General features: G+C 41.6%; 2 protein-coding genes and 4 long non-coding RNA genes across 22 annotated transcripts; 2 read left to right on the top strand and 4 right to left on the bottom strand.

Annotated features, from left to right (window-relative positions):
• Positions 1-26034: 26034 nt before the first annotated feature.
• Positions 26035-174567, top strand: CYRIB (CYFIP related Rac1 interactor B). 14 transcript variants are annotated; one of them, XM_061438590.1, is made up of 13 exons: positions 65056-65095; positions 123364-123403; positions 123615-123633; positions 142116-142198; positions 148775-148896; positions 153824-153929; positions 159073-159209; positions 160289-160366; positions 162376-162492; positions 163385-163464; positions 164703-164829; positions 166323-166393; positions 173824-174567. In XM_061438590.1, exons 4-13 carry the CDS (start codon positions 142126-142128, stop codon positions 173885-173887), a joined length of 975 nt encoding a protein of 324 aa, XP_061294574.1. In that variant the 5' UTR covers positions 65056-65095; positions 123364-123403; positions 123615-123633; positions 142116-142125; the 3' UTR covers positions 173888-174567. The 14 variants fall into 14 exon arrangements, with proteins under 14 accessions (XP_061294570.1, XP_061294572.1, XP_061294574.1 ...); XM_061438597.1 differs by lacking the exon at positions 142116-142198 and adding an exon at positions 141125-141207 and having other exon boundaries at positions 65060-65095; XM_061438593.1 differs by lacking the exon at positions 65056-65095 and adding an exon at positions 65115-65230.
• A 15464-nt stretch (positions 174568-190031) lies between these two features.
• On the top strand, positions 190032-781745 carry LOC133260338 (uncharacterized). Of its 4 annotated transcripts, XR_009740759.1 has the most exons (8): positions 190032-193396; positions 256457-256595; positions 361442-361499; positions 657198-657327; positions 660978-661182; positions 769481-769771; positions 773132-773272; positions 778399-781745. It is a non-coding gene; the product is annotated as an uncharacterized LOC133260338 (long non-coding RNA). The 4 variants fall into 4 exon arrangements; XR_009740761.1 differs by lacking the exons at positions 190032-193396; positions 256457-256595; positions 361442-361499 and adding an exon at positions 568824-570767 and having other exon boundaries at positions 769484-769771; XR_009740760.1 differs by lacking the exons at positions 190032-193396; positions 256457-256595; positions 361442-361499 and adding an exon at positions 647110-647495 and having other exon boundaries at positions 769484-769771.
• Positions 194774-210485, bottom strand: GSDMC (gasdermin C). The gene is made up of 16 exons (XM_061438602.1): positions 210356-210485; positions 210104-210273; positions 207991-208211; positions 206817-207000; positions 203013-203181; positions 200991-201102; positions 199660-199707; positions 199253-199282; positions 199112-199159; positions 198760-198786; positions 198561-198590; positions 198244-198270; positions 197260-197399; positions 196820-196937; positions 196081-196154; positions 194774-195460 (listed from the first exon to the last, which is right to left on the bottom strand). Exons 3-16 carry the CDS (start codon positions 208205-208207, stop codon positions 195221-195223), a joined length of 1464 nt encoding a protein of 487 aa, XP_061294586.1. The 5' UTR covers positions 208208-208211; positions 210104-210273; positions 210356-210485; the 3' UTR covers positions 194774-195220.
• Positions 489433-499810, bottom strand: LOC133260335 (uncharacterized). Its single transcript, XR_009740756.1, has 3 exons — positions 499653-499810; positions 496732-496854; positions 489433-489613 (listed from the first exon to the last, which is right to left on the bottom strand). It is a non-coding gene; the product is annotated as an uncharacterized LOC133260335 (long non-coding RNA).
• Positions 594256-614128, bottom strand: LOC133260336 (uncharacterized). Its single transcript, XR_009740757.1, has 3 exons — positions 613851-614128; positions 598420-598530; positions 594256-594641 (listed from the first exon to the last, which is right to left on the bottom strand). It is a non-coding gene; the product is annotated as an uncharacterized LOC133260336 (long non-coding RNA).
• Positions 781746-1046754: 265009 nt separating the features above from the next.
• On the bottom strand, positions 1046755-1100896 carry LOC133260339 (uncharacterized). Its single transcript, XR_009740762.1, has 4 exons — positions 1100801-1100896; positions 1072206-1072388; positions 1049087-1049155; positions 1046755-1047285 (listed from the first exon to the last, which is right to left on the bottom strand). It is a non-coding gene; the product is annotated as an uncharacterized LOC133260339 (long non-coding RNA).
• Between the last annotated feature and the right edge of the window lie 52537 nt (positions 1100897-1153433).

The following is a 1153433-nucleotide window of genomic DNA, read 5'->3' on the forward strand; positions in this document are numbered from 1 at the left end:
CAGGGCCGTCCTCAGGATTTCCAGCAGGTGGGAGACAGTCTCCCTCACGAAATTCTAGCCAGAGAAATGCTGCAGTGGACAGCTGACCAAGACCATGGCATTGGTCCCAGCGCCTGTTTTGTTTCCTTTCATGAAAGTTGGTAGCTCTCAATGCCTGTTCACTCACCTCGACAAGATAAACCCTACAAGCCAAGCTGATGGGGAAGATGGCCTTTGCCACAGAAGCCAGAGACTTTCCATCAGGATGGATCTGGGAGAGGCTTGCATGGTTATCTGGCTATTTCAGGCCAAGGGACAGCCAACTTTCCATCTAATTACAAAATGCTGCAATAATTCCATTGGTTATGTATTGTTTTAAACCTGGAGCAGCCTCTGAGGTCATCGGACTGGCTCCCGTTGAAAGCAGCCCCTCCAGTACTCTGTGAGCCCCCAGTGGCCCGGAGATCCCGGAAACAGGCGAGCTCCCTGAGCTCTCTCCCTTGGGTCCTTTCAGCACCAGTGGATGGAACATTGTTCCCCATACGTGGAGTCTGTCCTCTGTGAGGCAGAAATCCTCCTCTGTCCATGTTCAGATGAGGAAATCCGCTTGTAGGCTGCAGTGACTTGCCCAAGGTCACAGTAAGTCATGGCAGCAATGTGAGCCCAAGTCTTCCTGGCTTCAGCCCCAGCCTCCCCCCGCCTTCCCTCCCCAGCCCTGCTGTTTTCTCCTCTCCCCTGACCCTGTGCCCTCTGCTGTGTTTTTTGAGTCTTCCTCCTCCCAGAATGTGGCTGTATGTGTGGCAGGGCTGGGGTGGGAGGGATGATAATTATTGGGTTATTCAACCCATTCTCCTTTGCTTCCCAGATGTTCTCATCCATCCCAAATGGAAATCTTTGATTTCCCCGAATCTGCAGCACGTGGGGTCGTTTAAAGCCAGTAGGTTTCCTGGAGGAAGGAAGTCTGTGCCCATCGTAGGCCTGCGACGATTGCAGGGGGCGGGCATGGGGGTGGGGGGCAGCAGAGGAGGCAAAAAACTGGGGCAAGGGCTGGTGGGATGGTGTGTTGTGAACCTGCAGCAGCTGAAACAGGGACCAGTGTTGAAGGCACAAGCAGGGACACTCCACCCCAGCAATCGTGCCCCTCTGCTTCCCAGGAGGCCCCTCTGCATGCTAACTGCTAAACCAGCATTGTGGCCACGGCACTGGGTCCAGTACCTTATCAGTACAACCATGTTCATCCCAGACCCACTGAAGAGGAACTGTACTCCCCATTTTACAGTTTAGGAAGACTGATGCTCAGAGGTGAAGATATAACTTGCCAAAAATCGGTTTGCTTGAGAGGTGGGCCGGGGCCAGATCTAAACCCAGAGGTCCGGGCCCAGTTAGCTCCCAGCTGTGACCTTGTGCTGCCTCCGCTGCTTCTGTCCCCTGGCTGCCTTTGCCCAAGAGAGACGGGGTCGGAGCCCGCCCACCCAGCCTTGCGGGACAGGTCAGCCGCAGGGAAGTATAAACCAGGAAGCGCAACGAAGTTTGCAGCTCAGAGAAGTGATGGCCTTGACAGGAAGGGCCCCAGGGTGGCGGCGGGGGGGATGTGTCTTATACTCCTTGGACAGCTGCTCTGCAGAAGTCAGGCTGGCACCCAACATGTCTGTGCCTGCAGTGTGTGACCGAGAAGAAAGTGGTGGGTACACAAGTGTGTCTTGTCTGAACACAGCAGCCCCGTGTGCAAACACCGAAACACTTAAGCTCCTGGAAACAGGAATTAGAGCTCCGATAAACACAGCTGTTTTGCAAAACTCTTACTACACAACAAACCCTAGTCAGAGACTCGGAAGGCCAAAACGATGACCTTCTGCAAAACCTTCAGGGAAGACGCCTACTCGGCTTCACGCTTCTTCGGACAGGATTTGAATTTTTGCTTTATAGGTCTAAGCCAATTTGAGGACGAGAAATGGCAAACATGTCATCTGCACACAGGCCTGAGAATCCAGCAAGCCCAGGTTTGAGATCCGGGCCAGCATCACCTGGACCCTCAGCATTTAAATCAGACTCCTGGGCCCTGTCCCTGGAGATTGGACGTCTCTGAAGGGGGCCCAGGAATCAGCATTTAACCAGCATCCTCAGGTGGCCCCCATGTATCGCTAGGGATACAGAGCCCTCTCACCTCCCAACAAGGACTTTGAACCTCTCCTTCCTCAGAGATGAGTGAGAAACCACACAAATCTACTCATTGTTGACATGTGACCCCGTAGGCTATAGCCAGTCAGGCTCCTCTGTCTATGGGATTCTCCAGGCAAGAATACTGGAGCGTGTTGTCATTCCCTTCTCTAGGGGATCTTCATGACCCAGGCATAGAACCCCGGTCTCTTGCAATGCAGGCAGAATTTTTACTGTCTAAGCTACCAGGGGAGAAGGCAATGGCACCCCATTCCAGTACCGTTGCCTGGAAAATCCCATAGATAGAGGAGCCTGGTAGGCTGCAGTGCATGGGGTCGCTAAGAGTCAGATATGACTGAGCGATTTCACTTTCACTTTCCACTTTCATGCGTTGGAGAAGGAAATGGCAACCCACTCCAGTGTTCTTGCCTGGAGAATCCCATGGATGGAGAAGCCTGGTAGGCTGCAGTCCATGGGACTGGGGTCACACAGAGTCGGACACGACTGAAGCAACTTAGCAGCAGCAGCAAGCTACCAGGGAAGCCCACTGACATGCAGCTGATGACCTTCAAGTATTCCTTGCATGAGCAGGCCCATGGAACCTCCCAGCAAAAATAAGTAAAAGAGCACCCACTGTTGAAAACAGGGGTCGTGTTTGGTAGGGAGAACTTCCCATCCCAGGGTCAGAGCTGGTGGGGGGGGCTCGTCCACATTTGCTCTGCCCACTTGCACTGCATATGCCGACTCCCACCCAGTAAACAGGAGGCTTGACAGCGGGCCTCTTTCTATGGTGTACTAAGCTGCAGAACAAAGATGCACAAGGATACGTTGAATGTGCAAGCTTAGTTCCTGCTCAGCTGGAACCACTTAGGAAGTCCAGACACCAGGACTCCCCTGGCCTGCTTCACCTCCAGAGAGCAGTTGACTGCTTCCCTCTCTGGGTCCCTTTCTACGGCTGTGCTTTAGAAAGTTCTAGAGCTGATGACCTGCAAGTGCACCCAGGCTGTCTTGCATTCCCTTCCAGCCCAGTCCAGTCTGCAGCCTAAAACTGAGACTGAGTCTAGTCTGTGCCCAAGGTCTGGGATGCAGGTGGTGAGCAGCTTACAAGGAGAGGGGCAGGGAAGGGAGGCAGAGGAGGCAGAGAATGGGAGCAGAGTCAAAGTGAAACTGGCTGAATGTCTCGTCTACTACAGCTGGACAGAACAGATTTGCCCCAAGACTCCCAGGTAGAAATTGTGCATGTGCCAGGCAAAAGAACATGCTAGAGTGTTCATCAGTTCAGTCACTTAGTCGTGTCCGACTCCGAAATCCCATGAATCACAGCACGCCAGGCCTCCCTGTCCATCACCAACTCCCTGAGTTCACTTAGACTCACATCCATCGAGTCAGTGATGCCATCCAGCCATCTCATCCTCTGTCATCCCCTTCTCCTCCTGCCCCCAATCCCTCCCAGCATCAGAGTCTTTTCCAATGAGTCAACTCTTCGCATGAGGTGGCCAAAGTACTGGAGTTTCAGCTTCAGCATCATTCCTTCCAAAGAAATCCCAGGGCTGATCTCCTTCAGAATGGACTGGTTGGATCTCCTTGCAGTCCAAGGGACTCTCAAGAGTCTTCTCCAACACCACAGTTCAAAAGCATCAATTCTTCGGCGCTCAGCCTTCTTCACAGTCCGACTCTCACATCCATACATGACCACAGGATCATAGCAGGACTATTTATAATACTTAAAATCTATAAACTACCCTCATGTCCCTCCCAGGAGCGGTGGTTTAATCCCTCAGTTATGTCCGACTCTTACAACCCCATGGACGGTAGCCTGCCAGACTCCTCTGTACGTGGAATTTCCCAGGCAAGAATACTGGAGTGAGTTGCCATTTCCTTCTCCAGGGGATCTTAGAATGGTTCTGTAAGTTGACTAGCTTCACACAATGTTTAGAGCAACGAGAGTGAACCAACGACACAGAACAATAGGGATAAATGTCACAGATGATGAGGCAAAAAAGCCACTTTTGAGTCTACATAACATACAAAAATAGGTCACCTGTGTGGTTACAAGTCAAAATCATGGCAACCCAAAGGGAAACTTGGAAGAGAACTTGCATTGCCTGGGGAGGGACTTTGGGGTACAGATACTAGTCTTTCTTCTTCTGGGTGCAAGCCATACAGATTTTTTTGTTTGTGAAAATTCATTGAGCTATTTGCCTCTGATACATGCACTTTTATGGGTGTGTGTTGTCTTTGGTGTGATGCTGATAAATACATAAACAGCTCTCAAAACATTTTATATATATACATATATATATATACACACACACACACATACATATCGGAGAAGGCAATGGCACCCCACTCCAGTACTCTTGCCTGGAAAATCCCATGGACGGAGGAGCTTGGCAGGCTGCAGTCCATGGGATCGCTAAGAGTCGGACACAACTGAGCGACTTCACTTTCACTTTTCACTTTCGTGCATTGGAGAAGGAAATGGCAACCCACTCCAGTGTTCTTGCCTGGAGAATCCCAGGGACGGGGGAGCCCGGTGGGCTGCCGTCTATGGGGTCACACAGAGTCGGACACGACTGAAGTGACTTAGCAGCAGCAGCAGCATACATACATACATACATATATATATATATATAAAGGCCCTTATTTGTAGCATTTGCCAGTTCCCATGGTGTAAATATTTCTACCAAGTCTGATTCCAAGCTACCAATTTTATGTCCCTGAATGCCAAGTTAACAAAAGTTTTTTTTTTTTTAAATAAAGTCTGCTAAAATGCAGAGATGAAATAGCGCTGGGGAGGGCCCCACACTAGCAACTCCATCATCTACCTCCCCACCACCCTATGCATTTTTTAAAAACAACTTTATTTCAATATAATCCATATACCATACATTTCACTCATTAAGTGTACATTTCAGAATTGTGCAACCATCATCACAATTTTAGAACCTTTCCTCACCCATAAAGAAACCTCGTACTTGTTAGTAATCACTCCCATTTTCCTCCAACCCCTAACAGCCACTAAATTACTTCCTGTCTCTGTAGAGATTTGTCTCTATTGGAAATTTCATATAAACTGAGTCATAAACGGTATCCTGCATTTCCAGGTTTATCTGGGTTGCAGCATATGTTGGTATTTCATTCTTTTTCACTGTACTACTCTACTCTGTGGCTGGCCTTCATTTTGTTTCTCCATTGCTGCACGGTTGGGTTGTTCCCACTACTTTGACTATTATGAATGATGCTGTTATGAACATTCACGTGTAGGTTTTTGTGTGGACGGATGTTTTCATTTCTCTAGTAGGTTTCGTCTCTCTAGACCTAGGAGTTGGATTTCTGGGACACAGGGTAACTCTCTGTGTAACCATCTGAGGAATTGCCAGACTACTTTCCAAAGTAACCGCACGGTTTTGCATTCCTACCAGCAGTATATGAGGGCTCCAATTTCTCCACATCCTTGACAACACTTGTTATGATCTATCTTTTTTATTACAGTCAGCCAAGTGGGTGTGGAATGGTATCTCATTGTGGTTTTGATTTGCGTCCTCCTGATGACTAATGATGTTGAACATCATTTCATGTGCTAACTGGCCACGTGTATGTCTTCTTTGGCCATATAGAATCTTTGTCTTTTTAATAGGACTTCCCTGGTGATCTAGTGGTTAAGATGATGTGCTTCCACTGCAGGGGGCACAGGTTTGATCCCTGGCGCGGGAACTAACATCCCACATGCCGCTCAGCTCAGCTGAAACATAGGGAAAAAAAGAAAAAAGAAGAAATTTTGTCTGTGTTAAGATTGGATCATGTGTCTATTTCTCATTGAGTTGTAGGAGTTCTTTATATACTCTAAAGTCTCTTATCTCTTCTCAGATATGTGGTTTGCAAAATTTTTCTCTAATTCTGCATGCTGTCCTTCCCTTCTCCTTTGAACCTGGATGTTGTCCTCGTGAAGATGGAACTTTCAGGAATCACAAACTCCAAAGCCTTTCAAAAGCCAGGCCAGTCCCCTGAATGTGTGAAGTGGCCTTGGGTTTTTCTCCAGTAATACACTTGTTCAGGCTAAAGTATGCGTCTCTGTGGCCTCCGGGAGCACAGATGTGGGCAGTGTGTTCTCTGGCCCCAGGGTTGATGCTGCCTGCCCCCCCAACCCCTGTAGCCGAGTGAAGGTGGTCTGGTTAGCGGGCCCCTCTGAGCCCGAGGCTTTGTCGGTGAAATGTGGATGCTACTGCTGCCCTCAGGAGAAGGCCTGAGAGCAGACAACTGGAAACATTTTGGAATAGGCCCTCCTGTATGATGTGCACGTTTTACTTTGATACAATTTTTAATACAGTGTAAGACCTACACCTGGTCTGGTGTCAGTTAGGGGCTCTGTACATGGTAACTCCCTCTCTCACCCTGCTGTTGATGCCGAAAACCCCAGCTCAGCCCCCTCTCCCCTCTCCCCTCTCCCCTCTCCCCGCTGAGCCTTCCTGATGGCTCACAGCTGCCCTTAGCAGAGGAAGCTGGAACCTGTCGCCTCTTCGTATAGTGGGGAGGGCGAAAGGGCTAATGTCCCTACTTTTCCTTTTATTATTATTAAATCGGAGACAAACAAGTATTTCTCAGCTCCTTGGGCCAGTAAGAACTTGACCGATAATTGAAACCAAAGAAAGTGCCGTTTTGCTCTCCTTTCCAGAGGAAATAGACTTTTCGCCCCACAGAGGTTTCTCAGTCTCCCCCACAGCAGCCGCCACCTCATGCCTGAAAGCGGAGCCTAGCTGGGCGTTTGTGCCCCTAGAGCCTGCTCTCTGCAGAGGGGCCGGGGTGAAGGGCAGGGTCTCAGATCCCAGGGGGGCAGATCGGATGGTTCTGCAACCGGACTTCCTTTAACAGACAGGCGTACTCAGGGGTCACGGACACACCACCCCAGGTTGAGCTGTGTTTCAAAACAAAAATGAAACTGGATAAGTTCCTCATCTCTGCCCCTCTGGCCCTTAATGGTAAAGTCACTCCCTGTATGAGTCAGGCTGGGAAGTGCTGATTTCAAGATAACACATCACCTGTGCTGGGAGAACCCTCCCTGCCAGGCAGGATTCTTGTGGCTCTAACACACCCAGGAAGCCCATGGGGCCAGGAGGTCCTCGGGGAGCCAAGCCCAGAGCAGGTACCCAACGTTCCCCATGCCTCTGCCAACCCACCCATTATTCTCTATCCCATCTCTGTGTCCATCTGTCTTCCCGTCTGCTTACCCTGTGGGTCTCACACTTCAGTGTTAAAAATGAAAACCCTACACCCCAACCCCTGTGATTCTGAGTCAGCGGGTTGGTCCGGGTGTAGCAGGTAGGGCCCAGGGTTCTGTACTTTAGCAAATCCACTTAGGTGACTTTCATGTGGGTGGTCACGGACTGTCCTTTGAAAAATAACCATCACGCATTTCAGCTTTTTTTTTTTTTTAACCAAAATAACGTGTGGCTCTTAAAGCAAAAAGGAGCATTTCTCTGGATGCAGGCCCGGCCTCTGAGGCTTCATTTGGCCAAGTGAGAAGTGTCCTTCTCACTGTCAGCCCCTTTTTGCCCCCGCCAGGGCCCTGCTCCATTGCAAATACCCATAGTCTCTTCCAGCCAGTCCCAGGACTCAGCCCGCTGACCAGACATAACGCTTCTAACAGGCACCACCCCTGTCTGCCTTTCATGCTCCCTGCAGCCTTGATCTCACAGGGGGTCCTCAGACAACATCTGTAAGTAAGGGGGCCACTAAAACCCGACCCCAACCCACCAAAGTTATCCTGAGAGAAGAATGACATCAGAATTACAGGAAGTGGTCATTTTTCCTTCTGGCCTGGTAGAGGGTATTCAAACACAAGTGCCTGCTCTCCAAGTGGAGTCCAGCTGGACTTTGTTGCCGTTGTTTTTCAGTCCCTGAGTCGTGTCGGGCTCTGCCACCCCATGGACTGCAGCATGCCAGGCCCCTGTGTCCTTCACTTTCTCCTGGAGTTTGCTCAAATTCATGTCCATTGAGTCTGCAATGCCATCCAACCATCCCATCCTCTGTTGCCCCGTTCTCTTCCTGCCCTCAATCTTTCCCAGTGTCAGGGTCTTTTCTGACGAGTCAGCTCTTTGCATCAGGTGCCCAAAGTATTGAAACTTCAGCGTCAGTACCTGATGCTTCACCACTGAGCCGCTGATCTATGCTATGCTGCTTTAAAAAAAAAAATACACCTGTAGAAAAAAAAATTTTTTTAATGTACACTTCTGGTTAATTATGGTACATCCACCCAATAAAATACAGGCTTCCCAGGTGGCGCAGTGGTAAAGAATCCTCCTGCCAGTTCAGGAGACACAAGAAACGTGGATTCAATCCCTGGGTCGGGAAGATTCGTTAGAGGAGGAAATGGCAACCCACTCCAATATTTTCACCTGGGAAATCCCATGGACAGAGGAGCCTGGTGGGCTACAGTCCGTGGGTTTCCAACGAATCAGACACAACTGAGTGACAGAGCAGACGCCCACCCAATAAAATACTATGTAGCCACAAAAGACAGCTGCAGAGCATGCAAACACCCTTAAGACATGATGTTTCAGGGCATAACCAACAGGGAGCTGATTCACAAAGGCAAGGTTCTTTCTGATAATGGGATGCTAACAGCTGTTCCTGGAAGACCTCAGAGCACAGGAGACCTTCCCCAACCCCAGGAAACACTTACAGGGCACCCACTGGGCACCATGATACCACAGGGAAAAGGATACACGTGATCCCCACTTTCCTGAAGCGTCCACTCAGTGGGAGGAAACAGAAAATAAATAATACCTGATACTAAGTGCCATGTAGAATTTGAAATAAGGTGATCTGATAATGAGTAGTGTTGCTTGATAATCCCAGGGTAATTAGAACCACCTATCCACCACCCCCACCACCCCCTCCGCCGGCCCTGAACAGGGTTTAAAATGATCTTGTGTCAAGCAAAAAAAAAAAAAAAATTGTTTTAGGCTTAAGATCAAAAGAAGAGGGAATTCAGGTTAAAACAATGTCATTTTTCCCATCTGTTAACTGTTAAAAAGAATCATTTTACTCTTTCTTGTCCTTCTGAAATATCTTCAGTGTGCCAAGAATGTGACTCTTATGAACTATATTTCTCTGATGTTCTTTCCCTGTTCTCACCACAAACAGCAATAAGCGTTGCAGGAAAAAAAGCAGTTCTTCTTGGTACTGATCAGGTGATGTATCCAAAGATTAACTTTTTTAAGCTGTAAAACAATTATCGGAGAAGGCAATGGCACCCCACTCCAGTACTCTTGCCTGGAAAATCCCACGGACGGAGGATCCTGGTGGGCTGCAGTCTGTGGGGTCCCTATGGGTTGGACCCGACTGAGCGACTTCACTTTCACTTCTCACTTTCATGCATTGGAGAAGGAAAGGGAAACCCACTCCAGTGTTCTTGCCTGGAGAATCCCAGGGACAGGGGAGCCTGGTGGGCTGCCGCCTCTGGGGTCGCACAGAGTCGGACACGACAGTAGCGACTTAGCAGGAGCAGCAGCAAAACAATCATATCATATCAAGGGAAAGTGTGGTGATTATGGGTTTATCTTACTTTTACTTTGTTTATTGTTTAAATTAAAGTGTAGCTTTGTTAATTAAACTAAGAATGTTGTATTCATTTCAGGTGTACGAATCACCCAAAGTGATTCAGTCGTATACAATTGTATACATGTATACTTTTTCAGATCAGTTCAGTTCAGTCTCTCAGTCATGTCCGACTCTTTGCGACCCCATGAATCACAGCACGCCAGGTCTCCCTGTCCATCACCAACTCCAGGAGTTCACTCAGACTCATGTCCATCGAGTCAGTGATGCCATCCAGCCATCTCATCCTCTGTCATCCCCTTCTCCTCCTGCTCCCAATCCCTCCCAGCATCAGAGTCTTTTCCAATGAGTCAACTCTTCGCATGAGGTGGCCAAAGTACTGGAGTTTCAGCTTTAGCATCATTCCTTCCAAAGAAATCCCAGGACTGATCTCCTTCAGAATGGACTGGTTGGATCTCCTTGCAGTCCAAGGGACTCTCAAGAGTCTTCTCCAACACCACAGTTCAAAAGCATCAATTCTTCGGCGCTCAGCTTTCTTCACAGTCCAACTCTCACATCCATACATGACCACAGGAAAAACCATAGCCTTCACTGGACAGATCTTTGTTGGCAAAGTAATGTCTCTGCTTTTGAATATGCTATCTAGGTTGGTCATAACTTTCCTTCCAAGGAGTAAGCATCTTTTAATTTCATGGCTGCATTCACCATCTGCAGTGATTTTGGAGCCCCCAAAAATAAAGTCTAACACTGTTTCCACTGTTTCTCCATCTATTTCCTATGCTTTTGAATATGCTATCTAGGTTGGTCATAACTTTCCTTCCAAGGAGTAAGCATCTTTTAATTTCATGGCTGCAGTCACCATCTGCAGTGATTTTGGAGCCCCAAAAATAAAGTCTAACACTGTTTCCACTGTTTCTCCATCTATTTCCTATGAAGTGATGGGACCAGATGCCATGATCTTCATTTTCGGAATGTTGAGCTTTAAGCCAACTTTTTCACTCTCCACTTTCACTTTCATCAAGAGGCTTTTGAGTTCCTCTTCACTTTCTGCCATAAGGGTGGTGTCATCTGCATATCTGAGGTTATTGATATTTCTCCCGGCAATCTTGATTCCAGCTTGTGCTTCTTCCAGTCCAGCGTTTCTCATGATGTACTCTGCATATAAGTTAAATAAGCAGGGTGACAATATACAGCCTTGACGTACTCCTTTTCCTATTTGGAACCAGTCTGTTGTTCCATGTCCAATTCTAACTGTTGCTTCCTGACCTGCATACAGATTTCTCAAGAGTCAGGTCAGGTGGTCTGGTATTCCCATCTCTTTCAGAATTTTCCACAATTTATTGTGATCCACACAGCAGAAATAGATGTTTTTCTGGAACTCTCTTGCTTTTTCCATGATCCAGCGGATGTTGGCAATTTGATCTCTGGTTCCTCTGCCCTTTCTAAAATCAGCTTGAACATCAGGAAGTTCATGGTTCATGTATTGCTGAAGCCTGGCTTGGAGAATTTTGAGCATTACTTTACTAGTGTGTGAGATGAGTGCAATTGTGCGGTAGTTTGAGCATTCTTTGGCATTGCCTTTCTTTGGGATTGGAATGAAAACTGACCTTTTCCAGTCCTGTGGCCACTGCTGAGTTTTCCAAATTTGCTGGCATATTGAGTGCAGCACTTTCACAGCATCATCTTTCAGGATTTGAAATACCTCAACTGGAACTCCATCACCTCCACTAGCTTTGTTCGTAGTGATGCTTTCTAAAGCCCACTGGATTTCACATTCCAGGATGTCTGGCTCTAGGTCAGTGATCACATCATTGTGATTATCTGGGTCGTGAAGATCTTTTTTGTACAGTTCTTCTGTGTATTCTTGCCACCTCTTCTTAATATCTTCTGCTTCTGTTAGGTCCATACCATTTCTGTCCTTTATCGAGCCCATCTTTGCATGAAGTGTTCCCTTGGTATCTCTAATTTTCTTGAAGACATCTCTAGTCTTTCCCATTCTGTTGTTTTCCTCTATTTCTTTGCATTGATTGCTGAAGAAGACTTTCTTATCTCTCCTTGCTATTCTTTGGAACTCTGCATTCAGATGCTTATATCTTTCCTTTTCTCCTTTGCTTTTCCCTTCTCTTCTTTTCACAGCTATTTGTAAGGCCTCCCCAGACGGCCATTTTGCTTTTTTGCATTTCTTTTCCATGGGGATGGTCTTAATCCCTGTCTCCTGTACGATGTCACAAACCTCATTCCATAGTTCATCAGGCACTCTATCTACCAGATCTAGGCCCTTAAATCTATTTCTCACTTCCATTGTATAATCATAAGGGATTTGATTTAGGTCATACTTGAATGGTCTAGTGGTTTTCCCTACTTTCTTCAAGTCTGAATTTGGCAATAAGGAGTTCATGATCTGAGCCACAGTCAGCTCCTGGTCTTGTTTTTGCTGACTGTATAGAGCTGCTCCATCTTTGGCTGCAAAGAACATAATCAATCTGATTTCAGCGTTGACCATCTGGTGATGTCCATGTGTAGAGTCTTCTCTTGTGTTGTTGGAAGAGGGTGTTTGCTATGACCAGTGCATTTTCTTGGCAAAACTCTATTAGTCTTTGCCCTGCTTCATTCCGTATTCCAAGGCCAAATTTGCCTGTTACTCCAGGTGTTTCTTGACTTCCTACTTTTGCATTCCAGTCCCCTATAATGAAAAGGACATCTATTTTGGGTGTTAGTTCTAAAAGGTCTTGGAGGTCTTCAAAGAACCGTTCAACTTCAGCTTCTTCAGCATTACTGGTTGGGGCATAGGCTTGGATTACCGTGATATTGAATAGTTTGCCTTGGAAACGAACAGAGATCATTCTGTCGTTTTTGAGATTGCATCGAAGTACTGCATTACGGACTCTTTTGTTGACCATGATGGCTACTCCATTTCTTCTGAGGGATTCCTATCTGTAGTAGTAGATATAATGGTCATCTGAGTTAAATTCACCCATTCCAGTCCATTTGAGATTCCTAGAATGTCAACATTCACTCTTGCCATCTCTTGTTTGACCACTTCCAATTTGCCTTGATTCATGGACCTGACATTCCAGGTTCCTATGCAATATTGCTCTTTACAGCATCGGACCTTGCTTCTATCACCAGTCACATCCACAGCTGGGTATTGTTTTTGCTTTGGCTCCATCCCTTCATTCTTTCTGGAGTTATTTCTCCACTGATCTCCAGTAGCATATTGGGCACCTACTGACCTGGGGAGTTCCTCTTTCAGTATCCTATCATTTTGCCTTTTCATACTGTTCATGGGGTTCAGTATATATATATTCTTTTTCAGATTCTTTTCCACTGTAAGTTATTGCAATATATTGAGTAGAGTTCCCTGTGCCATATTGTAGGTCCTTATTGGTTATCTGTTTTTTGTATCGCAGTGTATATATGTTCATCCCAAACTCTTAATTTATCCCATGCCTCCTTTTCTCCTTCAGTAGCCATAAGTTTGTTTTCTGTGTCCCTGAGTCTGTTTCTATTTTGTAAGTTCGTTTGTATCATTTTTTAGATCCCACATGTAAGTGATATCATATGGTACCTTTCTCTGCCTGACCTCACTTAGTACGATCATCTCTAGATCCATCCATGTTGCTGCAAATTGCATTTTTCTATTTTATGGCTGAGTAATATTCCACTGTGTATGTGTACCACATTTTTATCCATTTGTCTGCCAACAGACATTTATGTTGCTTCCATGTCTTGGCTATTGTAAATTCACTCTTTCTTCTAAAGGCTTTTTTTTTTTGTCTTTTTCTTTTAAGGGTAAATGGCACAGGAAGAATCATTCATCTTCTTTGCATAAATGTTTCGTGGACAACGTCCTGTGAAGGCCATAGTGTTTGGAGTTGGGATGCAGGTGTTGGAAGGTCAGAGTCTCATGGCCATCATGTTCTTAGGCAGCCTTAGCACAAGGTAGAAAAGTGATAAATGCCAGAGACATGTTGTCGTAAAAATTCAGGGCAGAACAGGGTGTCTTTCCGGCAGGGACACACTCAATGGGGCTTGTGGCAGTGGGGCTGGACTTTACTTATTACATATATGTATTTACTCATATAAGTAATGAGTAAATGCGTGTAAGGAGGGGATGGAATCCAGTTGAGCTATTTCAAATCCTAAAAGATGATGCTGTGAAACTGCTGCACTCAATATGCCAGCAAATTTGAAAAACTCAGCAGTGGCCACAGGACTGGAAAAAGTCAGTTTTCATTCTATTCCCAAAGAAAGGCAATGCCAAAGAACGCTCAAACTACTGCACAATTGCACTCATCTCACATGCTTCTTGGAAGAAAAGTTATGACCAACCTAGACAGCATATTAAAAAGCAGAGACATTACTTTGCCAACAAAGGTCCGTCTAGTCAAGGCTATGGTTTTTCCAGTAGTCATGTGTGGATGTGAGAGTTGGACTGAAGGCTGAGTGTCGAGGAACTGATGCTTTTGAACTATGGTGTTGGAGAAGACTCTTGAGAGTCCCTTGGACTGCAAGGAGATCCAACCAGTCCATCCTACAGGAAATCAGTCCCGAATATTCATTGGAAGGACTGATGCTGAAGCGGAAACTCCAATACTTTGGCCACTTGATGCAAAGAACTGACTCATTTGAAAAGACCCTGATGCTGGGAAAGATCGAAGGCAGGAGGAGAAAGGGAGGACAGAGGATGAGATGGTTGGATGGTATCACTGACTCAATGGACATGAGTCTGAGTGAACTCCGGAAGTTGGTGAAAAACAGGGAAGCCTGGCGTGCTGCAGTCCATGGGGTTGCAAAGAGTCGGACACGACTGAGCGACTGAACTGAACTGAACTGAACTGATGTACTCATTTATGGCTGCATCCAGTCTTAGTTGCAGCCCTCAGGATCTTTGGAGCGGCACGAGGGCTTCTCTCTAGTTGTGGCACACAGGCTTAGCTCTCCGACCAGGGATCTAACCCGAATACCTACCTTGGAAGGTATACTCTTAACCACTGGACTTGGAAGGATAGAAAGGACCCCCAAGTGAGGCACGGAGGCTACAGACACAACCCTCTTCTCCTCTCTCAGGGATCACTGTCCTTGTTGGCTGTTGTCCACTGTCTGAAACAATATTTTTTCCTCTTTTTTTTCCAGTTAAGGCTGTAAAATCCCTCTGTAAACTCGAAAGCACCACGTACTGTAAGATCTCTTTATTAGTCAATTTCACAGCCCTACTTCTATCATCCAGCAAAGCTGGCGCTCTAGGAATCCTTTGATGGTCACTTATCATCACTGGAGAATACATCCAGTCCTTGTTACCCTACCTTGGCTGTAAGTCCTCCCAACCTGTTTTTTTGTTTTGTGGGTGATCCCTACTTTTCATATTAATGAATAATATTAATTACTAATAGTGTTAATTATATTAATTCATATTAATACTATTAATATTAATTACCCAGTGACTCGGTTCCTAGGTATCCAAGGATGCATTTGAATTCTAGAGTGGGTTCCTGTGATGGAGCGGACCACAGGCATGGGCTCTGGAGACCAGGTTCAAGTCCAGCTTCTGGTATAAAGAGATGATTTGGGCATATCACTTTGACATTGAGGCTGCCATTTCCTTTTCTGTCAAATGGCAGAAGCAGTATCTGCTTCACCTCAAGGAACAGGGTTTAAGGATTAACGACAGTGTGTGTAAAATCCCTCTGTAAACTCGAAAGCCCCACGTATTGTAAGATCTCTTTATTAGTCAATTTCACGGCCCTACTTCTATCATCCAGCAAAGCTGGCGCTCTAGGAATCCTTTGATGGTCACTTATCATCATAAATGGGCATGGGAAGCGATGACAATGTATTAAAAAGAAATGTGTGTCAAAAGCAAATGTCAGTGGGACAAATACTTGTGGCGTTCACCTTTCGAGGATTCTCTGTGCCATTTGCTACCTCCCTGTCTTCATTTGTGTACATGACCACAACTATTGCTACAGATCTTTCTTAGAACCCTTTGGGGGCTTTTCCTTTTGCATGAATGTGACAGAAGAATGATTCTTACCGGCTCACGTTTCCCCCCCAAAGAGCAATAATGAAACAGCAACAACCACTAACATCCTCGGTCAGCTCCTCATGGGTCCCACGCAGCACTAAGCACCCGAGCTGCGTTTCCTCATTGAATCCTCACCACATCCCCGGGGCTGGGCTGTGATTGCCCCCATTTTCCTGACGAGTAAACTGAGGCCTAGAGAATTCCAGGAGTGCGTGCACAGATCCTGTCTCTAAAACAGTTCTCTATTAAAGCAAATCGAGTTGGATTCTCAATAGCCAGAATGCTTCCCACTAACTGTGTGCGCATGTGTACATTCTTTCTGGCTCAGTCAACTTCAAGAAAAAAGATAAATGACTGTACAAGCTTATTTTTAAAATGCCTGCTCTTTTAAGAAAAGAAGTACAGCTTGGGTTTGCTAGAGTCAGTTTATACTAGTGAACTATAATATCTGCTTCATTCATTCATTCATTCATTCATTCATTCTACTCAGTTATTTAGCACTGACAGTCCCAGGCACTTTGCCAGGAACACAGGGACATAAAAAATAATGACTTGAAGGTATGTTTAATTGTGGTTAAGAGAACGGATGCAAGCATCCGTTTGCGTACTGCGTGGCCTTGGGCGAGTCATTTAGACTCCTGAGCCTCAGATTCTTCCTGTGACAAATGGAGATGACGACAGTGCCTACCACAAGGTGAGACCACGTATGTGAAGCACAGGGTGTGTGCCTGGCGTGCAGTAAACGCTCCATGAATATTTCCTATTGCCACCAGGCTGAGACCCAGCCAAAGGACAGGAGCCACTGGGCTCCCAGCAACCACACCCCTAATGACCGTGATCCTGGGACTCTCTGGAGCAGCTCTCCTGCCCCCAGGGCCCGGTCCGCGTGGCCGGCTCTGGGCTGAGCACCCACGTGGGTAGGTGCATTGCAGATGCCCCCTCTGCCCCTGCACTGGGTCTGGCATCTTGCTCTGCTTCACAGCCTTTGGCCTCCGCCACCCTGGCCTTCATGGTCGACACACCCACCTCAGAGCTGGCAGCTGCCGGGGACTCGACCCAGATGTTTGGAAGCTGCCTGCCACAGTGAGTGTTGGGTCAAAGAAAGGACAAGGCTTCCTCTAGACTCCAGTGTTCCCCAAACTTGAATGAGTGTGAGCTACTCGGCACTGGCCACAAAAATGCAGGTTCCTGGGCCTGCCCAGACCTACTAAGCAAGAATACGTAACCTGGGAATCTGTACTTTTAGCAAGGACCCCAGGGGAATCCCCATGCAGGTGGCTCTGGGACCCTGCTGTTGGAAAACTTTTCTCATCTTCTAATTGGGAATACTAAGAAAACTCCAAATTGTTATAAATATTAAGTGCAATTGGTTTCCTAACAAACTTGGTAAAGAACATAAGACTGGGAGTTTGGCGAGCTGGGCTGAGATGTAACTGTGTCTCTAACTCCCTGTGTGACCTTCTGCAAGTCACTCAACCTTTCTGTGACTCAGTTTCCTCATGTGCAAAGGGAAGGGAACAACACTGCCTTCTGTTCATCACAGGGCTGTTAAGTGACATCCCTCCCGGGAGATCTTGGCTATGGAAATCCTTTGAAATGGAAGAAGTGCTGGGTTTCTGAAACCCAGGCACAGGGGAAATGAAACTAGAGCAGGAAGGTGTGAGGGCTGGCTCAGAGGCAGCCTGGGCCTCAGGGGGAGAGTGGAGGCGAGGTCTTGACTAGGGGCGGCCGGGCTCCATCCCTGGGGAGGCCGGGAATGTCCCGTGTGTGGGTGAAAAGAGGCCGGGATGAGAGAGGCAGCTCCCCGGGTGAGGCAGTGAGAGTGGGGAGACTACAGCCCTTAAATGGGGGTGAAAGAGAGCCTTTATTCACATGGAGCCATCGCCAAAAGTGCCACTGAAACTCAAACAAAAACCCAAGTTACAGAGTATGTGTACAAGGAGACCGTTTATGTAAGTTTAAAACATGTGTAAACAATATTTCATGCATATTTTATAGGTGCATACATGTTTGTGTAGTAAAAGTGTGGCTCTGTTTAACAAGCATGTGTATGTCACTCTTAATGTGCCAGATACCATCCTGTTGTCGTTGCTCAGTCGCTCAGTCTTGTCTGACTCTGTGACGCCATGGACTGCAGCACGCCAGGCTTCCCTGTTCTTCGCTATCTCCTGGAGTTTACCCAAACTCAAGTCATTGAGTCGGTGATGCCATCCAACCATCTCATCCTCTGTCATCCCATTCTCCTCCTGCCTTCAATCTTTCCCAGCTTCAGGGTCTTTTCAAATGAGTCGGCTCTTCGCATCCGGTGGCCAAAGTATTGGAGCTTCAGCTTCCGAGTCAGTCCTTCCAATGAATATTCAGGGTTGATTTTCTTTAGGATCTACTGGTTTGATCTCCTTGCAGTCCAAGGGATGTTCAAGAGTCTTCTCCAACACCACAATTAGAAGGCATCAATTCTTTAGCACTCACTAATAGTAGTCGATTTAACCCTCCAAACAGCATGCAGAGGTGATGGGACTATTCATATTTCCAGTTTGCATATGAGGACCCTTCGGCCCCAGAGAGGGTGATCGTGTGTCAAAGTCACACAGCAGAACCAATATTCCCACCCAGTTGTTCCGGCTCCAGAATCCTTGTACCTAACATTGTTCCAGAGCCCGCTGAGAAAGGTAAAGACTAAGGTTAGGACACATTACCCCTGGAGGAGGAGGAAGGAGAGACGCGAGGAACCGGGGAGCGACGAGATGGAGCTCCAGATCTGTTATGTTTCATTTTTTTTCCCCCCAGAAAATCTGAGAAAATATGGCTGTATTTGTTTCCCAGCGCTTACATAACAGAATACCATAGACTGGGTAGTTAAACAACAAAAATTTATTTTCTCACAGTTCAAGATCAAGCTGTTAGCAGGGGTGGTTTCATCTGAGGTCTCTCCCCTTGGCTTGTAGATGACTTCCTTCCGTCTGTATGTGTCTGTGTCCTAATTCCCTCTTCTTCTAAGGACTCCAGTCATTGTGGGTTAGGCCCGAATGGCCTCGTTTTAACTGTAGTAGGGCTTCCCTGATAGCTCAGTTGGTAAAGAATCTGCCTGCAATACAGGAGACTCCAGTTTGATTCCTGGGTCAGGAAGATCCACTGGAAAAGGGATAGGCTACCCACTGCAATATTCTTGGGTTTCCCTTGTGGCTCAGCTGATAAAGAATCTGCCTACAATGCAGGAGACCTGGGTTCGATCCCTGGGTAGGGAAGATCCGCTGGAGAAGGAAAAGGCTACCCACTCCAGTATTCTGGCCTGGAGAATTCCATGGACTGTGTAGTCCATGGAGTGGCAAAGAGTTGGCCATGACTGAGCAACTTTCACTTTTCACTTTCACCTTTTTAAAGGCCCTAACACATACATGCCGGAGAAGGCAATGGCACCCCACTCCAGTACTCTTGCCTGGAAAATCCCATGGACGGAGGAGCCTGGTAGGCTGCAGTCCATGGGGTCGAGACTGAGCGACTTCACTGTCGCTTTTCACTTTCACGCATTGGAGAAGGAAATGGCAACCCACTCCAGTGTTCTTGCCTGGAGAATCCCAGGGACGGCGGAGCCTGGTGGGCTGCCGTCTATGGGGTCGCACATAGTCGGACACGACTGAAGCGACTTAGCAGCAGCAGCAGCAGCAGCAACACATACAAGCAGTCACATTCTAAGGTCCTGGGGGTTAGGACTTTTCAACACAGGAATTTGAAGGGGACACAGTCAGCCCACAACAATGACCAAATGATAAGATATGACAGAGCTAATGGTATTTGTTATATTGATCTCTATGCAGCTTTGTATGCATGAACTATTTCATAATAATAATAAAAAAAAAGTCGGTGTGGTTGATCACAGTACTGAGTTCACAGTAATGATGAAAACACACCAGGTGAGAAGGCGCAAGAATCTGAGAGGAATAAAAGAGCCCCCGCTGCCTCTCTGCCATTGAGATCAGGCTCCTCAGCCCTGGCTGCACATTAAAAGCATCTGAAGACCTCTGAGAACATTGTGAAGTCTGAGCCCCACCCAAGATGAATTAAATCAGAGTCTCAGGCTGGGTCTCAGGTACTGGAGGCTAAACAGGTTGCCTGGGTGATTCTAATATGCACCAGGCCCATGAATCACTACTCTGAGTCCGTGGCTCTCAAATATTAGCTACTGTGGAGTCACCTGGAGGGCTTGTTAAATCCCTGGATGTTGGACCCCATCCCCAGGTTCCTGAGTCTGTGACTCAGGAATGGAAGGGGTGGAGACTTTTCTCCTTATCAGTTCCCAGGTGATGCTGCTGCTATTATCCAAGGACCGCCCTTGGAGAACACTGCTCTGAGAGGTTGCCCACTGCAGACAGAACAAAGGGGTTTTTTTTGTAAACACTAGAATGCAAATGCCCAAGGATGGGTGTACATCCCCCTCACCACAGTCCCCACCACTCCCTGTTGCTCAGGTGGGCAGGGGGCAGTGGCTGGACCTGTCAGGTAAGGTATCTCCCCCAGGCACCCATCCATTCATTATTCACCGTGTCTTTATTTAGCACCCATAATGTTTCGGGTACCATCCTAACAGCTGGGACCTCAGTGCTGAACAAGACATAGTGTCTGCCCTGGAGGAGATGGCAGTGAAGGGAAAACAGTGCTTGCTCTCTCACATGCTCCTTCCCTTCTCGCCTGTGTGCAATTCAGGGCGACAGTGGCCACCCGGTCTGCTGTTTAAACCTGTGTGGGATGAACAGCCTTACGTAGAAGTGAACAAAGATTGTGCATATAGTGGGATTGCAACTGTATTAAAATGCGTTTTTCAAAGACTGAAAGATAATACATCAAAATGTTAAAGAATGGACAAGTTTATGGATAAGTTTTGCTTTATTTCTTATACTTTCTCTATTTTTCTATAGTGAACAGCTATTACTTTCATAACTTAAAAATAACTCAAAAATACACTCTTGCCTTCAGGTGTACATGCCCGTGTGTGTGCACGTGTATGTGCTCACACCTATGCTTGTCAACCAGAGTAGAGAGACGTTTTATGCTCTGAGAAATGAGTCATCTAGAGAGTGGTTTTATTTCAGTGTGAGCAGAGGGGAAGATTTCTGTTTCCTCTCACGTAGGGCCATTTGATTTCCCAGGGAATATGTTCACTGATACAAGATCACACCTCCACGTAATTGAGTTTTTCTGCATAATGAAAGCTGACCCATTTACACAGCAATTCCCTGGTAAGTAACTGTTGAACAGTACTGGCTCTTAAATCACTCACAGCCTTTCTCCAGGCTTTAGGCTCTTCCAGTGTTATGGCTGGAGAAGGCAATGGCACCCCACTCCGGTACTCTTTCCTGGAAAATCCCATGGATGGAGGAGCCTGGTAGGCTGCAGTCCATGGGTAGTGAAGAGTTGGACGTGACTGAGCGACTTCCCTTTCACTTTTCACTTTCATGCATTGGAGAAGGAAATGGCAACCCACTCCATTGTTCTTGCCTGGAGAATCCCAGGGACGGGGAGCCCGGTGGGCTGCCGTCTATGGGGTCGCACAGAGTCGGACACGACTGAAGCAATTTAGCAGCAGCAGCAGCAGTGTTACGGCTAGCTTCCCCTGGCCAGCACCCTCACAACACGATCCCAGAGAGTTTGCAGTATTTTCACTTTGCTGTCTTGCGCTTAGTGGTAATTGTCATTTTGCTACGGACCAGTTACAAGCCACGCGTGTCCACAGATTCCGGGAGGGGCGGAGAGGGAGCAGAGCAAGCTGCGCATGCGTCAGTCACTCATCGCCGCCTGCCACGTGCTGCGCAGGGGCACGTGTGAGATCGGTCTTGGAGGTGTGCTTTGGTTTGTGCATTTCCAGGACTGTAGAGCCTAGGCAGTGCATCCTAAAGTATCCCCCCGCCCCGCCCTGTGATATTCTTTGGTCTGTTTTTTCCATAGCTTCCTGCTCTGGAAAATATGAATATGTCATATAGTAAGAGCCATTTATCAATATTAAGTATCTTCCAGGTGAAATTATACCTGTGCTCCCCACTGGTCCCCACAACGACCCTATGGGGTAAATGCTGCCCTCTTCCCATTTTAAGGGACAAAGAAACAGGAGAGGCTGGGTACTTAGCCCAAGGCCCTGTGACCAGTGAGAACTAAAGGCAGGGAAAATACCCTGAGCTTTTACACTGTGCCACTATGCCAGGCTCTTTACTTAGAAACACAAATTAACATATAACAACAATAATAAAAATATTAATACCCAGATTTCATTATTCCATACTAATTACTGCTGGCTCACAAGGAGTTTCAACGTCCAGTTGCCCAGATTCTGACATCTTGGCCCATTTGTCAGCTCTATCGTGGCGATGTTCAAATATTGAAAATATATTAAAGGTGCTGCTCACTAGCCTTCTCCATCCCCCAACTAAGTTTTCCTCCCATCCTTTTTTTTTTTTAATTCAGGTAAAACTCTTATACTGTTTCAATTCTTAATTTTTTTTATTGAGATACAGTTTGGACATACAACATACAGGTAACCATTTTAAAGTGAACAATTCAGTGGTATTTAGCACATTCACTCTTGCACAACTACCACCTTATTTTAGTCCCAGAATGTGTTACCCCTAAAGGAAACCCCGTACCTATTAAGTAGTTACTCCCATTCTCCTGGCCCCTGGAAACCATCCCTCACTAGCCCTGGATCTGCATGCCAGGGGGTAGAACCCCTGTTACCTTCTGAAGGCCAGCTCTCTCTCCTCCTGCTGAGGGGGATTGTCCAGCCTGAAGGTGGCAGCCTGAGCCACCCGCAAGCCCTCTTCCAGGTGACCCTCTCACCCTTCCAGGAAGGCAGCCTCTAGAGGGTTCAGGCTTTGAATCCCCCTTAAGTCTGTTGGTTCTGAGTGGCTGCAAGTGAGGGGACCCTCACAACCAGTAGCAGTATGTCACTGAGTTTGCTTTAATGCCCAGTGGTATTAAATGGCAAGGGGAATCTGCTTAACATAGTACTGACCTGGGGTGGAGGGGCGGGTTGCAGAAACTAACTCCTGTGGCCCTCGATTGGTTATTCTGCTGCTGCTAAGTCGCTTCAGTCGTGTCAGACTCTGTGCAACCCCATAGACGGCAGACCACCAGGCTCCCCCGTCCTTGGGATTCTCCAGGCAAGAACACTGGAGTGGGTTGCCATTTCCTTTTCCAACGCATGAAAGTGAAAACTGAAAGTGAAGTTACTCAGTCGTGTCCGACTCTTAGCGACCCCATGGACTGCAGCCTACCAGGCTCCTCCATCCATGGAATTTTCCAGGCAAGAGTACTGGAGTGGGGTTGGTTATTCTAGTGAATATCAAAACACCCTGGTCAATAACGTTAGGGTAACAAAGGATGTATTAATATGTCTCTGGTCAGTAAGTTGTTAATTGTAAAATACTAACCAGCAGGACAAAAACGGAGTCCCTGTGCCTCCCAACTTCTACCTTCTGTTACCGTCTACACATAAGAGCATTCCCTCTTGGGAAAAAGCAGATGCTCAGTGGGGAAGCATATTTTTAGGGGTCTTTGCATACATGATGGAAAGAGCAAGCTATTAATACTTTGCTTGAAAGATGAGTGGACCGCATACACGATGGGAGGACAGGACTCAAAGATTGAAACTAAAATGTGCCTGCTGTTTTACAGTTTATAGAGCATTCAGAATTCATTCTCATGTAACCTTCTCAACAACAGAAAATGAGTGTCATTACTCCCATTTTACAGACAAGGAAATTAATGGAGTCGAGTTAAATGACTTGCCTAGGTTACACAGCTGTAAATGGTAGTCAGGCCTTCCTGATTCCAAAATCAGCACTATTTTCAGGATGCTGGGTGTTACAGACTGAATGTTTGTGTCCCTCCAAAATTCCTACGTTGAAACCTAACCCCTCATGTGATGGCATTGGGAGGTGGGGCCTTTGGGAGGTAATTAGGTCATGAGAACAGAACCTTCCTAAATAGGATTAGTGTCCTTATAAAAGAGACCTCAGAGAGCTCCCTCCCCTCTTCTGTCACGTGAGGACACGGTGATGAAGGCCGCCTATGAACCAGGCCCTCACGAGACACCAAATCTGCCAGCATCTTTATCTTGAACTTCCCAGCCTCTGAAACCCTGAGAAGTCTGTGGTTTTTGGTTACTACAGCCCAGACAGACAGACAGAGGCTTCTACCTGCCGTTGTCAAGGGTGATACTCCAGAGAAACAGAGCAGGTCACTGCAGCGTGAGTTGCCGGAACTTTTCCCAGGCATTATCCCCAGGTTTCCATTTGCTTGAATTTGTCGTATCTCTCAGGACCTGGTTGAATGAGCCAAGGTCAAAGGCAAGAATCATCCTCTCAGCCTCCCTGTATCCAGTGGCACATGCATATAAGTTGGATCTCTCATCTCAGGCATCTCTTTATTCAGTGGAGTGCAGGGGAAGTGTGATCCAGCGGCTCCCCAGGCCCTTAACTACTCTTCCCAGCTTCCAAATTGCTCCCCCACCCCTTGCCCTGCCCTGGCCACATTTACATTCTATGTTACAATCATGCTGAGCTTTTTGCAGTTCCCAAGTGTGCCGGAAAGTTCCTATCCCCATGCCTTTAACAATTCTTACGATGACAGCTACAATGGTGATAGCTTTGTTTTGGATCCTACTAATTTGCTAGGTTCATAGTATACATGTACTATGTCATTTAACCACTGCCCCCTCCCCAGCCCTAATGAAGTAGTTCTGGTCAATCCCATTTCACAGAGGAGCAAACTGAGGCTCAGAGTGGCTAAGTGCAGGCTTTGAGCCAAGTAATCTGGGTTCATGCCCAGCTCCACCACTATCCAATTAGTCTGACCTTGAGAAAATTCCCTCTCTCTCAGCTCCAGTATCTTGCAAACCACTGAGTGTGATGAACCTACCTCATGGGGCTGTTTTGAGAATTCGATGGGCACAGCCTTTGGCACCTGCTCAGCATTTCCAAAATGTTCAGCATAATTGATGCCCACTTTGTAGGCAGCCAAGAAAGAAACGGAACTCAGCTCAGCTGTGTCTAAGTCCAAACCCTTCCCCTGCTGCTTCTCACTTTCATAGTTCAAGACCCAGGGTTCCACCCCTCCCCACACCACCCTCCAGCACCTCGGGCGAGGCATCTGTTCCCCTCTTGTAAGGATGAGAGTGCGGGTGCTCAGGCAGTCTTCCAGGGATTTCTAATGCCTCTCACAACTTCTAGGAAGGGATTTCTGATCTCCTCCTGCTGTCCTCTTTGGTTCCCTCCCTTCCAAGCCGGGTAAACATCCCTGCCCCTGTCTCCTCTATACACTGTCATGCTTTCCTGCAGATGCAAATTCACAGGGCCCTCCATCTCACCCCAGGACCAGGAGCCTCTAGGAAGTCCTGCTGAAATCCTAACATCTCAGCACAGCCCCCACACCCTCTCTGACCCAGATCCTGCACAGGGCTTTAGAAGGGGTGCCATAAATAAACACGTGATAATCAGGTAAGTCAGCTCTCACTATTACTATCTGGTGACTGGTCACATCCCCCCTGCCTGCGGCACATCCAACACAGCTCGGAGGTGGAAAAGACAGTGGAAGCTTTTGGAGTGATTCCTGGTGCCCTGCTAGAGGTCAGAGGAAAGAGACTTTAAAGAATATTGTCTGTATTCCTAGGAAATGTGGCTGAATTTCAAGACCGTGGATAGGGTTTGAGGGCTGGGGGAGCAGAGAAGCATTTCAATTTCCTAGGCATGTCCTGCTACGTGGAGAAAAATCACTCTATGCCATTACAGAGGAGGGAAAAGACAGGGTCTCTCATACTACCCAAAACTAGAATTTCAGTGAGGAGCATTTTGTCTAGGAATTTCTGTGCTAGAAGTCCTTGGAGAGCCTCTTAGGAGAGCACCAGAGGCGCCCACTCTCTAGCCCCTGGCCCGTTTTATTTTTCTCCCTAGCACTTAGATATGCACCAGATACATCAGATATATATTGCCGGACACCCCCAAGGCAGGTATCTGCTTGGATTTCTAGCTGCACACAGTAGGCCCTCAGTGAATATGCCTTGTGGGCTGAATGAGTGTATTGAATGCACCAGCTTTCACCGCCCCAATGCCAGGTGGGCCGGGCAGGCCAGCATCCTTCCCCACGGACAGGTGAGGGGGTAACAGACCCTGGGCTAGGAACCAGGCTGGCCCGCAGGTCGGGGGCACTCAGGGTTCGAACGGGAGCCCTGCCGCACGGGCTGTGACCTTGGACCATCCCCGCGCCTCCCGGAGCAGGAGTTTCCACGTCTACGCCGCCGGGATAGCGCCGAGCGCCCCCCACCCCCGGCCCCCCCCACGCGGCCGCTCGGCCGCCTGCCGCGACATGCCCAAGGTCACCCCGGGCCCCGGCCCGGACCCCCGCCCCCGCCGCCGGGTTTTGGGGTGGGGGCCGGCGCGGGGCGGTCCCGGGGCGCCGCGCGCGCTGACGCCCGGCCCAGCGATGCGGCGGGGACGGGGCGGCGTCGGCGGGCGTCCTCCTTTTGTGCGAGCGCCGGCGGCTCGGCTTCTCGAAGGTAAACGGCGTTTCCTCTTCCTCCTCGACGCGTCTCTTCCTTTTATAGTTATTTCTCGCCTGGCGCTCGCCGGGGCCGCCGCTGCTGCTGCTGCTGTGCCGGCACGGCGGGGGCCGCTCGCAAACCTGCGGCGGTGACGTGAAACCCGCCAACCCGGAAACGGCGGCGGCGGCGCCCGAGGCTCCTGCGCGCCCGCGCCCGCGCTCCCCTCGCCGCTCGCCCGGGCCGCCAGGTACGTGCCCCGGGCTCCGCCGGCGCCGCCGCCCGGGCCGCCCGGCTGGTCCGCGCGCGCCCTGCGAGCCGACCTGCCCCCGGGGAGGGCGTGGGGTGCGGGGCGCGCGCGTGATGGTTGCGGGGAGGGGAAGGGATGCGATCCGGGCCGCGCCGGGCGTCCTGCGGTTAGGAGTAGGGGCGCCGCGAGGGTGGGGGGCTCGGCGCGGGGCGGGGACGGGGCTCCCGGAGGATGCGCCTCGGGTGGGCTGCGGAGGGCGGACGCGAGGGGCGCACGCCGCGGGGCCGCCGCCCGGGTCCACCCAGCTGCGGGGAGCGCGCGGCGGCGCCCGGAGGGAGGGGGTACCCGGGGTGACTGCTCCCCGGCGGACCCCTTCTGAGAGCCAGATGAGGGCGCAGGGTCTGACCCCGGGCGCCTTGCACCCCCTCTCCCAGCTAACTTCCACTGTGGGCTTGGAAGGCCAGTCTTTTAGAATTGAGGAACTGGAGGGGGTGAACAAAATCTCCATTGGCTTCAAGACTTCCTCCTGGGGTAACCACCCGCCCGTGTTTAAAGAGGGCTTTTTCTGTGCTCTTTATCTTTTAATCATTTTTTTTTTTTTTTAATGGAAGTTAACGGGTGGATGCCCTTGCAGCCTACAGGGCTTTCCTGGGGCTGCGCACACACACCGTGGGTCTCGAACCTGTACGTCCTGTGTGGCGGGGAGGTGGGGGCAGGGTGGGGGGGGGGGGAGGAAAGAGGAACCGAGGACTTCCCTTACTGGAGCCCAGGGGGGCGGGCTTTGATCCTCACCCTGCCGCAGAAATGGAGCTGGTGGGGGAGGGCTTGAGCGGGAAGGAGGCCCCGCCGGGGAGTGTCACGAGGACTTTGTACCTGGGTTTAATTCCTTGCTTGGCCACTTGCTAGCTGTGTGACCTTGGGCAAGTCGCTTGCCCTCTCTGAGTCTTAGGCGCCTGTCTCTAAAACGGGTTGCTCTGAGTTGGGCCTCCAGCAAGTGAGCGTGAGTTTCTTGGCCTGGCGAGGGCGCAGGGATGGGAAGTGTCATTGTCAGTCCCCTTTCATTTTTGCATCCCCACCGCCTGGAAAGGGGGCCTGGGGCACATAGATATCCGTGCAGGGAATAGGTGGATGTGAATTTTGAGGAGTGAGTGAGTGGCCAGGTGTGGTTCCACGTTTTGGCCTCCTTGCCCCGTAACAGCCTCTCCACAGTTTCCAGAGAGCCACGTTTTGCCACTGGGATATTTGTAATCCACCCCCTACCCAAGAAGGATTATCCTGTGAAAATATTGACTCCTTATGAAAAGGAACTTAAACTCTGAGCCTCTCCTCTTCTTGGAAGATTGCATTTGGTGGAAATGAAAAGGAATCATCATTTTGATTGCCACTGCCAGATGACTGGCTGGGGCGGGCTGCCAGTGCTGACAGCTGGGCTGACTTCCCAGGCCTGGGGGTTCCTGTAAACGTGGTGGGTTTTCTTCTAGGTGGGGCATGCAGAAGTGGTCAGCTGGCCTGAGTTTTCTTGGCGAGGCAGGTTGTAATTTACATTATCTGGATGCTTGCTAAACTTTAGGCATGGGGAGGGGCAAAGCATGTGTGCTGAAGGAGGCTAGGTTGTTCTTATACAGGGGTACTTGGAAGTGGCCTTCAGATAAAGATTCAGGATGTGTTTCTGCATGTCCTTTGGGAGATTTTCAGATAATTTTGCTTTCTCTGACAGCCATTCCTTCTCTTCATTTCTCAGTTCCCACAGGCCTGTGTGCATCTCTCAGGATCCTTAGCTATGCTTTTTTTTTTCTTTTTCCCAACTTCTGGAGGGTAGGAGATGAACTCGAGTGCGGCTGTTATTTTAAGAGGCAAGAGCAGGCACCTCTGTGCAGTGGTCAGCTACAGTTTAAGCTCACACAGGTTCATTTTGAAGAAGTAGAGTGGCCACAGTTACCTATGAAGTAGAGATTTTATTTTCATCTTACGACTCAGAAAAAGTATAGGACTTGGCCCGAGACCCTCAGCCAATGAGGCCACAGATTCAAGGTCATCACTCCGGTCTTCCATCCGCTGAGCTCCCCCTCTCTTTCCCGTGGACCGTGCTCCCACCTGAAGGGCCTTTGTGGTTCCCCTGGTGCCTGGCAGGCTGTCTGGCATATGCTGGTGTCCAGTATTTTTTTGTTTTTGTTTTTGACAGAATGAACAAAAGAGTGATGGTTTCTCCTTCGCTCTTTGTGGAAGTTCAGTCTTTCTCCACCTTAAGGTCAACGCACTCGCCTGTAGGTGACCTTGACATTGTTCTTTGGCCGTTCCTCCCCAGTGCGTCTTGGTTCCCCATCATGGAATCCCAGTCTCTGTTCTTACTTCAGGACCTAGAGCCTGTGACAGGAGGGACTCCTGAAGAGACCACTGTCCTGTGACTTCAGCGGTCTGGGACTTGGCTGTCTCCAGCAAAACCATCTTGCAACGAGCATTGTGGAGACAGTGTTGTGTCAGTGAAAAATTCAGCTTTAAAACTGACCCACTTTAGCTTGGCGCTGGCTTGAAGCCTTGGACAAATCACAACCTTCTTGGAGCTTCCTTTTCCTCGTCTCTGCCCCGTCTCATCTAGTTCACTGGCCTCCTAAACAGGATCCAGAGTCATAGCTCAGTGTCCCCTCTTACTGCCCCTGTGCACGTCACCACGTTTCTTCCCCGCTCAGTGCCTCAGTGTTCTCATTTGTAAAATGGGATGGTTTTGTAGTTGTGTGCATGAAGCTCTCGGCCCAGGCCCCCAGTAAATGGCCATCATTGTTAATGATTGTTATTATCAACAGCAGCAGTAATGATCCTTCACTAGAGAGAGCATAAGCATCTCAAAGGCTAGACCCATCTCTCTTCTTTAACTTGAATTGGAGCTTCTGGAGAGAAGGAAATTGAGGGAGGGGTGGGAGAAGGGTGGATTTTATTCTTTTTCTCCTCCTCTGGGGCACTTAGTAAAGACTCCTCTTTTTTATCCATCCCTGAGGGTAAAAAATTCTTTTGTTCTCTCTTTCTCATAAAGTGAGCTTTCCGTGTGTTTATGACTCTCATTTCATATCTTATAACCTTTGCATCCACTCCTTCCAGATTTCATCTGAGACTCGATACCCCTGGATTCTCAATGGGCAAAGTTCTGTTGCACTGTGGAACTTTGGGAGTTAAGTCTTTGACAGTCTTGAAAGGGGTGATTGGCCTCACCAGGTTGAAAGGAAGATAGTAACTTTGTAACCAAGGATGCATGAGGTTAACTCCATTCTCTATTCTCTCTCATCCTTTTCTACTTCAAAGGCAGTGTGGGTTTGGGTTTGAAGGCCTGAGTGTCTTGCTGTCCATCCTGGTTCTGCTGCTTGCTAGCTCTGTGACCTTGGGCAAGATACTTCTTCTTTCTCTGGGCCTTCTTCATCTTTCAAATGAGGAATTATAATCGCCGCCTGGAAAGGTTGTTGTGGTGATCAATGCAGAAGTGCTCTGGGGAGTCTCCCAGCGCATAGTAGGTGTTCAGTATATATCAATTACTTTCCCACCGTCCCTGGGCTCTTTCTGTCTGGGCCCCAGTCCCATCGTCATGTCCCTCTGTTAACAGGGCTTCAGTTCCCACTGGGGATCGAGTCCTTGGCTTACAGCTTCTTCCTAGATTCAAGTCTTCATGCTTTCCCAAACCACTTGTTGGCTGGCCACAGGATGGTGTTTCCCCTGAATGAAGAGATCCTTGTACCAGAGCCGGTCAAGGAGAGTAAACTGAGGGCTCATTGAGTTGATGTTCTGTCCCATTGATTTTTCCTCCCTCCACCCCCAATTCCTTTTCAAAGGCTTACACGTTACCATCTGCCCCAGGGAAAGGAGACGTTGCGTTCATAAATTCATAAATAATCGAAGTCTCTGAGGAGGTTTGTTTATAGAAGTGACGCTGAGAATGATTTTTTTAATAAATATTTAGGATAATCTGAAGCCATTAGAGGAATCGCAGGGTTTATTAAAAATAAAACCTGAAAGTGTGTTTTGGAAGGATTCCTTTTCTTTTGAAGTTGAGTAAATGTCAAGAGTAGAAAATAAAGGAAGAACATTTTCTGAGCGTGGATGCAGGGCCCGCGAGGGGGCCAGTGGGTTGCTGGTCTGTTTGTCTCTGTGTTAAATATTGGCTGCCATGCAGTCATCTGCTTTTGGGAGTTGTGGGGGGAGGGGAGCCGGGGGGTAGCCTCATCCACAGAACTGAGGGAGGGGTTGCAACATTTTGAAGCCGCTGGGCTTCCTTGAGACTCAGGGGCCCAGTGGGTCACACCTGGCAGGAGTCACCCTGGGGGGCTGCACGTTTCAGATCCTGCTTGTGAGTCAGCTGCTGGCTTCTCGAAGGTGAAGCTGCTGGCTCCTAAGGTGAATGTCCTTTGGTAACTGTGTGTGTGCTTAGTCGCTCAGTCGTGTCCAGCTCTTTGTGATCTTATGGATTGTGGCCACCAGGCTCCTTTCTGTCTGTGAGATTTTCCAGGCAAGAATACTGGAGTGGATTTCCATTTCCTCCTCCAGGGGACCTTCTCGACCCAGGGATGGAACCTGGCTCTTCTGCATCGGCAGGCGGGTTCTTTATCCCTGGCCCCACCAGGGAAACCCTTGGTACATTTAGTGAGCTACATTTTAGGGATCCCTGCTAAGGCCCACACATCTGGAGGCATCTAGGTGGTGAAATCAAGGGCTGTGGGGAAGGGGCATGTCGGAGCTGGGGGGAACCTTGCAGCACGTCCCATACTGGAGTATATGAGTCCTCCAAATCCACTGAGGATTCCCTTGAAGAGTCAGATGGGCAGAGAGCCTGCATTTCTGACACTTCCCCACATGATGCTCAGCGTTGTGGACCACGCCTTGAGTAGGGAGAGCTTGGAGGTCCCTACCCTCTCATTCACTTGGGACCCAACCAACACTGAGAATGCGAATTGGAATGTGACCCTGGAGGCTGCCAGCAGCTGATGGCTTAGTTAGTGGAGGAAGCAGACGTGCCCCAAGTCTTACGATAAGAAGACGGTGGGGACCTGAAGGTAGTGTGGAGAAGAGCCCTCCTTTTCCCACCCCGAGGTGCTCTGTGGCCCAGCAGGGAGTCGGGGAGGGAAGACAGGGAGGCAGGGTGAGTGTGGCAGCCTTTACACGTGATGCTGTTGGGAAGGACTGAGCGGGAACCGTGTGCTCAGAGTTGCGGGAACCGCGTGCTCAGAGTTGCAGGGGCCCCGTACTATTAATTAAACCAATGAGGGAACTGGGATCTGCAGGGGGAAGTGTCTTGCCCAAGAGGCAAACGCAGGACCGGAACCCAGGTCTCCTGGCTCCCGAGCATCTGCCCGTGAGTACCTTGGGGCTGCCTTAGTGCTGGGCTCTGAGGCCAAGGGGGGTGGTGGCTGGACATCCTTCCCCGGCATGGAAGATATCTCTGTTCCTGACCTTCCTTAGGCAGGGGAGCAAGCCCTTAAACCCACAGTGGAAAAGAAGATCCAACAAGGGAAAAGTGAAGGCTTTGAAGTCGCACAGCCTGGCAGAGACACGTGGCCTCCTCTCCCCTCCTCGGTGAGCATCCTCAGACCAGGATGGGGAGGAACAGTGCCACAGTCCTGCAGAGGAGGTGAGGATGGGAAGAGGCTAGGGCAGCAAGAGCAGAAAAGCTCCATCCTTGGCTCACTTGCTCAAGTAGTCTACTGGGATGGGCCCTGTCTGGCCACTTGGAGTTCTCTGGAATTTAAACCCAGCGCCCACTCAGCAAATACTGCTGGACTGTGGAGCTGAGATGCCCTGGCCCTGCTGCCCAGTAGCTGTGTGACCTTGCTGAGCCAGAACCGCCTGGGACAGAGCTGGGCTGGTAACACCTCCTCTCAGGGTTGTTTGGAGGGCTAAATGATGATGTCTGGACAAGCTGCTAGCCTAGTGCCTGGTATCAATAGAAAGACTCCAAGAAGACACCCCCTCCCTGCAAGGACGTAGTCACAGCTGGGCAGGAACTGCTTTGTCCAGTGCTGATTTCAGGTCAGGACTGTAACCTTCTGGCGTATCCATGGAATATGGATTTGATAGGAGGGCAAGTATTTCTTTTTGTTTTGTTTAATCTTTTGGCTGTACCGTGCAGCTTGTGGGATCTTATTCCCTGACCAGGGATTGAACCTTTGCCCCCTGCACTGGAAGCAAGGAGCCTTAGCCACTGGACTTGCCAGGGAAGTCCCAAGGGCAGGTACTTCTGTAAGATACTTTCAAACTGCTGTAGTGCCTTAATGCAAAACCGAGAGGTTGGCACCTCTGGGGTTGTCCTTTGAAAGGGGAAAGAGCCATGGACCTCGCGACCTGGTACCTCTTGGTTCACTCACGACTCCCTGAGTGTGGAGTCATCTGCAAACTGCCTCACGTGCCCCGGCACCCCAGGGCCAGTTGTGCAGCTTGCTGTGGCTCTTCAGTGGGAGCCTGGCTGCCTCTGCCTGGCGTAGGGCCTGGCACCTCACAGGTGCTTAGGAATCAAGTCCCCTGTCTGGTCTCAGCCTCAGGGACTGCCATCTGCTGGGACTCAGGGAGGAGGAGCGAGCAGCCCAGCAGAGGTCTCCACTGCCAGCTTGTGTGCTGGCCTGGCCCCAGCTTTGCTCAAAACCAGAGGTGAAGTAAAATACAGAAGACAGCAAGGAAGTGAAACTTGGCCAATAACATCCTAAAATGTCTGCCCTGCTCCCCTGAACCCTAGTTCTGTGCACTTCCCTGAGCTCCGAGGGGCCCCAGGGACAACCAGCGGGTGCCTGTAGATCCAGCAGGCCGTGAACCGAAGCGGAGAGGTATTTCATAGTCTTTTCCGAACATGCCTTCATAGCTATTGGGTGTTCAGTTCACTGTGGAGAAAGCAGATCCCTCCTGCTCTTCAACAGGGGTCACTAAGTGAGTACCTACTATGTGCTGGGCCCTGGGATGGGTCCATGGAGGGAATAAATGCTCTGTGTCCCCCGGCCACCCACACAAGTCCGTAAGGGCCTGAGCAGCTTAAGAAGGCAGGGTTTGGATTGTTTCCTTGGGCTCATCAGAACCCAGCCCCTCCAAGCCCACCCTGTCCTTCAGGAATCGGAGAGGCTGTCTAGCTGGGTTTGGGGGTGGGCATCAGAGGACGGAGCAGTGGGGTGATTGCAGGGGCGGGGAGGGGAGCGCGGGAGGTGGGGAGCGAGACAGCGTCTCCGACACCTGGTGTGGCATTTATGGCCCAGGCAAGGACCTCCCGGGTGACAGGGCTCCCGTAAATTCACATGGGGGGGTTTGTGATTTTGGGCTTTTGGGGTCTTTTGGTCTCCCTTGTGATGACAACAGCTCTCCCTTATTGAGCATGGACAATGTATACTTTGCAGGTGGTGGTTCTTACCTTCACAGTAACTTTGCGAGTTAGGTCATATTATCTCCACCTTCTAGAGGAGGAAACAGAGAACACTTAGAGGTTAATCATAGGCAGAGCTGGAATTCAAAGCACTATCTCTGCCAGCTTCACTGTCACCTACTGTTGTTTTTTAAAGTTTTATTTGTTTATTATTTTTGGCTGTGCTGGGTCTTCATTGCTGTGTGAGGGCTTTCTCTGGTTGCAGCGAGGGGGGCTGCCCCGTGTGCAGGCTTCTCATTGCGCTGGCTTCTCTGGTGGGGCACAGGCTCTAGGGCGAGCAGGCTTCAGTCGCTGTAGTGGATGGGCTCAGCAGTCACGGCACACGGCCTTAGTTGTTGCTCGGCGTGTGGAACCTTCCCGGACCTGGGATTGAACCTATGTCCCCTGCGTTGGCAGGGGGATTCTTAACCACTGGACCACCAGGGAAGTCCCCACCTACTGTTTCTTCTGAGTGTACCTCGAGCATAACGGAAGTCCTACAAAGGGAGTTGTCTTCTAGGGAGCAGGCTGCTGCGGCTGGATGCTGTTTGGTGTTGCTGGAAGACAGAGGTGGTTTTCTAAGGGAATGTCGCCTTGTGCTAGGCACCCTGCCAACCATCACTGGTGAGAGCTACCTTCTGTGAACTTGTCAGCCCAGGAAGTTGAGGATTTATAAATTGCTCTTACAATTATAGATTACTTGGGCTTATTTGAATAGTGAGATTTTTGGTAAATTTCAGTGTGAAATTGACTTGTGCTATTAACACACTTCTTGTTGCGTTTGCTGTTGGGACATGTGGCACATTCCTCTGTCCATATGCACCCCCCACAAGACAAAGATCTGGGTGAAGGAAGTGTGCTGTGGGTTCAGGCTTTGGGGTAGATGGTCGAATAGGAAAGGAAAGCCCCGGTTTTGGAGCCTGGGTCATTGTAGACTTGAAACAATAAGGTGGGTACCGGATGAATTGCTTGCTCATGGTAGTCCCACACTCCCATCCATTTTCAGTGTGAATTTGCCAGAATAGTCTATGCCTGTGTTTCCTTTTCCCCAGTATTTCTTTTATCTAACTATAAATTGGGTATGTTTAAGCTTCCTGGGTGGGAGAATCAAGAGTCCACATTTTCTTTTTTTTTTAATTATTTATTTATTTATTTATGGCTGTTCTGGGTCTTTGTTGCTGTGTGTGGGCTTTCTCTAGTTGCAGCGAGTGAGGGCTACTCTTAGATGCAGCGCCTGGGCTTCTTGCTGAGGTGGCTTCTGTTGTTGCAGAGCACAGGCTCTAGGCACGCGAGCTCAGTAGTTGTGGTACATGGCCTCAGTTGCCCCGAGGCATGTGGAATCTTCCCAGACGAGGGATCAAACCCATCGCCTGCATTGGCAGTCGGATTCTTATCTACTGTACCGCCAGGGAAGTCCAGGAATCCACATTTTAAAACACACAGTCTCAGATAATTCTGATGCCTTGTCACCCAGTTAGAGGAACCCCCATGTAGCAGAATCTTTTGCCTGAATACCACCTGATTCTAACTGCTGGGGGTGGGGCAGTTGGTGTAAGATGGAAAGGACATTGGAGATCACCTAGTCCCATCCTTCTCGGGCTTTTTCAGGCCACCACCCATGCAGGAAAACAGAATTTGTAAGCCTGGGTTGGGCAGTGAAAGAGGAAGCATCTCTTGCCTGGAGGTGGCTGACCCCAGGGCCACCCGCCCCAAGTGCTGAGGAGGTCACTATCTCAACACAGCGTAACCTCATCTAGGAAGCTCTGATTCTCATCCAAGGTGGGAACTTGTTCAGATGGCCCGTGAAGGCCCAGAGAGATGATATGAGTTGCCCAGAGTCCCACAGGAACATGGAGGTCATCTGCACCACTCACTGAAAGAATGAGCCATCAGACCAGGGAGGTGAAAGCCCCACATGGCCAGCTCATGGCCCAACAAGGAGTTCTTGTGACCAGACAGCCTGTCCTTGGCAAGTGGCCACGGTGCAGAGCCACGGTGGCCTTCCCAGTGCTTACCAGCCTTGGAGGCCCAGTTTCCTGTTCTAACCCGAAACTGATTTTCTGCTAGTTCCTATCAGACAGACACACCCTTCAAGACTCAAAAGCACCAAAGGAGAAAAAAACATAAGAGTCACATCTCAGTCATGAAGTCCAGGAGTCAACCCAGCAGGCAGAACTCCGTGGTGAATTAGGAGACACTCGCAGGAGAATTTGCCCCGAAGGATCGTTTGCACACGTGTGATTTTGTATATGTGATGCTGTGCAGTAACCTGTGTGTGTGAACATATCATGCAAACAGTAGTGTACAGTTGTACACAATGTATAATATCCCCAAAAATAAATACACATAAAGAGGCAAAGTACACTTTCATTCAAGTTTCTTAAAAAAAATTTGTGGGCCTTTGAGCATAGTTGGATATACTGTTGAGTACAGTTGAATATGGCTAATGAAATGAACATGAGATACGCTTCCCTTGTACCTTGTGATAGATTGAGAACGTGTAGATGTCCTGACCCAGTGGCACTCCACGTATTACACGTATATGTTCATAATTAATTATTCTAGGGGTCTCGCCGGCTTGAGTGCTGTTAACTTTGGAGAGTTTTAGGGGGTCCAGCTGCACTGTGGGAGACCCAGTAGATGGGAAGGACACAACTTCTGGCCTAGTGGAGCCTGAATCAGTGTTTTGTTTTTTGTTACTGTGAGGCCTTTTCTCTGTTTGCAGTGAGCAGGGGGGTACTCTTCTACTTGCGGTGCATGGACTTCTAATTGCGGTGGCTTCTCTTGTTGCTGAGCACAGGCTCTAGGCACTCGGGCTCAGTAGTTGTGGCTTGTAGGCTTAGTTGCTTCACGGCATGTGGAATCTTCGCGGGGCAGGGATCGAACCTGTGTCCCCTGCATTGGCAGGTGAGTTCTTATCTACTGAGCCACCAGGGAAGCCCACGTCTGTGGTTGAGCACCCCATCCTGGAGTTGATCTGACAGGGTGTCCTGGGCCCTAGGGGGCTCCGACCTTCAGAGATGACCCCACCACCTTAAGGCCCTTCTCCCTCCCCCCAGTGGAACTCTCTCTTTCCCAAGTGCTGTTTCTCAAAGTTTCAGTGGTGAAATGCAGAGGAAGTGTAGAAAAGCGAATTTGCATATTTCTGACTTCACCCTTGCCCTCTCCCTCTCAGAAGTAAATGAGGAATAGTCGAGGGGTGTGACCTTTTGAATGTCCCGTCACCCTCTTCCCCCAGGGACCCTCCCCCCTTCCAGGATCATGGCTGGGGATGGGATTGAAAAATGCTTCTCTCCAGCTAAACTGATCTTCGTCTCAAGACCTCAGACATTTAAAACGCAAAGAAAAGGAACCTGATCTCTTGTTCCTGATCATATTAAGTGGGGCAGGAGGGAGGGTTTGATTCCACCTTTGAGCTTATTCTCCTGTGTGTTACGGGGTGCCACTCAATCAGAGCGGGGGTGGGGAGGTCAAATAGCACCTGAGATGCACCTGCTGACGTGCAGAGACTGGAATGTTCCTAAGAGCTCGTTCAGGAGAAAACCCAGTGGATGCCCTGTCACCCTGCCTGGATGTCTGGGAGCTGTGTCATCCTGCGAAGGCAGGTGTATCTTCTTGCTAGTGGCCAGCTGGGTCCTTCCTTTATCAACCTTTCTGGGCAATCATGGCAATTTATTTTTATTTTTTACATAATTTGATTTATTGGTTTGCTGAATCTTCGTCGCTGCGGGATTTTCTCTACTTGCGGCGATCGGGGGCTACTCTCCGGGTACAGTGCTTGGTCTTCTCAATACTGTGGCTTCTCTTGTTGTGGCTCACGGGCTTGGTTGCTCCACGGCATGTGGGATCTTCCCAGATCAGGGATTGAACCCGTGTACCCCGTATTGGCAGGCGGATTCTTTATCACTGAGCCACCAGGGAAGCCCAACAGTTATTTGTTGAGTGTCCAGAAAAAGCCCTTGTTTTTTCCACTCCCTTCCTCCTCTCTTCTCCTGTTGGGCCCAGTACCTTCCAGAGGAAGCGAAAGGTGAATCAGGCAGTTGTACTGCTCTGTCCAGATGAAAGGAGCTCCTGCTGCTCACTGAACCCTGAGCCGCAGAGCTGAGTCACGCTGGTTCCTCATCCTCGCCCTTTCGAGAGTCAGGACTAGAACAGAACAGCTAAAAAGCCGGTGGTGGGAGAGGTTTCTGCCTGGGCCTGTCATCTCATTTAATCCTTATCAGCCAGGAGATGTAGTTCAGCTTCTAACGGGTGGCCTATCGGGTGTTCAGTTCAGTTCAGTCGCTCAGTCGTGTCTGACTCTTTGCGACCCCATGGACCGCAGCATGCCAGGCCTCCCTGTCCATCACCAACTCCCGGAGTCTATACAAACTGAGGTTTAGTAAAAGGTTTCGTCCTTGGGCAAAGCTGAAGCTCATGGCCACACCAAGGTTTTCGTTCCCTGAGGGTGTGGGTGTCGTCTGCCGCCGAGAGGGCCGGAGGCACTGGGAAACCGCAGCTGGGCGCAGGGCTCTGCCTCTGCTGTGTGAGCAGCCCTGCCAGCTGCTTCACGCCGCTTCCCTTCTCTGTGGCAGAGGTGTCATGGAGCATCCTACTAGGAGGAGGAAGCCGGGAGTGGGACAGGCTGCCACCTCCCTGTGTCCCTCTCCTGAGGGCCACACTCTGGGGGTGCTGTCACCCTGTCCTCCCAGGAGGCCCTGGCTGCTCTCTGGACTGCAGGGAGGGGTCTGTCCTAGGTCTGCCCTGCTCTCCCGACCCATCTCCCTTTCCTGTCCACACCCCACGCCCCCCGCAAGCCTCCCAGCCTGGGTTGAGCCCTCCCTGGGAGAATAGTTGAGAGCTGACTGGAGGAACAGGCCTCTGTGAGTAGATACACTGAGGAAAAAAGCCTCCGTCCAAGTTTGAGCCCAGCTGAGTGTTGTTGGCGCTGAATTAAAGATGAGCCTTCTGGCTCTCTGTTCTGCTTCGCATTGACCAAACACCGTGTCTTGAACCTTAAAATAAAAAAAAAACCAAGGCAGGGAAAGAAGTCAGAAAGGGGCTGTTATGACAGAAAATAAAGGCTAAAGTCTAATAACAGTACCTTATAGCGGTGGAGTGCTTTGAGTTCATGTTGTGGCCACTAAGCATCACCGAGCCCAAGAACTGGACCTTTTCCTCTTTGAGGTCTGCAGGTCAGGCTTCACTGTAGCCCTCAATCCAAGAGTGTTTGTAGAATGAGTGCATTTTTTTTTCCCAGAGAATTGAAGCCCAGAGAGGTTGAGTGATTTGCCTGGGGCTGCACAGCTGGGAAGGGCCAGAGTTGGAACTCAGTCTTAGTCCTGGCTTTTCTTAAGCTCCAGTTGGTGGCCTCCTCACAGATGCACTTCAGGCTAGCAGGGAATTCAGAAGTCAGAAGACACACCTAATGAATGAAAAGGGCATTTACTGAGGGCTCATCCCTCATCTAGGGCTTCCTAGGTGGCTTAGTGGTAAAGAATCCACCTGCCAGTTCAGGAGATGCAGAAGACTTGAGTTTGATCCCTGGGTCAGAAAGATCCCCTGAAGGAGGAAATGGCAACCCACCCCAGTATTCTTGCCTGGGAAATTCCATAGAGGAACTAGCAGGCTACAGTCCATGGAGTTGCAAAGAGTCGGACACGACTGAGTGTGTGCGCGCGCATGCACGCACGCACGCACACACACACACACACACACACACATTTTGTTCCTTAAGCTGAGTGGTGGGCACAAGAGATGGTTTTATTCTTTTTTTTTTTTTTAACATCTGAAATAATGCAGATTAAAGCTTTTAAAATAAAGTTTCAAGCCAGAGGTGATTTGAAGATGCTATCTTGGGAGGGTCTACAGCCAGTTGAGGGGAAGTTCCTCTTCTCTGTGCATCTAGCCATATAAGGACCGGGCTCGCACACTCAGGACATGCTGAACTGAACTGCCTGGACAGTCTGAGCCAGGCTTTGTAGACAAGGTGACAGTTTGAGTTTTAAAGGCCACTGCTCGGAAAAGCATTTCAGACAAAGGGAACAGCATGTGCAAAAGGCAGCAGCACTCAAGAAGCTATAGGCAAAGGCGTGGATTGGCTCAGCTTAGGAGCCATCCTTCAGTGTGTTTTCCTCTTGATCATTTATACTCAGAGTGGCTCAGAATCCTGATGCTGGGAAAGATAGAAGGTAAGAGGAGAAGGGGGCAACAGAGAATGAGATGGTTGGATGGCATCACTGACTCAGTGGATGTGAGTTTTGAGCAAACTCCAGAAGATAGTGAAGGGCAGGGAAGCCTGGCAGGCTGCAGTTCATGAGGTCACAAAGTGTCAGATAGATTTAGCAACTAAACAATGAATTTATACTCAGAATGGCTGAGAATCCAGGTTGGTGTAGAGCTGACTCTGGATGGACTCTGCTCTGGTATGGAAACCAAGTCAGTTTGCTAAGAGCACTTTGATATTTATCAGGACCTTAGCTTTAAGAGAGGTTGGTCCCAGCCCAAGGAGGTTTGCTCCAGCTTCAAATGCACGAAGTCGTTGATAAACGGAGACTCTGATAGAGGAGCTGGACCAGCAGAGAGTAAATGCTGGTGAGAAAGATCATCTTTTATAGAAAAAGAGCCAAAGTTGCCATTGTCTGACACTAAGGACTCATCTGGGAAACTGCTGTGTGCCCTGGGGAAGGGGTGGAGGCAGAAGGGCCCATCTTTCTGTTTAGTAGCTTGGGGAATCATGTATTAATATATTCAAGATCGTTTTCTTTGAAAACATCTCAAAGCCAATGAAACTCCCTGGGGAGCCAGATTAAAGCAGTGATGGGGAATTTCATCAGCACTTAATCAAAGACATTGACTGTTTTCTGGGCCTCATCGGTGACTCTCCCATTGTTGACTTTAACTGTGGAAACGTGTTCATTAGCATTTTATTCGGGCTGGCCCAGGGTGTCAGCCTTATTGTGCCCACTTTGATCTCTGGGATGTCATCGACTTTCCAGGGGGATCCTTGGGCTCCTGGCCATCTCTGCCACTCATGTTCAAATTCAGGCCAGACTTGCACCCAGATTTCAGAGGAGAGGTCCTTCTCCACATCCCTGATTCCTGCCTGGGTTGAGGAGAACGGTTTGTGGGCAGCTGTCATTGGAAGGGACCTTAGCCAGTGTCTGGTGTCGTGGTTAGATGAGACTGAAGCCTCCAGATGACAGTGAACATTCTGATGGTCTCAGCTTCTGAGCTTCATTCAGTTCGGTTGCTCAGTTCTGTACAACTCTTTGTGACCCCATAGACTGCAGCACGCCCGGCTTCCCTGTCCATCACTAACTCCCAGAACTTGCTCAAACTCATGTCCATTGAGGCAGTGATGCCATTTAACCATCTCATCCTCTGTTGTCCCCTTCTCCTGCCTTCAATCTTCTCAGCGTCAGGGTCTTTTCCAATGAGTCAACTCTTGGCATGAGGTGGCCAAAGTATTGGCGCTTCAGCTTCAGCATCCGTCCTTCCAATGAATATTCAGGACTGATTTCCTTTAGAATGGACTGGTTGGATCTCCTTGCAGAGCTTCATTAAGTGCCTCTTTTAATCTAACAGAGACTGGGGCTTCCAAGGTGCCTCGGTGATAAAAGATCCTCCTGCCAGTGCTGGAGACGCAAGAGACGCAGATTCAATCCCTGGGTCAGGAATATCCCTTGGAGAAGGAAATGGCACCCACTCCAGTATTCTTGCCTGGAGAATTCCATGGACAGAGAAGCCTGGCGAGCTGCAGTCCATGGGGTCGCAGAGAGTCAGACATGATTGAGCCCACACACAGTCCCCAGTGAAGCTGCAAGTCCACAGGATTTTTAAATGCAGTCTTGTCGAGCTGTGTGACAACCTCGTGGTAGAAGATGGGGAGGGGTGAGGCAGGAAGAGCTGCGTGGTCCAGAGCAACTTAGTCTGACTCTCCCACCGGGGACCAATTAATTCAGCAGGAAGTTATGGTTTACATTTTGCCCTGGAAACTCAGGCTCTGCACACATTTCTGGACCTTGGCCCTCAGAGCATCCTCCCCGCAAGTTTTGTTTAATCATGGTCATGGTTGAAAACTCCCAGCATTTTTCCCCCTGATTTTATTAGCTAGTCCTTACCCACATTTCATCTGCTTTCTCTTAAACATTTTTTTGGGGTCTGTGTTTATAGACCTTGAGTAAACACACATCCTTGACTTTAATTAGGAAGCCAGCAATGGCCAGCAAAGGGGGCTCATTCTATTTGTACTGTGACTGTTGAAAGAGTAAGACAGGGGATCCCCTAGTAGCTAGTAGAGGTACCTGGGGATTAAGAATTATGTGGTCTCCCTGTCCCCCAGCAGGTCAGGTGCTCTGAGTCAGCTTGCATCACATTGACATTACCTGCAGTAGATCACCTGAGGTTACCTTTGATCCATTCATTTATTCACCAGAGGGACACCACCTTTCTGTAACACCATCACACCTTAGCGGGCAGCAGCGATTTTTGCCTGTGTTGACTCCTGCTTCTTCACCTCTAGAGCGTCCCGTGGGTGTTCAGTAAATATTTATGTAATGAATAAATGAGTACCCGACATTCCATCATTAGAAATCCGTTTCTTTGTTTTAATCACAGACTCCTCTCTCCTTGTATCTTAGAACAGTGCTCTGGGGAGGGTGAAGAGTACTGCAGGTGCCAACAACAAGCTGGTCACAGGAGGGCAGATGAAACTGTGACCGCTGGGGACAAAGTGAGCCAGCAGCTGCCTGGGGTGTCCAGTCGGTCTGGAAACTGGTATGAAGAGCGTGCGATTAAGGGCTCTGCTAGTTGTATGAACAGGAATCTTGGGCAAGTCACCCAGGCCCTCTGAGACAGACTTCCTGATCTAGAAACCAAAGGGCGGAAGGATAATGCCAGACTCTTACCTAAAGAGTCAGCTTGCCCTGCCCCCTGGGTTTCAGTTTCTCCTCTATCTTCTCAGCTGTTCCCACTGGGGCTTCCTCAAGGCATTTATTCTGCCTCCACTGTGTCAGACACCATACGAGGCCCTGGAGGGGAGACGGTGGTGTCGGAGGTAGATGAGTCCTTTTTTCATCTAAGCCGGGGAACTGAAATGGAAAGAGAGGCGGCAGTGATACAGGGAGCTAGGGTGAGGGATGTACAACCTGGCCAAAGAGATCTGGGAGGGCTTCCTGGAGGAAGTGGCCTCCTAAAGGGTAGGGGCTGTGTTTTCTTACTCTTTAGATTCCTAGCTCTAAGCAGAGTAGCTCACACATAATAGGTATTTGGAGAATGAATGATGGATGAGCAAGTAAGTGTAACAGTGTTTTATAACCAGGAAGTGTAGAACAAGGGGCAGGTGTTGGTGTTATGCTTTGTGGAGGGTAAAGCAGGGGCACTTAGGGCAACCTTTATCTCCCAGCTTCCTGAGGACCACCTGTCGCCAAGAGCTAGGATCTCCCTTAGAGCACAGCCATCTGGGTAATGGTGTCAGCCTCTGCCTTTTGTCCCGCGACTCAGGGATGGAGACTGTCCGAGGATGGACATTTATAGCCAACTAAGTGGCCAGCAGCCCTTCCTAATGGGGTCTAAAGTTGGACATACAGATCTTGTTCTTGGGCTAGGTCCTAGGGCTAGTGGCTGACTCAGGAAGTAGCTCGTTGTGTGTGTGTGTGTGTGTGTGTGTGTGTGTGTTTATAAATGGAGTGATGCCCAGCAATTGCTAAAAAAAAGTCTTTAGCTTAGCTTATATTCAGATCACTAATTCTGCACTACATTTGCCATGCCCAGTGCAGAACTTGCTTGCTTTTTATCCTTTCCTTTAGCCAGCTGAACTTCTGGAAGCCAAGGATGATAACTGATTCATCTCTGTAACCCTAGAACCCAGCAGGAGGCCTGGCACATCTGGATCTTGAAACCGTTCGCTGAATAAATGAACAAACAAATGAATGAATGAACCTCAGTTCAGTTCAGTTGCTCAGTCATGTCCGACTCTTTGCGACACCATGAATCACAGCACGCCAGGCCTCCCTGTCCATCAACAACTCCCAGAGTTTACTCAAACTCACATCCATAGAGTCAGTGATGCTATCCAGCCATCTCATCCTCTGTCGTCCCCTTCTCCTCCTGCCCCCAATCCCTCCCAGCTTCAGAGTCTTTTCCAGTGAGTCAACTCTTCACATGAGGTGGCCAAAGTACTGGAGTTTCAGCTTTAGCATCAGTCCTTCCAAAGAACACCCAGGACTGATTTCTTTTAGGATGGACTGGTTGGATCTCCTTGCAGTCCAAGGGACTCTCAAGAGTCTTCTCCAACACCACAGTTCAAAAGCATCAATTCTTCGGCACTAAGCTTTCTTCACAGTCCAACTCTCACATCCGTACATGACCACTGCAAGAACCATAACCTTGACTAGATGGACCTTTGTTGGCAAAGTAATGTCTCTGCTTTTGAATATGCTATCTAGGTTGGTCATAACTTTCCTTCCAAGGAGTAAGTGTCTTTTAATTTCATGGCTGCAGTCACCATCTGCAGTGATTTTGGAGCCCAGAAAAATAAAGTCTGACACTGTTTCCACTGTTTCTCATCTATTTGCCATGAAGTGATGGGACCAGATGCCATGATCTTCGTTTTCTGAATGTTGAGCTTTAAGCCAACTTTTTCACTCTCCTCTTTCATTTTCATCAAGGGGCTTTTTAGTTCCTCTTCACTTTCTGCCATAAGGGTGGTGTCATCTGCATATCTGAGGTTATTGATATTTCTCCCAGCAGTCTTGATTCCAGCTTGTGCTTCTTCCAGCCCAGCGTTTCTCATGATGTACTCTGCATAGAAGTTAAATAAGCAGGGTGACAGTATACAGCCTTGATGTACTCAACCTCAGTTTATGCCAATGAAGTTACCCGTGTTGTAGCTGAAGCCGAATGTCTTTACGGGGTAGAGAGAAAGGGGTGTTTCTGGAAGTGACCTTGTGCTGCTCTGTTAGGGGTTTTGCAATAGCAGATGCTTGAAATTCTGCTTGACACTTGCTCTCTGTGGTGAGAAATGAAGAAACACTTCCTTTGTTCACACTTGGCTCTGAGGCTGGGTAGACAGTGGCCTCTCTCACTTCCTCCACCCTGGGAGCCCCTGGGTCCACTCTGTGGACCAGTTATGGTGAGACAGGGCTCGTGGGTCTGCAGGAGTTCGGTGAATTGCTGTGTCTTATGGGCATTTTCTGTATTTTCTGTATCTCAGCATCCTTCCCACCTTCCTGTCTGGGGGAAGCCCCAAGATGTAAATCTTGCGGGGGAATGGAGCTTTGACTCCCAGTACAGCAACCAAAGTGGACTAGATGTTCTTTTTCCCACATCTAGCTGCGTGGGCTGTGGCATGTGGCCTCTGAGTGGCCGTGTGGCTTAGATTCCAGGTTGAGTGCAGCAGTGATGCAGGGAAGTTAGAGGTTCCTCACAGTCAGGAATACCCTAAGCAGACATCCGTTGGCATGTCCTTGGCCCAGTCTCCCCTGCTCCTTTATCCCAGACTGGTTCTCCAGCCTGCCTGGAATTCTGGGAGCTTCCCCTAATTGTCTCATCAAATTCCTTTTTTTTTTTCTTTTCTGTTATCTGTAACCAGTAACTCTGACTGACAGATACCACTGAGGCAGAGTGGGGCACCCCACCCCTATTATGGGAGGTGGGTGAGCTTGCTCTGGAGGCTCCCCGTCTCCTGCCTCCCTTTTTGTGGTGTCGACACCACCCAGCCCGATCCCATTCCTCGAAGACCCAGTCTTCAGCAGGTCAGGTGTATAAACACTGGGCCACCTACTGTGTATCAGGCGTTGTGCTCGTAGACACAGGAGTGCAGAGATCAAGAGTCCCTAATCCTGGCGACCAGGGGCTTCCTGGCCGTTCATCCCTTTAGCTGGTATTTACTGAGCACGTGCTGAGTGCCAGGAGGCACTGTGCTAGGGCATAGGGGTGCAGAACCAAAGAGAGGAAATGTTTATCCTTTGGAGTTTTCATTTCAGCTCTTGAGCCTGTTGTTTCTTTAAACATGTCTTATTCTTTGCCTGTTTTTTCATTCATGTGTGTGTGTGTGTGCGCGTGCGCCCACACTGTGTTAGCCACACGGCAGCACACAACCTAGTAGAAGAAACAGGGAAGAAAAAGCCATTTTCAAATGCTGGGAAGGGCCATAACCTTGATGAAGACTAGGCAGAGAGGTGACCACTGTAAGGCGTGAAGGGAGAGAAGGCATCAGGCTGCCACGTGCTTCCACAGGGTCCATGCTGGTCGCTGCCTTCTGTTACCTTGATAAGGACAGTCTGGTCCAGGTATTTGCTGAGGGTGCAACTCCGATGGCTCCGTATGTATTGATTTAAATGCTTGTCAATATCAGAGATTGTCTGGGGACTAACTTAATTTAGGTTCTCTTAAAATAATCAGTGAGATGGAAATTTCAGAACACCAAAACGCTCACATTTGTGCAGACATGAAACTTTTTCTTTAGAATCAACAGTGAGTGGGGAGGACCAGGGCGGGGGTCAACTCAGTGGAAACTACAGGCGTTTATGCCACTCTCCCCTCTTCATCCTCTCGTTCATCTAGAACTTGACCGATGATCCGGGTCTTCTCGCTAGGCTTTATTGTTCTCTTGTCCCGTTCCCTCTTAGATTTGAGGCCAAAGTGAGGACCCTTTCAGTTCCTATGAGCTGCCCTAGGACAGGGCTCTTGAGGGCTTCTTCAGCAGTGGGGTTTCTAGGAAGGTCACCTGTACGAGCCCTACATGCTGTATGAGCCCTACGTGCTGGCCACATCCTGCATGGGCTATTTTTATTTGTTTTCGTGACAGCTCTACTGAGGTGTGTGTTAGACAGAATCTTGTCCTCCCAGAGATGTCCAGGTCCTAATCTCCAGGACCTGTGAATACTTACCTTACAAAGGGACTTTGCTGATGGGACTAAGGATCTTGAGATGGGAAGCTCTTTCCAGATTATCCAGGTGGGACTTATTAGAGGAAAATGGAGGGTGAGGGTCGGAGAAGGAGGTTTGATGATGGAAACAGAGGGTCAGAATCAGAAATTTGAAGATGCTGACACTGCTGGCTTTGAAGCCAGTTTGAAGCTACAAATCACAGGGTACCCGCAGCCACCAGGAAAGGGAGAACAAACCATCCCCTGGAACTTCTGGAGAAAGCCTGGTTCTGATTTCAGCCAGGCGAAGCCCATTCTGGATTTCTGGTCTCCAGAATTATAAGACAGTACGTCTGTATTTTAAGCTACTACATCTGTGGTAATTTGTTAGAGCAGCCATAGGAAACCAATGCGTGGTATATTTTATGTATCTAAAGTCTACCCATTTCAGTGAGTTTTTTAGTTATTTTACTGAAAGGTGCAGCCATGGCCATAATATAGTTTTTAGAACACTTTCATCACCCTGATAAGATCCTTCATGTCCCTTTGCAAATAATCTTTGTCCTCAACCCCAGGTAACTAATAATCTACTTTTGTACCTGTGGAAGTCACTCAGTTGTGTCCAACTCTTTGCGACCCCATGGACTGTATAGTCCATGGAATTCTCCAAGCCACAATACTGGAGTGGGTAGCCGTACCCTTCTCCAGGGGATCTTCCCAACTCAGGGATCGAACCCAGGTCTCCCACATTGCAGGCAGATTCTTTACCATCTGAGCCACCAGGGAAACCCAAGAATACTGGAGTGGGTAGCCTATCCCTTCTCCAGCAGATCTTCCCAATCCAGGAATCGAACTGGGATCTCCTGCATTGCGGGTGGATTTTGTACCTGTACTTCTGTATAAATGTCTATAAACTTGCCTTTGGGACACTTTATGTAAGTGGAAGATCTGACTCATTGGAAAAGGCCCTGATGCTGGGAAAGATTGAAGGCAAAAGAAGAAGGGAGCTGCAGAGGATGAGATGGTTAGATAGCACCACCAACTCAATGGACATGAATTTGAGCAAGCTCCAAGAGATAGTGAAGGACAGGAAAGCCTGGCGTGCTGCAGTCCATGGGGTTGCAAAGAGTCAGACATGATTTAGTGAGTGAACAACAACAGCAGGTGTAAATGGAAGATATGATGTCTTGTGTCTGGCTTCTTTTACTGGGTATAAAGTTTTTGAGGTTCATCCACATTGTTGATGCTAGTACTTCGGTCCTCTTGATTGTAGAAAAATATGCTGTTGTGCAGTACATCACATCGTTTCTCCACTCACCAGCTGATGAACATGTGTGTTGCTTTCAGTTTGGGGCTGTTAGGATTAATGCTGCTATGAACATTCGTGTGCTAGCCTTTGTGAATGTGGGTTTTCATTTCTCCTGGGTAGATGCCTAGGAGTGGAATTTGGTGGGTTGTGTGGATTTTTATATTTAACTTTTTGAGAAGCTGACAGGTTTCCAAAGGGATTTCACTATTTTTCATTCCCACCAACAGTTCATGATGACTGTCCTCCACCCACTCTCAGTATAAGCCCCACTACTCAAGAAATTATTATTAATAGTCTGTTGTGGTTCTGATTCCTGATCCTTGATCCATCCTACATTCTTGTATCACCAGGTTTGTTTTGGGCATTTGTAAAAATTTGGGGATTTGGCATTGGATGAGACCTGATGATATTTATATTTTAATATAAACAATGAGGCAGAAAGTTCAGGCAGAAAATTCACTGAGTGAATTGAAGGGTTAACTCGATATCCTTTCTTCTTCTTTTATCATTATTATTTTTTACATTGAATTATAGTTGATTTACAGTGTTGTTAGTTTCAAGGATACAGCAGTGGTTCAGTTATATGTATTTGTTTTCAGATTCTTTCTCCTTATAGGTTATTACAAAATATTGAATCCAGTTCCCTGTGCTATATAGTAGGTCTTTGTTGGTTATCTATTTTGTATATAGCAGTGTATGTATGTTAATCTCAAACACCTAATTTATTCCTCCCCTGCTTTCCCCTTTGGTAACCATAAGTTTGTTTTCTGTGTGTGTGGGTCTATTTCTGTATCACTGTTTGCTGCTGCTGCTGCTGCTAAGTCGCTTCAGTCGTGTCCGACTGTTTTAGAGTCCATATATAAGCAATATCATGTGATATTTGTGTTTCTCTGGCCTCTTTCACTTAGTATGATAATCGCTAGGTCCATCCAGGTTGCTGCAGGTCCCTTTCTTTTTTGTTTGTTTATTTTTGGCTGTGCTGGGTTTTCATTGCTGCACACGGACTTTCTCTAATTGTGGCAAGAGGGGGCTGCTCTGTTGCCACGCACGGGCTTCTCATCTCAGTGACTTCTCTTGTTGCGGAGCACTGGCTCTAGGGCGCGTGGGCTTCAGTAGTTGTGGCTCCCGGGCTCTAGAGCATGGGCTCAAATGGTGGGGGCACATGGGCTTAGTTGCCCTGCAGCATGTGTGATATTCCCAGACCAGGGATCGAACCTGCGTCCCCTGCACTGGCAGGTGGATCCACGCCTTTCTTTTTTACCCCAAGCAGATTGGCCACACATTAGCACATACTTGCCCCCCCTCTCCCCACCAACTCTGTTCCAACTTCTGCTTGGAAGTTCTGTTTCCCCCCATCGGAACCTGTCTAGACTCCCCAGACTCGGTGGATGGAACTGGGGGCAGACACAGGGTTCCGTCTATAGATAGATGTCTGCCCGGAGGGAGTTGGGGGGTGAGAGGCCCTGACCCTGTCGTGGGGGACAGCAGGACGGATTGATGAGAGCCAGATGGAAAGCCTGATTGTTCTGTCTGGGCTTGCTGGGCAGGTGGACCCCTCCCGCTTCCTCAGTGACAGCAGTGAATAGAACACTGGCTTGATTTGGGGGCAGAGATGGGGAGGAAATCTCGCAGGCATTCCATATTCTGTGCGGGAAGGGCTGTATAGACTTCAGTGACTTACTTTAAATTCCATCTGATCCCACAAGGGAAAAATTGAGTAATTTTATGGCGACTGGGAGAGGTTTTCAGGCCTTTGAGGAGAAACTTGACAGTGGGGCGTCTTGGCCAGTTTGGGGTGACCAGGTTGTCGAGTTTGGGCCCTGGAGCCAGCAGGACCTTGGGGGGTTTCGGACCAAGCAGTGGTTAGTCCCCAGGCAGGAAGGCAGACACTAGGGCCTGACCCTGCACGAGAGGCAGGTGCGGATGCTGTGGCATTGGCGGGGCTGAGTTAGAGGATGATCGTGGCCTGTGTGCTGAGCAGTTGATGGGCAGCAGGAGGAGAAAGGCTCTGGGAATTCAGGGTGATGACCTGGGTCTGCCGAGTAGCCACGGCCTCGAGTAGAGCTCAAGGGATTCCAACTCTGTTCTGTGCATGATGTTTCTGCCATTTTTTGAAGACGAGGCGACTGAGGCTCAGAGAGGTGAAGTGACCTGCCTAAGGTCACACAGTGAGTGAAACGAGCTGCCAGAAATTCAAGCCCCAGGCTGTTTCTGAAATCTTTGTTACCCCACAAGAGGAGTTTTCTTTAGAGATGCATGGGATGTACGGAGAACAAAACAAACCACACTGAGTGATGAACATGTCCTCAGGCAAATTTGCTGGGTCCAGGGGAGGGGAGACACTTTTACAAAGCGCACCCCCTACCTCCTCACCCAGGCCACATTAGGAAGTAGAGGTGGCCTCTTATTGCACAACCAGCAGCTGTTACTCTCTGTGTTGACCCTGTTGGCGTTGTTTACGGGCAGCGGAGAGGGTGAGAAACCACACCAAGTCTCAGGCCTGGAGGGCTCCAGCCCCTCTGCCAGGAAACAGAGACCCCGTTTTGAGACACTCAGCGAGATGTGATGCAAAGAGCAGAAAATATCAAAACATACAGCACTTCTCCATGGATCACAGTTTTAAGTGAGTGTATATGAATTAGTATTGTAACAGAGTACATGGAGGTAAGGTTATTATTTATAAACTGTTGGAGGGGAAAAAAAGCAGAGGACCTGGTGTTTTGTCCTGGCCCCTCTGCTTCCTGTCTGTGTGACCCTGGGTTGTCATTTCACTTCTTGGAATCTCAGTTTCCACTTCTGTAAAATGGGAAGATTGCACTGGATGTCCTCTGAAATCTTTCTTGCAGTGAACTCTCTGTAATTATAAATGCTGTCAGTTTGTGTTCCATGCCAAGAGAAGCTTTATCTGTAGATTTTTTTTTCCGGTGACTTTGGATGAAATGTACACAGCTGGCTGATTTTTCAACAAAAATTTGGGGAGGTGGTGGGGAGTTTTAATTTACATGACAAAGGCTTGACTCAGAGCCACTTTATGGCTTTGATGGGTGTTAGAAAGCTCTTGAGAGAGTCCTGTTAGTTGTTCTGTGGGGACGAGGCTGTGTTGATGAGGTTCTTTCAACATTGCCTTCACCCCTGTGAAGAGTGGGGGCTTTGACCTCAGTGGGCAGGATGTGGGTTACAGAACATGAGGGGTCACCCTTGTACTGCAAGAGCTTTTGGAATCAGCTGGCATGGGTTGGAGACACTTCCTGTCTTGGGGTTGGGAACCTGGAGTTGAGAGCGATCTCGGCATAGGTGTACGTGGTTGGGCTGGAGGATTCGTTTGGAGAACTCATGTCATCACATCCTGGGATGGCAGCTTTATGAGCATAACCCTTTATGCATTAGAGGGACTTGCATCGTGATCTTCAAGCCATATAGGGCCACTGAAAGATCCATGTATTAGAACAGGTAACCGGTGGTGTTGATAGCTTGTGAGATGGAGAGCAAGAGACCAGAGTCTGGGGGTTCAGTGGGAGAGAGATGCCCTCTTTGCGTGAAGTAGAGGGTGTGGGGCCCAGAGCCAACCTCCCAGATGCCATCAGTAAGCCACCGAGTCGCATGAACTGGCAGCCAGGGCAGGAAGCGGGGTCTGGTAGCAACCAGCATCTTCTTGTGCACCCACTGAGAAATGTATCAGACCATGCTCTGGGTTCCAAGTGACAGAAACCAAACTCAAGCTGGCCTAGTTTTGAAAAAGATCATTTATTGTGAAACAGTCGGGTGGCTGATACGGGCCCAGATCACGCTGGCCAGGTTTTGTCTCCCACTGTTTCTTTGCCTTGCCTTCCTTGCACCTTGTTTCTCGGGGGGTCTCTCCCTGTGAGATGAAGTCAGGCTTTCAACCTTTCATGTGAATAGCCCTGTGTGATGGGAGAAGGATACCCTTTCCTGGTGACTTCAGTCAAAGTGCTCGAGAACATCCTTATTGGCCAGTTAGGGTCACATGACCATTCTTGAGCCTTGAGAGGACTCTTACTGGCCAGTTTTGGTCACATGCTTGTTCTTGAAGCAGCATTGGTTCTGGAAGACTCCATGCTTTGACACGCCAGCATGGGTGGTGTGGGTGACACGCCAGCCCATCGGGCACATGGTAGGAGGGTCATGGGGTACCCCTGAGGACAGTGATGCCATCCCAGAGGGGCTGGAGGCTGGGCAGGGAGGAGCCCCAAAGTTCCCTTTGCCTGGTGAGGGTTAGGGTAGGTTAGGGTGGGAGGTCAGGGCAGACTTTCCTTTCGTTTGACCAGGGAGGCTTCTGAGGCTCTGGTGCCTGGGCTTGTATGGAGTGAGTGGCCCAGAGGGAGGGAGGCGCTGTGGGTCCGTGGCCTGTCCCAGGTGCCGCTGCCCGTGAGTCAGTCTTTCCTTCTCTTCCTCCAGCAAACGTGTATTGAAGGCTTGTTCTTCTGAATCCCTCAGAGTGTCATTTGAATTCTTCATGCCTCTGAACTGTGCCCAGGGTTGATGCTCAGAATGTTTAACATTGGGCAGCCACCAGTGTCCTTTCTGGAAGTTTCCACAGTGCTTGACATTCATCTTTTCCTAGCTGAGGCCCATCTGGGGGCTCTGGGTGGTGGGTGTGGCAGCCAGGGAGAGGGGCTCTGGACAGCACCTCTTTCCCAGCCTGTGTCAATCCTTCGGGATTTTAACTGGGCAGCCATGCTGGTGTGAAGCAGCCCAACACTTCCTGTGTAAGTGCTCTCGGGGTGGCTCTGGGGAGCTGGTGCTCACTTGCCCGCCTCCCCCAGCCCTCCTCACACTCAACGCCCCCTGCCCCACTCCCACTCCCCACCCCAGGGCTTCCATGGACCGCCCACAGAGGGAATGCACCATTGATTTTTGTGCAGGTCGCCCGAGAGAGGCCAGGAAGATGGCCCTGTAAATGGCAGCTTTCTCCTGCTCACCCCGCTCCCTCAGCTGGGCTGTGTGGTTATTCAGATCAAATGCCCTTTCCTGTGAGGTTCGTTGAGGCCACGACCACCCGCACTTACTCTCTTTGCACCTAAGTTTTCTTTTTTTTTCCTGTGAGCAATTCAGGTTTATAGGCTTTGGAGAGCGTGCAAATATTTGATTTAAATTCAGGAAGTCTGGAATGAGGAATAGAAAGAGTTACTTCTCGTTTATTTTTTTTCCGGGTGACTCGGGGAGGATGGGGTGGGGATGACGTGATGAATCCAGCCACTTGGTCCTCCAGGGTGGTGCTCCCAAGAGGACAGGCCAGGCCCGGGGCAGTGGGCTGGGTCCGCCGGCCCAGGGTGGCCTGTGCGAAGAGAAGGGACATGAGAGGGTGCATAGTTTGGAGGCTTCTGTGGGTCTGAAATGGAGCGTGGAGCAGATGATAAGAAGGGTAGTGCCTGCCACCTGAATAATAGCTACCAGCTGTTGGTACTTCCTGCTGGCCGGCCATAGAGCCCATCTTATCCCTTTGACTGATCTCAGTAAGCCTCTCCACAAACCTGAGTGGTAAATACCATCATCCCTGTTTACAGCTGAAGAAGCCAAGCCCCTAGAGGTTAAGAAATATGTCCAGGATCACCCAGCTACTCAGTGGCAATTTGAGTATGTCAGGCTCCAAGGCTGTGCTAAAAACCAGTACCCTGTGTACTGCCCAAGGGGTGTTCATAGACTCCATGGACTGTTTGGGGGATAATTTGTTGTTTAGCAGCTAAGTCATGTCCGACTCTCTGCGACGCCATGGCCTGTAGCCCCCCAGGCTCCTCTGTCTGTGGATTCTGCAGGCAAGAATTCTGGAGTGGGTTGCCATTTCCTTCTCCAGGGGAATCTTCTCGACCCAGGAGAACCCACATCTGCTGCCTTGGCAGGCGGATTCTTTGCCGCTGAGCCACCAGGGAAACCTTTGAGGATAAGTGGCATCCTATAAATCAGAGCCTGAGGCTTCTAATAAGCATTTATTCTGGTGGTCAGAGACTGCATACTGACTTGTAAGAGGGAGGAGAAAAAGTGTGGGTGAGGGTGGACACAGAGGCAGTGAGCCCCAACCTGGGGCATCGGAGAGGGAATGAACCCAGGCACCCAGAGTTCCTGTCCCAGCCCTGCCCCAGCACCATGGGGCCTTGGGTGAGTCATACTGTCTCTAGCTTCTGGTTTCCTTTTCAGTGAAATGAGAGTAACAACCACAATAATAGCATCTGTCGTGGGCTTCCTCAGTGCTGGGTGCAGCCATGGGACACCAGGACGGAGAGGTGTACAGATTAGGGCCTCTGCTTGGGGTGCTTGGGGATAGTGGGGAAGGAGGACCCTCCTCACCGAGGCCGCACATGAGACACGGGACAGCTCAGGCCTGGTGAGCCGGAAGGGTCTCTGCCAGCTGGGGCAGGAGGGAGGCGAGCAACTTGTGGCCTAGCTGTGGTGTCAGGGTCCCCCGACCATCTGACTATTGTCCCTGCAGCCAGAGGGAGGGACTTGTTAACAAGGGGACTTCTCTCCCCAGCCCTAGTTCTGCCTCGTGCTCATGTGTGCTCAGTCATGTCCAACTCTTTGCAACCCCATGGTCTGTAGCCCACCAGGCTCCTCTGTCCGTGGGCTCCTCCAAACAAGAATACTGGAGTGGGTTGCCATTTCCTTCTCCAAGGGATCTTGCCGACCCAGGGATCGAACCCATGTCTACTGCTTAGCAGGCAGATTCTTTACCACCGAACCACCTGGGAAGGCCCCTAGCACTGCCTAGATAGTCCTCATGAGAACCACCTTCCCAAGCCCTCAGATGACAGACACCGAGTCCCAGCCATGCCACTGGGACTCACAGTCATCTGGGAGCTTTCTGCAAACACCGGTGCCCAATCTAAGGAACAGTGTTGCTAAAAAGCTCCCCAGGTGATTGTGATCCACAGCCTGCTCCTCCGGGGACCTGCGGCCTGTTCCTGCCGAGGGGGTGGATTCATTAGGGCCAGGGACAGGTTCCAGACACCAGATACCTCCAGGGCTTCGCAGCTGCTCCTGGTTGCCAGCTCATGACTGTGTCCTGGCCCTTGGGTGAGGCAATGGGGGTGGTGTTCTCCTTACATGTGCTGCATACGGGCTGCGCCCCGTGTGTCCTGTGCCCCTGGGCACTAAGTGGCCGGCCCGGGTGTGCCTGAGCCCTGTGGGGCACCGGGGCTTCCTCCGGGCGCTGCCTTCTCACTGCTATGGGCAGGGCCTGGATCCTTGCCCCCTGGACCATGTAGGGTCATCCTCAGATGGCCTGAGGCTCAGCATCTCCCAGGACCCAGTGCCCGCTGCCCCAGTGGGACTCAGTGACAATCAGTCACAGGTCTGGGACCAGTCAAGCAGCACAGTTGAATCTGTGAATCTGTCAATCAGCACAGTTGAATTCTAAACCCGGCAGTTTGGAATCTGAATTTGAACCTGCCAGGGATGCTGGAAGTCTGGTTGAGTTGATGCCCTTGCACTCTTTTGGGTTCAGAGTCATATTTTTCTAGCATTTTTACATAGTATTTTACATTTTTTACATTTAACATGGTTCATTGGCTTCCAGAGAAATCCTTTTGCATAAGTTCTCCCAGGAACCAACCACTTTCTGAACACTGTCTCGTAGTCAACTTGTCAGGATCACAGAGGGAGAAACAAGCTTCCCCATGGAGTTGTGACACATTTGCACCTGACTGAGTCAGGATTCGAACCATGGTCATTCTGACTCTAAAGCTCATTCCGTGCACAGAGGTGGACCGTAGTTCCAATTATGTAAAACCAAAGACAAACTGTTCTATATGGTGGCTACTAGCCACACGGGGCTATTTAAATAGAAATTAATAAAAATTAAATAGAATTAAAAACTCGGTTGCACCAGCCAGAGTTCAGCTGCTCCATAGTCACCTGGGTCTGGTACTCCTGTATTGGACAGTGTAGATAAGGAACATCTCCAGCAGTGCAGAAAGTTCTATCAGTGCTGAGCTAGAGTGACCACATGGCAGAGACATGGCTCTGGGCCCGGCTTGCACAGTGGCTGAGGACGGATAGAGGCGGGGACATGGTGAGCCAGCCGTCTCACTTTGTTGCATGCATGCTAAGTCGCTTCACCTGTATCCAGCCCTTTGCGACCCTGTGGACTGTAGCCCACCAGGCTCCTTTGTCTGTGGGATTCTCCAGGCAAGAATACTAGAGTGGATTGCCATGCCCTCCTCCAGGGGATCTTCCCAACCCAAGGATCAAACATTCGTTTCCTCCATTGGCAGGCAGGCTCTTTACCTCTAGCGCCACCTGGGAAAGCCCCACGTCACTTTGTTGGTGTCCACTAATAGAGCGACCAGCTGTCCTGGTTTGCCGAGGGATTTTCAGGGACTTGGGACTTGCTTGGTTAATGCTGGGAAATTCCCAAGAACCTGAGACATCGGTCACTTTGTTCACTGCACTGTGTCCATGTAGACCTCCTGCTTGTGCTCAGGTCCAGGACACAAGACGTGAACAAAGAGTTGCTCCAAGGTCAAGGGTGGGGGGAAGCTAGCTGATGAAGTGGCAGCATAATCTGGGAGGAGTGCTCTGAGAAAGGGGAGTACCAGGTAGGATGTCCCCAGAAGCCTTTCCCTAAAGGGCATGCGCCTGAGCCGAGAGCGGACACCTGGATGCAGTTCGTTAATCAGGTGAAGGAGTTTGGAAGTGGGTGGAAGCTCAGTAGTCAGCCCTGGGTAGTTAGGAGTCGGAAATCTTGGGAGCTGGTTCTGACTCCGCTGTGATCCTGCTGTCTTCACTGCAGGCAAGTTCCTTTCCTTCCGCATGTCAGATTCTCCCGTCTATAAAACCAGGCATTTAGACCAGACACCCCCAATAACATTCTCTACCTTCACCCATGTCCTGCTTTCAAGTAAATTGTGATATGTCTTTAACGGTGGCACAGTTTGAAAAAGGTAGGATTAGGGCTGACCCACAGGGTTGCGGTTTTGCTGAGATGGTACTGAGTCTGGCTGTTTAGTCTCCAGGAAGTCTTCTCTTCCTCCTTCACCTCCTTTTTAATTTATTTTTTTAATTGAAGTATAGTTGGTTTACAATGTTGTGTTAATTTCTGCTGTACAGCAAAGTGATTATATATATTCTTTATACATATATATATATATTCTTTTTCTATTAGGGTTTATCACAGGATAGATATATACCTATGTTTAATATTTGTTTATTTATTTAGCTGTGCTGGGTCTTAGCTGCAGCACACAGGATCTTTAGCTGTGGCATATGGAATCTAGTTCCCTGACTAGGGGTCAAACACGCACCCCCGTGCTTTAGAAGCATGGAGTCTTAGCCACTGGACCACCAGGGAGGTCCCCAAAGTGGCATATGATTGTCAAGATTAGGTGATGGGAGCTGAGAGGGCAGTGCAATTGATGAAAGCTGCAGTAGTTATCTTAACATTGTTATCCACAACCATTTACCTCCCATGTGCTTATTTATTTTCATTTTCTAATTTCTGATTCTAAACATTTAGGGTTGCCCCTGTGACCCTATCCTTTGTATTTCCTTGTCACCCCTGGTCAGAGTCACATTGTGTCACAGTAGCCAATTCACACACTGTCCTTGGAGCCTGAGATCCTTGAAGATGGGAACTCTGTCCTCATCTCCATCTCCCTGTGCCTCTGGAGTTGTCTGGCATGTGATAGTCAATCATGATATTCTTATTGAGCAAACCAAGCTATTACTTGCTTGTGTGGTCACTTTTGACTTTGTTGTGGTTCTCAGAGCTACTATTATAAAATGCTACAGACTGGGAACTTATAAACAGCAGCCGTATAGTCCTTACTGTTCCAGAGGCTGAAAACCTGAGATCTGGGCACCAGCGTGCTTGGGCAAGGGCTCTCTTCTCATCGTGTGCTCACGTGATGGGATGAGTGAGGGAGCTATCAGGGGTCTCACTTACAAGGGCACTAATCCCATTCATGAGGGCTCCACCATCATGACCTCTCAAAGGCCTGACCTCCTAAAGCCATCACACTGGGGAGTTAGGATTCCAACATGGGAGTTTGGACAGGACACGACAGAGTTGCTCAGTCCTGTCCGACTCTTTGTGACCCCATGGACTGTAGCCTATCAGGCTCCTCTGTCCATGGGATTTTCCAGGCAAGAGTGCTGGAGTGGATTGCCATTTCCTTCTCCGGGGGATCTTCCGACCCAGGAATCGAACCTGGGTCTCCCGCATTGCAGCAGACACTTTACCATCTGAGCCACCAGGGAAGCCCGGAAGGGGGACACAAACATTCAGACCAGTAACACTTGTTATGATATGTATAATAATTATTATATGTATAATATGCATATAAATGATGCTGAAGCTCCAATACTTTGACCACCTGATGCCAAGAGCTGACTCATCGGAAAAGTTCCTGATGATGAAAAGGTTGAGGGCAGGAGGAGAAGGGGACAACAAAGGAGGAGATGGTTGGATGGCGTCACCCACTCAATGGACATGAATTTGAGCAAACTCCGGGAGATAGTGGAGGACAGGGCAGCCTAGCATGCTGCAGTCCATGGGGTTGCAAAGATCAGACACGATTTAGTGACTGAACAACAACAGTACATCTAGAAAAGCGCACATCATGATTACTTTTGCGTGTGTACGGATTTGCAACATGCAGTGGCAGATGTTTGGAGTTAGAAGGTGAAAGGAAGCAAACATTGGCATGCTCAGGTGTAAACCATGGAAGGGTCTCCTGCTAACAATGTGATCCTGGACCAAACGCAATAGATCTTCCAGTCTGGCTGTTGAATGCCTTCTCTGCTTAGCCCAACAGGAGACAGATGCCGACTGGCTTAATTCATCCAAGCAGGGCAACAGGAGGTTTGGACATGTTCTTAATAAAACTTTCTCATCTTGATTAAGAAATATATATATGTTTTTTTTTTTTAAACAGATTTTTGTTCTCTTAGTTAAAACTGAGGGGTAATGTGAACATATAGAAAAATGGCCTTCCTAATACAGGCTCAGGGAGGCAGTGGTAGGGAAAAGTTGGATTAAGAGAGCACTTTGAACTAATTGCAATGTTAGCTTTTCCAAGTGACTGTGGAAACTGCTGAGTGCTCACAAGTAGCTTTTGCCCGGGCCTCTTGAATGTGCAAGATAAGCTAGTTACCTGTGCGGTGATCACATTTAATATTTTTTGACAAATTTATAAAAAGAATGAATGTGCTTAAAAAATTTTTTTTTAAGTTTGTTAAATATTGCCCTGGGGAGTTTGGGATCTGTATGCATATACTGCCATATTTAAAATGGATAAGCAACAAGGTCCTATTGTATAGCACAGGAACTCTGCTCAGTGTTACGTGGTGGCCTGGATGGGAGGGGAGTTTGGGAGAGAATGGATACGTGTGTATATATATATGGCTGAGTCCCTTTTCTGTCCACCTGAAACTGTCACAACATTGTTAATTGGCTATTCTCCAGTATAAAAAGGAAAGCTAAAAAAATATTGCCTTGCTAATATTTTTACATTCTCCCTAAGTCCTTTGAATAGTATAAATAAAACTTCAGCTTAAGTTATGCAGATTATCATGAATCCTGAATAACAATACTTATTATAAATAACATTTGTTGAGTATTTAGTACATATTAGCCACTGTTCTAGGGGAAAGTTTTATTAAATAAGTGATTAAGAGTTGTTGGAAATAGTGCAGAGCTCTTGTAATTGAACAGGATTAGGGGTATATGTTTATAATTTTGTTAACATATAGATATTTTTATTATTATTAACATAGGGATAGAATGAATCAAGGCTAAGAGAAAACAGCAAGTGATAAACAAGCCAATAAAACTACAAGGTGAATTCACTGAGGAGAAGGAGTAATTACTTGAATTATTATTTTTTTGTTTAATTAACATTTATTAAGTGTCTTCTGGGTAACAGGCCCTGTCAGGTACTTTTGCATCCGCTGTTTTATTTAATTACAATGCCTTCATCGCTCGCAGATAAGATTTCCCGTGGGCTTTCTTCGACTGATGAGCTAACCTAGCCCATGGTTTGCAGTCCTGTTTGTGCTGTACAGTCACCTAGGGATCTTGGGAAAACTATAGTGCTAAGGTTTCATCCTTAGAGGTTCTGTTTTAATTGTGCAGGCTGGGGACCCAGCAGCGGTATTTTTAAAGATTTTCCTCCTGCCCTGGTGAATTTTGGTTGAGCCGGAGTAAGAACCACTGTGCCAGGCCATTTGAGATGTTATTTCATTGGCACAAAAATATTGCTTTAAACTCTTCAGCGATAAGCAGCTATTGCAAACTTTGGGAGTTTGCTGTGCCAGGTGGATACAAGTCAAACATCTGTTTTCCTTTTAAATATCCCATATTAAATGGGATATGGAAAGTGTCAGAATAATGATTGAATGAAGCAGGCTAGAAAATGTTACCCTCAATGTCCCAGACCCAGAATTTCCAGGTGCACTTCATTTGTCACCTGGGTTTTGCTCTGTGGTGGTTTCAGAAACATCATGCCAGTGACTTGCATAATAAGTTTGTTCGTTTGGTTTTTGTTTTAAGTAACTTCTACTCTAAAAGGCGCGTGCGTGTTAAGTCGCTTCAGTCGTGTCACTTGTGACCCCATGGACTGCAGCCCACTAGTCTCCTCTGTCCATGGGATTCTCCAGGTAGGAATAGTGGAGTGGGTTGCCATGCCCTCCTCCAGGGGGTCTTCCCAATCCAGGATCAAACCCACGTCTCTTATGTCTCCTGCATTGGCAGGCAGACCCTTTCCCACTAGTGCCACCTGGGTTCCTTTAAATGAAATACATACATTGATACGGAGTATCGATCTGTGAATAAAAACTTTAATAAGAGGACACAGGAATTATAAGGAATTCTTTTGGTGGAAGGGTTATATAGGTCAAAATGGCCTCCTTAAAAATTATGTTTGCTGTCACAGTAAAGTTAATATCAAAACATTTTTTTAAAAAGTGCTCAAGGAGCTCAGCTTTCCTTTAAAAATTGTTATAGCCTGAGATCACATTATAGAGAATTAAAAAGTGATCCATAATCCAAGAACATACCCAGACCCTAAAAAAGTTTTTTTAGTCATCTTCAAAAATAGGTCGATGCTTCAGTGGGAGCTTTAGTCCTGCCTAGAGAATCCCAGGGGTTGTGAAAGTGTGATATAATTGGTGGTCAGGTAAGGGCAGATTCCACTGCTGCTGCTGCTAAGTCACCTCAGTCGTGTCCGACTCTGTGCGACCCCATAGATAGCAGCCCACCAGGCTCCCCCGTCCCTGGGATTCTCCAGGCAAGAATAGTGGAGTGGGTTGCCATTTCCTTCTCCAATGCATGAAAGTGAAAAGTGAAAGTGAAGTTGCTTAGTCAGACCTGCCAAGTATTTTCCCCTAAAATAAGCAACGTTTCTGGTAGGGGCAACTAGATAGCCTTCCGTTTAAGACCGTTGTCCCACTTAAAAAAAAAAAAAAATTATTTAATTGGCTGTGCTGGGTCTTAGTTATGGCATATGGGATCTTCAGTAGTGGCATGCAGGATCTAGTTCCCTGAGCAGGGATAGAACCCAGGCCCCCTGCATTGGGAGTTCAGAGTCTTATCCACTGGACCACCAGGAAAGTCCCTGATGTCCCCCTTTTAAAAACATTATATTGCGTTAGCTAAGAGGCCTTGGGCAAGTCATATCATCCTTTCGGACCTGAGTTTCTTCACTGGTATCACAAGTGGTGGGGGTGTTAGTTTTCCAATGGGGCTTTGCTGAGCGTCTGCAGTGGCTTAGGGAGCCCTGGGGGAGGGGTGTTGAGCTGACACGTCTCTGGGTTTTCCACACTGGTCTCAGAGCTGCTATCTGAGGGCAGCTCTGAGTGGGTGCTCCTTTGCAGAGACATTAAACCCATTCATGTCTGCATGCATTTTTGAGGGCTTGGCATGAATCAGGGGTCAGTGCCAGGGGCGGGGGACAGCAGAATGACCAAAACGAGCGTCCGCCCTCAGGTAGCTTCAAGTGTCCTGGAGACGACAGTCTACACAGATAATTCAGCATTTCTTCAGCTAGGTCAGGGGCTGGGTGGGAGAAGGAGGTTGGGCAAATGACTGTGTGAGTGAGTCCTGGGTGCTTTTTTTTTTTTTTAAAGAAACAAATGACAAGTAGGGGACAGCTCCCTCCTTGAGTCACTGGCGAGTCACTCCCAAAGGGAAAGGAAAGAGGAAGGACAGGGCCCACGTGGGAGGCTTGGCATTTCCCTGAGTGGACTCAGGGACGTGGCTGTGCTGGTGCAAGGGCTGTCAGGCCAAGAGGAGGATCTGGGGTCTCAGAAGACCACAGGGTCAGCCCTTAGGACTGGGAGGGACTCTGAACATGTTTGAACGTTATTAGTCGCTCAGTAATGTCCGATTCTTTGCCATCCCATGGACTGTAGCCCACCAGGCTCCTGTGTCCGTGGGATTTCCTGGGCACGAATACTGGATTGGGTTGCCATTTCCGTCTCCAAACCCTAGGTCAAGGTCCTGGAATTTGGTCCAAGGGTCTTGTGATTGGGGTGGCTGGGATTCTGTGAATGCTTGACCCTCCTAGTCCAGGCAAATTGCCCTGGCAAGTCCACCTGCTTGCACGTCCAGGTCGACATACATGATGTCTCTCTTCCTGCCTCTTGTGCTTGATGTTGTGAACCAGCCATCCTGCCTATGGGCCTTCCCATATGCTGCCAGTTTTGCTTGGATCCCCTCGGTTGGGCAAATTCTAACTTGTCTTTTTGTTCGCAGCTTAGATAACACCTCCTTGGGGGAAGTCTTCCTTATACCCAGCACTTTCCCTCCCCTGTGGAATTAATTAAATACCCTTTTCTGTGATTGCCCAGCACCTGTACTCATTGGAAGCACAGCATCTTAACCATTGAACTGCCAGGGAAGTCTTTATTCCACTAATCAATGAGAGCTCTTTGTGGCTGGGACAGTTTAATTATTGGAATTAATCCCATGGCCACATGCTTGGCACGTTGAAGGAGCTCAGCAGATAGGTCTTGAGTGAATGAGTGTCCTCCCTTGACAGAGCAGCTGCAGAAGCTCAGCAAGGTTCAGTGACTTACCCAAAGTCACACAGCTCTGAAAGACCAAGAACGGACTGGAGCCCATGCTGTAAGTCTAAAGGGGGGAAAAGATCAGATCCAGTTTCTAGAGTCTCCCATCCAAGTACTAACCAGGCCCGACTCAGCTCAGTTTCTGAGATCAGATGAGATCAGGCGTGTGCAGAGTGATATGGTGGTAGACCGGTTTCTAGAGTCATAGTCCAGCTTTTCTCTGTCCCCAGAGAGGAAGTGAGAGAAAGTCACCCTTGTTTTGAGATGACTTTCTTTCTAGGAGAGACATACTCTCTTTCCTGGTTGTCTCCAAGTGATGGCAAGACCAGCCTCATCTTCATGTTCTTGAAAAAGAGTTTTGTGAGAGCACGTTAGTATACTTTTTTCTAATTTCTAGTATACTGTTTTCTAATTTCTAGGACTTTTGCCCAGGACCTTAAAAAATTGTTCCCAAGTAAACAGCTTGTCTTATTTTCTGCTTTGTAAATCTGGTCAAAGAATCAGAAAGAAAGAAAATGAAATCTTTATGTAATTGAGCCGAGAGGACTGTCACCGTGCTTCTGGGCGTCTGTGTGTAAGTGCAAACACACAACACACACACGAGTGTGGACCTTGTGCTTACCTGTGAGGCCTTAACTTGGGAGTGTGCTTTGTTGTTCAATCTGTAAGTCACATCTGCCTCTCGCGGCCGAGTGGACTGCAGCCCACCAGGCTCCTCTGTCCATGGGATTTCTCAGGTGAGGATACCGGAGTGGGTTGCCATGCCCTCCTCTAGGGGATCTTCACGACCCAGGGATTGAACCTGCGTCTCCTGCATTGGCAGGCGGGTTCTTTACACTGAGCCGCCAGGGAAACTTGGTATGCCTATGTTGTTCTAAATGAAATGGCTCTTTTCTTTGGCCACTGAGCAGTTTTGTGATTATTCTTGAAAAGGGAATTTTAAACCACATTCAGGTGACAGCAGAAAGGAAACCTGTACTGGCGAACGAGAGGATTGCTGGCAACGCAGCCAGAGTGGTTGACGTGATCGGCTGATAACGTTCCCCCACGACAATTAGGCAGGGCCCCCGAATCTTTTGTGAATACGGGAGGCTGGTTAAGTGGCTTCCGGTAGTCTCAGTCTCCAATGACAAGCAAAGAGAAAACACCTCAGGCAGCTAAAGATTTAATCAAAATGAAAGCCAGAAAAAAGCGTTCTCTTTCTGTTGCAGGCAATAATGAGTGTCTAGACATTGCAGACCTTGCTCTGATCTTTACACTTGATGCTGGTGAATGGGTTCGAATGGGATATTGTTTACCTTGGGTTTTATGAAAACTCCCTTTGATTCATAAGTTTGTGTGAATCTCTTTTGTAAGAGTTCTGAGGGTGACAAGGATGGTGTAATGTACGTTTGTTTTCCTTTCTCTGTGGTGTAGATACCTAAAGCAGGAAGCAAGTCAGGGGTGGAATGACTGAGACCAGTTCAAATTCAAGTTGAGCTGAGTGTTTTTCTGAGACCCGGACTTGCTGACGTAGCCCAGAGTCCCAGCATCCTTTATCATAGAATTATGAGTCTGAAAGGATCGCCAGGCTCCACCCTCTATGTCCCTGGGACAATGCAGTCCAGCCAAACTGTATCCCTTCATCAGAGGAGTTTGATTTGGGGTTTCTCTTTATTTGCTGTGCAACCTTCAGCAAGTTTACTTGACTTGAATATATAAAGAACTCTTACAACTTGACATCTCTGAATCTCCATTTCCTTTTTTTTTTTTAATATCTTCATTTCTTTATTTGTCATATACCAGACTGTTTTGAATGTTAAATGACAAAAACATTTGTGAAACATCTTCTGTAAAATATAATGGTTTGGAGAAATATTATTTGGCTTGAAATACTACTGGATGGAAATGTTATATTGGGTTATTATTCTTGGTACAGGAAAAAAACAGTAGTGATTAGGATTTACTGGAGGCTTTTTGTGGGCTGGGGACTTGTGACTTGCCTAATCCTTGCTATATCTCTGTTTTGCAGGAGAAGAAACTGAGCCCTGGAGTTTGAGTAATTTGTTCAAGGTTACCAAGTTGGTAAGTGACAGAACCGGATTTGATTGTGGCCACCTGGCTTCAGAACTAAGCACTTCATTTGAATTGTCTTGAGCCTCACAATAGCCCTCGAGAGCTGAGGTTCAGAGAAGTAACTTTCCCAAGTTCTCTTCACTGGTAAGGAGTTGTCTGAGTCTGTTCAGGCTGCTGTAGCAGAGTACCATAGACGGGGTTGCATATAAACAACAGAAATTTAATTCTCACAGTTCTGGAGGTTGGCAAGTTCAAGATCAAGATGCTGGCAGATTCAGTGTCTGGTGAAGGCCCACTTCCTGTTTCTTTGTGCTATAACCTCACATGTGGAAGAGGCAAGAGAACTTTCTGAGGTCTCTTTTCTACTAATCCCATAGATGGGTACTAATAGGTACCATAGATGGGTACTAATCCCATCTTTGAAGGCCCTACCCTCGTGACCTAATCACTTCCTAATACCATCATGTTGGGGGTTAGGTTCCAACATAGGTTCCCCAATTTGGAAAGGGGATGCCAACAGTCCCTTTCAGAGTTGACTGAAAAATAATAACTATATCCAGGGGAGCTCATCAGTCCCCAAGTGTCAAAAATGGAGAGAAATCCAAGCCAAATGGTTATATGAGCTGAAGGCACAATAACTTATGGGGCTTTGGCATCCACAAAGCAGCTGTAGAGTCTAGGAGTTAAGGTTTTGAGACCACAGTGGGCCTAGAAATGAGACTTGGGCCCAAGGTAGACATGAATTTCCAGGAGCTTTAAACATTACATGTCTTCATGAAAAAGGACTGGAAAAGCCCCACTGTCAGGAGAAACAGAGAGGAAGCTTTTTTTGAGTGGAGAGAAAGTCACCAGGAAGAAATGAAAAATCTGGGGCTATACCGTATGTGGTTGTGGAATCTATATTGTTATTATCACGAGATGTGAGAACTTGAGTTGAGAAATTAGTATAAAAACTGGCTACTGTCTACTGTGGGGCTCTCTAGCACAATAGTAGGGATTGTGTTGTGTGTTTACACAGTCACTCCACTGGGTTATTTCAACAACCCAGACCTGGCAGACTCCCGCAGAAAGAACTCTGAAGATGTGTGCATAATTAAATCATATGGACTATTTAGGAAAGGAGTGACTTTGAGTTGAAAGTAAAAAAACCGTCTAAAAGAGACTATAAACTGCTGCTGCTGCTAAGTCGCTTCAGTCGTGTCCAACTCTGTGCGACCCCATAGACTGCAGCCCACCAGGCTCCCCCGTCCCTGGGATTCTCCAGGCAAGAACACTGGAGTGGGTTGCCATTTCCTTCTCCAGTGCATAAAAGTGAAAAGTGAAAGTGAAGTCACTCAGTCGTGTCCGACTCTTCACAACCCCATGGACTGCAGCCTACCAGGCTCCTCCGTCCATGGGATTTTCCAGGCAAGAGTACTGCAGTGGGTTGCCATTGCCTTCTCCGAGACTATAGACAATATATTTTTAAATGATTAAAAAGGATACAAAAATGCAATGAAAGGTGGAAAAAGAATAAGTTGATTTAAAAAGCTGCCACGTAGAAGTGAAAAATAGTGATTGAAATTAAAATCCAACAAAAGCGTTAACTGACAGCCTAGATGTTGTGAAAGATGCTTAGTGAACTGGAAAACAGTGATAACAGTGTACATCTGCTTAGTCCTTAGTGTGTGCCAGCCGCTGTTCTGTGTCCTTGTTTTAACGCATTGAATCCTCAGAACAAACATCTAAGGAAGGCGTTATCATTATCATCTGTGCTTTACAAAGAAACGAAGGTGCAGTAGTTTAAACCACTTGCCCAAGGTCACAGAGCTGCTAATGACGGAGCTGGGATTTGACCCCTGGCTGTCTTTTAGTGTAGCCTAGAGTCTGTGTGTGCAGTTACTACACTGTAGAGTATCATTAAGAATAAGCACTAAGCAATAAAGAGATGGGAATACAGTGGAGAGGCATAGAGGAGTGGAGGAGAGGGTCTGCTTATGGCTCAGCACAGGGACTAGGGGAGAGGCAGCATGAGAAGACAGAATGATCAGCTGTCCCTTCAGATCTCCTCCACTTCTGAGGTTCCAAGAATTTGTGATCCTACTGAGAGCAGACATATTGTAAAAAGGGGCAGCAGAGCCTCAGTTTCCACTGTAGTATGCCTCAATGGGCTGATGTTTGACAGAGGTCTCTGGGGGGAAAAAGAGAAGCCCTGACTAGCATTTGCCCATCTCTGTGGTATCAGTACTTCCACCATGAACAATTTAAAGCTACCAACATGATGTCACTGAACACAGGCTTGGGAAGAGATGTGCACAGTCGGCTCTTTCGAGCCAGCCCGAGCCAGCTCAGCACACCAGTGCTGATGTTCATTCTGTTTTAAGCTCTGATTTCCGGGTTGTGCGTCCAAGGGGCAGAATTTTCAGGCAGTAGTAGAATCATGTGTGGTATCACAGGGCCAGGAAGAGACTGTGGGACAAGAGTGAATCTCTGCCCCGCTTTCTTCCCTTGAATTTGATAAACAAACCATTCTATGAATGTAGTTGGACAGACTGGCATCCTTATGACCCTGTTCGTGAGAGTAAAAGTGAGTCCAAACTCTTTGAAGGCCATTCCAGCATTTTAAGTGTTTGTACCTTTTGACTCTTGCAACCTCAAGGATTTTATCTTATAAATCCCATCTTTCCTATATATAAACACACACACACACACACACACACGAAAGTGAAAGTTGTTCAGTCGTGTGCACTTCTTTGTGACCCCATGGACTATACAGTCCATGGAATTCTCCAGGTCAGAATACTGGAGTGGGTAGCCTTTGCTTTCTCTAGGGGATCTTCCCAACCCAGAGATTGAACCGGGGTCTCCTGCACTGCAGGCAGATTTTTTACCAGCTGAGCCACAAGGGAAGCCCATATATATTTAGTTTCCAAGGATTTTATCATATAAATCCCACCTTTCCTCTAGTAACACGTCTTACCTGTAGTGTGAAGATGTGTGTAATGTAAGCTCCTTGCAGCGTTGTTTGAAATAGCAACTGAAATAAATGTATGTCAGAAAAGGATTGATGGAAGATATTAAGATATATCCTTACAGGAGAATACTGGGCCACTGTTTAAAATAATACGTCAAATATACCAAGAAGGAATCAGCTCCAGGATGCATTTCTTTTTTTTTTTTTAATTGTTTTTCTTTTTATAGTTGGCATATAACATGAGCTTCAGGGGTACAATATAATGATTCCGTATTTGTGTATATTGCTACATGGTCACCACACGAAATTTGGTTAGTGTGTGTTGCCGTGCATAGCTACACAATTTTTTCTTGTGATAAAAACTTTGAAGATGTACTCTCTTAGCAACTTTCAAATATGGAATTCTGTATTTTTTTTTTTTTTTAAGATTTATGGATCTATTTAATGGCTGCTGGGTCTTTGTTGCTGTGCTCTGGCTTTGTCCAGCTGTGGGAGCGGCTCTCTTGTTTGCGTGCCTGGGCTTCTGTTGCGTGGCTTCTCTTGTTGCAGAGCCTGGGCTCAGGAGTTGTGACTCACAGGCTTAGTTACCCCGTGGCACGTGGAATCTTGCCGAACCAGGGATCGAACCCATGTCCCCTGCATGGGCAGGTGGATTCTTAACCATGGGACCACCCAGGAAGTCCCATTATTTCCTGTATTATTAACTGTAGTCACTGCGCTGTACCTTACATTCTCGTGACTTGTCTATTTTAGAACCGGAAGTGTGTACGTTTGACTCACTTTGCCTGTATCTCCCAACCCCCAGTCTGTTCTCTGCATCTATGCCTAGGGATTTTTTTGTTGGTGGTTTTTAGATTCCACTTAAAAGTGAGATAATACAGTGTTTTTTCTTTCTCTGACTTAATTTCACTTGGCATCATGCCCTCAGGGTCCATCTCTGTTGTGGCAGAAGGCAGGATTTCCTTCTTTTTTTGCTGCTCAGTAATAGTCCATTATATATATATATAATAGATCACACTTTCTTTATCCATTCTTTCCAGGATACATTCTTAGGTTAAAAAAAGCTGTATGCAGAAAAGTGTGTGTGGTATGCTCCCTCCCGTGTTTGGGGAGGGGGGTGGAAAGAGGGATTAGTGCTTATGCAAACCCACCCCACACATACAAAAGCTTGATGATTTTTGCATAGACTTTGCTGGAAGCACACCAAAAAAGAAAGTGGTTGTGGGCAGTACCATTTAATTCTTGAGAAGAAGTCAAGGTGATGGTGGGTTTGGGGTGAATGAATATCTTATTGTATATCCTTTTTTTAAGCAAAAAAATTTTTAAACATAAATGTTGTTGTTAAACTCATTAACAAAAAACTTCCCTTTGTGAGCTTTCAGCCTGCACCCCCTCTTAGTTTTAGAGGAAATTGGCATGGGGTTGCTGACCCCCAGCCTTTACGGAACACATGCCAAGCACCAGGCCCTTGCCAGGGTTGTCGTACACTATGGGTCTCTCCATTGCCTGACTCTGCCTGGACTCCAGTAGTGGCCTGGTCAGTGCATGAAAAATAGTAATCCCATTTTCAGGAAGAAGGGCGGCTAAGTCTTTGTGGGAAGTCACGTGGCAAGCAAGAAGGGGAAGTGGAATTCACATGGCACTTGAAGAAATCTTAAAAGTGCCTTGGGAACAGAGAGAACCCAGCTGCTTCTTAGCAATCCCCGTTATCTGGTAGGCATCCGTCCCTCCTACCGCATCCCCAGCACCTCTCTTGAGATCACGTGGACGTGTTCCATCAGTATTAATTTTTCCACCTCTAAGATTCTTTGCTCTGGAAAGTTGGAGCTGTGTTCCCGGACCAGATGAATCGCTGATGTGTTTGGAAACCACAAAGGCAAGGAGAATGTGTCCTGCGATGTCCTCCTTTTCTGACTTACCTGCACAACTCTCCTGTTGAGTTTTGCATCATCAAAGATAACAAAGAGACACTAGCTCTGTTCACTTAAAAAGAGCAACCTTCAGGGCCTTTCTTAGCAAATTAGATGTTCCCAGAGGTGCTTCTGTTGTCGCCCTTTTTGTTTTCCGAGATCAGTCACATTTCTAACTCATCCTGAAATGTCTTATGGAACCAGAGGCTTACTCTTGTCCTTTCTCTTTTATCATTTGGTAGTAAATAGGTTATTCATCTTCAGCGGGCTGTCATGATGTTTTTGTGATTATATCAACAGTAGTCCAAATAGGCAGTAAAACTCGAGTGAAGACTTAAGTTCATGGACTCAAAATCAAAAAAACCAGCCTGAGTATTATTTAAGAGTGTAGCATCATCTGTAACACTGGGGTGAAATTCTTGCATGGGAGGGCTGTTTGCTGGTGGCTGTTTCTATTTTGTGGGCTCAACCAGAGAGCACCCTTCAGAGCTTGTAAGTATCATTTCCCGTCGGGAAACGTGGGCTGTTGTGGTTTTAGTTTACTGTGAGATGACTCTATGTCAACAGTGTTATCTTGACTCCCCCAACCAGTAATTCTCTCTTCACTGCCTGAATGCAGGTACAGAGGAGGTTGAAATGCTATTTCTTAGCTGACGCCTGTCCGGACTCCACCTTCCTGTGCTCTCCTTGCTCTACGTAGTGTTTAATTAAAGCAATCATCTTACTGGCTTTAAATAATTGTAGTTGTTTGTAGCTATCTCCACATCAGACCAAGTGCCAAGAAAGATGGTGTGGATCATCTTGCTTCATCTGTGCATAGCTGGCATGTAGCTGATGTCAGAACACTTCAAATTTCACCAGTTAGGTTTCTTTTGAGCCCCAAGTTGAACTGCCTTCCACAGAAAAGGGATTCGCTGGTTTATGTAGCTGCAAAGTGCAGGGATGGAACCGAAGGCACGGAGCCTTAGACTGTGTTGCTAAGGCTTACACAGGTTTTCCTCATCTCTCAGCACTGCCTCTGATTTCTTTTTGGATTGTGGTGGCAAAGCATGTCAGCAGTTCTAGCAGCAGGAGAAAAAATGCCCCTTTCCAACAGTTCAGCAGAAATCTCAGGAAAGAGAGATTTCTTCTTCAATGTCTCTGATTGGTCTTCTCTGGGTAACATGCCTGTTCCTAACCCATCGCGGTGGCCAGGTGAATGCGATGCTCTGATTGGCCACCTTGGATCAAATGCCAGCCCCCGAAGAAGCTGGAGTAGGGTCTGCTCTCCCCAGAGCCCAGGAACTGAGAATGAAGGCAGGCAGATGTTCCCCGGGGAAATATGGAAACCATTTGTGAATGGGGGGTAGGCAGAAGCAAGATGTCCAATATAGTATGTTTTTAATCAGTGTTTACTCAGTGAATGAATTAACAGATGAATGAGCAAACAAGTTCTGCGGCTGATTCTCTGAGCGGGTTCTATGATATCCAGAGTGGGGTTTTAACAGATGGAGCCTTTGCAGAGAGCCTTGAAATCAAGTCATGTAAGGATGACATTAAGTTAGCTGAGATATTTAACAAGAAATAGACATATGATAGCTGTTCCCAAATGTTTGAAGGGTGTTCATAGGGACAGAACATTTGCTGGCTTCCTACTTTGTGTCATGCGTGCTGGGCTGGATGCTTTAATTGCCATCGTCTTTGCTTTTATTTTCCTTTTATTTTTATTAGACCACCAATTTATGTTCATTATAGAAAATCCAACACTGTACACACAAAAAAAGAGAAAAATAAAAGTCCTTCTATTAACTACCTAGGACTAATTGCTATTAATATTTTGGGGTATATTCTCTCAATCTTTTCTCCCTATTAATAGATGCATTAAAAAATTCTTATTTAATTGTGATAGTTGTATTTGTCAGAGAGAAATTGTGGCTTAGACAGAAATTGTGACTTAGGAAGTTGCCTGAGGTCCCAGGCTTAGGCACTAGAATTCTGGGACCAGAATTTGGGCCACATCTGTCAGCCTCAGAAGCCCTCTCTCATTCCCTGGTCTTTGATTTACCTGCTGCATAACCAGCAGTCTGTGTACTAATAGGGTTTTACTACAGTTCTGTTCTGAGAATCGTGATTTCATCGCTCTCTGTTTATCCACAGACTCATCTTTATTCATATAGTCGGGAAATATTTCATTGGGTGCTTTGTGGGTGCTGGAGGTTGCCCACTGGATAGCTGGTTCACATGCAGGGAAGAATGAGGTCCTTTCTCTTCCCAGAGACTTTGGACAAAATTTCTGAGCTTCCCTCGGATTGGATCATCTCAGGACACACCTCTGTCTCTCAACCAATCATGGTGACAGAGGAACACTGATTGGCTTAGGCCATTCTGGACCCACCCCTGGAATTGCAGATGAGGTCTGAATGAATGAGGGATGCTGCTTGGCGGGAGAGAAATGGAATAGATGCTGAAGAGGCAACTGCTATCTCTAAGTGTTTAGGATCTGGCTATAGAAAGATAAGTAAGGCATTGTACCTACTTTTTAAAAGTTCACATTCTAGTGTGTTCCTGAGAGTTTGACAGTGATCAGAGGAAGGGGTATTTACATTGTTGAATGTAAAAATGCATTACATAATTTTTTTCGTTCTTAGAGTGTCCTTGTCACAAAGGTGTTTCCATTTTACAGAGAGGAAACAAGTTCAGAGAGATTAAGTGGCTTGCCACAGTTGCACACCTAGGAGCGGAGCAAGGTGTTTTGAGGCTGTGGATCCCGTATTTCTTCCTCTCCCTATTGTGATAGTCATGGAGAAAATAGATCACTAACAGAGACCCTTCAAAGTTTTGCCTAATGACTCCTCCACAATAAGGGCCTTGGGAGTAGTTACTGCTTTTCATTTCAGGCTTTTGTTAGAGGATCATGCCTCCTGTTTTTTTTCTTTAACTCTAGATGGGAGGAAAATGCCTCTCCCTGGTCCAGATAAGTAAGAGATAATTGAATGAGCTTCTGAAAAAAGCAGAACCATTGACAGCTCAGAATACATCAGGAGAGATGATTGCCTTCAGATACTTTTACAAAAATGATTTCTCTCTTTTTTTGACTTTGCTGCCTGAGGCTTCCATTTGGTTTTAAAATAGTAGAGTAACTATTATGGAATCATACACAGTGCTTCCTCCCCCTGGGCCCCAAGTTAACTCATGTGTTCACAACACAGGATACATTTTTGGGTAAAGGGTTTATGGAAAGCCCAGTGTGATTCCTAAATTAAGCTGCCCAAACTAGGGCAAACAAGCTGGATTTTCTGGTTTTCTCCAGATTCTGTCGAGACTTAGCATTCAACAGAGCAAGAGATGGTCTGCTGAAAATCACTTGTGTGCTGGTGGTAAGATGTCTGTATTCATACTGTTGTCTGCACCCAACCTACAGGGGCTTTGCTGCCAGGTGAAAGGCCCCCCCTTTTTTTATATACCTTCTTTTAAATTAATTGATTATGGATTTGGCCACGTCGGAGTCTTGATTGTGGCATGCAGGATCTTTGTTGCGTCATGCAGGATCTTTTCCATGGTTCACATGGATTCTCTAATTACGATGTGTGGGCTCAGTAGTTGAGGATCTTAGTAGTTGGGATCTTAGTTCCCTGACCAGGGATCATACCCGAGTCCCCTGCATTGCAAGGTAGATTCTTTACTACTCAAGGTCCTTGTTTTTGTTCATAGATCTCCTGATCTCATTTATTTCCATCTCTGTGGATGTAATTTCAACCTGAGAGAAATGAGTGAAAAGAGAGAAATCAACATGATAGTTGGTGATAAGCTGACCCATAAGGTTTTCAACTTAGATGCTGTATTTTTGAGATCCTGTGTCTGCTTTTCACTTCTTTTTCAGGTTATTAGTGATGATAATTCATTTATTAATACCTATTCACATTTCTATTAATTTAGGCTATTGCATTTTGGATCTTGGGGATGGAGAGCTGAACAAAGAAATAGTTACTAGTAGCCTTTGGGTTACTAGTAGTACAGTGGCTCTCCTCTGACCAAATCTCCTCCCAATCTGTTCACACTAGTATCGTATTTTTGGTTTTGATTTACTGTGGGCCTGGCAAACTTATGAAAGAGGAAGTGAGATCTGAAGGTAAAATGCATAGCCTTTAGCATGGGGTAAAGACCAGAAAAACCAGATTGCTGGGCTCATCTATTTGACCCTGGAGGGGGCCCACTGTGGTTGTTATTAGGACTGATATTTAGGGGTTGTTTGTTGCCTTATATAACCTCGCTCACCCGAATGATATGAACACCACTGTCATAAAGGTGGCAGGATCATGGAACCTGGGAGCAGACCAGCTTGTATGTGTGTGGGTGAGTGTGTGTACACCTGGACATATGTGTCTGTATAGATGTACATCTTGCTGCCTCTGGGACAGTGGTTCTCAAACTTGTCTGTACGTTAGAATCATCTGGGGATCTTTTAAAATTTCAAAGCCAGGGCTACACACCAGATGAGTTAATTCACTGATTCTGGGCTGAGACACAAGTACTGGGAGTTAGAGAGATCTCCAGGTGATTCCAATTTGCAGACAAGTTTAGGAACCCTTGGCGTATAAGAATTATAATAACAATATCATTATTATCATTTGAAGATGAGTAGGGGTAATGGTGGGCTTCCCTGGTGGCTCAGTGGGAAAGAGTCCGCCTGCCAATGTAGGAGACACAGGTTTGATCCCTGGATCAGGAAGATCCCCTGAAGAAGGAAATGGCAACTCATCCAGTATTCTTGCCTGGAAAATCCCAGGGACAGAGAGGCAAGGAGTCTGGCGGGCTACAGTTCATGGGGTCACAAAAGAATTGGATCAGACTTAGCGACTGAACAACAAGAACAAGAGATAATGGTAATGACAGTGTTACTAGCCACCATTTATCATTTACCAACTGCTGCTTATAAGGCAGGCAGTGACCTGAGTATCTAAACAGCAGGATCACATCTAACCTGCACAGCAACCCTGCAAGATAGCTTTATAGGTGGTTGAATAAGGAAAGGAGGAAGTCATGTGTTTGTAACTGACGTCAGCTACAGAGTTGCTTAATCCAAAGTGTCAGGTGAAGTCTAGAAAGATGGAGTTGTTGGGCTCCTTTTGTTGATCCCAGAGTGACCACTGTGGTCATTGTTGGGGCTGAGATTTAGGGCTTGTTTGTTACCGCAGCATAACATGGCCCATCCTGACGGATGCAATCATCCTTTTTAATAACCACAGTTTGATTTAGAAGTCGATATGCAAAAGAACATGTTGCAAGGTTATAAATTGAGGGTGAGTTTATTTTGGCTTGTGGCTTGGAAAGAGAAATGAGTGTAGTAAACCAGGCTATTAATCTTGGGCTGGTTGATTCATCCATCAAAATCCAAGGAATCAGGTGTAATAAATTAATAAAACATAACCTTGTGTTTGCACAGCACTTTTCTCAATGGAATACATGGTGCTAATGCAAACCTCATGCTGCAGCTGGTCTTTTTGACACATCCTAGGAGGACTGTCAGGTTAGGTAGGGCTATGTGTTACTGTGAGGTAAAAACAGAATCTAATTCACGTGGGAATCTGTATGCAACATCTGTAGAGATGCCTGACCGGAGTCTTGGTGAGTAGTTTGGACAGGAAGCGTGAGAGGGGTGGGAAGGATGTTGGTAGCAGAGGGAACAGCATGGGCAAAGGCACAAGGAATAGTACTTACAGGAACTCTGTAAGGAAGTAGTTCAGTATTACTACCAGGATACCACTCCCTTACTCAAGGGAAACTGGGAAGTCCCATGACATCTTCATTTCCACTTACTTCTTCATCCTTCAGTACACATCTCTTAACATTTTTTCCCCCATACCTTGGAACAGATTTACGAGTAATGAAGGGTTAAATAAGGATAATGTGTGTGTGTGTGTGTGTGTGTTTTAATTTTTATCCATTGATTTTTGGTTGTGCTAGGTCTTCATCTCTACACATGGGCTCTCTGTAGTTGTGTCGAGTGGGGGCTACTCTTCGTTGTGGAGTGTGGGCTTCTCATTGCTATGGCTTCTCTTGTGGAACTTGGGCTCCAGGCTCATGGGCTTCAGTAGTTGTGGCACATGGGCTGCGTTGCCCCATGGCATGTGGCATCTTCCCGGACCAGGGATTCAAAACCCATGTCCCCTGCATTGGCAGGTGGATTCTTAACCACTGGACCACCAGGAAAGTCAAAGGATAATGTTTCAGTTGATCTCATGTATCCTGGAAGATCACACCAGACAACACATCAAATGTTGCACACTGCTTCTTAGTAGAGATTTTTTGCAGGACTGTGTTGACACCTCAGTGATCCAGTCCAACCTTTGGAAATCAACTCAGCAGTTCTCTATTGTAGATGGGAACCTGTGTGATCCTCACTCTGGACCCAGAATCCAGGCCTAGAGGATTGTGTTCTATGAGCCCCCCTGGACCTGTCTTGGACTCCATCATTTAGCTAAGAGTACGATGTTGGATTAAAAATGAATTCCAAGGTTCTGTCCTTGTCTAAAATTAGGTGATTCATTCAGAAACTCTGATGCAGGCCCTCATGAATAACAAGTGGCCTATTAATTAACAATGTTAAATAAATGCTGAAATGAGAACCACATATATTTCTCTGAGTCTGTGGGTTCACACAAGACCAGAGTTCAGGCAAAGTGGCATTCCCCTCTTCTTCTCTGCATTAAAACTAAGGATGGGTGCTTTCTCATTAAACCTGTGTTCTTCTTTTTTTTTTTTTTGCCCAGTGAATACTAAATTTGGTTTTCTAATTTATTTTTAATTGGAGAATAATTGCTTTACCATGTCGTGTTGGTTTCTGCTGTACAACAACCCTGAATCAGCTATAAGTATACATATAGCCTCTCCCTCTTGAGCCTCCCTCCCACTCCTCAACCTGTGTTCTCACGTGAAATCAGCCCCAGGATTTTAGAGAGGAAGCTAGCTAAACCAGTTAAGCTTCTTTTTAACTTGGACTTTATTGGTTCTCTCCTGGAAAGATTTCTTTTTTTTTCCTTTTTTAACCTTATACAGTATCTCTTCTTCTGTGGCCTTGAAACTGTGAGAATCTAAACTCTTGTCTTGCTCTTAGCTCCTGTTTGGCATATTCACATCATACTGTCTAAAGCTCTAAATTTCAACTGTTGTGTCACGTAGCTGGTGACCTCATCATTTTGGCTAATTTGGGAAGAGGGGGGGCAGTTTACATCTCACCTCCTTGTGCTGCTGATCCATTCCCTGGTTTCAAGGCTGTGGCTGTGCTGGGGGTTCAGAGTAGGGTAAAGGCCCTAGCACTGGGTTAACTCAGCTGTTTGACCAGCTGCCATGGTTTGAGTGCATGCCTTGTGCCAGGCATGGTGCCCGGCTCTGTGCTAGCACTGTGGATGCAGGGTTGACATGACAGGCATGGCTCCTGCCCTGGTGAACCTCACAATGTTCAAGGATGTACACAAATCACCATGCAATTTACAATTATGATATGTCCTTGAAATACGTAACACCGGTCCTGAGAACTCTCACAGCAGGGGCTCTGACCTGCTTCGCTCAAAGTTCAGATGCCTGGCGGTGATGAAGAGCTCAGGTGAGCAGGTGGAGGCTGGAGGCTTTCAGAGTAGCATGTAATCCCAAAAGCAAGGTAGGACCAGGTGAGAGGTTCAGGATGAAGCCCACAAACAGCACTAGGGTCCTGGTGATTTGATCAAGTTCAGCATAAGGGCTGGACGTCTCCTCCCTATCTCTCCCCACACCCCCAGCGCTGACTCCCCCACACCAAGAGGAATGGTCCTTTCCCTTTACTTTCCAGGCTGCTTGTCTGTATCAGTTTCTTTGGCAGTTGTGTGTTGCTTTGTACCATAATAAGGTCGTGTGTCTTCATCCCCTGGAAGGGAAGGCTGTTTTCTGTACTCTTTGTGTGTTCCCCAGTGTGTGACCCTAGTTGATCAGTTGGGTCATGAAAAGACCTACATTTTACCAGTTAACTTTGGTTTGTGGGCCTCTTATATTCTTCTTGCATCCACAGCAGCAGATCAAGAAGAGTAACAGGTAGCCCCTCCAAAGGCCTCCGAATATCAGACTCACCAAAGCCTCTGTTGATTAGACAGTGAATGGGGAAATACTATCAACTTGGGTATAGTTTAATAGAAATTAGCTTGTAATTAAAAGTTCAAAGTAAGTTGGCATTTCTTTTCTGAATCATATTACCTAGTTTTATTTCTACCCCTGTGATTCTTTCCATTCACAGAATAACTAACCTCCAAGAGCCGCCTCCTATTTGCTTAAGCCCTTTTGGCCCCTTCCTTCGGGTCTGCTGCCGTCTTCCTTGGACATGTCTTCCATTGCGCCTTCATTTTTCTCTCTTTACATGCTTCTCTGTTCTAATGCTGTCTTTTTGAACAGATACATTTATTCAGAACATTGAAGGAAAATAAAAGTCTTTCATCCCTACTCTCATGTTGTCATTGAGATTTAATTTCTCTGATCCCATTTGCCGTTTCCCCATGAGGGTAGATATTTTATATGAGTGGCATTCTATTTTATGTATATACTTCTGTGCTTTGCTCTTTTTTTTTTCTTTTAATTTTTTTTGGTGACTCTACACAGCTTGCCGGATCTCAGTTTCTCTATCAGGGATGGAACCTGCTCCCCCTGCGTTGGAAACGCAGGGTCTTAACCACTGGACCATCAGGGAAGTCTCTGTACTTTGCTCTTTAATATTCACAGTTTTTCAGTCAACAGATGTTAATTGAGCTCCTGTGTGCCAGGCGTTGCTCTAGTGGCTGGGGATAAACAGATCAGTGAACAGACCAGATCTGCATCCCTGTTGTCCTGGTGCTTCTGCCTTATTCAGAGAGATGCACGATAAACACAGTACAAATTCTATTAGGAGGTAATTAACATCATAGAACAAAAGTAGGGTTAAAGAAGGTTGGGATTGTTAATTTATAAAATATTGTCTCATGTTGCTACCATCTTTGCATGTACATACGTGCTATGTACTAAGTTGCTTCGGTCATGTCCGATTCTTTGAGACCCCATGGACTAAAGCCCGAGAGGCTCCTCTGTCCATGGGATTTTCCAGTCAATAATGCTAGAGTGGGTTGCCATGCCCTTTTCCAGGAGATCTTCCTGACCCAGGGATTGAACCCCCATCTCATATTTCCTGCGTTGGCAGGCGTGTTCTTTACCACTATCACTCTATGTATCTGCTGCTGTTGCTGCTGCTAAGTCACTTGTCGTGTCCGACTTTGTGCGACCCCATAGACGGCAGCCCACCAGGCTCTGCCGTCCCCGGGATTCTCCAGGCAAGAACCCTGGAGTGGGTTGCCATTTCCTAGGGGTTGCTTATTATCCTTGATATTGATGGATTATAATTTATTGAAAACCTTAGAAATATAAACTTCAAATCTGGAGAGGACTTAAAAGTCCTTGAGAGTAGAACCTTCATTTTCAAAGTGAGGAAACAAATCCAGAGAAATGAAATGACTTGTTCAAAATTATCCAGCCCCTAAGTGGCAATGCAGAAGCTTTTAAATTGTTATTAAATTAGTTTTCATTAATTCTAAAGACAATTCTTTCAAATTCAACTATGCTGTTTCCCTGTTGCAGGAAACTTATTTCTGGTTTTTATTATACATAATGCTAGTACAGGCAGCTTTATGCAAATACTACCTTAAGGTAGGAGGTTAATTAATAATTAGAAATAATAACAAACAAGGACTTCTTTGGTGGCTCAATCAGTAAAGAATCTGCCTGCAATGCAGGAGACATGGGTTCGATCCCTGGGTGGGAAAGATCCCCTGGAGAAGGAAATGGCAACCTGCTCCAGTATTCTTGCCTGGGAAATCCCATGGACAGAGGAGCCTGGTGGGCTACAGTCATGGGGCCGCAAAGCCAGACATGACTTAACAACTAAACCATCACCACCTTTGCCAGGCACCGCCCTAACTGCTTTACTTGCGATAACATCATTTTGACAGTGGATAGATACCCTTACTTTCCTAGTTTTTACAGATGAGAGAATGGAGGGAGGAATTCAGACTCTGAGTACAGGGTCTGAGCTCTCAGCCACTGTGACATACAGCCTTCTGAGTCTGAATACTAAAACCGCAAATTTCAAAACTCAGAATAAATAATCTGTAACATATAATTGTTTTAACCACTTGAGAGTTTACCAAGACCAGGGATGTCTTAGATTTAGTTGTATGTCACTGCTGTTTTTAGAGTAAAAAGTGGTTGACTATGGAGGATTTCCTGTTCCATCTGTTATTTTAGTTAACCCTGACAATAGCAGTGAATTAGGTGGTTATTGTGCCTATTAAAGATGAGTAGTATAGGCACTTCCTTGGCTGTCCAGTGATTAAGCCTTTACCTTCCAATGCAGGGGGTACAGGCTTGATCTCTGGTCAAGCAGCTAAGATCTCATGTGCCGCGTGGCCAAAAAATAAAAACATAGAACAGAAGCAATGTTGTGACAAATTCCGTAAAGACTTTAAAGAAAAAATGGTCCACATTAAAAAAGAAATCTTAAAAAAAAAGTTGAGTCATCTAGTATTTTAGATGAAGCCTGGACATTGAGAGATTAAGTTAATATTTGTAGAAAGAAAGGGGCAAGTAGGAAGCAAGGAAGCTTGAGTGACTCGTGCATGTCAAAAGCTTTAGAGCCTGGGGTCTAATCTTGGCTTCATCTCTTAGTAACTTTGTGACCTCCAGCAAAATACCTAACGTTTTTTTTTTTGTACCTCACTGGAATTTTGTTATCCAGAAACTGCTGCTGCTGCTGCTGCTGCTAAGTCGCTTCAGTCGTGTCCGACTCTGTGCGACCCCATAAATGGCAGCCCACCAGGCTCCCCTGTCCCTGGGATTCTCCAGGCAAGAACACTGGAGTGGGTTGCCATTTCCTTCTCCAATGCAGGAAAGTGAAAAGTGAAAGTGAAGTCACTCAGTCGTGTCCAACTCCTAGTGACCCCACGGACTGCAGCCCACCAGGCTCCTCCATCCATGGGATTTTCCAGGCAAGAGTACTGGAGTGGGGTGCCATTGCCTTCTCTGGAACTGGAAGCAAAAAAATCTTTCTCTTGATGTTGTTATAAGGGTTGGATTAGAACATGAGTGGAAATCAGCCAAAATGAAACCATTGATCAGAGGTATTGGTGGTAATAGTTGCTTCTGTCATTACCAGATTTCAACCCAAACTCGTTTCTCTTTCCTCTAACTATGATATTTCTGGAAAACACATACAAAAATCTCTTTTTTTTCAAACTGAGGTATTCTTGCCTGGAAAATTCCGTGGACAGAGGAGCCTGGCGGGTTAGTCTGTGGGGCTGCAAAGAGTCGGACACGACTGAGCAGGCACACGTACAGTAGTCGCTTTACAATGCTGTGTTACTTTCAGGTGTATAGTGCAGTGATTCATGTGTGTGTATTATTTTTTAGACTATTTTCCATTATAGGTTATTACAAGGTAGTGAATATAGTTCCTTGTGAAAGTTGCTCAGTCATGTCTGACTCTTTGTGACCCCATGGACTATATACAATTCATGGAATTCTCCAGGCCAAAATACTGGAGTGGGTAACCTTTCCCTTCTCCAGGGGATCTTCCCAACCCAGGGATCAAACGCAGGTCTCCTGCACTGCAGGCAGATTCTTTACCAGCTGAGCCACCAGGGAAGCCCAAGAATACTGGAGTGGGTAGCCTATCCCTTCTCCAGCAGATCTTCCCGACCCAGAGGTCGAACCAGGGTCTCCTGCTTTGCAGGTGGATTCTTTACCAACTGAGCTATCAGGGAATCCCATAGTTCTTATAGTTCCTACTTACAGGTAGGTCTTTGTTGTTTATATATTGTATGTGTAGTAGTGCACATCTGTTAATCCCAAACTCCTAATTTATCCCACCCGCCTTCTCTTTTGGTAACTGTAAGTTCACACAAAGTCTTATTTAAATGGCATCGATAAATTAGTGACCCTTGACACAATTAGGGATTCTCTTTTTTTAATTTTTAAAAAACTTTTTATTTTATATTGGAGTATAGCGGATTAACGGTGTCATGATAGTTGTAACCGACAAGGGATTCTCTTCCTTCATAGTTTCCTCTGCCTCTGTGGGGGTGCCATAAAAGGTGGGGGGACAGCAGATCAACCTCTCTTTGGGTTTCTGGGTCACAGCGGGGTGAGGCCTGGGAATGGATGGCTCACCCAGCCCTTCCTCTCCCTTACATCCCTCTGGATCTGACTTTCAGACATCTCAGCCCCACCTTCCGTGACCCCTTCCTATGCCTGTGCATCTTCACAAGGCGACCTGGCCGCCGTGGGGGTGGACAGGTGGGTCAGGCTGTGGGCGCACTGGAACACTGAGGGGTCCTTTTGGAGCGGGGTCTGCTTCTCCAGGTGGGCAGGGGAAGATCTTTTCTTGTGGAGGGTGTGACTTTTGAGCTGAAAATGCCAAGAGGTTCTTGAACCACACAAGGGGACTGAGAGAACTGTTTGTAGGAAAGGCCAGCATCCGCTTCCGTGTCCTCGTAGACTTTCCTGTAGCCAGCTCTTCTCTAAGTGGGGCACAGGCTTTGGCCCACAGACTGCTTACAACATCAGTCAACTCCATGGACCAGCCCATCCCTCTTGGGAAAAACCTAGCCATAGAACAGGGTCTGGGAAGGAGACGTGAAGATGTATGAAGTCTCTGCTTTCTTCTTTTTATGTTCAAATCTTGACAAGAAGACACGTTCTTTGCTTCTGTCGCCTGTATCAGCAGCTTATTCCTGAAATGAACTCCTCGACATCGTCCTGGCTTCGTCATACTCGAGCTTTTCCGGCTGCAAACAATTTTGCTTCTAGTTGATGGGGACTCTAATGACTCCAGGTGGTGAATGGACGGTGGGGAGTAGACTTCTGTAGAAATACAGCTCGAAAGCAATACAAACACAGAACGGAAAAGGGGAGGCTGGTGAAGAGGGGAGGGCTGTATTACAGCGTGTTACCTTTGTTGACATTGAAGAAACCAACCCTTTACCTTAACACTGGGGAACTTGTTAAATGCTTTGTGGAGTGGCACAGGGTCCCTCATGTATGTATTATAGAGCCTTTAACAACAAGTTGCTCAAGTACCTTTGTTAAGGAAAGATGACCAAGACAGATCATGAGATGAAACACAGCAGATGACAATTCAAAATATGAACCATTTTTATATAAGTCAATGCATTATCTTTACATAGATATAGACATAGTAAAAACATTTGGAAGCGTGTCCACATGGTTTGGGAGGTTAGCTCATGGGGTGTTTATATTTTCTTCCTTTTGCTCCTCTGAATTTTCAGATTTTTTCTGCAATCAACATGTAAATATTGTTCATATAGTCAGAGTGAAAGAAAGGTAGAGGAAGCCAGAAACCTCTTTTTTTTTTTTAACTCAAATTTTAACACCTTAAATCCTTCCACGTATTTATTGAGGTCTTCTAGGAGCTGGGTGGGCACACCCAGGTGTAGGGACAGGAATGGGCAGGGTAGCCTTGGCCTCTGCCTTCACTGAGCTGACCTTGTGTTGAAAGTCTTTTTTTTTTAATTTAAAATATTTTTTTAAGCTCAAAAATAAAAAAATTACAGGTTGTGGTAAGTGCTAGAAGGGGGAAAAAAAAGCCAGTGACATATGAGGGAATATGGAAGGGAAGGTCAACTTTAGGAGGGAATGGAGGGACCACTTTGAGGAGTGACCCTAGAGAAGGCTGAGACGCAGCTGCATGGCAAGTGTATTCAGGGCGTAGGGAGGGGCCAGCAGATGCTGCCTTCCTGCAGGTCACTCAGAGGGATGGTGAAACTTGAACTGCAGCTGCCCAGCATGAGCACTGTGTTGCACTTGGAAATGTGAGGAGACTTAGGGATACACCTTGTAACTCTGGGGGCATATGGCCATACGGATAACTTTATGGCCTCTGAGAGATTGGTTAATGTTTTGCTAAATCACAGGAATGTATTGGGTTTGAACTGTTGAGTCTGTTCTTTGGTTCTTTTTGAGGAGCAGCTCTGATGTCATCCTTGATGCTAGATAGGCTTTGAGCCCTGCTCAGGGATTCCCCGGAGAAGGCAATGGCACCCCACTCCAGTACTCTTGCCTGGAAAACCCCATGGATGGAGGAGCCTGGTTGGAGAAGGAAATGGCAACCCACTCCAGTGTTCTTGCCTGGAGAATCCCAGGGACGAGGGAACCTGGTGGGCTGCCGTCTCTGGGGTCCCACAGAGTCGGACACGACTGAAGCGACTTAGCAGCAGCAGCAGCAGCAGGGATTCCCAGGCCTCCTTCCCCATCCTCTTTTGCATTCATTAAACTCACACATTGGGTGGGTGCTCGTCTCTGTAAGGCATGACCCATGACTCTTCATCCTCAGCCTGGGCTGTGGTGGAAATATCTGGGAAGGTGCCTCTTTGTTCAGGGATTCAGTATCCACTGATTCCTCAAAGAGGAGGAGGAGAGCAGTTGAGAGAAGTCCCTGAAAGTTATATTAAGGACAAAGACTCGATACAGAGTCAACAAAAGCTATAATCTTGGTGCTTAAACATACTGGGTAGTGTATTTGAGTTAACAGTGGCAGCAGCTATTCACGGAATCCTCCTAAGTACCACTGGACCGTAAAAATCAAGAACCATAGCAATGTTCAGATCCTTTGACCCATCGATTAAAATCCATGGAACTTATGCTAAGGTTATCTTTTTTTTTTAGTGGGGAGAAACCAAGAAAACAGTGATGTCTATTCTGTAATAGCAGTAATAGTAATGACAGAGTACTTTGGGGTTTTGAACTCATTTTCCTGTTGTTGATCAGTCCCTCAGTCGTGCCCTACTCTTTGTGACCCCATGGACTGCAGCACGCCAGGCTTCCCTGTCCTTCACCATCTCCTGGAGCGTGCTCAAATTCATGTCCATTGAGTCAATGATGCCATCCAACCATCTCGTTCTCTGTCATCCACTTCTCCTCTTGCCTTCAATCTTTCCCAGCATCAGGGTCTTTTCCAGTGAGTCAGCTCTTGGCATCAGGTGGCCAAAGTATTGGAACTTCAGCTTCAGCATCAGTCCTTCCAGTGAATATTCAGGGTTGGTTTCCTTTAGGATGGACTGGTTTGGTCTTTCAGTCCAAGGAGATTTTCCTATACAGCATTTATAAGAGCACTGAAACATTCCTGTGAGTATGTTTTTATGTCCATTTCACAGAAGGGGAATAGAAGGTTAGAGAGAGGAAGTGAGTGCCCTGCTTCACTCTGGCAGATTCAGGCTCTGAGCACATGCACTGTCACCTGTAGGAAGCTCAGAAACTGAGGAAATTGCTGGGAGGCCAGGAGGCAGAGGGAAGGACCCAAGACTGAAAATAATTAGTGAAGGTGAAGGTGAAGTCGCTCAGTCGTGTCCGACTCTTTGCGACCCCGTGGACTGTAGCCTACCAGGCTTCTCCGTCCATGGGATTCTCCAGGCAAGAATACTGGAGTATAGGCTTAATTCTGTCCCAAGTACTGAGCAAACTTTATCTAAACTAATTTTTAGAACAAACTGTGGGGAAACTGAAGTTCTGAGATTAACCTGTGAAGGTTGTAGGACAGGCGTCAAACCCTGGCGGGGCTAAATCCACAGCTCCCTGGTGCTTTTAGCTCTGCATTATTGCCTAGTGGTTCACAAGAATGCATTGCTGCAAGAGGGAATAATGAATGAAGGAGTGAATGGATGAGATGGATTAGGCCATAGAGAACTGTTGCTGTTGTTCAGTTACCAAGTCATGTCCAACTCTTTGCAACTCCATGAAACTGCAGCACGCCAGGCTTCCCTGTCCTTCACTGTCTGCTGGAATTTGCTCAGACTTAGGTCCGTTGAGTCCGTGATACCATCCAACCATCTCATCCTCTGTCACCCCTTCTCCTCCTGTCCTCAATCTTTCCCAGCATCAGGGTCTTTTCCATTGAGTCGGCTCTTCACATCAGGTGGCCAAAGTATTGGAGCTTCAGCTTCAGCATCAGTCTTTCCAATGAATATTCAGGGTTGATTTCCTTTAGGATTGACTGGTTTCATTTCCTTGTTGTCCAAGGGACTCTCAAGCGTCTTCTCCATACCACAGTTCGAAAACATCAATTCTTTGATGCCCAGCCTTCTTTATGGTCCAACTCTCACATCCATATGTGACTACTGGAAAAATCATAGCTTTGACTATACAGATCTTGTCAACAAAGTAATGTCTCTGCTTTTTAATACACTGTTTAGCTTTGCCATAGAGAGTGGACATTAGGATTCCCATGGTCGATACATTCCTTTTCGACAGCTTTGTAATTTCCACATGCAACAGGGTTGCTCAAGTGTCTCCCATGAGAGTTGCAGCTTTCCTTGCCCTTGAGGCTACACTTTTCCAATACCCTTCACCTAAAGGCTCCCTTTCTTCGCTCAACTCATCCCTTGCAAAATGCCCAGAGTCAAATGAGTCCAGGGTGAACCAGGCGTGCAGGTTGTGGACCTTTAGCAACTGAAAGGAAACAGAGCTATTTCAACATGATGAAATATTCTGCAGCCTTAAAGTGATAAATGTGTCTGGAAAAATAGGAAAAGATACTAGGAGGTAGTTGCACATATCTGAAGATACCAACTGAAGCAGTGTTCATTTACATGGATAAAGGTTGGAAGAGAATAGGAATGAAAACTGGAAAGGTTTGGGATTGGATGGTGTCACTGTCAGATTAATCTGTGAAGCTAGGAACCGCAGGGTCATGACCCACAGTTTCTGCTTTTTCTTCCCCTAAATTCCACTAGTCACAAACATGTGTAGATTCTATAATACATCAGTAAATACCTCAATTCTGTTGTCCATTCTTTCTCTCCACTGCCAGTTTCCTAGAACAGGCTCTTACTATGTCTCGCCTGGACCTCACAACAGCTTCTCTGGTCTGCTGGTCTCCATTGTCTCTCCCACTGTAGTCCACATTGGACACTGTGGTCAGAGTGATCTTGGTATAAAACACATCTGATTATGTCTCTCCCTTGCTTAGAAGCTTTTATTTACTGGTGGTTGCCTTCAGGAGGCAAGTTCAGACTCCTTAGGATGGTGTTTGAGGAGGTCCTTTCCAACCACCCAGTCTTCCCCCAAGCATGTCATGACCTCCCCTTCCTCTGCCCATGTAACTTTTCTTCTTGGCCCTCCCCCCATCTCTTCAAGACCAAGCTTATCCTCTGAAGCCTTCATAGCCATTCCAGGGAGAGTTAGTTGCTCCACCCTCTGAAATTAGAACGAATCATGCCGTGTTGTAATTGTGGGGTTACGGCCCTTCCCTTTACTGAATTTTGAGCCTTCCAGGACAAGAGCCACATGACTTACTGACTTCACCCTGTGTCCCATGGTGCCTGGGACACAGTAGAGGGGCAAAACTGTGTTGATTGAATGACTCAGTGACTGAATTTGTAAAAAGCAAAAGAGGAAATGCAAGTCAAAGGCTTTTAGTACAGTGCCTGACACATAGACTAAGGATTAAAAAAAAAAAAAAATGCTAACAAGCCACCATGGTTAAATCATCTTTAAAGCCTAGTACTTTTATGTAAACATCTTTTTTTGCATCCTTTGTTTTTTTTCAACCTGAGACTTTGACCACAGCTGAAATGTGATTACATTTATGCAGAAGGATGAAGAAGGGATCGTGGAAGAGTAAATTCATCACTTCTCCTAGGTTTTTGTTTTCTCTCCCCTCTTTCAGGACCTCCCACATGGGATAGTGGCAGAGCTTACACAGGTCAGGAACATGTGTAGGCTGATAAGGAGAAAGGTGTCTCTGAAAAAAGCAGTCTATACTCCTCTTGGGACTCATCCTCTATTTTACAGTTATCACTCATCAAATGGATTGTTTCTTTGCTGGTCTGTAAGCTCCTCCAGGCCAGCATCATGTCTATGTCACTTTGCAGAAATAAAATGCGGACCAATGAATGACAGTTGATGGGCATCAGATTTCTGATCAGTGTAAAAGAAGAGGCTCCTAGGACTTCCCTCGTGGTCCAGTGGTCCCTGCTTCCACTACAGGGGTGAGGGTTCAGTCCCCATTTGAGAAAATTCCACATGCTGTGGAGTGAGGCCAAAATAATTAATTAAAAAAAGAGGCTCCTCACAATTAGAGGATAATGAGCTCCACATAATTGGAGATACTTGAGCTAAACTGAATGTTCACGTGTTGAGGATATTACAGACAAGATTCCTCCTCCTCTCCATGGGAGACTCGGTTCCAGGTGTGTGGTTGCTGGCAGCTCGTATCTAAGGGACTGAGTAGGTGTAAGAACCCTTTCTCTGGCTCAAAGAGAGGATGGTGGGTCGATATGGACCAGAGTTATTTAAGAGTAGGTGTCCGTGTATCAGACAAATGGATCAGAGTTCTTGGATTGTGGAGACTGTTCTGTTAGCATCAGTGTTTGCAAAACATCAGCGCCCTGTGTTCCATTGAAATTGATGAAGATTATAGTGGATACAGTGTAAGACCCCCAAATCATCCTTAAGTAAGATAATTAAGGTAAAAGTTTGAGGCCTAGGACTCTTGCCCTTAGTGTGTGCCTTGATAAAGCCACCTGCTCTCTTCATGACGCTCTTAACCACATTTCTTTGTAATATGGCCAATATCACTTGGTCTTCATGTAACTCAAGAGCAAGACAGAAAGCTACATATGGTTAAGTGCTGCCTTCTATATCTGGGGCAAGGAGTGTTTGCTTGGCTACCTATGGTAAGGCCCAGATCACTACTGGGATCTTACCTATTTGACTAGAACAAGGGTTCATAATCAGGGTTTCATAGATAGGCTTCCTGGATCCAAAAATTTCCTGAAATTGTGTGCAGTTCGTTTGCCTGTATACATTAACCTGGAGAGAAAAGTGCATACTTTTATGGGATTTTCAATAGAGATCTTGACCTCAAAATGTTTAGGACCATTTACCTTCATAGTTACTATCTGCTTAGCAGTCAAATTGAAAATATCCCTGGGAGATGTGATCGTTATTTACACTTTGGCATTAATGAAAAAAATCTGAGAGTTTCATAACGGTATTAGGATGAGCTAGCTAGATGGGATGTTCTTGTTTTCTAAGTAAAGCGGGAACCTTTATGTTCAGAGTGAAAAGGGAATTTGGGGAAAATGAAGCTGCGCCCTCTACCACATCCAACTTCTCTGTCCATCAGATAGTATTACCCAGACCAGACCCTAGAACAGAGTCTCATTTATCTGAAAGTGCTCTGTGTAGCACCATGCAAGTCTCAAGTGGCGCCTGATCTCTGTTCTCAGACTGATTATTTAACACCTCCCAAGGGCGTCTCCATGATACCATCGCAGGCGATAACGGTGTACCTCTCGGCTCTGGGGAGCCTGCCAAGCGCATCTGCAGTATCTGGGAGTTTAAGACTCAATCAGCACCTGGCGGAGAGGGAAAGGCGTGCCCGACTTTGATGGGTTAAGCAGAGTCCAGATCTGCGAGTCTCGAGTTCCACTTTCTACCATTTCTGAGCTTACTGGCCTGAGGCAGGTCACTGTCACCTCTGAGCCTCAGTTTTTCCATCTGTAAAATGAGAAGGATGCAAGACGCTGGTCCACCCGGAAGCCATCTCGGCCTTTAAGGTTCTGCCCCTTTAAGGAGGGCGGGGTCGCGGAGAAGGTAGCCGCGCCCCCTTCCTCTCCTCGCGGAGTCCTCCCGACCACCTGTCTCCGGCCTTGCCCCGCCCCCTAGGGGAGGGGCTGGAGCAAAGGGGGCGGGGAAGGAAGACTGGGTTTACCTTGCGGGGCGGGCGCGCGGCGCATGCGCACGGCCGGACAGGTCCGCGGCGCCCTCACTTCCTGGCATTCCCCCTTCCCCCTCCTCGCCGTTACCCTGTACATCCGGGTCATTTGCCCTCCCCGCTCGGAGGAGCCGCCGCCGCCGCTGCCGCCGCCGCCTGGCTCGTCGCGGCTCCGCCACAGGGGCAGGTGCGGAGGGGCTCCCGGTCCGGCCGCCGCCGCCGCCGCTGCCCCGCTCCGGGCCCGGGGCTCCCCCTAGCGCCGCTGAGGAGCCGCCGCCGCGGCTCGAGGAGGGCGGAGGAACGGGGCTGAGAGAGAGCGCCTGGAGGCTCGCGCGGAGGGTGAGTGGTTTATTTTTTTCCCCTTTTCTCCACTTCCCTCACACCCCTGGCTCGCCTGCTCCGCGACCCCATTTTGGCGGAGAGGCGGGCGCGGTGGGGCCGGCGCGGGGCTTCCTCGTCCCCCGCACCCGCCCCCACCGCCGTCGCCGGGGGCCCGCCCCGGCGCCCACCCCCGGCGCTGCGGCGGCATCTCCGCGGGCGCCCCGGGCCCTTCCTCCGCGCCCGGGCCGCCCCGGCGCTCATTCATTCGGTTCTGCCTTTCTCCGCCCCTGCCTCCTTCCACTCGCGTCTCCGCGCGTGTGCTCGCCGTCCCCTCCCGTGCTCAGTCCTGCCTCCGCCCGTGACCTTTGGCTCCTGGGCGCTTCCCCCTCCCACGTCGATGGTCGTCCCCCGGCTCGGAGCTCCCACCTCCCTTTCCTCCCAGCGGCCGCCTTCCCTCCCTCCCTCTCTCCCGGTGCTGGTCCCCGGATCCACACCCCCTTCTCTCTCGGACTCCGCCACGCCTCGCCCGGACACGCGGCCCTCCTGGTCACCTGCCTTGAAGTTGGTGCCCCGACCCCTTCCACCTGTGCGACAAGACCGTCCGACTCAGGTGCTGCGTGGACCTCTGATCCGTAGCATTTAAAGTCCCGGTTCTCAGTCCTAGGGTGTGGTCTTAGCTGTGTTTCCAAAACATACGTTTCTACTATAATTATCCAAATGCATGACTGTCAAACTGTAGTGGAAGTGGCACTTGCTGTGTGTGTGTGTGTGTTCCTCTTGGTTATTCTGGGTCACACCAAATACTTGCCCCCACGCCGCCCCGCCGGAGGAGTGTGTGAGTGATTTGCTCTGAATGTAAAATTTGGCCGAAGATTGTTACTCTTTCAACTCCTCCACATTCCTTCTCCCGCTGTTCCATGACTGATTTGCAACATTACCTGTTAATACTGTTTGTTGGTGAGGCTTCTTCTCGGCTCATCTGTCACCAGCAGTTACTGAATGTCCCCCAGTGTGCGGAATACTGATGAAATAAATGCCTGAATTCTTGCTCTGCTACAAAATGCCATTCTGGAGAAGACAAAGATTTGGGACATTTGTTTCCACTTTCTCTCCCCCCACCCCCCGTAAATTTATTGAGTTTGAAATCTTTTTACTCCTTCATGTGTAATGTGGAGAATGTGTGTCAGTTGTGTGTTCTTATAGTCTTGCCATTTGGAAGACTGGCATTCCAGAGGAGTGTTTTGTATAGCTCAAGGAATTTCAGTCACTTGGGTGTCCAGAGACTTATTGCAAATCGTTTTAGACTAATGTATCAAGAAAAATAAACTGATCCTTTCAATTCTTTAATTATACTTAGTAATAGAAACAGAACCTCTGTGTCTGGAACAACTTGGTAATTGGGGCTTATTTGATAGCCTGCTTGTAAAGTGTTGCAGTTAACTAAAACTGCCTGATTCAGCATTCATAAAATGAAATGACAGCAGTTTTTCTAATGTGACATTCATAGTTCATAATAATGAACTCCAAGGAAGGTCCTTAGTCCTGAAGTGCACCTTCCTTCCTGTCAGTTTGATACAGTTGCTGTCAATATTAATAGCATTTGTCTAACAGCCCTATCTTCTGGCGAGGTAGGTACTAAAAATGTGGTTGGCTCTTTGTCCCCTGTCAGGTTTTGGATGACCACTTTAAGCACTAAGATTACTTTACTTGGAGTCAAGTAAAGTAATTTTTTTTTTTTTGCAGAGCAATTTTCCTGGGTAATATATACAGTTATGTAGCTACTTGAGAAAAATCTCATTTTGTAAAATGGAGGATAAAAAGTATGAATTCTGGATTATTTGACAATTGCATCAAGGCTAGATTTTTCTCACCTAAGAAAAAATGGTTGATCAAAGGAAGGCATGATTAGTAAATTGACCCTAGTCGTCCCAGCAAAAAATACAGTTTCAGGTGCTGAGTAAAACTGAGTGAATGTAGTTTATTTCTGATAGATTCCAAGTGACATTTAACAGCAAACTTAAGATTTATTTCTCTAAACTTTCCCCTTCAAATGGGTGAAAAATAGTGTCATTCTTGAGGTTATTTGATTCATTTAAAGTGGTCATTTACCTTAGTAAGTAATTGAGCAGTAGAGACAGATGCTTATTTCATTTAATCCTGGTCTCCTTGGGGAAAATATTGTACTGTCACTTTTATGAGGTTACTTAACTCATTAGTTATTGATGCACTCAACTGTTAGAACATATAATTTGCTCTTTTCACTGTTTAAGGAAAACAAAATTTCAAAATACTTAATTATATTGTTAGTGGCATGCCCACTGTTACTTTTGGTCTTTCCTTTTCTGTTGCTATAACAGGGTTTAGCACAGTGCCTGCCTGGTGCACAGTGGATATGCAATAAATGTTCTGACTAATTGAATGAATGGCAGCTTTGGAACAGTTAGACTGTAACATCAGTTTGTAATTAGCAAAAGTTTTAGAGAAAGATGTTGATTGCTCTCAGATGCAGTTTTCTCAGGTAACTTGTACATTTTGAGGATTGCTATATATAATTATTTTTAAGTGCTTTGAAATCTTTGGGGAGAAACTACAATAGACATCAGTTTGTGATATGCTTTAGTTCAGTGAAGGGATATGTTCACTGAAAATGGATATTTCATGTATGTAGCTTGTCAACATTCATGACTAATGGTAATTCAGATAATTTCTTGTATATTTAAAGTTTCTAAAAATCAGCATAAAAATTCTTGAGTGTGTGAGCTCATCCTATATTATAGTCAGTTCATTAAACAAGGTTAATTTTTCAAGGAGCATTTTTTCATATAGTAGAAAAGTGACGAATCTGATAATGTGGCAATGTTGACTTAACGTTTCAGTGGTGGTGATGATAATGATGTTAATGGTAACTAACACGTACCTAGTGTGTGCTACTTGCCAGGCAGTGTTGTAAGATATTTAATCTTTACAACACCCTAATTCTAATAGGTGGTAGGATTGCAGACTAGGAAACTAAGGTTAGGTAACTGAAGGGACACAGAGATAGAGGACTGGGTGTGTGCCCTTCATTATTACTCTGTAATAGTGAACCCCTCTGTGCCACATTCTCCACACAACCCTGCAATGTGTAGGTTAATTCCTAGTTAATTCTTAAATAGCATTAGGAAAGTAAGGCTCAAACTGCTTAGGTAACTTGTCCAAGTACTTGCCCAAGTAGGATCAAGAAGGCTGGCATTTCAGCCCAGGCCTCTGCGACTTGTAGTCTTCACTAAAATTATTTCAAAGTACTAATTTGAGGTCCTGTATTTTATGTTGTATATTTAGAAGGCATAGTTACTTAAAACAGTGAGTCTCCAAACGTTTTCACCTGCCACACAGGATGGATAATGTTCACTTTTCTCTGCTGCCTGTGAGCATATGTGTTAACATGTCAGTTGCTCAGTCGTGTCTGACTCTTTTCAACCCCATGGACTATAGCCCACCAGGCTCCTCTGTCCATGGGAATCTCCAGCCCACCAGGCTCCTCTGTCCATGGGATTCTCCAGGCAAGAACACTGGAGTGGGTTGCCATTCCTTTCTCCAGGGGATCTTCCTGACTCAGGGATCCAACCCAGGTCTCCTGCACTGCAGGCAGATTCTTTATGGTCTGAGCTACTGTGAGCTTATACAGGATTATAATTTCCTGTCCACTGGCTATAACTTCACCCCTTTCCCACTCACACAAGTATACTGGAATGCAAATGAGTGACATTTGTAAAATTTTTTAAACAAGGAAATCATTCTTAGAATTTTGATCCTTTAACTATACGCCATTTCTTGTGACACGCCCCACATCCTGATTGTGGTACGTACCATGGGTGAGAATGGCTATTTTCAAAGACACTGGGTGATTTTATTTCAGTAGAAGACCTAATGCAGAGATATATTTCTGTAGCTATTTTAGTTTATTTTGAAAAGATGATGTCTGGTACTGTTGTATACAGCATTCTGAAGCTTTCAGTCCTGTATAGTCATTTTCTGCCTTGTGAGTAATCTCTACTTGATGTGTTCTAGTCGGCGCATTATGTCAGCTCTGTGCTAAATCTAAACTGATAGACACCTATCACTGTGTCTGTCTACATTGTGCCCCAGAATCTTTCTCTCAGTCGTAAATTAGCATGTTCTCAGATAATCCAAATTACACTGAATACTGAGGTCAGTTTCAGAAAACACCAGAAAAAAAAATGTCATATTCCCAGATATTATTACTTGGGATTGTTGTTTTTGTTCAGTTGCTGAGTTGTGTCTTACTCTTTGTGGCCCCTTGGACTGCAGCTCACCAGGCTTCCCTGTTCTTCACTGTCTCCTGCAGTTTGCTTAGATTCGTGTCCATTGTGTTGGTGATACCATTCAACCTTCTCATCCTCTGCTGTCCCCTTCTCCCCCTGGACTCAGTCTTTCCCAGCATCAGGGTCTTTTTTCAGTGAATCGGCTCTTTGCGTCAGGTGGCCAATGTATTGGAGCTTCCAGTAGGTTAACCCTAACCCTATTAAGCTTCAGTCATTCCAGTGAATATTCATGGTTGATTTTCTTTAGGATTGACTGATTTGATCTCCTTGCTTTCCAAGGGATTCTCAAGAGTCTTCTCCAGCACCACAATTCCAAAGCATCAATTCTCCGGTACTCAGCTTTCTTTATGAGCCATCTTTCACATCCATGCAATTACTACTGGAAAAACCATAACTTTGACTGTATGGACCTTTGTTGGCAAAGTGCTTTTTAATATGCTGTCTAGGTTTGTCATAGTTTTCCTTCAGAGAACAAGTGTCTTTAATTTCATGCCTGCAGTTATTATCTGCAGTGATTTTGGAGCCCAGAAAAATAAAATATCTGTCACTGTTTGCACTTTCCCCCTTCTATTTGCCATAACGTGATGGGACTGGATGCCATGATCTTAGTTTTTTGAATGTTGAGTTTCAACCCAGCCTTTTCACTCTTCTCTTTCAACCTTATCAAGAGGCTCTTCAGTTCCTCTTTGCTTTCTATCATTAGAATGGTATCATCTGCATATCTGAGATTATTGATATTTCTCTCTGCAATCTTGATTCCAGCTTGTGATTCATCCAATGATGAATTTCAGTGTGATGTACTCTGCATATAAGTTAAATAAGCAGGGTGATAATATATAGCCTTGACATACTCCTTTCCCAATTTGGAACCAGTCCATTGTTCCATGTCTGGTTCTAACTATTACTTCTTGACCTGCATACAGGTTTCTCAGGAGACAGGTAAGGTGGTCTGGTATTCCCATCTCTAAGAATTTTCCACAGTTTGTTGTGATCCACACAGTCAAAGGCTTTAGCATAGTTAGTGAAGCAGACGTAGATGTTTTTCTGGAGCTCTCTTGCTTTTTCTGTGATCCAGTGAATGATGGCAATTTGATCTCTGATTTCTTTGCCTTTCTAAAGCCAGCTTGAACATTTGGAAGTTCTTGGTTCACGTACTGCTAAAGCCTAACTTGAAGGATTTTGAGCATTGCCTTGCTAGCAGTGTGAAATGAGCACAATTGTACGGTAGTTTGAACATTCTTTGGCATTGCCCTTCTTTGGGATTGGAATGTAAACTGACCTTTTTCAGTCCTGTGGCCACTGCTGAGTTTTCCAAATTTGCTGGCATATTGAGTGCAGCACTTTAATAGTGTATCTTTTAGGATTTGAAATAGCTCAGCTGGAGTTCCATCACCTCCATTAGCTTTGTTTATAGTAATGCTTCTTATATTTCTATATTTGGGATTGTTTATGCCATTTTTCTGTTCTTAATGTGGGTAATGGAGAATTAAAGGCACTGATTTAAATGAAAACAGAGATTGGCTACATCTTGAAGTGGACTTTTATAGTTTGTTGATTTGTGCTCTTCTTTTTGGCTACACCACAGGGCTTGTGGGATCTGAGTTCCCCAATCGGCGATCAAACCCAGGCCTTCAGCAATGAAAGCCTAGAGTCCCAAACCACTGGACGCCAGGGAGTTCTTGACTTGTGCTCTTATTGGTAGAGTCTCCGTGTAAAATTTTAGTATGTATGGACAAAAACATTTAAGTCCTGATTTGCTCTTTCCTGATAGTATTAATATTCTCAGATTATCTGTAAGATATGAATAACACTATCTTTGCTACATGATTCCCAACACTGTTGTGAGATTTTTGTATTTATTTCAGTGCCGTATAATAGGGGAGGAAGAATGTAATTTTATTGAAGTGATGCATTTTTAAGTTGAATGATCATTAAAATTTTTTTGTTTTGATATATTTCTTTGACACCTGGCACAATATGTGGTATATGATTGCTATTGATTACTCAAATAGTTATTGAGCACATAAGCAGGGTTACACAACAGTGAATAAAATGTTAGTGGTCCCTTTTTAACAGTAGAAGCAAAGACAGAGGAGAATAGATAGTATGAATTTAGTAGGTACTTAATCTTATGAGCCAGGATAAACACCCATCTGGTAATGCCATCTAAACTGAGATCTGAGGAGTGGACCATTAGTCAGTCTGGCAAAAGGAGAAATGTATGGACATAGAAAGGAGAGGCCAAAGCCTGGAGATGAGAAAAATCCTGTGTATCTTACAGACAGTTACTGGTTCTGTGTGGCAGTACTGCAGGGTATGAAGGAGATGTGGGAAAGAAGTGGACAGGAAGTGTGCTGTGAGGCTGGCTGGCTGAGTCATGTTAACAGGTTCAGGGCAGTTTGGACCAAAGGCCACTGGAAACCATTATAGGACTTTAAAGGGGGTGAGAAATACTCATTTATTTTTTCAAAAGATTGTTCTCAAAGCTTTTGGAGAATGGATTAAAGGTAAAGTAAGACTGGATACAGTTGAGCAAGTTCAGAGGCTTTTGCTAAAGTCCACGAAATAACTGATAGTAATCAGTGCTCAGGTACTGACAGTGGATGGTCTGGCAATACAGAGTTTATAGATGTGGGCTCCACTGAGCCCATAACTTTGTGTCCAGTGGTAAAGTAGAGGATGAGTTTCCCCAGAGGGCTCTCCACCTCTTTTTCATGTAAAGTTGAGATGTTGTGGAGCTAAGGCAATCCAGATATATTCTCAAATACTCATTTTCAGTTGACTCTCCATCTTGTTAGTCATTGAGTATGAGCTGACCCACCCCAAAGTAGAAGCATCAGACTGGAACTCATGAAGCCTCCCTGAGTCAGGCTTTCTGTTTCCACAGGAGCCCAGTAGCCAGCTGCTTAACAGAAGCAGTTGGCCTGATGGCTGTGTCAGGGAGGCAGAAGAGTCCATCCTCTCAGGGGCACCGCCAGGTGGCACCTTTATCAGAGGCTCCAGTCAGTAAAATCATGAGTCACAGAGACTTGTCACCAGAAATGGTTCTTAAGGCTGTGGAGCCTCAAAGGTACTAGCACTTCCCTGCATGCAACCCTTCCTAATTGGGAGAGTTGCCTCTGGGACTTACAGGATGGGGAAGTTCATCCTATACCATAGGATGGATGTAGAGGCAACGACTGGAGGACTTTAAAGTGACCCAGAGAGCCTCAGCCATAAGTCACTTCATTTCCCTTCCCTACTGTAAACGCTGCCCACACCCTACTCACTGAATCTGGGTATGGGACGAGATCAGAGAGTGACCACGTGGGTGTCTGTGTCCAAGAGAGCCATAAAACTTGAGTTCTTCTCTAAAGTTTCCTGGCCAGCTTCTGAGGGGTATGTGTGGTTTTCTGGGGGTCAGGCAGACCTCAGCCCTACCCCTTATTATTTTCCTCTGAAAAGCAGAAGAATTTGGGAGGAGGAGTAGAGAGGGAGAGAGAGAAGCAGGGATGTAGTGGAGAGCAGCTCTGTATCGGTAGTCAAGGCTTTGCATTCCCTTTTGGTCATTCTCTTGTAATTCCGCCAAAGGAACTTCTTTTCGGTCCATCATCCAAAGCTCTTTATTTTCAGCAAGGTAGTCTTTACTTACACAGTCTATTTTAGCTCTGGGGCCTCTGGCTCAGCAGTCACAGCTATTCACCTAGAGACACAGGACTTGTTTGCCCATTGTCATGACACATCCCTTCCTCTGCCAGCCCAGGGTAGGATGAGTAACAACCAAGTCATCATATCAGTGCCCAATTTCAATCTGACTTCTCAGTGCTCAGCTTCTAAACATGAATTCAACTCCTTTCATTAACAGGGCAGTGGATTCTTATTCCTGCCTTCTCGCCACCCACCACTAGAATAACTCTGAGATTCCAGTGTGTCTTCTCATTTCCCAGAACTCTGCCCTCAGGGACCTTTATCCTCTCTCTTTGAGTCCTGGCTCTGTCAGTATCCCATTCATGTTGCCAAAACTGTCCAGAACCATGATGACCTGAGATCCTATCCTGCTTGCAAGCTAGTAAGTTTCCCTGCTACAGTTTCATGGATGCTGGTAGAAGACATGAGTCCCCTGTGTAAGAGCTGAAGGATAGTTGATTCCTCTCAGTAATATTAATAGCAATAGCCAGAGTATCAGCATTTGTAATAGTGTAATTTCCTGATCCTCGGGTACCCATAGTGGCCCATGTTATTGGAGAGAAGCCCTTCATTGAGGGAACCCAAATCTTTTGTAATGAGCAGTAAGCATGCCTGTCCTTTGCTCTAGAGGGAGTCATTGTTTTTATCTCTCAAGGCTGTTTGCTCCACAGATGACCTTGAAAATATAGTCCAGAGCAAAAAGACAGTCAGTACCTCTGCTTGCAGCATGTTAAAAACACAGACCTATAGAAAGTTGTTTCCCAACATACGTAAATTGTATTTCAGTAAATCTGACTTTAGAGAGGTAGCTGACGTTTAGTAAGAACACAATATGTATATTTGTTGGTGTTCATTTGGTTGACCTGTTTTTGAGGGCAAACCTCTATGCAATGACTTCTGTGAATTTTAGGATTAATTTTCCCCAAGGTAAGTTGCCAACTAATAACATGTACTTAAAAATTAATGTGTAACATGTTCAGATACCTTTTGATTTGGGGAAAAAAATTACTTGTGATCTTTAAGGATTTCAGGAACGTTAAAGGGAAATGTGAGAAAACTTGTAGATTGATGCAAGGAGTGGGGTTACTTTGCTTTTGTTTATATCAAATTGTATTACAGTTCAGTTCAGTCACTCACTTGTGTCCGACTCTTTGTGACCTCATGGACTGCAGCACGCCAGGCCTCCCTGTCCATCACCAACTCCCAGAGCTTGCTCAAACTCATGTCCATAGAGTTGGTGATGCCATCCAACCATCTCATCCTCTGTTGTCCCCTTCTCCTCCTGCCTTCAATCTTTCCCAGCATCAGGATCTTTTCCAATGAGCCAGTTCTTTGCATCAGGTGGCCAAAGTATTGGAGTTTCAGCTTCAGCATCAGTCATTCCAGTGAATATTCAGGACTGATTTCCTTTAGGATTGACTGGGTGGATCTTCTTGCAGTCCAAGGGACTCTCAAGAGTCTTCGCCAACTCCACAGTTCAAAAGCATCAATTCTTCAGGGCTCAGCTTTCTTTATGGCCCAACTCTCACATCCATACATGACTACTGGAAAAACCATAGCTGTGACTAGATAGGCCTTTGTCGCCAAAGTAACATCTCTGCTTTGTAATACGCTATCTAGGTTTGTCATAGCTTTTCTTTCAAGGAGTAAGGTCTTTTAATTTCATGTCTGCAGTCACCATCTGCAGTGATTTTGGAGCCCGAGAAAATAAAGTCTGTCACTGTTTCCATTGTTTCCCCATGTATTTGTCATGAAGTGATGGGATGCCATGGTCTTAGTTTTTTGAATGTTGAGTTCTAAGCCAACTTTTTCACTCTCCTCTTTCACTTTCATCAAGAGGCGCTTTAGTTTTTCTTCGCTTTCTGTCGTAAAGGTGGTATATTTATTTTTTGTTTGTTTTTGTTAATATGTTTGATTTTTGAAAGGTGAAACCTTCCCTACACCCTTAACTGTATATGCTACTTCCACGCCCTGAATATCCTATGTGTGACAAATTCTGATGACATTTCCATCACTGATAGGGTTAGACAAAGTGCTATCACTAGCACTGATGTTATTTTTTGCACTTGTTTTGTGCTTCTAGTGTGACAGAATGTTTGCTAAGAGCTTCACAAAATACTTGGAGCCCAAAGAGTCTGTCTGTAATGGGGGAGACCTGGGTTTGATCCCTGGGTTGGGAAGATCCCCTGGAGAAGGGAAATGTTACCCACTCCAGTATCCTGGCCTGGAGAATTCCATGGACTCTATAGTCCATGGGGTCACAAAGAGTCGGACATGACTGAGCAACTTGCACACACAGTCACAAATATTATTAAGTGAAAGTGAAAGTTGCTCAATCGTGTCCAACTCTTTGCAACCCCAAGGACTGTATAGTCCATGGAATTCTGTAGGCCAGAATACTGGAGTGCGTAGCCTTTTCCTTCTCCAGGGGATCTTCCCAACCCAGGGATCCAACCCAGGTCTCTCTCATTACAGGTGGATTCTTTACCAGGTGAGCCACAAGGGAATCCCAAATATTATTAAATTTAATTTTAAAAACTTGCCCTGAAACCATGAGTCGTAGGTGATCTTCACTATCACGGATGAAGAAACTGAGGACTGAGAGGTAGATATGATTGCTTAAGAACACACAGCTAGAAAAAGTTGAAGTTTGGCTTGAAGCGCAGCCCTGTAATTATGTTCTTACTCCCTGCCAGCTTGGGTCGCAAACACAGTGTAAGTGAGGCTTCTTTTTCTTAGATTTTGAGATAATGTAGTTATAGGAGGGTGAGAGGCCAGTGTAGTTAGTTGGAGAGAGGCTTAAACTTGCAGTTTTCATATTTGTTTCGTTGTTAAGTAGTAGGGCTCCATTTTATCGACTTGCAATTTCTAAATCGTCCTTTTCAGTTATTTTCTGTAAGCAAGCATTCTTGTGGAGTATTGAAAGCTGACTTTCTTTGCTGAAAATTGTTACATTTGAACTTATTTTGACTTAAATATTTAATGTGTTCTGGCGTTAAGTAAGTATATTTACCAAGTTGTTTTTGAAAGTACAGAGAAATCAGCTTCATGTATTCCATTCGTTTGCCTGAACGTGTACATGAATTTAGACTGGGATATGTAAAATGATCTGCTCGGTATGTTGGCATTAGTTCTGAGTTGGTACTGGGTAAAAGTAGGTTGATGCCTACAACTGAGAGGCTGAAGCGTTTTGGAAATAGTCTTTGGTAAGTGGGACTTCCTATATTAAAATGTGAATATAGTTAAACTAGAGCTTCTTCTTTTTATTTATAGAACAGTATGTTGAAGCAATAGTCAAAATATGTAGCCTGGGGTGGGCAGCCCTCTGCAATGGGTGTGCCTAAGTTCCAGTGCAGTGTGTGTCATGGTGACAACTGGCCGGTGCTCTGGCTTTGGTATGTGTCCCTGACCCTTCTTAGTAGTCTGTTAGCATATTTAATGTGGGTTTTTTAAGAACTTCGTTTTAGCTGATTTTCAGTGTTCTTTCTTTACAAGCAACTTTTAAAAAACGATAGTGTATCCTAGTTTTATTAAAATCAAATTTAACTTTTTAAACCATTCTCAATTTGCCTAGCTTGGGTAGGTAGACAGCTTATGCATTTAAATAATTTTTAAAAATATTTAAGCACTTCAAAATTTCTTCCTAGTTTAGGTATACAGGCAAAGCTTTTTGTGAAGTCCTTTTACGGCATCTGGTCTCTCAGACCCCTTCTAAGGTCTTATTTGGGCCTCACAAGTGAAAGACGGAAAAATAGTTTTCCAAAAAGTGTGACTGGTTTATGGTAGTACAGCAGACTGTCCTCAGGTTATAAAATACGGGTAAAACAGGTGTCCTAAGACAGTCTGTCCCAGGCACTTGTTCCCCGCTTGTAGCAAGGTCACATTTTTTGTACATCAGGGCTTCTTAACTAATTTGCTGTGCCTAATCTTTATATACACTCTTTTCCCTCATCTTCTGTAAAATGGGAACTCTTAAGTAACCTTGTCATGAGTTAGTTGAAGATACTGAAAAAGACTGCTACTGCTAAGTCGCTTCAGTCGTGTCCAACTCTGCGACCCCATAGATGGCAGCCCACTAGGCCCCGCCGTCCCTGGGATTCTCCAGGCAAGAACACTGGAGTGGGTTGCCATTTCTTCCTCCAGTGCATGAAAGTGAAAAGTGAAAGTGAAGTTGCTCAGTCCTGTCCGACTCTTAGCGACCCCATGGACTGCAGCCTACCAGGCTCCTCTGTCCATGGAATTTTCCAGGCAGGAGTACTGGAGTGGGGTGCCATCGCCTTCTCTGCTGGAAAAGACTGCTTGGAACTATTTGGTGAAAGTTCTTGACTTAATAAGGAAAGAGAAAAAACTCGTCTTCTGAGGTTGCTAAGATCTAAGGTAAGAGCAAATCTGTCTGTGAAATTGTGAAGAAGGAAAAAGAAGTTTATGCTGCTTTGCTGTCATACCTCAAACTGCAAAAGTTATGGCCATGGTGTATAAGTTCTTAGGGAAGATGGGAAAAGGGTTAAATTTATACAGTAAGATACTGTGAGAGAGACAACATTCACATAACTTTTATTACAGTATATCATTCAGTTCAGTCGCTCAGTCGTGGCCGACTCTTTGAGACCCCATGAATCGCAGCACGCCAGGCCTCCCTGTCCCTCACCAACTCCCGGAGTTCACCCAGACTCACGTCCATCGAGTCAGTGATGCCATCCAGCCATCTCATCCTCTGTCGTCCCCTTCTCCTCCTGTCCCCAATCCCTCCCAGCATCAGGGTCTTTTCCAATGAGTCAACTCTTCGCATGAGGTGGCCAAAGTACTGGAGTTTCAGCTTTATCATCAGTCCCTTCAATGAACACCCAGGACTGATCTCCTTTAGAATGGACTGGTTGGATCTTCTGGCAGTCCAGGGGACTCTCAAGAGTCTTCTCCAACACCACAGTTCAAAAGCATCAATTCTTTGGCACTCAGCTTTCTTCACAGTCCAACTCTCACATCCATACATGACCGCTGGAAAAACCATAGCCTTGACTAGATAGATCTTTGTTGGCAAGGTAGTATCTCTGCTTTTCAATATGCTATCTAGGTTGGTCATAACTTTCCTTGTCGTTATGATTGTATTATTATTCATTGTTATTGTTAATCTCTTACTGTGCCTAATTTATAAATTAAACTTTATCATCAGTATGTGTATATAGGAAAAGCCACGGGTGTGTGTAGGTTTTAGTACTATCTGAGGTTCCAGGCCTCTCTTGGGAGCCTTGGAGCATCTCCCCCTTGGATAAGGGGGACTGCTGTACCTACTTTTTTATCTCTATAGATTTTCCTCTTCTGGACATTTCTTATAAGTGAAACCATATAATACATGCTTTTGTGTGTGTCTGACTTTATTCACTTAACATAATGCTTTTGAAGATCGTTTGTGTTTTTGAGTACAGCTAACTTTTGAACTATGTAGCTGACCGTCTGCACAATTGAGAATCTGTAACTTTACAGTCTGGCCTCTGTATCTTCAGTTCTGCATTCTTAGGTTCAGCCAACCTCATTGTGTAGTACTTACTGCATTGCATATTTATTAGAAAAAAATCCACATATAAGTGGATCTGTGCAGTTCAAACTCACGTTATTCAAGTGTCAGCTGTATATACCAATAATTTGTTCCTTTTTGTTGCTGTGTATTATTCCATTATTGGATACATTACATTTTTTTTTTTAAATCCATTTACAAGTTGATGGACATTTGGATTGTTTCTGCTTTTTGGTCACTGTGAGTAATGCTGCTGTGAACATCTGTGTGACTGTATGTTTTCATGTCTTTTGGGTAGATGCCTAGGAATGGAATTGCTGAGTCATGATAAATTTGTGTTTTTTTTTTTTTTGAAACTCCTAACTAGACTACCATATGAGAGTTTCAGTTTCTCCAAATCCTCCCAGCACTTTTCATTGTCTTTTTGGATTATAACAATTTCATTAGTTGCTGTGAAGTGATACTTTACAGTGGTTTGGATTTCCATTTCCTTAATGACTAACGTTGAACATCTTTTAAAGCCATTTTTGTATCTTTTATGTGAGATGTTTATCAAATCTTTTGCCCATTTTTTAATTGGGTTGTCTGAATTGGGAGAGTTCTTTACATAGTCTGGATCCAAGTTCTTTATTGGATACATGATTTGTAAGTATTTTCTCCCAGTCAATGGGACAAAAAGACAAAGAAAAATTGTCTTTATACTTTTTTCATTGTCTCTTTTGAGTTGCAAGGCTTATGAGTTTTAACAGAGTCAGTTTTTCTTTTCTTTTTAGATTTGTGATTTTGGTGCTACGCCCAAGAAATCTTTGCCCAATCCAGGGTCATGAGATGTACTCCTCTGTTTTCTTCTAAAGTTTTTTTATAGTTTCAGCTCTTACATTTAGGTCTTTGATCCATTTTAAATTAACTTTTGTGTATAGTGTGAGGAAGATGTCTAAATTCATCTTTTTGTATGTCATTATCCAGTTGTCTCAGTACTAGTTGTTGATGAGACTGTCCTTTCTCCCTGTTGAATTGCCTTGGCGTTTTTGTTGGGTAATTAATTGACCATAGATATATGGCTTTATTTCTGGACTCTCATTTCTGTTTCATTGGTCTGCATGTTTCCTCTTCTGCTAGTACCACATATTTTGATTACTATAGCTTTTCATACCATAATAATATAGCATTCTTCTTTTCTTGTTAAAAAAATAATACACTCTTAAATATTGAAACTATATAGAAAAGTAAAAGAAGACAGTAGAAATCACCATCTAAATGGTCACTGTTTTGGTGAACGTGTTTGCAGACACCTCTGCGCATATATGCATGTTGCCTGAGCACACAGGCACCTCTGCAGTCACACACTGTGGCGTGTCAGCATTTGCCCACACTCCTTGTTCTGGTGCACTTTTTGAGTGAATGCCTCTATTGTCAACTTCAGGAGAGAAATGACTGTTTTTCTTTCTTCAGGCACTTTTTAAATTCTGTGAGTTTTTACTGACAAACGTCTGAGAAGAGTGAAGATGCTTTGGGCTGAGAACTATGAATGTTGTTTTCTTGGTCTCATGTTAAATGGAATGTATTTCTCACTCATCTGCTGAAAGATGGCCTTCAAACAAAATTTTACATGTGTGCTCTGTGAATGGATGGCAAATTATGTGTGAAACTTTGAAAAATTAATCCCCAGATCCAGTTTTAAATGAATTTAGTTTGCAGAAATCTCCTGTTAAGTATTAGGTAAACTTTTTGGCAGTTGTAACAGTGAGTGTGGAGCCAATAAATTACATATGTATGTGCAGTGATAGTTGTATTTACAGTCACGTGGGGGCTGATCCCTGCTGCAGGCTTGGTTTTTACTGAGTTATAAAGGAGTAGTGTGTTTGCGCTTTTGTCCTTGGTGATTTCAGCCTCGTAGACTTGATGAAACTGGGTCCTTCGCTACTTTCAGTAGCCATCGTGGAGCTGACCAAATTCATCTGAGTGTAGATCCACTTCCATGATCAGAAACTCCTCTGACATTCATGCTTTTCTTGCAGTATGATTTTTCTATGATGAATACATGGTTTAAAGTCACATTTAGAGGTGTTACAGATGTAGGAGACCATACAGATTATGCTTCATTTAAAAAGATTGAAATTTAATTTTGGCAATAGGGAACCATTAAAGAGGTTTTTACTTTGGAGCGTGACATAGACAGACAAGTTTCAAAAAACCACCTCGCACATTGGTTGGTTCAATGGAAATTTGGTGTTTGAAAATGTCATGCTTAGTCTATGGCCATATCACCCTGAATGTGCCCAATCTCATCTGAGAATGTCATGCTTAGGTTATGTGGGAAACTGGATCGCTCAATGAAATTATAAAAATGAGTGCTTTTTTTTTCATGATTTTTAAAAGTTAGAAGTTGAAATAAGAAATTTTCAGATGAAAAATAGACTCTACAGAATGAAAACCAGTTAGCAGTGACTAACTGGTGGGATTATAGATTTTTCTTCCTGCTTTTGGTGGAAATTTTAGAAAAAAATATTAAATATATTATGTAATAAGATGTTAAAATGAAGCTGTTTTGTTCTGAGTTTATCTCTAAGTCAGTAGATGCACATTTCTGAAATGAGTTGTAAGAACACAGTGCAGGTCCTGCAGGGCAAAGAGCCAGAAAATGGATCTTGTGACTTTTAACACCTATCCCATCTGTTGGTATATAAAGATTCAGGAAGTTAGAAATTGGAAGACTTTTTGAACCGAGAAGTTAACGAGTTTCTTCTGACTCCCCGTCCCATCTCTGTGTTCCCCCCACCCCAAGTACGGGTAGTGACTTGGAGAGCTTACTCAGCGATTGATTCGGTTCAGGGGACACAGTGGGTTGATGTCTGTCTCTCTCATGCCTGGGTGAAGGAGAGGCTGTTTGCTCTGGCAGCACATGAAAAGGACCTGTGTGGGTTCTTGTTCTTTGGGGCAAGGGTTACGTGATTCCTGTGGATCCTATGAGGGCCACTAGTGAGAGAAAGCCCATTGGAGCAAAGTGGTGTGGAATGGAGCAGGGAGTAGACGACTGGATGCCCAGAGCAGATGCATGTTCTTCATCAAGGGAATGCAGTGAGAGATCTCAAAGGGCTGGAGTGGCTGAGAGTGTGCCGGGACCCTGGAAGCAGTTCCTCACAGGTTGGCTCTATGCACTTGTGAGCTAAGAGAGTGCCTGTGTCCTAGAGGGACCCTTAATTGCCTCACCCAGGGTTACTAAGGTGGAAGGAAGAGGGGTAAAGTGGGGTCCTCTAATAATGCCTGCTAGCCTGCTTTTGGAGAAGGAAATGGCAGCCCACTCCAGTATTCTTGCCTGGGAAATCCATGGACAGAGGAGCCTGGCGGGCTATATAATCCATGGGGTCTCAAAGAGTCAGAAACAACTTAGCGACTAAACAGCAGCCTGCCTTAGGCAGAGCTGGGCATAGGGGAGAAACTGTACCCGTGAATGAAAATTTTGACAATTACACAGTGCTGAAGAGGGTCTGTTAGTTTCTAAGTTCAGTTTTTGTAACTTGAAAATGACCAAAATCATAATAAAAGTTCAGGGGCACTATCACCAAAGGTAGTGAACAGAAAGTTGCTTTATGGTTATATCCCAGAGGTTCTACTTATTCGGGGTAATGGTTACTGTTGTTTTTCTAATAAGAAAAATATCAGTGAAAACAAACTTTTATAAGAAGAAGGTGCCCATTGAGACATTTGTTGTGGGTAAAACACTGCCTTTACGGCCAGGGATATCTCTGCTTGAGTCAAACCAGTGCCTTGTTAGCACTGACATGGGGGAAGTAAACCAGTTTTTGAGGTTAATTTTCATCATTTACTTTTCATAAAAGAGGTGACATCATCTGTTTTCTAGTGTTTTCCAAAGAGATTATGGTCTATAGCAAAATTCATGGTACACATAGGTACTCACAGATATTACTAGCGCTCTTTCCTCTCTGAAGCAGATGTTTCCTATAGCTTTAAATGTTCTTACTCCCCTTCACATATGTTTTACTTCCTCTAAATGTACTTCTTTAGCATACCAAATGGATTAGAGGATTTAAATGACTACTGGATACTACTATCAAGGATGTAAGAAGTGTGAGCTTTTAATATAGCTAAAAATTCAATTTTGAGTTGAATTGTGAAAGGTTTTCAGAAACAGTGAAAAGTAGTTTTACTTGTGTGTTAGTTTTTAGTGAGGAAATGTATGAAGTAGGGATCTAGAGAAAAGGTAGACCCAGCTGGAGAATTGTTTTCATTACTGTTCTTGGGGCTTTTTTTGGGGGGGTGCAACGACTTGGTTGCTCCTCGGCATGTGGGGTCTTCCCAGGTCAAGTGTTGAATCCATGTCTCCTGTATTGGCAGGCAGATTCTTTACTACTGAACCACCAGGGAAGCCCACGGTTTGGATTTCGTAAAGCAAAGAGAAGGCTTCTCACCCCAGCGAAAACACTTTGTAAAAACCAGTATCATTCTAGTGTTCCTATTTTCTCAAAACATGCATCAGTGTTTTCTTTTTCTGGAAAGCTATTTTAGTTTTTTATTTGATTGACACAGTTTAAAATGTTCTTGGCGTTTTGTCATCTCTTCTTTCTGGATGATGGTATACTTTAGTGTTCAAATTTTGTACTTTGAAACTTAAAGGGTTATTTTTAGTAATACAGGCACCTCTTAAATGTCTCAAAAAGCTGATTTATGTCACTTTTAATTTCATAATATCTTTATAGTCTGCATCTCAGAGTTCCATTTGTAACATAGTTAAGATTTGTTTATTTATAGGAATGGCTTTAAATTAGGAAGGAAGTTATAGTTAGCTTTGTATTTGAGTCCAGAATATTCTTCATAATTCATTCAAGCATCTTTGGTTGCAGCTTGCAGAAATTGACAGGGTAATTTGGATGGAAAAGGAATTTATTGGGAGGCTGGCAAGTAACTCACAAAACTGGCAGAGAGACTAGGAATGCAGCCTCAAAAAACTGAGCAGCAGTGCAAGGAGGGCGAGCCCCAGGAAAGACCGGCCCAGGTGATCGTCTGGTTGGGACACTGGCACTGGGCTCTTGCTGCCGCCAGTACGAGTGATTCCTCAAGTGTCCCTCTCTGGATCAGTCGGAAGCCATGGGGGTGGAGGTGCAGTGTTTGTGGGCTGGCCTTACATGACCTACACATTTGTGCTCGCGTGACTTCTGAGTTTTCATTTGGAGACCCTTGACCTGGCACATTTAACATGAATGGAACTCTTGCTTTTTTTGGTGACTTCAGTGGTAACGAATCCGCCTGCCAATGCAGGAGACACAGGTTTGATCCCTGATTTGGGAAGATCCCCTGGAGGAGGAAATGGCAACCCACTCCAGTATTCTTGCCTAGGAAATCCCATGGATAGAGGAGCCTGGTGGGCTACAGTCCGTGGGGTCCCAAAGAGTCGGACATGACTGGGTAGCTGGGCACGCACGCACCTGCTCCTTCCCACCCAGGCAGGTGGTCTTAGAAGTTGTTCTGTAATTTGGATTTTTCTGTTTTATGTCTCCTTATAGATAGATTGAGGTTCAGCCATATTTGACAAGTATTTTACAGAGGGTAGTATTGAGGATGTCCCCATGTATCACATCAGAAGGTATACAATGATTGTCACATTTCTTGATGATAACTGAGTTTGATCCCTCATTTGAAGTGGTGCCTACCAGCTTTTTCTGTTTGTTTTTTCAGTCTAAAATACGTACGTAAAAATTACTGAGGATATGAAAGTATTAATTATGGCAATTAATTATTGTGTTGCAATGATACATTCACTTGGTTTGTGGATATTAACCTGTTAAATCATTTAAACTAAGTGGTTTAAGTCTAGAAAATAGATAACACAGTACTAGCTTTTTATTTCTCTGCATAGGTTGGAGAAGATTTATTTTATTGATTTGTCTCCTTGTGTTTATACTAATGGTTGAGAACAACACTCAGATACACTGCTGTGAGCATGTACCACAAAATGGTATGTGTATATGTTGACAGTAATTTCAGGCTATGACAATTCCTCTTTACTGCATAATAGGCAACACGAGGTAATATACTGTGTATGCCAAAATGTGGAAATATTGATTATTTTCCACTTATATATCTCTGCAAAGCCTCTTGAAGTTAGGAAAAACAAAATTCCATTAAGGAATTACCAGCTGTTTTGAGAAATTAAACTGCGTGATGTGATGCTTTTGTATTTGTGTGTATTGATGTTTTGTATCTGTTACATCCATTAGATAACATATGGCTACTTTCATTCCTAAGAGAAAAGCTGTTAAGATATGTAAGGTTTTTTGTTTTTTTTTAGAGAGACGGTAGACACAGAAAAAAATCAATTTTATCTTAGGATGTGTAGCATGTTTGGACAGTGTTTTAAACGTAAAGCTTTAACACACACACTTTGGTCATTAAAGACTAATTTTTAGAATAGTACATTTTTTTCCCCTTATTCTTTGTTTATTCCAGTTTTATTGAGGAATAATTATCATATATCACTGTGTAAGTTTAAAGCATATGCCACAATGATTTGATTTCCATATATTGTGAAATAATTACAATAAAAGGTATGTGTCCTTTTTTGATATGTTTCCCCCTGGTTGTAAGTTCAGACTTGAATAGTCAATATCTGAAATTAACTGAACTCTCCAATAAGTGGAAATAAAAGACAAAGTTTAAACATGCATAGCAAATGGGATAATAATTGTTGAAAAAAATTGGCGTAGTTTTTGTTATTTAGTGTGACTGAAAAATCTTATCTGTTGTTCTGTGGGATTCTTGATGTTGCCTCAGTCTCAGTTTAACAAAGGTTTTTCTTAAGGACTTTTGCATTAATCTTTTCTCTGTCCCTTGTTAGGAATCAGGTGGATAGCAGTTAAAATGCCTCTTTTAGACACAGATGTATAGAACAGTCTTTTGGACTCTGTGGGAGAAGGCGAGGGTGGGATGATTTGAGAGAATAGCATTGAAACATGTATATTATCATATGTGAAATAGATCGCCAATCCAGGTTCGATGCATGAGACAGGGTGCTCAGGGCTGGTGCACTGGGATGACCCTGAGGGATTGGATGGGGAGGGAGGTGGGAGGGGGGCGTTCAGGATGGGGGACACATGTACACCCATGGTGGATTCATGCTGATGTATGGCGAAAACCACTACAATATTGTAAAGTAATTAGTCTCCAATTAAATAAATTTTAAAAAAATGACTCTTTTAGGAGGAAAGAATATTCTCCTTTTCTAGGTTAATGGGTATGCTCAAAGAAATGCTGTAAAAATGTTTTACTTAATTTAAACTATCTAAAAAATATCTTTGGAAGTTGTTAGTGGTGGTGGTGTTTTTAAACATAAAAGGCAAAATCAGAGGTCATCACTTTTCTAGCTTTCTCTAACACTGTCCTCTAGGCATAATTCAATTACTTCTTCATGTGTTTTCCTACAGTATTTTATCCACAGAACTCTAGCATTGTGCTTGACTGCACTGTATGGTCGTAATTTATTTACCTGTCTTCTCAGACTGAGCTTCTTTAGGACAGGTCTTACATTACTCAGTATTTTATACTCTGCCTTGCAGGTGACATCTGGTGTTGGAAGTCCTTTTCTAGTCTTTGTCAAATTGCCGTTACTAAACAGGTTAGCATTATTTTTTAAAGAAGATTGTGTGACAAAGCGTTTTTAAATGATTTTGAAAAAATCTACTGTTTGATGATTGCTTAAACAGTTAGTTGTGAAGTGATATTACGTATCAGGTATACAGTATATCTTCTCAGTGGTTATTTGCTTGCTGCAATTGAATTATTTTGGTAGCTTGGAAGAACCATTATCTATAAAACCATGGTGCCCACTTGAGAGTATTTTATTTAAAGTCTTCTTTATTAATTTAAATAGAGGAAATAACACATTTTTCTAAATTTTACTGGTTAGCCCATTCCTTTTTTTTTTTTTTTTTAATGACCTCTCCTTATCTCTCATTTTTCTAAAGAAATCTTTTTGGCAGAACTGCCAATCTTATGAGGCCATAACTCTAAATAAGCCACATTTACTCTGGTACCCTTAAATCATTTATCATGTTGTTTGCTTAATTCACTCACTCACTCAACCAGCATATACACATTGGAGACTACAGAGTGTCAGGCATTACACTTAGTGCAGGAGATGCAATAACAGTGAACAGGCTTGCAGTCCTGGAAAAGAGCCAGACATTATGACTAGTGATATGATGTGTTATGGGGCCCATGAAAAACGAGTATTGTGGAATTTTCTCTTAAATTTCTATTATAATTGTGACCTGTAACAGTGATCTAGTATGGACAGAATTGTTTAGGACTTGTTACTTTTTACATATGCAAGTATCATTTCCACAGGAAGTTATTAGCCTCTTTGGGGATAAAGATTGGTTTATTTCTTTGTATCTCAAGCCTGGCTGGGGACACGTGTTGAACTGACAAACAGAAACTCTCTAACCTCTGGTGCTGCTTAAACTCTTTGGGCCTTGAAAACTACAAGAACGGCAGTGACAGCATCTCTGCGGAGGGAGTGCTCTTGGCCTAACGTGACAGGTTAAGCACTGGGAAAAGAGCCAGACGGTGGAATAAGTTGCCCCTCGAACTTTATTTCTGGGTCGCTCAATTTTATGAATACATATTATAGTCCTTTCTATAGATGAAGAAATTGAAACTTTCGGAGATTTAAGATTCTTGCATCAAGTTTAAAAGCTGAGGTTTTCTTTCTGTCAAATTACCTTACATGTGGATCTGTATTTTTGTCAGGAAGATGATTAAATGTTTGTTTTGGTCATAGAACTCTCTGGAATTAGGAGAGCACGGTGTGACATCTCAGGCACAGACCTCTCTGGAGCTCACAGGCCTAGCGTGATCAGGTCTTTAGTGCTGGTTTGGTTCACAGCGTGCTGCGGCAGCCCACACTGAATGGCACTGCAGCGCACTGGCTTATGTTTGTAAGCAACACAAATTGCCTTTTACAACAGCCAGAATTTGCCAGTTACTTCACTTAATTTTTAATGTTACATAAGGATTAAGCAATTTTAAGAGTGAGTTGTGTACATTTGATTTTATTAGTGGTTCCTAGTTTTATTTTACATAGATTTTTTTTTTTTTTCCTTTCATTCTAGTGTATGGAGAAGGAAATGGCAACCCACTCCAGTGTTCTTGCCTGGAGAATCCCAGGGACAGGGGAGCCTGGTGGGCTGCTGTCTCTGGGATCGCACAGAGTCGGACACAACTGAAGCGACTTAGCAGCAGCAGCAGTGTATGGAATAAAGCTTTTTTTTAAAAAAATTGCATAGATGACTCAGTATAACTCAGTGTATTTTGAAATTTGTGGTATTGCAGTTCAGACCCAGAAGTTTGAGAACACACTGCACCTAAGTACATAAGTTTGTAGAGCATTATCTCAGTATTTGGCACTTTGGGGATATTGCTTCTAAACATTGCTTATGTTGTATATTTCCAGCAGTAGGAAAAATGGCTAGAGAAAATTAAGAAGTGGACATAGCCTTGGGACTTTGGATTTTCCAGTGGTGGACTTGTCTCTGATTCTGTTAGTGTGAAGTGTGGTTTTCAGAGGTACTCGGTGAACAGCCAGTTGTAGAAAGGGACATGAGTGGATGGACGTTGTGTTCTTTGCTTCCAAAAGACCATTTTCTTTTGCTAATGTAGGTTAGCCCTTTTGATATTTATGTGTTTTTACATGGGTTAGATCTATAATATTTGCTGTAACTGAAAGTGTGAAATCACATGCCTTCCCTCCCCCTTGTGGTATAGCTTACAATATGGAGTATTGTTTTTATGCCTTGGCCAAATTGTCATACTTGTAGGTCTGGGTCAGCTTCCACACCCGTGAGTTCTTTCAATGAGAGTTTTTTTGCTGGCATCACTTCCTGTGGGACATCTTCGTCCTTTTCTTCATGACCACTTTCCTCACTCTCTCGTTGATAAGTTTGTCTCCACAGAGTTCCTCTGACTACATATTTAGTCTCCTTAATGGCGACAAGTGTCAGCATTCTTGCAGTCAGCCATTTTTTTCTATAACCCCACTTATGTTCTATTAGAATTTGACTTCCGACATTATCACTTCTGTTACTTTACTGTAATTTTATCTTTGTTGGCAAGTTCTCTTGTTTGGCTGTCCATGTTTGTAAAGTGTCACATGGGTTTGTCCCTGGGAGACAAGGAGGAAACACAGCTCTGCTTTGCAGTCTATGTGTGACCTGGATAGCAGACCTTCACAGTGACCAACCACTGATCGGCTGTGAGAGAAGTGTTGTGATCGGGCACTAATAATGATGTAAAAGATGGATACAGAATTATGAAACTAAAAGTATAAAATGTTCTGTTTTCATTGTCTTCATTTCTCATTACATTTTGAACCAGATGTTTTAGAAAACATGTATTTGTGGGTATGGTTTATACAATAACAGCAACAGCATCAGCTTACACTTACTTATAGGTTACTTGTATGTCAGGGACTGTTTTAAGTGCTAAGCATATATTCATTTACTCCTCACAATAACCCATTGAAGTAGGTATTACTGTTTGTTATCCCCTCTACAGATGAACAAAAGTCAGAGAGAGATAACTTGTCTGGACCTAAGGCTGACAGTCTGGCTACAAAGTTCATGCTTTATATGTTATACTTTGTAAACCAACACTAGTTCATGAACTGTTACCAATCTGCAGAAAATTGGGATTTGTATTTTGTAAATCTTTTAAAAACTTTATTATTTTTTCTTTTTTTTAGTATTCTTTTTTTTACTCTAGCATGTTAGTGTTCTGGGTTTTTTCCCTTTCAACCATGATGGGTGGAAAATTTAAAAATGAAACAGCTGTCCTTCACCACAGAGAGCTTGAAAAATCTCAGTAGGCTATGCTGGAAATCTTGTTCAGTACTCTAGAAATTACCTGTATTCAAAGAACGTGTCTTGGTCTTCATAACAGGATTAGCTGATGAATGTGCATATATATTATATCTATCTGAAGAATTTTTCTGAATTTAACAACTTCTGATTCTGATTATTCTTGATGGAGAAAAGAGGGATTTTTACTGTAAACACCTTAGAAGGAGGCAAGACTTATCTCAAAAACTTCTGTTATTTTGAAAGTGGAACAGGTTCCTGAAAGAGTAGTAAATTGTACCATTCACCTTTGCGCTTTGCGTGTAGATTTGTTGTTTTAACACTGATAGGAGAAAACATGCTTGTTTCCTGTCACTGTAAGCGTGACATGCAGATTAAGAATTCATCATTTTACCTGAACCATCTTACGTTGTGCTTCAACACTTCATATGTGAAAGAAAGTTATAAATTGTTAATATATAAAGTGAAAGTTCATGAAGTCACCACTGATTAAGATAGAGGAAGCAGCTTTGTTCCTTCCCTGTACAGTCTCCCTGCTGCCCCCTAAAGGAAAATACTTTTCCTGAATTATGTGTTTATCACTTTTATAGCTTAAAAAAAAATCACAATTGTCGGTATCTCTAAATAATATGTATTTTAATTGTGCCGTTTTTGAGCTGTGTAAAAATCATTATAAGACTTATGTTGAGTTCATCGTTCCTGAAATTCATCCATGTCCTTCTGGATAACTGTAGCTCTTTTGTACTGCTCTGTAAATTTTCATTGTGTGAAAAAGCCACAGTATATTCATTTTCCTATCATTGAACATGTAGGTTGTTTCCAATGTTTTGTTATTTTTTTTCCTTTGAAACAAATAGTGCTTCTCTGAGCATGCTTGTACATTTCTCCTGGCATCGGTATACAAGAGTTTCTTTAGGTATATACCTGAGAGTAGGATTGTTCACTTTAACAAGATAATGCCAAATGTTTCTTAAAGTAATTGACAGTCACTTAATTATCACCTAAAGTAATTATCAATTGAGAATCCCACATTCTGGGTATCTGAGAGTACCTGTTGATAAACATTTTTGTCAACACTTGTTATTGTCAACACTTGTTAAAGCTCTTTTTACTAATCAAATGGGTGTAAAATGGTATTTTATGTGGTTTTAGCTTATAAATGTCAAGACTGAGGATTCAACTTTTGTATTTCTTTTTATTGAAACGCCTCTTTATGACTGTGGTCCGTTGTTTCATTGATTTCTTTGTCTTGCTCTTACGAGTTTAGCAGTTCTTTACATGTTAGATACTGATCCTTTCTCTGTTATATATGTCATCAATAGCTTTCTGTAGCTTAGTGGTTTGTATATTCAATTTCTTTTAAAGTGTCAATAAGCAGAAATTTTTGATGCTAATATAATAAAATTTATCAGTCTTTTCATTTGTGGTTAATACTTTTAATATTTTATCTAAATTGAGCTCTCCTTCCCTACCTTGGGATTATAAAGAACCACTTTTGTGTTTTCTTCTGAAGTTTGAGTTTTTGCCTTTCAAATTAAAGTCTTTAATCCCATGAGAATTGATTTATGTGTGGTATAGGATAGGGATTTTACTTTCTTCATGAACAATCAATTACCCTAGCTCCGTTTATGCAGCAGTCTCTCCCCAGTGATCTGCAGTACAGTCCCTCAGGATTGCTTCCTCTTCATAAAGGTCTGTATGTATTCCTGGACTGTGCATTCTGCTTTTTGACTGTACTTTCATTTGCCAGTTTGTCTTTGTTTAATTTCATTCTGTCTTAATTACTGTTGTTTCACTTTATATCTTGATGTCTGAGCAGGTTGTCTTGTTTTGAGTCCTTGAGCATTTTGACTTTTTTTTGATTTTTGCTTTTTTATGTAAAGTTTAGCATGAACGTATTAAGTTTTATAAAAGAATACTTTGGGGATTTGGGTTGGAAATGCATTGAATATTAATGTGGATTTTAGAGAGAATTGACATTTCTTACAGTATTGTCTTATTTATGAACGTGATATCTTTACATATATTTATGGCTTTCTTAAAGTTTTATGATTATTTTCCATGCAGAAATTACAAAGCTTTTGTTAGGTTTATTCCTAGTTACTGATTGCTTTTTGCTATTGTGAATTGTGTCTGTGGGGAAAATTCTCTTTTTTTCTTTTTACTGGAAAATAAAAATGCAGTTGAGATTTTCACGTTGATAAAAATATTGTTACCTTGCCAAACTCATGGATTGTTTTTTCCTTAAAATTTTTTTAACCTTTAATCTCTTTCTCTTAACTTATAAAGTTGGCATACAGTGTTGAGTAGAAGTAGATCGTGGACATGTTTGTCTCATTTTGATTCTAAAAGGAGTGTTTTAACAGTTCTTCATTAAGGACTATTTATTATAGGCTTTGGTAAGGGTAGATATCTTTTATTCTTTCTGTTCTTATTTTGCTAAGGTTTTTTTTTCCCTTAAATCACAAATACTGCTTCATGAAAAGCTCTTTCTGCATCTTTGACCTGATCATACGTCAGTCTTTTTTGCTTACATCTGTTAATGTGGTGAAAAGTAGTTCTAGGTTTTCTGACCCAACTTTGCTTTTCTGAGATGAGCCAATTTTTTTTTTAAACTTTTTAGTTCAGAGTAGGGCTAGGAGTGGAAAGAGGGGTGATAGTGAGAGGGGTGGAGCTGAAAGAAGCTGGAAGGGATGGTCATTTCAGTGCTAACACAGTGACTGATTATTTTGGAGCTTGTATAGTCTTAGGAGGATGTGTAGTTAAATGAGTAGATATTTATTTGATCTTTTCCAAAATTGGCCATTGGGAAAATGGTATTTTCTTTATATATAGAATTGTAATTTTTTATTTTGCCTGTATTATCACTCTTATTTATAATTCCTTTAAAATTTAATCATATGTGTAAATTTTATAATGGATTTTGGATATATGAAGTAGATTAAATGAACCACACTAAAAATTCATATCTTTTCTTTGAAACAAACATTTATTTTAAAGAATTTGAGTTTTTGCAATTGCAAAATAGGTTATGTATTTGTTTTACAGAACGTACTTAAGCCTGTAGAATCTTTAGGTTGGCATGATCACAGTACCTGTTGTCCATAAATGCATTTTACAGTATGTTTATTGCTGTGTTTTCCAAAACATACCTGAGTTTAGGTCTTAGAGAAATCCCATTGTAGGAAGTCCAGTAATCAGGACTTGGTGATGACAGCAGCCAGGAGATCAGTAAGAAGGTTCTGGACAACATTCCCAAAGCCTAGTGATCATCTTTATGAAGCTACTGCCTCAGGCTTGCCAGTTATGCTGCTGTGGTTTATTCTTTAAGGAATCGTTGTAATTTTACAGAGGATGTTAATGGGAAAGTAACATTGGGTTGCCCAGAAAGTTTGTTCAGGTTTTTCCATACGATGTTACAGGAAAACTTGAATGAACTTTTTGGCCAACCCAATATTTACTTTACAGAAAGGCACAGTTACACAGAGGAATATTATAACTGTTACTACTTGTACAGTTTCCTGAAAAATAATTTTCGCACTCATTCCCTGCCTCCCTTCCCCTCTCCCTCTCATGTGACTCTGGGCAAGCTACTTCACCCTTTAAAGCCTCATCAAGGAAAAGAGGCTAATAATTTTAATCTGATTAGATTGTTAGTCTTCAGTGAAATAAATCATGCACAGTACGTCTCAAACACAGTAAGTGCTTATGAAATGGCAGCCTAGTAGATCGATTTTGAAGATAGTGTCTAACTTTATCATATGCATTTATATACGTGTCTGATCTAGGAGTTCAAAAGTGACAGTGATCCTCTTAAGTAAGACTTTGATAGAAAAATGAGAAAGGACTAGTTTTACAAATACAGAGTAAAAAGAGTCAACATGCTTTAGTGGGTCAGTAAAAAGACTGTGAAAGAAGGCACCATGTTGTATGTGTATGTGCAGAAACACCGCAGTGCACACCTTCTACTTTTTAAACAATGAAGTTCATGTCCAGGATGCATGGTTCTGATGGCATTATAGATTGAGACCTATCTTTGGAAAACAATTTGGCATTAGGTATCAAGACCTCTACATATCATAAAAAATTTTAACTTATATCAACAAAGATTTGTGTTGGGTATAGCCAGGATAATTCTTCAGATTGTCCTCTGCAGAGAGGGGCCACATCTGTATGTCAGGCACAGCACAGAAACGTCACTCTTGGATTGTGGGTGGATTTAGGGATCAGGGTCTTCTCGCCACACTGAGGAGCAGCGGCAGCCTGGTGTATGAACGCACAGCAGCACTGGTGGCACGTCGGACGCCAGCGCTCAGGCTCCACAGCCACACTAGTGTATGCAGCAGTGCCTTGTCCTTTAAGAGGTTAAACTCTTCTCTGTCTAGTCTACGTGGGCTGAGAAGGTTGTATCTTAGTTTAGTGTGGAATTACTTCATCATGATTTATTAAAGTTTTCTTTCTTCATTGCCCTGTGATGATTATACATTCCTCACATGGAATGTTCCCTTTGTACCTTCTACCTTTTCCTTCTTGTCCAGATTGTATTCATTTTCCAAAAATCTGCTTCAGCTACCAGAGCTCCATAGCTTCATAAAATCTTTCTTAATACCTGATTTCCAGGCTGTACTCTGAGCTGGAATTCCGTGATTGCCGCACCACTCTGTGCAGCTATTTCTCATGGTACTCGTTTTCACCTTAAATATTTTAATTGCTCTGCTAAGACTAGACATTTTTAGAGTGCACAGTCTTTTTCATCATAGTATCTCCTAGGGTATCTCTTTTAGTGGTATGTACATAAACAGACTTTGTGATAAATATTTGGTGTTGGGTTTTATCTTTTCTCAACATGTATATACAGTTGGACCTATTCTCATTTCTGGTCTCTTCTCCTCACTGCATATCTATCTCAGGGCCAAAACATTTTGATTTCTGATAAGTAGGATGGATCCATCTCATCTGTTCTTCTGTCTCTCAAAAAATTTTTATAGACTTGCATGTTTCCTTTTTCTCAAATAGACACAGAATACCTTGTCCAGTTCTCAGATTTAAAACTTACCAAATATTTGGTGGAATTATGTAATAATGCACTTTTTTGTCGGAGAAGGCAATGGCACCCTACTCCAGTACTCTTGCCTGGAAATTCCAGTGGACGGAGGAGCCTGGTAGGCTCCAGTCCATGGGGTCGCTAAGAGTCCCAACTGAGCGACTTCACTTTCACTTTTCACTTTCATGCATTGGAGAAGGAAATGGCAACCCACTCCAGTATTCTTGCCTGGAGAATCCCAGGGACAGAGGAGCCTAGTGGGCTGCCGTCTATGGGGTCACACAGAGTCGGACACGACTGAAGCAACTTAGCAGCAGCAGCAGCAGCACTTTTTTGTAATATTGTCTGATCTGTGAGTATAATGAGTAGGCCCTTTATTTCAAGTGCTCTTTTCTAAGAGAGCTTTTTAAATTGCTCTGTGTATGTTAAGGGGAACTTAAAAAAATTGAATTCAGTTAGGTTTTACCATATACCCAAGTGGAGGAGAACTGCAACCTAAGTGGAAAAGGTTGGACTTTTCCATGGGATTATTTCAACACCATTTATTAATGCAGTTAGATATATGTACCATCATTTGAAATACTGCAAAGCTGTAAATGTGGCTGACAATGCTCTGAAGTCATAACTCTTCTATTTTATGTTTTGTTGGAGGCAAAGAAATTTTAACACTTACTTAAAGAACCTCTAGGTTTATAGATATAAGATGCTGGATTGTCTAATTTACATATTATCTAATATTCACTACTTATGACTTGACGTTTGCTTTCAAAGGGTGAAAACAGTTGCAGGCGTTTTATTAATTCTTGATTTATTAAGAATTAAACAGAATCAATAGAGCTTTCCCCATGGTGTTACGTAAGTGGCACTGGTGTTTCTTCTGTGGTTTATGCACGTGGCCAGCCAAGCCGCTTGTTTTATTTCTGGGTGGCTGCAGTGGGTCTTAGGGAAGGAGTTTTCCTTTGGCAGGAAAAGCAAAAATGTGTTTATTCATTCCATTTGTAGTAGCATTGATCCACAAGGAGCTTGTGAGGAAAACCAGAGTGGTTAGGCTTTGAACATAAGTAGCTCCCATTCATCTCCTATCTGATCGAGGAAAATATAACAACAGATTAAGGATTAGTAGTATAGCAGCAATTAGAAACAATACAAAGTTCTGAAGCAGAAGTTGCAAACTGATGGTTCATCAACCAAATACAGCCCTCAGACTCTTTATTTTGGCCTACTGAATGTTTCCAAAACTTACTCAATTACTTCATAACATCTCAAAATGGTTTTATATGAGTACCTAGTAGTGGATCACTTGCATTTTTAGCCTGACATGTTAGTAACTGTGGCACTCTATAGACGAAGCCCCAGCTAGCACTTACAACATGATCTGAGCATCTCACTTTGCACCACCTGTTCTGGAGGCTCTTGAATACAGAAGTAATAGTAGATCTAATACTCTTAATGCAGCTCAGCCTTCAACAGTGAGTAAATAGGAGGTAGAAGAGAAAGCATGAAGATTTTAGGTAGTGAGAGTTTTAGTTGAAAAGGGATATATGAGAAAGAATAACTGCAGAGAAATCCAAGGTTTTTAACTGAGCAACTGTAAGGATAGAAGTGTCATCAAATGATGGGGGAGACTACAGGTAGGTCAGGCATGGGGAGTGAGAGGAGGAGTTCCGTTTTGAACATGTTAAGTTTGAGCTATCTGTTAAAACATCCTAGTGGAGATACTGAGTAGGCAATGCTGTGAAAGTGCAGAGATGGAGAAAAGTGTCTGGACTGGATAAATAAATTTGAGCAAGTTTTAGATTTTGCTAAATTTAGATTCAGAAAGTTATGAGATAGGATGAGGTCACAAGGAGAGCGGAGGACTTGCATCTGGGTCCTGGGACATGTCAGCGTTCAGGGATTTCAGAGGAGTTCAGCACAGGAGATGAAAAGGGAGCATCCAGTGAGGTGGGACAGAAAGGAAAGGAGGTGTGGTGTCCTGAAGGACAAGTGTCTAGACCTATTTCCACCTCCTAAAGCAGAGCCCAAGACAGGGCCTCTTCAGACAGGTGATTTCTTGGGAAAAGTGTTAACAAGAAATAGAAGTTGAGAACTGGGGCAAGTGAAACAGAAAAGGAAAGTCAATCTAAGGGAGTATTATTGACCTGGTCACTTTTATGAGCATTTGGGCTTTATCTTGAAGTCCCCTGAGAAGATATGAAGAGTACGCCTATTGGTGGGAGGAAGAGGGTGTTTGTCTACCAGACTTCATCTCCCCAATGGCCAGTGATTGCCCAGGCTCTTGGTATTAACACCTTCATACTTCCAGGTTCATTATGACTCAGGATGGCCTAAGAGTTCCTGTAGGCGTCTCTTATTGCAAAGCCTCTGAGCAGGAAGTGAGCCCCACCAGTGCAGGAAGCAGCTAAGGGGAGGCGCCTCAGCTGGAGTAAAGAGGAGAGGCAGGGCATGAGGGTGTCCTGTACAACCCACCATTAAGTGCTTGCAATTTAGTTCCACCTATTACAAAGCTTTCAAGATGGTGGCTGACCACAGTTTTTACATTAGACTTATGACAGAAGGGTTAGTGGAATAATGTTCATTAGTTCAGTCAGCTACTAATTTTAGATTGTCCTCACCTTCAGCCAGCACCCTTCAACAGGCTGAGGCATTTTCCTGGTGGAGTGACCCAGACTTTCTTCCCCCAGGGATCAGTGCCTGTGGTTACTTTATCCTTTCTGGGCTGTGGTTGCTATAGCTGACCATTTGCAGTTGTCAGTGGGCGGGGCCACCTCAGTCCTATCCGACGGTTCTCTGTCTGCTGCCTCTTGTGTAGAAGCTGCCATAACTCCTCATGGTTAGGAGTCAGTTTATAGGACCCTGCCCCATTATTCTCCTGTTGGTTATTGCTTCAGAATTCTTCCTGCATCTCCTGACAGATGTGCCTTCCCTTCTCCCCTAGAATCAGAACTTTTAATTCAGTGGACCCTAAGGTTGCCAATCTACTGTTCATCTTTTGGTTCCTATATATGTATACTTTTTTTTTTTTTTTTTTTTACTCTATCAGAGAAAGCTCCACATTTCCACCTTGGGAAGAGTGTGTCCGATCACATATCACTTGGAAAACTGTGCACGATTCCTCCCTCAAGGTGTTACCGGTCTTTTATACATAGAAAGTTTTGTTTCATTTGTTAATCTCAGACTCTTGGGTTATACCAGATAAATAGGAAAAGAAATTTCTCATTAAAGTTACTAGTTACATTAGTCAAATGTTTCCCCTCATTCTATGTGAATTCAGCTGGTCATATGGCTACAGTTGTTCTTAGTTACAAAATTAAACTCATTCTGCAAACTTTATTTCACCTAACATTATTTAATAAAGCTTTGAAATAGTAAAACCTGTCCTCGAGAGGACTTTGTGGTTGAGTGAGTTTTGCCAGATGTGCTTCTGACATTATTGTCATGGAATATAAGGATCTTAGTACTTGTAGTAAAACTGATTTTCTAATACATTGAAACTGAACCTAAACTGTGACAAGAATATAGAAACATGCCTCTTTTGATAATTTTACAATAAAGAGGAATTGCTAGTTTTTCTCTTGTCATCTGAATAAAGAATTTATTTTTTTTCTCGTTACCTCCTGCTTCAATGAGCTATGATGAGAACTGAGTACTTGGTACACCTGTTTGTCTTTGAATATCTTGATGGTGACAACTAGGGTATATCACTTACTGATGTTTCTCAGGGCTTAAGATAAGGCTTTAGTAAGTCCTCCATAAGTAGTTGTTGAGTTCACCCAAGAGGGGAAAGACATGGCTTATGCATGTGATACATGATAACATTGATGAAATTTGTGGTTAAAGTTAGTTTTAATAAAATTAAACTTTGTTGTAAATTATAATAATGTTTTAGACTGTCTTCCTTTTTCCTTTCTTTAAACAGATAAGAGGGACAGGAACAGAATCACCAGCACTGGCTGAAGGTAAATATGTCTTTGGGGGAAATGATTATTCAAATACATGGGAAAAGTTATGGTTTAAATGAAAAATGGTATCTGCTAAACATAATTTAAGGAAAATGTTCTGTGCATAGTATTGAACTGCTAAAAATGTCTGTAGGAAATACCCTGTATTGTGTAGTTTCTGGCTTAGAATGGGAAGTAATGTAGATTAATTGGAACTTTTTTTTTACAGCTTCCTTTCAATAGGAGAGGTATGTGTTTTTCCTTGAATTCCTTTCTAAGTCATTTAAGCTATCACCAGTATAGTTGAGAAGGAAAACTCTAAGCCATAGTTCTAGTAGTTAGAAATAAAATGTATGTGTATATTTTGAAGCTAGCTAGGAGGAAAGACATTTTTACGTATTTTCTTAAATAAGAATTCTACCTATAATGGGTTTTGGTCCTTTTATAAAATTGTAAAAGTAAAGAATGCAACAACAGCAGTAAATAGTCACTGTTAAAGGGTCCTCAGTGCCTTACCGTTTACAATCCTTGATTGTTTTAATTATAACAAGTTAATAGGTATTTGAAAGTTAATTTTTCTATAGATATACTTTGTGTTGTCTAAGTGAAAATGATCAGCTTAAAGTCCCTTTCTGTGTTTTTTCTAATCGTAAGCAGGTATTTGTATTTCAAAACTTGCCTGTCATTTTTTTAAAATGGATATGATTATGACAGTTATGGTCATTCTTTGGGATTGTAATCACCTTACCTACACTCTCTGTTATAGGGCAGGGGTTACCTCCCTTTTATTTTGCTGTTGTTTCATGAATTCTAATAATGATCCATGATTTCATGAAGTAAAATGCATAGAATTAAAAAAGAAACAGTTATTATTGAAATACAGTTAACAAATATTAAAAAGACAGATTTTTGATCATTATATATGTTTCTCACATTAGAGAATAAGCTTTAGTGACAATTCTATTAAGTACTGTAATTTTAAATAATGATGAATTGGCAGTAATTGTAATATGAAAATACCTGTGATTTTTATCAATGACACATTCAGTAGATATTTCTAATCCTACTGTGGCTTGTTGCCTATAATCCTATAAGGAATTGCTAAATTTCACATAAAGGTTAGTAAGAAGTTTCCCATTCAGGTTCACAGATCACCAAATTCTCTCTCTCAACCTCAGATAAAGAACTCCTATTACTGAAAAATCCATTAGACCTTTCTTTGTCCATCATGTTTGAGTAAGTGTAGTTTTTTGTGTCTGTATAACTAATCTTAAAGAAGTAGAGTTACACATCCATTCCTTAAGAAATATCCTAACAGAAATAGCTTTGAAAAAACTTCTATTTGCTAATCAGTAATCACAGAAATAGCAACATAGTCTATAGAAAAGGGAGTAGAAGATGAGTTAAACCTTGGAGAGATCCTGCCTTCAAAGAACACATATTCTAGTTCAAGGAACATGAAATAAACATGTAAAAAATAACGGACCAGTTTGAGATACTTAAAGTTTAGCACAAGAAATGTCATAATTGTCATAAGGAGGATGCGAGTAGTAAGTGCTCTGATGCTTGTGTTACGGAAGCACAAAAAAAGGTCAAGACTTGTAAAATGTCACCAAGTGTCTTCCAGTTGCTTGTTTTGAATAGAACATTTGTGGGGCTTTTTTTTTGGTTGTGGTCCTTTGATTCTATTTATCATTGTAATCTGACTGTGAAACCATATTGTAAAGATGTCCTTAAAGGCTGCACTGTCAAGCAGCACAGGGATTGTTTGGTTAGTTTGGTTCTAGGAGGCCAGTGAAAACTGGGACCAAGGAGGAGAAATTAACACGATTCAGCTTCATGCAAGTTTTGTGTGGTGGTTGAGAGTGGGGTTCATGTCAGATTGTGTGTCATTTGATTATTGGCTGAAGTTTCTAAAAAAGTTTTTAAAAATTGACTCAAGTCTAGAAAGGTGTCATTTGAAAACAGAATGACTTCCTCTTTGGATGTACTACTCATGCAGAGTAAAGTATTTAAGCAGAGACTCGATTACAACTTGGCATAAATAGATGTTGTAGAATACATTCTTACTAAGGTTAGATGGTCAACCTTGAGTCTTCCATTTTAGTGCATGTCTTAGTTTGGGCTGCTTTAACAAAGGACCACCAACTAGGTTCATAAACAACAGAAGTTTATTTCTCTTTGGAAGCTTAAAATCAGTCCAAGGCTAGTGTGGATGGTCCCTTCCGGGTCTAAGATTTTCTTATTCGTTGATGATTGGATATTAAGCCTTTCTGTCTGGTATCTTTCACTCCTCATGGTGACTGTTAACATTATGGAGAAACCACAGGGATGTCCCTGGCAGTCCAGTGGATAGGAAGAGTGCTTCAAGTGCAGGGGGCAAAAATTTGATCCCTGGTGGGGAATTAAGATCCCATGTGCTACATGGTGCAGCCAAAAAACAGAAGAAACCACAGTCCCCGCCCCCCCCCCCCCCAAGAAAATGGAATTCTTTCTTCAGAGAATACTTTATTTTTTAATTCAAATTATGAGGGAAAGTGGACAAAATTTTTTTTTAATTAAAACATTTTTTTTAGCTGTGCTTTGTGGCATTCAAGATCTTAGTTCCCCAACCAGAAATTGAACCTGTGCCCCCTGCAGTGGCAGCATTGAGTCTTAACAACTGGACCACCAGAGAAGTTCCTGAAGGACAGTTTTTAAGAGCCTCTTAACCATTACAGTCATAATGTACTAATTAGAAATTCTTATTTGTGTATATCAAATACTGGCAGATTTTTTTGAGCTTGGAAGTCTCCTGTTTTTTCCCCCTCACCTTCCTGCTCTGAAATCTGTGAGGGAAAAGAATGATGGTGGGTTCGTATTTCCTCCTTTTCACCACCTTGAGACCTTCTTACCTGGGAGTGAGGCCCGAGTTCCTTGCCCTTTCTGCTGTAGGTTGGTGGCTGGGAGAGAAATCAGGGGCTCTCATTCTTGGAGAATGAGGCAGAATGTGTATATGTAGTGGACGAGAACGTCTCTGTAGCCCTTAACCTCCCTGCCAAGATATGTTAAAAGGCGATTTTTCTGAGGATAAATATAAGGTTTAAGGATTAAGATTTTAAGAATTTTGGCTCTCACTGTAATGCATAAGAACATGAGAAATACCAATGAATATTTGTTCAGTGGTGATAAAGTGTTGTGGGAAAATATCATTGCTGTCTAGACCAGCTTTAATGTGCTAGCAATAAACCTTTGCCTGTTAGCCTTACCCTTAATTGAGTTTCTCAGCTTTTGTGGATTTAATTCAACTTATAGTTGAATTATTCCTTTGTAGGTAGCACATTCCATAAGCTTACCTCCTACTTTGTAAAGTTGCAGTTTGTTTCATTTGACCTAAAGCTGCACCTTTTACGGATGCCCTTGGTTTAGATATGCTCTTCTTTGATGAACAAGCTGTTTTCACTTGAATTGTAATTCATTCATTAATTCAACTGTTTATTGAGTAGTGACTATATAATATAATAGAATGTTTGCCAGAGGCTAGAGTTTATTTAGGAATTTAAAAGCTTAAAAAGAATCCCATGACTCTACTAGCCATTGAGGGACTAGAGTATTTCCTAAACCTTTGAAGTTTGCCAATCCTATGGCCCTGTGCCTTCCCAGAGATAACCAGTATCCTAATTGTGTTTATCATTCCCTTGCATTTTAATATATTTATTTTTACCACATACAGGTATTGATATATATAATTTTTTCATGATTTCAAAATAGTGGTAGGTTTTAAGAAAGTAAATTCGGAATACTGTTTTTGTTCAGTGGTCATAGTTTTGAAAGAGAAACCTTCATAATAAATCCTTATAAAACAGGTAATTTTGAGTTTCAGGATTTTTTTTTCCATGTTTCCATCATACACTATCTTAAACACTCCTAAGTCACTTACCTTAGAAATTTGTACTAGCCCTTGGCATATCCTGTGTCTGTCCCTGAATGCAGACACTTGAGCAGGAAGCATTTCTTTACTTTCTTCTAAATTTGTAACTCAGGCAGCTAATTTTCATAGTGGTTTAATTTTTAATGGGTGGGTGTATGGAAGAGTACCCATTATCTCTGAATCAAATTCAAAGATGCCAGGACAGTCTGATGTAATATTATTTTATCATGGTTCACTTTCAGTTAAGGAGCAATATTGGTCTGCTAATTTATTGTACTTGTTGCACATAACCAGGCATCCTAGTAAGTCTTTTACTTAAAATAGCGTAACTAAGACTATTCATTTTTAAATGCTAAATTTAAGTGTATCCACTAGATGTCAGCATTAGGAAAGGTGTATTGTACCATGTGTAGAATCACAGCCAGAAGAAATGTGAGAGGTCCAGTCTGAGTAGTAAACTGACTCATGTAAAGTCATATATTTTGTGATAGAGTCAGAACTAGAAATCAAAATCCCCCAATTTTCATTCCATTCTTTATGTCACATTTCTTTAAGGCCAGTAACTTAACTCCATGTAATTGCTAGACTAATAAAATATATTGATCTTGACATGTGCTTGTGAGATTTTAGTACTACTATAATGATACTGTAGCTGGGCACCCAGAAACACCTAAGATCCTGCTTCTCAGTCTTTGTATTTTTCAGAGTAAGGAGAATCAGTGTCACCTTATTGGGAGCTACACTACCTGGTGAGGCTAGATTAGACAGTATTGGCAATAATAATAATTAAGAATTAATTATTCTTTGGGGCTCCTCTGTATAAGTCAGATTTCAACCAGGAGGGCAGAAACCTTGCTAAGTATTTTAAAACAGGAAATTTAATATGTAGATGTATTTACACAAGTGTTGGAAGCCCAAGCAAAATGATGCTGGGGTCTGTGTTTTTTACGTACAACACTTCTGTCACCAATTCTGGACTGTTTTCCAACACCACCTCCGACACCAGATGTGTGGAGTTTCTCCCTCACACCCACCAGTTCCCCAACTCTCCAGACACCATCTAGGTGTCCTGCACTTCCTTTTGATTCTGACATTAACTGTGTGCAGTGAGTGTACACCTCACAGGTTAAGGGCTCCGTCCCATGAGACTGTCCCCCACTCCAGATGCCAGGCGCAAGTCCTTGGCCTCCTCTGCCTCTCACCAGCTCCCATGAATCAGGGCTTCCCACAGCTCCCTCCTCACATTTAGGGATCTGCTTTGATCAATGACTCATAGAACTCAGGGGAACACTTTACTTGTTTCAGTTTATTATAAAGGATTTTATAAAGGATACAAATGAACAGCCCAGGTGAAGAGGTACATAAGGTGAGGGGTCTGGAAGTCCTAAGCACAGACGTCTCTGTCCCTGTGGAGTTGGGCTGTCCCACTCTTCCAGTGGGTAGCTGCATTTACCAGCCTGGAAGCTTCATTACGCAAGCCTGACTGATGATAAGTCATCGGCCGTTGATCAAACTCAATTCTTTTTTTACAATTAAAAAATGTTTAATGCCACCCATAACCCTTCCTTTACAGAGAATAGAGAATATATTCATTGCATCCAAGGCGCTCTCTGATTCAACATCAACCCGGACTTCAGTAGAGTGGAGTGGCTAAGGGCATGTGGAGGTGGGCTGCTCCGGCCTGAATGCCATGAGGTCAGGAGTTGGGGCTGAAAGTTGCAGCTCTCTGGTTATTCCTTGGTCTTCGTGGCAACCAGTCCCCATCTTGAAGCTAACTAGAGGCTTGCCAAGAGTCAGCTACAAAAACGAAAGAGGCTCTTGCCACCCCGGAAAGTCAAGGTATTTAGGAGCTCTGTGTAAGGAACTGGTGATAAAGACCAAGTATATATGTGTTATATCAGATGAAGTAACTTAGATATTAATGGTACCCACAGGAAGTAGCCATCACTTCTAAAGCAAAAGGCAAGAGGTGGATTAGGAAGAATTTAGATGCTTGAAGGAGGAAGACTGGATGCTTAGACCTCTGAAGGGGGCAGCTAGGCCTTTCCCTGCTGCCAGGAGTGCCACAGAAACTAGAACTTGGAACCACAGCTGCCTTTTACTCACAGGAATTGCTAACAGAACTTGAAAAACAGAAAGAAGAACCTTCTTTCTTCCCACCTTCCAGTTTTTTTTTTTTCATGGCTCCCCCAGGCAATATACTGAGCATTCAGCTGACAAAGTAGTCTAAGACGTGAACTTTACAGCTTCCTTGTCCCAACATCACAAAGCAGATTATAGAAAGATTGGCGTGGGGAGTGAGAAATAGGTGAATAACCATCATAGTCCACCTCTGACTCCTCAGCACTTGCTTATCCCTGTTGCGTTAAGGATGACAGTAACAGCAATTTCATGCTTCCTCTCCGAATTTTTGTTCTTGGATAGCTCATGCTCTAAGGGTTCAGGTGGGAGGGGGAAAGGTTCTATGAATCTAGAGTCACAGAGAGAATGAGGAGTCTCCTTATTTTGCAATTTTAGTGGAACCAGACATGGGGAGAGACTTGCAGTCCTGGGAGCTCAGGTTCTGCTTAAGCACGTTTACCACAAAAAAGATCAGAAAACAGCAAGGTCAGGAGCAGAAGGGAAATCTTGGTTGTACCATGTAACGAGCAGGTATTTGTCACTGTCATTGTCATCGTGTCAGAATGATTCTTTTGAGCAGCTTCTCTTGTTGGCAAGAAGGCCGGGAGGACAGGGGAGACGTAGGAGCAGGAGGGTGAGTGTGTGATTTACATTTGGAGTGCCATCAGGAGAGCAGACAGAGTAACATCATATTAATTATTGCAGATGCTTTATTGGCAGACTTGTTTAAGTTGGTTATTTGTCTCCATTATACTGTTGCTCAGAGAAGTCAATGGCAACCTCCCATGGACGGAGGAGCCTGGTGGTCTGCAGTCCATGGGGTCGCCAGGGGTCGGGCATGACTGGGCGGCTTCACTTTCACTTTTCACTTTCATGCATTGGAGAAGGAAGTGACAACCCACTCCAGCGTTCTTCCCTGGAGAGTCCCAGGGACGGGGAAGCCTGGTGGGCTGCCATCTCTGGGGTCGCACAGAGTCAGACATGACTGAAGTGACTTAGCAGCAGCAGCATACTGTTGCTCACCTATTGGGGATTTTCACCTTCTTACATAAAACTAGTGTGTTTAATACCATTAACTGCTGTGTTCCTAGTGTGAATTGCAGCTATATCAGAAGCTAAGAAGGAATTATGATTATACCTCTCCTTTAAACTACTGTGTACCTAACTGATCCTTTAAAGAAATATCATTGGACTCACCTGTTTACAGTCATTAAGTTAATTCATTAGATATTTATTGAATATGAACCCTGTCCTATATCGAGTATTTCCTTTGGGTTTCCTCATAGCTCAGTTGGTAAATCATCTGCCTACAATGCAGGAGACCTGGATTCAATTCCTGGGTCGGAAAGATCCCCTGGAGAAGGAAATGGCAACCCACTCCAGTATTCTTGCCTGGAGAATCCCATGGACAGAGGAGCCTGGCAGGCTACAGTCCACAGGATCGCCAAGAGTCGGACACGACTTAGCGACTAAACCACCACCACGCTGAATATACCATTTGGCGAATAATTAATATTCAGCTAAGCGCAAAAGTGAATATCGTTATTGGGAAGATCCCTAGAGAAGGGAGTGGTTACCCACTCCAGTGTTCTTGCCTGGAGAATTCCATGGATAGAGGAGCCTGGCGAGCTACAGTCCATGGTGTTGCAAAGAGTCAAACATGACTGAGCAGCTGACACTTTCACTTTTCAATATTCACCTAAGGCCAAAGCTGACAATCATTGTAGAATAAATTTCTGAGGTAGATGAATAAATCTGAAAATTTATCAGAATTATTATAATGTTATTAATTGTAATAGATTTAAAAGTTTGACCTATTGAAAATTCTTTATTCTTCTACTATTGCCAGCTGGAGTCACTTCTGCTGTTCATCTGCAATATTAAATTGGCATTTGCTTTCAAATGGTGGTGGTGATGCAGTATAGAAGCATGTCTACAAACAGAACTTTGTGCAGTGTTTGAAGAAGATGATGCCTGAAATTATTTATTTCAGAAGCTAGCATGCCAAGTGAGATTGTTGATATCACTTGAATTATTTTCAGGTTTCTACTATTTTAGCCTGTACTTGCTGCTTTGTGTAATCTCTTGAGAAATGTTTTTGTCCTTAAACCTTAGACCTAGAAATATTGCACTGCAGTTATGTAATGGCTTTCAAGATAGCAAAGCCCTATGAATTTCTACCTGCCTTTCTCTTTTTTATTCATCAGATTGCAACATTTTCTGTGTAGTAGACTGATGGAAGGCTTTTTTCAGTGTGTGTCATTTCTGTAATTACTCTCTTAGATAGAGCATGTGAATTTGGTTATTTCTTCAACAGGCTCCAGCAGGTGGAAGTTATTAGTAATTTTTTTTTTTGCTGAAGGTGTTGTTAATTATCTGCGGAGTACAGTATTGGTACTTTTTACAGTAAGGCAGACTTTTAAACATGTAATAACTACTTGGTTAAATATAGTCACAAAGCAATTCCAGACTCTCTTGTGTCTCTGGTAGTTTGTCTTTGGAAGGAGAACTATTAAAGGGATTCATTATTTTTTGCTTGTACAAGCTGCAGTTTGCTACATTACATTGTGTAGTAGTTTCTGAATACACAACTGAAGAGTGGGAACAAAACGTAAGCTTGTGACTCTGGAGTCATTCCTGGCCTTCACGTGTGTACCATTGTTAGTGAACATGGTGTCACGTTTTTCATTACTCATTTTCCATCCATTTAATACTGCTTCAGAGTCATGGTACAGCTTATATGAGAATCAAAAATTTCTTGGTAGACAAGTAAAGCAGAAGCATAGCTGAATTCCGTACCCACCATTTTGTTGATTTTAAAGATTTTCAGAGGTCTGAATAGCTGTAAGATCGAGAAGTAGCGTATTTAATATTAAGTAAAATTTTATATGCAACAGAATATGGTTCAGGAACATTGTATGATAAAATGTAATCCTAGGCAAAAGAAGACCTTTTTGCCTAGAATTCCAAGCTTGGGTAAATAGAAGAAATTTGTATTTAACACTAAAAACGGTAGTCTCTAGTGATCATTTTGACAAATTTTTTTTCACATTTACGCATTTTTAGTCACCATAAATTAAATGGGATGATATTAAAGCGTTCTTATGAAATCGATTGTTTTTAAGTTTTGTTAGAAAGAATGAACTATTTTTTCAGTATCTCCTTTTTCTCTTAACACTTCATATTTCTTTGTGTTCTTTATTCATTTATTGAGTTGAAGATGATAATGGATATTGGCCTGATTTTGGAATTTGTCTTCGTAAAATTTTGAGGGGGCACAATTAACACTCTGATTTTAATTTTTTATCAGAAGATGTGAAGAATTCCCAGATAGTTTCTTTGGAGGATATATAGTCTAAAGGAAATTAACATTTAAACCCATACCTTAAAGCTTATTACTGTTTAATGTTATGAGTAAAATTCAGGTTTACAAAGATCAGAATTCTGATATTGGCCAGTCTCCTTATTTGTATTTTGGAGCCATATTTATGGCTTTGGGAGGATATTAGGCTCTTTGTAAGTTATCTTGGCAAACTGTAATTTTCTTGATGTTCATAGTATTTGAGAAGGGAGTAAGCTTTTCCTAAATTCTCAGGTCTTCTTTTTTTCTTTTTTCTTTTTTCAACGCAAGAGTTTTCAGTTGTCAGTGTTTATTTTGGTATTTGTTTTCTCCTCTTTGGAATACTCGTATAATTTTACAGACACATTTTAATTTCTTGCCCACCCCCCGCCAAAACCACTGCACTGTGTCATTGCTGCTCGCAGCTCTGGTTGCAGAGAGCAGGGGCACTCTTTGTCGCAGCTGCGGTGGCCTCTCTCATGGAGCACAGGCTCTAGGCACGGCCTTTAGCAGGTGTGGCTCCCGGACTTAGCTGCTTCTCAGCACATGGGATCTTCCCAGATCTGGGATTGAATCCGTGTCCCCCTGCCTTGGCAGGCGGATTCTCATCCACTGTACCACCAGGGAAGTTCTTCGTGTATTTTTAATCATGCAGTTACTCAATAAATATTTATTACTACCTGCAACATCCCAGGCTTTATTCTAGATATGGGGGATAGCTGCTGCTGCTGCTAAGTCGCTTCAGTCGTGTCTGACTCTGTGCGACCCCATAGACGGCAGCCCACCAGGCTCCCCCGTCCCTGGGATTCTCCAGGCAAGAACGATGGAGTGGGTTGCCGTTTCCTTCTCCAATGCATGAAAGTGAAAAGTGAAAGTGAAGTCGCTCAGTCGTGTCCGACTCTTCACGACCCCATGGACTGCAGCCTACCAGGCTCCTCCATCCATGGGATTTTCTAGGCAAAAGTACTGGAGTGGGGTGCCATTGCCTTCTCCGGGGGGATAGAATAGTATACAAAGCAAAACTCCTGTCTCCTTAGAGTTCTCCTTGCAGTTGAAGACAGACTAAACAGATATTCAAAGGAATGAGGATGTGTTAGATGGTGCTAACCATCAATTTGGGAAGGGGACAGAGAGGAGAAAGAGAAGAGGTATGATGGACAGATTGGTGAAGGAAGCACTCTCTGAGGTGGTCTAATTGAAGCGACGACCGCAGGAAGTGCAATAGCTTGTCACTTAAAGAAAGGTCTGTGGACAGAGCATCCCAGGCCAGGGCAAAGCAAGTTCAGAGACTCCAAGGAGAGAGAAGTCTTGCTGTGTTAGAGAAACTGCAGCAGGCTGCTGTTGAGAGTGATGGAAGGTGAGGCTGGAGAGAGGGAAAAATCATGTCATGTTTTGTACGACCTGGTAAGGAGTTTGGATTTTATTCTGAGTGTAGGAGTAAGCCACTGCATGTTTTTGAGTGGAGTAGAGATGTCCATTTGTATTTTTGAAAGACTGCTTTGCCTCAGAGATTGTAGCAGGAGGCAAAGGTAGAAGCAGTTAGGAGGCTTTTAAAGGCATCCCGGCAGGAGGTGATGGTGGCAAGAAGCAGGCTGCTGAGCAGTGAAGGAGGTGAGATGGGGTATCCTTTAAGCTAATGGTGAAAGTGTATTAAGGAGGGAATGAATGTCAGCTATGTCAGATGCTCCTGACAGGTGAAATAAGCTGTGGACTTGAGAGCTGATCATTGGAATTAGCAGTGGGTGTTACTTGATGACCTTGCCAGAGCAATTTTGGTGGTACAGGATTGGGCAGAAAGCGAGGTTGAAGTGGACTTAACAGAGAAATAAAAGACATTGAGTGTAGGCAGATCTTCTTAAGGAATTTTCCTGCACAGAGAAGCTGGGAATAGAGTGGGAGCTGGGGCGGGAGATGGTATCCAGATGAGTCTTTGCTTTGTATTAAGATGGGAGAAATAGCTGCATGTATGCCAAAGAGGAGTGTATAGAAGAAGAATAGCCGTAAAGCAAGAAGGAAACTTAGGTGAATGTATTACCCTAAATGTCACATGAAGAAAATGTTTGAGGAAGGAGCAAATAATAAATTGGGTCAAAGGCTATTAAGAGGTCCAGTGAGTTGAGCTGTGAGAATTGGCCTTTGGATTTTACTAGATGCAGGTCTCGGTGAGCTTAACAGAGGACCAGCTTCCTCATAGTAGTAGTGGGCGTAAAAGCCAGACTGGAATGAGCTGAGAGAATGAAAGGTAGAAAAATAGGAAGACATAGTTACAGCTCGTTTGACAGGTTGCTATAGGGAGGATGGGCAGGATGATGCGATTGTAGAGAGGTTGTGAAGGCTTGCTTTTCATATAGAGAGGAGAAGAGGCCCCTCAGGGAAGGGCGTCTGTCAGGAACAGGTGCAGAGGTAAAACAAGTGATTGTTAATGAAGTAAGGGGGGTATAAAGGACAGTAGGTGTTTCCTTTTCTTGTTCTTTTGGGGGGTAAAAATATAAGGAGGTCATTTCTTCATGTGAGGATGGAATAGCCATTGGTTGAGGTTTGAGGCACTCTTTGTTAAAAGCCTGTGGAATAGTCAGCTGGTAGAGGTTGGGAGAGGAGAGTAGGATTGATCAGCTAACCTGAGAGCGTGCTTCATGTCCGTGGTTTAATGCAGTGGCTCTTACGTGGGGGCAGTTTTGCCCCCTGGGGAATATAGTTGATGATATCTGGAGACCTCCTTGGTGGTCACAGCTGGGTGTTGGGGTGATACCAGGTGTCTAGTGGGTAGTGGTCTGGGATGCTGCTAAACATCCTACAATGTAGGGAACAGCCCTCAAATAAAGAATTACATGGTTAATCGTGTCAAGTTTAAGAAACTGTGATTTATAGTGAATCTTGTCAGTATTTTGAGTTTTCCTTCCTTCTTCCCACACCAAGAAGTATTTATTAAATTTACAAACTGGATGTGAACAAAACTGACACTAACCAGAGTCATTCAGAATATGTTAGGTGTGCTGAAGGAGAGAGTTGGGCAATGTGATGGAAGATAACTGGGCAGGGCACAGCTACTGTTGGTAAGGCTAGGGACGAAAGCCTCTCTGAAGAGGGGGCATTTGAGACGAGGCCTGGAGGGCGAGAGTCTTCCCCAGTAGCTCAGCGGTGAAGAATCCGCGTGCAGTACAGTAGCTGTAGGAGACAGAGTTAGATCCCTGGGTCAAGAAGATCCCTGGAGGGGAGGGCATGGCAACCCACTCCAGTATTCTTGCCTGGAGAATTCCATGGACAGAGGAGCCTGGCGGGCTACAGTCCATAGGGCCGCAAAGAGTCAGACACGACTGAAGCAAGTAAGCACTCATACACACTGAGGGATGAACAGAAGCCAGCTGTGGGAAAAACCCTTGAAAGTAGCATTCTAGGCAGAGGAGACAGCATTATAAGACCCCCTGAGCTCAAAAGGGTGAATAAGTAGCAGCATCTCTTAGGAATTTTCTGGAAAGAAAGATGAAATAGCACATTAACTGCACCATGTAGTTGTGTCTCCAGGGGCTTGTTACTCTAGTTAAGGAAACTTCTTTTCAAATGTTGTATGGGAAAATGGTCTGGTATATTTATAAGTGCCTTTTGTGAGCTCAGAAATACATTTGACAGACTACCAGCCGGGAAGAACATGTTCCTTTCCAGATAAGCTGCCAATTTTGAAACAAACATATAAATAAGAGCTCATGGTCACAAAATTCCACCAGAAACCTTGCAAACACTTGAAGTCAACTATATGTGATTTCTGCATATTAAATTTCTTCTTAGCTTATTTAGTAAATATTTATAATGTTTAGTTTAAATCCAAGAATTACAATAAAAAGCAAATCAAAAGGAAATTCTTTACTTTTTCCTCCTGAAATCAGATTGTCAGACTTACAGTTTAGCATTGTAAATAGTAATTTTTATTATTTAACTTTGAAATAGTGCCTCTCAAGTCTGTCAGTATTTTGGACCAAGTTTTATATAATGTGAAAAATCTTTTATGTATTTTGTATCAGATTCATTTATTCATCTGAAATCCAGAGATCGTATTAGAACTCTTTTAGATGCAAATGACAGAGACTCTGCTCAACTAAAAAGGTAAAAGGGACATTGATTGAAAGAAACTAGGGTACCTTAAAACTAGAGGAAAATCTTGCAACTGAACTGAGGCAAATGGCAGCAGCTGAAACTTTGGAACAAATTGAACGAGAAATGAAGGACTTGAGGACACGTCGTGTGACTCTCAACTACATGTTGCCTTGTGACAGACAGGCTTCCTCAAGGGCAGGAAACACAAGGGTTCCAGAGTCTTACGTGCACAGGTTCTGCCGCTGGGAACAGACCCTGCGGGTCAGTCAGATTGCTCTGACAGCAGCCAGAGCACGGGCAGCGGCTGCTTTGCTAGGCGTGGTCCTGAAGGTTTTGCTTACACTGCATTAACCTGTTTAATGATTTTATGAACCCTCTGCAGTGGGGGTGGTTATTATATATATTTCACAGATGAGATGGAGAAGGAAATAGCAGCCCACTCCAGTGTCCTTGCCTGGAAAAGCCCATGGACAGAGGAGCCTGGCAGGCTACAGATCATGGGGTCACATGAGTCGGTTATGACTGAGCACACACAGATGAGTAAACTGAGGCATGGAGAAGTGAGGAAACTTGACTGAAGTCACAAAGCTTAGAAGTGGCAGAGCTGTGGTGGTGGGGGCGGGTATTAAACCCTGGCAGTCTGGTACCTGACAGAACTGACAAATACTGTTATGTCACAGTCACACTGAGATGGAGAAGGAAATGGCACCGACTCCAGTATTCTTGTCCGAAGCATCACATAGGCAGAGGAGCCTGGTGATCTGCAGTCCGTGGGGTTACCTAAAGTCGGGCACGACTGAGCAGCAGCAAACTCATGGGTATTGAAATCGATCACACTGGAGATGGAGAGTTTTTTGTTTTTTTTTTTAACTGTAAACTGTGAAAGACAGCAGGAATATGGTTTTAATTTTTTTGTTTATTATTAAAAAATAATAAGCTTCCTGGTGGCTCATATGATAAAGAATCTGCCTGCACTTCAGGAGAACCCAGGTTCTCTGGGTTGGGAAGATCCCCTGGAGAAGGGATTGGGTACCCGCTTCAGTATTCTTGCCTGGAGAGTCCCATGGACAGTGGAGCCTAGCGGGCTACAGTCCATTGGGTCACAAAGAGTTGGATAGGACTGAGTAAAACTTTGACTTTATTAAAAGATAGTGTGTAGTGTAGTGTTAAGTCACGCAGTCCTGTCTGACTCTTGGCAATTCCATGGATTGTAGCCCGCCAGGCTCCTCTGTCCATGGGACTCTCCAAGCAAGAATTCTGGAGTGGATTGCCATTCCCTTCTACAGAGGATCTTCCTGACCCAGGGATCGAACCCGGGTCTCCTGTGTTGCAGGCAGATTCTTTACCATTTGAGCTACAGGGAAGACCATTAAAAGATAGGACAACTGATAGTATTATAATAAACCGTTTTCAGACCTTTGAAAAATTCCATGGGTTTTTGTTCAAAGAAACACGTGATGTGTGTTGCCTGCACAGCCTCCTTCCTGTGTGCTGTGGAGTTTGCCCCCTAGGAGACATTTGCCGCTCTCCAGAATCATTTCTGTCTGTCACAACTTGTGTGGTGGGTTAGTTAGTACTGGCATCTAGTGTGTAGAGGCCCAAGGTGCTGCTGAAGACCTTCCAGTGTGAGACAGACTCCTCTCAACAAAGGCACGAAAGAGAAAGTCGCTCAGTCGTGTCTGACTCTCTGCAACCCCATGGACCGTACATATATAGTCCATGGAATTCTCCAGGCCAGAATATCAGAGTGAGTTCCCTTCTCCAGGGGATCTTCCCAATGCAGGGATCGAACCCAGGTCTCCCGCCTTGCAGGCCGATTCTTTACCAGCTGAGCCACCAGACTTAGCCCCAAATGTTAGTAGTCCTGAGGTTGAGAAACCCGTACTAGATAAACTGGGCCATTTTCTAACTAAGAGTCACTGTTTGGGATGAAGATGTAAAAAGGATTCTGAATCTTTGTGTACTTGTGAGGAATGAATAGGTCAAGACCAAGTATGATGCAGGGTGAGGGGTATTAGTGTCATGTTAGGCTGGGGTGCCTCGAAAGGAGGACTAAGTAGTGGAAGAAATTTACTGAAGGAGTTGTAGAAAAATGGAGCAGATAAACTTGGCTAGTTTCAGTATTTTCCCTAAGGATCAGCTGTGTACATCCAAGTACTAAGGTAAGGAAACTTACATCTCTCCCTTCTCCCTCTCTCCTCTACTTGGTGGTGGCCTCATAGGACTAATTATAGGGCAGCATTTTAGCAATATTCTTGACAGAAGTGGGCCATGGGTTTTGCGATTTATAAAAATGTAGTTTGTATTAAAAGAAACAGAGCCATTATTATTTTTTTAAAGTTTGTGAATTTTGGTTTATCACACAGGGAACATTTTAATTGGATGCTTTCTGTGTGCCATACACTATGCTAATAAATCGGTATTTAATCTCATTGAACTCTCATAATAACCTTTTAAGATGGTTACTATGAAATGTGTATTTTACTGAGGAAAATGAGTCCCAGGAAAGTTGACTACTGTCCTCAAGGCAAACAGCTTTTTAGGTAGAGTTAAACTTTTGATTTGATTCCATAGATTAAGCTCTTTTAACAACAAATGGCGTGCTGCCTTTTCCTCTTAAAGACAGTTACTGTCCTTTCACATGCTGATTTTCCATCTATGGTTGAAGTTTTGATACCAGTAGGTAATTCTTTGTATATTTGGTCTTAGTTCTTATTAGTGACAGAATTTATATATGTTTGGAAACAGATACTCCATATATATTTGAAAGGTTTTGAAAGTTGAAGCTGTGAAATAGTTTTTTCCCAAATGTTCCTAAAAACTTTATTGAATAGATTTAGTAATACTTTGAGGTCATTCTTTGGATGTTTTATTTTTTCTTGTATATAAAAGCTTGGTATTATTAAACTTTTTACAGTATAGAAGATAATTAAGATGAAATATTTCACTTTTAGTTTTAATCTCAGACAGTCCATCTGTCATGCATTGTACAAAATCCTTTCAGTGAAATTCTGTGTAATAGGAATTTTAGTATCAAAAATAACATAGATCCCTGTTGCTGCCATAAGGGGCATTATTTTAAGAGAGGGGTCCCTTCAGTGTTAACCATTGCTGTGAATGAGCTAAATTGCTTTTAACACTTCTAAGAAGTGTATGCCAGTCCATCAGATTTTGGTCTGTGAAGTGAATAACCGTTGCGCGCTTAGGAACATATGCCAGTGTCCAGAGAGTAGGTGGAGGAAGGGAGCGCAGCACAGGACGCCAGGTGCTAACTCTTTTTAGACTTTTTTGTAACAGGTAGAGTAATAAGGTGTTTTCTTTCATTGATGAAAATATTGTTATTTTGCATTTCACTTCATTTACCTTTACCAGAGCTTCCATATTTGGAGGAAAAACATGGAGCTTAGAGGAGGGGAGGGGAGGAGCTGTTTGTGGTGCCTTAGACTGCCTTCCCTGTAGCTGCTACATCTTTAAGGTGTGAATCTGATTTCCTGGAGAAGCCTGACCCCTCCTTACACCTTCATCCCCACTGAGTCATGGCAAATTCTTGGGCAAGGTTATATCAATGCATTATTTTTCCTCTGCAAACTTAAAGAATTTTAATATTTGCTGGCTCCCTTTATGTTGGTTTGCTGTGTTAACTCCTAAGTTACATACTTTTGTGTACAGTTGATATTGTTGAATAATCAACCTATGAGTTAAATAATAAAAAGTTTGATTAATCTTAGAAATATAGAAAATGTAGAAATACTGGTTTATGTATGGTAAAATTTAAAAAAATGAGTCATTAATTGATATATCCTTTCAGTCTTTAATGGTTAAGTGTGGTTTGAGTACTGTCTTCTTTATACTCCTAATAGGATTTGCTTCTACAAGAGGGAATATATCCCCAGTATTTAAAAATAATGGTCTCAGTATTTCCTTAGGTGAGAAATCTATTCTTAATGTTAATTTAAATTGAGAATATATGCCTTAAGCATTTTAAAGGAATAACGCTCGCATAGACGTTAGTGAAATGTAACTGTTGTAAGCTAAATGTAAAAATCTAATTTTTCTTTGCAGTTTTGCTTTATGTACATTTTTTGATATGTGGAAAAGAGGGACAAGGGCTATAAACTGAGAGCCAAATGTGCTTTTGTTGTTCCAAATTTTCAAAGCCAGAAGCATATAAACCTGCACCTGTTGGTAATTACGAGCAAGCCAGCCTTTGCCAAATCCCAGGCCTCTGCTTAAAACTTTTTTTACTGGAACTAAACGATGTTGCCATTTTTATTTTTAGGTTTGCTGGCATGGGTAATCTCATTAAGGTGCTAACCAGGGACATAGACCACAATGCAGCACATTTTTTCTTGGACTTTGAAAGTAAGTCTCTTAGCCCCTCACGGCTGGTGCATAATGGTAAAGGTGAAAGAAATTAATACTCACACCACAGTGAAGGCCAGCTATTTGTTAATAAAATACGGGAATCACACGAAATTTGCATGACTTTTTTTCTTAATCGTAGGCAAACATCGCCATCATATGTATGATTTAGTTTTTCATTTGCCGAATCATGTTGAGTGTGGAGCCAGTGCTGTCCTTTCATTAGTCCATGAAGCAACTAGCCTTATGATGAACATTCTAACAGTATGCCTCGGTGACTGCCCAGCAATCTGGTTGCTTATAATCCTATTGTAATTCTATTCATATGAAGAATCAGAGTTGTGCTGCATATCCAGAATCAATTCTTTAAATAACTTCCACAAATTATTGAGAATCCAAATTCGGTTAGAAGTACATGCTTTGTTGAGCGGCATACAGGAAGTAGTCTGATATTCTGCTACTCTTAAGATGAAAGCAAAGGTGAGCTGTGGCCGAAACTCTTTAACATTTGGCTTTAAAATAAATTGTTTGTTCAGTGCAATATTAAACAAGATTACCTGTGAATAATTCTTGATCAGAAATTTCTTTTTCAGAATACTAGCACTATTGGAATACTTAAAGAATTTTTCATTATAAGGCCATTAATGAAACTTGGGAGAATTTTAAGAAGAATTAGAGCAACAGTTGTGCCATTGTGTACAGGAAAACTACATTTCACCTCTAGGTCCTACATATCAGCACCTGGAGAGCCCGCTTTGCTGACTGCCCGAGCACAGTCTGGGTAACCTGAAGGACGAATTCATGGCCTAATGAACATTTTCCCTGTTACGATTTTTTTTTTAAGTTAAATTTCAGATGTTCTTTTTTGTAAAGGGATATTTTCTCTTTTCTCATTCTTGTCTTGACAGGTACCTTAACATGGGGAATCTTCTTAAAGTTTTGACATGCACAGACCTTGAGCAGGGGCCAAATTTTTTCCTTGATTTTGAAAGTGAGAAGATGATTTTATATCTATTTTTCTTTGCCTGCAGTAGACTGCGTTTGTCTTGCACTAAATGAATGTTTCCACTTTGCCATCTTTTTAACTTTTGCTTTGCATGACTGAGCTATGAATTGTTTGAGTAAAACTTCTTGTGCCTTCTAGAACTGGAAGTCATATTTTATAGATTAAATTGTGATAATGTTTTTACTTGAATTTTTATAAGAGATTTATATCTCTTAGTTGGACATTAATTTATAATTTGAGATCTCTAGTAAAAACATTTGAGATGCTCTGAAAATATTTTTGGGAAAAGATTTTGGTGGAAAGGATATACTTCTTCAAGATTTGTTAATTAGAAGCAATATTTGGGGAAAATTTTACTGTAGTTGAGAAAAATTGATTAGTTTTCAATTACTCTTTGTACCTATTGAAATACTTTGAATATAAAATCTGTTCATGAAGGCCATTCAAAGCTCAGTAATTTGGGCATAATATTAAAAGGTAAGTGTGAACCTTAATTATTTAATCTTTGCAGATAACTGATTTTAAAAGTTAAATTGATTATATGTATGTATTTCAGGAATTCATTTTTTTTCTAACTCTAAATAAAAAGAAAAATAATAGGTTCACAGACCTTTGAGTAATCTGCCTTCTGTTTGTTTCATGTTGCATGACCTATTGTAATATGGTCTAAGAGTGGCAGGTAAGTGTCATTGACCTCCGTGCATGCTGAAAGGCTTTTGCTTTTTTGGCTGTCAGTATTGCTTTAGCTTGTCTGGTTGTCAAATCGGGAACAATGATATTCAATTGGTGTTTTAGTGTGAATGTTGCTATTTTAACTGATCATTAGAAATTGTTAGGAAAGGGTGAAGAGCCTTTAGGTTATAAATCACGTTACCACTTGCATTTTCATCTGAGATTAAAACATTTGAACAGAGTTTTACAAACTTAAGACATTTTATGATTTTTAAAACAAATCCTTTAAATAAATCCCCCCAGAGATGTTGCATTTTTTTTCCATCAACTTCAGTTTATGTGATGTTATACAGTTCATTCTAGTTTATGAATAATTTGTTTTTTTTTTTCTTTAAAGGAGGACAGATCATATGAGCACATTAATTTATAGTTTGTCTCCATTTAATGGGGCAGTCTGTGGCCTCTGATATTTTTCCGCTTTTATTACATTCCTGCTGATGTTTCGTACTGACAGTTTGCATACTCTGCAGGCTAATGAAGAGTAGTCATGTCAACATCAGGACCTGTTGTTTGGTTTTTAGGGAACGATGTTATTGAATGATAGTTTTCTTGACCCTTCTCAACAATTTAACACTGCTATTTTAAATGCATGTGTAGCATGAATTTTAATCAGCTTGGGGATATTGAGCAGTTTGCTGATTTGAGGATTATTCTTTCAGATGAGGCAGCTTACATTAGAGCTGTATTTTAGTTTACTTGCATCTGTTTCAAACTTGCTGTTGTATATTTTTCTGCTATCCTGTCTCCTTATTATCTTTGTCTCAAGTTCCTTACATTTGCAGAATCTTGGCTTTGATATAGTCAAGATCTTGTTCAAGACTTGGCACTTGATCTTTTTATAAACCTAGCGTTATGTTGTGGTCAAGTGAGAAGCATGAATTTACTGTAGTTTTCAAAAGATTATTTGATCCTGGTTTTCTAATCTGTGAGGGTTTGGATCATGATCCTTAAATTTTAAATAGCTAATGTAGTAGCAGGAAAAGGTTAAAATTAATTACAAGAATAACCAACAGTGAAGAACTACATATAAAGTGTTAAGTTCCTAAAGGCAGATATAAACTAAGTATTTGTTGCTTATATCAGCCAATGTAAAACTTTTGACACTTACTGGTAACCTGTAAATGAAATGTAGTGAAAACAGACTGCAAATTAGGTCAGAGTTTGTCCCTGTTAATTCTTAGTTACATTTTGTAAATATATTTTCTTTTGAATCTAACATCAGAGTTGTCTTAATCAGTTTTACCTCTCATCCATCTGCATATTTATCTTCTTTTTGGAAATGTGCATTTGTAAAAGTGTATTTTATCATTCAGCTACTGTAGTGACCCCTTGAAACTTCCTTTCTTTTTAACTGTTTTATACCAGATTCAAAATTGCCAACACAGTTGATTTGCCAGTTCATAGGTTGATGAGATTAAAGTCATACTCTGTTATTAAACAGTGTTTAATACATTATTTATTTCTAGATAAACTGTAATGTTTAGGTTACCAGAATAATTTAGCTTTACTCTTACCATCATTTTAATTAGTTAAGCCTACCTAGTTCTCCGTGGTTGGGCAGCTATAGAAACAGTACCAAACAGACAGATACATTGGCATTTTGCATCAAGCTGTATAAAAATGAACTATTCTAGTAATTTTGAACTATGATTTAATGGACCCCTATATTTTACAAAATGAAGACTGTCTTTACAGTACATCACTACCCCTTAATATATGTGCTTGCACACACACAGTGTTTCGCTTCAGCTTGCCTCGTGTGTGCGAGCCAGTAGGTACTGGAGATGCCAAGATAACTAACAAACAACCCTCGCCTTTGGGGAGTTCTCAATCCAGTAGAATAGATAGAAATGCAAGCTAATTATTTACATCATTCAAAGTATATAGGTCAGGAAAGGGATTAACTTTACCTATGAGTGGATTGGACATAATGAGAGAATTCCTGATGGTGATATTAGAGTTGGATTGTGACGGGTGATGAGAATGTTTGATGATAATTTAGTGCAGGATGTTGTGGAGAAAAAGGAACATGTTTTTTAAAAAAAGCCTTAAGGCATGAAATGACATTCTGTGTTCAGTGAAGCGTATTATCTACTCGAGGTACTAGAAAGAAGGTCTTTTTCTTAAAACATTATCCCTATATGATTTTATTTTAAGAATAGTGGTTTAATTAATATGTGAGTCCAGAGTTGCCCCATAAAATTTGCCAAGTTATGCTAATGACAGCACATTAAAAGCACTGAATCGGGGCCTATACAGCCTCTTCTAGTTCTTGAAATTTCTTATTTTATAATGACATTGTTAATTTATAGCACATTCTAATGACAGATCTTTAGCCTGAGTAACTACTATGTGTATTAGTTCACGCAGTTGTCTCTTGGGAGAAGAGGGACTTTTATTTTTATGTCCCTTCCCAGCCTTAGCAAGGTGCTTCATGATCACAGAAGTTCAGTATTCATTAGTTAACCTTGATTGTGTAACTCCAGGTAGACCAAATAGAAGAGTAAATATAGGTGGTTATTTGTGAGAAATAGACTCTTACTTTCTCTAATTCTTTGTTATAGAGCCTTTCCACTTAGTCATGCATTTCTTCGAATTCTTGTGTCTTTTGTGTTTCCTGTCCCCCTCTCCCCCAAGTCAAAAAATAATTTGATAGTACCCACTCTCTTAGTCTCTTGTTTTTCCATTTTACCTTTTATATATTTTCAGTTGCTTTTGCCCTGTACTTGAAATTTCTGATGGCATTTTCTTATATTTATTTTTCTAAAATGATATAGGGTTGTTTTGTTTAGATATAAAAATGCATAATAGCCTTCTTTAACACATGCTGGAGGCATTTTTATAAATCTATACCTTCTCATTCATTCAACAATTATTTATCATTGAAAATCTACTAGGTACTAAGTTTATGTACTGAACAGTGGGATGTACTGTACATACCCTACCTCAGTGGGATTATAAATATTTACTGTGTGAATGAATGAGATTAAAGCAGAAAGACCTCTTATGTCACAGTTACAATTTTTATGTGACTTAAAATTTTTTTCCTTTTGTAACTCATCTTTGCCTCTGTACCATAACAACGTCAATTTTAGCAGTTACTTTCAATGACTCTTCAGTAGGGAACTGGTGTGAAATTATTAAAATAATTAATTCTACCCTCAAATAGTAAGAGCAACTGAAACATGCTTTAATTTCCCTTGAACAGCTTTTAAAACTAAGCTTGATGAGTAATCACTATGCCTACTCTCAGTAGTAGATAGCATTTTGCAATCAAATGAATGTCCTTTTGTTAATTGGCTAAGTGATGTGTTTTTCCTCAAGTAATTAAATTTTTCATTTTTTGCTATGAAAAATCAAAGTGACAAGTCTTGGTTGATCCCATTTTGGGGAAAAATGCCTTATTTTATGCAGTCCTTTCCCCTCCCGAGTATTTCCGCCTTTTGCATGACTTGCTGTCAGTAAAGCAGTGCTTACCTGTCTGCTCTTTTCTGTCTGTCTTCATTTCTGCAGCAGTCTTCAGCAGCTTTCAAAATTATCAATGTGACTTTCCTGTGACAGTCTAAAAATGTTTAATCAGTGTGGTGCTGGGTATTTTTCCACCCTTAAGGGAAACTGGAATCTTCTCCTTTATTTTTAAATTTCTTGGTACTTATTAAACCTTTAATAATGATTAACCACTTCCAAGGTCTATTTAAATCTCCTTGATAATATTTCTTTTGTATATAATTCTCAGTGTCATGTTTTTCTGTTAACAGCTAGTCACCACACCCAAAATACATAGTTTAGTGTTTTCAAACTTCACAAATATCTTTTAATATATAACAGTCAAAATATTGTCTTTTGTCATGAATTCCCACTTCATGAATTCAAATTATGATACGTGTCTACTATTGATGTTATGTCTGTAGTTTCATAGTTTCATATGGAAAGTATAAAACTGCTGTTTTTTGCATGTAAAATTTTTCTCTGCTGCTTCTGGTGTAAGTATAAAAAGTTATAACTGAAGTGTACTTTTTTTTTAGTGTGTGTCTAATTATGACTGGAGAATATGGTCTGGCTAAATGAAAAAATATTACCGCTAAATGACAAACTCTGATTTTTAAAAAATCATTTAGCTATAATATCAGTATGCTCCTGGTAATACCATTATAGCTTTGGACACAGAGTCTTATAAATTTTTCAGTCGATTCCTCTTGTGTAATTTGTCATAGCAGTTTCATTAAAAAAAAAAAATACATGACTTCTGAAAGGAGAGTTTCAAAACAAGGAAACAGACTTGGGAACACAAATTCTTAAGTTGGCTTTGCATGTGAATGTTACTCTTACTGTTGCTGTAGTACTGTCTTAAGTATGTTGAAATTAAAGTTTGGTATTGTAATTGTTGATTTAAGAATATAAATGATATATTTTTGACTAGTTGGCAAGTTTAATAAAGGAAATTGAATTATGACTTGCCTTAAGCACAAAGTAAAGTTCCAGGTTTTAGGCACCTGGACTTCTAGTTTTGTGTGTGAACTAAGTTTTTAAAAAATTTTTAAGGAAAGGAATAAATAGATCTTTGTGTATTTATGGGAAGGTGGAGTATGTGCAGAAAAGTCTAGGTTCTAGTAGTATATGATTGGTAAATAATATTTATGAGAAATGTTCTTAATTCATATTATAAATTTGGTCTGCTTCCCCTACCCTCCAGAGTATAAGAGAAAATTTTAACATGGAGGAATTCTGACACCACAATTGCTCTCTAAAACATTATGGTAATCATAATGTTTATTATTTTAAGTGCTTTTTGCCTTGTTTGTAGTCTTTGAATATAGTCTAGTGGGAAAGATTTATGAAAACTCAGATTCCTCACAGAACATCCATTTCTCTCATTTCCCCCCACCAAAAATCAAATGTATTGAATAAAAAAGATTTATCCTTAGCAAAACAAATGACTAGGGTATTAAAAACAGGATTTTTGTCACCTCGGGCCTTAACAGAGAAATCCAGAATTACTCATCTATTAAAACCTATGTTTTGTGGCTAACGCCACACATGGTGGAAGTGCCCATATGTTTGTGTTCCTAACTATGCTTTTTATAATTCCTCCTTCATTTTTCTTCTCACTCGGTCCCAAGTATATAGAAACTCAGTTTTTGCATTAATAGTTCAAAATTTCAGTGAAAATATTGTATCTTAAAGTATCTAGTATTTAGTAGCCTAGTAATTCTGGAGTCCTTTCATAACTCAAACTCCTCTGCATAGTAATCTGCACCTTTTGTTCATCAGAAGAGAAGTTCACTGGTCAGAGTATAAAGTGGTTTTTAGAACCACTAAAGTCTTTTTTCTTAGTTTCTAATTTTTTATATCAAAACTCTGTCATTAAAGTGAACTTTATAGGAAAGTAGTTTATGTCTTAAACTGTAGATGAGCCAGGTACATTAGTTAGCCTTTCATTTCTGTTGAGTTAAATAGATGGCTATTCATGGATTTTCAGTTATTACTATTAGTGGCGAGTATGGTAGAAACAGTGAGTATACACTGACAATTAAAATTTTTGAGTTACAACTCTCATTTGTTTAATATAACACGTCATGATTTGTAACTTGAATAATAATGTTTGGTGTTCCTTGCTTCTCTATGATATTTACCAACTTGAGGCTAGTTATTCAAATGCAGAACTATGGAAAAATGATCAGTCTTTTTAAGAAGTATGAAGTTAGCATTGGAAAAAATGTTACGTCAAACCAACTTTTTAGAAAGTTGGGTTATTTAATACTTGAGTTATTATACATGTACTTAAAAAAATCATGACTGTAAATTTTCTTGTGCTTTCCTGCTGTTTAGATGCCCAGCCGACAGAGTCTGAGAAGGAAATTTATAACCAGGTGAATGTGGTTCTAAAAGATGCAGAAGGCATCCTGGAGGACTTGCAGTCGTATAGAGGAGCTGGCCATGAAATACGGGAGGTGAAAATTCCTGTCCCTCTTTTTAATCTTTATTGTTTCCTGTATTGTGTTGTCTGTTTCCATAGTCAGAGTTATTTAAAGGAAGATTACTTGCATTATTTCAGAAGTGGTTGCAGTGATATATAAGGGTAAACAATACAAGGTTCTATAACTACGTAATTTATATATATTAAAGAGAATTCCTTTGGTTTACTCTCATACCTGAAATTTACAGTATCCATGGGTGTGCTGTTCATACTGTTTTTGGAGGGGAGACCATCAAGCATTCTATGGCTTTTCTGTTCTGCCAGTCTATCTTTCTGCTCCTCCTAAGCTTTCTAGGAGAAAACCAAAACCATCTTTGTGATCTGGACCCCGTCAACTGTGTCTGACGCCACCAGAGAGTAAATGTGTGGTGTGGTCTCCCTCAGCTTTCTTCTCCCAAACCTCTGAAATTATCCAGGTTTTCATCCATCTCTTTTTCTGTTGCTTTTATTTTTTTTTCCCCCAGAAGAAGCTGTGTCCTTACTTCTTACTAAGACTAACTTCTCTACCTTTGTTCTCCACCCTCCTCTGAAACTTTTCTCTTTGAATTTCCTTCTCTTAATTGCATCTTTTTCTTTTACTGAGTTCTTCCTCACGCATGCACACATACACTCGGGTGTCCTGTACTACCCAAAGAAACTCCCTGGCCTCTGAACCTTCTGTCTCTTTTTTCTCATTATGTTTCTTGAAGGCATAGCTCACACTTTGTTGTTTCATTTTTTTCCTGACCTTCTGCTTCTATTCTTCTTCTTACCTCTCCCAACTGGACTGTTTGTTTCCCGAATGTCTTGCACATGTATAATTCCTTGCCTTTGTTCTTGTCTGGAATGTGCACTTCTTTTTTTCTTTTCCTGCTCAGTTCCTATCCTTCCTTCAAATCCCAATAATCTGCTTCCCTGTACTCTTTTGCCATAGCACTTTGCACATTTTTTTTTTTAACGGTAGCCACCACTTTTTTTTAAAAAAAATCACTGATATATGATGTCTATTTCTTCAGCCTTCTAGCTTGAGGAAGGTTTCTTTCTTATTTTTGTGTTATCAGCACCTAGTACAGTGCTTGGTAAGCAGTTAGTAACTATTGAAGAATAAATGCAAGAAAACTACTCTTGCCAGTATCCCTGGCTTGAGTTAAAACCTTACGATTTCAGTAAATGAAAGCATGTAACCATTTCTGTGAATTTCAAGTTTTATAAACAAGATTGCCGGGAGAAATATCAATAACCTCAGATATGCAGGTGACACCACCCTTATGGCAGAAAGTGAAGAGGAACTAAAAAGCCTCTTGATGAAAGTGAAAGACGAGAGTGAAAAAGTTGGCTTAAAGCTCAACATTCAGAAAACGAACATCATGGCATCTGATTCCATCATTTCATGGGAAATAGATGGGGAAACAGTGGAAACAGTGACAGACTTTATTTTTTGGGGCTCCAAAATCACTGCAGATGGTGACTGCAGCCATGAAATTAAAAGATGCTTACTCCTTGGAAGGAAAATTATGACCAACCTAGATAGCATATTGAAAAGCAGAGACATTACTTTGCCAAACAAAGGTCCATCTAGTCAAGGCTATGGTTTTTCCAGTGGTCATGTATGGATGTGAGAGTTGGACTGTGAAGAAAGCTGAGCACTGAAGAATTGATGCTTTTGAACTGTGGTGTTGGAGAAGACTCTTGAGAGGTACTCTCTTCTAGAGAGTCCCTTGGACTGCAGGGAGATCCAACCAGTCCATTCTAAAGGACCCTGGGTGTTCTTTGGAAGTAATGATGCTAAAGCTGAAACTCCAGTACTTTGGCCACCTCATGCGAAGAGTTGACTTATTGGAAAAGACTCTTGATGCTGGGAGGGATTGGGGGCAGGAGGAGAAGGGGACGACAGAGGATGAGATGGTTGGATGGCATCACTGACTCGATGGACATGAGTCTGAGTGAACTCTGGTAGTTGGTGATGGACAGGGAGGCCTGGCGTGTTGCGATTCATGGAGTCGCAAAGAGTTGGACACAACTGAGTGACTGAACTGAACTGAAACATATCAAAGCTGAGTATAAATCTAATGTAAAAGAACAAATGTGACTACTGAAACTGTCATAGGTCAGTGTGAAGACTTTATTGACTTAGTAGAACAACCATTCTACCTTTTGAGAAAACATAATAGAATAACAGAGTGTTTAATGGAGGTTGGTTTATGAAGAAATGGGTTTTTTTTGTTTCTTTTTAAAGAAACAGTCTTAATCAATGCAAGTGGCATTGTAGAATCATTATCTTTTTGGAGGTCAGTTTGACAAGGTGTAAAATCAGATCTATAAAATTATCTGTACTCTTCTGTCAGATATTTAATTTTAGAAAATACTCTCAAGAAGGCTATCATTCAAGGGGGAGATAAATGTAAAAATCTTTATGGCTGACTTATTCATCATAGCAAAAATTTGGAAACAATTCATAGAGTTGTTTTGAGGATAAAGTTAGATAATCTATCAGAAGAGACACATAGAAACTGACACATAGAACATAGACTGAGAGTTTACTGATATTACTATGCTAATGAGGTGAATTATATATATATATATATGTATTTGTTTAAGTAGCACTTTATTAAACACGACTCTAAAGGTGAATAAAATTTGATTTAAGACAGAATCTAGGGACTTCCCTGGTGATCAGTGGCTAAAACTCCGTGCTTCCAGTGCAGGGGGCCTGCGTATGATCCCTGGTCAGGGAACTGGATCCCACATGCCACAGCTAAGAGCAAAGATCCCGTGTGCTGCACTAACACCCAACGCAGTCAAATCAATAAATAAGATAATTTTTTTAAAAAAGAATCTATTAAATAAAGCTTATTCTCTAGAATAAACCACTAGAGAGGGAAATAAGAACTTTCTGCTAATGTTTTGATACATCAAACATTTTAACATCTTTGAAAATAAGAGTTATAATGCCTCCTCCCTGACAGCCTCGCCCGATTCTGCTCTCCTTACCTCTCCCACACTGGACGCTTGTTTCCCTAATGTCTTACACATGCTCAGTTCCTTGCCTTTGTCTTTGGTAGGAACCGGGCACTTCTTTTTTTCTCTTCCTGCTCAGTTCCTAGCCTTCCTTCAAATCCCAGTAATCTGTTTCCCTGTACTCTTTTGCCATAGCACTTTGCATGTTATTTTTTTTAATGGTGGCCATCACTTTTTTTTAAAAAAGACTTGTCATCTCACCAAGTGCCCTTTTCCACATTGGACTATGATATAGGTGCTGTGTCAAAAATGTTATCTAACAGCAGTGGAACTGCTCTGAGAGGAGAGTCACAAGTATAAGGTGAACCAAAAACAGTTGTCATAAGACACAGCCAGTGTCTTCGGTTTTAAATCTATGCAAGGCACACCCAGGGAAATAGTTAATTCTGTTCAGTCTTGACAGTGGGTGACATTTGCTGGAGCATTTTAATATTATGAGAATGAGTTGGTATTTAGAAAATCGTGTTTAAATCCTTGCAAGAGAGATTGGATAGGCTTCTGAAGAGAAGAAATAAATTTTAAATTTTTATCTGTTTGCTTATTCCCCAAATAATAAAATGAACAAGTTTTTACTACTTGATATAAAACCATTGAGATTTGGCTTAAAGGCTAAAAGGATTGTTTCGTGCACATCAGAATAATATCACAGTCCCTTTGAAATAGTCATATTAACATAATGTGAAATAAGGATTGTTACATGTTGTAAAGTCCAGTTTTCTTTAACATAACATTATTTCTAAATAGTCATATAAGTGAGATTCATTTCAGACTCCTATTTGTTTATGTAAAAAAGATTGAATATAATGACAAACTTATTTATAAAGCAATTTGTTTAAACAGTGTATACAGCCCACTTATTTAGCTTGTCGCTAATTTATCTGAAGCATCTTCTAAATCTGTCAAGTTTCCGTTTTGTTTCTTTCTGGTTTTATATGGATGGAGTCAGAGTACTAGTGTCTTGGGAAAATCTGAATGTACCATTGTCTTCTGATGATGATGTAAACAGGCGCTTCACATTTCAGATGGAATGTTTAGCTCATGTGAAGATGTTAGAAAAAGCAGACCAGGTTATGGAAAAAAGGTGAAGAAAAGCATCTGTGAGCAAGAGAAAGAGGAAATCAATAATATACATTTCTTTGGGAATAGCCCTCTGTACTTACAAATGATTGCTCAATAACTTGGAAGACTGGGCAGAGAAAGCGCATATTCATATTTACAATAGAGTCTCTATATTATGTTTTATTTTCTCCTCTTTCACATTTGAAACTTTTTCACCTTCTTCAAGAAAACCTAAAAAATTTAGATTCCAGAATAGGATTTTAGTTATAGGGAAGGGATAAGTAACAATTTCTAAATCATATTTTTCAGGTTGATTTAGGTTCTTCAGTGTTTGATAGCTTTTTTAAAGCTAGGTTGGACCTTGGAATTTGAATTATTGAGAGTTTATTAGCCTTTTCCCCAGAATTGGGTCTTATTTCATTTATCACCTTCCTTTTTTGTTCCTTTTATCCACTAAAACAGTTCTCAAAGAATTTCTAAGAAAGCTTGTCTTTGATATGGGAAAAAATATAAAATGGTATCTTTATTTGGTTCTAAATTTGAGAGTCTAAATTTTAGATTCTAACAGGTATCAAAACATAATATACCTGACAAACATACATTGTGTCATTTGTTTAATCTCTTCTATCCATATCCATTGCAAGGGTGATGAAAACTATTATACTAGGTTTAAAGTACCCTTGGAGTTGAGAAGGCCAGTTTCAGCTCTCCTAGATCCATTATACTGAGTGTCATAGACTATACCAGGACTTCTATGTTTGCCAAAACCTGTATTTTAATGTAAAAATAATACTGTTATGATTTTTAAATAAATCTTGATTATTTTTATTCTTTGGATTTTGAAGGCAATCCAGCATCCAGCAGACGAGAAGTTACAAGAGAAGGCATGGGGTGCAGTTGTTCCACTAGTAGGCAAATTAAAGAAATTTTACGAATTTTCTCAGAGGTTAGGTAAGTGGAAAGTTTTATCATTATGACTTCCTCAGTGAAAAAGGAGATTATTGATACTGGAAGCTATTTACAAGATTTCATGTTCACACTGCTAAATGTATATGTCTCATAGGTAAAGCAGCTTGGTAGACTATAAGATTATAGCTTAATGTTGCTGTCTTCCTGTTCAGCTAGGTCTTTTAAGTTATTTAGACCATTTTCCTCAACAAATTAAAACTTCTATAAGAAGATTTCCAATTTTTTGCAGCCTAACGTGTTCTATTGTGAGAACTGCTGGTAGAATTCCTTTCCAGCTCTGGAGCAAATCCTTTCCCATGTGTGGCAACTAATTCTCAGTCTCCTCAGTGATTTAGATTTTTGTGTTCCTAAGATTAATCAAATCCATGCAAATCCATGTACCTAAAACTCAACACGATGAGAACTAGGAAGCTAATGGTATAAGTGAAGTTACTGAGGGAGTTATTAAGTAAAAAGAATTCAGAACGGTATGCTTTTTCCCTTGTATGGGAAAAATTATTCCAAGATCAGAATTATGCCTTTAATACAGTGAAGAAGTAGAATTGGAGTTCTTTTTCTTGAAGAAGGAAGAGACACCAGGTAAGATTTAGCCATTTAGCTGCTTGTGTAAATTGGAAGAGCTCTTACTTTGTGAAGTTGGGAGCATGGGGTGGGAACCGGTGTAGATTGTGTCAGAAGTTTGAAGTATTTCAGTTTAAGCTTTTTACATGTGTTTATATAGTTTTACTTTTTGAATCATATAAATATGTTATATATCCTAAATGAGTACATACAATTTAATAAGAGAGCTAGTACTGTAAGATAGAAGACGGTTGTTCAGTTGCTCAGTCGTGTCCAACTCTTTGTGACCTCATGGACTGCAGCATGCCAGGCTTCCCTGTACATCACCATCTCCTGGAGTTTGCTCATACTCACCTCCATTGAGTTGGTGATACCATTTGGGGGCTTATAAGCTAAATTTAGACCCGAGATATAATTTGTTTTGCCCACGTGGTTTTTTAAAACTTCCTAATTAATTCCCACATTTTAAAATTGGTAATTGTTTGTGTTTTGTGTGTATGTGTCTTAATTGGTTGCTTTGGAAAAATCAGTAGATCAGGCAACAACTGTTCAATTGATCTTTCCTCTCAGTTGGCAAAGCTAAACGGCAAAGCGACTGTGTCCATTAGTTAAGGTGTGTGCTTTCTAGTTGCAGTGGGTCTCTACTGCATCCTGGTTTTTATGTCTTGCTCTCTTTATGTCTTTATGTAAACTGCTTGGCCATTGTGTCAACCTCTGCTTCAAAGTTGAAATCCTGTTTGTTTTTTTTTTCCAATGTCTGTATTTTTTAAAAAGTAAGAGAATTGCTATTTTTCCTTAGATGCAGTACATGCTGTCAAATGCAAAGACAAGTAATAGTTGAGATAGAAGCGTTTGCGTAAATTGTCCTTTTCTTATAGAAGTAAGAATTATCAATTATTTTCCTCAAGCATAGCGGTCAGTTCTTTCAGTCAAGTATCTTATGTAATCCACAGCTTTGTAACCTCAGGGGGCCTAGGTGTTTTCCTCTTAGTTGTCTTCACTACTACTATAAATAAGTAGTTCTACTTCTCAGTAGTACCACTGCTACTTTAAATAAGAGTTTTCTTGTGTATTGCTAGTTCCCAGCTGCTTTTGAAGTTTAAATGCTTTTGATGCTGCATAGATCCTTCTCACGTTCATATTGGTCTCTTAGCATTTGCCAATTGAAAAAAAAGAATAATTATAAAATAGGTCAAACCAGGGAGGTTTACACGTTCATATTTTAACTACTGGAATTACATCAGGTGAGTGGTGTGTGTTTTGGCACAAGTGCTGTGTTCCATCTCATCAGAGGTTGTAGTAACACAGGAAGTAGCAAAAAGCTCTCGGTTTTTCATTCTGTCACGTGGAAGCCTTGAACCTTCGTTGTATAGGCTAGGACTTCTGTAAAGGTGTGAACAAAGTACATTTAAGATCTGGTGGTTTACTCCTCATCTCTTGGCTGGTAGCATGGTTCATGTTTCCAGTTTCCTTGCTGACAGGATGCATATCCTTGCTTGCGTGTGATAGGAACTCAGTGTTGAACGAGTGAGCGAGTGATGGATTAATGAATACATGCGTCTGATAAATGAAATATTAGTTAGATGTTTAGGAGAAGCAATAATAATAGATTTTAGGCTTTCGAGGCCTAATGCCCTGTGTTTGAATTCTGGTGTTTGTGGTTATTAGCTGTGTGCTCTTGGCTCCATCATTTAAATTCTGTGAGCTTCAGTGTCCTACTTGGACCTCCAGTGAGTTGAGTCCTCTGCTTTAAGTGCACGTAACCTCTGTTGTCTCTTCTCTCCCGCGCTGTCGAGCCAGAGATGAGGGTAAACACCGCACACAGCACATGGAGCACCACACAAACTGTGAAGATGCGTGTGGTCCTTCAGAATTTCAAAGAGAAGGTTGCTTGGCTCGAGCACTACAGATCAGCCATGGGCTGGACTCCAGGAGAGGGACCACTTGACTAATTTGAAAGATACTGAGCTTTGCCAACATGGTTTAACCTTGCTGACCTAAGAAACATCCTGTATTTGCTTGTTTTGGTCAGAGGCCTTCCCAGTTGAGGCAACTGTCTAAGAGAAGGTTGTGTGTCCAGACAGTACACAAACTGCTTTGTGTCTGCTTAGTCTTCCTCCCATTCCAGGGGCTGACAGCGGCCACCTCCAGAGATTATAGTGAATGAGTCTGTCCAGCACGTTGACTCCTCTTCAGTGGGCTAAATTCACCAAAACCTATTCAGAAGGTTCTGAAGTGCACAATAATGGTGGTTATCTCTCTTGGCTCTTTCAGATCCCCTGCAGTCCCTATCCTTTGGGTTCTCTCCTGAGGATTCAGACTGGTCTTTGATAGTGGATGGCTGGCAGTAAGAGAATATATGGCTCTGGTCTCTCTGAAGGGACCTCCTCTTCCTAGTCAGGCCTTGTTCCCCCTTCTGGATCTACTTTGTGGCCTGATCTGTCATTATTTCTCCACTTGATAAGTCATCTATACTCCCACACTCCGTTCTCCATGCTGCAGATGAAGTTGAATTTTTATTTTTTAATTCTTTATTAATTTTTGGCTGGGTCTTTGGTCCTGCTTGAGAGCTTTCTCTAGTTGCAGTGCCTAGGGCTTCTTGTTGCAGTGGCTTCTCTTGTGGAGCACAGGCTCTGTGTACCCAGGCTCAATAGCTGTGGCTTATGGGCTCAGTAGTTGTGGCTCACAGGCTTAGTTGCCTGCAGCATGTGGAATCTTCCTGGACCAGGGATTGAACCGGAGTCCCTTGCATTGTCAGGCAGATTCTTAACCACTGGACCACTAGGGAAGTCCGAAGTGGAGTTTAAATGCTAACCTGATGAAGTCACTACCCAGCTTAGTTTCTCTAGGGATGCTAAGTTGGGCCAGGGTGCTTCGTGTGGCACACAGATGATGTGCATATGGTTTTAGTCCTGGGTTCCTCCCCTCCTTGCCTCTCTGTTCCACCTGCATTGTTGTCCTGCAGTTTCTCTACTCGGTCGTGCCCCTCTCAGCTCAGGGTTGGGCTCCCTGCCTGTCTGTCTACAGACTCCTGCTCATCCTTAGCATGCAGTCCAGTCTCGGTCCAGGTGTCATGTACTCAGTCAGGTCTTTCCCTGAGTCTGCAGCTGGGTGAAGCTCCATTTTCACACCTTTCCACAGTACCATACTGTTCTCAGTACATATCCCAGCTGTAGTAAGTTGTCTGTCTTCTCTCTGTGTAATTAGTCTCTGTGTGAGCATAGGGTGTGTCCATCTTCATCGTTGTACCTAGTGCCTGACATGTATTAGACCATCAATATATTTTTTAACTTACTATTAAAAAAGGATGATAACTATCATTTGAAGGTACTGTGTGGATTATAAATAGTGTCTAGCTCAGTACCTGGCACATACTAGATGCATAAAGAGTACTTATTATTGGTACTAATCAATAATTTAATATTTTATAAGATTATGGAAGGCTAGTTAGAATGTCATTTTATATGAGAAACAGCTTATTATGGTGGAAATAATAGGGCTGTGAAGTCAGAAGCACTTGGCATTTATGAAATATACCCTTGGGGGTCTGACCTCTTTGAAACTCAGTTTATCCATCTGTAATGCCCATGTCATAGTTGACAGTGAGAGTTAAATGACAGACTAGGTTAAGTACACAAGTATGGGTATTAGTTCATAATTGGGTAGATCAAATAAAAAAATAAATGGTAGAGTTGGTAATTTTTCAGTTTTTTAAAAGTTGATGATGTGAGATAAACTTGTTTTCATTAATAAATAATCTTTATTAATCTAGCATTTATTCACAAATGACAGACCACCATCTAACTCTATATACTTTGTTTTCTCTGAATAGAATCTAGCCTTGTATGATTCTGTAGTATGTAACAGTATTCGTTTGATTTCTGGGATTTTTTTGAAATGAAATCAGTATTTATATATATATATATATATATATATATATATATAATATGTATATTTTATTTTTTTTAGTATTTCCATTTTTAAACACAATATTAGTCTGGCATTCCAAAAGTAGCAGTTGTTTCAAGGGACAATTTTATTTGTGTAATGAATTAGAATTTTTGTATTATGGCCCTGAGACAGGAAGCTGTACAACACTCAGGAAGCTAATTATTAAATCACATATTTGGCTTCTTTTCATAGCTGAAAGAAGATAGTTTGTATTTATAAATAAACAGCACAAAGTATGTGAAGTTGGTAATTCATTCATACCCACATACAGATATGACTGACCATAGTTTCACCAAAAAAGACATAGTCACAGTTACCATTTCATAAAAATCAACACTGTGTAGAATGTGAATATAATGTAAGATTTGTCCTTTGATCCTGGTATTTCATTCAGATTCGCATTCTTCATGATTCTGAATTTGGGTTTACAGAAATTGAGTTAGTCACTTCAGAGTTTCTATTCTAGTAAACAGTACTCAGTTTGAGTGTTATGTTTAGATAACCTAGCTTTTAAAGAAACCTTATTTTTATGGAAATTGAAATCAAAACATTTTAAAAATGCTTGCTTTTTAATAAATAGATACAAACAACATCTTCATGTTTTGTTCTTTAGAAGCAGCGTTAAGAGGTCTTCTGGGAGCCTTGACAAGTACCCCGTATTCTCCCACCCAGCATCTAGAGCGAGAGCAGGCTCTTGCTAAACAGTTCGCAGAAATTCTTCATTTTACACTCCGGTTTGATGAACTTAAGGTAGGATTGTCCTGCTGGTCCTCCTTGTTATAGAAGAAAATCATGCGTCTTTCAATGAGTACTAGGAGGAAATGTCTGGAGCCCTTATTAAAATGTGGTGGAATGATGTCTGCTGTTCCTAAGCAAAAGTGGAAAGCTGGATTTAAAAATTATGCAGGCTTTTTGGTGTAGCATAGCAAACAACAAATTGCTCAATATTCAGTTTTCATTTAGCTTCATTTTAAAAAGTATCTCTGAAACAACAATATTGACATCTTCTAGTATTTTTCTTTTCTGCTCATCCCCAGTTTTTTTCCCGGCATTCTTCTATTAATATATAAAAATGTTGATTTTTCTTTGTCTCTCCTCCCCCTCTCCTTCTTTCCTTTCTTCCCTTGTCGTCTTTCTCATATCCTCCCCTTGCCTGCATCTACTTATTAACATCCTTTTTGCTAGGAGTGCATTTAAATAAAGAAAGAAGTATTAAATTCCGTATCAGGAGACCTTAATTCCATGTTAGGCTCTATCATAGTAACAAACGATGAGACAGGTCCTCTGACTTGCCAGCACCTCATGTAACTTATTTAGAAAACGGAAGAGCTGGATTCCCAACTCCAGCATTTTATAAACATTACATCATAGACAGCTATTCTCCTTTAGTCATACTTTGAGCACAGATGGTTTGTTTATAAAAATTTTAGTCTGTTTGACGACTGCCCTGTATATTAATTGTAATAACCCACAATGAGTGGGTACACATTCCTTTTTGTTTTTGTCTATTTGGTAATACCATTTTTGGTGAGCAGCCTTTTCATATGTTACCTGAAATTAATGAGAAGAAAGGACAGTGTACTGACTGACTGAAAACCAGTGTGCACAGTGTTCTGTGTCCATCATGAGACAGTTAGCAAATCAGTGCGTAAGCACAGTGTTTCATAATTTAAGTGCAGGTCATCATCTTGGATGGTAACGGTTTTAGTTCTTAAAGTGGTATTACAAATTCGATAATGTAAATTAATTACAACTCTAGTAGATACTTTATTTAATTTTTATACTATCCTTTAGTAAATAACTTTTTCTTTTATAAATGTTTTCTTTAGATGACAAATCCTGCCATACAGAATGACTTCAGCTATTACAGAAGAACATTGAGTCGCATGAGGATTAATAATGTTCCAGTAAGTTGAAGCTTGAATTATGGCATAATACTAATAATTCAGATCTCGATTTGTTCAGTTTAGTCTTTTATTCATTCACTCATTCATTCAGATAAAGCTAAAGATAGTAGTAAAGTTAATAATTACAGGCATCCACAGCTGTGGGAAGAAAGAGCAAAATGTAGCAAGCCATATGGTATTCACTTATTTTTCTGCGTGGTTCTTTGTTCCACAGCTACTTCAGTAAAACTGCTTTTTGTCTGTATAACATTGATAGAAAATTTCTCTTTGTTTTCTCGTTTTAACTGCAGAAGAGTTTCATGAGTTAGTGGTTATGAGTTATTCGTCCCCATGTTCTTAGATTGGAAGACTCTTGGGGAGAGGTTGACCCGGGATAGGAGTAGCACTAATCCTGGCAGGAAGGGGAGCGGGGTCTTGGACCCCAAGCACGTCTGTGTCTGACACCGCTGTGTGAGAAGATGGCTCTGAGCCTGTTGCTCGGCTAGCATAGCATCTCTTCTGGATTGTTAGCCTCTTGACGTCTCGTTTTAAGCTGTTTAATACTCTTTTCTCCTAGACATCAAATGCCAACCTTAAGTGTGAGAAAAATACTATCTTTTTCTCTAGATATTTTGTGGACCAATACTGTGCTAATTTGTATGAAAAGCAGAGAAAATTTCTAGGATCATCCCTGGCCTCAAGTAGATAGTTTAATGAAGAAATACTATGTAAGTTTGTAAGGAGTGTTAAGTGGCATAAAAGGTTAAAAAAAAAAACTGAAAGGATCATCAGAGACCACCACAATACTGTAGAGCAATTGTCTTCCAGTTTAAAAAGAAAACCAAAGGAGACCATTGAGTAAATATTTTATGAAGTCCTTGCTCTTAAGACAGGCCTGGATCAGAAGAAAGATTTCTTTTAATGAATCATCTGTTACATGTATTTGTTTGGTTTTGCATAAGCCAGTTTATTCTGTGAGGCTGACCTTACTGTCTGTCTTTCTCATACTCACTATGTAAAATAAAGTAAATAAAATGACCCACTTTTCTGTTAGGGCCCTCCTGCCATCATTCAAGACCAAAGGCCCTGAAATCATCTTTGCAGAGCCTTTTGCTCTCAATAATTATAGGTCAGTTCAGTCGCTGTCAAGTGCCATTTTTCTCAGATTCTTCACTGCCCCCCTTCCCATCTCTTAGTACTGCTGTCCCAGTTGAGAGCCTAATTCCCACTGTTTTTGGCAACTGTTCTGTAGCTGCAGAACTTATTTTCTGGCATACTATCTATCTCTTTCTTTTTGGTACAGTCTGCCATCAATAGTTAACTTTATTTTGAAGATTGGCTTAATTGTTACTCCTTTCTTCTAACGCTAAGTGGCTTCCCATTACCTACAGAAGAAAAATATGACCTGAAGCTAAGATTTAGTCTGACCCCAGCTTTCCCTTCCAGTGTCCTTTCACTGATTGCTGTCCCTTATTACACTGACCTATTTGAATTTACACTTTGCCAAGTCATTTGAAAGCATGCTCTGCCCCCTGACTGGTTGAAATGCCCTGTGTACCTGCTCATCATGTGCCAAAGCCTAGACCTTCCATGCATCCGTTTTAGTTCCTCCCAGTCTTAGTCCTCTACTCATCCCCCACTTTATTCCTCATCTCTTAGCATGTTGCTAAGATAAGCTATGTGGATACTTGCTTGCTCCTAATAGGGTGTGTGTCATAGTCATCTTTCTGTCCTCTGTGGCATTTAGATGGTCTCTTGTATACAGCAGGCAGCCCATTCAAGTTTCATTTAATGGCTTAATATCATTTAAAATATTTTTAAAGAAGTTAATCTTGAAAAAAAATTTCTTTATATTTTAATCTTTTTCTTGTTAAAGGTAATGTAAGTGTGTACATTTGAGGGTCTAGAATGTAAGCATATTTATTATTAATAGATTAGCAAGCACTAGCTAGGCACCTTGCCTAGGTCCGTTTATAATATTATTTTAATAACTTAGGAGCTGATATTAAGTGTCCTTATTTTCCACACAGGCAGAAGGAGAAAATGAAGTAAATAATGAATTGGCAAATCGAATGTCTTTGTTTTATGCTGAGGCAACCCCAATGCTGAAAACCTTAAGTGATGCTACAACGAAGTTTGTATCAGAGGTAGGCATTGCCTAGGAAGTTACGCTTTGTGCATTCCTCTTCAGCCTGTGTCCAGATAGGATGGGCTCGGTGAGTCCACTGCAGACCCTCTAAGCTTGATAGATGCACTGAGTCTGGTCCTCTCCCCTGAGACCCACGTGTACACACCTGCCGCCTATCGGCAGTCACCCTTAGGATGGATAGTCGACACCTCCGTGGTCTGCTGACCACAGTGAGGTCTTGACACTGTATAAGCAGATAACTTAAGAGTTTTCATTGCCAGTTCCTTTCTTTATCTCACCCCTACATCCACTCTATCAGACAAGGCAGTCTTCTTGTTAAAGTGTACCCTGAGTCTGAGACTTGACCCTTTACTACCTCGAGCTACCTCTCCGGAGCACCCCACCTCTTCCTACCTGGATTTCTGCATCCATGCTCTGACCCACTGGGCCTGTCTCCTGAGTGTAGCCAAGTAGTCTTCTTAAGACCCAAACCACGTTCCCTTCTTCTCTGCGTAAAAGGTTTCCAGTTTGGGAAGTTAAAGAGGGAGGGGGCACATGTATACCTGTGGCAGAGGCCAACAAAATTGTGAAACAGTTTTCCTTCAATTAAAAATAAATAGCTTTTGGAGGGGGGAAAGGTCTCCAATCGACTTCTTAGGGCCCTTAGGATCAAATGTAAGGGCTTCTTGAGAGATGGGAGGATCTCAGCTGTCTTGCTCCTAGCTGTGTCCTCAGAGCTTAGAACAGTACCTAGAATCCAGTGCATTTTTTTTTCTAGTGCATTTTTTAAAACAAAATTTAGAGGAGGAATCAGATTTTAAAGTTGATAATTTTTCATGTTATGCTAGGTTTTAAATTTTTCTTAAGTAATAGCTGTTCATCACTCTTTTATTCTCTGTACACTTTTACAGAATAAAAATTTACCAATAGAAAATACCACAGATTGTCTAAGCACCATGGCTAGTGTGTGCAGAGTCATGCTTGAAACACCGTGAGTATTTGCTGATCTTTTTCACTTTAACAGTCCTGTTGAAATGATTGACAAAGATATGAATATGTCATATTTGGAAGGTGGAATTAAATATATCCCAAGTATGTAATAAACAAAATTACAATAATTACACAGCTTAATGTAGGTTCTGGTTAAATGTACAAAGTACATTTGGCTTTCAGGTTCATCAGACCAGTTGGATGCTTCAGAATAGGGGTTTTGTGTGCTTTTGAGAGGATAGGGGAAGAACTTTAAAGCTCGTCTGGTTATGCCTTTCAGATATTCTCTTTCCTTTTCAAAGAGCACTTTGCCTTTTTGCTAGAGGGCTAGAAATATTCTTAAACACATATCCCTTCCTCTCAACATCAGTTATTAGTCCTCAGTCTTCTTTGTTGTCCCCAACACTAACCTAAATTCTCTTCTGGGTTTCTCCTCTCTTTCAAACCATTTGTAACATATACCACAGTGTTTTCTGTCGGGATTTTCCTGTCAGCAGGCAGAAAGAATTCTTCCTATGTTTCTAAATAGTATGATTTTATTATATAACTTTAGTTTTGTGGAGCTTTTTATTTTCCAAAACAATATTATATACTCACCTTATTGGAAAATCTTTTGAAGTAAGAGAGCAACTGCTTATCCTCATAGCGTCGTCATCCTCATCTAGGGGAGCAGGGTCCTGGGGAGTGAAGAGGCTTGTGCACGGTGATTGACCTCACACACGTGCTTGGGTGTCTCCACTGTGGTCTGGACTCTTTCTGCTATGCCATACTGCCCTCCTCGTAGACAAAAAGTGCTGTTTCCTTTTTCCCATTTGAGAGAATACTATGATTGAATTTTAGAGTATTAAAAGCCTGCAGTACAGTAATATGTCTAGATGAAGTTAACGTCTGTAAATGCCAATACTGTCTCTATTAAGCTAGTGGCTTTTCTCATCACATTGATGATGACAGCCTTTCAAAGCACCCATCCCCAAACTTTTACTTTGGGGCTATTTTTAATCTCTCTAAAATTGTCTGATCTCTGCTGAGCAGAAGGGGCAAGATACCAACATGCATATGAGACCAGGATGTATAAGTGATAACTGTTCCGCCCCCTTATTTCTCTGGGAATCTCGTTGCAGAGAAGGTGAGGGTATAGTCTCAGCGTCCCTTTTATACATCAACAGGATGTAACTGAGCATCAGCCAGCTCTTGAGTCTGTGATGGGCCTCACCCACCTTTGTGTTTCCTACCCTCCAGGGAATACAGAAGCAGATTTACAAATGAAGAGACGGTGTCATTCTGCTTGAGGGTAATGGTGGGCGTCATAATACTCTATGACCACGTGCATCCAGTGGGAGCATTTGCCAAAACTTCAAAAATTGATGTAAGTTGTATTTGTTTTTTATGTAATTCCCAGTAATTTCAAACATAAGTGGAAACCATAGACTTTTATTTAAAGAGCTGGCCGGCTACACTCTGTCTCAAAATTTAGTTTTATAGTTTGTGATAATGGTGTATTTTGGTTTTCTCTTCTCTCATGGTATTTCTTATAGCCCAGATACAGGTGGAATAGAATGACTGAAGGTAACTGCACTGTTTTAGAGTATCTCCTTGTGGGGAAGCCTCATTCATAACGTGGTACTTCCACATATTTGGCAATATATGTAAATAAATAATGAAACAAAAAAATCTTTTTATTGTATCCTTTCTTCCTTTGACTGAATGCCATTTTTAAACAAAAGATTTACTTTCAAGTATATATTAAAAGCCAATAGAGGTGCCCCAGTGAAGAAAGCTGAAGACTATATACTGTCCCTCCTCCTCCCAGTCATTGTAATTTGTGGTTGTAGCCTCAGTTTCTCTACTTCGTAATTTCTCCCCTCACTCTGACATCTGGTTCATGAGAATTTTAACCAGTGTTTACTGAGAATTGTCTTTCAGTTACCCTTTGACGGACTCTTGGCATTTCATGTATAGAGAACTGATGATTAATCAGTCTTCTTGTCTTCATCTATCCTATGTAAAGAGAAATCAGCATTTTTTGAGTCATTATTGTGTCCCAGGAATTTCAACATTTGCTCTCTCATTTAACTTTGAAAATACTCTTAGGATGTAGGTGTTATTTCCCCTGTATTAATAGAGAAAGAAAGTTTAGGGAAATTTCTTAATGTAATTGCCAGTGAACGGTATGGGGTCACACAGAGTCGGACACGACTGAAGTGACTTAGCAGCAGCAGCAGCAGTGAACGGTACCTGGATTTTGAACCCACGTCTCCATGGCTTTCAAAGCCTGTGGTGTTTCTGCCATGCTATGCTTTCTCACAGGAACCAGGCTCATCTTCCTTGTGGGTCATTTTCATCGAGTTGTTCGCTTTCTGTGAAGCCTGTGACAAGTCTCTGCTGCTATCCCCATCAGTTCCTCATGAGTCCTCCTGGCTTTTGAGGCCCTCTGTGAACTGCCCTGTGCGATTCACCTTAGCCCTCTGCATGTGATGAGCTTTCTTACTTTTTTTATTGGGTTCATCTACCTGGAAGATGCCTCTTTTTCTTACTAGGGTGTCCATTCCATCCATTAAAAGGCTACTCAACACCTTTTCCAGAAAGTCCTACTTTAGTAAACCCTTAGTTTTCTCATTAGTGTGTTTGGTATGTTCTGTTCATCTGATTTGGTTTCCAAAAAGTTTTGATTGACAAACTGAAAATAACACTTGGGTAGATTCTTTCCCCCTATTCTAAGAATAATTGTTTTGACATTTCTAGTGTGTAATTTCTCATGAGTGCCATAGGTATGGAGCTGGTTTAAGTATTAACTGTTTTGAGAATGAATGTTAGATGAAAACTAAATGTTTCCCCTTTTTTGTTTCGTTTTCTACTTAGATGAAAGGCTGTATCAAGGTTCTTAAGGACCAACCTCCTAACAGTGTAGAAGGTCTTCTCAATGCTCTCAGGTGGGTGTGTGCACAGGTACACGTGGACAGGGTGAACGTGTTAAGACGTTGTTCCAGTGTGTGAATAACATAAATGTTAGAAATGGGAAGATCTCGTGTTGCTTATTGGTAGTCTTGCTTTCAAATATTGGTCACAGTATTTTTTTATAATGAAGAATGTGTGTGTATGTGTCCCACTGAAAATAGCAGCTTCATTTCTTTGCTGTGGAGTGTGGCTTTCACTTTTCTGCCCACCTCAAAGGAAGGGCTGCTTTTTTGTTTTTTTTTTTTAATAAAAAGCAATTGTATAAAACTCAGAAAACAGGAAAATTTTAAGAAGAAAACATAGAAGCCACACTATTTCGAAATAAACCACTATTAATATTTTGGTATATACCCTTGAAGTTTTTTTTGTTTTTTTGTTTTAAACATTTTGATGCATATTGTTCCAGAGTTTCTTTTTAAAATACTTGTATATAGTCATAGCTTTATATAAAAGTTACCTTTTACAAAGTAATATTATACAAACTGTTTTATAGCTGAACTTTCCCTTAGTATAGTATAATTATATTTCTGTGTTCATACTACAGATCTTCATTACTTTTGTGCAGTTTTTATAATGAAAATAAAGCAGTCTAGTCATTATTTGATGTCTGTCTTCTTGGTTTATACATAGTTGTTTAGTTACTAAACAAGTTGTTTACTTACTTTAGTTACTAAAGCTCCTTCAATCCTGGACTATTTTTAAATGAAAATTTCAACCCATTATAGAGTCTTGACTACAGAGATTTAAGTGATAGTTATCATTTCCCTACTGTAGAAGATGATTTGCTTGTTACTTGATTGTTTTGTGTTTGAACACAAAAACTGTGTGAGTGCAGATGTTTATTCAGTGACTTTTTGAAGTCATAGGCCATTGTAGTGCATTGTAATTCACGTAATAGGATAAACTGATTTCCAATATAGTATTACTTCCTCACATGTTTTGTGAGCGAAACAGACACTTAGTCACGTCTGGTGTGCATCATTAAGCAGAATCTAGGCTGTGTCATTTCAGCAGAGTGGAACCATGAAATTATGTTATTAAGATGATGAAAAATATTCTATAAGCAGTGACTGTCTAAATAAAGATGGTCTGTTCTGGGGGTGGGGGTGGGAAGAAGGCTCAAAAGGGAGGGGAGATATATATATATATGTATGTATATGTATAGTTAACTGATTCTCATTGTTGTTTGGAAGAAACCAGCACAACATTGTAAAGCAATTATCCTTCAACTAAAAAATAAATAAAAAGAAGATGTATTCTAAGTGAAAACCTGAATGATTAAGGAACATAATATAACAACAAAAAAAACCCCTTATGTCAAACTGTTTCAACCATAAGCCTATCAGAAACCTTAAGTTCTTTGAATTTTTTACTCTGGAGACTTCTCCACTGATTGTATCAATATTTATGGTATTGTGATTCTTCCAGCTTGATCCCTTTCCGAGTATTCCCCATGTCACAGTCAGCCTGAGCTCTCTCCCAAGCCCTTTCCTTTCTGATTGGTTCAGTTCAGTTCAGTCGCTCAGTCATGTCTGACTCTTTGCGACCCCATGAATCACAGCACACCAAGCCTCCCTGTCCATCATCAACTCCCGGAGTTCACTCAGACTCAACGTCCATCGAGTAGGTGATGCCATCTAGCCATCTCATCCTCTGTCGTCCCCTTTTCTTCCTGCCCCAAATCCCTCCCAGCATCAGAGTCTTTTCCAATGAGTCAACTCTTCACATGAGGTGGCCAGAGTACTGGAGTTTCAGCTTTAGCATCATTCCTTCCAAAGAAATCCCAGGGCTGATCTCCTTTACAATGGACTGGTTGGATCTCCTTGCAGTCCAAGGGACTCTCAAGAGTCTTCTCCAACACCACAGTTCAGAAGCATCAGTTCTTCGGCGCTCAGCCTTCTTCATAGTCCAACTCTCACATCCATACATGACCACAGGAAAAACCATAGCCTTGACTAGACGAACCTTTGTTGGCAAAGTAATGTCTGTGCTTTTCAATATGCTATCTAGGTGGGTCATAACTTTCGTTCCAAGGAGTAAGCGTCTTTTAATTTCATGGCTGCAGTCAACCATCTGCAGTGATTTTGGAGCCCCCAAAAATAAAGTCTGACACTGTTTCCACTGTTTCCCCATCTATTTCCTGTGAAGTGATGGGACCAGATGCCATGATCTTCATTTTCGGAATGTTGAGTTTTAAGCCAACTTTTTCATTCTCCTCTTTCACCTTCATCAAGAGGCTTTTTAGTTCCTCTTCACTTTCTGCCATAAGGGTGGTATCATCTGCATATCTGAGGTTATTGATATTTCTCCTGGCAATCTTGATTCCAGCTTGTGCTTCTTCCAGCCCAGCATTTCTCATGATGTACTCTGCATATAAGTTAAATAAACGGGGTGACAATATACAGCCTTGATGTACTCCTTTTCCTGTTTAGAACCAATCTGTTGTTCCATGTCCAGTTCTAACTGTTGCTTCCTGACCTGCATACAAATTTCTCAAGAGGCAGGTCAGGTGGTCTGGTATTTCCATCTCTTTCAGGATTTTCCACAGTTTATTGTGATCCACACAGGCAAAGGCTTTGGCATAGTAAATAAAGCAGAAATAGATGTTTTTCTGGAACTCTCTTGCTTTTTCCATGATCCAGTGGATGTTGGCAATTTGGTCTCTGGTTCCTCTGCCTTTTCTAAAACCGGCTTGAACATCTGGAAGTTCGTGGTTCACATATTGCTGAAGCCTGGCTTGGAGAATTTTGAGCATTACTTTACTAGTGTGTGAGATGAGTGCAGTTGTGCAGTAGTTTGAGCATTCTTTGGCATTGCCTTTCTTTGGGATTGGAATGAAAATGACCTTTTCCAGTCTTGTGGCCACTGCTGAGTTTTCCAAATTTGCTGGCATATTGAGTGCAGCACTTTCACAGCATCATCTTTCAGGATTTGGAATAGCTCCACTGGAATTCCATCACCTCCACTAGCTTTGTTTGTAGTGATGCTTTCTAAGGCTCACTTGACTTCACATTCCAGGATGTCTGGCTCTAGGTCAGTGATCACACCATCGTGATTATCTGGGTCGTAAAGATCTTTTTTGTACAGTTCTTCTGTGTATTCTTGCCACCTCTTCTTAATATCTTCTGCTTCTGTTAGGTTCATACCATTTCTGTCCTTTATCGAGCCCATCTTTGCATGAAATGTTCCCTTGGTATCTCTAATTTTCTTGAAGAGATCTCTAGTCTTTCCCATTCTGTTGTTTTCCGGCTTTCTTATCTCTTCTTGCTATTCTTTGGAACTCTGTATTCAGATGCTTATATCTTTCCTTTTCTCCTTTGCTTTTCGCTTCTCTTCTTTTCACAGCTATTTGTAAGGCCTCCCCAGACAGCCATTTTGCTTTTTTGCATTTCTTTTCCATGGGGATGGTCTTGATCCCTGTCTCCTGTACAATGTCATGAACCTCAGTCCATAGTTCGTCAGGCACTCTATCTATCAGATCTAGTCCCTTAAATCTATTTCTCACTTCCACTGTATAATCATAAGGGATTTGATTTAGGTCATACCTGAATGGTCTAGTGGTTTTCCCTACTTTCTTCAGTTTCAGTCTGAATTTGACAATAAGAAGTTCATGGTCTGAGCCACAGTCAGCTCCTGGTCTTGTTTTTATTGACTGTATAGAGCTTCTCCATCTTTGGAGAAGAATATAATCAGTCAGATTTCGGTGTTGACCATCTGGTGATGTCCATGTGTAGAGTCTTCTCTTGTGTTGTTGGAAGAGGGTGTTTGCTATGACCAGTGCATTTTCTTGGCAAAACTTTATTAGTCTTTGCCCTGCTTCATTCCGTATTCCAAGGCCAAATTTGCCTGTTACTCCAGGTGTTTCTTGACTTCCTACTTTTGCATTCCAGTCCCCTATAATGAAAAGGACATCTTTTTTGGGTGTTAGTTCTAAAAGGTCTTGTAGGTCTTCATAGAACCGTTCAACTTCAGCTTCTTCAGTGTTACTGGTTGGGGCATAGACTTGGATTACTGTGATACTGAATGGTTTGCCTTGGAAACAGAGATCATTCTGTCCTTTCTGAGATTGCATCCAAGTACTGCATTTCGAGCTCTTTTATTGACCATGGTGACTATTCCATTTCTTCTGAGGGATTCCTGCCCACAGTAGTAGATATAATGGTCACCTGAGTTAAATTCACCCATTCCAGTCCATTTTAGTTTGTTGATTCCTAGAATGTCGACGTTCACTCTTGCCATCTCTTGTTTGACCACTTCCAATTTGCCTTGATTCATGAACCTGACATTCCAGGTTCCTATGCAGTATTGCTCTTTATAGCATCGGACCTTGTTACCAGTCACATCCACAGCTGGGTATTGTTTTTGCTTTGGCTCCATCCCTTCATTCTTTCTGGAGTTATTTCTCCACTGATGTCAAGTAGCATATTGGGTACCATCTGACCTGGGGAGTTCCTCTTTCAGTATCCTATCATTTTGCCTTTTCATACTGTTCATGGGGTTCTCAAGGCAAGAATACTGAAATGGTTTGCCATTCCCTTCTCCAGTGGACCACATTCTGTCAGATCTCTCCTCCATGACCCACCCGTCTTGGGTGGCCCCACGGGCATGGCTTAGTTTCATTGAGTTAGACAAGGCTGTGGTCCTGGTGTGATTAGATTGACTAGTTTTCTGTGAGTATGGTTTCAGTGTGTCTGCCCTCCATGTCCTCTTGCAACACCTACCATCTTACTTGGGTTTCTCTTACCTTGGACTTGGGGTATCTCTTGACGGCTGCTCCAGCAAAGCGCAGCTGCTGCTGCTTACCTTGGACGAGGGGTATCTCCTCACCACTGCGCCTCCTGACCTTGAACGTGTGATAGCTCCTCTAGGCCCTCCTGCACCCATGCAGCCGTTGGTCCTTGGACGTGGGGTTGCTCCTCCCGGCCTCCACCCCTGGCCTCGGACGCAGGGTAGCTCCTCTTGGCCACCGCCCCTGACCTTGGACGTGAGGTAGCTCCTCCTGGCCGCCGCCCCTGACCTTGGACGTGGGGTAGCTCCTTTCGGCCGTTCCTGCGCCGTTGCAGCCTGGCCCTCTCAGCCGCTTGCCCCTGACCTCGGACGTGGGGTAACTCCTCTTGGCCGCCTCCTCTCGGGCATGGGGTCCTCCCGGCTTCTGCCCCTGACCTCTGAAGAGGGGCAGCCGCCCACGGTAAATGATTGGTTAGGCTCTTCCAAAGCCAGCAAGTGACGGGAACTCTTTTTTCCTTAAAGTAAGAAATAATAGAGGTCTAGGAAGTTTTAGTGTAACATTTATTTACCCTGAAGGGACTGTGCTTCCAACAGTAATGTAAAATGCAGAGTTCACTTCTGTTTTTCACAGTGTATAAGTAATTTGGTGTGGGAGAGAGGAGGGCCATGGTAGTAAGTATAAAGCTGTTGACGTCCGCCATAAACAGGCTGTGTTTGAGACAAAGGAGGAGAAGACTCACTGTCTGCCAGGTGAGGCAAGAGCCACTTGGCAGCTGTAGGTTTCCTTTTAAATAATATGATAGAAGTCAGAAAATAAAAGTTCGCTGCAGAGAATAACTTCTGAGCTGTTCTTACTCAGAGTGAAACACATATTCTGTGTCCGGTTGTTATTTCCCCCCCTGGGAGGTTTTGTGAGGTTAATCAGTATACCTGTTGTGATGTAGTAGTGGTTATAATAGTAACAGTTTTATATCACGGTACGTTTACCATGCAGTTTCATGTCTGGGGCTTTATTGCCTCTTAACCACAGCTCAGTGACGTAGCTGGTGGGTATGGGCCAGTGGGGGTGTCTCCATCCTGCAGTAGGTACCTGAAGCTCTTGAGAGACTTAAAGGTGATACAACTAATAAATGTTGGAGTCTATTTTCAGATTCAGGGTTTTATTCTTAAAATTCCATATTCTTGATACTGCATTATCAAGCCGTAGGTTTACTCTGAGATTAATCATTGTGCTCTGGAATCATCTGGATGGAAAGGAAATGCAGATTCCCAGGTTACCACCTCCAGAGAGTCTAGTCTCTTCGTTAGGTCTGGGGTGGGGGGGCAGGCACCTCATTTTATAAATAAGCACCCTCTGTGTTGTAGATATTGTTGGTACTTTGAGAAACACTGCTTAAACTAAACCAACCTAGCTCTTAACATGCTTTACTCAGAGCAGAGAAGATACTGTTAAGAAAGCATTTTGGAATCCCCAAAGTGCTGTGCAAGTGTTGTTATTTCGGTCTCTACAAAATAGAACACATTTTTGCTGCATTATTTTCTTTTTTAAGTGAATAGCTTATTTATTACAGATGCTCACTCCATCCTTTTCCTCGGAGTCAAGTTTTAAATAATATAGTTGCATATATATATATAGTTGCTTGTTTTGAATACTTTTCTATAGTAATGATGTAGTTCCCTCAGACTGACACTATGCAATGAGGAGAAAGCAATGAGCCATGTCTGTATTTTACAAATGGAGAAATGGAACCAAGTTTCTTTGATCATAAGAGAAAGAGAAACAAAACTAGAGCTGGGAGTCAGGTTCAGTGCTAGATGATTACCTTCTTTATTAATTTATTAAGTTTATTCTTAAATAGTATTAGTTTTCTTCAGTAGAAGAATCATATGCTCTTAGAAAAGGACTTTTGTGTTTATGTGTAAAGTGAAATAATGCCATTCATCTTCACATATATGTTATGTTATTTTCACTTCTTTAGATGCTGTTGGCCTTTTCTTGATGAAAATGTGAGGGTGAACTGTCTTAAATACAAAGGAGAACAGGAGTTTGCAAACCGTTTTTGTAAAGGACCAGAGAATAAGCAAGTATTTTAGGCTTCATAGGCCTGTGGCATCTGTCACAGCTGTTCACCTCTGCCCTTGTAGCAGGAAGGTGACCACAGACGATACTTAAGTGGGTCAGCATGGCTCTGTTCCAGTAAAATGTTATAAGCACTGAGATTTGAATTTGATGGAATTTCCGCATTACCATGAAATACTATTTTTTTTTTTTACTTTTTCTCTCAACCATTTAAAAATGTAAAAATATGCTTAGCTCACAGGCCATACAGAAGTAGATGGTAGGTTGGATTTGATCCATGGGTATAATTTGCCAGCCTTTGATATTGGACAGCTATTTTCCTTTGAGAGGAAAGTTATAGATAATTGTGTACTGTAGAATCTCACCAAACCTTTTCAATGAGGTAGTTAGTTCCAAGTGAGTAAAACAGGCATTCTGTTTGAAGGTAGGAGGAGCATCAGCCAGCAGGGGCTGAACAGGGCTAGAGCTGGACTGAAAGGCATTCTCGCACAAGGCAAGCTCTCCTGGCCCGTTGTTTCTCTTCCCGTAATTACAGAACCCGATGCAGGTTATGTTTGTGTTTTTAACCCCCTAAAATGGATGTTTTTCCCCTCGTAGGTACACAACAAAACATTTGAATGATGAGACTACCTCCAAGCAGATTAAATCCATGCTGCAATAACAGTTCTGGAAAAGCACCTGCTGTAGACAGAAGACAGTATTCTGCAGTGACTGAGAATGCACAGTTTTTAGTGATTGCAATTACTATCTCATTTACTCTTGCTTTTTATTTCTTTCCTCTGTTCCTCTCCCTCTTTTTTAATCATGTTCTTGATCTTAAGACTTCTTTTCTGTGCCAAAATCAGTAAAGTTATACTCTGAAGGGATATTGTCCTTTCAAACAGGCCATCTAAGGCAGCTAATTATGCATCGCATTGGGGTCTCTACTGAGAAAAATTCTGTGACTTGAACTAAATATTTTTAAATGTGGATTTTTTTTGAAAACTAATATTTAATATTGCTTCTCCTGCATGGCAAAACTGCCTATTCTGCTATTTAAAAACCCTCAATGACTTTATTTTCTACTGCCGCTTTTTTCATGTGCAGCCAAAATAAAAATGTTTAAATTAACTGTGTTGTACAAATGGTACCCAACACACACTTTTTTTAAATTAGTAAGACTTTTGTTTAAAGTTTTAAGTTTGCATTTTGACTTTTTTTGTAAGGATGTATGTTGTGTGTTTAACCTTTATTAACTAACGTTAAAAAACTGTGATGTGTGCGTAGAATATTACGTATGCATGTTCATGTTTAAAGAATGGCTGTTGATGATAAAATAAAAATCAGCTTTCATTTTTCTAAGTGTGGTGTGGTTTACTGATGTTTTGATTCTAGGTCTCTAGAGCTTTCCCTATGTGTATTTTTTGGAATGTATGTGTACAGTACATTTTTTCCCTTTTAGGGGAGAGCTGGGTATTTTTTTATTACTGTAATTGCTTTTAAAATCTTGCTGAGTACAACAAGACTAGTGGTGGTGGTGGTTTAGCCACCAAGTCCTTTTCTGACTCTGTGACCCTTTGGACCATGGCCTACCAGGCTTCTCTGTCCATGGGTTTCTCCAGGCAAGAATACTGGAGTGGGTAGTTATTTCCTTCTCCAGGGGATCTTCCTGACCCAGGGATCAAACCCTGCATTGCAGGCAGATTCTTTACCAAAAGATAAGACCTACTAATCTTGTCACACTTGACTTTTATCCTTGATGTATGCTTGCATGGATGTAGCAACAGAAGGGAAACTATACTTTTGCTTGAAGGGCAGTTCTCAGGAGCTGGAAGGTAGCAACTTGAAATAGTATGTGGAGGGAAGAACGGTCCTGAATACTGGGAGGAGAGAGAGGATACGACGGACTTCCCAGGAGAAACTGAAGGCTGCAGTGTCGCTAGTGGTAGGAAACTTCATGTGATTATTACTTTAAGACCATAAATCTTAACCATAAAGTGTGCTAATGGCGAGAAGCTGCTTAAAGTTTGTCTCGTCCACCCATGCTGGGTTAAGGGTTAGGGTTATCTGGGAGAAAATCCCAGAGAATTCATCAATGTCTCTGGCTCACTAGTACCAGATGACCATGCCCACAGCCTGTCGTGATAGAATCCCGGCTCACCTCTCTGCCACCCACAGCCTGCTCCCAGCCAGGCTCAACTGCGTGCTGCTCAGATTGTTCCACTCAGTGTCACACTTGCGCCCCACTGGTCCCTGAGCCTGTCATCCCCTTCCTCCCTCAGGTTCGTCTGAGGAATAGCAGCTCTTGTCTTTGGAGGATCAGCTTGTGTCATCTCCTTGACAAAGCCTTGGGGATAACATGAGCCACCTTCCAATAAAGAGGATGTAAGGTTAAATAGTCCCCCTTCCCCGAAGGTAAGTCCACCTGGAACCTAGAGATGCCCCGTCATTTGGAAAAAAGTATTTGCAGCTGACATTAAGTCAAGGATCTGGAGATAAGACCTTCCTGGATTACATGGGGTCCTTAACCCAGTATAAGAGGAAAAAGGGGAACTGGACATGGCAAAGTCCATGTGAAGATGGAGGCGTGAGTAGAGGGAGCCGTGTGTCTGCAAACTGAGGGCCCAGAGTTGCCGTCAGTACTGGAAGCTGGGGAACTTTCTCCCAGAGAGCCTCGCCAAAGAAACCAGCCCTGCTGACTCCTTGGCTTCAGAATTCCGACCTCCAGGACTGGGAGAGAATAAACTTGGCTTGTTTTAAACCATGCAGTTGAGGCTAGTTAGTCATGGCAGCCCTAAGACTCTCACGCAAGTGTCTCATCCAACACTGCTGCCGTCTCACTGGACCACTTTCCTCATCACATGAAAAGAGCCTCGTCTGATGTCCCTTCAGCATCCCAAGGATTTTTCCCAGTACCTGGATCTAAGGAGGTGCCAAGTGTGAGTTCTTGAATGGATATAAATTAAAAATCATGTGGCGGAAATAGATAACAGTAGTAACTGCTGTGGCCTTTGCAGTTGATGTAGTTTGTCGTCTCCGCATCAGAGAACAAGTGGAAGTTTCTCTGAACCTCCGACCAGGCGTCAGCAAACTCCTCTACGAGCCAGTCCTGCCATCTATTTCTGTACAGCCTTTGAACTAAGAATAGTTTTTACATGTCTAAAAGTTTGGCAGAAGTCAAAACTATATTTTGTGGCATGTGTAAAATACATGACATTCAAATTCCAGTGTCCATAAATGTTCCTGGAACACAGCCTCACTCATTTGTTTACATGTTACTTTTGGCTGCTTTTGCATTACAACAGCAGAATGGAATTCTTGTGACAGGCCATATGGCCCTCAGAAAGTTGACCAATCTCTAGTTCCAAGAACAGGTGTCTTTGAGAACGTCAAAGAAGTTGAGGTTGTTGGAACCACGGAACAGCTTCCGTGTGTTGGAAGCTCGGTGCTGCATCGTGTCATAAGGAGCCATCTCTGCTTCCAGAAAGTAGGTTTAGTTTGGTTTAGTATTTACTGTTCAGGTAGTAAGAAGGTCCGCTGAGTCTGATCTCTGTTCATGCCTATCCTCAGAATGAAGGGACTGGCCGTGGGCTCATCAGGAAAGAGGACTAGGATTTTATAATAAGCAGGTCTGCCCGGTGTGCTGGAGGGAGGGGTGACTCCGCTCTGTGCAGGTGAATCTCCTATCACTCTAAGCCTTTTACCCCCTCAACCTCTAAAACACAGCCCGGTCCGTATTCCTTTACTCATCCGGTACCCCGGCCCCAGTGCCTCTTCCTTCACGGGGTAGTGTTGCTTCGTGTTTTATACCAGTGACACCCCTTGTGATGTGTTCTTCATCCTGTTTCTGCAGCCCCCCAACCTATATCTGGATGGGCAGAACTTTTCACTCGCCTGTTTTCCCACTTTAGAGATTTGGATTAAGAAGCATGCTGGACTATTTTACGATTGCTCCAAGTATTTTAGACTTAAGGCATTTGTGCTCAAACCCAGGTCTTTGAAGTTGAAATGCCATATTGATTCCATGTGAGATGGCAGTAATTGCTGCTCCATAAATTCTTACAAAATTAGCCCTTATTTCACATATTTCACAGTCTTTACATGGTGATCCTAGAAGACGGCGGTGGGAAGGTCTGTAGATTAAAACTCAGATAACCTTACCCACATTGCTGCTTTGGAACTGTATCTTCCTAGTTAGTAAAATGATAATGGAGACAGCATCTCTAATGTTTGATTTCATGTCACACAGTACATGTCTTATCTATACTGTCTGCCAAATGCTGTGTTCATGTGAACAGTTAAAACGCAGACTTCCGAGGTGGTGGAGCTGTGTTCAAAACTCGTAACTGGATGAGTCTCGTGTGTCCGCATTTATGAAATGGAATACTTGAAATACCTGCCCCTCTACTGTGGCCCTGGGGGCTGTGCTGGCTGGTGCTGAACTGTCCGTGTGTGCCAGGAGAGCTGCCTGCCAGGCTCGTTATAAACATGTGCTGCTGCTGCCGCCAAGTCACTTCAGTCGTGTCCGACTCTGTGCGACCCCAGAGACAGCAGCCCACCAGGCTCCCCCGTCCCTGGGATTTTCCAGGCAAGAACACTGGAGTGGGGTGTCATCGCAGGTTTGTCTTGTAGTCTGTTTCAGGTGTCGTGTCCATGAACGTGTATGGTTCTCCACTTACCCCAGAGTTGTCCCCAGCACCAGTTCTGACTACTTTCTTCAGTCCAGGAGGGTATTATTGGGCAAAGATGCCCAATTTTAATGATCTTTGGAGATCCTGTAACTTATTTATAGTAACTTAGAGTTGGAGTATGAAGAAAGCTGAGCGCCGAAGAATTGATGCTTTTGAACTGTGGTGTTGGAGAAGACTCTTGAGAGTCCCTTGGACTGCAAGGAGATCCAACCAGTCCATTCTGAAGGAGATCAGCCCTGGGAATTCTTTGGAAGGACCAATGCTAAAGCTGAAACTCCAGTACTTTGGCCACCTCATGCGAAGAGTTGACTCATTGGAAAAGACCCTGATGCTGGGAGGGATTGAGGGCAGGAGGAGAAGGGGATGAGAGAGGATGAGATGGCTGGATGGCATCACGACTCAATGGACGTGAGTCTGAGTGAACTCCGGGAATCGATGATGGACAGGGAGGCCTGGCGTGCTGCAACTCATGGGGTCGCAAAGAGTCAGACACGACTGAGCGACTGAACTGAACTGAACTGTGGTGCTGTGTGCTGTTGGTAAATCGCTTCAGTCGTGTCCAACTCTGTGCGACCCTATGGACTGCAGCCAGCCAGGCTCCTCTGTCCATGGAATTCTCCAGGCAGGATTACTTGAGTGGGTTGCCATTTCCTCCTCCAGGGCATCTTCTAGATGCAGGGATTGAACCCACATCTCTTAGGTCTCCTGCACGGCAGGCAGGTTCTTTAGCACTAGCATCACCTGGGAAGCCAGAACTTTGTGTGTGTGTGTGTGTGTGTGTGTGTGTGTGTGTGTGTGCTTAGTCGCTCAGTCGTGTCCCAGTCTTGGGACACCATAGACTGGAACCTGCCAGGATTTCTGTCCGTGGGATTCTCCCAGCAAGAATACTGAAACTAACTGTGAGGTAGTGCCATTTCTCTAACTGGGCAGGTGATTAACCGCCTATTTGAAACCAAAACTAGCAGCGTAATTATTTTCAACAGCGCTCTGGTCCAGTGGTAATTCCAGCAGTGCTCACAGCACATTCTGGTGTCAGAAACTTTAGTACCTGTTCACAGCCCACCTAGACAGTGTCCTGGGACAGAAGATGGGTACCGAGTGGGGCTTTCGTGGAGGAGAGCAGCAGTTTTCTGGGTGTAAGAAGAGGGTGTATGGGGAGCAGAGGCAGCTAGCGGGGAGGGCAGAGCTGTAGAGGTCACCGGAAGACTGGCTTTCGGTCTACTACTCAGCAGGCTCAGAGCGAAGGAGTGACTGGATCTGATGTATTTGATAAGGTTCACTCCAACTGCTGTGCCAGGAACAGAATGAGGTGAGCAGGGACAGAGGCAGGGAGGCTGGGTGAGCCATTGCAGTAACCGAGGCAGAAATGATGGCGGGTCATTGAGTGGACGCGGTGAGCAGGGACCAGAGCCCCCAGGGACCCCCACAGACTGGATGTGGATGTGTGAGAGGAGTCCAGGACCATCCTGTCCTGGGGCCTGGGCACCTGGGAGGAAGGGGCTGGGGGCAGGTGCCGGGAGCGTGGCTGGAAGAGTGAGGGGTGGTTTCTAGGTCCCGGAAGCACCGGTTCCTTGCTCCAGGCAGGGCTTCTGCCCCGAGCACCTGGCATTCATTGGTCTGGTTGGCGGGGTCAGGGGGGGTCCTCCAGGGAGCATTTGGCCGTGAGAGGCTGGGAGGAGGGGTAGGGCTGTGGAGGGTGGACCGCAGGACGGTCTGTGTAGGGGAGAGTCTCCACTCTGCAAGTTTGATCCCTTTCTGCCCCTCTCTCGCTTTACGACTTCCCTGGGCCCCACTTTCCCCATCTGTAAAAGTCAATCTCCGTGGTCCCACCTCAGACCTGGAGTAGCTGTTGAGACAACACTGGCTTCTGGGGTCCTGAGAGGGCAGAGCTGCTCCCAGGGCTCAAAGGCTGGCGAAGTGCCTGTGCCCAGACCCCCGGGGCTGCTGGGCAGCTCACCTGTCCTAGCTCTGTGGCCAGCCCCAAGCTAACAGCTCCTGGAGCCCCAGACTTAGCTGCTGAAAGGAGAGTTCAGACAAGAATCATCCTGTGAGGGCCAGTGGGTGGGCTTGCTAGTGCTCCTCCAAAGGGAGGAAACCACCATATGTAAGCTTGCTATTCAAGGGGTGCAAACATGAGAAGACATGTTCAGAGAGGTGAAGAAACTTGCCTGAGGTCACACAGCTACTGACAGGGCCAATTTTCAGTCAAAGTCTACAGGCCTCAGAGCCCTTGTTCAACATATTATTTTTCTCCAACTTTGATGACAGAATCCTCACTTTCTACAATAGAACCAGTTTGATTTAATTAGTACAGTGTTGGTTCATTTATGACCACCTTTCATTTGAGGCAAAAGCTGCTTTTCAAGAAAGTGTAACTTAAAGACATATAATTATGGAAGAATATTATGTGCTCACCAGACCACAAGAGAGAAGGCTTTTGTTGCCACTGGGCATCCATTCCCTCCCCTGCAAAAGGGAAGACTTGCTGGAAGAGAGGACTGGCCAGTTTGTGTGATGAAGTTCAGAGAGGGAAAGAAAGGATTTTCATGAAGATCATGTATATGCACTCATTTAATGTCCTTTAAGACACACATGGGAGAAAGCAATGGCACCCCACTCCAGTACTCTTGCCTGGAGAATCCCAGGGATGGGGGAGCCCGGTGGGCTGCCGTCTATGGGGTCCCACAGAGTCGGACACGACTGAAGCGACTTAGCAGCAGCAGCAAGACACACGTGAGTTAAACATTAATCCCTTTAAAATTACTTGTGGCTCATTAACTTATTAAAATGTGGGCCTCTCTGACCCCACAGAGCAACAGTGCAAAACAAGATATTTGATGGGCTGGACAATTCTGGCAATGCAGAGTGGAAAGAGTGTGTGTTCTTGTTTTCCCCACAAGGAGGAGCCCCTGTCCACACTCCCCAGACAGAACTGAGGACGCTCAAATGTGGTGAAAGCGTGACATTGGTGCACTGGTTCCAGAGGAGGGCCTCCTAGGGATTGGCATGAGGTCTGTGAAGATCCTCTTGCCCGAAACCTCACTTCTCAGGTTACAGAGACTGTTTAATGGCACGCAGTATACTACATGTTAAGTAAGTGTATAAAACTAAGTTACTGCAAGATAATTTATACGAGTGATGGGAAAAATACCGAAAGGAATGACATCAGAATGTCAATATTGGTTATTTCTGAGAAGTGGAATTAAGGAGATTAAAATGTTCTTCATTCCTTTCTGAAACTTTTTTTTTTACAGTGACCACTGTTTTGATTGTCAGACAAGTTTCATCGGTAGAAGAGAATATATAAAGTGCTCCTGCTGAGTGATCGCTCTGCCTCTGAGCGCTTACTCGTTTCTGTCTGGGTGAGCTATGCTAGGAAGAGCTTGGAGCTGGGAGTGGGGAGACCTGGTCCTGGCCTCAGGCTGTTCTTCTGCTCCTCGTGAATGGCCTGACACACACATGTGCACACCCACACGGCCCACTGTGCACACAAACATAGCCCTTAGCCTGCATCCCGGTCTATAGTGAAATCCCTCAACAGTGCCGCTGGGTGACAACGGAGCAGTTTGACCCACCACTCTCATTTTACAGGTGGGGAAACTGAGGCTGAAGGAGAGTGGCAGGGTGCTGAAATGAAGGGGAGGCTGGCCAAGTTCTCTGTTAACCTGGAGAGAGGTTGGGCAACTTCTTCCTCAACAGCCATCCCATTCTTAACAACATGGCATAGTAATAGCCAACACACAGGCACTGTGCTGAACACTTTATTTACAACTTTTAAAATTTTCACTACAATCCTATGAGCTAGGAATTCTGATCACCCCATTTTATGGGGGGTGGTGATTTTACAGGAGAAAGAAGCACAAAGAGGGCAGGATATGCCCAGAGCTACCCAACTGTTGGTGATGGGGAGGGTGTTCTGGTACCAGCCTCTACAGGCCCTCCTGGAAGAATCCTGATCCAAGGTAGGACTCTAGCCTAACTGGGGCCCCCGCTGCCCCAGACCTGGATGGGCGACTGAGGTCTGGGGGCCAGTCCTGAGAAGGAGAGAGGAGTGTGACCTGAGCTGGGCGGAGCCCCACCGTCACCTGGGGCCACCTGCGTGGAGGCTCTGGGCCAGCCGCTCCCTGGAGTCAAGGCAGTGGGGCCCCTTGGGGAGCATGGGGCACCCTCCTCAGGCATCAGTCTGGAGGGCCTCAGGCATCAGTCTGGAGGGCCATAGGGCTGGGCTCGGCCAGCAGCTGCAGCCCCTCGAGGGACGCGTAGAGCGCAGACAGCTGCGGCACCACCTCAGGGTCCCTGGTGACTGGGTGGCCAGGGCCCCGCAGCTCCAGTCCACAGCTCTCCACCAGGCTCCAGGTGAGGGCCGCGTCCTCGTGCTGCAGCCAGGAGAGGACTTCCGGCGGCAGCGAGAAGCCTGTTTCCTCCATCTGGTTGTAGTTCGGCTCTAAGATGCTCGCCACCTGCCAGGAATCACCCAGGGTGAACACACAGGCCTCCCAAGACTGGAAGCAGTGGGACCCGTCCTGAGGATGGGAGCCTGGAGACTCTGATCACTGAGCCCCACTCCCCGCCCCATCCCCGCCACCACACCTGAGCCTGGGGCCTTGCTTCCTGCAGAACTGGGGCTCCAAGGACAATGCCCCCCAAATGCGCCCTTCCCTGCACTGCCTGGGGCCTTGGTTTCCAGCACTCCCAGGGCTCCCAGCCCCTGCATACACTGTTCTGCCTGGAAACCCACCCCATCTCTTCATCCATTAATCCCTGAATTGCATGGAGGGGCCCCCTTTTGGAAACACCCCTGGGCCCCCACAGCTGTCAACATAAGCTACATAAGACCCAGTGCGTCTCCTGTTCTGGGCACTGTCTGCGATCACCTGCTAGAGTCTCCACTTGACCAGCCTGTGTTCTCAGGCCCGAGCAGAGGGCCTGGCACAAGGCAGGAACCCAGCCTAACCCCTGAATGAGCCTGCGTGTGGCTGCCATGGTGGTCTGGGTCCACAGGGGTCGGAGCCCAGCACACCCGCCATGTCCCCGCCCCAGGCTCTCACCAGCTCCAGCTGCTGGGGCAGGACCCCTCCAGGCACTAGGCCAGCAGGCAGTGTTGGGTGGCACTCAGCGCTGCAGGCCCCTGGCGAGGAGCCTGTGCCCAGGCTCCTGCCAGGCGCCAGCCCCGCCCTGATCAGCCCTGGGGAAGCTCTGTGTCAGGCAGAGTGCACCTAGATGTGCTCACCCCACTGCCTTCCCTGTACCAGTAGGCACTCAGCATGTTCTGAACACCTACTGCATGCCAGGCGCTGCACACCCACGGGGCTTATCCTCACCTTCCGCCTTCCACCACCTCCCTCTCCTCCTCCTCAGTCGCTCACCCTGCCCAGGGCTGATGCTTCAGCTCAAGGAGAGGCCACTTCTCTGCCCTGCTCTGTTTGTTCCTCGGACCCCCAGACTGAGCCCCGCTCCACCCCATCACCTCTCTGGGATGGCTAAGGCAGGGCTTCTCAGGGTCTCAGCACCCCTGCAGAGGCGGGTGCGTGGGTGGATCTGGCAGGGTGGCCAGAGGGCCCTGCCTTCCCAACCCTGTTTTATTAACCATATAGGCTGCCTCTGAAGAGCCTTCCAGGTACCCAGTGCTGCCCAGACATCACCACCGATCTTCCGACCTGGGAAGAAAGCCCTGCCCTCCCCTTGTGCAGTGGGGAGACCACGGCTGGAGCTGGCCCACGAGCCCCGTGCTCACCATCCTGCCCACAGCCTGGTCCTGGGGTTTTGAGCACATCTCCATCCCCCCAGGGAGAGGACACAGGGCCTTCTCTGGAGAAGCGGTGATTTCTGGCTGGGTTCCTGAGCTCCTGGCAGGGGTAACTCACCTCCACTGGCATTTCTACAGAGCTTCCCTTCAGGCAGGTACAGAACAGCTGCGTGGGAGTGGGGATAGAGAAAAGAGAAAAGTCTCTGGACCACCGATGAGCAGGCCCACCTCGGTCCATGTGATTCTCGTGTCTCTCCCTTCTTCAGGTCCAATGCCCCGGCCCCATCCCCACCCCTCAGGGCAAGCTGGGCACAGGTGGGGTGTTGAGGCCTCCCTGAGATCTGGCCTGGAAGCCCGCTACGAAAGGCACCTGAGTGCTCAGGCCCATGAGGAAACAGCCTCCCTCTCCCTCTTCCTGCCCCTTACTCAGCAGCTGCCCCTCCTCCACCAGTTCCTCCGGCCTCCACATGCCCCAGCGATCCTCCTCCATCATCAGCTGCAGCACCATATAGGCCAAGACAGTGCCCTGGGATGCCCGCTGCCGCCTCCTTGGCCACGGTGCTCTGACCGTGCAGCTGGGAGGGGGAGGGGAGATTCTAGGACCTGCAGGAAGGGGTCTCAGGGCTAAACAGGAGCAGGGGATGGCGGGCACAGGGGGAGGGGCTGCAGGAGGCCAACCTGATGACCAGGGGCTGTTGAGGTTGGAGGAGAGAAAAGTGCAAAGGCAGGGGTCACTCGGGCACAGCAGGAAGGCACTCTGCAAAATATGTTGCACATGAGACATTTCCAAAAACCCCAAAGCTTTCTGGGGTCAAAGCAATCCACGGTAGCATGGCAAAAGTGCTCAAAGTTCCCACTGCAAAGAAACGAGTTTTGTTTTGCCTCACTAAGTGTTGTCCAGAGTTTGGAGGGTTCACTTCGGGAAGGGCTGAGCTGGAAGCCTGGGGCGTGGCAGTTTGAGAACCTCCATAGGTCGTCTTCTGTCAGTGGGCAGCTGACGAAGGGGCTCTCCGGAAGCTGGGACTCCCGAGGTGGGACCAGTGGCACCACCGTCAGCACCGGATCCCACCGGAGAAGTGCTACCGAGAAGCAAGAGAACTATCCTGAGGAATGGATGAGACAAGAGTACGGAGACCGTTCTGTACAACGTCCGAACTCCCGGACCGTGTTCAGTATGGTGGCCTGGAAACTGACCTCCAGGTGACCAGCCCTCACCTGCACTTATGGGGATGGTGAGAGGTGGGGCCCGGAGGTGATGCTGTGAGTGCAACTCGGGGCCCTGCCTCCCCCGTCACAGTGGGGACCAGAGGCAGCCATGGACGCTGCATGGCAGAAGAACAGAGCTGGTGAGGAGCAGGTCTGGGTCTTGAAGGCACGTTGAAGGAACCCTGCCGGTCCCTGCCCTTGGCACATCCCGGGCACTCGTCTCATATCGCTGCAGAGTCTCACCCTGATTCCAGCCTAGCTTCATGGAACAGAGAAGTCAAGCTCATAGGGCCAAGTGACTTGCCCAGGGCCACACAGCCAGCCAGGGACAGAGCTGGGGTTCGCACTCAGACGCACCCAATTTCAAAGTTGACGCGAAACCCCCTGCACTATGATAGTGCCCCCAGCAGCAGGTAAGACTCACCTGGGAGAGTCAGAACACCAGCGACTGGGTCCTAGTCCACACCAGTGAAAATTCTGTGTGTGTGTGTGAACTGGTATTTTTAAAAAGTCAAAAACCAACAAGACACCTCTCCAGGTGGTTCTAAAATGCAGAGTTGACACAAAGGCCCAGGGACTCCACACTCCTGGGTGAGATGGGGTGGTTTGCCAGGAGTGAGGGGTGGGCTCCTTGGTGGCTTTCAGCACCTGGCACACCACGTCTGCGCCCCAGGGCACCCCCTGCTCCTGGACGTGGCCCAGCTGGAGGAGGGACAGCTGCTCGGCTCCCTCTGCTCGGCTCTGAAACGTGGCATCCCACGCGGCCTCCATGGCCTCGGTCACCACACACAGGCTCTCCTTCTTCCAGCTCTGCAGCTCCTGGAGGAACGAGGGTCTCGGAGTCCTCAGTTTCCTGCCAGGGGTGCAGGTGGGGGCAGGAGAAGAGACAGAGCTTGGGGGGTGCTCTCTAGGGCTCCCCTGTACTGAGGCCTTCCGTAGTGGGCAGCCTGGACTCTATGCTGATATGGGCGGGGTGTGGGGGGCGTTACAGCGGGGGCCTGGCCTGTACTCAGGACTAGAATTCAAGGTCAGGTGGGGGTGGTTGGAAACATCCGCCACCTGAGACATCTGTCTTCTGCAAGACTTAAAATGACCAGCCCAGAGGTTACCACTGGGCTCTTTCCAGCTGAATTGAGCAAAAGGCATATATTCCACAGTTCATGTGGTATTTAAAAATTTTGAGATAATATTAAAATTGGTGGTAGTGGTGATGTAGTCATTCAGTTGTGTCTAACTCTTGCGACCCCCTGGACTGTAGCCTGCCAGGCTCCTCTGTCCATGGAATTTCCCAGGCAAGAAATACTGGAGTGGGTTGCTATTTCCTTCTCCAGAGGATCTTCCTGACCCACAGGGGTTAAACCACGGTCTCCCGAGTTGTGGGCAGATTCTTTACTGACTGAGTCACCAAAACCCCAGTTTTAGCTCGCATTCCCGCCTGGAGCTCACATTCCCACGGGGCAATAAGCAGGCGCAGCTGTCGGCGTCAGCAGGCCTGTGTCCCCCAGTTTGCCGGAGTCCCCACCGTGCCCTGTTGCCCTACCCTTGGTAGCTACTGCACTTCTGTTTCTTTTTCTGGCCTTAAAAACAACCAGGGGTTTGAAACCTCTGACTTAACGTGAGTCCCTCTCACTGCCCACTCTCTCTTCCCCGGGGTGGGGGGGCCTGCCCCTGGGTTTGATACTAATAGTGGACTCCCCCATCCCAAGCTACTCCTCAGAAAGCTTCTTGCCAGGCCCTTGAGTGGCCGGGACTTTGGGGCTTTTCCGTCCTGCCCCCCGGCCCCGGGGACCTGGGCCCACGGACAGCTGAGCCCAGCCCGCCTGGCTGATGTACCCACCTCTCCTCCACCAGAGTCTCCCAGGTGTAGGGGGGCACCCTGAACATCCGCACGGCCAGCACGGAGCTGCAGCTCACCACGCCGCCGCCCATCACCTTCCCATGCTTCCCGGTGCCAGGCTCATGCCTGCCGTCACGGCTCCCGCCACCATCTCCTGGAAGCGGATGGGTTCACTGAGGCTCAGCTCTGTGGGGAGAGGGGTCCAGGCGTGGGCCAGGGGGCAGGGGCGACTAGACCTCTGCCTCAGGCCCCAGTTTGGCCTCCACCTCTTACCGGCTTGGTGTGACCCCAGGGCAAGAAGCCCTCGACTCCCAGAGCCTCAGTTTCCCCATCTCTAAAAGGGGCAGAAGAATGACAGGGTTTTCCCTCCAAGAGTGGTGGTCAGCATTTACCGAAGAAATTCCCTACAGGGTCCCTGCCGCCCAGCAAGCACTTGGTGCATGTCAGCCATTATGGCGATTAAAGTGATGATGATGATTACTCATCAGAGAGCTGGGACAGGAGGGAGGAAAAGATGCGCTCTTCCCACCACGGCAGGCACATGCTGCCTGGGGGTGCCCCTGGCATGTGCCTGGGTGGAGGGGGCATCAGCTTTCTTCCCCTGGGTGCTAAAGTCAGCATGTAGGTGGAAATCACAGGTGGTCAAAACCCCCTGGAATCATCCTTCCAATCACACCCCCCACTTGCCTGCATGGGACCCCGAGAAGCTCCAGGACCAAGGATGCCTCAGTCTGAACAGCTGTTCCCTTGGGAATGTTACTCTGTGCCTTGTTAAGTAGAAGTATATACATATTTTCATAAAATATTTATGTGTGCTGTGCTTAGTAGAGCCAGACATCTTGGAATGTGAAGTCAAGTGGGCCTTAGAAAGCATCACTATGAACAAAGCCAGTGGAGGTGGTAGAATTCCAGTTGAGCTATTCCAAATCCTGGAAGATGATGCTGTTGAAAGTGCTGCACTCAATATGCCAGCAAATTTGGAAAACTCAGCAGTGGCCACAGGACTGGAAAAGGTCAGTTTTCATTCCAATCCCAAAGAAAGGCAATGCCAAAGAATGCTCAAACTACCGCACAATTGCACTCATCTCACACGCTAGTAAAGTAATGCTCAAAATTCAAGCCAGGCTTCAGCAATATGTGAACCGTGAACTTCCTGATGTTCAAGCTGGTTTTAGAAAAGGCAGAGGAACCAGAGATCAAATTGCCAACATCCGCTGGATCATGGAAAAAGCAAGAGAGTTCCAGGAAAACATCTATTTCTGCTTTATTGACTATGCCAAAGCCTTTGACTGTGTGGATCACAACAAACTGTGGAAAATTCTGAAAGAGATGGGAATACCAGACCACCTGATCTGCCTCTTGAGAAATTTGTATGCGGGTCAGGAAGCAACAGTTAGAACTGGACATGGAACAACAGACTGGTTCCAAATAGGAAAAGGAGTACGTCAAGGCTGTATATTGTCACCCCGTTTATTTAACTTCTATGCAGAGTACATCATGAGAAACGCTGGACTGGAAGAAACACAAGCTGGAATCAAGATTGCTGGGAGAAATATCAATAACCTCAGATATGCAGATGATACCACCCTTATGGCAGAAAGTGAAGAGGAACTCAAAAGCCTCTTGATGAAAGTGAAAGTGGAGAGTGAAAAAGTTGTCTTAAAGCTCAACATTCAGAAAACGAAGATCATGGCATTTGGTCCCATCACTTCATGGGAAATAGATGGGGAAACAGTGGAAACAGTGTCAGACTTTATTTTTCTGGGCTCCAAAATCACTGCAGATGGTGACTGCAGCCATTAAATTAAAAGATGTTTACTCCTTGGAAGGAAAGTTATGACCAACCTAGATAGCATATTCAAAAGCAGAGACATTACTTTGCCAACAAAGGTCTGTCTAGTCAATGCTATGGTTTTTCTTGTGGTCATGTATGGATGTGAGAATTGGACTGTGAAGAAGGCTGAGCGCCGAAGAATTAATGCTTTTGAACTGTGGTGTTGGAGAAGACTCTTGAGAGTCCCTTGCACTGCAAGGAGATCCAACCAGTCCATTCTGAAGGAGATCAGCCCTGGGATTTCTTTGGAAGGAATGATGCTAAAGCTGAAACTCTAGTACTTTGGCCACCTCATGTGAAGAGTTGACTCATTGGAAAAGACTCTGATGTTGGGAGGGATTGGGGGCAAGAGGAGAAGGGGACGACAGAGGATGAGACGGCTGGATGGCATCACTGACTCGATGGACGTGTGTCTGAGTGAACTCTGGGAGTTGGTGATGGACAGGGAGGCCTGGCGTGCTGTGATTCATGGGGTCGCAAAGAGTTGGACACGACCGAGCAACTGATCTGATCTGTGCTTAGTCACTCGGTGGTCGTGTCCGACTCTTCTCAACCCCATGGACTGCAGCCTTCCAGGCTCCTCCGTCCATGGGCTTCTCCAGGCAAGAATACTGGAGTGGGGTGCCACTGCCTTCTCCAAGGGAAGCCCATATTTATGGGTTATTATTACCTATAACAATACCTCCTTTTGAGGATTGTAACCAGGACTAACGTGCTGCTTGTAAAGCGCTTGGAACAGGGCTGGCACATGGTGATAAGCTGTCCCCTCGGGGGTCTGGCCCCATCTCCTTCTCTCAGGTAGTGGGGCCCAGCCAGGGTCCAAAGCTGCGGTGGGGAGTGGTTGGGGGGTGAGCGGGTGGGGGCAGCAGCGATTTGCTCAGTCTTCGATAGCACTTGCCATGGCGGTGGGCACCTTACTTCAGAGGGCGCCGGGGAGCCACAGAGGGCTCTGAGCAGGACAGCGACACAGCACACCAGCACGTGAGTTTCAGGAGGAGCGCCTTGACAGCTGGGAGCACAACCAAGTGGAAAGGGGAGACTTGAAGAGCTTATAACTATATCCAAGGGATGTGACCATGGGCTCCAAACCAACAGGACAGATGTGTTCCCTGCTGGGGGCTGGGGGAGAGAGTGTAACGGGTGGAGGGAAGTGAGAGGCTGACTCCTCCATTAGGCACGGTGCCCAGGGCCCCACAAAAATATTTCTAATTTGAGTAAAATCAGAAGAAAGAAATTTTTGGGTCCGGGGAGGGAGAGCGGCACAGGGAGAGGGCAGCGGGGCGCTGGGGGCGACCTGTCCGGAGGAGTCTGCTGGGGGAACCCTCGCACTCAACCCCGTTGTCCCCCAGGACCTGGGTCCCGGCCCCCCCAGTCCCCACCTGAGGCTCCGAGTGACGGGGTGACTGTCCTGAACCCCAGGCTGCGCCCCACACAGGAGCCCTCTCGGATACCCACCCGGACCACCGGGATTTCCAGCCTGGCTCATAGCCCCCGGGGGGGCGCGAAGTCTCCCACCCCTCCCTCTGACCCCTGACCCATGGGGGTGAGTCTCCGGCTTTCAACAAGGGTGCTGTGGATGTACACTAATATTAATATGCATGCTGTTTTTCTTTCATGTGATTTAAAGAATCAAATTGTTCCCAGGTTTGTAATTTTTTTTTAAACCTCAGATGCCCCCTTCTCCACCAGCCCCCCACCCACCCCCAGCTCCTCCCCAGAGACATCACTTTGAACTCTTTTTGTTGTTGTTTTTTCTCTTTTTAAGGACTATATTGAGATGTAATTCACACACAGTTCACTGCAATTCACACCCACTTCAATGTCCAATCCAGTGACTATGAGTACATTCACAGGACTGTGGAGCCATCACTGCAGTCAATCTTAGAATATTTTTATCAGCGCCCCCCCAAGAACCCCATCCCAACCACTAATGTGCTTTATGGATTTGCCTATTCTAGATATTTCAAGTAAATGAGATAATACAAGATGTGGTCTTTTGAATCTGTCCTTACTTAAATAATAAGCTTGCTCAGTTGTAGGCATTAAACGTGGACTTCCACCAGGGAAAAACAATTTAGGGCCCCCCTCCCTCTATACCTGCACGAGTCCCATCCCTCCTCTTGAGTTATAATTCTCTTTTGTTTTTTATTATTACTGTGACTCTGTAAACTCTACTCAGCTATTAATAAACTGTAGTTATTTTTTATTTCCAGGAGGATTTCGATAGTTTTTCGTCCTTTTTTCCTTTTCTTTCTATTTTCTATGTACTTATATCTAATTAAATCCAAACTCCACCAAATGCTTACATCTCCTCCTCTTGTGACCAGGTTCCAGGTATTTTATCAGTTTCATACTCCTGGAGAAATCTCTCCCAAGGCTTCCTATCACTTAGATGTACAACATCCTCTTACAACTTTCTGGAAAAGGGAACATGGACAGTTATTAAAAAAAAAAAAACTTTGGTCGAAAATATCCTTATTCTACCTTCATGATATAGACTACTAAATTGGAAATAATTTTCCACCAAATTTAGGAAGCCCTTGCTCCATTGCCTCTAGTCTGCAGTGGTTGTATTTTAATGGCATTCTCGTGTCTCATCTTTTGTAAATAACCTGTTTTTCCCTCTGGATTTTCACTTCGTCCCACAGGTTCTGAAATGTCCCTGAAATGTTGTGGTATGAGCTCCTTTTCATGTATCAATATTTGTGTTAGGCACTCAATGGGCTCTTTAAATCTTGAAGTTTGTGTCCTAATTATGGGGATTTTCTTGAATTGTTTTCTTGATGCTTCCCTGTGTGTGTGTTCTCTTTTGGGAGAAGGGGCCTGTTTTATCCAAGTGTTTGCTTTCCTAAACTGCCCTTCTAAATTTCTTTTCTCATTTTTATCCTGTGGCTTTTGGCTCTACTTTTTGGGAAATTTCCTCAACTGTATCCTCTAATTTAGAATTTCATTTCTGTGATAATAGTTTTAATTTTTAAGAGCTCTGTTTTCTCAATGTTCCTTTTAAAATTTTGTTGTTTAGTTGCTAAGTCGTGTCCAACTGTTTTGCGATGCCGCTGTCGGTAGCCTGCCAGGCTCCTCTGTCCATGGGATTTCCCAGGCAAGAAAACTGGCATGGGTTGCCATTTTCTTCTCCAGGGCATCTTCCTGTCCGAGGGGTCAAACCCAGGTTTCCTGCATTAGCAGGTGAATACTTTACTGACTGAGCCCTCAAAACCCAAGTTTTAGCTTTTCTCAAAAAAAAAAAAAAATCACAAAAAACAAAAACGGTGCCGTGGAGCCCACATTCCCGCTTGGCAATAACTAGGTAGAGCTGTGACACAGCTGTCAGGTCCAGGCAGGCCTGCATCCATCTTTCCTTCTCCAGGGAATCTTTCCAGCCTGGGAACTGAACTCGTGTCTCCTGCATTGGCAGGTGGATTCTTTACCATTGAGCCACCAGTTGCTTTTTGTTAGTTTTGGCTTCATCTGTTTCTCAGATATCTGATGATGCTTGTCGGCTCCCATTTTGGGGGAGGGGCGTCAAAAATCAGACTGGAAACTGAGCAGTGGGTGGAGCTTAGTGACTGAGCTTCACTGGCAGGCAGGCAGAAGAGTGCTCAGCTTGCTTGCATGTTAGAATCAGCTGGGGAGCTCTTGAACCTGCTCTCCCTGCAAAACAACTAAATCAGACTTGTGGGGGTGGGACCCGGCATTAGTAATTTTTAAAGCACCCCCGTTGATTTCTGTGTATACCCAACGCTGAGGACCTCTGCTGTGCCTTTCTCTGTGGAAACCGAACATCTGCATCAGTAGGACTTTCTCTTGTGCCAGGTCCCCAGGAAGAATCCTCTAGTCTCCTTCCTGGCAGAAAGGAGTCAACTGGGAAAGACTGCGCTTGTAACTCCCAGCTGGGAGAGAAGGTGAGGCGAGGGTTGACCTGGAACGTTCCATGAAAAAGAGGCTCTCTCTGGCCACTTGTGTGCCCCTCTAGTGACAGGAGAGACTTCCAGATGTATCCTTCTGTTGTCTTTTTGCTGGGTGGAAAGAGAAAAGAGAGCAATAGGCACCCAGAGTTAATTATTGTGACATAAACAAAAAAACCCAAGAACTTTTCAATACTGGGGAAAACAGCAGGAGTTAAACAAGATCTTCTGGGGAACAGGGGGAGGCTGAGGTGCCTTGCACCGCTTTACGGGCTCTGAGCCCAAGGCCACAGGTTTGTTTATTTATCTTTGTGCTGGGTCTTCGCAGCTGCGCTGGCGCCTCTCCATTTGTGGTGCTCAGGCTTCTCATTGCAGTGGCGTCTCCTGTGCCGCACGGGCTCTAGGGCCCGCGGGCTTCAGGAACTGTGGACCTTAGAGCACAGGCTCAGTGGTTGCGGCACTCGGGCTTAGTTGCCCCACAACATGTGGGATCTTCCTGCACCAGGGATCACCCATGCCTGCTGCATTGCCAGGTGGATTCCTTACCAGGGAAGTCCCCAAGTTTTACAAAATAAATCCTTCATTCTCATCTGCTTGGTTGAGACCTTGTAGGGAGGGGAGATGGGATCGGGGAGGAGAAGACGAGGCATCGCTTCTGGGAAGAGGGGCTGACCCTGAACACAAGGAAGTGTTTGGGGGGAAGCAAAGCCATATTAATGAGAAGAATAACCACACCGGTAGCCAGCTCGCCTCTTCTTCCCCAGACAAGCCGGGTGAACTCTCTAAAGGAAGCTAAGCCTCCTGAACCCCTTCCCACCACACGCTGACCCCTCTGAAGACTCTGGGTGTTCTGTGTGGAGAGACAAGCGAATGCCTCTCCTGGGTGCGAGAACCCAAGCTCCGGGCATTTAGCAAATCCGTACAAGACAGGACAGAGTCCAGGCCAACTGTGCCGGACTTCTCAGAGCCCAGGTAAGTCCTTTCTTTTTTTTCACGCCGGTAGAAACAGGCTCCAAACAGTCTTTTGTGTTGGAAGAGACACAGGTCTCAGTTCAGGTGGTATGGAAGCAAGAAAAACTTCCTACCTCCAACTTCGGGCAGAGAGGGGTTTGGACAGAGGCGCTCTGCTGGTGTTGGAAACAATTTGCACAAGGTGAGAGTTGTGATTTACGTTTTATTTGGGGGCAAAATGAGGACTGCAACCCAGGAGACATGCTTCAGATAGCTCTGAGAAACTGCTCCAAGGAGGCGAGGGAGGAGCTAGCACATACAGGAGCTTTGCGACCAAGTGCAGGTAGTCTGAACATCAGAAGATCACCATTAATTAAAGAGACCAGATATGTCAAGTTAAGGAATTTAGCGCTTTTTCTGTATATGCAAAGATGTAGTCTGGGCTCACTGAAATCCTTCCTTTCATATGCATCTCGGCTATTTGGGACCAATATCTCATGCTTTCGCATCCTGCCTGGGGACAAGCAAGATGAATAAAAAAAGGGTTACGTGGCATCTATGTAAACACTAGAGGAAAGAAAGACAGCAGCAGAATCCATTCAGGTAGAGAAGTTAAAGAAGAGCCCACAGTGTCCTTAATTATTTTGTATTGAAGTGAAATAATCTCAGTAAAACAAGACCTTAAAGATGAGAAGAAGAGACAAGACTTCAGCCAAAAGGGAGACTGCAAAGCTAAGGGACCAAATTGAATATCAGGATGACAATTTCTGAGCTAAGAAATTAGAAAAGCAATAGAATGATGATTGCAGTTGAGGGCCGACTCAGAGACACTGAGAAAATACCTGCATGATCTCAGAGAATGCAAAAGGGAAAAGGAGAGATTATAGCGCATAGACAAGGTAAAATGAATTTAGAGGACCCAGAAGACATTTGTGGGCTTCCCAGGTGGGGCTAGTGGTAAAGAACCCGCCTGCCAATGCAGGAGACGTCAGAGATGTAGGTTTGATCCCTGGGTGGGGAAGATCCCCTGGAGGAGGGCATGGCAACCCACTTCAGTATTCTTGCCTGGAGAATCCCAGGGACAGAGGAGCCTGGTGGGCTACCGTCCATGGGGTCGCAAAGAATCAGACATGACTGAGGGGATTTAGCACAGCACAAGGACATTTGGTGACTGAGAAATAGAGAATTCAGAAATAGAGAATGTATAATGTGTTTACTGATATGAGTGAATCTTCCTTAAATGAAGGAAGAACTGAACCCACAGCTCAGAAGGCAACTGTCTGAAAACTCCCAGGCTGACTGACAGACGCACAGGCATAATTGTGTGTGTTGCCAGGTGGGGGCGGGGGGGTAGTTATAAGTTTGAAACAGTTCCAGACACACAAGAACACTTCAGAATGAAAAAGAACTCTTGTTTTAAATATTTTACCACATTGCCTTGATCACATGCTTCTCTATCCATCCATCAATTCACCTTATTTTCTAATATATTTCCAAGTAAGTTACAGATGTCAGTACACTTTACCCAATGCAATTCAGAATGCTTATTCATGAGAATTCAATCTTTGCGTACATTGCTTTGAGGTAAAGTTAACATGCAATGAAATGCTCAGATCTTTAGATACTATTTGTTAAGTTTGGACAAACGCATAAACCTTTAGCAAGATACAGAGTTACAGAGTATTTCCATCACCCTAGAATGTTCCCTCCGGTCTTTATCGATCTCTGTTCACCCAAACTGGAGTGGCAGAAGGCGGGGTTCCGTGTTCCCTGAGCACAGAGGATGCTCACAGCTAGACCAGGATGCGGCCAGGCCTCTCTGGACTCAGGGCCCCTGGGGAGGGCTCAGGCCTCGGCCAGTTGCTGCAGCACAGAGAGGGACCCGTACAGGGCAGACAGGGGCTTCTTGGCCTCCAGGTCCCAAGTCCCCTTGGGGTTGTCGGGTGCCACCCTCAGGCCGCACTCCTGCAGCAGGCCAAAGGTGACAGCCAACCCCTCATCCTGCAGCGAGGCGAGGAGCTTGGGATCCAGGGTGAAGGGAATGTTCCAGGGGTACCGGAAGTTGGGCTCCAGGATGCTCTCCACCTGGAGGAAACAGGGTCAGTTGTTACAGGCCAGCCTTTGAAGTCGGGAATCAAGACCTTCTATCCTGAGAGCCAGGGCCTCTCGGGGTCATGGGAGAAGGAGAGTGATGGAGTCAAGGGGCCCAGAACTCTCATCCTATTCTGACCCGTGGTCAGGGTGAGCTTGGATATGTTTCTGAAAATTGTTGAGCTTTGGTTCTTCAGCTGCCAAATGGTGATACTAACATCGACCTTGCTAAATGGTGTTATCTGCAATTACATGTGTATCTGTGCAATGTGTGCATGTATGTGCATACATCTGTACACATATGTACTGACATATACATATATGTGGAGGAAGACAATTTGCAAATGGTAACCGTATGAGAAAAGGATGAGCCCCCAAACATGCATTCCTGTGTGGCTCTTTTAGAACAGTGGGAACCCTCTGCTGGGGTTGCCATGGAGATGGAGACCCTCCTGAGGTGGAGGGAGAGGCAGCCAGGGAGTTCCCAGTGGCCACACGGCTCTGTCCCCAGTGCCAGCAGGACCTGACGTCACCTCTCTTTCCTCAGGATCATTCTTATCCCGGTTCCCTCGCCCTCATCCCAGGACACTATCCCCTGGGGGTTGATTTCTCACCAGCTCCCGTTGCTGGGGCAGGATCCTCTTCTCCATGGACCAGGCCAGCAGCTCATGTTGGATGTCACTCAGCACTGGGGACAAGGGGACATTTGGGGAGAGACAGTATGAGGAGTCAGTGCTTTTTTCCCCACTGTGAACTAGGGAACCCCAAGAGAGGGGAACCCTGAGGCAGAGAAATAAAACCCGTTAGGCGTGAAGGTCAAGTTCCCTCCTGCTCTTGGGATGGTCTCCAGGATGCTCCGTAACACGGTCCAGACTGGAGCCTGGAATCATCCACACCCACTGATACATTGGATGGACTTGGGCCGGTCTTTCTAGGTCCTGGGCTGGTTCTATATCCTGTGGTGAATTTATCTCACTGAGCCCTTCTGACCTTGCAGAGAGGTATGATGTGAGATGAAGGTCGTTAGAAAGATTTTAGAGAGGGGTGTGCATGCGTGCTAAGTCACTTCAGTCGTATCCAACTCTTTGTGACCCTATGGACAATAGCCCTCTAGGCTCCTCTGTCCATGAGATTCTTCAGACAAGAATCCTGGAGTGGGTTGCCATGTCTTCCTCCAGGGGATCTTCCCCACCTACGTCTCTTATGTCTCTTGCGTTGGCAGGCAGGCTCTTTACCACGAGCACCACCTGGGAAGCCCCCATTAGAGAGGTGGCAGATGGCATCTAACCCCTTCCTTTCGGGTCTAGAGGCCAAATTTGTGATGTTCCCACATTTCCCTCAAGTCACTCTTACCCAGTAAGGCTTCAAGGAGGTAAATGATGCAGGGTCTTGACTCAAGCCACACATTTCTTGAGTCTTCCCGCATCTCACTTAGGAAGCTGCCTGTATGATCCCAAAGGTTCCCATCCAGCTAGAGGAGACCCGTATTAGCAGAAAGACAACAACAACAATAATAGTAATAGCAATAGATACTGTGGTACAATTCTGCCAGTATCTTTTGAGTTTACAAGTGATTAACTCAGGTAGGAGGGGAAGGGCTCTTCACCTCCCCCAGGAGGTTCCAAGCAGCTGCAGCACGTGGGCTGCAAGCCCTGGACCTGGTCACTGGGCTGGGCCAGTGTCTGGGGTCCCCTCCTCAGCCCTCCTTCCCCAGGTAGCTCAGTCGTCGACCTCCTAAACTTGCCCCTTCACAACTCTGATTGGCCTTAGGGAGAATGGGACCCCCTTCTCACCATGTCTGTGAGGTCCTGCAGAGCCCCTTGGTCCTTGAGCTTGGCCAGGATGGTATGGAAAAGAGCATCTCGAATGTCCCTGGGGAGCTCAGCCACTGCCTCCATTTCCCTAGAAACCTCGTTTTGTAGGGACTTGAAATCTGTCCTCAGCATCAACATCAACCAGAAAGTGGGAAACAATTCTTTGATTAGAAGGTTTGTGGTATGATAAGCTGGGCACCTCCATCCCATTTATCTGCCAACCAAAAGCATTTCTGCGGACAGCATGTTTGAACTCTGAGGATGGAGCTGTCATAATAGTCTAGAAAGGTGGGCAGTCCTAGTGCTGAGAAGGGGCCAGTGGGGGAAGGGGTGGGGGGAGTAGAAGGCTGGGAGGAGAGAAGGAGATTCTGGAAAGAGGTCACAGAAAGTGGAAGAAAATGACCAAGCACTCAGTTCTGGGTCATGTCTAGAACAACATGGATTCTCGTGATGGGCTCTAGCGGTGAGAATCCCAGGTGCTCTGGGCCCAGTTCCCACATGTGTTGAGTGGGATGTTTTGCGGATTACATGAGTTTACTAAGTAAAATGCTTGGCGGGGGGGTAGCACCTGTCACGCATAGATTATCGATCTCATCGTGTAACTGCCTGTATCATCTGTGACCACAGACACAATCAAGGCATGGTGTTGGGGATTGTCTGCTTCTCCTAGGAGACTTCAGGTGGCCTCCAGATGGTCTGCTAAGAGGAAGCAGTCCAGTGAGGCAGGAATTTCTGGCTGTATTCCCACTGCTCAGAATAATGCCTGTTGCTCGAATAGTTTTCAGCAAGGGTTTGTTGTGTGCATGCATGCATCCGTGAGTGAATGAATGAATGAGTGGGGCTGTACAAAGCATCAGCGGGAAGTAGAGCTCAGATTTGTAAGTTGCGTGCACATCACCTTTTGGGCACTTAGCTTTGCAGTTTTCCACCCAGGAAGCCCCAGGTTTCTTCATAAATACTGACCTCGGGAAATGGGTTCCTGTATTCTTCCTGGAAAGAGTCACAAGGGATCATCTCCCTTTCTCATCCCCCAGGTTTACTCTTGAGATGTTTTGGAGGGTCCTGCCCTCCAAACACCTCCTCCCTTTTGTTTAACCTCTTCCTCCCCCCATTCCAGCCCATCCCTCCACCTCCTTGGCCTTCCCAGACCCTTCCCATTCCACAGAAACTAGGGCCAGGCCCCGGGGCAGTGGCAGCAAAGGCAGGGGCCATCTGCTCTGCTCTCCAGACGTGTATGTGCCATTAGGACCCCACCCCAATCCCAGCAAACACACACTCACCAATTGGGAGGATGGGACGTCTTTTGGTGCCTAGAAGGGAAATTTAATTTCCCATCCAAGAGTTAGTCTGTGAGGACACTCGGTTTCCCTGAACTTCTGCCCCTTACTTCCCTGAACCCCCTGCTTTCTGTCCACCCCTTCCCCTTGCCCAGGGCACCAGAGCCAGCGCCACGGGTAGGCTGTAAGGTCATCCACTCACCCATCGCTGATTGCCTCTGCAATTTGCCTGGAAAGATAAGCAAAAGGGCGCATTCTCCAAGAGTTAACCTCCCCTCCCCCAAGACACACACACAAACACCCCCCCCCCCCGCCCCATTACCCCATTCAAAGGAGAAAAGTGGCTTTCTCTGTGGCTGCAAAGGTCTATGGCTTGTGAAAGACAGAAAAGATAGCAGGCTATGGAGGAAGGAGGGTAGTTTCCCTCTGGGTCTGCCTTGCAGATTAACACCTGGGCTAAACACCTTGCACTGCTCTTATTAGCATCCAGAGAGGGTCAGGGCTCAGCAGGGCCTGGGGGCTTGGCAGAGAACCTGCCCTGCTGAGGAACTCACCTTTGGAAAAGGCTTTCCGCTTGTTGTCATCTGAGATGGAAAGAATTTCTGGATGGGGAAGAAGGCAGGTCAGGAGAGCCCAGGTTATTCCTGGTGGAGGGGTCTGATCCCACTTTCCCGGCTCTAAAATGACTTGCTCACCTGGTGACATCAGCAGCCCCTGCCGTTTAACTGGAAGAAGAAACAGATGTGTTCACTCAGGTGCCTTTTCTCCCTTCCCGTCCCTTCTCCCTCCTCCTCCCAGCCTCTCTAACTCCTCCCTGTCCCCCCTTATTTCTCACCTCTCAGCTGACACAATGCCTGGAGACAGGAAACCTTGGCAAGTACCGCCCCCCACCAACTTCCCCCTCCCCAGGACTCTGCTTCAGGATTCAGAAGAGAGAGGTGGCTGTCTCTGGGGCCAAGGGGCCTGTGGCAGGGGAAGAAACGAGGAGGTGGTGGAGGACCTGGCTGGAGGGGTCTTTCCTGTGGGACTGAGTGCCTTGCAGGGCTTCTGCAGCATCCAGCCCCAGGTCTAGACAGAGACCCCGCCCAACTCAGGAACTCACTTTCTGGGAAGGTTTTCTGCTTGTCGTCATCTGAGATGAGAAGAATGGCTGCAAGGGAAAGAAGCCAGGTCAGGAGAGCCCAGGTTATTCCTGCTGGGTCCTTTCACACGTCTGCACCCGTAGACCTCTCCCTTCGCCCTCCGGCCTGAATGGTGCAGAGAGGCCCTGCACGCCCCCTCGTGGTCAGGGCACGACTTGCAGGCAGGGCTGTAACACTCTCCTGAGTCCCGCTGACTTCGGTTCCCACGGGCTAACACTTAGAAAACATATTTTTGAAAATGAGGCTTCTTCTCATCCCCTCCTAAATAAATAACACTTTGTCATTCCCCATGCTCGTTAATAACACTACCATCTCCTGATGCCCTCTGCACAGTCTCTGGTCTCTTTCTAAATTAGCCGTGAATCCCATCTTTGTCTCTACTCTCAGTAGGACTGGCCCTTTTTCTGGAAGCTGAGGTCCTCTGACCCCATGAGACTGGAGAGCTCAGTTCTTTTCTACTGCTATCGACAGGCGGTGACTGATGCCAGGACCTGGCCTTGATGAGATGTTACAGTCAGGGTGCTATAGGTGTGTGTGTGTGCGCGTGTGTGTGTGTGTTGAGGGCGCCCTCTCTCCTTGGACCTCAGCTGTGTCAGGACGGCCTCTAGCTGGGTCTCAGCATTTGGGAGGGGAGAGAGGGGACGCCAAGCACACTGAGCTGTGTTCGCAGTGCTCACTGTTCCTCCTGGGTGTGTGGTTGCTGTTTGATGACACTGGTTCACAGATGTCGAGTCAGAACCCAAAGCGACGGTGTGTGTATTGGGGGCTGTGCATTTTGAGGCTAGTGAGGGAAAGACGTATTAATAGATGAATTCCTGTGTTCCTTTGTTGGGGCTTCCCTGGTCGCTCAGATGGTAGAGAATCCGCCTGCAGTGTGGGAGACCCGGGTTCAATCCCTGCGTTGGGAAGATCCCCTGGAGGAGGAAATGGCCTTACATCTGCAGTTCTGTTTATGACGAGCCACTGTGTTATGAGCTTTGCCTGGGCTTACAGGGCTCTGAGGCTCCCCCAGGTGAGCTGCCAAGAGCGGCAGGGCCTTGAATGCAGGGTAGGGATCAGGGCTGCTCTTTGCCTGGTGCTAAGGACACCCTGCATTGGGCCCCCGCTGTGTCCATCTCTGCGTGGGACACTGCCTCTGAATCTCCGTGTGGTCATAGTTCGGTCTTGCGGGCTTGGAGGTGGCTGTGGGAGGCTGAGAAGTTGTGCTCCTCCCCTCCCCCGGCAGGGAGGGAAGCCAGGGTGGCCTCTGGGTGGTCTCCCACTGCCCCCACCCCTTTCAGTCCCTGCTCACCTCGGCCATCCTCCCGGAACACCAGCTGCTGCTTCTTATAGGCCATCACGGTGCCCTGGGGCACAGTCATTGTCCTCTTCCTCACTTTGAGACCCGATCCCTCTGCTGTGCTCTGGGGAGAGAAGCCAGGCAATACGGTCATGTGTGCATGAGCTTCTAGAAGCTCACGAGCCGAGGACCCAGCAGCCTCCTACCCTCCCACTCCCCATCCTGGTCCTGATTTCCAGTTACCCATTTTTTTTTTTTAAATCTTCTTTGGTCAAGTATTTACCTTCATGTCTCTCAATGTCATGCTTTTATTGCATGTATTTGGGCGCCCTGTGGACCAGTCAAGCTAACACATAAAACTAACCGTTACGTGGAGTTATTCCTGTATTCTAGGAGACCTGAACGACGATGAACATATATCCTCATATGACCTGGATGAGTGGGATGGTGGGGGGCTGGGAGGGAGGCTTGTGAGGGAGGGGATATATGTGTACATGGCCAATCCAGTTCACTGTACAGCAGAAACTAACACAACAATGTAAAGCAATTACACGCCAGTAAAAAAATGTATCATCATAAGTTCTTTGTAGATGCTATTATTTTAATTATTTTGGATCAGGGAGCTGTTCCTCAGAAACACACACAATGTCCTCAGGCAGCCTCATGAGTCACTGGCTGTCCAGAATCAGCTCTGTGCTTTGATCCCCCAGGATGCCTCCTACCCTTGAGTTCCTGAGAGAGTCCAGTGTAGACCGATGCCACGGGGGGCTCTGACGTATCGAAACACAGGTGGTACCAATGCCACGGGGGGCTCTGACATATCGAAACACAGGTGGTACCAGGCAACACGGATGCGTCCGTGAACCAGGGTGAGAAGCAAGCTGTTTTAACAGCATCTCAGCCCAGGAGCTGATATTTAGAAGCTTGCTGGGCCCTGTGAGAGTCGTTCTATGTGAAAGGATGCTGGGTTTTCTCCTGTTCTCTCAGAGTCCAGGTGCCCAGCCCAAGCAGACAGAGACCCAAAGCTGAGCATCAAAATGTCCTTCAGATTGGAGTCATGTTTTATTTATTTCAGGATTCTTTGGAATCAAATGATGCAGGTGGGATCTGGCCTCCCCCAGGACAAATTAACCGATTTGGGGAAAGTTAGTTCATATTTCAGGTTATTTTTTTTTCCCCTTTTTAGTTCCTAAATCTCTTACATGAGGACAACTTACACACAGTATGTTGCATAGAAAACATGTTATAACACACATGCAATTTCTTTATCTCCGCGAATCCTAGCTGATATTGCATACATATTTGATATATTACTTTGTCTAAATCAATTTAAAAGATTATAATTGGCCATCGTGAGTGAGTTGTGTACATCATATGTGCTTGAATGTATTTGAATCTATAAACTTTCTGCTTCAGGTATCACAGTATTTAGGGTGTTTTAACTGACAAAGTTTTGTTTTGTGTTAATGATTCCTTGGGCTTCTCAGGTGGCTCAGTGATAAAGAACCCGCCTGCAATGCAAGAAACACAGATTTGATCCCTGACTGGATTGGGAAGATCCCTTGGAGAAGGAAATGGTGACCCACTCCAGTATTCTTGCCTGAGAAATCTTATGGACAGAGGAGCCTGGCGGGCTACAGTCCATAGATCTCAGAGCCGGACATGAGTTGGCGACTAGACAATAATTCCTTGTTTTCTCTAGCAAACCACACAAGAATATAGTACAGTGACTACACTTTAGTAATTTCAAGGGTCTATCATTTGCCCAAAACAAAATATAATCTCAAATAATTAAATCTATTGCCCATTTTACCACTATGGAATAATCCCATGTACTGAAATACTAAAGGGAGGATGTTAGATGGACTCTCAGGTCAGGGGTCAGGCTTCCTCAGCACATGAGAAGTGGGGAGTAATGACCCCACTCACCCCACCCCCTGAAAGCAGGTCCTAAGAGGGCCCAGAGACCCTGGGAAGGGACGCTGGGCTGGCTGTGCTCTTGGGGCCCGACCCCACTTCAGGACAACACGGTACCTTGGCATAAAAACTCCAAGGGGTAGAGAATGTGCCCGTGGCATTCACACTGCTGCTGTCCTGAAGGACGGTTCCGTTGACCAGTTTCACAGCCTCTGTCACCACATACAGGTTGTCCCCTCTGGTCCGGCACTCCTGCAGAAATGACGGCTCTTGATCCAACACTTTCCTAGGGGACATAAAGGAGGAGGAGGGTCAGAGTGCCAAAGAGACGGCTTCTCAGGTCTCTCCTCTCCTTAGGACCTGAAGGCTGCAGAGCCTGTGTGGAGCCCTAACGGTGGGAAGGTACTGGCTTATAGGCTAAGAGGGATGTCTCTGGTATGCATGATGGAGAGGCCCCCTTTTCTTATGGAGGGATGGGTGTGAGAGTATGCAAGCCATCTTCTTAAGGCTTTCCAAAATTATGTTATTTCTTTTAGAGGGCAGTTTATAGATCTCCAGCTGTAGGGCCTCTGACCAGAAGATCCAGAAGTAGACAAGTCTAGACGGTGGAGAACAGTCCTTAGGAGATCCTGTTGTCAAACCTGGGGACCTCCACACCCATCCTTGTCCAGAGACATAGTCAGGGTGCGATGTGGAGCACACAGATAAAGTATGATGATGCTGGGAGGATTTTAGATGATTTTTTTTCTTGACTAGTATGGGTGGGTGTTTATGGATTGAACATCCTTGGTAGGTGGGTAGGCCTGGCTTGAAGATGTAAGTTTGGGTGGGAGATGTGAGCGGTGTGAAGTCCTGAAGACAAATTTCATCTCCATTTCATTTCTGAGACTCATCTCTGATTCCACTCAAGGCCCCTGCTAGGGTTGGTGCCCTGGATACCAGCCATGTCGAAGACTGAGAAACTCTTAGATTGCTTTTCGGTGGAGGGGGTCACTGAGGATCCAGGGCTGAGCTTTCCCATGGCCCTTGGAGTGCAGTTCAAGCCACTTATTTTTCAGTTGCTAAGTCATGTCTGACTCTTTGAGATCCCATGATCTACAGCTTGCCAGGCTCTTCTATACTCCGCTGTCTCCCGGAGTCTGTTCAAATTCTTGTCCATTGAGTCGGTGATGCTCTCTAACCATCTCATCCTCTGCCGCCCCCTTTTCCTTCTGCCTTCAATCTTTCCCAGCATCAGGGTCTTTTCCAATGAGCTGGCTCTTGGCATCAGGTGGTCAAAATATTGCAGCTTCAGCAAGAGTCCTTCTGATGAATATTCACGGTTGATTTCCTTTAGGATTGACTGGTTTGATCTCCTTGTAGTCAAAGAGACTTGCAAGAGTCTTCTCTAGCATGACAATTCAAAAGCATCAATTCTTCGGCAGTCAGCCTTCTTTATGGCCCAACTCTTACATCCATATGTGACTACTGGAAAACCAAAGCTTTGACTAGATAAACTTTTTCAGCAGTGACGTCTCTGCTTTTGAATATACTGTCTAGGTTTGTCGTTGCTTTCCTTCTAAGAAGCAGTCATCTTTTAATTTCATGGCTGCAGTCACTGTCCTCAGTGATTTTGGAGCCCAGGAAAATAAAATCTGTCTCTGTTTCCATTTTCCCCCCTTCTTTTTGCCATGAAGTGATAGGATCGGATGTCATGATCTTAGTTTTTTTTTTTTTTTTAATGTTGAGTTTCAAGTCAGCTTTTTCACTCTGCTCTCAAGCTGCTTATCTGGTGTCTAAGGGCTGTGTTATCCGATATCTACTTACTTCCTGAGCCTCATTTTCTTTCACCTTCATCTTGGTTGGCTAAGCTGCAGCCTCCCCCCTCCAACATCTTGACAATACCCACCTCTGCCCTGCCTCATTGCCTTTAACCCCTCTTCTGGATCCCTTTCATCCCGCTCTTGCTTGCTTCTTTTATTCTTTAGGTCTGAACTCAGCCCCTCCGAGGCCTAAACAGACCACCCTCCCTCCAGGCATTCTCTGTTACTTCTTCCGGTCTTACCTTCAGAGCCCCCATCACAAACTGTGATTACCTTTGTAGCTGAAACGCGTTGCAGCCTCCACATCCCATTTATTAAAAACCTAACTGCCTTCTTATATTTAAAGCTTTGATCTCAGACTTACTTATCTTACTTGAAACTAGCTGATACAATTTACTCTAGGAATTTTCTCTTTATTCATCAAGGAGAAAAATGGTTTTTATTTTCTTAGCTCCAGAAACCCAGATATTTTCCTGCAAGACAGTCTTTGCAGATGCTATTTCCAGTTAGGGCTGGCAAGACACAAGGAAGACAGATATTGGGCAATGCCCTGTCAAAGTGACTTCTGTTGAGTTTCTAGTTGCTTCCTTAACATGGGCTCCCACCTTTGTTGCCTTCATAAAAATCTATTTAAACTGGCATCTCAGTTTTTAAAAGGTGTAAAGACTTAAGTTTTTTGTTAAGTTCTTAGAGATTCATTGGCTATCCATCTTTGCCTATACGCATGGAGGTAAATTAAATCACCGGACACTTGCAGAGTTTAATTAAACAGTCTCAGAGTCTTTGTCTCATTTAAATAAATATTTTATTAATTTATTTTTTATTGATTATTTCCTCACTCCCTGTCCTTTGCCTGTCTACACTAATTAAAAGTGGCTTTCAGTTCAGTTCAGTCTCTCAGTCGTGTCCGACTCTTTGTGACCCCATGAACCGCACCATGGAGTCCATCACCAACTCCCGGAGTTCATTCAAACTCATGTCCATTGAGTCGGTGATGCCATCTAACCATCTCATCCTCTGTCATCCCTTTCTCCTCCTGCCTTCAATCTTTCCCAACATCAGGGTCTTTTCCAAAGAGTCAACTCTTTGCATCAGGTGGCCAAAATATTGGAGTTTCAGCTTTAACATCAGTCCTTCCTATGAACACCCAGGACTGATTTCCTCTAGGATGGACTGGTTGGATCTTCTTGCAGTCCAAGGGACTCTCAAGAGCCTTCTAAGCATCAATTCTTCAGTGCTCAGTTTTCTTTATAGTCCAACTCTCACATCCATACATGACCACTGGAAAAACCATAGCCTTGACTAGACTGACCTTTGTTGGCAAAGTAATGTCTCTGCTTTTTAATATGCTGTCTAGATTGGTCATAACTTTTCTTCCAAGGACTAAGTGTCTTTTGATTTCATGGCTGCAGTCACCATCTGCAGTGATTTTGGAGCCCCCAAAAATAAAGTCTGACATAGTTTCTGCTGTTTCCCCATCTATTTCCCATGAAGTGATGGGACCAGATGCCATGATCTTAGTTTTCTGAGTGTTGAGCTTTAAGCCAACTTTTTCGCTCTCGTCTTTCACTTTCATCAAGAGGCTTTTTAGTTCCTCTTCACTTTCTGCCATAAGGGTGGTGTCATCTGCATATCTGAGGTTATTGATATTTCTCCCGGCAATCTTGATTCCAGTTTGTGTTTCTTCCAGTCCAGCGTTTCTCATGATGTACTCTGCATATAAGTTTAATAAGCAGGGTGACAATATACAGGCTTGATGTACTCCTTTTCCTATTTGGAACCAGTCTGTTGTTCCATGTCCAGTTCTAACTGTTGCTTCCTGACCTGCATACAGGTTTCTCAAGATAGGGCAGAGATATTTATATCGTGTTATTATTCAATGCCCAGCACATAATAATAGCACAGTAATGGGTAACTACTGTTTTAATAAGTGTGTATAAGATAATGACTATTAGTTGCATGAATGAATGAATGCATGAATATCTAAGAAGAGCAGCATGATATGGGAGGTCATTTTCTTCATTCTAAACCTCAGCAACAAGCTCTGCTAGATGCCTCCTTGCCCACGAGGAGAGCCCTTGGGGCTCCCTGACCCGTTTTTCCTCTCCCCTGGCCTCACCTCTTCTGGAGTTCTTCCCAGTCCCATGGTGAGATGGTAACAGACTGAACCTCCAGGGAGCTTTCACAGGACTGGGTAGCCGTCCCTGACACACTCACTTCTAGCCCAGCAGTCACATCCACCTCAGCTGCCCCCTTCCAGACCGTTTTGTCAATGAAGATGAATTTTTTTGTTAGTACAGGCTCTGGGGATAGAAAAAATGACCTTAGTTTTAGCCAAGAATTCACTCTGGAACAGCTGGTGTAGGAAATAGAATAACTAAGTCCTCTTTTTATCCTAATCCTCTTTAAAAAAAAAAATATATATATATATATAGTGTGAATTTTTATTTACTTAGCCACTCCCCATCAGGGATTGAACTCGAGTTCTCTGCAGTGGAAGTGCAGAGTCTTAACCACTGGGCCACCAGGGAAGTCCCTACGCCATCCCTCTTACTCATGTAAATCTCAGTTAAAGTTTTAAACGTAAATTACTGCTGAGGACACGCAATCCATCTCCCCAGGGGCTGGACAGCAAGGGACGATGTCCTGATTCCAAGAAGGGATGAAGTCACTTGCACGCAGGTCCAGGAGAGCCCGAGCATCCTCTCTCCAGGCACTGCGTCAGCCCCATGGGGCAGCACACCGAGCAGAAAATGTTTGGGGTTTAGAGCCAGGCAGACCTGATTTGGATTCCAGTTCTACCAGTTCCCACAAGGCATTTTGTAAGTTTCAATTTGAAAGTGAAAGGGAAGTCGCTCAGTCACGTCTGACTCTTTGCAACCCCATGGACTGTAGCCTACCTGGTTCCTCCGTCCATGGGATTTTCCATGGCAAGAGTAGTGGAGTGGGGTGCCATTGCCTTCTCCAGGGGATCTTTCCCACCCAGGGATCGAAACCCGGTCTCCCCTATTGCAGGGAGCCGGTTTTACCGGGGAAGTAAGTTTCAATTTATTCTTATGCAAATGGAGCTATTAATCCCAACTTGAGAGGCTGCTGTAAGGATTCAGTGTGCTAAAAAACGTGCCTGGGTCCAGATAATTAGATTCTCAAAGAAGCGTGGCTCCTTGCCCTGTGCCTTGAGGCAGGCTGCTTTGGTATCTACCTGTGCAGGTGTCTTATGGGTTTCTTGGGTGCTCGACTGTGAGCACCCTTATGTCTCACTCCTCACCTCCCTCACCCCTGGTTGACATTACCTGGGACTGAAGGGCTTGGCTCCAGGATGTCGGTGAGGGTGTGGTCAACTGGAACATCAGGTTGTTCCCAGAACTGAGAGAGGGTCCTCCTCTTCTTCCGCAGTAGCTTCAGCTGACAGAATTTGTGGGCACTCAGCGGGTTTTGGACGGGCCTGAAGTCTTTGTCGCCAAGTTCTTTGACCAAATTCTTGCTAGTATGCTCAAACAGGGAGGGCATGATGCTAGGAGCACAGAGAGGAGCACACAGTTCATTTGGGAGAAAAGGGGCAACCTCTGATAGATCCTTGATGTTTGAACGGACATGATAGGAGATGAATTTAGGTCTTAAACCAGGCACAGAAGGGCAACTACTACAAAATCTTACTTGTATGTGAATTTTAAATAGCTAAACTCGCGGAAGAAGCAGAGAGTATGATGGTGCCCAGGCGTTGTGCGGGGAAATGGAGTGATATTGGTCAAAGTGTTCATAGTTTCAGTTATACTGGATGGAAAAAACATGGAGATCTAATGTACAGAATGGTGACTATATAGTTAACACTATTGTATTGTATACTTGAAATATGCTGAGCTCGTATCTTAAGTGTTCTCATCACACACGCACAAGAGGGAGTATGTGAGGTGGTCAAAGTAGAAAGTATTAGGTGCTCAGTCGTGTCTGACTCTTTGCGACCCCATGGCTTGTAGCCCACCAGGCTCCTCTGTCCATGGAATTCTCCAGGCAAGAGTACTGGAGTGGGTTGCCATTCCCTTCTCCAGGGGATCTTCCCAATCCAGGCACGAACCTGGGTCTCCTGCATCGCAGGCAGATTCTTTATTGTGAGTCACCAAGGAAGCCCATGTGAGGTGGTGGATATGTTTATTAGCTTTATTATGGTGACCATTTTACATTGTATATACGTATATCAAAATATCAAGTTATAAACCTTAAATATATAGAATTTTTGTCATTTATACCTCAATAGATCTGAACAAAGGATTAGACAGATTAATAAAAAAGCACAAAAAGGAAGTAAATCCCAGGCAATAATGTAGATTGGAGCTCAGAGCCAAGAACTGCCCTGGAGATCCAAATGTTTGAATTATCTGTGTGTAAGTGGTAACTGAAACCATTTACCACTTCCTGGTATAGTACTTACTTACCACTTACTAGCAGTGTAGTAAGGATGTGTGTGTGCATGCTCAGTTGTGTCTGACTCTTTGTGACCCCACGGATTGTATGTAGCCCACCAGGCTCCTCTGTCCATGGGATTCTCCAGGCAAGAATACTGGAGTGGGTTGCCTTGCCCTCCTCCAGGGGATCTTCCTGACCCAGAGGCAGAACCCGAGTCTCCTGCATTGCCAGGCAGATTCTTAACTGTTCAGCCACTAGGGAAGCCCAGTAATGATGCAGACATGAATAAACAGTTAATAGTTGGGTAGGCAAAAATGTGAAGTGCATGTTTCAGACCACATCAAATGAGAGCAATTCAGTGCTCTCTCTTGGGGAAATAGGAACAAGATTTTCCACTTATATAGAATTCACTTTTGAACACTCATTGAGTGTTGAATAAAGACAGAATTTTCAACAATTCAAATAAAATCCCTGATGTGACTTTCCGTTTTGTCTAGTGTGGGCCCTGGAAGGGCTCAATGGACAACAGAGAAACATAAGAACGAAAAGGATTCTCTCAGCCTGGGCCTGGATAAAGATGTATCAGAGATATATCCCTGAGCCTTACATGCTTGGAGATTGTTATCAGGAGTTCTCCTTTACTAATGAGAACTTTAGAGGAAGCAGTACCTTCTCTAGGGGTCACATTGTGCTGTGCTGAGTCACTTAGTCGTGTCCGACTCTTTGTGACCCCATGGACTGTAACCCGCCAGGCTCCTCTGTCCATGGGATTCTCCAGGCAAGAATACTGGAGGGGAGTTGCCATACCCTCCCCCAGGGGGTCTTCCCAACCCAGAGATCGAACCCAGGTCTCCCGCATTGCAGGCGGATTCCTTACCATCTGAAAAACCCGAACAAATGCACCTCTGTTCATTTCAGAAATCTACCCTGAACATTTCTGTCTCTGGCCAGAATATAATATCTTCTCTTCTTGTTCATCCCGAGTCTCCAGTTAGAACTTACCAGACTGTGTATTGTTTTGCCTTGTAGAAAATATTCCAGTTGAGTAGGGTCCCTTCAGACCTCCTGATGTCAAGCAGAGTTTGACAAACTTCAGAGAGTAGATACACGTGACTCTATTCACTATTTTGTCTCCACCAGTAAGTCTCTGACTCAATTTCCAATGCAAAATCCTAGAAAGACAAGCATACGATGGGCCCTCTTCTCTTCCAGGAGACCAGGGCCAGAGCTGAATTCTGGATCATGGAATCTTACCTTCTTAAGTCCTTATCAGCCAAAAGTCTGTGAAGTAGAATCGGGCAATGCTTGGTTCTATATTTATTAGGCTGTCTTGGAGCAGATTGGACAGAAATGTTGGGAAGCAATGCTCTTTTCCTGGCACAAAGAGAACTGGTTCAACAGGTCTTTGATTTACGCGTTTATTAGTCTTTGTGGCTGTAGTAACACACCTGGCTCACATTTTATCTTAAGTGTGCTGTGTGTAAACTGCAATCCTGGATCAGCGAGGAAGGGCCAAGAGTAAGCATGCTGATTTACTCAAGATTTCAGAGGGGGACGAGGTGGGGTAGGGGCATTGCACAACACAGGTTAGTTTCTTGAAAATTCTCCATTAGTCATCTTTTCAGCTTAGACTTTTCAGAGGTTTTCATGGCGATCTTTCCTCTCAGGCCCTCCTTCCTCCCCCTGACTCTGTTTCTCCTCTCCTGGTCAAGGTCTTGCATGTTTCTGCCATTTCGCTTCTTGGTCTCTGCTCTTTCACACATTCTCTCTTCCCTTTCTTTTCCAGGGCAACCTGAGCTTCTCAAAGCCCTCCCTCCCTGAGCTACTCAGTCAGCACACAGCTGCTACATGCCAGCTACAATTTCTAGTCTCTGGGTCTACATTTTCTTACATACTGTCTGGACTCCAGTCTTAGGGGTACAGAGGTTAGTAAGACAGAGTGCCTGACTCCAAACACTTACCTTTACTGTGGGGGAGACAGACAATACCCATTTTAAGACTGGCGAAGTAAAGAAGATGGAGAATAAGTGTGTCCTCACAAGGGCACTGAGAGTACGTCTGTGGATGAGTGCGTGTGTGGTTTATGCTGAGTTTGCAGGCCGGCTCCCCTCTGTTTGCCGGGATTCACAGTCCCTCCATCTCGCCTTCTTGACTCTTCAACATCTACTTTTCCTTAACATCCTCTGCTTACCTCACTCCTTTGCCAGGATCGCCCAAACAACCCAGCTTGGAGTTACCTTTCTGATGCATACGTCGCACTTTCCCGATTCTTTCCGAGTGTCACATTTAAGAAGCCAGGGTGGGCACTTAGCCAAACCCCTCTTTTTGTCGCTGTTGGTTCTGCCTTCACAGTAGGCCTGGACCTGAAACAGGAGGGAAGGGGGCAGGGCACAGCCTTGAAAGAACGACATAGCCATAGGACATGACATGAACTGGTGAGAACCAACTAGGTCCAAGGAGGTGGAAGAGACTGCTGCTAGCTTCAGTACATGCTCCTTGTAGGGGATCAGCAAGGTAAACGACGCACCCACAGGTGCCATGGTAGTTCCAGGTCCGATCATCAAAGGTCAGCCAGTGGGCGGTGGACAATTCCTGGAAATCCCCAGCCTTTCCTCCCAAACAGTTGGACTACTTCTCCCACTCATTAGCCTACAAAACTACCCACTGACACGAGATGGCCCACACTGCGAGCGGCCTGTGCTCCCCCCTTAATCTACGTCTTACCTGTCATCTGTTTCTCACTGGCTTCTTCCTCAGGAACCTGAGCTTGAGTCCTGAGGCCAGACGTGTGATCTCAGTTAAAAGACCACAGACTCAAGTCCCAGTCTGGGATGCACGGGTTCCGATCTGCTCTCTTAATATCAGTTTCTGTGCTGAACTCTGGCCTGGTGACCATCACCTCTCGCCTGCATCCACGTAATCCTTTCCCAACGTGACTTCCTACTTTGGCCCTTTCCGTGTCTGTTGTCAACACAGCAACCACAGGCATCTTCTCAAAAGATGCAGCGATTTTATTTTACTCTTTATTTTACTCTTGAGCTCAAGCCCTTCCATAGCTGCCAATCCTACTTCAAGTCCAAACCAAGTCGTACGAATGACTAAGCGTAGGCTGCACCAACTTGTTCTCACTCTGATGAATCCTCACACTTGCTCTTCCACTTTCACGCCAAGTATTTCTTCCTTTAGAGTCTTTGCACTTGCTTATTCCTTTGCCTGGACTACCTCCCCCTGCAATGTCTGTACGGTCCACTTCCCATCTTATAACCCTTTAAGTCTTTGTTCAAAAGTCCCTTCTCAGTGAGGCCTTCCGGGTCAAATTGCCAAGACCACCGTCACCCCTCCCGCTGCTCATTGATGTCTACCGTTCCTAGCCCTTTATCTGGCCCTGCAGTGGATGATAATTCTGAGCCTCCCTTGGGACTTCAGAGCACCCATGGGTGGGTTCAGGAGATACAAAGGCTGTCCAGTTGGCCCCAAATGGAGGTCAGTGTTCAGCAGGGCCCGCGGTCTGGGCAGAGAACCCCCCAGCCCTGAAACTCGCTTCTCTACAAAGGTTTTCTACCTCTCATAATCTGAGACGAGAAGAATGGCCAGATGGTGAAGAAGCCAGGTTACTCCTGCTGGGTCCTTTCACGTCCCTGTCCCTCAGTGTCCCACTTCCCCCTCACCCCCCTTCCCCCCCAACTCCACCCCAGGCCTGATGCAGAAGCTTTTCTCAGTGTGGCCTGGGAACCCCTGGCATCAGAATCCCCTGGAATGATCATTCAGATTCAGAATCGCTGACCGTACACTGGCTTCCCTTGGTGGCTCAGATGGTAAAGAATCTGCCTGCAACGCGGGAGGCCCAGGTTCGACCCGTGGGTGGGGAAGATTCCCCTGGAGAAGGAAATCACAACCCACTCCAGTATTCTTGCCTGGGAAATCCCACGGAGAGAGGAGCCTGGCAGGCTACAGTCCACGGGGTCGCAAAAGAGTTGGACATGACTGAGCGACTAACACTTTTCACTGAATCAGACTTTCTGAAGAGGAAGCTGGGGCCTCTATTTGAGTTCACATTTTATTTTTTCCCTAGCTTTATTGAGATATTGACCTATAACATATACATGGCTAAGGTGTCCAATGTGATGATTTGATGCATGTATATGTTGCAAAATGGTTACCACAATTAGGTTAATTCACACTTTCATCCCTCATATAATTACCACTTTTTGTGGTAACGTTTAAGATGTCCACTCTTAACAACTTCAAGTATATAATATACTATTGTTTTTGTAATTTTTATGTACTCATTTATTTTTGGCTGTGCTGGGTCTTCGTTGCTGCGTGGGCTTTCCCTTTAGCTGCGGCGATCAGCAGCTACTCGGTGGTTGTGGTATGCGGGGTTCCCATTGCAGTGGCTTCTCATGGTGCAGCGCACGGGCTCCAGAGTGCAGGCTCAGTAGCTGTGATACCTGGGCTTAGCTGTTCCGCGACACGTGGAATCATCCCAGATGGAGGATCGAACCTGTGTCCCTTGCATTGTCAGGCAAATTCTTAACCACGGGACCGCCAGGGAAGTCCACTCCAGTATTGTTAATGACAGTTGACATTAGATTCCCAGGACATATTCATCTTATAATTAGAATTTTGTACCCTTTGACTGATGTCTTCCCATTCCCTCCATCCCCCAGGCCCTGGTAACCATCATTCTGCTCTCTGTTTGTATGACTTTGGCTTTTTTATCTTCCACGTGTAAGTGAGATGACACGCTATTTGCCTTTCTTGGCTGATTTGTCTTGCGTAGCATGACGTCACTGAACTCCATCCGGTGTTGCACAAAAGTGGCACGGCGCCTACACGTTAAGTAAGCACTTCCAGGGTGACTGTATTCTACCTTACGTGACATTGGGCTTCCCACGTGGAACTAGTGGTGAAACACCTGCCTGCCAACGCAGGAGACGGAAGAGACGCGGGTTCGATCCCTGGGTCGGGAAGATCTCCTGGAGGAGGAAACTGCAACCCACTCCAGTATTCTTGCCTGGAGAAGCCCATGGACAGCGGAGCCTGGTGGGCTACAATCCCTAAGATCGCAGAGTCAGACATGACCGAAAACCTGATATTAGATTGTAACATCATTCAGTCTAACGTACACATTACACCATCTTTAAAAGGAAAGGAAATCGTTGTTCTAGGGTTGTCTTCTAGAGGTGTCCTCTAGGGTTGTCTTCTGTTCCCTGTTATCTTACTCTCGAAGCTCCTCCATCACCTGTGTGTATCTGGTTCTGCCATCACCCTGGGTGATTTCCAGTTTCATGTAAGAAATATACAGAGGCCCTAGTCTTGCCTAAGACCAAACGTTAAGTGTTTGTCAGAGGATGAGAGCCCATCAAGGAAGCAGAGTGGAAATGGTCCCATAAATGGAGACCCCACAGATCATGGTGTGGCAGTGTCTGGGGAGAAGAGAGTTCTAGGAGGGAATGATCAAGTGTGTGTTCCATGGTGGTGCACGCAGAGTGCATTCACTAAAGGACAGACTGCAGTGGGCTGAGCTGTGGGTGCCGGGGAGGGGGTGAGGACGCAGGGTACAGGAAATCCTTAAGGAAGTTTCTATGAGGGGCAGGTGGGTGGGACGAGGGGAGTCACTGGAGGAGGGCACTTGGGTGAAGGGGTTTACGAGCTGGCAGAGGCCTGCTCTGGTCATCAGGTCCTGGGGAAGCACTCGGGTGACCTGGAGAGGGTGCAGATAAGCTTGTGTCCATCACTTCACTGGACACCTTTCTCTCATCATCACATCAACTCTGAAGACAAGGTCTCTTCCATTTTACAGATGGGAAGGCTGTGTAAGAACAAACACAAATTAAAAATAAGCTTATTTCTCCCAGTTGACAGTCAAGGGAAAGATTTCCCTCCTCTCCTTTTCCTTAGAATGTTTTAGAAAACTTGGGAGAAAAAAAAAGTCTGCACTTTCTCCTGTCTTGGAAATGTATATAAATTGTTTAGGAAACTCAGCTTTGGGACCCAGGAATGTCTTTCTCTAGGACCTGAGAACTGCTCCTTGAATGTAAACACCTGTATCTCCCCTCCCAGTTCTGTGGAAGGGCAGGACCTAAATTCCATGGGTAGCTGTTCTAGGGCACAGACTTATTCCCTGTTGTAAAAGGTTTGTTTTTTCTTTTGGATGAAAGCCAGTTAAGTCACAGGTGTTCACACAATACCAGGTAAAGTCAGGATAAACTACATGTGATAAATGGTGGTCTTTTTATTATTTATCTTTTTGGGAGAAATATCAATAACCTCAGATATGCAGATGACACCACCCTTATTGGTAGAAAGTGAAGAGAAACTAAAGAGCTTCTTGATAAAGGTTAAAGAGGAGAGTGAAAAAGCTGGCTTGAAACTCAACGTTCAGAAAAAAGAAAATCATGGCATCCTGTCCCATCACTTCATGGCAAATACATGGGAAAGAAGTGGAAACAGTGACTGCTGGGAGCGAGCTCTGCCCGTGGCAAAGGTCATGAGGAAGGAGGCTCGGCATACGCAAAGGCTGGATAGAGCCTCAGGAGTTCCCCTGGAAATTCTCAAGCATCTACCCCCCAAACCAGAGTCTGCCTACTTTCTGCTTTGTGCTTTCACCTACACCTCTGACTTTACGGGGGGCTGTCCCCCACTACCTCTCTCTGAAAAAGAGTTAGCTTACAGCTCCAGTTAATAATTCCTGGATGTGACAGTGTTTCAACCTACAAACTCCTTTGGAAGTCCTCTAGCCTGCCTGAATAGGTTTTTCCAGCCACATGTGATTGCTCAGAGCCTCCCATCTGTGAGAGACATGAGATGTTCTAAACTGTCTAAATACAGATTCCTTTGAGCAATTAAAAGATTGATTAGAAATTGTATTGGTGAAGGGATTTTCACTTGTTGGGCCAATGTTTGCTGCTAAGTTTCCATATCCCTTACCTGCTGTGTCCCTGGCAGTGTATTGATTAATAGAATTGGTGTAAGTAGTAGCTTTAATGTTTGTAACCTGGGACCCTTGAGTTAATTCTTTTTCTTGTTATAGCCCACCACACCTTTGCTCTGTAGGAATGCAACTTTATCTAATGCTTTTGGAGGGTGGCTCCTGACCAATCACCTTTAGAGAAAAATAAGTTTCTTAAAATGTTAACAGGCCTCCGGGCCAGAAGATGATACAAATCACCTAAACTTTTGCATATGATAAGTTTGCAGGAAGAAAGCCTGGCTTACTGCATGACTCTATCCCTTCCCCCATTATCCTCTATGCATAACTTAAGGTATAAAAACTACTTTGGAAAATAAAGTGCGGGCCTTGTTCACCGAAACTTGGTCTCCCCATGTCGTTCTTTCTCTCACCTTCTGGCTGAATTATTCAGCTTCTTTTCTCCACTGAATTTCCTCATTGAGCTATCCTTATTTCAGCCTCTTTTCTTCACTGAATTTTCCTACTGAGCTATCCTTATTCTATTACTCTTTATATCCTTAATTAGCGTTTAACTAAGCAGTTGTTTCCTGATCCTCACCAACACCGTCCCCGCTTCAAATTCCCTGGATCCACTGGGGCTGGACCCCGGCAAGCGACAGATTTTATTTTTTTAGGATCCAAAAGCACTGCAGACAGTGACTGCAGCCATGAAATTAAAAGACACTTGCTCCTTGGAAGAAAAGCCATGACAAACCTAGACAGTACATTAAAAAGCAGAGACATCACTTTGCCGAGAAAGGTCCATCTAGTCAAAGTTATGGTTTTCTTCCAGTAGTCATGTACAGATGTGGGAGTTGGACCATAAAGAAGGCTGAGTGTCAAAGAATGGATGCTTTCGAACTGTGGTGTTGGAGAAGACTCTTGAGAGTCCCTTGGATTGCAAGGAGATCCAACGTGTCCATTCTAAAGGAAATCAACCCCAAATATTCATTGAAGGACTGATGCTGAAGCTCTAAGAAAAAATCTGATGCAAAGAGCCAACTCATTGGAAAAGACCCTGATGCTAGAAAAGATTGAGGGCAAGAGGAGAAGGGGGCAACAGAGGATGAGATAGTTGGATAGCATCACTGACTCAGTTGAGATGAGTTTGAGCGAACTCAGACAGTGGAGGATGGGGAAGGCTGGTGTGCTGCATGCAATTCATGGGGTTGCAAAGAGTTGGACATGGCTTAGTGACTGAACAATATTGAAAATAAGTACCATGTAATTGGTTATATGGCTTCCCAGGTGGCGCTAGTGGTAAAGAATTCACCTGCCAATGCAGGAGATACAAGAGACCTGGGTTTGATCCCTGGGTTGGGAAGATCCCCTGGAGGAGGAAGAGGCAACCCACTCCTGTATTCTTGCCTGGGAAATCCCATGGACATTGGAGCCTGGTGGGCTGTAGTCCATGGGGTCACAAAGAGACATGACTGAGCATGCATACACACACAATTGGTTGTAACTGCAGGACTATGTAAATAAAAGGGTGAGGTTTTTTTCTGTCTTTGCAGTCTCTTAGTGGATTGCTGATGACATGCACCATATTCTGGTTTAATGCTTATTCAATGATATTTTTTTTTTACTACCTTTGTGGACAAATTTCTAGGTTCAGAGATTTTAATTATATTTCCCCCACAACTGAAACGTAGCAAGTGCTATGGCAAATGATTGATCTTTTCTGCCTGTTATTTTCTTTTTTAGTTTGTTATGAGGATGAAATTAGTTCAGATAGGTCCAGGGTTTACTGCATTGCTGCTGCTGCTGCTGCTAAGTCGCTTCAGTCGTGTCCGACTCTGTGTGACCCCATAGACGTCAGCCCGCCAGGCTCCCCGTCCCTGGGATTCTCCAGGCAAGAACACTGGAGTGGGTTGCCATTTCCTTCTCCAATGCATGAAAATGAAAAAGTGAAAGTAAAGTCGCTCAATCATGTCCGACTCTTAGTGACCCCATGGACTGCAGCCCACCAGGCTCCTCCATCCGTGGGATTTTCCAGGCAAGAGTACTGGAGTGGGGTGCCATTGCCTTCTCCATTGGACCCATTGAAATGTTCCTTCTCTTCACAGATGCCTTAACTGTGTAAATAAGCAAGCCCCCCACCTAGTGGTCAACACAGGACGTGCAGGCACTTCTATGAGGGTTCTTGTTTGGTTAAGTAGTGTCCTTTGGATAAATGTCTATTTATTGGTTTAACAGTTTGATGATGGAATGAATATTTAGAGCAGAGCAAGAGTGGGCAAGGGATCTGACCCAAATGGGTTTGAGTTTCTGGCTTGTGCCCTGGGTTCTGGTAATGCTGTGCTTTGAGAAGTAATGGCTGACAGTCAAGCGGCAGGAGATCTTTTATTAATTTGGTGAAAGTGAAAGTTGCTCAGTCGTGTCCGACTCTTTGTGACCCCATGGACTATACAGTCCATGGAATTCTCCAGGCCAGAATACTGGAGTGGGTAGCCTTTCTCTTCTCCAGGGGATCTTCCCAACCCAGGGATCGAACCTAGGTCTCTTGCATTGCAGGCGGATTCTTTACCAGTTGAACCATAGTGGAAGCCCAAGGATACTGGAGTGGGTAGCCTATCCCTTCTCCAGTGGATCTTCCCAACCCAGAAATTGAACTGGGGTCTCCTGCCCGGCAGGTGGATTCTTTACCAACTGAGCTGTCAGGGAAGCCCTATTAACTTGGGGGTATATTGAATTGAAAAGTCTGTGAGATCTCCCGATGAAAGTGTCAAATAGGTAGCTTGAAATAATGGTCTTGGAGTTGAGAAGTTGGATTGATGATGTGAATTTGGGAGAGACTGCTCTATAAATCAAAGAAGGCGATGGCACCCCACTCCAGTACTCTTGCCTGGAAAATCCCATGGATGGAGAAGCCTGGTAGGCTGCAGTCCATGGTGTCGTGAAGAGTCGGACACAACTGAGCGACTTTACTTTCACTTTTCACTTTCATGCATTGGAGAAGGAAATGGCAACCCACTCCAGTGTTCTTGCCTGGAGAATCCCAGGGACGAGGGAGCCTGGTGGGCTGCCATCTATGGGGTCGCACAGAGTAGGACATGACTGAAGCGACTTAGCAGCAGTAGCAGAAACAGCTCTATAAATGGCCATAAAAGGCATGAGAATAGATAAGGCTGACTTTAAAGGCAGTATATGGAAGACGAGAAGTGTACCTGAGACCAAGTCTGAGGTTTCCTAACATGCAAAGGTGGTTGGTTGGAGAAGGCTGAACCAGGAGAGGCAACTGAAAATGAGGTGGTTTGGTGGGCAGAACTTTTAGCAGTGGTTCCCAAGGTTCCATGCCCTGGTCCCCAGATCCTGTGTCTTCACTCATGTGATTATATTCTAAGGCACAACTGGTCTTAAAACATGGAGCTATCCTGATGGATCTAACCTAACCAGAGACATCCTTGAAAGTGGAGCATTTCCGTCAGTGGATGTCAGAACAACCTGGTGAAATTCCAAGTGTGAGATGGATTCCACGTGATGTTGCTAACCTTGAAGGATCATGTGAGAAGCAGTATCGGCAGCCTTAAGGAATAGAGGATGAGGCCCTCAGCCGAGGTTGGCAAGGAAATGGGGATGGCAGTCCTACAGCCTCAAGGAACTGGGTTCTGCCAACAAACTGAATGAGCTTGGAAGCAAATTCTTCCCAGAGACCCCTAGGACCTTGAGTTCGACCTTGTGAGACCTTCAGCAGAGAGCCCAGGCAAACTTGTCTGGAATTCTGATCTAGAGACCAGGAGGTCATTAAATAAATGGTGTTTAAGCTGCCAAACTGGTGGTAATTTGTTGGAAAACAACAGAAAATAAATGCAAGTGGCTGAAGCGAGGAGGAAACCCTAGGGAGGAATCACCAACATTATAGAAGGAGTGTTCTCTAAGAAGGAGAAAACGGCCAAAAGATTTGAATACTGCTGATAGTTTTAAAAAAATGGATTAAACGTTCACATGAGATTTGGCTACACGGATGTCATTTGGGGAAGTTAGCAAGATCTCTGTGTGTGGACTGATGGGCCCTGAAGTCTCATGGCCGTGGGTTGAGAAATGAGGCAAGTGTAAAGTGAAGTGAAAGTCGCTCAGTCATGTCCAACTCTTTGTGACCCCATGGACTATACAGTCCATGGAATTCTCCAGGCCGGAGTACTGGAGTGAGCAGCCTTTCCCTTCTCCAGGGCATCTTCCCAACCCAGGGATCGAACCCAGGTCTCCTGCATGGCAGGCGGATTCTTTACCAGCTGAGCCACAGGGGAAGACCAAGATTGTTGGAGTGGGTAGCCTATCCCTTCTCCAGCGGATCTTCCTGACCCAGGAATCGACCCGGGGTCACCTGCATGGCAGGCGGACTCTTTACCAACTGAGGTATCAGGGAAGCGAGGCAAGTGTAGTCATTGCTTAAATTCCCTTCTTTTAATGGCGAAAAAAGATTGTTATAAGGCAGTAAGTAACTCGAGGGGGTTGGAGGGTGGTGTGAGAACTTCTTCATTTGAATGTGATTAAAAACTGATGGGGGTGGGGCGGCTTCTCTGGTGGCTCAGTGGTAAAGCGTCCGCCTGCCAATGCAGGAGACGTGGGTTCAGTCCCTGATCCAGGCCATGGAGCAACTAAGCCCGTGCCCCACAACTACTGAACCGGTGTTCTGGAGCCGGGGAGCAGCAACTACTGAAACCCTCACGCCCTAGAGCCTGTGCTCCGCAAGAAGGGAAGGCATTGCAGCGAGAAGCCCACGCACCACAGCTAAAGGGTAGCCCCCACTGTCCACAACTAGAGAAAAGCCTGTGTGACAACGAAGACAGTACCGCCAAAATAAATAAATAAAAAACCGATGGGACGTATCAGTGCAGAGGGAGACGTTGAAGATGCAGGAGAGATAAGGGATACAGGCGAGTTACTCTGTGACTTTTTCTTTCTCTTCTGAAAAGTAAGATTTAAAAAAAACAATGATTTCTAATTATTTCTAAGGTGCTCCTGTGCTGATTATCTGACTTTATTTTTAGCTAAACTCTCATGTGTGCTTTGGCCTGTACAAATCTTTGAGAACTTCCTTGTGTTGAAGTCGAGGTTTTATATTCTGTTAGCTCTCTCTCTTTCTCTGTGTCTCCTCAAATACATTCCAAGGACTCAGCAGGGATGTGCTCTCTTCAAACACTAGGGGAGAATCCTAACTTACCTCTCCTGGCTTCTGGTGGTCGCCAACAATCTTTGAAATCCCTTGGCTTGTGGTTGCGTCATTCTAGTCTCTGCCTCCTTCTTCACACAGTCTTTTGGCTCATGTCTGTCTCTCTCTCTCTTTTTTTTTCCAACCACATGGCATGCGGGATCTTAGTTCCCTGACCAGGAAATGAACCCATGCCTCCTGCAATGGAAGTGCAAAGTCCCTCTGTGTCTTTTCTTATGAAGACTGGATTTAGGTCCACTCTCATCCAGGATGACCTCTTCTTAGCTTAACTAATTATATCTGCAAAGATTCTATTTCCCAAATAATGTCACATCTTGGGCGGGGGGCATCCATGTGGATGTGAATTTCTTCCCGAGCTTTCCTGAGTTCAGGGACCACGTGGATAAATTAACCTGTGAAGGGGGGTATGGGCATGTCTGTATCAGGTATGCGCAGGGGGTTACCAGCAGCCTGAGGACATAGGAGGTGCCTTCCCCATAAAGTCATTTCAAACACTGCCCTGGACATGCCCACACACATCTGAGCTGCTGCAAATTGGGCTTGCAGGCTGCCAGCTGGGGATCTCTCCTGGGCCAGAGTAACACTTTTGTTCCAAGAAAAATTCATTTCCAAGCTAAGAGTCAGTGGAAGCTTTGGCTGCTGTTGGGGGAATAATTTGGAAGAGGGGCCACCATGCATGGAAGGAAATGGGGAGACCATTGAAGTAGTTTCTCTAATTGTCCAAGCACTAGATAATAGGAGCTTTAAAAAAGAATTATACTGAATTATAGTTTAAACATATGCCAGGGAGACCTTGGAGCATAATTTTGTTTTTATAAACTTGATTCGTATATAGGATCTCATCTTTGTAGTTCATCCGATGAGTGCCAGTGACTGGCAGAATTTTCTCACGCATTTCCAATTTGTGTCAGAAGGTGGCAGCATTGTCAAGCAGCTGGAAGCTTGCAGGGCCTGCTTGCAATGCCTTCATTTGCGGAGGGACCGACTGTATCAGGCCTCTGTCTTCTGTCTCATCTATGCTCCCTCCCTGCCCTCCCCCACTTCTTTCTCCTCCCCCTTCCAGTTTCCTCTCTGCTGGGAGAAATGGGACAATGGCAGAGGGCGTTAATACTGGTTTCTTTTCATATCCTGAGAATAGGATCTCCCTCTTAAACACGACATCGATTGGAAACGGCTCTCTTCAAAATCTCTGGGCGGGGGAGCAGGGGGGAGAGGGGGTAAGACCTGAATTACACAGGGAACTTAGAGCTATTTTCAGTGTTTCAGAGAAACTGTGACTTGTAAAATGTCAGCTGCTTATGCTGGGATTACTATGGATTCTGTGGTAAATCTGATTGTTTTCAGGCCGAGCAAAAGCCCAGGTTGAGAGTTTTACGTGCTTCTCAAAAAGCAGGGAAATATTATTTCTAGAGAAACTCAGCCAGGCAATTAAACTTTTGCAAGCTCTTGGAACCTTGGTTAACACATGGGAAAACAGGGGTGGTGAAAATCTTGGGATTCACTGTCTTGGTGGAAACAAAGATTGTCTTCATGTACTTAGAGAGTGATTGTGACTGGTTGGTGGGGTCAGACGCAAGAATCTGGGTTTGGAGTTGGACAGACCACTAGCTTTGTAACCTCTGGTAGAGAATTCAGACTCTCTGAACTTCAGTTTTCTCATCTTAGGGAATTGCTGTTGGATCTAATTAAATAAGTTGTATAGGATCCTACCATGCATCTAGCACATGGCTGCTACTCAATAAGATTTCCTTGAATGGATGGAAATGAGGGCAGAAGTAACATGAAGTTTTAAAGGCTGTATCCTTGGTATTATGGCCTGTGTTGTGTTTAGTAGCTCGGTCATGCTCGACTTTTTGCGACCCTATGGACTATAGCCCGCCAGTCTCCTTCTCCAGGTAAGAATACTGGAGTGGGTTGCCATGCCCTTCTCCAGGGAATCTTCCTGACCCAGGGATCGAACCTGCGTTTCCTGCATTGCAGGCTGATTCTTTACCATTTGAGCCACCAGAGTGAAGAAAACTCAAAAGCAGAGAAAAGAAAGAGAAAGAAGAGAAAGAAAGAAAAAGAAGAGAAAAATGTGATTCTCTATTTTGGGACATTTAAACCGCTATTTAAAGTTTATAGGTATTCTTGGATAATTGAGCATATTTAAAAATGTCCCCTCCCTGTGGAGTGGGCCCATAAGTAACTGGAATCAGAGACCGAACGCTACTTTCCGTGCACGTTTCACATATGTCACGTGTGTGGAGCACACACCAGTTGTTAAAAAGAAGGGCGAGCATCACAGGGTCTTTTTATCAGAGTACAGGTAGCCCTCCATGGGAGCTTCCCTTGTGGCTCAGCTGGTAAAAATCTGCCTGCAATGTGGGAGACCTGGGTTCGATCCCTGGATTGGGAAGGTCCCCTGGAGAAGGAAAAGGTTACCTACTCCAGTATGGAGAATTCCATGGACTGTATAGTCCATTGGGTCCCAGAGGGCAAGTCTAGCTTTTAATCTGTATCATCCTTGTCATCACTGAGGAAGCAAGACAGTGATTGGCTGCCATCATTCACCCTCTCTTATCTGTGTGTGTGTGTGTGTGTGTGTGTGTGTGTGCGCGCGCGCGTGCGCTTAGGCACTCAGTCGTGTCTCTTTGTGACTCTTTGGGCTGTAGCCAGCCAGGCACCTCTGTCCCTGGGATTTTTCAGGCAAAAATGGAATGATCTTATCTCTCGCCTTGATCATCCTCCTCCAGGGGATCTTCCTGACCCAGGAATTGAACCCATGTCTCCTGTGTCTCCGCAATGCAGGCAGATTCTTTACCCGCTGAGCCACCAAGGAGGCCCTGTATCTATGGAGGTGTGTAACCTGTTTGCAAGTTGATCATCTCATCCCGCGATGGTGATAGAGAGCGTGTGAGCCTGAATATGGGCAATGCGGGTGTCCCGTCCTTCCTCTTGGTTTACTTTGCACACCCCACCCGCCTCCCAGGTGGGCAGGGAGCAGAGGCAGGAGGGGGTCTTCCAGTTATGGCAGCTCAAGTCAGCAAAGTCCTAAAGGGTTATCTCCTCCCACTGGCCGTTTCTGTTCGTTGTTTCTTTGTTTTTTTTCCCAAGAAGTAAATGCTGGTGTTTATTTTAGATTATAGATAGTTTAGATTCATTCGTATTCATTTTCAGCAATCTTTAAGAGCCATCCAACTGGTCTTTGTAAGCTTGAGTGCCCCTGATGACTTTGCTTCAGGAGAACTTCAAGAAAATCCCCACGTGGGATCTAAGACCTGAGACCATTCATTCCCTTTCCTCCTCGTGGACTTCTCAGGCTGTGCGTCTTGTTCACTGTTCTTACCTTGGACACACCAAGGCTCAATACTACTTCTAGACGTAGGGCCCTCTCACTCCAATTAGGGGAGGTCGTTGTTTAGTCACTAAGTCATGTCCGACTCTTTTGTGACCCCCTGGGCTGTGGCCCGCCAGGCTCTTCACTCCATGGAATTCTCCAGACAAGAATACTGGAGTGGGTTGCCATTTCCTTTTCCAGGGGATCTTCCCAACCCAGAGATTGAACCTGCCTCTCCTGCAGTGACAGGTGAATTCTTTACCACTGAGCCACCAGGGAAGCCCTTTTACATGTATGCACGCATGCTAAGTCGCTTCAGTTGTGTCTGACTCTTTGCAACCCTACGGACTGCAGCCTGTCAGCCGCCTCTGCCCATGGGGATTCTCCAAGCAAGAATACTTGAGTGGGTTGCCATGCCTGCCTCATGTATGTATAGGTTTCCGTAAAAGATTAAGGGAAAGCTTGTCATTAAATGAGCTGCTACCTATGGTTGACTGACCACACGCAAGACGCTAGGTGTTGAGGACATAGAATAAGACAGCTTTAAGGAATGTATATTTTATAAGCTGTCATCTCAGAAAACGGGAAAGAAGTTTGTATTATCTCTTGCTGTGTGACAAATCACTCTGAAACATAGTGGCTTCAAATTACAAACATTTAATGTATGTTTCCCTGTTCCCGTGGGTCAGGAAATTGGAAGCGACCTTAGCTGGATGCTTTGGGCTTATGGTCTTTCATGTGATTGGAGTCTGATGTTGGCTGAGGCTGTGCTCATCAGAAGGCTTACCTGAGGCTGGAGAATCTGATTTGAAGATGGGTCTCTCACGTGTGTGTTGACAGGAGGCTCAGTTCCTTACTGTGTGGGCCAAGCCACGGATGGCTTGAGTGTCCTTACAATATGGCAGGTAGCTTCCCCCAGAATGAATGATGAGAGAGAGAGAGAAGAAAATTTCCATGCCTCATACAATCTACTCACACACTGTGAATTCTCCATATTGTATTTGTTAGAAGTTAGTCCCTGGGACTTCCCTGGTGGTCTAGTGGTTGGGACTCTGTTTCCAATGCAGGGGGTGCATGGGATCCCTGGTTGGGGAGCTAGGATCCCACATGTCTCTCACGGCCTGACCTAAGAAAGACATAAATAATGATTGAAGAAAAAAAAAGTTAGTCCCTAAGCCCAACTCCCACTCACATTCCATCTCGTGAAGTGAGGGGTACCAAAGAATTTGTGGACTCTTTTAAAACCATCATATAGGTTTAAGTATGTTTTTATCTACCTACCAATGTCGTGATCCCCTCAGGATGCAGAAGCAGGCCCCTGTGCCCAGATATTCATTCATTTAACAAACAGTCATTGAGCAGCCACTACTTGCCTGCAATCCCAACAGTGAAACATAACTCTTTATTTCTTCACTGGACTCTGGAAAGAATTAAGAAAATTCTCAGCTTAGTTAAAAATTTGAAGGGCTATCTTCCAGAATGCAGGAGGAGAAGGGGGTGACAGAGGATGAGATGGTCGGAGAGCATCACCCACTCAATGGATATGAGTTGAGCAAATTCTGGGAGATGGTGAAGGCCAGGGAAGCCTTGTATGTGGCAGTTCGTGGGGTTGCAAAGAGGCGGACATGAATTAGTGACTGAACAACAACCACAGCAACAACAAATCTTATAGAGTAACCAATAAATAAACCATCTGACCAAGGTAAGGGTGCATGCCAACCAATCGCAAATTAAGAGTGCAAATGTACTCCAGTCAAGTGTATTCTGGGTTGCTTTTTATTTTGGAAATCCTTCTGCTTTTGTAACAGTTGCCTAGCAACCAGAGCTTTGTTCTCAATTCACACCAGGAGTGTTGGAACAGAGTTGCTCAACAGTATTAAAATTCACTGCGTTTCTAGAGCAGCAGAGAAACTCTGGAGGCTGAGCGCTGAGGGTCACCTGGCCGGGCACAGGAGGGAAGTTTACCTAGGGACAGGGGAGGGGTGTGCATTCAAGGCCGGCGTGTCTTCTTCTGGATGGCTAAGAATGACACCATTCATATCTAAGAAAGGATAAAGCTTGTTTTCAAACGTCCTTGACACCTGCTTCAGCAACACTTGTGTTGAAATGGGAATGACATGGAAAATGCAACGCAGCTTATTTGCCAGTGAAATAGTCTGCAGTTTCAGGATTGAAAGCTGCACATTTTGGAGATGTTGGTACATAGATAGCGCAAAGCCAGCTACTCCCCAAAATTTGCATTAGCCTCAAACCAGAAAACCTTACTTTCCTTTTCTTACAGGTTTTGAATTAAATGAAATCCAGTAAACATCTAGCGGGCACATGCTACATGCAAGTCTCTGGATTAAATGCTCCTGAACTGCAAGAATAATGTTTGACCTTGTTCATTCATTCATTCAATCAATGAAGATTTATTGAGGATACAATCTGCCAGGTACTCTGTACGACACTGGTAATATAGACATAAATAAAATTGATATATTTCTTGTCCTCATAGTATTACATTCTAGTGGGGCTCGTGACATAATGGGAAAGAGAAAAACTCATGTAGCTCTCCTGGTGAGGGAGAAGGAAAGAGGACTCCTGTGGGCGTGTGTGAGAATTTTGACGGCTACACAGAAATCCCCAAGTCGGCATTTCTAGATGTTTGCTGTGAACTGTGCTCGAGCTGTGGGTTCTTTTTTTTAAAATGAAGTATAGTTGATTTACAATGTTGTGCCAATCTCTGTTAGACAGCAGAGTGACTCAGTTATACCCACCTTCCCCCACCCCATATATATATTATAAAATGTTCTTTTCCATTGGGGTTTATCCCAGGAGACTGGATGTGCTTCCTCGTGCTATATGGCAGGGGCTGGTTGTTTATCCACTCTAAACGTGATTGGTTTCCTCACCACCCCAAGTCCCAGTCCGTCTCTCTCCCCCACCCTCGGCCACCACGAGTCTGTTCTCTGCATCTGTGAGTCTTTTTCTGTTTCAAAGAGAGGTTCATTTCTGCCGTATTTTAGATGGCACGTTTAAGTGATACGAGGGTTGTCTTTCTCATTCTGACTTATCTCAGTTAGTATGATCATCTCTAATTGTATCCGTGTTGCTGCCAATGGCAGTAACTGAAATGAGGGAAAATTTTGAGAAAAACTGCAAAAGAATATGGCAGATGAATGAGAGGAGGAGGAAGCCAATACAATTTGGCATCTTTTTTTTCTTTAATTGTGGCTGCACTGGGTCTCCATTGCTGCACGTGGGTTTTCTCTAGTTGCGGTGAGCGGGGGCTACTCTCTTTTGTGGAGCGTGGGCTTCCAGTGCAGTGGCTTCTCTTGTTGCAGGGCACAGACTCTAGGGCATGCGGTCTCAGTAGCTGTGGAGCAGTTGGGCTTAGCCGCCCAACATCATGTGGAATCCTCCTGGACTGGGGATCGAACCTGTGACTCTGCACCGGCAGGTGGACTGCCAGCCACTGAATCACCAGAGAAGCCAGATTTGTCATCTTGAGCCTGATGATTAGGTTGGTGGTGTCCTGACTGAAGTGAGGAAGTCAGGAGAATGATCTGGAGTAGGGCAAAGGCATGACACCCATTGTAGGCATATTGAGCTGCCAGTGCTGGCTGGGCGTCCAACCTGGTAGTGGGAAACTTGGGACCGCAGCTAAGGAGTGAGACTATTTTTAAAATGTCAGGAAATCATTAAAAACAAAAATGTAGTGGGTAAAATCACCAGACGAGAGCATAGGGGTGGATATGTTAATCTTTCAGCTGCCGTAACAGAAGAGCAGAGACAGAGTGGTTTAAGAACAGAAAGTTGTTTTCTCGTGGTTCTGTCTGAAGGCTGGAAGTCAAGCTCAGGTTGCCAGCACGCTCAGGCCTCTGGTTTGCAGGCAGCATCTTCTTGCTTTTCCTAGGTGAATATGTATGGAGAAAGACGGGGAGGGAGGAGAGGATGGGTGAATCTTCCGACACCAGTTTTTATCATCATGGCATCTGGTCCCATCTCTTCATGGCAAATAGATGGGGAAACACTGGAAACAGCAACAGACTTTATTTTCTTGGGCTCCAAAATCACGGCAGATGGTGACTGCAGCCATGAAATTAAAAGACTCTTGCTCCTTGGAAGAAAAGCTATGACCAATCTAGACAGCATCTTAAAAAGCAGAGACGTTACTTTGCCAACAAATGTCCATCTACTCAAAGCTTTGGTTTTTCCAGTAGTCATGTGTGGATGTGAGAATTGGACCATAAAGAAAGCTGAACACCAAAGGACTGATGCTTTTGAACTGGTGTTGGAGAAGACTCTTGAGAGTCCCTTGGACTGCAATGAGATCCAACCAGTCCGTTCTAAAGGAAATCAGTCCTGAATATTCATTAGAAGGATTGATGCTAAAGCTGAAACTCCAATCTTTTGGCCACCTGATGTGAAGAACTGACTCATTGGAAAAAACCCTGATGCTGGGCAAGATTGAAGGCAGGAGGAGAAGGGGATGACAGAGGATGAGATGCTTGGATGGTATCATCAACTTGATGGACATGAGTTTGAGCAGACTCTGGGAGTTGGTGATGGACAGGGAAGCTTGGTGTGCTGTAGTCCATGGGGTTGCAAAGAGTCGGACACAACTGAGCGACTGAACTGAACTGAATTTTAATTTTTTTAACACCAAAACCCTTTTGTATTGGGGTATAGCTGATTAACAATGTTGTGGTAGTTTCAGGTGAACAGTGAAGGGACTGAGTCATACGTATACATGTATCCATTCTCCCCCAAACCTCTCTCCCATCCAGGCTGGCACATAACACCGAGCAGAGTTCATGTGCTATACAGTAGGTCCTTGTTGGTTATCCATTTTAAATATAGCAGCATGTACATGACCTTCCCAAAGTCACTAACTATCCCTTCCCCCTGGCAACCAGAAGTTTGTTTTCTAAGTCTCTTTTGTAAATAAGTTCATTTGCATCATTTCTTTTTAGATTCCACATGTAAGGGATGTCACAAGATATTACTCTTTCTCTGTCTGACTTACTTCACTCAGTATGATTCTCTCTATGACCTCATTTTAATCTTGAAAGAAAGTGAAAATTGAAAATGTTAGTCACTAAGTTGTGTCCGACTCTTTGTAACCCCATGGACTGTAGCCTGTCAGCCTCCTCTGTCCGTGGAATTCTCCAGTCAACAATGCTGGAGTGGGTTGCCATGCTCTTCTCCAGGGGATCTTCCTAATCCATGGATTGAACCCGGGTTTCCTGCATTGCAGGCAGATTCTTTATCAGTTGAGGTATGAACCCAAGTCTCCCCTATTACAGGCAGATTCTTTACCATCTGAGACACGAGGGAAGTCCAAGAATACTGGAATGGGTAGCCTATCCCTTTTCCAGGGGATCTTTCCAACCCAGGAATCAAACCAGGATCTCCTGTGTTGCAGGCGGATTCTTTACCAGTTGAGCTACAAGGGAAGCCCCATTTTAATCTTAATTATCTCCTAAAAGTCTTATCTCCAAATATAGTCACAAAGGTACTAGGGCTTCAGCATAATGAACTTTAGGGGGAAGCACTTCAGTCCATAGCATGTGTATAAGAAAGATGGGCCATGGGTGGACCCAGCTAGAGGACCCAGGTTTAGGAGTTGAGAGGAGGAAGAGGAACCAGTGAAGGTGATTTCTTACTGTGTGTGTTTGTTTGCAGACAAGTGTGTGTATTCCAGAGCCCCTGGGAACCAGTGGGCTGTCAGTTACTTTGTAAGACAGATGGCACCTCCTCCAGGTAGACCTCCTGCCTGTAGCTCACGTGCACCGGAGGTTGCCTTCCTAATACCTATTTCAGCTTCCCTCTGCATTTAAACACAGTTTGTTATCATTATGCCTATGAGTTTGCTTCTGCAACAGACTTAGCTAGGATTCCGGACCAAATCCTCCTGACTCTAGAACGCATGCTTTTCCTGCTATGCTTTGCTGGAACGATTTCTAGCCTGACTCCAGTGTAAGACGATTGAGACCCTAAAACGAAGCGATGAATATGAAATGGCTTTGTAAATGGTAAGTTAACATACGACTATAAGCTGACATTCCTGTTATAAGCCTTTATAATTTATGTTTGTATATGTGTTAAGGTGGCATTATTACAAATGGCTGCAATGTCTGTGTGTATGTTCGTTAATATGTGATAAATCATGTATATATGAATGCAGAATAGCATTAATATTTTACGAGTTTAGAATTTTCATAAGTGTGTTCATGCACGATATATGTGTGGTAGGTATGATGTATGTGTACTGGGGTGAGTGTGTGTGTTTTTGTCTCGGTACTCAGAAAACAGCCACGTTACTGGCTTTTAAAATGTACTTTATTAAAGAGGAATTTAAGCAAAAAAAGAAAACATTGCCCATATCTTGGTATCAGAAAATAAATACATTCACAGTCTTGGGTGTTGATAATAACAGTTATTAAACTTAACTTTTAGTAAATTTGCGGTTTTTAGCCTATAAAATGTGGTCATGAGCACCCTCCTATTTGTTCTCACCACATCCTCATGAGGGCTCCTGATTTGTATGTTGGGAGAAGCACATGTTTTGACGCTTGTCAAACTCAGGTTTCTATCCTGGCTTCTGCCAACTTACTAGCTTTGGTATCTTATCATAGTTACATTGCATTATCATAGTGTATTTTAATAGTTACATTGTTGAGTGCCTTTTATGTTGAAACTCTTTTGCCTATTACTGTGTCTAAGCTTCATATGAACCCTCTAAAGCAGAGTTCCCGTTATTAATTCCATTTCCAGATGAGAACACTGCATCTCAGAGAAGTTACATGATCCATGTGGTCAGGGAACACACTCTGTGCGACTTGAATCCTTTGAAATGTGCTGAGGTCTTTTACTGCCCAGGATCTAATCTATCTTGGTAGGTGTTCCATGTACCTTTGGGAAGAACGTGTATTACGCTGGTATTGTGTGGTGTTCTATAAATGTCTATTGGTTCTTGTTGGTTGATAGGGTTGTTCATATCTTCTATATCCTTACTGTCCTAGCAACTTTTGAGAGATACCCATGGGTATTGAAATCTCAGCATGGAAATGCCAGTTTCTCAATCAGGTTTTACTTCACAGTTTTAGTTTAGTAGTTTTTAGTTATAGGTCATGCTAGTGGTAAAGAACCTACCTGCCAGTGCAGGAGGCATGAGAAATGAAAGTTTGATCCCTGGGTTGGGAAGATCCCCTGGAGGAGGAGGGCATGGCAACCACTGCAGTACTCTTGTGCTGAGAATCCCGTGGACAGAAGAGCGTGGTGGGCTACCGTCCATAGGGTCACAAAGAGTCAGATACAACTGAGTGACTGAGCATGCACACACACACACATATATATACATACACACACAGTGAAAATGAAACATGGGTAAGTTCTCTCTTGCTGGCCTGGCACTGAGCATGAAATATGTTCTGTCTTCCCAACAATCATGCCCTTTGGGAAATACAGATTGGATGGTTAGATGGATAGACCGATGGATGGATGGATAAATGAATGAATAGAAGCAGACTTCCTGTCCATTCACTCAATGAAGACTTTCTGAGCCTCTTTTCTGGGACAGCACTGAACTGGCTCTGGCATCACAGTGATCATGGAACACATGAAGTTTCAGATCTCAGGGTGCAGTGATCCTGCAACTCACCTGAAGGAGAAGAACCAGCTTTTCTACCTGAGAGCAGGTTTTGAGGAGGCCAGAGCTGGGGTAAGTGGATGACTTGAAAAGATGATGCCCGGTGGGAAGAAAGGTCATTAGGGATCAACCTGGCTGGCAGTGGCTGCAGACCGCTCCCCCCCGCCCCTCCCTGGGATGCAGCCTCCCAGCTTTTTCTCCCCTCCAGCTCGGCCTCAGCCAGGATGGGTGGTGTGAGCTGCTTCCTGTGATGTATTCAGAGCCATTGCTCAGTAATATAACTGTCTGTTCCAAATGTCTTTACTTAGCATTTAGCGAGAGCCCGACCTTTTTCCACCCAAGGCCGTTACTTATATCAGTGGCTCTGTGTGTGCTCGTAGCCAGGATAAATCCCCCCCGCCCCTGCCGAGTCAGGGGCAATAGATCATGAGCTCCATCATTTACGGCCTATAAATTAAAGGGTGGCTGGCAAAGCTGGCTTCTGTGCCTGGCGGCCTGCTCCTTCGATACACAGTGTCACTCTTTTATCGGGGGGATCGTGGGGGCAGGCTGTCTGGTCTCCTTCTGAACCCCCTGAAAGACAGTATTTACCGGCTATGGAAACACCTTCACCGCATGTTTATTTCTTTGAGACACTCTGCCCCAAACTCATTGGCTCCTTGTTCGCGACTCTGTCCTGAGCCGTCTGGGCATTTAATGGCTTAGGTTGGTATGCCGTCCACATTTCCAAGGCTCCTCAGTGGCGGCAGAATCCGCTTTTAAAAACCCCACCACACCCAGAGTGTTTGGGGTTTCATAATGGCAAAGAGTGGCTGTCTTCAGCTCTCTGGAGGTTTGCATTCCTCAGACAGGGCGTTCCTCCCTTTGCTCGGAGGCCACAGAGCTCCATTGACGCCCGGGACCATCCCATCCCTGCTCCTCGAGAGACCTGGCGCCACGCTAGGGGCTCCGACCTCCCCATCGCATCCCCTGGGGGGAACAGACGCACGACTGTGGAGTCCTACATCTCAGGATGAGCCTTGACCTTGTAGGAAGATGGTCCTTGGTAGACGTCTCTGTCAGGGTCAGGTTTCGGAGAACTGATGCTGCCTCTGTATTTGAAACAACAGCAGTTATCACGTAAGCAGTCCTAAGATGCCTCGGTCCAGCCTGAAGATGCCGCGTGATGTTCCAGGAGGGAATGTTCCAGGGGGAGCACAGGGGAGTGAGCCTGTTACAGTCCTGGGACTGTGGACTTGGAAGGCACATTAGAGGTTGTCTGGTCCAACACTCTACAGAATGCAAGAATCCCACCCTGACCTTCGAGACAAGCGCCCATTGGTGGCTCAGTTGGTGGGTCCTGACTGGTGCCCAGCCTTTGTGGCATCTTCTGCTGTTGGCTGGAGCTCTCAGGACCCCAGCTATCCCAAGGCTGGAGCGTTTCTAGAAACCCTCGAGGAGTTAGTGAAACTAACATTTAGGTCCCCCTTGGGCTGCTCCTCTACTCCCCATCTTTGCCCAGTTATCTAGCAACTGGGATGAAGCCATCCCTACACCAGCTCCCCATCCCTCCCCCTTGGTTTTCATGGTGTAGCTACTTCCCGGCCCGGCTTTGTCTTGGGAAGATCATCTCCCCAGGGTTTATAACCTTGTCCCTGGGCCCAGCCCACTGATTGAGGTCTTGCTGCCTGGTCTTGCTTCCTTCCCCTCCTCCTCAGTATAGACCTGTACCTTCAGCATAAATTTCTCCCAGTTTCTTGTTGCTGTGCTCTGTCTTCTGTGGCTGGTGGAAACCCCTGAGCTAGCTCCCCTCACTAGTGAATGCACCCTGCACCGGTGTCAGGATGCTGGGCTAGCTACCTTCCTAGGACTTGCAGCTCAGCCCATGCATAGAATGTTTAATTTCAAATCCTGGGTTGCCTGGGACCATCTGTGTATCATCCAGCTGTAGCTTTTCAAGATAGTCCTACACACCTACTGCAAAATGAATGAATCTTCTGAGGTGGGAAATTTGTTTAAGGATAAAATGTATCCTGTATTGAGTAAGTACTACAGGCCAGACACTTTGCATGTAATACTTTACGTGCCTCAGATCCCCAAAGCCTATGAGGTGGGTGGTATTATTAATATTACAATTATTATTGTTATTTTAGTCCTGTGTGCACAGTACAGGCACTAGAGCCAGAGTACCTGATTGAAATGCCTACTCTGCTGTATTCTAATTCCCTGGAGGCTCAGATGGTAAAGAGCCTGTCTTCAATGCAGGAGACCCAGGTTCGATCCCTGGGTCAGGAAGATCCCCTGGAGAAGGGAATGGCAACCCATTCCTGTATTCCTGCCTGGAGAATTCCATGGACAGAGGAGCCTGGAGGGCTATGGTCCATGGGGTTGCAAAGAGTTGGATACAGCTTAGCGACTAAACCACCATCACCTTGGAAAAGCAGCTTAGCTTCTTTTTGACTCAGTCTTTTTTTCTTACTCATAGAATAAAACTACTAATGCCCATTTCCAAGGGTTGTGATTTAGAACACTGCCTCGCTGGGCCCAGAAATGTCGAGCTCCATGCCTAGTAACAGTAAATGGTCAAGTTGGGACTTGCAGAAAGGCCCTCTGGCTCTAGGGCTGCCTCTCTCTCTGCATCTCCCTGCCCTCTTTCTCAGCCTTGGGGCCAAGAGATTAGCCCGGGTGATGCCTTAGGTGGCATTTCTTTGCAACAGTCAAAGTCCTTGCTTTCATTGATTTTGAACTAGTCCCTTTGCATTGGTAAAGACCACGTTATTAATCTGCTTGTCAAGAAAAAAACAGTGCCTCTTGATCTCATGGTTCAGAGAACAGAACTGGTTCTGGGAACCCTTGCGTTTGGGACCAGCCTCTGCCACTCCCCAGCCGGGTGACCTTGGGCAAATCCACCAATCTCTTCTGCCGTTGGTTTTGTCATCTGTAAAAGCAGGAGAATGAAATTTCCCTCACAGGGCTGCAGGGGATTCAATTAGATGATGTGAATAAGTGGAGGTGAAAGTGTCTTGCTAACCTCTTTACGCTTCAGGTTTCTCCTTTGGAAAGTGGGACGGTGGTACCTGCTTGTAAGGATTGAGTGAGAAAATCCACGCACACTGCCTGGCATAGAGCAACTTCTCAGTTGGTGCTGCTAGGACGGTCGTTGTCATCATCCTTAAGACAGCCTGTTTAAATAAGAATTCGCTTGTTTTCCTCTGACGGAGGCTTTCAGCTAAGCCACTCATATGCTCTCCTCCCCTTCTGGACAAACACAAGAATCTGCGAGATGGTTGCCCAGACTTAGCGCACCGAGTGTGGCTGCGAAGCAGATTTTTCCTCTGCCTGCAGATAACTAGTCTCCAGGGGGCCTCAAACCTGTGACCTTGCCTTCATTAGCCATGTGAACCGGCTGGCCCAGTCTGCCCTCCGTAATAATTCCTGCCAGATGACAAAGGATATCTTACCCCATGAGCCTTGGGTTCATACCAACCTTTGACCCTATTCACTTAAAAGGTAATAAGCAACAGAAGCACCCATTCATTTATCCAGCAAGCATTTATCAAGGGACATTCTTGAGTTTCTTAGTTCATCATGAGTCAGTGTGCCTGCTGCTGGCTTTTTCAGGCTGCCGCCTTCTTCCCGAGATAAGAACAAAGTCAGGTATCTGAGTTTCTCCTCTCTCAGGGCCATTCATCACCTATTCTCTTCTCTCCACACCCAGTCGAGTCAGGAACTCACATTAAAAGGGCTTGGAGCAGATGGCTCTGAGAAAGCCCAGGACCTGGGACCCTTTCCCTTTATGATGCCATTAGCGGGCTGATGGGTGAGGACCACGTGAGGGGCCCGAGTGTAAGAAAGCCCGGCTGACAAATACAGAACATATGTTGGCTGTCGTGAGGCTGTGGCACCTCCTTTGCACACGCAGGTCTGCTTAATTCAGTCCAGCAAGTTTTGGGCAAGTGCCCGACTGGTTGTTTATTCAGTGACCCAGCCATTCATTCATCAAACATTTCTTGAGTGTCGTATACAAGTGCTATACTGTACTGCAGACAAAAGAAATCTATAACGCTTACCTTGCCTGCATCCTAATGGGAGATACAATTTGCATTTGCAAAACACCCAGAAAAGAATTACATGCATAGGGCAGAAGAAAAAAATATTTACTTCACATTCATTTAACACTCATAAACTAACTGTGTGTCACCCACTATGTTAGATGCCCGTACCCAGAGAGGAGCATCAGATACATTGTCTCCACCATCGGGGAGCCTTGGGAGACCGCCTTAGACCCGGTGATCAAAAAACATCAAAATTAATGAGATCTCAGTTAAGAGGAAGAGATGGTTATGCCAAACGAGGGGGCAGAGGGAAGAACATACAAAATGGTTCAACTTGGTGTTTGAAGAGAGATTTCAGTCATTTTGTCTGTCATAGGTAAAGGGTGGGCTTTCCTGGGTGGCTCAGGGGTAAAGAATCCACCTGCCGAGGTAAGAGATTCAGGAGATGTGTGTCTGATCCCTGGGTCGGGAAGATCCCCTGGAGGCAGAAAGGCGACCCACTCCAGGATTCTTGCCTGGAGAATCCCAGGGACAGAGGAGCTTGGCGGGCTTATAGCCCATGGGGTCGCAAAGAGTCGGGTTTGACTGAGGCACACAGCTGAAGGGTGGTGGTCCAGGCTTCCATATGGCAGTGCTTGAGTCAGGGCTAGGGGTGGGCCGTGTCCTCAAAGGGAACCCACCTGGCTGCGCTGCCAGTGACCAGGGCTGGTCCCCTCTACCTCCAGTGCCCTCCTGTTTCCGATCCGATGACCTCCGTCATCAGTGTGTATGCAAGACACGCTTCTTGTGGAACTGGGACTGGAATTCCCTGGGAATTTGAGTCCTACTGAGCTTGGCACTGTTGTCTTGGTCCTTTCCCCATTTCTAGGCGCAAAGAGGTTCCTAAGACCAGCCTCAGAGGAATATAAAGATGAACACTAAAATTCACGCTAATCATTCATTCCTTACAGTCATGTTAAATAGCACATACAAACACACCATCACTAGCTGAAAATGAGACCATGAAAAAGGAAAAAGTTCAGCTCCTCTGAGGGCTCTTTTGTCTTCCCTCTTGGACAAGGGGTCCTAAATTTTTTATTTTGCTCTAGGCCTCGAAAATGATGTAGCTCTTCCTACACTCAGGGCTTATCCTATCAAACATTTTTGGTGTGCCTGACCTGGACAGCTACAGCACTCAGCTCAGAGACAGCTGAGCTGGCCTTGGTTCCTTCGTTCTTTGATCACATCATCCTTCTAGGTGCTGGCCATCCACAGATAAATAGGATGCACCCCCTGCTCGGTCAGGAGTTTCCAGTCCAGTGAGGGGGCCGAGGGCAGGGGCAGCCCTGTGTGTGGGGAGTTGGGGAAGGCCATGTCTGGTGAGGCTTACCTACCCCGGTCTTTCCCAGAACTTAGCACAGTGCCTGGTACATGGGGAGGGCTCCATATATGTTTGATGAAAGAATATGTAATGTAATGAACATGAAAGTGTCTTGTTAACTGCTTAACACTATGGAAATAGGAGGGTTATCCCTAATGGTGGGGGAAATATAGGTACTGCAGAGAATATAGCTTTCCAGAGCTCAGCCAGAGCAGAGCAAGATGTTCTTCTCCCCTGTCCTCATGAATTTTGATCCATTTGGTTTTCTCCATGCACTTTGGTAGCTCAGTGGTAAAGGATCCACCTGCTAACGCAGGAAACGCTGGTTTGATTCCTGGCTCGGGAAGATCTTTGTCTTCCCTGGTGGCTCAGATGGTAAAGAATCTGCCCACAATGCTGGAGACCTGGGTTCAATCCCTGGGTGGAGAAGATCCCCTAGAGAAGGAAATGGCAACCCACTCCGGTATTCTTTCCTGAAAAATTCCATGGACAGAGAAACCTGGTGGGCTACAGTCCATGGGGTCTCAAAGAATCGGACATGACAGCATGCACTTTTGGGGGTGTTGGACAGGTGTCTTGCTTCTGTGTCTATCCAGATGAGATTTCTATCTTGGGGTGAGGGGTGCCACCCGATATCAAATGTCTGAACAAAATTTGGTCTTTTCTCCCACAAATGTATATTGAACATCTACTAAGGTACTGGTTCCAGGTATGGGTCAGAACCATAAACAGTCAGATAAAGAAAGGACCTAGGAGTCATTGCACACATGCGTTTCCAAATGGGGACCCTCAATCCAGTCCTGCCGAGTGATATTTTCACTGGGTCACAGAAGAACAGTGAGATAAGCCTGAGGCTTCACAGAGCTAAATTTGTGAATTTAAAGGATTTCCTTTACTCTGCAATTGTTAAAATGTAAATGTGCATTTTTTTTTAAAGCAGAATGACTGCAGTAGTAGATGATAGCTGAATTTGTTTCGTATCCATTGTTGGCAAAATGTGGGCAACCCTCTGTCAGTCCTCTGACATTTGGGTGGGGAAAACTTTTACTGGTCTATGACATATAAAATCTGGGGGATTCCCTGGTGGTTCAGTGGTTGGGACGCCGCGCTTTCACTGATGAGGGTGCACGTTCAGTTCCTGATTAGGGACCTAGGACCACACCTACAGAATCTGGGAGGTGTTGGTGTCCAGTTGCACCTCTTTGTCCCTCATTCAGCAGCATCACCATCCTGCACATCATTCTGAAAAGAACACTGATAGAGATTCCTCCAAGGGCAGAGAAACTCCCTGACTCTTTGTACAAATTATTCTTGCAATGTCTTTATATGAATTTCTTTATGTCTATTTTATTTTCCTGTCATTTCTCATATCAGTCTCTGCCCATGTGGGCTGTTCATATGTTGTCCATAAGAGTATTCATTGGCAGGTGGATTAGCTGGCTGCCTTCTCAATCGGAAGCTAACAGTGATTAAACATGACCAAAATGCCATTCCTCCTGCCAGGAGCTGGCGATACAAAGATGAAGATGGCATAATAGCCCTTTCATATATTTGAGGATGAAATATGCACTGGCCTCTACTCCATCTCTTCATTCCTCCAACTATCTCTACTTCCAATTAACCATCTCTAGTTTTCAGACCCTTTTCAAATGAGAAAATCTTATGTTTCTGTGGGGGCGCTTCCCTGGTGGCTCAGACAGTAAACAATCTGCCTGCAACGCGGGAGACCTGGGTTCCATCCCTGGGTCGGGAAGATCCCCTGGAGAAGGGAATGGCTACCCGCTCCAGTATTCTTGCCTGGAGAATTCCTTGGACAGAGGTGCCTGGTAGGCTACAGTCCATGGGGTGGCGAAGAGTTGGACACAACTGAGTGACTGACACTTTTCTTAAGTTTCTATATCATTTGGATCCATCTCCTCTGAATGGCCTTCTGTTTATCTAAGTTTCTCTTAAAATATTCCCCCTGAAATTGAGATACACTCTGTGTTGGTCTGATATTTGGATATGGCATAAGTACCATACCTCCATCAATCTGCATATTATAGTCTCATTAATACAGCCTAAGGAATCATTGGAAAAGACTCTGATGCTGGGAGGGATTGGGGGCAGGAGGAGAAGGGGATGACAGAGGATGAGATGGCTGGATGGCATCACTGACTCGATGGACGTGAGTCTGAGTGAACTCTGGGAGTTGGTGATGGACAGGGAGGCCTGGCGTGCTGCGATTCATGGAGTCGCAGAGAGTCGGACACGACTGAGTGACTGAACTGAACTGAAGGAATTATTCATTTTCTGGAGAGGGGGCAGCTGCTGTACACCGTTGATAGCCTAGTAACTGCTAATATGCTGTTACTGTATGGCAGCCAGAGTTCTAAATACATTACATCTTAGTTTCCTCTTCCATAATCGCACCAGCTCAAAGACTCTCTCAATAATTTTTTGAGAAGGTACTACTATAGCAGAGGAAATTGAGATCCATGAAGGTAAATGGCTTAGGCCTGTGTCCTTTGGAAAAGCAGCATCTCAAGAATGGACACCCCTGGGCAAGGAAAGTCTTTGGCTGAGCCCCCAGGGCCTGGAAGAGATTCTCCTGGGTTGGGGGATCAGAGAGGACTCTTCGGGCTTCAGAGCAGTGCTGGCCCGTGTAGTATTGCAGGGAGGCCTGGAGATCTAAGTGAGGGAGAGGGAGCCGGTTGTCTCGGGAGCTGCCACCCAAGGCCGCTGGTCAGGAATTCTTGAGGCTGGAGCTCAGCCCAGAAGCAGCAGAGGGCTGCCCAACTCGGAGCACTTGGGGGCAGGGGTCCGGGCGTCTTTGCAGCCTCCTGTGTGGGTGGGTGGTCGTCACTACGGCGCCCTCCACCAGCTTCCACACAGAGTAAGACCCTCCGAATCATAAAGTGACCCTATTGTGTTAAGGTGGTGTTCCCAATGACCGAGGTGGTGGGGTCATCACAAAGAAATTGTTAGCTTATAGTGCCCTATGTGTGTGACACCAGGAGGAGGGAAGAAAGAGGGAAGGCAGGGGAGGAGAGAGAGGAAGCAGGCATGGGGGAGGGGGACGAGATCCTGCCGGGGGCCTCTCCCATCTCCTGGTTCCCACACTTCCCTCACGGCACGCCGTGGCCTCAGCTGTTTTATTGCATGAGTGAGTGAGAGCAGGGCTGTCTGCCGTCGGTCACGGGGAGCAGAAAGACCATTAGCAGCGGTGATTTATTTCAGGTCAGAGCACCGCACGGCGGTGCCCATCACAGAGGCCCTTGAAGCCCGGTGATGGATGGGAACTGGGTACCGGAAGGGGGGATGCTCGGGCTGGGAGCAGCGTGCCGCGGGGGGCGGAGCCCAGGCGTGGGGCACAGCCTGGCCTGAGCTCATTGAGACCCCCGGCTGAAGTGGAGTGGAGTGGACATCGTTCAGGCGTGTCCTACTCTTTGTGACCCCATGGACTATACAGTCCATGGAATTCTCCAGGCCAGAACACTGGAGTGGGTAGCCTTTCCCTTCTCCAGGGGATCTTCCCAAGCCAGGGATGAACCCAGGCCCTCCGCATTGTGGGTGGATTCTTTACGAGCTGAGCCATGAGGTCCTTGGCTGAGTTGCTTCTCTCTGGGCCTCGGTTTCCTATCTGTAAAATGAGGGGCTGAGCAAGAAGGTTTTCTTTATTCTGGTGGTGGGGAGGTCAGTTCTTCTGTGTTCGTCACCAGGAACAATATTCTCACATTCTTCTGCACCCGTGTCTCCTGGCAGGACCAATGATGCGGTCACGTTGTCTACGGCAGAGGTCCCCAGCCTTTTTCTGGGATCAGGGGCGGGTTTCGTGGAAGACAGTCCTTCCATGGGCTTGGGCTTGGTGGGGGGATGGTTTCAGGATGATTCGAGCACATCGTATTCATTGTGTGCTTTATTTCTACCGTTATTACATCGGCTCCACCTCAGATCTTCAGGCATTAGAGCCAAGAGACTGGGGACCCCTGGTCTATGCCACCTTCCTTGCTCTCTTTAATTTCTCTCCCCCCGTTTTTTTAGCTGCTCTTTGCAGCCTGCCAATCTCAGTTCCCTGATCAGGGATTGAACCCCCGCCCCCTGCATTGGAAGCACAGAGTCCTAACCACTGGACCTCCAGGGAAGTCCTAACTGCCCTCCGCTTTAAATCCTGAGCCTGTCGTGGAGCCTTGAGACCTGGCTCATTTCATGCTCCGGTTCTTTCTTCCATGTGTATTTTCCTCACCTATTCTGGGCACCTCTGAGCAGTGAATCAGACTCTTTCTACCTCCTTGGAGTGTTAAAACCTAACTTCTAAAATCCCATTATACTGTAGACAAAGACAGGGATTAATCATGAGGATGATTTCTTTATATATATATATATATATTTTTTTTTTAATTAGAGAATAATTACTTTACAATACTGGGATGGTTTTAGCCATACATTGACATGACTTGGCATTAGGTATACATACGTCTCCTCTCTCCTGAATTCCCCGCCCAGCTCCTTCCCCATCCCACCTCTGTAGGCTGTCCCAGAGCACTGGCTTTGTGTTCCCTGCATCACACATCGAACTCCCACTGGCTTTCGTTCTACATATGGTAATGTGTATGTTTCAATGCTCTTCTCCCATGTCATCCGACGTGAAACACATTTCTTCATCCCCTGCACCCCTCTTAGTCACAACTGATTTCAAACATCAATTGTACCTTCAAACCAGCACAGCTCTGTGGTGGGGTTGAACGCACATGCATTTAAATTTTAAGCTGAGACCAGAAACTTCAAAGACATGTCCCCCTCCTAGGGGGCTCACTTGGGCTCCTGTGTCAGACTGTTGCAAAGACCTATTCCTCCTCTCCTGCTGTTTGGCCTACCTCCTTTACGAACTCTGAGAAGCACTTCTTTGCTCTATTTCTCTCTCCTGTCAGACTGCATATTTTCGTGATGCCCAAGAGTTCTGGAATCCTCAGGACCCTCTCCCTTGCCGTGGAGCCTTGGTGGGCAAAGGGCAGTCTGTTGGTGAAGATTGTGGGGCCAAGGCTGGATTGGGAGGGGGCCGGGGTGGGCTTGGGAAAAGGCTTTGAGCCTGGAGAAGACATTCTTGAGTCAAGTGAGGGAGGGAGGGAGGGAGGCTTGCTCACAAGCCAAAGAGAGGAACCCACCAGGCAAGGCATGTTTCAAGGCAGGTCCTCCTGCAGGCAGACCCTACACTGTGGGCCCAGCTCCACTAGTGTGACCCAGAGCCGACTGTCTCAGTCAGGTGCCTGATGCGGTTCAAAGCTCAGTCCAGGAAGGGCTGGCTGTGCCATCGAGGTGCTGAAGAAGCAGGACGCTGGCCCGGGTGTCCAGGAAGAAGCCAGGCGTTCTGAGAGCAGGGCTGTTGTACCACATGCTAGTGCGGGGTCTGAAAGAGCAGGGCTTGGAGGCCCCGGTCTAGAGAAGGAGCAGTGTCTTCCAGCTGCGGTCTGGGGCCAGTCTACCTAGAAGCCTCGTCATTTGGAGAGGAGGTTCCCGGTGATCCAGTGTAAGACTTTGCCTTCTTCTGCATGGGGCTGCAAGTTCGATCCTTGGCTGGGGAGCCAAGATCCGACATGCTTTCGGCCAAAAGACCAAAACATCCAACAGAAGTAATATTGTAACAATTTCAAAAAATGGTCCATATTAAAAAAAAAAAAAAAGGTCACCCGGAGGGGAGTTCCCCGGTGGCCTAGAGGTTAGGATTCCAGGTTTCCACTGCCGTGGTCCAGTTTTGGTTCCTGGTTGGGGAACTGAGACCCCCATAAGCTTTCTAGTATGGCAGGAAGAAAAAGAAAGTCACCTGGGGAGGCTTGTTAAACATGTAAGTTCCCGGTGTCCTCATTAGACCCACAAAACCAGTGATTACTGCCTACACAGAAGGTTTAGAACCAGCCATGAAGCTAGGAGGAGCAGGACTGTGCCAGTTCAGTTCAAAGAAAAAGGCCCAGCATAGCGTTGGGTGAACATGGGTTTGCTGGGCGGCACTAGTGGTAAAGAACCTGCCTGTGAATACGGGAGACGTCAGAGACATGGGTTCGCACCCTGCATTGGGAAGATCCCCTGGAGGAGGGCATGGCAACCCCCTGCAGTATTCTTGCCTGGAGAATCCCATGGACAGAGGAGCCCGGTAGGCTACGGTCCATGGGGCCACGTAGAGCGGACACGACTGATGCGACTGAGCGTGGCGTACAGGGTTGAACTTGAATTCAGGCGGAGCCGTAAATGGAGGAGCGCTCTCTACAGGCTGGCAGTGGAGGGCTTTTGACCCTGAGAAGCTCTCTGTCTCTGACCACATCCCTGAAAGCACACGGCGCAGTGCCGGCCATGCACAATAGGTGCTCCCGGAAAGTGTGAGCCTCCCGACAGGCAGGGAGGACCCTGGCAGTTTAGCCTGAATTCCAGCTGTGCCCAGAGCTGCAGAGGGCATTTCTTCTGGGCTCAGGGGCCTCCACCCCAGCAGCTGGCCCACATCCCTGGCCACCCCTTCCCCAGGCTCTGAGGCCCGGCCTGGCCATGCCGTTCTCTGAAAACACCCCTGGCCTTCCTCCAAGCCCCCGCGGGCGATGGGCCTCCGTTTGCAGGATGGTGCGGAGCCGAGAGGTGATTTTATCCTTCCCCTCAGCTGGGCCCAGCTGTTTCCAGCCCGGGACGGACCTTCCCTTCCCGTTTCTCATTTGTTCCGGGATAAAGCACGGAACTTGCTTCAAGGTTTCTAGACCACCCAGGCCTTTGGGCCTCCCTGGAAGAGGCCCTGGAAATGTTCTTGGCTCCAGAGGCCGTCCTGGGGAGGGGATGTGAAGTCTGGCGGCGGTGGCAGGGCCAGGCTCTCTGGGGAAAGTACAGGCCCTGGGCTTGGGGGGTTGGATCCAGGCTGCAATGAGAGGCTCCCTTGGGCATCGACCCTTCACCTACCCTCTGGGAACGATATTGCCCGTCTAACAGGTTCTCATGAGAATTCAATGAAATGAGGTCCATGATGGAGTTTCCTAGCTCTGTCTGCCACCTGGGGAAAGATGGAGAGGTTCAGGTCACTACCAGGCTGAGAACCACGCGATTGGATGACCCTGCAGGGAGAGAATCGGGGGCAAAGGGCAAGAGGGAGCTTTCCTTCTGTGAGTCCCTCCTCCCCGACAACCCCTCCTTCTCTTCAGGGTCCCCACGGGTGGGCAGTCACTCTGCCTTCATCTCAGTCCCCACCAAGAATTCATGCTCTGGTTCTACCGGTACCCTCTTGTTCTTCTTTGAACGCATTTAGGGTGGAAGGAACGCCTTAAGTGCTTTTGTAGCTGGAGGTGGGGGCAGAGATGGGGGCTGGGATTGGATGGGGAAGTGGGTGGAGACTCTCTCTTGGAGTCTTGGTCTACAAGACCAAGTTTCTTGTTTGCCAATCTGGACGACCTTTATTGCATACTGCCAGCATGCTATTTAGTTAATCAAGGCTGCATTTTCTTCTTACCAAAACCCCCAGAGACTGGGATGGATGAACCTGCCCCCCTGCCCCTGCAGTGTGTTAAACAAAGTCTCCAGTGCCCTGGCAGTAACAGGTGCCGGCCATCGGTATTGTTAGTAGCAGTAAGAGTAGCAGTGGTATTTCCAATGGGCACGTGAAGATTCTGATGATGTTTCTCTAGCCACTCCAAAATAAGGTGGTGAATTGGTGTGCTGAGACAAGATGCCACAGAGCAGAGGACAGACTATCAGCAGGGGGTCTGACTCTCACCAGCAGGGATGGAGAGCGGCGCTGGGTAGGGCTCAGGTTATCTTCAGACTAGGGTAACAGAGACCAAAATACTATCTGTGGCAAACACACGTTATCTAGGTTGTCAGTCTCAACCTCTAGGAGCAACGAGAAGTTGAGTACTCAGAAATGGACAATGGCCTGCGTTCAAATGAATATCCTTAATTAAAGTGCAGAGAAGCTAGAGCTTTTTTTAAAAAAATTATTTTTAACTGGAGGATAATTGCTTTACAATGTTGTGTTCGTTTCTGCCGTACAGCAACTCGAATCAGCCCGAAGCGTACATATGTGCCTGCCCTCTCGAGCCTCCCTTCCACCCCATCCCAGCCCTCTAGCTTGTCACAGAGCACTGGGTTGAGCTAAGCGGAAGCCTCTAAATTACCAGCTTCTGGGGGGAAGGCGAGAGGGCTCTGTATTTTTAATGGAAAGACTGATGCAACTGTTGAGTTCCCTCCTGTATATGTTTACAACCCAAACTGGAACTAGTCATGTTTATCTTGGTGATGGAACGACGAGGCTCAGCTAGGTTAAGAAACTTATCCGAAGACATCCAGTAATGCACAGAAACAGGGTTCCAACCCAAGTCCAGTGCCTTGTCTGCCCTGTGGTGCTGTGTTTCAACAAGTACTCGTGGTAAGGAAATAAACCGGTGCTCTTATTCAAATATGTGTCAGTTTTCTATTGTTGCTGAGAAAAATTGCCACACGCTTAGTGGCGAATAAGATCATAAATTTGTTCTCTTATTGTTCTGGAGGTCACAAGTCGGAAATGAATCTTAAGTGGCTGAAATCAAGTGTCAGCACACTTCTCTTCCTTCTGAAGACTTCCTTACTTTTCCAGCTTCTAGCGGCTTCCCGCATGCCTTGACTTGTGGCCAAGGAATCTCATCCCATCCCCGTTTCTCCCTCGTGTTCCCATCATCATACCACCTTCTTCTATTTCTCTCTTTTCTAAAAAGTAATTTTATTTATTTGCTTTTGGCTGTGCTGGGTCTTTGTTGCTGCGTGGGCTATTTTCTAGTTGCGATGTGCAGGCTTCTCATTGAGGTGGCTTCTCTTGTTGCAGAGCAGGGACTCTATGGCACACGTGGTCTTCAATAGTTGTGCCCCTTGACTCTAGAGCACAGGCTCAGTGGTTGTGGTGCATGGGCTTAGTGGCTCCGTGGCATGTAGGACCTTCCTGGATCACGGATTGAACCAGTGTCTCCTGCACTGGCAGGAAGACTCTTTACCACTGAGCCGGCAGGGAAGCCCACTTTCTTCTATTTCTGCATCCAACCCACATGCCTTCCTTTTAAAAGGGCCTATGTGAGAGTGGACCCGCCTGAATAATCCAGGGTGATCTCCTCTCCTCAGGATCCTTAACTGAGTCACATCTTCAGAGTCTCTTTTGCCACATAAAGTTACAAGTTCCAGTGCTGAGGTCATGGATATCTTTGGGACCATCATTCTGCTTACCATGATATCTGAGTAAGGTTTTAAGTCAGTGCGATCTCAGGGTAATTGCCTCTCTTTTAAACCCTGTCATCTGCACTATTCAGTACAGTTATTACATTAGAATGAAGGCCCTTAGGACTTGTTATGTGATAATAATTGCCTTTTTTTATTGATTGCTTGGGCTTCCCTGGTGGCTCAGATGGTAAAGAATTTGCCTGTAATGCAGGAGCACCAGGTTGGATCCCTGGGTTGGGAAGATTCCCTGGAGAAGGGAGTGGCAACCCACTCCAGTATTCTAGCCTGGAGAATGCCATGGATGGAGGAGCCTGGCGGGCTGCAGTCCATGAGGTCGCAAAGAGTCGGACACGACTGAGCGACTAGCACTTTCATCAGATGCTGTCCGTGTTCTCTGGCCCAGCTTTAAACTCTTAGCTGCAACCTCACTTAATGCTCACCAGCCTTAGGAGGTCCGTACTATTATGACCTGCGTTTTCCAGATGAGGACAATTACGACGCAGAGAGGTTTAGCAACCCACCCCAGATCACACAGGTAGGAAGCGGTGGACCAGAGCCCTGCCGTCTTGTCCCAGAGCCTCCTGTGGCTGTGAGCTCCAGGAGGATAGCGCCTGAGTCTGCTGTACCGAATGTCGTATCCCCCATGTGTGTCTGTATGGTTACCGGCCAAGGTAGGCACTAAATAAACATCCTCTGTGAACGAAAGCGTAACACATCCAAACCCCCATGACTTGATTGCCTCTCTGCATGATGTCATTAAGCAAGAGAAGAGGAATCAGACATGGCAGAAAGACCAAGTGTCCCTTCTAAGAATTAAATTAACTGTGTTTTCACTTACCTTGCCAGTAAGCAGGTAATGCTATATTTTCCTTTTTGCCAGAAGTTTCTATCGTCGAAGCACTGCAGTGAGTAGAGAGCCTTGTATAAAGTTCCCCGGAGGATGAGGTCGTGGTCAGGCTCATGGGTCTGCACTGCGGACTTGGTGGGCACCCAGGGTCCCCCGGTCTCTTCTCTTCCTCATCCCTGACTTTGCCAGCTGCTTGCTTCTCTCCCACCCTCTCCCTTGCTGCTCACAGCAGTCAGGCTCACATCTGTCTTCTAGGCTGCAGTCTGAGCCCAAGAAACATTTTAATCTCGGTGCTCATTTAAGTCCATTTAAGTCCTAGGAGTTGAGCTCTAAGCTCATTTTTGTTTGTTTTATGAGAACCTCCCAGCCTCATGTATTGGGGCTCTTGGCGGGTCATCTACCTGAAGAGAGACTAGGACTTGTCCTGTCTCTGAGCTACAACCAGAGGCTCACGTGTGGTAATGGCACAGGGCTTCATCGTGTGTGAGCAGACAGGTGGTCTCATATGTGAGGGTCACAGGAGGGGGTAAGGAGAGATCCCTCACTTCAAATCACTTCTCCCAGTGGGCTCTTGAGGACCCCTTTGTCTTCCACGATAGGCTTTGCTGGGCCAAGCATCCTTTGTTGCAAAGATATTCTCTGTGAACCAATGAAGTCTGAGGAGGCTAATTAATCATACTTCTTTCATAACTCTGAGTCTAGAACTTACTAAGAAATTGAGGAAGGGAGCTGGTGACTGGAGGCAAAGCAATCAACTTAATTACTGGGTTGGCCAAAAGGTTCCTTCAGGTTGTTTTTTTTTTAAAACGCTGTTACAGACAATCCCAAATGCAATTTTTGGCTAACCCCACACTACTGAGAGCGCTGCTGTGATGTGAACCCCGAGGGCTTCTCCGTTGGTGGCAAAGCCATGATCTTGTTCGGAGTTCTGGAGTCTCACCACGCCAGCCAGCGTACCTGGCTTGGGATGTGGGAGTCTCAATTTTCCAAATCAACCTATCCACTTGCCTTTTGGCCGTGTCTTAAATCACATCCAGCGTCTCTTGCATTCAGTGGGGCTCTCCCCGTTACTCCCTGGTACTGTCTGATGCTTACTTCTTTGTGACCATTGGGGTGCTAGAGTGTTTAACGGGGGAAGGGGTGGAAGGAATCCACTCCTGGGTACACGGAAGGTCTGGGCTCAGTTATGCTCTGTGGCGATGTCATCCATGTCCAGCAGATGGCGATGTTACTGCACGCACGGGGAGTTGAAACGCGTGGCTTGAAACTGCCGCTTCCTTCCTTTCCGGAAAAATAATAAGCCTTTCCCCCCCACCCCCTTCTTTGAAAATTGGGGAGGGAGCTTTCTAAAAGGACGTATACTTCTAAGCTTTAGGTAGGATTTAAAATGAATTTGAAAGAAATCATATCGTCTTCTCAGGCATCTTCTGTGTTTCCCTGTGATACTGTTGATCAGTGTATCATGGTCAGTATCAATGGTCCCTTTTCTCTCCCTCCCTCTTCGCTTCCTTAGTCCTTCCGTCCTTCCTCCCTGTGTCAGCAGCACTTTATTTACGTAACACATGTAATTTTTTAAGCAATGTAATGTAAATTAGGAAAGATTACACGTGGACTTGTTAATTGCACAAACAGAATGTATGTGCGTGCACTCAGCCGTGTCCGACTCTGCAACTCTGTGGACTAGCCCGCCAGGCTCCTCTGTCCATGGGATTCTCCAGGCAAGAATACTGGAGTGGGTTGCCATTTCCTCCTCCAGGGGATCTTCCTGACCCAGGGATCAAACCCGCATCTCCTGAACTGTAAGGGCATTCTTTACCACTGTGCCACTTGGGAATCCTATGTCAAAGAAATGCATAAGAAGAAGAAAAAAAAAAAAGAAATGTGCCAAAATGTCAAGATGGGTTTCCTTTGTGGTTAGTAGACACTTTTTTTTTTTCAATTTTTATTGATTTTGTTTTTTTCAGTAGTTGTATTTCACTGATTTTAGTTTTTCAATCATTCTAGGGCAAAATTGAAGTATGTTGGTGCACAGTTGTGTGAGTTGTAGCCTAGGTGTGCATTTGTGTAACCTCTGTATGGCTGCTTCTCTCCTCCACTCACCCTCACCAGCCCCTCTCAGCCTTTCCTCCTCCTCCTAATTTCTGTCCATTCCTTCATGTTTTCCCTAGCGTGTTTCTCCTTCTCCAAATGCCTCTGAAATGCTGGTATTTCAGAATTTTTTTTTTTTTAAATAGAAACTCTATCCATGGTGAACTCATCTATACGGTCCATGGAATTCTCCAGGCTAGAATACTGGAGTGGGTAGCCTTTCCCTTCTCCAGGGGATCTTCCCAACCCAGGGATTGAACCCAGGTCTCCTGCATTGCAGGCAGATTCTTCACTAAAAGAGCTCTCAGGGAAGCCTCATCCAGTCCCCTAAAGGTTATCAATCACCTTTATGACAAATGCCCCGTGGACTATAACGCAGTCCAGACGTCTCGGTTTCACTCCAGATCCATTTGCTAGAATCTCTTTGGGATTCAGCTGTATCTTCCAGAGGAAACTCCAATATTGCATGTCACAAACTAATCTCATCTCACCCTGTCTGGGGTGTGCCTCTCTTGCCCCCAAATTTCTGTTAATGCTGACACCAGAAACCTGGCTCGCAGGCTAGAACCTGATGCTTATGCTGTCTTTCCATTGCTTCCCCAGTCAAGTGATGACCAGATCCCGTGAGTTGTATTTTAGGCATGTCCCTTGATCCATTCTCTGTCTTCTTCCCTGTTTGCTCTAACTGGGGCCCCTTTTGTATCTTGCCTGTGTTTACCTGGAAAACCTCCTAAGAAGTGAAAGTGTTAGTCGCTTAGTTGTGTCTGATCTTTGAGACCCCCATGGACTGTAGCCTGCCAAGCTCCTTTGTCCATGGGATTCTCCAGGCAAGAGTACTGGAGTGGGTAGCCATTTGCTTCTCCAGGGGATCTTCCCGACCCAGGGATTGAACCTGAGTCTCCTGCATTGTGGCTCTTTACCGTCTGAGCCACCAGGGAAGCCTGGAAAACCTCCCAGCTGGTCTCTAACTCTTTAGTTTTGTTTCTCTCCCGTCTACTCTTCCCATTTCTAGTGTGGGCTGGAGCTAAAACAGATGTGATCATGTCTCTCCCATGTTCAAAACCCACCCAGAGCCTCAGGATGGTCTTCAAAGGTTTAGGGTGACATCCAGGGCTTTCACAGGGCTCCATGAGACCTGGTCACTCTCTGCTTCCTCTGCCGCCCTGGCCCAGCTCCAAGGTTCAGCTTCATGACAGGCACTGGGACGTGCCCGCCACGCCAGGCTCCAAGGGCCCTTGTACATTCCTCTACCTGGTAACTTTATATACTCAGTGATTACATCATAATCACCTCCTCTGTGCCACTTTCCTTGGCTCTCAGGAAAACAGAACTGCTCTTTCTTTTGGGGTCTTCTGCATGCCGACCATTGAGCAGTGGAACTTCCTTCCCGGAAGAGATGGTTAGAACCTGAAGGACCTGGATTGTACGAGGAACAGTCAGAAAATAGCAAAAGGAGATCAAGACCAAATAAGACATAGACTAGGAAGTAGGGAAGGAAATAAAGGTTTAGAAACCAGGGGTGAAGGTGGTGAGCACCATCACAGAATGAACACTTAAGTCACAGAGTTGTATGATTTGTCTTAGTCTTCACAATAACCACAAGGATCAATGTTTTCATATTAGAAATATGAAGTTCAAAAAATTGGAGTAACTGGCCCCAAGTGACATAGTTGGTGTCAGAGTCATTATTTTTTTTTTCTTTTAATATAAAAGCCTCTTGATGAAAGTGAAAGTGGAGAGTGAAAAAGTTGGCTTAAAGCTCAACATTCAGAAAACAAAGATCATGGCATCTGGTCCTATCACTTCATGGGAAATAGATGGGAAAACACTGGAAACAGTGTCAGACTTTATTTTTGGGGGCTCCAAAATCACTGCAGATGATGACTGCAGCCATGAAATTAAAAGACGCTTACTCCTTGGAAGGGAAATAGATGGGAAAACACTGGAAACAGTGTCAGACTTTATTTTTGGGGGCTCCAAAATCACTGCAGATGATGACTGCAGCCATGAAATTAAAAGACGCTTACTCCTTGGAAGGAAAGTTATGACCAACCTAGATAGCATATTCAAAAGCAGAGACATTACTTTGTCAACAAAGGTTCGTCTAGTCAAGGCTATGGTTTTTCCTGTGGTCATGTATGGATGTGAGAATTGGACTGTGAAGAAGGCTGAGCACTGAAGAATTGATGCTTTTGAACTGTGGTGTTGGAGAAGACTCTTGAGAGTCCCTTGGACTGCAAGGAGATCCAACCAGTCAATTCTGAAGGAGATCAGCCCTGGGATTTCTTTGGAAGGAATGATGCTAAAGCTGAAACTCCAGTACTTTGGCCACCTCATGCGAAGAGTTGACTCATTGGAAAAGACTCTGATGCTGGGAGGGATTGGGGGCAGGAGGAGAAGGGGACGACAGAGGATGAGATGGCTGGATGGCATCACTGACTCAATGGACGTGAGTCTGAGTGAACTCCAGGAGTTGGTGATGGACAGGGAGGCCTGGCATGCTGCGATTCACGGGGTCGCAAAGAGTTGGACACGACTGAGTGACTGATCTGATCTGATATTTACTTCTTTATCTGGCTGCACCAGGTCTTAGTTCTGGTATGTGGGATCTAGTTCCCTGACCGGGGATCAAACCTGGGGCCTCTGCATTGGGAGCATGGAGTCTTAGCTACTGGACCACCAGCTAGTCACTTTGGGGTGAGTCTGAAACCTTGCACTTCCCAGTGAAGGAATTGTGCTCCTTGACTCACCTCTGGAGGGAGCACTTCCTTTCTTTCTTTAAAAATTTATTTATTTATTTAAATTGGAGGCTAATTGCTTTACAATATTGTGGTGGTTTTTGCCATACATTGACATGAATCAGCCACAGGTGTACATGTGTCCCCCATCCTGAACCCCCCTCCCACCTCCCTCCTCATCCCATCCCTCAGGGTCATCCCAGTGCACCAGCTTTGAGTGCCCTGTCTCATGCATCCAACATGGACTGGTCATCTATTTCACATATGATAATATACATGTTTCAATGCTATTCTCTCAAACCATCCCACCCTTGCCTTCTCCCACAGAGTCCAAACGTCTGTTCCTTATATCTATGTCTCTTTTGCTGTCTTGCCTATACGGTCATCATTACCATCTTTCTGAATTCCATATGTATGTGTTAATATACTGTATTGGTGTTTTTCCTTCTGGCTTACTTCGCTCTGTATAATAGACACCAGTTTTATCCACCTCATTAGAACTGATTCAAATGTATTCTTTTTAATGGCTGAGTAATACTCCATTGTGTATATGTACCACAGCTTTCTTATCCATTCATCTGCTGATGGACATCTAGGTTGCTTCCATGTCCTGGCTATTGTAAACAGTGCTGCGATGAACATTGGGGTACACATGTCTCTTTCAACTCTGGTTTCCTTGGTGTGGAGGGAGCACTTTCTAAGTCAGAGCAATCTTTCCTTCCTGACGTCCAGAGAACCAAGCGGAGCAGACGGAGCCGTCATTTGCTAATGGTTTACATCCTCTGTAGTTGCTGGCACCCAAGGGAGTCTCTTGAGCACAAACCTGGTAAAAACTCCTAGAGCCGGGAAGGCTGTGAAAAACCAAAGCTTTGACTGTATGGACCTTTGTCGACAAAGTCATGTCTCTGCTTTTTAATACTCTGTTTAGGTTTGTCAAAGCTTTTCTTTCAAGGAGCAAGCATCTTTGAATTTCCTGGCTGAGGTCACCGTCCGCAGTGATTTTGGAGCCCAGGGAAGTAAAATCTGTCACTGCTTCCACTTTTGCCCCTTCTGTTTGCCATGAAGTGATGGGACAGGATGCCATGACCTTAGTTTTTTGAATATTGAGTTTTAAGCTAGCTTTTTTACTTTCCCCTTTCCCCCTCATCAAGAGGCTTTTTAGTTCCTCTTCATTTTCTGCCATTAGAGGGGTATCAGCTGCATAATTGAGGGATGACAGCACTCCCCCAAGCCTCCTGCTCAGGCTGACCCAGTCCCTGGCTTGCAGAGGGGAGCAGAGGAGCAGGTCCAGAAGGAAGGCCATATCCTGGTCTTATCAGAAGCACTCTTGGCACATGATGTGGGTTCCCAGAACTCTGGCTCCATCTGCTCTCAAGTGCAAGAATTAATAAGCCATCCAAGTTGAGGGCAAGAGGACTGGAAGTAGAAAACCTTCTGTGCTGAGATTCAGGAGATCTAGGTTCCAGCTCTGATAACTCACGCGCTCTGTGGTTTGAGCCAAGAACTTGGTGTCTCTGAACCTCAGAGCCCCTCTGGTTAAATGTGGATCTTAATGCTTACGGCCACTTATGAGGATTTAATGAGACTCACTGTTGTAATCTACAAATCACATGTCTGGTCGCCCAGTCACCTATGAACTCCATGAAGACATATAACTGCCTTCTTCATCTCCATAATCCTTTTACATAAAAGCAAACAGTTAAGATATAGATATTAAAGGCTTTATAGCTCTTAAAAAGTTTTCTTTTCAGACTTTGATTATAATACTATTCTATGTTAATGAATTCATGATTCTATTCATTTGGTCAACGATTTATTGATCACTTACTGTGTACCAGGCAACGTGTAGGTTTTTTGATAGATAAGGATGAAAAGCCAACATATCCTTCCCTGTCCTGAGACGTAAGTACTCATGGGGTATAATCATTACATACATACATGTGCACAAATGCAATTTGAGTTCCAAGAAGGAAAAAAAAACAGGAAAAATGGATGAATGTGTTGGGAAGGAGGAGGGGCATGAGTAGGTTTTGGAGAGTGGGCAAGACAGACATCCCTCTCTAAAATATTTGTATACTTATTTATTCAACATCACTGGGTCTTAGTTATGGCAGTCAGGATCCAGTTCCCTGACCAGGGGTCGAACCTCTGCATTGAGAGGCATTGGGCCCCTGCATTGAGAGTGTGGAGTCCTAACCACTGGACCACCAGGGAAGTCCCACGGCAGGCGTCTCTGAGGTGGGGATATCAGAGGTGAGACCTGAAGGCTGAGAAGGAGCTGGCCAAAGATTGAGAAGGGGGGCTAGGTGAGGGTTACAAGCAAAATTCACTCTAAAGTAGGTGTTGGTTCAATTCCACTCGAGGGAGGGCAGTTCTAGACCTATCTTTTATTAAGAGAGTTTCAAAGCATGGGCTCCAAAATGCATTGTGGAGTCAGGCTCCCAGGCTCAGGCGAGCTGGAAGCGAAGATTTTGGAGTCATTTCCCAAGGACAGGGCATCAGAACAACTGATGTCGGGGTCCCCCCGGGAACCAGAGAGAGGGAGGGCTCTGCAGAGGGCCTCAGGGTGATGTGCAGGAGCTGCCAATAACAAAGCCAGGTCTGTTCTCCCCTGCCTGCCCTCCACCTTGGCCCAGGGCACAGCCGCTCATTTGACCCCTCCTTCTGCCGCATCTGTGTGAAGACCCCCACTGCAAACTCCTTCGCTGGCAGGACGCGGCTGGGAACAGCTGGGAACTGTTGTTGCTTCTGGCCACATCCTGGAATGTCTTCCTTGTGGATCCTATGCCCCCGAGCTGCTGGGGGCCCCTGACTTGACCTGAAGCTGAACTTAGCTGGAGGGTCCGGGGCCCAGAGTTGCCTCCTTGTCAGCTCCGATAGCAGCAAGAAATTGCACAATCTTTCTGAGAAAGCCGAGGCTGCCTTACTCGCCTTTCCTGGGATGGAAAGACCATGAGAGGCCCCTGCGCATCCATTCATATTTTCCAAGGATGGGGCATGAGAGAGTGACCAGATAAGACCCTGGCCTTTGTTCACAAACACCCAGAGGAGGTCCTGGGTGAGATAGCAACGCTCCCGGTGGAGATGAAGTGGAGAAGGGTGGCTTCAGATAAGACACCAGCGGAGCAGAGTGGCTGTTTTTCTTGAGTGAAAGCGCAAAACATCTGTTAATGAGTTTGTCTGAAAGTGAACTTTTCATTCACAGAACTGGAGAATGCAGAATTCTAGTCTTTCAAAACATTTTTTTCTTTTTTTTTTAAATTTTATTTTATTTTTAAACTTTACATAATTGTATTAGTTTTGCCAAATATCAAAATGAATCCACCACAGGTATACATGTGTTCACAAGGAAAAAGTGTCCATGAGGTGGGACGTGACTTTTCTTAGATTAGCCGGCAAGTCAGATAAAGCTCTGTGTAGCCTTTGGAGCCTCTGACATAGAATCCGCCCTTTTCCCACTCTGCACAGGGTACCACATAAAGCCCTGCATCCCAATCCTTCATCTTTCCCTCCTGTCATCTCTGTGCACAGTTATTCATTCATAGACCAACCCATCCATCAATTCACGCATTTTTTTTATGCGTACATGCACCACCATTTATTAAGGACACAAGGAAGGCCATGACAGCTCTTCAAAGAGTAGACAGTGTAATGGAGGGGACACTCAGGAGTGCAGGGTGGGGGGGGGACCAGCCAAGCGGCGTGGGAGGGGACTGTCATGATAAGGATGCCAAAGCACCCGTGGGCAAGATGGCTTTTGAGCTTCATACAGATGTAGCGGAAGGAGGGTTCAAATGAGCGGCTCTGCCTCTGAGCCAGGGTGGAGGGCAGAGCCGGGAGAACAGACCTGCCTCAAAGGAGGACAAGGATTGCATTTTTGAAGGAAACAATTTAGCATTACACCTCTAGAGGCAGCATGAAGGCTGGATTGAAGAAGCAAAATGTTGGCACCAAAGAGAGAACTTACAGCGGTCAGTTCATCCAACAAGCCGGTAATACATGCTTTGTCTCTCCAGGTGCCATCCTTGGTGCTGGTCACTCTGGGATGCCAAGACGGAACTCTTTCAAGTATAACAGGGTGATGGGGAGCATGGACTTTCCATCTAGACGGTGTTCAAATCCTACGTCTCCCACTTACCAGCTGGGTGGTCTTGGGTGAGTTACTTAACGTCTCTGTGCCCCTATAGCATCGTCCATATACTGGGAATCATCACACTTCATTCCTCACAGGGTTGTTGTGAGGGTTAAATGAGATGATATGTTTCATTGATGATGAAGCTCTTAGAACTTCACTTGGTACAGCAAGTACTCCATCAATATTATTCATTCTAGAAATCTCCATCCCAATGAAATCTATCTCTGTTAATGGCCTTGTGTGTGTTTTTTTTACTTTACTACTTCTGTTTTCAAAAGCTCCTTTCACCAGCCTGGAATGACCACTCCTTCCTTTTGCCCATATCCAAATCCTCCTTATCGTTTGAAGCCGAGGAAACTCGGGGAAGGGCCAGATAGACCCTCTCTGCCACTCTGGTTCTGCAGCTGAGTTTCTCAGGACATCACTGGGCCTCTGGGTTTCAGTCCCCTGTTCTCTGAAGTGGATACAAACATATATCATATATTTAATTGATTTATGATATTGTGTTAGTTTTAGGAGTACAGGAAAGTGACTCAGTTATATGTATATACATTTTTTCAGATTATTTTCCATTATGTTATTATAAAATGTTGAATATGGTTCCCTGTGCTATGCAGTAAACTCTTGTTGCTTATCTATTTTGTGTATAGTTTGTTAATCCCATACTCATAATTTTTCCCTCTCTGCTTCCCCCTTTGGTAACCATACATTTGTTTTCTATGTCTGTGAGTTGGTTCAGTTTGAGGTATAGATTCATATGTATGCTTTTTTGCACCCCCCCCCATATGAGTGACATTATATGTTTTTTTCTGTCTGACTTATTTCACTTAGTGTTATATTCTCGTCAGTTCATCAGTGTTGCTGCAGATGGTAATATTTCATTCTTTATCATGGCTGAGTAATATTCTACTGTATATATTACTATACATATATATGTGTGTATATATGTATATATAAAATGAGTCATCTGTTGATGGGAAAACCCAATGTTCACAGCAGCACTGTTTACAATAGCCAAGACAGGGAGGTGGAGGTGTTTACACAGACCTGGTAGAGTTCTTGGAAGTGAAATCCTCAAACTCTGGCAGGTATTCAGTGCTTAATCAATAATAGATATTATTGAGCCAAATCTTGCCAGTCCTTCCTGCCTGAACTTCCCCCTGGACCCTAGTAATTATTGATTCTAATGTTTATCTGGTTAGTTATTGACCATGTAGGCCATGTAGTAATTTGTACCACCTTTCCTCACTACTTGCTTGGAATTACTATTGGAAACTTATGGACCCTTAGCTTTTTGAACACACCTAGCATCCTCCCTTTCTTAGCTCGTGGCTCAGTGGTAAAGAATCTGCCTGCCCAGTAGGAGACACGGGTTTGATCCCTGGGTTGGGAAGATCCCCTGGAGAAGGAAACTGCAACCCTTTCCAGTGTTCTCACCTGGGAAATCCCATGGACATGGGAAATCCTGTGGAAATCCCATCCACGAGGAGCCTCATGGGCTATAGTCCATGGGGTTGCAAAGAGTCAGACATGACTTAGGTGACTAAACAATAAGTAACCTCCTCACTGCAGTGGGGTGTCCTTGGGGGAGACCCTCCACTTGACTACAGTTTGCCGAGCAATCCAGAGCCTCCTCTGTTCCAGGAGCCTCGCGTGGGGCTTGGATTTTCCAGCACCTCATTGCCTTTCCATGGTGGTACCTTGCCCTGCTGGCACAGCTGGAGCTTCACAGTCCCCCTTCTCTCACGACTTGTGTTTTGTTGCATCTCTAGCTTGGCACAGTGCATGCTCCCTCCCTGGCTGTGGACTCTGCTGGCTGCCCCCGTCACCAGCTGTGAGGCTGACGCCTGGCCCTGGGTCCAGAGCTGGGCCAGAGCAGATAAGGGCCTGTTCTCAGAACCAGCTCACTGATCGTTGGATGCCTCCTTCTCTTTTTCTCCTCTGTGAAAACAGGAGCCTTGCAACTCTGTTCCAGGAAACATTGCAACGGCCTGTGCCCTGGACGTGGCCTCACCTGAGATAAGGCCTGGGGGTGGGCTCTAAGGAAGGAAAAGCTACAGCAGAAAAGAAGGTCTCATCTGTGGAAAGATTCTTCAGTCAGGGAAACAACCACCTCTGGCAACCATGGCCAGGAGCCTGGGATGGGCGGGAGCCTGGGCTGCCCGGGGGCACGTGAAGACCAGGCTTGCTCCCAGAGGAGGGGCTGATGGCTTCTTTGCCATCCCAGGCATGTGCCTCTGGAGGGGTGTGGGGGCTCCTGCACCCAAAACGGAAGCACCAGGGCCCGTGATGACAGCTCTCCAAGGCCTCAGCCGTGGAGCTGGGTGGCTGGGGCTGTGGCGGCTGGCGCAGAAGGGCCCTGGACAAAGTGTGATCCAGGTTGCATCACTCAAGTTGTCTGGATCTCACTTTCCTGCCTAAAAAATAAATGTGTCATGTCAGTGGTTTAAACATCTTATATAAAAAAAAAATCAGAATGCTTTAAAGTTTTTTTTTTAACAAAAAGGAATTGTATACATATTCCAAGTTTGTAAGTCAGATAAAAAGAGAAGCTCTTTCCTGCCCTTCAGAGCTACTGCGTGGCGTGTACCCAAGGTGCATATGTGTAAAACTGGCTTCCCCAGACAAGATGGAAACTCCACGGGCTAGTCACTCTCAGCTGTCTCTTCTAGGTCTCCCGGGCCACTTTGGTGATGCTCCCTGTCAACAGAGCTGGCAGAGCAGTGCTTGCGTACAGGGACGGGGGTCAAAATATTTACCCATGATGACCCAGTCACAAACTGAATAGAAAGGATGCTGGTTAGTTAACTGGCTGGACGTCAGTCATGTTTTTTTTTGGTGTTAGAATCATATGGGAGGTGTTTTCAAAGTACATTCTTTGGGTCTCATTCCGATTCCTTTGAACAAAAATTTGGGCTATTATTGATATTTAAAATTTTTTTTTTTTTACTTAAAATTTTTTATTAAGTATTGTTGGTGTTTACAGTGCTGTGTTAATTTCGGCTGTATAGCAAAATGACTCAGACACGTACTCTTTCACACATGCTTTTCCATGATGGTTTATCACAGGATATTGATGTTGAGTATAGTTCCCTGTGCTACCCAGTAGGGCCTTGCTGCTTATCTGTCTTAGATGTAATAGTTTGCATCTGCTAATCCCAAACACCCAGCCCTTCTCTTCCCCACCCTCCCTTCCGCTTGGCAAGTCCGAGTCTGTTCTTTATGTCTGCGGGTCTGTTTCTGTTTTATAGATATGTTCACTTGTGTCATATTTCAGATTCCACACATAAGTGATATCATATGGTGTTTGTCTCTTTCTTTATGACTTCACGTAGTTTGCCAATATGCCAATCTCTAGGTCCAGCCACGTTCCTGCAAATGGCATTATTTTATTATTTTTGGGGGCTGATTATTACTCCATTGTATATATTGTTGTTGTTGTTCGGTCGCTGAGTAGTGTCTGAGTCTTTACAACTCCATGGATTGTACCACACCAGGCTTCCCCGTCCTTCACTATCTCCTGGAGTTTGCTCAAATGCATGTCCGTTGAGTCAGTGATGCTATCTACCTAGCTCATCCTCTGTCACCCCCTTCTGCTCCTGCCTTCAATCTTTCCCAGCATCAGGGTCTTTTCCAGTGAGTCGGCTCTTCACATCAGGTGGCCAAACTATTGGAGCTCCAGCTTCAGCATCAGTCCTTCCAACGAATATTCAGGGTTGATTTCCTTTAGGATAGACTGGCTTGATCTTCTTGCAGTCCAAGGGACTTTCAAGAGTCTTCTCCAGCACCACGGTTCGAAAGCGCCAATTTTTGGCACTCAGCCTTCTTTATGGTCCATGACTACTGTAAACACGATAGCCTTGACTATGTAAACATTTGTCAGCAAAGTGATGTCTTGGCTTTTTTATATGCTGTCCAGGTTTGTCATAGCTTTTCTTCCAAGGAGCAAGCACCTTTTAATTTCCTGGCTGCAGTAATCATCCACAGTGATTTTGGAGCCCAAGAAAAGAAAATCTGTCACTGTTTCCAAGTTTTATCCATCTATTTGCCATGAAGTGATGGGACCAGATGCCATGGTTTTTGTGTTTTGAATGTTGAAATTTAAGCCAGTTTTTTCCACTCTCTTTCACCCTCATCAAGAGGCTCTTTAGTTCCTCTTCACTTTCTGCCATTAGAGTGATATCATCTGCATATCTGTATATATTAATATGCACTGAATCTTCTTTATTCATCTGTCAATGGGCATTTAGATTGTTTCCATATCTGGGTTATTGTAAATAGTGCTGCTGTGAACACAGGCGTGCATGTGTCTTTTTGAATTATAACTGTATCTGGATGTGTGGGGGATTTGTTGTTGTTCAGTTGCTCAGTTGTGTCTGAGTCTCTGTGACCCCATGGACTGCAGCATGCCAGGCCTCCCTGTCCTTCACTCCCTGTCCCTCACTCTGGAGCTTGCTCAAACTCATGTCCATTGAGTTGGTGATGCCATCCAGCCATCTCTTCCTCTGTCGTCCCCTTCTCCTCCTGCCTTCAATCTTTCTCAGCATCAAGGTCTTTGCCAGTGAGTTGGCTTGCATTTTGAATAATATCCAGATGAAATAGGTAAATTTACTCTCTCCCAATGAAACACTAAGACCTCTATTCTTGCTCTTTTGTTGGGTGAGTGGTGTCTGGGGGTTATCCACAGAATGAAAAGAGACTGAAGTCGACCCTGAACACAGGACAAAAATCCCACCAGGGATACCATGAAGCATGTACCCTGGGATAGGTTTCAAGCTGAACAGTCCATGAAATAGGAACTAATTGATTTCCTAGGGCTGCTTGAAAAAATGACCACAAACTTAGTGGCTTGAGAAAAACTCTAGAAATTTAATCTCTCAGAGGTCTGCTGGCCAGAATCTGAAATCCAGGGCATTGGTAAGGCTGTGCTCTCCTGGAAGGCTCTGGGGAGAAACTTCTCCTCTTTCAGGTTATGAAGACCCTGGGCGTCCCTTGGCTTGTGGCTGGATAACTTCCTTCTCCACCTTTGTCTTCATACAGACATCTCTTCTCTCCATCTCTTCCCAGCGTCTCTTACAAAGACACTTATTGGTGGATCATCCAGGGTGATTTCAAGATAGCTAACTTAATTACATCTACAAAGACTTCTTTTTCAGTTAGGCTCCCATTAATAGGTGTTGGAACTCAGGATGTGGACATATCTTTTGAGAGGGGAGCCACTGTTCAACCCACTATCACACACTATTAACCCTGTTGTGGAGATGAGGACACCTGGATTCAAGGCATGGGGGTGATTTGTCCCTGGTCACTCAGCTGGTGGGTGGCAGAGCAGGGCTGGGACTCACCCTCAGGCTTGCTTTGTAGACAGTCTATGGCAGAACATGAATAGAAGGAACCTCAGAGAACGTGGGCCCGTCCTTAGCGATCTGGCTTGCAAAGCTCTGCTTTGCCCACAGAGGGCGCTCAGTGTCAGTCTGTTACAGAGGTGGTGACTGGATCTGATTTGGCCTGAGTGGCTGCGGGGGCTGGCAGTAGTAGTGATGGTAGCAGTAGTGTGTGAATTCAGGCGTGTCCGACTCTTTGCGACCCCATGGACTGTAGCCCGACAGGCTCCTCTGCCCATGGGATTCTCCGGGCAAGAATACTGGAATGGGTTGCCATTTCCTTCTCCAGGGGATCTTCCCGACCCAGGGATCGAATCCGGGTCTCCTGCAGCGGCAGGCGGATTCTTGACCTCTGCACCACCTAACTGACCTACCTTCCTCTATATCTTGAGCACAGTGCAGAAAATGTCAGACAAATGAAATTTCATGCGTATAGGAAGATGCTGTGTCCGTATTCCCACGTGTCTTTCTGGTGTCTACAGCTTGTAGTGAGCAGCACTGCACCGATGCCACGGAAAAGGGCTGTTTGGGAAGGCTTCCTCAGTCTCTTCCTGCCTCCTTCTTTCCTTAACGCACTTCAGATCAGTCATGCTGCTGAGTGTCCCAAGGATGTGAGGTGAGGTTAATGATGCTCTTCCTGCAGATCTCAGAGTGTTTCCAGGTTTTGTTGATTTAGGGGATCCTGTTGAAGCCAGGAGGAAGGAAAAGATAAAATTTCGAAGCCTGTTCAAGCCCTAAGGTTTTAGGAAAAATGTAATCATGTTTTACAGCACCAGATGTAAGCACATATTGTAACTGTGAGGGCAACGTGAAGTAGGGGACAGGCATGTTCTTTTCCTTAGGAAGAGCAGGGCTTAAACTTCAGCTGGAAGGATGGAAGATAGACAACAGTCCCTTTGTGATGTCAGGGGTTCTGTTTCATGGGAAAGGAGCCTGAGACCGACTTCTCACGCACCTTCTGAGGCACCTTCTCAGGGGGAGTTTGGAAACCAGGAGGACGGTGGGGCTGCCTGGGGCGGGAATGAAGGGTGATGACACCTTCTGACGTCAGGAAAACTTTCCGAAAGTAACGCCTGTAAAACCTTGCAGTTATTGACTTGGGAACCCGAAATGGCCCCAGAACCAACAAAACGGAGGCTGAATCCTCAATAGTCACCAGTGATTTAGAGGTCTTTCTGCCTGGTTCCCTGGTGGCTCAGATGGTAAAGAATCTGCCTGCAGTGCAGGAGACCTGGGTTCGATCCCTGGGCTAGGAAGATCCCCTGTAGAAGGAAATGGCAACCCACTCCAGTATTCTTGCCTTGAGAATCCCATGGACAGAGGAGCCTGGCAGGCTGCAGTTCATGGGGTTGCAAAGAGTCAGACACGACTGAGCAACTAACGCTAACACTTTCACAGTGGTTGGCGCCCAGTAAGCATTTAGAGGTTCTGACACACAAATGGGAAACCCTGTGATCCTCGTGTATGTGGCATGGAGAGAATGGAAAAGCCCCAGGTTTTGGTAGGAGAGTCCCGATGTGGTTGAAAAGCAAATGCTTTCTTGTGTTTCAAGATGAAGGCAGATTGAAGCTTGATATTTTTGTTCATCACAAACTTGAAGTCAAGGCTCGGCTCAGTGGAGCATTAGAAGGCCATTGTTTTCTGGGATGGTCGGTCTTGGGCCTGGGGTGTCGAAGGACCCCAGCCCCCTGGATTTTCTTCTGCTTCTTTGGGAGCGGCCCACCACTAGGCCAGCTCCCAGTTATCTGAAACACCCCTTGGGAGGCAGATACTTGAGACCCGTTCCAAGTTGAAAGTGACGCTCACGTGATGGGTCTGCCCTGCTCTGTGACACTGCAGCTAATTCTCCCAGTCGTGGCAATTCTCCGAATTCCTGGACATGATCAAGTGACCAAACAACTTTAGGTCAGCTTCAGGAGAAAGCTGTCTCTGGAATGTAGTGTGAGAGCATGTGAAAACCTCAAGCCCCGAGTTGTGTTATGAATGTCCATATTCTTTGCAGGCAGCTCTTTTTAGGGAAGGAATATACAACCCTTAAAGTCGAAAGGCCTTCAGTTAAAAAAAAGAATCAGAAGTGCAACTCAATGACCCTTCGGTAAGTGGCGCATGTTCGTATTTTGGGAACTCAAATCAATGGAAATACACTGAATTGCCTTCAGCACATTTTTGTAAGCATGTTTGGAATATTCGTCGCTCTAAAGCTGACCTCGTAAGAGGCATATGTGAATCCTAACCCCAGCTAGTGCTAGAAGCTTCTAGCACTAGCTGGGTCTCTTACTCACTCTGAAACAGTAAGCAAACCTCCTAACTTCTCAGGAAGTCAGTTTCCCTATTTCTAAAATTAGTTGGCTTCAGAGTTTCCTTCACTATTTAAAATTCTCTAATGTATTTTCAAGTGTTAGATGAACTAAGATACATCACCATTGATGGATCCATCACAGAATTTGTCAGGATCTCTGATGTTTGTAGAGTTCTTCCTATTCTCACTTGTTTAGAAGCTTCAGAGCGTGGCAGGAGGGCTGTGTGTTCCTCCAGCATACAGATTAGGGAGCTGGGGCTCAGGTCAGTTAAGTGTCAAAGCCAGACCACTCTGGCTGGTGGACAGACAAGGTGAGATAAAACTCCTAGATCTTCTGATATCTAGTTCAGGTATCTACCAGAGTTCTTCCCAGTCTTGCCACTTAAAGTGTTGACAGAGCAAGAAGCCATAGCTAGTCTCTGCCAGACACAGATTCCCACTGCATTTGGTCTTCTGTGTGCGCGTGCTCAGTCCACCACTAACGGTTGCTCCTTTACCTCCATTTTTCCATCTTTAAAATGGGTGATATCACATCCAATGTTTGATACCATATCCGAGGATACTCGTACATGAATACTCTTGCTTTCTTCATTTTGTTTGAATTGTTTGTAAATGGAATATTCAGCATTCATTACAAATTCATTACACATGATGCCTTGTAGGTGCTTGGAATGCTGGAAAGATGGTTGTGGTATGTTGCTATGGGAAACAAACGGTACAAAGTAACATGTTTTGTACAAACGCTTTCTGTATAAAAATGCACAGAAAGGTATAGGAGGAAGTAAGAAGGATCATCACAGGTGGGCTAGTTATGGTTTGGGGCATTCCTGGTACGACCAGTGCTTTTCACTTCTTTGTTGCTTTTCTGCCTGCGTGATAAGTCACTTCAGTCATGTCCGACTCTTGCCCAGCAGACTCCTCTGTCCATGGGTTCTCCAGGCAAGAGTACTGGAGTGGGTTGCCATGCCCTCCAGGGGATCTTCCCAACCCAGGGATCAAACCCACATCTCCTGTGTCTCCTGCACTGGCAGGCAGGTTCTTTACCGCTCATGCCATCTGGGAAGCCCTCGATTTTCCTTAAATGTGTAAGCTGACTATATGTTATGTGGTAATGTGTTTCTTTAAAAAACTTTTCTTTTAAAAGTGTGCAGGTGAGGACTTTTTGGGGGAGAAAATCGGATAACCAGTTTACTTCTAGGTGGCGCTTGAATGAGACCCAGTCCCCCAGTTTTTCCAGACACAGATTGTATCTCATCTCCAGTAATCGCTGATTAACCCTCTTTTAGTTCAGCAAAGACAGCCGCTTTCAGCTGCCCCCTGGGTCAGTGGGATGCTGTCGCCAAGCGCTTGGGGGCCCAGGGGCTGCATCTGCCGCTTGCCTTTGCCAAACAGCTGTGCTCGGAGCCAGGAGCAGGATAACACTCACCTGCAGGAAATGTGGGTGGTGAGCTTGGTCTGCCGGCTGGGGGACAAAGAGCGGACGGTCCCACTCCAACAGGTGGGCCGGCCAATCGAGCAAGGTCTAGAGCCACGCGAAAAGCATGTCTGTTGCTCTGAGTAGCAAGCCAGAGTGCCTCAGCTGTTGGATAAGACCGCGGGCAGGATGTTGTTGCAATTTGGCTGAGAACCCACAGTCCCTGGGCTCAGGACTTGCAGCACAGAGGATCCTGAAAGGGCGTTTCCCCTAAGCTCACTAGTAGAATTGGAGGGAGACAGAATGAAACCATGGCGTGCACACAAGCGGAGGCGTCAGTTGCACGCATAAAGGCATCAACAGAACACACAGATTCACTGCTCCGGTGTATTTCTGTCACATCTCTCTCAGTCTTTTCAGGAGCAGAGGGGCTACCTTCCTTTGCTCTTAGTAAGCATTGGCTCCAAAACTGGAAACCGAAATCACTTAATTGCCTTTCGGAATGTAATTAAAAAAACGGATTGAAGTATAGTTGATTTACAGTGTCGTGTTTCTACTGTACAGCAAATTGATTCCGTATGCATATATGTATATGCACCAAATGAGATTTTAAAACAATTTTGTATTTGAGTGTATTTCTGGTTGCATTTTGTTTCATGGCGAGTGAAATTGTTTTTCCATTTCTGAAAGCAATAAATAGTATTCTTTCTATTTTCTATTGAAGTGGAATCGAATAACAATATTGTATGCCATTTTCAGGTGAACAGCAAAGTGGTTCAGTTATACCTACCCGTGTATCTATTCTTTTTCAAATTCTTTTCCTATTTAGGTTATTACAGAGTATTGAGTAGAGTTCACTGTGCTATACAGTACGTCCTTGTTGGTTATCTATTTTAAACATAACATTTGTGTACATGTCAATCCCGAACACCTGATCTGCCCCTCCCCTTCACCCTTCTCCACTGGTGACCATAAGTTTGTTCTCTAGGTCTGTTAGTCTATTTCTGTTTCATAAACACATTCATTTCTATCATTCATTTATAAAGATTCTGCATATAAAAGCTTCCGCATATAAGCAATACCGTATGATATTTGCCTTTCTCTAGTACATTGGCGTAAGTTAAATAGGATCATTTGTAATGTTATTAATAATGTAGTTAGAATGTGTCATTGGTAGAAATCTTTAAAGTGATGCAAACCACTGTTGCTTCCACCATTCCTCCTCCCTGGGAGTTGAAAGACAGGGGCTTTGCTGTCTCACCTACTAACTGCGTGCATAAGTCAGTGGCTCCCAAGGTTGTCTGAACACTGGAGTCACCTGGAGGAGGGGCGGGCTTCAGAAACTCCCGCTGTATGTTTCTTCATCTCCAGAGATTCTGAGGGAGTAGACCTACGGCACAGCCAGTGTGCTGGAGTTTGTAAAACAGCCCCAGGTGATCCTAATGTGAGGAGTATTGGGAACCACGGCCCCAAGCGAATTCTTTGATCTCCCAGAGCCTTAGTTTCCTTATCACCCGGGGGTACTGGGTGTCTACGAAGCAGGGTCTCTGCCCTTCACATTCTTAAAGATGCAGGCGAACACCTTCAAGTAAGTAGTTCAACACTTTCTCCCTGAAAGCGACTGCGGGGCAGTAAAGACATCAGGGTTCTAGAAGCAGGGGGGAATGTCAGGTCTGTCTGGGTCTGTTGGTACAAAAGGAAGAAGAAGAAACAGAAAATGGAGAGGAGACGGGTGCCTCCCAGAAACTCCTCTCTCCAAGCCAGCTTCGCTGCTGCAAGTTCATGTTTTCAGACATGAACAGAGTGAGCTGGGGCAGAGCTCAGTAAGAGCTGGGTCTCGGAGGTATAGGCTCCTGTGGGCTACAGTTGTGACCTCAGAGAAGCCACTTTATCACTTTGGAGCCTCAGTGTCTCTGTCGGGGGCTTCCCTGGTGGGTCAGATGGTAAAGAGTCCGCCTACGATGCAGGAGACCCGGGTTGGATCCCTGGGACAGGAAGATCCCCTGGAGAAGGAAATGGACAGAGGAGCCTGGTGGGCTACAGTCCAGAGGGTCACACAGTTGGACACGACTCAGCGACTGAACACACTGTATCAGGAAGATGACGGGGTGAACCCATTGGTTTATAAATTCCCTTCAATTATGCCTGGGAAGAATTGCTACAATTCTCCATGCCCCACCCCCCACCCCCCACATCCCACCCTACAGTGGTTTCCGGGCTTTTTGCCAACAGAATACAAAGTGGGTCAGTAGGTGGCGCTAGAGACCTTTGAATTGGGCTTTTAGGGCTCTTCGTTCACCTGATTCATCTCCCCCATTGGCAGTCCTGGGAATGCTGCCCTGGCAGGCGTTACTGTTGCTGGGCTTGACAGCTGCTGTCTGAACTTACTCGTTTATGAGCCACAAAGGGGCAACATTTAAAGGAAAAGCATTTCTTTGCAGTTCCCAGCCCCAGGAGGGCACAGCACACTGGAACCAGTTTGGTGCTTGGAGCCCAGTTCCATCTTCCCTCTCTTACAGGGGTTAAGACCTCCCCTGAGTCTGATGCTTGGTAGATGTTCCTGCAGTGATGAATCAGTGCGGGATCCTGGGCATGCTTAATAGAACTTCTGGATTCAGAGAGAAACCTGGGCTATTTTTAAAAAGCAAAACCCATTTCTGGGAGGGACATAAATGTGGATGAACGACAGTCCAGCTCCATAAATGAATGAAAAGCATGGAGGTGTCTTGTACATTCCAAGAATTCTGCTGGCACCAAGCTAGAGTATTACATTGCAATGCAAGAAACACGGTGTTTGAGGCCCAAAGAACAAATAACCTACAACGTAATACAGATTTAAAAGCAAGGGCTTTTTACTGAGAGAAAGGATTATTTTTGTACAGGACCTGAGTTTTCTGTTAATAACAAGAGTTGTGGAGTATTGCAGCTAATGCTCCTGGAAATTAAAGTGATATTCATAGAGAGGGTACTTAGAAACGTGTGTGCTAGGGGCAGTTACTAGGATGTTATCAGATGAACCAAAGACCCCTTTCAGTCTTGGGGGAGTGTGCTGGGAGGGCCAGAGGGTGGGGAGAAAGTCTAGGATACGCAGACTCAGATTAAGAGCCCTGAGTGGGCTTTCCAGGTGGCTCTGAGGTAAAGAATGTGCCTGCTAACGCAGGAGACATGGGTTCAAACTCTGGTTCAGGAAGATCCCACACGCCACAGAACAGCTAAGCCCGTCAGCCACAACTACTGAGCCTGTGCTCTAGAGCCCGGGAGCCACGACTACTGAAGCCCGTGTGCCCGAGAGCCCATGCTCCGCAGCAAGAGAAGCCTGCACGTCACAGCTAGAGAGTAACCCTTGCTCACCACAACTAGAGAAAAGCCCATGTAGCAACGAAGACCCAGCACAGGCAAAACAAATAAATTAAAAAGCCCCGAGTGCCTGGTATTTAAGCTGTCGTGAAGTCTCTTGGTTGGCTTCCCCGTAATCCCTAGGGTCAATCTGGTGTGATGAACTTTTTCCAGTGGTCAAGTTTATCTAGGATATGCTTTATCTTGGAAGTTACAGAAACCTCCAAAGAACAGCCGGCTGGGTTTTCCCTCGCTCCTTGTAGAGTGCTGCCTCAGCTTCTCCACATTTACGGTTTTAATGAAGATCTGAAACAGCTGGTTCCAAGCCGGGCCCCCAGAAGCACCATTCCCGGGAGGGCTCCGGAGACTGCCTGTCAGCTCCCAGAACGGTGAGAAAGTAAGTTGAAAATCTCGTGTTCATAGCCTCGCAGTTATAATCATAGCTGCTATTAATTGAATGCCTTCCAAGTGCCAGATGGTATGTTAGGGAGTTTTCACTCATTGCCCTGAAATCTCACGGCAAACCTGCAGGATCCTGTTTTACACCCGGGTTAGTGGAGAGGAGGACAGGGAGACGGGGAAGGCGTCTGCCTTGGTTTCCACGGCCGGAGAGCAGCTGGGCTACACTTCTAACCAGGGTGCCCAGCTCAGCCCTGTTTGCTCAGGACTTTCCTATTAAAAAAAATTTTTTTTTAAAATTTGGCTGTACCAGGTCTTAGTTATGGCATGTGGGATTTAGTTCCCTGACCAGAGATCGAAGCCGGGCCCCCTGCATTGAGTGCTTGGAGTATTAACTACTGGTCTGCCAGCGAAGTTGCAAGACTTGCCCGGTTTTAAGATAAAAAGCCAGGGATGAGGGGTGGGGGTGAGAGAGAAGGGATACACACACACACATATATATAATGTATAAACTTATGGCTGAGTCGCTGTTGTACAGCAGAAATGACATAACATTGTAAGGCGATCATCCTCCAGTTAAAAAATAAAGAACTAAAGGCCCCTTCGCTTGTCCCAGTGACCGCCTGGGTCCCGGCAGCCTGACATCCAAGGGTGTTGGGTTCTGTCTGCTGTGCCACGTTGGTGCCGAGACGTGTCCTTGGCTCCCCTCTTGACCGTCAGCGGTGTGCGGTTTGGGCTCTCTCTTGACACCCCCTTCAGGACGTGCTGAGCTCTTCCTTATCTGTCCCCAAGAGCCAGCTCCTCTACTGCTCGGGACCTTGTCCCCCCTAAGCTGTTTCTGTGGCCCGCTTGCTCTTGCTTTGGCTCTGCCCCTCCAGGGTTCGTCTGTTCCGAGCGTCCCCCGCCGCTGCTTACAAACCATTTGAAGACTTGGACTTGAGTTCCAGCTGGACTCCCTCCTGCCTGGGCACCCCAGGATCCCTGGAGCCTTTGCTCTCTCATCCAAGACAGGATGGCAGCTGTCCTTATCTCCAGACACGGTCATATAGTTGAACTTCAATGCAGGATATGAAACTGAGTTTGAACTTGAAAGGCACTGCGTATATTGGCTATTGTCATTGCTGGTGACTCCCTATTTCTCCCCCCTGGCCCGTTGGGAAGGACACATGAGTTCAGTGCAGTGTAGACCCTCCAGGCCTGGGAGGTTTTGGGGCCTGCCGACCCGTGGCTTGTGTGTTCTGAGTTTCTTCCCTACATTTTGTGGATTTAAAGACAGGATTTTGTGAATATCTGAGAAATTGGTTTGTTCAGTGCCTAGTCTTGTATCTAGACTGGTTTTAAGTTGAAAAGGAGGTTGGAACCGTGTATCTTCCAGTCAGCCATCCAGATCCAGCCCTGGGAACACTGGCCCACAGTGTTGTCAATAAGTATTTGTGGCATGAGTGAATCAGTGAGCGAATCAGTGAGCGAATCAGTGAGTGACAGAAAGAGATGGGGTGGACCTTAGAAATGGGAGGTAAAATGGCTTTGTGAGGCTAAAAGTAATCAGTGCAACTAACAAGCTGATCTCTCATGAACACCTTGCATCTTTCTAGAACAAGGTGGCTTGTGAAGATACATATTAAATAAGAAGGGGAATCCTTTCACTTTACTTTTATCCCCTGCTCTAGTTCTTTTCGCCCCTTGATATGGTTATCCCCATCGTAACCCCAGTCCTCTTGGCATCATCTAAGCACAGACATGAGCCATTCTTATGGTACCTATTTTAGCAGCCTTTAAGCAGATTTTACCCCCCAACCTCCAGCCCCCGCCCCAACCAATCCAGAGCATGGCCATTTTCAATTATTTCTGTTATTTCCTCTGATCTTACTGGTTACTTCTAAGTCTCCATTGCTGGTTTCTTTTTTCTGCCTACCCATCTTAAATTAGAAAGCCCATGCTTGGGACCTCTTTTCTCTATCTGCACTCCCCTTGGTGATCTCATTAAGTCTTCTGGCTTCAATTATTATTTATGTCCCATGATGTTCAGATCTGCATTTCTGGTCCAAGCCTCTCTCCTGAACTCATATATTCAACCGCCTGCAGGGCGTTCTCACTTGCATTTGTTATTGTTGCTGTTCAGTTGCTAAGTCGTGTCAGACTCTCTGCAATACCATGCACTGCAGCACGCCAGGCTTCCCTGTCCTTAACTATCTCCCGGAGTCTACTCAAACTCATGTCCCTCGAGTTGATGATGCCATCCAGCCATCTCATCTTCTGTTGCCCCCTTCCTCTTCCTGTTTTCAGTCTTTCCCAGCCAACAGAATCTTTTCCAGTCAGTTGGCTGTTCCCATCTGGTGGTGAAAGTATTGGAGCTTCAGCATCAGTCCTTCCAATGAATATTCAGGGTTGATTTCCTGTAGGATTGTTTGATCTCGTTGCAGTCCAAGGGACTCTCAAGAGTCTTCTCTAGCACCACAATTTGAAAGCATCAGTTCTTTGCCTCTCAGCCTCTTTACTTGTATTTTTAATAGACATCTAAAGGCAACATGTCCTGAACTGCACTCCTGATCCACCCCTCGCCGGCCCCTCCCAACCTGGGTCTCCAGTGGTCTTCCTCATCTCACCTGAGGGTAGCCTTCCTGTTGCTCAGACCATGAGCCTTGGAGACATCCTTGACTCCTCTTTATCCCTCATCCCCACCTCTAATCTGCCAGAAACACTTTAGTTCAGCTTTAAAACATCTCATTTCCTTGATATCAAGATACAGATTATGTCACTTTTTAATATCTCCAGATTGGGAAGGTGCCCCAGACACTGGCATCTTAAATTTCATGAGATGTGGTGTAGCAAGGATTTGGCCATTTCTCAGCTCTCTGCTGTTACTGATCAGGTCAAGGTCACCATCATGTCTTATCTGGATGAGGTCTCACCATGTCTCACCATCATGTCTCACTGTCGCAGCCTCTGGAGTGGTTCCCTTCCATCTCAGTTGGCAATCCATTGTTTGTTCTCAAGTGATGGCTTGGTTTGACTCCTTTAAAACACAAATTTAAAAGCTTCTGATGACTTTTTGCCTTGTGAAGGGAATAAAAAGCTAGTGTCCCCTCAACATCCTGCCCCTCTTTCGTATCTACAGCATCCTTACTCCATCCATCCCTCACATGTGTTCCCCAGGCCAGACTAGCTTCACTGCTGCTCAAGAAATTCAGACATACTTCCACCTTTGGGCTTTTGCAGTGGCTGTTTCTATTCCTTGGAACCCTCTTCACTCAGTTATCTGTTTGGCTCACACCTTTGTCTCTCTCAGGTTTTGCTCAAACATCATCTTATCCACGAGGTTTACTTTGACTCTCTAATCAAAATTGCTACCCATCCCACACCCCAGTACTTACCTCCCATTCTCTGCTTTTTGATTCCTATGACACTTACCACTTTCCAGCAGCCTTCAACAGTTTACCAGAGCTTCCCTGGTGGCTCAGACGGTAAAGCGTCTGCCTGCAATGCGGGAGACCCAAGGTTCGATCCCTGGGTCAGGAAGATCCCCTGGAGAAGGAAATGGAAACCCACTCCAGTACTCTTGCCTGGAAAATTCCATGGATGGTGGAGCCTGGTGGGCTATAGTCTATGAAATTGCAAAGAGTTGGACACGACTGAGCGACTTCACTTTCACTTCACTTCACAGTTTACTTATTAATACTTATCTTCGTGTCCTGAATGGAAGCTTCACCCGGGCAAGAATTATCAGTCTGATTTTCCTTCCTAATGTGTCCCCAGCACCTAGAGGAGATGCTCATCCATATTTATTGAATGTGTGATTGAATTTCAGATTCCCTAAGAGCAGCGATAAGATGGAGAACCCCAAGTTGAGCCCGCCACCTTGTCAGAGAGAGCCTGGTGTGGTTTTGGTGATGACAGCAAATGTTGTCCCTCCACCCCTTTCAAAATAAGACTCCCAAAGCTGAAGCTATAGTTGAAAGCAGCAGTGGGGAAGAGGTGCGAAAGATGGCTCATGGAAAATAGCAAAGTCAGCGAAGTCGGCGTCTGAGTAACTTGAGTGAGTCAGAAGCCGGGTGGCCGTGTGTGACTGTCATTAATCACCCTCTTCACACCACATCAGCACGAGGGACGACTTTTGTCTGTACCTCCCGCTTCCAGTGCCATGATGTATGGCCGGGGAAGAGTCCTGAGCACTAATAGTTGAAGAACCCCTGAAGATAAATGCTCATGTCTTAGCCTGTGATGGAAGAGTTAATCATCATGAAGGGTGAATGGACATGCAAACCTGTGTTGGCTCTGGTCTCCTGAGCCTCGACCGGCTATTCGCCATGTTCGGGGTCCTGGTAACTGTTATGCCAGAAGAGGAAATGGCACTTGTGCGGAGCTTTGTGACCCCTTGGTTGCCTGGCTTTCTGAGAGATTAGCTGAAGATGAGAACACAGGCAGACAGGTATCAGATCAGGCAGGGAGATTCAAACCCTGCCTCTGGGCAACGCCTTCCCCCTCTTTCCCCCTCCGACAGAGAGCTCCAGGTGAGAGTATGTTCTATGGACAGAGAGAAGGACTTGGAACGAGAGTCTCATTTTGCCAAATTCTTGATTCTTTTTAGTTTCCTTCATGATTTATAAAGCGATAGCCTCTAGTAGCTTTACAGAATTTTAGATATCCCCCATGGCTTTAACACTTTTTAGCTCATATGATTCTCTCAATTCTGTAAGGTCAGGGAAGATATAATTACCTTGTTTTACAGACACGCACCGCCCCAAGATTTTGATTTCAAGTCATTTGTCTGCGGTCACAAAGCTAGTAAACAGCAAAGATGGAATAAAAATTCAGCTTCTTGTTTCCGTGTTGTTTAGTTGCTCAGTTGTGTCTGACTCTTTTGTGACCCCGTGGACTGTAGTCTGCCAGGCTCGCTGTCCATGGGATTTTCCACCAAGAGTACTGGAGTGAGTTGCCATTTCTTCCTCCAGGGGATCTTCCTGACCCCGGGGGTCGAATCTGTGTCTCCATATCACTTGCGTTGCAGGTGGATTCTTAACTGCTGAGCCACCAGGGAAGAATTTCTTGTTTCCTAGCTCTCCAAAATTTCAAGAATCTCTTTGAATTCAATATTCATTGAAGTGGAGTAATCAGTGATAATCCTCTCAAAGAGAGATTTTCTTAAGAACATGATAGAGGAAGAGAATAAAGACAGTGAGTGACCACAACAGCTGAAGCCTGAGTTACGTTTCACCATTCATTCATTCATTCATTCCAAAGATCTATATATATATATATTTTGAGTGCCTGCTTTGTGGTGAATTGCTGTTGTTGTTCAGTCACTAAGACACGTCTGACTCTTTGCAACCCCATGGACTACAGCATGCCAGGCTTCCTGTCCTTCACCATCTCCCCGGGTTTGCTCAAACTCATGTCCATGGAGTTGGTGATGCCATTCAACCATCTCATCCTCTGTCACCCTCTTCTCCTCCTGCCCTCAGTCTTTCCTAGCATCAGGATCTTTTCTAATGAGTTGGCTTTTCGCATCAGGTGGCCAAAGTATTGTGGTAAATATACAAGTTCAATAAAGAATCATGGTGGTTTTTTTTGGCTTACAGATAACAGCAAGGGCAAAAAGGAGGAAAAATTAATTGCAGATGAGAGAAGAGAAGATTCAGGAAGAGATTCAGGGAAGTTTCAGCTGAATCTTAAAAGATGCTGAAAAATTAAAAATTTTTTTGCTCTTTTCTTCGTTATTAGTGCCAAGCACTCCCTTTGTAATTTTTGCTGAAGATCCAGTTATGCTGTTTCCAGGAAGGACACTTTCCTACTCATCACATTAACATGCTGACCTGGGAGGAAAGACAGACTAGGAGAGGCCTTTTTTGGTTTGGTCCATGAGTGTAAACCCAGGTAAATCTCAGAAGCTGGGATGATTAAGAATGCCCTTCTTGCAGGATGGCAGGGTTGCTCTTTCTGTAGCATATTTGTTTCCTGTAATAATTCAGTTTTGCAGAGGACAGAAGGGGAGACAGAAACTTTCTGGAAACTGCCCCTGAGATGTGGGAACTGATGTGAACGTTAGCCTGAGCAGTTTCATGAGCCAAAGCTAGGGGAGCCACCTACTAATTTATTAGGTTGTGAATGAAACCTTTCTCATTCGGAGGTCACATATCTGGCCACATTGACTATGGGACAAACATCTGAGAACCAGGAAATGGGCAAAAAATGACTTGGGGATGTCAAAGCCAGTATCGTAAAGGCCATTGAGTAAAGCCCTTTCTTTCTGACTTTGGTGCAGAACTTTTTTTCCTTAAGGAACAGTTCTAACTTGGCAACCTGGTTTCCCAAGACATAGCTGATTAGATACAGAAAATTAAAAGGGTGAAGGGGAGAGGTCTGTAAGATTCAGCTCAAGCAAGCTGCATAAAATCCAGAGACCTTGACATTGACCAACCAGGAAAATGCAGAGAAAACTCAGTAAGTGGCCCATCTTCTGGCATTTCATGCAAAGACAACAGCGAACTATGCACGCTTAAGTCTCTTCAGTCGTGTCTGATTCTGTGCGGCCCTATGGACTGTAGCCCGTCAGGCTTCTCTGTCCATGGAATTCTCCAAGCAAGAATACTGGAGTGGGTTGCCATGCCCTCTTCCAGGAGATCTTCCTGACCCAGGGATCACACCCGCATCTCTCATGTCTCCCGCATTGTGAAGCGGGTTCCTTACCACTAGTGCCAACTGGGAAGCCCCAACAGTGTGCTGTTAGTAAATTCCCTTGGCTGTTGTCATGCAACGAGAAATGACCGTTGATCACTGAACAGGATTAAATTATGTTTAATGCCCCCAATTTACAAAGCCAAGAGAGGCGAGACACTTTTCCTTTCAAGATAGCTAAGATATTCAATTCATATTTAAAAAATTAAAAAAATTATATAATTTGGAAAAGCCACTTATTTGAAATTCCTCTTGCTTGATAAAACTAGGTTAAAGGAGGACTACTATCTCAAAAGGCAGCTATTTTCAAGGGGCCAACTGAAACTCACCTGTGTGTCGAGAGTCTAGAGAGCCTGAGAAGGCACTGAGTGCAAGAAAGGGAAAGAAAGGCTATATTAGGTATAAGCCGCCTTGAATGTTGAGGTATGGTTTCATGTAGGTTTCCGGGAAGCCTAGTGGAAGGAGAGTTTGGAGATTTTAAGAGAGGTGAAGTCATGGAGAACAGCGGTTACTTCCTTCTTTGCACTTAGCGTTGTCTGTTTTGTTGATTTTTAGACATTCTTGTGTCTAATAGTGTGTCCGTGGTGCTCTTAATTTGCACTTCCACGATGTCATAATTTTGAGCATTTTTTTTCATGTACTCATTGGTCATTTGCATATCTTTTGTGATGCACATCTGTTCAAATGGTTTGCCTTTTCCTTCCAAGTTTGATGGTTTTGCTTATTTTTTAAAAATTTATCTTTTTTATTTGGCTGCGGCATGTGAACTCTAGTTCTGGCATGTGGGATCTGTTTCCCTGACCAGGAATCGAACCTGAGCCCCCTGCAATGGGAGCGTGGAGTCTTAGCCACAGGACAACAAGGGAAGTCCCTGCTTTGCTGATTATTGAGTTGCAAAGTTCTTTATGTATTTCTGAATACAAATCCATTGTCAGATAGATGTGTTATGAATTTTTTTTTCTAGGATTGCCTTTTCATTTTTTTCAATGGTGTCTTTAAAAAGCAGCAGTCTTAAATTTTGATAGAGTTTAGTTTATCAATTGTTTTCCTTATGTCTTATTTTTTCGCCCCAAGAAATCTTTGTGTAACTCAGTGCTACAAAGATTTTCTCTTGTGTGTGCTTGTGAAAGTTTTGTAATTTTAGTGTTACATTTAGACTTATAATCTATTTCAAATTAATTTTTGTGAATGATATGTGGTAAATGCTGAGGGTAATTTTTTCCCGCAGTTGAATATCCAGTTTTTCTAACACCATTTGCTGTGAAGGCTACTTACGGTCTTTTTTTTTTTTTGTTATTTTAATTCTAGCTTTTTAAAAAATTTTTATTTTATTTTTAAACTTTACAATATTGTATTAGTTTTGCCAAATATCGAAATGAATCCACCACAGGTATACCTGTGTTCCTCATCCTGAACCCTCCTCCCTCCTCCCTCCCCATACCCTCTCTCTGGGTCGTCCCAGTGCACCAGCCCCAAGCATCCAGTATCGTGCATCGAACCTGGACTGGCGACTCATTTCATACATGATATTATACATGTTTCAATGCCAATCTCCCAAATCTCCCCACCCTCTCCCTCTCCCACAGAGTCCATAAGACTGATCTATACATCAGTGTCTCTTTTGCTGTCTCATACACAGGGTTATTGTTACCATCTTTCTAAATTCCATATATATGTGTTAGTATACTGTATTGGTGTTTTTCTTTCTGGCTTACTTGCTGTGGTACTTACGGTCTTACCATTAAATAACCTTGCCTTCTGGGTCAAACACTAATTAACCAGCTCAAGTATTCATTTATTAATTCCCTTTTCTTCTCCTTAGATTTTTAAGTCTGTCCTAATGCCAGTTTCACATGGGTTTTGATTAATATAAAATTTTAATAATTATTGAACTTAGATAGTGCTAGACTCCAACAATTTCAAGATTGTTTTGACTGTTCTAGGTGCTTTGAAGGTTTTTTTGTTTTTGTTTTTAAATGGAGGCATTAAGAAAACTTATTTATTCATTTGGCTATGCTGGGTCCCAGTTGTGGTGTGTAGAGTCTGTGATATTTTTCGCCGCATGTGGCAATCTTTTAGTTGTGGCATGTAGGATTTTATATAAATTTTAGAGTTAGTTTGTCAGTTTCTCCAAACAAAAAAGCCTGCTAGGATTAAGATGAGAATTGTGTGAATCTGTTGATCAGTTTTGGAGGAATGACCATTTTAACAATATCGAATCTTTCAATCCATGAAAATCAGCACGTCTTTCTATTTATTTAGGTCTTCTTTAAATTGTATGTACAGGTCTTGCATATAGTTTAGATTTATGTCTATGTGTTTCATATTTATGATACTACTGTAAATGGTATTTTAAAAATTCTCCTGCTGATGCATAGAAGTACAATTTATGACTGTTTTCTTAATGTGGTCTCCTACCCTGTGACCTTTCTATTTTTGTAGATTTCTTCAAGATTTTTCTTATGTATGACCAGGTCACCTATAACTAAAGACATTTACTTCTCCCTTCCCAATATTTTTGCCTTTTGTTTCTTAACCTTATAACACTGCTGTGACCTCTAGTAAATTTTGGTTGAAAATGTTGAGAGTAGATATTTTTGCCTTGTTCTCAAATGTAGAGAGAAACATTCAATAATTATTATTATGGATGATGTTAAAGTAGGTTTTTCATAGATGTTTTTTGCTTGAGGAATTTCCTTCTAATCTTAGTTTGTTGAGAGTTTCTTTTTTTCTTATCATGAATGAGTTTTGACTTTTGTCAGATGTTTTTTTCTGTATGGATTGAGTTGGCTATGCTTTCTTTTTTTTCCCCTCTTTCTTCTATTGATATGGTGAGTTGCATTGATTAATTTTGAATCTTAAAGGAGCTTAGAATTCTTAGGATTGGCTGATTGGTACCTCCTGTTTTAAATTCCTACCATGGTATTGACCCCCCCTTTTTTATATGAAATGTAATTATATTTCTTACAAAATTATGTCAACAAAAAGACAATACAATATAGCTGTCAAGATAGAAACATATTAAACCATATTACTGTATGCATTTTTGAAATGGACAAATGTGCAAAGATTTTAGGTTTAATGTTAATTCCTTATTGACCCCCTTTTTAAATTAGCTATAAGGTGACTTTTTTTTAGATCCTAAAATTGCACACATGATCTGAAATGATACCACTTGATATGAAAGAGACAAGGTTGAGTTAACTCAGTTTTCTTATCATCCCCACAGCACCCTATTATTTTTTAGCCTGTAAATTTTATAACAGATTGCAATGGTTACTTTCCTGTCCTACCTTAGTATCTTCCTTTACTAGATTTAAATTTTCTAAGAGCTTGTACTTTATCTTTCTCATCTGATGCAAAATCATGATAATATGGAGAGGAATAATAGCTATGAAGAGGTGTGTTGCCTCTATTACTTCTAATTCCCCCCAAACCCTACTAGCTTGCCCTTCTTTGCCCATTTAACAGATCCCAGGTCAGTCACCTAGCTGGTGGGCACAGATCCATAATTTGACGCTTGTTCTCTTTCCTCCTTGTTGCAGAATCTCTTACATGATAGGCTATTAAATGATTGTTGGCTGATTGGCAGGAGTAAATGAATGAATGAATGAATGAAAGTAGCTTTCCCTTCTTTTTTTCATGAATGGAGCAGGTCCACCTAATGAGAAAAAAAATCAGCTTGGAGACTGGCCTGTTGGCAAGGCATGAGGGAGGGGGAGGGAGCTCTTGCTAAAAAAGAGAAAAGGAAGTGTAAACTATAAATTTAATTGACAGGGTTGCATCTCTGCGGTTAGACGTTGGGCACTTCATCTTGGCATGACTATTATATAACAGGAGGATGGAGAAAGGCCGGAAAGTATTGCTTCCTATTACATAACTCTTACTCTGTGCCTGACAGCATTTCTGATAATGAGAGAACAGAAAGTATGCCTCTCTCCAAGGGAAAGGCTCTCAAGCTCCTTGAAATGGAATTAGTCTGGTCTTGAGCCGTTTAGAGCGTTAGAGAGCCACTGATTTCCTCAGGCTGTCTCCCTGGCCCCATGTCTCTGCAGCACCCCCTCCCCAGGAAATGTGTTATATTCACATTCCTTACAATCACTCTTAAGACCTTCTAAACATGTGGTCCTGTAGAACACCAAGAGGGATTTCTAGTGGAGAACGCACTTGGATGTTTGAGTTTTTTCCCCTGGGTCAAATGGCCCTGGCTCAACTGGGCCATGGGTAGTTTTTCTTTTCTCAGTTTGGTGTTTTGATGATAAGAAATAGGAACAGTCTTCGAAGAGTTCCTACTCATCTGGTCTGCGTGTTTCATGATGCTGTGTGATACAAGAGGGCTGGGAGCTCTGTTGCGGCCTCTTAGCAGATGGCTCTGAGTTGAGCCACCTTGAAGTCAGTTAGGGTCAGTCTTCAGAGCACCCAACCTATCGTGCTTTCTGTTTGCGCCCTTCCCTTTTGACCTGTGCTCAAGCTGAAACTCCAACACCTTGGCCACCTGATGCAAAGAACTGACTCATTGGAAAAGACCCTGATGTGGGAGAGATCGAAGGTGCGAGGAGAAGGGGACGACAGAGGATGAGATGGTTGGATGGCATCACCGACTTGATGGACTTGAATTTGAGTGAACTCCGGAAGTTGGTGATGGACAGGGAGGCCCGGCGTGCTGCAGTCCATGGGGCCGCAGAGAGTCGGACATGACTGAGAGACTGAACTGAACTGAACTTTTGACCTATGAAGACTGTTCACTGCCCCGCAGTTGTTCTGTGTGGATACATCAAGCCAGATGCACCCAGGCTGGAATCCTTCATCGTCTTTCCCCTTTGTGCAAGCCTCTAGCAACCTCCAGTGGCTCCACCGTCTTTACCATCTCTCTGGAATCCAACCCTATCTTCAGCCCTTCCCTGCTGCCTCCATTTGCCAGCCACCTCGCTGGTTTTCCTCCTTTCACTTTTGTGTTTCTAGTGTTGATTTACCAAGCAGTGGCTGGAGTTAATATTTTCAAACTTGGAAATTAAAGCATGCCATAATGCTGCTAAAGTGAAACTGTTAGTCACTAAGTTGTGTCTGACTCTTCGCAATTCCAGGGACTGTAGCCTGCCAGGTTCCTCTTGTCCATGGGATTCTCCAGGCAAGTGGAATGGGTTGCCATTTCTTTTTTCAGTCTATCTTCCCAACCCAGGATTGAACCTGGGTCTCCTGCACTGCAGGCAGATTCTTTACCATCTGAGCTACCAGGGAAGCCCCGTATTGCTGCTAAGATTCCTCCAAACCCTTTCCATCCCAGTTAGAAGATCCCACCTCTTCCACATGCCCTTAATGTGCCTGGGGTCTGATCCTGTTCACCCTTTGACATTATCTGCTACCACCTGGTTCCAGACATATTGGACTTTCTGTTCCCCAGATACACTTTGTCTCAGGCTCTTTGTTCAAGCTCTTGCTACTGCTTGGAAAACTCTCAGGATCCTGGCATGGCTGGTTCATCAGCACACTGGCCTTACCTCAAATGTCTTATTTTCCCATGCTACTCAATCTACAGCACTCTCTCTCTATCTTATTAATTTTACTGCTTTATTCTATCCAGAGAATCTACCTTTATCTCCAGACTTTTTATTCCTCTCCATGTATTTCCATGTTTATTGTCTTTCTCAGGGGCTGGCAAAGTACTGTGGGTCAAATCAACCTTGCCCATTGTTTATAAATAAAGTTTTATTGGAATGCAGCCATGCCCATTTGTTTACATATTTCTAGTGGCTGCTTTGGCTCTGTGAGTGCAGAGCTGGAGTTGGGACAAACTTGTTGGCCGCAAAACCTAAAATATTTACTTCCTGGCCCTCCACAGAAGGCATTTGTGGACCCCTGCTCTTTCCCCCGACATGCTTTGTGCACTGCTGTTTCCTGGGAAGTTCCAGGTATATGGTGGTTCTCAATAAACATTCATCAAATGAATTTAATGAGTGAGGGAACACAGGTTGCCGTGGCTGGTTTTGACCCTGAGTGTGTATGTCTCTTGAACCCATACATCTTTCAGGCAAAAGAACTAATAGCTCCACTTGTGTGTGCATGAGTGTGCACAAACACACAGCTTCTCAGGTGACTCAGTAGTAAAGAACCCACATGCCAACGCAGGAGGCACAGGAGACGTGGGTTCGATCACTGGACTGGGAAGATCCTCTGGAGAAGGAAATGGTAACCCACTATCAAATTCTTGCCTGGGAAATCCCATGGACAGAGGGGTTTGGTGGGTTACAGTCCATGGGGTTGGGAAGAGTCGGGCACAACTTGGTGACTAAACGCACACACATACACACACACACGCATACATATTTGAGTATCTGGGGGCGAGACCCCAGGGAGGCAAAATGGACATGAGGGAGCTTTTGCATCCACACACATCATCATCCCAAACCTGGTTCTGTCATTTAGTATCTGGATGACTTCAGAAGAAGTATTCAACTCCTTATGCTTCAGTCTCTTCATCATGAAAGAGGAGAAAGGGATGCCTACCTTTTCTGGTCCTAGTGAGCAGTTTATAGATAACACAGGCTGGCTTTAGATGCACAATCAAGTCTGCGGAGTGCATAGCAGACTGTGCCTAGCTGTCTTGATGGCGATTGAAAGAATTTCAGTAGTGGGGAGTCAAAGCACCACACTGACATTTTGGCAGTTCAGTTCTGTTCAGTCAGTGGACCTAGTGGGTGCTTATCAAGTGCCTCCCGCCTTCCAGGCACTGTGCTGTGTTTCAGGAATGTAGACACTATCCAAGAAGAGCTTGTGTGTGTGTGTTAGTCACTTACTCATGTCCGACTCTGTGCGACCCCATGGACTGTAGCCCGCCAGGCTCCTCTGCCCATGGGATTCTCCAGGCAAGAATACTGGAGTGGGTACCATGCCCTTCTCCAGAGGATCTTCCCGACCCAGGGATTGAACCTGAGTCTCCTGCATTGCAGGCAGATTCTTTACCATCTGAGCCACCAGGGAAGCATAACAGCCCTCAAATTCATGGGTACCTAGTATGCACAAGACCAAGTGCTACATGCTAGGGAATGCAGAGACCAACAAGCACAGACCCACCCTTGCAGGCCACCTAACCTTGTAGAAGAGATTGGAGGAGTTTACCTACCACACCTTAGCAGTGGAAGGTTCTTAGAACTACAAGAGATACACAGACACCGAAGAAGATTACAGAGGGGGCTAGGACCACATCAGGTTTATTTTTAGATTCTGACAGAGAGGCCTGCACTACTGTCGGTCTTTTTTCTTTAGATAATTTCCATTTTCCTCTGAATTTAATTTACTTGTTTTAATTTTTAAGACTTTTTTCGATGTAGACCATTTTTAAAGTCTTTATTGAGTTTCTTACAATATTGCTGCTGTTTTACATTTTGGTTTCTTTGGCCACAAGGCATGTGGGATCTTAACTCCCTGACCAGGGATCGAACCCAAAGCCCCTGCAGTAGAAGGTGAAGCCTTGACCACTGGTCTGTCTGGGAAGTCCCTTCATTTTTTCTTCATAACATAATCTGATCCGCTTTGGCCTTGTTAGAGGCTGGACAAATGTACCTTTGGGGGCTTTCCAGGGGCTTGAATCAGGAGGAGGAATTTTCTTTTCTCTGTGTAAAAGCCAAGACCAAACACTTTGGGTTGCAAGAGATAGAAACCCAACTCCAACAATTTTAGGGTGGAAAGTTAGGGACGGTACATGCGTATTAAGGCCAAAGAGAAATGAAATGTCACTAGGCTTTGCTCTCCACGTTTTATCTCTCTGTCTTGGTGAGTTCATCATCTCCTGCTCCAGCCTGGCTCTTTCAACTGCTAAAGGAGCAGGGTACCGAAGTCCCACTTTCTATCACTGTAGAGCCGCGGAGGCTCTGTCTCCTGGTTCTCCAGTTGTCAAATACCAGGAAAAGAGCTCTGACTGGCCCAGCCTCGGTCAGCTGCTGTCAACTATCCATTTCATAAAATGAGTCAATTGACCTGCTTTTTAAAAATTAACCTGTAGACTCCTGTTCGACTCAAATGTCACATTCAAATGGGGAAGAGGGGAGGTTCCCAATGTAAGGAATTCTTATCTGATTTAAAAAACAATGCATGTTCACTCTAGACAAATTAGAAAATGGAATTTCAAAAGTTTGCAACACTGTTCCTCAGTCTCGACCCCATGGACTGTAGCCTGCCAGGCTCCTCTGTCCATGGGGTTATCCAGCCAGAATACTGGAGTCGGTTGCCATTTCCTCCTCCAAATAAACAGTATTGGGTTGGCCAAAAAGATCATTCAGATTTTTCCTTTAAAAAAATCCGAGCTTTTTGGCCAACCCAATACAAAGATGTACACTATCCAGAAAAAACTGCAAAGGTAGTTTTTTAAAAAAACAAAACAAACTTTTTATCTTGGACTAATTTCAGATTTATAAACAAATTGTAAAAATAAAATGAATTTTTTTAGACCCTTCACCTGACTTCCTCTAATGTTAGTGTCTTATATAATCATGGTGCACTTGTTACACTAAGAAGTTAAAATAGTTTAATCTATTAACTCAAGATATTTTTCTGAATTTCAACATTTTTTTTCCATGAGTGCACTTTTTCTGTCCCAGATTCTAACCCAGGATACTACACTGTCTACAGTCATCACATCTTAGTCTCTCTTTATCTGTGACGCCTTCTTAGTCTTTCCTTGTTTTCATGACCATAACAGATGTGAGGAGTATGAATCAAATATTTCGTAGACTGTCCCTTGGCTTGGATTTGTCTGATGTTTTCTTCTCATGATTAGTTGGGCTTATAGGTTTTGGGAAAGAATGCCACAGAGGTGAAGTGCTCTTGTCATTATGTTATTTCAGGGTTATATGCAATCAACATGACTTATTCTTTCTTAAAAAACACTTATCTCAAAAAAAAGTATTGAAGTATATTTGATTTATAATGTGTTAGTTTCAAGTGTACAGCAGAGTTGTTCAGTTGCGCATATATATCCCTTTTTAGATTCTTTCTGATTATAGGCTATTACAAGATATTGAGTTCCCAGTTCTATAGTTGTGTGTATACAAGATATATAGTTCCCTTCTTGGTTATCTATTTTATATACAGCAGGGTGTACATGTGCATTCCAAACTCCTGATTCCTCCCCCCTCCCCTTTGGTAACAGTAAGTTTGTTTTCTATGAGTACATGATGTATTCTTTTTGTTTTATTAAAGATAAAAGACTTTTATTGTCTTAGCCAGATAACTCACCATTTTCTGGCTACTGACCTTCAGACTTGACACTCTCATCTACCCTTCTCTTTTCGTCATCATGGAAGAAGCATCGGTCCTTTGGATTCCATTCACCCATCCCTACCTTCAGAGACTTTGTTACTGAGTTCACTGAAGACATGTCCACGGTTGATCACCATCAGCTTGTTTAACTTTTCTAGCTTCTCCCCACCTCCATTTGCTCCTTAGGGTCTACTTTGTTAATCCTTTACAAGATGACAAGTGACATGCCTTATTCTTGATCAAAAATTTCTTCACTGTAAGTTGCTTTCTCTCTGTCCATACACTATTCTTTGGAAGTGAGCCCCTAAGCCCAGCCCACGCACAAAGAAAGAACAATTAAGCCCCACCTCCTCAACTGGGGATGACCTACGTATTAATATATTAGCAAAGGTAGTTTCTAGTGCAAATTTTTCTTCACCAAAAAGGAATCATACACATGATTTTTTTGTGTGTATGATTTTCTGCAATCTGCCATTTTCCTCTTAACAATATAGCCTGAAAGGATTTTTCACATTGAATAGTCCTCCATAGCATGACTTTCAATAGTTCAGTACCAAGTTGTCTGGATATAGCAGAATTTAATCCATTTGTTAGCTTGGCCATTTTAAAGTGTTTCCAATTATTGTTCCTGGATATGATGAAAATCACTGCTATTAACATCCTTCTAGCTAAATCTTTGTATGGTAATGTTTTTCTAGGTAAACATCTAATTAAAATATCAAAGCATATGCATGTTTTAAAATTCAGGGCTATATATTGTCAAAATGCCCCCTAGAAAAGTTGCATCGCCATTACCTGCTACGTGCTGCTGATTTCTCCTGAGCATGCTTGGTGGGGGCCAGCTAGGGAGACTGTGCTGAGCAGATGGGTGCGGGGCTGCCCTTATGAAGGGGCAGCTTGAAAGAGAAGAGTTGAAGAGGATGCTGCACCCTGTTCCTCATTTACCAAGCCTGAGATCTTTTATTAAGGCTCAAGGTGGTACCTCCTTATCAAGAACGACAGCCCCACAACTGATGTATAATTTTAAAAGTCTTATTAAAATATGTTGCAAAATAAAACACATAGAAAAAGATGCACAAAACAAAGATAAAGTGGACATATATATACACACACACACATATACACACAAACATATTATATATTTAAAACTTTATCTATATCAGTGGTTATTAGGAATGGGAAAATCAATTTCTTGGGCTGAGTATTTGTGTCCACATATTCTATTGCCAACATCCTAGAAGTCTACCCTGAATCCCTTCCAGATGACCATCTCCCCTTTCCCTGGAGGCAACTATTATTCTGTCTTTAATGTTAATCATGTCCTTGTGGCTCTGTATTTTTAAAGTTATAAATGAAATGCCTGCTCATGGCAAGATAAACAATATGGAAATTTACCAAGTGACCATGTAAAATTTTCCTCAGCTCCCATCCTCTTCCCAGGGGTAGCAGCTGTCTACATCCTTTTAGATTATGGAAGTCAATAGAACTTTCTGCAATGAAGGCCTATTCCATTTCATTCCTGTTTAATGCAGTAAGAGTGGGGGATATGTTCAATAATGGACATTTGAGATGTGACTGGTGTGACTGAAGAACTGAATTTTAAATTTTATTTCCCCTGAATTTAAGGCTTAGTAGGTGCATGGGGCTAGTGGCCACCATACTGGATGACACAGTGGTATATTTTTGAAGTCCTTTCTTACCTGCTGACGTCCTACATCCTCTCAATACCTTGTGTGCGTGCGTGTCTCAGTATCTCACACGTGAGGAAACGAACATCACAGATGTGAGATGAAGGCTAGCCCAGGTCCCTCGGCTAGCAGTTACAGAGGTCCCTTGATGACATCATGCATATCGCCCTTTCCACACTGCCCTTCTAGACGTAATCAGCACCACTATAAAGGCCAGCTGTGTGTATGAATTTTTTTTTTTTTTTTAAGCATCTCTCTCAGTCTGTGATCTCAGAATTTGAGCTGCCCACTGAAGGTTCTCTGTGGTTTGGTATCAAAAAGGGTGGGGTACATGTGATACTTTCTTCTGCCAATGATCTTTATCCTCTGGGTCTTCATTTCCATGAGCTGTTTTTCAAAGCTACATTGTGTATAGACTCATGTTATTGCCAAAGGGATCTTACTTTTAAAAATAATCAGTATCTCTTTTATTCTTTTGAGACAGAAGAATAAAAACAAAAAGGAGTGCAGTTCCTGTTTGAGCATGAATTCAGTGGTAGATTTAAAAATCATGGCTTATGGCCTTTTAAATTTATTGTCGTTGGGCTTACACTGAAAAAACTTGGACCAGCCGTTTCCAGATGTGAGTCCTGGTCCTGACTGTGCCCTGGTAGCATGTGGGGGTCAACTGAGTAATCACCTGGTGAATTACACATTTAGCAACTGCTTAGGGGAGCCTGAGAAACATCACCTTAAACTCTTAGGATGAAGGCACTTAATATTTTTACATTCTATTTGGGGAATAATTTCTGTTACTCTTATCACACAATTGAAATTGTCTCCTCATTGGACAATAAGACAGATGTGGTGTAACACCTTTATCTTGGCTCTTTGAAAAATCACTCTCCTGAGCAGGTACTGAAATTTGTGTTCAGTTGAAAGAAAGAGGAAAGGAAGGGAAGAAGGAAAGGAGGAAGATGTCAGGGAGGAAGGGAAACAGCACCCTAGTGACCAGTTATTTGCTTTCCATATATTCTGTTCTGTTCAGTTGCTCAGTCATGTCTGACTTTTTGTGACCCCATGAACTGCAGCACGCCAGGCTTCCCTGTCCATCATCAACTCCCGGAGCTTACTCAAACTCATGTTCATTGAGTCAGTGATGCCATCCAACCGTCTCATCCTCTGTCGTCCCCTTCTCCTCATGCCTTCAATCTTTCCCAGCATCAGTGTCTTTTCCAATGAGTCAGTTCTTTGCATCAGGTGGCCGAAGGATTGGACTTTCAGCTTTCTCATCAATCCTTCCAATGAATATTCAGGACTGATTTCCTTTAGGATGGACTGGTTGGATCTCCTTGAAGTCCAAGGGATTCTCAAGAGGCTTCTCCAACACCACGGTTCAAAAGCAGCAATTTTGACACTCAGCTTTTCTTATGGTCCAACTCCCACATCCATACATAACTACTGAAAAAACCATAGCTTTGACTAGATGAACCATGTCAGCAAAGTAATGTCTCTGCTTTTTAATATGCTGTCTAGGTTGGTCATAGCTTTTCTTTCAAGTAACAAGTGTCTTTTAATTTCATGGCTGAAGTCACCATCTGCAGTGATTTTGGAGCCCAAGAAAATAAAGTCTGCCACTGTTTTCATTGTGTCCCCATCTATTTGCCATGAAGTGATGGGACCTGATGCCATGATCTTTGTTTTTTTGAATGTTGAGTTTTAAGCCAACTTTTTCATGCTCCTCTTTCACTTTCATCAAGAGGCTCTTTAGTTCTTCTTCGCTTTCTGCCATAAGAATGGTGTCATCTGAGTATCTGAGATTATTGATATTTCTCCCAGAAGTCTTGATTCCAGCTTGTGCTTCATCCAGCCCAGCATTTCTCATGATGTACTCTGCATATAAGTTAAATAAGCAGGGTGACAATATACAGCTTTGATGTACTTCTTTCCCAATTTGGAACCAGTCTGTTGTTCCATGTCTGGTTCTAATGTTGCTTTTTGACCTGTATACAGATTTCTCAGGAGGCAGGTAAAGTGGTCTGGTATTCCCATCTCTTGAAGAATTTTCAGTTTGTTGTGATCAACACAGTCAAAGGTTTAGCATAGTCAATGAAGAAGTAGATGTTCTTCTGAAACTCTCTTGCTTTTTCGATGATCCAACAGATGTTGCAATTGGATCTCTGGATCCTCTTCCTTTTCTAAACCCAGCTTGAACATCTGGAAGTTCATGGTTCACATACCGTTGAAGCCTCACATGGAGAATTTTAAGCATTACTTTGCTAGTGTGTGAGATGACTGCAATTGTGTGATAGTTTGAACATTCTTTGGTGTTGCCTTTGGGTTTGGAATGAAAACAGATCTTTTCCAGTCCTGTGACCACTGCTGAATTTTCCAAATTTCCTGGCATATTGAGTGCAGCACTTTCACAGCATCATCTTTTAGGATTTGAAATAGCTCAACTGGAATTCCATCACCTGCACTAGCTTTGTTCATAGTGATGTCTTCTAAGGCCCACTTGTCTTTGTATTCCAGCATGTCTGGCTCTAGGTGAGTGATCACCCCATAATGGTTATCTGGGTCATGAAGATCTTTTTTGTATAGTTCCTCTGTGTATTCTTGCCACCTCTTCTTAATATCTTCTGCTTCTGTTAGGTCTATACTGTTTCTGTTCTTATTGTGCCCATCTTTGCATGAATTGTTCCCTTGGTATCTCTAATTTTCTTGAAGAGATCTCTGGTCTTTCCCATTTTATTGTTTTCTATTTCTTTGCTTTGATCACTGAGGAATGCTTTCTTATCTCTCCTTGCTATTCTTTGAAACTCTGCATTCTGATGCTTATATCTTTCCTTTTCTCCTTTGCCTTTAGCTTCTCTTCTTTTCTCAGCTATTTGTAAGGCCTCCTCAGACAACCATTTTGCCTTTTTGCATTTATTTTTCTTGGGGTTGGTCTTGATCACTGCCTCCTGTACAACGTTGCAAACCTCCGTCCATAGTTCTCCAGGCACTCTATCAAATCTAATCCCTTAAATCTATTTGTCACTTTCTCTGTTCCAAATTGGGAAAGGAGTACGTCAAAGCTTTATATTGTCACCCTGCTTATTTAACTTACATGCAGAGTACATCATGTGAAATGCCAGACTGGATGAAACACAAGCTGGAATCAAGACTGCCGGGAGAAATATCAATAATCAGATAGGCAGATAACACCGCCCTTATGGCAGAAAGCGAAGAGGAACTAAAGAGCCTCTTGATGAAAGTGAAAGAGGAGCATGAAAAAGTTGGCTTAAAACTCAACATTCAGAAAACTAAGATCATGGCATCCAGTCCCATCACTTCATGGCAAATAGATGGGGACACAATGGAAACAGTGACAGACTTTATTTTCTTGGGCTCCAAAATCACTGCAGATGGTGACTTCAGCCATGAAATTAAAAGATACTTGTTCCTTGGAAGAAAACCTATGATCAACCTAGACAGCATATTAAAAAGCAGAGACATTACTTTACTGACATGGTTCATCTAGTCAAAGCTATGGTTTTTCCAGTAGTCATGTATGGATGTGAGAGTTGGACTAGCTAAGCACTGAAGAATTGATACTTTTGAACTGTGGTTTTGGAGAGGACTCTTGAGAGTCCCTTGGACTGCAAGGAGATCCAACCAGTCCATCCTAAAGGAAATCAGTCCTGAATATTCATTGGAAGGACTGATGCTGAAGCTGAAACTCCAATCCTTTGGCCACCTGATGTGAAGAGCTGACTTATTGGAAAAGACCCTGATGCTGGGAAAAATTGAAGGCATGAGGAGAAGGGGACGACAGAGGATGAGATCATTGGATGGTGTCACAGACTCAGTGGACATGAATTTGAGTAAGCTCCAGGAGTTGATGATGGACAGGGAAGCCTGGTGTGCTGCAGTCCATGGGGTTGCAAAGAGTTGGACACGACGGAGCAACTGAACTGAACTGACTATATCTGTCACTTCCATTGTAAGGGACTTGACTTAGGTCATGCTTCAATTTAAGTCTGAATTTTGCAATAAGGAGTTTAGTATCTGAGCCACAGTTAGCTCCTGGTCTTGTTTTTGTGGACTGTATAGAGCTTCTCCGTCTTCGGCTGCAAAGAAAATAATCAATCTGATTTTGGTATTGATCACCAGGTGATGTCCATGTGTAGAGCTGCGTCTTGTGTTATTGAAAGAGGGTGCTTGCTACGACCAGTGTGTCTCTTGGCAAAACTCTGTTAGCCTTTGCCCTGCTTCATTTTGTACTTCAAGGCCAAACTTGCTTGTTATTGTATCTCTTGACTTCCTACTTTTGCATTCCAGTCCCCTATGATGAAAAGGACATCTTTTTTTTGGTGTTAGTTCTACAAGGTCTTGTAGGTCTTCATAGAACCATTCAACTTCAGCTTCTTTGGCATTACTGGTTGGGGCATAAACTTGGATTACTGTGATATTGAATGGTTTGCCTTGGAAATGAACAGAGGTCATTCTGTCATTTTTGAGATTTCACCGCAGTAGTGAATTTCAGACTCTTCTGTTGACTATGAGGACTATTCCATTTCTTCTAAGCAAATCTTATCTCATGCTTATTCCTTCCAACAACTGGGTAAGAGAGATACTGTTGAAGAACCTGAGATCAGAGAGGTTAAGCAACTTGCTGAAGGCCACACAGTGGCCGAGTAGTGGTGTTTTTGTTCTTGAGGGAACTCACAAAGCTGGAATCCAGATTCCCAGATTATTCCTTGTGTTCTGAAGAGTGTTAAGAATGGTGAAATCAGTGTCTTTGCTGAGTATCTGAATTCCAAGGGAAGTCCCACAGATGACTTGAGAAAGACAAAGATCTTGGATCCATTCCTGCAGCTCTTTCTCTTCCCGACGTTAAGCCAATTTCAAACCAGGTTCCTGGACTGACATTCTCATGCATATGGATTTAGAGAAGGAGCGGTTTTCTCAGCTGGCCTAGGGAAGTACATTACTTTCACTGAGACCCCCTCAACAACATGGAGGGACTTTCCTTTGAATCATTTAATCTTATCTTTTGTCTGACTTGAGAATGGGCATCACTTCTCTCTTCCCTTCCCTCCCATCACACTCTTTGTGGCAGGCAATCAGGCCAGGAGGGGAGAAGGTGCTGGCCCACCACGCTTGGGAAAGGACATAAAGGAGGACTTTGCTGGAGGTGACCCAGCCTTGGGGTCCCCTGAACTCTGATGCTTAATCCCTTGGAATGACCTGTGTTGGAGTCTTTGTGAAGCTGATGAAGGGAAGTGGGCTTGGGGAAGGGAGTGTGTTCCTCACCCTTAGTTCTCAGAGGGGCTAGGGTTGCTTCTAGTGAGTAGGTGGGGCAAAGAGTCAGCTGGATGACTGCTGCCCGTCAAGAAGATGGGCTGCCTAGAGAGGCCTCAGTGTTCCCAGAGCTTTCCTCTCCCCACCCCTTTAGGACACTCCCACTCTTCCACCCTGGACCCTTCCTTTTCAGGAAGCTATTGGAAGTGACATTTCAATTCTACAGCTTGTCACATGGCTCAAGATCATAATCCAGACCAAGAAGGGATCAGAAATCAGTGACTTACTTAGAAAAATTAAAACATGGTAAAATGGAAAAGAGCAGACTTTTGAGATCGTATCATAATGTCTGAAGGAGCAGTATACCATCAGGCTGGGCTTCAAACCCAGATGTCATCTTGCTGAGACTCAGGTCTCTGAGTTTGTAGTGAGAATTTGAGCTAAAAATTGCCAGTGGTGGCTACTAGAATGAATCCAAGTAATCAACTACTCTTCATTTCTTAAGTTGGCTACACCGAGTTTTCACTGCAGCATGTGGGATCTTTAGTTGCAGCATGTGGGATTTAGTTTCCTGACCAGGGATTGAACCTGGGCCCCCTGGCTTGGAAGTGTGGAGTCTTAGCCACTGGACCACCAAGGAAGCCCCTAATCCCTCATTTCTTGAATGAAGAAAAGTGAGTTCCAGCGAGGGGAAGCAGCATGGTGAAGGTTGCACTGCAAATTAATAGCAGAGCTAAGATGACAACAGCTTACTCAATAAAATCAAAGTGGTATTGGAGGAGGTCTGTAATCAAAGTCCATTTTTATGTTAAAAGCTGGATTTGTGACATGCACAAATCAGGAGATAGTGTCACAGGCATCTGAGAGAGATGAAAAATGATTATACTTTCCCTTTGGAATATTGTGACCGTATTTCTGGATGGCATCTGCTTTGGAGCAGAAATGAAAAACCATAAGTTTTTAACCCAAGAGCTGACATGCTGGGTACTTATTACTGCTTGAGCATGGAGCATGGTTAGAGACTAGTTCTTTTTCTGGGGGGATAAAAAAGGAATGGGAAGAAAGCTTGAATGACAGCTAGGAAGGAGCTGTCTGTTCTTGGAGACTGAGGCCACCAAAGTTAAGGAGCTCAATTTTTTTTTTTTTTAAAGGATCTCTGTTGTGATTAGAAATGAATTCGGTATGGTTTCTTTAATTGAATTCCTGGCTGGTTTGATTTGGGGCAGGGGTTCTGACATTCTTTGTAATGAGTCAGATACTTTGCTCCGTCTGAGGATATCAGAGACTTTTCTTCGGTACAATGATTATTAATGCAGCCATTAATTAATATATACATTAATAGAACTACTCATAAGATTGGCAATGCTCAGCTCTTGCATGGTCTCTTGGAATTCTTGTGAAGCTTTGAAGAGAGAGGTCTTTTTATGATGTGTATTTTTCAGATGAAGAAATCAATGCTCAGAGGTACCTTGTCAAGCCCTAGTAAACTATTCAATAGTGTACAGATCACGCCTCATATTCCAGATCTGATACCTGGAGTTTACTGCTGGAATTTTCATTCATTCCTTTACTCGTCCTTTCGTTATATTTACTTATCAATCAGAAAGGTAGTCTAACATACTGTGGAATTTCCTAACATGTGTTCTGCTAAATACTAGTCCTGAAAGGTATTCTGTGACGCATGGGCTCTGAGGTCCTATAGTATATAAATGCCTCATTGCAAATTTGTAGTATGGACTTTTATGTTAAAGACTCTGAGAAGTACTGCAGGAGAGAAACTTGTCTAAAGTTATCCAAGCAGGCATTTTACAAGGTTGGGATTTAACTCTGCAGCCCTGTGTTGACTAAAATCTATTAATATCCATGAAGCATGTGATGAGAGATGCTGATCTTGTGTTTTTAAAGCAAAGCTCTGAAGTCGGACAGTTCTGCCCCTTACCTGGCAAACTTAGGCTTTCTCATTTGCAGAATGAGGTGATTAGTCACTGTCTAGAATGCTGTTTTGAGGATCCAGTAAGAGAATCCACATAAAGGGTCAGCAGAGTATGATTCTATTTTTGTTTCTTCACCCTGTCCTTTCATTCATTCAGTCATTTATTCAGAAACTCAGTACATATTTATTGAGCGCTGAAATATACAAATCTTGCTGGTTGGAAATAGCCTGAGTTTCTTGTTTTTCTTGCTGCTGTGAGCTGGGCTTTGGCCTTCAATACTTGGAAAAGTTCAAAATATGCCTCTTGCAACTCTTCCTCATAACTGTGCTTTCAAAAACCATGACAAGTGATCCCAAGGCCTCCCTTGACTTTGTGCTGGCCATGGGAAATCAGGTTTGCTGTCTCTTATAAAGCATGTAGGCTCTGTGCAAGCCCCTGGCTTCATGGAGAGTAAAACTCAAAACTTCTAGAGATGCAGCTGGGACCACAGAAACAAGGAGCTAGGTGAACCCACAGCACCATCCAATGACAGGTCTCCTTGGCCAGAGACAGAAACATCCTGAAGGGCAGCTCTGCTGTGGGTCTCTTAGCTTAAAAGTTCTTGAAAGCTCAAGACTTTTGGCAGCTTTCTGTGACTGTGTGGATCACAGCAAACTGGAAAATGCTTAAAAAGATGGGAATACCAGACCACCTGACCTGCCTCCTGAGAAATCTGTATGCAGGTCAAGAAACAACAGTTAGAACTGGACTTAGAACAACAGACTGGTTCCAAATCCAGAAAGGAGTACATCAAGGCTGTATATTCTCACCCTGCTTATTTAACTTATATGCAGAGTACATCATGAGAAACGTTAGACTGGATGAAGCACAAGCTGGAATCAAGATTGCCAGTAGAAATATCAATAACCTCAGATATGCAAATGACACAACACTTATGGCAGAAAGTGAAGAAGAACTAAAGAGCCTCTTGATGAAAGTGAACGAGGAGAGTGAAAAAGTTGTCTTAAAACTCAACATTCAGAAAACTAAGATCATGGCATCTCGTCCCATCACTTCATGGCAAATAGGTGGGGAAACAATGGAAACAGTGAGAGACTTTATTTTTTGGGGCTCCAAAATCACTTTAGATGGTGACTGCAGCCATGAAATTAAAAAACATTTCTTCCTTGGAAGAAAAGTTATGACCAACCTAGATAGCATATTGAAAAGCAGAGACATTACTTTGCCAACAAAGGTCCATCTAGTCAAAGCTATGGTTTTTTCAGTAGTCATGTATGGATGTGAGTTGGACTATAAAGAAAGCTGAGTGCTGAAGAACTGATGCTTTTGAACTGTGGTGTTGGAGAAGATTCTTAAGAGTCCCTTGGACAGCAAGGAGATCCAACCAGTCTATCCTAAAGAAAATCAGTCCTCACTATTCATCAGAAGGACTGATGTTGAAGCTGAAGCTCCAATCCACTGGCCACCTGATGTGAAGAACTGACTCAGTTGAAAAGACTCTGATGCTGGGAAAGATTGAAGACAGGAGAAGGGGAAGACAGAGGATGAGATGGTTGGATGGCATCACTGACTTGATGGATGTGAGTTTGAGTAAGCTCCGGGAGTTGGTGATGGACAGGGAAGCCTGGCGTGCTGCAGCCCATGGGGTTGCAAAGAGTCGGACGTAACTGAGTGACTGAACTGAACTGAACTGATGTTGGTGTAAACAGAATTAACTCCTGTGAGTAATTTAATGCTCTGAATCATAATGCAGAGCAAAATCCTACCAAGTAAGGAATTACCAACAGAGTCAGTTTTGCCAAATGCATTCTTGGTGAGAGGTTTTGTGTATTTTTTTTTTTTTATTTGACTGTTCTGGGTCTTAGTTCCTGCACTTGGGATCTACTTCTCTGACCAGTAATGGAAGCTGGGCCCCCTGTGTTGGGAGTGTGGAGTCTTAGCCATTGGACCACCAGAAAAGTCCTGAGAGGTTATGTGTTAAACTCTTTCCTTACATTGCTTTATTGAATTTTCACAAATGACCCAGTTATTATCCCCATTTTATGGATGAGACCACTGAGGCACAGGGAAGCTAATGTGCTCAAGCTACATAGATACAAAGAAGTGGAGCCAGAGTTTAAATGGGGACAGTCAGACCCCAGAGCACAGACTCTTCACCACTGTGGGCTTCTCAATTGAACTCATTACTACCTTAAAATTACGGATGTGAAAAGTGAGGCTCAGCAAGGTGATATTATTTGACCGAGCCACGTCGCTAGGAAGTGGCAGAGCCAAAACCTGATCCCAGGTCTCTCTGGCTCCAAAGTGTTGGTACTTTTTGCTGAGGAACAGTCCCCACTGCTGCCTGGTGCTACATACAGCGCTACACGTGTAACACAGACCAGCTGGTTGTGCCCTTGAAATGATTCAGTGTACTATGGCTCATTAGTTCCCCATTTACAGATGAGCTCAAGAGAGTTAAAATAGTTTGCTAAGAACACAGAGCTCTATGTGTGGGAGTTTGGGTTCTTATCTTCCCTTCATGTGTTGGCCTCCAGTCTGGAAAACTCTTCCACACTTCTCTTGCTAAATCTTTCTCATCACTCACATCTCAGCTCAAGTGCCACCTGTTTAGGATGGCTTTGCTGCCCTCCAAACTAGTTCAGTACCCTGACTTTGGAGATTTCCTAGATCATCCTTTAATTTTCTTTCCCAGTGTTTAGTTATCTATTTGTGTGATTATTTTATAAATACTTGCCTTCCCCTTAATGGTCCATACTCTGAGGCCATAGCCTGTGCTAGTGGTGCTCAGTAATACCTCCAGTGTTTAATACAGTGCTTCAGATCCGAGCACCACTAACGTGGGCTATGGCCTCAGAGTACGGACCATTAAGGGGAAGGCATGCTTAGCCCATAGCTAAAGATGTACTATTACTGTATATAACAAACATATATATATACATGTCTCTGTGTATGTTTATATATAAATGATAGCATTCAGTTCAGTTCAGTTGCTCAGTTGTGTCCGACTCTTTGCAACCCCATGAATTGCAGCACGCCAGGCCTCCCTGTCCATCACCAACTCTCAGAGTTTACTCAAACTCATGTCCATTGAGTCGGTGATACCATCCAGCCATCTCATTCTCTGTCATCCCCTTCTCCTCCTGCCCCCAATCCCTCCCAGCATCAGAGTCTTTTCAAATGAGTCAACTCTTCACAAGAGGTGGCCAAAGTACTGGAGTTTCAGCTTTAGCATCAGTCCTTCCAATGAACACCCAGGATTGATCTCCTTTAGAATGGACTGGTTGGATCTCCTTGCAGTCCAAGAGACCCTCAAGAGTCTTCTCCAACTCCACAGTTCAAAAGCATCAATTCTTCAGCTCTCAGATTTCTTCACAGTCCAACTCTCACATCCATACATGTCCACTGGAAAAACCATAGCCTTGACTAGACGGACCTTTGTTGGCAAAGTAATGTCTCTGCTTTTTAATATGCTGTCTAGGTTGGTCATAACTTTCCTTCCAAGGAGTAAGCATCTTTTAATTTCATGGCTGCAGTCACCATCTGCAGTGATTTTGGAGCCCCCCAAAATAAAGTCTGACACTCTTTCCATTGTTTCCCCATCTATTTCCTATCAACTGATGGGACCAGATGCCATGATCTTAGTTTTCTGAATGTTGAGCCTTAAGCCAACTTTTTCACTCTCTCCTTTCACTTTCATCAAGAGGCTTTTTAGTTCCTCTTCACTTTCTGCCATAAGGGTGGTGTCATTTGCATATCTGAGGTTATTGATATTTCTCCCGGCAATCTTGATTCCAGCTTGTGCTTCATCCAGCCCAGCATTTCTCATGATGTACTCTGCATATAAGTTAAATAAGCAGGGTGACAATATACAGCCTTGACGTACTCCTTTTCCTATTTGGAACCAGTCTATTGTTCCATGTCCAGTTCTAACTGTTGCTTCCTGACCTGCATACAGATTTCTCAAGAGGCAGGTCAGGTGGTCTGCTATTCCCATCTCTTTCACAATTTTCCACAGTTTATTGTGATCCACACAGTCAAAGGTTTTGGCATAGTCAATAAAGCAGAAATAGATGTTTTTCTGGAACTCTCTTCTTTTTTCCATGATCCAGCGGATGTTGGCAATTTGATCTCTGGTTCCTCTGCCTTTTCTAAAACCAGCTTGAACATCTGGAAGTTCATGGTTCATGTATTACTGAAGCCTGGCTTGGAGAATTTTGAGCATTACTTTACTAGCGTGTGAGATGAGTGCAATTGTGTGGTAGTTTGAGCATTCTTTGGCATTGCCTTTCTTTGGGATTGGAATGAAAACTGACCTTTTCCAGTCCTGTGGCCACTGCTGAGTTTTCCAAATGTGCTGGCATATTGAGTGCAGCACTTTCACAGCATCATCTTTCAGGATTTGAAATAGGTGAACTGGAATTCCATCACCTCCACTAGCTTTGTTCATAATGATGCTTTCTAAGGCCCACATGGCTTCACATTCCAGGATGTCTGGCTCTCGGTCAGTGATCACACCACCGTGATTATCTGGGTCATGAAGATCTTTTTTGTACAGTTCTTCTGTGTATTCTTGCCACCTCTTCTTAATATTTTCTGCTTCTGTTAGGTCCATACCATTTCTGTCCTTTATTGAGCCCATCTTTGCATGAAATGTTCCCTTGGTATCTCTAATTTTCTTGAAGAGATCTCTAGTCTTTCCCATTCTGTTGTTTTCCTCCATTTCTTTGCATTGATTACTGAGGAAGGCTTTCTTATCTCTTCTTGCTATTCTTTGGAACTCTGCATTCAGATACTTATATCTTTCCTTTTCTCCTTTGCTTTTCGCTTCTCTTCTTAGCTATTTGTAAGGCCTCCTCAGACAGCCATTTTGCTTTTTTGCATTTCTTTTCCATGGGGATGGTCTTGATCCCTGTCTCCTGTACAGTGTTGTGAATCTCTGTCCATAGTTCATCAGGCACTCTGTCTATCAGATCTAGTCCCTTAAATCTATTTCTCACTTCTACTGTATAATGATAAGGGATTTGATTTAAATGATAGCATTACATATGGACATATACATATATATATATATTATAGTCATCAAGTGTATCCAGTTTCTCCTCATTAATGCATTAATCACAGAGCTGTCAATTAGTAGCATGATTGTTGCAAATCCCTGATTAGCTGCCTTGGCAGACATGACAAATCAATCATCATTATCTCTTCTGCAGAGACACAAGGGATCCTCAAAATCCTCCTCAAGGTAGTGTTCAGGCAGCCGCCCTCAATTAATTAGACTTGGTCTAAAAAATGGTCAGGCCAGGTGAGGAAACCATTCTCAGATATTAAAATTATTGTATAACTAGTTTTCTGCAACAGAAATCACCTGCAAAATTAAAATATACTGATACGTGGGGTCCTCTTCTAGAGATTCTGATTAATTAGTGATTCTAATAGGCCAAGAACCACTGGCTGACCAAATGGTGTCCATTCTGTCCAGTTCTTGTCTGGATTCTATTTTTTTCTTGTATTATACACATTTTGTTTCCTTTGCCTGTAGGGTACCATTGCATTTTGGGTCTCAAGGATACAGAAATGATGGAAAGATTAGTTTCAGTTCCCTTGTGGTTCTCACATGAATGAAGGAGACAGACAAGCATGAAGAACTCTTAAATGGAGAGTATTATGAATTTATAGATTTTTGAAACACAAGAGAGCTTGTAGCAGAGGAAGAAAGGAATTCTACCTGGGAGGATCTGAGAACACTTTTTGAAAGAATTTGGAGTTAAACTAACTCTTGAAAGACAGGTGGGCCGGAAATCTATGGTGAAACCAAATTGTCTATGACTTTGAATGCCAGACAAAGCCATATGGAGCCAATGTTGTGTCAACTTAGAAAATAATTCACTACCTAAAATTTGAGAGTTGTTATGTTTTATTTGGTAGGAATTTTTAGGACTTCAGGTCTGGGAGACAGCATCTCGAGTAATCCTGAAAGAACTGCTCCAAGGAGGTGAGGGAGGGAGACAGATTAAATAAAAGTTTTGCAACAAAGTGCAGGTGGTCTGAACATAAGATTATTATTAATTAAAGAAGACCAGATATCCCAAGTTAAGAAATTTAGTGCTTTTCTATGTATGGGAAGATGTAAGAGTCTGGGCTCACTGAAATCAAACCTTTGACATGCATCTCACCTGTTTGGGGCTGGTATTGCGTTTTGTACATTCTGAGCTTCCTTGAGGCTCACCATAAGGAGTGGCCGCAGTCTGATGGCTGCTAGATCACAAATATTTTTCTCCTTCCTGAAGGTCCTGAGGGCTTACTAGCTCACATTGGAGGGCTGCAATTGCTGATGACTCTGACATCCTTGTTTATCAGCATGGTAGGAAATATTCCATTTCTCAGTTGGCTCCATAACATGATTTTTAGAGTTGATCTTTTAGCAAATGAACTTTGGCAGCAAGATGGAAGATACATTGGAGAAGGATAATAGAAACTAGAAAGTTAGTGCAAAGTCTATTCTGATTCATGGATGAATATGAATCAGATATGAATCAAATATGAATATATTTGACTAAGGCCCATATCCGTGTCTCACTGGATATGGGACTTGATCACATATATTCACATATCAGAAGTGGAGTTGGAATTTCAGCAATATGGGAGAAATATTGAATGGTACTCAAGGGGAATCTATGAAACTTAATTATTTACTTGCTGTAATTGTTTTGTATTATGCCATGAGCACCTTGGAAAAATACCTACAGTCTTAATCTGGGTCAGGTACTATGTCAAATATTTTACATATATCTTCTCATTAATCCTCACAACATTTCCACAGAGTCATTTCCATTTTATGGATGAGGATCCTGAAGTTAGAAATATATTAAAAAAGCTTTCCCAAGGTTACACAGCCAATAAGTGGCAGATTTAGCATCTAACAACAGAGAGTTGAATCCCAGAGCCCTGATGTATGAGGCATTGCCCCTGTGATGATTCTGTGTTTATTATTTCTCTATTCTTGTGGTTCTTGGATAGAAACAATTTTGTGTCCCCCACCCAGGGGAGACGTTTAGCAGTTTCTTTAGATGGTTTTGTCGTCTCAACTGGAGTGGAGGTTGCTACCAGTATTTAGTGGGTAGAGGCCAGAGATGCTGCTAAAAATCCTACAATGTAGTAGATGGTCTCTGCTCCACCTACCCGCCGAGAAAGAGTTATCTAGTCCCAGACATTAATAGTGCTGAGGCTGTAAGACTGTTCTATTCCCAAGGCCCAGCTTAGTGCCTGGTGCATAGGAGGCTCGCTATACATGTTTGTTACATTAAATAAAACTACCAAACATACATTCTTACTTATATGAATTTAAATTTATGTGAATGTAGTTCCTTAAAAATATACATGCTTTAATCCTGAGGTATTCTCTTGATCACAGAAATTTCACTGTGGGTGTTATCTTTGTTTCCTGTCAACTCTGTAACGTTGGGTCTATGTTTCTAATTTATCCCCTTCCAAGTCTTATCTCCTGTAATTATGCTGTCTCCTGGCTTGGCCATCGGCCCACGGATAGGAATTGCATCTTAAATCCGCCAGTTGCTGTACTGACTTAGAAAAGATTTGGGGGTTTTTGAGTGTTTTTCTTTCTTGTTCCTACCCCATCCTGTTGGAATTCATTGCATCACCCTGTACTTTTCTCGCTTGATTACATGGTACGGGCTAGCAGGCAGGCTTAGCATTCAGTTTGGAGGGTGGGCTGCCTGTGCTGGTCCGCCAAAGAGACTCCCTGAATTATCAGATCCATGGTAAAGCTCACTGGATGAAGTGGTGGTGGCTGAAAACCTCAGTTCCCATCCAGAAGACAAAAGATTCCTAAACTTGGGTGATGTGGGCTCAGAAAGTGCTCTCCCACACTGTAAACCACATGGGCTTTGCAAATCCAACCTGATTACATTACCCTGTGTTAGATTTCCAGCTGACAGCTGTTGCTCAGTGTTCTCCTACCGCCAGTCCCTGATATGCTCTGGGATTTAGGGAAAAAAAAAGAAAAAAAGATGGCCACTTAAGAATGCTGTTCATTTCCCCAACTCCACATTTTCGGTCTGTTCTGTCATAATTACTTTTGGTGCAGCTGCGGTTAGGGAGAGGAATACCTGATTGCATGGCCTGTTTTAACAATAGGGTCCTTTAAAGAAAAGAGCCAGATCTGCGTCTTGATGAGAGGTCCCTCAGCTTTTCCAACAGACCCCAAAGTCTGACTGTACTGATGGACTGTGTTCGATCCATCCAGATTCCCCAAAGATGCACGAGAACAAACCAGTGAGCATAGAGAATCCTTACAGCTTGCTCACGCCTATGTCTTCCCTTCCATTTGACCATCATGATCCTTTAAATTGTTGGACACTATTGTGCATCATACATCCTCTGGCCCATAAAGACAAGTGTGAGCAAGAGCTGAAATTGGGGAAACCCCTCAGGACCCTCTTCCTCCTGTTGCTCCAGATGGGATTTTGCCTGATACGTGATGATGGTACCAGTTAGGATGCCTTACACTATTGTGGTTCAGTCACTCGGTGGTGTCTGACTCCTTGCAACCCCATGGACTGCAGCAAGCCAGGTTTCCCTGTCCTTCATCATTTCCCGGACTTTGCTCAGACTCATGTCCATTGAGTTGGTGATGCCATCCAACCATCTCATTCTCTGTTTCCCCCTTCTCCTTCTGCCCTCAATCTTTCCCAGCATCAGGGTCTTTTTCAGTGAGTTGGCTTTTTGCATCAGATAGCCAAAATATTGGAGCTTTAGCTTTAGCTTTAGCATCAGTCCTTCTAAAGAATATCCAGGGTTGATTTCCTTTAGAATTGACTGGTTTGTTCTCCTTGCTGTCCAAGGATTAAAACAACAAGAAAACAAACAACTCATAAGTTCAGAGACAAAGCTTCAGCCTCAGATAATGCAATCACCAAAGACTTGATTTTTTTTCTTCCATCTTTGTTTCTAATAGTTTCACACTAAGTCTGCTTCTTAAGATGCATACCAATGGCTCCTAGAGTAACCTGTCTTCTAGTCTCATCCAGCAGGTGTGAAAACTACTTTCCCTGAAATTTCTAAGCATAAGTCTTTTTAAAATTTATTTATTTGACTGGGCCAGGTCTTAGTTGTGGCACACGTGATCTGTAATCTTCCTTGCAGCATGCGGGATCTTTAGTTGAGGCATTCGAACGCAGTTGCAGCATTGGAATCTAGTTCCCTGACCAGGAATTAAACCTGGGCCCCTTGCACTGGGAGCACAGAGTCTTAGCCACTGGACCACCAGGGAAGTCCCTCAGCAGAAGTCTTGAGATTCATTCTGAATTGGCTAAGATTACAGAACTTCCTTGAGTCAACTTTCTGGCTATGGCCTGGAATGGGCTGACTGACATGGCCTAAGTTATGAACTCTGCCCTGAGAGAGCCGATGGAAGTCTGACCATTAGGAAAGTGGACAGCAAAGAGATAGTCAACTGATGTCCATTAGGAGATTTATCCTTGGTCTTCTTGTTATTTGAATACCAGCAATCTGTTAAAATAATGGATTGACATACTGCCTTCCTTTCTATTTGAGGGGCTCCCTTCCCAAATTTCTGACCCCATGAAACCCATTCACTACCACCATCTGCATGGCCACTGGCCAAAGAAATCTGGTCCTAATTCTTTTTAACAGAACAGAAATGGTGATAGAATTTTGATAACTATCTTAACTTTAAAGTACTTCAGTTAAGTCGTTCAGTCGTGTCCAACTCTTTGAGATCCCATGGACTGTAGCACCAATTCCTGGAGTCTGCTCAAACTCATGTCCATCGAGTCAGTGATGCCATCCAACCACCTCATGCTCTGTCGTCCCCTTCTCCTCCTGCCTTCAGTCTTTCCCAGCATCAGGGTCTTTTCCAGTGAGTCAGTTCTTCATATCAGGTGGCCAAAGTACTGAGGCCTCAGCTTCAGCATCAGTCCTTCCAGTGAATTTTCAGGACTGATTTCTTTTAGGATTGACTCGTTTGATCTCCTCACAGTCCAAGGGCCTCTCAAGGGTCTTCTCCAACACCACAGTTCAAAAGCATCAATTCTTCAGTGCTCAACTTTCTTTACAGTCCAACTCTCACATCCATACATGACTACTGGAAAAAACCATAGTTTTTTTTTTTTTTATAAGCATTTATAATTCAGAGAAATATTATCAATGCAAATGCATCCATAAATGCACTCACTTCATTCATTTATTCTAGTATCTCTTTATTCTTTGATTTATCTATCCATCTCATCAAAAACATATTAAATATCCTCCATATGCCAGTTACTGTGTAGGGTACTAAGATAAAAGGATAAGTACCATGCTAAATGCAAGGAGTTCAAAACGAAGTAAGAGAGATAGGCATGTAAACAATTAGCAGCCATAAAATATAGTTTTGTAAAACGACAAGGAAGTATTTAAAAACAACTATTTACCTAAGTTGGAAAAAAAAAATTGGCCACCTGATGTGAAGAACTGACTCATTAGAAAAGACCCTGATGCTGGCAAAGATTGAGGGCAGGAGGAGAAGGGGACGACAGAGGATGAGATGGTTGCATGGCATCACCGACTCAATGGACATGAGTTTGAGCAAGCTCCGGGAGTTGGTGATGGACAGGGAAGCTGTTGCAAAGAGTTGGACGTTACTGAGCGACTAAACTGACCTGATTTACCTAAACTCCAAATCATTGTGCTTTCTTGGTGTCTTGTGAGTCAATTTCTATTTCCTACCTACTTTCCTTGTATAAATGTCCTCAACTTGTCACTAGTCCTCACACTATTTAAATTTGTGTTTCTTTTACTTATGAATGTCAGCTTACGCTCTGCTCCTAGGACTCCACAACATTAGTAGAAAACTAAAGAACCTGCTAGTTGCATCTGCACCTGGGGTTGCCATAGCAAACAGCTGGCGGGTGACCAGAAGAACCCTGATACTTTCTACACAGTTGATCAGTTTCACTGTGGCAAAGCCTTCTTAAGCAAGGAGTTTTTGATTCTACGATTGCTAGGAAAGTGACACCTATACTTTTCTTTAATCCAAATTTAGGATTTTAAAGGTAAGCTCTTTGCCTGCTTTCTCCAAAAGATATGCTTTCTCTGTGCTCTACGGGTCTTAAGAGTCATGTAGGAGCACCAGTGCAAGGGAAAGGGAGGCACAGACACCTACATTTGGATCCCCAACTTGTTAACTCACTAGCACTGCTACCTTGACTCTAAACCTCCTTGAGCTGAAGATTCTTTTTCTGTCAAATGGGACCACAATTCCTCCTGCGCAGAAAGTGGGGGAGTTTCTCATTAGATGTCTGGAGAGTGCTTAGCACAGCACTTAGGGTGTAGTCAGCTTGGTAGTAGTTCACTTCCTTTCTTCATTTCTCTGTTCCTATTTCTTTCTTTCTTTTGACCAAAACAGTCTACTCTCTGTATAAGAAAGAATCATGGGGGTCATGGGTCTGAGGAAGCTTTGAGGGGGACTTTTAGGATTTTTTAAAAAAACTAGTAGGAGTATAGTTGTCTGAGAATGTTGTGTTAGTTTCCTGTTGTTCAGTTGCTCAGTTGTGTCCCACTCTTTGTGACCCCAAGGACTGCAGCACACCAGGTTTTCCTGTCATTCACCAACTTTTTGAGGAGCTTGCTCAAACTCAGGTCCATTGAGTTGGTGATGCCATCCAACTATCTCATCCTCTGTTGTGCCCTTCTCCTCCTTTCTTAAATCTTTCCCAGCATCAGGGTCTTTTCTAATGAGTTGGCTCTTCAAATCATGTGGCCAAAGGATTGGAGCTTCAGCTTCAGCATCAGTCCTTCCAATGAATATTCAGGACTGATTTCCTTTAGGATTTGATTGCTTTGATCTCCTCGCAGTCCAAGGGATTCTCAAGAGCCTTCTCCAGCACCACAGTTCAAAAGAATCAATTCTTCTGCGCTCAGCCTTCTTTATGGCCCAAGTCTCACATCCATACATTAGTTTAGTCACTCAGTCATGTCTATCTCTTTGCGACCCCGTGGACTGCAGCATGCCTGGCTTCCCTGTCCATCACCAACTCCTGGAGCTTACTCAAACCCATGTGCATTGAGTCGGTGATGCCATCCAACCATCTCATCCTCTGTCATCCCCTTCTCCTCCAGCCTTCAATCTTTCCCAGCATCAGGGTCTTTTCCAACGAGTCAATTCTTTGCAGCAGGTGGCTAAACTATTGGAGCTTCAGCATCAGTCCTTCCAATGAATATTCAGGACTGATTTCCTTTAGGATGGACTGGTTGGATCTCCTTGCAGTCCAAGGGTCTCTCAAGAGTCTTCTCCAACACCACAGTTCAAATGCATCTCTTCTTTGGCACTCAACTTTGTTTACAGTCCAACTCTCACATCCATACATGGCTACAGGAAAAACCATAGCTGACTAGATGAACCTTTGTTGCCAAAGTAATGTCTCTGCTTTTTAATATGCTGTCTAGGTTGGTCATAGCTTTTCTTCCAAGGAACAAGTGTCTTTTAGTTTCATGGCTGCAGTCACCATCTGCAGTGATTTTAGAGCCCAAGAAAATGAAGTCTGTCACTGTTTCCATAGTGTCCCCATCTATTTGCCATGAAATGATGGGACTGGAAGCCATAACCTTAGGTTTTTGAATGTTGAGTTTTAAGCCAGTTTTTTCACTCTCTTTTTCACTTTCATCAAGAGGCTCATTAGTTCCTCTTCACTTTCTGCCATAAGGGTGGTTTCATCTGCATATCTGAGGTTATTGATATTTCTCCTGGAAATCTTGATTCCAGCTTATGCTTCATCCAGCCCTGCATTTTGCATGATGTATTCTGCATATACACCAGGTGGACTTTTCTGGTGGCTCAGATGGTAAAGTGTCTGCCTGCACTGCAGGAGACCCGGGTTTGATCCCTGGGTCAGGAAGATCACCTGGAGAAGGAAATGGCAACCCATTCCAGTACTCTTGCCTGGAAAATTCCATGGACAGAGGAGCCTTGTAGGCTATAGTCCATGGGGTCGCAAAGAGTCGGACACGACTGAGCAGCTTCACTCACTTCACTCATTCTGCATATAAGTTAAATAAGCAGAGTGACAATATACAGCCTTGATGTACTCCTTTACTGATTTGTAACCAGTCTGTTTTCCATGCCTGATTCTAATTGATGCTTCTTGACCTACATTCTGGTATTCCCATCTCTTGAAGAATTTCCCACAGATTGTTGTAATCCACACAGTCAAAGGCTTTAGCATAGTCAACAAAGCAGAAGGAGATGTTCTTCTGGAATTCTCTTTTTCTAAGATACAACAGATGTCGGCAATTTGCTCTCTGGTTCATCTGCCTTTTAAAAATCCAGCTTGAACTTCCAGCTTGAACATCTGGAAGTTCTTGATTCATGTACTGTTGAAGACTAGCTTGGAGAATTTTGAGATTTCCTTTGCTAGCATGTGGAATGAATACAATTGTGTGGTAGTTTGAACATTCTTTGGCATTGCCTTTCTCTTGGATTGGAATGAGAACTGTGCTAGTCTGTACTGTACAGCAAAGTGAATCAGGCATGTGTATGTGTATATATATATATATCTCCTCTCTTTTTTGGATTTCCTTACCATTCAAGTCACCATAGAACACTGAGCAGAGTTCCCTGAGCTGTACAGTATGTTATCAGTTCTCTATTTTTTTCATAGTAATGTGTATATGTCAATCCCAATCTCCCAATTCATCCCCCGACCAGCATGTTTTTAATGTTGACGTTTACCTAATAAAGGCTTCCCCGCTGGTTCAGATGGTAAAGAATCTGCCTGCAGTGTGGGAGACCTAGGTTTGATCCCTGGGTTAGGAAGATCTCCTGGAGAAGGAAATGGCTACCCACTCCAGTATCCTGGCCTGGAGAATTCCATGGACAGAGGAGCCTGTCAGGCTACAGTCCATGGGGCTGAAAAGAGTTGGACACAACTGAGCAACTTTCACTTTCACTTTACATTATTAAGTAAATGACTCCATAGTTTTTTAAAAAATAATTTTTTGGTTGTACTGGGTCTTGTTGCTAGGCATGGGCTTCTCTAGTTTCGGCGAGTGGGGGCTACTCCACTGCGGTGCGTGGGCTTCTCATTGCGGCGACTTCTCTTGTTGGGGAGCACAGGCTCTAGGGCACGTGGGCTTCAATTGTTGCAGTTCACAGCCTCTCGAGTGCCAGCTTGGTAACTGTGGTGTGGCATGTGGACTCTGGACCAGGGATCGAACCTGCGTTCCATGCATCAGCCTGTGGATTCTCAACCACAGGACCATCAAGGAAGTCCAACTCTGTAGTTTTTTTTTTAATGTGAAAATGAATATGCTGCCACTATAATTCTTTAATGGTAATCAGGTATGTTGCCATGAAAATGGACATAGCAAATGATGAGCTATTATCTTCTCAAGCAAAGTGACACATTCTGAACATACATAGCTAACGAAGCCCTCTGTGTTTTAGTCTTACCCTCCTAGTGTGTAATGTTCATAGATTACAAAGAAGTAATCATTGCCATCAAGTGTCATGAAAGAAAACAGTATTTATTCAGTAGCGTCTATGAGTTAGAGACTGTGTGCTATGTGCTTTCCGCCTTCACATATAGTTTTTAAGTTTCCCTAATAAAATTAGATTATTAAACCTCAGTGTCAAGAGAAGAATGAGAATTTGCTGTTGCCTTTGCAAGTTTTTCTGTTTCATCACTAGTATCTTTAGCAGTGGTGGGAAATCTCTCCAAAAAACCAGGCATAACAATTGGTAATGCTTCACACATAATGGGCCTGTTTGCAGATGAGGTTACAATTTGCTTCTCACACTCATTCTGAGAAATGCGAACCTTTACATTGCTTGTTTATTCTCTTGAACTTCAACTTCCATGTTCATTACACAAAATCTGAATTTGTAACAATTTCTAAAAAAAACACAAAATACCATACTTAAGTTACATTTCAACGTCATTTTCTACATTCCTACAAGTAAGGCAAATTCAATGAATTTAGCTTTTGCTAAAGAGTAAAGCTTTTGCTCTTGTCACTCAAAGATTCTTCTAAATTCATCTACATCTCTCCAGTTTCTCTTCGACAGTTCTGATCACTATTATTTCAATGCAGTTCTGATCACTGCATTGCTACAATAGCAGGTGATGTTTTGAGTGTTTACTGGGTGTATTAGACACACTTTTGAGTGCTTGATATATATGGTTGCATTTGATCTTAGTAACAGCTTGGGAAGTAGGAAATATTTGTGAACCTATCCTCAGTTATAGAAACTGAGGCAACAAAAAGTTCCACATTTTGTCCACAATTGCTAAGTGACAGAGCCAGGAGTCAAATCCAGTCTGACTCTAGAGCGCATGTCTTGGCCTGCTGCCCACTTTAATCATCCAACATTTAGGCAAGAGTTTCCTAACTGGTTTCACTGTATCCACTCTTGACCTTCTAAGAATCTTTACCCAGCAGTTTGTTCTACACTCACTCTGATCATGTCATCATCTTGCTGAAAACTCCCAGTGGCTTTCCTTTGCCTTAAGTATAAAGTCCAAACTCCTTCTCACGGCTCATGGGCTGGCCTTACTCGCCCTCCAGCCTCCTCTTGCCATGTGGTCAATCTTATTCTTTTTAGGTCCATCAGCTCTCTGATTACATAGTAGATTATGTAGTTCTCTGCCCTCCCACAAGGACCCTTGTGAAAGCAATCTTCAACCTTGACTTTTAACTTGTATTCTTGTGTTCTGAGTTTTAGATCTTATTGCTAATGGGCTCTCTCCTAGTCTTGGACATTGATGTCCCCTCCCTTTGTTTTCTTCCTCCCTCCTTGATTTTTCCTTTCCAATCTCCTTGTAGGCTTCTTTCCCACTTCCCTTTCTGCTTCATGGACCTACCATCAGTTCCTGTTCCCCTCCACCCCCTTTCACTCCTTCTTAACTTATGAATTCTTTCTTGATTAAGCAGACCTATGCCTCCAACTAATGCTGCTGTGAATTATTGCCAAATACCATTCTCAGACTCCACACTGGGCTTTAGATTCTTGTATGCAACTGATTTCTAGACCTCTCTCCTAGAAATGTGCACAAGGACTTCATATTCAGTGTGTCCAAAAATGCTGTGTCCATTACCTTCTCATGTAAATGATCAGCGCTCCAGTATTTCTGCAGTAAGTGTTTTTCCCTCCACTCAGTCATCTATCCCAGAAACCTCAAGAGCATCCTTACTATTTCCCTTTCATTTGCCAGGTCTTTGCGTCCTGTCAAATCAGTGTTTAAAGCGTCCATTGAATGTGCTTTGTCTTCTCCACTCCTAGTACCTTTCATCTGCTTTAGACGCATATCATCTCTTATCATCCACATGGTTTACCTTCTCGTTCATTCTCTCTACTACCCCTCATAGGAGGAATCACATCAAAGGACTCAAATGAGTGTGGTCAGTATCTCTGAGAGACATGAGCACTCCACTAAACTTGAAGTGGATTTGATGGACTACCAGTGACTTGCTGATATAAATCCCCTGACCCAGTTTTGGGGGCTTCAGAGAATCCTACCACTTCTATGTTGAGAATGACAACAATAGTGGGAAAAAGGCAGGGAGAGTCGCTGCTGCCTCAACCTTCCTGTAACAGAGTGTCCCAATACCTATGGCACTGTAACTGAAAACTGGGCCCAGTTTTCAGACTTTATATACCTCTCATTTAATCTATGCAGTTGTCTTGCAAGTGACTTTCCATGGAATAGTGGATTAAAAACAGTCCATCCCCTTTCATCAAGATTTTCTCTGAAACCCAGTCTCACTGGTGTGTAGTATTGTGGAGTTGTAAATCAGCTGTCCTGCTCTCCCTGGCAAGGGGTGGTCACCTGACTCAAGCAAGAACAACGTATTATCTATGGACACTTTAAATCTTAAGGAATGACATAAGAATGGAGACATTTTGAGGGCTCAGTTGCTTTTGGTGGCACTTGATTTAGACAGTTTACTTATCTTTTCAATGAGACCCCAAATGCCACGCTGATTCCTGTCTTGACGTAAGTTCTGTTTCTAAGTCTGGCTATCCAGTCTCTAGCCTTTTGTCCATTCTGTGAGCTGCCTAAATATCTTAGAATGAATTCATCCTCATTTGTCTTCTTCCTTCTTCTTCTCCTCTTCTTCCTCCTCTTACTTTGACTTAAATTAGCTAAAGTGAATTTCAGTGACAAGCAACCAGAGAACCCCAACTAATGCTGAAATCACCTCATGGAAACTTTTTGTTTTACAGATAGGCAAACTGTGGACTCTTTGTGAATTGTCTCAGAGCAGATGGGGAGCTAATGACAGAATCTGGACTAAAAGCATATTTCATCATTCCTAGAAGGCAATGGCACCCCACTCCAGTACTCTTGCCTGGAAAATCCCATGGACAGAGGAGCCTTGTGGGCTGCAGTCCATGGGGTCGTGAAGAGTCGGACATGACTGAGCGACTTCACTTTAATTTTTCCCTTTCATGCATTGGAGAAGGAAATGGCAACCCACTCCAGTGTTCTTGCCTGGAGAATCCTAGAGACGGGGAGCCTGGTGGGTTGCTGTCTATGGGGTCGCATAGAGTCAGACATGACTGAAGTGACTTAGCAGCAGCAACAGTCTAGTATTCTTTATAGAATAGTGATTCAAGAACAATCCCTCAGTCTGGAGTTTGAAAATTGTTTCCACTACATAATTATCTGTGTGATGTTGGAGAAGTCACTTAATCTCTTTCTGCCTCAGTTTTCTCCGCTGTGAAATGGGAATAATAGCATGAACCCTATAGGTTTGTGACATAGACTATGTTGCGTAATAACTGCATCTGTACTGTCTGAATGCGCAGTACCTGGTGCATTGTTAAGAGAGAAATGTGAGTAATTACTACCGTTGTTGGTTCCACTGCACCCATTGGTCACTTAAGAATATTGTTGTTGTTTTATTTAGCTTGTTTTTACAACACTGGTAAAGGATACTTTAACTACATTATGTAAGTTTTTCTCAGTTAAAGAAGTCTAATTCAGAAACCCAAAGTTCTCTCTCCGCTAGGAAGGGTGCTTGTGTCTGGTAGCTGATAGCTTATTCTCCCTTTTTACACTGAAAAAAATTATTAAAAAGGACTGTTATTTTCTTTTTTTTCCTAACCAGTGAAATGGACATCAAAGCACAGAGTGTTTGACAAGAGGACCAGTTGGTTTCGTTCAAGGGCACGTTATGAATTGTTCATTTTTGACAGGGGCAACAATTCGTTACATTTTGTTTATGTAGCACCTCCTGAGCACCCATTGCTAAGTGGTTCACAAGAGGCTTGTTCTCTCCGGAACACACTTGTCCTTCAGGGTTCCCAGGACTGAAGATCATGTGTGCAAATAAAATAAACTCACCCTGAAGGCCAGTAATTTAGATTAATAAAGAGCTATGTTTATACAACTCCATGACCAAAATTCTCCATGGCAAGTTGAACCCAATTTTCTCAGGCTGCGCCACCATTTCTAAACAAAACCTGATGAAGAATGGCTAATTTGCTGGTACACAAAATAGGGAGAAAGTCTTTTTTCTCATAGTCCTCGGACCCTGGAGATGATTTCTGTGACCCCTAGTTTCTCAGGAGAACATTCAGAGGCTGAAACATCTTGAATTTGTAAGATTCTGTATCTGTAAGTATTAACTCAGACCCCTCCATCCATCCTCCTATCCGCCACTTATTTGAATGTTTATTTTAAAATCTTTCAGGTACATGTGAGTTCTAGCATCCCAACTCTTTAGCCTATGACTATCTCCTCCAACAGGAGGAGCAGGCAAGGAAATAGAGATACCTATATTATAAAACAGCTTTCAGCTGAATCCTCAGTACAACCAAGACAGGTAGCACTTAGTTTAATTCTATCTTCTAAAAGAATGGAGACCTGGAGCAGTTATTAGACTTGACCAAAGGAAAGGAAGCTCATTTGTAATTTTATTGCATTGTTTAGAGAACAGTGTGAAATGTGGGTGTGTTTCCGTTTGATGCAGAAGCAGAGGCTCAGAAAAGATACAGAACTGCTGATGTGAGTAGGAGGCGAGAGGCTGAAGCATCTATGGTCTTCCTATGGCCTCATGCTGCCTCCCCAGACACCCCCGCTAGGGTGAAGACCACCCCCCTCCCAACCCCAGCCCCTCTGTGACATCTTGGCTTTCTTCCCCTTTTTCTTCCAGAGTTTCAATAAGAAGGGTCAGAAAGGAAAACCACAGCCTCAACACAAATAGCTGAGGAAGGGCTGGGGTGGGAGAAGGGTCCGTGGGAGTGTGTGGTCACATGAAGATAACATTTTCCACCAGGGCTGGGGAGCCAGGGGGCATACGCTCTCCCTGATCCCCCGCCCGCGCCTCCACCCCAGGCTGCCTTTCCCACGGGTGTTTCCTGACAAGTGGTTGATGAACATTTTGCTCCTTGTTTGTACTCTCGACTCACCAATGATGGAGCTGTCTCTCCTGAGAGGTCTTCTCAGACTCCTCCTAGAAACTGTGGTCTTGTGACTCCTGTACTGGCTCTCAGTATTTCCTTTCCTTTCCTTTCTGGGTGATTGCCTCTCTTGGCTTCAATCCCCATCTTTAAGTGACCCCAGATCTGTACCTCCAGCCCAGGCCTATGTCTTAAGTACCACCGCTCCCTGATGGAGATACCTGATGAACCCTGCATCTGGAGGTTCCCACCAAAACACTCTATTCCTAATGAACTGTGTGGCCCAGGGAACTCTACTTCATGAGCTGTAGTGACCTGAATGGGAAGCAAGTCCAAAAGGGAGAAGGTATATGTGTGGCCAATTCATTTTGCTGTACAGCAGAAATAAACACAATATTATAGAGCAACTGTATTGCAATAAAATTAATTAAAAAATAATAATTCCCCATACCTACTCTTGCATCCTCTATTCTAGATAAGAAGATAACTGCAATTTTCCACATCTAGAGCCTTCTACTCAAAATGGATTAAGATAGTTATCAAGTTATCAATTCACTTATTCCACAACCTTTTTTTTTTTTTTTTTAAGAGTACCTGCTTGAGTGTTAGGAAATGTTCTCAGTATCAGCACACCAACCAGAAAGCAAAGCCCTTATCTTCATAAAGCTTCCGGTCTACAGTGATATGTTTTGTGTGTGTGTGTGTGTGTGTGTGCGCGTGTGCACACATGCGTGCATGTGTGTGTCTGGCCTGCAGGTAGAATTTGTCAGATTTCTCTTTGCATAGTACTTGCTCTTCCACGACAACTCTGCTTTCTTCTGCCTGTTGTATGGTGTGTTCTTACACGTCTGACACCTCCTGCAGAGTCTGAGCTCCCAGAGACTGCCTTATTCATCCCTGTGGCCTCCTCATTCCAGCAGGTTGGTACAGCCCAGGGTGGGTGCTCAATGAATGTTGCTTGGCTGGATGAACATAGAGCCGAACGTGTGAATGAGTAGAAAACCTACCCGTACTAACTGCGTAGAACAACCTACTCCTTCACTAACTAGCACTAATAGTATTGCTTTAATCTTAGGTGTACTTTATTATTTTTTTTTGTTAAAAAAACCTTTTTTTATTGGAGTATAGTTGATTGACAGTGTTGTGTCAGTTTCTGCTATACAGCAAAGCAAATCAGTTATACATAGCCACCGTGTTTTAGATTCTTCTCCCACATAGGCCATTACAGAGCATTGAGTAAATAGAGTCCCCTCTACTCTACAACAGGCCCGGATTCAGTATCTGTTTCATACACAGTAGTGAGTATATGTCAGTCTGTCTCCCGCCTTATCCCTCCCTTTAGGGCCTGGTCACCATCCGTTTGTTTTCTGCATCTGTAGTCTCGGGTATACTTTAAACATGCTGTGTGTTTGAAACCAGTTCCTTGGAGGAAAGAAAGAATTGGCCACTGATTTTAAGAGTTTATAAAGGAGTTATAAGGAGACGGCTCCTTATGCTAGGAGCCGTCTGAACGTGCTATGTAATCTAATAGGAGCCGTCTGAACATGCTATGTAATCTAATTTCATCTTTCCATAGATGCTAAGAGGATCTCATCATCCTTTAGACATAAAGATACTAAAGCTTAGAGAAGTTAAGGTATAACCAAAGGTCATATAACTATTGGTTTGGCCAAGAAGTTCATCTGGGTTTTTCCATAAGCTGTTACAGAAAACCCAAATGAACCTTTTGGCCAACCCAGGAGTAGGCAGGAGAGCTGGGGCTTGAAATATGGTCTGTCTTAATCCAATGCTGGTGTGTTCTCAGAGCTACCACATAATACTTTCAGTCCATTGAAAACTGAAATTTGCATTTGGCTAAGAATTCAATCATCATTTCACTTTCTGTCGTTCCATTTTGTATCATCCCAGATGCCCCCAAACCCTTGAACTGTCATTGTGAAGGAAATGGCACACCTGTCAGACTTGAGTTTATTACTTCTATATTTTTACATGTTTAGGAAGCACATTTCCTGAGGAATGAGGCAGACTGCTCAGTGCTTCCTGGCGGAACTGTGTGTTTGTCAGGATGGAGTTGACCCGCCAGTATTCCTGGGATGTCAGTTTTCTCCACAAGCCCTGATCTGTCTGCGGCCTCCATCAATAAAGCCCTTTAAGCAGATCTGTACATTCGAGGGCCGGCTGGTGAGGCACGTGCCATGAAGCACCCCCTCCCCAATAATCAGACTCTTGTAAGCCGTGTTGAATGAGATTCTTTCTCCCAGGAGAAGTATATGTTTGCTTGTTGGCATGGTCCTAATGACTTAAAGAAAAAATGCCGGAAACCAGTCCTGCCCTCTTCCCTGAAAGGAACACTGGCCCTTTGTTCAAGAAGTGCATTTGCAGAGCGGCTTCTGAGTAAGTCCTTGGAATTCCTCATGGTTTATATGTCTTTGTAAGCTCCTGGCATTGAAGGACCGGGGTTTTTCTGTTCCTTTTTTTCTCCCCAATGAATCCAATATTGTATTGAACACTTTCACTCAATTTTGGTAAAACCAACAACTCACAGAGCCAACTTGAGTGGAAGGAGTAGGAACATGAGTAGAATTTGCTATCGTCGTAGGCTGTTTAGTGTTAAAAGGATAGAAGTGTGGGTACTGAGGCCGGAGCCCCAGTATTTTCTTCCATTCGCTTTGTTCAGAAATGGCATCAGGTTTGTTTTAGTAATTCTAATGCTTCTCAGATGGACAGTGATTAAAAATACTTTCCAGGGCTCTGACGCACAGTCTACAGTTTGATTGTTCTCAGCAGGTCCATGGGCTGACATTGAGAGAAGCAACATGGTGTAGCCTAGGGAGCTTAGTGTCTATAGTAAATGGAGATGGTTGTAAACCTGGCTTCCTTGACTTCTCTCTGCAAAAGAGGAAAAGTTCTTCATCTCTTTGATGAAGAACCTCACTTTCCTCTGTCTACAAAAAGGGGGAAATTTAGCTGTTCATCTTACATGGTTGTGATGAAGATGGTACAAGATAAGAGGAGTTGCCTAACACATCACACCAGAGATGTTCCACAAGCATCTACCTCCCACCTCCTTTTCCTGCATTGAGAGTCAAGGACCCTGAGTAGCAGAGAAGTTAAGTAGACACTGTGTATTACTTTGCCAGGGCTGCTGTAACAAGGTACCATAGGCTGTGTGGCTAAGAAAACAAAAAAATGGCTTCTCCACAGTTCTGGAGATAGATTTTCAAGATCAAGATTCAGCAGCATTGGTTTCTTCTGAGGCTCCTCTCCTTGGCTTAAAGATGGTCGTGTTCCCCCCCTGTCCTCCCATGGTTTCACTTCTGTGTATGTCTGTGGCCTAAACTCTTTTATTTAAAAAAAATTTTTTTGTTTATTATTTGGCTGTGCTGGGTCTTAGTTGTGGCAAGTGGGATCTTTAGTTGTGGCACGTGGGATCTAGTTCCATGACCAGGGATTGAACCCAGACTTCCTGCATTGGGAGTGTGGCGTCTTGGACACTGAACCATCAGGAAAGTCTCCCTAAACTCTTATAAGGACCCCAGTCATAATGGATTATGGGCTACCCTAATTGCCTTGTTTCAGCTTGATTACCTTTTTAATGAAAAGCTTCCTTAGTGGCTCAGACGGTAAAATTCCCTGGCTTCCCTGGTGGCTCAGAAGGTAAAGAATCTGCCTGTAATAGAGGAGACCTGGGTTTAACCCCTGAGTCAGGAAGATCCCCTGGAGAAGGGAATGGCAACCCACTTCAGTATTCTTGCCTGAAGAATCCCATGGACAGAGGAGTCAGGCAGACTACAGTCCATGGGATCACAAAGAGTCAGACATGACTGAGTGACTAACGCTTTCACTTCACCTTTTTAAAGATCCCACATCTAAATACAGTTACACTCTAAGATACTAGGGGTTAGGATTAAATACAGCCTGTAGCACAAGAGGTTTTTGGTTGGTACCATTGCAAACATATAGCTGATTCTGCATGTAAAAGAGCAATTAATTCCCTCCCATTTTCCCTTCCCCAGAGTCCCTGAATGGGCAGCATGCCAAGTTGACCCTTGATTGTTCTCCCCTCGTTTTCCTTTGACCTACATCTCATCACCCCAACTAGATATAAAGCCCCTTGAGGCCAGAGTGTTCTTGCCACACTGTGGTTCAGGTTTCACCATGGTGGATACATAAGAAATACTAAGAGTGTGTTCATTTCATTCACCACATATCCTGGAATATATAGCAGGACTTCCTAGGTGGCTCAGTTGTAAAGAATCCACGTGCCAGTGAAAGAAACACAGGCGATGCAGGTTCAATCCTTGGGTTGGGAAGATTCCTTGGAGGAGGAGATGGCTACCCCCTCCAGAGAGTGGGAGATGGCTTTCCACTTCTAGCCTGGGAAATCCCAAGAACAAAGGAACCTGGTGGGCTACAGTCCATAGAGTCACAAAGATCAGGACAAAACCGAGTGACCAAGCTTGTCTACGATATATACAGCTGAGGTTCTTAGTGAAATTTCATGCATTCTTCTAGCAGACATGTATCGAGCATGTATTTTGGTCCACAGATCAACATCATGACATCACCTGGGAACTTGTTATACATGCAGAATTTCAGGCTCAGACCCAGACAATGGGATCAGAATCTGATCTGTTTCTGGGCTTGCAGAAGTGAATGTAAGAAAAATCCTATAGCGTTTAGTCCGTGTTTTATTTACCCCTCCCTTTCCTAGAGCTAAAATGTGGCAGAGATTTATGGCCACAAAAAGAAAGTTCTCCCTCTTCTGTATTCGAGTTATGTCAGAGATGGTTTTCCAGTTGGAAGTTATATGTCCCCATCCATCTAGCATCTGGGGTGGTGGTGGGGGTGTGACTAGTTCTGACCAATGAAGTATGTGGGGAAATTACATATGTCCCCATTTTGTGCCTGGGCTTTTAAAAAGCAGATAGGGTTTTTCTGCTCTCTCTCCATTTTTTGACTGAAGGCCAGATAGCAAAACTTGAGGGAGCGGCACAGTTACAAGATGGAAGGAACTTGGGTCCTTAAATTACCATCTAGAGGAAAGCCACCATCATAGACCATTACAAGAACATGAAATAAACTTACTGCATTAAGCCATGGATATTTGGAATTTTGTTAATTACAGCAGCTAGTGTTACTCTGATACATGTGGACCAGATATTTACTACAAGGACAACAATAATGTAATTGCAAAAGCAAGTGGAAATGACACTGAGTTTTGATAAGGCAATAGGGAGTGGTGGGGACTGTGATGGACTGGCACCTGCTTGCTCTGTGTAAGGAACAAGGAGGCTTTATCAGTTCTACCTGAGTGCTCCTTTGTACAAATAGAGGCTCAATGTGGTCAAAATTTCCAATTTTAAAATTCAGTCTCACTTGAAAAAAAAACTAGGTGCCAAATAAAACCCATCTATGAGATCAGTCTGTCCCACTGGTCAGCAGATTGCAAATTCCATACTAACTGGTAGAGACACCAACTCGCCCATCCCTTTGTCTCCCAGTTGGCCACCACCAGTCCTTTTACAGATGAGGAAGCTCTGAGACTTTATGGAATAAGGTACTGTTCCTGGTGAGCGCACATGAAACGTTGCTTGTATGACTGAGCAAAGTGGAAGGCTGAAGTTGGTATTCAGGCCTCCAGGGCTGTAGTAAGGTTCTTGTTCCTACCACTGCTGCTACCCTAGTACCGGTATTTATACAGCTGCTACGGCCACAGAATAACTGGTATTATTGTTTCGCCCTCCCACATTCATTTTCTCCTTTTATTTAACCCTTACAACACCCTGTGGAGGTAGCATCAGCACTCCCATTTTACCAGAGGGAAAAATGAGATCCAGAGAAGTGACTTGCTGAAGGTCACTTAGCTCACAGTTCCAGAGTTGAGTCTTTTTTTAAAAAGTAATTTAACTTAGTTATTCATTTTCTCGTGGCTGTACTGGGTTTTCGTTGCTGCATGGGCTTTTCTCTAGTTGCGGCAAGCAAGGGCTCCTCTCTATTTGTGGTATGCAGGCTTCTCATTGTGTGGCTTCTCTTGCGGAGCATCAGGCTCTAGGGCACCCGGGCTTCATAGTTGCTGCTCATGGGCTCAGGAGTTGTGGCTCTTGGGCTTAGTCTCTCTGTAGCACGTTGGATCTTCCTGGAATAGGGATTGAACCCGTGTCTCCTTCATGGGCAGGCAGATTCTTTACCTCTGAGCCACCAGGTGAGCCCCAGAGTTGAATCTTTTGAGCTTTGCTACTCAAGCCGAAGGAACACCCCAGGCCACCTTACCTTGCACAGCAAAGGTCAAACCAGACATATCAGAGATGCGTAGGTTCAGAATATAAGAGTTAAGAAGGCTACTTTGACCTGTCAGCCTGGTGAGAGGCTCCGTTCTTTATTTCAAGGGGGCTTTGTAGAGTGGGAGGGAGGAATATGGAGTGAAGGAAAGGAAAATCAGTTACTTCCCCTTTTTGGCTTATACATGGGCAGAAAGGGTACCCAGCAACTAGGCTGGTGGGTGTTATATCCCCTCTTCATTGCTTAGCAGAGAATAAGATGCTTTTTAGGGGGCCCAAAGGAGATCAGCCCTGGGGATTTCTTTGGAAGGAATGATGCTAAAGCTGAAACTCCAGTACTTTGGCCACCTCATGTAAAGAGTTGACTCACTGGAAAAGACTCTGATGCTGGGAGGGATTGGGGGCAGGAGGAGAAGGGGAAGACAGAGGATGGGATGGCTGGATGGCATCACTGACTCGATGGACGTGAGTCTCAGTGAACTCTGGGAGTTGGTGATGGACAGGGAGGCCTGGCGTGCTGCGATTCATGGGGTCACAAAGAGTCAGACACGACTGAGCGACTGATCTGATCTGAAGCATCCCTGAAGCAATTGGTACCCCTGGCTGGATCTTTGTAACTGTTTAGTCACCTTACCCTTTTTGAGACTTGGTTTCCTCAACTATGAAGTGATGAGCCTAGAATGGTACCCATAGTGGAGCCTAATCACAGGCTTCAGGAGAGAGTAGATGGCGAGGGCTGTGCTAGGCGCAGAGCAGATCCACGGTGAATGTCCATCGCACGAGCCAGCAGCTCTGAAAGCGTTTTGTAGACGGGCTTGAATGCACCCTACACAGACGAGCAATGATGATTCTCCATGGGCTGTGGCATCTGCCCGGGACTACCAGGCCTGGGCGGCGGAGGCCCTTCTGGATCAGAGGCCAGCTTTGCAAAGAGGAGCACACAACACCGTCTATTCAGAGCCTTGCGGGCTGCTCCTGCCAGAGCCCACGAGGCGTTTGGATGCAGAAAGCTATTGAAGGGAGGCCACAAAGACACGTTTTCTCCCCCGTGGCCTGGAGAGAAGACAGGACGGCCGAGGCACAAGAAGATGGTTGTTTCCCATCAGCCGGCAGCCGGCAAATTCTGTCCGAGCCGCCGAAGGAGAGAAGTCGGCAAAACACCCTGGACAAACAGGAGCTCTGGCGTGGGCAGGAGATAAAAGATAAGGAGGGCAGCCGCCCGGGCACACAGGCCCCCTTCAGGAGCGCTGGCAGCCGCACTCGGCCCATTGTTGGGACCCACGGACTCCGACGATGGAGGCTTTCTTCTTTCTCTCCTTAAAGGAAGAATTTATGTCAGAGGAAAGAGGGGTTTGTGTTGTGTGAAGAGCGCTTGCCAAATGAAAATCTTTGCTTCTTAAAATAGCGAGGCACACATTCAAACTGGCCCTTTGTCCTGGTGGTGGAGAAGATGGGGTTGGGGGCGCGGCGGGGGCGCTCCGTTTCAGATCTGGCTCCCTTCTTGGCTTGGCTGAACCGCTGCGGTTCTTGCTGCTGTTTATGCTTCTCAAAAACGGAGGCTCAGTTGCTTCAGTGGGTGTTTCTGTTCTAATCCGGGCTTCTATCCCCTGAGACTGTAGCCATTCATCTCTGTGGGTGCCCTTTTGTCTCCACCCCTGCGTTTATCTGCCTAGTCCCCGCCCCGCCCCCCTTTAAAAATATTTTTATTTATTTGGCTGCTCCAAATATTAGTTGCGGCATGTGGGATCTTAGATCTTTTAGGTGCCTCGTGAAGGATCTGTTTAGTCGCAGTGTTTGGAATCTAGTTTCCTGACCAGGGATAGAACCCAGGTCCCCTGCATTGGGAGCGCTTGACTTAGCCAGTGGACCATCAGGGAAGTCCCTATTATGAGTTGTGAGTAGAGTTCCCTGAGCTATACAGGAGGTCCTTGTTGTTTATCTATTTTATATACAGTAGTGTATATCTTGGAGAAGGCAATGGCACCCCACTTCAGTACTCTTGCCTGGAAAATCCCATGGACGGAGGAGCCTGGTAGGCTGCAGTCCATGGGGTCGCTAAGAGTCGGGCAGGACTGAGCGACTTCACTTTCACTTTTCACTTTCATGCACTGGAGAAGGAAATGGCAACACACTCCAGTGTTTTTGCCTGAAGAATCCCAGGGACAGAGGAGCCTAGTGGGCTGCTGTCTATGGGGTCGCACAGAGTCGGACACAACTGAAGCAACTTAGCAGTAGCAGCAGCAGCAGTGTATATCTGTTAATCCCAACCTCCTAATTTATCCCTCCCTCCCTTCCCCTCTTTGGTAGCTCTAAGTTTGTAAAACCCTTTACTTTAAATCCATAAATCAGACTTATTTTGAGATAGGCACTGTGCCACATAATTTTATATTTAGTATTTTGTGTTTTTTTTTTTTTTTTACATAATCCACACATTTTTTGGCCAATAGGTGTTACTGTCTTCATTTAGCAGATGAAGAAACCAAGTCTCAAAGAGGCTAAATAACCTGCCTTAGGGTGACAGGGTCACTCAATGACCTAGGCAGGATTTGAATCTGTCCACTTCCACACCCCAGATTCTTTTCCTTCTTTGCATTGCATCATCCAGCAGAGAAAGCATCCTTTTGTGCAGTCTATCTACATGTTACATGTAAAGGTATACTCTAAATTCATTATTTATTCTTCTGTTCTTTTATTTTCCATTTCTCCCAGATTTCCCCTTTCACACCGAATCTTGCTTTGTTCATCAGGTTGAGGTCGAGCAAGTCAGGCAGAAGTTAGAATGATTTAACTTCTGTGCTCAGAAGGCTCTAGAATAGCTAGTTATAAATTTCTTCCTATCCCTCCCCCATGAATCCTCTTTGGAAAATGAAAGGATTGCAACCTGACCCTCCTTTTTCTCTTTGATTCTCCTTGCGTTCTTTTTGGATTAAGAGTGTCCAGTTTCCTTGGGAGGAATAAAATATGGCCATCTAAGTGACAAGGATGCAAGCCCCTTCAGTAAACTCCTTAATGGGAGTGTTTATGAGGGTTTTCACCTCATTGAGCTTTTTATTTCACTAAGATTCTTTCATCCATCCAAGCAGGTGAAAAAAATGGAGAAATGATGGTAGAGAAAAGAAGAGCTTTAGGGAACTTGAAAGAGAAAACCCCAAGAAGCTGTCCCACATTTGTTTGCTTCTAAGGTCTAACAAGCCATCAGGCTAGTAACAAAAGGACAAGCGTTTTTACCCTGATTAGCAGTGTATATGTAAAACAGGTCAATTACTAAGAGAAATGGCCACTTTATTTAGCCATTTATTTCATCATTCACTTATGCATCGCTGTTCATTTAGTCATTAAATAGTTTGAGTATCTATTTTAGAAGTCCTGTCTTTAACCTGAGCCAGACCTATATTTGATCAGTTAATCAAAAAAGATTTTAAAGGAAGGGAATTATTTTAAAAAATACATATATAATTAAAACTTTTTGTTTGTTTTTACTTAAAACTTATGTCTGTATATTCAATCACCCATTTGTGAATTGGTTTTTATCTTTCTTGCAAAGAAAGAAAATAGACACCCAACATCACCCCAGTTTCTAGTTCTATTTTTTTTTTTAAAGTAGATGAAGAGCTTAAAGAAACTTTCAAAGTAATTTTATTTCAGACCTCAAACTTTTTACAGTGTTTTCCCTGCCTAATGCTATGGTTGGTTGCTGCTGCTGCTACTAATTCACTTCAGTCATGTCCGACTCTGTGCGACCCCAGAGACGGCAGCACACCAGGCTCCCCGTCCCTGGGATTCTCCAGGCAAGAACACTGGAGTGGGTTGCCATTTCCTTCTCCAATGCATGAAAATGAAAAGTGAAAGTAAAGCCGCTCAGTCCTGCCCGACTCTTAGCGACCCCATGGACTGCAGCCTATCAGGCTCCTCCGTCCATGGGATTTTCCAGGCAAGAGTATTGGAGTGGGGTGCCATTGCCTTCTCTGAATGTTATGGTTGGTTAGTCCATAATTAATTCAACAAAAATTTTTAAAAATCATGACTTTATCAAATTTTCATAAAGAAGTCAACAAAGTTTTCTTGGAAGCAACAATTTTCTTTTTTCATACTCATGTTATTTTTTTAATACTGAAATTGAATTCTCTGGTTTACGGATTATTAAATGGCACTCCTATGAAATTGTTATAGTATTAGCTAACTCTGTTACCTGGGCCAGATGGTTCTGTGTTTAATGCTTGGCCTAAATTCACTTATTAATCATTACAACCAGCCTGTAATATTATTATTCACCTCTTCCCAGGGGAGAACACCTCTTCCCAGCTGGCCCATCCCTCTCATTTCCCCCCTGCCCTTGGCCACCACAGGTCTGATCCCAATGTCTGTGAGTGTGTTTCTGTTTTGTAGATAGACTCATTTGTGTCATATTTTAGATTCCACGTATAGGTGATATCGTATGCTATTTCTCTTTCTGACTTACTTCCCTTAGTATTATAGTCTCTAGTTGCATCCATGTTGCTACAAAAGGCATGTTTTGTTCTTTTTTATGGCTGAGTAGTACTTCCATATTCCATTTTTTTATCTGAACTTCCCATAATTTAATGTGTAAAGATGACAGAAGCCACCTTTACATGTATTCGCATCAGGAGTCTTTCCTTTCTGACTTGCTTGATACAAAATGTCTTTCCGTTTTGCAGATTAAGCGACACTACCCAAAGCTATTCTGCAAAGGTTGGCAGCCTCGGCAATGTGATTGACATGCTAGAAAGAATAATAGGAGGGAAGTGTTTCCTAACTGATTCAGAGAAAATATCTTCTTTTTACCAACTTTACAAGAATGTGTGATTTTGTGACCACAGTGCTAAAACTCCTGCCTGAGGCCTTTTCTAGCTTCTTTACCTGAAAAGACTTGGCAGGGGAAGCCTAAGCTTAAACCAAGTCCTAAAGGACGAGTGAAATTTAGCTAGATAGAAGCATAGATACAAGAAAGGGAAGCTCTTCCAAGCAGAGGTCATGATTGGCTTCAGCACAGGTGTGTGAGAGGGCATGGAATGTTCTGGAAAATGCCAGTCATTCAGTTTGGGGGGTAGAGAAGGGGGAGAGGGCAGATGAGAGAGTTGTTAGGAACACCACAGGCTTTATTCTGAGGCCAGGGGAGTCCAACCAAAGACTTATGACAGAAGAGAGATAACAGATGTTTGGATCTATGTCTTGGATTTTCTTGAGGGCTGCCTTGAGGAGAGTTGGATGGGAGAACAAACGTAACTGCTTCAATCTTTTTTTTTGTTTTGTTTTGTTTTAAAGCAAATTTTCATCACCATATTCCACGAGACCAGGGCTATCCAGTAAACTTCCTGTGATGAAGGATTTCTGAGATGTTCTCTGTCTACCATCCAATATGGCAGGCCCCGTTACATGTGGCTCTTGAGTGTTTGAAATGTGTCAAGTGTGGCTGAGTGACTATGTTTTTAATCTAACTTTAATTTTTGAAAATTTAGATAGTCACACACGTGCTGATGGCTCCCATAGGGAACAGCACAGTCCTGGACCCTCAGAGAAACACTATGGGATAGACAGGCTCTTCAGGCTAAGCTTAATGAGAAATTTCAAATTTTAAAGACTGATTGCAGACCTTGAGAAAGATTTTAAGCTTTTCAAGACATAGATACATGCCAACTTAATGGAACTTATGATCAGAACAAGGCTTTGTGTTAAAAGGGATGAGTGGGTACTAAGGAAATATTCAGAACGTGCAAAAAAGCAAACAAAAAAAATAGCTGTGAGGATTGATATTCATCGCAACACTGGTTGTAAACAACATAAATATGCAAATATATGAGACTGATTAAGAAAATGCATCCATGCAATAGAATAGATTCCATCTATGCAATGGACTGATATAAATAATGCAAAAGCATATTTATTTGAATAGAAAGATGTTTATGATATAGCACTTAGTGGAGAAAGCATATTATAAAATGGCTATAAAATTTTTAATGAAAATATGCTTAGAGAAAGATCTGGAAGTACATGCATAAAATACATATACCCAGAGTGGTTATCTCTGAGTTTAAGGCAATTACTTCACTTTTGTCTTCCTTTTTTTTTGGCCTTATCAGTATTATTACATATTTTTCTGCAACGAGTGTGTATTGCTTTTATAATTAGAAAGAGAAGAAAACAATAAAATAACTAATTTTAAGACTCTTATAGGAGTGAAATAGAGGGCACAATCTATTATGGTTCAGAGTAGATAGCCCAGTAGATGAGGGATAAGGTAGGCAGAGAAGCCTTCTCATCAAAGATGAACTTGGAAAGAAAGGAGGAAAGTAGGGGCAGAAGAAGGGAGCACTTCCTGTGTGCTCCAGAGTAAGTGCCCACTCACACTATTTTGGAGAAGGCAGTGGCACCCCTCTCCAGTACTCTTGCCTGGAAAATCCCATGGAGGGAGGAGCCTGGTAGGCTGCAGTCCCTGGGGTTGCTAAGAGTCAGACACGACTGAGCGACTTCACTTTTGCTTTTCACTTTTATGGGTTGGAGAAGGAAATGGCAACACACTCCAGTGCTCTTGCCTGGAGAATCCCAGGGACGGCGGAGCCTGGTGGGCTGCCGTCTATGGGGTCGCACAGGGTTGGACACGACTGAAGCGACTTAGCAGCAGCAGCAGCACATTGTATTTGTACGTTATCTCTTTTCACCCTGGTGGTGACCAGATAAGCTAGGTACCATCATCATCCCATTTTACAGATGAGAAGATCGAGACTCTGATAGGTTAAATGACCCCATAAATAAAATCGGAAATCTTGATGAAAGAAGACTGGGGATTTGAGCTTTGGCTTCAGTACTTACTGGCTATTGCTAGCTTTTGCCAGTGAGTGAATTTCATAATTTCCAGGCTCTCATTCATGTATCAGTTTGTGTAATGTCTGTATGATGACTAGACCGGGAGCTCCATGGGGCAGGAATTATGTGTATTTAGGTCATTGTCTTTAACAGAGAACCTGGCATACAACAGGCTCTCAATTAATATATTGGACTGAATGAAAGTGTATCAGGGATCATGAATTCCTGACCATTTTACCTCATAAAGTGTTGGGAGAGACTCAAATGAGATAAGAGGCCTGATGGGACTTTGTAAACCACAGAATCATGTACCCAGGTCAGGGGTTTTGATTCTTCGAGATTTTCCTTTATTGGTTTTTTTTTTTTTTCCTGATCGTCATCAAGTTTCAAGACAAATGAGCTTAGAATTGCTGGTAGTACTTCTGCAATGAAGATTTAATCTAGAAACTCTTGGAATGTAGCAGGAAAACACAAAGTATTAATTTATTCTTTTGTAATAAAAGTGTTTATTTTTAATATTTATTTACTTGGCGGTGCTGGGTCTTAGTTGCAACACATGGGGTCTTCAATTTGCATTGCAGCATGCACAATCTTTTTAGTTATGACATGCGGGATCTAGTTCGCTGACCAGGAGTTGAACCCTGGCCCTTCTGCACTGGGAGCACAGTGTTAGCCACTGGACCAGTAGGAAATTTCCTAATTTGTTCTTAAGTTATTAACAGATTTTTGATTGTTAATGGGAACACTGGAGTTTTTTAATGTATACTTTTCAAAAATGTTTCTGAATGATCTCTTAATCTAACCAAACTATGAGATAGGTTGAGATATGGGAGGCAAAATCTATGTGTTATTAGTTGCATAACCACTTATCATCAGCTCCTAATACAGATGTGAGGAAATGTTTATTTTTCTATTTCTGTGGTCAAGTGAAAGGAGATAAATTGTCATCTTGCAGAACTGGGTGAGGCTGAAAGAACAATTGGATACATCTTGGGTCCCCAGGGTGAAAAAGCTGGCTTGAAATTCAACATTCAAAAACCTAAGATCATGACATCCAGTCCCATCACTTCATGACAAATAGATGGGGAAACAGTGGAAACAGTGGCTGACTTTATTTTCTTGGGCTCCAGGATCATTGCAGATAGTGACTGCAGCCATGAAATTAAAAGACACGTGCTCCTTGGAAGAAAAGCTATGACCAAACTAGATACCAATTTAAAAAGCAGAGGTATTACTTTGCTGACAAAGGTCTGTCTAGTCAAATCTATGGTTTTTCCAGTAGTCCTGTATGGATTTGAGAGTGGGACCATAAAGAAAGCTGATCACTGAAGAACTGATGCTTTTGAACTGTGGTGTTGGAGAAGACTCTTAAAAGTCTTTGGATTGCAAGGAAATCAAACCAGTCCATCCTAAAGGAAATCAGTCCTAAATATTCATTGGAAGGACTGATGCTGAAGCTGAAGCTCCAATATGGCCACCTGATGTGAAGAACTGACTCATTGGAAAAGACCCTGATGCTGGGCAAGATTGAAGGCAGGAGGAGAAGGGGACGACAGAGGATGAGATGGTTGGATGGCATCACTGTCTCGATGGACATGAGTTTGAGCAAGCTCTGGGAGTTGGTGATGGATGGGGAGGCCTGGTGGGCTGCAGTCCATGGGGTCAGACATGACTGAGCAACTGAACCGACTGACTGACTGGGTCCCCACAGGATGCTGTTGATCTAATTGCTAATTACATTCTGCAAAGCCTTAGTTTTATTTTATTCCTGTTGTAGTAGCAAGAATGTCACCTTGGTGTCAGGGGGACTTGGCTTGAACCTGACTTTCACTTGTAACCTGTATGACTTTGAATGCAATTTTTGCCTGCTGACAGCCTCAGTTTCTGCAATTTGTAAAACAGGAACAATCAGGCTGAACTTGCAGGACTGTGAGGAAGGACTGAATGAAATCATGGGTACACTACGCAGAGTGCTTGACTCAAAGTAACCTTTAGTTCGTGTAGATTATCTTCTTTATCTGCTTTCAAAGTTTATGGTTGGCAATGAACAGACTTTTCCAAACAGAAACTTGTTCTTCCGAATATCAGTGTATGAAATTATGGCAGTAAAGTGATTTTATGGGTCCAAAGATGGCTTCTGTACTTGGAGCTGGAGTCTTCAGACCATAGATTGGATTCTGTACTTTTGTCAACAGGAAGAACCCAGTCAAATCTCAGGTTCGTGGACTACCAGAACTGATGGAAGACATTGCTTCAGACAACAGAACATAGTGAGGAGAAGTGACCTATCTCAGGTCTCATGGCCAATGGCAGATATGGTTGAGTTCACAGTACATTTCAGGAATCAGGTTTGAAATTGTGTGGGGGCATTATCTAGTCCAGAGGAAAGAAAGCTGTCTATGGTAGAATTCAGGTTTTTAGTTACCTGTCTGAGCCTGTGGGACAATAAAACCTTTCTTTTTTAAAAAAATTATTTATTTGGCTGTGTTGGGTCTCAGTTACAGCATGCAGGGTCCTTTTTTATAGATCATGGACTCTTTAGTTGTGGCACTTGGGCTCCAGATTGTCCAGAGTGGAGGCTCCGTGTTTGTGGTGCACAGGCTTAATTGCTCTGCTGCATGTGGGATTAGTTCCTGGACCAGGGACTGAACCCCCATCCCCTGTATTGCAAGGCAGATTCTTAACCACTGAACTACCAGGGAAGTCCCCAATAAAACTCTTCTGATTTTTAGGCGTTTAAGTTAGTTGGTCAGTAAGCCTGTACACCTATTCCCCATGTGTATTCAGTTCAGTTCAGTTGTGTCTGACTCTTTGTGACCCCATGAACTGCAGCACGCCAGGCCTCCCTGTCCATCACCAACTCCCAGAGTCCACCCAAACTCATGTCCATTGAGTCAGTGATGCCATCCAACCGCCTCATCCTCTGTTGTCCCCTCCTCCTCCTGCCCTCAATCTTTCCCAGAATCAGGGTCTTTTCAAATGAGTCAGCCCTTCGCATCAGGTGGCCAAAGTGTTGGAGTTTCAGCTTCAACATCAGTCTTTCCAATGAACACCCAGGACTGATCTGGTTTAGGATGGCCTGGTTGGACCTCCTTGCAGTCCAAGGGACTCTCAAGAGTCTTCTCCAATACCACAGTTCAAAAGCATCAATTCTTCTGCACTCAGCTTTCTTTATAGTTCAACTCTCACATCCATCCATACATGACCACTGGAAAAACCATAGCCTTGACTAGATGGACCTTTGTTGACAAAGTAATGTCTCAGCTTTTTAATATGTTGTCTAGGTTGGTTATAACTTTCCTTCCAAGAAGTAAATGTCTTTTAATTTCATGGCTGCAGTCACCAACTAAAATGATTTTGGAGCCCCCCAAAATAAAGTCAGCCACTGTTTTCCCATCTATTTGCCATGAAGTGATGGGACTGGATGCCATGATCTTAGTTTTCTGAATGTTGAACTTTAAGCCAACTTTTTCACTCTCCTCTTTCACGTTCAAGAGGCTCTTTAGTTCTTCACTTTCTGCCATAAGGGTGGTGTCATCTCCATATCTGAGGTTACTGATATTTCTCCCGGCAATCTTGATTCCAGCTTGTGCTTCTTCCACCCATGTGTATAGCAAATGCAAAATCCAATTTTAGATAGTTAGGAAGGGCAAGCTTTCTGAAACCAGAGAGGTAAGGGAGACATACCAACTGCTGCTCTGAGAAATATGGGCTGCTATCCATTTCCAAGAAATCACTCTAGAACAAGTGGACAGGTAGGCCACTGGTTTTTATATTTCTTCATTCATTCATTCATTTGCTCACTAGAAGCTCTCTGAGCCCAGGAGATGAACCAGATACTTTGTTAAGTGTAGAAGTTACAGAGACACATGAAACTCATCCATTCTCTAGGAAGTTCACAGGCTGCTCTTCTAAGTCCTTCCTCCTTTCTTGGCATCCTTCCTGGTCTCTTGCCCTGAGCTTTGGGAGGAGCATCGTGCTGAGGCTGCACTGCACACCTCTTGTTGAGGACTGGTCTAACCAGAGTGGCTCCTCCCTTCACATGTCCGTTACCTGGATGTGATCAGGTCTATTGGTGCCATTTCTTTTCTCATCCTTGTTTCTACTCGTGTGTCTGCACCACTTAAGCAGGAATTAGCACCCTTCTTCACTCTGTCCCACCCCCAAATAAACTCCATCCTTATCAAGTTTTTAATTTTTAGTTGACTATTTCATTGGGGATATGGAGAAAGGAAGGTTAGGTTACATTGTACATCATTCAAAATTACCTGATAAAATTCTTCTCTGAGTCCATGCTCTTCTCTATAAAATCTCTTCTCTTGGCTACATTCTCCAAGTCTCTTTCTTTCTCTTCTGTCTCAATCATCTAACCCAGATATCATATCTCCCCAGGTTCTTGGTTCCAGCACTTTTTCCTGTCATCTCATCTCCAAGTTGCAGTATCACCATTTTTGATCATGTCACACACTTCTGGGAAGGTAGTAGAAGATTAGAAACAGAACAAGATGTACTTTTTTTTTTTTTCTGGCTAAAAGTTAGTATATTTTCATGTTTGACAGGTGGGTCACCTTGGGCAAGAGAGGAGAAGCCACTTACAAAAAGTTGAGCATCTGCTTCGGCACCTTTTCCCTCTGCCCCAGAGCACCCTATTCTCCATCCTGCATGTCATTCATCCCATGGTCCTGTAATTGTCTGTTGGTTCATTTATCTGTAATTGACTTTAAGTGGTTGCAGGTTTAGAGGTTGAGAGGAATGCGAGTGAAGGGGCCCAGGTTCCCTCTAAGTGCTTGGTCTTAAAACATGGTACCTATTTCCCAAGTGGCTGTTGTTCTTTTAGAAAACAAAGATCTTTCATAATCTCTATGAAGGGTGAAGAAGAAGTAAAGATGCTCTCATAAAGCTCCTGAAATCCAGGCTCTGGCAGCCCCCTTCACTGTGCAATTAGGAGATATATTGGGGGATTGCAGAGCTCTATAAACAGGGACCAAAACTGACTCCAGAAGAAATAGACAAACTGAACAGACCTATAATAAATATCCATGAAATGAAAAGATGCTTACTCCTTGGAAGAAAAGTTATGACCAACCTAGACAGCATATTAAAAAGCAGAGACATTACTTTGCCTACAAAGGTCCATCTAGTCAAAGCTATGGTTTTTCCAATAGTCATGTATGGATGTGAGAGTTGGATTATAAAGAAAGCTGAGTGCTGAAGAATTGATGGTTTTGAACTGTGGTGTTGGAGAAGACTCTTGAGAATCCCTTGGACTGCAAGGAGATCCAACCAGTGCATCCTAAAGGAAATTAGTCCTGAATATTCACTGGAAGGACTGATGCTGAAGCTGAAACTCCAATACTTTGGCCATCTGATGCAAAGAACTGACTCATTGGAAAAGCCCCTGATGCTGGTAAAGATTGAAGGCAGGAGGAGAAGGGGGCGATAGAGGATGAGATGGTTGGATGGCATCACCGACCCAATGGATATGAGTTTGAGTAAATTCTGGAAGTTGATGATGGACAGGGAAGCCTGGCGCCCTGCAGTCCTTGGGGTCACAAAGAGTCGGACATGACTGAGTGGCTGAACTGAACTGATAATAAATAGATTAAGTGTGTGATCAAAAAGCCCCCCATTACTAAAATACCAAGATAAAGAACCCATTAAAAAGTAAGTGAGGTGTTCATGTGAAATAATTGCAATATTGTTAATTGACTATACCCAAATACAAAATAAAAAGCTTTTTTTTTGAAAAAGAATACATTCATATTAAAAAAAGATAAGCGAAGGGCTTGAATAAACATCAAAGAATCTATACAAATGGCCAAAAGCACATGAAGAGATGTTCAATGTTGTCAGTCGTTAAGGAAATGAAAACCACAATGAAGGATCGCTTCACATGCACTAGGAGGCCTGTAACAGCAACACCGACAATGATGACAGCGGGAACAACAACAAGGAAAACGAATGTTGGTGAGAATGTGAAGAAATCTGAGTCTTCACACACAGTTGATGGGAATGTAAAACGGTACTGTGAAAAAATGGTACTTTTTCAGTGACTGTGAAAAAGTTTGAAGATTCCTCAAGAAGTTAAACATGGAGGGACTTCCCTGGTAGTCCAGTGGCTAAGACTCCATGCTTCCAATGCAGGGGGCTGGGGTTCAATCCCTGGTTAGGGAAATAGATCCTACATGCTGCAACTCAGACCTGGCGTAGCCAAATAACCTCTTAAGGCTGTGCAGAGGTTGGATCCGTGGTGAACAGAGGTGAGAAGGGGTGGTTTACACTCAGCTCTGGGGCTTTTGTAGGATGTCCTGAACTAGGTCAGTAGGTCAGTAGATTAAAGGAGAACAAACACATAGAGTAGTGAAATAATTAAGATTTGGTAACTGAGAGAAGTAAGTGAGGTCTTGGTAGGTGATTATGACTTAGTCTGAGATTAGAAACGTAGGAGGATGCACAAGTGTAATGACCTGGACAGGCCTGTGGTGTATCAAGCTGGAGGTGTCAAGTGGAGAGCTGACTATAGAACATCAGTGAGATGCTGGTGCTGGAAATGCAGACTTAGAAGACATCAACATAGAGATGGTTCTTAAAATGACGAAAGGGGATTCTGTAACCCAAGCAGAGTGCCTATGGAGAGAGGAAAGTATGCCAAGGATTTAATTCTGGTATTCAAAAAGTAGAAAGAGGAGAAGGCCATAAATAATAATATGGAAATGAGGAGTGAAGCTGAGTCCAGCTTCTGTGCCCTGACACTGAAGTAAATCTTGGAGACAGAATTTCGGATGAAGTAGAATAGCTTTATTGCTTTGCCAGGCAAAGAGGGCTACTGAGGGCTAATGCCCTCAAAACTGTGTCCCAACCTGGAGAGGGTAGTGAGGAGTTTTATAGTAATGGTTCAAAGAGGGTGGCCATTCTTCTGACTGGTTGGTGGTGAGCTAAGCAGGAGTCAACATTATTAATCTTCTGGTTCCAACCTGTCTGGGGCCTACATGCTAGTGGGCAGCACATCATTGCTAACTTCTTCCACCTGGTGGGGGTTTCAGTATGGGCAAACAGCTAAAAAATTTGTTATGTGTATCCCTGGTGGTTCAGATGGTAAAGAATCCACTTGAAAAGTAAGAGACCTGGGTTCGATCCCTGGGTTGGGAAGATCCCCTGGAGAAGGGAAAGACTACCCACTCCAGTATTCTTGCTGGAGAATCCCCATGGACAGAGGAGCCTGGTGGGCTACAGTCCATGGAGTTGTGAAGAGCTGACACAACTGAGTGATAAGCACAGCATGCATATCCTTTGATGGGGAGCTTGGATCCTGCCCCACGGCTGCACTATTATATATATATATATTTGACTCTTCCTCCTTTGTCTCTGCATCCCCTCCCTTCCCTAATTAGCAACTGTTTGAACCTGCTCATGGGAACTTAGGGAACCTCATGGAGGCTGAATGAAGCCTATTTCCTGTAATTAAGAAGTAGGGGACACAGAAAGCCTTTTGTGCCCAGGAGTCCCACAGAGTCCTGCCCTGTATCAGTATCATGTAAGGGAAAGAGAATTTCTGAAGCGCTGTGAGAAATCCATGGTCGAATGCATCAGAGAGTCCAGTGAGAATAGGACTGAAACGTGTTCATTGTTCTGGCAATACTGTGGTCACGGGAGACCTTTTGAGGAACAGTTCCAGGGGAGTGGTAGGGGAGAGGGAGATGGTAGTAGCCTGGCTAGTGAATGGGAGGTGAGAAGTAGGACCCACAGGTAAATAACACTCCTTCTAGAACTTTCTAGAAGAAAAGTAGAGTAGGAACAGAGTAGCAGTTGTAAGTGTTAGATCCAGAGTGCTTACATTTTAGTATGGAAGGCACTTGATTCTCTTTCTAGACTCGTGGGGAGAGCCCATAGAGAATGCTGCTGCTGCTGCTGCTAAGTTGTTTCAGTCGTGTCCAACTCTGTGTGACCCCATAGACGGCAGCCCACCAGGCTCCCCCGTCCCTGGGATTCTCCAGGCAAGAACACTGGAGTGGGTTGCCCTTGCCTTCTCCAATGCATGAAAGTGAAAAGTGAAAGTGAAGTTACTCAGTCGTGTCCGACTCTTCTCGACCCCATGCACTGCAGCCTACCAGGCTCCTCCATCCATGGGGTTTTCCAAGCAAGAGTACTGGAGTGGGGTGCCATTGCCTTCTCCACATAGAGAATGCAGGACCTGCAAAAGGAAAGGTAGGAGCCAGAGAGAAGGGGAGAAACAGCAGAGGGAGGGCAGGTTGAGGGGTGGCCATGCAGAGGCAGCCCCCACTATTCTGTGCTAGGCTGAGTAATGGCCCACAAGTGTCTAGTCCCCATGTCCAGACCCTGTGGGTGTTACCTTCTATGACAAAAGGAAATTTGCAGATGTGGTTAAGTGGATCTGAAAATGTGGGGGTTATCTTGGACGTTTAGGGTGGACCTTAAATATATTCACAAGTATCCTTTTAAGGAGGAGGCTGAGGGAGATTTAACTATAGAAGAAGTGAGGGTAATTGTATCCACATAGGTGGAGCCTGGGACTTCCCAGGTCGCTCAGTGGAAAAGAATCCATCTGCCACTGCAGGAGATGTGGGTTTGATCCCTGGCTCAGAAAGATCCCATGGAGAAGGAAATGGCAATCCCTTCCAGTATTCTTGCCTGGGAAATCCCATGGACAGGGGAGCCTGGTGGGTTGCAAAAGAGTTGGACATGACTTAGCGACTAAAACAATAGCAAGGCAGAGACTGGGTGATGTGGTCACAAACCAACAAAGGCTGGTGGCCACTGGACGCCAGAAGAGTCAAGGGATGCTTTCTTGAATTCTCCAGAGGGAAATAGCTCTGCTGATATCTGGATTTTAGCCCTGTAAAACTCATTTTGGTCTTCTGACCTCTGAAACTGCATGAGACTACATTCGTGTCATTTTAAACCACTGTGTTTGTGGTAGTTTTCCCAGCAGCAGTGGGAAATGAATACACTTGATGGTGAAGGCAGGCGAAGATGAAAGTGAAGTGAAAGTGAAAGTCACTCAGCCGTGTCCGACTCTTTGTGTCCCCAGGGACTATACAGTCCATGGAATTCTCCAGGCCAGAACACTGGAGTGGGTAGCCTTTCCCTCCTCCAGGGGTTCTTCCCAATCCAGGAATCGAACTGGTATCTCCTGCATTGCAGGTGGATTCTTTACCAGCTGAGCCACAAGGGAAGTGCAAGAATACTGGAGTGGGTACCCAATCCCTTCTCCAGGGGATCTTCCCCATCAAGGAATCAAACTGGGGACTCCTGCATTGCAGGCAGACTCTTTACCAATTGAGCTATCAGAGAAGCCAAGGAGAAGATATAAGAATACAAATAATTACTTTTGGGAAAGGGCAGTCATGGGTTTCTGTCATGGATACCCAGTGCCTTCAATTCTTTGTTGGGTTAGGAAGCCAGGTTATGTGCTAGGATGGTGAGGATTGGACGCATCTGTGGTTGTGTCTGACTCTTTGTGACCCCATGGACTGTAGCTTGCCAATCTCCTCTGACCATGGGATTCTCCAGGCAAGAATACGGGAGTGGGTTGCCATTTCCTTCTCCAGGGGATCTTCCCAACCCAGGGATGGAACCCACATTTCCTGTGTCTCCTGCCTTGGCAGGTGATTATTTACCACTGCACTACCAGGGAATTTGAGAATCGGATAGAAATATTGAAAGGAAAGTCAGTGGCAGAGCCTGCTGAACTGGGAAGAAAAGAAGTTGACTGGTGATCTCAATTCTCAGAAAGATTCAGGTGTTGACGAAACATGTCTGAAGTACAATGGTGGAGATGTGGTGTTGCTACAGAGCTTAGTGATTTTCTCTGCTCTGCTCAGTCACCCCAATAGGAGATCCACTTAAGTCAATCAAGAAAGCGACTGAATTTGGGTTTGGGGTTTTGCCAGGTTGTGGGAATGTGTGGGAATGGGATGGTGGGTGACCCTCCTGATGCGTTAGGAGGAGGGCTGGCAGCTTACCAAAATACTTCTGAATCAGATTTAAATTAAAGAGGTGGAAGAGGAAGAATGGAAAGGGAAAAAAATAAGGCATGGGGAATGTGTGAAGGAGAACCGAGTGCTGGATGGGGCAACAGAGACTCTGGCATTGCAAACTGGGGGGCAGAGAACACAGAAGATACCACTGATAAGGCTGTGCCTGGGGAGGTGAGCAGACACCCCAGGGAAACGAGGCACCTTGGTTTTGCAACTTGTCCTGAGGCTCCAGGTAGTAATGTGGCATCAGGCTTTGGGACGGGCCCACGGTGGAAATCTCTCGCAGCAAGTCTCTCCTGGGGAATCGGGAACCAGTGGGGTGAAGTGATGACCTCCTGTCTAGCTGGGGGGATTCTGACTGGGATTCCCAGCCCCACTGTGCCTGCTTTTATAGGTTCCCAGTTGGCTCAAAGCCCACTGTGCATTGGGTGGAGTTCAGAGAAGACCCTGGCCTACCGTGTCCCAGGGCCAAATGCTCTGGGTATCTTGGTTCCTTGTGCCCAACGTCCTTTCCTCCTGCACAACTGCAGACCCTCATCCATCACTCCAGGCAGTTTTATGTCTCTGCACCTTTGCATGTGCTATTTGTTCCTGTCAGAATTGGTTTTACCTAATTTGTCTGCCCGGTGAATTCAAAACCTAGCCCAACTGCCGTCTCCTCCAGGAAGGCTTCCCAGATGTTCTCCACCCTCACTCACTCTTCTGGAAACCCATGCTTTGCAGGACTCATGCTATTACATGGAACTGCAGTCTTCTCTTTGTCTGTATATGTTTTTTTTTTCTCTTTCACTAGACCATAAGTTCATCTTGTCTGAATTGCCCCTGCATTGCCACTACTCGAAAGACGCTTCGCAAACAAACTGAAATAAACATTGAGGGCTGCATAAGTGGAGGAGTCATTCTGGTCAGAGTGGTAATTGGAGATAGGAGTCGATGGCATATGGAAGCCTCAAGCCTATGTTAGCCTTTTTTGCTTGTGTTCCATCCTTTCTCCAAAAACATTTGCTTAAAAACTCATCGTCCGAAGTAGAAAGCGGATTTGTTCCACCGAAGGCCAGCCCTAACAGATTGCTGGGAAATGTCAGTTTCTGAGTGGCGTTGGCTCTGGGTCCTCACTCTCCACCGATGCCCGAGCCAGTTGCTGGTTGGCTTGCTTACTTGCACCTCCATCAAGGGACCACCCCCCGGTTCCTTCCCATCACTCCTGTCTCCAAGATCCCGCCACCTGTTCTCCTAGGCATGAAAGAACAGCAGTCTGGAGAGAGGCCTAAACTCTCTGTGAACCTCACGTCACATCACATAGTTTCAGAAAACCCAGATGCAGTTTGAAATTACAGTTAAGAGCCCATGGAAAAGAAATGACAGGAACAGCTGAAAACCCCGCCCCCACCAGCTTCAACTCCCCTCCCCCTGGTTTTTATGTTCCCGTCCCCTGACCCCCTCCTTCAGCTCTTCAGAACAGAGTTTGTTCACTGGAGACACGAAACCTGAGCCTTGCACAAGAGCGCACACCACAGAGCGGGGCGTTGACTAGTCCATCCCAGGCCAGCAGCTGCTGGTGGCGGTGGGGGCGGGGGGCGGGCAGGGAACACGAGGTGCTTGAAGAGTCTCTGGACGTCCTGGGAGGGTTGCTGTTGGAGGGTCCTTGGGGGCTGCCCCCTCCTGTTTTGCGCAATCTATCTTTAGAGAACTGCAAGTTCATTTCTCAGAAAGGCCCCCGAGCTGGAGAGGACTTCTAAACGGACAAACCACTTCCTGCAATCTTTAACTGAATTGGGGCTGGGGGGTGTGACCATTGGAGGTGGGGGGGCTCCATTCAGACTTGTCCACCCTCGTGTCTTTCCACAGCCCACCCCTGGCTCTGGGCCGAGGGGGATGGAGCGGAAGAGGGGGCTCAAGGTGCCTGGACTGGGTGTCAGCCCTGAAAGAGCAGCCTTGCTCACACGGGCTGGTCACTTCGAGGACTAAGAAAGGGGGACTGTCCCATGGGGTTGAACCCCCCTGTGCTTTATCTCCATGCTCCATGACTGGACTTTTTTCTTTTCTTTTCTTTTTTTTAAATTAATTAATTTTAATTGGAGGCTAATTGCTTTACAATGTTGTAGTGGTTCTTTCTGCTCCTACGCACCCTCCCTTGGTCAGGGGTCAGAAGGCTGTTCTGGAAAGGAATGGCTTGAATCCTGGTGAGTGTCATCCCTGAACAGGTGATCCATACACAGAGACCCCCCAAAGGATGCTTCCAGGCAGTTGGTACAGTGGAGAAAGAGTGACTTTAAGCATAAGCAGACCTGGCTTCAAGTCTTGTCTCCACTGCTTAACATCTGTGGGCCTTGGGCAGGTGTCAGATTTTCTGAACCTTAGTATATGGCGGTTAATATCCGTAATTACTCTGGGCGATTGTTATGAGGTTCGCATGAGATAATATATGTATAATTCTCATTTTGGTGCTGGATATAGGCAATACATTTGATAAATGCCCCTTCTCACTCCCTCAAAAATAATAATAACTGAAGCTACTTTGGGGAGTTTGCTATGTTCCCCTACTTTTAGTGCTACGGCCCAGGCCTTAATACTAAAAGTACATTCATTATTTCACTTGATCATTGTGTAGATTCTATGAGGTCATCAAATTATTATTGCAGCTTTATGCATCTCCAGGTGAACAGGGGCAGAGTCTCAACGGGATTCTGGCTCTGACTACAAAGCCTTCTTTCCCTCTCTCTGTTCCCACTCAACACACCTTTCTCGATGCCTCTTCCTCAGGTGCCTGTGGTCAGAAGCTCCCCACTTAGCGTCACGCTGTTCTTCCTCCCCTGACTTCATCACTTTCACAAAAGTTGTCACGTCAGCCAGGTGACTGTGGATTGATGAGTTTGATCCACGTTGGAGTCTGGGAGTGGGGCTGCCAAATTCATGAAGAAGTACAGGATGCCCAGTTAGATTCAAATTTCAGATAAATGCTTTTTTTTAGTAGGTGCATGTCCTAAATACTGCAAGGGATATACTCACGCTAAAAAATTATTGTTTATTTGAAATTCAAATTTAACTGGGAAACCCTCTCTGGGAGAAGATATTTGGCGCAAGAAGCAACACTTAAAAAAGAAATTACTTATTTTTGGTTGCTCTGGGTCTTCATCGCTGCATGCGGGCTTTCTCTAGCTGCGGCGAGTGGGGTCACTCTTCACTGTGGTACGCAGGCTTCTCACTGCGGTGGCTTTGCGTTGCAGAGCACAGGCTCCAGGCACACGGGCTTCAGTAGCTGCAGCACGTGGGCTCAGAAGTTGTGGCTTATGGCCCCCAGAGTGTGCAGGCTTCAGTAGTCATGACACACGGGCTCCGTAGTTGGGTCTCTTGGGGCAACACTGGTTTGAGGCCAAAAGATCTCTGTATGATCAGACTATTCAAGATGGCTCTTTTCTTGCTCTCTGTATATCCCCTGCTTGACCAGGCCCTGCTTCAGTCATATGACTCTCCGATCATCTTAATTATAGGGGTTAATCAGGAACTGTCTGTGTGTTTGCCCCCTACCCCAGCTGGGGGTTTCCCTGGTAACTGAGGAGCCAACCTGATGTCAAGACCCTCTATAAATGGTAGCTGGCTTCTCACCTGTGTAGCGAGAGCTCTTCTGCCTGCCGTCTGCTGTGTGTGGTGGAGAGTTGCTCCGGGGTCTTTTGCTTGAGACCTATAAGACTTCCCCTGTCCAAAGAACGTTGATGTCTCTGTCACTGTCTCTCGGTCTTTCTTTGATCTTGAGGCCGGACAGTTACAAGGCTTGCAGGCCTGTGGGGTGCAGCTGGATAACCCCAGATCAAATCTGAGCTCTGTCACCAGCTCTCTAGTCTTAGGAGAGTCACCCCTCCTGCCTGAACCTCAGTGCCCTCATTTAAAAGAGGGCATAAGAATCCTGCCTTGCACTGGACTTTAGTGCATTGTTTAGTGACTAAATGGTCATCTCATGTTGGTTATTAAAATTTCAAGTCAGTGATTTCAATAAGCATTTTTAATTGAATGATCTGTGTAGAGTGGCAGAGGTAGAAGGATTCATGAGACATCACAACCCCGGCTCTTGGACCATGATCTGGTTGGAGGATTGTAGACAAATGGTTGCCTGTAAATTATCTATGTGGTATTGGAGGGCTGGGAGGGGCTTGGGGAGAACTGCTCAGCTCTGCCTGAAGGGGCTCAGAGAAAGTGTCCCGAGGAGGTGATGCTGAGTCTTGGTCTTGAATGAGGAGTATAATTTCACAGCCACTTGTTTTCTATGAAATTCAATCTTTTCCTATAAAGGTAGAAAAACTGTACCTTTATTTCTTAGCAATATTGCAGCTTAAGGAAACCTCCCAGTTGATTTGCATTCTGTGCCTCACATGTGCTATTCATTTCAGCCTCAAAGTATCATCATTCCCATCCTGTAGATGAGAAAGTTGAGGCTCAGAGGGGTCAAGGAACTTGTCCAAATCACATAGCTGGGAAATCGTGGAGTAAGAACCTGACCCCTGCAGCTCCTTATTGCCTAGGAGTTCACTAAACTTTCCTGGTCAGGCTGAAAACTAGCCAAGAAGAAACAGAAAACATAAAATACCTGTAGGAAAAGCAGCTGGGCATTGTCTTGGAGGCTGCATTTCTGAGCCAGCCTTAGAAATCCGGCATTCCCCAGATCCCCTTCTTCCAGAGTGGCAAGACAGAGGCAGGCACCGGTGGCCTTTCTTGTGTAATGAAAGGTTATCTGATGACACTGGTTATTTGATCACAAAGCTTTCCGAGGGTTCCCGTTGAGCCAGAACCTTGGCAACGCAGAGGGTGGATCTAATTTCAAACCTGACCTTTTCTGACTACCAAATGCTGATGGAGAAAGGAGCTAGAATTGCTCCTCAAAGACAGTTTTCTCTGCAGTGGAAAGTAAGGGCTGTCAGCTGAGGAGTGGAGGGTGGTCGTAGCCAGGGGGCTTCCAGGGTTTCCAAAGACAGGCGCCTGGTACCCAGCTCATACTGAGGGGGCTGCTAACAGAAGGGCAGCTGCTTTCATCTTCGTCTTATTCTCATGCCATTCCCTCTCCTTTTGACACACACATATACGTGACAGGTGCACCACACACATGCACGCTTTCATATTTGAAACACCCATAGCAAATTGGGAGAAACATATTTTTGACTTTATGGTCATGAAACAGCCATATCCCATGTGTGGCGCGTGTCACTGTTTAACAGTGTTTGCAAGTGAACGGACAGTTTCTTAACTCACTCATGCTTTGAGCTTGGGTTGGTTGATTCAACAAATACATTAGTAAGCACCCATATGTGCCATAATATGCTGAGTGCTGGAAGATGGGACTAGTCATGGATGGGGTTCAGATAATCAGTATCAGATCCCAGGCAGCAGTAGGGCAGGTGGCATAGAAGAAACTGAGATGTTGTAGCCAGATTTACCGGAGAAGGCAACGGCACCCCACTCCAGTACTCTTGCCTGGAAAATCCCATGGATGGAGGAGCCTGGTGGGCTGCAGTCCATGGGTTCTCGAAGAGTTGGACACGACTGAGCGACTTCACTTTCACTTTTCACTTTCATGCATTGGAGAAGGAAATGGCACCCCACTCCAGTGTTCTTGCCTGGAGAATCCCAGGGACGGGGAGCCTGGTGGGGTGCCGTCTATGGGGTCGCACAGAGTTGGACACGACTGAAGCGACTTAGCAGCAGCAGCAGCCAGATTTACCTGAGTTTGAAACTCGACTTGGTGACTGCCTCGATGGGTGTCTCTTGGTAATCCACTTAACCCTTTGCATCTCAGTGTTCTCATGTGTAATCTGAGGCTAATGAGAACTATTTAATTGAAAAATTATTTTTAACTTTATTAAAGTATGGTTGATTTACAATGCTGTTAGTTTCCACTGTACAGCAAGTGATTCAGTTGTACATATATATATATGTGTACATTCTCTCTCATATTCTCCATTATGGTTTATCACAGGATATTCAATATCATTTCCTGTGCTGTACAGGAGGCCCTTGTTTATCAATCCTGTACATAACAGTTTGCATCTGCTATTCCCAAACTCCCAATCCTTTCTTCCCCTTTTCCACCTGCCCCTTGGCAACCAAACTCTGTTCTCTATGTCTGTGAGTAGAAAGATCCTTTTTTTTAAAAAAACTTTTTATTTTATATGGGAGTATAGATGATGGCTTCCCTGGTGGCTCACATGGTAAAGCGTCTGCCTGCAATGTGGGAGACCTAGGTTCAATCCCTGGGTTGGGAAGATCCCCTGGAGAAGGTAATGGTAACCCACTCCAGTACTCTTACCTGGAAAATTCCCTGGACCGAGGAGCCTGGTAGGCTACAGTCCATGGGGTCTCAAAGAGCCGGACGCGACTGAGTAACTTCATAGCTGATTAGCAATGTTTATAGTTTCAGGTGGACAGCAAAGGGACTCAGCCATACGTATACCTGTATCCATTCCTCCCCAAACTCCCCTCCCATGAGAACTATTTTATTAGTTTCATGCTGACAACTTTTTGACTAATTACATGTTAGCATTATCCCTGCTTTATAGACGACAAATATGTCTCCGAGAGGCCTACTGGACTGTTCAAGGTCACACCACTAGTGAGTCACAGAGCTAAGTGTCGAACCCTGGTCTTCCGTTTCCAAGTGTAGTGCATTTTCCATTTCTCATTTTTTTTTTTTTTAGCCTGAGTAATCAATCACTCCGTCTAAGTTATTCAGCAAAACATTTCTTATTCTGGCACCATTGTCAGCTATGAACAGGCCCTCTTGGGTCTGTTTGTGTTAAACTTTCAAGAGGACAACCACCACCATAACAGACTTCAGTATTTTTCAAGGTGAACACAGTCGCGATGGATCATTAAGTTTAAGCAAACCTCCACTTGTGGCTGATAAGAGCCCTCTGAACTTGGGGTGGGGGTGGTCTGCAGGCTCCCACCCTCTCCCTACCGTAGAGTACTGGCTCCTAGAGCACCCCATTTTATGCAGTCCAGCTCACTGAACCGTAACCTCTTGGCTTTCTGCTAAAGGAACAACGATCCTAGCCATCTTCAGCTGCATGTAGGCAATCCCAGACTGCTGGATCACTGCATCTGAAGAGGGAGGAAGCAGCCAGCACTCACTGAGGACCCACTTGACTTGTCTAGTCAGTCATGAAAGCCCATCTTCTGTCCTGAGCAACTTGAATGTCTCTCTCAGGAAAGAACCACACACACTTTTCTTTTTTCTAATTGTTTACTGGAAGGATAATTGCTTTACAGAATTTTGTTATTTTCTGCCAAATATCAACACAAATCAGCCATAGGTACACATATGTCCCCTCCCTCGAGAACCTCCCTCCTACCTCCCACCCCTCTAGATTGTTGCAGAGTCCTGGTTTGAGTTCCCTGAGTCATGCAGCAAAGTCCTGTTGGCTGTCGATTTCACATATGGTAATGTGAGTTTCCCTGTTAGTCTCTCCTTATATCCCACCCTCTCCTTCCTCTGCCCTCCCCCCCCACACTTCGTGTCCCTAAGTAGATTCTCTATGTCTGCCACACACACATTTTTTAATGCGCTTTCACCTTAGACTTGGACCCCCTTTTCTCCCCCCAGGCTGGAAACCTTGACCTGAGAATATGAAGCCATGCCTCCATTTGGAGCTGACTCATTTCACTGAACCTAGTTGGGAGCGGGAGTGCGTGTGTGTGTGTGTGCGGGCATGGACACTTGTGTGTGCATTATGGGAGTGAGCGAATGGGTTGGCAGCTGGGGTGTAGGTCTTTCCCACCCAGTTTGAACCAGGCCTGCACAGCCCTGTGGTACATGCTTAGCACACTTAGTGAAATCTCTGGACTGGAAGGGACTTTTGAGTTATTTTCTGGTCCAACACTGATATTTGGGGCTTCCCAGGTGGCTCAGTGGTAAAGAATCTGCCTGCCAAGCAGGAGACTCGGGTTGGATCACTAGGTCAGGAAGATCCCCCGAAGAAGGAAATGACAACCCACTCCAGTATTCTTGCCTGAGAAATCCCATGGAGAGAGGAGCCTGGAGGGCTACAGTGGGGTCGCAAAAGAGTTGGACGCAACTTAGTGACTAAACAGCAAACAGCATCCTATAATCCTGCCAACGGATTGAGCTATGAAGGGTTGCGTTGGGTAACAGTAGCTGTGGTACAAAAGGTATCTGAGTTGACATTTGAGACGTTCAGTACAAATGTCTTGAATTTGAAGAAATGTCATGTTCACTGGCATATCTAACATAAAATGCATTCTTATAATATAGTAAAATATTACAAGGAAGATTAAAGTTCCCTTCAGGCTGTCTTCTCCCACCCCTGAACTTTTCTTGGAGGAAACCATTATTAACATTTTGGTGCATGTCCTTCTACACTCTATCGTGCATTTTTAGACAAGATGCAGTACCTTGGTGTGCATATAACCGAGACCTGGATCTGTGCTCAGCATCGCTTAGGTCTACTGAATATTCTCTTCAGACTTGATGGATGTTCCCATTCTGGCAACTATTTACTTAGGAAGGGGAGAGAGAAACGGTGGGATCTTAGGGAACTAAGAGGATGACGCTATGCAGATCACATCCCAGCAGGGAAGTTAACCGAGTTTGCGCTTTTGGTTTTTAATGACACAAGGCATTGTGGACCGCCTGTAATGTCAGTTGCCTACTCTTCCTGAGTCTTCGTTGCATCGAGGATGACCCAGAATCAAAGAGTCTCATCCGTATTGTTGGGCGAGTGTAGAAGCCCTTCTTTGCAGCCACTGAATTTGAAAGATGGAGACACGGAGGGGAGAGTCTTTTTGGCCTTGGATGAATTAACCTCACTGTTGGTTTCAAGTCATTTGTTAGGGGATGTAATGACCACTGGTCTCTTTGCCTCTGGAGGTCATGGAAGGGATAACATGAAGTAATAAAGGTGAGATCTTATTGTAGATGATAAGTGCTGATTTAAGCAACAGCTTAGCATAGTGTTTGAAAACGTGAGCTCTGGAATCACATTTCTCTGTGAAAGGCATGATTTTAAGTTCTCGAGACAGAAATATGTGAAGGACTAATGAGAATGATTCCACCTTTGGGCAGAAGGGGGCACTCTTGCACTTTCTTTAGATTGTTTCAACCAAGTGAAAGGGAGCGGTCAAAGTCCTGTTTAATCCTTGGCACTGTGGGGGTGGGGGGTTACATTCTGCCCATTCTCTGAGAGTGGCCATTTCATGACTCCCCAAAATGCAAAGGGTTCAGGCATAGGTTGATTTTTACCAGTGGTTTTTCCAGGACAGATAGGAGCTGACCGCCTGGCCCAAGTAGCATGTAAAGAATCCAGCACAACAAACAGATGGTGGGAATAGCACCGCGATTAAATTGCCACCTGATTTCTGTGTGATCTATGTCTGCTGGCCTGGTGCATTGCAGTGGAGATAGCCTCCTGCCTTCCATCAGGAATGGAAGAGATGATGTTGGACTGTAGGTTCCAGGAGATAAATTTTTAAGACCCCAGCTGGCTCGGCAATGATAGCTAGTCCTAACGACTCTGCTCTGGTGTGTGGGTGTATAGTTATGGGAAACCATCACTGAAGGAAGGGTCCCATTTAGCATCATTGCCCACCTTGTCATGAATATCAGAAGCCCTGACAACAGAGATGAAAACGAGTGAAACACATTTGGCGTCTGGGGATTCCAGAAACTGCAGCCCAAACTGTCTGTAGAATAGTACAGGGAATTCCCCAGTGTTAATAATTCTACCAGCTTTGGTTAATTTTTCTCTCTCTATGCATAAATACACATATACATAGTTGTTCTATACACATATATTTATATATGTGCATATTATGTATGGGGCTTCCCAGGTGGCACAGTGGTAAAGAATCTGCCTGCAATGCAGAGGTGCAAGAGACCCGAGTTTGATCCCTTGGTTGGAAGATCCCCCGGAGTGGGAAATGGCAACCTGTTCTAGTTTTCTTGACTGGAAAATGCCATGGACAGAGGAGCCTGGCAGGCTACAGTTCATGCGGTCACAAAGAGTTGACATGACTGAGCACACACACACATATGTACAATCATAGATAATTCTTTTACTGAATTATTTGAAGGTAAGTTTTATACATGATGCCCTTAGTCCCTGAATACCTCTGTGTATGTTTTCTAAAAGCAAACACATTCTTTCACATAACCATAGCATGATCATCAAAACTAGGAAATTAACATTAAAACAGAACTATTACCTTACCTATAACCTTATCCAGATTCACCAGTCATCTCAGTGATATTTTATGCAGAAGAAGAAAACCCTGTACCATGCTTTGTGTCCCTTAGGCCTCCTCAGTCTCTTTTATGACGATGGCAGTTTAGAAAAGTGCACATCAGGTATTTTGTAGAATGGTCCTCAATCTGGGTTTCTCCAGTGTCTCCTCATGAAATTCAGGTTGTGCATTTTCAGCTGAACTATCATAGAAGTGACGCTTTTTTCCATGTATTATCTCAGGAGGCATGTGATGTCAGTTTCTCCCATTACTGGTGATGTTGACTATGATGCAGGTTGTGTCTGCCAGGTTATTTTTTACTGTCTTTCTCGTTAATTGTAAGTATCCTGGCAGAAGATACTTGATATATAAACATTCTGTTACTCTTCACACCTTAAGCCACTAGTTTTAAAATGCATCCATAATTCTTGCCTGCCTGGATTATTATTGTGTGTGTGCTCAGTCGTGTCCAACTCTTCTGGGACCCCATGGACTGTAAGCTGCCAGGCTCCTCTGTCCATAGGATTCTCCAGGCAAGAATACTGGAGTGGGTTTCCAGTTCCTATTCCAGGGGATCTTCTTGACCCAGAGATCGAACGCTTGTCTCTTGCATCTCCTGCCTTGGCAGGATTATTATAATTGTTGCCAAATGGTTTTCTAGTTCCATCATTCTTTCTACATTTGTTAGCTTTTGGTAGTAAGGACGAGACTTCCCTTCTGTATTTATTTAGTTAAAAGCCTGGCTCGCAGTGTTCAAATCCTTTATTGTACACATGCTGGCATGCTCAGTCGTGTCTGACTCTTTGAAACCCCATGGACTGTAGCCCTCCAAGCTCTTCCGTCCATGGCATTTTCCAGGCGAGAATTTTGGAGTGGGCTGCCATTTCCTTCTCCAGGGCATCTTCACAATCCAGTGATAGAACCTGTGTCTCCTGAATTGGCAAGTGGATTTGCCACTGAGCCAACTGGGAAGCCGACAAGGTCAAATCCTCGAGCACAAGTAAAATGTGAGTCAGTAATCAGGTGCTGAAGTTGTGCTTTGCGGTTTGTAGAGAATGTAACATCCACTCGTCTCATTTGTTCTCAAAAGTTCATCTGTGTGTGAGTCAATGGGGTCCTTTTATTTCAAATGAGGAAACTGAGGCTCCAGGGAGGTCCTCAGTCATCGTCTGCGTTACGGTGTGAGCTCAGGATTGGGTTTTGTGAGCTCACTGAGGATAGAGCAGGCATGTCAGTGACATTTAGGTCTTCTAAGCACTCAGACCAGAAGGTACTCCATACTGATTGGTTGTATGAGTGAGTGAATGAATGAGTAAGAAAGCATTCTGTTTGCCCAAATCCCTCTGCCACCTTCTTGTGATGCACAGAGCTTTTATCCTCACCTATTATAGAAAAGCCTCATGCTAGAACTCCCCCAGGAAAGGGGGCAAGGCGACAGGCACAGTACTAGGTCTTTCCTGAAGACCATGAGATGGGGCAAGAAATGGAACCGCCCAGGCCTTTCCAAGTCCAAAGAGGGGTAGGTGGTGGCATGGACCAAATGGAAGAGTAGAGACAGTGATGCCGTCGCGTCCCAAAGATGGGATTTTCTAACATAGTCACCACTGGCGATAGGTCAGGCCAGGCCACAATCCCAGTGAGGGAGGGGGCAGGCAGACTTGTCAGTTTGACTCCAGTCCAAAGTCTAAGCACCACTAACCAAGCAGGACAAGAGGTTTCCACCAGCTTCCAATGAAACCTGGTGGTTTTACCGTTTCCACCTGAACTCTGGTGAAGCCTGGGGTCCTGAACCCTGTGCGCTTGTTCAAGCCTTTGGCCACAAATGCAGCTCGCTGTGGGTACCAAGTGAAATAGAATCAAAGCCAAATTAAAAATAATTCTGAAACCTAACCAAGAACCAGACCCTAGAGTGTCATGGAGGCTGGAGCACCAGGTTGCTTGAGGAGGAAGGATGGGCCTTTGGAAAATGACTTCCTTGAGGTTTTTATTTTTAGCCCTTGCACAGATGGGGGAGGCTGGAAAGCACGGATTCTGATTTTATGACTGACAACTCTACTGTCTCCCTCATTCTAGGCTTATATTTTCTATAAAAAATAATAGATGAGCTGAGGGTGTGACAACTTTAGATCTTTAATAAGTGAAATGGGTCAGAAATCAGTAAAAATCAGATGGGACTTGGGGTAAAGTGGGGACCATCTGCCTGATTCCTGCAGTCACTATTAAGCTCTAGCTGCCTTGCAATGTAGGCTTGGTATTGCCAGCATGTAGCTAGTCAGTCATATTTTTAAAGAGAAGTAAGAAATACAATTTTGTGTGTGATATATCCTGCAACAATGTAAACATTTTTTAAAGCTGTAAAGTTCAAACAGAACATATGTATCATTTGGGTGTCAACCTGTGACATCAGGACTGGCCAGTCTCTAACTTTGTATTTTCTAAACTTTATTTCTTTGTGGCTGTGCGGAGAGTTCACTGTCACGTGGGCTTTTCTCTGGATGTGGTGCACTGCAGCTGCTCTCGAGTCGCAGTGTGCAGGCTTCTCGTTGGGGTGGCTTCTCCCGTTGTGGAGTGTGGGCTCGCGGAAGCGCGGGCTGCAGTAGCTGTGGCATGCGAGCTCAGCAGCTGTGGCTCCAGGCTCTAGAGCACAGGCTCAACAGCATAGCACCTGGGCTTTGTTGCTCCACGGCATGTGGGATCTTCTGGATCAGGGATCGAATCTGTGTCTCCTGCACTGGCAGGTGAATTGTTTACCACTAGCCACCAGTGAAGCCCCTCTAACTTTCTTGATCCAAAATTCAATAGTCAGCCATTCTTACCTAGCTTATCTCCATGCATTACTTTTAACCTCACCTTCTTGCTATTATTTGTTGGGATTTGGGGGTGAGCATGGCATGGCCACTAAAGAGCCTCTTGATGAAAAAGTTGGTATAAAAGTCAACATTCAAAATAACTAAGGTCATGGCATCCGGTCCCATTACTTCATGGTAAATAGATGGGAAAACAATGGAAACAGTGACAGACTTTATTTTTTGGGTTCCAAAATCACTGCAGATGGTGACTGCAGCCATGAAATTAAAAGATGCTTGCTCCTTGGAAGAAAAGTTATGACCAACCTAGAGAGCATGTTAAAAAGCAGCGGCATTACTTTGCTGACAAAGGTCCATCTAGGAGAAGGAAATGGCAACCCACTCCAGGGTCTTGCCTGGAGAGTCCCAGGGATGGCAGAACCTGGTGGGCTGCCGTCTATGGGGTTGCACAGAGTAGGACATGACTGAAGCGACTTAGCAGCAGCAGCAGCAGTCAAAGGTATGGTTTCTCCAGTAGTCACATATGGATGTGAGAGGTGGATCACAAAGAAAGCTGAGCACCAAAGGATTGATGCTTTTGAACTGTGGTATTGGAGAAGACTCTTTTTTTTTTTTTTTTAATTTTATTGTATTTTTAAACTTTACATAATTGTATTAGTTTTGCCAAATATCAAAATGCATCTTGAGAGTCCCTTGGACTGCAAGGAGATCCAACCAGTCCATCCTAAAGGAGATTAGTCCTGGGTATTCATTGGAAGGACTGATGTTGAAGCTGAAACTCCAATACTTTGGCCACCTGATGCGAGAAACTGACTCATTGCAGAAGACCCTGATGCTGGGAAAGACTGAAGGTAGGAGGAGAAGGGGATGACAGAGGATGAGATGGTTGGATGGCATCACCAACTTGATGGACATGAGTTTGAGTAAGCTCCGGGAGATGGTGATGGACAGGGAAGCTTGGCGTGCTGAAGTCCATGGGGTTGCAAAGAATCAGACATGACTGAGCGACTAAACTGAACTGATGGCATGGCCTCAGTGTGGCTTTCCCTTTCAGAATGTCTTTCTCTTCCTGGTTTCATGCCTCCAGAGAAACAAACAGTATATCTTCCTGTTAAAGAAGCTGGTAGCCCTACTCAAAATGAACTGACTAATAGCCTTGATAGAGTCCCCCAAGTCTACCACATCACTGAAATAATGTGTGCTCACTATGTCATGATTTAAAGAAAATATTGCATTCCGTACAGCATTACGGGTGATCAGCTTGGAAGGTTAGAGCCTCAGTATGAATGGAACGTGGGAACAGAGAAGCAGTTTAGCTCTCTGTGTTCTGAGTGTATGGATTGCATCCAGCTAGCAGTCCTTGGAATCTGTTTCTTTGGTCACTAGGAAATTGAAGAAAGGGAAGGGGAGGGTCTCAAAGTCCTTCTGCAGGGAAATAAGCAAAAAATTGTCTTTGTAATTCTTGATGGGTCACTTGGATGATTTAAACTGTGTGGTTAAGCACGTAGGCTGTTGGGCTTCCTGACCTCACCCAGCCCTCCCAGGCCAAGATGGGCTGGCTCCGTAGGTCATCTGGTGTGACCCAGAAGCTTGTAGGGGCTTCCAGTAGAGGAGGATATAATGATACCCGAAGAGCCTGCCTGTGTTTGTTCTCACTGCAGAGTGAGCACGACGGTGAATGGTCTGATTCTGCCGCTCCTTTGCCTAGAACAGCAATGGTTACCATTTTATTTATTCTAGAAGGCCAAATCCTTACATTCACCTGCAGAATCCTACCTACTCTGGCCTGTATCTCTCAGACATCATCTCCCACTCTTCTCCTGGATCACTCTATTCCTCCCACTCGGACCATTTTTGTGGTCCCTTGAACACACTAGGAATACTCAGACCATAGCCCTTTGCTTTTCCTTCAGGAGGTCACATAACTGACCCCATTTATCTTCTTCAAGGCTTTGCTCAGATGTCATCTTTTCAAGCTCTGAACCCTGTTTAAAATTTCGTCTCTCATTTCCCCTCCTCCACCGCTCTGTACTTTTTCTGTTTCCATTGATTCAGCTTTTCACCTTCCAACATGCTTTTAATTTACTTCTTTACTATTGTTCATTCTGTTTCCTTTCCTTAGAAGATGAGCCCACCAGGGTAGAGTTCTCTAATGTGTTATTGACGGATCCCAGGTCCCGGCAATGGTGGGCACTTAATTAATACTTGTTGAATGAATGAATGGACATGGTTGTCCTTCCTGACTGGTCCAGTGGGGTGTTGAAATGAAGCTGGCAACAATACTGAAACACAACCAAGAGATTCCTGCCCTGCTTCAGGGATGGGGGGATTGCAATTCTCAGGGGTGAGCAACCCATTTACCTTTTGTAAGAACCACCCCCCACTCCCCAACCAGCCGAGGAAGGAGTTTATGTAACCCTGAAGCTTTTCCTAATCAGTTGTACCCTAGAAGGGTGAGGAAACCCGGCTGGTCAGAAGAGTGTTTCCCACCTAAGTTTCTCCAGCTTCCTGTTCTAGGAATGACTAGCCACAGAAGTCACAGAGAAACCAACGGAAAAACAAGTTTCCTCCAATCTCCCTCTGCACCTTGAGCATTGAGGTTTATGAAGATTACGGTAAAGCTTATCCAAGAGAACGGTGACCGCTGGCCCGGCTCCTTCCCCTGGTTGGTGGTGATGCAAGGGCCCGGGCTGAAAAGAGGGCACTGGCGTATCCGGAGTGGGGGAACCTCAAAGAAAATGCATCGTGAACCCATGTAAGCCACTCTGAAACACCCAGCCTAGCATCTTCCTGAAAATGAACCGCATTTGGTTGGTTTCCCAGCCCTAACTCCTTCTCCTTTCCAGCCTTTCCTCTTCCCTCACAGCCCCTGCTAGAAAAGATAATTGTCTTGTTTCCAGACGAGGTTCTGTTGCAAAGAGATAGTCTGGGGACTAGGATCCAAAGGCAGACACTCATTTGGAATCGCCTCCCCGGGGAGGCTCCTGTGTTCCACATCTGCTTGGGACATCAAACCGCTGGGGTCAGGCCTGCCCTCTGGGGTGGAGGTTGTGGCAGAATTTCAAATGAAAGGGAAATTCAGTGCTCCTGGTGGCTTAGGTGCAGACGGCAGCTGAAGCTTTCACAGTCTTGCTAGCTGGCTAATGTGCAGGACCTGTTTAGGAACTCAGCCATTTGCCCCTGAAGACTCACCAGTTCATGAGCAGAAGAGATGATTTTGTGACTTTACTGTGTTTTTTTTTTTTTCCCTCCTCTTTTGAAAATTTTGGCTTGGTCTGGTACTGAATCCAGAGAGTTGAATCTGAAGGTCCCTGGCATATAATTTAGGGGAAAATTTCAAGAACTTTCTGCGAACTGTTTTTAATTTCCTAATATTTTTATTATTAATATAAATTATAATCCTTTTATTGTCTTAATTTTTAAAAAGCCCTACTTTCCATGTTATATATTTGAGATATTCATTTTCATTTATTCTAAGCGGATACATTTCTATTGTTTTAAAAAAACTTTTTCTTGCCCAATAGCAGAAGACCATATTGGGCTTTGAGTTAGGGGGGATATCTTGGATAAACAATAATTAAAAATAGGGTGCAAGATAACTGAATCACTTTGCTATACACCCAAAACTAATGCAACATTGTTAATCAGTTACAATATAAAATTAAAAAAGAAAAATACATATATAATCAATCATTCATATGACCAAAATATATTTCTTATGTGTATTTAATCATCACTCACAGTTCCTGTGTTCAGACTTCCCTGATGGCTCAGATGGTAAAGTGTCTGCCTAAAATGCGTGAGACCGGGGTTCAATCCCTGGGTTGGGACGATCTCCTGGAAAAGGAAATGGCAACCCACTCCAGTACTCTTGCCTGGAAAATCCCATGGACAGTGGAACCTGGTAGGCTACAGTCCATGGGGTTGCAAAGAGTTTGACATGACTGAATGACTTCACTTTCACTTTCACAGTTCTTGGCCCTCAAAACCCTTGGAATTTCCTGCTAAGTGAAACGAAAATATCTTTCGTTGCTGGGTGCCTTGTCCTTGGTTGCTTGAAAAATTCAGAGCCATAAAGGTGAAGTGGGTGTCTTAATATTCATGACAATCTCTTTTCCACAATAGTTGGGTTTCTGTAACAGGTGACTTTTGGAAAGCACTTAAGGATGGGAGTTGGTTGCCAGAGGAAGCAGCTGTGAATGCAGCGGGGGTATGGTCAGGCTGCTCACCATGGCTGTCCTCTTGCTGTCTGTACACCTCCTGCTCACCCAATCCCTGCTTTACCTACACCCTACTCACATGACTATCCAACCCTCTTAATCATAGGGCTTAATCAGTAACTTAATCAACAAAGGTCTGTCTAGTCAAGACTATGGTTTTTCCAGTGGTCATGTGTGGATGTGAGAGTTGGACTGTGAAGAAAGCTGAGCGCTGAAGAATTGATGCTTTTGAACTGTGGTGCTGGAGAAGACTCTTGAGAGTCCCTTGGACTGCAAGGAGATCCAACAAGTCTATCCTAAAGGAGACCAGTCCTGGGTATTCACTGGAAGGACTGATGCGGAGGCTGAAACTCCAATACTTTGGCCTCCTCATGCGAAGAGTTGACTCATTGGAAAAGACTCTGATGCTGGGAGGGATTGGGGGCAGGAGGAGAAGGGGACGACAGAAGATGAGATGGCTGGATGGCATCACCGACTCCATGCACATGAGTTTGGGTGAACTCCTGGAGTTGGTGATGGACAGGGAGGCCTGGCATGCTGTGATTCATGGGGTTGCAAAGAGTCATACACGACTGAGTGACTCAACTGAACTGAACTGAATCAGTAACTACCTACATGCTTGCCCCCACCCCAGCCACTGGTTTCCCTGGTAACTGATGAGCCAACCTTATGTTAATCCCCTTATAAACTTATAAACGGTAGTCTCCTTCCCCCTGGAGGAGTGAAGTTTGTGGCCATATCCTGCCTGTTGTTTGCCATATACAGTGGGATGTCACTCCAGGACTTTGCTTCAGACTCGTAAGCGTACCCTGTTTAATATGTGATTGATGTCTCTGTTGCTGTGTCAGGCCTCTTTCTTTGGTCTCGAGGTTGGACTTGCAAGCCTGTGGGAGCCCACCATGGAGGGGGCTGGAGCTTTCAGTCTCGTTCCCTCATTTGGGGGAGGGGAGAGAGGCTAGAGGTTTAATCAATCACCAATGACCAATGAGTTGTCAAACATGACTGTGTAATTAAAGGCTTCCCTGGTGGAAGGTAAAGAATCTGCCTGCAATGCAGGAGATCCGGGTTCCATCCCTTGGTTGGAAAGATTCCCTGGAGAAGGGAATGGCTACCCACTCCAGTATTCTTGCCTGGAGAATTCTATGGACAGCGGAGCTTGGTGGGCTACAGTCCATGCAGTCACGAAGAGTCAGACACGACTGAGCAACTAACACTTATGTAACGAAGCCTCCATAAAACCCCCAAATGACAGGGTTCAGAGAATTTCCTTTTGGTGAATTTGAGGGGTGACACGCATGGAGAGGCATGCGTGCTTCGTGTCCTTTCCCCATGACCTTGCCCTGGGCATTTCTTCTATCTGGTTGTTCCTGAATTATGTTCTTTAATAATAAACCAGAAATCCAGGGAGTAAAATGTTTCTGAGTTTTGTGAGCTGCTCTAGCAAATTAATTGAGCCTGAGGATGAGGTGTGGAAACCTCTGATTATAGCTAGTTGGTTATCACCTGGGCTTGTACTGGTGTCTGAAGTGGGTGGGGGGCAAGTTTGTAGGATTGAACCCTTAACGTATGGAATCGGATGCTACCTCTGGATAGAGTGTGTCAGAATTGAGTTGAATTGTAGGACCCCCAGTTGGTATCCTGAGAATTGCTGGTGTTGGGAACCCACTCCTACCAATACACATTTTGTTACTGGGCCCAGAAACCTGAAAGATGGGGTGAAGGGACTCTCCAGGGACTGAAGAGTAGATTTGATAAGTCTTTGAAACGCCACACACATTTCTTGTAAATAAATTTCTTACTAAACAAACCTTTCATAAATAACATCAGTTTTGTTGCTGTTGTTCAGTTGCTAAGTCGTGTCTGACTCTGTGTGGCCCCATGGACTGCAGCACACCAGTCTTCCCTGTCCTTCACTATCTCCCGGAGTTTGCTCAAACTTATGTCCATTGACTCAGTGATGATATCCAACCACCTCATTCTCTGCCATCCCCTTCTCCTCTTGCCCTCAATCTTTCCCAGCATCAGGATCATTTCCAGTGAGTCGGCTCTTTGCATCAGGTGGCCGAAGTATTAGAGCTTCAGCATCAGTCCTTCCAGTGAATAGTCAGGATTGATTTCTGTTAGGATGGACTGGTTTCATGTCCACGCTGCCCAAGGGACTCTCGAGTCTTTTCCAACTCCACAATTCAGAAGCATCAATTCTTTGGTGCTCACCCTCCTTGATGGTCCAACTCACATCTGTACATGACAATTGAAAAAAGCATAGCTTTATGAAAAGGCAAAAAGAGTAACATTAGAAAAGGGCACAAATCTTAAAAGTATACAGCTTTGATGAATTTTCAAAAATAAACTCTCTAGCATCTAGTACCCAAATCAAGAAACAGCTAATGACCAAACCTCCAGATGACCCCCTCATGCTCTTTTTCCTTCACTACCTCCCTACGAGGGGAACCACCACCTTGATTTCTAATTGTGTTTATTTTGAACTTTATATAAATGGAATCATAGAACACATACTCTTTTGTCTGGTTTATTTTGCTCAACATTCTGTTCATGAGAATTAGTTGTATGTAGCCATGGTCTGTCCTTCCTCGTCACTGTATATGTATTATTTCATTATATGAATATAAAAATTCTTCTGAGGATATTTTTCCCTTGTTTGCAATTATGAATATGTCATGCTACAGACATTCTTGTTCACCTTCTTTAGGATATTTATATACTCCTTTTTTTTTCATTTTAACTTTTTGTGTTGGGGTAGAGCCGATTAGCAATGCTGCAATAATTTCAGGTGAAGAGCGAAGGGACTCAGTCATACATATATCCATTCTCTCCCAAACTCGCCTCCCATCCAGGCTGCCACATAATACTGAGCAGAGTTCCCTGTGTTATAAGTAGGTCCTTATTGATTATCCATTTTAAATATGGCAGTGTGTACCTTAGTAAAAGTGTTAATCGCTCAGTTGTGTCTGACTCTCTGTAACCCATGGACTGTAGCCCACCTGGCTTCTCTGTCCATGGAATTCTGCAGGCAAGGATACTGGAGTGGGTTGCCATTCCTTTCTTCAGGGTATCTTCCCGACCCAGGGATCTAACCCACGTTTCTGGCATGGCAGGCAGATTCTTCACCGTCCGAGCCATTAGGGAAGCCATAATGTGTACCTTATGCATTCACTTTTATTTGGTTTATACCTTGCAGTGGAAAATACTGCCTCAGAAGGTGCACATGTGTTGGACTTCGAGAGATACCAAGTAGCTTTCAAAAGTGGTACCAAGCTATGGTCCTTCCAGTAGAGCAGGAATGTCCTGATGGCCCCGCAGCCTCGCTAATGCTATTGTTTTGGTGGTGTTTTCTATTTAAGGCATTCTGGTGGCCAAGTGATGTTATCGCTTTGTCGTTTTCATTTACACTGTCCTGATGACTCGTGTTTCTAGCATCGGTTTCTCTTTTCCTCAGTCCTGTTTCTTCTTCTTCTTAGTAATTATTGAATGAATGCTGGACATTTTGTAGATAAAACAGCAGGGACTCTGATTGTATCACTGTGTTGACTGCGGCTTTCCCTTCTTGAGCTCTTGGCAAAGTTAATAATGGGATTAGGAAAGTCACCTTGGGGCAGGAAGATACAGTCAATACCAGAGATACACGGAGATGTTGTAAATTCATGTTACCTCCACACGTTTGACTTTCTTTCTGTCTCCACTGTTGCAACCCTGGGTTGGACCTTAACTGTATTTTATGTAGAGCTCTGACCCATTTTCATTCTCTCAGGTCATTGCGATTTGGCCATAGCCATTAGATTAAGATTTGCAAAATTCCTCTCACTACATCCTTACTTTTATACCAAGTTTTCAATACCTGATTTCAGAGAACTGAGATCCAGTAAGAAAAGACCACATTTCCCCCTATAATGGATTCCCAAGTATAAGAAAGCCAATAAGATGCAAAGTTGGAAGCTGGTTAAATGTCCTAACATCCCAGTCTATTGTTTCCAGTATGATTGTAAAAGTGAAAGTGTTAGTTGCTTAGTCATGTCTGACCCTGTGTGAGCCCATGGATGGTAGCCCACCAGGCTCCTCTGTCCATGGCATTCTCCAGGCAAGAATACTGGAGTGGGTAGCCATTCCCTTTTCCAGGGGATCTTCCCGACCCAGAGATTGAACCTGGGTCTCCGACATTGCAGGTAGATTCTTTGTCATCTGAGCCACCAGGGAAGCCAACTGTAGGTGGAATGCCACTCTTATTTACTGATGACTGACTGTTCTTCCAGTAAGAGAATATTCTTATCAGAAATTCTCTTTGAGGTAAAGCTTCTTAAATTTGTTGCTGTGAGCATTACTTGTTCATTATAAACAAAGTAAAAGATGCCTATTAACATGTAGAAATCAGTCTTTCCTAATTGTACAGATTGTCTAGGATTTAGCATTATTCATTGTTTGCATTTAATTTCTCAATTTAAGTACCCTTCCTCCCAAGTAAAAGGAGGAGTCACACCGAAGGAAGAAAATGCATTTCAAGGTAGCTTTTTTCTTTCAATAAAAACATGTTCCTCTCTTCACCTCTGTGGGTATAGATTTGATACTCTATGTAAATGTGCCATGTAAACTCTAAAGGGCTATAAAAGTGAAAGCTATTTTAGTTAATAATTAACATTAATGCTAATAAAATATTGTCCTCTATTAAAATGCAAATGCTCTAGGGAGACTAAGGCATTAAACCAATTATGCATGACTTGGTGAGAAATATTTCATCAGCAACTTTCTCGAGCAATAAATGAAGTGGTGTGGAATAGAGGCGAGAGAGAGACAAAGGGAGAGAGGAAGAGGAAATGTGAAAGGGACAGGAGAGAAAACATAGTTATGTTACATTGGGAATGAACAAGATTAAAGGAGGGACTAGCAGAAAGTAAGAGACAAGACAAGGAGGCAAGAGTGAGATAATCATATAGGGCTTTTTGGCTGTTGCGAGGAGTTTGGTTTATAGTATAAAAGCAATGGTGAATGATAACTTTTTTATTATTTTAAAATTGGAGTATAATTGCTTTATAGTGTGGTTAGTTTCTGCTGCACAACAATGTGGATCAACGATTTGTATACATATATCCCCTCCCTCGTGAGCCTCCCTCCCCCGTCCACGGCATCACAGAGCCCTGAGCTGCCGAGCTACCGAGCTGAGCTCCCTGTGCAATACAGCACCTTCCCACTCACTGTCTATTTTACTCAAGGTAGTGTATACATGTCAATGCTACTCTCATAGTTTTAAGGAGAGCATTTTAGGAGAAATGAAAGGGAATCAGAGTGACCCCAATGGGGATCTTTCATATCTGATCACTGGGATAAAGTGGTCCTGTTCTTTCAAAGTTAAAGTTCCTTTCTTTTAAAATTAAGAAGTCTCAGGTGGGGAATCTAAGATTCAAATGTAATAATGTATATAAAGCTTTCAGCTTGGAGCCCATTTTATAAAGGGCTTTCAACAAAAGGCAGCTATGAGGCTGGTTTTGATGAAGCAACTTGGCCTGTTTTGACCTCCAGGGTCATTCTTGCCAACACAGAACATTCACCAGTCACCCCTCAGGAACGGAGGGCAACTAGATTCCAGAGACCTCTCTCTTCTCTTATGCTTCCTAATATTTTTAATCCATACGTTTCTCTTCCTACTGCTTTTTCTCTGTTCCCTGCAGCTGAAGACTTAATATGAATTCCAGGTAACCTAAGTTTCATTTCCAAATTTTCTGTAGAAGATCCTTCCATTAGTACACGATTTAGCTCTCCAGGAATACCTGGACAGGGAAATTGGAGAAGGTAGCAGACAGGTCTTTAGTATTATTTCCCCTGAGAGACTGTGTGTGGAGCTTCTTGGAGTCATCAGTTCACACATCTCTCTTAAACACATAGGAAACTGCAGTAGAATGCTGGAGAAAAGACTGTGTGAAGAGCCTAAAGGCGGTTGATTTGAGAAATGTCAAAGGGAAGTGATATTTCTGATGCAAATTTATATGGGTTGTCACTATTTTCAGCTTTATTGGCTGCTCTCAGAAGTATTTATTTACTCTGTGGGTTTTAATTGACTGATCAATGTGAACTTTATTTGGACTTGTGGTCACGGATTATTCTGAGTGTTGGTGACTCTTTTGGGGAGAATTGCTTTTAAAAGATAGAAAACATTCAAATCCTTAGGTCCTCTGTAAAGCATAGAGGAAGGGAGTAAGCAAGGAGAAGGGAAAGGAAAAAAACATGCACATTTACACAGATAGAAAGAAATAGAACTAGAATATTACCTGATGGAGTTGAAATTCATGTTCTTTCCATTGTCAGTTTGGGAAGATCCATTTGGATACTAGGAAAGATTTCTATACCAAATACGGAGATTTGAGTATAGTTATTAATATTCACGTTCTGGGGCAGGGCGGGAGGGTTAATATCCTATCATTATTTTTCATTCTTCCTTTTGAATTTGATTAAGTCACTGGGACTCTCTGTGCCTCAGTTTTCTGCCTGAAAAGATATGGTGGGATGAGGCTAGTGATTCTTTAGCTGTGTGATGTAGATCACCAGGTCACCTTCCTAGGAACTCAGAGGCTGATAAAGAAACAGGTCTGCATGTGGGGGAGGTCATGGGGGGAAGCTTAACAGATCCTACATTGGCAAGAGCCTCCTTCGTATGTTAGACTTCTGGACCCTTTAGAAGAAAGGGTTTCATGGCTGTTGGGGGAAAAGGGGAGGGACTCCTAGTCTACACTGCGTGGTTTGCACTCTTCAACTTTATTATGCTGTAGAGTCAGGTCATCAGATCTGCATTGCCAAGCTTTAGGTCTTGAAGACTGGAAGTTTCTAAGAGGCTCAAACAATGAGGACATGTGACTGTCAATAGACTCATTTATGTGAACAAAGAGTGAAGCTGTGAGGAGGCAGAGAATACAGGGGAATGGAGTTGTTCCTTGGCTCTCAGTCAATTTGCTGAAAATCCCATTTGCCAAAAAGCAATTCACCGAAACACCAATTCCCCATAAACCTATTCAGTGAAAGTAATTTTGCTGAAAAGAGCAACCAGCCTAATTCCCTAGAAACTGTCAAACAAATATTTTAGACCAGATCTAAAGTTTGCTGAAATTATTTCCTAGCAAGAGGAGATGATTTTGCTTAAAGACTGTAGCAGAGGCAGAGTTTGGGGAAGGGAGGGAGTGGGGAAGGACGCAAGACTGCAAGAATAGCAAAGTTGGTAGAATTAAAGTCTCATCTTGAGAATACAAAATGTTGATTATTTGAAATGTTCAGAGACAAATGTGAAATGCTAGAGAAGCTGACATTCAAATTAAGCTGGATTAGCAAATCCATATAAAAAGTGTGCAGTGACATTTGGACTTTTTCACTTCTTGCCTGTTATGAATAATGCTGCTATAAACATTCATGTACAAGATTTGTTTTTGTTTTTCTTTTAGACACGTGCATTCATTACTCTCAGACATTACCCAGGAGTGGAATTGCTGGTCACATACGGTAAGTGTATTTAAATTAAAAAAAAAAAAAAAGAAACCATCAAACTGCTTTCCCATGTGGCTGTACCATTTTCTATTTTACCAGCAATATATGTAGATTCCAATTTTTTCCACATCCTTGTCAGCACTTGTTATTACCTGAATTTTAGATTCTAACCACTCAACTGGGTGTGACATGTTGTTGTCTTGATTTGTGTTTCCTAAGGAGTAACGACGTGGAGCATTTTTTCATGTGCTTGCTGGCTGTTTGTTTATCGTCTTCGGAAGAATGTCTATTCAAATACTTGGCCTGTTTTCAAATTGGTTGTCTGCTGCTGAGTCGTAAGCATTTTATGCATTCTAGATAGAAGTGCCTTGTCAGATACATGACTTGCAAACATTTTCTCCCATTATGTGCATGTCTTCTCTCTTTCTTGACGGTGTCTTTTGAATCACAAAAGTTGTAAATTTATGTCCATTTTACCATTTTTTTTTCTTGCATTACTTGTGGTTTTGAAATGTCTCTAGAAATCATTGCCTTACCCCAAATCATGATTTTCCTTTTTTTTTTTTTCCTAAAAAGTTTTTTAGGTTTAGATTTTACACTTTGGTCTTTGATCAATTTCAGGTTAGTATTTGTGAGTTAGCATGGTGTGAGGGAGGTGTGCAAATTAATCTTTCTGAAAGCGAATATTGTATTAATAACATTTATTGAGAGAATTTTCTTCCCTATTGAATTTTCTTGGCATTTTTGTTGAGAGTCAGTTGACTGAAAATGTATGAGTTTATTTTTGGGCCCTCAATTACATTTATTTATTTACATATCTATTCTTGTGGCAGTGTATCATTGTTTTGATTAGTATAGCTTTACAGTAAGTATTCAAGTTGGGACATCTGAATCTTCTAATTTTATTCTGATTTCTTAATATTGTTTGCTATTTCACTTTCTGCAGAAAGATAGCTAGGAATTTCATAGGGATTGCATTGAACCTATAGATCAATTCAGGTAGACTTTCCTTTGCAGCAATATTGAGTCTTCCAATACAGAAACATGTGTTGTCTTTATTTTAAAATCTTTGATTTATTTAGACAATATTTTCTAACTTTAGGAATACAATCTTGAACATCTATTGCTGACATTTTCCCTAAGTACTTGTTTCTTTTGATTCCATTGTGAATTGAATTATTTTCTTAATTGTACTTTCAGATTGTTCAATGCTTTTACAAAATACAATTGATTCTTGTGTATTAGTATAATTGATCCTTTGTCAAGTGACCTAGCTAAACTTGTTTATTATTTCTAGTATTTTTAATGGACTTCTTAGGGTTTTCTACACTAGGATCATGTCAGATCTATGTGAAGACAGTTTTACTTCTCCTTTTCAATCTGGATGACTTTTATTTCATTTTCTTGTTTGATTGCACTGGACAGAGCTCCTGGTCTAATGTTAAATACAAGTGCCAAGGGCAGACACCTTTTCTTTATTCTGGGTATTATGGAGAAATGTGGATTTTTTACCATTAAATATGATGCTAGCTGTAATTTTTTTTGTAGATTCTCTTTATCATGGTGAAAAAGTTTAATTCTATTTCAACTTTTGTGAGAGTTTTATCATGAATGTGGATTGGATTTTGTCGAATACACATGTTCTGTCTATTGTGCTGATCATATTGTTTTTTGATTTTCTGTGCTAAAAACAGCCTTATATTGCTTTGACAAATTCCACTTGGTCAAATTGTTTAATTCTTCTTCTATGAATCTGTATGACTTGCTAATATTTTGTTGAGAATTTCTTCATCGCTTCTTGGCTATTCTTTTTCAATTAACTATTTTCTCTTTGCTTTTAATAGTATTCTCATGATGAGGTAGTTTAAAAACAAATAGTTAAGATTCACTGAGGATGAGCATGTTGGAAGAAACTTTTCTGTAATACCCATGAACTTTTAGATAAGATGGAAGTAAGACTGAATTGTATTTTTTCATAGTCCACCTCACGATGAAGCAAATTGTGTACAGGACTTAGAAGGGATTCAGTTGGCTTCCATTCCTAATTTAGCTTAGCATTAGATGTGTGTCTCTGGGCTAATTGCATTCTTTCTCTGAAGACGGTTTTCTGGAACAGAGATAAAAGTACCTGTTCTTAAGGAGATGGTCAGTGCAAGGTAGGTACTTGAAATTTCATCAGTACTTCCTGCCTACCTGAATTAGAACTATGGGACATATTTTTTGCACTATAATTTCCACATCATAAAATTCACCATTTATAAGTGTTCAATTTAATTATTTTAGTAAATTTATAGAATTGTGTAACTATCACCACAATCTAATTTTAGAACATGTTCATCACCCCAATAAGTTCCCTTGGGTCTGCAATTAATTTCTACCTCTACTCCTAGCCACAAGTAACCATGATTTGTTTTTCATCTGTACAAATTGGCCCTTCGTAGACTTCTTAAAGATGAAATATGTAGTCATTCTAGACCTTTCATGTAAATGATATACAGTCTTCTGTATTTGACTTGTTAAACTTAGCTTAATATTTCTGAGGCTCATCCATACTATAGAATTATCATAGTTTGTTACTTTTAATTGCTGAGTGGTATTTCATCATATGGATATACGACATTTTGAAAATGCATTCACCAGTTGATGGGCATTTGGATGCAAAGTGTTTTTTGTATAACATTGTATGCTGCCCAACCAAAACTCATCAGAATTTTCAGACTAAGAGTTATTTTCCTTTGAGTAAGTATTTTGAAGAAAACAAATATACTGTGACACAAAGATGTAAAAAAGATGACACATATCAGATATGTAAAAGGGGAGTTTGTTATATATAATATTTAGCAATCGCTTTATCAATCATTGATGTATCTATCATTTAGCACCGAAGAGCAAAGGAGTAAAGCATTCCCACCTTTGTCTTAAATTCCTGAAACAGAATTCTTTAGGTTATGTAACTGTCACTGAATAATTCATGTTCATTTATTTTGGTATAACTACTAACCAGCACAGTGGTCTTGTTCACCTTAACAGTATTTTTAACAGTGAGACTGGAAACCAAAAGCATGGTGGATGCTGAGGCAGGTTGGAAATGAAATCCAGCAGAGTTCTTTCATGTTTCATACTCCCCGCTGATGACATTTTGTCTGTAGTAAGCAGCCCATTCCCATCCACTTACCTTCAGGGGTAGCTTCTCAGGGTCACTGAAGCCGGTAACCTTTGTTTTGTGAAAGATCTGCTCACCCACATCAGAATACCCATTACCCTGTTCTGAATTTCCTGTTCAGTTGTTTGTTTCATTTATCAAGGGGTCTAATTTCTAATTTTTGTAAATCTAAAGTGCAGTCCCTGAGGTAGTAGATGATCAATAAATTTGCTGGATAAATGAATATGTGCTAAGTAAACTGTTTAGAATTTTGGTATTTGTTTTTCCAGGTGGCAGCTATTTTTAGTATATTCTAGGTGGGTTGAAGTGAAAAGGACCCCTTCTTGACCCCACTTATAATTTCCACTATGGGTCAGTTATTGGGAAGAAATTCCACATGCTTCCTCTCATTTGCCTAGAGGAATTCAGTGGGAACCGGCCACTTCTCACTCACTGGCTTTCTGTAGCTGAGGAATCTATTATAGACCCCTAAAAAGCCTCTCTTTTGTGCACTGGGGTTTCAAAGCTGGCATCCACTTTTCCCTTCAGATCTAAAACTTTGCATTCATATCTAGTTCACGTAATGCTTGGTCCCTCAAGGAACAACTAAGAGGGAAGTTAGATTTAAACACAGTGATGGCAGTTCTATTTCCAGTTTTTTAAGGAATCTCCACACTGTTCTCCATATTGGCTGTACTAGTTTGCATTCCCACCAGCAGTGTAAGAGGGTTCCCTTTTCTCTACACCCTCTCCAGCATTTATTGCTTGTAGACTTTTGGATAGCAGCCATTCTGACTGGCATGAAATGGTACCTCATTGTGGTTTTAATTTGCATTTCTCTGATAATGAGTGATGTTGAGCATCTTTTCATGTGTTTGTTAGCCATCTGTATGTCTTCTTTGGAGAAATGTCTGTTTAGTTCTTTGGCCCACTTTTTGATTGGGTCGTTTATTTTTCTGGAATTGAGCTGCAGGAGTTGCTTGTATATTTTTGAGATTAATTCTTTGTCCGTTGCTTCATTTGCTATTATTTTCTCCCATTCTGAAGGCTGTCTTTTCACCTTGCTTATAGTTTCCTTTGTTGTGCATAAGCTTTTAATTTTAATTAGGTCCCATTTGTTTATTTTTGCTTTTATTTCTGATATTCTGGGAGGTGGGTCATAGAGGATCCTGCTGTGGTTTATGTCAGAGTGTTTTGCCTCTGTTTTCCTCTAGGAGTTTTATAGTTTCTGGTCTTATGTTTAGATCTTTAATCCATTTTGAGTTTATTTTTGTGTATGGTGTTAGAAAGTGTTCTAGTTTCATTCTTTTACAAGTGGTTGACCAGTTTTCTCAGCCCCACTTGTTAAAGAGATTGTCTTTAATCCATTGTATATTCTTGCCTCCTTTGTCAAAGATAAGGTGTTCATAGGTGTGTGGATTTATCTCTGGGCTTTCTATTTTGTTCCATTGATCTATATTTCTGTCTTTGTGCCAGTACCATACTGTCTTGATACACACTGAGGAAACCAGAATCGAAAGAGACACGTGTACCCCAATGTTCATTGCAGCACTGTTTATAATAGCCAGGACATGGAAGCAACCTAGATGTCCATGAGCAGATGAATGGATAAGAAAGCTGTGGTACATATACACAATGGAGTATTACTCAGCCATTAAAAAGAATACATTTGAATCAGTTCTAATGAGGTGGATGAAACTGGAGCTTGTTATACAGAGTGAAGTAAGCCAGAAAGAAATACACCAATACAGTATACTAACGCATATATATGGAATTTAGAAAGAAGGTAACGATAACCCTGTATGTGAGACAGCAAAAGAGACACAGATGTATAGAACACTCTTTTGGATTCTGTGGGAGAGGGCAAGGGCGGAATGATATGGGAGAATGGCATTGAAACATGTATAATATCATATGTGAAACGAATTGCCAGTCCAGGTTTGATGCATGATACAGGGTGCTCGGGGCTGGTGCACTGGGATGACCCAGAGGGATGGGATGGGGAAGGAGATGGGAGGGGGTTCAGGATGGGGAACACGTGTACACTCATGGCAGATTCAAGTCAATATGTGGCAAAACCAAGAAATAAATAAATTAATTAAAAAAATAAACACAGTGATGGTAATATCCCCCTTATATATCTGCATTATTTTTTTAAAAAATTAATTTTTATTGGAGTATAGTTGATTTACTGTGCTGTGTTAGTTTCTGCTATACAGTAAAGTGAATCAATTACACATATATCCACTCTTTCTTAGGGTCTTCTGTAGAGGTCATTGCAGAGTATTGAGTAGAGTTCCCTGTACTGTACAATAAGTTCTTATTTCTTACCCTCACTCAATTTCCTGTGGCCTCTATGCCCTTTTTTTTTTTTTTTCCCACTTTAAACCTTTTGTTTTGGGATATAGCTGATTAACAGTCTTGTGACAATTTCAGGTGACCAGGGAAGGGACTCAGCCATACATGTACACATGTATCCTTTCTCTCCCAAACTCCCCTCCCATCCAGGCTGGCACCTAACATTGAGCAGAGTTCCCTGTGCTACACAGTAGGTCCTTGGTATTATCTGTTTTAAACGCATTATAGTGTACACGCCCATCCCAAACTCCCTAACTGTTCCTTCCCCCAGCAACCATAAGTTCATTCTCCAAGGCTGCTCCACACCCTTCTTTACAGTGAAACTAGAGTAATCTTTTCCAAGCACAAATCTTGCCATGCCATAGCCTACCTGAAACTCTCTCCAGTAGCTTCCCTTCACTCTAACATCTCACCTACACGGTTCCAACACAGCTCCTTCCTAATGTGACCTCTGCTTCCTTTTCTAGTGTCACTTCTGGTCTCTCATCCCTTCTTATGTATCTTAGCACTGTGAATACTTAGCATCAGGGATGTTTTCAGTTTTGACTGAGAGGAGACGGAGACGACACTGAACAAGATGAGCAGTGTTACTAGTGTCAGTAATGGTGGCTAATCTGCTGAATGTGCCACGCATCCCTGAGAAAGTCACAGATGGGGGACAGGGCTCTTGTTTGCCCCTCAGTTGCCTGCAGTTTCCATGTGTGTCTCAGAGTGTGCTGTCTTTGTTGTCAGTTGCTAACCACCTCTTATTTCTCAAATAGTGCGGTGATCCCAGTTCTGGGGAAATGTACTGGGGTGGTCTTCCATATGGGGCTACCACAAACGTCCTTCCAAAGGCATTTTCTAAAGAAAATTTGGACTCTGCAACGTACAGGTTTTTTGCTGACTTTGGATCTCTTGAATGGTTAACAATGACCTTCAGTATCAGCGCAGATCCTCAAGCTTTCCCAGCTCCCCAGCACATGCCCTGACCTGATAAGTCCCCCTGTGTTCTTGTTCTCTGTTCTCACATTCAAGCCTCAGCCCACACTAACTCCCTGGAAGCTTTCTCTGACCCTCCTCACACTGTACTTAATCACTACCTGCACTTCTGTGCTAACAGAACCGCTTTCCATGCCTCAGGATCTATTAGGAGTGGTGATGTGTTAGCTTTTTAATTCTAACATTCCTTCTACATTTATTGCTTGACCTGCTTCCATAAAGCAGATCTCTCTGTCATAAATGGGTCTATTTGCCCTGAAATACAGTGTTTATAGACAAGGTGGGATGAATACTTAATTACTTCTCTTTAATTACCAATTTGCAAAGGAAGATGTTGCTTTAGTAACTGCTTCAAATGGTAACAAATATACTTTTGTTCCTAGGTTTTTTGTTTTTGTTTTTTTGAGTATCATTATGGACTCACAGCTTTCATAAGTCCCAAGTATTTCAATCCATTATAATCATTGTTTCTTTTAGGACTCCAATCATGACAATTTTGGGCAGCATGAGCTCCTTTGGGGTGGTTCTTGTGTCTTTTTGACATACCAATTACTATTTGAAAGCTTCTTTGCTTTTGAACATGACAGTGTGTTCCAGGCTCAACTTGTACCTTCCCTAATCCAGTCCTGAAAGCAAGCAGTTCTCCAAGAAAAATAGATTTTTGTAAAGCCAACTCAGAGTGCTAGGTGTGCTTATACCGACTCTAGTGACACTGTTGCTAGATCATTTCAATGGACTAAGATAGATAATGCACAATTAGCAGAATCATTCATTTAAGTATTTCCACTGCAATGTCAACATTAGTTTTATAGTTAATTTTTGATCTCACAATTGAATCTTTTATTCTCTTTGACAGTCATTCATAATTCCTCTTTTGTTTTATTGTATGACATAAATAAAATGGTTTCAGAATAACAGTATGAGCTTTCTCACTAACATGCTACAGTCAGATTTAAATTACCCTGTAGTTCTTTTTGTCCATGGAACATTTTCTGCAGAGGATGTTCAATCAAAGTACTGTGGTCAAAGCATCTTGGGGGGAAAAAAATGATCATTTCTCTGTGTGGTTATGTTACTGAATTGATGGATGGTTGGGTTTATTTGTCTTGGTTTATTCTCAATTTTTAGAAAGGCTTTTAAAAACTAGCTTTAGTTTTAATAGGTATGAACTTACATCAGTCAAAGGGTGTGATGGTATAGAAAGGCAAACACAAGCAAGTTTTGTGTCCTTCTCTTTTCCCTCCACAATTCTCCAAGACATTTCCTGTGAAGTAACCGGGGTTGCAAAAGACTTGGATATAACTTAGCGAGTAAACAACCACCACAAATGGCGTTTTTGTTAGTTTCTTGTTTGTATTTCCTGTTGTTTTTGCAAATGTATGAAACATATGGAGATTATTTTCTTGTCTTAGACAAGAGGAAGCATATTATAGCTTGTCTACACTTAGTCCTTATAAATATACCCTGGTGAATTCTCCATATTACTGCAGAGATACTGTTCTCATTCTCTAAGTCCACATAGTCTTCCCCTGTGTGAATGCACCATGGCTTCTGTAACTGCACCTGATGGCTGGACATGTCAGGTGTTTTAATGTCTTGACTTACAAATAATACTACAGTTAATGACCTTCCATGTATGTACTTTCACATTCTATCAAAGTGTTCTGTGGAACTGATTTCTAGAAGTAGAATTAATGCATCAAAGAGTAAATGAATTGGCTAGTAGATACTGCCAAAGCCCATTTTTTTTTTCTGTTTTATATGCAAATAGATGATAGCTTAGTTGGTAAAGAATTGCCTGCAATGCAGGAGACCCTGCTTCAATTCCTGGTTAGGGAAGATCCTCTGGAGAAGGAAAAGGCTATCCACTCCAGTATTCTGGTCTGGAGTACTCCATAAGCTGTATAGTCCATGGGCTCGCAAAGAGTCAGACACAACTGAGCGACTTTCATTTTCATGCAAATAGAAAAGCCTCCATTTGAAGAGTGTTGGAGCTGAAAGAACTTCAGATCACCTTCTGTGATATTCTGTGACACTTGTTTAGTTTGTGAAGCATCAGGAAGTTATGGATCCCCAGTCACCACTGTCATCTTTTCAGGAATTATCCCATTTCATCCTCTCAACAGTTTTAAAAGGTACATACTAAGCAGGTGAACTTTGTCTTTCTATACCCTTAGCAAGGTGGACTCTCCCCATTATTGGGGGTAGTAAACAGAATTACCACCTTCTTCTCCTTCCTCAAGGAGTAAACAAGTACATTTCTTGGGAAAGAAGTCAAATAAAACAAAAAGAGTTTTCTGGCCACCCCACATCCAAGGAGTGGTGGCTGCGCGGGCACAGGAGGGCCGAGTGAAGCTACTCCACGTTCAAGGTCAGGAGGGGTGGCGGTAAGGAGATACCCCTTGTCCAAGGTAAGGAGCAGTGGCTGTGCTTTGCTGGAGCAGCCGTGAAGAGATACCCCACGTCCAAGGTAAGAGAAACCCAAGTAAGACGGTAGGTGTTGTGAGAAGGCGCCAGAGGGCAGACACACTGAAACCATAAACACAGAAAACTAGCCAGTCTGATCACATGGACCACAGCCTTGTCTGACTCAATGAAACTAAGCCATGCCGTGTGGGGCCACCCAAGACGAGCGGGTCATGTTGGAGAGACTTGACAGAATGTGGTCCACTGGAGAAGGGAATGGCAAGCCACTTCAGTATTCTTGCCTTGAGAACCCCATGGACAGTATGAAAAGGCAAAATGATAGGATACTGAAAGAGGAACTCCTCAGGTCGGTAGGTACCCAAAATGCTACTGGAGATCAGTGGAGAAATAACTCCAGAAAGAATGAAGGGATGGAGCCAAAGCAAAAACAATACCCAGTTGTGGATGTGATTGATGATGGAAGCAAAGTCCAATGCTGTAAAGAGCAATATTGCATAGGAACCTGGAATGTCAGGTCCATGAATCAAGGCAAATTGGAAGTGGTCAAACAGGAGATGGCAAGAGTGAACGTCAACATTCTAGGAATCAGGGAACTAAAATGGACTAGAATGGGTGAATTTAACTCAGATGACCATTATATCTACTACTGTAGGCAGGAATCCCTTAGAAGAAATGGAGTAGCCATTATGATCAACAAAAGAGTCTGAAATGCAGTACTTGGATGCAATCTCAAAAATGACAGAATGATCTCTGTTTGTTTCCAAGGCAAACCATTCAATATCACAGTAATCCAAGTCTAAGCCCCAACCAGTAACACTGAAGAAGCTGCAATTGAACGGTTCTATGAAGACCTACATGACCTTTTAGAACTAACACCCAAAAAAGATGTCCTTTTCATTATAAGGGAATGCAAAAGTAGGAAGTCAAGAAACACCTGGCTGCTGCTGCTGCTGCTGCTGCTAAGTCACTTCAGTCATGTCTGACCCTGTGCGACCCCATAGATGCCAGCCCATCAGGCTCCCCCATTCCTGGGATTCTCTAGGCAAGAATACTGGAATGGGTTGCCATTTCCTTCTCCAATGCATGAAAGTGAAAAGTCAAAGTGAAGTCACTCAGTCATGTCCAACTCTTAGTGACCCCATGGACTGCAGCCTACCAGGCTCCTCCATCCATGGGATTTTCGAGGCAAGAGTACTGGAGTGGGGTGCCATTGCCTTCTCCAGAAACACCTGGAGTAACAGGCAAATTTGGCCTTGGAATATGGAATGAAGCAGGGCAAAGGCTAATAGAGTTTTGCCAAGAGAATGCACTGGTCATAGCAAACACCCTCTTCCAACAAGGCAAGAGAAGACTCTACACATGGACATCATCAGATGGTCAACACTGAAATCATATTGATTACATTCTTTGCAGCCAAAGATGGAGAAGCTCTACAGAGTCAGCAAAAACAAGTCCTGGAGCTGACTGTGAGCGATCATGAACTCCTTATTGCCAAATTCAGATTTAAATTGAAGAAAGTAGGGATAACCACTAGAACATTCAGGTATGACCTAAATCAAATCCCTTATGATTATACAGTGGAAGTGAGAAATAGACTTAAGGGACTAGATCTGATAGATAGAGTGCCTGAAGAACTATGGATGGAGGTTTGTGACATTGTATAGGAGACAGGGACCAAGACCATTCCCATGGAAAAGAAATGCAAAAAAGCAAAATGGCTGTCTGGGGAGGCCTTACAAATAGCTGTGAAAAGAAGAGAAGTGAAAAGCAAAGGAGAAAAGGAAAGATATAAGTATCTGAATGCAGAGTTCCAAAGAATAGCAATGAGAGATAAGAAAGCCCTCCACAGTGATCAATGCAAAGAAATAAAGGAAAACAGCAGAATGGGAAGGACTAGAGATCTCTTCAAGAAAATGAGAGATACCAGGGGAACATTTCATGCAAAGATGGGCTCGATAAAGGACAGAAATGGTATGGATCTAACAGAAGCAGAAGATACTAAGAAGAGGTGGCAAGACTACACAGAAGAACTGTACAAAAAAAGATCTTCACGACCCAGATAATCATGATGGTGTGATCACTGACCTAGAGCCAGACATCCTGGAATGTGAAGTCAAGTGGGCCTTAGAAAGCATCACTATGAACAAAGCTAGTGGAGGTGATGGAATTCCAGTGGAGCTATTTCAAATCCTGAAAGATGATGCTGTGAAAGTGCTGCACTCAATATGCCAGCACATTTGGAAAACTCAGCAGTGGCCACAGGACTGGAAAAGGTCAGATTTCATTCCAATCCCAAAGAAAGGCAATGCCAAAGAATGCTCAAACTACCACACAATTGCACTCATCTCACATGCTAGTAAAGTAATGCTCAAAATTCTCCAAGCCAGGCTTCAGCAATACGTGAACCATGAACTTCCAGATGTTCAAGCTGGTTTTAGGAAAGACAGAGGAGCCAGAGATCAAATTGCCAACGTCTGCTGGATCATGGAAAAAGCAAGAGAGTTCCATAAAAACATCTATTTCTGCTTTATTGACTATGCCAAAGCCTTTGACTGTGTGGATCACAATAAACTGTGGAAAATTCTGAAAGAAATGGGAATACCAGACCACCTGACCTGCCTCTTGAGAAACCTATATGCAGGTCAGGAAGCAACAGTTAGAACTGGACATGGAACAACAGACTGGTTCCAAATAGGAAAAGGAGTACGTCAAGGCTGTATATTGTCACCCTGTTTATTTAACTTGTATGCAGAGTACATCATGAGAAAGGCTGGGCTGGAAGAAGCACAAGCTGGAATCAAGATTGCCGGGAGAAATATCAATAACCTCAGATATGCAGATGACACCACTCTGATGGCAGAAAGTGAAGAGGAACTAAAAAGCCTCTTGATGAAAGTGAAAGTGGAGAGTGAAAAAGTTGGCTTAAGGCTCAACATTCAGAAAACGAAGATCATGGCATCCGGTCCTATCACTTCATGGGAAATAGATGGGGAAACAGTGGAAACAGTGTCAGACTTTATTTTTCTGGGCTCCAAAATCAGTGCAGATGGTGACTGCAGCCATGAAATTAAAAGACACTTACTCCTTGGAAGGAAAGTTATGACCAACCTAGATAGCATATTAAAAAGCAGAGACATTACTTTGCCAACAAAGGTCCGTCTAGTCAAGGCTATGGTTTTTCCAGTGGACATGTATGGATGTGAGAGTTGGACTGTGAAGAAGGCTGAGTGCCAAAGAATTGATGCTTTTGAACTGTGGTGTTGGAGAAGACTCTTGAGAGTCCCTTGGACTGCAAGGAGATCCAACCAGTCCATTCTGAAGGAGATCAGTCCTGGGATTTCTTTGGAAGGAATGATGCTAAAGCTGAAATTCCAGTACTTTGGCCACCTCATGTGAAGAGTTGACTCATTGGAAAAGACTCTGATGCTGGGAGGGATTGGGGGCAGGAGGAGAAGGGGATGACAGAGGATGAGATGGCTGGATGGCATCACTGACTCGATGCACTTGAGTTTGAGTGAACTCCGGGAGTTGGCGATGGACAGGGAGGCCTGGCATGCTGCAATTCATGGGGTCGCAAAGAGTCGGACACGACTGAGCGACTGAACTGACTATACTGACTGACTAAGGTGTGAGGTTTAGTAACAGTAAAGGGAGGATTATCTCTACCACCACTATTTCTGCTACTATGAGATGAAGACAATGAACATTTACTGAATGCTTCCAGTATATATGGGACATCATGTTAAGCATTTCTAATGGGTTAAATAATTTAATATCTGCAATCATCACAGAAAATAAGAGCAGCTATTATTCCCACATAGGGATAGTGGAACTTGGTGACAGCAGGGCAAAATAATGCCAAGCACTCTTTTAAGCACTTACCCAACAAAAAGTTATTTAACATAACAACAACATGAGTTTAGGGTCTAAGACTATCTCTGTCTTACAGATAAGAGAATTGAGTCTCCCAGTTAATAAGCTGCAGGGCTGGCATTCAGACTCTGGCCTTCTTAACCTTGGCCTTGGCCTTCAGAGCACTTAGTCCATAGACATTTTGGGGTGGAGAAGAGTTAAGCTTGCCTGTTTGTTTCAATGTCTGAGTGTCTGGGGTCTGGTCATCTTATTGCTCTGAGCTCAATCTTCTCACTGAGGGCATCTGTGCTTCCTACCTGGCTAGTTTGTTCTGAGGATCAGTGGAGATAAAGTGAAAGTCTATAGCATTTAGTGGAATTTTAAAAAGGTCCCGAGCTGTCTTCAGTCCTAGCTTGGGTATTTACTCTCTGTGTGACCTCATCCAAACACATGGAACTCTCTGGACTCTACTTGTTACCAAGTCCAAGCTCATACTGCTTGTTGCACGATAGGCCAATAAATTGAGAGACAAGTTGTTGTTGTTTTTAATATTTATTTTTATTTGGCTGCACTGGGTCTTCATCGTGGCACACGGGGCTTCTCTTGTTGCAGTGCAGGGGCTTAGTTGCCCTGCTGCATGTGGGATCTTGGTTCTCCGACCAGGGATTGAACCCACATCCCCTGCATTGGAACATGGATCTTAACCACTGGACCACCAGGGAAGTCCCTGAGAGATGCATTTTTGGGTAAGGAATAGCAGCTTTATTTAGAAAGTCAGCAGACAGAGAAGATGGTGAACTACTGTCCCAAAGAACCATCTTACTTGAGTGAGAATTAAGGCTTCTTTTATACTAAAAGGGGAGGGGATAGGACTAGTTGTTGTGCCAGAATCCTTTGATCTTACAGCTATCCACATAGATCTAGTCACAATGTTCTTAAAAATCTCCAACAAATGTTCTTCTCTGTTCTACAACTTTTTTTTAAAATTTATTTTTAACTGAAAGATAATTGCTCTATAGTATTACATTGCTGCTGCTGCTGCTAAGTCACTTCAGTCGTGTCCAACTCTGTGTGACCCCATAGACAGCAGCCCACCAGGCTCTGCCGTCCCTGGGATTCTCCAGGCAAGAACACTGGAGTGGGTTGGTTTCCACCCAACATCAACATGAATCAGGTATAGGTCTACCCATGTTCTGTGTACCTCTATAAGAAAGGAAAAAGTGTTACTACACCTTTAAAGATCAGAGCCTTAAGAATGGGTTCTCCTGTATATTTCAGGCTGCAGGCAACATTCTATAACAAAAGATGCAGAGCCAGAATGACTAAGCACAGACAACAGACACAGGGTAAGAGCTAAGGAATAGATTCAATATGGAGTCAGGCTTGCTCTTCTCTGTTACATACTTGGTCTTTTCTTCTTAACACCACAGAGATGTCAGAAGCACTCAAGGAGATAATAGTGGCTAACAACTATGCTTTGCTCTTTACGTGGTTTCATGCACATTTCATCCCTGTCTTATGAGATGGGAACTACTGTGATATCCACTTGACAGATGAGACTGCCGAGGATGGAGAAATTTCAGAAACTTACCAAGGCTCTATCCTAATACATACCAGAGCCAGGGTATGAATCTAGGCAGGACTACCTCTTACCTGCCCCACAAACACCAACATCTTTGATGCCAGGCAATTCCAGGTTTGAATCCAAGCTTTACCACTTAGCAGATGTGTCAGAGTATATTATTTACTCTCACTGAGACTCAGTTTGTGCATCTGCAACATAGTGGTCACTGGGGAGGATTGACAGAGATCCTCTATGCAAATGCCTAAGCTGATAGCCTAGTGCGTAATCAGCTGATAACAAATGTTAGTCCCCTTCCAGTTGGGATACTGGCGAGATAAATTGCTCCCTGAAGGCTGACGCAGGGAGAACTGCCTACCTCGGTCCACCAAATGAGACTTGGAGGAATTAAACTGGGCAACTTTAATCGATCATCTTGTAATTTCCCCAACTGGATGCAGAATTGCCACACTCTATCATAGAGTCATTACATTTGTCACTCCATGGGGCCTGAGGAATGTATTGTTGTATCTTTGCTATTAAGATGGGGTTTATCTAATTAAAATCAAGGAGTTCTGCAAACAGCCTATGGTGTTTTAATTCCAGCAGGCAGTGTTTAATCAGAACAATTGCCTATGTGCCTACTGCTTGTGTTTCTTTTGGATCAAATTCTCCACTTAATGTGCCTTAGGATTGCACATTGACTGAAGCTGATGGCAGACTAGACGGGGATGGTACAACAGTTTGCTGGGAACTGAGTGGTTACTGTTTTCACAGCTTTTATTCTTGCTAGTTAAATAAACCCTGAATAGGTGGGAGACGATTGTTCTATCTTTTCCCCATTGACTTGGACATGTGTGGACTTCTTCACTTGTTTGACAAGGATATATTAGGGCTTACTGCGAGCCAGGTGTTATACTAGGTTCTGGGTAATTCAGTGACAGTGCTGAAGAGCTGGGTCTTGGTATCTCAGGGAACAAGATCCCAGGATGTGGAAGTTGTAGATAATGCAATGAATCACAATGTTACTGGAAATCTGAAATTAAAGGTTATGACTAATGGCCCAAAGGAAAGAATCCTGGGAGGGTAAAGTTAGCCTGACTTAGGGTGAAGTTCATACCCTTCTATTTTTTTAGCTGTGTGCCCTTGGGCAAGTTACACCTTTATTGAACTTCAGATGCTAGGTGACTTTGTTAATGTAACACACGGCAAAGCCAGAATTTGAACCCTGGCAACTGACTCCAGAGATTCATCATAACCACTATGCTGTATAATGAGAATGGAGTAAATAAAGCCCCTTACATTAGTATGGTGCTTCAGATGAAAAATTATATCATTTGACCCTTTAGGAAACCCATGGCTGTGAGGAAGATGGGAAGATGCTAATTTGGAAAAGCATATGCACGCCAATGCTCATAGCAGCATTATTTATAGTAGCCAAGACATGGAAGTGCTCTAAGTGTTCATCAATAGAAGAAGGGATAAATAAGATACAGGGTGTGTGTATGTGTATGCGCACGTGTGTGTGTGTGTGTGTGGTGGAGTATTACTCAGCCATAAAAAAGAATGAAAAATTTGCCATTTGCAGCAATATGGATGGACCTGGAAGCCTTTACGCTTAGTGAAACTGTGACTTTGGTCATCTATTTATTTAAGAAATATTCCTGAGCACCTGGGATAAATCAGTCATGATTCAGAGCTTTGGGGAAACTCTGGTGAATCAGGCAGGCAAAGGTTCGGCTTTCATGAAACTTATATTTCAGGGCATGGAGTTTAGAAAAAAGGAACAAAAGACAGTTTCAGTAATAGTAATACAACTATCTTTACAACTCTGTAGAGGTGGAAGTTAAGTTGTAGAAAACTGTTAGTCATTCGATTAATTCCTGCCCGTAGAATTGCAAAATATGTCAGGTACAGTGCAATTGATTTATTACCCTGTCACTATTGAGCAGTTTTACCCGTTACACATGAGTTTGTAAATCCATTTCCGCATTCCTGAGCTGAGTATCAGTGTGTGGCACTTGGACTTCTCTCTTGAGCTAGTGGTCACATTTCACTGTGGTTACCTCATTAATTATTGAGCTAAATAAAATCTTGGAAGGACTCCTCTGGTGGTCCAGCGGTTAAGACTCTGAGTTTCCATTGCAGGGGTACAGGTTCAGTCCCTGGTCGGGAAACTAAGATCCCACATGCTGTGGAGCTCATCCAAAATATAAATAAAAATAAATTTAAGCAAACATCTTAAAAAATACTTTGATATATGTTTGTTTTATATTTATATGGGAGTCGTGATTATATCTTCTATTAAAATGTATAATAGCTTGGAACATGTACATTAACAAGATAATTTCAGACAGTAGTAAGTATCATCAAGAAAACAAGATAGGTATTGTTCTGGAGGGTATTGTGAGGAGGCTGGGAAGATGCAGATTTGGATGGTCTGTTGGGAAAGGCCTTGCTGAGGGGGTGAAACTGGAGCTGAGACTCCAGTGGATAAAGGAGGGTGGAGTGTTTCAAGCAGAGGGAATAGCTTGTGCAAATATCCTGAGACAGAGATTCACTCTCATATTCAAGAAACCAATTGCAGTGAATAAGGAGGTGAATGGTAGGTTGTTCAGTTGCTGAGTCGTGTCTGACTCTTTGTGACCCTTTGGACTGTACCCTGCCAGGCTCCTCTGTCCATGGGATTTTCCAGGCTAGAGTACTGGAGTAGGTTGCCATTTCCTCCTCCAGGGGATCTTCCTGACCCAGGGATTGAACCCACATCTCTTATGTCTCCTGCATTGGCAGGTGAGCTCTTTACCACTATTTGAGGTCTTTTAGGCTCCATTGAGGATTTAGAACTTTACTTTGCGTGCCATGAGAAGCTGTGTGGTTTTGCACAGTGAATTGTAATCTTCTGATTTGTATTAGAGTATGGATATGTATATCTTATTTTCTTCCTCAAATTATTATTAAACCTGACATTTTAATTAGCTCATCACGTCTAATGAATAAAAATTTTGTTTTGATTAATAATTATAAACAAATGCAATCATGAAAGCAACACAGTCTTTGTGCAAAACAAGAACTCTAACAAGAGGAAATAAAAAGATATTTAGCTTTTAGAAATTTGGAACATAGCTCAGGTAGCATTTTTGGTTTCTGTTTTATCTCAAAGTCGTGGATACCTCAAGCTAACAAGATTAACTTACAAGACATCTTCCAAACTGACCGATCTATTGAACACTTAGTCATTTACTATGTTTCTCTGTGGCATCTAGTCATTGGGCAATAGCAGTTAATTGGTACTGCTGGCAAGTGGCAAGTGCCAGAGACACCTGAGGCTTTTGCACCAACCCCAGTTCACTTCAGGTTGCCCATCTGCTCTCTCTTCCTCTGATAGACCCCCACTGAGAAGGCTCTTCCCGTCTGGTGGTCCCAAGGGGTAACGGGTAATCTTTTCCTCCTATCTCCCAACAGGGAGCCCAATTGGGAAGAAATTAACCAGTGGAAAGAAAGCTTGTACAAAGAAAGAAAGAGGAAATTCAGTGGAGGTGCCCAGAGGCCTGTATGTAAGGAAGCAGGAAATGGGCATTTCCTCCTCTTAGGCTTGCTGTGAAATAAAGGTCTATTCTTTCTGTTTAAGTCAATGGAGTTATGTGCCTTCCAGATTCCTAGGTGACTCAGTGATAAAAGAATTCGCCTGCCAATGCAGGAGACACAGGTTCGATTCCTGGGTTGAAAATATCACCTGGAGATGGAAATGGTAACCCACTCCAGTACTTTTGCCTGGGAAATCCCATGGACAGAGGAACCTGGCAGGATACAGTCCATAGGGTCACAAAGAGTTGGATACAAGTTAGCCACTGAACAACAGATTGGTACATGAGGTCAGAGAAAGGCCTCCTTTTTGGATGGACACTGCCTTTGTCTTATCAGGGACAAAAACGGCCAATAGAAAAGGAACTGACCCTCTCTCAGTAGAATCGCCGGGGTCCAACTTCCTACTGATGAATACAATTTGGGAAACAGTTCCAGGGAACACTTCTCAGATGATCTTTCTCTGTCTGTAGAGACAAGCCTTTCCATGTAAAAAGAGGACTTTAGCATTGAATGTACTTGGGAATCACTGTAATGTAACTGATAATGACAAGACCTTAGGATCATGGACTGGACCATAATTATAAGAATTATTCTAACTAGAGGTTAAGGACTTGGAATTTGGAATCAGGCACATCTGAACTTTGCCAGAGTAGTTGTATGGCAAAGTTAACTAACTTGTCTAAACCTCCATTTTCCCCATCTGTAAAATGGTAATGATGATAGTATATACCTTATAGAATCGATGTGATTTTAGGAAGAGAAAAAACACATCTTCCATCAGTTCAGTCACTAAGTTGTGTCCAACTCTTTGCGACCCGATGGACTTCAGCACGCCAGACTTCCCTGTCCTTCACTATCTCCTGGAGTTTGCTCAAATTCATGACCATTGAGTCAGTGATGCCATCCAACCATCTCATCTTCTGTTATTCTCCTTTCCTCCTGCCTTCAATCTTTCCCAGCATCAAGGTCTTTTCTAGAGAGTTCGCTCTTTGCATCAGGTGGCCAAAGTATTGGAGTCTCAGCTTCAGCATCAGTCCTTCCAATGATTATTCAGGATTGATTTCCTCTAGGTTTGATTGGTTTGATCTTGTTGCTGTCCAAGTGACTCTCAAGAGTCTTCTTTAGCACCACAGTTTGAAAGCATCAGTTTTTCAGTGCTCAGCCTTCTTTATGGTCCAACTCTCACAACTGTACATAACTATTGGGAAAAAACATAGCTTTGACTATATGGACCTTTGTTGGCAAAGTGACATGCTTAGTGCAATAATGGAAAACACAGTCTGCATGTACAACAGGGAAAAGGAATGAAGTCCTCAGGAATTAGCAAGGTTTATGTAACCCCATCTCGGAGAGAGGAAACGAGCTAGAATAGCGTAACAAGGATACTCCCTAGGCTGTAGGGAGATAGGTTTTATTGTGCTGGAGGCAGAATGAATTCTTCAGTTAGGGACAAAATAGAGCAATACATACTTTTCATGGTTTTGATTAGCTCTGCATTAAGCTATTTTCTTGTTACCAATTCAGCATTCCAAGAATTGTCACACAGGTAAAAGTGAGCACCTGGAGAGCTGACTGTGGTCACTGGAAACACATATTCCCCATGCTAAAGGGATTTATTAGCTAGAAGTGAACACGGGAACAATATTCCCTTGAGCACATGGATTGTAGCCTCTCTTCAAGGTGTTCAAGGCCTAGAATTAAAGTGGAGCCCACTGAAGATCTATGCTTTTCTCATCAACCATGATCGTTCTTGAAAAATAATTAATTGGTGACTTGGGACTTTAGTTTTGCTAACCTAGGGTGACCATATGTCCTGGTTTGTGCAGGACAGTCCTGCGTGTATGCATGTTATCCCAGAGTAATTACTCACAGCACTACTTTCCATTCTGATATCTGTCTTGGTTTAGGTGATCAATTATGTGACCCTACCTTATCACTTGGTAATTGGCCCAAGCTTGGGAGAACTCACTCACAGTATTTCTGATTGCCAGTGTGGGTAGACAGATGTTCCTTTTTGTGACATTTTCCTTTTTGGGGGGTCAATTGGGATTAAAATGTATTTAAAACTTCAAAAATAATAAGTGGTTGGGTAATGGCCATTTGATAAAGACTAGTAAGTATTAGTACTGTCATTGTGGTGGTTGTCATCATCTGTGGAGATAAAGGTTTCTGCTGATGAAAGGGCCTGCAGTGTGGTAGAACCATCAATTAACCAGAACGTTTTCCTTTTTCCCAAGACAAAGAAAAAAATTCTGGATGCCTACTGAAAGCCAGGCCCTGTGCTTGATATTCTGTGTGCATTTCATTTCAACAAAGTTTTTAGATATAAGTTTCTGGACAAGGCTTTTCCTCCTCTAAATTGCAATTTTGTCATGGCATTATTGACTGGCTGATTTCATGCAGATCACTGACCCCTGGGACCTCAGTTTTTCTCTCTTTTGGAGGAGGTTTAAAATGGGGCGTCACCTCTAACTGAGATGATCAAAGATTGGGATCAATAATAGAATGGTCATTAAGAAAAGCTGTAATTGTCTTGTTTCTCCTTTCTGAAGCGAGTGTTCACAGAATAGTCTGTGAGATCACGCTCCTTAGCTCTCACCGCCACCTCCAACACACTACTCAATGCCTATGTGTAAGAGGACTTCCCACACCATTTCTGCCTGTGAATCATAACCGGGGAAGGGGCTTGACCACAGAGCCTGATAACAGCCCTGGACTCGAGCATTTTGGATTCAGACGCCGGGCGAGAGTGAGAAGTGGTTTTTCTGCTGGCTGCTCTGCCTTTTTTTTTTTTTTTTTTGCTTTGTCTTCTCTCTCTAGCACATGACAGGATCTGGCAGAGGTAGTGGTCAGGGGAGGATGATGGAGGAAGTAACCTTTTCTCTCCCTGGGGGAGATGTGCTCCACTGAAACTATGAAGTGCAACTTCACATGGCTGGGCCCTTGCTGGCTGGAAAGGGCAGCGTGTGAGCCAACAAAAGTGCTCTTAGTTTTTTGTCAATGAAAACCCAGTAGACCGCAGGAGGAGATGACTGCACTTTCCCCACTTGATTCACACGCGAGATAAAGACCTCCATTGTGGAGCCAGCCTTCAGGCACTATCTGATGCTGCTGTTTCTGCTGCGCAGAATTTGCGCCTCCCGCCTGACTCAGGCTCATGCAGCCCCGTTGCCTCTGGGTGACTCTGACTGCTTAGCATTCTGCAGATTCTTGGGTCTGGTCTGGAGAGCCCGCCACTCAAAATGAGCATGGCCGTTGGGCCGCAGACCTTTTGACGTGGGAAATAGTTCCAAGGGGCATGTAGATTACAATGGGCTTTTCTTATGGTGTTTAAATATATACTGGCTTTTTGGCAAGTGAAATTCACACACACGCACACACACAAACGTAATCCTCAGTGATTAGAATTTCCAACCAATCATAATCTGTAAAAATAATTCTGTGGGGTGAAGGGAAAGTAATGTTTAAGTACATTTGTTGTTGTTCAGTCTCTTAAGTTGTGTCTGGCTCTTTGAGACCCCGTGGACTGAAGCATGCCAGGCTCCTCTGTCCCTCATTTATCTCCCGGAGTTTGCTGAAATTCATGTCCGTTGTGTTGGTGATGCTGTTTATCTACCCATCTCTTTCTCTGTCGTCCCCTTCTCCTTTTGCCTTCAATCTTTCCCAGCATCAGGGTCTTTTCCAATGAGCTGGCTGTTCACATCAGGTGGCGAAAGTATTGGAGCTTCAGCTTCAGCAACAGTCCTTCCAATGAATATCCAGGGTTCATTTCCTTTAGGATTGACTGGTTTGATCTCCTTGTTGTCCAAGGGACTCTCGGGAGTCTTCTCCAAAACCATAATTCAAAAGCATCAGTTCTTGATACCATGCTACAGACCGCCTGTAGACAGTTTCCTAAAACCTAAAACAGTTTCGGTTAACTCCTCACCAAAACTTTCAAGGTATTATTGTCCCCACTGTATTAGTGAGGAGACCAAGATCCAGGGAGTTAAATTATTGGCCTAAGATGGTCACACACACAAAAAGCATGGTCCTAGAAGATAATACCAGTTGGAAATCAATTACATGTCAAATGCAGCGGTAGGCATACCGTAGACAGTTCCTTTCTGAATTGTGGTAACAACTTTATGGGGTAAGCATTATGCCCACTTATAGATGAAAAATCAGACTTCCAGTGGGTAGATAGTATTGTCTAGTGTGGCAGCCAGGATTGGAAATGTGTTTTTGCCCACATCTTGCTGCCATGTGATTCCACTGTTAAGAACCGGAGGCTTTTCACAGAAAATGGACTTATCTCAAGGATGTGATCAAAAGGGAAGCTGCCTGGAGCTGACTTAATACAAGCTCCCCTACCTACGTCGGGAACCGTGTTCAATCATTGCTTTACTTCCTTAGCAAACTTTGAAGACATCCTGTGTACAAGTGTCACAGAGGACACTGGAATTCAAAACAATGACTTCATGCATGTGTAACAAAAGACATTTATCTATGTTCCTTACACCGAGACAGTAAGCAAAGTGATGCTGTTTTTACAAAATTGAGGTACAGTTGATTTACAGTGTTATAGTAGCTTCAGGTGTACAGCAGAGTGATTCCGCATTTTTACAGATTATATATATTCCATTAAAAATTATTGCAAGAATGGCTATGATTTCCTGTGCTGTACAATATATCTTTGTTGCTTATCTATTTTATATATAAGCAGTTTGTATGTCCTAATTCCATACCCCTGTCTCACCCCTTCGCCTTTCTCTCTCCCCACTGGTAACCAGAAGTGTGTTTCGTTTATCTGTGAGTCTGCTTCTGTTTTGGTATATACGTTCATTTGTTTTGTTTTTAGATGCCACGTATAAGTGGAATCATATAGTGTTTGTCTTTCTCTGACTTATTTCACTAAGCATAATATTCTCTAGGTGCATGAGCATTGCTGCACATGCAGAATTTTATTCTATTTGATGGCTTGGTAATGAGTAAGATTCTTCTGTGTATATGTATATATGTGAACACACACACACATACACCCCACATCTTCTTTACCCATTTGTCTGTTGGTGAACAGGGATTGCTTCCATATCTTGGCTATTGTAAATAGTGCTGCTATGAACACTGGGGTATATCTTTGTGAATTAGTCTCTTTTTTTGAGTATACACCCAAGGAGTGGAATTGCTGGATAGTGGAAATAAACTTGACAAGAGCCTCCATACTCACCGAGCATTTCAGTAATTGGCATTTAAATCTTTATACTTCAAAAATGTTCTTATCAGCAATATGTAAATTTCCAAGATAGCATGTAACACTTAAAAAAGCTATCATCTACAGTAGCCTGAAGGTAGGTTATTATTTTTCACGTGCTCTCGAACAGGAACCTGAGACAGAGAGGTTAAGCAGCTTGAAATATCACGTCTTCAACTACAACGGATCGAGCCAAGATGGTGAACTCACTTCAGTTTAAGTTTGTGAACTTTCTGCTTTTCCATTCTGTTGATGTGTGTACACATGCAGTTTACTTCTCAGCTCAAATTTTGGAAACTTCGCATTGGGCTTTGCTTTAAAAAAAAACGTCAAACATTTTGCAGTAGACTCAAACATATGCCCTAGGATCTGGGGACCTAATTATTAGCTACGCCTAGTGATCCTTATTTTGTTTACAATTTTAAGTTGTGACCCCTTTAAGGACTGTAGTTACATACCATCTCTGTTTATTCTTTCTCTCCCTCTGTAAGACCCTGGAGTGCCTCACACATTGTAGGTACACAGGAAGTGTTTATTGAGTAATACGGTGATTTTTGCATATTTGGTTTTTTTTTTTTCTTTTTCTTTTTTTTTTTTTGGCTAAAAGAAGACTAGAATTGGTCACTGAGAAGGGAGTAACAGTCACAACAGTGGGATGTGACAATTAATCAGAAGGAAACAAAACAATAAAACTTTTAAAAAAGATCTACAGCTTCAAAAGCATATGATTAGGTTATTCAAGGTGGGGCAAATAACCCCAGTCATGTTAATACTCTTAGTCAAATTCCTCCTAGTCTTTTCCACAGTCCAGCATTCACAGGAAAGATGATACTTGATCAGTTCACTGAATAAATAGAGGAGCTTGCTCACTGCGGATTGGACCATCCTTGGGATCCAGCCAGCCCACCCTGTCTACCCTCCCTGAGGTCTAAGGGGATTACCACCTTGGCGGAACTGTCCTGTGGGCCTCAGCACACTGATTGGGAAGTATCATCTCAGAGAGTACCACAAAACTATACAATAAGGGGCCATGTCTTTCTCTTCTGCACGCCTAGTGCACGCTACGTCGCCCCTGAGAATGTTTGTTTCATTGAATAGAATGATTACTTTGCACTTTACAGAAAAAAATTTTTAGCATCCTTTGTTCAAGAAAATGAGGCCAAATGTAGTTATGTTAGAAATGTTTGGAAATTGAAGCTAAAGAAACAGTGTGGGGGGATTTGCAAATGTTCCCAGCTAGCCAATGGCAAAGCTGGGAGAAGGCACGTTTCCTCTTCTTCTCCTTGTCCTCCTTTTTTTTTTTTTTTCCAGTTAATGGTACACTATACTTCTTCTGCTTGGGAGGTTCACACTGAGTGACCTAGCAGATGTTTCAGCAGATAGCCTGCTGTGAAGAGTGTGCCATGCAGACACCCGGAGTTTATTTCTGTGTGCTAAGAGGTAGACAGAATGGGGGCAATGAGTGTTGCATGCTGCATGGTCTAGGTTCTATTTTAGATTTGCGATGGTATGATGCTGTTTTGTGATCATTTGTGTTCTTTTTTAACTAAGAAAAACTTTCAAATAGATATTTCCAGTGTCAAAATTAGAGGAGACCTGTGTGCTTGTATGTGTGTGGTTTCTCGGCTGGGGAGTAACTTGGAAACCTTTGCAAGCTGATGATAACAGCCGTTACGATTTGACTAGTCTGGCATGAATTTTTCCCAAAGATACGCAACACTGATCATCCGAAGACTGCAAGAAAAGCAAAAAAAAAAGAAAGAATGGTCTCAAAGGAAGGGCTGAAGCAAGCCTGTGAGGGTTTTTTAAGGGCCCAAATTTCCTTCTGCAAGAGGTACCTTCTTGAAAGTGATACAGAAGGGCTGAGGTTCTATTTTTTTCTTTCTTTTTTTAAAAAACCGTGCTCTTGGGAAGTTGCAAAAGCTGAACAGAAAGTATGAAATCTGGAAGTTTAAAAAAGGCACAAAATCTTTCCAAAGTGGCCAAAAAATGACTGACATGGAGAAGCAGAGAATATTGGCTCACTTGTCATTTGTCCTAAATCTCATTTAGTTCATTCTTTTTTTCCTATTCATTTAAGAATTAAGAAAGTTTACCAGTTATCGTCCCAGAGCCTTTCTCATAAATTCTTCTTCTGTACCACAAGAATTATTCTTATAATTTATTATTAATAACAAAGTTCCAGAAATCCCTCCTTGAAAAGAGCAAGTCAGAGGGTTGTATCATCTGATGCACAGGAGATCCTGGCAGATGTAACTAAGCAGGATTGGAGACAGATTCACTCCAGGGCATGCATGAGAAAGCTGTCTCACTTCATCCAGGTCTGATCCAGTGAGCCAAGTCACCTGAAGTTACCCCAGTCTCTTTTTTGGAATGGCCTTCTCTGGAGGATCTGAGTAGACACAACAGTGATTTAGATCCAGAGTCAGTTGCTGACTCTTCCGTTTAGAGAGCTGTATGACCTCGGACACCACTTCAACTCTCTGAGCCTCAGAATTTCTCAGCTGTAAAATGGGGATGCATAACCTCCAGCTACCTCATTGAGTGGTTGTGAAAATTAAATGAGGAAATGTAGACAAAGTATTTGTGTTCAGTAGCTCAGTCATGTCCGCTTCTTTATGACCCCATGGACTGCAGCCCTCCAGGCTCCTCTGTCCATGGGATTCTCCAGGCAAGAATACTGGAGTAGATTGCCATTTCCTTCTCCAGGGGATCTTCGCGACTTGCATCTCTTATATTTCTGACATTGACAGGTGGATTCTTTACCACTGCGCCACTTGGGAAGCCCCAGACAAAGTATTTGGCATGTAGTAAATACTGCCATGGACCCTTCTTCTGCCTTTTTTTTTTTTATTAGACCCAGTGGCTATGTAGAGGTTGATAGGTATTCACACCAAGAATATACGAACACCTAGGGACTTCCCTGGTGGTCCGGTGGTTAAAACTTTGCCTTCTAATGCATTGGGTATGGGTTCAGTCCCTAGTCAGGGAGCAAAGATCCCACATGTTTTTCAGCCAGAAAACCAAAACATAAAAGAGGAGTAGTGTTGTAATAAATTCAATAAAGGTGTTATATGTATGGCAAAGCCAATACAATATTGTAAAGTAATTAGCCTCCAATTAAAATAAGTAAATTTAAATTAAAAAAAAAAAACATGAATACCTACTGTGAGCAAGATAGGCGCACTGAACTCAGTCCAGGACTCAAGGGGAAGGGGTGATATAGGGGCTCATGCTCATCATCTCTTGGATGTCAGGCTCTGGCGAGGCCATCTCACATAGGTCATAGTAATCCTTGCAGTAACCTGTGAGCTGGAGTTATCATACAAAACTCATCTCCTCTTAAGGATTCGGAAACAGGCTAGGGGGTTTGTTACCTTCCTACTGTCATGCAGCTCAGCAAGCGACAGACTTGAGAAGGCACTTCAGCTTTGTCTTTAGTTCATTGTGCAACTCACCAAGTTCATAATCTCAGACATGTGTTTTAGGAAGTTCCCTACAGATGGGCCGTATGCCATCACTTTCATTCTTAACAATGGCTGGATCACAGGTTTTTCTGATGTTCTGATTAATTGTGACCTCACTGGTAGCTGTCTTCTGCCTGAAGAGCATGTCTGCCCACCAGCCTTTCTGGTGTCGACAGTAGAAAGCTGCCTTTCGAGGCCTTTGCCCTGAGTGAGAGGTGGAGAGGGACAAAGAAATCTTGAGCAAGGCTCTCAACTGCAAGTGTTGAGACTGGCTCAGACTAAGCCAGACTGGCTCAGTTCTTTTTCAAATTTTCCAGACCTTCCTTCTGTGCCTTTGTGGGAGCTATTTGCTTGATTTCATGAAGTCTTACTCATCACGCTTCTACATCCTGCTTGACTTGACTGTTTTTTTTTCCCCCTGCATTAAGGCCTTTTATTTATTTATTTATTTATTTTACTAACAGGTAGCCTGAAACATTCCTTTCTTCTTCACCTGTCTTTGCAATGATCACAATGCAGTGAGAATAATTGGTTTCCCACCTTGCTCCACTAAGCTGGGAGCTCCTTGAAGGTATGGATTGTACTTTACTCCTCTTTATTTCTACTGTCCACTGCCTGGCATTCATAAAATTGGTGTATGAGTACTAATAATCAAGGAATCTAAAGGGACCAGCACTGACATCTGAATTACTGTGATGCGTCTGAGAGCAGTGTTGTCCTCTTATGAGACTAATCATTTATGTCCACTTTCCAGGCCTTTGCTTCATCTCGGCATCCTCATTTTTACCCCGTCACAGCAATCTCAGAATACGTCTATGCTGTGCTGTGCTTAGTTGCTCAGTTGTGTCCGACTCTTTGCAACCCATGGACTGTGCAGCTTGCCAGGCTCCTCTGTCCATAGACATTCTCCAGGCAAGAATACTGGAGTGGGTTGCCATGCCCTCCTCCAGGGGATCTTCCCAACCCAGGGATCGAACATGGAATACCTCTAATTGATGACTATTTTGGTCTAAACACTGCTGTGACTGCTTATTTCTAGTCTCTGCCTGGGACCCCTGGGAATTCTGATTTAACTGCTTTGGGTACTGATCTCCCAGAGCGGATTGTTTAAATATAACCAGCACAATACAAGTGGCTCTGAGATCCCAGCATTTGAGGAAGAGAGACACATGCGTGCCAAAGAGAGAAACCATTCATGAATGCTGGGGCGGGGGAGGGGATAGCAGTTGAAAAGGATATGAAAGCCACTTCCCTTTCTCCTGTGAGTAGAAACTCCAGAAGTTATCAGAACCATTCATCTCTGTGATCATTCATTTATCTGTTCCTTCATTCATCCTCTAGAGCCCCTCAATAATCTCTCTTCTGCTCCTATCTAGGTTATCATCTTCTGCAGCACCGACCATGGCCTTTCTAGGGTTCCCCGTTATTCCCGAGATACAGTGCAAGCTCCTTAGCGTAGCATCCAGGATTGCTTTCTGCCCACTTGATCCCTCTCATCTCCTGCAGCCCGTCACTTGTACCTCTCTAAGCTCCAGTCATACTGAACTCTTAAGGACACCATTGAAATGCTAAGTTTTTTAAATTGTTGAAAAGTTTATTTATAAACTTTTTACCCATCTATATTTACTTGTTCATAACAATACTGTTCAGATCATTCATGAAAATTTCTGGAACATTAAATACCTAATCATCCTTTTAAATTATCTTTCTTAGTGACAAATTGAGTAACAAAGATAGCATGAGCATATTTGACTCTAAGTAAACCTAGGCAGAATAAAAGTGCTATATTTAATGCTAATGAACACAGGGTGGTTTTAATTTAACTTAAACTAGCTTTTGTTTACTGAATAGGGCTCTTTACAAATACTATTCTAAGGTTAGCTCAGTTCAGTTCAGTCGCTCAGTCATGTCTGACTCTTTGCGACCCCATGGACTGCAGCACGCCAGGCTTCCCTGTCCATCACCAACTCCCAAAGCCTACTCAAACTCATGTCCATGAAGTCGGTGATGCCATCCAACCATCTCATCCTCTGTCATCCCCTTCTCCTCCTGCCTTCAATCTTTTCCAGCATCAAGGTCTTTTCCAATGAGTCACTTCTTCTCATGAGTTAGCCAAAGTATTGGAGTTTCAGCTTCAGCATCAGTCCTTCCAATGAACATTCAGGACTGATTTCCTTTAGGTTTGACTATTTGGATCTCCTTGCATCCAAGGGACTCTCAAGAGTTTTCTCTAACACCACAGTTCAAAAGCATCAATTCTTTGGTGCTCAGCTTTCTTTATTGTCCAACTCTCACATCCATACATGGCTACTGGAAAAACCATAGCTTTGATTAGATGGATCTTTGTTGGTAAAGTAATGTCTGTGCTTTTTAACATGCTGTCTAGGTTAGTCATAGCTTTTCTTCCAAGGAGCAAATACCAGTAGGAGGTAGAAACAAAATAACGCATAACATAGATACATGCATAGAGACATACATAGGCATACAGCCAGAAACAAAAAGAGACCTTGTAGCTTTTATCTTGAAATGTTAGCCATTACACAGGTATAATAAAGCAAAGCCCACTAGCTTGTGAAACAGTTGAATCCAAATTGTGTTTCTGGTATTTTGTTTTGCTTCCACGTTTTTCATGTTTCTTCCCCTTCTTCTCTTTACTTAGTTTTCACTTGATCTTAGCCAAGAGGCCAAGAAGCTATCTTACTTAGTTTTCAAAACTCAGCTTCACCTTATCCCTACAGATTTTGCCTGATACTGCCAATCTAAGGGAGATATGAGTCCTTTTTTTCACTATAGTGTCATAGGCACAGACTTGTTATAGCTCTGCTTATATTGTGCAGAACCTGTTTGGTATTCATCTTTCTTCCTACTTGTCTGTGAACTTATCTTCAAGGCCCGTGTGTTAGTCCTCGCAAGAACAGTTTGTGATACACAGTAGGCACTAAATAAATGCTCATTGAATGAGCACGTACATTGTATGCTGCATGCCAAGGAGTTTGAATGTTACTCTCAATCCAGATAGACTCATTCATAGGTTTTAAGCAGAGGTAGTGACAGGGTTAGATTTGTACTTAAGGTTGCAGTGGAGAATAAAGCAGTTGGGCTATGCTGGAGACGAAGAATGAAGCTCACCTTCTCATCCTCACCTCTAGCTCCTTCCAGCATTATTATACTCCGTCCATCCTGAAGAGCATTCGCCTTGTGAGCATCTATACTCCTTTAAGATACAGCTGAAATACCATCTCCTCCCATGCGCTGTCTCTGACCCATTTTCTTAGCACTTTGTAGTGTTCTTGTTTGTAATATTTTAAATATTTATTGAGTACTTTATTATGTGCTGAGCATTTTGCAATTAAAAAATTTATCATCTCAGTGGCCCAGTGAGATACTATTGTGAAATGTCTTTGACAGTTGGGGCAACTGAAGCTCAGAGAGGTTAAGTCACTTGCTTGAATTACCCAGCTAGGAATAGTAGATGAGATGTGAACGCAAGCCTGACTCACTGTGCTTCCCTATGACAATATCTGTATCATGATTTCTTTCTCTGCCTGCATCTCATCACAGGACACCTAACACAGACAGTTGGCTTAAGTGTATTCTGTAGCTCCAGCCAGTATGTTGGTTGGTATGGAGACAGCAGGAAATCTCACGATTGCTTTTTCTCCTTGTTTCCTCTGGGCAGTGCTGGTGATCCCCATTGTTTCTCTTTTGTCCCTCATGCTTCTTTCATGAAGCTCAGTTTTCAGTTGTATCAGATCATTTTTCTGTCTTCCTTTGACATTTAAAAAAATATTTATCTATTTGGCTATGCCGGGTCTTACTTGTGGCGTACGGAATCTTCAACTTTCTTGTGACTTGCAGGATCAAAGTCCTTTATAGCCTCCATAGTACTTCCAAACACACCAAATTCAGGCTTGATAAGTATTTGTTAAGTGAATGAATTTGGTGAACAAACCGGTATCAAGTGGATTTAAAAAAAAATAATGTAAAAGTCTACAAAGGACTTATATAGTTTTACTCATTCCTACCCTCTATTTGACCATGGATATTTCTCCCATTTTTCCTTTTTGCCTTGAGATGGAGCTTTTCAGTCATTTCTCACTAGGACCCAAATTCTATCCAGAATTCTCAGTCGTGAGGACTTGCTTCCCAGTCCATGATGGTCAAACCACACTTCACACTCCATGCATTTGAATATTCATTCAGTGGCTTTGCTTGCTGCCAAGTCTAATTTTCCTAATGTCTCTTGCTGTCTCTCTCATTGCTTTCGACAGAAGCCAGGCTCACCGCAACACAACTCGCCCTGTCAGGAAGGCTAAAGAAGCTGCCCCAGACCCAGATTTTTGGTGGCTGGGCTGGTATCCTTTGCCATACAAAGCCTTTAATTGAAAGCAACATAGGGCTTCTAACTTGTTTAAAATGTATCCAAGTCCTGACATTTATTGAATTGAACCCAAGACCCAAGACCCATCGTCCCTAGAGAAACACAACATTAGAGGGGACAGAGCTTAGGGTGGGAAGACCTATAGGAATGCAGAGGTCTGTAAAATGGCTCCAACACGTTCTATGAGGTTTGGCAAAAGCCAGAACTCTTGTAGCCAGACACGTTCTGCATGAAGCTTAAACTGATTTGACATTGTGACAGGGGATGTCTTTGCTCTGAGTTTATTAATCCATGATTCGCTTATTAGGGTTGTGTTTTGTGTAAGGTGTCCAGGATATCTAATGATTTCTGCTGAAATACTGCTAAAGCTTTGCTTCCCCGCTCTCTCCCCTTCCTATTCTTGTGTGATCACTCAGTTGTGTCCGACTCTTCGCGATCCCATGGACTGTAGCCTGCCAAGATCCTCTCTCCATGGGATTTTCCAGGCAGGAATACTGGAGTGGGTTGCCATTTCCTCCTCCAGGGCATCTTCCTGACTCAGGGAGAGAATGCACTTTTCTTGCATCTCCTGCATTGGCAGGTGGATTCTTTACCACTGTGTTACCTGGGAAGCTCTTCCTATTCTCGGTCAAGACCAAAAAGCATTTGAATCTGGGATGTCTTGATTTGTATTTAGGTCTTGGAAGTCAAACTGTAAACAAGATGTAAACTTGGCAAGATCTATTCTGCTCACTCTCTAAAATAACTATGTAATCATCTATTTTTGCTAGTCAGTTGAGTCCTTTAGTTAGGCTCAGATATCATGTGTAGTGGAATTGTCAAATACATTATTTTTCGCTTAGAATTATTAGAGCAGTGTCAACAAAGACACTATTGTGCATCTCAGGTCCTTACATTCATAGGGATATATACTGCACACCGAGAAGTTATTTGGTGAACATCCTGTTATACCACCCATGGCCCTACTTGGAGAGTTATTCTTGACTCTTCCCTCTCAATAGCTAACCAATTTCTAAAACGTGCAGATTCCACTTTATTCATATTGCTTGGCTGCATTCACTTCCCCCAGAGTTATAGTTCCTGCCCTTGTCTTTCCTCCTCTAGAATAGTACCATCATTAGAGGACTGATCTCCCTGCTTTTGGTCTTGCCCTCTTGCATCCCATCCACCAATCAGTGGTTTCACTGATCCATCCAAAGCATACATTCTTTACATCATTCAGTTGCTTAAACATTCTCAATGGTCCCCTTTTCTCTTAGGATAATGCCCCAAATAACAATCTCAACCTGCAGTGTCCAGCACAACTTGATCTATGACTTTCACTCCAGCATTACTTTTCATTTTTTTAGGAACCTACCATATTGAACTCTTGGCTGTATTCAAGACAGGCCTTGTTCTCTTTAACTGTGGTTCCTTTAATTTGATTCTTCTTCTGTCTTAACGGTTCTATTGACACATCTTCAATAGCTTTATTCATTCTTCATGGCCCTGTTTGGCTACGACTTCTTTCAAGAAACATTCCTAAGTCTGGATCATGAGTCCTTGTCTGTGTTTTCTGTAGTATCTTATTCTTACTCCTATCGTAGCACTTATCATGCGATATTATGATTATCTGTTTCCTTTTTCATTTAATCATCTAGACTATATGTTTCTTGAAGATAGGACCATGTCATGGTCATCACTGTATTTCCAATGCCCTAGAAGGAGTCTCAGGGAAGGAATAATTTAGTCAACCTTTTTACTTCCCCTGCCATTATGTTCAAGGTATAGCAGATGGATTCCCTTTTTGAAACACTAAACTTACTTATTCCATGACTCTGGCTTTGCTCTATGTTTCCTTATCCAGAAATGTCTCCCTCCCACCCTTCTTTCTCTGTGACGATGTAAATAGATTGTCACATGGTAAAAGTCAGAGAATTAAAAGAGGAGATACCTCAGATAGTTACTTCCATATGGTGAGCATTAAAAAATGCTGATTGAAATGGTACACTGCATCTATCAGGAACTCAGTATGTGGGATGGAGAATTTCCTTTTTATGTGGATGATGAGAAAACAGTCCCGAGGTTTAAATCTGACTATTTTAAAGATCTGGAAGCGATGCTTTCTCTGTTGGAGATGATTTGAGTTCTCAGTGGAAAAGGGTCCAAAAGGCCACTGTAGTTCATCCATTTGAGGCAGATTTTCGAGCCAAGATTTCACCCCACACATCAGCTCTTTCTCAGGCTTTGTTTTTCAGTCATATACAAAATCCCAGAGTCTTTAGTTTTCATCATTCATATCCTTTTCAACTAAAGTAAAGCAATGATGGAATTTTTATCTAAAACTGTGTGCTCACTCAATGAAGTGACATGCATTCCTTAAGCCTTCAAGAATCTTCTCATTGAGTCAGTTTGTCCAAAGCGAATGGGACTCTTCAAGGTGGAAAAAATACTGTGTTCTCTTGTAAAGGGGAAAACATACAGATCTGATAGTCATAGTCTATATAGCCTTACAGAGCTTCTCATTCCTTTGTTCCTTCAATTATGGAAAAATTTATATATCCATCTCTGTGGAGTATCTGCTATGTGCTAGGCACTCTTGGAGAGCTTTCCATTCATGTCTTTAGTCTTATGGTCCCACTAGGTAAATATGATCATTTTCATTTTAATATGAGGGAGCAAGTGCTCATGACGGAAAAGTGATTTGCCTGAGGAGAGGAAGAAGTAATTTAATTTCAGGTCTGTCTGCTTCTAAAATCCTTTATATTTTCACTGCACTTTACTGATTTTTAGGTGAGATTTGGCATTATCTGCTTTGCTGAGAGTGATGCGTAGACAGCTTAAGAAGTGCCTCTATTGGGACCACCTACAGATCCATGTTTCTCCTCTGAAACATGGTTGCCTTCTGCTGATAGACGGGTTAAGTTGCCTCATATCCTTCAGCAAGTAGAAAAGCAGTATAAACACGCTGACATGCATAAGGAATTGGGAATCATTTAACGTTAGTTTGGTTATAATAGAGTTTCAGTCCATAACAGACTGATTGCCCTTTTGTTCAGGCTCACATTATATGCTCAGTGAATATGCTAGAAGATATGATCTGAGGTATAACCCCAGTGACCCCTATCAGGGCCCTAGCTGTGGTGTGGAGCCAGGACGATGGAATTCCTTCAATGAGCAATCATTATTGATCTCTGACTACGTGCTAGGCTGTGTGTTGAACTCTTGGTATACCCAAAGCAGCTCTTGGCTCTGATTGCCACTAGAATTTTCTGAGAATCTTTGAAAAAGCATCAGTTTTAGGCTTCATTCCTGGAAATCCTCATTTAAGTGGGTTAGAATGGGGTTTGGGCATCAGTATTTTTAGATGACTATTGGTGTGTACTGGGTATTGAGAGAATCTGGTCTAAAGGTTAAGAGACGAAAAAGTAAGGACAGAAATGGAGGAAATAGGGAAACACTTAAAGGGCAAAGTGTTTTCCAGACATTAGTCAGTTGTGCATCACATTCTTGGTGTGTTATATGCACACCACTAACTGTTGCTGTTGTTCAGTCCCTAAGTTGTGTCCGACTCTGCGACTTCATGAACTGCAGCTTGCCAGGCTTCCCTGTCCTTCATTATCTCCTGGAGTTTGTTCAAACTCATGTCCATTGAATCAGTGATGCCATCTGACCATCTCATCCTCTGCCACTCCCTTCTCCTTTTGCTTTCAATCTTTCTTAGCATCAGGATCTTTCCCAATGAGTCAGCTCTTCACATCTGGTGGCCAAAGTATTGGAGCTTGAGTTTGAGCTTCAGCCCTTTCAGTGAATATTCAGTGTTGATTTCCTTTGAGATTGACTGGTTTGATCTCCTTGCTGTCCAAGGGACTCCCAAGAGTCTTGTCCAGCAAATTGTACTATTCCTTATATAACAGATTTCTTTAAATCTCTCATTAAAAAATAAATCTCTTTAATAGGAAATGTGCCTGCTTGTTATAATTTGAAAAGTAGTATCACTTGTCAATAATGGAAGATAAAATAGAAAAATAAAAAACAAAGTGAGCATTATCTATAGTTGATAACCCAGCAGTTTGTGAAGCACTGGTAAAGGTGTAATAAAATGAGATTCAGAAGATGGACCTAGATTGAGGTCCTAGATCCATGGCTTATGATCTGGGTACAAGAAGCCAGTGGCATAACTTCTCTCAACATCATTTCCCTTATGTGTGCATGTTGTTGTTCAGTCGCTAATTCATGCCTGACTCTTTGAGACCCCATGACTGCAGCATGCCAGGCTTTCCTGTTCTTCACTGTCTCCTAGAGTTTGCTCAAATTAATGTCCATTGAGTCAGTGATGCTATCTAACCATCTCAACCTCTGACACTTTCTTTTCCTTTGCCTTCAGTCTTTTCCCAGGATCAGAGTTTTTCCCAATGAGTCAGTTCTTTGCATCAGGTGGCCAAAGTATTGGAGCTTATGTATAAAACAGGGTTAATAATACCACATCATGCTTTTATGCTAAATAAAATGAAATGACTCTATGAGAAAGTACCTACTTCAGTTCTGGGCATATAGCAGACAGGTGTTCATGAAATTTATGCTTCTAGACACTAACTGGAGCTTTCTTTGCAGCCCAGTGGTAGAGAATCCTCCTGCCAATGCAGGAGATATGGGTTCAATCCCTGGGTCATAAAGATCCCAAAGAAAAGGAAATTGCAACCCACTCCAGTATTCTTGCCTGGGAAATCCCTCAGAGGAGCCTGGTGGGCTACAGTCCCTGGGGTCACAAAGACTTGGGCACAACTTAGCGACTAAGCAACAGCAACAACAGGTACTAAGTGGCCCTTCTCATGAAAAGCTTAGTGTTAGACGATGTCCAATGCACAGGAGGCTGCCTTTTCAAGGACTGGGGAGCGCTGTCCGGCCAAAGTGTGATTAACCCAAGTCTCAGAGAGTGAATAAAGATGCTAAGGGTGGATGGGCTGGAAGGTCATGATGCAGCTAGGAGATGCCAGGGCTATTTATCTAAAACTAGCCTCATTGAAAACCAAGTTGGGGGTACTAAAATTTATTTCTCAGTATTCCATGTTTATGCATATAGGAACTGAATGCACTCTGGCAAGGGCCTGCTCATTTGTGGCAGTCTGTCTACATACCCCTTACTGTCCCTCATTCCCAGAACAGAGAGTTCCATTGAGGCAACTATTTCCAATAATTATGGTTGGATTTGAAGTTTGGTTTCAGGAAAGATGAGCCTTATTATTTCTACTCTCATTACTCATTAATCCTGCTGGTATTAGGCATGGTCCTCTCTGAAAACCCTCAACCATGTTTTGATTCTTTATGTAAATGTTCATCTCCTGCTCGACATGGCATGCCGCCCTATGTCTGACAGATTGCTTGTGTAATAATGATGAATGACTCACAGTGATATACTTTGAATGGAAACACATAACTATAATTTTTGCCAATCATCAATAACTATGTCTAGAGTCTCATGTATTTCAAATTAAAAATTTTATGAATGTGGTTTTATTGGTATTAATTCCAGATTGATTGACTGATGGATTGATGCAATTTGATTCTTTTATTCACTCCAAAAAGTCAACCAGCATCTATTTTAGTAGACACGAGGATGTGGGTTGGGGGAAAACCTTAAGAAAAGGATTTTCCCCTGACTTCAAGAAGCTGAGAGTCTTGTGGGTGATCCAGACAAACTGTAACAAAATCTAACCTCAAACTGAAAAATGAAGACAACGATAATATTGAGCAGAGTTCTAAGCATAGGATACTCTGGATACATAGGGAGTGAGCAGAAAAGCTTATTAAGGTCCAGTTTCACTTTGCAGTTAGTGAATCCTTGGCATTTACTCAGAGAAGCCATCATTTTCCTTGTGTTTATTTTTAAAAATTTATTATTTTTTTAAAATTAGAGGATGATTGCTTTATAATGTTGTGTTACCTTCTGTTGTATGACAATCTGAATTAACTATATGTATGCATACATCCCCTCCCTCTGAAGCCTCTCTCCCAACCCCCTCCCCTCCCCACCCCTCTAGGTCATCACAGAGCACCGAGCTGAGCTCCCTTGTGTTATGCAGCAGTTTCCACTGGCTGTCTATTTTACACATGGTAGTGTGTATATGTCCAGAGAAGGCGATGGCACCCCACTCCAGTACTCTTGCCTGGAAAATCCCATGGGCGGAGGAGCCTGGCGGGCTGCAGTCCATGGGGTCGCTAAGAGTCGGACATGACTGAGCGACTTCACTTTCGCTTTTCACTTTCATGCATTGGAGAAGGAAATGGCAACCCACTCCAGTGTTCTTGCCTGGAGAATCCCAGGGACGGGGGAGTCTGGTGCGGTCTATGGTGTCGCACAGAGTCGGACACAGCTGACGTGACTCAGCAGCAGCCGCAGCAGTGTGTGTATGTCAGTGCCACTCTCTCAGTTCATCCCACCCTCCCTTCCCCTGTTGGGCCCACAAGTGCATTCTCTTCCTCTGTCTCCCTTCATACCCTGCAGATAGGTTCATCAGTACCATTTTTCTAGCTTCCATATATATATTTCCTCCTAATGCACACATCAAACTTGACACAATTATCTGGATAATGGCTTGTAGGCTCCCTGAGGGCAGCGATGGGAGCTTCTGTGGTCGTCACTGAATCCTCCGTCTTTGCTTTGCACAGTACTAGGCACATAGCAGGAGCAGGATGCCTTTTTGTTTAATGGCTGTCTGAACAAACTGAAACTGGTCACACATGCAGTAAAGAGCTCTGATACAGGTCTGAAAAGGATAGAATGTGGGTGTGATGTTTAGTTACACTGGAGCACATTCTTGCTTCTGGAAAAGAGATTTCCATTCTACTTTAAGCGTCCTGAATTGTATCTAGCCACATTGCCACCTTTCAGAAGTGAAGGGATTCCTGGACCACAAGCACAGTTCCAAATGTAGAGACATTCCCAGTGACTGAAGGAACACCCAAGAAAGTCAGAGAGGCTTTCTCCAAATGGACCAGATTTATAGGGTGAGAAGAGACATGTGAATCTAGGCCAGAGGCCAAGGTTCCTCATTTATTCAGTCGTTGGCATGTAAGGACCTTAAGATATAAAAGCAACTGGCTTCTGCATTCCTTCCCTTGAAAGACACTTAGCCCAGAAAACTCCATTCCCAGCCGTCTACTACACTGCCCTGGTGTGTCTGGTTGCTTCAGGCGTAGGTCAGCTCCTCCGTGTCTTAGAAGGAGCACAGCATTGCAAGAGGATTCACCGTCCAGCTCTGCTACTTTCTAGCTCTGTGGCCCAGATTAGCTCCCCGTTCCTCCCCTTGGCTGTAAAATGAAGGGGTGGGGCCCTCTGATGTCCAATCACAATGATGATTGAGTGTCTGGAAGATTGGAACCCGAGTCCTCAAGTGCAAGACTCAGCTCAGCCACTCTACTTCCTGGCTAAGATTTGGGCTTCCCTGGCGGCTCAGATGGTAAAGAATCAGCCTGTGATGCATGAGACCCAAGTTTGATCCCTGGTTTGGGAAGATCCCTGGGAGAAGGGGATGGCTACCCACCTCAGTATTCTTGCCTGGAGAATACTGTGACTTACCGGCAGGCAAATCCATTGTCCTGTTAGAGGAGGGACTCGCCCTTCTGCCGGAAAGCACGTTTCCCTTTGGACCCAGAAATCAGCTAGACTGTGACTCCCCGCCAAACTGTGGGCTTGCTGAGGGCAGGGGCTACGTTGCGTGTGCTCTGTCTCTGTGGTGTGTGGCTCACAGCGGATGCTCCCTGCATGTTAGGGAAGGAGTGAAACTCCATCTCTGTGCCAGGCACCCAAGTGGGCATTGGTGACTGCCTGTCCACGCATGTCCTCTAGATGGCAAACTCAGCTCAATTTTGGACAGGCGTCAGAGCCTCTGGCGGGGCGATGCCCTGGCGTGGAATACTTTATTGGAAATCCAGTTTCATTCAGTGCTCCAGGGATCCTCAGAAGGCTGCAGGACTCCTGGAAAGGCCAGCCAGGCAGGATGACGCTCCCTTCTCCTCCAGGGAGATGGTGGGTGTGAGTTTGTCATCTCGCCTCTTCCACCAGCATTTTCTGAACAGAGGAAATGGCCCCTAGAGGCAGGAAAGACCGGGAAGGAGCTAACCTTTCTTCACAGGCATTGCTGAGTGGCTTCACATGTATTTTCTCATCTAATTCTCACAGTGACCCTGCGATCTGAGTAGTGAGTGTTGTTATTTCCCGTTTATAAATGACGACACAGAGGCTTGGAGACATTAAATCATCTCATCACAGTAGCTTTTTTAGAAGGGCAGGATTGCTAAATTATGTCCCAACATCTCAGCCACTTCTACCTGCCGCTCTTGTTTAACTCAGGCAAGAAAAGATTGAAAATCAAGGGCAGGGAAACAGAAATACGGTAGCTTTAATGAACTATTTAGATGTAAGAGAAGATAGTAAGAGCTATCAGTTCTAGGCAGTGATCTCTTCTTTAGTCTGAGATGATGACCAGTGCCCCAGGTCTTGGCCAGGCAGGGTTTTATGTGTCTGTGGATTTCTGTCATAGCTTCCAGGGAGCTCATTTTTTAAATTGTTTAAAAATGTATTTAATTTTAATTGGAGGATAATTGCTTTACAGTATTGTGTTGGTTTCTGCCATACATCAACATGAGTCAGCCAGGGATATGCATATGTCCCCTCCCTCTTGAACTTCCCTCCAAGCTCCCTCTCCATGGCCCCCTCTAGATTGTCACAGAGTGCTGGATTTGAGCTCGCTGCATCGTATAGCAAGTTCCCACTGGCGACCTATTTTACATATGGTAAAGTGCACGTTTCCCTCCTCCTTTCTTGCTTTCTTACTTCCATCCTTTTCTCACTTTCCCTACTTCCATCCTCTCCTTCCCCTGCTGTGTCTGCAAGTCTGTTCTCCACATCTGTGTCTCCATCATTGCAGGGATCCCCTTTTAAACGGCAGTCAGCTGCAAAAGTTCTATGCGCTTCTGGTACCAGGAACTCTTGCCTGAAAGGAGGCTCATTTCCTCCAAAGACAGATCTCTAGTTCTCTCTATTTCTCATGCTTTGGAAATGGGTGAGGCTTTGGGGAGAAAGGTGAATGGGAACATTTATTTTGCACTTGTTTGTCAGGCATAACCCTCACCAGGTTGAAGCATGTGGAAGCCCTACCTTAGTAAAAGGAGACATTAAGACATGAGAAAAAAATAATTACAATATAAGCTAGAAAACACCAAGGGTCTTGATTATGTTTCTGAGTTTGGGAGGAATTCTGGATTCCCAGTGGACTCTGGGAAGGCTTCATGGTAGAGGTGATATATTTGAGTTGGGCCTTGAAGACTACATAGTCTAAGGGCAGTCAGTGCTTACTTGAAGGATACGAAGAGAAGTAATGGCATGTAAAAGCCAAGAAAGTTTAAAAACCAACATGTACAGATGGGGAGCAGTGGGTCCTGTAATCCCCCATGGTAGACAAATGAGGAGTTACAGTCGGGGAAGAGAGACTCAGATTGGAGAGGTCTTATACATCATGTTCATTTTCCATTGTGACTATTTTTCTGTTTTTCCTTTTTCTATAAAGTTTTGCTTTGTAAGTTAATAAGTTGTATGCAAATTTGGAATTACTACATCTAGCAAGTTGACCTTATATCATAAAATATGGCTCCTTATCTTTAATAATGCTTCTAATAATAACCTCAGAGTTTCTATTGATTGATGTCAGTATAACTACACCAGAGTTCTTTGGTGAGTTTTTGCAGAGTTCATCTTGTAAAACCATTTGAATTTTAACATTTCTGTGTCCTTGTATTTAAGGACATCTCTTAACAGCAAACTGGTTTTCTTTTTTTTCCCAAGTCTGGCAGTGTGGGTCTTTCAGTGAAAGAATTTAGTCCATTAGCATTAAGTATAGTTACTTATGGAGAAGGCAATGGCACCTCACTCCAGTACTCTTGCCTGGAAAATCCCATGGATGGAGGAGCCTGGTGGGCTGCAGTCCATGGGGTGGCTAAGAGTCGGACACAACTGAGTGACCTCACTTTGACTTTTTACTTTCATGCATTGGAGGAGGAAATGGCAACCCACTCCAGTGTTCTTGCCTGGAGAATCCCATGGACAGAGGAGCCTGGTGGGCTGCCATCTATGGGGTCGCACAGAGTTGGACCGACTGAAGCGACTTAGCAGCAGCATAGTTACTTATGTTTATGCTTTTAAATCTTTTTATTTGATTCACTTATATTTACCTTTTTTCTTTCATGCTTTCTTAGGAATATTTCTAAATTCTATAGAATTATTGTTTAACATAAATTAGGGAAACAGTAGAAACAGTGTCAGACTTTATTTTTTGGGGCTCCAAAATCACTGCAGATGGTGACTGCAGCCATGAAATTAAAAGACGCTTACTCCTTGGAAGGAAAGTTATGACCAACCTAGATAGCATATTCAAAAGCAGAGACATCACTTTGCCAACAAAGGTCTGTCTAGTCAAGGCTATGGTTTTTCCAGTGGTCATGTATGGATGTGAGAGTTGGACTGTGAACAAGGCTGAGTGCCGAAGAACTGATGCTTTTGAACTGTGGTGTTGGAGAAGACTCTTGAGAGTCCCTTGGACTGCAAGGAGATCCAACCAGTCCATTCTGAAGGAGATCAGCCCTAGGATTTCTTTGGAAGGAATGATGCTAAAGCTGAAACTCCAGTACTTTGGCCACCTCATGTGGAGAGTTGACTCATTGGAAAAGACTCTGATGCTGTATAGTCCATGGGGTTGCAAAGAGTTGGACACGACTGAGCGATTTTCACCTTCACCTTGATTATACTGGGTTGTTTAACTATATCTCTTTTTTTTTAAAATAATTGTCAGCTATTGCTTTTCTGTTTGAACAGTCTGTCTCATTCTTTCATCTTTTCTAGAACAATTTTATATATATATGTATATATATATTAGAACTTCATACATTATCATTCACATATATATATACATCATTTACATATATGGTATATGTAAATGATATATGATATATATATACATATGGTATATGTAAATGATATGTATATGTAAATGTATATATGATATATATACATCATTTACATGTATATACACATCATTACATATTTACATACAATATGTAAATAAAATTTACACATTACATACATACATATCCATTCTATACATATGGATATAATATGTATAGAAATAGCTACCATTTTATCTTATCCTCTTTATGTATTTTCAATATTTTTAACTCTGTGCTTCATCCTGTATATTTTCTATTGATCTATTTTCCATTTGACTAATCTTTTCTTTTGCTGCACCTAATTTGCTGCTCAGGCTACCTATTGAGTTCTTAATTTCAGTTACTGCATTTCTTAGTTCAATATTTGCATTTTTTGCTAGTTTAATTTCCTTGATGGAATTGCCCATTTTGTTATTCATTTTTTAAGATGTCAATCATAGTTAAAAACAATATTTGGGTCATGCAGCAGGCAGAATCATGAGTTGGACACCAAGTTTCACCCCTCCTGCCACCCATGTACACGGTCCCCTCCCTCTTAGCGTGAGTGGTTCCTGTGAATATGGTGTGATATGACTCCCTGATTAGGTTATGTTATATAATGGACATGATGACATAGTGATTGGTGATAAGACTTCTTCATAGCAGCCAGAAGAGACGCTCCCCTGCTGTCTTTGAGGAAGTAAGCCGCCAGTTTGTGTGATAGTCACATGGCGAGGACCTGGGGGTGGCTTCTGAGATCTGAGCAGCCAACAAGAAAATGAGGCCCTCAATTCTTTCAACAATTCAAGTGGGCTTGGGTGAGGATCCTAAGCTGCAGATAAGATTGTGGCCTCATTGATTTCATCCTTGTGGGGTCCTGAGCAGAGAACCCAGCTGTCCTGTGCATGGACTTCTGACCTTTAGAAACTGTGAGATAATAAATGTTACTTTGACTCTCTGAATGTGGGTGGTTTATTCTGCAGCGTTAGAAGGTGAAGATGGGTCATTGATGGGTTTATTTCTGTATCTTTTCATGTTCATCTTATTTTGGGGTTATATTTGTTATGTCTATGTTAAAGGCCTGGGGAGAGTATGGGAAAAGTTGTAGAGGGTCTTAATGATGTTCTCTTTCTTGGGGGGAGAGGTCATTCTGTTTGCTAATCAGCATCTACAGTAGCAGAAAATTATCATAATCTACTCATAAGTGGGGCTCATTTAAGGCTTGGTTGCAATGTTTGGGCAGCTATATCTGAATTTGTTTTTGCCCTTGTTCTTTGGTGTAACCCTCCAAATTTACAAACTGAAAGTGGGGGGTGTTCACCAGGGTTTTGCTTCAGAGTAGGAACCAATATTAGATCCCTCAGTATCTTGGCGCTATGGACTGAATGTGACTCACCCCTGAAATTGAAATGTTGACGCCTAATCCCCAGATGTGATATTTGGAAGTGGGACCTTTGGGGGTAATTAGTTCATGAGTGTGGAGTCCTAATGAATAGAACTAGTGCCCTTCTAAGAGGAGACAAAAGAAAGATGACCTCTTTCTTATGTGAGGGCATAGCAAGAAGGCATCTTCCTGTAATCCAGGAAGAGGATCCTCATCGTGAACCAAATTGGCTGGCAACTTGATCTTGGACTTTCAGCTTTCAGAGTCACAAGTAATAAATTTCTTCTGTTTTAAGCTACTTAGTCTATGATAGTTTTACTAGAGCAGCCCAATCTAAGATATTAGTATTGATAAAAACTCTCCTCTGTTTGTAGCGGCTTATTTACTTGTACACTTAGCTTCCTGCCCACCTTAGCAATTTGCATTTTTCTACCATGCTCTTCAGTTCCTTTTTTAAAAAAAAATATTCGTTTACTTGGCTGCCTTGATTCTCAGTTGTGGCACGTGGGATCCTTCACTGTGGCACATACAGGTGCTCGGTGGTACATGGATTCAGTTGCTCTGCAGCCTGTGGGATCCTGGTTTCCCGACAATGGATTGAACCCAAGGCCCCTGCATTGCAAGACGGATTCTTAACCATTGGACTATCAGGGGAATCTCAATCAGAGTCTTGGACATTCATATTTCTACTAACAATCTGTTCAAGTCAATGTGGGCTTTTTCTATGATGCTCCTCAAAATTATTCCAACTTCTGTCCATTATCAAATTCCAAATCCACATTGATATTTTAAAGTACTTGTTACAGGAGCAATCCACTTTCAGTTACCAAAATTTGTATCAGTCAGTTTAGCCAGAGAAGCAGACCTAATGGGAAGTAAATTTAGAGATTTACTGCAGTGAATTGACTGATGTGATTGTAGGTCCTGGCTGCTGCTGCTAAGTTGCTTCAGTCGTGTCCAACTCTGTGCGACCCTATAGACGGCAGCCTACCAGGCTCCACCATCCCTGGGGTTCTCCTGGAGTGGGTTGCCATTTCCTTCTCCAGTGCATGAAAGGGAAAAGTGAAAGTTAAGTCGCTCAGTTGTGTCCGACTCTTCGTGACCCCATGGGCTGCAGTCCACGAGGCTCCTCCATCCATGGGAGTTTCCAGGCAAGGCAAGTCCAAAGTCCGCAGGGCAGGCCACCGGAGAGAGCAGACTGGAACTTTTAGAAGTAGACTGAAGCTTCCGTCCACATGTGAATTTTTTTTCCCTTCTCTCAAGGCAGCTGCAGATTGCTTTTCATTCAGCCAATTGAATCTAGGAAAATTTTAATTTAATCAAAGTCAACTGACTATGGCCTTTAGTCACATCTGCAGAATACTTTCATAGCAACACTGAGATTGGTGTTTTATTGAATAACTGAGGGTTGTAGGGTGGTCAATTATACATGCAAAAGACCACTGAAATTGGATATGAATTTGTCTTGCCTTTGCAAATATTTGTGCTATTGTCTCTTCTTGATCAAGTGTCTTCAACTCTTAATTATTGCCTCATCACTGTCTACTGCCCCTGCCCTCCCTTAATATCTTACAAATTAATTTCTTTCTCTATGTTGTACCTATGGCATTGCATATGCTATTCTCTTATAGTATTCAGTATGTTTTCTTGTAATGAGATCTACATTTATTTACCCACTTACTAAACTCTGAGTTCTGGAAGGCAGAGACTAGGACATTGTATTCAAAGTCTGATACTCAGCAAATGCTCCATAAATGCCACTTAAATGTTTATTGATCTGTAATAAAGCAAACAAAAACACACCTTCTACTTTAAAATCTTAACTGAAAGAAACTGACTTACTTGTGAAGGCTTAGTTGAGTGGGGCCACTTACTTATACAAGTGTACACTGAGAGAGACATAACCATTGTGTTGAGATAATGTATAGCAGAAACTTTTATAACTTTATCAAGAGTGTCACTCTCTAGATCGATGGTATGCAAAGCTGATCTTGGCAGAGGAGGAGGTGAATACGTTTGTATGAGAATCCCATGACTTTTTAAAAGAGAAGGGACAACAAAACCTGTCCCTTCTCCCTGAGATCCTAATTAAGGGAGAATCATTAGAGTGAAGCTGGATGGGCCTGCTGAAGAGCTAGATGAAGGAAAAGGCAATAAACTTCTCCAGATAAAATCCTTCTGAAGGGTGGCAAGACTTCTGCTGATGGCCTGCATCTCAGCCGCCTTGCAGGTGAGCTGGTTGCCTCCACTGTGAGAGGTGTCTGATTCTTCTGGATTCAGCCGTCGCAACAAGCCTTGCTCTGGGTAATAGGAGTAGAACATGGTGACAAAACTGAACACTAGTCTCAGCCTGGAATCTCTTTGGCTCATACTGCTCCTGGAGGAGTGAGATCATTTTCTTTTGAAGAATAGTAGTGCTGTGAGCAAGGAGCTTGACTTAGTGAGAGAGTATTGCTATGGTGACCAATATTCCATTACATCAACCTAGAATGATAAGGTCTTGCCAGTGGCAGCATGTTGGAATTTGTTACACCACTTGCTCTGATACAGTTTATTTTTAACAGCTTTACAGATGTGTAATTGATACACGAAAAAGTACAAATATTTAATATATGCAATTTGATGAGTTTGGACATAGGTATACACCTGTGAAATCATCATATCCACCAGCTCCAAAGGTTTCCTGTGTCTCTCTCTCTCTTTTAAAACAATGATTTTATTTATTTATTTCTTTTCAGCTGTACTGGGTTTTTGTTGCTGCTCAGGCTTTTCTCTCGTTGCAGCGAGTGGGAGCTACTCTCTAGCTGCGGTGTGTGGGCTTCTCATTGCGGTGGCTTCTCTTGTTGCAGAGCACAGGCTCTAGGGCACATGGGCTCAGTAGATGAAGCTCCAGGCTCCAGAGCACAGACTCTGTAGTTGCGGCACATGGGCTTAGTCGCTCTGGGCATGTGGGATCTTCCTGGATCAGGGATCAAACCCATGTTTCCTGCATTGTCAGGCAGATTCTTCACCACTGAGCCATTAGGGAAGCCCCCCCTCCTCTTTTTATTCACAATGAGAACACTCAGCATTGCATCTACCCTCTTAACAAATTTTAAAGTGCATGGTACAGTGTTGCAGACTATAGGCATGATGCTATACATCAGATCTATACAACTAATTTTGAAAGGACTACATATTTGGACAATATAGGCAGTTTAGTGGAAGAAGGGAGTCTCGAGGGAAATGACTTGTTACTAATCTGGCAGGTGAGAGATCAAGTATGTACTTGATACCAACTTGAGGTTGGTAGAACTTATGTCAGTTTCAGATGGATTCAGTGAACAGAGGAGTGAATGATCATGTATGCTATTCTCCTGCTGCGAGATTTAACAGGGAGAGCGTGGCATCAGAAAGAGTAGCATTAGGAATCAAATTCCAACACTTACTACCTGTACATGTGAGCAGTGATTTAACTTCTCTGAGGATCGGTTTCCATTTCTGTCAGATGTGGATGTTCATGTCTCTTTCAGAAGATCCTTTTTGTGAGACAATGCAGGCCTCCTCATTCCCACCTAGACCTGTCCCACTTTTTGCTGTATGTCATAGTCATATGGAAACCATTCACAGATGACTGTTTTTCAAATCCTGCCCTATGTATTAGCAGTAGATACAGTAAAAGACCATTTGCTTCCAGTATGCACAGGAATCTGTTCTCCATTCAGAACTGAGTGTGAGAACATCACTATTACACATTTTATACAAGGCCCTATTTCCCCTCTATGGCTAAGATTGTGCCCCTCTGTCAAATGGAGACAGTAATTGGGATCAAAATAGGATGAAAATTCAGAAGGAAACAACAGAAGCTGAAGAGAAAGTGATTTCAAAGGAAGTGAAAATACAAGAGGCTCTAGATTGCTCAGGATTGTGGCTTTAAGTCCTGGAAGATCTATTATTCTTATACCTTGCCTTTTAATTTATTTTAACAGGGGAGGGGCTGGTGGGACTTTACTACACAGAGGTTATTTTTGAATGATACTAAATTCACTATGTAGCTGGCTATTTACTTTATATCCTGTGGTCCTGATGGTTCATTTTGGCTGTCTCTATAATATAAGTTCCAGAAAGACAGGGACCAGGGTTTATATTTTAATTGTTGATATGCAATCGATTCATTGTCTCATTCATTTAAAAGTATTTTTGTGCTCCTATTTTATAGGACTGTCCTTCATATAAGGAAAAGACATTAAGAGTATTCTGCCTTGATAGAACTTTTATTCTAGCATGGGGGGGGGAGGCAGATAAACATTAGTATTTCCAAATATTTTCTAATAAATAGAGTGTTGTTATAGATGATTCGGGGGATGTTCTCCTTTAGATAGGTCAGGAGAATGATCAACGATTCCAAGATGCAAGATGGAGGGAACATGAAACATAAAATTTTGAGCCTAGAAAAAGCTTGTCAAGTTCCAATAATTTATAGAAACCAGTATAGCAATCGGATGGGAAATGATGATCTAGACCATGGCACTTAGACACTTACTCTGTTGGTAATCTGTGTGTCTTTCTTTAGCTCTGTAAGTGTTATTGCCTGTCACTGGCATAATCTTGAAACTCTTCAACTCTGCCTACTTCCTCAAACACCACATCTACTCAGGTACCAAATCCTGTTGTGTTTCTATAAACTTTCCCACTGTTACTCTTACCTATGTTGATTCTTTTTGTCCCTGTTACTACGGGGCACGATTGCCATGGAACAAGTCCTCTGAGCTCTTACTTGCCCTACAGCAACAGCTTGCTATAGTCTGTATTACCATTGCCTCCCTGGCACCCTGCTCTGTAGTTTCTCCGTTAGCAGCACTGGGGTGGTATAGTGGGATTGGCCACACTTGAGCCTGCAGCAACGATCCCTCCTGTGCTAATGCCATACCACTGGCATCTTCACACTGTGATTGGTTGAAGGAAGGCCGTGTAACCCAGGCAGTGGTGGGCTTTCCCAGGGTCAAAGGGGTAGGTCCACACATGGTTACTTAACCCAAGTTGGTCCACTCAGTGTGAAACCCCGGATTCGCTGACTAGGTGGAGAGAAGCCCTCTCTTCTTTTGGATTTGTTGTAAGTTCCAGAGTGCAGTGGTGAAGAGTCCACCTGCCAGTGCAGAAGTCACAAGAGAAGTGGGATCGATCCCTTGTTGGGAAGATCCCCTGGAGAAGGAAATTGCAACTCACTCCAGTATTCTTACCTGGGAAATCCCTTGGACAGAGGAGCCTGGCAGGCTACAGTCCACGGGGTTGCGAGGAGTTGGACACAGCTGATCGACTAACACACACATTTATTAATTGTCTGCATCAGGTCTTAGTTTCGGTACGTGGGATCTTCCCTGCAGCAAGTGGGATCTTCCGTGGCAGTGTGTGGGCATCTCTAGTTGTGATTCTTGGGCTCTAGAGCGCGTGGGCTCTGTAGTTGTGGCGCATGGCCATAGTTGCTCCACAGCGTGTGAGATCTTAGTTCTTTGGGGATCAGACCTGCATCTCCTGCAATGCAAGGTGGATTCTTAACCACTGGACCACCAGGGAAGCCCCCTCAGCACAGTTCTATATAATGAAATCCTTGGGGGAGAATCCTTTCTTGCCTCTTCCTAGCCTTTGGTCATTTGGATACATTGGGATGCCTCTGGTCTGTGTTGAAATGTAGGAAATCCTTGGCTTGCGGCTGCAGCACTGTAATCCGTGCCTCCACCATCACCTGGCCTTCCTCTTCCCATAAGTACCTGTGTTTTCTCCTCTTGTTATGGGAAGATTTCAGAGGGAGCAGGGCCCTGCTGACACCTTGCTTTTGAACTTGTAGCTTCCAGAACTGTGAGATAGAAAATTTCTGCCATTTTAAGCCACCCATATTTGTGATACTTTGTTAGAGCAAACTAATAAGTGACCTTAGCCAAACACACAGAGGTCGGAAGTTCAGTATTCAGTGTGCCTGAAAAAAGAGGAGGACTGCACGTCAGCACTAATGGCTAGAAAAAGAGGCAAAATACTGAGTATTCTGTGGGTTTCATCAGAGCATGTGGCAAAATCCATCAAAATATCTACCTGAGATGGAGGGTAGCTCGATTTATTTTATAATATTTACAAATATTGAATCATCATGTTAAACACCTGTAACTAAACTTATATGTCAATTATGATGATTATATATGTGAGTAAAAAATATCTGTGTATATACGTATGTATGTATGTATGGATCTATCAAGAAATCTCTTCTCATTTCTAATGTTTTCCCTAGCAACTACTCTTTCTTTCTCTTTGTTGTTTGGTCACTCATTTGTGTCCGTCCTGCTCTTTGTGAGTCCATGGACTGCAGTATGTCAGGCTTCCCTGTCCTTCACTATCTCCCAGACTTTGCTCAAACTCATGTCCATTGAGTCGGTGATACCATCCAACCATCTCATCCTCTATTGTCTCCTTCTCCTCCTGCCCTAAATCTTTCCCAGCATCAGGGTCTTTTCCAATGAGTTGGCTCTTTGCGTCAGATGGCTATAGTATTGGAGTTTTGGCCTCAGCATCAGTCCTTCCAAAGAATGTTCAGGGTTGATATCCTATAGGACTGACTGGTTTGATCACCAAGGGACTCTCAGGAGTCTTCTCCAGCACCACAGTTCAAAAGTATCATTTCTCTTTGCAATCTACAAACAAAACCCTTTTGTTTTTCTGGTAATTTACCTCTTATCTAATTTGGCTAAATAAAAGCCCTGTGATGAGCCAAGCATTAGCTTTGTTCCTCTAACGAAGAATCCTCCTGTTGAAGGATCTCACAAGAACAGGAACATGGGGTCCTGGCCAGAGGCCGCTTTGGTGCCTCCACAGCATCACTGGACTAGGTGTTAATTACCTAAGAACGTTCACAATGCATTTCTTCCTTCTGATAACTTACGGTGTTCATTGCGTCACTCACACTCATGAGTTAATACTATAGCACAGAAGACACTTTTCCAGCTATGTATCCTATTACCTTATTGGCTAAATTATTGGATAATTTCTATTTCATATTGTTGGTGTAGTTCCTTGCCTAAAGGTGTAAATATCTGCTAATGAGTTTTTGCTGTAGGCAAACATCTACTAGTAGATGTGCATAAAATCATGATGTAAGATAAAACGTACTTAATTAACAGAAAGTATAGACAGCTTTCGGTCTTCTCCTTGGTATGTTAAAATTATAAGGAAGATCTTGCCATTACGACTTCCCACCGGCAAAGCTAGGGACTGGAGCAAGTATCAAGGAGCTGTGATGTGAAGTCAAGTCTCATTTTGGCTGAAGGAGGATCTGAGGCCAGGTGGCAAGGGCACCGAATAGAATATCCTTCCTATCGCCCCTCTCGTTCCTTCAACATACGTAATGTTATTAGCACATCTTTAATTGAAGGACCAGCCCAGTAGCACAGAATGCCTCAATTCTCTAGGTAACACATGATACATAAATATTTCATCTGTACTAAGCAATCACAAGCCATTGCTTCTTCCCAGCAAGTCAAGTTGCATAAATTAGTTAATGTTTGGCTTGGATTAATATTTATGAGATTACCATTTACATTAAATGATATTAAAATATTAATTTAAGCATACATTGAACAAATTCAATTCCCGACCATGGGATGTTTGCTGAGTAATTAGATATGTATAAATCCTTACAAACTGTCCCTTTGTATATGGCCAGATAGGCCAAAAGGACCCTTTGAGGAAAATAAGTTACACTTTCTGAAGGTGATTTTGGCCTTTTGATGCTTATTAGAAGTTAAAAAAGGGGTTGTTACAAACATGTTCACTGTTCTATTTGAAAACATTAACAATGTAACCCAAAAATTGGGCTATACCTAATTTAGCATAGGGTTTTTGCCAAGGGTGATCAAGTTAAAATGATATCCTTAGGGTGGGCTCTAATCTGTTATGATCAGTATTCTTATAAAAAGAGAAAATTTGGAGATGGGCGTGTAAGAGAGAAGACAATGGGAAGACACACAGAGAAGATAGCTGCCCTCAAGCCAAGGGATGCTCGAGGCTACCAGAAGCTCCAAGAGAGGCGTGGGGGCTTCCCTGGTGGCTCAGTGGCAATGAGTCTGCCCACGAATGCAGAAGGCAGGAGTTCAGTCCCTGGTCTGGGAGGATCCCACATGTTGCGGAGCAGTGAGTCTCGTGAGCCATACCGTTGAGCCTCTGCTCTAGAGCCTGGGAGCTGCAGCTACTGAAGCCTGCACGCCCAGAGCCCATGCTCTGCATCAAGAGGTGCCATCGCAATGAGAAGCCCATGCCTCACAACTGGAGAGCAGTCCCTGCCTGCCACAGCTCGAGTAAAAGCCCATGCAGCAGTGGAGGCCCAGCACAGACAGAAAGAAATGGCTATTAGAAGAAAAAAGTCATGGAAGAGAGTCTCACAGCCCTCGGGAAGAAACCAAGCCCACTGATTGCTTGATCTTGGACTTCCTGCCTCCAGACCTACGAGACAACAAATTTCTGTTTATAAGCCACCCATGTTATGGTACTTTGTATGGCTGCCCTAGGAAACTGATACACCGGCATTTTGATCTCTGTTCTTTACACGACTAAACTGAGCCTCAGTCACAGTAATACGATCCGTATGGGACAAAGTCTGGGCTGGAACAGACACTTTTAGAGCCCCCAGATATCAGCTCTTAGCTACAAAGGACACCAAGAAAGTAGGGGAAGCAGAAAGCATCTAAGGGTTGAGTAGCTGGAGAGCAAAGGGCGGTTCTGGGAGGAACTGGCGCCCAGGGAGCTTGTATAGCTTTAATCATTTGCTTCTCCAAACGTGGCTGATTAAACCCACTCCGATCATGAGTATTGCCTTTCACTTAGAGAATTTTTGCCTTTCGGGGTCACACATTGACCCCTTTCTATGTTTCTGGGGATTCTCTGTGTCAAAGGCAATTCGAGCTGCTTATTCAAATGTGTCTGATTTGCATGGGGCATCAGCCTCAAGGATGACAGTACAAACCTTAGGGAACCACCTCCAATTAATCACGGTGATCAGTAAGTCAGGTTTAACCTTCCTAGTCTCACCCAGCGTGTCATGATCACACCTATTGATTCCTGGTTGGCAGATGCTATAGCTCAAAGAGCTCCAGGTAAGAGGAAGAATCAGAGCCTTTTTTTCTACTGCCACCAAAGTGTTCAGGCTCTTTAAGGAAGCTGTTTCTTCTAGACATTTAGTTGAGGAGTTGGGGCCTATTATTTTCCAGTTAAATGGAGTCTAAGTTAGGTTGATATTTCAGCATGATCTTTGGGCTGCTTACAAAATCTCTCAGATTATGTCTCCAAGACTTTGTTAATGTACCCTAGGCATTGTGATGGCTGCCACCTGATTGTTCTTCTTTCTTGCTTGCCCTGTGTCCCTAGCAGGTAGCAAATAGCCATGTATATAGCAGAACCTCAACCAATTTTTGTTGAATAAATGGAAGATGCCAGGGTTTGGAATCATATAAGACTGAGTTTAAATTTGAACTCCTGGTATTCTGGAAAATCCCATGGATGGAGGAACCTGGTAGGTACAGTCCATGGGGTCACGAAGAGTCGGACACGACTGAGTGACTTCACTTTCACTTTTCACTTTCATGCATTGGAGAAGGAAATGGCAACCCACTCCAGTGTTCTTGCCTGGAGAATCCCAGGGACGGGGGAGCCTGGTGGGCTGCCGTCTATGGGGTCACACAGAGTCTGACACGACTGAAGCGACTTAGCAGCAGCAGCGTTCTGTTTCAGGCATTGTGCTCAGTATTGGGGAAACAGAGTGGAGCTGATCTGATTCCTGTCTTCAGAAGCTCGCAGTGGGAGTAGGGATTCAAGTGAGAAGGTAGGGAGATCAGTAGAGAGACAAATCTTTAGACGTCTGTGGGTATACCCAGGGAGAGCATTTTAGCCAATCTCCTTCGCTGGAAAGGAACTTGAGTCAGAGATACCAATGGGAACCTCAACTGTTCCTGACTGAGCTGTACTCAGAAAAGGAATTCCTGTTCTAGGCCATTTAATTATTAATAGAAATAGACATTATCACATCACCAAGGAGAGAAGGTAATTTTTTGGGTCAGGTCATTCACTGCTGAGAAGGCCCCCTGAAACATTTGATGTCCTTGTGCTCCCTGGCAACCACTGGTATGATAAGGAGATTACCACTCCTTATCATGAGGACTGCTTTTTATAATTCTGCTTAATTTCTATAAGGTCCTGTATATGTACCTGAATGATCGGTTGGCTGGATTATTCTTTCCATAAGCATTTATTGCTTACTTACTGTAAGTCAGGCACTGTGCTGGGTCTTGGAAGAAGATGTAGAAAAATACACTCCCTGCCCTCAAGACTACACAGAATCAATAGACAAGTAGGAGGCATCTGACTATCTAAATACTGGTATCTCTTATGGACAGAGGAATCATTTATGAAGAATGATGGGATCACAGTTTAAATGATCCTTGATGAATTTCATGAATGGTTATAAACAATAGAACACTCAGTTGATATAAACCTATGCTGTCTTTAAAAACGAGGAATGGATTTATAAATAATTTGGAAAATGCTCACGTGTAATAATAGTTAGAAAAATGGGCATGCTGTTATATATAGAATATTTGACCCAGGCAAAGCAAGTTAAGAATTAAGACAAAGTAGGACCATGTAAGTGAAAATTGGAAAGGATTTACAGCAATGTGAGAACGAAATAATTTCTTGGTGTGTGGCTCTGTGTTTGTTTTTTCTTTTTTCTTTTCTTCTTTTGGGTATTTTCAAAATTGTACATAATTAGCATTCATAATTTTAAAAATGATATGAAAACTTCAATCAGCTGTTTTTAAAAATGTCCTGGTTACTATAAATTAATGAAGCATTCTGAGTGTGAGGTTTGAGTGAGGTTGTTTTTGAAATGAATGAAATGAACGATGTGAGCCCACTGATCCATGATGATCCTCATTAGATAGAAACTTCATTAGACACAGCTGAGGCCAAAACCAGCATGCAGAATCTGCCTGGAGCATCTCCCAGGAGCAACGGGGAAACTTGCAATGTAAGGAAAAACCAATCGGTCAAAGAGGAGAAAGAAGTGATAAAATCTGCTGTATCAACTGAATGGTAATCTGTTCTTTCTTGATTCATTTCTTTCTTTCTTCTCCCCCTTGTGCCTGTCTCCTTTCTTGTCTCTTTACCCAGTTTAAATTTATTGTTGTTGTTCGGTTGCTAAGTCCTGTCTGACTCTTTGTGACCTCATGGACTGCAGCACACCAGGCTCCTCTGTCCTTCACTATCTCTCAGAATTTTGCTCAAATTCACGTCCCTTGGGTCAGTGATGCTCTGTAACCATCTCATCCTCTGCCACCCCCTTCTCCTTTTGTCTTCAAAACTGTTACTCAGTTTAAATAGAGGGCATCAAGTACGTAAGGATTTAACAGGATGCTTCTTACCTTGATTTTCTGTACATTTAACTTGAAATGGAACATTGTCTAACCAATCTTTTCTATTGTTCCCTTACTATCATAAGAGGCATGAAAAGTGTCTCAGAATTTGTGGAGAATCATATTTTCCAAGCTCTGCTCCTCTGTGCTTTTTGCTGTTTGGCATTTACATTATTTATGGATCTAAGAATTATATGAAAATACATTCTTGTGATTGGCACAATATTCCTTACCTGCCTTCCTTCTTTTGGATTTCAGACTATGTCAGTGGAATGCTGACAAGGTCAGTGAGTAAAGATTTTCTTGGGGAAGAGGAAATCTTCTGGGTCAAGAGGAAGGCTTTGTAGAGGCAGGCTGGGCTGGGAACTTTTTAAGTCTTCTGACTTTTGGCTGAATGGGCCCATGACATATTGTCCACTAGACTCTTAGCTTTGTAAGGTCAAGGACAATGCCATTCATTCATTCATATATCCTTCTTAGTGCTTAGCATGATGCCTGACCCACAACATGTACTGAATGAATAACTCATAAATAAATACACCTTTGGCGTTTTACAAGTGCTCAGTACCAAGTAAACGCCAACACTTTCACTGGCCAGAATTCTACACTGCTTGAAATGTATGAGAATTGAATATGTGACTTATTATGCAGCATTTATACAGAATCAGCGTTAAATTTGATATAGTGATGACAATGATTTATTTATTCACTTATATACTTGTGTGTTCTGACATGGATTGAATGCCAGTTCTATGTCAGTCTTTATGTTGGGAGATAGCTATTCCCGTTTTTAATCATTCCTTATCATGTGCGGGGAGGTTCACTGACTCTTGGATCCTCTCCAGCCCTCACTCGCTTTTCTTCAGAAAAGGAGGACTTGCTTAATCTGACTGCTTACTTTAGAATGCTTCAGTAAGACCCAGTTTTACTTGGAGTGTTGTAGCAAATAGCCATGCTACATGGACCTGTTGGAAGGCTCCCAGAGAAGAATCACAGGGAAGATCCACCAAAGGCTTTGGAGTAAACCTATGCTCCTATGACTAATCACTATTCTCCTTTTGAGCAAAACCCTTTGAGTTGCTACTGAGTCCCAATAGAGAATAAATATTTGACCAGTGTACCAGGTAGGAGCCAAAAATTGGTTATCTGGTCCACTAAGACCTAAGATCGGATGTATGCAGAGCAAACCATCATTAAGAGGAAATGGGAGATCTGAGCCTGGGCTGGACGAGGTCGGGAAGGCACAGTAAATTGCATGAGCAGGTAGATAAAACTCTTCTGACACCCATCCAAATGTCCTGTTGCCACCCCCCGGAACTTTGGCTCTAGAAGAGTCCCCTGTGATCAGTTAAACTTGATTCCCAAGATCTCTAACTTTTGGTAATGATGAAGTAGTCTGGCTAGGCTAAAGTTCTTATAGACAGTGAGAATACACTATGGAATATGTATAAAAACAGCTGTTTGATGGCACTGGATCAAACTAAAAGGGGCAAACATACAGAGAAGGAGGAAAGAGTTCAAGGCTAGCAGAAGAGCTTCTGGAGAGGAGGAAGTTCTAGAGGGAGTGAGTCATAAAATCTGTACATAAAATTTTCCCAAATCTTTGGCAGATTGCTAAACTACACATGTTTTAAGGGGAGTAGATTTAGCAAATCCGGTGAAAAAGCTACAGCTGAAAGTTGAAAAACCTGAGCAGGGATTTCAGCTTCTATAAACTGCAAGGGAAGTCAGTTTGGAATTTGAATCCAGCTTGGTTAACTAACTTCCTGGAATGAAAATCTTGGTTAACTAACTTCCTGGAATGAAAATCACAGAATGCAGAGACATCCTATGAAATGTGACACTCCATGAAATAAGATTTCATAAGCAATTTTATAAAATAAGAACTTAAAAAGCGTTCAGTAGAGTTAAGGTGAGCGTTAGGATTCGGGCTTCAGTTTGCCTTTGTGTCTGGGTTAGGAGGGTTGGGGCAGGGTTAGGGTTAGTGTTAGAGCGAATGTGAGGCTTTGAGTGAGGCTGAAAGTGGGTGTGAGGTTTAGCGCTATAAATTCCCCTGTTGGCACTGCTTTAGCTGTGTACCACAGATTTTGCTAGGAAATATTTTAATTTTTATTTAGGTCAATGACTTTTTAAGTTTCCCTTGAGATTTGCCCTTTGACCCCTGGATTATTTGTAAGTGTGTTGTGTATTATATTGTAGAGTGACAACGCCAGTAGACTGATTTTCCGTCTAATCTATCACAGACTACTGGTAGAAACGCTGCCCACATTTTTGTCCCTTTGATATTTTCCCGTTTTCCTCCTGTTATTAGTCTCTGTTGGATTCCATTGTGGTCGAAGGGTACATTCTGTATGATCTCAATGTGAGAAAAAATTGTTGAGATTTGCTTTATAGCCTCGGATGTGATCTATTTTGACCATGTTCTGTGGGTACTGGAAAAGACTGTGTAATCTTCTGTTATTAGATGAAGGTTCTACAGACGTCTATTAGATTCTGTTAAAAGTCTTTAAAAGTGTTTAACAGAATCTAACCATTAGATTAGTTAATGTTGTTTTTGAATTCTCCTATATCCCTGATTTTCTTTCTAGTTCTATCAATTGTTGAAAGAGGAGTGTTGAAGCATCCAGAGTATTTTTTGATCTGTATATTTCTATGTCAGTTATTATATAAAGCGTTTGCTTTTTGTCTTTTGTAGTTCTGTTGTTTAGTCTATATACTTTAGGATTACGATGGCTTCTTAGTGATTATCTCTGTCAATGATAATTTTCTTTGCTCTAAAGTCTTCTTTATTGTGTATTAATACAGCCATTCCTACTTTATTTATTTTTTTGCTCCTACTTTTTTGATTAAGGATCATATGGTATGTCCTTTTCTGTCCTTTTACTATTTATATTTGAATTGAGTTTCTTGTGCCTTGCCTATTAGGTATGGCATGTTTTTAATCCATCCTGCTAATCTCTGTCTTTTAATTGGTGTATTTATATCATTTAAATTTAATGTAGTTTTGATATGCAAGGGCCTACTTCTGCCATTTTTTATTTCTGTTTTTTTCTCAGTTCTGAATTTTTCTGTTTTCTTACCTCCTATGGATTACTTGAATATTTCTCAGAATTTCATTTTGATTTATAGAGTTTTGGAGTATATGTCTTTGTGTAGAATTTTTAATGATTGCTCTAGATATTTTATATATGTATAATATATATAATGTCCAAACATATGTATATACACATATAACCAATAAAAATGGAAATATATATTTTATCACAGTCTACTTTAGTTGGAAAGCTTGGCTTTACAGACTTAGTGATTTAGACTTCTTTGGAGGGGAAATAATATTTTCCAGCTTTACTATTCTTTTATTGCTGTGATATCAGTAAGTCATGTTCCACAGGCCCACCAGATAGATAAGGATCCCTGGTTTCACTGAATTCCAATAGCTTGTCTGAGATAACTCAATTTGTTGACAGCACTAAGAAAGCAGGTAATAAAATTTTTGAGTGGATAAATGAATCAGCACCAAATTTCTGATTTCTTGACTAACCAGAAGTCTGACAGATTTCATAATTCTGGCCAGAGAAATTGGAGGCACTTCTTTCCTGCCAAAATTGCGAAACTTCTCCCACTTTTCATAAATAACCCTTGGGAGACCTTGACAAGTACAATGGTCTCATGGAAAATTATTTACCAGTGCTCCCTCCTCTTCTGTAGATGCCTACACTTGTTTTATAAGGTCTCTGACATTTAGAAACATGAACAATATTTTCTAATTTAGTGCTAATGTAACACTAGTGCATTTCAGTGGTAACCAAATATAGACAATTGCAGAGGGTCAGCTCAGAGTCAAATGCACCGCCATCCCTGGACCCAATCTCAGGGGATGCAATTTCTCTAAATTTTACATTTTGGAAGAGCTGAGATATTAGTCCAGAAAGACCATATATTGTGAATTCCAGTAGATGAAACTCTTCATCTCAGTATTACTCACACTTTAGGGGAACATTTAAAGTCAGCAATTTTCATCCATTCTTCTCTGCCTCTGGGGAGAGTCCCAGTGTTAAAAAGCATGGAGTGTAGGCTAAAGGGAGCATGAGACAATGTTTAACCTTCTCATCTCCAGTGATCCTTAGCTGAATTGCCCTTTGTTCACCTTCTCCCCTGGTCATTGTCATGGACCAAGACTCCTCGAGATCTGGAACTCAAATTCCACTTTCCATCCTCTACTTTTAATTCTTTTACTTTATTCCTTGTCTCTGTCTTTTAGATCTCCAAACTCTGGCTCTGCTCTTTTACTCTTCCATTTACCACCCTGCTTCTTGCTGAACATCTCTTGCTATCTAGCTTGGCTAACATTATGTTATTGTGATCAGAGTTTCACTCATGTTTTCATGAATGGTCTTTCACTGTTCCCTTGTCTGTATTGCAAAACCCAATTAACTTCTCTACTTCTCATTTCATTAGCTAGATGGCTGAATTTGGATAGTGAATTAAAGCTCCCATGGGTATTTGATATTAGTACAAATTCAGTCTCTATTGGCTTTTGATGCTTTCAGACAGTTCTCCTACTTCTCTCCATGGTTCATACTATCTTCCCTTCCCGCAGCAGTTATTTTAAACTTTCACTTCTTTGTTCCAACCTCCATCTTACCACCATTCTTCTCACTTGCAGCAGATGAATGCACTGTCAACTTCACTGACAAGAAAATCCAGGGCAAAAGTGAGGTTTTCATCAGTTTCTTTCTTTGACCTTTATACCCTCATCTTTGTGTACTTCCACTCTCTCTTTTCTTTCCTATCTTGATGGATGTGATGAAATGACCTCTGACCCAGAAGTTCACATTAAAATGTGAACTAGATCTCATACCATTCTGTTCCTGCCATTCCCTTCTCCAGAGGAACTTCCCAATCCAGGGACTGAACCGGGGTCTCCCGCATTGCAGGCGGATTCTTTACCACCTGAGCCACCAGGGAAGCTGTATGACATTGTCGTTGTTGTTCAGTTGCCCACGCATGTCTGATTTTTTGCGAGCCCTTGGTCTGCAGCAAGCCAGGCTTCCCTGTCCTTCAGTATCTCCCGGACTTTGCTCAAACTCATGTCCATTGAGTCGGTGATGCCATCCAGCTGTCTCATCCCCCAGCCCCCTTCTCTTCCTGCCCTCAATCTTTCCCAGCCTCAGGGACTTTTCCAATGAGTCAGCTGTTCACATCAGATGACCAAAATACTGGAGCTTCAACTTCAGCATCAGTCCTTTCAGTGAAGATTCAGGGTTGATTTCCTTTAAGATGGACTGGTTGGATCTCCTTGCTGTCCAAGGGACTCTCAGGAATCTTCAGCACCACAGTTCAAAGGCATCAATCAATTCTTTGGTGGTCCACCCTCTTTACGGTCCAACTCTCACAACTCTGACTGCTGGGAAGACCATAGCTTTGACTATACGGACCTTTGTTGGCAGAGTGATGTCTCTGCTTTTCAATACACTGTCATGTCCATCTCTCTCACCCAGTCCTGATCACTTCAAGCATTTGTCTTATCAAATTTCTAGTTGTATGTTCCTGTCACCCAGAATTTAAAGACAGAAGTTCCCTAAAAGTCTAGACTGCAGCCATGAAATTAAAAGACGCTTACTCCTTGGAAGGAAAGTTATGACCAATCTAGACAGCATATTAAAAAACAGAGACATTACTTTGCCAACAAAGGTCTATGGTTTTTCCAGTGGTCATGTACAGATGTGAGAGTTGGACCAGAAAGAATGCTGAGCACCATAGAATGATGCTTTTGAACTGTGGTGTTAGAGAAGACTCTTGAGAGTCCCTTGGACTGCAAGAAGATCCAACCAGTCTACCCTAAAGAAGACCAGTCCTGAGTGCTCATTGGAAGGACTGATGTTGAAGCTGAAACTCCAATACTTTGGCCACCTGATGCAAAGAGCTGACTCATTTGAAAAGACCCTGATGCTGGGAAAGATTGAAGGCAGGAGGAGAAGGGCACAACAGAGGATGAGATGGTTGGATGGCATCACCAACTCAATGGACATGAGTTTGGGTAAACTCTGGGAGTTGGTGATGGACAGGGAGGCCTGGCGTGCTGCAGTCCACGGGGTCACAAAGAGTTGGACATGACTGAGTGACTGAACTGAAATGAAAAGTCTAGAATTTTCGATGCAGTGTTTGTTATTGCTCTGTTAACCAAAGAGTTAACTGATGAATGTTGCAGGGCTTAAGTTTCCAAGGAACTTAGATGGATTAGAACCAGTCTACCAACATTTTAGTTCTATTGAGGGTAGTTTTTCCCTCAAGGTATACAATTATCACATCACAGAAGACTCAAGTGTGCCCTGAGGAGCCCAGAATTTCCTCACAAAAAACTAGAAATAAAATGAAAAAGTTGGAGTGCAGAGAAAATAAAAATAAGTGACAGAGCTACCAAAAATAAGGCAGATTCTGGTGTTCAAAGAATTGGCCAATTTGATATAAACTTAAAAGATTCTGCCCAGTCGCCCATCATGTTTACAGTTGATACTTGGCTTATCGATACAGGGAAGATAAGACAAAATTAGGCTAGGAGGAAACAACTGTAATGACTTTGATAGAAGGAAAAATGGCTCTGTTGATCAAATGGCCAGATTCTGATGGGTCACCAGGTTGGCTAACTGCTATTTTCTTCAGTTTAGTCAATCCCTCCAACTTAGGCTAACTTATGAATTCACCCATTCCATATTAGATTTCAGGAAGGGAATCCATTTTGGGAGTTAATTCTTTGCAAGCAACATTTCATAAGTAAAAAGAAAAATTAATATATATAAGTTCCTTGATGGAATTTAGATGTGGATTAAATTTATATTGGCCTAGAAAAATCTCTGTAATAGGTCATCTACAAACATTATATTAGCATGGAAGGCAACATTTTTCATGAATCTTTCTAAGTATCCTGGTGTCTTCCTTTTTCATGTATATTTTCTCTTGTATGTATACTTTTGTAATATACATATAGATATGTGTGTATTCCTTTATTACGTTTCTATCCATTTGGTCCTCAACATCTTGGCTGATTGATTAAGGTTGGTTCAATAGAAACAATAGCTTCTGCTATTTGTTGTGAAACCAAATGCCTGGCACTTGGTACTAACTCAGGAACTTCATGTATATTTTCTGTAATCCTCATGGAGACCCTTCTAAGGTATTTATTATATTCCCACTTTACAGATGAGCTCAGAAAGGCAGAATGACTATCTCAAGTGGTAAGTGGCAGATGTGGACAAGAACCTAAATTTCTCTTATTCTGAAAGTTGACATTTGACCCTATATCCTCATCATTCAACATCATATTGACAGAACCATAGAGCGATGAGTGATGGCTGGTCACGCAGTGGTCTCCTCCCCACCCAGACCCCTGCCTTAGTCTCAGCTTCACTCTCTCTTGCCAGGAAAAGTGTGATGATTTCCCCATCACCTGGTGCTTTGTTCTGTATCCTCCTGCTTCTGAGATGGGATTAAAACCCAGGTAACCTTACTCTGGTGCTCACATCTTAACCACTGTTTTCTTGTCCCCAGTCCATAGAAAGGCCATCCTTTATTCAAGGTCACACCTGCAGCTGGCTCAGAATAGATCCTCCGCTGATTACCTCATTCCTCTCACTCTATGGCTTTTTCCAGCCCATTCAATTCTCTGGGTTTGGGAACATCCCCAGAACTGGCCCTTCATTTTCTCCTGGCAAACCAGCACAGTTTGAAATTCTTTGACCTTCTATCCTAGGACCTGTTTCCTTTACCTTTAATAGCTTGCCCTGGTCATGCAGTCATTGAAAGTGGACCAAACCCAAACCTCTGTGCTGTTTCAACTTCTGGAGAGATGCTTGCTGCAGCGACAGGTGTCCTAACACCAGCTGGTTCCCGCCGCATCTCGGCATTATGCAGTCTTCTATTTGTAAGGTACTGATTTGCAGTGCTTCCTAGCCTCCAGGCACAGATTAAATGCAATTACACAATTTATTACTGTATAATCATTATTTACCTGGGGCTTTCCAAACAATAAACCCTAATTGCATTCCCCAAAGGTCAAAAGCAATTTTTCTTATCCTTGCAAAGTGTTTAATGACTCTGTACAGACGAAATATGTACACATGTGGAGTGAGTGAATATGGAAAATAACTGGTAATATTGAAATGTGAGTTAGATTAAATTCTTGATTTTTGAAAAAATTCCTTCTGGTCCCTGGATTTATACAAAGTCTGCTATAGAGAAATATCACCTTGGACAGCAATAGTTGTATTTATTAACAAGTTTAGATCATCTCATTTAATATGTCTGTGTGAGTTGTTTTGGTTGTTGTTTTGGCCATGTCATGCGATTTTTAGGATCTTAGTTCCCTGACCAAGGATCGAACCTGGGACTTGGGCCCCCTGCAGTGCAAGCACTGAGTCCTAGCCATTGGACCACCAGGGAATTCCGAACATGCTCATGTGTTTTAGTCAGGTCGAGCTGCTATTACAAAATGCCAGACCAGGTGGCTTAAACAGCAATTATTTCTCAGTTCTGGAGGTTGGAAAACACAGGATATGGCTCTGAGTGATGGCTACTCTTCCTGGTTGCCGATGGCCACCTTCTTGCTGTATCCTCACGTGGTATCAGAAAGCTCTGCTCTCTCCTCTTCTTATAAGAACATTAACTCCATTATATTTCAGTCTTGTGCTCTCCCAAAGGTCCTACCTGCAAATATTACTGTGTTGGGTTGTAAATACCATCATCGTAGGGCTTCAACATATGCATTTGGGGAGAACACAAGCATTTAGTGCATAACCCATGGAAGAGATGGGGAGATTGAGGCTCAAGTAGGTGAAATGGCAGGAAGGAAGGAAGCATCAATTAGAGACCAAATCTCCACACCCAGCTGCCTCACTCTTAGTAGAAAAGCTCTGTTTCTCCTAATGTTGGCAGAGGGACTGAGGAGAAGAATCTCAAAGAGAGATGCTGTCCTGAAAAGGAGGAAGTCAGAATTAAAGGGACTTCTGCTTGGGTTTCCTCATACCTTCAGTTGGAGGACACCTTAGGGCTAGAGTGGCAGGTATAGTGCAGGGGTGTCTGTCATTCTCCTCTGACATGTTGCTGCTGAAAACACCCTGAGTTTTCCATCTCCAAGTATCCTCAGAGTCCTTTCCAACCCATTTCTCTGGTTCTTGTTATACAACAATCAGTAAATCAGGTTTTGAGGAACAAAGCACTATTTCTGAATCAACCCCTATGCACAATTCTTTATAAACCCTTGTTCCCAATCCTTCCCTCTTGGTTCCTTCGAGTAGCGGTCCCCAACATTTTTGGCACCAGGGACCAGTTTCGTGAAAGTCAATTTTTCTATGGACTGGTATGGGGGATGGTTTCAGGATGATTCAAGTGCATTACATTTATTGTGAACTTCATTTGTATTATTATTATATCAGCTCCACCTCAGATCAAGAGGCATCAGATCCCAGAGGTTGGGGACCCCTGCCAACAGGGGACATCTGTGAGAGGTGCTGCCGTGACCTCTCATAGCTCCTTCTGGATGGCCACAGCTGGCCTTGAGCCCGCCACCTCCCGGCTGCCTGACTTTCTGATCATCATACTCTCACTTCCAGTTCGGAGGACATAAAATGTTCCTTCCCTTTGGGTGAGTCCCTGCCTTCTTTACATGTCTACATGCTCTGACAGCAAACTGCGCAAGCGATGGAAGGATTCTTTGCCTCTCTCTCAACTTCTACTCTCTAGCGGAATATTGTTGTTCAGCCACTAAGACATGTCTGATTCTTTGAGACCCCATGGACCACAGCATGCCAGGCTTCCCAGGCCCTTCATCATCTCCTGGACTTTGCTCAAACTCATGTCCATTGAGTCAGTGATGCCATCCAACCATCTTGTCCTCTGTCATCCCCTTCTCCTCCTGCCTTCAATCTTTCCCAGCATCAGGGTCTTTTCCAATGAGTCTGTTCTTTGCATCAGGTAGTCAAAGTATTGGAGCTTCAGCTTCCGTATCAGTCCTTCCAATGAATATTCAGGGTTGGTTTCCTTTAGGATGGACTGGTTTGATCTCCTTGCAGTCCAAGGGACTCTCAAGAATCTTCCCCAACACCACAACTCAAAAGCATCAATTCTTTGGTGCTCAGCCTTCTTTATGGTCCAATTCTCACATCCATACATGACTACTGGAAAAATCATAGTTTTGACTATATGGGCCTTTGTTGGCAAAGTAATGTAAAATATTAGTGAACAATAAAAGGAGTGCAACAACATAGCTGAATCCCCAAAACACTACACTGAGTGAAAGAAGTAGGTACAATATATATATATATTCTGTTTGATTCTATGTCTACAAAGTCCTGAGAAATGCAGAACAATCTACGTCAAGGAGGAACCAGATCATTGCATGGTGGTCATAGAGGGGAACGGGGGTTACAGATGGGGCTTGGGGTGGGGGAAGGGGGATTGTAAAAGGGGAATAAGGAAACTTTTGGAGATGTCGGCCATGACCTGTGTTGACTGCAACGACCCTTTCATAGGTGTATACATCTGTCAAAATTTAACGAATTGACCTTTCTGGGTTTTGCTTTTAAGCTTTTTAAAGCACAACAGAGAAGCATTTTGTCTAGGGCTATTTTCCCCTTTTACTGAGGCAAAACTATTCCAAATGTTTTATCCAATACTCCATGAAACACGAGATTTTCCCCCTCTGACTATTGGGAAAAAGAATTGTTCTGGGCCCACGTGAGCCTCGGGGAATTATCCCTGTGCCCCTCTTCCTCCCAGCCCTGCTGGCCTCAGGGCCTCTCCTCACACTGTGTGCAGTTTCACTGTGAACTGAAAAATATAGGCAGTTAAATGGAAATAAATCAAGAGGACCAGAAACAAAATATTTTTGACCTTAGCTTAAAAAAAAAAAAAAGCAACGCCCTTGCAAAAAAGAATTACCAGAATCTCATAGTAAATATTCATCTGTTGAAAATACTTTTAACTTGAAGATTTTCACTGGAAAGTGGGGTTTCTCTCATTTATTACAATGTTTGGAAAGTGAAAGTGAAAGTCACTCGGTTGTGTCTGACTTTGCGACTCCATGAACTATACAGTCCATGGAATTCTCCAGGCCAGAGTACTGGAGTGGGTAGCCTTTCCCTTCTCCAGGGGATCGTCTCAACCCAGGGATCGGACCCAGGTCTCCCGCATTGCAGGTGGATTCTATACCAGCTGAGCCACAAGAGAAGCCCAAGAATACTGGAGTGGGTAGCCTATTCCTTCTCCAGCAGATCTTCCTGACCCAGGAATCGAACCAGGGTCTCCTGCATTGCAGGCAGATTCTTTACCAACTAAACTGAAGTTTGGATGTCTAGCATAAAGGTTTCTTAGCATTCTTCAGTAACATCCTTCCCAGTTAACTCTTTTTAAAATAATTAATTTCTGTTGGAGTATAGTTGCTTTACAGTGTGGTTTTAGTTTCTACTGTACGGCAAAGTGAATCAGCCATATGTATACACATAATCCCTATTTTTTAGATTTCCGTCCCATTCACATCACCACAGTACTTTAAGCAGAGTTCCTGGGCTATGCAGTATGTGCTCATTAGTTTTCTAATTTATACATATTATCGATAGTGTATATGGAGGTCACTGTCCTTTATTGCCTTAGGTTCACTGTCTTGAAACATACTGTATCATATGTATGTTGGTTTCTTAGGTGTTTCAGGTAGGTGGGTATATCTGGTCCCTGTTATTCCATCTTGATCAGAAACATACATATCTTTTCCCTTTGGCGTGATGAAATTGTTTGGATCCTTTAACAAGGCATTCCTTTTGAATTCTGCTCCCAGAAATTGCCTTCACATGGCAGTCTCTGGGATGCTTTCTCATTGGGCTGATAGCATTATGTTTCTCCTTTCCTGTCCTCATTGGTTGGAGAAGAAAGTTTGGGCATAGCACTAAAAGTCTTGCTTCTGTTGTAACTGATGGCATAAGGTAGTGTTCTCAAGCTGAAAGCCTGTAGACTAAATCTAACCCAAAGATTAGATTGTGTGTGCATGCGTGTGTGTTTCTGTGTGTTGTCTGTGTGTCTATTTTTCCCTACATAGTGCTTTAAAAAACTAGTTTTTTTTTTTAATTTGTTTTTAACATTAAGGCACTGGAGTTTTCTGTAGATGTCTGGATTTCTGGCTTCTCTTGAAAAGTCAGAAGACCTGACATCTTTGGCTCTTGTTTCTACATAGTAGTATAACTCTTTGCTAAAATGCATTAGCCTTTGTCCACTTCTGAAGGGCTACACACTCTCCACCTTGACACAGGCCTCCTCCTTCATTTCTGTTACTTGGCTGCTCCTAAGAGGCGTGAGGATCTCTGGTCCCTGCTATGGAGGCCAAGGGCATCAACTCTAGAGTTCAAGGGCGGCTGGACCAAGTCCGTCCTCTGGCACTTTGCTGACTTGACTGTGATGCTTTCCTTGCCTGGATCTCCAGACTCCACAGAAACACTTCTTGATTCTTCTACACCTCTTATATTACCCTGTACGATCGTACAGGTTCTGACTTTGCTGCCCTGCGGATTTTGTCCCATGTCTTGTCTGTACTTTGACTACTGACCTCAGGATCAGCTACCTTTTCTTTTACATGTTTCACATCCAAACTTCCTTTATAAAAGCTGTCTGATGGATTCAGTAAGTCATTAGTAGCCCTTTCTGGCAAGAGCTTTGTACCAAGAGAACCTGAAATCCAGAAGTCACTATAGATGACCATTCACGGGTCAAGTGCCTATTTTGAGGTCAGTCAGCTTTGTTCACAGTATCAAGGGTCATCTGATCAGCTTTCTTAAGAAGAGACTGGTTTGTCAGGTATTTAGAGTCGTCAGGTAGCTTTCTCTATGCTACTGCAGCTAGTCACCTCAAATGCTACCTAGGACACAGCAAATGTTCATACAATAACTTTACTATAATGATAACAAAAGTGGTCATAATTACAGTAGTAATAGATACCCTTTGGCAAGCACTTACTGCTTTTCAGGTATCACGGGGGCTTCAAGTTTGGCTCAGACAGTAAAGAATCCGCCTGCAATTCAGGAGACTCAGGTTTGATTCCTGGATTGGGAAGATCTCCTGGAGAAGTAAATGGTAACCTACTCCAGTATTCTTGCCTGGAGAATTCCATGGACACAGAAGCCTGATGGGCTACAGTTCATAGGGTCACAAAGAGTCAGATACGACTGAACGACTAGCACTCACTAACTCTCTTTACACAAATTAGCTCATTTTATCCCAATGGTAACTCTAATCATTATGGATTTTTTTCCCCATTATAAATGATGCTCTCAGAGAAGTTAAGGGGCTTTCCCAAGCTCTTGTTAGAGTCAGGAATGAAATCAGCCCTAGACAGATCAGTTTCCAAAAGTTTTTGCAATGAAGCCCAGAGAGAACACCAAGGACCATCAACAGGGGTGTGTGTTACTGGGAACAAAACCATGGGGGTAGGACTTAACTTCCTCATGTTGTGGAGGCCTCTTGGGGTAACCGGGAAGGGCTTGGAACCAAAAGTAGAAGGGACAGAAAAAGCATTCAGAAGAATCAAAGTGGCTCCCAAGAAAGTTTCACGTCATGGAAAAACACAGCTTCTGGTACCAGCAGATGAGGGTCCCAGACCTGTCATTTACATTCCGCATAACCTTGTGAGAGTTCTTTAACCTCCACGAACCCTAGCATCCTTTCCTTAAAACAGAGAGAACGCTGTCATGCTGCAGTGTTACAAGGTTCACTTAAGGTGGTGTATGTGAAAGTTTATCAGGGAGAGTCTTCAGTAACAATAAAACAAAAATTTCCTTTGAAGGGCCATTTGGAGGGTTTTGTTATTGTTAGTTGCTCGTTTGTGTCCAACTATTTGCAACCCAATGGATTGAAGCCTGCCAGGCTCCTCTGTCTGTAGGATTCTCCGGGCAAGAATCCTGGAGTGAGTAAGCATTTCCTTCTTCAGGGGATCTCCCTCCCTGACCCAGGGATCGAAACTGAGTCTCCTGTTGTGTTGTGTTGCAGGCAGATTATCATTTGAGCCATCAAAAGAGGGTAAGATGTGTCTGTTTCCTGGGATATAGTGAAAGTGAAAGTTGCTCAGTCGTGTCTGACTCTTTGTGACCCCATGGACTATACAGCCCATGGAATTCTCCAGGCCAGAATACTGGAGTGAGTAGCCTTTCCCTTCTCTAGGGGATCTTCCCATCAAGGGATCAAACCCAGGTCTCCCGCATTGCAGGCGGATTTTTTACCAGCTGAGCCACCAGGGAAGCCCCAGAATACAGGAGTGAGACATATTAGACACCCAGTAAATGATAACTATTAGAGTTCTACAATCCTGTATGTGCAATTCCTTAACCTAAAAGTCTCTGAAGTGGAAAATTTAGTGCCAAAATGAGTATGGAGACAAACCCTGACCTGAACTGGAAGGAGGCTACTTGTAAGTCTTACTACGCCAGTTAGAGTTGATATCAGGGCCCCGTGAAATACACAAAATAGGACATGTCATATCCATAAGTCTGAACATTTCTGAACCCTGAAACTCCACTGGCAGAGAGGATTTTGGATAAGGATCTGTGGACTGGTATTATTGTCATTATTATCTCATATCTCTTTCCCATGTTTTGTCCCTGTAGGAATCATAGCCTGTCTTGTTTAGCTTCCTCCTGTCGCCCCCCACCCCCTACAACCTTTAGCACAAGTGCCTGGGTCATGGTTGGTGATTTATAAATGTGTATTGATTAAACAAATGAAAGAAGAATAGGTTCCTGGTGATGAAGAAAATAAAAATGGAGTCCTCAAAACTGATAGAGGAAGGATACACATGATTTTTCTCCCGTCTTGTCTTTGGTCTTTTAATGGATTCTGAGCCTTTTGAAGGGCCCACATCAGTAACCAGTGGAGGAGGGAGGAAGGGCTGGAAGCAGCCCCAGAATCCTGAAAAGGCCGCGGGAGGAGCCGAGCTGGCAGCAGCTCCGTGCTTCGCGATTCTATCAGGGAGCACAAATGCCTTTTTTGGAGGGTTGGCTCAGACATGGCTAGTGTTACAAACCCTGCAACCGTAATGCAAGGAAAAGCTGGGAAAATCCCACAAAGTGAAATTGTATCTGCTTGTGGTCAAGTCGGGACTCCAAATTTGGACAGTGGAATTCGGTGGGAAAAATGGGAAAGGCATCAGGGGTTACATAGTGAACCTAAGATTTATCACTACGGCAGGCAGCTATTTCCAGAGAAACCAGCAAGGCAAGCTGTGGTCATATTTCTGTGAAGGAGCCGCGAGGGTGAGGGACCCGCAGCTCACTGCCGATGTGATCAACCTGTTAAACTCTTTGAACAAATGGAAAAATCAAAGTTGTTCCCTGATGCCTTTCAGATTGCTGCACACCAGGATATATATGAACATTTCAAAAGCATGAAACCAATTGATTAGAACATAAAAAACCAGAGGCAGTCAAAGCAGTTGGACTAGATGCCAAAATCATATGTTGCCAAGCTTCTGTTTAGAGTTATTTAAATGTATATCAAGGAGAGAGTCAGAGGCCAGAAGTGGCCAACTCAGGCCAGGGCTGGCTCTTAACTCACCTCCTGGGGCATCTTAGGTAGTGAGGCCATCGGAAACCTGAAATATAGACCAACTCAGCCCCCTCCAGCTTGTGATGATAGGTAGCCTCTCCGAGTCTGTTTTTCATCTGTAGAATGGATTTAATCTGTAGAATAGACGCTTCAGTTCTTTAGGCTTCCCTGGTCGCTCAGGTGGTTAAGAATCTGCCTGCAATGCAGGAGGCCCAGGTTTGATCCCTGGGTGGGGAAGATCCCCTGGAGAAGGGAATGGCAACCCACTCCATGAATCTTGCGCAAATCCCAAGGACAGAGGGACCTGGTGGGCTATAGTCCATGGGGTTGCAAAGAGTCAGACAGGACTGATTTACCTTTCAGTTCCTTAAGGGCAAGTATGATTGTGCAAAGGAAAGACTGCTATCAAAGGCTGTTCAGAAGCTGTGGCCAAGAGGAATCTGGGGAAGCCAGTATCAAAATGATCTGTGCTTTGTATGAGATATGTCCTCATTGTCCAGACATCATTGAGCCAAAGGTTGGCAGCTCACATGCTGGCTGAACATGGCTCACAACAAGTAAGAATGAGGGTATATCGTATCCACTTCTGGAGTTCTGGGTTCCATTAGAAGATTGGAACATCATTCTGATGCCAAAACTCAGCTTCTTTGTACACTGGTGCCACATTGAATCTCAGAGACAGAGTTTTGGGTAAAGTAGAGGAGGAGAGTTTTATTGTTCTGCCAGGCAAAGGGGCCCCAATGGGCTACTGCCCTCAGAACCACACATCCCTCTTTGGGGAAGATAGTGACAAATTTTATAGCAGTTGTTCCAAGAGAGCATGGTCAGCTCATGGACACTCTTCTGATGGGTTGGTGGTGAGATGAGTAGGAGTCCAACTGGTCTGGGGTCTACATTCTTGTGGGCATCCTACTACTGTTAATCATTAACTTCTCCCACCTGGAGGGGGTTACAGTATCTGAAAAATAGCTTAAAGATATTATGAGTGCATCCTTTGAGAGGGAGACAGGATCTTGCCCCAAGGCTGCTCTTTTTTTTTTTTTCTTTTCTTTTTTTTTTTCTCAGAGCAGTCTAATCACATTTTTTAAAAGTTAGAGTACACACACTTTTCCCAAGGCTGCTCTTAACTGTTTATTTCTCCCTAGTCTCACATCCTCTCCCTTCCCTAATGAACAACTGCTTGAATCTTCCCGTTGGAACTCAGGGAAGGGCCTGGAGGCTGGATGAAGGCTGTTTCCTAGAATCAAAGAAATGGGGGACCCAGAAAGGCCTTGTGCCAAGGAGCCCCACAGGGTTCTGCGTGGTATAAATTCCAACATGGCAACACACAGACTCAGTGTCCAGAAGAAAATGGGGGTTGGGGAATGGAGCAAGGATTTTGGAAAACCCTAGAGTGAGTGTCAATGCCTCAGAAATATCCTGAACCAACTGTTTTCATTTTCACTCACTCACATCCTCTGTTTAGCCCATGAGTGCATTTGAGACTTTGACCCTCACTTTAAGGTACTTGAAGGCCTCCGTTAAAATGCTAATGATTTTGGAGGGAGTTAAAATATTAAGCAATGATGAAGCCCAAACATCCTAATTGAAGTCAATTGAGTAAACACATCTGGTAATTTAGCTAGGCTAGTCACAGACAAAGAAGAGAACAGAAGACCCCAATTCTACCTGGGGACTAAAATGGGCTGAAGGTCAAGAATTTTTACCACTTTTTATCTATTTAGGATTCTGAACAGTAGCTGCAGATGGCTATTTGGGCAGCAAACAGTTCATGTCATTTAAGCTTGGATCCTATAAGAAAATATTTTGTATTATCTTCATATAAGAATTGTATTCAAGATTTGAAGACACTTAGTAATACTTGGAGAAGGCAATGGCACCCCACTCCAGTACTCTTGCTTGGAAAATCCCATGGACGGAGGAACCTGGTGGGCTGCAGACCATGGGATCTCGAAGAGTCGGACACGACTGAGCGACTTCACTTTCACTTTTCACTTTCATGCATTGGAGAAGGAAATGGCAGCCCACTCCAGTGTTCTTGCCTGGAGAATCCCAGGGACAGAAGAGCCTGGTAGGCTTCCATCTCTACGGTCGCACAGAGTCGGACACAACTGCAGTGACTTAGCAGCAGCAGCAGCAGCAGCAGTAATACTAAACCATAGAAACCTGTTGTTCTTCCAGTGGCTCAGATGGTAAAGAATCTGCCTGCAATGCAGGAGACCTGGGTTTGATCCCTGGGTTGGGAAGATCTCCTGGAGAATGGAATGGCAACCCACTCCAGTATTCTTGAATGGAGAGTCCCATGGACAGAGGAGCCTGAAGGACTACAGTCCTTTGGCTCACAAAGAGTCAGACATGACAGAGTGACTAATGCTCTCACTTTTCACTAGTGATACTAACTCACAGAGTCCATCTACATAAACACACACACCTCTGTCCTCTTAGGACCAAATTCTCTCTCTGTTCCCGTCACCCCCTGGACCAACGTATGTTTTCTTACTGTCATGCCTGCAAAAACTTTCTACTTCAGAGGATCTAGACTACTTCTGTCCCATGCATCTTTTTGTTAGATGAAACCTATTAACCTCTTTTTAGAATGATATTTTTCATTTATTTTTTTAATGGAAGTATAGTCGACCACAATGGAAGTATATGGACCACAACACACTCTGGAAAATTCTTAAAGAGATAGGACTACCAGACCACCTGACCCGCCTCCTGAGAAATCTGTATGCAGGGCAAGAAGCAAAAGTTAGAACTGGACATGGAACAACAGACTGGTTCCAAATAGGGAAAGGAGTACATCAATGCTGTATATTGTCACCCTGCTTATTTAACTTATATGCAGAGTACATCATGGGCGATGCTGGGCTGGATGAAGCACAAACTGGAATCAAGATTGCCAGGAGAAATATCAGTAACCTCAGATATGCAGATGACACTACCTTTATGGTAGAAAGTGAAGAACTAAAGACCCTCTTGATGACTCCTAAAGGAACATAGGCAAAACACTCTCCGACATAAATCACAGCAGGATCCTCTATGACCCACCTCCCAGAATATTGCAAACAAAAGCAAAAATAAACAAATGAGACCTAATTAAAATTAAAAGCTTCTGCACAACAAAAGAAACTATAAGCAAGGTGAAAAGACAGCCTTCAGAGTGGGAGAAAATAATAGCAAATGAAACAACTGACAAAGAACTAATCTCAAAAATATACAAGCAACTCCTGCATCTCAATTCCAGAAAAATAAGCGATCCAATCAAAAAATGGGCCAAAGAACTAAACAGACATTTATCCAAAGCAGACATACAGATGGCTAACAAACACATAAAAAGATGCCCAACATCACTCATTATCAGAGAAATTAAAATCAAAACCACAATGAGGTACCACTTCATGCCAATCAGAATGGCTGCGATCCAAAAGTCTACAAGCAATAAATGTTGGAGAGGGTGTTCAGAAAAGGGAACCCTCTTACACTGTTGGTGGGAATGCAAACTAGGACAGCCACTATGGAGAACAGTGTGGAGATTGCTTAAGAAACTGGAAATAGAACTGCCTTATGACCCAGCAATCCCACTGCTGGGCATACACATCAAGGAAACCAGAATTGAAAGAGACACGTGTACCCCAATGTTCATCGCAGCACTGTTTATAATAGCCAGGACATGGAAGCAACCTAGATGTCCATCAGCAGATGAATGGATAAGCAAGCTGTGGTACATATACACAATGGAGTATTACTCAGCCATTAAAAAGAATACATTTGAATCAGTTCTAATGAGATGGATGAAACTGGAGCCTATTATACAGAGTGAAGTAAGCCAGAAAAAAAAAAAAAACCAATACAGTATACTAATGCATATATATGGAATTTAGAAAGATGGTAATGATAACTCTGTATGCGAGACAGCAAGAGAGACACAGACGTATAGAACAGTCTTTTGGACTCTGTGGGAGAGGGCAATGGTGGGATGATTTGGGGGAATGGCACTGAAACATGTATATTATCATATGTGAAACGAATCGCCAGTCCATGTTTGATGCATGATACAGGGTGCTCGGGGCTGGTGCACTGGGATGACCCAGAGGGATGGGATGGGGAGGGATGGGGAGGAATGTGGGAGGGGGTTCAGGATGGGGAACACATGTACACTCGTAGCGGATTCATGTTAATGTACGGCAAAACCAATACAATATTGTAAAGTAATTAGCCTCCAATTAAAATAAATTTTATATTAAAAAAAGAGACACTTGATGAAAGTGAAAGAGGGAGTGAAAAAGTCGGCTTAAAACTCAATATTCAGAAAACTAAGATCATGGTATCTGGTCCCAACACTTCATGGCAAATAGATGGGGAAACAGTGGAAACAGTGACAGACTTTATTTTTTGGGCTCCAAAGTCATGGCAGATGGTGTCTGCAGCCATGAAATGAAAAGACTCTTACTCCTTGGAAGAAAATCTATGACCAAACTAGACAGCATATTAAAAAGCAGAGACATTACTTTGCCAACAAAGTTCCGTCTAGTCAAAGCTATGGTTTTTTCAGTAGTCATGTATGGATGCAAGGGTTGGACTATAAAGAAAGCTGAGTGCTAAAGAATTGATGCTTTTGAACTGTGGTGTTTGAGAAGCCTCTTGAGAGTCCCTTGGACTGCAAAGAGATCCAACCAGTCCATCCTAAAGGAAATCAGTCCTGAATGTTTATTGGAAAGACTGATGCTGGAGCTGAAACTCCAATACTTTGGCTACCTTATGTGAAGAACTGACTCAGTTCTAATGAGGTGGATGAAACTGGAGCCTATTATACAGAGTGAAGTAAGCCAGAAGGAAAAACATAAATACAGTATACTAACGCATATATATGGAATTTAGAAAGATGGTAACAATAACCCAGTGTACGAGACAGCAAAAGAGACACTGATGTATAGAACAGTCTTATGGACTCTGTGGGAGAGGGAGAGGGTGGGAAGATTTGGGAGAATGACATTGAAACATGTAAAATATCATGTAAGAAACGAGTTGCCAGTCCAGGTTCGATACACGATACTGGATGCTTGGGGCTAGTGCACTGGGACAACCCAGAGGGATGGTATGGGGAGGGAGGAGGGAGGAGGGTTCAGGATGGGGAACACATGTATACCTGTGGTGGATTCATTTTGATATTTGGCAAAACTAATGCAATTATGTAAAGTTTAAAAATAAAATAAAATTAAAAAGAAAAAAAGAAAAAACGCTGAAAAAGAAAAAAAAAAACAAAAAAAGAACTGACTCATTGGAAAAGACCCTGATGTTGGGAAAGATTGAAGGCAGGAGAAAAAGCGGACGACAGAGGATGAGATGGTTAGATGGCATCACCGAGTCAATGGGCGTGAGTTTGAGGAAACTCTGCGAGTTGGTGATGGACAGGGAGGCCTGGAGTGCTGCAGTCCATGGGGTCACAAACAGTTGGACATGACTGAGCGATTGAATTGAGCTGATCTGAACTGATAGTTGATTTACAATGTTGTGTTAATTTCTGGAAGTGATTTAGATTTATATATCTGTACATAGATTTCATATTATTTCCCATTATGGTTTATTAAAAGATATTGAATAGTTTCCCTGTGCTATATGGCAGGTCCTTACTGTTCATCTATTTTGTATATAGTAGTTTATACCTGCTAATCTCAAACTCCTAATTTATCCCTCCCCTACTCCATTTCCCTGTTGGTAACCATACATTTGTTTTCTGTGTCTGTTTCTGTTTTGTGAATAAGTTCTTTTGTGTTATTATTTAGATTCAACATGTAAGTGATAACATATTTGTCTTTCTGTATCTGACTTACTTCACACAGTAGGCTAGTCCTTAGGTTCATCCATGAACCTGCAAATGGCATTATTCATTCTTTTTTTTGGCTGAGTAGTATTCCACTGTGTGTGTGTGTGCGTGTGTGTGTGTGTGTGTACGTGCTCACATGGTGGTGGTGGTTTAGTCTAAGTCATGTCTGACTCTTGCCACTCCGTGAACTGTAGCCCGCCAGGCTCCTCTGTCCACGGGATTCTCCAGGCAAGAATACTGGGGTGGGTTGCCATTCCTTTCTCCAGGGGATCTTCCCAACCCAGGAACTGAACCTGGGTCTCCTGCATTGCAGTAGATTCTTTACCAACTGAGCTATGTGGGAAGCCCACGTGTATGCGTGTGTATACATACATAATGTATTTTATAAATTATAATATAGAAATGTAATTAATATATATTAATTGCATTTTATGTATGCATTCGTGTTGATGGACACTTAGTTTCCTTCCATGCCTTGAGTATTGTAAGCAGTACCGCTATGAATGCTAGGGTGTGTGCATCCTTTCAAACTATGTTTTTCTCTGGATATATACCCAGGAGTGTGATTGCAGGACCATATGGTAGCTCCATTTTAGCTTTTTAAGGATCGTCCATACTGTTCTCTACAGTGGCCATGCAAGTTTACATTCTCATCAATAGTGTAGGTGGTGGAGGCGGTTTGGTAGCTATGTTGTGTCCAACTCTTGCAACCCCATGGAGGAGCCCAGCAGGCTCCTCTGTCCATGTGATTTCCCAGGCAAGAATACTGGAATGGATTGCCCTTTCCTTCTCCAGGGGATCTTCCTGAGCCAGGCAGGGATCGAACCTGCATCGCCTGCACTGGCAGGCAGATTCTTTTCCGCTGAGCCACAAGGGGGTTCTTTTTTCTCCACGTCCTCTCCAACATTTATTATTTGCAGATTTTTTGATGATAACCATTCTGACTGGTGTTAGATGATACCTTGTTGTGGTTTTGATTTGCATTTCTCCAATGATTAGTGATGTTGAGCATCTTTTCATGTGCTTTTTGACTATTTGTATGTCTTCTTTGGAGGAATGTCTATTTAGGTCTTCTGCCCATGGGTTTTTTGACTGGGTTGTTTGTTTTTTTTGTTATGAGTTGTATAAACTGTTCGTATGTTTTAAAAATTAAGCCTTGTCAGTTGCATAGAATGATATTTTTAAATGAATCAAATGATATTTATTACATTATAATAGATAAGAAATAAGATGTAATATAATGCCCATTAAAATATGCATTATAAAATTCAAAATAAACCAATTATATTTAATACAGTCATCAAAATATTTTAAAAAGCATTTGTGTTATAATGATATGTGGTCTTCCTTATTAACACATCAGATAACAAGATCTAGCAGCAAGTTTAATAGCTACCCTAATTTTAAAGTGGTAATGAGTACAAATGACATTTTGTGATGTTTACAACAATTTTAGTGTGATATGAAAATGTCTATGATTTATACTGAAAACAGTTACAGTTATGGTTAATAATATTGTAATTTGTTACTTAGATTCAAACTTGATGGAGATGCTAAATTTCAGTTAGAGATGAATCCAAATGAAGATATAATTATATTCCCATCACACAGATTTCCTAAATTTTCTCTCCAAAGTCCTCCCTTATCCCTAAGTGGTAAGAGTTGGGCTTTAGGGTCAGTGTTTGTACTTAGCTCTGCTATTTCCGCCAGTTATGACTTTGGCCATGTAACTTGATTGTGTTCTCAACTATATCTGTAACAATAATATCTCTACTGATGCTGTCATCATGATCACACCCCTGACCTCTCAGTGATATCTGGGCTGGCGTTCCTCCTATCCTGTGCAATTGATCAGTGGCATTGTTTGTTTCAATATTACTTAGCACTGGGTTTGCACACCTCAAAGTGCAGCCTATGTGTTCAAACACCTGAAGAATTCACAATTGGATGAGGGACTGAATGTTCAAATTTTCTGGCTGAGTGTGTGGTGGGAGTTCAGCTTCACTTTGTGGTATAACTACTTTGGAGACCTGCAGATGAGCAGCCTGGCTCTGGCTTGATGGCGAGTGGGAAGGAGGTTCATTTTACAACAAGCCTCCTTGAACCTTAACTGAGAATCAAAATTTCAGGGCATGCCTGGTATGAAAAAACTAGCATGATGCTTGCTTTGCTTTATTTTAGGCTGTCTTTTCTCTTTCTGTCTCTGTTCTTTCTGTGGACTAAAGAAGAGAGATGATGTACATTTATGTGTGTGTGTGTGAACTGTTCCTGCCCGTGTGTGTTGAGACCTGGACATCATGGTATCCTTTGCAGAAATCAGTTCCTGTCCCAACCTCCAGTCCCCTGTAGAAAATCTGTCCTAGTCTGTTTGGGCTGCAATAACAGAATACCATAGACTGGGTAGCTTAAACAGCAAGCGTTTATTTCTTACAGTCTAGAGGCTGGGAGATCTGCATGCCAGGTTGGTTGAGTTGTGGTGAGAGCTCTCTTTTTGGGTTGCAGATGGCTGCTTTCTTGCTGTATTCTCACATGGCAGAGAGAGAGATTGAGAGGTCATCTTTGTGTCTTTTTACAAGGGCGTTAATCCTACTCATGCAGATTCCACGTCCCAAAGGCCCCACCTCTGAATACTATCATATTGAGGATTAAGGCTTCAACATACGAATTTTGGGAGGAAGAGGCACAAGGGACTCTTTCCTTAAAGCACTCTGTGAGTCAATGAGACACAAATGTCTCTGCTTAATGTCCGTTCCTGGAAGAGAAGGCGGGGAAGGCAAGGGCCCCGTCTGAGAGCTTGGGTGCCATCTGTGTTTGGTGCATTTGCATATGTGCATCACCCCCATTCATTCCTCCTTCCAGCTCAGTGGTGTAGGTGTTTTTCAAACCTATTTTACTAGAGAAATGAGGAGACCTGAAATAACCTGTCAGAAGCTCCCAGCTAGGTAGTGGTAGGACACATGAGCAGAGTGGGGTAGAGACCTTTTCTGCCTGGGGAGCCATTTGTGCGTGGAACACAGCGTTTCTCCAGCACCTTGAATGCTGGTAGCTTCAGCAGCATTCCATCCTCATTGTGGGCATCGCCGCTCTCCCAGGGCACTGGCAGCAGGTGCAGCGGTGAGGTCTCCACAGTTGGTTCCACACCCAGCAGGTCAATAAGGGTACCTGCAAGGTGGAAGGACACAGACAGGCTGAGTGCCATGGAGACAGACAGGAGTATTGGGAGGTACCTGCTGGGATCTCTTAGTCATAAAGGGCAACCTTCTAAGTGGAGCTGAAGGATGGTGTAAGCCAGGAAGGTGGTAGGGCTGAGCTATGAGCTGTCCCTGCTTCCAGAATCCCATCTGTGCCCAGGGATAAGAGAGGTCTGGAAAAATCAGGGCTGTGTTCATGTAGAGCCCCTATGCATGCAAGACCCTACATTAAGCACTCTCACATAGAACATTGATTTCACCTTAGGTCAACTTGGCAGGGGAGGAATTATAACTCCCAATTTAGAGACAAGCAAACTCTGGCTCATAGAAATCAGGTACATAATGCAAGGTTTTGAATCTGTTGGGAGGCAGGGGGAGGAAGAGATGTTTATAGGTGCAGAGGATGGAGGTAGGGAGACAGATTCTAGAGTCTTCTGCTCAGCAGCATACACTCAAAGTCCTGGTCTCATGATGGTTTTCCTGAGTTAGGTGTGTTGTAGAAGTTCAGACTCTATCAGTGTAGCTGATAGGGGCAGTTGTGAGTGTGTGTGTGTGTGTGTGTGTGTGTGTGTGCGTGCACATATGTATATGTTTGGAGGGGATAGGGCTGAGTTTTATATTCATTTTTTAAAATTTATTTATTTGTTTATGGCTGTGCGGGTTCTTCGTTGCCTCACTCAGGCTTTCTCCAGTTGTGCCTAGTGGGGACTACTCTCTGGTTACAGTGTGAGAGCATCTCATTTGTAGCAGCTTCTGCTATTGCAGAGCATGCGTTCTCAGGCTCGTGGGCTTCCGTAGTTGAGGCTCATGGGTTTAGTTGCCCTGTGGCATCTTCCTGGACCGGGGATCAAACCCTGTCCCCTGCATTGGCAGGCAGATTCTTAACCACTGGACCACAAGGGAAGCCCCATATTCATTCTTATGTTTGCTGTTGGTTGAGGCGGCATTGTTCAGTAAATTAGGTGAAGGATTTTTAAAGTTTTCTCCAACTCCTAATACTTTTTTTACTTGAAATTGTAATTTAAATTAATCTATTTTCTGAACTCAATAGCAATCTTATTTAAAAAATTGGGCTTATCTTTCTCAGTTCTCTCTCTCATTTCTTATTCATTTCCTTCCCTGGTCTTTCTTTTTTTCTTTGTATATTTTCTTTTTTCCTCCTTAAGCCCCCTCTCTTCATCCTGTCCTTTGGGAAGCTTCTATTTGGGACCCTCAGCGATCCCACACAACTTCAGTTTGGTTCTGATTCAAGCAATGAAGATAAAATATGAATGGGCTTAGGAAATGCTCTTCTACTTTCATAAAAGAAAAAAAGTAACATTGCTGCCAGGTCATCCAGAACAAGTTCCAATTCCCAAGAGCCCGGGAAGAATTTTCAAAGTAAAAAATCAATGGCTATGAAATTACACATTAGTCCAGGGGAGAGTTCTCTGTCTGTTTTCCCAGCGAACATCCATCTTGCAATAGTAATGGTGGCACAGACAATTTGCTGCAGTGAAGTTGATCTATAAGTGTTTTAATTAAAGTTCTGACAGCCAATTGAAGCCTTTTTTATTTTTTGGATGTATCGTATCAATCTTTTTCTGTCCCTGAACGACTGTGCCTGGGGAGTTTAATCTATTAGGGAGGTGTAAATTAATGTTCTGGATGCATTAACCGTTCAGAAAGGAAAGGACATCCATGGTTTTCTTTTTAAGTTCCCCAAGCTCAAAGTTCCATAGAGGTATCTCTTAATAAATGTTTGCTGAATGCAAGAGTTGATAAGCATTGCTTGAAAGTTGTGATAGAGGGTGAGACTTCTTCATTTGCTTTTAAAATTAATTTCTATTGGAGTATAGTTGTTTTACAATGTTGTGATAGTTTCTACTGTACAGCAAAGTGAATCAACTGTGTGTATATATATGTATACACCCTCCCCTCCCTTTTGGATTTCCTTCCCATTCAGGTCACCACAGTGCCTTAAGTAGAATTCCTTGAAGCCTAACTTCCCATCCCCATTGAATTAAATATTTCTCTCTATATAACTGTCCTTTCTATTTTCAAAGAAGATTGTATTAAATCATACATATGAACTGGCCATGTAAACTGTAAAGCTTCAGTTCAGTTCAGTCGCTCAGTTGTGTCCGACTCTTTGCAACCCCATGGACTGCAGCATGCCAGGCCTCCCTGTCCATCACCAGCTCCTGGAGTTTACCCAAATGCATGTCCATTGAGTCAGTGATGCCATCCAACCATCTCATCCTCTGTTGTCCATTTCTCTTCCCGCCTTCAATCTTTCCCAGCATCAAGGTCTTTTCCAACGAGTCAGCTCTTTGCATCAGGTGGCCAAAGTATTGGAGTTTCAGCTTCAACACCAGTCCTTCCAATGAACACCCAGCACTGATCTCTTTTAGGATGGACTGGTTGGATCTCCTTGCAGTCCAAGGGACTCTCAAGAGTCTTATCCAACACCACAGTTCAAGGATATAATATTATTATTCATCTGCTGTCTGCTTCGTGGCACTGTTTTGGGAAGACTTTGTTTGTCTTCCCGTGGCAAGGGAACATGGGATGAGCGGAAAAGTTTAGGCCAGTCTAAATCACAGCATGGAGGGTTGAAATCAAGATAAATAGATGCCTAAGGCAAAGGCTGAGCTCTTATTATACGACAGATTTTATAAGCTCAGGGGATATGGGGAAACTAATCTAGTACCTGTCCTTGAAGGGACCCAGGTTTAGAAGGGAAGATGGACACAGGACAATTAATGAAAACACAACATGAAAGAGGCTGTCCAAAGTGAGTAACACAGCACCACAGGAGACCCAGGGGTAGAGGAGTGAGCTTTGCTCTAAGGAGAGGCATGTAAGAGCATAAAGACCCACTGAGATGAGTGCTCGTTCCTTGGCTCACTATATTGGTCTCAGGATTGGAATAGTGCTTAGTGTATCTTAGGCACTCAGAAAATTTTGTTGAATGACTAAACAGCTAATTTTGAACTGTGACTTGGGAAACAAGATGAACATAGAGGTAACTGATTTAGGGTAAGGAGGTTATATCAGGACAAGGCGTTTCTGCCTGCTGTGTAGTGCCTTAGGCTTTTCTAGCACCTGCCAAGCGGGGCCTTTTCCGCCCCTGAGCAACTGCACCCCTTGGTGGCTTTGCCCTCACTGGAAGGGTAGGATTTGTTTCAAAGATTGTACCAACTTTGATTATATCCATCAGTTTCAAGCACTTGATATCATTCCCTAGCTTGGATTTCTGAAAGGTTTTTGAAATTGAATTCTGACAAGGATTAAAGGAAACGGAAAGAAGTTAGCTGTGTTTCCAGTGTCACCAAGGACATTTGCTTGGCACCAGCAACAATTTCACAATCTTGATGGTTCCTGAAATTCAGACTCTTGCAAGCAAGTGATTATACAACTGAAGAGAGCCAAGTTGATGATGGTCAGTGCCCCACCAAGCATCGGCTCTATTTTTGGCTGTTAGAAGCAGAACTTAAATCAGCACTTAGTAATTCCTTGTTGAAAAAGTGAATATTGCATATCAGTATTCAGTGTCAGATATTTTTGTTGAGGATGGAATGAGGAATGGTAGTGCATTAGGGCTGGACTCTGACATGTGTGCCAAGAAGCGTGACTATGGACTAAATGTTGCAGAATGAGCAGTCTGGAGAGTTGACCTGAAGTTCTAAGTCTGCCAGGATATGAATTTGGGCTAAGTACTTCTGCTCAAGGAATCTAGGTTGTCTGACTCTCTAAACTGAAGTTCCTTCAAGCTCTGAGGTTTTATGATTCTACCGTCATCTGTTCCACATGCACCACCCTCGCCAAAGGGAAAGATATTTTTTTATTTTTGAGTGAAGAAGGAATTCACATTGGGTTTTGAATCCTAAATAACATTGAGTTGGCCAAAAAGTTCATTCTGTTTGTCTGTCACACCTTGTGGAAAAACCTGAAGAAACGTTTTGGCCAGCCCAATAGAAACCCAAATAATTTGAACTCATGTAAATATTTCATTTTTTTTTAATGCATGGGAAAGTTCAGAGATGGTGAGTAACTTGCCTGAGGTCATGGAGCAGGTTTGGATATGCCTAGAAGCCTGGGTATCTGACCCTCCGTCCAAGATTCTATAGGTTTTCACCATAACATTAATCAATAATAGTGGCATTGTGTGGAGAAGGTCAGACTGAGGTGCATTGAGGTCAATGACTTGTCTAAATGATGTATTGGTCTCTGTGACCTTGAATGAATTGATTGTGGGTGGTGGAGTTCCATTGCCCAGTTTTCCTGTGGTCATTTTACTTTTCGTCATGAGATTGGCACACCTTACATGTTAGACGTGTGCCTATGGCATCCAGAGGCCCAGGAATAACCAAACCAAGGCTTTTCAGGCTGAACTGCAGCGTGCATGTTGTAGCCAATGCCTGCACCACTGCCAAATCTGACCCTTGCCACTCACACCCTCAAATTCCTCTAGTTCTGACCTGGGGGAAAGAGGTGATTGAGGGCACATAATGAAACAGCAGAGTAAATCAGAGAACTTTTTTCTCCTGGCATTTGGGTAGAGTTGACCTAGGATCCTTTCCTAGGATCCTTTGCTTGTCTTACGGTTGAGATGACTGGGTACATCACCCAGTCTATCTGAGAGCAACTCAGTTTAGAGTAATTTAGGGAACCCAAGGTCATTTTTGGCTTTGTTGATGTCCAATGTGGGACACAGGTGGTTCTTGAACATTTTCAAGGCTAATTGTGTACGTGCATTGGCTTTAATCCATATAAAGTTCAGATCACCCAATGCAGTGAACAGAGACGGAGACAAAGAAGAGGATTTCATAAAGTAAAGAAGAAAGTATTCCTCCAGGAGTCTGTGCATACACATGTAAAGCTGTCTGTTAGGAGAGGGTCAGCAGGATCTGGGTTTCAATCAAAGGCTGTGCTCACTTATTCAACTAAATTCAACAAGTGACAGACACAATAACCTATCATGAGGATATGAAGGAGGGAGAAATTCGTTCTCATTGGAAATAGCATTTTAGAAAGTCTTCCTTAGAAGAGGTAAGTAAGCGTAGCTAACTTGTAATGGTTAAGTGTATAGGCTAGGGGTTAAAAAGATTTGAATTCTGAGTGACCTTGAAAATATAACTGACCTCAGTTTTTTTCTTGTCCAGAAAATAAAAAATCAGGATGGTATCTACATCTAGGGTTGTGAGAATTAATAAACAAATCTCTGTTATATGCACGGCATAGTACTTTATATAGATCGAGTGCTCAATAAATGTTAGCCGTCTTCAGTGTTATTTTATCTGATACAATGGCTTTCACAATGATTCCGCAACCTTGCTTGGCAGATTACTTTGGGATGGGTAGGAAGATGCTGGTTTTTAAGCTATTGTCTCTCAGCTCCAAATCTCCAGTTCCGTATCACACTCTGGGATACTGGAGTTTGAAATCCACCAACTCTGCTTCTTCCTTTGCTGTCTGCTCCCTTTCAGTTTCTCCGAGTAGGGGCACTCGAGGGAAACCAGAAGGCAGGAGGAGAGAGTGGGGACTTGCTTCTTTCCGTTTGTTATTGTTCCTCTCTGTGCTATCCATCAGTAGGCCTTCATCCCAGCCCGATTCTGGTTGCCAGCCTCTTTCCACACGTTTAGTTTCATTGCACTCCTCAGAATGAGCCTGACAGCATTTCTTCCTTACGATGGAAACTTAGTTCTATAGGGCTCTTCCTCAAAGCATTTGCAAAAAAGAAGCAGCCAGGCAGTACACTCTTTCCAGTGGGTCTGAGTCCTAGCTCCCTGCAACCATTTCTCTGAGTTTCTGGCTTCTGATAACCCCAATGCCTTCCCATTCATCAGCTCTAATGTAGTGGCTTGCCACCATATTTTAAATGTCTTGTCATTCCCATTTTTAAAACTTTGTCATTTCTCCAATAACTTTTTAAGCAGCTCCCCATATTAACTTTCTCTGTTAAAACCATTCTTCCCAACTGGGGCCTGAGTGTTGCAGGGTAACTGCACACCTAGAAAGAATCTTGAATGGTGGCTCAGTAGTTAAGATTCTGTGCTTCCACTGGAGGGGGTGCAGGTTCGGTCCCTGGTTGAGGAACTAAGATCCCACACACTGCAAGATGCAATCAAAAAAGAAAAAAAAACCTCCCTTTAAACAGGCCAAGGCATCTTGCTGCTTTCTGGTGCTAGTCTGTAGGTTCAGTCTCTGTCATTCTTCCTTTCTTTCTCCCCATAAAATTGTTTCTGCCTTTTTTTTTTCAGTTTTTTCAAAGTTGATGAGTTAAGGCTATTTTGCCATTTCAGGTGGTTACGAAATGTGTTTCTTGTGCTAGATCATCCTGCTAGGTTGGCCAGAGAGAGACGAAAAAGCCGCTGTCCTTTGGATAGTGCTGTTCCTCAATAAGTTGTTTCAAGCTTGGCTCCAGATCTCAGCAAACTGGTCTTAGCTGCCCTTAATTTTCTGCTCTGTAAATTATATAACTTAGGACTCTTTCTATTTTAAGTGACAAAAATCCAACTCGGTCTCTCTTAATGAAAAGAGAGTCCTTTTGACTTGAAAAGTTTAGGGTGTCTCTTTCAAGAATAGCTCAATCCGGTTGCTCCAAATGATATCTCTAAGAATCTGCTTCTCATATACACACAGTAAACCGTACAGGGAGAAGAATCTCCGATTGGCTGGACCTTGGCCATGTTACTGAGAGTTTAGGTAGGGTGGCACATCAAATGGAAATCAAGGTGGTATCTCTAGAATAAAAAGAAATAGATTCAGGGGAAGTAAATACAGCAAATGTCACCTACCACAGTATTGGTCTCTTGAGAGTCCCTCGGACTGAGAAGGAGATCAAACCAGTCAATCTGAAAGGAAATCAACATTGAATTTTCATTGGAAGGACTGATGCTGAAGCTCCGATACTTTGGCCATCTGCTGTGAAGTGCTGACATTGAGTCTTGTCAAGATGGAATGCTTTACTCTCCCCATGATGGTCACCCTCTGCACGCAACCTTGTGTCTAGGGCAAGCAGCCTTGGTGTGAGCAAGTCCTGGGTGTGACAGGCTTGCCTGTTCTCTCACTCTGTGAGGGACTTTCCCTTTTAATTTCTCCTTCTGGAAAAAAATATGGTGAACTGGCTGATAGCCTGGGTTTGCTGCAGCTAAATAGCCTGGATTTGAATCAAGCCACCATTATTATTATCATTAGTAGTAGTAGTATTTATTTATTTGACTCTGCTAGGTCTCAAGTTGTGACATGCAGGATATCAATCTTCATTGGGGCATGCAGTATCTTTAACTGTGGCATGCTAACTCTTAGTTGTGACATTTGGGATCTAGTTCTCCGACCAGGGATTGAACTTAGCCAGGCCTCATGCATTGAGACGGCACATTCTTAGCCACTGGACTACCAGGGAAGTCCCCATAGCACCCATTCTTATTAGTTTTTTGACTTTGGGTAAGTTACTCAACCTTTTTGGACATCAGGATAATAGTGCTTTTTTTCAGCTTCATTTCTTTCATGAGCTTCTTTTATTTATCACATACGACAATACTTTTTTCTCAAGAAGATCAAATGAAATAATTGTAAGTGCTCATATAGTGCCAGACATATGGTTTGTGATCAGTAGGATTAGTTACTCTGGTTCTTACCGTCCTATAGAAACTCCTCCCAGAGGCATAAACCAATAGTGGACCAGATCGATCCCATCGATGTTTTACTGGATCCATTCCCCTCCCTTCCTTAGAATCCTCCAGACTTTGTCCCATTGGTTCTCTTTCCTCTTTAGAACAAGAGCTTGCTGGTTAAGTGTATGAGTCTGGAAGTCAGGCACCCCTGGAAATAAGTCCTGGAATTATCAGAAGTAATCAAAATGCTGGGCTTCCCTGGTGACTCAGACAGTAAAGAATCCTCCTACAATGTAGGAAACCTGGGTTTGATCCTTGGGTTAGGACGGTCTCCTGGAGAAGGGAATGGCAATCCACTCCAGTATTCTTACCTGGAGAATTCCATGGACAGAGGAGCCTGGTAGGCTACAGTCCACGTGGTTGCAAAAAGTCAGACACGGCTGAGTGACTTTCACTTTTAATCAAAATACTAATCACTGTCATAGGTACTGGCCCTAACCATCGAGGCAGCATCCTGGAGACCCTCTGATGTACTAGGTATTGATCACTGAGTTACTATGTCATGAGTGGTCTGGGTTTATGGAATTGGATGAGTATATGTATGCCGGATTTACATGTAGGAAATGTTTAAAGGCTTGGGACAATTGCTATTCACCAGCTGGTGTGGAAGCGCCCCCACGTCCTAACAATTGGTAGAGCTCCCTGTGCATGCCTTCTGGTAATAAATCCTGACTGTACCGTCTACTCATTCTGTGATCTTGGAGGTCACAAGCCTATTCAAGCCTTAGTTTTCATAGTGTTTAGCATTACATGGGTTAGCATATTGTATGTGCCCAATAATACTATTAGTATTAATAATACCTGGGCTTCACTGGTTGCTCAGCAGTAAAGAACTAGCTTGCCAATGGAGAAGATGCGGGTTTGATCAGGAAGATCTGGAGAAAGAAGGAAATGGCAACCTATTCCAGTATTCTTGCTGGGAGAATCCCATGGACAGAGAAGCTTGATGGACTACAGTTCTTGTGGTCACAGAAGAGTTGGGACATGACTTAGCAGCTAAACAAAAACAAACTGATAATACCTACTATTGCCTGTGTATATTTCTCCATTCCCCACCTCCAGTTTGTTTCAGCTTGAATTTATAGCCTATGTTTTCATTGACATTTGGTACAAGGTATTCTGATTTTTGACTTAAGCAGAGAAAATATTATCCACTCATGATGGCAATTGACTCTTCAGAAATAGAAGGCTATGCTTGGCTTATCAAATCTGAGTTTCATTCTTCCTTCACAATTATTAACATGCACTGCTATTCAGATTCTTTTTTTTCCCTCCGTGATGCCCTGGCAGAGACTTTGCAAGGTTCACGCCAGGTCTGCATAATACTCTCAGATAAATCTCTGGCTTTGTCACACTGTTGAGCTGCTAATAAAGAGAGCGGGCGAGCATCATAGCAGGGCTTTCTTTGGTCAGGGAGCCCTAATGGTGTGTCAGGATTATATAATTCACTCTCCTAGGGAATCCAAAAGAAAGATAAATTGTTTGGTTGGGAGAAATTAACCACAGATTGATCCTATCTGTTTTAATTTAGCACAGGATGGCTTAGACTACTCCAAGGAGCAGATGGGCTATTGATCTGACAATAGAATAATCAGAGCACCAAAGCTGGGTGGGGAGAGACTTCGGAGCACTTGGGGCTTTGCCAGGGTGGCCCTCTCGGAAGGAAAGCTATCCCTTAATTGAGCAAATGCCTTTGCCTGCTCACAGGTCTTATTAGGGCAAGGACTCCCAAGGTCTGAACCTGGCATGGGCACGGAGCTCTCATGTAAAGAGGCCACAGCTTATGCCAGGCTTGCTGGCGGAGAGAGGCAACTTGGCAGCAGAAGGTGGGTAATACGTGGGGGAGGGGACTGAAGGGGCGGATACCTCCGGGAAGGCACGATAGAAAGATGGAGATAGAGGAAAGCTGGAGTTAGGATCAGCTAATAGAACTTGGAGCCTACAGGGTCTTTTTCTGCCCTCCTTTCCACCACCTTTTTCTTTGAAGATGTTTCTGTGCCCCTTCTCCCAGGCTGTTTCACTTCTGCCTTGTCTCTACATTTACCCCTGCTCCCCCAGCAGCTGTAATAATGCTGGGATTGGCCTGTGGGGACTATGGTTGCCCCAAGGAGCCAGGCTGGAGGTGTGTGCTGGGTCTGGGGTCCCAGGATGAGCAGGGTCACACTGTCCCATAGCTCTGTTTGTGGGTATGACTTCTCCTGCTGCTTCGGGAAGCTCCCACATGGGTCAGGCAGAGTTCCTGGGATGCTACAGTGACTGCTATGTCAGGACACCCTGACACATGAGCCAGATGAAGACCCAGCCAAGGCCTGAGTATCAAAGGGCAAGTGGAGACATGGGGGCCCAGAGAAAGGGCGGATGGTTCAGAAAGTGTCACTTGGCCTAGAGTCCTGCAAGCTTCCTGCCCCCAGCTGAGGAGACGCTGGGCTCCCTTACTCCAAGGACCTCTTAGGGGTAGGGATGATAGCAGGTTCTGGAGAGCTGTGGTCAACTGTGGGTGGTCATCCATCAGATGTCTATTAATAGAGTCTACGGAATCTATTAATGGGCTCATGAAACTTGCATCCTAGCAGGGAGAGAAGGCAATAAAAAAACACATCTCAGGTATTGAGTGCCAGGAAGATTTTTTTTTTAAAGATCCTAATAAATGATTTTTGATCTTCATCTGAAATGAAACTTTAAAAATTAAGCATATTTTACTGACTTTGGTGGCTCAGTGGAAAAAGAATCCACCTGCAGAAGACAGAGGAAACTTAGGTTCAATCCCTGAGTTGGGAAGATACCTCCTCCTGGAGGAGGAAATGGTAACCCACTCCAGTGTTCTTGTCTGGAAAATCCCCTTGAAAGAGGAACCTGGCGGGCAATAGTCCATGGGGTCACACAGAGTCGGACATGACTGACTGAGCACACAAGCACTGACATTAGGTACCTTATATTGTTCTTATTCAAGGTCAGTTGAATGGGCATTTTTGTGAATTTCTCTTTTCTGTTTTTAAATTCAATTCGATAGATGGGAAAAAAGAGACAAGACCAAGCCTATATACTCAGTTTGGACTTTCCACGTAGCAAAGCCTGCTTTTGCTTCTATTTTCTGTACACGTGAGGGAAAATAGGAGTTTTGAAGTCTGAAATGATAATGATTTCTTTTTTCCGTCTAAGAGAGATATCAGCTAAAGGAACAGTGAGATTCTTGCCATAGTGGGAAAGTAATAAAGTATATTAATAGCTGAACAAATGGATCTCGCTGGGAAATATTTTAGGCTTTCAATGGTCTCACAGAGATAGAATATTCCTTAAACGAAAAAACTTTTTTTTTTTTCTCTTTTTGGATTTTTTTTTTTTTTTTTAGCAAAAAGATGAACATGCCTTTCAATTAAAATTGCTGAACCATTTGAAGTTAAGCTGTTCAAACTCCAGTGTAACCGAGGCCCTGAATGCACAGAACACTGAAGCCCATGCTTGGGTGTCTTTTGCTCAGGACCCTGAAATGACTGCCCTCAGGTCTCCCACCTTTTCAGCCTTGCTGTACTCACTGGGCCTTGGAGCTCAATCTGTGGCTGCAAAAACAATGATTCTTATGCAAACATGGAGAGTGAAAGAATGAATACAGACTAAGATGACTTAATAGTGAAGGGGATCTTCTCCTTAATGCTTCTGAGCTATGCAGTCCGAGGGAAAAATATAAATCAAGCCCATTGGCAACCACAGATCTTTGCATAAGGATTTCATGTGTCATGGGGCTGATCTCAGGACAGCTGGGTACAGAGAAAGAAGAGATTTTGGATTTAAAAAGCCTGGTTTGAGTTCTGGCCCCAAACAGGCGAACTGTGTGACTTTGAGCTGTCTCACCATGGACAGGGTATTAACTGAGGTTCTCCTGTGGAACAGAACCAATAAGATATACACGCTATTAACAGTAGTCCTTCAATCTGCTGTCTTCAAGGAGGTCCAGGAAGGTGGGTGGTGTAATTCAGCTCAAGTCAGAACCAAGAGGGCAGTCTGCTTCACTCACTCATGCAAACGCTGATCTCATTCAGAAACACCTCCACGGACACACCCAGATACCATGCTAAACCAGGTGTGTCTACACTCTGTGAACCAGTCCAGCTGACGCATAGAAAGAACCACCACAGACAGGCTGCCTAACCTCTTTTGTCTTCAGTCCCCTGACTTTAATGAGAAAAGTTAAGAACATCTCTTGTGATTTGCTGTATGACTCAGGGAACTCAAACTGGGGCTCTGCAATAACCTAGAGGGGTGGGAATGGGTGGGAGGGAGGTTCAGGAGGGAGGGGACATATGTACACCTATGGTTAATTCATGTTGATGTATGATAGAAATCAGACCAATTTTGTAAAGCAATCATCAATTAATTAAAAATAAAAATATTAAAGCATGTAGTTAGTTGTGCCTAGCACACAGTAAGAATGATAAAACATGATAAAAAAAAGTTGATTATTTGACCTCTTCCCTTCCAATTTTTATAATGTAATATTAAAACATGTCTTTCAAAAAAAAGTTGAAAACTCTGAATCTCAGTTTTAGAACTCATGAAAGAAGGTTATTATTAAGCAGTTCAGGTTGTTTTAACATCATGAAATAATGCCATGTTTTGTAAACAGTAAGGTACTAAGCAAATGGGACTTAGTTTAGGCCGTGTAATTCTTTTTAAGTTTAAACTTTCCCATTTAGTCTGTTTTTTTTTTTTCACTAACTTAATCCCTATTCAATGAACTAAAAGAAAAATAACTTTTAAATGGGTCCCAATCTAATTTAGCATTTATTACTGGTGGTTGGCATTGAGAAACTTCAGGATTTTTATTAAAAATGTTATGCAAAAATCAATATGGTACATTAAAACAATTATGAAAATATGACATATGAGCAAAACAGTTCATTATTTATTAGTAGACCTTGTGCCTATGGGAGCCTCACTTGGAAGAAACACTTGGAGATAGACTTGAAGAATAGTTCAGTGAAGTTTAATCTAATTTATTGGAACTGTTCACTGAATATCTTCTATTAAATATCAGGCACTGCACTAGGACAGGAGAAGGTAACAGTTAAATTTCTGGGTCTTAAAGGAATTCTCAATTTACGAGGGAGCTGCGAAACTGTAATACAAGATGGCTCAAGCTTGCTGTAACTTTGGGGAAGAACGATGTTCCATTAAGTGAATGGGAATAGAATTGCAGGTTTCTAAAGTCAGAGGAGAGCTTAAAAAGTGAACTAAACTCACTTTTTTTTTTGGCAATTAACAGTTCTTTCCATAATATCATTCATTCAAAAGTCAATTTATTTGCTTACTTATTCCGCATTCCTGAGTGTCTGCTGTATATCACATACACAGAAGAGAAAGAGGTTCATAGGACATTGTGTTAGGGTTCTCCAGAGAAAAGAATCAACAGGATATGTATCTCCATTTCTATATATCTGTCCATCTATCCATCCATCCATCTATCCATCCATTCATCCATCCATCCATCTATCAATCATCTATCTAGAGAGGTTTATTTTAAGCCGCTGTCTCCAAGATTGTGGAGGCTGACAAGTTCAAAATTGGTAGAGTAGGCCTGCAGGCTGGAGACCCAGGGGGATGTTTGCAATTCAAGTCCGAAGTCAAAATTCCATCTCTCTTAGAGAGATGGAATCTTAGTCTTCTAAGATCTTCAGCTGATCAGAAGAAGCCCACTTGTATTATGGAGGGTACTCTGCTTTACTCAAAGTCTATTGATTTAAATGTTATGTCATCAAAATTAAACCTTCACAGAAACATCTAGAAATTATTGTTAGTGACAGGGGAGAATCGCAAGCACCATTGGAGGCATATAGGAGGGAACAGATAATCTCACCTGAGGATATCAGGGAGGATGTCTTAGAAAATGGACAGGCAAGGGGGATCCTGAAAGTTGAGATGCATAAAGATTTGGCCAGATAGAGGAGAGAATAACATGAAAAAACACAGGAGTTGGGAAGAAGAAATAAACACACACACACACACACACACACACACACACACACAGACACATACAGAGGTCCCTATAATTAGAGACTGAAAGTTGAAGGTTGTCAGAGACTGCCTGGTTATTGTGACAGACCATTAGTTATTTGTATTAACGATTGAAGTTCTAGTAGCAGCTATGTGGTCTCCCATAAGGTTCAGGTCATACATACTGCATTTACTCTATTGAAAATTGTCTTTTTTTCCGATGCCTATATTTCTATCATTAGCAATAATTTCCTTTTGTTGTAATTTTCGTCCAGTATAAATTCCATTTCAAATAATATGACACCTTGGAACTTCCCTGGCAGTCCAGTGGTTAAGACTTCACCTTCCAACACAGGGAGTGCAGGTTCAACCCCTCGGTGTGCCTTGTGACCAAAAATCCAAAACAAAAAACAGAAGCAATATTGTAACAAATTCAACAAAAACTTTAAAAATGGTCTGCATCCAAAAATAATCTTAAAAAAACCCCCAAATAATCTGACATATTTTAACGAATATGTGCCTAACACTGTACAAATAGCATGTCTAAACCTCATCAAACTCTACATAGTAGGTAATTTTATATCCATACAAAAGTGAGAAGATGAATGATTTCAGGTGGGTTAATTATTTGTCCATAGTTACCTAGGTTTTAAATGGAAAAGCCAAGATTTGAATTTATGATTTTCTTGTTCTTGCTATTTCAGTGACTCCAGGGGGTCAGGAGAAAAATGGCTACTGGGTCCAGACCTTTAGCCAAAATGAGTGAAACAGGTGTGTGTACATGCATACACACCTGTGTGACAAGTGAGGCCTGTAGTAAATTGGAGAGCTTTTGACTTAGCCAGAAGGGCAGGTGCTACTGAGCCCCAGCCAAATGTACCTCGTGGGAAAGCAGGCCCTGTGTTGTTAGAACTCCAGTTTTCAAGAAAAACTAGAGTTCTGTTTTTTTTTTTTTCAAATATCAAATCTTTTTCTTTTTCAGTACCAGCCCCAATATACACAAATACCATGGGGGCCAAAGAAAACACATCTAGTGGCTGGAAGGTTCCCATGAGTCCCTGATCTCTATTATTATTCCTCCTAAGATGTAAATATTTTTCACACATTAGCATTGTAGCACCTCAGAGTGTTTAAATATGTAGTAATAATATTTTTGAAGCCAAATGTGGTTTCATGGCTTTCATTATAATCATGTGAGGCAGACAGGGAAATGATCATTACACTCCTGTTGTCTTTGACGCAATTGAGGGTAGAGAGAAATTAGCAGACCTGTCCTCGGACACTCATGACACAGAAGGACTCATATCCTCCAACCTAACACAGTCTCAGTTATATTATGTGACTTTCTTCAATACTATTCAACTGGTGTGTGCTCACGTTAGGTTGTTCAGTTGTGTCCAACTCTTTGTGACTCCAAGGACTGTAGCCCACCAGGCTCTTCTGCCCATGGGATTTTCCAGGCAAGAATATTGGAGTGGGTTGCCATTTTCTCCTTCAAGTAATTTTTTTGATCCAGGGTTTGAACCCAAGTCTCCTACATCTCCTGCATTGGCAGGAGGCATTTTCACCACTGAGCCACCAGGGAAGCCCTGTTCAACTGGTATACAGTTTCAATTTTGCAAGAAGCTTAAATTCTAGAGATCTGCTATACAACACTGTGCCCACACTTCACAATACTGTCTTGTGGACTTGAAATTCCATTCACTGGATAGAGTTAATTCACTGGATAGATCTCATGTTAAGGTTCTTACTCTCCCCCCTCCACCAACATACACAAGAATTGAATTAACTACGTATCTAGAGTGAAAGGGGAAAAATCAATGTTTTTTCACAGGCTGGTGTTTGAGGAAATTAGAGAAATAGAAATGTGGACAGAAATGGTCAAGGACCAAAGCTAAGTTGTAAGGTCAAGTCTCAGCTAATCATAGACCTCCTAGAAAAGTGTGGGATGTGGAATATCCAGACATGAGCCCAGAGCCCTTCCAAAGTGGGAATTGGTTCAAGGGTCTGATGGAATCGCCCTGCGATCCCAAAGATATTAGAGATCAAAGAAGTCTAAAATTTTCTGATTTGTTTGTTGAACACACAATTACCAAAGACCTACCATCTTCCAGATGGCCTGTACTTTGCTTCTCTCTCTGTTTTCCCCTCCCACCCTGAAAGTGAAAGTCACTTAGTCATGTCTGACTCTTTGCTACCCTGAGGACGATACAGTCCATGGAATTCTCCAGGCTAGAATACTAGAGTGGGTAGCCTTTTCCTTCTCCAGAGGATCTTCCCAATCCAGGGATCAAACCTAGGTCTCCTTCATTGCAGGCAAATTCTTTACCAGCTGAGCCACAAGGAAGCCCAAGAATACTGGAGTGGGTAGCCTATCCCTTCTCCAGCAGATCTTCCCAATCCAGGAATTGAACTGGAGTCTCCTGCGTAGCAGGCAGATTCTTTACCAACTGAGCTATCAGGGAACCCCAAAATGAGATCTACAAGCCATGGTCCTGGAACTTGGTAAACTGATGAAAGATTGGTTTTACTTGAAAATACAAACTACTTTTTGTTCTAATCATAGTTGTCCTTAGGAGGGAGTGAGGAGATAGGAACTGGGTTCTGAAAACAGTCTAGTCTTCTGCTTTATGAGACTGGGGTGCTTCCAGCAGATTTCCCCTGACTGTTTTAGGCCAAAATGAGATAGATAAGTATCTAAAAATTTGAATAATATATGAAGGACAAGTAACTCCATCTGTAGTGTTAATTGGTATACACTCACTTCTCTGCCTTCTGTAAAATACAATCCTGTATGATACTATATACACCACAACTTGATACAATATAGGCCCTGCTGTTGGAAGAGATTCTGGAGCTCGATCAAAGTGAGGGGTTTAGTCAACAAAGTCCTATTAAGTGTCTGCTATTTGCCAGCTACTATGGTAAGCCTACTATGGAAACAGTGTCAGACTTTATTTTTCTGGGCTCCAAAATCACTGCAGATGGTGATTGCAGCCATGAAATTAAAAGATGCTTACTCCTTGGAAGGAAAGTTATGACCAACCTAGATAGCATATTCAAAAGCAGAGATATTACCTTGCCAACAAAGGTCCATCTAGTGAAGTGGTTTTCCAGTGATCATGTATGGTTGTGAGAGTTGGACTGTGAAGAAAGCTGAACGATGAAGAATTGATGCTTTTGAACTGTGGTGTTGAAGAAGACTCTTGTGAGTCCCTTGGACTGCAAGGAGATCCAACCATTCCATCCTAAAGGAGATCAGTCCTGGGAGTTCATTGGAAGGACTGAAACTCCAGTACTTTGGCCACCTCATGTGAAGAGTTGACTCATTGGAAAAGACCCTGATGCTGGGAGGGATTGGGGGCAGGAGGAGAAGGGGACGACAGAGGATGAGATGGCTGGATGGCATCACCGATTCGATGGACATGAGTTTGAGTGAACTCTGGGAGTTGGTGATGGACAGGGATGCCTGGCATGCTGCGATTCATGGGATCACAAAGAGTCGGATATGACTGAGCGACTGAACTGAATTGAACTGTTGGTAAGCCTTGGAGATACAGAAGGGACAAGACTCCTCTCAGTCCTCAAGTATCCTAGTAGGGATGAGAGACCTATAATGTAGACTTTTCAACAACAAGGAGTAAGTGATGAGTGGGAACCCTAAAGGCTCACAGGAGTAATGGGAGCCTGGAGGAGCAGGGAAAACCCTTGGAGAGGTAACTCTGGAGCTTGGAAATGGCAGTGGCCATCATTTGAAGCCTTGGTGGGAAATGTAACCTGTGAGCTGTTTTAAGGTCATATTGGGCCTGTAGACAGGTGGAAATATGGCAGGAGGCTGGAGTAGAGTGAGGCAGACAGTGGAAACAAATGGGAAGTAGACAGAGGCAGAGGAAAGGAAGTGGAGCCTGGATGAACAGGGAGCTGCATGGGAAGGTGGCATTCAAGTGCACTCAGGCACTACAGTTCAGGAACAGAAAATAAGAAAAGGACCTGAGGCTAAGGTAAAAGGCTGCCCAGAAACTAGTCAGGGACTAGAGACCATGGACATACAACAGAACTCAGAGCAGCCATCTGAAAGCTAGACATCCAATTCCAGTGTCAGCATTTCCAGGACTTGATTCTGAGGAAGTGCTCCCTCCTCTTGTCCTTCGCAGGAGGATAGGACAGGAGCTAATCCCTTGGCTAAGAACATAGGAGACTGGTGGGACCACCTAGTAGGCACAGGTTGTCAATTCAGTTCAGTTCAGTCGCTCAGTCATGTCTGACTCTTCGAGACCCCATGGACTGCAGTATGCCAGGCTTCCCTGTCCATCACCAACTCTTGAAGCTTACTCAAACTCATGTCCACTGAGTTGGTGATGGTGTCCAACCATCTCATCCTCTGTCACCCCCTTCTCCTTCTGCCTTCAATCTTTCCCAGCATCAGGGTCTTTTAAAACTAATCAGTTCTTTGCATAAGGTGGCCAAAGTATTGGAGTTTCAGTTTCAGCATCAGCCCTTCTGATGAATATTCAGGACTGATTTCCTTTAGGATGGACTTGTTGGATCTCCTTGCAGTCCAAGGGACTCTCAATAGTCTTCTCCAACACCACAGTTCAAAAGCATCAATAGGTTGTCAAGGGCAGGAATTAGAGGAAATTTCCTATTGACAACTTACCTAATATTTTGCTGCCTGATTCTTGGCTGTGTCATCTCAAATGATCTCAAGTGACATCAAATGGCTTAACCAATGAAACTTTTTTTCTGATTTTTTCCCACATGCTGTGAACTATTCATGAGCTGCAATATCCAAGTTCAGTTTTACATAAATGTTTTTATGCATACATGTTTAATAGGTCATAATGACAACCCATGTCATGATGAGAGGTGGTCTCCTGGGCTGATGGTGGCTTGGCTTTTTCCAGTTTGACATATACTTACAGACACAAAGCAAGCTCATGTTCCTCCCTGTCTCACTGTAGAGGAAAGTTATAGGAAATATACAGAGAAAATCTTAAATGCTCTCCTCTCTTCTCCATAAAAATTGTAACTTTACCAATAATCTTGAACATTTTTTTCTGTTTTGGTGGTGGGAAGTCATTAAGTTGAAGCGTTATTAAATCAGCTCTAGGCAGATGGAAAACTCCTCCTAGAAAACAATATGATTTAAATAAGTAACTTTAAAGTGAAAAAGTGAAGGTGTTAGTCTCTCAGTTGTGTCTGACTCTTTGCAACCCAGGGACTGTAGTCTGCCAGGCTCCCAGTCCATCAAATTCTCCAGGCAAAAAATACTGGAGTGGGTTGTCATTCCTTTCTTCAGGAGATCTTCCTGACTCAGGGATGAAACCTGCGTCTCCTGCATTGCAAGCAGATTCTTTACTAGCTGAGCCACCAGGGAAGCCCAATAACCACCTACCTGTAGGGCTAGTATAATTACATCTATGTTGCAGATGAGGAAACAGAAACCCAGACAGGTTAGTAAAAACAGTGTACCATAGTAAAGGTCTGGGGCTTTGAAGTTTCATTATCTGATTAAATCTCAGCTCTGCCACTCAGCAACTGTACAACCCTGGGAAGTTTACTTTTAGCTTTTCTTTCCTCATGCCCACAATCTTCCTTCTCTCTCCAAAAACACTTGTTTCTTTAGTATATTCTACTTTAATAAATGGAGCCACCAGTCACCCAGTTGATCAAGTCTGATTCTTGGGAGTGATTTTTGTCTCTTCTACATTGCTTCCTCATCCCATCAGTTAAGTCCTGCTGCTTAAGTACTGACCACTTTTCAAATCTGTCTGCTTCTCTCTGCCCCTACTACTTCAGTCCATGTTCTGTCTTTTCCCTTCTAGTCTCCTGCATCTTCCTGTGTCCACCCTGATTTCTGAATGTTCTCTACTTGCAGTCAGAGGGTACATTTAAAGCCCCAAATCTAATTCTATAGTACCCCCTTTTACAGTCATTTTATGGTTCTCTATGGCCCATAGAGATGAAGATGAAATCCAAAGTTCTTCAAATGTTTTACAAAGCATTGTATATATCTCTCCAGACCCATCTTCTGTCACATCGCCTGTTTTCCATGCTTTAGTCATTCTGGACTTTTCTTCAGTTCCTCAGATGGGTCACACATTCTTTGCTATTGCATAACCTTCACACTTTGTTTTTTCCCCCTTTTCCGTGGACAGCTCTGCTTCTCCCTCTTCCACTTTTCCTTTGCTTGGCTAGCTTCTGCTCACCCTTTAGGTTTTCCCTGTCATTTGGCTCCGGGACCCACATTATATGATCCTACAGAACTCTGAACTTCTCCCTCCTGATGCTTATCACACTTGTAATTTTTTGTTTGGTGTGTGTCTTCCCAAATGTATTGTAGGTTCCAGGCTCAGTGCTGTGGTTTAGTGGTTAACACATTCTAATTGCTCAGTAAATATGAACTGATGAATGTACATTTAAATGTGGATATTGCAAAATTAGATAGGAAAAAGAGTAATATAGATCCTAGAGCATGTAAACATTTCATCAAAAGTATCTCTTACATGGCATACTTTGAGCTCAAAGTTTATAATGCAGAACAGAGAATGACACCTCAGTCTCCCTGATTTAAAAAAAGGGTTCTTTCCACCACATCACCTTATTTGAAGTTCTAACTTCAAGGTCAGTGCTTATTATTTTCATTCTCCAAACTGAGTAGAGTGTAATCCTCTTCTTGTTGAAGGCTTTCCATGAATTAGACTTGATTATTGAGGGAAAGAAATGATCTACCTTTAAATAAAATTCAATAAACTGCTTGGCTCAGGTCAAGTTGACCAGACTCCCTAGCAGCCACGAGAAATATTGGCCAAAACTGTGGAAGGCACAAGTGAGGACTATCAGCCGACGGCGGAGTTGAGTCCATGGGGCTAAGGTCAAGATGAACAGAAAAAGAAGGGATGATACAATCTCTGAAGCAGACATGTGTATAATTTACACATATCTGGATGTGTCTGGCTCCCATCGCTTCTAGCAAAACATCTTTTCTGACCTGGCTTAGGATGGCTTAATTGCCCCATGGAGTCTGGTTTCCCTCACACTTGACAAATGTGAAATCTGCAGGCAAAGAGTGGATCAGTTAACCCAAACTCTACCAGCATGGTAGAGACTTCTGATGTGTATTATAAATGTAAGACATCTGAAATAAGAGCAATGGGATAATAATGTCTAACATTTATGCTGCTGCTGCTAAGTTGCTTCGGTCGTGTCTGACTCTGTGCGACCCCTGAGATGGCAGCCCACCAGGCTCCCCTGTCCCTGGGATTCTCCAGGCAAGAACACTGGAGTGGGTTGCCATTTCCTTCTCCAACATATGAAAGTGAAAAGTGAAAGTGTCCGACTCTGAGCGACCCCATGGACAGCAGCCGACCAGGCTCTTCCGTCCGTGGGATTTTCCAGGCAAGAGTACTGGAGTGGGGTGCCATTGCCTTCTTCGAACATTCATGCAGTACTTTTTAAAAATCAATTAAACATAATTAATCTGTATACAATTTTCACACAACAATGTGGGCTTCCCTGATAGCTCAGTTGGTAAAGAATCCGTCTGCAATGCAGGAGATCGAGGTTCGATTCCTGGGTCAGGAAGGTCCACTGGAGAAGGAATAGGATACCCACTCCAGTATTTTTGGGATTCCCTTGTGGCTCAGCTGGTAAAGAATCTGCCTGTAGTGTGGGTGCCCTGGGTTCAATCCCAGATTGGGAAGATCCCCTGTAGAAGGGAAATACCCACTCCAGTATTCTGACCTGGAGAATTCCATGGATTGTGTAGTCCATGGGGTCACAAAGAGTCAGATACAGCTGAGCAACTTGAAATTTACTCACACAACAGTAGGATACAAATTCTATTCAAGTTCTCAGACTATAAACAAGGTGTCACTGGAACATAGCCAGAAACATCAAACAAAGTGCAAACATTTCATGGTCTAAATATGTATCACTTTTCAGTTGGTAAATATCCTGCAGATTTACATATGTATAGAAAATGCAAGAGAGTTCCAGAAAAACATCTATTTCTGCCTTATTGACTATGCCAAAGCTTTTGACTGTGTGGATCACAATAAACTGTGGAAAATTCTGAAAGAGATGGGAATACCAGACCACCTGACCTGCCTCTTGAGAAATTTGTATGCAGGTCAGGAAGCAACAGTTAGAACTGGACATGGAACAACGGACTGGTTCCAAATAGGAAAAGGAGTACGTCAAGGCTGTATATTGTCACCCTGTTCATTTGACTTATATGCAGAGTACATCATGAGAAACGCTGGACTGGAAGAAGCACAAGCTGGAATCAAGATTGCCGGGAGAAATATCAATAACCTCAGATATGCAGATGACACCACCTTTATAGCAGAAAGTGAAGAGGAACTCAAAAGCCTCTTGATGAAAGTGAAAGAGGAGAGTGAAAAAGTTGGCCTAAAGCTCAACATTCAGAAAGCTAAGATCATGGCATCTGGTCCCATCACTTCATGGGAAATAGATGGGGAAACAGTGGAAACAGTGTAAGACTTTATTTTCTGGGCTCCAAAATCACTGCAGATGGTGATTGCAGCCATGAAATTAAAAGACGCTTACTCCTTGGAAGAAAAGTTATGACCAACCTAGACAGCATATTCAAAAGCAGAGACATTACTTTGCCAACAAAGGTCCGTCTAGTCAAGGCTATGGTTTTTCCTGTGATCATGTATGGATGTGAGAGTTGGACTGTGAAGAAAGCTGAGAGCTGAAGAATTGATGCTTTCGAACTGTGGTGTTGGAGAAGACTCTTGAGAGTCCCTTGGACGGCAAGGAGATCCAACCAGTCCATTCTAAAGGAGATCAGCCCTGGGTATTCTTTGGAAGGAATGATGCTAAAGCTGAAACTCCAGTACTTTGGCCACCTCATGCAAAAAGTGACTCATTTGAAAAGACTTTGATGCTGGGAGGGATTGGGGGCAGGAGGAGAAGGAGATGACAGAGGATGAGATGGCTGGATGGCATCACGGACTCAATGGATGTGAGTTCGAGTGAACTCCGGGAGTTGGTGATGGACACAGAGGCCTGGCATGCTGCAATTCATGCGGTCACAAAGAGTCAGACACGATTGAGTGACTGAACTGAACTGAAATGTCCTGTAATCCTTACAAAATCTCAATAATTAGGACTGCATACTCTAAGAATGCTTAGTGGCTCTTCTGTACTCTATACAGATGGGTAGGGTTTGTTAAGTCAGGAGATCTTGGAATGAATTTGTTCTTGGAGAAGGAACATTATAAAAAGAGTCTGAGGGTCTGGCTTCTAGTACTGTTTTAAAGGTTTTTTCAGCTGGGCAGTTCTCAAAGATCAATTCACTTTTCTGAATTTTGATTTCCTCATCTAAAGTGAGGGTCATAATAAGTTCCCTGACTATCTAATAGGGATATTTTGAGGCTTTATAATAAGTTAATAAATAGAAAACATTTTCTAACTGTAGGGTAATACTCTAAAATTGGGCTTCTCAGGTGGCTCAGTGGTAAAGAATCCACCTGCCAAGCAGAAGACACAGGTTTGATCCCTGGGTCAAGAAGATCCCCTGGAGAAGGAAATGGCAACCCACTTCAGTATTTTTGCTTGGGAAATTCCATGGACAGATGAGCCTGGTGGGCTACAGTCCATGGGATCACAAAAGAGTTGATATGACTTAGCAACTAACAGCAATATTCTAAAATATTGTTTTGCTATTATTAATATTATAGATATATATTATATACAAGTTATTTAATATCAAGGTCAAGAAATGATAATTTAATCATTGATGTTGACTAATATTAACATGAACTATTATATAGGAGAGAGAGAGAAAGCAGAGGTTAGGTTACTCTTCCTTCCCTCCTTCCCTCTGTCCCTCTGTCCCTTCCTAATTTCCTTCTTTCATATTCAAAGCACATTCATATTAATTTGATCCTGGTAATGGCCTTAGGAGGAGAAATAGTAGGTGCTCTTATCCTCATTTTTAGTAGAAGAAAATGAGACACAGATTTGAGTGATTTGTCTCAGATGGCCATGGCTGAATTGGAACAAGCATATAAATATCTGACTCCTGGTCCAGGGCCCTTCCCAGTAATCACACTACTTCTTACAGTGATAGCTCACTGGCAGTAAGGTTCTAGAGCAAGCTCTCCCTTGGGAAATTTTAGGATAGTTAAAAAAAGAAAAAAAACCCTGTATCCCTTTGGAATTGCATTTAAGGGCTCCCTGGACCACAGGATCACCCTGAAGAGTTTGACATCTCACACCACGAGATAACTGGGGCTGAGAAGTGAAAGTCGCTCATTTGCGTCTGACTCTTTGCGACCCCATGGACTATACAGTCCCTGGAATTCTCTAGGCCAGAATACTGGCGTGGGTTGCCTTTCCCTTCTCCAGGGATCTCTCCAACCCATGGATCAAACCCAGGTCTCCTGCATTGCAGGTGGATTCTCAACCAGCTGAGCCTCAAGGGAAGCCCAAGAATACTGGAGTAGGTAGCCTATCCCTTCTCCAGCAGATCTTCCTGACCCAGGAATCAACCCGGGGTCTCCTGCATTGTAGGCAGATTCTTTACTAGCTGAGCTACCAGGGGCTGAGAAAGGCTTAGGAAATTGTAAATTCCCATAGGCCACCTCTAGAAACTACTAGACCATTTAGGTATGACCTAAATCAAATCCCTTACTATTATACAGTGGACGTGACAAATAGATTCAAGGGATTAGATCTGATAGACAGAGTGCCTGAAGAACTATATATAGATGTTCATGACATTGTACAAGAGGCAGTGATCAAGACCATCCCCAAGAAAAAGAAATGCAAAAAGGCAAAATGGTTGTCTGAGGAGGCCTTACAAATAGCTGAGAAAAGAAGAGACGTGAAAGGCAAAGGAGAAAAGGAAAGATATTCCCATTTGAATGCAGAGTTTCAAAGAAGAGCAAGGAGAGATAGGAAAGCCTTCTTCAGAGATCAATGCAAAAACATAGAGGAAAACAATAGAATGGGAAAGACTAGAGAGCTCTTCAAGAAAATTAGAGACACCAAGAGAATATTTCATGCAAAGATGGGCACAATAAAGGACAGAAGTGGCATGGACTTAACAGAAGCAGAAGATATTAAGAAGAGGCGGCAAAAATACACAGAAGAACTATACAAAAAAGATCTTCATAATCCAGATAACCATGATGGTGTGATCATTAACCTAGAGCCAGATATCCTGGAATGCAAAGTCAAGTGGGCGTTAGGAAGCATCACTATGAACAAAGCTAGTGGAGATGATGGAATTCTAGTTGCACTATTTCAAATCCTAAAGGATGATGCTGTGAAAGTGTTGCACTCCATATGCCCATAAATTTGGAAAACTCAGCAGTGGCCACAGGACTGGAAAAGGTCAGCTTTCATTCCATTCCCAAAGAAAGGCAATGCCAAAGAATGTTCAAACTGCTGCACAATTGCACTCATATTACATGCTAGCAAAGTAATGCTCAAAATTCTCCAAGCCAGGCTTAAACAGTACGTGAACTGTGAACTTCCAGATGTCCAAGCTGGATTTAGAAAAGGCAGAGGAACCAGAGATCAAATTGAAAACATCTGCTGAATGATCGAAAAAGCAAGAGAGTTCCAGAAGAACATCTTCTTCTGTTTTATTGACTATGCCAAAGCCTTTGACTGTGTAGATCACAACAAACTGGAAAATTCTTCAGTAGATGGGAATACCAGACCACCTGACCTGACTCCTGAGAAATCTGTATGCAGGTCAAGAAGCAACAGTTAGAACTATATATAGAAATTCAGACTGGTTCCAAATCGAGAAAGGAGTATGTCAAGGCTGTATATTGTCACCCTGCTTGTTTAACTTATATGCAGAGTACATCATGCAAAATGCTGGGTTGGATGAATCACAAGCTGGAATCAAGATTGCCAGGAGAAATATCAATAACCTCAGGTACCCAGATGATACTACCCTTTATGGCAGAAAGTGAAGAAGAACTAAAGAGCCTCTTGATGAAAGTGAAAGAGAAGAGTGAAAAAGTTGACTTAAAACTCAACATTCAGAAAACTAAGATCATGGCATCTGGTCCCATCACTTCATGGCAAATAGATGGGGACACAATGGAAACAGTGAGAGACTTTATTTCTTGGCCTCCAAAATCACTGCAGATGGTGACGGCAGCCATGAAATTAAAAGACCCTTGCTCCTTAGAAGAAAAGCTATGACCAACCTAGGTAGCATATTAAAAAGCAGAGACATTACTTTGCCAACAAAGGTCCGTCTAGTCAAAGCTACTGGTTTTTCCAGTAGTCATGTATGGATGTGAGAGCTGGACTATAAAGAAAGCTGAGTGCCAAAGAATTTATGCTTTTGAAGTGTGGCATTGGAGAAGACTTTTGAGAGTCCTTTGGACTGCAAGGAGATAAAATCAGTTCATCCTAAGGGAAGTTGGTCTTGAATATTCATTGGAAGGACTGATAATGAAGCTGAAACTCCAATACTTTGGCCACCTGATGCAATGAACTGACTCATTTGAAAAGACCCTGAGGCTGGGAAAGATTGAAGGTGGGAGGAGAAGGGGACAACAGAGGATGAGATGGTTGGATGGTGTTTCCTGATTGGATGGACATGAGTTTGAGTAAGCTCTGGGAGTTGGTGATGGACGGGAAAGCCTGGCATGCTGTGGTCCATGGGGTTGCGAAGAGTCAGACACGACTGAGCGACTGAGCTGAACTGAACTGAACTGATAGGCCACCTCATCATCATCATGATTGTCATCATTACTGAGGGAATATGTTCTTAGGATGTGATGGAGGGTAGAACAGTTTTCTATTAGAAGACCAAACAATGTCCTAGAAGCTGCTGCAAACACTTCACGTGCATGATATAATTTACTCTTCATAGCGACTGTGATACACGTATACTTCACTCTTCCTACTCTTTAGTTTGAGAATTAAGGCAGAAGAAGTTAAATGTCACAAGTCATTCAGTTAGCTCTCAGTGGGGTTGGAATTTGCATCTGGAAAATCTGAGGGTTCAAGGTTAATAATAACCAGTGAGCTCTGCTGCCTCAGATGTATGTACATGTTTGTATGTGTGTTTGAATTGTTCTCTGGTATGTTGTGTGACTTAATGACACTTATTCCTGTTATTTTTTCTTTTAAAGCCCGAGCTTTGGGAATTTTTAATCTCTCGAGGTAATTTCTCAGTAATAATTCCCATTACACAGCAGAGGTGACCTCTTGTTTATCTTCATAACCCTTTCAGATTCCTCAGCACCATGCCTGCCCCATAGTATCTGTGCATGAAATATTTGCTGCATTAATTTATGATACTTCTTTCTTCCTATCATTTTTGCAGACTTTTTGAAATGTGCATAGATATATTTTTTAGAAAACTTCTTTGCTTGTAAAAAGCTTGATTAGAAGGAAATTTGTCTCCCTTGGAACAGTTATTTTATTGATCCCTGAAATTATGATTGTATTAGTGTTACTCTCTTCTCCTATGTATTTGGGGATAAGGCAAAGGGATTATTAATCTCTTCAGAAGAGTCAGTAAGTGTGTGATCATCTCTTATTTCTGGGTCTTAATTTATTTTCTCATCTGTAAATCAGAAAGATTAGAAAGTATTTAACTTACCAAAATTAAGAGTTAGTGATCTTACTCAGATCATTTAGATATTTTCAAATACCCTGATATTTGGGATCGGATTGGCTTTCCCAGTTTTTATATACATTCTTAATGATGTTGCTATGGTGGGGCATATAAAATGACTTCTGCCTGGATGTTCTTTTTTACGAAACTAACAGTCTTCCTTTAAGATCTAGGTTTGATGTCACCTCCTCTGGACGACTTCTCCCAAACCTCTTTCATCATCCCTCCCAACTGCTCCCTGAATTTTCCAGGTGGAGTAGGTTGCTTTTCACCTTAGGGTCCTTTGCACCCTGAACGCCTCTCCATTATTGGAGTTATACCTTTGATTTGTAATTGTTTAAACTATTTCTACTTCAGTCTGATCACCTGGACAAAGGTATATTTCTTCCTTTTGAGATTACTAAATTCACCATTTTTGTTTCCCATTAAGCCTTCATGGAATCAAACAGAGCCCAGAAAAGGAAAGACATGTGTATTGATAGCAACATTTGAATACCTGATTACAGTTGTCTCTGAAGCTAGTTATTTCTGGACTTTTTGTTCAGTTGATTGGGCCAAAACATTTCTCTCTCTTTCCTTAATTCTAGAGTTAGTTGGATTCATATCACTAGGAATTTTAATATTTATATGAATATTGTAAATATTTTGGACCTTTTGGGTCTTTTGGTCTTTTGGACCTCAAGGGGTCTTTTCTGGTAGAGAAAAAAATGTGATTGAACCACTGCAGCAGAGTTCTAGGAAAGAGTTCAGTGCCCAGGGTGCTGCTGCAAGAGGTCGGCAGGGGTGTTCCTAAGCTACTCAGGCTTGGTACCCAAAGTGTGGTCCACAGACCAGCAGTAACAACAAACGTCACCTAGGAGTTTGCTGAAACAGCAGCCCCCACCTTAGTCCTACTGAATGGGAACCTGCATGTTAACAAGTTCCCTCAGTGATTTATGTTTATATTCAAGTTAGAGAAGGGTTGCTATCGAGGACAAGGGGAGGTATATACGGGGGAGATTATCCCATAAAGGGTGACAACTGAGATGAATTTCAAGTGATGATTAGTACCCACCAGGGAAGAATTGTGGGAAACAGGAGGAGGGGGCTTGGGTTTCCAGGCAGAGTAGTCATCAGAGAAACCAGAGTGGCAGCAACTGGGAGCCTAAGGTGAGCAGGAAATGGTGGGAAAGGAGGCTGAATAAGCAGATCCGATGTGGTTTGTAGTGAGTCACAGGAGGCCCTTTACTATTGCAGCACATTATTTTGAGGGGTCTTTGGGGCAACCGGATGACTCTAGTGACTGGAAATCCATGGTGCAGGGAGGAATTTACTCTCTGATCAGCCATCACTCTGAGGAATGATTCGCTTCCTGGATTTCCCACCACTGTAGTTAGAAAGCCTTTCAAATTACCATTGATTTTCCAAACACTTGCTGCCTATATTACATCCTCAGTAGTCAAATTTCTTCTTTTCCAGATTGCTGGGGTTTTCCTGTTAATGGCTAGACTTGAATTGATTAAAGTCAGGGGGTTAATGGCAAATCTTACACCTCCCCCGAAGACCACTTCTGACTGTGTTCTGATATTCACAGTAGTCAGTTACCATGATCCCCGAGTCAGTCTCACCATCTCTCAAAGACACAGTTTGGCAGAAAATGTTTCACACTCCTTTGTGTACATCTCTTGGAGTTTGTGGCAAGATGGGAGAAGATGGAAATTAGAATAAAACTGTGGATAAAAAAGTAAAGCAGGATGAGCTTACATTAAATTTATGACATGACAGGGCAGGCTCATTTTGCTTTGTGAATAATGGTTAATCACTCTTTGAATCAGAAACTATTTACTAGCTGGTTCTCATAAATCAGGGTTGGGGAGTAGAAAAATTTATCATGGGCTAATGTCATGTGACTTTAATATGGCCAAGTATTTTAATAAGATTGAAGACTCTTAGACACAAATGTTTTAAATGCTAGCAAATCTCAAGGCATGAAGAGAGGAGCCTAAAGATTTTTGAAGTCAGTCACTGCCCTTTAAAAAATTTCACTTTAACAATGCCTACACACTCTCCCCAACCTGGTCCCTCCTCCCTCCTCTGCCCTGGGCAGTTGAGATGTGGCCAGATTTATGGTTCCTGGGTCATTTTCTTGACTACTTTTTCCATTTTATACAAGCTATTAAAAGTAATTTATGAGAGTGAAGAATACCTTCTAAATATGAACACTTTTACAACTATTGGGGTGAGTCAAATGAAGGAGGCTGCTTGATGTAGTAGAAGAAGCACCAGCCAATGAGCCTAGAGCCATCAGACTGAATTTCAATCCTAAAACTTGTGTGATCATGAGCAAGTCACTGCTCATCTCTGGTCTTCCTCCATTACATAAAGGGATTGTGTTATCTAGCTCACCCTCTGCTCCTGTCCAGATTAGTTTATCTCAAGGACATGACTTGGTGCCCATTGTCTGTGTACATACAAAATATATACATTGTTTTTGTGGGGAGGGGGGAAATTGGCAGTAAAAGAGAAGAGTGATCATGAGTTCTTACTGGAAGGCCAAGGTGGAGTTGAGATCATTACTGGAGTGGGTTGCCATTGCCTTCTCCAGGGGATCTTCCCGACCCAGGGATTGAACCCAGGTCTCCCACATTGCAGGCAGATGCTTTAACCTCTGTGCCACCAGGGAAGCCCTCTTAAAAGATGGGCTATATCAAATATATTCAATATGCTCATGGGAAAGGATCTGGCAGAAGGAGATTTTATGCAGTGAGAAAACAGATTGTTGTAAGTGTAAGAGCTTCTCAGAAGGAGGGAAGGGGTGGGATCCAACATGTAAGAGGAGGGAGTGGTATTGCATAAGAGACTCATCTATTATGGGTGGGCTTCCCTGGTGGCTCAGAAGGGAATGACTACCCACTCCAGGACTCTTGCCTGGAGAACTCCATGGGCAGAGGAGTCTGGCATGCTGCAGTCCACGAGGTTGCAAAGAGTCAGACACGACTGAGCAACTAACACTTCACTTCACTTTCCCCATTATTGAGGGTTGGAGAGGATGGCTTAGATGCCTTTTGTAGATTTATAGTAACAGTGTATTCGGATGGTTTTCTCTGAGAAAGCAGATGTCAGACCATTTGTGCAGTGGGACCAAGGGTACAGTATGGAGTTCCAAAGGAGAGAGAAGTTTGGAAATCAAAGGTGAAAAGTTGGAGAAAGTGTTAGCAAGAGAACTGTAAATATACTCGAGGTCCAGTTGGGGTGGTGATCATTCATGTAAAGTTGTGGATTGTCCCATTCTACGTTGCTTGATAATCTCAGTTTGTTCCTTAAAAACACTCCTAACCCTCTAAAGACTGACCTATATGGCTACACTTACCATCTCTTTTGCCCTTTGGGAAGTTTTGTTAATGGCAAATCTCAGCAGAAAGTCAAATGCAAGGAGGGAGAAGAAGGTTGGGGGAGTTTGTTCCATTGATTCCTTCATTGTTGAGGCTGCCAGAGTTTCAACTGCATCTCTCACCTGAAGGACATAGATCCTGCCAGGTGGCCTTGTTCTGGAACTGGTGGCTGCTCCTCCTTTATCTTCTCTTAGGCCTTGGAATCTATCAGTTCCCCTTGGCTGTTGCTAGTCCTGGTATCACAAGATCCATTCTGGGTTTCCCAATACACTGCTCACAGCTTTGTGAACAGTATCTCTGTTAATTTTTTTTTTTTTTCTGGAACAACCCAATTTGAGTTTGCTATATGTTTCTTGCTGGGACCTTAACTGAAATATCCTATTAAATCTTTCTCTCCAGCCATGCTTAATTGCCCATATATAGACAGAGGGAAGTGTTCAAAGATAGGGTTTTTATATTTGGAGGTTAAAAAGGGACAATGAGGGAGGGACAGAAGAACTTGGACTATTTTGTCCAAAAGTTGCTGAAGCAATGGGTCATATGAACTGCTTAGGGCAAGAAAGGAATTGATCCTGGTTTGGGCAGTGAGGTCAATTTACAGTAAGTTTCAGTGTTGAAAAATAGGAGAAATATGAAGCGGTGACTAAGGAGATGAAGGAGAAGAATTTATGATCAGAAGAGGAGTGGTTGAGTCAATAACTTCAGAGGTAGCACAGTGTCAGTTGATAATAACCTGGGAGACAAATCAAACTTGGAGAAGGAAGTTCAAGTTCTTGAGAAGCCAACTTTTAAAGTGCACTTAAAAAGTTACTTTAAGTTAACACAAAATATTAGCTATTAATATATTCCTCATCAAACCAGTCAGTCCTAAAGATAATCAGTCCTGAATATTCATTGAAGGGACTGATGCCATAGCTGAAGCTCTAATACTCTGCTCACATAATGAGAGCCAACTCATTAGAAAAGACTCTGATGCTGGGAAAGAAAGGAGGCAAGAGAAGAAGGGGACGACAGAGGATGAGATGCTTAGATGGCATCACCGACTCAATGGACATGAGTTTGAGCAAACGCCGGGAGATGGTAGGACGGGGAATCCTGGCACACTGCAGCCCGTGAGGTTGTGACTGAACAACAAATATTCCTCATATTATATAATTGTTGCTGTTGTTCAGTGCTAAGTCCTATCTGACTCTTTGCATGGATTTCAGCATGCCAGGCTTTCCTGTCCTTCATTGTCTCCTGGAATTTGCTCAAATTCATGTCCATTGAGTCAGTGATGCTATCTAACCATTTTATTCATTTTTTTTGGCTAAAAATAGATAAAAATTTATTGCTTCAAAAATAATTTAATTGGAGGACAATTACTTTACAATGTTGTGATGATTTTTGCCAAACATGGACATGAATCAGCTACAGGGGCCTGTGTGCCCCCCCATCCTGAACCCTCCTCCCACCTCTCTCCCCACGCCACCCCTCTGAGTTCTTCCATATCATTGGCTTTGGGTGCCCTGCTCCATGCATCGAACTTGCACTGGTCATCTAGTTTACATATGGTAATACACGTGTTTCAGTGTTATACTCTCAAATCATCGCACCCTTGCATTCTCCCACAGAGTCCGAAAGCCCATTCTTTACATCTGTGTCTCCTATATGCTGCCTTGCATTATAGGATTGTCATTACCATTCATTCTGTTTTTTTTTAAGTACATTTTTGAGCCTGTCTTATATCTAATAATTTTTACCCCCCATCCCCACGCCTATATTGTCTCTGCCTTCAGCTCACTGGTAATCACTAGTTTGTTCTCTTTATCTGTGAGTCTGCTTCTTTTTTTGTTATGTTCACCAGTTCTGTGTATTTTTCAGATTTCACATATAAGTGACATCATACAGTTTTTGTCTTTCTTTGTCTGACATCTCACAAAGCATAATATCCTCCAGGTCCATCCATGTTGCTGTAAATGGCAACATTTCATTCATTTTTATGGCTGAGTAGTATTCCATTGCATATGTACACCACATCTTCTTTATCCATTCATCTATTTTAATTTTACTTTCTTTATCCATTCATTTGTTAATGAATACTTAGGGTGCCCCCATATCTTACAACCCAGATTCTTCAGTGAATGAGATGGAGTAACTCAGGGTCCAGTAAAGCCCGAAGGTGGTACCAAAGTGGTCGAAGCAGGTATCTTGAGCCTTAAATGAACAGAGTGGTCAGAAAAGTGACAAGAAGCCACAAAGCAGACAGAAAACAGTGTGCTGACCTGCTTTGTGATCGTGTTAAAATAAAGACGGCTGTTGAAAAAACTGAGAGAAGCAATATCTTTAGAGGAGAGCCACGGTTCTGTTGTGGAAAAAAAGTGGAGTGAATGGGAAGAACTGTACGTTACAGAGAAGCTTTCTGGAGATACGTTTCCAGAGGACAGAGTGGACATATGTGGAGGGGAATATGAAATAGAGCTGGGTCTGGGGCAGTGGCCAGCCTTGGAATTCAAAGGCATTGCTTCAGCTCGGAACTTCTACATCTGGGAGCCCATAAGTGAGGTGAGATGAAGTTATTTATGATGCGGAGGATGTGTAGATGGTGAGAGTTAGGCATAGTGGGTGGAGGGCCAGGGTTACCAGGCTTGAGAGGCTCTCCCTAAGTCTCAGTATCTAGGGCTTATGGGAACGTGGAGCGTCAGCCCGTCCCTCTTCTGGTTTGTGCTGTTTCATCTCCTGGTATTAAGATCCTGTCAGCGTATCTGCTTTGGGATAATGTATCCATGTATTTGTTCATTGGTTCTATTGTTTATTTGAACATATTAAGAGAGAATTAACAGGTAATTAGTTCATTAGATAGAAGTTATAGAAAGCTTGCTTTGATTCAACAAAACAAAGCAAAAAACCCTAACAAAATTTTCCTGCTCTGCTTCAGCCACAATGACTTTCTTTCTGTTCTGCTGCTGCTGCTGCTGCTGCTGCTAAGTCACTTCAGTCGTGTCCGACTCTGTGCGACCCCGTAGACGGCAGCCTACCAGGCTCTCCCGTCCCTGGGATTCTCCAGGCAAGAACACTGGAGTGGGTTGCCATTTGCTTCTCCAATGCATGAAAGTGAAAAGTGAAAGTGAAGTCGCTCAGTTGTGTCCGACTCTTCGAGATCCCATGGACTGCAGCCCACCAGGCTCCTCCATCCATGGGATTTTCCAGGCAAGAGTACTGGAGTGGGGTGCCATTGCCTTCTCCTCTGTCTGTTTGGCTGCTGCTGCTGCTAAATTGCATCACTTGTGTCCGACTATGTGCAACCCTATAGATGGCAGCCCACCAGGCTCCTCCATCCCTGGGATTCTCCACGCAAGAACACTGGAGTGGGTTGCCATTTGCTTCTCCAATGCATGAAAGTGAAAAGTGAAAGTGAAGTCGCTCAGTCATGTCCAACTCTTCGAGATCCCATGGACTGCAGCCCAGTAGGCTCCTCCATCCATGGGATTTTCCAGGCAAGAGTACTGGAGTGGGTTGCCATTGCCATCTCCTCTTTCTGTTCTGGAAACCAACAATTCAAGGATTTTTTCAGTTCAGGGCCGTTTTCTATTTTCTCTCTCTGGAGTGTTCTTCCTTCCGAGTCGGTGCATGATCCACTCCTCTTTAGGAGAAATTTTTGCTCAGTGTCACCTCCTTCAGGATTCCATCCTCTACCAGTTTATTAAACCTCCTTTTTGTATTCTCTTATTCTGTGCTTTTTGTTTTGTTTTTTATTATATATGTATTGGCTTAGGTTTTTGTCTGTGTACCCACCAGAATGTATGCTCTGTGAGAGAGCAACTTTGTCTTATTTGTTTTCTTATCCATGATGCCTAAGAGAGTCCCTCCATGCAGCAGATGTTCAGTAAATGTTCATTATCTGATGGCTACATGCAGGAATGGACAAACTGGAGCTCTGATCTGAGATCCTGAGTAACCTTCTCCACAAGTGTTCAAGGCTTCGTTTGATCACCTGTAAGGGATTTGTCAAGATGATTTTTGCATCAGGTAAGAGGTTTGATGGGTCTTCCCAGCTGGCTAAGTGGTAAAGAATCTACCTACCAATGCAGGAGCCCCAGGAGATGGGTGTTTGATTCTGGATGGGGAAGATCCCCTGGAGGAGGAAATGGCAACCCAATCCAATATTCTTGCCTGGGAAATCTCATGGACAGAGGAGCCTGGAGAGCTACAGTCCCTGGAGTCCCAAAGAGTCGGACACAGCTGAATGACTGAGCACGGTATGGTAAGAGGTTTGATGAGAGCATCTCTAAGTTTCCTTTCCACTCTAGTCTAGTCTGACTATTTCTTGGTCCATTTATTGGAGTATTTCTTGGACAACTAGAAACAATGCTAGGAGTTGAAAGAATGCTTGGGAAATTGGTAATTTCCCCCTTAATGAACCATGAAAGGGAAATAAGAGATTTTTCTCATCAAACACCTTATTCAACACAAAAGTCATGACTGGCTTTGGCCAATGCGTATGTGCGTGCTAAATTGCTTCACTCTTTGTGACCCTATGGAATATAGCCCTCCAGGCTACTCTGTCTATGAAATTGTGGCAAGAATACTGAAGTGTGTTAGCATTTCCTATTCCAGGTGATCTTCCTGACCCAGGGATTGAACCTGAGTCTCTCTCACCTCCTGCATTGGCAGGTGAGTCTTGACCACTAGTGCCACCTGGGAAGTCCTCTAGGCAATGTGTGTATGTGCTAAGTCGCTTCAGTTGTGTTTGAGTCTTTGTGATCCTATGGACTGTAGCCCACCAGACTCCTCTGTCCATGGGATTCTCCAGGCAAGGATACTGGAGTGGGTGGACACGCCCTCCTCCAAGGGATCTTCCCAATTCAGGGAATGAACCTGTGTCTCTTAAGTCCCCTGCATTGGCAGGCAAGTGTTTACCACTAGTGCTGCCTGGGAAGCCCCTTGGACAAGGCTGTTGTTGTTCAGTCGCTTAGTCATGTCCAACTCTTTGTGACCCTATGGACTGCAGGCTTCCCTGTCCTTCACTTTTCTCCTGGAGTTTCCTCAAACTCATGTCCATTGAGTTGCTGATGCTATTCAACCATCTCATCCTCTGTCATCCCCTTTTCCTCCTGCCTTCAATCTTTCCCAGTATCACGGTCTTTTCCAATGAGTTGGCTCTTCATATAAGGTGGCTAGAGTATTGGGGCTTCAGCTTTAGTTTCAGTCCTTCCAATGAATATTCAGGGTTGATTTCCTTTAGGATTGACTGGCTTCATCAGCTTGCTGTCCAAGGGATTCTCAAGAGTCTTCTCCAACACCACAGTTCAAAAGCATCAATTCTTCAGCACTCATCTTTCTTTATGGTCCAGTTCTAACATCTGTACATGACTACTGGAAAAACTATAGCTTTGACTACACAGACTTTGGCACAAAGTGATGTCTCTGCTTTTTAATGCACTGTCGAGGTTTGTCATAACTTTTCTTCCATGGAGCAAACTTCCTTTAATTTCATGGTTCCAGTCACTGTCTGTAGTGATTTTGGAGCCCAAGAAAATAAAGTCTGTTACAGTTTCCATTTTTCCCCATCTATTTGCCATGAAGTGATGGGACTAGATGCCATGATCTTAGTTTTTTGTATGTTGAGTTTTAGGCCAGCTTTTTCACTTTCCTTGTTCACTTTCATCAAGAGGCTCTTTAGTTCTTCGCTTTCTGCCATAAGGGTGGTGTTATCTGCATATCTGAGGCTATTGATATTTCTTCCTGAAATCTTGATTCCAGCTTGAGCTTCATCCAGCCCGGCATTTCTCATGATGTACTCTGCATATAAGTTAAATAAGCAGGGTGACAATATATAGCCTTGATGTACTCCTTTCCCATTTTGGAACCCGTCTGTTGTTCCATGTCCAGTTCTAACTGTTGCTCCTTGACCTGCATACAGGTTTCTCAGGAGGCAGGTAAGGTGGTCTGGTATTCCCATCTCCTTAAGAATTTTAAATTAATTCATTATTTTTTAAGTGTAGAAGAAATCCAAGGCAGAAAGAGAGCACAAAGAAAGGATGGGGTCTCTCAGTACCAATTGTAGGCAGTTTAGACAAGAACCATCCTGCTTTTCTCTAATTAAAAATAAATTAGCCAATCTGGATACATTAAAAAAAACTTTAAAATGAACTAGCAAGACCCTGGATGGCTTAGAACTTTAAAATTACACAGTCCATATTGTTAATGATCACCAAGAACAAAATGTTGTATAAAATAAAGTTGCAGGGTTGTTTGCAAAGCAGAAGATAATTGCCACTTACTGAGGGCCTCTCTGAATCTGCTCAGCAAAATGGAGTAAACTTGCCCATGTATAACAACTTCTTAAGGTAACAAAACTAGGATTTTATTCCCAGATATTCTTCCAGATGGATAGTGTGGGCTGTTTTCCATCTCAATGCTGTCTGCTACACATGTTTCTTATTATAATAAATTCTTTCTCTTTGACCTACTCTTTCCAATAGTTAGACAGACAGACAGATGTTGAGTTGGCCAAAAAGTTTGTTCAGTTTTTTTCTGTACAATGTTATGGAGAAAAGCAAACGAACTTTTGAACCAACTCAATAGATAGATATTTGCCTGAGTCAGAGTCTGACTTCATTACTTCTACTTGGGACTGTTCAATTCAGCTCAGTCTTTGTGACCCCATGGACTGCAGCATGCTAGGCTTCCCTGTCCTTCACCAGCTCCTGGAGCTCACTCAAACTCATGTCCATTGAGTCAGTGATGCCATCCAACCATCTCATCCTCTGCCATCCCTTTCTCCTCCCGCCTTCACTGTTTCCCAGCATCAGGGTCTTTTTTAGTGAGTCAGTTCTTCACATCAGATGGCCCAAGAATTGGAGTTTCAGCTTCAGAATCAGTCCTTCCAATGAATATTCAGGACTGATTTCCTTCAAGATGGACTGGTTTGATCTCCTTGAAGTCTAAGGGACCTGGGACTGTTACTTTACCACTAAAAGCTTCATTTTACTCAGTTTTAAAAGGGTGATTAATATATACACATATATCTATATCTCAGAAGATTTTTGCCTAGCTTAAAAGAGAGGGCCACATATGTGAAAATACTTTGTAAACTGCGCCCTACAGCCCAGTAGACTGGTGAACTGGCTCCACAGCATCACAGTAGCCTTCAAACTCTTCTTCCATCGTTATGAACTGTCCGTGCCTTAGATCTGCTAAGTGAAGACAATTCTGTACTTACCTTGTGTGGTGGTTGGCTGAGCAAATGACATCAAGGATGTAAAGGGGTGATAATACCACCCGGCATGAAATTCACACTCAGCATGTGTTGCTCATTATTTTTATCCTTCTCTTTTCCCTCCTCCACCTCATTAGATATGATCGTGGTCAGTGTTAGAATGAGATGTGTGTTGCAGCGCATATTCACAGAATATGAATATTTTAGCTTCATGGGACTTTGGAAATACTGTAATGATTTCTCTTGTTTTACAGAGAGAAGCTAAAAACTAACTTGCCTAAGGTCACACAGCTGTCCTATGACTAAGCCCTGTCTGCATAGATGCTGAAGTTATGAATTATTATACATTTGAAGTATTATGAAATAGGAAATATTTCATTTTATTATGAAATAGGAAATATTTCATTTTATTATGAAATATGAAAATTTTAATTTTATTATGAAATATATTATGAAATATTAAATAATTATTACATATAATTATATATTTTTCATTTATACATATAGGTGAACATTCAATGGGAAAGTTAAATTTTGGAATATACACAGCAAGCGTGATTTCTGTTCATGACTGGTTGCCAGTGCAAATGACAAGTATTATATTGGTTACATGCCCTTGTTGAAACTAGAACATAGGCTACCAGGCTTAGAAAAGGCCACATGTCAACAACCTCCAATTTTTCTCCATTCTTAGATAAAATCTTTCAAGTTATATATCACCCTGGAAAGGCCATCTGTCTAAAATTGCTTAGGCTTGGGAAAGAGGTTTTTAGGTCAGATGTATTACTCTTATTCCACTTGAACTTTATTTTTTTCTCTCCTCTTGAGATCTGAAACTCTCAATGATCTTTGTCAGAACTCATGATCACAAGAAAGTTTAAAAAATACTTACAGTATAATAGCCAGGGAGCAAAACCTCTAAATGAAGAATTTCTATATCTGTTGCTCTGCAAACCATGCACCAGAGAAAGTTGGGTAGTCTTCAGTAGATATGAGAACAGAGAGGGTTTCTCTTTGTGTCCTTCTAGGGGAGGCTTCTTTTGGAACTGAGAACAGCTCATTCCCCAGTCCACTGTAAAAGGGTGGTCTGTCAGAAAGGGAAATATTCTATGATATCCCTTGTATGTGGAATCTGAAAAGAAATGATACAAATTAACTTATTTACAAATCAGAAACAGTTTCAGAGACATAGAGAAGAATTTACAGTTACCATGGGCGATGGGTGGGAAGAAGGGATAGTTATAGAGTTTGGGATGGACATGTACACGCACTGTATTTAAAATGGATAACCAACAGGGACCTCCTGTATAGCACAGGGAACTCTGCTCAATGTTATGTGGCAGCCTGGATGGCATGAGAGTTTGGGGGGAAATAGATACATGTATATGGATGGCTGGATTTCTTTGCTTTCCACCTGAAACTATCTCAACATTGTTAATTGACTATGCACCCATGCTGAGTCACTTCAGTCATGTCGAACTCTTTGCAACCCTGGACTGTAACCCACCAAGCTCCTCTGTTCATGGGATTCTCCAGGCAAGAATACTGAAGTAGATGTGTCATGCCCTCCTCCAGGGGATCTTCCCGACCAGTGGATTGAACCCATGTCTCTTATGTCTCCTGCATTGGCAGGAGGGGTCTTTCCCACTAGCACCACCTGGGAAGTTTGGCCATACTCCAATATAAAATAAAAAATTATAAAAACAAAATACTACCAAAAACACCAGTTGCCAACTGAAAAACAAAGGGTGGTCTGTAATAGTCCCTTATGAACTGGAAATCCACTCTTGCAACCCTAGATAATTGTATCAACAATAGAAGCATGCCTTGGGATGACTTGCCATGTTTTCCCCCTTGGACACTTACATTCCCTTTAAAGTCAAAATGCCTCAGTCCCTGTTGGTCACTTGACATAAAGTGCCGAGGGACAGCTATCTTCTTTGAGAATTAAGATGCAGAAAAAGGTGATCAGCAAAAGGAGGAGAAGCAAGGATGTTATGTGTTAAATCACTGCAATTCTGAGATTGTTTATTAGTGCAGTTCCTATTTTCTCACTAATGCAGATAGAAGGAAAATATAGTATCAAGTAAATTGAGGGTTGTTGTTTAGTTGCTAAGTCTTGTCTGACTCTTTTGCGACCCTATGGACTGCAGCCTTCCAGACTCCTCTGTCCATGGGATTTCCCAGGCAAGAATACTGGAGTTGGTTGCCATTTCCTTCTTCAGGGGATCTTCCTGACCCAGGGATCAAACCCACATCTCCTGCATTGGTAGGTGGATTCTTTACCACTGAGCCACCAGGGAAGCCCCAAATTGAAGCTATTTATACCTTATAACTGAACAATTCCATTTCTAGATATATTCAAAGGAAAACCTTATATATTTGCAGAGGAATAGAAATGAGAGAAATAATTGTTTATCAGTGGAAGAAAGAGTACATAGATTGTGATACAAATACATAAATTGTGATACAAATGGATCACTATGCAGCAGTTAAAATAAATGAAATAGAGGTATATCTATCACCATGGATAACTATCAGAAATATAATGTTGAGTGGGACAAGTTATGGAAAGATACATCTAAAATTTAAATTTATTTTAAAATATGAAGAAAAAATACAGTATAATGTTAAAGTTGATAGAAATCAAGTGATGAGTCCTGGTGCCATTTGAAATATTTCACACCTTAAAAAATGAGCAAGATATTGTTTAGGGACTTCCCTGATGATCCCAGTGTTAAGACTCCATGCTCCCAGTGAGGGAGGCCTGGGTTCTATCCCTGGTTGGGGAACTAGATGCCATATGTCATACCTAAGAGTCTGCACGCTGAGACTAAGGGACCCACATGCCGAAACTAAGATCTGATGCAGCCAGACAAATAAATATTAAAAAAATAAGCAAGATATTTTTTAGATTCTACATGTAAGTGATATCATACAATATTTGTCTTTCTCTGACTTATTTCACTTATTGGAAGGCATGATGCTTTCCAATGTCCATCCATGTTGCTGTAAATGGCAAAATTTCATTCCTTTTTATGACTGTACAGTGTTCCATTATTTATGTGTGTGTGTATGTATATATGTATACACATGCATATACATATACACACCACTACATCTTCTTTGGAGAAGGCGATGGCACCCCACTCCAGTACTCTTGCCTGGAGAATCCCATGGACGAAAGAGCCTGGCGGGCTGCAGTCCAGGGGGTCGCTAGGAGTCGGACGTGACTGAGTGACTTCACTTTCACTTTTCTCTTCCATGCATTGGAGAAGGAAATGGCAACCCACTCCAGTGTTCTTGCCTGGAGAATCCCAGGGACGGGGGAGCCTGGTGGGCTGCTGTCTATGGGGTCACACAGAGTCGGACACAGCTGAAGCGACTTAGCAACAACAGCAGCACATTGTCTTTATCTACTTACCAGTTGATGAACATTTAGTTTGCTTCCATATTGTGGCAATTGTAAATAATGCTGCTGTGAATATTGGAATTTCTGTTAAACAAAAACAAACAAACTAGTGAATACAAAAAAGAAGCAGACTCAACACAGATAGCAAACTGAGGTGGGCAACTCAACTAGATAGCAAACTAGTGAATACAAAAAGAAGCAGACTCAACAGGAGACAGCAACTGAGGTGGGCACAATAAGGATTGGGGTGTAAGAGGTATTATGTCTGGGTATAAGATAGGCTACAAGGATGGGGAATACAGCCAATATTTTGTAATAACTGGAGTGTAATATAGCCAATATTTTGCATATATTGTATTACTTTAATCTCATACTCACCCTCTCATATAGCTACTATTTTAAATCTCACTTTAAGATGAAGAAAAAATGCCTGAGGGATTTAGCTATAATTTACTTGGCCTCACACAGCCTGTAAGATGTTTGCATTTTGTAATAACTGGAATGTAAGATAGCCAATATTTTGTAATAACTGGAGTGTAATAAGTGGAGTGTAACTTTAAAAAATTATATAGAAAAAGTGGTTAAAAATTTGTAATATCACCTTTTCTATCCTGAAATACAATTCATAGGAGATATATCTGTACTCTTAATTTAATTATTTAAATATATTAAATATATATTAGAATATTTAAATAAGTATAAAATATAGTTGTGTAGATCAGTGTAATGTCCTATTGATAGCATAAAGAAGTAAACATAATTTTTCAGCCCAGGTTTGATGCATGAGATGGTGCTCAGGGCTCTTGCACTGGGATGACCCTGAGGCATGGGATGGGGAGGGAGGTGGGAGGGCAGTTCAGGATGGGGAACACATGTACATCGATGGCTGATTCATGTCAACGTATGGCAGAAACCACCACAATATTGTAAAGTAATTAGCCTCCAATTAAAATAAAGAAAAAAAAGAGAAAAAAATGAATAAACAAGATAAAGTCATCTTGCACATACATTCAGTACTTCAGGATACCATTGTTGAGTAATTTTAAACAATTACTCATAATTGTTTAAATTATGATTAAATTGTTTAATCATAATTTTAAACAATTTTCAGTAGTAGAGAGATTTGGTCTCCAGTCCAACAGAGAGGCTAAGTCTCACTAATAGCTTTTCACTGAAAATTTCCTTACCCTTTCAGAGTTTTAATTCTTTTATCACTTTCTCACAGAATGGATTGAAAAATATATATTGATAGAAACAAAATTAAATATTATACATTTTATGTAAAATGTCACAGTGGCTGGTTAATGTTTTCAATATAATATAGATATAATTTGTGCCAATTTTTTCTCCTACATTTATAGTACAAGTATTTTCTCATGTTATTAAAAGACTCTTCATTCATATCATTTAAAGACTGAATAAAATTTTATTGAATAAGTATTACACAATTACTTATCTATTTTGACTATTTTACTTTCCCACATTTGCTTCTATAAATTACTCCTTAATACACATTTTCTGTGCAAGTAGTTAATATTATATCTGTGCAAAATAATTATTAAAATTAGACTAAAGTGTCAAATGGTACTTAAGCTTCTGATACATATTTTTCAAGTTGTGCGATAATGGTGTTGAGCATCTTATAGGCTTTGTGACCCCAAGTAAATTATAGGTAAATATCTTCAGCCCTCAGGCATTTTTTCTTCATCTTAAAGTGAGATTTAAAATAGTAACTATATGAGAGGGTGAGTATGAGGTTGAAGTAATACAGTATATGCAAAGCACTGTTTCACCTTCTTAGATACAGTTAGTAGTCAATAAATGTTACTTATTTTATTAGTGTATTACCCCAAATAGCAGTATGCATCTGTTAGCCACCTCCTAACTAGTTTAATATACAAAAATTAATCTTACTACTATTTTCCTTTTATTTATGTATTTTTTAACTTAAATCTTTATTTGGCTGCACCAGGTCCTGGTTGTGGCACGTGGAACCTTTAGCTGTGGCGTGTGAACTCTCAGTTTGGCATATGGGATCGCTTGTCTGACCAGGGATTGGACTGGGACTCTCTGCATTGGGAGTGTGGAGTCTCGGCCACTGGACCACCAGGGAAGTCCCTCTCACTTGTGTCTTGACTTGTATTACTTGTGCTTATCTGATTACAACATAATTTAAACATTTTTTTCATTATATTGGTCAACTGAAATTATTTTATATAAATTTTTTTTGAATTTTTTATGTTTAATTCCACTAATAAGGCCTTACTTTTTTTTATTTTTATTTTTTATATAGTGAAGCTATTCATACTTTGTTAGTAATATTCATACAACTACTTTTCCCTAACATATAGTTTAGAGACATTTAGTTTCTTTTCCCTGAAATAACTTTAAAAATACTTGTAGGAAATAGAATTATAAGGAAGCAAATTTTATTTCTCAAGTGTGATTACATCCTGATTTCCAAAGGCTGGGCTGAAATTTCCAGGCTCTTGCTGAACTTCTTTCTACCCATCCCCTTGTTTCTCAATAAGTTTCTCCCTTTTGTGATCTTGGCTGTCTCATTCATTGGTACTTCATCAACGGGCCATGCTGTCATTTCTCTGGAGGAGAATGAAAGACCTTTTATTATTACATCATAGTTTGAACCTAAGAGACTCATCTTGGCTCCCTCTCATATTTGTTTCATTTCCTCCCTCATACTCTTCGGATGTATCTCATTCACAAGTGCCTTATAGCACAAAGGTGGCTGACGTCTTGGACAGCTGGTATTGGCTCAGGGCTTCCCTGGTGGTTCAGACGGTAAAGAACCCGCCTGCAGTGCAGGAGACCTGAGTTCCATCCCTGGGTTGGGAAGATCCTCTGGAGAAGGGAATGTCAACCCACTCCGGTATTCTCGCCTGGAGAGTTACCAGGGACAGAGGAGCTTGGCAGGCTACAGTCTGGGACACGACTGAGCAATTAAGCACAGGGCTGCTCCAAGGTTGTGTGGGAGTGAGTACCGAAGGATTCATCACGCATCTCTGATTTAATTCGTGAGGCTCGGTGTGAGATGAGACCAGTATTGAGATACTGGTAGGAATATGCCTAGAGATGGAAGTGTGGGAGTGTGGAGGTGGGGCTCTGAAACTGTATTAGTTTCCTGTTGGTGCTGAAGCAAATAGCCACAAAATTAGTGTCTTGAAACAACACAAATTTATTGTCATAGAGTCATACTGTAAGATATAGTACAGGAGGGGAAAGGCCTAAAATAAGTTTTGTGTGTCTAAAATCAAAGTGTTGACGGGATTGTGTTCTGTTTGGAGGTTCTGGGGAAGAATCTATTTCCTTGCCTTTTCCAGCTTCCAGAGGTTGCCTGCATTCTTTGGTGTGTGACTCATTCATCCTCAAAATCAGCAGCAAGTTATCTTCGAGTGACCTCTGCTTCCATCTTCTCACCCCTTCTCTGACTTTGACTCTCTACCTCCCTTTTCTACCTTTTAAGGACCTTTGTAGTGACACTGGGTTCACCTGGGTAATTCTAGATAATCTCCCCACAGCAAGTTCCTTCATCTTTAAGTCTCCTTTTTCAATATATGGTCACACATCCACAGGTCTGTCTGGGGGTTAGAATGGAGGATGAAATCCATCCTTTCACAGTCTGCTCTCTGGGGCCCACAGATGCATGCTGGCTGTTATGCAAAATACCTTCAGCCCATCCCAGAGTCCTTATCAACCTGTTCCAGCATCAACTCAAACTCTATATTCCTGGGACTTTCTTGGTGGTCCAGTGGTTAATCCTTTGTCTTTCAATGCAGGAGGTGTGGAATCCCTGGTTGGGGAGCTAGGATCCCATATGCCTCGTGGCCAAAAAATCAAAACTTAAACAGTGGGAGCAATATTGTAGTAAATTCAAAAAGACTTTTAAAAATGGCCCACAGCAAAATGATCTTTAAGAAAATCTATATTCCCATCAAAATATTGTTAGTTCAAAAGTCCCATGTCTTATTGCCCAAGATCTTTGATTAAGGAGCTAGATTAAGGTAGAAATAATTCTTGATTCTAAAGCTGTGTTCTTTCCACAATAGCTCATTTTTATTCTCAACACAGGTTAGAAAGTTTTCATTTCTTTCTCAGCTACCCAAGGCTCAGTTTAAGAAGCCTATCTAGAAAAGGGCATGATCAAAACCAGAGCTAAAATTTTTTGATTCTTTCTCTGATACTTTTAGTATATAATCATGGATATATCATGTGCATGAGAATGAAATTTACTTGTATAATCTATTTTATAGTGAGAATTAGAGGTAAAAAAATAGAAATTATATCTTCTGCAACCCCAAATAGTACTAATCCTGCCAATTGGAAATGGGAAAAATCAGGAAGTTACTTTTTTTATTGCTTATCCCAATGGAGGAGGAAATGACAACCCACTCTAGTCTTCTTGCCTGGAAAACTTCATGGACAGAAGAGCCTGGTGGGGTACAGTCCATGAGGCCACAAAGCCACGATGGAGTGACTGAGCACATGCAGAAGAGAGGTAAGAAATAGTATTGTTTGGCAAAACAGAAAGGGAAATTTTGGAAGGCAATTTATCAGTTTTCCAAGGTATATGGGAGAACTAAAACTTTTCTAAGAATCAGTTGATGAGTACTTCAGTTAGGTGATTTCTTGTAGAAATTTAAAATAAAGATCTCAATGCAAATTAGTGATAATCCACCCTAAACTCCTTTGGGATAAATCAAATCTAGTAAACAGAGGCTGATCGGCAGAAACCAAGGGGAAAAATGTCCTATAGAACTTTTATTTCTACCTAATTAATATTCACACAAGCTCTCCATTAGTGACATAATATCAGGATGTCCTATATAGCCTATAGTATGTTGTATCCGGAGATGTTTAGGTTAAAATGTAGTAAATGGCACGTATTTCTCATTTTAGAGTAAAAGCTCATTTATACATAATATAGTCTTTTGTTAGCTTTGTAAAGTCACAGCCTAAACATTTCCTCTGGTTCTTGAAACATCATCATCATCACCCTATTGCTATTATTTGCATCGTACTTTTATGTTATCAAAGTTTGCCAGGAACTGTGAAAAATGCTTTTCTTGGATTGTTTCATTTTCTCTATCTATATAATGAGGGCCTCTGATTGTCCTTATTTATCAACTGGAATGGATAAACTAAGTACACTTATAAGGTCACACAATTAGCAAATGGCAGAATCAGGATTCCAGCCTCTACTGGGCTAACTCTAGGACCACAGTTGGTCTATAATGTGGATATAGGGCAGTTTACTTATCTAGCCTCAGTACTACAAATGATTGAATATTTTGATGAAATGGACTCACCTCTGCTTTAATCACCACTCCAGTTCCACACTATCATCTTCTTATTCTTTAAACACATCAAGTTTGACTCTTGCCACTGATTTTAATTTATGCTGGAACTCTCTAGCCCCAGTGTGTGGAAGCAGTCTGTTCCCTCATTGCATTCATTTCTTTGTCAGTCAGTTTCTTTGAGATGCCTGCCTTGGCCCCTCCCTTCATTGTCTCTTTCCTCTGGAGGCTCATTTTCTTTCTAGCACTTATGGATAGTTGGTTGGTATTATTATATATTTAAGTATGCAATCCTAAAGGAAATCAACCCTGAATATTCTTGGAAGGACTGATGCTGAAGCTCCAATACTTTGGTTACCTGATGCAAAGAGTAGACTCACTGATATTAGGAAAGGCTGAGGGCAAGAGGAGAAAGAGGCGAGAGAGCATGAGATGGTTGGATGGCATCACTGACTCAATCGACATGAATTTGAGCAAACTCTAGGTGCTGCAGTTTATGGGGTTGTAAAGAGTCGCACATGACTTAGAGACTGAACAACAACATGTATTTCTTATTTTTCTCACTAAATCAGTCTCTATGAAGACAGGATTCTGTCCTCCCTTGCTCATCTTTGCTTTCCTAGTGCTCTAGAACACATCTGTCTTAATAACAGATGCTAACTGGTATGTCTGTCATGAGTGGATAAAAGAATCCTTTTCCATATTTTAAAGTGTTTGTCATGGTGATTAGCATCACTATGTTGATAGATATGGACAATATGAGGTTCTTCACACAATTTGTACAGCTGCATTTCAAGAGTTTGTATTGGTTGAAATTTCCACCAATAGTATACAAAACTCCCTTTTTGCTGTTCCCTCATTGACTGGACCTGACCCAACCATAACAGCCAAGCTTGTGCTGTCCTGAGTAACCAAAGTCAGATACGCACCCCATCTGCCCAGAAGTCTATCCAAAGGTAGCTGTTGGTTTTTCTATGTCAGGGGTTGTTGCAGGTCATTCCCACTGCTTTTTATGAATACTTTTTCTTCTCTTTGCCTACCCTCTCCAGGAAGGAAATGCTGAGGACTCTAATCAGTCTTGGGGAAGGATTTGAAGTGAAACTGAGATGATAATATAATCTCTGTGCTGGTTTAAAGTCTGAACTTTGAAATTGGGAGGCTATAATTCATGTCCTGTCCTGCCTTGGAATTCTCTAGGCCTCGAGTTCTGCCTCTTAGGAAATAATAGTCACCCAGTGTCCACTTCACAGATAGTTGTGAGGAATAAATGCAATAATGTGTGACGTTCATAGTACAGTGGCAAGTTCATGGTGTTAGTCGCTTCAGTTGTGTCTGACTCTTTGTGACCCTGTGGGCTGTAGCCCTCCAGGCTCCTCTGTCCATGGAATTCTCCAGGCAAGAATACCATTGTGGGTTGCCATTCCCTTCTCCAAGCAGGTCTTCCTGACCCAGGGATTGAACCTGGGTCTCCCACATTGCAGGCATATTCTTTACCATCTGAGTCACCAGGGAAGCCGCCATTACAATTGAGGAAACAAACACCCATTGCAAAGAAACACTACAGCAATTTCTTTGGGCCCAGCCAGTTCTCTGACAGCCTCTAAGATGGGAAGATACCATGAACTTGCTCTGCTGCAGAGTTGGCAGGAAGGGCAAGGAGGCCAGTGGTGTGACTGCCCTGGGCACTCCCTGTAAGCGGGGACGCGCGTTGAAAGAGTGACAGATTGATGGGAAAAGAGAAGTCAGTGAGGCCTGACATCTAAAAAAAGGCCTCAAGAATGGACAGAGAGGAAACGGGGTGTCAGCTGTGCTGCTGACTTTGTTGTCTTTTAATAGAGCTATATTCCAGGAAAGAGCTTCTTGAGTAAGGAAGTTCCCTGAACCCGTGCCCTGAGACATTTCAGCAGCAGGTTTTGAAAGCAGCTTTCTTTGGCTGGTTATGATAGCTTGTGCAGTAGTATCTACTTTGTCAGCTTTATACGGATGAGTTTCTTTCCAAAAAAAAAAAGAACCCAGCAATCTTGGCCAATATTTATTAGGAACTTACTAGGTGATTATTAAACATTTTCAATGAATTTCTTCATTGAAGGTATACTTGTCACACATCAGTGGAGTCCCAGGCATTGTCCTGACGGCTGCGGATACAGCAGTGAAATCAAGAGACATTGTTCCTGTCATCATAGAGCCTACTTCCCAGGGCACCAAATCTGCAACAGTACAAATTTGAAAATAAAATAAAGAATAATATAATCACAGAGATCTTTCCAAATTGGGACAGATAAAAAGTGCATAAACTCACGAAAGATTTCCACTGTATCTATGTATTGTAATTTAATCATTGCTTTATTGATGCCAAAGTGGGTTGCTTTTAGTCTCTTGCTGTCTCTTACAGTACAGTTCACATCCTTAGAGAGTATTTTTCTGCATACTGTTCTGCATGTTTATCATTGCATAACATATCCTCCTCCTTTTTCCGTAAGAAAGGGACTGTTTTTGCTATGCAGCAATTTTCTTAATATGTTTTGTTCCCATGGAAGTTTCCAGATGCCTTTTTCCTTTTGAACTATCTCTGTCATGTTTAGTCCTAGCTGGAACAGTTCCATTGTAAATGTTATTTTATTTTTTTAGACAAAGACCACACCCACACCTCTCTTTGAGAGGTCTTTCCCATCTTTGGGTTTTATGGGACCATATCCTTATGGTCCCCTTAGCCCCTTTCTCTTCTTAATAGTATCTTTCAGGCATCACTTTAAATATTTGGTCTCATCAAAAGTTTTGTAACATAAATCTTGACATTTGTTGTTAAGTTATTATTGTGCTCAGTAGTGTATGACTCTGTACAACTCTGCGACCCCATGGACTGTCCTGCTAAGCTCTTCAGTCCATGGGATTTTCCAGGCAAGAATACTGAAGTGGATTGCCATGCCCTCCTCCAAGGGATCTTCCTGACCCAGGGACTGAACCCATGTCTCCTGTGTCTCCTGCATTGGCAGGTAGATTCTTTACCACTGTGCCACCCAGGAAATTTATTACTACTTATGTTATAAATGGGATTCTCATATATTATACTTTCTAACTGGTTGTTGTTTGCATTTGTATAGGAAGTTCTTCAGGATGTTACTGCATTCTCCTACTAACTCTAATAGTTATTCAGTCTATTCTTTTGAGTTTTCCAGATACATAGTCATAATACATATAAATGCTAATTCTTACCTCTTTCTTTAATTTGAATCTTTATTTTACCTTTTTCTAAGTCAGTCCTGTCCAATGATTTTGGAGCAGAGTAGAGCTGGCAGCGGTAGAGGAGTAAGTAGCATCAAATTGACTAAAGTGTGGGGAGAGGTGTGATGTATGTAAAAGCTGGAACCTACATATAACTGGAGCATGTGGGATTTCTACTAAGCTCTCAGAATCTGGAAATAAATTGTTACATGGTTTGGAGAAGCTTGGATGCCTTGAAAAATGTCCTGTACATAGACAGTGACTTTGGCAAATCGTAGGGCTGGGGGCTCTATTGTTTGTGGCTTCTGCCGTGCATTTTGCATAATTCTATCACCAGGCTTTTCACAGCATACTGCAATCGTTTCTTCAGTTGTCATTCATTTTTTTCAGTCATCATCTGCCCAACTGTACAGTGAGCTCCTTGAAGGCAGGAATTTGTTTTCCTCTCTATATCCCCAGTTACTAGCAGAACGTCTAGAAAAGTATAGGTTCTTGGCACATACTTGCTAATGAATTACTAAATTGCCAAATGTGTGAATGAATATGCATAGATAAAGTCATGCATTTTTGTTGGATGTTGAATGAATGAGCAAATAGAGTCATGACTCCACTGGATTTCTCATGCCCCTAAACGGAAAGATTAAATGAGGCTGAGACCTTACTTCTTCTTCCTTGGGATCAGAGTTGAGGAAGTCAGTGGGTCAAATGAGCTGGCTTAGTTCCCTTGTCAGACTTCCTTTCTTCTTTCGGGATGGATGGTTTGGTAGAGACTTGATTTAGCAAGAACGTCTCCTTTACATTTTGATCAGAAATGACTTGTTTTTCTGGAAGCTGAATCAGGCATAATTTGCTTTTAAAGAACCCTAAGCAGATTTTTGCAGATCTGATCCGTATCAGTACTGTTCATCCAAAACTATTGGTCCTCTTTAGGGGTTAATATCAGCTTTATTTAGGAGTGGAGCATCTGCTGTAGAAGTGGTGAGTCTGAAATGATACTCTCTCCTGCCGTCCAAAGATGTGGGACTTCCCTGGTGGTCCAGTGGTGAAGACCTCATGCTTCCAATGCAGGGGCATGGGTTTGATCCCTAGTTGGGGAACTAAGATCCCACATGCTGTGTGGCATGACCAAAAAATTAAGAGTTAAAAAAAGATCATCACATAATGATTTTGTAATTACTTGACTACCTCTGGATAGTTTACATACATATACACATACACACACACTTAAATTAATTTGTTGCTTTTTTTTCCCATCAGAGAGACCAAATCATTGATCCTCTTTAATACCTTGTGGATTTAGCCTCCAATCTTGAGATGATGAATTCTGTCTTTTATGCTAAATGTGGCTCACTGCTAATGAGTGTGCTATGCCAAGGGTTGTGGCTGTTATGCTGTGGATTGATGTATTTTGAAAGAAACTGAGGTTGTATCTGGGACTAATGTGATACAGTTCTGCTGTGGTTGTGGGAAGAGGGAAGTATGGCTCATATACCCTCTGTTTATTTACCTTTTATGTTCTAACATTTGAAGACAGGAAATGTTTCCTAACTCAAAATCACCTCTCTCCCAAACTTTTGTCCACTATGGCCCATAACGACATCCTCCTCCTCAGAACTCTTGCAGCATATGCTTCCTGACCCATTCCAGCATAGCTTTCTGGGGGCTTCTGTCTTCTGGTCAAGCATGCATGCCTTGTCTCCCCACGTGGATGGTGTTGGAAGCGAACTTCCAATGGAAATCTTAAATGGACTTCAAATGACTCAGAGAGAATTTGCATTTTGCCATCTATGTTGTAGTCACTGGAGTAAGTTATTTAATCTCTCAAGACCTCGTTTGCTACCAGCTTTACTCTTGCCACATAATTGTGAAGATTAAATGAGATAATGTAGGTGTTTAGTACACAATGTTGTTGTGGTCACCTTGAAGGAATATAATGACCTCCAGCCTTGCAAATGTTGATTAGAACTTGTTTGAATGGCAGTGGGAAGCAAAGAGAAATACTGTCCAGGAGAGGGTGCTTTAGCTCATGATCTTTGATTATTCTGATTCATTATGTAAGGCCACTGGTCAAGTAGCAGATAACGTGTAGTCTAGTCCCACTGGTGCAGTTGTCCCAGTGGAGAGGGGCGTGTATCAGGCTGAGTTCTGCTATGAAAAGCTATAAAAAACCTAGGCAGCATATTAAAAAGCAGAGACATTACTTTGCCAACAAAGGTCCATATAGTGAAAGCTATTGTATTTCCAGAGTCATGAATGAATGTGAGAGTTGGACCATAAAGAAGGCTGAGCACTGAAGAATTGATGCTTTTGAACTGTGGTGTTGGAGAAGATGCTTGAGAGTCCCTTGGACTGTAAGGAGATCAAAACAGTCCACCCTAAAGGAAATCAACCCTGAATATTCTTTGGAAGGACTGATGCTGAAACTGAAGCTCCAATATTTTGGCCACCTGATGTGAAGAACTGACTCATTGGAAAAGACCCCGACGCTGGAAAAGATTGAAGGTGGGAGGAGAAGGGGGTGACAGAGGATGAGATTGTTGGATGGCATCATCGACTCAATGGATGTGAGTTTGAGCAGACTTTGCGAGATGGTAAAGGACAGGGAATCCTGGTGGGCTGCAGTCCATGGGGTCGCAAAGAGTTGGACATGACTGAGGGACTGAACAGAAATAACAACAACTATGTGAGTTCTTCTAGGCACTCAGTACATTTGATTCCATACTGATTAAGCTCTCTGCTGTTGATGATTTCTGCTCCTATACAAGAAGAAAAGTCTTCTAATGGGAGTGTGAGTGTTCTAACCATCATGATAATTATTTGTAATCAACTAAATGTGAAAGTTGGGCTTCTCTGGTGTCTCAGACGGCAAAGAATCTATCTGCAATACAGGAGACCTGGCTTCGATCTTCAGCTGGGGAATATTCCCTGAAGAAGGGAATAGTTACCTACTCCAGTATTCTTGCCTGGAGAATTCCATGGACAGAGGAGCGTGGTGGGCTACAGTCCATGGGGTCACACAGAGTCAGACATGATGGAGCAACTAACACTTTCACTTTCAAATGTGACAGTTAGGACAGGCTGATCATGAAAGGTGAATATTTTAGTTCCCATAATGGTAATTTTTCATTACAAATTAATCAGTTATTGTTCTAGCAGTCTCACAAACTAGGCTAATGCAGGGCCCTGAATGATGGGGCCTGTTTTTAATAAAATAAACCTACAAAGATGACCAGACTCTGAGCTATGGTGAATGTCCTAAGGTACTAAATGCAACACTGTGAGGTATTATGTAGGGCAGACTGTTTCCTTTTCCCCTTAGTATAGCCAGCATAGCCATTGGCAGAGTGTACTGAGATTCTTTTCTTGGAATGTCTACAGGTCAGAACTCCATGAGGTCATGGACTGTGAATTTGCTGTCTCTGTGCATTTATTTTCTCCCTTTGAAATTTGTCCCTTGTACCTCCTCCCAAAAGCATGGGAGGATATGAGAATCAAAATTAATAATGGATTCAGTGTTCCTTGAATACTTTGGAAATACAGTGGTGAATACGATAGACAAATCCTTGCTTTTATGAAGCTTTTATTCTATGAAGATGGATCTGCAAGTACTTTGCATTTTATAGAATGTTCTACGAATGTAATTCTTATTAGAACTCATCTTTTTTTAAAATTTTATTTTATTTTTAAACTTTACATAATTGTATTAGTTTTGCCAAATATCAAAATGAATCCATCACAGGTATACATGTGTTCCCCATCCTGAACCCACCTCCCTCCTCCCTCCCCATACCATCCCTCTGGGTCATCCCAGTGCACTAGCCCCAAGCATCCAGTATCGTGCATCGAAGAACTCATCTTTTATTACTCAGTTCAAATGTTAGATCTCTAACACCATCTCTGACTCTCCCAGAAAAACAGAAATCACTGAAATCCCTTCTGTGCTTTCATAAAACCTTATACTTCTTTTGATCAGAGCAAGCAAACTCCATATTTTGATTATCTATTTACATGTCTCTCTTCTCCATTACTTTCTAATTTCATTAAAGGCAAGAGCTCTGCCTGGTTCTTATTAAATCATTGGCATCCAGCACAGTCCTTGGAAACACAGTAGTTGCTCTTACATGTTTGCAGTACAGTTTGAGGGTGAGGTTACAGTCCTGATATGATCAACGACCAAACTATTTCCCAATCACGCCAAGTGGTCATCATTTCACCCATAGGATTTTACATAAGGAACACATATAAACTGAAATATTATTGAGTATCACTGAATAAGCATTCAGTTGCCCATTAGAGGGTCCTCTGGCCAACACTGGAATGAAGTAGGTGAGTTAGAATTGAATCCAGTGTGGAATTTCTTTGGCTCTCACCTGTGTACTCACATACTAAATTCAAAATGTGAGGGCTAGGGTCTTCATTTGTGTCTAGAGAAAGGTGAAAAGGTCAAACCCCAAGAAGATCCCGGGTTCAAGTACCCACTTTGCCAGACAGAATGAATGGAAGAGAGAAATGAGAATAACCCAACAGGAGTGGGCAGCACTGTCTTAGGTCCGAGACAGGAAGCCTCAAATAATAGCAGCCTCCAAGTGCTGCGATTTTAACAGTCATCCAGCAAAACTACAATTGCTCACGTATGGATGGCTCTGACATTCCCTGTTGAGATAAGCCAAACATTCCTGCCATGGCCAGATCCCTCTAAATGAACCCTCAGAGGTCCTCTCAGCATTGCCTGTTTCTGGATACAGTAAGTTTCCCGCATATGAATGAGTTCTGTTCCAAGAGTGCATTTGTAAGTCCAATTTGTAAGTCCAATAAAGGTAGCCTAGGTACACCCAACTAACATAGTCAGCTATATAGCACAGTAATATCATAGGTTTCTAATACTTTTCACACAAAGAATACATAAAAATCAAACACAAAAAATAAGGAAAATACTTTAAATCTTACAGCACTGCCCTTTGAAAAGTATAGTACAAGAGCTGGCACACAGGGACTGGCATGGAGTGAGCAGTCAGGAAGTTACTGGAGGAGGGGGGGTGGATGGCAGAGCTGAAGAATCTTCAGTGAAGGAGACGCAGGGCAAGCTGCAGTGTCACTCACACCTGATGCTGATGGAACGCATGTTTGCATCTTTGAAAGCTCACAACTTGAAGGTTGTGAGTACGGGACTTACTATATTTGGTCACTTATTTTCACCAAGTCACAGTTGGGGTGGCTATTTCTGCTTGGACTCCTACCAACTCTTTACATGGCGTAACCCAACAGTGCCTCACCTCATTGCTCACTGCTACCCCTCTTATCTTCTGCCTCTAGGTTCCTTTGGGAATTGGAGGTTTTGTGGAACACAAGGCTGGAAGATATATTCTTTCTCTAACCACTCACTGTCCCAGGATGCAATTGTTCGTACAGCCTCTCCCAGCACAGTTTCCAAAGATCAATTCAGCCAGCTCAGTAATGATTTATTGGTGCTCCCTCCTTCCCTGTCTTATACTTTGGGGGAGCTATGAAAGAAGCAATTCTAGCTTGGGAAGAGAAAGCTAAATGACCCTCCCCCTAGAGTTGGTTAATTAATTAATGATGAGACCAGTATTTAATGGAGTGCCCAAGTTTTCTGCACAGGAGAATCACCTGGGGATCTTTAAACATTTCTAAAGCTCAGACTGCTCCCAGACTATTTCAATCACAGCCTTTGGGGATGAGACCTAGGCAGTGATACTTTCTGAAGCTCTCCAGTGATCCCAATGTGTAGTCAAGCTAGGGGACCACTGAGCTAAGTGATAGCAGGAATAAACCAATCATTAATCTGCTGAAAATTTAAAAAATATTATTGTTCAAAAATTATGAAGAGAATATAAATTCACCATCTTTGTATCTGATGTAAGGCAATACATACTGACTGCTGACTCAAGAGAATATGTTAGAAAGGGGAAAAGGAATGTATGTATCTGCAGAAAGCCTTGAGCCACTGTAAAATAATGTCTGTCATTGGGTGTCAGCTCAGAGTGACCTTTGGCATGGACAAAGGGAGCCTGACTGAGAAATCTGAGTGCCTAAGGATATCTGTGGCTTTCTTTAACATTTGGAAATGCCCATTTTGTCTCACCTCTTATACTTGGCATTCAGAAAAGAACTCTTCATTAAAAATCCGTTGATAAGATCTCTTGGCCAGGTCATCTGCTTTCAAGGCTCCATGGCAGTTGGCTGTGCTAAAGAAGACATATTGAGGCTGCATGTTTGAAGGAAAAAAAAAAAAAAGAGGAAGTAGTAAAATAGAGTTTGAAGATGACATTTTATGTTTGTAGACAGGTAGGGCTGGGAGAAAGAAAGGTCATTTTAACCACCCTACTGCCTCCTATTCAATGACTTCTCCAATTACTGAGCTTGGAAATCAGCATGAATGTGAAAAGAATTTGGACTTTAAAGTCAGTAAAAATGGGCTCAAATCTAGATTTTTTTCTACTTATTAGACTTATAAATTTGTGCAAAATCATTTAAAATTTTTTGAGCCCATGTCATCATTTAACAAAATGGCCAAGCATTACATTTAATAGGGTAATTTGGAAGAGTACTTGGAATAATGGGGAGAAATAATCCCAGTACATAGTAACACCAAGCGAGAGTTTCATTCTCTCCTTCCTTTTTGTCATTCTTTTCCTCCACTCCCATGACTCATGGGAGTAACTTAATGTATTTGTAAAGTTGTCTTTGGACAATATGATCCTTGCACAGCTAAATAAAGAATGATGTCTGACTTTTACATTGCTTAAAATAATTTCTCAGAATTATAATTGGTATGTGCAGTAGGGTGTAGTGAACAGAGCACAGTGTCTGACACAAACATTTCTGAATCAGTGAATGGAAGTGTATTGTTTCGGGACTTAAGAGATGTGGGATCAAGTTCAGTGATGACTAAGCTGTGGTACAGGCAGGTAACATCTTTCTCATTTGAGAGACAAGAGAGATGGAGAAAATTCCCTCTGTTTTCAACTCGAAACTGCTGAGAGGCAGTTGGTGCGTGAACACTGTGACCCTTCCAGCAGCTCCTTGCTCAGCCCTCCGGCAGCGCTCACTGTTGTGTTGTTTCTAGGTGTTTGCCCTTTGGCTGAGCTCGGGCTGACTTGCATGTGCGAGGAGGTAAGAGAACAGGTCCACAGCACAGGCTTTGGAGCCAGCCGGCCTCAGTGTAATGATGTTCGGTCTTTCTCTCCCTGATGGTGTGACCTTCAGGAAGGTCCTCAGCCTTTCTGTGCCTCGGTTTTCTCCTCTGTCAAATGGGGGCAGTGTTGATATTTGTCTTTGCCTTCAGTGGTTATTAGGATAACTAACCAGGTCAAATCCTTAGGAAGCACATGGCAGGCTCCGAAAGTGTTAACTCATTCCCAGGTTTTATCTTTTGGTTTCTAGGACTTAGCTTGATGTCTGGTAAACGCGTGCACGCTCAGTCACTAAGTCGTGTTGACTCTTTGTGATCCCATGGACTGTAGCCTGCCAGGCTCCTCTGTCTATGGGATTTTCCAGGTAAGGATACTAGAGTGAGTTGCCATTTCCTCCTCCAGGGGATCTTCTTGACCCAAGGATCAAACCTATGTCTCCTGTATCTCTTGCACTGATAGGCAGATTCTTTGCCACTGAGCCACCAGGAAAGCTCCTGTTTGGTAAATGCTAAACAGAAAATGTTTGCTGGATGTATAAATGAATCATTTAAAAATATGCCTGCAGTATGTATGTACCTTATGAAAAGGATGTGATTTCTGATATGAAAGAATTGTTCCGATCATCAGGTCTCAGGAATCCCTGGCAACACTGAAAACTTATGATTTCAGAAGCTACGTTGGAGGTCAAGGGTTTTTCATTGGACAGCTTGTCATAGTACGGTTTGGAATGGGTCAGTCTGTAAGGAAAAGGCCTGGCTATCTTTATCAGGCTTCTTTATCTTTATAAGGCTTGTCTTGAATCTACATACTGAGAAGGACAGAGCCTGTCTTCATTATGTTGGAACTGTGGGGGTATCTCTTTCCTGAATGGGATGTGCACTCCTCCCCCTATGGCCCTTTTCTCCCAGCCCATTCAGTTACCAGCTGCTCCACAAGTTATCCAGATCACTAGTGTAAATTTCCAGCCTAAATACAGGGGGTGGGGTTCATGAACATTTACAGTTTGGAGGGGATAAAAGGTCTCCTAAAATTGTTTTATAGTGATATAATTCATGCACCATATAATGCACATATTTAATGTGTATAATGTTTGTTAGGATATTCACGGAGTTGTGCAACTGGCAACACAATCAGCTTCAGAACATTTTTGTCCTCACCGAGAATTCCCTATGCTCATTAGCAGTGGCTCCCCATCTTATGCAACATTTCTGTAACAAACCTCTCTTATCCTTCTCTAAAGGGGTCCAGGAATGTACACCCTTGTAAGTCATCTAATAGTTATTGAAACTGCTGTGGTTATTGAAACTACTCTTCCAGGCTTCAGTGGTAGGGAGACAACCAAGAAGGCAACCCCAGCAGCCCCAGAACTCTTTATGTTTTGGTCTGGCATCTAGAGAGATATCCCACCCCCCCACCCCCACCCCATTGAAAACAAGCTCTATGTAGTAACGGGAAGAAGCAGGAAGACATATTTGTTATATTCCTAGTATGCACCAAGCTGTCAGCTCACTCTGCCTGTAAGTGATGGACTGGCATCTCTCTGGCTTCAAAGCCTATATTTTTGAAAAGAGAGCATGACAGATAAAAACACACAGTTGAATGAGACCACTAGAAGTTTCGCTTTAGCCAGCTGTGCAAATCCCTGGATTTGCTGCATCCCAAGCCAGCTGCCTTCTACAACATGACTTCCTGTTGTTTCGAACAAAAATATAAAGTCAACACCCCCAAGACCTTTGGTCATCAGTCACCAATGTAAAGGCTTTTCTGCCCTGGATACAGTCAGCTTAGCCAATGGCATCTTTGTTAGTCGAATTTAGGGGGAGGCAGTGGTGGGGAGAAGGGGAGTCAAAGGGTAATTAAAGTGACTTACATTTCTCTCTTTCCTGCCATAATCCTGAGGATTTGAATTCTCCAACAAATCAAATTCAGTTTGAGTTTTAACCTTCGTACATGAAAAGCCAGGTTTAAAAATAGCTGTTCATGCCCCGATGATTGTAAACAAACATCGGAGGATGGAGTCGACTGAAGGGCAGCAGACATTACACATCGCTGCAGGAATGTGGAATTTAACATAAACGAAGGGACTTGGTACATATGTGCTATGTCTTCGCTTTGTATTGCCAGCAGAGTTCTTTGGGGGGAAGACTCCTCATAAAATGTTAGAGCTGCAAAGGGCTTTAGAAATCATGTAGACTTACTGCTTCACTTTAGAGACAGGGGAGCTGAGAGGGAGAAAAGGGCAGTGGTTGCATATCTAGTTAGTAGCAGAGACAAGGGGAAAATCTAGTTCTTCTGTCTCTCTAGTGATATTAAAAATATGGAAACATGCATTGAAACACCTGTGAACTTATTTCCCCATTAATTGGCATGCCACGTGGGATGGTTCAGGGCAATGGGTTTGGGATTGAGGGACTTGAACTTAAATCTCAGTTCTGCCATTTACCATATGGTGAATTGAAACAAATTGATTAACTTTTCTAAGCTTTAATTTACTTTTCTGGCAAAAATGCATAGCATCTTCTGTATCAAGTCATTGGAATGGTTAGATGGCATAACTAAGTAAATCTCATAGCTCATATCTGATACTTGGGTAATGTCCTCGGCCTTCTCTTTCCACTCATTTCATTCAGGATGTTTTTCGTCCCTTTCGTATGTTCTAGAGTTCTTCAGTAGGTCCATTCCTAACCTTCTGAGAGCAGTAATGCCGCCTTCTCCCATGTGGAAGGAGTGATCTTAAATCCTAACTGCAGTTGCTCTCATTTGCTGGGTAACTACTGCATTCCAGGAGCTTCATATAGGACTTACATCATACAGGACATAAGTCTTTCAGGGCTTATGACTGTGTTAATATCATTGAAAGCTAGTTATTATTTTTTGCCACCTTATGGATGAAGAAAATGATGTTCAAAGAGGATCATTAACAAATTCAAGATCCTACACCTTGAATTCAGGTTCTCCAATCTCATGCTCATTTCTGCACTGATGCTGTCTCTGATGAAGGCTATGATTACAGACCTGTTAATTTAATTTGATTTATTTAAAAATTATTTTTTTGTTGGAGTTAGTTGCTTTACAATGTTGCGTTTCTACTGAACAGCAAAATGAATCATTTGTATGTGTAGGTATATCCCCTCTTTTTTGGAGACCTATTTATTTTGAAAATATTAACCATAATATCCTGGAAAAGGTTTTAATGTTAGAAGAAAATAACAGTTTTAAAATCTGAGTGCAGGATTCATAGCACAGCTGTGTCATCTATGGGCTCTATGGCAATGAAAGTGAAAATGGCTCAGTCGTGTCCAACTCTTTGTGACCCCATGGACTGTAGCCCACTAGGCTCCTCTGTCCATGGAGATTCTCCAGGCAAAGATACTGGAGTGAGTTGCCATTTCCTTCTTCAGGGCATCTTGCTGACTCAGGGATCGAACCTGGGTCTGTCACATGGCAGGCAGATTCTTTATTGTCTGAGCCACTAGGGAAGCTATGGCATTGGGAATGTTAAATATTTTAACTCCTTCCACTCCCTATTTTTCCCTTGTGGTGTATTGATTGTAATAATTATATCAGCAACAAAGACAGTAAAACTATGCAGTGATGACTTAATGGAAGATGATGTGCACAGCATTCTTAGCACAGTGCTGGAGACTCTCAAGTGTGCCCTCTGCACACTTGGCCTATGGAATTTAGGTTATTTTCACAATGACCACAATGGAAGAGAAACCCTTTGTGTTCTCTCCTGTGGGACTTCCCTGGACTCCTAACCTTGTCTAGAGGTTAAGACTGCGCTCCCAGTGCAGGGGACATGGGTTCAATCCCTGGTCAGGGAACTAAGATCCCATATGGCAAAAACAAACAAAATACCCTAAACTGCCTATTCTGCCTATCCTTTCCTGCAAGATGAGTCTTTTTTTTTTTTAATTTTATTTTATTTTTAAACTTTACAATATTGTATTAGTTTTGCCAAATATCGAAATGAATCTGCCACAGGTATACCTGTGTTCCCCATCCTGAAGCCTCCTTCCTCCTCCCTCCCCATACCCTCCCTCTGGGTCGTCCCAGTGCACCAGCCCCAAGCATCCAGTATCATGCATCGAACCTGGACTGGCGACTTGTTTCATACATGATATTATACATGTTTCAATGTCATTCTCCCAAATCTCCCCACCCTCTCCCTCTCCCACAGAGTCCATAAGACTGATCTATACATCAGTGTCTCTTTTGCTGTCTCGTACAGGGTTATTGTTACCATCTTTCTAAATTCCATATATATGCGTTAGTATACTGTATTGGTGTTTTTCTTTCTGGCTTACTTCACTCTGTATAATAGGTTCCAGTTTCATCCATCTCATTAGAACTGATTCAAATGTATTCTTTTTAATGGCTGAGTAATACTCCATTGTGTATATGTACCACAGCTTTCTTATCCATTCATCTGCTGATGGGCATCTGTGCCCAGCACCCACCTCTGTTACAAACACAGTTAAGATGTTGACATTGGAGAAAGAAATTTTTTTACAAAATTATTTTATTTACTTATTCATTTTTGGCTGTGCTGGGTCTTCGTTGCTGCTTGGGCTTTTCTCTAGTTTCAGAGATAGGGGCTACTCTCTCTTTGTGGTGTATGGACTTGTCATTGCCCTGGCTTCTCTTATTACAGAGCATGGACTGTAGGGCGAACCATCTTTAGTAGTTGGGGCACATGGGCTCCAGAGCACAGGCTCAGTCGTTGTGGTGCATGGGCTTAATTGCTATCAGTTCAGTTCATTTGCTCAGTTGTGTCCGAAACTTTGCAACCGCATGGACTGCAGCACACCAGGCTTCCTTGTCCATCACCAACTCCTGGAGCTTGCTCAAACTCATGTCTGTCAAATCAGTGATGCCATCCAACCATCTCATCCTCTGTCATCCCCTTCGTCTCCTGCCTTCAATCTTTCCCAGCATCAGGGTCTTTCCCAATGAGTCATTTTTTTTGCATCAGGTGGCCAAAGTGTGGGAGTTTCAGCTTCAGCATCAGTCCTTCCAATGAATATTCAGGACTGATTTCCTTTAGGATTGACTGGTTTGATCTCCTTGCAGTCCAAGGGACTCTCAAAAGTCTTCTGCAACACCACAGTTCAAAAGCATCAGTTCTTCAGTGCTCACCTTTCTTTATGGTCCTACTCTCACATCCATACACGACCACTGGAAAACCATAGCATTGACTAGATGGACCTTGTTGGCAAAGTAATGTCTCTGCTTTTTAATATGCTGTCTAGGTTGGTCATACTTTTCTTCCAAGCAGCAAGCATCTTTTAGTTTCATGGCTGCAGTTACCATCTGCACTGATTTTGGAGCCCAAGAAAATAAAGTCTGTCACTATTTCCATTGTTTCCCCATTATTGGCCATGGAGTGATGGGACTGGATGCTGTGATCTTAGTTTTTTGAATGCTGAGTTTTAAGCCAGCTTTCCCTCCTCTTTCACTTTCATCAAGAGATTCTTTAGTTCCTTTTCGCTTTCTGTCATAAAGGGTGGTGTCATCTGTATATCTGAGGTCATATCTGAGATCATCTGCATATCAAGGCCATAAATAATAACAAAAAAGAGGCTATTTCCCCCAGTGAGTCTCGTGAGTCAAATGACTCATACGATTCATCATTTTTTCTGTTTTCCCTGGCTTCTAGCAATATCACCCTCTGTAATGTATACAGCTATTGCCAGGAGGGGCAGCAGTGAGGAGATATCCCTCATCCAAGGTAAGGAGCAGTGGCTGTGCTTTGCTGGAGCAGCCGTGAAGAGATAACCCACGCCCAAGGTAAGGGAAACTCAAGTAAGACGGTAAGTGTTGCAAGAGGGCATCAGAGGGCAGATACACTGAAACCATAATCACAGAAAACTAGTCAATATAATCACACTAGGACCACAGCCTTGTCTAACTCAATGAAACTAAGCCATACCCTGTGGGGCCACCCAAGACGGGTGGGTCATGGTGGAGAAGTCTGATAGAATGCGGTCCACTGGAGAAGGGAATGGCAAACCACTTCAGTATTCTTGCCTTGAGAACCCCATGATCAGTATGAAAAGGCAAAATGATAGGATACTGAAAGAGGAACTCCCCAGGTCAGATGGTACCCAATATGCTACTGGAGATCAGTGGAGAAATAACTCCAGAAAGAATGAGCGATGGAGCCAAAGCAAAAACAATACCCAGTTATGGATGTGACTAGTGATAGAAGCAAGGTCCAATGCTGTAAAGAGCAATATTGCATAGGAACCTGGAATGTCAGGTCCATGAATCAAGGCAAATTGGAAGTGGTCAAACAGGAGATGGCAAGAGTGAATGTCGACATTCTAGGAATCAGTGAACTAAAATGGACTGGAATGGGTGAATTTAACTCAGATGACCATTATATCTACTACTGTGGGCAGGAATCCCTTAGAAGAAATGGAGTAGCCATCATGGTCAACAAAAGAGTCTGAAATGAAGTACTTGGATGCAATCTCAAAAAAGACAGAATGATCTCTGTTCGTTTCCAAGGCAAACCATTCAATATCACAGTAATACAAGTCTATGCCCCAGCCAGTAACACTGAAGAAGCTGAAGTTGAATGGTTCTATGAAGACCTCCAAGACCTTTTAGAACTAACACCCAAAAAAGATGTCCTTTTCATTATAGGGGACTGGAGTGCAAAAGTAGGAAGTCAAGAAACACCTGGAGTAACAGGCAAATTTGGCCTTGGAGTATGGAATGAAGCAGGGCAAAGGCTAATAGAGTTTTGCCTAGAGAACACACTGGTCATTGCAAACACCCTCTTCCAACAATACAAGAGAAGACTCTATACATGGACATCACCAGATGGTCAACACCGAGATCAGATTGATTATATTCTTTGCCGCCAAAGATGGAGAAGCTCTATACAGTCCGCAAAAACAAGACTGGGAGCTGACTGTGGCTCAGATCATGAGCTCCTTATTGCCAAATTCAGACTTAAATTGAAGGAAGTAGGGAAGACCATTCAGGTATGACCTAAATCAAATCCCTTATGGTTATACAGTGGAAGTGAGAAATAGATTTAAGGGACTAGATCTGATAGATAGAGTGCCTGATGAACTATGGACTGAAGTTCATGACATTGTACAGGAAACAGGGATCAAGACCATCCCCATGGAAAAGAAATGCAAAAAAGCAAAATGGCTGCCTGAGGAGGCCTTACAAATAGCTGTGAAAAGAAGAGAAGTGAAAAGCAAAGGAGAAAAGGAAAGATATAAACATCTGAATGCAGAGTTCCAAAGAATAGCAAGAAGAGATAAGAAAGCCTTCCTTAGCGATAAATGCAAAGAAATAGAGGAAAACAAGAATGGGAAAGACTAGAGATCTCTTCAAGAAAATTAGAGATACCAAGGGAACATTTCATGCAAAGATGGGCTCAATAAAGGACAAAAATGATTAAGAGGTGGCAAGAATACACAGAAGAACTGTACAAAAAGATCTTCACGACCAAGATAATCACGATGGTATGATCATTCATCTAGAGCCAGATATCCGGGAATGTGAAGTCAAGTGTGTCTTAGAAAGCATCACTACGAACAAAGCTAGTGGAGGCGATGGAATTCCAATGGAGCTATTTCAAATCCTGAAAGATGATGCTGTGAAAGTGCTGCACTCAATATGCCAGCAAATTTGGAAAACTCAGCAATGGCCACAGGACTGCAAAAGGTCAGTTTTCATTCCAATCCCAAAGAAAGGCAATGCCAAAGAATGCTCAAACTACTGCACAATTGCACTCATCTCACACACTAGTAAAGTAATGCTCAAAATTCTCCAAGCTAGGCTTCAGCAATATGTGAACTGTGAACTTCCAGATGTTCAAGCTGGATTTAGAAAAGGCAGAGGAACCAGAGATCAAATTGCCAACATCCGCTGGATCATGGAAAAAGCAAGAGAGTTCCAGAAAAACATCTATTTCTGCTTTATTGACTATGCCAAAGCTTTTGACTGTGTGGATCACAATAAACTGTGGAAAATTCTGAAAGAGATGGGAATAGCAGACCACCTGACCTGCCTCTTGAGAAATCTGAATGTAGGTCAGGAAGCAACAGTTAGAACTGGACATGGAACAACAGACTGGTTCCAAATAGGAAAAGGAGTACAGCAAGGCTGTATATTGTCACCCTGCTTATTTAACTTACATGCAGAATACATCATGAGAAACACTGGGCTGGAAGAAGCACAAGCTGTAATCAAGATTGCCAGGAGAAATATCAATAACCTCAGATATGCAGATGACACCACCCTTATGGCAGAAAGTGAAGAGGAACTCAAAAGCCTCTTGATGAAAGTGAAAGAGGAGAGTGAAAAAGTTGGCTTAAAGCTCAATGTTCAGAAAACTCAGATCATGGCATCTGGTCCCATCACTTCATGGGAAATAGATGGGGGAACAGTGAAAACAGTGTCAGACTTTATCTTTTTGGGCTCCAAAATCACTGCAGATGGTGACTGCAGCCATGAAATTAAAAGACCCTTACTCTTTGGAAGGAACGTTATGATCAACCTAGATAGCATATTGAAAAGCAGAGACATTACTTTGCCAACAAAGGTCTGTCTAGTCAAGGCTATGGTTTTTTCCAGTGGTCATGTATGGATGTGAGAGTTGGACTGTGAAAAAAGCTGAGCACCGAAGAATTGATGCTTTTGAACTGTGGTATTGGAGAAGACTCTTGAGAGTCCCTTGGACTGCAAGGAGATCCAACCAGTCCATTCTGAAGGAGATCAGCCCTGGGATTTCTTTGGAGGGAATGATGCTAAAGCTGAAACTCCAGTACTTTGGCTACCTCATGCAAAGGGTTGACTCATTGGAAAAGACTCTGATGCTGGGAGGGACTGGGGGCAGGAGGAAAAGGGGACGACAGAGGATGAGATGGCTGGATGGCATCACTGACTTGATGGACATGAGTTTGAGTGAACTCTGGGAGATGATGATGGACAGGGAGGCCTGGCATGCTGCGATTCATGGGGTCACAAAGAGTCGGACACGACTGAGCGACTGAACTGAAGATACAAATATCCTGTACTTTTATACTCTATTGGTCTTCCCTGATGGCTCAGATGGTAAAGAATCTGCCTGTATATCTGGAGACCTGGGTTCAATCCCTGGGTTGGGGAAGATCCCCTGCAGAAGGGAATGGCAACCCACTCCAGTATTCTTGCCTGGAGAATTCCATGGACAGAGAAGCCTGGCAGACTACAGTCCATAGGGTCTCCCAGAGTCAGACACAACTGAGCAACTAACACTTCATTCACTCGGTACTCTAATATATAGCTAGCTAGCTAGCCGGTTGACCAAAAAGTTTGTTCAGATTTTTCCATATAATGTTATGGAAAAACCCAACTAGACTTTTTTGTCAACCCAGTAACTATCTATGCGTTGTTTGAAAGTTTTCAGTCTTACTGCTTTTATGTAAGCTGTCTCAAACAGTTCCTTGCTGGAAATCTAGATGTAAGTGTGGAATAGATAGATAAATCCCCATTTCATGCTCCTGGGGCCTGGGATACCTAGTTTGAGGAGAAAAAGGTTAAAATATGAAGATAGAAAAAATAACTATCATGAACAAGGACAAATATAATTAAAGCAAAAAGTAAAATAAAATCACAGACTTCACATATGAAACGAATCATCAGTCCAGGTTCAATGCAGGATACAGGATACTTGGGGCTGGTTGCTGGGATGACCCAGAGGGATGGTACGGGGAGGGAAGTGGGAGGGGGGTTCAGGATGGGGAACACATGTACACCCGTGGCGGATTCATGTTGATGTATGGCAAAACCAATACAATATTGTAAAATGATTAACCTCCAATTAAAATAAATAAATTTATATTAAAAAAACCACAGACATTTCCATAGTTGTTCACTAAGAGGAAGGTAACATAATTATTGTGACTATTATTATATAGTAGTTATGCACACATATACCCCGCCCTGATAACCTACTTGATATGAAACTCACTTGTAAAATATTACCCCCTTGATCTTTGGTTATTTAGCATCCTTGAGAGGCAGGAATAGGAAAAGAAAGCTGGGATCAAGGTAAGTCCTTTGACGTCAGAGATGGAGCCTTCCCTCATCATTCTTAGGACTCTTAAATCTAGGGTCATGGTTGACATATGGTAGTTGCTCAAAAAATATTTGTTGAATGGATGAATAATGATGGCTTAACTTGTGTGGTCACTGTGTAGCAGACATTGTTCTTATGGATTTACATAGATTGTTATCTTTAACCTTTACAGTAATCTTATGAGTAAAGAATTTATAAACTTAGTCCCATCTTTTACAGATGAAGAAATTGAAGCACAAAGAGATTAAGGGACTTGATGGTAGTGGCAGTATGTGGCGGGGTTTATACTCTCATCCCAGTGTCAAATGAAGGAATAAAGGAATAAATGAATGAATAAATAAAGGATTTATTTCCCATATGGCACCAGATATGAATTGATTGAGAATATAAAGGAGTCTTTATCAACTGAACCCATTCTAGCTACAAAGAATAACTTCATATATGTGGTTAGCAAGTGAGCCAATGATGGGAATTCCTATAGGTAGAGGTGTTTTTAGGGGTGTCAGAAATAAAGACTGATTGTAAAACAAAAACAAAAACAAAAACCCCGGTGTACCAAATTTCACTCAATGTCTTCTTTATCAGCCTGGAATTTTACAAATATGTTACACATGCAAAACATTTTACATATAGGTTTCTTCAGTGCAGTATTTATAGATACTCTTTTCAAGTCCATTCTTTTATTTGGTTCTCACCATCTCTGTGAAACTAGGGAATTTTGAAGAAAGCCAAAATTCATCTCAAAAGTTATGAATCTTGTATAATTCATTTATTCAGGGGCCCATAAAGAGCATTAAAATTTAAGAGACTGATATAAAAATGAGTATAATTGCACCTGATTTGAGATTCCTTTCCATTCTGCGACTCCATTTTAATTTTACTACCACTTAGCTTTGCCATGTTTAATTGGAGCGCTGAATACTGCTCACTGCAGCAGGTGAATTTACCATAGAACATCCTCTTTATGAATGCCACACAGCCTCAATGGCATCCTCCTATGCTATACAGGGAGCAGAGTGTTATTTAGAGAAGAAAGGACACAGATTCTCATGGTTCTGATGATGGTTTGGGGGGCATTGTTTGCAACTGGAATAAAACGGAATTCCTAGAAAGCCTGTAAGTATTCCCATCTCATCGCCTTGTCTTTACTGCCTGTGACATCAGGAACCCAGCAGAACATACTGTTTGAGATTGTTTCCTATTCTCTCAGATTCCCAAGCCATCTGGCAAACCTTGTGTCTATTGCTTTTACAAATGGCAGGCTGACTCGTGAGTAAATTGCTATGGGGGAAGGAAACGGATAGCGCTGAATACCTCGATACTCCTGGATCGTTTGCTCTGTTAAATGAGATAGTTCATGTGAACCTGGAGTAGAGCAGGGAGTGGAACCCACAGTGGCACGGATGGTGAGGCATCTTTGAATCTTCATAATGTTAAGCACAAGGATGAGCAGTTCCTTACTGAACCGTGTAGACCTTCTCTGTAACAGTACCTGTTCAGAGTTCTTTGACAGTTTTGATTTGCAGCAAGGTGATGGACTTGAAAACCTCAGCTCGACTGACCTTTAATTTATAGGGAGTGCAGGTGCTATTTCTCCCCAGCCGTGTCTTTCTGACACTAGAAAAAGTCACCCATGAAATCAGAGGTTTCCCTAATATCAAGACATGAAACTGATTTAGTTCTTTACAAGGTATTTCCTTAAAGTGCTTCTGGATTCCATCAGATACCTAACCTGCTTGCAAGGAGGGGAGGTCTTTCACCATTTTCCAGGGAAAGGCCCTGCATGTGGTGCAAATAGGATGCTTATAAAAGGTGAACCAGGTCTTCTCCTGGTGACAGATGAAGGCAGCCACAACCCCCTACATGTGGAAGGAAAATCCCCCTGGCCTACTCCGTTATCAGCTAGTGGAGGTGCCGAACAGAGGGATTCATAGAGGAGTTGCCATGGCCGATTACACAGGACACACATTCTAGAGTCAGGAAAAACTAGATTGGAATTTAGTGTTTCTCAGATTATTAGTGTGGTGGTCTTTGAGCAATTCTACCAGCCTGTCTCAACCCCGCTTCATTTTGACCCAAGTGGCAAATGATATTACCTGTGCCCTGTGGTCCTAGAAAGATGAAATGATGACTCACTGCCCTGCAGAGCTCTACTTTATGGGGTGTGCAGGTTCCCATCTTTCAGCTCTTGTGACATTTGGGTGCTGACTGTTCATAACTATATCCCTTTGCACTCTGCTGATAGCAACTGCCTTATCTGGAAATTTCTGGGATGAAGAAACTTGTTAGTAGCCTTAAGCTAATGACTGCCTGATCTGGGAGTTCCTTAAAGCAAGATGCATTTTGCAGGAGAACTCTCTGATGTCATTTATCCTTCAAAGCACTCTATGGTATCTACTTTTGTTCTCTATGTCTGTGTCTCTATTTCTGTTTTGCAAATAAGATCATCTTCATGGATACCAAGGAGGGAAGGCTAGTGGGTGGGAGGAATCGGAGATTGAGATTGACATATATATATACGCTGTTGATACTGTGTATAAAATAGACAATTAATGAGAACATACAGTATAATTCAGGGAACTTTGCCTGACTTTCCCCCTGCCTATCCTGAGAGCACTCTTAATAAATTATTACCTTAATCCCAGGGAGGGCGGAGCCTGCTGGGCTCCGTCTGTATGGTCGCACAGAGTCGGACACGACTGAAGCGCCTCAGCAGCAGTAGCAGCAGTCATACTTATCCCAGACTCTCTTCTAGGGAACCTGACTGAGATGGCTTGTCAGCATCTGGCACAAAGCAGATAGATGTTCAGGATGGTTCAGTCCTCTTTCTTTCTACCCCTTTCTACCAGCAACTGTTTCTGAATACTAGATTTGTTTTGCCTGGGAAAATTACTTTAATAGAATTTTTTTCAGGCGAGAATACTGAAGTGAGTTGCCATTTCCTTCCCCAGGAGTTCTTCCTGACCCAGGGATTGAACTCGCGTCTCTTACATCTCCTGCATTAGCAGGCAGATAGTTTACCACTGACACACCTGGGAAGTCCTATAAAATAATACAAAGTGAAAAAAAGTTTTCAGTAAAAGATACTTTAAAAAAGTGATAAGTCAGGCAATACTTCCTGTAAGTTATTTACTATACAAATATGAAAGATTTATATCCAAAAAAAAAAACACAAAACTACAAGAAAAAGAACAAACAATAAAGGAACAATGGAAAATGTGGTTCATCAATTCACAGAAGAGGAAACTAGAATGGCCAATACATATATGAAGAAAAATTTAATCTCAGTAGGGAAAAATGAGATTTTGAACCTGTTCCATAAGCAAGTTTAAAATATTTGATAATATTAGTATTGGCAGAAATGTGAAGCAAGCTTAGACTCATATTTGCTTGTGGAAATGTTTATTAGCATCATCATTTTGGAGGGTAATTTCTCAATATCTAGTAAGTTTGAGGATATGCATATTTACAATTCACTAGTAATACTTTCAGGAATTTATCACTCATAACTGTCCCACATATACAAGAATGTTCCTGGTCAACATTATTCGTTAAAGCAAAAGCAAATAAACTAACAAAGCTTAGAAACAATCTTAGTATTTATTACTAGGAGGACGATAAAGGATTTTTAGCATAAAATTGCTAAATGAATACCAGAAAACTAAAAAATGGATGAACTGGCATGATAGATATTCATATAAAAAATCTGGGAAACATAATGTAGGGAAAAAGCACAGTTGTAGAAAGACATGATCAGTTTGATGTCAATAATCATTTTTTAAATTAAAAAAATACATTTTTTCTGCACTGCCTAGCATGTGGTATCTTAGTTCTCTCACCAGGGATTGAATCCTCAGCCCCTGCATTGGGAGCATGGAGTCTTAACCACTGGAACACCAGGGAAGTTCAAGAATTATTTTTTTAACTCAAAGTTTTAAACATTTTAAAATGAATTCTTATAATTATAAAATTATACAAACATAGACTTGAAATAGATGCTAACCTTATAAGATGTGGATCTGGAAAAAGGAGGGTTATAATGCTGAGTCAGGAGAGACATAGGCCTCACCTATAGCTATAATGTTCTGGTTCTTTATATTATGATTCTGAAGGAAAAAATTGGAAAATGTTAAGATGTACTATTTCTGGGCTGCAAGAATATAAATGTTCTTTTTCTTTAAGCTTTTCCTTTATGTTTGAAATTTATTAAAAAAAATAGAATGCCATTTCCTATGTCTGCTTGAGAGTTGTAGATGCATAATAATGTGGTGATATTTTAATGTGCTTGCTCACACCATACACTTGATTGCGGGCTTGACCCTGCTGCGTTTCTCACCTATTCATGTTCTCTTTAAGTCTTATAAAACCTAGCCTAAGCTCCGCCTCTTCCAGACAACTTTCTGGGTGACTACAGACTGCTTTGGTCAGACCCCTTTATGAATTTGACCAATGAAATGACTGTGACAATTTCAAAACACTAATTTCTATTGGATTATAGTTGCTTTACAATATTGCATTAGTTTCTATGGTACAGCAATGTCATTTGCTGGTATATTGTTTTTAGTGCTTTAAACGCTTAAATATTGACTAACATATTTTTAATTCAGAGAAGTCTGGACTTCCTCTTGGGCTTCCCTGGTGGCTCAGACAGTAAACAATCTGCCTGCAGCTCAATTCCAGAAAAATAAATGACCCAGTCAAAACATGGGCCAAAGAACTAAATAGACATTTCTCCAAAGAAGGCATACAGATGGCTAACAAACACATGAAAAGATGCTCAACATCACTCATTATCAGAGAAATGCAAATCAAAACCACTATAAGGTACCATTTCACGCCAGTCAGAATGGCTGCGATCCAAAAGTCTACAAGCAATAAATGCTGGAGAGGGTGTTCAGAAAAGGGAACCCTCTTACACTGTTGGTGGGAATGCAAACTAGTACAGCCACTATGGAGAACAGTGTGGAGATTCCTTAAAAAACTGGAAATAGAACTGCCTTATGACCCAGCAATCCCACTGCTGGGCATACACACTGAGGAAACCAGAAGGGAAAGAGACACGTGTACCCCAATGTTCATCGCAGCACTGTTTATAATAGCCAGGACATGGAAGCAACCTAGATGCCCATCAGCAGACGAATGGATAAGCAAGCTGTGGTACATATACACAATGGAGTATTACTCAGCCATTAAAAAGAATACATTTGAATCAGTTCTAATGAGGTGGATGAAACTGGAGCCTATTATACAGAGTGAAGTAAGCCAGAAGGAAAAACACTAATACAATATACTAATGCATATATGTGGAATTTAGAAAGATGGTAACAATAACCCTGTATACAAGACAGCAAAAGAGATGCTGATGTATAGAACAGTCTTTTGGACTCTGTGGGAGAGGGAGAGGGTGGGAAGATTTGGGAGAATGGCATTGAAACATGTAAAATATCATATATGAAACAAGTTGCCAGTCCAGGTTCGATGCATGATACTGGATGCTTGGGGCTGGTGCACTGGGACGACCCAGAGGGATGGTATGGGGAGGGAGGAGGAAGGAGGGTTCAGGATGGGGAACACAGGTATACCTGTGGCAGATTCATTTTGATATATGGTAAATACAATATTGTAAAGTTAAATAAAATAAAATCAAAAAAAAGAAAAACAACAAAAAAGAATCTGCCTGAAATGCAAGAGGCTTGAGTTTGATCCCTGCATTAGGAAGATCCCCTGGAGAAGGGAATGGTTACCCACTCCATTATTCTTCTCTGGAGAATTCCATGGACAGAGGGGCCTGGTGGGCTATGGCCCATGGGGTCGCAAAGAGTTAGGCACGACTGAGCAATTAACACTGACTAGCCAGACCTTCTCTTATACTTCCTATGAAATTATCTTATAAATGCCACCCTGTTTTATCATAAATTCTGTCTAGAACACATTTACCTCAAGAAATCAATTCTTAGTAATTATAATTAGTTAATTCATCATTTTGGACTGTTGATGTGCCAGTAGTAGAGAATCCAAAGAAAAAGCTGTAAGGGTTGCCTCAGAGATCTCACAGTAGCGTAGATGTCTGTTTCTTTTTATATTCATTCAACTATGCAACACACAGATAATTATTAAACATAATTCTGGGCCAGCTACTCTGTTTAGAAACAGGGATAGAATCAAAAACAAGGCAGGCATATTTTTCTTGTATGTGTGATTGAACCCGTCTTGAACTAAAAACAGAGTCTCAGTTCTGACAAAAGACTTCTTGGCTACGTCTGGTATAAAAGCCCATTTGGAGATTTAGCTTGTAAACTGAATGTAATTTTCAGAAGATGTGAATGACACAAAGAATTGCCATGTGTCACGAGACTGCGCTAGAAAACACGGGAACTGTGGTTGCAGTAACCATATATATTAGCTGGATCTGATTTCCTCTCCTGCTTCCTTACTGTCGAGCATTTGTTTTCAGTGAATCGATTCTTTAGTAACACCAGTGAACAATCCTTTTTGATAACCTTTCATCAAAAACATATTTTTCTTTTTAAGTACAACCCCCTGAAACAACAGCATTAATGAATTCCTGGCTCTTTAAAAAAAAAAAAAAAATCACCTCCAGACATCTTCAGCTGATCCTTACAAGAAGCATGAGAGTTGGTGGGGGAAATGGAGAGTTAGTGTTCAGTGGGGACAGAGTTTCAGTTTAGGAAGATGAAAAATTCTGGGGGTTGGGTGATGGTGAGAGCTGTATCATAGTGTGAATAAAGTACTCAGTGCCACTGAGCCATACATTTAAATATGGTTAAAATAGTATGCTTTATATTATGTGATTTTTACCACAATAATAAACAAAAACCTTCAGGCAACAAAGTAAGTTTTACTCTCCCTACATTATCAAGGCGGGAAGGGAGCATCTGAATGTGTGGATGACTTGGACAAGACCATACACAGGAGAGAACTAGGAACTTTTGACTCAGACAAGAACACTCTGCACTCAGACACTGATCTCTGCATATCAGGAATCCCAGGGACAGGAAATTTAGAGCAGGATTTCTCAACCTCAGTACTTACATTCTGGGCTGAATGATTCTTTGTTGCAGAGGAGGGGGGCTGTCTTGTACATTGTGGGAAGTTTAGTGGCAGCCTTGGCCTCCCCCCCAACCCCAGTCATGACAATCAAAAATGTCTCCAGACGTGACCAAATTTCCCCTGGAGGGTAAAACCACCTCCTGATTGAGAGCTGCTGCCTTAGAGCATCACTCAGCAGCAGGCTAGACTTTTTTTAAAGCTCCAGCAAAGACAGTGCCAAGTTCTGACCACCTTTTACATGGAGAAGGATTGCAGAGTTCAGCCCGGCTGAAGTTGGTTAGGATCATGTAATGCGTTCTGCCTGAAGGCATCCGAGTAGAAGTGATGTCCACCACTTCCAGTCTGATCTCTAACCCCAGAGTGATCCTCTTTTGTTCTTTTTCCATTCTGCAGCAAATCTGGAGAGCATGTTTTAAAGATCAAGGGGCCAAGAGATGAGAGAATCTGGGGTTTCTGGGTGACTGGGGTTTTCAGAGCACTGGCCAGACTGAATGTAACTGACTTGAAGGAGAAATAAACCTTCACTGTGTTAAATTAGCCATAATTTGGAGGTTGTTTATTATAGAAGTTAGGATACCTTGAGTGTGAGAACAATGCTTGTTTGTATTTTAATGTCTCCACTTTTATTCTCATCAGGCTTCCATGACAGCTCAGTTGGTAAAGAATCTGCCTGCAGTGCAGAAGACCCTGCTTCAATTCCTGGGTCAGGAAGATCCCCTGGAGAAGGGAAAGGCTACCCACTCTAGTATTCTGGCCTGGAGAATTCCATGGATGGAGGAGCCTGGCAGGCTACAGTGCATGGGGTCGCAAAGAGTTGGACATGACTGAGTGACTTTCATTTCACTTTATTCTCATCAAAGTCATGCATATACATACATAATAGAGGTTGCTGCTGCTAAGTCGCTTCAGTTGTGTCCGACTCTGTGGGACCCCATAGATGGCAGCCCACCAGGCTCTTTCGCCCATGGGATTTTCCAGGCAAGAGTACTGGAGTGGGGTGCCATTGCCTTCTCTGATAATAGAGGTTAAACAAGGATAAAACTTTGTAGCAACAGTCTCCTGCTGCACTGATACTCCCTGGTGGTTGAGGACTGAACCCTTTGACTCCTTCACACCATCTCTCTTTTCCCACGGTTGGCCAAAATGTTCATTCAGGTGATGGTATGGAAAAACCCAAACAAATTTTAGGCTAACCCAATACTTGTGTGTCTTTTCTCTGATTGTCACAGTGCAAATATTGTTCCCAGCTAAGCCAGGTTGTGTAACCTTTCCTCCTTCTATATCTGACCTTTGTTTCGCTGGTCAATAGCTCTCTCTGTTTTTGTAGAATTTCTCTACATTGTCTTGATTTTCTTACAGACTTACTATGTTACATCTATTTTGACACGTGTGTGTGTGTGTAATTTTTTCCTGAAGGCCAGAATATCCCATGTTCCTATGCAGTATTGTTCTTTGTAGCATCGGACTTTACTTTCACCACCAGACGCATCCACAGCTGAGTGTGATTTCTGCTTTGGCCCGGCCACTTTGTTCTTCCAGGAGGTATTCGTAATTGCCCTCTATTCTTCCGCAGTAGCATATTGGACATCTTCTGACCTGGGGGGCTCATCTTATGGTGTCTTATCTTTTTGTCTTTTCATACTTGCAGCAAGACTACTGGGGTGGGTTGCCGTTTCCTCCTCCAATGGACCACATTTTGTCAGAATTCTTCACTATGACCATCTTGGGTGACTCTGCATGGCATGGCTCATAGCTTCACAGAGTTACACAAGCATGACAAGGCTGTGATCCATGAATGGGAATATCTCTGCTAAAGGCCAAATAAGAAGCTCAAAAAATCAATTAAACATTTTTTTTTTTTCCCTTAAGATCTGTTTCCCAAAAAGCCTTTTGTTTTTGAAGTAGAATTTGAATTATTTCTCTTTGGGTAGTTACACAGCTACCTTTGCTTATATTTCTTTTCCTTTCTTTTCCCATGGATTCTCCTGTCTCGTGGATCCCATGTCTTTTTTTTTCTGGCTGCGTAGCTTGTGGGATCTTAGTTCCTCTACCAGGGATTGAACCCAGGCCCTCGGTAGTGAAAACATGGAGTCCTAACCACTGGACCACCAGGAAATTCCCCATGGGTCCCATATCTTTCTTCTCCTGTACCCTTCAACTAGAGTGCATTCTCAAGTAGCTTTTTCTAGAAATGGATGTGTGAACAGTAAAATTTTTGAGAATTTGCATATGTGAAATATCTTGCATATCTTTTCTCTCCCCTCACTGAGTGATTTATTCAGTCCCTCTATTTAGTGTGAATGTCTCCATTGTAGGTTTGTTAAAAGCTTAGAATTTTGGTTATTTCTCTACTATCTTCTATTTTATAGTATAGCTACTGGGAAATTCAGTGCTTTCCTAATTTTTAATGGTATTATCTGAACTGCTTTTTTTTTTTTCCCTCTGGATTTTCATGTTCTTCAGTTTGGGGGAATTTTCTTGCATTTTCAAAGTATTTCCTATGCCCAACTTCCTCCTCTTTTTTTCAGAACTCATTTTCATGACATGTTGACCTTTCTCACAAAGCTTTTATTAAAAATTTTTCCCCCATTCTTTGTCCTTTTGTTCTACAGTCCTGCAAATTCATATGAAGTTTCTATTACAAATCTTCTACTCAATTATTTATTTTGACTATGGTGTTATTAATTTCTATGACCACTTCTTTTTTGGAGCCAGGGTATTCTACATTATTTTTTCCAGCTATTCTGCTAGAATCTCATAGAAAAGAAAGTGAAGTCACTCAGTCATGTCCAACTCTTTGCGACCCCATGGACTGTAGCCTACCAGGCTCCTCCGTCCATGGGATTTTCCAGGCAAGAGTATCAGAGTGGGTTGCCATTTCCTTCTCCATAAGTCAGTACTTAGACTTTCGTTGAATACTCATGTAAATCATCAAATCAGCCTGGCTGTAGTCTGATGGTTTTGAATACAGTGTGATCCTTCTTGGGTTCACTTATAACCCAAGAGAGGGGTCCTGTAGTTTCTACCAGCGTCTATTCCACCAGTACTTTCCACCAGTACTGCTGTCTTCAGACTAGCACCCAACTCTCCACGCCTTCCAACCTTCTTGGTCCTAAATGCTGACACTCAGGGATTCTGCAGGCCAGTTTGGCTCATGTCTTGAAATATTTCCACCTATAGACACTTAGGTTGGAATTTCTCTCATCTGCTGAGTCAGATACTGACTCTACCCACTTTCACTTTTCCAGAATGTGGCTGAAACCGCTGATTTACTGATGTTCCCTCTCTCCATCCATTTGTCTTGTATTCCTTGTCATGCCTCTGCTTTCATTCTGGCTGGATTTTGTGTAGAATAAGTGATAAATGTCTGTGGTCTAGGCACCGTTTTTCACCTGAAGCCTACCTCAGGAAAATAACTTCTTTGATTTACTTTGTGATGTGAAAGTGATCATAAAAAAGGTGCTTTGATGGTTAGGCTGTGCTTTAGGTTCTCTAAGTCCTCAGGAATTGCTGGATTTTCTCTGTTAATCAACCTTTAAGAGACAACCGACCTGTCCAAGTCATCTTGGGTAAACAAGATATTTACACTGTGGACCCTGGAGCAAGGCTGGCTTCATGGGCATGTGAGCCATGTGGTCACGTGGGGCCCTGCTCTCAGAAGGGCCCTGTGCTTGTTTTAATGCTCTGCTGTCCCTTTCTTCAAAATCCTAATATTTTAGGGGAATGTTCGTCTTTGGTTTGCACTGGGCCTAGCAAATTATGAAACTGATTGTTTTCTGAGGGTAACTATCCTGATGTCTAAATAGAATTTGTAGAGCGGCACAGTCTTGGGGCTATCAGCTCAACCTGTCTTTTTATAAATTCCCTGTGAGTCTAGCCACGCAGCTGCTGTTGGCTTATTACCCAAGATGGGTAGCTCAGTGCCTTCTGAGCAATTTCTTTCATTCTCTGGGCCTCTCTGACACAAAATGTTCTTTCATACTCTGAAATGAAACACACATCCTTCATCTTATCTGTGCTCACTCTATGTTTTCTTTGAATAATTTGGTTATTTGTGTTATAAACCAGATACATATTTATGTTTTTATTATAAAAGAAATAAAAATTTCACATCTTGAAAATACTGGAAAATGATGAAAAGCATAAAAGATAATGACCAGTAATCCTTCTATGAGAAATAACCATTAATAACCTGTTACCATGGATATTTCTTTGCTCTCTTTTTCTAGGCGTATATTGTAACAATAACAATGATAAAGATGACAGCTGGTTTATTTAGTGCTTATAATATGCTAGGAACTGTGCTAAGTGTTTTAAATGAGTTATTTCACTTAGTAAGTAGGCAGATATAATTAGAGAGATATGGATATATACCACATGCGTAAACGTTAAGATCGTAGTATTTGTCCTGTGTTTTGCTTTGTTTCACTTAATATTATATCATGAGCACTTGTCTTACAAAAATGAGAGAATTTAAAGCAAAATGTAGTTACTCCACAGACATATAATGAAAAAGGGCCATTTCATCCCTTTTGCAGAGTGTCAAGATGTGTGACCTTGGGGAGATCATTTTTCCTCTTAAAGCTTCAATTTCTTCTTTTGTGACATGCATGTAATATATCTACCCTGTTTTACGGGATATAAGGTCAAAGATAACAACAGCAATAACAAACTGTGGCCCCTGAAACTCTGCTGTTTTTCAACTCACGCATTTTATCATTAGGATGTTTAATTTATTTATTTGGCTGAGGAAATGGAAACCCACTCCAATATTCTTGCCTGGAGAATCTCATGGACAGAGGGGCCTGGAGGGCTACAGTCCCTGGGGTCGCAAGAGTCGGACACGACTGAGCGACTAAACCACCACCCACCACCACCCACTGGGTCTTAGTTGCCTGCAGCACGTTGTATCTTCCATCTTCCTTGTGGCATGTGGGATCTTTAGTTGAGGCGTGTGAACTTTTGGCATATGGGGTCTAGTTTCCTCACCAGGGATTGAACCCAGGCCCCCTCGATTGGGAGGGTGGAGTCTTAGCCAGGGAACCACCAGGGAAGTCCCTGTCATTATGATGTTTTAACCAATCCCATAAAGTGGGTGAAGTCTTGTTTTCTAGATGGGGAGATAGAGCTTTGAAGGTATAATGTGGATTTTCCAAGGCCAGATGGGAGCAGGGGGTCAGCTGGGTGATGGTCCCGGAGTCCATGTCCTTCCACTGCTCTGGGCTGTACCAAATCTGTGAAATTCTGAATGTGGGAGAGCTGCCCACCTTCAGAGGGCTACAACATCTTAGCAACAAATGTTTGCTCCTCTCATTTTCTCGGATTAACTTTCCAAACTGTTAATGCTTCAGAAGATCCCTTCACCTTCACATTGGTTGTATTACGTATGTCACTTGCTGCAAGAACTCTGAAGCTTCGTGGAGGCAGCATCCAGACAGAGATGAACTCATTAAAATGTCCTTGCCACCTTTCAGCATTTCCAAGGTTTAAAAGGCTGAGGAAAGTCAAGAGTACATTTTAACTTCTGCCTGGGCTTCACTTGTTTATCTCTTTCTACAACCTCAGTTTCCTTGATATGTCTCTCAAAATCCATGATGAAATATGACTTGAGCAACTAATTTTGTGAGGCTATAATAGACACAGAGAAGGTCAGTCCTCAATTTCCCTTCTGCTTTTTGTCTTCAGAAAGTATAGTGATCCATTTTCTCTTGAAAAAACCAAACCTTCATCCAATTCTTTTATTTTGTCAAGTCACTATTTTGGCTTTGGTGTCTAAAGTTTTCCTATGAGAGTGTTACATTTTCTCCCTCCTTGCATGCATGCTAAGTCACTTCAGGTGTGTCCTACTCTTTGTAACCCTCTGGACCAGAGCCCATTAGGCTCCTCTGTCCATGGGATTCTCCAAGCAAGAATACTGGAGTGGGTTGCCATGCCCTTCTCCAGAGGATCTTCCCGACCCGGGGATCAAGCCCATGTCTCTTATGTCTCCTGCATTGGCAGGTGGGTTCTTTACCACTAGCTCCACCTGGGAAGCCCACCTTTTTCCTTAGGCTGGACCTTATGGCAGAAAGTGAAGAGGAACTAAAAAGCCTCTTGATGAAAGTGAAAGAGGAGAGTGAAAAAGTTGGCTTAAAGCTCAACATTCAGAAAGCTAAGATCATGGCATCTGGTCCCATCACTTCATGGGAAATAGATGGGGAAACAGTGGAAACAGTGTCAGACTTTATTTTTTGGGTTCCAAAATCACTACAGATGGTGACTGTAGCCATGAAATTAAAAGACGCTTACTCCTTGGAAGAAAAGTTATAACCAACCTAGATAGCATATTGAAAAGCAGAGACATTACATTGCCTACAAAGGTCCATCTAGTCAAGGCTATGGTTTTTCCAGTGGTCATGTATGGATGTGAGAGTTGGACTGTGAAGAAAGCTGAGTGACAAAGTTTTGATGCTTTTGAACTGTGGTGTTGGAGAAGACTCTTGAGAGTCCCTTGGACTGCAAGGAGATCCAACCAGTCCATTCTAAAGGAGATCAGTCCTGGGTGTTCTTTGGAAGGAATGATGCTAAAGCTGAAACTCCAGTACTTTGGCCACCTCATGGGAAGAGTTGACTCATTGGAAAAGACTCTGATGCTGGGAGGGATTGGGGGCAGGAGGAGAAGGGGACGGCAGAGGATGAGATGGCTGGATGGCATCACTGACTCGATGGATGTGAGTCTGAGTGAACTCTGGGAGATGGTGATGGACAGGGAGGCCTGGTGTGCTGCAATTCATGGGGTCACAAAGAATCGGACACGACTGAGCGGCTGAACTGAACTGAATCTTACTTTGAGTCCAGTGAAATGTGAGAAGAACAACCCTGAGTTGAAGCTTTAAGAACCAATGCAAGGTTCGGCTCTATTCCATTCTCTGCCCTCAGACCATCATGTCCGTTATAGGAGATACTCCTTCAGCGTTTGTTCTGAAAAGAATAAGACAGGATCAGAACCATAGATTCTTGAGTTTCTACATGGGTGAGAAGCAAACCTTTATTGTTGCAAGCCACTGAGATGTTGTTGGGCTTATTTGTTACTGCTGTGTGTCTTATACATTGCTGACTGATACAGTAGGTTAGACCCCTGACTTTTCTTTCACTCAGTCATTTGTTATTATTAAAGTCTTTGGAATACTTGTGACTGTGCACCCTGGGATGCTCTATGTTACAGCAATGGTTTGTAACCTGGTGTACCCATTAGAATAATCTGAGGAAGTTCTGTCTGTTTTAACACAGATCCCCAGGCTGCATTCTGGATTAATTGAATTAGAATCCCTGGGTATAAGTGGGACCATTGGTGTTTTAAGAAGTTCTTTAAGAGTTTGTAAAGTGTAACCAAGGAAAAAGACCATTGTTTTAGAGGGAAAGAAATATGAATTCTTCTGAATAAAGATGGTCACTGAGATAGACTATCTACTTGCAGAAAAGGGGTAGAGGAAGGATTTTCCAGGGAAAATAAAAAATAAAAATACTGAATTACTGTGCTGTACACCTGAAACTAATATAATATTGTAAATAAGCTGAACTTAAATAAATGAAAGAGAAAGACTGCCACCACAGCTGAAGGAAGAAGAGAGTCCTTGTCCTTAAGTCAGTTTCATGACAAAGAGTCTGAATCTAGCTGAGTCAGCTGGCATTTAGTAAGGAAGGTGATGGATTTCAGGTAACTGCGAAGTAAAGTCAGAAATCCATCCTAATCTGATTATTAAGGATTCCCATGACATCAGGAAAGACCAAATAAAAAAGGTTTTCTATATGTTCAACCATTACAGTACATCTAAGATATACCCACAGGAAAATGATGGCACAGTGGAGAAAAGAAGGTATTCAGTTTTTTATACCAGCCATCATGTCAATATTATTTTATGTTAAAGATCAACTATATAATTTTGGCTGAAAGTACATGCTGTGTATTTCTAGTATTTTCAGAAGTGTTGGAAGAGGTGAGTAGAGTATTCCAACTTATACTTTTCTATGAATATTTTTATTTGGGAAGATGATATAGGAATACACTAACAATAGTATTACCAGTTTTTTAAGACCAAGAAATTGTGACACATCATGGCTATTAAATTTGACTTCTCCTTCTAAAGAGGACAGTAATAAAGCTGGGATGATAAGATGGCCCTAGCAGGTAAAGCTGTTTCATTGTTTTCTCTTGAGTAAAAGTATATCCATCCATCCATTCATCCATCCATCACTCAAACATTTACTGAGCACTTAATATTCATTTATTTGATCCATTCCGTCAACATTTATTGAGGATGTACCACACCCTAGGCACTAATGCCAGGTATAAAAATTCTCAATATGCTTGTCCCTGGAGATATTGTGAAAAACAAATAAGCTAATGTAGATAGAAAGGATCTATGTATACTTTGACATGCTATTAAGACATGAAGGATTATTATTATCCAGTCTTTAATATCACTGCTTTGTAATCCAGTGTGCTGATATTTTTCAGCCCATTGACAGGCACAAATATTTCCCATGGCTCCACAAGCTTGCAATTAAGAAACTGGAAACATTCATAAATATACAAGTTGGCTAATTAGTCACTAATTAGTTAGCAGATTGGGTATTGTAATCACTGTAAGATATATTGGTCAATGTCATGGAATGGAAAGAAGAGTTTTGCTACATTACATTATGTCAAAATTTGCATAAAGATTTCATTAAAATACTTAATGGGACCTGCCATGTCTGAGCCATGGCCAGCCAGTCAGTCATTTATGATATCTTACTGGTCTTTGGTAATTTGGGCATCATATTAACAAGTGATCTTTCAATGTAGTCAAAGAAAATGGGAACATTTTTGACACCTATAGTATTTGAAGACTTTTTTGACCACTCAATGATGAAATTAAGCATTATTAGTTTGTCTTGCATTTGAAGAGACTAAACACATAGAAAGGCCAAGAAACTAACGCAAGATCATTCAGATGGATCTTAGGTTGACTGGATTGTGCTTGGCTTTCAAACCTTTTATTTCTAGACCTTTGCTCATCCAAACTGCCTGAAAAGTCCCAATAATTAGATCATAGTTCTGCTGCCATTTTCATTTTCACTGTGTTATGGTAGCTTTTAGGTGCTCTTACATTTGTTTGTTTTTAATCCAAAGTCCCTGTGGCTTCTCAAACAATATCAGAGAATGTCTGAAAGAGTAGTTCATGGTTTCCTGATAGATACTTCTCAATTTCTTGAGAGACACTTACTTGTTCATCCCTTTAACCTTGCGTATTTATTGGTTCATTCCTCTCTGGTAGTATTTCAAGATGTTGGAATGAAGCATTGACATCTTGAGTAAGTTAAAGCCCAGTGATGCTTTGTTTTAGCTTCTATTGCTCCATGAAGCTTGAATCATCACTGGATCAGCACAACTCCTCCCAAAGAAAAATCTCATCCTTGTAATTTATTGTCAACATTGATAGAGCTGCTGCCTGAGAACTCTGGCTTCCAAGACAGGGGCACTGCTGTGCTACTTGCTTCCTTAGTCCAGGTTCTAGTTCCTGGGTTTTCACATTTGGATTCTGATTTGTTTGTGATGTGCGCCCATGCTATCCAACTTAGAAGAGACTAATGCAAACACTTTTTTGCTTAGTTACTCAATCATGTCCGACTCTTTGCGACCCCATGGACTGTAGCCTGCCAGGCTCCTCTGGGATTCTCTAGGCAAGAATACTGGAGTGGGTTGCCATGCCCTCCTCCAAGGGGTCTTCCCAACCTAGGGATCAAATCCAGCTCTCCCACACTACAGGCAGATTCTTTACCATCTGGGCCACCAGGGAAGCCCAGTGCAAACACTGGGATAAATATTTATTAATTTAAAAGATCAGCATGAGAGCATAAGACTCTCGAGTTTTCTGGTGAGCATGTTTCTTGCTGAAACAGTAAGTCAGACAAATCTGGGGTTCCTTTAATGCACTTAGGGCATCTTAATGGCTGTCAGCATCAAGGTACATGCATTGCATGTAACCTACTTTAAAACAGAAAGATACCTCTTAAAGTGGCCAAATATTTAACCTTCTGACCAAAAGTCCTTTCATTGGACAATGCTAGAACCTCTCAATTGTTGCTGTTGGCCTTTTGTGACCTTGTACTGACACCGTGTTGGTGATGGTAAGGAAATTCAAGCTAAGACAAATCAGGAGGCAGGCACTAATTGCCTTTCTTCACCCAAGGTTCCTCTCATACCAGACCCATTTTATTTACACAATATTTCTTCACACACATTCAGAACTTTGACTTTCACTGGATTTTCTTACAGTTTACAGGACAATTGATTAAATCACCAAGATCTTCCTTCTGTCTCTCCCCTGAGAGATGAGTCAGTTACACAGTCTGTATGAAAATGTCTTATCTCGTTCATTGCATGTTGCTTTTTACTTGACTATATCTCAGAGTTTAGGAATGTCTTGTTTTTGCCTTTATGCCGTTAAATAATTAGAACATTACCTTTGAGGACATTTATTTGCACTTTAAAGTGTCTCCATGCCCTTTTCTTGTCTCTTTCCAACAGTCCCATGGGGTGCAGGTGAATAGGGAGGAAATAGCTCATTTTGGCAATTTTTTGGATTTCCCCTTACATCTGTGCCTTTGTAACTTGGCTGGGAAAATCAGAGAAACAGACAGAGGTCAGCTAGTGTTTCTAGACAAGGAGATTGGGAGAAAGCAAAAGAAACATAAAAACAAAGTTGATACCCACAAAAGCCTAATTTTCAGAAGGATGAGAGGTGGGCATGCAGCAGAGTCTTGCTCATGTTGCATCAGACTTAGAAAGAAATCCTCTTGGCCAGCACACATGGAGTGAGAACCTTTGCCAAGCGGCCACTCAAATAAGGCTTTGGATACACAAACAGCATTGCTGGTGAGCTATTGGCACACAGCTGTGTTTTCTGGGCCCAGGGAAATGCTTTCCTAGACTCGTTCCTCGAAAGAAAGTATTGAATTATTTTTCAACAGCCAAAGTCTGGCTTTTTAAAATATATATTTATTTATTTGATTTGGCCAAACCTGGTCTTACTTGCGGCACATGGGATCTTGGATCTCCATTGCAGCATGAGAACTCTTAGCTGCGGCATGTATGATCTAGTTCCCTGACCAGGGATCCAACACAGGCCTCCTGCAATGGGATCTTGGAGGCTTAGCCTCTGGGCCATTGGGAAAGTTTCAGCTAAGGCGTGGTTTTGATGCAACTGCGCTGAGCAGGGCGTGGCCCCAGGGGCTGTACAGAAACACTCTCCCTGTGCTATCACTCAGGTATCACACCTGGGCCCCCATCAGGTGACAGCTGTATCCTCCTCTCACTGCTTCTTTCACTCCAGATGGCATTTACCCCAGTCTGGGCCCCCTACTCAGCTGTCACAGTTGGCAGTGACTTTTGGGGATGGATGAATGTTCAGAGAATCCTGCTGTCTCTCAAAGGGAGCCAGTACCCCATCCTTCTCTAAAGCTGGGCATGGCTGGCTGGTCTCTTTGCTTCTGGTTTTCATTCTTCCTTACAAATACACAGTTTAAAAATTTAACAGTCCATGTCCTTGATCATACCATGTCCCTTCCATGACTTCCTGTGGTCTGTAGGTGCCAGGCTGAGGGTCCTGGGTATAGCAACCTAGGATTCTCTTGATTTAGCAATGAGTTCCCACAGCATGTGATCTGAGTGTCTCTTTTGGAAAATGTTATTCCTTGTTATGTGTGGTGCTACTTCTGTGAGCATCTTCTCTCTTGCCCAGCATTAAGCTTCTTGAGAACTAGCTCCCATTGACCTAACCAAATCTGATGCCTCTTATGGTGCCAACCAGAACACCCAACTCAGAGCAGATGCTTAGTGAATATTTGCTGTGTGTGATAAAGAATGAATGGGTTTCATGAGTAACATTTCAGTCTGAGCAAAACAGTTGATTTGGTGTTGAATGAATGGTCTGGATGACTGTTTTATTCTTGCAATATGCTTTTATTTGGAGAATTTTTTTTTAAAACAGAAAAGTATGAAGAATAAAAAACACTCATTATTCCAATGAACCATTGGTAACATTTTTTCATATTTGCTTCAGATTTTTATTGAAAGAAACAAAACATTCTAGATTAATATGACCCTTTGTCTTATACCCCACTCCTATTCTACTTTATCTCTCCTCAGAGGTAAGTACTATTATGAAGCTTTTGTGAATGCATTTTGTGTCTTCTTGTACATTTACATACAAATATATGCATCAACAGATACATAGCAGGAGTTAACAAATTATGGTCCTTGGAGCCAATCCAAGCTAAGGCCCGTCTCTCTAAAGATTGCAAACTAAGATTGTATTTTACATCTTAAAGAGTTGTTTAGAAAAAAGACAACAACAAAAAGAATAATATATGACAGATGTCATGTATGACTTGCAAAGCCTAAAATACTATTTGTCTTTTGCAGAAAAAAGTGTGCCAAACCCAGTTGTATAATATTGGCTCTGCTTTAAGTTGTAAAAGGGTCTTATATCCTGCAGTCATTCTGAAACTTGCTTCAATACTCAGCTCTGTATTTCTTTTTTAAATTATTTCTTACTGGAGTATACTTGCTTTATGATGTTGTGTTAGTTTCTACTGTGCAGTGAAATGAAATCAGTTATGCACGCATGTATATTCCCTCCATTGGGACTTCCTTCCCATTCAGGTCCCCACAGAGCATTGAGTAGAGTTCCCTGTGCTATACAGTAGGTTCTCATTAGTTATCTATTTTGTAGATAATATCAGTAGAATATATGTGTCAATCCTACTCCCAATTCTTCCCACTCCACCTTAGCAGCCACACATTTGTTCTCTATGTCTTTCTGTATTTCTGCTTTGTAAATAAGTCATCTATATCATTTTTTCTAGATTCCAAGCCCTGTATTTCTTGAATTCTATGTTTGCTGACATAGGTATCTACTTTAGTCCTTTTAATGACTGCATGGTATTCCTTAATACTAATGTAGCACACTTTTCCTATTCACCCCTCTGCTGGATGCACAGTTACATTGTTTACACTGTTTCACTATTAAAAAGTCAAGAAACAATACTACCTTGTGTAAATGAGAGTTTCTCAGGGACTGCATTCCTGGAAACATAATCATTGGCTTATAGGAAATGTGCATTCTTAAGAGCTGGAATGGGTTTCCCTGGTAGCTCAGCTGGTAAAGAATCCACCTGCCATGCAGGAGACCCTGGTTCAATTCCTGTGCCAGGAAGATCCCCTGGAGAAAGGATAGGCTACCCACTCCAGTATTCATGGGCTTCCCTGGTGACTCAGGTGGTAAAGAATCTGCCTGCAATGTGGGAGACCTGGGTTCGACCCCTGGGTTGGGAAGATCCCCTGGAGGAGGACATGGCTACCCACTGCAGTATTCTTGTCTGGATAATCCCCATGGATAGAGGAACATGGCGGGTTACAGTCCATTGGGTCACAAAGAATTGGACACGACTGAGTGACTAAGCACAGCAAGACTTGAAATAGGATCAGACTATTCTTGACAGCAGTTGTAAATATTTCAACGCTCATCTTCACTTTGAGACGTATTCTTCATTCCCGAAGCTTCAGTTCTCCCATTGTCCCAGCAAACAGAAAAGACAGCCCCTGGCCTAATGGCCTTCCGTATTCTACTGCCTTCATGTAACAGACAAAACATCGGAAGCAAAAGCCCTTTCAAGAGCTGTAAAGTGCTGTGACTTTAAAGAGGTTACCTGCAAGACATCACGAAAGATTCTTGGCAGACTGAACATGAATGACACAGGCAGAAGGCACTCTCCGGGGGACTTTGTCAAAAGGATGCTGAATGGCGCTCCACTTCAGACAACGTCTGGTGGCAGGTGTTCTGCTCTGTGGCAGCTTAGTCCACTGCATGCCATCCCCAAGGTGCTGTCAGTGAACACTGTGGTGGGGACCGTTTCTCTCTAGGTCTACAACTCCAGGAACAAAGACTGACAGACAGGACCCCCACGGAGCTAGCTGTGATTGCCCCAAAGAAACATGTGCTGAGCACTCACTGAGCGACTCATCGTGAGCCAGAGGGCAGGGGAAAGGAACACACAAGGGAAAGAAACACTCAGGAAAAATAACCAATCAGGAAGTGCCCTTGTTTCCAGTTGCTAGTGGTCTAACGGGGCTTCCCTTGTGACTCAGCTGGTAAAGAATCCACCTGCAATCTACCTGCAATGCGGGAAACCTGGGTTTGATCCCTGTGTTGGGAAGATTCCCCTGGAGAAGGGAAAGGCTACCCACTCCAGTATTCTGGCCTGGAGAATTCCATGGACTGTACAGTCCATCGGAGAAGGCAATGGCACCCCACTCCAGTACTCTTGCCTGGAAAATCCCACGGATGGAAGAGCCTGGTGGGCTGCAGTCCATGGGGTCTCGAAGAGTTGGACACGACTGAGCGACTTCACTTTCACTTTTCACTTTCATGCATTGGAGGAGGAAATGGCGACCCCCTCCAGTGTTCTTGCCTGGAGAATCCCAGGGACAAGGGAGCCTGGTGGGCTGCCTTCTATGGGGTCGCACAGAGTCGGACACGACTGAAGTGACTTAGCAGCAGCAGCAGCAGCAGCAGCACAGTCCATGGGGTCACAGAGAGTCGGACACGACTGAGCGACTTTCACTTTCTTTCTTTCAGTGGTCTAATGATCCCTGGCTTGAGAACCACTAGGTGCTCAGTTCTAGGATTACCTTGATCTGCGTGGTGAAAGAGAGTTATGTATGATCTAAACTCAGAGAGGAATGAACCCGCATAACTTGGTCCAAGCTGCAGGACCACTGCATACATTCCTTGGCTACTTTCTCTCTCTCTCTCTCTCTCTTTCTCTCTCTCTCTGTCTATATATATATTTTTTTCCACACCATGCAGAATGTGGGGTCTTAGTTTGATGATCAGGTATCAAGCCCACGCCCCCTGCATTGGAAGTGCAGAGTCTTAACCACTAGACCACCCAGGAAATCCCTCCTTGGGTACTCTAGCGTTATTCCTCACTTGCAGAATGAAGGGATTGGACAAAATGCTTTTCTCCAGTATATAGATATTTCCCTCCTTTTGTCCCCTCCAGCTCTGCCCTGCTACAGATGGGGCTCCATCACTGCTCACCTGGACTAATACAGCAGGCAGCCAGTTGTCCTTCTGGTTCCAGTCTCTCCCTGGTCCATGCTGCTGCCAGAGGGATGTATCTTGTGTATGAAGCTGGCCCTTTAAGAAGTCCATTATCTCCAGCTGAAGCCCCACCTACAGAGTACATGGCTTTGATCATCTTTTGCCTGACTCTCTAGAGTCAGTTCCAAAACTGCTCAAACTCCTGGGCGATTTGTGGTTCCTGGAAGGGACCACACTTTTATCCTTTCCTGAGTCTTCTCACACTCCATCTGAAAGAAACCTGGGGTCCTATCAGGGACTATCTCACAGGCATTCTTTTAATCCAAGTATCGAGGAGAGGAGTTGACTCCTCATGGATCCACGAAGTGTGTTTTTTAAATTAATGGATGCCTGAATAACTCATCTTATTAGTTGGTTGGTTCTTCTTGGAGGAAATGTCCTGGCTTACTCTTTCCTCAAAGGCATATGGAAATGATCTTGCAAAATGCACAGCAACAGAGGGACACTTTCAGAGCTCAGTGTCCAGTTCTGACATATGTTAAAAGCTTGGAGTATACCATTTAATCTTTTTGAGTCTCAGCCTCTCCTTTGTGAAATGGAATTAGAAATTACCTACTTCACAAACTCATCTAGACAATTAACTGGCCCTCAGCATGGTAAACATTTGGCATATGGCTGGCAGATCAGATCAGAGACTCTCAAGTATGCCTGAGTCTGCTAAAGTCTTGGGGTAAGTCTTCCATGTCAGGGTACCTACTGGTGGTCCAGTGGTTAGGATATGGCACTTTCACCGCTAGGGCCTGGGTTCAATCCCTGGTCAGGGAACTAAGATCCTGCAAGTTGTGTGCTGTGGCCAAAAAAACAGTCTTTTACCTCTGGTCATGATGTTAGAGTACGTTCATGTTTCCTGGACTCATCTTTAACGAAATCTTGTTTCTTTCCAGCACGTGTGTGTGCGTGCTGGGATAACAAACACTAGTTACTGTCCATGTGATCATAACAGTCTCTCTCATGTAATCAGCTCTTTCTCTGGACCTAAGTTCAGTCATCTTTCAGTTAAAGGAGCAGGACTAGATCAGGATGGACAAGCCTGTGGCACACATGTCCTTACTGCCTTGTCCCTTGACTTTGACAGACATTGCTAATTGATCTTGATCCTGTCTCACAGAGAATCCTTCCAGGAAGCCACTACCAGTTAATCAGAGATGGCTCCTGAGTTGATCTTATCCAAGATTTCCTAATGCCACCCTGGAAACTAAAGAAAAACAAGGGAGGTATTTGTGATGGGGAAGTTGCTCAGATTCTCTTTGCCTTTCTTAGCATGATGACTCTTCTATGGCATATTACTCAAGCCCCAGACCTGAGTGACACAGGAGAGGCATCCAGGAATACCACTGGGGACTTGTGGGCATCTTTGTCATTGCCAAAGACGCTTGATCTGGCTTCAGCTGGCATGCAGGACTGAGAGCTAGTTCAAAAATCATCTGAATAAACAGCAACTGTTAAAAAAGCAGTAATACAACACAAACCAGCAACACAAAGTCAGAACAATAAAAATACATCATCAATTCCCTTTAAAGAGATCATCAGCTAAAAATTTGACATTTTAACTAGAGCTAATACACAAAGGGAGAAGATACATTGTAGATTTTATTAGCATTAATATGAAGTAATAGGGTTGTTCACTGTAATTTTATTTCTCTTTGGGGCTTTTGCAGTATGTAGCCCGTCATCTGCTCTGAGAAATGTTAATTCATCATGAAGCCTCCAGAAGCAGAGGCAACAGAGACCAGGCCAGTGTTCTGATTTGGACTCAATTTTCCATGGCAACAATGCCTCCAGGAGAGCACTAGTCTTACCAGCACTTTCACAAATAATTGACCCCTATAATTATTGAAGAATTCAGAGCAAAGGAATTGTGTTCATGTTAGAAAAACAAAACACACTAGTTCTCTGTTCATTCAGGGAATTTGTTGAGGACTTAACTATGTACTGGACTTGAGGAGTACACATATGAACCAGACACAAGCCCACTGACCAGTCTAGTAGGGAACCGAAAAGTTGAAGTTCAGTGTCACTCACTGATATGATTGTGTTAGTTGCTTCCAGCCAACACCAGTTAGAACTAGTTAGAATTCCTGCCACACCAGCTAGTTAAGTTTTTCCAGTATTCCACCTGCATAACTTGTCTAATCAAATAGCAAGAACTATCAAAGAGGTAGAACGATGTATTCTGAGAGCAGTGTGCTCAATTCTGGCAATTATTAAAGGAAACGGGGCCTAGTGACCTTGTGGAGGGTGGGAAGGGATTCATCAGCTTGAAAGGCCAGAAGGACATTCGAAGTAAAGAAAATAAGATGTTTAAAGGCTGTCTGTGGGATCTTTGGTGAACTGTGTGTAATTTATTGTGGCTTTATTACATGCATTTTTTGGTGTTAGCAGATAATTGTCATGAGGGAGGGGCAGTGCCTCTTTTGTTGCACAACCACGTCATTCTACACCTGGAATATAGATACGTGTGTGTGTGTGGTCAGTCATTTAGTTGTGTTCAACTCTTTGAGACTCCATGGACTGTAGCCCGCCAGGCTCCTCTGTCCATGGGATTCTCCAGGCAAGAACCCTGGAGTATTCTTGTATACTCCAGGGGATCTTCCTGACCCAGGGGTCGTACTCATGTATCTTCTGGATTGGCAGGCATATTCTTTACCACCAGCGCCACCTGGGAATGTAGATGCTACCGACTAAATCTTTTTTTGAATGTATGATTGAAAAAATGAGCAAGTGGTAGAAGATGCAGCCAGGGAAGCTTGGGCACCAGTTAATGAAGGACTCTGTTTGCTATTTTAAAGAACTTTTAAAATACTTTATCCTGCAGGTAACAGGGAGCATTTGAAATTACTGGTGGGTTAGTGAAACTGGGGGCAGTGAACAATGAGGACATGGATGCAGGAATTCATCAGCTTGTCAATTCTGAGAAAAGACAGTAAGATGTACAGCTGGCAGACAGTGCCATCACCTCCAGCACCAACTACCTTCACATCCTTGGCTTCTGCCTTAATTTGAATTCCATGGCATGCACAGCTGGTTCATGTTCCCATTCTATGTGCTGTGCTGTGCTCAGTCATGACCAACTCTTTGCAACCCTATGGACTGTCGTCTGCCAGGCACCTCTGTCTATGGGATTCTCCAGGCAAGAATACTGGAGTGGGTTGCCATGCCCTCCTCCAGGGGATCTTCCTGACCCAGTGATTGAACCTGCATCTCTTATGTCTCCTGCAATGGCAGGCGGATTCTTTACCACAAGCACTCCCTGGGGAGCCCACACCAGTTCACTTCCTTCTCACTGACCAGTTCTCCTTGTCCTCCCGTTCTCATCAACATGAGCTATTTACTTGTCTCTCATAATAGCTCACGTCTCTCATCACTTTGTAAGTCATATATGAACTGTTGCCTCTCTTCTCAAACATTCCTGGTAGAATTAGAATTTCCTTGTGTCCTCATGGTGCCCAATACAACTTTCTTCCCTGGCATCAACTCAGGGCCATTATTCATTTTTCTGGATTCTTCATTTCGTGACAGCTTTCATTAGAAGCCAGGCACAATGTCTTCCCCAAATTTGTAGCTAGTCTCAGTATAAAGCATGGTGCTTGGCCTCAGCAAATACTCAGTAATAAGTAATAAATTAAAAAAAAATTGGTTGAATTATAAAGCGAGAACTAATAAATTGTTAAGTGGGACATTTTCACCACAAAACGAAATGGGTTTCCAGCTGCTAAAGGTGGAGCCAGAAAGCAGTGAATGGCTGCAATCTGTTTTAGTTAAAATTTATAATAAACTCAGTAGACTTAGGAAAGGACACCTCTTTCTTATGCTGGAATCTAAACTATTAGCCTGCATTATATGTGCCACCAAAAGAGGCTTCTTTCAGATTGAAAGTGCTTTTTGAAAAGAAGCTGAAAGCCTAGAGATTTTTCAGAGTGTTAGGAGAGACCGAGCATGGATTTTTGTCCCTCAGTTCAGAGGACATTAGACTGGACCACCCGCATCAATTCAGAATTACTTTTCCTGGCCAAATAGGAAGCAGTGACTCAAGAGGACCAAGAAAGGAAGTTGCATACACCTAAATTCTTCTTTATCTCAAGGCCCTTCTCACATTCCATTCTCCTTGGTATTTCTCTTGTACCACAAAGGTTGGGGGACATTTTCTTTTTAAAAAATATTTATTTATGTATTATTTATTTGGCTGTGTAAGATCTTAGTTGTGGCATTCAGGACCTTTTGTTGAGGTTCATGAACTCTCTAGTTGGGGTGCGTGGGTTCCTGAGCACACAGGCTTCAGTAATTGTTGTGCATGGGCCCAGTTGCTCCACGGCATGGCGACGTTTGTTTCCAGATCAGGGACTGAACCTGAGCCCCCTGTACTGCGTGGTGGATTCTCAACCACTGGACCCCCAGGGAAATCCCAGGAGGATGTCTTCTAATATTCTTCTCTTTCAGGTAGGGATGGGGAAAGCAAGACATGAGGTGAGCCTTTCCCTTGGTATTGTGTAAGCAGTACTAGTCGATCATAGAAGTCTTTCCTTTTGAATCTGAATGGAATCTAAAAATCTTTCCTGGCAACCAGTATCTGTCAGAGGTGGCATAAGGACTATTTTCATTCTGTGTCCTATAGCCTTAACACAAGAAGTGTTATTTGGGACTCTGAGCTTTTGCTCTTCCTGCTCCTAGATTTAGAATATCCTCTCCCTTAGCTTGAAATTCTTTTCAACCTTCAAGACCCAAATGTGAATTTTTATGCAAAAGTTTCCCCATTTTCTCTGCTTCCACATTCTTATCATTAAGCTCTTTTATACTTTGTAGTTAGTGAGAGCTCTCTCCTTCTCTGGATCCAAGGAGCCCTCACTGGTCTCAACCAGCTTGGTAGGTCCACTGACCAGGTCAGTACTGGGATGCATAAGTATGTACTAAATGCTTCTTAGGAACACAGCTTAGTGACAGATATGACCATGTATGAGCAGCTATTCCATTTTCCTCTAGAAAAGCATCAATCTGTTCTCATTTTTTTTTTTTTTTTTTTTTTTGCCAGATTGGCAAATATGAACATGCATTGAGAGGTGTCTCAGAAACTGTCAAGAGACATTCCTTAAAGCATGTCACCACTGTCTTTTCTGAAGGAGCTGGTTCCTCATGTAATTAAAATACCTTCTATTTTTCCCCTTTCACATACAAGAAATATTGGTCATTTTACTACATTAGAAAGTGAAGTCGCTCAGTCGTGTCCAACTCTTTGCGACCCTGTGGACTGTAGCCCACAGGCTCCTCCGTCCATGGGATTCTCCAGGCAAGAATACTGGAGTGGGTTGCCGTTTCCTTCTCCAGTGGATCTTCCAGACCCAGGGATAAAACTTAGGTCTCCTGCATTTCAGGCAGACACTTTAACATGTTTAATGTTTACTACATTAAGGCAGGAGAAATGGTTTGACTTATAAGAGATGGACAATCATCTTCATTCTCCATCCAGACAAGGAAAACTTCATAATAGTTTGAGATGGATTAATCTTACGGTTCAATAGGTTTTTGTGCATTTGTGTGTGTGTATGCATGTTATCGGAGAAGGCGATGGCACCCCACTCCAGTACTCTTGCCTGGAAAATCCCATGGACGGAAGAGCCTGGTAGGCTGCAGTCCATGGGGTTGCTCAGAGTCAGACACGACTGAGTGACTTCACTTTCACTTTTCACTTTCATGCATTGGAGAAGGAAATGGCAACCCACTCCAGTGTTCTTGCCTGGAGAATCCCAGGGACGGGGGAGCCTGGTGGGCTGTCATCTATGGAGTCGCACAGAGTCAGACATGACTGAAGTGACTTAGCAGCAGCAGCAGCAGCATGCATGTTATATCTCAGTAAACTTTTGTTTTAGAAAATTCCATGAGAATTCATTTAAAAATTATAATATTTAGATCCTGTTTGTGTGTTGTAGGAGATCCAATGAAGGTGAAATCTTGCCTCTCAAGAGGCATCAATGCCAAGACAAAACCAGAAATGTTAATAGGGGCTTATAAATTGTGTTTCCTACAAAGTTTTGTCCTCCTCTCCTAGCTTACAAAATATGGCCCCCCTAAGGCCATCAAGGAAATCAACCCTTTTCCTCCAGCAAGACAGAGTCAGGAGTTTAAAATAACAAGTCTTGAATTTAAGTTTGGGACCAACAGCTTAATATCTGTATAATCCATGGGGACATAGACAACTGCCTTGCCTTAATTTACTCACTATCAGCTTGTAATAATAGACACTTCCTTCATAAGGCTGATACAAGGATTTGATGAGAAAATGTAAAAAAAAGGTGCCTAGACCAGTGACTGACTTACAGTAAGTATGCCACAAGTTGGGTTCTTTACTCATATAGAGTTTTTGATAAGTTTGTAACATTTTATGAAATTTAAAGCTCTCAGCAAACACTGTTTATTATTTATACCTATTTGATATAAAGGGACAAGGTTGACTGCTAGGGTATGCTTTAAATAAATGACATTAATAGGTCTTTATGGAGTTGTTACTCAGTTTAATAATTTAACAAGAAAGAGTGCAGAATAGATCCCTGGAAATCTTTTCCTCTTTTTCGCCAGTTATAATGCTATGTCTGATAGCTCTGTTCATTTTAGAGCTGTCAAAGATTATATCCAATACTGAAACATAAAGAGGAAGAGACTGCACAGTGTTACTTCAAAGTATTAGGAATTTAGGCATGATTTGGTGCTTTGAAATTTCCCTCATTATATAGAGTAAATAAATACTCTAAGAGGGAACAGAAATGAAGCAGGCAACTGTGTTATAAGGTAAGATATGAAATGCAAGGGCATCCCAGGTGGCACTAGTGGTAAGGAACCCACCTGCCAATGCAGGAGATATAAGAGATAAGGGTTTGATCCCTGGGTCAAAAAGATCCCCTGGAGGAGGGCATGGCAACCCCTCTAGTACTCTTGCTTGGAGAATCCTATGGACCGAGAAGCCTGGTGAGCTATAGTCTGTAGGGTTGCCAAGAGTCAGACATGATTGAAGTGACTTAGAATGCATGCATGCATTAAATGCAAAGTTCTTTTTTTTAAGTTAATTTTTGTTGGAATAGAGTTGCTTTACAATGTTGTGTTAGTTCCTACTGTACAGCAAGATGAATCTGCTAGCCATGTATCCCCTCCCTGTTGGACTTCCTGCCCATTCAGGTCACCTCAGTGCAGGAAGTAGAGTTCCCTATGCTATGTTGCATGCTCTCACTATTTATCTGTTTTATATGGAGCATCAATAGTGTGTATTATATCAATCCCAATCTCCCAGTTCCTGCCACCCCACCACCCTTTCCCCTTGGTATCCATGTAGACAATCTTATTTGCAAAACAAAATAGACACACAGACATAGAGAGCAAATGTATGGATACCACAGGGTGCTTTGAAGTACATGCTAAGTTTGCTCAGTTGTGTCCAACTCTTTGTGACCCCATGCACCATAGCCCTCCAGGCTACTCTGTCCATGGGGGTTCTCCAGGTAAGAACGCTGGAGAGGGTTGTCATGCCCTCCTCCAGGGGGCCTTCCCAATCCAGGGATCAAACCCAGTCTTCCACATTGCAGGTGGATTCTTTACCACCTGGTCTACCAGGGAAGCCAAAATAACCATACTAATGGGTTGTAAAGTGGTGCTCTGTGCTCTGGGCTCCATCACTAAGTCTGTTTATGCTTTGAAGTGACATCATAGAGTTCTCCTACCATGAAGCAAGAGGCATTTTGAACTTTCAGATCAGTTAGTCATTAACTTTGCCCTTGGCATCTGTACATTTGTTCTCTATATTTATGTTCCTATTTCTGCTTGAAATGAAAAATCCTAATCCTAAAATACAAGTGTAAAACAGGCTAGCTGATGTAACAAGCAGGCATGTGGTTTTGGAGTCTGTCACATGTTATGGAAGTACTTTCACTTTATATCACTTAATCTTCACAGCAATCCTGCGAGGTAGGTTTTAGCATCTTCATTTTGGAAGAGCATCAGGGAAATGAATTACTTTTTAGAATTCATGTAGTTAGTGAGGGAGAAACTAAAATGCAACCTCAGGTCCTCTGAATTTGGAGGGACTTCAATCAAGAACCTCAGTGACGCTCTGGGCTGCAGAGGATGGGCTACAGAGGATGGACTCCAGCAGGCGTCCCTGCCTGTCCAGATAAACCCAGAACACAGCACATCCCAGAGTCAAATACAATAGTGCTTTCACATCCAAACATTTACCAGTAATTCCTTTCATGATGAATAGTCAAATATGAAGAATGAAGCCCCATTGACATTTAATCTCTTCACTTGATTCTCATCTGAGTCTCTGAAGCAGCAGTGTGTGTGTGTGTTGTGGAGAACAGGAGGAAAGCGGTGTGTATATGGATGTTTATGTGTGCCCATATGTGTGTTTTGGGATGGAGGAATTGCATGTGTGTGTGTGTTTCAGGGCATGAGGTTGGCAAATATGAACATGGGGGGACAAGGGGTAAGTGAGAGAGGTTTGTGTTCCCATGAGTGGCAGATATTTTGTTCCTGATGTGGGAACTCTAAGAGGTTGTCGGTGCCTTACCCACCCCCACTGCAACACCTGTTCAAAAAATCTTAATGACCATTCATCTCAGGAGTTGTAACTGAGAACCTTGAAGTCTGAGAAGTTTTATTGAACTTATAGGGCTTCTGAGAGGTAAAATGAGTAAACATGATGTCACTGTTTGATCCCTGTGACTGAGATGTAAGACTTGGGAAACCCAGCCATAGAAAATCTTAAAAGAGGGGAGCATTCCATTTAATATGCACCAAAAGAATGCAAGGCTGGCATATCCCAACCCAAGAGTCCTTCCCTCTGAAAATTGTGAACTTTCAGAGTCAACAAATTTGCCAAGGCCAGTTGTATTACTTTTCTATACATGCATGCTGTGCAACAAATTACTGCAAACCTGTAGGCTTAAAAGAACAACCATTTATTACCCATAGTTTCTGTGGCCAGGGGTCCAGGCGTCACTTAACCTGGTCCTCTGTGCAGCTTCTCAAAAGGCTGCAGTGAAGGTGTTGGCTGGGCTGCATTCTCATCCGAACCTTGGGGTCCTCTTCCAAGCTCATACAGGTTATTGACAGATTTCCATTCCTTGTGGTTGTAGGAGTGAGGTTCTCAACTCTTAGACTAGACACCATCCCTCTGCACAGGCAGTTCACAACCTTGCTTCTTCAAGGTCAGCAGGAGAGGGTTTTTCCTGCTTTGAGTTTGTTCTTCCAGGGAAGACCTGGCCCTTCTTCTAAAGAGCTCACCTGATATCCTTGGTAGGATTACTCAAGATAGTCTTCTCTTTGATTAACTTGAAGTCCAGAGATTAGAGACTTAATTAACTCTACAAAATTCCATCTCCTTTACCACATTCTCTTATTGAGAAGCAAGCCATAGACTCATTTGAAAAGGAGAAATTACACATGAGTGTAGCTATCAGGTAATGAAAGTCTTAGAATTCTGCCAATGGGTTCCAAAACAAGGTGTACATGTTCAAATTGTACATGACCCATCAGGCGTTTTGGACAAGTTTGAGAACCGGAGTTTAGGATTACTTTTTATTTCATCCATTTTAATGTTAATTTCTGTAAGATTTATGATGAATTTGACTCACTGGAAAAATTATATATATATATGTATATAAATAATTTGTAACTGTATCTTTTGAAAGGTGATTTTTATTTTCTGATGGAGAAAATAGTGAAAACTTGTAGAGGTTGCTGACTTAAATAGATGGGCTGACAAGCCCTCTGTGACCTTGTTTTTGAATTTTGAAAACTGACAGGTCACACCAGGTATATCTATATTAAAGGCATCACAAGTCATTAGTGATTTCTTTTCTTGAATTTTATTATGCCTTTGCAATTTTTTTTGTTGCAAACCAGACTTAATGTTTTGGGCAATAGGTCTTGAGTGTGAAGTTTTGTGTTAGTCTGGTGAGGAGCTGAGCTGTGTTGTGATGCAGCTGCAGGTGTTAGAGACTTCCAGTTCCTAAAGGAAGCCCTTGTTTTGTCACCTCTCTCGTCTTTGAGCTTCCCTCAGAACTCATCATCTGATAGAATCTGATTCTTATAGCTCTTTCAGCTGTCATTTGCATTATGCAGGAGCCCTGTTGTTATGGGGGTGAGGTGTGGGAAGCAGAGTGCTATATTGGGTTGGCCAAAAAGTTCATTCAGGGTTTTTACCAAGATGTTGCAGCAAAACCCAAAGGGACTTTTTGGCCAGCTTGGTACAACCTTATGATTAAAGATCAGTCTTGTAGAGAGCCTGTCCCTTCAGGCTGTGACCTTATCTTCCTTCTCCCCATCCTTAGGTGAGGCAGGAGGTCTAGAGGAGGCTGGAGGCAGAGAAATGACTTTCTCCAGGAGAGTCACGTCTTTTCCCTGGGAGAGTAGGTTTCTGTAATGGAGAAAGTTCTGAGCATATTTCACAATGTTTCCTCTTCACTCTGCCAGAGACTCAGGCAGAGTCCTTCTTGATTCTTCACCTGAGAGTGAACCTGGTGTGTTTCCTAGAGATAAAGCCCTTGAAAACAAGGACCTTTCTAAGACTGTGGTCCCCAGAAATTTCTCACTATTGAAATAGTCCACACTCAGACTCCAGTGATTCATCAGAACTACCATTGAAATGTTCCTACCCGTTTATAGTTCTAAGAGTTTCTGCACCAGGTGAGGCGATGTTGTCTGTGACTCTAGATTTGTATGTCTGTCCAGATTCTGAGGGTGGCAGTTTGCCCTATGACCTGCATCCTCTGATGGGTTCAAGAAAAATCATAGGTTTTTAGATGGTTCAGCTTTTTCTTGCTGTAAGGATTAGAATGGTGGAGTGGAAACCACTCATTTTGTTTCTTTTCTTCTCTATTTTTCTCATATAACATGGAAATAAATCTGGAGTCAAAGAAATCTAGGTTTGGCTTCCATCTCCACCCCTTATTTACTTTCTAACCTTGAAAAGAAATGTGATTCTTAGGATTGTGTGAGGTTTACATGCAGATTCTGAAAGAGATGGGAATACCAGACCACCTGATCTGCCTCTTGAGAAATTTGTATGCAGGTCAGGAAGCAACAGTTAGAACTGGACATGGAACAACAGACTGGTTCCAAATAGGAAAAGGAGTTCGTCAAGGCTGTATGTTGTCACCCTGTTTATTTAACTTATATGCAGAGTACATCATGAGAAACGCTGGACTGGAAGAAACACAAACTGGAATCCAGATTGCCGGGAGAAATATCAATAACCTCAGATATGCAGATGACACCACCCTTATGGCAGAAAGTGAAGAGGAATTCAAAAGCCTCTTGATGAAAGTGAAAGTGGAGACTGAAAAAGTTGGCTTAAAGCTCAACATTCAGAAAACGAAGATCATGGCATCTGGTCCCACCACTTCATGGGAAATAGATGGGGAAACAGTGGAAACAGTGTCAGACTTTATTTTTCTGGGCTCCAAAATCACTACAGATGGTGACTGCAGCCATGAAATTAAAAGATGCTTACTCCTTGGAAGGAAAGTTATGACCAACCTAGATAGCATATTCAAAAGCAGAGATATTACTTTGCCAACAAAGGTTCATCTAGTCAAGGCTATGGTTTTTCCTGTGGTCATGTATGGATGTGAGAGTTGGACTGTGAAGAAGGCTGAGCATCGAAGAATTGATGCTTTTGAACTGTGGTGTTGGAGAAGACTCTTGAGAGTCCCTTGGACTGCAAGGAGATCCAACCAGTCCATTCCGAAGGAGATCAGCCCTGGGATTTCTTTGGAGGGAATGATGCTGAAGCTGAAACTCCAGTACTTTGGCCACCTCATGGGAAGAGTTGACTCATTGGAAAAGACTCTGATGCTGGGAGGGATTGGGGGCAGGATGAGAAGGGGACGACAGAGGATGAGATGGCTGGATGGCATCACTGACTCGATGGACGTGAGTCCGAGTGAACTTCCGGAGTTGGTGATGGACAGGGAAGCCTGGCGTGCTGCAATTCATGGGGTCGCAAAGAGTCGGACACGACTGAGCGACTGATCTGATCTGATCTGATATAGGTAACCATGAGGCCTAGGATCTGGTCCTAAATGTTCACTCAGTGACTGCTGCAAGGGGCCTCAAGGCTCATCTACTCCAAATCTCCACCTCATATTTGAATTTCCTCGATATTATCCTAGCTAAAAGGCTGCTTGCATGCTAAGTCACTTCAGTCATGTCCAACTCTGTGACCCTATGGACTGTAGCCCAGCAGACTCCTCTGTCCATGGGATTCTCCAGGCAAGAATACTGAAGTGGGTTGTCATTTCTTTCTCTCTTTGAGAAATCTTCAATGACATGGGAATTTCTAGCTTCCAGAGAACCTCTGGATAATATGTGAGGACCAGTATGCATCAGAATGCAATGTGAGATCTCCAGATCATGTTCCCAGGGCTGAGGTGGGGCATGATAGGAAGTAAGATTCTTTTCACTAGGCAGGTTGAGGGGCGTTTATAAGGAATTTAAGCTGTATTTTGAGGAAGAGATAATCTTCCAACCTTTGCTCATGAGGCTAAATGACATTTGGGAGAAGGAAGAGAATGATAGAAAAGAACCTGGAAATGGAACTAGAGTGGAAGAGGAGGGGAAGTGAAAGTCGCTCAGTCGTGTCTGACTCTTTGCGACCCCATGGACTTGTCCATGGAATGCAGGCCAGAAAACTGGAGTGGGTAGCCTTTCCCTTCTTCAGGGGATCTTCCCAACTTAGGGATCGAAACCAGGTCTCCCACATTGCAAGCAGATTCTTTACGAGCTGAGCCACAAGGAGGGAGGAAGAGCCCTAACTGCTGAGAGAGGAATGGCTACAGGATTATGTATGTTTTGGGTTCCCAATGCGAAGACCTAAGGAGAGGTTGCTTTGACATTCATTCCCATCAGTTAGTCTGAAATTAGAAATATTTGTCCTTGATCTGGTTTCAAAATATTCTGTGTTGCTGCCACATCCTGTGGCAGACACTCTTAGCTGATCATCTGTGACCTCTTTTCTTGCTAACAAAAGTGTGGTTTTGTATGGAATAGAAATTGCTCCAAGCCATACCATGGATCATCACTGGCCGAAGACTAAGCCAGTCATGAAGACCCTGACTTCTCAGTGTTCCTAGTGACACTTGCAGTTACATTCCACATGAAGCAGTCTAGCAGGAGGTATCAGGAGAAGTTGACTTCCAGAAAACTTCTGATTTCCAAATAAATAATGCACATGTTCCTGTCATTGTTCTTCTGCCACTTCTCTCTATTTAGAGGGAGGATCTGATGTTTCAGTTCAGTTCAGTCACGCAGTCACGTCCGACTCTTTGCAACCTCATGGACTGCAGCATGACAGGCCTCCCTGTCCGTCACCAACTCCCGGAGCTTACTCAAACTCATGTCCATCGAATTGCTGATGCCATCCAACAATCTCATCCTCTGTTGTCCCCTTCTCCTCCTGCCCCCAATCCCTCCCAGCATCAGGGTCTTTTCCAGTGAGTCAGTTCTTCACATCAAATGACCAAAGGATTGGAGTTTGTTTCAGCATCAGTCCTTCCAATGAATATTCAGGGCTGATCTCCTTTATGATGGACTGGTTGGATCTCCTTGCAGTCCAAGGGACTCTCAGAAGGCTTCTCAAACACCACAGTTCAAAAGCATCAATTCTTCGGTGCTCAGCTTTCTTTATAATCCAATCTCACATCCATACATGACTACTGGAAAAAGCCATAGCTTTGACTAGACGGACCTTTGTTGACAAAGTAATGTCTCTGTTTTTTAATATGCTGCCTAGATTAGTCATTGGAGAAGGAAATGGCAACCCATTCCAGTGTTCTTGCCTGGAGAATCCTGGGGTGGGGGGAACCTGGTGGGCTGCCATCTATGGGGTCGCACAGAGTCAGACACGACTGAAGTGTCTTAGCAGTAGCAACAGCAGGTTAGTCATAGCTTTTCTTCCAAGGAGCAAGTGTCTTTTAATTTCATGGCTGCAATCACCATTTGCTGTGATTTTGGAGCCCAAGAAAGTAAAGTCTCTCACAGTTTCCATTGTTTCCCCATCTATTTGCCATGAAGTGATGAGATCAAATGCCATGATCTTAGTTTTCTTAATATTGAGCTTTAAGCCAACTTTTTCACTCTCTTCTTTCACTTTCATCAAGAGACTCTTTAGTTCCTTTTCACTTTCTGCCATAAGGGTGGTGTCATCTGCATATCTGAGGTTATTGATATTTCTCCCAGCAATCTTGATTCCAGCTTGTACTTCATCCAGCCCAGCATTTCACATGATGTACTCTGCATATAAGTTAAATAAGCAGGGTGACAATATACAGCCTTGACGTACTCCTTTTCCTATTTGGAACCAGTCTGTGTACCATGTTCAGTTCTAACTGTTGCTTCTTGACCTGCCTACAGATTTCTCAGAAGGCAGGTGAGGTGTTCCTATCTCTTTAAGAATTTTCCACAGTTTGTTGTGATCCACGCAGTCAAAGGCTTTGGCATAGTCAATAAAGCAGAAATAGATGTTTTTCTGGAACTCTCTTGCTTTTTTGATGATCCAGTGGATGTTGGCAATTTGATCTCTGGTTCTTCTGCCTTTTCCAAAACCAGCTTGAACATCTGAAGTTAATGGTTCACGTATTGCTGAAGCCTTGCTTGGAGAATTTTAAGCATTATTTTACTAGCCTGTGAGATGGTGTTAAATATGAGATGGATGGGGGTGGAGGGAGAGAGGAAGAGGACAGGTTACTGATACTCACTGGGAAGCAGGACTTATTAGACAACAACTTAACTAAAGACCTCAGTGTAGAGTTCATAGCTAGGGTGGTGCCAGTGTATAAGCTTTTCTAGACATCATGATATAAGACTTTTAAAAGGATCATGATAAGACTCTGCAGCTCATTAATTCACTGGAGCCACCCTATTTCTTGCACTGCAGCTAAGATTGCACACATGGCTTACATCACCCCTTGAGTTCCTAAGGGACAGAAGTTCTCCAGAAGGTCATTTCTCTGAATTTTTCTGAAGTTGTTTACTTAATACATTCTGCTGCCTTCCTGAAGGTGTTGCCTCTCTTTCCTTTGAAAAATAGCTGGAGAAATAAGCCTCTGTCCATGACTTTCAGAAATTAAACAAGAAGGAAAAACATTGCAGAATTTATCTAAAGCATTGGAGTATCTGGTTTTACTGGCAGATGGGGGAGCCTGAGGTGTTTACTTTGGCAACACATATGACATCAGATGAAGAGAAATACTGGGTTGGCCAAAAATTTCATTCAGGTTTGTCTGTACCATCTCAGGGAGAAATGCAAACGAAGTTTTCATCCAATTCAAAATTTAGTTTAGGGATAAGCATCAGCTCATGAGGGAAGCCTGGTACTTTAAATGTCTTTTAGAAGCTGAGAACAATGGGATATACTAAAGGAAGAGTTAATCTTGAGGATCTCTTAGGGGTGTAGATAAAAGAGTGCAGAATGCTATGGTTAGATTAATTAATTTCCAAAATTCTGCTGTGAACAGTATGGGCTACAATTAATGGGGATTTTTCAGTCAACAGAGGAGCCCTAAGCTCCTCCTGTAAATGTTAGTGAAGGGAGAGTCAAGGTTGAGGATACGGGGTTTCCTTAAATTTGGGATTGGGAAAATCTTTAAACTTTTGTTATCACCCATCAAGTTGCTCTGCTCATTTTCAGTTCTCTCTCCTCATTTTTCCTTGTTAAGTTCTTTTTTTTTAATCCCCTTCACTTCCCTCCCATTTTCTTTGGAACTCCTCAGTTTTGGTGTCCTTTATTCCAAAGACTTAATACCTATATTGACATAGATATGGGGCTACCAGATTAAAGGAATTTTTAAAAAATTTGTTTGTTTTGATAATGACTTTATTGAGATGTAATTCACATATCATGCGATCTTCCTACTGAAAGTGCACAATTCAATGCTTATTTTAGTATATTTAATATATTCAAATTATGCAATCATCATCACTGTCTAATTTTAGAACACTTATGAAGTGTCATCTTTATTTCTGTTTTATTTTTGGAGTTGGGAAAAGGGATGCAGGATATTAGATGCAATTATATATGATGATAGTTATTGTGATAGATTTGTTGTTGTCCCTAAAACACTATTTCCTGTTAGCAAATTGGTCTTAGAGGAAGGAAGAGGAGAAGGAAAGCAAAAAAAAAAAAAAAAAAAGAATGTAAGGAAATCAATGATTCAGTTTAGATAGAATTTCTTGCAGTGAAGGTTTATAATTTCTAAAAATCTCAGAAAACCTCTTGGCATGTTCCGAGGAAGGCAATGGTATGATTTGACCTTGGACAGATTACACAATATATTTTTGTTTGACAGCTTAAATCAACATTACATAGTCAATTTACATAAATCATGATATCCCTTTTCCACATCACTATCATAAAATACTGTAAAATGGTGACTGGTGCTCCTCTTTAGCTTCTTAAAGCAAATTTTCACAAGTGAAATGATTAGGTTAGTGACTTGTACGTGGTTTTGAGCCATTTGTGCCCTGCAATGCTCTAGTGCAGAGATTCCTGCTCAGATTGCATGGAGCAGATGTAAAAGACGAGGCTGCTTTTGACTTAATTTTGAGCAAATGTTGGGCTTCCTTTGTGGCTCAGCTGGTAAAGAATCCACCTGCAATGCAGAGACCTGGGTTTGATCCCTGGATTGGGAAGATCCTCTGGGGAAGGGAAAGGCTACCCACTCTAGTATTCTGGCCTGGAGAAATCCATGGACTGTATAGTCCAAGGGTTTGCAAACAGTTGGACACGACTGAGCGACTTTCACTTCACTGAGCAAATGTACAAGGAGGTTTAGCAAGCCATGAAAGGGAACAGGCTTTGAGAAAAGTGGAGGATAAAAGAAAAATAGAACTCATATCGAATGTCCTGAGGACAAGGGTTTCAGAGCCACTGACACATTCAGATCGTCACACTATACAAACCCTGAACCTCAGCAACAGTAGTGCAGAGAGCAGCCCACCTGAGCCTCTGATCCTGCTTCATCTTACCTCCTCCCTTCTCTTCACTTCCTTTTCTTGTAGTGATAGAAAGAACCAAACTTGGTAGCCAGATTCTGGCTCCATCACCAAAAAGTTTTGCAATGCTCCCCAACCTATCTCTTTGAGCTTGAGCTTGTTTACTCAGCAGGAAATGGGAATAATGAGATACCAACAGCATTACTGTAAAGATTATAGATACTATACCTGAAGCATCCATGTACCACACACAGTAAACAATAGCCTGAGATCTTGTTTCAACAGCAAGCCAATATTGTATAACCAGTTTACTCATTAGTCAAAACTAGATGGTATTCAGGCAAGTTAAATTGTGTCTCCTTGTTCAGCAAAAAGGGATGTGTGTGGGTGTATGTATGTGTGTGTGTGTGTCTTAAGAATTATGTCCATTAGGGACAAAACAGTTTGAAATTGAAAGCTACAGTTATTAAAATAAATATAATACTTGGCTTTCTGGACTGGTTCATTTGCCCAAGGGTCAGAATAAGATTTTTTTGTTTGTTTATTTGGGGAGGAGGCAAAAAGATTAGGACCAAATATTAAAAAATAAGAGGAAAAAACCATTTTTGTTTAACTACCTAGTTAATGGCCAGTTTCCAGTTCAGTGAATTCAATCCTTTAAGTAAAGCACTCTAATTACTTCATGTTGAAAGTCATATTTTCTCACATGGTTTGAGGCTTTGAATGTGTTTATTCGTAATTTGTCATAAAGTTGTATTGTTCTAGTTATTCTATGCAGCTCGTTAGTGAACACCTGCCTCTTATCTCTAGAGTTTATGATTCTTTGGGGATAAAGTCTATCTAATAAGAGATGTACCTAAAACAAAGACACCAAAAAAACACTTGATGCTATCTTGTTCAATAATGCAAGCCTCAGTGCACCTTTTGATGGTGACAAGACCATAGTCCTTTGATGGTAACACCAGCGTGCATGTGTGCAATGAAAAGCTCTTGAAACCAAAGACCTGAGCCTGATGTGTTGCTTGGTCCCCATCCTGTAACTTCTCAGAGTGTAGTCAGAGGGCGGGTATCTGATCATTAACAGACATAACAAGAATGGGGGAACCCAGGCCAGATGGAATATGTAGAGCTTCTGCAAGTGTGTGTGTATGTCTGTGATCTTGCACCTGCTAGGTAAGCAGCCATCGCCCCCTGCCAGGTGGAACCTCCTGTTAACAGACTTCTTCAGCCACAGGGAGGTGCCAGGGTCTCCCTTGCGTTTTTTTTTTCTGGTTTGGTCTCTCCATTCTTGAACACCTGAAATATTAGGGTATTTTTGGCCTGCAAGACACCTGCTACGATTGCACAGATGAGTAGTTATGGGGCATTTAATGGAAGGTGGGGGATGAAGTGAATGTACTTCATTCAGGAGCACAGAACTCAATGTTATTTGTGGTTTTCTTTTGTTTAAGCAAGGCCTGAGGAGAAAAGACACAGACCAGCAGACTGAGCCAGACCATTCAGAAATTCCAAGTAGAAAGATAAAATCGATCACTTACAAGTTGTAAAAACATTTATTCACTTTTCAATTGCTTTCCCAACTTTCTGAATCAGGACTCACCATTCTGTAATTCAGGCCCAATCATGCTTAAACTGAAATGAATCTCTTGAAAAGGAAGAGGAAGAGGAGGGGGGAAGAGAAGCAGGAGAAGGAGTAGAATTCAGCTTCTTATCTGAAGACCCTAGTGATTGTTGCCAGTTGTCATGGTAACTTTCCTTCCCATGGTCAGTTAGCCAGCATCACTCCAAACTTTATTCCAACAAACACAGGTCTCCATCAGTCAAGCACACTGATGCTTTTTTTTACTTTGTATAAACGACTGGCCAGTTGTTTCCATCATCCAGAGGCTTCCTCTATTTAAATATTCTCCTCTGAATTTGATCACGATATGAACTATGGCAACCACATCTAGAATTATGTTCCTATTTTTGGAGTGATATGAAACTATCAAAACACTAGGAATCACTAGAAATAAAGGATCAATTCAGAGCCAACTCTTAACTCCATATCAAGAAGAAGTCTGATTAAGCAGTTGACTAGTAAGTTGCAGAGAACACAGAAAAGCAGAATCATTTCTCTCTTCCCAGCTCTGCTCCTGGTTACGTGTTATCTGACCTGTGGTTTTCTGGGACTGTTTGCTAATCAGTAAAATGAGAAGACTGGACTAGTTGGGTTCAAGGGCTTTTGGGTGTTTCAGAAGGAGGAGGATGTCAGGAACGTGCATGTACAGGCTCTCAAAGGCAGCTGAGGAAAAAAGCGTGGGAAGGCAGACCTTTGAACATCACATTAGGAGAACACAAGCCAGTGGGTGTAGGTTTTATTTGAAGTTGTTGCAAAATTATGGTACCCATGGTATTAAGAACAGATTGTGGATTTTAACATCTCATGTTTTAGGGAGTTTATCTCCTACATATACACTGAAGAGTGAGATAGTAATTTGGATTATAGCAAGTCTCCTACATATGAAGCTTTAAGCTCAAACTTTCAAAGATGTGAAACTGTACAATTGCATGTCCAATCATGTAAGTTCGTTCACATGTCTGGCCTACATTGTTATGGGTGTTCGTCCTCTAGGAGTGGTTATGCTTTTGTGTACTTAGAAGTACAGTATTGTATAGAGCATGGTAGGACAGTGTCTTTATTTCAAGCCTAGGATGTTTGGAAGCAGGCATAAAAGTGGCAATTGATAGTCGAGGGTGTTAATTGGGTACCTACGCTAACTTTGTTGGACTTACGTGTGAATTGGACTAATGAATGCTCAGAAGGGCACTCATTCTTATGTAGCAGACTTATTGTATCAAAATATTTAGGAAATATAGCAATGCTCCCTCCATGCTATCTTTCCCCTTTCTTTCTTTATTTTTTTTTAAATCCCCTGTTCTCCGTAATATGGGAGCATAGAGGACCCATAAATAACACCCTTGGCCTCCCTGGAGGAACCTGCTATGCAGAAGGCTATAGACTGCTCTGGGAGAATTTGAATTGGGCCATCTTGTAGGGGTTTAATTAGAATCAAGTCCTGTTCATTTAAATAGCATTTTATTTCATCCTTGCTTCAGCCTCCTTTTGTTCCTATTCTGCTTTTGCTTGGGGGCTTCTTTCAAAATGTACTAAAGATGTACAAATTCTCTCAGAACATTTGTGTGTTTTTTTTGGTAGGACATTTTACTATCTCCAGTCTTCATGTCTTCAGGAAGTCTTTGAATGATGTAACTTGTTGGACTAAAGGTTCACATTGTATTCTTATTTTACCCAGCCACCTACCCTGTTTCTCTGAGGCGTAAGCTGGATTTTGCAAGAAGTGAGTTGTTTTCAAACTAGTCTACAGCAAAGCCAAATACACTATAGGGACGAAGGTAAAGAGACCCAAGAACTGAAATGTTAAAACCTGGTGACGCTTTTCCAGTCGTATCCCACTTATAACCTCAGTTTCTGTGTCTGTAATATAAGCAGATTGTGTTATATGCTCTGTTCCCACTTGGTTGTAACCTGTGGACATATATTTTTTCAGAAAGATATATTAAAGAAAAGCAATGTAATTTAAGATAGATTAAGAAAAGCAATGTGATTATATGTAGTTTTGTTCTCTTTTAAATGATCAAATTATTTCTAGAATTTTTTTTTTAACTTTGATCCTTTGTTAATTTTTCTTTTCTTTTTTTTAAATTTTATTTTATTTTTAAACTTTACATAATTGTATTAGTTTTGCCAAATATCAAAATGAATCCACCACAGGTATACATGTGTTCCCCATCCTGAACCCCCCTCCCTCCTCCCTCCCCATACCACTCTAGAATGTTTTGAATCTCCAAAGACATTGGCTCAAAGCTAGTTCACTACGACTAGGGCATGTGTTGGGAGTGTTCTGAAAACTGACAGGTTGTAAAATCTCAGGATGATCATCAAAGATGTTTGTTGGATATTTGGGGCATCCTTACTGCTGTATTCCTGGTTTCTGACTGGTCATTCAGTTCAGTCGCTCAGTTGTGTCCGACTCTTTGTGACCCCATGAATTGCAGCATGCCAGGCCTATCTGTCCATCACCAACTCCAGGAGTTCACTCAAACTCATGTCCATCGAGTCGGTGATGCCATCCAGCCATCTCATCCTCTGTCATCCCTTTCTCCTCCTGCCCCCAATCCCTCCCAGAATCAGGGTCTTTTCCAATGAGTCAACTCTTTGCATGAGGTGGCCAATGTATTGGAGTTTCAGCTTTAGCATCAGTCCTTCCAATGAACACCCTGGACTGATCTCCTTTAGGATGGACTGGTTGGATCTCCTTGCAGTGCAAGGGACTCTCAAGAGTCTTCTCCAACACCACAGTTCAAAACCATCAATTCTTCGGCACTCATTTTTCTTCACAGTCCAACTTTCACATCCATACATGACCACTGGAAAAACCATAGCCTTGACTAGATGTACCTTTGTTGGAAAAGTAATATCTCTGCTTTTGAATATGCTGTCTAGGTTGGTCATAACTTTCCTTCCAAGGAGTAAGCGTCTTTTAATTTCATGGCTGCAGTCACCATCTGCAGTGATTTTGGAGCCCCCAAAAAACAAAGTCTGACATTGTTTCCACTGACTGGTAGAGAATACAGAGTTCCACAGAGGTAAAAAGGAATGCAACAGTCTGCTTGATGAAAGCAGTTTCATCACTCTGAAGAGTCAAGGCTTTTCAGTACAGTTTGTGACTGACAAACCCCAAACTGGGCTTCCTATTGTATTGTCTAAAATTAACTTTAGAATCTGCTTTGGGAACACTTAGATCTGAAAAATAGGGTCTGTGTGCTGTTAGTTAGCCCTCATGGAGGAACTATGGCATGGCTTATACTCATATTCTTTTTTTTCAACAGCTATAGCCTTTTTAGGGGCTTCTCTGATAGCTCAGTTGGTAAAGAATCTGCCTACAATGCAGGAGACCCCAGTTTGATTCCTGGGTCAGGAAGATCTGCTGGAGAAGGGATAGGCTACCCACTCCAGTATTCTTGAGCTTCCCTCATGGCTCAGCTGGTAAAGAATCCACCTGCAATGAGGGAGACCTGGGTTCGGTCCCTCAGTTGGGAAGATCCCTTGCAGAAGGGAAAAGCCACCGACTGCAGTATTCTGGCCTGGAGAATCCCATGGACTGTATAGACCATGGGGTTGCAAAGAGTCGGACATGACGGAGCAGCTTTCACTTTCACTATGGCCTTTTTAAGTTTAATTTTATGTATCTGTTTATTTTTGGCGAGCTGGGTCTCCATTGCCATGTGCGGGCTTTCTCTAGCGGCAGCGAGCAGGGACTACTCTCTAGCTGTGGTGTGTGGGCTGCTCCCCGCGGTGGCTTCTCTTGCTGTGGGGCACAGGCTCTAGCACACAGGCGTCAGTAGTTGTGGGCTTAGCTGCTGCACAGCATGTGGGATCTTCCCGGACCAGGGATTAACTCCATGTCTCCTGCATTGGCGGGGGGATTCTTAACTACCGGACCACGACGGAAGTCCATTCGCAGCCTTTAATAGAATGAAGTGTATGAGAGTAAGGGCTACACGACCTTGTTGATAATATGACCCTACTTTTGGTTAAAAAAACAATGGTTTGGTGGATTTTAGACTTTCCTCATGTAAATTTCCTTTTCCTGTAATGAACGATGAATATGGGGCAAAGGGAAAGACCAGGATGAGGCAGGAAAGATGTGTGCTTCTTTGTGGCAATGGGCCAAAGAGGAATGGGACCCCCGCCCCACCACCCCAAATCATAGGCTTCGCATTTCACAAATCTGGGTTGGGGGTCCCTGTTCCACCATTTATTAATTGTGCACATGGAAAAATGTCCTCTTTTTTTGTTATTTTAATAATTTGATCTCCCAAACTCTAATCTTCTCCCATCTGTAATTTGAAGAAAATATTATCTATCTTATGAAGTTCCTGTGGAAAATAAGATCATGTCAGTCAAGCAACAGGCATATGATATTTTCTCAACACCCAATAGCTGTTTTGTTATTATTTAGCAAGGCCAAGGTGTAAATCTCATCTAAAAATAAGATGGTTCAGTATTCACTTGGGTCCTTCCTAAATATAAAATAACTATGGCAGAATTTCCCATACTTGTTTGGCCTCAGAAACTTTAAAAAATGCTAAGGTACTAATAGAAGTTATAGTCATTCTTGAGAACATAAATGTTTGATCAATAATAAACACCAAATCACACTCAAGCATCATACATATGGAGCCTGTTCATACACTTGCCATTGCCTCCTGTGGCTTCCTGTGTCACACAGCCAAGGATCTTAGGCAATTTCTGTTTATTCGCTGAGAAGACACCTCATTTCTTATGGTATAATATCAATTTTAATTATATGCCTGCATTTAGGTGTTTGCCTTCTTAAAAAACACAGTTTAGTTGGTTGTTAGAACAAAAGCTTGTTAGCTTCACTTTTTTTTTTTTTGATGTAAAGCATCTACTAACAGTGTTCATCAGTCACTGATTGGGCATGCTTCACACTCTCTTTCAGCTAAAGCAGCGTTTCCTAAATTTTTGTGATAAAGACTCACAGCAAGACATACATTGTGCCTTACAAGTGCACACATGCATGCAAATGTGTACAATTGGAATCAAGTATTTCATGATATAATGCCCTCTTCTAGAACTAAACGCTCCATTTCCCCATTCTTTTCTATTCTATTTCATCCTATTCTATCCTAGTCTGCTCTATATCCTATTTAAAGTGCTGCTGATCAAAGCCCTCTACTTCGATTTCCAGACCCACTAATGGGCAGTGCTCTCAGTTTGAAAAAGACCTAGGGATTAATCTAGGAAATGCATGGTGTTTGTGGCTCTCCTTTACCCAGGTGGGGGTACTTCTTATGTTACACTTCAAGTGTGTTTGAAATGGAACCTTCTCTAACCTCTGAAGAGCCTGTGGAGGGGGCATTACCCAGGAAGGGTCATGTTGCCCAGCTGATGAGAGGCAGCTGCAGACCCCCAGGCTTCGAGAAGGCAGCCTGCAATTGTCCTGGAGAAAAGTTCTCAAGGGTGGTAAGGGCCCCTGGGGACCCAGGAGCACTGCTGGGGGATGTCCCCGTGCTCACGTCTCCCAAGATTTCCACTACTTGTCACATCTGCTTCTCTCCTGGCAACCAGCCCACAGCTTTCCTTTGCCCAAACCTTCCACATGCTAACGTCTCAGCTCAGCTAACATCTCAGCTCTTATGTCCATTCCTTTCCCTTCTAACATCAAAAACCTACTGCCTATTGATCTGTCATATCTTTCTTGAAACTTTCCTTACCAATCCCCAATACCAGCCTCACTCCCATCCCCAGGACTGAAATAGATACTTCATTTCTACCCAAGACTGCCTTTTTAAAAAAATTACAAAGTTCCCCAATTATAACACTTGTTGTTGCTATCATTTAGTCACTAAATCATGTCCGACTCCTTGTGACCCCAGGCTCCTCTGTCCATGGGATTCTCCAGGTAAGAATGGGTTGCCATTTCCCACTCCAGGGGATCTTCCTGACCCAGGGATCAAACCCTCAAACTCTTGCTTAGCAGGCGGGTTCTTTACCACTGAGCCAGCAGGGAAGCCCATAAGACATGTTACATTGTGTTCAATTATTTTTCTTTTCCACTAAACTGTAAACTTCTCCTGGAGGGTAGAGACTTACCTCTTTGCTATTGTTTTATCCCCACATCCTAGTACACCCCTTCACCTATGGTGGTGGTGGTGGTGGTGGTTCAGTCACTATGTCATGTCTGCCTCTTTGAGACCCCGTGGACTGCAGGCTTCCCTCTCCTCCATCATCTACTGGAGTTTGCTCAAACCCATGTCCATTAAGTCTTCACCTATTATCATGTCCAAAAAATGTGTCGAATAAGTGAGGTCATGAATAAAACACTCTTATTTCATAAGTTGCTTACCATGGGCTGACGTTGCTCATTAGGAGTTATCTGTGTTCAAGTATATCACCTCATTCGATCATTGTAATAAAACTGTGAGGTGGGGAGGGAAGATGGAATTATATTTTGTTTGTAGATTAAGAAGCTGAGGTTCAGAGAGGTGAGGGGGCTTCTGTGAGGTTGCACAGCTGGTACAGAAGGGTTAGTATCAAAGCTTTGGATTCTGTGCTGAGCACAGTTCACACACAGAGCCCCATTCTCGCATATGACCTTCAGTCTCAAACGAAAGTCTCACTGATTGGTCCTCATTGTTGTAGGTTTCTGTGAGACATGAGCAAAAGGGTGCACACAGACACACAGGCTTGGGTTCAAGACTGAGCCTGTTTTACTGATAACGGAAGCTACATCCCCTGAGAATTCTAGAAGACATTGACCGTAGCAGAAGGACTTCAGAAAATAGAATTTCTCCTTCCAATCTGGTTAACCCTGACCTCTGATTGCATAGAATTTGGAGCCAGAGTTACCTTCAGACATTAAGGAGCTGAAGTGTGTCTGTGCTGACACGCATCCTGCATCCGAAAAGTTCAGATACATAAAGAGATGCTTTTGTATAATTCATGTTATTTACTAGAACGATTTTACTGGCCCTCTGAATATCATTGTGTTCTCTACTATAAATATGCATTCAGACCCTTTCCAAACCACTAGTCATTTGCCCAGCGGGCCATAAAAGCAATGTATCATGTAACCATGTATTGGGATGAAATTTCCAAAGCTCTCCATTTAGGCAGCAGGCCTTAGTGGGTTTGGGGAGCTGTAACATTATCCATTTAATTATACATTTGGACACACTGAAAAAAAAACCTGTATTATTTACACAATTGCCTGTAATATTCTCTCCAAGCTGTTAGACCTGAGTCAGAAACCATTAGAATGCTAATCGAGAGAAGAATATGAAATATATTTCCTTGGTGCAACTGCAGCACATTTTGTAGACACTTTTATTTCAGCCACAAGGTTTTTTTTTAACCCCTAGACTTTCAGTCTGAAGGGGGCTCCTAAAGCTGTGGCGGGGGTACTACCTAGACTGCTAATTTGGGAACATAACATAATCAGCCCATATTGACTCTATTTCTCAAAGACAGTGTCTTGCACAAAGTGTGATACATTATATTTGAGAAGCACCAAATAGTTGGAATGGGCAAGTTAGTTTCTTTGGGGAAAAGGCATTGCTCAAGGAGATGATGCTGCCAGGGATAGACTTTGCATTAAATATTCTCATTTTTTTTTATTGGAGGATAATTGCTTTACAATGTTGTGGTGGTCTCTGGTGCACATCAATGCAGACCCATCATAATTTTATACACACACACACACACACACACACACACACACACACACACCCTCTACCTCTTAAGCCTCCCTCACTCCCATTCTAGCCCTCTAGGTCGTCACAGAGCTCCAGGCTGGGTTCCCTGTGTTATACAACAGCTTCCCGATAGTTATCTATTTTAAAATAGTCTCATTTAGATAACTACTTGAGAGATGCAGAGAATGTCTCTTTCTGGATCCCAGGCATTCTAGAGTGTGGTGGAGCGCAAAGCTCTGTATTTCTTTCCTAATATTTTTGAGCAGCTACGAGGTCCCATGTACCCTATGGGTGCTGGCAACACAGAAGCAAACAGAGATAGTTCTGGTCTTAGAGGATGCCAGTCTTTGGAGAGGAAGCATACAACTAAGCAGATAATTATGCATGTTCATCAGGACACTGACTTAAGAACCAAGACACTAGCAGCATGGCCCAGCCTCAGAGGTTTTCAGATGGGGTATTTTTGCCCCAGCATGTTTTCAGGGCCTCCCTGGTAAGCTTCTGGTCTCTCTCCCCTACATTCTGCCCACCCCAGCCAGTCTTTATCTCTCATTTCTGCCTCAAACTTTGGTCATTGGCCCTCCTTTGCTCAGACATGATCTGTTACATGGCTCTCCATGTGGCTTGAATTTCCTTGACTCTTACTACCCTCTGTAAAGGATGCTTAAGATAAGCTTGGCGGGGCTTGATGCTACCAGAAACATATATAGAGTTTAATATCACATGAGACGAGAGAATTCAGAAATCTCTGCTTTTAGTATCTGATTTATCTCTAATAAGCAATACTAACTTTGAATGACTTTGAATGACCATGCATTTGCATAATGGATAGATTCTCCATTTGTTTTTTATTTTGTTGTCCCTGCTTACTACTTTGTATTGTTATATTACAATATGGCAGATATTTTCCTTAATGTCTTGTTACAAAACAGTTGCCCTGCTATGTAACATTTAGGTAGCTTGCTTCACCAAAGCACAGAGTGTGTGGAAATCCTTGGAGTACAAAAGGAGACCTGGGCCATTGCCATGATAATATCAGAAACCCTTCTTCCCATCTCTACTGCTACTTGAATTGTCATGGAGCCAAGAGACACAGCAATAGCACTGTCAGCAAAATGCACTGAACTTGGAATGACAAATGTTGACTCATGATGGATTACAAAGAGGGTATAGGATTTGGGGGAGAATATAACCCAGGTGATATAGTGGTAAAGAATCCACTTGCCAGTGCAGAAGACACAGGTTTGATTCTTGGGTTGAGAAGATCCCCTGGATAAGGAAATGGCAACCCACTCCAGTATTCTTGCCTGGAAAATTCTATGGACAGAGGAGCCTGGGGGGCTACAGTCCATAGGGTTGCAAAGAGTTGGACACAACTGAGCACACGCACACACATTCGGTTTAACATTAATGAGGAGAGATTTGCTGTTTTACAATAAACTTAGGAAAAATCTGAATAGATCGTGGATCTATCCTTCCTGGAACCTTTGAACTTAAGAAGATTTTGCCAACATTGAAATTTGCATTTGTGGATAATTTAGGAGTTTGAAAAATCAACCCATGGATCATTAAATGGATCCTTCATTTCTGCTGCAAAATAGATCCTACCATTCCGTAGCCATATGATAGATGGAAATAATTGAAGAACTTTTCTAAGATGCAGTGTCCTCCTCTGTATCACAGGAAGAGTCATGACCACCTTGTGAGGTAGAATTAAGGAAGATGACTTCAGTAAAGTACCAGATCCAGTTCTTGTATATAGTAGACATTATATATATGGTATTGTTTTAATATGCTTTATTCATCAAGTAGAGTCCTAGGTTCACAAAATTCCACTGTAAACTATAGGTGATGGTTTTTCAGTTCAGTTCAGTTCAGTCACTCAGTCGAGTCTGACTCTTTGAGACCCCATGGACCGCAGCACACCAGGCCTCCCTGTCCATCACCAACTCCCGGAGTCCACCCTAACCCATGTCCATTGAGTCAGTGATGCCATCCAGCCATCTCATCCCCTGTGGTCCCCTTCTCCTCCTGTCTTCAATCTTTCCCAGCATCAGGGTCTTTTCAAACCAATGGTTTTTACAATCAAGTATTTTTCTTTTAACTCTGCTCCAAAGAAAGGAAAGAGGGAAGGAAGGGAGGAAGAAAGGGAAAGAAAGATGTCAGACAATAATAAGAACAGAGAGAGTATTTCAAAGTGTGTGAAAGGTCACATTTCTTTGCACGGGAATCCATTCCTCCTCTCTCTCAGGCTGGCAGGCTGGCCTGGCTGTGCTGTAGGGATCAGAACTCCAGTGTTTATTTGTGCAGTCCTCACTGTAGCTGGCAGCTGCCCCGGCCCAGGAATTTTATGGCAGGAAATATAAAGTGCTGTTGGACCCAGATGCTTTAGAGTCCAGGGAAGCATTGTTCTTTCTTAAGAAAGAAAAAAAGAAAAAAAAATATGAGTGTGACAATCAGCTAAGGACAATTAAGCTTCATGGCCTTGATCTTATCATATTGCATCTACTCTTACCAGTTCTTAATGACTACAATGTAATAACATCTTTAAAATTTATTGAGACAATTAGAATCAAACAGCTCTTTTGACCCCTAGCTCCTTCAAAGTCACATGATGCCCTGAGAGAAAGTGGAGCCATGAGACAGAAGTCCTTTTTGAGGTTTTTGTACTTTAATGGGTATTTTATTTTTTAATTAAAAAAATTTTTTTTAAGTCAAGCATTTTAAAATAATGAATTTGTTATAATATTGCTTCTGTTTTTTTTGACTGAGAGGATCTTAGCTCCCTGGCCAGGGATCGAACCCACACCCCCTGCATTGGAAGGCAAAGTCTTAATCACTGGGCCACCAGAGGAGTCTCTAATGTGCACTTTAGATTTCCAAGTGCCATGAGGAAAAGGGAGCTAGACTGTAGGTCAAAGACACTAGGCTTCTGCTCTTGGCTTTTCCTTTAATTTGTGAGCTCATCTGGGGTTGAGGCTGCAGGCTGTCTTCCTTGACCTTAATATGCTCATATGGAAAGTGGGGATGGATCCAAGATGCTTCCATCTCTAAAATCCTGCTTTGGAAAAAAGAGAACTCTAGTGAGTGAAAACAAATACTTTACTGAAGGTGGCCACCTACACTGTTGACCTCATCCCTTAACAGGATGCTGCTGTGTCCCAAGCGCTGGTTAGATTGGCACTGGAACATGTGTCTGCTACATCCAAGCCACAACCTATTGACAACAAGGCTGAGCATCCCACTGAAAAGCAGATCAGGAGGCCAGTGACCTTGAGCCTGCATGAGGGAACCGATGAATAGGAAAATGATGGACGGGACTGACTCACTTGGAAGCTGAACCCAAAAACCAGGTCAGTTCAGGATTGAGGCAGAGGGTGTGGTTCCTAAATACACTGACATTATGGCAGAGCTGGCAGTAGTTGGGTTCAACAGAAGAGACTGGAGAAAGCCAGGAGAGGTGTTATGATTGACACTTTGTGAGAATCTTGAGACACATGCGTGAGTGAGTATATGTGTGCATACAAACGCACACAGAATTACTTTAGGGACCAATTCCAGATCATTTAGCACACAGATTTAGACGTGAAGACTCTGAAGTTACACTTGTTCAGTTGCTAAGTCGTGTTTGACTTTGTGACCCCATGGGCTGCAGCCCACCAGGCTTCCCTGTCCCTCACCATCTCCTGGAGTTTGCTCAAACTCATGTCCATTGATTCGGTGATGCCATCTAACTATTTCATTCATCCTCTGTCTTCCCCTTCTCCTGCCTTCAATCTTTCCCAGCATCAGGGCCTTTTCCAATGAGTCGGCTCAAATTTAAATTGCTGTGGGACCTTGAGTAACTCATTTAAATTTTCTGGGCCTCAGTTTTGCCACAAGTGAAACATAGTGGAAACTAACAGTGCCACTGATCCTGTGGGATTGCAGATACAGTTTGTTGCATAATTCCTGAAATATAGCTTGATAATTTTGTGCCTTTTTACTATTATTATTTTATTCATTATGTTTATATGTACCCCCTAGAATAAACCCCTTTTCCTTGAGGAAACACAAAGAGTTCTTCCCTTCCTTGCAACTAGGAAGTCTTAACTAAGGTAAACTCTCATTTTTCAGTGCAAAGAATTTTACAGCAGGAAATACCACCTCTCTCTATTTCTTTCTAACTTTGAAACCTGTTTCCTTTCCAGCCAAAAGAAATGATCCTTATATGTCAATGCTGATCTCTATCTCTCCTTTTTAATGAAAATTTCATTGATTACCATATTCTGACTTTTGTCTCTGCTGGATTTTGTCTGCATCCAAACAAGATTTTGTGGAATTGTATCTGAGAGCTATTTCAACCACCATAATTGTATGCTGTTTTAATAGTGGTGTTTGTGATATTTCATGCTTAAATCTTCTCTCTCCCAACAAAGTATAAGCTTTTTGAGGGTAAGGGCTATGCTTTGCATTTATTTATTGCCTAAAGTGCTTAATATAATGCGAGAATTACCAAGGGAATTTCAGAAATTTATATTATTAGATAAACTTGGGTAAACCACGAAGACTGTCTCCATTAAGCGGTTCTTCCATTTCTGATTTCACCTTTGGCTAGCCCACTGGGCAATTTCACAATATTAATTTAATAGTGGAAGACTTGAAGGTAAATAAGTTCAAGAAGTCCAGCACATCTGGTTCTCCCATTATATATGCAGCTAAAAGAATGCTTGAGGTTGGCAAAATCATGTCTACTTTCTGAACCTCAGTTTCAATATGGGGCTAATTGAAGCTGATAGATGTTTTGATCTCGAATTTTTCTGTCATATAGATCTAGTGTCCATGAAAAATGATGACTGATTTCCTTATTTTCATTCTTTTCTAAAACTCTTTGCAACCTCATGAACTGTAGCTCACCAGGCTCCCCTGTCCATGAAATTCCTGAGGGGGACTTTCCAAGCCAGGGATCGAACCCAGGTCTCCTGCATTGCTCTTTAACAGGATTTACTTGTGTTTGGATCTTCAGAGTGGTCCCAGAGGTATGTAGTATGGTGGTTAAGATGAGGGCTTTAGAATCTCAGACCTGGGTTTGAATTTTAGCAGGTCACTGAACCACTTTGATCCTCAGGAATAAAACCTATCTTTGCTCTTTGGCAAGAGGACCTGAAGTGATGATGTATATGAAGCATACGTGTTTAAAAGATTGTGGTAAAGGATAGAGCTTGGATTATAATTCACATCTGTCTCAAACCCACAGGGCTGAGCATCAGCCATCTCTCACTGGGCACTGTGTATTCGGGAAGATTTTTCTTTTTACTTGGTTGCACTGGTGAAGGGTAAGATACAGCTGATCCTTAGAAAAGCTTTGCTTATTGAATGTGGTAATAGGAGATGCTGGAGATGCACTTAGTGTGGGGAGAGGGAAGGTCTGGCTGAGACTAGATAGAGAAACAGCAAAACATCAGCAACAGCCTTGGTCTTTGCATTCAGCCTTTATTGAATGTAACACCTCCATGGTACTCAGCATCTAAGGCCTTGAAAATGACTCTCACAGGGTCTTCCCTCTTTTGAAAGTCAGTTTATGCAAATGAATGGTCTGTGGACCATTTATGTGACCTTAGTAGATTTCTCCTACATCTGCAATCCTGTTTGCTTGCATATCGAAGAAGGATGCTAATAATTACCTGCCTCTTAGGAACTTAAGAATTATAATTCATATGACTCCAAGTTGGTGATGGACAGGGAGGCCTGGCGTGCTGCAGTCTGTGGGTTCTCAAAGAGTCAGACATGACTGAGCAACTGAACTGAAAGAGGTCAGAAAATAGTCTCCTTTATTCTTATCATTATCCATGTAATATGATAACTATAAGTGAAGTGGACTGACTGACCACTCGTAGAATCACAGGGAGGAGCTGCCTAGACGGGCTACAGCCAAGATGCCTGTGAAAAACCTTCCTGGGCTTGGGTAACAGCCTGGGAAGAGTTTGGAGGGATGGAAGAGCAGAGTGTGTTGTGGGATCTCCAAGTATTCCAGACACTGAGGCTTAGGCTGGACACAAGCTGAGAACATAGTGGGAAAAGAGACAGAAAAAGTAGGGCAGCATCACATTAGGCTTTGGTTGACAAATTTTTAAGTCATGTCTGTTCCTTCTGCTTATTGGCTAAACCAGGAGGCATTTCCAGCCTTCAGGTTCTTAGGCTGCCCCTGGCTTGTGGTCCAAGATTCCATTGGTTACTTAATCTCTCTGAGGCTCAGTCTACCTGATGGTAACATGTTCTGCTTCTTTTTTCCCCCTCATTTCTCTTTAAAAAGATTTTAATGTTACTATCACAAATTTAACTTTATAGAAAAACTATCACAAATGAAATCAACCCTGAATATTCATTGCAAAGACTAATGCTGAAGCTGAAGCTCTAATATTTTGGCCACCTGTTAAGAAGAGCTGATTCAATGGAAAAGACCCTGATCCTGGGAAAGATTGAGGATAGGAGGAGAAAGGGGTGGCAGAGGATGAGATGGTTAGATGGTATCACTGACTCAATGGTCATGAATCTGAGTAAACTCCAGGAGATAGTGAAGGGTAGGGAAGCCTAGTGTGCTGCAGGCCAGAGGGTTCCTAAGAGTTAGACACAACTCAGCAATTGAACAATAAGAGTGGCATAGAGGAAAAAGCCTTAGAACTTTAATCATGGCTCTTCCACTGTTTCAGATCTGTCACTGTTAACCCAATCTGCTTTCCCCCGATGTGTAGGTTTATAAATCTCCTTGCTACTGAGTCTAGGCTTATGTTCTGCTTCTTTATGTGATTGTTGCCCCCAGACTGCATGGTAGGAGTACATGTGGATTGTAGGTGCTGCTGCTAAGTCGCTTCAGCAGTGTCCGACTCTGTGCAACCCCATAGACGGCAGTCTACCAGGCTCCCCCGTCCCTGGGATTCTCCAGGCAAGAACACTGGAGTGGGTTGCCATTTCCTTCTCCAATGCATGAAAGTGAAAAGTGAAAGTGAAGTTGCTCAGTCGTGTCCAATCCTCAGCGACCCCATGGACTGCAGCCTTCCAGGCTCCTTATCCGTGGGATTTTCCAGGCAAGAGTACTGGAGTGGGGTGCAATTGCCTTCTCCGTTGTAGGTGCTGCTGCTGCTGCTGCTGCTGCTAAGTCGCTTCAGTCATGTCCGACTCCATGTGACCCCATAGATGGCAGTCCACCAGGCTCCTCTGTCCCTGGGATTCTCCAGGCAAGAACACTGGAGTGGGTTGCCATTTCCTTCTCCAATGCATGAAAGTGAAAAGTGGAAGTGAAGTCACATGGTCGTGTACGACTCTTCGCGACCCCATGGACTGCAGCCTACCAGGCTCCTCCGTCCATGGGATTTTCCAAGCAAGAGTACTGGAGTGGGGTGCCATTGCCTTCTCCGGTTGTAGGTGCTATGCAAGTACAATTCTTTTTTTTTTTGCCACACCACACAACACATGGGATCTTAATTCCCCAACCAGGGATTGAACCTGAGCCCCTTGCAGTAGAACCATGTAGTCTTTTCCATTGGTCTGCCAGGGAAGTCCTTGAATGTTTTAAATTAAATATTGGTTCATGACACCATATAATATATTAAAAACAAAATGATCACATATTGCTTCTGTTTTATGTTTTGGTGTTTTGGCCTTGAGGTTTGAAGGCTCTTAGTTCCCAGACAAGGGGTTGAACCATCACCCCCTGCGTTGGTAGGTGAAGTCGTAATCACCGGTTTCCAGTGAAGTCCCAGCATCATATAATCTAGATATTTGATCAGGATAATAGATACAGATATTTGAAATGTAACAGTCATAATAATGTGATTCTAAAGGCAATCATCTTTTGAGTGTTTGCCAGTGCCTCTGAAACGAGTCCTTTATAAATATGGCCCCATTTAATTTTCACAACACCTCTGTTTGATAAATACCACTGTCCCCCTTTACAGATGAAATAACTGAGCCTCAGAATGGTTAAGAAAACTGCCTGCAGCTGCACAGTTCACAAAAATAATACCGTTGGGATTTGAATCTGGATCAACTCAAGTTTTCTGTTGAGTTGTGCAAAGGAAGCAACCAGATTGGGAACCTGGATGTTCCAGAAAAAAAAAGGATGTGGAAGACATCTCTGTAAATATAGGGGGAGGCATAATGCTCAAGGGGCAAATTGTATCCAACAGCCAGATATTTGTAAATAAGTGATGACTAACTGCTCGGTAAATTAAATTCCACCTTATTTATTTTTTTCTTATCCTTCTCCCCTTTATGTTGACTTTAGAATATAACCATAGAAATAAGAAAGATAAACTTTTATATTCACAAATGTTTAAGATAAATGTGTAATTCCTATGTTACCAAGGGGAAAGGGGAGTTTAAAATAGGAACTTCTCAAGGTCACATGGCTGGCCAGTGACTGACCTAGGGTTCTGAACCCTCATTCTCAGCCTGTCTCCACTACAACACGCTATTTCCTCAAGTCATCATTATCCCAAACAGCTCCATTCTCGAAGCTAAGCACCTCTGTTTCTCCAATTCTCCACTTTTCACTTGAAAATAATACTGTCTCCACTAAACTGAAAGCTGAAACTGCCATCTCCCAAACGGGAGCGTTAAATTCATTACTAAAGCTTAAAACTCAATTCAGGTATGCTCAGCTACCAGACCAGGCGGGGAAGTGAGACGCCTATAACCATCTCGGTGCTTTTGCTCATTTTATGGGCCCCTCCCCTCTCGCTCCCCCTCCCCTGCCGACCATCAGGAATTCACATTCTGGAGGCTCCTTTGTGGCAGCATGGGCTCACATCTCAATTTCCAAACATCTGGCTGGTTTCAATCAATGAGGCTCTAAACACACCACTCCTGGGGCTGCAGAGCTAGTGGTGGGGATAACTGGATTCAGGATGCACAGCCAGCAATAAACAACCAGAGGGCCTCTGCATTCTTTTATTCATGAGAATCTTGGTTTACACTTCCAAGGCTGGGCTGGGCAGAGGGAAACGTGAACACAAGACCTTACACAGCTAACAGGGCTGACAAGCCAGCTTAGTATAGGGCAAGTAAGTCTAGTCCTTTCTTCAGAACCAAAATTCTGCTTCGTGACTACAGGATAACAGAATACAAACAAACCTGCAGAGCAATCAGGACAAGAATTGGATGTACAAAGTAGGGGAGGAAATATCTTTTCTAAAAGAGAAGATAAGAGTAAGAAGTTCTCTTCTTTGAATAGTGCTTTGTAATCAACAAAGGCTTCCCAGGTGTCAGTGGTAAGGAATCTGCCTGCAATGCAGCAGATGGGGGTTTGATCCCTGGGTCGGGAAGATCCCCTGGAGAAAGGAAAGGCAACCCACTTCAGTATTCCTGCCTGGAGAATCCCATGGACAGAGGAGCATGGTGGACTATAGTCCATGGGGCTGCAAAAGAGTTGGACACGACAGCAAGTAAACAACAAATCAACAAAATGTAATTGCACAATGGAGAGAGAGGGTAACAGCCAGAAACCCTATGGTTAGATTGCTGTGTTCCCATCCAGCTCTTCCCAATTATAAGCTGAGTGAGCCTCGGCAAGATGTTTAAACTTCTGTTGTCTTACTTTTCTAGGGATGAGAAATCCTCCCACTATGTTCCTATTAGAACTTTTGTAAGGATTAAATAGGGCTTCCCAGGTAGCACTAATGGTAAAGAATATGCCTGCCAATGTAGGAGACGCAAGAGACTTGAGTTTGATCCCTGGGTTGGGAGGATTCCCCTGGGGTAGGAAAGGGCAACCCACTGTAGTATTCTTATCTGTGAAATTCCGTGGACAGAGGAGGCTGGTGGGTTACAGTCCATGGGATCTCAGAGAGTCGGACACGATTGAGAAAGGATTAAAAAAGATCCCACATAAGAAGTGTTGAGAGACTGTCTGCTACCTGGAAATGCCATATAAATGTGCTTGCTATTATTATTTCAGTTGTTCTTTACAAATGGCCAGCAGAGTACAGTAGATATTACTGAAACTGGGTAATCATTGCTGCTACTGCTAAGTTGCTTCAGTCGTGTCCAACTCTGTGTGACCCCATAGATGGCAGCCACCAGGCTCCCTCGTCTCTGGGATTCTCCGGGCAAGAATACTGGAGTGGGTTGCCATTTCCTTCTCCAATGCATGAAAGTGAAAAGTGAAAGTGAAGTCTCTCAGTTGTGCCCGACTCTTAGCGACCCCATGGATTGCAGCCTACCAGGCTCCTCTGTCCATGGGGTTTTCCAGGCAAGAGTACCGGAGTGGGTTGCCATGGTAATCATTAGCCAAATCCATTTCACCTGCCTTCCCTCATCAAGGTTGAGTGAAAACTACCAAAACTGCATGCCTTTCAAGCAGCACGGTAGCCTAAACAATAAGATGTTTGCCTGAGTTTTCCAGGCACTTGGAGTCAGCTGTGTCTAGTTTAGGCTAAGTTGGTTAAGACTGGGCATGTGCAAGTCTCAGCTCCTTGACCTTTTGATTTCAGAGGGCCTCAGGTCAAGCTAAGCTCCTTGGTTTATTAAAGGCTCTCCCCATACCTTTGACTGCCTTGCTGCATTTTTCCTTATCCCATAAATGCCACAAGCACCTTGCCTTCTGGGAAGTGGATCTGGAGTCCTTCTGTCTCCTTGATTGGCTGCCTTTGTCATAAACCCTCCCTTAACTGCAAGCCTCAGCGTCTCAGCAATTTAGCTTGATGTGAGTCAGGAAAAATGAACCTGCTTCAGTAGCATTACCTCTGTTGGAAAAATGGAAGCTCAAAGCCATTAAGTTTAAAAGTGTACGTAGAGGTAAGTTAAAACTTAGCTCCAGTGCTTTTCTTTCTTCTCTCTCTCTCCTTTTTTTTTTTTTTTGCTGACTCACTGTGAGGCTTGCAGAATCTTATTTCCTCCACTCAGGGATTGAACCTAGGCCTCATCAATGAAAGTGACGAGGCCTAACCACTGGATGACCAGGTAATTTCTCAGTTAATTCACTCTTTGTGAATTGAGCCCTTACTCTATGTGCGAGCTACACTGTTGAGGACTCAGAGATATAACTTGATGTAGGTATTTCCTCAAAAGTATCGGAGGCTCATGCTTACTGCCTGATACAAGCAAAGCTGGAAGAGATTTGGTGGTATGAATGGGTAAGCTTTCAATAGCAGGCCTTCATTACTAAGCCATGGTTTTGCAAGGTTTAAGTGATGGAACCACTAGAAATCATGAAATTTTGCTCTTCTTTCGGAAAAACACTGTGAATTCTTGAGCTGTTCCGTGAATGAAGGAGACACACTATCAAATTCACACTCTACTCGGAAAGTTCAGTGGTAAAATTTCAGGCTCAGGAGGAGTTGAACTCTCCTGATTCAAAGCCCATGCCATCTCTTACTGGCTATTTGACCTAGAGTCAATTCATTACCCTTTCTGAATCTACAGTTCTTTTATTATTTTTTTTTATCAGTTTTATTTATTTTAAAAATTTTACTGGAATATAGTTGCTTTACAGTGTTGTGTTAGTTTCTACAGTACAGCAAAATGAATCAGTTATCAGTATACATATATTCTCTCTTTTTTGTGTTTCCTTTCCATTTAGGTCACCGCAGAGCACTGAGTTGAGTCCTGGTGCCATACAGCAACTTCTCATTAGTTATCTATCTCATTCATAATATCAATAATGTATGTGTCAATCCCACTCTCCCAGATCATCCCAACACCCCTCCCGTGTCCCATTCCCCACTTGGTGTCCATATGTTTGTTCTTTTAAATGGGGATATGGCTCCGACCTCCCCTTAGAGATAATGAGATAATGCAGCTTCACCCAGTCTTATTTAAGCCTTATATCCTCTTTCCCGAAAATCCTGATTGCCTTCCTGCAGATAGCCTGCAAGACCCTGACACAGAAAATGACTCTGCTTTTTGATTTTTAGAATGTTTGTTTTAAATTTTCTCTTGTGGCCATTCCTGAGGATGGAGGGCAGGCAATAACGTGGTGTGTGATTGTGACTGCAACTCTCCCCTGCCCAGTCATGGGTAAAAGCAGCTGGCATTTATAAATCTTTGGGGCCTGTTACTGAGTGTATTCTAAAATCAGCTGTCTAATGAAATTTTAAAAAATGTTTATTTAAAGCTTGTGTTGTGTACTCTGTCACATCCTACTCTTTTCAGCCCCATGGACTGTAACCCCCCAGGTTTTTCTGTCCATGGAATTCTCCAGGCAAGAATATTGGAGTGGGGTGCCATTTCCTACTCCAGGGGATCTTCCTGACTCAGGGATCGAACCTGTGACTCTAGTGTCTCCCACATTGGCAGGCAGATTCTTTACCTCTTGTGCCACCTGGGGAGCCCATTTCATGCTTATTGTGTGTTAAATGGGGCTTCCCTGGTGGCTCAGTCAGTAAAGAATCTGTTATAGTCAGAGGAAACAGGTGATTAAGGCAGATAAGGCCCACTCTCTTGTATAACATATTTTAGTGGAATGACATGTAACAAACCCATAAACAAATAATAATTTAAAGCAGTAATACATGCTCTGAAGGCTGGAAAATAATAGTGCTATGATAGCTACTACTACTGAATTGGTAATAGTGCTCATGATTATAGCCAGCAAGAGAGGACTGAGTATCTAATAGGCAGCAGTGTGATTGCTCTTCTTTCACTTATCACGTCTTTTTTTTTTTTTTTTAAAGGAGCACCTTTTTCACATTTCTTAGATTAGTTTTATGGGGTTATGGTTTGGAAAACCTTCATTTCCAGCAAACAATCTTCAAGTGTAGCTTTCAGTGTGCCTGCCCCTAACATTTGCAGGGCCCTGGATAAGAGTACAAATAGTGGCCCACATACCATGTGTCTAAATATTTAAGGGTTACAAATCAAGCTAATAAACTTTCAAATCTATCCTCCTAGCTTGACAAATACAATGTCATAACAATGTGCAAAGCCAGGTTTCGATTTCGAACTCTCAGAGCCTTGGGTTTTTGTGCCGGAAAGTGGTGGCCTGGGGAGAACTGGCTCCTGAGAACCACATTCTTTCTCAGCCCTGAAGCGGTAAGAGGCTTTGCTTGAAAGATATGGACCGCAACCCACACCCACGAACACCTATCATTTGGGTACCTCTTGGCATGCCCCTTAAAAAGTCTGGACCAGAAATTCCAGAGTTCTTGGTACCCAGCAAACAAAGAAACATAAAGTACAGATAGAATGACTAATTATCCTTTAAGTTACTTCCAACCCTGACATTTCATGATTCGATTTTTAGTGCTAGAATTTGGATGATCTGAAACGTGCAAAATATTAATATCATGCTCTGCATGTACACAATATTTTGTCTAGGAAGAAGTGTGCCTTGTGGAAAATTCTTAACAGTGGCATAGGAAACACAGCACTGGGATCTATTGTATAGACATGTCTTGTCAATAATAATATTCATTGATCTCAAAAGGCCCTAGAATCCAAACAAATGTCAAATCTCAGCAGGTAAGAGTAACCAAGGTCAGAATTATGGGCAAAATATTTCCCTTCCTTGGACTTCAGTTTCACTTGTGAAAATACTAAGCTTTGGATTCCAAGTTCCTGTTAGCACATTTTTATAATTCTATATGTGATCTTCAAAAGCTTTCCCCTTGAATAGGAAGCAAGGGTGTTTAGTAAGAAGAAGGATCTCAACAATGAGATATTTACCAAGAGCAATAATTGTGAATTATGTTACAATTCTCTTAAAGCCTATGTAAAAGGTTGAATGCATTATCTCATTGAATTTTTCATTCCCAGCCTGTGATGCTGGTATCTTTTCCTTCACTTGCCACTAAAGAAAATGAATCTGAGAGAAGATAAGTGAATTACCCACCATCTTTCAGCCTCTGAGTGACAGGGCCAGGTCACAAATCCGTGTACAACCTTTAAAGTGGGTCAGCAGGTTTTCAAACCTTTGCATTGGGGAAAGGTGCTCTTGTAGGTGTGAAATCCACTCCTTCTGAAGGAAGAAGGGGATAAAAAGCAGCAAGCACAAGCATGTCTCTTGTGACTCATTAGTCAACTTCAGGCGGACTTCTATTTCAGAAGGAAAATCATTATTGCAGTTGCTACCAGGCTGATACACACAAGATGTACATGCCCTCCACGCTGCAGCCCTGTCTCACTTTGCCCTGGACACTCAGCCTCTGAAATAATACAGCCAATGGGACACTTTCCTGGCACATATGTTGTAAAATGCATAAAGGCTGAGAACGTGTTTCTGAGCCCTGCTTCTCTTTCCATCTCTTAAATAGATTGTGTGCGCAGTCTGGCCAGTTGCCCGCAGCATTCTACCTGCTGCGCTGGGAAAGGCTGAGCCTCCGTGGAGAAAAAGAGGCTCCAAGAGACTTCATGCCAGGCGGAGGACACAGGATATGCTGCTAATTAAGTGTCCAAGGTGAGTGGAGACAATGGAAGAGGGGAGGTGGTGAATGTAAAACTAAACATCAAAGCATTACAAAGAAGCACACCTAAATGCAGATTCACTGGAATGAATCAAATGAAAGTAAGTTGAAACAAGAGAACAGTGCTAAATTCACCAAATGGAAACACATTTTGGGGACAAGATCTTGCTTGTGTTAACCCACCAACTGTGGTGGCCAATGATGTATCTGGCCACTAATACGCTGTTCCTCACTTGGCCTGGGATTTCAGTCTCTGTTACTTTCTTTAATGTCTGTATGACTGTGGGTTGGTTAATTAAACTTTTAAATCTCTTCTGTTTGGAAAAGGGGGGTAATTATACATACTACTCAGGTTTTTTTTTGTTGTTGTTGTTGACAAGTGTGTTATACTTTCTATTCAAACTGGTTTAGGTCAGCCTTTGGAAAATAGATGTTTATCTTATCTCTGGTAGCTGCTGTAATCAGAATCGCCATTTTCATTAATTTTTATTTCCAACTTCCATGCTTAACAAAATGATCCCACTAAATGTTGAGTGCACTTGTTAAATTTTAAATCAAATTTAATGGGGCAGAATTTACATACAATAAAACACTCAGTTCAGGTGTAAAGTTCAGTGACTTTTGATAATTCTATACCTTCTTGTAATCACCACTACCATCAAAATAAGGAAAACTCTCATGCTAAGATGTCCTCTGCTGACCCTTTGTGATCAGTGACCCTCAACCTCCAGCCCACGCAATTACTGATCTGCTTCCTGTTACCGTGTGTATCGCACACTGTTTGTTTCTTGCCTTTTCGCACACTTTGGGTTTTTATTTGCTCTTCTATATCCAGCTTTTTAATGTGTGAATTTAGGTGATTGACTTTACCATTTACTTTTCCTGCTTTAACCACATCTCAAAAATTGATATGTTTTAATTTTCATCCAGTTTGGAATACCTTATCATTTCTCTTCTTGTTTCTCCTTCAAATGGTTTCTTTAGCAATGTATTATTGATTTCATACACATGTGGGCAATTTTGAGTTATCTTGCTATTTTCTGATAATATTAGTTTTAATTCTATTGTGATCAAAGAGCATGCTCAGCTTTATTTCAGTTGTTTAAAATTTGAGACTTCTTTTATGGCTAAGGACATCATGGTAAAAGTGAATATTCTCTTAAGAAGGCAGATCTCATGTTAACTTTTCTTACCACAATAAACTTGAAAAAAATTAGAAAATGTCATTTGTATTTACCATATTTGGCACTCTACAGTCTTTTGTGTTGATACAACGTTCCTTTTAGTATCATTTCCATTCTTCCTTTAGTTCCTTTAATTTTTATTTTTTGTATACTGTATCTGTTAACAAATTCTTGCAGCCTTTGTATGTCTAAAAGTCTTTATTTTTACCTAAGTTTTGAAAAGTGTTTTTTCTGGCGATAGAAAAGTGTTTTCCTTTCGGCACTTTTAAGACTGTAAGCCATTTTCTCTGATTTACATAGTGCTAAACATTCTTATCTCTTACCTTTACTTCTAGTCCTCTGTTAATAATAACTTTTTTCTATAGAAGACTTTGAGATATTATTATTGGTTTTTAGAATTTGGTTATTATCATCAATTTTCTTTATTTCTGTTCCCCTTTTCTGTGTTTTCTCTCATATTTTTGGATAAATAAAGTCCAAAATCCTTAGCTAATCATACAAAATCCTTCCACATCTAGTCCCTGGTGACCTCAACTTTATGGCTTATAACTCCTCTGCCCTGAACTAATGTGCTGTCATACCTCCCAAGTCTCCACAACATTTTATAACTTCATTTATTCTATTCATCATTTTTTCAACCTACTGCAGTGGAAGTTTTCTGGTTTTTCCAGATATGTTTTCCAGTCTTATTTCAGGCTGTATGCCTAGGACACTCTTCTGTATGGGCTACATTAATGGGATTCAAAAGATTGCCAGGAGAAATATCAATAACCTCAGATATGCAGAGGACACCACCCTTATGGCAGAAAATGAAGAAGAACTAAAGAGCCTCTTGATGAAAGTGAAAGAGGAGAGTGAAAAAGTTGGCTTAAGGCTCAACATTCAGAAAATGAAGATCATGGCATCTGGTCCCATCACTTCATGGGAAATAGATGGAGAAACAGTGGAAACCAGTGTCAGACTTTATTTTTTGAGGCTCCAAAATCACTGCAGATAGTGATTGCAGCCATGAAATTAAAAGACGCTTACTCCTTGGAAGGACAGTTATGACAAACCTAGATAGCATATTCCAAAGCAGAGATATTACTTTGCCAACAAAGGTCCGTCTAGTCAAGGCTATGGTCCAGTAGTCATGTATGGATGTGAGAGTTGGACTGTGAAGAAAGCTGAGCGCTGAAGAATCAATGCTTTTAAACTGTGGTGTTGGAGGAGACTCTTGAGAGTCCCTTGCACTGCAAGGAGATTCAACCAGTCCATTCTAAAGGGGATCAGTCCTGGGTGTTCTTTGGAAGGACTTATGCTAAAGCTGAAACTCCAGTACTTTGGCCACCTCATGTGAAGAGTTGACTCATTGGAAAAGACTTTGATGCTGGGAGGGATTGGGGGCAGGAGGAGAAGGGGATGACAGAGGATGAGATGGCTGGATGGCATCACCGACTCGATGGACATGAGTCTGAGTGAACTCTGGGAGTTGGTGATGGACAGGGAGGCCTGGCGTGCTGTGATTCATGGGGCTGCAAAGAGTCGGACACGACTGAGTGACTGAACTGAACTGAATGCAAGTCTAAATTATATCATAAGGGTGGGGTCCTAATTAGGCAGAAATGGTGGCCATATAAGAACACAGTTTGCTTTATCCATGTACATGCAAGGAAGAAAGCTGTTGTGGGGACCTGGTAAGGTGACCACCTGCAAACTAGGGAAGGAGCTCTCTCACCAGACACTGACCTTGCTCACACCTTGATATTGGACTTCCAGTATCTAGAACTGTGAGAAAAAAGATTTCAGTTGTTTGTCACTCAATCTATGGTATTTTCCAAGTAGCCTCAGCAAACGAATAAAAGAGCTGACTAACACTGCTGCTGCTGCTAAGTTGCTTCAGTCGTATCCAACTCTGTGTGACCCCATAGATGGCAGCTCACCAGGCTCCACCGTCCCTGGGATTCTCCAGGCAAGAGCACTGGAGTTGGTTGCCATTTCCTTGTCCAATACATGAAAGTGAAAAGTGAAGGTAAAGTCGCTCAGTCGTGTCTGACTCTTCGAGACCCCAAGGACTGCAGCCCATCAGACTCCTAGGCTCATGGGATTTTCCAGGCAAGAGTACTGGAGTGGGGTGCCATTGCCTTCTCTATGGCTAACACTAACGGTATAAAATACATCCTTGGAAGGAAGCACATGTTTGATTCAAACGCCAAAACTGAAAGACTCTGTGTGTGTGTGTGTGTGTGTGTGTGTGTGTGTGTACATACTTGGCACACTAGAGAATATTATGATAAACAAGACAGACATGCCTCTTGATGTCTTATAGTTCATGGTCCAGTGGAAATACAGTCAGATGTTTGTGAATTTTCCTCAGTTGGTTCACCTTGTATATATTTATGGGAATCTGTAAAGAGGAGTTAGAAGGTGGTTAACAGAAATTTTTGAGTTTCACCAATAGAACTACCACTTACTGTACAATTTCCTCGGCTATAAAATGGATTAATGTGATCACATATAGTCATTGAACACATAATTATTGAGTGTTTGCAAATGCCAACTAAAAGATATAGAATACTGAACAGAAACTGAAATGTCATTTCTCATAATTTATAATCTAATCAGGTAATATAGTAACTGAAGTATATTAGAACCTCAAATTTTACTTATATTACCTTTATAAATGTTGTTTCTAATGACATACATGTGTGTCTCCCTCTGTCCTTATAAATCACAGCTTCTACTCTATTAATCCTCATGGTCATAGACTGTTTTAGTTACTTCTGTACTCTGATAGTCTGGTGCAGTCTCTGGTGTGTTCTTAGTGAATAAATGAACAAATTAAAGTATTTTAATAAGCACTGCTATTCTATGGGCTATTTTCATGGGTAATTCTATGGATACCCACATTTAAAGCTTTTCCCCAAACTATTGCCAAGTGAACCAGATATGTTTATTACTTTTTTTGAGTGCATGGCTTTGTTTTAAACCTTTAGTCATTGTTCAGAACTCTACTTCAAATGATGAGAATTGCCTGAGGGATCAAGGGAGGTTAAAATTAGTAAATATGTAGGATCCAGTCTATTACTTGATACATAGTATAAGTTCCATTCAGAGAACTAAGATCATGGCATCCAACTCAACATTCAGAAAACTCAACATTCAGAAAAGATTTCAAAAACTTAGCATTAAGATCCAGTTCAGCATTCAGAAAACTAAGATCATGGCATCTTATCCTATCACTTTATGGAAAATAGATGGGGAAACAATGGCAACAGTGACAGACTTTATTTTTGGGGAGCTTGAAAATCACTGCAGTTGGTGACTGCAGCCATGAAATGAAAAGACGCTTGCTTCTTGGAAGAAAAGCTATGACCAACCTAGGCAGCATATTAAAATGCAGAGACATTACTTTGCCGACAAAGATCCATCTAGTCAAAGCTATGGTTTTTCCAGTAGTCGTGTATGGACGTGAGAGTTGGACTCTAAATAAAGCTGAATGCTTAAGAATTGGTGCTTTTGAACTATGGTGTTGGAGAAGGCTCCTTAGAGTCCCTTGGACTGCAAGGAGATCAAACCAGTTAATCCTCAAGGAAATCAGTCCTGAATATTGATTGGAAGAACTGATGCTGAAGCTGAAACTCCAATACTTTGGCCACCTGATGTGAGGAATGACTCATTGGAAAAGACCCTGATGCTGGGAAAGATTGAAGGCAGGAGGAGAAGGGGACGACAGAGGATGAGGTGGTTGGATGGCATCACTGACTCGATGGACATGAGTTTGAGTAAACTCTGGGAGTTGTTGATGGACAGGGAGTCCTGGTATGCTGCAGTCCACGGGGTCACAGAGCTGGACATGAATGAGCAACATAAATGCTTGATGAATTGAATCTGAATAAGAAACTGTCATTTAGAACCTATGTGTAGTGTCCATCCCCCTTAGCTTTGTGGTCAGGCAAGGTTAACTGTCTAAGTTCATCAGATATAGGGGTTTCCCTGGTGGCTCAGCTGATAAAGAATCCACCTATAATGTGATCCCTGAATTGGGCAGATCCCCTGGAGAAGGGAAAGGCTACCCACTCCAGTATGCTGGCCTGGAAAATTCCAGGGACTGTACAGTCCATGGGATTGCAAAGAGTTGGACACGACTGTGTGACTTTCACTTTCATATCAGATATAGTAGGAGCAGGACTAAGGACCAGATACCTTGATCTCCATCCCTTATCAAGCACACTAGTGAAGGAAAGCTATTCCCTCATCAGAATATCAGCAGGAAATTAGGCATTGTAAAATCTGCATACAATCCTATAGAAACATGTGATACTGGGAAAGTCTTAGTTATGAAGCTTCGAAAATGAGCATTCTTTGCTAAACAAACGCCAACAGTAGTGGAGGAGATCATGTGGCCCAACCTCAGAAGCTTTGGACCACAGACATGCCTCGACTTAGGGTGGTTTGACCTAGGGTTTTTTTTTTTTTTTTTGACTTTATGGTGGTGGGAAAGTGATACCCATTCAGTAGAAACTGTACCTAATATTTTGAAACTTGATTTACCGTGCACCTTTCCCCTCCTACCCCTGCCACCGGGCTAGCTATTTGCTATTTTATACTCCAGTGTTGCTGGGTGGTGGCAAAGAACTGCAGCTCTCAGCCAGTCCCACAATCATCCAGGAGGGTAAACAACTCGTGTGCTGACAAGCATCCTGCACCCAACAACCATTCTGTTTTCCTTTCAGTATGGTATTCATTCAATTACATGAGATATTCAACACTTTAAACTTTGTGTTAGTTTTGCCCAGTTGTAGGCTAACACAACATGAGCATGTATAAGGTAAGCTAGGCTAAGCTGGAATGCCCTTTGACCTCGGATATTTTCAACTTATAGTGGGTGTATCAGGATGTAGCCCATTGTAGATCAAAGAAGCTCTGTATTTAGTTTTCCTTGTGAGGCTTTGGCCCAAGTCTTCAGAATCAGAATATGGATCCTAGAGTAAAGCACATAGGGTCCCTGTCTCATTAAGTTACTGTTTAACAAGGACATGTAGCTTATCTTCTCTAAGCCTGGGTTGCCTTTTGCATGACTGGGAACCTACTCCTTTCTCACAATGTTGTACAAGTACAGCATTTAGAGAAATTTCTTAGTAAATGGTAATGACCCCACTTTACTGGCCTCCAGGCAAAAGATAGGCCTGGGATTATGTTTAGACAGGTAGGCAGTTCCACATAATAGCTAAGTCATACAGTTGGGGGTTTGAATGCTAGTTCTGCCATTTGCAACTTTGTGACTTGGGGAAGTGACTTGGCCTCTCCATAGATGTCAGAATCGGCCAGTTATACTGCTGGAGTGCATACCATGATGCCTTTCCCAGATTCCTTTTCAGGAATGACAGTGAAAAGTGAAAGTGAAAGTCACTCAGTTGTGTCTGACTCTTCGAGACCCCATGGACTATACAGTCCATGGAATTCTCCAGGCCAGAATACTGGAATAGGTAGCTGTTCCCTTCTCCAGGGGATTTTCCCAACCCAGGGATCAAACCCAGGTCTCCCTCATTGCAGGTGGATTCTTTATCAGCTGAGCCACAAGGGAAGCCCAAGAGAACTGATTTTTCCAACTGCTAGGGGTAGTCCTAACTGCTGACTCTCAGCTCAAGTCCTCCACAGGAGTTACCTTTGGTGAGAGTTCCTTACCCAGCATCACAACTCCCTCCTTGGGCAGCTTTTATTTGTGACTCATTGCTTTGGGGACATAAAGTCTCAGCCCCTGTCTCTGGCTTGGGACAACTGTAAGAGGCCAGTGTAGCTTCAGAGCTCCCCATGGAGCCACTTGAGCCCTGTGGGGACCATCCCGTAGCCCATCTTCTGTTACTGCCTGATTCTGGTTCTTTCTCTTTCCCCATGGGTGTTTATTCTGATAGCATTTCCCAGTACAATGTTCTGTAATGCCAGTCTCAGATACTCTTTGCACAGGAAAACAGTCTGCAACAGACATGCAAATAACCAAAACCCCCAAGTCTCGGTGACTAAGTGTTTATCTACACAGTTCAGCTCTTCTTCACGTGGTCACTTGGTGATTTAGTCTGATGAAGGCTCTGTTGATGCCCTGTAGCTTCTGAAACAAGCAGACTCTTTAGCTGAAAGTCCCTGCCACAGCTGGGACAGCATCATTGGCTCCTATAGGCATTGATCTGAAAGAGACCTGTGACTCTTCCATACAGACCCTGGGCAGACTCTGAGAATGAATGCAGTCACCAAGTCAAGTTGGAAAAATGGCTGAGAGTATTTCAGTAGTCAGGTTGGAATCGAAATTGTGGAGAAAATTTTTGACAAGGAAGACTGTAGCAGAGTGACAGATGTTATAAATTGATGGAAGCAAAGGCTCAGGACAATATTTTCCTTTTCCTTTTTACATTTTTGCCGCATTCACCCATTTTTATAATATGTTACTGAATTTTGCTGTACTAGTAGGTTTACAGACACACTTACTTGCTGAAAGAAAAATATTTATATTAAAAAAGCATGATAAAAGAAAGACTAGAATTATTCTTTGGAGACCTGACATAATTTATCAGTTCAGTTCAGTCACTCAGGTGTGTCCAACTCTTTGCAGCCCCATGGACTGCAGCACACCAGGCTTCCCTGTCCATCACCAACTCCTGGAGTTTGTTGAAATTCATGTCTATTGAGTTGGTGATGCCATCCAACCATTTTATCCTCTGTTCTCCCCTTCTCCTCTTGCCTTCAATCTTTCCCAGCATCAAGGTCTTTTCTAATGAGTCAGTTCTTCACATCAGGTGGCCAAAGTATTGGAGCTTCAGCATCAGTCCTTCCAATGAACAGTCAGGATTGATTTCCTTTAGGATTGACTGGCTTGATTTCTTTGCAGTCCAAGGGACTCTCAAGAGCCTTCTCCTCCACCACCACCACCACCACCACCAGTTTAAAAACATTAATTCTTTGGCACTCAGCTTTCTTTGGAATCCAACTCTCACATGACTACTGGAAAAACCAGTAGCTTTGACCAGATGGACTTTTGTCATCAAAGTAATATCTCTGCTTTTTAAAACAGTGTCTAGATTGGTCATAGCCTTTCTTCCAAGGAGCAAGTGTCTTTTATTTTCATGACTATAGTCATCACCGGCAGTGGTTTTGGAGCCCAAGAAAATAAAGTCTGTCACTGTTTCCGTTGTTTCCCCATCTATAAGCCATGAAATGATAGGACTGGAAGCCATGACCTTAGTTTTTTGAATGTTGAGATTTAAGCCAGCTTTTTCTCTCCTCTTTCACTTTCATCAAGAGGCTCTTTAGTTCCTCTTCACTTCCTGCCATAAAAGTGGTATCATCTGCATATCTGAGGTTATTGATATTTCTCCTGGCAATCTTGATTCCAGCTAGTGCTTCATTCAGCCTGACATTTTGCATGATATACTCTGCATATAATTTAAATAAGCAGCGTGACAATATGCAGCCTTGATGTACTCCTTTCCCTATTTGGAACCAGTCTTTTGTTCCCTGTTCGGTTCTAACTGTTGCTTCTTGACCTGCATACAGATTTCTCAGGAGACAGGTAAGATTGTCCAGTATTCCCATCTGTTGAAGAATTTCCCACAGCTTGCTGTGATCTATACAGTCAAAGGCTTTGGTGCAATCAACAAAGCAGGCGTAGAGGTTTTCTGGAACTCTCTTGCTTTTTCTATGATCCAACAGATGTTGGCAATTTGATCACTGCTTCCTCTGTCTTTTCTAAATCCATCTTGAACATCTGGAAGTTCATGGTTCACATATGGTTGAATCCTGGCTTGGAGAATTTTGAGCATTACTTTGCTAGAGTGTGAGATGAGTGAAATTGTGCAGAAGTTTGAACATTCTTTGGCTTTGCCCTTCTTTGGGATTGGAATGAAAACTGACCTTTTCCAGTCCTGTGGCCACTGCTGAGTTTTCCAAATTTGCTGACATATTGAGTGCAGCACATTCACAGCATCATCCTTTAGGATTTGAAATAGCTCAACTGGAATTCCATCACCTCCACTAGCTTTGTTCATAGTGATGTTTCCTAAGGCCCACTTGACTTTGTACTCCAGGATGTCTGGTTCTAGGTGAGTGATCACACCATCGTGGTTATTTGGGTTATGAAGATCTTTTTTGTACAATTCTTCTATGTATTCTTACCACTTCTTCTTAATATCTTCTGCTTCTGTTAGGTCCATACCATTTCTGTCCTTTATCGAGCCCATCTTTGCATGAAATTTTTCCTTGGTATCTCTAATTTTCTTGAAGAGATCTCTAGTCTTTCCCATTCTATTATTTTCCTCTACTTCTTTGCACTGATCACTGAGGAAGGCTTTCTGATCTCTCCTTGCTATTCTTTGGAACTCTGCCTTCAAATGGGTATATCTTTCCTTTTCTCCTTTGCCTTTCACTTCTCTTATTTTCACAGCTATTTGTAAGGCCTCCTCAGACAATCATTTTGCCTTTTTGTATTTATTTTTCTTGGGAATGGTTTTGATCACAGCCTCCTGTATAATATCATGAACCTCCGTCCATAGTTCTTCAGGCACTCTGTCTCTCAGATCTAATCCCTTGAATCTATTTTTCACTTCCACTGTATAATCATAAAGGATTTGATTTAGGTTATAGCTGAATGGTCTAGTGGTTTCCCCTACTTTCTTCAATTTAAGTCTGAATTTTGGCAACAATGAGTTCATGATCTGAGCCACAGTCAGCCCCTGGTATTGTTTATGCTGGCTGTATAGAGCTTCTCCACTTTTGGCTGTAAAGAATATAATTAATCTGATTTTGGTATTGACCATCTGGTGAGGTCCACATATAGAGTCTTTCCTTGTGTTGTTGTAAGATTGTGTTTGCTATGACCAGTGTGTTCTCTTGGCAAAACTCTGTTAGCCTTTTCCCTGCTTCATTTTGTACTCCAAGGTCAAATTTGCCTGTTACTCCAGGTATCTCTTGACTTCCTACTTTTGCATTCCAGTCCCCTATGATGAAAAGGACATCTTTTTTGGGTGTTAATTCTAGAAGGTCCTGTAGGTCTTCATAGAACCATTCAGCTTCAGCTTCTTCAGCATTACTGGTTGGGGCATAGAATTGGATTACTGTGATAGTGAATGGTTTGCCTTGGAAACAAATAGATCATTCTGTCATTTTTGAGATTGCACCCAATTACTACATTTTGGACTCTTTTGGTGACTATGAGGGCTACTCCATTTCTTCTAAGAGATTCTGTCCCACAGTACTATATATAATGGTCATCTGAGTTAAATTCACCCATTCCAATCCATTTTAGTTCACTGATTCCTAAAATGTCAATGTTCACTCCATCTCCTATTTGACCACTTCTAATTTACCTTGATTCGTGGATCTAACATTCAAGGTTCCTATGCAATATTGTTCTTTACAGCATCAGACTTACTTCCATCACCAGACACACCAACAGCTGGGTGTTGTTTTTCTTTGGCTCCATCTTTTCCATCTTCTGGAATTATTTCTCCACTCTTCTCCAGTAGCATATTGGGCACCTGCCAACCTGGGGAGTTCATCTTTCAGTGTCATATATTTTTGCCTTTTCATATTGTTCATGGGGTCCTCAAGGCAAAAAATACTGAAGTGGTTTGCCTTTCCCTTCTCCAATGGACCAAGTTTCATCAGAACTCCCCACCATGAACCCTGGGTGGCCCTACATGGCATGGCTCATAGTTTCATTGAGTTAGACAAGGCTGTGGTCCATGTAATCAGTTTGATTACTTTTCTGTGATTGTGATTTTCATTCTGTCTGCCCTCTGATCAACAAGGATAAGAGACTTATGGAAGCTTCCTGATAGGAGATACTGACTGTGGGAGAAACTGGGTCTTGTTCTGATGGGGTGGGGCCATGCTCAGTAAATCTTTAATCTGATTTTCTGTTGATGTGTGGGGCTGTGTTCCCTCCCTGTTGTTTGACCTGAGACCAAAGTATGGTGGAGGTAATGGAGATAATGGTGCCTCCTTCAAAAGGTCCCAGATACGTACTGCCACACTTGGTGCCCCCAACTCTGCAGCACCACCTCCGACCTGCGCCTGTGCTGGAGGCTCCTGGACACTCACAGGCAAGTCTGGGTCAGTCTCTTGTGGGGTCACTGCTCTATTTTGTTTTGTTTGCTCCATTTTACTACAGAACTTCCACAGGACTGGGAAACAGACTCGTGGAGGGCACAAACAAAACCTTGTACACACCAGGACCCAGGAGAAAAGAGCAGGGACCCCACAAGAGACTGACCTAGGCATGACATAATATATATACACATATATAAAACATGAAGAAAAGCCACTATGTTCTAACTAGAAAATGTTTTCTTCCAGAAGACTCTGAACTTTGAGCACATTCTCTATTTGTTAAAAATATCTATTAGCAAATGATAGGTAGGATAGCTCTAGCACCCAACTGATGCTTTCTTCTTGACAATCAGGAGATTTGAAAGGGGAGTCATGCTCTCACTGTGTTAATCTAGGTGATTTCATGTGGTCTTAGCATTCTTGTACTTCCTAAAATCACCCCAAATTCTGAGAAACTGAGGACTCTGTCCATTTTTCATGTACTGCACTTTTATTTTTTAGGGATAGAGTTTTTTTCCCCAGCTTTAAGATACAACTGAAATACAACACTGTAAATTGAAGGTGTGCAATGTGTCTATATTGTGAAATGATCACTCAATAACATATCCTTCACCTTACATATTTGCCATTTTTCGTGTGTGTGGTGAAGAGCTTTAAGATGTACTCTCTCAGCATCTTTCAAGTGTATAATTCAGTATTGTTAACTGTATTCACCTTGCTGTACATCAGATTCCAAAAACGTATTCACCTTATAACTGAAAGTTTGTACTCTTGGAGTACATTGCCAAATAACCTTTCAAAGAGATTTGGCCAATTTACTTTTCCACTAGCAGCATATGAAGATATATTTCAATAGTTTTGATAAAAAATGAGGCATTGTCAGTCTTCTAAAATGTGCATTTCTGTGACTGTTGATAATGAGCTTTCTTTTCAATCTGTTGTCCTTTAGTCTTCCCTCTTGCTGTTTGCCTGCCTTCCTTTTGTGACTACTTTTGTATCCTTTGACCTTTTAAAAAATCTAACCCTGTCTTTTCTTACTGATTTTAAGAGCTCTCTCTATATACTTGGGAACATTCATCTTTATGTTATCTTATATATTGAAATATTTCCTCTTCTTTCTGCCATTTGCTTTTTAGTTCTGTTTACAGTAGTGGGAATGGTGATAGTGGTGCTGTTGGTGATTGTTTCGTGGTGATGGTGGTTTAAGTACTGATGCTAGTGTTGTGTCATTTTATCTTCCAGAAGTTTCAATTCTACCTGAATTTGCTATTATAGTTTCTGCCTTTGAAGCCATTCTGGGAAAAAAGAAAGACTATTGCTATGGCAAAACTATGTATTTTTTAAAGTGTGTGTTTTGTCCTAATGCTCTTATGATTGTATGCATACCATGCACTCACATGCATTTTATTTTTTAGTATATATTTTATTTATTTTATTGACTACATGGAACCTTCATTACTCTGTTTGGGCTTTGGTTGTGGCAAGTGGGTGCTACTCTCCAGTTGCGGAGTGCAGACGTGTCACTTCAGGAGTGGCTTTTCTTGTTGTGGAGCGTGGGTACTAGAGCACATGAGCTCAGTAGTTGTGGCACACAGGCTCAGTTGCTCTGTGGCATGTGGAATCTTCCCAGACCACGGATTGAACCAGTGCTCCCTGCATCACAGGGTGGACTCTTCATGACTGGGCTGCCAGGGAGACCCCCTCACATGCATTTTAATCTTAATCTATCTGGAATTAACTTGATATGAAGTGTATTATCATTTCAGTTCAGTTCAGTTGCTCAGTCGTGTCCGACTGTTTGCGATCCCATGAATTGCAGCACGCCAGGCCTCCCTGTCCATCACCATCTCCTGGAGTTCACTCAGACTCACGTCCATCGAGTCAGTGATGCCGTCCAGCCATCTCATCCTCTGTCGTCCCCTTCTCCTCCTGCCCCCAATCCCTCCCAGTATCAGAGTCTTTTCCAATGAGTCAACTCTTCACATGAGGTGGCCAAAGTACTGGAGTTTCAGCTTTAGCATCATTCCTTCCAAAGAAATCCCAGGGCTGATCTCCTTTAGAATGGACTGGTTGGATGTGTGTTATAGAGTCAAAGAATCAGGATATCATCACTCATTGCGTGTGTGTGCTGTGCTCAGCCATGTCTGACTCTTTGTGACCCTATGGACTGTAGCTCACCAGACTCCTCTGTCCATAGGATTCTCCAGGCAAGAATACTGGAATGTGTTGCCATTTTCTCCTCCAGGGGATCTTCCTGACCTAGGGATTGAACCTGGCTCTCCTGTGCACTGGCAGGCAGATTCTTTACCACTAAGCCCCTTGGGAATTCCCCCATCACTCATTATCTCAGATTAAAAGATGAAACTGGTGATATTGTTCCTGATTAGGGAGAGCCATGCTCCTGACTTGGTGCAGGTGGTGGGTCTTATGGGGCCCTGGGGAAGTGTGGAGGTTGAACTGGTGGGTTTTAGGGAGATGAGTGGCCTGGTATCCACATAAGGAGGGTCATTTGGGGGAAACACTGTCACTGATTGATTGGCTTGAAAAAGTAAGTTCACTGAGGGGAGTTGTTGCTGATTAATGCAACAGGTTTAAAAGCAGTTCTGGTGGTTACCTTTCCCTACTATTGTAGGAACTTTTACAATTCTCAGTGGGGATCTTTTTTTTTTTTTTTTCCTCCTAAGTGATGTGAAGGGAAGGGGAGATTTTTATTGTTTTCTGTGTATTTCTTTTTCCAATGTGGTTTCTTTGAGGTTAGGAAGTATGCTTCCTCTTCCCTTTATTCTTAGTTCCAAACAGAGTGCTAGGACGTGAAAATGTTCCATAAGTGGAATTCTGGGACCTGGGCTATCAAGCATCAGCCCAGGCGATGGCTATAAACAACCATTTAAATAATAATGAATTTATAGATTTGAATTTTGGCATTGGGAAGATCCTTCAAAAATTACCAACAACCACTGCTTCATATTCCCAGTTACACTCTTGTTTATTATTGAGAAAGTGAAAGTGTTAGTCTCTCAGTCGTGTCTGACTCTTTGCAACCTCATGGACTGTAGCCTGATAGACACCTCTGACAGCCTCCTCTGTCCATGGAATTCTCCAAGCAAGAATACTAGACCATCAGAATACTAGCCAGTCTCTTCCTCAGAGAATCTTTCTGACCCAGGGATTGAACCTGGTTCTCCTGCATTGCAGGTAGATTCTTTATCATCTGAACCACCAGAGAAGCTATATTTGAAAAGGCAGGCAGGAATGATGAAAATCAGAAACATTCATAATAATGCTTTCTATCATCAGGACACCTAGTATTATGTAGGACTTACCACAGTAGTTAGTGTTAAGTCATTTACATGGGCTGCTTCATGAGAATTTCAAAATAGTCCTTTAAGATCTAATAAGTCCCCTACATATGAATGAGTTCTGTTCTGAGAGTGCATTCTTAAGTTCAATTTATTTGTAAGTCCAACAAAGTTAGCCTAGGTATGCAACTAACACAATCGGCTATGTAGTACTGTGTATAGATTTATAATATTTTTCACACAAAGAACAGTAAAAAGCAAAAAATAAAATATTTTTAATCTCAGTACCTTGAAAAGTACAGCAGTATAGTACAACAGCTAGCATACAGGGGCTGGCGTTGAGTGAACAGGAGAAGAATTAATTACTAGAGGTGGGAGGGGAGGTGGGAGATGATAGAGCAGAAGGATCATCAGAAACAGGAGATGGAAGGCAAGTTGCAACCTGACTCATACTTGATGTTGATGGAATATACATTTCTGCCTTTGAAAGTTTGCAACTGGGAGGTTTATATGTAGAAAACTTACTGTATTTCCTCTTCCCTCCATTTTAAAGACAAGGGAATAGAGGATCAGAGAAGTAATCAATGAATTCCATGGGGGCTGGTGTAAGGGGTGGGTGGAACTAGAATTCATTTAGTGAGCTTACACAGTTTTTCAAAAACTGTGATTTTTCAACCTGGGTTATCTCCTATTGATCTATAACAGAGAAGGATTTAATTTTAGAGAATGCCAAGGAATTAATGCTAACTGGCACTATGTTACATTCATAACATACTATAGCCTTCAACATAGCCCTGTGAAATGGCTTTTGTCATCATCTACCTTCTATAAATAATGGAACCAGAGATCCAGAGAAATCAAGTAGATTGCAGGGCTTCCCTGGTGGCTCAAATGGTAAAGAGTCTGCCTGCAATGCAGGAGACTCCGGTTTGATCCCTGGGTCAGGAAGATCCCATGGAGAAGGAAATGGCAGCCCACTCCAGTGTTCTTGTCTGGAAAATCCCACAGACAGAAGAGCCTGGTGGACTACACCCCATGGGGTTGCAAAGAATCGGACACAACTGAGTGACTAACATACATAACTGACTTCACTCTGTATGACAGACTCTTTCTTTTTAGAAATGTAACCTGCATTCTGAATTTGGCTAATTCAGCAAGTTTTGTTACTAATCTGAAATCCATTTCTGTGCAACCCAATCCCTCATGTTGTTGCTTTGATTCCTATAAAGAGAGTGATGGCTTTTCCGATTCAATTTTGTATTATTTTCTGACTCATTCACGGTCTTAGGGGTAATTAATCACTGGATGTCAAAGTAGAAGGAAGGCGTGATGAGTCTTCTCGAGCAGACTAAGCTAAGGCCGAGGGGAACAATGCCATTAAGAGAGCTCTTCCCATGAGAAGCAGTCAAGAGCCTTGTGACTCTGGGAGTATTCCACATTCTCATTTCAGTCCTCTAATCTCCAATTGACTCTTGATGACCACAGAGCTTATTCCAATAAATGTAGCATTTTGCCAGATGGCATGCTGCAATCAAGACAATGACACTAAAAAGTCATTTAGTACAATAATATCATGGTACTCACTAATTTCAGCTAGGAAGTTTTTACTAAGGAACACTACGTTTTGTGTTCAAGCAGGGATTTCAATCACTCTTTTAGCAAAATTAAGTCTTACTCTCTTGAGGTCTTTTAGAAGAATGGTGGTAGTTAAGGTCAAGAGGACAAAAAGTGAAAATATAATTAGTGGTAAGCATAGGCTATCTATCTCAGAGTGATTACAGGTGGCTTTTGTTCTCTCCACTGAGACTCTATCATCTAGAATGAGCAAATGAAAGAAATGTTTGCCAAATGAAAGAATGAATTAGGCTGAGGTGGTCTGGGTCCTTTTCCTGGATCAGTAAGGTCTCTTCACCTTTGTAGGTACTCAGCATTTTCATCATGAAAAAGAAGAGGATGGTTAACACGTGTTCAATATTCATTAAGTGCTACTGTTTTTTTCACTGCACATATTGCAGGGAGAAGGAAGCAAGGATGAAAAGATCAGATTTCTGTACTCATAGGCCTCAGAGTTCAGTCAGGACAGGCATGTAAACAAGTAAGTCAGTATAGTAATTCCTTTGGTAATCATATAGACAAGAGGCAGTTACAGGGCATACCTCACTGCCTGAGAACTAGGTCAGAGGGCCTTCTTGCAGGACATGACATTTAAGTTAACTATTATAAGAAGAATTGAAATGCAGCAGTTCTTCAAGCCAAGGACAGGCACTAGAAATAAGGAGAAGAATTGGGAGAATGTTTAAAGAAATGAAAAGAATATGAATATGGTTTTGGTGAAGGGAAGAGCTTCACAGAAAGTCAATAAAAGATGCCGTGTATCTTGGGACTACCCTGGTGGTCCAATGGTTAAGACTCTGCTTTTCCACTACAGTAGGCACAGGTTTGATTACTGGTCAGGGAACTAAGATCCCACATACTGTGGTGTGGCCAAAAAAAAAAAATTTTTTTTTTAAAGTCATATTTCTTTAACATGCAAGTCATTCATATTTATTGAATGCCAATATATGCGAGTCATTCTGTTAAGTATTGAGGATATTGAAAATTAAAGAGATCTATGTGGAGAAGGAAATGGCAACCCACTCCAGTATTCTTGCCTGGAGAATCCCAGGGACAGAGGAGCCTGGTGGGCTGCTGTCTCTGGGGTCGCACAGAGTCTGGGCACGATTGAAGCGACTTAGCAGCAGCAGCAGCAGCAACAGGTGGTCTCTGCAATTATAAAGATTCCTATAGATTCCAGGAAGGAGGACAGCAAATTAAGTAATTAATTCCAATTGATTGTGGTTGCGGACCATGGTGGAGAGGTACAGGGTGCTTAGGTTACATGTAGCCTAAAGAGGAAAGGGTTAGAAAAGGTAAAAAAGCTGGGACTCAAAAGATGATTAGGAACAAGCCGAGCAGAAGGGACATAAAGTGAGAGAAAACGCTCAAGAACGTTCAAGAAACTGGAAGAGTGATCAACTAGATCTTAGAACTAAAAGCAGGATGTGGGGACTTCTGTGGTGGTCCAGTGGTTAAGAATCTGCCTTCCAATGCAGGGGACACGGGTTTGATCCCTCATCAGGAAGCTAGGATCCTGCCTGCCTCTGGGCAGCTAAACCTGGGCATTAGACCCCCAACAGTCTATGCGTCACAACAAAGAGCCTGCATACCACAATGAAGACACAGTGCAGCCAAAAAGGGGGAGGAAAAAAAAAAAGATTGCTTAAAAAAATCAGGATGTGTGAAAGTGAAGCTGAGGAGATGAGATGGTCAGGTCATGAAAGGTATTCCTAGCTACGCACTAAGCGACGGAGAACTTTACCACAAAGAGCTCTAGATGTCAAGGAAGCTATTTGAGGGCAGTGAGCAGGAAAAGGCAAAAATTGTGCCTTCGTATTTCAGAGTGGCTGAAGATTTATATCCAGCTTCAAAGAAGAGGTTACAGGGTGCAGATTCTGGTCTTGGAGGGTCCGGCACCCTAGTGTCACTAACCACATTGCAGCGGATGTCGTGCCTCCCGCTCTCATAGTGCTGTCACGTTCAGGATCTAAGGCAGAGTGTCAGGATCCCACTGGGCCAACAAAGAGGCTGCGTCTCTGGCTGGTTCAGACACCGAGGTTAATGAGGTGCTGTGTTGGCTTTGTAGCTGAAGCAGCCCCAGACCTCTGGCCTTCTGCTGTGCTACGCTGCCTTTTTTCACTGCATTTACCGTGTGGGTTTTCAGAAGCCCAGGCAAAGCCAAGAATTTCCTGAAAAACTGATTCCCTTTCTCTAGTTCAGTCCTCAGGATGACACAGTCCTCATCCCTGACTGCCCAGGTAGCTCTTAATAATACATGCACCGTGTTACCAACTACAGCAATTTTTGGATGAGAATCCTGCCTACATGGTGGCTCAGATGGTAAAGAATCTGCCTGCAGTGCTGGAGACCTGGGTTCAGTCCCCGGGTCAGGAAGATCCCCAGGAGAAGGGAATGGCAACCCATGCCAGTATTCTTGCTTGGACAATTCCATGGACAGAGGAACCTGGCGGGCTATTGCCCATGGGGTTGCAAAGAGTCAGACAGCATTGAGTGACTAACACTTTGACTTTCCTGCCTCCATGGTGTGATATAAAGAGACTCTGAAAAGACACTACTGTCTTTAGCAGTATTCCCAAATTTCCCTTCCATAATTACAAAGCCTTTCACCTTGACGTCTTTATTTGTTTGGATGATAGAAGCAACATCTTCGAGACAAGTCAAATCTCAGCTTTTAGAAAAATCTTTTTAAAGAAAATTTATTTTTTAGCCTCACTGCATGGCATGTGGGATCTTAGTTCTCCCCCGAGGATCAAACCTGTGCTCTCTGAATTGCCAGTGTGGAATCTTAACCACTGGGCTTCCAAGGAAGTCCCCCAGATCTCATCTTTTATCACCTACTATCCAAGCTGGGGGTGCTTGTTCTATACACAGCAGGAGCTAGATGATCCAAGACTTGCCAACAATAACAGTTTGATAAATAGGAGGACTGGAAAGGACCCTAGGTATCTTGTTAGGTTTCCCTACTTGATGGATAGAGAAATTGAAAGTCTGAAAGAACAGGACAAGTCTAAGGGGACATTGGTTATGGGAACCTGGGTAATGACTATACTCCTGGTGGCCTGTCCCCCAGGCCTGATTATCCCTAATATTTTGCTAAAGTTATAGCACAGCAAGCACCCAATATGTGCCAGGCACTGTCCGAGATGTTTAGATATATTAAATACTCAACACAATAAAGGAGGTACTATTATTGTTTTACACACGAGGCACAAAAACATTAAGTGCATTTCTGAAATCTACAGAGTTAGCCAAGGTCAGAACTGGGAGATGACTCTGAGCATGCCAGGCTCTTAACCATTATAGCACACTGCCTTTGAGGAGAAGCCTGATAGCTGTGTTGAGGTAGAAGAGACACAGAGGGTCTGGGAGCAGCAAAAAGGAAGGGGTTGTCCAAAATATAATCTAGGCTGACTTTGATTTTGTAAAATGGCACTCTTCTGAGTGACTGTGAGCATTTTGATTCTCAATCTACCCCTGCTTGTGTCTTGGAGAAAGAGTACAGCTCACAAATTGACCACAGGACTAAGCACAGCCAGATGACTGCCACAGGTGCTGAAAGAGACTTAAAGCATGGTTAGGCAATATTACTAGAGATGGAGTGTACAGATTAAGGGAGGTGACAATTCTAATCATTTTCTCAGACACAGCCCACGTTAGAGGTGTTGTTGTGTAGATGGATTGTTCTAAAGTGTGCATTGGTTGAGTGTGCATTCCACTTTGGGAAGCGAAAGCAAGATGGGAAAAGGATCTGATGTTTATCACTAGCCAGGAATGGTGGAGGAATTGTCTGTGCTTAACATGGGGAGAAGAAGTGTGAGGCTCATTATCCATCCTCGAAGAACAGATGTACCAAAAAATAAATGCTTCCTCCCTTTCTCACACCATTAATTGGAACTCTTACACAAGATAGAATGGGATGAATCATAGAAAATCAAATAGTAAGGTTCAGTGTCTATGTATTCAGCAAAAGTTAGATAAAAATCTCCCCAAGAGTTATTTTAAGGGTGGGAGGTGGTGAGATGGAGGAGATAAACTTAGGCTAACATGATCACTGAATTTCCTTGAAATTTTCAGAATTTGGGAAATCTTTTGCAAATGTGATGTATTAATATTCAAAATCATTTCCCAGCTATTGAATATATATTGTTGTAAACCAAAAATGCCTAATAAAAAAGACCTTTGCTTTCCAGGATGGAAAGCATGATGCCTAGCTTCAAATGATTCAGTTAATTAACCACCACTAACTCCTAGACATAAGACAACTTCTCCAGATGATTGGGTTTCACTTTTGTGGGTGGCAGGAAAAAAAAAAAAAACTAGCATAAAGCAAAATACATGTGGTGGCAACTAATGGAATTGCTTTTTTTTTTTTTTTTGCTGCACTAGTGTCTTGGGAGTGGAAGTATCTCTTGTCTATTCTGGTGAATAGAAGCAGACATGAGTTATTATTATGGTCTCTGCCTTGTAATTTCTGTGTCACCAAGATGTGCTCTGTTTATTACTGCACTTAAAAAGCTTTGGAATATTAGCCACATAAAGTTGCTCTCCATGGATTTGATTACCACACTCTTCAGTTATTCCAGGAAACTGAAACTGTAGAATCACATTTCTGGGGAGAACCAGTTCTCAGCCTGGTTTCTTCCTGGTTGTGCCATCCATGGGGAAAGTTTTGTGATTCATCAGTAAAGCAGGAATAATCCCCCAAATCTCCTGGTCTCTCCCTGTGTCTCCATGCACATTTGAGGAATTGAGACCTAGGGAACAGAGGGGACTAGCTTAAAATCATAGAAGATAGTCAAGATTTGGACTTCTAATCTCATTTATTCCTAGACTGGGCTTCTCTGGTAGCTCAGCTGATAAAGAATCTACCTGCAATTCAGGAAACCCCTGTTTGATTCCTGGGTCAGGGAGATCCCCTGGAAAAGGGATAGGCTACCCACTCCAGTATTCTTGGGCTGCCCTGGTGGCTCAGACAGTAAAGAATCTGCCTGCAATGCAGGAGACCTGGGTTCGATCCCTGGGTTGGGAAGATCCCATGGAGGAGGGAACAGCTACCGACTCCAGTATTCCTGCCTGGAGAATTGTGTGGACAGAGGATCTGGTGGGCTACAGTCCATGGGGTCACAATGAGCTGGACATGACTGAGAGACTTTCAGTTAAGTTCATTCCTAGATCAGTGGGATCCAGCTGACCTCCTGTGGAAGTCCTAAACATGTATAGGATGGGTGAAGGGAGTAGGTTCAGTTCACCTGATGTGCCAGTCTTCTGAAGTATGGAGGCCCCCAGTTTCCCCAGGGTGGAGACAGTGAAGGTACCTCGGGGATTTAAAAAGGAAAGACAGGGTAAGAATGGTTCTAATTCTATCAAAGTTCTTTGAGGATGGTCTGGCTTCTCCATCAGTAAGAAGGACAAATAGAAGGTGTTTCCAAAGTAAGTACATTGAACCTTAGTTCCCTCAGTGGAAGAATGGGACTGGCCTTACGGACTGTTGTTAGGGTAAAGAGACCAGATGTGTAGAGCACCCAGCACTGCTCCCAGTACAGGGGGCCCTTAATATCCTGCCTTTTTCCTGTCTTACTTAAAGATGTGGAGTCATTCCTCCAAGGATTGGTTGTGGTACTCTGGTTTCTGCACATTGGTGGGGATGGATTTAGGGGCAGGTTTTTTTTGAAAGATGGGGAACAGCCCCTGATTCTAATCTCTTCACTAAGATTTTTAAAAAGCTCTTGGAAGTCAGGGGTCAAATGAAATCCCCAATTTCCCTTATAGCAGCTCTGCACAGCACTGAAATCAAAGACAATATCCTAACCAAGGCCTAGTGGTCTTGGTGTCCAGGGCTGTGATTCCCTTTCTCATCTTGTTTCTCTTTCTCTACTATTTTGCTGCATGAAGTGAGAATGAAAAGTCATCTCTACACTCCCTACCTGGACCTGGGCTTAATTAGTATTAGTGGAATAGTTCATTATAGTTAAAATTCTCCCAATTATTTGTATACCTGCTAAATTATTCAACAATTAAATGTTGGCACCCAAAGCTGGCAGTGCTCTACCAAATTAATACACTGATGTACTACTGGTTGGCTTCCTTGATAGCTCAGCTGGTAAAGAATAAGACTGCAATGCAGGAGACCCTGGTTCGATCCCTGGGTTGGGAAGATCCGCTGGAGAAGGGATAGGCTACTCCACTCCAGTATTCTGGCCTGGAGAATTCCATTGACTGTATAGTCCATGGGGTCACAAACAGCTGGACACGACTGAGCGGCTTTCACTTCACTTCACTACTGGTTGGTGTGTGATTGGTAATTGTCTTGTGATTGCAATTGGCAATATGCATCAAGAACCCCAGTAATAAAGATTGTGTCCTCTGATCTAGTAATGTCACTCCTGAGAATTTATCCTAAAGAAAGAAGCTAATTGAAATAAAAATGGCATATTAATAGAGATTATTCTTTGTAAATTTATATATGATGACAAAAACATTGAAACACTTAAATGATACAACTCAGTAAGTTATGATTTCTCCATTCAATAAAGTGTTATGAATAATTAAACATAATAATTATAAAGATAATGGTAAAACATTTACAAAATAATGTTAAAATGAAATATCAAATATACTATGGTAATTAAATACATATGTATTTGTATGACTAAGAATAGTAGAAACATATGGACAATAAAAATTATATTTTAGGTTATAGAATTTTTCTAGTTTCAAATCAAGTGTATACTCATTGCTTTTATCCAAAGTAAATGTATTTTTAAAAAAGAAATGGGCCATAAATTAATAAGAAAATATTGTTTACCAAAAACACATTTTATGTACTTTTTGAAGTTTTCTGATTTCTTTTGGAAAAAAGTCTTCTTTCTATTGACAAGTGAAAGTGAAGAGGTACTTTTACTGTTCACTACATGGGAGATAAAATTTTATTTATTTTAGTTTTCTCTATGCCTTTCTCTATACTTTCTATTCAATCAAAAATATTCTTTCCCTAAACTTCACTTCTAATTACTCATCCTTTATTATTTTCTTCAAATGCCTGTGATCCAAGAAGCATTCTAAAGCCCTTCTCAGTTAATATTCCACTGATTTATTCACAGTAGATAAGAATTAAAAAAAAAAACAAACCTTGAACACTCATCTATTCATCCATCCAATCAGCAGAGAGACTAGGCTTCCCCAATTTCTCAATGGTCATTTGGAATTTAAAGCATTCATTTGAGATAAAGTCTGGTTTTTCAAAGGCACTGACAAAAAGAAAATGACAGACATCTGTTTTTTCTTTATATATTTTTCTCTTTTTGAATTAATAATTTGCTTTGGCCACAGTTCTCATGGAGCATTTGTCTAATTAGACTATATTTCTCATAATACCTTAAGCTAATGGCTAAATGAGCTGCCTTTATGCACTAGAGTTGAGCTTTAGCATTTTTCCAATATCTGGTGAAAATATCCATTCACATAAACAGAAACTCCATAATAGCTACATGTGGAAGTTCTGAGGTAATGTCTCCTTTCTCAAAAAAGCTTCAATTTGGAATTTTCCAGAGTGACCCATGAAGCAGTCTGAAATTCTCCATTCCCATTGGGTCAGATGAACTTATTGAGAGCAGACAGGGGAGATGTTGAGTGACTGCCATGTTCCAGTCGGTGCAAGGTTTCTAGTCCCTGGATCACAAAAGGATTCCTAGTCACAGATGGAAAGGAAAATAGGTCAGTGCCCTAGAATTAGTAGGTGGGGAAGAAAAAAGTGGAATAGCATTTCTTGAGTGTCTGCAAGGTGCCAGTTCTATACACGTGGCTTTTAATATCACATTTCATTCTCAAACGAACTAGGTGGTTTCTCACGGACTATTAATCCATTTTATTGGCGAGCCCTGGGATCAGGAAGGACACTTATCCAGGGAGGGTTAACCTGCAGGATATAAGCAAACCATAATGTGTCCTGTCCTGAAAACATGGCCATATCCCATCAGTGGTCTTCTCTTTGGAATTTGAAATAGGCAGCATGGAGGGGATCAGATAGATAGCAGGAACAACTAAAGTTTTGAAAATGTTGGGTAGAGAGACACCATGAAATAGAATCACGTTGGAGATATATTGGAGTAGAGGATAGGGTGTGGGTCCAGAATTAATGAAAGAGTGAGATGTTATAAAAAAGTTGATGCCTTGAGATGATGAGTATAAGCTTTGAGTGTAAGACTGTAAGTTTTGAGATGGAATAGATGTAAAAGGATTTCAACACAGATATTTTACTGAAACAGTAAGACTGTCTCCATGGCAAGCTGAGAATGTCCTGAGGTCAGTCATGTCTTACTTTTGTTATAACCACACAGCTAAATGCAGTTCATCTTTATCAAGTACAACTTGATTAACACTTATGTATTGTCAATGCACTTGCTTTCTAATCCCATTCTCTATTGGAACATCTTTTGCCTAACTTTGGTTGTTATCTAATTCTTGTATTATTATGTAGTTCATTATGAGATTATGCCTCAAACCCACAGTTGTATTAGAAGATCTACAGTGATAGAAGTATCTCTGTTTGCCTCTTTTGACAAATCCCAATGTCTTCTTTAAATGTCAATATTAGCCAATTGACACAACAATACATTAAAAATATTGATTTACAAGTGGGCCTTCTAATATTTATATTAGAACAGGATCTTTAGTAGACCACAGGACCCTTTATCCATCTGTACCTAATTCTCTACCTCCACTGGCTCTTCCCTAAAGATGTTATCCATATATAGTATTTGGGGAATTTGCTCTTCCTTTTTCATCTCCATTGTGATTTGTTTTCATCTTTTATGTTACATACATTTTCTCTGGACACAGTCATGGGCAATTACATTCACTTCCACTCTCAGCACTAATATTACAAAGAGTGAGTGAAGTTGCTCAGTCGTGTCTGACTCTCTTTGATCCCATAGACTGTAGCCTACCAGGCTTCTCCATCCATGGAATTTTCCAGGCAAGAATACTGGAGTGGGTTGCCATTTCCTTCTCCAGGGGATCTTCCCAACCCAGGGATTGAACCTGGGTCTCTCACATTGCAGGCAGATGCTTTACCATCTGAACTACTTGGGAAGCCCTCAGTATTACAAAAAAACCTCTAAAAACTTTGCATCATTCCATAAAGTAATAGGTCATTTGTCAGACAGATGTAAAATGTTGGTTCTTAGGAATCAATTTTATCCAGGGGATCTTCCCAACCCAGGGATTGAACCCAGGTCATTGCTGTTGCTGCTGCTAAGTCGCTTCAGTCGTGTCCGACTCTGCACAACCCCATAGATGGCAGCCCACCAGGCTCCACTGTCCCTGGGATTCTCCAGGCAAGAACACTGGAGTGGGTTGCCATTTCCTTCTCCAACGCATGAAAGTGAAAAGTGAAAGTGAAGTCGCTTAGTTGTGTCTGACTCTTTGCATTGCAGGCAGATTCTTTACCAGCTGAGCCATAAGGGAAGCCCCAAAATACTGGAGTGGGTAGGCTATCCCTTTTCTAGTGGATCTTTCTGACCCAGGAATCAAACCGGGGTCTCCTGCATTGCAGGCGAATTCTTTACCAAATGAGCTATCAGGGAAGCCCTAAGAATTGGACTATAAAGAAAGCTGAGTGCTAAAGAATTGATGCTTTTTAACTGTGGTGTTGGAGAAGACTCTTGAGAGTCCATTGGACGGCAAGGAGATCCAACCAGTCAATCCTAAAGGAAATTAGTGCTAATATTTATTGGAAGGAATGATACTGAGGCTGAAACTCCAATACTTTGGCCACCTGATGTGAAGAACTGACTCACTGGAAAAGACCCTGATGTTGGGAAAGATTGAAGCCAGGAGAAGAAGGGGACGACAGAGGATGGCATCACTGACTTGATGGACATGAGTTTGAGAAAACTCTGGTAGTTGGTGATGGACAGGGAAGCCTGGCGTGCTGTGGTCCAGGGGGTTGCAAAGAGTCGGACATGACTGAGTGACTGAACTGAAGGAATCAATACCTACAACAGTGATTTTAAACATAATGGGTGCTTTTATTATTTGACATGTATCTTCTAAAAGTGGTTTACCTTTAGACAGTACCATGCTCTACTCTTTCAGTTTCACAGTCCAGCAGTATTCTTAGGACAAAATGACGTGTTAGAAGAGCCGTGAGAAGCTCTCACATGGCTGAGTCAATCGACAAGAAAATGCACATTTAGATTTTTGTGGTGTTTTGACCACAGTTTGGGAGTGTGAGGACTTTTCTGGTAGCCATTTCTTCTGTAAGTTCCTGAAGAACTTGGTTTTGCCTGTGCCATGGAATGCCACTTCTCGCTTCTGCTTGACCTCATTGTTTCCAGCTCATACAGTCACATGGCTCTTGGGCATATCCAGTAAAAAGCCAACCACAAAAACGAGCAGTTGCTGTTTATAAAATCCACACATTGTTATATAATCCAGATGACAGCACAAGTGTGAAATGCTGTTAATATTCAGCTTTAACCACAGTTTTAGCACTTGTAGACAGCAAATGTGCTGCTGGGGTGTCCAGTTTTATGTTAGGAAAAGTCCTGGTAGAAATGGAAACTTTATGAGCTGGGTCTATTACACTGAAATTTTATTGTGTCTGTTACTTGCTGAGGTACCAAGGGGCAGTGAATTAGATGCATATGAAGAAGCAGAGTGAGTTTTCCACTAAGTCTTTGGTTGGTTCTGCCATCATTCAGTGCTCTGAGGTATGTAGCTATGTGCTTTTTTGTGACAGAGTTGTAGCTTCAAAATATGAAGCTGAACATATCTGGTATTGGGTCGTTTATAGAACTAAACTTTGTCTCTCCAGGAACATATCATCATACTTAGGAAAGCCATTTAAATATGGCAGGAAAAGCAACCAGAAGAAGGCATAAAGCAGTAAAATAACTATAAATCCTTTGCTTTTGTTTGCTTCTGAAGTCTCATAATATAAATACTTATATCTCTGTATTTATCCATAGGTTATATCTTTTTATCAGAGACAGAAGTCTTTGAATCCAAGTAATGGGACATTTGACTGATAGTGGATATCGCCTGTAACAAGAAACTGGAAGACAGTGCTGGTTGAATGGTTCCATTATGCTGAGGTTCAATTATGATTTACTTGGCTTTTCTCAAATGGGCTCAGGTGGATACTGTAGCTCCAGACGTCATTTTCGTATTTAAGATGGTGGGAAGAAATGATTATGACTTTGTTTTTGAAATCAGGAAAACAAAAGTCTTTTTTTTTTTTCAAACCCCCCAAAAGCTTCTTACATTTCACGAGCTAAAATTTGAACCACAGCTATATTGGTGACAGGAAAAGTAGAGCATAAGATGATAATGATTGGCTACTAATCAATAACAATTAATCACCCAGGAATGAGTACATCATGAGTCACAACAAAATCTAGGTTATTTGGGCAAAAAGGTGTTCTGGGAACAGAGGAGACACGGGACAGTGTTTGCCAAAATACCCTGCAGGTCCAGTTCAAGTCTTATCCTCTAATCCCGTTGGTTTCCCCCGATCTCTGCTTCTCCTTCTTGCTCTTGCTTATCTGACATGGCCAATCAATTTCTCAGTGAATCTGGAAGTGGAGTCCAAGCCATAAAGTTGATACTGAATTATTAATAAAAAATTATGCATATTTAAGGATGAGAAAGGAAGGCAATAAAATGAAGTGAATTTCAGAGCAGGGGCTTTGGAGGTAGGAAGAATAATTTTTGAGTCCTGGTATTGGAGACTCCATAAATATCTCCAACTTAAAAGACTCTTGGCTTCCTTAAATGCCAATTTTACCATGAAAGCAATAATAATAATGCTCAATTCAGAAAGTGGTATTGAGGAGTAAATGCATGTACAACACTTGCATGCAAAGCACAGTGCCCAGCTTATGGTAAAGCACTCAGTAAATGTTACGTATACTAGAATTGTCTTTGTTCAGGACTTGAAGACTATTTTGATACCATGTATCAGATGGTAATATTCAGAGTTATGTATGTTAGTTTAGAGCTCTAGTAAATACCTTGGATTATTTTGCTTCAGATAAATGTGTCAGGTTATTGACAACACACATCCTGGACATCGTTGAAGCCAAAGGACAGGTGTTGGAGATTCAGAAGTGAAATGGTTGGTAAGTTTACCAGTTTAAAAAAAATGCATATAAATAGCACATACACACATACAAACATACGACAAACTGAGGAAAATTCTTCAAGAGATGGGAATACCAGACCACCTTACCTGCCTCCTGGGAAACCTGTATGCAGGTCAAGAAGCAACAGTTAAAATCAGACATGGAACAACAAACTGGTTCAAAATTAGGAAAGGGGTACATCAGGGCTGTATGTTGTCACCCTGCTTATTTAACTTATATATAGAGTACATAATGTAAAATGCTGAGCTGGATGAAGCACAAACTGAAATCAAGATTGCCAGAAGAAATATCAATAACCTCAGATATGCAGATGACACCACCCTTATGGCAGAAAGCGAAGAAGAACTAAAGAGCCTCTTGATAAGGGTGAAAGGGGAGAGTGAAAAAGCTGGCTTAAAATTCAACATTCAAAAAACCAAGATCATGGCATCCGGTCCTGTCACTTCATGGCAAATAGATGGGAAAACAATGGAAACAGAGACAGACTTAATTTTACTGGGCTCCAAAATCATTGTGGACAGTGACTGTGGCCATGAAATTAAAAGACACTTGCTCCTTGGATGAAAAGTTATGACAAACCTAGAGAGCATATTAAACAGCAGAGACATCACTTTTCCGACAAAGTTCTGTGTAGTCAAAGCTATGGTTTTTCCAGTAGTCATGTATGAGTGTGAGAATTGGACCATGAAGAAGGGTGAACACTGAACAATTGATGCTTTTTGAACTATGGTGTTAGAGAAGACTCTTGAGAGTTGCTTGGACTGCAAAAGATCAAACCAGTTGGTCCTAAAGGAAATTAACCCTGAATATTCATTGGAAAGGCTGATGCTGAAGTTGAAGCTCCAATACTTTGGCTATCTGATGCGAAGAGCCAACTCATTGGAAAAGACCCTGATGCTGGGAAAGATTGAAGGCAAAAGGAGAAGGGGATGACAAAGGATGAGATGGTTGGATGGCATCACCGGCTCAATGGACGTGAGTTTGAGCAAACTCCGGGAGATGGTGAAGGATAGGGAAGCCTGGAGTGCTGCAGTCCATGGGGTCACTGAGACTTGGGGTCACAAAGAGTTGGACACGACTGGGTGACTGAACAACAACAACATACAAACATACAGACATAAGGTGGTTCATGTGGATGTCTATCATATTAGAGTGGTTCAGTATGACTTGAGATAGAAAGATGAGTTCTGTTTAAAATCCAGTTTCACACCTAGAGTTTTGTAGATAAATATAAAGATAATAAAAAAGATTAAAAAATAAAGATACAATTAAAAAAAGAGAACAATTTGGAATATAGGGCTGATCAATTAAAAATGTTACATAATATTTTTTCTACTTTATTTTCTATTTGGACTGCAAATGTTTAATCTCCATGTATATAAGTTTGGTGGTATAGAATTATAGAATGGTAACTAAAGAGGATAATAACAGATGTCAGAAGCCCTTTTTAAAGAGAATTAATATAAGATGATAAAAAGGATAAGTGGCCAATATTTATCAAGTGAATGTGCCACTTTCAAAAGTTCTTTCTATGAGTAAAGATCTTTCCACATATTATTTCAAACAATGCTGATGTCAGCTGTATGAATTTTAGTATTCTCCTAATTCTGAGGTGAGAAAAACCACTATGTAGAAAGAATATATAACTCATGCAGGTTTCCATATGTCATAAATATTGTAACTAAAATGCAAACCCAAGTCTGTTTCACCCTAATATTCAAGATTTTATCGCCAATGATATTCTTTTTTCTGACAGAATTTAAATATTTTATTATATAGTTATCTCCAAATTTGAGCTTCATTTTTTTTTGCTATATACTTTATTATTTTTTTTTAAAATTTTATTTTATTTTTAAACTTTACATAATTGTATTAGTTTTGCCAAATATCAAAATGAATCCGCCACAGGTATACATGTGTTCCCCATCCTGAACCCTCCCCCTCCTCCCTCCCCATACCATCCCTCTGGGTCATCCCTGTGCACTAGCCCCAAGCATCCAGTATCGTGCATCGAACCTGGACTGGCAACTCGTTTCTTACATGGTATTTTACATGTTTCAATGTCATTCTCCCAAATCTTCCCACCCTTTCCCTCTCCCACAGAGTCCATAAGACTGTTCTATACATCAGTGTCTCTTTTGCTGTCTCGTACACAGGGTTATTGTTACCATCTTTCTAAATTCCATATATATGCGTTAGTATACTGTATTGGTGTTTTTCCTTCTGGCTTACTTCACTCTGTATAATAGGCTCCAGTTTCATCCACCTCATTAGAACTGATTCAAATGTACTCTTTTTAATGGCTGAGTAATACTCCATTGTGTATATGTACCACAGCTTTCTTATCTATTCATCTGCTGATGGGCATCTAGGTTGCTTCCATGTCCTGGCTATTATAAACAGTGCTGCGATGAACATTGGGGTACACGTGTCTCTTTCCCTTCTGGTTTCCTCAGTGTGTATGCTCAGCAGTGGGATTGCTGGATCATAAGGCAGTTCTATTTCCAGTTTTTTAAGGAATCTCCACACTGTTCTCCATAGTGGCTGTACTAGTTTGCATTCCCACCAACAGTGTAAGAGGGTTCCCTTTTCTCCACACCCTCTCCAGCATTTATTATTTGTAGACTTTTGGATAGCAGCCATTCTGACTGGTGTGAAATGGTACCTGATAGTGGTTTTGATTTGCATTTCTCTGATAATGAGTGATGTTGAGCATCTTTTCATGTGTTTGTTAGCCATCTGTATGTCTTCTTTGGAGAAATGTCTATTTAGTTCTTTGGCCCATTTTTTGATTGGGTCATTTATTTTTCTGGAGTTGAGCTGTAGGAGTTGCTTGTATATTTTTGAGATTAGTTGTTTGTCAGTTGCTTCATTTGCTATTATTTTCTCCCATTCTGAAGGCTGCCTTTTCACCTTGCTAATAGTTTCCTTTGATGTGCAGAAGCTTTTAATTTTAATTAGGTCCCATTTGTTTATTTTTTATTTTATTTCCAATATTCTGGGAGGTGGGTCATAGAGGATCCTGCTGTGATGTATGTCAGAGAGTGTTTTGCCTATGTTCTCCTCTAGGAGTTTTATAGTTTCTGATCTTACGTTTAGATCTTTAATCCATTTTGAGTTTTATTTTTGTGTATGGTGTTAGAAAGTGGTCTAGTTTCATTCTTTTACAAGTGGTTGACCAGATTTACCAGCACCACTTGTTAAAGAGATTGTCTTTAATCCATTGTATATTCTTGCCTCCTTTGTCAAAGATAAGGTGTCCATATGTGCGTGGATTTATCTCTGGGCTTTCTATTTTGTTCCATTGATCTATATTTCTGTCTTTGTGCCAGAACCATACTGTCTTGATAACTGTGGCTTTGTAGTAGAGCCTGAAGTCAGGTAGGTTGATTCCTGCAGTTCCATTCTTCTTTCTCAAGATCGCTTTGGCTATTCGAGGTTTTTTATATTTCCATACAAATTGTGAAATTATTTGTTCTAGCTCTGTGAAGAATACTCTTGGTAGCTTGATAGGGATTGCATTGAATCTATAAATTGCTTTGGGTAGTATACTCATTTTCACTATATTGATTCTTCTGATCCATGAACATGGTATATTTCTCCATCTATTAGTGTCCTCTTTGATTTCTTTCACCAGTGTTTTATAGTTTTCTATATACTTTAACTTAAAAACATTTGTAATATCAGTACATTACAGAAATCCTGAAAGAAATTCCACTAGCTTATTTACAAAACTGAAGTTGGATGTAGAAAACTTATGGTTACCAGGGGATACAGGAGAGACGAATACATTGGGAGATTGATACTGACATATACATATTACTATACATAAAACAGTAGGAAATGGCGACCCACTCCAGTATTCTTGCCTGGAGAATCCCATGGATAGAGAAGCCTGGCGGGCTATAGTCCACTGTCGTGCAAAGTGTCAGACACGACTGAAGTGACTTAGCGTACATAAAACAGATAAATAAAACCTGCTGTGTAGCACAGAGAGCCCTACTCAATACTCTGTAATGGTCTGTATGACAAAAGGACAAGTGGATATATGTATAACTCATTCACTTTGCTGTACAACTGAAACTAACACAACAGTGTAAGTCAACTACACCAATAAAAATTTTAAAAAGTATTAAAGGAAAGCCAGCACCATATAAACAACATACACTTAAATAAAAGAGATGAATGCTTAACATACAGAGTAATGTTTTTTATTCACTGATAAGCTAAAGGTCCATTTCAAGATGTTTCTTTCTTTTGTATGATTGATTTGTTTTATTAGCAAGCAAAGCCCTATAAAGGATGGCTTCATCTAGTCCTCAGACTCAGATTCACCTTCATCTTGACTAATCTGGAAGTAACAATGTCCGTAGGTCTCCTTGTCAGATGCAACCACATGAAGCCAATCAAGAAGACTGTTCTTTTTAAGGTAACTCTTGGTTCAGTTCAGTTCAGTTCAGTCGCTCAGTCGTGTCCAACTCTTTGCGACCCCATGAATCGCAGCACACCAGGCCTCCCTGTCCATCACCAACTCCCGGAGTTCATTCAAACTCACATCCATCAGGTTGGTGATGCTATCCAGCCATCTCATCCTCTGTCATCCCCTTCTCCTCCTGCCCCCAATCCCTCCCAGCATCAGAGTCTTTTCCAGTGAGTCAACTCTTCCCATGAGGTGGCCAAAGTACTGGAGTTTCAGCCTCAGCATCATTCCTTCCAAAGAACACCCAGGACTGATCTCCTTTAGAATGGACATCAGCAGATGAATGGATAAGAAAGCTGTGGTACATTTACACAATGGAGTATTACTCAGCCATTAAAAAGAATTCATTTGAATCAGTTCTAATGAGGTGGATGAAACTGGAGCCTATTATACAGAGTGAAGTAAGACAGAAGGAAAAACACCAATACAGTATACTAATGCATATATATGGAATTTGGAAAGATGATAACAATAACCCTGTGTATGAGACAGCAAAAGTGACACTGATGTATGGAACAGTCTTATGGACTCTGTGGGAGAGGGAGAGGGTGGGATGATTTGGGAGAATGGCATTGAAACATGTAAAATATCATATATGAAACGAGATACCAGTCCAGGTTCAATGCATGATACTGGATGCTTGGGGCTAGTGCACTGGGATGACCCAGAGGGATGGTATGGGGAGGGAGGAGGGAGGAGGGTTCAGGATGGGGAGCACATGTATACCTGTGGCGGATTCATTTTGATATTTGGCAAAGCTAATACAATTATGTAAAGTTTAAAAATAAAAAAAAAATTAAAAAATGCAAAAAAAAAAAAAAAAGAATGGACTGGTTGGATCTCCTTGCAGTCCAAGGGACTCTCAAGAGTCTTCTCCAACACCACAGTTCAAAAGCATCAATTCTTTGGTGCTCAGCCTTCTTCACAGTCCAATTCTTACATCCATACATGACTACTGGTAAAACCATAGCCTTGACTAGATGGACCTTTGTTGGCAAAGTAGTATCTCTGCTTTTGAATATGCTATCTAGGTTTGTCTTAACTTTCTTTTCAAGGAGTAAGTGTCTTTTAATTTCATGGCTCCAATCACCATCTGCAGTGATTTTGGAGCCCCCAAAAATAAAGTCTGACACTGTTTCCACTGTTTCCCCATCTATTTCCCATGAAGTGATGGCACCAGATGCCATGATCTTAGTTTTCTGAATGTTGAGCTTTAAGCCAACTTTTTCACTCTTCTCTTTCACTCTCATCAAGAGGCCTTTGAGTTCCTCTTCACTTTCTGCCATAAGGGTGGTGTCATCTGCATATCTGAGCTTATTGATATTTCTCCCAGCAATCTTGACTCCAGCTTGTGCTTCTTCCAGCCCAGCGTTTCTCATGATGTACTCTGCATATAAGTTAAACAAGCAGGGTGACAATATACAGCCTTGATGTACTCTTTTCCTATTTGGAACCAGTCTGTTGTTCCATGTCCAGTTCTAACTGTTGTTTCCTGACCTGCATATAGGTTTCTCAAGAGGCAGGTCAGGTGGTCTGGTATTCCCATCTCTTTCAGAATTTTCCACAGTTTATTGTGATCCACACAGTCAAAGGCTTTGGCATAGTCAATAAAGCAGAAACAGATGTTTTTCTGGAACTCTCTTGTTTTTTCCATGATCCAGCAGATGTTGGCAATTTGATGTCTGGTTCCTCTGCCTTTTCTAAAACCATCTTGAACATCTGGAAGTTCACAGTTCACGTATTGCTGAAGCCTGGCTTGGAGAATTTTGAGCATTACTTTACTAGTGTGTGAGATGAGTGCAATTGTGCGGTAGTTTGAGCATTCTTTGGCATTGCCTTTCTTTGGGATTGGAATGAAACTGACCTTTTTCAGTCCCATGGCCACTGCTGAGTTTTCCAAATTTTCTGGTATATTGAGTGCAGCACTTTCACAGCATCATCTTTCAGGATTTGAAATAGCTCCACTGGAATTCCATCACCTCCACTAGCTTTGTTCATAGTGATGCTTTCTAAGGCCCACTTGACTTCACATTCTAGGATGTCTGGCTCTAGGTGAGTGATCACACCATCGTGATTATCTGGGTCGTGAAGATCTTTTTTGTACAGTTTTTCTGTGTATTCTTGCCACCTCTTCTTAATATCTTCTGCTTCTATTAGTTCCATACCATTTCTGTCCTTTATCTAGCCCATCTTTGCATGAAATGTTCCCTTGGTATCTCTAATTTTCTTGAAGAGATCTCTAGTCTTTCCCATTCTGTTTTCCTCTATTTCTTTGTATTGATCTTGAGGAAGGCTTTCTTATCTCTTCTTGCTATTCTTTGGAACTCTGCATTCAGATGCTTGTATCTTTCCTTTTCCTTTTCTCCTTTGCTTTTTGCTTCTCTTCTTTTCACAGCTATTTGTAAGACCTCCCCAGACAGCCATTTTGCTTTTTTGCATTTCTTTTCCATGGTCTTGATCCCTGTCTCCTGTACAATGTCACGAACCTCAGTCCATAGTTCATCAGGCACTCTATCTATCAGATCTAGTCCCTTAAATCTATTTCTCACTTCCACTGTATAATCATAAGGGATTTTATTTAGGTCATACCTAAATGGTGTAGTGGTTTTCCCTACTTTCTTCAATTTAAGTCTGAATTTGGCAATAAGGAGTTCATGATCTGAGCCACAGTCATCTCCTGGTCTTATTTTTGCTGACTGTAGAGAGCTTCTCCATCTTTGGCTGCAAAGAATATAATCAATCTGATTTCAGTGTTGACCATCTGGTGATGTCCATGTGTCTAGTCTTCTCTTGTGTCATTGGAAGAGGGTGTTTGCTATGACCAGTGCGTTCTATTGGCAAAACTCTATTAGCTTTTGCCCTGCTTCATTCTGTATTCCAAGGCCAAATTTGCCTGTTACTCCAGGTGTTTCTTGACTTCCTACTTTTGCATTCCAGTTCCCTATAATGAAAAGGACATCTTTTTTGGGTGTTAGTTCTAAAAGGTCTTGGAGGTCTTCATAGAACCATTCAACTTCAGCTTCTTCAGCGTTACTGGTTGGGGCATAGACTTGATCACTGTGATATTGAATGGTTTGCCTTGGAAATGAATAGAGATCATTCTGTCATTTTTGAGATTGCATCCAAGTACTGCATTACAGACTCTTTTGTTGACCATGATGGCTACTCCATTTCCTCTAAGGGATTCCTGCCTGCAGTAGTAGATATAATGGTCATCTGAGTTAAATTCACCCATTCCAGTCCATTTTAGTTCACTGATTCCTAGAATGTTGACATTCACTCTTGCCATTTCCTGTTTGACCACTTCCGATTTGCCTTGATTCATGGACCTAACATTCCACGTTCCTATGCAATATTGCTCTTTACAGCATTGGACCTTGCTTCTATCACCAATCACATCCACAGCTGGGTATTGTTTTTGCTTTGGCTCCATCCCTTCATTCTTTCTGGAGTTATTTCTCCACTGATCTCCAGTAGCATATTGGGCACCTACTGACCTGGGGAGTTCCTCTTTCAGTATCCTATTATTTTGCCTTTTCATACTGTTCATCGGGTTCTCAAGGCAAGAATACTGAAGTGGTTGGCCATTCCCTTCTCCAGTGGACCACATTCTGTCAGACCTCTCCATCATGACCCGTCTGTCTTGGGTGGCCCCACGGACATGGCTTAGTTTCATTCAGTTAGACCAGGCTGTGGTCCATGTGATCAGATTGGCTAGTTTTCTGTGATTGTGGTTTCAATCTGTCTGCCCTCTGATGCCCTCTTGCAACACTTACTGTCTTATTTGGGTTTCTCTTACCTCGGACGTGGGTTATCTCTTCACGACTTCTCCAGCAAAGTGCAGCTGGGTTGCTCCTTACCTTGGAGGAGGGGTATCTCCTCACCACCACCCCTCCTGACCTTGAACGTGGAGTAGCTCCTTTCAGCCAAGATACTTCAAATACCATTTCTTAGAAATGACCACGATTTTATTCTTGAAGCTTTTAGTGTGAACAACATTCCCAAGTTTTCCAGTGTTTCCATTCACTTTAACCTTTTCCTACAGAAACTGTTGAAAATTTCCAGAATCAAAAATTCTATCTTCTACTGGATGAGTAAGATCTAAATTAAACTTCCAGGTTGACTTAGGCTTCTTGTCTTTCTTTCGCGCCACCTTGAAGGCTTGCTTGCATGATCAGAGCGCCAATTATATTCTGACTACACCTGTCATTGTTTACTAACTACTTCAAATTATAATATTTGTTCAGTAAATAACTATGTAAAATAAAACCTAATTAGAATATCTCTAATGGAAGATGTTCCCTATCAGTTCCTATTTTACTAGTCACCATGGAATGATGTTGCTATTATTTTTATAAGAAGGCAGACACAAATAAGCACTTCTTTAATGAGATCATTTGTTTTCTAGAGTGGACTTGATTCTGCTACTTATCTTTAATCTCCCCTATTTAAATTTCACAATATGAGTAATAGGTGTCCTTATTAACATGTTGAAGAAATTAGGTTTAATAAAAGGAAACTGTGTCCTACACATTGATCAATGCTTTCTCAGACTTTTGGATTTCTGAATACTTCTGTGTTCACAACACTTAAAATGTACTTGCATCCGCCTTAAAGGAAAGGAGAGGACGGATTGTGATGGCAGCACACGTGGTATTTCAGTTTTTATCGATCACACGTTCTAGAAGTTAAAACAACTTTGATTATCTGAAGGAAGAGTTAAGAAAAAAATATTAAGAAATACATGATGCTGATAGGGAATTCATGTTTTGGCATTTACGATCCACATAAACCAGGTTCTAGAGTCACAGCTGATGCTACCAAATAAACCAGCTCCCTCCTCTGTATATCCTTTTCAGTTTCCCATGAATACCTAAAATCCAGCATGTCCCAAACCAAACCCATCACCTTCCACCTCCTCCCCCATCCCACCCACCCCCAAGCAAATGATCATCTTCTCTGGGTACTCTGCTCATTGATTGGCATTTCTACCCAGCCCATTTCCCAAACCAGATATCTCATTTCATGTTCCCTCTCCTCCTACATCTAACCAAGACTTGAAAAATCTAAAATCAATAATTTGCAAATCTCCATTTTTAACATCCACCTGGCACTGCCTGAATTCAGGCCGCCATCCTTTGTCAACTTCACTTGAATTGACACAATGGTATATTGTCTCCAGTGCTGAGTGGTCCCTTTCAAGCTGTTGTTCTGTAAACTCTAGCAAGGTAATTTTTGGTTTAAGCGAGACTGATAGTGTTGCTTATCTGCTTATCAATCTTCAGGGGTTATTCTTGACTTCGGGAAGAATTCCACATTTCTTAGGAGGATCTCACTGTGCCAATGGTCTCTGCCACCTTCTTCACCTCCATCCCCCACCCCACCACACTGCTGACATGTTTCAGCCAGGATGGATGCTGTGTGCTTCTTGCTGAGGACTCCGGCTTCCATCACTCTTGGTAGTCTGCACATGGTACTCTTGCTTCCTGGAAACCTTTGCTTCCCTTTACATCCATTTGAGTGAGTAATTTTTCAGATTTCAGCTTAACAATTGCTTGCCCTTGGAAGCCTTTCCTGATTTCTAGGACTAGGCTTTCCCTTATCTGCTTCCCCTACTGTTCAGTGACCTCTTTGAAGATCTGTGGTTCTGTTACTAAAATTACATCCTGCAGTCTGTCATAGAGCCCAGCATACAGTAATCGTTCAATAAATACTTATTGAAGTTATGGCATGTCTACCGGAAAAAGGAAATTGGGGGCATTTGCTGAATTGCTTCAGCAAATTACTTTGTCTCAATTATTCTGATATTTTGAGATGAAGCCTGAGAGAGACAGAGCGCATGTTCATACACGTCTAACTTGAGTGATTAGTGTTATTACTGTCAATCTTTCCTTATCTGAGTTTGGATGAATAAACAAGTCTTGCTCAGAGGCCAGAGAACTTAGAATAACTTCTGACTTTGAGAAGTCAAACCACTTACATTGGTCTTATATTGCTGTGTGACAAATTACCACAAAATCAGTGGACTTAACATAATACCCATTAATTAGCTCTTAGTTCTCTAGGTCAGAAGTCCAGCATGAACTGTCTGGGTTCTCTGCCCAGGGTACTACAAGGTAGACATTAAGATGTCAGCTGGATTGAATTTTCATCTTCATGCTCTAGGAAAAAAATCTCTCTTTTAATCTCATTCTTGTTGGCAGAATTCAATTCTTAATAATTGTAGAACTCAGGTTCCTGTTCCCTTGATGACTGTCAGCTCTCAGCTTCTAAAAGCCTTTTACATTCTTTGCCAGGTAGCCCCTTCCATATTCAAGTCAGTAAAGTGAGAGTGAAAATCACTCAATTGTGTTCGACTCTTTGTGACCCTATGGACTGTAGCCCACCAGGCTCCTCCCAGTCCATGCGATTTTCCAGGCAAGAACACTGCAGTGGGTTGCCATTTTCCTTCTCCTGGGGGATCTTTCCAACCTAGGGATTGAACCCAGGTCCCCTGCCTTGCAGGCCTGTGATGGTGTGGCCACTTATTTGCATGGTTGAATTGCTGACTTTCTTTTCTACTGTCAGCTGGAGAAAACTCTCTGCTTCTAAAGGGCTCATGTGTTTAGGTCAGGCCCACCCTCATACTCTTTCTTTCTTTTTTTTTTTTTTAATTTTATTGCAGTATAGTTGATTTACAACATTGCATTATTTTCTGGTATACAGCAAAATGAATCGGTTATACATATACATATATCAATTCTTTGTAAGATTCTTTTCCCATGTATGTCATTACAGTATTGAGTAGAATTTCCTGTGCTCTACGGTAGGTCCTATCAGTTATCTATTTTTTTTAATTGGAGGCTAATTACTTTATAATATTGTGGTGGTTTTTGCCATACATTCACATGAATCAGCCATGGTGTAGTAGTATGTATATGTCAACTCCAGTCTCCCAATTTATTCCTCTCCCACTTTCCCCCTTAGCAACTGAAAGTTTATTTTTTCTTTGTCATAAAGTCAGTTGATATGGGATCTTAATTACCTCTGCAAAACCCTTTCACAGCAGTACCTATATTAGTGTTTGAGTGACTAAATAAGAAGTATGAATATGCCAGGGTCCAAAAGTCTCCTGGGGCATTTCAGAATTTCGCCTGCCACATCAGCAAATTGTATAAAAAATAAAAATGATTGAAAACCAAATAGAAAATCTACAACAGAATTTGGTGCTCATAGTTGGATTTAGGTGGAGGGAGACATGTCCTAATAGTGATGTTTGATGTTATAGAATGAGGACCTTGTCCAATGCAAACATCAGTCAATGTAAATTGGAGGCTGTGTTATTGATTTAGCTCCAAATTTCATAGCTTTCTCCCTCTCTCTGACTGGCCCTGGATGCATGTTTTACCAAATTCTTTATCTTTTCCCACTTGTCATTATTATCCTTGCTGCCATCATTTTCATTGCTACCATTCATTGAATATTTATTCTGCATCAGTGTGCCATGTATCTTTTCAATTCCTTCAGCAGCTCTTAGTTATTACTGTGTTCATTTCATAAATTCACTTAAGACCATTCAGCACATAAGTGGCTGAAACTCTAGTTGTGCGACTCAAGTCCAGTATTTTATCTCAGTATCATGTCTGTATCTTTCGAGATTGTGATAAACTAGATTCATTCAGGATCATGTGTTGGTAATATAAGGATCAGAATGCAGTACCTTGAAAATTCAAATTTTCTCCTTAAAACTTTTCATAAGTCAAGTCAGTAGCTAAAGACACATCCCACCTGCCTTCTGAGCAAATGGCTCTTATGGGCAGATAACACATCCCACGTTTATTTCCTCTGTCATGATCTGTTAATTATGAACTAAGTGACCGAATCATCTTAATAAAACCGGCCTCTGAATACTGAACTGTAAACTTGCATGAATCAGGATCATATGTCCTGTGAGGATTTTTTCTTTCTTTTTAAATTGAGTTTCACTTTAACATTCCCAGTAAAGTGTAACAATAGGATGCTCTGTTTCAAGAGTTTAGTCAGACCCAGCTGCTATGAAAATAATATGTTTGAGAAAATTGACTTGACATTTGATGGCCTTATGATTCTTCTGACAGGATATAATCAACTCATTAGGGAGAAACAGAAGCCTGCCTTGTGTTGCTACGTAATTCTGGGCATGACTGCATTCCCTCCAAGTTGGGTGGCTGAGCTTTCAGGGAAAACTAGGGCTCCGCTGCCTTGGGGCCAGCAGGCAAAGTGACTGAATTTATGTTCTTTTCCTCTGTCTACTGCCCTTGATCTGATGAGTGGGAAACTTTACTTTCTTAAGCCAACATTTTTTTTTTTTTCTTCTTTTTCTTCTTTTCCTCTCCTGAAGTCTAAATTTATAACAAGGGCTGGGATTTAAAAGATTCTCTCAGCCTTCCCTCCACTCAGGAATCACTGGGGCAGCTCTCTTGGGAAAGTGATTAGAAGCAGGAAGTGGCAATTAGGATGCTTGATTTCAGTTCCCAGGACTATCGTGAGTTCTCTGTGGGCCTCTGACAGACTCATCTTAACTTCTCTGCTTACTCCCCTGCCATGAAACTCCAGCGTCCAACTCCCTGCTGCTTTGTCCATGTTTTTCTCCAAATAGGCAGTTTGGAGGTAGGACAAGTCAACCATCTTTAGTGTCTAAATCTCAACTCCCTAGCACCCAGGAAGAGATGAAATTTCTTTAGGCCACATTTTCACATCTGTAAAGTGGGACCAAGAAGAACCACCTTGAAAAGCTATTGTGAGTGCCAGAGGAGATCACTTATAGGACTAGCAGGTTCTTGGTGTGGGACTTTTTTTTTTTTTCCCCCAGAGTTTAGCTTTTTTATTTATTTATTTTTCTTAAAAAAATTTTTTAAAAAATTTTTTTATTTTTAAATTTTATTTTATTTTTAAACTTTACAAATTGTATTAGTTTTGCCAAATATCAAAATGAATCCACCACAGGTATACATGTGTTCCCCATCCTGAACCCTCCTCCCTCCTCCCTCCCCATACCATCCCTCTGGGTCGTCCCAGTGCACCTGCCCCAAGCATCCAGTATCGTGCATCGAACCTGGACTGGCAACTCGTTTCATACATGATATTATACATGTTTCAATGCCATTCTCCCAAATCTTCCCACCCCCTCCCTCTGCAACAGAGTCCATAAGACTGTTCTATATATCAGTGTCTCTTTTGCTGTCTCGTACACAGGGTTATTGTTAGCATCTTTCTAAATTCCATATATATGCGTTAGTATACTGTATTGGTATTTTTCTTTCTGGCTTACTTCACTCTGTATAATAGGCTCCAGTTTCATCCACCTCATTAGTCTTAAATTCTACATTAGGTTTGTTTTCCTGGAACTTTCAGCAACTTATGTCTTTCTATTCAAGTGGTCAGTAAATATGCGCTTGACATTGTGTTACAAAAGGCCTCAAAATAAAGTAATCATACTGAATATGACATTGAATTATCGCAATGATGGTGATTTATATGTATTTCAGGATTTTTAGCTTACAAAGCTATTATTCAGTCTATTCTCAGTTATATAGGGTTCTGATTCACTGTATTATGGTATCACCAGAAGAGGAACTCTGTCTTTTGTGTCCTGAGCATCTAGGGAAGTTCCTAGTACATAGAACACATTCCTTGAAGATGTGCTAAATGAGTGAATTTAATAACTAAATGTCCTTCAAATGTTTTTCAATCTCTATGCTTGACTTCCTCTTGTATTCTTTATACTGGGGATCAGCAAACTATAGCCTATGGACGAAATACTGCCTGCTGTCTGTTTTTGTAATAAAGTTGTATTTAAGCAGAACCATGCCCATCCACTCTTGAGAAGGAAATGGCAACCCACTCCAGTATTCTTTCCTGGGAAATCTCATGAACAGAGGAGCCTGGTGGCCTACAGTACATGGGGTCGCAAAGACTCGGACATAACTTAGTGACTAAACAAACAGCAGCAATGCCCATCCATTACATATTGTCTATGGCTGATTTTGCACTACAGCACAGAATGAAACCGTTGTGACAGGGACTGTATAGACTGCAAAATATTTACTATTTTCTTTTTCCAGTTTTTGCTTTGTAACCCCTACTCATCCTTCTTGAATTTATTTATATGACTTCCTTTCTGGAATGCCTCCTTTGAAGTTTCCTAGTTTGGTTAGTCACTCCTGGTCATGGGCCTAGGTCTAGGTCTAGTCGCTTCCTGTACTTTTCCTGTTAAAGCACTGATCAGCACTTTGCACATTAAGAAACCCACCTTATTAGGGATTACTTGATTTGTCCCGAATAATACCACTAAGTAGAGAGAATGGATTTGCTCTGAGATATATCTGAATCCAAGGGTTACTTTCTTTCTACTACACCTTGTTCAGTTGCTAAGTTGACTTTTTGTGACCTCATAGACTACAGCACTCTAGGCTTCCCTGTCCTTCACCATCTCCCGGAGTTTACTCAAACTCATGTCTGTTGACTCGGTGATCCTATTCAACCATCTCTTACTCCATCTTCTCCTCTTTTCTTCAGTCTTTCTGAGCATCAGGGTCTTTTCCAATGAGTTGGCTCTTCGCATCTGGTGGCCAAAGTATTGGAGTTTCAGCTTCAGCATCAGTCCTTCCAGTGACTATTCAGAATTGTTTTGCTTTAGGATTGACTGGTTTGATCTCCTTGCAGTCCAAGGGATTCTCAAGAGTCTTCTCTAACACCACAATTTGAAATCAACAGGTCTTTGGCTCTCATTCTTCTTTATGATCCACCTCTCACATTTGTACATGACTATTGGGAAAACCATAGCTTTGACTATATAGACCTTTACTGCCAATGTGAGGTCTCTGGTTTTTAATATGCTGCCCAGGTTTTTCATAGATTTTCTTCCAAGGAGCAAGTGTCTTTTAATTTTATGGCTGTAGTCAGTCTTCAGTGATTTTGGAGACCAAGAGAATAAAATCTATCCCTGCTTTCTCTCTTTCCTCTTCTATTTGCCATGAAGTGATGGGACTGGATGCCATTATCTTAGTTTTTTTAATGTTGAGTTTCAAGCCACCTTTTTCACTCTACTCTTTTACCCCCATCAAGAGTCTCTTTAGTTCCTCTTCACTTTCTTCCATTAGAGTGGTATCATCTGCATATCTGAGGTTGTTGATATTTCTCCCGGCAATCTTGATTCCAGCTTGTGATTCATCCAGCTGGCATTTCACATGATGTACTCTGCTGCTGCCAAGTCACTTTAGTCATGTCCGACTCTGTGCGACCCCATAGACGGCAGCCCACCAGGCTCCACCATCCCTGGGATTCTCCAGGCAAGAATATTGGAGTGGGCTGCCATTTCCTTCTCCAATGCATGAAAGTGAAAAGTGAAAGTGAAGTCGCTCGGTCATGTCTGACTCTTCGTGACTCCATGGACTGCAGCCTTCCAGGCTCCTCCGTCCATGGGATTTTCCAGGCAAGAGTACTGGAGTGGGGTGCCATTGCCTTCTCTGTGATGTACTCTACATATACATAAAATAAGCAGCGTGACAATATACAGCCTTGTTGTACTCCTTTCCCAATTTTGGACCAGTCATTTGTTCCATGTCCAGTTCTAACTGTTGCTTCTTGATTCGCATATAAACATATACCCCCTCTTTTTCGGATTTCTTTCCCATTTATGTCACCCCAGAGCATTGAGTAGAGTTCCCTGGGCTATAGATTAAATAGATAACTAACAAGTAGGTTTTTGTTATCTATCTTATACATAGTATCAATAGGGTATATGTGTGAATCCCAGTCTCTCAATTCATTCTTCCCCTCTCTCCCTTTCAAACCTGGTGTCCATACTTTTGTTCTCTCTGTCTGTGTCTCTCTTTCTGCTTTGCAGATAAGATAATATATACCATTTTTATAGATATCACATATATGCATTAATACACAATATTTGTTTTTCTGACTTCACTCTGTATGGTGGTCTCTAGGTCCATCCACATGTCTACAAGTGGCACAATTTTGTTCCTTTTTATGGTTCAGTAATATTCTGTTGCATACATGTACCACCTATTCTTTATCCATCAGTCTGTTGATAAACATTTAGGCTGCGTCCATGTCCTGTCTATTGTAAACAGTGCTGTAATATTGGGGTGGATGGGTCTTTTCTGAATTAGAGTTTTTTCTGCGTATATGCCCATCTTTGATTGATCCTTTTTCATTGCCCACTTCTCACAATATACTATGAATTCAATTACCTAAATATTCATAGAATATGGGCACATTAATAGAAAGTGGAATATTTGATTCCACAATTATTCACTGAACACCTGGTATGTCATAGGCTCTGTGGCACTTCTCTCCATGACATGTGACACTGTCTTCATTTATGCTCTCATTACATTTTATCTGGATTAAGAGTATTATTTTGTGACTGACTGAGGCTATTTAAAGGGCTTAGACTAGATAAGTAAGGATTAGTTGACAAGAAAACCAATTAGACTAGGTCAGACTGTTCATTCTTTTATCATAAGTTGACATCTTTGATTTATAATTAGAACCACATTTGATTCTAATCTATTTATATGGGATCCATGCTGAGGAAAAAATATCACATAGATGATGAGTTAGAAAGTTAAGAGCCAGTTGCCTTACAGTGATTGGAATGAGACAGTTACTCAAGTATTTTCTACTAGTTACAAGCACCAAAACAGCCAAATGAATTGGTATAGATTTCCATCTATCCAGTTCTAAAACATCCATTATATTGATTGTAGTAGATCAATACTGGGGTCCTTCTTTCCTATTAACTGTGAAGGAAACATTCATATCTGTTCTCTCCTGGCCTACATTGTTGTCTAAAAATAGGGTAAGTGCTTAGGGACCTTATGTCAAAAGTAATAAAAGTGACTAGAAATAGCCCACTTTTGAGTATGATATAGTAATAGGTTGCCTCATTGTGAGTAACAAGACCCATTACCATATTCTGGTGGTGAGTGCATGACCAGGAGCAAGTCACTTAAGTTCTTTGAGGCTCAGTTTTTGTTGTTTTTAAATTGATGTATAGTTGTTCACAATGTTGTGTTGGTTTCTGTTGTATAGCAAAGTGAATCAGCCACAAGCGCACATATATCCCTTTTTACTCGCATTTTCTTCTAATTTAGGTCACTACAGAGCATTGAGTAGATTTCCCAGTGCTACACAGTAGATTCTTATTCAATTCAGTTCAGTAGCTCAGTCATGTCCTACTCTTTGCGACCCCAGGGACTACAGCACACCAGGCTTCCCTGTTCATCACCAGCTCCCAGAGCTTATTCAAACTCATGTCCATCAAGTCGGTGATGCCATCCAACCATCTCATCCTCTGTCATCCCCTTCTCCCACCTTCAATCTTGCTCAGCATCAGCGTCTTTTCAAATGAGTCAGTTTTTTGCATCAGGTGGCCAAAGTATTGGAGCTTCAGCTTCAGCATCAGTCCATCCAATGAATACTCAGGACTGATTTCCTTTAGGATGGACTGGCTGGATCTCCTTGCAGTCTAAGAGACTCTCAAGAGTCTTCTCCAACACCACAGTGCAAAAGCATCAATTCTTCGGTGCTCAGCTTTCTTTATGGTCTAGTTCTCACATCCATACATGACTACTTAAAAAACCATAGCTTTAACTAGATGGACCTTTGTCAGTAAAATAATGTCTCTGCTTTTTAACATGTTGTCTAGGTTTGTCATAAGATTCTCTTTAGTGATCTCTTTTATACATAGTAGTGTATGCATGTCAATCCCAATCTCCCAATCCATCCTGGCCCCCTTTCCTGCTTTGGTATCAATGAATTTGTTTTTTACATTGGTGTCTCCTTTTCTGTTTTGTAAATAAGATAATCTATTGAGCCTCAGTTCTGCCCTCTATAAGCTGAGGTTAACTGCCTGACATCTTTACAATATAATTCCTAGTAGCATATAAAATATATGTGAAAACATTTAAAGATTGTAAGCATTTTACATGAAAAGTTGATTATGTCTTTTCTGAGGATTCTATTTAAGTGTGTAAGTTCAAGCCTCTGGTTACTTAACCTCTAAAATGATGTTTCCTCACTTTGCTTAATGGGAATAATAGTACCCCAGAAATCTGCAATGAGGTATAAATGTGATGCTCAATAATTGTTAATCCCTCAATATTCTCTCCTTGTAAGATGTATCCTTATGAATGTGACTGATCAAAATATCAAATGCAAATTTTAGTACTGCTTCTATTTTATTAGCCCAGGTAATCTAAATTTAAATTTAAGCAAAGCAAGCATTATTTGAAGGAATTGTAATTCTGGTTATTTTATTGGCTCGTCAAGGTGTATCTAACTGAAGATGTCCTTAATGACTATTTTCCATTTGATGTTAGAGTTGATTGAGAGGTAGAAAAAATAATTAAGATGTAGAAAGCGAGCTGTCAGCTTTATTATTGATAGATCTACTGGCTTAGGTGCATGAGCAAATAACTTTGATATTCCACACAGGAAATGGAATTATTCAGTCATAGATATAAGCAGACAATTTAAAGACTGTCCCACCTCTAGAAAACTCCTCAAGTAAATTTAGGGCACAGAGGGTGATACAAGGTATGTTTTTCCTTGTGGGCAGATGGCTTCCAATAAAAGAGAGATAAGGTCAAGAATCTGAAACACATATAACCAATCATTTATCTCAAAATTTAATCTAGATTCAATACCTTACAGTAAAATATTCAATATCTTACAGTAAAAATCCCATCACATGTTTTTGTAGAAATTGATAAGATGATTTTAAAATATACAGAGAACACTGAAGGACTTAAAATCCCCCAGAAAACTTTGGATCAGAATAAAGTTCCATGTTTTTCCACCATATATATATATATGGTGGCACCAGACATACGGTGTGTGTGTGTGTATATATATATATATATATATTTTTATATATATACACGCCATCCAAGAAAATGATCTTATGCATATCCCATTGTTTAATGTTGACAAAGAACAACAATCCAGAGTGGCATGTTAATGCCCTGGAAGACAACCACAGTGCATGTCCTTGGCACACTGAATCTTGAAAACTCTAAGAAGCAACACAATAGAAGAAGGAAGTTCAGAAAGGGGATAATCCTCAGTGTAATATGGGGCTTTATCGTCTTCTTCTTAAAGAGGCTGTAAAGATGTTGTTGTTTAGTCACCCAGCCATATTTGACTCTCTTTGCAACCCCATGGACTGCAGCATACCAGTCTCCTCTATCCATGAAATTTCCCAGGGAAGAATACTGGAGTGGGTTGCCATTTCCTTCTCCAGGGGATCTTCCTGACCCAGGGCTCAAACCTGCAGCTCCTGATGCATCTCCTGAATGGCAGGCAGATTCGTTACCACTAAACCATGGGGGAAGCACAGTGTGAGGATGATAAGCCTGCATTACATTCCCAGTTGAGAAATCAGGAATCATGATCTCAGAGAGGTTTTCTCAAAGTCACAGAGTTAGTGAGCGGATAGACATCATATGTTCAAAATGGTAGTTTTGGGGTTTTCTCATTTTCTCTCTGCAGTAAATGGTGTGGAAAGGCATGCCTCTCTATCATGGCAGGATTACTCGTATTCGTTACAGTTAACTACTTAAATGAAAAAAATAACTCAGCATTTTCTTGTCTAGCTGTTTCCTGGACTAAGACACACTACCTCATGTTTTATTTCCTTATAGGTGGTGGGCCTTCAGATGTTGCAAGTGACTATCTAAATATATGAATATTATGAGGACAGTCAACACAGTTGGAATGTTCCATGACACAGACCCAGTAACCACTCTCCGTCAGGAATGTTCCACATTTACAATCTTACTGTCCTTTATTTCTGAGCATGTGTCATTTAAAAATAGATGCTCATTAAGTCTGTGAAGACTCACCCTTCAAGTATTAAGGTCTCAGATATTCTTGGCACATATTGTTTTGGCGATGTACACAAGAGAGATGCTTGTTCCAGGCAGGGCAGCCAGTGGACCGTTCTGGAAGGCTGGTTGCCCCCAGTGAGTGATCTGAGAGAAGGGGATTGGTGTCAGGAGCCTGCAGATAGGATTTATGATCCCAGGGAAATTGCGGTGCCTGCTGAAAGCCTTCAGAAGAGGAGCCAGTGCGGAGAGGTCGTTTTCACTTCTCATGCTCACTTGAGCCTGGTAAATTTGGAGACGCATGTTGCTAACTCTATTTTAAAGACAAGGAAACTGAACACCAGTGATATTACAGAGCTTACCCAGTCTCACAGAGATATCAGTGGCAGAGTTGGCATTTGAACCCATGTCTGCCTTAAGCTGAAGACAATGTCCTTCGTGGCTCCAACCCATGGCCTCCCCACTGTTGATGAATGCCGTGACCTCAGCAGTGTCCTGGGTATCAGTGCTCTGAATAGCATCATCAGTGTGAAGTGAAAAAAAAAAAACAACAACAACAAAAAACTGGATCAGTATCCAGGCATCTTTCATCTTGGTGTCTCAGGCAACATGTCTTCAAAGAAAACAGCCTTGAGAAGGAAGGAAACAGACGAGGCCCTGTCTCTGCTGCTAACTGTGATCTTGGGAAAGAAAGTCACTCCATGTCTCTGAGCTTTGATCATTTCATCTTCTGACATGGATCTCTTGACGTCACAAGGCTATTGTGAGTACTAAATAGAGTCTCAGATGTGGAGGGATGGTAAAAACATGGGATATGCTTGATTCATTCAGGACCATGACTCACAATAACTCAGAAAAATCGGGGGGTGGTGATGATCATTTCTCTGATCCCCACTCTGTACTTTGTTCCCACTCTGTGATCACACTTCCTGCCCCGTGGCTACCACATGGCTAGTGCTTTTAACCATACCCCCAGTTGATACATTGGAGTACAGGTAATCCAGCTTCCAGTGTCAGAAGCTGACAGATTAATTCTAGGATGTTAATAATTGACAACCCAAACCTCACCAGTGCTTGTACATTGAATTCTTCTAAAACAGGGATTCGTAATCTGAAGTCCCATTCATTCACAGGCTTCAGGGAGCCATTAAAGCATCTACAGTTGCACGAACAATTGTATATGTCCATATGTGACTTTTTCTGGGTAGTGGCTTGAGTTTCTGTCAGATACTTAAAAGTCCCAGTGAACCCAAATAGTTAAACATTTATTCTAGCGTATATAGTTTCATGACCATGTGACAGTCACCTAAGTTAGAATCTCCATCACCTTCAGCTCTTGCTGCTCTGTCATAAGCAGTATCCAGTGTATCACTGAGTCCTACCTTGTGAATTCTCCAAAAGTGTAATTTTCCTCCAAGCTTACTTTAATCATTGAGACTTTCATCATCTGTCATCAGGACTACTGAAATATTTGAAATGGTCTTCCTGCCTCTACTCTTGGTACCTCTGAGTGATCTTCTGCAGTCTTGTCACATGGACCTTCCCTAAACACACATATAACCTCCTGCTGCTGCTGCTGCTAAGTCATGTCAGTCGTGTCCAACTCTGTGCGACCCCATAGATGGCAGCCCACCAGGCTCCCCTGTCCCTGGAGTTTTCCAGGCAAGAATATTGGAGTGGGTTGCCATTTTCTTCTCCAATTCATGAAAGTGAAAAGTGAAAGTGAAGTTGCTCAGTCGTGTCTGACTCTTCACGACCCCATGGACTGTAGCCTACCAGGCTCCTCCATCCATGGGATTTTCCAGGCAAGAGTACTGGAGTGGGGTGCCATTGCCTTGTCCGAACCTGATGCTACTCTGCTTCTACTGGCTTCCTAACATCTGCAAGCCAACCTTCTTTATATTTCATGGCCTTCAAGACCCCTGACTGCCTGGTTCTAGTCTAGCATTTAAGTTGTGTGTGTGTGTGTGTGTGTGTGTGTTCAGTTGTGTCCAACTCTTTGTGACCCCATGGATGGTTGCAGAGAGACTCTGCCAGGCTCTTTTGTCCATGGAATTTTTCAGGCAAGAATACTGGAGTGGGATGCCATTTCCTCCTCTAGGGGATCTTCCTGACCCAGGGATAGAATCAGTGTCTCTTGCATCTCCTGAACTGGCATGAGGATTCTTTACCAGGATATATCTCCCAACTACCTTTTACGAACTCTATGAACTCTATAACAGGTGATTCCACACTGTTATATAGGATTGGCAAGAAAGTTCATTCGGGTTTCCCTATAACATTTTACAGAAAAACCTGAATGAGCTTTTTGGCCAATCCCAATATGATTTTGCTCTTTCTTCTGTCTGGAATACCCTTTACCTTATACAGTTAGCAAAGTACTTCTCAGTCTTCAGGGCCCAGTATTACAATGTCATGTCCATCATGAAGTCTTCTTATCTCCTGCTGGAAGAGTGAGTCATTCCTTCCTTCATATTCCAAATCTCATCTCTTACATGGTTGTTTCTACCAAATTATATTTCCTTAATTCTGTAGATTTCTCCTTCCCCTACCATATTCTGACCTTCACATTGTCAGAGGTGACCAGGATGAGCAAAGCTGGTCTTTGGTAATAAACAGTTCACAGTGTTACAGTTTCTAAGTAAAAGTTTGTTGAATAAAAAAATCAATAGTCTCAGAATTAATGTTGAAGAAGTAGGCAAACTGAAGACAACAGGAAGTGGGACCTGGGGTCAGTTTTTACTACACTTGACAAATCACATGTCACACTGGTTACTGCTTTGATTTGTAAAATGGGAGCAGAATGTCCATAATTGTGTATTGAAAATGATTGGGTCAGTGCAGGGAGGCCTGTGTATTGGAAAGGGTATTGAATTAGGAGTTAGGAACCTTCGATCTTAGTATCAGCCTGCTATCAACTCCTTATCTGGCTTTGGCCAAATTTTTTTGTGTGTGTCTAAGGGTCTCAGTGTTCTTAACAATATAATACTGAGCCAGAATGTCTCTCAGATCACTTCTAGCACTGAAATTTTATGATCCTAAGAAAATAAGCTATAACCCTACACTCTGGCCTGGTTTCCTGTGTTTCCCAAAGAGAAATGGAGGTATGAAAACTACCACACCTCAGTGAAAAATATATCTTTTAATTTGAGGATCTTCTCAGGTGACTCAGTGGTAAGAATCTGCTTGCCATGCAGGAGACCCAGGTTTGGTCTTAGGGTCGAGAAGATCCCCCTGGAGAAGGAAATGGCTACCCACTCCAGCATTCTTGCCTGGGAAATCCCACGGACAGTGGAACTTGGAGGGCTACAGTCCATGGGGTTGCAATGATTCTGACACAACTTAGTGACTAAACAGCAGCAGCAGGAGGCAGTGGGGGGGAACATCTTGGTGGGGTTGGTCTGGGGTACTGTCAGTTCAGTTCAGTGGCTCAGTCATGTCTGACTCTTTGCTGCCCCATGGACTGCAGCATGCCAGGCTTCCCTGTCCATCACCAACTCCTGGAGCTTGCTCAAACTCATGTCCATTGAGTCGGTGATGTCATCCAATCATCCTATCCTCTGTCATCCCCTTCTCCTCTTGCCTTTAATCCTTCCCAGCATCAGGGTCTTTCCCAATGAGTCAGTTCTTCACATCAGGTGGGCAAAGTATTGGAGTTTCAGCATCAGTCTTTCCAATGAATGTTAGGACTGATTTCCTTTAGGATTAATTGATTTGATCTCCTTGCAGTCCAAGGACTGCACCACAAGTCCAACACCACAAGATATCTCAATTGTGTGAAACCCTGACATTAGTGTCTAATTTCCCATAAAAGCTTTTATGAGTCTCTTTTGAGTCAAAGATCCCCTGTAAGACCATCTAGAATTATGACTCAGGCTTGGTAAATTAATAGGAGGGTCAAGAGGACCAAGAACTATGGCAGGAATCAAGATCTTAAATCTGGACCACACTCCAAATCTGGCCGGGGTCCTTGGAACATATAAGCATGAATCACAGGTCCTCTTAAAGAGACTGGGTGGGGTGAAATAGTAATATTTATCTATGTGTTCCAGGATATTTCTTTCATGATGATAAAAATTCTAGTATTAATGGGTTAGTAGAATCCCATGGACAGAGGAGCCTGGCAGGGCTGTAGTCCATGGGGTCATAAAGAGTGGGATCTGATTGAGGGACTGACACTTTGACTTTCACAAAAGGATACTAGACCTATTTCAACTGTGTCAGCTCTCTTTGGGTGGTCATGTAATCTCTGAATCTTTGACACAGCCTTGAAGAGCCAACAAAGAAACAAACAGAAAATCTCTTAGGTGGTGCAAATGCATATTAACACTTCTGTTTTAAAATAATTTGGTTTATTTTTGGCTGTGCTGGGTCTTCATTGCTGCCTGGGCTTTTCTCTAGTCACGGTATGTGGCCTTCTCATTGCAGTGGATACTCTGGTTGTGGAGGTCCGGCTCTGGGGTATGCAAACGTCAGTGGCTGTGGCTCCCAGGCTCCAGAGCATAGTCTTGGTAGTTGAGGCACAGGGGCTTAGTTGCTCCACAGCATGTGGGATCTTGTTGGATCAGGGATTGAACCTGTGTCTCCTGCATTGGCTGGTGGATTCTTTACCACTGAGCCGCCCAGGAAGCACTACTGATGGTATTTTAAAAAGTAGTTTGGTGTGCAGAAGCTTTTAAGGTTAATTAGGTCCCATTTGTTTATTTTTGTTTTTATTTCCAATATTCTGGGAGGTGGGTCATAGAGGAAAAATGGGCCAAAGAACTAAATAGACATTTCTCCAAAGAAGACATACAGATGGCTAACAAACACATGAAAAGATGCTCAACATCACTCATTATCAGAGAAATGCAAATCAAAACCACTATGAGGTACCATTTCACACCAGTCAGAATGGCTGCGATCCAAAAGTCTACAAGCAATAAATGCTGGAGAGGGTGTGGAGAAAAGGGAACCCTCTTACACTGTTGGTGGGAATACAAACTAGTACAGCCACTATGGAGAACGGTGTGGAGATTCCTTAAAAAACTGGAAATAGAACTGCCTTATGATCCAGCAATCCCACTGCTGGGCATACACACTGAGGAAACCAGAAGGGAAAGAGACACTGTACCCCAATGTTCATCGCAGCACTGTTTATAATAGCCAGGACATGGAAGCAACCTAGATGTCCATCAGCAGATGAATGGATAAGAAAGCTGTGGTACATATACACAATGGAGTATTACTCAGCCATTAAAAAGAATACATTTGAATCAGTTCTAATGAGGTGGATGAAACTGGAGCCTATTATACAGAGTGAAGTAAGCCAGAAAGAAAAACACCAATACAGTATACTAACGCATATATATGGAATTTAGAAAGATGGTAACAATAACCCTGTGTACGAGACAGCAAAAGAGACACTGATGTATAGAACAGTCTTATGGACTCTGTGGGAGAGGGAGAGGGTGGGAAGATTTGGGAGAATGACATTGAAACATGTATAATATCATGTATGAAACGAGATGCCAGTCCAGGTTTGGTGCACGATACTGGATGCTTGGGGCTGGTGCACTGGGACGGCCCAGAGGGATGGTATGGGGAGGGAGGAGGGAGGAGGGTTCAGGATGGGGAACACATGTATACCTGTGGCGGATTCATTTTGAAATTTGGCAAAACTAATACAATTTTGTAAAGTTAAAAAAAAAAAGTAACAATAACCCGGTGTACGAGACAGCAAAAGAGACACTGATGTATAGAACAGTCTTATGGACTCTGTGGGAGAGGGAGAGGGTGGGAAGATGTGGGAGAATGGCAATGAAACATGTAAAATATCATGTAGGAAACGAGTTGCCAGTCCAGGTTCGATGCATGATGCTGGATGCTTGGGGCTGGTGCACTGGGACGGCCCAGAGGGATGGTATGGGGAGGGAGGAGGGAGGAGGGTTCGGGATGGGGAACACATGTATACCTGTGGCGGATTCATTTTGATATTTGGCAAAACTAATACAATTATGTAAAGTTTAAAAATAAAATAAAATTGGAAGAATAAAAAAAATAAAATAAAATAAAGCAACTATAAAATAATGACCTTAAAAAAAAAAAAAAAAAAAAAAAGTAGTTTGATCTTTTAAACAGAATATAAATACTTAAAATGAGCTTGTCAGAGCTGTATTGTAATTCCAGCTTTAACACTTATTAATTGGTCATTTTAGCCAAGTCACCTACCCTCAGTGGGCTTCCAATTTCCCTGCATTGTGAAAGTCAAAATAATAATTTGAACCTTATTGTGAAAGGTAAAAAAAAACAAGTACCAAACACAGGGCTTGACGTATGGAAAGTTATCAATGAATATGTAAACGAGCTGTAAAAACAGTAGTAGAGGATTAAAAAAATGAGTCTTTATTGCATAAAAGAAGTAAGCCTCAACCTCATCTTCATATATATTAATCTAACTACTTTAGGTCGTAACCATTATTGCATGAGGTAATGAGATTCGGAAGGACACAGTTTCCATGGAAAATTCCACAGTCCTAATAACTTCAAAATTTTACAGCTTAAAATATGAAACCAGTTGGAATGGATGGAAAGTTCCTCAGAAATCTAGTATCTCTCTTTTTTTTTTTCCTTTTTGAATTTATTTACTTTAAACAAAGCACTAACTCTGTGCTGGGAATACTATTTCTGTCTCTCTCTATTTGAAGCATGATATGCTTTAGGAACTTTTTTGAATTTTAGTAGCTTTTTAATGTACAATTTTTTCTTTGATCTATTGTTTGTGGTGTCTAAAATGCTCATTTAATTCTGCCTGCCATGTATTATTATTTAAATGTTTCATGCTTTTATCTAATCATTTTGTTGTCTAATATTTCTTGAATAGTACAGAGTACTCTAAAGGGAAAAAAAGGTGAACTGTGAATGGATTGGCTATATCCTGGAGAAATATAAACATACACACTCTTCTGGTTTTCCCAGGTGATGCAGTGGTAAAGACTCCTCCTGTCAATGCAGGAGACACAGGAGATGCAAGTTCAATCCCTGGCTTGGGAAGATCCCCCAGAGAAGGAAATGGCAATCCACACCAGTATCCTTGCTTGGAAAATCCCGTGGACAGGGGAGCCTGGTGGGCTTGCCGTCCATTGGGTCTCAAAGAGTTGGATACAACTTAGTGCCTGAACATGTACACACACAGACTTCTATGTGCAACAAACAAAATATTTAAATGCAATTTCAGGATTTAATAGCTCTGAAGCCATTCATGCACTTAAAGACCACTGCTAAGAATTCCGTTCTAGATGATGACTTTTGTCTAGAAATTCACACTTCCCCATCCTCCACACTCTGCTTTGAAGCCCACCTAAAATGAAATGTGATCTTCCAAATCTATGTAAAAAGGGCACTTGTTTTTTACTTATCAGTCAATGTCAACATTATCTACACATATTCCCTGCTATTAATTTGAGAGACATTAATTTTGGGCCCAATACTAATGAATAATTTCTTTAGTAAAGGAGGGAAATATTCAAAGTTTGAAATGACCATGATTTTAGATGTGTTTTGTTTTTTTCACAAATTCTCATATTATTAATAATAACAACAGTAATAATTTGTGTAGTGGGTTTCAGTTTTCAGAGCTTTTGTCTCTGATTTATTCCACTCTCAACAACCTTGTGAGGTGGTAAGAGTGGACATTTGTTGATTTATGACTGTCCAGCATCCATTAATTTGAGGGACCTAAGTAGCCCCCACTTTGTACAATTTCAGTGGGACTATTAATCAATGTCCGCTGCCCTCCTAATAGAGGACTGGAGGCCCCTGGAGGCGGTGTGTTCTCTTCCCTTGCGATTCTTTCTCTCACTATTTCAAAGCAGCCAATGGATTTGTAATCTACACTTAGTCGATTAGAGTCTTTCTCCCTCAAGTTTGCATGTTGTATCAAGTGACTCACAGCAGGAGTTGGGGGTGGGGAATGGTCCGGCTCTCATTTCAGGTGTGCGCTCTGCTGAGTTGGTAGGATGCTCTTGTTACCTTGATCCTATACTGATTTTCATTCCGATTTTTGCCTCATTCCTGAGGCTGGATACAAGCCTATCAATTTACTGTGTGACATCTTTGACAACATTCCAATACATTCCCTTTTTAAGTTTACTAGATTTAGCCTGAGTTGCCACCAGGAAAGAACTGAAACAATGGAGAAAACACAGCAGGTTAAAAAAAAAATCTCCATATTACATACAAGAATGTAGAGTTGCAATTAAATCGTAGAAAGTGAAACCAGACCTTTAAGATTTTAAGACTATGTCTTAATTTAAGACTCATACTGTTCTACAATTTTTCTTGCACTTTTGGTAGCTCCTTGGTTTTTTGTTTGTTTGCTTATATGTGTGTATATATATGTGTGTGTATATACACATATATGTCTGTATATACACATTTATGTGTATATATGTATATATTATGTGTATATACATATATTATGTGTACACATTTATGTGTATCTATGTGTATGTATTTATGTGTATGCATCAGTTGCTTCAGTCATGCCCAACTCTTTGAAACCCAGAGGAGCCTGCCAGACTCCTCTGTCCATAGGATTCTCCAGGCAAGCATACTGGAGTGGGTTGCCATGCCCTCCTCCAGGGGAACTTTTGTATATGTACATGTACACACACACACACACACACACACACACACACACACACACACACACACGGGCTTCCCAGGTAGTTCAGACAGTAAAGAATCTGCCTGCCAATGCAGGAGACCAAAGTTTGACCCCTGGGTCGGGAAGATTCTCTGGAGGGAGGGCATGGCAACCCACTCCAGTATTCTTTGTTTTTTAAATAATTTATTAATTTTTTAATTGAAGGATAATTGCTTTACAGAATTTTGTTGTTTTCTGTCAAAACCTCAACATAAATCAGCCATAGGTATACATATGTCCTCTCCCTTTGGAAACTCCTTCCTATCTCCCTCCCCATCCCACCCCTCTAGGTTGATATAGAGCCCCTGTTTGAGTTTTCTCAGCCATGCAGCAAATTCCTGTTGGCTATCTGTTTTACATATGGTAATGTAAGTTTGCATGTCGCTCTTTTCGTACATCTCACCATCTCCTCCCCTCTTGCCATGTCCATAAGTCTGTTCTCTATGTTTTTCCATTGCTCCCTGTTAATAAATTCTTCAGTACCATTTTTCTAGATTCTGTATGTATGCACTAGAATATGATACTTATGTTCCTCTTTCTGACTTACTTCACTTTGTATAACAGGCTCTAGATTCATCCAACTCATTAGAACTGACTCAAAGGTCTTCCTTTTTATGGCTGAGTGGGAAATAGATGGGAAAACAGTGGAAACAGTGTCAGACTTTATTTTTGGGGGCTCCAAAATCACTGCAGATGGTGACTGCAGCCATGAAATTAAAAGACGCTTACTCCTTGGAAGGAAAGTTATGACCAACCTAGATAGCATATTCAAAAGCAGAGACGTTACTTTGCCAGCAAAGGTCCATCTAGTCAAGGCTATGGTTTTTCCTGTGGTCATGTATGGATATGAGAGTTGGGCTGTGAAGAAGGCTGAGCGCTGAATTGATGCTTTTGAACTGTGGTGTTGGAGAAGACTCTTGAGAGTCCCTTGGACTGCAAGGAGATCCAACCAGTCCATTCTGAAGGAGATGAGCCCTGGGATTTCTTTGGAAGGAATGATGCTAAAGCTGAAACTCCAGTACTTTGGCCACCTCATGGGAAGAGTTGACTCATTGGAAAAGAGTCTGATGCTGGGAGGGATTGTGGGCAGGAGGAGAAGGGGACGACAGAGGATGAGATGGCTGGATGGCATCACTGACTCGATGGACGTGAGTCTGAGTGAACTCCGGGAGTTGGTGATGGACAGGGAGGCCTGGTGTGCTGTGATTCATGGGGTCGCAAAGAGTCAGACACGACTAAGCGACTGAATTGAACTGAATATTCCATTGTGTATATAGACCACAACTTCTTTATCCATCATCTGTAAATGGGCATCTAGGTTGCTTCCATGTGCTAGCTATTGTAAATAGTGCTTCATTGAACAATGGGATACATATGTCTTTTTCAATATTGGTTTCCTCAGGATATATGCCTAGGAGTGGGATTGCTGGGTCATATGGTCATTTTATTCCTGTTTTTTAAGGAATCTCCATACTGTCTTCCATGGTGGCTGTATCAATTTACATTCCTACCAACAGTGCAAGAGCATTCCCTTTTCTCCACACCCTCTCCAGCATTTATTGTTTGTATACTTTTTGATGATGGCCACTCTGACTGGTGTGAAGTGATATCTCATTGTAGTTTTTTTTTTTAATTTAATTTAATTTAATTTTATTTATTTTATTTATTTTTTTTGGCATACTCATTTTATTTTATTTTATTTTATTTTATTTTTACTTTTTAATTTAATTTAATTTTATTTATTTTTTTTCTCCAATTTTATTTTATTTTTAAACTTTACATAATTGTATTAGTTTTGCCAAATATCAAAATGAATCCACCACAGGTATACATGTGTTCCCCATCCCGAACCCTCCTCCCTCCTCCCTCCCCATACCATCCCTCTGGGCCGTCCCAGTGCACCAGCCCCAAGCATCCAGCATCATGCATCGAACCTGGACTGGCAACTCGTTTCCCACATGATACTTTACATGTTTCATTGCCATTCTCCCAAATCTTCCCACCCTCTCCCTCTCCCACAGAGTCCATAAGACCGTTCTATACATCAGTGTCTCTTTTGCTGTCTCGTACACCGGGTTATTGTTACCATCTTTCTAAATTCCATATATATGCGTTAGTATACTGTATTTATGTTTTTCCTTCTGGCTTACTTCACTCTGTATAATAGGCTCCAGTTTCATCCATCTCATTAGAACTGATTCAAATGTATTCTTTTTAATGGCTGAGTAATACTCCATTGTGTATATGTACCACAGCTTTCTTATCCATTCATCTGCTGATGGACATCTAGGTTGCTTCCATGTCTTGGCTATTATAAACAGTGCTGCGATGAACATTGGGGTACACGTGTCTCTTTCCCTTCTGGTTTTCTCAGTGTGTATGCCCAGCAGTGGGGTTGCTGGATCATAAGGCAGTTCTATTTCCAGTTTTTTAAGGAATCTCCACACTGTTCTCCATAGTGGCTGTACTAGTTTGCATTCCCACCAACAGTGTAAGAGGGTTCCCTTTTCTCCACACCCTCTCCAGCATTTATTATTTGTAGACTTTTGGATCGCAGCCATTCTGACTGGTGTGAAATGGTACCTCATAGTGGTTTTGATTTGCATTTCTCTGATAATGAGTGATGTTGAGCATCTTTTCATGTGTTTGTTAGCCATCTGTATGTCTTTTTTGGAGAAATGTCTATTTAGTTCTTTGGCCCATTTTTTGATTGGGTCGTTTATTTTTCTGGAGTTGAGCTGTAGGAGTTGCTTGTATATTTTTGAGATTAGTTGTTTGTCGGTTGCTTCATTTGCTATTATTTTCTCCCATTCTGAAGGCTGTCTTTTCACCTTGCTAATAGTTTCCTTTGATGTGCAGAAGCTTTTAAGGTTAATTAGGTCCCATTTGTTTATTTTTGCTTTTATTTCCAATATTCTGGGAGGTGGGTCATAGAGGATCCTGTTATTTTATTTTTAAACTTTACATAATTGTATTAGTTTTGCCAAATATCAAAATGAATCCGCCACAGGTATACATGTGTTCCCCATCCTGAACCCTCCTCCCTCCTCCCTCCCCATACCATCCCTCTGGGTCGTCCCAGTGCACTAGCCCCAGGCATCCAGTATCATGCATTGAACCTGGACTGGCAACTTGTTTCATATATGATATTTTACATGTTTCAATGCCATTCTCCCAAATCTTCCCACCCTCTCCCTCTCCCACAGAGTCCATAAGACTGTTCTATACATCAGTGTCTCTTTTGCTGTCTCGTACACAGGGTTATTGTTACCATCTTTCTAAATTCCATATATATGCGTTAGTATACTGTATTGGTGTTTTTCTTTCTGGCTTACTTCACTCTGTATAATAGGCTCCAGTTTCATCCACCTCATTAGAACTGATTCAAATGTATTCTTTTTAATGGCTGAGTAATACTCCATTGTGTATATGTACCATAGCTTTCTTATCCATTCATCTGCTGATGAACATCTAGGTTGCTTCCATGTCCTGGCTATTATAAACAGTGCTGCGATGAACATTGGGGTACACGTGTCTCTTTCCCTTCTGGTTTCCTTGACAAAATTCAACATCCATTTATGATAAAAACTCTCCAGAAAGCAGGAACAGAAGGAACACACCTCAACATAATAAAAGCTATATATGACAAACCCACAGCAAACATTATCCTCAATGGTGAAAAATTGAAAGCATTTCCTCTAAAGACAGGAACAAGACAAGGGTGCCCACTTTCACCATTACTATTCAACATAGTTTTGGAAGTTTTGGCCACAGCAATCAGAGCAGAAAAAGAAATAAAAGGAATCCAAATTGGAAAAGAAGAAGTAAAACTCTCACTGTTTGCAGATGACCTGATCCTCTACATAGAAAACCCTAAAGACTCCACCAGAAAATTACTAGAACTAATCAATGCTATAGTAAAGTTGCAGGATATAAAATCAACACACAGAAATCCCTTGCATTCCTATACACTAATAATGAGAAAACAGAAAGAGAAATTAAGGAAACAATTCCACTCATTGTAGTTTTGATTTGCATTTCTCTAATAATGAGTGATGTTGAGCATCTTTCCATGTGTTTGTTAGCCATATGTATGTCTTCTTTGGAGAAATGTCTGTTTAGGTCTTTTCCTCACTTTTTTATTGGGGTGTTTGTTTTTCTGGTATTGACTTGTATGAACTGCTTGTATATTTTGGAAATTAATCCTTTGTTGTTTCATTTGCTATTATATTCTCCCATTCTGAGGGTTGTCTTTTCACCTTGCTTATAGTTTCCTTTACTGTGTAAAAGCTTTTAAGTTTAGTCAGGTCCCACTTGTTTACTTTTGTTTTTATTTCCATTATTCTAGGAGGTGGGTCATAGGGGATATTGCTTTGATTTACATTATCAAGTGTTCTACCTATGTTTTCCTCTAAGAGTTTTATAGTTGCTGGTGTTATATTTATGTCTTTAATCCATTTTGAGTTTATCTTTATGTATGGTGTTAGAAAGTGTTCTAATTTCATTCTTTTACATGTAGCTGTCCAGTTTGCCCAGCAACATTTATTGAAGAGGCTGTCTTTGCCCCATTGTATATTCTTGCCTCTTTTGTCAAAGATAAGATACCCATAGGCATGGGATTATTTCTGGTCTTTCTATCTTGTTCCGTTGGTCTATATTTCTGTTTTTGTGCCAGTACCATACTGTCTTGATGACTGTAGCTTTGTAGTATAGTCTAAAGTCAGGAAGGTTGATTCCTCCAGTTCCATTCTTCTTTCTCAAGACTGCTTTGGCTATTAATGGTTTTTTGTGTATCCATGTGAATTGTGAAATTTTTTTATTCTACTTCTGTGAAAAATGCCATTGGTAATTTGACACTCCAATATCTTGCCTGAAGATCCCCATGGACAGAGGAACCAGGAGGGCTATATTCCATGGGGCTGCAAAGAGTCAGGCACGACTGAACAACTAATATACATCAGTTCAGTTCAGTCACTCAGTCGTGTCTGACTCTTTGTGACCTCATGGACTTCAGCATGCCAGGCCTCCCTGTCCATCACCAACTCCAGGAGCTTACTCAAACTCATGTCCATTGAGTTGGTGATGCCATTGAACCATCTCATCCTCTGTCATCCCCTTCCGCTCCCACCTTCAATCTTTCTCAGCATCAGGGTCTTTTCCAATTAGTCAGTTCTTTGCATCAGGTGGCCAAAGTAATGAAGTTTCAGCTTCAGCATCAGTCCCTCCAATGAATATTCAGGACTTATTTCCTTTAGGATGGACTGGTTGGATCTCCTTGCAGTCCAAGGGACTCTCAAGAGTCTTCTCCAACACCACAGTTCAAAAGCACCAATTCTTTGGTGCTCAGCTTTCTTCACAGTCCAACTCTCACATCCATACATGACTACTGAAAAAACCATAGCTTTGACTAGATGCACCTTTGTTGGCAAAATAATGTCTCTGCTTTTTAGGTTGGTCATAGCTTTTCTTCCAAGGAGTAAGCATCTTTTAATTTCATGGCTGCAGTCACCATCTACAGTGATTTTGGTGCCCCCCAAAATAAAGTCTGTCACTGTTTCTATTGTTTCCTCATCCAATATTTGCCATGAAGTGATGGGACCAGATGCCATGACCTTAGTTTTCTGAAAGTTTAGTTTTATACCAACTTTTTCACTCTCTTCTTTCACTTTCATCAAGAGGCTCTTTAGTTCTTCTTCACTTTCTGCCATAATGGTGGTGTCATCTGTGTATCTGAGGTTATTGATATTTCTCCCAGCAATCTTGATTCCAGCTTGTGCTTCATCCAGCTTGACATTTTGCATGATCTTGTACTCTGCATATAATTTAAATAAGCAGGGTGACAATGTATACCCTTCATGTATTCCTTTCACAATTTGGAACCAGTCTGTTGTTCCATGTCCAGTTCTAACTGTTGCTTCTTGACCTGCATACAGATTTCTCAGGAGGCAGGTAAGGTTGTCTGGCATTCCCATCTCTTGAAGAATTTTCATAGTTTGTTGTGATCCACACAGTCAGAGACTTTGGCATAATCAATAAAGCAGATGTAGATGTTTTTATGGAACTCTCTTGCTTTTCTGATGATCCAATGGATGCTGGCAATTTGATCTCTGGTTCCTCTGCCTTTTCTAAAACCAGCTTGAACATCTGGAAGTTCACAGTTTACATACTGTTGAAGCCTGGCTTGGAGAATTTTGAGCATTACTTTGCTAGTGTGTGAGATGAGCATTTGTGCGATAGTTTGAATATTCTTTGGCATTGCCTTTCTTTGGGATTGGAATGAAAACTGACCTTTTCCAGTCCTGTAGCCACTGCTGAGTTTTCCAAATTTGCTGACATATTGAGTGCAGCACTTTCACAGCATCTTCCAGGATTTGAAATAGCTCAACTGGAATTCCATCACCTCCACTAGCTTTGTTTGTAGTGTTGCTTCCTAAGGCCCACTTGACTTTTCATTCTAGGATGTCTGACTCTAGGTGAGTGATCACAGCATTGTGGTTATCTGGGTCATGAAGATTTTTTTCTTATAGTTTTTCTGTACAAAACACACATATACATACATACATATATATATACACACACACACAGATACATATAGCACACATATAACACACACATATGTATATATATATACACACACACATGGGCTTCCTGGGTGGCTCAGTGGGAAAGAATCCACTTGCCAATGCAGGAGACTTGAGTTTAATCCCTGGGTTGGGAAGATCCCCTGTAGAAGGAAATGGCAACCCTCTCCAGTATTCTTCCAGGGAAGTCCCTTGGACAATAGAGCCTGGCAGGCTGCAGTCCATGAGGTCTCAAAGAGTCAGACATGACTTAGTGACTAAAACAACAGCAAAAATATAAACACATACTCAAAAATCATATATATATATACGTATGTGTGCATTTATGTGTGTGTGTATATATAATACGTGTGTGTGTGTGTGTGTATAATTGTTTGAGTGTTCCTGGTGTGAAAGCAAGGACTGAATATAATTCTACCTTGAACTTTGTATTAGTGAAAGTTAACTTCAGCTGAATTAACAGAAAAATCCAAAATAAGAATATTTTAAAACAAGACCAAAGAAAGATCAGGAAGCAATAGTTAGAACTGGACGTGGAACAACAGACTTGTTCCAAATAGGAAAAGGAGTACGTCAAGGCTGTATATTGTCACCCTGCTTATTTAACTTCTATGCAGAGTACATTATGAGAAACGCTGGGCTGGAAGAAGCACAAGCTGGAATCAAGATTGCTGGGAGAAATATCAATAACCTCAGATATGCAGATGATACCACCCTTATGGCAGAAAGTGAAGAAGAACTAAAAAGCCTCTTGATGAAAGTGAAAGTGGAGAGTGAAAAAGTTGACTTAAAGCTCAACATTCAGAAAACGAAGATCATGGCATCTGGTCCCATCGCTTCATGGGAAATAGATGGGGAAACAGTGGAAACTGTGTCAGACTTTATTTTTGGGGCTCCAAAATCACTGCAGATGGTGACTGCAGCCATGAAATTAAAAGACACTTGTTACTTGGAAGAAAAGTTATGACCAACCTAGATAGCATATTCAAAAGCAGAGACGTTACATTGCCTACAAAGGTCCGTCTAGTCAAGGCTATGGTTTTTCCAGTGGTCATGTATGGATGTGAGAGTTGGACTGTGAAGAAAGCTGAGTGCTGAAGAATTGATGCTTTTGAACTGTGGTGTTGGAGAAGACTCTTGAGAGTCCCTTGGACTGCAAGGAGATCCAACCAGTCCATTCTGAAGGAAATCAGCCCTGGGATTTCTTTGGAAGGAATGATGCTAAAGAAGAAACTCTAGTACTTTGGCCAGCTCACGCGAAGAGTTGACTCATTAGAAAAGACTCTGATGCTGGGAGGGATTGTGGGCAGGAGGAGAAGGGGACGACAGAGGATGAGATGGCTGGATGGCATCACCAACTCGATGGACGTGAGTCTGTGTAAACTCTGGGAGATGGTGATGGACAGGGAGGCCTGGCGTGCTGCGATTCATGGGGTCGCAAAGAGTCAGACACGACTCAGCGACTGAACTGAACTGAACTGAACTGAAGTGAAAACAAGACTACTCCCCTACTTTCTCACAGAAACTAAATTTAGAAGTCAGGACTGTTTTAGCATTTGTAAAAAGTTGTCAAACTGAGTCAAAACTTCTTCTATCTAACCCCTCAAATATCCCTAGGATGTGGCTCTTGTTCTCTTGACTACAGATGGCCTCTACATCATTTGTGTTCGCAGGCCTAGGGTCGAGGAGAGAATTGAGGGGGAACATGTGTATGTCCCTGTAAAAGACTTACTGGCTTGTGGACACGGGGGAAGGGAGAGGGTAGGACAAATTGAGAGAGTAGCACTGGAACATATACACTACCATATGTAAAACAGATAGCCAGTGGGAATCTGCTGTATGACTCGGGGAGTTCATCCAGCTGCTCTGTGACAACCTATAGGGGTGAGATGGGGTGGGAGGTAGGAGGGAGGTTCAAGAGAGAGGGGACAGATATATCTATGGCTGCTTCATGATGATGTATGGCAGAAACCAACAAACATTGTCAAGCAATTATCCTCCAATTAAAAATAAAGAAATTAAAAAAAATTACTGGCAGTACTGCTCAGCATCTGTGTTTATACTTCATTGGCCAGAACTCAGTCACATCATATTCCTAGCTACACAGGAGTCCTAGAGCATACCTTTTAAGCTGGAACAACAATTTGTGCATGCTCAGTTGTGTCCGACTCTTTGCCACCCCATGGATGGCAGTCCACCAGGCTCCTCAGTCCATGGGATTTTCCAGGCAAGAATACTGGAGTGGGTTGCCATTTCCTACTCGAGGGGATCTTCCCGACCCAGGGATCAAACCCACATCTCCTGTATCTTGTGCATTGGAACAACAATAGGCCCAGATAAAAATGAAGATTTTAAAAATTTAATTTTCTTTGATTGTGTATATAACATATTTTATAATTATATATAGTTTTGTAATAAATATGTACCCTGATGAATTTTCTCAAACTAAATACATTTCTGTAAGCAATGTCCAAGTAATTAAACAGAACATTGCTAAGTTACTTCAGTCGTGTCCAACTCTGTGCGACCCCATAGACGGCAGCCCACCAGGCTCCCCCATCCCTGGGATTCTCCAGGCAAGAATACTGGAATGGGTTGCCATTTCCTTCTCCAATGCATGAAAGCGAAAGGTGAAAGTGAAGTCGCTCAGTTGTGTCCGACTTAGTAACCCCATGGACTGTAGCCTATCAGGCTCCTCCATCCATGGGATTTTCCAGGCAAGAGTACTGGAGTGGGGTGCCATTGCCTTCTCCGAAACAGAACATTAGCAGCACCTATAATGAGAATTCTTTACATAAAGAAAGGAAGGGAATAGATACTTGTTGGCAACTGGTAGTCTCTGGCATAAACCCCAAACCACACTGAACCACAGTAATTTGCTGAGTATTTGATGTAAGCAACCACTTTTTTTTCTAACTGAATCACCATCCAATCAGTATTTTCTTTTTTTTTTCTAATTTCATTTTATTTTTAAACTTTACATAATTGTATTAGTTTTGCCAAATATCAAAATGAATCTGCCCCAATCAGTATTTTCATCACAACATCCCCAGTCACAAGCTCGTGACCAGCACAGAAAAGATGCTCAGTAAATTAAATATATGTTGCATAATTGATTGAATAAATGAACTTAAACTTCTCTCAGAGCTGTAATATTGAATTAACCAATTTGTACCTGAATTTACAGGAAATGTTTCATAAAATGTTTGAACTTGTACAGGAAGAGAAGGTGGAAATTTACATCAAATTTGCTAATGGATAGTTCCTTGTGGTTATAGCTGAGAAATTAGCTACTAAGTTTCAGGCACTTAGCATTTTATGTGTATTCTTATTTAATTTGTACAGCAAGTTAGGTAGTATTATGCACGCTAAAAACTGAGGCTCAGAGGGATGAACTTGCTGGTCCAAATTTATCTGATTAGTAGCATTTTCCTAAAATTTCTCTTCCTATGTCATTTCTCTATGTAAAAATTTTAAGTCTTTGTCTTTTTTTCTTCCTACAAAGACTCTTTAGGTTCATTTCATTTTTCTCTAATTTCCCCAAATACTCTATATTCTGAGTCTTTTAATCCACTCTTTCTAATCTCCATTTTACTTCTCCGTACACACACACAGTATCCCAATTTGCTTATTGACTTGTCCTTGGAGCCTCAGTTTATATGTCACTTCCTCTAGGAATTCCAGCCCGTCCCTCTGGGTCAATTTCCTCCCTTTGGTAGTCCCACATTGTGTCACCTCTTATCAGAGCATGTCTCAAGTTTCTTGTGATCCTAGCTTTCTTGTTCCATAACTCCTGGGTAATAAGCTTGAGAAGAAGACCGTAGCTTGTCCAGTGCTTTATACGCAAGTACAAAATAGACACTTAGAAATAACTGTCCAGTAAGTGAATGAATGAGTCAGTGGATGTGTGGATGGAGCGGTGGAGCTATGGTTCAAAGCCACTTTGAGGCAATCCCAAAACTTGTGTGTCTATCTAACCCAATGATATTCAGCATCACTTGAGAGCCCTTGTCAGCAAGAACAAGACCTGTCTTAGCATACAGAATCCAAGATGGGCTTTATCTTCCCCTGAACATTGTTCACCCACCTGGTTTTGCCATACAATGTGGCTCTTCTCTGTGCTATAAAACACGTTCCTTCACACTGCATCTCTCATCTTGACACGAACGGTCATAAAATGTGTCTTTGTGTAACTTCTATCTTCTGCTTGCTTTCCACTCATTCCACTAACAAGTTGATCCTTTTCAAGGCTCTAGAACTCTAATTGGTGAGACCTATCAGCTTTGGTGCCGGGTGTCACCAGAGAACACTGATTGCCTTGTCATTCCAAGTGCTGGTGACGTGGACATTGATGAGTGTGCTGTGGGGAAAAGACCAGGGTGAGTCCGGGAGAGCATAGCTGGTCCACTGAAGCATTTCCATCTTTAGCTCTTTGGATTCTGTGAGCTGCATCAGCAGGGGTTTGATTTGCTGTTAAGGGCAAGTGAACTCAATAAATAAGGATGGTTTTCCACTCTTATTGTTTCATTTCCAGCGCAGCCCCAGTCCAGACATGGCAGAAGCCATTTATTGCGGATGCAAAGCTGTGACTGGGGCAGCTTGAACAGCCTGATATACGTGCTCCGTCTGGGCTTTTTATAGGGCAGCTGTTTCTCCGAGGATCAAGCTCAGGTATTGGGAGTGTGAATTATGAGTCCTAATCAACTTGGTCATGCTTTGTGGCCTGGGAAAAGCCAGAGTGGTTCCCTTTTATGATTTGAGAGTGCACTTTTTGCAGCCTGTGGAGCAATTAGCCAATCTTTGAAATGGATACCCCGTAAACGTGGCATGTCCTTGGAGAGCCACCACAACAGGTTACTCTGGGAGGGGAGGCTGTGAGGTGGTCCCATGACTGCTTTAGTGCTTGCTGAATGGCCTGCAAGCCGGGGGAAAACTGTTTACTGTAAGAGAAAGAAGAAAAGTCTTCCAGACAGACAGGCACATCAACACATCCGTGGCTGTCCCTCCCCCATGGAATCATCAAAGTGTCAACGAGATTCCACTAAAGACTCCAAAGGGCTGTGCTGTTTACTTTATTCTGAAAGTTCTCCTATTTGTCTGATTGTAGCATTGATTTTGTCAGGACTGATATTACGTTTGTGTAGAGGAAGTGAGGACCTCCAGAAAGGGTTAAGGAGTGTACATTTTAAAAAATGTATTGAGATGAACTCATTTAATGTAAAATTAACCATTTTAAAGCAAGCAATTCATCAGTCCTTAGTATATTTACATTGTTCTGCAACCACCACAACTGTCTAGTTGCAGGATATTTTCATTACTCCCGAATGAAACTCTAAAGCCAGCAAGCAGTTCCTCCCCACCCTCCCTCTCCCAAGCCCCTGGCAACCTCCAAGCTGTGTCCTGTTTTTATGGACTTATCTATTCTGATTATTTCATATAGAAGAGGAATCATACAGTGTGACCTTCTGTGTCTGACTTCCTCCCTTGTACATATTTAAGGAAATTGTATTAATTTAGATGACTTCATATCAGGTGAAAAGATAACTTAGTTCCAGAGCTCTGGTTCTAGAAAGCAGCAAATTATCTCTTATTTGATATGGGGACTGAAAATATGAAAAAACAAAACCCATTGAAAACAAAGTATTATTGTTCTTAATAAATAGAACCATTATCTGTCCAATTTCCAAGCTTCAAACTTAGATGTTAGCTTTGATTCCTCCCTTTCCTTTATGTCCAACATCCATTTAACTACCAATTCTTCTTTATAAATTGTTAGAGATTCTTTATTGCACTAATGTTTCTCTACCACACTGTCATTTCTAAAAAAATGTCAGTACTCTGTCATTTCCTTTCTGGACTACCAAAACAGCCTTCTGGTTGGCTTCTAACTTCTAACTTCACTCTCTGTAACTCACTTTCCAAGAAGTAGCTTTTGGGGTATCCTTCAATAACACACCACACACACACATACTTATTACCCTATTGAAAACCTTCAGAGTTTTTGCTGCCTTCAAAATATGATCTATGAAACCTGTAAAAAATACAACTCTAGAGTTGCTCCTCTCGGTTCTCAGTCTTCTGTCTTCCCTGCCATGTTCCCTCTGTTCTGAACTTTCCTGAGGCTCTGACTGCACTCCATGGTTTTGTCCTCCATACGTCTGTTTTCACTAGTACTTTCCTGGAATGCCCCCCATCCTCCCCCCTTTATCACCTGCATATCCTCTGCATTTCATTTCAGAACTCAGCTTAGATGCTACTTCTTCTAGGAAGTTTTCCTTCCACCTCCCACCTTCCCAACTCCTGCAATTTGTCACTCTCCTCTGCTCACATCAACCCCTGGAATCAGACTTTTAGTTGCCTTGTTTGATTCTTGTCTCTTCCCTGAACTGTATAACATTTGAAGACAAGGGTCATGGCTCATTTATTTTTGATTTCCAGTGCCCAGTGTAAGACTTGGTACTATTTATTGATGGGTCATGGAATATTGGAAAAGCTTAACTGACTGGTTCTTGAGAGGCCAGAGACCAAAGATTCACTATATAATATTATGTGATACTCAATGAGTTGGAAGAAATAATGCCTATCTGGAGTTAAAAGACTAAATAGCAGACTCCCCCTGAACACTGAACTCTCGCCCTGTAGACACAATCAATGACCTTTCCTTCTTGTGAAAATTTTGCAAGACTTTAGACTTCGTCACATTCTGGACCAGTGTTCTGACCTAAGTATTCTGGAATGGAAGAAGAAAACTGAATGCAACAGCCCTGAAGGAAACTCACCCGATGAAACCAGACTCAATGAGGGCTGGCAGTTAAATATGTCTGTGTGTCTGTGTGGTCACTGAATCAACCACTGGTCATTGAGTTGGGGTTTGGAAGACCATCTTACAGGGACTGAGGCTGATTGATTTACTGGCCATCCCAGCAGACTCAAACGTTTGCTGGATTTGTTTTTGCCCCCCCCATGCAGAATTGGTCATTCCTACATTTGTTCTTAACATACCACAGAGTGCAGACAACCGCTATGGCATGATATGGTCTGTAATTATTTAAGGAGGTAGCTGTCTCTCTTTGAGGCTAGGAATTGCTTCTCAAATTCTTCTTTGTATCTCTTGTATGAATCAAAGAAAACTGTATAGATGAAGTACTTAAACTGATATATTTAATAGCACTTAATAGTTATTTCATAAGAGTGAAATTGTGTCTATTTCATAAGAGTGAAATTGTGTCTGATTCTTCTCTCTAGTACAACTATACTTTCAAAAAGCTCTCTCAATTATTCTTGGTATTATTATATAAATTAATAAATTCAACCTAATCAAGAAGCATAATAGTATTACTGATAACACACCATTTTCCACACTCCGTGGATTCAGTTGTGCTCCTGTATCAGAGATGGTCCTGGGACCAACGGGCATGGTTCTACTTGTTAGTATTCTGTGTTCTCAAAACCCCATTAGGGAATATATGTTATTAGGAACAACTCAATACAAAAATGCACATTTATTGTGATATTTTATGTGTCTCAATATGTCAAATTTTTGTTGAGACTGATAAAAATGGTTTGAAGTGAAATTAAAGGCTGTCTATTTTAGTGATGACCCAAATGCAGCATGTCTGGTCTACTTGACCACAGCCAGACCTGGACTCTGTGGGCATCCTTTGCAAGGAACATTGTCTTGCTTCAGTTGTGCCTCTTGGTAAAGACAGTTTTCTTTTGGTTTCCATTTTCTTGGAAAAGATAAAGAGATGCCTCTGGCTCAGAGTTACACAGTTGAGAGACAAGAAGTGTTATTCTCCTTGTGGGAATCTGAGAATGTCAGTCAGAGACCTGCCCTGTCATTTCAGAGGAAGGCAAGGATCTTCCCACATTCTTTTCTCTGACTCTGTTTCCCAGAAGATGTGTCCAGTTATTTTAGTGAGTCATGAAGAATCCTCAGAGGTACCATACTTGCCTGAATTTTGTACTTTTCCCCCCCCCTCCTCTGGAGAAAATGATGATGGAGAGTAGATGAATGATGCTGATGATATAAAAAGAGGAAAAGGATCTCAGGCAAAAGCGGCTAAAGTCCTAGTCATTCAATCATGAAATCGTAAATCTGTGACCTTGGTCAAAGCAACTAAACTCTATGAGCCTTAGTTTCTTCAACAAAGTCGGAAAAATGGTGCCTGACTGTTTTTTTCCTAAAAGATCAGAATGAAAAATAGGGATGCTATTTACTTAAATATGCATTATTATTCTTCATTTTTAAAAAGGGATGGTTTTATTTTTTATGGAAGTATAATTGCTTCCCACCTGCTTCCCAGGTGGCGCAGTGGTAAAGAATCCACCTGCCAATGCAGGAGACACAAGAGATGTGGGTTCTATCCCTGGGTCAGAAAGAACCCCTGGAGGAGGAAATGGCAACCCACTCCAATATTCTTGCCTGGAAAATTCCATGGACAGAGAAGCATGGCAGCCTACAGTCTCTGGGGTTGTAAAGAGTCGGACAGAATGGAGCACGTGCGCACACACACACACACACACACACACACACACAATTGCTTTACAATGTTGTGTTAGTTTCTGTCATATAATGAAGTGAATCAGCTATATATGTATTTTTGTATTTATTTTAAATGATTACATTTTTAAAGATTGGTCATGCAGAAACTAGTTCAGTGCCTCTGCAGTGCACTTATCTTAATGGGACCATTGAGTCTACGCAGACAGGGAGAACTTTTGAGGGGCTATCAGTTTAGCTCAGCTTCTTGGTCCTGATTGTGATGGGTGATCTTACCAATGTGTTCAAGGATGAGTGGATGGCCTGAATGCTTTGGTCTCCCCCAACGTCATATGTTGAAATCTTAACCCTCAATGTAGATCCACTGGAGAAGGAAATGGCAACCCACTCCTGTATTCTTGCCTGGGGAATCCCATAGATAGAGGAATCTGGTGGGCTATAGTCCCTTGGGTCACAAAAAAGTCGAAGACGACTTAGCCGCTAAACAAAATGTAATGGTATTAGGAGGTAAGTTAGGTCATGGGGGTGGAGCCTCTGTGAATGGATTAATACCCTTATGAAAGAAACCTCAAAGAGCTCCCACAACCCTTCTGCCTTGTGAGGATACAGTGATAAGAAGTAGACTTAGAATGGTTGTTATACGTCATCAAACTAGCAGTCTCTTACACTCTGTTTTTCTTCATATGCGAAGTCAACAATAGAGGTAGAAGACATAGAAATAGAAAAAAAAAATATATGTGTGTGTGTGCGTTCCTTCCCTAAAGACAACATACTATAATAGATCTATAATTTCAGGGATTTCGATATCCCTAATTTCAGCCCTGGGAATGTAGGTTGAGATGCTAAAGTAGTAGGGAGATCAACTGTTGCCTATCGGTTGGTTGCTTGAGTTACTCATGTAGTAACTATTCGTGGATTACCTACCAGGTATCAAGGTCTGTACTAGGCATAGTCTAGTGGATTTAAACACATGAATGGCTATCTATGACATGAGGTAATGCAATACACACTGCTATAACAGAGTTAAGAACATATTGCTATGTGAACACAGACTACCTCTGTCTTAGGCTTTAGGTGGTTTTGGAAGGATTCTCTGAGGAACATGGGAAATATCCCACAATTAATCATCTGTACAGGTTTTCCCAGCTCTGTGTTCTTGTAAACAATCAGTCACTTATTTACATTATTCTATAAAATTTTAAGTGCCAAGCCCTTCCCATGTAGTGAGTTCTCTCTGTGTATAGAAATGAGCTTGGTGTGTTTGGGAAGTGTCAGGAAGGCTGTTTGATAGGCACCGTGCTTGGTGTGCCACATGTTATGACGATGAACAAAACAGACATGGCCCTCCACAGCCTATGGTCTGTAAAGCAAAATTGCAGGCTTTTGTCCTTCACTCACTTCATGCACATCCTTAGGTAAGTACTTTGTCTCTCTAGACCTCCATTTCTCCAGGTGTAAGATTAGGAGGTAGGATAAGATGATTTCAGTGTGTCAGCATTCGACCTTCTAGTACTCCACGTTATTCCCTCACAGCCCTTATATCATTAAGTTCTCAACAAAAGTCAACTGTCGCTTGGTTTAAGAATAAAAATGGATGGAAAACACATCTTGTTAGAGGCTCAGGTTTTTGAGAAGTGGCATTACCTTCTTGGGGAAGACATCTTTGCCTGACTGGATGTATTCAGTGGAAAGTAAGGGAACTGAGAGGAAATGAGAATTTCAGTGTCAAGTTCTGAAATGCCTGTATGGGCGCTGAGGCTCACGTCTGGGAACACTGTTTCAGTCTTATAAGATCCCTCTTTTGTGTAGGATGTATAACTAAAAGTTCTTTGTCCCATGGATGTGAACTAAGGATATCACCCTCTCAGGTGATTTATTCCTAAGCTATTTTACTACCCAGCATACAATTCGATTATTTTTTCCTCTGGTGCCTGCCAACTTACCACTAATAATAGTAATATGAGTTATCTATAATAGTTATAAACCATAGTTATAATTCTTGACCTAGATAATGTATGAATTCTCAAGCTGTTGCATAGGTAGGACTTCGTTTCTTCCTCCCAATAGCAATATGATATAGGTTGGGTGAGGGTTATTATTCCTATTTTATAGATAGGAAACTGAGGTTCAGAAAGGCTTATTAACTCACCTGAAGTCTCACAGATAAGAAGCTTCAGAGGAGTGATTCCACTTCATTTGTTTCTAGAGCAATATTTAGAAATGAATGACTCAAACCAAGGGCAAGCCACTGAGCAAGAGAAAATATTTGCACCACATATGTTAGCCAGAGGACTCTACAAAATATACAAAGAACTACAAGTCAATAAGTAAAAGATAGACAATTCAACAGGAAGACATGAGCAAGAAACTTGAACAGAAACTTCATTAAAAGAGCATATTCAAATGACCAATAAACTTTTGAAAGGCTGCTCACCTTCCTTGGTCCTCAGGGAAATGAAAATCACTTTCACAAAGCAATGTCCATCAATGTACATTGATCACAATGGCTCAGCTGTAAGAGATGAACATATCAAAACATGTTGAACAATAAGTACATTATTTAGAAGGAACTGACAGGGAATGATGATAGTAGTTAACAGCAAGAAGAGTTACTGAATGTATTGAGTAAGAGGAATTCTATACATGTTGGTGGTGGGGGTGGACATTGTTGCAGGCACTTTGGAAAAGTGACCATATTAACTGAAGTTAAATATTTTCATACCCTATGACCCAGTAATTCTAGTCCTAGATATGCTAAAGAAGAGTGTGCATCTGTTGACAAAAAATCATGTGGAGGAATGTTTATAGCACCACTATTTATCATAGTTTGGAACTGGAGTAATCTAAATATTCATCCACAGAGAGATGAATAAACAAATCGTGATATAGTCACACAATGGAATATTATACAACAATGATAGTGAAGAGTAACACTATAGGTAACAACATTAATGTATCTTATAAACATGGAGTTTAATGAAAGAAGCCCCATGCAATGAAAGGGTCCCTACAATACTCTTATCGGTATTAAATATAAGGATAGAAGTTAGCTTTTGGTTGTGGAAAAGGATGCAGAGGATTCTGGGGTGCTAAAGATGTTCAATTCTGTGATATAAATGCTGGTTCCATAAGCTTGTCAGTTTGTGATAATCCATGAAGCTGTATATTCATGATTTGTATACTATTCCTCAATAGCATTTTACTCAGTTCAGTTTAGTTGCTCAGTCATGTCTGACTCTGCGACCCCATGGACTACAGCACACCAGGCTTCCCTGTCCATTGCCAACTCCCAGAGTTTGCTCAAACTTATCAGTGATGATGAAGTCAGTGATGCCATCCAACCATCTTATCCTCTGTTGTCCCTTTCTCCTCCTGCCCTCAATCTTTTCCAGCATCAGGGTCATTTCCAATGAGTCAGTTCTTTGCATCAAGTGGCCAAAGTATTGCAGCATATTACTAAGTGGACCACATAGCGAACTAGAGCCTTCAGGACACAATAAGTATCTCTGTGTGGCACGAAGAGAGATGACTCCATGAAAAATTACTAACAAATTTGGAGATAGTGTATTTAAGAAAGTATAAGTGAGGAAGTGAAGAAGAATGCAAATTGGAATATCAGTGTGTGAAGAGACCACCGGCCACCTGCTCAGATGAAGGAAAACAGCTTCATGTGGATTAAGTAACTCACTGAAGATCCAGCAGCTCATAAGTGGTTCAGCTGGAATTCTCATCAGCGTCTTTTTATTCCATAGCTCATGCTTCTTCAGCTATACCATCTCAGCAGGCAATATTTTACTTCAACCCTGAAACAGTAAAGAATGGGAAAAACAGAAGGAGGTAAAAGAGTAGACGTCATCAAGAAACGATTTAAAGTATTGGCTTAAAGTCTGCCTTTCACCATAATCTCTAGACCCTTATCTCCCTGTTAATTACTCTTTACTGGAGAAAAGTTCTTTAGTTGAAAGAATGAGTGAGTGAATGAATGAATGGAGAGGAAAGCGAAAACAGCCTTGGGAGGAATGCCGTACTCCATCAAGCTAACAGTCTCTAATGGCCTTTGGTTTTCATATTCTAAGTGAAGAAGCGAATAGGAAAAAAAAAAACTACACACACACACACACACACACAGACGACACACTTGCTTGGCCTACAACTTCAGGGATCTCAATATCCCTAATCACAACTTATACTGCAGGCTACACAGAAGCACTGCTGACTCCAGCCCTGGCAGGACTCCTGTTCAAACATACTTCCCAGAAATCTTGGGCAGCTTGCCACGGTAAGGAAACAATTTACGTCAGATTTTGAGCAGGGGACTCCGTTGAGGGTGGGGAGGAAGGCGGGGGCGAGTCGTTAAAGGTGGGAAGAGGAAGGCTTTTCATGGAGGCTACAGCTGATCACTTTTTCCCTGGTCCAGGAGGAGGACAAAGTGGTTATTATTCCTCTTTGGCTCACTGTGGCCCCAACAGCTCTGTTCTGAAAGTCAGTGGCTGCCTGGAGGTATCTCTGGGGATACAGAATGAGTCTGGCTATGATACTAAAGAATTTTCCTCTCTTTTGCTGGCTCTCTTGATGGTTTGCCACAGTTAAAAGATTTCTTTTGATTAATTATGGGTAGTCTTTAATGTTCCCCTTAGTTCATGGACTGGTATTGAAATGACCTCAGAAATGATTGAATCAAACTTCTTCCCAAGGCAGGAATTATTTGTGTAGCCAAAAAATCATTCTCCATTCTATAAATATTTATTCCTTGTGACAGATATTGTTGGTATTCTACCTACTGTTCAGCTGTTCTTCCCTTCTCCTTGCTAACAGCACTCTCATGGATTTTTTGCCAAGCAATAAATTTTTATTGGTGTAAGTCGATCATGATAATCTTATTCTCACTCTTTTAGCATTCTTGGAAGCCCCAGTGTACCTCAGTTTTGTCCAAGGAGACCTAGGAAAATGAAATTTTCCTGCAGAATTCTTAAAGGGGTTTAGTTTTCTGATTAAAAAGGACAGACACACTGCAATGTCCTTTCTCATTCTGGCCTCGACTGTAAATATGACACTTGCCACCTTGTGACCGTAAGGGTACTGGCAAGAAGGCTGTAGACTTTATTGATCTATTGAACAGACACGAGTTACTCTTATATAACTGTTAGGAGGAATGTAAATTGGTACAGTCACTGTGGAAAACAGCATGGAAGTTCCTCAAAACTTTAAAAATAGAACTAACATGCGATCCAGCAATTCCACATTCCACTCCTGGGTATTTGTCCAAAGAAAATGAAAACATGAATTAGAAAAGATATATTCACTTCAATGTTCATAGCAGAATTATTTATTATAGCCAAGATACAGAAGCAGCCCTAGTGTCCAGGGACAGATGAATGGATAAAGATCTATACGTATCTATCTGTCTATCATACATCGTATGTTTTCATTTATATATAGAACCTGTGGTGGATTCATTTTGATATATGGCAAAACCAAAACAATATTGTAAAGTTAAAAAAAATATAAAAAAATTAAAAAAACAACAAAAAAATAAATCTAAATTAAAAAAAAAAAAACAACAAAAAACAAAGCAGACATACAAGTATAACAAAACAGATACAGACTCAAAGATACAGAGAACAAATGAGTGGTTACCAGAAAGGATGTAGGGTGAAGAAGGGGTAAAGAGGTGAAAGAGATTAAGAGTTGCAAACTACTAGTTAGAAATCACAAAGATGTAATGGAAGCATAGGCAGTATAGTCAATGGTATTGTAATAAATTTGCATGGTGTGCATAATCTGTAAAAATGTTGAATTGCTATATCGTATACCTGAAACAAATATAATGTAAGTTCACTCTACTTCAATCAAAATATAAAAGAAAACAGTAAGTCACTGAGGTCAGATTTTCTGCTTCTTGCAAATGTACATATATGGCTACTATATTCGAGGCACTGAGTGTGTGACAGCCTTCATCAATCAGCTCTTCAGTGTCTACCTCAGCTACCCAGAACTACCTAACCTGGGACCTCACCGTTCCTTGGGAAGCCTATATCTTGTGCCTAATTGAGGTGGAGGCATAAGACAGTCATTTGTGGCCAATGTGGGGATACTCTGATAGGTAATATTTACTCCAGAGGCTTTCCCGCCCCAGGGTGATGGAGGGTTGGTTGGGCTAGCATTGCATTAATGGCCTTGAAAGACAGTAGCAAGGAAAAAGACTTCTAGTGGGTAGAATTTGGGGAATTGCATCTGGTTATCATTGGTGTCAAAAGATAATTGGCCAAGGAAGGGAGTGAGGGTGATATAGGGTTAGGGGGAACTAAGAGATACAAACTATTATGTATAAAATAAGCTTTAGTTCAGTTCAGTTCATTTCAGTCTCTCAGTCGTGTCCGACTCTTTCTTTGTGACCCCATGAATCGCAGCACGCCAGGCCTCCCTGTCCGTCACCAACTCTGGGAGTTCACTCAGACTCACGTCCATCGAGTCAGTGATGCCATCCAGCCATCTCATCCTCTGTCGTCCTCTTCTCCTCCTGCCCCCAATCCCTCCCAGCATCAGAGTCTTTTCCAGTGAGTCAACTCTTTGCATGAGGTGGCCAAAGTACTGGAGTTTCTTCTTTAGCATCATTCCTTCTGAAGAAATCCCGGGGCTGATCACCACCGTACAACACGGTGAACATAGTCAAATCTTAAAATAACTGCAAATGGAGTATAACCTTTAAAATTTGTGAATCACAAATATTGTACACCTGAAGGTATATCGTATATCAACTATACTTCAATAAGAAAAGCTCACCATGATAAAAAGATAAGGGTCAACAAAGGAGGAATAATAGATGACTGTGAGAAAGAATGAAGCAGAAGAAAAATGAGGCAAGACAGAGATAGAGTGGGGATGAGAGAAAGAGAGGAGTAAAAGAGAAAATACTTCTCTATTTGTAAAAGTACTTCTTTATTATGTAAAAAAAGAAATCACACATTTTGAGGCAGCAATGAAAGATGAAGAAAATGTTGGCAGCACATATTAACAAGTTTCAAAATCGACCGAGTTCCAACATATAAAAAGGAAATATAGATTGGGGTGACCTTTTTATTTCTTTTATTTATTGTTTATGACTGTGCTGGGTCTTTGATCCAGCACATGGTCTCTTCACTGCTGCTCATGGACTTTCTCTAGTTGTGATATACGGGCTTCTCACTGCAGTGGCTTCTTGTGTTGTGGCTCTTGAGCTCTAGACAGCGGGCTCATTAGTTGTGGTGCATGGGCTTAGTTGCCCCATGACATGTGTGACCTTAGTTCCTGAACCAGGGATCAAACCCATGTCCCCTGCATTGCAAAGCAGATTCTTAACCATCAAACCCATGTCCCCTGCATTTCAAAGCAGATTCTTAACAACTAGACCATCAGGGAAGTCCCTGACCTTTTTATTTCTTATGCAACTAGTGGGTAAGCTGTTTAACAATTTTAAAAAAAGGTATCAAGGAAACAGTATTCTGGACGTGCTGTTCACGAAGGCAGAATTGCCCATGGATGGGCCAGATTTGGACCTTTGGATACCCTACCTTTCCCTGTCTTTCCTGCAAGAAGCAATTCCAATCCTAGTGAGTAAAGGATATCTTCAGATACTGATTGTTAGTCCATATTCTACTTTATGAATGAAACATAGAGAATATAGTTATAATGAGGACTGAGGAGTTCCTGTTTGTCATTGCATTTTTCCCCAGTGGGGAAGTTCCCAAGGAAACTGAAGTCAGTATCAGTAGCTTATTGAACAAAGGCAGTTAGACCCACAGCATCTTTTAAACGGTGTTTTTGGAATCTGTAGACAAAAGTTGAAAGGGCCCAGGTTTGGGGGCATAGAAAGATCAGGATCTGATTCTCAGTTATAACAGTAATTAGAACAGTTTCCTCATTCTCTCTGGACCTCAGTGTTTTATTTCATTTCAAAGAGGCAATGATTTTAAATGATTGATGTGGAAGATTAAGTGGAAATTCCTGGCAGTGCAAATGCAGAGCCCCCATCTCCAGGATATAAAAAACCTGAGGTTGGCTGCTGCTTCTTCCTTGTAGTATGCTATTGACTTTGACGCAGTTTTCATCGCCGTGTGAACCACATGGATCTATTAACACGTATCTTCTCTCAGGATGTCCAGCTGTAATTCAGCATGAACTAGCAACTGTTCTGGGTCATATTTGAGATCTGAAGATGCACACAGTTACTCTGGTTGAATTTGGGTGATTTCCAGGTTTTCCAAGGACCACATGTACAATGCAAGGGTCCACATGTCTCAGGAAGGGTTACTCTGGAAAGTGCTTATCTTACTCCTAGACTGTTGTTTTGTCTCTGCCAGGAGACTTTTCTTATTTTATTCCAATTTTTATTTATTCGAGAAATTCTTTTAGAAATCTGTGAAGTGCCAAGCACTGTGTGAAGGGTTGGGATACATGTGTTAATAATGTCTGGTTCTAGAGATGAAGTGCAAGGAAAACAGACATTTCATTAAAACTGCGATCAGTGTTAGAATTATATCTAACATATGTCACTCTCTGAATCATAGAATCTCCTTGAGCTAGTGTTAGGGGAAATTTCCTACTTGTGTGTTTTTAGGAAGAAACTTCTACTTTCAGGAGAGAAGTGAATTAGGACAGGAATATTTTGAGCCACTGTCCTGACAAAGCAAGTTCCAGATCTGGGTGTGAAGCTTGTACACAGCTTCAGCTTTCTTTCCTTCCTCCTTGTTGGAGCGGGCCTATGACTGTCCAGTTTCTATAGGGAGAGAAGTTTAATATAATGGAGACAGTGGTGGCAGGAGGAATGGTTGCAAGACTTATTCTGACAAAGGGTTAAAGCCTGTCTTGTAAGTCGCCTTCTACAGTAATGAATGTTTGTTTTGTGTTCATTCTTCCCATCCTTCTGTTGATTATTTTTGTCTGCAGTTAACATGTACATTGTTTTCTATGTGTCAGGTTGTTTGTTTTTCTTGTTACTCAAATATCCTACATTCTTGCTGATTTTGTATCTGCCTATTTGATTAGAACTTGAGTAAGAAATGCATGAATATCTGCCAAATGACTGTGACTTTGTTTCTCTTTTAAGTTCTATTAGTACTTGATTTATGTATTTTAAAACAGTGTAATTAGATAGATGTAAACTTAGTACATTTTCACATGGGTTGATCCTTTTATAATAATAATAATAAAAAATCCCCGCACTTTTGAATCTGTAGAGATGTTTCTTGCTTTAAAATAACTGCCAAATATTACTATATATCAAATGTATTAATATTTGCATTGTGTAAATATTTCCAATATTTAATTTCAAGTATTCTGTATTGTGTTTAAGATATGTCTCTTTTAAGAAATATATAGTCAATTTACTTTTAATTTATGCTATTAATCTTTGTTATTGTAACTGAAATATTTAATTCACTTACTTTTAAAGTAACTAATAGTCTATTTTTATTTCTATGTACCATTTCTCCATTTCTATCAATTTCACTTGGAGTAATTTTTTTTTATTATTTAATTTTCTTTTATTACTTTATTAGCTATATGGTCTTTCACTATGTTTTCTGTCATTATCCTAGAGAATTCAACTCCATTTACCATGTCCCACATTATTGAACATTATTGTTATGTATTTTAATTCTAAATATATTCTCCTTGTATGTTATATTCCATAAGCTTTATCTTTATTTATATACTCAGTGTTCATTTATTTTTTAACATTTTTAATATAAATTTATTTATTTTAATTGGAGGCTAATTACTTTACTGGAGAAGGCAATGGCACCCCACTCCAGTACTCTTGCCTGGAAAACCCCATGGACGGAGGAGCCTGGTAGGCTCTGGTTCATGGGGTTGTGAAGAGTTGGACATGACTGAGCAACTTCACTTTCACTTTTCACTTTCATTCATTGGAGAAGGAAATAGCAACCCACTCTAGTGTTCTTGCCTGGAGAATCCCAGGGACAGGGGAGCCTGCTGGGCTGCCATCTATGGGGTTGCACAGAGTCGGACATGACTGAAGTGACTTAGCAGCAGCAGCAGCAATTACTTTACAATATTGTAGTGGTTTTGCCATACATTGACATGGATCCACCACGGGTGTACATGTGTTCCCCATCCTGAACCCCTCTCCCACCTCTTTCCCTATCCCATCCCTCTGGGTCATCCCAGTGCACCGGCCCTGAGTGCCCTGTCTCATGCATCAACCTGGACTGGCGATCCTTTTCACATATGATAATATACATGTTTCAATGCCATTCTCCCAAATGATCCCACCCTCGCCCTCTCCCACATAGTCCAGAAGACTGTTCTATACATCTGTGTCTCTTTTGCTGTCTCACATGTGGGGTTATTGTTACCACCTTTCTAAATTCCATATATATGCATTAGTATACTGTATTGGTGTTTTTCTTTCTTGATGACTTCACTCTGTATAATAGGCTCCAGTTTCATCCACCTCATTAGAACTGATTAAAATGTAATCTTTTTAATGGCTGAGTAATATTCCATTGTGTATATGTACCACAGCTTTCTTATACATTCATCTACTGATGGACGTCTAGGTTGCTTACATGTCCTGGCTATTATAAACAGTGCTGTGATGAACATTGGGGTACATGTGTCTCTTTCAATTCTGGTTTCCTCAGTGTGTATGCCCAGCAGTGGGATTGCTGGGTCATATAGCAGTTCTATTTCCAGTTTTTTTAAGGAATCTCCAGACTGTTCTCCACAGAGGCTGTACTAGTTTGCATTCCCACCAACAGTGTAAGAGGGTTCCCTTTTCTCCACACCCTTTCCAGTATTTCTTGCTTGTAGACTTTTGGGTAGCAGCCATTCTGACAGGCATGAAATGGTACCTCATTGTGGTTTTGATTTGCATTTCTCTGATAATGAGTGATGTTGAGCATCTTTTCATGTGTTTGTTAGCCATCTGTATGTCTTCTTTAGAGAAATGTCTATTTAGTTCTTTGGCCCATTTTTTGATTGGGTCGTTTATTTTTCTGGAATTGAGCTGCAGGAGTTGCTTGTATATTTTTAAGATTAATTCTTTGTCTGTTGCTTCGCTTGCTATTATTTTCTCCCATTCTGAAGGCTGTCTTTCCACCTTGCTTATAGTTTCCTTTGCTGTGCAAAAGCTTTTAAGCTTAATTAGGTCCCATTTGTTTATTTTCACTTTTATTTCCAATATTCTGGGAGGTGGGTCATAGAGGATCATAGAGGTTCCTGCTGTGATTTATGTTGGAGAGTGTTTTGCCTATGTTTTCCTCTAGGAGTTTAATAGTTTCTGGTCTTACATTTAGATCTTTAATCCATTTGGAGTTTATTTTTGTGTATGGTGTTAGAAAGTGTTCTAGTTTCATTCTTTTACAAGTGGTTGACCAGATTTCCCAGCACCACTTGTTAAAGAGATTGTCTTTTCTCCATTGTATATTCTTGCCTCCTTTGTCAAAGATAAAGTGTCCATAGGTGCATGGATTTATCCCTGGGCTTTCTATTTTGTTCCATTGATCTGTATTTCTGTCTTTGTGCCAGAAAGACACAAATAGCTTTTGTAGCTTTGTAGTAGAGCCTGAAGTCAGGCAGGTTGATTCCTCCAGTTCCATTCTTCTTTCTCAAGATTGCTTTGGCTATTTGAGTTTTTTTTGTATTTCCATACAAATTGTGAAATTATTTGTTCTAGTTCTGTGAAAAATACCGTTGGTAACTTGATAGGGATTGCATTGAATCTATAGATTGCTTTGGGTAGTATACTCCTTTTCACTATATTGATTCTTTCAGTCCATGAACATGGTATATTTTTCCATCTATTTGTGTCCTCTTTGATTTCTTTCATCAGTGTTTTATAGTTTTCTATATATAGGTCTTTAGTTTCTTTAGGTAGATATATTCCTAAGTATTTTATTCTTTTCATTGCAGTGGTGAATGAAATTCTTTCCTTGATTTCTCTTTCTGTTTTCTCATTGTCAGTGTTTAGGAATGCAAGGGATTTCTGTGTGTTAATTTTATATCCTACAACTTAACTATATTCATTGATTAGCTCTAGTAATTTTCTAGTGGAGTCTTTAGGTTTTTCTATGTAGAGGATCATTTCATCTGCAAAGAGTGAGAGTTTTACTTCTTTTCCAATCTGGTCCTTTTCTTTCTTTTTCTGCTCTGATTGCTGTTGCCAAAACTTCCAAAACTATGTTGAATAGTAGTGGTGAGAGTGGCCACCCTTGTCTTATTCCTGACTTTAGGGGAAATGCTTTCAGTTGTTCACCATTGAGGATAATGTTTGCTGTGTGTTTGTCATATATAGCTTTTATTATGTAGAGGTATGTTCCTTCTATTCCTGCTTTCTGGAGAGTTTTTATCATAAATGGATGTTGAATTCTGTTAAAGGCTTTCTCTGCATCTATTGAGATAATCATATGGTTTTTATCTTTCAATTTGTTAATATGGTGCAGCACATTGATTGATTTGCAGATATTGAAGAACCCTTGCATCCCTAGGATAAAGCCCACTTGGTCATCTTTTTTATCTGTTGTTGGAGTCTGTTTGCTAGAATTTTGTTAAGGATTTTTGCATCTATGTTCATCAGTGACATTGGCCTGTAGTTTTCTTTTTTTGTGGCACTTTGGTCTGGTTTTGGTATTAGGGTGATGGTGGCCTCATAGAATGAGTTTGGAAGTTTACCCTCCTCTGCAATTTTCTGGAAGAGTTTGAGTAGGATAGGTGTTAGCTCTTCTCTAAATTTTTGGTAGAATTCAGCTGTGAAGCTGTCTGGTCCTGGGCTTTTGTTTGCTGGAAGATTTCTGATTACAGTTTCAATTTCTGTGCTTGTGATGGGTCTGTTAAGATTTTCTGTTTCTTCCTGGTCGAGTTTTGGAAAGTTGTACTTTTCTAAGAATTTGTCCATTTCTTCTATGTTGTCAGTGTTCATTTAGATTTTCCCACCTGTTTACTATTTCAGTTGCTTCTCATTCCTTCCCGTTTCCCCAAGCCTCTATCATTTTCTTCTGCCTGAAGGTCTCCTTTTATTCACTCCTTGAGTGTAGAATTGAATATGGAAAATACTTTTATATTTTCTCTGTTAAAATGTCTTTTAACTTTTATTTTTCAAGGATATTTTCACCAAGTATAGAAGTCTAGGGTAGTCATTGTTTTATTCAATATCTTGAATATGTCATTTCAGTTTTTTTTCTGGTTCCCATCTTTTCTCTTATATAATCAGCTGTCACTATTGCTAGTGTTGATACTCATTTGAAATATCTATCTACTTGCCTATCTCTTTATCTGTCTGTCCTTTTCCCACTGAACTTGGGCTGAAGGAAAAACACATGCCTCTCCACCCTAGGGAGGTGGTGAACAGTGATGGCTCAGTACTCTTCTGACTGTGCAGTTAAGCTCTCATTCTGCCATTTTCACTTCAGCCATTTCATATTTTCTAGTGAGACCTCCCACATTCTTTATTTGGTCTCCCTTGACATTATCTAGATTTACAATATGCCAAGAAAAGAAAATTTGGAGAAACTACATAATTAATATTACAATACAACTTACGGGTTTAGACTTACTGAGCAACTGATATTTAATTTTCTATAGTTTTCCCTTTCTCCCCAAATATTGTGTGATGAACATTTATTACATTTACAACAGAATTTTTAGTTTTTTTTAAAAGTGACATTAAAATCATTACCTTGAAATGTACCCCCAAAATCTGTGAAATGGTTAAGTGCCTAAATTGTAACTAAATACCAAAATTATTTTGTCTTAATAACAAATCAGTCTTCTTCCTCATCATTTCTTAGTTTTCCTAAGTGTCTCTTAATTAAATTTATGATTTCCTATGTATTTAAATAAAATCTTAAGTCTTTTAAGGATCCACTGAATTAATCACAAAATGTATCACTTTGGGCATCTTTTGGATATACAGAACTTGTTTATTTCACGTGATGTCACTGACTAATGTCCATCTGCTTTTGCCTTTCTTCTCCTCCTTTAGATGGATGGAGCACCATGGAAATTCACTGAAGGCTGCTAGCCAGGAGACTCAAGAAGGTATTATTAAAAAGGAGAACTATCCAAACATTGTCCTCTCTCTTTGGAGCCTATACAGGAAATAAAACTCTTAGGTAAGTAATAATCAGTGCTCTGTGTGCTCAAACACTCTAAGAAGGGTATTGTCTGAACTGGGAGAACTGTGGCTTTGGCTACACATTCAATGAACCAAGGTCTATGAGGTTCGAGTTCAGAGAAATGGATTTCTGCCACTGCAGACTCATTAGAGCTGATGCTATCACAGGGCTAAAAGGAAAACCTTATGTTCACCTCAGGGCTGCCAATTGTCCAGCAGCCATCCGCATCAGCAGTGGCAAGGAGCACTCTGAATTTGGGCTAGAGAAAGCGTCACGAGAGCCAGGCTAGTCAATGAGCCCAATCATGATAATGCTAATAATAGCAAACCTTTATTGAGCCCTTTACTGTGAGCCAGCACTGCTGAGAGCAATCTGTGTGCATCACCCCCATTTAATCCTCGCTACTCCCATCATGAAGCTGGAGCTGTTATGAGGACCGTTTTGCACGTAAGAAATGAGGCTCAGACATGTTACATAATTTGTCTGTGATCACTCAGCTGGAGAGGAGTAGAGCTGGATTTTGCACTCAGGTCTTGCTGCTGCCCAGAACCCCACTGCTTGGCTTTTCTACCTTTGAAGTCCAGTCTCTCAGCAGGCACTCTGCCCCTCTAGGATGTGGCTGGGAGCAGCCTGCCCACCCCCTCGACCCTAAGATCTCCCCTCCTACCACCCAAAGCCTCAGTTCTCTGGCCCTACTAGGTCAGACTCCACTCCCTGCCCACATCTTGCTCTTCTAAGATTCTTCGCTTTTTCTCATTGTGTGTAGTTGCTCAGTCATGTCAGATTCTTTGCAACCTCATAGACTATAGTCCTCCAGGCTCCTCTGTCCATGGGATTCTCCAGGCAAGAATAATGGAGTGGCTTGCCATTCCCTTCTTCAGGAGATTTTCCTCATTTAGGGGTCAGACTCGTGTCTCGGGTCTCTTGCATTGCAGGCAGATTCTCTATTGTCTGAGCCACCAGGGAAGCCTACCTTTGCTCATTACTTGTGTCACAAAAGTACTTTCCCTTTTCCCTGCCAAACCAACTCAATCATCCATTAATCCTCTGTGCAGATGTCACTTCCTCTGTGAACCCTTTCTCAGCTTTCTCTTCCCAGCTCTTGGCCTCCTTGACTGAGTTCACGTGTCAGCATAGAGGTTAGCAAAGTATGGCCTAAAGTCACATTTGGGCCTGCTTCCTGGATTTGTATGACCCACAAGCTAAAAATAATTTTTAAATATCTGGAGGAAAAAAGTCAAAGGGAGAATGTTTGTCACACATGAAAACTATATGGAGTACACACTTCAGTGGACATGAAGGGAGTTTTATTGGTTACATGGCCACAGTCATTGAGGGACATGCTGTCAGTGACTGCTAGTGCCCCACCATGGAAGAGGTGAATAGTTGACCCAAAGGCATAGGGTCCAATGTCTAAAATATTTGCTATTTGGCTCTCTATACAGAAACAGTTTGCTAACTCATGCACTGGAGCACTAGCAAGTCGTGTTTGGGAAGAATGAGCAGCCATGTGTTGCTGATTATTATACTGTCTGCCCAGCGCAGGGCTCTTCTCTTTGTGGCCAATAATTTAATGAACATATGAATGAAAGTTAAATGAGTGTGAAGGATAGATTCTCTACCAAGAACCAGGAGTCTTGCATTCCAGTATCATTTCTGTCACTTATTGTTATCTGACAGAAAACTCAAAGTAGGATAATTTGATAAACATTTTTCACAAAGGGCAGTGCAGTAATGCAGAGACAGTAGCAGCGAACATGTCACCATCTGTCCCCTGGAAGGGCACAGAGATGGGAGCGGGCTCAGAATTCGATAAAGTCACTTTGAGTTAGCCCCTTTGGAGCACTAGTAGCTTCTGTAGAGCCAGCAGCTGATAGGATCCACTGAGGGAAGAAGCTAAGAGAAGAAATTTCCTGATCTCATGCTCCTCCCTCTTCGCACCTTTTGCTGGGTCTCTCTGTTGGTGGAACCCATCCAGACACTGGAGCCTTGTCAATATCATGGCTGGAAGTTGGTTCCTGGAATTCAGAGAAGGATAGAGAAGATAGCAATCTGGAAGGGCGAGGGAGAACAACCTACACACACACTCTGACAAATCACGTCAACTCCCTAGGCTTTGAGTTCTTCACTTAATCAATTGGCAAGTTGGATTATAAAATATTTAAATAAATAAATAAAACAGCAACACAGATATAAATTATTTGTTGTGGCTTTATTCTGAACCATACATTCATTTTGTCAAATAGTCTTCAGAGTAAATATTGGGTTAACCAAAAAGTTTGCTTGCATTTTTCCATATCATCTTATGGATGAACCTGAACAAATATTTTGGCCAACCCTATGTTATCCCCATCATACAAATGAGAAAACTGAGGCCCAGAGAGAGATTACAGGATACTCATTCACATAGTGGCTAAATTGTGCAACCAACCCCCTCCCCGCCCCCCACCTAAATACACTTTGCTGAAGTATCTCCCTCATTTTTACTTATCAAAACAGTGGTTGCATTATTTGGGAGTAACGGCTGTTTGGGGTTTCTGCTGTCTTTAAAATTAAGCTCAACCCTAACTGACCAGCCTTAGGTTACTTGATTAGCTCTTCTGGATTCACTGAATCCACAGAGCTCTCCCTGATCTCATTCCTAGGTTCCCGTGGACACCAATTTCAGCCAGAGTCCTCCCAGAAAGATCTCAGCTTCCAAGAAAATGTGCCCCTTCCCCAACTCCATCCCATAACCTTTTTCTTGTTACCATCATAACATAAAACTTGGGCAGGAGTCCTGGTAACAGAAATCTCATCAATAGAATTATTCTAATGACAGATGGTACCGAGTTCTTTCAAGAAACATGTTGAAGGCTGAGTGTTATACGTCTGAACCCTGGTAGGTTTATTTATCCTGGGCAATTTGCTCAATGTTAGAACCCTTGTACATCATAGCATGGATGTGATCTCTTAATTATTCATGCCATTAATAATTGACACCATTAATAACACTGTAATACCATTAATAATTGAGTACCTAAAATGGAATTCTCTGGAATTAATTTGTTATTATTAATTTTCTGTGCCAGTTAGCAGGGCTCATTAGAATGGTGGTCAGGGTCTGCACACCAGATTATTTTAACTAGTCATCTTCAGGTTTAAAAGGCCAAGAAGTGCAGAATTCACATCAACCACTTCCTTTCCTTGCCATTAACAGACCTAACATTCATCTTTTTTTCCCTCTAGGAAAGGGGGAAAGCTTCTGTGAACACCTTTATAGAATTCAGAGCATCTCACTGCTGGCTTATAAAGTGGGCCTAATAAAAGGGGGAGGAAAACTGCCTTTGGGAGTACAAATTATTGCATCAAACCTATCCCCAGGCTACCAGTCCTACCAGGCAGGATCCAGGGCTCAGCCCCTTTCTCACTGTAAAACCAAGGACTGTCGCTCCTCCTCTTTGGCCACTGGTCTCTTCTCCAGGATGCCCCGTTTCTTAAACTGGCCAGAGAAAAATATTCCTGACACCCCCAACCTCTCCTGGATGCTATCCCTTGAGACAAACCCCTTGTCTCTTTTCAGGGACAGAGACCATTTTAATAGAGAACTGGATGGAGAATTATCTACATGGGTGAGGTTCACAGGCTCAATTCTTTTGATTTTACAGAGCTCCAATTCTCTTGCAACATACTGAAATTCATCTGGCTGAACTTCCTTGTCTACAAAACAGTGGACTAACTACGGCAAAGGAAAGAGTGGTGCCCATGGAGAGGTCTCTAGGAAGGACCTGATACCCAGAGGAGGTTCAGCAGACAGATGCCAGCTGTCAGTGCCTTCAGGGTCTGCTCAGGTGTGGAGAACTGCCTTCTCAGGTAGGATGACCAGCTCATTTGGTTTCTTGGTACCAAATGTCCAGCATCACAGGGTGGGTCTCTGGGTTGGCATCTGACCCCATGGGCACATCCTTACAAGGACAGATGTTTGTGCTCAGTGTCTGACAAAGATGATGCTTTGGGAAGTTTTGGGTATGTTGGAACAATGGACCATAGTGATTCCATTCTTCCGCCCCTTCCTTGCACCAGCTGAGCTGAGTACAGCTGCCACTAAGCCCACTGGGATCCTCTGACAAGAAAATGAATGTGGTATATTACTCCTGTGAACTCCCATAACACTCTATTACTTTCTAATGGTGTTTTCCATATCCCAGCTTTCATTATTGCTGGAACTTGTCTTCTCTTTCCTGAACTTGTAAGCCTCAGACCCCTTGCCAGTGACTAGCATGTTTGTGTGTGAAAAAAAAAGAACAAGCCAATGGATGGTACATTGCAGCCTATGTGCCCTCTCTTATATGCCTATTAAACTTCAAGACAGCTTCCAACTGGGAGGGGTTAAACATATATGAAGACCTGTGACATCAAAAATCTATGTTCTTCTCATACCTCCACCTGGAATCTGAAGGCTCATTTTGCTTGTTAGCTCTTAGGTTTGTTTGTGCATGGATAAATGTGTTAAACAATAGATTCCAGATCACTTCAGGAATTATTTGTATGAGAGGTAAAGCCTAGAAATATTCTTTGTCTTTGTTTAAACATAATCTAATCCTGTCTTGGATATAAATGTATCAAAATTGCTTTTCTAAATTGTAAATATTTTGTGATAAATAACCTAATACTGTCTAGTAGCAGATACTTATTACTAATCTCTGAGTGGGTTGAATGGTTCACTTAGCTTTTTAGGATCTTTGAAAATCTTATCTGTGCATATTGGAGTCTTTTTCTCTTGTGTCCCTGGAGGTAGATATAAATAGATTCCATCATGTGCTCTCAAATGCAAATTGTGACTGTTTTTCCATTTCTCTGACCTTGTTTAACCCTCCTTCTGGATTTAGTCTTCCTGATTAACCAGAGGGGAAAAATTCATAGTATCACCTGGATGCTTTGATGAAGGATACCGAACCCCTGTGATAGAAATCCTCTTCTCCCTCATGAAACTTATCAACTATTAATTAGTTCACTCAGCTGACCAGGGATCCATCTGCATCAGATGATATTAAATGTTAGAGGAAAAGGAAACATCTGGGACTTAGAGGCCCATGAATTTGAAACTCTTTGCCTTCCTGCTACTTAGGTTTGCATTCTAAATTAAGTTTAAAACTCAGCACTAACTAAAAATGCTAGGTCTTATATTAGCAGGTGTTGTCATCTGGCATAGTAAACGTTGATTCATTTATGTGTTTATTGTCTATCTTCTTTCAATATAAATAACTTCTGTATGGTTAGGGATTTTGGGGACCAGGACTTGGACAGCAATTTTTTTTTATTTGTTGAGTGAATAAATGATGAATTTCTGAATGTTCAAACTCATACAGTCTGAAGCAGAAGGGATTCTCAAAACCATCTAGCCTAACTTGCATTCTGTACCTGGCTTAATGGTTGTTACCATAAACATATACCATTCCAGAAAGGGGGGCTCACCATCTCCCAGACAGGCAACTCGATTATTTTGCTTTGTGACACTGAATAAATTTACTCACAGGGAACTTTGTTTATGAAATCACAGCTATTTCTATACTTGTTACAATGGACTGAGCCTTCGGTTCAGTTTAGTCACTTGGTCGTGTCTGACTCTTGGCAACCCCATAGACTACAGCACGCGAGGCTTCCTTGTCCATTACCAACTCCTGGAGCTTGCTGAAATTCATGCCCATCGAGTTGGTAATGCCATCCAACGATCTCATCCTCTGTTGTCTGTCATCATCCTCTGTCATCTCTGTCATCTCATCATCTTCTCCTGCCTTCAATCTTTCCCAGCATCAGGGTCTTTTCCAATGAGTCAGTTCTTTGCATTAGGTGGCCAAAGTATTAAAGCTTCAGCATCAGTCCTTCCAATGAATATTCAGGACTGATTTCCTTTAGGATTGACTGGTTTGATCTCCTTGTAGTCCAAGAGACTCTCAGGAGTCTTCTCCAGCACCACAGTTCAAAAACATCAATTCTTCGGTGCTCAGCTTTCTTTATGGTCCAGCTCTCACATTCGTACATGGCTACTGGAAAAACCATAGCTTTGAGTAGATGGATGGAATGAGCCTTACAACCCCCCTATAGATTTAGTACTTTTTGTAAAGTCAAATGTAATTTTTTATAAACATTTATTAAATCCCTTTTATACTCTAGGCACTGTGTTTACAGTAGTTCACAGAATACTGTAGTGTATTATGTGTTATTACATTTTTTGTGTACCAATCACCTGGATGAGCCAGATGAACTTCAGAGAGGGTCTTATGAAAGCACTCAGCTAAAAAGCATCAGAGAATTCAGTTCTTATTAGTGTTCTTATGCCCATTGCTCAAATAATGAGTAATGCTTGCCGAACACTTACACAGCTCACCAAATGCTCTAGCATGTCTATCTTTCTCAAAATGTATTAGCACTCATGAATAAGGAGGGCATTATTCACTCTGAAATTGGACCTTGAGAGGCAATAGTGGAATTGAGTTAAATCAACTAGAAACAGATTTCAGTTTTGACACTCACACTATACTGTTACAAAAATTATCTGATCCTCACACTCTTTCAAAAAATTAGCATTTAAGTCACTTGATAACCACATTCTTATTGTATTCCTATGATAAGCCAAGGCTGGAACTGAAGGGGAAAAGATGAGCAAAGCATAGGCCCTTCCTGCTGTGGGGGTCACAGTCTTGCTGGAGAAAGATAGACATTCAAAGAAAGGTTTAGAAACGTCATGGTAGACGGTAACAGATGTCAGATTTGCTTCAGAAAACCAAGGTCAGGCAGGTGGCTCATCCTGCTGGTCTTTGCAGCTAGGTGTGAACATACCTTTTTTCTCTGGAAGATGGTTAATAACTTGAGGAAAAGACATGGTGTCTGGGATGTTTTGACATCTTTTTAGCATGTACACAGAACTGTGCCCAAAGTCGGTGCCAGTGGTAGTGGCATTGGTGTATGATGTATGCAGCTTTTAGACCATGGCATAGCCAATCAGACTTTATTTTTCTGGGCTGCAAAATCACTACAGATGGTGACTGCAGCCATGAAATTAAAAGACGCTTACTCCTTGGAAGGAAAGTTATGACCAACCTAGATAGCATATTCAAAAGCAGAGGCATTACTTTGCCAACAAAGGTTCGTCTAGTCAAGGCTATGGTTTTTCCTGTGGTCATGCATGGATGTGAGAGTTGGACTGTGAAGAAGGCTGAGCGCCGAAGAATCGATGCTTTTGAACTGTGGTGTTGGAGAAGACTCTTGAGAGTCCCTTGGACTGCAAGGAGATCCAACCAGTCAATTCTAAAGGAGATCAGCCCTGGGTGTTCTTTGGAAGGAATGATGCTAAAGCTGAAACTCCAGTGCTTTGGCCAGCTCATGCGAAGAGTTGACTCATTGGAAAAGACTGTGATGCTGGGAGGGATTGTGGGCGGGAGGAGAAGGGGACGACAGAGGATGAGATGGCTGGATGGCATCATTGACTCGATGGACGTGAGTCTGCACTCACTGCACTCCGGGAGTTGGTGATGGACAGGGAGGCCTGGCATGCTGTGATTCATGGGGTCGCAAAGAGTCAGACACGACTGAGTGACTGATCTCATCTGATAGCCATCAGATGCTCAAATAAGTCAATAACCCTACATATAACTACAGGCAATAGATCTGGGCTGTTTTAAAAGTGGCTCCCCATGAAAGGACTGTTTGAGGTGTCTGAGTAATGCAACAGAGAGTTGGAGCACCCTGTCAAGGGCTGGGACCTGGAGAGGAAAGGTGTAGTGAGAGACAGGGCAGGTCACTGGAGCTGCAGGTGGTGGATGCCCATGGAATTTCTGATGAACTTAGGGAAACTCTTCAAGGAGAAGTTGTCTATATGGGACTCTGCCAGCCCAGAGGACACACAATGATCAGATGTTGTCCAAGCCTGTCTCAACTCTGGGGCAGCCTGAGGCAGCCTTGTGAAGCAGAAAAAGGAAAAGGAGGAGGCTGACTGTGTACCTGCACCTCATCAATGGCCCCAAGGCATGAAGTAGGACCCCACATTGGCCTAGAAGGGAAATCTGAATCTGTATTAGTGGGTGGTGGTGTGTACTGAACTGGATAGTTTAATTATTGAAATGTGATAGTTTTCGTACCTGAAGATGACTTGAGAGTATGTGTGTGTGTGTGTGTGTATGTACACACATACACGTGTGTGTATGTATGAATTGGAGATGACTGGAAAAGTTAAAGGCTTGTCTCTACAAGTCCACTGTGCAGATTTAAAGGGACTACCAAAACAAAGAAGAAAGCTACTTTCTGTTTATACACTGAAGTCCATCGTGATAAAGCAAACTTGCTTCTGTTAATGGATATACCGTTCAGAGTGCCCACTGCCTCTATCAAAGCTCGTGGTCAAGCAAATGCCGAACACTGTTTTTGCTTTTTGCCTTTTTTTTCGTAAGAGTGAAACTCCTAATTTCTTGTGGTTAGTTCTTGCGGAAGCAGGTATTGGAGTAGATTTTCAGTAAAAGTGAAGCAGCAGAAAGCTAATTTTTGAAAAGCAGGGGGTACCTGTAACGCAGGTTACACAATTTTGAATCTTGCCTTGTTATTTAAGGTTATAACAGGAGCACTTCCTCATAGTCAAAAGAATCTACAGAACTACTTCATGGCTGCATAACAATCCATCCGATGCCTGTGCTTCCCCAGTGATTTGGGGGGTGTTTGGATGGTTCCAAGTAATTTACATTTTACACTCAGAATTACACATGTACAACCATATAACGCATTTGGAACAAGTGAAGTTGGGTTTTAATTCTTTTTTCATAAAGCATTGAATTAAGTGAATGTTACCACTCACCCAGGGGAATGGACCTGAAAATTAGATTTTCAAGAAACGTGGGCTTCTTTCACACAATGGGTTGGTTGTCCCACTTGAATGAACTTCTTCAGGATGATGCTAGACGGAAAGTAGGAGGGGTCTGTGTCCTGCTCAGAGCAGGGCTCCCAGCTTTACAATTAGCTCTGTCACAGCTCCCATAGAAGATAGCAGGGATGCTGAGGATTTAGGAGTGAATACATCCTCTGAATTATTTTGATTCCAGGATAGATACTACAGGTGACCTAAGTAAACCCCTTTCCCCCAGAAGTCACTGGACATGTCCTGCATCACTGAGCCCCAAGACCCTCATTATTTCATTAGGGTGATAAAAGAACCTTAACTTGTGAGCAAGAGACTCATTAACCCATTAAGCAGATGAAGAAACTGAGACTCAGAACTTTTCCAAACTCAGTCTACTGTTGGGTAGCAGCACCTGAGAACCAGAACCTAGGCCTTCTCTCTCCTAGTTCTTTCTATATATTCATATATATAATTCATCTACTATAAATATAATTCATATTTATATGGAATCTTGACACTATTTGTAATTGATATTTATGTATACAGATAGAAACTCTTGATACTATTTGTGGTAATCTGGGGTTGGCATAGTTTGTTTGGATAATGAAGGCCCTGGAATGTGATGTGGTCTGATGGCACTGGTGTGGTGAGTGTTCTACAATTTTTCAAATTCTTGAATTTCAAGCCAGGGCCACGCATTTAGCAGTCAGGAAAACTCCATGAAGCATGGCCTCACAGAGGGAGAGAGCTTTATTCAATGTGCTTTTCAGAATACATAGCATTTCCTTCCCTTGATGAATACAGTGATCTTAGCGTTCCATTATTCAAACATGGGGCGAATAATAATAAGGCACTGGTTGAAACTATTAAGGAGGGGAAAATACTTGGAGGGATTTAGAAGTCTTTGTATTTAAACTCATTCGACCTCTTCTCTTGGAGAAAACATTCCCAAGACTTAATCTGACGCCTTTGCGGCATGCTGTTTTATTTTCTGTTCAGGTCAGAGTTGCTAAGAAATGCTGGCTGTCTCCAGTGCAGGAGGCAATGAGTTACAGAATCAGAAGTAGTCGGGGAATAACTGCAAAGCTATTGCCTTCGTCCTGTGGGGACAAATGCTGAATTCCACCCTATAATCCGTTCCTGGTGTGGTGTAGCTGAGACTGATTTCAGTGGTGGGTGTAACCAGAGGCCTTTGCCCCCAGATTCATTGCCAGCGGCTGTGGACAATAAAGGCCACCAGAGGACTGACAAGGGGTCCTCTTGGAATGAAAGTAATCTGAAACCCAACACAGAGTTTTATTAGAACCAGGGAAGGCAACAGAACCATTGATTGTGACTCCAAAGTAGCTAGAGAAAACCCACACCATTCAGGAACTAATGGAAAGCTATTGCCAGAGCCAAAGGCTCATATCACAATTCTTTCCTCTTTGGCTGAGGGCAGAAGGAAGTACTGGTAGTGCTGAATTTGGACCACTTATTTTTGGCTTTTTTTTTTTTTTTCAACTCTTCTGGAAACTGTAACCATAAACCTCTCTAAAACCGAAAACATCATCTGTTGGTTTAAATTGGACACATATCACCGGTATAACTCAAGGTGCTTATGAGTGCTCAGTAAAACTTAGGCTAACTTGTTACTTTCTTGGCCATAGCCACCTATTATTTTTGTAAGGGAGAAGGCATTCCTTGAAGATTTAATGGAAAGAGCTGTAGACTGAGAGTCAGGAGATGTATTAGGTACAATGCTACCTATTATCAGTTATTAGTTTGTTGCTCCAGGAAAAATTCCAAACTTCTTTGAGCCATAGCTAAGAGATAGCTAAGGTTGTCATAGGCAGTCTGGTGACTTGGAGCCTGTAGTTTCAACTTTATAGGTGAGAAAAAAATGTTAGAGAAATTCCATACTTACACCCAGAACAGAGTGAGTTAGTGGGTTTGGAGCTAGGCTCTGAAACCTCATTGGTACAACTCCGTGACTATGCCGAGTCTGCTCTACAGTGTCTGCTTCCCTGGAATGCATTTTTCTCTAGATGGCACTGCTTATTGTGCATCCTTCTGTCGGTCCTTCTCCAACCAACCTTGCACTTCATCAAATTTTGGGCCAACATCGACACAAATCTTTTCTTGATGGAAAACCAACCTGGTTGAATTCTGAACTCCAGTTTGCTTGCAGCCTCCTCATCTGTATTTCTTAATCTGGTCTGGTGTCACATATGCTCTGTGAACTGTGGATGGAGAGCTTGTTGGATGCTTAGAATATGAGAGCACTCATAATACTGATTCCAGAAACATTCAACTTTTTGACCCATCCCAAATACCCATGCCCCATACCCTGGTGGAGGTCTTAGAATCATTCTATCGTGCATGCATGATACTATAACATACATTTACTTTATATAATATATTGGTGGTGGTTTAGTCACTAAGTCATGTCCGACTCTTGTGACCCCATGGACTGTAGCCCACCAGGCTCCTCCGCCCATGGGATTCTCCAGGCAAGAATACTGGAGTGGATTGCCATTTCCTTCTCCAGGGCATCTTCCCAGCCCAGGGATCGAATCTGGGTCTCCTGCACTGCAGGCAGTTTCTTTACTGACTGAGCTACTAGGAAAGCCCTGGTATAATTATATAATACAGTTCTTACTTTATAAAAATTGTTTTTACTTTTATAGTCAAGTCAACTAGATTTTCAACTCAAAGAGGTCAGATGCTGGGTCTTCTAAATTTGTTGACTGAATTTAATTTGTGTCGTCAGTAGGGCTTTGTTTCATGATCCAAGTAAATAAAAATTCACATGGGATACATACACACAAAATCACCTAAACAGACTGATCAGATCAGATCAGATCAGTCACTCAGTCGTGTCTGACTCTTTGCGACCCCATGAATCACAGCACACCAGGCCTCCCTGTCCATCACCAACTCCTGGAGTTCACCCAGACTCACGTCCATCAAGTCAGTGATGCCATCCAGCCATCTCATCCTCTGTCGTCCCCTTCTCCTCCTGCCCACAATCCCTCCCAGCATCAGAGTCTTTTCCAATGAGTCAACTCTTTGCATGAGCTGGCCAAAGTACTGGAGTTTCAGCTTTAGCATCATTCCTTCCAATGAAATCCCAGGGCTCATCTCCTTCAGAATGGACTGGTTGGATCTCCTTGCAGTCCAAGGGACTCTCAAGAGTCTTCTCCAACACCACAGTTCAAAAGCATCAATTCTTCAGCGCTCAGCCTTCTTCACAGTCCAACTCTCACATCCATACACGACCACAGGAAAAACCATAGCCTTGACTAGACGGACCTTTGTTGGCAAAGAAATGTCTCTGCTTTTGAATATGCTATCTAGGTTGGTCATAACTTTCCTTCCAAGGAGTAAGCGTCTTTTAATTTCATGGCTGCAGTCACCATCTGCAGTGATTTTGGAGCCCAGAAAAATTCATGTAGAAAGACTGAATAGAAAGCAAAATATAGAGTTCTGAAGCTCAGAAGCAAAAGCTGAACAAGGGATAAATTAGAGAGTCAATGTAGTAGTCGTGGTGGGCTACAGATTCTCAAAGGTTTAATGCAACCGATGTTTATTTTCACTCGCACAAAGCCCAGTGTGGATGCTCCAGGCTGGTGGTTTTCCTAGGCAGTTCCCGTCTAAGTGTTGACTCAGGGACATAGACTTCTTCCAGTGCGAGGCTCCACCACTGCCCACGACCTTCTTGGAGTCCTTGGCTGTTTCCTATGCCTTTAACTGGCTGATGGACTAAGAGAATGCAGGATTTCTCAGGATGACTTTAGGGCTCAGGTCTAGAAGTAGTGCTCATCATTTCTATCCAAATTATAGTGACTAGAACAATTCATGCATCCACAACTAGCCACTTACATTTAGCTGTGTGCTCAGAAGGAGAATGAAGAGATGTTTCACAAGTGTATCAATAGCGTTTGAACCCAAAGGAATGAATAGGCTCACCTAATGCCTGACTATAGAATTGGAAAGATGGCCTATGTCAGGTATCTGACAAGCTCTCTATGATAATGATGATGATTAATAATAGCTAAAACTTTTAAAGCACTTTACTGTGTTCTGGGAACATTTACATATATTAATTCATGCACTCCTTATAAAAGTCTTTTTATATAATGCCATTACACACACACACACATGCACACACACATACACAAAGCTGCAGAGATAGTAAATAATTCTCTCAAGGTCACAGAGCTCATAAGTGACAGAACAAGAATTTAAATGCAGGCAGGCTGCTTCCAGAGACTGTGAGTTTAACCTATGTCATATGCTACATAATTACTATCTTCAAATACTTGAAAAATGTCACATTAATATGTAAGTATCTTTGCTGTGGATTCCCAAGGGGTAGGACTATAACTAACAAATGGAATTTAAATGATGATGGATTTCAGCCCAGAAGAAGCTAGCTGCTTCTACCAGAGCTGTCTGAAAGAAAGGAAACTGCAGCCTGAGATAGTGAGACTAGGAGAGGTGCTCAAGCATAAGAAAAACAAATGCTTGGCAAGGAGGTATCACTGAGAGGCCTTGAGCATCAGGTGAGTGCTTGGGAGAGATAGTATTTATGTTCTCCTCCCACCATTGAGAATTATGAAAACTTGTAGGTATAGATGTGCCCATTTCTCCTTGTGAGTGTTAAACCCTCGCCCCACCTAAGTTCTGAATTAAATTTCTATTGAATTACATATCTAAATTTCAATGCCCGTATCTTCTTAGTACTGGGTGATTTCTGAAAGTAGGAGGAGAAAGGAAAAAATTCATAAAAGGAAAATCAACTCCTGCCCTTAAAGTTCTTATAGTTTACTTAGACAAGACTTATACCTGAGGCTCATTCTTGTGAAATACTGGAGAGCAGTCTATTTAGAATCTAGCCTGGAAGGGAATGAGAAGTGACCTACAGAAGCAGAAGCTCTCAAGCTTTTCTGAATCACCCCAGGAGTTTGTCAAACCAACCTGGGCTTTCTGATTCAGTGTGTTTGGGTGGTGGTGTTGTTCAGTCACTCAGTTGTGTCCAACTCTTTGTGACCCCATGGACAGCAGCACGCAAGGCTTCCCTGTCCTTCACCATTTCCCAGAATTTTCTCTAACTCATGTCCATTGAGTTAGTGATGCCATCCAACCATCTCATCCTCTGTCATCCCCTTCTCCTCCTGTCTTCAATCTTTGCAAGCATCAGGGTCTTTTCTAATGAATCAGCTTTTTGCATCAGGTGGCCAAAATATTGGAGCTTCAGCTTCAACATCAGTCCTTCCAATGAATATTCAGGGTTGACTTCCTTTAGGATTGAAAGGAAATGGAAAGGAAAGGTTTGGGTGGGGTCCCCACAAATTTGCATTTTTAACTACTTCCCAGGTGATGCTGATGCCCGTCAGGTGATCACACTTCGGGAATCATTGCTCTAGTATAAGATTTATTGCTCCAAACCATAATCCTCTATTTATGTGTCTTGGTTTCCTTGAGACTGTGAACTCCTGAACTAGGACTGTCTCATTTGTCTTTGTGTTTCCAGGGTCTAGCCCACTGTTTGTCTCTCAATAAACTTGGGTTGAATAAACAATTGGAAAGAAATGTGTGGTTTTCTAGAAGTACAAAGAGGGAAAGAGACTGTTTTTGGGAGTCACTTGGGGGAGGGATCCATTGGCCTCTCCTCTCAGAGATTTGAAAACATGATTCATATAACGAGGTGTCCGAACCGAAAAGCAACGTTATCCGTACACAAACCACTCCATTTCGCAATCCGCACATAGGACTCCAGTCCTCAAATGAGCATCTGAATCTTTTCTTGTCACCCCTCCTCCTAGCCATGTGTCTTCCTTTTCTCTCAAGCTACTTCATGGAAGGAAAGTATTCTTTCTCATACTTTGAATGTAATTTTCTCCTCCTGTAAGTCCATTCCCTTTGGACTGACTTTGGCTGAACTTTGCAGTCTTCACTGAAGAGGGAACCCTTTCCCACTGTTCTCTGGGAGAGCAGCCCCTTTGAAGTCACAGCTGGCTTGACTAAACTCATTTCCTCCATCCACAATGTGCGTCTGATGCAATGCTGGCTGACGCTCCCTCTTGCCGGCTCCCGCTATTGAACCAGACCCAAGTGCAATGTTTAATGTGAGTGTTTGGCTTGGCTTAAATTTGGCCAAATCATCTGTACTTTGTTTCATTTGAAAGCCCTACTTCTTTCTCTCTCTCTTTCTCAACCCCTCTCCCTCGGCTAGTTCATTCCAGATGTTTCTGATTTGTCCTTTTGTGGTCTGCTCCACCCAGTTCCTAAATCAGTAAATCATTTTCATGCTTCTTCCAAAATCTAAGGAAAGAAAGTGCTCAATTAGAGAGAGAGAGAAACTGATTATAGGTTTCCTAGAGCTTGCATTTAGGGATGGCTGCTCTTCTCAGGAAATACTTTTGAAAGGTAGGAGGAAATGTTTCATGATGGAGAATACTTGAATCTTAACTTTGTATTATTTTGGATAAGAGTAGGTATAGTGTTGGTGTGCTAGTATTATAAATACTTCAACACAGCACTTGTTTTAAGGCCTGATATAATTGCTATTCTTATTTGAAGTCCTTCAGTTACTCCAATAAAATGGAGATACCTGTTCTGTAAAGCTATATATGTACTATAAAACACAATAACCTGTAGTCTTCATGGCCTTCTCCCCTCTCCTGTCATCTCTTACACTTCTCAGCAAGTTGATTGTGGTGATGAGGGTCAGGTAGACAGGATACAGGATGGGAGAAATGTTTACTTTATTATTATTATGAAGAGTAAGGGACTTCTCCTCGCATGAAACCATTGATCTGGTAGGCTAGTAAGGGAATTTAGAGAGAAAAGTCAGTAAACTCCTTGAGTTTAGAAAGAGAGTTTTGAATGTTTTGAAAGTAGAGATGAACGATTGTGAGCAGCTGACTATATGAGAAATTAGAAGAAAATAAAGATTCTAAGAAATATTATGTGTTACAAATGCAGTTTCTCTTTGGTGCCTTAAATGATGTTAGTCAGTACTTATAGTTCTTCCCAAGACGTCCTTTTTTGGAGGGGCATAGGTTTTCTTTTGGATTTGACAGTAATATGAGACCTGCCTTTCAGGTTATACCTATTAAAATTGTGCTACTTATTTTGTTATTTAATCTTTCCATTTGCCTGTATTGGAGAAGGCAATGGCACCCCACTCTAGTACTCTTGCCTGGAAAATCCCATGGGTGGAGGAGCCTGGTGGGCTGTAGTCCATGGGGTCGCACAGAGTCGGACACGACTGAACGACTTCCCTTTCACTTTTCACTTTCATGCATTGGAGAAGGAAATGGCAACCCACTCCAGTGTTCTTGCCTGGAGAATCGCAGGGATGGGGGAGCCTGGTGGGCTTCCGTCTATGGGGTCGCACAGAGTCGGACACGACTGAAGCGACTTAGCAGCAGCAGCAGCAGCAGCATTTGCCTGCTGATCTGAAACCATGATACAGCAGAAGGAGAATGGCCTTTGGAGACACAAAGATGCTCTTTTTTTTTTTTTTTCTGGTGGGATGGGGTGGGAGTAGAAGAATTTTTTTATTCACCAAATACTGTATGTAATTAGGTTAGTGACTTGACTTCTGAGCCATTTCTGAAAAGTGAGTGTATTAATATCCAACTTATGGGGCCATGATAAGAATTAAATGAGATCATTTAAACTACCAGTTACTTAGTAAAATTTGTAATTGGTATATTTAACAACCAGGACTCATGGAATGCAGTCAAAACACAGCTTCCATATTGCGCTCAACTCTATTATTTAATTACTGGGGGCAATTACATAGGCAAGAAGTTGAATATTGTGACAGAATGCATCTTTTTTAGGCATTCTTGGATAATAGAAAATCAATTACCTTGTATATCAAGAACAAGTGAGTCAGAAATGTTCAATGAATAATGGACATGATGATCTACAAATTAATACTTAAGTCTTCATTCAAAACTGAGACCTCTCCTCTCAGTCCACTCACTTTGATAGGGCAGCCCCAGTAGGCCAGTCTATGTGGAAAGAAGGGAAGCTCCCTTTGGTAAGATTTCTATTTAAATGGCTGATCTTTCCAATGAGATTCCATATCAGGAGACTGCAAGAAAATGGTTTTAATTAAGCTGAATTCTTCAGGTTTATCCTAAATTAACATATATAGAGATAGGTGGTATGGTTGAGTGTTCTATAAATATTTGCTGATTTAAAGAAAATGAGTAACTATGAACTCTAACTTTGCTACTAGTTGGCTGTGTTATCTCAGGTAAAGCATCACCTCAAAAGACAATTTCTTATTTATCAAAAGGAGATCTTGCTGATATCACTGCTAAGCCCTCTCACCTTTTAAAGCCCCATAATTTTGTCATCCTGCACAAGGAGTTTTCCTATAATAGTTTCTCATGTGTACCTTCTCTGGTCAAGTAGATGGCAAGGGTCTGGACCATGTTATCTGTGTGCTTATAGGTGTTAGAGTTAATAGAATTGGTTTCCTTTCCAACTTCTGTAAAAGAGGCTATGATGGATCAAGGGCAATGCCAAGGACGTTACCATGGGCTAATCCTAGTTGTTGGTGCTTTGGGTGATTAGGAATCAGTTGAAGCAGCGGTCTCCAACCTTCTTATCACCAGGGACCCGTTTTGAGGAAGACAGCTTCTCCATGGACTTGGCAGTGGGTGTGGATGGTTTCAGGGTGACTCAAGCATATTACATTTATTGGGTATTTTATTTCTATTTTTATTATATCAGCCTCACCTCAGATCATCCGGCATTAAATCCTGGAGGTTGGGACCCCTGAGTTAAAGGACATAATGTCCCTATAGTATGGTGGTTTTGAGCCTGCTCTTCTAGAGATTATAGTTTTTATGAAATTTGTGTAGCTACATAGAGGGTTTGGTAATTGGCCTGTCTCATATGAAAGTGCCATCCATGAAAACTCAAACGAGGGAGGAATCACTCTACCTGTGGGGTTCAGGGAAGCTTTCACAGAAGAGAGGAACTTAGCGGAGTCTTAGAAAATGATTAAGTATTTATGAGAAAGAGGAGAAAGAAAGATTACCTTAGGTGGAGGGAGGAGGAATCATTAATCATCTCCACTCTCCTATGGGACCTGCAGTAACTAAGAATCAGAGATCCAAATATCAGCTTTAGCAATATATAGTAACAGTAAAAATGCACTTACCTTAGGAGGCAATAATTCTCCTCTGAGATACATACCCTAGAGAAGCTCTCACATGTGTTTATAAGGAAACATATCACAGAATACTCATAGTAGTGTGTCTATAATAATGAAATATGGGAAACTACCTACATATCCATCACCACATATATACAGTATCTTAATCCTTGGGAATACTATAATCAGTTAGGATGAATGCGTTAGCAATGCATCTATCAACATGAATTAAACCCTGACAACATACTATTGAGTAAAATATTTTACTCAGGTTAAAAAATAGGAACTTTTTATAAAAAAGATGTGAATGTGATACTATTCACATACAAAGTCTATAAATGAGCAAAACAAATGTTGGTATTGTTGAAGAATACATAAGTGGTGTAAATATAAAAAACATTCAGGGAAATGATAAACACAAAGTTCAGTGGTGGTTCTCTCTGCAGTGGGAAATGTGTAGGAGAAAAATGGGAAAGAGACAGAGTATACAAAGAACTGCCATTGTAGGGATAGTGTTTTAGCTCTTAAGTCAAGTGGTAGGAGTAGTTTTCTTTGTTCTCCAGCATTATCTGAAGTTGTTGAATAGCTGGAATTCAGTTCACATGTTCAGTTCACATGCATATTGAAAATACAGTATTCTGAACAAGAACACTAGAGTGGGTTGCCATTTCCTACTCCAGGAGATCTTCCCACCACTGAGCCACCAGGGAAGCTCATGTTCACTATCCACACACATAAAGTATTTTCATAAACTTTGTGGTTGGCAAATGTACATTGGGATACATGGCTTGGGCTCAAGAACAAAATGGGCTCCCAGTATTTTCTCCAGGACTTACTTTGTCCACCTGGCACAGAACAAAGAATTCCTGCTCTAGTGACCTTATCATAAGACAGCAGTCACAGAGAAAAGAGGCTGAGCTGATTGTTCCCCTGGCCGTTAATCTTCCTAGGACAGAGGCATGAGTGATGGGGGAAGAGAAAGAAGGTCACAAGCTTTTCCTCTCTATTTCTAAGTGGGTAGCAGTTCCTATTATGTGGCCCAGCCATTGCCATTTTAATAATGAGAACCTGAAATTTTCTCCTTATGCTATTCAATAAAAACAAAAGTTTTGTTAATATCAAAATGCATCCAAATTATACATGGCTGAAAGTAAAAGTGTTAGTTGCTCACTCTTTGTCCCCATGAACTGTAGCCCGAAAGGCTCCTCTGTTCATGGTTTTTCCCCAGGCAAGAATATTGGAGTGGGTTGCCATTTTTCTTCTCCAGGGAATCTTCCTGACCCAGGGATTGAACCCAGGTCTTCTGCATTGCAAGCAGATTCTTTACTGTCTGAGTTACCACAGAAGCTCCCGCCCCCCCCCCCCCGCCCCCATCTCCATCCCCCGCCACAAAAAAAAAAAAAAAATGGCGTTAATAGACATTTCTCCAAAGGAGATGTACAAATGGCCAATGAACATCTGAAAACATGCTCAATACTCTTCTCCAGAGAATCTTCCTAACCCAGGAATCGAAACTGGGCCTCCCACATTGCAGGCAGATTCTGTACCATCTGAACCACCTACCCTATTTCTATAAACTATGGCTTTTGTCATCATATGTAGACTTATAAAGAGTTCTGCTGTTCTTATTTGGACAGATGAGGTTGCAAATATCCTTTGTGTGACCATCAGGTGGAGTCTTTGCCACCTCAGGAACTTATGATGCTCTCCTTATGATGCTCTGAAGAAGCATCTCCAATTGCAAATAGACCGTGAGACAATGGAACCTGATTAGATTGCCCCAGGTCTGTCTGGGGAACCAGTGAACTACAGCTTTTTGGAGAAAGACTGATGTAGAGTTGAGGGAAGCCTGGACAGGCTAGCAATGTTCTAGTTCCTTCAGGCATTGTTTCTAAATAAGGTTTTCAATACATAGCAGGCTTCTGATACCTCTTGAGGTCACTGGGAGGCTATATGTGAAAAAATGGCCAGGATGGCTGGAGAGTAGAGTCTGAAGGGGAGTGGGTGTTGGGAATTGGGAGCTGGTTTCTAGACTGTGGTTCTATTAGTTTCCAATGTCAAGAGCAGAGAGCCAGTTAACAGTCAGGGGTAAGCTGGTGGTTGAAACCAGGTGTGAACTGCCTGGTTACCAAGATGTACCATGAACAGGTATCTGAGACAAGTAAGTCAGGTTGAAGTCAGGGATCGTGCCCATTAACCCACCTCCAACATTCTCTTCTCTTCAAGGAGGGACCAGAGAAGGCAATGGCACCCCACTCCAGTACTTTTGCCTGGAAAATCCTATGGACGGAGGAACCTGGTGGGCTGCAGTCCATGGGGTCACTGAGGGTTGGACATGACTGAGCGACTTCACTTTCACTTTTCACTTTCATGCATTGGAGAAGGAAATGGCAACCCACTCCAGTGTTCTTGCCTGGAGAATCCCAGGGACGGGGGAGCCTGGTGGGCTGCCGTCTCAGGGGTTGCACAGAGTCGGACACGACTGAGGCGACTTAGCAGCAGCAGCAGCAAGGAAGGACAAGTTAGGGCAGAAAGATAAACTGTTATGTGAATTATAAAAGATCACTTTTTGTTCCATTTGATTTGTGACAAGATAAAGTCACAAAGTTTTCATCGTTCAGTTGACTAACTGAACTCTTTGCGACCCCATGGGCTATAGGCCGCCAGGCTTCTCTGTCCATGGAGACAGAGACAAAATCCCCATGGGGGTTTTGCAGGCAAGAATACCGGAGTGGGTTTCCATGCCCTCCTCCAGGGGATCTTCCTAACCCAGGGATCAAACCCAGGTGTCCCGCATTGCAGGCAGATCTTTACTGTCTGAGCCACCAGGGAAGCCCTTTCATCATGATAGACTATAAAAAAATGACAACACAGTTTATTTGGGAAAAGCCTGCCATGACTAACTTGAGTGATTGATAAGCCTCTTCCCAAGTATTTTAGTCTAGAAACAACACTAAGAAAGCCAACCAGTCAAATTAGAAGATGCATGCCACAGAAGCTGGGAGTCAGACTCTAAGGACTCTAAGTGGGGTCCCCAAACAAAAAGCGCTTTGCCTTGGTGGGAAAGTTGCTTAATGTCTATAAGCCATACTTCATAATGCTGCTGATGGTAAAGGTGTTAAATGACGTAATAACTCTCCTGTGATATGAGACACAGCTTTAAAGAACCTCACAGGGTACCCTTTAGGGGTAAACATTCTGTTCTGCAGAAGAGAAAATTGTGTAGCTAGAGAGATAAAGTGACTTGTTCAAAATTAAATTGTTAGTAATTCCTAGTTCAAGGACTGAACATAAATATACTTCTTCAAAATGCAGTAGTTTCCCCACTTAAAAAAAAAGGATAGAATGCTGCTGCTGCTGCTGCTGCTGCTGCTGCTGCTGCTGCTAAGTCAATTCAGTCATGTCCGACTCTGTGGGACTCTGTGTGGAGCCCACCAGGCTCCCCCGTCCCTGGGATTCTCCAGTCAAGAACACTGGAGTGGGTTGCCATGTCCTTCGCCAATGCGTGAGAGTGAAAAGTGGAAGTGAAGTTGCTCAGTCGTGTCTGACTCTTTTCGACCCCATGGACTGCAGCCTACCAGGCTCCTCTGTCCATGGGATTTTCACCCCCAAAATGAGCTTCATCTTTTCCTCCTAAATGGCTCACCTAGACTTCAAAACTGAGTCAGATTTCCCCAGTCAACCAGCACTTTGATAACTCCAGTCATGTGTACCCTGAGAGGACTTTCTCACGGCATTTCTGTATTCCTGTTGCCAGACTTGACTAGAAGCCAAGGCGGGAAATCATTATAATGTTTCAGAAATTCATATCCAGTTTTAATTTTCTTCTAGGGGTGGGTGGACTTGCATTATTCTTCTGAACACATCTGCCCTGAATTTGCATGTATAATGAAAATGATGCTTTGTTAAAATGTTTTGTTAAATTGCCTTTAAATTTTTATTTCAAAATATTTTGTTATGGTCAGGATACATGCTTTCCTAAGAGGAAGTCTCCTATGAAAAAAATGTGGATAACCCAAACTGGATGGTAGCAGAGGGAAAGAGCAGTCGACTAGAAACACCACTGTATATACAATTTCAGAAATTTCCCACTGCTGGAAGGAAAGGGCCAATTATCATTTCAACAAAATGTTTATTGAGGTATAGGTACATACACAAATCTTAAGTGTACAAATCAATGGATTTTCACATGTATATGTAAATATATACATATGTGTATATTTATTTATTACATACTATATATAATATTTTCAATACCCCAGAGGGATCCCTCATGCCTCTCTCACCCCAAGATCAGGTAACCAATGTTCTGACTTTCATCATCACTGTGTAATTTCTCCTGTTTGTGAATTTCATAAAATTAAATTATACAGTGTTGACTATTTTGTGTCTAGCTTCTTTCATGCATTGCTATGTGTGTGAGATTCAACTGTGATATTTCTGGTAACAGGCATTGTCTTTTTTTGTTGCTTAGTATTCCACTTTATTTATATTCTGCAATTTATCCTTTCTAGACAGGCATTTGGATTGTGCTAGGCAATGGCATCCCACTCCAGTACTTTGCCTGGCAAACCCCATGGATGGAGGAGCCTGGTAGGCTGCAGTCCATGGGGTCGCTAAGAGTCGGACACGACTGAGCGACTTCCCTTTCACTTTTCATTTTCATGCATTGGAGAAGGAAATAGCAACCCACTCCAGTGTTCTTGCCTGGAGAATCCCAGGGATGGGGGAGCCAGGTGGCTGCCGTCTGTGGGATCACACAGAGTCGGATACGACTTAAGTGACTTAGCAGCAGCAGCAGCAGCAGGCTTTAACTGGACATGGAACAACAGACTGGTTCCAAATCACTAAAGGAGTATGTCAAGGCTGTATATTGTCACCCTGCTTATGTAACTTATATGCAGAGTACATCATGAGAAATGCTGGGCTGGAAGAAACACAAGCTGGAATCAAGATTGCCAGGAGAAATATCAATAACCTCAGATATACAGATGACAGCACCCTTATAGCAGAAAGTGAAGAGGAACTCAAAAGCCTGTTGATGAAAATGAAAGAGGAGAGTGAAAAAGTTGGCTTTAAGTTCAACATTCATAAAACTAAGATCATGGCATCTGGTCCCATCACTTCATGGGAAATAGATGGGGAAACAGTGGAAACAGAGTCAGACTTTCTTTTTTTGGGCTCCAAAATCACTGCAGATGGTGAATGCAGCCATGAAATTAAAATACCCTTACTCCTTGGAAGGAAAGTTATGACCAACCCAGATAGTATATTGAAAAGCAGAGATATTACTTTGTCAACAAAGGTCCATCTAGTCAAGGCTATGGTTTTTCCAGTGGTCATGTACGGATGTGAGATTTGGACTGTGAAGAAAGCTGAGTGCTGAAGAATTGATGCTTTTGAACTATGGAGTTGAAGAAGATTCTTGAGAGTCCCTTGGACTGCAAGGAGATCCAACCAGTCCATCCTAAAGGAGATCGATCAGTCCTGAGTGTTCATTGGAAGGACTGATGCTGAAGGTGAAACTCCAGTACTTTGGCCACCTCATGCGAAGAGATGACTCATTGGAAAAGACCCTGATGCTGGGAGGAATTGGGGGCAGGAAGAGAAGGGGACGACAGAGGATGAGATGGCTGGATGGCGTCACCGACTCAATGGACATGAGTTTGAGTGGACTCTTGGGAGTTGGTGATGGACAGGGAGGCCTGGTGTGCTGTGATTCATGGGGTTGCAAAGAGTCGGACACGATTGAGTGACTGAACCGAACTGAACTGAGGCTTTAACTATTATGAATAAAACTGCCATGAAATTCTTATCCTTCTCATTTGGCAGACAAATATATTCATTTATCTATCCAAAGGCATGGAATTGCACAGTCATAGGGTAGACATACAGGAGAAGGCAATGGCAACCCACTCCAGTACTCTTGCCTGGAAAATCCCACGCATGGGGGAGCCTGGTAGGCTGCAGTCCATGGGGTCGCACAGAGTTGGACACAACTGAAGTGACTTAGCAGCAGCAGTAGCAGCAGCAGCAGGATAGACATGTATTTAGCTTTTAAAACTTGAGAGCTTTAAAAGTCAATGGGGCTGGTGCACTGGGATGACCCAGAGGGAGGGTACGGGGAGGAAGGAGGGAGGAGGGTTCAGGATGGGGAACACATGTATACCTGTGGTGGATTCATTTCGATATTTGGCAAAACTAATACAATATTGTAAAGTTAAAAAAAAAAAAAGTTGATGGTTTCAAAAGGTTTTCCAAAGTCATGATTTTCTTGTAAGAGAGAAAAGGAGACTTTTTTCTGAGAAGTGTGTCCACACCTTTATAGGATGCACATGAAACTGTTTCTCAGGATTTCTTCTTTGTAAGGTGGAGAAGGCGGAGGGAATTTTTGTTCTTAAGGAAAAGCCGCCGTGGGAGGAATCCTGAGTCTCTGTCTCTTCCCTTTGCTGCTTCTCCTTGCTTCCTGCCTAATGGTGAAGATACAGACTACAGCCTACAGATGGGAGACTGAAATGAGGATGTCAGGTGCAATCACAGTGGTAAACTGAAAATACCCCGGATGTTTCAGTACTGAATCAAGTAGCCGCAAGAGTCCACGTTTCTTTTCCTTAGATACACGGTGGGAAAGAAGGAAAAGAAAAATATTGATAGCAGGAAGTACTGGATAAACTCCGTAGTTACACCTTTGTGTCACTTTCTCTAAAAGTTTAGAACATATCTTATTAAATACAGCTTTAGCAATAATGGGGCTTCTCTGCTGGCTCAGCTGGTAAAGAATCCGCCCACTCAACGGGAGACCTGGGTTTGATCCCTGGGTTGGAAGATCCCCTGGAGAAGGGAAAGGCTACCCACTCCAGTATTCTGGCCTAGAGAATTCCATGGACTATATAGTCCGTGGGGTTGCAAAGAGTCAGACACGACTGAGTGACTTTCACTTTAGCAATAATAACTACTTAAGAAGAAAAACTGTTTCTTGAAGATTTAACTTCTAAAACTATATTACAAAAGTGAAAACAAATACTAAATGTACTGTCTTGAATTTCCTGTTGCCTTGTAAAGGGAAAAACAGCTTCAGTTAGCCTTGTGTTAGGAGCCAGGTTATCTATTATGATGATACTACAAATCACTACCTTGTTAATTATTCACATATGTTCTTGTTCAAAGCTTGATGAGTTTGTATCATGAATATTTATATGTGGCTGTCCATCCCAGTCATTCCAGATTTCTCTTAGGATCAGCAATATGAGTACTTTGTCAGCTGTAAGCTTTAGAAAGCATCTAACTATTATATGGGGGCTTTGGGGGTATTTTTAAAATTATTTGATTCTATGCCCAAGTTAAGTGGGGATCTGTCAACAACCTGGCTTGTGATCAATGCAAGCATATCAGACAGATAATGTAGATCCCTACAGGAAAAGCTACATAAAACATTTTGTAATGTATAGTCAAACATGTCCCCCTTTCTCTCTGATGCTCAGCCTCTTCATCTGCTAGAAATGAGAGTTAGAGGAAATAATCTCCAAAGGCATCTGGCAGCTCTAATGTTTGATGACTTTATAATTTTTATTTCACAGTGTGATTATTTTACCAGTGAATCTCAGGGACCCAAATCATCAATATTGATCAAAGAAAGCTAATAAGTTCAATTAAACAAATATTGAATGAGTACCCTTGGACCAACACAGTGCAAAGAAGTCAGTGAAAAGTTGTTGGATAAATGCATGATTGAATAAATAAATGAATGTCTAGATGAAGAAGGCGCTCAGTGCAAACCAAATGGACACAGTTCCTTTAAATCATGACAATTAATATACAAAACTGTATGAAATAGTGATGACAAAAATACAAACTAAAAGCAAGTCTCAGCTAATGTCTAACGTTCTTAAAAGATCAGATACCATCTGATTACAATAATCAGGATAGTAGAGAAGAGTGATCAGGGGATCAACATAAATTGAGCAATCATTATATGCAAGAACCTTGTAGCTTTAAAAGATGCACAAATACTCACATGTGGTTCTTGACCTTGAGAAGCTCACAATCCTGTGGAGTTACTAAATATTTAGGGAAAACTTTCTGTGCCAGGCACTGTTAGGTGCCAAAGATTATAGTGGGGAGGGTGCAAGGCACCATTTTGCCTTGAAGAACATACATCCAGAAATGAAAGGGAGACTTTTAATCACACCATTTCAACACAGTGCCATACATGTGTGATAAGGGGCTTGTGAGTGGCAACAGACACAAAAACGTGGGATGCTCACTTCAGACAAATGAGAGATGGGGAGTTATCTAGGTGTAGTGTGGACCAGTGGTTCTTGAAAGCTGAAATGTATAAGAATCACCTGTGAATCTGGTTAAAACACAAGTTAAATATCCAGATGTGAAATATTTTTACTTATTTGCAATGTATTATAATTTTCTTGGCCAGACAACTTGGTTGTCATATTTAAAGAGTTTTTTGTTCAATCCCTAAGTTGTATCCAACTCTTTTGTGACCCCATGGACTGTACCCTGCTAGGTTTCTCTGTCCATTGGATTTCCCAGTCAAGAATACCAGAGTGGATTGTCATTTCCTTCTCCAGGGAATCTTCTAGACCCAGGGATTGCACCCACATCTCCTGCTTGGCATGATAAAGACATGCCCCTTCATTGTTGTTCAGCCACTAAGTTATGTCCAACTCTTCGTGACCCCACGAACTGCAGCACGCCAGGCTCCCCTGTCCTTCACTATCTCCCTGAGTTTGCTCAAACTCAGGTCCATTGAGTCAGTGATGCCATCCAATCATCTCATCCTGTTGGGTCTTAGCTAATACAATGAGATTATGCATCACTTGGGTTGGAGATTATAGGTAATTTGCTGATACCAAGTAGTGCTTAGTTGGCTAGTCATTGGGGTTAGTGGTGAGGCCAGAGCTGCACACTGTACTTTACACATGTGTGCAATGAACTTTGTAGGGGACAGAGACTGAGGCGGTTGAGGTGTATTTTGAATCTCTGCTTAGGTATGTCATCTCCCTCTAAGGCAGTGGGGGCAGTTTCCCTTTTGCTTGTTATATAAGATTTGAGTGAACAGATACAATCCAATGGGTGACACATTTCTGATTTGCTCCAGCTTTGTTTTAAAATCCATTGTAGATTGCAGAGACTGAGTAGCCGCTTGGCTGGTCCACTCCTTAATCCAGCAATACCTCTTGTTCCCTAGTAGTCTAATGATTCATTACAAATGGATAACCGGTAAGGACCTACTGCATAGCACAGGGAACTCAGCTCAATATTATGAAGCCAGCCACCCAAATGGGAAAAGAATTCGAGAAAGAATACATACAGGGACATGGATAACTAAATCACTTTGCTGTACACCTGAAACTAATAAAACATTGTTTATGAACTATGCTCCAGTATATAAAATAAAAGGCTTTAAAAAGAGCATGAAGACAAAAAAATTACAGACTGCTGTGATATGTGTTCTTATGCTTCTTTGTGTCCCACTCTTTGTGACCCCATGGATTATAGCCCACCAGGCTCCTCTGTCCATGGGATTCTCCAGGCAAGAATACTGGAGTGGATTGCCATTTCCTCCTCCAGGGCATCTTCCCGACCCAGGGGTCGAACCCACGTCTCACATGTCTCCGGCATTGGCAGGTGGGTTCTTTACCACCAAGCCACCTGGGGAGTCCCCAGGTGGTGTACATTGTGCTATTTATTTCTGGTTGGCACCTAGCAGTGGGCAAAGGGAAACGAGCGGTCCTTTTGGTCACCAAGGCTCTTTAGAAAGCTGGGTTACATTTGAAGGGACTTCTAACAAGTGGCAAATGTCTCAGATGTGTCAAGTATGAGAAAAGCTTTTGTTCTGTATTGTTGTTGACTCTTTTTTTCAGCCCTATTATCTTTGGCTATGATTTTATAGACTGTGCCTGTATAACGGGAAAGCTAGTGATAAAATTCTAAAAAGGAAGTCATTTATGGCTTTCCTCCAGAGAATCTTATTGATTTTTTAAAAAGAGGAACCATATTCTGCCACTTGAAATGTAGTAGCTGTGTTCTCCAGGGTGTTGTTGAAGTTCAGAATACGATTCACTTGGAATTCTTTGTCTATATATCTGTATTAGATTATGCAAGAATGCTGTCCCTGTTTTTATCTACCTGGTTGACTTAGCCTGTGATGAGTGCATAGACCTAATGTACCCAAATACCCAGGAAGGAGGAGTATGTGGTCTTTGAAAGAGAGCATCTTTGTGCCAGCTTCCCCAGTATTTCCTTCTTAATCAGTCAAGAAAACATTTACTGAGTGTTCTAGCATGCCTCCCATGACGACCAGTACAAGAGAAGATTCTCATGGCATCGAACTCCTTTCATCTCCTCCAGCTCCCTCTCAGTGAGTGGCACCTCCTCGTACATACTCTACTGCACTAGAAATCCAGGACTCACCCTTTCACTGCCTGCTCTCAACTTCTGCATTAAGGTCAGGTTTGCTGATCAGCTGGCTTCTCCTGATTAACATTGCATTACCCCCATGCCACCTTCCTCTGTCACTGGATTACTAAAATTACTTTTTTTCAATATAAAAGATTTGAATATGAACAAAGTTATGGTGTAATATAATAAACATTCATGTACTTGCCGCTCTGTTATTTACAAATCTTCACATTTTAATGCATGTTTCAGGCTTTGACAAAGAAGAATATAAATTTACTTGAAATTACTTTTAGTTGCTCTATTTTCTTTCTCTTTCTTTGCTCCTTAATCAGAGGCAAGAAGTCACCCAGTTGTTCATTCTTCTAATTTATGCTTTTAAAAATATTTATTATATGTGCAGGTATTTACACATAACATTTGATAAGTATTATGTGTATATATATATATGTGTATTAAAAATATATATATATATGAGATATCACACTGTATATGCCGTTTGTATTTTTCCTTTATCTTTTATTGTTTCTGCTGACACACATAGACCCATGGTTCCCTTTGTAATAACTATTGTGTTCTATTTAAAAAGTCACAGTGTAAGTGTTCTTTTGTTAACAGCCTTTGTTTTTTTTTCCTCTTTTCTTTTTTCTTTTGTTAGTACAATTGGTGCTACAATGAACAAGTTTCTCTTTTTAAAAATTAATTACTTTAATTTAACTGGAGGCTAATTAGTTTACAATATTGTGGTTTTTCCATACATCAACATGAATCAAACATGAGTGTACATTGGGGTTGATGTATGAGAAATTTTGTAGGTTACATCCCTAAATGTTAAATGTCCAAATTATCAACATGCACATTTTCAGCCTGACCAAATTGTTTCTCTTTTTTTTTTTAAATTTTATTTTATTTTTAAACTTTACATAATTGTATTAGTTTTGCCAAATATAAATATATATATTTGTATACACAATTACTGAAAATGTAAACATTTTGATGTGGCAATTTTAGCAACTTTTTCTTTTATGATTTGTATTTTTTTAAATTTTATTTTATACTGAAAGAGAATTAATTTACAATATTGTGTTGTTCTTTGCTGTACATCAGTATGAATTGCCATAGGTATACATATGTTCCCTCCCTTTTGAATCTCCCTCCCACCTCCTACCCCATCCCACCCCTCTAGGTTGTATGACATGTTTTTAATGTCTTCTTCAGGAAATCCTTTCTTCTCCTAGTTTCATATACAAATTATCCTGTGTTTTTGTACAATAGTTTTAAAAGTATACATTTCACCTTTGGGTCTTTAATTATTTCTTACATTTTGTGGTAACTTTATTACAAGTAATAAGCCAGTATTGATTGACACATCACTTTTTGTTATGTGTATGCACACACACATGATGGAATTTTACTTAACCATAAAAGGGAATGAAATTGAGTCAGTTATAGTGAGGTGGATGAACCTAGAGTCTGTTATACAGAGTGAAGTAAGTCAGAAAGAGGAAAACAATATCGTATACTAATGTGTATATGTGGAATCTAGAAAAACGATACAGATGAACCTCGTTGCAGGGCAGGAACAGAGACACAGATGTGGAAAACAGACATTTGACCATGTGGGGGAAGGGGAGAGTGAGATGAATTGGAAGAGCAGCATTGACCTATACATGACCATGTGTAAAATAGATAGCTAGTGGGAAGCTGCTGCATACCTCAGGGAGCTCAGCTTGGTGCTCTGTGATGACCTAGAGAGGTGGGATTGGGGCATAGGAGGGAGGCTCAAAAGGGAGGGCATATATGTATATATATAGCTTATTCATGCCATTATACAGCAAAAATCAACACAACATTGTAAAAATTAAAAAAACAAAAAATAAAAATAAATTTAAAAAGACACATTATTATTTAACTAAAGACCATACTTTATTCAGTTTTCCTTAATGTCCTTTGATTATTAATCATTTGTAAAGTGGATGTTGTGCAGATGCTTTTCCTCACTCTATGGCTTGTCTTCTCACATTTCCCTCTCTCTTACCTCTGTGTCTTTATACCTGTTTGTGCCCCTGTATGGAATGGTATCTTCGTAGTTCTGGCTGCTGTAACAGAATACCATAAACTGAGTGACTTTATTAACAATCATTTATTTCTTAGTCTTGCAGAAGGCAATGGCAAAACACTCCAGTATTCTTGCCTGGAAAATCCCATGGGTGGAGGAGCCTGGTAGGTTGCAGTCCATGGGGTCAAGAAGAGTTCAACACGACTGAATGACTTCACTTTCACTTTCATGCATTGGAGAAGGAAATGGCAACCCACTCCAGTGTTCTTGCTTGGAGAATCCCAGGGATGGGGGAGCCTGGTGGGCTGCTGTCTATGGGGTCACACAGAGTCGGATATGACTGAAGTGACTTAGCAGCATTTCTTAGTCTGGAGTCTGCAATACTCATGATCAGGTGACAGCATGACTGGGTTCTTGGTGAGATCCCTCATCCTAGTTTACAGAAGGCAACTTTCTTGCTCTGTTCTCACACAGCAGACAGAGCACCAAGATGCAAGGTCTTGTATCTTTTCTTATAAGGGCACTAATCCCATTTATAAGGGCTCCATCCTCAAGCCCTAATTAACTCTCAAAGGCCCTGCCTCTTGATTCTGTCACATTGAGGGCTAGGATTTCAAGGTAAGAATTGAGGAGGGTGGACACACATATGAAGTTCATAACAGATGGCTTTGCCTCACTCATTTCTTACCTGAAACTGTAAGATTTGTGGCTAGATGTTGCTTTTTCTGTAAAGTCTAGATAATAATAGTTTCCACTCCTTTCTACCACTATGATTCTTACTCCCAAAGCATCCACTGGTCTGTGTTATTATTGTCTGTTCACTTACTTTTCCTCTTTTCCTTTTGATCTTCAGATGCCTGGACTGTGTTTCTTCTCTTTGTAGGTCTGGTGTTAAGTGTAGTGTCTTATACATCATACATGCTCATCAGATGTTGGTGGAAACAGTCATTATGTGAATGGTTCTTGCCCTGAGAAAACAAACAATTCATTTGGATCAAAGAACAATTGAACTTGAGCTTATATGATATTGACTATAGAGGCAAAGGGACTTTGAAGACTAGGTTGAAGTTAACCTTGAAGTTTGCATCAGCCTGGATATGAGTGGGATACACTTGCATGAGAGATTTTGGTACATCTGTTTGTGTAAAATAACTAAGAATCTGGTTTATGACAGCAACTTGAAAATTGAAAGGGGAAAAAGCTTAGTAGCATTTTATAATAAGAAACAGCTGGACCTAATAACAGATTTGTTTCAGTGAAAAAAGGAAAGAGAAGATAAAGATAATTTAATAATAATGCTGGTATTATCTAGTGCGTGCCAAGATGTTATCAAACATACACCTCTCACAGTGCTAGAGGAAGTATAAATAGCAACCAACATTTTATGAAATATTTGAACCTTATTTCTCAAAAGTTTTCACATTCTAATACTCTTTGACCCACTATTTCTATTTCTAGGAATGCATTCCAAGGAAATAATCAGAAATGGTAATAAATATTTATGAACAAATATGTGCATTATTTATGAGAGCAAGAAGCTGGAAACCACCTAAAGATCCAGTACTATGAAAATGATTATGTAAATTATGATATATATTCATGTGAAGGAATAGAATGCAATCACTAGCAATTATATTTATAATGCTTGTTAATGATAATGAAAATACTTTGATATAGCATTAAGTAAGGAAAGTAGATTATAAAATTATATTATCTCAATTATAGAGAGAAAAATGCTTAGTACAAGGCTAAAAGAAAACATGTCTAAAATATTAATGATGGTTGCTTCTGGGAAGAGAGAATAAGTGATTTTCTTCCCTGCTTCACTGAATATGTCTGTAATTTCTGATTTTTTTTTTTTTACCTTAAGTATTAGTTTAATGACCCAGAGGGGATTTCAAAATAATTTTTAATCACCTGTTTTTGACATTGAGACAGTATTACACTGAAATCAAAATGCTCCCCTTATGAAATCTCATGTCCTCTAAATTAAAAAAAAAAAAAACACCCTCTCTTATACTTTCACTCATTTACTAATTTATCTGTCATAAATCTGTGTATTATACTCAGTGCTTTAAATAGAGAACATAACATATATTCTCTGTCTTAAAAGAGCCCCATCTATGCGAAAGGTAAGCATATAATTAACAGAGTGATTTAAAAAACATGTACAGCACCTACAGTGGCTCAGAACCACAGGAGGAGGGACTCACTTGACTTTCCTGAGAAGATCACGTTTGGCCTGGCTTGTAAAAGGCAGATTGCTTTTCATTTGTTAAAGAATAAGCCATGGGAAGGTAGGGTTTTGTAGACCCATGTAATAGGACGTCCAAAGATAGAATATGACTGGAGAGAAATGAGCCTAATTAGATTGGGGTGAGTTGTGCTTGGGCTTTATACTTGTGTTCTGTGCTTAGGACCATTGAGGGTTTGGTTTAATAGAGCTTGACGTGACTGCTTTCTTATTGATTAATATGAGTTTTCCATTCAGCACAATCCTGGGTCTGATGCATTACTGTTGACACTTGGTGCTCAATAAATATTGGCTGTAGGTGAGGATTCTAACAACTTTGGTCATGGCCAAGTGTCTGAGGTGGGCAGAGATCGCTTCAATTTGGAATTGGTAACTGGAGCATGGATGATAGCTTAGGGCAGAGTTTCTTGGTATTTTTCATTATTGGCCCCCTAAGGAGCCTTGTTCGGAGAAGGCAATGGCAAGCCACTCCAGTACTCTTGCCTAGAAAATCCCATGGAATGAGGAGCCTGGTAGGCTGCAGTCCATGGGGTCGCTACAAGTCAGACATGACTGAGTGACTTCACTTTCACTTTTCACTTTCACACAATGGAGAAGGCAATGGCAACCCACTCCAGTGTTCTTGCCTGGAGAATCCCAGGGATGGCAGAGCCTGGTGGGCTGCCGTCTGTGGGGTCACACAGAGTCGGACACGACTGAAGCGACTTAGCAGCAGCAGCGGCAGCAAGGAGCCTTGTTAGACATTTTTACTTCTAATCATCCCCATAGGATTTTAAAACCCCAGATACACTGTATATTTGTCTATGACCATTATGCTTATCTATGTTTTATACATAAAAAGATGAGAATCTTTTTTCATTTCTCTCCCTGAAGACCAGTTTTGTGCCCTTGATGATGGTATCATTTCTGTGGAGGGTGCATGAGTTTGATTGAGCCTTTCCGAAATATGTTTAACTCTGGAAAAATACACATAATGTAAATGTTACCCTCTTAGTCATTTTTATTGGAGTATAATTGCTCTACAATATTGTGTTAATTGTGTGTGTGTGTGTGTATTCCCTCCCTCTGGAGCCTACCCCCCACCCCTACCCCCCACGCATCCCTCTAAGCCAGCCCAGAGCACCAGGCTGAGCTCCCTGTGCTGCGCAGGAGCTTCCTGCTAGCTCTCCATGTTATATGTGGTAATGCATCTATCAGTCCTACTCTCCCAATTTGTCCCACCCTCCGCTTTCCTCACTGTGTCCACAAGTCCATTAGTTCTCTACATTTGCATCTCCATTCCTGCCCTGAAAACAGATTCATCTGTACCATTTTTCTATATTCCACATACGCGTGTTAATACATATTTGTTTTTCTCTGACTTACCTCTGTATGATGTGTGACACTGCAATCCCATGACTGGGCATATACCCTGAGAAAACAGTAATTCATACAGACACATGCACTCGAATGTTCACGGCAGCCCTATATGCAATAGCTAGGACATGGAAGCAACTTAAATGTCCACTAACAGATGAATGGATAAAGAAGACATGGTATATATATACAATGGAATATTACTCAGCCACCAAAGGAACCATATTGGATCATTTGTAGAGATGGATCATCTTAACCATTTTTCAGTATGCAGTTCATTCATGTGAAGCACATTCTCATTGTGCATCCAAGTCCCAAAACTCTTTTCATCTTACAAAACTGAAACTCTGTATCCATTAAAAAACCCCCACTCCTCACTCCCCCTTGCAACCACTATTCAACTTTCTGTCTCTATTAATTTGAGTACTGTATATGAGGACCTCATATAAGTGGAATGTTGTAGTGTTTGTTTTTTTTCGTGTGTGTGACTGCTTATTTCACTTAGTAAAATATCCTTAAGTTTCATACATGTTAGAGTATTTGTCAAGATTACCACTCTTTTTAAAGTTAAATAATATTCAGTTGCATGTATATTTACCTATTCATTTGTTGATGGACACTTGATTTGCTTCCACCTTTTGGCTATTATAAATAATGGTGCTATGAACATAGGTATACAAATATCCCTTTGAGACCCTGCATTCAATTATTTGGGAATATACCCAGAAGTGGAATTGTTAGATATTATGATAATTCAATGTTTAATTTTTTGTGGAACGATCACACTGTTTGAAATGGTGGTTTTATAATTTTATATTCCCACAAAGAGCACACAAGAGTTCAAATTTCTTCACATTCTTGATGACACTCGTTATTTTCTGTTTTCCACATTCTTGCTAACATTCATTATTTTCTGTTTTATGATAGGAGTCATCTTATTGAGTGTAAAATGATATCTCATTGCAGTTTTGATTTGCATTTCCCTAATAATTGGTGATTATTTTTGACCATATGTATATCTTCCTCATAGTAATATCTATTTAAGCCCTTCACCATTGTTTAATCATGTGATTTGTTTTTGTTTAAGTTGTAGGCCTTCCTTATATATTCTGGATAATAACTGCTCTGCTCATCAGATACATGCTTTGCAGATATTTTCTTTCATTCCATAAGTTGCCCTTTCATTCTGTTGATTGTCTCTTTTGATGGGGTTGGAGCTTTTAAAAATTCACTTGATGCTTAGATTTGTGACAGCTTTTTATATTCCTTTACTATTTCTTCTTCCTAAGGTAATTAGGAGGTTGAAATCTGGATGGTGTTATCCTAGGCCAGGGCAGACATTGAGATGCAGCCTGGTATTTGGGGTCTGGGCCAAGATGCCTTAGAAAAATCTTAAATAGAGTATCCTATGGATTTATGCATCATTCAGGGAGAGGTGGGCCATGTTTGGCCACCCAGCTCAAACAGGGCATGATGACAAGGATGAATCACTGCTAAACAAGGAGATTTAAAACAAGGAGGGAAAAGAGGCATGAGACGATTAGAAGTTCAAATACATAACATGAGCAGACATTCCAAATATTCTTGTTTTTATTCCATTTGTTAAGGTCATGGGGTATATTAACTGTTAGCATGGAGCTGTTTCTATCTTGTCTGTGTAGTTTTGTCAACCTATCTGCCTCCTTTATTCACCTAGAGTTTCTTTTTCACCTAGAGATTTGTTGAGGGCTGGTATTTGGAGGTGTGGTTTCTGGTGGACACAGCTCCAGCCAAAGACCAGTTAGGAACTTAATACCACTCAGGAAGCGAGAGAGGTTTAACTTCAGTCTCAATTTATGTATCAACCCATCACCTCAAATAAAGATTAAACCTCCTGCAACAGGAGAGTAAAACATCTTCTCTGTTATTCCTATGGGAAAGAGATAATACGTTTAAAAATCTTTCTGATGCCACGACTGTAAGATTAATGCTGTTATCCAGTTTGTTATCTGTCTGCTGCGTCTCCTCGTGTCTACCATAAGTCAATAGAGCATCACTTTTCTAATTGAAATCACTGTGATGATGGAGTCTGTTCGTGGAAATGAAAGGTGGTTGCCATGATCTGGTGGAAATTGAATTAATCCTCTGGGAACGAGGCCGACCTAATTATTCTGCTCAGAAATACTGGGCTTGCTTTGACTTCTTCAGTATACAGCCGTGGGAAAGAGGCCAAGGTGCCATTTAGCAAATCTTTTCTTGAATTGCTTTAAACTCACCTTACATTTAACTGTGAGACCTTTTCATTGTAAAGTGTTATTTCTTGTGTTTTTCACCTTTTTATTTGCAGGTATTCTTCAATGAAAAGGGTAATATTTCAGTCACATACTAAATTCTTTCTGCCCTATATTTGTCACCCTCAGATGTTATTTATAGAAGTTATGCCTTTGATATTCAAACATAATGCTTCTCAGAGATACTATTGGGAGAAACACAAGGTTCAACTCTTCTCAGAAATCATCTAGTCTCACCCAATTATTGCAACAACAACATCAACAGCAGTAATTTGTTGAGTGCACATTATGATTCAGACACTACTGTCCTAAGTATATTGCAAACATTTTCTCATTTTCTATGCTGTTAATATTTCCTCTACATACATTTTTAAAGAAGCACTGAAATTTTAAGAATATAATGTCACACAGCTAATAAACCGCAGAACAATGTTTGAAACAGGCGGTCTAACTGCAGAATTAGATTGACACTTTACATACAGGACATTCATGAGATTCTGAATTTCAGATAAGCAATAAATTTTTTTTAGTAAACATACATCCCAAATATTGCAGGAGACATTCAAATGCTAAAAAAAAAAAATTAAAACAAAGACAAACTTTGTCATTTATCTGAAATTTGAATTTAACTGAGTGTGCTATGTGCATTGTTAGTTTTGTTTAAGCTTTTTTAAAATTGGTCTATTTCTGACTGTGCTGGGTCTCTGTTGCTGTGCATGGGCTTTCTCTAGTTGCAATAAGTGGGAACTACCCTCTTGTTGCAGTGGTTTCTCGTATTACGGAGCATGGGCTCCAGGTGCCCAGGCTTCAGTAGCTGAAGTGCATGGGCTTAGTTGCCCTGTGGCTTGTGGGATCTTCTTGGACCAAGGATCAAACCCATGTCCCCTGAGTTGGCAGGCGAATTCTTAACCACTGGGCAATCAGGGAAGTCCCTGCTTAGTTTTTGTTAAAGCTGGCAGCCCTATTTAGAGCCCATGTTCGTAAGCAATCTGCTGTGCTGCTGCTCTGTCTGAGCAGTGAGGAAAAATGTATTCCTTAGCCTCTTATGGTTGACTGGGGGCTGAGCTAGTTCCTCTCCTCCCCACTCCACCCTGAGAGAGTGAGATCATCCCTTCTCTTGCCATCTCAGATCCCACAGTATGATAGTTGAACGCTCCTTTTAGTATGTCTCAAAACATGTTGCAAAGACTTCAGGCTCTCTGTCCTGGGGTAGGTATTTAAGTCTTGGTAGTTGTTATTGACACACATTTGGAACATAGTACTCCTGACATTCAGAGAGAAGGGTGGACATTCATCACTCAATAAGTATAGTCCTGATGGCTCAGGTGATAAAGAATCTGCCTGCAGTGCAGGAGGCTTGGGTTTAGTCTCTGGGTTGGGAAGATCCCCTGGAGAAGGGAATGGCAACCCACTCCAATATTCTTGCTTGGAGAATTCCATGGACAGAGGAGCCTGGCAGGTTAAGTCCATGGGGTGGAGAAGAGTCAGACACGACTGAATATCTAATACTTTCACTCTTTTTCATATATGTGGATACGTTTATTATTTTTTGTGATCTTTCGAAGTGTTCAATGTTTTGCTGAAATGATGACATCACAGCCAGCATAGAGAACCCATACAGAATGGTGCTCAATAAAGATTTTGGCTTCATTTCATTCTTTTCTCTGTGCATAATCTTTATCTTCTACTGATTAAAACATCTGCATTCTGATCCCAGCTGGGCCATTAGAAATTTTGAGACCTTGGGCAAGCTTTTCACTGCATTTTAATTCTATCCTTTATAAAGTGAAAAATGGGGTTGGATGTTTCTCTCCTAATGTTCCATTTGTCCTTGGTAGTCTGTGATACTGGGGCTTGAGAAAGACTGGCTCAGGTGCTTCATTACGTATTTTTGTAACTAGTATTGTGACGACATTCTAGGGCTTGTCTTAGTTTCCATTGTGTGTAAGTCAGTTCTTGAATTATATACTTGTTCCTAGTTTGGCTGCTTATACCAGACCATGTGGCAAATTTGTCCTCCATATGATATGAGAATGGGGTCTAATAATTCTATCATCTTCCCTATAGAATTCAGCACAGTTATGGGTAATAGATAAATACAATCTCTATTGTTTGACAGTATTTAATAGCCTGTGGACACCAACCAGCCGAAGTCTCTCCATGGTCTGACCCAAGCTCACTTTTCTTTTCAAGCTTTTTTGTCACCACTCAACACAGTGATCCAGTCACGTCAGATGACTTCCTCTTGCCTGAATGTGTCATGCAGTTCCTTGACTTTGTACTGTTCTCTTTGTAGTGCTCTGCCTCCTAGTCAGCAGCGAGAGCTAACGTGTGTAAGGTTCTCACTACACGAAAGGCACTCTTATACGCTGACTCATCCAGTTTTCCCAACACCCCAGTGACATGGATGATGTTCTTATCCCCATTTTTCAGAAGCAGAAACTAAGGTTTGGAGAGATTAAGAAACTTTTCCAAAGTTGTATGGCTAGTAAGTAGCAGCACCAAAATCCCAAGCCAGGCAACCTAGTTCTGAATTTCATGCTTTTATCTTCTACAACAGACTGCCTCAGTTAACTGTGCCCTTTCCCAGGTTACCTGAGGAGAGCAGAGATATCAGGAAACAATGAGGAAAAAATAAATATAAACAATGAGGACAAGAGGAAGTAGTAACTTTTTTAGAATAAAAAGGAGAGGGTACAAGTTGGCCAGAAAGGAGAAACAGCAAAGGAGAAGAAGAAAGCAAGACGCTGGGGTTTCCTTTTGAATGGACCTGTGAAGCTGTTGATGCTATATTCTGTTCCTCTTTGGTGTCTACACTTTCACCTCTGCCTGCTTGGTGCAACCACCCAGTCAGCTCTCTACAGAATAGCTCCTACTCCTTTCTCAGGAATCAGCTCAGGACTGGCCTTCCCTGATCACAACTCTAGGTTTGGGAGTCCCTGTGACCCTGTGTTACCTCAGCCCACTGCTTCACAGTTTAGTGCAAGTTGTAGACACACCTGTCTTCTCCAACAAACCATGAACAACTTGGGGAGAAGGGTGCATTACCACCTTCAGTATACAGTGACTAAACTCTCTAGTTCTAACACACCTGGGAGAATGAATCCCTGGGAAATTTCTGCCAATACCAGTGTATGTACTCCTATCTTGAAATTATTACTTAGCATAGATTATGGGATTAATTGCTGGAGAGCTAGTGTACGAGGCTCTGAATAGAATAAAATATCAATACCAGTCTATCCACATTTATTTCCTGGAATAGGTCATTCATTTACTTATCCATAAATCAACTCATTCTTTCAATAAATTTTTAAACATTTATTAAAAAGCCATAATTGGGGAATTCTCTGGCAGTCCAATGTTAGGACTGCATGCCTTCCCTGCAAAGGGTGGGGTTAGATCCCTGGTTGGGGAACTAACATTCCAGAAGCCACATAGCACAGCCAGAAAATACAAACAAAAAACAGCCCTTGTTTGTCACTCATTCTGTGCATTCCTTCATTCACTCAACACATATTTATTATCTGTTAAGTGTTCAAGCTGTGGGTGAATTGGTGACTGTAACAGGAACACTTCTCTAGCGGGAATCATAGGATCCTGGACAAAACAGTCAATACAAATGTAAAGGCATGAATGCAAAGTTATAAATTGTGATATGTGCTTTGGAAGAAACTAAAAAGGTGCAGTTATAGAGAATAAAAATGAAAGGGTGGTCAGAGAAGCTCTCTCAGCTTGCTGCCAGACACTGAACTCAGGAGGAACTGAAAGACTGGTGGGCAATGCGAGTAGGAATCTACAGTAGATACTTCCTGCTGAGGACAATTGCAGAAAATAGCAGTGGATGGAGAACAAAGAGGGGCTTACCTGCTCTTATTAGGCCCATGGGGAAAGCTTTCCTAGAGGAAAGGATATTTCCACTGACTCTTGGAGAATGAGAAAGCCTATTTGAAACCTTCCAGGCTGTGAAATCAATACTGGCACTTAACTTCTCTCAACTCTTGCATTTCTATCCTCAGTTCCTGCTGTAAGACTGATCTTTCTAAAGCTTATGTCTGAATATATAAATTCCATAATTAATAACCTAAGCAGCTTCCCATCCTCTCTCCAGGATATACAGACTGAAAACAGAGCATGGCATATTTCACAACATGATCTCAACATTACTACGTGCCCCCTCCTTGCCTGCAACCTTTAGTAGTGAATTCTCAGCTGGGCTCCTTCACACATTGATGGTTATCCCAAGGTATTCCCTCTGCTTTGGCAAGCTCCAACATGTGGGCTTCTACTTTAAAGCCCAGATCAGCTATCACTTGCATCATACACGGTCTTATCACTCTTCTTGCCCCATCTAACAGGTGGAGAGAACAAGTCCTTCTTTTTTGTCCTTCCAAAGCATCTTGAACCTAACTCTATTTTGGAAGTTATCTCGCTAGACCATAATTATTATGTGGTCTGCCTTTCTTGCTGTACTGTGTGCTTCATGAAGACAAGAATATTGTCTTTATTAGTCTTTGTACTCCTAGGCCTAGAAAGCACAGTGATTATCTTACAGGTGAGCAATCAGGGATTTCTTCTTAAGTGCATGAATGGAGAGAAGGGAAATGCCTTACTGGGTGAATTCTCAAGGTACAGTTTGGTTTAGAGAATACAGGCTGGCACAAGAAAGAGAAGGAAATTAAGAAAGACAGAAGACACTATACTTAACCCGATGAGGAGTTTACAATAAAGTAGAAAGCATCAGTTCCAGATTTCCAAATTTCTGGATTCATAAAGGTCATTAAGGTGAAATGGAATTAAGTGTCAGTCACGTATGCTGCTTCGTTGCTTCCTTTGTGTCCAACTCTGTGCAGCCCTAACGACCTGGGGAATTGATCTTTCAGTGTCCTATCTTTTTGTCTTTTCGTACTGTTCATGGGGTTCTCAAGGCAAGAATACTGAAGCAGCTTGCTATTCCCTTCTCCAGTGGACCACGTTTTGTCAGAACTCTCCGCCATGACCCCTCCGTCTTGGGTGGATCTACACGGCATGGTTCACATTTTCTTTGAGTTAGACAAGGCTGTGGTCCATGTGATCAGATTGGTTAGTTTTCTATTATTGTGGTTTTGTTTGTCTTCCCTCTGATGGAGAAGGATAAGAGGCTTATGGAAGCTTCCTGATGGGAGAGACTGACTGAGGGGGAAACTGGGTCTTGTCCTGATGGGTGGGGCCATACTCAGTTCAGTTCAGTTCAGTCACTCAGTCGTGTCTGACTCTCTGCGACCCCATGAATTGCAGCACGCCAGGCCTCCCTGTCCATCACTAACTCCCGGAGTTCACTCAGACTCACGTCCATCGAGTCAGTGATGCCATCCTGCCATCTCATCCTCTGTCGTCCCCTTTTCCTCCTGCCCCCAATCCCTCCCAGCATCAGAGTCTTTTCCAATGAATCAACTCTTCGTGTGAGGTGGCCAAGGTACTGGAGTTTCTGCTTTAGCATCAGTCCTTCCAATGAACACCCAGGACTGATCTCCTTTAGAATGGACTGGTTGGATCTCCTTGCAGTCCAAGGGACTCTCAAGAGTCTTCTCCAACACCACAGTTCAAAAGCATCAATTCTTCTGTGCTCAGCATTCTTCACAGTCCAACTCTCACATCCATACGTGACTACTGGAAAAACCATAGCCTTGACTAGATGGACCTTTGTTGGCAAAGTAATGTCTCTGCTTTTGAATATGCTATCTAGGTTGGTCATAACTTTCCTTTCAAGGAGTAAGTGTCTTTTAATTTCATGGCTGCACTCACCATCTGCAGTGATTTTGGAGCCCCCAAAATGGGCCATGCTCAGTAAATATTTAATCCAATTTTCTATTGATGGGTGGGGCTGTGTTCCCTCCCTGTTATTTACCTGGGGCCAAACTATGGTGGGAACTTCCCTTGTAGCTCAATAAAGAATCTGCCTGCAGTGCAGGAGACTCAGGTTTGATCCCTAGCCCCGGAAGATCTTCTGGAGAAGGAAACTGTAACCCACTCCAGTATCCTTGCATGAAAATATCTCATGGACAGAGGAGCTTGGTGGGCTGGAGTCCATGGGGTCGCAAAGAGTCAGGCACAACTGAACAACTAACACTTATTACTTAAACTATGGGGGATGTAATGAAGATAATGGTGACCTCCTTCAAAAGGTCCCAAGTGTGCACTGCTACACTTAGTGCTCCCAACCCTGCATCAGGCCACTCCTGACCCAACACCTCCACGGGAAACTCCTGCACACTCATAGGCAAGTCTGGGTCGTTCTCTTGTGGGGTCACTGCTACTTTCTCTGGGTCCTGGTATGCACAAGGTTCTGTTTGTGCCCTCCAAGAGTCTGTTTCCCCAGTCCTGTGTAGGTTCTGGCAGCTCTGTGACGGGGTTAATGGCGACCTCCTCCAAGAGGGCTTATGCCGGACCCAGGTCCGCTCCACCCAGAGCCCCTGTCCCTGTAGCAGTCCACTGCTGACTGGTACCTTCACAGGAGACACTCAAACACTGTTCTGTCTCAGTCTCTGTGGGGTCTCTGGATCCTGGTGTGCATCAGGTTTGTTTGAGCCTTCTGGGCATCTTTGGCGGGTAAGGGGTTTGATTATAAATACAAATCCCTCCCTCCTACCATCTTTCTGGGGCTTCTCTGCCCTTGGATGTGGAGTATGTCCTCATAGTCGCTCCAGCACCTCACAGCTGCTGTGTTTTATTGACTGTGCCAAAGCCTTTGCCTGTGTGGATCCAACAAACTGGAAAATTCTTCAAGAGATGGGAATACTGGACCACCTGAGCTGACTCCTGAGAAATCTGTATGCAGGTCAGGAACTGGCAGTTAGAACTGGACATGGAACAACAGACTGGTTCCAAATCACTAAAGGAGTATATCAAGGCTGTATATTGTCACCCTGCTTATGTAACTTATATGCAGAGTACATCATGAGAAATGCCGGGCTGGATGAAGCACAAGCTGGAATCAAGATTGCCGAGAGAAACATCAATAACCTCAGGTACACAGATGGCACCACCCTTATGGCAGAGAGTGAAGAAGAAATAAAGAGCCTCTTGATGAAAGTGAAAGAGGAGAGTGAAAAAGTTGGCTTAAAACTCAACATTCAGAAAACGAAGATCATGGCATCTGGTCCCATCACTTCATGGCAAATAGATGGGGAAACAATGGAAACAGTGTCAGACTTTATATTTTTGGGCTCCAAAATCACTACAGATGGTGAGTGCAGCCATGAAATTAAAATATGCTTGCTCCTTGGAAGAAAAGTTATGGCCAACCTAAACAGCATATTAAAAAGCAGAGATACTACTTTGCCAACAAAGGTCCATCTAGTCAAGGCTATGGTTTTTCCAGTAGTCATGTATGGATGTGAGAGGTGGTCTGTAAAGAAAGCTGAGCACCAAAGAATTGATGCTTTTGAACTGTGGTGTTGGAGGAGACTTTTGTGAGTCCCTTGGGGTGCAAGGAGGTCCAACCAGTCCATTCTAAAGGAAATCAGTCCTGAATATTCATTGGAAGGACTGATGCTGAAACTGAAACGCCAATACTTTGGCCACCTGATATGAAGAACTGAGTCATTTGAAAAGACCCTGATGGTGGGAAGGATTGAGGGCGGGAGGAGAAGGGGACAACAGAGGTTGACATGGCTGGATGGCATCACTGACTCAATGGACTTGAGTTTAAGTAAACTCCAGGAGATGATGATGGACAGGGAGGCCTGACGCACTGAAGTCCACGTAGTCACAAAGAGTCTGACACGCCTGAATGACTGAAATGAACTGAACTGAACTGTGCAGCCCACCAGCTTCCTCTGTCCGTGGGATTCTCTAGGCAAGAGTACTAGAGTGAGTTGCTGTGCCCTCCTCCAGATAATCTTACTGACACAAGGATCGAACCCACGTCTCCTGCATTGAGGGCAGATTCTTTACTGCTGAACCACCAGGGAAGCCCTTAGCCACGTATATTCATGGGTAAATCTGGGAACTAGTACAGCAATGCCATCTAATAGTTACATGGTGAGAGCCAGTTGTGTGATTTTGAATGTTTTAGTAGCCACATTGGAGAAGGCAATGGCAACCCACTCCAGTACTCTTGCCTTACCTAGAAAATGGATGGAGAAAATGAAAATGCTCCTCTTGCCATGGACGGAGGTACCTGGTAGGCTGCAGTCCATGGGGTCGCTGGGAGTCGAACACAATTGAGCGACGTCGCTTTCACTTTTCACTTTCATGCATTGGAGGAGGAAATGGCAACGCACTCCACTGTTCTTGCCTGGATAATCCCAGGGATGGCGGGACCTGGTGGGCTGCTGTCTATGGGGTCGCACAGAGTTGGACACGACTGAAATGACTTAGCAGCAGTAGCCACATTAAAGAGGTTAAAAACAGATGGAATTAATTTTAATTATATATTTTACTTACTGTAATATATTCAGAATATTATCATTTCCACATGTAATCAATATAAAATATGATATTCTAATTTTTTGCAGTGATCATCAAAATCTATTATGTATTTTATTTTTAGAAAATTTTATTGGAGAATAGTTGTTTTACAATGTTATGCTAGTTTCTACTGTACAACAAAGTGAATCAGCTATATGTTTACATATGGCCCCTCTTGTTTGGATTCCCTTCCCCTTTAGGTCACCACAGATCATACGTAGAGTTCTCTGAGCTATACAATAGGTTCTTATTAGTTGTATATTTTATCCATAGTATCAATAGTGTATATATGTCAATTGCAGTCTTCCAAATCATTCCATCCCTTCTTCCCCCTTGGGGTCCATGTATTTGTTCCCTACATCTGTATCTCTATTTCTGCTTTGTAAATAAGATCATCTATGTCATTTTTTTTTCAGATTCCACATATATGTGTTAATATACAGTATTTGGTTTTCTCTTTCTGACTTCACTCTGTATAAAAGGCTCTAGGTCTATCTGGATATATTTGTTCCTTTTTATAGCTGAGTAATATTCCATTGTGTGGGTGTACCATATCTTCTTTACCCATTCTTCTGTTGATGGACATCTAGGTTGCTTCCATGTCCTAGCTACTGTAAATACCTCTACAATGAATATTGGGGTGTATGTATCTTTTTGAATTATACTTTTCTCTGGGTATATGCCCAGCAGTGTGCTTGCTGTGTCATGTGGGAGTTCTATTTTTAGTTCTTTATGGAACCTCCATAGTGGTTGTATCAATTAACATTCCCACCAACATCACAAGAGGGTTCCCTTTACTCCACCTCCTCTCCATCATTTATTGTTTGTAGATTTTGTAATGGCCATTCTGACCTGTGTGAGATGATATCTCATTGTAGTTTTGATTTGCCTTTCTCTAATAATTAGTGATGTGGAGCATCTTTTCATGCGTTTGTTGGCTATCTGTATGTTTTCTTTTGAGAAATATCTGTTTAGGTCTTCCACCCATTTTTTGACTAGATTCTTTGTCATTTTGATATTGAACTGCATGAGCTGTTTGTATATTTTGGAGATTAATCTTTTGTCAGTTGCTTTTTTTTTTGCAAATATTTTGTCCCTTTCTGAGGGTTGTCTTTTCATTTTATTTATGGTTTCCTTTGCTCTGCAAAAGGTTTTAAGTTTAATTCATTCACATTTGTTTGTTTTTATTTGCATTACTCTAGGAGGTGTGTCACAGAGAAGGCAATGGCACCCCACTCCAGTACTCTTGCCTGGAAAACCCCATGGACAGAGGAGCCTGGTGGGCTGCAGTCCATGGGATTGCTAAGAGTCGGACATAACTGAGAGACTTCACTTTCACTTTTCACTTTCATGCATTGGAGAAGGAAATGGCAACCCACTCCAGTGTTCTTGCCTGGAGAATCCCAGGGACGGGGGAGCCTGGTGGGCTGCCGTCTATGGGGTTGCACAGAGTCGGACACGACTGAAGCGAGTTAGCAGCAGCAGGAGGTGTGTCAAAAAGATTTTATACTTACAGAAAATCTCACTTTGAATGAGCCACATTTCCAGTGAACAGTATGGCTAATGATCCCACATCAGAAAGCTCAAAACCTAGAACATTTGGGTATTTCCAAAAAGATAAACTATTTTTCTTTTCTTTTTCTTTTTTTTTGATGATATATTTTTTATTATAGCACTTTAGAATTTACACATCATCTTGGAATGCATTATCAAATTTTGAGAAGATTTCAGAGTTTTGAGAAGTTTACACAGTTTTCACAACCATTGTAACATTTAATCTTCACAATAACCCTAGAAGTAGGTATCATTAGCCACATCTTAAAAACGAGGAGCAAGACATTTAGTAAAGTTAAGTAACTTTTTTTTTTTAGATAAAGTATTTTAATTAGATTTTAAAGGAAAAAAGAAAACAAAAATATTTTGTAAGTTACAAATACTAGGACATAAGACATAAAAATGATCGCCTACGTATTTTCACTGCATAGGCAGGACAATGAATGTATAGGGTTTAATTTTAATTTTATACAATTTTATCACGTTGACTTCTCTATACAATTCAGTATGTTTAGAACTTACTTTGCTAAGAGGTGACCTTGGGAAAAGTAGGAAGAAAATGGAAAGAAGAAGTTCAAATTCCTTTTCACAGACATTTCTGAAAAAAGTATAAATTTATAAGCCCTTCCAAGAAAGTCACCAAGAGGTTTAAGAATGTTCATATATACTATTTGACATAAGAATCTTACATCCAGGATTCAACCATCAGGAAACATTTGGAAATGCAACTGAGATTGAAGCATCAAGATTTTCATTATCCTTTTGTTATATAAATTAGTAACTGGAAATAATTTAGGGTCTAGCATTACTGGACAGTTAACCTATGGTATATATTTCTAATGAAGAATTGTGTTGTCACTAAAATTTTTGCATGGGAAAATTTTTCATGTGGCAAATTGTCTGATATATTGCTAAACAAAAAGCATAGGAAACAAAATTGCATATTCAATATTAATCTATATGAAAGGTACAATGAAAGATTGAAAAGTATAACAGTATCTCAATAGTAGAATTTTGAGTGACTCATGTATTTTTTTTTCTTCTGTTTTAATGAGTTTTACAACTTTTCTCACAAGGAATGCATTCTAGGTCTATATACAAGCAAAAGAAACCTGGATAATATTTAACCTTGTTCACAACCTTAATATTTAACCTTTCTCACAACCATTATAAGCTAGGAACACTTCCCCACAACTTCTCTTCCCCCCACATGCATGTGATCTCTGTCTCTGGCTTTGGATGAGGAGGGAGAGAGGAGTGACTGAGGAAGGGGCAGCTGGAGGCAGCTGAGTGATGGGGTAGCTTACTGGAAGAAAGCTGGAAGACCAGCCTTCTTGTCTTGGATTTCTGAGCTGACTGGGAAAAATTTAGTCATCCCCCTGGGTTCCAGTTCCTCATCTATAAAAGGTGATGAAAGTCCTTGGGATGAATTCCCCTTAGGAAAGGAAAGGAAAGTGAAGTTGCTCAGTCGTGTCTGACTCTTTGCGACCCCAAGGACTGTAGCCTACCAGGCTCCTCTGTCCATGGGATTTTCCAGACAAGAATACTGGCATGGGTTGCCATTTCTCTTCTCCATAGCCACATCTAATTGTCTATGATGAGTCCTCTGACCAAAAAAAAAAAACCCAAAAAAACAAAAACTTAAGCTTAGCATTTTTCTCTCCTCCCAACACGTCTTTTCAGTTCTGCTTTCTCTGACTGTGTGTGAGTGTTTAACAAATGGTAACCAGCTGTATGCTTGACACCCCCCATCCCCAAATATCTAGAGTCTTTCTACTAGCCAATCCCCATAGTGCTCCAAATGGCACACCCTTAATTTCAGGAAGCTTCTCTTCTTTAACATATTTCTGGAATACCACCTGTCTCCCAGGTCAACCGCAAGAAAAAGAATCTTTGATCCATTTCAGAAACTGTTTCAAGTCACAACCTTTCTTTGAAAAATAAACAGCCTAATTTGGAGATTCTATTTTAAAACCTGAAAATATTTTCTGGATCTCTTCTCCAAGAGCCTTTTTTTGGTGCCGTTTTGAAAGGTAACAATGTGGATGAATGCTGGCCTGTAGGTAGCCTAGTGATCTGTAGAGCATGACTCATCTCCTCTCAAAAGGATTATACCAAAGTGACATCTGCAAAAAACAGCTCCAGAATGGGAGGTTGTCTAATTCTTACTAGGCATCATTCTTTAATGTCTCTCTCAGGAGACAGGTTTTGCCTTTACATTACAGGATTAATGTCTACATTTTCTCTATGTGAATGAAATCCAAACCCATGAATTGACAAACTAGTCTCTGAAATGCTCACAGCCTTATGATAGTTCTGTTACCTAGCATGGTACCTGGTGTGGGGCAGATTCTTCATATATGTATATTGACCAGAAATGTTCTTAGATCAATAAATCCCAACACATGATTGAACTTCTGGTCTTTCTTAAAACTTATGGGATGAAAGATTATGAAAACTCTATGCCATAGTAATACTTGGTATATATATGGTAATACTACAGTATACAACAGTATATGGTAATACTACAGTATTCCTGAACTTTTGTTTAATGTATGTTTATTTAATTATTTACTTATTATATTCATTCATTCACCAAATATTTAGGAGGTATTATACCAGTTACTTTGGAGAAGGAAATGGCAACCCACTCCAGTGTTCTTGCCTGGAGAATCCCAGGGGTGGGGGAGCCTGGTGGGCTGCCGTCTCTGGGGTCGCACAGAGTCGGACATGACTGAAGCGACTTAGCAGCAGCAGCAGCATACCAGTTACTACTTTTTGACACCCATCAATTAGCAGCAGACTACAGAAAAACATTCTGGGCTTAGTACATTTGGGATTCAAAGTCAAATTCTGCTTCTTACCAGCTGCATGAACTTGAGCTAGTTAATCTCTGACTCAACTCCTTTTTCTATAAAATGGGGATAACACATATGAAATCATTTGTGTAAATCACTAATCAAGTTTCTGGGATGCACTTGGAATTATTTTTTAAAAGTATCTATATGTAGCCATATAGCTAATTCATGTTGTTTTATAGCAGAAACTAACACACATTGTAAAGCAATTATACTCTAATAAAAAACATATTTAAAGTATGTAGAAACTATGAAACCTTTTCACAAACATTACCTCTTGTAATGGTTGTATCTCCTTTGTGAGAAGATGCATTGTTTTTAGGTTTTGCATCTGGGGAATTGCATGAATGGTCTAGGGAGGAAGAAATTTGGGGGCATGGGACCAACAGAACCCTGGTGTCATGAAATACAGTCTTGATGCAGTGATGATGTATGTGGCTATTAGTGAGGTGTGCAAGGGGTAACAGGTGCAGGGGCCTTTTGCAAAGTGAAATTTCAGAAATAGCAGTGCTCTACATATGGCCTGGTGAAGCAGGGAGCTGGTATTTGAATATTTACTTTGTGCTATTGCCTTCATTATCATCACCATAATCCTCCACCACTAGACACATTTACAAATGGGGAAACATAAGCTCAGAGATGTTTATTTGCACAAGATTTCTGAAGATCCCAAGTGGCAAAGCTGGGCTTTGAATGCAAGTATGTGTGTGGCTGAGAGACTCAGCTCAAGCAGCACATCTGAAATTGCAAGTCACAGATGTTTTAATCCATGATCTACTGGGCACTTAATATCTTTCAGGAAATTTCTAAGACTTTATACATGTTAACTCATTTAATCTTCATTATACTTCATGAAACATATTTTTCATGTTATAGATAAGGCAACTAAGGTGAAAGTTATTAACATGCTTACCCAATATCACATGATTAGAAGTAATGGTGATGAGATTCAATACAGGTGATTCTGGGATCCTCTGACTTAATCCTAATAGAATATTTTTAGAATTCAGTCCTCAAATAAGGGTTAAGATTTGTGAACTTCATAGCCTATTAGTAAATACTGGCTTAAAGAATCTATAATTTGAAATGTAATGATTCACTATGGTTTTTCTTATTTGATTAGAAGTGAGAAAAGGGAAACTTGTGTTTTTGAATAATAAGTAAAACTAGACAACTATGAAACTATGGTTTGATTTGAGTACCCATGTTCTGATCAGCTTTGTCTTCATCTAATTTTTATATATTTTTTGGAAAAGCAGTCATAGTTCCTGGCTGCAGCATGCTTGGCTGTGCATTTAGAAGTTTTAAAATATGTTCATTTTTCTCCATCTGATGATGGTCTTGGTCAGCAAGCTGTGGGCAATTCATCTTATTGATATTCTCTTATTTCATGTCTAGGTCACTACCTCATTTCTTAAAATTCCCCTTGCTTTTATTTTCCTTTTCATTTTGATTTTTTATGCTTGGTGAAAGGCAAGCTTTAGAGAGAAAAAGGAACCATAGATTTATGACTCCTTGATTGGGTGAATGAGCAAGGTTGCCCTTTAGTTGTATAGGTTGAGTACTGCACAACGAAAGGAGTCACCATTTGCATGGTTTATGATGTAAATAACATTCCCTGGAGTTGTGCAATGTGTTCATGTACCTGAATGAATACTGATGTAAGTGTGGTTAAGATGCCATTTATGTACGAACATGTCTGCATGTGTGACTAATGTATCTAAGAATTCCTATTGTAAGAATTTGTACGTGTATTTGCATCTGTGTCTAAGTTTTTTTTTTTAATATAAATTTATTTATTTTAATTGGAGGCCAATTACTTTACAATATTGTAGTGGTTTTGCCATACCTTGACATGAATCTACCACGGGTGTACATGTGTTCCCCATCCTGAATCCCCTCCCACCTCCCTTCCCATCCCATCCCTCCGTGTCATCCCAGTGCACCAGCCCTGAGCACCCTGTCTCGTACATCGAACCTGAGTATACGTTTTGATGATGGAGTGGGAGATATGGGTCAAGAGACATGTAATATCTTACTTTCCAATAAGACATATGAGTTTGCAGCAAGAGGAGTCATGTTTCTTTTTGAAGTACCATTTAAGTATGATACAGAGTAGGCTAAAGAGACAAAGTGCCAAATAAACACTTAGTGATTATACAAAATTACTCCGATTTCCCACCCAAGGAATGCACCTCTGTTTAGCCTGAAGAGCATGATTTCATTTCCTTTAGTATGGGTGAATATTTAATAGGAGTTTCCATTCTGAGCTTTACAAACTTTTTTTTTTTACAGCTTTACAAACCTAGCTTTATAAACTCTTTTTCTTAGACATATCTTTCTTCCTCACCTGTTTAAAAAAAAGCAAACAAAAAACAAAACCACCCAAACATGTGCATGCACATATGTGTACATGAGTATGTGTATGTATATGTAATTTTCTTGTATTTCAGAGAACTCTGTAAAATCAAATCATGAGATCTGATGCAAGAAGACTGGTCCAAAATTGGAAAAGGAGTACAACAAGGCTGTATATTGTTACCCTGCTTATTTTACTTCTAATTAGAGTACATCAGGCAAAATGTCAGGCTGGATGAATCACAAGCTGGAATCAAGATTGTTGGGAGAAATATCAAAACCTCAGATATGCAGATGATACCACCCTAATGGTAGAAAGCAAAGAGGAACTATAGAGCCCCTTGGTGAAGTTGAAAGACGAGAGAGAAAAAGCTGGGTTGAAACTCAACATTCAGAAAACTAAGATTATGGAATCCAGTCCCATCACTTCATGGCAAATAGGGAAACAGTGGTAGATTTTATTTTCTTGGGCTCCAAAATCACTACAGATGGTGAATGCCCCCACAAAATTAAAAGACACTTGCTTCTTGGAAGAAAAACTGTGACAAACCTAGACAGTGTATTAAAATGCAGAGACAACACTTTGCCAACAAAGGTCCTTAGAGTCAAAGCTATGGTTTTTCCAGTAGTCATGTACGGATGTGAGAGTTGGACCATAAAGAAGGCTGAGCACCCAAGAATTGATGCTTTTGAACTGTGGTACTGGAGAAGACTCTTGAGAATCCCCTGGACTGCAAAGAGATCAAACCAGTTAATCCTAAAGGAAATCAACCCTGACTATTCATTGGAAGGACTGGTGCTGAAGCTCCAATATTTTGACCACCTGATGCAGAGCTGACTCATTGGAGAAGACCTTGATGCTGGGAAATATTGAGGGCAGGAGGAGAAGGGAACAACAGAGGGATGAGATGGTTGGATGGTGTCATGGACTCAATGGACACGAGTTTGAGCAAACTCCAGGAGACAATAAAGGGCAGGGAAACCTAGTGGGCTATAGCCCATTAAGTTGCAAAGACAGACAAGAGTGAGCGAGCACACACACGTGCAAGTGGCGTTGTAATCCTGTATCCTAAAACTCACCCTTTTCAAGTGTACAATTAAATGCATTTTAAAGTTAACTTTATAAGAAATTGCCAATTTGTTTTACAAAGAGGCTGTCCCATTTTACATTCTTGCCAGTAATGTATGAGAGTTTCAATTTATCGACTTCCTTGTCAACACTTGGTATTGTCAGTCTTTTGATTATAGCCATTCTTCTGTGGCTATACAGAAGTATTTGTATTATGGTTTCAATTTGTATTTCTTATTAACTAATGATATTTAGTATCTTTTCATGTGCCAACGTCCATTTGTATGACATCTTTAGTAAAGTATCTATTTGTATATTTTACCCTTTAAAATTTTTGTGATGTTTGTCTACTTCAGAGTTGCAGGAGTTTTCTATGATATACATAATTTATCAGATATATTATTTGCAAATATACAGGTATAACTTAGTTGCATTAAAAATCCATTTGGTATTATCTGGTAAATTTGAATATATTCATATGTCTCATATCATCTAGCAATCCTACTCTTAGTTATATATGCAACAGAAATGTGTGCACATACGGACCAAAAGATTGGAAAATGTCTGTGACTGAACTATTTGTGTTAGATCTAAAATGGAAACAGTGCAAATGTCCATCATCAGTAAGGGTAGAATGCATTTTGCTATGTTCATAAAAATCAAACTGCACAGAGATGGAATGTACTCATAATAACTAAATCAATAAGTGGATAAATTTCACAGAAGTATTCTGAATAGAAGACTAGAGATGGAAGATATAAACTGTACCATTCAATTTATATAAAGTTCAAAACTGATACATGGTGTTAGAAGTCATATGATTGTTACATTTTAGGGAGGGGAATGCATAGTCATTCAAGGTGTGTGAGAAAGGGGCTTCTGGAATTGCTGGCAGTAACCTACTTTTTAACCAAATAGTGGTTATAAAAATGTATCAATTTGTGAAAGTTTATTGTATTTTATGCTCATGATTTGTTAACTTTTTCTCTATAGGTTATGCTTCAAAAAAAAAAAAAAAAGATTTTAGGGAAGAAAATGAACATGTGCTCTGGTACTAGATGGGGTACAAATCCTGGCTCTCTTCCTCCCTAGATGAAGGGTCTTGCCTGAGTTATGTAACTGTGCTCCAATTGCCTCCTCTGTAAGAGGAAAATACTAATAGCATCTGTTTCCTAAGTTGTGAGAAATACATTACTCAGTTGAAGCTCTAAGAGTGCTTATACCTGTGTGCTCAATAAATATTGGCTACTGTTGTGGTTCTGGAATACTTTCCTCTTTTTCTTCTTTTTAAAAAACTGTTTCCATTATATCTCACCTCTCAAATTCAGGTTTTCTCTAGGATTCCATCCACTCATCTCACTCTGAACACCCTCTTGGGTCCTGTCGTTCTTCCTCGTGTCTCCCCACAAGTATTCACTGCTGGTTTCTCAGTCCTTCTCAGACATCTCCAAATATTCTGGCAACCCCAAATGAATCAACTGAATTCAGTACTTTGCTTTAAAGCCAGATCTTTTCCTTATTGTTCTGCATTCTCCTCACCATCCTTTGCCAGTCCATTACAATAGTAATGGAGCAAAAATCAGACAGATCTTGGGTCACATCCTAGGTTTACTTATTTTAGCTGTGAGACCTTGGGGGACTCAGAAAGTCAAAGTGTTAATCTCTCAGTCATGTCCAACTCTTTGCAACCCCATGGACTGTAACCCACCAGGCTCCTCTGTCCATGGAATTCTCCAGGCAAGAATACTGGAGTGGGTAGCTATTTCCTTCTCCAGGAGATCTTCCTGACCCAGGGTCTCCTGCATTGCATGCATATTCTTTATCATCTGAGCCACTAGGGATCCTTATACACTTCTGCTGCTTCTTATTTAACATAAGGAATATAATATAACCTACCTAAGTTTGGCTGAGAGCACAAAATTTCTTCAGACTTAATATTGTGTTATGGTCTAATACATAACAGACATTTAATTAATGTTCACTATGATTACTTTTGTTATTCTATTATATTTTTCATCTCTATTCCCATAATTAAATCATATTTATTCCTTTAACCATGTCCCTCTCCTAAAGAGGATACTGCCCTGATGCAGGTGTTTGGACCATATGACCTCATTAGCTGTCTTTTAGACTTGGAAGGCTTGGTGGAGAGAAACATTTCCTTCTTTGCAAAGGAGGTCAGGGAAAGGGCAATGCAGTGTTTTCCACTAATGAAATAGCAGTTACAGTGGGAGAGCAAGTCCCTCAAGGAGACTGGCTCTTATTTTTAGCTCAGCTCAAAGAACTGTAGCCTATTTTAGGCAGTCCTGGGACTTCCCACCGCAGTGTCAGAGATGGATGGATGTTCTGGCTACAAATATGTGCAGATATTCAAAGTGAAAGAAAGCCATGTGTTCTAGAGTAGAGAGATGATACTCATCACCAGACAATGAGAAGTATATTTTGACTAAAAATAATTTGGCTTTTTGGAGGAGTCTTTGGCCACAAGTTCTTCTTGTTGTTCAATTGTCAAGTCATGTCCGACTCTTCATGACCCCATGAAGTGCAGCAAGCCAGGCTTCCCTGTCCCTCACCATCTCCTGGAGTTTGCTCAAGTTCATGTCCATTGCATTGGTGATGCCATCCAACCATCTCATCCCCTGTCGCCCTCTTCTTCTTCTGCCTTTAAGCTTTCCCAGCATCAGGTTATTTTCTGGAGAATTGGTTGTTCACATCAGGTGGCCAAAATATTGGAGAAGGAATTCTATGATACAATAAATAGAAAAATATATTTGATAATCAGACATGAGTTCCCGTTTTCCAACACCAGTTATTAGCTGTTTAATATTTACTACACCAGTTCATCTCTCTGAGACTCAGTTTCCTAATTTGTGAAATGGGAATAATGAGTTACATCACAGAGTATTATTGTGAAAATTATATGAGATAAGGAAGATAAGATGCCTGTCACATAGCAGGTACTTAAGACATATGAGGTCCTTTCCTGCTGATGGTAAGTGGATTCTGTGTGGCTACATGGGTTTTTATTGGCTGCTTTATTGCAACCTTACCTTGGGCACACTGTGTAGCAGAAAGGGACTTGAATCAAAGCTAGTCCATTCTCTAGACAGGGCAATTGGAAGTGTCCTAGGCTAGCAGCTCAGGGCCATGAATCTTCTGGCATCAATTCCTACTCTGATTGCTGCTGCTGCTCCTAAGTCGCTTCAGTCGTGTCCAACTCTGTGCGACCCCATAGACGGCAGCCCACCAGGCTCCCCCATCCCTGGGATTCTCCAGGCAAGAACACTGGAGTGGGTTGCCATTTCCTTCTCCAATGCATGAAAGTGAAAAGTGAAAGTGAAGTTGCTCAGTCATGTCCGACTCTTAGAGACGCCATGGACTGCAGCCCACCAGGCTCCCCAATCCTTGAGATTCTCCAGGCGAGAGTGCTGGAGTGGGCTGCCATCACCTTCTCCCCTGCTCTGGTTAAGCCTTCACAATTTGCTCCAGTCCTTGTAGAAGGGCCCCTACCCCTCTGCATCTGGTTCCTGTTCATTTGGGCAGCTCATTGGAAAGTGCAGTTTTTAAACAGCCTCAGATCAAGTCTAAATTTTTACTTTGGGACAGATTCTCTGCTTCTGGATGGACATCATTTGTGTTGAATTCTTCTCATTAACTCAAATTTGTTTATTTGTGTTTCACTTAGTAAGTTCTACTTACTGAGGTGGCCCTAAGCTATCCTACAGTAATTGGTGATAGTCATTTAACTATAACATTTTCCTAAAGATGAAGTGAATAGAAAATTTAAAAAAAAAACAAATTTTGAAACCAAATATCTTGTTTTGAATATCTAAAGTTTTAAACACCATGTTGATTAAAAAGGAACATGGATGAATCAAACAATTAGTTGGAAACACTATGACATATTCGGCAGACAATGTCATAAGTGAGGTCTCTTACAAACTGATGAAAGGAAGATCATCAGTGAACAGAATAATAGATGAGACATGAAGTTGTAATTAGAAAAGGGAAATAAAACGAGCAAATTAACCTAAGAAAAACTGAGAAGACTCACTAGTAGTTGAAGAAATTTAAGTGAACCATAACACACATCAGTAATTTTTGTTCTGGGGACCACATAGACAAGGGACTATGAGTTGGTACCTTGATGGTCTTTGGGGCGGTAGAGGTAGGGTTTGGGTTGGGAGGAATGGCAGTGTAACACAGGTCCTCTCATACAATCCCAGGTCTCTTTCTGATTACAGTGTAATATCTTGTGTTTGGTTATAGACACATGATAGGAGCTATTTCTTGCCAGAAGTAATTGTACCTTCTTTTCTCCAGTGTTACCTGGCACATGTATATGTTCGGATGTACAGCCAATTAGTAAAATGTCCTGTAAATCTCAGGTTAGTAAAGTATTAACTCCTCTCATTAAATGGGCCAGTGTAAAATAAAATGGGCTCAGAGACAAAGAAATGGTTGGGCAAATAGATAACAAATATTTATGGAGTTTATGCTATAAGTACAGGGTCTCTGCTAAGAATCTTACATGTTTCCTTATCCTTAGGCATGGTTATCTTTATTTTAAAATGGGGAAATGAGGCTCTGAGAGATTAAATCACTTTGTGAAGTTCTCGGGTAAGGAAGAGAAGATGTGGGATTTCTAATACCTGGTTATGTTAAGCCCAACTCGCTATCAGAGAGAAGAGCTGAGCAGAAACCCATGCTTTATACTCAGTTTAAATTATTCTTCAAGGATTAAAAAAAAAAAACTAATGTGATTTAAGGAAAAATGTGTTAAATAAGTACTTTTGGTATACAACTAATGATTTTTAAAACCACCTGGCAAAGAGACAGCTTTGAGCAGCAGAAACAGTCATCTCCTGCTCTCAGTAATATTTCTGCAAGCAGAGAATATTTTCTGAGTGTAAAAAATGTTCTGACTTGAAGCTAGAATCTGCAGAGTTTCTTTTTCTAAGAGTGACAAAGATTCCACCCTGTGATAACTAAATGTGCATTTGAAAAATCTGAATTTTAAAATAGGAGAACATTTTAAACTCTCGTCTTGAAAAACAGTTCACAGTTTGGAGGATGTTCTCCATTTATTACAGCGTCTGTTAGGTTACACTGCCCATATTGAGCTGTGTTCTGATAGAGAATTTTATGTTGAAGAAGATTCTCCATTGCTATGATAAAAAGCCATCTGCAAGAATCCCAGTGAATAATATAGTCATCAGGACCTTAATGGCAAAGAGAAGGACAGAACTGAGGAATGTCACTAATTCCTCAGTGAAGGGAGATTTGAATCAAGTAGACCTTTCTATGGTATGTTTTTCCTGGGGTCTCTGCCCAGCCAACAAGTGATATGTCATTTTGTAACAAATGCTGTCTTTCAACAGGCATGGGCTTTGCTTTGTCCACTAGAATTTTACTGTGTGACCCTATTTTCCCAACACTTCCATACAGGTACAGAATCAAGAGTGGACACACAGTCCTCCCAGAGCTTAAGCATATTCTCCCAATGTAGAATTTAAAATGGGAATTCAAGGTGTTAGAGTCCGCTGGTCTCATATGACAAGCATATGAACTTTGGAGGTATAAGATGACCATTCTGTGTGGACATCCAGGAAAGGAGAGAAAACCAGTTTGTAGAAAGAAAAAAATTAAAGGAAATGTAAACAAAACATGGGCTGAAGCATGATGTCATTGAGAGAGGGGCCAAGGGATGTTGAGGTTTGGTTTTCCTGGCAGATTTCAGCTTCTTGGTTTTAATCTTTTCTGTGTTTCCTTTTCTTTGGGTTCCATCGAATATCTCTATCTCCTTTTATTAGATTCTACACTTCCTAGTTTTTTTCTGATTAAGCTTGTTTGTGCAGAATGTTTTTTATTTGTTTTACTTGCTACCCAAAGAGCCTTGATTAAAACCCCAGACTGTCACTATTTATAGTAGCCAAGACATGAGAAGCAACCTAGATGTCCATTGACAGATGAACAAAGAAAGAAGATATGGTACATATATACAATGAAATATTACTTAGCCATAAAAAGGAACTAAATTGAGCCATTTGTAGGAAGTGGATGGACCTAGAGTCTGTCATATAGCGAAGTAAGTCAGAAAGATAAAAATATAGTATATTAATGCATATATATGGAATCTGGAAAAATGGTACAGATGAACCTATTTGCAGGGCAGGAATAGACACAGATGTAGAGAATGGACTTGCAGACACATGGAAGGAGAAGGTGGGATGAACTGAGAGAGTAGCATTGACATATATATACACTGCTGCTGCTGCTGCTAAGTCGCTTCAGTCATGTCCGACTCTGTGCGACCCCATAGACGGCAGCCCACCAGGCTCCCCCGTCCCTGGGATTCTCCAGGCAAGAACACTGGAGCGGGTCGCCATTTCCTTCTCCAATGCATGAAAGTGAAAAGTGAAAGTGAAGTCGCTCAGTTGTGTCAGACTCTTAGCGACCCCATGGACTCTGGCCCACCAGGCTATAATTGATGGCTACTGGGAAGCTACTGTGTAGCACAGGGAGCTCAGCTCGGTGCTCTGTGATGACCTAGAGGGATGGGATGGGTGGGTGGTGGGAGGGAGGCTCAAGAGGGAGGGGATATATGTGTACATATGGTTGATTCACTTTCTTGTGAAACTATCACAACATTGTAAAGCAATCATACTCCAATGAAAAAAAACAACAACACTTAAGTTGTTGATCACATGGAGGCCAGCAGAGGCTGGCTCAGGGATGGCCGTGTGTTTTACAGTTCTAGAAATCAACCAGGAAGTTCAGTCTCCAACTTCAAGGCAGCACAACTGAATTCTGAAAGCCCTGGGCAGAGCTACAGCTAAGATTCAGGGACAGCAAATCAAGCTGAAGCCCAAAGGGAAGAATGCCAGGGAATTTCTGAAGTGGCTTATTTCCCAGGGTTTTGTGAAGTCAGTGAGACAATGTACATAAAAATGTTTTCTTTGTTGTAAAGGGCTAGATGGTTTAGTGGTTTGGGGCAAAGATTCTAAACTCCCTGAGTTTAAATCTTGGCTCTGTAGCTTTCTGGCTGGGTGAACTTGGGTGAATTAAACTTGGCCTCCGTTCCTTTGATCTATCAATTGGAAATGAACCTTCATAGGGTTATTTTGTTGATTAACTGAGTTAGATTATGTAAAGCATTTAGAAGAGTTCCTGGAGCTTGGTAACTGCTGTTAAGTCTGTTAGTGTTTGTTGTTATCAGTGTTTATATAACTGTATTGTTGACCTTCTCTGTCTTATATGCTTGTCTTATAAATAACTATAGCATTCTACGCTATAATCTACAGAGAAGACCATATGTGACATAAATTTCCCTTGAGCTAAGGTTTTATAGCATTAAAAAATAAGCCAAAAACCAGTTATTAAGTTCTTACTTTATGCCAGGCACCGTGCATACACCATTTAGTTTGGCCAACACTCACAAGCCTCTGCTGCATTTTATCTCCATATTCCAGGTGAGGACATGAGGCGGGGAAATGTTGAATAGGTTAGGCAGGGTCTCAAAGGTGAGATATGGCAGAGTCCACTCAGATCCAAACCCAAGACAAACTGACTTCAGATGGGCAAGGCTAATGCCCGAATCTCAATGCACGGCCATATGTAAAGTCATATAAAAACTTGATAGGGATCCTTTACTTTCTCAAAGTCAAGGTATTTTTTTCCTGCAAGGACTCCTCTAAGTAAACCATGTTCCACAGCTGGCTACTCTTGTCTCTCTACCTGACGATGAGCCAAAAATACAGAACAAAATGATTGTAAGGTACTGAGGAAATGTGGCTGAGCATAAAAGGGGGTTGTGGCAACGTGAGAGGATCCAGGAGGGCTGGGTGATACACAAGATGTAAGACAGACTGGGGAGCATTGAAGAGTTTCACAAAGCCTTGCTACAACTGGATAGCTTTTTATAATTGCTAGAAAGGCTTATCTGATTAAGAGAGGAGCTGTGGGAGTTGGGAAGACATGCAATATGTAAGCTTTCATCTTCTCCAGGAGTGAAGATTATGCAGGTCCACAATTCATAATGTAAAACACAACTGCATTCATACTGGAAAACAAATGTTGGTTGATATAGCACCGTTTTGTAATTTTACAGACATGGGTCAATTGGTCCTAGACCGTTTTCATCAATAATATCACACCCTGTGTGTTTCAGCTTAATCATATATACTTAGAGAAGATTGGAGGCGTCCACCCTTGGGATCCCCTTTGCATTTCCTTTTATAGGAAAAATTCTACTCCATCCCAAAGTGGACTTGTCGTGGTTCAACTGGTCAACCAAGTGAAGTCATAAAATCAAGGGATAGCTTTGGGAATTCTTCATGTTCCTCACGACTTCTCTTCATGTGTTGCCCAGAAAAGCATGTACTCAAAGGGAAAACAGTAGGTTTTCTCCAGAAGTGAAAGTGAAAGTCCGCTCAGTCGTGTCCGATTCTTTGCGACGCCCTGGACTCTACAGTCCATGGAAATCTCCAGGCCAGAATACTGGAGTGGGTAGCCTTTCTTCCGCCTGCAATGCAGGAGACCCTGGTTCAATCCCTGGGTCAGGAAGACCCCCTGAGGAAGGGGTAGGCTACCCACTCAAGTATTCTTGGGCTTCCCTTGTGGCTCAGCTGGTAAAGAATCCACCTGCAATGTGGCAGACCTGGGTTTGATCCCTGGGTTGGGAAGATCCCCTGGAGAAGGGAAAGGCCACCCACTCCAGTATTCCATGGAGATGGAGAATTCCATGGAAATGGACTGTATAGTCCATGGGGTCGCAGAGAGCTGGACACAACTGAGCCACTTTCACTTTCTACAAAAAGGCAGCTTCTAATCAGTTTTCCACTCAGGTGTATGAACCAGCTCTCAGAAAACAAAAGCAACCCTGCTCTGTAGCTTTTGTTGATCTTTGTCATGTGAATACTCCCTTTATGGTTGATTTCAAGGATGGCAGTATTTAACAACTGGCTAGCAAAACCTCCGGATAGCAAAATTCCCAATACAAGCTGGCTCCGGGGCATCACCATCCTCCTAATCCATACCAAGGTAGGAGATCTGGAGCTAATATCACCAAAGATGCACATGGAACTTCCTTTTCTCTATCTGGGCAGTTGGAGGATGTAGCCACAGAATTGGTATTCCCCAGGCCAGCAGGATTCATTTGTAGATTTTTCTCTGAATTTAATGAGATACAATTGACAGATAAAAATTATAATATGTTTATAGAACACAACTTTGTTATATGCAGGCATTGTGAAAGAATTCCCTCTAATTAACATATTCATAACATCACATATTTATTTATTTAATGATAACACTTATACTTTCTTAACAAATTTCAGTTAAACAGTACAGTGTCTTTGGCTACAGTTACTATGTTATAGTTTAGGTCTTCAGATCTTATTCATCTTATAACTAAACGTTTGAACCCTTATACAAACCTCTCTGCGTTTTTCCCACCACTGTGAAAGTGAAGTCGCTCAGTCGTGTCCGACTCTTTTCGACCCCATGGACTGTAGCCTATCAGGGTCCTCCATCCATGGGATTTTCCAGGCAAGAGTTCTGGAGTGGATTGCCATTTCCTTCTCCAGGGGATCTTCCCGACCTAGGGATCGATCCCGGGTCTCCCGCAGGGTGGGAAGACGCTTTACCGTCTGAGCCACCAGGGAAGCAGCCTGACTTATTTCATTCAGCATAATACCCTCCAGGTTATCCATGTTATCGGAAGTGGCAGGATTTCATTCTTTGTTAAGCTGATAATATTCCATTTATATATATGGCACATTGTTTTGGCTTATTCACCCACTGATATGCACTTAAGCTGTGTCCATACCTCGGCATTTGTGAAAATCCGATAAACATGGAAGAGTGTGTGTGTGTGGCCTCCTTCTTGCCAATCTTTCTTGCTTCTCATTTGACAAGTATTTATTTAGCATCTAATGTGAGTGAGGCACTCTTCAATGTTTTGAAATGCCTCAGTGGAAAAGATAGAGGAAGATTCCATATAGTCTACTGGCAATAGGTTCTATCAGCTCATCAAACCATCATTAAATACTTATTTTTTTCCAAATATCATGCTCTGCATAATTCCCTGCTTTCCTCTATAACCCTTTTGGTCCCTTGTCTGTCTGATAAACACCTAATAATCCTTTGAAACTCAATTAAGTATCTTTTCCTTTATGAAGTCACTGCTGACTCCTTCCCTTCAAACAAAGCTAATTACTCTGTTCTTTATACTCTCATAGTATCATCACAGGCTTTTTTATTTTCCACTTAAACTGTGGGCTCCATTTGGAAAGACATAGTGGTGGTTGTTACACATATTAACATACTGTAGACAGTAATTTAGTTGTAACTAGCACATAGGACAGCTGCTGCTGCTGCTAAGTCGCTTCAGTCGTGTCCAACTCTGCGACCCCATAGACAGCAGCCCACCAGGCTCTCCCGTCCCTGGGATTCTCCAGGCAAGAACACTGGAGTGGGTTGCCATTTCCTTCTCCAATGCATGAAAGTGGAAAGTGAAAGTGAAGTCGCTCAGTCGCATCCGACTCTTAGCCACCGCATGGACTGCAGCCCACCAGGCTCCTCCGTCAATGGGATTTTCCAGGCAAGAGTACTGGAGTGGGGTGCCATTTCCTTCTCCAGCACATAGGACAGAGTGAAGGTCTAATATTTCAAGTACCTAGTTAAGGCAATTTTTGACTTTAGATTGCTTTAAAACATTCTTGCTCACATCTAGCTGCATTTTAGGAGTGCTTCAAAAGAGTATTAATCATGCTTAGATGCAGAGAGTATCTGAGAAATGCTGGCTAAATCCAACACCCTTTACTGTCATCTACAAGAAACCCTAAGGGATTTGCATTTGTTGAACTTGAAACAAAAGAATAAGCAGGCAAAGATATAGAGGTAGGTGGTAATCTTCAAATCTCTGTGGAATGCATTGCTTTACTAACCATTTGTCCCCATCCTTCCTGGACTAGATTACACAGTGTCTTTTTCTTATTCAGAATGATCAGGACAATGTGTTATTCATCTCTACAGTATCAGCGCCTACTATGGTGCTGGCACTCAGTGTTTGATGAATAAATGATACATTAGTTAAATAACAGTTTCAATGGGCATTTATTAAACCTGCCAGCTATTTGAACAAAATGACCAAATTACCACAATGTCTTATTATCTAGGCACTACCACAGGCATTACAAACTGCTGTTGCAGACTACAGTCAATTATTTGAGCAAATCTCAGATGCCAAAGAAAATGAGCTGCCATGGAGGAAATATGCTTACTACATGAAATATGAAATGAGAGGATATGTTTTATTTTATGTTTAAGGAAACCTTGACTATGATGAGGAGACATAATTTTTGTTGGACAAAAATCTTTCAATATAAAAACAAGAAGTTTATTGTCCAATAAAATATTAAAAAAAAAAGCTTGGTTTTGTATCAAATGGCAAACCTAACACTGTAAAATACAGTTTCCACTACCGACTCAATGCATTCCAGCAAATATTTACTGAGTACTCACATATTAGCTCATGTGATATAAAGATTAATAAAACAGTTCCTTCCCTGCAAAGAAACTTTTAGAATAATGCAGTTGCCCCTGGGGTTACGTATGTTTAATTGAAAGGCAGCCGGATGAGCAATAGATCTAAGTTTTAATTTTTAAAGCATGTGTAACCTTAGCCATGTTGTTTATGCTCTGCACCCAAAATACCTCTCCTGATCTTGTGCCAGACGGCAGACTGGGCTTTAACCTGAATATCTAGGCAATGCCTGGAGCATAGTAGATCCTCAATAAATATTTGCTGAAGGTGTGAATGAGTAAGTGAATGAATGAAGGTCGAACATCAAACACTTCACTGTTACTGCTTATTTACAGTCAGGATTTGGTGGAAGAAGCATGATTAGAGAGCAATGCAGAAAACATTATCCTGCTTGAATGAAAATCAAGGAAGACTTAAGAGAATTTTGGCCTGAACTCTGTTTCAAAAATGCTAAGTTTTCTAGGAAGGTCAGCCATCTCAGGCAGAGGGAACAAAGGCCTAAAAGTGAGAGACCATGGTGGTCTCTAACACATGCAAATCCTTTGGTTTGGCTGGGCAATACGGTAGGATATACGTGCAAGAGGGTGGGGCTGAACCAGGAGGCAGGTGGGGAACGGTGGCAGAAAATGTGTGCATTCATTCAGATACCTGTGAGTAGTTCAGGCACTCTGGAAAAGAGTTTAACAATTTATTATAAAATTAAATCTATGCATACAGTGTGGCCTGTTCCTAAGTATTTAACCCTGGGTAAATAGATGTGTTTGTTCACACGAAACTTTATACATGAATGTTTACAGCAGCTGTGCCTGTAACTGCCCCTAACTGTAAACAACCCAAATGTTCTTCATGGGAGAATAGGTAAACTGCAGTGCCTCCATGGGATGAAATAATACTTACCAATAAAAAGAAATGAAATTTTGATAAACACAAGCCCATGAATGAATCCCATAGGTGAATGAAGGAAGTTTCAAACATGGTGCTGTGTAAACTTACAACACATCAGGAGGTTGCTAGGGCTCACGTGTGGGGGAAGATGATGACTGGAAGCGAGTAGCGTGAGGGAGTTATCCAGAGTGATGAGCCTGATGCTCCCGTGGCTTGGTGGTGACCGCACAGATCTATTCTTTGTGTTAAAATGCATAGAGCTGTACTCACATACAAAAATTAATTTTACACTGTGTTATTTTAAAAATTAAAAAGTACTTACAAATTAGATGAAGCCTATAAAAGAGCTCTTTTTAAAATTCAAAATTTCATAGATACAGTCATTTTTATTCCTTGAATTCATACCATCTTGAATTTAAGTTTCAGCAAGTATTAGGAACATTAATCTTACTGCCATATAATTTATTCTATTTCTTACATGATGTTTTTAGACTACTCACACCCTCCCCTCTTTTTTGCCCTCTTTAAGAGTGATACAAATTGTACCTTGTACTTTTAATTTATAAATGTGTGGATTTTAGACATCCTCTTGTGACGAATTGATGGGGGTACAAAAGTATTCTATTTTGGTGGGAAATGTTAGAGTTGGGATATGCAAATATTAACATAAAAAAGGCCCTTTTTATGTGCTTAAATTGGATGGGGATTCATAGGAAAACAGCCTGGGGATGAGAGTGGAATTTCCCCTCAATGATCCTTTGACACTTGACTGGGTTATGAATACCTTGTGGACTCGTTGGGTACCTTCGACTATCCAACAATCATCTCTTGTATGAACCCTGATTTTCCACTCCAGAGATGACCTGTACTCCTGTGCCTTGGAATAACCTTATGTACTTTACACATATTTTCTTTTTTTAATTGGAGTATAACTGCTTTACAATATTGTGTTAGTTTCTGCTGTACAACAACATGAGTCAGCTATACATATAGATATATCCTCGCCTTCTTAAACTCCCTCCCACCTCTTCCATCCCACCCATTTAAGTCATCACAGAGCTCTGAGCTGAGCTTCCTGTGCTATGCCTCAGCTTCCCACTAGCTATCTTTTTTATACGTGGTAGTTTATACATATTCTTAATTAGAAACTTTCAGAAAGGCAGAGCCACTAAAGACATCAGAGCTCATCTTCTTATGGAAGAAGAAACCAAAGTCTAGAAGAACCCTGTTTCTTGCCCAAGGCTACACGTAGAGTAGTATTTATTAAAACCCAGTTTATTCGGATGGCTTCTAGAGTACTCTTTTGTTTTGTACTCTGATCGTTGACACTTGAACTGTTTGCTTGTATTTTTGAGAAACTGTCCCAGTACTCTGGGAGTAATCTTTTTGCCTTTTGTAAAACACCCTTAAGAAATGGATAGAAAGTGCACAATTCATCAAGCCCATGCTTCATAGAAACAAAATAAATCTAAGTAGCTTTATTTTCTTTTTGTGGGTGATGGTGAGAGTTGCTGGATGTGAGAGCTTACATGTGAGAGAGAAAAGCAACTTGATCCTGATTTAATTATCACAATTTCTTGCACATGGAGAAAATACTGTTTCCCCTTTAATGGGACAAGCCTAGGCTCTAACTTGCTCTTCTGAAAGTAGATATGATTTGCACTGAGTCACGCATATTCTTTTGTCTGGCTTTGATATGTGATGGGTCATTCCCCAACTATCTTTCCTGAGTAGTGATCAGTGGAGGATTTAACTCAGTTTCAACCTTTAAAGGGGCAGCTGACCCAAGGGTCAGTCTGATCTCTGAAACAGGTAGCTTAGCACGTTGAAATGCTGTTGAGCCTAGGAGTCCAACAATGTGGTATAGGTTGCGGCTTTGATCCTACTATGTGACCTTGAGCTGGTTATTCCCTTTGCATGGCTTCCCTTTTCCACTTTTCCTATATGGAAAACAAAAGATCTGGACTTAGATCAGAAGAGCCTATGGGATACTCTTTCCCAACCTTGGGCCTCTGTGTGCAGCAGCAGATGACTGTAGGCTGGATAATTCTCTCTGCATCCCAGCATCTTTGTCCATGGTAATATAATAGTACTATATCTATAAAGGCTAATTGTAATTACTGATATATCATATGTTTGATTTCAAAATACTTTTTGTTGGGTGAAAGATTAAACAATAAATTGAAATTTGTGCAGGAACTAAGAATATTCTCTGGCATCTTGCTGGCTTTTACACCTGGAGATGACTGAATCCTCCTTCCTCTGTCCTCACCTGGAACCATGACACCAGCCCCACTCACTGCAGATCTCCCTGCCAGGCCTCTCTCTCAGATTCCCTGAGAGTTTACTGACCAGAGCCAGCTGAGAGTTTTTGTATGGCTCTTTAGACAAAGCCATTTGGACATTTATGTGAATAAAATAGACTGTTATCAGCATTAAAGGACACTGTGTACAGGATATCCCTCAAACCGGAACTGGCACATGGTTCATAGCCTATTATCATCATATCACTGCAATTATTATTATTAATTTAGAAAATGGGTCTGCTTATCTACTTGGGGCTATTATTAAATGTATATTCTTCAGCTTCTCTGTCTTTTTGACAGCGACCAAATCTATTGTAGCTTCCAGGTCTGTCTGAATAATCATTCCCTGTGCTCTGAGGACAGGTGAGCCAAGCCCAATTTCACTAGGACTATTATTTCTTTATTTTTGAGTTCTGCTGTTGGGAAGTCATAGGTGAAGACTTGTTGTCTAGATTTTTTTTTTTAATGGGTCATTTTTGTGTTTTATCTTTTATAACCAAAATGAAAAGAAAAAAAAAGGAGGGGAGAGAGGAAGGGAGGAAAAGAGAAATGAAGAACAGAACACATGCCTATTAGAAAGTAAGCCGTTCGTTTCTAAGAAACATAATCATTGTTAGAGGCTTTTTCTGTGCCCCCACTCTCATATAAAATAGATCTTCCCGTTATATTTTTATAGCCACATGTACACTTATTGCATGGTTGCAGTATGTTAACTGGTGTGAATGTGTTTTCCTACATTAAAGTATAATCTACATGAGAGCAGGGCCTAACTTCTCTCTTATCATCTTTCCTTTTTTCCTTACTGTTACCTCACAGAGAGTGGGTGCTTAATAAATATTTGTTAAATCAGTGATTCCAAACAGCAGGTGAGAAGGGGAAATTATTTGAAGAAGCCCAGTTTCATATCTCCCACCCAGAGTAAGAAGAAATTGTGTCAATGTCATTATGAGAAGTAGAGGTACAAGTACCTACCCCAAGTCCATTACTCTTCACAAACTCCCAGTATAAGCCTTTGGAGACTATAATGGTTAGTTTTATGCACCAGCTTGACTGGGCCTTTGGCCACCCAGATAAAAGTTGAACATCGTTTCTGAGTGTGTCTGTGAGGGTATTTCCTAACGAGATTAGCATTTGCATTGGTGGATTAAGACTATCAGATGGCCTTCTTCAAAGAGATAGGCCACATTAATCCAACCATTTATCACTTATTTATTTGATTCATAGAGAGCCTGAATAGGACAAAAAGATGGAAGAAGGTTGAATTCACTCTCTGCCTGACTACCATCCTGGAAATAATCTATTTTCATGTTCCTAGTTCTTAAGACTTCAGACCCAGACTAGAGTCTACACCATCAGTTCTGAGGTCTTTGAACTGTATCACTGGCCTTGCTCATCTTTCAGATGGCAGATCATGGGATTTAGTTTCTAAAATCTCATGAAACAGTACCTTAAAGTAAATCTATATACACACATGGGTGTGTGTGCTAAGTCACTTCAGTTGTGTCCAACTCTTTGCAACTCCATGGACTGTAGCCCACCAGGCTCCTCAGTCCATGGGATTCTCCAGGCAAGAATACTGGAGTGGGTTGCCATTCCCTCTTCCTGACCCTGGGAGTGAACCTGCATCTCTTAAGTCTCATGAATTGGCAGGCAGGTTCTTGACTAGCACCACTTGGAAGCCATACACACACACACACACATACACACATATATTTTTTCTAAAGAACCCTAACTAATAGAGACAGACCTTTAAAAATAATTGCTATTAAAAAGTTATTTTTCATTTGATATTTTTGTTTATAAATGTAATATCCTCTTCTTTCTCCACTCAGAATATAATTAAGCTATGAGATGACAGAGCTGAAAAGTACCTGTTGAAGGTGAATGCTGCTAAGTAAGGGAAACATATCCTTTGATTCCCCAGAAAACCGTCAGCAAATGCCACATTTTCAAGTATTGCTTTTGGAATCTATCATTAGTCTGTCTATCTATTTCAGTTCAGTTCAGTTCAGTTCAGTTCAGTCACTGAGTCGTGTCTGACTCTTTGCGACCCCATGAATCGCAGCACGCCAGGCCTCCCTGTCCATCCCAACTCCCAGAGTTGACTCAGACTCACGTCCATCGAGTCAGTGATGCCATCCAGCCATCTCATCCTCTGTCTCCCCTTCTCCTCCTGCCCCCAATCCCTCCCAGCATCAGACTCTTTTCCAATGAGTCAACTCTTCACATGAGGTGGCCAAAGTACTGGAGTTTCAGCTTTAGCATCATTCCTTCCAAAGAAATCCCAGGGCTGATCTCCTTCAGAATGCACTGGTTGGATCTCCTTGCAGTCCAAGGGACTCTCAAGAGTCTTCTCCAACACCACAGTTCCCCACCTATTAATATCTATCTTCTCTTTGAAACATGTAGCAATATGCTGCCATTAATTTCAAGGTGGAGGGGCAGGGCTGGTTGGCAGAGACCTAAGCACATTGGAGTTACTTCCGCCAAATTCTGTGTGGCTGTTACATACATGTTCTGACCCCACATGGTAGGGTTTTGCTCCTATTTTGCACACAACTGAGGATTAGAAAAGACAAGCCTTATGCCCTAGGATCTGGGTTTAGTCTTTGCTGCCTCCTAAAGATGTTTGATGTTATAGAAGTGGAAAATGGAACAGATTTTTTTTTTTTTTTAAGTTGAAGGATCTACAAGAAGCAAGGCATGAAAATGTGGAAGGGCATGATGTGTATAGGGAACTTAGAATTTTAGAATTTACATGGTGAAGTGTATCAGGAAATGAAGTGGTACCCTCTGGGTCCAAGCACTGATGTATAACTCTGAGTAGTATAATAGTGATGGGAAACTGCTAGCTATTAATACCACTGTTCTATTCGAGAACAGTAGGGTAAATCTGCTTATTCCCAAGAAAATATGGCCTTTCCTTTCAACCTTCAGCTGTGTAATTGATGATAGAAATAATTATCAAAGGGTTTAGAACTGGCTAAGATTCATAGGAGCCTCTCTTTTAAAAAGAGAATTCCATGGTAATCCATGTTATATCCAATCCCTGAGTGGATGTGATGCCAATTACTGCCACCTGCCCTGTCTTGTCTCGGTTACAACACCCCAGGGAGAACTGCACTTCGGGCCCTGTCAGATATGTCAGCTCAGCTTCTGGGGCCAGATGCAATAACTTCCCTTGAAGACTGCTGCGGCTGGGTGCCACATGAAAGGCAACATTAAATCTTCCCCTAGGCACACCATAGACTGCCAATCTAGCTCTCTCTTGTCAGCATACCTAGGGAGGCTGAACATTTCCCTCCAAAAGGAATGTGCCAGATGCTGTACCAGATGCCCTATATAGGTTATTTCATTTAATCCCCAACACCTGAAAGCCTATTTATCATCATTCCCAATTTACACATGAGAGTACTGAGGCTCCATGGTCATTGGTTTTTTGAGAATAAATAGAATTTCTGCATAATTATGCTCACCCCAACATGTATTCTCCACCTCTCCCATTATGAATGGTAAGAATTTAGATTTGTTTTGTATTCTTTGATTGGAAACCTGCAATCATTTTCTTTTCACTTATTTCAGAATTCTTTGTTTCCATCCCCTGCTCCCACCAGAAATCGAATGTCAAGTCTGACTAACTTGAAAATGCACCACCATCTTGGTTTTTCACAGAGGTACCCATGGAAACAATATGGACACTATGGAATGTCTCTGTTGAGAGAGCCCCGACTGACAAATATAAAAACAAAAATGTTACTGGCCATATTTGCAAGTTTTAGCTGAAGATGAATGCAAATGATTGTTACGGGTTTCTGAAAATGATAGAATTCATGTCCGTGAGCCCCATATACTTGATAAACTCTTAACGATTTCAAGTTACTTTTATAGGCAATATGTCATTAGATGTTCACAATAGCCCCATTAGCAAATAGATTAGGAAATATATCTGTCCATCTGTAAAATTCCTTGTTCAGTGTCTCAAAGCTGTAGGTGACAGACACAAAGTTTAGTTCTAAATATTTCAAATATATTCAGTGCTGTTTTCATAGCTATACAGTTGCCTCCCAAAGCTTGCTTAAAGCTTGATTACTTAATATTCATTCATGTATTTATTCATCCACGTTAAAGAAGTTGACTTACTTTTCTGTTACCAAATAACTCACGATTTTAAAAGAAAAGTTAGCATGTAACTAATAGTCATACTTAAGTAAATTAAATACGGCAACTGAGGATTGAGATCATCATGGGGAGCTACAAAGGAGAGATGGAGTTTTGTTTAAATGCTTCACAGAAGCTGCTTGATGTGGCTTTTGACAGATAAGATTTTGCCAGGTGGCTAAACATGTGAAAAATGTGTTATGTTAATTTTGCCTAAAAGTCTATTATACTTAATTAAAAGAACAATGGCTTGACAACATGATACCCATTTCTTAATTTAACAGGTTATATTTTTGTTTTTTTGTATCTCAGGAAAACCTTTCATTACTTTAGGTCTTCCTTAAATCTGGATGCTTTTCCCGTTGCTGGGTATAATTTTTATAGATTTTGCACATAGACACCACACTTTATTTAAGGGACTACCTTCTTGGTTAATCATTTAACCCAAGGGTTTCTTTTCTGATTATTAATATTAGGAAACATGAGTATTCTTTGCACATTGCAGGAGTAGTTGAATTTCACCCCAGGGAGCTAAGTAGTTCACATATAATTTCTTGCATTAATCACATTGATAGATAAATTCTTCCGACAGGCTTTGATTTATGTTGGAAATAAAAGACTATACACAATCAAAATAGAAACATAAACACATATGATGTTTGTTCAGTGCTTGCTGCCTGATTTAGCCATGGTTCAATCATTTGCTCTGACATAGTTATCACTTAGCAAATAGCCATACAAATATGTAGGAGAGTAGTCTGTGAAAATTAGGTTTCATTCTTCCCAATGCTCTAAGTCAGTATTCAAAAACAAATCCAGACTGGGGCCAGACAGATACCTTGAGTGAAACAGGCCACATGCATAGGGTAAGGAATGTCCCATCTCAGTGGTGTTGCTTCTAGTAAACTACAGCGAGTTGTTGACAGGCACCATGCAGAAAAGTGGGCTGTTGTTGCCAGGCCTTCTGACTTCACAGGAAATTGGAAAACCAGATTTTTATGGAAATCTCTGAATATTTTAGTGTAGTATTTGTTCATCACTCATTCATTTAAAATAGTGAGTTAAGCAAAAACACATTATAGGGCTGGCTGTGGTCCACTAGCCACTGCTGAAGAATTCAGCTCTAAATGGTGATGAGAAATCATGAAGATGTTAAGTCATTCATTACCCCACCTGGGAGAGTCATCCTAAGGCCATTCTGAAGGGAAGACCACCACTGACCATTCTGATTCAACTTCTGATTGTTCACTCTAATGCTATTCTCATCTAGATGGAGTCAGACTGGATATTCTCTAGACAAGGGTTTGAGCATCACAGACAGCTACTGCTCTTGATTGAATTGTTAGTGCTTGGGGTAGGGGGGAGATGGCTGAAGGGGGAGCTGGGAGGGCTAATCTAGTCTCCTTGCCGTACTTACTGGACATGCTCTGCTTTTCTACCTAAATAATGTAAAGAAGGTTTAAACAATCTCTGAGGTTGTAACTAAAAGATGCATTTTTACTCAAGTCATAATTATAGAGACCTTGCTAAATACCATATCATTGTAATCTGCATCTTAGTATGAAGAAAGCAAAAATCCCACTCTTATTTTGGAGTGAGTGGAGGAGAAAAAGGGACCAAATCGATGGGATCATATATTGTTTACCTGACTACGCACACATAGCCTGTTTAACCAAGAAAAAAATAACATAATGATGTTATAACCCAGTGTGAACTACATTGTGTCTACGCTAAAAGCCATAAAATCTATTTACTCTTCTCTGATTATTTTCAACCTTCTGTGTTCCCTTCCAGGTTAATCTGGGAGATGAATTGTCAGTGTTGTGTTATTCTAGGTCAGAGTTTTGTTTTCTTTTCCTAATTCCAGGAAACTCAAGTTAGGATGGTATTTAATATTCAGTAGGACAGCTCTGGAGTCTGGCTACCTAAGTTTGAATCTCAAGGTCATTATTTTGTGTCCAGGAGTTTTGGATAATGTCTTTGATAGCTCTGGGCCTCAGTTTCCAAAGCTGCAAAAAGAAGATGTTGTAAGGATTGTGTGGATGAAATAAGTAAAAATGGATAGAATGCTTTCTGGCACATAATGAGTGTTCTGTGAATGTCATATATCATGATTTATGTTCCTTATTGCATAGATGCCCACATGATATCCAACTGATGGTTTTTCTCACACCCAATCAGTGGTTGAGCATCCAATCAGCATATGTTGATTAAGAAGAGGGATTTAAGTAGGCTTAATGCCTTCAGTGCGGAGAAGACAATGGCACCCCACTCCAGTACTCTTGCCTGGAAAATCCCATGGACAGAGGAGCCTGGTAGGCTGCAGTCCATGGGGTGGCTAAGAGTCAGATACGACTGAGCGACTTCACTTTCACCTTTTACTTTCATGCATTGGAGAAGGAAATGGCAACCCACTCCAGTGTTCTTGCCTGGAGAATCCCAGGGACAGGGAAGCCTAGTGGGCTGCCGTCTATGGGGTCACACAGAGTTGGACACGACTGAAGCGACTTAGCAGCAGCAGCAGCAGCAGCAACGCCTTCAGTGAAGACCCACCCTCAGAGGGAAAAGGGCTATCAAATAGGGGCTTCTCTGATGATCTTACCTTACACACACTATGGGCTCCAATCCCTTGAGGTTCACCTAGGAACCATGCCTTCCCAAACTGATAGACTGCCATTCAACCTTCAGAGATCAGCTCAATGCCATCAACTGTCAAGCTTTTGTGAAGGACCCAGGTAGCATTCCTTGCTCCTTCATGCTCTCACAGGGCTTCCCAGGTGGTGCTAGTGGTACAGAATCTGCCTGCAAGTGTAAGGGATACAAGAGATGCAGGTTTGATCCCTGGAGAAGGAAATGGCAACCCACTCCAGTATTCTTGCCTGGAGAATCCCATGGACAGAGAAGCCTGGCAGGCTACAGTCCATGGGGTCGCAGAGAGTCAGACACGACTGAGCATACACGAGCTTATGCTTCCTCTTGTGCTCTCACGGTTAACACTCCTGTGTGACAGCAGTCAGTCTCTTCAATCATGTTGTTTTTCCCTCCTCTATGCTGTGAGCATGTGTGGAGCAGGAATCAGGCTGCTTCCTTCGACCCCTAGTACTTTGTAAAGTGCTTGGTACCTCATGGAGACACAGAAACTATTTGTTCAATGAAAGAGTAGAAAGATAACTAGTGGCTAAAATTCCGAAGGAATGTCAATGGGCAAGGGAACATAGGGATGAATTATGCGAATTGTTGCTACTGGTTCAAATTGTATTTTCTTTTTGGTTTTCTCTAGATCAATGGTTGGCTTAATCTAATCTATTAAAGAATAGTCAAATTCTGTTGCAAAATGATTGTAAACGTAAGAAGTCAGATTAACTGCTCACTGTCAGCTGTAACACGTCCCATAGTTAATTTCATCTCCTGTTCAACTCAGCACTGTTCAGCTTGGTGTCCTTGATGCTGTTACATGTCCTGATGTTGCCCAGTAATTCCTCTCAGCATTTGTGTCCTTTGTCCTCCATTCTATTTTGCCAAATTCTACTTATTCTCTGTGGCTCAACTTCATTCTCAAACTCTTCCCCCAAATTGCCCTATGCATCTGGCCTTCATTAATATTTCACAATTGCCATAATTACCATAACACACTTTTTCATATTTTTATGACCTCCCTGACAGTGTATGCATTCCTATGAGGAATATCCACATATTCTGTTTTCCTTTATGTATCTTATATTAACAGTGCCTACAAATTTCTAAGCAACCGGGACACATTTTAGAGCAAAGGAATTTTTTTCTTTTTCTTTCTAAGGGAAATTGTAACAAATATAAGTATTAAATATTGTTTGTCTTTCATTTTACTAAAGGTATGAGGCTTCTCTGGTGGCTCAGATGGTAAAGAATCCACCTGCAATGCAGGAGACTTGAGTTTGATCCCTGGATTAGGAAGATCCCCTGGAGAAGGAAATGGCTACCCATTCTAGTATTCTTGCCTGGGAAATCCTGTGGACAGAGGAGCCAGGTGGGCTACAGTTCATAGGGTCACAAAAAGTCAGACATGTCTGAGTGACGAGCACTTTCACTTTTCAAAAAATGCTTTCTGATTCCTATTACTCACCAAAATAAGCTTTATATATATCAATTGTTTAAGCAAAAATCATGAAATTATAAAAATATAACAAGTGCTAAAAGTAGACCTATTTAAGACACTGGTATTGGTCAGAAAAAGTAAAGAAAAAGATTGATAATATAAATATTTTGAACATAGTATTTTTGCATATCATACTACTTAGTGGTAAATGGTACACAGTAACATATGTGTCAGAAAAATAATATTGTGAATATGTCAATAAGAAAAATGAGCCTATCAAAAAACAAACTGAGTAAATACATGATAAAAAATGAATACAATAATCAGATAAAGTTCATACTTCCTTGTGATCCAATAGAAAATTAAATGAACACTGAGATAAAACTCAAGACTGGAGAAAAATTACCATGATGTTTCCAAGGGGTGATTCATCGATATGTATCCAAAAGCCTCAGAGAGTCTCCATGTGCTCACCAAAAATTCCGCTTACAGAGTAAAAATGGGTGTGACATAGCGGGGAGGGCATTGCCAACATTGTTGTGCCTGCTTCCTTTTCTTTATGCTTTTTCTTTCTTAAATTACATATTTTCTATCTTTCCTAAGAAGAATCTATTAGATATTTGTAACATAAATATACTCTTAACTAAAAATCCAATGTGCTATTTAAAAAAAGATACAGAAGCTAATACTGGAAAACATCTTCTTCATTTATGGTCCAGGGTGAACATAGAAGCTTTTTACTTTTTTTCCAGTTTATATAAAATGTAATTATGAACATGTTAAAAGGAAGAACAAGTTTTGTACAAAAAATCCGGGATTTTTTTTTTCTAATTATGGACTTGAATTATGGCTTCAATTCTTAGCTCTCTGGCTTGGGGGCAGTTTCCATAGGCCCCTGGAGCCTTGATTTTTCTCATCAGTAATAAAGATTTCTATTATAATACCTACATTCAGGTTTGTTGTGAGGTTAAATTAAATAAACAAGGTAGAGAATCTGGCCAGGTTCCTGGTTCTCAATAAATGGCCATCATTCCATACAGTGAAACCCTTAGAGAAAAGAACCAGTTCATTTTAAATTGAGAAATCATTTAGTCAATATAAAGGTAGATACAAGTGTTAATGTAACTTGAACAAGAGACTCTTTTATGAAAGTGTGAATCTATGGGCTTTGCACATGATGAGTGCTTGAAGTCGGTTTCTTTGGCTGTAGAAGGTGAGGTCTGAATTTCCAGAGGCTGGGCTGACTCTCTGATCTTGTTACACTTCCAGCATCGTACCAGCATCTTTGGCTAACATTCTGCTTGGTGTGTTTCTTCACTATTTCCTTATCGAGGTCTCTAACTTGGGACTAGGCTTTGCTTGGCACGTCGGTATGTCTGATGTCAGCTCTTATATTTGTACTAATAGCTCTGCTGACAAAGAACAGGGGGAGGAAAACGAAGCTTCAATACCTGCTTGCCAAATGCTTGCTCATAAACTTTCCCAATGCAGAAAACCTCTCTAAAACCACTTGTAGATTTTCTCTCTTTTTAAAAAATGGTCTGACATTTATTCTTTATCACATTACTGTCTCTGGCTGATCTTCCAATAAAGAGCCTCTTGCTCTATCTCCAGTATACATGCCTTAATCCCCTCTTTATCTGGCAGGGGGTTTCTCAGATGTGCATGATAGATGCTGAGAGATTTGCTAACAGGTGGGGTGAGGATCACCCCCAGGCTCCAGGGGGACCTCACTTGACAAACAAAGGCAATGGCTCTGGAAGTTAATGCCTGGACTGCTTGTGTGTTGAGGACAGAGGAAGGGGGCAGTGGAGGACATTCAACATACTATTTCCAATATGTGACATAGAAGTGTTCAGGACATGTTTGCCAATGTAAAGATGAGCCTTACCTATGACATCTGCCAGATAGTATCAGTTCAGTTGCTCAGTCATATACATCTCTTTGTTACCCCATTAGACTGCAGCACAACAGGCTTCCCTGTCCATTGCCAGCTCACGGAGCTTACTCAAACTCATGTCCACTGAGTTGGTGATGCCATCCAACCATATCATCCTCTGTCGTCCCCTTCTCCTCCCATCTTCAATTTTCCCAGAATCAGGTCTTTTCCAATGAGTCAGTTCTTCACATCAGGTGCCAAAGTATTGGAACTTCAGCTTTAGCATCATTCCTTCCAATGAATATTCAGGACTGATTTGCTTTAGAATGGACTGCTTCGATCTCCTTGCAGCCCAAGGGACTCTCAAGAGTCTTCTCCAACACCACAGTTCAAAAGTATCAATCATTCAGCGCTCACCTTTCTTTATGGTCTAACTCTCACATCTATACATGACTACTAGAAAATTGTAGCTTTGACTAGACAGACCTTTGTCAGCAAAGTAATATCTCTGCTTTTTAATATGCTGTCTAGGTTGGTAAGGAGCAAGGAGCAAGTGTCTTTAATTTCAAAGCTGTAGTCACCATCTGCAGTGATTTTGGTTCCCAAGAAAATAAAGTCTCGCATTATTTCCCCATCTATTTGCCATGAAGTGATAGGACCAGATGCCATGATCTTAGTTTTCTGAATGTTGAGTTTTAAGCCAGCTTTTTCACTCTCCTCTTTCACTGTCATCAAGAGGCTCTTCAGTTCCTCTTCACTTTCTGCCATAAGGGGGTGTCATCTGTATATTTGAGGTTATTGATATTTCTCCCTGCAATCATGATTCAAGCTTGTGCTTCATTCAGCCCAGCATTTCACCTGATGTACTCTGCATATAAGTTAAATAAGCAGGGTGACAATTTACAGCCTTGATGTACTCCTTTCCCAATTTGGAACAAGTCTACTGTTCCATGTCTGGTTCTAACTGTTGCTTCCTGACCTGCATACAGATTTCTTAGGAGGCAGGTAAGGTGTTCAGCCAGATAGATGCTGATGGTCAATGATCTGGTAAGAGGCTGTGCTCTTACTAAGACAGTGTGTAAATCCAATCCCTCCTCCTCAGTCATGTAATATTCCTGCCAAGGTTCTTATAGCCCCCCTCAAATACCTCCAGGCGAGCCCCACAGAGGTAAGTATTTATGTGAGTTTGAAAAAGACTGATTTTGGACGTGAGCTGAAGTGGGCTCAAGCTATCTAGGTTATATTAGCATATGCACATAAAATGGGCCTCCCTCGTGGCTCAGACAGTAAAGAATCTGTCTGCAATGCGGGAGACCCAGGTTTGACCCCTAGCTCCGGAAGATCCCCTGGAAAAGGGAATGGCAACCCACTCCAGTATTCTTGCATGGCGAATCCTATAGACATAGGACCCTGGTGGGTTACAGTACATGGGATCACAAAGAGTCAGACATGACTGAGCAACTAACATTTCACATTCATACAAAATAGATTAGCTTATTCATATAAAATACTATAAAATAACATATGGGAGGCCATAAAGGGGCATTACATCTCAGTGGGAATCTCCTCGCAGCTCCACTGCTGTTTCCTCTGGGAAGCCACCCCTGATTTTCACAGGCAGCTTTTTTACCCCTTGTCTAGCTACAGGGCTCCCTTGTACAGACATTTGTCCCTTCATCTCCTTTCCTTAATTTAGGTTCCCCAGTAACTTATTTATTCTAGGCCTGTCTCAGGGCAAGTACTCAAGGAACTGTGAGTATTCTTGCCTGGAGAATTCCATGGACAGAGGAGCTTGACAGGCTATATAGTCCATGGAGTTGCAAAGACTTGAACACAACTGAACTACTAACACTTGCACTTTTTGGAGTTTAGACTTGAGATAGGAAGTGTGCTCCTTGACTTCCCCTCCTCTATAGCCTCCCAAGCTGAGGGAGAATAGGGTTGTCTGGGCCCCTCAGTCTGAGTAGTGGTCACTGGCTCCAAAATTGGGAGGGGTGAGGAGGAGCAGGCATGGTGAGTCAGGGGCCTGGACATGAAGCATTGGTGGTGGGTGGAGTGTTCATTCCCGGAACACCTTTGGTACTTGCTTGTCTACAGTCTGTGTTTCTTTTCTTCCAAGAGCTTCAAGGATGATTCTGCCTTCTCACCACTACAGTTCCCTCCTCATCACTTTGACTTTGCTCTTTCCAAAGTAGGACAGAACTGTTTTAACTAAACCATTGCATGCATCACGTGTAGTTCAGAGATACACCAAAAGGATGGTTCCAGAAGTCCCCTGGAAGGTCACATGAAGGATAAATCCTTTTGCTGATGATTCCTGTCTCTGGGCACAGGAGAAAGTGGGGAGACAGAGAGGATGGAAGTGGGGCTCAGCTGCCCCCAGCCCTCCTCCACCTACATGGGTTCATCCCCAAAGCAAAACTATCGTCAGTGACCTGTGGGGTGCATAATGGGGATTGGAGCTAGTTCTAGAAGTTGAAATAGGGACAGAAACATGAGCAGCAGGGGACAGCCATCTACTGACATCAACAGAAAGGGAGAGAGGCCCTTTGTCTTGATCACCACTCCATGGTGGTTCAGATTAAGTCTAGAGCCTATTGAAAAAGTAATAATAACCATGAAAATTATAACTGTTAACATAAATTGAGCTACTGCAAACATTGCTTAATTGAGTGCAATGCTCATGCACATACAGAAGATAAGCAGTATTCTTTCCTACTTACTAATAAGTAATCTGGAACTTGGAGAGGTTAGTAACATTGTCTGAGGTTCTATAGTTTGAAAGTGTGGTGTTATAATCTGAACCCAAGTGATCTGACTCCAGAGCACCCCAGAACTATTATACTATGCATTCTAGGCCTTTTTTTGCTTCAAATTTTCAAAGCGCACACACACACACACATATACATGCACAATTATAATGCAAACCCTTTTTATTACTAAAATGTTCACACGCATCTATCATTTAATACGATGATGGGGACTGAGCAATTGGATGCCCCACCAGTTTTTGTTTTAAATAACAACTTCATTGAGGTATATTTTACCTTCCATAAAATTTACCCATTTAAAATGTACATTTTAGTGCTTTTTGGTATATTCAGATATATTTGGTATATTCATATATATATATATATATATCTGATATATTTGGTTGCAATCATCAACTCTACTTATTTAAACTTCATCACTCCTGAAAGAAGGCCCACACCCATTAGTAATCACTCCCTATTTCCTTTTCCCCCAAGCCTCTAGTAATTATTAATCTACTGTCTGTTTCTATGGAATTGGCTATTCTGGGCATGGCATATAAATGGCATCATATGTATGTGGTCTTTTGCGAAGAATTTCTTCCACTTAGCATGTGTTCAAGCTTCATCCACATTGTAACCTGTACCAGTAATTTATTTTTTTATGGCTTAATAATATTCTGTTGTAGGGAAGTACCCTAATTTGTTCATAGATTCATCTATTGATGGTTATGCTGGCTACCTGGTTTTTTTTTTTCCACTTTACATTTTCTTTCTTTTTTTAATTTATTTATTTTAATTGGAGGCTAGTAACTTTACAATATTGTATTGGTTTTGCCATACATCAACATGAATCCGCCACGGGTGTACAAGTGTTCCCAATCCTGAATCCCCTCCCACCTCCCTCCCTATACCATCCCTCTGGATCATCCCAGCGCACCAGACCCAAGCATTCTGTATCCTGCATAGAATCTGGACTGGTAATTCATTTCTTATGTGATATTATACATGTTTCAATGCCATTCTCCCAAATCATCCCACCCTCTCCCTCTCCCACAGAGTCCAAAAGACTGTTCTATACATCTGTGTCTTTTTTGCTGTCTCACATACAGGGTTATCATTACCATCTTTCTAAATTCCATATATATGCGTTATATACTGTATTGGTGTTTTTCTTTCTGGCTTACTTCACTCTGTATAATCGGCTCCAGTTTCATCCACCTCATTAGAACTGATTCAAATGTATTCTTTTTAATGGCTGAGTAATATTCCATTGTGTATATGTACCACAGCTTTCTTATCCATTCATTTGCTGATGAACATCTAGGTTGCTTTCGTGTCCTGGCTATTATAAATAGTGCTGCGATGAACATTGGGGTACATGTGTCTCTTTCAATTCTGGTTTCCTCGGTGTGTATGCCCAGCAATAGGTTTGCTGGGTCATAAGGCAGTTCTATTTCCAGTTTTTTTAAGGAATCTCCACACTGTTCTCCATTGTGGCTGTACTAGTTTGCATTCCCACCAACAGTGTAAGAGAGTTCCCTTTTCTCCACACCCTCTCCAGCATTTATTGCTTGTAGACTTTTGCATCGCAGCCATTCTGACTGGCGTGAGATGGTACCTCATTGTGGTTTTGATTTGCATTTCTCATCTTTTCATGTGTTTGTTAGCCATCTGTATGTCTTCTTTGGAGAAATGTCTATTTAGTTCTTTGGCCCATTTTTTGATTGGGTCATTTATTTTTCTGGAATTGAGCTGCAGGAATTGCTTGTATATTTTTGAGATTAGTTGTTTGTCAGTTGCTTCATTTGCTATTATTTTCTCCCATTCTGAAGGCTGTCTTTTCACCTTGCTTAAAGTTTCCTTTGTTGTGCAGAAGCTTTTAAATTTAATTAAGTCCCATTTGTTTATTTTTGCTTTTATTTCGATATTCTGGGAGGTGGGTCATAGAGGATCCTGCTGTGATTTATGTCGGAGAGTGTTTTGCCTATGTTCTCCTCTAAGAGTTTTATAGTTTCTGGTCTTACATTTAGATCTTTAATCCATTTTGAGTTTATTTTTGTGTATGGTGTTAGAAAGTGTTCTAGTTTCATTCTTTTACAAGTGGTTGACCAGTTTTCCCAGTACCACTTGTTAAAGAGATTGTCTTTTCTCCATTGTATATTCTTGCCTCCTTTGTCACAGATAAAGTGTCCATAGGTGTGTGGGTTTATCTCTGGGCTTTCTATTTTGTTCCATTGATCTATATTTCTGTCTTTGTGCCAGTACCATACTGTCTTGATGACTGTGGCTTTGTAGTAGAGCCTGAAGTCAGGTAGGTTGATTCCTCTAGTTCCATTCTTCTTTCTCAAGATTGCTTTGGCTATTTGAGGTTTTTTGTATTTCCATACAAATTGTGAAATTATTTGGTCTAGCTCTGTGAAAAATACTGTTGGTAGATTGATAAGGATTGCATTGAATCTATAGATTGCTTTGGGTAGTATACTCATTTTCACTATACTGATTCTTCTGATCCATGAACATGGTATATTTCTCCATCTATTAGTGTCCTCTTTGATTTCTTTCACCAGTGTTTTATAGTTTTCTATATATATGTCTTTAGTTTCCTTAGGTAGATATATTCCTAAGTATTTTATTCTTTTCATTGTGATGGTGAATGGAATTGTTTCCTTAATTTCTCTTTCTATTTTCTCATTATTAGTGTATAGGAATGTAAGGGATTTCTGTGTGTTGATTTTATATCCTGAAATTTTACTATATTCATTGATTGCTACTGCTGCTGATGCTAAGTCGCTTCAGTCATGTCCAACTCTGTGTGACCCCATAGACAGCAGCCCACCAGGCTCCGCCATCCCTGGGATTCTCCAGGCAAGAACACTGGAGTGGGTTGCCATTTCCTTCTCTAATGCATGAAAATGAAAGTGAAAGTGAAGTCGCTCAGTCGTATCCGACTCTTTGCGACCCCATGGACTGCAGCCTACCAGGCTCCTCTGCCCATGGGATTTTCCAGGCAAGAGTACTGGAGTGGGGTGCCATTGCCTTCTCCAATATTCACTGATTAGCTCTAGTAATTTTCTGATGGAGTCTTTAGGGTTTTCTATGTAGAGGATCATGTCATCTGCAAACAGTGAGAGTTTTACTTCTTCTTTTCCAATTTGGATTCTTTTTATTTCTTTTTGTGCTCTGATTGCTGTGGCCAAAACTTCCAGAACTATGTTGAATAGTAGTGGTGAAAGTGGGTACCCTTGTCTTGTTCCTGCTTTTAGGGGAAATGCTTTCTATTTTTCACCATTGAGGATAATGTTTGCTGTGGGTTTATCATATATAGCTTTTATTATGTTGAGGTATGTTCCTTCTATTCCTGCTTTCTGAAGAGTTTTTTTTATCATAAATGGATGTTGAATTTTGTCAAAGGCTTTCTCTGCATCTATTGAGATAATCATATGGCTTTTATTTTTCAATTTGTTAATGTGGTGTATTACATTGATTGATTTGCAGATATTGAAGAATCCTTGCATCCCTGGGATAAAGCCCACTTGGTCATGGTGTATGATCTTCTTAAAGTGTTGTTGGATTCTGATTGCTAGAATTTTGTTAAGGATTTTTTCGTCTATGTTCATCAGTAATATTGGCCTGTAGTTTTCTTCTTTTGTGGCATCTTTGTCAGGTTTTGGTATTAGGGTGATGATGGCCTCATAGAATGAGTTTGGAAGTTTACCTTCCTCTGCAATTTTCTGGAAGAGTTTGAGTAGGTTAGGTGTTAGCTCTTCTCTAAATTTTTGGTAGAATTCAGCTGTGAAGCCATCTGGACCTGGGCTTTTGTTTGCTGGAAGATTTCTGATTACAGTTTCAATTTCTGTGCTTGTGATGGGTCTGTTAAGATTTTCTATTTCTTCCTGGTCCAGTTTTGGAAAGTTGTACTTTTCTAAGAATTTGTCCATTTCTTCCACGTTGTCCATTTTATTGGCATATAATTGTTGATAGTAGTCTCTTATGATCCTTTGTATTTCTGTGTTGTCTGTTATGATCTCTCCATTTTCGTTTCTAATTTTATTGATTTGATTTTTCTCCCTTTGTTTCTTGATGAGTCTGGCTAATGGTTTATCAATTGTATTTATCCGTTCAAAGAGCCAGCTTTTGGCTTTGTTGACTTTTGCTATGGTCTCTTTTGTTTCTTTTGCATTTATTTCTGCCCTAATTTTTAAGATTTCTTTCCTTCTACTAACCCCTTGGTTCTTCATTTCTTACTTTTATAGTTGCTTTAGGTGTAAAGTTAGGTTATTTATTTGACTTTTTTCTTGTTTCTTGAGGTATGCCTGTATTGCTGTGAACTTTCCCCTTAGCACTGCTCTTACAGTGTCCCACAGGTTTTGGGTTGTTGTGTTTTCATTTTCATTCATTTCTATGCATATTTTGATTTCTTTTTTGATTTCTTCTGTGATTTGTTGGTTATTCAGAAGTGTGTTGTTCAGCCTCCATATATTGGAATTTTTAATAGTTTTTCTCCTGTAATTGAGATCTAATCTTACTGCATTATGGTAGAAAAGATGTTTGGAATGATTTCAATTTTTTTGAATTTACCAAGGCTAGATTTATGGCCCAGGATGTGATCTATCCTGGAGGAGGTTCCCTGTGTGCTTGAGAAAAAGGTGAAATTCATTGTTTTGGGGTGAAATGTCGTATAGATATCAATTAGGTCTAACTGGTCTATTGTATCATTTAAAGTTTGTGTTTCTTTGTTAATTTTTTGTTTAGTTGATCTATCCATGGGTATTAGTGGGGTATTAAAGTCTCCCACTATTATTGTGTTATTGTTAATTTCCCTTTTCATACTTGTTAGCATTTGTCTTACATATTGCAGTGCTCCTATGTTGGGTGCATATATATTTATAATTGTTATATCTTCTTCTTGGATTGATCCTTTGGTCATTATGTAGTGTCCTTCTTTGTATCTTTTCACAGCCTTTGTTTTAAAGTCTATTTTATCTGATATGAGTATTGCTACTCCTGCTTTCTTTTGGTCTCTATTTGCATGGAATATCTTTTTCCAGCCCTTCACTTTCAGTCTGTATGTGTCCCTTGTTTTGAGGTGGGTCTCTTGTAGACAACATATATATGGGTCTTGTTTTTGTATCCATTCAGCCAGTCCTTGTCTTTTGGTTGGGGCATTCAACCCATTTACATTTAAGGTAATTATTGATAAGTATGATCCCATTGCCATTTACTTTATTGTTTTGGGTTCAAGTTTATACACCCTTTTTGTGTTTCCTGTCTAGAGAATATCCTTTAGCATTTGTTGGAGAGCTGGTTTGGTGGTGCTGAATTCTCTCAGCTTCTGCTTGTCTGTAAAGCTTTTGATTTCTCCTTCATATTTGAATGAGATCCTTGCTGGGTACAGTAATCTGGGCTGTAGGTGATTTTCTTTCATCACTTTAAGTATGTCTTGCCATTCCCTCCTGGCCTGAAGATTTTTTTATTGAAAGATCAGCTGTTATCCTTATTGTATTATTTGTTGTTTTTCCCTTGCTGCTTTTAATATTTGTTCTTTGTGTTTGACCTTTGTTAATTTGATTAATATGTGTCTTGGGGTGTTTTGCTGTGGGTTTATCCTGTTTGGGACTCTATGGGTTTCTTGGACTTGGGTGACTATTTCCTTCCCCATTTTAGGGAAGTTTTCAACTATTATCTCCTCAAGTATTTTCTCATGGTCTTTCTTTTTGTCATCTTCTTCTGGGACTCCTATGATTCGAATGTTGGAGCGTTTCATATTGTCCTGGAGGTCTCTGAGATTGTCGTTTCTTTTAATTTGTTTTTCTTTTTTTCTCTCTGATTCATTTATTTCTACCATTCTATCTTCTAATTCACTAATCCTATCTTCTGCCTCCATTATTCTACTATTTATTGCCTCCAGAGTGCTTTTGATCTTATATATTGCATTATTCATTATATATTGACTCTTTTTTATGTCTTCTAGGTCCTTATTAAACCTTTCTTGCATCTTCTCAATCCTTGTCTCCGGGCTATTTATATGTGATTCCATTTTTATTTCAAGATTTTGGATCATTTTCACTATCATTATTCGGAATTCTTTATCAGGTAGATTCCCTATCTCTTCCTCTTTTGTTTGGTTTGGTGGGCATTTATCCTGTTCCTTTGCCTGCTGGGTATTCCTCTGTCTCTTCATCTTGTTTATATTGCTGCATTTGGGGTGGCCTTTCTGTATTCTGGCAGTTTGTGGAGTTCTCTTTATTGTGGAGTTTCCTCACTTTGGGTGGGGTTGTATCGGTGGCTTGTCAAGGTTTCTTGGTTAGGGAAGCTTGTGTTGGTGTTCTGGTGGGTGGAGCTGGATTTCTTCTCTCTGGAGTGCAATGAAGTGTCCAGTAATGAGTTATGAGATGTCAGTGGTTTTGGAGTAAATTTGGGCAGCCTGTATATTGAAGCTCAGGGCTGTGTTCCTCTGTTGCTGGAGAATTTGCGTGGTATGTCTTGCTCTGAAATTTGTTGGCCCTTGGGTGATGTTTTGTTTCAGTGTAGATATGGAGGCATTTGATGAGCTCCTATTGGTTAATATTCCCTGGAGTCAGAAGTTCTCTGATGTTCTCAGGATTTAGACTTAAGCCTCCTGCTTCTGGTTTCCAGTCTTATTTTCACAGTAGTCTCAAGACTTCTCCTTCTATACAGCACCATTGATAAAACAGCTAGGTTAAAGATGAAAAGTTTCTCCACAGTGAGGGACACCCAGAGAGGTTCACAGAGTTACATTGAGAAGAGAAGAGGGAGGAGGGAGTTAGAGGTGACCCGAATGAGATGAGGTGGAATCAAAAGAGGAGAGAGCAAGCTAGCGAGTAATCACTTCCTTATGTGTGCTCCACAGTCTGGACTGCTCAGAGATGTTCACGGAGTTATACAGAGAAGGGAAGAGGAAGGAAGGAGACAGAGGTGGCCAGGAGGATAAAAGGGGGGAATGAAAAGGAGATAGACAAATCCAACCAGTAATCAGTTCCCTAAGTGTTCTCCAACTGTCTGGAACACACAGAGATTCACAGAGTTGGGTAGAGAAGAGAAGGGGAGGGAGGAGACAGAGGCAACCTGGTCGAGAAAAAGGAGAGTCCAAAGGATGAGAGAGCAGTCAAGCCAGTAATCTCGCTCCCAAGTAAAAATGGGTACTGAAGATTGGGTTCTTAAAGGTGCAAAATTGATAACAAATACCAAAAAGCAAAGATTAAAAATCTAGAGTAGAGGTTGGATTTTCAAAATTACAATATTAAAGAAAAGAAGAAGAAGAAAAAACAAAATCACAAAAATTATTAATATATATATATATATATATATATATATATATATATATGAAGTTTGCTTTAAAAAATAGGATCTTTTTTTGAAAGGTAATAGTAGGTTACAAAAATGAAAATTAAAGGAGTAATAGAGGACTTAAAAATTAAAAAAAGTTAAAAGAAAAAAAAAAGAATGATCGTAAAAATAGTAAAAGTATATCTAGGACTTTCTCTGGGGTTGTGGGCAGTGTGGGGTCAGTTCATTTTTGGATAGTTCCTTGGTCCGTCTTATATTCCTCAAGATCCATAGGCCCCTTCCTATGTAGTCGGTACTAACTACAGGGTTTTAGTCTATTGCACCTGTCACTTCCAAGGCAGTTCCCTCTGTTTTAGCTTCTGTTTGCTGGTCTCTTCAGTGTCTGATTTCTGCCCTGACACAAGGCGGGGCGGTGGTGGACACTTTTTTTTAGGCTCACTTGTTCAGTCATGCTGTGGGGAGGGAGGGACATTGTAAACAAATAACACTGGCGTGTGCTCGCAGTGTCTCAGCCACATTGGGCCTGCCCTTGCTCACGGCACATGTGCCCTCCCTGCCCACACAGCTCAGGCTCTAGGTTGCTCCGCCGGGAACCATCCGAGGCCGGCCCTAGGCTGCATTCACCTCCCAGGTCTAAGCTGCTCAGGTTCAGGCATGGCGCAGACTCCGTTGGGCCTGCGTTTTGTGCCCTTCCCAGGTCCGAGCAGCTCAGCTGATGAGGTGTTTGGCGAGCGCGGTCGCTGCGATTTATTGCCTGTCCTGTCCCTGCTGCTTGGTTTTCTGGGTGTACAGCCCGTGCACCTTCTCAGGCAGATGATGACTGTCTAGAACCCCAAGAAATCTTAGTTAGCAAAGAAGCCTGCTTGCAGTTTGATAGATAATGTCTCTCTGGGGCTGCGATTGCCCCTTTCCAGCTCTTGCTGCCTGTCACTGGAGGGGGATGGTCTGCAGCCGGCTAACTGTTCAGTCCTTTGTTCTGTGCATGGTCCTGGTGGTGTCTTAGGGCTTTTCGCATGGTAGCTATCCCACAGTCTGGTTTGCTAGCCCAAATTAGTTCGCTCTGATTACCCTCGGGGCATTCAGGCCCGATCCTTACTCTAAGCAATGCAGCCTTCGCCTCCCTGCCCAGCCCCCACTTGCTAGTGGCGGATGCAGACGTCTGAACTGCCTCTCCACTGGGGGAGTTACCACTGGGCTCCTAATCTGTGGGTTTTAATTATTTATTTATTTTTCCTCCCTGTTATGTTGCCCTCTGTGCTTCCAAGGCTCGCCATAGACTCGGCAGTGAGAGTGTTTTCTGGTGTTTGGAAACTTCTCTCTTTTTAAGACTCCCTTCCCGGGATAGAGATCCGTCCCTACCTCTTTTGTCTCTTTTTTTGTCTTTCATATTTTTTCCTACCTCTTTTCGAAGACAATGGGCTGCTTTTCTGGGTGCTTGATGTTCCTCTGCTGGCATTCGGAAGTTGTTTTGTGGAATTTACTCAGCATTTAAATGTTCTTTTGATGAATTTGTGGGGGAGAAAGTGGCTTCCCTGTCCCATTCCTCTGCCATCTTAGGACCGCCTCTACATTTTCTATTAGAGTATAATTGATTAACAATGTTGTGTTAGTTTCAGGTGAACAGCAAAGTGATTCAGTTATACATATACATATACCCATTCTTTTTCAACTTCCTTTGCCATTTAGGTTGTTTACATAATGTTGAGTGCTATACGGCAGTTCCTTATTGCTTATCCATTTTAAGTAGAGTAGCATGTACATGTCAACCCCAAACTCTTAATGTGAATAATGCTGCTATGGATATTCTTTTTCTGTAGACATATGTTTTCATTTCATAGTGTATGCCTAAGAGTGGAACTGCCAAACTGTTTCCCTCAGTGGCTGCACCATCTTACAGTTCCACCAGCAAAGTACCAAATCTTTGCCAACACTTGTTGTCTGTTTTTTGTTTTGTTTTGTTTTTTAATAGCCATGCTGGTGGGAAAGAAGTGGTATTTCATTATGGTTAGGATTTACATATTTCTAGTGATTAATATTGACCACCTTTTCATGTGTGTTTACTGGTCATATGCATGTCTTCTTTGAAGTAAGGTCTATTCAAATTCTTTACCCATTTTAAAAATTGCTCTCAGAGAGAAGAAAACACAAATTTAAAAAATGACCTAAAATATGAGATCTCTTTATATCTTCTGAATACAAGTCTGTCATCAGGCATGTGATTTGCAAGTATTTTCCTCCATTTGGTGGGTTACCTTTTCACTTTCTTGATGCATTATTTGAAGCACAAAAGATTTTACTTTTGATGAGGTCTAATTAATCAATATTTCTTCATTGCTAGTGCTTTTGGTGATACATGTAAGAATACTGGAGTGGGTTGCCATTCTCTTCTCCAGGGCACCTTACCAACCCAGGGATTAAACCCAGGTCTCTTGCATTGCAGGTGGATTTTTTACAGTCTGAGCTACCTGGGAAGCCCATATGTAGGAAACCATCACCTAAAGTCATGAAGATTACCTCCTGTGTTTTCTTCTATAAGTTTTATATTTTCAGCTTTATCGAGTTAGGTCTATTTTCCATTAAGTTAATTACTCTATATGGCGTGAGGGTGAGGTTCCGCTTTAGTCTTTGCACGAGGACATCCAGTTGTCCCAGCACCATTTGTTGAAAATCCATCAGTTAATTTTTAAAGTCAAAGTTATCTTACAGATATTATATATAGCATATTTGTGTACATTTTAAAAAAGTTTTTCACTTGCTTAAATATGATTTTTTTAAATAAAAGCCAGAATGTAACAGTTTATTCACAATGACTAGGACACTATCAGAAACATATTATATACTCAAATATTTAATGACTGGGCTTTTACATTATGCGAGGCTGCTAATAGATGGGGCTTCCCTGGTGGCTTAAATGGTAAAGAATCTACCTGTAATGCTGGAGACCAGGGTTCAATCCCTGGGTCAGGAAGATCCCCTGAAGGGCATGGCAACCCACTCCAGTACTCTTGCTTGGAGAATTCCACAGATAAAGGAGCCTGGTGGGGTCACAAAGAGTTGAATACAACCGAGCAACTAACACTTTCCTTATTTAGGATGTTACATCCAATCCTCTGCTAGATATACCCATCTATCACATCTTAAAAACAGTAACAAAGATGTTGTTGCATGTAGGGGAAAAGAAAAAGAATAAAGTAGAGCTTTAAGAATAAAATGGGATAGAAATATATGTTCATAGGCCTGTGTAATTTTGAGGTTCTCAATCAGGGTAGTATTTTTGTGGTTGTTTCAGGGATGCCTGTGAGATAGCATCCTTGCTGAGAAGTGCTCTTTAAAACATGGTCCAAACTCTAAGGTTCTGCTCTCTCTTTTGCAATGATATGACTTTGGGCAATGGTGCCTTTATTTCCTGAAAAGTAGGACAAAAATAACTTCTGTACAGGATAATGGTAAGAATTAAGAGATATTGCCTTAGTCTGTTCAGCCGCTATAATAAAACACTATAAACTGGATAGCTTAATGGGCAACAGAAATTTATTTCTTGATGTTCTGAAGGTTGGGAAGTCCAAGATCAATGTGCTGGCAGATTTGTTGTCTTGTGAAGGCCCATTTCTTGTTCATAGACAGTACCTTCTCATTTGTGTACTCATATAGTGAAAGGTGGAGAAGGCAATGGCACCCCACTCCAGTACTCTTGCCTGGAAAATCCCATGGACGGAGGAGCCTGGTAGGCTGCAGTCCTTGGGGTCGCTAAGAGTCGGACACGACTGAGTGACTTCACTTTCTCTTTTCACTTTCATGCATTGGAGAAGGAAATGGCAACCCACTCCAGTGTTCTTGCCTGGAGAATCCCAGGGACGGGGAAGCCTGGTGGGCTGCCATCTATGGGGTCACACAGAGTCAGACATGACTGAAGTGACTTAGCATAGCATAGCATAATGAAAGGGGCAAAGTTGTTCTCTGGGTCATTTTGTGTAAGCTCCTAATCCCATTTATGAGGGCAGAGCCAAAGGCCCCACCTCCTGATTCCATCACATAAATTTTGGGGGACACACATTCAATCTATATCAGATACCATACACTATAAAACCCATTGTCAGTAATATATAAATACATGCTTCTTTATCCAGTTACTCTCAGAAGAGAGAGCAAACAGTGAAAAATATAAGAAAGAGCCCTGTATGAGAAAGAACTGTCCTCTGAAAATGACCATAGACTCATGCACTGATAGTTTTTCTTCAGGAGGGCATACACTATATCAAATAGAATTCTATTGGTCATGGAAACTTTCTAAATTGCTCTTTATTTTGTTTACTTCTCTATCTGGGCACTGGGCAGACATTTTCCATGAGCTTACTCAGTTTTTACTAGCAAGATTCATTTTTTCAAGTCTTTGTGTACATAGGTCTTGAACTCCTAAATCTTGCCTTCCTGTAAGCAGTGTTTTATATTAGAAACAAACTTAAATTTGAATCCCATGATTTCTAATTACTAGCTGTGTGACTTTGGATGTGCTGCTACAATGCTCTGAGCTTTAATTTCTTCAGTTATAGCTTTCTTTTCAATTGAATGTAGATGGATCCAAAAACTTAAGGAAACACTGAATAACCAGGACTTTAAAAAATAAATAAATAAAAAGAATAGAAAACCAGTGTGTAGCTCTTGGAATCTAAGGAACCAATGGACTTTTTTTTTTTTTTTTGGTGGTAGTGAGGAGGCTCAAACACAGGCATCATTCAGTTCCAACTCTTTCTCCATCTCTATCACCAGGCTTCCCAAGAGAAAAAAAAAAAAAAATTCATCGGCCTAGTTTAGATCATGTGCCCATCATATGCCCCTCAATTGACAGTCTTACTAAGATGTCAACAGATAATAGAGAAGATGGACCGTGAATTCATTTGCTCCATGAATTTTGCTTGATAGGGCCTAACTACTGGAAAAGGGGCTCAACCAACCTATGGGATCTAATAGAAAGAAGACTGCAGTATTAAGTAGTTTGACCAAACTTCTTTCCAGCCCTTCTGATCTCTTTACTGGTGTCTCCAACTGGCCAAAGTCATCTGTAGCTTGATGGCAACAGAGCCCACTGATACAGTATATATGATGTCAACCTCCTAGGTAACACAGTAGAGAAGAGAAGGCTGGAAAGTGGATCTGTAGGGGCTATTGAAAAATATTTGTGTATATGATGTCCCTAACACTTTCACTTGAAGAGCAGAGACATTACTTTGCCAACAAAGGTCTGTCTAGTCAAGGCTATGGTTTTTCCAGTGGTCATGTATGGATGTGAGAGTTGGACTGTGAAGAAAGCTGAGTGCTGAAGAATTGATGCTTTTCAACTGTGATGTTGGAAAAGACTCTTTAAAGTCCCTTGGACTGCAAGGAGATCCAACCAGTCCATTATGAAGGAGATCAGCCCTGGGAATTCTTTGGAAGGAATGATGCTAAAGCTGAAACTCCAGTACTTTGGCCACCTCATGCGAAGAGTTGACTCATTGGAAAAGACTCTGATGCTGGGAGGGATTGGGGGCAGGAGGAGAAGGGGACCACAGAGGATGAGATGGCTGGATGGCATCACTGACTCGATGGACGTGAGTCTGAGTGAACTCCGGGAGTTGGTGATGGACAGGGAGGCCTGGCGTGCTGCGATTCATGGGGTCGCAAAGAGTCGGACACGACTGAGTGACTGAACTGACCTGAACTGAACACTTTCATGGTAGCAAATTCTTTTTTCCCTCCTATTTAGAAAAAGGCCTCCTGATTTCTCTTATCCCAGAAAAAAATAAGTGTGTGTGCAGTCTCTGGTTCAGGAAATTCCTAATGATTTGGAGGTGGCCAAAGGATGAGTCAGCATGTTTCTCTCCTCTTCTTCCCTGGCACAGCCTGGTCTCAGCAAGGCCTGGCTCCAGCTGTGCCCCCTCCTTGAGGAGCCTCATGGAGGCTGTGGGTGGCATTTCCTCCTACGCTGGTGGCTCTCTGAGCTCCTGCCAAGACTGAAGGAAGCCACTTCAAAAGACACCACCACACCACTGATAAATGGAATCAGAAGGACCCTGCTTCAGCCCAGACTGTCTCTAAGCCCTTTTCACCAGGCCCCATTCTCGAGGGTGCATTCCTTTTCTAACTGGATTTGGGTGATGATGGGGGGTCTCTTTACCAGGCATCCATTTGTCAAGTACAGACTCAACCCCCAGTGTTAGGAATGTGGGGAGATGAGGGATTCAACTTGAAGATTAAAAAAATGGGGTTTCTGCCATGGCCTGCCTTCATGTTCTTTCTAGTTCCTATTTGCTAAATAAGGTTGGAATTCTTTTCAGGATACTCTAAGAAAAAAAGCTCACTTGTAATCTCTGAATGCATTAAGAATAGACTGACTCAAGTAAATTTACATTTTCTGCCATAGTTTTCAAGTGAATGCAATCACTGAGATTCCATGGTTTAGGAAAATAGACAAAAATAGATACTTGTAGTGAGTGAGTATTTCATGTCTTTTAAGGACAGCATGATATGGTGGGGAGAACACAGAAATGAAGCTCCCAAATCTGGATACTGTATTAGTATCAGTTGAACTTGGAAATGTCGTTTCTCCTCTTAGGACCTCAGTTTCAACATTTGTAGTGAGAGTTATATTTTTTAATACCGACCCTTAAGAAACTTGATCAGTATTCACAGGCTTGGAAGGCAAATTCCCTACTGTCTGGTTATTAATGAACTCATATCACTTGGGGCACCCCTGCCTATTAGAGATTTTGTTAGCTTTTTCTTAATATACTAGGACTCAAACATTAGGCAAAGTGTTGAGTTCTTTCCCTTACTACTGAACATGTCTGATATTTAACAGGGGTAGGAAATGGGAGAGAGTACCTTTCTCTGTTATGCAAAAGGAGGTTGTACAGTTCAGTGTAGGATGGTGACCATCTGGTAAGTGGCAACTCTGTCTGTTTGGATCCACTTCATGCCTTCCATTCCTATAGTCACTTTCCATTCCCAGAATGCTGCCGGTGAAACTCCAGGCTTCAGTTCCTAGTCGTAGGCCAAAGAAAGACTTCTTAAAAGGTGAAAGAAAGAAACAAACAAAAAACCTTACTGACTCTTTTAAAGGAAACTTGGAAGAAATTCTAGAAAATAATTCTGGCTTAATCACTTTGGCCAGAATTAGCACAAACCTCATCTACCTATTAGGATCAAAAATAATCTTTTAGGTGAACACATTGTCAGAGGATAGATATTAGGAGGTAATTTTTTCAAGGTTTTACATGCACTTGTCACTCTTCCCAAATATCTCAGACCCATGTATGGACGTTGGTGTATACTTCCTCACTAGCTCTTTATAAGTCTTTCCTATAATATTTTTAATTAATTTTAATTGGAGGCTAATTATTTTACAATATTGTAGTGGTTTTTTGCCATACATTGACATGAATCAACCATGGGTGTACATGTGTCCCCCATCCTGATCCTCCCTCCCACCTCCCTCCCCATCCCATCCCTCAGGGTCATCCCAGTGCACCAGCCCTGATTGCCCTGTCTCATGCATCTAACCTGGACTGGCAATCTGTTTCACATATGATAATATACATGTTTCAATGCTATTCTCTCAAATCATCCCACTCTTGCCTTCTCCCACAGAGTCCAAAAGTCTGTTCTGTCTCTTTTTCTGTCTTGCATATAGGGTCATTGTTACCATCTTTCTAAATTCCACATATGTGTTAATATACTGTATTGGTGTTTTTCTTTCTGACTTACTTCACTCTGTATAATAGGCTCCAGTTTCATCCACCTCATTAGAACTGATTCAAATGCATTCTTTTCAATAGCTGAGTAATACTCCATTGTGTATATGTACCACAGCTTTCTTATCCATTCATCTGCTGATGGGCATCTAGGTTGCTTCCATGTCTTAGCTATTGTAAACGGTGCTGTGATGAACATTGGGGGTACACGTGTCTCTTTCAATTCTGGTTTCCTCGGTGTGTATGCCCAGCAGTGGGATTGCTGGATCATATGGCAGTTCTGTTTCCAGTTTTTAAAGGAATCTCCACACTGTTCTCCATAGTGGCTGTACTAGTTTGCATTCCCACCAACAGTGTAAGAGGGTTCCTTTTTCCCTGCACCCTCTCCAGCATTTATTGTTTGTAGACTTTTTGATAGCAGCTATTCTGACTGGCATGAGATGGTACCTCATTGTGGTTTTGATTTGCATTTCTTTGATAATGAGTGATGTTGAACATCTTTTCATGTATTTGTTAGCCACCTGTATATCTTCTTTGGAGAAGTGTCTGCTTAGTTCTTTGGCTCGTTTTTTGATTGGGTCATTTTTTTTCTGTTATTGAGCTGCATGAGCTGCTTGTATATGTTTGAGATTAATTCTTTGTCAGTTACTTTGCTATTATTTTCTCCCATTCTGAAGCTATCTTTTCACTTTGTTTATAGTTTCCTTTGTTGTGAAAAAGCTTTTAAGTTTAATTAGGTCCCATTTGTTTATTTTTGCTTTTATTTTCATTATTCTGGGAGGTGGGTCATAGAGGATCCTGCTGTGATTTATGTTGGAGAGTGTTTTGCCTATGTTTTCCTCTAGGAGTTTTATAGTTTCTAGTCTTACATTTAGGTCTTTAATCAATTTTGAGTTTGTGTGTGTGTGTATGTGTGTGTGTGGTGTTAGAAAGTGTTCTAGTTTCATTCTTTTACAAGTGGTTGACCAGTTTTCCCAGCACCACTTGTTAAAGAGATTGTCTTTTCTCCATTGTATATTCTTGCCTCCTTTGTCAAAGGTAAAGTGTCCATAGGTGCATGGATTTATCTCTGGGCTTTCTATCTTGTTCCATTGGTCTATATTTCTTTGTGCCAGTACCATACTATCTTGATGACTGTAGCTTTGTAGTATAGTCTGAAGTCAGGCAGTTTGATTCCTCCAGTTCCATTCTTCTTTCTCAAGATTGCTTTGGCTATTCAAGGTTTTTTGTATTTCCATACAAATTGTGAAATTATTTGAGTCTTATTGAAATTCATTATAGGTTTAAAGATGTAGGAATCACATTAGGCTGTTTAAGCTTATGTCACTTGTACCAACAATACTTTTCTATGAATCCCCCTTATTCCTTCCAAAAACTTTATAAAGCCCGAGCTTCCAGTATGTGACTTACTCCGCTGAACACAGATCCCTGAAACATACTGTCCAGCTCTTGCCCTGTTTCCCCTCAGTTCTTTGAGGGACTCATGTGATTGATCAGTTAGTTAGAAAGTTAGAAAGCTGGAGAGCAAGAATAAGGATAATAACCATTTATCAAGTGTATGTCATGTGCTGAGTGTTTCTGTTATATAACTAATTTTTATAACAACCTGTTGAAGAGGTTACTGTCATCCCATATCACCAATGAGGAAATTCAGGGTCAAGAGCCTATAGTAAACAGCCCAATTTCATTTACGCAGTGCTTTTATGTGGCTCATAATCTTTTCACTTATGCATTCTCTCATTCAGTATTTCATTATACTTTCACAAAAGCCCAGTGAGAACACAAATGGCAAGTTGAGATTACAGCAAGGGTCAAATAGTCAATTAAGCTCTGTTTTATGTGATTTTGCATCTAATTCTTTTCAAATCTTCTTTCCTCCAGGACAAACAGGCCCTCTTCCTTTAACTCTCTCTGGAAGTACAAGGGTTTCTAGAACCCTTATCATAAAAACCTCCTTGCAACACACTCTGTTTGTTAATGTTATTCTTGAAATACTGCTCAGATCTGAACCTATTAATAATTCTAGATGTAGACCAAAATCAAAACCAAACAAACCCTCATTCAAGATACTTTTAATTGTAGATGATCAAAGAGGAAAATCGCTCCAGTTAGAAGTTTTATTACTAGCACCAAGTGCTAAGCCTAGCACAGGTTGAACATTGAGATTTTGAAGGAACTTGGGTTGTGCAGTTGAGTGATATTTATTTAGTGGAATGTAAGAACTGTCTACAGGTATCTGAAAGTTTGTCATGTGGAACTAGGATTCAAGTTGCCTCCATTGCATGTAGTAACCTTCTACTACTAATAATTATTACTGGAGAAGGAAATGACATCCCACTCCAGTATTCTTGCCTGGAAAATCCCATGGACAGAGGAGCCCAGTTGGCTATAAGCCATGAGATCGCAAAGAATTGGACATGACTTAGTGACTAAACAATAACAAATGATAACTATTAACAATGAAGCACTTCCTAAATATCAGCTAAGTATGTGACCTGGAATATACTGTATTCCCTATAAGTTAATTATTTTGGAATTATTAACATTTTGAAACTATTATTTCTATAAAATATAAAAAGGCAGCTGAGGTTTGGAGAATCAAACTACTTAGGAGTAAGCAGTAATAAGAATAAAATCCATAGCTCTGCTCACTAAACCTAAAATAGTGAAATTACTGAAATTTGGACCATTTTTATTTCTTCCTAGGGCCTCAGTTTCTCATCTGTAAAATGAGCAGTTTGAATCCTAGGGTTTATATATGTAGTTGTGGATTGGAGCCCTTGTGGAATTTGAGAGATGATGGTTTTATTTTCAGAAATTTTGGGAACTTGTCTTAAACAGCATCATTTTTTATAATTATGAGAACCTACTACATAGCTCAGGGAACTCTACTCAATGCTCTGTGGTGACCTAAATGAGAAGGAAATCCAAAAATAGGAGATATACACATATGCATGGCTGATTCAATTTGCTGTATAGCAGAAACTAACACAACATTTTAAAGCAACTATACTCCAATAAAAAAATTTAAAAGAAACAGCACCATTGACAAACTATATAGATTGCAGCTTTAACATGTTACGTTAAAATAAAGTACTCAAAATCATTATTTTCTAATATTTGACTTCATCTGACTATGATCTATTCTCTTTAGGATAGTGATATTACTAGCTATTGCACCTCCATGGGGGAAATATTATAAAATAGCTGTGCTACTGATATCTTTTCTCATTCAGTGGGATCATTTTATAGCTTAATATCTGCCAGATGCGAGTATTTACATGGTGAAAATTGACAAATACCACTAATCAGAGTTTGGTTTATTGGGTTTTTTTGGGTTTACTCTTTTGTTGATTGTATTGCCTTATGAAAGGAATAGAAAATATAATACAGATTAAAGGTAAAATGTCACATCTATAGGCATTTCATCTGAGTTGCACAAAAAGTAAAGAAATATTCTCCCAATATTTGAAAACTATGATCCAGTTCATAAAAGAAAGCTCTCAATGTCTTTAAATGAGACAAGTTCCAACCAAGTTTTTTTTTTTTTCTATTTATTAACATAAATGAATATTAGTTGGCAGTTTTCATTTGTCAGTTGTGATAGGTTAGCTATAGTGAAGAATTCAGTACAATCATTGAAAATATTTAGTGAGAGTCACTTGGTTTTAAAGAATTTATAAGTTATTTTTATTTAACTTGAGCTACATATCCCTTATAGAAATACATATGTTGTTTGGTTGTTAAGTTGTGTCCAACTCTTTTGTGACAGGACCGTAGCCTGCCAGGCTCCTCTATCCATGGGATTCTCCAGGCAAGAATATTGGAGTGGGTTGCCATTTCCTTCTCCAGGGGATCTTCCCAACCCAGGGATCAAACCCATCTCTCCAGCATTGGCAGGCGGATTCTTTACCAGTGAGCCACCAGGGAAGCCCCAAAGTATATCTGTTTATATATAAATGTAAATATTTACACAGACACACTGGAGCTGGTTGGGAAATGCTTACTTGTACACAGTTAGACTGCATATAGGCCTTTCTCATCTTTGATAGTTCAGGAGCCTAACAAGTACCAGCAGGTAGAGCCCACAAGAAGCCAAGCACTGTGAAGATCTGGAGGGGTAGTGAGGTCCCTGTCACTATGCTGATAACAAAGCCACTTCATGGGGGAGAGGAGGGCACGCATGATGTTGGGTCTTCTTCCTCTCCAATCTGAATGCTTCTTAGTAGCCATGGAAAAGGACACCGGTGTGAAAAATGGGGACGTGTATCAAGGAGGCAGCAGCTGATGGCTTGTGAGACTTTCAAGAGTCTTATTTGTTGATATTCCTTCATAAATGGAAACTTGCTGTGTGGCTAGGGTCAGAATACATGACTCCTTGAGCCATCTTTCTCCACTTCTATGTATGCTTTCTCAATAGCTGTGCATCTTAGGCATTATGTATTAGTCTCTCTCATGAGAGTTTAAGCCTCTTGGGTCTGAAGACTGTGTACAGCTATAAGAGTTGCTCAAGAAAATCATTGCTTTTCTCTTCGATCTGAGTGAATTTGGAGGGAAATCAATATAAATCCAATTTGTTCTCTGTTTCAGTTCCTCAAACTCTAGAACTGCACAGAGATTATAGAAAACCTCTCTATTAATAAGTTCTCCCTACTTCCCCATTTATAAAAACAGTGGCTTTCTCTTCATCAATAGACAACATCCTTGTATGTTAACTGTAGATTACAATGTTTAACCCTCATGGTTTCTTAGAACTTCAGGATCACATTCAACTGAACCAACCAGTGGGTGTATTCTCTTTTATTGACTTGTTATTGATACTTAACATCCATGAAAGCCAGGTAGAGAGAATTTGAATGTAAAAAAGCTAATTTCAATTGAATGCCCACTGGGTTTCAGGATTATTCTAAACACATTATGTTTGTGCATATTCAGTTTAAATCTTCACCCTTCTAAAAGGGAATCAATAGGCTAAGAGGTTATGATGGCTTGCTGCTGCTGCTGCTAAGTCGCTTCAGTTGTGTCTGACTCTGTGTGACCCCATAGATGGCAGCCCACCAGGCTCCCCCGTCCCTGGGATTCTCCAGGCAAGAACACTGGAGTGGGTTGCCATTTCCTTCTCCAATGCGTGAAAGTGAAAAGTGAAACTGAAGTCGCTCAGTTGTGTCGGACTCTTCGCGACCCCATGGACTGCAGCCCACCAGGCTCCTCCATCCATGGGATTTTCCAGGCAAGAGTACTGGAGTGGGTTGCCATTGCCTTCTTCATGATGGCTTACCTGACACCAAACCAAACACCTTGTAGGTGGCAGACCTAGGATTTGAAGCCCAAAGCTTCCCTTGTGGCTTAGCTGGTAAAGAATCAACCTGCAGTGCAGGAGACCTGGGTACCATCTGTAGGTTGGGAAGATCCCCTGGAGAAGGGAAAGTATTCTGGCCTGGAGAATTCCATGGACTGTATAGTCCATGGGGTCGAAAAGAGTCAGACACGACTGAGGTTCTTTCACCTTCACCTTCAAAATAAATACCATTGTTTTTCATATAAATCCTACTAATTCTTTGTAGAAAGCTTCTATTTGCAAATAGATGTTTTACCATATATCGATAGGATAAATATTCAACTGTTATTTCATAATTATACATATATTTACATATTTTGTAGCTTATGCAAGTTTATTACATCTCCTCAAACAACTCTTTTTTTATACTACTGATTAAAATAGGCTACAATATTTATCACAATTTGACTAGTTCCCAAATATCTGGACTCCACACTCTGATATGTGCTATATTTTTCTTATTGTATTTATTGTGGCCCTCTAAGGTATGTGGTCCCACAGGTTGAAAAACTCAATTATATGTGTCAATAGCTTCTAGCTAGAAATTTCTTTATCATAATTACATATTATAGGAAGATTATCATAGTGACAAAACAGAAAAAAAGAGTATTTGAAAAAAAATGTAGAGATTACTTTGGCTGTTTTCGACTGACTCAAAGACATAAAGAAGAAACCAAAACTGGAGGAAAAAATAGACGCATTCTGGATTTGAGCCATTTAGCCCATTAAACCCAGGTGCACACAATATATTCTACAAAGATTTCTCAAAACATTATAACCCACAGCCTCCTTGCATACAATTAAGTTCGGTTCCCTTTATTCACTGTCTGCTTTCTCTAAGCGCCTCATCTTCATCTTTCCAGAAAAACACTTGCTACCAATTCTAGCCCTCAAGACCCTAACCGTAGCACCAGTGGCCCTAGGAGTGACCACTAGGGCACTAGATGCAACAAGGCTTTTCTTGTTTATTTCGAGCCATTGTGTCTAGAGTTGTCAATACCACTGAGGGTATGATATGGATACTCTGCCATGATTCATGTCAATCAAGACCTCCCAAGAACCTGAAGAAACATTACGTGTGAAACCATTCAAATGGTTCAAATCTCGGTATCCCTTGTAACTTCCTTACTTGTGGACAGCTGCTGAATTTGTCCTATGTAGCCCTAGCTCTTAACATCTTGTGTGTGTGTGTGCGTGAGAGACAGTTAGTCGCTCAGTCATGTCCAACTTTGTGACCCCGTGGACTGTAGTCTGCCAGGCTCCTTTGCCCATGGAATTCTCCAGGCAAGAATACCGGAGTGGGTGGCCATTCCCTCCTCCAGGGGATCTTCCCCACCCAGGGATCAAACCCGGGTCTCCTGCAGTGCAGGCAGATTCTTTACCATCTGAGCCACCAGGAAATAGAGGGGTATATGTGAAACTGTCATTAATTGAAGTCTCCAGAAAAAAAAAAACAAAAACTTTTAAAAAAACTTATACTCTTAAAGTATTACTGGAGGTCAGGACCCAGAACTGCTGAAATGACTTTGCACATACACTCTTGGGAATTCAGTAATGGAGTAAACATAATTTGATTTTAGTCTCAAAGATAACTCCATATACATCAGCGGTCCCCAACCTTTTTGGCACCAGGACCTGTTCTGTGGAGGATATTTTTTTCCATGGACCCTGGGGGCTGGGAGATGGTCTGGGGATGATTCAAGTGCATTGCATCGATGGTGCACTTTATTTCTATTATTGTTATTACATCAGCTTCACCTCAGAGCATCAGGCATTAGACCCCTGAGTTTCAGAAACACTGATACACATTATTCTGGTATAACTTACAAATCCCCCTAAAGCTGTATTCTGGCAATTCTCTACATGCATAGGTTTGAGGACACTTTCCTAAGAGGATTGAGAAACCAGTAACTATCTTTTAGAAGGAGAGTGATGACCCTGATGCTTTAAGGGCTTGTAACTGATGGAAACAAGAATAATTCTGAATAATATTCAGAAAGTATATGCCTAACAAGCTTTAAAAAAAATGGTTTCTAAGCCAAACTGGTGAGTTTTCCTTAAGGTACTTTTAAAAAGTTTTGAGAGACACAAAAGAAAAAAATAGAAAAGAAAATCTTCTCAAAGCAGTTTATACTTTGTCGTCTCCCTTGAGCATTTCAAAGAAGCTGTTCAAAGCGAGTATATTTTAACATATAAACCAGGACTATGCAACTAGCCCAACTTCAATTTATGTTCTTTTTTTGAAACAACGTGTATTTTACAATTCACTCTCCCTTTTGATTATTACAACAATGTCTTAGAATAATGTTTCTCTTAACTCAGAGGCTGTATTCTCATTACTCATGGCATCGTTGGTCATTTTTTTCCCCACCAGTGTTTGGCCCTCTACAGCAGGTATGGGGTTTGTGTTTTCACAGGCTAGTCTGTCTAATAAGGGCTTTAAGGCAGCACTAGTGAATATGTTCTCCTCTCTGTCTCTACTAAGTGGCCACTTCCTCAATCTCCACATCTACAAAGCTGGAATAATGTCACCTTCTCTGGTGGATGCTAGGAGGAACAGATGAACTAGCTCTTGGCATATGCTTTCTGCTTTGTAACAATTATTAGTTACTAACCCTGTCCTCTTCTCCATAGTCCTTTCCTATCTGTCTTTATTGCCCCTTTAGCTGTGGTGACTTCTGGGAAGTCACCAAAATCCACTGCTTCTGGATTTTTATTAAGAAGGGCTTATTCTCCTCCCACTTCCTGGGCCTGTTTTCTCAATTGCAAAAAGACTTCTGAGTTATGATTCAGTCTGATTATCTTAGCATTGCTTGTAGTTTTTATGTAGTCTAGCTTTATTTTCAATGTACTGGGCTGTGATCTAAACAAATATTTCTCACATTTATCTATTTTTAAGGTGATATTTTAAAATTTAAAAATCAAGGTAAATATAGTATTATCCCAGATGGCAGATGAGGAAGTGGAAGCACTCAGCAGATACCCACTTTTCCCAAAGCTGTACAGCTATTAAGAAGGAAACCAGGAAATTGGACTTTAGATGACAAATCTCCACCAATTCAACCCACTGTAGTGGCCTCTTGGGGCATCATCATTTCTAGGATCAATTTCCCTGGCTGAGTGGTGTTGACCATTCAGCACAGGTGCTGTAGCCATTAAAAAGCATTTCCATGGTCATTGCTGACTCAATTTCACTCACTTCTACAGACACTGCTTTCCTTCCTGTATTTATTCTCTTCTTTACCCCCTTCCTCTCCTTCTCCTTTTTCTTTCCAGCAATAATTGTGTTCTAGGAGATATATTCAGGTTTGAGGATTCAGAAAGAATAATAAATTGCTGCTGGTCTGAAACATGACACAGTGTAATTGAGCAGGAGGGCAAAGGTAGATTGGAAACAGGAAGACTATAACATCATGCATTATGTTCCCATGAGAGAACAAGAGAGTTAGAGACACAGAACACACACCAGGAGAGTCACACGGCCAAGCAGAGCCATAGAGACAGGAAACAGAGGGGACAGAACCGTAAACTCTCCTTGGGGAGCCTTGGGGAAGGTTTCCCAGAAGTTCGTATTTGAGCTGAATCTTGAAGTAGAGGAGGCGGAGTTTCATGTAAAAATATGGGGCATCCTAGACAAAGAGAAGACTAAGAAGGGGTCCTGTTTTGTGTCAGCAACGGAGCATTTCCTGGGACAATCCTTGGGGAAGGAGAGAAGGACTTAAGGTTGGAAAGGGGACTTTCAAGCAACATCTAAAAGGTCCGTGTGTCCATACTTAAGATATTTTGATCATTTCTGGTGAACACTATAAAGTCACTAAAGGATGATCGGATTTATCTTTTACAAACTTACCTTGCACATACTCTGGAGAAGAAACGAGTGGAAAACTCTTTTGAGGAGGTGATAAACCTTTAGCTAGAATCATCAAGATGAAAAGGGAGAGGGCTCAAATCAATAAAATTAAAAATGAAAGAGGAAAAAATACATAGAAATAAAAAAAGATCATAAGAGACTACTATGAACAACTATATGCCAACAAAATGGGCAACCTAGAAGAAATGGATAAATTCTTAGAAAGGGACAACCTTCAAGACTGAAGAAAAATAGAGAATAGAAAATGTGAACAGGCCCATCACAAGTACTAAAATTGAAAGTGATTTAAATCTTCTAACAAGCAAAAGTCCAAGACCAGATGTCTTCATAGGTGAATTTTAACAAACACTTAGAAAAAGATAACACCCATCCTAAAACTCTTCCAACAATTGAAGAGGAAGGAACACTTCTATGCTTATTCTATGAGGCCACTTATCACTTTGATATCAAAACCAGGCAAGGAGACCACAAAAAATGAAAATTACAGATCAATATCACTTATGAACAGAGGCAAAAATACAGTGCTAGCAAACCAAATCCAACAATATATTAAATGAATTACACACCATAATTAAGCAGTATTTATCCCAGGGATACAGGATTCTTCAATATCTTCAAGTCAGTGTGATACACCACATTAACAAACTAAAGAAAAAAAAACATTATCATCTCAATAGATGCAGAAAAAGCTTTTGACAAAATTTAACACTGATTCATGATAGAACTTTTCCCAGGTCTACCTCCATTGAAGGCAGATGCTTCATTCTCTGAGCCACTAGGGAATCTCAGAGGAAACTTACTTATAAATATAATAATATAATATAAATATAATAAAGGCCATATATGACAAACCTATAGCTAACATCATACTCAATAGTGAAAATCTGAAATCATTTCCCCTAAGATCAGGAACAAGACAAGAATGTCCACTCTCACCACATTTATTTAACATATGGAATAACGAACAAGGACCTACTGTGTAGCACAGACTCTACTCCATATATTGTGATAGCCTATATGGGAAAAGAATCTAAGAAAGTGTGTGTGTATATATATACACACATACACATACACATATATCACTATATATGTATAATGATTCACTTTGCTTTACATCTGAAACTTACACTGTAAATCAAACACACTCCAGTGATAATTTAAAACAAATATATTCTTAGCTTGCAGGCTTACAAAAACAGACAGTTGTCTGTTCTTGATCTACAAGTTATAATTTGGGGACCCTTACTGTTTAGCAAGGTGATTAAAAGTGCAAACTTTTAAAAAATATTCAATCTCTTAAGCAGACTATTTGTTTCCAAACTGCTCCTGTTGCCAATGGTGCATTTATATGTCCAGGTCAAAGAAACATTTACTTTGATCCTGCTTTGTTCTCTTATCTTTCTATCCTTTTCTTAGACAAGCTTCTTAAAAGAGTAATCTGTACTCCTTCTCTGTAGCAAATTGTGTTTTACAGAAATGGCTTCAATAATGCTACTCGTCTCTGATGCTCTTCCAGAATCATGCTGCCTCCCTTAACCCCTATCAAGAAGTAGTATTGGTGTTCCCTCCCCTTGAAACTGGACAGACCTCTGTGAATACAACTAATACAATGCTACATGAGTGATGCTATGAGATGTATAACCTGGATCACAAAAGATAACATAGCTTCTGTTATAACAGAACATGTCTCTTTTGGGATCTGTGCCTGCAGATCCTGGGACTGCCATGCATGTGGTGACTATTATTTCCTCTTAAAGGCTTTCATTAAACTTCTCCAAAGCAGATGTGGACACAGGCAAAGAAAGAGCTGTCCATGTGTATTCTGTGACTATGGTATAAGGTATATGGGGCAGAGAGTTAAAAGCTTAGGCCAGTGATGTCAGCAGAGCTATTTCATGGAAGATTTAAATAATAGGTTTTGGATCTCAGGCTGGACCTTGAGGGCAGTGTGTGGCCGTAGGAGAGTTTTATGGGTAGGAGGACAATGGACAAGTTACTTTTCCAAAGGGACCACTCTGATTGCAATAATAAGATTGCATTAGAAGGAAGCAACAGTGGTTTGGAGACATCATCTGCTGAGAAGCAAGCCTCTGGTGTGGTCTGAATAGGACTTAAAGAAGGGCAGTGGTCACGGGCATCCATATGGGAATTAGGATCAAGAGAGATTCCGGAGACCAACTGGGAAGAAGAACACTGCTTATTTAGTTAATCGGACAATTGATATTTTAGTATCTTCTATGACAGATATATTAATAGAATAGATCCCTCTTTTATATAACTAAACCCCTTAGCCTTTCTCTTTCATGACTTTTTTCTCCTGTCAATATGCAGTGAGGTTCCCATGTTGGTGGTTTATCTCTGTTCTCTTAAGCAGACAATGGGGAACCGTTCCTTGAAAGCAAGATGCCACAGATAAGCTCCCAGCTGGCCCGATGTGGTGAAAGGGCTTCTGGGCTCCTCTTGCGTAGCACCTGCCCCTGTTAGCCACAGACCTGGTCCCCTGAAAACACCATGGGAACTCTGTCCTGAGGCATCTTCCCACTGTTATCTTGACCCCATCACTGTGTTCTGGGTTTTTACTCTGGGAGATTAAATCTTTACATGCCCGAGTGGAAAGATTGTATCCTTGTAATTTTTCACCTATATAATTTCTCAGCTGCTTTAGTTTTAACCTGTAGTATTTATGGCCCAACTGTAATTTAGAATACTTAGAGAATGCCAATTTCAAAGGACAGCTCTTTCAAATTGCCACTCAGAGCAGCTTTCTGAACAAGTGTAGTGAACTGTGGTAAAACTGATCATTTCAGTCAATTAGATTTTTAGGTTACTCACTTTTTACTGCTCTGAAAGAGCAAATGAGACACTTGAAAGCTAGAATCAATCAATTACAGTCTAAATGTAGATCAAGGAGGAAGATACACAAAAAGCCATATTTATACTTTCTTTTGTAGACATGAACCTTGTAGAGGTCACTGAAGTTCTCTTAGAGAATGTTCATTTTACATGAATGGAAGTCACTGCTAAAAAAACAAACAAAAAAAATTCCTAACAAGATGCTTGGAATAGAAATTGGTGACAATAAATTAAAAGGTTGATATTAGACAACAGAAATACTCCAGTCAGAAAAGGGAAATGAAGTGAAAGTCGCTTAGTCATGTCTGACTCTTTGAGACTCCTTGAACTATACAGTCCATGGAATTCTCCAGGCCAGAATACTGGAATGGGTAGCCGTTCCCTTCTCCAGGGGATCTTCCCAACCTAGGGACTGAACCCAGGTTTTCCTTATTGCAGGTGGATTCTTTAAAAGCTGAGCCACCAGAGAAGCCCAAAAATACTGGAGTGGGTAGCCTATCTCTTCTCCAGAGGATCTTCTGGACCCAGGAATCGAACCGGGGTCTTCTGCATTGCAGGCTGATTCTTTACCAACTGAACTATCAGGGGGCTTTGTGAAATGAATACCTAAGCAGACCCAATCAAGTAGTGGTTTTTAAATAAAATCATTATTAATCACTGATTCAGAAAGTTCTAAGTCTTACATAGTAGATATTCTGTGATTTTTCATTTCTTTTATTCATACCCGAGAATAGAGTATAAAGTTTAGAGATTATAAAAACATCTAGTAAAAGATCATGTTTTCTCTTTCAGTTCTGTTCAGTTGCACTGCTGCTGCTGCTGCTAAGTCGCTTCAGTCGTGTCCGACTCTGTGCGACCCCATAGACGGCAGCCCACCAGGCTCCCCCGTCCCTGGGATTCTCCAGGCAAGAACACTGGAGTGGGTTGCCATTTCCTTCTCCAATGCATGAAAGTGAAAGTGAAAGGGAAGTCACTCAGTTGTGTCCGACTCTTAGCAACCCCATGGACTGCAGCCTTCTGGGCTCCTCCGTCCATGAGATTTTCCAGGCAAGAGTACTGGAGTGGGGTGCCATTGCCTTCTCCGTTCGGTTGCACAGTTGTGTCCAACTCATTGCGACCCCATGAACTGTAGCATGCCAGGCTTCCCTGTCCATCACCAACTCCCAGAGCTTGCTCAAACTCATGTTCATCGAGTCGGTAATGCCATCCAACCATCTCATCCTCTGTCGTCCCCTTCTCCTCCCTCCTTCAATCTTTCCCAGCATCAGGGTCTTTTCAAATGAGTCAGCTCTTTGCATCAGGTAGCCAAAAGATTGGAGTTTCAGCTTCAGCATCAGTCTTTCCAATGAATATTCAGCACTGATTTCCTTTAGGATGGACTGGTTGGATCTCCTTGTGATCCAAGGGACTCTCAAGACTCTTCTCCAACACCACACTTCAGAAGCATCAATTCTTCAGCGCTCAGCTTGCTTTATGGTCCAACTCTCACATCCATACATGACTACTGGAAAAACCAGAGCTTTGACTAGACGGACCTTAGTTGGCAAAGTAATGTTTCTGCTTTTTAATATGCTGTCTAGGTTGGTCATAACTTTTCTTCCAAGGAGCAAGCATCTTTTAATTTCATGGCTGCAATCACCACCTGCGGTGATTCTGGAGCCCAAAAAAATAAAGTCTCTCACTGTTTCCATTGTTTCCCCATCTATATGCAATGAATTTATGGGACTGTATGCCATGATGTTAGTTTACTGAATGTTGAGCTTTAAGCCAACTTTTTCACTCTCCTCTTTCACTTTCATCAAGAGGCTCTTTAGTGCTTCTTCGCTTTATGCCATCTCTTAGATACCTGAAGAAATCAAAGCATCACTAACAGTAAAGTAAGGTTAAGAGTAAAGTAGGATTAGAGTATTTCTGATATTTATCTTTAATCTTCTAATATGTACTTTGCAATTTCAAATTTAAAATCTTTTCAAAATTTTTTCTCACATTAAAAAAATGTTTTCCTAGGGGCAGTAAGAAAGAGGATGTAGGTCAGAATTTGATTGAGGATATCCAGCAGTAGTTATGATGGTATTTTTAACTGCCCAAGAATGGTCTGCTTTTAGGCACACCCTTGAGACATTGTCTACCTGACACCTTTTCCACACAGCCATCTATGACCAGTTCAGGCCATAGCTTCCCTCTCTGGCCTGCCACAGCAGTTGTCTACACTGGTCACTTAAAGCCCTCTTTTAAATACTAAGACTTCTTTCATGATTCAGCAGGAGCACCAGACGTCAGTTAGCAGGTCTAGATCCTGCTTCTCATATCACCACTCAGACAAGCATATTTCAGTTAAGTGTATTAGCCAGGGGGACATTGGGAAAACAGCGTCCACACTACGGAGATTCACAGAGGCAATTTAACGCACAGGTAGAAGTTGTTAAGACAAACTGGAGACGGTGAGACAGCCAGAGAGTAACAGCAGCAGAAGGCCACTGGCAACAGAGGGGTTGAGGGAAGACAGGGAGACGCTAGTGTACCAGAGAGCAGAAGATGAGACAGGAGGTGCTAAACTGTGATGGGGCTGCCGTGTGGGAGCCCGAACCAACGAGAGAGGGTCTGTCTGGAAAGGATTTGGAACCAACTTCAGAAGAGATGCAGCTACCATCAGAAACACTGCCAGAAGCATATAGCAAGAGGGGAGAAATCCCCTGTTTTTTCTCCCCTGCTGACTTTGCACTTTTCCACCAGCGTCACCCAGTGGCCACATCTGCCTGGAAGCCAGCTGACAAGAACACCTGGAAGATGTAATCCCCAGTGCTCCATCCAGAGCAGTGGGTGGAGTCAGGGGATGACAGGAAAGATCCTGGCACAGCAAGCCATTCACCTTGTGAACCATTGAAACTTCCTCAGTCAAATTTCAAAGCAATGCCTTTTTAACTTGCTTTTTAAGAGCATCTGAAAGTATTTAAACAACTTATTGACCAGAGACGTATTAATATGTCTTTTGTTGTTGTTTAGTCACCAAGTCATGTCCAACTCTTTGCAACCCCATGGATTATAGCCCACCAGGCTTCTACCCAAACCTTATTGACTAGAGTGTTTCAATATTCACTTACATAACAAATCGCCAGCCACAGATGTTAGTTTCTGTAAAAATCCCCTGGTCAATAATGTGTTAATTTGTTGATGGGGGGTAAAAATGGAAACTTAGAGAATACTTTGGATTAATATTTTAAAGATTTAAGATATTTGATAATGGAATTTCAACTTCTAGGGAAATAGAAAGTCACAAATATACAAGATATGGGGACAAACATGTAGAACTCAATGTTCATAACACTGGAAGTTAGAAGCAACCGAAGATAGATGTGATATTTTCTGGGCTCTGAAGTAGAAGGGACAGTTTCTGCCTCTTGAGGGTATCGTATTCATTAGAATCAGTCTGCACTAAAGGACCTTGAAAGGAGGATGAAGTGCTATAGCGATCCAGGGTGAGAAGATGGTAAATATTTGCCTTCTTCGGCTTCTAGATAAGCATGCATGGTCTGCACATTATATGAAACACAGAAAAGCTAGGAGGATTTTTTAAAATATCTGTATCCAAATAGGAAAATTCTTCCAGATGAAAACAATAAATTAATCTGCTTTCAAAATTTCAAAGCTCACACAGGAAAGAAAGACTGAGGTTAGGAGGTTAGGAACCTAGGTGGAGTAGCAAGAGATGACATGTGCGTAATTAGCATCCAAGTGCCCTGAGAGTTCATTCCAGTTCTGGTTCTGATTCCAGTGGTGACCCCGTCCAGGCCTCCACCCCAATTTTCTGCTGCTAATAATGAAAACCAGAGCCAGTCCACATACACTGGCTGGGCATTTTGCAAATGAATGAACCAGCTTTCCCAGGATTTGAGGCCCTGTGTGTAACTCACTCCCCAGCCTGCCCACCCCACTGACAACAGTTAGCACAGTCAGACTCCATCATATTGGAATCATGCTTCAAACTTCCTGTAACACTTAAATTAGCTGCCTAGCTTTGCACTTAAGATATCCCCTTGTCTACCCTGAAGTGTCCTAAATGCTTTATCTTTCATGCTCCAAAATGCACTGCCCTTTAAAAAAAAAAAAAAAAAGCTCACAAAAAATATGAATTGCAGCTTCTTGGCTTCTGTTTGATCGTTTACAATTAGCTTAAACCACCTAACTAAGGAACATGAGTAACATGAGTGAGGAGCTTAGCATATGTTTTAGGCCATAATAGGTGTTTAATACATTTTTTTTTTATTTTATTTTTAAACTTTACATAATTGTATTAGTTTTGCCAAATATCAAAATGAATCCGCCACATTTTTGTTTTTTAACCTTGTTCCTATCCCTTCAATATGCCCTTGGACCCCAAAGGAAGGTACGATTTACCTTCCCTACAAAATATCTCATCTGTTCGCCCCTTATGTCTTTGCTCATATGTTTTTGCCTGGAATATTCATCCTTGTCCTTCACGTACAGTTCTGTTGTGACTTTAACTGAAATGGGAAAGATACTAAAAAAAAAAAATCCAAGACCATGTTTTCTGTATCGCAAGTCACCAAAACCTTTTGACTTTGAACTGTATCTTTTTAACTTGTGTTTGTCTCACCCTCCATCTTCAGTGTTTTACCTATCTCTCTGAGACCAAATGTAAAACAATGCTTATGTAAAATGAGAATAGATCTTACAATTAGACAGACATACCTAGGAAGTGCTTGAGACATTTTTGCTACATACTATTGAAAGGAATGTTTCCTTTTCAGCAGGTTGGGACCATTAGCAGGAATGAAAGAAATATCCTAGACAAAGGAAGAACTATTCCAACGCCAGCCTCAAGCTGGAATGTGTTCTAGTCGATTCCCTTTTCTTGCTTAGCAAGCACTGAGCTTCCTGTTTCTGGTTTGGACCTGAAGTGGAGGTTCCCAAATACCAACAGGAAGGTCATACTTGTGGTCTCCCTCCCTTGCTGAAACCCTGCTGAAGCCTGAAGTGCTAGAATTCCACGTGGGTGTCATTTTCTCAAGAGACTTCCAGCTGCAGTTCCCAGACCAGAGGTGGGTCACTGTATGCTCTTAGATCCATAACCATTCTTCCTCTTTTACTTTTCTGAGATTCCATTATTATCTTGCCAAGTATGGGTTCAATAATTAAGAAGAGTTCTTGTGGGGAGGGGGTGGGATTTTTTAAACAGAGAATAGAATCTCAATAAGTGAGTTGTGTTAGATTTCTGCATAAATCTATCCACTTATACACAAATATTGAATACTCATGATATGCTAGTTATTGTCTTCAAAGAGGGGTGTCCTTTCTAATTTTGAGAATCCACTTCTATGAGCTGTAGAGAGGCAGACTTCAGATGTGTAAATCAGATTATTACATAAATTCATTCATTCCACACATGTTTATAAAGACCCTGTGCATACTAAGTAACTGTGGTAGTCACTGGTGTTCCAAAAAGTGCTAACACTTTATCAAGTGCTAACCATATTCTAGATGCTTTTGCATATGTGATCTTAGTTAATTTTCACAACAATTCTGGATAGAATCACCTCTATTTTATAGTTAATAAAAGTACAGTTTGGAGAGGTTTTCCAACTTTCACAGAAAACACAGTCAGATCTAAGATTTAAGTCATTACTTGAATATTTATCTACTGATGGACATTTGGATGGCTTCCACCTTGGGTCTGTTCTAAAAAATATTCTTGTTCTTCTGTTGCACATGCAACATTTCTATTTTGGATATACCTAGTAGTAGAATTGCTGGGTTATAGGATATGCATATATTAAGCTATAGTACACATACCAGTTGATAGTTTTTCTCTACATCATTTTTTATAGTATGAGTTAATTGATGTGAAGTGAAAATCACTCAGTCGTGTCCAACTCTTTGTGACCCCATGGACTATACAGTCCATAGAATTCTCCAGGCCAGAATACTGGAGTGGGTTGCTGTTCCCTTCTCCAGGGGATCTTATGAATCCAGAGATCGAACCCAGGCCTACCTGTATTGCAGATGTATTCTTTACCAGCTGAGCCACCAAGGAAGCCCAAGAATACTGGAGTGGGTAGCCTATCCCTTCTCCAAGGGATCTTCCAGACCCAGGAATTGAACTGGGGTCTTCTGCATTGCAAGTGAATTCTTTTACCAGCTGAGCTACCAGGGAAACCCAACTGATGTAGCAAATTGTATTTCACAAGGACAGACACAACAATATGTCCCATCCCACACACTTCTTATATTACAACCTTGATGCTTCCTCCAGCAAGTGGTGTATTCTAGCTCCTTCTGCTTGAACCTGAATGGGTCCCTGTGGCTTCCTTATCAAGGTCTTGTTCAACAGAACAGTCTGCAATTATTGAAATGTGCTGCCTATACAATATCCCATCACTTCATGGCAAATAGATGGGGAAACAGTGGAAACAGTGTTCAGACTTTTTTTTGGGGGGCTCCAAAATCACTGCAGATGGTGATTGCAGCCATGAAATTAGAAGATGCTTACTCTTTGGAAGGAAAGTTATGACCAACCTAGACAGCATATTAAAAAGCAGAAACATTACTTTGCTAACAAAGGTCTGTCTAGTCAAGGCTATGGTTTTTCCAGTGGTCATGTATGGATGTGAGAGTTGGACTGTGAAGAAAGCTGAGCGCCGAAGAATTGATGCTTTTGAATTGTGGTGTTGGAGATGACTCTTGAGAGTCCCTTGGACTGCAAGGAGAACCAGTCCATTCTAAAGGAGATCAGTCCTGGGTGTTCTTTGGAAGGACTGATGCTAAAGCTGAAACTCCAGTACTTTGGCCACCTCATGCGAAGAGTTGACTCATTGGAAAAGACTCTGATGCTGGGAAGGATTGGGGGCAGGAGGAGAAGGGGATGACAGAGGATGGCTGGATGGCATCACCAACTCGATGGACTTGAGTCTGAGTGAACTCCGGGAGTTGGTGATGGACAGGGAGGCCTGGTGTGCTGCTATTTATGGGGTTGCAAAGAGTCGGACACGACTGAGCTACTGAACTGAACTAAACTGATACAATATCCACTAGCCATAGCGGATACTTGTAAGGTAGCTAGTATAATTATAGAACTGAACTTTAGTTTTACAGTTAAATAGACATATATGTTCGCTGGCTGTTGTACTGGATGATGTAGTCTTAGACCAACAGAATATCGTGGAGTTGTTGCTGTGTGATTAATGCCACACGATGTATTCTTTTGGAACACAGCCACTTTATTGTAAAAAAAAATCCCAATTAATTGGGAGTTTCAAGCTGACTGTAGGAAGTATCACACAGAGAAAAACCTAGGATTATGGATCGTAGGCACAGCTAAACTCCCAGTAGCAATCAAACCCAGCTCATCATCCTGAAAATGGGATCTGCAACTCCCTGATGAGCTGCTCTGCCTGATGCTGAACAGTGCACACAAGCCATCCTTCCTGGTCCCTGCCTGAATTGCAGATTCATAAGCAAATACATGGTTTTGATCCTTTTAAGCCTCAACTACCATCAGCTTACTAAGCTGTATGTCTGGTTGGACTGGGACTGTGGTTATATGCATTTCAGATCTTTGTACTAGATTCTCCACATTTCTCCTCTTTTTCGATTCTCTTTACAGTATTCTGTATTTTGTAGTGGTAGTATCAGAACTTATCCCTAGACAATGGAATCTTTAGCTGTTCCTTATAGTGTACAGCTCTTACTGACATTTGATCATTTTGCTTATCTTCTGTGAGTCTGGCAATGACCTAGAAATGATGCTTTATCTAGGACCTACTTTTATAAAGCAAAGGAGCACTTTCAGTGACCTTGCCTTTTATAACTCTAAAGCAAGACATGACAACAACCGAAAGAAAAAGCAAACAAGGAAAAAACCAAAGACATAAAATATAATTTCCTGAGCTGAAAAACAAAAAAACCCAGAATACAGAGGGTGAAATACACCATATACTATATTCCAGGTAAAAATTAAGAAACTAGGAAACCATCTGAACATATTCTGTGAAATTTTAGAAAGGTAAAGATAATGAAAATAATTCTCAATGTAAGGTTGTGATCAGTGAGTTAGGAAGAAACAGTTCATCTCCAGAGGAATGTAAGTAAGCCTGACCAGGACTTTTCCAGAAAATCATGGAATCATGAAGAATGAACTTTATGATTCAACAACTCTATTTTCAAACCATTATGGTAGATGGAGTAAGTATGTGGACATATATTAGAGCAATAGGAAGACATTCTCAGATATCTACAGATTCAGAAAGTAGTTGTTAAGGAGTATGTCTAAAAATATACTTGAAGGTATATCACTAAATACATAGGATTAACCTTGATGTCCTATAGACCCATGTTTAAGAACTTGCTCTGCTTCATTCTAGTTGAGAGACCATAAGTCTTTACATTTTTTCATCAATTTCCAGGTTGATGCTACTCTTACGCTCTAGTGCAGTGTGCCAGAACATGACTGAATAAAGTCTTTGACAGTAAAGGGAACTTTGGATGCCTTCTTGTATTCTACAGCATGTGCTTAGTGTCTGGGACATCATAAATGGTGAACGAAGGTAAGATAAATGACAGATTACAGGAACGATTACCAATACAACTACCTGCTTAAAACATATGCTAGCACTCAGAACAAGTTAAGAAAATGATCAAGTCTATGAAAAATATATTGAAATACATATAACACTGAATCGAAGAAACAGGCATAAATATAAAAATAAGACATTAGAATAAACAACCAGGTATATTGAGGTGATAAATATGAAGATCACTTTGCTTAATCTCATGCAAATGAATTTGAAATTTTGACTATAAAACATAATGTTCTAGAAAATATATGTAATGAAATAAGAGATTAAGAAATTTGTCAAAAGCCATCTCAAAAAGCATCAGCAACAATTTATTTCATAAGTAAATTTTACAAAATATCTAAGGAATGCAATTAAATTGTTTGAAAGCATAAAGGAAGTGAAAGTTTCTAAAAGGTTTTTAACAAATATAGCAAATTTTTGGTAGAAAATGTAATAAAGGCAGAATAATAAAATAAAACTAAAGATGGATTTGCCTAATGGATATTGATGTAAAACTTCTAAAATGAGCTAGCAAATCAAATTCAGCAGCTTATTTAAAGATTGAGAGATACTCTTCAGGAGTAATTCTTTTAATAAATATAATATATCAATATCTTTTCCATATTAATTACAGGTCAAGGCAGAAAAACATGTTTGATGCTAACAAAGTGCTTGGTAAAAATGCCAATATCATTATAGATTAACAAATTTGTATAATACTTAATTAGCAATGTGCCTAATAGTGAAACATAAAAAATGTTTCCATTAAATAAAGAAATAAGACAGGGATGTTGATTATCACTCCTTTAACCTAAAATTCTGTGGGAAATACTTTCCAATGATTTGAGAATGATAAATATGAGATTATAGAAGTTCTAACATAGAAGTAAAAATTTAATTTACAAATACCTAGATAATTGTATAACCTTGTAAAACCCAAAATCAACTGGGAAAACTGTTGTGAATGAAGGAATAATTTAGTAAGAAAAATTTAAAAACTGATATTGAAAATGCTGTTGGCTTTATTTTGTTCAAATAAGATGTACTTATGTTAAAGAAAAATCAGTTACTAAGTAAATACCCAGAGATAGGGGTGAGTAGGAATGTATTAGATTTACGTGAATAAACTTTCAAGTGCTCTAATAAAAAGGACACCAAAAATGAAAAAAAAATTTTAAGTGATCTAAGAAAGATTAAAATACATTTTGAGTGGGAATTAATGCCCATTTCTATTTAAAATAATACAATACTGTAAGGATTCTAATTTACCCTCTCTTAATGTATAAATTGCATGTGATCCCAATAAAATTACCAATAGAATTATTTTTTATAAAACTAGGCATGATAGGTCTATAGTCAGGTAATGATTAGGCAGAAAATTTTGTAGAATATAAAGGAACAAACTACATTTTTACATTTTACAAAGCTTCTGTAAGAGCTTGGTACTTTTACATTGTATATAAATAAAGAAACCAGATAGAGTCTTGACAAAGATTCAAATAATGTGGATATTTAGATTATGGTGATATCAGCATTTTAAATCAGTGTGTTAAAGGCAGAATAATCAATAAATGATGTTGGGACAATCTACTGAGAAAAGAACAAATTATCACATACAAAATGTAGCACTTTCCTGAGAAAGAAAAGTGAAAAATAAAGGAATCAGAACCCTTGACTTCAGACTATACTACAAAGCTACAGTAATCAAAGGCAGGATGGTTCAGGCACAAATGCAGAAATACAGATCAATGGAACAGGATAAAAAGTCCAGAAATGAACCCACACACCTACGGTCAATTAATCTTCTTGACAAAGGAGACAAGAATATACAACAGAGATAAGACAGTCTCTTCAATAAGTGGTTCTGGGAAAATTGGACAGTTGCATGTATTAATATAAGAATGAAACTAGAACATTCTAACATCATACACAAACTCAAAATGGATCAAAAGCCTAAATGAAGGCTGAATACTATAAAACTCTTAAAGGAAAACAGAACACTCTCTGACATAAATCACAACGTCTTTTTGAATGGACCTTGTAGCTTAATGAAACTAAAAACAAAAATAATCAAATAGGACCAAATTAAACTTAAAAGCTTTTCACATCAAAGGAAACCACCAACAAAATGGAAAGACAACCAATAGAATGGGAGAAAATATTTGCAAACAAAGCACCCAAAAAGGGATTAGTCCCCAAAATCAGCTCATGCAGCTCTATGTAAAAAAAACAAACAAGCAAACAAAACCCAATAAAGAATGGACAGAAATTATAAATAGACATTTCGCCAAAGAAGATATACAGATGGCTAAAAAGCACATGAAAAGATGTTCAACACTGCTAATTATTAGAGAAATGCAAATCAAAATTACAATGAGATATCATTTCACGCCAGTTCAGGATGGTCATCATCAAAAAGTCTACAACCATAAGTAACTGGGAATGGTATGGAGAAAAGGGAACCCTGCTGCATTGTCAGTGGGACTGAAAATTGCTACAGCCATTATGGAGAACAGTATGGAAGTTTCTTAAAAAACTAAAAATAGTGGGCACCCTTGTCTTGTTCCTGACTTTAGAGGAAATGCTTTCAATTTTTCACCATTGAGGATAATGTTTGCTGTGGGTTTGTCATATATAGCTTTTATTATGTTGAGGTATGTTCCTTCTATTCCTGCTTTCTGGAGAGTTTTTATCATAAATGGATGTTGATTTTGTCAAAGGCTTTCTCTGCATCTATTGAGATAATCATATGGTTTTTATTTTTCAATTTGTTAATGTGGTGTATTACATTGATTGATTTGAGGATATTGAAGAATCCTTGCATCCCTGGGATAAAGCCCACTTGATCATGGTGTATGATCTTTTTAATGTGTTGTTGGATTCTGATTGCTAGAATTTTGTTAAGGATTTTTGCATCTATGTTCATCAGTGATATTAAGAATGGGAGAAAATAATAGCAAATGAAGCAACTGACAAACAGCTAATCTCAAAAATATACAAGCAACTCCTACAGCTCAACTCCAGAAAAATAAACGACCCAATCAAAAAATGGGCCAAAGAACTAAATAGACATTTCTCCAAAGAAGACATACAGATGGCTAACAAACACATGAAAAGATGCTCAACATCACTCATTATCAGAGAAATGCAAATCAAAACCACTATGAGGTACCATTTCACACCAGTCAGAATGGCTGCGATCCAAAAGTCTACAAATAATAAATGCTGGGGAGGGTGTGGAGAAAAGGGAACCCTCTTACACTGTTGGTGGGAATGCAAACTAGTACAGCCACTATGGAGAACAGTGTGGAGATTCCTTAAAAAACTGGAAATAGAACTGCCTTATGATCCAGCAACCCCACTGCTGAGCATACACACTGAGGAAACCAGAAGGGAAAGAGACATGTGTACCCCAATGTTCATCGCAGCACTGTTTATAATAGCCAGGACATGGAAGCAACCTAGATGTCCATCAGCAGATGAATGGATAAGAAAGCAGTGGTACATATACACAATGGAGTATTACTCAGCCATTAAAAAGAATACATTTGAATCAGTTCTAATGAGGTGGATGAAACTGGAGCCTATTATACAGAGTGAAGTAAGCCAGAAGGAAAAACATAAATACAGTATACTAACGCATATATATGGAATTTAGAAAGATGGTAACAATAACCCTGTATACGAGACAGCAAAAGAGACACTGATGTATAGAACAGTCTTATGGACTCTGTGGGAGAGGGAGAGGGTGGGAAGATTTGGGAGAATGGCAATGAAACATGTAAAATATCACGTAGGAAACGAGTTGCCAGTCCAGGTTTGATGCACGATGCGGGATGCTTGGGGCTGGTGCACTGGGACGGCCCAGAGGGATGGTATGGGGAGGGAGGAGGGTTCGGGATGGGGAACACATGTATACCTGTGGTGGATTCATTTTGATATTTGGCAAAACTAATACAATTATGTAAAGTTTAAAAATAAAATAAAATTAGAAAAAAAAAAAAACCAACTAAAAATAGAACTACTATATAATTTAGCAATCCCACTCCTAGGCATATGTCCGGAGAAAACCATAATTTGAAAACATACATGTACTCCAGTGTTCATAGCAGCACCATCTACAATAGCCAGGACATGGAAGCAAGCTAAATGTCCACTGGAGGAATGGATAGAGAAGATATGGTATATATATGCAATGTAATATTACGTGGCCATGAAAAAGAAATATTGCCCTTTGCCACAAGGATAGACTTAGAGGTGATTATACTAAAAAGTTAATTAAGTCAGACAGAGAAAGATAAATATTATATAATATCTTACACACTACTACACATAGAATAATAATCAACAGGGACCTGTGGTATAGCAAAGGGAATACTAGTCAATATTCTGTAGTAATCCATATGGGAAAAAAAAGGAAAAAGAATGGATATATATATAAAACTGAATCACTTGGCTGTACATGTGAAACTAACACAGCACTGTAAATCAACTACAGTATACAATAAAACTTTAAAAATCCCAAATTTATCATTTATAGAAATTTACCAATAATTTAGTATACAGATTTTTGTACTTAACAGCAGTCACATTTTTCTAAGCAAAGTATTTAATTCAGAAGTTCAAGACATTGATGAATATAACTTCATAAAAATTTGAAATTCTACTTGGCAAGAATACTAAATAAAATTAGTATAATATAAACAACTTGGGAAATACTTGTAGCAAATATGATAGGTGAAAATGCATAAATTTCTTAAAATTCTTACAAATCAATTAACGAAAGACACTAGCTCTATATAAAATGGACAAAGGCACAAATGTTCAATATATGTTTTTAATTTGTATTTATTTTTCTAAAGATGTTAACTTCCCTCAAATCAGAGAGGTATAATGAAACAAAAATTATTTTTTTTTACAGAGTAGATATAATAAAATATTTTTGGTTTTTCTGAGACTATATTAAACAACATTCTCTCTCCCAAACTATTGTTGGGAACATTAATTAGCATAATCTTCTTGGAGGGCGACTTGACAGTATTTCCTAATATTCTTAAAACACAATTTATTTTAAAGTGCACGCATCATTTAACAACTTCACTTTCATCCTGCAGGCAATCAGCACATGTCAAAGGAACACACGTGAATCAGTTCTAATGAAGTGGATGAACCTAGAGCCTATTAACAGAGTGGAGTAAGTCAGAAAGAGAAAAACAAATATTGTATATTAATGCATATGTATGGAATCTAGAAAGATGATGAACCTATTTGCAAGACAGCAATGGAAAAATAGACATCGAGAACAGATTTGTGGACACAATGGAGGAAGGAAAGGGTGGGCTAAATTGAGAGAGTAATATGGAAACACATTACCATATGTAAAATAGGCCATGGGAATTTATTGTATGAAGCAGGGAGCTCAAACTGGTGCTCTGTGACAATGGGAAGTCATAGAGGGATGGGATGGGGTGGGAGGTGGGAGGGAGGTTCAAGTGGGAGGGGACATAAATATGCCTATGGCTAATTCATGTTGATAAATGACAGAAACCTGCAAAACCCTGTAAAACAATTATCTTCCAAATAAAAATTAAGTTTTAAAAATGTGTATAAATATACATAATACAGTTGAAAAGAATATTTTTTGATAGACACAAACAACTGCTAACTATGATTGCTCTAGAAAGGGACTGAGTGCTGGATGCAAAATTCATTATCCTTCTACAGGTATTTTTACTCCTTGATATGTTTGCCAACATACATGTTCCTCATTTTTTTTTACTTCAAAACAAAAACTAGTTATTAAAGAAAAAAAGTTCTACCTCCTCAAAAATATCTCCCAACTTAGACTGACAGAGTATTAGAAATTCTCTCTATGAATCAGACTTTGGGAAATTCCACGATCTGCTTCAAAGGCACTGTTAGAAAAAAATCCATGAAATCTCAGACTTAGCACCTACTGGTGAACGTCACATAGTAGCCACTTGTGTTTTCTTGCTCTGTGTCCAAAACTAACCAGGTCTGTCAGGAACACCCCCTACAGTGAGCCTTCTCTGTGCTTCCCTTTATGGAGCTTATCGCTTTATATGCCCTAAAGACACTTTGTAAGTCTCTAATCCACTTCATCGGAGAAGGCAATGGCACCCCACTCCAGTACTCTTGCCTGGAAAATCGTACGGACGGAGGAGCCTGGTGGGCTGCAGTCCATGGGGTTGCGAAGAGTCAGGGACAACTGAGCAACTTCAGTTTCACTTTTCACTTGCATGCATTGGAGAAGGAAATGGCAACCCACTCCAGTGTTCTTGCCTGGAGAATCCCAGGGACGGCGGAGCCTGGTGGGCTGCCATCTATGGGGTCGCACAGCGTTGGACACAACTGAAGTGACTTAGCAGCAGCAGCAGCAACAGCAGCAATCTGCTTCGTATCTGATTTATCTCTCCAGCCCCCACAGAATATCTCTTAATATTTTTTTACATTGTAAACTTTCCATAAATATCTTAATGAAAATGTAAATTAAAATTTTATTTTTAAAATTAAATTCAATGTAAGGCATGAAAGGTACTCTTGTAGCACTGCCTAGCACTTACCATGACCTACGCAGTGTTCTAAGCACTTTACATATATCTGTAATATGTAACATACATTGTTATTCTATATATTATATGTGACAATATATATATATTTACCCAGGTCGTACAGATAGAGATAGGATTTGAATCCATGCAGTCTGGCTCCATTGTGCACATGTTCTTAACCAATGCTCATCACCCCTTCCTGTCCTCAACCCTCTTTAATCAACCTAGATTCCGCAATCCATAATTACATTCCTGCCTTCTTAAAGAGATTCATCCTTCTGGCCTCTCTTGCTCTCCTGTTCTCTCTGGACAAAACCCTACTCTGGTCAAGCCCAACTTGACTGTCTTCTCAACACCTACCCAGAAAAGACAAAGGGGCAGGATGCATACACACAGCCTTGCTCATGGATCACAATTTCCATTTATAACCCAGAACTCCAAGAGGGGCCTTTTTTTCCCACCCTGCAATCCTACTGTGTCCAGGTCTTATCACTCTTTTGCTGTCCTAGAGGGCTGTATACCCCATTTTGTTCCTTACGCCCTTCTGGCCCCACCCTCCCTGGGAGCTGATGACTTTGCTTCTTATTCTCTAAGAAAAATGTTCACAGGGGCTAGGTTGTTAACATAAAACTATGCAGAATTAGGAGTAGTGCATAATAGGGAATGATGGGGACTAAAGCTGCCTGCCAAATCCAAAGCGATGGTAATGGTTAAATGCTCTCAGATCCAGGCTAGTGTAGTCAGAAAGTGTGGCCTTTTCAAGAGAATTTGAAAATTCATACTTTGATGTAAATTTTCCTGATTTTAAATATCTAGTGAACAAAAAAAGTTTTAGCAAGCTAGGAAATACCTTATAAACACCCCTTCCCCCAAGTTCATAACTCTGTAAAGAACTATGAATCAAGAAGAATCAGTCAGTATTTTAATATAATTTCAAAGAAGGCAACCAGATTTCTAAGAACAGTTTCAATTTGAGCTACCATTCATTCTCAAGAACTTTCTCTTTCAACTTCTACAATCAGTTCATGGTCCTGGAAGGAATTTAGGTCTATCTTAAACTTGAAAAAATATTATTTTTAATGTTGTGAGTATAGAGAAACCATGGGAGATAGTGTAGAACCCTGGAGCTAGTAGTAGGATTGTTCTCACTGATTGGGTACATTACAGAACACCTATAAATTTATAATTTTGTGAGCTGATACTTTTTCTTCCAGGAACAGCCAGTCTTGAAACTTAGGAGCAAGTTAAGAGAATAAATTTTTCTTAGCTCATTTTTCTCCCTCCCACATTAGCAAAGCCCAGTTGGAATTCAGAGGGCAAGGCACATCACTAATGTGATCCTTACATGCTGGCCTACCAGGGCACAGAACAGGGTGGATAAGAGTGGGGGGTGGGCTTGGGGAGGAAAATGGAAGTTCAGGCAAAACTCCACCATAAGTCTTATAGAATAGCTACTATTTCTATTCTCTTTTTATATTGAGAAAACAGACGGGTTTAATGACTTACTCAAAATCACAAACACGAATTGATAGAAATGGCTGAGCTTCATAACTCTAAAGCCTAAAAGCATTTTTCTGTCCTGTTTCTTCACCATGAAATTCTCTACGATATGTAAAATTTGAAAAAAAAATAAATCACTTAAAGAATTCAATCTGGTCTACATGTTAAATGAATTACTTATTTAGAAGAACTGATATAGTAGGAAGCTTCAGATTTACACATTCAATACATATTTACTGAGTGTCTGTGATGCTGTGTTCAAGGGTGAACAGGATATAATGTCCCTTCTTTCAGAGATAAATCTTAGAATCTAGCACAAGACAGTAAAGAAACAATATAAATACATAAGTAGAATTTTTTAATTAAATAATAAGTGCTGTAAAAAAAAATTCCTAAATAAAGCACCATTGCAGAACAAGAGGTCAGACTATAGTCCACCGGCACAATCCAGCCTACCACCTGGGTTTGTATGGTCTGTGATCTAAGAAAGGCTTTCACATTTTTTTCAATTGTTGGAAAAATATCAAAAATAGAGTGATACTTTGTGACACAAAAAAACTATAGGAAATTCAAATTTCAGCATCGATAAATAAAGTTTTATTGGATCACAACCCTGCTCATTTGTTCGTGTGTTGTCTGCAGCTGTTTTCATGCAGCTGTGATACAGTTCAGTAGTTACAACAGAGACCATATGGCCTGCAAAGCATAAAATGTTTACTTTCTGGCCCGTTCCAGAAAGTGACTGTTTGGGGTACAACTACTTTAATTTGGGTGGTCAGGAAAGACATCTTGAAATGAATATGCATTGTGACATGGATGACAGAGAAAGGGGCTTTATTCCACATTAACTTGGGTTGTCCTACAAATTTTCCTGTAAGAAATAGTCTAACAACCATTCTTCCTGTTCCAGTACACCCTGAAAGGAAAATAAATGGCAGACTTGAGCCATCATCTGTCCATAGGCCAAGTTTCCAAAATATAGAAATGTTGGCTCCAACAGAAATATTTCCAAAAGGTTATATATGAAAACAAGGAGAGGAATTATTGTTATAACACCACGGGTGAGCTTTTTCAGCCAAAGATTGCATATGTTATTTGGATTTCAGACCATTGGATAGATTAATCAGAACTCTCTATAGAAGTGTTTGAACCAAAGGAAACTTGTCCTTTCTGCCAAAAGTCCACTGAGTCATTAACAGAATATAATAAAGATTTGAGGAAAAGTTTTGGAAAAGTTGTCACAAATTCTCCACAGGAGGAACACCCATCCAGAAATGTTTCCAAATTCCACCCATATTTTAGGTGGAGACTGGGTTTTGCTGCTGTGTGATTTGAGGAAGCCTAAGGAAACCTGGCGGAGAAGGCAATGGCACCCCACTCCAGTACTTGGAGAATCCCAGGGACAGAGGAGCCTGGTGGGCTGCCATCTATGGGGTCGCACAGAGTCGGACACGACTGAAGCGACTTAGCAGCAGCAGCAGTAGCAAGGAAACCTGGTGGCTCAGATGGTAAAGAATCTGCCTGCAATATGGGAAAACTGGGTTCAATCCCTGGGTTGGGAAGATCCCCTGGAGAAAGGAATGGCCACTCCAGTATTCCTGCCTGGAGAATTCCATGGACAGAGGAGCCTGGTGGGCTATAGTCCATGGGATTGCAAAGAGTCAGACATGACTGAGCAACACGCACACAAGGAAACTTTCTTCTCTGTCGTCCGACTAATGCTTAGGAATTGCCTCTCAGACTAAGCAGAGAGAAAAGAGAACAGGCCTCCTGAACTCTGCAGGACTGCCACTTCTCATTTAATTCTCATGTGAGAGGAGAACACATGTAATTTTTACATTTCGTCTGTATGAAAACCATACAAATGTGAAATATTAGGTAATAAGAGGTAAGTAAGTATTATCATATCAGCTTTTACAGGTGAAGAAAGTGATGCATACAAAGTTTAAATACTTTGCTGAAATTTGTCAGGGAGTACTTAACAGGATGATTCCTGCATGCTGTTTTCTATTTCTCAAGGGTTCTCTGTTCCTTATCAGTTCCTATTCTAAGAATGAGTAAAGCTGCATGCGGTTCTCAAGACTGAGGTCATGAAATGAGACATGCAGTGACCCTTTTCAGCATCAGTGACCTTGTATGTATTAGACTATCGATATTGTGGCTATTGATAAAATTTCATCCTGTGTAATAGCTGAGTAATCATCTTTCTAAAGATATATAAGCCTGCATTTCTGCTAATAAAGCACATTTGCTCCATCAGAGCTTGGGTCCCCATGTCTGTCTTTCTTTCTCTCTCTCCTAGGCTGATTCTCTGGAGCGCAGAGACCTGTCTTGCTCACTCTCCTGCCTGGGCTTCTAAGACTTGCTCAAGAAAGATGCCCTGTGCCTTCACCCCCCTTGAGAGGGGGCCCGGTGCCTTCATGAGAGACGCAAGTCCTATGTCAAGGACCTGATTGGTTCTCTGCGTAAACCAGGGAGTATCAGCCTCTTTCTCTCTTTCACTTTTCTTATCATCACCTCTGGACTGCCAGTTCCTGGTCCATTAAAGGACCCCAACAGAAATTCATATGACTAATACGTGAATGGCTGAAATATGAATCCTGAATAAACGATAATTCAGAGATTGTGGTAGTGATCATAAACACACACACACACACACATGACACTGCCAATGCCAATGTCTGTTTCTTGACACACGGGAAAATAAGCTTAATCTTTCAAAGCATAGGCTTTTTAGTGAACCAAGCCTGGATTGAAATTTCAGCTAACAAACCAATGTGAAAATTCATTTAATATCTTAAGTAACTTTTAGCAACTTCATCTATAAAAACTATTTTTAGCATGATTTATCTCTTATCCACCTTTACTGAGTGACTTTATCTGCCTATTCATAATTTACCTTTTGCTGAACACATTCAAGCTAATTTCCTTAAGACACAGTAAGTGTAACAAGTGAAATATTAAAAGACCAACACCAAAATAGACACATAATAGACAAAAGATCCCAGGAGAAGAAAAAAGGTGAATATTGAATATGCTAATACAAAGACAAAGAGGAGAGGAGATTAAGATGACAGAGTACGAGGATGCAAAATTCCCCTCCCTCCCCACAAACATTAAAAATACATCAATATGTGGAACAATTCTCACTGAAAACTAATGAGACTGGCTGGAAGACTCCTATATGACCAAGGCTGTAAGAAAGACACACACAGAATTGGGTAGGAAGAAAAGATAAGTGGTCAGATCTGGAACTGCCTCTGTGAGGGGGCTCAGATCAAAAGGGCTATAATGTGGGCAGAGCCCCTCCCTGAGGAGTGAGCTTTGCCAGCCACATATTGGGATCCTCCAGAAGACAGGTCCCCTTGGCTGGTTGGAGGGCCACCAGGACTAACATCAGGGCTGGAGGAAACCAGAACTCCACTCATGAGGAATGTGCATGCTTGCTCCTGAAACAGGGTGGGAAGGGTGGATGGAGAGTTCCTCCAGTGGCTGCCTGGTTTCCCCTGACTGACATGGCACATGCTCCACCCTGAGCTCACTGACCCCTCTAACCCTGCTTGCATCACAGCACAGTCCCACACTGGGGCGAAGGCTTCCACATCCTAGGTGAAAACTTGGCCTTGAGACAGAGAGGTGGCTCAGACCCAAAGCCACATCTGTCTGAGCAGGGCAGGGACAGTAGTATGGGTGCTTACACATGCAACACATCAGAAAAAACCCAGATCTCTTTCTGTGGCTGGACCCCCTCAGCCCCTGTCCTGACTTGCACCAAGAGCCCACACAGGCACCAATGCCTTGGGGTACAGTTCCACTCCAGGATGAGGGCAGCAAAGGCTGAAGGAAGTCAGCTGTGAGGGACGAAGGAAGCTCAGACCTGCAGTGGTATCTTCAGGAGCCAGGTGGGTGCAGCCATTACTGGTGCTTAGACAAGCAGTGCGTTGAAGCAGGCTGGGTCTCTGACCCTAGCTGAACTGCTGCAGCCAATGCCCCAAGCCCCCACGTTGCATGCCCACACCACCCATTGCTTCAGAACTGTTCCCATTTGGGGTGAGGATGTAGGCACTGAGAGGGAACAGAGCCAGCTCAGCCTCATCTCTTTAGGGCTTCTACTTTGGCAACATGGGACCTGTCTCCATCCCTCACAGGGTGATGATGGCTGTTGAACAGAGGGGAAACCATATCAAGCATACAAACATTCACATTATAGGGGTCCCAGAAGCAGAAGAGAAAGAGAAGGGGGTCAAAAATGAATCTGAAGAAATTATGGCTGAAAACTTCCCAAATGTGGAGAACGGAACAGATATCCATGTGCAGGAAGCACAGAGGGTCTGAAACATGATGAACCCAAGTATAACCACACCAAAAATACTGCAATAAAAATGTCAAAATTTAAAGAGAGAATTCTAAAAGAAGCAAGAGAAAAACAAAGTCATATACAAGGGAACCCTTCTAAGGCTACCAGCTAATTATTCTGCGGAAACTTTAAAGGTCAGAAGGGAGTGGCATAATATACTCAAGGTGCTGAAAAGGAAAAACCTGCAAAACTAAGATACTCTACCCAGCAAGATTATCATTTATAGTTGAAGGAGAAAGAATTTCTCAGATAAGCAAAACCTGATAGTTGATCATTGCTAGACTGACCCTAAAAGAAATGTTAAAAGTTCTTCTCTGAGTAGAAATTAACAGCTATAACAAGATGGAGCTATAGGAAAGGAAAAATTCCACAAAATTAAAATATAGTAAATGCTGAGAACCAACCATTTAAATAAGCTAGTACAAAGACTAAAAGCAGACAATTGACTACGACTATAATAATCAGTAGAGGAATAAACATGAAGATGTAAAACCAGAAAGTAGACAAGGATGCCCCTCTCACCACTTCTATTTATTGTAGTATTGGAAGTTTTGTAGTCCTAACCACAACAATCAGATAAGGAAAAGAAATAAAAGACATAGAAATCAGAAGGGAAGAAGTAAACTGACATTATTTGCAGATGACACAATACCGTATATAGAAAACTGAAACATCTTCATCCCAAAACTACTAGAATAAACAAACACAGTTAAGGTGCAATATACAAGATTAGCATACAGGAATCTCTTGTTTTTCTATACACTAATAATGAACCATCAGAGAAAGCAAGAAAACAATCCCATTTATAATCACCTAGGGAAAAATGATGGAGAAGGCGATGGCACCTCACTCCAGTACTCTTGCCTGGAAAATCCCATGGGAGGAGCCTGGTAGGCTGCAGTCCATGGGGTCACTAAGAGTTGGACGTGACTGAGCAACTTCACTCCCACTTTTCACTTTCATGCATTGGAGAAGGAAGTGGCAACCCACTCCAGTGTTCTTGCCTGGAGAATCCCAGGGACGGGGGAGCCTGGTGGGCTGCCGTCTATGGGGTCACACAGAGTTGGACACGACTGAAGTGACTTAGCAACAGCAGCAGCCGTAGGGAAGAATGAAATACCTAGGAATGAACTTAATCAAGTAGGTGAAAGATCTCTACTCTGAATACTCCAAACCATCGATAAAGGAATTTGAAAATGATGCAAAGAAATGAAAAGATATCACGTGTTCTTGGATTGAGAGAATGTTGTTAAAATGTCTATATTACCCAAAGCAATCTACTGATTTAATGCAATTCCTATCAAAATATCATGGCATTTTTCACAAAATGAGAACAAATGATCCCATATCTTTTATGGACTACAAAAGACTGAATTGCCAAACCATTCTTGAGAAAAAAAGAAGTAAAGCTAGAGGTATCATGCTCCCTGATTTAATATTATACAGAGGTATAATCATCAAAACAGCATGGTAGAGGCACAAAACCAGACACACATTGATCAAAAGAATTAAAGAGATCCAAGAAATCCAAGAAATAAGCTCACACATTTACAGTCAATTAATCTATGAAAAGGAATCTAGAATATATAATGGTGAAAAGAGAACTCTCTTCAATAAGTAATGCTGGGAAAACTGGACAGCTACATGTGAAACAATGAAATTAGAACATTTCCTCACAATACGTACAAAAATAAACTAAAAATGTGTCAAGGACCCAAATTTAAGACTAGAAACCATAAAACTCCTTGAAGAAAATATAGGCAAAACAGTCTTTGACATAAAGCAATATTTTTTTGATCTATCTCCTAAGCCAAAAGAAAGAGCAGTAAGAAACAAATGGGACAAAACTAAAAGCTTTTGCACAACAAAGGAAGAATAGATGAAATAAAAAGACAACCTTCCGAATGGGAGAAAATATTTAATATTTCAAAATGATGTGACTTGTAGTAGTTAATATCTTCAATATAGAGACAACTCGTACAACTCAGTGTGAAATAAAAACGAACAACCCCCCAAAAAAATAAGCATTAGAGTAAAGAGGACATACGGAGAAGGCAATGGCACCCCACTCCAGTACTCTTGCCTGGAAAATCCCATGGATGGAGGAGCCTGGTAGGCTTCAGTCCATGAGGTCGTGAAGAGTTGGACACGACTGAGCGACTTCACTTTCGCTTTTCACTTTCATGCATTGGAGAAGGCAATGGCAACCCACTCCAGTGTTCTTGCCTGGAGAATCCCAGGGATGGGGGAGCCTGGTGGCTGCCGTCTACGGGGTCACACAGAGTCGGACACGACTGAAGTAACTTAGCAGCAAAGAGGACATGCAGATGCCTGACAGACATACAGAAAACTGTTTAACACTGCTAATCGTTAGAGAAAAGCAAATGAAAACCACATGAGATATCATTCCACACTGACACCTTTCAGAATGACTATCACCAAGAAGTCTGCAAACAATGAACTTTGATAAGATGTGCAGAAAAGAGAACCCTAGTACACTGTTGGTAGGACTGTAAATTGGTGACTCCACTGTGGAAAACACTATAGAGGTTCCCCCTAAAACTAAAAATAGAACCACCATGTGATCCAGCAATTCTATTGCTGGGTATATCCTAAGACAGTGAAAACACTAACTGGAAAAGATATAGGCAACCCAATGTTCATAGGAACATTAGTTATGATAACCATATATAGGTATAGAAGCAACATAACTGTCCATCAACAGATGACTGGAAAAGATGTGGCATACAAACACACACACACAGGAATATTACTTGGCCATAATAAACAATGAAATCCTGCCATTTGCAATAAGGTGTATGGAGCTTGAAAGTATTAATGTCTGGTGAAATAATGCAGTGAAAGACAAATGCTGTTTGTTATCCTTACATGTGGAATATAAAAAGTAAAATGTTTATAACAAAGCAAAGAAAGGCTCACAGATACAGAGAAATAACTAGTGGTTACCAATGGGAAGAGGGACATGATCCTATGGAGTTAAGAGAGAAAAAATGCTATGTATAAAAGAAATAAGTAAACAGCCTATTTTGCACATCACAGGGAAATATAGCCATATTTTGCAATAATTTTAAGTGGAGAATAATTGATAAAGATCCTGAATCACTATATTGTATGCCTGAAACTAATATAAATTAACTATGCTTCAATAAAACAAATAAGTGAAACAAAAGAAACCCTGAACCAAAAAACCTAAAGAAGATCAAATGCATTTGTAATTAAGGAAATAGACACTAAAGCAAATATAATTTGGGGGTTACCTGATGAGTAAAATTTGCTTAGCACACAATTTAGTTCATTAACAAATATTCTTTTACCATCTGAGGACTGCTTTTATCTACAGTACCAAAAGGTTACTTGGAAAAAAATTATATATTTATATAAAAATATAAATTTCTAGTATACGTGTCACTTTTTCCTTAAACATGCCTCATACCTCTGTATGCAGCTATGTACAAGAGAGCCAAAACTTGACTGTGCAAGAATTCTTTCTAAGTACAGCTGAAGTCAATGCAATTTGAGTGCCTCAAGTGGTAAGTGGGTACTGAAATTTACCCCAAAGACTTTTACCTGACCAATTTTTGCCCTAAGGCAGACCCTAGTAAAAACTATAGTGGCTTGTTATCAGAAGTGCTTGCTTTCCCATTAGGATAAAAGTCCCACCTGTGGAAGTCGAGCTCTTCATCAGAGCACTGATGAAGTGGAAGGTATCAAGTTAACAGACTTAACTTCAATCTTACATGCTTGGTGATCACAGATGATTTTAGAACATTTTATATTTTTCTTTCTTATGTACCTCAAAGTTTTGTTAAACAGATCATGCTTGTATTTATCTTTAATTTTATATAATTAACCAAACTCACCCAGAAAGGCAACTACGGAATCCTTTATCTTTTGGTCTTTTTACTATCATTATACATTATTTCATGTGAATGAATATTATAATGTGAATCAGTATTTTCACCTGAATGGATACTATAATTAAGGGAGCCTTGTTTCAGAGTTATTTCAAATAGGTGCAACAAAAGACTTTCTCTTTTCCTTTAAGGTTAAAGACAAGAACAGCAGGCATACTGTACAGGTGCCATTCAATCACAATGAATAAAACCAATGTTACATAAACTCTATTCTGTTGAAGTAGGTGTGTTCCAACCTGTTGTCACTGATTTTTTGAAACCTTAGAAAATTTAAATTATTTTAATTATTATGGAGAAATATACCATGTTCATGGATTGGAAGAATCAATATAGTGAAAATGAGTATACTACCCAAAGCAATTTATAGATTCAATGCAATCCCTATCAAGCTACCAACAGTATTCTTCACAGAGCTAGAACAAATAATTTCACAATTTGTATGGAAATACAAAATACCTCGAATAGCCAAAGCGATCTTGAGAAAGAAAAATGGAACTGGAGGAATCAACCTACCTGACTTCAGGCTCTACTACAAAGCCACAGTTATCAAGACAGTATGGTACTGGCACAAAGACAGAAATATAGATCAATGGAACAAAATAGAAAGCCCAGAGATAAATCCACGCACATATGGACACCCTATCTTTGACAAAGGAGGCAAGAATATACAATAGATTAAAGACAATCTCTTTAACAAGTGGTGCTGGGAAATCTGGTCAACCACTTGTAAAAGAATGAAACTAGAACACTTTCTAACACCATATACAAAAATAAACTCAAAATGGATTAAAGATCTCAACGTAAGACCAGAAACTATAAAACTCCTAGAGGAGAACATAGGCAAAACACTCTCTGACATACATCACAGCAGGATCCTCTATGACCCACCTCCCAGAATATTGGAAATAAAAGCAAAAATAAACAAATGGGACCTAATTAAACTTAAAAGCTTCTGCACATCAAAGGAAACTATTAGCAAGGTGAAAAGACAGCCTTCAGAATGGGAGAAAATAATAGCAAATGAAGCAACCGACAAACAACTAATCTCAAAAATATACAAGCAACTCCTATAGCTCAACTCCAGAAAAATAAATGACCCAATCAAAAAATGGGCCAAAGATCTAAATAGACATTTCTCCAAAGAAGACATACAGATGGCTAACAAACACATGAAAAGATGCTCAACATCACTCATTATCAGAGAAATGCAAATCAAAACCACTATGAGATACCATTTCACACCAGTCAGAATGGCTGCGATCCAAAAGTCTACAAATAATAAATGCTGGAGAGGGTGTGGAGAAAAGGGAACCCTCTTACACTGTTGGTGGGAATGCAAACTAGTACAGCCACTATGGAGAACAGTGTGGAGATTCCTTAAAAAACTGGAAATAGAACTGCCTTATGATCCAGCAGTCCCACTGCTGGGCATACACACTGAGGAAACCAGAAGGGAAAGAGACACGTGTACCTCAATGTTCATCGCAGCACTGTTTATAATAGCCAGGACATGGAAGCAACCTAGATGCCCATCAGCAGATGAATGGATAAGAAAGCTGTGGTACATATACACAATGGAGTATTACTCAGCCATTAAAAAGAATACATTTGAATCAGTTCTAATGAGGTGGATGAAACTGGAGCCTATTATACAGAGTGAAGTAAGCCAGAAGGACAAACACCAATACAGTATACTAATGCATATATATGGAATTTAGAAAGATGGTAACGATAACCCTGTATACGAGACAGCAAAAGAGACACTGATGTATAGAACAGGCTTATGGACTCTGTGGGAGAGGGAGAGGGTGGCAAGATTTGAGAGAATGGCATTGAAACATGTGAAATGTCATGTATGAAACGAGATGCCAGTCCAGGTTCAATGCACGATGCTGGATGCTTGGGACTGGTGCACTGGGACGACCCAGAGGGATGGTATGGGGAGGGAGGAGGGAGGAGGGTTCAGGATGGATTTTCTTTTAAAAATTTAGAAAAAAATAATTAATAAAAAAAAATTCAATGTCCTTGAATTATTTAGGTCATTAGCAGTTGTCTTGCTTCTACCATGTAAAGTACTTTCACTTAATTTTCTTCCATATAATGATACCTGCCTGATTTTCAAAATATTTATTTACTGCTATTAATACTTCATTAGATTATATTAAATTTTAAAAACTTACTTAAAATTACATAATTACTCTCATATTTTGTGTGTTTAATAAAACAGTGGTCTTTCTTAGCCACCATACAGACTAAAATTAACTTGATCTACAACTCCCAATTTTGGCAAAAATGTTGAGCACTGTTGGTTGATGTACAGATTTATACAAGAACTCTGGAAAAATTTTAGTGGTAACTACTAAAGTTAAACAAATACACAAGTTTGTAGTGTTCACATAATTCTAAGTAGGAAAGCACCAGCAGCCTTTGTGCCATATAGCAATGAGTATCATTCTAGCTCATCTAAACACAGGACAGCTATGCTTTGGTTGATCTAGGTAGGGCTTAGGTGGGCTTTTCTCCAGATCATGGGTCAAGTGCAATGCCAAATTTCCCAGGTTACATTCTTTTCATAGCCCCAAGTCGACAAGCAGAAACAGTATATGTCTCTAAGGCTTAGGTTCAAAACTGGCAAATAACAATTCCACCCACATTCCATTGCCAATGTAAGGTGTATGTCCAAGTCTGTTATCTAGAGAACAAATAAATTTATCTTTGCAAAGCATATTTCTTCCATAAAGATTTTGAAGATAGTTCAATGGAAACATAAATGTAAAGAGAAAAAATATAGTAAATTAAAAAACAAACTAGTTAGAATCCAAAAACTTTGGGACAATATAAAATGATCTAACATGATTAATTCCCAGGAGGAAAGAGAGAGTAGGGAAAACATAAATATGTGAAGACCAAAGGCCAAGAATTGTCCAAAATAATAGAAGACAACAAATGACATATCCAAGATTGTCAGAGAACAGTAAGCAAGACCATATATATTACCAAAATTGACTCAAGAATAAAAGGGAAATAAATATACTAGTTACCACTAAAGAAATTAAATGATTAGCTTAAAACTTCTCAAAAGGAGAACATTAGATGGGTTCCAAGTGAGTTCAACACACATGCACAGATTACAACAGGTCATTCTAATCTTATACAGATATTACTTAATATTAAACAAGTACAAGAGCCAATATAGAAGGATTTCACTGTAACCATCAATATAAAAGTATCAAAATATTTTTTAAAATTTCTTAGGAATTGAAGGATGGCTTAATATTAAAATATCTATTGATAGACTAATGAAGAAAGAAAAAGTAATAATCTGCACAGATAACAAAATACCCTTCGGTTAAATTCAGAAACTATTCCTAATTTTTAAAGCTCTTAAAATTTTAGGAATAAAAGAGAATTGCTTTGCTGACAAAGAATATATACCATAACTCTAGAGCAGGTAATATTTAACAGCGAAATGTTAGAACTATCTGCTTAAAAGTCAGAAATTAGACACATTTTTCTATGAAGAAGCAAACTGATTTACATGTAGATAATATGGTTATCTATCTAAACCATCCAGGTTATATGCATTTTTAGAATTAAGAATGTTTAGCAGACTTTCTATATTGACTATCAATAGGCAAAATACAGTTACTTTATAAACAGCAGTCACAGGTTGTTTAAAAATAAAATATAAATAGTATATATCATTTATAAAATCACCAAAAAATATAAGAACCAAAGAACAACCCTAACAGAAGATACTGTTCATTGGGAAATTTAATTTTAATATTTTCTAAGCAATACTAAAGTAAGCCTAAGTCAATTGAGAAATATACCTATTTTTAGTCAAAAATAAATACCATAAACATATCATTCGCTCCAAAATGGTTTGTAAATAAAACTCAAGTTCAGCTTTTCTGTGGAATTTAATTCGCTGATTTAAAAATATACGTAGAACAACTATGAGTTGTTAACATAATTTTGAGGATGAATAAGTCTGGGGGAATTTTCCTTCTTGACATCAAAATGTGTTGTGAAGCTACAGTAAATAAATCAGTGTGACATACCCCAAGGTAAGTAAATAGACCAAAATAGACCCTATAAGCACATTCATGTCCACAGAAAACCTGACTCAAGACAGCATACACCACCACACAAACAAGGTAGAATGAAATGTCAATAAAAGTATAATATCCAAGGTGATACTTACTTATCAGTAAATTTATAATCTAGAGATATTTATTTATAAATTAGAAGTAGTAAATATAAATGGATTTAAATCAAAGCTCTGTTTAACTGGATAAATAGAATACATTTTAAACTTAAGAAATACGGTAATATAATAAAATGGCAGAAATCTGGAAACAATAAAAAAGCATGTGTTTGTTATGCTTGGGGAAGTCATCCATCTTTGGCGGGAGTGAAAAATGGTATAACTGGTTTTGAAACAATTCTGTAATATACAGCACAGCTGAAGATGTGTGTCATGTGATCTAGAAATTTCTCTGTGTCTATAATCTAAAGCAGCTCACTCGAAAGCACAAAGACCCATGTTTAAAAATGTGTATTGTAATAGCACTTATAATAATACAAGCTGAAAACAACCTCAGGAGTCTTCTATGTGATACTAGTAATATAACTACTATAAGTTATAGTATTTTCATAGAATGGAATATAATACAGCACTTAACACAAATAAAAAAGAACTACATGTATTTGCAGGCTGTATTTCAGAAGCAAGATTTATCTGGAAAAAAATTAAATATGGCAAAGTATTAAAATTTTGATTCTGGCCATACAGATATATGATTTTATGGAAGTCTATGTTTGTATGAATTATTTTATGATGAAAACACCTTTCAAAAGCAGTTAGAACTGTGTTAGCCGAAAAGTTTGCTATTTCAATCTGGTCCCAAAGCCACACATTTTCAATGTTTTATAAAAATTCTGCTTACCAACTGAGAGTTTTCCCAAGTATTACATAGGAAACTATTGTTAGATGGAATTCCTGTGATGAACTTTCTAGGTCCAATAGAATTCTGTGCAAAATACTGAATTCCTCCATTAGGAATGAATTTTATCTAGAGGCACTCAAAAAAAAAGAAGAGATTTAAGGGATGACTATTTTTTTAAATCACTTTATGGCAAAGTTTTGCTTTATTTTCAAATGAATACCTCCCCAAACTCCTATATATAAAGCATATATAAATGGATCAGTTCTGCCCCCACTAAATACTTTCCTGAACAAAAGGAAACAGCGCTCCTTGGAGAAGCAGCTGATTCCAGTCTGAGGCAGGGCTATATTTGATGAGCCTGGGACATCTTGTGCCAGGGTGAAAAGCCACACAGAGACTAATGGTGTCACATCAAAAGGACATAAGGGACAGTTTGAAGAAGCTCTCACTAGGCTAAGATGGGATATTTGGGAATCAAGAAAGAATAATGACTTCAATACATTAAATACATCACAGTCTACCATTTGCTAATGATGCCAAAAGAAACCTAAAACAAAATCAACAACCCTCAGCGATGACCACAGAGAGTGACTGGACACAAACACTATTCTGGAAATTCTTAAGTAGTGGGAAAGATGCAAAAAACAAAAACAGGAGACCCAGATGTCTGCCTCTTCATACGTTTTTCTTGCCCTGCCAGACTATGGTTTGAAAATGACTGAAGCAGGACATGTTTCCGTAGGACACACACATTTTCTCTAAGAACGTCCCAGCAAACGGCTGCTCACACTGTCAGCCTCTGCCAGAGCAAAAGTGGTGGTAGAGAGTCTAATCCCGATCCTGTTTAGCATTTCTTTTAAGAATACTTTTCCTCAACTACCCCCACAGATGAGGAGGATTAAGAGGTAGAACTAGCAGTTATAAAATTGTTACAATGATGTAATGTGCAACACAGGAAATATAGTCAATATTTCATGATAAATTTGTATGCTGTGTAATCTATAAAAATATTGAATCACCATGTTGTCCATTTGAAACGAATATAGTACTGCAAATTGACTATACTTCAGTAAGTTAAAAAATTAATTTTAAAAAGAATACTTTTCCTTAAAACTAAATTTGTATTTCTGAAGTTTGAATACTTTTCCTAAACTAAACTTTGATTTTATCCACTGGGTCCTTCTCTCCCATGAGGCATTAAAGATGAAGAAGCTATCCGTCTTCAACATGACCATCTTTCACATGTGTGCAGGCAGCCTTCAGGTGTCTGTCTATCAGATCCAGGTTACGCACCACCTGTTCCTCCCTTTAACTCTTGACCATATGACATAGTTTTTGTTCCTATCCCATCTGGGTCTACTGGGTATACTATATTTCATTCTATCTTTCTTTCATTTACATAAGCACTTAGAATTAAAGACGAAACTCCCTCCATGTGGAACATGACCAATCCAGCACAATGAGGAATTATTGTTAATATTTGTTAACATGTCCCATATGGTCATTTGGCTGTGTAATCAGGGCACAGAAAAGAAGGACTGTACATAACATTTCAGGTTTGGAAATCTGGTGCTACTCAGTAATCACTGCACAGTTTAAGAAAGTTACCAAGAAGGAGGAAGAATGATTTCACCCTCAGGACCTCATAATGGGTGCATTTCACACACATTGCAAGAGGATAGAAACCTGATGTTTGGAATGGCATTTTGTTTTCCTTCACGCCATGCAATTTGTGCCTGAGACTTGATGCTATGTGAGGGTTGCTGAGAACACAGCCATTTTCTATACATACTTCCTGAAAATAATTTGGCAGGCTCTTAGTGAAATAATTACTGTATTCTATTGCCTTCATGAAAAATTGATTTGCGGTATTTTATTATTTGTTTTTATATGCATAAAATAGAAAACAAGAACAATATGTAATTGTGACAATTGCAGGGTGGCTGGATATTCTCATTTTGGGAAACTTTAAGCTTTAGAAGATGGCTCATGACCCGCAAAACTTTTCAAAACAACAGAAGGAGTTATATATTTGGTTCCTCAATTTACAATATACTCTAGAAAGATGAGATCCTTTAGGTCTGGGAAGGAAGTGAGAATTGAGAATAAATAAATGTCTCTATAAAGAAGACATGTCATAAATGCTCACTATTAAGTTTATTGTTCTCATTATAGCATAAATAAAGATCACTAAAAAAGGACCCCTAAGACATTTCCAGAATTATAACTGATTCTGCCCACACTAATTTTTATGGAATCTTTCTGATTCTTCCAAGTGTTTGAAATTATTATTTGATGCTATTTAAGCTCTGTGTTTTTCTAAAATCACCACTCTGCCTTAGGTGGTTAGAAAATGAAAAAGAAGAGTCTCAGGAAATACACAGCAATAGCAAGAAGAGAGACCAATGGAATATTTGAAAGAATGAAGAATGAAAGGCTATAGTGTCACAAAACAAGCATAAATATGAATGTTTCGTTTATTCAACAGTTTTTAAAACTAAATGAATACTGTGGGCCAGGTAATGTGCAAGGTGCCGGACATAATAATGGGTAATAAGTAAGTTTTGGTTTTCATGCAGTTTGCGTTCTAGTGGGGAAGAAAGACATTGAACAAATACATTAAATAAATACTTTAATTAACTGCAGTTGCTCTATATGATATGAAGGTACTTTTCGATTTGTGATGAGTGTGAAAAGTCTAGCATTGGTCACATCTAGGGAGGATGGTGACACCAGTCTTCTTTTGGGCAACCAGAGTTAAACAGAGAACTGGGTCTAGCAAGGGGAAAATGGAGGCATGTGCATTATTTTATGTATAATAATTCTCCTTCATCCAGAAAGCTGAGAGCCCTGAGAGCAGCTTGGCAGGTTCAGAGAAATGCACCCTGAACAGAATGAAACAGTGACCTAATGTGAGGAGACTGCAGGGACAGGAAGGAGCAGGGTCACCCAGGGCTTTGCAGGCCATGCAAAGTATTTGCCTTAGAAACAGTGCCATCAAAGAAGATTTTAAAGTGAGTGACATGGTTACACATTCAAGTTTAAAATGTCATTTTGGCTATTGGAAATTGAAAGGTGAGACTTATTTTTTTGTGTTGTTAGTTCTTTCTCTGTGGTAGCTTCAGGTATTTGAGCCTTGCTGTATCCATTGGCAGAATCAAGGGAAGAGATTAAATAATTTTGAAGACAAAACAGCTCTTTAAGTCTGTGACCTGAATTACCCTGACATTTTTACTTTGTTCTGTGCCTTGGCAAATCTGATTTCCTTTAACTGTTAGCAATAACTCCTACGCCTGCTCTTAAGATAATTTGCTTTTTAAGAACCACGTCTCAAAAGTACGATTGTCAAGTGCAGTTATGAATGGTAAAGAGGGAACAAAATTATCATTTATGCAGATGATTTGATTGTCTCCCTAGAAATTCTAAGCATCACTTAAAAACAATAAGAACTAAAAAGAGTGCTCAGAAAGAAGGCGAGATACAGATACATCTTCAAATAGTCAAGACATTTTCTACATATTAGTAGTTACCAAGTAGGAAAAAAAAGATAAAAGCACTTTATAATAATCAAATACATTGTAGTGGGTTGAATGGTGGCCCCTTAAAAAATAGGTCTAGCCAGAACCTGTGAAAACGATCTTATTAGAAGAAGTGTCTTTGCAGATAAATCTTGAGATGAGTTTACCTGGATTACTTGTGCATGTATGTTTAGTCAGTCGTGTCCGACTCTTTGCAACCCCATGGACTATAGCCTGCCAGGCACCTCTGTCCATGCAATTCTCCAGGCAAGAATACTGGAGTGGGTTTCCATTCCCTTCTCCAAGGGATCTTCTTGACTCAGGGATCGAACCTGGGTATCCTGCATCTCCTGTATTAGCATGTAGATTCTTTACTGTTTGATCCACCAGAGAAGTCCTAAATCCAACTACAGTATTCTTACAAGAGACAGAATAAAAAAAAAGATGTGAACAAAAAAGAGTGAGGGCCAAGTGAAGAGAGACAGAGATTGGCATGATGCATCCATAAACCGAGGAACTCCCAGAGCTACCAGAAGATGGAAGAGGCAGGGAGTCCTCTTCCCTCAAGATTATGGAGGGAGTGCATTCCTCCTGTCACCTCAGTTTTAGACTTTTAGCTTCCAGAATAAATTTCTATGATTTCAAGCTATCAAGATTATGATAATTTGCTGCATTATCCACAGGGAACTGATACAGCACTCAAGATTCTTAATTCTTCTTCTCCTGTGTTCCTAATCCCAGTAAAGAGAGAAACTACCCTGTTTTTTGGAGCACGGATTGATTATCTGGTTGCTGTTTCTTTGGGCTTCCCTGGTGGTTCAGACAGTAAAGAATCCACCTGCAATGCAGGAGACCTGGGTTCAATCCCTGAATCAGGAAGATCCCCTGGAGAAGGGAATGGCAACCCACTCCAGTATTCTTGCCTGGAGAATCTCATGGACAGAGGAGTCTGGTAGGCTACAGTCCATGGGGTTGCAGAGTTGGACACAACTGAATGATGAAGCATAAGCATATTTCTTGGCTACAGGAACTGAATGAACCAACATGCAGCTAAAATTATCTCATCTCAAAACCTGATGCTCTAGGTTTTGTGGAGATGTCACCAACTGTATAATGAGGATTCTCACACTTACCTATGGAGGTCCACATGGTGAAATACTGAGGTCTCCTGCTAGCAATTAGCTCCTATTTGCAAGCCATGTGAAGGAGTCATCCTGGATACAGGTCCTCTAAGCACAGCTGAGCCTCCAAATGATCCACCTCGAGTGGATACTTGAAACTTCCTCAGAGTCTCTGAGCCAGGACTACTAGGCTAAGCCACTTCTGAATTCCTGAACCAAAGACTGGGAGAAAATACTTACTATTTTAGCTACTAAATGCTGGAATAATTTATGTTTTAGTAGATAGTTAGCCTAACTTCCTTGCCTCCTCTTTTGTTCATGTCTCTCCTTTTCTCCATTAACTCTCCTTTCTGCTCCTCCTCCTCTCTTCCTTTTACTCTATTCCCCCTTTTATATACTTCTGACTTTCCATCATCATCTCTCTCTTTTCTTTTGTCTCCCCTTACCACTCTCCTCCTCCCAACTTCCCTTCCTCCATCAGAAAGTTATAATGAATGCTTACTTCATGCTGGGTGTCCCAAAGCTATGGACATTAAAAACACAGTCCTGCCCTCAAAGGAGGATTTAATTCTCATTAGGTTATGGACACAAAACAGATAATTTCAACGGTACTTTTTTTCTTGTTTAATAATTTCATGAAGTGGGAGCACAGGGGCGGAAGAGTCTAATTCACTTTGAGGTTCACCAGAGGGATGGAGACGAGCAGTGGAGGTGTCCAGGAAGGACTTGTTTTTACCAAGGTAAAAACATTTACAAAGATCATGAGGGCATGAGAGAGAAGGATCAATTCAGGGAACTGATAGTAATTCTGCTCTTGCTAAAGCACAAGGTATTGAAGACAGAGTGAGAGATTGAATTACCATTTAATCCTGAACTAAATAGTAGGACAGGGATACCGTAAAATCTATGGTATCCAGTAGTCATGACTGGATGCGAGAGTTGGACTATAAAGAAAGCTGAGCATTGAAGAATTAATGCTTTTTAACTGTGGTGTTGGAGAAAACTCTTGAGAGTCCCTTGGACTGCAAGGAGATCCAACCAGTCCATCCTAAAGGAAATCAGTCCTGAATATTCATTGGAAGGACTGATGCTGAAGCTGAAGCTCCAATACTTTGGCCACCTGATGCGAAAAACTGACTCACTGGGAAAGACCCTGATGCTGGGAAAGATTGAAGGCAGGAGGAGATGGGGATGACAGACGATGAGATGGTTGGATGGCATCACTGATTCAATGCACATGAGTTTCAGCAAGCTCCAGGAGTTGGTGATGGACAGGGATGCCTTGCACGCTGCAGTCCTTGGGTTGCAAAGAGTTGGACTTGACTGAGTGACCGAGCTGAACTGATACCAGAAAAAGTTTAGACTTGAACTACTTACATAAAGTTCTCTGAGCCTGGCTTTGCTCACCTTGAAGCATGAGTATATTGCCCGTCTCATAAAGTTGTGTGATAATCTGAGAACGCACCTTATAGGCTGCCTGACATAGTAGGCGCCCAGTTTGTGTTTCCCTTCCTCCACCATCATACCTTTAAGACTTTAGACCTCAAATCACCCTTTAACATCTACTCTTCATTATAAGGATGTTGAAAGAATAACACTCCGAGAGATATAATAATAAAGCATTAAGACTTATTTCTCTATCAATATATATTGAAATGAATGTTTCCCCCTTTCAGTGGTCACCACTTGCGTAATTAATAGGTTTCTTTTAACTTTATATCATTTAACCTTGGGGAGAAAATGGCTGGAGGATGGGAGGGAAAGAAATCACCTTTCTGAGACTTTTTGCTCTAAGAGCCTCTCTTCCTGAGTACAATGATCAAGGATTTTGCTACAGTTTAGTGCATCCACAATGTTCATGCTGAAAGCATTTCCTCTGGATAGTGATGCCCCTGAGAGGAATGAATTCCAGGTCAGCACATCCCTTCTTTATTAGAATTCACTGCACTTGCATTTGAAGTCCGGTGTGACTGCCTAGCCTTTTGAACTTTTCGGAAGAGGAGGTGTTGCATGAATACCAGAAATTCTTAGATTTTCTGTATGAGATACCTACTTGTTCAGAAGAGTTTATGTGTATGTCTCATCTTTCCCTCAGATGCTGTTCCCATTTCTTAGTTTCAACAATTTTTACTCCAGTTTCCCCCCTCCCACCACCCCAGATCTGGCTTCTCCATCTTATGTCTGCTTAAGATTTTAGTTTTCTGGCTATCAGCCACTCAGTCTCATTTGAAAGGAATCTTAAAACTCTGTACATTTCCCAATCAGGTGCAGAGTTTAATGTGCTGAAGTTTTCCTTAGATTGTGTTTGTTCTTCTCTTATCCCTTGTGGATGAGGACATGTGGAAAATGTTAGCTGAGGTTCACATACTGGGTTTTGGGGAGATCTGGCTGTGACATCTGTCACTATGCTGCTTGCTGCCTTAACTCAGATGATTGGCTGGCAGACATAGAGGTATGGAGAGCGGAATTGTACCCCTCTGCATGGATGTATAGGGAAAAGCAATATGAAAAATGATTATGTCCAATCCCTTCATTGCAGATGGGTAAAAAATTGAGACCTAGGACACTAGATAGTCTTCACCAAATCTTACTTAGAAAGAAGCAGAGGGAATAAAACTCTTGGTTATTTTTGTCTCTAATTTGCAACCACATTCTTTGTAAGTGTGCAGAAAAATATGTTTTGAAGGAAATAAAATACATTTTGCAGTTAGACATAAGGTCTTTGATCCCAAATCTGCTCCCTTCTGGGGAGGTGACCTTGTGGACAGCTCTGTTGCATGGATTGTAGATAATCTACGTACAGCACTTTGTACATTACAGACCCTCAATAAAAGTTAGCTTGACCATTGACCAGGAGGAGAATGCTTGAAAAAGAAGTCTGAGTTACACACTGCCAAATGGATATGGGACATGATAATCCATTGTGCTAATGGATTAACAGAGTTATGTCTGGAAGACTTATGAATGCTTGCTGGCAACCTCTTCTGTAAGGGCTGATTGTACTCTGGACATGGAAATGGATTGGTGGCATGCCTACCATGCATTTATATTCAACAGAAAATAATCAGATTGAACTATGTAAGTTCTTTGTACTATCCTCAGAGAGAAAGATCTTAGAATCTGGGTAGGGCCAACCCTTTTCTTTCCCTTGAGAGGGAATCCAGGCTACAGACAAAATTTTTGGGAGAAGAGTAACTTTTCAGGGTATCTGGAGGCAGTGTCATTCTCCCTGAAAACAACTTGCAAGTGTATCCATAGGAAAATGAATTCCTCTGGCCCTTTATCCTTCAACCTTTGCATAGGACCTAATAGTTCATGGAGCACTTTAATGTTTATAGGCTCATTTTTCATTCTCATAATAATCATGTTAACAGGGCAAAGAGAATTATCCTTCCCGTTTTACAAACAAGAACATTCCTCAGCAAGCATCTGCATTGTTAGAGTACATCAGAGACCCTCACAATGCACGTTCTTCAGTATTGTTTTTTACACTGTCATGCCTGTGAGCCCAGCTGTTTGTTTAAGCTTCCCTGACCTGCATCCTACCAGCTTCTCTACCGCACCTCCTGCATCCATCCCTCCACCTCACATTTCAAACACAGTAACCTCAATGAACACTTGACCTCAGATCACTCTGAGGTTGTAGTGTGGATTAAATGAGTGAATACAGATTAAAATGTTTCAGATAGTGACCAGCTTGCAAATGGATCATAAGAAATGTTGCCTTTTATTACTTGTTTCCTGTTCCCTGTATCTAGAAAATCCATTTGAGCCTTCTTTGCCTATCTAACTCTTAAACACCATTCAAGACATCCAGGGAGCACTTTTCTTTGGTGAAACATTCAATTACTCCATATAAGCTGCGTTACCTGGCCTTGTGTGTTTTCACACTACTTTCCATTATTGTGATCCTAGTGCTTATTATAGTTTCTAATGGTCTATTATCTTTTCCAACTTCCTTCCTGGATTCAAATATAGATCTGTTTTGTTCTGTGTCTTGTTCAAATTCATATGCTTGTGTCTTTTTAGCATCAATACACTTGTGACCAGTCTAGTGCCTCTTGTTGTTGTTCAGCTCCTAAGTCGTGTCTGACTCCAGGCTTCCCTGTCCTTTGCCATCTCCTGGAGTTTTCTCAAACTCATGTCCCTTGAGTCAAGTGATGCCATCCAACCATCTCATCCTCTGTTGCCCTCTTCTGCTCCTGCCTTCTCTTTTTCCCGGTACTTTTGGTCTTTTCCAATGAGTCAGCCCTTTGCATCTGGTGACCAAAGTATTGGAGCTTCAGCATCAGACCTTCCAGTGAATATTCAGGACTGATTTCCTTTAAGATGACTGGTTTGATCTCCTTGTTGTCCAAGGGACTTTTAAGAATCTTCTCTAATACCACAATTAAAAAGCATCAATTCTTCAGCACTCAGACTTCTTTAGGGTCCAACTCTCACATCCATGCATGGCTACTGGAAAAACCATAGCTTTGACTATATGGACCTTTGTTGGCAAAGTGATGTCTCTACTTTTTAATATGTTGTCTATGTTTATAATGGCTTTCCTAAGAAGCAAGCATCTTTTAATTTTGTGGCTGCAGTCACTGTCTGCAGTGATTTTGGAGCCTAAGAAAATAAAAACTGTCACTGTTTCCACTTTTCCCCTTCTATTTGCCATGACGTGATGGGACTGGATGTCATAATCTTAGTTTCAGAAACTACTTGGCTTGACTTAAACTATCTTTTCATCATCAACCAAACTAGAAAGTTAGAGAAAGAGACTGCATCTCAATCCCTTCAAATACATCTAGCCCAGGGCCTTGACTCATTGGGCATTTGATCTTTATTTTATATCAGGCCCTAATTAACTTTCTATCACAGATACCCATAAGAGTCAGACAGCCTCATGTTCCACACAGACTTCTGCGTTGCTTTTCTCAGGCACAGAGGTCATGGCCAGATATCTTGGTATCTTCTAGTGAGAGGAACCAAATACCTTCAGTTTCCTTCCCACTGGGAGAGACAAAGTTCAAGAAGTGTACATCCTCTCTTCTTTACTTCTTTACAAACAGAAAGTACATGCCCGGGGTTCCTTGTGTTCACCATCCCACGTTTGAGTCTTGGTACTCACTTGACTTCCCATGAAGGAGATTAATTAGCCGTGAACCCAGCTTGTGCCCTGGCTCCCTGATTTGGGTTCAGTCATGGTAGTTTTAGGACTAACTAGAGACAATGCAATTGATTCAGAACATATGTGGGCTTCTCAGGACATCCTCTGTAGAAGTCATCAATAATAATAATTAAGAAACTCTCTGCTTGTAGGTTGACATAAATATAATTACGTGAGTGATTTCGGCTTTAAACACAAATGTGCTTCCTGTTTGGGATCCCAAAACAATCTGTGAGCTATCCATCTAACTATTTCTCGTAAAAGATGTCAGGAATAATAAAATGCTTCGAAAAGATTTATGAAAAACTTGGACTTCAGGAAATGTGAAGGGTACATGCATGTTTACTTATTTTCTGCTGCCAAAACTTATCAAAAGGAACCAAAAGTGACAAAGGATTAAGAAGAAATAAAACATTATTAACCCTGAGCCTAAGGAATGGGTACCTCCCAATAAATTACTCTGAAGAGTATTTTCCAGACATAGCTCCATCTGAATGAAACAGAAAAAAAGGACATCGCTCGCTAAATTTAGGCAAGCAGAAAATTTGTCTTTGCTAGTAAACAAAGTTGACTTTTAGCTCTAAATTATTTAATTTGTTCTAGAAAGTAGTAGTCAATGACTCTTGTCAAGAAGAATAAATACGTTTAAAGATGAGAAAGAAGATAAAATTGTCATGATTTTCTAAGTGTACTTAGAAAAGAAAAATTAAAATCATTTTGAAAAATTAGAACAGAATTTTAAGGAGTCTGATGTTTTGTAATTGACACAAGTTTTTCTTAAAAAGAGAGTGATATAAAGCTTTTAGCTCTCTGTTAATATTTGGACTTAACAATCTATATGTTTAATATGAGTCCAATAAAAATATCAATTGATTTTTTTTAGAAATAAGTTGGAAAATAAGAATGGATATCAAAGGCTGCACAATGGGACTAAAGAGACACTTAGACTAACCTAAATATTTAGGTGTGCTTTAATGCTGTAACAAATCTGTTTCATTCTGGTCTACAAATAGACAGACAGTTGTTTAATTGGAGTCTATCAAGAAACTACATATGTGTGTAGACATATGATAAAGAAAGCATGTCAAGTCAGTGTAGACAAGAATAATAAGGGGTGTTTGGACAACTGTTTGGCCATTTGGTAAAAAAAAAAAAAAAAAAAAGATTAAGCTATACCTTCTAGCTCCCATTTACCTTAAATTAATCTTTGAAGTTAAATATGAGCACCACAAGAGTAGTGTTAGAAAATAAGGCAAGGCCTTTATAAGAAAAGGTGACCCAAAGTTCTTGAAAGAAAAAAATATTAATTTGACTAAATAATAATTTGAAAGGATTTCTTTGTCATAAAGCTATAATCTAAGTCAAAAGATGAGCATAAAATTAGAGACACTCATTTGCAGTATATGAAGAAAAAGGGGTTAATTTTTGTGATGTATATGTATTAGGATGTTTTAAAATCTTGATGTATGAAATCACAAATCACCAAGAAAATGACTCAAATCTCAAGAGCAAACTGAAAAATGACATAACTGGGCAGTCTACATATCCAAGAATTGTGAACAATTCATGGAAACCACAAGCATGGAAAGATGCTCTGTCTCAACTATTAACTCAAAACTATCAGCTACCACTTTTCAAAGATTACCAAAGATCAAGTAATCTGATAGTGCAGAATATTGTTAGAATAGTGTAAAAGCATAAAGTGCTTCAGACTCTTAGTGAGGTGCTTTAAAATTATCTTTGAAACTGAATACATTTTGATCAACAATGTTATCTTCAGAAACTGATTCTGTATGTTAAATATATAGGAATTCAAAGTCTTTGGTAAAAGAATATACAGTGTTGTTCTATTTGTGTATACTTATAGGGTATGTCTTAATTAGGTAAATGACATCAACCTATAGACCACAAGAACTCATTGCAACAGAAGTTCATTTCTCACTCATGTAGTCAATATGGGTATTCTTGATTGGTGGGGGACACTCTCCCACATAGTAATTCAGGGATATGACTTGATTCCATTATGTGACTCCAGTCATCTTTAATCTTGGACTTCTAAGGTCTCCAAAAGAGAGGGGAGAAAATGTAGCCACAAATGTTAATCATCAAGTGAGGATGAGGCTTATGTAAAATCTGTCGACATTCCATTGGCCAGATATCAGTTGTATGGCCACAGCCACTCACATGGGAATCTATTAGACAATGTAGCCTACTTGTTCACTCAGAGGCAAAGGAAACAGATTTGACAAATAACTCTCCAACTCAATCCACAGTTACTAATAGGAAACTAGTTAAAAAGACTATTTGTTGTTGTCGTTTAGTTGCTAAGTTGTGTCCACCTTCTTACAACCTCATGGACTGTCACCTAACAGGCTTCTCTGTCCATGGGATTCTCCAGGCAAGAATACTGGAGTGTGTTGCCATTTCTTTCTTTAGGGAATCTTCCCAATCAAGGGATCAAGCCCACATCTACTGCTTGGCAGGCAGATTCTTTACCACTGAATCACCAGGGAAGCCCTAAAAGGATTATATATCACAACCAAGCTACCAACGGTATTCTTCACAGAGCTAGAACAAATAATTTCACAATTTGTATGGAAATACAAAAAACCTCGAATAGCCAAAGCTATCTTGAGAAAGAAGAATGGAACTGGAGGAATCAACCTACCTGACTTCAGGCTCTATTACAAAGCCACAGTCATCAAGACAGTATGGTACTGGCACAAAGACAGAAATATTGATCAATGGAACAAAATAGAAAGCCCAGAGATAAATCCACGCACATATGGACACCTTATCTTTGACAAAGGAGGCAAAAATATACAATGGAGAAAAGACAATCTCTTTACCAAGTGGTGCTGGGAAATCTGGTCAACACTTGTGAAAGAATGAAACTAGAACACTTTCTAACACCATACACAAAAATAAAATCAAAATGGATTAAAGATCTCAATGTAAGACCAGAAACTATAAAACTCCTAGAGGAGAACATAGGCAAAACACTCTCCAACATACATCACAGCAGGATCCTCTATGACCCACCTCACAGAATATTGGAAATAAAAGCAAAAATAAACAAATGGGACCTAATTAAACTTAAAAAGCTTCTGCACATCAAAGGAAACTATTAGCAAGGTGAAAAGGCAGCCTTCAGAATGGGAGAAAATAATAGCAAATGAAGCAACTGACAAACAACTAATCTCAAAAATATACAAGCAACTCCTATAGCTCAACTCCAGAAAAATAAATGACCCAGTCAAAAAATGGGCCAAAGAACTAAATAGACATTTCTCCAAAGAAGACATACAGATGGCTAACAAACAAATGAAAAGATGCTCAACATCACTCATTATCAGAGAAATGCAAATCAAAACCACTATGAGGTACCATTTCACGTCAGTCAGAATGGCTGCGATCCAAAAGTCTACAAATAATAAATGCTGGAGAGGGTGTGGAGAAAAGGGAACTCTCTTACACTGTTGGTGGGAATGCAAACTAGTACAGCCACTATGGAGACCAGTGTGGAGATTCCTTAAAAAACTGGAAATAGAACTGCCATATGATCCAGCAATCCCACTGCTGGGCATACACACTGAGGAAACCAGAAGGGAAAGAGACACGTGTACCCAAATGTTCATCGCAGCACTGTTTATAATAGCCAGGACATGGAAGCAACCTAGATGTCCATCAGCAGATGAATGGATAAGAAAGCTGTTGTACATATACACAATGGAGTATTACTCAGCCATTAAAAAGAATACATTTGAATCAGTTCTAATGAGGTGGATGAAACTGGAGCCTATTATACAGAGTGAAGTAAGCCAGAAAGAAAAACACCAATACAGTATACTAATGCATATATATGGAATTTAGAAAGATGGTAACAATAACCCTGTTGTACGAGACAGCAAAAAAGACACTGATGTATAGAACAGTCTTATGGACTCTGTGGGAGAGGGAGAGGGTGGGGAGATTTGGGAGAATGGCATTGAAACATGTATAATATCATGTATGAAATGAGTCGCCAGTCCAGGTTCGATGCACGATACTGGATGCTTGGGGCTGGTGCACTGGGACGACCCAGAGGGAGGGTATGGGGAGGGAGGAGGGAGGAGGGTTCAGGATGGGGAACACAGGTATACCTGTGGTGGACTCATTTTGATATTTGGCAAAACTAATACAATATTGTAAAGTTTAAAAATAAAATTAAATTAAAAAAAAATGAAGTAACATAAATCTGTAAGAAAAAAGATCTATATTTGCATATACCAACATGGAATAATCTCCAAGATACGTTTTAACAAAAGCAAAGTAAAAAACTGAGTAGGATTAAGGAAAGTTAATTTGAATAATTACAAAATAAATTGTTCTATTTAACTTACTAAACAGATGAGTGACAGAGAGATCATCAAAGCAATGTTAAGAATGAAGAACAGAGCAGGAACCCTGTGGCCCTGAAGAACCCAGCATCTCTGTCACTGTCGATTTGGAGGAGAACAAGATGGTGGAGGAGTAGGTGGATGTGGAGTACATCTCTCTCCACGTATACATCAGGAATACCCCTTCAGACACAGAAGTGCATGCAGAACACCAGCTGAGAGCATACAGGAGGGCCTGACCAGAGGAAAAGAATATATACAGCCACGCAAAACTCGGTAGGAGGAAGGAACTCGGGGGGAAACAGGAGTGTTAGTAGGACTGCACCTGCCCTCGGTGGGTGGGGGAACTGAAGCAGGGGTCCGATCCCCACATTGGGGCAATTGTCTGAGTCAGAGGAGAAAGATTTAAGGCTCACAGTGAAACAGGTGATCTGTGGCAGCCTAAATGGAATGAGAATCAGACAGTCCTTGCTGCAGCCATACATGCCCCGGACAGGGATGCAGGTCCCCAGGAAGGTGCAGGAGCTGGAATTTAGGGATTATGGAATGTTCCTAGAGCAAGGGCTACTGTTAACTGTGGACAGATGGATCGAGGGGAGGTGAGGGAGGAAATTGTGGTGGGATATGTCTGTGGAGGAAAGCTGGGCAGCTATGGAAGCAAGGCGATACTGCTGAGTCACATGTAGGGGGTAAAGTCCTCACCATAGCCTCTCTCCCCCTACACGCCAGCATCTGCAGCTGAACAATAGAGAGACTGGCCCATCAAATGCCTGATGCACTGAATTACAGAGCAGGACCCCAACCCAGGGTGTTTCTTTAAGTGCCTGATGTGGAAACTACAGAGTAGGGCCCCAGCCAGGGTGCCCCCTCTATGTGCCTGACGCGCCAAACAACAGAGAAGGACCCCAGGCAAGGGAGCCCTCTAAATGCCTGAATGGGTGGAGCTACAGAGAAGGACTGGCCAAAGAGGCCTTCTAATCACCAGATACAAGAGGCTGGAAAAAAGACTCTGATAGGGCTATAACTCCTGTGGCTGAGACAGTCCGTGTCGCTGCACACTTGGTGCCACCAGGGTCCCTGCAAGCCAAGCAGCTGCACCACCTTCATGCTCAAACTCTCACTGGGGCAGAGCTGCCAGAGGCAAAAAAAGTCTTGGGTCTATGTGCTCAGGGTTGATTCATTAGTGTCTGACTCTTTGTGGCCCTGTGGACCGTGGCCGGCCAGGCTTCTCTGTCAGGGACAGGGGTTCTCCAGGCAAGAATACTGGAGCATATTGGCCGATACTGATTGCCATACCCTTCTAGAGCAGTATATTTCCTGCTGCTCTAGCCACCAACTCCCCTGAGTACCTGGTGCTGCCAGAAACCCTGGGACCCAAGCAGCTGCACCACCTCACACCTGGCCCTCACAGGGGCAAACCCAAGTCCTCCAGGGCAGCCTCAGGAGCAAACCCCAGTGGACGACCCACATGCAGAGGTGGAAATAAAACCACAATTGAAACTCAGGGGCAGTATGGTCAAGAAAGAAGACCCAAAACCTTCCCACCAGCTGTAAAAACTGCAGATTAAATCCACACAATCAACTAGGGAGACTCTGTCTATAGAATATATAAAAGCTCACTGAGAGCTCCCACAAAAGAAAACACATTAGTTATGATAGCTGGGACATTGGAGGCAAGAACACACAGGAGTAGGACCCAATTAAAATCTGAGCTGCCCCCAAAGCAGGTCCAGAGATTAGCATCCTAGGTAGGTGAGGTGGACTGTGACTCCCAGTGAGGGAAAGGATTCTGACAACAGTGACTCAAGAAAAACATATTATTCTTAAGTTTTCACTTGTTCTGTAGATTCTTTTTGATTTTTTTCTTTTTTTCCTTTTATCTTTCTTCTGTTGTAGTTGTTGATTTTATTGCCACTATGAAATCTACTTAAGCTTTTGAGCCTTTTTTTTTTTTTTCTTAGTCACATTTTTTATTATTGTTATAAACCTCTGCCTCTACATGGGCTTTTGCACTTCTGTGCAATTTTCCTTTTTTTTTTCCTCTTTTTTAATTTTAATTTTTAAAACTTACTATTATTTCTACATTTATTCCTTTGTTTGCTTTCCCTACTGTTCTTTTCCCCTTGCAGTTAATCTTTAATGTATATAAATCTTTATTTACCTCTATTTAACTTTGCATATCTATTGTTTCTTTCTTTCCTTTCCTCGCAACATATTTGTTAGTTTTGTTTTCATCGCTTTATTCCCCACTTGGCACCTTGCTTTAGTTTTGTTTTCTAGTTTGTGCTTTAATTAGTTTTGTTCTGGTAGACATAATTTTGGATTTCCTTTGTTTGCTGGGTCAATCTACTGTACTTAATTTTTGTTGGACTCTTGATTTTTCTTATGGGTATATATGTATATGTGTATATTCAGTCACACTTTTTATTGTTGTTATAAACCTCTGCTTCTATGTTGGGCTTTTGCAGTTCTGTGGACTTTTTCTTTTCTTTTCTTTTTTCTTCTATTTTTTTTCCTCTTTATTCTTTTTTATAATATTATTTTAAAAAATTTTAAAACCTATTATATTTTTTCTACATTTATTATTTTGTTTGACTTCCCTACTGTTCTTTTTACCTTGCAGTTAATCTTTAATGTATATAAATCTTCATCTACCTCTATTTAACTTTGCATTTCTACTCTCTCTTTTCTTTCTTTCCTTTCCTCTCAAAGTATTTGTTAGTTTTTTTTTTTTTTCCCCATTGCTTTATTCCCCACTTGACACCTTGCTTTAGTTTTGTTTTCCAGTTTGTGCTTCAGTTAGTTTTTTTCTTAACTGGTAAATATAATTTTTGGTTTCCTTTTTTCGCCAGGTCAATCTACTATACTTTATATTTGTTGGATTGTTTTGATTTTGCTTATGGGTGTATATGTGTATGTGTATATTATACTATATTAATTATTTGCCTGATTTTGTAACTGCCATTTGTCTGGGGTTCATCTTTGATTTCTTGTTTTTGGATATTTGTTTTAATCTTACTTAATGCCATAAAAAAATGCTTGTGGAATCTTTGTTTCTGACCAGAGATCAAGTCCTGAGCCTTTGGAGAGGGAGCACTGACTCCAAGACCCTAGATCACTAGAGAACTAACCCTGCTGCTGCTGCTGCTGCTAAGTCATTTCAGTCATATCCGATTCTGTGCAATCCCATAGATGGCAGCCCACCAGGTTCCCCCGTCCCTGGGATTCTCCAGGCAAGAACACTGGAGTGGGTTGCCAGTTCCTTCCCCAATGCGTGAAAGTGAAAAGTGAAAGTGAAGTCACTCAGTCGTGTCCAACTCTTTGAGACCCCATGGGCTGCAGCCTACCAGGCTCCTCCACCCATGGGATTTTCCAGGCAAGAGTACTGGAGTGGGTTGCCATTGCCTATAGTGAGAACTCACACAAAGGAAACCACCTGAATATGAAACTGGGCATCACCCAACCACCAATAGCAGCCCATGCAGGATGCCTCATCTAAACAGCAAACAAAACAAAAATACAAACCCAATCATCAGCTGACAGGATTATCACCTCACTCAGCCTTGCCATTCAGAGGAAAAGCAAACAAACAAGCAAAACTCAGCACAAATCTCACCCTATACTATGCTTTCACAAAACACTGGACAAAACTTAGGAAGGCAGAAACCAAAAGGAACAAAGAATTCAAACTTGAAGCCTGGGAAAAGGGGACCTCAAAAACAATAAGTTAAAAAAAATAATGAAAAGGCAGAGAGGATCAATTAACAAAGATCTAGAAGAATTAAAGAATAAACATACAGAGACAAACAACACAATTACTGAAATTAAAAATACTCTAGAAAGAACCAATAACAGAATATCTGAAATAGAAGGACGGATTAGTGAGCTGGAAGCTAAAATGGTGGAAATAACGTCTTAAGAGCAGAATAAAGTAAAAAGAATGAAAAGAACTGAGGATAGTCTCATAGACCTCAGGGATAATATCAAACGCACCAACATTTGAATTATAGGGGTCCTAGAAGAAGAAGAGAAAAAGAAAGGATATGAGAAAATTTTTGAAGAGATTATAGTTGAAAATTCCCCCAACATGGAAAAGGAAAGAGTCAATCAACTCCAAGAGGCACAAAGAGGATAAACCCAAGGAGAAACGTGCCAAGACACATATTAACCAAACTAATAAAGACTAAACACAAAGAAAGAATATTAAAAGCTGCATGGGAAAATCAACAAGTAACATACAAAAGAAACCCCATATGCTTCACAGCTGATCTTTCAGCAGAAACTCTGCAGGCCAGAAGGGAATGGCAGGATGTGTTTAATGTACTGAAAGGGAAAAATCTACAACCAAGATTACTGTACCTGGCAAGGATCTCATTCACAATTGATGGAGAAATAAAAAGCTTTTCAGACAAACAAAAGTCAAGATAATTCAGTACCACCAAACCAGCTTGACAACAACTTACATAGTGAAGAAATACAAGAGAAGAAAAAAGATCTAAAAAATCAACATAAAATAAAGAAAATGACAATAGAAACATGCATGCGTGCGTGCATGCATGCTTAATCCTTTCAGTCATGTCCAACTGCCTGCAACCCTATGGACCATGGCCTGCCTGGCTCCTCTGTCCGTGGGATTCTCCAGGCAAGAATACTGGAGTGGGTTGCCATTTCCTTCCCCAGGCAATAGGAACATGTATATCAATAATTACTTTAAATATAAATGGATTAAATGCTCCAACCAAAAGATACAGACTGGCTGAATATATACCAAAACAAGACCCATATATATGCTGTCTACAAGAAACCGACTTCAGACCTAAAGACACATATAGACTGAAAGTGAGAGGATGGAAAAATATATGCCATGTAAATAGGAAGCAAAGAAAAGCTGGAGTAGCAATCCTCATATCAGACAAATTAGACCTTAAAATGAAGGAAGATTATAAGTGATAAGGAAGGACACTACATAATGGTCAAGGAAGGGATCAATCCGAGAGGAAGACATAACAGTTGTAAATATCTATGAATCCAACACAGGAACACCTCAATACATAAGACAAACACTAACAGACATAAAAGGAGAAATTGATAGTAACACAATTACAGTAGGAGACTTTAACACCCCACTCACACCAATGGACAGATCATCAAAACAGAAAATTAATAAGGAAACACAAATCTTAAATGATACATTAGATGAGATGGATCTCATTGATATCTTCAGGACATTCAATCCAGATGCAGAAAAATACACCTTCTTCTCAAGTGCACATGGAACATTCTCCAGGATAGACCATATCTTGGATCAACAATCAAATCTCAATAAATTTAAGAAAATTGAAATCATATCAAGCATCTTCTCTGACAACAATGCTATGAGACTAGATATCAACTACAAGAAAAAAACTGTAAGAACCACAAACATATGGAGATTAAACAACACATTTCTAAATAACCAACAAGTTACTGAAGAAATCAAAAGGGAAATTAAAAAAATTTCTAGAAACAAATAACAATGAAAACACGACAACTCAAAACCTATGGGATGCAGCAGAAGCAGTCTTAAGAGGGAAGTTTATAGCAATACAATCCTACCTCAAGAAACAAGAAAAAGATCGAATAGACAACCTAACTTTACACCTAAAACAACTGGAAACAGAAGAACAAAAAAACCCAAAATTAGTAGAAGGAATGAAATCATAAAGACCCAAGTAGAAATAAATGAAAAAAAAAAAAAAGAAAGAAAGAAAGAATAGTAAAGATAAATAAAACTAAAAGCTGGTTCTTTGAGAAGATAAACAAAATTGACAAGCCTTTAACCAGACTCATCAAGAAAAAAAGAGAGAAGAATCAAATCAACAAAACTAGAAATGAAAAGGGAGAAGTTACAACAGACAATGCAGAAATACAAAGGATTATAAGAGACTACTATGAACAACTATATGGCAATAAAATGGATAATCTGGAAGAAATGGACAGATTCTTAGAAAAGTTCAGTCTCCCAAGACTGAACCAGGAAGAGATGGAAACTGTGAACAAACCAATTACAAGCACTGAAATTGAGGCTGTAATAAAAAATCTTCCATAAAGCAAAAGCCCAGGACCAGGTGGCTTCACAGGAGAATTCTATCAAACATTTAGAGAAGAGCTAATGTCTATCCTTCTAAAACTCTTTCAAAAAATTGCAGAGGAAGGAATACTTCCAAGCTCATTCTACAAGGCCACCATCACACTGATACCAAAACCAAACAAAGACAACACAAGAAGAGAAAACTATAGGCCAATATCACTGATGAACGTAGATGCAAAATTCCTCAAGAAAATTTTAGCAAACAGATTTCAGCAACACATCAAAAAGCTCATAAACGGTGATGAAGTTGGGTTTATTCCAGGAATGCAAGGATTCTTCAGTATATGCAAATCAATCAATGTGATACACCATATTAACAAATCAAAAGATAAAAACCATATGATAATTTCAATAGACGCAGAAAAAGCCTTTGACAAAATTCAGCACCCATTTATGATTCAGTTCAGTTCAGCTCAGTCGTGTCTGACTCTTTGCGACCCCATGAACCGCAGCACATCAGGCCTGCCTGTCCATCACCAACTCCCAGAGTCAACCCAAACCCACATCCACCAAGTCAGTGATGCCATCTAACCATCTCATCCTCTGTCATCCCCTTCTCCTCCTGCCCTCAATATTTCCCAGCATCAGGGTCTTTTCAAATGAGTCAGCTCTTTGCATCAGGTGGCCAAAGTTTTGGAGTTTCAGCTTCAAAATCAGTCCTACCAATGAACACCCAGGACTGATCTCCTTTAGGATGGACTATTTGGATCTCCTTGCAGTTCAAGGGACTCTCAAGAGTCTTCTCCAACACCACAGTTCAAAAGCATCAAGTCTTTAGTGCTCAGCTTTCTTTATAGTCCAACTCTCACATCCACACATGACCACTGGAAAAACCATAGCCTTGACTAGATGGACTTTTGTTGACATAGTAATGTCTCTGCTTTTGAATATGCTGTCTACGTTGGTCATAACTTTCCTTCTAAGGAGTAAGCGTCTTTTAATTTCATGGCTGCAATCACCATCTGCAGTGATTTTAGAGCCCAGAAAAATAAACTCAGCCATTGTTTCCACTGTTTCCCCATCTATTTGCCATGAAGTGATGGGACCGGATGACATGATCTTAGTTTTCTGAATATTGAGCTTTAAGCCAACTTTTTCACTCTCCTCTTTCACTTTCATCAAGAGGCTCTTCAGTTCTTCTTCACTTTCTGCCATAAGGGTGGTGTCATCCGCATATCTGAGGTTATTGATATTTCTCCTGGCAATATTAAAACTCTTCAAAAAATGGGCATAGAAAGAATCTACCTCAGAATAGTAAAGGCCATATATGATAAGCCTACAACAAACATTATTCTCAATGGTGAAAACTGAAAGCATTTCCCCTAAGATCATGAACAAGACAAGGGTGTCCACTTTCCCTACTATTATTCAATATAGTTTTTTAAGTCCTAGCTACAGCAATCAGAGAAGAAAAAGAAAAAGAATCCAGATCGGAGAAGGAAAATAAAGCTCTCACTGTTTGAAGATGAGATTATAGTCTACTTAGAAAACCCTAAAGATATTAATCAGTGAATTTAGCAAAGTTGCAGAATACAAAATCAATACATAGAAATTATTTGTATTTCTATATACTAACAATGAAAAATCAGAAAGAGAAATTAAGGACTCAATCCCATTCACCATTACAATAAAAAGAATTAAATATCTAGGAATAAACTTACCTAAGGAGACAAAAGAAGTACACAGAAAATTATAAGACACTAATGAAAGAAATAAAAGACAACATAAACAGATGGAGAGATATTCCATGTTCCTGGGTAGGAAGAATCAATATTGTGAAAATGACTATACTCTGTAGACAATCACTGTCTACAGAGTCAGTGCAATCCCTATCATATTACCAATGGCATTTTCCACAGAACTAGAATAAAAAATTTCACAATTCACATGGAAACACAAAAGACCCTGAATAACCAAAGCAAAGAAGAATGGAGCTGGAGGAATCAAGCTTCCTGACTTCAGATTACACTACAAAGCTACAGTCATCAAGACAGTATGGTACTGGCACAAACACAGAAATATAGACCAATGAAACAAGATAGAAAGCCCAGAAATAAACCCATGCACCTATGGGTATTTTTAACAAAGGAGGCAAGAATACACAATGAGGCAAAGACAGCCTCTTCAATAAATGGGAAAACTGGACAGCTACATGTAAAAGAATAAAATTAGAACACTTCCTAACTCCATACACAAAGATAAAGTCAAAATGGATTGAAGACCTAAATGTAGGACCTAAACCTATAAAACTCCTAGAGGAAAACATAGGCAGAACACTCGATGACATAAATCAAAGTAAGATCCTCTATGACTCACCTCCTAGAATAACAGAAATACAAACAAAAGTACGCAAGTGGAACCTGATTAAACTTATAAGCTTTTGCATAACAAAGGAAACACTAAAAAGGTGAAAAGACAATGCTCAGAATAGGAGAACATAATAGGAAATGAAACAACTGACAAAGGATTAATTTCCAAAATATACAAGCAGCTTATACAACTCAGTGCCAGAAAAACAAACAAGCCAATCAAAAAGTGGGAAAAAGAACTAAACAGAAATTTCTCCAAAGAAGACATACAGATTGGTAACAAACACATGAAAAGATGTTCAATGTCACTCATTATTAGAGAAAAGCCATTCAAAACTACAATGAGATATCACCTCACACCAGTCAAATGGCCATCATCAAAAGGTCTACAAACAATAAATGTTGGAGAGGGTGTGGAGTAAAGGGAACATTCTTGCCCTGTTGGTGGGAATGTAAACTGATGTAGCCACTGCGGAAGACAGTATGGAGATTCCTTAAAACACTAGAAATAAAATCACCATATGACCCAGCAATCCCACTCTTAGGCATATACCCTGAGGAAACCAAAACTGAAAAAGACACATGTATCCCATTGTTCAATGCAGCACTATTTACAATATCTAGAACATGGAAGCAACCTAGATGTCCATCAACAGATGAAAGAATAAAGAAGTGGTGATACATATACATAATGGAATATTCAGTTCAGTCGCTCAGTCCAGTCTGACTCTGCAACACAATGAATTGCAGCACGCCAGGCCTCCCTGTCCATCACCAACTCCCGGAGTTCACTCAAACTCACGTGCATTGAGTCAGTGATGCCATCCAGCCATCTCATTCTCTGTCGTCCCCTTTTCCTCCTGCCCCCAATCCCTCCCAGCGTCAGAGTCTTTTCCAATGAGAGTCACTACTCAGCCATAAAAAGAAACACATCTGAGTCAGTTCTGATGAGGTGGGTGCACCGCACAACCTATTACACAGAGGGAACTAAGAAAGAGAAAGATAAATATTGTATTCTAATGTATATATATACAGAATCTAGAAAAATGGTACTGAAGAATTTATTTACAGGACAACAATGGAGAAACAGACATAAAGAATAGACTCATGGACATGGGGAGAGGAGAGAAGAGGGTGAGATATAAGGAAAGAGTAACATGGAAACTTACATTACCATATGTAAAATAGATAACCAGCGGGAATTTGCTCTATGATTCAGGAAACTCAAACAGGGGCCCTGTACCTATCTAGAGGGGTGGAATGTGGCCTGAGATGGGAGGGAGGTTCAAAAGGGAGGACTATATGTATACCTATGGCTGATTCATGTTGAGGTTTGACAGAAAACAACAAAATTCTGTAAAGCAATTATCCTTCAATTAAAAAAAAAAGAAAATTTAAAGAACAAAAAAGAATGAAGAGATTAAAGTATGCTCATATGCTCCATAAGACTACATAAGATATTTGTAAATCTAGGGGAAATTTCCAAAATGTCTTCTTAAGAAGCAGAAAAATTGAATAGATCAATGATAATGAAATTAGAAAGATGATTAAAGGTATACTCAGGAAAATAGGTGTATCAGAGCAATGCAGTTTCATAGTTGAGTTCCATATAACCTTTAAAGAACACATGGTTAAACAAAAATACATCATTATTTAAACAAAAACACAAAGGTAGGAACATTTGTGAGGTACATTACTAGGGTTAAATTTTTTTCTGGATGAATATACAAAATGTTTGATAAAGAGACATTTATGGAATCAGGGTCTATCAATCCAAAAGGAAAGAAAAAATTTGCTTGTGTATCATATTATACTCCTGGGTTTACTTTTTCCTCTATTTTGAAAACAATTTGCATGCAATCAGTTCAGTTCAGTCACTCAGTCATTTCCAACTGAGCGATAGCCATTTGACTGGTGTGGTCCCATGGACTGCAGCACTCAAGGCCTCCAGGTCCATCACCAACTCCTGGAGTTTACTCAAACTCATGTCCATCATGTTGGTGATGCCATCCAATCATCTCATCCTCTGTTATACCCTTCCCCTCCCACCCTCAATCTTTCACAGCATCAGGGTCTTTTCAAATGAGTCAGTTCTTCGCATCAGGTGGCCAAAGTACTGGAGTTTCATTTTCAACATCAGTCCTTCCAATGAATATTCAGTACTGATCTCCTTTAGGATGGACTGGTTGGATATCCTTGCAGTCCAAGGGACTCTCAAGAGTCTTCTCCAACACCACAGTTGAAAAGCATCAATTCTTCTGTGCTCAGCTTTCTTTATAGTCCAACTCTCACATCCATACATGACTACTGGAAAAAACATAGCTTGACTAGATGGACCTTTGTTGGCAATGTAATGTCTCTGCTTTTTAATATGCTGTCTAGGTTGGTCATAACTTTTCTTCTAAGGAGCAAGTGTCTTTTAATTTCATGGCTGCAGTCACCATCTGCAGTGATTTTGGAGCCCCCCAAAATAAAGTCTCTCACTGTTTCCCATCTATTTGCCATGAAATGATGGGACCAGATGCCATAATCTTCGTTTTCTGAATGTTGAGCTTTAGGCCAACTTTTTCACTCTCCTCTTTCACTTTCATCAAGAGGCTCTTTAGTTCTTTGCTTTCTGCCATAAGGGTGGTGTCATCTGTATATCTGAAGTTATTAATATTTCTCCCAGTGATCTTGATTCCAGCTTGTGCTTCATCCAGCCCAGCATTTCTCATGATATACTCTGCATATACATTAAATAAGCAGGGTGACAATATGCAGCCTTGATGTATTCCTTTCCCTTTTGGAACTAGTCTGTTGTTCCATGTCCAGTTCTAACTGTTGCTTCTTAACCTGCATACAGATTTCTCAGGAGGGAGGTCAGGTGATCTGGTATTCCCATCTCTTTCAGAATTTTCCACAGTTTGTGGTAAACTGCAGAGTCAAAGTCTTTGGCATAGTCAATAAAGCAGAAATAGATGTTTTTCTGGAACTCTCTTGCTTTTTCGATAATCCAGTGGATGTTGGCAATTTGATCTCTGGTTCCTCTGCCTTTTCTGAATCCACCTTGAACATCTGGAAGTTCATGGTTTACGCACTGTTGAAGCCTGGCTTGGAGAATTTTGAGCATTACTTCACTAGTGTGTGAGATGAGTTTGAGCATTTTTTGACATTGCCTTTCTTTGGGATTGGAATAAAAACTGACCTTTTCCAGTCCTGTGGCCACTGCTGAGTTTTCCAAATTTCCTGGCATATTGAGTGCAGCACTTTCATAGCATCATCTTTTAGGATTTGAAATAACTCAACTGGAATTGCATGCAATAATTTTATTAAAAAAAGAATTAAGATAATGTGAACAGATAATATCTGTTCTTCCTAATTTTGAGCCCAGGCCTGTGTGCTGGAGTAGGTGAGTGAGTCTGGAAGACCTAGGTATTATTATGTGTGGAAGGTAAATCTATATGTTCCCTTCTAATAACAATTTTACATTCTTCTTTAGTTATATGCTGCTGCTAAGTCACTTCAGTAGTGGCCGACTCTGCGACCCCTGAGACAGCAGCCCACCAGGCTCCCCCATCCCTGGGATTCTCCAGACAAGAACACTGGAGTGGGTTGCCATTTCCTTCCCCAATGCATGAAAGCGAAAAGTGAAAGTGAAGTTGCTCAGTTGTGTCTGACCCTCAGCGACCCCATGGACTACAGCCTACCAGGCTCCCCGTCCATGGGATTTTCCAGGCAAGAGTACTGGAGTGGGGTGCCATTGCCTTCTCCTCTTTAGTTATATAACATTCATTTATTGTTGTTTAGTTGCTAAGTGTGTCTAACTCTTTGTGATCTTGTGGACTATTGCCAGTTTTTCTCTGTCCACAGGATTTGCCAGTAAAAATATTGAAGTCTGTTGTCATTTTCTTCTCTGGGGGATCTTCCCAACCCAGGGACTGAACCCACATCTCCTGCTTGGCAGGAGGATTCTTACCACTGAGCCAACTGGGAAGTTCAACCTTCATTTACAGCTGGTCATATTGCCACCTACGTATGTGTGTGTGTGTCCAGTCATGTCTGATTCTTTGAGACCCCATGGACTGTAGCCTGGCAGCCTCCTCTGTCCATGGAATTTTCTGGGCAAGAATACTGGAGTGGGTTGCCATTTCCTCCTCCACGGTATAAGACTATAATTTCCTGCTCCCTTTTATTTAAATTATGGCCATTGTTGAAGATATTTTCATTAAAATCAAGTTACATGTTTTGTGTAACTTTGGAGGATTCTTCTTAAAAGAAGGGACAAGCTTTCTTCTTCCGTATTTCCATTTTGCTGCCTGAAAGGCAGGCATTGTTAGCTGAAGGACACATAGCCATCTTGAATCATGTAGTTAAACCACATCCGAAAGATGGGAGATAGCGGAAGCCTGACCTTGATATCCTGGAGCTAATTTATAAAACCTGGAATATATCATTTTGGACTGTTCTACAGAGTCCAAAGCTTTTGTCTTGTTTTATAGGGAAAGCATTTTCCTCCTGTATCACCAAGAAGGTTGTCATGCTAAATCAGAGATCATATGAATGTGTATTTTTCCCCCCAGTCCAGATTGCAAAATCAAGATAAAAACATGAAAGTAAGGCTAGGTCTGGAGAGAATTTAAAGAAATAATCTAAGAGTCAGTTTTGTAATTTCAGATCTATTTAAGTAAATAGTGAAGGTGAATTCCATGAGGGCTGCTCACCATGTGATTGGCAATGAAGAATTCTGAAAACCTGAAAGAAGATACTCTTTCCCGTAAAACAGAAGATTCCACTGAGAAAAGTATTTCTACATATTTTAAAAGAAAGACTATGCTTCCTCACAGTTTCTTCTTCAGTTCAGGTATCTGACTGAATCTCGTACACAAAACCTCAAGAGCCAGCTTTCTATACTAGATTCAAAGACGAAATGTCAAGTAGAGACTGGATAAGCAGAATATGAATCTGGTCCCAACATTTCATGGCAAATAAAAAGGGAAAAAATGGAAGTAGTGACAGATTTTTTTTCCCCCTTTGGGCTCCAAAATCACTGCAGATGGTGACTGCAGCCATGAAATTAAAAGATGCTTGCTCCTTGCAAGGAAAGCTATCACAGACAAAGACAGCATATTAAAAAGTAGAGACATCACTTTGCTGATAAAGGTCTGTCTAGTCAAAGCTATGATTTTTCCAGTAGTCATGTATGGATGTGAGAGTTGGACCATAAAGAATCCTGAGGACCAAAGAATTGATGCTTTCTAATTGTGGTGTTGGAGAAGACTCTTGAGGGTCCCTTGGACTGCAAGGAGATCAAACCAGTCAATCCTAAGGAAATCAATGCTGAATATTCACTGGAAGGACTGATGCTGAAGCTCAAACTCCAATACCTTGGCTACCTGATGCAAAGAGCCAGTTCACTGGAAAAGACCCTGATGGTGGGAAAGACTGAAGGCAAAAGGAGAATGGGATGGCAGAGGATGAGATGGTTAGATAGTATTAATGACTCAGGGGATGTAAATTTGAGCAAACTCCAGGAGATAGTGGAAGACAGAGGAGCCTGGTGTGCTGCAGTCCATGAGGTCACAGTCGGACATGACTTAGTGACTGAGGAGAAATGAAGCAGAGTATGTGCAGTAGATTGCTGGGACTAATTTTGCATAGCACTTGAAAATCACTTTGCATTTTTCCCTCATATTGTTAGCACCATATTGACTAGGGATATATTAAGGCTACAGACATTCATTTCTACAAAAATCCCCTGGTCAATAATGTGAAAATATTCAAAATAATAGATACTGGACTTTTCTACATTCCTGAGACTATGTTGAATGCTCAGATTATTTTATTTAATCCATATAATCATAAGAGTTATCTTTTATTGTTATTACCCTTATTAGGTTGGGAATATTGTGATATAAACCTGGGCTACAGACGTAACCCAAATAATACAATGATATATAGCAAAAGTAGTATTCAGGCATTGGTATGACCCCAAATCCTCACTTTTACATTGCGTTGACACTTAAAACATCTGTAAATAATGCCTTATGTAACGGGACATTTAAGTTAGTGTGCAAAAGAGGCAAAAATCATGGACATAGACAGGGAGGTGTAGCCTTGATGAAAAAGTATTTAGTCTGAAATGCTTCAAGTATCCAATGCCAGATGACACAGATGTTTCCAGAACCAAGTCTACAGACCAAGCACTGGAAAGCACATCACATACAATCTCAAGCTTGGACTCAGCACAGCCCAAACCCAAAGCCATTCCAGGACCAGAATTATAGAAGCACCTTTTAAATATTTGTTGAATAAATGAAGAAATAAGTGAAGGAATGAATAGATGAAAATCTGATGGCTGAACCTTCCCTGTTTACTGTATGTATTAGTACCTTATTTATTATTATGACCATGACTAGGTCTCCCAAGAATGGGTTATTCATGAACCAAAAGTGTATAGATAAAGGACTTGTACCTGCCTTATTAGGCCAAAAGGCATTCTTTGAAAGATGGTTGATATTTTTGTGGCCCTATAATTTATTGTGGCTGGAAACATTTGTCTTAAGTAGACACAGCTATGTGGAAATTTTCCTGAAATACTGGCAAAAACTCCTCTAACTATGAGGATATGTTTCAGAAAAGTTGGGAGCCTGTCAAATTAAATCATAGGTTAAATACTGTACTAGAAAAAAAATGCAATTTTGCAGGCAAACTAGGGTGGCTTCTATAATAACATAAAAATAACTCAGTGTAAAAGACTCATCATATATTCTAAAATGAAAATGAACAGGGTGTATTATACCCTGTATAATTGTTTTATATATAAACAATATTCATATATGTAAAGTATTTATATTGTTTCATATGTTTTGGATAGATTTTGATTATCTGATTTTTTATTATATTTCATAACCTAAAAAAATAATGTATATCTGTCATGATTATATCATGATTTAACTTATAGTTAAATCTTTTAACATTGAAAGAAAAGAATTACCTTTCTCTAAGCAATTCTTTGCATTCAGAAGCCCTCATCCAAAGAGCCTGGAAGATCACTACATCATTTTACACAAGCCACATGCCCTCTAAGCTTGCTCCAGCCACCGCATTCATTTGCCTTCTTCCAGAGATCATATATTCCTCTTCTATGAGCTCATATTAACTCTGTCCATGTGCACAGCCAGTCTGCCAGTCCTTTGAGAGCAGAATTTTACTTTTTTTTCTCTGCTCAGCACTTAAAGCAGTGCCTTCATCCTAAATGGAATTAACACTTCCCTGTTTAAAGTATGAAAAATGGCTTCACCTTGCTCTCAGGCGCCAAGTGAGAGCCTGTTTGATTGTTCACAATGCAGAACTCCAGGGTTACTACTAGGTGGTTTCCTTTACTGTCCTAAAACCTTCAGGAAGAAGGCAAAGAGAACTGTCCAAAGAGAAGGGATCCTGAGCCCCCAGGTGAAACTGAGCAGGACCCTATGGGGCTCCTGGGCATGGAAGCTTTTCTGTGTTCCCTGGTCCTTGTTTTAGGGAACACAGTCCAGTCTCCAAGACCTTCCCTGAGTTCCACAGAGCAGATTTAAACAGTTGCTAATCAGGGAAGAGGTGGGGGATGCAAAGACAAGGGACGAGCCAGCCGCCAAGAAACGATAGTGCAGCTCTGGGGCAGGGTTCTGGGTTCTGCCTCAGGGGGACAATATTTGAACTCTTTACAGACCTGAAGTGTTAGTTGTTCAGTCATGTCTGACTCTTTGTGACCCCATGGACTACAGCCCAGCAGGCTCCTCTGTCCTTGGGATTTCCCAGGCGAGAATACTGGAGTGGGTTGTCATTTCCTTCTCCAGGGGATCTTCCTGACACAGGGATCAAACCCGGGTCTCCTGCATTGCAGGCAGATTCTTTACCATCTGAGCCACCAAGAAATGATCTTATAGAAGTAAACCCCCCAACAAATGGAAGATGAAGCAATCCTCATTCCAGAGACACTTGTCATGGTTTGATAGCCTGTAGAGACAGAGGCTTCCCAGGTGGAGCTAGTGGTAAAGAACCAGCTTGCCAATGCAAGAGAGGCAAGTTCGATCCCTGGGTCGGGAAGATCCCCTGGAGGAGGGCATGGAAATCCACCCCAGTATTCTTGCCCACAGTCCATAGGGTTGCAAAGAGTCAGAATAGACTGAGACAACCAGAGACACCCCACCCCCACCCCACCCCAGGCAAGATTAAAGAGTGCAGACCCTGTACACAAGCTAATCTTATCAGCAACCCCACCCTTGAACAGATGGATATAAAGTGAAAGTGAAGTCAGTCAGTCAGTCTGACTCTTTGAGACTCCATGGACTGTAGCCTACAAGGTTCCTCCATCCATGGGATTTTCCAGGCAAGAATACTGGAGTGGATTGCCATTTCCTCACCAAATCCTCCAGAACTGGGACATATAATTCTTCTGGGCAGGAGCCTACTGTGACCCTCTTTGCCTAGGGAAGCAAGAGGCTGAGCCTTCAGCACAGAGGTTGAGGGATGCAGTCAGTTACATGACTTAGCTGGGAGGGGTGCAGGCCCTTTCTTCCTCCCTGAGGTCTCCTGGTGAGGTTTTCTGTTGCTTTGAACCCAACTGGGTGTCACAGGGCAAGGAAGCATGTGTCAGCACACTGGCTCCACGGTGGAGGAGATGGTGCACGGAACATGATGGAGAAGCAAACGGAGGAAGTCCAGGGCATCACCTCCCCTCCTGTTGCTCTGGTTGCTCATTCACAATGGGAGTGGACTGAGCAATAATAGTTACTTTTTGCCATAGAACTGTTCTGAGTATTGAAACAGTTCATACATGTCAAGTACTTTGAACAGTACCTGAAACATAGCAAACGCTCAAAACATTAAATATTAATACTGTTTTCCCCTGCTCACCATTATATTCCTGTGGTTCTGACATCTATTTTCTAACATATTGTTTGTCTTGAACTTTTTTTTTTTTTTTAAACAAGTTCATCTGGACCTTCGACCTCTGGATAATGTCTTCATGTTGTCAAATTAATTAAATAAAGAGGCCATTAGACTGAGGTTATTGTAATGCCTTAGCAGTTTCATGAACAAACCAAAACCTAAGACTATAAATGCTTCAAGGATAAGAAGTTGAAACCTTGGTGTAAAACCGGCCATTACAATACACAATGGAGTATTACTCAGCCATTAAAAAGAATTCATTTGAATCAGTTCTAATGAGGTGGATGAAACTGGAGCCTATTATACAGAGTGAAGTAAGCCAGAAGGACAAACACCAATACAGTATACTAACGCATATATATGGAATTTAGAAAGATGATAACAATAACCCTGTGTATGAGACAGCAAGAGAGACACTGATGTATGGAACAGTCTTATGGACTCTGTGGGAGAGGGAGAGGGTGGGAAGATTTGGGAGAATGGCATTGAAACATGTAAAATATCATGTATGAAACGAGATGCCAGTCCAGGTTCAATGCACGATACTGGATGCTTGGGGCTAGTGCACTGGGACGACCCAGAGGCATGGTATGGGGAGGGAGGAGGGAGGAGGGTTCAGGATGGGGAGCACATGTATACCTGTGATGGATTCATTTTGATATTTGGCAAAACTAATACAATTATGTAAAGTTTAAAAATAAAATAAAATTAAAAAAAAAAAAAAGAAGAAGTTGAAACCTGAAGACAACCCATCACAAAAAGCCAAATGGACTTTCCCATGTAAGGCAACTGCTTACATTATAGCCAGTCAAATACTTTCCTTGCTTTGCTTCTGTGTCTTTTCTATTAAAAGCTTTTCATGCTGCCCAGTTGAATCCATGTTTGCAGAAATAAACTCTTAAAATTTTCTAATATGCCTTAGTTTATCTTTTAACAATACCTGTTTACCCATTATCCTTGCATCTCATTCCTCACCGCTTTCTGTGGATCGCAATCTCACTCCATTATTCTGGCACAGACATTTACAGTCTATGCTTTTCCAAACTGAACAGCTTGTTTGCTGTTTAAGACCTTTCCGTGTAAGTTGGTTTCTTGGTAAGTTTTAAATAACTTAGTTAAAACTTCAAAATATAAGACAAATTATTACCCAGATGTTATTTTAAATACCCTTTCATCATTCTGTTTTTCATGCAGCCAGATAATTGTAAAGACCTTTCATATTCCTTCAATACAATATGCATTTTAAAAATACATTCACAAAGAAAGTCATTTAATCTTCATGAGCACTTTTAGTGGTTGGCAGATGGGGCATAATTACCCCGTTTTACATGTAAAGAGATTGACGTTCAAAAAGTTGAATGTTACTGCTTCACCACAAGGCCAGTGGGCCTCAGACTGTGGAGTAGAATTAGGTCTCTTGAGTTCACTGGACCTTGTTGGATTCCTAATTTAGAGCTAGAATGAATCCTAGAGACCATATTTTCATAATCATTGCACTGTTTATTTTTTTGGAATACTTACTATGTCTCTGGCACTAGACTAAACTGTGTACATAGTCTTTCTCAATACTGTGGCAGATAACCACTATAATAACTTGCAAAAGTTCTTGAAGTTAGTTGGTGGCAGAACTCATACTCTAATTCAGATCTTCTCGTGCCTAGGTAAAGATCTTTCTAATTTTGCTTATATAATCCACAGGTTCCTCATTACTTTTAGAGATGATGCAAAGTTTTATGTTCCACAAGTCCTCCCCCTACTCTTTTTGTGTTTATTCTCTCTGCCACACAGTGAAATCTTGGCTATATATTTATATCATGTCTATGTTTAAGTAGAAGATACTTCATTTCAAAATATTATTGAGTCTAGGAATAGACACACACATATATGGTCAAATTATTTTTTACAAAGGTGCAAAAGCAATTCATTGAAAAAAGGATAGTGTCTTGAACTGGAATATTTATATATCCATGAGCAAAAAGAAACCTCTATCCACATAAGAATTAGTTGACAATGAACTAAATATAAAAATTTCAGAAGGAAAAATAAAAAAGAAAAAATTAAATGAAAAGAATTTCCAGAAGAAAACACAGAAAAAAAAATGTTTGTAAACTATTATTAGGCCAATAATTCTTCAATTTGACAGCAAAAGCTCAATCTATACAAGAAAAATAATGAGAACTGGACTTCATCAAAATAAAAAACTTATGCTCCTCTAAAGATACCGAAAGAGGATATTTAGGAAAGCCACCAACTGGGAGATAATTTTTTTACAAATCCCACATCTGTTAAAGGACCTAAAAAGGTAGAGAACTCTTTTTACCCATAATAAGAAAACAAACAACCCAACAGAACATGGCAAAAAATTTGAACAGACACTTCAGCTCAGAACATATATAGATGGCAAATAATTACATTAAAATTTTTAGCATCAGTAGTCACTAGGGAAATGTACATTAAAGTCACAGTGCGATACTGTTATATGACTACTGAAATGACAAGACAAGCCATTAAACAAAATCTCTCTGTAACTGACAATTCTAAGGTTGTGGGGATGTGGAAAAAGAATCTCTCACAGATTGCTAACATATAAGCAAAATGGTACCTCAGCCTTTAAACCAGTATATTATTAATGACTTGGCAATCCTACTCTTAGGTAAAAACCCAAGTGAAATAAAAACTTTTGTTTGCATAAAATCCTGTATGCATATACTTGTTATGGCTCTATTCCTGTTTGGCAGAGGTTGGAAACAACTCCAAAAGTCATCAGTTGGTGAATGGATGAAAAAATTGGTATATAACAGAATATCACTCAACAGTGAAAAGAAATGACTGACATACATGATAACATAGACAAATCTCAAATTGCTTTATTCTAAATGAAATAGTTCAGTTCAGTCACTCAGTCATGTCCAATTCTTTGCAACCCCATGAACTGCTGCACGCCAGGCCTCCCTGTCCATCACCAACTCCCAGTTCACTCAAACTCATGTCCATCAAGTCAGTGATGACATCCAGCCATCTAAGCCTCTGTCGTCCCCTTCTCCTCCTGCCCCTAATCCTTCCCAGCATCAGGGTCTTTTCCAATGAGTCATCTCTTCACATGAAGTGGCCAAAGTATTGGAGTTTCAGCTTTAGCATCAGTCCTTCAAATGAACACTCAAGACTGATCTCCTTTAGGATGGACTGGTTGGATCTTGCAGTCCAAGGGACTCTCAAGAGTCTTCTCCAACAACACAGTTCAAAGGCATCAATTCTTTGGTGCTCAGCTTTCTTCACAGTCCAACTCTCACATCCATACATGACCATAGGAAAAACCATAGCCTTGACTAGACAGACCTTTGTTGGCAAAGTAATATCTCTGCTTTTTAATACGCTGTCTAGGTTGGTCATAACTTTCCTTCCATGGAGTAAGCGTCTTTTAATTTCATGACTGCAATCACCATCAGAAGTGATTTTGGAGCCCCCAAAAATAAAGTCTGACACTGTTTCCATTGTTTCCCCATCTATTTGCCATGAAGTGATGGGACAAGATGCCATGATCTTAGTTTTTTGAATGTTGAGCTTTAAGCCAACTTTATCACCCTCCTCTTTCATTTTCATCAAGAGGCTTTTTAGTTCCTCTTCACTTTCTGCCATAAGGGTGGTGTCATCTGCATATCTGAGGTTACTGGTATTTCTTCCAGCAATCTTGATTCCAGCTTGTGCTTCTTCCAGCCTAGCGTTTCTCATGATGTACTCTGTGCATAAGTTAAATAAGCCGAGTGACAATATACAGCCTTCACATACTCCTTTTCCTATTTGGAGCAAGTCTTTTGTTCCATGTCCAGTTCTAACTGTTGCTTCCTGAACTGCATACAGGTTTCTCAAGAGGCAGATCAGGTGGTCTGGTATGCCCATCTCTTTCAGAATTTTCCACAGTTTATTGTGATCCACACAGTCAAAGGCTTTGGCATAGTCAATAAAGCAGAAATAGATTTTTTCTGGAACTCTCTTGCTTTTTCCATGATCCAGCAGATGTTTGGCAATTTGATCTTTGGATCCTTTGCCTTTTCTAAAACCAGCTTAAACACCTGGAAGTTCACAGTTCATGTATTGCTGAAGCCTGGCTTGGAGAATTTTGAGCATTACTTTACTAGCTTGTGAGATGAGTACAATTGTGCGGTAGTTTGAGCATTCTTTGGCATTGCCTTTCTTTGGGATTAGAATGAAAACTGACCATTTCCAGCCCTGTGGCCACTGCTGAGTTTTCCAAATTTTCTGGCCTATTGAGTGCAGCACTTTTACAGAATGATCTTTCAGGATTTGAAATAGCTCAACTGGAATTCCATTACCTCCACTAGCTTTGTTCGTAGTGATGCGTTCTAAGGCCCACTTGACTTCACATTTCAGGATGTCTGGCTCCAGGTCAGTGATCACACCACTGTAATTATCTGGGTCATGAAGATCTTTTTGTATAGTTCTCCTGTGTGTTCTTGCCACCTCTTCTTAATATCTTCTGCTTCTGTTAGGTTCATACCATTTCTGTCCTTTATCAAGCCCATCTTTGCATGAAATATTCCCTTGGTATCTCTAATTTTCTTGAAGAGGTCTCTAGTCTTTCCCATTCTGTTGTTTTCCTCTATTTCTTTGCATTGATCACTGAGGAAGGCTTTCTTATATCTTCTTGCTATTCTTTGGAACTCTGCATTCAGATGCTTATATCTTTCCTTTTCTCCTTTGCTTTTTGCTTCTCTTCTTTTCACAGCTATTTGTAAGGCCTCCCCAGACAGCCATTTTGCTTTTTGCATTTCTTTTCCATGGGGATGGTCTTGATCCCTGTCTCCTGTACAATGTCACGAACCTCAGTCCATAGTTCATCAGGTGCTCTGTCTATCAGATCTAGTCCCTTAAATCTATTTCTCATTTCCACTGTGTAATCATAAGGGATTTGATTTAAGTCATACCTGAATGGTCTAGTGGTTTTCCCTACTTTCTTCAATTTAAGTCTAAATTTGGCAATAAGGAGTTCATGATCTGAGCCACAGTCAGCTCCCGGTCTTGTGTTTGCTGACTGTATGGAGCTTCTCCATCTTTGGCTGCAAAGAAAATAATCAGTCTGACTTTGGTGTTGACCATCTGGTGATGTCCACGTGTAGAGTCTTCTCTTGTGTTGTTGGAAGAGGGTGTTTGCTATGACCAGTGCATTCTCTGGGCAAAACTCTATTAGCCTTTGCCCTGCTTCATTCTGTATTCCAAGGCCAAATTTTCCTGTTACTCCAGGTGTTTCTTCACTTCCTACTTTTGCATTCCAGTCCCCTATAATGAAAAGGACATCTCTTTTGGGTGTTAGTTCTAAAAGGTCTTGTAGGTCTTCATAGAACCATTCAGCTTCAGCTTCTTCAGCATTACTGGTTGGGGCATAGGCTTGGATTACCATAATATTGAATGGTTTTCCTTGGAAACGAACAGAGATCATTCTGTCATTTTTGAGATTGCATCCAAGTACTGCATTTCTGACTCTTTTGTTGACCATGATGGCTACTCTATTTCTTCTAAGGGATTCCTGCCAGCAGTAGTAGATATAATGGTCATATGAGTTAAATTCACCCATTCTAGTCCATTTTAGTTCACTGATTCCTAGAATGTTGACGTTCACTCTTGCCATCTCCTGTTTGACCACTTCCAATTTGCCTTGATTCATGGACCTGACATTCCAGGTTCCTATGAAATATTGCTCTTTACAGCATTGGACCTTGCTTCTATCACCAGTCACATTCACAACTGGGTGTTGTTTTTGCTTTGGCTCCATGCCTTCATTTTTCTGGAGTTATTTCTCCACTGATCTCCAGTAGCATATTGGGCACCATCTGACCTGGGGAGTTCCTCTTTCAGTATCCTATCATTTTGCCTTTTCATACTGTTCATGGGGTTCTCAAGGCAAGAATACTGAAGTGGTTTGCCATTTCCTTCTCCAGTGGACCACATTCTGTCAGACCTCTCCACCATGACCCATCTGTCTTGGGTGGCCCCACACGGCATGGCTTAGTTTCATTGAGTTAGACAAGGCTGTGGTCCATGTGATCAGATTGGCTAGTTTTCTGTGATTATGGTTTCAGTGTGTCTTCCCTCTGATGCCCTCTTTCAACACCTACCATCTTACTTGGGTTTCTCTTACCTTGGACGTAGGGCATCTCTTCACAGCTGCTCCACCAAAGCATAACCACTGCTTCTTACCTTGGACGAGGGGTATCTCTTCATGGCTGCCCCTCCTGACCTTGAACATTGAGTAGCTCCTCTCTATATGACATCCTTGCACAGGCAAAACTATAGGGACAGAAAACAGGTGACTTATCATTGCCAGGGACTGGGAACAGACTAGTTTCAGGCAGGAAGAGATTTTGGAGGTGATAAAGCTCTTCTATATCTTGATGGTGCTCAGTTCAGTTCAGTTCAGTCACTCAGTCGTGTCCGCCTCTTTGCGACCCCGTGAATCGCAGCACGCCAGGCTTCCCTGTCCATCATCAACTCCTGGAGTTCACTGAGACTCACGTCCATCGAGTCAGTGATGCCATCCAGCCATCTCACCCTCTGTCATCCCCTTCTCCTCCTGCCCCCAATCCCTCCCAGCATCAGTCTTTTCCAATGAGTCAACTCTTCCATGAGGTGGCCAAAGTACTGGAGTTTCAGCTTTAGCATCATTCCTTCCAAAGAAATCCCAGGGCTGGTCTCCTTCAGAATGGCCTGGTTGGATCTCCTTGCAGTCCAAGTGACTCTCAAGAGTCTTCTCCAACACCACAGTTCAAAAGCATCAATTCTTCGGTGCTCAGCCTTCTTCACAGTCCAACTCTCACATCCATACATGACCACAGGAAAAACCATAGCCTTGACTAGATGGACCTTTGTTGGCAAAGTAATGTCTCTGCTTTTGAATATGCTATCTAGGTTGGTCATAACTTTCCTTCCAAGGAGTAAGCGTCTTTTAATTTCATGGCTGCAATCACCATCTGCAGTGATTTTGGAGCCCAAAAAAATAAAGTCTGACACTCTGGTTCTAGTATTGTATAAATTTGTTAAAACTCAGGCAGTAAAATAAATGATAAATGTTTTGCATGTAAATTATTGACTTATTTTTAAGAACTGAAAAATAGTATTGTGTGATATGCACATCAAATTAAGCCCTTTTAAGAAACAACAAAAGAAAGAAAAAACAATGAAAAAGGAACAGAAAAAAGAATTGAGATGAGAGGACAGTGAATAGCCATGGATATACAAGAACTATCAGTTTGCAGATACCAGTGAAGAATAACCTCCCAATCCTTCACTCCCAACTCTGATGCAGCCTTAAGTCTACAGTTTTTAGAACCAGGGGACTCAACACTGCATGTTTAAAGAGTACTTCCAGGGATTTCTCTGGTGGTCCAGTGGTTGAGAATCTTCCTTCCATTGCAGGGGACGTGGGTTCAATCCCTGGTCAGGGAACTAAGATGCCACATTCCTTAGAACAACTAAACCCATGTGGCAACTATTGAGTCCTCATATTGCAATGAAGACCCATTGCAACCCACTAAAAAAAAAAAAAAAAATTAAAATTCAGAGTATTTCCAGGAGTAGGGGAGAGAATGGTACTATCCTCTCCACTCATTGTAAATATGCTTTACCGTTACTACTCTTGAGTTTCAAGGGCAAGTTTTATTAATAAAAAGTGATTCATGACTCAAAAATACTTTCAAAACTGCTAATCTCATCCAATGCTCTCTTATTTTTAGAAAGATTAAGAGATTCGTCTATGTTCACCTAGCTAGTAGCAGATTTGACGCTTGAACAGGAGAGGCAAACTCAAATATCTATAGCACCAAGCATCCTAGATAAGTGACATGAGCAGGAAGGACATTATAGCAAACGGGAGCATCCATCATCTCAAGAGGCCTGATCACTGCCATGCAGGTGTGCAGGCCCAGAGCCACCAGAACTTTTGAGTTTTGTTTGTTTGTTGTTGTTGTTTTCCTCAAGAATCTTGCAATCTGGGTTTTCTCATGGAATCTCTTGATTTTTAAAAGTTGTTAACCAGTTCCATTTTTGTTCACACAGTCTTAATAAATAAAAACCATCTGTCTGTTAGTGGGGCCTGGCTGCAAGCCCCTGGTTTGTGAGCCCTTGTCTGAATTCAACTCCAAGCCCATTCTGTGTGTTCCTCACATCTGATGGTCATCAACCTCACTTGAGCTGTGAGCTCGGAAACCACAGAAGGAAAATGTAGAGCTGTTCTTTATCCTCAGAACCATCTGGGCAAATACCCTCAACATGAAATCAAACGGCAGAGCTTCTGTATGTAGGAAATCCCTCACTCTATGCCCTTTGTCCAGACACACCCAAACAGTCCACTTCTCCCGCTCACCATCAGACAAATCCTACATGTCTTACAAGGCAGCCTGCTCTTGATTGAAATGGCAAAGTTCCTGCCTAGGGAGACTATAAATCATGTTTTCTCTTTGAATGGAGTGCAGAGTAGTGTAAAGGGCAGAGGCGTGGGAATGAAACAACGCTTCACCAGTTACATAACCGTGGACCATATACCTACAAATTCTCAAAGCCCATTTTCCTCAAACATGACATGAGGATGGTGGTACCAAAAGGATGGAATTGTTATAAAGATTCAATCATTACTATTTCAAGAAAAGTGGATTGTCACTTACAGCTTTTCTTGTCATTGATATATTAGTAATTATTACATTTTGATTATTATAATAATACATATCATTATAAATACATGGGCCAGAGTCTAGGCTCTGACACTTACCAGCCCCAAACAACTGTGGGAAAGTTATAAAACCTCCTGAAGTTTGTTACCTCCTCCAGAAAATAAGAAATAAAATACCCAGCTCACAAAGCTCTTGCTCAGTCTTGTCAATAATACAGTATCAAGGGGGATTAGCACAGTTTGTGGCTGATGGTACCCCTCGATAAATAATTGTTATGACTATATCACTGTTATAAATATGTCCTAGTCAGTCTCACTCAACAATGTCAGTTATGTGCTTGAGGTCTCTTCTGCAAGTGATCAAGCTGTGCAATCCTTTTGCAGGAGGTTAGGATAATGTCCAAGCACTGATTTCCCCAATAAGAGAAATGTTGGCACGAGGCTTGGACATCCAACCTGCACAGGACGTTAGGGGAAGATCACTTTGGAGCATCTGTCTCTTTAATTCTGAAATTGAGCCAGTGTGTTTTTCTCTAGCAAGATTCTGGAACTAGTAGGAAGGCCCCCGGAGACTCCTTAATCTCTCAAAGATACTAAACTGAATCCTTGCATAGATGTTCAGCTGAAACCTGAGGTTGGGATAAAGTCCATTTAAACTTTTAAAGCTCTCTGTGTGGGACTGGACAAAGCTCCTACATGTTTTATGGAACCCTAGACAGCTACTTAAACAACTAAGGCTCCCTGAGAGCCAGGCACAGCAGTGAGTTGTGAAAACACAGCCTGATAGATTCCGTCCATTCATTTAGCACTCAATCTGCCACTGCCTCGTGTCGTCTCCTGCAATGTTTCCTCACTTGTTGACACGCCTTTTCATGAGATGACACTCTGTCTCCCCATATGGAGTATGAAAGTGAAAGTGAAAGCGCTCAGTTGTATCTGACTCTTTGTGACCCCATGGACTGTAGCCCACCAGGCTCCTCCCTCCATGGGATTCTCCAGGCAAGAATACTGGAGTGTGTTGCCATTTCCTTCTCCAGGGGATCTTCCCGACACAGGGATTGAACCCAGGTCTCCCACATTCCAGGCAGACGCTTTAACCTCTGAGCCACCAGGGAGTATAGGGCCCCCCAAAACAAACCGTGGCTCCAGGGTCTTGATGATCATCAACACATATTAGAGTTTAAAAAAATTCCACGTTCCACCTTGATTTTCCATATGATTTCATCAATTATAAATATATTATTATTACACTAGCTTCTGCTTAGAGATGAAGAAATTCAAGCTCAGGAAAGTTAAGTGACTTTCAAGAAAGCACTATTTGAAAAAAAAAAAAAAAAGAAAGCACTATTTGAAAAAGTGGCAGGGCTAAGTTTTGACCCAGAACTGTCCAATGTCAAAGCCCATGCTTAAGCTACCTGGTGAGTCAACATCCCTTAGGATGTGCCAGGAAGAGAGAGAGAGATATATATATATTTGGTAATGTTGAAGTAGCTTGGCTCTAGTTTATTATAGTCATCTGATATCTGGGATGAATCTTATATTTTTGGACTTAAATATCTAGATCCTTGGTTAAGGAGGTTGAATTGCTGGGATGAGCCCAAGGGGAAATGACCCACAGCCTCTGTTTTGCTGGATTTCATTTCATAATTCCCATAGCCCTAGCATTTTGCCACCCATATAGACCCATCATATATGGAGCTCATGAGTCCCAGGTAAATACAGCATTAGACATGTTTTCTGCTTTCTTATATTCTTATGTAAAATCACAGAAAATTATTCACAAAGATCATTGTAGAGAAAAAATATATCTAATGGAAATAGGTGAGATAGACAAAGGCCAGGTTTGTTGATAGGAGCAACCAATTGAGCACCTATATGAGCTTCGTGTGTGTGTATGTGTGTGTCTGTGTGTGCGCGCACACATGCCGTGCGATAGCTGGAGGCATTCCTTCCATTTGAATCCCACTGCCTGCCTGTCAGAAGCTCTCAACCACCTTAGTTTATGCAGCAGGATGGGAAGCCCCAGGATTAGCCATTAAATTATTCATTTTGCAGATTTACAGTGAATACCTTCTGTGAGTAAGGCATTTGCTAGAGGTGAGGAATACAGAGGTAAAAGATTTCACATTTCTGTCTTTAAAAAGTTTCTGGTCAGTTAGAGTTGTCACAGCTTGTCACCTGGGGTGACTAATTATGGGCAGAGGAATACAATATGACAGATGGACAGATTGAAACACAGAGAAAAGAACAGCCCTACCATGGTTACATAGGACACAGATCTGGGTCTGGAACACGAACTCCAGTCACCCATCCAAACCCAAGCCAACGGCCATGACACCATGCATTCTCTCAGACACTCCACAGAGATCTGTTGGAAGAATGTACGCACTTGGCAGCAGAAAGGGGAGGAGGCAGGAACAAGAGAAAAGACAAGGAAGTGAGGTCATCTATGCTTTTGAAGCTGAGCTTTTTGGCCCCCAACCTCAGTGCCACAGGAAGCTACTGGACAGATGTCAGGAAAGTGATGAGGCTTTAAAGGCAGAGGTTGGAGTCCCTCTTCAATAGACAGCTATATCTTTGAACAGTATCTTTTTCATATATTCCTCCATATGACCAAGTTTTCAGAAATGAAACATAGCTTTTATTCACTGCATTCATTAGATTGTGATTTCATGCTCCCTACCCCTGAAAGAAAATTTGAGGAACCGGATAGTAAACCTTTTGAGAACTACCAAAATGCAAACATCAAGAGGATGGGGGAAATTGAGGGAGGGGAGAGGAGATAATCTTCCTAATTTCCTCCATGCTGGGCACTCGTACATTTCCTGAATGAATCATTTGGCTCCTCAGAGAAAAGAGATTTGGAAGGCTGTCTGCAGCCCAGAATTGTGCCAGGTCTGTGGCCACCTCTTTTCATCTTGCAAGGAAAAAAATGCCTTAGCACTTCATTGAGGGTGCAATGTTACTATTAACAGAGGAACTGACAAGCTATTGAGTGAAGAACACTGAGGGGTTGGCTCAGCTCCCGCAGAGCTCAAGCAAGCATTCGAAAAGAGGTGGCTGAATAAATTACTCCACATCTGTATCCTTTGTAGAAGCAGCTCAGTGATAGGGAGAGATAATTTTGTACCACTGTGTTTTATTCTTGAATTAATTGATGTCTTCATCTTTGTCTTGTAGCTAGACAATAGCATCACAGAACTTAAAGACCAACTGCTCATCATCACATTTTATATAAAGGAAAACTGAGGCAGTATCTAAAAAAGGCAGTATCTTACCCTCAGATATTCAAAAATTAGTGCCACAATTAGAACTAGAATGCAGATTTCCTCACTTGTGCTCCAATAAACTGAATTTCTATAATCTTAGGCCCCAAAAGCAGGGTCTAAGATTCTCAACATTTTATATTTTCTCCACTTTTCCATATGACTTGCTATACGTGGAACCCACATTAAACACATTACTAAAACTCAGGTGGCGCTAGTGGTAAAGAACCTGCCTGCCAGTGCAGGAGACATTAGAGACACGGGTTTGATCCCTGAGTTAGGAAGATCCCCTAGAGGAGGGCATGGCAACCAACTCCAGTATTCTTGCCTGGGGAATCCCATAGACCGAAGAACCTGGTAAGTTACAGTCCATGAGGTTGCAAAAAGCTGGACAGACTGAAGTGACTTAGCATGCCTGCACACAAATATCATGATAGAAGTATCAATTTTAAACTATTTTTAGGTTGAAAGAAAACTTCAGGGGTCACCTACTCCAGTTCACTTAATTTCTACATGATTGACTAGTGGTTTAGAAAGTAGAAACAAGTTGCATGAAGTCATACAGTCAATTAATGGCAGAAGTTGGCTTTAGAGCTAGAACATAGTATCCTGATCTTAAACAAGCATTGGCTGATGGACAGTGGTTCTTTCATCACAACTCAAATGCTGGAATATGATGTGTTTATCGTCCCATAGTTGCTTAATAGACAGAATGAGAAGTTTTGAGTCAGAAGATTTTCATTTGCCTCTTAAATGGTAATATCCTTGTATGAGTGTCTTTGAATATATCAGATGAAATATTCTACCAGTCATTCTGGTTCTTCAGCATCTAGAATCTAATGACATTCAGAGGTTGGTCATATAGTATAGAACAAAGATCACAGAAAAAAATAAGTTTACAAGATAATAACAGATTAAATTGAGGATGTCCACACACTGGTGAAGTATACAAAAGGGAAAAAAGAAAAAAACGGTCTGGAAAACAAATCCCACTTTAATCAACATAGATTATTATGAATCCTCATTTGACAACATAAAGATGAGATGGATCAGATGATGTGGACTAATTTTGTTTATAAAAGAAGGAAGCAAAAATATGCTGATGGAGAAAATTTGAGAAGACTGGTTGAGATATATCTTAGTTTGAGCTGCTATTATAAAATAGCATCAACTAGGTGACCTTAAAAAAACATTTAATGTTTTAAAAAACACTTCTCACAGTTCTGGAGGCTGAAAATCCTGAGGTCAAGAGGTTGGTGGATGTGTCTAGTGAGATCTCACTTGCTGGCTTGCAGACCGCCACCTCAAATGGCAAAGAGAGAGAAAGAGGACTTTAATCCCTTCCTTGTCTCATAAAGACACTAATCCTATCATCCCCCACTGGGCCCCATTCCAATGACCTCACCTGAACATAATTATGGGCTTCCTAGGAGGCGCTAGTGGTAAAAGAACCCACCCGCCTCACCTCCCAGTGCAGGAGACACAATAGACCCTGGGTTCTATCCCTGGGTCAGGAAGATCCCCTGGAGAAGGGCATGGCAGCTGACTCCAGTATTCTTGCCTGAAGAATCCCATGGACAGAGGAAGCTGGCAGGTTATGGTTCATAGTGTTGCAAAGAGTAGCACAAGACTGAAGCACCTTAGCATGCACATGCAAACATAATTACTTCCCAAAGTCCTCACCTCCAAATTCCATCACATTGAAGGGGAGGGTTTCAAAATATATGCGTTTGGTGGGCGAGACCCAAGCTTGTATTTCAGGAGGAATGGTGAGAACACGTCCAGAAGTATACAAAGGGCCCCCACGTGGCGCTGTGTGATCGGCCGGCATCGTTAAAGAGGATAACGTGTAATGGGGCTGTGACACCTTCTTCCGGTGGGATTCCCCGGGCACACAAGTGGAAATGTTGCCCAAAGACATTAAGGATTCACTGGAGATGTGCCTAGGGACCTGGGCTCAGTAGGAGCTGAAGGAAAACTTAGAGAGGGACAAAAATTCTTCTGGGGCAAAGCAAAATTTCATAGACTTAAAGGGCAAATGAAGCCAAAGATCAGGCCTGGTGGAAATACGGCAGAGGGAAATCTCAGAGGATAGGGAGTCATGGTCAAACCCTGAAAGGCTGACCTTTAAGATTTTATAGATGGGAAAACTCATTTCAGGAGTAGAGTGGTTACAATGGTCTATATTAGAAAATGGTCTTGAAAAGCAACAGAATGTGATGTCTGCTGGAGTCAGGGAGGTGAAGGAAAGTTAAAAGAAGAGAATGTGATGAATGATCAACACAGATGATGTTTCTTAAAATAATATTTGATGTAAGAGTGGAAAGAGAGAGTGCGCTGCTTGACCAAAAGCTCAGTTGAACCATTGAGAGCTGTTGAGACAGTGAAGGGCAGAGGTGTGGCCAAGAATGGCAGGAAACCAGTAGAAATTCACTGGTCTATGACCCCTCTGTGGAAAAGGGATCTTGATGGCTAGATTCGATTCAGTGTAAGTCTGACCTTGTTAAGGCACCTATAGTTTAGAAGGAGGCCTGGGGCACAAGTGATATTGAATGTCAGTACAAATCTCTTCTTACAAAGGCACCACACATCTTCTAAATTACATTGATTGGACACAGTGATGATATTTAGTGTTCATTTTTCCTCTAGGTTTTAAACTCCAAAAGAGCAGAAGTGGCTACCTTTGCCTTGAAATATAATAGGTGCTCAACAAACTAACTACAAGTTAGTTGAATAAATGATACAAACAAGCATGAAAATGAGTGACCTTTATCAAGCCAGACATTCTTCTAACGGTTCACACACATTAACTCATTCCATACTCAATATAATCCTAAAGGAAGACATGTTGATTCTGAGCATAATATATGAGTTGACTTTATTAGCGAGAATCTTGCTTTGGAATACAGATGCTGATCGGTTGTGTGTAAAGCATTTATATACTCACACAGACCTATTTGTCTGTGATACACATGTATGTATTTATGACTTTATTTTAGACTGTTTGCAAGTCTATAAATCTAGAAAGAGAAATATATGAGAGGTATATCATATAATTTTCTATTGGTGTCTAAATAGAATTATGATGATTTTATTTTATAGTGTGAAAACTCATTTGTGATTGGTTAATAAAGACTAAGTCACTATAAGCATATTTTACTTTTTTTTTTTTTTATTAAATAGGTATATCAAAGTAACCTTGAGGTGTCTAGGGGAATCTTTCCTGCTGGGATAATGCTAGTACTAGGTGGAAGAGTCAAGATCCATTGCCAAGCTGAGGGCAAAACTATGTTTTATCATGTCTTTTCAAGGGCACAGCTTAGCCATTATCAGCACATGCCTGTGTGGTGAGCACTTGAACCCCTTATTTATTTTGGATACAGCTTTGCTGTATTTGAATGAAACTACTGATTGATTGTTCCTCAATTTTCTGTAGCAACTGTGAAGAAGACAGTAAAAAAAAAAAAAAAAACTGAACAGAAACACCTATACTTTATATATTGTAAACTGTGTTTATTGTTGTTTAATTCCAATAACTAGACACAGACTTAATGGTGTTAGATGCAGGCAGGGTGTTAAAAAGGAGGAAGATAAAGCTTATTTGAAACCCCATTTATTACCTGGAGTTTTGCAGTCTTTCCTCCTTGGTAAATTTGCTTTCCCCTCTAAAAGTCTCCATCCTTGAGACGTGCTTGAAATGAAAGCCAGTTCTTGCCAGACTTGCAAAATTGCATCGCAGGCAGGCAGAGCCCCTGGGAGAGGCCATCCCATCCATCAGACCCACTGGCTTTTGAAAGGGAGAGGTCTGAGGATAGTCAAAATGATGAATCCCAATGGCTGGCAGCATCCAGGTTACAGATCCTAGAGGATGCCAGTGCATATGTGGTAACACTTGGCATATAGCAACGCAAAGATCCTTTGAGATACTGATGCTGTGTGCACATAGATAGGGTACAGATTGTTTTCTGCTTCCACAGGCATATCACTGTATCTAAATGCAGGCAAAACAAAAGGGAGGAAGACAGCCAACACGAGAAACTGGGTACTTGAAGAAGCAAGTTTCTGCTTTGATGGCAGGGAAACACAGCATCAGGAGGATCTTTGTGCTTGCGTTCTGTCCAGATAGGGATCTGCCTGACTCAGGTCAACCTATTGATTCAGCTGAATAGAGTTATCGAGCACCTACTATGTGGCAGGCACTGGGCCTACTGCTGAAGATACGCCCTGAACAAGACAGACATGATCTCTCCTGTCAGCGAGTGGAGTCTCCAGGGTTGGGATATATGAATGGACATTTACAATACAGTGTAATATTATAGGACATCTGAACTAGCCAGTCCAAGAAATACTACTGATTAAATATAACCTGCTCACTTCTAGATATATTTTCCTATATGGTCCCCAATTATACTCCAGCCTGTATTAGTTTCCCAGGGATGGTGTAACAAGGGACCCCAAGATGGATGTCTTAAAATAAAAGAATTTATTATCACATTTTTCGAGGCTAGATGTCCAAAATCAAGGTTTTGGCATCATTGTGTTTCCTCTGAAGTTTCTAAGGAAGAATTTTTTTCTTCTTTGCATGTTTCTCAGTAGTGTCCAACTCTTTGAGACCCCATGGACTGCAGCTGGCCAGGCTCCTCTGGCCATGGAATTTCCCAGGCAAGAATACTGGAGTGGGTAACCATTTCCTTCTTCATGGGATCTTCCTGACTCAGAGACTGAAATTGCAACTGCTACATTGGCAGGTGGATTCTTTACCACTGAGCCATCTCCAGGCTTTTCTTGGCCTGTGGCTGCATCATTCCAGTCTCTTCCAGTGTTTCCCAAGGACTTCTTGTCTGTGTTTGTCCCTTTGTGTGTGATTTTTCCAGTTCTAAGATTTAGTGTGTGTGTGTGTGTATGTGTGTGTGTGTGTGTGCTCAGTCGTGTCTGACTTTTGTGCAGCCCCAGTGGATTTAGGGCTCACCCTAATCCAGTATGGCCTCATCTTAATGTAATTACATCTCCAAGGACCCTTTTTTCAAACACATTTCCATTCTGAGGTTCCAAGGATTAAGACATGAACATATCTTTTGGCGGAGGATGGGGGGTGGGGTACGGTAAACAGTCTAATGCATTATACACTTCAAGACTGTGTTTCATTTGTGCATAGCTTTTTTTTTTTTTTTTTTTTACTTTCTTCATTGTCTTTTTCCAGCTCTAGCTAGAACTTTGGGCAATTTACCTGTACTGATACACAACCCTCTTGAAGTATTTCAAACTTGGCTCTCAGTTACATCTGTTTTTGTCCATGTGTGTGTATGTGTGATTTTGAGTGGAAAACTTCTTCCTTCATTCTCAGAAGTAATTAGTAGCTCATGGGTTGCTAATGTCCTGGTCAGGTCTACCTCAGACCCCAGGTGAAGACCAGACACTAACAAAGATTGAGGAACAAAGCAAATAAGGGAAACTGACAAGTTCATGTGGGCTTACCAAATGACAGACAATGGAAAGCACTCCCTGAAGAAAGAGGGTATTTGAAGGACCCACTCTCCAGTCCCTTGGAAGATGCCCCTACTTTACATAAATACCCATACTGCATACTGCCTTGTGAACTCCTGATTTTTAAAAAATCTACATCATCATTTGGGGAGATGACTCAACTTTTGGTGGAGATGTGATCTACTAACTACCACAACAAAATCCCCAAATGTTACTATGATAATGCAGGGAAGAAAGCAACATGTTTTCCCAATGTACTAGGCTACAGTCAGTCAGAACTTTCTCCTTTTAGGATGAATTTCCTCAGTCTGCTAAATTCCACAGCTTGGACTACCCAACGTTTTCTCCAAGATTTTAGCAAAATGCTCAAGAACTAACGATTCTATTTTCAGCCTCTGTTCTGAATTGGTTCCATATAAACCTAAAAGCAGAACTAAGTTCCAAGTCCCTTAATCATTGTCTAAGAGAAACCCGGTCACACCCAGCACTGGACTAGGTTTCACTGTTTCATTATAAGGAGACATGTCTCTCTGCACAAAGAATCATAGAATTCCTTTCTCTCTTTTTTCCTCCTATACAGCAGAAGTATTCCCTACATCTGAAGCCACACCAGCAGTCCTACCTACATCACTTAGGACTCACGTACGTCAAGGGGGCATTTTTTTTTATATACACATAATCCCTGGTTTTCAAAATTTTCTGTACACCAGTTTGTGTTTACCAAAGACCTATACTTTTTGCTAACCAAAAGAAATTCAGAGAAGAATTTTGCTTTTGTGAAAAAAGGAGAAAAATGAAAACAACATTTAGCATTCGTTTTGCAGGGAGTGTCACAGAGGCAACACATGCTCTGAGCAGCAAGAGTAGCTCCATCAAGCTCCTTCTGCAGTGACTACATTCAGCATCTAGCATCAGGCTGTCATATCTCTGACTGTATCTGTGAGCATCTGTGCTTTAGCTCGATTTATTTTGTGCATCTGTTAGTAAGAGGTGTCCTAAGGCAATCGCTTCTTCACTTTAGACATTTCAGCTTCAAAAAAGTTTCATAGGAACGCTCTGCTTTCAGAGAGCAGGGGATACCCATATTTTGGGGGGCTTCCCTGGTGTCTCAGATGGTAAAGTGTTTGTCTGCAATTCAGGCATCCCGGGTTCAAACCCTCAGTTGGTAAAGAATCCACCTGAAATGCAGGAGGCACAGTTTCATTCTCTGGGTTGGGATAATCCCCTGGAGAAGGAAATGGCAGCCCACTTCAGTATTCTTGTCTGGGAAATCCCATGGACAGAGGAGCCTGGCAGGCTACAGTCCATGGGGTCACAAGAGTCAGACACGATTCAGTGACTAAACCAACAAATCAGCACCACTCATATTTTCACTATACTGGTTGGTCTTTCCCTAAGAGGAATCTCCCACCAGATGCTAAAAGAAAGAACATTTTCTCATTATCCTGAGATTGAAAGTCATTATAATTTTAAGGGTTTAATTTTCAGGCTTCAACTATTTTACTTTACAACATTTTACCGTCTTCCCTCCAACAAATTGTCACTTCCTCTTAAAAAAGGAATGGGACTTAAAGACCTCTATAGCATTTACTAGTATTTTGGTAATTGGGGTGTGAAATGTTTAGAAAGCATGTTTTCACCAGACTTTAAACAGCTCTGGAATATGAATGAAAAGCAAGGAAGCATTTGCCTTAAGTATGTTTTTTTTTTGCTGAACTTGGAAAACTGACATCCCTGAGAATGACACCAACAGAAACAAACAGTCCTCCTAGTCCTGTTGCATTGTAGGCTTTATCTTAAGAGAAGAGCATGTAACAACAACCCTGATTTAGGTATCCAGGCCTCTAGTAGAAAGAGGGTTCTGTTACCATAAGTAGAGTTCGTACATTTCTCCATAATGAAGTAAATTGGTGCACAAGAGTTCTTCACTCTGATTACACGTTAGAATCACTGGGGTGGGGAAAGCTTTTAAGACACACTGATGTCCTAGTCCCAACCACAGAGATTATGACTTAATTGACTTGGGGTGGGATCCAGGAATGGGGATTATTTAAAAACTCTCCAAGTGATTCTCCTGGGCACCTGAAGTTGAGAAACATGAGTAAAGCACCATGCTTCTCCAACTTTAAAATCTGCCTGAATCACCTGAGAAGGTGGTACAACTGTAGATTTGACTCAGTAGGCCTGGAGAAAGCCTTGACACTCTGTATTTCTAACTGGCTCCCAGAACATGTCCATGGTGGGGGCCTGAGGACCATATCTGGAGTAACAAGAGTGTGATGAAATTGGCAATATCTTGAAAACTGGACAAACTGGAGTCTGAGAATCCAGCAGAATCAAGAATAAAGAGGAAATAAAACTTATTTCAGGAATGAATGGAGTGAATATGGCATGAAAGGCAGATGTCCAAGGAAGGGCCTGGCATTCAGTGGCTACACACATTCTGCTTTCATTTCATTTTCCTCCTCTCTACCTTCCCAAGCACCTTCAACCATTCAGAAGGCAAAAGGAAAGAGCTGATGTCCTGTCTGGTTGCTATGGGAACATCATGCTTAACAGAAAAAGAATGGAGGGTATCAGGACCCACAATGGCTTATTGGCCATTGACCCATGTGTCTAAAAATGCCTTGACATTGAAGTTTCAAGGAGAAATATTTGCATATCTTAAATATAAAATCTACTCAAAGCCAGCCTCCTTGTCTTTCATTATACTGGTCTTCTCATGTAGAATGCCCTCTCTCTTACAAATGAGAACAGTCATCTGTAGCTGCAGATCAAAGTCATCTTTTACAGGTAGTTAGAGCAGTGGTCCCCAATCTTTGTGGCACAAGGGACTGGTTTCACGGAAGATAATTTTTCCATGGACGGGGGCAGGGGTGGGGGTGGGGAGTGGTTTCAGGATGATTCAAGCACATTACATTTGGCGTGTGTTTTATTTCTCATCTAATGCTACCACTGATCTGACAGGAAGTATCAGTCTGCACCCTGGAAGGCTGGGGGTTGGGGACCCCTGGTAAGAAGTTGCTAGGCAGGTATTTTAAAGGGTTTTGAGTGTATTGGTTATAATAGTTGGCCCAGTGAGAAGGATATGCCAAACCCACCTGGAAAGGATGCTTCACATCCCCTTCCCTGAATTTCATTGAACAGGGAGTTTGAACAATAAGTAAACTTTAGATAAGTCATTCTAATTGGGTAGATACCTTAATTTAGCAGAACCTAGCCTGTGCTTGCTAAAAAGAGTGCCCAACACCAAGAATTTTTCATGCACCTTTATTTAAAATAATGTACATTAGGAACCTATGGTATCTATATAAATGTGAGAAAATAAGTAACTTTAAAAATGGAAATTTAAACCCAATGGAAAGATGCTAACTCTAAGGCCTGAGAGATCAACTGTTTTCCTTGCTGCTGCTGCTTGTATAATTATGCTGAGATCAAACACATCAAATGTTGGGAAGAAGAGAAACATCTCCTCTTTAGAGAAAAAAAAAACTGCTTTGCATTTTGTGATGCTTTTGGTCTTTGCTAAGATGTTGGTCTTTAAAGTGCCTTGCAGCCTTGCCCCCACCCTGACCTTCCACCCTACACACATGCTAACATTTAGCCACAGACTGGGCTTGTTCACTTCCTTCTCTAGGAATGGACTTGAATGACTTGCTGTCTGAGCACCAGGTCACCACATGGAATGCTCTCACCATCCATCTTTAACCTTCTCTCTAGGGAAAGCTTTCTGCTTCTCTTATCTCTGGCTTCTTAACTTTCCAAGGAATCGCCTCAAGACTGAGGGGGTGGTACGTGATGTGGGCTTGTTGCTATGGTGCTAGCAGGTGAGACAGCATGCCTGCTTTCTTGAGAAAGAAAAGGCCATAGATCTTTAACACGGGCATTCATCTCTGTTCCCTCTGCCTCCATCTTCAACACCTGCCTTCCTCCCCTCTCCTTTCCCATTCATATGTTTGTGCTCTTTGTGGTGGATATAGACATTCTTGTCAGGTTGAAAATGTTTACTTTAACAAAAATCTGCTGCAAACTGGATTTCTATCAAACTCCTTTTCCCTGTGTCTCCTGAGCATTATGAAACCAGCCTCAGCATTAAGCTCCAAAGACTGTGCTTTGAAGAGCTTCTGACAGTTGTTTTCATGTATATCTTTCTATATAAATACTAAGCATTTTCTAAGTATCTTCTCCAGCAAAAAGATATATGTATCAATATATATGTCAAAAAACCCACTGTCTTTTACCTTGAATATAAATGATTTACCTTTTTATGTTAGCATGCTGGTATTTTTAATAGAAATTATATCTTGGAGCCAGGTTGTGAGGAAATAGACCTGGGCAATAAAGAACTAGCTAGATACTGATTTTGGCTCAGCCACTAAGATGTAGTCATTCATTTGTCCACTCATTACTCATTCAATAACTACTGTTTAAACACCTACTATGCATTCAGTGCAGATCTAAGCACCAGGGATACAGTGGTAAGCAAAAAGTCTCTGCTTCAAGGAACTTCATTCCTTGAAGTTCCTACTTCATTCTCAAATAGAGGCAAACTATAAACCAATGGTTCTCAAACTTTAGAAAGAATCTAAGTCTCCTGCAGGTAACTGTTAAAACACAGCTTTCTAAACACCTCACCTAGAGATTCTGAGAATTTGCTTTTCTAGTAAGTTTCCTGGCTCCATGGACCACACTTTGAGAGCAATATAAATATACTGATGTAAACAAATCAACAGGTAAATGCGTAATATAATGCCAGCTAGTGATAACTGCCATGAAGAAAAATAATTCAAGGAAAGGGACAGAATGATGCAGGGAGGTGGGTGCTGATACTTCAGGTCAGAGCATCAGAAAAGGCATTTTTCTTGGCAGAGACCTGAAGTTTTTAGGTTTCTCACAAGAGCATCACATGACCAGTGGCAGCACACGCAGAAACCCTGGCAGGGAGTACCCTGGCCTGGCTGTAGTCATCCCATCCATTATTCTCAGGGTGACATATGCACCTGTCACTGCATGTATCCTGGTGTATGGCTGGATCCATTCTGTGTTTTAGAACTTTGTGGCAGGAACAGTGCAATTTTCATACTTGAATCCCCCAAATCCTACTAAGGAGAAGTTGTTCATTAAATGAGCCAGGCACCACTGGAATGGCTTCACAGCAATTAACTCATTTCATCCTCATGTAAACTACCCAAAGCATGACTTGTTATCATCTTCATTTTACAGATCAAGGAACTGAGCCACGGAGTTAGATACTTTGCTTAGGAACACAGAGATAGGAAGTAGCAGTACCAGGATTTGAGCACATCTCTCATAGAAACTGGAGGGATAAATGAATGAATGGATGTGGAATGAATGTTAAAACTGAGCCAAGAAGAGCTATCAATTGGCTTCTATATTTTAAGATAGGATCTGTAAGCAATTGGAGTTGAAATGCCTATGTTTGCCCAGTAGATGAGGAGGAGCCTAGTAGATCAGAGGAGTAGCCCAGGTGAGGGAAGGGGTAAGGGGGCCAGGTCTAGAAGGAATATGCTCAGATGTGTGTTAAAGAGGCTTGCTTGGGCAGGTATGGGTTCCCTCCATTGTGAAAGCAGGATGTGCCATTGGCAGCTGGAGGGCAGGAGAAAATGCACTCAGCAAACCCCTTCCTCTCAAGGGATCCTGACAAGTTGTGTTTTAATCTAATTAATACATTCAGGAAGTTGGGCCATGAGAAATGTGATTATTTAATTGTTTTGTTCAAAGAGTATGAAGCAGGCTATTAGTCTGGGGTCATGACTCTAAGGTTCATTTCAGGTTATTACCTAGGAGGGTTTTGGAACAAGAGTGGCTGATTGATTCTTTCCCGCTGTTATCCTCATTAATTTACAAAGATTCATTGTGTTGGTGCTAATGTGCAGAGCCTGGAATGAAATGTAAAACAGATCCAGGCTGATAAGAACTGATTTGTATCTGCTATTCTATCTTGTTTCTTCCCCTACATATTCCCTTCTAAAGATTTTCAGGTACATGAATTTCTAGTTTGATTATAATCAACTCTTTTTCCACATGACAAATATTGTCTCTAATGAGTAAGCACTGAGCAGGAAGTAGACATAGGGCATTTTAATTTCAACCCAGCAAAACCTTGGCTTTCCTATTATTCTCCCTATAACCCCAGAGAAATTACCTTTGTTTTTCAGAGTCCTCTTCTGGAAATCTAGATAATAAAATGCAAGTCTGAACACTTTCAACACACACCCCGATTAACATTTCTAAATGACTCCCATGACCTAGAAGTCATGGTTCAAGCTCAATGCTTCCCAAGCCTTCATGATTTGGCCTCAACTTTTTTTCCAGTCTCATTCTGCCACTGACTGAAAAGTATTTTTTGTTCTGTTGTATTAAATGGTGTTCTGTGTTTAAGGTACTATTTCTCTGGCAAATCTTGCCCTTGTGTGCTCGGTCATGTCTGACTCTTTGTGACCCCATGGACTACAGCCTACCAGGCTCCTCTGTCCTTGGGATCATCCCAGCAAGAACACTGGAGTGAGTTGCCATTTCCTTCTCCAGAGGATCTTCCCGACCCAGGGATCGAACTGATGTCTCCTGTATTGCACGAGACTTCGTTTATGGCTGAGCCATTGAGGAAGCCCTAGTTGTCAAAATCTTTTTCTTCATTTAACCTATCATCAGTTTTGTGAAGCTTTTCTGGCTCCCATAGACAAATTGCACAACATCTTACGTGCATTCTTGGTTCCTCCATTAACACTTGCTATATTTTATTGTAATTATTTGTCTAAATGCATATTTCATTGTCATTTTTATCAGTGTGTGGGTATGTATACACCCTCCACTCCACTGTAAACTTGAAGACAGAGGAGCAGGTCACAGCTTCAGATCAGATCAGTCGCTCAGTCATGTCTGACTCTTTGCGACCCCATGAATCGCAGCACGCCAGGCCTCCCTGTCCATCACCAACTCCCGGAGTTCACGCAGACTCACATCCATCGAGTCAGTGATGCCATCCAGCCATCTCATCCTCCGTTGTCCCCTTCTCCTCTTGCCCCCAATCCCTCCCAGCATCAGAGTCTTTTCCAATGACTCAACTCTTCGCATGAGGTGGCCAAAGTACTGGAGTTTCAGCTTTAGCATCATTCCTTCCAAAGAAATCCCAGGGCTGATCTTCTTGCAGTCCAAGGGACTCTCAAGAGTCTCCAACACCACAGTTCAAAAGCATCAATTCTTCGGCGCTCAGCTTTCTTCACAGTCCAACTCTCACATCCATACATGATCACAGGAAAAACCATAGCCTTGACTAGACGAACCTTTGTTGGCAAAGTAATGTCTCTGCTTTTCAATATGCTATCTAGGTTGGTCATAACTTTCCTTCCAAGGAGTAAGCGCCTTTTAATTTCATGACTGCAGTCACCATCTGCAGTGATTTTGAAGCCCAGAAAAATAAAGTCTGACACTGTTTCCACTGTTTCCCCATCTATTTCCCATGAAGTGATGGGACCGGATGCCATGATCTTCGTTTTCTGAATGTTGAGCTTTAAGCCAACTTTTTCACTCTCCACTTTCACTTTCATCAAGAGGCTTTTTAGTTCCTCTTCACTTTCTACCATAAGGGTGGTGTCATCTGCATATCTGAGGTTATTGATATTTCTCCCGGCAAACTCGATTCCAGCTTGTGTTTCTTCCAGTCCAGCATTTCTCATGATGTACTCTGCATATAAGTTAAATAAGCAGGGTGACAATATACAGCCTTGACGTACTCCTTTTCCTATTTGGAAGCAGTCTATTGTTCCATGGCCAGTTCTAACTGTTGCTTCCTGACCTGCATACAATTTTCTCAAGAGGCAGATCAGGTGGTCTGGTATTCCCATCTCTTTCAGAATTTTCCACAGTTTATTGTGATCCACACAGTCAAAGGCTTTGGCGTAGTCAATAAAGCAGAAATAGATGTTTTTCTGGAACTCTCTTGCTTTTTCCATGATCCAGTGGATGTTGGCAATTTGATCTCTGGTTCCTCTGCCTTTTCTGAAACCAGCTTGAACAGCAGGAAGTTCATGGTTCACATATTGCTGAAGCCTGGCTTGGAGTCCTATATGCCAAATAACTAACAACTGACTGCAGTAACAGTAATTTAACATATGTTGATTCAGGAATAAATGAAATAATATATCAGGCCTGTTTGACATCTTAGATTATGATGACCAAATCATATATTAAATACTAACGCTCTTTTTAAACCCCAAACTACACAACAGTGTGCCTGTGTAAGGAATCATTTACTGAAGTGTCCCCAAAACATTTTCTAATTCCATTTTGATCATGTAGTCTTAAATATTTTCACTTTCATGTCAGAAAAGTCACACATTCATTCAACCAATAAATATACCCGCCAAGCTACATAGCAGATGCTGGAGAGTGGAAATAACAGGAAAGTGGCCCTGAGCCTTGTGGATATCAGTCACAATGGATGAGACTTGAGAAACTCCCCCAGGTTTGGGCTGAGTGGCACTTCAGTGCCTGTCCTGTCCTGCCTTCTCCCTTGGACTGTCTACTGGGTCTGATGCTTTGATCCACGGTTGGTTAGATCTTGTACCTGAACCTTTCCTTTGATCCATGGTTGGCTCGACCTTGCACCTGAACCTTTTGTTTCTTTGCGTGGCGGTGATGGCTGCAGGCTCTTTTTTCACAATGTCCCCACCCCTACCCCAGCTGGGGTGGATAGCAGACTGTTTTCTGGACCGATCGGCCAAAAAAATAAATTCTAGCTGCTGGGGCTATAGAGAAAAGTGCAGAATGAACCGGTTCTTCGGAGGTTTCAGCCTGGGACATTGTTGGTCTAGGATCATTGATTGCATTTTATCCTTTCCCTTTCAATTCCACATAGTACCAAAATCCAATCAAGGTATTTGATGTAAAATGTTTTGAATTTCCCTTAATGAACAGTAAGAAATACAGTGAGAAAAAAACCCTGAACATTTCCCCCCCACCTACCCCTTCAGGTCTCTAGTTTTTTTATGTGCAAGAGATACTTTGATTCTGTGATCACTGGTAACTGCTATGAATTTCTTCACTCAAAATTGTCCAATTCAGCAACTCACCAGCCTTAACTACTCTGGCTATGGAAGCCTCTGGCTATAGTGGGGTTTTTTTTTTGTCAGTGGCAGCCTCTGACAAAGTGGTTTCTGATGATGATTTTTGTGAAAAGTGGTCTGTCTTTCATTGCCTCAGCCTCGCCTCTGCTCTCCCCCATCACCTCTATTGGAAAGTTATGGAGAGAAGGAGGTAGGGAGAGATGAGGGGTCAAATCTGTTACTTTTTATAGAGGTGGAGTGAGAATAATTTCCTGTGAAAGCCAAGGACATTCTTTCATTAGTTTTGCTTCCTGTTCTGGGTCTTATATGCTTGGTGATTTTCTTTCTTTTTTTTTCCTTTTGGAACTTCTATGAGCCAGTTTCCTGTGCCTGAGGCTGGTGAGCGATAGAGTTTTATGAGTTTGGCCCACCTACTCGGCAGTGAGCCTGGGGATAGGGGTGAATGAATAGAAGTGAGCCGCCTAAGTCATCCCTAAATATTTTGGATAGGAGTTCAAAAGACAAGTCTCAAATAAATATTCTGGGAAGCAGCCAAACAGAATTTTAGGGTTCAGGAAGACTCAGGGCGGGGGAATATATTTCAACTTCCTGCCCCTTGGATTTCAATGTCAATCTTCCAAAAATTGCTCACTTGCACATTAATCAGTGTTAAAGAGTTGGCTGTGTGCCGCACTCTGTTCTGGGTGCTGGATGGATCAGGTAATGACCAGAAACACAACTCAGATGGATTTAAGCAGAAATGTATTGCCCCATATAAGAGTTAGGGTTGTCTAGCTTCAGGCGAGGCTGGATCCACCTGTTCAGTATCTTTAGGAATCCACCTTTCTCTGTATCTCAGAATTATATTTATTAGCTTTATTCTTATAAAGCTTTTGCTTTAAGACTTTTGCTACTTGATAACCACATGGCCACAGGCAATTTTAGGCTTATGTTCTCTCAGCTTTAATCTCACTGAGAAAAGGCTTTCTCTTGCCCAGTACTTCCAGAAAACACCCTATACCTGATTCTCCTGAACATAGAATGGGTCTTGCATTCCATCCTGAGCTTGTCACTATGGCTTTGCATGGCCAGACCTATGCCAATCCCTGAAAGAGCAGGGAAATTATATCAGCGCTACCTTAATCACTTGACCTGAGATGGGAGGGAAAAAGAAAACCAAATTATCTAACCAGAGGAAAAACAGAGTATAGCATAAAAACATATCCACTTCAATAATGAAGAAATTGGCTAAATGATAGTAATTAACTCGCACAAGCTCATACAGCTAGCATGATACATTTTTTAAAATGACTCTCAAATCCAGATTTTGTAAATTTGAAATAAGTCCCCCTTTTCCGGTTCAAATGTTTGTATTTTTTTCCTCACTCAAACATTCCACATGCATTTCAGTTGTGTGAAAATGAAAGTCACTCAGTTGTGTCTGACTCTTTGTGACCCCATGGACCCATAAAGTTCATGGAATTCTCCCAGCCAGAATACTGGATGAACATTTAAATTAGCAGAGTCAGTAAAGCCGATTGCCCTTCCTAATGTGAGTGAGCCTCATCCAATCAGTTGAAGGTCTGGCTAGAAGAAAAACGTTGACCCATACTCCAGACTGGGACATCCACTCTTTTCTCTGCTTTCAGATTCAAACTGAAATGTTAACACTTCCTGGGTCTTGAGTCTGCCAGTCTTATGGTGGGAACTACACCATCAGCTCTCTTAGTTCTCAGGCCTTTTCAGACTGGAAATAAACTGATGGCTTTTCTGAGTCTCCGCGGTTGACTCACTCTGTAGATTTTAAAATTTGCCCACTTTAATAATTATAGGAGCCAGTTTTTTTATCATTAACTTCTCTCACTGTTTCTCTCTCTATATATGTACACACACACATACATACACACACATTATACATATGTACACATATATATACAAAATTCTGAATGATTTTATTTGACAAAAATCATTATTTTAAACACCATGTATGCTCACTCAGTCATGTCCAACTCATTGCCACCCTGTTAACTGTAGCCTGCCAGACTCCTCTGTCCATGGGATTTTCCAGACAAGAGTACGGGAGTGGGTTGCCATTTTCTACTCCAGTTTAAACACTATCCTTGCTTATTTTTCTTACTGATGAAAGAGGAGGATTAATTCGTCTTCTAGTCTACAATTGCCATGATCTATTCCAACAGGAAAGCTTTGGAGTAGAATAGATCAGGTAAAACAAGGAGGATAGCTGTGAACTGCTCCTTGAATTCTTAGGTGTGATGTCCTTTCACTTACTGAGGTCAACTTCTTTCTACTTAATATACTTCTAAAAGTATCAAACTAGTGATAAATGCCATTCCATTTTTCATGTCACAAATACTTGGCCAGGAAAGGAAAAAAAAAAAAAAGATTTACACAGAACAGCTAAAGTCAAATTCATAAATAACGATGTTTTAAAAGGTGAGTTATTTCTATTCTACACAATAGCAAATACCTACATTATTCATTTTTGAGTTGATCTTATCTGAATTCTCACACTTTCCTCTGGGTTGGGGAGAATAAAAAAGCATTCCTTGTCTTAAAAACATACCTTGCTTAAAAAGGCAGTTAATTCCTCTGGGAACATGTGTCATGTGATGTTGCTGGTTTCAAAAGACAGACTCAAATAATAAGTCTATTGATTCCCCTTATTTATCCTACTAATGGTCATTAGGAATGCTATGTAAACAGATTTGTTCCTCTCAGATGAAATTCTGGGAAAAGAGGATCAGGAATTCAGATTTCTACTTTGAGATGATAAGTCTAAGAAAAAAAAAAAAAAACATTGAAAATTCTTTAACTCTGTAACTATAATTACTGGTCTAAATTCTACTTTTAAAATTTAAAGACTCAGCAGCTTTTGTTGATTTTGGAGGGGGATGGGAGTATAAATATTTAAACCACTAAAACAATTTGCATTTACTTCATTCCAGGCTACCTCAAATTTAGTGAGAAAGACATAATAAGGAAACCAAAAATGTGTGGAAACCTGGAGAAAGGCAGTGAGGTGAGAGACTATTGCAATGAGTGGACTGCTCAGTGATGGTTGGAATTATACAAAAAAAATCTGGAAATGTGAAACCCAGTGTCTTAGAGAAAAAGTCTGAAACTAAGTGACAAAAGATGTAAGTCTTTAGCTGAATTTTAGTCATTTACTAGCTCTAGTATGGGCTTGATATCCTCAAACATTTAAACCATGTGGAAGATCCCCTGGAGGAGGGCATGGAAACTCACTCCAGTATGCTTGCCTAGAGAATCCCATGAACAGAGGAGCCTTGTGGGCTATAGTCCATAGGGTCTCAAGGAGTCAGACATGACTGAGATGACTTAGCACACATGCATTCGAACTGTGGTGCTAGAGAAGACTCTAGAGAGTCCCTTGTACAGCAATGAGATCAAACCAGTCAATCCTAAAGACAATCAACCCTGAATATTCATTAGAAGGACTGATGCTGAAGCTCCAATACTTTGACCAAGTGATGCAAAGAGCTGACTCATTGGAAGCAACTCTGATGCTGGGAAAGATTGAGGGCAGGAGGAGAAGGGGGCGACAGAGGATGAAATGATTGGATGGTATCATCAACTCAATGGACATGAGTTTGAGCAAACTGGGAGATGGTGATGGACAGGGGAGCCTGGTGTGCTCTAGTCCATGGGGTCGCAAAGAGTTAGACACCACTTAGTGACTGAACAACACTATACACACACACACACACACACACACATGGGTTTATACACACACATACATAAAACACTTTCTATATTTGTTATCCACACCTCAATAGATGAGTTTCAAATAAAATCATGAATGTAAATGTGTCTGGTAAATTCAACTCAGGAGCTATAACTGATTTGAGAATGTAAAGAAGACAATCCTGGGGACTTCCCTGGTGGTCCAGTGGTTAGGAATCCACCTTCCAATGCAGGGAATGAGGGTTTAATCCCTGGTCAGGAACAAAGATACCACATACCACTGGGCAACTAAGCCCATGTGCCACAACCAGAGAGAAGCCAGTGTGATGCAAGAGGAGCCCTTGAGCTGCGATTAAGATCTGATACAGCCAAAAATAAATCAATAAATACTTTAAAAAATGAAGACCATCCTGGCATGACCTGTGCCAGGCATGTAAGGCCTGGGAGATGGGAGAAGAAAGACACGAGAGGGGTTCAGTTCAGTCACTTAGTCATGTCTGACTCCGCAACCCCATGGATGGCAGCACGCCAGGCCTCTCTGTCCATCACCAAATCCCAGAGCTTGCTCAAATTCCTGTCCATCATGTCAGTGATGCCATCCAACCATCTCAACCTCTATCTTCCCCTTCTCCTTCCATCTTCAATTCTTCCTAGCATCAGGGTCTTTTCCAATGAGTTGGTTTCTTGCATCAGGTGGCCAAAGCATTGGAGTTTCAGCTTCAGCATCAGTCCTTCCAGTGAATATTCAGGACCGATTTCCTTTAGGATGGACTGGTTGGATCTCCTTGCAGTCCAAGGGACTCTCAAGAGTTTTCTCCAACACCATAATTCAAAAGCATCAATGCTTTGACGTTCAGCTTTCTTTATAGTTCAACTCTAATATCCATACATGACTACTGGAAAAACCATAGCCTTGACTAGATGGACCTTTGTTAGTAATGTCTCTGCTTTTTAATATGCTGTCTAGGTTGGTCATAACCTTTCTTCCAAGGAGCAAGTGTCTTTTAATTTCATCTGCAGTGATTTTGGAGCCGAGAAAAATAAAGTCTCTCACTGTTGTTGTTTTTTCCCCATCTATTTGCCATGAAGTGATGAGACCAGATGCCATGATCTTAGTTTTCTGAATGTTGAGTTTTAAGCCAACGTTTTCACCCTCCTCTTTTACTGTCATCAAGAGGCTCTTTAGTTCTTTTTCACTTTCTGCCATAAGGGTGCTGTCATCTGCATATCCAAGGTTATTGATATTTCTCCTGGCAATCTTGATTCCAGCTTATGCTTCATCTAGCCTGGCATTTCGCTTGACATACACTACATATAAGTTAAATAAGCAGGGTGACAATATACAGCCTGATGTACTCCTTTCCCGATTTGGAACCAGTCTGTTGTTCCATGTCCAGTTCTGTTACTCCTTGACCTGAATACAGATTTCTCAGGAGGCAGGTCAGGTGGTCTGGTATTCCCATTTCTTTTAAAATTTTCCACAGTTTGTTGTGATCCACATAGTCAAAGTCTTTGGCATAGTCAATAAAGCAAAAGTAGATGTTTTTCTGGAACTTTCTTGCTTTTTTGATGATCCAGTGGATGTTGGCAATTTGATCTCTGGTTCCTCTGCTTTTTCTAAATCCAGCTTGAACATCTGGATGTTCACAGTTCAAAAACTGCTGAAGCCTGGCTTGGAGAATTTTGAGCATTACTTTGGTAGGGTGTCAGATGAGTGCAATTATGCAGTAGTTTGAACATTCTTTGGCATTGCCTTTCTTTAGGATTGGAATGAAAACTGACCTTTTCCAGTCTTGTGGCCACTGCTGAGCTTTCCAGATTTGCTGGCATATTGAGTATAGCACTTTCACAACATCATCTTTCAGGATCTGAAATAGCTCAACTGGAATTCCATCACTTCCACTAGCTTTGTTCGTTGTGATGCTTCCTAAGGCCCATTTGACTTCATATTCCAGGATGTCTGGCTCTAGGTGAGTGATCATATCATAGTGGTTATCTGGGTCATTAAGATCTTTTTTGTATAGTTCTTCTGTGTATTCTTGCCACCTCTTCTTAATATCTTCTGCTTCTGTTAGGTCCATGCCATTTCTGTCCTTTATTGTGCTCAGCTTTGCATGAAATTTTCCCTTGATATCTCTAATTTTCTTGAAGCGATCTCTAGTTTTTCCCATTCTATTGTTTTCTTCTATTTCTTAGCGTTGATTGCTGAGGAAGGCTTTCTCATCTCTCCTTGCTATTCTTTGGAACTCTGCATTCAAATGGGTATAGCTTTCCTTTTCTCCTTTGCCTTTAGCTTCTCTTCTTTCTCAGCTATTTGTCAGGCCTCATCAGATAACCTTTTTGCCTTTCTTTTTCTTGAGGATGGTCTTGATCACTGCCTCCTGTACAATGTCATGAACTTCCATCCATAGTTCTTCAGGCATTCTGTCTATCAGTCTAATCCCTTCAATCTGTCACTTCCACTGTGTAATCATAAGGGATTTGATTTAGGTCATTCTTAAATGGTCTAATGGTTTTCCCTACTTTCTTCAAATCAAGTTGGAATTTGGCAATAAGGAGTTCATGATCTGAGCCACAGTCAGCTCCCAGTCTTGTTTTTGCTGACTGTATAGAGGTTCTCCATCTTTGGCTGCAAAGAATATAATCAATCTGATGTTTGTATTGACCATTTGGTGATGTCCTTGTGTAGAGTCTTCTCTTGTGTTGTTAGAAGAGGGTGTTTGCAATGAACAATGTGTTCTTTTGGCAAAACTCTTGTTAGCCTTTGACCCTCTTTATTTTGTATTCCAAGGTCAAATTTGCCTGTTACTCCAGGTAGCTTTTGCCTTCCTACTTTTGTGTTCCAGTCTATAATAAGAAGGGTATGTGAAGATAATAGAGCAAGGATGCTCAAAATGCTACAGGGACCAGGGGAATAAAGACCAGCTGTGAAGCAGGCCAGCTGAGGATTCTGGGTAATATGTCAGTGGGGACTGAGATAACACATGATCTTTTCAAAGGAAGAAAGAGCCTCTCAGCCCCAGTCTATCACTCCCATACAAGAATCCCAGCCAGAAGTGCTGACACTTCCAATTATTTGTGGGAAGCTCTAAATAGAGATTTCCACATGATATAAACTGAACTTTAATTTTTTTTAAATTCAAGAGGAGATAGGAATTAAAATATTCCAGTGAATGAAAGAAATAAACTTGCATGAATTACCTATTCTATAAAAGCAGACTGATCATTGAAGGAAATGTGAGTCACTTGGTTTAATTACTTGAATCTACCCAGCAGTACCTGAGTACCTGTGTGTCCCAAATGTATTGTATCAAAACTAATAACATTGAGTAACAATTGAAGCCACATGGCTTTGCTTTAAAATCTATTACATACTTGATGATCTCTACTTAACACCTGTCACATGCTCCCCCATGCTTCTGACACATTAAGTTGCAGAATACTCCTTGGACACAACAGACTTTTCACAGCACTGTGCTTTCTCAAATGCTGTTTCTTCTGCATGAAATTCTTTTCTGATTACTGCATAGCGGAGCTAAGGATTTTTCTTTAAACTCCAACTCAGGTGTAATTGTTTCTATCATCCAGTTTAAGCTCGCTATGTAGAAGTATTCATTTTGTGTTTCGTATTCCTATAGTTCTTTGCTTATATTCCTGTAATAGAATTTGCTAAGTTGAATTAAAATATGAGACATTTTTTATTTCAAAAGACTGAGCATCTAAAAGGTAGGAACTAAATTTTCAACCTGTTACACCAGCACACAGAGAGGTTACTGAAATATCATGGGTTCTCCAGAAACATTTGTTGAGAGGATAAACAATAGAGTTCCATTTCTACTTAATATATAGAATAGTGGAAAGAGTATTGAGTGAAAGATTATAGCTTTTCTTCAACCCAGTAAAGTCTGAAACTAGAGGGAACCATACAGACAGAAATCTGAGGAAAGACCACTGCTGCTGAAGAGAGATAAATACAGGCATGCACACTCTGTCTCTATACACAAGCAATTTTATTTATCCACTCATCAGTATACATGTAGGTTTTTCCCATATTTTGGCTATTGTGTATAATGCTACAATTAACATGGGAGTTTAGGTATCTCTTTCAGGTACTGATCTTCTTTCCTTTGGATATATACTAAGAAGTGGGATCACACCAGCTCTGTGGCATAATGCATAGTGTGTGGGATAACATCTAAGTACCAGTTTTTTCTTAATGTAATTTCTTCACTTATGATAAAAACATCTCTTGAATGACTCCACATACAACATTGATTAGTGGAAAGCTATTTGTCCGTATAATATTTTTAATGTATACATATGTCAACACATGACATTATGCCCTTAGTATACTTTTTACTTATTTATGACTCTCAGCAAGTTGGTTGGGCAGTGACATTTGGTGAGCCACACTGTGAAAGGTCTCAGCCAATGACACATGACTTCTACCATGTTAACCTGAGTTGAGAATGCTCTGCAATGGGCCACCATGCTGCTCACTTCACCGTGAGCCACCTTTCCCTCATTTATATTTATACTGTACCCTGTGGTTTTTTCAAAGTTATGATAGCTGACTGAAGATCTGTAAGATACGGTTTAGATGTGTTACAAAGTAGCTAAAAAAGTATCAGGTTGAGTGCTGGTCCTCTTTCAAGTACATGGTTGAGGAAAGAAGGGGTAAAGGTCAGAAGGCAATTAGAAACTGGTGAAAGTCTTTTGACAATATTTCAGGTGTCATAATACCACTATAGCCTGTAACAATTATACAACATTATTTTAACTGTAGTTGGCAGAAACACTGGCTGGAGGTATGCTTCAGGCAAATTTAGGGAATTGAAGAAAACAATTTCGAAAACCAGTTAGCTTTCCCATTCTCTAGGATATACCCAATCTCTCTCACATTCTACAAATTGGTCATATGGTCATTTGTTGAATGAATGGCCTGACAATTCATTTATGACTGCTGTGAATGAGTGATAAATTAATGACAACTGTACATGGTAACTAAAGACTAGGACTATATATGTAGTCTTTGTAGGATGTTGCTTGTGTCTATAACTTTCAAGTCCTGGTATGAGGCTATCCAATATCTGTAATAAAGAGTCAACATTAGATTGTACCTGAGTAATCAGTTATTTATGTTGAGTCCAATCATGGCTTCTTTGGTTAGCTGTTTTTAAGATCACACCTGCAAAATTTCTTCCCATGTGCTTCTTAAACCTCTGATTCTAAGGAGATAATTCCCCAAATGATGGTTTCTCAACCTTTGCCATTCATCTCATATTAGGGTATAATCTTTTATTTGAAAGCACAGAAAGAAAATATAAACCAACAAGAGAGAGAAAAAGAGATTATTTTGCAATGTACCTGGAAAATTGTGAAATTTTGGAGGGTCTCAGATAATATCAAGGTGTGTGATTATATCATCTTTGAGGTGATTCTGTCTGATTGGGTAACTGCCCTTCTCAGGACAATCAGTGAAGACAGTTCAGTTCAGTTCAGTCGCTCAGTTGTGTCCGACTCTTTGTGACCCCATGAATCACAGCATGCCAGGCCTCCCTGGCCATCACCAACTCCCAGAGTTCACTGAGACTCACTGAATCACCCATTGAATCAGTGATGCCATCCAGCCATCTCATCCTCTGTCGTCCCCTTCTCCTCCTGCCCCCAATCCCTCCCAGCATCAAAGTCTTTTCCAATGAGTTAACTCTTCCCATGAGGTGGCCAAAGTACTGGAGTTTCAGTGTTAGCATCATTCCTTCCAAAGAAATCCCAGGGCTGATCTCCTTCAGAATGGACTGGTTGGATCTCCTTGCAGTCCAAGGGACTCTCAAGAGTCTTCTCCAACACCACAGTTCAAAAGCATCAATTCTTCGGTGCTCAGCCTTCTTCACAGTCCAACTCTCACATCCATACATGACCACTGGAAAAACCATAGCCTTGACTAGATGGACCTTTGTTGGCAAAATAATGTCTCTGCTTTCAATATGCTGTCCAGGTTGGTCATAACTTTCCTTCCAAGGAGTAAGCGTCTTTTAATTTCATGGCTGCATCACCATCTGCAGTGATTTTGGAGCCCAGAAAAATAAAGTCTGACACTGTTTCCACTGTCTCCTCATCTATTTCCCATGAAATGATGGGACCGGATGCCAAGATCTTCGTTTTCTGAATGTTGAGTTTTAAGCCAACTTTTTCACTCTCCACTTTCACCTTCATCAAGAGGCTTTTTAGTTCTTCTTCACTTTCTGCCATAAGGGTGGTGTCATCTGCATATCTGAGGTGATTGATATTTCTCCCAGCAATCTTGACTCCAGCTTGTGCTTCCTCCAGCCCAGCGTTTCTCATGATGTACTCTGCATATAAGTTAAACAAGCAGGGTGACAATATACAGCCTTGATGTACTCTTTTCCTATTTGGAACCAGTCTGTTGTTCCATGTCCAGTTCTAACTGTTGCTTCCTGACCTGCATACAGGTTTCTCAAGAGGCAGATCAGGTGGTCTGGTATTCCCATCTCTTTCAGAGTTTTCCACAGTTTATTGTGATCCACACAGTCAAAGGCTTTGGCATAGTCAATAAAGCAGAACTAGATGTTTTTTCTGGAACTCTCTTGCTTTTATAATGATCCAGTGGATGTTGGCAATTTGGTCTCTGGTTCCTCTGCCTTTTCTGAAACTAGCTTGAACATCTGGAATTTCACAGTTCACATATTGCTGAAGCCTGGCTTGGAGAATTTTGAGCATTACTACTAGCATGTGAGATGACTCTACACATGGACATCACCAGATGGTCAACACCAAAATCAGATTGATTATATTCTTTGCAGCCAAAGATGGAGAAGCTCTATACAATCAACAAAAACAAGACCAGGAGCTGACTGTGGCTCAGATCATGAACTCCTTATTGCCAAATTCAGACTGAAATTGAAGAAAGTAGGGAAAACCACTAGACCATTCAGGTATGACCTAAATCAAATCCCTTATGATTATACAGTGGAAGTGAGAAATAGATTTAAGGGACTAGATCTGATAGAGTGCCTGATGAACTATGGAATGAGGTTCGTGACATTGTACAGGAGACAGGGATCAAGACCATCCCCATGGAAAAAAAAATGCAAAAAAGCAAAATGGCTGTCTGGGGAGGCCTTACAAATAGCTGTGAAAAGAAGAGACGTGAAAAGCAAAGGAGAAAAGGAAAGATATAAGCATCTGAATGCAGAGTTCCAAAGAATAGCAAGAAGAGATAAGAAAGCCTTCCTCAGCGATCAATGCAAAGAAATAGAGGAAAACAACAGAATGGGAAAAACTAGAGATCTCTTCAAGAAAATTAAAGATATCAAGGGAACATTTCATGCAAAGATGGGCTCAATAAAGGACAGAAATGGTATGGACCTTACAGAAGCAGAAGATATTAAGAAGAGGTGGTAAGAATACACAGAAGAACTGTGCACAAAAGAGCTTCACAACCCAGATAATCACGATGGTGTGATCACTCACCTAGAGTCAGACATCCTGGAATGTGAAGTCAAGTGGGCCTTAGAAAGCATCACTACGAACAAAGCTAGTGGAGGTGATGGAATTCCAGTGGAGCTATTTCAAATCCTGAAGATCATTCTGTGAAAGTGCTGCACTCAATATGCCAGCAAATTTGGAAAATTCAGCAGTGGCCACAGGACTGGAAAAAGTCAGTTTTCATTACATTACCAAAGAAAGGCAATGCCAAAGAATGCTCAAACTACCGCACAATTGCACTCATCTCACACACTAGTAAAGTAATGCTCAGTGAAGACAGGTAGATGTCAACTTGAATCTTGTATGTCCATCCCTGTAGATTTGGAATAGGATACTTTTCAAGGTGAAGAGAAAGACTGTTGGCAAAGGGCAGTTGAGTAACACGGAGCTAGCTTATATACTCTTCTGATGCTGTGACTCCTGGAACCCAAAGGATAACTAGGGTGGGATCAAAAATTCATTTGCTTATGTTTTTTGCTCTAACTGGATTCCTCTCTACCAAAATCTAACTTGCAAAATATCCTCATGATCCTTTGTTGTTGTCTTTTGTTTAGTCGCTAAGTCATGTCCGACTCTTTTGTGACCCCATGGACTGTAGCCCGTCAGGCTCCTCTGTCCATAGGATTTCCCCAGGTAAGATACTCGAGTGAGTTTCCATTTCCTTCTCCAGGGGATCTTCCCAACCCAGGGACCAAACCCATGGTCTCTCCTGCATTGGCAGACAGATTCTTTACTACTGAACCACCAGGGAAACCCCACGATCCTTTATTTGTCCATAAAACCTCCAGGATAGAATGAATTACTATTTTTTTCTGAAATCCTACAGCATTTATTATCTAAGTCACATTTTCAGTTAAAACCAATCCACTATTCATTTCTTGCACTTATACCACATATAAGACATTCTGCTAAGGAAATGAAGAGATAAAAGGGTCTCTGCTGGCCATTAGGCCATTTTAAATATAACGCGTGAGATCAACACGTCCATGATCAACCAAAGACGAGGCAGTCTTGGCAAATGTGTACTCAGACACCATGTGCTTTCCTGCCTCTGTCTTGTTAGTGCTTTTTTCTTCTGTCTGCAATGCCCGATCCCTAATATTTATTTCAGATAGAGCCCAAATGTTATTTTCTCTGCAAACCAAGACATTTTTTTCTATTAATACACTTCCTCCATAAAAGAACTAGGCTTATAAAAGCAATAGTAAGATATTTGTTCTTATGTGTGTTTCTTGTATCCCACTATAAATGTCTGAAGGGCAATGGGGATGTATTATTTAATGCCCATTTTCTGGCATGTAGTGTATCAGCACAGAGTAAACCATCAATAAATAGAAGTCAAACATATCTTTTGCCTCTTGTGTGAGTGAGCATGTCAAGTCCTGTTGGAGCTAGGGGCATGAAAGGCAATCTGTTACAGGAGAAATCACAAACATTTCATAATTTCCAATGTCGTTGTACTCTTAACAAGAACCGTGTATACTACTAAAGTATTTCCATTTTATAGGTGCAAAAACCAAGGCACAGAAGTGAATTGACTTGCTCAAAGTCCTGGGGCTTTAAATGTTAGAGCTATGATTTGAACCAGGCAGTCTAGTTCCAGTGTAGGGCTCTTTAGCAATTTTACTGCCTCCCTAAGAGAATACTATATTTTAAAAATGCATACTATATTCCTAGGATTCAACAACTATTATTTAATTTTTGTCTCCCTTTTATTCTGACTTACTTCCATCCCTGTCTTAACTGAGCAGAAATTCAAAAGCCAGTGCTTATGGAGGTGCTGACATCTTACAAATAAAACACTCTTCCTAAAAAGACACCTAAAGGCAATGATTGGAGAACTTCTCTATATATTTTCTCAAACATTAGAATCGAATTCTCTTGGTTCACTTTGTATCATTCTGGAGACAGCATTTCCATTAGACCACATGTGAATTTCACTGAAATACCAAAGATTCAAATGAGAGCATAGCCCAGAGACATTCACTTATACTGAAAATAGGCAGAAATCAGCAAATGCCAAGTGATGTAGTCAGAGGTCTCTGGCACAGACCCCTGTAGAGCTTTCATCTGCTGGAAGCATGTCACTCATCTTGGCATTTTGTGGGGAACCACAACTAAAGGACCAAGGCACATTCCCATCAAATGGTTATCAGATGCAAGTCTGCAGTTTCTCAAAGAGCACCCTGTGGTTTCGAATTAGCAGTTCACCGCAGAGCTAAAGACAATTCCAGAGGCCTCCTCCTTCAATTCTCCTCAGAAAAAGGAAATTAGTCAAACATAACTGAAAAGATAAGTAGTTTATTCCCTGTGATTGTCAGATACATTGACTTACCAGAAACACTATGTTGGAAAAAAAAAATTAATGCAACTTCTTACATGAGAGATGAGACAGTTATAGAATAACCTTAAACCCCCAGTGACATTGAGATCTTTAAAAAATAATTGCATAGCATAGAGAGAGGATTTACTGTTGTTGTTTAGTCACTAAGTCATGTTTGATTCTTTGCAACTCCAGAGATTATAGCATGCCAGGTTCCTCTTTCATGGGATTTCCCAGGCAAGAATACTAGAGTGGGTTTCCATTTCCTTCTCCAAGGGATCTTCCCAATCCAGAGATCAAACTCATGTCTCCTGCTTGGCAGGCAGATTCTTTACCACTGAGCCACCATGGCTCAGCTTAGTTAAAACTAATCTGCAAGAATGCTCAGTTCAGTTCAGTCGCTCAGTCATGTCTGACTCTGCGACCCCATGAATCGCAGCATGCCAGGCCTCCCTGTCCATCACCAACTCCCGGAGTTCACCCAAACTCATGTCCATCAAGTCGGTGATGCCATCCAGCCATCTCATCCTCTCTTTTCCCCTTCTCCTCCTGCCCCCAATCCCTCCCAGCATCAGAGTCTTTTCCAATGAGTCAACTCTTTGCATGAGGTGGCCAAAGTACTAGAGTTTCAGCTTTAGCATCAGTCCTTCCAATGAACACCCAGGACTGATCTCCTTTAGAATGGACTGGTTGAATCTCCTTGCAGTCCAAGGGACTCTCAAGTGTCTTCTCCAAACATAAATACATTCAGAGTTTTAAAAAAGTTTTCCGGATATCTTACTGGTTCTTTTGACTAATTGAATAAAACAAAAAATTGCAGCCCACGTCGTGACATTTACCTAAAATAAATACCATGAAAGAGATGTGATGTAAGTTCATTGTGAAAATTTCAGCTTTCAATGAAATGAAGACTTAGCCTATATAATTTGTCCATCAAATATTCCCAACAAAATTTGACTTGCTGAAATGAGCTTAGGAGACAAATAGCTATGATTTGCCCTCAGATACTGGAGAAGGCAATGGCATCCCACTCCAGTACTCTTGCCTGGAAAATCCCATGGATGGAGGAGCCTGCTGGGCTGCAGTCCATGGGGTTTCTAAGAGTCACACATGACTGATTGACTTTACTTTCACTTTTCACTTTCATGCATTGGAGAAGGAAATGGCAACCCACTCCAGTGTTCTTTTTTATTATAAAATTTTTTATTTTATTTTTAAACTTTACAAATTGTATTAGTTTTGCCAAATACCAAAATGAATCCGCCACAGGTATACATGTGTTTCCCAACCTGAACCCTCCTCCCTCCTCCTTCCCCATACCATCCCTCTGGGTCGTCCCAGTGCACTAGCCCCAAGCATCCAGTATCGTGCATCAAACCTGGACTGGCAACTCGTTTCATACATGATATTATACATGTTTCAATGTCATTCTCCCAAATCTTCCCACCCTCTCCCTCTCCCACAGAGTCCATAAGACTGTTCTATACATCAGTGTCTCTTTTGCTGTCTCGTACACAGGGTTATTGTTAGCATCTTTCTAAATTCCATATATATGCGTTAGTATACTGTATTGGTGTTTTTCTTTCTGGCTTACTTCACTATGTATAATAGGCTCCAGTTTCATCCACCTCATTAGAACTGATTCAAATGTATTCTTTTTAATGGCTGAGTAATACTCCATTGTGTATATGTACAACAGCTTTCTTATCCATTCATCTGCTGATGGACATCTAGGTTGCTTCCATGTCCTGGCTATTATAAACAGTGCTGCGATGAACATTTGGGTACACGTGTCTCTTTCCCTTCTGGTTTCCTCAGTGTGTATGCCCAGCAGTGGGACTGCTGGATCATAAGGCAGTTCTATTTCCAGTTTTTTAAGGAATCTCCACACTGTTCTCCATAGTGGCTGTACTAGTTTGCATTCCCACCAACAGTGTAAGAGGGTTCCCTTTTCTGAACACCCTCTCCAGCATTTATTGCTTGTAGACTTTTGGATCGCAGCCATTCTGACTGGTGTGAAATGGTACCTCATAGTGGTTTTGATTTGCATTTCTCTGATAATGAGTGATGTTGAGCATCTTTTCATGTGTTTGTTAGCCATCTGTATGTCTTCTTTGGAGAAATGTCTATTTAGTTCTTTGGCCCATTTTTTGACTGGGTCATTTATTTTTCTGGAGTTGAGCTGTAGGAGTTGCTTGTATATTTTTGAGATTAGTTGTTTGTCAGTTGCTTCATTTGCTATTATTTTCTCCCATTCTGAAGGCTGTCTTTTCACCTTGCTAATAGTTTCCTGTGATGTGCAGAAGCTTTTAAGTTTAATTAGGTCCCATTTGTTTATTTTTGCTTTTATTTCCAATATTCTGGGAGGTGGGTCATAGAGGATCCTGCTGTGATGTATGTCAGAGAGTGTTTTGCCTATGTTCTCCTCAAGGAGTTTTATAGTTTCTGGTCTTACATTGAGATCTTTAATCCATTTTGAGTTTATTTTTGTGTATGGTGTTAGAAAGTGTTCTAGTTTCATTCTTTTACAAGTGTTGACCAGATTTCCCAGCACCACTTGTTAAAGAGATTGTCTTTAATCCATTGTATATTCTTGCCTCCTTTGTCAAAGATAAGGTGTCCATATGTGCGTGGATTTATCTCTGGGCTTTCTATTTTGTTCCATTGATCTATATTTCTGTCTTTGTGCCAGTACCATACTGTCTTGATGACTGTGGCTTTGTAGTAGAGCCTGAAGTCAGGCTGATTGATTCCTCCATTTCCATTCTTCTTTCTCAAGATAGCTTTGGCTATTTGAGGTTTTTTGTATTTCCATACAAATTGTGAAATTATTTGTTCTAGGTCTGTGAAGAATACCGTTGGTAGCTTGATAGGGATTGCATTGAATCTATAAATTGCTTTGGGTAGTATACTCATTTTCACTATATTGATTCTTCCAATCCATGAACATGGTATATTTCTCCATCTATTAGTGTCCTTTTTGATTTCTTTCACCAGTGTTTTATAGTTTTCTATGTATAGGTCTTTAGTTTCTCTAGGTAGATATATTCCTAAGTCTTTTATTCTTTCTGTTGCAATGGTGAATGGAATTGTTTCCTTAATTTCTCTTTCTGTTTTCTCATTATTAGTGTATAGGAATGCATGGGATTTCTGTGTGTTGATTTTATATCCTGCAACTTTACTATAATCATTGATTAGTTCTAGTAATTTTCTGGTGGAGTCTTTAGGGTTTTCTATGTAGAGGATCATGTCATCTGCAAATAGTGAGTTTTACTTCTTCTTTGCCTGGAGAATCCTAGGGACGGGGGACCCTGTTGGGCTGCTGTCTATGGGGTCGCACAGAGTCGGACACGACTGAAGCGACTTAGCAGCAGCAGCAGCCCTCAGATACAAATAAGAAAATGTAGACTCAGCAGGGTGATTGGATCTCCTAAGATTCTGTAGGTCCTGCAAATAAGCAGGGCCTTCAAACATAGCCCTCCTAACTCTTAACCAATGTGTCTTTTACCATGAATACAGTTGTGGTTGAAAAAGATGTCTGAATTATTTTCTACTCTCTTAAATTTATTGAAACTTGTGGCCCAGTATGTAATATATCCTGGAGAATGTTCCATATGACTTGAAATGAATACTTGTTTTTTTCTGTTTAGGGATGGACTGTCCTATAGATCAAGTCCAACACATCTATTTTCTCATTTAAAACTGTTGCCTTCTGTTGCCTTGTTTTCTGTTTGTTTGAAACTAAACATCAGATACAGGAAGAAAAATGGGAAAATACAAACACACGATGACTGAACAACATTACCATGACAACAAAAAATTCAGTGGATCAATGGAGAAATCAAAAGGGAAATTACAGAAAACCTTGAGACAAATACAAATAAAAACATAACTTTCTAAAATCTATGGAATGCAGCAAAAGCAATTCTAAGAGAAAAATTTATATCATGTCTCAAGAAACAAAAATAATCTCAAATAAACAACATAGCCTACCATTTAAAAATAAGAAAAAGAAAAACAAAAAAAGCCCCAAGTCAACAGAAGGAAGGAAATAATAAAGATCAGAGATAAAATAAACGAATGAGGAAAAAAAATAGAAAATGAAAGTAAGAACTGTTTTTCGAAATGATACAACAAAATTGTTAAGCTTGTATGTTCATTAGAAAGAGGGACAGGGACTTCCCTGGTGGTCCAGTGGTTAAGAATCTGCCTTGCAGTGCAAGAGATATCAATTTAATCCCTGGTCCAGGAAGATCCCACATGCTGCAGAGCAACTCAGCCTTTGCACCACAGCTACTGAGCCAGTGCTCTAGAGCCCATAAGCCATGACTACTGAAGCCCACACTTAGAGCCTGCATTCCACAAGAAAAGTTATTGCAATGAGAAGCCTGCCCACCATAACTGAGAGTAGCCCCTGCTCGCAGCAACTAGAGAAAGCTGATGTGCAGCAACGAACACCCACCACAGGCAAAAAATAAAATAAAAATAAATCTTAAAGGGTAGGAAAAGAGGACCCCAATAAAGGAAACATGAAATGAAAGAGGACATATTATCAATACCACAGAAATACAAAAAATTATCAGAATACTCTGAACAGTTATATGTCAACAAATTGGAAAATCTAGAAGAAACTGATTGATTCCTAAAAGCAAACAATCTTTTAAGACTGAATCAGGAAGAAATATATAATCTAAGCAGAAAAATTACTAGTATTGAAATTAAATTAGTAATCAAAATACTCCCAACAAAGTTCAAGATCATATAGTTTCACAGGGGCATTCTACAAAACATATAAAGAAGAGTTAAGACCAAAAAAGAAAAAAAAAAAAATTGAAGAGAAGAGAATGTTCTCAAATTCACTGTTAAGAGGCCATGATTAGTTACACACATACCAAAGACACTACAAAAACAAAAAAGAAAATTACAGGTAATACCCCTGATGAATAGAGATGTAAAATTCCTCAAAATATTAGCAAACTAGATTCCACAATACAATACATAAAAAGTATCATGCTCATGAGCATGTGGGATTTGTCCCAGGGATTCAAGGATGGCTCAATATCCAAAAAAATCAATATGATACACCATTTTAACAAAAAGAAGGATAAAATATCACATGGATTCTGCAAAGCAATTATCCTTCAATTAAAAAATAAATAAATTTTAAAAATCACATGGATTAAATCAATGGACGCAGAAAAAGCATTTAGCAAAATTCAAAACCCCATTATGATGAAAACCTCAAAACAAATACAGAAGGAACATTTCTTAAAGTAATAAAGGCTATTTATGAAAAATCCATGGCTAATATCATCCTCAATGGTGAAAAGTTGAAAGTTTTCCCTCTAAAATCAAGAATAAGACAAGGATGTTCACTCTCACCACTTCTACTTAACACAGTATTTGAAGTTCTAGCCACAGCAACCAGAAGAGATAAAGAAACAAAAAGCATCCAACTTAGTTGGGAAGAAATAAAACTGTCACTATTTCCAGATGGCATAATACTATATACACAAAGCCCTAAAGTCTCCATGAGAAAACTATTAGAAGTAATACATGAATTCAGTAAAGTTACAGATACAAGAGTAATAAAGAGACATCTGTTGCTTTTCTGGATGCTAATAATGAACTATTGGAAAGAGAAAGAAAGAAAACAACCCTCCATTTATAATCACGTCATAAAGAATAAAATACCTAGGTATAAACTTAAACAAGGTGGTGAAAGTCCTATGAACAGGTCCTATCTGAGACCTGTAAGACATTGAACAAGGAAACTGAAGATGATACAAAGAAATAGAAAGATATCCCATGTTCATGGCTTTGAACAACACTGCTAAAATGTCCTTACTACCCAAAGCCATCTACAGATTCAGTGCAATCCCCATCAAAATATCCATGACATTTTCCACAGAACTAGAACAAATAATCTATAAAAGACCCTGAATTACCAGAGCGATCTTGAGGGAAAAGAACAAAGCTAGAGGTTTCATGCTCCCTGACTTCAGACTATGATAAAAAGCTAAAGTAATCAAAATATGGTAGTGGCATAAAAACAGACACAGATCAATTGGACAAAATAGATAGCCCAGAAGTAAATCCACACGCTTCTGGTCAATTAATCTACAACAAAGGAGATGTACCCAAGGTGAGAAAGACATTGTCTTCAATGAGTGGTGTTAGGAAAACTAGACAGCTATACATAAGAGATTGAAATTAGAACATTTTCTCATACCATATGCAAAAATGAACTCAAAGTGGATTAAGATAAATATAAGACTGGAAACCATAAAACTCCTAGAAAAAAACAAAAAAACAAAAAAGGCAGTTCAGTCTTTGACATAAGTCTTAGCAATACTTTTTTGGATCTATCTCTTCAGGTAAGGGGAACAAGCAAAAATAATCAAATGGGACCTATTCAAACTTAAAAAGTTTTGTATAGTAAAGGAAATCATCAAAAACAAAATGAATAAACAGCTTACTGAATGGGAGAAGATATTTACAAATGATATGTTGAATAGGGGGTTAATACCAAAAATATGTATAAACTCAGTATCAAGTAAACAATCCCAATTAAAAAATGAGAAGGCCTGAATAGACGTTTTTTCAGAGAAGGCCTATAGATGGCCAACAGACACATGAAAAGATGCTCAGCATCACTAATCATCCATGAGGTTCAAATCAAAAGCATGATGAGATATCGCTTCACACCTTTCAGAATGTCTATCATCAAAACCACAACAAATAATAAATGCTGGTGAGGATGCAGAGTAAAGGGAACTCTAATATATGTTGGTGGGAATGTAAATTTTTGCAGCCAGCTGGTGCACTGGGACGACCCAGAGGGATGGTATGGGGAGGGAGGAGGGAGGAGGGTTCAGGATGGGGAACACATGTATGCCTGTGGCGGATTCATTTTGATATTTGGCAAAACTAATACAATTATGTAAAGTTTAAAAATAAAATAAAATTTAAAAGAAAAAACAAACAAACAAAAAAAAACACTATGGAGATTCCACAAAATGTTAAAAATAGAACTGCCATAACAATATCTAGCAATTCTAAACCTGGGAATACATATGAACAAGATGAAAACTAGAAAAGACATGTGCACCCCGATGTTCATAGAAGCATTATTTATAATCACCAGGTTATGGAAGCAACTTAAGCATCCTCCAACAGAATATTGGATAAAGAGAATATGATTATGCACACTGGAACATAGTCAAAAAAAGAATGAAATTCTGCCATTTGCAACAACATGAATGGACCTGGAGAATATCCTTAATAAGTCTGACAAGAAAGACAAATGCTGTGTATTTTCACTTGTGTGTGGAATCTAAAAAAGCAAAATGAATGAATACAAGAAACATAAACAGACTCATAGATACAGAGAACAAACTAATGATAGCCAGTGGAGAGAGGTAGAGGAGGGACAAAATAGACAAAGAGGATTAAGAGGTAGAGACTCCTGGGTACAAAATGAATAACAGACTACTAAGTATACGATAAATAACATACAAGTATGTAATGTGAAGCACAGGGTGTGTATATATAATTCTAAATGGGGTGTAATCTATAAAACCATGGAACTACTATGTCATGCATAGTGAAACCAACATTGTAAATCAACTCATTAAAAAAAAAATACATAAGCACTTGAAGTTCCTAAACCCTTCAATGCACATTGTAACGACACAGAATTCACAAAACTGAGAACCAAGTAAGTATAGAAACTACTTAAGGATTTGAACAAGAATTTCTTCAGAGAGTTTGAATGAGATAATGTGAGTAGAGCACCTAACAGAATTAGTGAATATTTATCGAATAAATATCAACTTAGAAACAATGCCTGTGATGATGTTTTGTAAGCCGAGACATTTAGTTATTCTTGTGTTGAGTCTTAGTTGTGACTTCCTCCCCAGCCTCTTAATAAAAGAATAAAATTTCCTAAGGTCACTCTTGACTAGGCTCTCAGGCACATTCACCTTGCTTCAGTATAAATGCTTAACTTGTAAACCATAATTTGGAAGAGTTTGTAAATGAGATGATGTCACGTTGGGTGCATTCTCCATGTGCCTTGAAAGGAAGTATGAAAAATTGCTGTTGGCCTGTGATGGAGATAGGCATTTTCCACTCAGAGATTTAAGCTCATTCTACATCTCTTAGATTAATGTTAGTGCATTCTCCTAACCAAAGGAATTTTGCATTAGAGTAGGCAGCTGCTTTCACCTCTCCAGCTGCACCTCCTCAACAAACTCGGTTGATATTCATGTAGAACACAAGGCTTCAATGTGGGAATAATTGCTAGATTAGCTAATAACAGAGGTCCCTTCTTCCTGCTTCTATTACCCCTTGAATAGCTATTCTGACTGTTAAATCCATTTTTATTTCAGACAGAAGAACAAATTCCAGCAATTAGTGAACATTTTACAGTTCTTGACCTGTTTATAAGAGCATGTTTCTGTTGTACATATTATATGAGAACTCAATAAGTACAGCATGCTTCATTAATTGCAGCTGCTTTTATGCATGCCAATTTTTTATACCACATGCACTAATTTAAAATGCAGTAGCTCAAAGAACAAAATACAAAAAATAATGATTATTATTTACAGCCAAAGTTGTTTAACTAAGGAAAATGACTAAAATTCGGAATAATACCTTTAAAGAAAAAATTTAACCTCAGCAATTGCTTAAAGAGACAGTAGTCAGCCAGAGTTTTGAAAATATTTATACACTGTATAAATTAATTATTTAATAGTGCTTTGGAAAATGTTCATTGTTATAAGCACAACATCAAGGTATCTTCCGTTCCATTAGTTATACATTTTGATACTGGTACTGAAATACGATTTATTTTTAACAAAATTCACTTATTGTAAGTAAGCAGCTCAATGATTTTTAGTAAATTGTTGTTGTGCTGGAGAAGGCAATGGCACCCCACTCCAGTACTCTTGCTTGGCAAATCCCATGGACGGAGGAGCCTGGTAGGCTGCAGTCCATGGGGTCCCTAAGAGTCAGACACGACTGAGTGACTTCACTTTCACTTTCCATTTTCATGCATTGGAGAAGGAAATGGCAACCCACTCCAGTGTTCTTGCCTGGAGAATCCCATGGACAGAGAAGCCTGGTAGGCTGCAGTCTGTGGGGTCGCACAGAGTCGAACACAACTGAAGCGACTTGGCGACTTGGCGGCGGTGGCGGTTGTTGTGCTAATAGCTCAGTCATGTCTGACTCTTGCGGCCCCATGGGCTATAGCCCACCACACTCCTCTCCACAGAATTCTCCAGGCTAGAATACAGAAGTGAGTTGCCATTCCCTTCTCCAGGGGATCTCTGGCCCAGGAATTGAACCCAGGTATTCTGCATTGCAGGCAGATTCTTTACTGTCTTAGCCACCAGGGAAGCCCATTTAGTAAATTAATACAGTTATATAATCGTTACCATTGGAGAAGGCAACAGCAACCCACTCCAGTACTCTTGCCTGGAAAATCCCATGGACGAGGAGCCTGGTGGGCTGCTGTCCATGGGGTCCCACAGAGTCAGACATAATTGAAGCGACTTAGCAGCAGCAGCAGCATAATCGTTACCCAAATTCAGTATTAGAACATTTCCATTGACTTTTTGTCCCTTTGCAGTACTTTTCACTCTAACCGTCAGTCCCAAGTAACCACTGATATAGCTTTTGTCTCTGTTAATCTGCTTTTCAAGAAATTTCATATGAATATACCCATACGATATGCAGTCCTGTGTATCTGGATTCTTTCATTTAGCATAATGTCTTTGATGTTCAACCATATTGTATCATGTACCTTCACTTTTATCTTTTTATTGTCAAAGACTATCCCATTATATGAATTGCTGTTGTTCAGTTACTCAGTTGTGTCTGACTCTTTGCAACCCCATGGACTGCAGCATGCCAGCCTTCCCTGTCCTTCACCATCTCCTGGAGTTTGCTCAAACTCATGTCCTTTGAGTCAAGTGATGCCATCCAACCATCTCATCCTCTGTAATCCACTTCATTATAAGGATATGTCTTTTTAAATCCATTCACCAGTTAATGGGCATTTGGATCATTTCTACTTTTTGTCTACTATAAATAGTGCTGTTATGAGCAGTGTGACTTGCTTTGGCCAAAAGTATTTCCTTGTAAATAGTAATGATTGAAATGTACTTCCTATCTTGACTTTGGGTTCATCCATGTGACTTGCTTTGGTCAATGGGATATTCACAGATAAACAGAACCAAGCTTGTGTGGTTAGGTTTCTCTCTTGCATCTCTGCTGTCACCCTGAAAAATTTTCCAAGACTCTTCTGGTTGTTCAGTGGTTAAGAGTTGACAACATTAATTGTTAAACCTGCCAATGAAGGGAACCTTGGTTTGATCCCTGGTCAGGGAAGGTTCCACATGCCACAGGGCAACTAAACCCATGCACCACAACTACTCAGCCTGAGTTCTAGGGCCTGTGTGCCACAACTACTGAAGCCCACATGCCCTAGAGCTTGTGCTTTGCAACCAGAGAAGCCATGGCAATGAGAAGCCCACACACTGCAACTAGAGAAAGCCCACATGCAGCAAGAAAGACCCAGTGCAACCAAAAATAAATAAATTAAATAAAAAAAGTTTTCTCTGTAGTTACTGCCTCACAGCCTGGACCTAAGCATAAAACACAAGTGGAAAAGACATGCATTTAAACAACCGTGAAGAGCAAAGCCCAGATTCACCAGAATCCTGAAACAGAACTGCCCTGCTGAGCTCAGCTTGTAAGCTCAGCTGTAGCAGCTGCTCCTAAATTTGATAGCAGAAACATTACAGGTAATAGTCACTTAAAGCCACTGAATTTTGGAGTGTTTTAGTGTACAGGGCTTCCCTTGTGGCTCAGGTGGTAAAGAATCTGCCTGCAATGCAGGAGAGACCTGGGTTTGATCCCTGGGTTGGGAAGATCCTCTAGAGAAGGGAATGCTACCCCCTCTAGTATTCTTGCCTGGAAAATTCTATGGACAGAGGCACCTGGGGTCCTACAGCCCATGGGGTGGCAAAGAGTCAGACGTGACCGAGCGACTGAGACTTTTCACTACACTTAGTATACAGCAGTATTATGGCAATAGCTAATGAATACAGAAGCCATGCATAATCTGTCTGCCTCTTGCCTCACCAAACTTACTTCCTACTGTTTTCACTCTTCTTCTTGTAGCTGCTCTGACACGCTTCCATATGGCCCAAACTCACCACATGGGTAGTTCTTCATCAATGCTATTTCCTCTACCTGGAAAATTGCTTCTCCTCTGCCTTGCCTAACTCATCTCCCGGAAGCCTTCATATTTCAATTGACATATTTTTGCCTCAGAAAATCTATTACACTTTTGTGGAGTAACAAACTGCCTCAAAGCTTAGTGACTTAAAATACCATTTTATTCTCATGAAACTATGGGCAAACAGCGTGGGTTGGGCAGTTTTGCTTGGCTTCTAAGATCACTGCCTCATTTTCAGTCATCCAAGTCACCAAGTGAAGATAGATAGTTTGAAATTCATGACCTGGCATATGTAGTTTTCAGCTGGGCCATGTCCCCAGCAGGCTGTCCTGAGCTTCTTCGATGGATGCAGAGTCTCCAGCAGCAAGAAAGAACGTTTCAGGGCACAAAATGACTGCCTGCATCACATCTTATGATGTTCCATCAGTGAACAATCACGTGGCCAAGCCCAGAGTCATGCGTGAGAGGACTACCCAAAGGCCTGCGTATAAGGAGTCATGATAAAAAGAGGACTTATCACAGTTTTCCCTCTGACCCTAATGATTCATGTCCCTCTAACTTGCAAAACATATTAATTCCCTAAGAAGGGTCCCCAAGTATCATTCTATCATGGTATTAGTCTAAAAGTCTACAGTCTTATAATCTGCATTAAGGCTAGATGCAGATGAAACTCCTTGAGAGCAGTTCCTTACTATGGTCCTTAAGGATGCAGAGACGTGAGACATGAAAAGACAAGTTATTTACCACCAAATGACTAATCACAGTGGTGAAATAGAAACAAAAACTAATACATACTTTCATTCAAAAAGGGAAGGATGGAAGGAAGAAAGAATAGTCACTGATTTATCAAAATTATAAAGTACAACCAGGTGCAAGTTGTCAGGACCCCCTACTCTGACTGTGCTCCCCATAGGTTCCTCAGGCTACTGTTATCCTGTAACAGAATGAATAATGAATAAAGACTTCTTATTCAAAGGAAAATGGGGGTTTGGAGGAAGGTCCCATTTTCTTTAATCTTAGATTGTGGAACTTTCTTAAAACTTTTTTGGGTTTGCTATGTATCACATTGCATCCACTCTAATAGTCAAAATCCACATCCACAATTCCTTTCTGAGATAACCTTCTATCCAGGCTGTTTTGGGATTATGCTTGCATAGGAAGATGCTGCTAAAATTTCTAGAAACAGTTTTGCCTAGCTGAGCGGGCCTATTAAGCATAACTTTAAATGTTTTAGAGATAGTAACAAAGAATTATAGAGCTATATTCTTGATTTAATCGAACTTGAGGCCATTTCTTACTTGAAAAAGGGTTATGAAAGAGTTTTATTTTCCAACTTAGAAAGTCTTGGTTACATTATTGTCCCTCTAAAGTGTTTACAAAGTGAGTAGTTCTCTCTTTAGCTCATCTCTGTCTTCCTGTACCTAACCACATGTAGCAAAAAAAGGCCAGTCAAGGGACTTCCATGCTGGTCCAGTGGCTAGACTCTGTACTCCCAATGCAGGGGGCCCAGGTTCAATGTCTGGTTGGGGAACTAGATTCTGTGCGCTGCAAGAAAGATCAAAGATCCTGCATGTTGCAACTAAGATCCAGTGCAGCCAAACAAACAAACATATCAAACAAAAGAGGCCAATTGATATTTTTTCAACATTTCAAAATTGATATATTTTCAACATTCTTTTTGGTAATTTCCTGAGCAAAGCTAACCATGACCAATCCCAAAGTCAATGTAGAAGGGGTCCTCACAAGAGTGTGTTTTCAGCAAAACATATTCATTGGTGGCCAGCACTTTATCTGTGAAGAAGCATTTCTCGACAGTCTCAATTATAACGCTTCATTTTATACCTTCTTAGCGCCCTGGAGTTTTCTTTAAAACAACTGTATAATTTGATATTTAACTTCTGATTCCCTAAATATATGCTGCTGGGGACAAACATTATATTAATATCTTATTCACTGCCCTATTGTCAGCACATGAAAAGGATGTTTGTGCATGGCAGGCACTTTGAAGAATAAGTGATAGAATAAAAATGGTCCTAAGGGAAACTCTGTAGTAGTCACAGTTTATTTTCTCATTTATTTGTTTAGTGTATCCTCTTCTAGAGTCGTAAGTCCCATAATGACAGGAACCCCTTCAATCATGTTCATAAAAATGCCCAAGCAAATTATACCTTTCATAAATCTTTAGAAAGAAGGAAGAATGTAAATATTAAATAATAATAAATACGAATATATTAACATGAGAAAATAAATAGGCTAATGATATGAGCATATTAAAATCATATACTCATTCTCCATTCTGATGGGTTGTAGGATCAAAACTCAAAGGCTCCCAAAACAAACAACTCAAGACTCCAAGACAGGATATGGTCTCTCCTGGAATCTGAGCCAGACTTACTTCACTCTCTGGGAAGATTTTTCATTATGAGGTGGGAGGGAAAGAGACGGGAAAGCTGTCCTGCAGTGGAATCACATGTGGGAAAGGCATCTCGATGCCTTGCGTCTTTGGAGGAACACTGGATACAGATCACAACAGGCACAAAGACACGGGCAAGATGAGCATCCTTAGGTAACAACAACACTGACAGAGCCAAGCTTTCCTTCCCTTCCTTAAGCACCTCTCCAGTCATGACTGGAGATGGAGATGGATGTTTTGCGAGCATCCATGATAGCTCAAAGTCCCCACATGATGGCAAAGCAGCTAGGAGTAGCTCTACATCAACCTGGAAGTCAAGTGACCAACGTGATGGCTAGAAAGCATATTATAAATTTAAAGGAAATTACAGAGATTTATATCACATCTTTACATTCACTCATTCCTTTATGAAAACTTGAATTTCATACTTATTATAATAGTACTATAGGTGCCTGATCCATGTTGTGGAACTAGCACAGCACTCTCCCCTGTGGTGGGAGGAGAGTGGAAACATTTTATTGGTAGATGAAGGACAGAGAAGGACTTGCCCATTGATTACTGCATTGACAATCCATAGATCAAGTCTGCAGGATATAAAAGTGCCCTGGAGTGAGTGCATGGGAAGCCTCTGCCTGGCTCTAAAGAAGCTGGCTGGTTTGTATGCCAGAGAGCCTGGGATGCTGGTGGCAGTGCATGCAAACCTTCCCAAAGGACACTTTTGTTCACCTGATCAAAGTTTCCTCACCATCTCTAGCAAAGCTTAGCCTGAGTTCCTGTGTAAGCCTTTGGTGGAACAGTTTTCACATTATCTGGTTCCAGTATATTTCCCAAGTTTCAAAGCCCCTTTGACAATGAGATACACACAAATAGTCACTGGGCCCCCACAATGCACCAGTCTCTGTGTTCAGTATATATCAAATCTGCTTATTTGCCTTTACACAGCCCTCGAGGTAGCATTATTATCCCCGTAATACAGACAGAGAAATGGAGGCCTCCTCAGAGGGAGGGGGAAAAGAACATCCCTGCGACAGAAAAATGAGGGACGCTTTGACTCATTCAGCACATTCTGAGTGTCTATTCCACTCAGGGCCTATTTTTGAAGAAAATTAGTCTGCTTCTACAGTCTGAGTTCTTTCTGCCAGGTCAGTCCAGTTACCAGAAAGGAGAGGGGGGTGGGGATGTAGAAACGGAAAGTGGGGATGTGAGACAAGCGCCCTAGGTTAGCCTGGGACCAGCTCCCACCCCAGACCCCTCCCCAGTCCGCCTTCATCCTGGCCATACCCTCACCTCCGCGACCCAGGCAAGTGTTCTTTCTCGAGCCTCTCCCTTGAAAGGATAACAAAAGTGTTTTCCCTGGCTCTGTTGTCCTGTGATCAAAGCATAGCTCAGGAAACGGGGTCCTTCAAAAGCTGTTTATCTAAAATCTCTGATTTCACCCTTTGGAGAGCGCATTCTGCATCTTATCTCCCAAGGGCAAATATTTCAGTTACCTGTGTCCTAGGAGCCAGGCTGAGGCCACACATACTTTGCTCAGGAAAAGAAAACATGGCTCTCCTGTCAGAACATTTCCCTTTGTGCTCATGTTCGCGCCCACCGCCCCCGGCCCCCCAGCACGACTCCGAGGCCAGGAGGAAATCCTAATCTAGTCTCTCACAGGAAGTCTGACTGGTTCAAGGCAGGGAAGATTTAAAGACCAAGAAACTCTAAATCCAAGCTTAGGTGGGAGTGTTTTTTATTACTGATAAAACACAGAATCCCTTTTCTGGGTTATTCTGATGAGCCCAGAGTAAATATTTATCCTTTTAACTAATGGATCTGTACTGAACAGCCCTGGGACTCCCAGACAATCAAGCTGATGGATCACTTTTTGCTTCCCTGGTCCGAGGGTAGAACTGGGCAAAATTATTTGGCACGGGGAGCCCTTTTCCTGTGGCATGGCTCTCGGCATGTATGAGGCATAACATATCCCTCTTTGTGCCAGAACAGAACCGGGCGGGTGTGAGGGAAGGCCGTGCTGGGACCTCCCAGCTCCACGGCTCTGAGATGATTTAATAGTTACACCGTCAGTGTTCCCAGGGTAAACAGCCGCCTACCTCTGAGGAGAAGAAGAAAGACGGATGGCTGGATCTGTAACCTCCACCCTCCCCTTAGGCTTGAATGCAGTGCTTTGTTCTTCAGTGGTTTCAGGGAATGCAGTGTTCACAACACTCACAGCCTGAAGACACATAAACACATACGAAAATTTACATGTATGAATGAATGAGGATACATATGGACACAGTGCACTGAGAGCGTTTTGAGGCTGGAGGCTATTCCTTTTTCATATTTGTGTTCTATTGTCTAGCAATGCCTGGCACAGAGCAGATGATTAATATATACTTTTTTGAATAAATACATGAATGTTGTTGTTGTTCAGTCGCTAAGTCACGTGCGACACTTTGTGACCCCATGGACAGCAGCACGCCAGGCCTCCCTGTCCCTCACCATCTCCCGAAGTTTGTCTAAGTTTGTGGCCATTGAGCTGGTGATCCTATTCAACGATCTCATGCTCTGCCACCTTCTTCTCTGTTTGCTTTTTTTTCAGTCTTTTCTAGCATCATGGTCTTTTCCAGTGAGTTGGCTCGTCACATCAAATACATGAATAATTATAACCATTTACTTAGCATGTAATACGTGCCAGGGATCAAAGGAAATTCTTCGTAAGCATTCTCTTATTTAATTCTCACAACAGATGACTATATTTGGTGCTCTTAGTTTCCCCGTTTCACAGATATGAAAAGTGAGGCTTGACTAGATACGGTGTTTTAACCAAGGTTACACAGCAGTTGAGTGGTAGTAAGGGATATCTCATGCCACAGCTGATACCCCTAACACTTTCCTCTACAAACTCATCTTCCTAAGGTGTACGTTAAAGATGTTTCTACAAATGTCATCTACGAAGAGCAGTCATTGAGTTGCCAAGATGCCAAAACCCTACCTGGAGGCTTTGATTAAGCAGCGTGTCTGTTGCCACATTTCTTTCCTGTCCTTATTCCCCAGCCCCAATTACCAGACACAAAAGGAAGACATCAGATTCAAAGTAAAGATTTTGTGTTTTCAAGAAGAAAGACCCATGCGTTTAGTTCCCTTCCGACAGTACAGCAGTATAGACATTTTTTGAAGAGGAAACGGGCATAATCAGTTTTCTATCACCACCAAAAGGTCACAGACTTAGCGTTTTAATATAACATTCATTACCTTGTGTAGGTCAGGGGTCCTGGCAGGCTAAGCTGGGCTCTTCTCAGGGTATCACAAGGCTGAAACGAAGTTGTAAGCCAGCTGGACTCTTATCTGGAGGTGTTGGAAGAGAACCCACTTTCAAGCTCATTCAGGTGTCGGCAGAATTCAGTTCCTTGCAGGTGTAGGATGGAGGTCCTCGTTTCTTGGCTGGCTGTCAGCCAGGGACTGTTGTTTGCTCTTAGAAGCTGCCCACATTCCTTCTCATGTGGCCCCTTCCAGCTTCAAACAAATAAAAGCATGTCCCTGTGCTATCTCATGCTCAAAAGCTTTCTGACTTCCTCTCTGGCAGCCAGCTGAAGAAAGTTCTCTTATTTTAAAGGTTCACGTGATTAGATTAGAACCACCTGGATAACCTCTCTTTAAGGTCAAATGTGCTGTATAAAATAATTATAGGAGGAATTCACAAACTGGGTATTAGGGCATGGGATCTTAGGAGCCATTCCTAAAAATAATTCCTGCCATACAGTCCTTTATTAAAACTGAGGACAAGGATAGGAGAAAGATTTACAGGGAGGCAAAGCGGATCAAGTCAGGCAGCAAGAATATGCCAAAGCAGAATGGAGGAATGACATCAGTACTTCAGAAATCAGGTAAAACATACCAGGACGGAGTCAAGAAAAAAATAAGATGGCATTTAGTAGATGCTTGATAAATGTGTATCTGACTACCTGCTGTTTAAAGTGAACCATGTGTTAACACAGAGGAAGAAAAAACTCACCACACATTCCTTGGTTACATAAGATGAGTTCATATACATAGAGTCCTTTTAGGGCTTCCCTGGTGGTAAAGAACGTGCCTACAATGCAGGAGACCTGGGTTCAATCCCTGGGTCAGGAAGATTCCCCTGGAGAAGGTCATGGCAACCCACTCCAGTATTCTTGCCTGGGAAATCCCATGGACAGAGGAGCCTGGCGGGCTACAGTTCATGGGATTGCAAAGAGTAGGACACGACTGAGTAACACACACATATGTGTATTCATTCATATTATCTTTGGATGAGTGTGTGATATTAGGATATTATCCTCTCCATTTTACAGAGAAGGGACAACTAGATCAAGGAAATTGCTAAGCCTCGCATAGCTAGTGACAGTTACAGACAGGCTATAAAAACAGAAGCCTAGCTCCTGAGATGGTACATTTAGTTATTACAATAGATGCATCTGGAATTAGTCTTTTTGGAGTCTTGTCATAAAAGAAATGACTGGGGCAAAAGTTGGAACATAAAATAAGTATCTGTGGGTCTGTGACATAGGCTCAGTCCAATAGAGGTTCAGAGTTCTGGTGGAGGAAGTCTGAGATTTCATGTAAGACAATCTAGTGTCCAGGTGCAGACATGAAAGTTATCAAGGTTGTGACCATGGACAAATCATTTCAGTCCTCTGAGCCTCTGTTTCCTATTTGTAAAATGGGAATAATAACATCTGCTTCTCAACCTTCAAAGGGTTGATGTGGTTTGATGCTGCAGCAAGCATCATTTCAGTGGGCTGTATAAACCTAAGATGAAAGTTTGTGAAAGTTTTAGTCACTCAGTCATGTCCGACTCTTTGAGATCCAATGGACTGTAGCCCACCAGGTTCCTTTGTCCATGGAATTCTCCAGGCAAGTATACTGGAGTGGGTAGCTGTTCCCTTCTCCAGGGGATCTTCCCAACACAGGGATCGAACCCAGGTCTCCAACCCAGGTCTGCCACACTGCAGGCAGATTCTTTATCATCTGAGCCACCAGGGAAGCCCCTAAGATACAATAGTGCAACTTTCATCTGATATTTGTGTTTTGTTTCTTCTAGATCCCAGGGGTCAGGTGCTACCAAGAAGTGTAGCTTTGATAGGTAAGAATATTTTTTATATCCTTAGGCTTAGTTCTTGCTCACCTATAGGTTTCATGTTAATCCTTAAAACAACAACCATTCTTTCTTTTTCATAGTCTGCCTTTGTGTTTCCATTCACACTTGTGAAGCCAACAAGAAATAATTTCATTTGAGGAATTCTATCAGCAGTTAGTAGAGGGTATCTTCATATAACCTGAGGGGGAAGAAAGAGACTGAAGGTAGGAGAGACTTGGAGAATGGTCAGAAAGTAGATGCATTAATCAGGCTTCTCCAGAGAAACAGAGCAATAGTATCTATCTACCTATCTAGATATATAGGTATAATTTATTTATTATAACAATTGACTCATGCAATTATGAAGGTCAAGAAGGTCAGCCTGCCATCTATAAGCTGGAGACCCAGGAAAGCTGGTGTAGTACTGTAATTCAGCCCCTGTCCAAAGGCCTGAGAACCAATGTCTGAGAGCAAGAGAGGATGGATGCCCCGACTTAAACAGAGAGCAAATGCTCCCTTTCTATCCCCTTTTGTTCTGGTCAGCCCTCAACAGTGGGCCAGATGAGGCCCACCCACATTGGCGTGACTTAACTCAGTCTGGGAATCAAATGCTAAAGTCTTCCAGAAACACCTTCACAGACACATCAGACACAATGTTTTACCATCTATCTAGGCATCATTTAATCCAGTCAACTTCCCACAAAAAATTAACCATCACGAGACTGAAGGGACAGCAAAGGCTGAGTGAAGCCACAGGGGCTCTGATCTTTCTCTGTAGATGGATAGAAGGGAGAGTAGACTGGAGAATGAGAAAACTCAAGAAAAGACATTATAAAGAGCTGTTTGGAAAAAAGAAAGGATACTGAGTAGACACACATTAAAGAGTTATCAAGAAACACTTAGAGCCTGGTTGAGACTGGAAATCATAAATTTGTTATGAAGTTAATTAGCGTGATTATGCGATTTTCCGCCAGGTTGCAGCTGAGGAACAGAAGCAAAACTCCCCAATGTTTGCTTGAAGCTCAGAAAGAAACAAACATTTATTAAGCATTGGCAATCCATCCATTTATTATTTACAAAAATATTTAATAAATAACCTACTATGTCCCAGAAACTGTTCTAGGCGTTGAGGATGATACAATAGCAAGACAGACCAATTTTCCTTCCTACTTCAGCTTGTAGTTTTGCAGTAGAAAACTGTTAAATAGGTAAATAAAGAGCTAATTAAGAAAATTACAGATTGTAATTTATGTCTCAATTATATGTGTATATATCAACATTAACATACATGTATATAGATATTGAGATATACTTGCAGATGCCTATATATCTATATAGATATATATGTATGTATCTCTATTTTTCTATCTATTTAAAATCACACTGAATTATCACACTAGTTTGTTAAGCACTGTTCACTCCCTTTACATATGAGGCTCAGGTTGAGGATATTTGTCAAGGTCAAACAGATAATAAAGACCAGAGCCAAGATTTGAACACAGACACTATGCCCCCAAAGCAGTGCTACTCTATGGTTTCACCCAGCTGCACTACTAAGCTCCCTGGCAGGGTGGAGAAGTGGAAAATAGGAGGAAAGGGATTCATGACCAATCTGTTCACAGAGTAGCAGTGGAAACGCAGACATAGAGAACAGACTTATGGACAAGGATTGGAGAGAAAAGGGAGAGGGTGAGAGAGTAGCCTGGATGCATAGACACTAACATATGTAAGTAGATAGTGGGAATTTGCTGTATGACTCCGGGTACTCAAACTAGGGCTCTGTAATAAACTAGAGGGATGGGAATGGGCAACTCAAGAGGGAGGGGACATACGTACACCTATGGTTAATTCATGCTGATGTATGACAGAAATCCAACCAGTTTTGTAAACCAGTCATCAATCAATTAAAAGTAAATAAATATTAAGAAAAAGAGGAAAGAGATTGGATGGTAACGATCAGGGTGAACTGGAAATGACTGACAAGAAGGAGCAAAAAGTTATGAAGTCAAAGAGAGGAAGGAAAAAAAGGGTGTGGCAGGAGGTCCTGACTTGGAAAACAGGAGGAGAGTTTGCAGTTTTTCCAGAGCATTTCCAGGATTTCAAGTCAGGCTTCCCTGTGGCAGATAGTAGGCTCCTGCCAAATTCTTATCAGTATTTTACTGGGAAAGGATAGTTTAACATGTAAGCTTCTACTTTAAGATGATGTTGATCTTTTCTTGATGATAACTATACTGTTATTCTTAATCAAGTTTCTGGGTTCCTTACAATGGGGCATAATAGTAAGTTTTCCATTAATTGTTATTTGAATTAATTTAGGTGTATAACGCACCTAACAAATAGTAAATGCTCCAGCATTTGGTAAGAGCTCCATAAATACTGTTTACTGTTGCTATTGTCATTGCTTTCTTCCTCCAAGTGTACTTATGATTTAAAAATCAAGAATTCCTACCTTTGCAGGGAGGAAACGGTTTACTTGCTTCTAGAACAGGCAATTTCTTAGGCTCCAAGCTATACACAATTAGAGAAAAGAGAATCCCGTTGTCGATAACACAACTTTTGACAAGGCATTTGATGAATACACTTGGGATCATTTAATGAGCTGAAACCACAGCCTCCTTGATTTTGCTTTGTCTGACTTAAGGGGAAGAGCAGTATTGTTTCTTTTCCCCTCAAAGACCTTCACGTTAACAGTCGGACTCACTCAGCATTACCTGAGTCAGCATATCGTTGCAAATGACAGTCTAGTTCAGTGAACAAGCAAAATGGTTTATTTATAAGCCTCTTTCCCAACTGGGATCCTGGGAAAACTGCTGTTCTCAGAAGTAAATAAAGGTCAGGATGCCTTAATATATACTCAGTGGAAAGTCTAGTGATGATTCTTTCGTGATGGGTGAGACTGGGAACTCAGAACTATTCTTGGATATGTTGGCATAAAATTCTAGGGGAGAAAGTGCCATATTGAACTCTTCCCCTCAGCAATTTTCTTATTCATCCCCCCCACCCTAGTTGACACTCTTATTATGTGGTCTGTTACAATAGCTTCTTAGCTGGCCTCTCTATTCTACTCATCCAGGATGGATCTATATTTCTTAATCACAATTCCTCCCACTTCAGCTCCTCTTTCCATAACGCTCAAAGCATCAAATTAAAAGCCATCATTAGTGGATTTCTCTTTTTTTTTTTTTTGCCATGAGGTGGACAATTTACATAATCATTTTTGTCTGTTTGCATGTATAATTTAGTGCCTAGAATTTTTGAATTTTATATACCTTGTACAAATATGGCATAAAGAATAGTAGTTGAAAAAATAAATGATAAAATTTTTTCTTCAACACCACCTCATATGGTATGTATCACTTACTTATTTCAGGGATGTGAAGTTGATAATGGTTAAGTTAATTTACCCAGGACTGTAGGAGAGAAAATCCAGGCTTAAAATCTAGGCCTAGTTGATTTCAGAACTCATTAGTTAAATCAATTCTGGCTCAAATGGCATTTTAATAACTGCCCTAAGTAATTCGAAACAATAAGCTCAGCCCTAGTTGGCTCAAGTTATCCAGAAGAACCCATAACCTTGTATTATCAACATGTCTTATATGTTGGACTTCATTTCATTCAAATCCTGTTCATCCTTAAAATCTCATCACACTCACCACCTTATCCAAAAAGCTAATCCAGGTGGTATGTATGATAGATTTTCCTTTGAATTCTGCCACAAACTCACCCAAGACTCATAGTTTGATGCTAACTATTAGCATAAGTTGAATTTTAGGGGAGTGAGAGTCCTGTTGAAATTTTCTATTCCCCACAGGTCCTAATACAGTTCTGGACATCTGAAAGGGTCTCAGTAGTTGTTTTTAGCTCAATCATGTCAAATTTGATGTCAACCCCTGTCAACTTCCAGTTTCTCCCATCAGCAGTAGTGAAGGCACATTTACCAAAAAATACTTTCTCTAGTTCGAGAAAACGTCATAAGCCAGAGAGCACTTTGGACTAATCCCAAGAAGCAAAGTTCCTCATTGCCTGGACAGAGGCTGAGAAAAGGAGTTTTTAACTTGTGCTTCTGGGCATTACTCCCAGACTCCCCTAATTTCTGAAATTGAGCTTCTGGGAACAGTCAACGCCCACGTGCCTCCCCAGCCCCAGCACACACACTCACACACCCCTTCCATGGAACTTTACCATGCCCAGCCTTGTGAGCAAGAATCTGAAAGTGGGGTGACACAGAGAAATGCACAGTGGAACCTCAACAGTGCAGTATCTACTATGGGTTTTCTGCTACTGAGAAACAAGGCAGGAGAGCCGTCCTTACCAAAGAAACAAAGACCATATTTCTGGTGCATTGATTTGGAAATCATCAAATAGAATCCTAAATGCCAAGGTCTGAAAACCTATCTCTGCTGTTCTTTCCTTCCCTTTTAAGGCTGGCAGGACTACAAGCTGGGATAACACCAAGGTATTTTTAGCAGTGTATATTGATTTTTTTTTTTTTTGTCCTTGGAAGCTACTATAGTCTATTATAACCCAAAAACAACAAATGAAAAAAGCCAGCTGCGGCAAAACCTCATTGAAGGCAGCAGCATGATAATGATATTAAAATAATATGTTAGGCAGTATCTGAAGTTTCAATACTTGAATCTTCTGGCATGAAGCATCTCCCTTGAATGCTTTGCTCTCTGAATAATGCTCTTTGACTGAGAACTCTATAGCAAAACTACTAGGTAAATAAAAATGTTAAGATGTGTTGCACTCACATGTTGGCAAAGCATAAATAGTACAAGAGAGGGATAGTCAATATCAATAAGTGGCACTGGTAAAATAATCATAAAAAGCTGAAAATGTGTACATTCATTGCAAACTGTTTTCATTATCCCGACTTTCTGTCTCCATCAATAACATCATCATCTATGAATTGAAGTGACTTTTCTTAAACTGTTGCTTCTCTGTACATGGGTAGTCTCAGGTACAAGACTAAATAGATTTTATGACTTCACTTGCTCTAGTAATATACTGAAGCAGAAAACCTCTTTTCTTTTTCCCCCAAGACTCCATCCACTAGCAAAGCTCTCTTTTCTTGCCTGGAAAATCCCATGGACAGAGGAGCCTGGTGGGCTGCAATCCGTGGGGTTGTGAAGAGTCGGACACGACTGAGCGACTTCACTTTCACTTTTCACTTTCATGCATTGGAGAAGGAAATGGCAACCCACTCCAGTGTTCTTGCCTGGAGAATCCCAGGGATGGGGAACCTGGTGGGCTGCCGTCTATGGGGTTGCACAGAGTCGGACATGACTGAAGTGACTTAGCAGCAGCAGCAGCAGCAGCATACAGCTAGAGCACCATAGCATTCTATACCTGGATTCCTATTTATTGCCTTTTTGTGTAGGTGGTACTGTTTTCTTTTAGAGTGTTTGTCTGGGTCCATAAAATTGACTTTGCATCATTCTCAGAAGAAGCATTGGCCCTTTCCTCCATTCCTGCTTTCACTTCTTTCCATAGGAATAAGTTTATTTAGTGGGTTTGTGAAATTAGTAAGGTATTAATATGCATCATCTAACCGTCTTTTCTCTTTAATTTTGCAGAGGAGCTTTTTTTTTTTTTTTTTTTTTGAGACTCACGGATTCTTGGTTCCTCTAGTCTGGATTGAGGAGGCCAATAGTTCTATAGAGATGTCTGTTCCTCAGGAATTACATGAGAAACTTTGATTCTGATAATATCTCAAGCCATAGTCTCCAACCCATTTTTATTCACAATAAACAGGCAAATGCATATCCACATACTTGACTTCTGAATAAGTCCTCAATGTAAAATCACAGTGAACTATCACACTAGTGTGTGAACCACTGTTCATTCTCATTTTACCAGAGAGGCTCAAAGAGTTTAAAGACTTTCTCAAGGTCACACACACGTAAAAGTCAGGGCTAAGACTTGAACCCAGGTACTATGGCCCCAGGCAGTCCATCCTGTGGTGTTACCAAACTATATGATGGAGCTCTCCAGCACTGGGCAAAGGGGAATGTAAGAGAGAGAGAGACCACTCGGCACTGATGGGAGTGAACCAAAAGGGGAAAAAGAAGACAGAAAGGGGAGGGAGGGCAAGGGTTTTCAGTTTTCCTGGAGGATATCAAGAATACTAAGAGAGGAAAAGAGATGGAGAAAGTGAATAGGTTCTGCACTCAATGGAGGACAATCATCTAATTTCCAAGTAAGTGCACCCAATGTTGAAGATGGCACAGCCTTTATTTATCACTGCTCTAATTGTTAGGGCAGCTTTCCTCATCCTGAATTGAAATCTATCTTGGTATATCACGCATTAGTCTTGGTGAACAAGTTTGGACCAGCATAGATGAATTTTTTTTTCTTTTGCTTCCAAGGCTAAAAATAATGTGGGTGAGTTGATATGATTTGCAGTTGATATAAACTTAAGTCCAGTTTTGGCTGATTCCAAAGTTTGCACTTTAAACTTCTATATTTACCCTTGTTTTTTCTTAATCATGGAACATGGACTTTACTATGGAAAGTTCATGAAAATGGGAATCATTTGCTAATGAAGTTTTTCTCTTAATAGTATCTAGTGTAAAACCAATACATAGAATTAGGGGATATTTGTTGCATGTTTTTGCAAAATTTTGAACCATATTCCAAACATCCAGAAACATTCTGGATGTTTTCAAACATTGATTCTGTCATTTGCCTTTTATTCTGGTTTTATGCCATCTGCACATTTATTAAAGAGATGTTTTCATCTCATGGAATGGAGAGGCATTGTAACATAGTGACCTAATGAATGGATTTTAAGACCTTGTTGCCTGGGTTTGAAACCTGGCTCCTCAAACTCGTCCTGTATCACCTTGGGCTATAACTTTTCTGTTAATAGGGAGAAACTGGGATCTTCTGGGCTTCCCAGGTGGTTCAGTGGTAAAGAATCCACCTGCTGATGCAGGAGATGTGGATTTGATCCCTGGGTTGGGAAGATTCCCTTGGAGAAGAAAATGGCAACCCACTCTGGTATTCTTGACTGGAAAATCCCATGGACAGAGGAGCCTGGTGGGCTATAGTCTATGGGGTCACAAAAGAGTTGGACACGACTTAGTTACTAAACAACAACATCAAAGGATCTTGTAGGAGTAGTATAAGAGGTATGATCCACTTTATATAGCATTTGCTTTTATAACAAGTTGATAAAGACTATCAGGGGAGACCTTGTCATATATATTGCTAACATCAAAGCAATGTAAAATTTATGTCTTTCTTCTCTTCAAATATTCTAATGACTTCATCAAACTAGGAAATAAAACCTTAAGTTATCCCGAGTGTACTTATATGGGCTTTCTAGAACACCCATTGGTTGGATATGTTATAACTATATATATATATGGGAGGGATTGGGGTCAGGAGGAGAAGGGGATGACAGAGGATGAGATGGCTGGATGGCATCACTGACTCGATGGACGTGAGTCTGAGTGAACTTCGGGAGTTGGTGATGGACAGGGAGGCCTCACGTGCTGCGATTCATGGGGTCGCAAGGAGTCGGACACAACTGAGCGACTGAACTGAACTGATATGTATATAAATAATCTATCCCAGAATGTTTCTTGGGATTAATAAAGGATCTTATCTCTTTGTTAGTTTTATAATCTGTCAGAATTCAGGGTAGCACTTGCTCATTTCCGTTTTTTCTAATACTTTTTCCTTCTACATGATTCTACAAGATGACTTGCAATTTCTTTCTACTCATATTAACAAGATGTTTTGGTACCTTGGAATGTAATCTGTCTGCATCTGGAAACTTGAATGAATATAAAGAAGGTAGGGCTTGCTCCCTAATTATCTTATCATCTATTGTAGCCTTCAATTGCCGACTAACTGCATCTGTTCTATGCTTTGCAGTTTGAAAATTATCCGCTTTGAGTCAAACAACAGGTGCTTAAAAGCTAAGCAGCTCTGGTTTTCTCTGCCATCTGTTAACATGCCACCTGCCACAAGCTTTGGCCTCCCCTTGCCTTCTTTGTGCTTTATTCCTTATCATTTACAACTACCGATCAGAAAGTTACCTCGTGAAGTCTCCCACTGCATTCCTACCTATCAGTGTTTCATTCTAAGAAATCAACCTTTTAATAATACTGATGATAAGCAACTTGATTCTCTTTCTTAGTTCTGAGTTCTGTTTCTTTCTTTACAAAAACTGTCCCTTCCATGCTACTAAATAATTTTCAAACCCTTAGGAAGTCCTTGCTTATGTCTTTAGAGCCTCTTTGTATCTCCAATGAGAGTATGAAGATCAATGGTAATGGTGTGGCACACCAGGTGAGCCATATAATTTATTGTGCAAACTTTTGAAATATGTACTTTTGAATGTGGAAAGGTCACCATTACCATTACAGTTACACCAGTACAATATACTGGGACTCTTTTGGGCAACTGGAATAGGTAAACCCTTGGCATACATAGCAGTATTATGAAGGTAGTCAGTGGTTTTTATAACAGAGAGGAATCTGGGTGCAATAAACTAGACCCAAAGCCAACTGAGTAAGATCAGTAGCTTAGAATCAAAATTGATGATTATAGAATATTACTCTTCTTCAGATGTTACTGGTGATCACCTCTGCTCTAGGTGGTCAGGTCACAGAAACGCTATCCTCAAGAGATCTCTCAGAGGACATTGCATATGCTCTGTTTTCAGGAGAGGAATGGTGGTGCGGGGTATGGCAGTAAGAGAATCTGGATCCCAACCGGAACGGTGTTCTATTTCCCAGGTTCTGTTCTCACAGGTGCATCTAGCCAAGCACGTCCTAACTGCATATAAATGATGCAGAGAGATAACTTTGCCTGGAGTATGGTTTCCCTGCAATGAGGGCACTTTGGTTTTTCCCCAGTGTTTTGGATTTGGTGATTAACAAAAACTGGATGTTCCATGTGTGTGTTCAAGGTGACACAAGGAGTCAGTCTAAATTTTGTCTCTCATGGCAAGGATAGGATGCAGTTTTGTTTCTCCATTTGGGTAGGGCAGATCTGGGTTTGAAGGTTATCTCTGTGACTTACTAACTCTGTGCTCCATCTCCTTAGTCTTCAATTTCTTCATCTGCCAAATGGGGGCAATAATCACTCCCTCATAACTTTATCATGAAATTTGGTGAGGTAATTCCCATAAAGCCTGTAACACCCTGTCCAACACAACAATCTGATTTTGTTAGAAAGTACCAGGCACTATTGTCATTATCAGAGCTTTCTTGGTTACTTTTTCTTTCCTTGCCATCCTGATTAAGCATCCCAGAACTCACAAGTATGGAGGCTCAAGATTCTCAGAACTTGCTGGAACCATCAAATCCAAGCTGCTTCTTTTGTAGATGGGGAAACAGAATAGCAGAGAGTGTAGATGCCTTGTTCCAGATCACACAGGTAGTAAACTTGCTATCTGGAGGATAGAAAATAGGTTTCCTGACTCCCAATTCAGTGATTCCTCTTACCTCATCTTATTTCCAAAGGCTCCCCAAAGGAGCTTTTATTGCCTTCAAGTTCAGACCCCTAGCTGAAGCAGTTCTTTATTGATCAACACCAAACAAAGATGTAGTGCTTTTTGTTGATTCAACAGCCATCAGCAACTAAATGCTTTGAACATTTTAATTTTGTTAATCCAGACAGAATCATGTCTAGAACTAACATACCATGTGTAAAACCTCTTTCACCTACCTCTCATAACCATCCACAAGTAAAAATGAAAATGCACGTATTCCCACAGCAGAGACAGGAAATTACACTCCACTTTGGCTATGAGATTACATCTTTTGCATTAATACAATTGCCTACAGTGCGCTGAGTTTTTTTTTTTTTTTTTTCTTTTTTGCTAGAGTCTTACAGCCTTCACCTTCTACTTCTTTCCCTACCTGCCACACTCTGGAGAAAGCTTGCAATAAAATCTCCTAATTATTTTCCATATATTTTTATTCTTCTAGCAATTCCTATAATAAAAAAGACAGTACTGTGGAAGAAGTGGTTGCCATGGAAACTGACCAAGGATAAACAGTCTCTCAGAGCATGGTATGGGGCAAGAAGACGAGAGCAGAGCGTGGCCCTCAGGGGTGGGAAGGAAGCTGCGGGTCCTGGTGCGCTCCCAGCTCTATCTGCTGGGCTCTTTGGACCTTAGAGGAATGTGGTACATTTGTCTATTTTAAGGGACTCTGGAGATATGAGATGGGCATATGACATGTCTTCGGGTATGTCTGACACAAACAAGAGTAGCCCACTGGATTTGCAGACACTAGAGAGTTTCAAAGAAATACACTTTTGTTGACATTCTGAGTGGTTTCCCTGGGCTGGTGCAAAGAAACTGGGTTGGTGATTCAAGCATACTACCACCTTTCTGTTGTAGTTATTTAGTCGTTAAGTTGTGTCTGACTCTTTGTGACCCCATGGACTGTAGCCCACCAGACTCCTCTCTCCATGGGATTTTCCAGTCAAGAATACTGAAAGGGGTTGCCATTTCCTTCTCCAGAGAAACTTCCCAAACTAGGGATCAAACTCACTTCTCTTGCATTGGCAGGTGGATTCTTTATCACTGAGCCATCAGGCAAAGCCCCAAACTACCTGCCTACCCTAGGACAATCCAAAGTTAGCAGAAGAAATTTACTAGCTCTGTTTCTTGTTGGTTAATAGTGATTAATACGTAAACTTTTGGTCAGCTTTCATTGGCTCAAATTCTAATTCTTGAGACTTCCGTAGAGGTCCAGTGGCTAAGACTCTGCATTCCCAAAGCAGAGGGCCTGGGTTACTAGATCCTGTATGCTGCAACTAAGAGTCTGCAAGGCATAACTAAAAGATCTTCCATGCTGCAACACATATTGAAGATCTCACATGCCACAATTAAGATCCAACACAGCCAAAATAAATATAAAAAACAAACAACAAAACAAATTCTAATTCTTATCTCTTCATTAAATATATATATATCTTATATATCACTGATCTTCAGTGTCCTTATATGCAAAACAATGATGTGACAATACAACTTGAACATCCCCTCCAGACAGTTCCCTTGTGATTAAACATCTTCCATGGTGCTAACTCTGTATCAGGTCTGCATGACCTTCAACATTATTTATCTTCCAGATTGCTGGAGCAATCTCTGTGCTATCTGTGTAGCTCCAGAGTGAAGCAGAGTGACTGAAACAAGGGCGTGTTCAGTGTTTATTGAATTGAACAGACTCTATCCAATAAAAGATTCTTTCAGGATTTATACCTTCTTATAAAAATCCCCCACATCTAGGGGAAAATATGGCTTCCCAAGTAGTACAGTGGTAAAGAATCTGCCTGCCAATGTAAGAGATGCAAGAGACATGGGTTCGGTTCCTGGGTCAGAAAGATCCCTTGGAGAAGGAAATGGCAATCAACTCTAATATTTTTTCATGAGAAATCACAAGGGCAGAGGAACATTGCAGGCTACTGTCCATGGGGTTGCAAAGAGATAGTTATGATTGAGTATGTGCAAACTCACATATATACATACACAACCACACACAGACACACACACACACAGAGGAAAATATATCAGAATTCAGGCTCACATTAAGTAATTATGAACCAAATGACCTGGATCTCTTTTAGCTCTTTCACAGACTAGCTCTATAGTTTGGAGCCAGCCATTTTGCAACTCAAATATTAATTCTTTTCTATCTTTTTCTCCTTCACTATCCTTCTACCCCTCTCTCCTTCTTCCAGTATTATCCTATACACTAGGATCTATACTAGGTGCTGGAGATACACAAATGAACAGACAGAATTCCTACCCTCAACATTAAGTGGACCTCAAGTTGACTTGGTCCAGGGTTTACTAGGGACCAAAAAGGGGTAGAAGCCACTTACATCAAGGTGGGGAGCAGGGGAATAATGAAGTGAGTCAATGCATGAATAGCAATAATGTCTGTAAGAGCTATAAGGATTTTAGTTCCTTGTACTACCTTTATCACTACGACAAGAGGAGGCTATAATGTGTTTGTATGAGGAACAAATAGCTCCAGTGGTAAAACAGCTGCTTCTAGGCATAATAAAATAAGTCATAATCAACCACAGTTGTGAGAATCCATTAGCAACCATTCACTTGCTAGACTACTTTCTGAGCTGGTGAGTATGTGTGACCAGGACACTTGGGAGTCTGCAGAACACAGGTAAATTAGATGAAGCAGCCAAGAAAAAGGATAAGTTAGCGACTCAATAGCTGCTAAGGGAGGGTCATTTAATGGCAAAGAAGGGGCTCCACCAATACAGTATACTAACGCATATATATGGAATTTAGAAAGATGGTAACAATAACCCTGTATACGAGACAGCAAAAGAGACACTGATGTATAAAACAGTCTTTTGGACTCGGTGGGAGAGGGAGAGGGTGGGATGATTTGGGAGAATGGCATTGAAAGATATATAATATCATATATGAAATGAGTTGCCAGTCCAGGTTCAATGCACGATACTGGATGCTTGGGGCTGGTGTGCTGGGACGACCCAGAGGGATGGTATCGGGAGGAAGGAGGGAGGAGGGTTCAGGATGGGGAACACATGTATACCTGTAGCAAATTCATTTTGATATATGGCAAAACCAATACAATATTGTAAAGTTAAAAAATGAAATAAAATTAAAAGGAAAAAAAAAGAGTACAAATATAAAACAATGATAAAGCTAAAAAAAAAAAAAGAAGAAGAAGGGGCTCTACAAGGTAAAATCTAGACGAACTGTGTTGTGAGAATGAATGGAGTTTAAGTGAGAATGTAGACACCTGCATCTCCAATCCAACAGTGAGGTCTGAGCTTCTGCAGATCATTTGTGTCACGGTGTATGTTTGTGAGGGTAAGATGTAGGGAATAGCACACAGAGTGAACCATGCAAGAGACAGAAACATGCTGTTAGGAGATTGCTGGATAACGCATCTCACAACTTTGCCTGGAGTCATATTCATAAACATCTGATGCTGATTATGAACCAGCACTGGATCAGAGGTCCAATTCATCCTCCCTCAAATATCTCTCTTCATGTTCACTGCAGACACAGGACAAAGCAAACATTATCTCTCACTTGCAAATGAAAATAACTGCAAGTCCGTGGAGATTAAGTTATATACCCAAGGTAACACAGCCATTAAGAAGCAAAATTAAGACTGGTCTTTTGTTTGTTTCCAAGTCCAGTACTTTATCTCCCATCCATAGATACAGATAAATGTGTCGATTAGCACCATTTGGATTGCTTTATGGGTGTTCACAGTTTAAATTTGTGACCTCTCATTAATATCAATAAAGGCAGGCTATCTTTTGTGCAGTTGCATAAATGTTTAAAATTCTGGGGCACATTCCTGTCCATAAACTGCTCTGGAGAGAGTGATAAAGTAATCACTAAAATATGAGAAGGGTTTCTGGGGGTCCAGAGCAAAATGTCTTCTTTGTTAAATTTACTTATGTAAATTTAAATAGTCACATGTGGCTGTTAATATCCTTATTTGAAATAATTTTAGTCAATGATGTCATCTTGACAACGTGTTTTATAGGAGGAGGCAGGAAAGTAGACCGAAGCAGGGAGATGGAGAGGCAGGGAGGAGGGGAGAGACAGACTAGAATAATATAATTCTAGAATGTAGAAACTAGAAATCTTGGAGCTCATCTAGTTTAACCCCTTTCATACAATAATGAGGGAATTGAGGACTAGAGAAATACACTCTCTTATCAATAGCTATGACTCCACAGGATAACAAAATGCCAAGAGGAACATCTCATAACTACATCCAGATTTCCATCTTACCAGTTGGCAACATATCCTTAAAACTAAAAATATTCACACCTGTACATCCTCTTGACAAGTCAGCACGTGCCAAGCTCTCTCTTTCCTGACCACCAAAACCACTGGTTTTTAGCATGCGTTTGAACATCATCTTATTCTCAGAATAACCAAAGCATCTTTGTGTTTAGAAGGACCAAAGAGGTCATCTGAAGCAACTTCCTCTGCAGTGTAGGAATTGCCTTGAGCTGCTCTGAGTGGTGCCCTTCTGCCTCAGCACTTCCAGGGAATCTGGCAAATTATTCCACTTTTGTAAGCTTCCATTTTGTACCTGCATAAAAGAACATTCATGATACTAAACTTACAGGTCTATTTGAGAAATGAATACAGTAATCTATTATTTAGTATTGCCCTAGGTACACAACAATCTCTTAATAAGTATTAACCGCTGTCAATGTCTCTTTTCTCATTATTTTTAGACTTTGGAGAAACTCACACTAAGATTAAGGAGAGTCAGAAAGAGGAATAATACAATTTATGGAAAAACATTTGTCTTGGAATCATGAAACTCCTGTTCTAGCCTATTTCTATAAAAATTATATTATGATGTAGCAGGAAGCAACATGGCCCAGTGGGAAAAACAGACACTTTAGAGTCACAGAGTTTGAAATTCAAATACTGTGGATTTGAATCTTGCCTCCACAGGTTTTAAACTACACATAACAGCTTATAAACAATCCTATGTGACCTTGAGTAAGTAATTTAATGTCTCTGAGCCTTAATTTTATCTCTAAAGTGCAAATAAATCCAACTATCCTCCACAGTTGTCTGATTAGAAGTGTTGGTGAGCACATATAAAGGACCTGGCACTTAGAAAGCCATCGGTACTTTTCCAACTTACTCACTCATTTTAGTACAGGCTACAGTTACCTTAGAAAATTAGAGAAATTGATCTCCAAGGCAACTTTAAACTTTTTAATTTATCCTATTTAAATAAGTTAAAACTTATAACAACAATTGTAGGCCTCCCTGTCTGTATTTTTATCTAAAAGAACCAAAGTTTCTACAGAAATTGAACCTAATCAAAACAGCAAAAGTATAGATTTTTTCAGATAAAAAGATTTCCTGGCCCAATTCATCACTGCCTGGGTAGCTTTGCTTCCTGTTACTATGGCTACAAGAGTTTGTTTACACAAGGAGCACATCTTTAACTATTTAAAAAAATAAGACATAGGGACAGATTGTACTCCACTAAGAAACAAAAAGCCACAAATTCATCTGGGGAGGCTGGATATGATAGACCCTTTAATTTCAAAAGTAACATGGTTAAGGAGTTCAATGAAGAGATGACTTAATTTTATATTTGGTTTGAAGATGAAAATCTCTACTTTCCTTCATCAGCTAAGGAGCACAATGCAGCAATGTGGGTTTATAAGAGATGTTGGCAAAATCCACCCAGTCGTTTTCTACTGTTGAGATTTTGAAGCCTTAAACAGTTCTAGAAACATAGAAAGAATAAAGCACTTCAGTTCAGTCACTCAGTCATTTCCAACTTTTTGCAACTCCATGGACTACAGCATGCCAGGCCTCCCTATCCATCACCAATTCCTGGAGTTTACTCAAACTCATGTCCATTGAGTTGGTGATGCCACCCCACCATCTCATCCTCTGTCGTCCCCTTCTCCTCCCACTTTCAATCTTGCCCAGCATCAGGGTCTTTTTCAGTTAGTCCATTCTTCGCATCAGGTGGCCAAAGTATTGGAGTTTCAACTTTAGCATCAGTCCTTCCAATGAATATTCAGGACTGATTTCCTTTAGGATGGACTGGTTGGATCTCCTTGCAGTCCAAGGGACTCTCAAGAGTCTTCTTCAGCACCACAGCTCAAAAGCATCAATTCTGTGCTCAGCTTTCTTTATAGTCCAACTCTCACATCCACACATGACTACTGGAAAAACCATAGCCTTGACTGGATGGACCTTTGCTGACAAAGTAATGTCTCTGCTTTTTAATATGCTGTCTAGGTTGGTCACAACTTTTCTTCCGAGGAGCAAGCATCTTTTAATTTCATGGCTGCAGTCACCATCTGCAGTGATTTTGGAGCCTAAAACATAAAGTCTGTCACTGTCTCCACTGTTTCCCCATCTATTTCTCACGAAATGATGGAACAAGATGCCATGATCTTAGTTTTCTGAATGTTGAACTTTAAGCCAAGTTATTCACTCTCCTCTTTCACTTTCATCAAGAGGCTCTTTTGTTCCTCTTCACTTTCTGCCATAATAGTGGTGTCATCTTCATTCCCCCAGTAATCTTGATTCCAGCTTGTGCTTCATCCAGCCCAGCATTTCTCATGATGTACTCTGCATATAAGTTAAATAAGCAGGGTGACAATATACAGCCTTGACATACTCCTTTCCCAATTTGAAACCAGACTGTTGTTCCATGTCCAGTTCTAACTGTTGCTTCCTGATTGCATACAGATTTCTCAAGAGGCAGGTCAGGTGGTCTGGTATTCCCATCTCTCTAAGAATTTTCCACAGTTTGTGGTGATCCACACAGTCAAAGGCTTAGCAGTCACCTATTAGAAGCTCTCAGATTTATGCATAGAAATTGGTGGCCCAGTGAAGGAGTGTGGTTTGCCCCCATGAATGGATATTAGAGCAGGAGTGATATCCAATGTCCAAGGCTCCTTTCATTATGCTCCTCTTTTCTGTATTTCATACTGAGAGTAAACTTCGCTTTTAAATAATAAACCACAAACAAATTGGAAATCACATTTCCTACTGTGCAGATATAGATCTATTCACCCAGTGGGTTGGGTGGTAGATTTTCTCAACAAGGCCATTGAACTGGGTCACTGTGGAAGCCAATTTAATATTGTTCCCCAGTAGCCTATATCTGCTTACAGTTTCTGTGACTTTTCACTTTATTCTTATGGATTAGTCATACCTAGGTACATCACCACCACATGCCTTAGTCAAAATGTTGAAAACCACACATGAAGAGAAAGGAGCCAGAGAGAAACGAAACAGTACATTCAGGGAAACTGTGATTTGAATTAATATAGACTACTCATCAGAAGCCATGAGGCTCAGAAGACAGTGAATGAAAAATGATTTCATATAAAAGAGTAGGAATTTGTTTCCAGGAAACCTGTACTACCAGAGATACTAGAGGAAGTTCTTTGGGCTGAAAGGAAACAATACCAGATGGATATTTGGTTCTTCAAAAGGAACGAAAGGAATTTGAAGAAGTAAATAACTGGACAACAATGGAAGAGTAGCTCCTTTTTCAATTACTTCATTTTACTTATGACTGTGTGAAGCAAAATTATAACATGGTTTTGTTGGAATTATGTGTATGCATAATGACAACTATAGTATATAAGATAGAAGGAGAGTAGTGAATATACCTACCTGATTGTAAGGTTTCTACATTTTATGTCAAATGTTACTATCAACAGTAGGTAGAATGTGAAAGATTAAAGATATATATGCCAAGCCCTACAGTAATCACTAAAAAAATAATCTAAAGAAGTAAAGCTAAAAATCCAATAGATATATTAAATTAAATTCTAAAAATATTCAAATAATTCAAAAGCAGACAGGAAAAAGGGATAATAATAATAAATAAAAAATGATGTAAACATAATAATGTGTGATGCAAATAAAGCAATGAATAGTGAGAAATTTATAGATTTAAATGCTAATGTTATAAATGTAAATAGTCTAAACAATGAACTAAGATTCCACCCTAAGAAGTTTGGGGGGAAAATGAACATAGTAAATTCAATGGAAGTAAAAGGAAATAAATAATATAGATAGGTGCATAAATCATTGAAATGGAAAACAACCAAGCAATAGCAAAAAAAAAAAAAAACCAAAATCTGAAGCTTTAAAATATCACCAGAATTCATAAAAGCTTAGCTAAACTGATGAAGACAAAAAGAGAGAATAAAAATTACAGAAATGGAAGAGGGATTATTACTATAATCCTATATATATTAAAATAATGAGATTATTAATAACTCTATGCCAATAATTTTGACATCTAAGATGAAATGGCAAATACTTCAGAAAATGCAATTTACCAAAATGGACCAAAAATGAAAGAGAAAACCTGACTGACTTTATATTTATTAAACACACACACGCTCATACACAGAGACACACACATACAAATTCAGTTCTAAATGGCTTCATTGGTCAACTATCTTGAACTCTGCAGAAAAAGGGAATATGAATCTTTTACAAACTTTTCAGAAAAGAACTAAATTGTATTGTAAAACCTGAATAACCTGAATATTAAAATCTGGCAAAAACATTAAAAAATAAAATTCCATACCAATATTCCTCAGGGTCATGAATGTAAAAATTCTTAACAAATATTAGCAAACTGGTTTCAGAAATCAATAAAAAGAGATAATGTATTGTGATCCTAAGAATGTAAACTTGATATAGTATTTTAAAACCAGTCAATACAATTCACAGTCATAACAGAATAAAGGAGAAAACATGATCTTTTTGACAGATATATAAATAACATTTGATAAAGGACAAAAATCCATTCATGAAATAAGCTCTCAACAATCTAGAAATAAAAGGGAACTTCCTCTGTCTAATAAAGAACACTCTAAAATAATCTATATTTACCATTCTACTTAAGGATGAAGTATCAAATATTTTCTGCCTAAGATTGCAAACAAGCAAGGATGCCGACTCTTACCTTAAATTCAACATTTTACTGGAGGTTCTAACCATCATAAAAAAGGAAGAAAAAAAAATGTGTGAATATGGAAAATGCAAAAGTTAAACTACTTCTATTTGCAGATGAATAAATGCTTATGTTGAAAGCTTCTTGGCTTCTGTAAAACAATCATGAGAAAGAGTAAATTTAGCAAGTTCTTATGATGCAAGATTTCTATAAAACAAAACCTAAATTGTATTTTTATATACTAGCAGCAAATAATGGGAAAATAGACCAAAGCATTGACTCCTTTCACAATAGCACACTTGTCCTATTTCATTGTTCTTGAGTTTATTATCTCCCCAGATGTGTTAAGCCACTGAGGTAGTGCCTCTGAAATACCTCAGTGGGTTTCCTGCCTTTCTAAGCCTCCCAACCTAGTTTAACACCAATGAGTGTTTTTTAAGAGTAACCTGTTACCCCATTCCGGGGGCTTTTTGTACTCCAGTTGTCATCCATGATAGAAACCTTGTCAGTCAACAAATGGGTAAAACAACTCTAATATCCTATTTTAGCATCTGCTTTCACAGACCATTCTGGGAACAGAGTTAAGTCAATGTTCCATGGGGAAAAAAAAACTTAGGTGGTATTAGCTGGCAGGTGGTTTACCAGGAAGTGTGCTCAGGAATAACATCTGGGAACAGGAAGCCTGATTCGGCAGAGGAAGAAGTTGAATTGTGATGCAGTTACAACAGGGCCCTCAGTGGATCCCACAGGGTGCTCTGAAGAGTGGATGGCCTTTCAGCGACATCTTAAACTGTGGCATGGGACCGTACGCCCTTGAATTAACCAGTTACTACCAGCGAGTTGACACTGAAGAAGGGAGGTCACCTTGTACAAAGCAATTATCATTCAGAGAAATTATCAGGAAGATATAAAACAAGCAACTGTCTATAGCCGCCACTTCTGGAGGCTGTGGAAGTGTGTGTGTTTCTCCTGAAAGGGGTAGCAAGATGGCAGATCACAGAGCCCACTACCACTGGTCAGGAAGCTCCTGTCGTAACTCCATCCAGAGTTGATGAGGTTAAGGAAGCGTCAGAGAACATGGGGAGAAAGAGGAGAAGTTGATAGTTGAGAGATAAGACTGACATGGCTTACTAACAAATAAATACAGCAGATGAGACAACAATGAGGCTGTTTTTCCTACTGAAGTTTCAGCTATCTTAGAGTCTCACTGGAATAGTTAACAATGTACATTTTTCTTCCGGAAATGGAGATACTACTAACCAGAGGAAGTCATATACTTGAAATCGTACACTATGTAGTTGCTTCTTTTCCCCTAGACTTCTTTTACTTAGCAATATGCACATAAGATTCCTCCACGTCTTTTCATGATATGATAGCTCTTTTCTATTGAATAATATTCCATTGTCTGGATATACCACAATTTATTTGCCCATTCCCCTATTGAAAGACATCTTGATGGCTTCCAGATTTTGTGTTTTATGGATACAACTGCTATAAACATCTATGTGCAATTTTTATGCAGATGTAAGTTTTCAACTCCTTTGGGTAAATACCGGGGAGAATGACTACTGGATGTATGGTAAGGGTGTTCAGTTTCATAAGAAACTGCCAGACTGTCTTCCAAAGTGACTGCACTATTCTGCCTCCCCACCAACAATGAATTAGAGTTTCTGTTGCTCCACCTCCTCACTAGCATTTGGTGTAGTTCTGGATTTTGGTCATCCTAATAGATTTGTAGTGATATTTCATTGTTTCCTTCATAACACATATGGAGAGCATCTTTTCATGTATTTATTTGCCATCTGTATATTTTCTTTGGTAGGTTGTCTTAACATTTCAAGTCCACTTTTTATATTATACTTTTTTTTTTTCATGTTGTTCAATTTTAGGATTTCTTTGTATACTATTTTACAGAAACATTTTATCAGATTTGTGTTTTACAAATATTTTCTCCCTGCCGGCAGTTTGTATTTGCATTCTAACAGTGTCTTATGCAGAGCAGAAATTTTAAATATTAATTGTAATCCAATTTGCTGATGTTTTTCTTTCATGGGTTATGCTTCTGGTGTTGTACCTAAAAGATCATCACCAAACCAAAAATGTAGACCTTTTCCTATGTTGTCTTCTAAAAGTTTCATAGTTTTGTGTTCTACATTTAGGCCTATGATGCACTTAAAGTTCATTTTTGGGAAGAGTATAAATCTATATCTAGGTTCATTGTGTGTGTGTGGATGTGGATTTCAGTTGTCCCAATACCATTTGCTGAAAGAAGTATTATTCCTCAACTGAATTTCCTTTTTCCCTTTGTGAAACATTACATATATTTGTGTGGGTCTATTTTTGGAGTCTCTTTTCTATTTCATTCAATTTTTCCCCCAGGGCTACACTGTCTTTATGACTGTAAACTACATAATCATTTTTGAAATAAGGTAGATCCCATGAGCACAGAGTAGAACCCCTTGGCACAATCTTCAGGTTGAGGAAGTCTCAAAAAAATATTAGTTAGACTTAAGGTATGAAGGGTGCTACAAAATGAGGGAGAAGCATGGTCAAAGGCAGAGAAACAACAAAAAAAGATAATACATACATACATAAATGGTGAGGAAGAAAGTCCATGTGGGTCATGAGATGTATACTTTGTGACATTAAAAGACATTGTCTCTTTTAGGTTTGGGTGGAAACATATAGATCCTTCAGGAGACATCGGGTCACACTCATCCTCCTCCTTGGCTGTGCCCATCATCCAATACTGCCACCTGGCCTTGGGTACCACTAGCAAAACGTGCTAGGGAAGATGCTATCAGGAGAAGCTTGCCCTTTGTCTCTACTTGCCCAGCCCTGCTGACTGGCCCTGCCCAGCAGCACTAGATGGAGCTCTATGGAAACTCTTCTAGAGGTAGAGAAAGGACTGCAAGGGAGGAGTTAATAAGTTTGTAGGATTGAAATTTCTCAACTGGAACTGAGCGCTGTTCCCTGGGACACAGCCCTACAGATGGTGCCCACTGATGGATGGCCTATTTCTAGATCATTGACACCTTAGGTTTATATATAGAAACACCTAGACAGCTGGAATCACAAGAGTCGTGCTTAGGACATCATGTGCCAGAGGGGGCAAGGGCTCTGAAGTTCGCACAGAAGGCTCAGGGAGAAATTCCAGTTCTTCTGTGTAAAGCTGATCATACTTGGGCAACGTCTGTCACCCCTCTGAGACTCAGTTTTCTCATCTCTAAAGTGGTGAAGACATTGCCTCTTTCACAAGATTGTGCTAAAGACTAAATGAAGTAGAGGGACTTCTCCAGTGCTTTAGTGGTTAAGACTCTGCCCTTCCAGTGTAGAGGGGCACAGTTCAATCCCTAATCAGGGAACTAAGATCCCACACATCATGCACTGCAGACCAATAAATGTTGCTAGAAAACTTGAATGCCTCTATGCAAAAATATAGCAACAACAACTGATCATACCTTGAACCAGTTAATCTTCAAACTAATGCCCTACCTCCCTGAACATATGGAGAAAATGAGTGTATTAACTCAAAATTGATCATAGACCTAATGTAAGGCCTAAAAATAATTTTTTAAAAAAGACTAAATGAGATAGAGAATACAAATCTGAGACACCTGGTATACAGGAAATAATCAATACATTAGGCTCTATGCAAGTATGAACTTGGGAGAGGGGGAAGAGATGAATGTACATGGTAATTGGCAATGCTAGAAAATGCTAATGCACTAATCTGACACCTCCACTGCTTTTTAAATCCTTAGGAAAAGGGTAAGCCATGAGAGAATAGTAGAGTGAAGATAATCAGAAAAGCATCTTATCCACTAAAGTTTAAAATCCTTGAAGCATCATTTTTTCCATATAATAGCACCTCTTACGACAATTCTAGAAGATATTAATAGTAACACTAATATTACAGCTGACACTTACATAGCCTTGATTGCCAAGCAATTTTCGAGATATTTCACATGCACACCTTCATTTATGCTTCACAACGACCCTGTCAGGCTGGGTCTATTATCTGTCTTATTATATATATAAGGTTACAAGGTCATGCATAGGATAAGTAATTTCACACTTTTATTCACTGGTACCCTGATCTTGGACTTGAAGCCCCCAGAAGTGTGAGAAATAATTTCTGTTGTTTAAGCCCCCAGTCTATAATTTTTTGATAGCAGCCTCAACTGACCAAAACACAGAGTAAGACAAATGCAAAAATAAGACAAACAGTGAGCAATGAAGCAATTCCCATATGAAAAATACACTCATTTTCTCCATATGTTCAGGGAGGTAGGGCATTAGTTTGAAGTCATATGGGTCATTTATTTACTTTTTAATATTATAGCAGAGTACTCCCTAGCGCTAAGAATTTTACATCCTGATCTTAGTTTTTTTAAAGAAAGTTGATATTTTATTCCCATTTGTTTTATATAGAACTATTTCTTATGGCACATTTCAATAACTTGCCTCCCATAAATTTTGAATCACTTTTGAAGCACAGTAAGAGAAATGTACAAATCTTAAAACTGCATGGAGAGCATATTATATATGTTCTGAAGAAGATAGCTAATTTAGATGCAGCTTCAGGTCACTAGACGGATACACAATAAGGCTTCCTCAGTAAATGGAAGGGCGGCACTTAAGCCTTTATCAGAAGTTAGCTCTTATTTTCTCAGCATGACCCATGCATGCTATTCCCGAAAAGTCTAAAGTCCAGGGCAGGAGCATTCATGCTCACTTCTTTTCAAACACATATTATTGTTTATTGTTTCTGAGGCTCCTAAAGTAAAAAAGAATGTGTTGAGTGTGTGTGACAGAATGGCCTCTGCCAACAAAGAATTTAAAGCCCAGCCAAGGAGCAAAATAATAGTAACATTTTATGTTTGCACAGTTCTGTATACAGAGCACTTTTATCCTAACTCTGCAGCACTTAATGGTCCTCTTAATGATACTCTCAGGATGCATGGAGTAGAAAGGCATGGGGAGGGATGGTGTTGGAACCTTGTTGGGGTCCTAATGTTTCACAATATGACAATTGCCTTGGGTGGTTACAGCAGGATTGGAATTCCAGGCAACATTTCAGTATTTGAAATCAGATGACTGACCCCAAAGAAGACTTGGAGAAGCCATGGGAAAAACAAACAAAAAAAATGAACAACAGAGTTAATGAGAACTAACATTTAATCATCATTTGCTAAGTGATAGAGGTATGCCATACCTATTTATTCCTGGTGAGAATTAGATAAACAGTAGTATTATTATTCCAGTTTTGCTGAAGAGGAAATTGAGGCTCTGTAGGCTAAATAATTAGTTCAAGATCACAGTGTGCCCAGTAGCTGGGACTTGAACCCAAGCCTCTAACTCCACATCTCCTGCTCTTAAGCACAAAGTTTCAGTGATGTCAACATCTTAGATCCTAGAGATAACAAGTCATACAAAAGTTCAGGAGAATCAGACAGTATATGTGCTGTGAATACAGAGATGAAGAAGATGCAGCTCTGCCCTTGAGAAACACAATGCTTCACAAATCGGCCAAGAAACCTTGTAAGTGTGGTGAAATTGTACTGTGTGCCAGGACTGCGTAGCCACAGGGCCAGTAGGGCAGCCCAGAAGGAGAATGGAGAAGAGCTTTTCTGAAGAATGTATAAGGAGCTGCCTCATCCTTAAGCTTCCCAGAACTTCTCCATAAGGTCTAGATCAGATGTAACCCAACTGCCCAGCACAATTCATCCCACTTTCTGTATGTCAGTCTTCTTGAATATTTGATGCTATTGACACAGAGGGCATTTTCTCATGGAGAAAGGCAAGACTCAAACAGCAAAGTGCAACAAATAGAGTCACAAAGGAATGAAGATAAAGTACTCTGAGAGGGAAAAATGAGTAAGCATTGATTTTATGTTTGGCGTAGTAGAGGTGTCTTCCCAAAGGAGGCAAAATTTAAGTGGGATCTTGAAGAATGAGCTGAAATTTGCCAGCAGTAAGAAAATGCTGTTCAAAACATGGATCAGCCTATGCAGAGATTTCCAAATCAAATGACTAAATGAATCTTTTGGAGAACGGGTAACAAAAGAAAACCTTAATTCATAACCTTGAGATTCTGATTCAAGTGATCTGGAGTTTGTTTGGGAGCTTGTGTTTGTACTAAGTCACCCAGAACTCTTCATGAACTCATTGGCAAGCTGTTTTAGAGTGATGCCCTATATATACACATTTGTTTGTGAAAGGCCAGAATGTGTCAAAGAAAAGGTAAGCATTTCCATGAAGCTTTTGAGGGGGTTGACTGAAAAGAAGAGGTGAGAGATGTGGCAGAAAACATAGGTAGGAACTGGAGTGTGGGGAATCTGACTCATAGGCACCGGGGGGCATGTACAGTTGTCAGGCAGGGGAGCCCCCTTATCAAGTGGCATTTTTAGCAAGACACTTAATGGCAAAGGGAACATACAAGAAGGTATTGTAATAGTCTCATGAGTTCAGTTCAGTCGCTCAGTTCTGTCCAACTCTTTGTGACCCTATGGACTGCGGCATGCCAGGTTTCCCTGTCTGTCACCAACTCCCAGAGTTTCCCCAAACTCATGTCCATTGAATCGGTGATGCCATTCAACTATCTCATCCTCTGTTGACCCCTTCTCCGTCTGCCCTCAATCTTTCCCAGCATCAGGGTCTTTTCCATTGAGTCAGCTCTTCACATCAGGTGGCCAAAGTACTGGAGTTTCAGCTTTAACATCAGTCCTTCCAATGAACATTCAGGACTGATCTCCTCTAGGATGGACTGGTTGGATCTCCTTGCAGTCTAAGGGAATCTCAAGAGCCTTCTCTAACAACACAGTTCAAAAGCATCTATTCTGCACTCAGCTTTCTTTATAGTTCAACTCTGACATCCATACATGACTACTGGAAAAACCATAGCCTTGACTAGAAGGATGTTTGTTGGCAAAGTAAAGTCTCTGCTTTTTAATATGCTGTCTAGGTTGGTCATAACTTTCCTTCCAAGGAGTAAGTGTCTTTTAATTTCATGGCTAGGATGGCCTTATTGAAGGGAGTGAGCATGGAGAGAAAGGCCAAGGACTGGAAGACAGTTCTAAGATGAAAAGGCCAAGGCTGCCATCAATCATTGGTTTTGCTTTTCTTTGGTGGTATATATGACATTCATTCTTTGTCATTACTTGAGACTTGTTATGAAAACTATTGAAAAAAATTTTTTTTTTCCCATCTCACTTCCTTAACAGTCAAGAAAATCAAAGAAAAACTGACATTTTTTGGTGGGAAGATAAAATGTTTTCATCTAAAATCAGGCTACACAATTCTTCAGACAATGTCATACTTTATATGGACATCAGTTTGTTTCCGGACTTGAAGGAGAATCAGATAAACCCTAGGAAACAAAATGTTCCATATGTTTAAGACTGAAGGAGGCAAGTAGAGAAATTGGTAGCATTTTGTGACAAATTCTAGACACTTGTCCCCAAGTATTTTATACTTTAGCATATTTCTTTCATCTACCCACCTGATGGCATCACTTTGGGGTCTACATTCAAAACAATGGAGGGGAGATTTTTGAAGATGAATTTTAATAAATACCAAAATGTAGGCTTGTGTGGAAAAAATGAAGGGAGTGGGAAAATTCATTTAATATGCTTCAGATGAAAATATAATTTTATAGATACCTATAAAAATGTTCATATCTTTTAAGCAGTAATTTCCCTACTGAGCATTTATCCTAAGAACATAATTTTGAAAGAGAAAAAAACTTATGAAAGCAAAAGCTTTGGAGCAGCATTATCTATTTAGCAAAAATCAAGACAAAAACAAACAAAAAAAAGATAAATCCCTAACTATTTCAAGCACAATAGGATGGTTAAATAGGTTATGCTAAATAATTGATAGAATAATGAATTTTTTTTTACCAGAGTTATAACGGATCAAAAAAGGGTGATTTTGTTCTTTAGAAATTTCATAATAGTAGTTAGTAAATATAGCCCTCTGCCTGTTTTGCAAATAAAGTGTTATTGAAACATAACCATGCCTTTTCGGGTACAGATTTCAAGCTACAGTGGTAGATGAGCAGCTGCACAAGGACCAGAAGGGCTAAGAAACTTAAAATCTTCAACTTCTGGATCTTTACAGAAAAAAAGTTTGCTGACTTGTGCTTTACACTATAGGCACATTTCTTAGATGTGTATACTATGAGTTCTCACAACGAAGCGTGGACTCTACGAGCATGACAGATGTGACAGACACAAGTGTGCATGTTGGCTCCGCCACTTTCTATTGTATGACGCTGCAGGTAGAGCTTACTCTCAGAGCCTCAGCTTTTTCATCTGGGACGTGAGGATCACTCCATCCTTAGAGTGTTTCTAAGGGTATTTGAGATCGTGTTTGTCGCACACATAACTTGATGGTGCAGACATGGTCATGTTACAGTCCTGGGTACCACCAGGACTCTCCAAGGGTCAGACACACAGAGTTCAAATCCCCACGCAACTCTGTGACCTTGGGGGGGAGTTACTTATCTCCGTAAGCCTCAATCCTCAATCTACTCATTATGTAAAATGAAAATGATGATGAGATTCTATCAGCGGTTCACCCCATACATGAGAAACCAACATGAGAAAATATCTGTAAAATATTTAGCATAGTATCTGGTACCTATGTCCATGCTCTTCAACAGGTACCTAATATGCTGCTCCCTCTCAACATCCCATTTCTATTCCATCATGCAAACATGATACTGACACCCTTTTGCTTCAGTTCACGTGTCCCAATTACCTTCTCATTTCAACCCCCAAGAAAGGTAATGCCAAAGAATGCTCAAACTACCGCACAATTGCACTCATCTCACACCCTAGTAAAGTAACGCTCTAAATTCTCCAAGCCAGGCTTCAGCAATACGTGAACTGTGAACTTCCAGGTGTTCAAGCTGGTTTTAGAAAACGCAGAGGAACCAGAGATCAAATTGCCGAAATCCTCTGGATCATGGAAAAAGCAAGAGAGTTGCAGAAAAACATCTATTTCTGCTTTATTGACTATGCCAAAGCCTTTGACTGTGTGGATCACAATCAACTGTGGAAAATTCTGAAAGAGATGGGAATACTAGACCACCTGATCTGCCTCTTGAGAAACCTGTATGCAGGTCAGGAAGCAACAGTTAGAACTGGACATGGAACAACAGACTGGTTCCACATAGGAAAAGGAGTACGTCAAGGCTGTATATTGTCATCCTGCTTATTTAACTTATATGCAGAGTACATCATGAGAAACACTGGGCTGGAGGAAGCATAAGCTGGAATCAAGATTGCTGGGAGAAATATCAATAACCTCAGATATGCAGATGACACCACCCTTATGGCAGAAAGTGAAGAAGAAATACAGAGTCTCTTGATGAAAGTGAAAGAGAAGAGTGGAAAAGTTGGCTTAAAGCTCAACATTCAGAAAACTAAGATCATGGCATCCGGTCCCATCACTTTATGGCAAATAGATGGGGAAACAGTGGCTGACTTTATTTTTCTGGGCTCCAAAATCACTGCAGATGGTGATTGCAGCCATGAAATTAAAAGACACTTACTTCTTGGAAGAAAGTTATCACCAACCTAGACAGCACATTAAAAAGCAGAGACATTACTTTGTGAACAAAGGTCTGTCTAATCAAGGCTATGGTTTTTCTAGCAGTCATGTATGGATGTGAGAGTTGGAATATAAAGAAAGCTGAGCACCGAAGAATTGATGCTTTTGAACTGTGGTGTTGGAGAAGACTCTTGAGAGTCCCTTGGACTGCAAGGAGATCCAACCAGTCCATCCTAAAGGAGATCAGTCCTGGATGTTCATTGGAGGGACTGATGTTGAGGCTGAAACTCCAATATTCTGGCCACCTGATGCAGAGAGCTGACTCATTTGAAAAAACCCTGATGCTAGGAAAGATTGAGGGCAGGAGGAGAAGGGGACAACAGAGCATGAGATGGTTGGATGGCATCACTGACACGATGGACATGGATTTGGGTGGACTCCGGGAGTTGGTGATGGACAGGGAGGTCTGGCATGCTGCGGTTCTTTGCTGGGGTCACAAAGAGTCAGACATGACTGAGAGACTGATCTGAACTGAATTACCTTCTCAGTGAAGTCTGGACTCCTTAACTTCACAAGGCCCCTGAAGACTGGTTCCTGCTACCCTCTACAGGTTTATCATCCCACGTCTCCATCTTGCCTCCTCCCTCCTGTCCCACAGCTACAATATTTAGCATAGTTCAGTGGGCCTGCCTTATTGCAAGGGGTTCTGCATCCTTGGATTTAACCAACCATGATAGAACATAATCAGAAAGAAAAATCTAGAAAGTTTCAAAAAAGCAAAACTTGAGTCTGCCACACAGGAACTATTTACATAGCATTTACATTGTATTAAGTATTATAAACAATCTTGGGATGATTTAAAGTAATAGGAGTATATGTGTGGTTTATATACAAATTCCATAACATGTTATGTAAGGGACTTGAGCATGTTTGGTATCCACTGAAGTCCTGGAACCAATGCCCTGTGTACAATCAAGGGGCTACTGTACCTAAATAATAGCCCAGTAATAGCTATTTTGATTTTTTTAAGTTAATGAATATTGAGTAGGTTTTGAATGGAGACATATGACTATATTACTTAAAAATACAAAACAACCTAACACTGACAGTATGTGGTATCTGCTATGGTAAGAGCTATATAAAACTCACTCACGGAGCCCTTAAACCAGTCTACAAGGTGAGAATACCTATAAGCTTCATTCTGTAGTTGAGAAAACTAAAGCACAAAGATGTTGAATAATTCATTCAAAGTCACCTAGGTGGCAAGTAACAAACCTAAGATTTAAATTCAAGCAACTAGGTGCAGAATCTGCTCTGTTTAACACATTGTTAAATTTCCCCTTACAACATAAATAGAACTGAAATTAGAGTTGACAGAATAATTTAAAAGACTGGTAATGCAAAGCCTGGTTGAAGATGCAGAGCAACTGAAACCTTCATATATTTCTGGTAGGAGTGTAAATTGGTACAACCACTTTGAAACACTTCTTCATCAGCATCTCTTAAAGTACATGCTTTATCCTATGACTCAGCAATTCCCAAGAGATACGAATGCACGTGAACGTGAAAGTCACTCAGTCATGTCCCGCTTTTTGTGATTATACAGTCCATGGAATTCTCCAGGCCAGAATACTGAAGTGGGGAGCCATTCCCTTCTCCAGGGGATCTTACCAACCCAGGGATCAAACCCAGGTCTCCCATGTTGCAAGCAGATGCTTTACCAGCTGAGCCACCAGGGGAGCCAACGAATGCATAGGTCACTTAAAACAATGGTTCCTAACCTTAGTGGGACTAGACATGAGTTTTGTGGAAACAATTTTTCAATGGACTGGGTGGTGCTGAGGGTGCTTTGGGGATGATACAAGCACATTCCATTTATTGTGCACTGTATTTCTATTATTATCACATCAGCTCCACCTCAGATCATCAGGCATTAGCTCCCAGAGGCTGGGGAGATTTGATCTAAAGGACATGAACAAAAATATTTACAGCAGCTTTCTTTAATAATATTCCCCAAATGGGAACAATCCAGATAGGTGAAAGAATACATTAGAATAAATCTAATGTATTTATACAACCACATAGTATTACACAATAGTAAAATTGAAAAAACAAGTGCTACACAAAAGAATGAGTTACTTTTCCAAACATATTAATGAGCAAAGTAAGCCAGACGCAAAGAGTGCATTCTATACAATCCCACTTATATACCTTTTAGGAACAGACAAAATTAATCCATCTGAAAAGAATTACCTGGATGTATGTGTTAGGGAGAGGGTAAAATGTTTGATTAGGAAGGGGCCTGAGAGCTAAAGACTCCTTCAGTCCTGGAAATCTTCTTCTTCAGCTGAGTAGTTACATGGGGCCTCCCTGGTGGCTCAGCTGGTACAGAATCTGCCTGCCAATGCAGGAGATGCAAGAGACATGGGTTTGTCCCTGGGTCCAGAAGATCCCCTGGAGAAGGAAATGGCAACCCACTCCAGTATTCTTGCCTGGAGAATCAATTCCATGGGCAGAGGAAGGGCAGGCTACAGTCCGTGGGGTCACAAAAAAGACACAATTGAGCACCGAAGAATTGATGCTTTTGAACTGTGGTGTTGGAGAAGACTCTTGAGAGTCCCTTGGACTGCAAGGAGATCAAACCAGTCCATCCTAAAGGAGATCAGTCCTGGGTGTTCATTGGAAGGACTGATGTTGAAGCTCCCATAGTTTTGCCACCTAATGCAAAGAACCGACTCATATGAAAAGACCCTGATGCTAGGAGAGATTGAAGGTGGGAGGAGAAGGGGACGACAGAGGATGAGATGGTTGGATGGCATCAACAACTCAATGGACGTGAGTTTGAGTAAACTCTGGGAGTTGGTAATGGACAGGGAGGCCTGGCATGCTGCAGTCCACGGGATCACAAAGAGTTGGACACAACTGAACGACTGAACTGAATTGAAGTTCCGGTTATATTTCTGCTATTACATAGGTATATGACCTTGGGCTAATTATTTCGTTGCTTTAACTTTAGTCTCTTGATCTGAACAATAAATCAGTGCACTATTAGGTCTCTTCAAAATACTGTGGGTTTGTATCCACCACTGCTGCTGCTGCTGAGTCACTTTAGTCGTGTCCGACTCTGTGTGACCCCATAGACGGCAGCCCAGCAGGCTCTGCCGTCCCTGGGATTCTCCAGGCAAGAACACTGGAGTGAGTTGCCATTTCCTTCTCCAATGCATTAAAGTGAAAAGTGAAAGGGAAGTTGCTCAGTTGTGTCCGACCCTTCGCGACCCCATGGACAGCAGCCTACCAGGATCCTCCGTCCACGGGATTCTCTAGGCTTTAGCTCTAAAAGTCTAACCATTCTTATTTCCTGCCATAGTACAAAAAGAACCACATTAAAACTAGAGACAGTTTTATTTGAACTAGAAATCTGTTGGAAATTCAAACCACTCAATCTATTCTTTTCCATAATAATATTATTTAAAAATACCCACTCTCACAGAGAATGATTTGTGATGAAAGGTCTGAGATGTATAACCAAGGCCAGATTTTTAAAATACAGCATCATTGAAGTGAATAATGTGCAAAGTGACCTGAGAATGTTTGGGATAGAAAAGATGTAAATATTTTAAATAGTTGAGTAAACGAACATTTTAATAGAAAATAGTGATTTTCTTCTATAATATGAAAGAAAAAGAGAGCTTTGAGTTTATGTTGACTTACAGTTTCATGAAATGGTTTTCAGAAAGTTCTCATATCTGTGCTTTGCTATAGAATTTTGAAGGTGACAGTTACTCAGCTTGAGCAGATTGATCTCCTGTATTTCCTAGTGGAAAATTCTTATTTTCTCTGTAAAGTCTTGGGTCTGGGACCTATCTACCTGAATTCATACTATTGGAATGAAAACTCAGGATTCCAGAGGTTAAAAAAAAAAATTCAACCCTTTGATATTTAGTAGAGCCATAAATGATAGTTTTCCATCTCAGCCAGCTCAATATTTAAATAATAGTAAAAACTGGCCTTTCTTTGTTTCAGTTCAATTTAGTAATTGATTGAACTGCTACATTTATAATATAATTTATAAATATAACTGCTATATTTACAGGACAAAGGTTTCTAATTGTAAGAACATACTAATATTAGGACTGAAATGATAATAAGACAAAGTAAATGTATCAAAAGCATTAGGTTGATATCTCATAAATACCATAAAGGAGCAGAATTTAATATAGTCTTTGAAAGTCACAGAAAACTTCTTGGAAGAAGTGACTCATGAGTAGAGTTTCTATTGTAAGTAGGAGTTATCCTCTGTAGAAGGAAATGGCAACCCACTCCAGTACTCTTGCCTGGAGAATTCCATGGATAGAGCAGCCTGGTGGGCTATGGTCCATGGGATTGCAAAGTTGGACACAACTGAACAACTAACACACACACATCCAGGCGAAGTATGAAAGGACAATCATAAAATATGTCATGGAAAAGAACTATACTAGACATGATATGATGATAAGTCGCTCAGTCATGTCTGACTCTTTGCGACCCCATGGACTGTAGCCTACAAGGCTCCTCTGTCCATGGAATTTTCCAGGCAAGAGTACTGGAGTGAGTTGCCATTTCCTTCTCCAGGGGATCTTCCTGACCCAGGGCTCAAACCCAGGTCTCCCGCATTGCAGGCAGACGCTTTACCATCTGAGCCACCAGGGAATTCAAATATCTGAATTATGTAATTGAAAAGAAATACTTGACATAGCTGCCTTGGTGCTTTCCAAGTGCCATCAATCCTCCTATTTGGGAAACTTGTGTATCTTTCAGTCCAGCCTCCTTAACTCTGGTCTGTGCTCAACTGAAACTTGTTTCAAAGATTTTCCAGGTCATTAATGTATTTTCCCTGGGTTGGGAAGATCCCTTGGAGGAGGGCATGGCAACCTACTCCAGTATTCTTGCCTGGAGAATCCCATGGACAGAGGAGCTTGGTGGGCTACTGTCCAAAGGGTTGCAAAGAGTTGGACACAACTGAAATAACTTTGCACACAATGTATTTTTATGCATAAACCACAGGGAAGGTCATTACAAGAAAGTGAACAAAAGTGATGTAAATACCAAGTGTTCATGGATTCACTTCATCCAGTTCTGCTTTCTTATTGAGGAAAGGGGGCCAGACCTTTGTTGTCACACTCACCATTTAATGTGACTTTTAACTTTGAGGAAGGTCTTCCCTGGTGGCTCAGGATGGTAAAGGACTTGCCTGTAATGCAGGAGACCACGGTTTGATCCCTGGGTGGGGAAGATCCCCGGGGGAAGAGAATGGCAACCCACTCCAGTTTTCTCACCTGGAGTACATGGACAGAGGAGCCTGGCAGGCTAGTCTCTGGGGTCTCAAAGAGTCAGACAAAACTAATCAACTAATACATTCACTTCACTTACTTAACTTTGAGTAAAGCAGCTTCCTAAGGCAATTCTCAGACTTAACTGTGAGTCACCACTGATAAACACATTGGACAGATGGAGGAAGAAGCACCTCAGCCTCGAGAGGGAATCTGGTTGGTGAACCACAGTATCCACTATAGCTATCATATTACTTCACCTTATTAATCTACTTAAGGGTAGAAATAGCTAATCGTAATAATGTTTCAACCCTTGCTGAAATTATTTATTAAATCCATTCTAGGACTGAAGCTAACAATATATCACAAGACACTAAAGTTATTCCTCTGATACTTAGAGCAAAAGTCATGTATCTATCCTTCCTGCATCATCAAGGAGACAGTCTAGTGAGGGACAGAAGAGAACTAATAAGCCCCTATAACAGGAACATCAGACAAATGTAAGTCAATGGATCACTTTATTTTATATTGTAAGTAGCCTCTGATGTAGGGATTCTATCAAGGTAGGAAATGTATAATTACATCAGGAGATTTCCAACACCCCTTGACTTTCATCACCTCCTGGCTCTCCTACTCTGAAAAGCTCCCCTCTAGCTACATTGCAAAGTATTTTCATGCCTTATCTAATTTAATCCCCATAACAAACTTATGAGTTCAGTATTCCCATCTTCATTTTACAGATTAGAAAATTAACGCTCAGACAGCTTAAGTCTCTTATCCCAATATACCAGATAACAGAACTGGGACTTTTACACAGGTATGTCTGGCCCCAAAGCCATACAAAACCTTTACTTTCTAGTAAACTGCTCCTGGAAGCTTCAAATTAAAATGTACCTCTAAGGAGAAAAACAATCATGAATTCACTATTGAGGAAAAGAATTTTCTAGAAATTTCTTAGACTGGAAAGAACTAATTATAAAGACAATTCGTCTAAAATCTAAGCACTTTGGAAGTGCTATCATTGTTCTCCAGAGAGCCATTTAGTGCCAGAAGAAATTCCAGGTGTTTCACTTTACTAAAATAGTAGATTGCCAGTAAATAAACACATACATATGTACATACACATACACACACACACACACACACACCCCCACCAAGATGAATTCGATCTTCAGACAATTCACTGAAGAATAACAGCGATAAAATCCTAAAACTCAATGGAATTAAAAATAACACTTCATTTCTTGAATTCTAGTAAAGTCCTTAAACTGGCCAGAAGGCATCAAAATTAGGCATAAATGGGGGTGATGACTTCTCAATCATGAAATGTCTACTACTAAGGAAAAATCTGAGACTCTAGGGGAAATTATATAAATGCTGTCAACAATTATTGGTCAGTGATACACAGAATTCAAGATGCACATTGGAGGGCAAGAGTAGGAAAGATGTCTTTGGCTTATAGTCACAGTATCCTCTAGTGAAACCGAAGCTGATGTGTAGAACCATTGGGGTTTGCTTATAAACTGAGGAGGGAATGTTTAGATTACCTGACCACATTTGGTCTCTCTTTTTATATGGATATCCAGTTTATGTGGATGAGAACTCTTGGTGCATTTAATTGGTAGAATATTACCTTGTCAGGGAAGTTGATGGTTAGGTATAAAGGAAATAATACAATCTTTGAAATCTGATCTTTGGGATGTTATTTAGCTTTTCTTAGTTTGAGCTTCCCTGTCAGTGAAGGGGGATGAGGAATGGAGGTCATTTACTTCACTGTAATGCAGGGAGAAATAAGTGAAATTATGCATGAGTCACAGTAAATGCTCTATTTTGCTTCTTCTTTCCCTTTTCCATGATGAAATTGTGCTTAGGATTTGTTAAAATAGTAACAGATCATATGTGAATGAATTTATTATATATGTTAGGTAGGAAAAAGCAGTAAGTGAATATTCAAACAATACATTTAATCTTTCAGAGTCATGTTTTAAAATAACTTTCTTCAGAATATTGAGAAAAAAATAATAGTTAAGTCTGTATCATTTTTACAAGGTTGTGGTTAATAGAGGAATTAAATTTCATTGGTGAAGATAAAAAATGTATACAAAGTGACTAGTGCAGAGCCAGAGGTGAAAGAGGTGCTCAGTAAATAGTAAGTTTTATTATATGTATAAATATGCTCAATTTTCTCTAAATTAATGGCCTCTGTGTGTTTGAAATACCCAGGATACTCATTCCTAGCTACTTCTTATTGGACCCAAACCACTCCTAGCTCCTGGATTCCTGGAACTTTTGGTTCCCCATCTTTATTACTACTTCCTCTCTATGCCTCTTTGATCCATAATTTAGTTTTATTATTATTACCTGGACATTGAACTCAGTCATCCCTTCTGAGCATAATTCCTGGCTTCTGCCGTCATCTCACAACCAATATGTGTTCATACAAGACAACACACACCAGGATATTGTACTGTTTCAAGGTCATACCTGACCTGGTCAGCCCTCAGCTAGCCACTCACTCAGCTCACAAGATATATTTGACCTCAGAGGTTTCTTTGAAGAGAGCAGGATATCTTACTATAATACAAATAGAGGAGTGATGATCTGCCAAGCACTCCTTGGTGCTTGGCAGAGTGTGAGTATATTATCAATGTGGTAGATTGTATTATTTCTCCCAGTTCTTATCCCCTCCCTATGGTAAAAAAAAAAATACATCCATCAATACATCCACAATACATGTGATTTTGTAGCACTTCCCACCAGAGCTGGTAAAAATGTATTTGCCCATTCCTTTGATGCTGGGCTTGGACCACAGACCTGCTTTGGCTGGTGAGAAGTTAGCAATTATGTATGATGTGAGAAGATGCTTTAAATGAATACCGTGATTAGACCAGACATCTTGTCCTTCTGCCTCCACAACTGAATGAACACCCTGGGAGCTGTTGGCTAAAAAGAATGAGGAGGCAACATGACTCACAGCTTGTTTCATAGTCAAGGCTTTACAACGTGAACAAAATGGCCTAAGACGGTCTTCTGTACCGTTTTAGAAAGTCTTTCCTTATCCAAATGCTTTCTGTTTTTAGATATAAAACAAGTTCTCCATTTAGAAACAGTAAATTTTTAAAAAGAAAAATGACGTATAATTACAGATCACTTCTGAATATTTACAATGTGCTTGGCATGCATTATTTGAATCTTTACAGCCAATCTTTTGCTAATACTATAATTATCTCCATTTTTTACAGATAAAGAACCTTAGTCCTAGAAGGATTTATTAATCTGTCCAAGGTCACAAAAGTGATGGACCTATATTTGAAAACAAGATGACTTTAGAACTATTGAAGCTCTGTACTTAAGACTTCATTTCCATTACCTGTGAAAGAGGGAAAAGTGTAGGTGGTCTAACAAAATCTGAGTTCAAAGGGAATATATGCAACCAGCTAGGCTAAGTGTATCATTGTCATCAAGAAAGCTGCAAGTAGGAAATCAAAGTGATAGACATGGTATCTCCAAATAATGAACCAATCCCCTGGTAAAAGAGTCAAGTGTAAACACCAACAAACTCCAGAAGCTGTGCCACTAGTTCATGCCAATGTTAATTACATAAGAATTTTTGTGCTTGCTTTCTTTCTGTCCAAGCCTCTCTCCAGTCCTAGAGAGTCAGAATCCCAGATTCACAAAAAGCAACATACAAAAACAGAGATCAAATTAACCATGTGGCCTCCAGAAAGCTAGACTGCAGCAGGCCTGCAGGGATGAGAAAGGGGAAGGCTATAACTTTGATTGATATTTACATCTTTTAGTATTCAGTGGGTAAAACAATTAGTGATGGAGAAGTCCTTTATTACCAAAATAAATTTTATTGAGGTGCAGGGTAAGCACTACAGTTTTTTGATTATGTATCATAGATCTGAATATTAAACTTAATGGCCACATTAGACTATCAGTTTCTTCCTTTTTTTTCTTTTTGGCCATGCTGCACAGCTTGTGGGATCTTAGTTCTCTGACTAGGGATCAAACCTAGGCCACAGTAGAGAAAGCTCTGAGTCCTAACCACTGGACAGCCAGGGAATCCCCCAGACTGTAAGTTTACTGAAGGAAGTGGCTCTATGTTCTATCTGTCACATTCCTTTTCTTGTCAGGCCTCTTCATCCCCACATGACAATCTGCAAAAAGCGATTCCCTTGCTGGGTCAGTTGCATTTAATCCTCAGTACAGGGACTTCCCTGGTGGTCCATAGCTAAGACTCTGTGCTTCCCAAGCAGGGGTGCTGGGGTTCGATCCCTGGTCACAGGCTACAAAGAAGAACAAAGATTCCACGTGCTCAAACTAAGACCTAGTGCAGCCAAATGAATATTTATTTATTTTTTAAAAAAATTCTCATTTCAGACTGGATCAGAGAAGCCAATCTATCGAATATACCTAGCCATATTTAAATAAAAATTACTTCTTCTTGAACTATATTGATTATTGATTACATACAGCAAACCTAGGTGATACGAACAAATAAAATAAGATATAGTCCTTGTCCTCAAGAAGTGCACATTCTTCTGGGAGAGAAATTTTAGTTGAAATTACAAGCCAGTATATTATACATCATCAAAGATATGGTCAAAATACTGAGAGAGTAGATTAAAAATTAATCAACACTGCAAAGCGGCTCAGTGAATGTTTACAGAAGAGATTTTTCTGAGCCAAGTTTTCCAGGTATGAATGGTTGTACCAGGCGGACAAGAGGAGCTTTTCAACACAGAGAGGACAACATTTTCAAAGTATCAGATCAGATCAGATCAGTCGCTCAGTTGTGTCTGACTCTTTGCAACCCCATGAATCGCAACACGCCAGGCCTCCCTGTCCATTACCAACTCCCAGAGTTCACTCAGACTCACGTCCATCGAGTCAGTGATGCCATCCAGCCATCTCACCCTCTGTCGTCCCCTTCTCCTCCTGCCCCCAATCCCTCCCAGCATCAGAGTCTTTTCCAATGAGTCAACTCTTCGCATGAGGTGGCCAAAGTACTGGAGTTTCAGCTTTAGCATCATTCCTTCCAAAGAAATCCCAGGGCTGATCTCCTTTAGGATGGACTGGTTGGATCTCCTTGCAGTCCAAGGGACTCTCAAGAGTCTTCTCCAACACCACAGTTCAAAAGCATCAATTCTTCAGTGCTCAGCCTTCTTCACAGTCCAACTCTCACATCCATACATGACCACAGGAAAAACCAAAGCCTTGACTAGATGAACCTTTGTTGGCAAAGTAATGTCTCTGCTTTTCAATATGCTATCTAGGTTGGTCATAACTTTTCTTCCAAGGAGTAAGCGTCTTTTAATTTCATGGCTGCAGTCACCATCTGTAGTGATTTTGGAGCCCAGAAAAATAAAGTCTGACACTGTTCCCACTGTTTCCCCATCTATTTCCCATGAAGTGGTGGGACCGGATGCCATGATTTTCGTTTTCTGAAGTATAGATTTGTTAAAAATAATACAGGTGAAAATGTGATATATTTAAGGACTCACAAGGTTATGGCTGGATCATAGCATGTGTAAGAAAAGCGAAAACCATAGAGCTAGAAGGAAGGTGGATCCTCATTATGGTAGCCCCATATTGGCTGGAAAAAGACTACTTAATTATTGATCTTCCTGTGTCAAGGAAGGCTGTTCACCACTCCCTCCAAGTACTGGAGAAAATCCAGAAAGGCACTATTTCCATCTCTCATCCATTGTAATCCATTATCAGGGGGAGGGGTTATTGCATCAGAATTGGACAGGAAAGTTGGGTTTGATCCTGTGATCATGAGGGTCTTGACTCATATTCCTTTGCCACATGTTATTGGATTCTTTAAAAATCATGTTTAGAAGCAGAACAAGCAATTCGATTTTCATCAGTCCAGATTTAGCAGTGGTGAAGTTAATGCTGTATTTGATTTGTAGCTGGGTCCTCAGGTCCATTTGTTAAATCAGTTGGAACCAGTAAGAGTGGAGAAACTGTTGGCAATACGTATCCTTTATCCCTTCACTTCTGTAATGCCGATAGATCTGAACTATGATTGTGAGCAAGATGGAGACTTGGAAAATGTTTTTAAAGGTGCCTAATCTGGTGAGATTTGCCAAGTCCACACAAGTAATGAGATAGCTTGTGAAGAATTACTATTTGAATATTCACTTTTAATGATCCAGACTTTTGAAGGTGGAGATGAAGTGACATTCCTGACAGAAAGGACCAATGAGGAGAGTGGAAATGATAGGTGTTTTCAAGTAATGTGATGAGAAATAATGTCGCATTGCTGGAGAATTAGTGTAATGAGGAACTGGGAAATAAAGCTTCGAAAAGTAGATCTGTCTGGGGAAAGGAAAGCATAGAAAGCTCAGGGTTCATGTATTTGGGGTCCATAATAGGAAATCATTAGAAATAATAACTTAATAAGATTTGTCAGTATTTGAGTAGCCCACCATATCAAATATCATGCTGAGATGTTTTTGAGTATTTGTGGGTTTTTTGTTTGTATTGCTAATGTTAAAATGAACAAGGTAAGGCTGATATTCACTGAAATTTGAACTTAGGCAAACCAAAATATATTTGTATGTGTACCTGTGTATGCATTTGTGTATGTGTGTTTGAGTATGCAATCAAAAATAGCAAGATATTTATACACATTCATTGTTTAAACATAGACATTCCTGCTAAAATATTTTATTTAAAAAAGTTATTTTCACTCTTATTTGCTCTTTAAAGAAAAGACAAATTTTACCAGACTTTGGGATTCTCCAAATTTGAGCTATTTTTTTTTTCAAATGCCTTGGGTTTGGCAGGTCTCAAAGCCAAAGTTTGCCAAGTCCTTTTCCCCTTAATTTTTAAACCCACATGTATTCTAAGGGAAAGTTAACGCATATGTTTTTTATTCGTTTACACTTAACTCATCAAAAGTTTTAAGAGCATTTGAAGCCCAACAAACCTTCAGAGTCTTTAATATTAAAACCTAGAAATTGTAATTAAATCTTGGAAACTCAAGATTGGCATTTATTCAGAAATTAAGACTCTACATCATAAGACTTGAGAATTACTGTCAAGTGGCCACCAAGTCAACTTCTTGGCAATAAGAACTGAACTTACACAGGCAGAAACCAAGCTATGCTCTCCTGCTGAGATTCTGATATCTGAGTGATTCGCCACAAGTGGCAATTCCCCCTTCATTGTCAGTATTGGAAGAAATGCATCTACGTATTTGTTTGTTTGATTTTTGTTAAAGAAGGTATGAATTTGGGGGTATAACTTTCCTTTTTGGGTTAAGGAAAAAGTCAAATTTCTTACAATTTTCATGACTGTGAATTGAGGACACTGTGCTAGATTAATGGTTCTCAATTTAGTACTTCTTGACTTAAAGTGTTCTTTGTAGTTAGTAAGGTGGAGGATCCAAAAGCTATATTTCAATATTTTATAGGACATAGGGAAAGTAACGGGATCATTGTTTACTGTTTTAAAAAATATTGATGTCATCATGCATGTTTTGAATAATGTAAAAGGAAAAATAATACGTTAGTTTTAATAAATGGAGGTTGGTCATTACAGTTTTTTTTTTTTTTTTTAATGGAACAATTCTGTATTGTGAGGTAAATAAAACTGTTCAACAGTGGTAACCACAAGATGCAAACCATTGGGATTTTTTAGGTCCTTTTCAGTTTTAAGGCTCATAACGGCCATATTCTAATATTCAGAATCTATTTAAATAGAAGGTTTAATATAACACACATACCAGTCCATTCTGAAGGAGATCAGCCCTGGGATTTCTTTGGAAGGAATGACGCTAAAGCTGAAACTCCAGTACTTTGGCCACCTCATGCGAAGAGTTGACTCATTGGAAAAGTCTCTGATGCTGGGAGGGATTGGGGGCAGGAGGAGAAGGGGACGACAGAGGATGAGATGGCTGGATGGCATCACTGACTCGATGGATGTGAGTCTGAGTGAACTCCGGGAGTTGGTGATGGACAGGGAGGCCTGGTGTGCTGCGATTCATGCGGTCGCAAAGAGTCGGACACGACTGAGCGACTGATCTGATTTGATCTGATGTGATAATTGAGGATTAATGCAACATATCTTCCTGAAGTTCATTCTATGGAAAACATAGAAAGTCAATTATATTAAAAAGTCCTTTAATCATCCACTATCAATTGATTTGGTAAGTTAATTGATGCTTTCTATCCTTTCTAGAGAAGGCAATGGCACCCCACTCCAGTACTCTTGCCTGGAGAATCCCATGGACAGAGGAGCCTGGTAGGCTGTAGTCCATGAGGTCGCTAAGAGTCAGACACAACTGAGAGACTTCACTTTGACTTTTCACTTTCATGTATTGGAGAAGGAAATGGCAACCTACTCCAGTATTCTTGCCTGGAGAATCCCAGGGATGGGAGAGCCTGGTGGGCTGCCGTCTGTGGGGTCGCACAGAGTCGGACATGACTGAAGTGACTTAGCAGCAGCAGCATCCTTTCTATAAATTGTTGACTGATGTCATTGGCATTTCCGCATTCATAGCTATAAACTACTCTTGAAATTGAGCAGGATGGTATAGAGGCTCCTGGGCTTGGGAAGCCTTTCTAGTCAGGCTTCGTGACCTTCCCTGAGTTCCAAAGGGCAGATTTCAATTGTTAATCCAGGAAGAGGAGGGATGCAGATTCTAGGGATGAGCAGTCAAGAAACAATAGTACAGCCTTGGTGCAGAGTCTGGTTTGACCTCAAGGGACACCTGTAACAATACCTTTAAATCCTTTTATAGAAATAAAACTCAACAAACAGAAGATGTCAGTATTCTCCCTATCAGAAAAGACCACCTGAGGCGAGACTAGAGGAACCAGAGAAGCTCCTCAAGGTTACCTGAGACCATGTGGCGCTAGTGGTAAAGAAGTCGCCAGCCAATCCAGGAGACACAGGAGACATGGGTTCAGTTCCTAGGTTGGGAAGACCCCTTGGAGGATTTCCTCCAGTATTCTTGCCTGGAAAAATTTCATAGACAGAGGAGCCTGCCAGGCCACTGTCCGTGGGATCGCAAAGAGTCAGACATGACTGAGCACCCACACAACACAACATATTAAAAGAGTACAGGCCCTTCACACACCTTAAGCTTATCGGCAACCACATCCTTGAACTGATTGCTGTGAAACCCTTCATCAAATCCTCCTGGGTTGCGACACATAGTTTGTGAGGGCAAGAGTCTGCTGGGACCCCCTTTGCCTGGCAAAGCAGTAAAGCAATTCTTTTCTACTTTACCCAAAGCTCTGTCTCTGGTATTAGATTTGGCACCAGTGTACAGAGGCTGAGATTTAGCCACTGTTCTCTTCTGTGGCTACCCTGTCCCCTCTGCCCCTCCCCCTTCCACGTGCTACATAACACCTGGGAAAATTGGAAAAGAGTTGATAAACTTTAGTTTCTTTAGGGAGAAGGCAATGGCACCCCACTGCAGTACTCTTGCCTGGAGAATCCCATGGATGGAGGAGCCTGGTAGGCTGCAGTCCATGGGGTCGCCAAGAGACAGGACTGAGCGACTTCACTTTCACTTTTCACTTTCCTGCATTGGAGAAGGAAATGGCAACCCACTCCAGTGTTCTTGCCTGGAGAATCCCAGGGGTGGGAGAGCCTGGTGGGCTGACGTCTATGGGGTCACACGGAATTGGACACGACTGAAGTTACTTAGCAGCAGCAGCTTCTTTAGGGGGAAATGGAGAAGGCAATGGCACCCCCACTCCAGTACTCTTGCCTGGAAAATCCCATGGACAGAGGGGCCTGGTGGGCTGCAGTCCATGGGGTCGCTAAGAGTCGGACACGACTGAGCAACTTCACTTTCCCTTTTCACTTTCATGCATTGGAGAAGGAAATGGAAACCCACTCCAGTGTTCTTGTCTGGAGAATCCCAGGGATGGGGGAGCCTGGTGGGCTACCATCTATGGGGTCACACAGAGTTGGACACGACTGAATGACTTAGCATAGCATAGCATAGGGGGAAAAACAAAAACATTTCCTAAATTGATCATAAAACATTTCTCTGCTGAAAGAAAGTTAAGCTATCCCCAAGAGAGGAGAGATGTGCCCTCATTCAGACGTCCCCCACTCCATGCTCCCACATGTCAATTACTAATAATGTTGGCAGGATCAGATTGCCCCACACCATACCAGAAAGGCATGGCTCATTTTTGGCTCAAGGCATATCCTCAATAAATGTGAAAATTGACCTGGCGGAGGAGCTGATGTCCTGGGGAGTCTATAGGGAAAGTCACCTTTTCCCTGGCCCCAGCAGAAAGAGACAGGGATTGTGGAAGGAGCTGGTATGAAAATGAAAGGCAGCTCAGTGGGTGGGCAGGATGGAAGAACTAAGACCTCAGTCACTTTAGAAGAACATCTTTTGCTGAATTGAGAACAGCCTCTGTGGGTGCTGGTTCTAACTTCTTTGATTGCTTGGCACAATTTGTCCCCAGTGATATGGATGCCAACTTGAAGCTTGTTGTTATTATAGGAAATTGAGGGTCGGCTTTTATTGCATTGCTAGTTTCCAAGAAATAAATCCTTTTTCGGCAACTAAAGAAGAGTGCTTGAACCAGAGTCTGGTTTAGGGATATTTGGAAGGCACCCTGCCTGTTGGTTTATGTTTTCGTGCCTGTATTCTTACTGTCTATGCCTGTCCTTCTACATCATCACTGTACAGACTTACAAACTCAGTACACACATCCAGGACAAACTCAGTCTCTCTCTCTTTTATACCAAAGATTCTAAATGTACATTTCGGATCAACAAATACCCAGAGACAGATGTGCCCAATTTGACACACCTGCCCAGTCCCAAAGGTTGTAACAGTTGTGATATGAGGCATCATGCTTTTTCTTTGAAATCTGGGAGACTCCTTGAACAGCCAAACAAAGTCATCATTTCCTCAGCCTGTTTCCCTAAGGTGGCATGCCACTCTGGGCAGCACAGAGTCCAGAGTATAAAAGCTGGACTCATTCTTGGCTCCAGATCAACTCTCATCCTTATACTGACCTGTCAAAATGGGACCTGGGACAACAATCCCTCAATCAACTGTCCACAGATTTCCTCCAACCTCCTGACTTATCTTGGATCCCACCTTCTTCAGGATGCACAAACCAAAAGAATCCTTTTCTGCCTGAGTCAAATTGGGCATAAAGGCAGAGCAGGTGGTACTGGTGAGTTAAGTAGTAACAGAACACAGGGTACAACTTGTTTTCAAAAATAAATGGCTCTTCTTGCAAGACACAATCCAAGAGGACTGACAGAAGTCAAAGTCAAATTCAGGGAAACTGTTTGATTAACAGTCAGCAAGATTACCATTCCCTTCAAACTAGATTGTAAAGAATTTAGAGCCTCTACCTTCCTATTTCTCCTGGTACTAAAACTGATATGTCTCATAGAAGAAAGCAAATAAGTAAGAATCAATCCCCACTTGTCAATATCACATTACTTTTCATACTTCTCATAGGTGATCTCACAAAATCCTCTCAATCAAAGATCAAAGAAGTCAGAGAATTCATATTCATTTTTCTGTTGAGAAGAGTAAGGGAACACAATTCATTGATTTTCCCAAGGCCAAAGAAATAGTAAGTGCTAGAGACAAGCCTCAATCCTATCATTTATTCATGTATTCATTCATGTACTTTATTTAAATACTTAAATAAATATGCTTTGTTTATTATGCTTTATGCCTAGAAAACTCTATAATGAATATCATCAGAACCTCTGCCTTCACTGAACTTACACTTTAGGAAGTGGAGACAGGCAATTAAACTATGACAATAAAATACGATGAAAGGGGAACTGACTATGGAGGTGACACAAGGACATTAGCATCTTGTCATCGAGTCTGGGGTGGAAGAGGATGACATGGGAAAAGAAATGAGTTCTTGGAGATTGCAATGCCTAAACTGAGGTCAGAAAAGTCAGGAGGAATCATTGTGGGAGAAATTGGGAGGTGAGGAGTACAAACAGAAGAGGGGGAACAGTATTCCATCCCAGGGACAGTAGATATATGAAGACCCGAATTAAGTTAAATTATGACAGGTTGAAGGGCAAGCTTGTAGTGTGGGATGGATGGAGATAAGCATGGGGAAGGATGAGTGGTTGAGGATGTGGCATAAGAAGAAAGCTGCTGCTGCTGCTGCTGCTAAGATGCTTCAGTCGTGTCCAACTCTGTGTGACCCCATAGATGGCAGCCCACCAGGCTCCCCCATCCCTGGGATTCTCTAGGTAAGAACACTGGAGTGGGTGGCCATTTCCTTCTCCAGTGCATGAAAGTGAAAAGTCAAAGTGAAGTTGCTCAGTTGTGTCCGACTCTTAGCAACCCCATGGACTACAGCCTACCAGGTTCCTCTGTCCATGGGATTTTCCAGGCAAGAGTACTGGAATGGGATGCCATTGCCTTCTCCAAGAAGAAAGCTAGGCCTGCAAATATGGAACCTCATTATCACCTTCAGTAAAGGAGCTTGAATTGTGCCTCAAGGATAATTGGGACCACTGAAGGTGGAGTGCAACAGCTTGGAAAATGGCTTGCTGAGGACTAAAATTAAAGGCTTCAAGTTCAGTTAGAACCTGTTGAAGTAGTCCAAGACTTGGAATTAGATAATGGGGATTTGAGAGAATTGAATAGATTCCAATGACCCCAAGAAGTTAGATCCGACAGGATTTGTGGAATGAGTGAATTAACGGATCTGGAGTACAGAGATGGGGTCAGGATGACTCAGATATTTGTCAGGCTGTGTGGATGATGAGGTGGTTGCCCTACCGTTAACTCTACGTGCTCAGTGTCTGTGGGATATCATGGCCTCTCTGATTACTTATGACTCCCAAACCCAACCTGGAAGGGTTTCCATTCCGTCTGAAGAGTCCTGTGAATGACATCCAGGAAGGATATCAGTCCAGTCACTCATAAATTGCTTGTGAATTGGATTTAAGGACAGAAAATACCAAAGAAACTTACTTTCCCTGGAATAGGCTTTTGGTGTATATTGAGGAGATTTTGGTTTCTATATAAAGCTATTGATGCCCCTTTCCTTGTTGGTGTAGTAAGACCCCAGTCAACTACCAAACCCAGGAAACTGAAAGGTCACTCTGAATCCCTGACCTTGACTAAAGATAGACTTTTAATTAAAAAAAAAAAATTTTTTTATATTGGAGCATAGTGCTTAACAATGTTGTATTGGTTTTAGGTGTATAGCAAAGTGGTTCATTCCTATATATACCTGTTCTTTTTCAAATTCTTTTTCCATTTAGGTTATTACAGAATACTGAACAGTGTTCCCTGTGCTGTATAGTACATCCTTGAGGGTTATCTATTTTGAATAGAGTAGTGTGAACACGTCAGTCCCAAACTTCGAATCTATCCCTCCGTACCACTTTTCCCCCCTCGTAACCATAAATTTCTTCTCTAGAGCCTTTAAAATGTCAAAGCAAAGGAGGATTCTAAAACTCATCAAGTCCCATTCATTCACGTAAACAAGAGGAAGACCTAAAGAGAGAAAGTGAATTTCTCAGCATCTCCTGTAAATCAATGAAAATTTAAAAAATTTCACTAAAATTTAATTTTTAAAATTCTAGACCAATGTTGTTCTTAAATTAACACCAAAGGATATTTATTATGTCTATTCTGCACTAAGTATTATATTCAGTGGTTAGGACATACTCTCTCTAAAAGGTAGGGATTGTGTTTTCAATCCAAACAAGGCTTCAAAACCTTAGAAATTTGACAGCACAAAACTGCCCTAGCCTTTGGTTGAATTTATATAACTCCAAATTTCATTTTCTTTCCAATATATCTTGCTACCTCTCACAGTCTTTGTAATTTAAAGAAAAATCGCTAATGAAAATTTTGCAGATTAGAGTTCATTCAGGGTACAAGGTTTATAAGATGCCAAAGAGAATCATTAACTCTTTCCTCTCAACAGTCTTACATGGAAACTTGACCACCCCTCAGCTGTTGCTGGTGACCTGAGTGTTTATGACAAATGTAAAATACCAAACCCTCTTACCAAGAGCTTATTGTTTCGTGTAATCTCACGACAATGAAGTGAGACTGCAGCATGTATCTAAATTGACTTAATTTTTTTATCATTATGAGAGAAAGTTGTAATTCATCATAATCTTTTCAGTGTATGACCTTGCCTTTTGTGTTTTTATTGGGGAAAACCTTTTTCTTAAAATAAAAGATTATTTAGAGAGGTTTCTCTTTTTCAGCCCATATGGTCCAGACTACTGCATTTTCCAATAAGAAGGTAGATGGGATAGTCCTCTGAACACTTAAGCATCGTTGTTTTGGCAGACCAACCACATGAGGCCCTAAGAGGGTTACAGCCATTTCTGGCACCACTCAATTCTGTGACGTATTAGAGCTGTCTCTCAATGGCCATTACATTAGGAAAAAATTTACAGCTCATGATCAACAGCTGTTCCTCTAAATAAAACAATGTCGTTTATTCTTTTCCTTTTAGCATGCCAGAGTCCCATGCTGTGTGAGACCAGTACTTGCACCTGGCATTCTATGGAAACAACTTAATCCTTGAAAACACATGGAAAATTCAATCATTTGTTCACTTGTTCTTTTGCAAATGTGTTCATCTGTTCCCCCATCCATCCCACTTATCTATGCATGCATTAACTCATTCACTTGCTTGCTCTTTGCTTATTATTTTATTGTTGTAAAAAAAAAACTATCTGTATGTATGTTTCTATGTGTGTGTATATATATATGTTGCCACTTAAACATTTTCAAGTGTATAGTTCAGTGTCTTTACTTTCTTCACACTGGTGTGCAACCATCAACTTGTTTCTAAAAGCTTTTATCACCTCAAATTGAAACTCTGTAATCATTGTCTTTGCTTATTCTTTTTTATTTTAGTCAACAAATATTTATTAGGGGCCTAAACTGGCCAATGGCACCCCACCCCAGTACTCTTGCCTGGAAAATCCCATGGACGGAGGAGCCTGGTAGGCTGCAGTCCATGGGGTTGCGAAGAGTCAGACACAACTGAATGACTTCACTTTGACTTTTCACTTTCATGCATTGGAGAAGGAAATGGCAACCCACTCCAGTGTTCTTGCCTGGAGAATCCCAGGGACGGGGGAGCCTGGTGGGCTGCCATCTATGGGGTCGCACAGAGTCAGACACGACTGAAGTGACTTAGCAGCAAACTGGCCAAAGTTATACGTGAGGGGATATGGAAGCATATAAACATTAACCTTTCATAATTTAATATTAAGGTCTCATCACTTCAGGCCGAATAGATCCCATCACTTTTCTATTCATGGCAAATAGAGCCCACGCAGTCCCATCTCTTCATGGCAAGTAGATGGGGAAACAATGGAAACAGTGACAGACTTCATTTTCTTGGGGTCCAAAGTCCAGAGGGTGACTGAAAGCCTTAAAATTAAAACACATTTTCTCCTTGGAAGAAAATCTATGACCAACCTAGACAGCATATTAAAGCAGAGACATTACTTTGCTGGCAAAGATCCATCTAGTCAAATCTATGGTTTTTCCAGTAGTCATGTATGGATGTGAGAGTTGGACCATAAAGAAAGCTGAGTGCCAAAGAATTGATGCTTTTGAACTGTGGTGTTGGAGAAGACTCTTGAGGGTCCCTTGGACTCCAAGGAGGTCAAACCAGTCTATCCTAAAGGAAATCAGTCCTAAATAGTCATAGGAAGGATGCTGAAGCTCTGATACTTTGGCCACCTGATGAGAAGAGCCTACTCATTGGAAAAGATCCTGATGCTGGGAAAGACTGAAGGCAGGAGGAGAAGGGGATGACAGGATGAGATGTTTGGATGCCATCACTGACTCAATAGACATGAGTTTGGGCAAGCTCCAGGAGTTGGTGATGGACAGGGAAGCCTGGTGTGCTGCAGTCCATGGGGTCACGAAGAGTCAGACATGACTGAGCGACTGAACTGATGAAGCAATTAAGACTCTGATGGGGATATGTGTGCCCTCCAGTAGCCCCAAGCCTTCACTGCCATTACCTTCTCATCTGGTATCCTCAATAGTGCCTTGAACTTCTGGTAGTATTCTAGAGCAGGTAGGACAAAGTACAGACTCACCAATCTCATTTGGTTCTCTGATTTTGCCCAAACCACTCCCCTAACCCCAGCTCCCATCACTATTTTTCACTTTATACTCTGGTCAATAAAGAGAAGGGAGCAATTAAAAACTGATTAGTAACCAAAGCACCACAATCAACCACAACACCACCACCAAAAGCAACAGTAAAACCACCAGCTCTACCAAGATACGACCCTTAATCACAAATCCCCAGCATTTTAACAGCTTTTGCCAGCTCTGGTTCTCAGTGAAAAGTCTTTGGAACCACTTTCTTATAAATAAACTGAAGACTCTTAGCCTTCAAACATGCTATTCTAGGTCTCCAACAGAATTATGGCAAAAAGATGAGCAAACTATGGGCTGCCAGAGAGTGGCTTTATGAAGAATGCAGTCATTTTAAGTAAAGTGCAGGAAATTCTTCGGGAGTCACAGGAAAATCATGACTCAAGACAGAGGAAAGAATATAATATGTCAAAGGTTGAAATACTGGCTTTAGAGCCAAAGAAATGGCTGATTCACATCTTAGCTCTGCAACTAACTTAGTTTGTATGTCTAGCTAATCAATAACTTCTCTGAGCCTCAATTTCTCCACTGGTAAAAATCAAAGAGTAGTGGTGATTAATGAAATTTATCTGGAGTAAACAGAAATAATGAAGGCAGAGTAAAATAATCTTGTCTCATATTTGTTGAATGCATTCCATGTGCTAGGCATTGTTCTAAACCCTCCACTTGTATTAATTTATTTTATCATGGCAACACCATAGGTGGGTACTGTGATCATCACCATTTTTCAGATAGGAATAGTGGTACACAAAGTTGAAGTAATTACTGAAGACCGCTCAGCTAGTACGTGACAGAGCTTTGTACAAACCTGAATTCTGGTTCCACAATCTTAGCCATACACGTTGCTACCTCTTAAGAGTATCCAGCTAGTACAAAATAGGTGAATGACTTTAGGCTAGAAAGTTAAAATTCATGAAATGATCATGATTCTTAGAGTTTCCTCCTACTTTCACTATTATAACTGTACATCATCTCTTCCTTGGGTTAATAAAAGATGTCCTAATTTCACCCCCTGCCTCCAAATCCATCTTATTCAAAGTGAACAAAGGAGAGGGGGAATCATGTAATTCCAGCCTTCAAAATTCTTTAGGGTTCCTGCTTACACTCAATATCCAGGCCCCTGACCATGCCATTCAAGGCTTTGACAATCTGGCACCAACTATTTATTCAACCTCTACTTCAAAACCAGTTCACCATCTACCCATACTGAAGTATGCCCCTTTACATCTTCATGCACACTTGTCCCTCTGTGTGAAATAATTTCCCCCCTCTTATTTGACTCAACAGCCCATCCTTTCTCTCAAAGACAAGCTGAACAGTTTTTCTCTCATGTCATCTTCTATGACTCTGCCCAAGTCATGTGTATATATGTGTCTTCCTTTCCAAAAATTTATTCTAGTCATTTCTCGAACCTGATGCCCTCATGAGTTGCAATAATCTGTTTACAGATCATTGAAATCTGATTCCCTTCTAATCTGTAAGCTCTTGAGGAGAAAGACTATTCTTCATTGCCTCTTTTTGGTTGTACGCAATTAAAAATTGATGCAAATTGTCTTAATCAACACATACTTAACTGAAAATTCTAAACACACATAGCTCAGGTATACCTGGCTGTAAGTGGTTAGCTCAGGTATAGCTGGTTATAAATGTTCTGTAGTGTCATCAAAATCAGATTCCCAACTTTTTTCTCTTCAGTTCTCACCTTCCCTTCCCCCTACATGTTATATATTTTTCAGATCTCTTTCCTTATAGATATAAAATGAATTCCAGTAACTTCTAGGCTCACATCCAGGATTCTCAAAAAAAAAAAAAAAAAAAAAAAACCCTTCACTTCTTATCATTGGTTTTAATTGGGTTGTACTTTCAATCTATGAAGCTAGAAGGAAGTATATACTAATTGGCTTAAATTTAAGTTCCGTGGTATAATTTTCAGCAAAATGTGGATTCCATCCAGAACAACTGAGATTGGAGTGGGCTTGCCGTGATCTCCTGGAGAAAATTAGGATATTTTTTTCTGAATACTGGAAGGGTAAATGTGTGTTGAGCAGCATGTATACACTAATGGATGCTCACACACACAAGCACACACACATACAGAATGTTACTTTTTAAATTCTACTGTCAGTCATGATCAATAAATGATAACGGATATCTGTTTAACGTGTATCTGTTTACTGATGCCTGTGAACAGAGGATAGAGAACACAGCAGAGACTGGTATGCCATTTTTTCCCTCAGAAAGAAGATGCTACATCAGCCATTTTATGTTCTGTTATCCTTTGTACTCATGGTTTGGCACTAAATGAGTGGTTCCAGATCTACTAATTAAATATACCACTTTGCTTCATGTTAAGAATAGTTGAAGACTGTTTTCTTTTTTTCAAATGCAACTTATTACCCTATTTGATTCTCTCCATGAGTCATTGGGACTTGAGGTTATTATAATTTAATAAAAAACTAATAACTCAATGTTAACTTTTGGGGAAAGCTTTCATTCTTGGTTTCTATTTCTTTCCACTACCCCATCTCACAGTTACCACATTTTATGTTTCAAAAGTGCTTTCTTAACTAATATATGATAGATGCCTTTAGCAGTAGTCTATATGTACATTATCTCATTTTGTTTTTATCATCTAGGCTCTTTATAACAGACAATCCAATTCATTCATTCATTCAACCTACACCTATTTTTAAAGACTATATACACAGCTAGTCACCAGAGGAACGATGACAAAAATGGTATATTTCTTTGCCTTCAAAGAACTCGCAGTCTAGTAAGTGAAACAAGCAAGAAAGCAGGTAATATCACTAGAATATACAGAGTTAACTTTGGTTGCTATGGGACCTCATAGCAAGTAGTCCAGTCCAGGGGTGGGTCAAGGAGGTGGGGGGACACCTGATAGAAGATGTAAAACCCAGTTTAATACTGTGCTTCATTTTACAAATTAGGAAGGATATTTCTGAGAGGGTACATGACATTCTCATGGCCACAATGCTATAAAGTGAAAGAACTATGGGACAAACTATTTTTTCAACATTCCAACCTACCCTTTTATATTAAATATTTGCCTGAATAAAAACTGTATAAGCAAGGGTACACAGACTAGAGAGAGCCTATCAGAGATCCAAACACCAGCCCACAGTGGCACTCCTTGAAGTGTAAATGGGATTTCACATGGTAAAGTAGGCAGAGGATGTCATGAACAAGGGCAAGGACCAGCAAGACAGGATATATCTGGGGGACCCTGAGCTAATATTTCCGCTAAGGGGTTTATGAAGGCAAGGGTGAAAAATTGGTGTATGTTCAAAAGGCCAAACTTTGAAAGGCTTTGAAGACTGTCTGCAGATTCTGAGACATTATCAACATTTTTAAGCAGGGGAGTGACAAGACATGCCTTGAGTGCTAAGAAAATGGCAAGAGGACAAAGAGACATTGGATTAAGAAGCAGATCGATAGAGAGCTGATAGATGGGATGTAGATTGTATTTATATATCCGGTGTCTGGTATGTTTTCTTCCATGATACTAAAAGCAATAATGACAAAATATTGAAGTCTTAGATGTTTTCTAGTATTCATCACTAATAATGATTTTCTAGAGAAGGCAATGGCACCCGACTCCAGTACTCTTGCCTGGAAAATCCCTTGGACGGAGGAGCCTGGTAGGCTGCAGTCCATGGGGTCACGAAGAGTCGGACACGACTGAGTGACTTTACTTTCACTTTTCCCTTTCATGCATTGGAGAAGGACATGGCAACCCACTCCAGTGTTCTTGCCTGGAGAATCCCAGGGACGGGGGAGCCTGGTGGGCTGCCGTTTATGGGGTCTCACAGAGTCGGACACGACTGAAGCGACTTAGCAGCAGCAGCAGCAGTAGGCACAGACTTTTGTTCCTGAAGTGGCTCTGTTTCAGCTACCCCTCTGTATCTGAAGCATGACCATGTAAATCTATGGTAATAAGCAGAGTGATTATAGTAATCACACTCCAGTTTAATGATTGTGCATACAATATATCTTAACATATATTGGGAAATACAACTAAAGCATAAATCAGTGATTGCACATAGTATATTAGCTTATACTATGAGAGAACTGGCCTTCCCAGGTGGTGGTGGTGGTGGTGTTCAGTTACTCAATTGTGTCCGACTCTTTGCCACCCCATGGACTGTAGCATGCCAGGCTTTCCTGTCCTTCACTTTCTCCTGGCGTTTGCTCAGATTCATGTCCAATGAGTCGGTAATACCAACCAACCATCTCATCCTCTTTGTCCCTTCTCTTCCTGCCTTCAATCTTTCTCAGCATCAGGGTCTTTTCCAATGATTTGACTTTTCACATCAAGTGGCCAAAGTACTGGAGCTTCAGCTTCAGCATCAGTCCTTCCAATGAATATTCAGGGTTGATTTCCTTTAGGATTGACTGGTTTGATCTCCTTGCTGTCCAAGGGACTCTCAAGAGTCATCTCCAGCATCACAGTTCAAAAGCATCAATTATTCAGCACTCAGTCTTCTTTATGGTCCAACTCTCACATCTGCACTAGTGGTAAAGAACCCAGCTGCCAGTGCAGGACATGTAAGACATGTCGGTTTGATCCCTGGGTCAGGAAGATCCCCTAGAGGAGGGCAGGGCAACCCACTCCAGTATTATTGCCTGGAGAATCCCATGGATAGAGGAGCCTGGTGGGCTGCAGTTCCTAAGTTCGCAAAGAGTCAACCACCACTGAAACGACTTAGTATGCAGCATGCATGAGAGAATCACATACACACAGGGTGCAGAGTGGTTGCTTGAGTGACATGTGAATTTGGCAAAACTGTGATTATGATGCGTAAATGTCTGAAGTTTGGGAAACAGTGATCTGGTGTAGACTATTTAAATTTTAGTTATGTGTCTGCAGCCTCATGATGCAATGAGCAGCAAAACTGAAGTGGAGAGAGAGAAGGCTTCCAGCTTTAAAGCTAATGTTCTTGAAACATCCTATGTCCTACAAATGCTTCATTTAACAGCTGAGAAAAGTGTCAAAACAGGGTGACCAAATTTGCCTGAGAGTGTTACTACAGAGGAACTCAAAGAGGCTGCAGCAAGTCATCCCTAGTTTCTCATTGTCAGAAAACTATCTTTAAACAAACAAATTAACATGATGTGATCTTTGTAGTGAAATCAAAGGATTGATCACAATATATTCACTAAATTCCCATCTAAATGCTTAATTTTTTCATATTCATTAGTATTGAGTGGTATAAGCATTCCTAAGGATGTTTACTTTTTTAACCTCATTATGATTTGAATCTTCTTTTTAAAAAATTTATTTATTTCAATTGGAGGCTAATTACTTTACAATATTGTGGTGGTTTTTGCCATACATTGACATGAATCAGCCATGGATGTACGTGTGTTCCACATCCTGAACCCCCCCTCCCACCTCCCTCCCCAACCCATCCCTCAGGGTCATCCCAGTGCACTGGCCCTGAGTGCCCTTTCTCATGCATCAAACCTGGACTGGTGATCTGTTTCACATATGGTAATTATACATGTTTCAATGCTATTCTCTCAAATCATCCCACCCTTGCCTTCTCCCGCAGAGTCCATAAATGTGTTCTTTATATCTGTGTCTCTTTTGCTGTCTCGCATATAGGGTCATCATTACCATCTTTCTAAATTCCATGTATATGTGTTAATATACTGTATTGGTATTTTTCTTTCTGACTTACTTCACTCTGTATAATAGGCTCCAGTTTCATTCACCTCATTAGAACTGATTCAAATGTATTCTTTTTAATGGCTGAGTAATACTCCATTGTGTATATGTACCACAGCTTTCTTATCCATTCATCTGCTGATGGACATCTAGGTTGCTTCCATGTCCTGGCTATTATAAACAGTACTGCGATGAACATTGGGGTACACGTGTCTCTTTCAATTCTGGTTTCCTCGGTGTGTGTGCCCAGCAGTGGGATTGCTGGGTTGTAGGGCAGTTCTACTTCCAGTTTTTTAAGGAGTCTCCACACTGTTTTCCATGGTGGCTGTACTAGTTTGAATCCTCTTTGTAGTGTATTTTATATTCTGCTTCCTAGAAGGGCTTTTTAACTTCAAGTACTTTGAAATTAGGAACCTTGTCTTTAACCTTATTTTTATGTATTCTATGACTTGGAATAGACCTTGAATTAATGGGTGTTCAACTTACAGTTGAATCTCACCTAAAAACTTGTAAATTCCCTATTTTTGACAAATCATATGATGATTTTTTTCAGCCATTCACTCATTCAAATATTTATTCAATTACTGTTACATGCCAGATGTAATCTAGCCTACCTCTAGTTTATTAGTAATTTTGAATTAATGAAGTCCAAATAAATGAGATCTCATAGTTAAAAGACATACTGAGGGTTAGAAAAAATTTAGTTACTTTATGAGTAGAAATATCAAGATATTGATATATTGGGAGTGCCTTATTATTTTTTGCTTATTTTCCCCTAAGTTTTTTTTAAAAATAATAAACAACTATTTCTTTATAAGGAGGAAAACATTGTACTTTAAATACATCTTCAGATTTAACCATAACAGTTTTCACATTCATTTAACTCCTTTGTATTTGGTGGCTCAGTGGTGGAGAATTCAACTGCAATGCAGGAGACCACCTGCAATGCAGAAGATGCAGGTTTGATTCCTGGGTCAGGAAGATCCCATGAAGAAAGAAACAGCAACCCACTCTGGTATTCTTGCCTGAGAAATCCCAAGGACAGAGGAGACTGGCGGGTTACAGTCCATGGGGTCACAAGAGTCAGACACAACTTAGCCACTAAACCACCACTACCACATAACTCCTTCTTTACCTTCCCCTGAAAACTTCCTTCTTGACAAAAATATCTCAAGATCATAGGTGTAATATCATCATTTTAATTTCTGTTTCTGCCTTTATTCTGAGACTGGAAATTTTTACTTTTTAAAAGAAAATTTTCTTCTTAAATTAAAAAGGTAGTGTACTGCTATAGAAAGAGCCATTGGTCAGAAAGACCAGAAGTCATCTCTATTCTACTAGTAGTAACTTGGAGAAGTTATTAAATCCCTCCCAGTCCTAGTTTTCTTATGAATAAGTGTGGAGTCAATAATACCTTCATGATTGTTTGCAAAGGGGATTAAATTATGATGAAATGCCTGCCACACAGTAGGAGTATTCCACAAAATACTTTGCTTCTTATTCCACTTTCACACTGGTATTGAAATTGAGATGCCCCCCCGCCCCACATAATTCAAGATGTTTTGTTGACATCAGCAGAGAAGCCAGACTTGAACTCATTGCTTCTAATACCAATTCAGCTGTCATCTATCTCACAATGATTTTTCTAACGGAATCAGGAATTAGAAGCATCACACCTGGTATTTCCACGTCCTGTATGCTTCATAGCTCCTATTTCTAGGCAGCAAAAAAGCACATATTCCTTAACATTTAATGACAATTCTGTTTATTTGACAATGGCCTTTGATCTGGCAAGTTTATGGCTTTATCTGTCTCCCCACCTCCTAAGGATCAGGTGAGTGTTCTCAAGTATAGAAAGAAAAGAAGTCAACCATGCATCACAGAGACAAAAGCTCACTTTGTTTGTTTTAAGCTAAGCCACCTTGTAGAATAAGCATGCTTGAGATCACATAGCTCATGGTCACTTAATTCTTGGGCTGCTCTTACTTCTTCCCAGACAAGTCATTTCCAGAACTATCCCTCTTAGAGTAAGACAAATAAATTCAATAATGACACTGTGTTAGGACAACACTACTGAGCCATGTTTCAAGCATGAGGCCAACACCAGTGTACTTTCTTAAGCTAAGTAGAAGTGATTATCTGCAGGTGTGATTGAGTTATCAAGGATCACTATGGACCAGACTAAGAAAGTATGTTTATTGGGGTTGAACAGCCATTTTTTCAAAGAGCAAACACTTGGAAATTGCTATCAGAATAGATCAAACTGTTAGTCTTCTATTGCAGACCCTGAAATACATGGTAGGTGTTTGGAGCTGCAAGGAAGCTTAGAAATCTCTTACCTAAACTTTCTGCATTATTGGGAAGAAAACTTATAGGGAAAATCTGAGGCTCAGACAAATTATTGGTTGAACCAGAATTGCACTTGTGCCTTTAAATACCTGTCAGCCCTCTTCCATATGCTACACTGATTTTCCTAATGCAAGTGAGATATTAGAAGCACCAAAAATGGCATTTCCAGTTTAGCATACCCATGCATGGCATGTATGGATATGAGAGTTAGACTATAAAGAAAGCTGAGTGCGGAAGAATTGATGCTTTTGAACTGTGGAGTTGGAGAAGACTCTTGAGAGTCCCTTTGACTGCAAGGAGATCCAACCAGTCCATCGTGAAGGAAATCAGTCCTGAATATTCTTTGGAAGGACTGATGCTGAAGCTGAAACTCCAGTACTTTGACCACCTCATGTGAAGAGCTGACACATTTGAAAAGACCCTGATGCTGGGAAAGATTGAAGGCGGGAGGAGAAGGGGACAACAGAGGATGAGACAGTTGGATGGCATCACCGACTTGATGGGCATGAGTCTATGTTAACTCTGGGAGTTGGTGATGGACAGGGAGGCCTGGCATGCTGCAGTCCATGGGTCACAGAGAGTCGGACACGACTGAGTGACTGAACTGAACTGAACATACCCAAGACAAATAATATCAAAGTACTTATTCCTTGACATTTGTTTTTTTCAACAAATATAATTAATGATCCCTTGTCATGTAACACATACTCATCAAGGAGAGGTAGATTTAACTGATGAATGAAATATCTTCATACTGAAGAAATGATGGGAAGTCTCTTGTACATTATGGACTTATTCTTCACCTGGGGCTGAGCAAAAGGGCATTTTCATTCAGGGCTAATAAACAATGACACAAAATGTCTCTGGCTTTCTCTCTAAAGAGATTTTGTAAGTATTTCCAGGAAGTTAGTCATAGCAATTGATTACGTGTTCAGTACAGTTCAGTTGCTCAGTCGTGTCCGATTCTTTGCGACCCCACGAATCACAGCACGCCAGGCCTCCCTGTCCATCACCAACTCCCAGAGTTATGTGTAGGAATATCTTTAAAAGAAGACTACTTCCACCTTTCACCTTGGAGTTTCATGTTTACTTCAATATTCTGGGAGCTTCCCAAACCAAGGGTTTGCTTTCCTTTGGACCTGGCTCCTGATCGGATAAAAGGGGATTCCCAGTGGCTTATATCAAACTTTTCTTGAATTGTATAAGCAATGAGTGGAGGGAATGGAAAAGCATTTGAGAAAGAGATGACTAGAAAGAAGTATGAATAAACACATGAGTCAATGAGAGCTAACTTCCTAACCATTTGGAAAACATATCTTGTGTTTCTTAATATTCTGCCCACACTGAAAACAGATGCATAAAGACAAATCATAATGTTATAGATTTTGTAATCCAGGCCATAGAATCTACTTGTAACCAAAGTACCTCTGCCTAGTACCAGTCAGAATCCAGCTCTTCGTGCTCCATCCTGGATTAGCATTTTATTTGGGATCACAGCATAGTATTTAGAAATGGAGAGATTTACATTGATTCCAGACACTTCTATTTTGTTCAGTACACTTTGTCTACCTTGCCCTCAGTTTCTCCAACTTTCAAGTGGGAAAATAATAGGATGAACCATCTTATAAAAAAGAGATGCTCTGATAATCAACTGAGATTATGTATATGAAAGGAATTGGAACATAAAAACTGAGTTCTATAGATGATATCTATTATGATTATCACTATCTTTAATCACTCCATTAAATCCCTTGTACTAAAATGCTCTGTAATGGAATTCACTTTGTACGTCTCAGGTTTCCCACTAGAGTTTAAGCTACTTGAGAACAGAGTGTATTCATCTTTAAATCCCTCACCATCCACTGGAGTTTGTGTAAACTTCTTCTGTTTCCCTTCCAGATGCACATCCTGGGTTAGGGAGTTTCTCCTCCCCTTCCTGGTAAGCGATGTTCATCATGGTGGCCTTTAGAAAGGGGCTTGAGCTCCTTCTTCACCTGGACTCTGCGATTTAATTTTAGCCATGAGTGTTGATGGAAAAGGTCACAGAGTTCAAACCACTCTTCAGTGGAAATGAAACTGGAGAAGGGCACGAGGCCAAAAATAAGGCCCTTTCTAAGTAGTGTCTGGGGACATGGACTTCAGCACTTCAAGTGCCCATGATTCCTTCCCTTGTTCCCGACCTGTCAGAAGCCCCTGTGCTAGCCTGCACAGGGAAATGAGGGTCCTGCTATAAAAAACCAGAGTTGCTTTTTCCCGACACCAACCTCTGCAGAAAGGAATGCCCCTCAAATAACCTTGTTCTTCAGTAATTGCTTATGGGAACCATAGTTCTGAGGGTCCCCCTCTGTTTGCAATAGACACATCTCAGGAGGACAGCTGTGGATAGCAAAGCAACAATGAGTTTTGTTTAGAGGAAGGAATTGTATGAAATAATATTAAGGACTATCTCTGGAATGTCTCCTTGTCCCCATGAAGGAGGGGTACTGGGCTAGAGGAAGAAATTGTGTTCTATGTTAAAGGCTGTGCATTCTTGTATATAGTTCCCCAAACACATTTTGGATTCTATTTATTAAAATCCTTGAGAGCCAAGACTATCACATCTGCCTTATTTTAAACAGTATATCTGCTGCTAACAAAAAGTGCTAACCTATTACAGCTTATAACTTAAATGTTTGCAATTATGATTAGCAAGAAGATTTATGTTGCTATGAATCCTTTTTTGTTCCTGGTCTTCTTCTATGTCACTGAGTGTCCATGAATCAGAAACTCCATCTTTGAACTTCCAAACAACCTTGATATGCTTGCATGAGTTGGCAGTTCAATTTAAAAACCATTACTCCAATGCATTTAAAAACCATTACTCCAATGCATTTGCAGGCTGGTCATACTTTAATTTTCACTCATATTTTCCATGCACAGTAGTACTGTGAACTTCTGGGCTGGCCCACTGTAATGATTGTAATTAAGGCAATTACATGCCCTTTACCTCAACCAATGACCTGACCACACTGTGATAGGCACTATTCTAGTAACCGATGGAAGCTGAATGAAAGCCTAAGCTTCCTAAAGTGAGAAGACACAGTTCCTTATACACAGGCTCAACCTAGACCCCCAGGTTTCTCTCTTCTGCTTTCTCTGACTCTTACTTGTCTATCAATATTGAAGTTTTGCTTACAGTTTTCTCCACCCAGAAAGTATTTCATTTCTCCTTGACTTCATTTGTGTTGTTCCTTTCATTTGGATTGACTTTCTCCATGTCTTCATTTGGCTGACAGCAGATCATCTTCATAATTCAGCTGACACATTATCATAGGAAGTCTCCCTGACAGTCCCCTTCACCTGCTGTCTAATTAAACACTAATCGTCTAATTTATCACCATATGCCCCCATGGACAAGTAGTTAACATAGCATATTTCAAATGATATTACAATTGCCTTTTTATTTCATGTCTCTGTCTCTTACTAGGAACTCCTAATGGTGAGAGACCTTACTGTGGCTTGACTATTTTTAAATATCTCTTGAAACCCTGCAAAGATATGTTGAAGCCCCAGCCCTGGTACCTATAAAGGTGAAGTCACTTGGAAATAGGGATTTTGCAAATATAATAATGAGGCAAGTTAAGATGAGCTAATACTAGAGTAGGGCAGGTCCTTAGTTGAATATGACAGGTGTCCTTATAAGACAAGAAGCAACAAAGAAACATGGGGGGAAGATGATCAAGTGACAATTGAGGCTGAGATTGGAGAGACACAGTTGCAAGCAGAGGGACATCACAGGTTGCCAGTGATTGCCAGAAGTAGGAAGACGCCAGGAAGGTTCTCCTCTAGAGCCTTCAATGAGGGAGGCCCTGCCAGCACCTTGACCTCAGACTTCCAGCTTACAGATGAGAGAGAATACATTTCTGTGTAAGCCACCTGGGCTCTGGTAGGTTGTTCTGGCAGCCTAGGAAACAAATAGAACTTTTTCTTGTTGAACATCATAGTTAAAGTGTCAACATAAATCTTGCCACTTAGTAGACAGTCAAATGACTTTGCTATTTAAACTAAACTGGAAATGCCTAGAATGCCCCACTGCTTCCTTCACCCCAGTCCTGCCCAACCACAAAGACCCACAGAAGCCTCTCTCACCCTTGGGGAACCTCCCATCATCCAGTCCTTTTCCCTCTGGGCTATTAAATCCTTTTACTATGTATAATAATTTTAATCCTAGCTATTCCAGTGATCTATAATGCATAGATCTATAATGCATATAATGCTTGCCTTCTCAAAAGATTTCACACACTCTGAAGCCCAGAAGAAACTCCATCTCAGTTGTATAGTGTTACTTCTGTATCAATCATTTCACACTCAGCATGCAACGTATTCATAACCACATCCTACATTGCGTATACAATATATATAACTATTTCCTACATTTCAAATGGTAGTGACAGAAGTAAGGCTCAGATTGATCGAAAAACCTACCCAAGACATCAGGATAAGAAGTGGAAGGGCTGGGATTTGAACTCAAGCTTGTAGGATTCCAGACCATGCTTTGCTCATGTCTGCCTTTTAGTAAGACACCAGAGCGGTAACCACTGACAGGAGTCCTCAATTGCCCTTGCTGTCACTGAAGAAGAAATCTGAGACTTTTGACCAGCAGCAGGAGCTGAGCATTCAGATATGTGGGACATGAAGACCCTGCCAGCCTACAGAGCTAAAAACCAGAGCCAACAGCAGACACACAGAGTCCTCTTGTAATCTCCTGACATGAAGTCCCATGTCTCCTAGTTCCCTGCTGGATAGCTCACTCTGATCCAAATGCCCAAAATAGCAATTCAGCTTTTAGTGCATGCAGTTGGGTTTCATTTGTAAACGGTAGCAAAAAAAAAAAGTAACATTGAGGGAGCTACCAACAGGTCATCTTTACCCTATTTTTAGTCATTATTCTCTGAGTCCTCCTTCCTTATTCCTGCAGGCATAAAATTGGAGAGGGAGAGTTTCTTAATCAAAACCAGGAATTCCTGAGCTGTATGGAAAATACACAAATGCGATCAAATTCTATCCTTCTAAAGTAAGACTATATGCCATAAAACTTTCTGTAAATTTCTAACAGTGACAGTAAGAGACAGTGTCATTACTTTAGAAATATGCACATGACATTTCTTGATGACTTTCATAGAACTGAAAATATCTTTCATTATCTTTAATTAATTATATTTTTATTATATAAGTTACAGATGTACAATACAGTGATTCAAAATTTTTATAGATTATACTTCATTTATAGTTACTATAAAATACTAGCCATGTCCCCTGTGTTATACCATATATCCTAGTAACTTATTTGATATCTAATAATTCGCTTTTCTTAATTTCCCACCTCTAAACTGTCCTTTCCCTGCACTGGTAACCACTAGTTTGTTCTCTATAAGTCTGTTTTATTTATTTATTTTTGTTGTTGTTATATTCACTAGTTTGTTGTATTTTTATTTTTTTAGATTCCACATATAAGTGATGTGTGTGTGTGTTAGTCACTTAGTCGTGTCCGACTTTTTGTGACCCCATGGACTGTAGCCTGCCAGGCTCCTCTGTCCTTGGAATTCTCCAGGTAAGAATACTGCAGTGGCTTGCCATTTCCTCTTCCAGGGGATCTTTCTGAGCTAGGGATCAAGCCTCCATTCTCCTGCATTGCAGGTAGATTTTTTTTACCATCTGAGCTATAGGAAAGTCATAAGTGGTATCATACAATATCTGTCTTTTTACTTATTTCCCTTAATATAATGCCTTCCAAGTCCATCCACGTTGTTGCAAATGCCAAAATTATTTAAAATCTATTTTTATTATGTTACTATTAGATTTGTTAAAACAGTGTCTTAGCCAGCTTGGGCTGCTATAACACAATACCTCAGATAGAGTGGTCAATAGTCATATATTTTTCACAGTTCTGGAGGCTGGAATGCCAAGATCAAGGTGCCAGAAGATGTGGTTTGTGGTGAGGACATCATGCTGGCTTACAGATGGCCTCCTTCTCATTGTATCCTTACACGAGGAGAAAGAGCTCTGGTCCCTCTTCCTCTTATGATGAGTAAACTAATCCCAACATGAGGGCCCTTGCCTTTTGACTTCATTTAAACCTAAATACTTCCCAGTGGCTCCACCTCCAAATAAAACCCTCACATGGAGGGTTAGGGTCTCCATATGTGAATTTTGAAGGTGGGGACACAAACATTCAGCTCACGACTAATAGTGCGTGATTTGAAACAATAACTTTGCTCACCTAACAAAACCCTAGCAATGCTATAAACTGAAAGGAAGATAATGCTAAATGTTTAATTCTGAATATTCAGAGTCATGAAGTGTTTATTTCATTATTCTAAAAAACTTAAGTATATTTTCAAAATCAATGCAGTGAGAAACCTATGTCTTACTCCTGAACCCAGAATTTACCAGCTGTGTGACTTGAATAGGTTACCCAAGCTTTTTGATGGGGCAGCCAAATCTCAGACCTTTTGCATGTGCATATCAATGATGATAGTAAAGGTTTATAGCTCATTCAGTAAACTAGGAATCCATGTGTCTTCAATGATATAAATGAATAAATAAGTGGGGCAAGATGAGGGCTCTTTGTTACAGTAATAAATATGGATGGAGTGATGGAGTTTAAAGTTATTTGATGATCATCAAAGAAATAATTTGGGTAAGAAATATCAGTGGATGGTAAAACTAAAGGATGGAAATGAGATGTAAAATAGGATTTTGCAGACTCAAAGAATCACCTCACGAGATACCTATTATTGCAAAAATAACTATGGAGTAAACTAGATGATACCAGGTGACCAATATTAATGCCACCAGTAACGAAAAAGTTGGCATCTTGTGCCATTTGAATGGGAGACAATGAGAACACAGCATCACTTCTGTTGATATTCTAGCCAAAAATGTATGACCTGGGTCTAATCATGGAGAAACACTGGAGAAACCCCGAAAGACATTCTACTAAATAATTGATCAGTGATCTTCAAAAAATGTGACGGTCAGAAAAACCAAGAAAAGACTGAGCAACTAATGCAGGTTGAAGGAGATCAGAGAAACGTGACAACTCAGAACGATATATAACACTAGATTGGACCCTTTGATCATAAAGAATATTATTGGGACAACTGGTAAAACATCAACAGGATATCTGGGTAAATGAAGATATATCAATTCTTTGCACTAATCTTACATGAACAATTTTTTTAAGGTTTGAAATTGCTTATAATTAAAAGTTAAAAAAATATTTTAAAAGATAACTTGAATTCTGAATGTAATTCCATTTTGTGACAGGAAGCAAACAAGTTCCAAATAGCATTTTGAATTGATAATTAGATTTGAGATGAATTTGAGACACTTCAGTTACCATTGTTCTTTTCCAGAATAGAGGAAGATATTTTTGTTCTTGATGGATTAATGCTAGTGCCTGAAAAAAAAAATCTAAGAAACTTAAAATGATCTGTTGCTTTGATCTTATGGCGTTATTTAGGGGAAGCTGGAAAGCAAATGAAATTTTGCTCAATCACGTACATGGTGCATTTAATTATAGGCATTATTTAGGGGATACATGAAAGCATTTTGTTGGTATCTTTTGTTTCTTTCATGATAAAAACAAGGGAATTGTTTTGTGTGTGGGGGAGTGGATTTTTTTTTCCCAGAAGATAATGCATTTTAGAGGCTCTGCGTGCTTTAAGTGTTTCTCAGGGCTGATTAAAGCCTTGCATTTGGATTGGAAAGCTAGTGCTCATCTGTGTAATAAATGACCTTTCATTGCATGAAAGAAGGACTTCTTAAGTCAGAGTTAGAGACACGGCAGGATTGCACAAGGACAGGTGGCAAAGAGTTATGATTGGGGAAAAGCCAACAGGGGAAGGCGTGGGATTCAGGGAGTAAGGGACATTCATTTCCAGAATTATTAAAATTTTTATTTTCTTGTGATTTAACCAAGTTAAATATTCCTTCTTCAAAATGTGTATATTTTAATCTCCATTGTAGCCCAGCTACACAAAAGTGAAAGTGTTAGTCACTCAGTTGTGTCTGACTCTTTGCGACCCCATGAACTGTAGCCCACCAGTCTCCTCTGTCTGTGGGATTCTACAGGCAAGAATACTGGAGTGGGTTGCCATGCCCTCCGCCAAGGGATCTTCCCAATCCAAAGATTGAACCCGAGTCTTCCACATGGCAGGCAGATTCTTTACCATCTGAGTCGCCTGGGAAGCCCAGTTACCTAGAGCAACATCAATAAATAACTAATAATTGACTTGAAAAGTGAATAAATGAGTAACAATGAATGACTGAAATGAATGCCAGATTATGTCCTTTTATCTGTTTTACCCTCTCTTTCTAGACACTCCAGAGCAGGAATCAAATTACCACTCATGGGCCAAATCTGGCTTGCTGCCTAGTTTTGTAACTAAAGTTTTATTGGAACACAGCCATGCCCACCTATCTACGTATTGTCTATAGCTGCTTTCCTGCTGCAGTAGCAGAGTTGAGTACTTACAATACAGGCTTTACAAGCCATCACCCCCACCATGTTGACTGACTCCTTCCATATAAATGTTTGCTGACTCCTGTTCTAGAGAATGTTCGAGTGCTTAGAGTTTAAATGGTGATAAAGTCCAAGAGATACAACCTGATAGCATTTGCTTCTAGGGTATGATTCATAACTATTACTTCAGCCTCTTAGAGTCCTTTGAAGACAACTCATAAGTAATAATCTTCCCGTTTGCTCTTCATGTTCTGCATTAGGAAGCAGTCCTTTCTGGGTATTACGAAATAAGGAACTGGAAACAGATGACTGCTGACAAAGGTGTTGGAAGGACTAGAAGGATAAAGGAAACCAATACAATATTGTAAAGTAAAAAAAAAATAAAATAAAATGAGACAGTCACAGGTTAGTAACTAGGAGACTAATATAAGACTACCCCGCTAAGGCTGCAGAAACAAACAAGAACATAAACGGTTTTACTTGGCGCTCACTATTGCCCACTACCAACACTGATGATGTTGGAACTGAGCTGCCTGAATGGGAGCCCGGGACTGCACACACACCAGCTAGCACTTGCAGCCACTGCTGGAGAGGCCACCAAAAGATGGGGGAAAACATACTTTTTCTTCTCCACTCCTTCCAGACTCCCATGTATGCCTCCAATGGCCTGAACAGACAAGGAGCCTGTTGGCAAGGGTGTCTGGCAGATGTGGCTTATGAACTGCTAGTCCCAAGAGTCAAAAGGAGGGATATGGACAGTGACTATGAGGCTGAAGGACAACAGAAACTAGCTGCCCAAAACTCATGATACCTCACTCGCTTGATCATCAGGTTTATCTCCTCATCAGAAGGTCCTCTTCAGTCGTGGCGGTGGTGACGGTGAGAAGAGTGCCATAAAATGATACAAGAAGAGAACACAGCGTCTACGAAGCCAAAGAGTTGATCAAGAGTATGATAAGAGCGTCTGATATACTTTGATTGAAAACACATGATGGGGCAAAAGGAATGCTGTCTGCAGAAGCTAGAGAGGCAACGCTGGATGGGGGAAACAACACGAGGAACCCTGCACATGATGAAAGAAGTGGTGGCACGAGCAAGACATAAGCATGGCTGTGGGGTCTGACCGAGCGTTAGCTACTCCAGGCCTGATATTCCTCAAGAGAAGAGTCAGATTCCAGGTACCTAGGCCAAGAATCGATGAAAGGAACCACAGGGAAGTTTCTGTTTTTATGATGATTCAGACTGATCAGCCATGGGTGCCCATAGATCTGAATTGTGAAGGATTCTTACCACCTCCAGCTTCACTGGGAAAGAGTACCATGGTGCCTGCCACCAGCACAGACGTGGTACACTGTGTCTTATGTCTGCTACTATGATCTATCGTAATCAACGTATATACCTGGGAGTATTCTTTAACTTAGGAGTTTCCAAAGACAGCAAAAGGATTTGCTGAGAATGAGTGCTATGACTAAATAAGTCTTCAGGACATAGTTTTATGGGGAAAAAAGTGTCTGCAATAGATTCTCACATTAGTATCCAATCGTTCTTAGTTTAAAAAAAAATGGTGATAACATGAGTAAGTATTGCTAAGGGAATAGGTTTTTGGCTGGTCTGACTCAGACATACTTCTGTGGGTTGTGCTGGTTCCATGGCTACTTGCCAGAGTTAGATATGTTGCATTAGAACACAAAAATTCTTCCTTCATACAGAGAGCACTGGTTTTAGTCCACAACCATGAGAAATAAACATACCTTTATTTTGTATACATTAACTTAATTTCTATATTGTTTCAATGCCATGTATAGTTATAGATGAGAAAACTAAAGTGATTAAGATCCTTGCCTCCCATTTCCCTCAAGATGAATTTTAGAATAACAGAGACCACCCAGTCTCTTATAGCAGCTGATCTTGTTTGATATTCAGTGAGTCTCCCATTGAGTTGCTGTGTTGGCTACAAGTCCTCTTTAGGCCTTGGATGTACACAGCAAAAGAACTGATTCTGGGCCTTGCCAAGCTGTGGAAAGTCTTTTCAGAGACTGCTCGCCTGTGCACACACACACACAGAACTCTTTGCCTTCTTTTGGTTTCTTCTTGCCATACTAAAGCCTCGTCTGATCATCCTCAAAGCTGTGCTTCCATAAACCCATCTTGGCCTGTCATCAGCTTTCACGGAGATGGCCAAATAATTACAAAATCTCAGGGATCCATCAACCTCTGCACTCTCAGTGCACCAAAGAGAGGAGTAGTATTTCTTGACTAGCTCCCTTCAGATCTTTCCCATTCATGGAAGCTGGGGAGTATTAAGCATGTGGAGTGAGGTGAGAGTGAGGGTAAACATAAGGAAACCTTTAAATCAACAATATTCTCCCTACATTTGCTTCTGCAGTTACTAAAAAATAGCCTTTAGTTATTGAACCTTTATGTGTTAATGTAGAAACTAATGCAAAAAGCTGCAGGTCTGATATGTGCATTTTTTTCAGATCTCCCTAAGGTCTGTCTCTTCTTTAAGGAATCATTGGTTGTTCCCTTATTTCTCTCTTTGGTGCTCTTTCCACAAACACAAAAAGGAAATAAGTAAAGGAATGACAGAGGTAGATCCCACATTCTGTAGATGAGGAAACAAACAAGCTAGCTTGACCTACAATTCACGTACCTGATTCATGGCAGGGTCAGTCGAGAACCAAGGCTTTCGATTGTGAGGTCAGGGCACTTACCTCCAGAGCCCGTGCTTCTCCAAACATGGTGAGCGTGGGGAAAATGAGTCAAATGACCTGACCTGACATTTCACCAAAGATGATCTGCAAATAGCCAGGAGTACATTATTGGCCATCAGGCTAATTAACTGTTAGTCTCCATGGTGGTGCCAAGAGTTGGACACAACTGAAGTGACTGAGCACTCACTCTTGCTGGCACTAGTGATAAACAGTCTGCCTGCCAGTGCAGGAGATGCAAGAGACAGGGATTCAATCCCTGGGTTGGGAAGATCCCCTAGACAAGGGCATGGCAACCCACTCCTGTATTCTTGTGGGGAAAATTCCATGGACGTGGAGCCTGGCCGGCTACAGTCTATAAGGTCGCAAAGAGTCCGACGTGACTGAAGTGACTTAGCACACAGTGTCTCCACTGAAGTGAAAATAAGAACTGCCATGTCTGCTGTGCCACTAGTACGGCAAAGGTGAAAAAGACTTACATACCAAATACTGTCAGGAATGTGGACAAACTGGAACTTTCATACATTGCTGGTAGGAATACGAGAGCTCTATGGCAGTGTCATATAAATTTAAATATATGTTTTCTCTACGATCCACCATATCTACTATAATTTATACAAGAGAAATAAAAATATATGCCCACAAAAATAAGAATGTTTATAAAATCCTTATTCATAACAGCCCCAAACTTGAGACAATCTTTACGTCTGTGAATAGGACAATTGATAAAAATTTTCATATGCTCAGTATTCACTAATGGTACTCAAAGGAACAAATGATAGATACCTAGAGCAAAATGACTGAATCTCAAAAATACGTATAAAGCAAACTACGCACTTATATACATTGTGTAATTCCATTTATGTCCACAGGACTGGAAAAGGTCAATTTTCATTCCAACCCCAAAGAAAGACAATGCCAAAGAATGCTCAAACTACCGCACAATTGCACTCATCTCACACTCTAGTAAAGTAATGCTCAAAATTCTCCAAGCCAGGCTTCAGCAATACGTGAACCGTGAACTTCCTGATGTTCAAGCTGGTTTTAGAAAAGGCAGAGGAACCAGAGGTCAAATTGCCAACATCTGCTAGATCATGGAAAAAGCAAGAGAGTTCCAGAAAAACATCTATTTCTGTTTTATTGACTATGCCAAAGCCTTTGACTGTGTGGATCACAATAAACTGTGGAAAATTCTGAAAGAGATGGGAATACCAGACCACCTGACCTGCCTCTTGAGAAATCTGTATGCAGGTCAGGAAGCAACAGTTAGAACTGGACATGGAACAACAGGCTGGTTCCAAATAGGAAAAGGAGTACGTCAAGACTGTATATTGTCACCCTGCTTATTTAATGTATATGCAGAGTACATCATGAGAAACGCTGAGCTGGAGGAAGAACAAGCTGGAATCAAGACTGCTGGGAGAAATATCAATAACCTCAGATATGCAGATGACACCACCCTTATGGTAGAAAGTGAAGAGAAACTAAAAAGCCTCTTGATGAAGGTGAAAGAGGAGAATGAAGAAGTTGGCTTAAAGCTCAACGTTCAGAAAACGAAGATCATGGCATCCGGTCCCATCACTTCATGGCAAATAGATGGGGAAACAGTGGAAACAGTGTCAGACTTTATTTTTCTGGGCTCCAAAATCACTACAGATGGTGACTGCAGCCATGAAATTAAAGGACGCTTACTCCTTGGAAGGAAAGTTGACCAACCTAGATAGCATATTGAAAAGCAGAGACATTACTTTGTGAACAAAGGTCCATCTAATCAAGGCTTTGGTTTTTCCAGTGGTCATGTATGGATGTGCGAGTTGGACTGTGAAGAAGGCTGAGCACCGAAGACTTGATGCTTTTGAACTGTGGTGTTGGAGAAGACTCTTGAGAGTCCCTTGGACTGCAAGGAGATCCAACCTGTCCATTCTAAAGGAGATCAGCCCTGGGTGTTCTTTGGAAGGAATGATGCTAAAGCTGAAACTCCAGTACTTTGGCCACCTCATGCGAAGAGCTGACTCATTGGAAAAGACTCTGATGCTGGGAGGGATTGGGGGCAGGAGGAGAAGGGGGCGACAGAGGATGAGATGGCTGGATGGCATCACTGACTCGATGGACATGCGTTTGAGTGAACTCTGGGAGATGGTGATGGACAGGGAGGCCTGGCATGCTGCGATTCATGGGGGTCGCAAAGAGCTGGACACGACGGAGTGACTGAACTGAACTGAACTGAAATAAAACCTATAGTGACAGAAGTTAGAAATAGGTTATCTCTGGGCAGAGGTTGGGAACTAGGAAAAGACATGGGGAACTTTCTCAGGTGATGAAAATGTTCCATGTCTTGTTTTTGGTGGTGAGGGCCATGTGTAACCAGTTTAATTGAGTCAAGTGAATAAAACTGTACACCAGACTTAACATTTAGGATTTGTCCATTTCACTCAGTGTATACTATACATAGTACAGTAAAAACATATCAGAAATTAAGTAGCAAGATAGTGGCATTAAAAAAATGTAAGGTCCTGAAGCAAACCTGCAGAGACTTAAAAACTGGCTTCTTTAATGTGTCCAATCAGATATTCCAATCAGATAAGTCTGGGCAGAGATGAGGACGCTGCCTTTTAATTAGCCTCCCAGATGATTCTGACACAGGTGTTCAGAGAACCACACTTCAAGAAATACTATTCCTCTCTTTGGTGCCAGGATGTATTTTTAACACCATTTTAATGAGCTTTCCTTTGATTGCCAATTTTCCTCTTCCATGTTACTGAGTAACTTTTCTTTACATTTCAGTACTGATACAGGCTAAAACAATCCTGTTTTGTAGTCTGGATATCTGGATTGGTTTCTCCGGCCTATTAATTGGGTTTGATTATGTGAACTTTCATAAAATATTTAAATCTATTAATTAAAACACTAGTGGGAATCAAAGTTCCCTTTAAGACAGGGATTTGCTTTCATCTAGAAACCTCTGTACCTGACATATGAACATTGTTTTCCTGTGTTTTTTTTTTTTTTTCCTCTTCAGCTAGAAAGCATGAATAAGAAAACATTACCTTGTTGGCACAATGCTTACCAAAGAATGCTGTTCATAATAGGTGTTTGATAAATGGAGATGCTTGAATGAAGAAAAAAAAATAAATATAGCATCTCTGTGAGAGAATGAGCTTGAAAAGATTTCAAATAAATGAAGAGACTTCAGACATTTTTTATTCTGTGTATTATGTTTGGCACAGTGTTTTCGCATAAAATCCCCATGGTTCCTTTATAAAGGAGGTATATATTATCCCCATTTTACAGATGAGGAAAGAGGCTTGAAGTGGTTTAGTGGCTGAGATCAAACAAATATTGCAACAGATTTTTCAAGTTCGTGAGGCAGAAATGAACAACCAAAGCTATTTCAGAGGCTTGTAACAACACACATTTATTTTTTGTGGATCAGCCTTGGCTTGTTTCATGTGTCTGCATGGTCAGATTTGGCTAAAAGGGGGGACTCTGAAAAGAACTTGGGAGAGGTCATAAGTCAACCACATGGGCTTTTAAATCTCTGCCAGGTCATCACATTCATTCTGCTCCCATTGGCAATGAGTGAGAATATCCGAGCCCCTTACAGGGAATGGCAGACTGAATGCTTGGTGTTATGGGCTGAATCTTTGTGTCCCTCCAAAATTCGTATGTTGGAATATAACCTCCAGTCTGATGGTATGAGGAAGTGGGACCTTCAGAAGGTAATTAGGTCATGAGTCTGGAGCCCTTATGAATGAGATTGCTGCTGTTGCTGCTGTTGCGTCACTAAGTTGTGTCCGACTTTTTTAGACCCAACAGACTGTAGCCCACCAGGCTCCTCTGTCTGTGGAATTTCTTCAGCAAGAATAGTGGAGTGGGTAGCCATTTCCTTCTCTAGGGGATCTTCCTGACCCAGTGTTTGGACCCGAGTCTCCTGCTTGGCAGGTGGATTCTTTACCACTGAGACACCCGGGAAGCCCATGAATGAATGGGATTAGTGCCCTTATAAAAAAAAAAAAAAAGACCCCAGAGAGCTCTCTTCACCCTCTTTATCTGCCAGTTGAGCATACAAGGAGAAAATGGTAGTTTGCCACTTGACTAGGTTGCAACTCTGATCTCAGACTCTAGGCACCCCCCCCAAATATGAAAAATCATTTTTTTTTATAAGCTGCTCAGTGTGATGGCAACCCACTCCAGTACTCTTGCCTGGCAAATCCCATGGACGGAGGAGCCTGGTAGGCTGCAGTCCATGGGGTTGCTAGGAGTCGGACACAATTGAGTGACTTCACTTTCACTTTTCACTTTCATGCATTGGAGAAGGAAATGGCAACCCACTCCACTGTTCTTGCCTGGAGAATCCCAGGGATGGGGGAGCCTGGTGGGCTGCCGTCTCTGGGGTTGCACAGAGTCGGACACAACTGAAGCAACTTAGCAGTAGCAGCTCAGTCTGATATTTTGTTATAGCAGGCTGAACTGGCTAAGACACTTAAAGAAAATACTAACAATGGTAACTGACAAAGCCAAAATTCAAATTCATATTTGTATGGTCTGTGCTCAGTCACTCAGTTGTATCTGACTTTGCAATCCCATGGACCGCAGGCCACCAGCCTCCTCTGTCCATGGGACTCTCCAGGCAAGAATACTGGAGTGGGTTACCATTTCCTTCCTGACCCAGGGTCTCCTGCATTGGCATGCAGATTCTTTATTACCACTGCACTAGCTGGGAAGCCCATTTGTATGGTATTAAGGCCCTTAATCCTTCCACTAAGATCATTCATTCACCAATTTATTAATTCAGTAAATCTTTTGGTGCTATTACTAACATGTACTGGCTCTTAAGATGTACTCTGAGTCCAGAAAGAACTGTGAATCCTGTCTCTCACTTAACTAGTTATAGAATAACTAAAATTATATTCTACCTCATAATGGAGGAGAAATTTCAAATATTTTCCTCAAAAATAATGACATATGTACAAATTCCACTTGTTCAAGTGTCAGACTTTATATTCAAAGCCTGCTTCACACGGATCCCTGAAATCTTCATTTATCTCTCTAACACATTCTCTGGTTTGGATAGATCCCAAATTTTAGGATTCTGAAGATTAAGAACATGTTAACTAAAACATTTTTGAAACTGATTTTTATTTTGACACCTAAATACATTAAATGAACTATCATCTACCATTTCACATCAAAAGCAAAATAGGATGAAGAATACATATAAAATTTTTCAGAATGCAGAAAATTTTAAAAAGCAGAATGAAGATATAATTCACATATTACCTTGCCTATAGTTGTTTTCTTACTGCAAATTTTTCAGTTTGGAATGCTTCCTTTATCACATTATTGTAAAAATATTCACATAGGTTTTATGATGCCGATTGAATTTAACTTCCTAGTATTATTTCACTCAGTTTGGAATGTGTGGGAAAACAGAGAAACCAAGAATACTTACTAAATATCTTACTAAACTTCTCCCATATGCTTGTCCACAAAGAAAGCAGTCAAGTGTCCAGTGAGAATGCAGAATTATTTAGAAGAGTGTTGCACGTGGCCTAGATTCCCCGAAAATGTCTGAGATGCTGGGATCTGAGAACACTTCGTCCTGGACTGAATTGATCTGAAGACCAGTGTATTAGAAGAGTGAGCTTCGAAGTCCAAGAGCTGAAGAAGCCACGCACTGGTGATGGTGGCTCAGGCAGTCCTTAGATCCGATTTATTTAATTCAAAAAATGGTGTTGGGTACCTACTTATGTGACATATAAAATTTCTAGGCTCTGAGAAGGTGACACTGCACAAGATGAGAATCTGACCTTGTAGATTTTAGTGATGGTGATCCAGCTCTGCTGAGCACCAGTGCTCACAGATGACAGCTGGTAGGACAGTTGTTAATAATTCTGTGAGGCACTTCAGCATGTTGCAACCGTGATTTGGTCAGCCTTCCTTTCCTTCTTCATTCATTTAGTAAAGGACTAACAGCAGTACTACAGACTCTGTTAAGATGTTGCTTGTTTTAAATCCTGCCCCTGATTTAATTGCATGTGACTGACATAAAACTGACCCTGCCATTCTTGTGTTAAGATACTTCCTTGAGTATAAAGGTTGAACAAGGTTAATAGACAAGGCTCTGAAGGATCTTGCAGAGTGCCACTTGGCATGCTCCAGCACATCTTTTTTCTGATTACTTCAACTCACCAAACATTTTTCATGTCTCTGGATCATTGCCCTTGCTCTCTCTCTCCTCTACCTTTATGCTCCTCCCTCCACTCTACACCTGGATAACCCCTATTCATGCTTTAGAGCTAAGCTAAATGCCACTGCTCTCTAGCTGCCCTCCCTCACTCAGCCTAAATGAGCCCCCTTCCTCCAATTAGCTATATTTTACTTATAGTATCCTTTTTTTCCCATTGTGCCCTGAATATAGGCAAAAGGCTTGAACTGAATTCTTTTTATGGAACTGGCTCCTGAGTCTAATATTAAAAAATCCATATTCAAGAAAATTCAGCTTTTGAGCATCGTCAACCCACCATCAGCACTGTCCTTATTATAATGGCCAAAGCTAATGTTACCAAAAGGTTTCTCCATGCTAGACACTGGGACACCTACATTAAATGAATTATTTTTTTAATCTCACAGTGATCTTATAAAGTAGGTAGTATCATTATGCCCATTTTAAAAATAAGAAAACTGAGGCTCAGAGAATTTCATTTAGTTGTTCAGTGCCTTGAAGCTAGTAAGGGATGCATCAAGGATTTAAAATTATGAGTCTGATATTAGCACACATGTTTTTAACTACTTTACTGACAGGTGGTACTCAGTAGTCATGATGGAGACTTCAGGGTCCAGATGTAGACTTGTGCTTTAATCCCAGGCCTTTCTAGATAGAGAAATTGGGGTCTAACGATCTGTGCCTGATCTTCTCTGGTGAGCTCAGTAACTGGAGAAGACTTCGGTCTACAGGAGAAGTCATCTCTGAAAAAGTAGAATTGAAGCAGAAGAAGAAAGGAAACTGACATGATCAAGAAGCAATAGATAAAAGCCCTTGATGATGGGGAAACCACAAACTCCAAAGCATCCCATTTCATCCTCTTACTGTCTCATCCTTGGGAAATTATTTCTTAGCTAGAACCAGAATCTGTCTCCCTGTATTTTGTACCAGTGGCCATGAAAAGTGATTTTCATCAGATTTCAGGGCAATCATCACCTCTCTTAGTCCATCTTGTAGCTCCCATTGATCAAGAGAGAGTCCCTTTATTATTTCTAGGTTAATGATATTGGATTAATATTTAAATTGTTCAAAGCCCCTTTCCCTGTATTCATTTATTTGATCCTCACAGCATTTACAGGACAAGGGTTATTACCACTACTTTTTTTCATTTTATTTTTTTCTATCTTTTTAAAAATTAATTTTTATTGGAGTATAGTTGCTTTACAATGTAGTATTAGTTTTTCTGTATAGCAAAGTGAAATAGCTATATGTATACATTTAGCCTCTCTTTTTTTGGGTTTTCTTCCCATTTAGGTCACCACAGAGCACTGAATAGAGTTTCCTGAGCTATAGAGTAGGTTCTCATTAGTTATCAATTTTATATATAATATCAATAGTATTGAGCTTCCCAGGTGAAGCTGGTGGTAAAGAACCCACCTGCCAATGCAGGAGATGTAAGAGACATGAATTTAGTCCCTGGGTTGGGAAGACTCCTCAGGAGGAGGGCATGGCAACCCACTCTAGTATTCTTGCCTGGAGAGTCCCGTGGACAGAGGAGCCTGGCAGACTACGGTCCAGGGTCGCAAAGAGTCAGACATGACTGAAGTGACTTAGCATGCAGCACATACATCAGTAGTATTATCACTACTTTTTGGATGATAAGGCAATGGCACCCCACTCCAGTACTCTTGCCTGGAAAATCCCATGGGCGGAGGAGCCTGGTAGGCTGCTGTCCATGGGGTTGCTAAGAGTCGGACACGACTGAGTGACTTCACTTTCATTTTTTCATTTTTATGCATTGGAGAAGGAAATGGCAACCCACTCCAGTGTTCTTGCCTGGAGAATCCCAGGGATGGGGGAGCCTGGTGGGCTGACGTCTATGGGGTCACACAGAGTCGGACATGACTGAAGTGACTTAGCAGTAGCAGCAGCAGCTGAAGATCCAAGATGCTTGATCCTTGTACAAGTTAGTATGGCTAATGAGAGATAGAGCTAAGGCTAGCTCTCACTCCCAGTCATCCATGCCCTCTAAAGTGATCATTTCAAGGCTGTTTCATCCTTATTTCCTTGGTTGCTTATTGGTACCTGGTGAGCTATGCCCTGAATCTCATGGGACAGAGAGTCAGTTGGGCTGGGGAGAGCAGGCTTCTTGTCCACACAGCACTGGCTATACACAAAATTGGCCTGGTTGGGCTGACAGGACAAAAGTTATAGTTTCTCAGGAAAATGGCAGACTAATAGAAAAAAGGTCATAAATATCATCAAATACAAGGCCTGACATTTACCAAGGACAATTGTTCCATCATAAAAATCTCAGGCTTTTGGAGCCTTTCAATTAAGCCCTCACAAGACATCCTGACTCTTTACCAAGGAGGAGGAAAGGAAAGGATAACAAAGTGTGTGTATGTTCGGGGTTAGGGTGGTGGATGGGGGTGGGGAGTAGCAATGACAGATGACAAGAGGAAGACCAAAGGGGACATTCCTGTGGTTTCAAGAGTCAATTGAGCTCCTAATTCTTTGTGACCAGTAGTAGGATTAAGAGTTCAGAAGGGCAGGTCAAACAAGGGCACAGGGTCAGGCTGGGTCTTGCAGAGATGTGACTCAGGAAATGCTGGCAGACTGGGCCCCCATACCTTCCCCAGCAGGCCTGCAATTAGGATTTAATGGCCAAATGTGGAATACATTAGGAGTTCTGAGCAGAAAGTGTGTGTTCAAAGGAGCCGCCTCTTTTTAGCTAAGTAGGAAAACATTCCTTCATGGTCAGTCTCCTCCTGAGCCATGCTAATTTTGGGGGCCTCGCTGGCAGTGGTGCCTTGCAAAGATTTCACTTACAAGTGGCCTGGGCATAACCCTCTGTTTCCCTTGAGGATGACACAAAGAATCAGTGGATCCACTGGCTCTGTTTGGTATTTGGGGTGACATGGGAAGTAGGAAGAATCATCTGACCTGGGATTCTTTGTGTTTGTGGATGTGGTAATGTGTATCCCACATATATAAGATACCTCCATAGAAAATGCAGGTGCATAAGCAGTTACAGGCAGATGATGTTAAATAGAGTTAAAATATTTGCCTACTTCTGTGTGTGTTCCTACTGTGTCTATCTAGCTACTTATTGATATATTTCTTTTTTTTTATGTTTCTCTTTAAATGCTGTCTTGTCACAGAGGGGAATTCAAACAACTTCCCAAGGTATACTGTGCGTGTGTGTGTACATGAGTGTGTGCACGTGAATATGTGTGGTCATGTATGGATGTGAGAGTTGGACTGTGAAGAAGGCTGAGCACCGAAGAATTGATGCTTTTGAACTGTGGTGTTGGAGAAGACTCTTGAGAGTCCCTTGGACTGCAAGGAGATCCAACCAGTCCATTCTGAAGGAGACCAGCCCTGGGATTTCTTTGGAAGGAATGATGCTAAAGCTGAAACTCCAGTACTTTAGCCACCTCATGCAAAGGGTTGACTCATTGGAAAAGACTCTGATGCTGGGATGGATTGGGGGCAGGAGGAGAAGGGAATGACAGAGGATGAGATGACTGGATGGCATCACTGACTCGATGGACGTGAGTCTCAGTGAACTCTGGGAGTTGGTGATGGACAGGGAGGCCTGGCGTGCTTCGATTCATGGGGTCGCAAAGAGTCAGACACGACTGAGCAACTGATCTGATCTGATGAGTACATATGGGTGTATAAGTGTATAGTATATAAACATGCATGTGCATATATATGGATCTGCATATCCCTTATACCTCTGAGTGACTGAACATAGGAATTAGGAAAAACGTTAGCATCTGTGAAAATACTTCTGGAAGTGAGGATACACAGAGCATAAAAGATTAACTCTGCTCTCACCAGTATGTGTAATGGCATATTTTGCAAGTGTGATTGCAATGAATCTTTCTCTGATGATATATTTTGCTCTGTGTGTGTTGCTTCATGTGAACATGAATGATACATAGGATCATGTGTGGATACATGTAATACCTTTGTTGAGACTGTATGTGAATGGGTATACACAGCACTTTTGCAGTCTGTATATTTGTGTGCAAATATGCAATAATGTTGGAGAAGGCAATGGCACCCCACTCCAGTACTCTTGCCTGGAAAATCCCACGGATGGAGGAGCCTGGTGGGCTGCAGTCCATGGGGTCGCTGGGAGTCGGACACGACTGAGTGACTTCAGTTTCACTTTTCACTTTCATGCATTGGAGAAGGAAATGGCAACCCACTCCAGTGTTCTTGCCTGGAGAATCCCAGGGACGGGGTAGCCTGATGGGCTGCAGTCTATGGGGTTGCACAGAGTCGGACACGATTGAAGTGACTTAGCAGTAGCAGCAGCAGCATGCAATAATGTGAATACCTATGAATTCCACATAAACTAGAATGTGCATATGTATGGTTATGTCTAATGAATGGATGTATCTATTGGGTTGGCCAAAAATTTGTTCAGGTTTTGTCATATGATGTACATTTTTGGCCAACCCAATATATTACATTATATATACTTATATTCATACACAGGCATATACATGTCTATACATATACATACATACCTTGTTTTATTGTACTTTATTATACTTTGCAGATTTTGTGATTTTTTTCAAATTGAAGATTTATGGCAACCCTGCATTGAGCAAGCCTTCTGGCACCATTTTTTTTTTCTGTATTTACATTTTTATAGCAGTATTTGCTTACTTCATATCTCTGTCATGTGTTAATAATTCTTACAATATTTCAAACTTTTGTTATTGTCTTTTTTTTTTTAATTTTTTTTTTTTTTAATTTCAGGTATACACGTGCTCCCCATCCTGAACCCTCCTCCCTCCCCCTCCCCATACCATCCCCCTGGGCCGTCCCAGCGCACCAGCCCCAAGCATCCAGCATCGTGCACTGAACCTGGACTGGCATCTCGTTTCATACATGACATTTCACATGTTTCAATGCCATTCTCCCAAGTCTTCCCACCCTCTCCCTCTCCCACAGAGTCCATAAGACTGTTCTATACATCAGTGTCTCTTTTGCTGTCTCGTATACAGGGTTATCGTTACCATCTTTCTAAATTCCATATATATGCGTTAGTATACTGTATTTATGTTTTTCCTTCTGGTTTACTTCACTCTGTATAATAGGCCCCAGTTTCATCCACCTCATTAGAACTGATTCAAATGTATTCTTTTTAATGGCTGAGTAGTACTCCATTGTGTATATGTACCACAGCTTTCTTATCCATTCATCTGCTGATGGACATCTAGGTTGCTTCCATGTCCTGGCTATTATAAACAGTGCTGCGATGAACATTGGGGTACACGTGTCTCTTTCCCTTCTGGTTTCCTCAGTGTGTATGCCCAGCAGTGGGATTGCTGGATCATAAGGCAGTTCTATTTCCAGTTTTTTAAGGAATCTCCACACTGTTCTCCATAGTGGCTGTACTAGTTTGCATTCCCACCAACAGTGTAAGAGGGTTCCCTTTTCTCCACACCCTCTCCAGCATTTATTATTTGTAGACTTTTGGATCTCAGCCATTCTGACTGGTGTGAATGTCGTATGTTGTGGTGATCTGTGATCAGTGATCTTTGATGGTACTACTATGACTCAATAAAGGCTCAGAGATTCGTTAATATTTTTTAGCACAAGAGTATTCTGAAATTGAGGTATGTACATTGTTTTTCAGACATCATGCTATTACATGCAGCTTTAGATGCGCTGAGAAGCCAGACACTTTGTGTGACTTGCTTTATGGGATATTTGCTTTATTGTGATGGTCTGGACTCGAACCTGACCTGCAATATCTCCCAGGTATGCCTGTGTTATACATATATTTGTGTTTATACATATATGCATATATGTGTGTATATGAATGCATATGTGTGTGTATATATATTACAAAAATGTGCTAGTTATGTTCCCCCAGCAGTTTTAACACATTATTGACTGGAGACATATTAAAGCCACAGGTGTTTGTTTCTGCAAAAACCCCCGGTCAATTATGTGTTAACAACAAACCCTGTCATCTTCCCGAAGCACCAGCTGTTCCTTGAGATCTCACTGTGAGCTACGCAGTGGACTAGGTGCCAGTGGACATGACACAGAGCAAAACTACCCTGCCATGGAAAGATGCCTCTAATGAATGGGGCAGGACAGGTGGCCAAGGGCTGTTCTGGAAGTTAAACCTGCATGTGCCAGACATGCAGGGAAGGCTGAAGAGAAATCAGTACTGTGCCTGGAGGCTTGTGCTGTGCTAGCACTCAGAGTAGACACAACAGGGTCCCTCCCAGCAAGGTGTTCACAGGGCTATGGAAACATAGATTTCACACAAATAATTATAATCCACCGCCAAGGCGATGCTCTAATTAAGGCAAAGAAAGTGGAACGAACTAAGCTCTTGGGAGCTGTAAGAGGCTTGTCAGAGTGAGGAATGTAACAACACAAATTTACCTTCTAGGATGGATTCACTAGGCAGAAAATTGGTGGTGGGTGGTTGGGGTAGATGGGTTTATGGAGGGGTGGTGCAATAGACATCCCAGAGGGTAAGGATGAGAGAAACACGCGCAGGCACAGAGTTTCGGAAAGGAGGAACATCCTGTGGTGGCCAGAATATAAACTCCAGGACGTCCGAAACCCTTCTCCAGACTGGGCTGTCCCTGTGCAGCAGACCTAGTCACGTGTTTCCCCCGGTATTGCACACCACCCGTGGGCTCTTGGTAAATGTTAGTTTGGTGGATGAAGGGATATCACAAAGAATGGGCAAGCTATGAATGATGTATTTGCCCTGCTGAGGATTCTGCACTTTATCCTGGAGGTAATGGAAGAGTTTAAGGAGGAAAATCATGTGATTCAAATTTATGTTTTAAGGAAAGTCAGTCCAGCTGGAGCAGACACAGCTGGTTGTGGGAGATACGGAGAGAAAACCTGAGGCAGAGAGCTGGGTCAGGAGATACACGGAGTGGCCCTGATACCACATGCTAGAGGCCTGGGAGCAGACAGTGGCAGGGACCATGGAGAACAGGCAGCTGATCAGAAGGGAAACTGAACAACCTCTGATTCCTTAGATCTCCATTCACATATGAACATTTCTCTTTTCTCCTCTAAGAGCACAATCTGAGATCTCTAAAAACTGTTATGCTTCTGAGCCCACATGATTCATTCACAGCAGCAAAGTAATGAGGTGCTACAAGGCATTGTAGTAAAAAAAAAAACCACATATTTTTTGGCCATGTCACACGGCATGTGGGATCTTAAGTTCCCTGTCCAGGGATCGAACCCATGCTCCCTCCAGTGGAAGCATGGAACTTTAACCACTGCATCACCACAGAAATCCCAGAATAAAATGAACAAAACCCTGGGTCTTAGTGTGGCATACCTGGGTACTATTTCCATTTCCCAACTCTTCTACTTAGCAGCCACCTGACTTTGGCTGAGTCCCATATCCTAGCTTCTTGTTGCATAAAATGCAAAACAGTAATATCAGCATTGTAGTGTTGTGGGGATTTGCTGAGGAAAATACATGTGAGAGTTTCTTTAAAATCTTCAAGCAACCATGCAAGCACTAGCTATTAATTATGTAGAGACTCAGAGAAGGATTGACATCAGCGATAACCAAGTGAAAAACATAAGGCTGCCTTGATTTGGGGGCTTCCCTGGTAGCTCAGACATTAAAGAATCCACTTGCAATGCAGGAGACCCAGGTTTGATCCCTGGGTCAGGAAGATCCCCTGGAGAAGGGAATGGCAACCCACTCCAGTCCTCAGAACTTTGAATTTTGTCCCTGTCTTCCACAGTACAGTTTTATATATAAAGAATACTCTCTCTTCCAGGCTGGTGCTTTAAAAGAGAACAGGACTTAAGCCAGAAAACTAATAAGATTAGCATCAGTGCTCATGGGGTTCCTTCTGGAGGGACACACTTTCTGGAAGGGGCCTCTCTGGGCATCCTTAAGAGAAATACCTGTGAGCACACAGCCTGTTACATACCCTGGGCCAAAACCTCTGTTTACTGCTCCTCTCAAGTGTGTGACCCTTCGCTCTTTGCACACACTTTATTTCAATTAACATTTCACAATTCCTCTGTCCCCGTTTTTCTTAGGCTACCCAAACACTGACTTTTCCTCATCTCAGTAGCTCAGGGAACCCTTTAGGCTCTGCTAAAATCAGCAGACATATGTCCTTGATTAACAAGAAAGACAAAGTGTGACCAGGGTCATAGACCCAGTTTAGATCCATCAAGCATCTTAAAGTCTTGAAAACAGAAAGACTTTGTCCAGAGTCTTAGGTTTTGATATAAATGTGAGAGCCTTGGCTCTCCCTGTCATTGTGAGAAGTGGGAGCATGGAGGAGGGTCAGTATCACAGAGACCTACTGTTCAGTGAGGCTCTCAGATCATCCTGTACAACGGCTCCTCAAGTACCTTCTATCCACCCACTCTTGTAGAAACCTTCTGTTAATTCCAGGTAATTTACTATGGGCTGGGACCATAATAAAGAAGGTTTGGCCCTCAGTCTCCAAGGGTGGGGACAGATAAGTTTATTCATTTCTTCTTTCCTTCATTTATTTGTTCTATAAACATTCATTTGACATTCAGTATGTAACAAGCACTAAGGTAGATGATAAGCATCAAGTAATAAAATGCATGCTCTTTGCTCATGGAACTAACAGTCAGATGGGAGAGACATTTAAAAATGTTAAAACAAAAAATATAAAATATTGATACAAAGAAAATACACCACTAGGACTTCCCTGGTGGTCCAGTGGTTAAGAATCCACCTGTCAATCCAAGGACAGTTCCATCCCTGGTCCAGGAAGATCCCACATGCAACTAAGCCCGTGCACCATAACTCCTGAGGCCATGCTCTAGAGCCCACAGACCACGACTACTGAAGCCTATGTGCCCAGCACATGCTCTGCAACAAGAGAAGCCACCACAATGAGGAGCCCATGCACCGCAACTAGAGAAGGGTCCCTGCCTTCGACAACTAGAGAAAGCCCACATAGCGGCGAAGACCCAGCACAGCCAAAAATAAATAAATAAAGTCTTATTTAAAGTACATTTCTCTGCTCAATGTTATGTGGCAGCCTGGATGGGAAGGGAGTTTGGGGGAGAAAGGATATATGTATATGTATGACTGAGTCCCTTTGCTGTTCACCTGAGACAATCAAAACATTGTTAATTGGCTATACCCCACTACAAAATAAGTTCTAGAATACTACCCCGTTAATATGACAAACTATAGTAAAGCTATGTAGAAGCCCCTCATCTAGTTTGAGGTTCAGGAAAAGTCTTTCTTTAGGAAGTAACACCTGGGCTAGGATATGAAGAATAAATGACAGTCAACTAACCAGTAGGTTGAGGGTCAGGAAAAGTGTTCCAGGTAGAGAGAAAAGACTGGGTCAAGGCTCCAGAATCAGGAGGAAAGGAGAGGAGGCCAGTATGGCTGGAGCTTGGGGAGTAAAAAGAAAAAAGAATGAGGTAAGCCTGGAGAAGACTCAGAAGTCATGCTAAGAATTTGTTACTTATCTCAAGAAGAGTGGGAAGCCATTAAAGCCTTGTAAATTAGAATGAGGAGATTACATTTACCATTTGACATTACTTTGTCTACATATAGATCAGAGGGCAAAGGGGGGAAACGTTTTTCTTGGTGTAGGAAGGTTTTGATGTGATTCAAGTCAGAGATGCCCATGGCTGGACTAGGGTAGAGACCATGGACATGGACACAGCTCACCCAACTGGAAAAAATGACTACCAGGTAAAATGACAAGTGCTGCAATAAAGGTGAGTACCCAAGTTCTCTAAGTGCCCCAAGGAGATGAAGAGAACATCGCTCACAGAACAGTGGTCTGCCTAAGATCACCGAGCCAGTGGGTAGTAAACATCATTCTTCTGCTCATCCTGTTCATCTGCCTCCCAACCCTCCATGCAATTGAACCACAGCCCTGCAGCCCACTGTCCTTCCAGCTCCAGACCCTGCACGGAGTGTTTCCTGCTGTCACTGGCCACAATAATCTGCCTTTTCTCAAGGCTCTTGAGTGACACTTAAGAGCCCTGACCTGCAGAATCTAACATACATCTTAGTTTCAACCCCTGGGTCCATCTGACTCATGGCTGAAAATGAAGAGAATTAACTCATGGGAGCCACCCATGTGAGGACTAAGGAAGTGGGGAGGGGGAAACCTTTCAGATCACACAACAGAAAACAAAAGCTAAAGAAGCAATGTCAAGTATTTCTCAGGACTGCATGAACTGAGTCTTGATTCAACCATTGCTCCAAAGGCACTCTGAGTATCCGGCAGGATGCATTGAGCATGTATTGTCATTGAATCTTAATAAGCTTCTCTATGCTGTAGGTATGATTAGTTGTCATTGTTTTCTTCCACTAGACCATAAATCTGTGAAGCCATGGATGTGATCCTTGTGTTCATCCCAGAGAAATATTATCTGTAGCACAAAATAGTAATAGTGGTATTAGTCACTCAGTCATGTCCAACTCTTTGCGACCCCATGGACTATAGCCTGGTCAGGCTCTTCTGTCCATGGGATTCTCAAGGCAAGAATACTGGAGTGGGTTGCCATTCCCTTCTCCAGAGGATCTTCCTGACACAGGAATTGAACCCAGGTCTCCAGCATTGCAGGCAAATGCTTTACCATCTGAGCTACAGGGAAGCACAAAATAGGTACCCAATTTATAGTTTTGAATAAATGAATAAGAATAAGCCAATTAAATAAATGCTCAAGACTAAGTGAGGGTAGGAAAGAGGGTGCTAGGATTCACACCCAGGTCTGTTTGACCCCAAACTCTACAGTCCTTCCATTATACTACACTGTCGCATGCTAGAGGCAAAGGAAAGACCCACTGGGATTTCTAGTTTGAGCCCTTCCTGGGTTACTGAGATGAAACTGAGACCCAGACAGGAAGAGTCTTAATCAGGGTGTCCTAGGACATTGGCATCAGATCTGGCCTGACAATCCAGGTCTCCTGGTTCCAGTCTCTTTGTGCCTTCTTTCACCTAACCTCTTAGGAAAGATAGAAAAGGCCAGGTGGTGCTCTAATCATGAGCATAAGTCCCAGAGTCAACCAGGCATAAATTATAATCCAGGCAACTCTCTTTTGAAGTCTATGATCTTGGACAGGATGTTTCTTAAGACTCAAGTTTCCAATCTGTTTAATGGGCTTCATTAATAAGACTTTATAGCAAATAAATCTGTTGTGAAGATTCTATGAGATAATCTAGTACAAGTGTTTGGGAAAATGTCTCATCTACAGAAAGCACTCAGTAAATGTTATCAATTTTGTGTTTATGATTAAAAGGGTGTAACTATTTATATAAGACCTGGTTTTCTTATATGAAAATTGGAGGTAATAATAGTGCTTAACTTCAAAGTTCTTTTTATGAAGATCAAATGTGCTTAAAACGGTACCTGAAAAATAGGAAGCACCAAATAAATGTAAGTTGCTGTTACTACTATTACTATAATGATGATGATCATGCTATTTCTCTTGGCATTTCAGCAACTGATACTACAGAGGGAGTGAGCAATGCTCTAAGTGACATGTAACAGAGATGTGTTTTTCTGTCCAGGTGGAAATGCAGAGAAGGAATGGGGTATCACTGGCCTCTTACCAGGCCAGATCTCCATCAGCCCAAGTAACTATAAATCCTCTTTCAGAAGGAGCCATAAGAAATCAGATTCTAACAAAGCTCAGATCATAATGGGCACAGATCCAGGAGGATAATCCTTGGTATATTTTACCTTTTGCTTTTTTAGGAGGTTTTCTTTCCTTATATTTTCCCATTTCATGATGATTTAGGCCCTTTTTGAAAATGGCAACCTGCCCAGCAGTGTCCAAGGACTATGTTTCATTCCATCCGGTGACTGAAGGTTTATAAAAAGGAAAGGAAAGTCTTGTATGTCTTCTAATGGTCATCTTAGAGTAATAAACATAATAGCTACTGTTTGCAAAATGCCCTGTGGAGATGAGGCATTTTATTTAGTATGACGGTTGACTTTATGTGTTAACTTGACTAGACCATGGAGTGTCTGGTTATTTGGTCAAACAGCATTCAGGACATTTCTGTAGGAGTGTTTTTGGATGAGATTAACTTTTAAATCAGTGGATTGAGTAGAGCAGATTACCCTCCCTAATTTGGTTGAGCCTCATTCTATCAGTGAAGGACTGAATAAAATATAAAAGCTGACCCTTCCTTGAGTAGGGCTTCCCTCATAGCTCAGTTGGTAAATCATCTGCCTGCAATGCAGGAGACCCAGGTTTGATTCCTGGGTTGGGAAGATCTCCTGGAGAAAGAAATAGCAACCCACTCCAGTATTCTTGCCTAGAGGATCCCATGGACAGAAGAGCCTAGCCAGCTACACCCCATGGGGTTGCAAGAGTTGGACATGACTTAAGGACTAAACCACCAGCACTTTCTTGAGTAAGAGGGGATTCTCCCCATCTGTCTGTCTTTGAACTGGGATATTAGCTTTTTTCCTGCCTTTGGACTCAAAACTGAAACACTGGATCTTCCTAGGTCTTGGGCCTGCCAGTCTTTGGACAGGAGCTCCCATCAGCTCTCCTGGTTCTCAGACCTTTGAGCCAACCAGACTGGAACTGTACCACCAGTTCTCACTTCCAGCTCACCCTGCAGATCATCACATGATTTTCTTGAGAAATCTGTCACTACCTAAGAGGCTGTTTTTCTAAAGCTCAGGGTACCTCACTCCGGGTTTGCTCCTGAATTCCTTTCACGGTGTACTACCACTCAGCAATTACAAAGGCTAGTAATTTCACCTTTGTAGAACTCGATGGTGAGCACCATTTGCTGCTTCACACATGACTGATTAAATCACCATCATTGGCAACTGATCGGGTGATTTAATGGATGTTCAGCCCTTTCTCCTCCCCAGAGATTAAGGGGATGAGACTGAAAGTTTTTCAACCTTCTAAACATCTGGTTGTTTCCTCTGGTGACCAGCCCCTACCCCCAAACCCATCTTTAGTTGAATTAGGATGACTTTTGAGTCACCTCATTAACATAACACAAGACACCTTTATTATTCTCACCACCTAGGAAATTCCAATGTTTGTAGAAGCTCTGGTGCCAGAAACAGGCCTGGGGACCACATGTGTGTTAGTCGCTCAGTCATGTCCAACTCTTTCTCGAGCCCATGGATGGTAGCCCACCAGGCTCCTCTGTCCGTGGGATTCTCTAGGCAAGAATACTGGAGGGGGTTGCCATTTTCTTCTCTAGGGGATCTTCCTGCCCCAGGGATTGAGCCTGGGTCTCCTGCATTGTAGGCAGGTTCTTTATCATCTGAGCTACCAAGGAGGCCTCAGGGATCACACATATATTTCTTATTATAAAGCACAATTATTACACTTTCTTAAGTAGTGTTTTGTTTCTGATGAGGGTTCATGCTTTACCATGTTCTTCAAAGTGGAGAGACCAGAAATGTTATGTCAACTAATCTCCCTACAAATGAACAGAAATGGGGGAAGCTTCTTCCCCCAAAGCCTCAAATACACATCTGGAACATACTTTAAGAATTCTCTCTTCACTCCAGTATTAGTATTAGTACTCCAGTACTAGTCATGTGTATACAAATTACTTCCCAACATATACAGTGAGCTACTATGTGAAAGTCTCTATCATGTCTGACTCTTTGCAAACCCATGGACTATACAGTCCATGGAACTCTTCAGGCCAGAATACTGAAGTGGGTAGCCTTTCCCTTCTCCAGGGATCTTCCCAACCCAGGGATCAAACCCAGGTCTACGTGTATTGCAGGCAGATTGTTTACCAGCTGAGCCACAAGGGAAGCTCAAGAATACTGGAGTGGGTAGCCTATCCCTTTCCCAGGGGATCTTCCTGACCCAGGAATCGAACTGGGGTCTCCTACATTGCAGGTGGATTCTTTACCAACTGAGCTATCAGGGAAGCCCAAGCTACTACAAGGCAGAGATTAATAACTGCCCCCAATAAATCTGAGCGACTTCCCTTTCACTTTTCACTTTCATGCATTGGAGAAGGAAATGGCAACCCACTCTAGTGTTCTTGCCTGGAGAATCCCAGGGACGGGGAAGCCTGGTGGGCTGCCGTCTATGGGGTCACACAGAGTCGGACACGACTGAAGCGACTTAGTAGTAGTAGTAAATCTTATAGCTACTATAAGGCAGAGAATAATAACTCCCCAGTAAATCTAGGCATGGTACCCAGCTAGCAGACAGTATTATGTAATGGGGCTTCCCAAGTGGCGCAGTGGTGAAGAGTCCTCTTGCCAATGCAGGAGATGCAAGAGATGCTGGTTAGATCTCTGGGTCAGGAAGATCCCCTGGAAGAAGTAATGTCAACACACTCCAGTATTCTTACCTGAAAAATTCCGTGGACAGAGCAGCCTTATTTATGGACTGCAGTCCAAGGGGTCACAAAGAGTCAGACATGACTGAGTGACTGAGGACACACACATTACGTAATGGAAAGCAGTACACCCTGGAGTCAGACTCAAGTATTTCCATCTGATCATTCCCATTTGCCTCTACTAGAATTGTAACTTTGTTGTACTTAATCTCTCTAAACTTCAACTTTCTCATCTGGGGAATAAGATTATATATTTTCTGAGCTACTTTGAATACCAATTGACATAAAATATCTGGAACAGAGTAAGTGTTCTTTTAACATTATTTTCCTTTTGCTTTTTCTCTTCTATTTCAATAAACACTTACTCATGTAGAGGTCTCCTGATTTTAAATAGCTAAGCCTCAGTTTCCTCACCTATGCTAAAAGCTAATAACAGCTCTAAGATTTGTCAAGCCAAGTAAAAAAAAAGGAGTGTGTAAAGTCCCCAGCAAAGTGGCTGGCTATGGAACAGAAAAATTCTTTGTAGTAGTAAGATACTTAAATAGATACTTAGGTTTTGTTTTTGCTGCCCTTGTTCTAGTTATTAGTCTAGAGAATGTGCCACATGGGGTGGGGGGAGGAGATGTCCGCCCAGAAAAGCCTCATGTCTGTAATCCTTAACATTCAGTTAATCCAAAGTAGTATGAGTAATTTTGCCTGTAAGGTACAGAGTACATGTCTCTTTAATCACATCTGCTTCTTAACGTCCTAATGGGCAGACTATCTGGGATCATTAATGTCTGCAATGTATTTTATGTTCTTGTTAGCAGAGGCCAAATGTGAGTGCATTTTTAACAAACCCAATCAACAAATATAATCATATTCACTCCAGAAATGTCCAAGCCATTATCCTGTTAAAAAACCATAAAACAGAATGTCATGCCTCGTAGAGTCAGAAGGTAGAAATTTGGGCTGCTGTCTCTCTAGCAAAAGAGAGGGTTGTGCATTTAAAGTTCATGACTTGCAATGAAACTTTCTCCCACAGAAACACGAAGCAAAAAAGTCACTTTGACTTTTGGAGCAACTGAAATAAAAATGCAGACTCATGTTTTTATACTTTGGGGGGATATAGGAAGCCCATGATGTAAAAACTTGATCCTTGAAGACAAAGTATCTAAAAGGGAAGAAGAATTTCTCCTGAGAGCATTTAGGCTCATGATGGCTTTTCCAAATACTCCATAGCAAAGGCTGGCAATGCATTTGAGCAGCAATTCTTTTAAAGATCAAGGTGATTCCACAAAGTATATTTATATCAACTCAGGATGTAAAAGTCAGAATGGGAGACAAAGCTAAACCATATTGATGGTTTAGGGGAAAATACACTTGGCTCTTTGAAGTCAGAATTTTCCAGAAATCATTGGCTGTGAAATCATTTCAAGTGGCATGGCCAACTATTAATAGCAATGATATTGATAAAATACGTCAAAATCCCCAATCATAATTCGAAATCCAAAAGGTTGTAAAAACTGAAATATTTTGTAATTTAATGCAACTCATTTGATAACTAAATTTCACGTGAGGCTGTTTATAATATTTCTTACTCTCACTTAGAGTGAATCTTTATGCATTTCACTGAAGAAAAATTAATATATTTGGTTACAAAGAGTTATTTCAAATCCTTCTGGGGTAGTTAACACACATACACATACACAGAGACCCACACACTATCTGAATAACCTTCCTAAAAATGCTCACTCTCTGAATTCAAAAAAAAAATCTGATCCTGTGGGCTTCAGATAAACAACTGAATATGGATACTTCTGAAAGAAAGCAGTATTTAATTATTAGATCAACTGTATGCCTGGAGCCTGAAAATTAGTTTAGATTCCCACATTCCTTATTTGGACAGAAACTGCTTTATTTCCTGGGAAGATCATGATGAATTTATGGAAAATTTTTTTATCTCTTTGGAGGATAAAAAAGAAATCTAAATAACAGAAAAAAAAAAGGATGTCGTTATATGCGCTAATTTTGAAAAATTGACTGAAACTTAGATAAGAATACATACCAGTTTTCCTGGAATAAAACTGGTTTATAGCTGTTACGTATCCTGATAAAAGTATTAGTAGCATTACCTTTCCCAGTCAGAAATTTCACACTTGTAATAATACACTCCTTGCTAAATCTTCAGTTAATGAGAACATTTAAAAGGAATGCAGTATGCACAGCTTAACGTAGAAAGATGTTCCTTTGAGTATTATTTATAATATTTGAAAGTGAGAAGCAGCATAAATGCTCAGCAATAAAGAAGTACCTAAATTAACAATGGGTATCCCACATGTGAATATTATGCTATCATTAAAAATAATGACTTAGACCTATATTTACCTACAAGGAAAGATGCACATGATACATTGTTAAACACTGAGAAAGGCAAGTTTCATAATTAGGATGTTTCATTGTTTTTTCCCTCTAAATGAAAAAGAGAGAGAAAAAAATAGATTTGAAGGCAGTCACAGCTTGTATTTAAACCTCTGCTCTTCCATTTCAGAGTACACGAGACCAAACCAAGTCATTTAGCCTTTCTAATGACAAGTTTCCTCTGCTATAAAACAAAGTAAAAATAAAAGCTGCTTCTTGGTACTACTTGACTTAAAAAATAGTTACAACCTAGACGTTCAGAGTTATGTTTTATTTGGTGGGAATTTTTAGGACTTCAAGCCCCAGAGACAGCCTCTCAAATAACTCTGACAGGACTGTTCCAATGAGCGGTGAGGAGGGGTCGGGGAGTGGGTGGTGGGTGAGGGGTAGGGAGAGTCAGGTCATACAGAAGTTTTACAAAAAAGGGTAGGTAGTATGAACCTCAAAAGATTATTGCTAATTAAAGAAAACAAGATATCCCAAATTAAGAAATTTAGAACTTTTTTTTTATGTATGGGAAGATGCAAGAATTTGGGTGCACTGAAACCATTCCTTTCATACACATCTCAGTTGTGTGAGGCTGGCATAATGCATGTTTTCACATTCTCCCTTCCCCTCCCCACCCCATTTGGAGTGCTGATGGCAGTGAGACATCCTTGTTTATTGATATGGCAGGAGATACTCCATTTCTCAGTGTTGTTCCAATGAAATAGTATATTTAATGCATTTTAACCTGGTGGTTTTCAACCAGGGACAATTTGGTCTTTAGAGGGCATCTGGCAGAGTCTAAGAGATGTCACTGGTTGTTAAAGCTGGTTTTGGAGAGGGGGTGGCTCTACAGGCCTCTAATGGGGGGGAGCCGGGAATGGTGTTAAATATCCTGAGATGCCCAGGATAGCCCGTGCAACAAAGAATTAATTATCTGACCCCAGATATTAGTTATGATAAAGTTGAAAAACTATTTTAAACATAATCAGCACTCAATAAATGTATATGAATGCCACTATTTATTAATATGCTAATAGTGTTGATCTTTCTATGGTAGGATGTATTGTGTGTGTGTGTTTCCATTTACTATCTTCATGTTGTATTATTGACTGTGTTAAATACACATGGTGGTTGTTTAGTTGCTAAGTCATGCCAACTCTTTTGCGATCCCATGGACTGTATTCCACCAGGCTCCTCCGTTCATTGCATTTCCCAGGCAAGAATACTGGAGTGGGTTGCCATATCTTTCTCCAAGGAATCGTTCCTACCCAGGGATCAAACCTGTGTCTCCTACATTGGCAAGTGGATTCTTTACTCTGAGCCACTGGGGAAGGCTTGAACACAGGCTGCTGCTGCTGCTGCTAAGTCGCTTCAGTTGTGTCCAACTCTGTGCAACCCCATAGATGGCAGCCCACCAGGCTCCTCCATCCCTGGGATTCTCCAGGCAAGAACACTGGAGTGGGTTGCCATTTCCTTCTCCAGTGTATAAAAGTGAAAAGTGAAAGTGAAGTCACTCAGTCGTGTCCGACTCTTAGCGACCCCATGGACTGTGGCCCACCAGGGTCCTCCGTCCATGGGATTTTCCAGGCAAGAGTGCTGGAGTGGGGTGCCACTGCCTTCTCCGAACACAGGCTACTTGCGTACTAAAATAATAAATACAATTAACACTTCAACACTAATTTTCAATGTCAATCTTTTAATGGGAACAATCACAGATACTATAACTGGAAGTCCGTATAAGTCAGAGATCACATTTCATCTGCCTCGGTCAGGCCCAGCATAGAGTAGAGCCTGCTAAGCTGAAGAGAAATGCACAAAGCTGCAGTCCCGAGGAGGGAGAGGACACTAGCTTGTATGACTGGACAAATTTTTGTTAGTCTTCTAACAAAGTGGATGGACTAGTTTGTAATCAGTACATTTACAAATATGTCAATTACACTGCAAACATCCTGTCTGGAGAGAGTCTGTCAGCTAAACATTAGTGTTCTATGATACTCTCACCAACTGCCACACCCAGGTACCAAACAATCACACACACAAATTTAAAGGCTGTCAAAGTTAAAATGTCTCCCAATAATAAACATCCTGAAGGTACAGAGGGTTTTTTTGTTGTTTTTTTTCCCCCTCATTCTACAGTGCGCATTACCCTCTGTTGTGTAGTGCTTTGATATGATTTCAAATCCACTTGTTTATGACAAATTGATGTTGTATTTATGAGCTGTTTTGATATTAAATAAAATTGTGTCTGTCTGTAGCTCAGCTGCTCAGGGGCCCTGCTGAGGCCTTATCAGTAACAATATGTGAAGAGGCAGCTAGCGCCAGGGGATATTTAGACTGTAAATACCCAGAGTGTGTAAGGACTAACCAAGAGTGTTTGGTCTGGGCAAGGCCACTCTTTCCTGATCCAAATAGCTCTCCAAAGACCTTAGGGTATTAGCTCCTGCTTGGGCAAGGAGACTCCACTCTGCAATGGTATAAGCCATGCAGTGGCCCCTGCAAGGAGATCATCTTGCCCGCCGACACTGGTGCCTCTGTTCCCTAGCAACATCTCTAACAAGAGACTTACGTTTTGGTACCAGCAGCTGAACATCATCTCTAGGCTGGCTATGCAGTTTCTCCTGGGAACCAACTCACAGAAAGGTAGGAGAGCCTAGTCCAATTAAATTCATACTTCATTCCTTTCATCTCCCCTTGCCTGGAAAAATAACATAGTTAATATATCATTAGTTTGCAGTATATCTCCTTATTGGCTTATTAAGAGACATCTTACTGCATGCTATTGGCTTGTGAAATTATTACAATCCCTTCAGTGAACTGTGTTAAATAAAATATTGGCAAAGAAAATTTGCCCCTAAATAAAACACTCTTTCTAATTCAACAATGTTGTTTCATTTTCTTGCTGGATAGTCTGCCCCAAAACAATAGGAAAAAAGAGAGAGAGAGAGACTCTGTTCTTATCCTGTAGAGTCCTTGAGAAACAGTGTTAACTTGTGAAGTTACATGAGACTGAGTAACACCTCTGAAGCTCCATGTCCTTATCTATAAAATGAGGAGCATAACACTTATGTTGTGGGATTGCTCTGACAATCAAATGAGATAATGTGATATAAAGAGCAATGCACATCACTGACAGTGAAAGGTAGTAGTTGTCATTCTTTCCAAAAGATGGCCACTTTGCAATTTGCTATACCTGCAAAATGCTAACCCCTAACCCTAAGCAACACCAATTTCTCTTTCAGTCCTGTCCTGGGAAAGAACGGTGAACACACGCATGGTATCAGTCACTAAGAGATACATACCATGGTGTCATGGGTCTACAGTTGCCAAAGAGCGAAGCCAAACTTTATCAATGTTATCAATGTTCCTTAATGTGTTAATATACATTATTTGCTTCAAACCAGAAAATGCAATCAAAGCCACATTTAGCGTTAGTTGAAATTTGGAAAATAATTAAATGCCACAGCCAACTTGGTAAAGCTCTTCTTGTAAGTCATCTTTCCAAAATCCTCATATCCCGCTCCGCCCACTACTCCAGGGACGTTTTTAATTTATCTCTCTTCTTGCGTCTTTGAGAATAATACTTTGAATAACTCTAGAATACTTAGGTGGTCCCAAGGAATCTTTTTCTTGTCTGGTTTCACAAGGTCAATCAAAGGAAGCCTTCACTGTTCCATCACTGAATAATCAATCAAGTCTAAAATAATTGATCTGCTCCAAGACTGTCACCAACATATCGATCCACCCATTGAACTCTGCTCAAAGACAAGGAAGGTGATGAAAGCGATGATTGCATTGAGAAATGAGCAAATGAAGGACCCTGTGCAGACAGCTTCCCCTCTCTCTTTCTTAATTATCTTGTTATTTTGTAAATTGATCTTAAGGCTATTAACACAGGAATCTGTATGCTCCATGACATGGTGGAAAGAATCGGGTCAAAATTTTCTCTTGGCCACCTTACTGTGTGAGCATAAACACACCTCCTTACCTCCAGTGGTTTTAGTCATAAAACAGGAATCTTTCTGAGACCTTCCATGGAGAGGCTTGACCATGAGGGAGCCAATGGAAGGCAAGTAATTAATAGCAAAGGCCTTGGAGTCAGATGACCTTGATACGGATCCCAGCTCTGCAGCGTCATTGTTGGCATACCTTGTACAATGGACTTAATTTGCTTCTTAGTTCTCTTCCCTATAAAATTGTTACAAAAGCAGTAACTACCTCACAGTGCCTTTATAAGTGATAGAACAGAAACTCATACAGCGTTTATTTTAGAGCACCCTTTGAAAGCATTCAGAAAAGCTAGCCTTATCATTTCTGTCTTTTGAAACTCCTTTCATTATCTGTTTATTTCCTATGGTTTTTCAGTTTGTTTCACACATATTGAGCAGCTACACTGGATGAGATGGCCACCACTGCTTGTTCAGCAAAACCCAAATCCCAGGACTCTGCTAGTTATAAAATTTCCTGGTATTGACTAGATATATGGCTTCGCAATTTTAGATCGAATTTCTAATTCTCCCCTGTAGATAGATGTGGTGATAGAAGCACTATGTAACTCATACAATAAATGGGGTGGGTAACTCCCAGGAAGTACTTTTAAGGGAAAGAGGTGTGTTCTTCTCTGCCCCATTTCTCCTTTAAAGAATTCTGTGAATTTTCATGTGAATATTTCAGCTGGAATGGAACTATGAACTTCAAGATGAAGTTGAAAACTTAACCTGTAAGTTGGAAAATGGGAGTGAAGGACAGCAGAGTAGAAACGTGGAAGGATTCTGGGACTCTGATTATGGAATCCCATAGCAGTGTTGGGTCTTCTATTAGGATTCACGGCTGAGAATGAGAAATGTAGCCAGGCTTTATTGAAGTGACTGCTAATTGCAGTTGAGGAAAAGTCATATGATAATGCTAAAAAGGACTCACCTTGGCATTATAGAATCCAGTGATTTCACAGTGCTGGCTGAGAAAATGCATGTGGATAATAAATAGATAGGATAAAAAACTATTTGCATGAGTGCATAGATTGAAGGGATAATAAATGAAAAAAATAATTTAAAAATGTGAAAGAATTTGCTATAGTCCAGCTCAGTCTATTTCAAAACAATATAATTCAGCTTTCCTCCCAAGAGTCTCTGATAATTAAGTTTAAGTCATGTATGTTTAGGCAACATAGAGTATAGGAAAAAATACAGGGCTGAGAATCAGGGACCTGGATTCTGTTCTACTACTTCTTGAATTAACTATGTAACTTTGAGAATTCATTTTTTTTTTTTTCTGAGCTTTAATTTTTCTGTACTGTGTCCACCAGAACATCAACCTGTGTTGCAGGAAAGGTTTTTGATAGGCTCATAAATATGTATCTTGAATCATTAAAATGTCAAACATTCATAAGGTATCATTATAACTAGTGCCATTGATGATTGATATTGACTGAAAGTTTCCACGGAAGAGAAGCACCAAGGGGTGTTTTGGAATCTAAAAGTCTGTCAATGTACCAGTTGGCGGTACATCCGACCGGAATTGAGAATATGCATTTATGCACGAAAGTCTGCCCTTCACCCTGCCCCCAACCCAATCCCTGCCCTCTGTGGGGAGACACAAGCCTGCTATTCATCACAGTCTTTGCATGCCACCAAGAATGCACTGCCGCTCCAGCCCATTGGAACAGGCGGTGGGTTGGCAAAGCCATCAGACACCTGTTGAGTCTGAGTCATCTCTATTCACGGGATGTGCCTCACTGCCTGGGTGTAGCATGTTCAGTTAAGGATGAGAGCCCTGGCTAGCCCAAACTGGTGCAGCTGATGCCCTCATTCATTAGCAGCTTTTAGGGGAAACCAGAGAGCCATGGTCTAATTTCACTTGCTCCTTATCTTCTCCTTTGACACATGGATGTTCACAGTGGAGTGGTCATGCACATTCGTTCAGGCTCAGGAGCTTTATGAGGAATTATGGTAGGCTTGAAGGAAATCAACTGTTTCATTGAAATTAGAGTGAGTGGTTGGTGGCATTGATACATTACCTCCTCAATTCCCTTGACACTTTCTCTCAATGTACTCAGCTTTGCTAGCATGACTGCTCAAATAAAATCCAGGACACTATGTCAATTCCAGAACTAACAGGTCTTTCAGATTAAATTCATTCATCAGTCAATAAACACTTGATGCTAACTGGCACTTTTGTATTTGTTAAATGAATCCACAAGTATTGAAGTTGTCATAGGAACTGACTAGTCATCAGTATTGGGGTTTTTAGGACACTCTGGATAGTTAAGCCTGTCTCTCAATTGCCTCTTCAAAATTTCTATTTAGAAGGAGTTCAGGAACTACAACACACATGTAAGGAGAGGGTGTGAGTCTTGAGAATAATTTCCTATGAATTTTACAGGACACTGGAGATGTGCTCAGTCACTTCAGTTGTGTCCAACTCTGCAAATTATGTACTGTAGCCTGCTAGGCTCCACTGTCCATGGGATTCTCCAAGCAAAAATAATGGAGTGGGCTGCCATTCCCTCCTCCAGGGGATCTTCCTGACCCAGGAATCAAACCCATATCTCCTGAGTCTCCTGCATTGCAGGCAGGTTCTTTATCCACTGAGCCACCTGGGAAGCCCATTTCTAAAAACAGTTGATGTCTGATAACCAACTGAGTCTTTACTTTACTACTGGCATTGCCTTTATCTCTCTGAATGTTGAATTTACTGAAGCACAGAGATACAAATAAGAACTGACATATTAACTTTGTTACTGACAAAGCAAGGTCAGAGTATGCAGTATGGCTTGAAACTGTATACAAAATAAACCTTTCTTCTTTCCTGCTGAATTAAACTGACCAGCCCAGTCACAGATACAGTGTTGGAGCCTGAGGGTGTTCCTCTCAAAGATGCTATCTATGCTGGTCAGCTTACTTCAGGGAGGAAAGTGGCCAGCCTCCAGGCAGGCAAGCCCCATAAAAGAGAGCCCGAAGAAATCACAGTGGCTCTCTTCAAAGTAATCTAATTTATCTTATGGAGGGCAGTACACCAAAGGTAAAGGGAAAGACAGAAATTGTTGACTCAGTATTTGGGAGAAAGCAAAGTATGGACCAGTGATATTGTTGGGTAAAAAACAGCCCTTTCCTACATTTTCCAGGATTAAAAAGGCAGACATGGCATGGAAGAGTGAGAAAACCCCTGGACTTGGAAGGAGATGAAACTAAAATTGAATCCAACTGCTATCATTTACTGGTTTGGAGCAATCTCTATCTCTGCGTGTCTTTGTTTTTTTTTTTTTCCCCTCTTAATAGAACCAAGTTGGAGGAGGAAATGGCAACCTACTCCAGTATTCTAGCCTGGAAAACTGCATGATCAGAGGAGCTGATCAGTGGATCAGTGGGCTACTGTCCGTTGGATCACAAAGACTCAGACAAGACTGAACACGTACGCACACACATGCACACAGAACCCGGGGTGCTGAGGTTTCAAGGTTTCCTTCAGAACAGTAGAGTGAGATGCTGAGGAGAGGGAGAGTTGAGCATCCTAGAAACACCCAGTTTAGTGAATCCTTGTTTCACTGTTTTCTAAATACCAGTTTTTACATTTGTAAAATAGAGAATATGCAGGAAGAACTTAAGGCAAAATAACTAAATACCTAATTGTTGCTAAAAAACAAACAAACAAACAACTGTTGTTTAACTTTATTTAATCATTTCTAAGTTGTGGAGTTTAAAGACTGTGACATCTTATGACCTATAATAAGAAACATATATTTGGTATCATCCCTTTCTAGCACACACCACCTAAAACCCTTAATATTTCTTAATCAGGAGGGTGATAAATGTGTCTTTTGTTAAGTTAATGAGTTGACTTTTGGGTTGCCCCTAAATCACCTAAAGAGGAACCAACCTTGTGTTTAGTAGATGGAACTTTCAGTCCCATCCTTCTCACCTCTGGGGAGGGGAGAGAGGCTGGATGTTGAATCAATTAACAATGATCAATAATTAATCAATCATGCCAAGTCACGTAATGGAAGCCTCCATAAACCCCCAAAAGGACAGGTTGGTGAACACACAGTGATGCAGAAAGACTGGCTTACCAGGAAGGAGGGGTCCTTTCTATAAGGCCATGACACACACACTTAGCAAAGGAAATCATGGAAACATAACCAGATACAAGGTAGGGAATCAAAGGCTCTAAAGAAAGTGAAAGTGTTAGTCACTCAGTCATGTCAGACTCTTTATGAACCCATGGACTGTAGCCCACCATGCTCCTCTGTCCATGGAATTTTCCAGGCAAGGATATTAGAGCGGATTGCCATTCCCTTCTCCAGGCAATCTGCCCAAGCCAGGTACTGAACCCCGATCTCTTTCGTTGCAGGCAGATTCTTTACCATCTGAGATACCAGGGAAGCTCTAAAGCAGCATGGAAATACTGTTACAATCAATTTTAGAAAATTCATGGTACCAGTATGCTTTTCAGAAGACAAGGACACTGTCATCTTTCAGTCAGTTGAACAAGTCAAAAATCAAATTATGATCCTAGGTCTGTCTCTTACATTCATATTCACATCCAATTAATCAGAAAACTCTGTCAACCCAAAATGCATCACAGATCTGAGGTTGTCTTCATCTTCAGGACAACTATTTGAGTTTAAGCTGCCGGTATGTCTCTGCCTTGATGGATTTAGGAGCTTCCGGATCGATCCCTATCTTTCCTCCTTTTGTTTTTCTCTGTAAAGCAGCCAGCAAAATCATTTCAAGACAAGATTCAGGTTATATCCCTCCCTGCTGCCAAAATCTTTAATGACAAAGTGGATCACAGTCAAGTGATAAACAGAGCAATTCAAGAAGATATAAAAATTCTAAATGTCAATGAATCTATTATCAGAAGCAGAGAACATGGAAAACAGATAGTGACAAAATAGATCTGACAATTCTATGCTTACAAACGGTGATTTTTTTATAGGTCTTTCAGTAATTGATAGATCGAGCAAAGGGAAATTATGGCATATGCCTTAATGGGCTACAGGTAGGCTGAGACACTCATCCCCCTAGCCAGATGGGCTCTCTCCTCTGAACTGTTATGTTTATAAATGTTGGTAGGAAGATTGGGAAGCACTGCCTTCAACCACCTCTCAAACAATAACCTGTACCAGAATGCTCATTATAGTATTTTGGGATAGTGAATATTTTGAAATAACCAACATATCCATTGGCAGAATTAAAAAAAAAAAAAAGTTGTATGTCTACACCATGGATTACACATTCATAGATAAATCTTACAAATATAACACTGAAAAAGAAACAGTTTTTTTCTGTTTCTTTTCTGTTCCTGTTTCTGCAGGAAACATGCAACTTGATGTTTGGAAATGTTAAAAATTAACTACACAGTATTGTAATTATTCAAGGATTCATGGGTATGCTTTAATAGCATAAAGAAAACCAATAAAGACAAGTATGGCAATGCAAGTCACCAAATTCAGTTTAGGGATTATGTATTGGAAGGATGGAAGAGAAGACAGGAGGAAAAACGTTATAGTAATGAGTTCATGAGGGAAATGAAATGGGTTTAAGTCTTTTTTAAAAAAAAAGTTTTCTCTCTTAAGGGGCAATGGTACGTAGGTTCTTATTATACTGTTATTTTTACATATAAAAAAGGAGACAAAGTTCTATCCCAAAGCTTACAAAAGAACATGCACACACCACACTACACCACACTCAGGAATATATGCATATGTGAACATGTCTCTTGTGCTTTCCTATTAAACTCTTTATTCTGGTTTCCAAAGCGTACATTATATGATTTCTGCCCACCTTTCAGACCCAATATTGTAGCTCCCTCCGTGTGTCAGCTTGTTCAGATCCTCTAAAAGGTCGAGTTTATTCCTGCCTCTGAACATACTTGCTTTCACTGGTAACTGTCTTCCTGACACCTTACCATTTAGAAATCAGCTTTGCTGCTGCTGCTGCTGCTAAGTCGCTTCAGTCGTGTCCGACTCTGTGCGACCCCGTAGATGGCAGCCTACCAGGCTCCCCCATCCTTGGGATTCTCCAGGCAAGAATATTGGAGTGGGTTGCCATTTCCTCCTCCAATGCATGAAAGTGGAAAGTGAAAGTGAAGTCACTCAGTCGTGTCTGACTCTTAGCAACCCCATGGGCTGCAGCCCACCAGGTTCCTCCGTCCATGGGATTTTCCAGGCAAGAGTACTGGAGTGGGGTGCCATTGCCTTCTCCATAAATTAGCTTTGGTGTCACCTAATTAAACAGCCTCTCTTGAACACACAAGCTAAGGTAGTCACTGCAATTCTCATGACTTCACCTGAGTTTACTTCTCCCATATAGTTTCTGGAAATGTTTTGCTTATATGATTGCTTCTTGCTTGAACTCTGCTTGTCTAGAACTTGAGCTCCATGAGAGTAGGGACATTATTTGCTTGCATCAACAGTTCTCCAAGCAGTATTATTATTACTATCCTTGAAGAACTGATGCTTTTGAACTGTGGTGTTGGAGGAGACTCTTGAGAGTCCCTTGGACTGCAAGGAGATCAAACCAGTCCATCCTAAAGGAGATCAGTCCTGGTTGTTCATTGGAAGGACTTATGTTGAAGCTGAAACTCCAATATTTTGGCCACCTCATGGGAAGAGTTGACTCATTGGAAAAGACCCTAATGCTGGGAAGGACTGGGGGCAGGAGGAGAAGGGGACAACAGAGGATGAGATGGCTGGATGGCATCACCAACTCAATGGACATGGGTTTGGGTAGACTCCAGGAGTTGGTGATGGACAGGGAGGCCTGGCATTCTGTGATTCACGGGGTCACAAGGAGTCAGACATGACTGAGCAACTGAACTGAACTGAACAACTTTTTAGTTCAATAATTTCTCCCTAATGGTTAGCTTCAGTCTTCCAAGTTAGTATTGCTCAGCCTCTGTGAACAAACTTCCTAGGCTTAGATATTGTTCTTCTTGTTAGCTGTGTGATTTTAGGCAAATTCCTTAACCTCTCTACAAAATGGAGCTAGTAACGCTAGCATCCACACCACAGGATTGTTGTGAAGATTAAAAGAGCTACTGCGCATAAAGCACTTAGATCGGTGCCCAGAGCACAGTAAGCACCACGTAAATGTCAGCAGTAAACATTCTTCTCCTATTAACTTTGGGACACTAGCTTTGACCTTTGTGGTGACCAGCACGAGTTGGTCACCTTCACTCATAGTTTACATAAGATTTTGAACAACTTGACTAAATCTCTTCTGATTCCTGCACTGATGAACCTCTGGAGTGTTGGGAAGAGCAGCCCTCTCTGAAAGCACAGAAGCTCGGGGCCCTTTCCCCCATACCTGGCTCTTGGCATCTCCTTTATTTGGCTGTTCCTGTATCCTTTTATAGTAAACCAATAATCGAGTGAATCAATGGGTTGTTTTAGTTCTCTGAGCTGCTCTAGCAAATTAATGGAACACCAGGAGAAGATTGTAGGAACTTCTGATCCAATAGCTAGTTGGTCAGAAACACAGATAATAGCCTGGCCTTGCAACTGAGGTCTGGAGTGGGGGGAGGAGTGCAGTCTTGCAGGACTCAACTCTTATCCTGTGGAATCTGATGCTGTGTACAGGTAGTTAGTGTGTTGGAATGGAGTTGAATAGTATGACACTCAGCTGGTGTCCTGAGAATTGCTTGGTGGTAGTGTGGAAATGTTCCCCCTTCTACCTCAACACACACACACACACACACACACACACACACACACATATTGAAATTGGGCCCAGAAATCCAAAAAGAGGTTTAGGATATTTCTTCATGGTGCCAACAATATTGGTTTGGGTTTTTTCCATAAAATATTATATACTGTCCAACCCCATAATTCAGCATTAATAGTTATTGCATACTTTGTGGCAAATAAGTCCTTTTAAAATAAATTTTCCCATGATTTTAATTTGCTTTGACTGGGATGGCTAAGGGTGTAATGCATCTGGTCCTAAGCTACCTCTCTGTTCCTCCCCTTCTCATTTCTTCTTTTATACTCTGTGCAACTGTCCTTGGAAAATGTTTCCAGATCATTCCTCAATAAGGTTTTATTGAACTGAATTAAAATCTGAAATGATTATGATATCAGACAATTGGATTTTATTCTATAAGCCCAACTACTATTTCTGATCTTTAAATATTTACTAAACTTTCCTTTTAATTCCAAAGTATTTTAATCTCTAAAATTATATATGAATGGCAGTTAGAATAGGGAAATTTCTTATGGCTCCTTTTACCAGGCATTCTCAAGTTTTCACAGTGTTCATTATTTACTCACACAATAAACAGAGAATGTTTATGATGTACTGGCCTTCATGTGTATCAATTTGGAAAAAGAAAAAGACATTTCTCCTTAAGGATTTCAAAATCTAGTGGGAAGAAAGATATATACAAAGAAAGAAGGAAAAGAAGATTTTAATGTGGGACATTAAGTACCATGGAAGAAATAAGCATAGGGGATTTCTATAGAGAGTTCAGAGCTAATCCAGTTTGGGATTAAAGTAGGATTAGGGTGCCAAGAACACTAAAAGCTGCGCAGTGGAGCTGACACATGCTGAATGTCAAGGATATGGGCAAAAGCAGTCCATACCAACAGAGGTAACATTGTAAACAAGTTCAATTCCATGTGAGAAGGCCCCTCATTTGGGGTCTGCAGGAGTTGAAAGACTGATCATTCTGTTTCCCTTTTGCAAAGGATAAAAAGAAAGCTTGAGGTTGGGATGGCACCTTTCTTTAGCTTCTTCACCTGCTGAAGGAAACTTACACTGTGAGAAGAGGCTTTGTGGTCCTTTGCAAGGATTCAGGCTCATAAATAAAGACTTGAGAGGTGTGGAATAAAAGTCAGAGACATCTTGAGTCAAGCTATTTTAAACTTGTCAGAAAAAGTGCCTTAGAAATCCCCACTTGTAGCAAACATCAGATCTTGCAAGACTGGAGCTCTGCCTGAATTAGACCTTCCTATGTGTGGTTTACCAGTGGCTCTGTGACAAGTGCAAGACCTGGAAGAAACCTCCGTCCTCAGAGACTTGGAAAAGGTTGTCCAGGAACCTGTGTGGACAAAAACCATCCCTCTAGTGGTGGCCTGAGCTGATTATCACGACACCAATGTTGCCCTGAACATTACATTCAAGATTTGAGACGATTCAGTTCACTTTAGTTCAGTTGCTCAGTCGTGTCCAACTCTTTGCGACCCCTTGGACTGCAGCACGGCAGGCATCCCTGTCCATCACCAAATCCCAGAGTGTACTCAAACTCACGTCCATCGAATCAGTGATGCCATCCAACCATCTTATCCTCATTGTCCCCTTCTCCTCCCACCTTCAATCTTTCCCAGCATCAGGGTCTTTTCAAATAAGGCAGTTCTGCACATCAGGTGGCCAAAGTATTGGAGTTTCAGCTTCAACATCAGTCCTTCCAATTAATATTCAAGACTGATTTCCTTTAGGATTGACTATTTTGATCTCCTTGCAGTCCAAGGGACTCTCAAGAGTCTTCTCCAACACCACAGTTCAAAAGCATCAATTCTTCAGCGCTCAGCTTTCTTTGTAGTCCAAACCTCACATCCATACATGACTACTGGAAAAACCATAGCCTTGACTAGACAGACCCTTGTTGGCAAAGTATTGTCTCTGCTTTTTAATATGCTGTCTAGCTTGGTCATGAAGAAGGCACCCCACTCCAGTACTCTTGCCTGGAAAATCCCATGGACAGAGGATCCTGGAAAGCTGCAGTCCATGGGTTGCTGAGGGTTGGACACGACTGAGCGACTTCACTTTCACTTTCATGTATTGGAGAAGGAAATGGCAACCCACACCAGTGTTCTTGCCTGGAGAATCCCAGGGACGGGGGAGCCTGGTGGGCTGCCATCTATGGGGTCACACAGAGTCAGACAAGACTGAAGTGACTTAGTAGCAGCTTGGTCATAACTTTTCTTCCAAGGAGTAAGCATCTTTTAATTTCATGGCTGCAATCACCAACTTCAGTGATTTTGGAGCCTGAAAAAATAAAGTCTTTCACTGTTTCCACTGTTTCTCCATCTATTTGCCATGAAGTGATGGGACCAGATGCCATAATCTTCATTTTCTTAATGTTGAGCTTTAAGCCAACTTTTCCACTCTCCTCTTTCACTTTCATCAAGAGTCTCTTTAGTTCTTCTTCACTTTCTGCCATAAGGGTGGTGTCATCTGCATATCTGAGGTTATTGATATTTCTGTCAGCAATCTTGATTCCAGCTTGTGCTTCATCCAGCCCAGTGTTTCTCATGATGTACTGTGCATATAAGTTAAATAAGCAGAGTGATAATATACAGCCTTGAGGTACTCCTTTTCCTATTTGGAACCAGTCTGTTGTTGCATGTTCAGTTCTAACTGTTGCTTCCTGACCTGCATACAGATTTCTCAAGAGGCAGGTCAGGTGGTGTGGCATTCCCTACTCATTAAGAATTTTCATGCTTTGTGGAGATCCACATAGTCAAAGGCTTTGGCATAGTCAATAAAGCAGAAATAAACGTTTTTCTGGAATTCTCTTGCTTTTTCAATAATCCAAAGGTTGTTGGCAATTTGATCTTTGTTTCTTCTGCCTTTTCTAAAACCAGCTTGAACATCTGGAAGTTCACAGTTCACTATTGTTGAAGCCTAGCTTGAGAATTTTGAGCATTACTTTACTAGCGTGTGACATGAGTGAAATTGTGAAGTAGCCTGAGCATTCTTTGGCATTGCCTTTCTTTGAGAAGATTAGGACTGCTAAGAGATCAAGCCCTGAACCTTTGGAGTGGAAGCATTGACTCCAAGACCCTAGACTACCACTATCCCTAGGGAGTATCAAATAGTGAGAACTCACACAAAGGAAACCACTTGAATACAAGACCTGGTATCACCCAACCACCATTACCACCCTGTGTAGGACACCTCATCTAAACAACAAACCAAACAAAACAAAAATATAAATCCAATCATCAGCAGACAGGATTAACACCTTACTCAGCTTTGCCCATCTGAGGAAAAACAAATAAACAAACAAACAAAAAACTCAGTGCAAACCTCACCCTATAAGCTTACATAAACCACTGGCCCAAACTTAGCAGGGCAGAAAAGAAAAGGAAGAAAGAATTTAACCTTGAAACCTGGGAAAAGGAGACCTCAAACACAATAAGTTAAAAAAAAAGAGAAAAGACAGAGAAATATTATATAAATGAAGGAACAAACTAGAAACACAAATGTCCAAATAAATGAAGAGGAAATAGGCAAACTACCTGAAAAAGAATTCAGAATAATGATAGTAAAGATCACCAAAAACCTTGAAAACAAAATAGAGAAAATGCAAGAATCAATTAACAAAGACCTAGAAGAACTAAAGAACAAACACACGGAGACAAACAACACAATTACTGATATTAAAAATACTCTAGAAGGAATAAATAGCAGAATATCTGAAGCAGAAGAATGAATCAAGAAGATAAAATGGTGGAAATACCTTCTGAAGAGCAGAATAAATAAAAAGAATGAAAAGAACTGAGGATAGTCTCAGATACACCTGGGACAATATCAAATGCAGTATTCATTTTATTCAAATTATAGGGGTCCCAGAAGAGGAAGAGAAAAAGAAAGGGTATGAGGAATTTTTTGAAGAGTTTATAGTTGAAAATTTCCTCAACATGGAAAAGGAAATAGTCAGTCAAGTCCAAGAGGCACAAAGAGTCCCATACAGGATAAACCCAAGGAGAAACACACCAAGACAGATACTAATCAACCTAACAAAGACTGAAAACAAAGAAAAAATATTAAAAGCAGCAAGGGAAAAGCAACAAGTAACATACAAGAGAAACCCCAAATGCTTAATAGCTGAATTTTTCAGCAGAAACTCTGCAAGCCAGAAGGGAATGGTAGGATATATTTAAAGTACTGAAACAGAAAACTCTACAACCAAGATTACAGTACCCAGCAAGGATCTCATTCAAAATGTACAGAGAAATAAAAAGCTTTTTAGACAAGCAAAAGTTAAGAGAATTCAGTACCACCAAACCAGCTTTACAACAAATGTTAAAGGGACTTATATAGTCAATAAATACAAGAGAAGAAAAAAGATCTACAAACTTCAAACAATTAAGAAAATGGCAATAGGAACATATATATCAGTAATTACTTTAAATGTAAATAGATTACATGCTCCAACTAAAAGACACAGACTGGCTGAATGGAAAAAAAAACACAAGTTCTATATATATGCTGTCTACAAGAAACCCACTTCAGACCTCAGGACACAGACAGACTGAAAATAAGAGGATGGAAAAATATATTTCATGCAAATGGGAAGCAAAAGAAAGCTGGAGTAGCAATCCTCATATCAGACAAAACAGACCTTAAAATAAAAAAGATTATAAGAGATAAAGAAAGGACACTACATAATTATCAAGCGATCAGTCCCAGAGGAAGACATCACAACTGTAAGTGTCTATGCACCCAACACAGGAGCACCTCAGTACATGAGACAAACACAGACAGACATAAAAGGAGGAATTGACAGTAACACAATAAGAGTAGGGGACTTTAATGCCCCACTTACACCAATGGACAGATCATCAAAACAGAAAATTAATAAGGAAACACAAATCTTAAATGATACATTAGATGAGATGGATCTCACTGATGTCTTCAGGACATTGCATCCAAATGCAGAAGGATACACCTTCTTCTCAAGTGCACATGGAACATTCTCTAGGATAGAGCACAGCTTGGGTCACAAATGAAACCTCAGTAAATTTAAGAAAATGGAAATCATGTCAATCATCTTCTCGGATCACAACGCTATGTGACTGGATATCAATTACAAGAAAAAAAAAACCTGTAAGAAACAAAAACACATGGACATTAACCAATGTTTCTAAATAACCAACAGGTTACTGAAGAAAGCAAAAGGGAAATTAAAAACTTTCTAGAAACAAATGACAATGAAAACACAACTCAAAACCTATGGGATCCAGCAAAAGTACTTTTAAGAGGGAAATTTATAGCAACACAATCCTACATCAAGAAACAAGAAAAACATCAAGTAGACAACCTAACTTTACACCTAAAACAATTGGAAAAAGAACAACAACAACAACAAAAATAACACCAAAATTAGTAGAAGGAAAGGAATCATAAAGATCTGAGCAGAAATAAATGAAAAAGAAATGAAAGAAACAAAAGTAAAGATTAATAAAACTAAAAGCTGGTTCTTTGAGAAGATAAACAAAATTGATAAACCTTTAGCCAGACTGACCAAGAAAAAAAGAGAGAAGAATCAAATCAACAAAATTAGAAATGAAAAAGGAGAGGTTACAACAGACAATCTAGAAATACAAAAGATTATAAGAGACTATTATGAGCAACTATATGGCAATAAAATGGATAACCTGGAAGAAATGGACAGATTCTTAGAAAAGTTCAATCTTCAGGACTGAACCAGGAAGAAAAAGGAATTATGAGTAATGAAATTACAAGCACTAAAATTGAAGCTGTGATCAAAAATCACCCAAAAAACAAAAGCCCAGGACCAGATGGCTTCACAGGAGAATTCTATCAAACATTCAGAGAAGAGCTAATGTTTATCCTTCTAAGACTCTTTCCAATAGTTGCAGAGGAAGGAATACTTCCAAACTCATTCTAAGGCCACCATCAGCCAATACCAAAACCAGACAAAGACAACAACATCAAAAAGAAAACTACAGGCCAATGTCACTGATGAACATAGATGCAAAAATCCTCAGCAAAATTTTGCAAACAGAATTCAGCAACACATCAAAAAGCTCATACACCATGATCAAGTTGGGTTTATTCCAGGGATGCAGGATTCTTTAATATATCAATCAATATATATATATATATATTGAATATATATATCAATATATCAAATCAATCAAGGTAATACACCATGTTAACAAATTAAAAGATAAAAACCATATCATCTCAATCTATGCAGAAGAAGCCTTTGACAAAGTTCAGCACCCATTTATGATTAAAACTCTTCCAAAAATGGGCATAGAAGGAGTCTACCTCAACATAGTAAAGGCCATATATGATGCCTACATGGTACAAAACTGAAAGCATTCCCCCTAAGATTAGGAGCAAGACAAGGGTGTCCACTTTCACCACTATTATTCAACATAGTTCTGGAAGTCCTAGCTACAGCAATCAGAGAAGAAATATAAATAAAAGAAATCCAGATTGGAAAAGAAGAAGTAAAGCTCTCATTGTTTGCATATGGCTTGATACTGTACATAGAAAACCCTAAAGATAGTATCAGAAAATTACTAGAGCTAATCAGTGAATTTAACAAAGTTGCAGATACAAAAATCAATACACAGAAATCACTTGCATTTCCATATACTAACAATGAAAAATCAGACAGAGAAATTAAGAAATCAATCCCATTCACCATTGCAACAAATAGAATTAAATATCTACAAATAAACTTACCTAAGAGGACAAAAGAACTATACACAGAAAATTATAAGACACTAATGAAAGAAATCAAAGATGACATAAACAGATGGAGAGATATTCCATGTTCCTGGGTAGGAAGAATCAATATTGTGAAAAGGATACTACCAAAAACAGTCTACAGATTCAATGCAGTCCTTATCAAATTACCAATGACATTTTCCACAAGACTAGAACAAAAAATTTCACAATTCATAGAAAACACAAAAGACCTCAAATAGCTAAAGAGAAGAATGGAGATGAAGGAATCAAGCTTCCTGACTTCAGATTGTACTACAAAGCTACAGTCATCAAGACAGTATGGTACTGGCACAAAAACAAGATATATAGACCAATGAAACAAGATAGAAAGCCCAGAAATAAACCCATGCAACTATGGGTATCTTATTTTTGACAATGGAGGCAAGAATCGAGAATTACCCATGCGGCAAAGACAGCCTCTTCAATGAATGGTGCTGGGAAAACTGGACAATTAAATGTAAAAGAATGAAATTAGAACACTTCCTAACAGCATACACAAAGATAAACTCAAAATGGATTAAAGACCTAAATGTAAGGCCAGAAACTATAAAACTCTTAGAGGAAAACATAGGCAGAACCCTGGATGATATAAATCAAATCAAGATCCTCTATCACCCACCTCCTAGAGTAATGGGAATAAAAACAAAAGCAAGCAAGTGGAACCTGGTTAAACTTGAAAGCTCTTGCACAGCAAAGGAAACACTAAGCAAGGTGAACAGACAACCCTCAGAATGGGAGAAAATAATAGCAAATGAAACAACTGACAAAGGATTAATTTCCAAAATATACAAGCAGCTCATACAACTCAATTCTAGAAAAACAAACAGCCCAATAAAAAAGTGGGGAAAAGACCTAAACAGACATTTCTCCAAAGAAGACATACAGATGGCTAACAAACACATGAAAAGATGCTCAACATTTCTCGTTATTAGAGAAATGCAAATCAAAACTACAATGAGATATCATTTCACACCAGTCAGAATGGCCATCATCAAAAGGTCTGTAAACAGTAAATGCTGGAGAGGGTGTGGAGAAAAGGGAACACTCTTGTATTATTGGTGGGAATGCAAATTGATACAGCCACAATGGAAGATGGTATGGAGATTCCTTGAAAAACTAGGAATGAAACCACCATATGACCCAGCAATCCCACTCATATACCCCGAGGAAACCAAAATCGAAAAAGACACATGCATCCGATTGTTCATTGCAGCTCTATTTACAATAGCTAGAACATGGAAGCCACCCAGATGTCTACTGACAGATGAATGGATAAAAAAGTTGTGGTACATATACACAATGGGATATTAGTCAGCCATAAAAAGGAATGCCTTTGAGTCAGTTCTAATGAGGTGGATGAACCTAGAACTTATTATACAGAGTGAAGTGAGTCAGAAAGAGAAAGGTTAATTTTGTATTCTAATGCATATATACAGAATCTGGGAAAATGGTGCTGAAGAGTTTATTTCCAGGGCAGCAAAGGAGAAATAGTCATAGAGGATAGACTTATGGACACGGGGAGAGGCAAGGAGAGGGTGAGACATATGGAGAGAGTCACATGGAAACTTACATTACCATATGTAAAATAGATAGCCAATGGGAATCTGTTGTATGGCTAAAGAAACTCAAACAGGGGCTCTGTATCAACATAGATACAGGGGTGGGGAGGGAGATGGGAGGGAGGTTGAAAAGGGAGGACATATATGTATACCTATGGCTGATTCATGTTGAGGTTTGACAGAAAACAATAAAATTCTGTAAAGCAATTACCCTATAGCAGGATAATAAATAATAATAGATTTTTAAAAATTCAATTGACCTACCAAAAAAAAAAAAAAAGCTCATTATCCATAGTGGAGAAGTAACATTCTGAAAATCCATCTGCTTCAAATACCTAGATTAACAAGTGAAGCATGGCCAGTCCCAGAGAAGAAACTGATTTACCATTGGAATGCCCCCACTTGGCTTCCTAACCCAAACTTCCAATCAGAAGCCATTAAACTTCCTCCAGCAGTAGTCATCAGTGAGGTGATCTGGCTTTGATTCTTTTCCAGGGATAACTTCAGGACCTAGTATAAGAGGAGATGGGAAGCTCGGCAATAAATCAATTTGGCTGACAGTTCTGTGTAATCAGGTCATTAAGGTTTAGTAACTAGAGTCTTACCACAAGTTCATGACCATGCCTCACACTCAATTTACACTGCAGCCTTCTCTCATTCAACTGTTTATTCCACAAATATTTATTGTTGCCATTGATATGCCAGGTGCTTTACAAGGTATGACTGCTATAGTGATAAGTAAGCTCTGTTCCCTGCCATTTCAGAAAACACTGTCTCTCCTTCATTCCTCTGAGTCTGATGCTCTGTCTTAGGTTTCTAGGCAGTTTCTCTGCAGACTTTTCAAGGCTCTGATGAGACCTTCAGGAATTCTCAAATGCCATTCTAGGATTGTGGTTCCTATGGCTAGATCTCTTCTACCTTCTGCCAGGGCTCTAATACTGCATTTCACCCATTTTTGGCTTACCTTCTTTCTCTAAGTCTTCTGAATTTCCTTTTAAGTATTTATCCTAGAGGACCTGTTTACCTATCAAGTTCTGGTCCTCTTCAGGTTATCCCATCCTACCATAGATCAATAACTGGTCTGGGGCCCAAGGTCATTTGGTGAGTTAATGGAGACTTGGTAGTATTATTTCATTTAAAATCTATTTATTGAGCACCTGGTATATGACAGGTGTTTGTTACATATCTTGCAAAGCTATTTACTTTTCCTGAGCTTCAGTTTTTCTAGATGGAATATTAATACCTACCTCTGGTTGGGTGGTAGTAAGAATTAATTGAGATTGTAGGCTTAGGTCAAAAAATTCCCTAGAATCAGAGTTGAAGGAAGGGATTCATTTAGAAGTGATTGAGTGATGGTGTGCTTTCAGGTAAGAGAATGAGAAAAGCAAGATAGAGAAGGAAAAGGAGCGATGTTTCAGATGAGGTCTAACTTTAGCCTAATCCTTGTGGAAGCCAAGAACATAGATTGCACCACAGAATCTGTCCTTGGCTCTGTTTTCAAATTAGGACTTGAGGGAAGTGGGGGTGGGGAGCTCATGTTGTTGCTATAGTCATGTCTGACTCTGCAATTCCATGGACTGTACCACACCAGGCTCCTATAGCCATGGGATTTCTCAGGCAAGGATACTGGAGTGGGTTGCCATTTCCTTTCCCAGGGAATCTTCCTGAAGCAGGGATTGAACTTGCATCCCCTGCATTGGTAGGCACATTCTTTACTGCTGAGCCACTGGGGAAGCGGGGGAAATATTGTACATCATAATCTCAGGTTGTCCAAGATAAGCGTTTTCATGAGTCCAAGGGGAAGCCTCTGAAGAAAGTTTTAAGTGAAAGCTGGGATCTGAAATACCCATAGCACCTGGGGGTGGGCGTGTGGGGGGGTACACCCATCCAACAGGTTAAAGGGATCCTAAAAGACTTGGGTAGGGAACCAACATCATCAGTGATAATAATCTTACAGTGGATTCAGAGAAGGAAACATGTTATTGTAAATTAGTGGAACTGATTGAAGCATAAAAGTGGGAGCTTTCAATGCTATCTGCCAACCAAGGGGGAAGAGCTACTTCTTGGAGGATGAAAGTGAATGATGCTTTTAAGGATAAACAGATGGTACCCAGGCAAAACCATGTGCCAAATGTGGTCCTTCAAGGCTTTGACCATCATCCAAAACCGACTTCCCTATTTCATGGACCTACCTGACAGGGAGACACTTTTCTGTTGGGAAAAATCAAGAACCTGCCTTCTGACTGTCATTAGGATGCAGCATGACAAATCAATATCTGATGTGGTGAAACTGGGGTGAAGTTCACTTCTTCCCAGGCAGTTGTGCAAACACTCTGTTCATGCTAATACTCTTACAGCACAGCCCAGGAAGGGCATACCACAAATGCGTAGATTGATATCAGCATGTGCTGGGCACAGCTCCAGGCTCAGCTTTCAGCAGTTTGTAAAGATGCACACGAAGCACAAAGCAAAAGATATAGATTGGCTTGACCCTGGAAGAAGGAGCAAACATACTGTTCTTATAGAGTGTTGCCATTTGATTTTGTTCAGGGGCCTCTGGGGGCAAAGGCATGGACTAAGAGCATTTCATGATCCAAACGGTGGGAGTCAGAAACAGCACATCTTATTAAAACCTCAGCTAGTCCACGGTTACGACACTTGAAAGATGAGAGTGAGGAGGAGAGAGATTCAGTTCAGTCTTCAGTGCTTCTGACTGGGGAGAAGGCATTGATTCATCCAGGAGATTGCTAATAGCAGGTGTCTTGTGTAACTTATGGCAACACACAAAGTTGTTTGGGCCCTAATCCTTTTCCATCTGTTCCATAACAGGGAGAGGAAACAGGAGAGCTTGTGAATAATTCTAGAACTTCAGCATCCTTTTCACCCTGGAATGCGGAAGTCCCACTTCCCTTACACTGACTTGGTGATCTCCCGAAGATGACGGGGGAGCTTTCTGAGGAAGAAGGTTACTCCTCAGACATGAGCTCTTTCTCATCTCCTGTGATCTATGCTGGTGAGGCTTCCTGGACTTGAAAGGAGACAGGGAGGTGTTATGCATTTCTCTCGGTAGGGACACAGTGGCAAAGTCCTTCTGTTCCTCCTTTCCTCTGCTTACATGGGACGTTGCTCGGGTTTCCTCCTGAGAGAAGCATCCTGTACTAGCCTGGGCAGAAGTTTAGGGAAGAGCAGAGCTGGAGAAGTGGGGCAGAGGGAACAATAGTTTCAGCACATCCACTCAATAGGCATTTTCCAATATAATAGTGCCTATTATCCACCAGACATGGTGCTTTTTCATGAGTCTGAACTTCTACACATATTTCAGAACTTGGGAATACATTAAAATCCATTAAAAAATATTTTGACTGTTTACACTATGCCCACTATTAGCTGAGAAGAGGCTCAAGAAGATTAGGTCTTCTTGATAAGGAAGGCTGATGTAGGTGGTCCGAAGACCACCAGACCCAAATGCATAGCAGGTGTGGGAACTCCCTCTGCCTGTGGGCACAAATTGGCGATGGCTCTTTAGGTGCGTTGTTTAACTTCTCGGATTAGTTTTTTCATTTGTAGAACAGAGATAATATTAGTGTTTTCAACTCTGAAAGGTTAGTATATCATAACAGATAATTTTTAAAGTGTGACATAAGTGTTAGTTTTTATTTTCATATTATTACGGAAGAAACTACACAAAATACAAGACACATGTGTTCTAAGTGGTACTTGGTTCTTCAGTAGGTGGGTTAGTATAAACTGAACTCTTAGGGTAATATTTGAGCTGATCCTTGAAGAAGAAATAGACAGGTAAAGGTAGGAGAGAAATGTAGTAAGTCTATATATTAGTTTCCTAAGGCTGCCTTTATAAAACAAACAAACAAAAAACTACCACAAAATCAGTGGCTTAAAACAATAGTAATTGGGACTTCCCTGGTGGTCCAGTGATTAAGAATCTGCGTTGTTATCCAGAGGCTGTGGACAACAGCCTTGATCCTTTGGTTGGGAAACTAAGGTCCTACATGCTGTGGAGCAGCTAAGCTCTTGCACCACAACTACGGAGCCTACACGCTCTGGAGCCATGTGCCACCACTACTGAGCCTGGGTGCCACCACTAGAGAGTCTGTGTGTCACGAGAGATCCTACATGATGCAGTGAGAATCCTTCATGGCGCAACTAAGACCTGACCCAGCTAAATAAATAAATACTTTTAAAAAGTAGCAATTTATTTGCCTACATTTCAGGGGACTCCAAATTCAAAATCTATGTATTGGCCAAACCATATTTACTCAAGACTTAGGGGAAAGAGCTTCCCTTGTGGCTCAGCTGGTAAAAAATCCACCTGCAGTGCAGGAGACCTGGGTTCAATCCCTGGGTTGAGAAGATCACCTGGAGAAGGGAAAGGCTACCCACTCCAGTATTCTGGCCTGGAGAATTCCATGGACTGTACAGTCCATGGGGTCGTAAAGAGTCAGACACGACTGAGTGACTTTCCCTTTCACTTTAGGGGAAAATCCTTCCTTGACTCTTTCTAACATCTGGTGGTCGCTGGCAATCCTTGATGATTCCCTGCTTGTAGACCCATCACTGCCATCTCTGCTTCCATTATCACATGGTATTTCCTTGTGTGTCTATTAGGAGCCACCCTAATTCCTGTGATCTTACCTTATTTGCATTTCTAAAGACCCTATTTTCACATAAAGTCACATTCATCGATATTAGAGATTAGGATTTCAACTTATTTTGGGTGTGGGGTAGGGGAAGTACACAGTGCAACTTGCTACATTATGTGAACAGAATTCAAGGGGGGAGGCATGAGATTTATTTAGAGAAACAGTGAGTCAATCATAAAAATAGTAGAAAATGTATCAGATGAGTGGACAACAATTCCAGAAGTGAATAGCAACCAACAAACAAGTACCACAGCAGGAGCTGGGAGCATCAAGATGAATAAGACCACTTCCTTAGAGAGATTTGATAAAGCATGGGACATCTTCCTGTATAGAGGTAACTGTACTCCAGGTGGTAAGTGCTCTCACGGATTGTGACAAATAGGAGATGCGTACTCTGGGAACATCGAGTATGCCTCTTACTTCTTACTCATCATTAAAAGTCCAGAACCTAGTTTCTGATACACAGTGGGCACTAAATAAATACTGTTGAATAGGTGAATGAACACCTGCTTTTATCGATAACGAAACCAAATGAGAGCAACTTCAGGAAGCAGATAGTGATAATACAGCTGGCATAAAACCTGGCCTACTTGGCTTCAGAATCCATATTCTATTGACTATTTTGCTGACTCTGATTTCCTTCTTAACTCAGGCAAGTTTGTTGGCTCTTGTTGTCTATTTTCCACTGTACGTAGAGGGTAGAGAATACATGGCATCTGGACTTCCTGAGACCACAAGATAAGGTTGTTCATCAGGCATGCCATTTGACAGAGCAGTGGCCTTGATCTGGCTCCATTCCCTCAAATGACATGCTCACTTTCTCCCACAGATGTTAGGCAGAGCCTGGAGGACACAGTGACATTTGGCATCTGCAAAAGGCCATTGTAATTCTTCTGTCACAGGCGTTGTCTTTCAGCCTTTTAATATCCAATCAAAATAGTGCCATATCCTGACCCTGTGCCAATGGAGATAAACAGTGTTCAGCAAGATGGGTTTGCCCCCAGGTATTCATTATTGAGTTGGGAGATAAAATGGAATTCAGGTTCATTAGGTAATGAAATCTCAGGATCACAAAGAAACTTAAAGTTCATCTGATTTTATCTGTTTTAAACAACGCTTGACATACCATTAGCCCTGAACACACACACATACACACACACACACATGATTGTTCACAAGATTTTCCAAATACTTAGCTCACAGACACAACCACACATAGAATCTTAGCCTTTGCCCTTTGAAGATAGGGATAGAATTCTTCTTGACTTAATAAGAGTAGTTCTTATAAAAAGGGAAATTTAATATTCCAAAAAAAGCAAAATGAACAATAGGCAGATTTACCCAGATTTAGCAGAAGCATGGGGAAAAAAAAGATAAAAAAAAAAACAAACACAGAACTTGTTCAATGCAGAGTGTAAAAGAGACAATTAAGAAGAAATGGTCGTTAGTTCCAAATACTAGAGAGACATCAAGTAAAATTAATAAGAAAAAGAGAAGGAGGAGGAAGATGCTAGTGTTTATAAATGCCAATCCGAACCTGCTCCTTCCTTGGTGCACTCCATCTTAGTTAAGGGTAACTCCATTTAACACCAAGCCCCTGCTCCTAGTAGGACATTATCCTTAACTCCTGTGTTTTACATACATCTTCACACATTCAATAGAAAACCTTCTTTTCTCTAACCTCAATATATCAGACACTCATCACTCAAATATGTCTCACCACCCACACTGTCTCCGTCCTTGCATACTCCCATCCTCTCTCCTTGACCACTGCAGTCATCTTCCTGTGGGGCTCTAGGCTTCCACTCTGACTTGACAGTGGTATTTTTTTTTTATATATATATTGCAGCCAAGCCAGTCGTTGAAAACGTAAATATAAATACATCACCTCTTTTCTCAACACTCCCTCCCTTCTCCTTTCCTCCTTTCTCCCTTTGCACCACCCACTGTGACCTTCCTCATTGAACATACCCTGCTCATCTTCCTGCATCAGGACTTTGGGGCTTGTATTCTCCATGCTAAATCACACTTCTCCTACACATCCAAATGGTTCACATTCATGCTTTGTTTAGATATTACTCAACTGTCACACCACCACATACTGCCCCTAAGCACTGAAGAAATAAAAATTTTAAAAAATAGAGTTTTCCATTATTCTCAATTTCCTTACTTTGCTTTATCTTTCATCATAACACTGATTATCACCTGCATATATACGGGCATGCGTGTTAAGTCGCTTCAGTCATGTCTGAGTCTTTGCGAGCCTATGGACTATAGTCCACCCAGTCCTCTGTCCAAGAGATTCTCCAGGCAAGAATCCTGGAGTGGGTTGCCATTTTCCCCTCCAGGGGATCTTCCTGCATTGACAGGTGGGTTGTTTATCACTAGCGCCACTTGGGAAGCCCACATGCATATACATTTTTATGTAACCTCACACAATTAGGATATCAGTTCATGAGGACAGGAATGTTATCCATTTTGTGTTCACCCATGGAACTCCACCGTCTAGGACATGCTTGGCAATTATCAGCACAGACCAATTGCTTAATGAATGAAGACTGCCCTTAGGAGCGAACATGTAGTTCTTGACTCTTGATAGGTGAGTTTTTCTCTTGTGACGAGGAGAATGTCCTCAGAAGTTACAGAGCTATTTTCTTCCTTTTAAATAAACTCAATGGGAAAAAAAAAGATGTTTTTCCTCCCCATTTGTTCCAGTGTTTGAGTACCACTGGACTGATACACCCTTTGCCTACTCTGGAAACAATCTCTGTGATCAAAAGATGAAATAAACGATTGGCTAGACCAGATCCTGCTTCCAGCACACCGGCATTGGGATTCATCAATCCCCAAGCCATGGGCTTAGGGAATAGGAGTGCTGTGACTCCCCAGGAGAAAATAGAAATACATTAGCAAGAGGAGAGCCAGATTTTATGAGATCTAAAACTTAATAAAATGAGTATAAAACTGCAAATGCAATGTTAACTGTAGGGCTCTGGAAGTGGCCTGTGTATGTAACAGGCCCTAAAACTTAAAAGTATAGCATCACGGCAAATCTATTTTGGGGAAAGAAAAAGTTAAAAAGAAGAAAACATATGTCCTCACAAGGGGAGTGAAAGGGAAGAGAAGATGTGGACCACCAGAGAGGAGGGCTTGATTAGAGACTAAAGAAGGATGACTCTCCATTAGACCCGACGGAGTTCCCCTCTCTTCAGCTGAACACACTTCCTGCACAATGTAGGAATTTTCAGAGTGATTTCCAGCCAGGAAGAGAGGAATGCGGAATTTGGCCTTTAGCCTTCTGTCCTTACCACTGTCTGCAGCTTGCTCTAAAGTGACTTGTGGAAAGAACAGCTGTGTGTCCCCAGTACAGCTAATCCTTTGGAAAAAAAAAAAAAAAACTTACATAATATAAATGTGTTCAGCTTGATCCCCTCCTGCTCCATAACTTAAAACATCCTACAGAATGTCAAGTTCGGGTGGGGTCTGAATATTAATGATGAGTCCTGCACTATACACCCAGCGTCTCAGGGTCCTGGAAGCTTATCCTGTTGCTGGGGGGTGGGGGAAATGGTGAGACCGCATGTATCCATAGAAACACAAATGGACTTGGTGCTCAAAGTCTGAGCAGTTCTGTCCTGATCAGTTCATAAAGTGTTACATTAGTGAACTTGTGTAAAAGCCCATGAAGATCATCCTACAGAGGTCAGGTGAGGCGGCAAGGGTATTCACAGGGAGCTGGGGAAGAAAACAAGGAAAAGAACATGTGTGGGCCAGGTGTGAGACCCACCATATGAACTGGCCCTTGCAATAATGCCTGATGACAAGCATCTCCTACATTTACAGTGCTTTTTGGAGCACTCTCAGATTACAAACATTAGTGTCATATGCTCATGAAAGAATCGAGCTCAGAGGTCATCTGGGGCAAATTTTATGTAACCAAGAACCATGTATGAAGCATGTACTACATGCCAGGCAACATGCTCGATGCTTTCCATGAAATATTTCTAATCATCAAAACAACCCTCCTTCTAAGACATTACAAAGCCACATCATAGCAAGAAAAGCTTCCCTGGTTTCTCAAACAGTAAAGAATCTGCCTGCAATGCAGGAGACCCGGGTTCAATCGCTGGGTTAGGAAGATACCCTGGAGGAGGGAATGGCAACCCACTCCAGTATTCTTGCCTTGGCAATTTCCATGGACAGAGGAGCTGGCTAGCTACAGTCCATGGGATCGCAAAGAGTCAGGCACGACTGAGCAATGAACACTTTCATAGCAAGCAAGCAAACAAAACATCTGCCCAGAAGTCACAAGGAGAGGAAATATTATACAGAATTCAACCTTTCATCTAACCCGAAAGCTTATGATTTCCATGAGTAATAGATCCTAATAATATTTTTATTATGATTACCAATGTTTATAGTTAGTGAGCTCCATTATGTGCCAGATACTGTTAAATGTAATGTGTGTGTATGCATAAGACTGTTTCTTTGATAATCTATTCAATATAACTTATCCAAGATCACTGGTCAGAATTTGATATCTGAACTCTTGTTTTTCTGATTCTAGTGATTAGAAATGAAATGCTTTGCTTATATTCACTCACGAGTAATGCTAAGGCTCAGAGTGTTCCTGAGGACTTGTTGATGTGGACAGCTGGGCTTTTCATGGCCAGCAGCCTGGCAGCCAGTGCTATAGAATTTATGACAGGATAACTTAATGGGGAATGCTTCCCCAGAGGACAATTCTACACTTGCCTGATGATTCCAAAGTAGTTGACTCTGAACTGGACCAGGGGGCCCCTAAACCATGCCATGCCACACCTACATGTCATGAGCTTTGCTTACTCCATGGTGCTCAAGTCACCACAGGCCTCGGGTGGATGTGTAGCGGATCCCACGAGCTGGCTTCCTTTCCACTCTCTTGATTGTTGGCTCTTCTGTGGTGGCCAGAGAACAGACTGGCTCAGCATTTAGATTTTAAAGTGCACATTAGAGTCCCACATGTGCTGGCCGAGGAATGCAAGCTCTGTCAGTGTTATATTTCATGTTTGTCCAGCTCAGAGATGGTAACGCGTCCAAGGCAATGGAGGGCTCACTGGATGTCCTGGGTCTGAGCAGTTGATCCATGAAGCCCCAGAGAGAAATATGACATGGTTTGAGGTACAGAACCTGGACCAATGCTTTTTTAGGTTCCTCCCTCCAAAGAGCTGGTTTGAGATAAAAATGGTATCCCACTTGAGAAACCCTTATGTTGGTCTGGTCAGGGCAGAAGTCCAGACATTCCAAGAGTTTGTGGAAGAAAAACTAGATTTTCAGTTACTTGAGGCTTGGGTTTCAATTCTCATTTCAAAAGAGTCCAAGATGAAAGAACTCCACCAGCTAATTTTAGAGCAAATGGTTTTATCCCCCCAATTGACTCAAACAGCAAAGAGGAAAGGGAACTGAGAAAAAAAAATGGAGATCTTTAGTTTAAAACCAACCAAGGCCTATGAAGCCAGTGCATACTATGATTTCACTTTTCAACATTGGAGGTAAAACTCTCCATGATTGGTACTATGAAGTAATTTTGCTAACTTATATGAAAACAAAGACCTCCTGGATATGCCTCAGCTAAATGATTAACTGGGAAATGGTTTATCTCTCTAGCGCCGAGAGTAAAAACCCCTCTGTACTTTAAGCCTGTTTCCTCTTCTATAAAATTGGAAGATGGAATCAGAGAAAATCAAGGGGAAAAGGAGCTTAGAGATCACTCATTCCCAATCCTTAAGAAGCAGAGATGTCTGAAGGCTACAGGATTTGTTACAAGGTCAAACAGCTAGTTTGCGGCAGAGACAGGACTAAAACTTTGGTGTTCTGAACAAAATTCATTACTTTTGCTTTTTTTTTTTTAAACCAAACAATTTCAAATCATCTTTTTCAAAATTCCATGGCATTATTGGAAGAATATATTGAATGAAGTCACTACCATGGAAGATTTGGAAATCTGGGTTTTGAAGAGCTTTTCAGATGAAAGCAGTATTTGCCACAGACCACAAGAAGAGGAGGGCGGTACCACCTCCTCAGCGTTTGGGAGGGCTGGCTCTGGTGAGCCTTGGCCACTGCCTCTGGAGAAACCAGGACAGTCAGCCTGAGGTAACCAGAGAGAAAGAGCCGCTCCAGTTGCCCTCTGCCTGCCCTCTAACCTGACCCTGCGGAATCGGGGATGGAAAGAAACACAATCCTTCCCAGGCCTCCTTTCCTTGACTGCTTTGGATCTGAGCTCCCTTTATGTCTCTAGGACTGAGAGTCTAGGTCTCTGTAGATGACCGAGGCAAAGATGTTTCCAATGGATTAAAGGACATGAGACTTGAGAACCAAAGAAGGGGCAGTCTCTTCATTTGCTTTTCCCCATCCTCCATTACAGAATGGAACTCTGATCAGCAAACTCCCCATTAAAAGTGCCTCCTGCCATACACAGGCCTGGTCCTGGATCCTCCAGGGATACCTTCTGCCTTTTCTCCCCTATAATGTTCCCCTTCCCCTTCCCCGCTCCCACTACTCCTCTGAACTTTATTCTGCTCCTTACAATAGCCCTACTGTATCTTGCACAAAACTCCTGGGGCGGCCTTGGTTCCTCTGCCTGAAACATTCACTTTCTACCTCCTCCCCAGCACTAATACCATGGTGCAACCATCTACACATCACTTCTGCAGGAAAGTCTTCACTGACTAGGGGTCAGCATCTCCTCTGATCTCCAGGGCACTCTTGTGCTTACTGCTGGCAGAATGTTTAACACTGTATTGGTATTATCTATTTAACTTACCTTTTCCTCGATATATCATAAATTCCATGAGCTTAGGGGGCAATGTGTGTTTTGTTCAACATTTTGTTCCCAGACCTCAGAAGTATTCTTGGTGTAATATAAGATTGTAAGATATTTAGTGGATAAAGGGACAACACTTAACATTTACTGGATGCCTACTATCACTGTTTTAAATAACATTTATTGGATGCTTACTGTTAGACTATCACTGTTTTAAATGCTTGAAGGATATTATCATCAATTCTTTCAACAGTCTTAGAAGAAAATGACATCATTATTTCCATTTAGTAGAGGAGAAAACTTAAAGACTAGTGGCCTTTAAAAAACTTTCCTAAAACTATTGGGTTGGCCAAAATGTTCATTTGGGTTTTTCCATAACATCATATGGAAGAACCTGAATGAACTTTCTGGCCAACCCACTACGTGCTTAGTAGTAGAGAAGGGAGTGCAAAGCATGAAGCTTGTCCTGAAAATCCATGTTTTTACTCACTGTATTGACTGGTTCTCTCATCAACTCTGATTTCCCTGGGATTTGGTACAAAAGGAATGCCGTGTTAGAAAAGGATCCCTTATCAGTCCTAACATATAATCTTTGTACAACTTAATGTTTGCATGTGGGGTGTGGTGGAGATAGAGAGATGCTTCTTGAGCATCTTCTGATGAATAGGCACATGCCTTCTGTCTCTGCCTGCAGGCCCTCACTTCAGTGAAGAGCTCCCCCAGTTCCAGTTTGAATGATTTCTGTGAAGAACAAAATATTATCAAAGCAGGCCCAGGACATCCTTTGCTAGAATTTCCTAATAATTAACAATAAACTCCATCTCATTCATGAGTTCACCTAAAAGAAAACCCCATTGCTTTTAGGATATTAGGGCAGAGATTTGGGTCAAATAGGGGTAGGAATACTTTATAAGAGAGAAAATCAGATTAGTTGGGCCTCTATACATTTTGGCTTTATTTCCTCAAGGACTTGTTGAAATCTTTCTCCTTTCTATCTGACCACTCCTTCCGCATTCACTGGAGGGGACTTTGAGGGTAAAGGTGTAACTTTACACAAGCCCAGAAACACCAGGGAATTGACACAACCATCCCTGAAAAACAACACATAGGCTCCTCAGAAGAGGACTTCACGGAAGTTAGTCAAGTCTTGGGGAGTGGCTGCGATAAATTCTGTTTCTGCTGTCTCCCCGCCATGCTTTCCTGCCCGCAATCTCCTGGCTCACACACATTAGGAGAATGAGCTAAATCCTCTTGCACCTCAAGGCCAGGTATCCATCAACTAAGGCGGCCACCAAAACCATATGTACATAGGAGCTCACTTATTCAACACATATTCATGAACACCAGTTTCCTCCAAAGGGTGTCAGGCAATCATGAACATAATTACAAATCTATGACCAAGGAAGAATTTCTACAGTCAAGTCTTAGATTCCAATTTTGAGATGTATAGAAAGAAAGAAAGAAAAGAAAGTGAAGTCGCTCAGTTGTGCCCGACTCTTCGGGATCCCATGGACTGTAGCCTACCAGGCTCCTGCGTCCATGGGATTCTCCAGGCAAGAGTACTAGCGTGGGTTGCCATTTCCTTTTCCAGGGGATCTTCCTGACTCAGGGATCGAACCCTGGTCTCCCACATTGTAGGCAGACACTTTTACCGTCTGAGCCACCGGGGAAGTATAGAGTTCCTTTTAATTACATACCAACTCAGTGGTGAGCAGTTATGCCAGTTTGGATAAGTCAGACACCAGGGCACAGACTTTTTTCATCATGAATATTACTTCTCAGTGTTAAGGTAGTTGATATTTTAACGAATATTTTCACAAGAAATCTCTTTTGAGGTGTTCGAGGTGTTAGATCTGTCCAAAGATAGACTAACCTGCCTTGAGGAGTAGTGAACTTCTACTCACTGGAAGTACTCAAGCAAAGGTGAGTGACCATTTGGTTGAGATGCTGTACTAAGAGTTCCAGCATTAGCCACTCTTTTAGACTAAAATAATGAAACAACCAAGAACCAAAAAATTCTATGTTTTATCACTTAGGATTTCATTGACCTGAGAGAAATGCAATGCCTAAAGGAACTTAGAGAAATAAAAGGCCATACCTTTAATATTTCAAGAAGTTCAAAGTTAGGTGGATTAGGTGGCTAAGTGGGCTCATCAGTGCTACTGTGGACTTGGGAAGTTTTTTTGGTTTGTTCCATGATCATTAGTCAATAGATCTTATCCTTATGTTCATAATAATGATTAAGTTAATGATGATGAAAGTACTGACACTTTGTAGTTCTAACCAAAGACTGCCCTAATTGCTTTCATGTATTTACTCATGGTTATAAGAGGGCAGCTGTATCACAGACCTCATACATGTGTTCCAGCAAATTAAAAAAGCAGTGTGTGTGGGAGAGAGACTAAATAGGCCAAAGAAATATTCTATCAGTACAAGTGTTTTTAAAAGCCCACCCAAAAGTAGTCTACTGTAGTTCCATTGGACAAAAGAGTCTCATATGACCGTCCTGAGCTGTAAGGAGACCAAAGGAAAAAGGACCATGAATGCAGGTTGGGTCAATGAATGAACTGCTTCTTCCACATGAGTTAAGCCTTTTCACATCCATAATGTCAACTGATCCTTTCAACAACCCTATATACTAGATACCAAAGGAAACTGAAGAACACAGAGTTTTAAGTAACTAGTCATTTAGGTATTAATTTCTAAAGCTGAGATGTGAATCCCCCTCCACTGACCTCAGAAACGGCTTCCATGGTTGTCACTAGCACACAAGGCTACCTCCCTGAACCCCTCTCTCCCTGAAATTCGATAACTGAGATGTATTAGTCACCTTGAAATAGAAGACAGAGTAGAATTACACGGAGGCAAGCCCAGAGTCAGTTCTTTTCCTGTAAAGGCTTTCCATGAATTTGCTGGATCCACCAAAGGTCTAATAAGGTAAATGCTCATGCCACTTAAGCAGGCACAAGTGCAGGCTGGCACCAGAGTTAAGAGCGCTGCTGCTACCACTGCTGAGTGAGGCACGGATTCTCTAGGTGAAGAGTCATTCTCCAGGAATAGGCTAGATCTCTTCAACAGCACGTTACACATACCAGGGTGCAAGAGGATCACTCATGCAGCCCTAGATGAACATCATCCCCAGCACTTCAGTCACCTGATGAGGATGCTCTTTCCTAAGTCGTTTCATCTGACTTCCCATGAGTGGCATAAGTACTAGGAAAATCCAGATAACTGTGAGATGGAGTCATTTCCTTTTTGGCAAAAGTATCAGCTAGGTTATTCCTACAGTTATTCCTAGGTTAAAAGGCTAAAGGAGTCACGGATGACTCTCTGCCTAAAATATTTGCCGTTGCCCTAGAACCACTTCTCCCCATGGGGAGGCAGCATAGCACAGACAGAAGTGCCGGCTGAGTTGGATTTGAATCCCTGACCCCCACCCCCCAGGCCCTAGCTGCGCCACCTAAACTCTCTGAACTCATACGGTTGTTTTGAGGGTTAAGTAAGGTGCTATCGTGAAATCATTCAGCACGGTGGTCAGTTGGCATAAAGTGAAGAATAAGCATGGGCTGCAATTCACTATTATTACTGCTGCTGTTGGTTCCATTATTACTTTTCAGAGCAGGTCTTGAGTTTCTTACCATCTGAAGGAATAAGCCTTGGAAACATTTCTAGGTATTTCCAAGGTGAATTTGAGGGTCCATGGATATAGATTGCAGAGCTGAGGCACCTAAGCCTGCATTTCCACCATTGAAAATTAAAAATGGAGATCTGTTTGTGGACCTCCACATAGGCTAGTGGACCTATGAATACTCAACCAGAATTTAAAAGATCTTTAAAATTAATTATCTCTCTATAAAATGATCCAGTAGTGGGAGAAACACTCAGGACCAGAGTCTCAAAAATCAATTCCTGGGTCTGGTCCATTTCTTCCTTTAAAAAAAAAAAATATGGCCCCCACTGAGGCAGATAACAATATCAACTATTAACACTTAAAAAAACCTAAGTGGATCAGCACAGGTGAGCCTCACAGTTCCTTGATGTGGGCTCTATTATCCTCTCTCTGATAAAGAGATGCAGACAGAAACTGAACAGCTGGCCCACAGGCACAAAGTCTGCAAGGGGCAAAGACACGCTTTGGACTCAGCTAAGGATGCTGTAAACACAGCCCATCTCTGCCTTCTGCCTTCTGAAGGGAGGAGAAGCAGGCCTGTATGAGCTGTCTCTGCTCATCACTTTCTTCTTTGCTCATTCCTCTCCTGGCATTTTGGCCTCTCATCATTTCCTAGGACACTTCAAGTTGATTCTCACCACTGAATCTTTGCATTTCCTTTTTTCTCTATCCTAGAATGAATCCAGGGCTTCCTCAGAGGAGAGAGTGACTCCTGAGAGGGTACCTTTGTCCCAGAAGCCACACTTTAAAATATAACAAAACAAATGAAAAATATTCTTGTGGGCAGTAGTGCTTGTTTTTAAACTGGGATTAATTTCCAGTTCTCAAGCCTCCATCACCATCTACCAAGTGGAGGTGGGGGGCGGGGAATCATCCACAATCATCCTTCAGATTATCATTCGTCTCAGTTTGCCCAGAACAGTTCCAGTTTATGCCTATATCCTTGGTGTAGTTAGTAAGAGCACTCTTTTTCACTCTCAAATGGGTCTCAGTTTAGAAAACAGACACCCTGTATATAATAAGAATTTTTATCTCCATTATCAATACCTCATTAGTTGAATTTATTTCAAGATAGCAGGTAGGAAGAAAGAAGAATATCCCTATCTGCATCCAGGCCTGTGCTTTTCAAAAGTCAAATTGGCTCTATTCTTAAGTGGCTAGAAAACCTCCCCAGTTTTGACACCTTTCCACTCATGGCCCACCAACTGCTCTTAATTCTGTGTTATTGCCTCCACCATGAAGCTGATAACAATGGATTCACATTTATAAGTTTATTTTATACATTTCCCTTTTGTATAAGTGTTTATTGTTTCCTTATTGAGAAACAAGGTAAAGAGCTAGGTTTTTCTACTTCATTTTATTAACCATGGTGTCCCTATAATAGCATCAAAAAGAATCAAATACATAGAAATAAATCAAACAAAACAAGTTCAAAACTGATATTCTAAAATATACAAAACATTATTGAAAGAAATTATAGAAGTCCTAATTAATTGGAAAGGGATCTTGCATTAATGGATTGAAAAACAATATTGCTAATACGGTGATAGAGTGCCTGATGAACTATGGAATGAGGTTCGTGACACTGTACAGGAGACAGGGATCAAGACCATCCCCATGGAAAAGAAATGCAAAAAAGCAAAATGGCTGTCTGGGGAGGCCTTACAAATAGCTGTGAAAAGAAGAGACACGAAAAGCAAAGGAGAAAAGGAAAGATATAGCATCTGAATACAGAGTTCCAAAGAATAGCAAGAAGAGATAAGAAAGCCTTCCTCAGTGACCAATGCAAATAGAGGAAAACAACAGAATGGGAAAGACTAGAGATCTCTTCAAGAAAATTAGAGATACCAAGGGAACATTTCATGCAAAGATGGGCTCGATAAAGGACAGAAATGGTATGGACCTAACAGAAACAGAAGATATTAAGAAGAGGTGGCAGGAATACACAGAAGAACTGTACAAAAAAGATCTTCATGATGAAGATAATCACGATGGTGTGATCACTGACCTAGGGCCAGACATCCTGGCATGGGAAGTCAAGTGGGCCTTAGAAAGCATCACTATGAACAAAGCTAGTGGAGGTGATGGAATTCCAGTGGAGCTATTTCAAATCCTGAAAGATGATGCTGTGAAAGTGCTGCACTCAATATGCCAGCAAATTTGGAAAACTCAGCAGTGGCCACAGGACTGGAAAAGGTCAGTTTTCATTCCAATCCCAAAGAAAAGCAATGCCAAAGAATGCTCAAACTACCGCACAATTGCACTCATCTCACAGGCTATAAAGTAATGCTCAAAATTCTCCAAGCCAGGCTTCAGCAATACATGAGCCGTGAACTTCCAGATGTTCAAGCTGGTTTTAGAAAAGGCAGAGGAACCAGAGATCAAATTGCCAACATCCACTGGATCATGGAAAAAGCAAGGGAGTTCCAGAAAAACATCTATTTCTGCTTTATTGACTATGCCAAAGCTTTTGACTGTGTGGATCACAATAAACTGTGGAAAATTCTGAAAGAGATGGGAGTACCAGACCACCTGACCTGACTCTTGAGAAACCTGTATGCAGGTCAGGAAGCAACAGTTAGAACTGGACATGGAACAACAGACTGGTTCCAAATAGGAAAAGGAGTGTGTCAAGGCTGTATATTGTCACCCTGTTTATTTAACTTGTAATGCAGAGTACATCATGAGAAACACTGGACTGGAAGAAACACAAGCTGGAATCAAGATTGCCGGGAGAAATTTCAATAACCTCAGATATGCAGATGACACCACCCTTATGGCAAAAAGTGAAGAGGAACTAAAAAGCCTCTTGATGAAAGAAAGAGGAGAGTGAAAAAGTTGGCTTAAAGCTCAACATTCAGAAAATGAAGATCATGGCATCTGGTCCCATCACTTCATGGGAAATATATGGGGAAACAGTGGAAACAGTGTCAGACTTTATTTTGGGAGGCTCCAAAATCACTGCAGATGGTGACTGCAGCCATGAAATTAAAAGATGCTTACTCTTTGGAAGAAAAGTTATGACCAACCTAGATAGCATATTCAAAAGCAGAGACATTACTTTGCCAAAAAATGTCCGTCTAGTCAAGGCTATGGTTTTTCCTGTGGTCATGTATGGATGTGAGAGTTGGACTGTGAAGAAAGCTGAGTGCCGAAGAACTGATGCTTTTGAACTGTGGTGTTGGAGAAGACTCTTGAAAGTCCCATGGACTGCAAGGAGATCCAACCAGTCCATTCCAAAGGAGATCAGCCCTGGGTGTTCTTTAGAAGGAATGATGCTAAAGCTGAAATTCCAGTACTTTGGCCACCTCATGCGAAGAGTTGACTCATTGGAAAAGACTCTGATGCTGGGAGGGATTGGGGGCAGGAGGAAGAGGGGACGACAGAGGATGAGATGGCTGGATGGCATCACTGACTCGATGGACGTGAGTCTGAGTGAACTCCGGGAGTTGGTGATGGACAGGGAGGCCTGGCGTGCTGCAATTCATGGGGTCGCAAAGAGTCGGACACAACCGAGTGACTGAACTGAACTGAATATGGTGATACTCTTCGACCTGGTCTATAAATTCATTGCAGTCATAATGAAAATCCCAGTTTATTTCTTTGTATGAACAGATTCTGAAATTCACATGAAATTGTAAGGAGTTCAACAGGCAAAGCAAATCCAGAAAAAGAATGATTAGGAAGACTCACCCTTTCTAATTCCAAAACTTACTATAAAACAATGGTAAATCAGACAGTGTGATACTGGCACAAGTAAAGACATATAGATCTGTGGAAGAGAATTGATAATTCAAAAATAAATCCACATGTCTGTGGTGAACTGATTTCCACCAAGTATTCTAAAATAATTCAACGGGGAAAGAATAGTCATTTTAGCAGGTGGTGCTCAGACAACTAGATAAGAACAGGCAAAAGAATGAAGATGTACTCTGACTTTACACCATACTAAAAACCTAATTCAAAATGTATCCAAACCTAAATGTAAGAGTTTAATCTACAAAAGCCTTTGCAGAAAACATAGACTTAAATTTTCATGACGTTAGGTTAGTCAGGAATTTCTTAGATATGACATCAAAAGTGTAAACAACAAAAGAAAAAAAATAGGTAAATTGGATATCATCAACAATTCAAGAATAACAAAATCCTGCAAACCTCACATAAAGTGAAAGTGGCTCAGTGTCTGATACTTTGCGACCTCATCGACTATACAAGTCCATGGGATTTTCCAGGCCAGAATGGAGTAGGTAGCCTTTCCCTTCTCCAAGGGATCTTCCCAACCCAGGGATTGAAGCCAGTCTCCCACATTGCAGGTGGATTCTTTACCAGCTGAGCCACAAGGGAAGCCCAAGAATACTAGAGTAGGTAGCCTATCCCTTCTCCAGGGGATCTTCTTGACCCAGGAATCAAACCAGGGTCTCCTGCATTACAGGTGATTCTTTATCAACTGAGCTATCAGGGAAGCCCAAACATCACACGTAAGTGTGAAAGCTGATCTTTCCTTAGTTGAGCTTTCTGATAATTTCAGCCACTGCTTGACTGCAGCCTTCTGACAGGCCTGAGACAAAGGACCCAGTAAGCAGCACTAGGAATCCTGACCCAGATAACCAATTTTTATTTTTTTAAGACAGTTTTTTTTGTTTTTAATGGGCAAAGAATCTGAAGAGACATTCATCAAAGAAAGATATACAAATGGACAATAGGCACAGAAAAGATGTTCAGCATCATTAGCCATCAGTGAAATGTAAATCAAAACCACAATGAGACACTACTACACACCCACCGGGATGGCTATAATAACTTTATAAAACAGATAATAAGTCTGGAGAGGAATAGAAAATTGGAGCTTCATATACTGCTACTGGAAATATAAAATAGTACAACCACATTAGAAAACAGTCTGGCAGGTCTTCAAAAAGTTAAATATATGGCTACAATATAACTCAGTAATTCCATTTCAAGGTATGTACTTACAAGAAATAAAAATAAGTATTTTTCACACAAAACCTTGTACACAAATATTTATACATCATAATAGCCCAAACTGGAAACAGCCCAAAAGCTTATCAATAGATAAATGGATAAATAAAATGTGGAATGTGGTATCTTCATATAGTGGAATTATATAATTATTCAGCCACATGGATGAACCTTGAAAATACTAAGTGGAAGAAACCCACCACCAAGGACCCCATATATGTGATCACATTTGTATGAAATCCTCAGAAGAGGCAAATCTGTAGAGACAGAAAGTAGGTTAATGGTTGTCTGGGGCTAAGTATAAGAAAGTTGGGGAGGAGGGCAATGGGAGGGACTACTAAAAAATTTCTTACTTTTGGGGATGATGAAAAAGCTCTAAAATTGTGGTAATGGTTACACAAATCTACGACTACTTGAAAACTACTGAATGGCATACTTTAAACGAGTGTGAATTATGTCCCAATAAAGCTCTTATAAGAATCAAAGAAGACTTAAAAATCCTTGCATGCAAGGAATTTACATTGCATAGAAGAAAAACACATCCAGTTGTTTCCCAATATAAGAAGGGGGAGCAGTGGAGATTATACCATAAAGAAGAGAGACAGGATCCAATGCTAACAAAATATGGGAACAAGATGTTATTTTAAAGATTTACAAAGAACATAAATATGAACAAGTGATTCTTGGAGCTGAACCTCAGAGGCATAGAAGGAAGTCTTATGTAAAAAATGCAAGAACCTTCCGACAGATGTAAAGCTATAAGGAAAGACGTCTAATTCAGAGTCCGACTGAGACCTTTGCTGGCTTTTGCTTTCACTGATTTTCAAACACAAGCACTACAGCACACACTTCAATTATACAGCCATACTTTTTATTCAAGTGATTTGGAAATAATCAGAAGATCATCTATGTTTGAACACAGGTGACATCAACCCACACACCCACATGTAAACACATCATTTATCTTCTATGGTGAATGATTTATCTATAAGCAACCTTAGGTATAAATACTGAATGAGAGGCACTAGAAATGACTTGACAGCCAAAGATTTAACCCTCAAAGATCCTTTAATCTAGTCAAGAAGAGAGACAAGAAAGCCTACAGTTTGGTGTTCTATTATCGATAACATGACTATTATGTAGACAGAGCACAAATCCCAAACTAGGATGGATCAGGGACTGTGCCCCTAAGGACAAAGCTTGAGATGATCACTGAGGAAGGAAAGATGAACAGAGTCTGTTGTAGTTCATTTATGGAGCTACTTCTAAATCAATTTGACTGTTATGGGCAGTGTATTTTTTTAAAATATTGTTGGAGTAGAGTTGATTTACGATGTTGAGTCAGCTTCAGGTGTACAGCAAAGTGAATCGGTTGTACAAATATATACATCCACTTCTTTAGATTCTTTTCGCATATAGGCCATTACAGAGCACTGAGTAGAGTCCTCTGTGCCACTCAGTAGTCCTCACTTGTTATCATGGGCAATGTATTCGGGGATATGGGAGACCCTAAATGTAAGCCAAGGGCAGACCATAAAGCAAAGAATAGTGTGGGCACACTTCCTTAAATAATCACAGCAAGGTGCAGGAAAAAAGAATTCATATACCTGGGTTCTAGTATCAGAATAGCCTCTAATGAAACATGAATCTTATATAAGGCCTTTTGATCTCAATATCCTGGTGCCTGAAATGAGTACTCAAATTTATAACATTTTTTCAGCCTTAAATTTTAGAATCCTGCACATGTACAGATAGCCTCTGGCACAAACCTTTAGAATCAAAAATTGTACTAAAAGAACACCATTGAAACAACCACCACCACAATGCCCTTTTGCTCGTAAAACAAGTTAAACAAGAGTGCAGAATGATTTGAAAACAAATCTAAACTAATAATATCAAGAATCTTAGCTTATTTTTTTTCCTCTTTTTTCCCCCACTCTGTAAGATATTTTGCCAAGCCTGCTAACCTTTGATGCATAATATATGGGAGGCCTCTGCTCTTGCATTACTCTGTTTCAAGTACCAGGGAATGGTGTTCTTTATGTCCCCATGGAGCCAAACTCAAACCATGAGCAGAATGGCTTACATGGTAGAATGCATGTTGTCCTGATGTTAAGCATGGAACAGCCAGTTTAGGTGCATGTTTGAACAGCTACGTCATGGTTGGAAAAATCACCCTCTCTTTCTCAGCCTAACTGTAGAACTACATAACTGTATTTATGATACATATGTATGTTCTTACACACACACACAGACACAAGTGTATGTCTATGCTTATATTAATTGTGTCCCTTTAGTCTATAATTCTGGAGAAGGCAATGGCAACCCACTCCAGTACTCTTGCCTGGAAAATCCCATGGACGGAGGAGCCTGGTAGGCTCCAGTCCATGGGGTCCCAAAGGGTGGGACATGACTGAGTGACTTCACTTTGTCTTTTCACTTTCATGCATTGGAGAAGGAAATAGCAACCCACTCCAGTGTTCTTGCCTGGAGAATCCCGGGGATAGGGGAGCCTGGTGGACTGCCATCTATGGGGTCACACAGAGTCGGACACGACTGAAGTGACTTAGCAGCAGCAGTCTATAATTCTGATATTTTGACATTGTGGGGCTGTGCTGACCCTGGAGGGCTGCCTCATCTATGGCCTATGAATGCATCTTTCATATTTAAATTGACCAATACAGAGCCCATCCAGCTCTGGATAACTTTCTAATCACCTCATTTATCCAGCTCCATATACTCCAGGCCACTCTCTACCTGCCCTAATCGTTCCCCCTCCCTCTTAAGACCAGGTTCTAGTCACCAAAGAACAGCCTCTGCACTCCAAAGCCTGCTGAGATTATTCCAACCTGCTTACCTTGTCTCACCTGTCCATTCCCTCCTGCAGAAATCACAGTAAAGGTTAGGGCCACAATTTTCCCTCTCCCTCTGCCTCCTGGTTGACCTCAATACTTCTTCAGGTACCTTCTCCTTCCTCTGTCCATAGCACAGCATGATCCCTTCTTGTTGAGATTTGTAAGTATGAAAAACGGTCTTTTCAAGGTCAGTTGGCTTTTGACTTTGTCAAATTTATATAATAAAAGACATACATGTGCACAAACACACATGTACATATATATACACATATATGAAAGTGAAAGTGAAGTCGCTCAGTCATGTCCGACTTTTTGCGACCCCATGGACTGTAGCCTATCAGGCTCCTCTGTCCATGGGATTTTCCAGGCCATAGTACTAGAGTGGATTGCCATTTCCTTCTCCAGGGGATCTTCCCAACCCAGGGATCGAACCCTGGTGTCCCACTTTGCAGACAGGTGCTTTACCGTCTGAGCCACCAGGGAAGTCCATACACATATATAAAGCCTAACAAAATGTGCACCTTTAAAAGCATTGTATCCAGCAACAGATAAACAGGTTTCAAGTCTTCACTAATTTTGGTTAGTACCCTTGGGCAACTATAGGCCTCTGTTCTCTCAATTTTATAGATACAAGGTGGTAAAACTTGTAGATAATCTTAATAGCTAGATGCTGTGGGTATGTGTGTGTGTTGAGATTGGAGGGGAAAGGAAGCAAAAAAGAGTGCTGGTAAAATAGAGACACAACAATGTAAAGAAGTCAGCATTCTCAATACTACTATTGACAATCCTGCACAAAGCACCCTTATAAACCTTGCAAATTTATATGTGCCATTTTTCAGTCGTCCCAACATGGCAAGTTTCTCCATCAACATTAAAAATGTGTTTCCAGTATGGAAACCAAGCCGGGGGAAGGGGAGGGTGGGATGAAATAGGAGAGTGAGACTGACATATATAAGCTATTGATAATATGTATAAAGTAGACAACTGATGTGGAGAAGGCAATGGCACCCCACTCCAGTACTCCTGCCTGGAAAATTCCATGGATGGAGGAGCCTGGTAGGCTGTAGTCTATGGGGTTGCTAGGCACCAGACGAGACTGAACAACTTCACTTTTACTTTTCACTTTCTTGCATTGGAGAAGGAAATGCAACTCACTCCAGTGTTCTTGCCTGGAGAATTCCAGGGACGGGGGAGCCTGGTGGGCTGCCGTCTATGGGGTTGCACAGAGTCGGACACGACTGAAGCGACTTAGCAGCAGCAGCAAACTAATGAGAACCTTACTGTGTAGCTCAGGGAACCCTACTCAGTACTCTGTGGTGACCTAAACGGGAAGGAAATCCAAAAAAGAGGGGATATATGTAGATATATAGCTGATTCACTTTGCTGTACAATAGAAACCAGTACAACATTGCAAAGCAACTATACTCCCATAAAATAAATAAATAAATAAAAATACACAAAAATGAAAAAAAGAAAAAAAAATGTATTTCTACATCAGGTGACATTTTGTGTTGTTAGAATATTTTTAAAGAAAACATAGTTGAGCATTGCCAAAACCACTGAAGTGTATACTTTGTATGGTGAATTTTATGTTACCTAAAGAATATCTCAAGTAAAAAATATGCCATAAACAGTGAATAAAGAGAATTAAATGACAAGCCATAAAATGGGAGAAAATACTAGCAAAACCTATACAGATATGTGACAGTATCCAAAATATAGGATGAAAAACCCTTAAAAGTCAACAATAATACGAATCATGATCCAATTTTTTTAAAAAAGAGAACATACCTGAACACTAGGGAACTGTAAATGAAAAGATCAATGAGATAGCACTACACATCTACTGAATGGCTAAAATTCAAAACAATGAGAACAACAGCTGATGAAGACGTGGGACAATGGATACTAATTCATTGCTGATGGAAAAGGAAAACAGCACAGGCATTTTGGAAAACAGTGACTTACAAGGCTAGCGATGCTCTTACCTTACAATCCAGCAATTACACTCTCCAGTGCATACCCATGTGAACTGAAAATGTAAGTCCACAGAAAAAGTTGCACAAAAATGCTTAAAGCAGCTTTGACTAAGATGTCCTGCAAGGGGTGACTGTGTAAACAAATGATGATACTTCCATACAATTAAATATTTTCAGTGATAAGAAGGAATGACTTGTCAAGCACAAAAAGACATGAAATAACATTAAACGTCTATTTCTAGGGGAAGGAAGCTAATCTGAAAAGGCTGCATACTGAATGATTCCAACTACATGTCATTTAAGAAAAGGTAAAACGGTGGCAATGATGGAAGAAAAAAGAAATAACAATGAACAAACTCAGTGGCTGCCAAGAGTTTGAGTGGAGGGGGAGGGACAAACAGGTGGAGTATAAGAAGCCTTTTGGACAGTAGAACTATTCTACCACCATTACTTAACACTATTTAACACGACTAAAACAATTGTATCCAGACCTATCATTTTCAGGGCTGCCCAGGTGGTGCTAGTGGTAAAGAACCTACCTACCACTGCAGGAGACATAAGAGACATGAGTTCCATCCCTGGGTTGGGAAGATCCCCTGGAGTAGGAAATGGCAACCCACTCCAGTGTTTTTGCCTGGAGAATTCCATGGACAGAGGAGCCTGGTGAGAAACGAACGGTCCATGGAGTTGTAAAGAGTCAGACATGACTGAAGTGACTTAGCACGCATCTCATTTTCAAGCCACAGAAGATCAAAGATAAATAAGAAATCCTAAAAGAAACCAGAGAGAAAAAATACCTGTAGAGGAATCACATGTGACCTCTTCTCAGAAACCACACGAGCAAGAAGACAGTAAAATATTTAAAGTATTGAAAGATAAAAATATACCAACTTAGAATTCTGTACTTTGTAAAATTATTTTTCAGAACTGATGGAAAAATAAAGACTTCCTCAGACAAATGAATGCTGAGGGAGTTTGTTGCCAGTAGGTGTGCCTTTCAAGGGATGCTAAAAGAAGTTCTTTAGAGAGTTTGAATATAAGTTAGAAACTTGGATCTACAATCCACATAAAATAAGGAAGAGTATTGAAGAATAAGTGAAGGCTAAATACAAACTTTTATCCTTTTTCTTAATTGATATAGCAGATAACAGTTTGTTTAAAATAATAGTGTCAACAACATAATTAATTGTGCATGCCTGTGCACATGTGTCCGACTCTTGGCAACCCCATGGACTGTAGCTCTCCAGGCTCTTCTGTCCATGGAATTCTCCAAGCAAGAATACTGGTGTGGGTTGCCACTCCCTTCTGCAGGGGGTCTACCCAACCCAGGGATAGAACCCAGGTCTTGCATTACAGGCAGATTCTCTACCATCTGAGGTGCCAGGAAAGCCCTGGTGCATATTATGTATATTTATATTTGTGTGTGCATGCTAAGTCACTTCAGTCATGTCTAGTGTTTTGGAGCCCTATGGACTGTAGCCTTCCAGGCTCCTCTGTCCATGAGATTTTCCAGGCAAGAATACTGGAGTGGGTTGATGTGCTATACTCCAGGGGATCTTCCCTACCCAGGGATCAAACTGGTGTCTCTTAACATCTCTTGCATTGCAGGTGGGTTCTTTATCACTAGTGCTGCCTGGGAAGCCCATATTTATATTTACTTATATATAAATGAAATGAATGACCATAAAAATGTAATGGAATCAACAGATAACCAAAGAGACTTAATAAGAGCTTAACAGGAGTCTGTGCAATATCACCCTATGATGTTATTTCTTTATACAAGAAATAATGAACTAAAAATGTTAAACTGAAAAAATTTTTAAAGTAAAATATGCCATAATCCCACATAATACTGAGTTATTTAAGAATTAATTTAGCTAGGATAACAAAATTCCTGTGGACAAACTGAATATCCAGTAAAGGATATAGAAGATGATTTTAATAAATGGAGAAACTTCCACACTTATAGATAACACCATTTCAAACATATCAATTCTCCCTAAACTAATCTACAAATTTAAAGCAAGCCCAATAAAATTTTAAGTTGAGTGATTTTTATATACTTGGTAAGACAAAAATGTAATAGACTAAAATTAGCTAAAGTAACTTTAAAAATAGTAAAGGGAAGAAGCTTATCCTTACCAGATATTAAGACATGCATCAAGAACATACTAATAAAAACAGTGTTTTACTGGTGTAATAAAAGGCAAATTGACTAATGGAAGATAATAAATAGCCCTGAGACAGAAATGAGATCTAAATATATAATGAAATAGGCACAACTAATTAATGGGAAAATGACACATTTTTTAGTAGATGGTTATGAACAAATACTGCTTCCTTTTAACATGACAAATGAATCCAGATCACTATCTAACCCCACAAAAAAATTGTAAATTCTAGAATGATTAGAGATATAAATGGGAAAACCAAAATTGCAAATTTAATGAGAATCCCCCCTCTTGTATTTAAAATCAATTAAAAAATTGATATCTGGAACATAAATTTATCTGCTGTCAATCAACCCCCACCCCACCAAAAAAAAACTAGATAAAAAATACAAGCCGGAAGGTTACAGAAAATAAAAGCATATACGTGACTGGATGATCAAAATCACTCCTAATCAGAGATCTGCACATTAAAACACAAAGTGATAGTACTGTGCACTTCTCTGACTAGCTAATTGCAACTTTTTCTAGTCCATATTATTTTTCCATCTTTTAGAATACAGAGCTTTCTTTATTAAAATCTGTCATTAATAAACTGCATTTTAAGCAGAACTCAGAGTAAGGAGTAAGCTTTCTTAGACATTTATTATGAAATCATCCCCTTTTCTAAATAAGTTCCCCCTTATGGAATAAAATTCTTAAAGTCTCAATAGAAATGCCTTGGTATAACCATTGGAAATGGTTACATGGGCTGTTAATCTATTCGTTGCTGCTGCTGCTAAGTCACTTCAGTCGTGTCCGACTCTGTGGGACCCCACAGACGGCAGCCCACCAGGCTCCGCCATCCCTGGGATTCTCCAGGCAAGAACACTGGAATGGGTTGCCATTTCCTTCTCCAATGCATGAAAGGGAAAAGTGAAAGTGAAGTCACTCAGTTGTGTCCGACTCTTAGCGACCCCATGGACTTGCAGCCTACCAGGCTCCTCCATCCATGGGATTTTCCAGGCAAGAGTACTGGAGTGGGTGGCCATTGCCTCCTCCAAATCTATTCATTACAGTGATGCAAAAAAAAAAAAAAAAAAAGGACTGTGCTATTTGGATGCATTTTATGCAACAAGTTAAGGTTCAGTTTGGTGAATCACATCACATCTTCTTTATTTCCAACAATGCATTAACTATCCTTGATCTGTATGTTTGTATTGTAAGGAAGAAATTAATCTATTAATCATAGATTAATTAAATTCAGCCTATTTGATTATTTAATTGATAATTCATTTATCCATTCTTTACTTTATTAATATTGAGATCCATTAATTGATTGAGGTTCATTCTTAAGCACTGGTTCACATTCTGGGAGTGCAGAATGTGCCTGCCCTCTATAAGCTTATAATCCAACATGAGTCAAGACTCAGCTCCACACTTATAAACTGTCACTCAAAACATGTTTCAAATTGCACCTTCTCATTTGAGCAATGAAAATATAAATTCCCATCTTGCATAGAGATTGTGAGAATTAACCCATACTGTGTATATACTGTGCTATTCCAAAACTAACTTTTTTTTTTTTTACATGTCAACGACCTTCTTTCATCTGAAGGCAAAAAGGACAGAAAGAACTAGTCTTCCCTTTTGCTTTGGTAAAGTTAAAAGGCTCTTATTCCATGGTGGAACTTGTAATTTTAGGCCTTTTTTGAAAGAGTATACATTTCACTCTGTCAAACTTTACCTGCAGTGTATATTCTTTAAGGGTCTTCTTTATGAGTAGCCCCCAAATAGTACAGGATTGTTCAACAAAAGAATTCTACTTTATTCAGCAATCTCACCTATTTTGTCACACACAGGCACATACACACTCAACTTGGCATTGCAAACTCCATAAATCTGAAAATTATTCTTAGCAATGTGTGTATACGAGGTGTGTAGCCTCTGTTGGGAAGAAGAACTCTAAGTATTTATTTGGCTGTCAACAGCGGGAAGGATGAATGTGAACATTGGCCAGTCTCCTGGTCTCCTCCAGAGGCCAATAGTCTTTTAGTGAATACCACAAAAGGAATGCATAGGTGATTAAACACCAGGCTTCACACACTTATGATCCTGAGCTCTTGTAGTGTGATTATTTTCCCAGAAGACCCATAAACCAGTTGGAATCACCTCTTCCATTTCACAGGTGATATTTCCTCCAGTTGGATACAGTAACTCCTGTCCCCTCAGCCAAATGTTTGAATATCCAGATGACTGTAGGTGGAGAAGAAAGCCAAGTTGCCATTGAACTTACCACTTTCAATGGGGGGAACACCTTGGAAAGTATCACTGTAGATTTCTTTTAGAGACAGTAGGTAGAAGTTGGCCGATTAACAAAGGCAAGGGAAAGTTGCAAAGACTGAGGAAGATAAATCTGAAGTGTCTGGAAAGAGGACTAACAATTTAATTAGCAAAATGTTTATAAGGAGTGACAAAACTAAGTCAAAGATGCTGTGCCAATGGTGCTAGAACCCACCAAACCACTCAGAGTGGTTTTCATGCATGTGAACAATCAGCTGACTCTTCCATGCACTTAGTTGGCTGGTTTTGGTTTTACATGCAGTTTTTCAGGTCTGTCCCATTTATAAATGTAGAACAACATCTGTGAGCTATGCAACTGCAAAGAGAAATATGATTCTGGGGGCAATAAAAAGCTGAAATTCTCTTTGAGCACCGATTGATTTTAAAAGGTAACTCTAAGAATAGGTAATGTAAGAGTCCTAAAAAGTAATGTTTCTTTTAAAATTGTGTCAAAGTTTAGCACACTAATGTATGTAATGAGGATCATTTAAAATATATCTTGAAATGTTTTTGCTTTTTATACCATATAAATATCTGTGTAGCCCAATGACATCTTTTAGTTGCTTTAACTAGATTTTAAGTATAGAGAGTTGACCTTATCATACTAAGCACAATGACATTACCTATCCCTAGAGATGACGCTGGAGTTTAATTTACCCGTTTCCTCAATTCTCTGGTGCCCAGTTCCTTTCTCTAGTTCAAATACAGTCAATATGAAGCTTCCAATATATGTCATGAAATATTAGTATGTTCTCATAAACTGCCTATTGTGCAGTACATCTTTTCAAGTTAGTAATACTGCCTTCCTTCTTACCATCTTTCCTTCTTTCCCCTTTCCCTTCATCCCTTCCTCCCCCAGGACTGAGCCCTGAGGCTTTCACCATTAAGATGGGCCAACAGCAAAAATGTCTTTGCACAGACTGCCCTCCTTACCCCAGTTCCAGATCTCCTTAGCTCTGAGTGTCCTCCCACCATGAGGCCCCACAGAACCTCAGTACATATTACACATTCTTCCAGCAAGATGAATCCACTGGCAAGCAGCCAAGAACACAGAGTCACACATGAGGCTCCCCGAGCTGGCTGGACTTTCTCCAATTGTGGTCATAGGTAGCTGCAGAGACAGGCAGAAACACAGGTCCTGGAGACTGGACCAAAGGCAGGGTGGGTTGGGCGGGTGGAACCACAGGCATACTGTACAGATGCCAACCAGTGACCTCTACTCAGACAGTGTCATAAGAAAAAAAAGAAGCATCACAAAATGCAGAAGGATCCTTTGACCTCCCTGCCCTCATCTTCTCCCACAGACATACATAGCTGATTTTCCAGGAGCCTAAGATTCTTAATTAAACACTAGATAACAGCTACCACTTCTTGTGAAAGCCAGAAAATAATAAGCTATAGGCATCCTACACTCATTATCTTTCAGGTTTAGGAAACCCACGCAAGGTAGATGTGATTATTTCTGATTCAGAAATAGTACGTAACACACCCCAGGACTGCATGCCAATAAGCAGCAGAATCAGCACCAAGATTCAGACTTCCCTGATGTTAATATTTGTGGTTTTCCTCCTTAAACACATCACTATTGACAGTAATGTTGATAGCAATAGAGCTTATTTCTGAATACTTAATATGTATTGGGCATCATTTCAAGGGATTTCCACAAATTCTGTTTTCATGACAACAACCCTAATTGAATTAATTCTTTCCTCCTCTATGACTTTTAAATAATTATTATTTTATTAAGCAGAGTGCTAAGACTAAGATACTTAAGCAACTTGCCCAAGTTCCTAGAAGTCGTAAGACCCAGATATGAAATCTGAAACCAGATACATGTGGTTCTGGACCCCCAACTCTTGACTCTTTTCTCTCCAATGTAGACACTCTTTACCACGTCTGTGGGTCATCCTTAGGAGTGACCTTTGACATATTTCCTAGCACCAGTTGAAAGCAGTGTCTCTTTCAAGGTTCAGACAATATTTAAGATGTAACAGGAACTTGAATTGTCAAATGAATAAGTATAGCTTTACTTTCAGAGAGCTATTATTAAGGTTTATCTCTGCAGAGAAAGACAAATATTCTATGGCATCACTTATATGCAGAATCTTAAAAAATGATACAAATGAACTTATTTATAAAACAGAAATAGACTCTCAAACATAGAGAACAAATTTATGGTTACCAAAGTGGGTAGTTAAGTGAGGAGTTTGGGATTAACAGACACACACTGTTATATATAAAAGAGGTAAGCAACAAGGACCCATGGTAGAGCACCGGGAACTATATTCAATATCTTGTATTAACCTACAATGGAAAAGGATCCAAAAAATACATAAACACACATAAATGTATATGTGTATAACTGAATCACTTTGCTCTACACTTGAAATTAATACATTAGAAATTAACTATACTTCAATAAAAAATGAAAGTTTAAAAGATTTATCTCGAAAAGGGAACCCTCTTACACTGTTGGTGGGAATGCAAACTAGTACAGCCACTATGGAGAACAGTGTGGAGATTCCTTAAAAAACTGGAAATAGAACTGCCTTATGATCCAGCAACCCCACTGCTGGGCATACACACTGAGAAAACCAGAAGGGAAAGAGACACGTGTACCCCAATGTTCATCGCAGCACTGTTTATAATAGCCAAGACATGGAAGCAACCTAGATGTCCATCAGCAGATGAATGGATAAGAAAGCTGTGGTACATATACACAATGGAGTATTACTCAGCCATTAAAAAGAATACATTTGAATCAGTTCTAATGAGGTGGATGAAACTGGAGCCTATTATACAGAGTGAAGTAAGCCAGAAGGAAAAACATAAATACAGTATACTAACGCATATATATGGAATTTAGAAAGATGGTAACAATAACCCGGTGTACGAGACAGCAAAAGAGACACTGATGTATAGAACAGTCTTATGGACTCTGTGGGAGAGGGAGAGGGTGGGAAGATTTGGGAGAATGGCAATGAAACATGTAAAATATCATGTAGGAAACGAGTTGCCAGTCCAGGTTCGATGCATGATGCTGGATGCTTGGGGCTGGTGCACTGGGACGGCCCAGAGGGATGGTATGGGGAGGGAGGAGGGAGGAGGGTTCGGGATGGGGAACACATGTATACCTGTGGCGGATTCATTTTGATATTTGGCAAAACCAATACAATTATGTAAAGTTTAAAAATAAAATTAGAGAGAAAAAAATAAATAAATAAAAGATTTATCTCGGAAGCTCTATGAGGCTATAAACTTCTTATTTTGTTTCTCTCTGCACACCCTCAATGGAGAAGGCAATGGCACCCCACTCCAGTACTCTTGCCTGGAAAATCCCATGGACGGAGGAGCCTGGAAGGCTGCAGTCCATGGGGTTGCTGAGGGTCGGATACGACTGAGCGACTTCACTTTCACTTTTCACTTTAATGCATTGGAGAAGGACATGGCAACCCACTCAGTGTTCTTGCCTGGAGAATCCCAGGGACCAGGGAGCCTGGTGGGCTGCAGTCTATGGAGTCGCACAGAGTCAGACACGACTGAAGCGACTTAGCAGCAACAGCAGCGCACCCTCAAGGTGTCTGGATTTGTGTTAGCATATAGAAGCTTCTTATGGAAGAAAATGCTCAACTCTTAGGGATAACTTCCAACCATACTGAGAGGAAGGATGAACTAGAGGAGAGTCTCCACCTTGAATCATGACCGCAGCTTTCAGTTTAGTAGTAGCTAAAATGAGAGTTTAAAAGAACCACCGCTATGATCTAAACCTCCAATTCCACCCAGAATTGATGACTTCCTAGAAAAGGAGGAAGAGTCAGTATAGCACTTCTTGTGCTTTTCAGAGTCCTTGGAGTTAGGCCAAGCCAACAAAAGATGGATGGAGGACGTGTGCTATTTATAATGTGGTCCATGTGCAAGCCTCATTTCCTAGAAATGTATATTGAATCACTAGAAATTCTAAGACTTCAGGTGAAACTGTGAAACCAGGATAGCATAGACACATTCACATGTGCATACACATGTGTGCATGTACACATGTACACATGTGGGAGCCACATGTCCCATCAGAAAGATGAACTCTTTCTTCCCAGTTTCCCTCTTGTATCAACCACGAATTCCCTTTTTTATATTCTGGTGCTTTGACATCTGGGGGCTTGCTGATGTTGGAAGAATTATTCCTTCCAGGAATTGCCAATTCCTATAGGTAGTAAACAACTTGGCCATGAACATGACTTTGAAATGTGAACCAGTCAATCCAGAGCCATACCCCCAGCCACCTGCCTTGTTGGGCTCTCACAGCCACTACTATCTACCTGCCCTCATCATTCCCGGGCCAGGTACCAGACAACTAGGGAGAGCTTACACCTCAGTGTTCACTGAAATCATTCAAACTACCCAATCCTAAGTCTGATTGCCGTTGTATGTTTCTTTTTATGGAACCACAAATTGAGAACTTTTGTCCAGTTTCCCTCTTTCCCCTAACCGCCAACCAACCCTGGTGTTTCCCCAAGTGGCCATGGCATGCACCTTTCTGTGAGTATAATAAACTCTATCTTCAGTGACAGTTACCTCCTGATCTGTTGGCCTCATCAAACCTAAACCATAATTTAAAAATATATATATTAAAAATCTCTGAACATATTATTTATGACCTTAATTTCCTAACAAGAATGAAAGGGCTGGCATTGTTAAAAAAGGAGAAAGCTCCAAGATTTGCAACAATGTTAGCAAAGGCAGAGTAGGGCACTTACACTCTTACCGGGGCAATAAGATGCTGTAAGGAGACACAAGCCAGGGATTGCTCCCACAGAAGGAAGAGAAAGGTACAGTGATGGTGAAAGCTACCTTGCTGGTGTCGCCCTGAGCATGAAGGCTCATAAATTCAAGGTTATTGGCACTTTCTGCAGCATTTATAACTCCTTTACAGATTTAGGTTTGCAAGATTATAGGAAATAACCCCAAGTTTCTTGTTCTATTGCTCTGAGAACTAACTGGCTTAACTTTCTTCAGGATGAGAAGCAATACAAGTAAGCCTTCTAGGTAATTATGCCTTAACTATTAAAGATAATACTTTGCCAGTTTAGAAAGCAATTTAACTGGTCACGTAATGCTAAGTACTTATAGCGAGGTTTAAAGAAAGAAGAAAACGTAGGTACCAATTAAAAGGCTTCTGGACCAGTATGCAATTATTGTCATCTAACTGAAATGTTTCCAAGGGTCAACAGAAAACAGCCTTGATACTTTTTTTTGTTGGAATTAGAGGGTCATGGGGACTTTTGCTCTCTGAACAGGTAGAGCATCAAAAGTGTAAACATTTGAGTGTGGTGATTAAACCATGGGCTCTAGCATCACCCAGACATGGAGTTGACTAGTGGCACTGCTACTTACTAGCTATGCAATTTGCAGTGATGGATTTAACCTTTCTCAACCTCAAGTTCCTTATCTATGAAATGAGGATAAAAACAGTACCCACGTAAATGCACTGTAATAAAAATTAAACAAGTTAACACACATGCTCAGCACATTGTCTGGCTCAGTCACTGGCCGCATAAATGTTGGCTTTCAGTAGATCCCACAGCCTGCTACAAGTGCCAGAGGAATGAGGACTTGTTGCATTATATATTTTCTTAATTATTTTCAAGGTACTTTCTTCTCATTCGAGGTTTTATTCTTTATAGGACTTTCTTATATTTCTTGTATTTCTGTTCTTGCATTTCTAAATATGCCTGTATTTCTGTTTCCTACTCAAGAGAAGTTTGACAAAAGAAGAATAAGGTACTATAATCCCATGTATGTCAAGAGGAGAATTCATAACTTCCCTACACATGTTTAAAGTCCTATAAAGTTCTTTTACAAAATGGAAGTAAATTTGTCTACCTGCTCAACTCCTTCTTAATGCTTCACTTTTGAACCTCAAGGTTTAATGTAATTTAATTTGTGCTGATTATTAATGAAATTCTAACATCATTCAGGTCATTGAAAGCCAGCTTATTAAATAGTTCTGTCTCACCCTCCACCTTTGGAACAGCACAAATCATTAAACGGAACAGTTTTTAAACAGACACGCACTGTGGTTTTCTTACATCTTTCTCCAAAGCCTTAGAAAATTACTATTAGTGTCATTCAAGTTGGGAAACTTAGTCATATTTTCTAAACCTTATGGATATGTCCCAGAATGAGAAAGGACAGAGAATAAGTCTTAAACAGCTGGGAGAGGTTTTGTGGATTTCATAGTGGCTGGGAACTACTAACAAGGAAATATTACACATGGCTTCTGGCAGGAACATATTATAAAATCCAGAGCCTTTTGTTATGGGCTGAGTAGAGTATTATTCATAATTGTTATTTGATTTGGTCTTCTTCCCATCTTCTCTTTAACAGAAGACTTTTCTGCCTTGAAATATTGCAACATTTAAAGGTGCCCCATGTCTCTGATTATATGCTATATAACCTGGCAAATGTTACTCAAAAAAAAAAAAAAAAAGCCCATGAGTAAAATTTGCAGTAGCAGATGGCATTTTGACCAACTCACAGAGCCAGTTTTTTACTGAGGTAAGGATCCACCCTCTGTTGAGTAATGGCAGGAAATGCCCATCATTCCCAGAATATTTCATTCCTTCGAATGACCTTCATTAATTGCTCAAGCATCCCCAATAACTCCAGGAAACCATCCAAATTCATCTATGTCTGGCTGCTCCTTGTGTTGCCAGCTCCATCTCACACTGTTGCTCTGCCCTACAAACCTGAAACCCCAGTCATCTACAGTTTTCATGTTCGCAGCTCCTACAGGTGACAAGTAATCCCAAGCAGCTGATGACATGTAATAATAGGTAAATTTATCAGTGCACTAATTTTTGTGGCACATGCTTCAAGTGGGTGACCAGAAGGGAGTCATTGGCTGCTGAGTGAAACTAGCTGGTTGCCCAACATACGCCTTTCAACAGCACTTTGCCATTTTTTTCTGTTTATTCCTCTGTATACTCTGTATGGGGTATATCACTTACATAGTACCACAAAAGTGCTGTTCTACAAACAACCACAAACCTCAGTGGCCTACGACAATAAACATTTGTTTTGCTCCTGTGTCTGTGGGGTTCAGAGGGTGGGGTATGAGCATTGGTTGATTTCACCTGGGCTTGCTCATGAGCTTGTGTTCAAACATGGGTTTCCTGTTAGCACAGTCGCTGTTGTCAAGGCTCACATATAAATCTGGGATCAAAACAGGCTCTTGGTTGGTCTAGTTTGGCCTCAGCCAGATCAACCAAAGCAACTTGGTTATGCTCTACTTGCCCATCCTCCTCCTGCGGGCTAATCCACATATGTTCTCATAACAATGCAGAATTACAACAGTTATGCAAGAACAACCACACTAACAATTTCAAGCCTGTACTTGCATCATGAATGCTAGCACTCCATTGGCCAAAACAAGTCACATGGCCATGCCCAACATGAGAGGCACCAGTAAGTGCCTTGACAGTCAAGTGGTAAGGATATAGGAAAAGTGAAGCACAGAAGGCATTTTTGCAATCAATCTACCCCATGGGAGCAATGGGTTCCAGAGTGGTGTTTGAGAGGACCACCCTTCTTTTCCACTTGAATTCCTGGATAAAGTTATACAGTTTTTCACTTCCATGCTTATGCACTGATAGCCCTTTCCCCAAATCTTCACATTACTACTCAGCATCATGCCTGTCTGTAGGTACAGAGACAGGACAAATAAAACAGCCTCTGATTTTAGGAAGAATATAGCTTATTAGGGCAACTGACACTTACATACTACTAAGTTGAGTAATAATAATATAAATACAGCAACATAATGCTTAGTCCACAGTGAGAAGGTGTAGATTATGCATCCTATCCCTCTAACGTACCTTTGAGTTTACCTGCAGCTAGAGTGGACAGTTCTTGGGGTCTCACAAGTTCTGTCTCAGGTACCTATAGCTCTCAGCTTCTCTATCTGAGGGCTTTCTTCCACATCAGTGGAAGTCTGCACCAATGCACGTGGATTAAAACCCAGAAGCACTGCAAATTTAATGTTCCAAGATAAAATCTTCACCAATGAGGAGAGATCAATGGACAAACACCCCAGCTTCCCACCCCTCACTGGGATAATTCTGAGTCATGTTCTTCAGAGTTCCTCAGTGAAAGCCTGGCAGTGGACCCGAGAAATAGTCACTCATAAATGCACTCTTTGTTTTTCTACCCTTCCCATCTTGCTTTCTCCAGTCACTTATTGGGCATCTTGTGATCATCTCCCATATAAACTACTTGCCCCAAAGTCCTCATCACAGGCTCTACTTTTCAGTAGAACCCTAACTAAGACAGGAGGCAATAATGTTAGTTAGCTATAACTACTATGCAAAAGTAGAGAAATTCTCAAGGAGCACAGAAGAATGGAGGGTGCTGAACCCTTGCCATTTCTTTGTTTAGATTCTACATACTGTGCTACTCACCTGTGAGCTTCACATGCCCAAACAGGTAAAGCTATTTCCTGAGTGGTTCCTATGTGTGCTCAGTCATGTCTAATTCTTTTGTGACCCCATGGACTGTAGCCTTCGGGGTTCCTCTGTCCATGGGATTTCCCAGGCAAGAAACCTGGAGTGGGTTGCCATTTCCTTCTCCACTGTATCTTCCTGACCCAGGGATTGAACCTGTGTCTCCTGCATTGACAGGTGGTTTCTTTACCAGCAGTGCCACCTGGTAAGGCTGAGTGGTCCCTATAGTTATATCATTTGACAGGATTGGGCAAAGGAAGGAGGTACCAAAAAAAAAAAAAAACACACACAACCCCTTTGTGTAAGTAATAGTTTGAGTAATAGTGTTTGCAGTAAAATATGAGGTAGCTATAGATCAATGTCCAAAATTCTTTCAACAGGGATTAATTTCTTTAGATAAGCATTGCCCCATCTCCATGAGAGCTTTTTGCAAAATTCAGCTAGGGACAAAACAAGCAGTGGTACAGGAGGTGAAACCTGTAGCTCTGAAGACAGAAGGCCCTGCTCTTCATTAGCTCTGTGGCTTTTAACAAGCCAGTGTCTCAATCTCTTTATCTCCAAAATGGGATTAGTAACCTCTAGTCTACATGTTTATTATCAGTATTAAATAAAATGGCAACCATAAACCTCCAGGCACTATCCCTGACATATAATAGATACTCAGTGAGTTTTGTCCCTTATTAATTTGGAGTCAGACAAACATGAGCTTGAATTTCAATCCTACAACTAAATGGTTAGATGACTATAGGGCAATATAGCATAGTGATTAATAGCTCAAGCACAATATTGAAGCCAAGTGGATTTAGGTTTAACACTACCATGTGCAAATTCTGTGACCTCAAGCAAGTTCCTAAACCTTTCTGGACCTAGCTGTCCCATTTTTAAATGAGAATAAGGACCTGCTGCAATTCAGCTATTCTAAAATATACTTTTAAAATAATACCTCTGATATCAAAACACATCTTACAATTAATGGCATATCATAGTATATTGGCAGCGTTTTACTGTATTAGTGATACATGAAGAATGCCAACAGTGTGCAATTAATATTGTCTTAGATACACTGAATTATAGCTTTACCTAACATGAAAGGTTGTGTACTTTAAATGAGATGGTAATTTAAAGGGTTAGTTTCTAATAAATACTCAGTAAAATAAACTATTACATAGCTTAACTTAATACTCTTCATCAGTTTTAAGCTTCTCATTTATATGAATTCAAACAGTAACACCAATATTGTAAGGTCCAGGGGGAAGCTAATCTAGGAGGAATTAAATCATCTAACACAGGACCTGCAAGGACCTCACCTCATTTGGGTGAGGCCACCACCTCTACCATCAATACCACCCCCATCTTTATGGCCCAGTGCCCATGTTACTGTTACTACCGCTGGACTGACACTACTGGCAATGCTTCTATAATGATCTGATCTTGACGGACTCATGCCTTTGACAGCAAGACTCTCATTGGCTGACTTGGGTCATAGCTTGCTTCCTGATTGTGCTGAAGGATTGCTCATGTGAGCCAGCAGAGGGAAACAGATCATGAGAACCACTTCTGTGCCAGACCATATACATGATGATATAGGATCAATCTCCACCAGGGATATTTTTTGGAAAGGAGTTGGATAATGAACAATTAAAACACTAAAAGCAGCAACAGTCATATAAATTTCCACTAGATCCCTTCTTCTAAAATATGCCCTAAAATTAGGCCATTGATTTCATTTTCTCCTGAATGCTGGAAAGCTTTTTAAAAAGTAAGGAAAATGTGTAAAGCATAGTGAAGCACCAATATGTCTTCTACAAACACAAAAGCCTGTCTCTGAAAAATGTACAGAAGGCCTGTGTTTTAGGAGTTTAGGGTGCTGGGAGCTACAAAGTTGAGATTAGGAGGAAAATAGGAGGTATCAATTTTTATTTCCCAAACTTCCATAAGTCTTTCAATAGAAGACAGTACTTGGGAAAGGACTTGTTTAAGACTTTAAAATCATGGTTTTCTGTCTACTGAAGCCTTTCCATGCATAGAGAAGAGGAAATAGCATTCTGTAGTGATAAGAATATCGACTAGAAAACAAACACTTGACTTTAAATCCTAACTCAGCTTTATGGAGTATTACTCAGCCATTAAAAAGAAAACATTTGAATCAGTTCTAATGAGATGGATGAAACTGGAACCTATTATACAGAGTGAAGTAAGCCAGAAAGAAAAACACCAATACAGTATACTAACGCATATACATGGAATTTAGAAAGATGGTAACAATAACCCTGTGTACGAGACAGCAAAAGAGACACTGAAGTATAGAACAGTCTTATGGACTCTGTGGGAGGGGGAGAGGGTGGGGAGATTTGGGAGAATGGCATTGAAACATGTATAATATCATGTATGAAACGAGTCGCCAGTCCAGGTTCGATGCACGATACTGGATGCTTGGGGCTGGTGCACTGGGACGACCCAGAGGGAGGGTATGAGGAGGGAGGAGGGAGGAGGGTTCAGGATGGGGAACACAGGTATACCTGTGGTGGATTCATTTCGATATTTGGCAAAACTAATACAATATTGTAAAGTTTAAAAATAAAATTAAATTAAAAAAAAAAAAGGCAGAGGAACCAGAGATCAAATTGCCAACAGCTGTTGGATCATAGAAAAAGCAAGAGAATTACAGAAAAACACCCACTTCTTCTTCATTAATTATGCTAAACCTTTGACTGTATGGATCACAACAAACTACGGAAATTTCTTCAAGGGATGGAAATACCAGACCACCTTACTTGTCTCCTGAGAAACTTGTATGGAGGTCAAAAGAACTGAACATGGAACAATGGACTGGTTCCAAATTGGGAAAAGAGTACGTCAAGGCTGCATATAATAACCCTGCTTATTTAAGTTCTATTCAGAGTACATCATGAGAAATGCCTGGCTGGATGGACCACAAGCTAGAATTAAGATTTCCAGGAGAAATAAGAAATATCAACAACCTCAGATATACAAATGATACCATTTGGCATCTAATGACAGAAAGTGAAAAGGAGCTAAAGAGCTTCTTGATGAAAGTGAAAGAAGAAAGTGAAAAAGTTGGCTTAAAACTCATTCAAAAACCCAAGATTATGGCATCTGGTCCCATCACTGCATGGTAATAGATAGGGAAAAAGTAAAAATAGTGACAGACTTTACTTTCTTGGGCTCCAAAATCACTGCAGATGGTGACTGTAGCCATGAAATTAAAAGATGCTTGCTCCTTGGAAGAAAAGCTATGACCAACCTAGACAGCATATTAAAAAGCAGAGACATTATTTTGCCAACAAAGGTCCATCTAGTCAAAGCTATGATTTTTCCAATAGTCAGGTACGGATGTGAGAGTTGGACCATAAAGAAAGCTGAGCACCAAACAATTGATTCTTTTGAATTGTGGTGCTAGAGAATACTCTTGAGAGTCCCTTGGACAGCAAAGAAATCAAATAAGTCAGTCTTAAAAGAAATCAACCCTGACTATTCATTGGAAGGGCTGATGCTGAAGCTCCAATACTTTGGCCACCTGATGCAAAGAACGGACTCATTGAAAAAGGCCCTAATGCTGGGAAAGATTGAGGGCAAGAAGAGAAATGGGCAACAGAGGATGAGATGGGTTGGATAGCATCACCACTCAATGGACATGAATTTGAGCAAACTCTGGGAGATGGTGAAGAACTGGGAAGCCTGGTGTGTTATAGTCCGTGAGGTTGCAAACAGTTGGATATGACTCAGTGACTGAAAAACAACAGCTATAGGAACTTGGGCTAGACTTCTGTTCCTCTGATTCCTGATATGGTTAAGAGATGATACTAGTCACTTTGCAAGGATTTGACAGGATTGGTAAGAAAGCATTTTAAGTACCTAATGCATATAGTATGCCAACATTTCTTCCATGGACTGTAAATTGTGTAATTATATTTTCATTTTACACGTTTTGTATTTTTTAGTGACTGCTGGGATGCTAGAAAATTAGGCACTTTCCTAACAAATCTGAAGGACATTTTGAATCTCTTTTCCCCTTTTTTTTGACTTTAACTCTTCTTTCTTACTTTTTCACTTACTTCTTACTTTTGATAAACTTGTGGTACCTTACTATATTTTAAGGATGATGTCTTAAAACATCTCTACAATAGTCAATGCCTTATCATCACTATGACAGATCCAGAAATTTTCATATACATAATTAACCACTTAGAAAGGGGAAGTTGGATTGAGTGCTCTTGGTAGAACTATCTTTCTGTTGGGCACTGATTTAATCCACTGTTTTGAAGTTTTTGGAAACTGTACTGATATGATAATGTGGATTACCACACAATTACACTCAGAGACTGCAGCCAGTAATCTTGGTTGGGGATCCTTACTCTTTCTTCATGAATATCTAAGAGGACAAACTTTAGGAAACCCAAGAGAGATGTTCTTTCCTCCATCAGTGGAGCTTCACAGAGCGTTCCTCTCTTCTCTGATAAACTCCCATTCTGGGGTCTAATCTCCCGTCCTCAGAGGGCTTTGCAGGCTAGGCAACTGACTAGAGACTCTCAGCTTCCCTAGCAAGGGACTCTGTTTCAAATCTATCTTACTTCTGTTCTCTCTGTGCTCCTGTTTATTCATCCCACTGAATATGTAATTTTATTGTAAGCCAAATGTAAAATGTTTATAAATGAAATGTAAATAACCAGAATCTAAAAGACTTCATAGTTATTATTCCTGGTGTCATAAACTGTCCAGTCACTTCACAGGGTGCTGTTTTTCCCTGAGGAAAAAGGAACAATCACAGATATGAATATAAAGTTGAGGAAAAAAATAACTTTAAATAACTTTTAGGTAAAGTTACAAATCAACTTTAAATATTAAATATATTTAATATGTGGGAATAATCATATATTCTCTGGCCCTTGATTAATCTTACATCTGAGAAAACAACAAGTTTTCTAAATAATTCTCACTCATTTAAAAAAAAAAAAAAAAGGCAAAAAGAGTAGTAAAATAGAAAGGGAGGCAGTGCCCTAGTTTCCAGGCACTTCACGCATGTTGTCTCATTTAAACTCTAAAGCAAGGTCCCCAAAGATGACATTTTTACAGATTGAGTAAATAGAGGCTCAGAGAGGTTAAGTGACATGTCCATGGTCACACAGTTGGTGAGTGGAAAGCTGAGCATTAAGCTCAGTTTGGAGAAGGCAATGGCAATCCACTCTAGTACTCTTGCCTGCAAAATCCCACGGACGGAGGAGCCTGGTGGGCTACAGTCCATGGGGTCGCGAGGAGTCGGACCCGACTGAATGACTTCACTTTCACTTTTCACTTTCATGCACTGGAGAGGGAAATGGCAACCCACTCCAGTACTCTTGCCTGGAGAATCCCAGGGATGGGAGCCTAGTGGGCCACTATCTATGGGGTCGTGCAGAGTCAGATATGACTGAAGCGACTTGGCAGCAGCAGTAGCAGCAACAAGCTTAGTTTAGTCTCGCCTCAAAGTCCAAACTCCTCCCCTAGGACAGATTACTAAATAGTTTAATAAGCACCACATGAAATGCTGAGAGAGGCTCTAGATTTTCCCAAATCCCACGGCAAAGCAGAAAATAAATGAAAAGAAAAAAATGCAGACTTCCAGGCATCCCCTGCAAGCAGGAAATCATACTTTCCCATGAGCTGGGCTTGCCAAACAGCATTTGCAGGGGGCCTGCCTGCCAGGGCCTATTTGGGTTGTGTGTCCTCCAGGGCCCTCCCATCCCTCGTAAAGGCGTGATTCACTAAGGGTCCAGTCTTCAGCCCCTTTATGTACCATAGTTGGAATTCAGAATCACGGGAGGCATTTCTCAAACAAGAGGCTGCCAGAAGCTTCCAGCCCATGCATCTCTGATTTTGTCTTTGTGACTTTTTGTTGAGGTATTTCAATGGAACATAACCCTGGCCGGGCACATTGGTGAGTTATGTGCAGAACATCCTGCCCAGCACCACGGGTGAGTGCTTATGTGTATGCACAGCATTCACATTTCCAGCAACGCTCAGGAGCAGTTCAGTACCCATAAGGGTTCCTTGTAATGCTGAGGCTGTTGCAGGGGAGAGGCAAGAGGTGTGTCTCTCTCCAGCCCAGGCACTTTATATATGTTCCTTTGAAGCCTTGGAAACTGGAAAATGAATCACCTTTATGACTTGGGTTACTTGTGCCAGAGTGAGAGCCTTCCTGAAAGAGGCTTTTCTCACCCAGAGACGGCACCTATGCCCCCACCCCTCCACACATACATCCGCAGTCCCCCTGCAGATGGAGAAGCAAGGAAACAGGTCCCTAGCTTTGGAAACCTACCTTCTGAGTCAACTCCTCTTGATTCAGTTTATCTTTAGCAGCTTCTGAAGAGGGTGTTTTGACTAAGGGTCTCCAACAGCTCTGCTGGATTTTGAACCCCTGATAATGTAACAACCTCCGCCAATGATCCCTCTTACAGTGGGAAAGGACCACTTGAATCAAGCATCCACCATACATACACCAGGCACTTGATTTAATTCCCACAACCCTTTGAGATAATAGCATAAGTATCTTTAGGCATAAGAAATCACAGTGGCTGAGGGGTCAAAACTGAAGTTAAGAATGGTCCCAAGGCATTTTCATTCACAATCCAGTATTCTTCCTGCTACAGCACACTAAGTTGACTCATTCACTTCCACACACTCAATCACTGTTTTATAAACTCATTCAATAAACATCATTTGAGTGTCCATTATACGCTACATATGGTGTGAAGCACCAAGATGCGGCAGTGAGCAAGACAGAGCAAGTTCTCACTGAGGATACGAAGTACTTGGGAGAGAAATATGGGGAACAAAGAAATAGAATTGTGTTGTGCAGAAACAGTGCAATTAAATGTGTGTAAACATACAGCAAGGACACACACTAGTCTTGGGGAGATGAGTGGAGTCAAAGAACAATTCTCTGAATAAATGATGCCTGAAAGATACCAAGCAAAGATGAGCAGTGTGGGCAAAGAATGAAAGAGCAAAAAGCTTCTACAGAGTTCCCCAGGCCTAAAGGGGTTTGTACTGTTCAAGAAATTAGAAGAAATTAACTTGGTGGGAGTGTCTCCTGATTGCTACAAGTCACAACTTTCCTGATAAATGTTAGCCAATAGTCTCCTCATCTAATGAGAAAAATGAAGATAGGGGTTCAGCCCAGAAGTCACTTCCCTCAAGAAGAATGTCCCTTTGTCAAGAGAGGCTTCTGTATAAATAGCACTCAAGACCAGGGAAAAGAGTAACTTCAGGCTCAATAAGCATATGACAATTCTCATTAAGTTACTAGGAAGGAAATGAGTATAAAGGTAAGCTCCTGACCCCCCACACCCATCCCATTTATCAGTGGTGCCCAACCTTGCTGGCACCAGGGACCTGTGTCATGGCATGAATGGGATGGGGTGGCCTGGTTGCCTACAGGGCACGGACAGGTACTGATCTGAAGCTCAGGGGTTGGGGACCCCTGGAATCTGTCACCAGCGTCTTCAGCCACTACATAGTTTTTGTCCTTAACTCCAGAATGGATGGCATTTAAAAGTCATTCTTCTATGTGCTGAGTATCAGGCATCCTAATGGATATGCCCTCCTTACCCCAAAACCTGAAGTTAACTGTTTTCAGTGAATCCTTCTCTAGTCCTCTACTATGAAGTTATCTTCATCCTGTCTTTCCTGGATCCCAGGAAAAGATAATGCATCTGCCTTCACTTCTATTAATCCAAAACTCTATTCTAGAGGAGAACTGGTAGGAAGAAAATGAACATTTGTTGGGCACCTACTATGTGACAACCACCTTTTAATTTCACCCCATATGGCAGGTGTAATAATCCCATTTTCAGATGAGAAAAATAAGGGCTTGAAAAGTACATGATTTGCTTATAATTACACAATAAAAGCAAGAGCAAAGACTTGAACCCATTTTGTTCTGAAGCTCACATGTGGCTTTAGGGCTCAGGATGTTTAAAGGCAATGACTATGAGTAACTGCCCAGCCTTGAAGTCTAGCTGCACACGGAACTCACTATCCTTCCTAGAAATCTATCTTTAGGTAAATTATTAGCACCAGATCTGAAACCCAAGTATGTAAACGGGATCCAGTGATATTTTAGTGAACGATCCAGATAGAATGAACATATATAATGAAAATGTGGTTGGAAAATTTGACTTTCAAGGCAATGAGAAATCTTAGGAGAAAGCATTTTATTTTCAACTATACAATACTCCAATAGATAACTCCATTCATAATTACTTTTAAAAGAGACCCACATGAGCATCACATGACAAAATTCCCTGGGGAGAGATTAATATATCTCCTTTGTATGCATACACTGTCATGGTGAATTAAAAGACAGTAGGTCTCAGACTTGATCAAGCTTGGCTTCTAATTCTGCCTATGCTATTTCCCAGATGAGTCATATGAACACATTGCTGAACTTTCCTGAGCTTCTGTTTGCTCTTTTATACATTGGTGATAAAAATAGCAAAATGAGGAGTTACTTTTTTAAAAAGTAGCACATAGTAGGCTAGTAGGTATTCAACAAATGCTCATCTTGTCTTTCCCCTTCCAATAAACTCATCATGTATTTAAGTCTATATTGACTTATGGTTTTACTGTGATAATACCCATAATTATGATAATACCTCCCATACCATGGTAGCATTTGTAAAGTGTTTTCAAGTTTGCTATCTTATTCAATCATGACCTAGATATTGATAGCATTGCTTTAACCAAATTTTACAAATGAGGGAATCAAGTCTGGAATGGCAACATGACTTGAGGAGGGTCAAGAACAAGAGCTCTGGGACCCCACTGCTCATGGGAATACTAGGCCTTGCTCTATAACCTCAGGCAAATTACGTAATCACTGTGACTCAGTTTACTCATCTTTAAAACTGAGAATAATAATGGTACTTATTTAACAATGTTGGGAGAATAAGTTAATATAGTTATGTACATGCTTAGAACAATAAGTATTCAATTAATGTTATATATTATTTTTTGTTGCAAAAGAAGTTACCACTTGAGTGTTTGAGAGAATGAAATAAGGCAATAAATAAATCCATACATATAAAGTATTTGCACTCATTTCTGACATACAGTAAGGGTTCAGCAAGTATTACCTGCTATTATCGTCCCATGTGACTCAAAAGGTAAGTGGCAAAAAATGGTTTTTGACTGAGTGTCCTTGGAAGTCAAAGCTACGATGGGTCAGGAGGGAAAGGCTTGAGGAAACAGCAGTGGGAGCCCTGTTATGTGCCAAGCAAAGTACAAACATCTTTTTAGCCTTGCTTACCCACTCCAGTGTTCTTGCCTGGAGAATCCCGGGGACGGAGGAGCCTGGTGGGTTTCCATCTATGGGGTCGCACAGAGTCGGACACGACTGAAGTGACTTAGCAGCAGCAGCGCTCTATTGTCCCAACAATCTTATAAGACATAGAGTCATAACAGAGATTTTGGAAGTTCTGATACATTTTCCCTACAGTTTCTAATCCTCACACAGGAAAAAGATAGGTTGTTTTATTAACTTCCTGTAATAAAGATGTGTCCAGGGAGGCTGATGAATTACTGCCCCACCTGCCTCTCTTACTCAATGCTCTGCATTAACAGTCTGGTTCACACCATCTGCCAGGTCTCCATCCCCACTCGCTACAACCACGACAGAAAAACGCAAGCTTCTTTTCTATGTAAATCAAGCTTTGACTCCCTGACTCCAGTGCATCTGGGAGACAAACCTCCTGCTCTTTCTAGGAGCCCTCACTCAGGGTGAACTCCAATCAGAAGCTGGAAACTGGGCCAGGTGGGAGCCTTGGAGTAAAAGGTGTTTTTGTCAGAGGGAATCCATTGAAGCCAGGATTTTGTTGCTTTTGACAGGGAGACTAATTAGCCTTTAACTCTTTAACCACAACGTCCTCTTGAAGTATGGAGAGGAAATTAACCACCGGCGCTCAGAGCCACATGGAAGAAATTAAAGCAATGTCCGCCTTCACTAATCTTCTTTCAAGGCAAAATAGTAAATATGCATTATATTTAACAATTGTGTTTCCCTGGAGCTAAGGATGGGTTTCAGTGAAAATAAATGCTCTGTAATGTGTCTCGGAATGCTACCCTGGAATTGCAAATAGAGTCTTTTGCCCTCAACCCCAGCAGAATGAACTGTATAATGACAAGGACCAGGATCAATAAATAGGGCCTGATTTGTTATCCAGGATTTATAATTCATCATTGCTTGCAAAACGGAAGCTTGATTAGGTGTGAAGATCACTTTCCTAGTTTGGCTCTTTTCCAGTCTTCAGTGCTGGCTTAGACAGAGGCCAGGGTTGTATAAGGCTCAGAAGAAATGGCATTGTCCTGGTGGTATCAGGGACCTATTGCACATTCCATGTTTGTATCATGGCAACCTTCATTTAGTTCATCATGTGTGTTTGTAATATATGTTCATCATAGTTTATTCATATACATCCATGGTACATAATTTATTCTTTTATATATAGTTTATTCATATTGGTAAATATATATTTGTCTAGGTAAACATGTATGTTTATATGAACATATGTTTATATCTGGTGTGTGTATGTGTATATATGTATATATATTCCTGGATGTGGGAATGAGTTGTAGAAGTTAGTTTATTTATAGCCTCATGAAGTCACTAGTGAAGTCATTGTTTGCTAGAGCAAAAACGGGGACTCAGAGATACTCAGAGCTGAGGGGTTTTTCAAATGCAGTCCCCAAAGGCCTGGAGTTCTGTAAAGGAGCTACAGAAAGATACGCATTTAGATGCATTTGTATCTAAGTTTGAAGCCTAGCCGTGGCACTCACTAACTTCATAACCCAGAGCAAGCTTTCTGCCTCTGTATAATGGGCATGGTAACAATTTTGTTATAGGGATGTCATGAGTCTTCCATGAGTTGATGCATGTAAAGTATGTACCACAGAGTTGGAATATGATAAGTGATCAATGAATATTAGTTCTTACTATGTACCTACAACTCTGTTTCTCTATGACCATGATTAAATATCAGTATTCCTGGAAGATTATGCTTGAAATAAACTTCTCATTTTCTAAGAGATTTTTAAAAACTTACTAATCCTGTTTAATATACTGTAGTATATATGTAAGGAAGATTAAGCTCAGAAAGTGGAGGTGACACTGTCAAGGTCATTGAAAGACTGTGGTCTGTTGTTAAGAGGAAGATTCCAGGAAGGATTTGGGCTTGTTGGTTTAACCAAAGCTCACTGGGACTGGTTAAGAGGTTATCGAATAAAGGAGACTCGAACTTAGTCTGTATACTGACACTAGCCTCCCCAGTCTCCACTCAGGTATGAAAGCGTGCACGCACACACACACACACACACTCCCCACAAAGTCACATGCATACACATGAACAAACATGTACACATATACTCACTGATTCACATGCAGACGCACATGTGATCTGGGTGCAGACCCTTGTGTTGGTTGGTCAGTTGTGTCCGACTCTTTGCAACCCCATGGACTATATAGCTGCCAGGCCCCTCTGTCCTTGGAATTTTCCAGGCAAGAATACTGGAGTGCGTTAAAATTTTCTTCTCCAGGGAAATTTCCCAACTGGGGATAGAACACGGGTGTCCTGCTTCACAGGCAGAGTCTTTACCATCTGAGCCATCAGGGAAGCCCTTGGTAAGCTGTTTATTTTCCCCTTCTGCCTTGTATTCTGTAAACTTTCAGGCATATCACTCATCAGATTGATCTTGTCATGCATGGTGGGACAACTCTACCAAACCAATCAGTGTGCCCAGCATGCCCACCTCCCTGATTCTCCCTACTACAATAAGCTGTTTACAAGTATTATTTCCTTTAATTCTGGTCTGGTAGAGAGTGGACACATATGATTTTTCTATAGGCACGGAATCTCAAATTCATAAAAGTTAAACAAACTGCCCAAATCCATGGGGTCGCAGAGTCGGAGATGACTGAGTGACTAAGCACAACACAGCACATGCTGAGATTTAAAAACAGTTTTGTGTCACTTCAAAGACCATGCTTTATTCCAGAATTTTGTAAGTTGAGATCCCAATTCATTAATTGATCAAGGTTGCTCAGTTAAATGGGTTTCAACCAGCATCTACAATAATAAAAACAGAATGAAAGGAAAAAAAACAAAACACAAGGGTGCCTCACAGAGTATTATTTTGTAACACTTAAGTACATGTGCATGGGTTTATGTGTTTAGAATAGGCATATAAAATAATTTTGAACTGTAAGTCTCAATTAGAAAAGGTTGAAAGTTAGCGCCTTATTAATCCATATTGCCAGGGACAGTCCGGTCATTTGGCGGCAAGCTTCCCTGGCACCCTCCAGGCAGAATAAAATGCTCTGTATGTGTTCCCACAGCACACTGTACGTTCCTATCTTATAGCCCTAACCAACGTGCACTTGGGTTTTCTCCCCAAAGCATGGCCACATGTATATGGAGGCTTTCCTACTGTGTTTTTTCCTCTCCGCCTCTCCATGCCTCCTGGAGCACCTTGGGGAGATGGACACCGGATGAGTGTTTATTGCTTTGAATTTGATACAATTGAAAAGCTGAGCCATGTGTCAATAAAAGCTAAATGCTCCAGGTTCTCCATCTCCTAGATTTCTCTCTTTTATGACCTAGCTTGAGATCATTTCATTCTTCTTTAGTACCTACAGCAATAACAGGCTGAGGAAAAAAATAAAGACAAAAGAGAAAAAGAGGAAGGTTTAGAATTAATCATTTGGGTAAGATGCCAAAAAACAGAGAAACAAAACTATTTACTAAGTATATGTTTTGATATAAAGGGGATACAAATGACTTTTATCCAAATGATCACAGGCCCACCAACTGTCTAAAGTTAATAATTAATAACTGAGTGTAATTGGTTATATTCAGAGGTTATATCCAAGGGATACACTTGAGATAATGTTAACAAGGAGAAAAAGAAAAAAAAATGAGAACTTTCCACTCCCATTTCCTGTGCTATCCTTTGGCCAAACACAGAAAGCCAGCCTAAACGCTGCCTCCTGAGGCGAGAGAGAGTTTGACTGCAACTTTCTGGTTGTTTATTGTTGTTTTATTAGTCTCCATTTTCACACGCTTCGGCAGAAGGGAAACGGAAACGCTGAGTACCCTGTGCACATTCTCATGAGAAGAAGCCACAACAAACGCTGATACAGCAGAAGTCCCTGGGGCCATATCTTCCCTCGCTCCATGTAGGAGGAACATGCTTGATGACATCTTCTCAGATGAACAAGGAGTTTTTAATTTGGAATCAGCGTTGACCAACCAGGCTTTGGAAAATAAAGCATTTTATCACTTGGTTGAGGACATAATCCACAGGGCTGACATGGATTCATTGTACAGACTTTTCAGAGAGCATCACTTTATACAGTCTATTGTCTATTATTATTAATCACTGTATTGTCTCATTATCTACTGTTATTATTTACATGGCTCTGATTCTGTGAAAGGGTGTGAAAATGGTGAATAATAAACAGTAACAAGGTTAGGTCTGCAAGCCTTGTCAGAACTTAGAGGGTAACCCCTCAGGGCAGATGGATGGGGCTGGGGTAGACCTGTGACTCTGTAGAATATTTCACACTTTGTGAAATACAGCACTGCAAGTTTATAGAATTTAATCAAATAAAATTTGTGATTATACAGAAAGTATTTTCATTCAAATCTCAAATCCTTCATTATTTTAATCTATGGACTTGGCTTCTTTTTATAAGAGAAAAGTACTAGTTTGAATTAAATTTGTGATGACCTTGGGAATATAATGATGTCAGAGCACATCCTTCCTTCCATCTCCCCATGCAATGAGTCACTACCTCCCAACCCAGGTTGACTCTTCCCCTTCTATCCTGATCACTAGGTTCTTAGTCCAGCCTCTATACTCTTTCAGATACTTTTCTCAGTTTCTCCAGACAAAGGATCATGAGGAGGAAATGGAAAAGTGTGTTCCTGGCCATTGAAAGCGGGATGGTTAACACTTAAATAAAATGCTAATTAATTTTACGCAGTATTTGAGGCTATTAAAAATATTAGAACCAGGAAAGTGGCCCATGATAAATCCAGACAGAAAAGTAAGATTCAGAACAGTTGTTTAGTATGGTCCTATTACTATAAAAATAAATAGCCACCCGCATACTTTATGTGTGTGTATATATGTGCTATTATGGAAGCTATGTATCTTTGTGTGTATGTAAGATTAAAGGGGGTATAAAGTTAGACCCCTAATTTCAACTAAACATACATATGTTTAGGAAAAAGTTTAGAAGTAATCCATATACATAATAATATCTATGTTAGAGTGGCAGAGTCTGGACGTTATTCTCTTTTTGTTTCAAATACAATCTTACTACTTTTATGATATACAGATGAATTATAGATAAAATATTGATATATAGATGAGAGAGATTTAAGTAAGGATTAACTGTACAACTATAGACATACTCTTAATGTGTCTAGGACTCAAATTTACCTTTTTGCCACATGAGGTTGTAGGCTAAAAGATCTCCATATTTTCATTCTCCTGGGATGATTCCTGATTCTGTGGATAATAGGAGTGTATTATAACTAATTCTCTGATTCTAGATTAATTTTATTTTTACTAAAAGACATTCCCTGTGTATCATGGGAGAAAAAAGTCATGGACATTCTTACTCACTGAATGCTGCATGGAATAGTTAAGGTATTTCAGAGAAACACTCAAGTTATAGTTAGCACACACACTAATAGTCTTTTTAAGAACTTGTGAGCTGATTGGGTTATATATGCCATATCTACAGAGAGACCCTAATTATAATTGGATGGCCTTTGTCATGGACTGTGGTAACAGCTCTAATAGACAGATTAGCATCAACATGTTAATAACTCTTGGGAGTTGATGGTAAAGCAATTAAGCCTTTGGAATAATCTTAGGAAGGATGGATCTCTCTATGTATTTCTCCTGTTTGAATGCTCTGAGACATATACAGCAAAATTTATCATGAAATGCAATGTCCTGTTTACACTTATGACTTCAGGCCCTAGTATTCAATGACATGAAAGTTATAATGAAATTTCTCAGTCCCTCGAACTTGTCAAACCTCTATGCTTCTGCATGCAGGAGCATACTCACTCAGCCCAGACTGCTTCCACATTCATTTTGCTGCTGATAAACTTTCACCCTTTAATAGAAACACTGTAAAGCTAACACATTTCTATGTATCCTTGCATGCTTAATGAAACATAGCCTTGTCTTCAGAGCACTTTCTGAGCTCCTCCTCCTCTCCATCCCTTCAAGTCCCTGCATTTTGTTAGTGAACCATCCTACTTTATCCTAGCATTTTGTTAGTGAACCACCATCATTATCCATTTCCTTCACTCTATTCGGAGCTTCATAAGGAAAGAGACCACATTTCCTTGTTTTCTCAATTCTATGTCAGTTCCCAACATATGCCAGGTACTCAAGAACACACTTTCAAAAAATATGCATTTTCATATAAAATGAGATTAAATGTCCTATGTATTTACATGATATGCATTTAATTTATATATACATACAAACTCATAGAAAAAAGACAAGCAAAATAAAGCAACCACATATCACTGAAATATAGTAAATACATCAAGTATTTATTAGCTCAGTTCAATGCACAGTCCAAAGCTCACACTAGCTGACTTTTGCCCAACAGAAACAGAGGAGTTGAAATAAATGCCATATTTGGAATAATGTTCTGCTTATTTGGATTTTGCAAGAATCCTCAAAACTGGCTAGATAATCATGGCATCTTAGAAACGTGTAATGATTTTCCCTACTCTCAAACTTCATCAATACACTGTGAAACAATTCTTAGGCACCACGATTTCCTCACAGTTTAATGGGCTTTGGGGGAGAAGGCTTTCATTATTAAGTCCTATTTTAACCTTCCCATCCAAGATTTAGACAAGGTGTACTGGTGCTCTTGCCTGGAGAATCCCAGGGACGGGGGAGCCTGGTGGGCTGCCGTCTGTGGGGTCGCACAGAGTCGGACATGACTGAAGTGACTTAGCAGCAGCAGCAACTGGTGTCCACAACCTCCGCCATGTCCTGTGATGGAAGTCACCCCTCCCCACCAAGACCACATTGTTAGAACTTTTCTCCCTGTTGTAGACCAAGTCATTCCCTCACCAGATAAAGAAGAGAGAAGCACTGCTGGATGTTAATTCAGTCTCCAAATCATTAGCAAGACCAAAAAAAACAAACAAACAAACCTCATGGAATTTTTGCCTTTACAGCTAACTCCTCCAAGTAATCATTCTAGGGTATTGGCGATTCAATTTGTGAGTAGAATTCTGTCTCTCAAGTGGAAGATAAAGTAAGATCCATTTCCAGACAGCAGGCCTGAAATGAATACCCTGTAGATGGGAATGCTCTGTCCTCAACCAGGAGAGCAATGCAGAAGCTAAAATAAGATTTCCAACTTTCACATGCTTTGAGAGGGGGAAAAATTAACATTAAATGTGATTTAACTTTTTAAAAATATATGCAACATTGGAAGCATGAATGTGCATATATTCTTAACTCTTTTTTGTCTGTGAACATTTTTATCATGATGCATATATTAAACTTTATCTTATTTCAACAGGGGCAACGTTTACAGTGTCATGATATTAAAAACAGTGACAAGCAAAGGGTAAATGGGAAATGAAGATAGGAAAAAATGAGAAAGGGTCCTAGAACCAGACATGTGACTCACATACAAACTATATACCATAGAGTTTCCCTGGTGGTTCAGATGGTAAAGAATTAACCTGCAATGCAGGAGACCCAGATTCAGTCCCTGGGTTGGAAAGATCTCCTGGAGAAGGGAATGTCTACCCACTCCAGCATTCTTACTTGGAGAATCCCGTGGACAGAGGAGACTGGAGGGGTACAGTCTAGAGGGTTGCAAAGAGTGGGACATGACTGAGTGGCTAACACTATATGCCACAGATTTTCAAATGTTTCAGGAGAACTAGTGTTTCTGGGTCTGAGTTTCCTAGCATGTAATATAAAGAGGCAAATGTGGTAAGTGTGAAAATGTTGATTCTTAGCAGATAAAAGTAAATCAATAGCCAGAAGAATCCAGCTATTCTAGATATAGAGATGAGAGAGAACTTTCTCTCACCTCCTAGAGGTGACTATGTACCTGACCAGGTTTATAATAACATCTTCATATTGTACACAGAAAAAGTCTGCCACTTCTTCCCCATCAGGACACGGAGAAAAGCAAAATACCAAAAGGCCATTTCTTCTAAGTACTTTGTTATGACACTGGACAGTACCCGGTGCTTGAAAAAAAATCTATACACTGCTAGAAGCACTGTTCTGTCTCATTTGGCAAATAAATAAATAAAACAAAAAGAAAAAAATTTAAAAATATCATGGGAAAAATATGCATTCTTTTACTCACTCATTAAATACTTATGAGCTACTTCTCTGTGGTTCAAATAATACACAAATAATTTTTAACTGATCTCACTTTTTCTCAAATTCAAATGTAAAGACTCAAGCAAGTTTGGAAACCTTTCACAATATCTGAGGCATATAAGGTAGAACAGATAACCGTCAAAACCTCTTCCACTTCAAACATTCTATGATGCTGGGTGATAAAATTACCGGCAAAAAACTGAGTACATAGAATGAAGGAGTATACCTTGAGGGTGGGATTGAACAGGATTTCCTTGGACAGAATCATAGTTTTCACAGTATAGAAAGAAAAATGGCACAGTTCACCTTATTGCCTAGTATGTTGCACTGTTTTTAATCAATCTACTTTGCCAATTTATAGATTATTTTGCCTCAGAAACTAAAATTATGTCTAACATGATAGCCAGAGAAGAAGTCTAGGCCTTTTGGAGTCTGAAAGACCTGGATAGAGTTCTAGCCTTTTCATGTAATAACTATGTGATCTTGGCAATTTATTTAATCTCTGCACAATAGCAAGGTACCTCAATTGTTATGAAAGAAGCAACAATGAAAAGCACCTACAAAAGTTTAATAGGAGGGGGATTCTCATCAAATGTTTCTTTCCTTCCTTTAAAGGAGTTTTATTCTTATAAGTAGCTGATGTATATTTAAGCCTTCATTGTCTAAATATATTCTCTAAAGCTCCTTATAAGAATCTAGAGTTAATTTTAAAATTAAGAATACATATAAACGGAGGAAAATCTTATGCTTTTTCACAGCAAAGGCATTTGATTTTAGCTTCTGAAGCTGTAGTCCTTGTTAGTTCCTTGAACAGTTTCCTGAGTGAAAATATGCCACAGAGACATTTTGACCTGAGTGATATCACTTTCAACAGAACAAAGATGTTTATGTGCTGTATAGTATTTTAGCATTTGATGCTGGGAGCAAAGTTTAAGAGTTCTGAATATACATGAATATCCTAACTTCATTTACCAACATCTCCTTTGAAAAGGTGAACTTGATATGTTTTTAAATTTCATGCCCTTGGGTTTTATTAAGATGGCTTACCTGAATGGAACACATTTAAATCTACTTTATGGAGTGCAACAGTTGGGCTTGTATTCTCCCTTTTCCCTTTCTTCATCCCCTCCTCTCTTTCCTCCTCCTCTTTTTCCTATTCCTCCTTCATGCACACACAAAATTTGCTGATGGAAAGCACTTTAAGGAAATTCTTGTTTAAAAAGAGATGACTTTTAGAAAGAAAAATGAGCCAAGAAAAAATTAAAAATTTAAGGAAAAAACCCTCATTAGAAATCAAAGACTTCTAAATAGGGCATCTTTTTACTAACAGTGATGAGACTAGTGAAATTATAAAAATTTAATAGTCATGACTGTCTTACTGTGATGAAACTTGTATATTGCTTATGTCAAGGAAAACTATATAACTCTTTAGGTAAATAGCAGGGAAATGAATATGAAGAACTAAGAAGCCATTCATAATCTTTGACCTAATAATTATAAATCTAGCGATTGCTTTTTTTTTTTTTTTTTTTGGAGAATGCCAACTGTGTACCTAAACTTACGTTAGGTGCTACAAAGATGACTCAGGCAACACCTCTGTTTCAAAACACTCATATCAAAATGACTTTAAAGGCTGTTACAAGAGACAAAGAAGAATACTACATAATGATCAAGGGATCATCCAAGAAGAAGACATAACAATTGTAAATATAAATGCACTAAACTTAGGAGCACCTCAATATATAAAGCAAATGATAACAGTTATAAAGGGAGAAATCAACAGTAACAATAATAGTGAGGGACTTTAACACCCCGCTTACATCAATAGATAGATCCAGACGGAAAAAACCACTAAGCAAACGCAGGCCTTAAGCGACACAGACAGACTTAACTGTCCCAAGGATACAAGGATTCTTCAGTACGCATAAATGAATGTGATACGTCACAGTAACAAACTGAAGAATAAAAACCATATGATCATTTCAAGAAATGCAGAAAAAGCTTTCATCAAAATTCAACACCCATTTAATATAAAAACTGTCCAGAAAGTTGGCATAGGGGGAACATATCTCAACATAATAAAGATCAGATATGACAAACCATAACAAACATCATTCTCAATGGTGAAAAACTGAAACCATTTCCTCTAAGATTAGGAGCAAGACAAGATGTCCACTCTCACCACTTATATTTAATATAGTTTTGGAAGTCCTAGTCAATATCAATTAGAGATGAAAAATAAATAAAATAAATCTAAATTGGAAAAGAAGTAAAACTGTCACTGTTCACAGATGACATGATACTTAGAAAATCCTAAAGATTCTACCAGGAAACTATTAGAGCTCATCAATGAATTTGGTCAAATTACAGAGTATAGAATTAATACACAGAAGTCTCTTGCATACCTATATACTAACAAGGTATCAGAAAGAAATTAAGGAAAGAATCTCATTTCATTTTTGCACATATTTTTGTCGTAACTAAAAAATACTGTACGTTCTTCAAGAATTTAGTTTTCTAAAAATCACCTTCAAAATCCAGTTTTGAAATATAAGCCAAAGACAGCTTAGGAGCTTGTAGAGGGATAGACAGAAATACAAAACCCTGGGAAAATAATTTCTCTAGGTTTCTGATGGAGAAAATGGGAGTTTTTACATCTGCCCGAGTTTAAATGTATTTTTTTTTTTTTTACTTATTCATTTTGGCTGCACTGGGTCTTTGATGCTATGTGCAGGCTTTTTCCTAGTTGTGGTGCATGGGCTTCTCATTGCAGTGGCTTCTCTTGTTGTAGAGCATAGTCTCTAGGGTGTATAGGCTTCAGTAGGGTGCATGGGCTTAGTTGCTCCATGGCACGTGGAATCTTCCCAGATGAGGGATTGAACCCATGTCCTCTGCATTGGAAAGCAGATTCTTAACCACTGTACCCTCAGGGAAGTCCCTTAAATGTGTTTTATGGATACTAATCAAATTAAAAAAAAAAAAAAAAAGACTAGTGTTTTCAAGTCATTGGACAGGAAATCTAAAATTTTGCAAACATACTATAATCAGAGACAATATGCTGTCCTGATTATAGCTGTGTGTGTGTGTGTGTGTGTTAGTTGCTCAGCTGTGTCTGACAGTTTGCAACCCCATGGACTGTAGCCCTCCAGCCTCCTTTGTCCATGGAATTCTCCAGGCAAGAATACTGAAGTGGGTTGCCAGTCCCTTTTCCAGGGTATCTTCCCAACCCAGGGATTGAACATGGATCCTGCACTGCAGACAGATTCTTTACCATCTGAGCCAACTGGGAAGCCCCATCCCTTAGCTAAAGAGTCACAAATGTGACAAGTAGGAGGACGTGGAATGAATATGATTTCAATGGAGACACTGAAAAAGAATTAGCAGTATGCTTAATGAGGTATGTAATAACATGATAGAGAATTCTGGCAACATAAAATCTATAGATCCTCATAGGGGAAATGTCAAAGAAAGGGGAAAAAACCCGTAAATTGCTACTTCCATGTATTGTAGTTTTATTGAAAATTATAAACTCGTTTTTCTTTCCTGCCATACAATGATTGCTTTAGGGAAAGAACTACATCTTTAAGTATCAGTTAATCTGCATCATTTAATGATGTTTTTGCACATAAAATTCTTCCATTAAATGTTTCTTAAAGAAAAAATAAGGAAGGAAGGAGGGAGGGAGGGGTGGAGAAAGGGAGGGAGAACATAAAAGGAGAAATATGAATGAAAAGAAAGGAGAGCGGAGTCAATGCTAATAGAAGTTGGGGGTCCTCAGGACCTGACAGGGTTTCAGCTTTGGGACCTTGTTGTGTCCAGTTCACGCTGAATGCAGCTGGTCTCCTCAGGACCTGCTTGGAGGTAGTGCTGCTGAAGGAGAAAGTCATCCAGAGTACCCAAGACTACTGACAGTGGTGGCTACTGATAGACTCTTCCCACAGCGCTTCTTCATACCATGTGAACTCCTACAGGACAATGAGCATCACTACTTCCCTTGAACTTGATCTGGAAAGAGAAGGTAAAGAAAAGGAAGTGGAGGAGCAAAAGATCAAAATTGGAGTCTTGTCTTTATCATTATTAGTACTTAATTTAAGATCAGGAGATTGAGGCATAAAGTGATTACATGACTTGATCATCACCTTAAAGAGATCAGGATCTGAATATTTGGAGTGGTAGCACTGAATCCAAGATCCTAGACTACCAATGAACTAACCCCAGGGAGTATCAAATAGTAAGAACTCACACAAAGGACACCACTTGAATACAAGATGTGGCATTGCCCAACCACCAGTAGCACCCTGTGCAGGACACTTCATCTAAACAACAAAACAAAAATACAAACCCAATCATCAGCAGACAAGATTACCACCTCACTCAGCCTTGCCATCAGAGGAAAAACAAACAAACTAAAGGCTCACACAAATCTCACCCTATACAAAGCTTACACAAACCAGTGACCCAAACTTAGGAGGGCAGAAACCAAAAGGAACAAGGAATTCAACCTTGAAGCCTGGGAAAAGGAGACTTCAAACACAATAAGTTAAAACATAAAAAATAATGAAAAACAGAGAAGTACTACACAAATGAAGGAACACATTAGAAACACAGAAGTCCAAATAAATGAAGAGGAAATGGGCAAACAACTTGAAAAAGAATTCAGAATAATGATAGTAAAGATGATCAAAAACCTTGAAAACAAGATGCAGAAAATGCAAGAATCAATTAATAAAGACCTAGAAGAATTAAAGAACAAACATACAGAGACAAACAATACAATAACTGAAATTAAAATACTATGAAGTGAAGTTGCTCAGTCGTGTCCAACTCTCTGCAACGCCATGGGCTGAAGCCTACCAGGCTCCTCCGTTCATGGTATTTTCCAGGCAAGAGTACTGGAGTGGGTTGCCATTTCCTTCTCCAGGAGATCTTCCCAATCCAGGGATTGAACCCAGGTCTCCTGCATTATAGGCAGATGCTTTACCATCTGAGCCACCAGGGAAGCCCTTCTTCACTCTACAGAAGGAATCAATAGCAGAATAGCTGAAGCAGAAGAACAAATCAGTGAACTGGAAGATAAATGATGGAAATAACTTCTGAAAAGTAGAAAAAAGTAAAAAGAATGAAAAGAACTGAGGATAGACTCAAGACGTCTGGGACAATATCAAACACACTAACATTTGAGTTACTGGGGTCCCAGAAGAAGAAGAGAAAAAGAAAGGGTATGAGAAAAATTTTGAAGAGATTATAGTTGAAAATTTCCCCAAGATAGAAAAAGGAAATAGTCAATCAAGGCCAAGAGATGCAGACAGTCCCATACAGGATAAAGTGAAAGTGAAAGTTGCTCAATTCTGTCCAACTTTTTGCGACCCCATGGACTATACAGTCCATGGACTTCTCCAGGCCAGAATACTGGAGTGGGTATCTTTTCCCTTCTCCAGGGGATCTTCCTGACCCAGGAATCATATGAGGGTCTCTCACATTGCAGGTGGATTCTTTACCAGCTGAGCCACAAGGGAAACCCAAGGAGAAACATGCCAAGACACATACTAATCAAACTAATAAGAACTAGACACAAAGAAAGAATATTAAAAGCAGCAAGTGAGAAGCAACAAGTAACATACAAGGGAAACCCCATATGTTTAATACCTGATCTTTCAGCAAAACTCTGCAGGCCAGAAGGGAATGGCAGGATATATTTAAAGTACTAAAAGGGAAAAATCTACAACCAAAATTATTGTACCCAGCAAGGATATCATTAAAAATTGATGGAGAAATCAAAAGCTTTTCAGACAAGCAAAAGTTAAGAGAATTCAGTACCACCAAACTAGCTATACAACAAATGTTAAAGGAACTTAGTCAAGAAATACAAGAGAAGAAAAAGATCTACAAAATCAACCCCAGACAATTAAAACAATGGCAATAGGAACATATATATCAATAATTACTTTAAATGTAAGTGGATTAAATGCTCCAACCAAAAGACACAGACTGGCTGAATGGATACAAAAACAAGACCCATATGTATGCTGTCTACAAGAAACCCATTTCAGACCTAAAGACATATATAGACTGAAACTGAGGATGAAAAAACATATTCCATGCAAATGGAAAGGAAAAGAAAGCTGAAGTAGCAATCCTCATATCTGACCAAAAATACCTTAATATAAAGAAGATTACAAGAGATAAGGAAGGACACTACATAATGATCAAGGGATCAGTCCACAAGAAAGACATAACAGTTGTAAATATCTATGCACCAACATAGGGGCACCTTGATACATAAGACAAACACTAACAGATATACAAGGAGAAATTGACAGTAACACAATAAGTGTAAGAGACTTTAACATGCCACTCACACCAATGGACAGATCATCAAAACAGAAAATTAATAAGGAAACACAAGTCTTACATGATACATTAGATGAGATGGATCTCATTGATATCTTCAGGAAATTCCATCCAAATGCAGAAGAATACACCTTCTTCTCAAGTGCACCTAGAACATTCTCCAGGATAGACCACATCTTGGGTCACAAACCAAACCTCAGTAAATTTAAGATAATTGAAATTGTATCAAGCATCTTCTCTGACCACAACGCTGTAAGACTAGATATCAATTACAAGAAAAAAAGTGTAAAAAACACAAACACATGGAAATTAAAAAATATGTTTCTAAATAACATATTACTGAAGAAATCAAAAGGGAAATCAAAGAATATCTAGAAACAAATGACAATGAAAATACAACAACTTGAAATGTATGGGATGTAGCAAAAGCAGTTCTAACAGGGAAGTTTATAGCAATACAATCCTACCTTAAAAAAAAAAAAAAACAAGAAAAATATAAAATAGAATACCCAACTTTACATCTAAAATGACTAGAAAAATAAGAACAAAAACCCCAAAATTAGTAGAAGAAATGAAATCATAAAGATCTGAGCAGAAGTAAGTGAAAAAGAAATGAAAAAAAAAAAAACAATAGTAAAGATTAATAAAACTAAAAGCTGGTTCTTTGAGAAGATAAACAAAATTTATAAAACTTTAGCCAGACTCATCAAGAAAAAAAGAGAGAGGAATCAAATCAACAAACTTAGAAATGAAAAAGGAGAGGTTACAAAAGACAATGTAGAAATACAAAGGATTATAAGACTATTATGAACAACTACATGTCCTGGAAGAAATGGACAGATTCTTAGAAAAGTTCAATTCTTCCAAGACTGAACCAGGAAGAAATAGAAATTACTAACAACCCAATTGCAAGCACTGAAATTGAAGCTGTGATTTAAAAATCTCCCCAAAAACAAAAGCCCAGGACCAGATGGTTTCACCAGAGAATTCTATCAAACATTTAGAGAAGAGCTAATGCCTATCCTTCTAAAACTCTTTCCAAAAATTGCAGAGGAAGGAACACTTCCAAACTCATTCTATGAGGTCACCATCACCCTGATACCAAAACCAGATAAAGATAACACACAAAAAAGAAAACTATAGGCCAATATCACTGATGAACATTGATGCAAAAATCCTCAACAAAATTTTAGCAACTAGAATTCAGCAACACATCAAAAAGCTCATACACCATGATCAAGTTGGATTTATTCCAGGGATGCAAGGATTCTTCAGTATATGCAAATCAATCAATGTGATACACAATATTAATAAATTGAAACATAAAAGCCATATGATAATCTGAACAGATGCAGAAAAAGCCTTTGATAAAATTCAGCACCCATTTATGATTAAAACTCTTCAAAAAATGGGCATAGAAGGAACCTACCTCAACATCATAAAGGCCACATATGATAAGCCTATAGCAAACATTATTCTCAATGGTGAAAAAACATTTCCCCTAAGATCAGGAATAAGACAAGGGTGTTCTTGCCTGGAGAATCCCAGGGACGGGGAGCCTGGTGGGCTGCCGTCTATGGGGTCGCACAAAGTCGGACACAACTGAAGCGACTTAGGAGCAGCAGCAGTCCACTTTCACCACTATTATTCAACATAGTTCTGGAAGTCCTAGCTACAGCAATCAGGGAAGAAAAAGAAAGAAAAGGCATCTAGATCAGAAAAGAAGAAGATTTCACTTGTTTGCAGATGACATGATACTGTACATATAAAACTCTAAATGTAGTATCAGAAAATTACTAGAGCTAATCAGTGAATTTAGCAAAGTTGCAGGATACAAAATCAACACACAGAAATCACTTGCATTTGTATATACTAACAATGAAAAATCAGAAAGACTAATTAAGGAATCAATCCCATTCACCATTGCAACAAAAAAAATTAAATATCTAGGAATAAACTTAACTAAGGAGACAAAAGAACTGTACACAGAAAATTATAAGACACTGATTAAAGAAATCAAAGACTACATAAACAGATGGAGAGATATTCCACATTCCTGGGTAGGAAGAATCAATATTGTGAAAATAACTATACTACCAAATGCAATCTATAGATTCAGTGCAATCCCTATCAAATTACCAATGACATTTTGCACAAGACTAGAATAAAAAATTTCACCATTCATATGGAGACACAAAAGACCCTGAATAGCCAAAGCAGTCTTGAGTAAGAAGAATGGAGCTGGAAGAATCAACCTTCCTGACTTCAGATTATACTACAAAGCTGCAGTCATCAAGACAGTTTGGTACTGGCACAAAACCAGAAATACAAACCAATGGAACAAGATGGAAAGCCCAGAAACAAACCCATGCACCTATGGGTGCCTTATTTTTGACAAAGGAGGCAAGAATATACAATGGGGCAAAGACAGCCTCTTTAATAAATGGTGCTGGGGAAACTGGATAGCTGCATGTAAAAGAATGAAATTAGAACACTTTCTAACACCATACATAAAGATAAACTCAAAATGGATTAAAGACCTAAATGTAAATGTAAGACCAGAGACTATAAAACTCTTAGAGAAAAACATGAAACACTAGATGACATAAATCAAAGCAAGATCCTCTATGACTCACCTCCTAGAGTAACAGAAATAAAAACAAAAGGAAACAAGTGGGACCTGATTAAACTTAAAAGGTTTTGCACAGCAAAGGAAACACTAAGCAAGGTGAAAAGACAAACCTCAGAATGGGAGAAATAAATAGCAAATGGAAACAACTGACAAAGATTAATTTCCAGAATATACAAGCAGCTCATACAACTCAATACCAGAGAAACAAACAACCCAATCAAAAGGTGGGAAAAAGACCTAAACAGACATTTCTCCAAAGAGGATTTATAGATGTCCAACAAACACATGAAAAGATGCTCAACATCACTCATTATTAGAGAAATGCAAATCAAAACTACAGTGAGATATCACCTCACACCTATCAGAATGGCCATCATCAAAAAGTCTACAAACAATAAATGCTGGAGAGGGCGTGGAGAAAAGGGAATGCTCTTGCACTGTTGATTGGAATGTAAACTGATAGAGACACTATGGAAGATGGTATGAAGTTTCCTTAAAAACCTAGGAATGAAACCACCATATTTCCCAATAATGCCCACTCCCAGGCATATACCCTGAGGACACCAAAATTGAAAAAGACATATGTATCCCATTGTTCATTGCAGCACTATTTCCAATAGCTAGAACATGGAAGCAATCTAGATGTCCATTGACAGATGAATGGATAAAGAAATTGTGGTACATATACAGAATGGGATATTCAGTTCAGTTCAGTTCAGTCGCCCAGTCGTGTCCGACTCTTTGTGACCCCATGAAGCACAGCACGCCAGGCCTCCCTGTTCATCACCAACTCCCGGAGTTCACCCAAACTCATGTCCATCGAGTCGGTGATGCCATCCAGCCATCTCATCCTCTGTTGTCCCCTTCTCCTCCTGCCCCCAATCCCTCCCAGCATCAGGGTCTTTTCCAATGAGTCAACTCTTCGCATCAGGTGGCCAAAGTACTGGAGTTTCAGCTTTAGCATCATTCCTTCCAAAGAACTCAGCCATAAAAAGGAAGGCCTTTGAGTCAGTTCTAATGAGGTAGATGAACCTAGACCCTATTATACATAGTAAAGTAAGTCAGAAAGAGAAAGATAAATATTGTATTCTAATGCATATATATGGAATCCAGAAAAATGTTACTGAAGAATTTACTTACAGGGCAGCAATGGAGAAACAGAAGTGGAGAATAGACTCGTAGACATGGGGAGAGAGAAGAGGGTGAGATGTATGGAGAGAGTAACATGGAAACTTACATTACCATATGTAAAATAGACAGCCAACTGGGGAATTTGCTGTATGACTCAGGAAACTCAAGCAGGGGCTCTGTATCAACCTAGAGGGGTGGGATGTGGAGGGAAATGGGAGAGAAGTTCAAAAGGGAGGGGATATATGTATACCTATAGCTATTCATGTTGAGGTTTGACAGAAAACAAAATTCTGTAAAGCAATTATCCTTCAATTAAAAAATAAATTTTTAAAAAAAGAAGAGAGAGGAGAGGAGGGGGAAAGAAGGAGGATGAATGGAAGGATTAAGAAATATAGCCAAAAGAGCTATTTTTATTTTGGATTTGATGTACACACATAAAAAAAAAAAAAAAAGCGGCATCAGGTTGTGGTGCAGCAGGAGAAGGAAAATGAAATAGTATTTCTGGCCACAGACACAGCAGATGGCTCCAGGATGGGTGGTCAATATTATACTATAGGGAAAACTTCGAAGATCATTGACCTAAATCCCCGTCATTCCTGAACTACAGATCAGGGATGTTCACGAAATTGTTTCTTTTCAAAGTGTAAGAAGATATAGAAGTAAGAGGGCTTATGATTGAAACAAATTTTCAGAGTATAAAATGGCTGTTTCCTTATAACCAGGAAACTAGTCTGAACACCTCTTCTCTGCACCCCGTGGAAAGATTACACCTTTCCTTTCCAAACGTCTTACTTTATAACGTATTGTAAATTATCCACTCAACTCAAATCCTTTTGTATGTGGCTCAAAAATTACTTCTGTCGTCTAGCGATGACCTCCTCCAATTCCTAAACAGCAAAAAACCCTCCTGGCTTCTCCTGCAGCCTGCAACCACTTCCTGAACTCATTATCTCAAAAAGACCTTCTGCTGCTGCTCCTTGTAGAGGAAGGCTCTGCCTGAGACGCCTGACCTCTGACTCCCTTTTCCCTTACATAACCCACAAACTTTTCATTCATCAGCACTGTATTCAATCTGCAATTTTTCTGAAAAGACTTCCTTAATTCTCTAGCAAAGTACCCCTTCCTCTTCAGAGTATCATCAGAGCTTTGCGTAATTGACGTGCTTTTGAATAAACAAGTGGAAAATGAGTGCATCAAAAAATAAAAGGAAGGAAGACTATCTTTTGTGAAATCAGACTGTGGCCATTTTTTTTAACAGTGAAAAACATCTTCATTAGAAGTTTGAATAAGAATATAAACATAGCAAACCCAAGTTACAATATTACATATTTTTGATTTGGGATGTATAAGAACTGAAATGTGAAAGAAACTTCGGATGTAGCTCACTCTCAGCAATACATGAACCTGAAAACATCCACCTTATAAATTCTGATCCCACGTAGACCTCTCGAAGTCCTCGCTTGCCATTATGCTAGTTCTCTTTCTGCACTTGCTCACCAAAACGTAGTACTTTAAAAAATTTTGACAACTCATAATTTTGTAGAAGGAAGGAGGGACATCTTTGCTCCACGGCTGTACAACTTTCTCATTTTTAGATGTTCAGATACTCATTAGACCTGGACTTTGGATCTCATGACCTGGGTTTGAGTCATGGCTTCATTGTTACTTGGGTGTCCTTGGGTAGATAATCTTACCCCTCTACAACCTTAGTGTCCTCTCCTTTAAAATAGGGAAAATAATAGTGTCTGAAAAACAGTTTATTTCTCTCCTCCTTTCTATCTTTTTTAATTTCCAAGAGCTGTAGGCCAGGCATTGTGCTCAGCGCTTTCCATGTAGAAACTCGTTGATCCTGGCTGATAGTGCTGTAAGTTTAGGGTCAGAAAATGCATGGGAAGTGCTTTGCATGATCCCTAACACACAAAGAACACTCTTTGTATGCTGGTCATTGTAAATTTTCACTGATTCTTTTTAATTTAGACTAGAAGACAGTGCGGAGAAGGCAATGGCACCCCACTCCAGTACTCTTGCCTGGAAAATCCCATGGACGGAGGAGTCTGGTAGGCTGCAGTCCATGGCGTCTCGAAGAGTCGGACACGACTGAGCAACTTCACTTTCACTTTTCACTTTCATGCATTGGAGAAGGAAATAGCAACCCACTCCAGTGTTCTTGCCTGGAGAATCCTAGGGACGGGGGAGCCTGGTGGGCTGCCGTCTATGGGGTCGCACAGAGTCGGACACGACTGAAGCGACTTAGCAGCAGCAGAAGACAGTGATAAGACAAAGTTTCTCTAGTCGCATCCTCATTTCAAGGATGGAAATGGGGCAGAAGGACAAACGATGACAAAAGATAGGTAATAGGCTGAGCTCTTTAACCTCTGAGTTTAGTCGAGCTCCCTTTACCAATATATACTTTTTTGTCCTGAAGCTGTAAGGATATGGGACTGCCTGGGAAAACTTTTCCCCAGTAAATGTGTATGTGGCCAGAATAAAGAGCACTCAGAATGAGGGGACCTTTTACTATTGCTTTTTGGAAGTATGAACTTGGGTAATTCACTACTTTAGGTAAATCTTGTCTCCTCTTTGGCCTACCATAATGTACATTCTGAACTACTCAGAACTATTAATAATGTATATACATTTCAAAACTCAAATTCAGTCTTTAAGGATAGGGGAATGCCACATCAAAAAAACTTGTTATGGATTTTTAGGAAATTCCTGTTTTGTTATTTGTAAACCTCAAATATTCTCTTGTTATTTTTTACTTCTTGTTTCCAATTCCACATAATTTTTCAGAGGATACGCAAATCAAGAGCTTCCAGTCTTAAGACTTTGTTTTTATCGACTGTTTCTCATTCCTACTCCTGGGTTATTTTACATCGGGATAAATTTTATATTACAAATAGGTATTATGACAATCTCTCAATAAAACCAACAACCTGTATCAGAGTCAGGTTTATCACCTACTACAACAGAAGCACCTCGAACTAGTAGGTGAATCTTGCCACTTGCTATGTTCTGGGACAATGACTTTCACCAAGTAGAAATGTCATACCTGCTTGTATAAACTGCACAGTCCCCATAATCCATGAATCATGCTATTGCTGCACTACTTCTAGGGCAAATAACTTGGGAAAGAGCATGTGTTTTGAAAATTGTTAAAAAGGAAACTGTTGACATAAATATGTATAGGAGAAGATCAACATATGGAAATTGTCATGGTGAGTTTTCCTCCAGAGTAAATGAAAAGGAATGTCAAACCACAAAGAATCCTTTCCCAGAGCTTCTGAGAGTGAGAGCAGAAATTTTTAAAAGGTATGGAATCATACCCAGAAATAGATCATAAAAAGGTACAGCATCCAATTCTTTTCAAAATGTTTTTGGAAATGCTTTGGGAACTTCAGCTTTTTCTCTGAGAAATAAAATATGACTTCAGCCTCCCTCAAGGTGAGGTTATTCTCTGGGCCATTCCCATTTAATTACTGTTTAAAAATAAACAGTATCCACACCTATCTAGACCCCTCTCGCCTTTCAGGGTCCAGGCACTGGCCTTTCTCCCCTAAAGCTTGCTCTGCCAATCCCTGCTTCATTTGACCTCATGCTTTTTTAAAGCCTAAAGTACTAGATGTGTGTAACACAAAAATTTACATTTACTTCCAACAAGGTCTTGAATTATGCTTGAATCACATTCTTCCATCAGATCCATAAAGGCAGAGTTAAAATCCTGCTTTCTAACTGTTCAGCTCACTCTTGGGCTCTCTGTAGAGGCTTAAGAAACATGGATATCTTCCACTTCTCAAAAGTTTACTTTTATCAAGACATATATCAATACCTATTTTGGCTAATCAAAATGCATTTGAAGAAGATTTTGCTTCTAAGAAAAAAAGGTGAAAAGTAAAAATGGTGGTCAGCATTTGTTGTGCAGCAGTTGTCATAGAGGTATGTACCCCAATCAGGGAGAGTGGCACCGCCAAGCTCTTTTCCTCAGGACTGACACCAGCATCTTAGCACCAAGTCGCCGTAACTCTGAATAGTGTTTGTGAGCATCTGTGCTTTAGCTTGATTTATTTTGTGCATCTGTTAGCAAGATGTGTCCTAAGGTAATTGCTCCTGTGCTTTAAACATTTCAGCTTACAAAAGGTTTCACAGGAATGGACTACTTTCAGACTGGGGAGGGAGGGGCCCCTGTATTGGCAATAATGGGCTTAACAATTTGGATGATTTAACCATAAACCTGCCATAAACCTACCAAGGTTGATCTGACAACTGGATTACCCAATGTGCATACATGGAAATTTCACCCAGTAGAAGTTATTTCCATTGTATCAGAGATAATGCCCTCATGAACCAATGGAAATAACCACCAGGAAAGTCTTTCATGCTCCTCCTCGTAGGAGGACAAATCCTGCCCTTTTCTGGATGATAAGAATCCCTCCGCTTGCCTCCCTGATGCCCCAGCAAATACAGGTTACTCAAGGTGGAGAGGAATGAGTAGTAACAGCTATTCTACTCTGCCTTGTGAGTCCTGATCTAGACTGGTTCTTCCTTCCAGCTCCTAGGGGACTTCAATCTATGAAAACAAAAATTCTCCTTTTTTAAAAAAAAGTTAATTCATCTATTTTAATTGGAGGGTAATTACTTTACAATATTGTAGTGGTTTTTGCCATACATTGACATGAATCAGCCATGGGAGAAGGCAATGGCACCCTATTCCTGTACTCTTGCCTGGAAAATCCCATGGACGGAGGAGCCTGGTGGGCTGCAGTCCACGGGGTCGTGAAGAGTTGGACATGACTGAGCGACTTCACTTTCACTTTTCACTTTCATACATTGGAGAAGGAAATGGCAACCCACTCCAGTATTCTTGCCTGGAGAATCCCAGGCACGGGGGAGCCTGGTGGGCTGCCGTCTATGGGGTCACACAGAGTCGGACACGACTGAAGCAACTTAGCAGCAGCAGCAGCAGTACCTTTTCAACAGTAGATGGGAAATTGGTTCATAGTACAAATTTTGGAAATGCTAAAGGGTATGATAGTTTGTTTCTTGAATCAATGTCTAGTCTTCTTTGCCTTTCTCTTCATTGTTCTAAACCAATGGTATTAGACTTTACATTCCTGATTTATCCAGAGCCCAGTGCCTGGCATGATACTAAGCAAAAGAGGAAACAGATAAAATCAGAGACACCTATGAACTCAGGAACGTATTGAAGGTGACTAGTGCTGGGGATTCAAGTCGGAAAAACCAGAAGTAGTGCATAAGTTTAGATTCTATTTACTGCCCTCATTATTAGTGCTTTGGGGGAGTCAGAGAGAAACATCCAATGAATGGCTTGAAAGAGGAGGTGAAATCTGAGCTAGATTTGGGAAAATGAGAAGAACTTTGATAAATGAGGATAGGGTGGAAGGAGGTTCCCAGGCAGAGAGGAAACCTGAGCAAAGGTGAAGAGGCAGAAAGTCAGTAGGATTTTCAGGGAAATTCAAGCAATCAAGTGTGGCTAGATCATAGATCTTGGTAATTGGTTGGGGTGTATTTCAGACTGGGGAAGGAGAAATAGAGCATCCTAAAATGGTTATATGCCATCTCATAGGATATAAAAATTATCTTTTTTAAAAGTAGAAACTTGATTTGGTGAGAGTTGAGCCTTTGGGATAGCAGAAATACTGAACCTTTAGAGTGAGATTTCTCAACAGCAGCATTACTAATATTTGGGGCCAGATAGTTACTTTTCTGTAAGGTTCTTCCTATGCCTTGTATAATATCTTGCAGCACCTCTAGCTGATATCTGCTAGATTCCAGCAATACCTCCTTCCCTACTTGTGACAACCAAATATATTAATATCTCTAGACATAATGGATTGTCCCCTAGAGGGCAAAATTACCCGTAGTTGGGAGTGCTTGCCTTAGAGTCTATTTTTACTCTTCATCATCATATCTCACCTCAAATCTAGCATTGGTAAGCCATCTATTTGTCCAGCAAAATAAGGGAGTTGGATGAAAAATCACTAGGTAGTCACAACCTCCAAAGTATTATTCTTCTGTCATGTCACTGAGACAAAAATGAGCTACTGTATTCAGTCAGGGCCTGCCTGGATCAAGTTCTGGTCCTGCTAGGCAGTGTAGAACAGTGGACAGAGAAAGGGTTTTGGAGCTAGTCACCACTGTTGATCACAGGCCCCCTCATTTACTGGCTGTGTTGTGATGCAGAGAAAGGCTTTTTCAGCTGTAAGATAAACAATGAGTAATATCATCACTTCCTAGGAGAAGCGAAGCAAAGATGAAGTATATAAAGCGCCAGCTCAGGCCCTGGCACTTACAAGTGGCACCAAAAAGACATACACCTTTCCTTCCAAAGTACCTGGAAGTTGACTGGATCCTGAAAGGTGAGGTCTCCACTGCAGCCCTGGGTAGTCTCTCCCTGTAAGGACAAATCCTCTGCAGGTTTTCCATGCCCTATGCTAGGGGTGGACAGACTATAGCTCATGGGTGAAACTTGGCTTGCTGTGTATTTTCCTATGGCCCATGTTACAAACGGTTATTATATTTTGATCCCTTTCTTTTTTGGCTTGTGATCTAAAGATTTTTTGATGTGGACTATTCTTAAAGTCTTTATTGAATTTGGTACAGTATTGCTTCTATTTTATGTTCTGGTTTTTTTTGTCTGTGAGACATGTCACATCTCAGCTCTCAGACTAGGGATTGAACCTGCACGCCCTGCATTTGAAGGCCAAGTCTTAATCACTAGACTATCAGGGAAGTCCCCTACATTTTGAGTAGTTCGGAAAAAAAAAAGGAATGCACTTCATGATATATGAAAAGTATTCATATTACAATCTCCATAAATAAAAATTTTACAGAAACACAACCATGATCATTCTCTCACTTGCTGTCTCTATGGGGAATTCTGTGCTACAACGGCAAAGCTGAGTAGTTGCAACAGAGACCATAGGCCTATAGGATGGAAACTTTTTACTATCTGTCTCTTTACAGAATAAACTTGCAAACTACTGCCCTTTACCAATCCTTGAACCCTCTTTCCTCTCTTCTCAGAGCCTTCATACTACATTTTGGTAGCTACACAACTCCACTTCTCTCAACCTCTATTATTACCCCAAGCACCAGAGTTAATGTTACCCAGGCCCAACTCACATCCAAGCCTTTTCCCTAGCTTTCTTATGGTTAAATTGACAAAAATTGTATTTATTTAAGGTATATAATGTGATGTTTTCATATATCTATATATCATGAAATGATTATCACAATAAAGCTAATAAACATAAGCATCATCTCATAGTTATTACTTTTTGTATGTGTGGTGAGATCACATAAGATTCACTCTTTTGTCACATTTGAAGTATAAAATACAGTATCATTTTATAGTCACCATGCTATACCTTAGATTTCCAGAACTTACCAACTTTTCTGGATCCTGTGACCAAAATCTCGTTTCCTCCGTCTATTAGCCTCATCTAACTACCCTTTCACTCTGATTCTATGAGTCTGGCTATCTTAGATTCCACATATGAGATATGCAAAATTTGTCTTTCTGTGTCTGGTTTATTTCACTTAGCATAATATCTGCCAGGTTCATCCATGTGGTTGTAAGTGACAGAGCTTCTTATTTAAGGCTGAGTAATATTCCATTATATTACAGGATATAGATTATATATATGTGTATGTATATCTTCCAGACATGGCAGCAGTCTTTGCTCCCAGGACTAGGGAGGAGGAGGTTACCTGTTATGGGGGAATTGACATCAGTGTGGCTCATCAGTTACCAGGGAAACCAGCAGAAGGGCTCACCCCTCACCACCTCTTTGATCAGCTAGCAGGTGGAGATGTTCTGATATAAATGTTAGAACAGTCACTAGCTGGGGTGGGGGCACATATATAGGAAGGTCAGTCATGAGAGTAGGGTGTAGGTAAAGCAGGACTGGTCTGACAGGGGATGTCCAGAGAGCAAAAGGACAGCCATCTTGGGTGGCCTGATCATATACTTCACCTCTACATACCCCATATGACCTTTACAATCTTGGTCTGCCCCTCTCCCATGATATCCCTGGGGTCAGGTACACGGAGGCAACCAGATACCACAAACAATACAGACACCAGCAGCTGAAAAGTATCAAGAGTGAGTAAGATACTTATTATGCTAAGTACAGTCATTCACCAGGATGTGGACAAATTTTGAAGCTTTCTGAGAATTCTAATGTGTGTGTGATTTCTTTTAAGCCAATTAAACAGAGCTCATCCACAAACCAATCTTGGCAATGCCATTTGCAGGCAGAAACACTTCATATTTATAAGATACACATCAGTTCACTTGCTCAGTCGTGTCCGACTCTTTGCAACCCCATGGACTGCAGCACGCCAGGCCTCCCTGTCCAACACCAGCTCCCAGAGTTTACCCAAACTCATGTCCATTGAGTCGGTGATGCCATCCAATCATCTCATCTTCTGTCATCCCCTCCTCCTTCCATCTTTCCCAGCATCAGGATCTTTTCCAATGAGTCAGTTCTTCACATAAGGTGGCCAAAGTACTGGAATTTCAGCTTCAACATTAGTCCTTCTAATGAACACCCAGGACTGATATCCTTTAGGACGGACTGGTCGGATCTCCTTGCAGTCCAAGGGACTCTCAAGAGTCTTCTCCAACACCACAGTTCAAAAGCATCAATTCTTTAGTACTCAGCTTCCTTTACAGTCCAACTTTCACATCCATACATGACCACTGGAAAAGCCATAGCTTTGACTAGACAGACCTTTGTTGGCAAACACATACATATAGCTATACAGGCACAAGGATCTCCATTTTCTTGCTAGAATTTAAGGCTTTTTTTCCTTTGCTCTCAAGCATTAAAGTTCCTGAGATCCCAGGTATATTATTTCTCTCTCAAAAACACAGGAAGAGAAATACACATTCCTTCTAGAAAGTTAACTTCCTCTAAGCTTGTAGGCAGAAACCTGTCTTATAAAGTCAAAAGGTTCCCATTTAGGACATTTTCAGGGATTTTTTTTTTTTGACAGTTTCTAAATAGCCAATTCAGTGTAAACAAGTAAGAGTAACCATAATACATTTCACTCAGTCAGATGCACCTGCCTCACTTCCAGAGGAACGTGAATCAGCATTTAAGCTAACCTTCACTTCAGCTGTTAACCTGGCCTCTGTGCCCTTTCTTAATATGAAAAGCAACCGCCAGCCCACGGCTGTGGCCAGTGCCGTATTATCTAACACTTTTTCCCTTTGCAATGGCAGTCACTATCTCCACAACAGAATTAGGGTGCCTGTGAGTTCTCCATATGTCCTGGTGGCGCCCAAGAGAGGTCAGCCACCACAGGAGTCCTCCATAACCTTCAGAATTACACCCAGTGACTCCTGGGCCGCACGTGTAAGTGGACAGCCCCTGTGAACTTTCCATTCCTTGTCCTTATTTCTAGACATCTCAGGGTTCTGGGGAGTTTCCTTGGTCTCCTGGCTGCTCCAGCAAGTTTGGGGCTGCACCCAGCAGGCCTATAGGCCCTGTATTTGCCCATCCTCAAGACCAAAGAAAGAGCCCAGAGTTAGCAACAGACCTCAGTGGTTTCATGGATGGGGGATCTTACACCTCGAAGCAAGGCCCTGGAACTGAGACAGGAGGGGAAGGAGCAGGACACAAGGCTAGGTCATTGAAGAGGGCACAGCTGTAGGGAGGCAAGAAAGGCCAGCCTGAACCAGCCGAAACCAAGATGGCTTTGGGAAGAGCAGCACGGTCATTGACCTTGAGCTCAGGATCTCTTCATGTGAATGCAAACGTCACCCCCACCCCACACCCACACCTGGTTCTTATGCCACAGCAGTTCCAAGAGAGACCATAAAAAGCAAGAAGTTGGCAGTGGCCCTATTTTTTTTTTGTTTCAGACACCCTCACTGTTCCACAAAATAGCAAGAATATTCCTCCCACTCATTAGTGTGTATAATTACTTAGCCTGCAAAAACTGCTATCAATCAGGGCCTGCTCTCAGTTTCAGAGACAGTCCGCCTTCCACCTATGGAAGGTGTAGCCCTCTAAATAAACTTACCTTTGCTTTTCCTTGGCTGGCTCTTGAATTCTTTCCCCCTGTCGAGAAGCCAAGAACCCTCACTTGGCGGTGAGTCCATGTTAAGGACGCCTGCAGGCCCCGGGACACGACAGCTCCCACTCCAGCCACAAAACAACAACAGTCTACCGTACCAGGCAGGCAGCAGGCGGGACAGGGAAGCTCCTGGAGGGAGGGGGAGGTTACCAGTTAGAGGGGGAATTGACATCTGTTGGCTCATTGGTTACCAGGGAAACTGGCCGAGGGGCACGCTCTCACTACCCATTTGATCAGCAATCAGGTGGAGATGTTCTGATCTAAGGGTTAGAACAATCACTAACTGGGGTGGGGGGCAAGTATATAGGAAGGTCAGTGGTGTGAGTAAGGTGTAGGTGAAGCAAGCACTGATCCAGCAGGGGATGTACAGAGAGTGAGAGAGAGAAGAGCCACCTCCAGGCAGGGGATCTGATCACACCAGTACATAGAACACTCTTAATGTTTGCTTTTATTCTTACATGGAACACCCTTAATCAATGTTTGCTTTTATTCTTACAATTTCAGTTTTATCAAAAATGTCATTTTGGGCAGAGAAGAATGGCAATATGGGATCACACCTGGAAAACAGTCTTCTTCCGTGTCCTTTAAGTTACTTCTCACAGAAACCTATTCATGAAATCAACTCTGACAACATTTGATGTGCTTAATGCCATGAGTGCCGCCTCCTGACACAGAAGGTAGAAGGAATCATCCTGTTCTGCTTTTTGGTCTATCTGTGCTTCTCAGTGTAATCCACTCTATTCTGAGGTTTTGGATTTATATACACATCACAGCCACAGGCATGCAGGAGTGTATTTTTAGATCACTCTCTGAAAATGGAGCATCCACATTTTTAAAAATAAACTTGCACAGAGCTAAAGCTGGAATCAATGAGGGTGTGTGGGATGGGGGTGGACAACCCTGCCTTCTTGTCTTCACTGACAACCACATCTTACTCTCCCAATGTGGATTTCAGGAGATTCTTTCATTTTCCAACCTAGAATGAGGGGTGCGGATCTGAGCAACTGACAGGGTTGGAGTTTGCTGTTGAAGAATTGATTTCCAACTCCCCATGGAAATTTGGCTCCTGATAAACGTCCTTGAAAACTTTAGGGTGTGCATGCGTATTTCAAGGGCCTCTTAAGTGAAATCAATCTCATCACAGCAGACGCTTTTCATGCTGTGAGATCCACAAGTACTCCTCATGTTGAACACAGTGAACTGCTGTGCAGGGACTTCTCAAAACATGGGGAGAACAAACCTTTGCTCCCCATCCTGCTTTTTCCTTTCCGTGCATCCAAACAGCCCAGGAGGATGTTCTCAATGCTGATTACTGTTGCCAGGGCAACTCGAGATTGATCCTTCACTCTAGTAAGCTCAACGGATCCCCCTGAGGATTGGAGAGTGTGATTGGTGACAGCTGTTTGGGTGGGCGGGGAGGCTGTTTTGTTTTGTTTTTATCATTCTCACTATCTGTTCCCAGCTCCAGAGAGTCAAACTTTAAGCTCTGGAGAAATTCTCAATTTGTTAATGACTGTAGATGGACTGAAAAGAAGAGGCCTCTGGGATTATAGGGGAAGACCTCAGTGGAAGAAACTTAACTTCCCAGGATGGGGAAAGGGGAGGAGTTGGGAAGAAAAGAAGAGATGGGAAACAATTGTTATTCCGCTGCTAAAGGGCCAAGAAGTCAATCCTTTCATCCATTTGCCACCTAGGAAGATGTAGAAAGGTAGGGGAGGAGAGATGGGTGCTGCTGAGATCAATTGGAGTTCCCCAAAAATATGAAAGAGAAGAGGTTCTTTTCACCGAGTATCTTGGACAAAGCCTTAAGGCAGACAGAACAAGGAAATGTATTAGTACCCCTGTCCCAGAATTAACGGCATTGCCAGTGTCACAAATCTCTTATCTCCCAGCTTAGACTCAGAGATGATCAAACCCTGCTAGAGATTGAGTTTGTACTTTCCAGATAGCAGTCACTGTCACATCTTTATATACTATTGTGCTTCAAAGCCCTCCAAGAGCCTGTTTCTATTACTCCAGCCTGCCTTTAAGAAGGAAAAAAAAAAAAAAAATCGAGGGAACAGATTGTGAAGCGTTCCAGAGAGAAGAGATTTGGCAAGTCATCCTATTTTAAAAAATGTGTTATCAAAAATACTCATTTGCCTTTCACCTATTAATTGTTTTCTGATGAGCAGGGGTGGAATGAACTCCAGGTTCACGATTAGATTTCCAGAGATGAAAGCCCAGACTCCAGTATTAATACTCTAAACAGTTTATTGAACCTCTCTGAGCCTCCGTTTTAATTTTTATCACTCCTAAAATGGGAAGCATGTCATTGTTAGAAAAGGCTTATGATGAGAATTAAATGTTAAGTGCCTAGCCGGTTACAAGCAATTAGAAAAGTCCCTATTATTTTCTGTTAGATCTAGCAACTCCCAAACATGAAACTATTATGTTCAGAGGACATAACAGCAGATTCCTGAACTATTTGAAAGGGTTGATTCCATGCAGGCTTGGGAATTGTTTTTAAATTCGGAAGATAAAATGTTATTTTATTGGTACCACTTAAATAGCGTTGCTGTTTCCTTTAAGAGACGAAATTGGCCTGGGCCCACATCGCATGCATATTTCATCTGCAGTCCCCACATATGTGTGTTTTGCTCAGCAAGCAGCACATATGGAACAACTCTTTATGGAAAAGAAGAGTGATGTCATCTGCCTAGCAATAGCAGGATATGAACCCACACTCCCACAGTGTGGCTGGAGATCCACAGCTACCAGCGTACTCTGAGGAAAGGACGCTATTTGGATGTTTCCGGAGTTGAAAGCTTTGATTTTCTTCTAAGTCCCTGGGAGGGTGGAATCTGATTTCCACAAAAAGAAATGGGTTTGTGGGGCCAGAAATAGTTTATTCTTCAGGACGCCTAAGGAACACACTCGAAGTGTCTCTCATATTTCAGAACGGAAAAGTGGAAAATAGAGCAAATGTATTCCATTCCCTTTTATGTTGAAGAAAATAGTCCCTCTGTCCCTTCAAGAGCTCTGGTCCCAGGGAATTCGCTTCGACTTGCTGCTTGCTCAGTCTGCATTCTTCTGGCATTGCTGAACAGATTAGCTCTAAAAAGGACTTTAACGCTCCTCTGGTGATTTAAGTTGTTTTAAACAAGAATTTCAGGATGCCAAGGATGAAAGAAACTTAGATATTTGGGCAGAAATCTGTTTGTTTGTTTTCTTTTCTTAGAGCAAATAATGAAAAAAATTAAACTTTATTCATGAAACTGTACTGGGGTGGCTTAAATTCCATTCTTTGTACTAAGGTTCAAAGGTACAATACTCTTCATGAGCACTGATCTCCCTGTAGAAAGAACCTCCCTGCTTGCTTGGAATTCAGGCTTCAGTGTGTTAAGAACTAATCCTTATAAGCTTGTAGGAAGTGCTACCCTAGGCCACACTGAGAGGTCTGCTTGGTGGAGCTGGAGGGTCAACTGGTGATCCTAGGATTGATTTCATCCAGAAGATGGGTTTCGTTGGGTGGAGATTTTACAAACCATTTGAACTGGAATACTTTCAGCCAAGCGTATATAATTCCTTTTCTCTTTGGGCACCAGCTGTCCCTAACAAAATGACCACTGGCTTTGGGATAATGTGAAATCACCTGTCTAGTTTCTAAAGCCATTTGAGTCTGAGACTCTGGGATTGGATAGGACATCCAACAAAATGTAAGTGGGATATGAATTCCCTTTCCAAGTCCACCGAGCCCTCACTATGATCATATACCCCAAACCCTCAGTTTCTGTTTCTCTATTATTGGTTGTCTGCTACGCTGCTTCCTGTCCCCACTCTGGGGTCCAGGCACAACAGCTACTATTTGGACATAGGTTCATTGAAGAATAGAAAAAGAACAAGGCAGAATGACCAGCTTCTCTTAAAGCTGATAAATTAAGAGATTGGAATTGAGAGCTGTACGCTACTATAAGAGGAGAGTGAAAAATCTGGCTTAAAACTCAACAGTCAAAAAACTAAGATCATGGCATCCTGTCCCATCATTTTATGGCAAATAGACAGGGAAAAAGTGGAAACTGACAGGTTTTATTTTCTTGGACTCCATAATTACTGCAGATGCTGACTACAGCCATGAAATTTAAAGACACTTGCTCCTTGGAAGAAAAGCTATGACAAACCTAGACAGCATATGAAAAAGTAGAGACATTACTTTGCCAACAAAGGTCCATCTTGTCAAATCTATGGTTTTTCCAGTAGTCATGTATGGATGTGCTCATTGAACCATTAGGAAGGGTGAGCACTGAAGAACTGATGTTTTCAAACTGTGGTGCTAGAGAAGACTCTTGGGAGTCCCTTGGACAGTAAGGAGATCAAACCAGTCAATCCTAAAAGAAATCAGTCCTGAATATTCATTGGAAGGATTGATGCTGTAGCTGAAACTCCAATACTTTGGCCATCTGATGTGAAGAGCTGACTCCTTGGAAAAGACCCTGATGCTGGGAAAGGTTGAGGGCAAGAGGAGAAGCGGGTGACAGTGGATAAGATGATTAGATAACATCACTGACTCAATAGACATGAGTTTGAGCTAGCTCCAGGAGATAATGAAGGACAGAGAAGTCTGGCATGCTGTAGTCCATGGGGTTGCAAAGAGTCAGACACGACTTAGCTACTGAACAACAATAACACTACTATATATATATATATATAATAGATACACAAGGACTTATTATATATCACAGGGAACTATTTTCAATATATTGTAATAACCTATAATGGAAAAAAATCTGAAATATATAAATATATATACACACACATATATTCTTATATTTATATATACATATAGCTGAACCCCTTTGCTGTACACCTGAAACATTGTCAACCAATTATACATGCCACATCCTGTTATATCTAAATGGCCAAAGTCATGTGCTTAAGCCTGACTTTCTAGGAGGGAGCAGATATCATCTCTCTTAATAAAAATACTTGTGAGCTTAGCAAAATCTAAGTAGATTGCAAAGGGAGGAATCCACCTTCCATCAATTAGAAAGTGGAAGTGATATGAGAAAATGATAAAGAATAAAAATTCTGTTGTTTCTGCATGTCCAATATCCTTTCCACCTTCTATCTGATAACAGAATCTCATTTCCCTTTTGGAAACTATTATATTTCCTCTTTTGCAGTTCTGGTGAAAATACTATTTCATATACCCTTCCTCTGCTAGCCGTATACATCTAGGCATACGAATCATAGTAACCAAACTCAATCATCTCGGATATTTGTGGTAGACACAGGGATGCTCCACCCAGATTTCCCTTAAGGAAGGACTTGCTTCCCAGCTATGGAGAGTGACGTAACCAGACAGCCTCAGTTATCAGAAACTTCAAGGCCTACCTTTACTGTAGAGGGTCCCCATGCCGAAGGTCCTGCCTCTCCCTGGGCAGCTCTGATATGGAGCAAGTTGGGATTACAAAGACCTGGCCATTTCTGCTCAACTCAGATTGTAATGGGAACTATATACTTATTCCAAATCTTCCCCTGGGTTGGCTTAGGCTTTTTTGGATCTGCATTGCAGACAAGTTCTTTCTCTGTCCAAATTGACTTGCACCCTCTTCCCTTAGCAGGTATTGATGCCTAATAAAAAGCTGTGAAGGGCTTCCTAGGTGGCAAAGTGGTAAAGAATCCACCTGCCAATGCAGGAGACACAGGAGACTAGACGTGGATTCAATTCCTGGGTTGGGAAGATCCCCTGGAGGAGGAAATGGTAACCCACTGAAGTACTCTTTGCCTGGACAATTCCATGATCAGAGGAGCCTGGCATGTGACAGTCCATGGTGTCACAAAGAGTTGGACATGACTGAGCATGCACGCATGTATGTGTGCATGTTAAAAATACTCATGACTCAACTCTATCTCAGTATTTCTTCCTGGAGAACTCAACCTATGACAGTTAATGGAGCAGAGTAATAGAGAACCCTGCATCAGCAATTCTATGCCCTCACTATAAATAAGATTTATTTATAATACCAACAGACTTTTAGTCAGAGCCAGTCCAAGAGCACCACCTAATAGGAAGATGGGTAAGAAATGCCATATTGAAGATGAAATGTTTGGACAGTCAGAAAGCCAGAAAGTCCTTCCAAAGGTACAGCTTCTGTCCTGTTAGCTATCATACATCTTCCCAATATATTCTTATTTTATTAAGTTAGTCAGTATTAAGCTCTTTTGGTTGCAAGCAAACAACTCTTTCCTATAGGAAGACTTAGTATAAACTCCTTTTTCAATAAAGCTGAATAAGTGGCTCAGAGGTTAAAACATCTGCCTGCAATGTGGGAAACCTGGGTTCGATCCCTGGGTTGGGAAGATCCCCTGGAGAAGGAAATAGCAACCCACTCCAGTATCCTTGCATAGAGAATCCCATGGACGGAGGAGCCTGGTGGGCTACAGTCCACGGGGTCACAAAGAGTCAGACACAACTGAGCGACTTCACTTTCACTTTCAAGATATTAAAAATTAATAGGATTGGAGAAGGTGTTATTTTTATCTTTATAGGATTAGGGAAATATTAGTTTTATTGGCTGAGATGCTGTACTTTGTTACAGCAAAACTTGAAAACTAAAGCAAACAAACAAAAAACTGGCATGGGTTGAATATATAGGGGAGTGGCAAAGATGATTGATGGAATGAGGTCTTGGAACAGGTGAAAAAGGTTAGCAGTTACATAATAAACAACAAAGAAAAGAAGAATATATTTTCCTCTGAGAATCTGGTGAAGAAGAAAGACCATAAAGAACATAAACACTGGTGAATAATGCGGCATTGAGGAGACTTTTTAAGAACATGAGTAAACCATGTTAGGTCAATGATTTCAACTCATATATGTCTTTAAAAGTTTGAGGAACTCCGAAAGCAGCTAGTTTCTTTGAGTAATCTGTCATGGTAATTTTATAAACTGACCGATATAAACACTTTAAAAAATATTACTGTTATAGTACTCCTTTTAAATTGGACATGGTTTAGTGTTAGTGATTAAAAGCAATGGTTCTGGACCCAGAATATCTGAGTTGAATTTGGCATCACAGTTTCCTAGTGTGACATTGACTGAGTTAATTTTTAGGTTAATTGAAGAATTTTAGTAAATTCTTCACCCATAAAATGGAAACAGTAATAGTATTCAACCTCAGTATAATTGATGAGGATGAAAGGAATTACTGAAGAGTATTAAAAGAGGAAAAACTGCCTTTTTCCTCATCAGCAAAATGAGAATGGTGGTAGTACAGTATCTAACTTATGAGTCCAGGATTAAATCACAAGAGCTGAAACACATAAATCACATATAAAGAGCAGGGACCGGCACTTAATAGTGCTTAACAAATGTAAGTTATTATTATCATCATTATATCCTTTAATATAACAATTTCCAACTAATAGAAACTTTTCTGTAAAAATAAACACTTTTATTTTTTACCAATGTCTTCCTATCAAGGAAGCTAGAGAGTAACACAAGGGATTTTTCAAGGACGATATCTTTATACTCTTAGAATTCTGATTTTAGGGTCCTCGGTGTTCATTTTTTTCAGGATTTGTCTTTTTATATTTTAAATCCCAAAGAATCAATATACATAAAGAGTCTCACCACATCTAGGTGGTAGTTTTACTTTCTCTGCCCTGAAATTTTTCTAGCTTCTCTTTTGCTGTTTGATTATTTGCATATTATATATTTTATGTTACTACTCTGCTTCTACAAGTCAGTTATGAAACTTGCTAACATGCTGCACAATCAATTTTCTCAATAATTGGCCTTTACAATAGTTTTGCATTTTATAGTTTTATGCCACGTTAACTTTATAAGATGTCATTTTACATTTATTAAAAAGAGATACTTCTCTTTGTCAACAGTCTTAAAAACACCTCTTTGGGACATAGGTTTTCTCTTGAGGGCTGCTGACACACCCAGGTGACTCACTGTCATAAGACAATGACATTAATAAATTGTATTTCTTTGCACTGTCAATCCCTTCAGCAAGACGTAACCTCTGCATAAGTGACATTCATGAGACTATCAACCTCCTTCTGAACCTGGAATTTATTATTCTTATATTCAGTACAATCCACAGCACTGATGTGGTACATAGTACGTAATAGCTGTTTAATAAAAAATTTATTAGAATAATCATGAAGAGATAGATCCTATTACTATTACTCAACGGGCAGTTTTGCAAGACAAACTTTATTTACCAAAATGCTCTGAAATTGCTTTCTCTTATTTATTTCATAGTCAAGTTATAAATTTTACAAATAAGGACATTGATAGGATTTAAATAGTGTACAACATCGCTTTATAATTTTACTATTTAAATTTATTTTTAAAATTTAATGTAGTTGAATTTTCTACTTACAAAATCAATATATGGACTTCTATTCCCTGTTAAATTTTAAAATCTATTGGTAGACTATTTTCCCCATAATAGCAATTAGAAAAATGGATAAATTATAAATGTTATACTTTTTTAATCACTGAAGAGCTTTGTACATGTAAAAGGTCTAGAAGAATTAATCTAAACAGGGAAAAAATCCATTTCACTTGGTGGAATTTAAGGAGTATTTTACTCACTGGGAATATTTGCAGAATCTGAGCATAGTTTAAAGATCCGTTCTTTCATATGAGAATACTGGTGAGGAAGCTAATATTTGATAACCATTCAGACTTATGTGGAAAATTAGAATCTAGAGGAGCTACCAATGATAAGTTTGATTTCCCAAAGAGAGAAAGAGGATTTTTGCAGAATGCCAAGGAAGCATGCGAATCAACAGTACTCTAAGCCAAAATTCTGCTACAAGTTTGGGTCTTTAATAAAACACAGGAAAGTTCTCGCCTTTGAGAGATTTGTAACCAGAGGTAAACTGAGTCTGACTAGGGTTGCAAACCAATCTTAACCTAGCTTGCTTGCTGAATAAATCAAGTTGGCTCATGATTCTGCCTACTAGAGGAGAGAAATACCATCAGGGAAAAGCAAACCATCTTTAGTCCTTATGGTCCTTTACAGAAGGGTTATACTTCAATAAAAATGGTTTGAAATATAAAGGAGAAAAATAGAACTCATAATCAATAGAGAAAATAGCCAATAAAAATAGATTAGTATATTACTCATTAGAAATGCTTTAAAGTAAATACACATATTTTTTAAACGAGGAAAATACGAATCAATAGGTAACTAACAAAGAGATGCAATGTTTAAAACAAACCAAATGGATATTCTAAAACAAAAATATATAATATCATAAATTAAGAACTCATTATTTGTAACAGCAGAAAAGACAATTAGTGAATATGTATAAAGATCAATAGGAGTTATTTAAACTAAAGTAGAGTTCAAAAAATGAAGAAATCTGAACAGATTACAATAGAATCATGGGAAACTGTAAAAATCTGCTAACAAACATATATCTGGAATCTCTGAAGGAAAGAAGGAGGAGAAGCAATATTGAAAAGCTACTGATAAGTTTACAAAACTAATGAAAGATAAAACTTAGAGATTCAAGAAGACATATTGACACAATAATTGAATTTCTGAAGACTGAAGACAAATATTTTTGAAGGTATGATAGAAAAAGGCACATTGTTTTCAACTGTCAGAAAACTTTCAAATAATAACTATGAAAAACAGAAGATACTGGAAAAGCATCTTTAAAGTGCTAAAAGAAAAACAAAAATGAAAATTCTATATTCAACAAAAATATGATTAAAAATGAAGGTGAAATGGCAGCTTTGGAAGTATACTGGTGAGTATAGCTGTCTTCCAAAAAGTGAAGATGAAATTAAAATATTTTCAGATGAGTTTCAGAGAGTGTATTGATATTGGGCTCACACTGTAAGACATTCTAAAGCAAGTTTTGCACATTGAAGGAAAATCATATAAAAACATGAAATTTCAGAAAAAAATGAAAACATGAGAAGGGATGCATACTGGATAACTGTAAAATATTACAGTTGTTAAACAATAAAAACAATGTACTTTGGGTGTTAACTATGTATAAATAAAATGAAATAAGAGAATGGACTAAATGGATTAAATTGTTGTAAGGCTCTTACAAGAATTGGTAGAGAGCTAATTTAAGGCAGGCTGCAATAAGTTCCAGAGAAGGCAATGGCACCCCATTCCAGTACTCTTGCCTGGGAAATCCCATGGATGCAGGAGCCTGGTGGGCTGCAGTCCATGGGGTCACGAAGAGTCGAACATGACTGAAGCGACTTAGCAGCAGCAGCAGTAGCAGCAAAAAGTTAAGAACATATAATCAACATATCACTACAAATAATACAAATGTAAGTAAAATTGAATACAGGAAAAAAAAAAAAAAACAGAATACTAATGTTTCTTGACTAATCCTAAAAATCGAAAAGGAAGAACAGGAAACAAGCCACAGTTTGAACAGTTAGAAAGCAAATATTAAAATAGCAGACTTAAGTTGATCTCAGTAATTACACTAAATGTAAGCTATGTAATGACCTAAAGGAAATGCAAAGTTATGACACTAAGAAAAATAAATATATGTATTCAAGAGTCAAGTGTGTGTTTAGGAGAGATATACTTGACCTTTAACAACATAGATTAAATGTAAGATAATAACAATGAGACTAATATATAGCATGCAAACACTAACCAAACAAAAGCTGATATGACTGTATTAGTATAAGAGAAAACAGACACTGATGAATGTATTAAACAAAGAAATAAGAATCTTTTATAAAGAAAAAGGGAACAGTCAATAGGAAGTCGTAACAAGCCCAAATGTATACATGCCTAAATAGTTCAAGATACATATAAAAAACAGAATTATTTGGAAAGGCAGACAAAATATCAATTATTGCTGTAGAGTCTAAAATATACTTTTTAAAGAGCAAAGCAAAAGTCATATGGGAGAGAGAATATTTACGTTAAAACCCTCTTAACTAATTTGAACTAATTGACCTTATGCGCCAAAATTACAACCAAAAAACTGTAGAATACATAGTATTTTCAAACGTTTTTGGAATATTTACCAAAACAGGCATTACATTAAGCAAAAAAGCAAATCCACATAAATTTCAAAAGATTGAATTCATACAGTGACCACAATGGAATTAATCAATCAATAAATAACAATATGACTAGATCCCCAAATCTCAGAAATTGAAACTGCAATTAAAAATCTTCCCTCAAACAAGCAAAGTAACATACCAAAGTAGGAAAGGGAAATTTCTGGCCTAAATTATTTCATTAGTGTGTTCCTACAAGCATTTTCAAGAAAAATAATGTCTTACACAAATCTTTCAGATAGTGGTGAACAGGAACACTCTAACATATTATGAAAACAGTCTGACCCTATACCAAAAGCAGAAAAGGATAAGTAAAAAAAATAAAATAAAAATACAAGCCTATGTTACTCATAAATTATAAGTAAAATCCTAAGCAAACAAAAATCACGGCCAAGTGGAATTTATTTTGGGATCATAATGTGTATTTGTCTTTCAAAAAGTTAATCAGGATAGTTAATACATTATCAGAACAGGGGAGAAAAAGCACATGATATCATTATACACAATAAAGTGATAAAATTTGAGACTCTTTCAAGATAAAATTCTCAGAAATGAGGACTGCAAAAGAGTTTCTTCTCAAAGTCCTGGATTATTCTAATGGTTAAGTGTGTTGGCCCAAGCCAGGCTGAGTTTAAATTATGGCTTATCCATTTACTAAGTGTCCCTTGTGCCAATTACCTAATCTTTTTCTCAGTTCCCTCATTCAAACAATGACAACAGTATTATTTTTGTCATCAGAATTAAATTAACGTAAGCAAAATATTTATAAGAATACTTGCACATGTGTGCTTAGTCACTCAGTCAGGTCTGACTCTTTGCAACCCCATGGACTATAGTCTGCCAGGCTCCTCTGTCCATGGGATTCTTTAGGCAAGAATACTGGAGTAGGTAGCCATTCCCTTCTCCAGGGGATCTTCCTGACTCAGGGATTGAACTTGGGTCTCTTGCCTTGCACATAGATTCTTTACCATCTGAGCCACCAGGGAAGCCCTCAAGAATGCTTGGTCCATGATAAGTGCACTGAAGACAGTAGCTATTACAATTAGTGATGCTATTTCTACACTGTCAGCACTTAGAATGTTACCTACAACATAGTAGGTGTTAAATGAGCGTTTTCTAAATGAATGAATAAATAAGTGAGCCTATATACTAAGAGTCCAGCATATTGGTAGGTGCAGAGAAGAATATAAGCCTCTAGCTCTACCCATTTTTATCACTCCTTATGACTGCTGTAGACAATATGATTTGAGGGCATCTGAAGAAACAAAGCATCTGAATGCAGAGTTCCAAAGAATAGCAAGAAGAGATAAGAAAGCCTTCTTCAGCGATCAATGCAAAGAAATAGAGGGAAACAACAGAATGAGAAAGACTAGAGATCTCTTCAAAAAAATTAGAGATATCAAGGGAACATTTCATGCAAAGACAGGCTTGATAAAGGACAGAAATGGTATGGACCTAACAGGAGCAGAAGATATTAAGAAGAGGTGGCAAGAATACACAGAAGAACTGTACAAAAAAGATCTTCACGATCCAGATAATCACAATGGTGTAATCACTGACCTAGAGCCAGACATCCTGGCATGCGAAGTCAAGTGGGCCTTAGAAAGCATCACTACGAACAAAGCTAGTGGAGGTGATGGAATTCCAGTGGAGCTATTTCAAATCCTGAAAGATGATGCTGTGAAAGTGCTGCACTCAGTATGTCAGCACATTTGGAAAACTCAGCAGTGGCCACAGGACTGGAAAAGATCAGTTTTCATTCCAATCCCAAAGAAAGGCAATGCCAAAGAATGCTCAAACTACCGCACAATTGCACTCATCTCACAGGCTATAAAGTAATGCTCAAAATTCTCCAAGCCAGGCTTCAGCAATACGTGAACTGTGAACTTCCTGATGTTCAAGCTGGTTTTAGAAAAGGCAGAGGAACCAGAGATCAAATTGCCAACATCCTCTGGATCATGGAAAAAGCAAGAGAGTTCCAGAAAAACATCTATTTCTGCTTTATTGACAATGCCAAAGCCTTTGACTGTGTGGATCACAATAAACTGGAAAATTCTGAAAGAGATGGGAAAACCAGACCACCTGATCTGCCTCTTGAGAAATTTGTATGCAGGTCAGGAAGCAACAGTTAGAACTGGACATGGAACAACAGACTGGTTCCAAATAGGAAAAACAGTACGTCAAGGCTGTATATTGTCACCCTGCTTATTTAACTTATATGCAGAGTACATCATGAGAAATGCTGGACTGGAAGAAACACAGCTGGAATGAAGATTGCCAGGAGAAATATCAATAACCTCAGATATGCAGATGACACCACCCTTATGGCAGAAAGTGAAGAGGAACTCAAAAACCTCTTGATGAAAGTGAAAGTGGAGAGTGAAAAAGTTGGCTTAAAGCTCAACATTCAGAAAACGAAGATCATGGCATCCGGTCCCATCACTTCATGGGAAATAGATGGGGAAACAGTGTCAGACTTTATTTTTGGGGGCTCCAAAATCACTGCAGATGGTGACTGTAGCCATGAAATTAAAAGACGCTTACTCCTTGGAAGGAAAGTTATGACCAACCTAGATAGCATATTCAAAAGCAGAGACATTACTTTGCCAACTAAGGTTCGTCTAGTCAAGGCTATGGTTTTTCCTGTGGTCATGTATGGATGTGAGAGTTGGACTGTGAAGAAGGCTGAGTGCTGAAGAATTGATGCTTTTGAACTGTGGTGTTGGAGAAGACTCTTGCGAGTTCCTCGGACTGCAAGGAGATCCAACCAGTCCATTCTGAAGGAGATCAGCCCTGGGATTTCTTTGGAAGGAATGATGCTAAAGCTGAAACTCCAGTACTTTGGCCACCTCATGCGAAGAGTTGACTCATTGGAAAAGACTCTGATGCTGGGAGGGATTGGGGGCAGGAGGAGAAGGGGACGACAGAGGATGAGATGGCTGGATGGCATCACTGACTCGATGGACGTGAGTCTGGGTGAACTCCGGGAGTTGGTGATGGACAGGGAGGCCTGGTGTGCTGCAATTTACGGGGTCACAAAGAGTCGGACATGACTGAGTGACTGAACTGAACTGAAGAAACAAATCATCTCTGCCCAGGTGGATTTCAATCTGGAGAGTTGTGAGAAGACAGAGAGATGCTTGGCACCTTCTGGCACAGGAGTGAGATGATCAGAAGGACTGAAAAAAAAAAAAAGGCTTGAAGAATGTGTTTGAAAAGGGGAAAAGAAAGAGAGGAAGAGAGATTAGAAGCCAGGAAATTGGGGTTAATTTTTTCTGTGTGGATTTTTGGATGATACCACTCTATTGGCTAAAGCAAAGAGAAACTAAAGAGCCTCTTGATGAGGGTAAAGGAGAAGAGTGAAGGAGCCGGCTTAAGTGTAAATATTAAAAACAAAACAAAACAAACAAACAACTAAGATCATGGCATCCAGCCCCATTACTGCATGGCAAATAGAAGGGGAAAAGGTAGAAGTAGTGACAGATGTCCTCTTCTTGGGCTCCAAAATCAGTGTAAACGCTGGCTGTAGCCATGAAATCAGAAGAAGATGGCTTCTTGGCAGGAAAGCGATGACAAACCTAGACAGCATGTTGAATAGCAGAGACATTACTCTGCCGACAAATAGTCGAGGCTCCAGATAGTCGAGGCTGTGGTCTTCCCAGGGATGACATATGGTTCTGAGAGCTGACCGTCAAGAAGGCAGAACGCCAAAAAATTTATCCTTTCAAACTGTGATGCTGGAGAAGACTCCTGAAAGTCTCTCGGACAGCAAGGAGATCAAGCCAGTCAATATTAAGGGAGATCAACCTCGAATATTCACTGGAAGGAATGATGATGAAGCTGAGGCTCCAGTATTTTGGTCATCTGATGTGAACAGATGACTCATTGGAAAAGTCCCTGCTGCTGGGAAAGATTGAGGGCAGAAGAGGAGGATGTTAGAGGATGAGATGGCTGGATGGCATCACTGATGCAATGAACATGAACTTTGGCAAACTCCAGGAGGTGGTGAGGGACAGGGAGGCCTGGCCTGCTGCAGTCCATGAGGCCACAAAGAGTTGGACACCACTGGGTGACTGAACAACTCTCTGTGTGGCACTGTGCAGTCATTTAATACTATCATTCATTCCATCATATTGAAATTATTTATACTCTATTTGTTCCCAGTAAATGGTGAGCTCTTTATGGAAAAATTCACATCTAATCCATCTTTTGTGTTCTGTGTCTCACATGGTAATGCCACATAGCTGGCTTTGGTAAATGTTTTTTGAAAGAATCTAAACTTTGAGCCTCTATTCTTCATTCCTGAGGAATGCCTTCTTGCTCACCTTTAGAAATTATATTAAATGAGAGAGTATATTTTGAAGAGCCTTAAACATTCCATGGGCTACAGAAATGTGTGTTGTTACTAGTAGGTTTATAAGAAATAGCAAACAATGAATACATACACAAAACACTTCAGAGTTTACAAAGTGTTTTTCATATTCATTGCCAAATCTAATCTGGCTGATACACAGACTTATAGGAAGGTATTATTATGCTAATTTCTCAGAAGATACAGTTTGAATCTACATTTTAGCCATAAAAATATGCTTTATATTCATTTAGGGATAAATGTTCTCAAATGAATTTTACAGTAATTCTTATGTAATAATGTTTTTCTTTTATAAAGTTTGAATGCTTGAATACTGAAAACTTTCATTTACCTTGGTCTGAATGTAATATATGTATATATGTGTGTGTGTGTATGTGTGTGTGTGTGTGTGTGTGTGTATGTGTGGGTCTCAGCTTGAGAGGCCCTTCAGATGTAGTACATTTCTGGTTTAATAATTTTGAAATAGATACATTTGTTTTTAAGAGCTTAAAATAAAAGTTGAGAGTGAGTGTGAACTTAGGAGTTCAGACACACTTGTATCCCATTTCTCATTTCTTTTATGATCCTGTGAAGATCAGTATCCTTACCTATGAAAGCAAGAGAAAAATTGCATACACCTCCTAGAGTTATTTTGAAAATTAATTAAATAATGTTTAAAAGGTATTTGGCTTTGAACAGCAAATAATAGCTTTTTTCTATTTTGCATCATTAATGTGAAAATATTATATAAATTAGTAGCTATTATTAATATATTTTTGACTTAATAAGAGTAAATGTAGGGAGCACTTTTGTTGTCTGGGTCTTTTGTTAGAGAAATTACTGACAAAGATTTGGTATGATTTTCTGGCCAGTGAACAATTCACAAATGAGTCCTGCTTAGGTTCCAGTTCCAAATTGCCGGTGGCTCAGAGATTAAAGCATCTGCCTGGAATGCAGGAGACCCAGGTTCGATCCCTGGGTTGGGAAGATCCCCTGGAGAAGGAAATGGCAACCCACTCCAGTATTCTTGCCTGGAGAATCCCGTGGAGGGAGGAGCCTGGTAGGCTACAGTCCATGGGGTCGCGAAAAGTCAGACACGACAGAATGACTTCATTTCACTAGGTTCCAGTAAATTTCAGGATCTTGATCCAGTCTGTGGTCCCAACTTGTATTTATTTCCCACATCTGCTATAACAAATCACCACAAAAATTTAGTGGCATAAAACAACAAAATGTTTAATTGTATAGTTCTGGAAGTCAGAAGTCTGAAATGGGTCTCCCTGAACTAAAATTGAGGTTTCCCACAACTGTGTTCCTTTCTGGAGGCCTTGGGGGAAATTCATTCTCTTGCCTTTTCAGCTCCTAGAGAGTGCTCACGTTCCTTGACTTGTGGCCCCTTCTATCTCAAGACAACAATGTTGCATTTCTGTTATCTCTCCCACTTACTTTCCTTTCATAGTTACCTCTCCCACTTACTTTCTTTTCAGTCTCCCTTTTCCACTTTCAGTTCAGTTCAGTCGCTCAATCTGTCCGACTCCTTGTGACCCCATGAATCGCAGCATGTCAGGCCTCCCTGTCCATCACCAACTCCTGGAGTTCACCCAGACTCATGTCAGAGTCAGTGATGCCATCTAGCCATCTCATCCTCTGTGGTCCCCTTCTCCTCCTGCCCCCAATCCCTCCCAGCATCAGACTCTTTTCCAATGAGTCAACTCTTTGCGTGAGCTGGCCAAAGTACTGGAGTTTCAGCTTTAGCATCATTCCTTCCAAAGAAATCCCAGGGCTGATCTCCTTCACAATGGACTGGTTGGATCTCCTTGCAGTCCAAGGAACTCGCAAGAGTCTTCTCCAACACCACAGTTCAAAAGCATCAATTCTTCGGCGCTCAGCCTTCTTCACAGTCCAACTCTCACATCCATACATGACCACAGGAAAAACCATAGCCTTGACTAGACGAACCTTTGTTGGCAAAGTAATGTCTCTGCTTTTGAATATGCTATCTAGGTTGGTCATAACTTTCCTTCCAAGGAGTAAGCATCTTTTAATTTCATGGCTACAGTCACCATCTGCAGTGATTTTGGAGCCCCCCAAAATAAAGTCTGACACTGTTTCCACTGTTTCCCCATCTATTTCCCATGAAGTGATGGGACCGGATGCCATGATCTTTGTTTTCTGAATGTTGAGCTTTAAGCCAACTTTTTCACTCTCCACTTTCACTTTCATCAAGAGGCTTTTGAGTTCCTCTTCACTTTCTGCCATAAGGGTGGTGTCATCTGCATATCTGAGGTTATTGATATTTCTCCCAGCAATCTTGATTCCAGCTTGTGTTTCTTCCAGTCCAGCATTTCTCATGATGTACTCTGCATATAAGTTAAATAAGCAGGGTGACAATATACAGCCTTGACGTACTCCTTTTCCTATTTGAAACCAGTCTGTTGTTCCATGTCCAGTTCTAACTGTTGCTTCCTGACCTGCATACAGATTTCTCAAGAGTCAGGTCAGGTATTCTGGTATTCCCATCTCTTTCAGAATTCTCCACAGTTTATTGTGATCCACACAGTCAAAGGCTTTGGCATAGTCCAGAAAGCAGAAATAGATGTTTTTCTGGAACTCTCTTACTTTTTCCATGATCCAGCGGATGTTGGCAATTTGATCTCTAGTTCCTCTGCCTTTTCTAAAACCAGCTTGAACATCAGGAAGTTCACGGTTCACATATTGCTGAAGCCTGGCTTGGAGAATTTTGAGCATTACTTTATAGCCTGTGAGATGAGTGCAATTGTGCGGTAGTTTGAGCATTCTTTGGCATTGCCTTTCTTTGGGATTGGAATGAAAACTGACCTTTTCCAGTCCTGTGGCCACTGCTGAGTTTTCCAAATGTGCTGGCATATTGAGTGCAGCACTTTCACAGCATCATCTTTCAGGATTTGAAATAGCTTCACTGGAATTCCATCATCTCCACTAGCTTTGTTCGTAGTGATGCTTTCTAAGGCCCACTTGACTTCACATTCCAGGATGTCTGGCTCTAGGTGAGTGATCACACCATCGTGATTATCTGGATCATGAAGATCTTTTTTGTACAGTTCTTCTGTGTATTCTTGCCACCTCTTCTTAATATCTTCTGCTTCTGTTAGGTCCATACCATTTCTGTCCTTTGTCAAGCCCATCTTTGCACTTTTAAGCACCCTTGTAATTACATTGACCATGTCTAGGTAATTGATGATATTCTTCCTATTTAGTGTCAGTTTATTAGCAACCTAATTTCACCTACATTTAATTTCCTTTCACTAAGTAATCTAATACATTCACAGTTTCCAAGGTTTAGGAAATGGACGTCTCTGGAGGGCGTGGGGAGCGTATTATCCTCCCGATGACATAGCTCCAAATAAGAGTAGGTTCAGTTCAGTTCATAGAGGATAAGAATCTGCTCCAAATCTGAATTTAGGAAAGAGGCAGGATTTGTTTCTGATTTTGACGTCTGAACTGAGTTTTGAAACTTTAATGGTTCCTATTTTTACATGGCCCTATGTACCTATCAGCTTAGAGTTTCAGACACACCTAGCCCACAAAATTATCTTTGTTTCTGGTACTGTCATGTGAGACCAGGAAAACCAGCCCAGCTTGAGATGACAGCAGGGATTGATGACAGTTTAAAGTCTATATTTTTTTATTTTTTCTTGTCTCCTGTGTTTTTCTTCTTTTCTGAAAACCACCTAAGAACATCCAGTGTTTACAGCATCCTTCAAATTTCCACATCAAATTTCCTAGAAAGTGAGGAGAGCTCAGTAGTGAAATAAAAACATCAGAGGATTTAGTGGCTGTGAAGTGACCCTGGGGCTCCTCAGGTGGCACTAGTGGTAATGAAACTGTCTGCCCATGCAGGAGACACAAGAGACATGGGTTTGATCCCTGGGTCAGGAAGATCCCCTGAAGAAGGGCATGGCAACTCACTCCAGTATTCTTGCCTGGAGAATCCCATGGACAGAGGAGCCTGGCACGTTGCAGAGTCAGACATGACTGAAGCAACTTATCACGCATGTACATACATACTACCCTGACAGTGGTAGAGGCCGTGGTCTGGGCTTGTGCAAGACACAACCATCCCTTGGTTATCCCACCTAGACATGCGAGTATGTATAATCATATATCAGGAGTCTCCTCTGTGCCAAGTGCCTTATAGATAGCATATCTAAGTGTCATCACCATCATTTTGAAGCAAATAAAACTGAATTTTAAAGAGAATTAATAACTTGTCAAAGAATATTCACCTTAAAGTCAGGAGGGTCTGGAGTCAAATCACAGTCTCTGATTCAAAAAGCAGAGATTTTCCAGCTCCTCCAAGCCTCTTTCCTGCACATGCCTATGCTCATCACACCAGCCTGCCTTTCTAACTAGAGTGTGAACTCTTGCTGGTCTGAAGCACATCTTTTTCATGTTTCCAGCACCCAGCTTTGTGTCTGATGTGTAGTCAAGGTTCAGCAATATTTGCTTATTTTATGAAGGTATGATTTAGTTAAGTCTTAACTACAGCAGGCTACAGAAAACCCCATAACCAGATGAGGCCATAGAAAGGCAAAATCAACTTAGGAACTTGTGAAAATTTGGCCAGGGACTTCTTCTTTCCCTCCAGGAGTCATTTACATGGTATTTGACTTGGCTTTCTGAGATATATTAATCAATCCTCTAAACTCCATTCAAGGCTCCGTGTCACTCAGTTGTAATCAACTAGTGTTTATCTACTGAGACACTTAGGAGGCAACATGGAAAATGCAGCCTTTCAATGGAGTGCTTTAATTTAACCCCTCCCATTCAGTTTCATCTAAAGCCATCTCAAGTTGTAGACATGTACCATCTGTCCTAAAGGAGATACACTTAAAGCGAACTAACACAACACACATTTGTGGAGCTACAAAGTGCCAAATGCTATGCTTGCACTAGGAATGGTTGAATATTAAAGACCCAACAGGACTTCCCTGGTGGTCCAGTGGTTAAAGATCCACCTGCCAATGAAGGGGATATAGGTTTGATTCCCGGTCTGGGAAGATTCCACACGCCACAGGGCAACTAAGCCCGTGCCACACAATAGTTGAGACGGCTCTCTAGAGCCCATAAGCTGCAACTACTGAAGCCCTCACGCGTGGAGCCCATGCTCTGCAACAAGAGAAGCTGCTGCAATGAAAAGCCCACACACACCACCACGAGTAACCCCCGCCTGCCACAATAGAGAAAGCTCGTGGGCAGCACCAAAGACCCAGCCCAGCGCTCCACACACAGAGGCTACAGCCTCTAGAATTGTTCAGTTTGCTAAGACTTCTCCTTTTTTGGATGACTTTTGAATATCCTGAAATATTTTTAATCATTTGAGGCTAAAAGAGTGTGTTGACAAATTATCTCCAACATAGCCAGACCAGGAAAACAAATGAATCATATAAACACTCGAAAAAGTCAGAATCCACCATCATGCCTAAGAAATGTGACAAATATGCTAGCTATTCAAAATAATTTGTTTTTCTTTTTTTAAAGCAGTTTTGGATTCACAGCAAAGTTGAGGGAGTGGTACAGAGATTTCCCATACAACCCCTTCCATCATACATGTGGTCTCTCGTTGTCAACATCCCCCACTATGGTGGTGCATTTGTTACAACTGATTAGCCTACTCTGACACATCATAGTCACCTCAAGTCCATAGATCACATGAGGATTTGTTCTCGGTGTTACATATTCTATGGGTTTAGACAAAAGTATAATAGCATATATCCATCATTATATTATCATGTACAGTATTTTCACTGCCCTGAAAATCCTCTCTGCTACATCTGTTCATCATCCCTTTGTCAACCACTGATTTTTTTTAAAGATCTTCACAGTTTTGCCTTTTCATTTAGTTAGAACCATACCATATGTTACCTTCTCAGACTGACTTCTTTCCATTAATAAAATGCATTTAAGGGTTTTCCATGTTTTTTCTGGAGAAGGAAATGGCAACCCACTCCAGTGTTCTTGCCTGGAGAATCCCAGGGATGGCGGAGCCTGATGGGCTGCCGTCTATGGGGTCGCACAGAGTCGGACGTGACTGAAGCGACTTAGCAGCATGCTTTTTCGTGGGCTAATTGGTCATTTCTTTCTAGTACTGAGTAATATTTCATTGCTATATATTCATTCATCTATAACATCTTGGTTGCTTCCAAGATTTGGCAATTGTGAATAAACTGCTATAAACATGGGAGTGCAGGTTTCCCTGTGGACACGAGTTTCCAGCTCATTTAGTTAAATATCAAGAAGTGCCATTGCTTGATCATATGGTAACTGTATGTTTAGTTTTGTAAGAAACTGACAAACTCTATTCCAAAGTGGCTGTGACATTTTGCACCCCACCAGTACTGAATGAAATTTCTTGTTACTCCATATGCTTGTCGGCATTTGGTGTTGTCAATGTTCTGGATTTTAGCAATTCTGATAGGTATATGGGGCTTCACTTGTGGCTCAGTGATAAAGAACCTGCCTGCCAATGCAGAAGACTCGACTTTGATCCCTGGGTCAAGAAGATCCCCTTTACCTTCTGGGTAGGAAATGGCAACCGACTCCAGTATTCTTGTCTGGGAAGTCCCAAGGACAGAGGAGCCTAGTGGTCTACAGAACATGGGGTCACAAAAGAATCGGATGTAACTGAGAATGTCCAGATGTTCAAGCTGGTTATAGAAAAGGCAGAGGAACAAAAGATCACATTGCCAACATCCGTTGGATCATAGAAAAAGCAAGAGAATTAAAAAAAAAAAATGTACTTCTGCTTCACTGACAACACTAAAGCCTTTGACTGTGTGGATCACAACAAATTGTGAAAAATTCTTAAAGAGACGGGAATACCAGACCATCTTACCTGCCTCCTGAGAAATCTGTATGCAGGTCAAGAAGCAATAGTTAGAACTGGACATGAAACAACAGACTGGTTCCAAATTGGGAAAGGAGTACATCGAGGCTGTATATTGTCACCATGCTTATTTAACTTATATGCAGAGCAGAGTACATCATGTGAAATGCCAGAATGGACGAAGCACAAGCTGGAACCAAGATTGACAGGAGAAATATCAATAACCTCAAATATGCAGATGACACCACCCTTATGGCAGAAAGTGAAGAAGAACTAAAGAGCCTCTTGATGAAAGTGAAAGAGAGTGAAAAAGCTGGCTTAAAACTCAACATTCAAAAAATGAAGATCACAGCATCTGATCCCATCACTTCATGGCAAATAGATAGGGAAACAGTGGAAACTGAGAGACTTCATTTTCTTGGGCTCCAAAATCATGGCAGCCATGGTGACTGCAGCCATGAAATTAAAAGACACTTGCTCCTTGGAAGAAAAGCTATAACCAACCTAAACAGCATATCAAAAAGCTGAGACATTACTTTGCCAAGAAAGGTCTAGTCAAAGCCATGGTTTTTCCAGTGGTCATGTATGGATGTGAGAGCTGGACCATAACAAAATCTGAGCACCAAAAAATTGACGCTTTGAACTGTGGTGTTGGAGGAGACTCTTGAGAGTCCCTTGGACTGCAAGGAGATCCAACCAGTCAATCCTAAAGGAAATCAGTCCTGAATATTCATTGGAAGAACTGATGCTGAAGCTGAAGCTCCAGTACTTTGGCCATGGATGCAAAGAACTGACTCATTGGAAAAGACCCTGATGCTGGGAAAGATTGAAGGCGGGAGAAGGGGATGACAGAGGATGAGATGGCTGGATGGCATCACCAGCTCTATGGATATGAGTTTGAGCAAGCTCCAGGATTTGGGGATGGACAGGGAAGCCTGGCCTGCTGCAGTCCATGAGATCGCAAAGAGTCAGACACGACTGAGTGACTGAACTTATAGTGACTAAACAACAATAGCTGTATAGTTTTTTTATAGCCCACTGTTGTTTTACATTTCACTGATGACATATGATGTGGAGAATTTTTACATGTGCTTATTTGCTATCTATATCAAATTTGTGGGTGGAGAGTTCTTCGTATCTCTATACCCTTTATTATCCTTTTAGTGTCTCTATGACCTATAGTAATGTTTCCTCTTTCATTTTTAAAATTAGCAATTTATGTTCTCTATTTTTAGTAAACCTTATTAGAGGCTTATTGATCAGAGATATAGCTTTTGGATTGGTGCTTTTCTCTACTGATTTTCTGTTTTCCATTTCATTGATATCTGCTCTCAGATCAGATCAGTTGCTCAGTCGTGTCCAACTCTTTGTGACCCCATGAATCGCAGCACACAAGGCCTCCCTGTCCATCACCAACTCCCAGAGTTCACCCAGACTCACACGTCCATCGAGTCAGTGATGCCATCCAACCATCTCATCCTCTGTCATCCCCTTCTCCTCCTGCCCCCAATCCCTCCCAGCATCAGACTCTTTTCCAATGAGTCAACTCTTCGCATGAGGTGGCCAAAGTACTGGAGTTTCAGCTTTAGCATCATTCCTTCCAAAGAAATCCCAGGGCTGATCTCCTTCAGAATGGACTGGTTGGATCTCCTTGCAGTCCAAGGGACTCTCAAGAGTCTTCTCCAACACCACAGTTCAAAAGCATCAGTTCTTCAGTGCTCAGCCTTCTTCACAGTCCAACTCTCACATCCATACATGACCACTGGAAAAACCATAGCCTTGACTAGACGAACCTTAGTTGGCAAAGTAATGTCTCTGCTTTTGAATATGCTATCTAGGTTGGTCATAACTTTCCTTCCAAGGAGTAAGCGTCTTTTAATTTCATGGCTGCAGTCACCATCTGCAGTGATTTTGGAGCCCCCCAAAATAAAGTCTGACACTGTTTCCCCATCTATTTGCCATGAAATGATGGGACTGGATGCCATGATCTTTGTTTTCTGAATGTTGAGCTTTAAGCCAACTTTTTCACTCTCCACTTTTACTTTCATCAAGAGGCTTTTGAGTTCCTCTTCACTTTCTGCCATAAGGGTGGTATCATCTGCATATCTGAGGTTATTGATATTTCTCCCAGCAATCTTGATTCCAGCTTGTGTTTTTCCAGTCCAGTGTTTCTCATGATGTACTCTACATATAAGTTAAATAAGCAGGGTGACAATATACAGCTTTGACATACTCCTTTTCCTATTTGGAACCAGTCTGTTGTTCCATGTCCAGTTCTAACTGTTGCTTCCTGACCTGCATACAGATTTATTAAGAGGCAGGTCAGGTGGTCTGGTATTGCCATCTCTTTCAGAATTTTCCACATTTTATTGTGATCCACACAGTCAAAGGCTTTGGCATAGTCCAGAAAGCAGAAATAGATGTTTTTCTGGAACTCTCTTGCTTTTTCCATGATCCAGAGGATGTTGGCAGTTTGATCTCTGGTTCCTCTGCGTTTTCTAAAACCAGCTTGAACATCAGGAAGTTCACGGTTGCTGAAGCCTGGCTTGGAGAATTTTGAGCATTACTTTACTAGCATGTGAGATGAGTGCAATTGTGTGGTAGTTTGAGCGTTCTTTGGCATTGCCTTTCTTTGGGATTGGAATGAAAACTGACCTTTTCCAGTCCTGTGGACACTGCTGAGTTTTTTAAATTTGCTGGCATATTGAGTGCAGCACTTTCACAGCATCATCTTTCAGGATTTGGAATAGCTCAACTGGAATTCTATCACCTCCACTAGCTTTGTTCTAAATATCTGCTCTAAATCTTCCTATTTTTCTTCTGCTTACTTTGGATTTAATTTGTTGTAATTTTTCTAGTTTCCTGAGATGGAAACTTTATTAATTTAGATCTTTCTTCTTTTCTAATATATGCATGCAATGCTATAAATTTCCCTTTAAGCGCTGTTTTTGCTGCATCTCACAAATTTTGATAAGTTGTATTTCATTTGATTAAAAAATATTTTTAAATTTCTCTTGAGATTTTTTCAATTCATGTAATTAGTCAGAAATCTATTATTTAAAATCCATGTATTGGGGGATTTTACATTTATTTTTCTGTTATTTATTTGCAGTTGATTTCATTATGGTCTAAGTGCAGTTACTGTATTATTTATATTATTTTAGTTTTACTAAGAAGTGTTTTATGGTTCAGAATGTGGTTTGTCTTGGTAAATGATTCTATGAACTGAGAACAATGTGGTCTTATATGAAATAGCGTATGGGTGTGAATTATATCTAGTAGATTGATAGTGTTTTGAGGTCAACTGTGCCTTTCCTGATTTTCTGCCTACTGGATATGTCCCTTTTTGATAGAAGGATGCTGAACTCTACAACTATGATAGTGGATTCATCTATCTGTCCATGCAGTTTTATCAGCTCTTGGGTAACATAGTTTGACTTTCTCTTGCTCCTCATACACATGTTAAGAATTGTTATATTTTGTCAGAGAATTGACACTCAAAATCCACGTACAGGAACATTAGTAAAGATAATAACTGTTGGAATTTGAAAAACTGTATAGCTAGATTTCTCTGCATTTTATAACTTTGGATAAACTGTGTTTTAATTTTCATTTAGTTGAGACTATTTTTTAAATATTTGTATCCTGCATCATATCAAGCTTTGTAACCTTAAACATGGGGCTTAAGATATCTACTTAGAGAGGTAAGTCCTTGAAAAGCATTTGCTTCTAACATAGAATGCAATCAGTTCAGTTCAATAATCACAATTAAAAGTCTGATCCAAGATGTAGCTTCCTTCATTGATACATTGTTTCAATTTAGGAGGACGTGTCTTTGCAATTATTCATTTGCATACATGTTCTTCACTGTTAGGTTAACATTATGGAAAGCATGCAGTTCTGGAAGCCATTAAACTAGCTCTCTCTTGCACTAAAGAAAGTCTCTTCAATAGATTTTCAATTTTTAACCCAGTACTTACTCTTTAATTATGAGATAAGTTGCCCTTGATTGCTTCAAAGCATCCACATATTGAAAAAATTGTGTACCTACTGGCATAACTTTTATACTTTACTGATGTTATTTCTCAATTTGCCAATGGGCTGTAAGATAATTCTTGTGAAAGGAATATTTGTTATAGCTGAACAACGTGTGGTAAAACTCCAAGACTTCCTCGCGAAAGATGCTCTTTGCCAGTGTCTCCTAAGTCTCGGTCACCAGAACAGACCACAACAAAAAGTTAATTTTTCTGTTCCTGACAGGCAATTAAGAAATGTATCAATTCCTAGACACAGGATCGGAGACAAGAAATTTTAAGGCAAAGTCAGGAGACAGTGCCCAAGATCCAGCAAGGATCCATGGGCTATTTTATTCACTTATTCATGTATTCAGTGAACATGTTTTGAGCATGAACAATTTATCAGGTGTTCAGCAAAAGACAGATTCACAGTGTGCCTTCAGCACTGCCACTTACATTATCTCCCTCAATTTTCACAGCAACCCAGTGAGGCAGAGATTTCCCTTCGTTCTATTTTGCAGGTGAAGAAGCTGAGCTACCCTGTAACTGGGAATGCAAATGTGATGCACCTATAGTATAAAAGAGAAGGAAATGGCAACCATGCTTCGTTCTTTGTACAACAAGGAATAAAAAGATGTACAGGATATAGTTCCTATCTCTAAGAGTTCCTATCTAAATTATCCAGTTAATTATCTAAATTAACTAATTTAGATAGTTCCTATCTCTAAGAGTAGGAGAACTTATTTGATGAGGGAGGTGGGGAGAGTGCCATATGCTTGCCAAAAAATTAATGCATTAATTGATGCTTTCAACTGTGGTTCTGCAGAAGACTCTTGAGAGTCCTTTGGTCAGCAAGGAGATCAAACTAGTCAATCCTAAAGGAAATCAACCCTGAATATTCAATGGAAGGACTGATGCTGAAGCTGAAGTTCCAATACTTTAGTCACCTGATGTGAAGAGCCAACTCATTGGAAAAGACCCTATGCTGGGAATGATTGAGGGCAGGAGGAGAGGGAGCCATAGAGATAGTTGGATGGCATCATCGACTCAATGGACATGAATTTGAACAAACTCCTGGAGAGAGTGAAGGACAGGGAAGCCTGGCGTGCTGCACTCCATGGGGTTGCAAAGATTCAGACGTGACTAACAACAAAATAATGCAATATACACTGAACGCTCAATTAGAATGCAGGTTCTTAGAATAATTAGAGTCAGAAGAGCCAGATGTCACAGTAAGTTGACCAGATCAGAAAAAAAGCTTTCCAGAGTGGCTCAGAGATTTCAACAGGCCCCTGAAGGATAATGTCCTAGGTTGCTAATGGGAAACTGGGTAATTTAGTCAATTCTCTCTACCTCGACCTCCACAGTTTTTAGTGGGTTGGCCAAAAAGTTTGTTCAGGCTTTCCATATCACAGAAAAACCCAAATGAACTTTTTGGCCAACCTCATACATTATTTTCAAGTCCTCTTGTCCACACATATCATTTTGTCGTGTCTGAGATGTAATCTTGTTACTGAAACCCAACTTGTGTGCCAACGCACAGAAAGGCCAAACAATACCAAAACATTAGAGTCTGGAACAGAGAAAGGTGTATTGAGGACCCTGCAAGGAGATAGTGGCTCATGTCTTAAAATCCCCAAACTCCCCAAAAGCTCTCAGCAAAGCTCTTTTCTGATTGAGGTGAGAGAGGGGTGTGTGAGTTGTTGGCAAACATTTTTGGTGTCACAGTTTTTGTTTTTAAGGTCAGGTCATGGTCAGGACCTTTTCCCTGTAAATCTCCATCCAATGAAATTCTCCATTCTGAAATGAAAGGGCCATGTCCCCAGGCACAACTTTCCCCCTCTGAGGTCCAGTCCTGGCTAAGAGGAGGCAGGTCTCAGCTGGCAGTTCCCTCAGGGCCAGGCCCCCAGACCCTGAACTGCAATCCATGCTTGCAAGGAACCAGATGCCCAGGACCCAGCTGGCCCTCAGGCTCCTCAGGCTGCCCAAATAGGGGAGGGGAGGGCCCAGGTCCCACAGACTGTGACCCATGCAGATGGCCGAAGCCATGAGGTTGCAGAGGCAGGGATGAGGGAGAGGTTCATTCATTACTGCCTCAAGGCCTGGGTCCAGCCAGTGGGTGGCCTTGGCGAGGACTCTGGAGCCCTGTGGGACACAGCACCCAGCCTCTTCCCTGGCCCCCCAGATCACCTGCTGGCCTGAGACCAGGTGAGTTGGAGGGCCCTGGGGAGAAGGCGGGGATCTGCCTCTTACCTCACTCCCCGCCTGACGACCACCATTCCACCAACCGTTGGCTGAATGGGCCACTAATGGCCGCTCACTGACAGTTGCTCACCTGGGGCGGAGCCCACTGTGGTGCCAACCAATGACTGAGCAGGACCACTAACAGTTATTCACTGACAGTTGCTTGCTTGGGGAAGGGGCCGGCTGTGGCACCCAATGGATTAGTGACCATTAGTGGTCTCATGGTAACCGCTGCCTGGTAATGGATTTTGGGTAACACTGCACAGCAACAGCTGCATGCCAAGAGCTGCCCACGGCAGCTACTACAATCTCACAAACCCCACCTAGTTATATCGTCTCCAGCAATCATTTCTAAATAGTATGGAAACGGTGATTATTCCTAGACCATACAAGGAGATTATAACCAAGAGAAACTTGCTGTTCTTGGCTTTTCCTCGCCAATTCTGAATACATCATATATGACTATGCCCTTAAAGCTTTCATTGCACTCAATCATCCATAGCTTTGAATTGCTGCAAACGCATCTCTGTCAGAGTCAACCCTGTGGTCTTGGGGTCGATGTTACCACACACTAATCCCTGTGGGTATTTTCTGACGTCCCTTTTGGGTCGTACAAGTAATGAATCATCTTCGAAACTACCGGGTTCTGCTTTCTTCTCCTCTGAGGCTTCTTGCAGACTTTACTTTCCATTTGCCAAGAACTCCAGTAATTTAGGAAATTCAGCAATATGCCCGTTCACTCCAAGGAAAAGATTTTCCTATTTCCCCATGAAGGTCGTGTGTCTCTTCCTTCTCCCTTCTTGTGGCATATACTTCTGAAATCTAGGAAGTACCCCACAATGGCATTATTTGGAGCTATAAAGTGCCTCAGGTGAGTTGCAACATATTTTCAGCCCTTTATTTCTCCTGTAAAGTTATAGAGAGTTCGACTGAATGAGTGGTTTTGCACAATAGTTAAAAGTCCAAAGCAGAGTTAGCCTTGATTTAAATCCTGTCTGACATATGAGCCTGAGTAAGCTTCTGACCTTTCTAAACTTTTATCTCTTGACTTGTAAAATGGAAAAAAAAAAAAAAACAACAACAATTATAAGGATTAAATGAGAAACTTTATGCCAAACGCTTAGCACAGTGCTTTACATTTTCAGTTCAGTTCAGTAGCTCAAACGTGTCCGACTCTTTATGACCCCATGGACTTCACCATGCCAGGCTTCCCTGTACATCACCAACTCCCGGAGTTTACACAAATTCATGTCCATTGAGTCAGTGATGCCTCCAACCATCTCATCCTCTGTCATCCCTTTTTCCTCCCACCTTCAATCTTTCCCAGCATCAGGGTCTTTTCCAAAGAGTCAGTTCTTCGCATCAGGTGGCCAAAGTATTGGAATTTCAGCTTCAGCATCAATCCTTCCAATGAATAGTCAGGGCTGGTTTCCTTAAGGATTGACTGGCTGGTTGGATCTCCTTGCAGTCCAAGAGACTCTCAAGAGTCTTCTCCAACACCACCATGCAAAAAGAGCATCACTTCTTTGGCGCTCAGCTTTCTTTATAGTCCAACTCTCACATTCATACATGACTACTGGAAAAACCATGGCTTTTACTAGATGGACCTTTCTTTGACTAGACAGACCTTTGTTGGTTGGCAAACTAATGTCTATGCCTTTTAATATGCTATCTAGGTTGGTCATAACTTTCCTGCCAAGGAGTAAGCATCTTTTAATTTCATGGCTGCAGTCATCATCTGCAGTGATTTTGGAGCCCAAGAAAGTAGTCTCTCACTGTTTTCACTGATCTTCGTTTTCTGAATGTTGAGTTTTAAGCCAGCTTTTTCACACTCCTCTTTCACTTTCATCAAGAAGCTCTTTAGTTCTTCTTCACTTTCTGCCATAAGGGTAGTGTCATCTGCATATTTGAGGTTACTGATATTTCTCCCAGCAATCTTGATTCTAGCTTGTGCTTCATCCACCCTGGCATTTTGCATGATGTACTCTGCATATAAGTTAAATAAGCAGGGTGACAATATACAGCCTTGACGAATTCCTTTCCCAATTTGGAATCAGTCTATTGTTCCATGTCCAGTTCTAACTGTTCCTTCTTGACCTGCATAGTACATCACGCAAACTGCCAGGCTGGATGAAGCACAAGCTAGATTACTCAGGAGGCAAGTCAGGGGGTCTGGTATTCCCATCTCTTTCAGAATTTTCCAGTTTGTTGTGATCCACAGATTCACAGGCTTTGGCATAGTCGATAAAGCAGAAGTAGATATTTTTTTTTTTTGAACTCTCTTGCTTTTTCGATGATCCAATGGACATTGGCAATTTGCTTTCTGGTTCCTCTGCATTTTCTAAAACCAGCTTGAACATCTGGAAGTTCACGGTTCACGTACTGTTGAAGCCTGGCTTGGAGACTTTTGAGCATTACTTTGCTAGCATGTGAGATGAGTGCAATTGTGCAGTAGTTTGAACATTCTTCAGCAATGCCTTTCTTTGGAATTGGAATGAAAACTGACCTTTTCCAGTCCTGTGGCCACTGCTGAGTTTTCCAAATTTGCTGGCATAATGAGTGCAACACTTTCACATCATCATCTTTTAGGATTTGAGATAGCTCAACTGAAATCCCATCACCTCCACTAGCTTTGGTCATAGTGATGCTTCTTAAGTCCCAGTTGACTTCACATTCCAGAATGTCTGGCTCCAGGTGAGTGATCAAACCATCATGGTTATCTGAGTCATGAAGATCATTTTTTGTACAGTTCTTCTGTGTATTCTTGCCACCTCTTCTTAATATCTTCTCTTATATTAGGCCCATACCACTTCGGTCCTTTATTGTGCTCATCTCTGCATGAAATGTTCCCTTGGTATTGCTAATTTTCCTGAAGAGATCTCTAGTCTTTCCCATTCTATTGTTTTCCTCTATTTCTTTACATTTGATCCCTGAGGAAGGCTTTCTAACCTCTCTTTGCTATTCTTTGGAACCCTGCATTCAAATGGGTATATCTTTCCTTTTCTCCTTTGCCTTTCGCTTCTCTTCTTTTCTCAGCTATTTGTAAGGCCTCCTCAGACAACAGTTTTACCTTTTTGCATTTCTTTTTCTTGGGGATGGTCTTGATTACTTCCTCTCGTACAATATCATGAACCTCCATCCCTAGTTCTTCAGGCACTCTGTCTATGGGATCTAGTCCCTTTAATCTGTTTCTCACTTCCACTGTATAAACATAAGGGATTTGATTTAGGTCACACCCGAATGGTCTAGTGGTTTTCCCTACCTTCTTCAATTTAAGTCTGAATTTGGCAATAAGGAGTTCATGATCTGAGCCACAGTCAGCTCCCTGTCTTGCTTTTGCTGATGGTATAGAGCTTCCCTGTCTTTGGCTGCAGAGAATATAATCAATCTGATTTCAGTGTTGACCATCTGGTGATGTCCATGTGTAGAGTCTTCTCTTGTCTTATTGGAAGATGGCGTTTGCTATGACCAGTGTGTTCTCTTGGCAAAACTCTGTTGGCCTTTGACCTGCTTCATTTTATACTCCAAGGCCTAATTTGCCTGTTACTCCAGGTATCTCTTGACTTCCTACTTTTGCATTCCAGTCCCCTATGATGAAAAGGGCATCTTTTATGGGTGTTAGTTCTAGAAGGTCTTGTAAGTCTTCATAGAACTGTTCAACTTCAGCTTCTTCAGCATTATTGGTCGGGGCATAGACTTGGATTACTGTAATATTGAATAATTTTCCTTGGAAACAAACAGCAATCATTCTTTTTGAGATTGCATCTAAGTACTGCTTTTCGGACTTCTGTTTACTATGATGGCTATTCCATTTCTTCTAAGGGATTCTTGCCCACAATAGTAGATAAAATAGTCATCTGAGTTAAAGTCACCCATTCCAGTCCATTTTAATTCACTGATTCCTAAAATGTCAATGTTCACTTTTGCCATTTCCTGTTTGACCATTTTCAATTTGCCTTGATTCAAGGACCTAGCATTCCAGGTTCTTATGCAATATTGCTTTTTGCAGCATGTGACTTAACTTCTATCACCAGTCACATCCACAACTGGGTGTTGTTTTTGCTTTGGTTCTGTCTCTTCATTCTTTCTGGAGTTATTTCTCCACTGGTCTCCCATAGCATATTGGGCACCTACTGACCTGGGGAGTTCATCTTTCAGCATCCTATCTTTTTGCCTTTTCATGCTGTTCATGGGGTCCTCAAGGCAAGAATACTGAAGTGGTTTGCCATTCCATTCTCCAGTGGACCACGTTTTGTCAGAACTCTCCACCATGACCCATCCATCTTGGGTGGCCCTACATGGCATGGCTCATAGTTTCATTGAGTTAGATAAGGCTGTGGTCCATGTGATCAGTTTGGTTAGTTTTCTGTGATTGTGGTTTTCATTCTGTCTGCCCTCTGATGGATAAGGATAAGAGGCTTATGGAAGCTTCTTGATGGGAAAAACTGACTGAGGAGGAAATTGGGTCTTGTTCTGATGGGTGGGGCCATGCTCAGATGGGTAGGGCTGTGTTCCCTCCCTGTTGTTTGACCTGAGGCTAAACTATGCTGGAGGTAATGAAGATAATGGTGACCTCCTTCAAAAGGTCTCATGCAAGCACTGCTGAACTCAGTGCCCTTGACCCTTCAGCAGGCCACCACCGGGGACTCCTGGACACCCATGGCCAAGTCTGGGTCATTCTCTAGTGGGATTACTGCTCCTTTCTCCTGGGTCCTGGTGCACACAAGGTTCTGTTTGTGCTCTCCAAGAGTCTGTTTCCCCAGTCCTGTGTAAGTTCTGAGGGCTCTATGGTGGGTTTAATGGCAACTTCCTCCAAGAGGAAGTGCTTTACACACTGAATATACTAACTGTCGACATCTTATTCTGATTCATGTGTTCATCAAGTATTTATTCAGGACTCCCTGCTCACCTCTATGCCAGTCACTAAATATAAAGGGGTGAATAAGACTATCATAGTCTCTGCTTGTTGGCTAGTTATAGCTCCTTTAGTTGGTTAATGACATGGATGAACCAACACCTTCCTCTAAGTCTGATCAGTTTTATCTCCCTCATATTTTTCACTCCCCACCTCTCTCTTTGATCTCACTTTTGTTGCCCATATGGGGAGGGCAAGAGGAAGGGAAGGCATTGGTATATTTATTAGGCACTTATTATGGGCCAGGGATCATGAGAAATCTTTTTCAGAAAAATAAATGCAGCCTGCTGTAACACAGGATAGGAATGCAACCAGAGGCGTGCTCACCCACTCAATGTCAGCTTGTGAATGAACCTCTTCAGAGGGCGAGTGGCAGGCCAGTTTTTCCACAGGAAACCCATCCTGTGGCTCAACTACATAAACCATGACATGTGTCACAGTAGCCCTCTAGTTCTCTGAGAAAAGGAAAGTAAGAAGGGAGTATTTTTACATTGCTAAACAGAATTGCACCCTTGATTCAGCAAGAGAGTTATAGAGACAAAATCAACAAGAGCAATACTACTTATATTTGTGCAATAATAATGAAGTAATCCTACCTTTATGAAACATTAATTGATGTTACTGACAATCCTATGGGATAGACAGATAATGTATTATTATCTCCCTTTTATAGATGAAAAACTAACCCTGAGAAGCAGAAGAAATTTTGCAAGGACACACCAATACTATATGATGGCATGAGAACATTTTCCTGCCAGATTATACTCCCATTGAGGGCAGGGTCTACCATCTTTCAGGGCAAGCCTTTGAAGAGATTAGCCTTAGAATATGGGATTCAGCACATTCCCATTGAAAGTTTCAAATCCTGGCTGTTCCACTCACTTGCTGACCAACATTGGAGAAACCACAGAAACTCCCAGGGTCAGATTCCTTATCCAGAGAATAAGGATTTTTTTTTTTAAGTTTTTTTTTTTTAATGTGGCCCATTTTTTTTTAAAGTCTTTATTGAATTTGTTAAAATACTACTTCTGTTTTATTTTTTGATATTTTGGGCTGCATGTGAGATCTTAGCTCCAGTACCAGGAATCGAACCTGCACCCCCTGCATTGGAAGACAAAGTCGTAACTCCTGGCCCACGAAGGAAGTCCAAATAGGGATTAAAATGACTACCTGGGAGCACTCTTGTCCTCACAATGGGACCGTATACAAAAAGGGCTTAGTCCAGGGTGTGTAGAAAGGACTCATTATACACCTGTAATCATAGTTGCTTTCTTTTCCTTCCCTTCCTCCTCTTCTTTCTTGTTCTCCTTCCCTTCTTCTCTTCCTTCCCAGTACTGAATTGTTGTTTCTGTCACTGTACTACTATTTTTAATGCTATTTAGCAGCCTTGTGAAATAGGTACATGGTTTGGCATTGTAGTTCCAGCTCTACTATTAATACTCCTTAGCCTTCTTGATTTTGCTGAACTAGGAGTCAGAGGATATATATTTCTGGGCTGAGTCTAATCGCAAAACCATCTTGAAAATGGCAGGGATGCTTTTCTAGACTGAGACAAATAACCCATTTTTTTTTCTCATTCATTAATTACTTTTGAATGCAGCCAGCCAGCCTCTAATTCATATATCTCTAAATCTGTATTAAATGAACAGGACTCCCATTTAGTCATGATTAACATGAGGAGCTTGCTGTCTTGTTAGTTGATTTAGCTGAGAGTCTTGCCTATAAGTCACATCCTCCCTCCTATTCAAACAAGCAATAGCGGTCATTTGTTTATTCAAACCACTGTTTCATTTACAGTTATAGGCCAAAGCAAACAGACTCTCCAACATCAAATAGTCTCATGAACTCAGATGGTGTTCCTCTCTTGGAGGCATGTAGCAGTAACACCTCAGAACCGTGGAATTGGATCACGGGGTTGCTATTGCAGCTGGGAAATGTCAGGGATGGCTGGGTGCTTTCCTAAGCATCTTGTTATCATCTTCTGCCATGGTGGTGGTGGTGGTTTAGTTGCTAAGTGGTGTCCAACTCTTGCAACCCCATGGATTATAGCTTGCCAGGCTCCTCTGTCCGTGGGATTTCCCGGACAAGATTACTAGAGTGGGTTACCATTTCCTTCTCCAGCCAGCTGCCATATCACAGAGGAAAGGGAGAGAACCTGGGCCATGGGTGAATCTGTGGAGTCTTATCTGTCTAATGGATAGTTATAGTTATATCTTCTTCTTGTGTCTTGGCTTCTTCATCTTTAAAACGGGTTAGTAATACTTGAGTTGTTAGTTGGGAGAATTATAAGTGCTTTATAGTGTCTGACATGATATTTGTCACATTTGTTGCTGTTCAGTTGCTAAGTCATGTCCGACTCTTTGTGACCTCGTGGACTGCAGCACACCAGGCTTCCCTGTCCTTCACTACCTCCTGGAGTTTGCTTAGATTCATTTCCATTGAGTGGGTAATGCTTTGTAACCATCTTATCCTCTGCTTCTCTCTTCTCCTTTTGCTTTCAGTCTTTACCAGCATCAATGTCTTTTCCAATGAGTTGGCTCTTCACATCACTTAACCATCAGTCCAATATTTGTCATGTGACACTTGGTCAAAAAAAAAATCTTATCTTCTATTTTATAATTTTTATTGGAATATAGTTGCTTTACAATATTGTGTTATTTTCTTCTGTACAGCGGAGTGAATCAGCTATACATATAGTTAGCTAAATAAGTTGTTTTTTCTACCAAGCAAATGTGGATAGTTCCAGCACCAAAATGTGAGTTGTGGGCTATATCACCCTCCTCCAGACTCTAAGGCTCAGCCTCAGCTTCACTTCTCAAATCCTGGATGCAGTGTATCTGTTGTCCCCTGTCCTTGAGAGTCCACTTTGGTGTTGATAGCCTCAGTGGGTTTCCAGGGCTTCCCATCCAAGCAGACAGTCTGGCATTGACCTCTTTGCTTCTAATTACCAAATTAGCCATCCTACAAAGTGTGAATAGACACATTCCTACTCTCTGTTATGCTCATGGTATGATTTGTTACTCAAGCATACAGTATCTAGAGCATACCTTGTGTATTAGGGTTCTCCAGAGAAACAGAACCAATAAATTAATTAAATACATAAATAAATTTATTTATTTGTTCATTTATTTATTTATAATGAAAAAGTGGCTGACAAGGTTATCGAAGTTGAGAATTCCAATAATGCATCCTATGCCAGTGGGAGGCATAGAAAAACCAGTGGTATAATTCAGCCCAGGTTCAAAGGCATGAAAACTGAGGAAGACAATGGTGCCAGTCCCAGTTCAGGGCAGGAGAAAGTGAGCTGAGATATTTCATCTCAAGTGTGAGGCAGAAAAGAAAAGGTGTCAAATTCCCTCTTCTTCAGTCTTCTGTTTTATTCTGGCCTTCAATAGATGGGATGATTCCCACTCACAGAGGGAAGGGTGTTTTACTGAGTCTACTGTGCTAATCTCATCTGGAAACACCTTCACAGACACCCACAGAAATAATATTTAATCTGGGTATATGACTCAGTCAAAATGACACATACACTTTACTATCACACCCTGTTGTTTAAGCAGTATTTATAAACACCACTAGAAGAGCTGGGACAACCACACTGAAGGGTGAGCTCTTCCACTCTTCTCTAAATCACATCTCCCCTTTGCTCTTCCATGATCCTCAGGGCTTGTTGATTATGCAGTAAAGATCTATCAGTCTCCATTTCTTTTCTTTCCTGATCTGCCTTCTCAGCCCTTTCAGTCAGGATGTTAAGGTTGGCAGACACATTAATTAATGGTTGAACCCTCAAGGATGAAGGTAGCTCAAGTTATTGTTCCTCATTTCCAATCTCTCAAGACTCTTCAGAGCACATGCAAATCAGTGGATGTTGGTGGACACATCAGAAGAGGCAGAATGTGGGCTCAGTCACTCAGACTCACTGGTCATATCAGAATCTGGGTTCTGACTCAGTAAGGACCTCTAGTTATGGACCTTTAAAGTCACAAAGTTTTTGAGAGCAGAAGAGGACTTCCAGGACTCCTGTCTTCTGATCCCTTAATCGATGACACATCATGGTCTTAATTAGAGACTGAAATGAAGCAGTAGTAAGTACTGAGTTACAAAGCTCTTACTGAGTGCTGGATGCAGAGGTAAATACTTCATAAGTTTTTATCTCGTGAAGTCAGCTCAATGAAGTACACATAATTAAAATCCTCTCTTAAATGATATCCAAGGAGGGTTAGAAACACGCCTCAAATCACCCATCTGAGATGAAGAAAGATGATAGGTCGGTATCTTGCCAAATTCAAAGAAACCTTTATGCCCTATTGACTGAATATGAAGAATTTACTATAGTGTTTGACCCACAATATGCTTTTGATAAATTATTACTGTCTCATGCAAGGCTAGTTATATTTGAGAACCCCTTGAAGAAAAGTGGCCTTTTTCTGCTTTTTCCCCTCATCATTGTCTCATATATATTACAAATACCTGCCCAGGTGATTTGATTTTGATGCTGTGTACCTCTGGAATGGACATAAGTACAAATTTAGTGTTGCCTTCAGGTATTAAGTGGTCAATTCTCTAGTGCAGAGCAACCATGATGTATATTTTAATATGTTAATGAATAAGAAACAAAAGAAAATCTTTGCTCAGATTTGCTAGAGCCAACCCTCATTAAGCTTCATGAAATTCAGAGTTCAGGAGCAATCAATGAGGAAATAAAATTTAAAATAAAATAAAATTTTATAAAAAAGAACAACTGGTTGAATATTTCCATAGCCTGAGAAAGTTAGTTTAGTGAACTTCACCAACTGTGATGTAAGTCTTGCTCACCAAGATTGAATAAATATGTTAGTACGTTGTATTCCCCATCACTTTGCTGAGCTTGCACACAAGGTCATACATGAAAATAAGATCAAAAGTGACAACTAGGCAATCTAAGTAAAGTTCAATTGGTTGGTTTGCCCTGTCAGCGAGCCTTCTTTCAGAGGAGACACTGAATCTTTTCCTAGCTCTGAATGCTACAAGTTTTATTCTTGGCCTTTGCTATATATGCCAAATTTAATTAATGTGAGTAAGTGAATCAGCTTAGAAAGAAAGAGGGTCAACCTGACTGATATTAGATTAGCTGGATCCTACATCTTCCATCTTCCATGAATTATTTATACTGTTTGATCCCAGTTTTGAAAGAGAAAAATCTGAACATCTTTTTTAAAAACATTTATTAGGATAATCGAATAAGTTAATTCTCAACAAAGCAACTATTTCTGGGTGTTTTCAAATGGCACTTCTCCTTTGTGTTGGAAAGAAACTTCTGTGTAGGATGATCAAATGAAACAAATATGTACTCTGATTTAGACCAGAGTAATCAGAACCATCCCTAGTATAAAACTGAGTCACTGCCTTTGGAGAACTGCAAAGCGAGCATAAGCTTTGAAATCATTATAGACTTAGGATTTAATCTTGACTTTGCCCCTAACTCACTGTGTGACCTTGAGAATCCTGTATCAGACTCTTAGTTTCTGTTTTGGTCAAATAAGAAAACTGGTAATCACCTTGCAACTGATTTGAGGATTAGATGAGATAATGTCCATGTTGCAGTTGCTCAATAAATGTTACTAGTCATTATGACTAGTTTTGCTATGACTATTTTGCTTCTGTCTTCTAAACTATACTGTCTTCTAAACCACATGCTGGGAAAACTAATGGAGCAGAGCAAGGACACAATGAAATATTAGTCAGCCATAAAAAAGAATGGGACATTGCCATTTGCAATGACATGGATGAACCTAGGGATTATTATACTAGTGAAGTAGGTCAGACCAAGAAAGACAAATATTATGTTATCATTAATATGTGAAATCTAAAATATAAAATAAATATACTTATTTACAAAACAGAAATAGACTCACTGACATAGAAAACAAACTAAACAGTTACCAAATGGGACGTGGGGGAGGGCTACATCGGGAGTTTGGGATTAACAGATACACACTACTCTGTATAAAACAGGGACTTCCTTGGTCATCCAGTGGCTAAGACTTGCACTCCCAATGCAGGGGCCCCAGTTGGGAAACTAGATCCCACATGCTGCAACTAAAGATTCTGCATGTTTCAACAAAGATCAAAGATTCTATGTGCCACAACTAAGACCTGGAGCAGCCAAATATTTTTTTTTTTAATTTAATAAAAAAATAAAATAAACAATGGGCTTCCCAGGTGGCACTGGTGGTAAGGAATCCACCTGCAATGCAGAAGATTTAAGAGACCTGGGCTCTATCCCTGGGTTGGAAAGATCCCCTGGAGGAGGGCATGGCAACCCACTCCAGTATTCTTGCCTGGAGAATCCCATAGACAGAGGAGCCTGGTGGGCTACAGCCCATGGGGTCACACAGAGTTGGACATGGCTGAAGTGACTTAGCATGCATGCAAGGTCCTACAGTGTAGTACATATTCAATATCCTATAATAACTACAATGGAAAAAATCAGACAATGTGTATATATGTATGTGTGTGTGTACATATATGTATATATAAAACTGAATCACCTTATTGTACATCTTAAACTAACACAGCATTGTAAATCAACTGTACCTTGATTAAGAAAAAAACAAATACAACTATCTCAAACTGAAGTCAATGCATTCAAGGAAAATAGGAGATTCTGAAGTTCTATGATCTCAAAGAGAGTTATGAGATGTCCCTGGAACAGTAATGGTTCAGAGAAGTGTTGAATATTGAGAAAGGTACAGGCAGATGAATAGGGGAGGGGTGGCGATGAAAACCAGGGACCCGTTATTGCTTTGCAGTGGGAAGCAGCCTGAGAGAGATCAAGGTGGCTTTCCAAACACCACCTCTGCTGAAATCCAAATCCAGAGGAAGCAAAATCAATTTATTTCTTTCAAAGTAGCTTCCTGATTTCCATTAGGTTCCCTGCCTGCTTTTCATTAGATGAACTACCTATATTCCATCAGATGTAATCAAATTTGTTCGGAGCACTTACAGAAAAAATCTGTATTTAGTGAAGTCTGGTCAAACAGAGAAGGTGCTCTTCTACTACACCATGCTGAACAGGACAAGAGGAATTCCTGTAATGTAACCAAGAAATCTGCTGTGTTGACATCTGTTTGGTTAATCTGTGAAGCCAGTCCATGTATAGGTTGGACTGTTTTCAGAGAAAGCAGTAACCAGGGAGCTGGCTGTACATTCAGAAGAGAGGATGTTGCTGAAAGAGCCGAGTAATGAAAAGAGCATTGAATTTCAAGTTACACCAAAATTCTAGCCTCTGTTTCAACAGTGGTCAGGAAACTTCTCCTCCTTGATCCTCTGTGTGCTCAAAAAAGATGGAGCTTGATGACATGCTTTCTTTGATTCTCTTCTTATTCTAAATAACATGGGTTATCCTGCAACCCTGGCAGAAAGTAGGGCTGACTCTTCACAGTTAGAGCCAGAGACAATCATCTAAGCTGCTCACAGACCAACTGTAGCCTCTGAAAAAATGCAGCGAATTAGAATCCCTCACTGTTGAATTTACTCTTATGGTAGGACCTTCTGTGCTGTTCTTTCTAATGGGGAACTCATCCCATTCCAGGAACTTGATTGGAATTTATGCTTTAAAGAGATGACTTAGGGACTGTCGTACAGAGTAAAAAAGTGAAAATGTTAGTTTGCCATCCCATGGACCATAGCCTGTCAGGCTCCTCTGTCCATGGGATTCTCCAAGAAAGAATACTGCAGTGGGTTGCCATGCCCTTCTCCAGGGGATCTTCCAAACCCAGAGATTGAACCTGGGTCTCCCTCATTGCAGGAGAATTTTTTACCAGCTGAGCCAACTGGGAAGCCTGTACAGAGTAAAGTAAGTCAGAAAGAGAAAAACAATTATTATATTAATGCATATTGTGGAATCTAAAAGAATGGTACAGATGATCTTATTTGCAAAGCAGAAATAGGGACATGGACATAGAGAACAAATGTATGGATACCAAGGGAGGGGGAAAGGAGAGGGCTTGGATTGGGAGATGGATTGAAATACATACATTATTGATTCTACGTATAAATTTGGTAACTAATGAAAATCTACTGTATAACTCAGGGCAACTCTACTCAATGATCTTTGGTGACCTAAATGAGAAGGGAATCTAAAAAAGAAGAGATAAACGTACACATATAGCTGATTCATTTTTCTCTACAGTAAAAACTAACACAACATTGTAAAGCAACTATACTCCAATGAAAATTAATTTAAAAAACAACTATACAATCACTTATAATCCATAATAAATTCATAAATACATGTGAAAAAAATAAGATGAATTACTCTGACATTTGATAGGGTAGTATTATTTAAAACATTCTCAGGCACTAATCTGGCGAATGAGCAGGACTCCTTCAAGTGTGATATAAAGAGAACAGAATAAATCAGGACTCTGCATTGGGCTTCTCTGGTGGCTCAGGTGGTAAAGAATCCACGTGCAATGTGGGAGACCTGTTGGGAAGATTCCCTGGAGGAGGGCATGGCAACCCACTCCTGGAAAATCTCCATGGACAGCAGAGCCTGGAGGGCTGCTGTCCATGGGGTCGCAAAGAGTCAGACACGGCTGAGTGACTAAGCATAGCATAGTTCTCTGCATTAACTGAGTGTGAAGTTTGCGTATGCTTTATGGTAGCGATATTATTCTGTTGGAGCATATGCAACTCGAACTCCTCCAAAACCCTCAACTGGGAGATCACATTGCAGGATTTAACTGATGACCCTACTCCATGCTTCCTTGTTGTTTCTGGCCCATTTGTTTGAGGGTGTTGAAGTCTTACTGTTTCTGAATATTTCATCCAATATTTAATGAGCTCTTCTAGCATTCAGCCATATATACATTAACCATGTCCAGTTTTGTTCATGTTTTCAAACTACCAATTTATGCACTTACCTATGTCATGCATGTGGGCAGTCCCCCTGTAAATTTACCTAAGTTGATCAAGGTCAGTTTCTGCTGGCTACCACCCAAATAATAATTTATTATTATTATGTGTTATAATTCTACCACATTGATTCTCTTTGACTCTTCCCAATTTGATGTCTTAGTTCCCTGCCTCGGAAATTCACCAGCACAGTGCTTGTCCCTTAATACAGAATCGAATCGAGTTGGTATCTGACCAGGGTGGCCTAGGTTCCAGTTAATACACAATAACTATGAAAAGTGGCTGACTCTGTTTGATTATCAAAATATTTGAGGGCTTAGAGAAGATCTCTTTTAGGATTTGTGAACAAAAGGATCATCGCAAGAATAGAATTCTGCAATAGAAAAACTGTTGGTTTTGAATCTCCTCTGTGTGCCCGCTAGCAAGTTACTCACGCTTACTAAGCCTCAGTTTCTTCAGATAAAAGAAATTCATAATATTGATGACACGCATTGATGAAGGATTAGGGTAAATGCCTCTCTTTTCAATCATTTCTCCTTTCTTCTATTCTCTTCTCCCATCTCTTCCTTTATTCCTTTTGCTTACTCAGGCTTCTCTTTTTATGCTTTGTCTTGTCTTCTATTGTTACGTTATTATTTTTGTTCTCTCTTTTCATTATTTTTACAAAAAACAATAACTTCCACCCCTTTAATGGTTATGATGGTTTCTCTGTTCCTGCCCAGCATCACTTCCCCCTCTTTTCAAAATTGTTAAACACACTTTACATAGATTGGAGGATTACCTTATGTCATGTTATTATGGCGAGATTTTCAATTAAATTGCCCTGATTTCTTCCAGTAAAAATGGTGAGTCAGGGGCACAAGATAAGCCAGTTAGATACTTTCTTCTTAAATAGGATGGCACAAACATGGAACCCCCACTGTAGATTCACCCCATCCTTGCACCCTAGACTGATCCTGGTACTTTCCCATTTTGATTTTGCAGTTGTTTTTATATTATTATTATTATTTCAACAAGCTGCTCCATGTTCTTAGCAAATCTCCCTTTTTGCTTAAGTTAACTAGAATGTGTTTATATAGCTCATTTCTGAAAATCTCTTCATGACTCACCCCTCCTTTTTCCCCCAGAAGAGCTTCCTTTACCTCAACTGCAGCTGCTCAACCCAAACATATAATAGAAAACACAAATATTTGTATTTGTATTGTAAAGCAGAAGAGACCTGCTTCACAGAACAAATGTGGATGTCAACCTGTATCTGAAAACCCTTGGTTAGTATGAGATCCAACACAGCCTGCATGCCTCTTCCATGCCACCAAAGTGGGCTCTCGTGGCTAGAGGAGTATAGAGGAAGTATTTCAGTGTCTTCTGAAAAAGACCTAGGAAGAATCTGGCCAATGTCAAATGCTCTTCTAAGATGTTAGACAGCAGATGTGGGGTATGGAAGTCCCCTGGCTCACAGGATGTGGAAGTTACTTCCTTGACTTTCTTATGATCCAAGATCACAGAGGCATATTTGATCATTATTTGGGTCCCTTGATCTGCCTTCTCCCAGAAATGTTACTGACTAGTTCCACCTTCAACTGAAGCTCCATTCTGTGAACCCTGTTGTTCTATTTTTCATGTGCATGCACATACACACACACACACACACACACACACACACCCTTAAAATTAGTTTTACTTTTATTTTTTCTGTTTAATTTATTTTTTATTTAAGTATAATTGCTTTAAATAATTTTGTTGTTTTCTGTCAAACCTCAACATGAATCTCCTCCCTTTTGAACCTCCCTCCCATCTCCTGCTGCACCTCACCCCTCTAGACTGACAGTGAAGTCACTCACTTGTGTCTGACTCTTTGTCAATCCCATGGACTGTAATGGCACCCCACTCTAGTACTTTTGCCTAGGAAAATCCCATGGACGGAGGAGTCTGGTAGGCTGCAGTTCATGGGGTCGCTAGAGTCAGACATGACTGAGCGACTTCACTTTCACTTTTCACTTTCATGCACTGGAGAAGGAAATGGCAACCCACTCCAGTGTTCTTGCCTGGAGAATCCCAGGGACGGGAAGCCTGGTTGGCTGCCGTCTATGGGGTCACACAGAGTTGGACACGACTGAAGCGACTTAGCAGCAGCAGCAGTAGTCTACCAGGCTTCTCTGTCCATGGGATTTTCCAGGCAAGAGTACTGGAGTGAGTTGCCATTTCCTTCTCCAGGGGATCTTCCTGACCCAGGGATCAAACCCAGGTCTCCTGCATTGCAGGCATACGCTTTACCCTCTGAGCCACCAGGGAAGCCCCTAGATTGACAGAGAGCCCCTGTTTAAGTTTCCTGAGCCATACAGCAAATTCCCATTGGCTATCTATTTTACATATGGTAATGTAAGTTTCCATGTTACTCTCTCCATACATCTCACCCTTTCCTCCCCTCTCCCCAGGTCCACAGTTGATTCTCTATTTCTGTTTCTCCATTGTTGCCCTGTAAGTAAATTCTTCAGTACCATTATTCTAGATTCCATATATATGCGTTAGAATACAATATTTATATTTCTCTTTCTGACTCACTTCACTCTGTATACTAGGTTCTAGGTTCATCACCTCATCAGAACTGACTCAGATGTGTTCCTTTTTTGGCTGAGTAATATCCCATTGTGTATATGTACAACAACTTCTTTATCCATCATCTGTCAGTGGACATCTAGGTAGCTTCCATGTTCTAGCTATTGTAAATAGTGCTGCAATGAACAATGGGATATATGTGTCTCTTTCAATTTTGGTTCCCTCAGGATATGTGCCTAGGAGTGGGATTGCTGGGTCATATGGTAGTTTTATTCCTTGTTTTTTAAGGAATCTCCATACTGTCTTCCATAGTGCCTGTATCAATTTACATTCCCACCGATAGGACAAGAACATTCCCTTTTCTCCACACCCTCTACAACATTTATTGTTTGTACACTTTTTGATGATGGCCATTCTGACAGGTGTGAGGTGATATATCATTGTGGTTTTGATTTGCATTTCTCTAATAATGAGCAATCTGGAGAAGGCAATGGCATCCCACTCCAGTACTCTTGCTTGGAAAATCCCATGGGCGGAGGAGCCTGGCGGGCTGCAATCCGTGGCGTTGCAAAGAGTCGGACACGACTGAAGTGACTTAGCAGTAGCAGTAGAAATAAAGAGCAATGTTGAGCATCTTTTCATGTGTTTGTTAGCCATCTGCATATCTTCTTTGGAGAAATGTCTATTTAGGTCTTTTTCCCACTTTTTGATTGGGTTGTTTGTTTTTCTAGCATTGAGTTGTATGATCTGCTTGTATATTCTGGAAATTAATCCTTTGTCAGTTGTTTCATTTGCTATTATTTTCTCCCATTCTGAGGGTTGTCTTTTCACCTTGCTGAGTGTTTCCTTTGCTGTGCAAAAGCTTTCAAGTTTAATCATGTACAGTTGTTTATGTTTTTAGTTCTGTTACTCTAGGAGGTGAGTCATAGAGGATCTTGCTTTGATTTATGTCACCAAATGTTCTGCCTATGTTTTCCTCTAAGAGTTTTCTAGTTTCTGGTCTTACATTTAGGTCTTTAATCTGTTTTGGGGTTTATCTTTGTGTATGGTGTAGGAAGTGTTCTAATTTCATTCTTTTACATGCAGCTGTCCAGTTTTCCCAGCACCATTTATTGAAGAGGCTGTCTTTGCCCCATTGTATATTCTTGCCTCCTTTGTCAAAAATAAGGTACCCATAGGTGCATGGGTTTATTTCTGGGCTTTCTATCTTGTTATACTGGTCTATATTTTTGTTTTTGTGACAGTACCATACTGTCTTGATGACTAGCTTTGTAGTATAATCTGAAGTTAGGAAGATTGATTCCTCCAACTGCATTCTTCTTACTCAAGACTGCTTTGGCTATTCGGGGTCTTTTATGTCTCCATATGATTGGTGAAATTTTTTCTTCTGGTTCTGTGAAAAATATTATTGGTAATTTGATAGGGATCACATTGAATCTGTAGATTGCATTTGGTAGTATAGTTGTTTTCACAATATTTATTCTTTCTACCCAGGAACATGGAATAGCTCTCCATCTGTTTATGTAGTCTTTGATTTCTTTCATTAGTATCTTATAATTTTCTATGTACAGTTCTCCTTAGGTAAATTTATTCCTAGATATTTAATTTTTTTGTTACAATGGTGAATGGGATTGATTCCTTAATTTCTCTTTCTGATTTTTCATTGTTCAGTTCAGTTCAGTCGCTCAGTCATGTCCGACTCTTTGCAACCCCATGAATCGCAGCACGCCATGCCTCCCTGTCCATCATCATCTCCCAGAGTTCACTCAAACTCATGTCCATTGAGTCAGTGATGCCATCCAGCCATCTCATCCTCTGTCATCCCCTTCTCCTCCTGCCCCCAATCCCTCCCAGCATCAGTCTTTTCCAATGAGTCAACTCTTTGCATGAGGTGGCCCAAGTACTGGAGTTTCAGCTTTAGCATCATTCCTTCCAAAGAACACTCAGGGTTGATCTCCTTAAGAATGGACTGATTGGATCTCCTTGCAGTCCAAGGGACTCTCTAGGGTCTTCTCCAACACCACAGTTCAAAAGCATCAATTCTTCGGTGCTCAGCTTTCTTCACAGTCCAACTCTCACATCCATACATGACCTCTGGAAAAACCATAGCCTTGACTAGAGGGACCTTAGTTGGCAAAGTAATGTCTCTGCTTTTCAATATACTATCTAGGTTTTCATTGTTAGTATATGGAAATGTGAGTGATTTCTGTGTGTATTGATTTTGTATCCTGCAATTTTGCTAAATTCACTGATTAGCTTTAGTAATTTTCTGATACTACATTTAGAGTTTTCGATGTACAGTATCATATTATCTGCAAACACTGAAAGCTTCTTCTTTTCTGATCTGGGTACCTTTTATTTCTTTTTATTCTCTGATTACTATAGCTAGGACTTCCAGAACTATATGAATAATAGTGCTGAAAGTGAACACCCTTGTTTGTTCCTGATCTTAGGGGAATGCTTTCAGTTTTTCACCATTGAGAATAATGTTTGCTGTAGGCTTATCACATATGGCCTTTACTATGTTGAGGTAGGTTCCTTCTATGCCCATTTTTTGAAGAGTTTTAATCATAAACGGGTGCTGAATTTTGTCAAAGTCTTTTTATGCATCTATTATGATGATCATATGGTTTTTATCTTTCAATTTGTTAATATGGTGTATCACATTGATTGATTGGCATATATTGAAGAATCCTTGCATCCCTGGAATAAACCCAACTTGATCATAGTGTATGAGCTTTTTGATGTGTTGCTGAATTCTGGTTGCTAAAATTTTGTTGAGGATTTTTGCATTTATGTTCGTCAGTGATATTGGCCTGTAGTTTTCTTTTTTGTGTGTTTTCCTAGTCTGGTTTTGGTATCAGGGTGATGGCAGCCTCATAGAATGAGTTTGGAAGTGTTCCTTCTGCAATTTTTGGAAAGAGTTTTAGAAGGACATGCGTTCTCTTTTCTCTAAATGTTTGAAAGAATTCTCCTGTGAAGCCATCTGGTCCTGGGCTTTTGTTTTATGGGAGATTTTTGATCACAGCTTCAATTTCAGTGCTTGTAATTGGGTTGTTCACAATTTGTATTTCTTCCTGGTTCAGTCATGGAAGATCGAACTTCTCTAAAAATCTGTCCATTTCTTCCAGATTATCCATTTTATTGCCATATAGTTTTTCATAATAGTCTCTTATATTCCTTTGTATTTCTACATTGTCTGTTGTAACCTTTCCTTTTTCATGCCTAATATTGTTGATTTGATTCTTCTCTCTTTTTTTCTTGATGAGTCTCATTAAAGGCTTGTCAATTTTGTTTATCTTCTCAAAGAGCCAGCTTTTAGTTTTATTAATCTTCACTATTGTTTCTTTCATTTCTTTTTCATCTATTTCTGCTCAGATCTTTATGATTTGTTTCCTTCTACTAATTTTGGGGGATTTTTGTTCTTTCTTTTCCAGTTGTTTTAGAGGTAAAGTTAGATTGTCTCTTCGATGTTTTTCTTGTTTTTTGAGGTAGGATTGCTTAGATATAAACTTCCCTCAGAACTGTTTTTGCTGCATCCCATAGGTTGTTGTATTTTCATTGTCACTGTTTCTAGAAATTTTTTGATTTCCTTTTATTTCTTCAGTAACCTGTTGGTTATTTTAAACATGTTGTTTAATTTCCATGTTTTTGAGTTTCTTACAGTTTTTTCTTTTTTCTTGTAACTGATAACTAGTCTCATAATGTTGTGGTCAGAGAAAATGGTTGATACAATTTCAATTTTCTTAAATTTACTGAGGTTTGATTTGTGACCCAAGATGTGGTCTATCCTGGAGAATGTTCCATGTGCACTTGAGAAATAGGTGTGTTCTTCTGCATTTGGATTGAATGTCCTGAAGATACCAATGAGATCCATCTAAAGTATCATTTAAGACTTGTGTTTCCTTATTAATTTTCTGTTTTGATGATCTGTCATTAGGTGTGAGTGACATGTTACAGTCTCCCATTATTGTGTTACTGTCAATTTCTCCTTTTATGTCTGTTAGTGTTTGTCTTATGTATTGAGGTGCTCCTATGTTGGTGCATTGAAATCTACAATCGTTATGTCTTCCTCTTGGGCTGATCCCTTGATCATTATGTAGTATCCTTTCTTATCTCTTATAATCTTCTTTATTTTAAAATCTGTTTTGTCTGATATGAGGTTTGCTATTCTAGCTTTCTTTTGCTTCCCATTTGCATGGAATATATTTTTCCATTCTCTCACTTTCAATCTATATGTGTCTTTAGGTCTGAAGTGGGTTTCTTGTAGACAGCATATATATGGGTCTTGTTTTTGTATCCATTCAGTGTCTTTTGGTTGGAGCATTTAATCCATTTACATTTAAAGTAATTATTGAATATATGTTCCTATTGCCATTTTCTTAATTTTGGGGGGCTGATTTTATAGATCTTTTTCCTTCTCTTGTTTTTCTTGACTATATAAGTCCCTTTAGTATTTGTTGTACTTTGATGGTACTGAATTCTATTAACTTTTGCTTGTCTGAAAAGCTTTTTATTTCTCCATCAATTTTGAATGAAATCCTTGCCGGGTGCAGTAAACTTGGTTGTAGAGTTTTCCGTTTCAGTACTTTAAATATATCCTGCCATTCCCTTCTGGCCTGCAGAGTTTTGCTGAAAGATCAGCTGTGAAGCAAATGGGGTTTCCCTTGTATGTTACTTGTTGCTTCTCACTTGCTGCTTTCAATATTCTTTCTTTGTGTTTCATCTTTGTTCGTTTGATTAGTATGTGTCTTGGTGTATTTCTCCTTTGGTTTATCCTGTATGGGACTCTTTGTGCCTCTTGGACTTGACTGACTATTTCCTTTTCTATGTTGGTGGAATTTTCAACCATAATCTCTTAAAAACTTTTGTCATACCCTTTCTTTTTCTCTTCTTCTTCTGGGACCCCTATAATTCAAATGTTGGTGTGTTTGACATTGTCTCTGAGATATCTGAGACTAGCCTCAGTTCTTTTCATTCTTTTTACTTTATTCTGCTCTTTAGAAGTTATTTCCACCATTTTATATTCCTGCTCACTGATTCATCTTTCTGCTTCAGATAGTCTGCTATTGATTCTTTCTAGAGTATTTTTAATTTCAGTAATTGTGTTGATTGTCTCTGTATATTTATTCTTTAATTCTTCTAGGTCTTTGTTAATTTATTCTTGCATTTTCTCCATTTTATTTTCAAGGTTTTTGATCATCTTTACTAGTATTATTCTGAATTCTTTTTCAGGTAGTTTGCGTATTTATTCTCCATTTATTTGGACTTCTGTGTTTCTAGTTTGTTCCTTCATTTGTGTAGTATTTCTCTGCCTTTTCATTTTTTTTTTTTTTAACATTGTGTTTGAGGCTTCCTTTCCCAGGCTTCAGTGTTGAATTCTTTGTTCCTTTTGGTTCTGGTCCTCCTAAGGTTGGTCCAGAGATTTGTGTAAGCTTTGTATTAGGGTGAGATTTGTGCTGAGTTTTTGTTAGTTTGCTTGCTTTTCCTATGATTGGCAAGGTTGAATGAAGTGATAATCCTGTCCGCTGATGACTGGGTTTGTATTTTTGTTTTGTTTGTTGTTTAGATGAGGTGTCCTGCACAGGCTGCTATTGGTGGTTGGGTGACGCTGGGTTTTGTGGTTTTCCTTTGTGTGAGTTCTCACTATCTGATACTCTTTGGGGTTACTTCTCTGGTAGTCTACTGTGTTGGAGTCAGTTCTCCCACTTCAAAGGTTCCGGGCGTGATCTCTGGTCAGGAATAAAGATTCCTCAAGTGATTTGTTATGGCATTAAGTGAGATTAAAACAAATATCCAAAAATGAGAAACTAAAAATGAACTCCAGAAAAATGACAGTTACAAAATCAGGCAAATAAGAATTAAAATATTGAAATATACACATATACATATACACCCATGAGCAAAGTCAAAACAGTCCAACAAAAAAAAAGGTACAGTAGATTGACCCAGAAAACAAAGGAAATAAAAAATTATATTTACCAGTTAAGAACAAAGTTAACTAAAGCACAAACTGGAAAACAAAACTAAAGCAAGTGGGATGCTAAACGGTGAATAAAGCCAAGAAAACAGAACTAACAAATATTTTAAGAGGGAAGGAAAGAAAGAAAGAATAGATATGCAAAGTTAAATAGAGGTAGATGAAGAAGATTTATATACATTAAAGATTAACTGCAAGGGAAAAGAACAATAGGAAAGGCAAACAAAGGTACAAATGTATAAAAAATATAATAAGGTTAAAGAAAATTAAAAATTAAAATTATGAAAAAGAGAAAAGAAAGAATAAAAAGGAAAACTCCACAGAACTGCAAAAGCCCAACATAAGGCAGACAACAAAAGTCAACAATAAAAAGTGTGACTGAATATACGCATATACATATACACCCATCAGCAAAATCAAGAGTTCAACAAAAATAAATTACAATAGATTGACTGGGCAAACAAAGGAAACCAAAGATTATATCTACAAGAACAAAACTCACTAAAGCAGAAACTGGAAAACAAAAATAAAGTAAGGTGTTAATTGGGGAATAAAGCAATGAAAATTAAGCTAACAAGTATGTTGAGAGGGAAGGAAAGAAAGAAAAGAAAGAAGAAATAGATATGTAAAGTTAAATATAGATTGATAAGATTTATATACATTAAAGATTAACTGCAAGGGGGAAAGAACACAAGGAAAAGCAAACAAAGGAATAAATTTAGAAATAATACTGGTAGGCTTAAAATATTAAAATTTAAAAAAGGGGGGGGGAATTCCACTGAATTGCAAGAGCCCATCATAGAGGCAGAGGTTTATAACAATAACAAATGTGACTGAGAAAAAAAAAGTCTCAAAAACTTAATTAGATTTCATAGTGCCAATAAAATCGACAACTACAACAGAGGAGGAAAGAAAAGGAAAAAAAAAGAAAAAAGAAAAAATCCTAAAGAATCTACAGAAGAAATCAAAACATAAGAATAGTAAATGTTTTTCTTGAGTCACTGCTGTCAGAGTCCTTGCCCTCACTGGGAGTCACAGTCCACCTCACCTCCCTCGGATGCCCTCCCACACTGTGCTGATCTCTGGACCTGCTGTGGGGGCAGCTCAGATTCTAATCTGGTCCTCCTCCTATGTGTTCCTGCCTCCAATATCCACAGCTACCAAAACTAATGTATTTTCTTTTGGGGGGGTGCTCTCAATGACCTTTTATATATTCCATAGACAGAGTCTGCCTAGTTGATTGTGTGGCTTTAATCTGCAATTTGTACAGCTGGTGGGAAGGTTTTGGGTCTTCTTCCTTAGCCACACTGCCCCTGGGTTTCAACTGTGGCTCTGCATGTAGGTCGTCCACTGGGGTTTGCTCCTGAGGCTGCCCTGGAGGACTTGGGTTTGCCCCTGTGAGGGCCAGGTGTGAGGTGGTGCAGCTGCTTGGGTAGCAGGGTTTCTGGCAGCACCAGGTACTCAGGGGAGTTGGCAGCTAGGGCAGCAGGAAATATAGTGCTCTAGAAGGGTATGGCAACCAGTATTGGCCAATACGCTCCAGTATTCTTGTCTGGAGACCGCCCCTTCCCTGACAGAGAAGGCTGGCAGGCCACAGTTCACAGGGTCACAAATAATCGGACACTACTGAAGCGACCCTGTGTGCATAGATGTGAGGATTTTTTTTTTTTTTTTTTTTTGCCTGTGGCAGCTCTGCCCCAGTGTGTGAAGGTAGCACAGCTGCTTGGCTTGCGGGGACCCCAGCGGCGCCAAGTGTGCAGGGACACAGACTGCTCCCACCGCAGGAGTTCTGGCCCTATCAAAGTCTTTTTTCCAGCCTCTTGTAGCTGGCAATCAGAAGGCCTCTTTGGCCAGTCTTTCTCCATAGCTTTGCCCATTCAGGCACATAGAGGGGCCCCCCTGGCTGGGGTCCTATTCTGTGGATCGGGGTATCAGGCACCTAAAAGAGCTCCCTGGGTGGGGTCGGGCTCTGTAGTTCAGTGCATCAGGCGTTTGATGGGCCACTCTGTTGTTCATCTGCCAATGCTGGCTTGTCCGGGGAGAGAGGCGATGGTGATGGCTCCACCCCACTACGTGTGACTGAGCCATATCACCTTGCTTCCATGGCTGCCCAGCTTTCTTCCACAGGCACTTCCCACCTTGGTCTCCTCCCTCATATTCCCTCAATCCATCTCTGCAGTCAACAGCAGCCCCGACCCCTAGGGCAGGTCTAGTCCTACTAACACTCCTGTTTCCCCCCTAGTTCCTTCCTCCTACCAAGTTGTGCGTGGTTCTATATATTCTTTTCCTCTGGTCAGGCACTCCTGTCGGCTCTCAGATGGTGTTCTGCATGCACTTCTGTGTCTGACGGTGTATTCCTGATGTATCCATGGAGAGAGATATACTCCATGTCCACCACTCCTCCACCATCTTGTTCTCCCTCGAATTTTCCTTTTTAACCCAAGAAAAATCCCAAGAGTCCTGGGATCATGGAAATCCTCACTGAAATTGAGACCATGTGTATCTAACTTTTGACACCCGCATCTTCCTTTGGGCATAAGCAAGGGCCTCATAGAACTTTGGCTCCTCTTCACAAGCATGCCTATCTCAGCACAAAGAAACACAGATTTTAGTCACTCTTATTTTTGTATTTCATTGAGATATATTATACACCTATATTCTTGTAGTCATCTGTACAGGAGAATTTTAAAAGGTTGTAAACCTAAAGAACTGATTAGGTTGAGAGATTTTTCTTTACAAAATCAAGAGCTTTTTTTAGTCTCTGTTGCTTCCCCACACCACCACCACCCGTTTAAGAGGAATAGCATTTTCCTATTCAAAAGACTGAAACAGTACCTTTTTTTGGTGACAAGCATGTAAGGAATTTATGCTGGCTTATTGCACACAAGCAATAATGTAACTGCTCTCTAGCCTCATTTCCCAAAATGGTCTAGAAAAATGGAAAGATACATATATCGTGGTGATGGCAATATCAGGATCTTATTTATCTGGGTGGACTGTTACTAGCTTCATGTTTAGGACTCAAGTCAAAAGAATTTATCTAGAATATTCCCTCTGAAATGTGGGCTGTTGAAGCAGATTGCAGCAATCATTTGTCTGTTTATTAGTTTAGAGCATTTGTTGCACTGTAATTGCAGGGAGAAAAAGCTTGCAATCCACGTGGCTCCTTCCACCAGTCTTTGGAGGGTATATTTCTTTCCAGGGAACAAATCACTGTTTTTTTCCTCCTCAGGAGAAGCTTACAGTGCAATGGGCTATAACCCCTAATAGATACAATACATCTTCTCTGAAGAACTTACAAAAGAAATCAATGGTTCGTTTTATACCCATTGTCTCCCCAGATTCCCTCATACATTTGTTTCACCTGGCTTGGGTAACTTAAGAGCAATCGCACTTCATAATAAAATGTTGGCTCATAAACGTGGACTTGGGCTAGAAACTTTGGTGAGGATTCATTTATTTATAGCATTAATTGTGATCCTAGCACAAGTAAACTGAAAGAATATCCAAAAAAGGGAAGAAAAGGAAACAATAAAATTGGTAAAGCACACATCCACACACAGTGTTGCTCTGTAAAAGGTGTGATGGAATCATTGAATCTGATCCCAAAGAGTGGAGTGTAGACAAATGAGATTTAGCCTTGGTAATGATGAACTTTATAACAGTTAGAACTACCCAGTGATGGAAGGAGATGCTTTACAATATTCTAAGTTCTTTCTCAAAAGAAAACGCATATCAGAAGACAAATACTACTTCTTTTTTTTTCTTTTTATTTTATTTTTTAACTTTGAAATATTGTATTGGTTTTGCCATATATCAAAATGAATCTGCCACAGGTATACATGTGTTCCCCATCCCGAACCCTCCTCCCTCCTCCCTCTCCATACCATCCCTCTGGGTCGTCCCAGGGCACCAACCCCAAGCATCCCGTACCGTGCATCGAACCTGGACTGGCGACACGTTTCATATATGATATTATACATGTTTCAATGCCATTCTCCCAAATCATCCCACCCTCTCCCTCTCCCTCTCCCACAGAGTCCAAAAGACTGTTCTATACATCAGTGTCTCTTTTGCTGTCTCGTATACAGGGTTATTGTTACCATCTTTCTAAATTCCATATATATGCATTAGTATACTGTATTGGTGTTTTTCTTTCTGGCTTACTTCACTCTGTATAATCAGCTCCAGTTTCATCCACCTCATTAGAACTGATTCAAATGCATTCTTTTTAATGGCTGAGTAATACTCCATTGTGTATATGTACCATAGCTTTCTTATCCATTCATCTGCTGATGGACATCTAGGTTGCTTCCATGTCCTGGCTATTATAAACAGTGCTGTGATGAACATTGGGGTACACGAACAAACACATGAAAAGATGCTCAACATAACTCATTATCAGAGAAATGCAAATCAAAACCACTATGAGGTACCATTTCACGCCAGTCAGAATGGCTACGATCCAAGAGTCTACAAGCAATAAATGCTGGAGAGGGTGTGGAGAAAAGGGAACCCTCTTACACTGTTGGTGGGAATGCAAACTAGTACAGTCACTATGGAGAACAGTGTGGATATTCTTTAAAAAACTGGAAATAGAACTGCCTTATGATCCAGCAATCCCACTGCTGGGCATACACACTGAGGAAACCAGAATTGAAAGAGACACGTGTACCCCAATGTTCATTGCAAGACAAATACTTCTAAACTTGAAGGAATTGGCCTATTGCATTTAGTAGCCAGGTGGGCATGAACAACTTACTTACCCTCTTTGCTCCTGTTTTCTGTCCTACAAAATGAAGATAATATCTAACAATGTTATTTTAAAGACTGAATAAATTTGGTGGCTCAGACGGTAAAGAATCTTCCTGCAGTGCAGGAGACCCACATTTGATCCTTGCATTGGGAAGATCTCCTGGAGAAGGGAATGGCTACCCACTCCAGAATTCTTGCTTGGAGAATTCCTGGTGGATAGAGAAGCCTGGTGGGCTACAGTCCATAGGGTAGCAAAGAGTTGGACGTGACAGAGCAACTAACATATTCACTTTTGCTCCTGTTTTCTGTTCTACAAAATGAAGATAGTACCTAAAGCTTGAAGATAGTACCTCAAGCTTTTAAAGCTTGAATAAGCTTGTGTGTGTTAAGTGACTAATGTGATGCCTCAAACATGTCTGATTTTCAGTGAAGGTTAATTTTGTTTTTCAGCAAGACCATATGCTTAAGTATTGCTCAGGATGTGGCCAACTGATGCTTTGTATCCATTCCCACTATCTCCTGATGTATCATCTCTTTTGCTGAGCACAGAAGGCTAAAAACTACCCTTTCCAGAGGCCTCTTGGAGCTCAGGATCTGGGTGCAAATTATATCCCACTTATTCAGGACACTCATGCAAGTTTTGACAGGCAAAGGACAGCCAAAGGCACCTTGCTGCAGTTTTGGAAAGTTTCTCTGTGACAAGTAAAATTGTGGAGGAATCAATGTCCATTTTCTAGCTTCGCCATTTTGGGAAGCTAGAAACAAATTACTTAGCCTCTTTGCTTCAGTTTCCTGTCCTACAAAATGAAGATAATACCTAACAACAGGATTTTAAAGATTGAATAAACTTGTGTGTGTTGGTGGATCAGGCGTTAAAGATTCTGCCTGCAATGCAGGAGACCCAGGTTCGATTCCTGGGTCAGGAAGATCCCCGGGAGAAGAGAATGGCAACCCACTCCAGTATTCTTTCATGGAGAATTCCATGGACAGAGGAACCCGGTGGCTGGTGGGGAAGGATTCTGAGCTCCAGAGTCCATGTGCTGGTCGCTGCTTCCTGGTTTTGGCTCCCTGGTCACTGAATCAGAGTATAGCAATTTGTTCTTGAACTCTGTTGCAGTGGGCTCCTATCTCCCTTCCTTCCTCACTTTAGGGGAATGCCTATCCGAGCAGATTGATTCTTCACTGTTCAGCATGTTCCTCAGATCCTTCCAGAAAGTTTACAAGCAACTATGCTTGTTTCAAATCTCTTTCTTATTGAAAACACCTATGGTGGTTTCCATTTGTTGCCCCAAACTCTGATAAAGGTATATCACAGATGCCCTAAGAGTGCACAATTCCAAGGAGAATATCATCCACAATTAAAAAATAATGAGAATGTCCCAGTAAAACTTAATAAAAGGAATACAAATATAAAATTTGGATTGGAAACTTCAAAACAATAAAGAGAATTTGAGAATAGGACATAGGCTTGTAAAGACTTGCAATTTTATATATAAGTAATATCATGAAGAGGATATTTTGAATTAATTGTGAATTTGTAATTATTTGGCTTTATAGAAAAGTTTACTATTACCAAACTAAACCTACAAAGCATGTTTTAAGATGGTTATTTACTTTACAAAAATAATTTCTTCTAAAAAATATTCTCATGATAAATTGGGTTTTAAGAATAGTCAAAGAAAATTGAGAAGTTTATCTTCAAGCAGTGAATTGAAGGAAGACATAATAGTGTCCATTGTATGGAGAAAAAAGTTGTGTAACTTCTAAATAGAGAACCACAACTACTGAGTGGGGATTACAAAGAGATTGATTTTGTTCAATGTGAGAAAAATTGTTTTCTAATGTTTTAAAATGAAAAGGCTGCCTTCAAAGGGGATAAACATTCTTTAAGGAACAAACAGTGGTTTCCCAAGGATAAATTATAAAAATCCTTAAGAAAGGAGCCGAATTAGGGGAAACTTGTCTCTTCTAAATTTTTATATCCTTTGAGTCTATGATCATTTGTATTGTGATTTGACACATTTTTATGTTTAAGACTGATGTGTAACTTAAGCTCAACTTTTCAGAAATAGAAAAATTACATAAATTGAAGCATATTATTATTGATATTAGTGCAACTAACACAGTTTTTGCAATATACCTTTAAGTGTAAATATATAGGGCTTCCCTGGTGGCTCAGTGATACAGAATCCACCTGCCAATGCAAGAGACGCAGGTTTGATCCCTGGGTTGGGAAGATTCCCTGGAGAAGGAAATAGCAATGCATTCCAGTATTCTTGCCTGGGAATTCCATGGACAGAGGAGCCTGGTGGACTACAGTCCATGGGGTCACAAAAGAGTCAGACACGACTGAGCGACTAAAAAGCATATGTATATATATGAAACCTTCCTTGAGTTCTGAGAGGGTCTGAGAAACTTCAGATCATTTATTCCCTGTAGTTACATTTCATCATATTTGCTTTTGAGTTTGCCAGTTAATAGAGTCTCTTGATCTGTTTAACTGCCTCCTCTGTAATGAAACAGTTGAGAAAAGCATATGGATAATACTGTGTAATGATCTAGTTTTAAAATTTAGAATGATTTAAAAGGAAAATTTAATCTTCTGCTAAGTTTGGCCTAAAACTATTCTGGTCATAATGGTAATGTCTTCAAATTTATCATTCTTAAATAGTCTTTACCTATCACAATGCTTACTTTACAGTCTAAGGGTCTTAATTAACATTTTTTAATAACTAGAAGTGTGTGTGTGTGTGTGTGTGTGCAGTTGCTCAGTTGTGTCCGACTCTGTGTGACCCCATGAACTGTAGTCCACCTGGCTCCTCTGTCCATGGGATTTTCCAGGCAGGGATACTGGAGTGGGTTGCCATTTCCTCCTGCAGGGAATATTCCTTATTGAGGAATGGAAACTGGGTCTCTTGTATCTCCTGCATTGTCAGGCAGATTCTTTACCACTGAGCCATATGGGAAGCCTAGAAGATACATTCCAATTACATTCCAATCTTTTTTATTTTATTCATAAGTCTGGCCCATAACTGGATAGGTTAACATTTCCAATGGGAGTGCCAAAGCCTACAACCATATACTGTCTTTGTTTAAAACTGCATAATGTTTCACAAGCATATATAGTTTGAAGGTCTCTCAGCCTATGAGAAGTTGATTATATTAGTCAGTTTCTCTGCTTAACAACAACCCCCAAATCTGAGCTTAAAACAGTAAGCATTTTCTGTTCGTTTTTTATATCAGATTACTTGTTAGTAACTATTTCAGCTCTGCTTGCTTAGGTTCCATGTGTCTACCAGCCCACATCTGGCACAAGCTATGCTAGCAGCAGAAGGCATGAAGTCAAGCTAAGCTGCACAGTCATATTTAAAACTTGAGAAACCAACACGATATTATAAAACAATTATCCTTCAATTAAAAATAAATTAATTAAAATGTACAAAAAAATACTTGAATGTGGCATGTTTAGTATCCACTAATATTCTAACTGCCAAAGCAAATTAGATAAGCTCAATATCAGTGGAACAGGAAGTACCTTCCTTCCATGAGGGAAGGGGAGTGAATATTTATTAATGCTAAATCAGCATAAAGGCAAATTATAATTCTGGTTACCTGCATGTATAAATGCCCCATATAATCTCATAAATCTTTTGAGACTTATTAATCTAACTCCACTGATTGTATCTGATCAAAAATTTCCTTTCTGTCAGGTAAGTACCTTGTTGGATAGTTCTGGTCATGAACACAGAGCAGTATAGAATATACAGAGAAGGTGGAGTTTCAAACTTCTGACCAGAGACAGACAAATGTGTTGAAGTCTGACAGGTAGTGACTGAGGTGTGCAGTAAGGTGGAGATAAAAATGAAAGGAGGAGGCAAGAGTTGAATCAGGAAGGGGTTTACTCCAGTTGTGTACTTTATCCATTGAAAATGCACTAAAAGAATTTCTAAGCAACTGAATCATTTCTTCTCAGATGCCTTCCCCAAGAAAGCACCCCCAGGTTTTCTTGAAACTTCATTTTACTTTCTCTTGATCTGCTCTGGATCTGTTCTTTTTTTATACTCATTGTCATCATGTAAAAATCCTGGAAGAACTCTGAAAGAACACCTTATTTGAAAAAAAATTAGAAAAATGAATATCCCCTGAATATTCTGTCTATATTCTGTCTATGCAAATGTATTGGTCTTGAATCTCTATTGACCTTACCCTAAAGTAAGATGTCATTGATGATAAGAAACCATTTTGATTTAATAAAAGCTATTTGTTGATTAAAAAGAAGGAAATGACTATTTCCCTCCACAATAAATGTATTCCTCATTTGTAAGAGGCAACCTAATTGTCAGATACATAAAATTGGGGAAAATTGTTCATGTTAGAGTCAGATAAAGAGAGCAGATGGTATGTTCCTCAAAAGCTCATGCTGTACTCTAATAATAAAAGCAAAGAAAATTCTGATCATTTACTGTTCCAACTCATGGGGTTTTTCCTTTTTTTTTCCTCTGAGTTTGTGTTTATGTTCCTTTCAAAAAAGACCTGAAAGTCACAAATGGTGTCCAGAGGAAAGGGATAAAAGTGACCCATTTTTTGGATAAAATGTTCTAATCTAGACCTGTGATCAATGAGTCAACTGAAAATCTAGTGTTTGCTGACTACTTCAGACATGTAAGGCAGTGTGCAAATTATAAAAGATGAAGCAAAGTCATTCTTACATTGACTCATTAATTCATACCATTTATTTTGAGTACTTACTGTAAACCTGGAAACATGTTAACATCTGGGAGTACAAAGATAAACAGAACATCATCCCTATCTTGCAGTCTGATAGCAGCACAGTTAAATAGAAAAACACTGCAAGCCATATACATTATTCTGAATTTTCTAGTAGCCACATTTTAAAAAGTAAAAGAAATAGGTGAAATTAATTTTTATGCTGTACTGTATTTGAACAAGGTGGACGTTTGATCCCTGGGGCAGGAAGATCTCCTAGAGAAGGAAATGGCAACCCACTCCAGTATTCTTGCCTCGAGTACCCCATGGACAGAAGAGCCTAATATTCTATAGTCCATAGGGTCACAAAGAGTTGGGCATGACTGAGCTTGCATGTATTATATTTAACCCAGTATGTCCAAAAATACGATTGCTTCCATGTCATCAACACAAAAATATTGAGATATCTTGCATTTTTTCTAAGTTTATGAAATCCAATTGTATTTTATATTTAGTGAAGTGAAAGTGAAATTCGCTTAGTTGTGTCCGATTCTTTGCAACCCCATAAACTGTAGCCTACAAGGCTCCTCCGTCCATGGGATTCTCCTGGCAAGAGAACTGGCATGGGTAGCCTTTCCCTTCTCCAGGTGATCTTCCCAACCCAGGGATCTAACTCAGGTCTCCCACATTGCAAGTGGATTCTTTACCAGCTGAGTCACCAGGGAAGCCCACTTTTCATAGAGTATATCTCAATTCAGAGGTTAAAATTTCGATAGTTAAAGTGAAATGCTTTCTTACCAAAATAATAAAAGTTATACTTAGTGGAACATTTTCATTGTGCTTTAATTTCTAAATGTGAGTCAATCAAGAAATTTTAATAAAATTAAAATTCAGTTCTTCAGACATACAAGCCATATTGCACATGGTTAGAGGCTACCCTTGTTCAGGAGAAGCTAGAGACTAACTAAAAGAGGAAAAGTGATTATAATAATGTGATAAGATAATTAGAAGGCATATAAGGAGCACAGAGGAAGGTGAACTTAATGTTTCTTGGTGAGCTTGAAAATTTTCAAGCTGTAGGAAAAGCAAACATACAAGAATGAAGACGGGGATTCATGAAGAAGGCACAGATGTCTGCCAGGAAAGTGGTTCATGGACAGTCTCCACCATTAAAGTGACGAGACTAGGAAACAATGAGTTAACTGTTGAAGAGCAATACAAAACATAAGTATGAACTGAAGAGAGCATCACAGGTATTACAGAGCACCTGCATCCATACCCCCCAGTTCTACAACTTACTATCTGCTTCATGTTGAGAGCATTTGGAAATTTCCTCATCAATAAAAATAGGAGTCACATTATCTATCTTAAAGGACTACTGTGAGCAATAAATAAGATAACAAGCATTAAAATGCCTAAGGCGTGTTTGTGAAACCAGAATGCAAATCGGGAAGCCCATGAATGACTAAGTACAATCCTAAAGGTCTAGGCAATCATATTGCTTGAGTCTTACAGGGAACTCCTTGGCAGAGTCAGGGGAATCTGATCATCATGTTACATGTGGGATCTACAAACTGTGGGGGGAAAGGACTGCATTCCAGGTATTGCTCTCATAGATATTGCTCTAAGAGGGGAGCATAGAGAGAAAAAGAAATTGGTGCAAATCCCTTCAAAAGAAGGTGAGGTGTGGGACAGAAAATGAGAAAAGGAAAGATAATAAAGGATAAGTGGTGTTGGAGAAGACTCTTGAGAGTCCCTTGGACTGCAAGGAGATCCAACTAGTCCATCCTAAAGGAGATCAGTCCTAGGTGTTCATTGGAAGGTGAAGCTGAAACTCCAATACTTTGGCCACCTCATGTGAAGAGTTGACTCATTGGAAAAGACCCTGATGCTGGGAGGGATTGGGGGCAGGAGGAGAAGGGGATGATGGAGGATGAGATGGCTGGATGGCATCACCAAATTGATGGACATGCATTTGGGTGAACTCCGGGAGTTGGTGATGGACGGGGAGGCCTGGCATGCTGCGATTCATGGGGTCCCAAAGAGTCGGACACGACTGAGAGACTGAACTGAACTGAAGAGCCAAATGGGCTTCCTTGCTAGGTTAGTGGTAAAGAATCTGCTTGCCAATGCAAGTGACACAGACTTGATCTCTGGGTCAGAAAGATCCCCTGAAGAAGGAAATGGTGATCCACTACAGTATTCTTGCCTGGGAAAATCCCACGGACAGAGGAACCTGGTGGGTTGCAGTCCATGGGGTCGCAAAGAGTCAGATATGACTTCGCGACTGAATAACAACAACAAAAGAGCCAAATATAAAAGTTTAACATTGAGAAAGACCAAAATATTTGAGGAAAAGGAAAGAAAAAAGAAAATAAGAGCGAATTTTATGTACAATTTTCACTTGGTTTCCTATACCCTGAGTAAACTGCCCTGCTCTGCCTTTTTGGTTTCTAATGATGCCAGCTTCTCCTCTGTCATACATTGTTGGTGTCATACACCAACTCTTTATATGATGCCTGTATTCACTTCTGCCTCAGAGTCCTACATTTGCCCTTCTCTTTGACTGGAGTGTTTTACCCTTGCATTTCCTGTATCTAACCCCTTCTCATCTTGGAGGTATCAGCTCCAATGTCTCCAGGTCTGATCTGCCCTAGAACACCTAGGGCACCCCCAGACACACACCTAACCACTGCTATCACCTGAACCTCTGCAGCCTGTGGAGACCTGATCCCCACACGGTACATTCTTTTACTGCTGCTCATCTGTCACTTTCCTGCTCCCAGAATATAAGCTCCATGAAGACAGTGATTTCATGTTTTGCTTATGACCATATCCCCAGGACCTAGGAGATACTCAATGAATATTTACTGAATGAATGACTAAATAAATAATATATTATCCATAACATATAACTTTTCACCAACACGGAGCCACTCATAACTTAAGCAGCCAGAGGCCAATAAAATGAATGTAAAAAGTGCTATGTGTATTAATGTGATTACTAGGACCCTCTATTTACACTTTAGATATTCTTTCTCTTCCCTTATCAGGTTTTTATGCCATTCCCTTCCTCTGGACCTTTGGGATTAAAGCCTGAAATTATTTTTTGGTGTCATACTCACCCAGTGGCTCCAGGCTATTTTGGATACAGAGCCTCAAATATTCTAGTTCTGGAATCTGCAGAACTAACTTGTGACTCAGTGAGGAGGAGAGAGAGAGAGAAAAAAAAAATGAGAAAATAGCAACCTAGAATACACAAGAAAATGTAATGAATAGCTGTAGCATCTGCATTTCTTGCCTGGAGAATCCCAGGGACAGCAGAGCCTGGTGGGCTGCCGTCTATGGGGTTGCACAGAGTCGGACACGACTGAAGCAACTTAGCAGCAGCAGCAGCAGCATCTGCATGGAAATAAAGCTTCATGAAAACATAGGTCCATGTGTTTAATGGAATCAATCCTAAATAAAGTGAAGAATGCAGATGTTGCTTGAAAATCTTGGAAGAGGGCCTATGTAGGTCAGGGAAACAACTTGCAAGAAATTTGTAAACAGTTCTTAAAAGTGAACTAGATGTTTCCAAAGGACATGGAACTTCTTTAGCTCTTTTCTCATTCTGACAAAGTTTCTCCTTTTTGATCAGTCATAGTTTTCCTAGGTTTTCATTTCAATACACACAAACAGGCCATGTATCTGGGTCAGCAAAATGGGTCACCATCCCCAGTGATTTCTTCAGTCCTCACATTTGGCAAAATCTCTGCATGGTATCAGTTATACCAAGAATAAGGCTGCAGTCCAGTGTTTAAGGCTTTGCCTTCCAGTGCAGGGATGTGGGTTCGATCCCTGGTTGGAGGGCTAGAATCCCACATGTCTTGCAGCCAAAAAACAAAAAACCCATGAAACAGAAGCAATATAATGGCAAATTCAACAAAGACTTAAAAAATGATCCGTATAAAAAAAAAAAACCTTCAAAAAATAAAAGAATACATCTATATCTCAACTTAAGGAAATAGGAAAGACATAATTGAGTCCAGAGAATTCATTTTATAGATAAGATGTCTGAGGTTCAGAGAAATGGATGCATAGTTAGTCTTATTATTCCTAATTGGCTTAACCTCTCAGATGATGGTCTTTTCAAATGCATTCCAAAGTGATTCCTTGCTAAAAAAGTGTTTTTCATAATCAACTATCACCATACCTGAAATTCCATCAGTCATTCTTTCATGTAATTGACTTTGATATTGCATGTCCACCTGCTAATATAAGAAAGTGTTTCCGGGCAGAGGAAGACACCCAAGCTCACTCTAATGATGCAGACACTGGGGAATTCTAGGAGAACAGGGCAATGCACTGATAAATATTAGTGGGAAGAGTAATCACCTAGGTGAATCAGCACTCCCCAATGTTAATTATAACTCACGTTTACTGAGCACCTAGAATGTGTCAGGAACAGGTCCAAGTGCTCATTTAATCCTTCCAAAAACCCAGTCTGGGAGGTATTAATATTACTACCTACCAGTAGCATTATTATTGTGTACATTTACAGTTGAGAACACTGAGGTGCAGAAAAATTAAATAATTGGTTCAAGAGACATATTTAGAAAGAAACAACCAGGATTCAAACCAGAGCAGTCCTCAAATGGAGATAAGTCATCCACCATACTCACTTTCTTCTGAAGAAGGACATACACATGGAGTCGTTATACCAGGAGGAAACGTGAAGCATGGAGTCCTAGAAATTGATTCAAACACTCACATAATCAAATGTTCTTAAGATCAAGGTCTCCTGATTAGAGGCCATACTGACTGGAAAGTGGCCATTCATTGTCAACACTTGCTACACCATTTGTACGTAATGGCTTTCCAATCTCGCTACCTCTTAAGAGATCCAGGGATGAGGAACTCACTGTTTCTTTTTTCACCTTTGTGTACTTTGACCAAATAGAACAGGTTTTTGCATAATAACTAAAACTTCTCTAAATCTTCTAAGCATTAGTCCCAATTTTGCTAATTAGGGACACAGAGATGAAAGTTAATGCTGCTTGTCTTCGGACTCTTCATCTGAAAACAGTGACCATCCTATCCAAGATAATGTTTTTATTTCAAGTTTTTTTGTTTGTTTTTTTTTTTTAATAAAATGAGTCTCTCCCCAGTATTGAGAAGTAGGCTAAAGCGTTCTGTGAAAAAAATATATTGGGACTCAAAAATACACAAAAAACATAAGAATATGCTGTTCAAAATCTGATTGCCCAGTTTGACTCAAAGATAGAAGCTATGCCTTAATTGTATTTGCATTAGGCAGCATATTAATTAGGGTAAAATGTTTCTTGTTTATGTAATAGTCCAAGTAGACTGTTCCATGTTGGCATGATTTTTTTCTCCATGCAGTGATTTGGGGGCCCAGGCTCCTCCTGTCTTGTGACTTACTATCCCATAGCACTGATTTTTATTGGCATTCAGACTATGGAATGAGAAAAAAGTCGTGGAGGAAATGTGCTTCTTCTTTAAAGCCTGATGCTAGCTACATGGTACACACCATTTCTATTTACAATCTACCAGGGAGAAGTTGCATATGGCTAGACTCAATTTCAAAAGAAAAGCTTACAAATGTGGGAAAGGATTTTGATGAACAGCTAGCAATCTGCTAAAAGCAGTGCATGCAATGTTGAGAAATCAGACCTAGATTTGCAACTTAGTCTCTTCTTTTATTAGGCATATGCACATGGACAAGCACTTAACAGCTCTCATTTTTAGCCTCCTTTGTTATTAATATCAATAGACTGTATCTCCAGGGTTGTTGTAAGGATTAAATGAGATAGCAGATTTAATATTGTTAGCCTTGTTGAGTAAGGAGAAAGTGCAAAGTAAATATTGATCATTATTATCATCTCTTCTCATAGTATTACTGCCAGATCCCAGCTTAAATCCCAGCAGATAACGGATCCTGATAAATGTGTTGGAGCTGAACCGAGCTGAACCTCACAGTCATTCCCAAGGTCAGCCATACCCTTATAAGGAAGTACAAGGGAACTAGAGTGCGGTCCCTGTTCACTCTGATGCAAACATGCTTGCAGTCTGCTTTCTTTGTGTTCCCACGCCTCTATGCTGCGTTCATCTGTGAGGCTGATTTATACCTTCTCCAGGGACACACTTTCCCTAATTGAAGACTGGAAACAAAAATCAAGAGCCGAATTGAAGAAGTCAGCCAGTCTAATAGATACCACTGGTCTCATTTCTCCAGCCCCCAGTGACTGGTGCTAGCCGCAACAGTGGTACAAGCATAAGCCTGGCTGTTCGCCCGCTGAGCAGGATGGCTCGGAGAGACACCTGCAGTGCTTGCCAGTGGCTCTTCTGTTTTGTACACAGAAGCCCACTGCAGAATCCACCAGTCACCTGACCCAGAGGCCCCATAAGCTAGCCGCTTTGAAAGGCAGTCCTGAGTCCAATCAGGCCAACTCAAAATGCATGAACTATTTGCTTTCTCCAAAAGGGCCATCAAATAAAAATCATTTCTAGCATGAGCAAGAGGTCAGTGCGTACAGTGCTCCCTGGGGTAGTGATGACAAAGGCTGGATTATTCATTACAATCTGTTCCTCCAACTAATACCTTCTTTGTGGATTCCATCTCAATCGCTCTTCTTGCTGATTTGTTCGAACAGTGATATTGGTGCCCAGGTTTTCAGGTGAAATGTGGTGGGTTAGATAGACTATGTTTCTTATATTCAGAGACTCTGGGGGCATTTTGGATATGTCAGAGCCGGGTGGCAGAGTGGTCGTATCATGTCCCTGAATGCCAGAATGGATAATGCCTTTGAGGCTTCTCTAGTTTCAGTTCTTTAGATAACCCTTGTTGCAACGTCCGCTCAGATTTTTTCTGAGACTCCATGCCTTCTTTCCTTTAGTGCTGAAAAATTAATTTTCCTTGGAAAACTCATTAGAACGAATTACTTAGTGCTGGAGGACACAGCTAAGTTATCTCACAGCTGAACTGTCTTTCTCCCCAAACGTTAGCAGGGCAAGGGCATCTGGATTGCACATAACGGCCCTTAAAGCTGAGTATTTCCTCTTCAATATGGTTTCTTTTCTATTTCTACTTTCCTTTTATCCTGTTTTTAGTGAGAATGGGAAAGCTGTGGATAGAGCAGGCTGTAACTGTCTTCCTTGCGTTACTTCCTGTCCTGTCTGTTTATATGAGTTTTCTCATTTTTCCTCTTATAAGAAAGGAAGAGATAAGAGCTGAATAAAAACCAGAACAAACAATTTGGAACAACTCTCAAAACCAAGAGGCCAACTGGAAATGTAGCAGCTGCAATTGCTCATTAATACATCTATCTTAGCTTCAACTTCTCTGTGCCTTGAAACTTATGTTCCTATCAGAGAGAGATGGATGAAGGGCTCAGCATTGGAAATACACGTCCTCTCTCCACAGAGCTGCCATTTAAATGAGTCTGTGATGTACATGATAGTCACTTGCCATAGTTCAGAGGGCCACAGTGAGTTCAAAAGAGCAATACTCTCAAGTTCAAGTTCTGACTGTCCCTTTGTGAACCATTGCTCTTGGGACAAATCATCATCCTTCTGAGGTTCCATGTTCATCTATAAAATGTGGTTCATAATAATTTTACGTTGTAGGCTCCCTATGCAGTGGAATGTGTCAGTAATAGAAATGGCCTTGTAAACTGTAAATAAATTTTGTAAACTTGTGAGATGGGGAAGTTTAATCTAGTATCATGAGAATTTTGCCTACCACAGAAAAGTTGCTATTTTAAAAGTAACTTGGCAGACTCAAACTTGGGGATCAAACTGGAGAAAAAAATGTAAACAACATACTGGGTGTGGGATCTAATGAGAGCCTTTTGAAATAAACAGAAATAGTTTGATACTGGGATCAAATTATTGAAAAAAATGATCGGCACTGATTGAATATGAGTACCAAGTTGTATACTACATGCTTTCTATTAATACATATACATCATTTAACTCTCACGATAACCTGAGGTAGGCAAGGATATGCCCATTTTGCTGATAATAAAATGAAGACTCAGGAAGTTAACCACTTTTTGCAAAATGTTGATGCCTTATTATTGATATTACTGATGATTTAATAACACTTGCATAAGGTTATAGCTGGGACTTCACAGGTGGCACTAATGGTAAAGAAACTGCCTGCCAATACAAGGAACATAAGAGGTGCAATTTGATTCCTGGGTCAGGAAGATCCCCTGGAGGAGGGCATGGCAACCCACTCCAGTATTCTCACCTGGAGAATCCCATGGACAGAGGACTCTGGCGGGCTATAGTCATAGGGTTGCAAAGAATCAGACACGACTGAAGCAACTTAACACACATGCACACAAGGTTATAGTTACCAGATTGCTGCCCTATAAAGTTACAATTTCCCTCTTTGCATTCAATAATGACTTTGTGGGGAGATATTTTGAGGTTATGCAAATAAGCTGTTTACTATCCTACTATCACCCATTAATTTTATTATCTATTAATAGTTCTTCTTGGCAACAATTATTACTATGGTGTTCCCCAAACGGTGATTTTATATTTCTGTTTTTTTCTTCTGCATATATTAAAGTTCTCCTGTAAGGAAGAATTTTTCCTCTTCTCCCATTTATTTTTTTTTCTTAAAATTTATATGGCTTTAACTTATGGATTTATTTTAGTTTTTTAGAGTTATAATCCAATACTGTTGTTTATTTTCTTGTACCTATTGAACATGATTGAGCTATTAGGAACTCTTTCCAATTGATTCTTAGATCCTTCAGGATCGATACCACGATTTTTAAAGCATATTCTTATGCTGGTATCACAAAACAAGGATATGATGGTCAGCTGGTTCTCAGAAAAAAAAAAAAAAGGAAGAAAAGAACAAAATAGAACAACAACAACAAAAAATATAAGGAAAAATGAGTCATGTTTGGTTTTTAGTTGCTCTTGTTGTTTGTTTCCTGATTTCACCGTGTCTAGTTTTAGCTACCCATAGTTTGTCAATGAACTCCATGTTGTACTTTCCCTGCCATACGTCATTTCTCCAAGAAGCCTTGGTGATTTCTATTGGATAATGGTATTTAGAAACCAATACCTGGGTGCTAGATGTGTTAACTGCTACTGAGGTGTCATTTACATCTAGGTTCTTTCAGAGAGGAGAGTCAGAAAGAATCTATGTATTTAACTCTGTCTGTACCCACCTTCCTATCTATCTTAAAACTTATGAGATCATACTGATACTTTTGAATAATAATTGTACTATTATCATACAAATAACCAATGTTTTGTAGGATTTTTTTTTTTTTTTGTCTTTCGCTCTACAGTGTGCAGTAAAGAATCTGCCTGCCAATGCAGGAGATTTGGGTTTGATCCTTGGGTCAGGAAGATTCCCTGGAGGAGGAAATGGCAACCCACTCCAGTATTCTTGCCTGGGGAATCCTATGGACAGAGGAGCCTGATGGGCCACTGTCCATGGGTCACAAAGAGTCAGACATGACTGAGCACACCGCAGCACGTGCAGTCAAAAATACTATTTTTTTAAAGGTAACTTAAGGTTAGTTTTCTTCTTTCCCACCTGCATCAGACTGGTTACACTGTTCCTTTGTAATGCGGTTAGATTTATTTATTATTATACACATTCCATTGAATTTTCCTCATATCTTGACTTGGATTATTTACACAAATTTTTGCATATGTGCAACATTATTACTGTTTTAAGAGTTGAAATGATACAAAAAGTATCCAAACTCCTCAGTGTTTAAAGAAAAAAAAATTCCACATGTTTTACAGTAAGCCATGAGCAAACTTTATCTGGAGAAGTACAGCCAATGTTAGAGTCACACCTATGGATGAACTCTGAAGACTCACCTTGGGTGGTGAGCACCCAGGCACAGTGTCTATGAGGCAGTTACTCCACAATGCAGTCTTTTATAGAAGGACTGCCAACCCCACCACCTTGCGTTTACCTTGGCCCCACGTCAATCTCTTTTCACGGGAACTGAGTCAGGTCATGCCACCCCTCCCTCACACTGCTGCAGCCACAGTGGCCTTGCTTTCCTTGACCTCACCAAGTGGCTTCTGCCTCAAGGTCCTTGCATTGCATTCTCTCTGCTCGGTAAATTCTTCCCCTAGATGACTTTTCAGCTCACTCTCTTGCTTGCCTCTACTGTCTCTCATATAATGCCTTGTCTTCTGTGTGACCAAATCAACCCAACCTACTTTTGTTTGTTTGTTGTTTTAGTCGCTAAGTCATGTCTGACTCTTTGAGACCTCCATGGACTGTAGCCCACCAGGCTCCTCTGTCCATGGGATTCTCCAGGCAAGACTACTAGAATGGATTGCCATTTCCTACTCCAGGGGATCTTCCCAACCCAGGGATGGAACCCATGTCTCCTGTATTGGTAGATGGGTTCTTTACTGCTTAGCCTCCAGGAAAGAGCCACTTCTTATTGAAAAAATTATAATAATAAGCCAAAAGAAACTTCACCTACAAAAAGTCAGAGACCAGAAGGGGGAGCTCTCATACCCAGTGATGATAGCAAGAGTCCAACAGGAAGAAGAAAGACTCCTCTTCTTTCCTGGCAAGGATTCAGCCAATAAACAGCCATGGATTCTTTGTTTCTGAGAACCCTCCCAACTTCCTTTTACTATCTAGAAAAGACATTTCCCTCCCTTGCCATGAGAGGATTTGCATGTGGTTCACCATAGTTGCAGATCCCCTACTGCAATCCTCCACTGACCCCGAATAAATCGGACAGCGCATTTGTTTCAGGTCAACACTCCATTCTGCCCACTCTGTTTCCCTGCTTGATCTACTTTCATTATCTGACACAGTTTTTATTTTACTTGTTTCCTTGCCTTTTGTCCGTCTCCTTCTAGCATAGATGAGGCTTCCCCATGACAGGATTTTTAAAAACTTTTTTCACCAGGTCAGCCCTTGAGCCTACAACACCTGGTACATAGCAGGCATTCAAGAAACACTTGTTGAAAGGAAAAAAAAGTAAAGAGTGAATGAGTATATTGGTTTGGTCTGGCTGTATGCTTAATACTGTAAGAAATTTCTAGAGCAAAAAACGTAGAAGAATTGGTGATAATGTCTTTTGTGATTCAGAATCAAAGAATGCGTGGCTGATCAATGCCTTGGGGGTCAGGTTGGTTGTTGTTGCCTGCCTGCTGGTTGCTGTTCCTCCTCAAAAGGAGGAACTGGAGTCCACCAGAGTGAAAAGACTCGCCTGTTGTCTCACAGCCAACCCAGGTTCTGGGCACTTCTCAATCACAAAGCTGGGGATCCCCACTTGCCTCTCTATCTGCAGAGGGACTTGGAGGCAGAGGGTGAGGATGGTGTGCAGAAGAATTTTTAATTAATTTTGTCCAGGTGGAAAACTGGCTTGCTCAGGAAATGTACCTAAAGCATATTTTTAAACTCATTTTCATAATGCTGGTTTTTATCAAACCAGGATGAATAATTATCTCTTTTTACTTCACTTAGGAGGCTTATTCATTATTTCCTGTCTGACAGAGATGTTCAAACACTATTGTTTTTCAAATACCCCAGAAAACACTATAGAGATTACTTTTCTGTAATTCAGAGAAAGAGGAAATTCCACACATTTTTTTACCACCATGAATGGCAGGAGAGGGGGCTATGTCTTAGGTTTTCTGATTTTTTTGACCAACTGTCAACATTATTTTTAGTTTTTGAAATTCTATGCCCAATCAAGTCTTCACTTGAATTAATTAATTTTAGTTAATTGATTAATTCATAGAAATCAAGTATTTATCTGAAGAATTTGTTGTACTACAGGTTGAACTATCAGGGTTATAGAGTTTATCCATCAATTCAACAAACATTTCATTTTGTTTTTACTTCTTAACTTTGGACAAGTTCAAGCCTGGGTTGTCACATTTGTGAAATATAAAATTTGTAAAACAATAATACATCACAGGAGTTGTTCAGAGAATTAAGTATTGTCAAATGCTTCAAGTAGTGCTTGGCATGTAATGAGGGCCCCTATTGGAAGCTCTTATTATAATTCTTATGTTTCATTTTATTATTTTGCTATTATTATTATTAGAAGTAGTATTAAAGAACAGGCTGTTTACAGTGCCTTGGCTATTTTTAGAGTCTTTGTGGCCTAAGGCATAGGGCCAGTAGGCAGATCCACTCAAGGCAGGTCATACTGACCATTTCTTAACTCATTTGAAAAGAGAATCAATGAGATCAGTACTTCAAGTTAACTTTCATTTCCCCTAAGGACAGTTTCCAGTCCCTTGAGTAGAACTAATATGTCCTCTCTGAAGTCCAAGGCAACACTTTGTTAGGGAAAGCACAAAAGCTCCCTATGGAGGAGAGAGTTATTTGTTCTTTGCTTGAGTTTGCACTCCATGGAAACTATCTTCATATCAATATCACAAAACTTGGATTTCTTCCCTTCTGAGCAGCAATGTCCTTAGAATGAATGTCCTTGCTTCATTTCCAGAAAATAGGGCCTTTGATTCCACTTGGCTCAATTTAAGTGTTTTTTTTTCTTAAAACACTATTCTTTTGGGGTGTTTTAGTGATATAGTGCAATCAAGAAGGGGAAGGTCTCTGTCCTCATGAAGTTTAGAGACTAGTAATATTTAAGGCTCTTCCTCTCTTTCCCTATGATGTATTCCACTTAAATTAAATCAAAGATGATAGAAGTGATGTGCAAATATTCCTATATTAACATTTTAAGTTAAAAAGCCAGCATTTGCTTGAAACATGTATGGAGAAAAGAAAAGTTCCTGATATATTTCATAGATAGTTTTTGGAGTAAAGAAAATATTACAATTTAAAATTAATCAGAGTAAGACATTTAATGCTTCATATAATACATGTAAGGAGATCTGCCTACTCTTTAGGTGTCTTTATTGATTAGACAAGCCAGACAGCCAAATACATAGAGGATCATGAATAGTTTGCAATGATTCAGTGAAATTTTCCAACAGAAACACTCATATCCAGTTTTATTAATGTATAGATCTAATACCTGGGCAGATTCAAAGTATGCGACTACAGAAATGCCAGACTGGATGAAGCATAAGCTGGAGTCAAGATTGCGGGGAGAAATATCAATAACCTCAGATATGCAGATGATACCACCCTTGTGGCAGAAAGTGAAGAAGAACTAAAAAGTCTCTTGATGAAAGTGAGAAAGGAGAGTGAAAAAGCTGGCTTAAAACTCAGCATTCAGGAAATGAAGATCATGGCATCTGGTCCCATCACTTAATGGCAAGTAGATGGGGAAAACAATGGAAACAGTGGCAGGCTTTATTTTCTTGGGCTCCAAAGTCACTGCAGATGGTGACTGCAGCCATGAAATTAAAAGACATTTGCTCCTTGGAAGAAAAGTTATGACTGACCTAGGCAGCATTTAAAAAAAAAAAAGACATTACTTTACCAACAAAGGTCCATTTGGTCAAAGCTATGGTTTTTTCCAGTAGTCATGTATGGATGTAAGAGTTGGACCATAAAGAAAGCTGAGCACTGAAGAATTGATGCTCTTGAATTGTGGTGTTGGGAGAAGATTCTTGAAAGTCCCTTGGACTGAAAGGAGATTCAACCAGTCAATCCTAAAGGAAATCAGTCCTGAATATTCATTGGAAGGAGTGATGCTGTAACTAAAGCTCCAATACTTTGGTCACCTGATGCAAAGAGCTGACTCATTTGAAAAGACCCTATGCTGGGAAAAATTGAAGGCAGGAGGAAAAGGGGATGACAGAGGGTGAGATGGTTGGATGGCATCATTGACACAATGGCCATGAGTTTGAGCAAGCTCCAGGACTTGGTGATGGACAGGGAAGCCTGGCGTGTTGCAGTCCATGGGGTCACAAAGAGCCAGACATGACTGAGCTACTAAACTGAACTGAACAGAAGGGTAGTGATATTACCAGGACTGGCATGAGAAATTCAAGCACAAAATCATAAAATCTCAAAGATGGATGACAAGTCCCTGGTCTAATTCACCTATCCCAATGCAGGAATCACATCAATAATATCAACCCCATTGACAAAGATTACTCTAGGGTCTTCCTGGAATAACTCCTGAGAGAATAAAAATGTTATACTGTGGGGGGGATGGGATGGGAAAAAGGTGGCATATGTGCTGCTGCCCATGGTCCTGAAAATCTGTTATGATATGTCTCATTCTAATGATACTGGGATAATGATGGCTCATGTTCAGTCTTGGGCCAACAACCTTAAGCTCAGTAGGGAAAGGCATTGATGGGAGGGAAAAGGGAAAGGAGAAAAGAAAATGAGAGGGAAGACAGTGAAAAGGAAAAAGGGACATAGCCTTTAAATAATGAAGCAGAAGTCCTTAATCTCTCAGTTCAGTTCAGTTCAGTCACTCAGTCATGTCTGACTCTTTGCGACCCCATTAACTGCAGCACCCAGGCCTCCCTGTTCATCACCAACTCCCAGAGTCCACCCAAACCCATGTCCATAGAGTTGATGATGCCATCCAGCCATCTCATCCTCTGTCATCCCCTTCTCCTCCTTCCTTCAATCTTTCCCAGCAACAGGGTTTTTTCAAATGAGTCAGCTCTTCGCATTAGGTGGCCAAAGTATTGGAGTTTCAGCTTCAACATCAGTCCTTCCAATGAACACCCAGGACTGATCTCCTTTAGGATGGGCTGGTTGGATCTATTTGCAGTCCAAGGGACTCTCAAGAGTCTTCTCCAACACCACAGTTCAAAAGCATCAATTCTTCAGTGCTCAGCCTTCTTTATAGTCTGCCTCTCACATCCACACATGACCACTGGAAAAACCATAGCCTTGACTAGATGGACCTTTGTTGGCAAAGTAATGTCTCTGCTTTTCAATATGCTATCTAGGTTGGTCATAACTTTCCTTCCAAGGAGTAAGCGTCTTTTAATTTTATAGCTGCAATCACCATCTGCAGTGATTTTGGAGCCCAAAAAAAGAAAGTTAGCCACTGTTTTCAGTTTCCCCATCTATCTGCCATGAAGTAATGGGACCACATGCCATGATCTTAATTTTCTGAATGTTGAGCTTTAAGCCAGCTTTTTCACTCCCCTCTTTCACTTTTATCAGGAGGCTCTTTAGTTCTTCACTTTCTGCCATAAGGGTGGTATCATCTGCATATCTGAGGTTATTGATGTTTCTCCCTGCAATCTTGATTTCAGCTTGTGCTTCTTCCAGCCCAGCGTTTCTCATGCTGTACTCTGCATATAAGTCATGTTCTAATAACCACAATTACCAAAGGAAGACAATGTTTTGCACTTTGATATGCTGATTTCTGTTACAAGTAGGGTTTCTGGGAATCAGACTCTGAGACAGAGTTAGAGCAAGCATGCGTGATATTTTAAGCCATCCCCTTGGCATCAATACCTTTGATAGGAAGGGGAAGAAATAAGATTGGGAAGAGGACGTCATCAAGCTGCAAAGCATTCTCAAAACCTTTAGGTGGCCCATGAGAAGGGCAGGAACGAGACTGGCTTTCAGGAATTATTTAGAGTTGGGTCAGACCTCTATACTCCCACATGGATCAGTCTTTGAATCTGAGATATCCTGAGAAGGGGCATAACCTCGGGTGAGTGGCTTTCTAGAGCTCAAGCAATCCTCGAAAGGACTTATAGCTGGGGCTGCAATTGCTTCATTAAGGTGAGATTGGTATAGTCCATCACAATGTGCACTGCACGAGTCATGTGTCACATTATTTCTCATCCTATGCTGTTGTTTGATTGCTAAGTCATGTCTGAGTCTTTTGCAGCCCCATGGACTGCAGCCCACCAGGCTCCTCTGTCCATGTGACTTCCCAGGCAAGAATACTGGAGTGAGTTGCCATTTCCTTCTCCAAGGGGTCTTCCTAACTCAGGGATTGAACCTGTGTCTCTTATTTTGGCAGGTGGATTCTTTACCACTAAGCCACCAGAGAAGTTCCATCCTATGCTTATGCTTATGCATAATACCTCCTTAGAAAACTCATGGCAGTATTGTACATCTCTTTCTATATAGACATCAGATTGCATCAGTCATGTTCTCCTTATAATTCCCCACCATCTATCCTCACATGATGAATTCCTTATTCACATTTCACCCAATCAGTGATTTGAAGGTAGTTGTCATGCTACCTTCAAATATTCAAACCTTTTCTTTTCCTGGAGCACTATCCTTGACTCCAGTAAGTTTCTTGAGATTAAAACAATTTCTAAGTCATTCTTTATCTTACTCTTCTCTAGTTGTGTTCTTATTTAAAGAAGCCCTTCATAAAAGTAGTAACAGAGAAGGCAATGGCACCCCACTCCAGTACTCTTGCCTGGAAAATCCCATGGGCGGAGGAGCCTGGTGGGCTGCAGTCCATGGGGTCGCAAAGAGTCGGACATGACTGAGAGATCTCACTTTCACTTTTCACTTTCATGCATTGGAGAAGGAAATGGCAACACACTCCAGTGTTCTTGCCTGGAGAATCCCAGGGACGGGGGAGCCTGGTGACCTGCCGTCTATGGGGTTGCACAGAGTCAGACACGACTGAAGCGACTTAGCAGCAGTAGCAGCAGGACTACACTATCTGTGAAAATATAGTCATATGTCCACTTAGAACACATTTTGGGCACTAAACAAGTATTTTGGCCTTCATTTGAACTATGTATATGGAGCATACTGTGAAGCAGTAGCTAAGGAAAAGAAAGAAGGGAGTATACATATGAATACATCAAATGAAAATATTAAAACACACAATTTTAAGATTTAAGAACATTTGGTTTGGCACAATAAGAGACAAAGCAAGAAGGGGGTCTTTGTTGGCTGTTTACTTTTCTATCTAAAATAGTTCTTTAAAATGAAATAATCTAATTTTTACTACTCAGCTTGCTCCTAAGCACTAGGACTCCTCCATTCTCACCTTCTTCCATATCCTGGTTCTGAATAGCTTGCTCTGCCTATATTACATTCCACCTCACACCCACCTCTCACTTTGAACCTTTGAACTCTTTGGTCACTTATGATCTCACCTCACCCCTTGGACAAATGAATTAGTACCAATTTACTTTCCTCCCTAGTAATTTCAATTTTCCTCTGGCTACATTTAAAAGACAGTAAGTCAAAGTCTCCCTGGTGGCTCAGTGATATATAATTCACCTGCCAACGCAGGAGATGCAAGTTCAATCCCTCAGTCGAGACGAACCCTTGGAAAAGAAAATGGCAATCCACTCCAGTATTCTTGCCTGTGAAATCCCATGGATAGAGAAGCCTGGCGGGCTATAGTCCATGGAGTCGCATAGAGCCTTAGGGACTAAACAACAGCAGCAACAAGCTCCAGGAAGGCAGGTACTACACTGTTTGGCTCACCACTTTATGTCTGGTACCTGGGACGGTGCTTGGCATCGAGGAGACGCTCAATGAGTTTTGGCCAATCAGGTGAGGCCTCACATAGTACCTGACAAACATCTGCATCTTCTGGTCTATACGTGGGACACTGTCTCAGATGACCCCATGAACTTGCCCCTTACCAAGCCCATATCACAGGAGATTCAAACTAAAATGGTGAGACACTGTCTTTTCAGCGAAAGTCACTCAGTCGTGTCTGACTCTTTGTGACCCCCTTGGAATTCTCCAGGCCAGAATACTAGAGTGAGTAGCCGTTCCCTTCTCCAGGGGATCTTTCCAACCCAGGGATCAAACCCAGGTCTCCCTCATTCAGTGGGGTTCTTTACTAGCTGGGCCACCAGGGAAGCTCGTCTTTTCAGAGGACTCCTCATCTTCCAGAATTCTCAGTCCTGGAGAATAAGCAGTTAACTCTGGGGAAGGGATAAAGGAGAAGACAATAGAGGAACAGTCTTCATTCAGGGGCATCTGCTTCCCCAAATGAAACATTTGGAAGTTTTTTGAGTGCTTGGGAGTGGGGCTTTAAAATGCAACGTGTGAAGTGAAGTTATTTAAATTCTGATCTAACTGTGTGGCCTATCTTCATGCCTGCATTAAAATGGTTCAGACTTTGACCATCCACCCCCATCATTCTGTTTGGATTAGCCGAGGGCTCCACTTGTGTGGTACGTTTTAATTTTGTCTGACACAGTGTTCCCATCCCATCCTCCCTCAAGTAAGTCTGGGGGAAAAATGTACTTAGCTGAGAATTCACAATCTCTGCTTTTTTGTGCTTCCAAGGAAACTTAACAGGAAATGGATTTGCTTTGCCATATTTAGGATAGCTTGGAGTGCAGATTCACAAAGAATTTTCCTTGAGCTACATTTTGCACAGAAAACTCAATGACAGATGCAAAGAAAAAAGTGGTTTCACTGTCCAATCCCAGGACACTTAGAGAGCGTGATTAAAGCTTTCCATATGATAGCTGCGGGAACTGATTACTGGTGAGGGAAGAGGTTATTCGAAACCGCATAGTGGAACATGTATAATATCATATATGAAACGAATCACCAGTCCAGGTTCGATGCATGATACTGGATGCTTGGGGCTGGTGCACTGGGACGACCCAGAGGGATGGTACCGGGAAGGAGGAGGGAGGAGGGTTCAGGATGGGGAACACGTGTATACCTGTGGTGGATTCAATTTAATATATGGCAAAACCAATACAATATTGTAAAGTTAAAAAAAAAAAAAAAGAATCAGGACTGGAATACAGGTCTCCTGCCACTATGAAGCATGAGATAGAAATTAAGCTAAAACATAGTCAATGGAGCCCTTTCAAGAAAGGACTTCCATTTTTTAACTCCACCATCCCAGTTCCCAATGCAATGACCAAAAATAGTATTTCTCAGGTGTTGTCACTTGGATCCTTTGTGTTGGGGATGAGTTTCTGTAACAATGTCAAGAATGTGGGCTAGAGTAATCAGCACTGGTTCTATAAAAGTAAGAATAGGAAGTGAAAGTGAAAGTTGCTCAGTTGTGTCCCACTCTTTTAACCCCATGGACTACACAGTCCATGGAATTCTCCAGGCCAGAATACTGGAGTGAGTAGTCTTTACTTTCTCCAGGGGACCTTCCCAACCCAGGGATCAAACCCAGGTCTCTCACATTGCAGGCAGATTCTTTCCCTACTGAGCCACAGGAGAACTCCAAGAAAGGTAAGATCAATTAGTCTAGATTTGTAAGACTCATAGAATGCTATTCTCTATAGCCTAGAGATTTTCTTTTGTCCCTCTTTAACAGAGAGTCCCTTGGACTGCAAGAAGATCCAACCATTCCATCCTAAAGGAGATCAGCCCTGGGTGTTCTTTGGAAGGACTGATGCTAAAGCTGAAACTCCAGTACTTTGGCCCCCTCATGGGAAGAGTTGACTCATTGGAAAAGACTCTGATGCTGGGAGGGATTGGGGGCAGGAGGAAAAGGGGATGACAGAGGACAAGATGGCTGGATGGCATCGCCGTCTCAATGGACATGAGTTTGAGTGAACTCCGGGAATCGGTGATAGACAGGGAGGCCTGGTGTGCTGCGATTCATGGGGTCGCAAAGAGTCAAACACAACTGAGGACTGAACTGAACTGAACTGAACAGAAGAGTAACTGAACTGAACTGAAGGATATCTGGCACAACAGAGAAATTGTGAAGAGCAACTTGCACCTTACATTGTTTCTACTCTAGAGAAACAATGAAACACAATTGCTGCAGTTCAGTAGTAACTGACAGAGCTTCTACCCAGTTTTATCCAGGATCTTGTCCAGGACAAGACATGGGCTTCACTCATGCTGTAGGGAAACAGCTTTAAAGTTGATCAGAAGACAGGCGTGGATGTGCATTAGCCACCTACAATTTTGTGAGGCAGTAAGAAGAAAGGAAGAAAGGCAAAGGGGAAAAAAAAAGGGGGGGGGAGAAGATGAGTTTGAAAGAGTTTTCTGGAATAGTCCAGGGTGTGCTTTGAGTTTTTCTATCAATGGTCCGTTGATAAGTCACACCTGCAGGCTATGGTCTATCTCAGTCCCAGAGGCAATTGTATGATGAAAAGAACATTAACCCCACTGTGGTGGGAGGAGAGGAAATGTTGAGAATTAAATGGGGCTTCTAGTAGAAGGAAAATCCAGATACCAAGGATGACACAGCACAGGTCGTTAAAGATCTTGTGCTGTAACAATGGGAGCATGGCAGTGCCCCCTTAGCCTCCAAGTTAGGCTGAATTATCCTGATTAAATAGCAATATCTATATTAACCACCATTTCAGTTTATTTGAGTGCCCTTCAACACATTAGGAAACACGAATGTATTAGGTATTTTATATGCATTATATATGATACCAAGAGCAATCTTGAAATGCAAATATTATCACTGGGTGTTCTACAGAAAAGGACAATGGAGATTCACAAAAGTACAGTATTTAGCACTAGGTCACGTGGCTGAGTAGCTGTAAGATAATGGTGGCTAAGAGCGTGGACCCTGGAGAAAAAATATCTGGCTTCAAGTATTACCTTTTCTGCTTATTAGCTGGGGAGTTGGGGACAGGCGGCCCCACTAAGATGTTCCCGAACAATCCCACTTCCCGGTAGTTGTAGCTATGTGTAATCCCCTCCCTTTGAATAACTTGCTTCTAACCAGAAGAATACGGCAACACCGGACAGTTGTCATTTTGGTGATTAGGTTACACAATATTGTGATTTCCATCTTTTCAGCACTTTCTTGCTGGCTTTGAAGAAGCAAGTTGCCATGTGGGAGAAATGAGGCTGACCTCTAGCCAACAGCTTGTGTTAGACAGTGGGAAGCTGAATTTTGCCAATAGTTGTGTGAATCAACCTAGAAACAGATCCTTCCCCAGTCAAACCCACTCATAGAGGACACTTTGATTGCTGTCTTATGGGAAACTGTGAAGCAGAAAACCCAGATATGCCATGTCCTGTT

The sequence above is a fragment of the Bos javanicus genome, chromosome 14 (genome assembly GCF_032452875.1).
Source record: "Bos javanicus breed banteng chromosome 14, ARS-OSU_banteng_1.0, whole genome shotgun sequence".
Classification (NCBI taxonomy): domain Eukaryota; kingdom Metazoa; phylum Chordata; class Mammalia; order Artiodactyla; family Bovidae; genus Bos; species Bos javanicus.

Excerpts from the sequence above, each read along its gene's own strand:
- CYRIB (XM_061438586.1), top strand. The coding sequence starts at position 26,072 with ATGCCCAAGGTCACCCCGGGCCCCGGCCCGGACCCCCGCCCCCGCCGC. Across the intron at positions 123,404-148,774 it reads ATCACCAGCACTGGCTGAAG|ATGCCCAGCCGACAGAGTCT; the intron begins GTAAATATGTCT and ends CCTGCTGTTTAG. Across the intron at positions 148,897-153,823 it reads CTGGCCATGAAATACGGGAG|GCAATCCAGCATCCAGCAGA; the intron begins GTGAAAATTCCT and ends TGGATTTTGAAG.
- GSDMC (XM_061438602.1), bottom strand. The coding sequence starts at position 208,207 with ATGCCCTCCCTGTTTGAGCATACTAGCAAGAATTTGGTCAAAGAACTT. Across the intron at positions 201,103-203,012 it reads CTTGGAGTTTTTATGCCAAG|AGCACAGCAGAGGGATCGGG; the intron begins GTACCGTGTTGT and ends TTCTCTCCCCAG. Across the intron at positions 199,160-199,252 it reads GGGGCTGCTGATGTCACCAG|AAATTCTTTCCATCTCAGAT; the intron begins GTGAGCAAGTCA and ends TTCCCCATCCAG.